General features: G+C 46.3%; 3 protein-coding genes, 1 long non-coding RNA gene and 1 pseudogene across 7 annotated transcripts; 3 read left to right on the top strand and 2 right to left on the bottom strand.

Moving 5' to 3' along the window:
- Positions 1-171,917: 171,917 nt before the first annotated feature.
- LOC144769362 (melatonin receptor type 1A-like) lies at positions 171,918-232,457 on the top strand. Its single transcript, XM_078653413.1, has 2 exons — positions 171,918-172,101; positions 231,691-232,457. Exons 1-2 carry the CDS (start codon positions 171,918-171,920, stop codon positions 232,455-232,457), a joined length of 951 nt encoding a protein of 316 aa, XP_078509539.1.
- A 95,668-nt stretch (positions 232,458-328,125) lies between these two features.
- Positions 328,126-797,775, bottom strand: LOC144769497 (proton-coupled amino acid transporter 1-like). Its single transcript, XM_078653627.1, has 11 exons — positions 797,665-797,775; positions 727,571-727,736; positions 644,088-644,178; positions 579,727-579,815; positions 541,750-541,845; positions 487,613-487,697; positions 483,328-483,546; positions 477,126-477,224; positions 462,870-463,036; positions 402,524-402,693; positions 328,126-329,276 (listed from the first exon to the last, which is right to left on the bottom strand). The coding sequence occupies exons 2-11, from the start codon at positions 727,729-727,731 to the stop codon at positions 328,996-328,998; spliced, it is 1,458 nt and encodes a 485-aa protein (XP_078509753.1). The 5' UTR covers positions 727,732-727,736; positions 797,665-797,775; the 3' UTR covers positions 328,126-328,995.
- LOC144769498 (uncharacterized) lies at positions 517,204-880,177 on the top strand. 4 transcript variants are annotated; one of them, XR_013598712.1, is made up of 8 exons: positions 517,204-517,299; positions 517,412-517,522; positions 517,628-517,723; positions 517,814-517,886; positions 517,974-518,051; positions 518,137-518,255; positions 522,224-522,318; positions 879,624-880,177. It is a non-coding gene; the product is annotated as an uncharacterized LOC144769498 (long non-coding RNA). The 4 variants fall into 4 exon arrangements; XR_013598711.1 differs by lacking the exon at positions 879,624-880,177 and having other exon boundaries at positions 522,224-523,068; XR_013598710.1 differs by lacking the exons at positions 522,224-522,318; positions 879,624-880,177 and adding an exon at positions 521,417-521,483.
- A 17,957-nt stretch (positions 880,178-898,134) lies between these two features.
- On the bottom strand, positions 898,135-967,052 carry GM2A (ganglioside GM2 activator). The gene is made up of 5 exons (XM_078653626.1): positions 966,487-967,052; positions 928,981-929,123; positions 925,090-925,242; positions 899,203-899,382; positions 898,135-899,021 (listed from the first exon to the last, which is right to left on the bottom strand). The coding sequence occupies exons 1-5, from the start codon at positions 966,968-966,970 to the stop codon at positions 898,848-898,850; spliced, it is 1,134 nt and encodes a 377-aa protein (XP_078509752.1). The 5' UTR covers positions 966,971-967,052; the 3' UTR covers positions 898,135-898,847.
- Positions 962,941-963,986, top strand: LOC144767252 (SLC35A4 upstream open reading frame protein pseudogene; annotated as a pseudogene).
- Positions 967,053-1,153,433: the final 186,381 nt, after the last annotated feature.

Here is a 1,153,433-nt window from a genome sequence, read left to right as displayed (position 1 = left end):
AACCTGCAAGAAACAGTTGGTTAGCACGTTTGACATATGAATGCCCCACTACCCAAATCACTACGGTCTTCTGTCTGTCCTCCTGGTTCCTCCATGCTGTAGTAGTGTTGCCTTGATGATCCATGGGTAGTTTCCGTCCTGCGTCACAGGCCCGTGAAACTATAAATAACCAGAAAAACAGCAGGTATTAGCAATACTCCACAAGCCGGCAGCTCTCACAACATGTGCAACCGCACGTAGCGTTTATAAGCGCTTGATGACCATCTCCCAATTCTTTGCACACTATTTGTGGTCAAACCCCTGGCTGTTGCTTCCGTGGCTGCCCCTATCCGGAAGGAGTGTGTCCCAAATTCCTTGTGGTTATAACCAGCTTTTGCCATGCTCATGGCTAGTACCCTCTGGAACTGAAATCTGGTAAGAGGAGTCCCGTCCCTATGCATTAGCAGTGACCCCACATGCTCCTGTGCCCGCTGTCTCATCAGTTCCTCCACATGTGTCACCGGGCAGCAGGGATTATTCCTTGCCCGATGTAACGCCAAACTTTGGCCCCTAGCGTCCTGATCAGTTTTAGATTTCCTGATGGTGATCCACATAGTGTCGCCCCTTATGCTGATATCCTGCAGCTGAAGGCCGCCTATCTTATCACCTTTGTTGGCCGCCACGAGTTCACCTACCCTGAATGCCCCATAGAAGGCTAAAGAGAAAGCAGCTTTAAATAGGCCCACCTCAGATGTAGAGCTACATGTATCCGGCAGCGCGAGGAGAACAGCTGATAGACGTTCAAAACCTATGGGTTTCCTAGTATCTATGGAGGGTGGCTGCATGCGCCGCCATCCTTTTAATGCCCTCTGGGCCTGGAAGCTGTGTGTAGGGTCCCTGCCCCCTCGTGCCCGTGCGAAAAAGGAGATAGCGGCCTTATGCCTGTTGGCTGTTGCCACCGTGCGCCCTTCCTTGTGTAGGCTGCCTAAGTACCCATTGAAACTAGCCTCCATAGTCCAACTACTCTCCCAGCCCTGTCCCAGAAAGTGACAGTAAGACCTGAACGCCCCTTCGTATGCCGTCCTGGTCTTGGGTGCTAGGCTGGCTGCCACGAGGTCATGTAGTTGGGGGCACCAATTTGCCAAAGAATCGCCGGGAATTGAGCTGGCGCTGTCTCTGCCTCCGGCAAGTGATCCCTGAACACCTGCATCTTAAAGCGAGAAAGGGCATCAGCTGCATTGTTTAACACCCCTGGGACATGTTTTGCTCTGAAGAGTACATTCCTTGTCATGCAACACAGCACAATCTCTTTGATCAAGCGTAAAATGAGTGGACACCTTGCAGCTTGTTGGTTGATGCATTCAACCACTGACATATTGTCTGACCAGAATATTACCGATCTGTTGGCCAGCTCCTCGGGCCAGACTTTCAGTGCCACCCAGATTGGGAAGAGCTCGAGGAAACCAATGTTCACAGTCAGCCCGCTCTCCTCCCACCAGGCGGGCCACTTCTGCGCCACCCATTTCTTGCCAAGGATGGCACCAAACCCAACACTGCCCGCCGCATCGGTCCATAAACCCATGTCCTCCGAAGACACCGTGGGTGCACCCCACAGCACTCTTCCATTGAAATCCGCCAGGAATGCCATCCATATCCGCATGTCCTGGCGCACCTCAGCAGACAGCCGTGTCCGGTGATGTTTTTCACGAAGACCCCTCATGGCCTGTGCAATTGAGCGTGAAAATGGGCGAGCCATAGGAATTACCCTCAACGCAAAATTCAACTGTCCCACTGTCTGCTGCAACAGCCCTAAATTCACTTTCTTTGCTTGTAAGCACAGTCCCAGAGTCTGTTTGAATTTTTGGATTTTTTCTGCTGGTAATCTAAAACAACCCTCAACAGAATCCAGTTCAATGCCTAAAAATTCCAGGCATGTCACTGGTCCAACTGTCTTCCCCTGTGCCAACGGGACCCCGAAAGAGCGCATGAGCACGCAAAATTCCTGCAATGCTGACGCACACTCCCGTGAACCCGCCGGGCCCAGAAAAAGAAAGTCATCCAGGTAGTGCATCACCCACTGGTGACCCGTATGTTGTCTTAATGCCCATTCCAAAAAGGAGCTAAACTGTTCAAAATAAGCACATGATATTGAGCAACCCATGGGCATACACTTATCCATGTAGTACTTCCCCTTAAAGGAGAAACCCAGCAGGTGCTGGTCCTCTGGGTGAACCGGGAGTAGTCTAAAGGCTGACTCAATGTCTGACTTAGCCATCAGTGTACCCGCGCCCAAACTCCTCAGCATGCCCGCAGCCTGATCAAAGGACGCATACCTCACAGAGCAAATTGTATCATCAATAGCATCATTCAATGATGTCCCCCTTGGTGCGGACAAGTTGTGGATGAGCCTAAATTCCCCTTGTTCTTTCTTAGGCACCACCCCCAGAGGAGAGCACACAAAATTCTGCGTGGGAATAACGTGAAATGGTCCCGCTACCCTCCCCAAACGCACTTCTTTAGCTATTTTTGTTGACACCACTGTTGGATTGGCAAGGACTGATAGCTGATTCTTACACTGTGGTCTCCCGACATACCCCCCAGCAGGAATTCGAAAACCATGTGTGAAACCCTCTTGCAATAATCTAGCCGATGTGTGATTCGGGTACCTGTTCAACCAGGGGATCAATGCTGACAAGTGAATGGGTGAATGTGCAATTAGAGGGTGGATCTTACTATTCAGGTTTCCTCCTACCCCTGTGTCCTGCACCACTATTTTTATTTCGGCATGTTGTTTCGGGGTGGGACGGGTGACCACATACGCTGCATGCGTGCCTGAACTTACAGGTACCTGGTGCCCTGTTGCATGTCCGCTTATTGAAATCCCAACATACCCCCTTAGCCCCTCCATTTGCTCTCTGCTTTTGGGCCGTCTCCCCTCCCGGCGCTGATCGAAAGGGCTGTTGAAACGGCTGCTGCTGTCTTGGGAAATAACCTCTACCCGCATTTGTGCTTGTGCTCGCCCCCTGACCCTTCTCGAATTGATTGTGCCATGAGATAGAATCCACCTTGTCCCATGATAAAGTTTTATCAAATTCTTTGGACTTTCTGAAAGCGACATCATATTCCTTCCATACATCCCCTGCATGATTCTCATGGAACATTGTTATCCTACTTTGATAGCAGTTCATGGCTGGCTGCATTCCCTTAAAACGTTCGCCCATTACTGCGCCGAACACTGCAAAAGCCCTCAGCCAGTTGATGAGGTTTTCTTCTACCCTAAACTTGTACAACTTCGCTCTCCATTCACTGGGCAACCACATTTCCTTCTGTGATTTTGCATATTCCCATTCCCTGTTATCTATCAGCAATGAAAACATGTTCACATACTTGTCAGCCCATATCATTTCCTTTACACTCTGTGACACATGCTGTGCTAAGCACTCACCCCTAGAGGGCAATGTTCCTTCGCCCAGCAAAGGAAGGGCAATCTCCTTACCATTCCCATTGTCGTTGGGTAAAGTTGCCTCCGCGGTCTTGGCACCGCCTCCATCATTCGCTGGACCTGTTTGGGGAGAAACCGGTGCAGGCGGCGTTGCTCCCCTACCACTAGCCAACAATATCTGAGTCACCAACGCTTGTTGCTCCGTTGTCAGGGCAGTATTGACCGGCAACGCACCCCCCCCTAACCAAGGGAGAATAGCCGCCACCTGAGCTGCTAGGTCTATTGGCACCGGCCCTGGCGGAGGAATGGGAGTAGGGCCCGCACCTAGGGGCACCGGAGCCTGTGGTGGCGCGACGGGTGGCACTGGTGCCGCCGCCGGTATTACTGGCCCATTTGGGACTGCCACTGGCAACTGGGGCACCGGGGCTGGAACGGGCACCGGGACCTGAGGTGGCGGGAGTGGGGCAGCAGGGGGTACCTGTGGTGGCAGAATTGGCGCAGCAGGAGGTAGAATGGGCGCAATACTCTGTGGCTGCCCCCCCACCCTCTTATTCCTTGCCCGCCTGGGTGGTGTCACAAAGACGGCCCTTGGTTTGGGCGGTACAATCGTTCGCTTGGGTCTTCCAGATGGACCGGCCTGGGCATCTACTTTGGCCCCCAGGTCCGCTAAAGCCTTACCCATTTTATCAACCTTCCCCAGTCTCTTATCCATCGCAGACATTCTGCGCATCATTTTTTGTAACATTACACCCACATTTGGATTAACCCGCCCCCTTCTTTGAGACATATTTATGAGCACACCGTGCTCCGTACCTGACCCAGTTGGTGGTGCACGACCTGCAATACCTGACCCGATCACAAGCGCCTGTGCTGATGTATGGCGACCCCAACCTAGTCTCGTATTCCTGCAAAACAAAAAGCGTTACCTTTCCAACTAGTGACCATGAACTAGAGAAACCTTGTACCGGGAGAATTATTAGCAAATTCCCCTCTGCTTACCCACCAATCTGAATAGACACACAAAATTCCTTAACTGGCAGTAATGCAAATTCCCTTGGTGCCCTAGAGGTCCTTCCCCTCCCAGTATAATTAACTGCTTAATCGGCAATACTTGAATTGCAAACACTTGCCAATACTATCAGCATATATAACGTATCAGAACCCCCTTCAGCACGATTAAGTTAATAGCGCACCCTGATATGTGCATCTAATGGTATGTGTTACAGTTTCAAACATATATTCGCAGGATTACACCAATATAACACACACTGTATCCCCCAAAATGAAAGCGCTATGAATCGTGCAGTAATCCTTGTTCAAAACATAAAATTCGAAATTTCACAACCCCTATAGCACAATAACTGACCCCCAAGTGCTCCCACAATCCCAACTAAGCGTTTTTCGTTCAATATCACAGTGGGAGACCACACATGCAAACACAGGCAAAGTTATGCGTATTATTGAAACAACTTGATTATTATTACAAACTGCAAACTGGCTCAGTGCTCAATTTCCATGTGAACCGCTTTTGTCCCCCATCCAGTTCCTGCCCTAGCTGTCCCTGCTTAGCTTTCCCTGTCCCAAGCGCCGGCTTGCACACCGCTGCAGCCTCACACCCGACTGGCCGCTCCTGAAATTCGTGATTTCGCTACCTATTACACAGTTCAAACTGGCTTAACTGACAGTAATGCAAAGCAGGATTACAACAATATACCTCGATGTAAGCTCTATGAGCTTATGCTTTTATCACGCACAATGATCAGCCTGCGCTCACCCCAATACCGTGATACCGGCTCTTGCTCACGTCCGCTAAGGCCCACGCCCCGCACAATACCTCGTTTCTCGTTGCGACCCTTTTCTCTGTGCCCGGTCGACCTGAAGTGACCTCGCTCTGCTCGTGTCCCGAATGCCGCTCCGAATCCCTCCGCTCGGCGGCGCGACTCAGGATCTCCTCGCACACCGCAGTCCTCGGTCGGTCGGGCTCCCAAGCTCACTGCCTCGAACGCGGCAAAACTCTTCCGGTCCAAACACTCTAGTGTTCCACTCCAACGCGTCGTCGCGGTTTCCTATCGCGAAGCACACCTGAAAAATAAAGTAGAAAATTAAACGGCCCCACGGTGGGGCGAAGAGCGAGCCTGGGGAGCGCGGGCACAAAGAGGCCGCTTCCCGCGCTCCCCAGGCTCTTAACCCCTTCGCCGCCGCGACCCCGCCCCCTCGCCCCGGAAGCACACCAGTACTTCCGGGGCGAGGGGGCGAGGAACGCGGCCCCGAAGGGGACGGGTTGTGGGAGGGGCCGGGCCCCGCCATGCTTGCGTGGGGGCCTATTGGCCCCCCCTTGTATTTCTCCCCCTGAAGTGAGATGTCAGCCCGGCCATCAGTAAGACAGGGAAAAGGCGCAAGAGACAGTCTGTGAAAAGTAGACACTTGGGAGAAGAAGGCAGGTGCCCAGAAACAGAACAGCAGAGAGAGAAAGAAAATGAGGCATCAAGGGTGGATGGCAACAAAAGCCGACTGACTGAAAAACACAGTACTTTACCTTAATACCGCAAGTAAAAGATCAAGTCCGGATGGGCGGTCCCAAAAGGAGACAGGGCGGTCACAAGGAGGGACTAAGAAGCCTCATTATCAATCGGAATCTAGCATTTACCATGGACGATGACACCAGACAATGAAAAATATGGGCGGGGCTTCCACGGCACTCCCACATCTGTCCCTACTACAATATGCCTCACAGAGCGAGCAGAGCATGCGCTGCAACACTAGGCTCGACCTAAAAAGGTATTATCAAAATGTGCTTCTTAAGTTACAACTGCTTTTGAAATACGACATTGTTTAGTAATGTTTTGAAAAGTCGGTGATTTTATTTACTTTAGCCCCGTCCTTGGGGACCCTGGCCCTCACTGACCCCACCCCCACTGTTGCGGCCCTCAGCCACAAACTACTCTGTAATGTTGGCCCCTGAGTGAAAGTTTGTGAGTACCCATGCTCCAAGCAATAGCCTGACAATATCCAAGTGTGCATGTCGGTTTGACCAGCTGTGGACGGCTGGCCAAACTGACATGCGCACTGTCAGTGCGGGCCCTGAGTCCATCACTGCTCCTGCTCCTGATGGCCCACCCTCAAGACTCTGCTGCAAAATAAAATGATAATAAAGCAGTTTTATAACAGCTTTATTATCATTTTATCTTACATACGTCTGCTGGTTTCAGCAGTGGGGCAACGCTCTTCCACCATAACGGAGCCACCCCAGCAGTTGAGCCAGTTACAAACGTCACTCTGTTAAAAAGGGGGTGATTTTGTAACCTTGATTCAGCTGAGGAGTTGTGCGGTTAACACTGACTAAATCACGGTTGTATTAGCCAAACAGGCTAAAGGGGATTACCAAGAGTTAGTTGTAGGCAACCTTTACCCCCATGCAGGGGCCTCCAAGCATCACACATGCATGCAATGAAGCTAAGGACGACTGCAGGAGATCTGCTGTGCCCATCCTTGTCATGTAAAACATGACAACAAGCCGGTCTGGGCAGAACCCAGCGCAGCCTTGATATACAGAAGCTCACAGCAAGGCCTTTACTTGGGAGAAAAGGCCAAGATGGAGGGCACATTTTCACCTTCTCTCCTAACTTAAGCCTGCTGGGAGCGACAGAGGGACAGGAGCCCTCTTTATTATCACCTACCTTATGACTGCCAGGGAACACTCTACTTTAGTTTCTTGGCTGTGGTTGATCAGATAGACTGCATTATTTTTACAAACTTCTCCATTTTGAGTGGAAAGGCTATTTAAATATGACATATCTTTTCAAGTTGTCTAAAAACAAAAGACATCATATAATACTGAGGGGGGGTGCTTTGAAATTTCTTCAATGGAGGCAACTATGGGCCTTATTATGGACCGCCCACACCCGCACCGCCAAACACAAGTAGGAACGGCCTGCCAGATCATAGGTTTTTTCCTCTCTGGTGGGTGGTTCCTTGGCTTTCCCATTGCGGTGCCTATGACATAGGCACCGCCATGGGAATGTCAAAGGCAGTACCTGTACCGCATGGACTGCTGCAGTCCATGCTGTGCAGGTAATGGTATGCATGCACACAGGGGGGGGCTTATGTTGGGGCCCCCATGTGTGCATCCACATGGCGTGAGGCACTAGGTGTTTCCTCACAGCCACACTTTTCATGTGAGGAAAGTCGTAATATGCATATTGCTGGCCTCAAGACCACCGCGCACCCGCCAGGGATCTCCAATCCCTGGTGGTTGCATTCGCCCCAGGGCGGCCGACCGCACTCATCCTAATGGGGTGGTCAGAAGACCGCCATCGCTTCGCCCCCACGTGTCTGGCGGTCTGTGGACTGCCAGACTCGTAATAAGCCCCTAAAACACATACTGGCAAAGTAAATCGTTCCTGCCTATGCAAGATCTATTGGCTTTGTCAATGTTTTTTTAACCATGCTGTGCAGCATGGAAGAAAGTGAAAGCAAAAATAGCACCATAACACGGTCTATGCTGGCTATGTCATCGTGCTTTTTTTTGTTTCTTTCAACTATGGTGCACAGTAGCTGCTGTACAACATGGCTAAAAATTCATTGACATGGTCAAATAGTAGAGCTATTTTTTCACTGCCATTGACTTTGTTTTAATCAGAACTGAACATGCAAGCCAAGCCTAATTGCTTTGCCAAATGATTTTTAGTTACTTCATCTATTGAGTAAGGAAGGGTCTTGTCCGCAGGGCTGGTCAAGTATAATCTACGTTGCAGGAACACATTCCTTCTAGCAAAGGCACAGCCATTGATCATAGATGTTACTGCATACTTCCAGTGGGGGAAGAGGGTAACTGCATTATCTGTATTATGAGGAACTGCGTAGGTTTTAACTACAGTGCAACTTTACCCCTAGAACATAGCAGAAAAGCTTGCACAGCTATATTCACCAGTCAGGCAGGCCATTCACAGCCAGTCGAGGGAGACCTGTCTCACTGATACAGGTATTTCGGGCCCCCTTTCTCTCCTTTTCGGCTTAGAGCTCAGCTAAGGAGCAATAGAGTTTGTACTGGGTGGTACCAAGAGCTCAGCTAAGGAGCAATAGAGTTTGTACTGGGTGGTACCAAGAAACCAAAACAGTTAGATCATTGTGATGAAAAAGGGTTCAGGCAGATCAGGTCATTATACCCCTTTTCTAGGTTTGCCCGGCGTTAGCCGCTTCTCACCCAACTCACGATTACCAAATAAAGAGGCAGGCGCTGGAGACTGGAAGGCAGGAAACAGGAGTTTATTTTCCGACGGAACAGAACACGTCAAATCAGACAACAGGGTATCTTCTCGAGGTGCTCTAACAAGTTTTTCTACGGCTCCGTCTTTTATACACAGGTTTATGATGTACAAACATTCCTTATTGTAATAAAGACGCTTTGAAGTACAAAAAGGCATGTTTGGAATCCCAGCTTCAGGCCTATTCCCATACCGGTCGCTCTGATGTTGTTTTCCCCTCCCAAATGTAACATGTGATTGTAATCTGCAGCCGGACGTCCCAACAGGACACGAGGGCAAGAGGGGGTGGTCAGATCTAAGGTTGGGCAGGCGATAAGATCACTATGCGGGGCCGGAGGGGGTACGTCCACGAGACCTAGTTTTATGATATGGGACTGGGTCGAGAGGCCAGGTGTAGCCGGGGGGGGGGGGGGTCATCAGAAGAGAGGAAGGGTGTTCCTGGGAGGAATGTAGGGGTGTCGGTCAGATCTAGGGGTGTGAAGGCCTTGATTAATCACCGCTCCTCTAATGTGAGGCGAGGTCCTACTGTAGGGAGCAATAAACTGCATCTGTTGGACTAGGTGATGGCCTGGGATCAGGCCGGGCAATCGGGCAGGGAGGAAGAGGTTACCAAAAGGGCCTGTTCTATGGGTAGGATGAAAGAGCGAGGGGGCAGGGGTTCAGCCCGGAGACAGGGTCGTGTTTAGTGGTGCGTTTATGGCCCGAACAGGAGAGACCGGGGGCTGTTGGGGCGCGGGGGGGATACTTGCGAGGCTGGGGGGAGAGAGAGAGGGAGAGAGAGAGAGAGAGATGCAGGCTATTGGTAGTGGGCAGAGAGGTCATGACACACAAAATGGCTACTATCTATGTTCGCGATGGGGCCTAAAAAGGGGACAAGATGGCGGGGCCACTGTGCCGTGACTTTCGCTTTACCTTCAACAGTGGCGAGGGTGAACACAAATGAACGCCGCTTATGTACATATACATTGTCATTTACCACAATTGCAGGTGTGCAAAATTCTCATGAGAAATGCATAAATGGCCTTCAGAAAAGATGCAAGAGATGTTAACTTGTGGATGCTGTGAAGAATTCTTATGAACTCTCGCTTAGAACAGACAAGCAAGGAAATGAGGCTAAACCATCAGCAGCAGCCCAGCGTGCACTACTATAGCTAACAAAGACAAGGATGATGGCATCTGCTATTACAGTGATGCTTAGGCAGAGTGATGACATTTCTCAGGGTCTATAAAAATCCCATTCCAATTCAAACTTTGATAATAAACCACATAGCATGAGCTATCTTTTGCAGACCTTGAGGGAGGGCAGAGGACTGCTACATCATTAAGCATGGAAACAGCTTGAGCAAATATGTGAATTTGGCAAGGGCTTTTGAAAAACATTAGGAAGACAGACGGTTTCCCAGCAGTCAAGCAGGAGGTGAACAGGAAAGACACAAAAAGCTAAATTGTACAAAAGTGTCAAACTCAATTTCATCGAATTAAACTATGACAGTGTATCTGCTGCATAAATGGTTGAAAGAAATGACCTAGTCGGTGGAACGTCCGGTGAAACCGTAGCCTAAATGTTGCTGCTGGGGTGGGTGGAAGATGCATTAGGCCACTGGCCTCTTACTCCCCAAGAGAGACATAGCAGCCCAGTATTGGAGGTCTGAGAGGCTGCCCCCTGTGACAGCCTGGTCTAACGGCATGGACTACTGTGCCAAGGCAGAAGAACTTTGACATGTGAAAATCTAATAATTGTCACTTTTTCTTTATATATGACTAATGTGGGAGTGAGATGGCCTTCGCCAATGACAATGTCTGTGAAAACTTTCTATGAAGTTAAACCAATAAAAAGAGTTGGGGAAAAAAAAAAAATTACCTAGGGCCTGATTTAGATCTCAGCGGACGGGTTACTCATCACAATGTTGACAGATATCCTGTCCACCGAAATATAAATCCCATAGGATACAATGAGATTTATATTTCGGTAGATGGTATATCCGTCACCGCTGTGACGGAGTAACCCACCCTCCGAGATCTAAATCAGGCCCTATGTCTTGCTAGAGAAGAAGGATCTTTTATGAGATCCAGATTTATCAATTATTTGAGTGCGCTCATGGTGAAACTAGGGCCTGATGTACTATTTACTGGTCACAAATTTTGACTATCAACAGTAAAGAATTTTTACAAACTGACCTATGTGCTAATATGTCGACTCATTAAATTCCTATTCAGAGTGGGCTGCAATCCGACCTACCTACTCATTGTTAATAAGATGGATTGCAAATTGCGACTCATACTGATCGATGGTCATCACAGACATGGTGTCCTGCAAGGGTCAGCAGACAACCATGTCTGTGGTCGTTTTTCAATAAAGTAAACTTTTCTTTATTAAATGCAGCCCATTTACTTTAAAGCCAACAGGGCTGCTTTTTAAAAACTTATATTTGTCCCTTACAAAAGTATTTTAACATCCACAAAGGAGAAGGGGCTCCAAATTGTCCCATTCCCTTTTGTAAATGGGTTACCACTCCACTCCAACGAATTTCGTTGCGTGCGCTGCAGCGCCAAAAGCGATGCAGCGCGCGCAACAAAAGTTGTTTTATTTATTTGTTAGTGTACTTACCCCTGTGCGGCCGTATTCCGCATTTTAATACCCCCCACCCTGCCCGTCCCCCACCAGCGCCCGGCAGCACTCCCACCACGGGCCACTACTGGCACTACACACATAAATAGTGCTGTGGATAATTTCATCCTAGAGAAAAATCAAACCAAACTCACCTATAAATTCCATAGCCAGATTGACAGCACCAATTGCCACCAAATGCTCATTTAGCAGCACCCAAAAATATACCACCAGCAAAAAAGACCCAGATCTACTGCCTCCTAAAAGGCCATGACATATCCAAAAGGGACATAAAAATACCCCTTAACCCCACTACCAAAAGAATATAAGCAGATATCAATGATGCCAATTAAAATACCACACGTGATGTCATATGTGAGGTCATAAGCAGTGCATGATAGAGGCACAATTTATAGTTAGCTCACTAAACAATAACTGGTAAATTTGAGTGACTTTTTGTTTTTTAAAACATTGCTTTTATCTCATTTGAACACCTAACTAAAGCATCACTTCAGCCTTTCTGTTTTTTGTTAACGTAAAGCAAGTGCTGATTACCATAAATAACTATAATGTGACTTTAACCTTTGTTTATTTCAGTAAAGTTCAGTTTTTTTTCATTATATTCATCCGACGCCCCCACTATGTATGCACCCTAACCAGCCGTGGTAGGCCAATCCCCCCTTATTGGAAACGGCCTTTGACCATTTGCAGATGGGGTGTTGGCTGCAGGGCCCGGTCTTTAGTCAAGCCCGGCACCCAACATCCCATGGATGCCCAATCACCCATGGGTTCCCAATCCTCCACAAGTGCCCAATCCGCATATTCTTATGTCTTTGTTTTTTTACATTTTTTCAGGGTACCACAGTGTTCTTGTGGTACCTGCTGCTCAAGCTTCCAACCCATGGTACCGCAATACTGTGCAGTCTTCCTCAGTGCTCCTATATTTAAAGATTGTAATAAGAGCCACAAGCAAGAATAGGCACTCCCCGCGAAAGATTTCATTTTCTAAAGGTAGATTGTACTTTGGTTGGATCTATATTTATGCCAGCACTACGAAAGTATAAAAACTGCACCACTTAGGCCAAAAGTATGTAATTCCTCTTGACTTTGAAGAGGCTTTGTACAAAGTCCCAGAGAGAATGTTTGCCCGGACAGGATCTTACTGGTAACTGTTTTCTTCTCCAAAGAGCTGCTTTAGATGCTAGAGATGGCCTGCAGTTCTGAACTATTTAGAAGAAGGTGGCGCTCTATTGACCAAGAAGAAAACCATCACCAGATCCAGTGGATTGAAGCCTTGCATGGAGGACGTAATGAGAGAGTGAGTTACCAAGAAGGCATGATATATTTTTAACTAAGATAACCATTGTTGGCAGAAGAGACCCGGCATGAACAGAATTCAAGGAGTTGCAGAGATGCTTTCTAGGACTACAAAATGTGTGGATTGGGCACCTTACCTCACTAAAGTGGTAAAATTAATGACCAAGGGGTATATTTTCTCATATTCAGCTGAAAAGGACAATTCGATCTTCCTGTTGATACCATTTATTTGGTGTGTGACCGCCTGACTTTGGCCGGCCATCCTAATTCTGCAACCTGTAGTCTTAATTGTTCCGGAGTGCCCGTTTAAAGTTACAGCTGTAAAAAAATAATACTAAATTAGACGATATGAAAAAGTAATCAATTATAGATGTGTGGCCTTGACCCCTAAAGGTGGGTAGTGGTTCTGTACCATTACCTACAATATCCATGACTTTACCTAGGTCGCACAAAGCCAGAAATAGTACCAGCTCTGATCCTCTAATATCTCATTTGTTCTGATTGTAAGTGTTAGTATTGGTGGTGGAATTGTTAAAAAAGATACAGGGGAGTGCTTGAAAATTTCAGCCTGGCATTAAGATCCCCACCTAGACAAAGCCTGCTATCTATCCACTGTCACCAGCAGAACTTTGTAAAGAAAATTGGAAATTTGATATTAGGTACATGAACAAAATCATTATTGTAAAAATTAATTAAATATATTGTTGGGCCCCTTTTATACCTCACTACCTGGAAATTGATATCAACAATCTCCAATGCCTTCACACAGCCTTCTGCTTTGATGTTCACCCAAATGGCCAACCCGCCTACTGCACAACCTGGTCTAGAAGGGGTTGCTAAGTTATTGTAACTTGCAAACCCGTCTACAAATATTTTGTGTATCGCCCAGGTCTCCTGGAACATTAAGATGTTAAACTGTCTAAAAAAGGAAAGCCAGTATGGAGACAACAATTTAGATTGCAACCCCACAAAGTTTCAGCTCAAAACTTTTAACGTGGAATCATCATGGCCCGATGTTATGCTCAAGCTTGGAGGGACTTATGAGGAGACTCTTTTACCACAGAACCGTTTGCTAATCTGGGCCTGTCTATAAATTCGGGCCCCAGTCAGTCTAGCCCATCAAGGCCTTCTAAGGTGGAAAAGCTATTCCCACATGCAAAGGTTGGTGAGTAGGATTGACTTCTTGGTACTACAGGCTTGTAGAAATAACCTAGGAGGGGGAACACATTTCAGAATTAAAACCACAGATAACCTCTTGCTGTTTTAGTACATTACGCATGGTCATTAGTCTGCAAAGATTAACAATAATGCAGTCTCCCTCAATATCTTTGTTTGATCGGCCTACCCACCCCACTTTCCATACTATAAAAATTTCAATACAACTTTAGGGACTAAAATGCTTGTGTTTGCTGAGCCAGTCAATACATTTTTCTGAAACTCCTCCCAGGTTTTGCTTTGGGAGTCCCTCAAATGAGGTACACCAGCTAAAACTAATACATAGGGGCAAGCTGTGGGAGGCAAGTCTAGTAAGTCTTCACTGGGCATATACCTTATAATGCCCCTTGGGCTATGTATACGTTTTTGATCAGGAAGAGTTTCTGATCATGCACCTGTGTTATTACTAGACAAAAATTCCCTCTTCGTACTGATTGGAACAGCAGTTGTTACACCATTCCCTTCAGTGGTTTGCTTTACAGACTGAACCAGTCTTTGTTGCTCCTGCTGAGCTGCACCAATTGTCTCACCACTTGAAACTGGAAGTAAAGCTGTGGCTTGAGATAGAAGCGCCACACTGGGGTTGCACGGGAGGGTCATGCCCAGTAGCCCCCCCCATTGATGACCATAGGCGGGGGTTGTGTATGAGCATTACCCAAACTTTTTCCAGACTATCCAGGCGCTCTAGCAACAGCCTAAGTTTTTCATCGAGAATATTACTAAATCTGGCTCAAAATGATTCAAGGAGAGAGGGGTCAGCGGATAACCATTCATGACCTGTCAGCCTAAGGGTTGACAAGGAGGCAATAATTGAGGTTATAACACATGATCCGGGTAAGCGAGGGGGTGATCCCGAAGGCGGGGGGTGGCGTAAAAGGGCCCGGTGGGGCGCAAACAAAAAGCAGCGAAGGTGAAAGGGAGACTTTGGTGAATATCAACAAGTCGATTAATTCTTCCGGTACTGGCATGAAGTGCCCCCCTGCTTTCCAATCAAAGGGGGGGGTCAAGGTGTTGCAGAAAAACCAACTGAGATCTGGAAGGTGACGGAGCCGGTATCTGACTGCACAGGAAGATTAACATACTGCCTAAGGAACAGGCAATTTTAAAAATCTAACCCTGCCACTAGTATAAAATCCCCCGCTCCTCCTCCTCCTCCCCGAAGCACTAAAAAAAAAACCAGGAAAGCCTGCAAGGTACAGACTAAGGGTGGGAAGACAATTAAAAAACCAGGGGGCTCCGCTGATTTACGAGAGGGATTGGACGTCTCTAACATTAAAGTAACCCCCTCACTAAGATCCTTCTTTAAGCTTCAAGAGCAGAAGCAGGAAAAAAAAAGGATTGTGAGCTAATCTTCACCCAACCGTCCTGTGGTTCTGATCTCAAAGTAGGAGCTCCCCCTAGCACCAATCACAGTTCCCCCTAAAACTTAGCTGGCTTGATGATGTCTACTCTACCCCTGCCCCTAACAGAAGACGAATCCCCAGAATCTCAAGGCCTTCTCACTACTCAAACTGAGGCTCAAACTGAGACCCCAAATTTAACCTCAGACCAATCTCAAAATCTGGCGAAATCCCCCACTGAAGCCCTTCTAGAGAGAATGATGGACGAAATGAGGTCCAGATTTGAAATCTCGGAGGGAAATCAAGGTAAGATCCAGGAAGCTTGTGATCTTTTAGACACGAAACTAAACGCTCTTGGTGACAGAGTCACGGCAGTGGAGGCTGAGGTAGTCTCAATAAGCAGGAGAGTGGAATCCAACCAAAAGGAAATAAGAAAGTTAAGAGAAGCAGATAAAAACTTTGCAGATAAGTTGGAGACGCTGGAAAATCATTCCAGACGCAATAACCTGAGAATTTTAAACGTTCCGGAAGGTAAAGAAGGTACGGACATTAAAAAGTATATTATCTCACTCCTAGAGGAGCATTTCCCATGGTGTAAGGATATAGGTCTAGAGGAGGATATACAGCGGGTTCACAGAGACCCCTTTGGCAAAAGTAAGGAAAGGAAGAACCCGAGAAAAATTCTGGTCAACTTTCGAACATATTCCATCAAAGAAAGACTACTAAGCGAAGCAATAAAAAGTGGCTCCAACAACAAAGATGATTGGTCCTTCAGGATCAGATCAGATATCTCCAAGGCTACCCAAGACAGGCAGTGGGAATTGGGGCAGCTGATGCCAGAGCTGAAAGCACTGGGCGCCTCAGTCCAGATGAAATTTCCGGCATCTCTACGGATAATGTGGAGAAACAAAATGCATAACATAAAAGACACCAAGGAAGCCGAAATATTCCTAGAACAACTACGCGACCAGATGAGGAATTAGATTGCGCCTTATGTTTTTTTTTCTCTTAATATGTTTTCAAGCACGGAGCTCAAAGAGGGCTTTTAGCAAGCCCAAGGAAGAAGAAAGGGAGGTTTCCCCAGGGGGGGGGGGACTCTTTTAATTTACCTCTTTTTTTTTTTTGTTATACACCACTGAATTAATGAAACAAAAAAAACAAAAACATTTGCACGGGATTCGGGAGCAAATTAGGGAAAAAAAAGAAAAAATGGTCCTCAGCTTTAAACAGAATGAACAGAAGGAGAACTCGGAGTGCCCCAAAAACAAAATAAAAAGAATCCGTCTTTATCAGAAGTTATTGATCTAAGTCTTAGTATTGAAAGATCAATAATTTCTACGAAAGCTATGACGATTGATTCTTCTGCTAAAGTAAATTTTGTTTCTGAGGAGATGACAGAAGAAGGTCTATATGCTATATCTGGTAAAGAAAATAAAGAGAAATGGCAAGGTAAACCGAATTTTAATCAAAACAAACAAAACTTTTGTTTTAGATGTGGTTCTAAATTCCATATTGGGAATTTCAAAGGATGTCCAGCTGTTAATAAACGCTGTGTTTTGTGCAAGAAAATGGGGCATTTCCAAAAAGTATGTAGGTTTCAAAAGAAACCTGTTAAAGTCAACTATGTGGACATGGAAGAGTGTTGTGAAAATTTGGACAACCTTATGTTAATGGTGGATGTTAATGAGAGTTCTGGTCTTATTAAGGGGCCTTTATGTGAAGCTTCAATTGATGACATTAATGTACAAATAATGGCGGATTCGGGATCTCCCATTACAATTCTCAGGGACACTACGTTTTATGACAAATGGGGGAGAGATATGAAATTAACACAAACTGATGTCAACCCGAAAGCTTTAGGAGAGAAAGAGATAGATATGTTGGGTTTTTTCTTGGGAAATGTACAAGTTCTTGGGAGATCTATTGCTACTAAAATTTATGTGGCAATAAAAGGCAAAGATATTGTGGGTTGGAAGGACCTAGCGAAGATGGGTTTGTATCTGGTCCTGGGTGATGAAAACCCTATCAAAGTGCGGGAGTATCCTATTTGTTTTGTGGAAGAAGCAAAAATTGACCGAGTGGATCTTTTGAATGAGTTCAAGAATGTTTTTAGCAATAAGATTAGTCTGCTGAAAGGGGCTGAACACGAAATTAGGTTAATTCCAGGGGCATCTCCAGTTTTTCACAAAGTACGCCCAGTTCCTTTGAGTGTCAGAGCTGAACTTAAGAAAATGCTGGAGGATTTATGCAAGGACAAAATTATTGAACCATCTGAATCCTCTCAATGGGTCGCCCCCATCGTCGTAGCCCGAAAAAAGAACAATGAGATCAGGTTATGTGCGGACCTCAGGGGTCTCAATAAAAATATTAAGATTGACTGTCACCCCCTTCCAAAGATCCAGGAACTGTTGGCGAATCTAGGCGGGGCCAAATGGTTTTCACTTTTGGATCTAAAATCCGCTTATCATCAGATCCCTTTGTCAAAGGATTCACAGGAACTGACTACCTTTGTTACCCCATTCGGCGCTTTTAAGTTTTTGAGGCTGCCGTTTGGGTTAGCATCGGCAGCTAGTGTTTTTCAAAGATTGATAGATTCCTTATTTAAGGATCTGGTGGGGGTTCAAGCGTATTTGGACGATATTTTGATTTTCGCAAAGACAATGGACGAACATAACATTTTATTGAGAAAAGTGTTGTCCATTCTTGGTGGTAGAGGGATGACTGTGAGAGAGGACAAGTGTAAATTTGGGGTGTCTGAGTTAGAATATTTGGGCCATATGATTTCTGAGTCCGGTATCAAACCAAAGTATTCTGTTGTCAGAGCTCTTATGGAAGCCAAACCTCCGGGGGATAAAGATTCTCTGCGTTCTTTTTTAGGACTGGCGGAATATTATGCCAGGTTTGTGGAAAATTATGCACAGGTGGTGGAACCCCTTCAACTGCTTCTTAAGAAAGGTCAGAAATTCATTTGGACTAAGGATTTGGATGAGTCTTTTGTTAGGGTCAAGGAGTTAATTGTTTCAGCGCGCTCACTTCATGCATTCAGGGATGATTCTCCTTGTGTTATCGCAGTGGACGCTAGCATGAAAGGCTTAGGTGCAGTGTTGAGTCAGCAAGTGGATGGAAATGAGCAAACTGTAGCTTTTGCTTCAAGGTCTTTGAAAGACTTTGAGAAACACTATAGCACAATTGAGAGAGAGGCGTTGGCCTGTGTGTGGGTGGCTCAGAAATTTAAGATGTACATCTGGGGTCGTAAATTTGTTATGTTATCGGATCATAAACCTCTTTCTTTTATTTTTAACATGGTGTCTGGCTCCAACAGTCTTTCTCCTAGGTTGACCAGGCTGGTTTCTAAACTTCAGGAGTTTAACTTTGAATTAAGACATATTGGCGGGGGAAAAAATTTCAGGGCTGATTGTTTATCCAGAATGTTAATGGATAAGGAGGATGACGATGATATAGTGGAAGAGGATGTGGAATGTGTGTCGGTGGTAGATGCTGTTGAGGAATGGAGTTCTGCCATTTCTGAAAACGACTGGAAGGAGGCTAGTTTGAAGGATGTCATTTTGTCTCAAGCGGTGGAGTTTTCTTCTAAGGTTTGGCCTGACGTGAGGAATTTGTCAGGGGACTTGAAGAATTTTGCTCAAGTGGCTGAGGAACTCTCAGTAAAAGATGGCGTTTTGTTGAGGGGTGACAAATTTGTTCCTCCCAGTGGCTTGAGAAATGTTATTGTTAAGCTGGCGCACAGTGGTCATTTGGGAGTGACGAAAACATGCATGAGAATTAAATCTCATTATTGGTGGTCGGGCAGTGATGCTCAAGTGAGAGCTTTAGTAGACAACTGTGAAGAATGCTTGTTGTCAGATAAGCAATGGAAGACTCATGATTCTCCATTACAACCTTCTCAATTTCCTGGGGTTGCTTGGGAGAAGGTAGGTCTGGATTTTTCGGGTCCGTACATTGTTCTTCCTGAGGGGAAAAGATATCTTATTTTAGCTATTGATTACTTTTCAAAGTGGATGTATTATAGATTTGTGGAGGTTCCGGATTCAGATAATACTATTTCTTTTTTGGAAAGGGTGTTTTTACTAGAAGGGGCACCTCAAGTGTTGGTAACGGATAACGGGACTCATTTCGTCTCAGACAAAATGTGCAGGTTTCTGTAGATTCATGATGTGAAACAACTTAAAGTGGCGTTTTATTCCCCTTCTTCCAATGGTTTGGTTGAACGTGGGAATAAAATTTTGAAGGAAGGTATTCAAACTGCATTGGCTTCTGGGGTGGATGTCTTAAAATTTTTAGAAAAGAAAATTTGGAACTATAATATTTCTCCTCATTCACCACTCAAGTGTCTCCCTTCGAATTGTTGAGGGGAAGAAAATTACATTCTCCTTTATTTCCTTCTTGGCTGGGTAGGATGGATTCGAAGCAATGTGCGTTGAATCAGAATGATCTTAATGCTACAGTTAAGCATAAACAGGCGGTGATGAAAGAGAATTTTGATAGAGTCAAAAATGTGAAGGATGTTCAAATGGCTGTAGGAGACTGGGTTATGATAAAAAAAAACCCTATAGGGTTGCAAAAGGGATTTCTGTGTTTTCAAGTCCCGTCCATGTTGTGAAAGTTAGCAAGAATGCTGTTTTCTTGGGTGACAAGGGCTGGTGGAATGTCAGACAATTGGCAAAATTGACTGGAGAACAAGCTGCTCTTATCTGTAAGAGGAAAAATTTGTCAACTCAGGAAGGGTGTGATTGGATGCATTGGTTAAAACCAAATATTAAATCGGATACTCATTCTCTCTCTTCTTCGGATGATTTCTCTCCTTCCTCTGGTGTTGCTGATATTTCTGCTGTCCCTTCTTGTAGTCGCAGTGGTCGTATCAGAAAACCTCCAGCAAGATATAATGAATTTATTTCTTATTAATTTTTGCTGTTTTCGTTTGTGTTTCTGTATAAGGGGGAAGGTGATGTAGTGTAATGTTCTTGAAAGTGTTAGCATCTCGTGCTAGGTTGGTATTGGTATCGCATGCGTTAGCGCATGCAGAGAATGTATTCATTTGTATTGGTATCGCATGCGTTAGCACATGCAAAGAATGTATTCATTTAAATCTATGGAGCCTTCAGTGGCTAGGGGTCCGTTGTGTATCTTTAGTTACTAGTCGGACTCCTGGCTGATGGGACGCTCCTCTTGTGATTGGAAAACCTTTGAAATAAACTTCTTTGAAGAATACCTGTTTCCTGGATTCAATAAGACAAACTGTCTTCTACACTCACATACTCCTGCCCCCTGCACTCTCTCAACTGCATTGTCTAATGATAAGAGGTGTAGTTTCCAAGCTCTATCCAGCTCACAGCTGTTGTCATGGAATGTGCATATCCATTCCAGCCCAGTGGTTCTTTGATTTTATTTTTGGGTTTTATTTCAAACATAAATTCTGTATAATTTAGAAAAAGACAGCCAGTATTTTCAAAAAGCATTTTAATAACTGTTGCAGTACACATATTTAGCCACTAGATGGTGATCCTGTATTCGAAATGGCAGCACATCTAATAGTTTAATCCTTCGGTTCTTAACCTTTTGTTTTCTGTTGACCCCACTGAATCAGTAGTGAAAGCCGGGGACTCCCGGCTTAATCAATTTCTTGATTTGAACCTCAAAACATTACGCAAACATATAAAACCAAATGCTCAAATATTGAAATATTTTGTGTAATTCAAAATGATCAAAGAAGTTTTCAAATGCTCATTGTTCGTTCCTTATTAACATATACTTTTAATTGTTTTTGTGTGGAGTTTAATATAGCGCGAACTAGATCCACAGGTATCAAAGCGCTTTACATGAGCACAAGTTACATTACAGACAGACACATTCATCTTGTTTTTGGCACGGGGAGATTATGTGATTTGGCAGAAATTAGAATCACAGAATGTTGAGCTTCCCAGCCAAGACTCGAGCCCGGTTCCCAGCTCCGAGGTGAACCGCCCTAGCCATAAGGCCACATTCCCTCCCCTAATTGATTTTAACATGATTGAATTGTATTTTAAAAGTCGCAAACTCCTTGAATACGCCTTACGAACAGAGGGGTCATAAAACCACATTTGAAGAACTACTGGTTTAGGTTTAATATATTAAGCATGCTGTTCCCAGGAATAATTTCTGCTCTGTGCTCAGAGAGTATTCTATATTGTAACATTTGTATAGCACTTATTTGCCCCTTGGTGATTGTAGTGTTGGGCCCTAGGCCCTTAATGTCGTGGCACTAGGCCCACATGCTTGCAGGTGTACCACACGAACACAGAAGTACGGTACTATATCTGGCACAGGGCATATGCGCTTGGCCCCTTTTATTCGCAGGGTCACCTGACTGATGACGCCTGTGATAGGTGGGTGTGAAGTGCAGTACATCACACTCTGCAACAATAGAACGTGTCCCGCAGTACACTACATTCCTCCCATACTTTAATGAAAAGAAACAAACACAAGTCCAACCTATGAGGAAAACAAATAAACAATATACAGCACCAATGAGTCTCTTCAGGCCATCTGCTGGGCAGGGCTGGAGCTCAGGACTGCCTAGTCAGGATGCTGTAGTCCACCTCGGCGATGTAGTTCAGACAGGCCTGGTCTCGCCGCGTTGGAGTCTATTTACAAAGTTCTGATACCGGTGCATCTGGAGCGGTGGTGGAGTCCACTTTGAGAATCCTGGAGGCGCTCAGGCTCTGGTGGACAGCCAACCTGCAAATCCGGGGGATGACCTTGGTGGATGATGGCCTTCCTTGGAGGCGATGACGCCTTCCAGTTCCCAGTAACCGAGCAGCTTCAGATTTGCCTCTTCTGCCTGGACTCCCCTCTCATCGGAGTTTCCTGGAGGGCCTTCCTGCCGGGCTGCCATAGGACCATGTGGATTATGCAAGCTTCGTGTAGGCCGCGAAAAGGCGTCACTGAGGAACTGCCAACAGGACCACAGCCAGGTCACTCATGTAGCCGCAGAGGGTGGTGTCTCAGTCTGGGTGTTCTCGCCATCAGGACTCGGGCTCTGTGCCTTCCTCCCATGGTCTTTGTGTGACCAGTCTTCATCTGTGACCTCCATGCTTCCTGGTGCCTGTCGTGGACCTGCTGCTGACCCATCTCTCCGATTCAGATTCCCCTCTCACAGGAACTCCATTGAGGCCCTTGCCCCTGGATTACCACGTGACTGCGTTGGCTGTGTGGGTCTTTAATAGGCCGCGCTGAGTGGTCGCTGCAGAACTCCCAACAGGGGCATGGCCAAGCCTCGTGTAACCCCAAGGGTGGATGGTCCAATGGTCGGGTATGCTCTTCTTCGGCAGAGTTCAGGTTTACTGGGGCACACAGAGGGTTCCTGGGTGGCAAGCTTCCCACAGCACCAGAAATGCCTTGTTGAACTTCGGCTGTTTCGAGTGGTTGGGTCCACTATGGCTGTACGATGCTCCTTTGATAATCTTAGGGGTGATGCACAGGGGTGATGAACATGATATTTTTTTCAGTTGGGCAAAAGGCAGTGATCCCTGGCTGGAGGTGATCTTGTGGAGTGAGGAGGATTGGAGGGACTAGAGAGAAGTGTGGCTCAATGGTTAGAGCGGCAGACCCTGATGCAGAGGTCTAGCCCGGGATCAGGGTTCAATTACCCGCCTCGGCGGGTCTTGGGCTCAAAATTCCATGGACCTGATAATTCTTGCCTCGGTGCCTATTCCAATCATGGAGTCCCACTCTGCAACTCTGGGCAATAGCTTGCTTAATCTCCACATCGGCCCCCACAACGCTAAGGATGCCTGGCCTCCACTTTGGGGGTGCCCAGGAGTGGACACCTCACAGGGAATGCCAGGATGGGTTCCACAGCGGTATTCGTACAACCGCCTTGAGACCCTTGCGGGTGAGTAGCGCGCTATACAAGTATCAATTTACATTTTTACATTTTACTTCTTGGCCACTCGTGGTAGTCATCAAGCAGGTGCACTTGCTAGGCGTGGTGCTATCGATGCCAAGCAGCCGGTGACAGGTGAGAGGACAGATAAACTGCGAAGCATGGGGCCTGGACGCAGATCAAAGCTGTCTCCAGTGACGTCTCTGCACCCCGGTGGCTGGCTTGTGCTGATGAACACCTTCTCCAGTGCTGGCATGAGTCCTCTGTCCTGTCGCTCTTCTCCTTTCCTTCTTGTGCACCTGTGGTGGTTGTTTGCCCTGTGGCCTTGTGCCACTGTCCTTTCTTCCTTCGCGGAGTGGCATCATGTCATGCTCTTCTCCTTCTTCTGACCAGTTTCCTCAAGTGGATGTGGCGTCCTGCCACCTGTCTCAGGTTTGCACCACATAAGACATCTTGCTGGTTGTGTCCAGTTCTTGGGATGATCTTTCCTTTGCTGCTGACCTGTTCCAGGTCTGTCCTGTTCATAGGATGTGCTTCTTCTCCTTGAGGACCTCTTGCAGGCCCCTTCCCCTCCTCAGGGGTGTTTGCGATGCTCTTCTGCTCTTCACTCGAGGGCGTTGTGATTGCGCCTTGAGGCTGCGCCGTCGTGGCGCTGGATCCTGCCTCCATTCAGGCATGCTTAGCAGGGTTGGTCACTTCCAGTGACGTGCTCCGTGCTTGCGGTACGAATGTGGCGTCTTGTTGCGGTGGCAGGTTGCCATGTGGGGTGTGCGCCTCTCCTCTTGCCTGTCTTCGGCCACTAGTGACTCCGTCTTGAGGCAGTGTGAGGGAGGACACTCTGCTGTCTTTGGCATTGCTTTTCTCTTTGGGGAGATCTCTGTCTCCTGGGCATTTGCCCATGCTGACAATCTTCTGGGTACATGCGTCGCGCACCTCGCGCTCTTTTACCTTCTTCAGGGTGCCTGCTTGCTGTGACGTCTGTTCACCACTGGGGCGTGTGTAGCAAAACTCTTGATTGCGGTGGCATCGGTCAGCCACTGGGAGTTGCACGCTCTGTGCCCGCCCCTTTTGTGCTTCAAGGGGGGGGGTTTGCTGACTTTGGTCACTTGACGCTTTTTACAGTGCTGGGGCAGCTTTGGGCTTCTTTGCACTCTCAGTTCTGTGGGCAGTACTGTTATTGGTACTGCGTTCTCTCTCTGTCTCTCTCTGCCCAGGTGCTGAGAGTTGGGGCAAAAACACATTCAAAGCAGTACTGCCTGTCCTTGTCACTCCAGTCTCTTTGCTTGGGGGGTTTGCAGTCTCTCCCTCTCGACCTGACAGGCAGTCCATGGGGTATGTGGCATTCTCTTGACCAGTCTGTTAATGGGATGTCTTGAGCAGTGCTCGGTGTCTTCCACTCTTTCCACTTCGTGTGGATGAGCTGCGCAGTGAGCAGTTCAGTGGGTGTGGGCCCCTGCTCTCCCCTTTTATATAACTGTCCCCTTCTGTGGTAAGGCTCCTGCAGAGGTTACCAGTTACAGGTTCTGTGCGGCTTCATGCACTTCCACTTTCTTGCTGCTCAGAAACGTTGGCATCTTATACGTGCTGGGGGCCTGCTCGAGTCATCTCCAGTTCTATTCCTAAGTTGGGTATCTTCTTCCTGAGGTGACTACAGGCAGCACCAAGCTATTTGCTCTCTGTCACATCCGGGCCCTTCAGGTGTGGGCATGCACTGCTGCTGCGGCTCTTTTTGTTTTCAGTTAGTTAGCCCGATTGGGGCCGCTTCCATACCGTGGCAGTCACTTAGCTGGGTGCAGTGAACAAGGGTGCAGCTAGGTGGCACTATGACCACATTTCTTCTCCAGCCGGCGCAGCCTCCCTTAATGTAGCTCTCGTCTCGATGCTGGCATGCGGCTTGCAGGTGGGACTCTGGCTGTGATTGCAGGTATGCCAGCGCCTGGGCGATTTCACTTTCATGAGCCTGTGACCCCCATTGCGGCCTCTTAGCACTGCAGGCTCATCGATGCGGTCTCTACTAACCACCACCAGGTGGTGCAGGCTTCAATGCGGGAGGCCGCAACAGCTTACATGATGCTGCGGGCCTCACGATGTACTGAAGAGTAGGGTGACCAACTGACATGGGTGCAAATTCAGGACGGTGAGTGTAAAAATTCAGGACAAAGGGTCAAAATTCAGGACAAAAATTCCGGACAAGAGGTCAAAATTCAGGACACAAGTTACGTTTTACAGACACATCAGAAGAGGTCGCGCAATAGTATAGAAGTAAGTAAATAGACAACCACTTAAGTACAAGTGAAAAGAAGTTTATATTAGGTTGAGATAATTGTGCACTTCATGGTTTTTCAGTATGCGCGCAGCTTTGAATACATGTGCACGTCTTTTTGCGTTAACAAAACCGCCCCCTCACCACCTTTTCAGCCTACCAGGGAAACACCCGATGCCCGGTCCGGACAGTCAGGCCTTGCTACCGCCCTCCAATGGTGACCCTCCTCTTCACATAGACCCTCTCTCATGTGTATTTAATTTATTTTATAGTGCTACTCATCCCAAGTAAGAAGGACAGGGTGTCGGAGTGAGTTACATCACACACATATTATATAGAGACAATGACTCATATAAATGTGAAAGTCAATCTATAGGAAATGTACTTAAGATGATGGGGGTTACAAAGTGTAATCATTCTTTCATCCATCATTCAGTCTTTCACCATTCACTCTGTCCTTCCATCTGGGTGCCCATCCATATCAATATTCAACCATTTGCAAACCTATCCATCATCTATCCTTCTATCCATCCATCATTCCACTCATCTATCCTTCCATCCACCCTTTCACTCATCCATCCCTCCATTCATCCTTTCACCTTATCCATCCATCCACTCATCCATCCACTCTTTCACTCATCCATCCAGCCATCTACCCTTTCAACCATCCAGCCATCCTTTCACTTACTCATTCATCCACCCAGTCACTCATCCTTCCACACATTCACCCTTTCACTCATTCATCTCTCAATTCATTCTTTCACCTTATCCATCCGTACACTCATACATCCACTCTTCCACTCATCCATCCATTCACTCATCCATCCAGCCATCTACCCTTTCACCCATCCAGCCATCCTTTCACTTACTCATTCATCCACCCAGTCACTCATCCATCCACCCATTCACCCTTTCAGTCATCCATCCTCCCTTTGTCTCTCCATCCCTCTTTCATTTAGCCATCCATCCTTCCTTCAGCATGGGGCCCTGAAAGATCACAGGCCTGGGGCATACTGCCTCCTCTGCCCTCCTATTGTGATGGCCCTTCACATTAGAACATGGAAAGGGCTTTAATCGTCCACAAGAGAGATCCCACACACAGCTTATCTTTCTTATCCATTGACAGGGAAACAGCTCTTCAGAAGCTTCCAACCCCCTACACCTATCCTTTGCTCCCCTATGGAAGGGGCTCCTGTGAGAGCCAGAGGCCTTTGCATACCCAGGTTCATCTGGGAAGGCACGAGTCAGGGAGTGTGGGGTTTAAAAGCCTGGAGGCTGTAAAGCAACCCCTCTCGGTCTACTCTTTTTGTCCCCCTCCCATGTCTGCACATAGTGACAATTATTCATACGCTAAACCCCTTAAGTTAAGGAATGTCAAAGGTGCAGTCAGAAAAGACTAAAATATTAAATATGACGGACAAACATATGCATCTTTGGTCAATTTAAAACTCCTGAAAAGGACTCTGAGGTGGGTTTCGGGCTGGACTGAAATGAAGAGTGGCTTACTGGTAGCCTTTCTGTTTTAGCTCTGGTTGGTCACATCATGGGGTCATTTGCTGGAAGGCTTGTCATCACGCTCGGTCACAGTTAGGTCTACCTGGGATCAGGCATCAGTATGACAATTCCCACACATGACCTTTATTAGTTGTACAAGGATGCTGCAAAGTAAAGAATGTGATCACACTGTATGTGACGTTACCCGTCGCTCTGAACCGTAGTGCAGTTGCCTCCGTGGGGACCACAGCTGCCAGGAAGGCCCATGCAAGTGCGACTCGGTTATCTTTTTTATTTCCAGCCAATAAAACACTCGATGCTGAGATTTTAATGCCCATATTTATAATTTGCTTTTGCCTAAAAGGCCAGAACTGGTTTAGTGTTTCGTACATGACATGGGACCTTTCGACAGCTTTGGCTGGGTCACGTCATAGGTTCTACTTTGTAAAAGCCATGCCCTCCGTACACTTTCACTTTGCAGCATACACTCACCACTGGCCTCAGAGCCCCACACTTTGCAACTCGGCGGTTCAAGAGCCACATTCCATAGCGCTGTCCCCCAACACACAGAGGCATGTCCCCCAGAGTCCTGTGCTGTCCTTGCCCTTTACACCCCAACGCTGTCATCCATATGCTTCAGATCAAGGCCCCTGGGAGCACTGTTCTTCAAGGCCATGGCCCTGCATGCCTGCTCTTCCCAGCAATGCCACTCGCAGGCCTATTGGTGTTAGTAATGTTCAGTCTCTCTTCTCCTCACACCACCCGCAGAGGACACATCCAAATACAGCACCAACAGCTAAAAAGCCAAGCCTTACCTGTCACTCACAATCAGAGGTGCAACAATAGCCACATTTCGGGGGATGGAGGGGTGGGCTATTACAAATTTCAGAGGCTTGGTGGGGGGCTAATTCTTACAGCAATAGGCAGGGAGTGTGGCGATGGAGGGGCGGAAAAAACAACAAAGCCTTGTTAACGCGTAATTGGTCTTTTAAATACCTGTGAAGTACTCGGGTGCGGCTATCTGTGTGCTCAGAGAAGTGCGAGGCGGCCTCATCAGAGCTGAGGGTTCTGGCAGGGGAACATTGATGTTCCCCAAGCCAATGCCCAAAATTACGGACAAAAGGCGTCCGTAAAAGGGATTCACACGGACAACGGACGTGAGGTCCAAATTACGGCCGGTCCGTGAAATTTACGGAGGTTGGTCACCCTACTGAAGAGGAGTGCAACTGGTCGCATGCAAAACTGGTGCAGCGATTCCCCCCTTCATACATTGAGGGTGGCAGGCAGGGCGGCGTGTGGGGCACGGTGCTCCTGTACTCTATGAGGTCACCAGCTGTGGAGAGTGAGCTGCAGCCGCTGTTCAGCCTCATGTTCTGCAGCTTGTTCTAGGCCGCAGCTTGACTTGTGGACAGGGGAGTAGGTGCAGGAGAGGTACGGCCTGTGTTTCTTTCTTTTTGGGCTGGCCTCCTTCCGATACACCTCGTGGTGCTCTTCCGGCCAGGTGGGCGGCAAGGCCCCTAGCTTCTTTGCCGTTCCCTTCCGGTTGACGGGGCACTCCCACCTCACGGCAGTTACTGCCTCATGATGCGTGCCTCAGAGGTGGGGTTGTCGGGCACTCACCGGCATCTCTGCCGGGTCTCCATTGCCTTGCCCGAGGTAGGAAGCGGGCTTCACTTTCCTGGGAGAGCGCTGCTCCTTTGCCCACCTCACTCCAGGACAGGCAGTGGCACGTTTGAGTATGTGATGGACACTTCCTCAGGCGGGGGTTGTGTGTTTGTGTCCTGCTGTACCTTGGTGGGCTGCAACGTGTTCGACCTCAGCATCCAGCATGGTGGTAGAGACTGTTCTCTTCTCCTGCTGGGCAACACTGGGTCAACCTGTTCTCTATTGTCGTGCTCACTGCATGTATGTACGCTGCAACGGAGATCTTATGCTCCCTCAAACACGGGGCTTCCTTCACAGGCAGCACGGCATGGGGTCAAAACCCCCTTGTCGCCAATGTACTGTCGTGGGCATTGCAGATGAACCACACGAACATAGTAGTACGGTACTATATCTGGCCCAAGGCAGGTGCGCCCGGCCCCTTTTATTTGCAGGGTCACCTGACTTGTGACGCCTGTGATGGGTGGTCAAGAAAGCAGCTAGTCTGTTTACTGTAATGTACCACCTCATCAAGTTGGTGGGGTGGCTGAGGCACAGATACCAGCGTACATGTTGGCCATGGACTGGTCCTGTCTTATGTAGGACCTGGTATAAATAAAACAGGGGCAGGGCTGCCCGTTAGTTACGAGTTAACCCTGAGAACAGCAACTGCTGTGGGGTGTATCCTTTATTCACAGGACCCCAAATATGTATCAGCACCCACTCTGCAATTGGTGCCAACTCTACAGTGCAGAAGGACATTGCTCGAAGTGCAAGGAACGAGAGGCGTGTGCTCATGCCACGTGTTAGCCCCACTATAGGTGCTCCATTCGGACTTGAAATTACCTTTATACGTGTCTTGTACATGATTGAATGGATGCAAAGGGCATTTACTTGTATTTAATTATGTGCTGCAATACTCACATCGAAGACATATTGCATAATACCTTCTCAGCAGTGGTGTAGCTAGACCTTTGGGCACCCGTGGCAGCCACTTCGTTTGCCGCCCGCAGCGGCCGAACTGAAGAGCGAGGGTGGGGGTTGCTGGCGATTGCCGCCCCCAAGACAGCAGGTAAGAGTGTCTGGAAAGTTTCAGCGCTCTGTCCATCATCAACTTGTGTTTGCTCTGTTTGCCCTAAGTTGGCATGGTAGGCCCAGACGTGGGTCCCTTGCTCACTTTGCCATTGGATTCAAGCTAGCCTGGCTGATGAGGGCTGTTACCCTGGTACCCGTTCCAAGATGCTTTTTTTCCTGTCCAGGAAAGACCTGCCTTGGCAGTTTGGGCTGGACTGTTCCCATGAGGAGCAGGGTCAAGACTGATTTGCATATAGCTAAGTCTGAATTAGGGTGGCGAAGTGAGCTAGAGGACGATGATGGATTCAGCCCAGATCTGTGACAGGGGGCAAGTGTCTGAACTGTTTTAGTGCTCCGTCCATCATCTCCTTGTGTTTGCTTTGTTCGTCCTAAGTTGGCAGGGTATGCCCAAATGTGGGTCCCTTGTTCACTTGCCACTGGATTCAAGCTAGCCTGGCTGATGAGGGGTGGTACCCCGAAACCGGTTCCATGATGTTTTTTTTCCGGTCCAGGTAAGATCTGGCATGGCAGTTTGGGCTGGACTGTTCCCATGAGGAATAGGGTCAAGACTGATTTGGATATGGCTAGGTGAGAAATGGGGTGGCGAAGTGAGCTAAAGAACGATGATGGACTCAATCCAGATCTGTGACTGGGGGTGAGGGTCTGAAAAGTTTCAACGCTTCATCTATCATCTCCTTGTGTTTGCTTTGCTCACCCTAAATTGGCAGGGTATGCCCAGACGTTGGTCCCTTCCTCACTTTGCCACTGGATTCAGGCAGTTCCTGTTGGACTGTTCCCATGGGGAACATGGTCAAGACTGATTTGCATATGGCTGGGTCTGAACTTGGGTTGGTGAAGTGAGCTAAAGAACGATGATGGATTCAACCCAGATCTGTGACTGGGGATGGGTGACTGAAGAGTTTCAGCGCTCTGTCCATCATTTCCTTGTTTGCTGTAATAATTCAAGCCTGAGAGCAGCAGCGATCTGTGTGTGAGGAAAATGGTCACCTCAAAATTTACACACTACAAAATTTACCTTAATCAGTCTCCCCACAATTTACTGGATCGGAGACACTGTTAATTTCCATTTTATGAAGCAATGCTCCCCTAAGGGAAGGCACCCCCCCCCCCACCCCCGAACATAAAAATCAGTAAAAATACAATGTATTCCTTAATTTGGGCCCACTCAATAACTGAGTTCTAGGTTAATGAAAAGTTAAGGGGTTTTATTAAAAATTCAAAAATAAGTGATAGAGAATCAATGCCATGAAGGCTGTCAAGTGTAGTTATACAGATTATATAAAATTCTGAAAATATTTCAAGTCCCGATGTGCAGAAAAATAAGAAAAACAGTGTGTGTGACAGGAATCTTGTGAAAAATATTTTACACAGAAATGTGGCCTAACTAAGGGGCTCATTAGGATGGCGGACGGAAACGGGTACCGTCCGCCATGCTCGTGGCAAAATCACTCCCGACCGCACCGCGGAGAATCCGCGGTTGCGATTATGATATTTAAGTCAAGAAACTCCGACCGCGGCAGACGGATCACATCAAACACCGTCCGCGGCAGACAGAACACATCAACCACCGTCCGCGGTGGACGGAACCAAAAGAACACCCACCGCCGCGGATGAACATGACCGGGGGAACAGGCCCAACCGCCGCTATACCTGCGGAGGGTCCGGCCGCGTGATTAGGATAACGCCGCCATTCCAACGTAACTCACCGCCGTCCTCCACCGCCGCGGAAACAATGCATCGCCAAACGGACCATGACTGTGGAAGGACCACACAAACACCATCCCTGCTGTCAAACCGATTACAAAATGGCAGACGGAAGTAAATAGAAAACATACTAAACAGAACACCCAACCACCCGAAACACCCACCCCCAGCAACTACACGCCCCAATGACACCCCCCCAAGGACCGAAAAATGCACCAAAATCACCACACCCACAGAACACCTGATTGCCAACAACCATTGGGACACCACCACCACACAGAGTATAAAAAGAATCCCTCCCACTACCACAGTCCTTTGCCTCACAGCATAGCTGCAAGCAAGAGCCGCAAAACCACGAACAGCAGACACACACAAACACATATACAACCTGCACACAAACACACACACCACACAAACCCACACAACACCATCCCTACACACCACACACCTGCACACCCCACCCCACCAGACACACACCTTGCACATTACACACCATGGCACCCAAGAAAAATCCCAAATTCACAGACAGTGAGTTGAAGGTCATGGTGGATGAAATCATCCGTGGCGAACCACATCTCTTCCGCAACCTAGTCCAGCAGACCACCTTGGCAACCAAACACCACATGTGGGACAGGATAGTGACCAGAGTGAATGCGTCAGGGACCGTGCCATGCACCAAACACGAGATCCAGAGGCGGTGGCACGACCTCAAGGCAAGGGTGAAAGGCATCAGGGCGAAGAACCACCTGCGGGCACACCACACTGGCGGCGGCACTCCCCCGGAGCCATACCATATGCAGAATGGGAGGAGAAGGTGCTGGGCATACTGCACCCTGAGAGCCTGGAAGGAATCGAGGAGGGACAAGAGGCTGGTAAGTACAAACCAATGACCACTATCACACTGACATGGTCTGCCATGCACAACTGCCAACACACATCTCCCTGGCCCCAATCCATGCATGTGGACCACACAGTCACCCAAATGTGAAGTCCTGGCCTCAAATGCACACACCATGACCAAACACAAATGTTGCCTCCTACCTTCCCAGCCTTGCATGTTGTCAAAGCAGCCAGCACTACAACTCTCAACAGGCCCCCATGTCCACAGGGAGGGTGGTGGTGGGTGGGGTGTGTGAGAGACCAGCACTACAACTCCCAACATGCCCCCATGTCAAAAGGGAGGGTGGTGGTAGGTGGGGGGTGTGTGCGAGAGGTGGGTGGGGTGTGTGAGAGAGGTGGGTGGGGTGTGTGAGAGACCAGCACTACAACTCCCAACAGGCCCCCATGTCCACAGGGAGGGTGGTGGTGGGTGGGGGTGTGAGAGAGGTGGGTGGGATGTGTGAGAGACCAGCTCTACAACTCCCTAACAGGCCCCATGTCAAAAGGGAGGGTGGTGGTGGGTGGGGGGGTGTGCGAGAGGTGTGTGGGGTGTGTGAGAGAGGTGTGTGGGGTGTGTGAGAGAGGTGTGTGGGGTGTGTGAGAGAGGTGGGTGGGGTGTGTGAGAGACCAGCACTAGAACTCCCAACAGGCCCCCATGTCCACAGGGAGGTTGGTGGTGGGTGGGGGGTGTGAGAGAGGTGGGTGGGGTGTGTGAGAGACCAGCATTACAACTCCCAACAGGCCCCCATGTCAAAAGGGAGGGTGGTGGTGGGTGGGGTGTGTGTGCGAGAGGTGTGTGGGGTGTGTGAGAGAGGTGTGTGGGGTGTGTGAGAGAGGTGTGTGGGGTGTGTGAGAGACCAGCACTACAACTCCCAACACGCCCCCATGTCCACAGGGAGGGTGGTGGTGGGTGGGGGGTGTGAGAGAGGTGGGTGGGGTGTGTGAGAGACCAGCACTACAACTCCCAGCAGGCCCCCATGTCCACAGGGAGGGTGGTGGTGGGTGCGGGGTGTGAGAGAGGTTATTGATTTGTAATGTTGGTACCAAAAACATGTCATGTCCACAGCATTGATCATGATAATCTTGTCCCTCAGGTGATCGCAACTTGACTGGCGAAAGCAGCAACCGCCAGCACCAGTCGCCCCCCTCACAGCATGGACTCTCTGGGGACGAGCCCATTGCCAGCTCAGGCGCAGAGGACGATGCGGGGCCAAGCAGACTACCAGGGCCATCCGGCTCCCAGGACATCACTGCCTCCACCACCTCGGCCCGTGTCACCACCCCAACACCTGCCATTGTGAGCTGTGCAGCACCACCACCACCACCTCCACCACCACCACCACCACCACTCCTGCCTGTGCCATCCTGCCTGACCCATCGGCCGATGATGGACCATCAACATCCCAGGCAAGCAGGGAGAGTGGACGTGAGAGGACACAGGTGAGGGCACAGCTCACAACCAGGAGTGCAGTTGTCCGGCAAGTGGGGAAGGACACCCACCCCATCCTGGTGCCGAAACCATGGAAGCCATCGCCAGAGTCAATGCCTCCTATGAGCAGTCGCAGGCACAGTCAGATCGGGCCCACCAAGACTCACAAGAGAGCAGTCAACTGTTGCGGTCAATTGATACCCGCATAGGCCAAATTGTGGACCTCATGGGCCAGCAAACTGCTCTGTGGAGGGACTGTCTATCTCGTGCCACATCACCACCCCCTCACCCAAGTGCCCAGCGGGTCCGCTCACCAACACCACCACCACCCACACCTGAGCCCACGGACAGGGAGGTGGCCCCTGACCAACCTGCTCCCACAGCTGTCTCCGCTCCGGCTCCAAGACGGAGGGGCCGTCCGAGGCTGGATCCAGGTGAGAGCAGTGGTGTTGGAGTGGTGTGGCTCACTGGTTAGAGGCGGCAGACCCGGAACCAGAGGTCGGCCCGGGACCAGGGTTCTATTCCCGACGCGGTAGGGTCTTGGGCCATGGTCAGAGTACTCGATAATTCTCGCCTCGGTGCCTACTCCAACCATGGGTCCCACTCAGCAACTCTAGGCAACAGCTTGCTTAATCTCTATTAACGGCCCCATCAGCACCGGGGATGCTTGTCTTCACCTTGGAGATGCCCAGAAGGGACCATCTCACAGGGAAAGCCAGGATGGGTTCCCCAGCGGTATACAGCGCTGGGACGCCCCTTTGCTGGGGCAGCTGTGCGCTTTACAAGTATACGACATTTAACATTTTAACATTTGCCCCATCTACCCGCTCTAATAGGGGGCGCCAATGACTTTACCCTTGTCTGAGCCTGCCATTCACCCTGCAAACTATCCTGTCCCACAATGCCAAGCATTGCCACACGTCTGTTGGACTAGCTGGACATCACACATTGTGGTGTCCCCACGGTGTTTCATCTGCCATGACCTTCAACTCTCACTCCCCCACCAACACTTCTTTGTAAATATGCACCAACATCAATCCTCAACCTGTAAATAAACATCACGTAAACACTCAATGATGTGTGGCCTCCATGTTTTAATCACATGATTGTCTTAGAATGTAACGTTACCAGGTGCAGGGATCAATGTTGTTGAGAATCATGCCTCTGTGGGAGTGACCTAGGGATAATGAGAGAACAACAAACACAGGTCAGGAAAGAGATGCACACCCATCACAACACACTGTACTGCAACATCCCACAAACCACACTCATCACCAATTAAGTGGATCACAGGACACACATCAGGGAGCATTGCATGTACACCATCTTCCACACACATTTGCAAACAGAACATACCATAACAGGCATCATAGACACACCACATCCACACTCCACCACCAAACATACATCACGCATTGTCTGGCTGCACAAGCGGTAGTTACTCACATTCATAGGAAATAGCGATCAATGAGCTGACGCCTATGGTCCACACCTTCTTCCTCACCACTATCCTCATCAGTCTACATGGGTGGGATGGGAGGCCGAGCAACCTGTTGGTCTTCAGGGTCCATGATCAGTTCAATGTTATTGCGCAAGGCCAGGTTGTGGAGCATGCAGCAGGCAATCACGATTTTGCATACTTTGCCTGGTGAGTATGGCAGGGCCCCTCCGGTTTTGTCAAGGCAGCGAAACCTAGACTTCAGCAGTCCAAAAGTACGTTCTATCACTCAACGTGTCCTCCCATGGGCATCATTATAACGCAATTCACCAGGGGTAGTAGGATTCCTGATGGGGTTCAGCAGCCACGGCCGGTTTGCGTACGCAGAGTCGCCTAGGTGGGGGGATGACAGACACAAATTTCATTACCTGGATTTGTGGGAACACCATGCCACACATACAACACAATTGTCCTCACAACACACTGACAACACAATTGTCCTTTCAGCACACTCACCTACAAGCCATGCACGTTCTGGACGCAGATTAGCCATCAGTTGGGGGACAATGCTGCTCCACATGATGTGGGAGTCATGGGCGGAACCAGAAAATCTGGCACACACATGCGAGATGATGTTGTCAGCCAGGCACACCACTTGCACGTTGATCGAATGGTAGTGCTTCCGATTCCTATATACAGCTTCACGTGCCTGGGGTGGTATGAGACCAATATGTGTTCCATCAATGGAACCCACTACGTGTGGTAACTGGGCCAGGGCATATAAGTCCCCTTTGACTGCTGCCAACTCTGCCGGACGTGGAAAATGGATGTAATCATCCTTGTAAAGCATCATGGCATTCAGAACATCCCGCAGTACCATGCTGAACATGGATTGTGACATCCCTCCGGCATGACCAACTGTGTACTGGAAAGTGCCAGTCGCAAAGAAATGAAGTCCCGCCATCACCTTTGCTGTGGGTGTGAAAGCTCCAGGATATGTCCTGCGTGGCTGCAGATGAGGTGACAATTGTGTGACAAGCTCCTGCAATCTCAGTCGGTCAAGCCGGTATTTGCGGATCACCTCCTCGTCAACCATGTCCTCCAGCACAGTGTATGGTCGATGCACATTTGGAGCCCTCCTGTGTGGGAGTAGATGGCAGCAGATGTCAAATGACCAACAACGCATAGCTGTGCAACACTATCACATCTTGACCAACACAATGCTAATAATACACGTTGCAGAAAGTGATATGTGTGACCGGACCATTATATAAGGCAATACAGCTGACTACACACACAATGTACAACCACAAAGAACATCCTGTGGGATAACATGTACAATGTAACGTGCACACATGTTCAAACATCTTGCAACAAAACATGACTGAGGGTCCATATGTGGACAAGCGTCCCCACAGACACACATGTACGTGCACACATAACATGAAATTGGAACACACCCTCCTTGTCTTCATGCACCCATGAACACACCTACAATGCCCCCTCAGCTGACATGCATGGGCACACAACAACAGACACGCATACACAGAATGCATGTACACACACATCATTGTTACTTGCACACACAAACCACACACTCACAACAGCTAATGAATGTGTGTACACACCCTTGCGGTACTGTGTAGATGTGTGGAAATGAAAACGTGTGTCACCAAGACGTCAACACGTCGCCATGCACATCTGACGCAACTTGGGCCCACATCACTGGCCTTTGTTAACCACTGGCAAGGTCAATAGTATGCGATACAAGGTCAATAGTATTGAGGAAAATGATATTTTGCCTGACCAAATATGTCCACTACATATACCCTATGTTACATGTCATGTGCATGTCACCCATGCATATTTCCCGTAGTGGCCTGAATCACTAGGCCTCTGCAAACATGTCCTGCAAGTCAAGTCATCAAGTCTCCCAAACGTTAAGCTAAAATGAAGGCCCATGTATTTGCATTTTGCATTGTGCTCTTTTAAATAAATATCGTACTGGTTGAGCCTGAAACCACTTTCTGAATTAATGTTTTCATGACTCTTGGCATACTGAGCTGCAGTCACGTCAGCAAGAAGTCTGCCAAGACAGTATTATGAATAACAGTTATCCGTCTGCTGTACAGAGTGGCATCCCTGCCCGGTGAGGAAAAGTAAACAGACCCGTCCGATAGCCATTCTGTCTTCATTTAAGTGAATTACAGTGCTTGCACCCATAGAAAGCTCATGCAATGAACGAATAAATATGCCCTCTCTGTCTTTTAGTGACGAACAACCTTTGCTTCAGATAATACATCCCCTGACTCTAGATATCAGTTGTACTAGATGTGCTGGTCGCCTTGACATAAGAGATCTCTCTGCTAGGTTGAAAGTCAGCCTCCTCCCAGTTACACGTCAATTGCACGTCATGCTCAAAGTTGCGCAATTAGGGCACAGTTCGAGCTGGTCATGCCAACTCCTCCTCTAAGTACCCACCCACCTATGACACCTACCTATCACACACCTATGACTCATCAAAGTACACACCCTCATGCACGCCCACATGCTCTTATCTCATTTTCTGTCTTGCGCCTGCTCCTATGTACAAGGAGTAAAAAGTATATAATATAATGTTTTGTTATTAAATGTTAGAAGACTCTTCCTGAACCTCAGAGGTGATGGAACATATTCTCCCTTTGACTCGAGTTATTGGAATAAAGCCCATTTTAACTCAGATACCACGGACTCTGCCTCTCACTTGATGCATGCTAATTGTTAATGACTAGAAATTATGCCAGGGTAATTTTTATTTACCACATAATTTGGCGCCCGAATAGGGACATATCCCTTTCCCCACTCGCCGGAGTTGTCGGTCTAGTCTTTGCCCCCTTCTACAGCCGTGACGGACTTCAAAGCGCACCAGCAGGACTTCCTGCCACTCCCTCAGGCCCACGAAGGAGGACGGACTGCGACCAGGCATCCATGTGAGGCGGTGAGAATCGCGGATCGTCTCAACCAGAGGCCCAGCCCGTGAGAGAGCAAGGTCCGAGGTCTCCAGAGGTCCACCTGTTCCAAGGCGCAAGCGTAGTCAAGTCAAGTTTCCGAGGCCTTCAAGTTTCAAGTTCTGCTTTCCCGGTGAGTACCACTATGGGAATTGTATCAAGTTTCAAGACGGGCTCATTTTAAATGAGAACGGTCAAGACGGGCCCACGGTAAAAGGTGGGAACGGTCAAGACAGGTCCACGGTTAAGTTAAACGTGGGCCCGGTAAAGACGTGTCTCATTTCTGAGACCGGTATGGTTGTACTGTATTTTCAGTGCACAAACTGTTTTTCAAGTACATGTTTAACTCTCTGTATCAGTTTAGGTTGTATCTGTATCTGTTTCAGTGTTTAAATTGTTTAGTGTGAATGGTTGTTGATTGTTTCAGTCTATTTTTTGTGTATTGTGTTTTCATTGTATTGATTTCAAACATGCCACTGTTTTCAAAGTTGCGTCAGATAGGGACCAGAAAAGGTATACTAGAATAGACAGTTAATATCCGGCCTAGAGACACACCGGGTCATGATATGTGTTAAAGAGTCAAGACCCTCTCAGAAAGACGCTATTGAGTTATGGCGCAAAGAGTGACACAGGAGATCAGAGAAAGAATTCAATAAAGTAGAGAGAAATAAAACAAGCAGAGAAAAAATAAAGCCAAAGAAAAAGAACTACGGGATAAGGGGGAACAGGTCAAGACAGAACAGACTGTTAGAGAAAGAAATTCCATCATTACTGGTATTTATCCCGTCCTGTCAGAAGAACTAGTTCAAGTGACCACCTCAGAAAGACCCAGTAGGTAGAGAACGCCACCACCTGTACCCGTTAGAGTATGTAGAATTAAAGCCGACAGCAACTGAAGCGTTCATTTCCTTGTATCTAGACAAGTCCCTTCTGGACTGCGCAAGTGCCTTGTGAGTAACTAGTTGGTTTATTTGTGAATTGCGCTTTGTGCTTAAGACTTGTGAATCGTTTGTTACATCCATGTGTGTAACACCTTGTGAATGGCTTGTAGTTGCTTGTGAATAGCGCCTTGTGCTTAAGACTTGTGAGTAGTTTGTTGAATTTTCTTAAGTATAGCTCCTTGTAAATATGCCTTGTGAATAGCGTGTCATTTTTGTGACTTGTTGAGTTTCTTGTAAATATGGCTTGTAAATAGCGCCATGTAGTTATGGCTTGTGCAGAGCATGTTATCATCAGGTCCCTAGCCGTTACGTTAGTCAGGAGAGAGCTGGATCTCTTTCAAGTGCTTAGAGAAAATGTTTTGAAGATGTGCGTATGTGTTATGTGATAACGTGGAGAGATGAGGTCATGACTTTCCCATGTACTGCAGTCATTGGGGAATGATTGTGCTTCAGCTGCCGAAGAGTTAATATCTTTTATTGAGAAGGCAGTATTTGTTTTAACAAGGTGTTGAGGAATTTTGGCGTTTTTTTTTGGGTGTTTGCGGGGGGGGCGTGTTTTTGAGCGGAAATTCGTACCCGTTCCAGTGGAGGGATTTGGTTGCTTTTTTGGTGAGGATTTAGGGAATAGCTTGGACTACTGTGATGCAAAATTTGAAAATGATCTGAGCTGTGGAAGTGGTGGAAAAAGCATGTTTTGTGTGGAGGTGCGATTTGCCATGTTATCCAATGGGCGTATTTCTGAAATGTGAGATAAGGGTTTGCACCAAGAAGAGTGCTTCAATGTTTTCACGGTTGGAAAGAAAATATGAAACAGACCCATTAGAGAATGTGCTTTAAATTAGTGTAATGCAACAGTGTTTTTTGTTTTAATAGGAATGTTTCTACAGAATATTTTTCCCAATGCAAGCTGCCCTTTAGCGTGTGACAGTTATCCCACTCACTTAGGAAAGTGGCTATTTGTGAAATTAATGAACGTGGCCCTTTTTGATAGCTACAATACACTACCATCTTAATGCATTGCTAAGAGTCCCCTACATTAGTTTAATTTGCATTCATTTAGTTTCAAGGCTCACCTATGTACTTTGACAGGCTGCTTCAATTGATATGTGCAGAGAACAGTCCCCACTAAAATTAGAAAAGATGGCCTTTTGAAAAAGTATGAATCTGGCCCTTTTAATAGGTAGAATAGAAAAGCTTACACACTTACTTATGAAAATATTGGTTATGCAATGCAGAAATTAAGGAGTTCGACATGTTATTTTAAAAAAAAAGTAAAATATGGTGTGTTTCCATGCCATGATTGTTTTGTTCTGTTTATTGTTTCCCTTGCAGCTAGTAGCAGTACAGAAGTATTTAAAATGCTAGCATGTCACTTAGTTACAGAAAAATATATGTCTTTATTAATTTACTTTTTAACACGTTTTAAAGTTTGCTTCAGTTAAAGTTAGAAAAGCTCTGGCCTGGGAAGAGATATGTTATGACGTACAAGGAATGTGTTTTTTAACCTTGAGACAGTCCGTCCGAGACCGAGATGGCCTGGCTCCCAGTAAATGTTTATGTAAAGGGAGGGCTACTCCCTCTTGGAGCGAGCAGTGCCTGTCTTGTTGGCCATCCTCCAATTCCTTTCCGCGGACGATTATTGGCTGTTCTCCAGCTAAGTCAGGCTTCCTTCGCGAACAGAATAAAATACTTGACGAGCCACGGAGACAATGTTTATGTAAAGGGGGGTCAAGTTGCTCCTCTGAAACGGTCAACATTGAGAGCTTCATTGACTTACAGATAAGTCACGCTTGCAAATGTATAGTTTAAAAAAGTGTAAACAGAATAATTGGCAAGAGTCTTGCTCTTGCAATGAGTTCAGCATCTGGCAGTCATTCAATTGTAGATCTCAGTGTAGCCCGGCTTGGAATTGATTCAAAACTCCGAGCGCGAACATAATTTTAGAGGGAGGGGCTGTTTCTCACAGAGGCTCTAGGCCTTCTGTCTATGACAAGAATACTTTGATTTTATTCAAATACATTTAGAGAACATATTGTAGGTAGTATGGTCATACTGTTCCCAAGATCTAGAGTAGGATTTTTTTTTTTTTTTGTAAACTGCAGAGCTTTTGAATTGAAAATTCATTTTACTTTATTTATTTATTTCTATGTCATTTATTTTTGCTAGATTGATGACAGTGAGCCCTAGCATTTACAGTCAGACACTAAAGGAACGTCTGGACAGTGTTTACATGCTTGCCAACACAGCACTGATACAGTACATTAAGACATTCTAATTACAGCAAGATCAGAACCAGACTGTGACATTGCATCTCTGACAGTCTTATACTTTCTGTGTAAAGCAAGTGGTGTACAACACTTGCTTTCCAAGGAGGGTACACCAGGTATACAGCTAACACGGTAGACAGCTAACACAAGAATCATACAGCTCATTACTAACCTTTCACAGCCCAGGACACAAAAGGAAGTACGTGCCTTTATTGGCCTCACTTCTTACTGTAGGCAATGGATTCCCCAGTATGCATATCTAGCAAACCACTCATACAGTTAACTACACAGAAGGCAGCCATTTTGACTGTTCTCCCTAGGACACAAGAACACACCTTGGCATTTGAGGAATTAAAAAAAGCATTATGTCAAGCGCCAGTTTTAAGCGACTCCATGTTACAGTAAACATTTTATTTTTACACTTGACTGTAGCAAGACTGACAGGACATGAACTGACATTATTTCAACCACACAGAGATCAGACGTTGTAACATTCTGAATCCTGCAACACTTTTGCCCTCGAGTACAGTAAATACACCACCACATGACTTTGTGGACGTTATGAATATAGTGACCAAAACAAGACCTGACAGATATTGTACTCCCAGACCCTGACCTGACGCTCTATGTAGATGGATCATGCATGAGAACAAGTACAGGAGACTTAGTAGCAGCGTATGCCGTGACCACAGAAGTCATAGAGACCCAGAAAATAGACACACTGTCTGCTCAAGCAGCAGAGCTCATTGCTCTGACACAAGCCTGCATAAGAGCTAAGCAAACATTTATACAGACTCACAATATGCCTTTGGCGTAGTCTTGACCTCCCATGGGACCAAGATTCAGCACAGCCAACTTATTCAGGCCCTGTTAGAGGCCATACATTTACCTACAGCCATTTCTATCCTGAAATATAAAGCTCATACCAAAGTTACAGACACGACAAGGACAGAGGTACCATTACTGATATAAAGTATGACAGTCAGGGATCCCACTCAAGATGTACTTGACATACAGACACATGCCACAACAGATGAGATAATGAATTGGACTGAACAAGGAGGGGTCCAGACTGACCAAGGTTGGATGACTAAGGGAAAAAGCACATGGTTTCTTTCCTATTCTATGATACAAATAATCATAAACACAACACATAGTCCCACACACTTAGGAGAGAAGGCAATGCTAGACAGCTTACAGAACATTTGGTTTAACAAGCAGCGAACATGTATGATCTATTGCCAGTTCAATCCAGGTAAAGGCATTCCGGTGGAACAAGCCGGATTTCATCCTCCTGACCACCCTTTTGAAGTTCTCCAGATGGATTATATCCAAATGGACAGATGTAGAGGTTTAACAAGTATGTCCTAGTAGTTGTGTGTGCACTGTCTAGATGGACAGAAGCATATCCAGTTCCAGATTATACTGCTGTTACAACAGCCAGACAATTAGTGCGCAGTACTTCCCCAGCTATGAATCACCTCATGTGATCTACCTCATGTGATCTATTCTGATAACAGTCAGCCATTCTCCTCTGAACTAATGGAACAAGTGTCCCTTCTGTTAGGTTATACATGGAAATTCCATTGTGTCAGACACCCAGAAGCCGCAGGCCTTGTAGAAAGGCAAAATCAGACAATTAAGACAAAAGTTGCTGAGATCTGTACAGAAAAAGGCGTGGATTGGATGGTGGCCTTGCCGGTTGCCCTCTTTTACATGCGTATGGTAGCTCATTCCAGAACAGGCCTATCTCCTTATGGAGTATATATGTGGGGTACGCCTATGCCAAAGAAAATAACTGATGTTGACAGTAACATGCTGACAGATTACCTGGCTTCCTTGATTTCTGCACTACTCTCTTTTCATTCACAGGTTGCTGCTGCCTTCCCTGACAACACCCAGGTCAAGGAACATGCCATAGCACCAGAGGATTCTATACTTGTGTCCGGATTTTTGATCGTTCAAGTCCCCTTGAGCCACGTTGGAAGACGCCGAAGTTGGTGGAAGGACGTAAAGGCCGAACTCACCTTCATCACTACAAAAGACACTTTGGAACTTTGGAACTTTGAATCTTTTAATACAGAACACTGACCTTTGCTAGACAATACCCCTCAGCAAGAGTATAGGTCTAGATTAAGAATTAGTAAGTCAGACGTAGTTTAATTGTTTAAGCCCACCCGGTGGTGAATCGGTTAGACTCGATTCTGACATGTATAAGATCACATATGAGAATAGCAAGAAGAGAGATAAGAAGGAAAAGTACTGCAAGGTATTACGCAGTAGATGTATAGTTACTTTGATCATCCTTTTTATTCTGTGCATTGTTATAATTGGTGTCAGTTTATTGCTACATGTTTTCTTTCCCATTTCCTCACATATACACTCTTCCAGTAACAGTACCATAGAGCATACATTTAGTGACCTGCCTCCCCATGAATTGTCATATCGACTTGCACTACGTAACAATACATTTATTCGAATGTTACACCATTCTCATCAGACCAGCAATGCAACTGACTGCTGGGTATGTGGCCAACTGCCTCCTTATCAAGAAACGAAGGGAGTCTTGCCCTTCTACCCTTTACCGTTCTCACACAATGGTTCGTGTGGAGTATGGTTTGCTCTAATGACATCAATAGATAGAAGGTACATAGCTTATCCAGGTGGCTGGATATATGGAAACCTGAATAAAGTAATGAATGAAGCATGCTTTCCAGACAAAGACGGATTCCCCCAAAGAAAGGGAACCGATTTAGAGAATGAAGAGTACGAACAGGGAAATGCATCTGTTAATTTAATAATGTTAAACGTTCAGCCCAAGCAAAACACAGGTCCACTGTTTATATCAGTCCTGCCAGCAAAAGGTGATTTATGTGTTAGTAAGAAAGGCTCAGTACATATGGGACACAGCAAGTGTAACACTGTAGTAGAGTTTGATGATAACGGACTATCTTCTTTCAAAACATCACGCCATACCTATTTCATTTGCGGTCAGACAGCCTATGTACATCTGCCCTTAGACTGGGGTGGGACTTGTTATATAGCATTCTTATTACCACCCGTTTTTCTAGCCCCATCAAATTATCATAGAGATCCACGACTAGAACATGTTAGACAAAAGAGAGAGACAGATTCTGCAGGTATCGATCAGACTGAAACAGCTTGGGAGCAATATACAGATTTCAACAGAGGATTCTTTTTCTTCATAGGTCCCGTCCAAAACAGTAAACTGATACGCAGGTTAACAAGGACTCTTGAAACAGTTGTAAATATAACTGCATCTGCCCTGGCGAACTTAACCCAGGAACAGTCTGCTATTAGACTTGTCGTTCTTCAAAACCGCCTCGTTCTAGACGTCATCTTGGCGGATAGGGGCGGAGCTTGTAGAGTCATCCGATCTAGTTGTTGCATTTTCATCCCAGATAATGCACCATCTGTGTACGAAGCAATAACAAGACTCCACAAAATTGCTAATGCTATACATCAAGATCCAGGCACATGGACTTGGTCCAGTTGGTTCTGGGGTGTAATATCTGCATGGGGATGGAAAGTTATGTCCTTCCTAGGAATGGCCCTACTTATGGTATTTGGTTGCTGTCTCTGTCTGCAGTGTGGTCCGGCGATTTGCGGGCTGTGTGCCACTGCCTGTATTCCCCATCCACGTAAACAAAGGATAAAAGATGAAGAAATGATGCTGTATGATCAACTATACGGTCTCATGAATATAGATGTATCCTGAAGGGTTATGTAGGTGACAAGGAGGGAATGAGGAAAATGATATTTTGCCTGACCAAATATGTCCACTACATATACCCTATGTTACATGTCATGTGCATGTCACCCATGCATATTTCCCGTAGTGGCCTGAATCACTAGGCCTCTGCAAACATGTCCTGCAAGTCAAGTCATCAAGTCTCCCAAACGTTAAGCTAAAATGAAGGCCCATGTATTTGCATTTTGCATTGTGCTCTTTTAAATAAATATTGTACTGGTTGAGCCTGAAACCACTTTCTGAATTAATGTTTTCATGACTCTTGGCATACTGAGCTGCAGTCACGTCAGCAAGAAGTCTGCCAAGACAGTATTATGAATAACAGTTATCCGTCTGCTGTACAGAGTGGCATCCCTGCCCGGTGAGGAAAAGTAAACAGACCCGTCCGATAGCCATTCTGTCTCCATTTAAGTGAATTACAGTGCTTGCACCCATAGAAAGCTCATGCAATGAACGAATAAATATGCCCTCTCTGTCTTTTAGTGACGAACAACCTTTGCTTCAGATAATACATCCCCTGACTCTAGATATCAGTTGTACTAGATGTGCTGGTCGCCTTGACATAAGAGATCTCTCTGCTAGGTTGAAAGTCAGCCTCCTCCCAGTTACACGTCAATTGCACGTCATGCTCAAAGTTGCGCAATTAGGGCACAGTTCGAGCTGGTCATGCCAACTCCTCCTCTAAGTACCCACCCACCTATGACACCTACCTATCACACACCTATGACTCATCAAAGTACACACCCTCATGCACGCCCACATGCTCTTATCTCATTTTCTGTCTTGCGCCTGCTCCTATGTACAAGGAGTAAAAAGTATATAATATAATGTTTTGTTATTAAATGTTAGAAGACTCTTCCTGAACATCAGAGGTGATGGAACATATTCTCCCTTTGACTCGAGTTATTGGAATAAAGCCCATTTTAACTCAGATACCACGGACTCTGCCTCTCACTTGATGCATGCTAATTGTTAATGACTAGAAATTATGCCAGGGTAATTTTTATTTACCACAGTATGAGCACACATGCAACAAATGGACATGAATGTCGCACGTGGACACAGTCCATAGACTTCACATCAACATTCTTCCAGCATTCCGGACATGTCCTGACACACACGTACAACTAAGAAGATTACATGTGTGCGGAGACATGCAGTGTGTGTACATACGCCATCTGGGGACGCCTTCCAACAACACAGAGGATGACCGTTTACACAGCAATTAAGCATGACATATACTGTATGGTCAAGGACCATCCCGGTTACACCCCGCAAAATGCATGTGTGCACTACCGCAACAGTGCATCATTTGAAAATATCTACTCACTGGCGCCGCTATGGAGGTGCACGCATTCTGCGGGGGCGGTGCAGGCCAACACATACATTTAATGATGCAATCTGAGATGGCAGTTGAGAAACCCCCTTACAGTGTTATTGCGGCACCCACCGCGAGTCCAGGCCGGTCACCCACCGTCAGTCCAGGCCGGTCACCCACCGCCAGGACTGGGCGGTCACCCACCACCAGTCCAGGCCGGTCACCCACCACCAGGACTGGGCGGTCACCCACCGCCAGGACTGGGCGGTCACCCACCGCCAGTCCAGGACGGTCAGCCACCGCCAGTCCAGGCTGGTCACCCACCTCCAGGACTGGGCGGCCAGCCACTGCCAGGACTCAGAGGTCACCCACCGCCAGGACTGGGCGGTCAGCCACTGCCAGGACTCAGCGGTCACCCACCGCCAGTCCAGGCCGGTCACCCACTGCCAGTCCAGGCTGGTCAGCCACCGCCAGGACTCGGCGGTCACCCCCTGCCAGGACTGGGCGGTCAGCCACCGCCAGGACTGGCGGTGGGTGACTGCCCAGTCCTGGCAGTGGCTGACTGGCCTGGACTGGTGGTGGGTGACCGCCCAGTCCTGGCGATGGGTGACCATTCAGTCCTGGCGGTGGGTGACCGGCCTGGACTGGTGGTGGGTGACCGGCCTGGACTCACGGTGGGTGCCGCAATAACACTGTAAGGGGGTTTCTCAACTGCCATCTCAGATTGCATCATCAAATGTATGTCTTGGCCTGCACCGCCCCCGCGGAATGCGTGCACCGCCATAGCGGCGCCAGTGAGTGATTATTTTCAAATGATGCACCGTCGCGATAGCGCGCACATGCGGTTGCCGGTGTGTGAACGTGACGGTCCGTGCACATGTAGCCAATAGGAACAGGTTACGCGTTGCGCGTAAGCGCATTCAAAAATTGCGGAAGACGTGCACCGCCACACCAGTGCGAGTCATTGGCTCTGTTTGAATGATGCATCCAGGGAAAACCAATTGCAGAAGACGTGTGCCACTGGTATGAGCTCAGGGCCCTATATATGTGTGAAGATTTTCTGCACACATTCACTGCTTCCAGCCACTGCTGCCTGCGACCGTCACCTCCACCTGCTGCTCCTGAGCTATCCAACAACTGCTGCCTGCGACCGTCACCTCCACCTGCTGCTCCTGAGCTATCCAACAACTGCTGCCTGCGACCGTCACCTCCACCTGCTGCTCCTGAGCTATCCAACAACTGCTGCTGTAGTGCCACAGTCCAGGACCTTGCCATGTCGAGAGTGCGAGAGATCCGGTCTCGTCCAGCGGAGCTGGATGTCCTTGTGGACGGTGTGCTCAGCCACTATGAACGGCTCTACGGTGCCCCCGGACAGGTGGTAAGTGAAGTGGGTAACATGTTGGTGGGCATGAGGTGGTCACTGACTCCTTGCTTCTGCAAGCTTGGCGGTGTGCTGTGGTACCTTCACATGTGTAGTACTGCGCATGGATGCATGAAGATACGTGTTTCTGCAATGTTTATGAATGTCAAACAGTCCTCTGACGTTCCCCTCTTGTCTCCCATTCTGGTAGGTGAAGCTGCACCTTCGCAAGGCCGTGTGGAGGACCATAGCACGTGATGTACGGGCAGTGGGGGTGTGCAATAGACGACACACACATTGCCACAAGCGTTGGGGCGACATATCCAGGCTCAGCAAGAATGTTGCAGAGATGACACTGGGGATCATTCCAAGAACAGTCTGCCTTGCCCGACGCACCATGACCCCTTTAATGCACCGCATAATTGCTGTGACGCATCCTGAGCTGTCCGCCCGGCTGAGAGGGGATCAACAGCAAACTAGCGGTAAGCAGACTGTATGTGTCTGTAACTTGTGAGTGCATGCATGTATTCGTGCTCAGACACAGTGTTGACATCCGTGGTGCGTATCTTTTGCATATATTGCATGTTGGTGGCATCAGCGGAGTGAGCGGTAGCACCCATGTCCGTCAGGTGGACATGCCAGTTGATTTGTATTTGAGGGTTCCTGGACATGCCGTTGAGGTCTGGTGTCCCATGGCATGACATTTCTGGTGGTCTGCATGCACTTGCCCTGTTTGTATGATGTACATGTTTTACAGACACCCACGGACCTATGATGTAAGGATGTGTGGTAGTGGTGGTTCGTGTACTGGATGGGTGTTACATGTCAATCGACTGTAAGGAACGGTGTGACTTCGTAACCTTCAGTACGTGAGTGTGGCACTTAGGTTCACATCTCTTCCCTCTCTCTTCCAGCTTTGGCCGAGGGCACTGACACACAGACAACGGAGATGAGTGGTGGCAATGCATCGGGATCCGAGATGACACACACGCAGACTGACACTGAAGAGGGCAGCCACGGAGAGGGGGACAGGACCGTCCCTGAGGACTCACATGTGGAGACACCATCGTCCTCATCCTCAGAAAGTGTTGGTGAGTCAGCACTGTTATCACAGACAGGGAGTGGGCAATCAACACCTTCAGTCGGGACACAGCACACAGGGCCCACACTGCCACCCACTGCAACATGTACTGCTCGTGCTCGCCAGAGGAGGGGGAGCAGAGTTGCCTTCGGTGCAGGCACCGCAGAGCCTGCCCCTGTGACACAAAGTGCACTTTGTGCTGAGGCAGTAGATCTGCTGCGACAGCTGTGTGTAGGGCAGACCAACATGATCAATGCATTCCAAGACCACGATAGGAAGTTGGGGCAGGTGGTGGCATTCATGGAGCGGATGCATGGCGATGTTGCTGGTCTCCACAGAACAGTTCAGTCATTGGCAAACACTGTGTCTTTAGCCATTGTACAGTCGCATAGACAGGGTGCTACTTCTGTACCACCATCCACACCACTTGATGTTTCAGGGGAGAGTGATTTATCAGACCATGCCTCTTATTCAGGTTATTTCACTAGGAGCAGCCACAGGCAGCAAGGCAGGGCACGGAGGGCACAGACACCATCCCCTAGGACTGGGATATCTTTCTCCGAAGACGACGTGAGCTACACTGGAGTTGACACACAGGATCATCAAGGGGTGTTGGGGGAAATGGCTTAACATGCTACACAGGCATCCCCCACAAAAGGATCTCCCAAGGCAAGGGCACCTCCCAAGAGCAGGGACACTCCCAAGGACAAGGACACTACAAAGGAAAGGGCAGCTCCCAAGAGCAGGGACACTCCCAAGGACAAGGACACTACTAGGGAAAGGGCAGCTCCCAAGAGCAGGGACACTCCCAAGGACAAGGACACTACTAAGGAAAGGGCAGCTCCCATGAGCAGGGACATTCCCAAGGACAAGGACACTACTAAGGAAAGGGCACCTCCCAAGAGCAGGGACACTCCCAAGGACAAGGACACTACAAAGGAAAGGGCAGCTCCCAAGAGCAGGGACACTCCCAAGGACAAGGACACTACAAAGGAAAGGGCAGCTCCCAAGAGCAGGGACACCCCCAAGGACAAGGACACTACAAAGGAAAGGGCAGCTCCCAAGAGCAGGGACACTCCCAAGGACAAGGACACTACAAAGGAAAGGGCAGCTCCCAAGAGCAAGGACACTCCAAGGACAAGGACACTACAAAGGAAAGGGCACCTCCCAGGAGCAGGGACACTCCCAAGGACAAGAACACTACAAAGGAAAGGGCAGCTCCCAAGAGCAGGGACACTCACAAGGGTAAGGTAGCTTCAAAGGAGAGGGACACTACAATGGACAAGTCTGCACCCAGCGACAGGGCACCGCCCAGGGATCAGAGACATTCCAGAGACAAAGGCACATCCCATGGCCAAGGTTTCTCCCATGGACACGAGCTTCATCAAGGACAGGCATATATCACCCCTGGCTGCACTGAGGCTGATGTTTAAGGAACGTACAACACATGTGTCAGCGGTGGAGTCCCCCATACCTCTACTCCCATCCACGCCCCGCAGAAGCAGAGGAAGGAGTACACTGTTGTTGCATCCCCCATTACACATGATGCAGTGGCAGAAGGCAGGCCCACAGCAAACGACAGGCAGGGTCCAGCACGTCCCCAGAGAGCAGACCAGCACAAGCACATGATCCACCTTTGATGTCTGATGATGCCACTCCACTTACCAGTCCAGTCATGTCCGGGGTGCCCCTACATTTCACAAAGAAACGGAGGCACATACCAGTGACACCTGGCCACCTCACTGTCGCTCCAGTACAGCTTTTCCCAGCTCCCAGGGCCACCCTGCCTCCTGGCCCATATAGCCCTGTGGCTCATCATTTCAGTGGTCCTAGTGGGTCAGCTGCAATTCACTCTCATGTGTCAGATAGTGGCACTGTGTCTGTTGTTCGCTGTCATGCATCATGTAGTAGCACTGTGTCAGTTGTGCCCTCTCCTGTTGCAGGTACTGGCACTGTGTGTGTCCGCCACTCTCATGTGTCAGATACAGGCATGGTATTTGTTGGTCAGTGTAGAGGGACATGTCCTGGCAGTGTGTCTGGGTCTATGGCTCATGTGCCAGTCAGTAGATCTGTGGCTGTGTCTCACACTCCTGTTTCTGGTGCTGGCGGTGTGTCTGGGTCTAGAGCTCATGTGTCAGTCACTGCAGCTGTGGCTGTGGCTCACACTCCTGTTGCTGGTGCTGGCAGTGTGTCTGGGTCTATGGCTCATGTGTCAGTCAGTAGATCGGTGGCTGTGTCTCACACTCCTGTTTCTGGTGCTGGCGGTGTGTCTGGGTCTATGGCTCATGTGTCAGTCACTACAGCTGTGGCTGTGTCTCAAACTCCTGTTGCTGGCAGTGTGTCTGGCTCAATGGCTCATGTGTCAGTCAGTAGATCGGTGGCTGTGTCTCACACTCCTGTTGCTGGTGCTGGCGGTGTGTCTGGGTCTATGGCTCATGTGTCAGTCAGTAGATCTGTGGCTGTGTCTCACACTCCAGTTTCTGGTGCTGGAAGTGTGTCCGAGGCGAGTAGTTCAAGCACTCCACCAGATTCTGTGGTGTGAGGTTTAGTTGCCATCACTCGCATGTCATTTTACTTTGTGTGTAGATTGACGAATGTAACCACCCTGACATTATTATTGTCCTTGTGACGGGTCGCTTGACACACGTACTTGGGTAGCCAGTGATGTACCTGCTCTGTTGGCCACAATGCCCTGTTGCTGTTCCGAAGCTGCATTCTGCCCTCTCACGTGCTGCCAATGATGTACCTGTTCTGTGCAATGGACTGTTGATGCACTTAGCCCCTCTCATGTGCTGCTTCAGATGTACCTGTTCTGTGCAATGGACTGTTGATGCACTTAGCCCCTCTCACGTGCTGCCAATAATGTACCTGTTCAGTGCAATGGACTGTTGATGCACTTTGCCCCTCTCACGTGCTGCCAATGATGTACCTGTTCAGTGCAATGGACTGTTGATGCACTTTGCCCCTCTCACGTGCTGCCAATGATGTAGCTGTTCTGTGCAATGGACTGTTGATGCACTTAGCCCCTCTCACGTGCTGCCAATAATGTACCTGTTCAGTGCAATGGACTGTTGATGCACTTTGCCCCTCTCACGTGCTGCCAATGATGTACCTGTTCAGTGCAATGGACTGTTGATGCACATTCCCCCTCTCATTTCCTGCCTCTGATGTACCTGCTCTGTTGGCCACAATGCCCTGTTGCTGTTCTGATACTGCATTATGCCCTCTCACGTGCTGCCATTGATGTACCTGCTCTGTTGTGAAGACTGCCCTGTTGCTGTTCTGATACTGCATTGTGCCCTCATGTTCTGCATCTGATGTACCTGCTCTGTTGTAAACACTGCCCTGTTTCTGTTTTGATACTGCATTGTGCCCTCATGTTCTGCATCTGATGTACCTGCTCTGTTGTAAACACTGCCCTGTTGCTGTTCTGATACTGCATTGTGCCCTCATGTTATGCCTTTGATGCACCTGCTCTGTTGTAAACACTGCCCTGTTGCTGTTCTGATACTGCATTGTGCCCTCATGTTCTGCATCTGAAGTACCTGCTCTGTTGTAAACACTGCCCTGTTGCTGTTCTGATACTGCATTGTGCCCTCATGTTCTGCCTCTGATGTACCTGCTCTGTCGTACCCAGTGCCCTGTCGCTGTTCTGATACTGCATTATGCCCTCATGTTCTGCCTCTGATGTACCTGCTCTGTCGTACCCAGTGCCCTGTTGCTGTTCTGATACTGCATTGTGCCCTCATGTTCTGCCTCTGATGTACCTGCTCTGTCGCACCCAGTGCCCTGTTGCTGTTGTGATACTGCATTGTGCCCTCATGTTCTGCCTCTGATGTACCTGCTCTGTTGCACCCAGTGCCCTGTTGCTGTTCTGATACTGCATTGTGCCCTCATGTTCTGCCTCTGATGTACCTGCTCTGTAGTGCCCATGCTCTTGGGTAGTGTACGATTATACTAATATTATGTTTAATAAAGCAAGTCAATCATGTGTCGTGGTTTGTCGTTGTCATTCATGGTTGTGTACTTGAATTGTTGATATATTGGTGCGATCGTAAAGGCAGTTTCACATACATGACACTCCCCCTCCCTACGTCACAGCCCTGGAAGGTATTCCCCTTCCGACGTCAATTGGTGTGTTGGCGTACCTGCGTCATAGTCGGTGATGGGCCCTGACTTGCTGGTGGTGGAGCACGAAGAGTATCGGAAATGCGTGTAGCGCTGGGTCCATGACGGCGATCTGCTTTTGGTGTGTATCTCCGCTGTTGTGAGTCCGCCGTGTTCAGGCAGGTTGTTTTTCCGCAGCGATTTTATGTGTGTTTTTCGCCATCGTGATTTGGAGGACGGTCGGAGACGTCATTCCGTACGGCAGTGTGTCTGGATTGGGTGCGTCCGCCGCGGGGTCGGGTGTACTTCCGCGGCGGTGCGTGCTCTTCCGCTGCGTACGGAAATTTGACAGTGTTTCTCATCCTAATATGGCGGACGGAGTGTCCGCGGCAGGCGGACAGAAAAAAGGCTTTTTCCGCCTACTCCAGGACGGCCGTCGTCCTTCCGTCCGCCATCCTAATCAACCCCTAAATGCGTTACAAAAAACACATCTACACATCATAGAAAACTTGCTTAGTAAAGAATTGTATTAAAGCAGTCTGTATATGTGAAATTGTGTGTGTAAATGCATAATGCACATTGTTAATGATGCACAAAAAATGTAAATTCGTAAACTGCTCATCTGTTCCACATGGTTGCCAAAGTTTAGTAGCGGCATCCTGAACATATTTGCAAATTTGCCTATCTGTGTTGATTTCATCAACAAAAATCATGTGAATAGAAAATCTGCTGATTTCTGGAGAATGCAGTAAATCGACTATTGCTAGGGTCATTGCCAGTGAGATTACATTCATTATGTTGTACTATGTGGAATCTCTGCTGTCAACAGTCCCACTCGTGGCGGCTTTACCGACTTGTCTATAAATTTACTTTAACGTAATTATCTACAATAGGCCTTAATTGCCTCATTCAGACCTGGGTGGAGAAATACATCCCTAACTAATCTCTAAATCCCTAATTTGACCCAGTGGAAACAATTGTTTTCCATCATAAATGCACACTTACACCACACATTTTTGCAAATAAATGTAAACTTATATTTATCATGAGTTAATCCATTGGAAATATGTGTGAATTCCAGCAGAGTCCCATTTTCTTTATGGGTGTTTACAAGAATTCCAATCGCCAACAATCTGACCCTCTTATAAAAAAACACTCAATTATCACATTCATTGATTATACAAAACAAGGTAGAGAGACTATAATCTTACGAATTCCCCAATGTTTTAAGTGGAAATTACATTAAATAAATGTCAATAATCCTAATTCTGTTCATTCTGATTATAAAATACACTTTTGTGGACCATAGGTGACACTTATGATGAGAAAATATTTGGTGAATCAAGTCCTTGGTCACAACATCTAGGGTTAAATCATGGTCGATTTGCTCTATGCACTGTTGACATTAAATTGCTCTTTGCAGGTACATTCTAACATTAGTTTTAATTTTCGATCTCAAAGATTCTCAGAACTACAAAAGGAATTTGTTATAGTTAAAATGCACTAAGAAGGAGACATATGACGTATGGGTCACGACCCACTACTATACTTGATTTAGGATCAGGCCTCTATAGGCTGATACATTTTGCTAAAACTAGCAGTATATTTATTAAGCGTGCCTTTCTCAGCACTGGTTTGTATTTTTTTTTTTACATACAAATGGTATTCAGTATTTCCAGTCTTTGTAGTATCATGTATTTTCCTTGATTATATTTCATCTGGAGTATACCCTCTATGTAATTATCAGAGACTGAACAGCGGCTGGGCGACTGCCTTTTTGCAACTACAAGTGGCGCCAAATGAAGATTGTATTTTCCTGTAAAAAATAAATAGGATAGGAGTTGCCATCGAGGTGCCGAAAGATAATTAGAAGAAGGAAAAGGACGCTTAATTCACTTTTTAAAGAACACTTTTCTCACTTTCTGAAAACGTAATAAATTTTGGTACATTTTACAAACCCCAAGTGCATCGACTTCCTTAAATATTTTTTTTAAACAGAAATGTTAGATAGATAGATAGATAGATAGATAGATAGATAGATAGATAGATAGATAGATAGATAGATAGATAGCGAATTCATTGTTCACATCCTAAGAAAAATCAAAACTAGTTCAAACAGCAGTATCTTGGATAATGACATCAGTTATTTCATCAATGGCAGCATTTGCGATGATGTCATTAGTGATGTCATCAGTGGTATCATTTAACATGTCCTGAGTGATGTACTATGTGAGGCATAAGCAGTGCATGATGGGACGCAAGTCTTGTTCGTTTATTGAACCCTAACTGAGGAATTTGCTTTTTAGGTTTTGTTTTGTAAAGAACTACATTTAAACATCAATTTCGTACGTTATTATAAGCAATGCAAAACATCACTACACTTTAACCTTCGATTTTCAATTCCTGCTTTTTTTTTATTATATGCCACATGAAGCTATTGTTTGGACCTTAACCTCTGTTCATGGCCAACTGTTACTGAGCGCAGACTTTGGCTGTGCACAGCAGGCACTGGTTGCAGGCCCCTACACAACCTGTTGTGGTCAGCTTACGCTTACAGCATATGGCCTTTAGCCATGTGAAGCAGGAGTTGACTGCAGAGAATTACCTATGGCAAGGCACTGTACCCTACATGCACTGGAGGTTATCCAGCCATACCCTGGTCCCAAACCATCGGCCACAGCCATCCCCCACGGCACATAGCTTCTGCTGGCCTCGTGCCCAAATTTCTACTTGTGGGCAAACCCATTTGCACACGGACTTGACCTCTGTATCAGCCTGGTGCCCCACTCCTACTATGCACAGCCTTTAGCGTACTTTGGCATTCAGGGGTGGGCTACTGGGACACCTTCCAGACAGGCAATTACTCCACCCCCATGGGTGTGTTGCGTACCCCTGCTATGAACAGTCCACAGCTGTCTAAAGCGGGCGGGACCGCATGGTCCTGCCTCTTGTCAGGCCACTCCACCAGCCCAGTGCAGGCATCCAAGGCCCACAGTGCACAGAGCTTGACCTCGACCTGCAAGGGTTGTCGGCAGGCCCTGTGGCATCCCACCACATGCTGTTTAGCCCTGATGCATAAGGCCTTTTGCCGTTTGCAAGGAGGTTACCCACAGGACCTATCCCACTGTCATGTGTGTCACCAAATGTGGTGCAAGCAGGGAACCACCTCTATGTAAACCCACATGACTACACCAAAGGGGTTGCCTGCAGCTAGGTTTCGCAGACAAACCACTGAATATAGCTAACTTTTTCTTGTGTTTGATTAGGTTCTTATGTGGAAACCATTCTAATTTTTTTCTTTAGTTAACTTTTTGGGGTAAAATCTTTTTCAAACTATTTTCTTCAATTTTTTTTTAGCTCTTGACCTTTTACAGGAGTTTACGTTTTGCTCATTTGCCCTTAATAAATGACCTTCTTGTATTGATTACAGTATGTTGAGAACATCTGCAGGCAGAAATTGTTTTCCTCTTTTGCTTGACGGAGGACTTCTAATTGCAGGGTTTCCTCTTCCTCTTACCTGTCCTCCAGTCACTGCCTCTGCATCTCTGCCCAGGACTTCTCATTCAGGTGCAAGGCCCTAATGCGCTTAATAATGCCACTGGTGCCTAAAAAGTACATCCCTGGGTGTCTGTGTTTAGCAGGACCTGGTCAAATAATGTATACATGATCTTTTGGTACATTCAATTTCTTCTACACCAGAGATTCTCGTTCAGAGTGTGGACGACAGGCGGCCCTTAATGTTGTTGCCACTTCCACAACATTGTCATCTGGCTGTCTTTGGGAAGAAGACTGCCCGTCACAGCTTCCTGCAGCTTCCTTGGTTTATCCAATCTGCTAGGGTGCCATAATGCTGACACTTCTTTCTGCAACTCTCTAGGAACAAATAGAAAATTATGTCCACCAAACAGTGGCTCCTTGTTTCTAGAAGCAGTAGACTCCTTTTTTTGTTGTTGTTGCTGTTTTCAGATTTGCAGATATCTGCAGCTTCAATAGAAACACTGCTACAGTGCCGTGGCTCTCTCGCGAGAGAGGGGTCGTTGATCCTACACTTTAGGCCTCACTTTCTAGACAGTGCATGCATTGTCTGTTTCGAAACATATGGTGGGCTTACTATTGCTTCCCTGCCCTTGTGCTTCTCTCCCACACTCTCAATGTTGCTTCTCCTCACCACCCTCCATGTTATGTCTCCCCAGTTGCACTTTTCTCTCTCACCCATTGCTTCTACTTTTCCCCCCATACTCCCACAAAATCAAAACGAGAGTCGCAGATCCCACATTTGAGGACTCGCCTACTAGACAGCTCATCTTCTGTCTGTTTTGAGACATACTGTGGGCTTACTATTGCTTCCTTGCCCATGTGCTTCTCTCCCACTCTCTGTATGTTGCTTCTCCTATTCGTGCCGACCATCCATGTTGCTTTCCCCCGGTGTGAGCTTTTCTCTCACCCGTTGCTTCTTCTCTTCACCCCATAATCCCCGGTTGCCTGCTCGCCTGTGTGCTTCTCCACCACCCACTCCACATTGATCCATCTGTTGTTTTCCTCCCCCCACCCATGCTCTCCATGTTGCTACCATTCATCTAAAGATTGCTTTCAATACTGAGCTTCCCTCACCCACTTAAAAAAAATATTTTGCTTATTTTGTCTTTTTAGGTTGAGCCTGGCCAGCACATGCGCATGCTGTATTCAGGAAGGGACTTGAAGCTCCGCCCATAGTTTTCATTGGCCTGTGTCATTGTCCACTGTAAACTGTGGCTGTTCATTGGTCAATAGGCATTGGTGCCACTGATCCAGCTGTTGGCTCTGTGGAAATTAATTGACCTATGGAGAAGCTCTGAGTCATCAGCTTTCTTGCCGTACATAGCTCTGCTGTTGTTTCAGCTATTTCTTAGGAACTGTAATAATTAGATATCTTTTTTTAAGTGTGCATCCTAGTGAATTTGCATGTCCATGGCCCTGAAATTGAATCTATGGACTCCCCCCACAAAAGTATGTGCTTTCTACTTTTGGCAGCATTTGATGCTTTCTCAGTTCCTTTACACCCCATGTGTGACAATCTGATCATCAAGATCTGTGAGGCCCTGTAAATCATGTACTGGATGAAGGGACAAAATGCTCCCTCTTTTATTTAGGGAGTTTTGACAGAGTTCCAATGCCTAGGTTCCAGTCTTTTTACTGATATACTGAAACCCATTCTTCTTTTAGTCACATGAAGGGTTGTTTTTATACACTGTATACAATGTGATAACATGACCCATAGTTAGCTCTGAATCAAAGAGACCAGAGAGCCATTGGCACATTTCCTCTGATGGGAACAGGGTCTGTGAAGTGGGATACCATTGCTAATGGCCAAGTTATCCTCGTTTGATGTGGCCTCCATGTCACATTCCCATCATTTGCAATCATTCCACCTCGTTTTCATATTGTACACCTTCAGGGAACAGGTGGACTAGGCATCCACCTTGATAGTGATGGAATGCCACATCCGGTGTTGCAATTTGCAGGTGTTCCTTGTCATATCATGGCAGTAGAGAATTGTCTATTCTTTGAACAGTTCCAACGCTGATAAGACAAGCTCCTGATCAGAGAGTTTGACCTTGTGTTGATTACTTGGAGATGAGGCTATCCTTGCTAGATGTGTAACTAAGCATACGATCAAATCACTGTCCAGGGGCATGGGCGCTGTGCATGGCACTGTAGTGTGTTGGCTGGAAGAGCATGTGCTGGAATTTCTCAAACACCCTCTTCTCTGGCTGTCTTGGTTTTGCTGCATCTAAACTTTAGATGTGCCCTGATCAGTTACGGCCGGCATGAGTCATGGGTGGGGGGCCAGCGGGGGGGTTGGTGGGGTGTTGGTGGGGTGGTCTCGCGCGGGGGGGTCATAATTTAAATAAATTCTCCATTCAGGTTGCACTGCGGCCTTCATGGAGAAGGGGAAAGTGCACATGACTGGTTTGGGAGGTCTTAGAGGGCCGACCAAACACTCATTGCGCACTCAGGAGTCGGCAAACCACTCCTGCCCTGCACCGTAAGCAGAGCAAAGCAGCCCCGCCACCAGCCCACAGGCAAAGGAAACATTTATTTTATGTACTTATTTAAAGGCTTATATAGCGCAGGACTCGACCCCCGGAGGGGTATCTCCGTGCTTGGTTCACCCTATGTGTTACGGATCGCGCTCTCCTGGGCATATTAAGAATCATGCTGTCTGAAACAAAAATGTCTTCAGAGCTTTCCTGAAGGCAAGATAGTTAGTATTTTGTCTCAGATTAAGAGGAAGTTTATTCCAGAGACTGGGACCCAAGAACGAGAGCGCTCGGCCTCTCAGTCTCGCCTTTCTGATTGGCAGAACCTGTAGCAGAGATTGATTACTGGAACGGAGGATATGTCCAGGTTTATAGGGGGTGAAGACTTCAGTCAGATACTGAGGGCCAGAGCCAAAAATGATTTTGTGAATGACACAGCAGATTTTAAACTTGACCCGTTGCTGGACGGGCAACCAATGAAGTTTTTCTAGGAGGGGGTGGGATGGAGTTCTAGATGGAGCATTAAGAACCAGCCTTGCCTCGGTGTTTTGAGCCACTTGTAGCCTGCTCAGCAGAGTATCATTAGCAGATAAAAGAAGACCGTTACAGTAATCCAAACGGCTAACTACAAGGGCTTGGACAAGGGTCTTTCTGAAGACATCTGGCAGAAAAGGGAACACGCGTCTCAGGAGTCCAATTACCCGAAAGCAGGACCCGGTAACCTGATTCACGTGTTCCTTAAGCGATAGTCCTTGGTCCAGCCTCACACCTAGATTTTTCACTGACTGTTTGGGACTGGGGACAGGCCCCAAATCCAGTGGCCACCAATCTGGTGACCACAGCAGAGGAGCTTCCCCAAATAGCATGACCTCGGTTTTCCCTACATTACATTGCAGGAAATTGGAGGCCATCCAGCAGGACACTGCTCTCATACCCTCAGCAAAAGAGTGTTTGATTGCAGGGGTGAGGGTCTGGAAGGGAAATAAAAGCTGAGTGTTGTCAGCATACGACACTGGAGTGAATTCATGCGCCCTCACAAGGTCAGCTAGGGGGGCCACATACACATTAAATAGTGTAGGGCTTAAACACAAGCGTTGTGGAACCCCCTTAGTGAGCTCCATAGATGTAGAACGAAAGGAGCCCAAGCTGACACTTTGTGAGCGGCCTGAGAGAAAGCTCTCTAGCCAAGACAGAGCCAGACCCCCAACTCCCACCTCCTGCAGACGACTGAGAAGTATATCATGCGATATCGTGTCGAAGGCTGCGGACAGATCCAACAGCACCAGAATCATTGAGCCCCCTTTATCCTGTGACATCCTGATGGTATCAGTCACGGAGAGGAGCGCTGATTCTGTGCAGTAGTTGGATCTGAATCCCAATTGGGCATGATCTAAACCTCCCGACGCCTCGATGAAATTCGACAAATGGGTATTCACATGCTTCTCAGTCATCTTGCTGAAATACGGCAGAAGGGAAATGGGGCGGAGGTTAGGCAAATCTGTCCATGGCAGAGCGGAGTTCTTACGAATAGGATTCACTAATGCTTTTTTCCATTCTTGTGGTACCCGTCCCTCCCCAAGAGAAAGGTTCATCAGCATCTGGATTGAAGGGCAGAGTAGGCTGCCTAAAGAGGCTGCCATTTTGGCAGGTAAAAGATCCAGAGGGGACCCTGTTTTAATTTGGCCCATCAATGAATAGATGTCACTCTGAGTAATGGCCGGAAATGCGGAAAAAGTGCCGGTAACATGTATGGGAGGGGAAGAAGAGGTGATGAGAGAACTACCCTTAAAATTAGTAGCCTTTATAATTTTATCGTAGAACAACTCTATTTTACTATTAAAAAAGAGGGAAATGTCGTCGCACAAGGATTGAGAAGAGTCATCAGGACTTTCACAGGCCGTGGGTTCAATAAAAGTCTGCAAGATCCGATACAGTGCCTTGGAAGAGTTGCCGGCTTCCGTTAACTGAAAGGTGAGATAGTTCTTCCTGGCTAGCCTAATATTTTTATGATATAAAGACAAGGCATTCGAGTAATTTTTCCTACTTTCCTCAGATTGTGTTTTCCTCCAGGTTTTTTCCAGTTTCCTGCAGCCCTGCTTCTCCAGTCTAAGTTGCTCAGTGTACCATGCCTCCTGACGAGATACGGGATGCTGTTTAGACAGTTTCAGGGGGGCTAATGAGTCAACCGCAGCTAAAAGAGCAGAATTGAACTTAGATAAGGCCGATTCCACATTATCAGATGCTAAGATAGAGGGTTCCACCAATACTTTCTGGAATTCGTCCAGTGTCCCTTTGTGCCACTGTCTGCGCCAAAATGAAGGGAGGGTAAGTTGTTTGTTAGGTTTATCCGAACCAAGAAGTAAAAATTCAATTAGACAGTGGTCTGACCAGTTTACTCTAGTCGAGGGTCGGCATAATACCTTAGAGCAGTTAGAAAAGACCATATCCAAAGTATGGCCTGCCACACGTGTGGGGCCGTTATTTTGCTTTGCAAGCCCTAGTATGGAAAGGTCTGAAAACAAAGATGAGGTCTCGGAATGATTAGGAAGATCGCCATGTATGTTAAAGTCCCCCAAAAGAAGGAAATCCTCTTTGGCTTTAAAATGAGGGGCCAGTAATTCAGTGAGGGAAAGAGTAAAATCGGCACTTGGCTCTGGCGGACAATAAACCAATGCCCCCTTCCAATGAGTTTTGGATGCAGAGCTGATCCTAAAGATCATAATTTCCATCACGGATCTGCTCCTTTGTTCCATTATTGAAACCTTCAGCCCTTCATTATAAACAATGGCAATGCCACCTCCAGTTTTTACTGGTCGGTCAAGTCTTAATATTCTGTATCCTGCAGGGAGGCCCTGAGTGATAGCAGGGACCGTATGCGGTTTTAGCCAAGTTTCAGTCAAAAAGCAAATATCGGGTTTAGTAGTGGAGATGAAGTCCCATAATTCAATATAATGTTTGGGTAGGGAACGAATGTTCAAAAGAAAGCTCTTCAGGCCGGTCAACGCCGGTAATTCCCCACTGTTACGCCCGATAGAGGTAGTAGTAAAAGATGCCTGAAATCGACAATTAATACACCCAAACGGGCCTTCCAGGCATGGCCAGGAGCCACGGGCACAGCCCACTAAAGGCGCTGGTCGTAGATCTACTAGAGCTTGGGCTGTATACCTCATATTGGGTTCCTCAGTAGGATCTGGGCCGACTTGAGCTGAGTCCATGGCCCCTGGCCCCGTCCGGTCACGGACGGGCGCAGATGGGCTGCTCTTTGGCTACTCTTCGGCGTGTCTTCGGCTCCCGTGCGAGCGACCGCTGCGCGCTCGAGGTCATACGAGGGCTAAATAGTCCTGGGAATGCTACCACTAGATCGCTAACCGCTCCAGTGATAGACCGGAAGTGCCTGGCTCTCCCTGACCCGCCCTCTGCGCAACGGTACTAGTTACCGCGTCGAACCGGGGCGGTCAGGAGTGGTGATCGAGCCCAGGCTTCCGAGAGTTACGGTGTAAGTGCCAAGCCCCCTTCACAATTTAGATAACAATTTAAATGGCACCGATAGCAGGCTAACACAAATTAAAAGTATTTCACTTTTCCAATCTTAAAATAAGCGAGTGTTTTTTTTTTTAAAATATCAGCATCAGCATGAAGCGCGATTCTTACACCTGGGCGAACAAGTGGGTCGGGGAAGACACTGCCACTGTCTTTCCTACCGCAGCTCGCCGACGGTCATACTCCGCTTAGATAGTCCTGGGAATGCTACCACTAGAGCGCTAACCGCTCCAGTGATAGACCGAAAGTGCCTGGCTCTCCCTGACCCGCCCTCCGCGCAACGGTACTAGTTACCGCGTCGGACCGGGGCGGGCAGGAGTGGTGATCGAGCCCAGGCTTCCGAGAGTTACGGTGTAAGTGCCAAGCCCCCTTCACAATTTAGATAACAATTTAAATGGCACAGATAGCGATAGCAGGCTAACACAAATTAAAAGTATTTCACTTTTCCAATCTTAAAATAAGCGAGTGTTTTTTTTAAAATATCAGCATCAGCATGAAGCGCGATTCTTACACCTGGGCGAACAAGCGGGTCGGGGAAGACACTGCCACTGTCTTTCCTACCGCAGCTCGCCGACGGTCATACTCCACCTAAATAGTCCTGGGAATGCTACCACTAGAGCGTTAACCGCTCCAATGATAGACCGGAAGTGCCTGGCTCTCCCTGACCCGCCCTCCGTGCAACGTTACTAGTTACCGCGTCGGACCGGGCAGGAGTGGTGATCGAGCCCAGGCTTCCGAGAGTTGCGGTGTAAGTGCCAAGCCCCCTTCACAATTTAGATAACAATTTAAATGGCACCGATAGACACCGATAGCGATAGCAGGCTATCACAAATTAAAAGTATTTCACTTTTCCAATCTTAAAATAAGCGAGTGGTTTTTTAAAAATATCAGCATCAGCATGAAGCGCGATTCTTACACCTGGGTGAAAAAGCGGGTCGGGGAAGACACTGCCACTGGTAATAACTAAAAGTGATTACCATTTTATGTTTTTACTTCTCGCACTGCGAGAAAGCAGTGGGGTGATGCTCCTCCACCATAGAGGAGGAGCCTCCACTGGCCCTGAGGTGTTCTTGTTGGTGTACCTGGCTTCTAGGAGCTTACCCAGTGCTTCTGCACACCATTTAACATCCTCAGAGTTGTAGAACACGAATCTATGGTGTTTACATATACACAGTAATTGCACATGTGCTAAACTCACGTTTGATGTACTCGTAATAGATACAATTACTTACCTTTATACCATATGGTTTAATTTAAAACAAACAAAAAATGCGCGAAGTTGTTTTTTCATAATCACATTTTGAATGCAGTTTTAGTATGTTGTACTGGTATTTTCTGATAGGTTTTCGTATGCTTTTATTGCAGAACCTGGCATGGACAGTACATAGTTTTCAATCAACAGAAAACACAATATTTCAAATTATATAAGTACAATCAAAAAGTATATTATCTTGTTTGCGGTCCAGTCGTGCCCGAGATCAAACACTCCCTCTATTAGTTGTCCAGTGACCCGGACTTCCTATTCGAGACCTCGTGGTTTATTAATCACCTTCCCTGTTGTGGAAAAGTAGTCCATTCCATATGACCACTCCTGCATCGTGGGAGGAGTTGGTTGTCTCTGAAGAAGTGAGAAAGATATCCGACAGGGCTCCATGCACCTCACACAAATACTGTGCTATGACAGGACACTCCCAGATTATGTGGAAAAAAGTAACCTTTTGTGCATTGAACCGCATACATCCCGGATTGCCAGCCCTGCCCATTTTCCAAAGCCCTTTGAAACTATAGCATATACTATATAAGTATTTAAGCGTAAACTAGAGGGGATAGCTAATACCCGGGCTGCCATTTTACCATGCTGCCATTCCTTTTCCGCCAACTAACCCACATCCTGCTCCCAGTTGGCTTATACACCCTGCAATGGGTCGGGTCTGTTTTAAAGCAGGGATCTATATAGTTTCAAAATCCTCTTTCTGCCAAGTGGTTCCATGGTTATTATGGCTACAAGCACATTTTATTCAAGTAAAGCCTACCAATCAAGTCCCAACAGGAAAAGAATAGCTTTACAATCTCGTGAGTACCCTAAACTCTATGCATATTCTTCTTGTTTAGCTCTTCAGAAAAATATTGTATCAGGTATTCCACAGAAATATGCAATTTACCATCAACGTGCAACTGATTTGCGATTGTGTCTTTTGCATCAAGATTAGTCACAAAGGGCCATATGTATGAAGCAAATATTTCCTCGCAAACGCTGCGAATCGCTAAAAATAGCGTTTGCGATAAAAAATTAGCAATTTCCTATCAAGCAAAGTCCAGAGCACACAAATAAGGGTAAGATATTGTGCAGGTTATCACATGTATTCAAACACAAAGGATAAGATCGTCACCAGATCATTTTCTCAAAGATTTTTATTTCTATTCACTGCTGGTGTTCCCGTCAGAAGGAGATCCACCAGAGAAAAGAGCCAACCGACACGTGTTTCGTCAACGGATTTTACCGTGACTCTTCAGAGCAAAATCCAGTGCTCTTCTAGAAATGATTAAAATGCTCTCCAGTTTTTGATAGATCCACATTTATCGTATAGGACCGAGAACCCACTCTTTCGAAAACGTGGAGCAGGAGAAAATGTATGAAAACAGCAAAAACATACATAGTGCTGTGGAGCTATATCCAGGTAAGATAAAACTAAAGTGGCAATCTGTATACTACTTATAAAGATTAAATTGGAAGATGGGGCCTCTCCCCACTCTTTCCTTCTCAGAGGTTGTGGTTTTCCTTTGACCAAGATGCACCAAAACTGAAACATTTCCAAACCTACATATCTCTCTCCTCCACATTACCGTAAATTGTTGAGCGCTAATAATTTCTGAACACTACAAAAACCTCTCGCTGAACTCAGCAATTTCCTATGTATGAAATCATAACCACATCGCAATTTAAGGAATCGCTAAAATAGCGATTCCTTAAATTGCGTGAGTCAGAATTCCGCGATTCCTTATTGTGTGAACATGCAGTTAGCGATGATCGCAAAATAAGAAATCGCTAATAAGGAATCGCAATGGAATGTATCAAAAAATTGCAAATTGCGAATTCACGATATTCGCAATTTTAGATATCGCAATTACCACCAAGTGGGGTCAGGTGGTAACCAGGTGCAAAGTATATAAGGAAGCCCACAATGCAACAGACTCTTTTCCACAATGTCTGGGCTTTACTTCATTGCGAGGAGGCGAAGACTGAGAGCTGCTGCGCAGAGGAGGAGACGCCAGGAGAGGATTTTCCGTGCGCGCACCACAATCTACCAGCGCACTGAGAAAGACATCTACACCCACTACAGACTGGAGGAAGACAGTATACTAGATTTAATTGAAGAACTCAGACCCTATCTTGAACACCCCACACGCAGGACACAAGCCATCCCCACTCACATCCAGGTCCTGTGTTCGCTACACCTGCTGGCCTCAGGTAGTTTTCAGGGGGTGATAGCCACAGCAGGAGGGGTGTCACAAAGTGCCCTGTCGCGCTTTTTCCATGCGTTCCTCGATGCCATGGCATAGAGGATGCAACACCACATTCACTTCCCCAGTACCCCACAGGAACTAGCCCAGACCAAGCAGGACGTTTACAATATTGCCCAATTCCCCCACGTCATAGGATGTATCGATGGGACACATGTCGCAATATCACCCCCCTCAAACAATGAGTACATATTCAGGAACCGGAAATGCTACCATTCACGTAACATACAGGTGGTGTGTGATGCTAAAAACATCATCACTGACATAGTAGCAAAGTATCCAGGCAGCACACATGACTCGTTCATTTTTCGTCACAGTGGGCTATACCGTAGACTGACAAGAGGTGAATTTGGCGAGGGATACTTACTAGGTAAATGCATTTAAACATAGGGCACATTTCTACTGACTCCCATGTGCACTTCAGTGACTAACCATTTACATTTCAAACCACAGGTGACAGTGCCTATGCAGTCCGGGACTTCATCATGACACCCTGCCTCAATCCTGCTACTGCTGGGGAGCGGCGATTCAATCGCGCACACATTTCCACAAGAGGACCATTGAACGGACTTTTGGCATACTGAAGAGCTGATTTCGATGCATCCATAAAAGCGGAGGAGCACTCCAATACAGCCCAGAAACATGTTGCAAAATAGTGGTAGCATGTGCCATGCTGCACAATATCGCCACCAGGAAAGGCACATCAGTGGAGTTGAGCGAATCTGAATCCTCTGACGTGGAGGGGCCTGGACCTGGAGGCATGGCAGCTGGTGTCGCTGGTGCTGCAGCTGGCCGCCAGAGGCGTGATGAGATCATGCGCAACAACTTCTAGGTTTGTAATAATGACACAATGACAACTCTATTGTGTGTAACTGTTTTAATGGCAGCAGTAACAAAGCCACATATCCTCCACTGCAACTACTCACAATCCTTATGACATGCACATGTTAAAGTCACAGTGCAACAAATAAACCGGTGTGAGTGAAAAGTCATTCTAATTGTGCGTAGCAGGCCTATTGCTCCTGCCACTACGGCGCCTCTCCATGACGGGTGGTGGGGTGCTGTTACTCCGCACTGATTGTGCGTCTTCCTCACTGGGAGTAAGGACTCCAGGGCCTGCAGTACGGAGGGCACGCAGCTCGTCCAGAGCAGATGTTGCCTGCACAACTGCAGTGGCGATATCCCGCATGCCATGTGAGAACTCATGCTGCATTAGGATGCTGCACCTGTTCTGGACGTTGATAGCAGAGGCCAATCTATTGATTGTCCGTGTATTACGGTCTATGCGCTCAAGCTCCCTGCGCCTTGCTGCACGTTCTGCTTGCAGCTCTCCACAAAGCGCTTGCATGGCACCCCTCACTTCTCCTTGTATGCCCCTGAGCCCTGCCTCACCTCTCGCTGTAACGCCTTTATGTTTTTTGCTTGCAGGCGCTGCACCTGGAGCATGTTCAATTCCAAGCCTGCAAACACTGATTCATCTGCCTGGTCCCCAAAGCTGCTGGCCGTGCGGTTTCTGCGCCTGTCTGTGCCCTGTAGACCTTGGCTGTTTTGAGGCCTGGACTCCTGCTGTGGCCGTGTGTCTTCGGACTGCAAATTGTTGTTGCTGTCCTCTGCCTCGTCCTCCATTAGTGGCAGTTGCCTAACTATGTGCCGCCTCTGTCTCTTTGGAGGATTGACAGGGCTATCCTCCCCATCTGATTCTGGCTCCTGCCCTGCGTCTCCAGTGTCTGGTTGTTCCCTCACTCTTCCACTGCCTGTTGGCTGTGTAGTTGCTGGTGCTGTGGACAGAACAGCACACATTTATGTATTTTACTCATTTGCAATGTGAAAATAAATTCTTTCACAGTTTGGGTTAACATTACTTTTTCTTTCCCCTTACTTGACCTGCACATGCCAAAATTGCCTAGCTTTGTTGTTTACACAACTTTGATTTACATGTGACTACATCTCCCATAATGCATTGCTGTTACTACCTTTGTACCCTCTAGATTGCTGCAGGGGATCTGGGGGGGTCTTCATACATATGGCCCAAAATGCCTGAAAGCGGGGCAATAACCTAACCATTCCAGCTAATAGATCGTGGAGCAAAATTGTGTGATAATGCTCCTGCCTCCAGTCAAGTGAATAAAAACAGACAGGCGTGTCTGGTCAGGAAATAGGCTTGGGCACCAAAATAAAAGTATGAATCAGTGAATGAATGAGGAGTTCTTCTATAGCACACGGCTACTCTAAAGACTGTCCCGGCTCTTTAGGCAGCTAGAGACGGAAAAGAAAAGGAGAAACGCAGCAGTCTTAGAATCACTAAGTGACCTCCATTAGCGAAACAGATAGCTAGACAAGTGGCCCACATTTCCGATAGAGCAGTTTTGAATTTGTAAGGGCACATTGTACAGGTGTTTTGCAATGTATGGGAGACTGCATGCATTTGTGCTTGCTACAGTTAATGTTTGTTGTAATGTCAGGGAAATCAACAATAAAAAAGTTCCACCAGACAATAAAACAGGCCCCAAACCTCTGAAACACCGTCCCACACACTATTAGACCAGCCCCTCGAGCAGTGACTCATTGCCCTATAGGACTGCACAACCCTAACTACAAGGCTTGTGCGGTCCATACAACTCATTTAACTTATTCAAATCAACAGACCTCAATGTGCACTGCACCTGTGTTATTACATGGCAGAAGTGAGCAGAATCCCATGATAGGTGTGGCATTAATTAGTAAACTTTGCAGCACAATTACAAATTTTGCGGCACAGAATTTCCTTTTGTGATGCGCCTTTATTTTATTCATGTTCCCTGCCATTGCAAACTTGCCTGTAGCAAAAACGACGTCTCAACAGGTAATATTTTGGAGAACGTTAATAAAACATGCACATTTAAGTTGCAAAAAGGAAGAACAAGGAGACTCAAAGGGTTTAACCTCATCAATGCGGCGCAAATGCTGCCGCAGTGCTGAATGTTCCGATCACGAGAGTGGTCATGACGGCTCCCGGACGTCATCAGCACACGCCCACCGTGACTCATGACGGCCGGGAGCCGTCATGAGCATGGGAGAGGTTAAGAGATGCAAGGAGCATGCTGTATTTAGTACAGGTATGAACAAGAGAACAATATCAGCACTATTTACAATCGATGTGAGCATAACCCAAAAAAAACTTGTGCACATAAGTGCTCATGAAACATGAAGTCGACGACACAAGTGACAAGTGACACAGCTAGGAACCACACAGGGCAGATAAGAATAACAATATATACTTTATGGTTCACAAGTGGTTTTTTACAGGCATTTATTTTAAAAGAATTGACAATTCTGTAAACCATATATTTGCTTTAAGAGTTGCACTGGAAGGTCAATGGCTTTTGACCTGTAGTGAGTTACGGTCATGTTCAGGACCATGTTTCTGTTTTTTCGAGCTGAACTTGATGTGGATTCAGGATATGAATCAATGAATCTCAGAGATGGGATAACAATGAGGGAGACCAAGGAGCTCCACCGGCAGGGGTGCAATGGAGAGCTAATCAGGGAGCTGGAGGGACGTCGAGTCCTGATTATTTTGAGCGGGTCCATCATTGTTTTGTAACACCGGTGTCGGGCGTGGGCATCGGGTGAGGGTGGATAAGGGGGCACAGACCTGGCATCGTGTGGAGGACATCCGAGGGCTTAAGGTAGGGTGAGCCCTGGGAAAGGATACTTATGGGCTAGAGGTCCTTCTGGATTCTCAGGAGGAGGTGAACCATCGTCAGCCTAAATACGAGATTGCAAACTTGCCAACATAAAAAAGGTGTCATTCCATCCTTATGGACTTTTACATAGGTTGGTGTAAACTAAAACAAGATTGATCTATCCCAAATCATTTTGAAAAGACCAGACAAACCTGCCTCAGTGCACGCCCACAGCAATGCACCACTGCTTCCCTCTCTCCTTCAAATACCTTAAAAGAAGCTAGCATCCTTCCCCCGCATCACCACAACAAAACATTCAAAGCATTGTGCATACCAGCGAAAGAGGGCATTACCAACTGTCCTGCCTTACCCTATTCCCTACAGAGCCCCATACTTGATTGCCCTGACGCATCTTACCCTAAGACTGTCCAATATCTTGTTGTACTCATTCCTGCCACCCCCACATTTCCAGTCACATAACTTGTTGCCCTGCCAATCCTATAGTGGCACAAAGTGCAGTGGTGCAAAGTAGTTGGCGTAGATGCAGTGCCGTAAGTTGCATTGGTTTTGAGTAATGTGGTGTAGAGTGCATTGATGTAGAGTAAAATGGTATAGAGTACAATGGCATAGCATAGATTGTAGTTGAGTAGAGTGGCATTGAGACAAGTGGCATAGAATGCAATGGCATAGAGTAGATTGCTTCAGATTATAGTGGGGGTAGCGCAGGGTGGAGTATAGGGGTACAGGGTAGAGCACAGTGGCATAGAATAGAGTGGTGTTGAGCACAGCATTGATTGACGTGGTGTACAGTAGAGTGGAGAAGAGTGCAGTGGCTTAGAGCGCAGTGGTGTAGAGTAGATTTTTTCAGAGTAGAGTGGAGTGGTGCATGGTAGAATGGAGTGGTGCAAGGTAGACTGGAGTGGTATAGGGTAGTGGTGTGGAGTGCACATTGGAGTAGAGTGCAATTTTGCAGAGTGGAGTGGTGTGGAGTAGTCCAGAGTGGAGTGGCCTAGACTGGAGTGGTTTAGGGTGCAGTGTCATAGAGTGCAGTAGTGAATCGTAGATTGGAGTGGTGCAGAGTGCAGTAGAGTGACATAAAGTGGTGCAGAGTAGAGTAAAGTAGCGCAAAGTAGAGTGTCATAGAGTAGAGGAGAGAGAGTTCAGTGGCAGAGAGTGCAGTGCTGCAGAGTAGAGTGTCAAAGAGTGCAGTGGTATAGAGTAGAGTGGTGTAGAGTGCATTGGTGTAGAGTGCAGTGGTGCAGAGTAAAGTGACAGAAGTGTAGAGTTGCGTCCAGTGCAGTATCATGAAGTTGATTATAGAGGCATACAGTGCAGTGGTGTAGAGTAGATTGGTATAAAATGAGGGCTTAGAGTGTATTGGTTTTAAGTAAAGTGATGAAGAGAGCATTAGTGTAGAGTGCAGTAGTATAAAGTGCAGCAGTATAAAATTGAGTGGCATAGCATGGAGTGGCATAGAGTGAACTGGTCAGAGTGGGATAGATTGGCTTGGACTGCAGTGGCATAGAGTAGATTGTTTCAGAGTAGAGGGAAGTGGTGTATAGTGCAGTGGTCTAGAGTAGAGTGTCATAGAGTGTAGTGGTGCAGAGTAGATTAGAGTGGCTTACAGTGGATTGGTGTAGAGTACAGTGGTACATATGCAGTGAATACCTTTGGGGCCTGTAAGATTGCCCAGCTGAGGAATTTTGTTAGACAGCATTGCGGCCTTGTTGCCCATGGCCTTATGATAGCAGGTGATTTTAATGTGCATCCGTGTGGGGATCCTGTGACAACTAGTTTGGGAGAAATTGGCTGTGCCAGGATGCGGGGACTGCACTTCGAGCACTAGGCCCAGGGCGATACACTTAATAATTTACTTGATGAATTTGATTTGATTTCCTCTATGTCTTTTGCCACTAATTCTAGCCCACAGCCTGTTCCATCATTTAAAGGACACAATGGCGGGTCTTTTATAGATCACGTTTTGATCTCGGCTAGCTTCCAAACTATCCTCTTGGGATTTACAATTTTTGAAAGTATTTTTAGTGAGCATAACCCCGTATGCGTACATTTGGGTGGTGGCCTGCTGGTAATGCAGGCCAAGACGGTAACACCTGGTGCACTGCGTCTCACGGATGGGAAACGTCGCCTTAAGTGGTCTCAGGTGAATCCGGATCTATTTTATGACAACGTACACAAACTATGTGCCCTAGAATTAACATCATGTGTGTCACCAGATTCCCTCCCCACGAATGTCCTTAAAGCTTTCGAGGGGATTGTTTCAAAGGTGGGGGCACTATTGACAGTCCCCATATCAAGCTCCTCTTTTAGGAATCCTAAATGGTTTGACCTAGCCTGCATTAAAGCAGCAAGAGAGTTAAAGGTAGCGCTGAAAGCCAGGCCAAGACATTACCTGCAGATCCGGCCCCTTCGACTTAATTATAAAAAGGCTTTAGCAAAACGCAAAGCTGAATTAAAGGATGCAACCTGGAGAGAGCTCCTAGACCCAAGTACATTAGGTAACAGCGCAAGATTCTGGGGACTAATTAACAAACCACTGTTTGAGAGGGAGGGTGTGGACGACATTGGCACCAACATTACTGAAGATGAATGGGTGTCACACTTCGGTTCCATATTCAAGAGCAGTATATCTCAGACCTCTCTCAAAGCGGGTGGACAAAACGAAACCCTGGTACCATTTACATTGAGTGAGGTAAAGAAAGGCATCTCAGGGCTGACTTGCAATAAGGCACCAGGCCCTGACGGTATGCCTCCGGACCTTTTTAAATCAAGCCCATTTCTTTGGGCCCCGGTCCTTACAGCCGTGCTTAATGCGGCGGCAGTATCTGGTTGCCCAGAGTCATGGGGCATCTCTACTATCGTCCCAGTATTCAAGAAGGGAGATCGCAATAGTACCACCTGTTATAGACCGATTTCCCTAATTGATTCAGTAGTTAAGGTTGTGGGTGGTGTAGTGGTGAACAGATTGACAGCCTGGTCAGACGGTAACAGGATTGTTTCTGATATCCAATATGGATTTCGCCCAGGGCATTCCACCATAGCACAATGCCTTAAACTGTACATGATCCTCGGGAAATACACCATTGCATGGCAGGGCACAATTTATATGGCGTTCATGGATCTTTCCTCCGCTTTTGACTGTGTCAACCGGGGGAAATTAAGGCAGACCATGAACGCCATGGGGGTGGAGGGGTGAGGGACCTGCACAGGGATACAAAAGCAAACATAAGATCTTCCCAGGTTCTCAGGGTCTCAAGGAACTTCAATGTTGAACGGGGAGTAAGGCAGGGATGCATTGCAGCCCCGTTTCTTTTTAATCTGTACATTAATGAATTGGATAAGACCTTGGTCGAAACTGGGGCCGATTTCCCCTATGTTGGGCGTAAGGGTTTGCCCGTCCTGCTCTATGCGGACGACGCGGTCCTCTTGGCGAGAACTGCAAGAGGACTCCAATTCTTACTAAATACTTTCCGCAGTTTTATGGCTGATCGCGATCTAGCCATAAACAACACTAAATCTTATATAATGCAGGTCGGGCATGCGCCCTAAGAGGCAGTACCCTTTCATGGTGAATGATGAAAAAGTGCCCATAGCGACAACCTTCTCCTACTTAGGCTTCCTTTTTGATGACCGTTTAAACTGGGGCGCCCTAGTTCAGAAAAAAAGAGGGGAAATTACCAGAGCGAATGCTGCTATATTCAACTTTGCAGCAAAAATGGCCAAGCACCCAGTTGCCGCAATGTTGAAGATATATCAGGCAAAAAGTATCACAATTGGCAGCTATGTAGCATCAAAAGGCATCCAGGTAGCAGAGCACAACTTTTTAAAACAGCTCCTGGGAGTACCGAAAGGAACCTCGAACTTAGTAGTACACCAAGAAACTGGGCTACCTTTTATTAGTGATATTTTAGCTATGCGTCCCCTGCTTTACTGGCTCAAGTGTTGGTTAAATAAAGACCAAGGGCCAGATGTAGGAGCCCTAATACCGGTCGGAAAGGGCGGATTTCGGCCGTTTCCGACCGGTATTAGGGTTTTCAGATGTAGGGGGCTTAAAATGACAGAATCTGTATATTTGCCGATTCGGTAAAATTACCGATTCGGTAAATTACCGAATCGGTAAATATACCGATTCTGTAATTACAAATGTAGGTGGCACACTTTACAGTGCCACAGGCCCTTAAGAGTCGGTATTTTACCACACAATCCTATTGTGTGGTAAAATACCGAATTCATGTGTGCATGCACATCTGTGCATGCACACCTGTGCAATGTGACACACAGACATGCCCTTAGGGCATGTATGTGTGCCACATGGCACACAAGCCTGTACTTGGGGTGCTAGAGGGTGTCAAAGTGACACCCCCTGTACCCTTGCAGGATTCGGTATTTACCGATTCTGTAAATACAGAATCGGTATTTCCCATTGATTCCTATGGGCTTCAAAGCAGCCCATAGGAATCAATGGGAAATACCGATTCTGTATTTACAGAATCGGTAAATACCGAATTTACAGAATCGGTAATTCAGATTTTAAAATTACCTACATCTGCCCCCTTCCCATTTACAGACTCTTAAATACAGAATCGGTAAAATTCGGTATTTAAGAGTCTGTAAATGGGAATTACCTACATCTAGCCCTTAGTTCTTAATCACCAGCTTTTACAAGAAGCCCTGTGCCTGGACTGTATGCTTAACATCCCATGGTTAAAATACTTAAAAGGCTGTTTCTTGGAGCTGGGGCGTTTAGACCTTTTTTTAAAACCTGATTCGATTACTGCGGCAGACGTGGACTTTGTAAAAAAAATGTTTATCCAACTCAAAAAATGTAATACAGATGGGGTAGATTTGGCTAAACCCAGCGTTCGCAATTCGTGATGCTTAAAACTACCCCATTATTGGAGGCATACCTTATGTGCCCCATGTCTGCCCATGAGTGGTTTTTATTAACCAGGTTCTGGATGGATTATTTCCATTTTATACTTGCCGTCCCGAAGGGCACCCATTGAGGCCAGGTGCTACCATGCTGTGGCTGCGATGGTACGTCTCCTCAGGATTTGGTGCACTTTATGTTTTTTTGTCGCCTCTATGATGCTCCCGGAGGTTCTTTTTAATGCCCCTTTTAAAAAAGCTGAACTTTACTCAGGTCCGACCAGCTCTTTGCTTCTTGCAAACGTTAAAACCAGAATGCACTTTATTTGTGACTGGGTATCTGAAATCAGCACTGAAGATCAGAAATCAAATGCAGAAACATTAGATCCCTAAACTGCACTTGTGATTTTACTAGTCTCCCCTCTAGAATGTATATGTACTTTACGGGTGATTGTTTTATCCTACACTTGTTTATTTTTTTTTATTGGAATGAATTTCTTACTCATTGTAATTGTGGATAAAGTATGTTTTTTGTATTTTATTTAAAAAAATGTTTTATCAAATTTCTAATGGATGTAATGTTGTTTTTATGGTTCTTCGATCTGAAAAAAACGAATAAAGTATTTTGAAAGAATGATTGAAGTGAAGCAGAGTAGAGTGGCATAGACATCAATAGTGAAGAGAGCAGTGTTGCAGAGTAAAGTGAGGTAGAGTGAAGTGGCATAGAGTGGAGTGGTGCAGGATAGAGTGTAGTGGCATAATCTTGGAGTGATGCAGAGCAGAGGGGTGTAGAGTACATTGGCATAGAGTAGAGAGGTGAAGAGGTGAAGAGGCGTGGAGTGTAGAGGCATAGAGTGAAGTAGAGTGGCGTAGAGTGCAGTGGCATAGGGTGCAGTGATGTAGAGTGCAGTCATGCAGAGTATAGTGTCATAGATTGCAGTGTTGTAGAGTGCAGGGTCTTAGATTGGCGCAGAGCAGAGTGGTGCAGAGAGCACTGATGTAGAGTACAGATCTGCAGAGTAGAATAGAGAGGCATAGAGTGCAGTGAAGTAAAGTGCAATTGTATAGAGTGACATAATGCAGAGGCAGATAGTAGAATATTGTATAGTGGCATAAAGTCCAGCAGTGCAAGGTATTTGGCATAGGTACAGTAGCATAGGGTGCAATGGTTTTGAGTAAAGTGGTGTAGAGGGAATTGGCATAGAATTCCAAGTTTTGGAGTAGAGTGGCATAGCATAGAGTGGCGCAGAGTGGTGCAGAGTACAGTGCAATAGAGTACAGTGGCATAGAGTAGATTGTTTCAGGGTAGACTGAAGTGGAGTGAAGTGGTGTAGGGTAAAGGGTAGTAGTGCAGGGCATAGTGCTGTGTCAGAGTAGTGGTGTAGAGTGCAGTGGTGTAGAGTAGAGTGGCAATGAGTTGAGTGGCACAGCATTGATTGCGGTGGCATAGAGTGGAGGGGTGCAGTGTGGAGAGTGGAGTGGTATCAAAAACAGTGGCATAGCGTAGATAGTTTTAGGGTAGACTGAAGTGGCATGGGCAGAGCATACTGGTGCATTGTATAGTGCAGTGGCATAGAGAAGTGGTGTAAAGTGCAGTGGTGTAGAGTAGAGTTGTCGAGTAGGGTGGCACAGCATTGATTGCAGTGGCGTAGAGTGGAGTGGTGCAGTATGGAGTAGAGTGGCGTAAAGTGCAGTGGCATAGTGTTCAGTGGCGTACAGAAGATTGTTTCAGAGTAGAGTGAAGTGGCGTAGAGTGGAGTGGTGCAGGGTACTGTTATATTACATGTAATTATTGGCATAGCGGATATCCATTAAAATATTCTGGCTGTGGCACAATAAAGATAACTATTAATATATGGGTAACTCCCAAGACAAATTTAGTACGGAAATGAGGTGAACTCTTATGCCTCACTACTTTAAAGATCAGCAGCCGCAACTGCTGAGGAGCAGCCCTTGTTTATGATTGTGGCCGGGAACTGCTGCAGTCAATTAATTGGCCAGAGGATGACATGAAGAACCCAAGTTTTATTAGTTAACACCTACAGTCTCCGGCATCATTGCTTTACAAGAATCACAATCATCATTGTATTAGACCTCCCAGAGATGGAGCTAATGGATTTACCACATTCGAGGGGCCTGAAAAGATGTTACAGCAGACTTGCAAAACCCTATAAACTGGGAGGTCTGATTTGTAGCGCGGCGCAGCCTTACGTATCTAGGCCCTGCGCAGCGCTGAAATGATTACAAACCACTCAGTATGTCACTCGTGGTGGGAAGACCCTGAGCGGTCTTCCAGTGTTTATTTATCTACTCGAGACAAGCACGCCCAGAGGAGCGCATGCAAGTGCAATAATGAATAGGAGAGCCTGGACGGCTCTCTACATCACTCCTTTTCTTTAGTACTTGTCCGTCATAGCCTGCATGCTCACGGGTACGTACACACAAAGTCCTTGAGCTTCTGCCTTGGCACAGGGTTTGTCCGGAGACCATAATTCTGGCTCCGGGAGTTGGAACTAGTCTTCGCTTGAGCCGGAACATTTGGGGGCATATTACTAACAATCTGTGATAATTATCGCAAACCGTGGGTAGCGCATTTTTTATTATCGCCGCATATTGCTGGATTTTCTTGCTGTGTTAGCAGCATATTATCAATGCGTTGCTCAGAGGCGATGTAAATTCTGGCGATAGTGGTGCAAACAAACAATAGCGTGCGAAATCCTGCGATAAACTTCCTGCGATAATAAAATGCTTGCTGATACGCCATTGTGAACTTAGCCTATCAATCCACCTCCCATTGAAGAGATGGTTAAGTCAACTTTTAATCAGGTGTTCATTTCCTGCGATAACCGCGATTAGTGGGACTTTTCTCATTGCTTCGCGGGTCCGGGCCGCGTTGATAATACAGTGAAGTTGTGTTTGCAATGTCTTTAATTAAGTTATTGTAAGGAACACCTACTTTGCATCTGATTAGCGATATTTATCGCAGGCATGGGATGCGTTACAAAACCGGCTGCTATCGCAGGATTACATGCGCTAGTGAGGCCTTGGTGATAGTGCGATTAAGAAATCGCTGCTTTACCACCGAAAAGTACAGCTAAAGTGGCAAAAAATCGCTTGATAATATGCCCCTTGGTGTCCTGGTTGGACCTCTCTGGGACAGGGGCAGTCACACGATCTCCTGCTTCCTGGGACTCGTCAAGCTCTTCAGGGTTGGTTGTTGATCCCTGAACTTTCTTGAAACAGGTGATGTTCTGGGTAACCACCGGATTGCCCCTTTGGGAGGAGATCATTGTTCCTTGAACGTGGACCACAGTCCACACTTCCGGTTCGTATGGCGTGCGGAACTTCCAGCTGGGATATCTGTCCGTGACCACTAAGCAATCTCCCACTTTCACCTGTGGTGCCCTGGCTCCTCTGGCTACACTAGCTTTTTGATTAGTCTCTGTCCTCCTGGCTTGTATGGCTGTGTCCTCCCTCTCCAGAGGCTTCCATGCTAGATCCGTCAGAATGCTGTCCCGCGGGGCCCTCTTGAAGAGCAGATGGGACGGTGCACAGCTGGTGGTGCTGTGAGGGGTCTGCCTGTAGGCATCCAAAAATTGGTTCAGCGCAGACTCATCATTTTTTTCCCTGATCAACGGCAATGCGCAGGGCCCGGTTGAGGGTCCGCATGAAGCGTTCTACCTCCCTGTTTGCCTGTCGCCACAGTGGGGTGATCCTCCGGTGCCGAATCGCCTTCTTCTCAAGGTACTCCTGGAATTCCCGGCCTTGAAAAGGGGGCCCGTTGTCAGACCGGATCTTGTCTGGTAGGCCCATGAGTGCAAAGATCTTGTCTAGGGTCCTTTTTACGTGCATGAACGCCGTCGATGCGACCACTTATACAATCGGGAATTTTGAAAAGGACACTACTAGCACCAGTGTGTTGCGGCCATCCAGGAAACTTCCAACATCTATGCTTATCTTGGACCAGGGTATCTCGCTCGGCTCTTCGGTGATGACTGGTGCAGGTGTGGGGTCACTGCCGGTGATAGTGCAGGCGTGGCACTGTCATATCTTGTCTTCCACCATTGTGTCCATTCCTGGAAACTACACCTTATTCCGCAAGCATGCTTTGGTTTTCACCAATCCCTGGTGCGCAACATGTGCTAACATTACTATCCATTCTTGCTGTGTTTTTGGGATGACAATGACGTGCCCTCTTAGCATGGCACCATGCTCTCCTTCACTCAGCTCACTGTGGATCCTCCAGAATTGCTGCCGGGCATGGCTGTCTTCATCAATAAGCGCTTGGGCACCATCCAGGAAGCGTGCCCGCCCATTGTTCAATAGGGCACTTTTGACACTTGCTAGTGTTTCATCGTTGGCCTTGCCAGCCCGATTTCCTCCAGTGTCATTGCTTTGGGGCACGCTTCATAGGTGACCATTTTGACGAAGGCTTCAGAGTATGCAACATCTGTGGGCGGGTATTGGGCGGCCGTTGTCTCTGGGTGTCTAGACAGAAAGCCCGCTGCATTGTATGCTCCTGGGCGGTATACGACCTGCAGCTGTACGGCCCACCTTTCGATCCTAGGGGCCACTAGTCTTGAAGGCCCCACAAACAGCGGAAGCAATAGCTTGTGGTCTGTTACCACGTGGAACTCTTGTCCGTAAAGGTACAGATCGAAATGCTGGCATGCCCACTTTATTGCGAGGGCTTCTTGTTCTATCTGGGCATACCTTGTTTCAGTGTCCAATAAGTCCCGACTGGGATAGGCAACCGGCAAACATGACTCCCTGTTGTGCTCCTGGAGGAGGACTGCTCCCAGGCCAACGGGGCGGGCATCCACGACCAGTTCTGTGCATCGCCCTGGATGGAAGTACGCCATTACTGTTTTGTCAATCACCACTGACTTGATGGTTTTGAATGCTGTGTTTGCCGCTGCGGTCCATTCCCAGAGTTGGTCACTACGAGTGAGGGCGCAAAGGGGTTCAGGCTGAGAGGCCAGATTCGGCATGAACCTGCCACAGTAGGTGACCATTCCAAGGAAGCTGTGGTCATCTGTGGGCATCTTCGGTGCGCTGGTAGCCCGGATGGCCATCGCTTTCTTGGGATCCACCCTCAACCCTTCGCGCGTAAAGATGTAACCGAAAAAGTCTATGGATTCCTGATATAAGGAACACTTTATTTGTGGAGGGTTAGGCACAGTCTTTCAGTCATTGAGGGTGGCTCAGACATGCAGAGTGTGGTGATCTTCCAGGATGTTCGAGAACACCAGGATGTTGTCACTTAGATTAGCCTTGTCCGCCCTGCAGGCCGGACAAGGCTTCTTTGATAGCATTTTGGAAAACTTCCGCCTCTGACGACACCCCAAAGCTCAGTCTCTTGTATCTCTGGAGGCCCAGTTGGGTAGAGAACGTGGTAATGTACCTACTCTCCGGCTCTAGTTCAAGCTGGTGGAATCCAGCGTTCAAGTCCAGTTTTGAAAACCACATGGCGCCATTTACGTCTGCCACTGTGTCATCCATGGTGGGTGTGAGATGACGCTCCTTCTTGACCGCTTGATTCAGAATTGAATGGTACTCATCGCTGTCTCAGGGCGGTTGGTCTGACCGTGGTGTCGATGTGGAGTTTGAACTGCTTCCCCCTCAGCTTCCCCAGACCCTTGAACAGCTTGGGGAACTCTTGCAGGATGGCCTCAGCGTGAGAGTCATGTATTTGATTGGCAAAAAAAACTAGGCCCAGGTCTTCTGCTGTGTGACAGCTGAGGAGGGTTCCCTTCTTCCCTTCCATGATGTGAAAACGGGTTGTCGTGATGTGTTTGTCACTCATGACCGTAGATTCAATTACCCCTCTGAGGGGGAGCAGATGAGTCCCTCCATATGAGTATATCCTGTTTTTGTGAGTGCGAGTGGGGGTCGTGGAGACAAACGCTCGTATTGATCTGAATCCATAACATTTACGGATGCCCCGTGTCGTTTAACACTTTGATAGTGGATCTCTCTACTTTGACAGAGCACATCGGCGGAGGCCGTATGTGCTTGTCCGATCGGCTGACGAAAGATATGACGAACAGGTCGTCGTCTTCTAGGGTGAAACTGCACCCCTGCTGCAGGCTGACCTCTTGAGCGTGAGGGTCACCAGGTGACAACTGTCGCAACAGTTGCGTCGCAACCCAAGGTCTAGCATAGGCTTGCCGAGATCTGCTGCTACCTCACACCTTGGCAAAGTAGTTGGGCTTTCCACATCGGGAGCAGGTCTTCCCCTTTGCTCCGCACACTCCTGTCGGTGGGTGTTCAATGCCACAGTTGCCTCACATTCCACTCTGTGGTGGCCATGGCGTGGGGTGAAAGGTATTCGGGCACTGCTGTATGGCATGGACCTGCTCTTCTTTGATAGGTGCGAACCAGGGCGCGTGAGATGCAGTGGCGCTTCTGTGTAATTTCTTCAGCCCGAGCATCTGAGAGCTCATGGGATCTGGCCAGGACAAGAATCTCGTCTAAGGATATTCCGGGTTGTTGGAATTTCAATTTCCGCAGTAGCACTGAGCGGCAACCTTGGATCACTTGAGCGCGTATCTCTTCTCTCTGATCGGTGTAGGCGCACGTGCTCTCCAGCCTATGCAGTCATGCGTAAAACATGTCCACTCATGTAGTGTCTAATTGCTTTGCCTGTCGTAGTTTGAATTGCTCAAAATCGAGGTTGAGCTGGGGGTCAAAATGCCTGCTGAGCTCTTCGACAGCTGCCTCGTAGTTGTCATCATCCCCAGTGTCCGGCAACGTTTCGAAAAGATCATAGATTTCCGTGCCACCATAGTATATGAGCATCAACCTTTTAACTGTCCCGTCTGTTTCCCTCATACCTTCCAAATAGTGGTTCAGGCATCCTATCCCCGCCTTCCAGCACGGTCCGCCGTGGCGGGGTCAGCAGTTTCGCTGAAGGGAGGTATGGGGAGACTGCAGCATGATTGTGCACCTGAGGTGGAGCATTGGCACCACTCCGTGGTTCACCCGCATCAGCCTGCGGGCCTGCTGCCCCTGCTGGGGGAGGCATGCTCATGGCTCCAGAGTGCGTCGGCACAGTTGTGATGTCTTTGCTGCACATGAACTAGGTAGGCAGGTCACACCTCCTGCCCTCTGGGCCTAGGGGTCCGACGTGGCCCAGTATGAGGTACACTCTTGGCAAGGCCTGGGGCGTCAGCTGTTGATTGAGCCCTTCTTTGGCATTATTTAGGTTCCCAGAGACTTGGTGTGGGGGGTGAGGCAGTTCAATTCCCCCTGAGGCTGTCCAGTTCTAGCCTCTAATTCTGGGGCCCAGTTGACACGTGGGTGGCAGGGCTGGCAGAGTCTTAGCGTCCCAATGGCCCCCTGGTGACTCACGCTGATATGCAGGCGAGCATCATGGCAGCAGATGACCGGCATCTTCAGCGTGTGGTTCCATGAATTCTGAACCCGTTTTATAAATGGCATGGTTTCGTTACAAATTTGATAATAGCAAACCGTAACTAGTGAGTTCGGCAAGTACGAGTGATCTTGTCACGCTAGACTTACAGATTCACTACGTTTGTGAAGATTTCGTTCTGAACCGTGGGTTCCATTTTATGCATGGCAGCCATTTCGTGGTTGCCCTCACATAGGCCGATGACTGTGGTTGAACTAGTCTTTTAAGGACATGTACACCTTAGCTCGAGTTCGTGCTGACTCCTGTTTGACCTGAGTGAACTGACCCTGTTGCCTGAAGCTGACCTTGTTAAACCAGTTCCTGCCCTTTAGCTGATCAAGATTAAGGATCAGAGCACAGGACATCGTAAAGTTTTACTGCACACAAATATGCCTTATCCTACTCTCACCTGTTTCTGCTCCTTTCTTTATGGTCTATTTATGATTGGGTTGTGGCCTTTTTTATTATGGGTTCGTTCGACCTGTCTAAAGAAGAATGTTGGGTTTGACCGATGATTGATCATGGACTGGGCAACTGAAAAGTGGGTTTTACTGTCATGCGATACCTCTGGTGTGAATACATGCGATTGGACAGTTTGTAAATGTTAGGTATTTGTCTGGAATGTGATTTTTGGCATAAAAAGGGATGACTTGCTTTGTAAAATTGAGCAGTCTCCTGAGAACTCATACCGTGATGATTTCTAGGACTTCTGTTACTGGCTGCAGCCAATAAATTTGATCTTTGACGCCACTCAGAAGTATCCCGTGTCTCTGTATTCTAAGACAGGTGAACGCGAAGACTTTGGGCGTGCCCCTGGCGCCGCTGGGTTCTAAAACCCGGTTCTTCAAGCGCGTTCCCCCGTGGCCTCAGGGAGCGTGTGTGCTCGTGCTGCAGAGTGCAGGAAGCGCACCCGGCATTGCAGCCAATGAGAGCGTGGTCCTGCAGCAGCCTTCTCTTCCGCACTGCCCTCTGCTCTCGAGCGGCGATGGCGGTAGCGGTGGCAGTTGCACACTCTCTCAGCAACAAGCGGGAGGTGCTGCAGGGGGGGGCAGCATTGGGGCGACAAAAAGCAGCCCCAGGGCATGAGCTGCGGCCTCGCGAGCGGGCACCACAGCCCCTCGGGTGACAGAGCGGCGTAGGAAGGAGCCGTCTGTGCTGCAGGTAAAGTGATCGATTCAGAAAAGGGGGTGGTGATGAACAGAGTGCCTGAATTAAGCAGACTACTCTTACCCAGTCCAAAGATCAGGGCTTGATCCATCACCGTTTTTTAGCTCACTGCACCATCCCAGCTCAGAACTTGGCTGTATGCAAATTAGTCTGTTCCTGTCCCAGTGCATGATGGGAACAGGGCAAACCAAACTACCAAGCCAATTCTTATACTGGGAAGGAAACAAGCTTCCGGGGACCGGTTTCTGCCATTTCAGGCGTCGTCGGCCCGGCTTGCTGGAATCCTGATGGTGCAATGAGCAAGGGACTCACATCTGAGTATACCCTTCCACGCTTATGGTGGACAAAATGATTCAGAAAAGGGGGTGGTGATGAACAGAGTGCCTGAATTAAGCAGACCACTCTTACCCAGTCCAAAGATCAGGGCTTGATCCATCACCGTTTTTTAGCTCACTGCACCATCCCAGCTCAGAACTTGGCTATATGCAAATTAGTCTGTTCCTGTCCCAGTGCATGATGGGAACAGGGCAAACCAAACTACCAAGCCAATTCTTATACTGGGAAGGAATCAAGCTTCCGGGGACCGGTTTCTGCCATTTCAGGCATCGTCGGCCCGGCTTGCTGGAATCCTGATGGTGCAATGAGCAAGGGACTCACATCTGGGTATACCCTTCCACGCTTATGGTGGACAAAATGATTCAGAAAAGGGGGTGGTGATGAACAGAGTGCCTGAATTAAGCAGACCACTCTTACCCAGTCCAAAGATCAGGGCTTGATCCATCACCGTTTTTTAGCTCACTGCACCATCCCAGCTCAGAACTTGGCTATATGCAAATTAGTCTGTTCCTGTCCCAGTGCATGATGGGAACAGGGCAAACCAAACTACCAAGCCAATTCTTATGTGGTAAATAAATAATACCCTATTTTTGAATGAATAAATGAATAACAGATAGCTCAATAAATAAGAGTCAAGATTCGAGGTAGTAGGAGTTTTGCAGGTTTAATACAGCAAATACAGGAATAGGATGGCAAGGCCCAGCAGCGCTGCTGGTGTCAGGATCGGGACAAAGGGAATAATTACTTTTTAATAACAGTGCATGAGCATATATACATAACGCAAACACATAGCATTACATTGCAATAGGCGTAGCAGTGGGTGGAGCAATAGGCGTGACGCGTAGCAGTCGCGAAAGATAAGGGTAAAAAGAGGTGTAACAGGGCGTATACATAGACATGTGATGCAAACGTAACAGAATATGTCATGAATGGGGCGGAAACCATGGAGGGGGCTACCTAAGGAGCCGGGACCTCTAACCTGATGGTGCGCGCAAACTAGCAATGACGTGTTACTAGGAGAAGCTGGGGGCTATGAACTCTGTGCTAGGAGCAGAGACTGAAGTCTGGAGAGTCAGGGCGACATGTACCTGAACAGTATCTAGTATCTGATGTTTAGAGAACATGTTGATATAAACTATAAGTCAGGAGGGGAAAGGCTAACTTGATTCTAAGACTGGACCATGCATTATTCTACATGTAGTGCGTGATGAAGAATATTGAATGACCATTAAATGCAGTATTTCTCTAACGTGGAGACGTGAAGGCTAGACAATGACGGAAACTATTGATGCGATTCAGTAGCTTTAGGAATGCAGAGAAGGAGGACTGAACTGATAACTGGAATCATAACATATTCTTGGCAGACTCAGAGGCAGAGCCAGGGTGAGCCGGGCACTGCGAGGCAGGAAGTAAGTGAAGGGTCGAGGATACAGGTGGGGGCTGTATCGCTCCTCAGCGAGGCTTCAGGAGACAGGAGCTGAATCTGGTGTCCAGGCCCTTTTGAGGCCTAGAAACGGGGACTTTTCAATAGAATAACGTGCACACTGAGAAACGTGGCAACGTAGCTTTACATAGGCCTGATATTCGTAGTTTTCACGAGAACTGGAAACTGGCATACTAGAGGTGGACACAACTGTAATTGCGTCATTAATCGAACATAGGGAATGCATATGCATATTTAATCATGCACACATAACATATGATGGATGACACGTAGGGACACAGAACATGGCAAAATTTACTTTTCCACATTCCCTCCTTGTCACTACGTTTCCATCAGGAAACATCAATATTCATGATACCATCTATCATTTCATACAGTATCATTTGCTCGTCTCGAATTATCCTGGAACGGGATTTAGAACGGGGCTTGGGACTAGGAATACAAGAGGTAGCACAAATGCCGCAAATCGCAGGGCCACATTGTATACAGAGGCAGCAGCTAAATATGATCGCTACTGCAATACCTAGAAAGGACAAGACTTTCCATCCCCAGGCAGAAATTATATTCCAGAACCAACCGGACCATGTCCAGGTGCCTGGATCTTGGTGTAACAGATGGGCAATTTTATGGAGTCTGGTTATAGCCGAATAAACAGACGGCGCGTTATTTGGAATGAAAATGCAGCAACTAGATCCGATGACTCTACAGGCCCCGCCCCTATCGGCCAGTATGACGTCAAGGACGAGACGATTCTGTAAAACGACAAATCTCATAGCAGATTGCTCTTCAGTTAAGTTACCTAGAGCAGAGGCAGTCTCATTTACTACAGCTTCGAGGGTTCTGGTTAACCTACGGATTAGCTTACTATTCTGGATAGGTCCTATAAAGAAAAAGAAACCTCTATTGAAATCTGTATACTGTTCTAGAGCAGTTTCAGTATAATCGACAATGGGGGACTCCCTTCTATGTCTAATGTGTACTAGATGTGTGTTTCTATGATAATCAGGTGGGGCTAGAAAAACTGGTGGCAGTAGGAAGGCAATGTAACAGGTTCCCTCCCAATCGAGGGGCAGACGAACATATGCAGTTTGACCACAAATAAAATAAGAATGACGTGAAGCTTTGAAAATAGATTTCCCACTGTCACTATACTTGACAATAGTAGTACAATCACTATGTCCTACATGTACGGAACCATTATTTCGGACACATAATTCGCCTTTAACTGGTAGTACTGAAATAGCGGGTAAGTCTGGAGTAGTATCAGACTGAACGTTCAGGACCATGAAATTCGAAGAATAGTTACCTAAATTATACACTTCATTTTCTAGATCTAACCCGGTTCTGTGGGGGAGACCTTGCTTGTCTGGGAAACATGTACTGTTAAGAAAAGACATATCTGTTGAGGATGACGTTAACGTGGACCATGCTCCACACGAACCATTATGTGAAAATGGATAAGGAAAAAGTGGCAGAACTCCCTTCGGTATCTGGAAAGGGGGGAGTCGACCACACACCCAACAATTAGTGGCATTGCTGGTCTGGTGTGAGTAATGTAACATGCGGATGAAAGAATTATTTTTCATAGCGAGGCGGTAAGAGAGTTCATGAGGAGGCAGATCACTAAACGTGTGCTCTACTGTAGCATTAGCAGACTTATTTACATGAAGAACTGGGAAATACAAGAAAAATGCATAACTGGTGCAGGAAATCATAATGCTGAGAAATAATATGAAACATAGAAAAACGATACATCGAATTGAGTTTTGACTAACTCTCTCACTATGGGGGTCTATTTTATACATGTCAGAAACAGTCTAACCGTTTCACCTAGGGGAGGACTTAGACAATCAAACTGGCTGACTTATTTTACTAGACCGGAGTTTCAACTTATACTCCTGTTGCGGAGTTTTCTCTAACAGGGGAGGGTTTGTAGCAATGTCTTTTGCGGGACAGTCCTTGAGAACAATATTTTGGCAATCCTTCAAATCCTGGGAAATGTTCTTTGAGACGGGTTTCAGTCCATAAAACTTTTTTATATGTGAAAGGTGCACCCAGCCTTTGCGACCCTCCAACTTCACGGCTGTACGGGTGGCGAGGAGGACCTGTCGGGGCTCCTTCCAGCGTGGCTCCAGCGGACTTGAGCGGTCAAAGTTGCGGACCAAGACCATGGATCCTGGAACGATTTCATGCGGTGCCACCTCGGTATTGTCTGGAAATGCGGCGGCAACCTGTGAACGACAAGAGTTGAGGGCAGACATCAAGGAAGCTAGATAATCTGTCAGCATATTACTTGAAACATCGGTAATACTTCGGGGTCTAGGAGTACCCCACATGTTAGGGGGGCGGCCGAAAACGACCTCATACGGGGACAGACCTGATCTGGAATGTGCGACCATGCGCATATAAAATAAAGCGACTGGCAGAGCTACTAGCCAGTCCACACCTTTCTCTTTACATACTTTGGCGATTCGGATTTTCAGAGTCTGGTTATGTCTCTCTACGAGACCGGCTGCTTCAGGATGGCGTACACAATGAAACTTCCACTGGTACCCCAACAAAAGGGAAACATGCTTCATTAACTCAGATGAGAATGGTTGGCCGTTGTCAGAATATACGACTCTAGGGAGTCCATAACGGGGGAAGAACTCCCGAACCAACTGCTTGGCAGTGGTCGCGGCTGTGTAATCTGGGACTGGATATGCTTCTGTCCACCTGGACAAAGCGCATACAACTACAAGGACATACTTGAAACCTCGACATCGCTCCATCTGAATATAATCCATCTGGAGGACTTCAAAAGGGTGGTCAGGGGGTTGGAATCCACCTTGTTCCACCGGGACACTTTTACCTGGATTAAACTGACAACATATCATACAGGTACGGACTTTCTGCTTGGCTGCAGCTCGTAAATGCTTGTTGAACCAGATGTTCTGGATACTGTCTAACATAGCTTTTTCTCCTAAATGTGCTGGACTATGTGCGGTATTAATAATGACTTGAACCATAGAGTCGGGGAGAAACCATGTGGCTCTACCCTTCGTTAACCATCCTTGATCTGTCTGGACCCCTCCTTGTTCGGACCATTTCTTGATTTCTTCGGGAGTAGCATGTAACTGTATGTCTATGACATCTTGTGTAGGGTCTTTAACTGTCATACATGTAATCGGATCTGGAGTGTGTGTCTGTGTCGGATTAACTGGAATGTCTGGAGTCTGTGCTGTAAGCTTGGCTGTGCGATCTGCTAAATCGTTACCTTGAGAAATAATGTCAGTAACTTTCGTATGTGCTTTGCACTTCATGATAGCGATAGATGTCGGTAAATGTATGGCATCTAACAGAGCTTGAATAAGGAGACCATGCTGAATCTTGGTTCCATGAGAAGTCATGAAACCTCTCTCCTGCCAGAGCACTCCGAAGTCGTGTACAACTCCAAATGCGTAGCGTGAATCTGTGTAAACATTAACTTTCAAGTTCTTGGCGTGTATGCAGGCTTGTGTCAGAGCAACTAGCTCTGCTGCTTGAGCGGACAGGGTGTCAATACGGTATGTTTCAATAACTTCAGTGTCAGTAGTCACTGCATACGCGGCGACTAGTTCTCCTGTACTTGTTCTCATACATGAACCATCCACATAAAGTGTCAGGTCGGGGTCTGGTAACGGAATATCTGTCAGATCTCGTCTTGGCTTTGTCGTAATGTTAACTACTTCCACGCAGTCATGTGTGGCAGAATTCGGAGTAACTGATGGTAACAGTGTAGCAGGGTTCAGGATGTTGCAGCGTCTGATTTCTATGTGTGGCTGGAACAGTGTCAATTCATAACCTGTTAAACGTGCAATTGTCAAGTGCTGAGTTTGTGTTCGGTTTAAAAGAACTTCCACGGAGTGTGGAACTTGTACTGTCAAGGAGTGTCCTAAGACTATGGAATCACTTTGTCTGATAGCTAGGGCTGTGGCTGCAACTGACTTGAGGCACGCAGGCAGAGCCTGGGCTACAGGATCTAATGTGCTCGAAAAATAAGCACAGGGCTTGTATTGTCCTGCTTGATCTTGTGTGAGAACAGATAATGCTGTACCTTCACGTTCAGTGACGAAAAGTGTAAAAGGCTTACTGTAGTTCGGTGTCGCTAGAACTGGAGCTTGACATAGGGCTTTCTTTAACTCATTGAAACTGAGTGTATGTTCAGATGTCCAAGGGAGGACAGTCGATACGGCTGCCTCCTGTGTCGTTAACTGTATCAGTGGCTTGGCTAGAAATGCATACTGAGGAATCCATTGTCTGCAGTAAGAAGTAAGGCCGATGAAAGCACGTACCTCCTTCTGGGTCTTGGGCTGAGGAAGACTCGCTATTAACTGGATACGGTCTGGTGTCAACTGCCTACCCCTCTTGGACAGTAAGTGTCCTAAGTAGACCACTTGCTGGACACAGAATTGAAGCTTAGAAGGGGACACCTTGTGCCCCATCTCGGCTAGGAAATACAAGACTGTAAGGGATGCTCGCTCGCAAGCACGTTCAGAACGGGCTGTGATCAGTAGATCATCGACATACTGGAGCAGGGCAGTGTCAGTTGGCATGTGAATGTTGTCTAGTTGTCTTTTAAGTGCTTGACTGTAAATGCTAGGGCTTTCTGTGAAACCTTGAGGAGCGCGTGTGAACATATAGCTCCTTCCATTTAAACAAAATCCGAAAAGGAACTGGCTGTCTGGATGAATAGGGACACTAAAAAACGCGTTCTTGAGGTCGATTACAGTAAAGAACGTGGCTTCGGAATCAATGGCTGTCAATAGGGAAGAGATATCTGGAACGACTGGGTACTGAGGAATAATACATTTATTAAGCTCTCGTAGGTCAATCACTAATCGATATACTGGGGGTGCATTTGGATCAGTACGTTTCATGACTGGAATGATCGGAGAATTGCATACATTGGAGTCAGTTTCTACAACCACTCCTTGAGCCATGAGCTCGTCAATAATTTTGGATAAGGCTGCTACAGCCTCAGGTGGCAATCTGTACTGTCTGATTCGTGGTAACACTACACCTGGCTTGAGAGTCACACGATAGGGTGTGATTTGCATATAACCAACATCAGTTGGACCTTGCGCCCATAGATGCTGCGGGACATTAAACAATCTGGGATCAAAATCTCGTAATACATAGTGACCCTTGAAGTCACGTAGGAACAGACGTATTCCCTCTGGGGAACAGCATATAACTGCACCTAACTCTTTCAGTGTTTTAATGCCTAATAGGTTTTCTGGACATGACTTAGTAAGTAACAGATCAGTAGTGCGGGACAATGGACCTACTTCTAGAGTAACTGGCTTTGATATTTCATTTACAATGGGTTTTCCTGAAAATCCAAGGGAAACATTTCTTGAGCCTGAGAGCGGAGCCCCTGGAACTTCGGCGTGACTAATTGTGGTCCTACTTGCCCCTGTATCAATCAAAAACTTTCTGTCTTTCCCTAATACTTGACTGTGAACATAGGGACCTTCTTGATCTACAGGTATCTCGATGAGAGGCAAGCCTACCTCCCTCTCTAGGCTGTTTCATGAATACTGCTGGTACTCTGGATACTCAGACTGTGCATACTGGTACATCTGCTGTGTAACGTGCTGTGTTGCAGCGATAGGCTGCGGTGCTGTAACTGTCTGTGGTGCATTCTGTGGCTGAGGAGTCTGTAAAACTTGTTCTTGTCTAGGCGGACGTGGTCTTTCTTTAGTCTTACCAGTAGCTATGTTGTGTTTCAGAACTGCACACTCGTTTATAAAATGACCTGGCTGTTTACAATAATTGCAGTTCCCTTTAACGGGAGCTGCAGGATGACTGGCTTGATTCGGACCCCTCTTCTGACTGTCTTGAGGAACAGATTGTGCAACTAGTACTTTCATTTTCGTGTCTTTCATACGTTTTCTCTCGTGTTCTTGTTCTTCCCTGATCCTATTCTGGTGGTATTGGAGCATCTGCAACATCTGGGACGGGGTATTAGCTTGCCAGGTACTTTCGACTTTCAAAACTCGATTTTTAATTTGTGGACTTGAATTCTCGACTAATTTAGTAACAAAAAGGTGAGGGTATGACTCACTACTTGTCTTGAGGCCACTGTTGATGCTAAAACATTTCTCAAATCTGGAATAAAAATCACTAATGTCTTCGTCTTGTTTCTGTTTACAGGCTGAGATTGCATCCCAGTCTTCTTTTCTAGTTGTCAATAATCTGGGTAAAACTTGTATTAATAATTCTGGTAATTCTTTACATTTCGCTCCAAGACCGGTACCTGGTACTCGTGCCTTGTCTTCAGCTTCTAGAACTGCCCAATCGATCTTTTTCTCTCCCACCTCCCATTCTTTTTCCTTGAGCTTTTCATACACCCCTGCGGGCAGCAGAACCTTTAACTTTTTAATTATATCTGGATACGTGTATTCTCCCATACGGAGCATGTCTTTTAATTCTCTATGGAACCCTGCTGGATCTTTATCATGACAGGGAATTAATTTCTTCATCTCTAGGAGTTCCATTTTTGTAATCGGAGTGTAAACAAACACTCGTTCTAGTTCGCCACCCGTTCCTCTAACTGGGTGGACTTCTCGTAACGGATTCTGTCTCTCTATGTAAAATGGTTTACTTTCTGGGGGTGAGACATGAACAAAATGCGGGTTCAGAAACGTTCTATATTTGTGACGCTGTTCTAGAATGACACTAATTAAGTCGGTACCTAAACCTTTCCATCTATACTGGAGTAGCTCGTTCAGGACATCATGTAACGGGCCTGGATCAGAGTGCTGACCCTCATATAATGTAATGAGGTGCTGAATCATATACATACCCACCAGTCGCTGCTCGGCTGGGGGCATTTTCAGAAACATTTGTGCCACTATTTCGTCTGGAAAAGTGGTAGAATCAGTAATCTATCGGACTGCTGATCGGGCTAGTTCTTGTTCATGCATGGTACTTAACTCACTGTAACCGATTCGTGATTTCAGAATGTGATCGGTAGCTTGAAACACTTGTTCTAGAGAACCTTGTTCTGGTGCTGGATGATGAAAAATAGACCTGTGTTCTAGGCGTAAATGGCGATCTGGAAATCTAGATTTTCCTACATACGCTATTCTGTCGGGATTCTCGTCGTCTAACTCTTCAGGATCAGAGTTACTTTCTTTCTCGCTTACTTGTGCTGCTTTACGCTGTTCGTGTAACTTTATTATTTCTTTACGGATTTTCTTGTACATACTCTCCATAGCACCGACGGTCTTGTGCTTACCCTCGGCTATATTATCACTCCACCTTGTCAGGGTTTTCATTTCAGCCGGATCTTTAGACGGGTAATCTTGTTCTCTTATTAGACAATTGATCAGAAACTTTAATATCATGAGCTGGGTCTCAGCTTTCCTTTGAGACATGGCCTCGCCAATGCTTTCTGGATCATCCCCTGTACGGATGAAACGATATATTCTGTCTAGATCTTCTTTCATATTCGGTAAGGTGACTAGATACTCGGTCACCTTTCTTACGCGGAATGAATATAGAACCATATTATCCTCGCCTGGGACTGGATCATAGCCGCATTCGGCAAGGGATTTTCTTATTTCTGCTACAGTCTGATGTCTGGGCGTACGCTGTGACGCTTGTATATGTAATTCGGCTGTCGTTAAACGCTTGTGTGGCGGCGGGGTTTGAGGAGTACCTCCCCCTGCAGCCCCTAAACTAGAGTCGTCTACTGAGGCTCTTCGTCCTGGCAGAGTGGGAAATGGAAATGCAGGCTGGACTTGTATGGCGGGCTGGACCGGGGGTACCGTAACAGGTACTCCGGTGTCTGGAGGAGCGGGAAGTGCCTGATTTACAGGGACTGGCGGAGCGCGAACAGGATTTGCATATTCTGGGACTGTGTCGTCCAAATAGGACGAAATAAAAATATCAGCTGCGGTCTGTTTGTGACGTAGCTTGGTCGGAACTAATGGTGGCGGGAAATTACTGGATGCCTCTGGGGTCGCTTTTGGCAAGCCCTCGGCAAGGAGAGGATACATACCCCTAATAAGGGCATGCCTCTGTCTGTCTGACTGTTCGGCTTTGACTTGTTCACCTATCTCGATTAGTTCTTTTTCTTGTGCTCGTTCTAAGGATTCTCTACTTAATTCTGACTTTCTGATTTCTTTTTCGGTTCTTTTATGAGCTTCTTTGCGCCATAACTCGATGGCATCTTTCTGTGACTGTCTGGCTTTCTTTTTCCATAATGCCTCTTCTACTCGCATGATGCACTCGGCATCCCATGTACCCGATACGGGCCATCTATACTTTTCTTCTAACTGTTTGGTATACTCTACCCATAAATCTAGATACAAAATGGCGCTTATGCCATGCTTCTGATACATAAAATGACCTGGACTGTCCCTAGGCGGAACTGGAACTGCTGCTTCCAGCAGACCCTTTCTAGTTTTTAACTGACGTAACTTAGAAAACAAGGGCATGACTGGACTGTAATCTAGACACAATACAATACACAATGAACACGATACTTATTCCCCATTCATACCACGACATTAAAATACATGAAGAATATTTAAAAATAACAGTTCGAACAGAATACTACCTGGAATACGGAACACAGAATACATGAATTTTCTCGAGAACAGAACTGACTGGAACAGAAACTAGGTGCACTGCTGAAACAGTACGAAACTTACCGGTCTCATAAAGAGACACGTCAGGACCCGCATCCACCGAAGTGGACACTTCGTTTGTGGGTCTGTGTACCACCAACCCACGGACCAGAGTCAATTAAATTGACCCTGTCTAGATACTACCCCAGTAACGGTACTCACCGGGCAGCAAGAACGGAAGGCCTCAGACTGGACGGGACTGCTTGGACGCCGGACGGACGAACTTCGGACTTCTGTTACAGGTGGGCCTCCGGATACCTCGGACCTTGGACTCTCGGCTTGGGCTCTGGTCGGGACTCGCCGCGTTCCTCCACCGTCTCGTCTGGATGCTGGACCGCCTCCTCCGTCTCCTCCGTGGGCCTGAGGGATACTTGAAGCAGAAATATCTGCCGGTGCGCAGAAGAGTTCCGTCACGACTGCAGAGGGTCAGGGGGTCGGCGTGGCTTCACCGACGCGTGGGGAAAGGGCATGTCCCTATTCGGGCGCCATTATGTGGTAAATAAATAAATAATACCCTATTTTTGAATGAATAAATGAATAACAGATAGCTCAATAAATAAGAGTCAAGATTCGAGGTAGTAGGAGTTTTGCAGGTTTAATACAGCAAATACAGGAATAGGATGGCAAGGCCCAGCAGCGCTGCTGGTGTCAGGATCGGGACAAAGGGAATAATTACTTTTTAATAACAGTGCATGAGCATATATACATAACGCAAACACATAGCATTACATTGCAATAGGCGTAGCAGTGGGTGGAGCAATAGGCGTGACGCGTAGCAGTCGCGAAAGATAAGGGTAAAAAGAGGTGTAACAGGGCGTATACATAGACATGTGATGCAAACGTAACAGAATATGTCATGAATGGGGCGGAAACCATGGAGGGGGCTACCTAAGGAGCCGGGACCTCTAACCTGATGGTGCGCGCAAACTAGCAATGACGTGTTACTAGGAGAAGCTGGGGGCTATGAACTCTGTGCTAGGAGCAGAGACTGAAGTCTGGAGAGTCAGGGCGACATGTACCTGAACAGTATCTAGTATCTGATGTTTAGAGAACATGTTGATATAAACTATAAGTCAGGAGGGGAAAGGCTAACTTGATTCTAAGACTGGACCATGCATTATTCTACATGTAGTGCGTGATGAAGAATATTGAATGACCATTAAATGCAGTATTTCTCTAACGTGGAGACGTGAAGGCTAGACAATGACGGAAACTATTGATGCGATTCAGTAGCTTTAGGAATGCAGAGAAGGAGGACTGAACTGATAACTGGAATCATAACATATTCTTGGCAGACTCAGAGGCAGAGCCAGGGTGAGCCGGGCACTGCGAGGCAGGAAGTAAGTGAAGGGTCGAGGATACAGGTGGGGGCTGTATCGCTCCTCAGCGAGGCTTCAGGAGACAGGAGCTGAATCTGGTGTCCAGGCCCTTTTGAGGCCTAGAAACGGGGACTTTTCAATAGAATAACGTGCACACTGAGAAACGTGGCAACGTAGCTTTACATAGGCCTGATATTCGTAGTTTTCACGAGAACTGGAAACTGGCATACTAGAGGTGGACACAACTGTAATTGCGTCATTAATCGAACATAGGGAATGCATATGCATATTTAATCATGCACACATAACATATGATGGATGACACGTAGGGACACAGAACATGGCAAAATTTACTTTTCCACACTTACACTGGGAAGGAAACAAGCTTCCGGGGACCGGTTTCTGCCATTTCAGGCGTCGTCGGCCCGGCTTGCTGGAATCCTGATGGTGCAATGAGCAAGGGACTCACATCTGAGTATACCCTTCCACGCTTATGGTGGACAAAATGATTCAGAAAAGGGGGTGGTGATGAACAGAGTGCCTGAATTAAGCAGACCACTCTTACCCAGTCCAAAGATCAGGGCTTGATCCATCACCGTTTTTTAGCTCACTGCACCATCCCAGCTCAGAACTTGGCTATATGCAAATTAGTCTGTTCCTGTCCCAGTGCATGATGGGAACAGGGCAAACCAAACTACCAAGCCAATTCTTATACTGGGAAGGAAACAAGCTTCCAGGGACCGGTTTCTGCCATTTCAGGCGTCGTCGGCCCGGCTTGCTGGAATCCTGATGGTGCAATGAGCAAGGGACTCACATCTGAGTATACCCTTCCACGCTTATGGTGGACAAAATGATTCAGAAAAGGGGGTGGTGATGAACAGAGTGCCTGAATTAAGCAGACCACTCTTACCCAGTCCAAAGATCAGGGCTTGATCCATCACCGTTTTTTAGCTCACTGCACCATCCCAGCTCAGAACTTGGCTATATGCAAATTAGTCTGTTCCTGTCCCAGTGCATGATGGGAACAGGGCAAACCAAACTACCAAGCCAATTCTTATACTGGGAAGGAAACAAGCTTCCGGGGACCGGTTTCTGCCATTTCAGGCGTCGTCGGCCCGGCTTGCTGGAATCCTGATGGTGCAATGAGCAAGGGACTCACATCTGAGTATACCCTTCCACGCTTATGGTGGACAAAATGATTCAGAAAAGGGGGTGGTGATGAACAGAGTGCCTGAATTAAGCAGACCACTCTTACCCAGTCCAAAGATCAGGGCTTGATCCATCACCGTTTTTTAGCTCACTGCACCATCCCAGCTCAGAACTTGGCTATATGCAAATTAGTCTGTTCCTGTCCCAGTGCATGATGGGAACAGGGCAAACCAAACTACCAAGCCAATTCTTATACTGGGAAGGAAACAAGCTTCCGGGGACCGGTTTCTGCCATTTCAGGCGTCGTCGGCCCGGCTTGCTGGAATCCTGATGGTGCAATGAGCAAGGGACTCACATCTGAGTATACCCTTCCACGCTTATGGTGGACAAAATGATTCAGAAAAGGGGGTGGTGATGAACAGAGTGCCTGAATTAAGCAGACCACTCTTACCCAGTCCAAAGATCAGGGCTTGATCCATCACCGTTTTTTAGCTCACTGCACCATCCCAGCTCAGAACTTGGCTATATGCAAATTAGTCTGTTCCTGTCCCAGTGCATGAAGGGAACAGGGCAAACCAAACTTCCAAGCCAATTCTTATACTGGGAAGGAAACAAGCTTCCGGGGACCGGTTTCTGCCATTTCAGGCGTCGTCGGCCCGGCTTGCTGGAATTCTGATGGTGCAATGAGCAAGGGACTCACATCTGAGTATACCCTTCCACGCTTATGGTGGACAAAATGATTCAGAAAAGGGGGTGGTGATGAACAGAGTGCCTGAATTAAGCAGACCACTCTTACCCAGTCCAAAGATCAGGGCTTGATCCATCACCGTTTTTTAGCTCACTGCACCATCCCAGCTCAGAACTTGGCTATATGCAAATTAGTCTGTTCCTGTCCCAGTGCATGATGGGAACAGGGCAAACCAAACTACCAAGCCAATTCTTATACTGGGAAGGAAACAAGCTTCCGGGGACCGGTTTCTGCCATTTCAGGCGTCGTCGGCCCGGCTTGCTGGAATCCTGATGGTGCAATGAGCAAGGGACTCACATCTGAGTATACCCTTCCACGCTTGTGGTGGACAAAATGATTCAGAAAAGGGGGTGGTGATGAACAGAGTGCCTGAATTAAGCAGACCACTCTTACCCAGTCCAAAGATCAGGGCTTGATCCATCACGTTTTTTAGCTCACTGCACCATCCCAGCTCAGAACTTGGCTATATGCAAATTAGTCTGTTCCTGTCCCAGTGCATGATGGGAACAGGGCAAACCAAACTACCAAGCCAATTCTTATACTGGGAAGGAAACAAGCTTCCGGGGACAGGTTTCTGCCATTTCAGGCGTCGTCGGCCCGGCTTGCTGGAATCCTGATGGTGCAATGAGCATAATTTGCATATAGCCAGGTTCTGAGCTGGGATGGGGCAGTGAGCTAAATAACGGTGATGGATCAAGCCCTGATCTTTGGACTGGGTAAGAGTGGTCTGCTTAATTCAGACACTCTGTTCATCACCACCCCCTTTTCTGAATCGTTTTTGGCCACTATAGGTGTGGCAGGGTATACTCAGACATGAGTCCCTTGCTCACTGCTCCATCAGGATTCAAGCAAGCCGGGCCGACGAGGCTGAAATTCCAAAAACCGGTCCCCGGTAGCTTGTCTCCTTTCTGGTGAAGAATTGGCTTGGTAGTTTGGTCTGCCCTGTTCCCATGATGCACTGGGCCAGGGACAGACTAATTTGCATATAGCCAGTTTCTGAGCTGGGATGGGGCAGTGAGCTAAATAACGGTGATGGATCAAGCCCTGATCTTTGGACTGGGTAAGAGTGGTCTGCTTAATTCAGACACTCTGTTCATCACCACCCCCTTTTCTGAATCGTTTTTGGCCACTATAGGTGTGGCAGGGTATACTCAGACATGAGTCCCTTGCTCACTGCTCCATCAGGATTCAAGCAAGCCGGGCCGACGAGGCTGAAATGCCAGAAACCGTTCCCCGGTAGCTTGTCTCCTTTCTGGTGAAGAATTGGCTTGGTAGTTTGGTCTGCCCTGTTCCCATGATGCACTGGGCCAGGGACAGACTAATTTGCATATAGCCAGGTTCTGAGCTGGGATGGGGCAGTGAGCTAAATAACGGTGATGGATCAAGCCCTGATCTTTGGACTGGGTAAGAGTGGTCTGCTTAATTCAGACACTCTGTTCATCACCACCCCCTTTTCTGAATCGTTTTTGGCCACTATAGGTGTGGCAGGGTATACTCAGACATGAGTCCCTTGCTCACTGCTCCATCAGGATTCAAGCAAGCCGGGCCGACGAGGCTGAAATGCCAGAAACCGGTCCCCGGTAGCTTGTCTCCTTTCTGGTGAAGAATTGGCTTGGTAGTTTGGTCTGCCCTGTTCCCATGATGCACTGGGCCAGGGACAGACTAATTTGCATATAGCCAGTTTCTGAGCTGGGATGGGGCAGTGAGCTAAATAACGGTGATGGATCAAGCCCTGATCTTTGGACTGGGTAAGAGTGGTCTGCTTAATTCAGACACTCTGTTCATCACCACCCCCTTTTCTGAATCGTTTTTGGCCACTATAGGTGTGGCAGGGTATACTCAGACATGAGTCCCTTGCTCACTGCTCCATCAGGATTCAAGCAAGCCGGGCCGACGAGGCTGAAATGCCAGAAACCGTTCCCCGGTAGCTTGTCTCCTTTCTGGTGAAGAATTGGCTTGGTAGTTTGGTCTGCCCTGTTCCCATGATGCACTGGGCCAGGGACAGACTAATTTGCATATAGCCAGGTTCTGAGCTGGGATGGGGCAGTGAGCTAAATAACGGTGATGGATCAAGCCCTGATCTTTGGACTGGGTAAGAGTGGTCTGCTTAATTCAGACACTCTGTTCATCACCACCCCCTTTTCTGAATCGTTTTTGGCCACTATAGGTGTGGCAGGGTATACTCAGACATGAGTCCCTTGCTCACTGCTCCATCAGGATTCAAGCAAGCCGGGCCGACGAGGCTGAAATGCCAGAAACCGGTCCCCGGTAGCTTGTCTCCTTTCTGGTGAAGAACTGGCTTGGTAGTTTGGTCTGCCCTGTTCCCATGATGCACTGGGCCAGGGACAGACTAATTTGCATATAGCCAGGTTCTGAGCTGGGATGGGGCAGTGAGCTAAATAACGGTGATGGATCAAGCCCTGATCTTTGGACTGGGTAAGAGTGGTCTGCTTAATTCAGACACCTTGTTCATCACCACCCCCTTTTCTGAATCGTTTTTGGCCACTATAGGTGTGGCAGGGTATACTCAGACATGAGTCCCTTGCTCACTGCTCCATCAGGATTCAAGCAAGCCGGGCCGACGAGGCTGAAATTCCAGAAACCGGTCCCCGGTAGCTTGTCTCCTTTCTGGTGAAGAATTGGCTTGGTAGTTTGGTCTGCCCTGTTCCCATGATGCACTGGGCCAGGGACAGACTAATTTGCATATAGCCAAGTTCTGAGCTGGGATGGGGCAGTGAGCTAAATAACGGTGATGGATCAAGCCCTGATCTTTGGACTGGGTAAGAGTGGTCTGCTTAATTCAGACACTCTGTTCATCACCACCCCCTTTTCTGAATCGTTTTTGGCCACTATAGGTGTGGCAGGGTATACTCAGACATGAGTCCCTTGCTCACTGCTCCATCAGGATTCAAGCAAGCCGGGCCGACGAGGCTGAAATGCCAGAAACCGTTCCCCGGTAGCTTGTCTCCTTTCTGGTGAAGAATTGGCTTGGTAGTTTGGTCTGCCCTGTTCCCATGATGCACTGGGCCAGGGACAGACTAATTTGCATATAGCCAGGTTCTGAGCTGGGATGGGGCAGTGAGCTAAATAACGGTGATGGATCAAGCCCTGATCTTTGGACTGGGTAAGAGTGGTCTGCTTAATTCAGACACTCTGTTCATCACCACCCCCTTTTCTGAATCGTTTTTGGCCACTATAGGTGTGGCAGGGTATACTCAGACATGAGTCCCTTGCTCACTGCTCCATCAGGATTCAAGCAAGCCGGGCCGACGAGGCTGAAATGCCAGAAACCGGTCCCCGGTAGCTTGTCTCCTTTCTGGTGAAGAATTGGCTTGGTAGTTTGGTCTGCCCTGTTCCCATGATGCACTGGGCCAGGGACAGACTAATTTGCATATAGCCAGGTTCTGAGCTGGGATGGGGCAGTGAGCTAAATAACGGTGATGGATCAAGCCCTGATCTTTGGACTGGGTAAGAGTGGTCTGCTTAATTCAGACACCTTGTTCATCACCACCCCCTTTTCTGAATCGGTTTTGGCCACTATAGGTGTGGCAGGGTATACTCAGACATGAGTCCCTTGCTCACTGCTCCATCAGGATTCAAGCAAGCCGGGCCGACGAGGCTGAAATGCCAGAAACCGGTCCCCGGTAGCTTGTCCCCTTTCTGGTGAAGAATTGGCTTGGTAGTTTGGTCTGCCCTGTTCCCATGATGCACAGGGCCAGGGACAGACTAATTTGCATATAGCCAGGTTCTGAGCTGGGATGGGGCAGTGAGCTAAATAACGGTGATGGATCAAGCCCTGATCTTTGGACTGGGTAAGAGTGGTCTGCTTAATTCAGACACTCTGTTCATCACCTCCCCCTTTTCTGAATCGTTTTTGGCCACTATAGGTGTGGCAGGGTATACTCAGACATGAGTCCCTTGCTCACTGCTCCATCAGGATTCAAGCAAGCCGGGCCGACGAGGCTGAAATGCCAGAAACCGGTCCCCGGTAGCTTGTCTCCTTTCTGGTGAAGAATTGGCTTGGTAGTTTGGTCTGCCCTGTTCCCATGATGCACTGGGCCAGGGACAGACTAATTTGCATATAGCCAGGTTCTGAGCTGGGATGGGGCAGTGAGCTAAATAACGGTGATGGATCAAGCCCTGATCTTTGGACTGGGTAAGAGTGGTCTGCTTAATTCAGACACTCTGTTCATCACCACCCCCTTTTCTGAATCGTTTTTGGCCACTATAGGTGTGGCAGGGTATACTCAGACATGAGTCCCTTGCTCACTGCTCCATCAGGATTCAAGCAAGCCGGGCCGACGAGGCTGAAATGCCAGAAACCGGTCCCCGGTAGCTTGTCTCCTTTCTGGTGAAGAATTGGCTTGGTAGTTTGGTCTGCCCTGTTCCCATGATGCACTGGGCCAGGGACAGACTAATTTGCATATAGCCAGGTTCTGAGTTGGGATGGGGCAGTGAGCTAAATAACGGTGATGGATCAAGCCCTGATCTTTGGACTGGGTAAGAGTGGTCTGCTTTATTCAGACACTCTGTTCATCACCACCCCCTTTTCTGAATCGTTTTTGGCCACTATAGGTGTGGCAGGGTATACTCAGACATGAGTTCCTTGCTCACTGCTCCATCAGGATTCAAGCAAGCCGGGCCGACGAGGCTGAAATGCCAGAAACCGGTCCCCGGTAGCTTGTCTCCTTTCTGGTGAAGAATTGGCTTGGTAGTTTGGTCTGCCCTGTTCCCATGATGCACTGGGCCAGGGACAGACTAATTTGCATATAGCCAAGTTCTGAGCTGGGATGGGGCAGTGAGCTAAATAACGGTGATGGATCAAGCCCTGATCTTTGGACTGGGTAAGAGTGGTCTGCTTAATTCAGACACTCTGTTCATCACCACCCCCTTTTCTGAATCGTTTTTGGCCACTATAGGTGTGGCAGGGTATACTCAGACATGAGTCCCTTGCTCACTGCTCCATCAGGATTCAAGCAAGCCGGGCCGACGAGGCTGAAATGCCAGAAACTGGTCCCCGGTAGCTTGTCTCCTTTCTGGTGAAGAATTGGCTTGGTAGTTTGGTCTGCCCTGTTCCCATGATACACTGGGCCAGGGACAGACTAATTTGCATATAGCCAGGTTCTGAGCTGGGATGGGGCAGTGAGCTAAATAACGGTGATGGATCAAGCCCTGATCTTTGGACTGGGTAAGAGTGGTCTGCTTAATTCAGACACTCTGTTCATCACCACCCCCTTTTCTGAATCGTTTTTGGCCACTATAGGTGTGGCAGGGTATACTCAGACATGAGTCCCTTGCTCACTGCTCCATCAGGATTCAAGCAAGCCGGGCCGACGAGGCTGAAATGCCAGAAACCGGTCCCCGGTAGCTTGTCTCCTTTCTGGTGAAGAATTGGCTTGGTAGTTTGGTCTGCCCTGTTCCCATGATGCACTGGGCCAGGGACAGACTAATTTGCATATAGCCAAGTTCTGAGCTGGGATGGGGCAGTGAGCTAAATAACGGTGATGGATCAAGCCCTGATCTTTGGACTGGGTAAGAGTGGTCTGCTTAATTCAGACACTCTGTTCATCACCACCCCCTTTTCTGAATCGTTTTTGGCCACTATAGGTGTGGCAGGGTATACTCAGACATGAGTCCCTTGCTCACTGCTCCATCAGGATTCAAGCAAGCCGGGCCGATGAGGCTGAAATGCCAGAAACCGGTCCCCGGTAGCTTGTCTCCTTTCTGGTGAAGAATTGGCTTGGTAGTTTGGTCTGCCCTGTTCCCATGATGCACTGGGCCAGGGACAGACTAATTTGCATATAGCCAGGTTCTGAGCTGGGATGGGGCAGTGAGCTAAATAACGGTGATGGATCAAGCCCTGATCTTTGGACTGGGTAAGAGTGGTCTGCTTAATTCAGACACTCTGTTCATCACCACCCCCTTTTCGGTAAAGTGATCGAGGCACCGGAGTTTGACTGGCCTCGTCGCCAATGTAGCGCGCCGCACCCTTACGTATCTAGGCCCTGCGCAGCGCTGAAATGATTACACATCACTCAGTATGTCGCTTGTGGCTGGAAGACCCCGAGCAGTCTTCAAGTGTTTATTTATGTCCTCGAGACGAGCCTGCACCGAGGAGGCCACGCAAGTGCAACAATGTATAGGAGAGCCCGTACGGCTCTCTACATCATTGAGTATCATCTGTACACACAGCTGGTTACTGACTGTTATGTTGTGTAATACACCTTTAACTGTGTTCATTCCACATTCCATAGAACATACTGTACATGGTTCTTGCATATGTGTTCTAATGTATTTCAGTTGATGGTGACGGGTTACCTGTCTGGCTGTGTACCTGCTCCTTTTTGGATTAAACATATTTGAACCCTTTCTTGGAGTGTTAACTTCAATTGAACAAGTGGCGACGATCAGGATATATATATTTTTTTTAAACTGGTTGTATGGATTTATGAGCAGAGACGACGTTTGGCAGTATTTTGACGGCGCATTGGGGACAACTAATATAGGACAAAGAGTTATCAAGGTGAGCGATTTAGTGCCGGGAGATTTTGTTGATTTTGGTCACTTGGCACTGAAACCGTATTGACTAATGCTGTAACGCTAGAGATTAAGAGCCCTCACCGTTGCCTTTTTTAAATCGGACGCTGGACTCGTGACGGTCATCAGCGCTGGTGCTCGAGACGCTCTCCTCGCTCGTAAGTCCTTCCCCGAAGGTTCCCCGCATCCCTGCCTACGTCAGACGTTCTACATGAACGTGGCGCGTCACGTGGCGCGCGGCAGCCATCTTGAATTTGGCAGGCCTACTCGAACTTCGTGAATCAACACGAAAGATTTTTTTGTACCGATTCTTACACTTACAGACCAGTTTGAAAAGCGGTTGAAGGTACTATTTATCAACTTATTGAATTATTATACTGGAACTTCTCTTTAACATTTATATTGGATTTTGGCACTTTTCTGGATTTCTGATGGTGAAGATTGGACAGTGTAAAAAGGACATCCTTATTTAATTGTGTGTTGTTTCACTCTACCAATACACTGAACAATTCCACCGCAAGCATCATTATTGGCAGCATTTTCTTTTACCTTTATTTCAACATGAGTCAACAAACCTTTTCTCTGAGTAACCCTCAAGATTTCTGGTCTAAGGGTTCTGAACCAGATTTGAAATGGTTGGAGTGGAAAGATTATTTTTTAAATTATATAGAAACTGTGGACTCTGATGGTAAAATGTCAGCCGAACAAAAGAAGCGTATTCTCTTACACTCTTTGGGTCCGCAAGGTCTTAAATGTTATAACCAGATGAACAAACCCATTGTTGGGGGTGGGGACAGTAATGTTTTCACTGTTGCTTTGTCTAATTTAGATGAGTATTTTTCCCCAAAGGTTTGTATCGGCATTACGCGATACAAATTCTTCCAAAGGAAGCAGTCTAAAAATGAATCTGTTGATGACTATGTTGGTGAATTTAAAAAAAATGGGGAATGATTGTGCTTTTGGGGGGTTACTGGAAGATTTGGTTCGTGATCAGGTTGTCATGCATGCTAATAATCCTGCCATTCAGGAACGTCTCTGGATGAATGGGGATGCTTGTTTAGATGACATCTTAGCTTTAGTTCGTAAAGCTGAAACTTCTAGCAGATGTGCAAGTGCTTTGAAATCAGACAATATTAACAAAGATGTTATAGCTAAAGTTAGTTCCAGTTTAAAAAAAACTGTAGTTTTAAACAAAAGAATGAACCATGGGCAAAGCCTAGAATAAGCGGTGAACCTCCAAAATGTTATAGGTGTGGGAGTTCTGAGCATTTGGCTTTTGCTAAGTCGTGTCCGGCAAAGAAGAGTAAATGTGGTGCTTGTGGGTTGTATGGTCATTACACCAAAGCATGTAGAAGGAGGACCAGGACAGTTAAATGTATTCAAGAGGACATTGTCTCTGACGACAACGGCTCTAGTGGGGATGATTAAGCCTCTGAGTGTGCAGTAGTCTTAAAGAAGAAACTTCTTCTCAACATTCAGGATGGATGTTTACTTGTTGACAATAAGCCTGAATGCTGGATGCACATAGGTGGTGTGCGTCTGAGGGTATATGCGGATTCTGGTTCGCCCTATACGATTGTCAATGAAGATGTTTGGCTTAACACTTTCGTTGACAGGGTCAGTCCAAAATGATCTCCTCCTGATATTGACCCGGAGGGTTATAATGGTGGGAAGGTTGATATTATTGGTTTTCGTTGGTTAAAATTTGAGTTTAAGAATCGCAAATCTTATGGCAAGTTGTATGTTTCTAAAAAAGGACCATCGGTATTGGGATGGAAAGATCAAGGGGAATTACATATAATTCTTGATCCCAATTCGGTGGAAAAGGTGTTGGTGATAGATGAAGGGACCAAGTCGGGAGAGGAACTCTTAAGGAAGTTCAATTCTGTATTTCAGAAGAAAATTGGCAAATTAAAGGATTTTGAGCATAGGATAATTTTAAAGGATATTGCGGTGCCAAAAATCCATAAGGTCAGAAGTGTGACAATTGCTTTAAGAAAGGACGTTGCGTCTGAGCTTGATAGATTGGTCTCCTCTGACATAATTGAGCCAATTGAGGCATCTGCCTGGGTTTCTCCCTTAGTCGTTGTGAAACGTGCAAACTGAAAATTGAGATTGTGTGTAGATTTACGCCATTTGAATGACAATATTGTGGTGGATCAATTCCCTCTGCCAAAAATAAATGAGATGTTAGCCTTACTTGATGGAGCTAAGTGGTTCACCACAATTAACCTTTCTGCCACATACCACCAGATTCCTTTGTTTAAAGACAGTAAGCAGTTTACTGCTTTTATACCTCCTCAAGGCTGTTTTCAATTTAAGAGAATGCCTTTCGGTCTGGCTTCGGCTGCGGCTGTTTTTCAGCGCTTAATGCACAGGTTGTTCTCCACTGTAAAAAACACCAAATTTTTCCAAGACGATATTCTCATTTTTGGGAAAGACAAGGCACAACATGATAATACTTTGGAAAAAGTGTTGGGTATACTAGATAAAAAAAGGTTTGACAGTAGAATATTCTAAGTGTACATTTGCCAGTGATCATGTTACTTATTTAGGTCATGTCATTGATTGTGATGGGATCAGACCTAAGCCCAACTTAATTGATGCAATTAAGTGCGCTCCTTCTCCCAAAGAGAAGGATGATGTTAGATCTTTCATTGGTCTAGCCGAATTTTGTTTTAAATATATTCCCAATTTTGCAACCAGAACGTACAATATTAGACAACTGTTGAAGAACAAAGCTAAGTTTGCTTGGTCTATGGAACGTGAACAAGATTTTGAGGACATAAAAAGCTGCATCACAAATATCGCCTCTTTAAAAAGTTTTAATCCAGAGGCGCAAACTATTATCACTACTGATGCCGGCATTAAAGGTTTAGGTTCGGTTTTATCTCAAATTGGCTTGAATGGCAAAGAACAAATTGTGGCATATGCTTCAAGGTCACTATCGCCCACTGAGGAAAAATATTCTACCATCGAAAAAGAAACTTTAGCATGTGTGTGGGCGGTAAATCATTTCAGAGCTTTTGTGTGGGGAACAAAATTTATTTTACGCTGTCATCACAAGCCATTACTCAGGGTTTTAACTACTGAAGGAACTATTAATACTGCCGCAAGAGTTGCCAGACTTGCTATCAAGTTGCAGGATTTCTGTTATAAAATGGAATATTTACCAGGGAAAGAGAATTGTATAGCTGATTTTCTGTCTAGAATGCCAAAACAGCTTGAAGAATTTGAAGATGAATTGTGGAACTCTTTTCATGTGGCTTATGTTCAGGATTTGGAAGGTGCAGGCATTTTGAAGGAGAAGTGGGATGATGAATATCTCAAAGATGATGAGTTAACTTTTGTGAAATTGCATCTAGCTGAGTCCTGGTCGAGGAAAGTGGATATTAAACATCCTTTAAAGTCTTTTTGGGAGGTCAGATTTGATTTAAGTGTTAGGGATGGTAATATCTGGTTTGGCAAAAGGCTCATACCTCCAAAAACTTTGCGTTTGTCCATCATGGCTTTATGCCATGAGGGACATTTTGGTATTGTCCGTTCTAAACGCACAGTTAAAACTTCATTTTGGTGGCCTGGAATGGATGTTGATATAGATAAATTTGTGAGGAATTGTAAATCGTGTCAAGCTGCTGATAAATCTTTGGTGTTGTGTAAGCCTTCTATGGGTACTATGGTTGGACCTAATTCACCGTGGGAGCACACAGCTATTGACATTATGGGTCCCATTGGAAATGACCAGAAGTACATTTTGGTGTTAATGGATTTGTTCTCAAGGTGGCCTTTTGTAAAAATTGTTAATAGAGCAGATACTGATACTCCAATCCAATCCAAAAATTCTTTATTTCGGCCATTTGAGACCATAAAAGATGCATAAAAAACTTAAAACGTTTTAAAACTAATCACATAAAATAAAAACATGACATAATACAGTTCATAGGTAGTTCATTTCCATGGAGAGAATATTGACTTGAGGAACGATTACATTAAAATTCATATCACTTTTCAGTCTTTTGGTATTGACATAATACATTTCATAGGTAGTTCATTTCCATGGAGAGAATATTGACTTGAGGAACGATTACATTACAATTCATATCACTTTTCAGTCTTTTGGTATTTTTCCCCTTATCTGCCACATGGCCATTATAAACTTAGCAACTGCAAAGACTATGTGGGGCAGGGTACTTGTCTTCAGTATTCTATATGAATGTAAATAGTTTCTTATGCCCAAGTTCCTACACAATGACACTGGCCAGTATTTCCTTGGTCTAGTGTAGGCCGGGCAAAAAAACAGAACGTGAATTTCTTCCTCATCATAGTTATTGCACCCAGGACAGATTTTATCATCCCCCATTGTCCATTTGCAGGTGAAGGTTTTCAAGGGCAGGGATACTGGTACTGTTTTACGATTTTTAGATAATTCTTTCACTTTGGAGGGCATTCCTTCCGTTTTATTAAGTGACAATGGCGTGCAGTTTATGTCAAGTAAGGCCAAAGAGTACTTTAATAGATTGGGTATCAGACATAAAACCACGGCTTTGTATAACCCAAAAAGCAATGGCATGGTTGAGCGCTTTAACCGGGTTATCAAAAACACCATCCAAATGTCTGGAAGTAACAAGGACTGGGAAACTCAAGTATTGAAAATGGTTTGGTCTTACAGAACTTCTATATGTGAAGCTACTGGTTATCCGCCTTTTGTTCTTATGCATGGTAGAAATCCACGAACAAAATTTACACCTGGATGGTTGTTCAAATCCAATGTGTTTAATTGGTCAGAAAATTTTGTTAAGGAAAAAAGTCAGGCTTCACATCTCAAGAGTAAAGTTTGGTATGATACCAAAAATAATGTGAAAGATGTTGATTTTGACATTGGACAGTGGGTAAGAGTTAGGAAACCTGGTAAATCTCCTAAGGAGGAAAGTCGTTTTTATGAACCTATGCAAGTTGTGGAAATTTTGAATAATTCTGTTTGCCTTACTGATGGACGTGTGTGGAATCTTAAAAGGATAGCTAAGTGTTCTCCTTCTCAAGTTTCTTTCATTAAATTTTCTGATTTGTTTGATTTGGAAGGTTTGTTGTGCTCAAACTCCTCGTTGTCATCTAATATTATTAACCAAGATGTAGTTTCTGATACCTCCAGTATTCCTGTTCCTAGTGTTTCAGGTTTGGTTAATAATGATGAGTTATCAAGTTTGGCGGGTCCTAGTCTTTTAAGTTCTGCCAGTCAAGATGTGTCGAATGTTTTAAGGAACTCTAGACGTGAAAAAGGCCTCCTCATTTCATTTTTTTTATTTTTTTTTATAAGGTTGGGGATGATCTTGGTTGTAAGTTATTTTGTTTTTTTTTTAATTCTGTTCTGAAGGGGATGTGTTATGTTGTGTAATACACCTTTAACTGTGTTCATTCCACATTCCTTAGAACATACTGTACAGGGTTCTTGCATATGTGTTCTAATGTATTTCAGTTGATGCTGACTGGTTACCTGTCTGGCTGTGTACCTGCTCATTTCTGGATTAAACATATTTGAACCCTTTCTTGGAGTGTTATCTTTAATTGAACACTGACCTACCTAAGAAACCCAAAAACTGCACAGGAGGTCATGCGCAATAAGGCACACATGTGGATGGATATTATGCGTTGGCTCATGTAGAGGGCATGCAGAACTTGGGTAGTCCTATAGCCGACTCAAAATACAAATAGGCAATAGTACTACGTTGTCTAAAACAAGGCCAGGACAGGAGTGCTGTGTGCCGAGGCCTAGAGGGCACGGATGAACACAACCATGCCATCACATTCCCTCTTTGTGATGGTATAGCCAAAGGGGTCGCTGAGGAAAGGGGCAGGCACTCCCGGAGAGTGTGGGCAGCAGGTCCCACCTTAGCAGCCAGCCCTGTCCTCTCTTCTTTCTCAGAGGACAGTGCTGGCCTCCACACCTGGAAACTGTGCGCTAGTGGCAGAGGACCCAGGCTGCGACTAGAGCCGGCATTGCAGTTATTACAAAAGGGGATGATGGATGGAGCGTTTGAACAAATCAAACACTCACCCCCAGTCAACTGATCTGGGTTTAATCCATCACCATTCTTTAGTTCACTCAGCCACCCCAGTTCAGACATGGCTATATGCAAATCAGTCTGACCCTGTGCCTCATGGGAACAGCCCAGCCCGAACTGCCAAGCCATGTCTTCCCTGGACCGGAAACAAGCATCCTGGGACCGGTTTCGGATTCATAATCCTCATCAGCCAGGCTATCTTGAATCCAGTGGCCAAGTGAACAAGGGACTCACGTCTGAGCATACCCTGCCACACTTAGGGCAAACAAAGCGATACATCACCACCCCCTTTTGTACCACTTTTGGCCGCCATAAGTGTGGCAGGGTATGCTCAGACGTGAGTCCCTTGCTCACTTTGCCACTGGATTCAAGCAAGCCGGGCTGAAGACGGCTGGAATGCCAGAAACCGGTCCTCGGAAGCTTGTTTCCGGTCCAGGGAAGGCATGTCTTGGCAGTTCGGGCTGGACTGTTCCCATGAGGCACAGGGTCAGACTGATTTGCATATAGCCATGTCTGAACTGGGGTGGCAGAGTGGGCTAAAGAACGTGATGGATCAAACCCAGATCTTTTGACTGGGTGTGAGTGTTTGATTGGTTCAGATGCTCCGTCAATCACCACCCCCTTTTGTACCACTTTTGGCCGCCATAAGTGTGGCAGGGTATGCTCAGACGTGAGTCCCTTGCTCACTTTGCCACTGGATTCAAGCAAGCCGGGCTGAAGACGACTGGAATGCCAGAAACCGGTCCTCGGAAGCTTGTTTCCGGTCCAGGGAAGGCATGTCTTGGCAGTTCGGGCTGGACTGTTCCCATGAGGCACAGGGTCAGACTGATTTGCATATAGCCATGTCTGAACTGGGGTGGCAGAGTGGGCTAAAGAACGGTGATGGATCAAACCCAGATCTTTTGACTGGGTGTGAGTGTTTGATTGGTTCAGATGCTCTGTCCATCACCACCCCCTTTTGTACCACTTTTGGCCGCCATAAGTGTGGCAGGGTATGCTCAGACGTGAGTCCCTTGCTCACTTTGCCACTGGATTCAAGCAAGCCGGCTGGAATGCCAGAAACCGGTCCTCTGAAGCTTGTTTCCGGTCCAGGGAAGGCATGTCTTGGCAGTTTGGGCTGGACTGTTCCCATGAGGCACAGGGTCAGACTGATTTGCATATAGCCATGTCTGAACTGGGGTGGCAGAGTGGGCTAAAGAACGGTGATGGATCAAACCCAGATCTTTTGACTGGGTGTGAGTGTTTGATTGGTTCAGATGCTCCGTCCATCACCACCCCCTTTTGTACCACTTTTGGCCGCCATAAGTGTGGCAGGGTATGCTCAGACGTGAGTCCCTTGCTCACTTTGCCACTGGATTCAAGCAAGCCGGGCTGAAGACGGCTGGAATGCCAGAAACGGTCCTCGGAAGCTTGTTTCCTGTCCAGGGAAGGCATGTCTTGGCAGTTTCGGCTGGACTGTTCCCATGAGGCACAGGGTCAGAATGATTTGCATATAGCCATGTCTGAACTGGGGTGGCAGAGTGGGCTAAAGAACAGTGATGGATCAAACCCAGATCTTTTGACTGGGTGTGAGTGTTTGATTGGTTCAGATGCTCCGTCCATCACCACCCCCTTTTGTACCACTTTTGGCCGCCATAAGTGTGGCAGGGTATGCTCAGACGTGAGTCCCTTGCTCACTTTGCCACTGGATTCAAGCAAGCCGGGCTGAAGACGGCTGGATTGCCAGAAACCGGTCCTCGGAAGCTTGTTTCCGGTCCAGGGAAGGCATGTCTTGGCAGTTCGGGCTGGACTGTTCCCAAGAGGCACAGGGTCAGACTGATTTGCATATAGCCATGTCTGAACTGGGGTGGCAGAGTGGGCTAAAGAACGGTGATGGATCAAACCCAGATCTTTTGACTGGGTGTGAGTGTTTGATTGGTTCAGATGCTCCGTCCATCACCACCCCCTGTTGTACCACGGCATTGCAGTTATTGGCGCTCACAGGCCCATCTGGGAGAACGGATGATCCAGTCTCTCTGAGACAATAGCAGGGCCTGGGGGGAGTGATTGATGGTTTCATTTGTGGCTCCATCTGCCTGTGTGTGCTGAGATGGGAGACAGACGGCCGCGTGTCGTGAGGTGCGTTGCTGGTTCCTCCTCCTCATTCATGCTAGTCCCGTCCTGTCGTTGTTCTCGCGGGATCTCGCATCCAGTTTTCCCTGCTCCTTCTTTCACCTGACCGCACCTTCTCATCTCCTACCACACCCCTTTCCCTGTTCATCTGCGTTTTTAACTGTAATTTTCCTTTTTCCTTTCTAACATTCCATTTTGACATTTCTATCACTACTTCATCCCTTTCTCCCATCTTGTGATTTTCGGCCACAGCTCTATAGCAAACTTGCAACTTCATTTTTGCTCCAGAAGTATGGCCATTTTATCATTCACAAAAGAAACACTGAATGGAAAATAGTTGACATTTTTTTAAACTAATGTTTCTCACTGTCCCTGGAGTGTTTTTTTTCCCGTCGCTCCTTAAGGTGTGCGCTCCTTCCCAGCCCGGAGAACTCCGGCTGGGTCCGGGTAATGTACACCAGGAAGCCCGTGATTCACGGGCTTGCCGTGATTGGTGCATTTCACCACAATGCACAGAGCCTTGGGTGAGGGCAAATCCGTGTCAGCGATTACTGGTGCGCCCACCACATTATTTAAACTTTAGGTAATGTATGCTCGGCTAGGCGCTTTTCATTTCCCTCTTTGACAGATAGTAGTGTGTTCATTTCGCTAATCTCTCCCGTTTCGGTTACATGTCTTATCTCCGTGATTGACGCTCTATACTCCTGTCTCAGCTCGGATCTGGTGGAGGCCCAGGGATGGGGCTGTGCTTTATCCGTGAATTATATTTCCAGAGCGCCTTACTAAGGCGTGATGCGGCTGCCCCTAGGGGCCATTACCCTCTGCCATTACTGCTTGCATATTACAGCTTTTATATGAAAACAAAGGATCTCACAAGTGTTTTGTTTGCATGTAAAAGCGGTAATGTCAGGTTGACAGCAGAAGCGGGCTCCTCTAACTGTTTTGCGCATGTATCAGGCGGGGGCTTTTACAGCCCAGCCTTACACACACACAAAACATATCTGACATGCTGCACTAGCGACACGCAGTACCCCATGTCAAATAATGGCTCTTCAGGGCTTGTCAACCACTCGCCCTCTTGCCCAATCAGAATATGGAATACAGTGGAGGCTGGTGCGCTATGGAAGAGGTGAGGCTCAACAGCATAATCCAGCACTCAGGCTTTGCCAAACTCCCGGGCAGACATTTACTTTACACATAAGCAGGCATTCATACACACACAATTCCAGGCATGCACACAAATACATACATACAGCCACATGCCATTCACAGCACAGAGACAAACACACAGACTTAAATTCAGAAATACTTACCTGAGGCAGGCCCACGATTTCCAACACTCATCTCTCTGCAGCAGCCAGGGGCAGACCCACGAGGTTCCACCCAATCAGAAGCTGGAATAGGGTTGAAGCTACCGAGGCAGAGTACTGGATCATGCTGTTAAGCCTCACCACTTCCATAACGCACCGGCCACCACTGTTCTCACGTCCCTTTGGCTCCAGCACCCTTCCGGCCGGCCGGCCTCTTCTGACATGTCCGTGATCAACCCACATGTGTCTTGGTCAGTGGTCGAAGTGGGGAAAAAAAAGTAGGGGAACTATGGGTGGAGAATCAGGGGGTGGGAATAACCAAAGATTGGATCAGTGGGCGGAGTCAGGGGTGTGGCTAGAAATAGTAAAACATACCACTTTTAGAACGTTTACCATTTCACTGACCAGTTACAGCCTATAACGTTATTTAATTCAAACAATGGATAAACATGTTTATTTGAGGTTTAATCCAGGAAAAAGCAAACACTCATAGGGAATACAGGTTTATGTAACGCATGTGAACTATAAGCAGGAACAACATGTTACCTTAATGCTTTTAATCTCATTGTTCAGAAATCCATGAGTATTTTTTTGTCTCAAACATTGAGGACATTAATACAGGGCTCCTCCTGTACACATGTGTTCAGCAGGGCTCAGAAGAGAAAGGGACTCTTCAGGAGAATCTACTCACGGAAACCCACAAAGGCTCCTTCATATTCATGTCAGCCAGCTAGCTGCTCAATCATAATATAGCAAAAAGAACAACTGGTGGACAGAATGCAGAACAATGTCATACATTCACCCCAGTACAGAGATCGGGGTTAAATCCATCATTCTTTTGCTCACTTTGCCATTCCAGTTTGGACCAAGCCATATGCAAATCAGTCTTGATCCTGCGCCCAATGGGAACAGTCCACCCCAAACTGCCAGGCCATATGTATTCAAGTGTCCTTTCATTCGGGAAGTGAACACAAAGCAATACCCACTGAACTATGCACATGAAATATTGCCCTTTGATATGCATGGTACACGTTCTTTCCAGCAGGCATATTACCCCTCTGTGCTACCTTAGGTGAGTAAAACAGCCACTGGACAAAACATGCTCCCATCTCTCTACAGCAGGTACATTGATCACCAAAGTTATCTTGGCATTTGTATTGTTGACCGAAACCTGCTGAATATGCAAAGAACTTTGCATTGTTTTTAAAACTCCTGCACTTGTAGAAAACTGCCCCCCCACACTAAACTGGATCCCTATCCTTCCAGTCGTCCTGGGAAACGCCTGATGCCTGGAACGGCCAGTCCGGCATAGTTACCTTTTTCAATGCAATACTACATATATGTATGCTTATTAGATAAAAGCGTCATGGATCACTGTGTTTCCAGTTTAGGGTGCACAGGTAGCCCGTTCAGTGTAGTCAGTTTGTTAAAATAAACTAGTTTGTGTGCCTGCCTGCACCACAGCATCCTCTACACAGAGGATTTTACACTCCTTGTTCTGGAATCCACTGCTAATCAAGGGCCGATATTGCATTGTCCACAATCTGCTCTGCTCTGTTGTGTCGCCAGTTAATTCACAGTTGTCTGATGGCCCCTTTCAGTGTTGATTTGCAGGCCCCTAGATAGAAGGGAATGGGGAGGGGGTCGTGGGCACTGCAGAATAGGGTGGCCAACTGTCATGGCTGCAAATTCAGGACGGTGAGTGTAAAAGTTCAGGCCCAGGGGTCAAAATTCCCAACGAAAATTCAGGACAGGAGGTCAACATTCAGGACAAAAATTCAGGGTAACAGGTATGCTTTGCAGACTAAGTATGGGCAAAATCGAATTCGCAATCCGCAAAATCCGCGAATTCGTGCAAATTTGCGGATTTTTGTTTTTTGCGTGTTCGCGGGTTTTTTTGCGCGTTCGCAGGGTTTTTTGCGTGTTCGTGGGGCTTTTTGCATGTTCGCGGGCCGCTTGCATGGCGAAGTTACCAATGCGGTCGTGTATGGGCACAGCACCCTCTGGTTCACCACTGCCACCCTCTGGTTCATCACTGCCACCCTCTGGTTCACCACTGCCACCCTCTGGTTCACCCCTGCCACCCTCTGGTTCACCATTGCCACCATCTGGTTCAGCACTGCCACCCTCTGGTTCAGCACTGCCACCCTCTGGTTCACCACTGCCACCCTCGGGTTCACGACTGCCACCCTCTGGTCCATCACAGCACCTCTGGTTCATCACAGCACCTCTGGTTAACCACTGTCACCCTCTGGTTCACCACTGCCGCCCTCTGGTTCCCCACTGCCGCCCTCTGGTTCACCACTGCCACCCTCTGGTTCACCACTGCCACCCTCTGGTTCGCCACTGCCACCCTCTGGTTCGCCACTGCCACCCTCTGGTTTGCCACTGCCACCCTCTGGTTCATCACAGCACCCTCTGGTTCACCCCTGCCACCCTCTGGTTCAGCACTGTCACCCTCTGGTTCACCACTGCCACCCTCTGGTTCACCACTGCCACCCTCTGGTTCACCACTGCCACCCTCTGGTTCATCACAGCACCTCTGGTTCACCACTGCCACCCTCTGGTTAACCACTGCCACCCTCTGGTTCAGCACTGCCACCCTTTGGTTCACCACTGCCACTCTCTGGTTCACCCATGCCACCCTCTGGTTCACCCATGCCACCCTCTGGTTCACCCATGCCACCCTCTGGTTCACCAATGCCACCCTCTGGTTCACCCCTGCCACCATCTGGTTCATCACTGCCACCCTCTGGTTCACCCCTGCCACCCTCTGGTTCACCCCTGCCACCCTCTGGTTCACCCCTGCCACCCTCTGGTTCAGCACTGTCACCCTCTGGTTCACCCCTGCCACCCTCTGGTTCATCACTGTCACCCTCTGGTTCATCACTGCCACCCTCTGGTTCACCACTGCCACCCTCTACCGAGACCTTTTGTGACGCAGCGGCAGCACAAAAGATCCGCCATGGTGCTGGGTATTAACAACGTGACGCATCTGAGAGATGCATCACGTTGTAAAGCCATGCCCCATCAGGAGGCGTTCCGGCGCAGGGGAGGGCGTTCCTGCGCAGGAAAGCCTCCTAAAAGTGGCTGAGTGAAATCTACAAGATTTCACTCAGTCACTTTTAGGCCAATGCTGCGTCAAAACCCTGCGCCTGCTTGAAGCAGGCGCAAGGCTTGATGCAGCATTGGGGAGATAGGGCCCCCCAGAGCATTGCTGGAGCTGCATCCCAAGCGCGACGCAGCTCCAGCAATGCGCTGCTTTTACGGCACAGATGCGTCACGCATCTGTGCCGTTTTTGCCACATGGTGCGCCGCATTGTAAATGCGGCGCACCATGGGTGGCGGAGCTGCGGCGCACAATAACTGGCGCATCCCTGGGAATGCGCCAGTTATTGTAAATCTGCCCCTATACATTTAGCCAACGAGGGAGCACTTACTGATTAGACAGTAGAAAGTACTCCAGTTGAGTAGAGGTATTGCACAAAAAGGTGGCATCTTCGTGGACAAACAAGCAGGGCGGGATTCATTCTGCCCCCTGTTAGACTCGTTTTTTGTGCCCTTCTCCCCTCTGTTAGACTCGTTTTTCCCTTGTTTTTCTGCCCTTCTGCCCTTAGACTCGTTTTTCCCTTGTTTTTCTGCCCTTCTGCCCCCTCTTAGACTCGTTTTTTGTGTCCTTGTGCCCTCTGTTAGACTCATTTTCCCCTATGTTTTCTGCCCTTCTGCCCTCTGTTAGACTCGTTTTTTGTGCCCTTCTGCCCTCTGTTATTCCCTTGTTTTTGTGCCCTTCTGCCCTCTGGTAGACTCGTTTTTTGTGCCCTTCTGCCCTCTTTTAGACTCGTTTTTGTGCCTTTCTGCCCCGTTAGACTCGTTTTTTTGTGCCCTTCTGCCCTCTGTTAGACTCATTTTTCCCTTGTTTTTCTGCCCTTCTGTCCTCTGTTAGACTGTTTTTTTGTGCCCTTCTGCCCTCTGTTAGACTCGTTTTTCCCTTGTTTTTGTGCCCTTCTGCCCTTAGTTAGACTGCTTTTTGTGCCTTTCTGCCCTCTGCATCACCACATCATCACTCAGCGCTACCCCGGCATCACCCAGCACCACCACATTATCACCCAGCACCACCACAGCACCACTCAGCACCACCACAGCATCACTCAGCGCCACCACAGCACCACTCAGCACCACCACAGCACCACTCAGCGCCACCACAGCACCACTCAGCGCTACCACAGCACCACTCAGCGCCACCACAGCATCACTCAGCGCCACCACAGCATCACTCAGCACCACCACAGCATCACTCAGCACCACCACAGCATCACGCAGCACCACCACAGCATCACTCAGCACCACCACAGCATCACTCAGGACCACCACAGCACCACTCAGCACCACCACAGCACCACTCAGCACCACCACAGCACCACTCAGCACCACCACAGTGCCACTCAGCACCACCACAGCACCACTCAGCACCACCACAGTGCCACTCAGCACCACCACAGCTTCACTCAGCGCCACCACAGCATTACTCAGTGCCACCACATTATCACTCAGCACCACCACAGTACCACTCAGCACCACCTCAGCATCACTCAGCACCACCACAGCATCACTCAGCACCACCATAGCACCAATCAGCACCACCACAGCACCAATCAGCACCACCACAGCACCACTCAGCACCACCACAGCATCACTCAGCACCACCACAGCATCACTCAGCACCACCACAGCACCACTCAGCACTGCCACAGCACCACTCAGCACCGCCACAACATCACTCAGCACCGCCACAGCATCACTCAGCACCGCCACAGCATCACTCAACACCGCCACAGCACCACTCAGCACCACCCCAGCAATACTCAGCACCATCCCAGTATCACTCAGAACCACCACAGCACCACTCAGCACCACCACAGCACCACTCAGCGCCACCCCAGCATCAATCGGCGCAACCATTCAACAATAACTGGTTCAAATATGTTCTCTCAATGTTTCAAACTTTATTACAAATGTCACAAAAAGATGTTAATATTTCACTTCTGTTCTTGGATTTTCGTCACAATAAAATACACTGAACATAATCTCCACAAAATTTATTTACAAAAGTTTAAGCTATTGCCATTATGAATTAAAATCACTTTTATTCAAGTATTAATTATTTAAAAAAATTAAAAGCCATTGCAAGTTGTAATATCAATACAGCTAAGTCACGTAAATACAAAACATGTTGCATTACAAATGCTATAGGTGTCAAATTTGCGAAAGTTATAACTATTGGCATTGTAAATGACAAAACTATTAATTTAGCTATTTTCAAAACCAACACATAAATAAAAAAAATGTCATTTACAAGACCAATAGCTCAAACTTTCCTAATGTGAGACCTATTGCATTGCAAATGCTTGTTTTTATATCTGTCAGTGCTTCCTGTGGAGGTTTAATTTTCGTGACAGGCGCCTCATTGCCTACTTGTAACTATTCTCTGACCCTGCTTCAAGGGTCAGAGCAGGGTCAGAGAATAGTTGTAAGTAGGCAACGAGGCGCCAGGAAGCACTTACAGGCTAACAGCAGCAGGTGCCCAAGTTGAAATTAATTTCTTTGTAACCCTTTTGTAAAAGGTTACGAAAAATTAGCTTCAACTTTTGCACCTGCTGCTGTAACCCTGTAAGTGCTTGGCTGAAAATTCGTCCCCGCTGATTCACGGATTTTACCGCGAAATCGCAGAAAATCCGCAAATTCTGCGAGCGGAACGAATTTTCAGCCCATGCTTATTGCAGACACATCAGTGGATATCATGCAATAGTGTATAAATAAATAGGCAAGGAACAGAAGTGCAAGTCACTTCTCCTGGCCCGGTCACCACTCCTGGTCGGTCACCCCTCCCGGCCGGTCACCCCTCCCAGCCGGTCACCCCTCCCGGCCGGTCACCACCCCTGCCCACTCGCCTCTCCTTTCCTGTTGCCGCTCCTGCCCCGTCACTGCTCCTGCCCCGTCACTGCTCCTGCCCCGTCACCGCTCCTGCCCAGTCACCGCTCCTGCCCCGTCACCGCTCCTGCCCCGTCACTGCTCCTGCCCAGTCACTGCTCCTGCCCAGTAACTGCTCCTGCCCAGTCACCTCTCCTTTCCCGTCACCGCTCCTGCCCAGTCAATGCTCCTGCCCAGTCATTGCTCCTGCCCAGTCACTGCTCCTGCCCCGTCATCTCTCCTTTCCCGTCACCGCTCCTGCCCCGTCACCGCTACTGCCCCGTCACCGCTCCTGCCCCGTCACCGCTCCTGCCCAGTCACTGCTCCTGCCCAGTCACTGCTCCTGCCCAGTCACTGCTCCTGCCCAGTCACTGCTCCTGCCCAGTCACTGCTCCTGCCCAGTCACTGCTCCTGCCCAGTCACAGATCCTGCCCAGTCACTTCTCCTGTCCATCACTTCTCCTGTCCATCACTTCTCCTGTCCCATCACTTCTCCTGTCCCATCACTTCTCCTGTCCCATCACTTCTCCTGTCCCATCACTTCTCCTGTCCCGTTCACTGCTACTATCCGTTCACTGCCCCTATCCGTTCAAGGCTCCTGCCCGGTTACCGCTCCTGCTCGTGCCTAATCACCGTTCCTGCCCCATCACTCCTCCTGCCCCGTCGCCGCTCCTGTCCCGTCGCTGCTCCTGCCCCGTCACCTCGCCTGTCCCGTCACCGCTCCTGCACCGTCACTGCTGCTGTCCCAGTCACCACTCCTGCCCTGTCACCTTTCCTGTCCCGTCACCACTCCTGCACAGTCACTGCTCCTGCCCAGTCACTGCCCCTGCCCCGTCACCCCTCCGGTCCCGCCACCGCTCCTGCCCCATCACTTCTCCTGTCCCATCACCTCTCCTGCCCCGTTCACTACTCCTGCCCCGTTCACTACTCCTGCCCCGTTCACTACTCCTGCCCCGTTCACTACTCCTGCCCCGTTCACTACTCCTGCCCCGTTCACTTCTCCTGCCCCGTTCACTGCTCCTGCCCCGTTCACTTCTCCTGCCCGGTTCACTTCTCCTGCCCCGTTCACTGCTCCAATCCGTTCACTGCCCCTATCCATTCACTGCTCCTGCCCGGTTACCGCTCTTGCTCATGCCTAATCACCGCTCCTGCCCCGTCACTCCTCCTGCCCCGTCACTGCTCCTGCCCCGTCACTGCTCCTGCCATGTTCACTGCCCCTGTCCCATCACTTCTTCTGTCCCGTTCACTTCTCCTGTCCCGTTCACTTCTCCTGTCCCGTTCACTTCTCCTGTCCCGTTCACTTCTCCTGTCCCGTTCACTTCTCCTGTCCCGTTCACTTCTTCTGTCCCGTTCACATCTCCTGTCCCGTTCACTTCTCCTGTCCCGTTCACTTCTCCTGTCCCGTTCACTTCTCCTGTCCCGTTCACTTCTCCTGTCCCGTTCACTTCTCCTCCATTACTCAGCGCCACCACATTATCACTCAGCACCACCACAGTACCACTCAGCAAAACCTCAGCATCACTCAGCACCACCACAGCATCACTCAGCACCACCATAGCACCAATCAGCACCACCACAGCACCAATCAGCACCACCACAGCACCACTCAGCACCACCACAGCATCACTCAGCACCACCACAGCATCACTCAGCACCACCACAGCACCACTCAGCACCGCCACAGCATCACTCAGCACCGCCACAGCATCACTCAGCACCGCCACAGCATCACTCAGCACCGCAACAGCATCACTCAGCACCGCCACAGCATCACTCAGCACCGCCACAGCACCACTCAGCACCACCCCAGCAATACTCAGCACCATCCCAGTATCACTCAGAACCACCACAGCACCACTCAGCATCACCACAGCACCACTCAGCACCACCACAGCACCACTCAGCGCCACCCCAGCATCAATCTGCGCAACCATTCAACAATAACTGGTTCAAATATGTTCTCTCAATGTTTCAAACTTTATTACAAATGTCACAAAAAGATGTTAATATTTCACTTCTGTTCTTGGATTTTCGTCACAATAAAATACACTGAACATAATCTTCACAAAATTTATTTACAAAAGTTTAAGCTATTGCCATTATGAATTAAAATCACTTTTATTCAAGTATTAATTATTTAAAAAAATTAAAAGCCATTGTAATTTGTAATATCAATACAGCTAAGTCACGTAAATACAAAACATGTTGCATTACAAATGCTATAGGTGTCAAATTTGCGAAAGTTATAACTATTGGCATTGTAAATGACAAAACTATTAATTTAGCTATTTTCAAAACCAACACATAAATAAAAAAAATGTCATTTACAAGACCAATAGCTCAAACTTTCCTAATGGGAGACCTATTGCATTGCAAATGCTTGTTTTTATATCTGTCAGTGCTTCCTGTTGAGGTTTAATTTTCGTGACAGGCGCCTCATTGCCTACTTGTAACTATTCTCTGACCCTGCTTCAAGGGTCAGAGCAGGGTCAGAGAATAGTTGTAAGTAGGCAACGAGGCGCCAGGAAGCACTTACAGGCTAACAGCAGCAGGTGCCCAAGTTGAAATTAATTTCTTTGTAACCCTTTTGTAAAAGGTTACGAAAAATTAGCTTCAACTTTTGCACCTGCTGCTGTAACCCTGTAAGTGCTTGGCTGAAAATTCGTCCCCGCTGATTCACGGATTTTACCGCGAAATCGCAGAAAATCCGCAAATTCCACGAGCGGAACGAATTTTCAGCCCATGCTTATTGCAGACACATCAGTGGATATCATGCAATAGTGTATACATAAATAGGCAAGGAACAGAAGTGCAAGTCACTTCTCCTGGCCCGGTCACCACTCCTGGTCGGTCACCCCTCCCGGCCGGTCACCCCTCCCGGCCGGTCACCACCCCTGCCCACTCACCTCTCCTTTCCTGTTGCCGCTCCTGCCCCGTCACTGCTCCTGCCCCGTCACTGCTCCTGCCCCGTCACCGCTCCTGCCCAGTCACCGCTCCTGCCCCGTCACCGCTCCTGCCCCGTCACTGCTCCTGCCCAGTCACTGCTCCTGCCCAGTCACTGCTCCTGCCCAGTCACCTCTCCTTTCCCGTCACCGCTCCTGCCCAGTCAATGCTCCTGCCCAGTCATTGTTCCTGCCCAGTCACTGCTCCTGCCCCGTCATCTCTCCTTTCCCGTCACCGCTCCTGCCCCGTCACCGCTCCTGGCCCGTCACCGCTCCTGCCCCGTCACCGCTCCTGCCCAGTCACTGCTCCTGCCCAGTCACTGCTCCTGCCCAGTCACTGCTCCTGCCCAGTCATTGCTCCTGCCCAGTCACTGCTTCTGCCCAGTCACTGCTCCTGCCCAGTCACAGATCCTGCCCAGCCACTTCTCCTGTCCATCACTTCTCCAGTCCATCACTTCTCCTGTCCCATCACTTCTCCTGTCCCATCACTTCTCCTGTCCCATCACTTCTCCTGTCCCATCACTTCTCCTGTCCCATCACTTCTCCTGTCCCGTTCACTGCTACTATCCGTTCACTGCCCCTATCCGTTCAAGGCTCGTGCCCGGTTACCGCTCCTGCTCGTGCCTAATAACCGTTCCTGCCCCATCACTCCTCCTGCCCCGTCGCCGCTCCTGTCCCGTCGCTGCTCCTGCCCCGTCACCTCTCCTGTCCCGTCACCGCTCCTGCACCGTCACTGCTGCTGTCCCAGTCACCACTCCTGCCCTGTCGCCTTTCCTGTCCCGTCACCACTCCTGCACAGTCACTGCTCCTGCCCAGTCACTGCCCCTGCCCCGTCACCCCTCCGGTCCCGCCACCGCTCCTGCCCCATCACTTCTCCTGTCCCATCACCTCTCCTGCCCCGTTCACTACTCCTGCCCCGTTCACTACTCCTGCCCCGTTCACTACTCCTGCCCCGTTCACTACTCTTGCCCCGTTCACTACTCCTGCCCCGTTCACTACTCCTGCCCCGTTCACTACTCCTGCCCCGTTCACTACTCCTGCCCCGTTCACTACTCCTGCCCCGTTCACTACTCCTGCCCCGTTCACTACTCCTGCCCCGTTCACTTCTCCTGCCCCGTTCACTGCTCCTGCCCCGTTCACTGCTCCTGCCCCGTCACTGCTCCTGCCCCGTCACTGCTCCTGCCATGTTCACTGCCCCTGTCCCATCACTTCTTCTGTCCGTTCACTTCTCCTGTCCCGTTCACTTCTCCTGTCCCGTTCACTTCTCCTGTCCCGTTCACTTCTCCTGTCCCGTTCACTTCTCCTGTCCCGTTCACATCTCCTGTCCCGTTCACTTCTCCTGTCCCGTTCACTTCTCCTGTCCCGTTCACTTCTCCTGTCCCGTTCACTTCTCCTGTCCCGTTCACTTCTCCTGCCCGGTTCACTTCTCCTGCCCCGTTCACTGCTCCAATCCGTTCACTGCCCCTATCCATTCACTGCTCCTGCCCGGTTACCGCTCTTGCTCATGCCTAATCACCGCTCCTGCCCCGTCACTCCTCCTGCCCCGTCACTGCTCCTGCCCCGTCACTGCTCCTGCCATGTTTACTGCCCCTGTCCCATCACTTCTTCTGTCCCGTTCACTTCTCCTGTCCCGTTCACTTCTCCTGTCCCGTTCACTTCTCCTGTCCCGTTCACTTCTCCTGTCCCGTTCACTTCTCCTGTCCCGTTCACTTCTCCTGCCCCGTTCACTGCTCCAATCCGTTCACTGCCCCTATCCATTCACTGCTCCTGCCCGGTTACCGCTCTTGCTCATGCCTAATCACCGCTCCTGCCCCGTCACTCCTCCTGCCCCGTCACTGCTCCTGCCCCGTCACTGCTCCTGCCCCGTCACTGCTCCTGCCATGTTCACTGCCCCTGTCCCATCACTTCTTCTGTCCGTTCACTTCTCCTGTCCCGTTCACTTCTCCTGTCCCGTTCACTTCTCCTGTCCCGTTCACTTCTCCTGTCCCGTTCACTTCTCCTGTCCCGTTCACATCTCCTGTCCCGTTCACTTCTCCTGTCCCGTTCACTTCTCCTGTCCCGTTCACTTCTCCTGTCCCGTTCACTTCTCCTGTCCCGTTCACTTCTCCTGCCCCGTTCACTTCTCCTGCCCCGTTCACTTCTCCTGCCCCGTTCACTTCTCCTGCCCCGTTCACTGCTCCTATCCGTTCACTGCCCCTATCCGTTCACTCCTCCTGCCCCATCGCCGCTCCTGTCCCGTCGCCGCTCCTGTCCCGTCACCGCTCCTGTCCCGTCACTGCTCCTGCCCCCTCACCTCTCCTGCCCCGTCACCTCTCCTGCCCCGTCACTTCTCCTATGCTGTCACTTCTCCTACGCTGTCACTTCTCCTGCCCTGTCACTTCTCCTGCCAGTGACTTTCTGCCCGGTCACCTCTCCTGCGTCACTTCTCCTGCCCAGTCACCTCTCTTGCCCCATCACCTCTCCTTTCCTGTCGCCTCTTCTGTCCCGTCACTGCTCCTGCCCTGTTCACTCTGTGTACAACATTGACAAATTACACAAGGGGGCAAATTCCCCACAGTACTCTGGTTGGGGAAAGCTCCTCTGAAATCACTAACTATGATCTCACTGGCACATGACATGCTAAAGACAGAGGGCGGGCGCATTGTCATTCGAAAAGGGATAATCAGCCTCAATCGGAATGACAATGGGCCTGCCCACAGCCTGTGCGAGCTCAGGGAGGGGCTGCTGCAGCCTCTGGAGTTCACCAAGTGTGAGCCGCCCCAGGAAGCTGAATGATAAAGTTATCGTTTTAAAGTAGAACTATTTTTGCCGTCCCGGGACGATTTTTTGAAAGAAAGAAGTAGGGGAATGGCCTGAAATAATTTTTAAAAGTAGGGGCATACCGTGCCCTTCTGATCCCGCCCACTTCTACCACTGGTCTTGGTTGAGAGCCGCGCTTCCCCCTTCTGCTTTGGGCTCTGAAGTTCGGACCTCCTACTCTACAGTGGAATGCACTACAAGGTGCTATATTTTTACAGCGCTATAACCCTAAGTGGTGGAGCAGCAAGAGCTTAGCGTTGACACCCTTAAGAGGAGTATTAGAAGAGGTCAGCAGGTCCAGCTCCAGGATCCTGGATCTAGGAGGGCCACAAAGACACATGGGGTTGTCTAGCTTCATCCCAGAGTCTTAGAGCTTCCTTTGGGCATGCTTAATGGCCTTGTAGTGGTACGAGTAGCATATTCTACCTATTGCCGGGATTATGCGTATTCGTTTTACTCTGTATTACTGGGGATTTGTACCTACATGCTTAATCTCACTTGCGTCCCACGTCAAATCAGGTTCTCCTATAGACTGCTGCCCTCCGCATGTCTTTAAAGAGATATTTACCTCCTTGCTCCAGTGTGTACTCCCTCTTTTAAATGAGTCACTATTACAAGGCACAGTCCGTAAGGCGTTCAAACATGCTACAGTAGTTCCTCTCTTAAAGAAGCCGGGGGCTGACCCCACCCTACCCGCGAACTATCGTCCCATTTCCCTCCTCCCCTTTTTCGCAAAAATCCTAGAGGCTCATATAGCCAGCAGCCTGTCTAATTTTATCGAAGACTCTGAGTATCTTGAGCCTAACCAAGCCGGTTTCCGCCCGGGTCACTCCACCGAGGCTGTTATCCTGGCGGTATTGGACACTCTCAGAGTCAATGCTGACAGGGGTGAACATCAAGCCTTGGTACTTCTGGATTTGTCGGCCGCGTTCGACACGGTCGACCACACCATCTTGTCTAACCGTGTCGAACAGGCCGGCCTGCGAGGCCCTGCATTGGAATGGATCAAATCCTTCCTAGCCGGCTGCACTCAGGCGGTCAGGCTAGGAAAGTTCTCTGCCCCCAATCTCCCTATTACCTGCGGGGTGCCGCAAGGCTCTTCGCTCTCCCCTGTGCTCTTCAACTTATATATAAAACCTTTGCTTCACTCACTAAAAAACAGAAATGTTACAGTATTTAATTATGCAGACGATCTTCAGATAATTTTTTCCCTCATCTCCCCCAGCGCTGTGAGTGACTTTCATACCACCATGCTCCACATCCAACGTTGGATGGATGTGAACCATCTGTAGCTCAACCCTGGAAAAACAGAGCTAGTCCTGCCTGGGAATAGCAGGAAGAGTTGGGGCCCGCAATTTTGGCCTTCTGAACTCAGTCCTCCTCCTGTCCCGTCCCACTCGGTGAAAAGTCTTGGCATTACCATCAACGCTGACCTTTCACTCAATGGACAGGTCGGCTCTGTGATCTCCTCCAGTGTTCACCAAATGCGAAAAATAAGGAAAATTGCTCATTTGCTAACTCATTCTGCCCTGATCCAGGTGGTGATTGCCCTTGTCCTCTCACGGCTTGATTTCTCCAACTCAATCTATCTCGGACTCCCTCTTGGCCTGCAAAAACGACTGCAGATGATCCAAAACCAGGCTGTTAGACTCATCTTTAAACAGCCTAGACGGTCTTCAGTTAGACCCTACCTGGCCCAACTTCATTGGCTGCCAATAGCTCACCGGATCTCTTTCAAGATAGGCTGTTTAGCTTTCAAAGCCTTCCATGGAAGGAGTCCCAGATTTATTGGTGGCATTCTTACCAAATACTCCCCCCGGCGCAGCTTGCGTTCAGCCCATCATCTTTTGTTTGACACCCCCCGTTCAGACTGAAACGACAGGGAGGGTGTAGCTTTTCCCGCCTTGCCCCAAGATTGTGGAACTCCCTTCCCCTAGCTTTGAGAAGCTGCAACAACCTCCTTAGCTTTAGAAGAGCTTTAAAAACTTTGCTATTTGAGCAGGCGTACGCCTAAGGGCCCGGTTCGCACTTGACTTCAGCTATCAGCGCCATGAAACCCTTGGGTGTACGCGCGCTTAACAAATTTCTATTAACAATAACAATAACAATCTCTTCTGTTGTGCTTCACCCTCCATTCGCTCTGCATCCCCCTGCTCTTCTGCCCACCTCAATCTCTGCTTCACCCTATTCTCTCTCCACCTAACCCTTCTCTCTATCCACCTCACCGTCCTCACTCTCTCTGCCTCACCGTCTACTCTCTCTGCCTCACCCTCTGCTCTCTCCACTACATCCTGCCCTCTCCCTTGTGTAGCTTTCTCCCTCTCTCTGTCCCACCTCAGCCTCTCTCATCTCACCTGCCTCTCTTTCTGCCTTCCTCTCATCTCTCTCTCAATCATCACCATCCTCTCACAGTGCACCCTCTCTCTCCCATCCTCACCATTCTGTCTTCACCTCACCTTTCCCTCTCAACATCACTCCTCTCTCTCTCACTGCATTTCTCTCCTCTCATTCTCTGCCTCGTCCTCCCTCTCTTTCTCACTATCTTCCATTTTTTGCCTCACACCTTTCATGCTATCTCTCCTACCTATCTCCCTCCACTCTCTCTGTTTCACCCTCTCCTCTCTCCACTAGACCCACGTCTCACTCCACCTCACCCATGACTCTCCACATCACACCCTTCTGTCAGCCTCACTTTCAATTCAATTGATCTTTATTTCGATACGAAGTATCATAAAAGTCACAATAACAAGACAGGTATTACATAAACATATTAAAAACATTTCATCGTGCAAATCATCAATAACCATAAATACGGACATTTAGTACATCTCGGGGGGGGAGAGATAGTCATGTTTTAAAACATACTTAAATAGTTAAAAAAGTTTTAAAAAGGCACTATAAAAACATTTCCTTAAAACACAGTCAATTATACCAATCTTTGCTGGATTTATAATTATTCAGAATTTTTCACCCGCTTTTTTCCTCAAGAAATATACTGCTAGCAGGAATCTACTAATACCAAATACTAAAACATGGCGCGTATCAGTTATTAAAATTCTTTCTGCTACTCTATACATTCGCACGCTAATGTTTTTACAGAGGGGTTTGATCCATTTATTCCTAGGAACCACATTAGCTGGACAAAAAAACAAAACATGAGTGATATCCTCCCTCAGTTCCTCACTACACATAGTACATTTGTCATCGCCATTTTTACTCCACCTTGCTAGACAGCTTTTCAACATCAGTATTCCATATCTGAATTTTAGATATAGTGTTTTAGCTAAGGGTGGGGTTACTTCCTTCAAAAAGGATTCAAAGTTTGGGTCTGCTTTGAACACAAGAAATTCTTTAGTTAGCGAACCATTTGATATGTCATTGGTTTTACGCTCATTCATGTATGCCCAAAAGGTAACTTTTAAAATCTTTTTCGATCAGGGAGTCAGTGCAGTAGGACTTTTCCAGAAGTGCGATAAACCAACCCTCTCTAACCATGCTCTAATGTGTTTAAACCATGTAATGCAGTTAGAAGCATCCATGTCTTTTATCTTCACTAAGGCTGCTCTATAGTGAAGGAGCTCTAGTGTGGTCCAAATCCTAACCCAAAACATTAAAGGCCTGAGTATTGCATAGTGATCTGTGCGCCTCATATTAAGATCAAGCATCAGCGGAATTGTAGGAGTGCACACAGGTTTTTTTAATAGAGCTCTATAAAATGTATTCTCTTTCACCTCAAATGCCTTTTTGCAGGTTGGGCCCCACAACTCTGCTCCATATAAGGCCGCCGCTTGTGCTTTGGCCCGGAACACCTCAAGTGCTGGTAGCACTGCTTTATTCTGGCTATCCCCATGCCTTTTTAATATTGGACGACTATTCTGTATTAGCAGCAGCTTGCTTTTTTCAATTTGCGATTTTCACTGCATTTTAGAGTCGAGTGAAACGCCCAGGTAACTCAAATTTTGTATGTATTCCAATTTTGGATTTTCTAAGACCAAGTTTCCCTTATAGGAACTATGACGATTTATTGCCATGTATTTTGTTTTGCTGGTGTTTATCTCTAGGCCTTTTTCACTACAGTATGAATGAAAAGTATTAAGCAAACATTGTAGGCCTTTGGCAGTTTGGGAAATTAAAATAGTATCATCCGCAAACAATAGGACCGAAACTACCTCACCCCCCAACTTTGGGGTGAATCATTTTTACACTTGCTTAAAAAGGTTGGGATGTCATTGACAAACAGGGAGAAAAGTGTTGGCGCCAGTACGCAACCTTGACGAACTCCCCTTTCTATAGGGATAGACCTAGTCAGTTCGCCTCCTGGACCCCACCTCACCTTGGCAAAATTATTATGATGTAATCTTTTTAACTGCTCAAGGATATTAGTTGGTAGTCCCTGTCAGTCAAGTGCCTTCCACAACAAGTGCCTGGGGATGAGATCAAAAGCGGCTCTTAAGTCAACAAATGCCACATATAAATGGCCCTTCCTTAGGTTGACATATTTCCAGCACATACAACAAAACCTAAATACTTGGTCTATAGTACTGATTTTAGTTCTAAATCCCGCTTGAAATTTAGTAAGTACATCTCCATCATCAATCCATACATTAATTCGATTTAAAAGGTGCCTAGCATACATTTTTTGTAATACATCTATTAAACTAATCGGGCCTATAGTTTGCGGGATCACTTCTATTGCCCTTTTTAAAAATACAAATAATTTCTGCCCCCCTCCACGTAACTGGTATATCCGCTCCAGCAGCTATGAAATTGCACAAGTAATTAAGATGCAGCCCCCAAATTTTTATATCGTGCTTGAACAAGTCTCCTGGAATAGAGTATAATCCTGGGGCTTTACCAGTTTTCACAGAGTTTATAGCAATGATTGTTTCCTGTAGGCTAAACTCTAAATTACACTCAGTCAGACTAGGCACTGTCCCCTACGACCTCAATCTCCGGGGCTGCATAGAGATTTGTAAAATGGTCTCTCCATGTCTTTTCTTCCAAATAAACTTCTCTAGAGCCTTTCTCTTTCCTATTTCTGTTAGCTACTATTTTCCAAAATGCAAAGGAGTCTTTGCTCTTTGGTGCAATCAACATGTCAGACCATATCGCTTTGTCCCAAGCCATTTTAGCATTTTCAAGTACTTTCTTATATCTTTGTCGTGCTTCCCTGACCTTAAGACTATTCTTATTTTTAATTGAATTTATTAATTCAGATTTAGCACTGTGGCATGCTTTGTCATACCAAGGTTTCCCCATAGTCTTTTGAATTCCTTTCGCTGTGTCTGCTTTAACTATCTTCGTTACCAAGGGGACTATCTCCCTAATGAATCCTTTATGTGATTCTAGGAATAAGCCCCCATCAATTACAGCTTCAGTATTTGTGTATGTAGAAAAGGTGTTAGCAAATGTTTTATAAATATTTGCCAGTTTTGTGCTATTGTCCAGTGTATATTCCCATTTAACTGCGCGACGATTATTGTCAGCGTTTGCTAAAGAAGGACAATTACTATCAGATACACTGGATATTATTTCACTTTTTAATACTAATTAAATCGGCAGATGATCGCTTTCTAATCTTATCTCCACCTTGGAGTCAATTGCATAGTGCCATAGGTCAAGGGATAGTGCTATATAGTCTATTTTACTGTAAGTATTGTTCCTGCAGAAGGTAGGAACCATTGGTGTGTCAGAAGGGAGACGACCATGGCATGATCTTAATCCTTGGGGCATCATCAAACTCATTATTTGAAGTGCTAATGATGTGCATGGGACCTGTTTTTTACTAAATAGTTGAGGGATCTCGTTTGCCAAATCTTCGTCCTCATGAATGGAATCTAGTCCCTTTATTGGCTCGTAATCACAATTGAAATCTCCTCCTATAATTATACCTGTGCCTGTTTGAATTCTACTTAAAACTAAGTCCAATTGGACAAATACAAGTGACTCCTTTGATGCCGAGCCTGGTCGGCTATAAACATTATATACATGCAGATCCCTGTTATCATTGGTCACTATTTTTATGCCAAGAATATCAGGGGAGTCCGTCTCTATCTGTTTTATACTTCCATTAATGGTGACTTTTGTCCAAATGACTAAGCCTCCAGACGGCCTACCTCTATTAGACGGGATAGCTGCATTGAAAAAACTTTTATAACCCGCTCAATGAACATTCTTGGTTGCCCAGGTTTCCTGCAATAAATATATATCAAACATTTCAGTATATTCATTCCCCCCCGGGTCTCTTGTGTTCTTCTTCAAACCGGCAATGTTCCATGAAATTATGTTTAAGTGTGTATTAACATGTAAATTAGCACATGTTAAAGTATTGTCACTTGGACTTAATACCATATCAATTGGGGACACTGCCACATCACCATTCTTGCTACCCCTTTCACTTCACATTCCAAATGCACATGTGATAGTATTAAGCCCTTCATCTGTTTTCCCATTCACCCTAGTGGGATTTTTCTGCGTAGTTGGTAAGTGTAGTCAATCCACTGCTTCCAGCTGGGATAACTCTTGGAACCTATTAGGAGTAACCACGGGGATTGTAGTATTATGTATTGTTGCCAAGATGTTGCGTTGAATTTTATAGAAGTAGCCTAATGGGAGTGCAAGGATGTTTGTGTAGCTTGTAGCATTTTCTTCGTGAGCTCTCAACAGGGATCGGACCAAATGTGGATTTCTGAAATTAACAACTATACAATCTCCCTGTGTGTCTTTTGTTGAGTTTCCCACCCACCCTACCCTTCGTGCCATTATGATTTCATTGGCTTTCCTCTTATTAAGATTTTTGTATTTGGATAGCCAATCCATAACTTTGTTATTTAAGTTAATCCAGGATTCCTTCTGTTCTCTTTTTAATACCGGAACCCCTACTAGCACTAAAACATATGGACATGAGGCAGGGGGGAGATCCAGAACATCCGTGTTAGGAACCAGATCTGTCCCTTTAGGACTATATTGTATGTCACTACGAGGGTTATGCTCGGTTCCCGTTATCGCATTGCCTATGGATGGAGATGTGAGGACCCTCTTGCTTGTCGAGGAAGGACCAGCTTTCTCCTTGTTATTTCTAGAGCAAGTTCTATCTGGACTCCTTCCTTCAACTTCTGCGCCATTACCCACTAATACTTCTACATCAGTGTGCTCCTTGGTCTTCTCTAGTAAGGTTTTTAATTCAGTTATCAAATCTACCCCTTCTGCAACTATTCCTTTTCCCTCACCTATACTCTTCCCTAGGTAAGAAACAGCGGCATTCAGTTGGGAAATCTCAATATTTAACTCCTGAAGTTTACTATCCATTGATTCACTTATTTGATTGTAAATGGAAGTTAGAGTTGTTTTAATAATGTCTGCCACCGTCTGCTCAAGACCATCTATTTTTCCTCTGTCCCTTACAGATTCATTGAAATCAATGCCTTCAGTTTGTGTCCCCATAGATCTACAGGTAAGGCCTATGATTTCTGCTTCCTTATCATTAGAATTACCCCCCCCCCGCCCCCTTTGGTACACGTTTTTCCCTTTCTCTGGTAGGTTTTCTTCTCCCTTGTTGGCTTGTCACATTTTCCCCCATTAAGTTGTACCATAGACCCGGGAATCTTTTGTGTCCGTAGTCTACTCGAGATTCCTGGGCTCTCCATAGGGTTTTCTACAACTGGGTGCATTGGGGAAGTGGGATGAGCTAATAAATCCATATCATTCACAATTTGCCTTACAGGGCCCACTTCCGGTAATAAATTTCCCAATTAGAGCTGGTCCCTATTTACCATGTACGTTGGAAGTTTAGAGGGGTCCAATGATAATCTTCTTTGCACGATTTCAATTTTGCTTGCCACAACGAGCTCTGCTCTAGTTATGAAATCGTCCAAAGTACCCGCTGTACCTGTTCTTTTACTCATAGTTAGCATAGACATGCCCAGACTATAACAATTACCTAAACAATAGTAATGTAATCCAATGTCAAGGACAGTGGCTGTGGATTCAATATCAGCGTAAGTTAAGGGATAAACACGGGGTGTGCCTCAGCACAATTTCCAAACAGTACCTTCTCTCAAATTGCCGCCAAGAGAGAGGGCCCGGCCCGACCTTCTCCGGCCTCTGACGGCCACAGACTTTGCCCGGGCTTAGCCTGCTGCACCTGCGCGCGTCCCGCGACGCGGGAACTCTGAGTTCTTTTTAAAGCGCCGCCTGGCGCGAAATCCTTGTGTGGGCGGGTCTGCCGCGGGGAGCACTGGGGGTTGTGGTCTCCCCCCTCAGCGGCCGTGCACAGGTGGCAGAGTGCACCGGCGGCGGGGGAGACCAGCAGGAGACTGCCGTGTAATTGTCCGCGTCCCTCGCGACTCTCCAACAGCCACAAGGGGAGCTTGGGGGGGCAGCCGACCGAAAGGAGGTGTCCCCCCCGGGCTGTTTGGGAGGGGCGCGTGGGGGGGAGCTGGGCGGGAACCTGCCAGTTGGGCTATTTTTGGGCTTCTTTTGGGCTCCCCTTATGCTACTAGGGGAGCCCAATTATATATAATTTCCTGGCGCCTCCTCCCGGCCACCATTTTAGGCTAGGTGACCTGGTGGCCGGGAGCTCAGTACTTAGTTTAAAAAAAAATTTTTTTGTTGGCAGGAGTAGGTTTCGTTTTGTGTAGGCATGGCAGGCGAAGACTATCGCGTGCTTGAGGCGATCCGCCTTTTAAGTGAAGCGGGACGCCTTGATTTGGTGATTGGTGATGCAGCTGGGCCGTCGCGTCCTCAGCGGCGGGCCTCAGCTGGTGTTGCTGCGGTGGTCGCGGCTTGTGTGTCGCCTAAAAGGTCGCGTCGCGAACCGGTAAGTGACAGGGGCCGCTCGCGCTCTCGGAGAGCGGCCCCTGGTTCTGTGATGTCAACGCACGCTGGTGCGGCTTTGGGGAACGTGGCGGAGGTGGGGGAGGGAGGGGCAGCGGCTGCCCTTATCCCCGTGGTGCCGCCGGTGCGTTCGTTTTCGGTTCCCGCTGAAAGGGGTAAGCGGACCGCTAAGCGAGGTGGCAGGAAGCGCTCTGCTTCTGCCTCCATTCTTGTTCGTGAAGAGCCGGCGGTTGGTGCGCCGACGGTTGACGCGCATGCGCATTTACTGTCTCAGCACGCGCGTGGGGATTTTGTGTTGCCGGTTCAAGGGCCGGTTAGGAACCTTGGTGTTCAGGCGGAGTTTGAGGCTCATGGGGCTTGTGAAATGGTGGAATTGTTGCCAAGGCGGGAGGGGACTGGGGGAGAACGGTGTTCTACGCCGGTTTCTGCCTCTAGGGCGCACTTGTTTTTGGAGCACGATGCTAATGTGAAGGTGCAGGCGGGCCAGATGTTTGCTGGGGGTGATTTTGTACCTGTGAGCCCCCTGTTATTTCCCCCCCGGCATCTACTCGTGGGGAGGTGATTTCTGTGCTGAGTGGCTCTGTGGGGGAAGGGGAGTGGGCGCAGGTTGGAGGAAGGGCAGGGGAGGGTTCTCAGGGCCTGGATGGTGTTCGTGATACGTTGAGTACTCCTTCTCATGTTTTGGGGTCTGGTACAGGGCTCTTTCAGCCTGTGGTTGGGGGTGGTGTTGTTTCCTCGGTGCAAGGGACTGGCAGTAAACAGGTGGGTGCTAGGTCTTGGGAAGGTCTGGATGTTTTTCCTTCTTGGTCGGAGGGGGTTCGTGCTGCGGGTGGTGTTACGCCTATCCAGGGGACTGACATGGTCAGTGGTTTTGGGGGCACTTTGAGATTTCCGGGTTTGCCTGTGGGGGGTAGACATTCTGGGAGAGTTGGAAAGTCTTTGTCTGATACTCAGCAGGAGGAGCGTGGTGGGCAGGTTTTAGGTCCCGCGTCTAGGATTATTCAAGTGGCCTTGGATTGGAGTAGTGGTGATGAGGTGGTGGAACAGTCTCCTCCTTGTCAGATTCGGTCTGTTCAGTCTAAGGGGTCTGCTTTTCGTCAGGCTGGTCAAACTCACTTTCAGGAGTCTAGGTTCTGTGTGGCTAAGGGTATTGATATGTTTGGTAGTTTTGGTGGTAAAGGTCCCGGCACATCAGTCCAGCCTTTTTCTTCACAGGTCACGGCGTGTCGGGGAGAGGCAGACTCGGTAGGGCGTAGTGCGACCCAGTGGCACCGAGGAGAAGGGAGGGTGGAGCCTGGCGCGGCATACCCCGTACCGGCGAGGGATCCCGTCGCGGTCAACGTAAGCAGGTCCGGCGCGACCTCATTGGCCCCAAAGTCCTTCACTCAGAATCTCGGCGCGGTCAGCAGCAGCGGGTCTGGCGCGACCTCGTTGGCCCCAACGTCGTTTCCTCAGGATTTCGGCGCGGTCAGCAGAAGCAGGACAGGCGCGTCCTCGCTGGCCCCAACTTCCTTTTCTCAATCTCGCGGCGGGGTCGGCAGAAGCAGGTCCGGCGCGTCCTCGCTGGCCCCAACGTCTTTATCTCATCATACCAGAGATTTGTCAGTGGATAAGTTGTACAAAGGTGGTCAACGTTTGGGGGAGTACAGACGGGTCCAGTCGGCTCCCCCGCCTCGTGTTTCGGTCAGGGCTGGTAAGGCCCACGTTGATTTTCAGAGTCTGTCAGTGGTGTTTGCCCCTCCTAGGTTGGAGGAATCATTAGTGCTGGATTATGATGATGACAGCCCTGAGGAGGGCGAGTTACGTGATGGGGGTTCCAGGGGGGGCATTTTCACGTTTCTGATAATGTTTTACAGGCACCAGTGGTGGTGCACCCGAATCCTGTGGTTCCAAGACCTGCTCGAGAGAGCGGCCCCTCAGCGAGGGTTCCTCGGACAGTCGTCGAGGTGGAGCATCTGGCATGGAGAGCGCGGCCGGCTCAAGTTCCTTTATTACAACCAGGTGAGAGTTCTGTACCTCGGGCCAAACCGACAATGGTGTCTGTGGGGACGGGTAGTGAAACCGTTGCTGTGGGTCCTGATGTTAAACTTCACAAGGGTCGTTATGTCCAAGACCAAGGGGTAGGTACGAGTGAAGGAGATTTGAGTTCAAAGGTGGATTCCGGCACTTGTACTGAGCCCACAGAGGTAGGTAAAGATCCCCCTCATAGCAAAGAGCTTAAGATAAAGAAATTACCTTACATGGGCGTTACGAAACCTTTGGGCGCTCATTTAATGTTAGCCACTAAAGAGAGAATTTGGAAGGGGGAGTATGTCGAACTTTTGAAACTTTTACACAGGGAAGTTCGCTCTAAAGAGGGGTCTAAGGAGGAAGAGTATGAGCTGGCCAAGCGCCCCAAGGTTCCTTTGACAATAGAAAATTGGACAGCCGCCTTTTTGATATATGCTAGTGTCTACTGCGAAAAATTTCCCGAGCGCTGCGTTGCCATCTTTAAGTATATGGATGTAATTAGAAAAGCGCAGATAACGGAGAGTGGTTTTGCTTGGGCGCAGTACGACGAAGAATTCCGAGCACGATTGGCTTGGGATCCTGAGGCTAAATGGGGGGAGTTGGACACAGACTTGTGGCAACACACTATGGGTGCATCGGCTGGTGGCAAAACGATTTTTACGGCTAGCGGTTTGCCGTTAATTTACCGGCCCTTTCAGGGGAAGCCCACCCGGGGAGGGGTGGGTACAGCCACGTCCACTCTACCTGCCACTGGGACCTGTTGGGAATTTAACAGAGGTTACTGCCCCAGAGAATATTGTAAATTCAGACATGAATGTTCTCAATGTGGGCGGAAACATGCTTTGTCCAGATGTTGGGGACTTCGGGTACCAGGGAGTCAGCAATGGTCGCAACAGCCTGCCAACGCCCCGGGTCCTGCACAACAGCCTCAGTCTCATAGGGGGGGAAAAAACACTCAAGGAGTTGGGCCCAAAGGCTCGTACTCCGGTTAAAGTTAGTCAGCTAGCAGTGGCTCTGAGAGGTTATGGGGATGCTGCTGCTTGTAAGTTGTTGTTGGAGGGTTTTCAAGAGGGTTTCCGGCTTGGCTATACGGGACCGCGGCTACGGCGGTGGTCCAAAAATCTATTGTCGGCCAATGAACATAAAGTTGTAGTGCAAGACAAATTGGATAAAGAAGTGCGAGAGGGGAGGATGGCAGGTCCTTTTGATGATTGGCCTTTGATGAATCTCATTGTTTCCCCCATTGGTGTAGTCCCAAAGAAAGAGGCTGGGCAATTTCGTTTAATTCAACACTTGTCATGGCCGGAGGGCTCTTCGGTTAATGACTTCATTGATGAAGAAGTTGCTTCAGTGTCGTATTCTTCAGTGGATGTGGCCATGGCCCTGGTCGTGATTGCCGGCCCTGATGCGGAAATGGCAAAATGCGATATTAAATCTGCATTTCGCTTGCTACCGGTACATCCCGAGGATTGGAACCTTTTGGGGATTCAGTTTCATGGGAAATGGTATGTTGATAAGGCTTTACAATGGGTTGTTCCATCTCCTGCGCACTGTTTGAGACTTTCAGCACTTTTCTCCAATGGTTTTTCACTGATTGTTCAGGACACCAGCTAGTAACACATTACTTGGACGATTTCTTTTTTGTGGGCGCTCCCAACTCCTCGGCATGTCAGAAGGCTTTGTGGACATTCCAGACCCTGATGGAATTTTTAGGTGTACCGTTGGCTCCGGAAAAGACAATGGGCCCTTGCGCGACCATGTCTTTTTTGGGTATTGAGATAGATTCTCATACTTTGGAAGCACGTTTACCTGTGGAAAAAAAGGCTAAAATGTTGGAGCTTGTACATTCCATGCTGATTAAGTCAAAAGTGACGGTCAAGGAAATTCAAGTGCTGTTAGGCCATCTGAATTTTGCTTGCAGAGTGGTTAGGGCAGGTAGGACTTTTTGCAGGCGTTTAGGTAGGGCTCTATCAGGTCACTATTTGCCTCACCATCATGTTCGCTTATCAGCAGGGGTTAAAGAAGATCTGCGGATGTGGGTAGCCTTCTTACATTCTTTCAATGGAATTCCTTTGTCCAGGGAGGAAGATTGGGTCTGGGAAGTCCAAATTTTTTCTGATGCTGCCGGCAGTGCTGGTTTTGGTCTTTACTGGCAGGGTAGATGGTGTGCAGAACAGTGGCCGGCTGCGTGGAAGGATGGTGGCAGGAGTATTGCCTTTTTGGAGCTGTTCCCGGTGGTGGTTGCCTTGACTTTGTGGGGTCATGAGTTTGCTCAAAAAAAGTCCTGTTTCGTATTGATAATAAGGCTGTGGTGGACATTATCAATAAACAGTCGGCCAGGGATGCACAAATTTTGAAGCTCTTGAGGGTTTTTGTGTTGGGGTGCCTGAAATATGACATCAGTTTTAAGGCCTTGCACATTCCTGGTGTGGACAATGACATTGCGGATGCTTTGTCTCGTTCACAGTGGGAGAGATTCCATGGGCTAGCCTCGGAGGCGGACAGGACGCCGACCCCCATGCCGGACCATCTGTGGACTGTAGGCGAGACAGGGTCTTACAGTTGGTGGTAGGTTCTTTGGCAGTTTCTACTAGGACGGCATATGAATTGGCCTGGAAAGAGTTTTTAGAATCTGGAGCTTCCTGGCGCGTACCTGGTTGGAGACGTTCTGAGGATGTGGTGCAGTTTATTCTTCAATTGATGGATAAAGGTTTGTCTCGTGTGACGATTTCAGGTAAATTAGCTGGTATTGCGTTCATGGGAAAATTGCTTTGGGGCTATCCTCCTTCTGCGGGGGAAGTTGGTAAACGTATGTTGGAAGGTTGTTCCAGGGAGCGGGGAAGGGAGCGGTTGGTTCGACAACCTTTGTCTTGGCAGACTTTGGCCCGAGTTTTGCAGGTTTTGCCCTCTGTTTGTTTGAATGAGCTTGAGGTTTGTCTTTTTTCAACCCTCATGGTGTGGATGTTTTTCGGCGCTTTTAGAGTCTCGGAATTGTTAGGTTCTAAAGTTACTGCTGGGGTGGGGTGGGGGGATGTTCAATTTTCCGAGGGAGGGTTGCACATTTGGTTGGCTCGTGCGAAGACTGATCAGAGAAGCACAGGGAAGGGTATTTGGCTAGAGGCATCTTCTCCTTCTGAGACGTGCCCTTTGAGGTGGGCTAGGAGTTGGAGGGCTTGTTCAGGGACGGTTGGGGATGCCCCTGTTTTTCAACATTTGGATGGTTCTAGGGTGACTGAATATCAACTGCGCATGGTTTTGCGGAAAGCCCTGCGTTTTCTTGGTTTAGATGAAAGTCATTATGGTACTCATTCCTTCCGCATTGGGGCGGCGACGGAAGCGCACAATAGGGGTTGGTCGCAACAGGATATTATGTCTTTAGGGCGATGGTCTTCCAACTGTTTCCAGCGCTATGTGCGGACTGATCGTAGTGCTGCGCCTGCGTCTACTAAGTTTCCTTAACGTCTGATGCTGCTTTTCTTTTTTCAGGTTTCGTGGCCGGCCCCCGTTCTTCTGTTATGACGATCTGGATTGTGGGGCATTCCTTCATAAGGCGTGCGGAAGCTCAAGCTCAGCAGAGTTATTTTGGTCTTACGCTTGGTTTCAATCATCGATTGTTTAATGCTGTTTGGAAAGGAAAGGGGGGTATGATTTGGAGGGAGCTTATTCCTGCTTTGAATTCATGGTTGGTAGGTGGTATTTGTCCGGATGTTTTGCTTATACACCTTGGTGAAAACGATCTCTGTGGGGTAAAAGGGGTGGTTCTTTTGCGAACTATGAAAAAGGATCTTTCCCTCATAAAGCAACAGTGGTCAGGCTGTCATGTTTTGTGGAGCGAATTGGTCCCCCGTAGATCTTGGAGGGGTGCGATTAAGCCTAGGGCAGTGGACAAGGCGCTGAGAAAATTAAATTTGGAGGTCTCCCGTTTTTGCAGAGATTTAGGTTTTGGGCGGGTGTCTCATAAAGACATTCGTTATGACACTTTGGAGTTTTTTCGCGGCGATGGAGTTCATCTGTCTCGACTGGGGATGGATTTGTATTTGTTAGAATTGAGAGAGGTACTTTCCAGGTGTTTGAAAATTCAGAACTTTATTGGTTGATGTTTAAGCGGTCATTAGTTGTGTTGTTTCTGGGGGGCAGAAAGAGAGGGGTGTAATTCTTCCCCCCCCCTCGTTTCTGGGTGGCGGAAATTGGGGGTTCTTTGCCAGCAGGGACATGAAGGTTGTTGGGTTCTGTTAAAATGGGGCTATGGCTGGAGAAGTTTAAAGAGATGTTTCGTGGGGTGGTTACACTGTTTTGGTTAACGTAAGTTGTTGGTGGACAATTTGGGAATGTGATGTTATGCTTTGGGTTGGGATAATGTAAATGATTACGCTGGTTTTATATTGTTGAAGTGTAATTATGTTGTGCAGGGTGGGGGCGGGGTTTGTGACGTATTAGGGGCGGGCCTGACGTTTGGGGTTTTAAGGTGATAGTTTAATTAGTGAGGTTTAGTTTTGTAAGGCGTTTGCCAAGGTTGTACTGTTGTGAATATGCACCTGTTTCAATAAAGCGGCCTTTTTCACACTCTCATCTTGGTTTGGTGTCTGCTCACCCCCCCCCACCCCTCCCTCCCAAGGGGGGCTTGGGGGGGGCAGCCGACCGAAGGGAGGTCCCCCCCGGGCTGTTTGGGAGGGGCGCGTAGGGGGGGAGCTGGGCGGGAACCTGCCAGTTGGGCTATTTTTGGGCTTCTTTTGGGCTCCCCTTATGCTACTAGGGGAGCCCAATTATATATAATTTCCTGGCGCCTCCTCCCGGCCACCATTTTAGGCTAGGTGACCTGGTGGCCGGGAGCTCAGTACTTAGTTAAAAAAAAAATCCCTCCCCTATAATATGGGATTCATGGTAATTTTACCCCCCCTTTTTTCCCCCTTTTTTGGGGTTTATAGTTTTAATTCTCGAATTAGATTTGGTCGTTTGTCGGAACAGGTGGATATGGGTTATATGTTGTACATCGTCGCTTGGAACAGGTGCCGTGCGGAAATTGGGGGTTCTTTGCCAGCAGGGACATGAAGGTTGTTGGGTTCTGGTAAAATGGGGCTATGGCTGGAGAAGTTTAAAGAGATGTTTCGTGGGGTGGTTACACTGTTTTGGTTAACGTAAGTTGTTGGTGGACAATTTGGGAATGTGATGTTATGCTTTGGGTTGGGATAATGTAAATGATTACGCTGGTTTTATATTGTTGAAGTGTAATTATGTTGTGCAGGGTGGGGGCGGGGTTTGTGACGTATTAGGGGCGGGCCTGACGTTTGGGGTTTTAAGGTGATAGTTTAATTAGTGAGGTTTAGTTTTGTAAGGCGTTTGCCAAGGTTGTACTGTTGTGAATATGCACCTGTTTCAATAAAGCGGCCTTTTTCACACTCTCATCTTGGTTTGGTGTCTGCTCACCCCCCCCACCCCTCCCTCCCAAAAGCGATGGTGAAAAATGCCGGTATTAGGGCTGACTCAGGTAGGCAAGACGAAGTCCGTTTAGAGAGATTTATTTTAAAAAAGAAGGAGCATTTTCACTTCTGAGGCATTATGGAGTAACGGTTTTGTGTATGTAATGGAACTGAGCTGCTGCCGTACAAGTGGTTTTTCTTGAGTGAACGCGTGGGAGAGGAAGAGGGAGAGTGAGTGAGTGAGTGTGTAAGTGTGTGTGTGTGTTTATACCTTCTACTCCTGTTCCCCTGTACCTGTTCTTCACTGGCAGCTCTCAACATTTTGAACAGCGACAAAGCTATAATGACCTGGGTCCATATGTATTTTAAAGAGATAGTAACTTTTTAAAGTTGTGGATACTGTCTACTTCTGTACATTTACTCCAAATAACAGTGATAACGATTGGACATGCAAACAAAGTTGGAAACCTGAGCAGACCCGATGAACAATCATATGTGGGCCTGTTTCTTCCTCTTCATACTTAATGAGTACAGCTTCAAAGAAGTGGCGGCTCTTCCATTATAGCGGAGGAGCGTCGACTCACTAAAATGTCCCCATAAATGAAAAATAAAATGATAATTAAGTTAATTTATTACTATTTAATTTTTAATCACCCCAATTTAAACTGAGTGTCATGACAGGGCGGGGCCTGCTGAGTGGTAGCAGGGAGAAGTGGTGGGCAGAGGGCTGCCTGTGAACTTTTTAAAGTGTGCATGTCTCTTTGACCGGCCATCTTGCGACGGCGAGCCAGACATGCGCACTTTAAACCTCTCTACCCAGTTGTCTTAAGACTGCTAGGTTGGGAGCAACAGCAGGCCTCCAGTGTCCTCGGAAACGCTGACAGAGGCCACTCCCTCACTCCCTCAAATCCTGGTGCTTATCTTATGCTGGATAACAGCATTAGAGAAAATATATGATTGGTTAATGGAGTTGGATGGGGCCCTGACATCACAGAGAAGAAGAGGACCAGAGCGGGGAGGATGGTTGCTGCACGTTAAGTAACTTTGTGTTTTATTTATTTATTTAATGTAATTCCCCCACCCACCCCCCTACTCACAGTAGTGGCAGTCACCACTGCTTCTAAGGTCGATGACGGGTCTTCTCATTTGGTGGTTAGTTTCTCAGGCAATATCTGGTTGTGAGTGGCTTGAGCAAAATGTATTTTAATGGTACCAAAGAGGAAATGTACAACTCATGTGAATACCTCAAAACTAAACTGTCTCTCCTAAATTGTGAATGGCATAGTCTTGCCCCTCTCCCATTCTCTACCTCTATCCCACTAGTATTTCCTTTCCCCATCACCTTTCATTTCTAGCAACTCATGTATTTCCAACAAAGAGAAATGAACATGCTACGTAGGGCCAGATGTAGGTAGGATTGATTTACCGATTCTTAATTACCGAATTTTACCGATTCGGTAATTAAGAATCGGTAAATCTGAGGGGTGGGTATGTAGGTATTCCAGATGTGCTGGAATACCGAATCGGAGAAATTCGGTATTTACCGATTCAGTAAATACCGATCGGTAATGCCCATTCATTCCTATGGACTTTGAAGCCCATAGGAATGAATGGGCATTACCGATTCGGTATTTACCGAATCGGTAAATACAGAATTTCACAAGGGTGCAGGGGGTGTCACTTTGACACCCTCTGGCCCCCCCAAAACAGGCTCGGGTGCCATGTGGCAGGCATACATGCCCCAAGGGCAGGTCTGCCTGTCATATGGCAGAGGTGTGCATGCACACATGTGCATGCACACCGGAATCGGTATTTTACCATCAAATTGGATTTGATGGTAAAATACCGATTTTGTAAGGCTTGTGGGACTCAGAAGAGTCCAACCTACATCTCAAATTTACCGAATCGGTAAAAATACCGATTCGGTATTTTACAGAATTGGTAAATTTACCGATCGGTAAATTTACCGATTCTGTAAAATTAAGGGCCCTACATACCATTTCTGAAATACAGGTCGGTAACGGCCAAAAATACCGATTTTCGGCCGTTACCGACCGACCTACATCTGGCCCCAAGTTCCTTAATTCTTTTGAGATGCCCCTCACACTGGGTGCGAAAAAACACCTTTAGGTTTTTCTAAAAATGCCCCTCACCCACCAACCTAGTGAGTGGCATATTTTATCACTGGGGTTCCTAGGTCAATCAATGAATGTCTGAAATGTTGTCCATACAGATACAGCCTATTCCTTACAAGAGAGCTATACATACCGCATCTACAGTTTTCTATTCCAGTTGCCTGCAAGACTATTTGAAATATACTAGGTTCCTGTCTAGCGCAGGAAGGACAATATTATGTCTGGGCCTAGACATTATGTTATGTTTTTGAGGGATTGCCAGGAGGAGAGGAGAGGATAGGATGGGTGGGTGTGTGTGTTTGTTTTGTGTGGGTATCCGATAAATTATAAACTATATAGAGTTGTTTCTTTTTTTGTATCTGGAGGAGTTCGAGTTGTATAGAATAGCTTTCCTGGCCTTTAAAGACATTATCGTGTCTATACGTTTGTGTTTAGCATGCACATTTGTACCAAAGCCTCAAGATAGTCTCTCGAACTCAGAAACTCTGTGGCAGGTCTCTGAATGGTTATGCACTGTGCTTAATTTGAGCCGGTGGTTTCCTGTGCTCAGTACCGGCACTTAATCATCAAAACCGGTGCTTGAGCACCAGTTAAGGACACTCATTTTTGGTAGGCACAGGGAGATTAAAAGATTCGCCAAGAATCACAGGATGTTGTTGACGCCGAGACTCGGACCTGGTTCCCCAGCTCCGAGGTTGGCAGCTCTGGCCACATCCTCTCCCCACTTGTAGGGTTTCGTGGCTTCTGTTTTAGGCGGCACTAAAAAGAGAAATGGACTGATAGAAGCTGCCTCCTGACAAGAGCCCCAGAACTTATTTTATTTTTGCAAGTTATCCACTGGTTATGCACTACAGATGGATTTTCTGAACTCTGAAAGACCTAATCAATTGGGATTCTACTGGTCTCTGACAGACTATTCCGAATCTGTAGTTATCTAGTTTGGTGCCTGTCAGACTACAAACTAGCAACTATGTGGTCATCTTTCAGTGTGTTATGAACACCATTGTATCTTTGCATTTCATTTCTGTTCTTAGAAAGACTACCTCATCCATGTGATTTTTCTCATCTATGATTGACTGTACAAGATCTAAAGGTTATTCTTCGGATATATGTGATGCCTCCACCTTTCTCAAACAGAAAGAGGCTAATACATCTCAATATACTAATTGTAAGTCTAAAAATGTTATTTATGCCATATGGTGCTCCTGTGGCACAAGTTACGTTGGTATGACTACTCAACAAATTAGCTGCAGGATTTTACATTATAAATAAATGGGCCACTCGGAATAACAAATCAAATGGCAAGTGATTGAGCAAGTCCGTAGGACTGAAAAAGTCACCAACAACTTTCAAACACCTCTCGGACTCTGAAGCTCTTAGAATGTTGATGGGTTGACCGGCTAAACTCTGCCAAAACGGGCCTGAACATAAATGAGGAGACTGTAAATCATTGTCCACTCTTTGAGAGCGTAGTTGGTATTGAGTTGCTTCATGCTCTGAATCGACTTATGTGACTATGCAACCTTCAATCATTTATAAGCCATGTACTTTCAAAAATGTGTTGTACAAATATATTTTTATAGAAAATGTGCTTATTGTATATAGATGTGTATTATTTGGCATTTTCTTTCTTCTTCTACTTCTCACCTTGAGTTAAGTCAGCTTCATTTTTCAGTTTCATACCTTGATCTGAATGGGCTCTCTTTGCTTTGGCCATATGCATTTCTGGTACTGGTTATATGATTTGTGATGTATTTGTCTATTTGTTGGGAAATTAGGTTGTGTCGAACTTGCTTTGTTTGTACTGTGGTACCTCGCATGGAAGCTCGTGTTTTTTCAGACGTTTCTCCATTGTGAGTATCTCTTTTTGGGTTTGTGCTAGTTTGGTTTGTTTAGTTTCCTTTGTAATTCAGCTCGCGACCTTGCTTGCTCCATTGGCATGTGTTATCCATGAGCGATATAAAAATAAATATTTATACGCATTTGGCACTCTGCCGTTTTGATTCCCTGCAAAAGAGTTGTGTTACTAAACCAGTGTCGACTCCAGGGCCGGACTGACTACTGGGTGTTTTGGAATGCTGCCGAGCTGGGGCTGATTTCACTGCGGTGGGGGCTGATTTAGTTGATGGAGACCTGCGTGTGCTTTGAAATAAACAAAGCAAAACGAATTTCGTTCAGCACACGCAGGTCCCTATCAACGAAATCAGCCCCCAGCTCAGCAGCATTCCAAAACGCCCGGTAGCCAGTTCGGCCCTGGTCGGCTCACAGAGGGAGTGCTGTGGGGAGGTGGGGTGGGGGTTTGGGCAGGGTGGGGGGTAGTGTAGTCAGACATACAATGGCAAGGAGAAAAGTAAGTAAATAAATAAATAAAACAATGTACCTTGCGCTCCCTGCATCGCAGAGTTGGCAAGCTGTAAAATAAGTAAATACATAAAACTATTTACCTTGCGTTCGCTGCATCGCCAACTTGGAGATGCAGCGAGTGCGAAGTAAATAGTTTCATTTATTTATTTACTTACTTTACTCCTTGTCGTTGTATGTCTGACTTCACTACCCCCAACCCTGCCCTTCCCCAGCCCCACCCCACTGCCCTGCAGCACTCCCTCTGCGAGCCGCCACTGTACTAAACCTTCTGTCCCCCTTTCTTTTCTTCGGTTTTTCGGGGACTGTTTCTCCTGCGAATAGAGACTCCTTGTAGTTCCCTGGTTGTAAGTTCACATGGGGTTGGACTGTGTGTTTCGTTACATTACGTTCTGTATCGTTCAAATGGCGCTCATTACAAATGGTCCCATTCTTGTTAGTTTTGGCTAAATAATAAGGTGGGACTTCAGGTCCCAGAATTCCAGGGTTTTACAGGAAGGGTCGGCTGGCTAGATAATTCACTATCACCACACACACCTTCCTTCATTTAAATGCCTTGACTCGGACTCCCTGCGGTGTTAGACGTCGATTTTAGCATTACGCAGCCACGGCCGGCAGTGGGAGGAAATGCAGGGCGGTGATGTGGGGAGGGGGAGGGACAGGGTGGGGGTAGTGATGTATGGATTACGGAGTTTTACAGGTAAATAAACATTTAAATAAATAAAACGAATTTCGTTGAGTACACTGCATCCCAAAATGCGATGCAGTGCTCGCAACGAAATTCGTTTTATTTATTTCAATGTTTACTTACCTGTAAAACTCCGTAATCCATACATTACTACCCCCCACCCTGCCCCTCCCCCTCCCCACGTCACCGCCCTGCATTTCCTCCCACTGCCGGCTGCGGCTGGCATTACTCATTTTTCTGCTGTGATTTTACGAGCGCAAGTAAGTTTTTGTTGCTGATTCCGCACTTCGTCCGCGTTTACCTTCCATAATTCTGAGCCTCCCTTAGACTTTGTGCTAATACCGTGTTTTGGTTTATAAATAGGAAACACAAGGGTTTTGTTCCCCCTGCCTGAAGGCTGCTCTCTTAATAATTGACAGAGTGCCTTTATCACATTCGCATTCTTGAACTCCTTATGACACCCTCGGTTGGTGGACCACTCCCTGAAGACTGTCTGGTCTTACGTAAGTCTCAATTATTTAAGTATACTTCGAGCGCTACTGTTGATCTTTAATTGAATTTAATGCCTCATCTTCATAATTGTTCGGTGACCTTATGCAAGGATTAATTCCCTCGTACATCTCTACGCTGCATGGCTTCATGATTTACCGGCCTTGGTTTACTGGACTTATTGCTTTTTTGTTCTAGTTCAGCGCTGTCTCGAATTAAGTATGTTTTTAGTATGTAATTTTCATTTTGAGAGGTTTGAGTGCACTCCAACTACACTTACTGCAATACATGTGCAACCATTTAGGTGTTTCTCTGTCAGTACTTAATTTGTAAAAATATAAGTGCCAGGGCCCTCATCAGGAGTCCACTGTCACTTGCACCACATATTTTCCCTGCCGGCACTGCTAATGACAGCACCAACACAACTACTAACCATCACACTCCTACAAGACTTATAATTCAGACTATTCCAGACCACCAAAGGTATAAAAATGGCTTGGGTGGCAGGATTTGTAATGTATTGTATTGTAATTGCCTTTGTATAGCACTTACTACCCCTAACGAGGCATCAAAGTGCATTTTCGGCGAATAGCACTCTACTCCGGAACCCATAAAGGATTAGTGGTGAATACCTATTGTGAAATATGAAAGTAATTTGAGTGGTGGATATGTTAGTCAGTTATTTGGATTCAGAAGGATAGAAGAGGGAAAAAAGTTAGAATTTATATAGCGGGTGCTACCCTTGATGGGGTATTAAAGTGTTTTTGGTGAGTGGCACACTACTTCGGAAACTATAAAGGATTAGTGGTGAATTAGTATAGTGAAAATATGAAAGTAATTTGAGTGGTGGATATGTTAGTCAGTTATTTGGCTTGAGAAAGATAGCGAAGGGTTAGACAAGGTAAAATGAGTTGCATTTATATATCACTTGCTACCCTGATGAGGTGTAGAGGTGCTTTTTTGGCTAGTAGCACACTACTACGGAACCCATAAATGATTAGTGGTGAATTAGTGTAGTGAAAAATGAAATTCAATTGAGTGTTGGGCATGTTAGTCAGTTATTTGGATTGAAAAGGATAGTGTAGGGATAGAAAGGAAGGATTTCGATTTTTTGTTTTGTTTTGGAGCTCATAGATGTAGGAGGAGGCTTGGGATGAGTAAAAGGGAGGTGAAGGGGGATGAGTAAAAGGGAGGTGGCGGGGAAAGAGTCAGAGGGAGTATTTAGAAAGACTTGTTTTGGGCGATCGGAATAGTAAAAAGAGGTATGAGATGATGCAAGGAGGGGTGGAGTAGGGAAGAGTCTCGAAAGGGTTATTTTGTGGAGCATAGTAGTGGTATGGGGTTTGGGATGAATGAGAGAGTAGAGGTAATGGATATATTGATAGAGGTATAGGGTGAGAAAGAGGCTAGTGCATTGGAAAGAGTAGTAGAAAGATGTTTGAGATGAGTCAGAGAGTTGAGCTAGAGGATATATTGAGCGGTATAGGGTGAAAAATAGGATAGTACATTGGATATACTGAATTAGAAAAAAAGTAATAATAAATAACTATATAGATCCACAAGCAATAAAGATATAGATCCATAAGTAAATGTATATTGAATTAATAAACAATAGTTGTCTATGCTCATCTCTAAATTGAACAAAAAGCACCACCATGTGGCAAACTGTTGCAAGTGCCTGTGCTGACAATTAAGTGCCGGTGTCCAGAACTGGAGACCACAGGCTCAAATGAAGCACTGGTCTCTGTTGGATTCATTTCTGTCCCACTCACTCTGTGATACCATTAAGAATTTTTTTGCAGGTCTCACTGGCTCCTAATTTCTTTAATTTGTATGATTGTATCTATGTTTCCCTGGAACCGTGGGCACCGGGTGAACTTTTCCCTACAGTTACATGTTTTGCTGTTTGGGACCACCTTGTGGTCTTCACTTTTCATCTGATTTGTGTTTTAATTTCCTTTCAGTAAGCCTACACATTTAGTGATGGTAATTTCTTCTTCTTGTTTCTTCGTCACTTGTCTTTTTCTTTCGTTTCACCAACATTAGTTTGTGTGTGATGCATTAAATATTATATATTTTAATAGTTTTGTTTATTTTTGGTCCTATTTCCCTTTGTCTTGCTTAGCTTATACATTGTTTTTATACCTCCTGTGTTTTTTTTCTCACATTGTCCGATGATGGTCCTGGTCAAGTTTATCTTTTCGCTGAAAAGTACACCTGTACTCATGTAATATAGACTGCAAAATGATTTTTTTTATTTTTGTATTCCATATCTGATTTATTGTCAGATTAATTGAATGACGTCCTTTTGTTGAACCAATGGCAGCCTATTGCACTTTATAGTCCATATCAGCATTATTTGTGTTGGTTTCAAAATTTTATTTTGATAAAAATTATTTTGTGACCAATTTTCAATTATTCACAGTATAACTCTTTTCAATAAATCTCTAATGGTCATTGGTATTGTTTAAGGGGATAATTGAGCATCTTAATTTTCCTATGTTGTGTGTATGTATTTATGGTGTTTTGAGTTACTCCTGTGTTAGGCTTACTTACCTTTTTAACCAATATGTGCACTCATTCATATATATAGCCTCATTTCCTCCTTGTTGCTGGAGGTTATTCCAAGAAAACCAGTCAGTCAGTCAAAAGTACTTTATTCGGTTTATGTTAAAACCATAAAAGCATACTAAACATTTTATATCAGAAAATTGTAAAACCATAAATTACATTAAAAGTATACAAAGATTTAAAAACATTCAATGCATATAATCAATTAATTTTGGGTTAATTACTTAAAATCCACGTTTCAAGATTGAGGCATCCATGCATTCAATTAATTCAGATTGGTACATTGGGACAGGTTATACATTGCTTGTTTTTTCTCTTTAATCTAACGGCCGCGGTAAGGAAACTGGCTACATTAAAAATTTCCCACACATTTGATAATAACTGCAGAAGAGCTGGCTTGACTTGCAAAAAGCCTTTGTTTACTAAGATTGGGAGGATAAAACGCTTCCGAACTTGAAGAAGGTGCTCACAGAAAAAAATAAAATGCGTTGTGTCCGGTACAGAGAAATCATCACATGAACATTCCCTCAGATCTTCCACCCTCTTCCAACCTGGAGATTCCGCAAGGAGGAAATGAAATTGATTCAACCTGAATCTAACCAGTAGGAATTGATGATTAGGGTTTGTGACGATGTTCAAGTATGGTTCAATTGTCAGTGTAGTCTTTCGCAGTTGGTGAGCTCTTACGGTCGGCTTTGCCAACTCCCTTTCTTCTCTAGCCATGGCAGCCATTAATAAATATGAATCCTTTACCCATTTAACGTCCCCCTTCAACAGCTTTTCAGGCGAGTTATATATCTCGGGTCGGCCCAATTTCACTGTCAGGTTATAAACATATCTGAGTCAGGGGATACGATTCCCATGATCAAGAGCTAAACAGTCTTTTAAAATTTCCTGATTCAGCTCTAGTTCCGGGTTCAACCAAGTCAAGATCCATTTTAAAAGAGGTGCAATGGCAATTAAATCCTCCACAAAAACAGCTCCACACTCCTGATGAACAATGTAACCAGCTGTAGATTGAGGGACAGATAAGATATTTCTAAAAAACTTATCTTCAACAACCTGGATTGCCTTCACATTCCTAGTTCCCCAAATGTCCGCACCGTACATTGCGAGGGAGACGCATTTCGCTCCGTATATTTTCAAAAGAGCTTGCATTGGTCTAGCCCCCAATTTGAGTGCAAAGCCCAAAACAGCTGAGGTTGATCTGGCCAGGACATTTCTTTTAGCTAGAATTTGTGGTGTCCATGAGCCTTGGTCGTCAAATATAATATCTAAATACGGGAAGGTGGAAACCTTGGACAACATATTCCCCTTGCAATGAAAGGTTTTGGCCCTTTTAGTTTTACAGCCAATTATCATTATGTGGGACTTGGAGAAATTGACACTAAGGTCTAAGTATTTCATGAAGGCTGCAAAAGAATTTAAAAGAAGTTGTAACCCCACCGCAGTTCGTGCTAAAAGGGCGGCATCATCCGCATAAAGGAGTGCTGGGATCAGGCGTTTCCCAACACGCAGAATATCTTTACACGCTTCGCATAAAACTGAGTCCAAATTATTAATATAAAGGGTAAAAAGTAAGGGGGCCAAGATGCACCCCTGCCTAAGACCATTGGCAATACGTATTCCTCCAGTACAATTGCCCATCTGGTCATATCTCATGGTGGCAGATAAATCCCTATGCAGGTCTGCAAGGAAATAAACAATATTTTTATCAACTCCTAATTTATGAAGCATAACCCATAATTTTGACCTGTTCAGTCGGTCAAAAGCCGAGGAAAGGTAAATGAATGCCAGAAAGAGTGCACCCTTCTTGGCAACTGTATACTTCCCAATCAGGAGGTGTAAATTGAGGCATTGATCTGTTGTGCCCCTACCTTTCCTAAATCCATATTGCAGATCTGAGAGGGTTTTCGTTTCCGCTAGCCATCCCGTGAGTTGACTAAGCACCACCCTTCCGAGCACCTTAACTGCGGAGTCAATGAGGGAGATCGGTCGATAACAACTGGGATCCCCTCTGTTTCCTTTTTTAAAAATAGGTACTATTACAGACTCAGACCACGTGTTAGGTAGACCCGATTGACAGGCCTTATTAAAAACATTATACAGTATTTTAGACCATGTCTTAACATCAGATTTAAAGAGATCGGCTGGCACGCCATCCGGTCCCGGGGCCTTATTACTCGTCATCTGATTTATGGCCACTGACACTTCTAACTCTGAAAAAGATAAGGTATACACCTCAATCTTGAAACCGGAATTGACACAAACATCTTCACCTTCATATACTAGTTTAAAATGATTATGCCAGGCCTGCTCCTGGATACCACAATCAAGCTGACTATTAAAGTAATCTTGAAAGAAGGGCTTATGAACCACTACCCAGAATTTGGCACTATTTTTGATGACATCAGTGGATAATAGCTCATTCCAAGCCTCATTTCTAATCTCCTTTTTTCGGTTTGTTGAGGCCAATTTGTAGATTTTCCTTAATGCTGCTATGGTGGACTTATCCGATGGATTTGATTTTAAAGCAGCCAACAGCTTCCGGTGGGATAATGAACAATTGTGCTCAAACCATCTCTCCCCTAATATATCCTGACCTTTACCCGGCCGTTTGAGATCCGAGGCGATCTGGGCACAAATTTTGGAATAAGCCACAAAAACATCCTCGTCCACAGCGCTTTTATTCATGCAAATAGACATCTCATGACCTGCCGTAACTAATAAATTAGCATAGAAATCCTGGGGTACCACCCAACACCATTTAATTCTATGCGCTTGGTCTGTGGGCTGTATATCTAATTTACCCACCACTCTATTCGTTTTTTCTAGTTTCTTAAAGTCATCCGACAAGGTCAGAGTGACAGGATTATGGTCACTAAACGTGAACAAGGTTACAGTGCAGCCACTGACCCTAGTGGTCAACGCTGCGCTGATAAAAATATAATCAATAGTTGACCCAATTCCCTTGCCCTTAAAGGTTGGAGCTGTTAAGCCCCCATCAGTTGACTTCAGATAAATCACACCATTTTCTGCCACCAATTCCTCCAGGTAGACTCCCTGTGATGAATGTTCAAAGTGGATATCTTCTTGGCCTACAGGGCATAAACTATCCCAGACATGACAGTTTTCAATACAGCAATGTACATTAAATCACCCAAGACAATAACCGAATAAGATTTGGTATTTTTCTCACTATATAATTTGAGAAAATATTGTAGACTGGCCAAATGTTCATTTATAAAAACTCTATCAAAAGAATTATAAAAATTTACAATGAGAAGAGTACGAGCATCAGTGCACACAATTTGTACTACCAAACAATAAGGTGAGCCTGTGTCCAATTTGTTGTGAGTGCCAGCAATTTTCAAGGAAATCAGGGTCAATAACCCACCCATCGCCCTCCCCATAGAGGGGACTGTTGCTGGTAACGATTAAGTTGTATAACCGTCCAGACAGAACAAGTTATTGGTATCCCAGGTTTCCTGTAACCCAATAATGTGGGACTCAGTTAGACAAGCCCTCCACCTAACGGATCACTGACATAATATCGACGACACAAATATCGAGATACACAAATATCGAGTCAAAAATATCGATTGACAAAATATCGACTCCCTATCTTCAAACAGGTAAGTACCAAAATATCGACTCCAAAATATCGACTTACAAAAATATAGACTGTCAAAATATCGATTTTTTAAAATGTCTTAAAAGTAAGTTAAAACTAATATAGTAATAAATATATTTAATATAAACTTAGAAATAATTATTAAAAAAATATAATTTTAATAAATAATTTATATAATTAAAAAAATTATATCACCAAAAATTACACACACACATATATATATATATATATATATATATATATATATATATATATATATATATATTTAAACATATTATTAAATAAACATATATAACATTTTAGAAAATGTTTAAAATTTATTGTTACAACTATAGTGAGTTCAACATTAGCAAAAGTGTTGGATAGCGTAGAGGTAAAATTTACTACTCCCACTCCAGTGGGTGCAACAGTAGGGAAAGCGCTGGATAGCGTAGAGGTTAAAATTACTATTCCCACTCCAGGGATGTATGACGTTACAACGCATACTTTTACAACGCCTACCATTACAACAAAACTTTTACAACGCAAAAACTTTTACAACGCATACATTTACAACGCAAGATTTTACAACGCATATACCTTTACAACGCATACCATTACAACATAAGTATTGGTAAGTATATAATAATTTTTTGAATATAAATTAATAAAAAATATTATAATATAATTTAATATAATTTAATTTTATTAAATAAATGTAATTTAAATGTAATTTTACCTTATTTTTACAAAGTACCCCTGTACCCCAAAAACCCAAAACTGACCCTGAACCCTAAAAATACCCCTTTACCCATAAACTGAAAACTGACCCTGAACCCTAAAAATACCCCTTTACCCGAAAACTGAAAACTGACCCTGAACCCTAAAAATACCCCTTTACCCAAAAACTGAAAACTGACCCTGAACCCTAAAAATACCCCTTTACCTACAAACTGAAAACTGACCCTGAACCCTAAAAATACCCCTTTACCCCAAAAACTGAAAACTGACCCTGAACCCTAAAAATACCCCTTTACCCAAAAACTGAAAACTGGCCCTGAACCCTAAAAATACCCCTTTACCTACAAACTGAAAACTGACCCTGAACCCTAAAAATACCCCTTTACCCCAAAAACTGAAAACTGACCCTGAACCCTAAAAATACCCCTTTACCCAAAAACTGAAAACTGACCCTGAACCCTAAAAATACCCCTTTACCTACAAACTGAAAACTGACCCTGAACCCTAAAAATACCCCTTTACCCCAAAAACTGAAAACTGACCCTGAACCCTAAAAATACCCCTTTACCCAAAAACTGAAAACTGACCCTGAACCCTAAAAATACCCCTTTACCCAAAAACTGAAAACTGACCCTGAACCCTAAAAATACCCCTTTACCCAAAAACTGAAAACTGACCCTGAACCCTAAAAATACCCCTTTACCTACAAACTGAAAACTAACCCTGAACCCTAAAAATACCCCTTTACCCCAAAAACTGAAAACTGACCCTGAACCCTAAAAATACCCCTTTACCCAAAAACTGAAAACTGACCCTGAACCCTAAAAATACCCCTTTACCCAAAAACTGACAACTGACCCTGAACCCTAAAATTAAAATATTTATCAATTAATCAATTATAATTAATTACCAATAATATTTTAATTAATTACCAATTAATAATTAATTAACAATTAATTTTTTAAAAATATCAATAAATAAATTAACATATTTAATTAATTATAATTAAATTACTTCCCACCCTATTCCCCTATAAACCCACAACCCGCTACAGAAAATAAATTACTAAAATTAAAATATTTATCAATTAATCAATTATAATTAATTACCAATTATATTTTAATTAATTACCAATTAATAATTAATTAACAATTAATTCTAAATTATTATCAATAAATAAATTAACATATTTAATTAATTATAATTAAATTACTTCCCACCCTATTCCCCTATAAACCCACAACCCGCTACAGAAAATAAATTACTAAAATTAAAATATTTATCAATTAATCAATTATAATTAATTACCAATTATATTTTAATTAATTACCAATTAATAATTAATTAACAATTAATTCTAAATATATATCAATAAATAAATTAACATATTTAATTAATTAGAATTAAATTACTTCCCACCCTATTCCCCTATAAACCCACAACCCGCTACAGACTTATATTACACAAAAAATAAAAATTATTATTAACTTACCTTAAATTCGATATTTTTGTTGTCTATATTATGTCTAGTCGATATTATGTCCATTCTATATTTTTGATTCGATATTATGTCCATTCTATTCGATATTAATTTTCTCTAGTCGATATTTTTGTTGTCTATATTATGTCTAGTCGATATTATGTCCATTCTATATTTTTTACTCGATATTCTGTCCAGTCGAAATAATTGACTCGATATTATGACTGTACACCCCACCTAACATCATCTGACTTATTCTTTAGCCCTGCAATGTTCCAGTAGAGTATCTTCGTGCCTGCGTGAGTTTTCCTAATAGGGGTACCTGACACTAGTGTTTCCTTGTTAGAGGCCGACCTACTATATATAATAGTCTTTGTTGGTACTGAGGGGCCCAGTCAATCTATATCCTCTAGACTTGTAAGTGTCTCACATCTATTATCGGTAGGTACAGTAAACTCATAGGTACCCTGGGTTTGTGTTCTGTCTGTTGGCTCAACCCTTCCTCTTACCGTTAGTGATGTGTTTCGGTAAAAGAACCCTAAGGGTAAAATACTACCAACACCACTTAGATTCCTAGTTCCAGCCCTCTCTAGGATCAATTTAGCAAATTGCGGGGATCTAAAATGTAATATCACACAGTCGCCTCTACTAGTTTTAACAGAATTCCCTATCCAGGCAATCCTGAGTGTCATTTTAAATTCTCTGAATAGACAACTGCCAAGCCCTGTTAAGTTATTCAGATGATGGAGGGCTTTATTCCTAAGGGAAGCCCAATGTTCCTCCACTCCAGGTTGCAGTGGGGGTACATTGGACAAAATGACAGTGTATGGAGTGGCCTCAGGAGGTAAATTAAACTAATTAACTCTATTTTGTCGATAGTGGGCTCCCTGGTCCACTCCTATATGTGATTCATCACTTAAATCAGGCCTTCGCCTCTCATGAGCTTGTGGGACACGCTTACTACCTCTCACTACTGAAGAAACTTGAATACCAGTGTTGCAGCCTATACCAGACACAACAGGCGGCTGATTTGGCGCGATAGCTAGTTCCCCAGTCCGACTAGTGGGCCCATTAAGCCCTCCACTAGATGGAATGAATTGAGGTGAAAGAAGCTGATTCTCTATTTTGCTCAGTCTGGAATCTATTTCTGAGAGTTTAGTAGAGATAGGTTTAAGCAGTAACATTAATTTTTCTTCAAATTTTGCTACTATTCGATCTTCCAGGTCGCATGGCACCTGCCTAAGATAAACCTGTGAGTTAGTGCTTATTGGGCTAGGTGTGCTTGGGGTAGCCACCTCTTGCACACAGCCTTTCCGTCCACGGGTACCTCTAGTTTTTGGCACCTTGCTGGCCTGATGTGAGGTAGCTGGAATGCCGCCTGCTTTCCTTTTTTTCGCTATAACAGTAACAGCATCCTCCCCTTTTTTTGCATGAACTAATCGTTGCCCGCGGGTTAAGACTTTGGAGGGAGAAGGATGAATAAGGGCGGAAGTCCCGACAACATAGGATGAGTCATCTAACGCTGCAGCCGGTATTACAATTGCCGGTTGCTGCTGTGTCTGAACCTCATGGACATCTAGTGTTTCTCTTGTTTCTGTTGTGTCTGGTATCAGCAAGGGGCCAATTAGGGGGGCTCCGGCAGAAGCACAGTTAAGGTCTAACGACAAAATCTCTTTTGGGTCAACTCTATTTCATGAATTAGTACTGATTCGGCCCTTATGAGGAAGGCATCAAGAGTGCCCACCACCCCTGATCCCCCTATTCCCTTTGAAAGACCCTTACTCATTGCTGACAATTATTCTGTTCACAGGGGTCAACAAAAAGTACAGTACTACTTAAAGTTCAAGTTCAAATACACTAACCCAGGTCCTTTGGAAACGCGATCATCTTGATGAAAAGGGGTGGCCCAACCCAGCCTCTTCCAGCCGCTGACGGGCGCGGTTATGAGTGTCTCAGTTGCCCTCCAGCAGCGTCACTTTCCCTGCGCCTCGCAGGGGCTTCTGGGGCTTGTGGTCTTCGCTGGCCCCACTACACGCTGCGCCGTTCCCCTCACGGCTTGTAATGGCGTCTCCAGGCTCCTGGCAGGATACAGAGGTGCAAGGTCCCCACAGTAGCAGGTATAGCAAGGATTGCGGCAAGAATTATGTCCAGTCTTTTGAATATATAATATAGACTATAGGGCTTTCCTGGCTCGCCAATATGCTGATGGGGACAAGTCAGGGCGTACCTTTGCGTTGTCACTGCAATCAGCAATCCCTGGAGTTCTTATAGGAGTGATCCCCAACCTTGCTGGTCATACTGCCAATTTCCACCAGAGAGAAATACCAGAACCTCAGAGACAGCTCTTGGGGAATAGAACTTACTCCAGCAGTGGCCATCAGCAGAGTCCAGGCCAGGTCCAGTTGCAACTGGTCAGGTGGGCACTTCAGGGAAAAGGTCTCTTGCAGCTTGTTGTGCACATATAGCCACACAGGAGGTTAGTTAACTGACCCTTGCAAACCACTTCTTTGTCCCGGATACATGTGGGGGAAGGTTCTGCTCTTCAGGTTTCTCCAAAGGCCTCAAGCAACAGGGGCAATCTTAATTTGTTCTTCCACAGGTTCAGAAAAGGTTCTGAGGTGGTGGTTGTGAGGTCTGTTTAATACCATTCACTAGCCAGTGGGTTGGGTGACTCCTGGGCACTCCCTAACCAACGGGGAAAAAGTTCACAGGGCAATCCTACCTACTTTTATAGCACATCTTGTTTTGCCTTACTGCAAAGTATCCCAGGTTGCACCATCCTAAGGGAAATCTAAGATGGCACAGGCCTTCTGCCCGTGTGTGCCAATCAGGGGTGTGTTTAGGGAAATGAGTAGTCCATTCCTCCTAAGCTACACAACTGGGTTCTGGGACAAGCTCCCCACACCATTAGACTGGTGCCGTACTGCCTACCTTGGGCCTGAAAACAAGAGCTGTCCCTTCCTCAGCTGTCCCCTGACACAAAACTATGAATGGACAGGTTCACCTTTGTCAACTTTCAAGTTAATGAAGATCATGGGACCTCCCAGGCTGCCCTTAATGAGCTGATATGTGTCAGACTCACAAAACCCAGTCCATTCTCTCATCAGATCTAAACCTTTGTCTCTGCTCTGGAAGCACGTTTTGACACCTTATTAATGCTAAGCACTGTCAGGGTAGCTACTTTCTGTCTAATCCCAATTATCCGACAGAAGCGTCAGGTAGGGAAAAGGTAACTTTCTAAAAGTGACTTTCCTAAGAATTTATTACAAATCTAACTTGACTGTAGAACTGGATTTTTAATAAATATGAAAAATATTTATTACATTATTTCTCTAGCTTGTCCCAAACCAAAGATAGCAGAATACATTTTTTATTTTGCTCTGCAGTTTTCCTCATAGAACAGCCAGAGGTTTCCGAAATGAAAATAGCGTTTAGGGTCTTGTCACTGAAGAGACATACCTACATTACATTTCTCTATGTCTGACTTTTAAATACTACGCTTCCTCCTTGTGGGATACAAGGCCTACTTAGGGGTGACTTTTTACGATTTAAAAGGGAGATTTCATTTTCCCTGTAAAGAGGTAGATCAACAGGCCGGAGAGCAGGTTTAAACTGCAGCAGTCTGGGTACATTGGTAGGCCTTAAACCATGTATCTCTTATCACATTAGTAGATGGACACAATATTTACTGCGGCACATGGGTGACATTTAATTTTCCATGTTGTTGGTGTAGTTTCTACCCCATATATGATGGCCTCCTAGGTGAGTTAAATATGCCAATCATGGATTGGCCAATTTCTACATGTTTTAGGGGTCAGAATAAATAAACAATGCAAAGTCTCAAATCCAGCAATAAAATAATCCCAAAAATTTGAAGGTAAATACACAAAAATGGGCATTTTCTCACAGTAACAACTTAGAACAAAACCTAGGTAACCCGGGTATTCAAGCCTTAAACATTTTGCTCCTGCACCCTTGCCGCTGATGCAGTGTACAAATCTATGGTGGAAGGTCCAGGGAGTGTTGCTGGTGGAAAGACCATAGCTTGGTCTACAGTCTCCAGAACCTTTTTTTCTGGTGCACACTCTATGCCAGGGAGGCCGAATCTGCTCCGGAAGCGAAAAAAAGGAGGTACCGGAGCTGGGTGTCACCACTACTGCAGCTGCCTCTGTGACACTGCTCTCGTTTGGGGGTGAGTGTTTGATTTGTTCAAGCGCTCCGTCCATCATCCCCTTTTGTGTCGCTTTGTTCGCCCTAAGTGTGGCAGGGTTTGCTCAGACGTGAGTCCCTTGTTCACTTGGCCACTGGATTCAAGATAGCCTGGCTGATGAGGATTATGAATCCGAAACCGGTCCCGGGATGCTTGTTTCCGGTCCAGGGAAGACATGGCTTGGCAGTTCGGGCTCGACTGTTCCCATGAGGCACAGGGTCAGACTGATTTGCATATAGCCATGTCTGAACTGGGGTGGCTGAGTGAACTAAAGAATGGTGATGGATTAAACCCAGATCAGTTGACTGGGGGTGAGTGTTTGATTTGTTCAAGCGCTCCGTCCATCATCCCCTTTTGTATCGCTTTGTTCGCCCTAAGTGTGGCAGGGTATGCTCAGACGTGAGTCCCTTGTTCACTTGGCCACTGGATTCAAGATAGCCTGGCTGATGAGGATTATGAATCCGAAACCGGTCCCAGGATGCTTGTTTCCGGTCCAGGGAAGACATGGCTTGGCAGTTCGGGCTGGACTGTTCCCATGAGGCACAGGGTCAGACTGATTTGCATATAGCCATGTCTGAACTGGGGTGGCTGAGTGAACTAAAGAATGGTGATGGATTTAACCCAGATCAGTTGACTGGGGGTGAGTGTTTGATTTGTTCAAGCGCTCAGTCCATCATCCCTTTTTGTATTGCACTGCTCTCGTTTGACCTTTTCTGGTCTCTCAAAGATTTACCAGAGCTCTATGTTTTTATCTTGGGATTTAAATGCTCCATTCGTTGGCCTCTGGTGTATGTCTTTACAACGCATGCCTTTACCATGCATGCGTTACAACGGAATTCTTTTTTCACGCATAACCTTTTCCACAAATATTCCTTTACCACGCATAGATTTACAACAATTTTTGTTGTAAATTTATGCACGGTAAGGGCATACTCTTGGGAAAGGTTACACCCCTCCCCAGTACCCTTACGTGTCCCGCAAGCCCCCAAACCTTCATCTAATTACCCCTGCCCTTAACCCTCAATCTTTTTTTTTTAATTAAAATTCCCCTTACCTCTTCACTTTGTCGTCTCTTCTCCTTCATCTTCCTTGATGACGTCCTACGTCGTAAAGAGGAAGCAGAAGTTTCTTTCTGTTTCCTCTCTAACGACACCGATTGCCTCCACTTAGCTTTGTCACTTCATTTTCGGTTTTTTGGGGGGAGAGACCCCCCAAACTCCCCTTTTTATTCTCACGTTTTTTTGGGGGGGGAGACCTCCCCCAAACCCCCCGTTTTTTTTTGCCTTTACCACACATGCCTTTACTACACATCTTGTAGTAAAGGCATGCGTGGTAAAGGCTTTCGTGGTAACCACGCATGCGTTCTAATGCATGTGTGGTATAGGCTTTCGTGGAAACGGCAGGGTTGTAGTAGCCGTTTCCCCTGGGCTAGTGCAACTTATGTTTACTTTCCTCTTCTGATATCTGTAGGACTGCACAGCACCTGGGTTTTGAAAGATACTTAAAGTACTTCAGCACAGTTATTTTTCCACCAGTCATGAACTGCCTTTATAAAGGGTGCCTTCAGGTCCCAGTAGGAGAAGGTGCATTTAATCGAATAAAATTCACTATTAGAAAGTTCAAATTGGATTTCTGCTGGGGAAAGGAGATTGCACCCCACACCTTCATCTGCCTAACAGGATGTGTAATGTGATCGAATCGCTGATAGATCAGTGCTTTAATCTCTCAGAAACTGTCATGGAAGCAGAACCTACATTTGGAAATGACTCTTGGTGGGGCGGGGACCGTGTTGCTGGGCAAGTTTCCTGTTTTATTGAGAAATGAAGTGCACACTGACAAAGTTGTCTGCGAGCCTTGATGATAAATCGGTGTCTGACACCTGCACACCTCAAGTTCGTTTCTACTCAGGAACTTACTAAACAGCCTAGCCCAGGCAATTGGGCAATCTAGTATGTTTTTTTTAAATTATTATTTATTTAGGACTTTTATGTAGCAATAAACGATTCGAAGGGCATCTCAGAGCGCAAAGAATATTACACTCTTTGCCGACAACTTGCCATGGTCGTTTTCGTGCCCAAGATAAACGCTGCTTTGATTGGATTACATGGCAAAGTTGCCAGCTGCAGAGAGATGGCTGTTCATAGTTAGACGAAGGCACAATTAAGATTACGACTGGGAATGACAACACGGCGGCCGTCGAGATAAAACAGAACATAAAACACCTGGGAATATTGATTACCTTAAAAACGGATGACGTGTCAAATGAAAAAGATCTAAAATGAGGGTCGGGCCAACTTCTAGATTTGATAGGGTATCTTTTGGGTATCGCTGCCGTATATGGCATAGTCGTGTGTAGAAAGTATAGGTGACTTGGCAGGTTTAAGTTCAGGGAGCATCTTGTTTTGCATCTTTTGTCTCCAAATAAATTGACTGAATCTAGGCTTCTTCTAATATCCGGCAAACTTTGAGAGGGTTCACTACTGAGCCAACCGGCTTCATAAAGTGCGGTGCGGATCCTTCTCTCCTTCGTCCTTCACAGCGGTGTATAAAGTGCTGTGTGTGTGTTTTTTTTCTTTTCCTCTGTAACAGTTCTTAATATAGCCGAGAGCTTATGTCCTCTATCTTATTGACCAATTTCTTCCGGGTTCCTTGCTGCAACCGGTCACTTGGCTCTGGCAAAGTACACTGCCCACCGTTCTGCTTCAAGTAACCACTAGAGGTGTTATCACTCCTCCAAGAAGGTGGGAGATTAGCCATCTGATTTACTCCCTGCTCCAAAATCTTAAAGTGGCTGTGAAACTGATTATCGGCCCTTACCCGTGAAACTGCTATACATTATCAGGATATTGCAAGTCATCGTGGAGTTCCTTAACCATATAGAGCAGTGGTTCCCAAACTTTTGACTCCTGAGGACCCCCATTGAGTCACCACTGGAAGCCGGGGACCCCCAAGCAATTTGTATGAGTTAAATTTTAAAAATTAAAACAGTAATTCGAAAAAAACACACATGTGCACACAAAACAAATGCTCAAAGTACTAAGGATTTTAGGGCCAGATGTACGACCATTTCAGCAAATTGCGAGTCACTAAATGAAATGCGTTTAACACTGTTTGGGATTCCCAATGGACCACTGCCTGCCCTTAAAAATAAATGTGCATGCATTTGCAAAGGGGAAGGGGTCTCCTACCCATTTGCAAACGCATTACTATCTACTTGAAGTAGGTGTTAATTGCGAGTGTTTTGCGACCGCAATTGCAGTCGCAAAACATTTGTACCTGGTTTTGGTACTTGCTATTTGGAAGGGAATGCCCCTTCAAAATAGCAGGTTGCAAAACCTTTTTAGTGAGTCGCAAAAAAATTGTGACTCCCGAAATAGGCTATGTACATGGCCCAATAGGTTTTTGCATGGGCAAACGGGTTCGAGAACCCGCTTGCGCACATAAACACGTGTTGTACATCTGGCCCTTAGTATTTTATATCGAAGGAATAGCCCCTCTGTCACATGTATTTCATTTGTTTTATAGTATTTCTCATACCATTGTAGGATGTCAGAGCACTTTACATCACACACATATAGAGACAATGAATCGTACATGTAAATCAGTGTATAGAAAATGTTACATAAGGTAAAGGGGATTACAAGGTGCAGAATTCACATGTCATTCCTACAGGTAAGTATATTTCAAGAGTGCTTGGTCTGGGAAAGCACAAACTCAGGATTCAGAACATAACACAGTGGCTAGCACTGACTTCAACATTAAAAATGTACTTCCACACAAATAAATCTTTTTAGCAGCATCAGCATAATGAATGACTGGGAAAAAACATAAGTTACTAACTGGTACCATGCAGTTTGCAAGCAGCTCTTTGATGACAGTTTATAGGTCCCTCTGCTAGATTACAATTGTCACTTATGAAGTGCACAGTAACAAAAGAATCTGTGACAAAAGCAGTAACCACGGACCTAGGCGCATAAAATACTGCTTTTTAAAATGCATGTTACACGTTCTTTGCAGTAGGCACATTAACCCTCTGTGCTACATTAGTTAAGTGAAAGGGGCAACTGAACAAAACTCTCCTCTCTCCCCAGCAGGTACATTAATCACTGGCATTATCTTGACACTTTTATTGTTGCTCGAAAGCTGCTAATTATACAAGAAACTTTGCTGTGCTTTTAAAACTGCTGCCTACAGACCCCCTGGGAATGTGTCACGGACCCCTGGTGGTCCGCGGACCCCAGTTTGGGAAACACTGATATAGAGGAACGAGGTGGAAGGCTGAGTTCCTTTATATGATTATGGAACTCCGAGGTTACTGGCAATGTCATCATCATGTATGACCAAGGTTACCTTATCCCATGTAAGACATGGTCATACCATCACTATTCCCACAAACCACTTAAAACTTTGCTGCATACTTTTTTTCCATTTGAAAGAGAGAACATGTTTGCAAACACTAAGAATAAAAATAGAACCTCTGGTGCAAAATTAAACCAGTCAGATATTTGTTCCAAAAAAGATATTTGAAACAGTACAATACAAGTCAGTTAAAAAAAAAAGAAACTACTGTAGCTCAGAATGTGTAGAAACACGCAGAAAGTTTCTAACTTTTCTATAATTTTCTAAGGCGTGCAAAAAAAGAAGAAACAAAGCAAAGCTTCTCTTTGTTGCTTTAAACAGCTCCTTCGATTATGCTCCGTGACCTGACTTCCCTTTCGCCTTGGCTGCTGGCTCTGGCAGCAGGCATTTGTGTCATCAGAACTCACCGGAAAACATCCATTACATCACAGTCATTACAACGACCTACCTTTACAACACAGCTGTTACAACGCAACTGCCTTTACATCGCATGCCATTACAATGCATGCCATTACAACGCATGTCACTACAACGCATTATAAGGTAGGTAATGGAGATGTGTTTAGTATTAGGGTGTGTATGGGTTTTGGAGTACATGGGAATAGTAATTTCTACCCCTACACTATCCAACACTTTCCCTACTGTTGCACTCACTGGAGTAGGAATAGTAATGTTTACCTCTACACTATCCAACACTTAGTAATTTTTACCCCTACACTATCCAACACTTACCCGACTGTTGCACTCACTGGAGTGGAAATAGTAATTGTTACCCCTACACTATCAAACACTTACCCAACTGTTGCCCTAAATGTTTTGTGCATTGTAATGGTATGCATTGTAATGGTATGCGTTGTAATGGAATGCATTGTAGTGGTAGTTTTAAAAAATGTGTTGTAGTGGCATGCATTGTAAAATCATGCAATGTAATAGTAGTTGCGATGTAAAGACTGTGTTGTAACGTCATATATTCTAACTCACCTGTAATTACTTATTATAGTCGAGTTCTGCCATCTTTTCTTTATAATAGACAACTCAGTGCGTCCCAAGTCGACGATTATAAAGAAATTAGACACAATGGCATTCATAAAGGGATTTCAGAATCCCATGTATTATATTTTTATATAAGGAGATGATGGACGGAGCACTGAAACTTTTCAGACACTCACTACCAGTCACAGATCTGGGTTGAATCCAGCATCATTCTTTAGCTCACTTCGCCACTTCAGTTCAGACTCAGCCATATGCAAGTCAGTCTTGATCCTGTGCTTCATGGGAACAGTCCAGCCCAAACTGCAAAGCCAGGTCTTTCCTGAACCGGAAACAAGCATCCTGGCACCGGTTTCTGTGTAACACACTTCATCAGCCAGGATAGCTTGAATCCAGTGCCAAAGTGAGCAAGGAACCCACGTCTGGGCAAACCCTGCCAACTTAGGGCGAACAAAGCAAACACAAGGAGATGATGGGCGGAGCGCGGAAACTTTTCAGACACTCACCCCCAGTCACAGATCTGGGTTGAATCCAGCATCATTCTTTAGCTCACTTCGCCACCTCAGTTCAGACCCAGCCCTATGCAAATCAGCCTTGACCCTGTACCTCATGGGAACAGTCCAGCCCGAAATGCCAGGTCAGGTCCTCCCTGGACTGGAAACAAACATCCTGGAACCGGTTTCCGGGTAACAATATTCCACATCTGCCTCCAACCAGGTCACATTTCTGGTTTACTCTCTCATTACCACTAAAGAACCTCCTGTCACCTTCAGATGTCCTAGATGGTCATCCCAACCACCCATCCCCCATCCCCATTCTCAAGATAATCATAGCGACCTGTACCTAGTAAGAAACAAACTCCACTCATTCTGTGGGTGCTCACTGTTCCATATGTATTCTCGTAACTTAAGCGTTATTTACAGACCACCAGTGGGGTATATCACCCTGCAGTGTTGCACAAAGGAGAGCCACATGTCTGCCTATCAAGCCCACTCTTCTTTTTCTGAGGGTACCAGAGGCCAAATAGATCACCCTTTGCTTAAACCCAATTGGTGCACTCATATTCTGGGGCATGTGTACCCTGTTTTGTCATACATTGTCATGTCTCAGCAATTCCACACATTGCAATGCCCTGGACTCTTGTAGATGTGGTGGAGGAGGTGTTTACAGAGGCTAAGATTGTGTGTAGGGACCCAGGACCCACCTCAAGTATGGGGCTCCATAATGCTACCCTTAATCGCCAGGGAACCATGAGCCATTGAGCACAGCGCTTACTAAGCAGAAACCATAGGCTCACTGATGCCTGGTCTAAATGAAACCAGTGGTCGCCGTGTTGGGGCTCCATAAAGTATGTATCTTTCATTCCAGATCTTTGACCCTAGGGGGTCTACTTGTATTTACAATGAACTACTGCTTTAGCCCCTGTGGGAGTTTTATTTTTTGCACCGGTTGTATGTGTGGTTAAGGTGGACAGCAGTCTAGATGTCTGAATGGGTGGGGAGAGGAACAGAAAGCATTGGGACAGGAAGCTCCGGACACAGGCAGGTAAGTGGGGCGGGCCGGGTTTTCGGGGGGGGGGGTGGTTTTTAGTGGTCGGGCAACTTTTAGGTCTCAGGGCAGGGGGGTTCTGTGTTGTTTTTTCAGAAGGAGGCCGGACTTTAGGGCTCAGGGCAGGGGGGGAAAGGGTCAGTAGTTTTTGGGGAGGGGGCGGTTTTAGGGTTCAGGATGGGAGTCTGGGGTCAGGGTAGTTTTTGGCAGGGTTTTAGGGCTCAGTGTGGGGGAAGGCATTGGGTAGTTTTAAGGGCAGGACATGGTTGGTTTAGGGCTCAGTTCGGTGGTGGAGGGTGAGGTAGGGGGGCATGTTTTTAGGGCTCCGGACAAGGGGGTCGGGTAGTTTTTATGGCAGGGACCGAGTGTTAGGGCTTAGGGTTACGGGTCAGGGTAGTTTTAAGTACTGGGACAGGGTAATTTACAGGGCTAGGGTATCTAGTGTTAGGGCGCAGGGTAGGTGGGCTGGAATATGCAATTTACCATGCATATCCCTTTAGCAATCATGCCTTTACAACGAAATTCGTTCTAAAGGCATGCGTGGTAAAGACGCAGTTGTAGTTCAGACCGCATTGTTGAGGCATGCGTGGTTGTATCATACAACCACCTCTTTGCATATGGTTAGGCCTAAGACCAGGCCCTGCACCAAATTCCATCTTGTCCGAATAAGGGGAGAGGAGTTGGCCTAACGGCTAGGGTATCCGACCTAGAATCTGGGGAACCGGGTTTGAGTCTCGGCAATGACGCTGAACATCCTGTGATTCTGGGCAAATCACTTAATCTCCCTGTGCCTAACAAAAATTAATGTGTCCTTATGTAATGCAACTGGTGCTATGTAAAGCGCTCTGATACCCAATTTGGGTCAAGTTCACGCTATACAAAACTCTTTAAAAAATTTCCTGTGCATAACGCCTCCTCATGCAGTGCCTGGGCAATAGCAGCCATGTGCCAGGCCCATCTCCCCAAAACCAGCTGTGTACAGTCTTTGGCTGGGAGCAGAAATATTTTCAGTAGATTCTGGCTCCTATCCACATTCCAACTATACCAACTGTTCAGAAGATTCTTAGTACTGGCCTGTTTTTTGGCAAAATCCTAACCACCCTGTGGTCAGGCCCCGCTTCTGCCTTCATCCTATAAACTCTAGCTGTGCACAATCTTCAGCCATGCACAACAGACCCCACCCCTAGTCTCAAAAACCAGCAGCACATGGACTTCGGCTGTGCACCCAGACCCTGCCAGCCTATACCAACAGAAACAAGTCTTTGGCTGGAAGCAGCAACCTCTCTGCACAAGGCGTGTCAAAATGCCAGTACCAGCCCCATTCCTACCACAAACAGCTGCACATAGCAGCCTTTAGGCACAAATATAATATTGTTTACTTCAGTATAGGTGTATTAAATATTGCTTTGTCATTAATTTAATAAATTAGGTTTTATATTAATATTAGATATTATTAATATATATTTTAATTTTTAGCCACTTTTTTTACATTTAATTATTATTGTATAATTTAGTAGTGGGTTGTTGGGTTTATGGGTGAATAGGATGGGAAGATATTAAATAATAATTTACTGTTTTTTAATTTAAACTTTTTGTTAATTACATATGTAATGTATGCATGTTAATTGATTAATTGTTGTTTTAAAATTTTTATAAACTTGAATCTCAAATGTGTTATGAATTTTGAAGAAAAGTAACTTTTAGAAAGTTACCTTTTACCTGCCTGAACCTCCAACAGGCTAATAATCATTAGCCTAACATTGTTTATGTTTATGGCTATTTCTTCACTTGTGACAATCATATGGAATAAAAGCTACTGATGGTCATGTGATGGACATTGCCCTGTGTCATGATCAAGGTGGATCCCAGAACACATCAACGTCTTGTGGTTCTACATAAATCTTTAAACAATCTCATTGGGAGTACATTCTTGAGTGATCAAACTGCCTAGTCCCCTGCAGTACTACTATGTTCCCCTGATTCCCCTACAGCCCCTGTGTATGCCCTCCTTCATCCCTCCCTGCCCGGCCACTGCATCGCCATTGTTTGGCCATTGCTCCAAGACCAGCCCTACCACATGTTCTCTGTCTCTGCTGCTTCCATTCTTTATGAGCTAGTCCCAGTACAGCCCCTATCTGCGTGCCCATCCCCCTACATCACCTAAATGCCACCTGACCCCCCTCCCTTGGTGTCTGTGTGCACGTTTACCCCACTTAAGCCTCTCTGTGGGCTGTCACCTGCCATGTAGTACAGTAGGGCTTCAGAGGCAAGGCAGATAGGCCTACGTGGTAAAGGGGATGTAGAGACAGACAGAGGAGCTGCAGAGAGTCAGGGAATAGAATAGAATAGAATAGAATAGAAAGAATTTTATATAGTGCATGGCTACCCGGGAGCATCCCAGCGCTTTAGTGGTCACTAGAGTTGGACAGGACTTCTACGGAAAGAGCCAGGTCTTTAGTTGTTTCCGGAAGGCTAAATGGTTGGACTCTCTACGCAGATGCAGTGGCAGGCCGTTCCACAGTTTTGAGGCATTAAATGAAAAACGCTGGCCGCCACTTCTGGCCTTCTTAATCCTCGGTACCACTGCTAGGTGCATCTCGTCTGAGTGAAGGCTTCTGTTGGCCTTGTAAGGACACATCATGGATTTGATAATAGGAGGTCAATTTCCTCCTAAGATAGAATGTAGGTGGGAGCACACACAGAGGCTGCAGGAGAGGGTGGGAGCACTAGAGGAGCTGCAAGAGAGACGCAGGCCACAAGATGCTACTGAGAGGGGCTGCACAGTGTGAAGTCACAAAGAAGGGATTCAGATGAAGCAGAGATGCACAGTGGGTCTGCAGGGGGCATAGGGGCACAGAAAAGGGCTGGACAGGCAGGGTGTGGGTGTAAACTGGGGCAGCAGAGTGGGCAGGGCAGATAGAGGGCACACGCCGACACAACCAACATAATACAACACACTCCCTTTTTAAGCGCACATAAGCAACATCCTACACCTGCACCATTATACCATCATACATTCACACAATGAACATCATATCATAAGCCAACACACCCACCACCATACAGCCACAGAACCAGTATCCTGCACCAAAAACATTGGTCTTTATACCCAACTCACATTAAAAACCATCTAATAACATTTCTTAAAAAACATACGTTGAAAGGAAGTTAAAGTTGAATACTGTCATACAAAAGAAAAAGTCACAAAATTAATGTGTTACGTTGCTCCCTTCAATTCTTGTCTCTTCCCCGCCATTGTAAGTCCAACTTAATTCTCGCCCTTAAACCCCCCAAGCAAATAGCGGCATATTTATGAGCTCCGTTGCATCACTCTTGCACCACGCAACGTAGTGCAAAAGCAACGCAACTCAGACATGAGATTTATGAACCCAAGCAAGGCCACCATGCATGGCCCTGAGTGACTTCATAAATCTCAAGTAAAACAAAGCAGGGCAAATTGCTGTGTTGCCTTACTTAGTGGTGGGGATGTGTTCCATGCAACTCCCATGGTTTTTGATGCATTCCCAGTATTACCAGAACTAGTAAACCTGTGAATGTGCCAAAAAATGCACCTTCCCAAGAGAGGTGTAACGAGGAGAAATATTTATATTATATCTTGCTACTTCTTCTTTCTACGAGTGCTGGATTCTGCAGCACATATAGATAGAGAAATGTGCCTCTCAGGATTGTTTTTTGCGCAGGAAGGTGCCCTTTCCCGCACAAAAACAATGCTGCATGCAACGTAGGCACCCTTGCACCATGGTGCAAGGGTGCCTGTGTTTGCACGAGGCAACCAAAAAGGCGCCTCGCAGAGGAAAAGGCAGGAATGCGCCATAGTTGTTTAAATACAGCACATTCCTGACCTTTCCCTGTCACGCAGTGCAGCAAGGTGGCTTGTTGCACCGTATAACAATTCTCATAAATATGTCCCACAGTCTTTACAACAGCACACACATTTTCAAACAAAAATTTGCTACAGAATGTAAATTATCATTCAATCGCTAAAGTCAAGTTCATACACCCACTGATATAGGCGCATTCACCCAGCTGCGGAATGAAACTTGAAGGGACCCCCTGCAAAGTGCATGCAGGGTGTCCCCCACACTCCGGATCCCTGGCTCTCTGGCCAGGGGTCTCGCAAGTGCCAGAGGGGGCCCCCGGAGCTCGGGGGCTTTGTTACGCCACTGCATTCACCCACCACCAAATACCCACACAGCCACCAACATGCACCCACAGAGGCACTCTCATTCACCAAAATACCTACCTTCATACATCAAAACACCCAGCATAGTGCACACTCAAGGCCACCATGAATACACACACACTCGCCACATTGACACAACACAATGACGATCATGCAACCACACTGCCACCATTTACCAGCGCTCTCCAGTGTCACTCTAAGTGCTTAGTCCGACCATCATGTACCCTTTTACACAGTGCTTTAAATGGATTTATAGAAGTGCAGGTACCCACTATTTAGAGTACCTGTTTCCTCCTGATAAGTGCCAATACTCTCCCATTAAATGTATTACAGGAATGCTGGGAAGTGCAGGTACTTTCGCTCTAAAATTAAAGAAGTGCAGGTACTCGGTGCTGGGGAGTACCTGTTCATTTAAAGCACTGCTTTTACATACTAGGGAACATAATCAATTAATCTCTAGAACACATCTTATTTCAAGCTCTCTCGATTAATAAGGAATGGGAGTTACTGTTAATCACTCAATTATTTAGAAAGTGCTGCTCTTCACCCCACCAACTTTGAGAGCAGATATGAACCTTTGAGTCAGTGCTTGAAATGGAAACATACGTCTGCAGCTGCTCTCTTTCCCAGAGTACCTGTTTGATACTGAGAGATAGAGGGGCATACCAATATTTCATTGTATCAAGTGCTGCTTTACTGCCAACCTAGTTACATGTGTAAAAAAAAACTGAAAAAAGAGTCAGGAATTACAGAAATACAAATAGTAGGCTAATGTCCTCTTTTCCCGTCCCTTCTTCTATACGTCAGACAAGCGGTACGCAGAGAGCTCTCATCTTTACATTTCCCTGGGCTTTCCTCATATCTCTGCCCAAATTCAATTAGCCTTGGTGATATCCGACTTGGAACGATGAAAGGCGGAGAGCTGGCCCCGCGGGAGCGCGGCCCCTCCCCCTCCCTGCTCACTAATCCTCATGCCCGCTGCTCTCGCAGGTACGGGCCTCCCCGGCAGGGGCTGCGCTGCTGATGCACAGGCAGGCAGCTGGGAAGGTGCGCGCGGACGGAAGCAGAGGCTGCGGAGGGATGCCAGGGAGAGGGGGTGCTGTTGCTCCGCTTGTCTCTGGCATCACCAGCTTTCAAGACAAGGAGCCCCTGGCCAGAGAGCCACATCATCCAGGCTGGCGCAACTGAATACAGGACCGAGAACAGCCTACACTGCAGGGATGTCAAGAAGAGAAGTTAATCATTACTGAATATTCTCTGTGGAACTGCGTTTCAGGAGACAGCTGGTCGAGTTTACTTTAGGTGATCATCGGCATCAGTTCGGAAACTGGCAGAAGATTTAAGTGGTTTGTCCAGGACCACAACACTCGCTCAGGTCGTAAGTTGGGATAGAAATCATCTGGCCTGGTTATACAGTCCGCAGCTCAACTAAAAGACCAGCTTCACTGTGTATTCTCAACTCCATCACATCCTTGCCTCAAGAGCCCTTCTCAGCGTTCCCACTAGGTCACTTCTGGGCGGAACCACAAGAACCCATCACAATCCACAGCTCATCAGCTAGGCCATGTCTCAGCTCGGGCACTAGACCGCCCCTCTTCACCCATCCTACCAGCTCTCCAGCTGTTTGGGTACCAGAGAAGATACAGGATGGCCATGTCTGAGGTGATATTTTTGGACTGCACTTGAGCTCAGGAAGGCCTGGATGCCTACTTCATGCCTTACAAGTCAACAGGACCAGTGACTGCCCTGCCTTGGACATTCTCAGCAACCACTGGTAATCTTGAATCTCTCACTGTGTCCCTAGCGCTTCCTTCTGCCACCTCTCTCTGCACGTAAATGACACCAGCATGGACAGGGGCTTTTCCAGCTGGGAGAATATCTCCGCTGGCCAGGAGGAAGACGATGACCACGACCCACCCTGGGTGGTTAGCACACTGGCTGCCGTCCTTATCATCACCATCGTGGTGGACATTTTGGGAAACCTGCTGGTCATTGTGTCCATCTTCAGGAACAAGAGACTGCGGAAAGCAGGTAATGGGTCCCAGAAAGGTCGAAAGAGAGAAACGAGAGAGAAAAAGGTGGGCAAGAGAAAGAGAATAAGTCAGGTGAGAGTGAAAGAGAGTGAATAGAGAAGAAATGTGAAAGGAACTGGAAAAGAGAGCAAAATAGTGAGAGGTGATGGAAAGAGAGAAGCTAACAGTATGGAATGTGAGAGAAAGACACGGGAAAAGAGTAAGAAAGACAAAAAAATGGCAGGAGGTGAGGGAAGAGTAAAAGAGAAAAAGAGGAGCTAAAAAGAGAGAAGAGAGGCCGGGAGAAAAAAAAGTGGAAAGAGGGATCCATAAGGAGAGAAAAATAGAACATGAAAAAAGGAAAGAGAAAAAGAGAGAGAGAAAGAGAATGGTGGTCAAGAGAGGGAGAGCAACTGGTGAGAAGGACAGAGCAAGAGAGAACGTAGAAGAGAATGTTATTGAGAGAAAAAGTGAAAGATATGAGGAAGTGAAAAAGGGAGAAGTGAGAGAAACAGGGACAAAAGTGAAAGAAAAAGAAAAGGAGGGTTGGGGAAAGGAAAGGCAAAAAGAACAGAAAGGATGTGGCCTAATGGCTAGGGCGGTCGACCTCGATCCTCGGTTAACAAGATTTGAGTCTCGGGGGGAGACTCTCAACATCCTGTGATTCTAGGCAAATCATTTAATCTCCCTGTGCTTAACAAAATGGATGTCAGTAATGCAACTGGTGCTCATAAAAAGTGCTCTGATACTTCCGGGCCAAGTTCGCGCTATATAAAGCATTAAAAAGAAAAAGAGGGAGACGACAAAAAGAAACGGTGAGAAATAGAATGAAAAATAATGTGGGAGTGAAAGGAAGAGGTGAAAAGGGAAAAAATCGACCGGAAAGAGGAAACCAGATAAGGTGTGTGGGCGAACACACATTAAATATATTTTCCACAAAATTCGGGGTTATGTGTGATTGCACCATTATTTTCACAGAATATAAGTTTGTGCGAACTTCAAACTTTACTAGTGCTTGATGTGTGTGTGTAAAAGGCTCACCATGGTGCCTAACCGGACCGGTACTAATTGAGTAAGTAACCATTAACTGAGCCAAGCAGACATCTTAAAAGGACCGCGGCGCCGAGATCCCACGTTCGCAGTCCACACAGACTCGTTGGAATGGGTGTGCGTGTGTGCGTGCTTGGATGCGTGTGAATGTGTGTTGGAGGTGCTCTGTCGGTATATAGTTTTCAGTGCCTAAAGCTAGACTTTTCAAACCACCCTGGGGTCGCGCTACCAAAGGAGGGAAAACTCTCTTTACCACCAACGTTCAAATGTCTCACCCGGTCAAGAAGGTGCCTCTGGGTGTTAGAGTGCGTTAATCTGAAATATCAACTGTTTCGGGCACACTGCATCAACCTGCAATATTCTGAAACCGTGCAGAGGAATACAGATACGAAAAGCAGGGATATTTGTAGAGGGGTGCAGCAGAACTGAAGTGACTGAGCAGCGGGGTTCAGTGTCCCAGAAATTATAATCTGCATTTTGGCGTTGAGAGGAAGTCTCCGGAGTAGTAGTCTGTCCCTACACATGGATGCGGGTTTTGTAAACGACTGTGCAGAGTTGATACCGCGCACCTAGCGTGGTATTACCCGTTTGTGCATTAATGCAGCCTCAATGCTACTGCTACACTAACATATATTGGTATAGTGTGAAGAGAGAGAGAGAGTCTAAAGAAGTATTTTACCTTTCAGATATTTCGGAGAAGTGTGTCTCAAGCAGCGCTGAATATCGTTGTAATGCCACTATATCTGGTGAATGCTGTATATGTGTGTATGGTCCGCATACGTATGAAGCAGTATTGAACATATGTGCCGCGCGGCGCGTTGTATCTGATGCAGTATTCTGCATAAATGCAGTGAGGGACATTGTATCTGAAGCTGCTTTATCAAAATATGTGCAGTTTGGGGCAGTGTGCCAAACAGAGAAGTGAATATCTAGACAGGGTCAGTATGTCTAAGTACACCTGTGCCGCGAGGAGGAAGTGAATCTGATGCAGTATTCTACATCCATGCAGGGTCGGAAGATCTGAAGCAATATTGTACATAAATGCCACGTGGGGCCGTTGTCTGTGCATGGTTGGTAGTCTGAAGCAATATTGTACATAAATGCCACGTGGGGCTGTGCATCCGATGCAGTATTCTACATCCATGCAGGGTCGGTGATCTGAAGCAGTATTCTACATAAATGCCACGTGGGGCTGTCCATCCGATGCAGTATTCTATATCCATGCAGGGTCGGTGATCTGAAGCAATATTCTACATAAATGCCACGTGGGGCTGTGCATCCGAGGCAGTATTCTATATCTATGCAGGGTCGGTGATCTGAAGCAATATTGTACATAAATGCCACGTGGGGCTGTGCATCCGATGCAGTATTCTATATCCATGCAGGGTCGGTGATCTGAAGCTATATTGTACATAAATGCCACGTGGAGCTGTGCATCCGATGCAGTATTCTATATCCGTGCAGGGTCGGTGATCTGAAGCAATATTGTACATAAATGCCACGTGGGGCTGTGCATCCGAGGCAGTATTCTATATCCATGCAGGGTCGGTGATCTGAAGCAATATTGTACATAAATGCCACGTGGGGTCGTGCACCGGATGCAGTATTCTATATCCATGCAGGGTCGGTGATCTGAAGCAATATTGTACATAAATGCCACGTGGGGCTGTGCATCCGATGCAGTATTCTATATCCATGCAGGGTCGGTGATCTGAAGCAATATTGTACATAAATGCCACGTGGAGCTGTGCATCCGAGGCAGTATTCTATATCTATGCAGGGTCGGTGATCTGAAGCAATATTGTACATAAATGCCACGTGGGGCTGTGCATCCGATGCAGTATTCTATATCCATGCAGGGTCGGTGATCTGAAGCAATATTGTACATAAATGCCACGTGGGGCTGTGCATCCGAGGCAGTATTCTATATCCATGCAGGGTTGGTGATCTGAAGCAATATTGTACATAAATGCCACGTGGGGCCGTCCACCTGATGCAGTATTCTATATCCATGCAGGGTCGGTGATCTGAAGCAATATTGTACATAAATGCCACGTGGGGCCGTCCACCTGATGCAGTATTCTATATCCATGCAGGGTCGGTGATCTGAAGCAATATTGTACATAAATGCCACGTGGGGCTGTGCATCCGATGCAGTATTCTATATCCATGCAGGGTCGGTGATCTGAAGCAATATTGTACATAAATGCCACGTGGGGCTGTGCATCCGATGCAGTATTCTATATCCATGCAGGGTCGGTGATCTGAAGCAATATTGTACATAAATGCCACGTGGGGCTGTGCATCCGATGCAGTATTCTATATCCATGCAGGGTGGGTAATCTGAAGCAATATTCTACATAAATGCCACGTGGGGCCGTTATCTGTGCAGGGTCGGTAGTCTGAAGCTATATTGTACATAAATGCCACGTGGAACTGTGCATCCGATGCAGTATTCTATATCCATGCAGGGTGGGTAATCTGAAGCAATATTCTACATAAATGCCACGTGGGGCCGTTATCTGTGCAGGGTCGGTAGTCTGAAGCTATATTGTACATAAATGCCACGTGGAACTGTGCATCCGATGCAGTATTCTATATCCATGCAGGGTGGGTAATCTGAAGCAATATTCTACATAAATGCCACGTGGGGCTGTGCATCCGATGCAGTATTCTATATCCATGCAGGGTGGGTAATCTGAAGCAATATTCTACATAAATGCCACGTGGGGCTGTGCATCCGATGCAGTATTCTATATCCATGCAGGGTGGGTAATCTGAAGCAATATTCTACATAAATGCCACGTGGGGCCGTTATCTGTGCAGGGTCGGTAGTCTGAAGCAATATTGTACATAAATGCCACGTGGAGCTGTGCATCCGATGCAGTATTCTACATCCATGCAGGGTCGGTAGATCTGAAGCAATATTGTACATAAATGCCACGTGGAGATGTGCATCCGATGCAGTATTCTATATCCATGCAGGGTTGTAATCTGAAGCAATATTGTACATAAATGCCACGTGGGGCCGTTATCTGTGTAGGGTCGGTAGTCTGAAGCTATATTGTACATAAATGCCACGTGGAGCTGTGCATCCGAGGCAGTATTCTATATCCATGCAGGGTTGTAATCTGAAGCAATATTGTACATAAATGCCACGTGGGGCCGTTATCTGTGCAGGGTCGGTAGTCTGAAGCAATATTGTACATAAATGCCACGTGGTGCTGTGCATCCGATGCAGTATTCTATATCCGTGCAGGGTCGATATATCTAAAGCAATATGGTACATAAATGCCACGTGGGGTCGTGCACCGGATGCAGTATTCTATATCCATGCAGGGTCGGTGATCTGAAGCAATATTGTACATAAATGCCACGTGGGGCTGTCCATCCGATGCAGTATTCTATATCTATGCAGGGTCGGTGATCTGAAGCAATATTGTACATAAATGCCACGTGGAGCTGTGCATCCGAGGCAGTATTCTATATCTATGCAGGGTCGGTGATCTGAAGCAATATTGTACATAAATGCCACGTGGGGCTGTGCATCCGATGCAGTATTCTATATCCATGCAGGGTCGATATATCTAAAGCAATATGGTACATAAATGCCACGTGGGGCTGTGCATCCGATGCAGTATTCTATATCCATGCAGGGTCGGTGATCTGAAGCAATATTGTACATAAATGCGACGTGGGGTGGTGCATCCGATGCAGTATTCTATATCCGTGCAGGGTCGATATATCTAAAGCAATATGGTACATAAATGCCACGTGGGGCTGTGCATCCGATGCAGTATTCTATATCCATGCAGGGTCGGTGATCTGAAGCAATATTGTACATAAATGCCACGTGGGGCTGTGCATCCGATGCAGTATTCTATATCCGTGCAGGGTCGATATATCTAAAGCAATATGGTACATAAATGCCACGTGGGGCAGTTTATCTGATGCAGTGCTGTACATAAGTGAAGCTAGAGCAGTTTCCTCGAAGCAACGCTGCACATATATGCCACATGGGTGACGTGTATCTGATGCAGTACTGTACATATGCACAGTGTCATTAGACCTAAAGCATTGCTGTACATATATTCCATGTGGGGCAGAGTATCTCATGAGGTATTTTACTTATGAGGCGTTTGGGGCAGTGTGCCCGAAGCAGTAGTCTATATACGTGCCACGTGGGAGAAGTGTATCTGATGCAGTATTCCATATAGCTGCAGGGGCATTATATCTGAAGCAGCACAGTGCACATGTGTCTTGTGGGGGCAGAGTTTCTCATGCAGCATCATATATATGGAATTTGGGGCAGTGTGCTCGAAGCAGTACTGTACATAGGTGCCATGTGGGAGACGTGCATTTGATGCAGTATTTAATATCAGTGCAGTGTGGTGAGTATATCCGGAACAGATTTGCACATATAAGTGTGGTGTAGTACTGAATAGTTTCAATAATCTGGAATGTTATTGTGTATCTGTATAGTGTGAGTATATCTGAAGCCGGGTTAGCCCGGATGAGAACAGATAACCATCAAATGTTGTGCCACGTTACGTATAGCTCATAGTACCAAAGCATTCTAAACCATCTGAGGTGGTGAGGATGGGGCTGCCTCCCCCCCCACCACCAAGGAACATTAGTCACTTTCATTTTTAAAGCCAAGTCAAGAACCGTCCGACAAGGGCTAATATAGAGAGCTGTAAATAATACATTCGGACTACAACATTTTGAGCAACATGCTATCTCCTAACCATTGATGCCCAAACCATTGACGCAGAATGTGTTTGCCCCACATGAAACACCTCCCTACACATACAAAGATTATATCAAATTCAAGAAAAAGCATAAATAATTGGCCCAACACGGCATGCCTGGCAGTAGATGCCAAAAAGGAGTTGGATAGTCATATCATGGCTCATACTCCTCTATGCCGCCCCACAGCGAGAGTGCAAACAGGACCGAATATATCAGACGCCTGCACTATATATATAGCCAAGGGGACAAGGCAGGGGTGCCCACTATCCCCTGTGCCATTTGCGTTAGCCACAGTGTCTTTTAGTGAGCAAAATGAGGCAGCTGGGCCCCGAGTGGAGAATATCTTTGCACGGCACAACACATGTCCTATCATCATTATAAACTGATGACATGCTGCAGGAAAGGACCTGACTCCAGTAGCCACACCCAGGAGGCAGGTTGGTATGTTGTCCCCCCTACAGATTAATTGTAGTAAATCATGTGTGCTTACTTTAAGAAATTCTCTTCTCCGCACTCTGTCTGTGGGGTGGGGGAACGTGTCTTACGATGGGATCCGGGTTTCTTTTGATACTTGTAAGTTGAAGGCAACATTGTTGTATACTGAATAAATGCAAAATCTTGGAAAATACCAATAAAGTTTGTTTAAAAAAAAATCTAAAGCAGTATTGTAAATATGTGTAACTAGAAGCAGTTTTTAATATCTTTGGAGTGGTGTTGTACCCAACAAAGTATGGTACAAATGTGCATGGGGGGGCATTCTTTACTACGCAGTCTTTTCCATGCATTCCTTTATCATGCATATGTCTCTCTCTATATCGAAAAATCAAAGGCTAAGGTAATGTTATAGTTAGGTGAAATGTTCAGTAATAAAAATGTTTCAAACTCTAAAACCCCAGAAATTCACCAGTTAAAGTTATTTTAAGTAACTATAACTCATGCCCTAAAGTAACTATTACTCGCGTCCCCGCCATGCACAGTTTTCTGGTCAATAATTTCATTGAAAATGTTGCAATGATGTTACAATGATGTCATAGAGGACGTTTGAGTGATGTGATATGTGCGGTAATTAGCAGTGCATGGCAAGGAAGTAAGTTATAGTTACTTTAGGGCACGAGTTATAGTTACTTAAGAACTATAACTGCGAAATTATGTGGTTTTTAGATTTTAAAATGCTGCGCAGTTACTAAACATTTTATTTAAATATAACGTTACTTAAACTTTGCCTTTTTTTATTCCCCTTCTTTCCCCCCAATCAGGGAATTTCTATGGTTTCTTTTTTAACATAAGGTAATATTTTACCATACATAAAGACAACCAGGGGGATTGACCACAGGGCCTAGCCGGTGGCCTGGCCCCAGCGTCTAACCCCTCCCAGTTGCCAGCCCCACACAGCGCACGGTCTTCGGCTGTGCACGACAGGAGGTTCGCTAACACCTACAGGCATTCAAACCTCCACCTTTTTCTAATGTTGCTGGGGGGCTGCAAATCTACCTGCAGCCCCTCCTCCCCCAACATTAACACATATTTTGGGTGATATCCCTGCTCCTTGTAGGGACATCACCAAAAACAAAATATATGTAAGTAGCCCTAGCCTTATTGGGCACTCCTAGAAGGAGGAGTGACTAATAAATGACCAGCTGTGGCCGCTCAGTTATGGCTCACTTTTGCCTATTTTTATTATTGTGATTATTTTTGGGGGGCGCGGGGCAGAGTCCCAGGGTGCATGGGGGCCTCGCCAACATTTTCTTTTTTTTATATCATTATAAAATGTTCCACTCACCCTTAGCATGCCACGACCAGTCCAGTTGTTACTTTTATTTTGAGTGAGGTGCCCCAGTGCCCACCCGGGGTATGCCACAACCGGTCCATTTACTATTTCCTTTAAGTGGGGTGCTTATATGGGGCACCCCACGGCTAGCCCTTCATTGGGAACTGCAGGGGGAGGCCCAGGGCCCCTGCAGCTCTACTGGTCCCCTGCTTGCATCTATAGTGGGTGCAGCAAGAGCCGGCATTGCTCCAATCCTGCGGGAGCAGATTTCTTTTGCTCTTCTGGGGTGGGAGCAACCAAAACAGGTCCCAGTCCAAGAGCTCAAGCAAGGAAACGAAAAGTTCTCCCACCAGGCGAGAGCAGCTTTGTGCATCCGCACAGTGGGAGAAATTTACAGGCAAGGAAATAGACAGTGTCCTGTGGGTTGGGGACCGCGGGACACGGTCACTGAGCCGGCCCATGGGATGGGTCTCCAGGGCCATAGTGTGGCTCAGGGATGTAATACTATGACTTCTTTATTTGAAAGACGGCCCGTGGGATGGGGGTCCCTTTGGCCTTATCTGGCTTGGGGGCATGTGGCCCCTCCCCTTCAATGAAATGTCGGTTGGGGATCCCAGGGACTCTTGGAGGCTTCGGGAGGGGGATCTCATGCCCCCTCCCCATTATGAAATTATCGTCCCCAGAATCTCATGGAGGCTTGTTAAGGGGGGCTGTCCGCCCCCTTCCTTTTAAAATACTGGCTCTGGAGGATGGGGTCCCCAGAGCCTTGTGGAGGCTTGGAGAGGGGGGCTGTGCACACCGTCCCCTAAAACATACACCATGCACCCCCACCCCTTGCCCTCCCAGTGTGGGCTAAATAGAAAAAAAATTATGACAGCCAATCGGATGTCAGGATGAGATCTGTCAGCTCTGTGGATCCTCCGGGGCGTGATATATACAATTTTTTTTAGCCTTAATTTCTCCAAAACTACTGAATGGATTTACTCCAAAACACTTTCTGGACTAAGATCTAGCTTTCTTCCACTTTACGGCATTTCACTCCACTCTCTCTTTTACATCTCTAACTTTTATCCATGCTGAACAGCAGCCACGCAAAGCAAATGGCTCTTGCATAAGCAAGACCTAGTGACCTTGCCAATGCTTTTTTATTTTTACCACGGATCCTCTGCAAATGCATTGTAAAATAAAAAAGAAATTTAAAAAAACATTCTTTTTTTGCCCCCCCAACCAGGCCGGGGGTGGAGCAGTGTATCACTACCCTGCCTCCTAATATCTTTTAAAACTTTTTTTAGGACAGGGAACTGAGTCCTCAGGTCCTAAAATTATTGCCACCATATCTTTGTTGATGTGGTGGCAGCCATTCAGATCATTTCTCAAGATCTGTTGGCTCTGCAGATCATCTGAAGTGTGAAATATCTATATATTTTTTTAGCTCTGATTTCTCAAAAACTACTGAATTAATTTACACCAAATCACAAAAAGCATGCTTTCTGGACCAATATCTCTAGCTTTCTACCTAACTTTGTGCAATTCTGTTCAGACGTTTGGGCTGTAGCTGTGTCTAATTTCCCTGTGGAAAAATGAATGGGGAGAATGGTTTTTGGGACCCCCCCTGCTTGCTGGATCACCCCAAAACTTTCCAGAAAGGACCTGAGGTGGGTGGGACCCTGTTTCCGAAAGTTTTGTGAAGGTTGCGGAGGATCTGTGATGAAAATAAAAAGCAAGCATTGGCAAAGCCAATATGTCTTGCTTATGCAAGAGCTATTTGCTTTGCGTGTCTGCTGTTCAGCATGGCTAAAAGTTAGTGGCATAAACGAGAGTGGCATGGAGTAGAGTGTTTTAAGCGGAGTAGAGTGGAGGGTTATGGATTGGTGCATAGAGTAGTGTAGAGTTGAATGGAGTGGTTGTACTGTTCTGGAGATGAGTGGAGGGAGTAGTGTCAGAGTGGAACTGCTCTCTATGCCACAGCACTCAACGCCAATTCACTCTACTCTGCACAAATCCACTTCATGCTAGTGCACTCTATGCCAATCTAATCTACTCTGCACCACTGCACTCAATGCCACTGCACTCAATGCCACTACACTCTACGCCACTACACTCTGCCCTGCACCACTGCACTCTACCGCACACCACTCTAAGCCACTTAATTCTACTCTGAAACCATCTACTCGGCACCACTCCACTCTGAACCATTCCATTGTACATCACTGCAATCTCTGCTGCACCACTCTACTCTCCGCTACTCAACTCTATACCACTCTACTCTATGCCACTGCACTTTACTCTAATCATTGCATCTACGCCACTGCTCTCCACACCAATGCACTCTACACCACACTCTTTAAAACCAATGCACTCTACGCCCATCTATTCTGCACCTCTGCACTCTGCCACTACTATCTACGCCCCTCTACTCAGTACCACTCTACAATACTACACTTTTTGACACTCTACACCACTGCACTCTATTCCACTCTGCATCATTGCACTCTACACCACTCCACTGCACTCAATGCCAATGTAGTCTAAGCCATTACACTCTATTCCACTCTACTCTGCGCCACTCTACCAGCCGCGGTCGGTAGTAGGAGTTTCTGCAGGGCGGTGACGTGGGGATGGGGAGGGGCAGGGTGGGGGGTAGTAATGTATGGATTACGGAGTTTAACAGGTAAGTAAACATATAAATAAATAAAACAAATTTCGTTGCGTGCACTGCATCACCAAATGCGATGCAGTGCGCGCAACAAAATTCGTTTTATGTATTTATATGTTTACTTACCTGTTAAACTCTGTAATCCATACATTACTACCCCCACCCTGCCCCTCCCCCTCCCCACATCACCGCCCTGCAGAAACTCCTACTACCTACCGTGGCTGCACTCTACACCTCTGCACCCTATGCCAATGCACTCTACACAACTGCATTCTGACACTCTACTCTGGATGACTACACTCTCCACCACTGAACTCTACCCCATTCTATTCTGCACCTCTGCACTCTGTCACTGCACTTTACTCTGCACCACTCATCTCTACCCCACTCTATTACACTCTATGCCAATACACTATGCCACTACAATCTACGCCACTCTACACCACTCTACTCTATGCCATAATACTCTACACCTCTGCCCTCTTTTCTGCACCACTCCACTCTACCCTGTACCACTCCACTCTACACCACTTCACTCTACTCTGAAACAATCTACTCTACGCCTCTCTACTCCACCCTGCGCCACTCCACTACGCTGCACTCTGCACCACTGCACTCTATGCTGTCGCACTCCACTCAATGGCACTGCACTATAGGCCAATGCTCTCTACACCACTTAACTCAAAACCAATGCACTTTATGCCACTGCACTCTACGCCAGTCTATACTGTACTTTACGCCACTTCACTCTCAGCCACTCTACAACACTCCACACGGATGCTCTACTCTGTTAAACTCTATGCCACCATGACACTCCACAACTTTCCACTTCACTCTGTGCCCCTCTACGACACTACCCCATTCTACGACGCACAACGCAAGTCCCTCTATGCCACTCCGTGCCACTTTACTTCATACTACACACTAGTCTACTCTACACTACTCCACTCCATGACAGTGTCTCTTCAATCTATTCCACTTCAGTCTACACTATTCCATCCCACTCCACAACAATTTACTCAGCTCTACACCACTCTACAACATCTTATACAACACCATCTGCTCCACTCTGCTCTACTCCATGACACTATGCCACGCCACAACACTCTACTACACTCCCTCCCACTATGAGTGGTACCAGTAGCATTACAAGTTGTACCACTATTTAGAAGAAATGGAACTATATAGTGGGCTTCAGTGCCTTGCAGGCCTTTTCTTTATACGGTCTGTTTTATTCATATATATGTGTCTAGCTTCTATGATTCCATACGTTTGATGCATCAGATATAGGCATTTCATCGAATGTTTTCTACTATAATTTCCTGTCAAAAATGATGTTCATGATCTTCCATTTGTCTTATGTATCAACTGTTTTCTTTCCCTTGCTTCAACTATTCTTGCTCATTTCCTTTTTCCAGATTTTCTGGTTTAGCTTTACATGCAGCCACAAAATACATTTGTGACACTGTTGCCCTGTAGCCAGTCAGATTCCCACATGAGGAAATTGCAGTTCACATCTATAACATTATCTTTCATTTCTGCTGACTTTTTCATTTGTTTTTATCTTTCTTTCATGGCTCTTTGACATTTGTCTTGCTTGCTCTATTGTTTTCATTCATCCTTGCTTCACATTAACTGCATTTGTATCTGCGCTCACTTCTGTTAGGTTGGTGTTACTCTGGTTGACAAATCATATGATTTGTCTACTATTTTCTTTTTCAGAATTCTGTGAAATTAGAGCCTTCAATTATTTGGTTTCTTATTGCTTTCTCCTAATTAAACTTTTCAAATTCGCAAAATTATCCAAGCTTCCTTTCTTGTGACAAAATCATCCATGGATTGTTCCTCACTATGACATCTCATATTAAAAGTATTCCTTTAAAAATCATGTTTCTCTGTGGGTTGAACCTTACATTGAGCTACTCTGAGTCCTTTATGAGTGTTTGTCTCTTTTTCAGAAAAGTACCCAATTAGGTCTTTCACTTCATCAACAACTACTAAATTGAGCAGCAAATCTCTTGCTTGTTCAACAGAGTGTTTTTGAAATGTGGAGTTAATTTTTATTTCATCATGTCAAATAGTATTGGTCTACAAAATATTGTATACTTCCCCTTCAGCTTCTGAATCAGGTCCATTTCTTATCTATTTACAGTTGTAGTTTCACTTCCTTGTGGCATTTGTCCACTTAATTGTGTCATTTGATTAAAAAAAAAATCCTTCTTATTTGTTAATTTATTTATTTTTTAATTCAAGTAATTTTCTTCTTTATTACTTTGCTCTGTTTAATTATGTGGGTTGTATTTAACTGCCTGATTTTACAATGAGTGCTGCCTGACTTTGAAATGGCCTTTCTCATGAGTCCCCAAGTTCAAACGCTTGCCCTTAATATGTCAGAAGCTTCCGTGTTCTTGCAATATCTCATGTCAACGGAGTAAATATTTTAAATAAGGAAAATTAGCACTTGCTTCCTTTCTTCAGCAATCCTTGACAACAGCACAGCCTGCCCTTGAATCCGTGACATGCAGGCTAGAAACCAACCTCTAGAGAAGGTGATCAACACATTGAGTTACTTTACTCACAGGTGGATTACTAGTTAGCAGAGTGAATATGATAAACCAAGTCAGTTTAAAACTGCAGGGTTGCCCCAAACCAAGAGCAAGTGAAATCACTGATATTTGTAATTACTTTTTGTATTCTTGTATCCTCTTTCTAAGATTACCAATTGAAACTCCTGAAAAATTCAAATAAAATACTATTATTAATAGTAATAGTTTTGTGTTAGTGTTATTATTTTTGTTATTGGTATTATTTTATTCCTATTCTTTTTATTACTCCAGCTATTTCACTGGACTGCAACTGTGGAAACAACACCCTGCCAAGGGCAAGATGTGCTCTATAAAAAATGCCCATAACATAAAATAGTACATTTTATTATGAATTAGCAATAATAATATTAACATATTCTGCTTGTTAAAGCAACCTTTAAACTTCTATTATTATAATTGTAAATAATGCCAGCCTTCTTACAGTTCTGATTATTTTATTGCTGTATTAAGAATATCAATACTACTATTAGCAGTGCTACTTCTAGTACTAATAATGCTTATTATTAGTAGCAGTAATAGTGTTTCTTATTATCCAACTTTAACATGCACCCATATATGTCCAGCAATATGTTCAGTAATGCGCCAAATAGATAGGCCACATATATGTATGCTGTCTATAGGTTTTTTTCAGATGTTGAATAGATGGCTATGTATTCAGGAAAGATGCTGAGTTCGCGTCAGCATTTCATTGACTTTTGTACCAGATACATGGGACCGTTTTGAAGACTGATATGCATATAGCAAAAGAGCCAACCCAAAGTACAAGTGCAGTTAAAAATGCTAGAATGTATTAGGATTTGATCTCAAACCAGCCACACCGCGCAGGCAGAACTCACCGGCCACCTGCACACAGTAGCTGGGTGTGGTATGCGCTGGGGAGCTCTCCCCAGAAAGTGTGGCCTGTTTATGATTGATTCTTGGATCATAGCTTCCCCAGTGCTTTTTGCCAGTAGAGGCGCTACAAAGCGTGGATGATGGTGCGGGGGGAAGGGGGGACGAGCAAATCGGGAGAATACACAAAATAAAATGAAACAGAAATACCTGGATGCCACCATGTGCTGCCGCCTCTGCTCCATCTCCTTCTGTGCCGCATCAGGAAGCTCAGAGCTCCCAGAATCCCCCTTCTAAAAATAACAGTTCCGTAAGCAGCGTTGAGATTGGTTTGAGCGCTGTGGATTAGCGCTCAGACACGGGCTAGGAGGCTTTGCATGTTCCTCACCAGGCTGTGTAATGCAGCCTGGTGGGGCAGATGCAAAATGCGCATGATGGTTTGACCGGCCCTCTTGGTCCGGCCAAACCGTCATGCCCACTTTAGAGTGTGCTTTACACTTCTCCCCATGCCCCCTGCATGTACTGGCCAGCCCGGCCCTTTCGCCCTGCCCCGAGCAGGAAGGAAAACGAAAACGATATCATTATAGTTATTATCACTTTAGTATTCCTTTTTACACTACTCACAGAGCAGTGGGGCGACGCTCTTCCGCCTTAGCGGAGGAGCCGGCGCTGCTTATTGCGCTGTAGTCTGTACCATTTCAGCCACATATTTTTATTGTTTTTAACTGCACTCTTAGTTTGTGGCTGACCACTTGTAGGAACATATGAACACCATTTTCTGTGTAGCGGAGGAGCCGAGATATGTGCCGTTTCAGTTTGCTGCCTGAATAAGAACATTGCTGGACATACAGTGTACATGCTGAAGCGTGGCCTTTCTTTTAGTATTAAAACAATATTTTATGCAAACTACTAAATATGTTTCTTGAAACAATGCACGCAAATATAAATGTTTCCATACATGTAGACTGCTAATGATTTGCTTCATTAAGAACTTCACAGGATAAGTTGACCTGTATCTCTGATTCACTCTTTATGTTGCATTGTGCGTGTACCCTGGCATCAAAGGGTCCTTTTGTAGCACCTCGTGTTTGGAGGAATGGAAGGATTTTAGCAGGCTGACTGACTGACTAGAGGTTGGCCCTGGCTGGGTGGCTCAGTGACTAGAAAATGTGCAGCATGAAACAGGCAGTGGTCAGCAGGTCACAAGTCTGAATTACAGCCAGGCTGACTCAGTCTTCCGCAAGTCGGTAAACAGAGTGGTAATAGTAACATTTGTGCATGACTGTGCTTGGAAACAGCAAACGTGAGGTACGCAGTGTATAAAGCAAGCTATGTTTATGAACAGCTAAGTCGACTTGGTGAGACATGTAAAGCTCAGAATTAAAAATCACTCTCGGGTTTCGACTTTCTGAGCGAGGACTTCCTGTGATCCTAGAGGAAGTGGAAGTTGGCATCCAATTGCAGTAGTACGCACACAACGTGCCACTCACCCCTTCCATAAGTTTATCCCTCCTCGCTATACTCAAGAAAGATTAGATTCACACGATGTTGTCCAAGGCATAGCCTTTTTTATGCACATCAAACAAGGTTATTCAAACCAAACCAAGACTAACAGAGAAGTATTCTTAAACTTGCATACGTGTTACAAAATCACTCATTCAGCGGCATCAACAGGTAAAAGGCAGTGAGGCAAATAGGCACGTCATTAAACTCGATCATGAACTTGACCTTAACCTTCTTGGCACATCTAACCCCCCTCTTGGGCCTCATCCGCTGCGCACATTGAAGCGCAACAGCCCTCTCCTGGTTCCCTCCATGACACCCATGCAGAACCATGCTGCACCCTTCAATGAGGCCTTGCCAGGAAGATGGTTCCACTACTTAAAATCGAGGGCACTGCATAACGCACCAGCCCACTGAGGTACCTGAACACAGGCAGTCTCCACAAGTTTCTAGTCAGTCCATTCGTCACGGGTTACGGCAGGAGAGTCCAGGACCTACAGCAGGTCAATCCACCCTTCCTGCCTGCCGGGTGTACACACAAATCCTACCCCCTCCTGGGGTCAGTCCAGTAGCCGAAATTCCATTTATGTGCATCCCCATTTATTGTTATCTGTCCGGGCCCGCCACAGGGTGAGAAGCTCACTGGCGCACTCGCCCTCCCTCACCCCTGCCGCTGACTGTGCTCCGTGATTGCCCCCAATATAGTCTGAATGAAAAGTTCCTGCCCCTTTACTGACAGATGCACACCCTCTTGATGAAATTGCTTGATGAAATAGCTCCCCTTTCTTTATTAGCTGGAGCAAATTGTGCCGAATTGGGTCTGTGGTGGATCCTACAAGATCTTTTGGGCCAAATGGTTCAGCTTTTTTACCAACTCATTTATGGCTCAATCAGGTGAGCCCCTGTACCAGATTGCCCACAGAATGACCTCCAACCACAGTATTGAAGTTGTAGGTCAGAACTTTCTTATCCTAGACATTGCTGCGAACAAGACTTCTCTCACTCCTGGCCTACCCAGCAGTATCATATCATTCCCTCCTACATGAATGACCACAATGACTGGCATGGGCACTTCATCTCTTTCCAATGCCTGACTGAGATGGCCAAAAAGTTCTTGCAATTTAAGCCCCCACATACCCACCCAGTGGTGTACAAACCCCATATCCCGCTGGGCCATCTCAAGACTGGAACCGTGGAATTGTGCTGCTCTGTGAATAAAGAAATGCCCACACCAACATATGTGCACTGGCCTGCGCTCATCAACTGTAAAAGAGAGAGAATTGCTGTTATAACCATAGCCAGCAGACCCTTCATCACCATTCCTCTATCTATGCTAGATGTGGATGCATGTACCACTCAAAACATGCTGAGCCCCATCGACTCACCCTTTTGATCACCTCTGCTGGCAGACCCACCCCTGCCACTGTGGTGGCAGCACCAATGCGAAAGGAATGGGAGCTAAACTGGATAGAGTCCTCACCCAGACGGGCCCCATAAGTGCCTACACACCCAGGTGAATTGATTTTGAGTCATTGGCATCCCATCCATGTGTACTAACAGCCTGGTTGAGCCTCCAACTGGTCGCCCTATCAGGAAGTCCCTTGCCAAAGCCACTAGACAATAAGAGGTGTCCGGGCCGCATGTAGTTTCACCCATGTGTCTTTCCCTAGCAGGTCTCGTTTTGACCACCTGATGATCAGGTGGAGAGCACCTACCTACAGGAGCATGCCTGCCACCTCTAACCCCCTGTCCTTTCTTTGAGGTAGCCACCAGTTCCGAAATGCAAAAGCTCCCAAAAAAAGCCAGTACGTTGGTGAGGCTGAATAGCTTTACTTCGTACTGGGACCTGCAAATCTGCTGAAAACCCCCCAATATTCTCTGTAACCTCTCCATGTTGATAGGTCACCTGTCATCTTCCACAAGGGGACCATGAGTTCCCATCCTCTCATGGCCTTCCACAACCTTAAGTCCTTGGTGGGATCCCTGACCCCCTTGAACTCTGCATAGAAGGCGATTGAGGACTCCTGCCTCCGCACTAGTGGCACTTCTTCTGTAGTAAACCTCTCTGCTTCACCATCCAACCTGAAGGATGAGTCATACACCCGCTAAGCCTTTTCATACATACGTTTTGTCTTGGGTGCCAAGGATACTGCGGTTCAGTCTGTGGCAATGGGGCACCAAGTCTCCGCTACCCCTCTGGGAACTCTGCCATCACTTTGTCCGCTTGTGGCCACCGCACCCTGATTTCTGCCAACTTAGACAGAGACAAAGTGCCAGCAACTGCATTATCGACCCCTAGTACATATTTGGGAGAAAAATGCATGTTATGCAAGCAACATAAGCAAATCAGAATCCTAAGCAACCGTAGCACCACGGACATCGCCCCAAACCCTATACTGCCCGCCACATCTGTGTTGTGGGATACCTCCTTGCTGGTAGCTTCCACAGTAGGGTTCCACTGAAATTATCTAAAACTTCCCTCCATGTCTCCAAATCCTCTCTGACCTCCACTGGCAATCTAGTGTGGTGGTGCTTTGCCTATAGTCCAGCCATTACCTGGGCGATGTTCTTTGAAAAGACCCTTACCATGGGTATCATCGTCAAAGTAAAGTTAGATTGCCCTACTAAAAAGTGCATCTGAGGCAATGTGACCTGCCTTAAACAGGTGCAGAGTCCTTAAATGCCATCACCTTCTCCTGAGGCAACCTATACTTCCCTGCTACAGAGTCTATCTCAATGCCCAGGAAAGACTAGCATGTTGTGGGGTCTTCAGTCTCGTCCTTGGCTAGGAGTATCCCAAAAGCCTGCGCCAGCTGCTGGAATCCCTGCAGGGCCCTCCCGCATGCCAGGTCACTTCGGGGACCCATGAGCAGAAAATAATACAAGTAATGCACAATATCCCCAGATGACACCAAGTCCCTCACCACCCACTCCAGGAATCTACTGAATGTCTCAAATACCGAGCACGCTACGGAGCATCCGATGGGCATACACAAGTTGAGACCACAGGCACTCAAAAGTGAAACCCAGTAAGTGAGTATCATCAAAATGCAAGGGCAGAAGGCCACCTCTATGTCTGATTTAGGCATCAGGCCAACCCGGCCAATGCTCTGCAGTTTTGCAATGGCCTCATCAAAGGTGGTATACCTTACTGTGCATGGCTTTTGGTCCAGCCCATCATTCACAGACGATCTCGACCGATAGGAGAGGTTGTGTATCAAGCAGAATTTGCTTGGATGTTTCTTTGGGACCAGACCCAGGGGTGAACAAACAAGGGACATGCATGGAGGAGAGCTGAATGGTCCTGTAACCCTCCCGGCATGCACCTCCTTCATAACCTTTTCCCGCACCACCTTATTGTGTTGCAGTACTGACAACTGGTTCTTGGGTGGATCTGAGGCAGTAAAGGCATGGGAAGGAATGCGGAACCCATCCCTGAACCCATTAGTTGGACTGTCGCCCTTTCGGGGTTGTTTGCTCTCTCTGCTTCCCATGTTTTAAGAAGCACTTCTCTGGGTGTCCTTGTATCCTGCAGAAGGAACAAATGTGCTTAAACCTACATGCTGCCCACTTGGCGCATTCCTTCTTATTGTACTGCCAGCAGAACAGTTTTTTGCACCCAGCATTTTTATCAAACCGAAAGGGCTGAACCAATTTCACAGATGTCGGCGACATATTGAACACTGCATGCCAAATATTGATCTCCCTCTGGTCCCACACTATCTCTGACCTAACAGCTTTCATCTGCCTAACTTTTGCAGTCAGGCTGACTCTTGGACCTCGGAGGTCGCCCAATGTATCAGGGACATGTAACCAAATAATGGTGGGGCTAATGCTGGGGATTTCTCAGTCAGAACTGCTGCATAGATGGAGAATCCTGTCACACAGTTCCTGAGGGACCACTCCACCCGCACCGTTTTTGTCTTCTACTTATTCTCCTTCCTTGATCTGGCCCTATTTGGGACCACCCCTGCATTGATTTAAGTCACAAATTCCCCTTTATTCATCTTTTCTCCTGTCTCGTTAGGTACGTGCCATGCAATTGCTGAAGGAGGAGACAGACCCAAAGAGGTGGACCCAAAGATTAAGGGGGTCACAGTGGGTGGAGACTGTACTGCACCTGCCCCCACGGTCAATAGCGTCACCTCCATCTTTGCCCAAACTTGCACTGCCACCCCCTTATATCCCTTTCGCATCAGCTGGTCCCGCTGATTGTGAGGAACACCCAGCTCCCAACTGCGGGTATGTCCCACCCTTTGGAGGCCACTGGTGCCCCCCCACCGCTGCTGGGGCCAGTGTGACCATGGTTCTCCCCACCGGCTGTGTCACTCCCAGCTCTATCCCTGCTTCTGGCGAACCCACACTTGCTGCCATCAGGGCAATCACCACTATACTCTGCCCCACCGTACCCACACTTGTGTTGAGTACCGGACCCCCAGTTGCCTGGTCTGAGCTGCGGGAGTCAGTATCTTGTGACGTTGACCACCACTGCTGATGCTGTTTCCGCTGAGGTTGTCCTGCTGCCCATCCCTATAGCGCATAAGGACCTTTCTCTGCCACTTATGTGTCAGTTCATCTAGCTGTTACTCTTGCTCTGGCCCACCTGCCAACTTCTGAAGCACTACATCCATGACGTGATGCTTTGCTGCTTTCCACTACTTGCTGAGGCCATGGAAATCATCCTGCATCACTGACTTCCTGGTGGCTGAGCATGTGCTCTTTGGCACCATACTGTCACTACCTACTTTTGACAATACCACGATATAGGTACACAGTCCTGCGGGTGCTAACTGAAACAGAGGAAAGCCACATGTTAACCACCAACAGCGGTGTATGTTTAAAATCAGTTTGGTTATGATTTTAAACCTTTTACTGGTATGCCCTTCTCTGTTGGAGATGAATACTGTACATAGATAGTGCGGTGTAAAATTATTATTTTGCACATGTGTTTTTGCAGCTGTGATGGCAACCATGCATAGGATGTTCTCTAAGTACTAATGTTGCCCATAGTAAAGTAAACCATGATAATACTTTTCTGTACTGAAGCGGAAGGATCTAGCTTGCACAACTTCTGCAAAATTGACTAAGATGGAAGAATTCCCCTGTTTGCCACCTTGAGAAAATAATCAAGCTTTAGACCTCCTCCCGACCAGATTTCTCATTGCGAGCGGTCGTGGCAAGTGGCGACCACTCATGTTGAGAATTTTGCCATTCGCATTGAGGGAGCTGCCGCTCGAGTAGAATGTAGACTCGAGCAGCACAATACAGTAGCATCCTCTGGCATGACACCAAGTGCTGTTTGTACTGATTTTAAAGTGCAGGTCAAATTCCTGGCACCAAAAATCAGTGTGAGCAGAGCGACTTAGCAGACTCTGCCACTGGCGGAACTCTGTGGAACACGGCGGTGTGTTTCTGGCACTTCGCAGGTTCCGCGGAGTGAAACTCTGTGAACTCTGCCCAGGCTTACCCAGCTCCACCTGGATGCCCAGCAGGTTGGGTTAAGTAAGAGTTGTGGCTTGTTATGCCTTTGTCCCACGAGGGCCCCCCTTCAAACGTACTTGAACATGCCCTAAAACGATGGAGATTAGTCAACTGCGTGGGCCACACGTACCTGCATAAAGGCCAGCGCACGACTGCGGCGCTGATGGTGGTGGGCTCTCGCTCTCTCTCCCTCCCATGTTATTGCTAGCATGCAGCTCCGCCTATGTGACGTGCACCGCGGTATTCCATGGTAAGCCTTTAACATATTGAGAAACAGAGTTATTTAAGGTATGGGATGCTGTGATGCCCTTTCCCCCACTGCTGGGCCCTTCGAGTCGCTCCCATGCTGCAGGGAGTGGGGCGCAAGGGCCACACGGCCCCATCCCCCTCAGGGCAGACTATTGACGAACTCCTAAAGGTATGGGATGGGAAGTGAGATCCTTTTTCACCCTAACGTCATCACTGGTGCCGTGATCAGGCATACTACCAGTGCTCTGGGACGCCCGGGGACTCCTCCCCGGGGCACTCTACCTTCTCCCCAACGTGCCCACGCTACTCACCCGTCCCCTGAGCAGCCAATGTGGCAGAGCACATCCACACAGAGAACTCCCCCAGTCATCTCACTTCGCAGAGCACACTACATGCAACAGACAGCCCAGGAGACTCACCAGCTCCCAAGCTTGCCTCACATCTTTTCACGCCCAAAATGCATGCAATGCCAGTTCCACATACTTGCGCTTCCTATGCCAGGCAGGGCTCTGGACCATGGAATGACTAAGGGCGCCCTACCCATAGGCACGGGGGGCACCTGTTCAAGAGTTGTATTCTTTGACGTCCAATGAGTTTGTGAGCCTTGAGCAAGTGAGAGTTGCCATGAGTTTCGAAATCACCAATTTCGTCCTAACTATCAAATATGGAAAGTGTATCTTCCATTATCTTGTGCTCTTCCTTTGGTGTCAGGACAGCTTAAAGCATGTAACTGTAATTGCCTTCATATACCACTTCATATCCAACAAGGTGCAGAAGTCCATTAGGAGATGGGTCCTAAATTACACTACAAGGGAATGCATGCTTGGAACAGGGTTGAATTGCGGAATGGCCTATGTGGTAAGCATTTTGGTTTTGTATGTAAGTGACTGGTAGTCTTATCCTGGGACACTCCTAGTCATTAATAGAAGGAGGAGGAGTGAAAGACAGTGCATGCACTTAACATTAATGTATTGCTGCGCTTGATTGAGCGGGCCCCTATTGAATCCTCCCACGACCGGCACAGGTGCAGCAGTCCATGCCACGCATTTAATACATGCAGTAAAGAGAGATGCCTTATGTAATCCCCAGGTATGACAGAAGAGCTTAATGTCAGCGTGAACCGCTTATCGCCATTGTGGATAAACCCACAGGTATGCAACAATAGAAGTACAGTTATAGGAAATTCTCCTTAGAAAATACCTGTTAGTGACAAAGGAAGTGTATTTGGTCATGGACATCCGGTATACATGTTCTATTTGGTCTACCTAGGAGTGCTACAGGAACAGCACATAGCATAGCCTATTTACAGGGAGCCTTGATATATGCTCTGTTGTGTCCATTCTTGAGTGACAGAGGTGCAGAGGCTAAATTCACTATATGGTTCACTCGGGATTGACAGACGAGCAGCCCACGTCTGTGCTGGAAACTTTCAGACATCTTATGCATCCAAGGAGTGTGTAGGGGATGTAACCTAGCAGCATACACCGTGGAGAAAGTAGTGAAGGCTCGATAGAGTTCACCGAAAAACATTACACACCAGTCTGCAGGCATTCACTGCTTACAGGCACCCGGGGTCTTCCAATAGCAATTGGATGCAGGCCGCACTAAAAACAGAGAATAGACAAAAAGATACAAAAGCCAAGGTGTGTCACAAACAGGGTCGGCTTATAACTGCCCGCCTTGTACAATACAACTCAACCCAGTGTCACAGGCGGCCAAGATCTAAGTATATAACTACATAAGCATCCATAAGGGATGAAGTTAATTCATACACATTGAGTTTGTGTCATGGCTGGCTGTGTCCGCAGGCACCATCTTTTAAATCAGGATCCTACCGTACCGATGTCCTGATGAAGACTCCACCTCTAAATCTATTGAGGGTACAAACGTCGGCATAATTTTTTTGTGGGCTATATAAATGATTACATAATTGACAAACATGAACTTCCAATGTAGTTGCTGTTTTAAAATATATTGTATAAACATCTGACTTTGTTCTTTATTTTTCCTTTATCGATGTGCACCTTTACACTTGTGTCATGAATCGCCAAGCACTGCACCTTCATATGGAGCACCTACTTGTTAGTTTTTATTATTGTTATTGAAAATACATTAACATCAGATGAAAGTTATATAAACATATTTAACTTGACAGACTTTTGATTTAGTCATCAATCTGTCAGTTTCTAACCACGCACATTATTGAGTGGTTCTAAATATCTGAGTCCGAGTGAACCAATCTCCTATTATATAACCATTATTCTCATGAATATCGGGTCGCCCCTTGTCTCAGTTATTTGCCATTTGCAATTTCAGGCATTAAAAGGTAATGAGTTTACTAGTTCTCAAACTAGTATTGGTAAGTGCACATGCTGGGTTTAGAACAAGGTTCCTTGGTTTCAAGGTCAGACACTTAGCAACTGCATCAAATCTTTCCCCAGGAACTTTAGGATCCTGTAAACAAACTACAAGATATGCTGTCGGCTTCCCTGAATTCCCTGCAGGTGTTACACAGAGGGTGCAACACAGCACAACACCAGGTATTCTGGCAGAGTGTCAACTCAAAAATATAATCTAACCTCAATTTTACGGTCAAAATATTTTGGCTTCAAAAACATTGTGAACCAAAATATTAAAGTTAAGTATATGGTTTTTAAACGGTTTTATTATTATGTCAGGTTTTAAAATATTGTTTGTTTTCATATTATGTTTCTTTATGGTGTTTTATAGCTTTGCAATATGTTTTTTCGTTAAATGTGCTATTGTAATCCTAACTTTTTAGTTAAGTTTATTAATGGTTTGGGTTGGTGGCGTTTTTATTTATATACTAACTAATGTTACATTATTAATAATATTATATAATTGTTTCCTATTGGCTAAAATGTTGAATACTTTTTTTACATTTTGCAATAATAATTTTGGATTGTTAGGTTTATTGGGGATTGGGAGGGTAGTTTATTTAAAAACGAAATACAGGGCCACAGGAATTATGTGGCAAGAGAGGGCAGAATCATGCGGGAGGAGAGGGCCAAATTATGCTGCAGGGTTGAGTAAAGTATGCATCAAAAAAGGTCAAATTGTGCTGATTAATGTGTCACATTTTGTGATTGTATTTATTCATTATTGTGTTATTTTTCATCTTGTTAATACTGTCTGGGCAATGATTGCACCTCATTAGTACCAGTTTAACACCGAAATATAGCAGTAAGCAACAGAAAGGTGACCAACCAACCTTTGCAATGGGCATTTCACTATAATGGCAACACAAGTTACTGCGTTTTATTAACTTTTGAACTGTTGGAGATAGAAATGTTTTTTGGGTTAAAATCTTCGGATTATGTGGCAGATGATGCATTATGTGGCAAAGGCTGCAAATATATAATTATGCAACAAAGACCTCTCGACGGTCAACATGTTTCTGCCCATTTATGGTCCCCAGAAGCGGTTCCGGGGCATTAGTCAGGACAAAGAGTAATAGTCACTCTGTGTGAAGTGTGATAAATAGAAAATATACTGTCCAACAATATGTCATCGCGGCCAGGTGAGCGAAGACCCATGTATGTTCAGGGTCCACCCTCTTTCTATGATAAGAAAAAGTGATGTCCACCCTCAAACCACTGGGTATGTCTTGCAGCACCCAACATCTTCATTAGTGCAGCTCTGATTCATTGAAGTGAACCACATCCTGGACATCTCTCAATCTGGCTTCCAAAGCAATCACAGCACCGAGACCGCACTACTCTCCTCCACCGACGACAGGTACACCCTCCTAGACTGGGCAAAATGGCAGCCCTGATCTCTCAGTTTACCTTTGATAGAGTCTCACACTGCACTCTAATCACGAGACTCCACGATGCTGGCATCCACGGCAAGGCCCTGGACTGGATCCACTCCTTCCTCTCCAACCAAACTCAACAAGTCAGATTAACTCTGTTCCGCCCCAAACCAACACAGATCAGCTGCAGAGTGCCCCAGGGCTCCTCACTGAGCCCCACACTCTTCAATGTCTACATGCCCTCCCTCACCACCATCGTGAGAAACCACTGACTTACTGTTGCCTCCCTTGCCGATTTCACCCAGCTGATCCTCTCCCTCACCAACGAAACCTCAGCTGCCAGAATCAACTTCCACAATAATTACAAAAAGGGGGTGGTGATGGACAGAGTATCTGAGTTAATCAGAACACTCCTACCCAGTCAACAGATCAGGGCTTGATCCATCACCGTTTTTTAGCTCACTGCACCATCCCAGTTCAGAACCTGGCTATATGCAAATTAGTCTGTCCCTGGCCCAGTGCATCATGGGAACAGGGCAGACCAAACTACCAAGCCAATTCTTCACTGGAAAGGAAACAAGCTTCCGGGGACCGGTTTCTGGCATTACAGCCGTCTTCGGCCCGGCTTGCTTGAATCCTGATGGTGCAATGAGCAAGGGACTCATGTCTGAGCATACCCTTCCACACTCATGGTGGCCAAAATAATTACAAAAAGGGGGTGGTGATGGACAGAGTATCTGAGTTAATCAGAACACTCCTACTCAGTCAACAGATCAGGGCTTGATCCATCACCGTTTTTTAGCTCACTGCACCATCCCAGTTCAGAACCTGGCTATATGCAAATTAGTCTGTCCCTGGCCCAGTGCATCATGGGAACAGGGCAGACCAAACTACCAAGCCAATTCTTCACTGGAAAGGAAACAAGCTTCCGGGGACCGGTTTCTGGCATTACAGCCGTCTTCGGCCCGGCTTGCTTGAATCCTGATGGTGCAATGAGCAAGGGACTCATGTCTGAGCATACCCTTCCACACTCATGGTGGCCAAAATAATTACAAAAAGGGGGTGGTGATGGACAGAGTATCTGAGTTAATCAGAACACTCCTACCCAGTCAACAGATCAGGGCTTGATCCATCACCGTTTTTTAGCTCACTGCACCATCCCAGTTCAGAACCTGGCTATATGCAAATTAGTCTGTCCCTGGCCCAGTGCATCATGGGAACAGGGCAGACCAAACTACCAAGCCAATTCTTCACTGGAAAGGAAACAAGCTTCCGGGGACCGGTTTCTGGCATTACAGCCGTCTTCGGCCCGGCTTGCTTGAATCCTGATGGTGCAATGAGCAAGGGACTCATGTCTGAGCATACCCTTCCACACTCATGGTGGCCAAAATAATTACAAAAAGGGGGTGGTGATGGACAGAGTATCTGAGTTAATCAGAACACTCCTACCCAGTCAACAGATCAGGGCTTGATCCATCACCGTTTTTTAGCTCACTGCACCATCCCAGTTCAGAACCTGGCTATATGCAAATTAGTCTGTCCCTGGCCCAGTGCATCATGGGAACAGGGCAGACCAAACTACCAAGCCAATTCTTCACTGGAAAGGAAACAAGCTTCCGGGGACCGGTTTCTGGCCGAAGACGGTCCCCGGAAGCTTGTTTCCTTCCCAGTGTAAGAATTGGCTTTTGTAGTCTGGTCTGCCATGTTCCCATGATGCACTGGGCCAGGGACAGACTAATTTGCATACAGCCAGGTTCTGAAACTGGGATGGTGCAATGAGCTAAAAAACGGTGTTGGATTCAGCCCTGATCTCTTGACTGGGTGAGAGTATTCTGCTTAATTCAGAGACTCTGTCCATCACCACCCCTTGTTGTAAATATTTTTGTCCACCCTAAGCGTGGAAGGGTATACTCAGATGTGAGTCCCTTGCTCATTGCACCATCAGGATTCAAGCAAGCCGGGCCGAAGACGGCTGAAATGCCAGAAACCGGTCCCCGGAAGCTTGTTTCCTTCCCAGTGTAAGAATTGGCTTTTGTAGTCTGGTCTGCCCTGTTCCCATGATGCACTGGGCCAGGGACAGACTAATTTGCATACACCCAGGTTCTGAAACTGGGATGGTGCAATGAGCTAAAAAACGGTGTTGGATTTAGCCCTGATCTCTTGACTGGGTGAGAGTATTCTGCTTAATTCAGAGACTCTGTCCATCACCACCCCTTGTTGTAAATATTTTTGTCCACCCTAAGCGTGGAAGGGTATACTCAGATGTGAGTCCCTTGCTCATTGCACCATCAGGATTCAAGCAAGCCGGGCCGAAGACGGCTGAAATGCCAGAAACCGGTCCCCGGAAGCTTGTTTCCTTCCCAGTGTAAGAATTGGCTTTTGTAGTCTGGTCTGCCCTGTTCCCATGATGCACTGGGCCAGGGACAGACTAATTTGCATACAGCCAGGTTCTGAAACTGGGATGGTGCAATGAGCTAAAAAACGGTGTTGGATTTAGCCCTGATCTCTTGACTGGGTGAGAGTATTCTGCTTAATTCAGAGACTCTGTCCATCACCACCCCTTGTTGTAAATATTTTTGTCCACCCTAAGCGTGGAAGGGTATACTCAGATGTGAGTCCCTTGCTCATTGCACCATCAGGATTCAAGCAAGCCGGGCCGAAGACGGCTGAAATGCCAGAAACCGGTCCCCGGAAGCTTGTTTCCTTCCCAGTGTAAGAATTGGCTTTTGTAGTCTGGTCTGCCCTGTTCCCATGATGCACTGGGCCAGGGACAGACTAATTTGCATACAGCCAGGTTCTGAAACTGGGATGGTGCAATGAGCTAAAAAACGGTGTTGGATTTAGCCCTGATCTCTTGACTGGGTGAGAGTATTCTGCTTAATTCAGAGACTCTGTCCATCACCACCCCTTGTTGTAAATATTTTTGTCCACCCTAAGCGTGGAAGGGTATACTCAGATGTGAGTCCCTTGCTCATTGCACCATCAGGATTCAAGCAAGCCGGGCCGAAGACGGCTGAAATGCCAGAAACCGGTCCCCGGAAGCTTGTTTCCTTCCCAGTGTAAGAATTGGCTTTTGTAGTCTGGTCTGCCCTGTTCCCATGATGCACTGGGCCAGGGACAGACTAATTTGCATACAGCCAGGTTCTGAAACTGGGATGGTGCAATGAGCTAAAAAACGGTGTTGGATTTAGCCCTGATCTCTTGACTGGGTGAGAGTATTCTGCTTAATTCAGAGACTCTGTCCATCACCACCCCTTGTTGTAAATATTTTTGTCCACCCTAAGCGTGGAAGGGTATACTCAGATGTGAGTCCCTTGCTCATTGCACCATCAGGATTCAAGCAAGCCGGGCCGAAGACGGCTGAAATGCCAGAAACCGGTCCCCGGAAGCTTGTTTCCTTCCCAGTGTAAGAATTGGCTTTTGTAGTCTGGTCTGCCCTGTTCCCATGATGCACTGGGCCAGGGACAGACTAATTTGCATACAGCCAGGTTCTGAAACTGGGATGGTGCAATGAGCTAAAAAACGGTGTTGGATTTAGCCCTGATCTCTTGACTGGGTGAGAGTATTCTGCTTAATTCAGAGACTCTGTCCATCACCACCCCTTGTTGTAAATATTTTTGTCCACCCTAAGCGTGGAAGGGTATACTCAGATGTGAGTCCCTTGCTCATTGCACCATCAGGATTCAAGCAAGCCGGGCCGAAGACGGCTGAAATGCCAGAAACCGGTCCCCGGAAGCTTGTTTCCTTCCCAGTGTAAGAATTGGCTTTTGTAGTCTGGTCTGCCCTGTTCCCATGATGCACTGGGTCAGGGACAGACTAATTTGCATACAGCCAGGTTCTGAAACTGGGATGGTGCAATGAGCTAAAAAACGGTGTTGGATTTAGCCCTGATCTCTTGACTGGGTGAGAGTATTCTGCTTAATTCAGAGACTCTGTCCATCACCACCCCTTGTTGTAAATAGAATCAACTTCCACAGCTGGATGAAGGCAGTTGCCTACTGGGTGAAGGACAGCTGCCTCAAACTCAACTCAGCAGGAAAGAAGTACTCATCCTGGGATCCATCCCCTCTGCCTGGGATGACTCCTGGTGGCCTGCAGCACTGGGAACCCACTCCACCCCCACAGAACACTCATGTAAACTCAGTATCATACTGAACTCCTCGCTCACAATGAACCGCCAGACCAACGCCGTATCCTCCTCATGCTTCCACACTCTATCCCTGCTTCTGAAAACCTTCTGATGTATCGGCACAGAAACAAGAAAGATGGTCACCCACGCACTCATCAGCAGCAGGCTCGACTACGGCAACACACTCTATGCCGGCATCACACAGAAACTCCTCAGGAAACTACAGAACATTCAAAACGCCACAGCAAGACTGGTCCTCAACATACACCGCAGAAGCCACATTACCAAACACCTTCGCAAACTGCACTGGCTCTCAGTCAACAAAAGAATCACCTTCAAGCTCCTCACTCATGCCTATAAAGCCCTCCAGGACATTGGACCAGCGTGCCAGAACCACCCCCTCACATTCCACGTGCCTGCCAGATACCTCTGCTCTGCCCAACTTGCCCTTGCCTCCATCCCTCGGATCCGCAAGACAAGAACCAGAGGAAGATCCTTACACTACCTCGCCACCAAGACCTGGAACACCCTACCCCTTCACCTCAGGCAATCCCTGTTGATGATCCAATTAAAAAAGGATGTCAAGACGTGGCTCTTCGACTGAACCCAGATGGAGCAGCAGTCCCCCCCACACTCCCCCTAGCGTCTTCAGACCCTCACAGGTGTGTAGCTGCACTGTACAAACCCATGATTGATTGATTGATTAGTATATAGGACACTACTTGGATGTATGAGATCAGCCTGTCCTGATTCACTGTATAATGGGGCGTACATGTTTGTGCTTTCAATGATGATTAGAGTTCAGTACGCTCCTGGTTGAGCCCATCCCATTAAGATCCCCACTGTGGATATAATTTAATTAGCACATTCACAGCTGTTAAACAGCAGGTGGATCCATTTGCATCTCAACAGTGGATTGGCTCCTAAAGTTCAGGGTTTCTCCCGTGCTGCACCTCTGCCCTCCCACCTCATCCCACCCAGCCATGGACACCCACTTCTGTTACAGCTCATACAAGGCTTAAGTTGTGAGAATTGACGTCCCTCGGTGCCAGCAGCAGTGCAGGAACCACGATTTTGAAAAAAAAAACGAATAATGCAGGACAGTTGCTCACTCTAGAGACACACTGTAGTTTGCGAGGCACTTAAAGGGGGGCATGTAGATTGCACCCACAAACTCTGAATATGCCACTAGGTGTTCTGTATATTCTGCCAAACTTGTTTTCTTTTTCTAATTGTAGTCAGAATTAACGCTTTGCTTTTTGTGTAAACGATATGAATATGGATGTAGAAAAGGAAATGTAGGGTGCACCACTTGGCAGGTTGTAGTATCAGAACTTAGGGATTCGGGTAGTAGAAGAGTATGCTAAGTTGTATGACGAATAAATTCAGTTAATAATTGAAATGCAGCAATGTAATCAAAGAAACGAAAATCTCAAAGCAATATAATGCAAATCGATAGCCCTTTCCCCTAGACTAGTGGGGGGTCAAGCAATAGGAGAGACTGAAACAATTGGGTGCAAAGTAATTGTCACTAAAATATGAGTCTCTCTGAGGCAGCATGAAAGAACTCCAAGGGGATCCAGTAAGTTGGACTCGTTGGTTTGCAAGTGGAATCTCATAGGTTGGAAAGAAAATTAGATGGAATGTTACTTGAAAAACGAAAACTTTAGAATGAGCATAAAAGGCTGTCTGCTGTAAGAGTGGTGGCCTCATTTGGAATGTGACTTGAATTGGTAAGAATAGACTACACTACTGAAAGCCACCATAGTAAGATGTTGTAAAGGGGAATTGTAGGTAACAGATTGTGTTGATTAGTACTGTGGTGTTTAGGTCTGTTGAGTAACACCAAAAACATTTCATTATACGGAAGCCAAAGCTGTTGCCTTTCTCAATGCATTGTACTTACAACTTTGTCTCTTAACTCTGGAAGGTAAACAAAGTGCTTGGGGGAAGCACTACTTACACAACACTATATTCTCCAGACAGAAAAGATGCAACTGCGGGCTCTCATTTGGCCCTCATTTAGAAAGTCTGACCGCAATTTTAAATTCTTACTCGTCAGGCTGTTACCCTGCAAAATATCTCGTGTGCCATTCAGACATCAAGAAGATTCACAGAATAAGTAATTGAAGCTGACAAATTCACCCTGACATGGAAACATACTAATTCACAATTGCTAATAACACATTCTTCTCTTAATGTGGACCCCGGTCATGTTGGATATCTTTAAAGTACTCTTAAAGTCAAGCCTGTAGGACCGTAATTGCTGCCAGGCCATACCAAAGGTGCACTGCACGCTAAAAAAAAAGGCAATAACAACAGCATGTTAACAAAAAGTCTGAGGTAAACACTGATCGGCAAAAACAGGAGTAAAGCTGGAAATTATTGTGGGTTGTAGTGTTTGCATTGGAGCAGTGTAATTTTAGCTCCTCCCTTATACAACACAACTAAACAATATATACGTGTTCCTAGCACCATATATTTTGTGTTCCACTGTTATTATTGTAAAGTAATGCGCTTGAATGTAAAACTGAAATACATGCATAGTAGAAACTAGAGATTCATGAACGTGCGCATATTAATGTTTAGCCTAATCATGAAGAAATTTAGTTTTTATACATCTTTACACTTATGTTTCCAGTTGCATTGCACACAAATGAAAAAGTGCATCACACGTGTAACCGTGATTTTAGTATTCATCTCATATTTATTTTGAAATAGTATGTGTACCTATACTCACATAAATGAAGTGCACTCTGAGACTTGTTTAACTTGACTGTAGAATGCCTGAACTTCGAACTGTATTGTTTTGCTTGCATTGCATGTTCTCTCCTCTGCAGGTGCAGTCCAAAGTCTTTGTTGGTTAGAGCAAGGAGTATCACGTATTGGAGATAAAGAGGCCTGAGAAGAAAATCTTGGCAGAAAGTATAGAGAAGCTAACGTTGTTAAGGAGCTGTTTATTCATTGTATATCTTCAACAATTGAGGAGCTCAAGGCTGTGTGAGAGCCTAGGGTTTGTGAGATGGGAGAAAACCAATGTTGCTAAAATAACAAAAGGTTCACCACCATTGGTCCCAAAAAAAAAAGGTGAGGTGACGATTAGATCATGAGCCTCTATCGGTACGCTTTAATTAATATACATGCAGTTAGACTGTAGGCCAGATCTTTTTGGACTTGGGTACAGGGTACAGACCACTCTGCTTGCCTCGCTGCCTGCGAGTATATTGCTCTATGCTAAACACTTGTCCCTTTTGAGTTTAAACTAGTTTTGAATTATTCATGTTTAGAGAGGAGGAATAGAGTTTCTCAGAGGAGCATCAAACTCTAATCTTTGGTACTTGGATTATTCTGACTGCCATTTTTTCATTGAAATTCTGATTTCAAGCCATAATCCATACTGATGCCTTAATATACTTCTTGTAATGCTTCCTGTGCATAATATTTCTCTGTTTTGTTTACTTGATGGTTTGATACTTCATGTTTAATAAATCACTTCAATTTTGATTAATTACTTTTGGTCCTTATTGTGTGATCAAATTGGTTACACTGTTATGATTGCGATTTGTTTAACGCTAACACCTTTCACCTCCCAGTGAACCACAAAGGTCTATTGATTTCAAATTGTAACCCCGACCAACGCGCCATCGCTATGGAAAGGCAGAAAATGAACGCCCGATCAAAGGGGTTAACGAATAGTGCGGGACTGGCGTAAAGGGTAATCTTACAGTGTAAGAAGGGCTGGTCTGGCAGGTCAGTGTATGGGACGATTATCTGGCTATTTTTGGGCCTGTTTTATTGTCTAGTGGGCAGTTTCCTAATGTTAAGTTCCTTGATATTACCACAAGGATAAGCAAAAATGCACGCAGTCTCTCATGCTTAGCAAGACACCTATACAGCATATCTTGACAAGTTCAAAATTGCCCTGATTTGCAAACAAGGGCCGCGTGTTTAGCTATCTGATTCACACATGGGGGGGGGGGCGCTTTTATTTCGGCACAAGGGTCTATTTTCTGTTCCAGTCAGACCATGGCGACAAAGAGATACAGACAGAGGGACATATTGAGGTTTCCAGCGGGCTGTTCCCGCCACACACCAAAACCTTGTCTGCCAGTGAAGCCCTCGGTGCGCGTGGAATTAACCACGGCTGACTTGGAACGGAGGAGCCGGGAGCGCGCCCACGCCACGCTCAACAAGATCCTTCAGGGCTGCAGGCGTTTAATAATGCAGCCGGTTTAATGCGCTTGCATGGCGCCTGCTTCCATATACCCCCCAGGAACTGCTCCCTCTTTCGAGGAACAGGGAGGCACTGGGTCTGCCAAAGCGCGCTGGGTGGCCCCTCCGAGGTTTCTGTGATGTTGGAGACACGCGCGGAGAGCTGGCGCGCGCATTTCAGGGGACAGCTCAAGGTCGCTGCTTCTGCAAAATGCATGAGATAAACTTGACAAAATCTTTCGGCTTTAACTTCACATGAAATAATGTATTTCAGTCGCAAATGGCTTTTTGTCAAGCAATGAAAACTTGTAAATGCTAATGCTTCTAGAAGTTTATTCTCCCTCATACAGAAATTTACATCCCCCTATCCAACAAGGCTTACCGTGAACCACACTCAGGGCCATATGTATCAAGCCTTTTGTGAGTCGCAAAGACCGAAATTCGCAGAATTTCGGCCTTTGCGAATCGCAAACGGCCTTTTTGCTTGTTTTGGGATGTATGAAACATTCCCAAAATAAGGAATTGCAAACTTGTGCGATTCCTTATTTTTCCATAGCATTTAGGGAATCGCAATTTTGCGATTCCTTAAATGCTATGTATGTAGCATTTTTGGCTTGCGAATTGTGGTTAAGAATTCGCAAATTACCACCAACTTGTTATGTTATGTTATGTTAGGGCTATTTGTATTGCGCACGGCTGCTCCAGCGAAGGAGCGTCCCGGCGCACCGACAAGGTGGCGAACACAACACAACAGAAAACAGAAAATATTATTTAAAAATGGGGGTATGGAATTTTAACATAACTCAGAGAACAGAAGGGTTTTAGCGGCCTTGCGGAAGGAAAGCAAGTCGCCAAGGGTCCGGAGTTTCAAGGGGAGAGCGTTCCAGAGCGCGGCTGCCCGCACCCTAAAAGAGCGACCCCCCGCCCGACTGAGTTTGAACCGAGGGGCTGCCGCTAGTTCTTGGTCCAACGAACGCAAAGTGCGGCCCGGGATGTAAGAGCACAAAAGTTGGCACAGTAAGGGAGGCGGTAGGCCCTTCAGAATCTTGAAAGATATGCACAGTACTTTAAAATGGATCCGCTGCCTAACGGGTAACCAATGCAAGGCTCGCAAGGTTGGACCGGCCGAGCAAAACCTAGGAAGACCTACGATTGCTCTGGCCGCTGCGTTCTGCACTCTTTGAAGTCGGGTTAGCTCGGCCTGGTTTAACCCTATGAAAAGGGAGCTGGCATAGTCCAGCCGAGCCAAAACCGTTGCTTGTACCACAAGTTGACGGGTTGCGGCATCAAAATATTTAAGGGCAGGTCGCAGATTGCGCAAGATGCCAAAGCAGCACGCCGCCGTCCTTTTAGTGTGACCAACAAAGTTGAGGGAAGGGTCCAGCCAGACACCAAGATTTTTGATCTCCGCAACCGGAGTGGGGGTGGGACCCAACTCAGGGGGCCACCAGGTATCTCCCCAAAGGTCCGTCCGCTTCCCAAAGACCATCACCTCCGTTTTTTTGGCGTTAAGTTGGAGACAGTTGGACGTCATCCAACCAGCCACCGCCCTAAGTCCTTCTCTGAATCTTGGGGCATCCACCCCAGAGTCCCCGCTGATCGTGACCGCTAGCTGGGTATCATCTGCGTATGACACCATGGTCATACCACAGAGCTTCACCACCTCAGCCAGCGGCCTCACGTAGATGTTAAACAACGTGGGACTCAGCGAGGAACCCTGCGGAACCCCAAGAGACAGAGGATGACATTTGGACTGATAGGGCGGGGACGCCACACAGAAGGAACGATCCCTGAGAAACGAACGAAACCACTGGTGTGCAGTGCCAGTCACCCCTATCTCCTCCAGCCGCTGCAGGAGAATTTCATGGGAGACCGTGTCAAAGGCGGCGCTTAGGTCTAACAAAACAAGCGCCGCCGTTTGACCTGCATCCAGAACTGCCCGCAGGTGCTCGACCATAAATAACAATGCTGTCTCCGTACTGTGGCCGGCCCGAAAACCATTCTGGGTGTCGTCCAGAATGTTGGCACGCGACAGATGATCAGTGAGGGCGGTGTTAACATGCACCTCCGCGAGTTTGGCTGGCCACGGGAGAAGCGAAATCGGGCGGTAGTTCTCCGATTTTAAGGGGTCGAGAGATGGTTTTTTCAAAATGGGCATAACTACCGCATGCTTCCATTTCAAAGGCACCTGGCCAGATGATAGCGACATGTTGATTAAGTCGCAGACCGGGCGAGCAAAAGTCTGGTCTCTGAACATTGGTGGCTTGAGCGGGTCAACCGGCGACCCAGACTTGACTCGAAGGGCCAATGCCGTGTAAGACTCCAAAGAGAGACAGGGGAGAGAATCTAGCACCACCTGATCCTGCTGGACTTGTAGTTGATGGTAACTTGCGAATTCTTCCGAAAATGCACAATTTGGCATTTTTAAAGGTGGCATGTGATGCACACACATGCCCAAGGGCATGTATGTGCGCCATATGCACACACATGTTCTTTTCAGGGGTGCAGCAGGGGTGTCTTTGAGACACCCCTGCACCCTTGCAATAATTCTCAAATTGCGATTAGCAAATTGCGAATTCGCAATTTGAGAATTATTTTGCATTCATTCCTATGGGCCTCCTGGCCCTTAGGAATGCATTGGAAAATATTCCTTAATTGCGAATTTGCAAAATGCGAATTCGCAAATAAGGAATATTAAGGAATCGCTAAAAAATAGCGATTTTTTTCATACATACCATTTTGCAATTCCTAAATAGCGATTCCTTAAAATTCGCTATTTAGGAAATGCAAAATAGTTTGTTGATACATATGGCCCTCAGCCTTTCTATTTGCAGAAGGCAATACCTATTTTCCATGTGAGGCTGCTGGTGCCCCTTGCCACCCCAGATAATCGTTGTAATCCCCGCCCTTTAGATGTGGTATCGGTCGAGAGATGCTAGGACTGGTACACGTTTTTGTGCAGCTCTGGCCAAACCTGTTATCACCGTCTAGCCTATCAGTATCACATGTTAAGCTGTGTGGCTACAAGAGATCTGTTAAATGTGTAGGTTAGCTATATTACAGGTCGTTAATGGGAAAGGCAAATGAGTTAGTTCCTGTCAAAGAGCATAGTCTTGGGTGTACTAAAGGACTTTTCTGTTTTTTGCTGATTTGGAAAATCATTTCTTCACCTCCCAGCATATGCGGATTGTTTTCTCGAGAGCGTTGTCAACCATGGTGCAATGTTGTGAGCCTAAAGGTACAGTAAGTTTTGAGTTGCCTTTATCTCGATGATTCTAAGATTTTTTTGGTATATAATCATGTTGTGCAGTTGGATGAGTTGTGGCATATCAGAATGGTGAGGGGTACATGTCGTTTGCCTACTCATTAGGTGGTTGTTTAGTATGTCTTGGATTGGGGGAGGTTTATGGCATCATATCGCGCAAATCCCAGGCTGGAAAGGAGCAGAAGAGCAAGGTGGGGGTAGACGGATGGATTTACGCCCTACATACAAATTGGAATGTGTTAAAACACGTCTATGAAGATATTCCTTTTATTTGTGATAGTAAGATCAGAAAAAGTCCTAATAATGTTAATATATTGGAAAAAAGAGTTATTCTCCTAAGCATTCACTGATTTTGTTATTTTTTTCTTCTAGTGTAACTCACTCCCATAGCTCTTGCAGTTCAAATACTGGAAGCAGGCTAGAACTCAGTCTTTAGCATTAAAGGTCTGATAAAGTACAGCAAGGCTGAACTTTAGTCCTTGAGCTAGTACTAGTAGCCTAATTTCACTATAATCAAAATAATCTAAACTCTTTCTGATTCTAGGCAATAACCCATTATCATTAAAACTGGGGACCTGGCATGTGATTCTCGACTCTCTCACTCAAAGAAAACCACTTAGAAAGCACAATATCATCTGACATTGGGTCCCCAGTGTCAGGATACAGAAGTCTAGTCAAGAATTTCTGGCCGCTGATTGATTGAAAATTCCAGGTCTTGACTGTATTGGTCTGCCAGAGGTGTCGGCGACTTCTTCTAGTAGCCACGTTGCTGCTCTTGCAAGTACATCTAAGTAGAAAAGTGCCCTCCAGAAGGAATCCCAACGGAGGAAAGAGCCATAGGGCAAAAAACCTCCAAAGTGGCAGTGAAATTCCTGAATGAGAATTCAAGGCTGGGATTTAGGATACATTGCACAGAAGAAAATACTTGAGTGACAGAAATGCAGGAATTTAGCAAAGACTGACCTAGCTATCAGTGGAAACAAACCAGGAGGGACAGTTGCAATGAACGTGAGTGTTAGTAGCTTAAAGCAATGACACTAGGAATGAACTTGACCTTCTTCCTTTTGTAGGCCTAAAAACTGGAAATCAATAGGAATACATCTTGGTTTGGGAAAGGAGCTTTGGGTGTCTACTTGGTGTCAGCCATTTTGGATTGGGCAAAAGATAAGCCCAGAGTGCCTCACAAGGGAACTCAGGGAAAAGGAAAGTTTGGGGAAATGGTGACGCCAATAGCATCTTTCATGAGCAGCCCCTCACAAACCGGCTGCACGGCAACACTGGTGGGTTGGCTGTCGTAAGGTAAGTGCGAGCGCGCCACGCATGACCTGCCGGTGTCTCTCTGTCTCTCTCGCTAGGCTTCTGCTGGTATCCTGCAACACGTCCTGCCCACTCAATAGGACTTTGGGCATCAGGGTTGGGCGAGGTATGAGTGGGGGAGCCTCACCCATACATGCAAGACAGTACATGAGAAGATCAGTCTTAAAGTAACATGAATACACAATACAAACTCCTTCAAACCACAGGTAAAAGAACTATTCTGGCCCATTGAGTCATTTGTAGGAGATAACAATTGAAACCAAGGATGCAAACTTTGACAGCAGAAGAGGCCACTATTATCATTAAAACTGATGGCCCAGACACAGGCAGCAGAGCATAACCCCATTGCCATTGACAGTGAGGGTGCTAGCTTTGACAGAAGTAGGGAGCCCTACTGTCATTAAAACGGAGTGCCCGAAAACGTAACGGAAGCTCACTTAACATAGGATGTGTTTTCGGAGCCAGTGGCGTATTTATAGTTGCCCTGAAGATATTTTTAAGGGGGCGGGATCTTCATTTTGTCACATTCCACAGCAAGATTAGTTTACAGGATTGAATATGTGCCACTAAGAAGCAGGACCAATGAAGTTAAATGTAATATGTCTAACTGCCATGAAACAGTTCTATCACCATAGTCTTGTACGGTCAATGAAAAACTCTCGCTGCAGAAGATGTTTCATATGGGCCCATTATAAGTCAAGGAGATGCCCTCACATCATAGGGAGTCAGAAGGTTTGCATTAGCCAAGTATCACAGCATGTATTTTTTTTTATAGCGCACACTGCATACAGCAGGGAGAATTGTCTTAAGGTGTCAGGTACAGGGAAAAAGTCCACTGAGAGGGATCAAACAATTTTATAAAGCAGAGAAGCTGTATTTTAAGCACAGCGGCAAGGTCAGAACTATCTAATGTAAAGGCTACATCTATTCCATTTAAATCCCTGTGAAATAACGCATGCCACCCACAGCCCTCAACTTTTAATGTGCCTACATCGCACCTTTAGAAAACCGCAGAATGACCAAGAAAAAAATGTGAATCTTCATTATTTGTATGAAGTACTTCAAGTAAGGAGATCTACCTGCTTACTAGGTCTTACCTTGCATTATTTCCTATTTTGTGGAACTGGACTGGCGGTATTTCTCAGCTCTAGGGAGTGTGGGCCTGCAAAACAGGCCATAACTACACATGCCTATTCCTATAGCCTGAGAACCATTTTTTCAATTTAATGGCGTATTTGATACTTCTATTAGTCAATATAGTGTTTATAAACTCCATAAGCCATTTTAACTGTAAATCCCCAAATGTGATTATGCAGCTAAAGCTCTAAACACTCACATCTGGAGCAAACTTATAGCATGAGCTAAGAAGCAGTCATGTAACACTGCAGGCCAGGCCTGAGGGCAGAAATGGAAACAACTGAATCTGTTCTGCAGTGGGAATGCTGACTTTAAAGCTAAAGAAATATGTTAGCTATAACTGTGCCTTGTAAAATTTGGGACAAGCTGCATAGGGATTAGAACTACGTTTAAGTTATGGCCCATCCTTAATTTAATAAACTCTAACAAACTGAGTTCTATGTTACAAGCTAGGCTATTGTCAGCTTGAATACTGTTAACCTTGTGCAGTGCTCACAAACATATTTCTCCTTCACTCAGGTTAGGTAAAAGCTGGAAAATACATTATGGAAGCATATCACTAATTGAAGTTAAAAATCATTGCTGAATATGGGTTTTAATTTTACATACTACAAGGGTGACTTAGATAAGTTTGTTATTATCTTTGTCATTTCAGAAATTAGCTTCTTCAAATCGGTTTTGATCTCTTTCCTGCCACTAAGACGCTATTGGTTAACAAATTAATAGATTTCTTTCACAACACTTCTCTTCCACTCCTGACAAAACGCTCTCCTGGACAAAAGCCTTCCCATCCTACGTTGGAGCTCCCTCTTGTTTGGCACCTATCTGTCGAAGGAAATTTGACTCTGACCAAAGTGCTGCCTAAACAAAGGTCTTCTTACCTGTCATTTCCCTACTGTTGTGACAGTTATTCATCAAGGGACCTGTCTGTCTCCTTATTCCACTGAAGGCCAGTGATCGTACTGATTAGACGGAGCCAGTCCCACCAAATGGGAAAAAACATATGTACTACAAAGGGGTTGGCTTTTGATTTGATCATGGAGATGCTGGAGGAGGTTGACTTTGGGAAGAGTTGGAAGCAGGAATGCCCAATACATAGAATTAGTTCAGTTTTTGAAAGTTATGTATTGAACTAATTGAAATCATTTACATTTTTTTAACAGAAGTTTAAATTTCAATATAATGTTCAAATCAAGGTTACTATTTTTCAAATAATAAAATATATTAATAGTTCAATATCTGTATAGTCACCACTGTATAGTTATAGTTAGGCCATAGTTTCATTGGAAAGGTGTTTTTTGATTTGCCAATACATTTGGTGTAGTTTGATGAATATCCAGGAACATTGCCTCAAAAACATCCACACACCTCCGCACTTTCCTGGAAAGTTTCTGGGTGATCTGCAGACCAGGGGCCAAGAAAACCGGGAGGTCCCAAAACACGCTTTCCCCATTCAAATTTCCATAGGAATTTTAAGAGGTAATGCAGAATTAATGGATGAACAGAATTGCACCAAAATTGGCAGAAAGCTAGTCCTTTCCTCAGAGTGTGCTTTTTGTGATTTGAATGTAAAGCTGCTCAGTTATTTTGTTAGAAATTAAGCTTCAAACTATAGTGGTATTTGAACGGTTGCTACTCCTAGGGTACCGCAAATAAAAAAAAATAGAGCAATCTGATAGGCCTGGAGTGCTTTTTTTCTCCCCAGTCACCTCAGTACTTGAAGGCTGGTACCGCTCACACAGTACTGAGCAATCTAATTAGCTGGCCTCAACATCAACTGAAATGTTGAATTCCCATTGTAGGGCTTGGGGCCTCGGTCCTCTTGTCCTGACTTTTGTTAGAAAATAAGGAAATAAGGAGGCAGGGTATGGGTACCATGACCCCTGACCCATTGGGGAGGTTTCCAGAGGGACACCCTTAGTGTCCTAGTGGGGTTTGGAGAGGCCCTCTTTTGGTGCCACAAGAATCTCACAGCATCCTGCATGGCCCATCCATATGGTCCCACAGGAGGACAAGCATTAAAAAGTGAACTTTGCACTGTTCCATTGTACCTCGGAGTGACACTTTTGCGACTGTAGTATGAAAACAATAAAAGAAAAATTGAGGTGGGTGTCCATGTGGATGTTGCGCAACAATTGAAGGTTGGCCAGCTGCATGGTTTTGGCCACCTTCAGAGGTTGGAGCGCAGAGCTGGGCTGCATGCAGTGAATGGGGAAAGGCTAGGCGCGACTGAGGGAACTGATGTAAAATTGAAATTGAATGCCACATGTGACACTGAAAACGTGGTGTACATCATTAAATGCCCGTGTGGGTTGCTATATACTGGCAAAACTACTCGCAAGTTGAAAGTTAGAGTTAATGAACATAAGAGCAACATAAGAACAGCTAATGTGAAGTCCAACCTGGCTCTACATTTCAAGGATTCCAGACACAACATCAGTCAGCTGCGGTTTGCTGCAGTAGAAGTGGTCAAAAAGCGAGACGACAGAGACAATAATAACTTTCTTTTGCAGCGTGAAAATCATTGGATTACATTTCTTCAGTCCATGAAACCATCCGGTCTCAATGATCGAATGGAATTTCAATGTTACTTGTAGAGTTGACCTATACTGTTTCTGCACATGTTTTGATGCTGGCCTTTATGCCCGAATATGATTGTGTATCGTCTGTACTGTTTTTCCTCCTTTTTAATTAATTTACATTATCATTAGTTATATGTGATGCTTCATTTGGCGCTGAATTGTATTGCAGTTTTTTTATAATTCATTCTGTGATATTGTCGTATATGTACATGTTATTCCTATGCCTACATTTGGGTTTCTGTTTCCACTTTAACATGGCCGCCACAACCGTAGTCCTCTTTCTATGCGCACTGTCTTCCTCTAACCTACTTCCGTATGCTTTGCACGCCGGGTTTACACTTGATGGCGAAGGGCGTATCGAGCAGGACACGCGATCTTGCTTCACCTTTTCTGTAAGTTTTTACCAGCCACGCTATGCGCTTTACGTTATTCACGGTGTTATACGGGCAGTTAAGGGTTTCTTGACTATTAGAATACGGAGATTAAGTGCACCTTCATATCCCTTGGTCTTCGCAACTTTCGGTTTGTCTTGGTTGGTCCACACCCTTATAGCAACGACAGGATGTTTGCTTTAGTTGTGACACACTTACGGTGATTTTTCGGGCAACACGTATTTCGGGTGCCTTAATATTTATGCACATGAGGTTCACATTTTGTTATTTTTCATTAGATATTTTTTTAGTTAAGGCAGCATATTCTTGTATATATTATTACTCGGTGGATCACACTCAGATCATATCATTACTGTTCTTTTAGGATTCCCCTGATGAAGGACCGGGTGTCCGAAATGCATTGGGAAGGGAAATGAAATCGTCATATACACAATGAACGTGGATTGTTATATGAAATGAACTTTATGATTAATGAAAAAATTCATGTGAATTAAACATGATGAAGAAGATGAACACAATTTTGGTTTAATTAATTTCTGGTGACTACAGAAGAACTTTCCAAAGAAACTCGTTTGTTTCATCTAGGTTGTGCTCGAAGAGTTGATACCTATCCTAGGTGTCACTAACCCATTAGTGATTTCTACACCTTCTTTGTCAGGGGGTGATATCTTTGAAGCACACCACAACTGGTTGACCTTATGCACAGAGAGGAGTGCGTGACCCACACCTCCGCGACTGAGGGTTGGTCACTAAGGGGGTGTTGGGTGCAAGGTTAGGCCGCAGGCCAGGCATTTTAATTAACCTTATGTTGCGCACGGTTGATGGCCTTGCACAATGCCTGGGGGAGGGGAGGCTAAGGGTAGATCCTGGATGCTGGCAAGGCCTGTGTCTAATCTGTCCTTGCACAGGGTCAAAAGCTATACCTTGTGATGGAGTTTTATAAATAAAAAAAACTGCTTAAGTGACATTATAGATGGGTAAGGCACTCAGATTTTAGCTTACACAAAAAAATACCTAGAAATTCACTAAAGAAAACAAAGGTTAAGGTAACATTTTAGTTAGGCCTTGTAATAGCACAAAACGATCATTTTAAAACAAAAACCAAATACTGAAATTCACCAGTTAAAGTTTCCTAAGTTAACTACAAAATGTGCCCCCGCCATGCACTGCTTATGACCTCACATATTCCATCGATCATCACGTTAAATGAAATTGATGACATCTCTGATGACATCTCAAATGACATCATTGATGAAATCACTGATAACTCAATAGTCATATACAGCATAGCATTACGGAGTGTACATGTGTGGGTCCATAGCATGGAATTGTGTACGCATGTTGACATTTATGTGGTGCATTATAGACAAATCACTAAAGTTTGGAGTGGAAGCATTACTTCCTACTAAACAAGATAAAAGCTGAGTGCACCTAATTTAGGTTACACTGGTATTTTAGGAAGTAGGTTAGTGCTTATAGTCAACTCATGGTCCAAACAATCTGTGGGACTGGCTAAACCATTCATTCATGATAGATTATCCACCTGTGGATATCTGGGCAAATACACATATTAAATAGTTGTAATACAGTGCTATAAACAAATTCTATGTAGTGAGGATGTTTATAAATTGTGTATATTTATTTCCGAAACTTCGTTTCCAATTTTGAGACATTGGAAATTGTTGAATAATGTAGAATGTAGGGGTATCCCACTTAGATGTGGTTGATCTTTCACTTGTATTGTGAGCACGGGTGTAAGATTGTATGCCAAATAGCCCATTTAAGGAACATATGTAGTGTATCTATAGTGTGTAGTCCATTGGGTCTGGACGAAAGGGCCTTCACAGTAGCAAATGCATATCTGTCGACCTCTTGACTTAATATTGCTTGTAATGTGAAGTATTAAGTACGTAATCCGAATAGGGTGAAAAGAAAATTGTCTACTACTGAAATGTGTCGAGTTACTGCAAAGGTTACAAACACTATATAGCAATGTCATAAAGATTGCATGATGTCATCAATGATGTCAATTAACAGGTTATGAGTAATGTAATATGTGTGGTCATAAGTAGTGCATTGTGGGGGTCAAGTTGTAGTCAGTTCAGTAAACTATAACCAATGAAATTCAGTGGTTGCGTTTTGTTTTAAAACAATAGCTTTTATATTATTACAAGGCCTAACTATAAATTACATTATAGTCTATAATGTAATTTTTGACCTTTGTTTTCTACAATAGAACTATATCTCTCTCTCTATATATACATATATGTATCTATATAAATCTATATATACGAATATATATATATATATATATATATATATATATATATATATATATATATATATATATATATATATATATATATATATATGTGTGTGTGTGTGTCTGGTGGTATAGTAAAATTTGAATTGGAGTCCTAAAAGCCTCACATTTTGTAGTATATATTCCCTATTTTACCTAAACTCCACCTGGTCCCTCCCACACTAACTACTAAGTAGTAATTTACAAGTGCTCAAGTTAAATCTCCACCTAGAAAAGATAGGAGCTGTGGAGTAGTCTGTCCCCCCTCTCCCTTCCTTACTTTTTTCCTTTCCCATTTTGTGGTAGATATTACCCATTTTACCACCATTCCTCCTGGTCCCACCTATATTTCCTACTAAATAGTAAATTTACATATATGGAGATCTCCCCATAGAAAAGATATGAGAGGTAGAGGTTCCACTCGCAGGCTTGCAAATTGCATTTTTGTAGTAAGTTCTTTTGTCGTACCACTTCAATTACTAAAAAAATCAGTTTTGAATCAGGCACAAACTCTCTTTCTAGTTGGTGAAAACTGGTGCAAACCGCATAACTCAAGCTTTGAATTTAAAGTATCGTCTTTATTTTCCCAATACTGTAATGTACCCAGTTCTCCAGTAAGGAACAGATCTAAATGACAGACACCAATTTTTTGTATGTGCAGTTATTGTTGATTTATTGCATTGTGATGAGCACAGTTATTGAGTTAAGTCAGTTTCTTCAGTTGTTTACTCATCAACATCCAGTATTTATGCCATTGAGCATTTGCCGGATTACTCTATTTATTCCTAATTTCATCAGGGAAATCCCTCCATTCCTGCTGCCGTCACATAGCTCCATCCCAGAAGAATGTTCCCAATTTTTATTTATCATTTTCTTCTGTTTCCATAGCCCAGTCTGTGCCACAGGAAAGAGGTTTTACCACTTTTCACATATGATATATTCACCAACTTTTTTGTTGTTTTTGACCCTCACTTCCTTTGTTGGCTCTTAATGTTAACTCATTTAGATTTTCAGCACCAGTGAGCACCACGTTTATTTCTCCACAGAAACCTCCCTCTTGACAGTCCTTAAACTGCTTTCTTTTGTCATCTACTTATACCGCTGCCAGGCTTTTTCCTGTACTGACTTGTTGAATTAGTGTCTCATTGGGCTTATCCATCAATGATTTAGACTAAGGGCCTAATTTAGATTTCAGCGGGTGAGTTACTCCATCATAAATGACAAATATACTGTCCTCTGAAATATAAAACACGTGGGATATTATGGGGTTTTTATTTCAGCGGATGTAATATCCATCACTGTTGTGACGGAGTAACCCGTCCATCGAAATCTAAATCCGGCCCGAAATAGCATACTCAAGTCAATTAGTCTGTATCTGAGGAAAACACTTGGCACCCCTATTCTATGTGCGAGCAACAGGGAATACAGTTTTTTTACACACATGCCTTGCTGGATGAACTGGGTTTCTTGGGAGTCATTGACCCTCAGAGTGCAGGCTGCAAAACATTGTGTATCTTTCGGACTCCTATCCTGCAGATAATGATGCACTTTCTGGATTTTACCTCCAGAACACACACTTGGAAAAGGCTTTATAGTTCCACCATGGCACTAAGAACTTCATCAATTTGCCAACTTAAGACAGAACGCCAACTGGACTGCAACCACCCAGAACCCACTAAGCAATATTTATGAACATGTGTTTCAGGTAATAATCAATCCTATAAAATATCATAGGGATAATTAGTGGGACACAGTCCCTTTTTCAGTATGGAATGGCACACTCAAGAACACTAGGGAACTCTGGATACATTTTAAAGATGTATTCTTTATAATAAAATCCATATCCTAGTACATGCAAAATCCATTATTATTATATGATGTATTACTATAAACTATAATCAATACAAACAATATAGCAGCAGTAACATTTACAGAAGTGTGAACAGCAAATAGTAATGTGACATTTTGGTAAAATCATAAAGCTTTCTTTTTGTTAATACTTATAATCCCACCCTCAGTTCTTAGAATTAAACAAAGGGGCATAATTCGAGTTTCAAACATCATTCACACCCGCATTCCTCGTATGAACAATGAAGCAGTGATCAGTAGAATTGCAGTGTCTGCTCTTCTCATCTACATTGGCAGACAGACTGAGACCACCAAGGGAATGTGTCTCCCGGTATCCTTCAGCAAAAGAAAGTGATACATTTCTGTACAGCCTCTTTACAGAGTCTCTGGTATGAAGATCCTCTTTATCTCTCATACCTTGTTCTTAGCTTTTATAACATGTCTAATTATTGTTGCACTTTTCAGTATAAACAATTAGCAGGAAAGACCGTTAACATGCTTTCACTTATTACACTGTACAGAACCATGCCTTTTGTTTAAAATAAACAAATAAGAAGAACAGTTATTAGCTTCTATGAAACTTTATTAATGATTTAAACAATCATAACAAGGGAGAATTCAATTCATACAAAATAACGTTAATATACTCAGGCAGACTTAATTATCATGTTACAATGAATGATTGCACGAATAAATGTGCATTGTATATTTAAACATTTATACCTAGACAACTAACATAACAAAATTCAAGAAGTGGGATACCAAATGTGGAAAAAACATAATATTTATAACAATATAATGCCCCAGTGAAAGCAAATGGCCTACAATGACATCTGAGAGACAAAACACAGTAAAGACCTGCATTCACAATCAAACAATAACATAGCTCACACAAGTAGGTCCAACACATGAAGAAAAGTAAGGATGGCCTTCCGTTCCACCCAGCAAAGTTCTGAATGGTGTATCATGAGTAGATTCTCTACTGTAGCTGGTTTGCTCTTTCAAAGTACTGTCATCCTTCCCTTTTCCAGTTAAATGCTCATTTCTAAGTATTCCAAGGTCACCACAGTCAATATGCTAGCAGTAGTGTGGATACTGAATGATTCCTGGCACTGAGTATCATCTCTGGGTTTACAGGCTAAGTCTTCATTGTAGGTCACAGTGGTAGTAGTACTCTTGCACAGCGCTCTTTCTAGTAAAAGAACACATTCATTCAGATTACTTTATAGATCTGCTTCTAGAGCTAAGCTACACCTGGGATCTTGCAGAACTTGGCGAAGTTTCAATGTGCTGGGACTTTGAGTGAATGAGAAAGAAAGACTTGCGGGAGCAGTGCTTTTAGGAATGTCTGAGTAGTATGCTAGAGAGGAAAGCTGAAGGGAGCTCCCAAGGAGTGGCAATGGGCTCAGAAACTTCACTTACATATCTTTATAAGTGGAGGGACCAGTACACTCCCACAGGAGCCTATCTCATCTTTCAAAGATGTTATCCTCTGGCATACTCCACTTTTAGAGGTAAAACCCACATGGGATCATGACACTAACTGGTGGAGCAAAATGCGCTCACTGTAACAGAAAGTGTGATTTTACCCCCCTTGGGAGATGGGTTATTTCATACAGACACAGTACTTCAGGAAATATCTACTAGGGCGAAACTACTGAATGTCTCCCAACATGGAGCCGCGCGCCAATCGGTAGCCGACTACCAAGTGGAACTGCAATAGATTTCTAGGGAAAAAGAAGATGTTGGCTACAGGAGATAGGTTTGATGAAGTCACAATACCTGGGCTACTCAAAAACTTAAACATTTGAAGTCAGCACTATCTTCACATTACGTTGAAGAACATCACAATGTTTCGCAAATCAAATACATCATCCTTGAAACTGTTCAAAAAATGGAGGGGATTGATAACAACAAACATCTCCTAAGAAGAGAGAACTTCTGGATTCAGAAATTGTCGACTCAAAAACCGATGGGTCTGAATGAAAGAATTGAACTGTCCTGTTACCTGTAAACATTTGCTCCATTGACTGTAACTTGTGACCACTGTGTTTGTTCATGATTAACATTGACACTTTTACTCCCCACCAGCACCCAACCCCTCAATTTTCATCCAGTTTTTTCACACAATCGACACTAGCCTCAGCGCTAGCAACAGACTCATTTTTATCCCATACTCCCACAGTTCGATCCTAGACCCGTGCATGCATATAACATTTTTTCTTTTAATAATGTTGTTCGTCTATATTCCATTCAGCCGTTATTCTCTAACATTGTATTAATTTGCACTCAGTCTGCATTACTGACTAGCCCGTCATCCATTCTTTTCTCACGATCTTTCCACATTCCACTCGATGACACGATAGACTCATATAGTCTTTTCACTATGTCAGACACGTGACGTGTCACATGATCGGCTAATTTCAAAATATCTAAACGCGGCCAGAACCCTCTGTGCCGGCGTTTCTGGAGACGAATAAACGGACCGTAATACTTCTCAACCTCATTTCAGGTTAGTCACCGACACACGATAGATTTAACTCCCGAGCGCTTCACCGAAGCACCTAATTATCATGCGCTGACCGCATCTTTATCGTTTCTTTACAGAATTGATCAACTTCCCCAGACAGGCATGTAAGTGACACGCCGCCCTTACATTCACATTTTGTTTACTCCAAACCGCTCCCACACGTGTAGGACCATGCCCACCATTATGTACCACCACTTAATCATGTTATTTTTATCCGTATGTGCACAGCACGAAATTGGGGTTAATACGATTATGTTTAGGAATACGTTTGTTTGTTTATTTTCACATATGTTGACATTGATAGTAGTTACATTAATAGCTATTCATATTGTTGTTTCACAGTGTCGATTCCCTGATGAAGGGCATGATGTTAATGCCCGAAATGCATTGGACACGTTTTAAAAGACATTGCCTGAAGTAAACATTGTCCACAATGATTTTGATGACATAAGAACTAATTTTGAAATACTGAAGTTAAAAACGCAATGAAACATAAAGACATTTAAAGAAAACTTATCGAGTGGAAGTCTTTTTATCACTAGAAAAGACAACAACATGTGTGCCTGCCAAGGGATGAAACTAGAGATCCTCTAGTTTCACTTCTTCAACGCATTTTGACGCCGTTGGGCACTCGACGTCACCTTGCGGAGCACCACAAAATTACCATAACATCATCTAAATAGGGTGATCATCTTTCAAATTGCTGTGCATCCATCCGATCCTATTTACATTATTTCATACAGACACAGTACTTCAGGAAATATCTACTAGGGCGAAACTACTGAATGTCTCCCAACATGGAGCCGCGCGCCAATCGGTAGCCGACTACCAAGTGGAACTGCAATAGATTTCTAGGGAAAAAGAAGATGTTGGCTACAGGAGATAGGTTTGATGAAGTCACAATACCTGGGCTACTCTACGGATTACTCAATAATGAAAAACAAGTTCATTCAGAGGAAAACCTGCTTTGAGAAAGGAGACAATTGTGATTGCAAGAAAATCGCAATAGGTCCGATTCCCAAAGCTACTTGCATTTGTATGTTTGACTAACAAATGCAAATAGCTTTTTTCACAACCAGAAAACTACATTTTGTAAGCACACCTCATCATGAGTAGTAAGCACCATATAAATGAAATTCCAAACGTTGCATCTGCAATTGTTCAATGATGTACTCAGACAAAGTTTATCTTCTAAGTAAATTTACTTCTAGAAATTGGGAGTGTGGTGAGAGTGTCTGTTGCAGTAACAACTAAAGTCTTAAACGTTTGAGACTATTTCCAAACTCCTCTCCGACCTCTTCCCATCCTAGAAAAAGTGGGTGATTTAGTACTGATAAAGAAGGAAGTAAATCCCTTTCTAGAGAGGGAAGAGAACACCCTCAACATTGGCTGAGTAAAAGTGAAGGGGTTCTGCACGCGAAAAATATTTCAGACCCATTTTAAAAGTATGAGATCAAGGGACACCATTAGAAGCATCAAAGTGGTATGTGTAAAAACCTAGGGAACTTTAGCAGATGAACGAACCCGAGGACACCATTGACAGCATAAATGAGCTTGATATTGTTTGTGCTACGGTCATAGCCTGAGGTATTGCACAAGAAGGTGCACTGCTAAAGTTGCCCGGAGATCGATATATATATATATGTATATATATATATATTTATGGCGGACTGGCTGGTCGAAAAATAAAGAATCTTTGATTGGCACTGATACCTGGGTCCACTTTTAGTCTTCTTGCTCATATATATATATATATATATATGAGAAAGCAGTCCTAGTCCCGTCCAATAATGGCGGAACCAAACAGGTCAAGACCTCAGAAGCCTCATGTCCAGCAAAATGAAATAGCCACAAAGAATGCCAGGAATCCAAGAATGGAAAGCAGGGAAGACGGTTTATTTGGATAAAGATGACGCGTCTCGCTCCACACGAGAGCTTGTTCACTCAAAAAAAAAAAAAAAAAAAAATTCTTTATATATATATATATATATATATATATATATATATAATCAGAGGTGCTGCTCAAGCATATCCTGCCCGCTCCAGAACGAAAGTTGCGTCATTGTGGGAGGACTCCTTGGGCCAAGTCCTATATATTAAATAAAGAATTATGACGCTTGTGGGATTATAAAAGTTTCTTTAATCCGCCGCCGCCAAACGCGTTTCGACTGCCACGCAGTCTTGCTCACTGGACAAAAGGAAAAAGCGCGCGGCCATTTTTAAATAACGAAACTGCACGTAATGAACTACATGTCAAATGACATGAAAGACAGACTCGTAGTTTTTGCACATAGTCACGCCAATACTTTGAAAATTACTCATTTCCCTGGCAAAACAACATGGCAATTATATTTGCAATAAATACATTTCAGTGGTTCTGGCAAAAAATCATTTAAACATTATTTGGCACTTTAGAGCATTCCGTAAATCACCTATGCTCAACTCCGCATTTCACAAAAATTTGTCAACAAACTTTATCGACAATGCTCGGATGCACAGTCCAAGAATAGTGCCCAAGTGGGCCCTTAAATATTATACTGATAAGCAATGGACTGCAAATAGAAAATAATCCATAGTCAAAATCAAGCTCAAGTGAGCTTACGCATCCTCCAACTAAGTCATCCTGCTCTGAACATGCCACAATCCATTAAATGCCAAAATCACTAAATCAATACATTTATTTTGCCAAAATTCATTTTCGAATATAGTTTCTATGGGAATATCATCAATGTCAATTCAGTGAATTTAGTGCATTGCATGTCTGTCCAAAACATCCTACTCGTGATTAATTAATACTCTTGCTACAGGCGGCTACCCATACATATTCACATGATTCATTTTTAAAGATGTGTGTGTAAATCTTCCTCAATATTGAGGCCCCTAGGCTGTTTTGAATCTAGCTTGATGATGTATCGAGACTCTAACCGTCTCAATTTTTTAAGGCGGTTACCGCCTCTCAAGCTCGCTGGAGTGGAGTCAATCACATAATATGTAAGACCATTAGTATCTCTATTATGTGCACTCTCGAAATGTCGCGCTACAGGGTAGGATCTGTCAGAGTTTTTGATGGCTCGCAAGTGTTGCAAAATGCGTTTATGTACTTCATTTATTGTGCTGCCTACGTATCGCAAGCCACAAGGGCATTGCAACACGTAGACAGCGTACTCTGTCTTGCATGTGTATTTGCCTTTAATTTTTTCCCATCCTGCTGGAAAGGCCCAGTTTGTACTTACTACAGTTTACACCATGCGTGCATGCCTTGCACTTTAGGCATTTTACAAATCCGTTTTTCTCTGTTAGCCAGTTTTTTTTCGGGCGTGGTTTTTTGAGTGTGTTGCTCACTAGGGAATCACTAAAAGATTTAGATTTCCTAAAAGTAATTTGCGGTCTCCTGTCGACCTCCTTCCCCAGAATGGGATCATTTTTGATAATATGCCAATGTTTGTTGAGTATTCTTCTCACCTCAACATGTTGTTTACAAAAGGTCGTTATGAACCTACACTGACTCTGTTTTTGTTGGGCGGTCTTCTGGTTTGAGAATAGGATATCCTCCCTTTTTTCTTTTGACGCTTTACAGATTCCCTGATCGATCCAATTCTCAGGGTACCCTCTTTCTTTAAATCTTCTTTTCAGCACCCCTAGTTCTTTTACTGTCTCTTCTGGGGTACTACAATTTCGCCTAACCCTTAGGCTCTCTCCATAGGGAATGCTACACTTCAAATTCAAGGGATGAAAGCTCTGCGCATGCAGCAATGTATTACCACTTGTGGGTTTTCTGTAGAGACTAGTTTGCAGCCTTCCATTTTCTACATAAACTTTGAGGTCAAGGAAGTTTACACTTTCACTGCTGATGGAACTAGTAAACGAGAGATTCAGATCATTAGATTGCAGGCTGTTGATAAATGCCTTGACTTCACATTCTGTACCTCTCCATACCAAAAATAGGTCGTCTATGAAATCACTCCAGTGAACTATATGTTCCTCCCACTCCTTTTGGTACTGCGTCCGGACAACCTGCTCCTCCCACCAGCCCATATGCAAATTAGCATAGCTGGGGGCGAAGCAGGTCCCCATAGCAGTACCACATACTTGGTGAAAAAGCTGCCCATAGAATAGAAAAAAATTACTTGTCAAACATTTTTCCACCATACGTAAAATCATTTGAGTATGTGACCACAGAGTGATAGATTTTGTACCCAAAAAGTGTTTTACTGCACGTAAGCCGTCAGAATGCCTTATACTGGTGTATAATGTGGCGACGTCTATTGTAACCAATAGATAGTCATCTTCCCAAGGTATATCGTAAATCCTCTTAAGGAAATCCCCGGTATCAAGTATGAATGATGAAGTGCCTTAGTGAGTGGATTGAGGAAAGAATCTACAAATTTTGAAGTGTTTTCCAGAGCACTGCCAATAGCAGATATTATTGGGCGGCCAGGGGGATCAGCAATGTCCTTATGCACCTTAGGTATTAGATAAAATACTGCTGTGGTAGGTTGATCAATTTTAAGAAACATGAATTCATCATGGTTTATCAACGATAGACATGTAGTTATCACGCGTACTATGCCTTGATAAAGATAACTGCATAGTACGTAATGCAGATAAAGGGGGCAATGTAGTTCTTTGGGACAGGGAGAAATACCTGTTAGAAGCATACAAACAATTGAATAACAAGAAATGCTATGTTAGAGTAGCGGAAAGCATGATGGTAAAAAGCAATGAACAATTTAACAATGAACTACAAAGTTGGTATGATTCATCGTTGATAAACCATGATGAATTCATGTTTCTTAAAATTGATCAACCTACCACAGCAGTATTTTATCTAATACCTAAGGTGCATAAGGACATTGCTGATCCCCCTGGCCGCCCAATAATATCTGCTATTGGTAGTGCTCTGGAAAACACTTCAAAATTTGTAGATTCTTTCCTCAATCCACTCACTAAGGCACTTCCATCATTCATACTTGATACCGGGGATTTCCTTAAGAGGATTTACGATATACCTTGGGAAGATGACTATCTATTGGTTACAATAGACGTCGCCACATTATACACCAGTATAAGGCATTCTGACGGCTTACGTGCAGTAAAACACTTTTTGGGTACAAAATCTATCACTCTGTGGTCACATACTCAAATGATTTTACATATGGTGGAAAAATGTTTGACAAGTAATTTTTTTCTATTCTATGGGCAGCTTTTTCACCAAGTATGTGGTACTGCTATGGGGACCTGCTTCGCCCCCAGCTATGCTAATTTGCATATGGGCTGGTGGGAGGAGCAGGTTGTCCGGACGCAGTACCAAAAGGAGTGGGAGGAACATATAGTTCACTGGAGTGATTTCATAGACGACCTATTTTTGGTATGGAGAGGTACAGAATGCGAAGTCAAGGAGGCATTTATCAACAGCCTGCAATCTAATGATCTGAATCTCTCGTTTACTAGTTCCATCAGCAGTGAAAGTGTAAATTTCCTTGACCTCAAAGTTTATGTAGAAAATGGAAGGCTGCAAACTAGTCTCTACAGAAAACCCACAAGTGGTAATACATTGCTGCATGCGCAGAGCTTTCATCCCTTGAATTTGAAGTGTAGCATTCCCTATGGAGAGAGCCTAAGGGTTAGGCGAAATTGTAGTACCCCAGAAGAGACAGTAAAAGAACTAGGGGTGCTGAAAAGAAGATTTAAAGAAAGAGGGTACCCTGAGAATTGGATCGATCAGGGAATCTGTAAAGCGTCAAAAGAAAAAAGGGAGGATATCCTATTCTCAAACCAGAAGACCGCCCAACAAAAACAGAGTCAGTGTAGGTTCATAACGACCTTTTGTAAACAACATGTTGAGGTGAGAAGAATACTCAACAAACATTGGCATATTATCAAAAATGATCCCGTTCTGGGGAAGGAGGTCGACAGGAGACCGCAAATTACTTTTAGGAAATCTAAATCTTTCAGAGATTCCCTAGTGAGCAACACACTCAAAAAACCACGCCCGAAAAAAAACTGGCTAACAGAGAAAAACGGATTTGTAAAATGCCTAAAGTGCAATGCATGCACGCATGGTGTAAACTGTAGTAAGTACAAACTGGGCCTTTCCAGCAGGATGGAAAAAATTAAAGGCAAATACACATGCAAGACAGAGTACGCTGTCTACGTGTTGCAATGCCCTTGTGGCTTGCGATACGTAGGCAGCACAACAAATAGAGTACATAAACGCATTTTGCAACACTTGCGAGCCATCAAAAACTCTGACAGATCCTACCCTGTAGCGCGACATTTCGAGAGTGCACATAATAGAGATACTAATGGTCTTACATATTATGTGATCGACTCCATTCCAGCGAGCTTGAGAGGCGGTAACCGCCTTAAAAAATTGAGACGGTTAGAGTCTCGATACATCATCAAGCTAGATTCAAAACAGCCTAGGGGCCTCAATATTGAGGAAGATTTACACACACATCTTTAAAAATGAATCATGTGAATATGTATGGGTAGCCGCCTGTAGTAAGAGTACTAATTAATCACGAGTAGGATGTTTTGGACAGACATGCAATGCACTAAAGTCACTGAATTGACATTGATGATATTCCCATAGAAACTATATTCGAAAATTAATTTTGGCAAAATAAATGTATTGATTTAGTGATTTTGGCATTTAATGGATTGTGGCATGTTCAGAGCAGGATGACTTAGTTGGAGGATGCGTAAGCTCACTTGAGCTTGATTTTGACTATGGATTATTTTCTATTTGCAGTCCATTGCTAATCAGTATAATATTTAAGGGCCCACTTGGGCAGTATTCTTGGACTGTGCATCCGAGCATTGTCGATAAAGTTTGTTGACAAATTTTAGTGAAATGCGGAGTTGAGCATAGGTGATTTACGGAATGCTCTAAAGTGCCAAATAATGTTTAAATGATTTTTTGCCAGAACCACTGAAATGTATTTATTGCAAATATAATTGCCATGTTGTTTTGCCAGGGAAATGAGTAATTTTCAATGTATTGGCGTGATTATGTGCAAAAACTACGAGTCTGTCTTTCATGTCATTTGACATGTAGTTCATTACGTGCAGTTTCGTTATTTAAAAATGGCCGCGCGCTTTTTCCTTTTGTCCAGTGAGCAAGACTGCGTGGCAGTCGAAACGAGTTTGGCGGCGGCGGATTAAAGAAACTTTTATAATCCCACAAGCGTCGTAATTCTTTATTTAATATATAGGACTTGGCCCAAGGAGTCCTCCCACAACGACGCAACTTTCGTTCTGGAGCGGGCAGGATATGCTTGAGCAGCACCTCTGAGATATATATATATATATATATATATATATACATTGTTGTACTTTAGCAACCATGCAGGACTGCTAATAAAGTAAGAGGCACACTCGGAGTCAGATTTTAAAGCTAAGATGCTTTAATCGGTGCTTTACAGTTTCCTCTCCCCTCCAATTCGACAGACGCGTTTCGCCTTCGCGGCTTTTTCAATGTCGAATAACCCATAGTGTTACAATGACTTTTAAACCCAACCTTCAATTCCATGCCATGGAAACAAATGACGGACATAATCTTGACCAACTATACATTCGTATGGTGGCGGCCATCTTATAGTGGGTGAAAAAGTGATTATTCAAACAATATATAAGTGCAAGTGTATAAACAATAATTATACAGTGTTAAATAAAGAGAGTCGATTTCCTCTCACTATATGTGTTCATAAAAACAGGACTCTTAATTATAGAGTTGCAAGTTGATTATTGACAATCTCCATGACCTGTATGGATTTTTCAAAGTCTCGGCAGTTGCCACAGATGATAAAGGCAAAAAGTTCAGAGATCAAAAGAACATTATAATCCCGTATCATCATGTATAGCCAGCTGCCGAGATAGCATAATTGAGCCCTGTATGGGCAAAAGGCTCCCAGCCTAAAACTTGTCCATATGTCCAGTTACAAATACATGCTTCAATAACAACAGATTATTAAATTGTTAAAAAGTTGACCCCTAGATAATGGGCCATTGGGAGGAATACGAAAGCAGGTATCAGTGTCAATTGTATAATGACCATATTTTCATGTATATCATTCTGACAGTAAGAACCTACATTTCTTAGTACACTTTATCGTGCTAGTTGGATACTTGTACAACACATTATTCAGATGAAAATACTCTAGTCTAGGTGTGCCCAAAGCTCTTCGTCATTATTGAGTCCCATCGGGCTCATGCTTTGGAGTTCTATAATATATCGGGACTCTTTGGCTCTGAGTTTTTTCAGTCTGTCTCCCCCTCTCTCATGTCTGTCTACCCCGTCGATGCAATAGAATTGTAATAGATCCCTATTACTTTGATGATATAACTCAAAATGTCTAGCGACGGGGTAGGTGGGGTCCTTATTAGAGATCGCCCGCATATGTTCCAGTATGCTTTTCTTTGTAGGATTTTTGGTGCTACCAATATATCTTTTGTTACAAGGGCAGACAAGACAGTAAACCGTATAATCGGAATTACAATTATAGAACTTATTAATTGTTCTCATAGGCCTGCTGTTTCCCGATCCACCCTCAAAACAAGTAACTTTCTTGCTGAATTTACAAGCCTTGCATTTCTTGCAAGGAAAAAAGCCATTTATGCCCAGTTTGTTTTTGGTGGCTGTTGGTTTAGTGAAATGACTATGTATAAGATGGTCGCCAATGGATAAACATCTTTTGTATGTGATTGCGGGACGTTCTGGGATATGCTTCTTCAAAACCGAATCAGTTTGAAGAATATGCCAATTCTTTTTGAAGATCTGAACAATTTGTGCGGATTTCTCATTGTATGTGGTAATCATACGTACAGTATTATCTTCAGGTTTGATTTTATTGTTACTTGCAGAAGATAATAAAGTTCTTCTATCAATTTGCTGTACTTTGAGTACCGCATTCTGCAGATGTCCCTTCTTGTAGCCCCTGTTCTTGAAACGTTGCAATGCCTGTTTTTTAGCATTATCATAACTCTTCTCCGTAGAACAATTGCGCTTAAGGCGCAAGAGCTCTCCATACGGGATGCTCTTGATAAGGCTAATCGGGTGGTGACTATCTGCATGTAATACTGCATTCCCTGCAGTGGGTTTTCTGAAAAGGCAAGTGGCTAGAACGTTATTTTCAATATAGACCTGGAGATCTAGATAATTGACTGTAGTATCGCTAATGTTCCCTGTGAACCTCAGATTGAATTCATTATTATTTAGAGTGGCAATGTACTCCTCAGCAGAGGACCGATCACCCCTCCAAATAATAAACAGGTCGTCAATATATCTTGTCCAAAGTACAATCTTGTCTAGCCAATGGTCGTTATCCTCTCCCCAGGCCACGTGCTTCTCCCACCAGCCAACGAAAAGGTTCGCATAGCTGGGGGCGAAGCACGTGCCCATCGCTGTACCCCGTTTTTGCAAGTACAGTTGTCCATCAAACACAAAAATGTTATTGTTTAAGCAATAAGATACCATCTGTAATAGCATGTCATTGTGTTGTGCAAATTTGGGATGTTTCTGACCCAAAAACCATCTGATCGCTTCCAGGCCATCAGAATGACAGATGCAGGTGTATAGACTTGTGATGTCTAGTGTTATCAGTAACAGATTTTCTTCCCAACAGATTCCTTCCACATGTTTCAAGAAATCCCGAGTGTCCTGTATATAGGATGTTAGGTTCTTGACAAAGGGAGATAGAAAAGAGTCCACAAATATTGCAGTGTTCTCTAGGAGACTGTTGTTAGGAGCAACTATAGGTCTTCCAGGTGGATTGCTATAGTGTTTGTGAATTTTGGGCAGGTGGTAGAATGTGGGCAGCGTCGGTTCTTCACAAAGCAGGAAGAGATACTCATCATGATTTAACATGCGCTCTGCTTTCCATTGTCCTAGTAGTTGATGATATTGTAGGATGCTTGCCCCATAAATGTTACGTTGGATTTTAGTGTAGCATTCAATGTCCTCCAATTGCCTCATAGCTTCTTTCTGATAATGTTCTTTACTGAAAATCACCATGTTGCCACCTTTATCTGAAGGTTTTATTTCTATGGTTTTATCATTTTTTAGGGTTTGCAGAGCTTCCCAATATTTTCTCGGGATGTTAAAGTTATCAATTCCTTTCCGGTTTTTGCTGGCCAGATTTTTCAAATCATTGATAACAGCTTCATTAAAGACATCAATTGCATCGAAAGGAGTCTGAGGGATCTTTCTAGATTTTCTTTTGAAGTTACTTCTGCCTCCCACTTGGGTTATTCCTGCTTGTTCTAGATATTCCTGGGTGTTTGGCGCCATCGATTCTCCGGCGCTCAAACTCTCTAATGCTTGTAAAGTGGACAATGCCCGGAAAGTATTAACCGTAGGTGAGGCTTCTTCTGTGTCTTCATCCAGAATAGGAAGAGATGTAGATAATGTGTCCTGGGGATTGATCAGAAAGATTTTTTGAAATTTTAGTTTTCTTATAAACTTGAATAGGTCGATAAAAAAAAAAAACATATATATATATATATATTTTCATAAATATATATATATATATTTTTTTTGACGAAGCTGCAAAGCGAAACGCGTCTGTCGGGGGTGAGGGCTTTGTAATAAAGAATTTTGAAATCGGATACCTGTGTGCTCACCATCTTTCAATCTAAACGGAGTTGAAGAGTGCTGGATTATATATATATATATATATGTATATATATATATATATACATACATACACATATATACAATAAAGTTTAATAGCATGGTGTTATCTTGTATTGGTATTTATCCCTTATGCTACTGAACATGTTCAGTACACAGTTATAAGTGTGGGTGTGTTATGCTGTGTTATCTATCCTGCAGTGTGTATCCTGCAGTGCCTTCTTACAAGTGTGGGTTTGCTATGCTATGTAATATATCATGCAGTGTGTATCCTGCAGTGCCTCCTATGCTGATAGTAATCAACTACATTGTATTAAATGAGCATAATGCAAAAAGCAAGTTTGGAGTCCTCAGACATCAAGAGCATGAGGATGGCTGATTGGAGGAAGAAACAATGGCACTCTTGTCCTCTTTATTATTCTCGTTTAGATAATGTGATTATCGGGTGGGGATAATGAGGGAGTACAGAACAATATTACGTTGTTCTTTTCATTGCATTGCCGATAAATGTTACCCTTACATTTTACACTTATATTGAATAGAAAGTGCTCTGTCATTCATGCTGTTCTTTGTTTTCCTTTCCTCCGCAGGTAATGCATTTGTGGTGAGCCTCGCCATTGCGGACCTTGTCGTCGCCTTCTACACCTATCCGCTGGTCTTGATTGCAATTTTCCACGATGGGTGGGTCATGGGCAACCTTCACTGCCAAATCAGTGGCTTCCTAATGGGGCTGAGTGTCATTAGCTCCATATTTAACATCACTGCGATTGCTGTCAACCGCTACTGCTACATCTGCCACAACCTGAAGTATGAAAAGGTCTTCACCAGTACAAACACCCTCTTCTACGTGGCACTGGTATGGGTGCTCACCTTCTTGGCTCTTGTGCCCAACTTTTTTGTGGATTCCCTGCAGTATGATCGCCGTGTGTACTCTTGTACTTTCGCCCAGTCAGCAAGCTCCCTTTACACCATTGCCGTGGTGGTGGTCCACTTCTTCCTTCCAATCTCCATTGTTTCCTATTGCTACCTCAGGATTTGGGTGCTGGTCATCAGAGTGCGACGGAGGGTCAAGCCTGATGCTCGTCTGAGGATCAAGCCTCACGACCTGCGGAATTTCCTGACTATGTTCGTAGTCTTTGTGCTCTTTGCAGTGTGTTGGGCACCACTGAACTTCATCGGGTTGTCAGTGGCAGTAGATCCAGCTCTTGGCACGTCTATCCCAGGGTGGCTCTTTACAGCCAGTTACTTCATGGCCTACTTCAACAGCTGCCTGAACGCTGTTATTTATGGCATGCTGAACCATAACTTCAGGAAAGAGTATAAGAGAATATTGATGGCATTCTTTCACTCTCGCTAAAGAGGAATAGAAGACGAAAAGCCACGGTGAGACCGTAAATGTTTCGATAAACGGAGACTGTGGGCTGTATCTTCCTGACTCTAATGTGAAGGACTCACTGCTGGAGGTCTAGGGGTTGGGCAGACTGAGAACACACGTCTAACAATGAGGCTTCATGTCATAGTGTAAATTAGGTGTAATAGCACTACCTAGTATATGAAACTCGCCTGTGCACTTCACCGCTAGTGAGATTCTGCCTAAGAAAGTAGCTCATTGTTTGTCACAATTATACAAATGAAGGAAATTGGATTTAACAGTGCCATGAAACTAGACAAAACCCCAGTCTGAAAGTAGATCTAAATTACAAGAGAGATCCATATGTTTAAACAAGCTAAAAAAAACTACTAAAATCTGCCCTAATCCCATGTTATTAAAAACAAAGAAAGCACACTATGTCTTTCGTCATTGTCAAATTATGTCACTATATTACTAAGCATCAAAGCAAGTTAAATCCCAAATGGTGAAATGAAAAAAAAAAATCTGAAGAATTCACAACAATGGCACAATGGTATAGAACCCCAAACAATCACAGACAATGATACCAAACCAGACGAAAGAAGATGAAGGCAGCCAAATCAAACAAAGCAATACAAGTGTCTAACACAATCTTTAGACAAAACCAGAGCACTAACAGACAGTTGAATGAAACAAAACTAGACACACAAATCAAAACATATCAACCTCAAACTAAGACACATTTAACCAAGCCAATATAGGCACTGAAAGCAATAGCAAATAAAGCGAGGCAGATCCTGATTGTTGCACTAAACAAACCCTGACCAACAGGAAACGAAAGCAGCAATTATGCCAATCCATGAAAATTAAAGGAAACGAATTGAGAATGATTTCAGAAAATGTCACCAAACAAAACTTGAAGAACTAGACATATTCAAATCAAATATATCCAGACTGAGGAATTTACCAGACTGATCTTCACACAGTTGCTAAAGCATAGGGTTAAGAAGCCTATGAACAAGAGACCATGTAACCTAGCTATACTGCTGAGTTCGCTCACTGAAAACATTTCACAACCACATCACATACGCTACAAGGAACTACTTGTCATTCAAACTAAGCAATCCATAAATTATGTATGCACTTGCGTTTATATTCTTAACAGTTCACACAATGTAAATAGAGTTTGGCAGACGGAAATTTACTCTGTCAGGAAAGTACTGCGTTGCCCTGAGAGAGTACCCACCGCCCAAATTATAAGATGTCCGCCGGCCCAGCGGACATCCTCGCTGTAAATGCTTTGAAAGTTTGACAGATGGCTCTGTCAACATTATGGAGCAGTACATCAACCTTTCAACGTTTATTTTCAAACAGAAAATAACAATGTTGGCTTTCCTTTTTGAAAATAATAAATAATGCAATGACACCCTCGAGATGGGAGACTTGTCCTATGGCATAAGAGTGATTTTGGAGTTCTAACTGTCCGTTACTGCCGGGTTTGAGGAAGCGGGACTTTACTTTGGAGGACGGGGTACTCCGATGCTGTTCAGATGGAGCCCCATCTCATCCAACATCTAAAGCAGAGCTTAGGACACAAAATCAAACCATTGATATCCATGCAGCGTTCCCACAAGCAGACACCATAGCTAGCACAGCCATCTTTGTACCAACCGAAAAGAAAGGCACTGTAGACAGCACAGTCGATTCCTTTAATTCACCAATGTACATGAAAGCGCTGTAAACTGCTCTATCACTCAGGTTGCTTTTATTTTGGTGGAATTCCACAGAGAGCAGAACTATTGCTTAAGATATGCAAGTGTATTAAGTACATATTCTATTATAGAGCTTGAACATATGTATCACTTAATAAAGGTACAATAGAAAAAGGGCTTTCCTGCCAGTAGCTAGAACCTAAGGTTTCATATCACAGATAATTACTTTGTTCTGTAGGTTTTAAATATTACAGGCCCAGGACTTAGCTGGGTATCTTTCAAACCAGCTAGACCTCACAGGTCAGCCCCCACACAGAAGGTTATCCTAAGGCTGCTTACATACTACGAACTTGGGCATTAGGCAGCAGGGTTGCCCTTGTTTTCTTGGGTTATAGCTTCTAAAGCTCATGCCATATATGTCCTGTAAATAGGATAGATTCTCAAACCCCAGACAGTAGGGTATCCTTCAAGGTACACGTCTCTCAAGGACAGGCAGGCTCCAGAGCACAGCTATCCCTCAGGTTTCATGGATTTTAAAAGTGCTGGCATTAGAGAGCAGATCTATCTCAGGTTGCACAAAACGTTCAGACTCGGACCTCACACACAATAGCTGTCCATCAGGTTACACAGATGTCACAGGCTGAAGATTTGACAGCAGTCATTCTTTTGGTAACACACGCCTTACAGACAAATACCCAACTTGGAAGAGCAAGGCATTCGATAATGTTCAACTGTTTAAATTGGATGGATTAAAGGGAAACCATCAAGACTAAGACCACAACAACAAGTCTGAATTCCTACTAAGTCATTATAACTGCATCCTTCTGGATAATGACACATGCAGAAAAAACTACCACAAGTGCCATACTGGATATATCCCTTTCCCAAGATCTGTTATGTTATGTGTATTTGTAAAGTGCACTATCACCTACGAGGGTATTCTTGCCCTGAACAGGAGTGTGTGCCTAGCTCTGCAATGGAAAGCTGGTTAATTAAAAAGCCATGCCTTTATCTTCATTCGAAAATCAAGAAGAGAGGATGAGGCTCTGATGCGGAGTGGGAGGTCCTTCCACGATTTTGGAGCGATTTCCGAGAATACCCATCCTAATGATCTGGTTCTGTGCAAATGGGAGTCCTGCAGAGAGGAGGTGTCTGGATGGTTGATGGAAGGAGATGCGACTGTTCAGGTAGATGGAGCCTGCATTGTGTAGTGCCTTTAATGTGTGTGTGAGGAGTCTGATTTTAGCATGTTTGTGTGTCAGGAGCAGGTGTTGAGGTGTGGTTGTGATGTGAATTCTGTGTGGGAGGTAAAGGATGAGCCTGGATGGCAAGTTCTGGAAGGTCTGTAGTCTTCTAGTGGGCTGTTTGGTTATCCTGGCATAGAGAGGGTTCCTATAGTCCATCTTGCTGGTGACTGGAGCTTGAGTGACAGCCTTTCTAGTGTTGCCTGAGAGCCATTTGAAGACTCCCCTCAGCATCTTCAGGGTGTGGAAGCAGGATGCAGTTACTGCACTGATTTGTGTTGTCATGTCGAGTTTAGTGTTGATGATTATTCTGAGATTCCTATAGTGGGTTCTGGGTGTAAGTGAGGGTCTGAGTTTGGCAGGCCACTAGTTGGAGTCCCAGGGTGAGGTCTTTTTGCCAAAAATCACTACTTCTCTCTTGAGGGAGTTGAGTTAGAGACAGTCAGCTTTCATTCAGTTACCGACTTTGGTCATGCAGCCAGTGAACTTGTTTCATATGTTGTGGGTCTTGTCCGAGAGGGATAATATGAGTTGCATGTATGGCGCGTGGAAGAGGATGCTGATGTTTTGTGTGTTGATGACATTGGGAAGAGGGTTTGTGAATGACGAGAGTGGGGTTGAGCTATGAACCTTAAGGCACTGCACAGATGGTTTTGCAGGCTTCCCAGGAGTAAGGTGCCAGTCTGACAGCTCTCGTCAGAAGACCTCTTCCACAAGATTTACTTTGTTTTCTTGCCAACAGATATTAATTCACACATCTCTACACTGTATTGTTTGTTGAAAATATTTCTTCAGTATTTCTATGCACTTTAATGTTTGTTCTGTGCCAATTCTACCCCTTTCTTTTTTGTGAGCTTCCGCTTTAATGGATGTAACCTCCGTCTGGCTTGGCTTCTCTATTTTACCATTTAGCCTCTTCTGCTGTGTCTCACCTCCATGGCAATAATTTATTTAAAAAAAGATGCGGACAGCAAAATGTCTCTGTTATTTTTCTGCAGAAATGTACCAGCCTAAGTGTAGGAGACTGCATGTGGTGCAGAGAAGTGGGCTGTGGGCACAGACTTGTTGCTCTGAGTTTGGGGCAGGGCTTGAAATTTGGATGGGTAGCGGGAAAAGTCAAAGCATTGCTGGGTGATGCACACACAGAGAAGCTGTGAGGGAGCACTCAGGGACTGACTGGGAGGGCATTTATTGGAAACAGTAGTGCGAGTGCGGTGCTATGTTGGGCATAAACAAGTGATCTTATTCCTGCGGACAATCCGTTTTTAGTGATATTTCATGATTATCTCCATCAATTTGTCTATAGTTGCCATTCTGAAGACCTCTTTTATAAGAGCCTCTTTTACAGAGTGATTCTATAAATATACTCCCCAGATGACTTTCATTAAAAACATATTTTAAATGCTTTTTCTGTGGCAGCACTTTGAAATCGCTACTCAAAGAACAATATGTATAGGAAAACATTTCAACGGTAACGCCCCCCCTGAAGACACCTTCCATAAGAACTAGCTTCAGAAAAGACTTCCCATGAGATCGCTTTGAAGAAAAAAAAACTTTTCATAAGAACCATCTTCTGAAAAACCCTTCCAAAAGAAGACTCTTCCATTGATCAGTTCTAAACAACACAGAAGACGACATGCAAAACCACCTCTTTATAAGATATATCCAGGAAGAATTGTCTCCTAACATTCCTTGCACAAATTTCCTCTCTCAGAGGCCCTTTCCGTAGGTAACCTCTTCAAAAGACCCACTTCGAGCGCAGCATCATAATAAGGGCCTCTTTACATCATTCCTCTTCAGAACATCCTGCTAGAAAACACTTCTGCAAATCCTTCCATTGAATCCAATTTCATTTGATTTGTTTACCTGAATACTTCTCTGCAAGGCCCTTACACGTGTCTTCTTCTTTTGGAAAGACTCAAAGGGGTTCTTAATGAATTCTCAGAACACACTGCCAAAATAGTTTCCTTCAATTCATAAGACCAATTATTCCTTCCATAAAAATCCCTCCAATACACCTCATGCCCAAGTGCCTTCAGCAGATGATACTTCCCACATGAACGCTCTTAAAAGATCCTATACCTAAAGCCCTTTTCAGAAGTACTCTTTCCGCAATTCCCAAGGGGCTTTTCACCTCAACCAGGGAGTTCCTCTGCTAAGGGAGAGGGTGTGGCTTAATGGCTAGGGCAGTAGACTTTGAAGCTGGGGAGCCAAGTTTGAGTATGGCTGGAGGCTCGAACATTCTGTGATTCTGGGCCAATGACTTAATCTCCCTGTACATAAAAATTAATGTGTCCATCTGTAATGCAACTGGTGCTCATGTAAAGTGCTCTGATACCCTCGGCTTAAGTTCGAGCTATATAAAAATGCAAAAAAAACCTCTTCCACAGAGGCAGAGAAATCTACCAAAGTAACTCACTTCAGATACCTACTGCTACACCTGCATTTTTCTGAAACCCCCCAACAAAAGATCTCTTTCTAGAAACCTATTAAACAAGAACCGCATACAGAATACCCCATTAACAAAACCCATCCTTAGCAGATCCACTGAACTAGAGCCCTTTTCTATTGGCTACATTCATTAAAGCTCCCTTCTATGAATGCAGTTTTCAGAAGTTCTCTCTCATAAGGAACATATGAAGATGAATATCTATCAAAGAATATACCTCTGTAGACTCCTTGATCAAGACCTTTCTGAAGACGACACAGCAACCCAACAGAAAAGATTGGTGGGTATCGTAATGAAGCAAAGTTAGACCCCAAAAGCAAGTCACAGAAACAGAGTCAAACTTTTGCCCACCAGTCTCTACAAGAAGAACATACTTAACAAATATGGCTGAAGAGACTAGCTGTGAGTAAAATTCTCATGCCCTGTAAAGAAGAGGCATTACATCCAATCGTTGGGCTGGCACTGGTTTCCAGGCTACCTTAGTTACTATGTAAAGGTAAAACAGTGTTTGTGATGAAATAGTTTCTATTTGGTGTTCTTGTAGCGTATTTTGTCAGAAGCTGCGGTTCATAAAATCTGAATTGTTAAAACATATTTCATGCATGGTACCCATGGATGATAAACACAGATTGCTCCTGCCAAGTCATAGCAAACAGCTATGTCCCAGGGGTGGGTACCCAGGGACATAGCAGGAGCAGGCCCTTGGGGGTGGTGGTTCCCAGGGCCAACTATGACTACAGGATGGGGGCCCACTCCAATCTTTACTTTATCCCCGGGGAGGTGGTGGTCCCGAGGGCCTGCAGCGGACCCCCTCCTATATATGCTTTGAGCCATGGGGAGGTGCCGGACCCTGGGGCTGTGGGAGGCCATGTAAGTCCCCATCATTTCTATGTTAATTGCCCCAGGGAGATGGCAGTCCCTGGTGTTATGCGGGGCAGTGTGGGCCCTCCTTCACGTCTGTAATTCATAGTCCTGGGGAGGTGGTGGTGCCTGGGTCTGTTAGGGGACTGTGTGCTCCCCATATTTCTGTAGTTCAATGCCCCAGGTAGGTGGTGGTCCACAGGGCTGCGGGAAGGTCATACAGGCTTCCCCCGGACTCATTTTAGAAATAATCCCAGGCATATGGTGGTAACCGGGGCTGCGGGGGGCAGGCAGGTCTCTCACATCATTTTGATATTGTTGTTTGTCCCGGGGAGGTGGCGGATCCAGGGCACGAGGGCGACGCGTGGGCAGCAACCACATAATTAAAATACACTACCCCCAGAATTTGGCCCACCCGGCGTCTTCTTATAAAAGACATGCGTCTTTTTTACTTTCTTTCAATTTTGGCGGTGGTCCACCCACAAATTTTGCGGCAAAATCAAATTTAAAAATGCTTTTAACTCCTGTGGGGTCCGTGCGGGACCACCCTACATATCTGGGGGGGGTGGGGGGGGGAGGGGAATTCCTACCCTGTCCCCTTTACTTTATTTTCTTACATTTTTGTGGGCCTCGGCTTCAAGCCAAGTCCCAAGACGGCTGCCAACAATCCTGGTTGAAGTGTTTGCAGACAATCAAATTTCAGCACAGGGACAGTGAATCCGCAAGTCCACTGCAATCATCTGTGTTCCTAGATATCTATTTTCTTTTAACTTAAATATCTTTAAATCTACTGAACGGATTTATACCAAATCACAACAGCATACTTTCTGGGCCAACGTCTACCTTTATGCCAAATTTGGTGTAATTCTGTTCAGTGGTTGGTGCTGTAGTCGTGTTCACAATCTCTATGGGAAAATGCATGGGGAAAACACGTTTTGGGATCCCCCCCTTTTTTCTCTGCCCTGCTTGACGGATCACCCTGAAACTTTCAACACAGCAACTGAGCCAAAAACAGAAAACTTTGGAAAATTTCAAGAAGATTTGTAAAGCAGTGCCAAAGTTATTGGCAAAACAAAAAACGCTTTTCCTATGGAAACATCGTCCTAACTATAACGACATATATATATATATATATATATATATATATATATTTATATAAATATGCAAAAAAAAAAGTAGAGAACTCTGGGTAGCTCTCAAGTTTAGATGGAAAACAGCTCCTGTATGGAGCACTCTCAACACCAGCGACACTCTAAATCTGCTCACCTCAAATGTCTGCTTTTCTATCAAAGTCTTTAAGCCTAGGAATAGCACAGTGCTATCCATGCCAAGATAGAAATGGACAATTTCTTTTGCCATTTCTACAGCAACGTTTTTAAGCATAGGACTAGCACATTGCTGTCCTTGCTGAGCTGTAAAATGACAAAAGCCATTTAGCACTCCAGGCACAATCTTACAGCTTTGAATTGGTAAAATACCAACCAAGCCAACCTGAAATGAATAAAAGCAACCCCTGACACGGTGTTTCGCTCTATTTAGAGCTCTTCGGAGAGGTATAACTTTGTCCACTCAAAGGGAGCACCCAGTATAAATAAAAATAATACCCTTTCAGGCATAGAGTGACAAATACATTATGCAAAAAAGATGTAGAGAACTCTGGGTAGTTCTCAAGTTTAGGTGGAAAGCAGCTCCTGTATGGAGCACTCTCAACACCAGCGACACTCTAGATCTGCTCACCTCAAATGTCTGCTTTTCTATCAAAGTCTTTAAGCGTAGGATTAGCACAGTGCTATCCACGCCGAGATAGAAATGGACAAAGTCTTTTGCCATTTCTACAGCAAGGTTTTTAAGCATAGGACTAGCACAATGCTGTCCTTGCGAGCTGTAAAATGACAAATGCCATTTATCACTCCAGGCACAATATTACAGCTTTGAATTGGTAAAATACCAACCAAGCCAACCTGAAATGAATAAAAGCAACCCCTGACACAGTGTTTCGCTCTATTTAGAGCTCTTCGGAGAGGTATAACTTTGTCCACTCAAAGGGAGCACCCAGTATAAATAAAAATAATACCCTTTCAGGCATAGAGTGACAAATACATTATGCAAAAAAGATGTAGAGAACTCTGGGTAGTTCTCAAGTTTAGGTGGAAAGCAGCTCCTGTATGGAGCACTCTCAACACCAGCGACACTCTAGATCTGCTCACCTCAAATGTCTGCTTTTCTATCAAAGTCTTTAAGCGTAGGATTAGCACAGTGCTATCCACGCCGAGATAGAAATGGACAAAGTCTTTTGCCATTTCTACAGCAAGGTTTTTAAGCATAGGACTAGCACAATGCTGTCCTTGCGAGCTGTAAAATGACAAATGCCATTTATCACTCCAGGCACAATATTACAGCTTTGAATTGGTAAAATACCAACCAAGCCAACCTGAAATGAATACAAGCAACCCCTGACACAGTGTTTTGCTGTAATTAGAGCTCTTCAGAGAGGTATAGCTTTGTCCAGACACAAGGGAGCACCGAGTATAAGTAAAAAAAATACCCTTTCAGGCATAGAGTGACGAATAAATTATGCAAAAAGAAGTAGAGAACTCTGGGTAGTTCTCAAGTTTAGGTGGAAAGCAGCTCCTGTATGGAGCATTCTCAACACCAGCGACACTCTAGATCTGCTCAAAATTAAAAACATGCATTTAAAAATTGCGGGATACGCTTAGGTACGCGTACCGCTTGGGAGAAAAAAAAACCTGGTCTGATTTTTTTTCTAATTAGCCCCCCGGGGGACCAAATCCCGGGGCTTTATAAAAAAAAGTGTGGGGGGCCCCAATCCCCCACACACTGCCCTGGGGACCGCCACCCCCGGGGCAAAGTAAGTATATTAGCGGGGGCACACGGCCCCCCTGCAGCCCCGGAGACCGCCACCCCCAGGGCTTGCATATGAATGATGGGGGGCCTCTAAGGCCCCCCGGGGCCCACCACCCCCCCGGGGCTTTATTATGGAGTATGTGGGGGGCTCACGGCCCCCCCCACAGCCCCAGGGACTGCCAACCCCCGGGGCTCTTATTTTTTATTTTTAAAAAAAAACCTGTGTGGGGGGGCTCAAGCCCCCCACACGCCCCGTGGACCGCCACCTCCCGGGGCACTAATATTTAAAATAGGGGGGGGGCTGTGACGGACCCCCCAGCCCCGGGCTGCGTTGCAGAGAGGTGTAAAAAGGGGCGTGGCCTCATTACACCTCTCTGCAATGCAGCCCCCTGGCGCATACTGGAGGTTCCTGGTGGGCTAGTTGCCCCCCAGGGACCCCCAGTATGGAAGGGGAATTAGTTCCCCCTCTGCAAACGCGCCAAGGGGCTGCGTTGCAGAGAGGTGTAAAAAGGGGCGTGGCCTCATTACACCTCTCTGCAACGCAGCCCCATGGCGCATACTGGAGGTTCCTGGTGGGATAGTTTGCCCCCAGGGACCTCCAGTATGCAAGGGGAATTAGTTCCCCCTCTGGAAACGCACCAGGGGGCCGCGTTGCAGAGAGGTGTAATGAGGCCACGCTCCTTTTTACACCTCTCTGCAACGCAGCCCCCTGGCGCATACTGGAGGTTCCTGGTGGGCTAGTTGGCCCCCAGTGACCCCCAGTATGCAAGGGGACTTAATCCCTCTACTTAGAACACGCTACGGGCGCGTTTGGACAGTGGTGAAGGTAGGGGGCAGGCTTGAGGTGATGTGAGTGCAAACATGCCCTGTGGCGCGTTTTAAGTTGGGGAATTAATTCCTCTTCAATCCAGAGGTCCCCTAGGGGGCAACTAGTCCAACAGGTATCTCCAGTAAGCGCCATGGAGCTGTGTTGCAGAGTGTTGTAAAAAGGGGGGAGTGCCCTCTGAACACCTCTCTGCAACACATCTCCCTGGCGCATACTGGAGGTACCTGGTTGGCTAGTTGGCTCACAGGGGACCTCAGGATTGAAGAGGAATTGATTCACCAACCTAAAATGCGCCACAGGGCGTGTTTGCACACATGTTACCTCAGGCCCCGCCCCCTTCCTTCACTATTGAGCAAAATATTCCTCTAAAATCAGCCGAACTACGAATTCCGATTTACTCACCTGTTTTTAGGAGAGACCTCAGTGCTGCATCTTTCAGCCCACTACTGATCCTGAAAAGTAATTCTAATCGTAGTTATAGTAACTTGAATTTCCTTCCATAGGCTAACATTGACTGGTTTCACTTGGAAATTCTTCTAAGTGTGGGGTTTTGGAACTTAAAAAAATTCCTCAAAAATCAGCCGAACTACGAATTCCGATTTACTCACCTGTTATCTGGAGAGACCTCAGTGTTGCATCTTTCAGCTCACTACTGTTCCTGAAAAGTAAATTTAACTGTACTTACCAGTACTTGAATTTCCTTCCATAGGATATCATTGCCAGCTATATAAAATATATATATAAATTAAAAAAATATATTACAATTTCAATATTTTTAAAAACATTTTTTTTCAATCTATATAAAAAATATGTAATGTAATTTAAAAAATAAAATATCTAAAAATAAATACTTTAAAACAATGTAGTAAATTAGTATAAAAAATATAACAATTAATACATTTAAAAATTATCGTTTACAAAACCTTTGAAATTCACTGAAAAAACCATAGGTTTCAACCACGTTATAGTTAGGAATTAGCATTTAAAAAACCTTAGAAATTCACTGAAAAAACCATAGGTTTCAGCCACGTTATAGTTAGAAATTAGCATTTAAAAAACCTTAGAAATTCACTGAAAAAACCATAGGTTTCAGCCACGTTATAGTTAGGAATTAGCATTTAAAAAACCTTAGAAATTCACTGAAAAAAGCATAGGTTTCACACGTTATAGTTAGCTGGACATTTCACTCATACAAAACCATTGAAATTCCCCTGTTATAGTTAGTTCAGCTAACTATAACTCACGCGCCCGCAATGCACTGCTGATGACGTCACATATTACATCACTCATGACATGGTCAGGGACATCACTGATGACATCACTGACGACATCATCCTTGTGACAGAGTGGCAGACCACCTCTCAGTGAAATATAACCTATGGACTGGCGTTCTTGATGACCTTGATGAATCATTCCACATTGCACTGCCCCAGGCCCCTGAACAGACACTGTTGGGACTCCCCCACACCAAATCCTTCCCTTTGCCCTCGCTAAGGGGCAGACAGATTGCGTTAGCATTACTCGCGGCGCGTCAGGTCCTTCCAGCACAATATGGCTCCTTGGCTGCACCTGATACGCGTGATTGGATCCGGAGATTTTGGCATCTTCTCGCAATGGAGCGCCTCTCACTTAGCATGGATGGGAAGGGAGCAGAATACGTGAAGCTATGGGGTCCATTTCTGCAGCTCCTCTCCAAGGAAATGAGGGATGTGACATGCCCAAAATACCTACAAATTCTGTAGCTTATTCCTCTGGAGCCAGTTGGGGCCACAAACGTAGTGTAAGCTACTCTGAGGGGTGGCCAACAGCTATGGGGTGGTAAGATAGGAATGTAGAGACTGATGCGGAGAGGGTGGGAGGGAGGATTTGGGGCGGGGGTGGAGGGGATGGGTGTTTGTCTGTTTTCTAGTTCTTTTCCTTTTATAAAAGTGGTATCATAGCAATCGTCTGCCATGGACGCTATGGACTGAAGCTTCTTTACACGGGGTCGCCCCCTGGGCTGTAGACCTGTACGCTTTGTACTGGCTATATCGATGTGCTCTGCCAGCCGGTGGAGGTAGGCAGTTGAGCTGTGTCTTTGATACCATACCACGTAATAAAAACGAATGATTCTAAAATGTATAGGAAGGCATGAGGCAGGTTAGCAAACTCTGTAAAGGTAGGGAATTTTTTTAATTGATTTATGTATTTTTAAAAAAGTTTATGGAGTACCTTAATACTTTCACGAAATATCTTGGAAGTACTGCAGTACATATTGAAAAAAATATATAAAATAATATAGGGTGGATCTTAAAAGAGCCTTTTTTTAACTAAACATTTGTATGGATTGATACATTTCCACCATCAGCTACATGATTGACCATTAGGAAACTACATAATCCCAACATATTGATTTTGAAAGTAGGATAATTATTGGCTGTGACAAAATGTCGGCTACTAATGTAGCACAATACTACTAAAAACCAAAATGAAGTAAGAAAATAAGATAGTCTGAACCAATGAAGTTTAAAAGCTATTACAAATACATGTCGCGCACACATTTCTGTGCATCTGACAGTGAAAATGAATTAAAAAGTAGATAAGGAATACAATTAAGAAGTAAAGTATTGTGTAATGGGTTAATAATTGAAGGTGGGCTATAAACATACTAAAATACTACTAGATAACGCTAACTTATCATAGACATTGTGCTGACTGTTGGAAAGGAAGAATGCTCGATTTCTTCTACAAACACAAAATTATACTACACCACCGCCAACTATTTTTCTACATAAAACTGGTACATTTCTTTATGGAATAATGTTACTAAAATATTACAGATGAATAAATTAGAAAAATCAACATTTCTACTAGGACGATAAATACTGTAACTATTACTTCTTTCCAGTGGCGGCTTGTGACATTTGAAAGTGGTAAGGCGTAACATTATTGTTAAAAGGTACTACGGCGAGCGAGCATAGCGAGTGAGTGGAAAAACCTACAGGAGGTTTGGCGGGGTTCCTCCCCCGAGAAATTGTTGGAAAAAGAGTGGACAAATGATATATTTTCAAGCAAACTTGTAGATGCAGGTAGGTTAATAAAGCAATACGATTGAATTATTTATCATTTAAGAAATTGCTGGGTGTTGGATTTTTTGGGGGAGGTTATTACACAGAGGACCACACAGAGATGTTGAGTGTGGCAAAAAAAAAGTATGGAAACAAACAGACAGCAAGATAGAGTGTGGAAGAGAAAGCTCACCTGTGCTAACTTTTACAGTGTCCACTGTTTCTGGCACCTCGCACTATCCACCAATGCCACCTTCACACTGCCTTGAAGGCCTGAGATGGTTGTCTAGGGTAGGCCTGTGGAGATGATCCAGTAATCCAGTCATGCCATGCCAATGGCTCCTGTGAACTGGTCTCCAGGATCACTCTGGAGAGGTGGGAGATTTGTGGGAGAGTGGAAGGTGACGGTGGGTTTGACAGCTGCATGAATGCGCAGCATAAACTGGAGTTCAGAGTTAAAGTGAATCCGCGTGTTCTTAGCTGTTCGGGCTGGTGCAGGGTCAGGGGTACCCAGACCTTGGGGCTACTGGAACAGCAGGGTGGAGGTTTGTCTTTTTTACGCAACACTCTGTGCTGCATTTCTGCTGGTTTTAAGCACTGCACAAAAGAGGCGCAGCTTCTCAGAAGGCTGAGAGGATGAATAGGGTTTCCCGGGATTCTCTCCTGTGGCCTGCAGATCATAGCAGATGTCAGCAGTGAGCGTGTAGCTCACAGAGCCGTCTCACCAGTATTAAGCGCCTCCGTTTGCCTGGCTCATTCCAAGACTAAAAGAGTTTGACTCAGCCCGGGCTCGGATCCCTTTCAAAGGTTACCCCTGGCGCTACAATATTCACTTCCCAGGCCTCCTGGGAACCTCTGCAGCAATTAAACACGGGAAGACGAGCGCTAATGCCAGCCCTGCCTGCGAGAGCCAGCACTGCTCAGCCCATTCTCACTCTAAACGCTACATTTCCCTGAATGTGCACAGAGTCTTGTTGTGAAGCAGACAGTGATCCGCTCGGCTCTGATCAGAGGTATCAATCCGTTTGCAGCGGCTGATAATGTATCTCTCAGATACAAAGTCAGGGTCCGAATCTCTCAAAGCCCCGTCAGTGCTTCAGGTGGACATGGAGGGGACTTCGGGGCGCTTCCACTCATGTGGTGTCTCTGGTGAGATAATTGGGGGAAACAGGTGGGGGCAGCTTATTAACTCGAGTGAGTGCAAACAGAGCGTGTGCAAATAAGGCAATATAACTGTCAGACCTGAAATCATGTTGTAACAACAACTCCAAGAGGAGAAGAAATAATTACTGATGCCGCGGCCGGCATGATCACAGGAGGTAGGGGAAGCGCGTGGGAGAAATAAAAAAATAAAAATAATAAATAAAACATTACCTACCTTACCTCTGGGTACCGCGCCGCCTCTGCTCCAGGCGTGTAATGGTGCAGCCGGGTCCCGCGTGTTCCTGCAGGAACAGGAAGCAGGCAGCCCAGCAGGCAGCCTCCCTCCCCTACCCTAAGCCAATCTCAACACTGCAATGGCAGGGTTGTGATTGGTGAGGCGCTACGGAGCACACTCCAGCCGGGCGCCTGTTGGGAGGCCATTTTCTCTATGTAGGCTGCATGCAGCCTAATTAGAGAAAAGGGGGGAGTGTGCATTACTGAGATGGTCGCCCCGGGGGCCAACCAAACAGTCAGTACCCACAACAGTGGGCAAGCCACTCCCCCCTGCCCTCGAGCAGGACCGCCCACCCACCCACCACCAACCAGGCACTCCAGGCACTTCTGCTTTCTCGCAGTGCGAGAAGCAGAAACATAAAATGGTAGTTTCACCATTTTATGTTTATGCTTCTCGCACTGCAAGAAAGCAGTGGGGCAATGCCCCCAGGCCCCTATGGAGGAGCCGCCACTGCTTCTTTATGTTTTTTCTAAGACAGAGTTGCCCACATTGAAAACAATGCCGAAAAACATTACCTGGAGATGCAAACATTGAAATTGTACAACAGAGAGAAGGAGACCAAAATAATTGAACAGAGAAACAGAGTATGCCTACCGAAAAACAATAGTACTAGTAAAAGTACAATCATTTCTTTAAATGTTTCTACGCACCTGAATCTTAGTAGTAAAATGGTTAATCTGAAGCAATTGATCAAGAGAATAACATTAATATTTAGCTACTCTAACAAAGAAAGTCCTGCCTATTAAAAAATATACACTTTTACATGAAGATACAAGATTAGGAATATAATTGCAAAGCATTATAAAACTTTGTGTCCTCAAAAATCTGTTTCCAACATTTCCTTTCATAAGGAAAGGCAGAGAACCTCATAGAGAGACAATATGTTCAACATAATGTTGAAAAAGCATTTCATGTGAAAGGAAAACTTTTCATTTTCACAATGAATGGCTTCAAAAGTCTTGACCATTTAATTTCAACCTATAAAATACATAAACTACGAAAGAAACAACTAACAAGACTAAACTTCTGTAACATTTTTCAGGTAGCTTCACGACCTATGTCAAGGTCTAAACAATATTTCATGAAGTGAGTAACCATTAACAGAATAATTGTGTGCTTTCAGTCACACATGAAGGAGGGTGTTATGAAGTATAACATGGAAAGTAGTAGGTAAAGAAAAATTAGTCAAAGAAAAAACAATATCTTACAAAGATTTAATCGGAAAAAACAGAAACTAGTCTAGGAATGGAATTGTTCTTCTATTTGTAATATCAGAGACACGTCCATTCAAAAGCTAAGGACATTTCCAATGACATTTAAAAGGTCATCACTAAGTGAAGAAATCACACTTCTCCAAAAACTTTGAGGTTGGTACATTTTGCACCATTATTAACCTCCAAAGACATATTTTTAGGTTGTTTGAGAAATCACATGTTTGACACCACATTCATTCATATAAAGATGCTTTCCACACATCATTCAACATTAAGAAAAAACGTGTGCAAATATTATACTTGGTGAAAAGACAGTCTTTGTAATTAGAAGTACTAAATTATGCTCTACTGCATTGTAATTCCGCACAAGTCAACAATTTTATAGACTATATCCAATCTAAATACTTTGAGGCACTCGCTGAGAACACTAATTGCCCTAAGTTACCTTTACCCAGAATTAATTTAAAAAATCTATTATTGGACTTAGCCAATTACCAAACGGATATACTAGATTTTCAAGAAACAATTTCTGAAATACCTAATCAGATTTGCATATGTTGTGTTATAAAAAGCAAGTAAAAAGAATTGATCTCCTTCAAAAAATACGAACATTCAAATATTTGCAGAAGAAAAACACAATCTCTGCAAATACTATCTAATCTGCAATTACTGCCTTCGAAAATGTCATGCCTTCATGTGCACTTCATAACAATATGGAAATATATCCAATCCCTTTATAACTACAGCGACTGAACTTATATAAAGAAATGTAATTCAAGCAGTGCATCCTTTTCAAATGTACCTAGAATGCAACGAAAATTTGGAAAACTTAAGCCAGATTAATAAATACGAGCACTGAAAGAAAACATTGTTTTTCTCCCATTAGTTTTCGACAAAAACATAACCACTCTTGGAATTGAATGCAAACTAGAGGAATATTTAGTGGGTTTAGTCAATGGAGTACATACAAAAGACAAAACAAATTGGTACGAATTAATTAGCTTAGAATTTTTTTTAGAAAGCACTACTTTGCTGTTAGAAAAACTTATATTATACAGATTTTGATGTTGCAATCTTCATCCCTACTACATACTTATCATTTGTGTAAGACATTGGGTTGTTGGTTGACTGGGATGTGAGCCCTGGTCAAGTAGCAACCATAAACCTTGTCAGAGTGATGCACAAGCCAACCCTAAATTAACGTGTGCTCAACCCTCTGGTAGCTTGGCACAGGGCAGTCAGGCTTAACTAGGAGGCAATGTGTAAAGTACTGATACAACACTTAAAGCAGCAGTGAAGTGAATAACAGCACAGAAAAAGCATTCCACGCCAAGTTAGAATAACAGTTATTTTTAATTAAAAAAAGACAGAAACAACAAATATCCAATCAGTAGAAAATGAAATATTCAATTTTAAAGTTGATTCCAGGGTTGCTGTTGAGGCTGCTGTCAACAAGAGATGCGTGGCCCTATGCCAAGGATGTGTCACGCAGAAGTGGTTTAAAAGGAGGTTGCGGGATGTGGCGGCAATATGGTTTTTTTTGCAATAAGTACAATCCATGCAGCAGCTGTGATGCATCGGTTCTGCTTGGGGTTGGGCAGCGCAGCAGAGGAGATGGGTTGGTTCCACTAGAGCCATGGAGGCCAGAAGAGCACATTAAGCCTACTTCTAAGGGGCCAGGACTGCGGTGACACTACTTGGCAAGTCATACTTACAAATGGCAGAGTCTAGGTGCAACAGCAAGGATGTTGGAAGGCTGTCCCTGAGGCATTAGACCAGAAAGCCCGCTGAATAGCCCTTGGAGTCACTCTGGAGTTCTGTGCTAGAGAGAAGACGGTCCAGTCCTTCTCACCCAGGCAAGAGGCAGGTCAGCTCAGCAGGGAAGCAGTCCTTCAGAGCAGCAGTCCAGTAGGGAGGTGATTGTTTCAGCAGCACAGCAGTCCTTCTTTGTGGAGGAGTATCTACAAGTCTAGAAGTGTACTGAAGAGTTAGTGTCCGAGGTCCGATATGTATACTCCGTTGTGCGACTGAAGTGGGCAGAAGCTTCTATAGGCATGCCTTCAGAGTGCACAAGTGCCCTGGGTTCCTGGCCCTGGTCCAGACTAACTCCAGGGGTATGCGCACCCCTTTTAATCCACAAACACAGACATTTTGAAAAAAGATATGTTGGACTTACACTACCCAAAGAGAAGAGCATTGTTAGAAACACTATCATTCTATGAAGTTGCTCAGTTCTACACTTATAGAAACAGTGTGACAGATCATATCAACATTGGCAAATTTTGAGTTGAAGGGACCAATGGTTGGTTAAAATGCCAAAGTAAACCTACTCTTATTAATAATAATAAATTAAGTTCTGACACATGAGAAAAAATATATATTTACAATTTAGACCTTCTTCAACCATCTAAACCATGCACAATGAAGACAAACGTATAGGTCCCTTTCAATGCTATGAAGTTGCATTTGATGTTTATAAAAATTTCATTACATTGCCTGTATTCAGACATACTTACAAATGTTCAAAAATAGTCAAAGGAGAGAACAATATTAATGCGGAAATTGTAAACAATAGTCTATCTAATAATGATTCTACTTCCAAGACACATGATTCAGTTGGACAACCAATTATTGATACTGAAGCTATGGTTGCCAAGGACGAGGTACACGTCAAAAAGGACGTACATAATTTTGATTACTTAGGGGCCCATTAGGATGGCGGGCGGATTGCCCCGCCAGGCTGGCGGTAGCCACCACCGGCCTGGTGGGGGAAATCCGCCCGCCATCCCCACAGAAATGACCCCCGCCACATTAGGATGGCTGGGGAGTCCGCGGCGGACGGAAAGACCGTCCGCCGCTTTTCCGCCCCGGTCGCCTTGCAGCCGGGGCGGAAAAGGTTTAATATGTGGCGGTGTCTATTGGACACCACCAGCCATATTATGATGGGCCAAAACAGATGCCTTTCAGTGGAGGCGATGCTGCCACGGAAAGTCATGCGGTCTTCACTTCGAGGCCCCCTGCGGGTCTCCGGAGTGAAGGAGAGGTGGGGGGTGCCCCTGGGGGGGTACCCCCCTGCATTTGCATTGCGTGGTGCCTGCCGCTTTGTTAATGCAAATGCATTTGTGCATTTTTAGCATTGTGGCTGGCGGTGCTGAGAGCACCGCCCGCCACAATGCAAAAAAATGCACTGTGGCGGACACATCCTAATACCCCCCCTGGGACCCCCGCCCTTATGGCGGGCGGTCCCAATCACCGATAGGATGGCAGGCGGACTAAGTCCGCCGTCATCCTAATAGGCCCCTTAGTATCTCAATTAAATAGTGAACACATACAAATTTACAAAAACATAAAAGAATCGGTAGATCATGGACTTCAACATGAAAATGGAATATGTCAATGTAGGACTTATGAACCTACTTTAGAATATGTGAGTGGACAGCTAGCAACAGGGAAAAGCTTTTTATTTAAAGTAATTACTGCTCATGTACATCAAGTTCTAGCTGTAATTTACCTTGTATAGTGACTGCTCCAACTGGCTTAACAGTACTCAATGTCAAAGGAATTACCTTACATAGTCTACTGTTACTGTCTTTGGAGCACGATAATAAACAAGAATACTTAAAATAAATACTGATGCATGGCAAGAACTTGGTAAAGTCCTTAAAAATGTAAAGTTTTGATTATACATGAAGTTAGTATGATTTCAAATTTAATGTTGGCGTTTGTCCATCTTTGTATGCAGAACATACGCACAATGTCTTATGCTGTGCTGTTTAGAGGCAAACTTGATTGTGTTTGGAGACTTATTACAACTAACACCTTTAAAAGGTCAATCGATTTTCAATAAACATTTGCAAACTAGGAATTGTTTGGGAAGTATAGCCAATGTGAACATTTGGCTGCATTTCGCATCTACAGAATTAATACAAAATACCAGGTAAGCTAACAATGAGGAAGATGCCAAGATATTTAAAGACATTTGCTTCGGCATTGTAACAAATGAAATAAAGATTATGTTAAAGAAACAACATACAAGAAAATTATTCCCTCACCTTTATTCACCTGCTGATGTTGTGCATTACCTGTGCTCCAAATCAAAACCTGTTGTTTGTTTAGTGCCAACTGTAGAAGAATGTGCACAATTAACTCGTTGGCTGCTTCCGCGATTGCGCGGCAGTGTGGCCGTTTTAAAAAAGGGTGGGGCCGCGTCGGCCATTGGCCGATAGCAGCACCAGCGAGGTAGCGCTGCCGTCGGCCAATGGCCGACGGCAGCATGGAAGGGGTTAAACTACAAAATGCAAAATCCATAAAAGGAAACAATGGAACATCTTCCTACTAAAGATAACGTGGAGAGTCATAGACTAAGCATACCTATAGGTTGAACCTTAGCTAATACATTTCAAAATATGTAAAAATCAGTTTCACGTACAGCAGGATTGTTAAAAGATTTATAGCTGGGTAACAATTCTGTGCTATTTCACATCAAACTTTACATGTAGTACAAGGACTAATAAATGGAGCCATGAGATTTGTTGTGGTTTTTGTTACGCTAAGAAACAAATCAAGACATTGAATTTGTTGTGGTCAGATTTGACCACATTAATCAGCAAAAACATATCTCCTGTGTGCAGGAAGATGCTTACTTCTAAAAGATGTATATATTCGCAGAGAACAGTTTCCTCTTCAGTTGGCTTATGCAGTAACAACCCACAAATCACAAGGACTAAGCTTAGATTGTGCACTCATTAACATTGGGTCAACAATATTCAAAAAGGGTATGGCAAACATAGCTCTTTCTCGAGTTAACAAATGTACAGGACTATATATTACCGATTTCGATGAGACAAGAATTAATGCAGACAGTAGCTGTCTAACAGAATATAATAATTTGCGAAACAGATTTGCTCATTATCTTGGCCAGTATCCCACTTTGTCAAAACCTAAAGTGTCTTTCAAAAAAAAAATTTAAACAAACTACAATGACAAAGAAGAATTGGAAGAACCTAAAAAAATCATACACACAGAAATGATAGGACATCAGTTTCAAAACCAGAATGGCATAAATAGCTACAGCAATGAAACTGTTAATCTTTTTTGCATACTATCTGTCAAAGAAATAATCCAGCATGTAGATCAACGCTTCTGCAAAACCTTGATATCTGTTAATGAACAGAGTTTGTCACAGAACCACGTATGCCACTCTACAAGTGCCATAAGAGATATGTTAGATATGTGTAGATGTGGGATTCAATTTTCTATTAACGAACAACATGGTGCTCAATTTCTTTTATAGCTGTTGTAGGAATATTATCTACATTAAAAGATTTGTATATCTACCAATACCTTATTGCAAATCAATCCCATTGAAGAATTTAATATATATCCAAAACTGTTCAATATAACTTATATCCCAACTGTAAATCAGAACTAGGGGTGGGATTTAAACTATGCACCGCATGTGGAGTTCGTGGAGTTTTGCTCAGAGTGCGTAGTTCAGCAAAATCTCCATCAACCGCCACGTGATGGAGATTTTCTCACGCGCGGCTCGTCAATGTTAAGTTGGAGAGCGAGAAAAAAAACAAGCGGCGACATTTCCCAATGCGGGTGGTTGCCGCAAGTCGCTACCACTCGCACTGAAAAATGTTGCTGCTTGCATTGCATAAGCTGCTGCTCGAGTAGAAAATCTACTTGAGAGGCAGAAAGAAGCAGTGGCCTCTGGTGCACTTCGTGGTGCTGTTTGCACTTTTACAGCGCTGGACAAGCTCTCTGTGCTAAAAATCAGTGCCAGCAGCAAGACGGACCAGAATTGAGCCGCTCACGGAACTCTGCAGAATCTAGATGAGTTTTTGGGTAACTCCGGAGACTAAAACTCCACAGTTTCCACCCATCCCTAATCAGAAACTTGTCCTGGCAGTTAATTTAGCACTGGTAACTGAATATGTAATTTTGGTGATTCCAAGATGTACTGTCAATGATAGAAAAATAAATACTTTCATTTCTAACTTTACTGCTTCGTAAATATTATTTCAGGACAAACTCATACTACTAATGCCATAATTTTCCATCATGGAGAGACTGCGCCTCAGAACACTATACAGTGTACTTAAAGAATAACATAAGTTGGACTGAACCTAATTAATTATACTAGTCTTACTTTTAAGTGCAGGCTTCCTAAAAATTTACAAGACAATTACTTTCTTATTTTACATCAAAATTCCAATTAATGATGTCTACGTTGTTATAACGCTAAAATGGTACTTATGAATTGTACCGTAATAATTTAGGAGAGGTGTCATGTGGCTTGGCATGCGTGATGACATTTGTAAATATCTGCTCCAAGTATTGCTGTCTTGTATGCTTTCACACACCTTGCTTTGCTTAGTGACATATATGAACAGTTGGACATGCACAACATCTATGAGCTGTTTCATGATGACTATTACCATATAATCATGTTGAACTGTGAATGTTTCAAATGATGACATAGTAGTGTAACAGACATAGTAGCTATGTCTGAAAACAAATCTAAAAACGGATGGATTGACTTTTTGCTACGTTTAGAACATAAAATCACATAGTAGTACTATATTATGAACTTAAAATGAATTATGAAGGGAAATAAGTGTATTACATGTTTATAAATAGGTTGCATGTAACAACTTTTGAATTAACTTGTTTCTCTCCAGGTGGCAAAGAAAATAATTTGCACATTATGGCAAACTTTCATTTTTTTCTCCCAGACACCTCTTCTTCCTCCATGATCAAGTTCTTCAGCCATTATAGTTCTACTAAACCTCAAAAGTAGCTTCTGAAAAGAAGAGTTTCCCTATCACAAAGAACACAACCTTCACCTTTGAAGATATCAATTCGAAATGGGAATAAGGGGTATAGACTTCCTGTTTACTACAATTGGCAGAGTAATAAGGCAACAAAATGTTGTTTTACAAAATATAAAATAATTCAGTAGTATCTAAATACTATTGCGGTACCTATATGGTTTACAAACAGAACCTAGAGTTTCAATGCTCACAGATATACCATTAAAAACATAATAGTCACCAAGTCATTGATCCATATTTTAAATAAAAAATAAATTATTGGTGTCAACTTCATTTTAAAATTTTATGGATGTAACACAACACTTTCCAGGAACCACAATTAAAAAGGAAAGCGATCATGCAAACAACATAAACGTTCATAATTAATTTTGAACAACCTCAAAAGTTTGGCGATATAAAAAAAGCAAACAGTAAAAATAATTAATAGCATAATAAACAACATTATATGATTATAAACAAATTTTATTTAAAAAAAATACAAATTCAATAAAAAACAAAGGCTGACAATTAGTTATAGTCAGTCAGTCAAGAAGCTTTTATTCGATATGCAAGATATCTTATAAGCGTACACAAAATACAGTAAATACAAAACTAGAAAAGACATTATTTTAAAAAACAGTATTTAAATGTACCTTAAAAAGGGATAAAAAGACATGTGATGTCAAGATAAATTAACTAAAAATGAATTAAACCACAATTGACAATCTCTTGCATCGGATCAGCCAAGACTGCTTTAAAAATTTGGCTACACCACAAACAAGGGGGGGGGAAGTGTCCGTCATTAGGATGCGCAGGGCTACTAGATAACTACTCGTGCCCATATTGCGACAAAGGGGTTTAAGCCAAAAACTCCTAGATTTAGCATAGTCGGGACACTCGAATAGGATATGCGTAATGGATTCTATCCTGGTGGGACAGCATGCACAAAAAGGAGCGTGTGAACACATGATTTCCACTTAGACACCAGTGCACCGACTGGGAGGGAGCCCACTCTAAATTTAAAATACAATGCTCGATCAAATGGAAGGGTAATAAGGTCCAGGTAGGGCTCGTAAACCACTGTATCCTTTACTGTTAAAAAGGCAACTGTGGATTTACAATGTCCAGAGTTTGTAACTAGCTGGTCCTTAACCCAATTCCAGTATAACCTTTTCAGGGCCTCTTTTGGTGGAGCCGATCTAGATAACCAACAATTCCCCAGTCCAAGTTCCTCCAAAAGTTTTTTGGTGTCTCTCAGCCACTTGATTTTTGCCCAGCCACCCAAGCTCATTATCTCAGCCAACCCTTCAGCATACGATTTTAACTCTTCGCCCCTCCAGATGCGTGCCCATAAGAGGAGTGGGCGAAGGCGGGCTTGGTCTTTTATGTTCTTACATCCTGTGTCCAGCAGCACAGGCACGGTTGGCGTACTTGGTGGGATGGCGATTAGGGATTTCAGGAGCTTACTCTCTGCTGATGCCAAGGAGTCCAGACAGCAATGACCCCACAGTTCGGCCCCATACAAAGCTGATGTTACTACCTTGGCCTTGTAGATGTCGATTACTGGGGCAAGCGACCTCCTTGGTGATGCCCGGAATTCCCTCAGGAGGGCACCTCCAGCTCTCTTATGGTTCAATACCATCTTAACAATGTGGGGCGTCCAATTCATGCTGTCCGTTATCCGAATTCCAAGATAGTCAAATTCGGATACTTTCTCCAAGGCAACAGAATTGAGAGTGGGGGGGCGGCCCAGTTTCCTTGGAGGATTTAGGACTAAAAACTTAGTTTTGTCCACGTTGATTACTAAGCCTTTTGCACCGCAAAAGTCCTGAAAACGAGTTAGCAATTTCTGCAGGCCTTGCGGAGTCTTTGATATCAGGAGCGTGTCATCCGCAAAGAGCAGGGTGGGGATCCTCACTCCTCCAAGACAGGGAGCGTCGGCTGGTTCTTGCTGGAGATATTCCACCACCCCATTCACATATAGTGAGAAAAGGGTGGGGGCCAAAACGCATCCCTGTCTCACACCCCTAGACACTGGGATTTTCTCTGTTAGCTCTCCATTACTTCCCCAGCGGACCTGAGCAAAGGTATGTGCATGAAGGCTTATGAGAAGGGACAGGATGTAGGGAGGCAATCCCAGCCCATGCAGCACCCTCCATAACTCCTCCCGGGGAACTAGGTCAAAGGCAGTCCTCAGGTCTATAAAGGCCAGGTATAGGCTGCCCTTGCCTAGCTCCACCACCTTCCACCCAAGGAGTGCCAACCTAAACGCCTGCTCAATCGTCCCCATTCCTGCCCGAAAGCCTGCCTGGAAGTCTGATAGTATTTTATTTTCCTCCACCCAATGGAGGATCCTCCCAAGTATGGCTTTTCCTGCTATCTTTTGGGTGGAGTCTATAAGGCTTATGGGGCGGTAGTTTCCCGGGATTTCTCTGCTTCCTTTTTTATAAATCGGGACCACCACCGCCCCCTTCCAGGAATCGGGCACTGGCCCTCCCATCATAATGTCATTGAGGAGTGCTGCAATGACCCTTCCCCATACCACTGGTTTTGCCCGCATAAGATCCCCCGGTAGACCATCTGGGCCTGCTGCCTTGAGGGGGGCTACCCACCCTATTACCTTTTCAATCTCTAAAGGTGTAAAGCGGTTATAGGAATGGGGTCCAGATACCACTGGGAAGGTCGCCCTATCACTTAGTTCTCCATCCGCCGGGAGATATAAAGCCCCAAAATGGTTTACCCAGCTTTGAGGGGGAATACTACAGGGTCTCATAGTTTCCTCGGGCCTGTTCCGGGAGCCTACAAGGTTCCAAAAGCCCCTTGAGTCTTTACTTTTGCTAGCAAGGAGTAGGTCCTCCCAAAATTTCTCTTCCCACTCCATCCTAGCACTTTTAAGGGACCTATTGTAAGCCTTCTTGCTTCCAGTATAGCACTCTGGGATTTATGTTTCACTGCCTCTACGAGCATTGTTTTATGTACCCTACATGTTTGCGTATACCAACCATTACCCTGCTTTCTTCCTCGTTTGTTTCCTAACTTGCAAGAGGGGATAGTAAACACATTGGTCAAAGCCTCTACTAAAGAGACAAAGACCCCACTGGCCATACCCACCCCTGTCGGGAGAGACCCCAGATTTGACTCAGCTTGATTTAAAAGGGTTAAGATTTCTCCAACTCTTTCCTCAGAGAGGACCAGTTTAGCCCATTTTAAACGCCTACCACAGAGAGAGACCACAGACTCGTCAGGGGGAGCTATTGCGAGATTAAGGGGACCCTTTTTAAGAGAGCACCACCACTGGACCCTGGTTAAGGAAAGTGGGTTGTGGTCACTATCAATCGATGGGACCACCACCATATCCCTCGCATGGCTCCAGAGACACACCTCCAGTAAGATATAGTCTATTCTGGAGGTGTGTCCTGGTCTATTATATGTATGTGCCCCCACCCTATCTGAAGTTGACATCCCATTCACTGCTCTTAGATTAGATTCAAGGGTCAGGGAGTATAGTTGTAGGGCCACTTCTGTCCATCTCTTGATGGGTGGAATCTCTAAAACTGGGATCCCTAGCCTAACATCCTCCTCGTCCTGGTCTAGGGCAACATCCGAGCCTAAGGGCTCGAACGTACAGTTCATGTCTCCCGCGACCAGGATACATGACTTGTGTGGGGTTATATTCAAAAGGGACTCCAGGAGAGATAATACAGAGGACTTCCTCCCGCCCTTGGTTCCTCTAGCGTACACATTGTAAACATTCAGTATAATTCGTCCCCTAGGGTCTCTTAGAATAATATTTTGGATGTCCGGGGAGCCTGTCGGTGGCTCCTCTATTCTGCAGTCTAGGGAAGCTGCTACCCATATGAGCAGGCCACCCGAAGGGCGTCCTCTCCCTGATTCAGATAGGGCAGGCACAGAGTGGGGAGAGAATCCCACCCTATGTACCGGCTCCAAACTCCAGGTCTCTTGAAAAATGCATAAGGAATGCTCATCCACCAAGGCATTCCAATCTGGAAGGGCCAACTTTCTTGCAATCCCTGCGATATTCCAGCTGAGAACCTTAACGACCTGGTCCGTCACAGTTGGTGCATCGCTGGTCGCAAGAGCACTACTGGGCAGGGACCTCACAGAAAGAACATGCAAATTACAATCAAGAGGAGTCGGCAGAAGGACTGCCGACCCACTGTCACTTACTAATGAGGGAGAAGCTGTTCGTGGTGGTGGCTCTACCCTAGGGCCTATTCTATTTACTGGTACCATATCTATATCTACAATTTCCTTCGTGTCGCCCTCCTGCAGTCAACAGCTTCCTGGGCCCTGCGGGTTCAACCCGTTAGCACCAGGTCCCCCAGCCCTCCGTGGGTCCAAATTTTGGCAAAAGCCAAGAGTCTTAGGACCCTCCCAAGGCGGCGTGGCAATTTGCCTGGGGTAGAAAAAAGTTAAATCCACTACTTTAACCCCTTGTGAATCCATGGTTTTTATAGGGCCGCAGATGGAGCTCACTACTCTGGGATCTTGGAAGTTTATTATTACACAGTCCCCCTCCTGTGTTTTTTTCCCTTGCCCTATCCACCCTACTCTGCGGACACTTAAGATAAGCCCATCCACACCAGTCGAAATAGGCTTGTTTAACTTTAGCCAGTGGATGCACTTATTTTTAAGTGACTGGTGGTTTTCCAGCTGTCCTTCCTTCAGTGGGGGAACATTTACCAGTACTGCAACAAAGGGTTGGCAGTCTGGTGGGAGGTTTATGGGGGGGATCTGCCGTTCTAATTTAGGACGGGCCACTTTGGTAACAGCTGGGGTTATAGTTAAAGGGGCAGTTTTGGAAACCATTCCTAACACTGATCCCTTGGTTTTATCTTGTTTGCCAAGTATTTGACTATCTTTAGGTTTACCTTTACTTGCCACGGGCTGGCTTTGTGGAGTTAGCTTAGATGTAGGTTTCGCGACCCCTGTGGACGTTGTCATTCCCTTAGGATAAGGCCCCGCTACAGGTGGGGTAAGAATTTTAGGGACTTTGGCTCGCACTCTGCTAGGTTCAGTCTTATTTGACCTGGTAGGGGAATTAGAGTCTACCTGTGGTGACGAAGAAGGTAGAAGAGCTACCTGGGGCGCACTCCCCTCTAGGCCAATATCCTGGCTATTACTCACTCTTTTTAGGTGTTTGAAGGTAGTTTTAAGTGAGTAAAAACCATCTAGGGTTGATTGCTCCAGTTTGTCTATTCTAGCCCCCAAGCCCTTAACCTGAGTCAGCAAGGGCATCAAGAGACTATTTACCCTCTCCAGAATGGAATCAATAGTCATGGGGATGATAACTGTGGGGGCTTTATCAATACTATTACTAGAGGGCGTGCAGTTATTTAAACCCATTTGTGAGGCTACAGCATCCCCATCCACCTCAGCCTTATCCTCTGGGACCAGCCCCATTGCATTATTCCCGCCCTGGCCAGAAGGCTTTTTTGTTTGTTTATAGAACGCGGCCTGTCTCACCTGCCTCTTCTTATTAGAATTGGCTGCCTTTTTACTTTTGTCCCTTTTCTTTTGCTTACTTGAATTATGCATTGATGGCGCCCCATCTAGATTTACTGTGGTAGGGACTGGCGGTAATGGTAATGGTGACTGAGTTGCACCATTATTTGGGGGCATAAGTGTTCCAGGTAAAGGTGGTGCAGTTGAGCCGTCCTCCCCCTCAGTGCCACTAGGAGGAAGCGTGGCCGAATGCTCCAACCTATCTATATTTTGCCCTAATTCGAGCAGCGAAGGGGGGTCAATAGGGCAATCCTGGACACCAACATGGGGGGCACATTGGTCTCGCTCACAAGCCGGTGTCAATGCCTGTGCTATGGCCCCCAAGGATGAGCGTCTGGAAGGAAGATAGACCTCGGAGAGACGGCGTTCGGAGATAGCAATTTCCTTGTCTATGACTGCCGCCACTCTAGTTATAAAACGGTCCATAGTTCCAATTACTGGGCTCCCACCGGCAGCTCCCCTTTCGCACTCACTCCTGAGTAGTTTTCCTGAGCGGGTTGACATGATGAGGGGCAGAAAACCCTAGTGAACCACACGGACCCACCTGAACTCGGGGTAGGGTGACAGAGATATGGCCCAGCCCTGCCTCCTCCTGCCCCGGACGGCCACAGACGGCCCGCCCTCTGCCCGGGCTCCGCCCGGCGCTGCCCGCGCGCGTCCCGCGACGCGGAGGGAGTGCCTGCACTTTGTAGCGCCTCCGGGCGCCAAGACAGCGGGAAACAGGAAGTGGACGCAAAGCCCGCTGGGAGCTGTAGTCTCCTGCCGCGTTGGTGGAGCGATGGCGGCGAGACCTACAGCGTTCCCCACCCAGGGACTGGAGCTGCGTGCTGGCTGCGAGATGCTGGCGAGATGGCAGGTAGGCTCGCTGCTGTGTTTGTTATAGATAGGAACACTTAATTTATTATTTCGAAACCAAACCAACTTCAACACAAACCTCAGAAATGAAAAAGTTATAGTTATAACTTTAAGTTATAATTTCTGCCCCGGCCAAAATTTTCTATAACGCGCGCGCCTTCATACAGAGTATTGTGAACTTGCTAGGCAGACTAAATGAACTATTAATTGCGCCTTCCCCGTGAACAGCTTAATTACACCTTTCCATATTACATCAATATTAGCATGTTTAATTGCAGCATATATAAGATAACTTATCCCATTTCAAATTACATCATTTATGAGAACACTGTTGATGTTAAGATTTGAGATACGGTTCATTCAGTCAGCCTAGCAAGTTTACAATAGTCTGTGCGAAGGTGAGCTAGTTATAGAAAGTTTGGCTGGGGCAGAAATGATAACCTAAAGTAGTTGAGGTTGGTATTGTAAAGAAATAATAAAGTGTTTCTAACTATAACTAATCTTCAACATTTGGTATTTTCAGTATGTATGTATGTATATATATATATATATATATTTATATATATCTATATATATATATATATATATATGTGGTAGATGTGAAATTAAGAACAGTAAATTCATGCCACACTCTGTGCACTTACCTTTTTGATATTTTGTCCCACGATAGTCTGATCACGTCTGATCACGATATTGTGATCCTTCATTATTTCGACAATCTATACCGGTAGCTTGCCTGTATTTGGTCGATCTACCAGAGACTTTCCCTGAGGCCCTGCTGGGGTGGGACTATGCTGCCTAGCACACCTTGTGGCAGAGGAGGGGTTGGCTGCTCAAGACGAGCTGAAAAGCGTCCGTTACTTCCTGCAGCGTGGGACGCCAATCTATACTGGTAGCTTGTCTGTATTTTCCCGCAATGCCAGAGACTTTCCATGAAGCTCTGCTGGGATGGACCTTCCTCCCCCAGCACACCTTGTGGCAGAGGAGGGGACGGCTACTAAAGACAAGCTAAGAAGCACCCATTACTTCCTGCGGTGTGGGACCAGTCAGGGAGCGAGCCTGGGGAATGACTAGGCCAAGACAGGCCTGTCTCAGCCCCCCATAGTCCGACAGAGACTGGGCTGGGCCTATTCTCTTGGCTCTTTGGTTTCGCGCCCTTCTGTGGCCTGGAAGAAACATCTGCCTGTCCTTTGCTCAGGTAGTGTGTGATTAAAATAGTTTCTCTTTGATTCTCCCTCTTTTTGAGGAACACCTGAAGCTTAAATGGGTAAGAGAAACCTTCCTCCTGGATCCTCTATCGGCCTCCAACCGCATTTGCATACTACAATTGACAATTTCTTGAAATGGGCGGTTAATCTTGTCTCTAATGAAATTAAATAGGCAGTGAGTTCACTCTCACTTAGGACTGAGGATCTCGAATTATAACTTGTGCCCGTTTTTAAAAAAAAATTTAAATGTATTTTACCGAGTTTTATATAGCGCGAACTTGACCCAAATCGGGTATCAGTGCACTTTACAGAGCACCAGTTGCATTACATGAGGACACATTCATTTTTGTTAGGCACGGGGAGATTAAGTGATTTGCCCAGAATCACAGGATATTCAGCGTCATTACAGAGACTCAAACTCAGTTCCCCAAATTCGAGGTTGACCGCCCTAGCCGTTAGGCCAACTCCTCTCCCCCATGGCAACTCGTTCTCTTTCCGCTTGTAGTGATGAGCTTCTACCTCTATGGACCTTTCAGTTACGTTGCTAGTATCATCTTTGATGGAAAGTGATAAAGATAAGGGCCCTGCCTGTGGTGGTTCAGTGGATGCGTCTAGGTAAATGCTGGAACTGTGATAAATGTTTGCTCCCCTGACACGGGGCCATCAGCAAAACGGAGGAAAAAAGCCCAAAATTATAGCTGTAAAAGTCTAATGTTAAATCGATGACATGAAGGTTGGATGATCTGGTGAACGTTTCTTCAGCGTTTAAGTGAATAGTTGGATGTGAAACTGTACCTGGTCTACAACCAGCTTGCTGCTATCGAAGCCAATGTAAGCAATCTAACTAAAAAAGGGGAGGTAGGCCTTGTTTGCCTCCAGAAGCCATAGATATTCCCAGCTGCTGGTATTAATGGTATTAATCTCCTGTCAAATCCTTGCAGCAGAAGCTGTGCAATGACTAGCTTGTAATGATAATATAAGAGGCTGAGGTGATGTTAACACTCAATCATTGGCTATAACACATTAACAGCCTAGAATTTGCCATCACAGAGGGATGGTCCTTGGGCCCCCTTGGTTTCTACTGCCAAGCAGGTTGAAAAGAAATGCAAATAACCTTCCCCCAGCCTTATTCCCTTATGTAATTGTGTTAACCAACATTCTCAGTGTGTTGGTCGACCTACCCGAATTAACAATGGCCCTTAAGAACAAAGTAATTTATTGTTTGAACAATAACATGAGCAGACAATGGGATTTCCATAATGAGATTCTATTTGTGCAACGGGTGGGGAGCATTGGACGTTTGGAGAAGCAATTTCTTGGAGACACAATATTCTTTAACGTCCACAACCCCCTAGAACTGGCATGGTTAAATCAAGCCTGATTAAGATTTTGCTATTGGGCTTTTTGTAATAGGAATTTGGCCCCAGTTACACCTAGGTATAGCGGGCCCAAGCCCCTATTTATTTGTCTAATAGGCCGCAATAGCACTTTCTTCCCTCCTTCAAAATAGATGTGTGGCCCTCGCAGACTTGGAAGATAATGCCTGACATCATGGTAGAGAGTGTTTGTGTTGCTGCTGTGGTTCCCGGGTATAACACTCATGTGATCCACAGCTCTTCTGGCATCGATCACTCTCCCATTGATAATAACTTCAGGTTCATTGTATGCAGTCCTTGATATAGAATCTCCTATGTTGACCTGCAAGGTATCAAAGGTGAAAGTATCTGGTGTCGTTACAAACGAGAGTAATCCTAACATTAATTTACTTAGCTGGAATATCACTGACTTGACCTCAAAAATTCAAATTGAGGGCAGGCAATCTTATCACAGATTATGATATTGTGCTTATGTAGGACACATGGGCTGTGAATGAGGTTGTTTTTGATGGGTTTATGTGGTTCAATTTCCCTGTTTTGTCTTTCCCTGTGGGTCCTGCTAATCTGGGACAGGCGAACTGGTTTACGGTTGATATTGGATGTAAAATCTTTCCCATTTTAACAGAAATGGGTGTGGTGCAGGCTTCTGACCTTCTTTGGGGAAGAAAATTCAAGATTTATATTGTGAATTTATATAGTAACGATTTTTCAACCAAGGACTGGGACTGTTTTCTCTTGATCATATCTCTAGCTAAGAAGGAGTCACAGGCTTGTAGACCATTTAATTATTTCCTTTTGGCTGGCGATTTTAATGCCAAGTTGGGCATTTTGCCTTCCTCATCATCATCAAGTTTTGAGTCTCTTATAGTGGAAGCAGATCTTGATGCTATGGATGTCCCAGGGCTCCATCTGTAATCATTTCTGGTGACCTTTGATCTAAGAAATGTGTTTTTCAACTCTACCACATCAGCAATACCTAGGACTGGGAGGGGAAAAGGGACCATGTTTGATTATGATTTTACCTCTCAGAGCCTGTGTCCATTAATTAGGAGAGGTGAGGGGCTTGTATTAGTGTATAGTGGTCATAACCCCCTAGTATTGCAGATAGCGGTCCCCTCGAAGCACCAGCACGTAAATGCAGAGTAGCTAGGTGTTAACCACCAAGAATGCCGGGTGCAGGTTGGTTTGGCACTATGCTGCCATCAAGTTAGTTATGAACCTGGTTGTCAACAGTAGCGTGGCTTTGGTGAATTCTTGCTCTTTGGATGCCCATGACATTGATGAGGTTCTTAGCTGTTTTGCTGAACTTCGTGTAAAAGGCATGCTGACTGGACCTGTGTGTAGGGCTTCCCCCATGATAAATTATGGTTCTAAAAGATTGCAGAGCAGCAAATGATAGCCTGTGTAGGGCCTTAAAGCAAATCCCTAGAAACCAGAGTAATTTTAGACAGTAGAAAGCTTTGGCACTGAGAAATCGCGGTTCGGGCAGTTTTATCCCCTGTGCGTCCCCCAAATAAAGTTACAGTTCACATTATCTCCGAGGCTTGGATAGAACATTTTCTACTCTTAATTCCTCCAATATTGTGATCCCAAAAGAGGGACAGAATGACTGCTCTTTATGCGAGTTGCGACAGTCTTTCTTTTAAGGAAGAAGTTATTAAAGCCATTCATGATAGTCCGTGCAAGAAGGCTCCGGGACCAGATGGGGTCCCTATGGATTTATGTAGAGAGGATCCTGGGTATTTGTCTCCTGTGCTCAATAGTGTTTTTAACTCAGTTGTCAGGTGGGGCCCCCGCCCTCTTAACACGTCAGTTGTTCTACCCATCTTTAAAAAGGGTAACACTGTCCGCCAGGTGTTACTGTTCCGTACCCCTGCTTAAATCTACGACCAAAATAATTGGCATATTTATATTGGAACAACTTCTCCCCTGTCTAAATGAGAGTAATATCCTCTCTCAGGTGCAATATAGTTTCAGGAAGGGCCTTGGGACAATCTATTAGTGTCTTAATTTACACCTTATTGTGACTAAATACAAATATGCAAAGAGCACTCCTATCCATCTTGCATTCATGGATTTATCGAGTGCTTTCAATTGTGTCAATAGGTCTACATTATGGGCAACCCTTGTGTCTATGGGCCTTGAGGTGGGTCTGGTTTCCTTCTTAAGACTCCTCCATCAGGATCTTTCCGCCTCGGTAAGATTTGAGAATGACGTCAATTGTACTCCCTCTTTTGAAGTTAATCATGGAGTACGCCAACGTTGTGTACTTGCCTTCATTCTTTTTTAACTTTATGTTAACGGCCTGGATAGGACACTGTTTGCCAGGGCAGATGTCCTGCGTGTTGTTAAAAAGGCTGTTCCCGTTTTATTATATGCTGACAACGCCGTGCTTCTCACCAGGACGGCTAATGGCCTAAAGTATTTGATTTCCAGTTCTATGGTGTTTATAATGGGGCTTGATTTGGAGACCAACATTTCAAAAACCTTTACAATAGTATGTGGCCCTAGAAACACTAAAACTCGTACTCTATGTAGAGAAGGGAGAAAACTGGACAGGGTGATCTTGTTTCTATATCTTGGACATGATTTTGATGATGCTTGTACCAAGTCTCCTTGCCGTAGAAGCAGATTGACCCGTTTTTCTTGTGCTGTTGTGACCACTTTTTCCCTTTTTGCCTGTATTGGTAGAAAACCTGTCAACCTGATTTTAGAAATATATGAAAGGAAATCCATCCCAAATGTGGCGTATTATTTGGGGTAGTAGAGATGTTGGGGCTATTCAAGCGGAAGAAAACAGATTTTGTCAAAGGCGGCTAGGCCCCCCCCCCTCGAATCCTCATTTTTTCTGCACCAAGAATTAGGCCTAGAATACATTCAAGATCTTGTTAATGTAGCCCCTTTGGTACTTTGATGCTCGATCTGGACGAGCAAGGAAGCAGAGCTCAATCTGGCTGTTATTAGAGATTGTCTCATGTAATAATGGGTTAAACATCCTGTGGTTAAAGTATATGAGACACGGCCTTGGGCTGTGCATAATTGTTGGAGAATCCTGATATAATTACAAAAGAAAACAGATATAATCTGGGTCCAGAGTAGCTTTTTTAAGCATAGGCAGGTCACCATGGAGGCTTCGGAGCTGGTGAACTCAGCTATGAGAGATCATTGTCTGATTCAAATGGCAGCTGTGATGGCTCCCTACCTACTTTTTGTACAGAATGTTTATGAACCTACCCTATTGACTTGATTTAGATTAGGAACAAACAATACGTTGATTGTTATGTTTTTCACTACAGCAATATTCACCTGCAGCTATATGAATTTGCCCATGTGACGAGCAATTGCACTTTGTTTTCTTGTGTACCTACTACCTTCCTTATACCAAGAAATTCCTGTTGCCTCTGTTGTGTAGGTATACATTTACTAAGTGTAAAGCTGATTTGCATTTTCTTCAGCAACTTAATGACTAGGACACTTGTCACTCTGCTGGTTGTTTCTGGAAAAGTAGCCTACGTCAGAGGACGACTGTTATTTTAACTAATGGTACATCATTTAAAATTGCACTTTATGCCCTGGCTTTTACAGTTCTTTATACAAACTGCTCAATGTAATATAGTATGTTTGTTTTACAGGTGAAATTTAAAAAAGATATTACATTGTGGTATGTTTTCTTTGACATGTTTTAAATATTGTGTATATTTATTTTCTTTTTTAACTAGGGTATCTTGTAATGTGTTTAGGTTTTATGATCTACTTTGGTATGATCGAATTAAGATTATTGAGTTGAGTTATTCTGCCTTCGATAGCGCCTAACACAATCGTACAGAACACAATTATGTTTCAAGGTGGAGTCTGATAGCATTTTGTAATACAAGTGGCAATCCACCAATATTTTGTTGGCAACAGATGTCTGCCCATTCTGTACTAATCCGTGTTGGAGAACTAATGTATGAAGTCAGTCTTTAGATATTGACTGCCCACCATATTTTCCACCTTAGATGATGTGAAGGAAAGAAAGCAGGTGTATGCACGCACTGAGCAAGGTAAAAACCTATCAATCCCTGGAGCATAGCAGATGCTTTATTCATTTGAGTTTACTTTGGTGTTCAATATCCCAGCCAAAGGAGAGTCAACCAACAGTGCCTTTATCACACTCCTTGTCGCTTTTCCAAGTTATTCTCTTCAGCAACAGGGTTTTAATAGTTTTACGTATTAAGTTGCAGCTGTGCCGGGACTCAAATACGAGAACATTGTGTGAGCCAAAGACAAATGTGAATGTATTCATTTTCACATGATTATAAGGAGCTGGCCAGTATTTATTCCCCAATGTCCTTCAAGAACTAAAGGCCACAGAAACCTCACAGAAAGAGTGATTTCTAAGCCTCTGCATAAAGAACATAAGACAAAGCCACCACATGCAGTAGAAATGTGCAACCTATGCTTGATCAGTTGTAAAATACAATCCAGTAACTAACAAGGTTGACGAAGGGTTTAATATTTGTTGATCACATCAGCAGCAGAATGTGGACTACCCACTGGCAAACGGATGCTCGGTGTTCTACATCTGTCCCCCACAGGAGTATGCACCTTTTCAGTGGAAAATGGGGGCACGTTTGTTGTTTCCAAGGTGTGTCCTGGCTGAGGAAGTGGACATCTGCAAACCATATCTCCTCATTCCATGTGTGACTACCAGAATTATAATTGTTGCAAATGTCCAAAATATTTGAACTGTCAGGAGCTGCAAAAAGGCATCCACTAGATCAAACGCCAGTTCCCCTCGTTATGGATAATTTCTGGAATAAAACATGGATCACCATAGTTTTTAGTGACTTGGAATAGTGAGTTGGAAATGGACATCATAATGTAGGTGCTACTGATGTGAATTGTTTGTAATAGGGTGCCAAACTCAACAAGAATAAAGGCTGTGTTGGCGGATTTCAACCTGCGACGAGTGGATCATACACAGCGTGTAACTTACACTCTTACATCACTGGCTTTATACATAGGCTCCTGTGCACCACTCTCCACACGTGTTGCTTTCCTTTCACTTGAGTAATTAAAGTAATCAGGATCACCCCGAGCTCCAAAAGATTTTTGGGCGATGTCTCTCTCTGACCACAGAGAACTCACAGACATATCTTCAGGATCAACCTCCAGTTCATGCACTTGGGATTGGCAATCTCGTGCACGACATTCTTGTCCTTTATAAAAATTACTTCTAAGATCCAGCACCGCATGGGCTGAATTATGTGTATAGCATTACTGATATAACAAGTCTTCATGTGATTTTGCATCAGCATTTGTCCTGTTCTGCGCTAAAATGACATTTGCACCAACTAAAAATGACAGCTTGCACTGCACAGTAAGTGCAAATGTCAGTGTAAAATCATTCCATAACTAGTGAAAAACTGCCCAGTCACGGGTGCAGTTCATGTGACCCCAACCCAGGTTTTAAAACACAATCTTGTTTACAAAAAGAAATAAGACAGCAGGCCAAGATTTTTTTAGTCAGCATATCCTCAAAAGCCACTGTGTAGATCACATCGTCAGGCGTACCCTGAGCACCATTAGGTCCATCTATCTTAAGAATGGCACACACCTGCAATCTTCATCAAAAGATGGCTCATATATTTTATGAATTGTATTCTCCATCTAAACAAAATAGCCTTCTCCAGCAGAATAAACATTCAACACTCTAGTGCATATCATTTTGTTGTGCAATGTCATTTGATTTTCTGAAATGTGGCAAAAATACCCACTATTTGTGAAGTAGAGTCAACACCATCGTCTAAGGTTTTGTTGAGTTGGTGTTATTTCGGCTCTCATTGCATAATCAATTTTGGCACCTGCTAATGGTAGCACCTTGGTAAACAAGCATTGGAAATGCAACCAGTCTCACATTTGTTTGAGTTGGAGCTATTGCCATTATAAATGGTAATGTATTATTCTTATGTGTTATGGAGTGTATGTATGTTGTGTGTAGTGGAACTACATGGGTTGGATTGGATTAGTTAGTTGTGGTATTGTGTGGTGTGTAATTGTGTGGAATGGATTTGTGTAGTGACATTATGTGGCATGGTGTGCTGTGGAAATATATGGTTAGCAATTATGTGGCATTCAGTTTAGTTGCATTATGTGGAGTGGGATTGTGAGTTGTGAAGTGGTAAGTAGTTCAGTTTAATTATGTGTTGTGCTGTTGAATTTTGCGGCACAATGTGGAATTGTGTGCTGTGGTTTGGGTGTTGTTGAGTTGTATTATGTGATTTGGTGTTCGATTAGGTGGTGTGGACTGGAAATGTGTGGAGCTGAATTGTGTGGCATGGAACTATGTGTATAGCTTTGCATTTCTGGTGATAGAAAAGAAAAAATAGGTAGGAGCTAAGCATCAGATCGGTGTGTTTAAAAAAAAAAGGAAAGAGTTGGAGCTATTGGCATTGTAAATGACTCTTACCTATGTGTTATGGATTGGAGTGGATGTATGTGGTGAGTACCAAGTATGTGGGTTGGATTGAACTTGTTAGTTGTGGTACATTGTGGTTATGGATTTGTGCAGTTGTATTATGTAGATATTAATTATGCGTTTTGGATTGTATTGGAATTATGTGGAGAAGGACTGTGTGTAAGTATGTGGAATGGTATTTTGTGTTGTGGACAGTTATGTAGTGGAGAAGACATTATGTACAATTAAAGGACTATTAAAAAAAAGAATTAACAAAAAAATGTCTTCTAGTTTTTTTGTCCTTGCAATGCTGTCAACCTCTTTCTGCCTGTTGTAATGCTGGTTTATTCTAGCTTTTTTGTTATCAATGAAGGGAAATAAACAATAGGAAGGTGGAGATTGAGAAATAGTACCTGAATTACAACACGAGCAGCGGACGGGTACTAGGAGAGAACCAACAGATGCCTGATTTTGAGGGCACACTGAGATGGTGCTAAGTAAAGTTGAAGTGGGGCTGATGTGGTGGTGTGCTGGTGCAGTTGTGATGCTCAGATAATGCTGAATGATACTCAGGTGGTGCTGAGTGATGCGGAGGTAGTGGTGTGGAGGTGATACTGAGTGTTACTGAGGGGGTGCTGAGTGATGTGGTGGTGGTGCTGAGTGATACTGTGGCACTGAGTTATGCTGAAGTGGTGGTGTTGCGCTGGTGTAAGGAGGTGCTGAGTTGGTGCTGTGTTGATGTGATGCTCTACTGATGCTGAGGTGGTGCTGTGTTGGTGGTGCACTAATGCGAAAATAGTGCTGATGTTTATGTTGTGCTGTGCTGGTGCTGAAGTGGTACTGCGCTGATGCTGAGTTGGTAGTGAACTGATGAGGAGGTGATGCTGAGGTGATAATGAGGTGGTGCTGAGTGATGCAGAGGTGCTGGTTCATGATAAGGTAGTGGTGCTGCACTGGTGTTCAGGTGGTGATGAGAGAGTTTGAGTTTGTGCTCTGCTGAGGTGATGCGCTGATGTTGAAGTGGTACGGTATTGGTTCTGAGACACTGCTGAGGTGGGGCTGCTTTGGTGCTGAGGTGGAATTGAGTCATGCTGAGGTGGTGCTGCACTGATGAGGAGGTAGTGCTGTGCTGATGCTGGGATGGGGCTGTGCTAATGCTGAGGTGGCGGTGTTCAGGTGGTGCTGTACTAATGCAAAGATGGTGAAGCGCTGGTGCTGCACTGATGCAGAGTTGGTGCTGCACTGGTGGTGGCTCACTGATGAGGAGGTGGTGCTGTGCTGAGTGATGCTGAGGTGGTGATGAGTGATGCTGTGGTGGTGCTGAGTGATGCGGAGGTGGTGGTGGTGCACTGGTTCTGAGGCGGTGCTGAGCTGGTGCTGCGTGATATTGAGTTGAGGTGGTGGTGCGCTGATGCTGCATTGGTGCTGAGTTGCTGCTGAGGTGGGCTGTGTTGGTGGTGAGATAGTGCTGTGCTAAAGCTAAGATAGTGCAGTGCTGATGTTAAGGTGGTGCTTCGCTGGTACTGTGCTGATGCTGAGTTGGTGCTGCACTGGTGGTGGTGCACTGATGAGGAATTTATGCGTTGCTGAAGCTGAGGTGGTGCAGAGGTGATGTAGAGGTAAGGCTGAGTGTTGCGGATTCCTTCGTCACCACTACCCTTTAACAGTGTTCCTTAAGGCTCCATAACCACTAACGTTCAGATGCATTTAATTAGTTATAAAGCGCCACTCATACCAGTGTAGTGTGTCAAAGCACTTTGCATCACACACAGATTACACAGAGGTAATCGATCATATGTGTATTAATTAGCGCAAAGGAAATGGTACATAAGACAGAGGACTTCAGGGTGTAGAAGTCACAAGTCATACATACTCGTAGGCGGCATTGCTAAAGAGTGCTCGGGCCCCAGAAGCACAAACTCAGTATTGAACACAGCACACCATAGTTGGGGGTTCTCTTAAATAAAAAGAACCAATTTCTACCCAGATGAACCCTTTTTGCAATGTTAATATCTGCTCTAATTTATACTTTGCAATGTATGCAGTTCTGCGATGACAGTTATAAATTTACTGTTCTAGGTTAGAATTTTAATTTATAAGCTGCAAGTAACAGAAAAGCAGTAACCAACTCACCTATTTACATTTTATGCATTTTGTGTTCTGCATGGTACACATTCTTTGCAGCCGCAATATTAACCCTCTGGTATCTTGCAATGAATCAAAACTCATACCACAAGACTACTCCATCTCTCCAATATTAATCACTGGAGTTATCTTTACATTTTTATTTTGTGGAATTGCTTGAGGCCTGGAATGTGTCAGCGAGTGCTTTCAAAAGCAAAATAAGCTCGGAAACACAGCCCCTTGGCTCTGAGTCAGTATCCAGTGGCCCTTGTGCCGGCCCTTCGTTCTTGTTCTGCATTTATTTAGTGTACCCTACATTCAAAAGCATTTTACAGGGAACATTCTTCCAGAAAGAAACATTTTGGCCTCAGCACTAAATCAAGAGCAGAGACTTCCAAGCCCTCAGCCAGCAGCCAAGCACAGGTCCTGGAGGGTAGGAAAGAACACAAGCAGCATGGATATTAAAGTATCATTTGAAGCTTTGATTTAATGAAACTGAAACAATGGCTGTTTTTAAGTAGTGGTTTAACTTTTTTACATGATTTAGAGCTGCAGTAGCTAGATGGCATGCTGTTGCAGTGCTTTAATGCCTGTTTCGAGAGGAAATTAAAGGAGCCAGAATTGCTTGCATTCCAAGCCAGCCTGGGAGCTGTCTTCAGGAAGAATACAAAATAATGCCAGCCACATGAAAGGTACTGAGAGGGTTAATGCATCAATAAAATGTAAGCAGCTATGCGTCTGAGCAGCCACAGTGTAACACGAGGTTGAAAACATAATAAAAGAATCTCCCCACAAGCAGATCAACAGAATAAAGCGTAATGATATTGTACTAAGTCCCTGCTCCTTGGAGGAAAAAGGAGGGACAAGCCACTAGTAAGCAAGGATTTTTAAAGGACATTGAAACAAACAAATGAGAAGCAAGGAATAGCATTTAGCCCACAGAGATATGTATACTAAAGTATACAAGAGGTTGGACGCTTACACTCTACCTAAAAATCCAGTGGGCATCGTTGCAAAATGGGCAGTAGCAATATTGTAGTCAAATAATGAAGATTACTGATGGTAATTGACTTCTGACATTACAGAATGAGTAAATGCCCCCCTATGGCCCTATTACAGTTGGTCCAGTGATTCCCCCCTCCAGATTTCCCAGGTGCAAAAACAAGAATCTCAAATTTACTGGCAGGAAAATGGCATGCGGATTGTGCTGCAAGCCCCGCCGAGGCCCTTCCCCTGGTTGAAACCCTCTTAGAGCATGGGAAAAAATTGAATAATCCCCACTTCCTGGCATCAACCTCCCCTGCCCTTGGCACCCTAATTAATTCCTCTTAGGCAGTATAGTGGCGGGAAGACCAGAAGAAATGCCAGATAAGTGATTCACTTTTTAATGATGAGCAGGAATAATTGGTCTAAGGTTAGAGTTTCTCTTGAAGAAGGAATAAGTCAGACTCCATCCCACTGGCTTTTCATGGTGTCAATTGGAATGAAAAAAGTTTAGATTGGGAAGAGAAATTAATGGGAATCAGAGTGGTATTAATTAGTCTTACCATGGTTTAGTGTCCTAGAAATTGACTTCTTCAATTTATTAAACTTCCCTAAAGTATGATCAAGTTTATTGTCAAACATTTTCTTCCTACACAGACCTTCTATAGCTCTGCAAACTAAACACCAAAAACACTCTTTCAGCACTACACATTGAGGGTCCAGCAGTCCAAACCTTCTCAGGGAGGTAGGATGGGGTAAAGAATCAGAGCCAATAGCTGCAAATAGCATGCAGTAATGATTACCCAATAAAGTGCAGATCGTTCAATCCACTGCTTATCTTTTATGAAAGAGAAGTACTTTTTTACACAAAAAACTAAATACCACTCAAAGTAATATGCCTCTGGGCACAGGGAACTAGAACAGGTTTTGCAGGAAAATAGCAAAACTGTATCAGGCTCAGTATAATCTCAAATGAGCAGGCTCTCTGTGAACAGCATTGGTCAGATTGTCAATAACTACACCTGTGACTGGCAACTCCACCGTAGCTTGTCCTAAAGCCAAAACAGTTCCAAAGCACGATAAGGACACATTTCAAGTGCAAGTGGTACACGACTGTAGTGGCAGTAATGTCCCCAGCGCAATACATCAGTTGGGATTATATGTGCGACAGCCCCATCTTCCTCTGATGTCATTCAGGAGTCCCATGTGGACTGCAACTAATCAGTGTGGGCGGCTGCAGGCTCTAGTGGGGAAACAGTCCCAAAGAAAAAGCTCTCCTCCCGAAGGAAGTGTCTGCCCTCTGGTGCTGGTGATCCCTCTGAGGTGGGAGCCGGTATGATTCCAGGCATCCTCCTCATACCGGATCCCAACTAGGAGGAATCACCTGCTGTTATGGTGCTTGGAATTACTTGCATCAAGCTTTAAATTCAATTTCCTGCTCAGAAGTACGCAATCCTCATATCGTCAACCGAGTTGATTGGATGTCACCGGCCTCGTGCACACCATATGATTTACCCTTGCTCCACAGCGATATTAAATTCCTGATACCGCTTTGTCTACTAGATTCAATCCTTCTATGACCATTTACAGGATTCGTACCGTCCCAACACCTCTGCATCAAGCATTTCAGATGCTTTGATTTCGGGCCAGCTGGTGTGGATGTGACAGGCCTTCAACCTTCTCCGGTTCTGCTGTCATTGACCAGCCGGGTCGTTCTATGATGAGCTCCTGTCTTACTGCCCAGGATTTAATCTATAACTATAGATTCAGAGCGCTCTTATTCCGTCCTGATGAATAACTCATACGAACAGAGGCAGGGCCAGCACTAGGAATGGGCAGTGTGGGCAGCTGCCCAGGGCCTCGCACTCAGCCCACCAGCATGGGGCCATGCACCGGTGGGGTGCCCTCTTGTTTCCCCGCTAATCCAACTGAAAGAAAGGTGTCTCCTTGCAATTAGGGTCCATGGGCCTCTCAGGGATGGTGTGGGGAGGCCCCAGGGGAGGGAGACACTTTCTCTTGTCCCAATTGCAAGGAGACCATTCAGAGACACTGTGGGACGCCCATTGTCCAGCATTTTAGCACCCCCCACAATTTTAACTTTAAGCCCACAAGCAAATCTTCCTTCAGCCTGACAGGAGCTGTAAAATAGGGGCTTGTAGGAGGCTGGGAGGAGCTGCCACCCAGGAGGAGTCTGCACAAAGCAGCTTCCTGAGCTGTGTCACTATGTAAATTAGAGGGACCCCGAACACGCCCTTTTGGCCCGGGGTACGGCAAATCCTAGAACCGGCCCTGAAGTGAGTTCAAAAAGCCCTCTACTACTAGACTTATATAGAAACCATTTATATTGTTATATTTATTTAAAACTGGAGTCATATGTCTTTTTAATAGTGATGCACTGCCTTTCTATTTCCTTTTCATCACGTCCCACAGCACCTCTCCTGCACTGATCAGCATGAGCACTTGTTCTGGGTTACTCTATTGAATACAAATTCGAAGAAACGTTGTGCAATAAATTGTTATTTATTATTGAAGCGCTTGTCCTTGATCCTGCCTTAAATATCAAAAATAATACTGCATATGCCAGGTGTGTTTCCCCGATGGTGAAACTATACAAATAATTTTTTTTCCTGTGAACCATTGTTTTAGTATGCATATCAAATGACCCCAGGTTCTCTAAAGTTATGGGGTTACCCTTGTTCTCCTATATCTATAAAACCATGGAGGGCACATTCCTGCCCTAACAATTTACATTAGGAGAAAGCCCAGAGAGCCATGTCCATGAATGACTCCTGATAGCGGAAGAGATTTTTACTGATGATGCTGCACAATCCACTCCACGGGTACTTTTAACTTATGTGCTTTGACAATCGCTACCTGTTTTAAGCCTCCACGTGGTAATCAGCTTATGATCAATTGCTTTGCCCAGCAGCATCCACAAGGGTACTGGTGAGTCTCCAGGTCACTTACAGCAGTCACTGACAGAGATGGTGTAGCTTGGAAGGCTTTTTTTCTCTCTGGGTGCTTGACTCTTCTACTTAATGATCCCAGATCAGTGGGCAGGGTTGGGAACACAGTTCACTTCTGGCATCGGCATTACCAAAGAGTCAGCTACACCATGGTTAGAAAGCTGAAGGTAGGTATCAGGCAACAACTGTGCTTTCAAAGTACCAGCCTTTGCTATGGCTGGTAGATAAGACTTGTCCCAAGCAGCTACAACAGGGTATTTTAAATCCTCTGCAAATGACAGAAAAGGGTACGCATTTTTTGGGTACTTCTAAATGATTTCAATCACAAAATTTGTAAAGCACCAAAAACCCACATTATTCACCGAGTCTCTACCAGATGTGGGGTTTCCTCGTACAAGTGTGAATTCAGAGATAGCCTGAAAGAAGATGCTATATGTGCCTCGCCCTCGGGTCCACCAGCCAGAAAGGTGTTCTGGGCGAGTTATCAAGTTCAGTCAGTAAGTACCGATCAAGCAGAGAGTGGATCGCATCAGCTGTAAAGGCGAGATTGTCAAAATAATCTTTGCCTCCACAAACAAAGTAAGAGTCTAAAGCTATGGTTGTGCGAATTAAGCAAATATCCAGATATCAGATGTATGTGGTTAAAGGCACACCTTTCTGGTGGGTGGAAGGAAGTCTGTTTGGTATCTCGTGTAAGTGAGTATATTATTGGACAGTTTGCCCTTCCACACAACACCAAAATTGGGCATCACTGGACCGACATAACATCCAATAACAAAGAAACTACAATTGCGAACGAACTACAATTGATAAAACAATGCATAGGCAGACACTTTAAGACTAAGCCAGTTATGGAATTAAAAACGATGCCTTAAGAACGAAACACAGATGCAACATTCCAAACCAATACAATGACCCTCTCCTCAGGCACAAACTGTGGCATTCACGCATGGCATACAATGCAACCTAACTGCATACTCCAGCTTCACAAGCCATCCCACACAATGATAGGTAATGATCACGGATATTTTAATTCAGCCTCCATATTGTTTCACACAAAAATGTTAGAAATAACCAACAAACAGGTCAACACTGAGAGACCATCAACCAAACGGGGTACCCATGTCACATTTCCTGCAAGACTTTGCAGTAACACAGGTACCACTGGTTCTATGGATCGCCACACAATATGTGCATGTCACACATTGCAAATAGCTGTTGACTATCATACTCACATCTGGACTGCAATGAGTAGCTCCTGCCTCCACCAACAATTCTTGACAAATACCAGGGGAAGATTAAATCAACATACCAATTCAGCCCACTAATTCCAGCAATGCCAACTCAAGTGCAGACCAGCACACAACTAGATGACCAGAACTCATCAGGCTGGAGTTGGCCTAGTCTCTAGTAAGGGAGGAGGACAACACATGTGAGTTCAATGCACATACCACTCATAGCCGGTAGTTACATAATGTTTTGATGAGATACAGGATGCCCTCATACAGCCACCTCAAGTAAGATTGTTGTGATACTTTACAAAATGAAACGCATATCATGATGTATGTCATAACACCACACTATTCCTGGAACATTGATAGTTTACAGTGTGCTAGTCACATGAGCACACACCTGCCACCACCCACAATCATTTTGTACTGGACAGCAACTTGCATTCTTCACAAAAGAAATATACAACATTGTTGAAATGGGCAACCAATCCCAAATGCATCAGTGGAAAGGAAGCACACTGGATATCCAAAGAATTTGTGCAGGCAGTGCTTTGACAGACAAAGCAGCAGGATGACATGAGAACTAAATATCACATATAGCATGATGATATGCTGCTAGTTATGCCGCATATAGAATAAATAAAAAAGAAAAGAGAGAGTTAGAGGTAGGGTCAAGGTTTATCCTCCAATTAATTCCGTAGCAAGACAAAAATCGAGTATTGCAAAGAAAACCTGCCCTTAGGGAATCCGATGGGCTACAACGAGATTCCGTTGAATCAATAGTCTAGAAAAAAAGACTTTTTTCTGGAGACCCCTCACCTACTAGGGTTGCCCCTAGGTGGCATGCTTCATCATTAGGGTTCCTTTCAATCCTCTACGGATTGAGGCGTGCTGCGACTTGCAAAAACGTAGGAGCACTTAGCTGTAGACTATGTGTGGTGCAGTGATGTGGAGTGGGTGGAAAAATATTTATAAAATACCTAACTAGTAGGTTACTATTTTATTCCCACCCCTAGTTGGTATGGTTAAAAATCAGGGGTTATTACTGAGAGAGAACACAACTATAATGAGTCTGGTTGTCTCAGTAATGTGTTTGTGTCAACATGTTTCGAGCTGTTCCCCTATTAGATCTTCAGAAGGTGCACACTTATTGGGCATGCACGGTATACATACGATACTTGTATTTTAGTCTGTATGGTTTTATGATTTTTTTTTTTGTAAAACCGTTTTTATTGCAGAACCAAGTCATACATCATACACTTATAAGCACCTTGCATTGCCAACACTAATACTTATTTCTTGTTTGAGTGATTCGTGTACATGGCCTATGAGCCCACAACCCGGAGGTCGGGCGGCGTCAGACGGTGACTCACCCCTCCCAGCAACTTCTGAGCGCCATTATTTCCCCGTGCAAGGATATCTGCAGTCTGCTTTTACGTTTCCCCCCCTCCCACCTCCCAACCCCTCCTCCCCCCCAACTTCCTAACTCCCTAACTCCCTCCCCCGCCCATCTCCCAGTGCCTCCACCTACGCCTGAGCTCGCTGTTAGTGCGTGTGTATGAGTGCTGTCAGGAGTGCTTTAAGATTCACAAAGAATGTGCACCTGGTGTGTTAGTGGGAGCTTCAATTCCTGAGTTGGGAAGTCCTTCCTCCTCCCGTAGCGTACTGTCTCGTAATGCTTGCACCAGCGCCTCCCACGCTGCTGTCGCTTCCAGTGCCCTATCGTCAGATTTGCGGTAAGCCAGTTGATACCTGAGCGTACTTTCGCTCTCCGCCCATTTGAGACACTCATTAAACCACCTCTCGTGCGTGGGGCCCTTTTTTAATTTCCAATTTCTAGTTATTTCCCTCTTGGCCAATATTAGTCCCAGATCTATAAACTTACTCGTGATCCTATTCTTGGGTGTGTGCGGAAACCAATGCAACACTCCTACAGCCTTATTATATTGTAGTTCCGTTACGCTGTTCAATGTCTCGCCAATCTCCTGCCAATAGTCCCGTAAGTGTGGGCAGTCCCATAGCATATGGCCCAGGTCCGCCTCCGCTGTGTTACATCTGGGACAAGCCGCATTCTCCACCCCAAAATACTTTCCGATTTTCCCTGGTGTGAGGTAGGCTCTATGGAGGATATAAAAATGTATCAGTTGGAAGCGTGCATTCCTCGTGCTCTTCCTTGCACGCCTCAGTATTTGCGCCCAAATTGTATCGGGGATCTCCATCTGGAGGTCTAATTCCCATTTGGCCTTCAGTGTTGTCAGAGGTTTTTGAGTTTCTCGCAGCATTCTAGAATAAAGGCACGTTACTGCTTTATAAGTACCAGCGGCCATCATGGTGTATTGGAAGGCCATGGAGGTGGCGGGCTCCAGCAGCCCTTCCCCCCAGTGTGCCTGCATGGCTCTGGTCACAGCAGTGTGCATCAGATAGTCCACTCTCGGGAGATCAAATCGATCTTGTAAGGTTTGGTATGGGAGTAACACCCCGTTTTCATACAGGTCTCCCAGCATTTGTAGCCCTGCATCTTCCCACCCCTGTAATCGCGACCAGTCGCCGCCATGAGGGAGTGCCGTCACCATTTCCAGCGGTATCTCGGGTGCATACATACGCCGCACTCCCGCTCTCCGTCGTGCTCGATTCCAACAAAGACTAAAGTCTGCTCCTCCAGGGATAGATCTCTGAGGGTGAGCCTATGCTGTAGAGTGATGTACGCTAGGACATGGCGGGGGACACCCCCGTCCCTCTCCTGATCCGGGCCTCAGTACACCCTCGCCACTTCCTGCGTGAAGACTTGTAATTGAGCCACTAGATAATAGAACTCAAAATCCAGTACCGCCATACCCCCCTCGTCCTTTGTTCGGACCAACGTATCTAACGCTATTCTACGTCTGCCCGTGCCCCACAGAAATTATATCAACAATGACCTCAGCTGTTGGAAGACAGAGCCGGGTATCCACACAGGCAGCGTACGGAAGTAGTAAAGGAGGCGCGGTAAAGCTATCATTTTCACTAATGAGATGCGGCCTGTTACCGAAAGCGGAAAGGTGGCCCAAAAGGACATGCTTCCCTTCAATGCTCGGATACAGCGGCCCACGTTACCCTCCAGCATATCAGCCGTCTTGTGATACACACGTACTCCCAAATATTTCAAGCAAGTAGGTTCCCAGTTGAGTAGCGGGCGAATGGCAGGTCGCGCCTCCCCCTGTCGCAGTGGGAATAAACAGGATTTAGACCAATTGACTTTTAAGCACGACAGCCTACCAAAGAGTTCGAGTAGTCTTTCTGCGCCCTCCAGCGCCTCGCTTGCATCCTCTAGAAATAATAAGAGGTCGTCTGCATACAGCGAGATAACCTGCGGGCTTCCCCTGTAGACTAGGCCCCTGTAATAACGTCCCGTCCGTGCTTCCGCCGCAAATGGCTCTACCGCTAAGGCAAACAACAGGGGGGATAGCGAGCATCCCTGCCTAGTGCCACGGCACACTTGGTACTGGTGCGATATGAGGGAGCCTATCCGCACTCGTGCCGTCGCTGATGCGTACAGCACTTTGGTCCATCCTATATAATTATCGCCAAGGCCAAAGCGCTTCATGACCCTGTATAGATATTCCCACTCCAAGCTATCAAACGCCTTCTCGATATCAATCGATAATACTAAGGGCATTCGCGCCTTCGGCATTGGGTCACCCATTAACCGTATCAGTCGGCGTACATTGATGGTAGTGTTTCACGTGGGAATGAAGCCGGATTGGTCACTATGGATCCGTCATGTGCTGCAACAGTCTAGTCGCCAGTATTGTGCTCAGGATTTTGTAGTCCGTTGTTAGCATGGACAACGGCCGATAAGATGCTGGTCTGCTGCTCTCCCTCCCCGGCTTCAGCAATGAGATCATCAAAGCTTCGCACATGGATTGAGGCAGTCTTTCTCTAGATTTAGCTTCGTTGTAAACCGCCTGGAGCCGCGGAGCAAGTTGCCACAAGTATCTACTGTAAAATTCTATGGGCAAGCCGTCCAAGCCTGGGGTTTTGTTTCGAGCCATCTGCTTCACCGCACTTCCTATCTCCCCCAGTGTGATATCCCTACCCAGGTCCTCCGACTGCTCTTGGGATAGGTGCAGCAATTGTAACCCCTCCAAGAAGGTGTCGATTTCACATTCTCGCCCTGCCAACTCGCTTTCGTACAGTGTTTCGTAATATGATCGGAAGCTGTCCAAGATGCCTGTTTGGGTGTTGCATATGTGGCCCCCTTCTCCCTCGATGGCCAAGATCGGGTGGCTGCGCCTAGTTGGGTTAGCCAACCATGCAAGCATCGTCCCTGCCTTGTCCCCTTCAGCGTGTGCCCTCGTCAGGTAGGTCTTGTGGTCAAAGCTCCGAAGCCACTCCATTTCAACCGCCACTGCTTCCTTGGCCTTACTGACAACCTCCTGTAGTTCAGGATGATTAGGTCGCGCCAACTCGGCTTTCCGCAATGCCCTCTCTGCCTTATCCAAGTCATCTAATAACGTCTTGCGGGCTCCTGCATATTTCCCGATACAGTGGCCTCTGATAACAACCTTGAAGGCATTCCACTCCATCGCTCTGGAAGCCGTGGTACCATTATTTTCCTCAAAATATTGCGTGATTCTCTCCCCTAGCGCCTCTCGAAACGGTGAGTCGTCTAGAGTGTCCGGTCGTAGTTGCCACGTCGGGACTCGTGAGGTCTCAGTCATCCAGTTTAGCGTCAATAGCAAGGGGTTATGATCGGACAGCGTGCGAGTTAAGTACTCAGCATTTGCCACAGCAGAGATCACGCGCGGGGAGCACAAAAAAAACGTCCAGGTGGACGTGGAGGTCATGCAGGCTAGAGTAATACAAGTAGTCTCTCATTGTTGGGTGTCGCGCTCTCCAAGCGTCCACCAACTCCCATCTCTCCTGCCATTCGAGCCTACGCTTCGCTAGTCGATGCACTGGTGAAGCCCCCAGCGGCGGGTGGCACCTGTCCAGAGCGGTGTCTACTACTGAGTTAAAGTCTCCTCCCATGACGACGGGGCCTGCCAAGTAGCTTGCCAGCGCGCCAGAAAGCTTTGTTAAGAAGGCCGATTGGTCAACATTGGGTGCATACACACTGCATAGCACTATATCCCGACCCCTAAGTTTCCCCTCTATGGCCACAAATCTACCCTCTGGGTCTATTACCTGTCTAACCACTTGGAAGGGAACCCCCGCCCGAATCCAGATCAGCGCTCCCCTTGCGAATGCAGAGTACGTGGTGTTGAACAGTTGCCCTCTCCACCTTCGCTGCAGCGCAATGCCCTCCTGTTTTGTCAGATGTGTTTCCTGTAATAGCGCAATCTGAACCCCTCTATGAACTAAATAAGCATGCACCTTGTGCCTCCTTGCCATAGTATGGAGTCCCCGCACGTTCCAGGTCACACATTTCATTGCTCCAGAATTAGCCATAGTCCCACACTAACCAGCATGAGACAGCGTAAGTCCGCATCCAGGCGTACGCAGTGGCACTCCCCCACCCCAAACCCAACCCCCAAACACTTGTCTCCTCCCCCCCATGTCCTTCGCCTCGAGCCTCCCCAACTACTCTCGGCATCCTCCCCCCAGAACAGGACCTGACTTCGAAAAAGTAGCTCCCATCCAAACTTTAACAATGATAAACTAATCCCCCGCTACCACCCACCTATTCCGCAGTCTTCACTACGGTGGCCTTATGGGCCAACAGGGCGCAACCTGAACCCGAGGGTGGTTACCACAGTCCCAACCCCCCCGCCCCGCAATTCCCCAGAGTCACTCACGAGTATCCCATCAGCTTTGTTGTATGCTGCAGCATCGGAAGCTTCCGGCTCCCCCAGGCGCCGCTCACAGTGAGCACTGTTCATCTCCTTCATTAGGCTTCAATAATTTCTTCCGATGTCTGCGGCGTTACCACTGGGCCCTTGGCGCCACCAAGTTCCGACAGATCCGTTTCCGATCCCGTAGGATGGTCCTCTGAGTCCGAGCCCCTGCGCGAGCGGGTGCTCCCCGTCCCCGACAGGTCCACCACCGCTTGCAGCGCTGCCCTCCTCTCCTCTTCCGTCTGCGATTCCGTTGGTTTCCTAGATCTCTGCCGATGCCTCTGAAGCCTATGCGATTTCCGCACCGGCTGCTGGCGTTTCTCCTCTTCAGCTCGAAATTTTGCTCCGTCCGTCCCGGCTTTGTAGGTGTCCCACCACACCCAGGCGTCCGCCGATGTCGGAAAAAAGAGCGTCTTGCCATCCACTACTACTCTAAGCTTGGCTGGGAAAAGGAGCGAGTATTTTATTCCCTCCGCTCGGAGTTCTCGCTTGAGCGATAGGAAAGAGGCTCGCAGTTTCTGGGTTTCAAATGTAAAATCAGGGAACAATGTTACGTTGCTATTATCCACTTGGAATGGGCCTACATCTCAGGCCCTTTGTAGCAGCCAGTCTCTGTCTTTATAGTGCAACAGTTTTACTACCACTGGACGGGGCGGCTGGCCCGGCCTAGGGGGCCTAGCTGGGACCCGGTGCGCTCGTTCCAAAGTGAAGAAAGGTGAAAGACCATCCGGCGCCACCTCCGTCCGCAACCAGTTGTCGAGGTATCCCACCATGTCCTCACCTTCTTTTTTCTCCGGCAGACCCACCAAGCGTATATTGTTGCGTCTGCTACGATTTTCAGCATCTTCCGCTCGTCGTTCCAGTGCCTGTATACGGTCGAGCGCATCCACCAATCGCCCTTCCATGGATTAATGCTCCGGTACCATCTCTTGCAGCGTATCCTCCGTGCTTTTGACCCTGTCTTTCAATTTGTCGTGGTCCGCTCGAAGAAGCCCCAGTCCTGACGCCACTTGGGCTATATCCTGCCGCAGAGCGTCTTTCGTGGCCGTTATGGCTTCTAGGATGCGATCTTGCAGCTGTTGTAAATCAGTAGGGCTTTGCGTTGTGCCATCCGGCACATCAGAACCGGCAGCTCCCTCCACTCTTCCCTTAGGTTTCCCCATCTTGCACTGTTTGCCAGCCAACAGCGACCTCCTCGCAGTTCCAGGGAGGGGTCTTCTTGCGCCCCTTCGAGCGCCGCCTCCGCAGCAGGTGCTCTCTCCAAGCCAACTGGTCCGCTCACCTGCGCTTTTAAGCCTTTGCAAGGTCCCTTCTGAAGATAATTCATGGGCGCCGGTCCGTGCCCGATGTCCCTCTGCTGCTCAGCACTCTGTCGCAATAGTTGCAGGGAACAGCTGTCAGTTCCGAGGGGTCACTCCCGGTTTAGGCGCACTCAGTTCGTCATTTCTGAGTTCATCCAGCCTCGGTGCGATTTTCCACCCTTCAGTCCTCCACCAGATAGGCCAGCCACCAAAGCCCAGAGGTTCCCTCAGTACTGCGTTCGCGCCTCTTCGCTCTTCCCGATGTGGAACGTGGTTTCAGGCCGCTACTGTGTCCCAGCTCGCGCCGCTGTTCAGTTCGTGGAATCCAGTGCCTCACAGGCCCCCCAGCACTATCGCAGCTTGGGTGCAGGGTTCGTCCACTGTGGGATTTCTTATCATAGCTCCAGAGCTCCCCTACCGACAGCGCTGGTCCCGGAGCTGCTCATTCAGGGTGGGTTCTCGCAAGGAGCACTCCTCTAGCCGTCCGCTCTTTAGTAGACAGAGGCGCTGCCACCCCTGCCGGCGGTCGAGTCCCAAATCCACCCTTATCTAGTCCACTTCCCGGGGTTCTGCACGTCCTCAGGCCGGTCAAAGCACACACCACCACTGCCCCGGGGGCACCGTTAGCCCCAGCGCTGCCTGGGCACTGTGCTCTCTCAACCCCGGCTCGCCAGCGGAAAGTGTTCCTCACCCACCTGTTGCCAGGCTCTTCTCGTCCGCCCGTGGTGCTGCCAGGCACACCCTGCTTCAGTTTTCGGCAGACGGCGCCCCGATTGGGCGCGTGTGCTGCCTTCCCCGCCAGCGGGCCCCCAGGCCGGGTTCTCATTGTTCACCGCTCACTAGGTTCTTTTGCCTCACCCAGGGTGCCGCGGTTCTCTCGGACGCCGACTCACGGGGCGGCCGCCATCTTGAGAGCCCCCGTGTTAGTGATGGTCGGCTATCGGCTGAATTTCCACCCGCCGGCAGGGGTCAACGTCCCAGTACCCGTCGGTGAGAGTAGTCAGCAGGCTCGGGCGGCTCCGCTGCCTTTCCGGTGCTGCCGAGGGGGCCTCTGCACGTCCTCGACCTCAGCTCCGAGCCCAGTCCGCCATTTTGGGCCAGCGCGCCTCGGCAAACTTTGATCCCATCAGTGAGGCTTTGAGCCTTCGGATCGGCGTTTTGCTCAGCCCCTGGGATCCCCCCGACCCTCCGACACTTCGTGCTATCCGGATACTTCCAAGCACGTCGGATTTCGTGGCTTTCTCAGGATGTCATAGGGGATCGGGCGCGGAGCTCCGGGCTCACGCTGCCATTCTCCTCGGCATCCAAGCCACGCCCCCCTGTATGGTTTTATGATAATGCAAACTCTTGCATCATGGTCAATGCCAGGGGTGGAGGCGCTTGTAGTCACACATTCGTCAAAGCTTCCTCCGGTCCAAATGATCTACTGCTCTCGCTGGCAACTGCACTGGGAAGTAAGTGCTCCTACATATTTCGCAAGTCGCAGCACGCCTCAATCCGTAGAGGATTGAAAGGAACCCCAATGATGAAGCATGCCACCTAGGGGCAACCCTGGTGGGTGAGAGGTCTCGAGAAAAAAAATATTTGTTCTCTTCACAATACTCTGTCTCACCACGCATATAGAATAGAGACAGGCTCTAAGGCACACTAGAATCCCTACAAAATATTATGGCATAATCATGCAGGCCCACTGTAAGTAGGTGCAGCGCAGGTCTTGTAAGCCCCTGACAAAACGTTTTCTGGATGATGCAAGCTTATAGCAGGAGGGAAATATTGTACCTATTGGCATGATGTTCCTCTACAAGCAGAAGATTCTGAACTGTATAGAACAGTTAAGTGCTTGTGCTCCTCCTTTCAACATGATGAAATTGGTATAAATCTGACTGACATTTCATTTGCCTCAAAAGTCCCTCGTATATGACAGCAGTGTGTACAGAGCCTAGTTAAATGCCACAAGTGGACTATCTTTTTTCTAGTTATTCTGGAAAAGTACCCTTCGAAAATTACCTTTGCACTTCCGGGAAAGTGAATCTGCAATTTGCTCTCTCTCTTCGGCCAGTCACTAACTAGCTTTTCAACAGGTGTGATTGAGATGAGAAATTGCACAGGATAGGGACAAATGGCCTTTGGTGTGGGGAGATGTTGTGCTCTTGACAGGGTGGACTGGAGGGCGGGTCCAAGGACCTGAATAACTTTTAAAGGGCCTACCCTGTCACAAGCAGATGTAGCAAACACACACGCCTGCACCCTTATTATGCGCAATCAATCAGAGCGGTCTTCATCACAGTGGGCCCCTTGTGGGCATTCAAGTTTTCGATTATGCTTGAGTGTCAAGACCTTCTTGACAGGTCTGCTGGGGTTTTTCATATGACATTTGGGTCACACTTCAAAGGAGAGAAATTGAATGCCAAAACAATATGTGTGCATCCCCTCTGGTTGCTGGCATCTCATCTTTAGTTTGGCAAAGGGATTCACCCAAACTGGGTAGGGTTAGCCCCAAGAACGTTTACCCCATTGGTTAGAGGTTCCCCAGGTGTCATTCCCACCCACTAGTTTGTGCCAGACATAAATGTGGCAGCTCCAGTCACCCACGTCAGTACACTCCTGGACCTGTGGAAGATTAGAACTGCTGCCTGAGACCTGACAAGAGTGCAGAACCTGCACTCCTTCTTGTACCCCGACAAATAAGTGGACTCCAAGGGTCCTAATACTGACCTCCTGTTAAAACTACAGGGATGCAATGAGCTACAAGACGCCTTTCCTGCAACTGCCCAGGCGACCAATGACAACCTGGATTGAGCATTTCTATGCGCCTCTACCTGCCATCCTAGTAGTCTCTACTTGCTTCCCCTGCAATCCCTGAGAATAGACTCCTGTGGCGGAAGCCGGGAGATTTAGCTGAGTTTTTTAAAATATTGAAATCTGTCACCACTGTTTTACTTGTGTCACGCTGCTCCCTGGGCACTTCCCCCCCTGCATACCTGCTGAAACATCCTCGCGCAGCTCTTGATCACGCTGCCGCGGGTGGGAAAAAGACATAGCCGCCATCAGCCTCGCTAATCAGGCCACGCCCCCTGCCGGGAGGCCACGCCCCCTTTTCTCTATGAAGGCGCACTGAATTGACGAGTGAGCTTTAGAGAATAGACTCCTGAGGCGGAAGCCGGGAGATTTAGCTGAGTTTTTTAAAATATTGAAATCTGTCACCACTGTTTTACTTGTGTCACGCTGCTCCCTGGGCACTTCCCCCCCTGCATAACTGCTGAAACATCCTCGCGCAGCTCTTGATCACGCTGCCGCGGGTGGGGAAAAGACATAGCCGCCATCAGCCTCGCTAACCAGGCCACGCCCCCTGCCGGGAGGCCACGCCCCCTTTTCTCTATAAAGGCGCACTGAATTGACGAGTGAGCTTTAGAGAATAGACTCCTGAGGCGGAAGCCGGGAGATTTAGCTGAGTTTTTTAAAATATTGAAATCGGTCACCACTGTTTTACTTGTGTCATGCTGCTCCCTGGGCACTTCCCCCCCCTGCATACCTGCTGAAACATCCTCGCGCAGCTCTTGATCACGCTGCCGCGGGTGGAAAAAAGACATAGCCGCCATCAACCTCGCTAACCAGGCCACGCCCCCTGCCGGGAGGCCACGCCCCCTTTTCTCTATAAAGGCGCACTGAATTGACGAGTGAGCTTTAGAGAATAGACTCCTGAGGCGGAAGCCGGGAGATTTAGCTGAGTTTTTAAAATATTGAAATCTGTCACCACTGTTTTACTTGTGTCACGCTGCTCCCTGGGCACTTCCCCCCCCTGCATACCTGCTGAAACATCCCCGCGCTGCTCTTGATCACGCTGCAGCGGGTGGGAAAAAGACATAGCCGCCATCAGCCTCGCTAACCAGGCCACGCCCCCTGCCACATTTGTAGAATGCGCAGCGGACGAGCGCAGCGGGCGCGCCCTCAGCGTGCCAAAGGTAAGCCCGTCTGCGCCCGTCCGCGCCAAGGTAGCGCCATGGGCCAGTTATGCTGCCTGCCCTGGCCCTTATCTTGATCGGCTTCCTGCTGGGGGTTCCTACTCCAGGGAGGCGCTCATCCGAATAGGCAAGCTCCATGCGGATAAAGGAACTCTCTCCCTGTCACTAACGTCGCTCCCACGAGCTGATTTTTTTGTGTGACGATCTTTTAAATTGTGGGCTTCTTAATGTTAGGTCCTTGCCTAAACATAGTGCGGAGATCCAACTCCTGATCGAGACTCACGAATTGGACATTCTTTTTATGACGGAAACTTGGACCCGTCCCGACTGTTTGGTTGACCCTGGATTTGCGTGTCGTCATGGGTTTAAATTCCTTCACACCCCTAGGCCCACTGGTAGAGGCGGGGGAGTGGGAGTTATTTTTAGAGCATCTTGTTGCATCAAGGCCCTTACTTTAGACCCTACTTTGGGCACTGAGCTGTTAGGACTATCAATACAGACCCACCCCGGGACTAATATCACTGTGATAGTATGCTATCGCCCGCCAGGGTCATTTAGCCTTCAGCAGCAACAAGCATTACTAACTACCCTAACTAATATCGCCTTCTCCCATCAGAAGCTTATTATCCTTGGTGATTTTAATCTCTGGCATAATGGGACCCTTTATTCGGGTCTCAAGAACCTAGTCCAAGCCTGTGATAGTTTTGGTCTTTCTCAACTTGTCACCAAAGCCACCCATCTTTTAGATTTGGTCTTCGCTACCCCCGACCTAGTGGCGATGGGGGAAACTTTACTTATGGACTGGACTGACCACTCACGCGTTAAAGTCTTTATTCACACAAGCAGCTGTCCTTATACAGCTCCTGTATTGTCCAGGGAAATTAAGTGCAGAGATTGGAGGGCCCTCATTCATTTGCACCTTACCGGTGAGGTGTTCCATTTGGAACAGCTCTTCAATGAGAAGGTGAACATAGATGAAAACTACACCTCTCTCTGCACCAGAATTACTACGGTCCTCGATAACCATGCCCCTTTAAAAACACACAGCTGTAAGGGCAAAGACTCTGCCCCCTGGTACAATGACGAATTAAAAAGTTTAAAACAGGGATGCAAACAGGCTGAGAGAAGGTGGAGACGCGATTATAATAACACCTCGAAAGAGCTCTGGAAAACTCGGCCTCGGCCACGATGGAAACGCTAATCGAGTTCCCTTCACTTACCTATGAGGCTTTCACTGAGTTAGCTAGAGGGATCGTTTCCGGCTCCCCTATGGATCCGGTGCCTCCCAAAATCTGGAAGGAATTTGAGGATGAACTATTCCCCTCTCTTCACCAAATCTGTAACCAATCCCAGGTGACTGGTACTGTCCCAGCTCATTGGAAACGGGTGTTAGTTTCTCCTCTGTTAAAGAAGCCCTCCTTAGACCCTTACTGCTCTAAGAACTATCGGCCCATCTCCCTGCTGCCTTTTCCCGCCAAGATAGTTGAGCGTTTGGTCAGTAACACTCTTTCCAACCATCTCGAACGCCATCTATTATTAGATGGGGACCAATTCGGCATTCGGCCTGCCCATGGGACCGAAACAGCCCTCATCACCGCTATGGACGAGCTTCAAAGGCGTGCAGACAGAAGACAGGCAGCGTTCCTGATCCTGCTCGATATGTCTGCCGCCTTTGACACGGTGAACCATCAGATCCTAATGCGGCGGTTGTGGGAGGCGGGAGTGAGAGACACCGCACTGCAATGGTTCCATTCATTTTTGCAGGATAGGCAGCAGGCAGTATCCATGCCACCTTTCCAGTCAGCCTTTTCCATAGTAACACATGGAGTCACTCAGGGCTCGGCTATCAGCCCAATTCTTTTTAATGTATACCTTAGACCTCTGATCTCTCTCATCAAAAGCTTCGGCATCAGGATTGTGAACTACGCCGACGACACGCAGATGATCCTCTCCCTGGAAGGCGAGGATTCAACTTCCTTGGAGGTTCTACACAACTGTCTGCGTGACACGTCTAGGTGGCTGAAGGATAACTCCCTTCAGTTCAACGCATGAAAGACTGAGGTGCTCTTCAGTGCAGGTACTAGGATTCCCCAACCATTTCCTACTAATTTTTGGCCCCCGGAAACTAGGACCACTGTACGTCTGGTGGAATCTGTTCGCAACCTTGGGGTCATGTTGGATCAGAGGCTTAGCATGGAGACGCATGTCCAAAAAACGTCTGCCTGTTGCTTTGGCATCCTTCGCTCCCTAAGGAAAGTCTTGCCCCTTTTACCTACCTATGCCCGCGCCCAAGTGGTCAGATGTACCATCCTTAGCAGGTTGGACTATTGTAATGCCCTCCTGCTCGGGTCCCCCGATTACCTGCTGGACAGGCTCCAGAGGGTCCAATCAGCTGCTGCCAAACTGGCTCTGGGACTGCCGAGAAGTTCTCATGGAGCATCCGCAATGGAAAACTGCACTGGCTTCCCATAAGACAGAGGATTCATTTTAAGGCCCTCTGTATAGTTTTTAGGGCTCTCCATGGAGCTGGCCCAGCTCCCCTGCAATCTAAATTTGCCTGGTATACTCCAACCAGACAGCTTCGATCCTCTGACGCTAAACTGGTAGTTGTCCCCAGATTCAGGAAGGTCAGAGCCGGTGGCAGATCCTTTGAAGTGACTGCCGCCAGACTTTGGAACACTCTCCCTATTGAGATTAGGCACATCAATGAACTCCTCCCGTTCAGAAGGAAGATAAAAACGTGGCTATTCCCTTGTTAGTCCGCTCTCATTCCTGTCTCCTTTGATCTCTCAGCGCCAGGATGCATGCAACGGTGACTTCAAAAAGCCGAAAAATAAATAAATAAATCCTGGAGGCTTTTGAAGCTTACTCCTGTGTGGAATTTGGACTTAAATGACTAAAATTAGAAGGAAATATCTTTCACCAGGATACACCTGATTAGTGTACCCGGCTGGTGCTGTCAGCATCAAATTGCACCTAGCTCCTGTTCTACCATGACCATTGACCTTTATTGCCACTTTGTGCTTCCTGACGCTATTTCTACTAAAACGTTGCACATTTTTTAATCTCCGGTTCCTCTTATTGTATTAAGTGTTGTTCTGTTTATTATATTTTACTCTATTGTTCTAATTAATTTTGAGATTTTTACTGTTTTGCATTTCAAATTTATCAGTATTGTAGTATTTTACATATTACCTCTATATTAACTCTCTCTGCTCTGTGCCACAGCTATCAGGGAGGAGAGCTCAGGCTTATTTAGTGAATGTAGTGGTTCACCCTGACAAGTATTTTGATTATTATTATATATATATATTTTTTTCAAAAACCTTTATTGAGGCAAATAAAGAATACACAGCTTCTCGCCTACAACCTGAAAGCTCAGGCCGGCAGCAACAACAATGTCAGTAATATAAATCACTTGCTGAAAAGGAACGTATATCTTACACGGCAAGCCGCCTACAACCCAACTGGGCCGGCCGCGATGTAGACTAATGAGAGCTGCGTAAGGATGCATTCTTTAATGACGAGGCAAGCTGCGTGTACCCAAACGGTGAATGCTTGAGGTTTCTTGATTTTTACCTCTATTTATGAGGCTCTTTCAAGAGCAATAGAGGGCACTAACCACCTATCCTTTACTAAAGCTGATATTATAAAAATTTTGGACAACATCCCTAAAGCTAGGGCACCAGGCATAGACTCCGTCCCAGCAGATCTTTTTATGCACGACAAGGACCTTTGGGCTTCCTAAATCTATTTGATAGCTAATGGCATTGCGATGGGCTCACCAATACCCGAGTCCTGGAAGGGAGCCGAGATTATTCCCATCTTTAAAAAGGGGGAGTGCACGGACCCCGGGAACTACAGGCCAATTAGCTTGATTGCCTGTATACAGAAGGTAGTGGCAAGGCTCTTACTGCAGCGTATACAGGGCTGGATAGAGGAAAAGGATATTCTGTCGCCCCTACAGGCAGGGTTTCGTAGTCATACCAGTACCATTGACCAAGTTTTTAGATTTGTTTTAATATATTGGCGAGAATGTTATTAGGGGGGGGTGGGGGCATGCTTTTTGCAGTCTTCGTTGATCTTAAATCAGCGTTCGACCTGGTGCCTCGCACAAAGTTGTGAGCAGCCCTACAAGAGCAGGGTATCCCACTTGATATTTTGTCACTCTTAATTAGGTCGCATAAAAACAATTATGCCCGGGTACGCTGGAATCAGCAGGGAAGCGTAACAGACAAATTCCCTATTGCTAGAGGGGTACGCCAAGGGTGTGTACTCGCCCCTACTCTCTTCTCATTATACATCAACAGGGTGATCGGCTACTTTGAGCGGCAACCAACTGATGCCCCTAAGTTGGATGGCAAGCCGATCCCCCTGTTGATGTTTGCTGACGATACGCTACTAATTTCGAGAACACAGCAGGGCCTTCAAAAGGCTGTTGGTGTCTTTGAGGTTTTTTGCAAGGATCATTGTCTTGTCATCAATACATCAAAGACAAAGTTCATGCTCCTACATAAAAATAAAATCGTCAGAGGGAAGATGGTTATGGATGGGGTCCAACTGGAGCAGACCCAAGTATTCAATTACCTGGGCATAACCCTATCATCCAAATTAGATTGGAAACAGCATACCAACCAGCTTCTCACAAAACATGCACAATTGACAGGAGCTCTCACAAAGGAATTTTACTTATCTCACACTAGGCCAATTACCCCGGTTCCAAAGATTTATGACGCCAAAGTAGGAGCATCAGTTCTATATGGGGCGGAACTGTGGGGATTTAGTAATCTGAAAAGACTGACGGGGGCGAAAAATAAATTTCTCCGTAACATCATAGGCCTACCGGTCTCCACTCCATTAATCCCTCTCCATTATGACCTAGGGTCTCATAGCCTCGAGGATATGGCCAGATATAGATCGGCTGCCTACTGGAGGAGATTATGGGTTACTCCAGAACTCTCCCAGTATGCACGGGCTTTCATCGAGGTAAGAGACCTTGATAAGGCCCATAAAATAGTATGGTTGAGGGAGGTCAAGGCTATGGGGTTATCTACTTTGTGGGATGACCCAGTAGGTAATCTCTTCCCACCAAGAAAAACTTTTCGAGACATGTACTGGAGTATGCTCGAGACAAAGAGATTTGGCCGCTGTACTGAACCATCTTTTACGGCAGATTTTCTAGAACTTAAGCATTCTCCGGCCTTTGAGGCATATTGGGATTGGATTACCATCCCAGGGGACAGGAGGAAATACCATCAGTTTAGGGTGGGGACATTACCCTTAAATGCTTTTACTGCCAAATGGCGAGGGGGTCAGGGATTGGCCTGTCCCTTTTGTCCTGATCAGCGGGAAGTTATTGGGCATTACCTCTTTGCCTGTCCTGAGTATAAGGTTCCTAGGAGATCCTGGCTAAAACCAATCTGTCTCCAGCTAGGTCTCAAAACGGGTAGTGAGGCAGTCAGGATTTTACGCTCTGACAATTCCCAAGCTGTAGTTATAGCCACAGCAAAATTTTTACACTGAATGTGGATAATTCGGGCCCGTAAAATGAGCCTACAATAATTTTGACTAAACAATATTTGAAATTGTAAAATGTACCTAGTGAATAACGTTCCTGGTGATGAATTCTTTTTATTCTGAAATTTTTATAATTATTGATGTCTTTTTTAATATAACTTATTTATTGATTGTAATGTATGGATTTTATGTTTGTTAGCTGGACAATAATAACTGTTATTGGAGAGATGAAGGGATGAATTGTGGATTTTACTAGCTATAAATGAGCTTTTTTTTCTCCTTTTTCTAAAATGTTAAATTCTTGAAAATGTAAATGTATTGTCTTTTATGATTGAAAAAAATCTAAATAAAGACTTTGAATTGTTGAATTGACTAAAATTAGAAGGAAATATCTTTCACCAGGATAAACCTGATTAGTGTACCCGGCTGGTGCTGTCAGCGTCAAATTGTACCTAGCTCATGTTCTACCATGACCATTGACCTTTATTGCCACTTTGTGCTTCCTGACGCTATTTCTACTAAAACGTTGCACATTTTTAAATCTCCGGTTCCTCTTATTGTATTAAGTGTTGTTCTGTTTATTATATCTTACTCTATTGCTCTAATTAATTTTGAGATTTTTACTGTTTGGCATTTCAAATGTATCAGTATTGTAGTATTTCACATATTACCTCTATATTAACTCTCTCTGCTCTGTGCCATAGCTATCAGGGAGAAGAGCTCAGGCTTATTTAGCGAATGTAGTGGTTCACCCTGACAAGTATTTTGATTATTATTATATATATATATATTTTTTTTTTCAAAAACCTTTATTTAGGCAAATAAAGAATACACAGCTTCTCGCCTACAACCTGAAAGCTCAGGCCGGCAGCAACAACAATGTCAGTAATATAAATCACTTGCTGAAAAGGAACGTATATCTAACACGGCAAGCCGCCTACAACCCAACTGGGCCGGCCGCGATGTAGACTAATGAGAGCTGCGTAAGGATGCATTCTTTAATGATGAGGAAAGCTGCGTGTACCCAAACGGTGAATGCTTGAGGTTTCTTGATTTTTACCTCTATTTACTTTCCAACTTAACCAACCTGTGAGATCAGTGCAAACTGTTCCCTCCCATTGTGTGCCCACCATATCTGGTATGTGGAGTGAAGGACCCTTCGGTGCATAGAGTCAGTATAGTGTCTGCGGTATTTTGAAGTCATCATAGTCAGAACCTACAATTCTCCGCACCTGATGTACTAATCTGAATAACATGGGGGGGGGGGCGAGATATAACTGATGATCAGGTAGTGAACTCGGCTAAATGTTGTCTATTATGACGTCATGCTAAGTGTATGTCTTTAGGGTAAGGGATCCGTAACTAGAAAACAAGGAGAGAGTCTAATCCGTCGTTGATACAACTAGTGTAGCTGGTGAATGATGCACATCACTGACTCCCCTAGTGCACAGTGGGTGATGGTAATGTACTATAGGAGCTCTGTTATGTCCTGCCATGTGTAACGTCTCATGTGATGGGCAAGGCACATGTAATGAGGTAGATCTGCCAGGTGGCATCCTTTAGGAAGTTAGTTCAGGATCCGGTACGACAGAAGCGTCGCCCTGTTGCGCGGCTTCGTTGTTTAACTCCTCAGCTTGAGTACTGGCTTGAATCCGGAGGAGGTACGCTGTGAGGGGACCCCATAGGTCTTTGGGCCGTGATTTATGCGGCAAAAGCTCAGCATAGTTATGCATTTGGTCTTGCCATGTGGTCATCGTCGTCAGCCAGGTCTTGAATTTGGGTGCTCGACCACGTCCCCACCGGCACGCCACGTGTCGTTTTGCCAGCAGGAGACCCAATGCGAAAAATTTCCGGTGAGCTTTCAGCGCAGGACATGCTTGTCCCAATAAAGCAATCCTCGGGCAGGGTGCTACGGTCGTCCCAATCATCTCCGACATGGCCTTGAACACCTCATCCCAGTAAGTCGCCACGGCACGGCATGACCAAGCGAGGTGTAGGAAGTCCGCACCTTCACTTCTGCAACGCAGACACCGGTCATCGTCCCGGAGGCGAAAGCGGTGCAGTTTGGCTGGGGTATAATAAAGTCGGTGTAGAAATTTATAATGAACCAATCTGAGACGTGCGTTACCCGTCACTGCAGCAGTATGCGCACAGCTCTCCTCCCATTGTTCGTCCGTCAGCGGGGTATCTAGATCACCGTCCCAATCTTGCCTCGCTCTATGAGAGGGGGGGGATGGGGTAGCTTGCGCATGTTTGTAAAGCATGGAGACAACATGTTTCGGGGTGGCTGATTGGAGAAGAACGTGAAGGGGCGCCACCGTATCAGGTTCGTCCGGGAAGTTGGGGGTGACCGCCTTGACATTCTGTCTTAGACGCGTGTACAGAAATGTATCCATAACTGAGGGGGCATCATCTCCAAAGAATTGTGCCGATGTGCGGAAGCAGCCCTGGAGATACAGGTCGCCCCATGTATGGAATGCAAGTTTCGTGAGCATTTTACGGCCAATTTCCTCGCGAGTTACACTGAGTCTTGGGTCGTGTGCAAGGGTCATGAGTGGCGAATAGAGGAACGGTGTCCCCATAGCCCCAGCTAAGCTCCTCCAGGCTAGTACAGTGCAGTCAACTGTAGTGGGATCACGGTCCGCTATCCGGGCTTCAGAATAGAGGTAGCCAGACGGTTGTTCTGGTCTCATATAACCATCCTCAACAGCTAAGTGTGCCATGAATGGAGGGGGATGAAGCCAGTATGCGACGAAGTGGCCCTGTGCACAGTCATAGTATTGCTGAAAATTGGGGACATCGAAACCATCTTGGTGATAGGGTAACATAAGTGTCCCCAAGCCAATCCTAGCCTGTTTACCACCCCAAATAAGTCGCGACATTTGGAAGTTAAGGGCCCGGAAAAAATGGGCGCCTGGGTTATACGAGATGTTAGTAAAAAGATACAGCAGCTTAGGGAGTACTACCATCTTAATCAGGGAGATGCGTCCCGCCATTGACAGTGGAAGATGAATCCACCTAGTAACGTTGTCCGTCAGCTTTTCTAGAACTGTACCGTAGTTGGCCCTGATGAGGGTCTCACTGTGTCTAGTCACCCTGATGCCCAGGTACTCGATCTCATCCGACTCCCAAATCAAGGGATAATCCAAAGGGAATTGTGTGGTTCTGTCAGTCAGTGGGAACAGGGCTGATTTCGACCAGTTTATTTGTATCCCCGCGATACCCCCAAATCTGGTGATCTCGCGCAAAAGTGGGTTCAGGTTCTCCTGGGGTTTGTGTACATATAGGGTCATGTCATCGGCGTATAAGGCAATAAGTAATTTCCTCTCTGGATATATGAGAGAGAGGTGATTGTGATGTTGACGTAGTTTGGCCGCTAATGGTTCGATAGCAATTGCGAATAAAACTGGGGATAACGGGCACCCCTGTCGTGTGCCCCTGTGAATCTCAAATGGGGCCGATCAAGAGCCGTTGAACACTACCGAGGCCTGGGGTCGGCGATACAATAATCGGATCCAGTCGAGGAAGCTAAACGGAAAGCCCATCCGTTCTAATAGCGCCAGAAGGTAGTCCCATTCTAGTGAATCAAATGCCTTCGTGGCATCGAGGAAAATGGCGGCCGCGTCACATGTAGGATTTATGTCTTGTATCACCGCCTGGAGTGTTCGCAGATTGTGGGAGGTCGCGCGGTTTGGGGAAAAAGCCAGCCTGGTCCGGCAGTACCAGTCGTTCCATCAGTAGGTTGAGGCGCGACGCAAGTACTTTCGCCAATATTTTAATGTCTGTGTTCAATAGAGACAGAAGTCTGTATGAATCGCAAAGCTCCGGTGGTTTGCCCGGTTTTAGCAGTGACGTTATAAGGGCTTTACGCATTGTAGTCGGCAGAATCCCCTCCTCTAGAGCTACATAATACACTTGTTGTAAAATCGGGGCCAGAACATGGATATAGGCCTTGTAAAAATCGATTGGCAGTCCATCCGAACCCGCCGATTTGCCCGATTTCATGGACATAATGGCATCTGTAATTTCCTCTAATTCGAGTCCGTGATTGAGGAATTTCTGTTGGGACGGGCCCAGCCATGCAAGCGCAGTGTCGTCTAAGTACGTATTTAAATTGATCGGGGTGGATCTCTGGGAGGTATAAAGCGTAGTGTAGTGGTCAGTAAGGACCCGGAGTTGTTCTGGGAGGCCCCTCTGGGGTACATTCTGTTCGCCTAGCAGGGTGGCGATATAGTTGCGATACCGAGGGGGGTTAACAGTAGACGCCAGCGCCCTGCCCGGCCTGTCACCCTCCCCATATCTACGTGCAGTGTGCGTTTTCCCCAGGAACCTACATTCTTTTTCTGACAGCTCTGCATATTCATTCAGTTTCTCCCGAAGTTGGGCTTTGATTTCGTGGCCGCGTGTGGTGTGGTCTATATCGCGCTCCAAGTGGCGCAGCTCTAATTCCAGCTTGTGCAGTTCATCCCACAGGGATCTGAGGACTCCTCCCCCCTTAGCTATGCACCACCCCCTCACCGTGACCTTAAAGGCCTCCCAAACTGTTGTGAGACTGGATACTGACGATATGTTACGCTTAAAAAAATCTGTTATGTCCTGTTCTAGTTCCACCCTAAAGGCCAAATCGGTAAGGTGTGCCGGGTTGAGACGCCAGCTTAAATAAGGGGAGACATCTAGACGGATGCGTAATGATAGGAGTACTGGTGAGTGATCAGAGAAGGTACGGGCTAGGTGCGAGGCTCTGACCAGCCAGGGAGCAAGACCCGCCGTTAAAAATACGTAGTCCAGCCGTGCCCAGGTAGAATGTATTGCAGAGAAGTGTGTGCCCTGTTTGAGCGAGGGGTGAGCGTGCCTCCAAGTGTCAAGCAGACGGTGCTCTTCCACAATGTCTAACAGGGTGTGCTGAGTGTGCGTATAGTGTGTCGCTTGTGGGTGAGATCTATCCATGCTTGGCTGAAGTGCGGTGTTAAAGTCATCTCCCAGAATGATATGAGCGATACCCAATGATTGGATTTTACCCCAGAGTGTAAGGAGTGCAGTCGGATCATCCGTGTTGGGTCCGTAGTAGCATGCAAAGAGGACTGTGTGTGAGTGAAGTCTGCCCCACACCATGCAATATCTGCCACTCACATCAGCTTCAGTCCCTGCAGGTATAAAATGCACCCCCCGTCTAACTAAAATAGTCACTCCCCTAGCGTAATTCGAATAGGATGAAAATACCCTACATGATGCCCAACGAGATGCGAACAAAGGGGAGTTGCCGGACATTAAATGCGTTTCTTGGAGCATGGCAATGGACACTCCCTGTCTGTCCAGGTATCCTAAAATCTGCCTTTTTTTCCTCGGGTTGTTAAGCCCCCGTACATTCCATGAGGTCAGTAGTAGTTGTTGGGCTGGTTGCGTGTCTGTTACGTCACCCATTCCAAAAGATACATAAATTTGAGACAAGTAAGCATGACATCAATGTTCACACAATAAACAACATCATCTGTGCACCCAGAGATCCCGTAGTCCTCACTGGCAATCCCGACCCACGTAAGTGCTATCATTGCTACAACCTTCACAGTAGTGAGTCGGGACAACCTCCCTCCCACACCGGCAACCCCAACCCGCCGGGCAAATAATACCCACCCAACCTCCCAGAACCAAAGGAAAACCAAACAACATGCTACATTCGCCCCTGCCCTATGGAGGGAGAGGTTGTAAAGGGGCTCGCCCGTTGGGGAACCGTATCTAGGGGTGCCCGACCTGCCCCCCGCCTCCTTACTTACACCCATAAGACACCAGGAAGCAACCCGGCCGTCCTTCATGGGAAGGAGGTGGGCAGCCGAGCACAAAATGTCACTTAGACCAGTGAATAGTAAGTCAAGAAAAGTACCTCACCAGAGACACAGTACCTCGTGACCGGCAGTGTTCAGGGATAAGGGTTATATGAACCAGACAATAACCACGTCTTTTTCAGTCCTGCTGTTCCAGCGGTGAGCGCGATCTGGAGCGGCGTTCATTCGTATCCCCCTCGGTCCGGTCTCTCTTATGTTCTTTGAGGAAGTCCTCCACTTGTTGTGGATTTGCGAAGATGTGATGTTTGCCCTGATAAGAGACCTTTAGTTTCGCAGGGTAGAGCATGGCGTAAGGGAGTTCCTGGGCTTGTAACTTCTTTTTGACCGACACAAATTTACGCCTTGCCTCTTGTACTGAAGGGGTAAAATCTGGGAAAAAGGATAATGTTGTGTTGCCGTAGCCCACCGTGCCAATCTCTCGCGCACGTCGTAGTACTGCATCGCGGTCTCTGTAGTTCAGAAAGCGTGCTATGATGGGTCTTGGTGTTGCCCCTGGAGGAGGGCGAGCGGCAAGAGACCTATGGGCTCTCTCAACGATGAGGTGTGGGGAGAAGGATTCTTTCCCAAACAGTTCGATCACCAGGTTCTCCACGAATAGCTCAATTTTCCCTGTGTTTGTAGATTCCGCCAGGCCTAAAATGCGGACGTTATTCCGTCGGGACCTAGCTTCCAAATCCTCATTTTTGTCTGCAATTATCTTGAGGAGCCTGTCCATTTGTGTAACTTGACGGTTGGTAGAGGTGGTCCCATCTTCCAGTTCGGAGATCCTGTCCTCAGTCTCCTTTATGCGGGTGTCGTGCTGATCCAGTTTCGCCACTACGCCATCCATGCGGGCGTTCATGGTGCCAATCTTGGAGTCGATTGTCAAGAGGCTTTGTTTCATGCCTAGAAGTATGGCCTTCCAGTCCTCCTCTGGGGGGGCCGAAGAGGTAGGGCTCCCCTCTGATCCCGGCATCGTTTTGGAAGTCTTTCTGGTCTCAAACGGGATTTTGGACTGTCTGGCGTCGCCCCGGCCCATGGCGCGTCTCGGCATCCCTGATGACGCGGTCGTAGGATCCGCCAGATCCGTGATAGTAGTACTCCGAGGGGGTCTGCAAGCCCGGCGAAGGGGAGGAGGTTGTGTGCAGTCCCCTCGGCGTCCCAAGTTTCAAGTAGTTAGTTGTTCGGGTCCCCTCAGTATAGTTTGGGACGCAAGAATGAATTATCGTGCCTCTGGGGTGGCTGAAACGCCGTTGGTGGATTCGCACAGTATGCCCGGGCTGGGGTGGGCCGACGTTCAGGGTACACGAGGGTAGTGGTACGGGGTCCGAGGGGACTCCAAACAGGTCCGTTGATGTGGATAGTGTACTGCAGACACTTTGTGGGTGAGAGGAGGCTGCTGTTGAAGGTGTCCTACCGCAGCGCTACAGGTATCCGCGGCAGCGTCAGAATTACAGGCTTAAGCCAGCGCTGGCGGTACAGGCAAAGGCAAACGGTGAGGTTTTCACAGCCCAATGGAAGAGACCGGGCAGGGAGGATGGGCCGTGCTGTGGGACCGTGGTGGTAAATCCGCGCCACACGCCGTCTCAGTCCTCGCGGGAGCAATGCAAAATCAGGCCGGCCTTACCCTAAGATGGCCGCCATAGTAGCGCAGAATATCCCCAGGGCGGCCTGTCACGGGGTAGGAGTCACAATGGGGGCACCGTCTCTGGCTGTGGGGATTTGAAAAGTGCAGGCAGCATGCGATGTGGACCAGCGCTGGCCAGAGAGGGTCAGCGCGGGCCCGTTGATGGACCTGGCGTTATGCCACGTGGTGAGCAGGGACGGCCATGCGACAGTGGCCCCGTGTCAATCACTCCGTGGGGCCTCAAAGGTGGCGTCGGTGTGGAGCCCTGGGGTAGCTGTGTATGCTGGGCAGCGCGGGCCAAAGCGGGAGCGGCGGCCTCAAGGGAGGGCCCAGCGGCGAGCCTGGGTCGATGTCCCCCAGCGAGCCTCGGTAGGAGAAGGCCGCGCAAAGGGGGGTGGGGGGCCGTCCGGGCCGAGGAAAAGTCAGTCGTTCGCACTGAGGTGGCCAAGGGCCTCTCACCTCTTCGCTAGGCTGCCTCGATAGGTCCCGCAGCCACAGGAGAACGTGATCGCCACAGCCGCAGGTGACGCGGGAGACCTCGCCCAGGCCTCAGATCCCCGGCCTCTCCCAGCAGGCTCCCCCGGCGGGGAGGCACCTCCGGACAGCGACGGGAGCCGTTCGTGGGAGACGGGGCAGATTACTCCGGCATCCGACGTGGCACTCGGAAGGTGCTGGTACCGATGTGTACCTCTCAGTGAGGCGGTTCAGGGCGTGCTATAAATGATGTGCCTATTCAGGTCAGGATGGCGTTGAAGGATGGATTGGAGCTCAGCCAGGCGAGAGCTTCACACAGGTGCAGCCATCTTGGTCCGGCGCCACCTAGCGCCCCTGATTATTATTATATTTTTATTTATTTACTCGATTTTAAACACGCTACACATGCAGATCAAGTAAATGCAAAAGTAACAAGAAATAAACAACAAACTGTGAGCCATCAGCTTAACACCCAGATATGCATTTTCTATCCAATGTAGAGAATGCGTACAAAATCAATGCATTTGACACAGTGTACAGGTTGAAGTGATACAAACGAGTTAACTGTAAATACAGTGCATAGTCCTCTGCTAAGGGTGTCAATAATCCAGTGGATGCGACAAGACGTATGTCTTTAGAGGTCCCCATATATCCTGGGAACTGGATGTTCACAGTAGTTCTTCTGCATAGAGTTCTAGCTGTGATTGCCAATAGACCATGTATCGAATCGTTTGTTTTGGTGGGTTTAATTCTGCTGCCCTAGTCCATGGCCACCTGTCTCTTTGCCAACAATAGGGCCACTGCTGCGTACTTCCTCAAAATAGGTGGTACATCTTCAACCAGTCCCAGCAAGCAAAGCACTGAGTCACATGGTATAGGTTTGGATATCTTTTCAGTGAACGTTTCAGTGGCGTAATCCAGTATTGACTCATACAAGTACAGGTCCTTGCCAAATTAACAAAATCAGCCCCCGCTCCCATACGTGGTACACTTATCGTCACACAGTCCGAATTTGTGTAACTTTGCAGGCGTGTAATATATCTGATAAAGACATTTGAAATGGATCATTCGTAAGTTACAATTAAAAGTGAGTCTATGTAATTGTGCAGAAGGTCCAATCTTCATCTCCAAAAAGGTTTGCCAAGACAGCATTCCAGCACTTCCTCGCCTGGTTAGTGGTCTGTGGCCTATCCCCTGTGCTGCAATATATAGGTTCATAAGGAAATGTCTACGCATTTCTGGGATGAGGAGGACTTACAAGGCTTTGAGCACTGGTGGCTCAACTAGAAATCTGGGCTAAAGCTCCTGTATTGCCGCCTGTAATATATGAATGCTGAGAGTGGAGATGACATTCTCATTTGTAAATGCTTCAAGCGTTATAATTGTAACCCCAGGATAAACCTCTCTTAGTTTCTGTAACCCAGCCTGTGCTAGTACTTTCAGAGCGGGATAATGTCTTAAGGGCATCGCCAGGGCCTACAATGGCAGTCCCCACACCTACCCGTTCAACTATCTCCACACTGATAGCATGGACTGTGAAGTGTTGATTTCTGTGTTCAATATATTCTCTCGTTTCTGTGATACGAGAGCAGACAGCAGAGAAGGATGAGCACCATCATGCTCCACCGCAAATGTAGTGTGTATTCATGTGCAGTGTGCCAATAACGTGCAATGTGGCTGCGCAGAGAGATAATCTAGATAGAGGTCGGTCGCGTTACAGCCACCTCTCCGACAATCCTCATCCTAGACAGCCTGCAGATGTGGCACCAGGAGTTCACTAAATTCTTTATAAAATTCATCGGTCAGCCCATCGAGGCCAGGGGCCTTACTATACGGGAGATTCCTAATGGCCTCTTTAAAGTCCTCTAATGTGATAAGCTGCATGAGGTACTTTCTCTGCCCAGATGACAGCCATGCCAGCGCCAGATCGCCAAGATTTTGGTTTATATCAGCCAGTGCAGCACTAGGTCTGGTATTGTACAAATCCACATAAAATGCCTTAAAGGCAGCTAAGATATTGGGCTTATCAAAATGTGCCTGCCCGTCATTCTAAACTATTTACAATATCTGCCCAGTGTCCAGCAGTACCCTAATCTTATGTGAGAGAATAAGTCTGGACCTCCCTCACCGTACGCGCATGCCACATGGTGTTTGGACATAAAATGTAACTCTTGTGCTGCTGAGTTGTGATATTCTGTCAAGCTCTCTTGTATTTCAGCCAGGGCAGCTGGGTTTGACTTGCTCTCAAAGTTGCATTCAAGCGCGTGTAGAGTGTGCTCTGTTTTATGTATAAGGGTACGTATCGCTCTTGGGACTCCTGCCTGAGTGGACATTACTTTTCGGGCTTCCCACAAAGAGCCTTTGCCCTCCACACTACTGACATTCTGGCCAAAGTATTCAACAATCGCTGTGCGGACCTCTTCCCTGAAGACAATGTCCAATGGGGCAGAAGCTCAATCCTCCACGTAAAGGGAAGCAGATTCATATTTTAAATAGCTAATTTTAGTTTCAGCGGTGCATGATCTGATATTGTTTTTGGTAGATGCACCACCTCCTCCACCCATGTACAGGCCTCCTTGGACACTAGCCAATAATCCAACCTGAACCAGGTACAATGGAGTGAGAACACAAATGTACCCTCCCGTTTATGCGTAACATGCGCCCACCATGCCATATTCCTCCATACCCTCGCAGATAACCTTTGCTGACTGTTTGCCGTGCCAGTCAGACACTGCTCCCCTATTCATGCCAGGGTCCAGGTATATATTAGGATCTCCACCCCTGATAATATTGCTGGTTATCAGGTCATGTAATTGCCTCCATACAGAGACATAAAACTCTGTCATCCACATTTGGCCCGTATGTAGTAAACAAGGTAAGCGAAGTGCCATAAGGTGCCCTGCACGACTGCCAACCTTCCCTGGACATCTTCCCTGAAATTTGTCACAAAGAGAATGCCTAGTTTGACTATTAACAACACAGGCACATATGAGGAATAATACAATGTCAGTCTATAAACAATCCATCGTGCACCCAGATTCTGATCAGTGAGCTGTGTCAAATGAGTCTCCTGTAGATGAGCAATTTATAAATCATGTCTGCCTTAAATATTGGAGAACTAAACGGGTCTTATGGGCATTGTTTAACCTCCTGACATTCCAGGTGAGCAAGTTTACTTTATCCCTTCGTCTAGTCAGCTGAGGTTTTAACTGCAAATGTCAAGGTTTGATGTCCACAGAGAACAGGTATAGCTATGGTGTCAACATTAGGTGGGTAATCTGTCATTGTTGAGGTTCAAACAAGCCCCCATAACTACCCCCCTCACACACTTCGGCATAGTAACTGTGCCAAAAACCCACCCATACAGAATAGTTAACATGAGGACAAACAGTTCAAAAATAAAGTAGTAGGTGATACAAGTCTACTCATCACAACCATTTGGGGTGTTCCCTCTGAGGAGTGGGGGGGGGGCACAAGGCACTCGTACCCTTGTGTGTAAGACAAAGGTGACCAAGCAGTAATGGTTGCTATCCATTGCACCCCGCGTCGACACAGGTGGGCCGTCTTCTGCATGTCATGGCATATACCTGTCGCTGCATTCTCATTTGTCCACCATGTGGCTCAGGTATCTAGAATACAGGAGACAAAAAGAAGAAACACAGAGTCCAGTCCTTGATTATGCAACCTCCTCTACCTCGGTGTCGTCCGTAGGATGGTCACGCTTCCTCCGTGAGATGGACTGTAGGAACATCTTGGCAGCCTTAGGTGTAGCAAATATTGTCTGTTTCCCTTTAGTCGATACGAAGGAGTGCAGGATAGAGCATAGTATACTTGATCTCAGCTTTCTGCTCTTGTTTTTTTAACAGCAGGAATTCCCTGTGGGTCGCCTGGACCGCCACTGTGAAGTCAGGATAAAATGTAATCTAATTCCCTGTGATAACTTATGTTAGTTTTTTCTCGCGCCAATTTTAACACTGTGTCTGTCTTGATAATACAACAATTTGGCAATATGGGACGAGGAGTCAAGCCAGAAGGTAGACGCACCATGAGCGAATGGTGGGCCTGCTCCACCACCAGTAGATGTGATAGGCTTTCAGCTCCAAAGATGGTGGTCAACAATGTCTCTACACAAGTATCCGTCATACCAGTATTGGTGGATTCTGGTACACCTGTTATCCGCAGATTACTGTGGCTTGATCACACTTTAAGGTTCTCAATTTAGACCTGTATGGCCGCCAGTATTTTTTCCATGTTGAGGCATTTTGACGGAGTTGCATTGACATTGTCTTCAGTCATTGATATTCTCTACTCTGCTGTCTTGATTCATGTGGTGTGCTTATCTAATTTGATAGCCATGGTATCCATATGGAGTTTCAGTGCATCTGGTTTTCCACCTAGTGATTGTAGACTCATCTATATCGACATTAGGGTAGCTCAGCCCTGCCAATACACTCTTAAACTGTTACACTCTTAAATGGTTTTATTTGGGAACATAAAAGTACACACAAAAGACAATCGACATTAAAAACATGACATATGACATTACCAGTCATAAGGTTAAGGTAAGGATTCGAGCACATTTGGGTGCTGTCGAGCAAAAAAGAAATTTGACAAGACTTCTAAACCATTTTAAAGTGAAAAATCACTCAAATGCAGACTTCAAAGTGGACAGCAATAGAACAAGTAACAAGACAAGAACAACGTTGGGATATTTCCCAAGAAGCAGATGAAAAGAGACTCAATGAAAACATTGATTTTAGTGTGCTTTGTGAAAAAGATAACTGAACCAGGACCCAGACTGTGTCTGTGTGTAATCTGGAGAGGAAACATTTGGTATAATATTGTACTGAGCACAACAATTTAGTCTCTGTAGACATGACCATAAAGCATTATTGCTGATGATATTAGCGAGGAAGAATCTTTGTAGACATTCCAGATATGTCTTCTTACTGAGTGTTCTCCTTTTTATATACTCTACTTCTCTGGTGAGTTCTCCTAGTCCTCGGCATATCCAAAGAGTAAGTGTGCCAGGTAGAGTTGTATGTACATGAGAACATCTTCTGAAAATGTCAGCATTTACATATTCTTTGATATGCAGTTTCCCTACTCTGCTTTGGTTGAGACTGCATCTTCTAAATGCAGGAAAGCCAAACATGCATGCCATTTAGCACCCTTATACCACCTCTAACCTAACCACGGGAACCCTGCTGGCTCTATTCAAATGCATCATTTAAAGTTTTTCCTCGTCCCTATATGAATCTTTCATAGGGTTTTGAATCACTGGGAGTTTGGGGGGGGGGGGGGCTGTGCGTTGTACAAATCAAGTGCAAACGGGTGCCTTATTCTCTTCCAACTGGCTTTTCTCCTTTGACAGAGAAGTCCTATTTGCGTTTCAACCCTCCAGCTCCTTCACTTTTATAATTTTATTTAATAATCCGGGGACTCAGAAGTTCCCCTTACCCTCCACGTTCCATTCACTCCAGTCCAGTCCTGTTCCTTTTTACTGTTCACTCTTCCCCTCAGTGTCTAAATAGCAGAACAAAGAATATGGCTTTGTTAACTTAAGTTGCATGGCGTAACCCTTGGAGTGAGCTGCTCAGAAGGTAGGAGAACATTGCAGACTAACTACCCAGAATTCCCTCAGGAAACAACTGTGATATCAAAGCAAACAAGTGTCCAAAGACTGCAAGTGTGGTAAGTGTGCACTGGCCCTTTTCTACCCATAAGCACAAGACAGCACAGATCTATCTAAAACTATCAACAGAATGGCACAGTTTGAATGGGATTCCACATTATATGCTTTATTGAAAAATCCACACTTGAGGTTGCAGTTGACCACTGTTCCTGGATTCACATTCCCATAACGCATTAATTCATCCAGCCTATGTATTTAATGAGGGTCCTGAGTCTAAGAGCACCCCCTGCCTAGTGAAAAATAAACATGACTGCAAAAGCCATTTCCAGGATATGACCCCTTTACAACTAGTAAACAGTGCCGTTGCCATAGCATTATAGCAGTTGTTGATCTTTTGTGTCTACCCTTCCAGTGACTGTACCAAGCACACTGGACCCCAGAGAACCCAAACCTCGAAGATATCTGGGATGACTAGCTTTGGAGTTGTTCTGGGAAACTACGTCACATAGGGTCAGATTCACTAAAGTGTGCCCTGCAGCCCTCAATGCTACTAGGGAACGAATGCAAGTGGTACATTTAGCACGTTTAACTCTCACATTGTTTAGGACACCTGTGCATCACTAACTAGCTGATAGTAAAAACGCTACAGTAAATTTAACAGAGAACACTCAGTTTCCTCCAGTTGTTAAGACTGGCCATGTACTAAAAATCTAGGAACTACTCTGTAAATGCTACAAAACGATTGGGGACTTTACTAGTCCCCCAGCCAGGGCTAAGGCAACCATTTTTTTGTATTTATCTTCACTTGAACTGTGCTGACCCACCTACATCTACTTTTTTTTAACCTATTTTTAGTAGTGATAGATGTGATTGGACAGAGGGTTTATTAAAAGACTTTCGAACTGATCACCACTTTCTAGTTTAAGGCTTAGTTGTGCAGCTTCACTACCCCGGAGAGTCAAGTGTCCAAAAGGAGAATCTAGGTTACCAAATCTGCATCCACCATTTGTGGTCAGTGGCCACTATTAGTAAACGACACTACCCACCCCTAATACTAACCTTTTTAACACAGTGTCCTTGGACCTCAAGAAAAGACCATTCATTGGGAATCAGACTACTGGGAAGAGTGCTGCTCAATTAAAATCCTGATTTCAAATGTCCAGAGAACACATTGGAAGTCCAAAAAAAGAGACACTCCAAATGCCATAAAATAAATCATTTCTTTATTTCCTTACCATATCACATCGCCGAGAAAGGACTACAACATTGCATTTAGAGAGACCAATTCCATTATAAAGAAGTAGCACAGCACAGTTGTAGAACCACTGCCTGTTCCATAAAATATAGCTGATGTAAACATATTCACAGACCACAGCAACACAAGGATGTAATCTATATACACATACCTAATATGCCATTAAAAGTGTGTGAAGCAGCCCTTTGGGGCATTTGCATTTCAGACAGTACACATAGACAGTGGGATGTTGTAAGGCATAGGGAGAGCTGTAAGAATATCCAAATGACTTACATAATGATATAAAAAATACTGGCTTGGAAGTTGACACAGCAAGGGATCATAATATAAATTGCCTGTATAGCTAAATCATAGATAAACAATCGTACAAAGAATGCATGTTTAAAGGAAGCAGCTCTCTCTCCTAGTTTCTACTGTGACATTGTACTGGTTTCTCTTTTACAAAGAGGAAAATACCTGGTCCGTATCATAATACACCATGTGCAAGAGCGTAAAGGTACGACAGAGAAAAGACTGCAGTAAGAGCAATATGAGCGAGGAGAATGAAGCCACCAACTTCCAAAGAATGAGAAAAAGTACAAGCACCCTGGCTGTTACTAATGTCATCATTCGTGACTAATCAGTGAACTACCATAAATAACATGATCAGTCCGCTGATACCCTCAACCTCTGCTATGGGAAAGACAGCAGGTAATCTGCATATTTGACTAAGAGGGGGTGACGAGAATTTGGAGCACAGGAGAACCCGCATTTAAGGATTGTGACGTAGTGTGCAGTCATCATGCCGCTCTAGGCAACATTGACTCACTCGAAATATTAATGCCCTGATCAATTTAATATAGCAAAACAGCTTACAGCTAGCCCTAAGAAAAGGGCTCCTGTTAAGGAGCCAAACATGTTGAGCCTGTCTTCAACCCAATTGCAACCTCAGCACAGAGATAGTGCCTGTGGCTTTAAGCCAGCATGAGAATTTTAGTTTAAAGGATATTGCACCATTAGCAATACGGCATACTTTTTTTAAAGAGCGTATTAGTTTTATTAGGTCAGCCAGTACATTAAAAACACTGTATTGATAACAAATTTTAAAAGTTTAGCCATCATCCCATACATGTTGTAAAAAGGCAGTAATTTCACTTAGGGGGACCATTGTGTGCGGAATATTACAGTAGGAAGAACAGCCCATTAATCCTTCTTTCACAGATAAGTGCCCCTCCCCCCATTGTTGCCCATGTAGCCTAACCCTCCGATTCCTGCCTGTGGTCTGCAGAACCCCTCTCGACCTCCACAAACCTTGTAAGGATCCCAAACCATGTTTGCAAATTCTTCTCTGCGTGGTTATTCCTCGTACACCGATGGAGCCACACCTCTTCGGCTACTGCCCTTTCCATAACATCTTTGATCCATCCCTGTTCCCTGGGCTCTAACAGGCTCATCCATGCGATGGCAACCCACTGTTTCGCTAGCAACAGGGTCAGTTGAATACATTTCCATTCAATTTTCCTGCACTTGCATTTCCTGATTGGCCAAAAGAGATGGGTGTCCGGGTCCAATTTCACTTCAATACCCTTAATACACTCTAATCGTTGGACTACTAACTCCCAATAAGTATGCACTGGGGGCAGTGCTATGCTAAGTGAAGGAAGTTTGCAGGTCTACGCCGACACTACCGGCTTCCATCAGTTTTGGTGGGGTATATTCTATGAAGGAATACTGGGGTAACATATGTGCAGTGTATATAATTAAAATGTACTTGTTTAAACCACGCATTGTTCACCTCCTGCTTAACGAGTGCACACATACCTATTCATTGTGCATATTCTAGTAGTGTACCCAGTTCTTCCCATGTCACCCTAGCCCAAAATATGGTCCTCGGCTTATCTGCAGTCATGGCTCTGTATAAGAGGGAAACTAAGTGTCTTCCTCTACCAAATTCTAGTAACGTCCTGAGCAGTTCAGAGGAAGGCGGGGCTTCGGGGTATGTGGGCCAGAAATCATGTGCTATGTAAACAATATGTAAAGTAAAAAAGTTTATAAAGTGCTCAAATGCCGTGGGGATCTTGACACAGGAGGGAGCAGAAGAGAAAACGTGGAGCCAGGAAGACAGATCATTACTGAGTGAGAGAGAGCCAAGTTTTCAGTTGGCCCGGGAATTTGGACCTTACTGGTTGTAATCTGATATCTGATGTAACTTGTAACGCAATGATCCTAAATGTAAAGCGCTCTGATACCCTCTTGGATCAAGTTCGCACTATATAAAACGTTATAAATAAATAAATATGGGGAGGCAGCTTGTTCCAGAGTTTGGGGGCTAGATAAGAAAGGCATCTACCTCCCCATTTAGCTTTCTTAATTTTAGGGACCAGTACAAGTGCCTGATTGGCTGATCTTCGTGAGCGTCTAGGGGTGTACCATTGGAATTATTTCTGGTATTCCGTTGGACTACCTCCATACAACGTTTTAAGGATCAGACACAGAGCTTTGAATTCAATGCGCTCTTTAACTGGAATCCAGTGAAGGTTCCTAATGGCCTCCAATATGCTACTGAATTTGGGAATTTTCAGTAACGGACGGGCTGCTGCATTCTGCAGAGATTGCAGTTTAGTTAACTGCCATTTATCAATCCCAAGGTAGAGGGCATCACAGTAATTAATCCGGTACAACACGAATGCTACCACAACGATTTTCCTCAATTCCATTGGAAGAAACTGTAGGGTCTTTCGTAGTATCTTTAATGTGAAGTAGCAGGTTGAAGTGACCTGATTAATCTGACCTGAGAAGCTTAGCTGAGAGTCACAAACTACGCCCAGGTTTTTAACATTCACCGCTGGTGTAGGACAGGCTCCTACTGTAGACGGCCACCACGCAGAGTTCCAAATAGTAAAGTAAAAGTAAAGTCCACATTTGTAAAGCGCACAATCACCCGTAAGGGTCTCTAGGCGCTGGGGGCCGTCGGGAAGATTAAGCGAGCTATTGCCCAGAGTCACATGGTGCTGGGCTAACCTGCCGCCGGAGCCGGGGATCGAACCGTGGTCCCCAGATTCCAGCGTCAGTCGCCCTGGCCGCGGCGCCACAATAGGAGAACCAGTACCAAACTCCATGACTTCAGTCTTCTGCGTGTTTAATTTAATGTAGTTGAGGTGCATCCCTTGTATGATGCGGTCAAGACAGCTATGAAATCTAGTCGACACCGCATCTTCCCTGGAAGCAATGGAAATTATAATTTATGTATCGTCAGCTTATAACATACGTGAGAAGCCGTGGTCATTAACTAGTTTGGTCAATGGAGTCATGTAAATATTGAATAGTGTGGGTGAAAGAGCCGAGCCCTGGGAGATTCCGCATGGGAGTTGAAAAGTGTTTGATTTTAGATTCTCCCAGCTGACCTCATGTTCTCTGCCTGACAGCAATGAGGTGAGGAGAGTTAGAACCGAATGATTAACCGTGTCGAACCCGGGTGATAGGTCAAGTAGGATGAGGACCACCCTACCATAACTGTCAATTTGCCACCGGATTTCCTCCGTGGCTATTACCAGTGCAGATTCAGTGGAATGATCTGAGCGGAAGCCATGTTGAGAGCTATCCAGCACATTATTGGAGTCAATGAAAAGATTCAGCTCGTGATTTATAGCTTTCTCCAACACCTTGGCTGCGAGCGGCAGGCAGAATATTGGCCGATAGCTTGTGACATTCGCTGGGTCCAAGGAGGATTTCTTTAAAATGGGTCTAACACACGCTTTTTTCCAAACGGATGGAAAGATCCAAACTTGATGCTAGTGTTTAGGATAGGGGTAAGTGGTGCGCTAATTAGTTTGGGGACCCCATGAATGATGTTTGGTGGGTATGGGTCCTCTGGCGAGCCCTAACTTGGTGGTAAGTATGAGATCAATCACACAGTCTGGTGTCAGTACCAAGAAGCTGGTCAGGAGATTGGGAGCTACTGAAACCTCCTCCGTATCCTGTAAAGTTGAGTTAAGGGGAACGTCGTCCAAACTTTCCAGTTCCCTGTGGATAGTTTGGGCTTTTGATTGAAAGAACAAGGCCATTTGATCACACAGATTCTGATCGGGGGAGAACCGATTTCCCTGTTGGAGCTTAGTTATCTCTGAGACTATCTTAAAAAGCTCCCTTGTTGAGTTCTTAGCCTCCTTTATCTTAATCGTATAGAATAACTGTTTGGCTCTAATAATAGCAGCTTTGTACTTATTTAGTGTCTTATTATAGTATTTTTTTGCCTCATGGCTGTAATTAACCCTCCACTCATGTTCACTGTGCCTACATTTGGCTTTTAATGTTTTAAGCTCTAAGGAGTACCAAGGCGCAGTGAGTTTATGCCTCTGTCGGGGAGCTGGTCTTAGAGGAGCCAGTTGATCTGTGGCAGATCTGACCCAATTACCAAATTTGATCACATCAGTGTTCGAGTTGGATGCGAGCATTGGTACATTTTTTGCCAGCAGGTTGTTACGGGTGCCGGTGAAGATATTTCGCCAGGATCGTGTGGGTAGGAGGGGTACACACTTTACTGGGGAATCAGAGTGCGCTCAGTAGGGAGATTAAATAATATTGCCCTATGGTCAGTCCAAGTAAGCGGCAATATACTATCAATCTCGATTGCGGTGTTATTGGTAAAGATACCGCTCAAAGTCGCTATCTGACAGCCCTGGGACAATTAACTTGGCTAACGGAGAATTTCCCTGAACACCACAACTTCACGGGTTGCCTTCACCAGAACTGCTCGTGACAGCGGGAGCCGGCGTGCTCCATTCCGGGTTTTGAATCGCCGTGCAGACTCTGAGGACTTTTCCACGGGAGCGGGACTGCGAGGCCCACAGGTGATTGCGCCAGGCCACCGCGCACACCTGCTGCCTCTTCCCGCCCACTCCTCCCTGAAGGCACTTAATTACGACTCGCGGCCCCCGCTTCGCAGGTGCCGCTCGAGGTCGCTTCCTGACAGCCCTGGGACAATTAACTTGGCTAACGGAGAATTTCCCTGAACACCACAACTTCACGGGTTGCCTTCACCAGAACTGCTCATGACAGCGGGAGCCGGCGTGCTCCATTCCGGGTTTTGAATCGCCGTGCAGACTCTGAGGACTTTTCCACGGGAGCAGGACTGCGAGGCCCACATGTGATTGCGCCAGGCCACCGCGCACACCTGCTGCCTCTTCCAGCCCACTCCTCCTTTTACTTAACCCTGCCCAATTGCGCGAACGCGGGACGCGCGCGGGCGAAGACCGGGCGAAGAGCGGGCCGTTTGAGGCCGTTCGAGTACGGTAGAGGACGGGCCGGGCCCCCCACCTCTGCTCGCCCCCACTGACACCCATTCTAAGGAACGACCCTCTGGTAAACTGTGATTTAGTGGAAATTACCTCATTTATATTGTGCGGGTACCACAGACTTATTACCATTCTATACTATCACTGTAGAAGTGTACTACAGCTAAAACAGGCATAAATAGTTGGTAACATGACTCTAAGATCTGGGAAAGATCGCACAGTCCAAATACAGACAACGAAGGGAGTTGTTTCGGGCCCATTGGACGCTTTTATCACCCGAGCACAGGGATATTGGAAAAAGAAATAGCGATGGTGGAAAAACGTCTCTCCCTTGACCTTGTTAGTGGTAAGCGCTCTTCGCTGGGCGGGATAGCAAAAATTACTAGTCCTGCCACTCATGCAGCATCAAATTGTGTATATTCTGTTACCACTGAGGCAATTGTTCACATAGATGGTGAAGGGGGGGGGGCCCTCAGTTCCCTTGGTTAATGTTGGTCAAACCTGGGACGATACTCAGTCAAGTAGCGGGGACCAAACTCAGAATAGTGGGGAAAACGACCTTAGTTTGGAAATTTCACACTCACCTACTAATGCTGCTTCTAATCTTATAGTAGAGGATGATCCTTTGGGATTAGGAACAACATCCCGAAAAAGAAAACAGGATTCGAGCCCTCAGGGGGGGGGGGGGGGAGAGATCACAAGATGCCCAAACTTAATGATCCACTTAGTAATGTTGCATCTGCTCTGGTGTGTCCGCCTGACTCACAAATATCTTCTGCTTTTCCCAGCGTGCTATGTCCTGCTTTATCTACCCTAGGGTCATCTAATCCCTGCCCTATGTGCCTCAATAGTGATGAAGTTTTACTTGTAAAAATGGAGGCTATGATCAAAACCCTCCTCCTCCCTGTTTTGGAGAGCACCAGGCTGATGACCTCTAAAATAGATGCTCTGGAGATACTAGCAAGCCCAAATTTGGGCTTGCTACAAAAATTAACTACTTCTAGTCCAGCGGGAGGGGTTCCAACACAGTCGGCATCTAAGATACAATCTCCAAACCATGCTTTTAGTAGCAAATCCACCAACCCTGTACTAATAGGGGCAGCCAATAAGAAACCGTTAGCGGGGGGGAGACCTAGAGATAACCTTAGCACGGTAGCAGAGGGCACTCTGTCACAGGTTCTTAAAAAGAAGGTCGCTGACATTCCCAATCTAGATAGGTCCCAAGCTGCTCGGTTTGCTAATACAGCAAAATCAAACGCTAGCACATGCCCACAGCCAACCCCTGGGCAAACAACTATCCACCGGAGCTCCAGAATCCCAATTGGGGGGAAACAAAATAGGTATACCAATCCCCGCGCTGATTTACCCTCGGAGGCAACCCAATATACCATAGTATTAACAGGTGTTGCCCCGTTAAAAGTAGGTACTAAGGAGTCATATGGGGATCTACGTAATAAGGTGATATTCTGGTTGAATAAAAACCGTCCCCTGCCACCATCATCTCCTACTGAAAATTTGTTCGTAAGGAGAGTTGATTGGGTGGGACATGGCTCCAAAGACTTGGAGGGTGATTGTATCTTAATATCGTTTAAGGATCCTTGGGTGGTGGACACTATTCGAAGGGAAGCTAGGTTTGCTAGGCAGGGGGATGTACAAACTCTGGGGCTAGCATATTTCTACCCCCAGAGACGGAGTAATTTCTCATTAGACCCCACTCACAGGAGACCCCCAGCTAGGAGGTACCCCATAGTAAGAACACCACACCCCCAGCAATATCCCCCACTTTGTAACCACTTTGGGCCCCTTTCCGATCTTGAGGCCATAGATTGACTCTCTATAGGGAATAGAAAAATTGAGTCTGCTGTGGACAGCGGGTATGTGGAAGCGAGGCCAGTTCGGGGGGCACCTCCCTTTACAAATAAAGTAGAGGCAATTAAGGGGGCATTAGCAACCGAGAAACACGCTGTAACAGCTGTTGATGTTCCAACAGCTGTTGATGTTCCAATAGTGGTTATGCGGGTGGGGGAAACCAGGGATAATGTTGACACCAACGAGAATAGGGTAAAAATAGGGTGTATATCACTGACCCCTGCTGTATCAGCATTAACGATCCCCCTAGCAGTTCCTTTATCAGAAACATTTAACATAGTGTCCTGGAATGTTGCAGGGGTCAGGGGACGTATGAATTCAGAAGATTGGTTGGAGTTTGTGGACGAATTTGATATCATACTGCTACAGGAAACTTGGGCACCTGATCCAATTCATAGGGTGGGTTTTGTAAATTTTTTCAAACCAGCTATCAGGGGTGGTAAAGGGCGAGCATCAGGGGGTTTGTTGATTTGGGTGAAGCAGTCATCAGGATATCACCCATCTGAGATACTTGTAGACAACCCGGACCTCCTAGTAATTAAACTGAGCAAAGATGGCCATCGGGACCTGATTGTTATTAATGTATACGCACGAGGTCTCCCCGGGGGTCGCTGCCCTGTTCTGGTGGATGTATTGGACCACTTTCTCGCAGGACTGGCCAGAGAAGACTTCATCCTCCTGGCAGGAGATTTAAACTGCATTTTTGAGCCGCTATATGTAGCCGGGGACAGCTGGGGCTCTGCAGAAGATGCAGTTTGGAATATTCCAGACTTGATGCTAAATAAAACTGTTAAAGCTACTGAGGCCGCGTTGAACTGGATGGCTTTGTGTCTTACCCGGGGGCTAAGGGCTATAAATGGTCGGTCAAGATCAGATTTGGGTGCCAACTACACCTTTGACAACGGACTAAGGAAAAGCCGGATTGATTATTTCTTGTTAAAGCTGGAACACTGGCCATTGCTGGTAGACATGGAAGTGGTAACTCGCCCAGAAAGTGACCATAACCCCCTGATACTTAAACTAAGGCTGCCGGGAATGAAGAGATTAAAGGAACCCGACACCTCCCGGACAGGGGACGTTATTCTGACCAATGATCGAAGGAGGTTAAAATGGTCCAGGCTAGCGGGGGACGAGACCCTACAGGAGAGTGTTGAGATTGTGGTCTCGAATATGACTAATGAAATAATGCTCGATGATTTGCAGGGGATGGCTCTGTAAATACTGTTATTGATTTTCATGAGTGTTGTTTTAATGAGCTTAAACTTCTTCTTTCTCTACCAGGTCAGAAGGGAACCACCAAACAAAATGCCCCCCGTCAGAAATGGTACAATAAAAAGTGCAGGGAGGCCCATAGACACCTTGTTAAAGCGGTTAAGTCCCGGAACATGTGTGCGGTTAAGGCAGCCAGGGTGCAATATAAGAAAGCTCAGTGGGAAGCCAAACGGGAGTGGGAGGATATGTACTGGTCCGATCTTTTGGACGCCTCCACTTCGAACAATCTGTCCAAGTTCTGGAATTTAGTGAAATGGGGCAAGGACTCTGACTCACGCATTCCCACAAACCATGTATCCCCTGAAGCTTGGGTGACCCATTATTCGGCCCAATTTAGTGCTGAAACCTCTGAAACACCCTTCAAATTGGACGAGGTACCTCTGTCATCTATTTCTGGGGAGAACCTCATTTTCTCGGAAACTGAGGCAGAGCTAGCACTTGGCTTGACCCAGCGGGGGAAAGCACCAGGGATGGACCTAATCCCTGCTGATCTGTTTAAAGCCAACCCCGCTCTATGGGTGCCCTACATAACAAAGATCGCAAATGCAATAGCTAAAGGGGCAAGAATCCCTAGGTCGTGGAAGGGTGCGGAGATACTCCCAATCCATAAAAAAAGGCGATAGGTCTAATCCGGGCAATTATCGCCCGATTAGCCTCATCGACTCCCTTCAAAAAATTATTGCACGCATGGTCCTGAGTAGAGTTCAAGGCTGGATCGAACTAGAGGACATCTTATCTCCCATGCAAGCGGGCTTCAGATCAGGTACGAGCACCATCGACCAGGTGTTCAGATTTTGTCTGATCTACTGGAAGGTGGTTCTGCTCGCCGGTGGTACCATCTTTGCCGCATTTATTGATCTGAAGTCCGCTTTCGATTTAGTGCCGAGGGATAAATTGTGGTGCGTCCTGAGGGACTTAGGCTTACCTAAGGAACTACTTGATCTGATAGTTAAAATGCATGAGGACAATTACGCAAGGGTGAGGTGGGGAGGCCATGGTCAAGTGACGAAATCTTTCCCCGTGACCCGTGGTGTCCGCCAGGGATGTGTCCTGGCCCCAACACTTTTCTTGCTATTCATTGATCAAGTGGTCAAATTCTTTGCAGACACTCCCACTGACGCCCCAATGCTGGCAGGAACAAGGTTTCCAATGCTTATCTTTGCCGACGACACCCTACTCCTCTCAAAAACACGCAGTGGTCTGCAGCGGGCACTGGACCGCTTCGAGGAGTTCTGTGCCATTAATGACCTTAAGGTTAATGTTGGTAAAACCAAGTTTATGGTTCTTAATAGGAGGCATTTTGTCCGGAGCTCCGTAAGTATGAGTGGAGTCAACTTGGAACAAGTTGAAACCATGACGTACTTGGGGGTTACCTTGGACCGTCGTTTGGGATGGAAAGATCAGGTTGGTGCCCAACAGCTTAAATTTGCTCGACTCACCGGCTGTCTTCTGAATGAGCAAAGGAGATCAATTACTAAACGGGTCACCCCAGCGTTAAAAATCTATGATACTAAGATCAACACCGCAATCCTATACGGTGCTGATCTCTGGGGATACATGGATCTCTCTAGTCTATTCAGAACCCAGTGCAAGTTCTTAAGGAGCTTGATTGGGCTACCCCAATCATCCCCTTCTATACCCCTATGCCTGGATCTGGGATGCAATCCAATCAACGAGATGGCAAGATTTAGATTGGTGGCCTTCTGGAGGCGTATATGGACATCCCCTGACCTTACCCTTTTTGCTAAGGAATTGGCTGAAGTAAGGTCAATTGGGGGATCTGGGAGAATCCCTTGGTTAAAAACTGTAAAAATCATTTTGGTTGAAATGGGACTGGAACATCTGTGGCTATCTCCAAGTACAAACGCTTTTCCCTCCAAACAGGAATTCAAGGGATTGTACTGGGCCTCGGTCCGTCAATTGCTAGTAACGGCCTCCAGCTCTGTTGGTCTTACGGGAAGGTTTCTGACCATTAAGTTGGATCCCTCCCGTGAGACCTATTGGGATATCATCACCAAACCGCTGGACAAGAAACTTTACCATCAGTTTCGGGTAGGAGCATTGCCATTGAATTCCTTCACAAAAAAATGGGTTAATGGAGTAACTGAATTTTGTAGTTGGTGTCCAAGTCACAAAGAAACTGAGGGTCATTTTTTGTTTGTCTGCCCGATCTACTCAGTGCCACGAACAAAATGGTTAAAACCCCTGTTTCAGCGCTTCCCTTTTAGAAGGTCCTCGGAGGCTATCTGGGTTCTAAAAACCAATACCTTAGAGGTGATTGTGGTGAGCATAGCCAAATTCCTAGGGTGGGCTTGGGCCATCAGGGCAAGAAGCAGACAAAACCTTCAATAGGGCTTCTTAATCTATTCATAAAGGCTTAATCATTCCTTTTTTAACTAAATTCAGGAAAAATGTATATAGTATGAGGAATGCTTTTGTATATTCTTGTTGTCTTTCCTTTAATTTTTAATATGCTATGGTCAGGTTTGTCTTTGTATTTTTGAATGTTTAATAACTTCATATGATAACGGTGCTGCTTTTTTAAAAATGTCATTATAATGAAATATGTTTTAAATGTTGTCTTTTATGATTTTGATATCGAAATAAAGACTTTAAAACCTGAAACCTGACCTGGTAAAGATACCATCCAGTGTGTGTAGTGCATTATGAGTGGGGCCCTGTACTATCTGAGATATACCATGGCTCTCTAAATTGTCCAAAAGTATGGCGGTCGCGGGATCACTGAGAAGCTCTACATGAAAGTTAAAATCGCCAAGAATTGTAAAAGAAGGGGTATCTATACAGGACTCCAGTAGGGAGAGTAAGCCCCGAATAAAAAGAGGCTTTGGACCTGGGGGTTTGTAAAGGAGCAGTCCTGGAAAGGAAGCCTTGTTATTGATTTTGATGGAAAACGTCAAGTCTTCAGCTCCAGGAAGGGGTACTTGTTCAAATGTACCCTTGTATTCAACTCTATGAAAGATAGCAATACCACCTCCCAATGTTCCCACTCTGGAAACCAAGGCGAGCGAAAAGCCAGGAGGCAAAGCTTCTGCCCAGTCAGGCTCAGATCTGCTTGCGTACAGTAGAAAACTACCCCTACCTACACCAAAGGTCTCCTGTGTTGCTTCCATTGAGATGAACGTGTAATTGGGGTAAAGGTCAAACCCCCATTACTCATCTGAGCACTATTTTCACTGCATACACCCATTAGGATGATCCATGTTTGATTGGCTATGGTACCGCGGGGTCATCCCTACCACCCCCGTGGAGCAATTGTGGCAACGTCTCCTCTTGTGAGTCATCCATGAGTAAATCCTTTTTCTAGTTTCCTCTATTAGACAACCAGTGTGCTGCATGTTGCAGCTGAGATGCTAGACAGTACATTTCCATACAGGGCAGTGCTGGCAAAATGGCGTACTTTAAGGGAAAATGGACCGAAGTAGAGACCAGCATCAACAAGCAACATTTGCACTCCAGATTCCCAAATTCCAATCAAGCACCACTTGGTTGATGTGTGTACAGAGCTTGTGCAAGGAGTTTTCCAAGGCTGGCATAATGTAATTTTGGTCAATGGCAATCTTGTCATCTTCTTACTTGCATGGGTCAGTGTCTCATGATTACAGCGATAACCCAATACGCCTACTCCTGGTGCTCCTTTACACTTCTTTTGCTTAAGAATCGACCCCAAAGACGCATATTGTATTACAGTCATAAAAAATACAATATAGCCTTTAAAAATGTAGTTGGGTTCCTTTGAAAAATATCTGGTGCAATGCTCCCAGGCTTGCAGTTCATAAGCTCCGGTATGCAGGTAATCACAGATCTGCAACATGGCTAACTACGACAGACACCTAGACAACCTGTTCCAATGTAACACGGCACTGCTGATGAAACACTGGTGGCCATTTTGGACATCCTTTCACAAAGATTACAAGACTGGCAGGTGAAAGTGATGCAAGGCCGCTTTTAATGAACACATTACCTTTGCTCCAAACAGACTGTCTTCCAAGCTCTCTGGTTTTGGTTAGAATGCCTGGTTGTGAGCTCAAAGCTTGGGATGGGTACACTGAGGACTCATTGCAGTAGATTACACAATGAGCTGGGGCAACCCAGACTGGTAGTAGTAGCTAATGGGTGTGATATGTTAACAGTGATGCTGGGGTGGTGCTTGATATCATGAAAAGTGGTTGTTTCCGTTTATCTTTTTTTTTTTTAAGTCGGGAGATATATAATTCTGGCATGAAACACGTTCTGGAGGGTGATGGCATTATATGGGCATAGACAACTTGAGGATATCGACACTCCTGAGGCGGAAGCCGGGAGAGACGCTCGTGATTTTTTAAAAAAAATTTTACTTTCTTATATTGTTTAACCTGCATGTTTGAAGCTTTCTGGGCACTTTCAATTTAAATTCCATCTGGCTAACCCCGCGCAGCGGATGTAAGCGCTGCAGCGGGTGGGGATTTTCAGTCATCGCCGCCATTACTCCACCAGCCCACAGGCCACGCCCACTGATGTGGGGCCACGCCCCTTTTTTTACCTACTTACGCCGCGCTGAGTACAAGCCCGTGCTTGAGAATATCGACACTCCTGAGGCGGAAGCCGGGAGAGACACTCGTGATTTTTAAAAAAACTGTTACTTTCTTATATTGTTTTTACCTGCATGTTTGAAGCTTTCTGGGCGCTTTCAATTTAAATTCCATCTGGCTAACCCTGCGCAGCAGATGTAAGCGCTGCCGCAGGTGGGGATTTTCAGTCATCGCCGCCATTACTCCACCAGCCCACAGGCCACGCCCACTGGCATGAGGCCACGCCCCTTTTTTACCTACTTAAGCCGCGCTGAGTACAAGCCCGTGCTTGAGGATATCAACACTCCTGAGGCGGAAGCCGGTAGAGACACTCGTGATTTTTAAAAAAACTGTTACTTTCTTATATTGTTTTTACCTGCATGTTTGAAGCTTTCTGGGCACTTTCAATTTTAATTCCATCTGGCTAACCCCGCGCAGCGGATGTAAGTGCTGCCGCGGGTGGGGATTTTCAGTCATCGCCGCCATTACTCCACCAGCCCACAGGCAACGCCCCTTTTTTACCTACTTCAGCCGTGCTGAGTACAAGCCCGTGCTTGAGGATATCGACACTCCTGAGGCGGAAGCCGGGAGAGACACTCGTGATTTTTAAAAAACTGTTACTTTCTTATATTGTTTTTACCTGCATGTTTGAAGCTTTCTGGACACTTTCAATTTAAATTCCATCTGGCTAACCCCGCGCAGCGGATGTAAGCGCTGCCGCGGGCGGGGATTTTCAGTCATCGCCGCCATTACTCCACCAGCCCACAGGCAATGCTCACTGACGTGAGGCCACGCCTATCTCCTCACCCTATTAAAAATGTGCATATCTCGGACGCGCAGCGGACGAGCGCAGCGGGCGCGCCTAGGGCAAGCCCGCCTGCGCCCGTCCGCGACCGGACGGGGCCAGGGGCACAGCACTATGCCCATTCTATTTCTTATCCCCCTGAAACACTGTGCGCATACCAAGGCCCTTGGGACCTCAACCAGGTAGCACTGGGTCATATCATTGACGCTGGGGTCCTAAGCTTTCATCCCCTCTCTCCAACTCCTCCCAATCGGCTGCCATTAGTTCGCCCTCCCACCTGCCCTCAAACTACTGACACATCAACCATCTCTGCCTTCTTATTAAACACTCAGTCGGCTGTAAAACACTTCCTCGACCTGTTTATCTTCCTGGACACTCAGAAACCCAACCTACTATTCCTCACGGAAACCTGGTTCTGCCAGGACTCCCTGCCCAACTTGCTTGCGGCCCTGCCCTTGTCCTATTATGCTCTTCGAGCAGACCGACCCCCAGGCAAAGCAGGGGGGGGTGGCTCTAATTATCCGCTCTGACTTACACTTTCAAGTATTACCCCACCCTCCAATCCCAGCAGTGGACTATCTAGTCCTACGCTCTAACTCTTTCCAGACACCCATTACGTGTGTTTTGATGTATCGCCCCCCTAAAAATATGCCACACTTTCTACCAGCTTTCCAGGATTTGCAAGCTACATTAGCTGTGAACAACTCGGCGGTCCTGGTACTTGGTGACTTCAATTTCTGGCCATCTGACCCAGCTGAAGACGCCCCCTCCAGAGATATTACGGAATCACTCCAGAGTTTGAACTTCATATCTCACATCCACACCCCTACCCATGTCCAGGGTCATACCTTGGACCAAGTCTGGTACCTCAATATCCGCCTCCTTGCTCCCACTGTGACCCCCTGTTTGTGGTCCGACCACCACTGCATCTCCTTTTCCCTGAATTTAAGTCTCCCCACAAAACCATCATTGCCCAAAAACACCTGGGCTCGCAACTGGGGCAAAGGTGACATCCAATCACTCTGCTCCTCTTTATTAACCACTTGTCCGGCCATAGAGGACCAAGCCACACTGTTTCAAGCTGAAACTCTAAACAAATGGCTGTCCGATGCCTGTGATCTAGTGGCCTCCCTGAGACGTATCAGGATTAGACCTGCTCATGACGTCAACAAATGGTTTAGTCCTGAGCTCAAGGAGAAAAAACTAGCTGTCCGCCATGCAGAACGCGCTTGGAGACGCACCTACTGCACCGCCTCTAAATCATCGTACTCCTCGATCCAGGCCGAGTACAAGAAAGCCATCCTAGAAGCAAAAACCTGCTATTTTTCAAATAAAATCCTCCGGGCAGAGAACCAACCAAGAGAAATCTTCGCCACAGTTTTTGAATTGGCCTCTTCGGATAGGACCACCTCCAAGCCAGTACCCTCCCAGTCCCTGTGTGAGTCGCTGAACAACTTTTTTATCAACAAAATTGCAGATATTAAGGCCAACATCCCCTCTCCCTCCCCAGTTTTCATAAACCCCGACTCGCCACCCAATACCTACCACCTTGATCAAATAGCCCCCCTGTCTAAAGAAACCTTTCTTTCCTTGCTCCCTTGCGTCAAGTCTGGTTCTCCTTCTGACATCTGCCCAGCCTACATCTTGCGGGACATTTTCCTAACCTGCCCTCTCCCTGCCCTTACCTTTCTCAACGAGACCCTTAAGTCAGGAACTGTCCCCCCTTGCCACAAATCTGACACCATCATCCCAATTCTAAAAAAAACGGGCGAAATTCCAACAGCGCTAGCAAATTATCGGCCCATCTCCCTTCTCCCCTACCTGGCCAAGGTCCTCGAACGCCACGTCACCAAAGTCCTCAGCTCTTTCATCGAGGGCAGCGGCTATCGCGCCCCTTGCCAAGCAGGGTTCCGCCCTCTCTATTCCACCGAAAAAGTGGTGGTCTCGGTTTTAGACACACTTAGAGAGGGGCTAGACGCTAACCTCCCACAGGCACTGGTTCTTCTTGACTGGTCGGCCGCCTTCGACACGGTGGACCACACCATCCTCCTTTCCCGTGTCGAGGCGGCTGGCATTGGAGGTTCAGCCCTGGCCTGGCTCAGCTAATTTCTGAGCGATCGCGCACAGGCTGTCCATCTGGCGAATTTTTCCTCCCAGGCCCGCAAAGTGCAATGTGGCGTCCCTCAGGGATCTTCTCTTTCCCCTCTTCTTTTTAATTTGTATATCTTCCCGCTCATTTCTCCCTTACAAAGGATGGAGGTCACGGTGTTTAATTACGCCGATGACCTCCAGCTTATCTTTAAACTCTCTAATTCTTCTGACTCTATTTATAATTTTCAGTCGGTGATGGTCTTTATCAGGGATTGGATGAGCTTTAACCACCTCAAGCTCAACCCTGATAAGACCGAACTTCTCCTCACTGGCGGCAAACTCAACCCTTGGTCTCCCATCTTTTGGCCCCCCTCTTTTGGTTCCCCCCTTCTCCTTCTTCCTCTGTTAAGACACTGGGAATCACCCTTAACCAACAACTCACCCTACACTCTCAGATCAGCACGGTGGTTTCCTCCTGTTTCTTTACTTTGCGCACTATCCGGAAGATCTCACGGTTCTTTTCCTTGTCTGCTCTTAAATTGATCCTGATGGCTATGGTCCTCTCCCGTTTAGATTCCGGGAATGTCCTGTACAATGGTGCTCCTGCGTACGCCATCCGACGGCTCCAACTGGTGCAAAACCAAGCTGCCCGCCTAGCCTATGGCTTACCCAAATCAAACCATACTACTCCCCTCCTAAGATCCCTCCACTGGCTCCCTATCAGACAAAGGGCCCTCTTCAAGATAGGATGCATTGCCTTCCAGGCTCTCGCAGGAACAGCCCCTGAGTTCATCAAGTCCAAAATCAAACCTTATATCCCCAGCAGACAACTGCGCTCTTCTTCTCTGTCCCTCTTGGTGGTACCCAGGTTCAAGAAGAGCAGAATGGGAGGTTCCAATTTCTCCGTCCTCGCTCCACAATTTTGGAACTCTCTTCCTCTCCATATGAGATCTGAAACCTCCTACCTGGAGTTCCGCAGCATCCTGAAAACCTTTCTTTTCTCACAGGCATTTTAAAATATAAACCATCTCCCCATCCAACTCAGGAACCGTCCTCCTCAATAGCGCCATGAAACCGCCGGGTGTACGAGCGCTCAATAAATACCTTTAAATTCAAATACAACTATTAAGGCTACTGAGAATACGATAACACAAAACATGCGTTTTAAAAACAAAATCGCTCTTCCTGGAGGGTACTCGTGGCGAATTGCCGCATATAAGTACTTCCTGATTGAATGGCATGATGTCAACATGAGAATATCATTTTCGCAGCTAAAACAGCATGCGTGGGGTAATACATGCCGCTATTGTATAAAGTCACGATGTGATGATGGACTCAATTGGAGGAACCACTAGACCTCACTAAAATAATAGATTATGATGACCATAACAAAAATTAAATGGATATTTTACTAAAAGAAACAGGCAAGTATATTCACTGCCCAAGCATGCACGCTAGTGCATGCATCACATATATAAAACAGCTTAATTAGCTAAGAAACTAGGGAGGGTAGTTTTATCACCCTGATAAAAGCCCCGGCCAGACCTGCTTAGGCCTTCAAAGTATGGCTGAAACATGTTGGATATTAAAGGGTCATAGGACCATTGTATCCTAATCACCCCTTGGTATTTTTATTTTTAATATCCCCTACCACTCTGCCAAAAAAGGCATACCTTGGAGCGATCAAGGGATTTTTAATCTATAGTTACGCCTAGTACTTTTCTTTTAAGATCTTCCTGACCTTTAGGAGTCGGGGCGAACAGATGAAGAAGCATGACACTACTAGAATGTGTGAGTGTTATTTAAAGAAAAGGAAGTCTTTCCTTTCCCGTACCTAGATACGCAGTGTTTAGTGAGGGCTAACACTCCCCAGCACACTACATCTGTGACTTTAGGTGGGATACTAGTGAGTTTTGTATACACAAAGACCTCCACACACAAATCCGAGACAGTGCAATTTTTGAGCTAGTTAATTTTCACAATGTTGATACAAACAATCAAAAAACAAAACGAAATCTGTAGGCTTTGGGATGAGTTTTCAGGTTTTTGGAGCTTCAGGTGTGGTTGAATTTGTAGGTAGTTTGAGTGGGAATAAATAGACAAAGTGTATTTGCCGGTCGCCAGAATCATGTTTGGCATGTTGCTAAACATCTATTGATCTTCACTGCATTTCCACATACATTCTCAGAGCAAAAGTTTTAATCATAGCATTCACTACGGTTCTAGGATAACATATAAACATAAATGTAAACAATTGCTGCAGCATATCCCGTGGGTCCGATAATGCATTGGGGCCAAACTGCAGACAAAGCTCTGTAAATACCCCCTCTAAAGAGGTGATGGCGGGTAAGAAGATGGGCCTTAGAATAGCCTCATTTCACAAATTGATTTCATGTAATTTTGGGAGATTGGGGCCAGCAGAGATTCAATGCTGCAATCAAGATTGCCGATTTGCTAAAATGTCAAGGTGAAATAATAAGGTAGACCCTTTGCCTGACCCTCAACCTCTAAAAACATCCAATTTTTTTTGCTGGGGCCTTTGAGGAAGGGCAAGGAGTGGATACTACAGAAAGTAAACAGGACTGCAACAGTCCTTTTTACACCTATTTCGATAACTGACTCCATAATCCTTAAAATTAGGGAAGCAAGAGCACTGCCAGTGGTAATAAAGAGAAAGGCTTGGATAGTAGTTTTTAACCCCCGGTGATAATTTTTTACCGGGCAGCAGGTGGGCACAGTCACCACAGAGACAGGGCAAAGAGTGGTTGACCACGCAGAGACATTGGCTAGTTGTAGCGCTCACCTCTGCTGCTCATTTAGCACCGCACACTGAATGGGCAAATTGAAATGCAAACTCTGCAGGAGATGCCAAAGTTGTAGGACATGCCACTTCTACAGTAAATGCCACTCACAGACATCTCTACAGGGCAAGACGCATCTTCAGCTCTATAAGACATAAAAGCCCTTTACGGAGTCGCGATGTATACACCATATCTGCTCTATCAAGTATGAAGGACCTATGGGACTTGCCAGCTGTCTATGAAATGATAATCCTATTGCACTTCGTAGCTTTATGTGGAAAAAAAGTGAATGAATACTTGCAAATGTCGACATCCTACCACTAAACCCCCAGACCCCTACACACACACACGGACGTTTGATACAGAAGCTCACACTGCCATAAAATCGAGGTTTTGGAATAGACATGACTTTGCTGATAGTTTTATAAACTAGACATAAATAAACTTGATTGAAGACAGTTCGCCAGTGTCCTCCAAACACACCGGAGGCTAAAAATGAGCTGGCTAACACAGTGAACATCACTGAGCAGCTGGTGGAATGATGATCGGGACATGGCGTACAAGTTTAAAAAATGACAGACAAAACTTGTTTTTTTTTCTAGCATAGCCGACACCAGGACAGACAATAGGAGCCCAGCCCCAAAAGGCGCTGAATCCACAAGCTCTGGGTTAGAATACCAGCTTGAGATCTAGCATGTGGAACAAATATTTGCTTCTTTGTTGTCATCAAAGGAATCGAGAATCTGTTGGTGGAGAAAAAGCCAGAGGCACCCCAGAAAACCAAAACATTGTAAACACTGTTGGCTGAAGCCACAGGGAATGGGGTGTGTGGAGAATAGAAGAACATGCCAATCCCCGAAGCCGCCAGAAGCCTTAGACACTACAGTGAAAGTGTCCCTTAATTATCTGGGGCACAATGGGTCCACTATCTCACTTAAGCTTCAGATGTTGAGGTCTATTTTAATTTATTTTTCATGGTTTTATGATTAGGCTCTAATTCTTGTGACAAAAAAAATCACGGGATCAGACAAAATTAAGTATCTCCACGAAAAATGCTGTCCCAAACCTATGCACAACTTTCATATAGTTGGTGCACCCCAGTGATGGCAACCCATTAATGGACTGGGTGGGCAGCCTAATAAGGATGGAGTTTTGAGGAGGATCCACTGTGAATATGACACTTAAAAACAAAGAGCCAAATATGTTGCCAGAAGGGTGGTACCGATAAGGGAGAATCCCCATGACAGATCTAGACCAGCCAGGTCTACACAGTGATCACTCCACCGCATAGGGATAGAAGCTGGTTGCATTGATGCTTGGCTGGGTGGCTGGCGTGGCAAGCTCCCACAGTGACACATAAGTACCCACCACAAAGCCCACACAGCCCACCACGCTTATGGTGATATCCTTGAACACAGTCCAGCGGCTCAAGCCATCCTCGTAGAAGGCCCAGATCTCCATGAGAGGTGGGAAGATGAGAGCCAGGGCACTGCTGCTGACAGAGCCCACCAGTGAAATCACAATGTCCAAGCGGGGGATGAGAATGGCCAGGACACCTAGGGAGAAAAAACATAGCCCATTAGCACCAACCAAAAATTAGTAGCCACTAGCACTGGCAGTACAATTGTACCCATTAGTACCATCTAAATATCATCATCTTTAGCACTGAAGTTAACTAGATTACTAACGACAACCTGCTACATACAGCCTCCAGTACTGCTTATGCTTCTGGAAGGCCAAAAGCACTTCTGACACATGGAGGATCACAACAACATCATGTATGGTCAGAAACATATGGTTACTAAACGTACTTCCAGAGTTAGAGCTAGGAGAAAATAAATTGTATATTTCCCAGTACACAAACGGAAAAATGGCACACTTTTTCTCAATTAAACATCCAGTGACTGAATGTGCAAAAGGAAAATGTTACTTACCCAGTAAGCATCTGTTCTTGGCATGTAGAGGTGTAGATTCACATGCTTTGCATTCTCCTACCATCCAGTGTTCAGTCCGGATGTTTGCAAGTTGTTTTTTTCAAAGAAGTCTTCCCAATCACGAGGTAAGGTGATTCCTCCTTTAGGTGATATTGCATATGGGCATAGAACCCATTGTTAGATTGTTTTCCCGCAGAGGGTGAGAATGGAGTTAGTAAATGTAGAATAAAGATGTCCATGCGCATGTATATGAGTAAGAAACTGCAACAGGTTCAGGTACCCGGGGAGGCGGGTGTGTGCATGTGAATCTACAGCTCTACATGCCAAGAAAAGATGCTTACTGGGTAAGTAACATTTTCCGTTCGAGGCATATGAGCTGTAGATCACATGCTTTGCATAGACTATATAATAACAGTATTCTCCCAAAGCGGTGGCTAACCTGAAGCTGTTTGAAAGAGTGTTGTAAGAACTGCCTGGCCTACATTAGCTTGTTGTCTTGCCTACAGATCTACACAATAGTGCTTGGTGAATGGGTGTGGTGTGGACCATGTGGCAGATTTACAGATGTCATCTATGGGGATATTTCCTAAGAAAGCCATAGTAGACCCTAGTTTGCGGGGTGGAATGCGCTCTAGGGGGTATTGGTAAAGTCCTTTTTGCTTTTACATAGTATGTTTGGATACATTTAACAATCCATAGAGTAATACTCAATTTAGAAATAGGATTGCTTTTGTGTGGTGGAGCAAAAGCCACAGAGTTCTTGAGTTTGACTAAATGGTTTTGTCCTCTCTATGGAATACAATAAGGCTTGTCTAACATCAAAAGTGTGTAGAGCCTGTTCTACCACTGAATCTGGTTGAGAAAAGAACACAGGCAACTCAACAGATTGATCGATGTGAAAGGCAGATATCACTTTGGGTAGGAACTTGGGGTTCGTGCGAAGAACCACTTTGTCTTTGTGGAGTTTGAAAAATGGTTCCTCTATGGTTAGTGCCTCAATCTCACTCACTCTCCTCAGTGATATAATAGCAATTAGGAAAGCAACTTTCAAAGTGAGAAATCGCAGTTCACATGTATGCAATGGCTCGAAGGGTGGACCCATTAGTCTGGTGAGGACAATGTTAAGGTTCCACACTGGAGCAGGTGGAAATCTTGGTCGAATAACTCTTTTGAGTCCTTCCATAAAAGCCTTGATAACAGATACTTTGAAAAGGGACAGATGTCTATTTCAAAGGTATGCAGCTACTGCAGCTAGATGTAAGCGTATGGTTGTGTAAGCCAATCCTAACTGCTGCAATTTTAGTAAGTAACAAATTATATTTTGAATGGAAGCATCTAACTGGTAGATATGGTTGTTATTACAATATATAACAAACTGCTTCCATTTAGCCGTGTAGCAAGCCCTTGTAGAAGGCTTTAGGGCCTCTTTAATAATGTTCATACAGTCTAGTGGAAGGTTCAGATAACCAAACACTATGATTTCAGATGCCATATCGCTAGGTTGAGTTCTTTGGGATCTGGATGTCTTATGTCTCCATGGCTTTGTGTGAGGAGACTGGGTGTGAGATGTATTTTTTGATGAGGAACTACTGAGACCTCCAATAGGATAGTGAACCAAGGTTGACGTGCCCATGTGGGAGCTACTAGGATCAGTGTGAGGAATGTTTGTCTGAGCATCCAAACCACTAGTGGAATGAGTAGGCGAGGTGGGAAAGCGTAAGCAAATATCTATGACCAGTTCATCCGTAATGCATTGCCTTTGGACAATAGGTGCGGATACCTGGAGGTGAAGTTTTGACATTTTGCATTTTGGTGTGTGGCGAACAGATCTATCTGTGGAAAACCCCACATTTGAAAGAATGGGAGGAGAATTTGAGGGTCAAGCTCCCACTCATGAATCTGTTGTCTCTGATGTAGGAGAGTGGGGTCTGCAATCCTATGGTCACCCCAGATTTTTGCTTTTTGCTTCACTGGTTTACGACTTTCCCTGGCTGTGGGCCTGCTAATCAGACCCACAGCCTAGCTGTTCTCTCTCTAAATTGACAACCATGTACTTTAGGTGCATTTACCAATTGGTACTGGGCCACCTTATCAGTCCCTGTACAGTATACCTTAGGTATCCAGGGCATAGGTGTACCCAGGGCCTACCAGGGGCTGAAGCATGTATTATGCCACCCCTGGATGGCCATCTACAACTGACACAACTGGCTGCACGACAGCTGGGGCAAGGTGGTGTAATCACCCTTTGCTGTAGATATAGTATACCTATATCTAACCCTAAAATGGACACATATCCTCCCATCAGTCACTCCTATGGCAGGCCTTAACAATCCTGAAGGCAGAGTGCTTGGAATTATGTGAGATGGTGCTCTGGCATGAGCTGAGCCCGTCTGCAGCTTGCGGAACCAAGTCCTAATAGCTGTTCCATGATAACGCTATACCATATACTCTTAAGTGCATTATCAACCTCGCGATTAAATGCCAACTCTGGTATAACATTATCAAAACATGTCGAGTAAGGTGTCATACGAATTAGAATACTACCCCCTAGCCAATTCTGGCGACGGGGGTAGCATTCCACCCTTCTAGAGGGGCACGACATGTATGTAACTGTAAACTCCGGTTAAAGTTAACTCGAGCCTTGGCATCACAAAATGGATGCTGCCACCACAGACACAAGTCTGACCTCCTGCTGCTGGGAGTCCTTCCAGCGAGGGCAGCTTGGACAAAGGGTTTCCTGCCTTGGGAGGTGCTAGCACCACCCCAGACAGGATTTTGTGTATTGAGGTAGGGAGGCCTGAAAGGAATGAGGCATGCCTGGGGCACGCAAGGTGCCCTGTGCATACACCGGTTCAAACCAGTTGCTGGGGCACTCCAGCCCCAGCTCTGGCAGGAAACCGGACAAAGGATAGGGGGTGTAACCACCCCCCTTCCTGGTCCCACCCAGGGGAGGGACCTAGTCAGTAGTGCAGCCCCCTTTAGCAGGAAAGGTAGGAGCTGGTCCCATTCCAAATTAGATTATCCTGAACCATTCTGCAAGAAGAAACTCTGGACTTCGACGTTCTGCTCCACAGAAGACTGCAAAATCTCCCTTGTGGGCAAGGAGTGTCCACCCTGCATCTGCAGGCACCATCAAGCATCCATCGGCTTCACTTTGTCTTCTTCCCTCGAAGATCCAGACTTCAGAGCCCGACGAGACGCGGATTCCCAGACCTCTCCGACCTCAACCTAAATCTGCAGCACAGCTGAGATCCGTGGGTGCGACGAGACACGTGGGACCGGCCATCTTGAACGAACCTGCACTTCGCTTCTAGCACGACTCCCGAGGTAAACTCGACCGAGTGCTTTGGGGACTGAGAAGCCCCAGCCCCGAGCAGCCCCTGCACCGAAGATCAGCCCTCCAGCATCCACGAGATCTGCGTGGGGCCCTTCTGCTTGTTTGCTGCTCGACGCGTTGTCTGGTCACTTGCCGGCTGGCTAGTGGCCTCCTAGACGACGAACCTTTGAATCTTTGCTGCTGGTCTGGTTGCTCCAGACTGGCCCTTGCTCCCTTCCAAAAGAGGGGCACCCCGGACTCCCCTAGTCCGCACCAGACGCTTTCTCCACTCACCGCGTGGGTTGCCTTTGCCAAGGCCTGTTGACGCCTCTTCCGGATCCAACACCGCCGACAGCGAGAGCCTGCGTGGGACATCTCGTGCCTCCATACTGGTCGTCGAAGACACCTCCTGGTTCACGTAGCTGCAGAGTCAAGCGTCCACTCTTCACCTGATCGCGACAACGACATCTGGTTCCTTCCTGGTTCCACTCCAGTCACTGGCTAGTGACTGTGAACATTGTCCCCTCTGCTTTCAGGTCTTCTTCTTCACCGATCCACCCTTGGATCACACCGGACATCTTCCTCCTGGTCGCCTGCAGCATCTTTTCTTACAGGCTCCATTGACTTCAACGCGAGAACCCGACACACTTTGGCACCAATGCACCCGCAGCCCGTGGGTGAGGTAACGAGAGCATTTCGGTGCTCAAGGGTAACTGTCCTAGTGTCCAGTTCCACAGTCGTTTTAGTCCTAACTAGTCAGGATTGTCCGTACTCACCTTTAACTTGAACTGTACTGTCCATAGACGTTGTTACGCATCTGCTGTGTGAGTTCACACTCTGCACACGCGACCCGTAGGCCTCCTATTACTTACCTAAGGTGAAGATAGCGTAGCCCTAGCGAACCTCCAGCCTCTGGACAGCTCCATTCTTTTTATCGACTCTCATATTCCACTTACTTAGTATATGGTTTGTCGTGCCTCTAAGGCACCATTTTAATTTTGTGCAACTTATCGTATTTTTCCTAAGAGAGTGTCATGTGCTTAGCCCTCTGACCTCATAAAGAGTTCAGAGGTGTTTGTTATTATTAAATATACTGTTTATTTTCATAACAACCTGTGTGGTGTCCTTTCATCTGGTATTCAAGGGGTTATATTGTGGTAAAACAGCTGGCTTCACATGCCAAAAGAGTTTAGCCTAAGACTGCTTTGTCCATGCTACCATTAGGATAGCTGGTCTATAAGGTTGACTTACAACCAATCACCATAAGGGTTGTTTGGACTGATACAAGGTGATCACTAGAACTAGTGAGCATCATATATCAGGCCAACTTCTCACATTGGTGGCAGCGGTGGAATTTGAGCTTGCTGTTGTTTTTACCACATATAATCTTGAAATATCATTTGAAAGATCACATAAGGTACTATAGGTACATATACCAAGCTTAGAAATACTCTGAGTTCTACTGAACCAGCTGTTGTAGTAGAAAGGGCCTAGCACACCCTGACTACAACTTTTAGCAAGGGATCAGTAGGAAAACCCATAGTGTAGGTAGGTGCATCACTTACACCTCACTAGAAAGCATGTCTACCCATGGAGAGACTTCAGAGACTCCCCTAGTGGTTAGTGACCCTTCACAGGTCCTTTCCAGATATGCAGCTCTCAGTTTTCAGGAGATGAGACAATTGTGTACCTCCAGGAAATTGAAACAGGGTTCTAACCCTACCACTCCTTTTCTGTTAGGTCTCTTAGAGACATATGATGCTAGAAAGGCTTCTAACACAGATGGGAGCATGCCAGCCTTAGAGGGTACTCGTGGTGATCCTGACCTCCCTGAAACAGAAGATGTAGAAGAGGAGGATGAGGAAACCTCTGGGGATGAGGCAGACAAAGGTTCTGTGGTAGTCAGCAGACTAACCAGGGCCAACTTAGACATGCATAGGGAAGGATCTGGGGGACCCCCAGTACTGACCCTGAGCAGGCCTAACTTTGGGGTTAGGAGAGATAGATCTCCTTCTAGGGACTCCAATAGATCTGTGCACTCTCATGCATCTGCTCAGAGGAGAATGACTTCCCCTCAGAGGAGAGAGCATGAAGCACAGATGACGGAAGCTAATCTGAGGATCCAAAGGGAAGAACTTGCCCTTGCCAAAGAGAAGCTTGCCTTTGCTAGAGAGCAACAGTTGAGTGGGTAGTCCCCACTGGTGGCAGCAATATCCCTAGGGATAGAGAAAGGGGTTTTGATACTAGAAACCTGAGTAAAATAGTGCCCTCCTATAAGACAGGAGATTATATCCACAAGTGGATAGCTGCTTTAGAGAGAGCCTGCAAAGTACAGCAGGTACCCCAGAGTCAGTGGGCAGCTATATTGTGGCTCTCATTTGAAGGTAAAGGTAGAGACAAGCTCCTCACTGTTAGAGATGAGGATGCTAATGATTACCAAGTCTTGAAAACTGCTCTGATTGATGGGTTTGGCTTAACCACTGAACAGTAGAGGGTAATGTTCAGAGACACCCAGAAAACTCAGGCTCAAGATTGGACTGACTTTGTTGATTGTGCCACTAAGGCTTTGGAAGGCTGGTTACTGGGAAGTAAAGTTACTGATTAAACAGGATTGTATAATCTAATTATGAGAGAGCAAATCTTAAATAATTGTCAGAACCAGTTGTTGCATCAGCACTTGATTGACTCAGATCTGACCTCTCCCCAAGAATTGGGAAAGAAGGCAGACAGATGGGTCAGGACAAGGGTCAAGCAGCAGAACCAGAACCAGGGTGGTGGCCAGAAGAAAGCAGACCAGAAGGGTAATGAGAATAAGCAAAATGACCAGAAGTCTTCAACAGGGCCCCAACAACCTAAGGAGGGTGGGTCCCAAAATTCCCAAAAGAAGAAGAATGATGGTCCTAAGAAACCATGGTGCCAAAACTGTAAAAGTAAAACTCACTGGTTTAGTGAGTGCACCAAGAAAGGCCAAACTCCTACCACTACTGTCCCTAAGACACCTGCACCCCCTAGTACAGTTAGTAGTGGTAGTGTACCTCCCAAGGCTATAGTTGGGTTAACCCTGGGAACTGAGGTGGGTTCTGACTTAGTCAGAATTCCTACTCAGGCAGTTTTTGTTTGTACTGGGAACATGGATATGGCCCCTACTGTAAGTCCTAGTACTCTGGGCAAATACAGACAAACGCCTTTAATAAATGGAAAGATGGCTCAGGCCTACAGGGACACATGTGCCAGTGTCACTATGGTGACACCAACATTTGTGGACCCTGACCAGATCATGCTAGGTTCAGATTACCTAGTGACCAATGCTTGCAATGTCACTACCAATCACAGTATGGCAGTTTTTAATTTCTCCTGGGGAGGGGTAACTGGCCTCAAAAGGATTGTAGTTAGTTCAGACCTCCCAGTAGATTGTTTTTTGGGCAATGATTTGGAATCCTCACTGTGGTCAGATGTGGAGTACAGGACTCATGTAGAAATGCTAGGTCTCTACTCACATGTCCTTGCTGTGACTAGGTCACAGGCCAAGAAATGCCCAGCTGAACAAGTGCTGGATCCTGGAAGAATGGACCAGACACTACCCAAGAGAAGGAATGGTAGGGTTAAGGCAGAGCCTTCCCCCCTGCCTCAGGTTGAGGATCAGCCCTCTCAGGAGGCTGACCCAGAGACCCCAGAAGGAACTGTCCTGGAAGAGCTTGAACCTGATCAGGTTGAGTTTCTTGGGACAGGGGGACCTTCCAGGGCAGACTTGAGGCAGGCCCAATTAGACTGTTCCTCTCTTGAACCCCTCAGACAGCAGGCTGCTGCTGAGGTTGCAGGGAATGCTACAGGTGCCTGTAAGGTATATTGGGAAGATGGACTCCTATACTCTGAGGCAAGAGACCCCAAGCCTGGTGCTACCAAGGGCTGGTCATTCCCTTGTCTCTTAGAGGTTTCCTTCTCACCTTAGCCCATGAGATTCCCCTTGCAGGTCACTTAGGCCAGAACAAGACTTGGGACAGGCTTGCCCCACACTTTCACTGGCCTCATATGTCTGAAGACATTAAAGAGTGTTGTCGCTCATGTGTCACCTGTCAAGCCAGTGGCAAATCAGGTGGCACAACAAAGGCCCCCCTTATACCACTACCTGTGGTGGGGGTGCCCTTTGAAAGAGTGGGGATTGACATTGCTGGACCAATGGACCCCTCAACAGCATCTGGGCACAGGTTTATACTGGTGGTAGTGGATCATGCCACCAGGTATCCCGAAGCTATTCCCCTTAGGACCACTACAGCTCCTGTTGTGGCCACGGCCCTGCTTGGAGTTTTCTCCAGAGTGGGGTTTCCTAAGGAGGTTGTCTCTGACAGAGGTGCAAACTTCATGTCAGGATACTTGACTGCAATGTGGAAGGAGTGTGGTGTGAACTACAAGTTCACCACACCCTATCACCCACAGTGCAATGGGATTGTTGAAAGATTCAACAAGACCCTCAAAGGGATGATAAAAGGGTTACCTAAAAAGCTTAGGCGAAGATGGGACATCCTTTTACCCTGCCTCCTGTTTGCTTACAGAGAGGTCCCACCGAAGGGGGTTGGCTACAGCCCTTTTGAGCTTCTGTTTGGGCATCCTGTAAGAGGACCCCTATGTCTGGTGAAGGAAGGATGGGAGTTACCTCTCAAAAAGCCTAAACTTGACATAGTGGACTATGTACTTGGTCTCCGCTCCAGGATGGCAGAGTACATGGAGAAGGCATCTAAAAACATTGAGGCCAGCCAAGAACTCCAAAAAGCTTGGCATGACCAAAAGGCTGTCCTAACTGTGTATCATGCAGGACAGAAGGTGTGGGTGTTGGAGCCAGTGGCCCCAGCAGCTCTCCAAGCAAATGGTCTGGACCCCATACCATCATTGAGCAAAAGGGAGAGGTCACCTACTTGGTGGACATGGGAACTCCCAGGAGCCCCCACAGGGTGCTTCATGTGAACAGGCTCAAAGCATTTGTCGACAGGGAGGACATGGGCTTGCTCATGGCCACAGATGAGGGGCAGGAGGAAGAGAGTGACCCTCTCCCAGACCTGCTCACTCAGAACCCTGATGATGGGTCAGTAGATGGTGTAGTCTTTTCTGACAGCCTCTCTGAGCATCAACAAGAGGATTGTAAACAGGTTCTTCAATCCTTCAGACAGATGTTTTCACTGACACCCAGTCAGACAAACTGGTGCACCCATGAGGTGGACACTGGTGACAGTCTGCCCGTCAAGAGTAAAATCTACAGGCAACCTGACCACGTCAGGGACTGCATTAAGAAAGAAGTTCAAAAGATGTTGGAGTTGGGAGTCATTGAACCCTCAGAGAGCCCTTGGGCTAGTCCTGTAGTTCTAGTGCCAAAACCTCACACCCAGGATGGTAAGAGAGAGATGAGGTTTTGTGTAGACTACAGGGGTCTCAATGCTGTCACTAAGACAGATGCCCACCCAATACCTAGGGCAGATGAACTGATGAACAAGTTGGCTTCTGCAACTTTCTTAAGTACATTTGATCTAACAGCTGGTTATTGGCAGATCAGGTTAGCTGAGGATGCCAAGGCCAAAACAGCATTTTCTACCCCAGGAGGTCATTACCAATTTGTGGTGATGCCCTTTGGTTTGAAAAATGCACCTGCCACTTTTCAAAGGTTGGTGAACCAAGTCCTCACTGGGTTGGATGACTTCTGTGCAGCATATCTAGATGATATTGCTGTCTTTAGCTCCACCTGGGAGGATCACCTGAGGTAAGTTTTGGAGGCCCTGCAAAAGGCAGGCCTCACTATCAAGGCTACTAAGTGCCAGATAGGGCAGAGTCAGGTTGTGTACCTGGGCCACCTTGTGGGTGGAGGCCAGGTTCAACCATTGGAGAGCAAGATACAGGCCATAAAGGACTGGGCTCCTCCAACCACCCAGACACAGGTCAGAGCTTTATTGGGCCTGTCTGGTTACTATAGGAAGTTTGTTAACAATTATGGGTCCATTGTGACACCACTTAATGACTTGACAAGCAAGAAAATGCCAAAGAAAGTTCAGTGGACAGTTAGCTGTCAAAAGGCATTTGATGACCTAAAGCAGGCCATGTGTACTGCACCTATTCTCAAGAGTCCTGACTACTCCAAAACCTTCATTGTCCAAACAGATGCATCTGAGTTGGGTGTGGGAGCTGTTCTATCTCAACTGACTATTGATGGTCATGACCAGCCCATTGCTTTTATAAGCAGAAGGCTGACCCCTAGAGAGAAACGTTGGTCAGCTATTGAGAGGGAGGCCTTTGATGTGGTTTGGGCCCTGAAGAAGTTGAGGCCATACTTGTTTGGAACTCACTTCAAGATTCAGACCGACCATAAGCCCCTCTTATGGCTAAATCAGATGAAGGGTGAAAACCCCAAACTTCTTAGGTGGTCCATTTCCCTACAGGGGATGGACTTTACAGTGGAGCACAGACAAGGGACTGACCATGGCAATGCAGATGGTCTCTCCAGGTATTTCCACTTAGAACAGGAAGACTCACCTGGTCAAGGTTAGTTTAATGTCCCTAAGTTTGGGGGGGGGGGTTATGTAGGAGAGTGGGGTCTGCAATCCTATGGTCACCCCAGATTTTTGCTTTTTGCTTCACTGGTTTACGACTTTCCCTGGCTGTGGGCCTGCTAATCAGACCCACAGCCTAGCTGTTCTCTCTCTAAATTGACATCCATGTACTTTAGGTGCATTTACCAATTGGTACTGGGCCACCTTATCAGTCCCTGTACAGTATACCTTAGGTATCCAGGGCATAGGTGTACCCAGGGCCTACTAGGGGCTGAAGCATGTATTATGCAACCCCTGGATGGCCATCTACAACTGACACAACTGGCTGCACGACAGCTGGGGCAAGGTGGTGTAATCACCCTTTGCTGTAGATATTGTATACCTATATCTAACCCTAAAATGGACACATATCCTCCTATCAGTCACTCCTATGGCAGGCCTTAACAATCCTGAAGGCAGAGTGCTTGGAATTATGTGAGATGGTGCTCTGGCATGAGCTGAGCCCGTCTGCAGCTTGCGGAACCAAGTCATAATAGCTGTTCCATGATAACGCTATACCATATACTCTTAAGTGCATTATGTACCTCGCAGTCATATGCTAACTCTGGTATAACATTATCAAAACATGTCGAGTAAGGTGTCATACGAATTGGAATACTACCCCCTCGCCAATTCTGGCGACGGGGGTAGCATTCCACCCTTCTAGAGGGGCACGACATGTATGTAACTGTAAACCTCGGTTAAAGTTAACTCGAGCCTTGGCATCACAAAATGGATGCTGCCACCACAGACACAAGTCTGACCTCCTGCTGCTGGGAGTCCTTCCAGCGAGGGCGGCTTGGACAAAGGGTTTCCTGCCTTGGGAGGTGCTAGCACCACCCCAGACAGGATTTTGTGTATTGAGGTAGGGAGGCCTGAAAGGAATGAGACATGCCTGGGGCACACAAGGTGCCCTGTGCATACACCGGTTCAAACCAGTTGCTGCGGCACTCCAGCCCCAGCTCTGGCGGGAAACCGGACAAAGGATAGGGGGTGAAACCACCACCCTTCCTGGTCCCACCCAGGGGAGGGACCTAGTCAGTAGTGCAGCCCCCTTTAGCAGGAAAGGTAGGAGCTGGTCCCATTCCAAATTAGATTATCCTGAACCATTCTGCAAGAAGAAACTCTGGACTTCGACGTTCTGCTCCACAGAAGACTGAAGAATCTCCCTTGTGGGCAAGGAGTGTCCACCCTGCATCTGCAGGCACCATCAAGCGCCCAGCGGCTTCACTTTGTCGTCTTCCCTCGAGGATCCAGATTTCAGAGCCCGACGAGACCCGGATTCCCAGACCTCTCCGACCTCAACCTACATCTGCAGCACAGCTGAGATCCGTGGGTGCGACGAGACACGTGGGACCGGCCATCTTGAACGAACCTGCACTTCGCTTCCAGCATGACTCCCGAGGTAAACTCGACCAAGTGCTTTCGGGACTGAGAAGCCCCAGCCCCGAGCAGCCCCTGCACCGAAGATCAGCCCTCCAGCATCCACGAGATCTGCGTGGGGCCCTTCTGCTTGTTTGCTGCTCGACGCGTTGTCTGGTCACTTGCCGGCTGGCTAGTGGCCTCCTAGACGACGAACCTTTGAATCTTTGCTGCTGGTCTGGTTGCTCCAGACTGGCCCTTGCTCCCTTCCAAAAGAGGGGCACCCCGGAATCTCCTAGTCCGCACCAGACGCTTTCTCCACTCACCGCGTGGGTTGCCTTTGCCAAGGCCTGTTGACGCCGATTCCAGATCCAACACCGCCGACAGCGAGAGCCTGCGTGGGACAGCTCGTGCCTCCATCCTGGTCGTCGAAGACACCTCCTGGTCCACGTGGCTGCAGAGTCAAGCGTCCACTCTTCACCTGATCGCGACGACGACATCTGGTTCCTTCCTGGTTCCACTCCAGTCACTGGCTAGTGACTGTGAACATTGTCCCCTCTGCTTTCAGGTCTTCTTCTTCACCGATCCACCCTTGGATCGCACCGGACATCTTCCTCCTGGTCGACTGCAGCATCTTTTCTTTCAGGCTCCATTGACTTCAACGCGAGAACCCGACACACTTTGGCACCCATGCACCCGCAGCCTGTGGGTGAGGTAACGAGAGCATTTCGGTGCTCAAGGGTAGTTTAACTGTCCTAGTGTCCAGTTCCACAGTCGTTTTAGTCCTAACTAGTCAGGATTGTCCGTACTCACCTTTAACTTGAACTGTACTGTCCATAGACGTTGTTACGCATCTCGCGTGTGAGTTCACACTCTGCACACGCGTCCCGTGGGCCTCCTATTACTTACCTAAGGTGAAGATAGCGTAGCCCTAGCGAACCTCCAGCCTCTGGACAGCTCCATTCTTTTTATCGACTCTCACATTCCACTTACTTAGTATATGGTTTGTCGTGCCTCTAAGGCGCCATTGTAATTTTGTGCAACTTATCGTATTTTTCCTAAGAGAGTGTCATGTGCTGAGCCCTCTGACCTCATAAAGAGTTCAGAGGTGTTTGTTATTAATAAATATACTGTTTATTTTCATAACAACCTGTGTGGTGTCCTTTCATCTGGTATTCAAGGGGTTATATTGTGGTAAAACAGCTGGCTTCACATGCCAAAAGAGTTTAGCCTAAGACTGCTTTGTCCATGCTACCATTAGGATAGCTGGTCTATAAGGTTGACTTACAACCAATCACCATAAGGGTTGTTTGGACTGATACAAGGTGATCACTAGAACTAGTGAGCATCATGTATCAGGCCAACTTCTCACATCTGACTGCTGAGAAGGTCTGCAATTTGATTGTTTACTCCTGGGAGGTGTTCTGCCAGGAGAGAAATATTGTGATGTGTGGCCCACCTCCAAATGGCATGCGCAAGGCGTGACAGCTGGCGAGAGTGTGCCTCCCCCTGTTTTTGTATGTAGTACACGGCTGTCACGGAGTAGGTGCGGACTAGGACAGCTTTGCCTGCAAGGTGAGTCTGGAAGGCTTTGAGCGCTAGAAATATTGCTAGCAGCTCTAGATGATTTATAAGAAGTTGCTTTTGACTCCACAAACCTTGAACTGTGTGAGTTTGGAGATGAGCACTCCAACCAGTGAGCGATGAGTCTGCTGTTAGCACTGTCTGTGGCACTGGGTCGATGAAGGGCCGCCCTTAGGATACGTTTTGTGGATTCCACCACTACAGAAAGCGATGAGTGCAGCCGTCTACCAACACTAGATCTAACAATTCACCCCGAGACTGATTCCACTGAGGTGCTAAGCATTCTTGAAAGGGATGCATTTGAAGTCTTGCATAGGGAACTATCATGATGCAAGACGCTATCATTCCCAGTAGCTGCATGAATACTTGAGCTGCTAGTGACTGGTCAGGCTGAAACTGTGAGATTAGAGCCTAAGTATTGCAGATTCTGGCAGCATTGGGACAGGCTAGAGCTTTTCGAGTATTGAGAGTGGCTCCCAAATATGTTTGTGTGTTGGAGGGTTTGAGATGGGACTTCAACACATTCACTTTGAACCCCAGACTGTGCAGTAATTGCAGTGTTATTTGAGTGTCCTGAAGACACTTTGGGTAAGACCTGGCTTTGATGAGGGAAGACAGGAATATGCGGTCTTCGCAGGTGAGCAGCGACTACTGCCAGGCATTTGGTGAATACTCTGGGAGTAGTGGTGACTCCGAATGGAAGCACTTTGAACTGGTAGTGGTGTCCCGCTACCACAAACCTAAGATATTTGCGATGAGCGGATGTACTGGAATATGGAAGTATGCAACCTTTAAGTCTAGAGTAGACATAAAAGCGCTTTGCTGTAGGAGTGGGAGAACTTGTTGAAGAGTGACCATATGAAAGTGATCTGAGTAAATATATTTATTTAGCTCTCTGAGGTCTAATATAGGCCTGAGAGAGCCGTCCTTTTTGGGTATGAGAAAGTATAGGGAGTACACAACCAATCCTCGATATAGTAATGGTACGGGCTCTATAGCTTCCTTTTGCGGAAGAGAGTGAACCTCCTGTGTGAGGAGGTGTAGATGCTCAGTTGACATTTTGTGTGAACGTGGAGGAATGTTTGGGGTATTGTTGGTAAGCTCCAGGCAATCACCAGATTGAGTAATTCCTAGGACCCATCTGTCTGAAGTTATTGTATGCCAGATGGGGAGGATTTGACAGGGACACCCCCGACAGGTGTGGAATGATCGGGGAAGGGGAGGCAAATCACTGTTTGTTGAGGGGGAGGTGTGGGGTGTGGAACCTTTACCTCTTCCCTTGCCATTGTCTCTAAATCAGTCTCAAAAGTAACCTCTTGAAGAGGATGACTGTTACCTTTATATGATGCAGAGATGTTGTTTGTAGATATGTTTTTAGAGACACCCCTGTAGAAGGAGCGATGAAAAGAACCCAGATTGGATGGGGACTCAGTCAGGGATGTGGAATTCCTATAGCCCTATGCCCAGGACATATTGTTTGGGGTCAAGGGCAACAAGTTTTTATGTGTATTTTGTCCTTGGGACAAGTATGCCAACCCCCTGCAGCACAAACCCTTTGGCTGCCAGTTTACAGTACCACGTTATGGATCAGAGAAGGGCAAAGTCTGCAGTTAAGGTAATATTTTTGACCACATGTTAATGCAGTTCAAACTTGTATTTATGGGTCATCAATTGAAATCCTTTATTATTAGGGTGAGCGCTCTAAGTAAATGTTGGAAGCTCTGACTGCACTACTTACATTGGATCCAGTATAAATGTGTACACGCGTTTTCAAAGTATAGCAATATGAGGCTATGTATAATGCTCCCAAAATGCTTTTTGATTTAATGCAAATATTTGCAGAAGCTTGACAGCGAGATTGATGATATTTTGATTTCAAAATGTTGATAAAAAAATGAAAGCAGGGAAAACATTTTGCTAAACTACTGTAAAATTGTAGGTGAAAATTTTTATGCAGCATCATTTATTAACATGTGTTGATGCATGCTAGTATTTTCCCCAAAAAAATTCAGAATGGGAAATCAGTGTAAACAGTTTCAATAAGATTATGGGAAACAAAAATAAACAAGCACTGTCAAAGCCAATAGTTCTGAAATTGGTGGTCAGCTTTTTAGTTTTGTCAATGTGTGACTTGTTTTAGCATGGTTTTTGTAAAACCTTATTGGTGTGGGAGCTGCCGGGCCCTCGCCATTATAACAAACATTGGCAAAAGCAAAAATTATTTTTGGTCTCAAAAAGCACACACTGCCACAGTAGTTACTGGCACTGAACAAAACTACTTTGTGTGCTGATATGCTCCTTGTGAAAGAGCAGAATGCGGTCACTCTCAGTGAAGCCAGCCGATACAGATAGAGACAGAATTTTAATAAACGCAAAAGGTAATAGTCCATGCCAGACGAAATTAGGGGCCTTTTTATCAAAGAAAGTTTCGTAAGTGCACCCATGGTATAAGTCCTTGCATTAAGTGCAGCTATACAGCTTTCGTGAATTCCCAAGAATTTACAGAAGTAGGACAAGAAATAGTACTCCTAGAAAATATTTGTGAACTTCATTTTAGCATGATCAAATATGCATGGGTAGATTTGCTCATGTGAAAATCTGAGTGTTTGCAAGTTCACTTTCCCTCCAACCACTTTTTTCCCAACTACGGAAGAAGGCTTATGTCTGCTGTTGTCAGGAATACATTTCCAACATTTCTTAGTATTGGAAAAGATTAGAAAAAAGTTGTTGAAAACCCTTAAAACATGCAAGTTAGTAAGTTTGCACAGACTCCAAAGGCATTCTAAGTTGAACTATTGCTTACCACTTCCTTCCTCCCCAGTATGTAGATCTGAAAAAATGTGGCAACATAAGGGGATTGCAAGTATTCAAACACTACTATGGTATGAGCCCTGGCATAATCTGAGGGGCTGTATCAGAGCTCTTCTAGAATGAGATTGCTGCCATAGTTTGTCGGTGCACTACATGGCACCAAAGGGATAAGTGGATTTTGTTACAGGACAAGTAGATTTATGAAGCAACCTGCCCCATGGACAAGTAGATATTTTATTAAATTCCACACCCCTGGGGACTGTAGGGATCCCATAGATTTTTCAACGTCTGTGTCCTTCATCTTCTCTAAGGAAATTTCTGCAACAGGACCAAGGAGATGCTCTTTATCAAAAGGTAAGATTAAGATTAAAACCTGCACTTTGGATTTAAACCCTGAAATTCTAAGCCAGGCGGGCCTTCTTAGCAATACACTGGTATTGATTGCACAAGCTGCAGTGTCAGCTGGATCTGAAGCACATCTAATAGATGTGTTTGAAATTAGCTTTCCTGCCTGAACTAGGTCGTGTGCTTTAGACTTATGTTCATCAGGTAGAAATTGGAGCAATTGTTCAAATTCGTCGTTGTGCGCTCTGTCCTATCTAGCTAAGAGAGCCAGGGTATTGGCAATACGACAGTGATTGGCTGCCTGTGCAGCTACTCTTTTTCCTGAGGCATCGGTTAGTTTAGATTCCTTGTCTGGAGGAGGGGCATCCCCCAAATGTTTGTGAGTTTGCCCGTTTATGGGCATTAGAAACAACTAAGGAATCTAATGCTAATTGGCCCTTGATGTAAGCTGGATCCGATGGTGCAGATTGATACTTTTTATCTACCCTTGGTGTAGGAATTTGTACACAAACCGGATCTTTAAAGATGTTTTAGCATACCCATAAGCATAGGCAGTGAGTGAGTTGATCTTTGGGAAGAGCATAGTGTCTCAAAGAGAAAATCCTCCTCAAGTGACTCTTAATCAAGCTGAACTCTATGAGTTCAGCTTCATAAAGGCCTGGGGTCCGGGTCTCAGGCCGCGGGGTGGGCAGGTCGCGAAAGCTGTTGGCCCCTCCCTGGTGCTCTGGGTGCTTGGTACGGCACGTTGGAGGTCCTACGGAGCGGTGCGGAGCTGGTGCTAGTGCTGCAGCCTTCGAACTCCAGTATCTGTGGCTTTATCCTCCCCCTTCGTCTTTGGGTCGACTAGTTGTTCGTTTTGTTTATCGGGCTACATCCTTAGTCCGTCTTCGGTTTCCACTCCGGCTTGGCCGCTGGTACCACTTCCGGCCCGGTCTAGCGGATTCTGCTTTCACTTTCGCTATCTCACGTGGATGTTCGTTGAAATTTTTCATCGTGCATTACGGGAAAAGGGGTTTTGTCTATAGGGTTTAAGCGTTCAATTCTACCCGCAGCATTCTACTTTGTTCCCATTGTCCTATTCAGCTGGTTTGTTTTTTGTTTACTTAGAGAAAATCTGATTGTGTCAATCAAAAACAGAATTCGGCATCTCATAGCTAGCAACACTTTCTAATTCACTGAGAAATTAGGTGCAGCAATGGTTTAGACCACAAATCAGAATGATGTGTGATTAATTGACCCATCGGTGGATATTGCTCCAAAGGTTACTACTGCTACCTTAAGGGCTGTTGAGAACATTGGCTGACCTGTTAAAAAAATGACAATTTCATTCCTCTTAGTCTGGGATTGTTCATTGGTCCCAAATAGTCACTAGTTTTCAGTTGATATATCTGGCAGCCCACAAACCGCCCCCCCTCCTCTGCACAATTACTATCTGATCCAGGACCTCTCTAATGTTGGAAGCAATTTTAACATTTTATAGGATTCACACCAAATCTTAAGCGAACTCCTAAAATGTATATGTAGTACCTTTTCAAGACTACTTGCATTCTTAATTGCCACCACTGAGAAACGTGTTTGCATACATAAATGTGACAGTAATATAATAACTTTTATCCTGTGGCAAAATTATTTTGTCCAGCGGAGAAACCCTTTCCTTATGCCTCCCTTAAGCACAGGACAAATCCATTAAGATTCCAAGTAAGAACTCTATCATGAATGAACTCAATTTGTGTTTTAGCCACTAGACTTAACAGCCTTCTCCAAGCTCTACTCACTTTTGGTCTACAGGGAAAAGACCACAGCCCAAAACTCAACTTGGTGGTTATCACACACAATACAGGATCACTTCCCGTATAGGACCAAAGATAACAGCCTTTTAACCACACACTCTACATGGCATAGTGCACTACCTGCACAAGCCGGCGCTTCTGCGCCCCGCATAGGGGTAGTAAGCACTATATAAAAATTAAAATGCAAGTTATTTATTTTGTTAATTTAATTTTCAGTATTTATAAAGCATCTGATTATCCAACTGTGTCATGGCACTAAGCAGAAGATACAATAAGCATAAACAACCATGTTTTCATGTGCATTCTAAAGAATATCAGATTGGTTTGCCTTCTAAAATAATATGGAACAAGGCTCTATTTAGTAGCTACTTGGTAAGCAAATGATCTACCCCCCTGACAAGCCCTCTTAAAAGTACTAATATTGAGAAGGCAAGTAGATAAAACACGGAATGTTCTAGCTCGAACATACCGGGTGAACAGCTTTTGAATGAACCCTGGATCTACATCACTGAGAGCCTTAAAACAAATACATGGTCTCTTGAAAAGAATGTGGTGCTCCATAAGCAGCCAGTTTAGAGAATGGAGGTGGCCAGAGACATGAGCAAGCCGTGGACGATGCATTAACAGACGTGCTGCACAACTCTGTACCAACTTGAAGGGGCACAATTTAATAAGCAGGGAGACCAAATTAGAGAGATTTGCATAGGCAAGTAGAGCGTCAACCAAGGCCTGAATAATGGGTTGATTCATGAATAAACAGCAGAACTTTACTTATAATCTTTAAACGCCGAAACCAAAAACTCGTAACTTTCTCCATTCTCAGGAGATGGTGATAACATGGTGCCTAGAGTAACTGCTAAGCTGCTAACTTTGTGAACAGGGGAAGGACACTGTCTTAGTTCACCAGGCCAACAGTTAGAGGAACACCAGGGTATTGGGCCACCTAAGTTCAGTACTTCAGTGTTGTCTGAATTCTGTTTCAGACACTTGGTGAGCATCCAGTCAGCAACAGTTGTAAGTCGGTTCAGAAAATTGACACGTGCAGAGTATCAACAGCGTAATGCATACATGCAGGGCAGTGGATGATCCTTGATCAGTTTTGTCGGTGTAGCCACATACAAAGGTTTGGGCTCAAAGAGTAACTCCTAGAACTCCATGTGATAATGCTTTAGTAGTGGATCTCAATAGAGGCTCAATTACAGGTTGATTTCTGCCAGATGAAAAGGAACACGACCAGGCATGGACAAGCCCTCGAACTCAAAATTCCACCAGCCTTTTCAACAGCAAGGGGTGGGAAACGGAATCAATGGTGGTGGAAAGGTCGAGCAGAATGAGAGCTGCACTCTACCTTAGTCCAAAATCCAGTACAATTCATTCTGAACTGTTACGAGCATGACTTTGGGTCTATGGTATGACCCAAAGCCTGCCTGAGAATTTATGAGAGCATGAGTGGCAATTAAAAAAATAGCTTCAACTTAACGATTTACTCCACAACTGTTGCACAGAATGGGGAAGGCACATAGGATGATAGGTTGTATGCACAAGAAGATCTGGTGAATAGTTTCAATTCTGAAGACAAGCATCCTGAGGATTCCGGACTTGAAAAATTAAACTGAGAGGGGCCTAGGTAAGGTGCTAATGTGTGGAAGTCGGCGGGCTTGCCTAAATTGCAAAGTGACAGTTTTAAATCCTGACTTGCATTTCCTTCTACCCTTCTAAGAGTAACCTTTACACCTTTACACCAGGGCTAATTGGCATAAAGTAATATCTCCTTACTGTGTGTCGGAAGCCCCAGACCACCACAGGAGTTCTAATCAGTAGGTGCTGCCCTTACTGCAGAGATGCTTAGAATCTGTGCATGCTTTGCCTTCCTAGATTCATCAAACAGTGAAGCTGGTGAAACAATGAACCTTGCATCCAGGGCTGCAATGGGAGTAGTTATGCTGAGCTTACAATTTTGAGGCACTTTACATAGCAAGGAACATTCTTAACTCCAGATGTCCTACCTCATACTCTACAAGGAGACTGTGAGATGAGCCATGACCGCATCACCCTGAGCTCTCTGTCTGATAAAGCAGCAACTGTCTGCTCAGCACCGCTGCCTCAGCCCAGAGCTCTCTGTCTGATGACAGAGGCGCTTTTCCAGACCCCTGTGATATTTTTGCCTTCAAGGGGGCAGTCACCTGTAATCAAGTAAATTCATTGACGCAGGCAAAGAGGTAGATCAGATTAAACTGGCTATGTGATTGGTGTTGAGGTGCTACATTTAAGAGGGAGGGGGGTACAGGCGGGTGTTCTTATCATCTTAAGTGGACGGAGAAGACACTTAAAATGTTGAGCCTTGGAGGTGGCCAGGAATAGGCATGCGATGACCTCAGCAATCTCACTAATTGGCAATTCAGCCAATTTTCGTCCATCTAAACTTTCACAATTGGATTTCAAGTTCTCGGCAAGGCTACAAATAGCATCAGGATATTTTAAGAAGGGGGGCAGTGGAGGTCGATGTGTGAGGTTAGACGCAATTCACAGATTAGATTAAATGAATCCTGGAAGGTCACTGAAGACATTACAGTACTCGAGACGATGTCTGTGTGTCATATTTGGTATTCGACGATACCTGCTTACTTCAGAGGAAGACTGCACAAGGCGTATCTGAACTTGGACGCACAACTACTGAAAAAGTGATGACATTTGCACAACAATTTGGTACAAATTGTATTTTGCTTTGAATGTACAGGAGGCAAACAATTAGAATATGGGAGATAAAGTGGGAGGAAAGGGAATGAAAACCATAAACCCAACCGATCCTCAATGTTATAAGTGTAACACTGGTTGAAATATGTTGTACCCTGAATATATCCATCCAAAAGACTCGGACGAGCTTCCAAACGATCCATACGTGGGATTTGATTACTGAAGTCAGCAGACAACTTACCCAAATGGCCTCCCCATAGACAAGACTGACGCAGGAGTATGATACGGTATTGCTGCAAGGTGGATTTCTTACTTGGACTGGAACCTGTGCCATAGAGGTTATGCACAGATTTCTGCACTAGTTGTGCTAGTTCAGTAATCTGCATCACCATGTTTGGAGCCTGTGAGCAAAACGTTACACAGACACATCTGCACTACATTCATTAACCCACTGAACTGTATGATACACTGATATCTCTAAAGTGGAAAGCAATTCAGAAATTCTGTTTTGAGTTTTCTGATGGGGATTAAAACTGTGATCTCTGGATACATTCAAATCTTCACAGTCGGAGTATTAGCCCACTGAACTTCTTCACAAGGATTGGGGCCAGTGACTTTCAAAATACAGATGTCACTTGGCAATATCAACGTTAATCCTCTGTGCAAGCTCATTCACATCTGAACCTATAACATCCGAAGACAGTTTGTTTTTCTGTTCTTTTATTATTCGTTCCCATTCTCTCTCATTCTTTGAACGGAGTCTCTCTTTCACCTGGTTTTAACTCCTTGTCATATTCTTTTCTACTTTTGTTCTTTTTCTTGTAGTCTCTTATTTTCTGTATTGTCCAGATTTGCCCGGATTGTTCTGCATCTTCTCTTTGCATTCTTAATCTCTGTTTTTAATTATGTTTTATTTATGTTGCCCCTTTCTATTCTTGTTTGACCCCCTTTTCTCACATAATTCTTCTCTATTCTCTTGTTCTTCGCTTCTCTGTCACCTGCTATAGTCGTACACTTTTATCCATTTTGCAGCCTTTAGTACAATTGTCCACTTCTTTACTCTTTCCCTTGTGTCCGTATCATGCACATGGAGGTTGGGTCACTAGCCTGGGTCCATAGTAGTGAATGAGAGACCCAGAGGAAGATGTCATTGGCAGGCCTGTTCATCGGCAGGGGGCGAGTTTTGGGGGTGGCAATTTTCACCCGCACTCTTAAACGGCAAAAGCAGGGACCGCCCGAGACGTGAAAGTGGCAAACAACGCCACTGTTCATCGGGCTTGCTGATCTGTTCGAGTGGTGCTCAGCTGTCTCTCCAGTGATCAGGGCTGGCTTTAGCCAGTGCTTTAAATGGAAAATTAAAAGTGCCGGTACTCACTAATTTAGGGTGACCAGACGTCTCAGATTTGCCGGGACAGTCACGGTTTTCTCGGGAAATGTCCCGGTGTCCGACACTTATTGCAAAAAGGTACAAATGTCCCGGTTTTGAGAGAGGGTCGGGTGAGCACGAACTTTTACACTTTGCTGTGAAGGCTCACCTTCACACCGGCCCTCTCAAGACACCAGGGACAGAGAACTGTTTGAAAGTTTCTCTTATTGGGCTGCCTGACTTTATTCAGGCAACACAGCAGGGTTTAATGAAGGGTGAATAAAGCACATCACCGGAGGCCAGATTCACAACGCTACCCTTGCAACACACCCCAGTTTGGCCGAGAAAGTCTTTCATTTTCATGCTACAGTAGAGTGTGTGCATGTACCTTTGTAGCATGAAAATTAAAGACTTGCTCGGCCATGCTGTGGTGTGTTCCATATGGCTAGTCTGAAAACAAACATATATAAATATATATATGGTGTAGGAAGGTGGATACCGGACTATGGTTACCCCAGATTTTTTTGCCTTGTGTTTAGCTGGTTTTCGACTTAGTTGGCCTGGGATCCTGCTAATCAGGGTCCCAGGCTATCTGCTCTCTCTTTAAAATGGAATCCATGTACCCTAGGTACATAACTAATTGGGATTGGATCACCTTATGAGCCCCTGTACAGTGTACTATAGGTACCCAGGGCATAGGTGCCTCCAAGGCCTACCAGGGGCTGCAGCATATCTTTTGCCACCCCTGGCTGGCCATCCAAACTGACACAACTGGCTGATCCCTCAGCTGGGGCAAGGTCGTGTAATCACCCCTTGCTTAGATATAGTATACCTATATCTAAACCTATATCTGGACACATATATACCTATAAGTCACTCCTATGGCAGGCCTTAACAATCCTGGAGGCAGAGTGATTGGTTTTATGTGAGATGGTGCTCTAGCATGAGCTGAGCCTGTCTGCAGCTTTCGGAACCATTTCCTTATAGCCGTTCCAGGGTATTGCCATACCATATACTCTTAAGTGCATTATAATCCTCGCGGTTATTGCTAACTTTGGTTTGGCTTTATCAAAACAGGTCGTGTAAGCTGTCATACACTTTGGAATACTACCCCCTCGCCAGTTCTGCCGACGGGGGTAGCATTCTACCCTTCTAGAGGGCTAAGACATGTGGGTAACAGTAAATGCGGTTAAAACTAACCAGAGCCTCAGCATCACAAAATGGATGCTGCTGCCACAGACACAAGTCTGGCCTCCTGCTGCTGACCGAAACTTGGCAGGGGAGGCTTGGACAAAAGGTTTCCTGTCACAGGGAGGTGTTACACCACCCCAGACAGGAGATAGTGGATTGGGGCAGGGAGGGCTGAATGAAACTAGACACTGCCTGGGGCACACAAGGTGTCCCATGCAAAATCCAGTCAAACCGGTTCTGGGGCACTCCAGCCCCAACTCTGGCGCGAAACTGGACAAAGGGAAATGGGTGAACCCACCCCCTTCCTGGGTCCCACCCAGAGGAGGGACCTAGCAGGATATCCAGCCCCTTGATTTGGAATAAAGGTAGGAGCTGTGCCCATTGAAGACAGATAATCCTGACTGAACCTTTGATACAGAACTCTGGACCCTTCGACATCCCACTCGACGTGGAAGACTGAAGAATCTCCCTTGTAGTCAAGGAGTGACCACCCTGTGCAAACAGGCACCATCCAGCGCCCAACGGTTTGCTTTGTTGCAGTTCCCGCCGGAACTCGAGCGACAGAGATCGACAAGACCCAGCTTCCCTGACTTCTAACAGCCCGATCCACAGTCCCAGCAAATCTGAGACCTGTGGAGGCGACGTGAAGCGTGGGGCCGGCCATCTTGAAAAGACTGCGAAGTGCTGACCGTGCAGCTCCCGAGGCACCCTCAAAGCTGTGCATTGGGGTTTGAGAAGCCCCAGCCCCGAGCAGCTCGTGCACCGAAGATCACCCCTCTACACTCACCGAGTGCTGCGTGGGGCCCTTTTGCATTTTCCAGCTCGACGCGTTGGTCCGGTCACTTGCCCGTTGGCTAGTGGCCCCAGTACCGACAAACCTTCGAATTTACACCGCTGGTCTGGTTGCTCCAGACTGGCCCTTGCTCCCCTGAAAAGGAGCCACAGCTCTGACCTTGCTGGTCCGAGTAAGAAGCGATCTTCAAATCCTGCGTGGGTTGCATTTGCCAAGGCCTGTTAACTCCATGTTATCGGTCAGGATGGGGTAAGACCAAAATCATCTTTGGTCAATACTATTGTTGATTCACCAGCCCCTACAAATATGGAGGAGGTTAAGTTATTTTTAGGGATGGCAGAATATTGCGCTAAATTCATATGGAATTTTGCAAGTAAGGTGTTCAATATTCGTGCCATGTTGAAAAAGAATACTACATTTAAATGTACTGGTGAATGTGAGGCAGAATTTAACAATGTGAAGAAGGATTTACAGAATGTGATGGCTCTAAATAGTTTTGATCCAAATTTAGACTGTATTGTAACTACAGATGCGTGTGACAAAGGATTAGGAGCAGTATTGTCACAGAAGGGTAATGATGGTCGGGTGAGGATAATTTTATTTGCTTCTAGGTCCTTATCACCAGCGGAAAGTAGATATCCCATAATCGAAAGAGAAGCCTTGGCCTGTTCTTGGGCTTTAGAGCATTTTTGTGTATTTGTATGGGGGAAGCCAGTTTTGATTTGCACAGATCATCAACCTGTAGTTAAAATCCTTACCACTGAGGGTAGTGTTACAGCTTCTGCTAGACTGACAAGAATTTCAATGCGATTGAAGGAGTTTGTTTATAGCTTGATGTACGTGCCAGGAAGAGAAAATGTTGTTGCAGATTATCTTTCCAGGATGCCTGTTCCTATGGAAGAATGCTCGGATGATCCTTGGGGTGAATTTAACATTGCTTTTGGGCATGATACTGGTGTACCAGCCATTGATAAAGATGAATGGATGAGGGAGCAAGATAAGGATACTGGATTGCAACAGGTTTTAGAGTGTTTATGTAAAGGTTGGCCTAAGAAGGAAAATGTTACCGACAGTTTGAGACCCTTCTGGGAAATAAGAACAGAACTGTCAATAGTTAAAGATCTTTTTGTGAGAGGTGACAGTTATTCCCCCGCAGGATTTGAGGAACAAGATTTTACTATTATGTCATGAAGGTCACTTCGGTATTGTGAGAACTAAAATCAGTGTTAAAAGTATATTTTGTTCGGCCGGGCATCGACAAAGCTGTAGAAAGATTTGTAAGAGAATGTGAATTTTGTTCTTCTGCAGACAAATCTTTAAAAACATTGAAGCCACCAATGAGTGAAGGCCTTATACCAAAGTTGCCATGGGAAACTATCGCGGTTGATATCTTTGGTCCTGTAGGTGAGTTTAAGGAATATGGGTTGGTTGCCATTGATTTATTTTCTAAGTGGCCAATTGTAAAAATTGTTAAAAGTGTTGACACTGACGTTGTTTTAAAATTTTTAGACAAAATGTTTGTTTTGGAAGGTTTGCCATCAAGCATCTTAAATGACAATGGGGTAAAGTTTACATCCCAAAAAGCTAAAGAATATTTTGACAAAGTTGGAATCAAGCATAAGACAACTGCTTTGTATAATCCCAGTGGAAACGGTACCGTTGAGCGCTTTAATCGTGTAATTAAGGGTGTTTTTCAAGCTGCTATGAACAAAAGACATGATTGGAAAATTTAGGTGCAAACAGCAGTTTGGGCTTACAGGATCACCACACATGATTCTACTGGATTGTCTCCTTTTGTTATCATGAGAGGTAGGAGACCAAGGTGGAAATTTTCTCCTGCTTGGCTTTGTGATGGCACAATACAACAATAGTCTGCTGAGGAAGTTAGGGATTAACTTATGATAAGAGTAAATCTTATTATGATAAAACACATGGCGTGAAGGAAGTTCAAATTAATATTGGTGATTATGTTCGTGTGAAAAGACCTGGTAAAGTTGCTAAAGGTGAGAATCAATTTGGTCCACCACAAGAAGTGGTGGAACTTTTGCGCAATGCTGTACGTTTGAATGATGGAAGAGTGTGGAATTTAAAGAGCGTTGCTCTGAGTTCAGGGAGGAATTCAAATGTTTTACTGGAAGGAGTGAAGTGTTCGAATGGTTTAAAGGACACTGAATGGATGGAAGATTTTCTTGAACCAGAAGTTATGCGCTCTACTGATCTTCCTGTTGTCAATTTTGGAAGGGAGGTGCTGGAGAGCACTTTGGAAAGAAGTGTTTCAGGGGGGAGGAATGATTCTATTGTTGAAGTGCTTCCTAAAACCAGAGATGTTGTAGATGGGGTATCATTTAGTAGGGGTGACACTGCTATTGAAGGGGCAACATCTGGAACCAGTGACACTCTTTTTGACTCCACTGATGCCACCAAGTCATCTGTGGTTACAGATGATTCCTCTGTTAGTGGTACTAGGAAAAGAGTACTTCCTGGATGGCTCAAGGAGTTTGTCATGTGGTTGTGAAGTAATTGATCATTGTTTGGGGGTATTATCTTTATTATTTATTTTCCTTCCTTGTTAAAAAAATGGGGGAATGTGTTATGTTTCTATTTTATGTATTATACCTTTAATTGTATTTTGCCTTGCTATTCTATGGGCAAGACATAGAATGCTTGTTGCATTCTCTGTGTTCGTTCTAGCCGGGAGTCAGTTGCTGCCTTGCTCCGCTGACCTAAGCTGTGCTCCCTGGCTCTCGCTTGTTCAGCCAATAAACTTCTTCTACAAACTCCTTCTTGCTGGACATTCTTCAACATAACAGGGATGACGGGCAAGATGTCACTGGCCATGTTCCACAGTGCCTGGATGTTTCGCCCAGAAGGAAAACTGCGTTTATGGATCTAAGTGCTAGACTGGTTGAAGAAAACATTATTTTTCAGACAGCATCCATTCTTTTCGTATCCCTTTATGGAGGGTTAGTTGAAAAGGAATTTTGATTAATCTTCCTTGATGAACTTTAAAGAATTATACTTTTCAAAGTCGGGTGCTCAGTGAGAAAGTTGGGACCACCAGGGGCCAGCCTATGCCACCTAACCACAGGTCGACTGAGTGGTAGGCATGAGCGTGTATTAGGCCAGACAGCTAGAAGGGTATCAGTAAGGGCTTTATTAAATGTCAATAGTAGCGAAGATGAAGATGGACCAGGCTGAAGAATCTCAGCAAATACATTTCCTCTTCCCCACAGTGGGAACAGCAGTTCAAGTGCCTACAGGGCCGGACTGGCCGTAGCGAGTACCAGGCGTTTTCCCGGTGGGCCGGAAGGATGGGGGCCAGTTTTGTTATTGGGGGCTGGTTTTGCAGCAGTGCTGCAATATCATCCCCCTGTAACAAAACCGGCAGCAGTGGTAAAGCAGAAGCAGTCTTGCTTCTCGCTAACGCACCCCCTCCCCCCATCTCCTACGGAACCAGGCGGGCAAAATAGCCTGGGCTGGTTTATGTCTCCAGTCCGGGACCGAGTGCCTAGATGTCCTCTGAACTACCACTGAAAACTAAGCACGTTCTTTCTTTGGTGGTGCAGATGTCGAGTCGAGCTCCATTTCAGGAGATGGGTCTAGCCCACTCGCATGTTTAAGTTTGCACACAATGAAACCTCCCCCCTTCCACAACATCACAAGTGTCTTGATAACTGTAGGGAGCTTCTTGTATCAGAACCATAAAATAGTGTGAATCCTCTCATAATGGTACTGGTGTTGGGGCACTGTAATTGAGCTGTATAGCCACTTGAGCTTTTGTAACCTTATAGTGCAACACATTCCTGGAATAGGACAATGTCGATTCATGGTAAGAGATCAAAGTCGGGTATTGATCATAGACAGGTGGAGTTGGTATTGGCACTGCACTGAAGGAACCGGTGTGTACGTAGCTGCAGGAGTAAAAGTCAGTGACAAAATTGGGCACATGCCTCAGCTCCATGAGGATAGTTGGTGTCGGGCAGACCTGCTGGCAGAAGTTAGACTAGAGGGCACTACAACTTAGTGTGGCTGAAAAGTGCATCAGAGGGAGCTGGAAGCGCATCAAAGATCGGCAGTATGGCCTTCTTACAGGCCTTTATCTGCTGGAGTGTGGTCAATAGCCTAGGAAATTCACGGTATGCCATGACCAACTGCAAGATCAGGTCGGATGCGGGGGACCATGCAGGGGTGCAACCAATATATTGAAACCTGTTGCATCATTTCACTAGTCTTCAAGGGGTGGGACCCTAACTCACTTGGCTTTCTTCCACTTATGTCTAGACTTTGACTTACCGGAAGACTTCTACGAGGAAGTGCACTTTTAGGCAGGAGTTGCCGCAAGACCAGAACTGTGACTGGGCATGCAACTTGAAGCGGGAGTAGAACATGTGCTCTGGCTATGACCGCATCTTGTGCTAGGCAGTGTAACATTTCACCTCCTTTTTCTGAATTGCCAATGCACCCGTCGCCCGTGGCCCGAGTGGATTGGACCAAAGGGAGACCGTAGCCCCTTTGGTGGTCCAACCTGACTGGTTTCCAAGTCAAACCTGAAGCCTCTATCCGACCGGACCGATCCCCATTGACAAAAGTGGGCACCCAACGCCATATCACACCCAGATGGCCTAGAGCCTCCCAAGTTGACCTCTTGGTGTGGCCTTGGACCTTGGACTCAACTTAACTCCAGGAGATTGGTCCCTTAAGTCACCCTGAAGTGCCTGAATGCAGAACATATTTTTACCCCATAGGATAAAATTGGGCACTCCATGATGAAAAGCACCTCTGCACATGCCGCCCCAGTGCCACCAAAGGTAACCTGTTGGTGCTGCCTTGGACCTTACCTTAAGGCCAGGAGATTGGTCCCGCAACTAGCTGTGAAGTCCCTGAATGCAGTGTATGTCTTTCTTCTAGAAGATAACATTACCGCTTCAGAAACTGGTGTGGACCTCCTTATTGATTCATGTCCATCATTTATTGACTATGTGTGTATTACAGATGTCTAATACTTTTCTCTGATAAGCCTACGGCTGCTCGACCACACTACCCCCTAGAAGAGCACCTTCGGATTGCTGGAGCAAATCCCTGTCCACTTATAAGGGAATACCTGGACTCATTGCACAGTATGCTTCTTTTTTAATACTGTATAAAGAGCCAGCTTCCTCCAGTGAGGGAATCTCCTGCAAAGTGATGCAATTGCTGACATGCTTACTGCCGAATGTGCAATCACTGCTCTTTGAATATGACAGTCGGTTTTCCCAGTACAAAAGTCAATATAGATCAAAATTCAAGCATCAATGCCTTATTACCTACTGGCGATAGCCAGTGGCGATAGCCAGTAGGTATATATAGTTAGGATTGTTTTCCATAGGGAAATTGCAACATTCTATTGGGAATAACTTTGGCGCCGGTTGAGGAATCTGCCTGAAATTTTCCTTTACTTTGCCTCGCTGCGCTCCGCTCCTTCCCTGAAAGTTTTGGGGGGATCCGTCAAGCGGGGGCCGAGATAAAAGGGGGTCCCAAAACGTGTTTTCCCCATGTTAATTTCCATAGGGCGGTTGGACTCACTTTTAGCCCGAACGGCTGAATGGATTTCCACCAAACTTGGCAAAATTGTAGGGACTGGCACCCCGATGTGCCTTTGCTATGTCTCAAGATATATGCTCCAGTGGTTTTTATGAAAATTAACTTTGAAAAATATATATTGGGCTACATTGGGCTATATATATGTTAGAGCCCAAATGTAGCCCAATGTAGCCCAAAGATGGCCACCAGAGACAAAAAAAACAAATGTAGCCCAAATATCAGCCAGATGTAGCCCAACTATAGCCCAATGACAGAATGTCCCAGAGTGTTCTAAAGAACAACTAGAGCGCTAACAGTCTTACTTATGACAAACGTATGGCACACCTGAAGTCATCTTGATTGGAATAAAGTGTTAACACTTAAAACATTTAATTTGCAAAGGAACAAAATGAGGGGTTTCATTTTGCCATAGAAATTTTATATATATATATTCACTGAAAAAACCATAGGTTACACACCAGTTATAGTTAGGAATTAGCATTTAAAAAACCTTTGAAATTCACTGAAAAAACCATAGGTTTCACACCAGTTATAGTTAGCTGGAAATTTTAATCGCATAAAACCATTGAAATTCCCACGTTATAGTTAGTTGGACTCACTATAACTTGCACGTCTGCAATGCACTGCTGATGACGTCACATATTACATCACTCATGACAGTGTTTTTTTTTTTAATTGATTGGTTAACTGGCTTATTAAGTGTATCTTAGTGAATACATATATTAGCGAGTAATGTTTAAATATATGCATGAGTGATGTAATATGTGACGTCATTAGCAGTGCATTGCAGACGTGCAAGTTATAGTGAGTCCAACTAACTATAACGTGGGAATTTCAATGGTTTTATGCGAGTAAAATTTCCAGCTAACTATAACTGGTGTGAAACCTATGGTTTTTTCAGTGAATAAGATATAACCTCCATTACCTTAGCTGACAGAAATGAATGGCCGAAGTGAGAAGTGAAATCTCCTGGTTCAGTCCAGGTAATATTTCATGCAATGTCAATTGTCCAAAGAATCAAAGGACCTTTTGTCCAAAGTTGATGGATTTGGTAATCATGGGCTCATTAAGACGAAAGACGTCCATTGACATCTAGATAAGAAGGAAATGCGACCCTTGCACAAATTATATTTCAAAAGACACTAGGCAAGCAGTAAAACTATAAGGTAACAGTTGTGCGGATGATCTTTTATTGCACCAATGACAAAAACCTTTTCATGTTAATGTACAAGTGTCGGCATGGAAGCAGCTCTGGATTTTGCGAGGTCAGTACTGCGCTCTGCTGGCATGTTGAGGGGTCAAAACTCCCTGTGCTCAGGGAAGAAGCAGTAAAATCAGCTAGCTAAAACTACAATGCAAAACTTAATGCTCTCTCATTGGTTTGTCGAGCTGAGGGAACTGCCAGCATGGTCAAGGGTATCAAGGATACCAGTGTTGGTGTGTGTACGAATACTGTCTTACCCAGGTAGAGGCAATGGGAATTACGGTTCATGATGCGGTCCTCATTTTGGTGTAAATTCATGACAATAGTTTTTGGCTCTGTTGAGTGAGTCCACTCAGTTGTTCAAGCTGCATGACAGGTGTTCCACCAACATGGAAACCCTGATTTGGACAGCCTACTACCAAAGCAGTTGTACTTATCATGATTTAATGGGGTATTTTGTGCCACCACCTTCCTGCCTTCAATTATTTTGGTACCTTGATGTCACATTATAGTTTTCACCCTCACCATTGCGCCTTATGGTAAGTGGTAGAAATAACTGTACCTTCAAAAGTAACTACGTTTAGGGATAAAGAGTTTCTGCAAAAGTGTCCTCATCTTCCATGAAAGTGTCATTGGTTGGGATACATTTAGACTGCAGGCACTTGAATAACAAGACACCAAAAAGATTCAGTGCTTCAAGCCGCCTGGCGCGGTGCTTCTTTTCAGTGTTGCAACATTGTTATCCCAGTTGACAGCCAGCTGCGTGCCAATATTTCCAATTGTACTGGCCCCTGGTGCTGTTGGCGGTGTGGAATCGGAGGTATGCAGAAGAACACTGATGACAGGATGGGTTTATATAATCTTACTGTACAAGGGATTCTCCTCAATACCAGAGTTGCTAATGGTTTTAGTTTACAATTCCCTTTTAGGGATGGGCTTTGGATAGAAGAGCACCCAACTTTGCCACTGGGAACAGGATTTGCTGCCGCTTCTCTGTGGGATATTTTTCTTGATTCAGTGACAGGTCTAAGATTCGGGGTAGAAGGAGGGTGGCTGCCATGGTATGCCTCACTTCTTTAATGAATATAACCTTCAGCATCAAGTCCCCCAGATATGTGGTGAGGAGGCACTTCTGCCTCTTGAAGCAAGTGCCTGTAGCACCAACATGGCAAAACCTCCAGGGCGCACTTCAGAACAACAGGAACTAGCTTGAAGTGCTGACCAGATGGGGAGAGGGCCAGGCTGTGCTACGGATGAAGGGACACATGAAAATATTCAACTTTCAGTTGCATGTTAATAAGATATTCTCCTTCCTGCAGCAGAGAAGTGATGCCTTAGAGGGTGATCCTAGGAAAAGACTGTTTCCTGACATACGTGCTAGGGTGTTTAAAGAGGATGAGTATTCATCCTCCAAATAAGTTTCTCCAATGAAAATATATTAAACAAATACCTTTACCCTTTTGGTTTTTAACACCTTTTCTACAGCCCATTTTAGGAGTGCGGTTAGTTTCTCCTATAGCACCTAATTCCTTGCTTTCTTGGTATGAGAGTCCTATGGTGTTTTCAAGAGCTGCAACATGTGCCCGCAGTGAAGAATGTCTGGTGCCCACCTGTCTGTGGTGGTTTTGTCAGCGCTTTGCTTCCGGGGTTATATTCTGCCACCCACCAGCAAGGAAACGATGGGTGCAGACTCAAGTGGTGAGGCAGGTTTTCTTGTTGGTTTCTTGGTGCCTGGACTCGGATGACCCTCTGGTTAATGTGGATTATTGCTTGGACTGTGCCATTTGCTCTGTTCTTAGTGACCCGTATCCCTGCTGACAGTCTGGCTGGCAGTGTGCGATAGTGAAAGGACAGATATTCTCCTCTGAAAGGTGGCTGAGGTCTGACCTAGGACCCATGTAAGGAATAAGGGAGTCGGTTTGCAGGAATCCTAGTAAACGCCGTCCTACTGAATGTGCAGTGTCTGTGTCTATCTTGGTAACACTTGTGGATTTCTGTACACGCTTATCAACAGTTTCCATCATAGGGCATATATAGAATCTTCTCCCCTTAAACTTCAGCTGGAAAGATTCGCTGCTGCAGAGCTAACCTTGCCTGTGGAGAACTGCTGCACCTACAACGCCTGTGATGGAAACCTCCATTGCTTTATCTGTACTCGAGGCCGATGCCAATTAGCCTTTTCTCAATGTAGTACTAGGCCCTGCCTACTTTTTCCAGGGTGTCAGATCTAAACATACTGCACATCCCGCAGTGGCAAGTCCCTATGGTGGATCAGAAAAATGCTTATTTGATGGTGGTGGTAGCCAATAGGCATACACTTTTCCCAAAGGGTTTGAAGTGGTCTAGATTCCTGAGAGGTGAGTCATACGGCAGCAGAGTTCCTCAGACAGCTTAGTACCGCGGTGGTTGCAAATCCAGTTTAGTTTTGATTACACTTTAAGGAATGCAAGAGCTCTAGAGCCTTGTACTTGTTCTCCAGCTTACGCAGAACTGCCAAGAGTGAGACAGCGCCTTAAACAGGAGCCGCCACTCTTCCTACAAATGCTCCAGGTCGGGGACTAAACTTACTGAACTTCTATGGTGTTCTTTAAACTCATATTAGAATCACTGTTGGCCCTTGAATTGCTTTGAAGACTTTTTAAAGTAAGGATTAAAACAGGCAATATCCCCTGGGAGAGAGTGTAATAGGGCTTCCCAAGGTTAAAGCAGTCACTTCACTCATCATGTGCTTCTTCCTCTGTGGGGCATCTTCAGCAATGGCTTCCGTCTCCTCTTCCTTTGAGATGCACTAAGCAGTAGTTCTTCTAGTCATGGTGAAATGGCAGGCATGACTGGAACCACTGGGCCGGGTGCATGAGGTCACAAGAAGGGAAGTGGAGTGAAGTTGTGCACAATTGGCTGCTGCTTAACATCCAGGCAATCAAAATAAATGTCACCCACCATCTGTAGGAGACATAGGAAAAACGGGCAGGGTCTGCATCATGAGTGGTTCTACGTGCTTTTAGAACAAAATGGAAGGGACTAGAGGCTTTTTTCCCACTGGGTAGTGGGGAGGTCCAACAATAGAGGTGCCTCAAGATAAGCAGTGTACAATTGGGGTTCTATGTTGTTCCTCTTAAGTGGAGTAGTTGTTGACGAGAAGTGTGATGGTGGGATCTCACTCTCCCTGTGCAGGGTAGGAGTGGGGATCCTTTTGTTGGATCATAATGCCCTCACACACCCTTTCAGGTGTCATGCTTCATCATCTGGGCTACTCCTCGTTTAGGCGGCGGTGCAATCCTCAACGGGCTCCCTAAAAAGGGGCTCTTTGTCGGAGATCTTCTATCCAACTGCCGTGTGATGAGTGCGGGTGTGTGGTCTAGGAAGTGTAGATGCTGAGTGGTGGTTAAAATAGGGCTGGGAGTACCTGAAATGGGCACATTTTATTCTGGTGGTCTCCTGTCCTAATTAAAAGAAGTGAAACAAGGCATAACCAAGAGCCTGTATGCGGGTCTGTGTGCTCTTGTTATTCAGTATTGGTCAACATGTTTCTCGCTATTGGTACTATTACCCTGCGATTCTTCAGGACCTATATAGTAAGCTATCTACAAAAACTGTGTGTGTCCTACCCTCGTCTTCCGGGCCCGGTGGACGAGGGTAGATCGAAGGACACCAGAATTCCACGACACGTGAGCAGAGCCACGTGACAGGTCCCACCGGGCACTGTTGAAGCCTGGGGACCACAGAGAGTGGGTAGATCCAGGCAGGTAGACGAAGACTCAGGGTAATATTACCATCCCTGTGACACAGTTTTCCTTTCTTTTCTTTTTCTTTGTTCACACACGGTTTTTGTAGATAGCTTACTATATAGGTCCTGAAGAATCGCAGGGTAATAGTACCAATAGCGAGAAACATGTTGACCAATACTGAATAACAAGAGCACACAGACCCGCATACAGGCTCTTGGTTATGCCTTGTTTCACTTCTTTTAGTTAGGACAGGAGACCACCAGAATAAAATTTGCCCATTTCAGGTACTCCCAGCCCTATTTTAACCACCACTCAGCATCTACACTTCCTAGACCACACACCCGCACTCATCACAAGGCAGTTGGATAGAAGATCTCCGACAAAGAGCCCCTTTTTAGGGAGCCCGTTGAGGATTGCACCGCCTCCCCAACGAGGAGCAGCCCAGATGATGAAGCATGACACCTGAAAGGGTGTGTGAGGGCATTATGATCCAACAAAAGGATCCCCACTACTACCCTGCACAGGGAGAGTGAGATCCCACCATCACACTTCTCGTCAACAACTACTCCACTTAAGAGGAACAACATAGAACCCCAATTGTACACTGGTTCTACGTGCTCACACCATGAAGCAAGCACAAGCAAAACTCCTCCTGAAGCTACTACGAAGTCAACACACATACTGCCTTGAATTTGGTTCAGACCACATGGATTTGATAATATTTATGTTGAATCACTATTGAATCAACAATAGTTGTGAAAGTAACTCACATGAGCCGGGAATTAATACAACTCTTCTGAATTTTGTAATACAGTAATGTACTATTTTCTTTTGGGAAATTGCCGAAATACTTATTCCACATCTGGAGAACACTTGTACGGAAATTATTAAGGTATTCAGACGTGACAAGAGCACTATGACATTTCAAACATGGGGCTGTATCAATGCATAATATGACAGGAGATTGTGGTAGGAAAAATAATCTATAATACATGAGAGAAGGATTTTTACACAGATGTTGGTTTGTGACATTAAATCAGCAAAACACAAAAACAAATTGATAGGTGGTATAATGTAGTCTGAAGGAAGACTTGCTTTCATTTTGGTTACAATGTGAGTCTGTCAGTAATGTTCCTCTCCAGTCTAACAAGATAGCTCATTAAAATGGCTTTAAAATATTTGCTTGTGTGGCAGGCACAGGTATTGAGAGGTAGGGTGTTTTAGTGATTGGGTCCAAGATTATCATGAAGAGATCAGAAACGCCTGCTTCTCAGCGTTTACATTTTTCTCTAGACGCAAAATGTACCATAAAATAAATTCATACCATGGGGTGTAAAAAAAAAAAGATCAGAACCTTGCTGTACCTTACTGCAGTCAGGCAATAAACTGCCTAACTAGAATGCTTTCTGTGAAGCTTTGCTGCGTTTCTACCAGTGCCCCAGCAACTAAAACAGCAAATGCCGCAAAAAGATACAATGACCAACTGTAAAGACGGGTCTCAGTCAGGGTTCCTTCTTCAAGTACTTTATTTGGCAACCCTGCTTAACGTAGCAGGAACGATCTCAACAAGTCTTCAGTCTCCCATCAACTGTCCCACCCTGGAACCCCACATACACGTTCTTATTCTAAGAACCTACCCACATTCCTAACAAGAATACTACAACACAACACATCTTCCCCCTTACAACAATAAATAATAAAAGGAAACTATATACAACAACAAAGAGAGAGAAAGAAAAAAAACAAATATTAAATTGATCAGATTAACATATAATCTTTAAGTCTGTGAGGAGTATGAACGACTCTTCCAAATCTTCCCAATCTCATTGTATCTGTACAAGTTTGTTCATCCAAGCCTTCCCCTTCTATGCGATTCTCTTCCTCAATTCTCTCTTCATCTTCCATTGTATCTTCCACTTCATCTTCCCACAAGCATTCCCCAAACATAGCTGCAGTTCCCCCAACATCCTCCTCCTCTGTTTTTTTAACATTTTTACATTTTGCAATTCGACTCATATGCCATACCCGACCATCGCTAAGTCTGGCCGAATTTTTCAGACACTCCATAACCTTACACGGTTTGGAAAAAACACTTTCTCCCTTTGCTACTCTACCCCATTCCTTGGTTTTTACCCAGTCACCTACTACAAGCTCTTCCACCCTTGTCACACTCCTTTTGTCAAAGTCCTTTTGGTACCCTTGTTGTGCTTTTATAATATTTCTCTTAACTCTTCCCGGTGACGTACTATCCATCCATCCTACGTCAACTCTCGTGAACGTTTTCCTAGCACTCATCATCACAAATGGACAAAACCTACCTACTCCATTCCAGCTCTGGACTGGAACAACAAAATCAAAGGCAAACAAATCCCAAACCATCTCAAAACATTTTTCAGGTGACACAGATGGTTTTAACTTTGTAGAACATTTATTTGAATCAGCACACTCCTTGCATTCCCTCACTACCTTTTCCAACTCAATGTCAACACCTGCCCACCAAAATGAACTTCTCACTCTCTTCTTTGTCCTAACAATTCCGAAATGTCCTTCATGACATAAACCTACTATTCTTCCCCTCAAAATTCTAGGTGATATGACTTTCCCTCCTCCGTAAACAAATCCTGATTCCACACTCAACTCACCTCTCCCTTTCCAAAAGCTCCTTCCTTCATCTGCATTAGTTTTCCCTTCACTCCAAACTTCAAAAACCTTCTCTTCTTTTTCCTCCATCAACCCATCTTTACCATAATGCAGAAGCCACTCAATTGACTTCTCGATCTCTTCCTCCTCCACAGCAATTAGAACACTATTCCACTCACTCCTAGGTACTTCTTTGATCGGTAAGGGCAATCTACTCAAACAGTCCGCAACTTCACTTCACACACCAGGAACACATTCAATCCCGTAATTGTAATCCTGTAATCTCTTAGAAGATCTTGCTGTTCTGAAATATTCCGTTTCCCACACACAACCAAGGGCCTCCTTTGCTGTTTCAGAATAAAGTTCTTCTGCTGGTGTCAAATTCCTTGATGCAAATACCAAAACTTCTTTTCCTCCACCATCATTTTGTGTTAAAACGGCATCCATCCATACCGATGTCTCAACCCTCTTAACCATTCCTGAAACCTCCAACCTTATTACTTCTTTTTCCAATGTATTCCTTACCGTAAACTGTTTGTTTCTTACTTTATAATTTACATGAACAGCATTCTCCTCTAACTTTATCTCATGTTTTAATTCCATAAGCACGCCAATTCTTCCTGCGAACACATCACTATACCTTCCTTTAATTCCTTCCGTTAAATCATCATCTTTAACTTCTTCCGCTAAATCATCATTCTCACCCAACACCATAACCTGCTCTTTTGCATTCGGATTAAGTACTATGTCCAAGCTTGCCTGATCTTTCCATCCTAAAACACTTGGTCCATTTTCCGCAACATACATTCTTCCCTCTGCCACCCTCCTTTTAAACACAAATGTCACATCTCTACACCCCACAATTGGAATGCTTTTCCCAGTGAATCCTCTCGGATTTATGTCACTTTCCATTAGATCAAAACCAATCTCCTTCACAAATTTTCTCTTCCACATATTCAGATTAACTATAGTATATGGCGATCCCGAATCTGCCACTAACACCACTATTACCCCCGCCACTTCAACTTCACATTGGGGTTTACTTCTTCCTTTACTTTTTACATCCAAAATAAAATCTCTTATCATAAAAACGTCATCGTCTTCATCTGTATCGTCTTCTTTAACTTGTTTCCTCAACCCATCTTCTCCCCTTGTCACATACTTTATCCTTGTAGTTTTATCTCTTCTATAACAAACTCTTGCGTAATGACCAACTAATCCACATACAGTACATTTTTGATCTCTTGCTTTATATGCTTGACTGTTCGCTAAATGTGTATAACTTCCACACCTAAAACATGCTAAATTGGTTGTGCCTTTTCTTCTATATTCATTTTTTGTCGCTTGAAAATATTTCTTCTCCGTCTTCTCTTCATCAAATTTATCTTTCTTTTCTTCACCAACGCTGCTTGCTCTTAAAGTTTTCCTCACAACACACACTTCTTCTTTATCTTTTCCATTCTCTTCTTCCAGGGCGCTTTTGCACACCTGACTGATACTTCAGCCTTTCTTACTACTGCTAGCACCTTATTCAGTGTTCCATCTCCCATGGTCCATAATCTTTCTTGCACCCTTTTATTGTTTGTGAGCATAATGACTTGATCTCTTATTAACTCTTCTTCTATCAGTCCAAATCTACATTTCTCTGCCATTCTTTTCAATACGCTCAAATAATCATCAATCTTCTCATCCTGTTCTTGCTTCCTCCTGAAAAACTTGTATTTGTCAATTGCTACACATACCGTTGGTGCATAATAACTCTCTAAGTCGTCCAATGCATTCTCATATACATCCGTTTCATCTACACTTCTTTCCTTCTTTTGCATCCGCACATATTGCCTTAATTCTTCTGGTCTTAAGGAATGCAGTAATATTCCTTTTTTTATTTCTGGTGTCATTTCCTCATTTTTTATGGTGAACATGTAATTTTTAAAGTATACTTTCCACTCTTGCCATCTTATTTTCGGTTCACCTGGCTCTGTTAAGAATGTTATTGGTGGTGTCAAAGTGAATGTTTGTGCTGCACACATTTTTTTCTTAATTTAAGATTCTTTACACTCTTAATAAGCTTCACTTCTTTTTTTTTTTTTTTATCTTGTTCTTCTTCCTGCTTCCTTTTATTATCTTTTCTTTTCACTTCAATTCTTTAAAATTTATTTTTTGCATTTAAGCTACTATTCTGCTCCCTACTATTCGTTTCCTTCTTAAAAGCGAATACGAGTTTCCCCAACTCGTCAAAATGGCCGCCGACGTGGTGACGTCACACGCTAGCCAATCAGCGTGTGTACTTCACTTCTTCTTCTTCACGCGTCACAATCGCTGTATCCCCTTGCTGCCATACGCAGTGTCAGAGTCGCACTTCCCGCGCCTCTCTTCATGCGTCACAATCAGCCAGACGCTGCTACTCTTGCTGCCGGGCACCGACGCACTTCTCAAAGCTTCATTCTCCGAACGCGCTCCTCAGCCGACATGCGCCTCTCACAGCTTCAATCGCCGCACGCGCTCCTCAGCTGACACGTGCTGTTTCAACGGTAATACGATACTTTCTTCTTCTTCCTTTTTTTTTATTTTAAAGTTATTAACTTCTCACTCCGTCATTCCGCTCACCTCAGTTTAAGTCAATTTCACCATCAATTCAAATTTTCCTCGTCCGTCTGTATCTTCCTGCCACTTCACTTTTTTTTTTTTTTTTTTTTTTTTAACTCAGTGGGTCCACGCAGAGTTGCCCAATCCTCGTCCACCAAAATTGTAAAGACGGGTCTCAGTCAGGGTTCCTTCTTCAAGTACTTTATTTGGCAACCCTGCTTAACGTAGCAGGAACGATCTCAACAAGTCCTCAGTCTCCCATCAACTGTCCCACCCTGGAACCCCACATACACGTTCTTATTCTAAAAACCTACCCACATTCCTAACAAGAATACTACAACACAACACCAACCAAAACTCCAAGACACTGGCAACTCTATAACAAAGCCGGAAATACCACTTTTTGCATCACAGTTCATATGATCTCTATTAGGATGTATCCTAGAAACACAGAATACACAAAGGAAGGCCTAGAAATGGCTCACAGTCCGATTATTCACGAAGTATTTTATTTTATTTGCAACAAAAAAAGTGCACGTGGACACATTCTCAAAATGTAATGATGACCCTGCGTGTTGTTTTGTACGTTTAAAAAACTTGGCAAAACCGCCAAAGACTAGCCAAATTCAGGGGATAATAAATATGAAGAGAGAGAAAGGGGGTGGGACTGTGAGAAATACAGGGAGATAAGAAAACAAGGTACAGTGGGTTAAGGGGGCGAACAGACCGTGCAGGTTGCACTGGGGAACGTTATTTCTTCTAATAAGATTTTGAGTATTGAATCTGCCGTTTGTGACCTTGCCTTGCAAAGCGCACATCAGTAATTTACTTCACAGATTGATAATGAAGCTCAGACGTGTCTATGTACCGGGATGCACCGTAGGGTACTGGAGGCGGCTGTGATTTTACATGGTACGACCTGACTAACTCCCAGGGAGGGAAGCGGGCCTTGAGCTGTCACAGACAAATCTCCGTGTAATCCTTTTCATGTTCAACATCGATTGCGTTTAATACATGCATGCCTCCGGCAGCGCGTGAACGCCTGCGTGACAACTCGTGGGAGTTTCAAAAGACTAGGCGGATGTGAGGTGCCCACGCCATGAGGGGGACTCACTGACGAGAAATCAGCCTCACTGACGCGGAGACGCCTCGGTAAAGGCAGCGTCACACGTCGGAGGACGTCCGCACGCGAGAAGGTTCAAGGCAGCCATGCCCGATGGAACACCGGCATGACAGACAGCACTGTCTCAGAGGAAGTCAAACTCTTTCTCAAAGCAGTGCTTAGTGGAAATGGAAAACATGTATACTGGGAGCCTTAAATAGAGAATGGAATGGGCACAATCAGGGCGGAGTGTCAGCCAGCCTATGGTCCTGCCAGGATGTATGCATTCTTTCTACAAACTGACAAGGAGAAATGTTAGAGTGAACCGGTTCTGGTTTACCTTACTGGTCATAGTCAGATTAAATTTTAAGATAGTTTAGGGTGTTACGCTGCCTCCCGTAGGGATCTGTGTGGGACACTTTATGGGTAAGAAAGTGCAGGTGGTTAATACACTTTCAGCAAAGACGTTTTTGAGGGTGCCTGGGTCTAATCAGCTTGACATGTTTTTGAATTATCATAAAATAGCTCAGTGTTAAACACTGGGTGTAACCTGCAGGTTTTAATGCTAATAAGATAGCCAGGTGGGCTTGTTTATTTGTTGCAGAGACTCATTAGTAAACTGCAGGTCTCAAGTTCCAAACCTGTCAAATACCTAGTTGTTTATATAGTCCCTGCAAACAACCTTATGCCGCTCCAAATATGTACATTTGAAAGCCTGCCGGTTTTAAACGCAGTCTATCGTCCTTTTAAAGTTGATACAATGGTTAAGAATGAGTTGAACTGTAATCAATACCCATAATTAGGTGGCAAGCATTTTTAATTTGTGACACCGATGCGGCCGCAGTGGGAGATGATCCTTGCTCCAGAGGACCCCCAGACCTCACTGGTGCCCGGGGCGACCACGGCGACCGGCACCCCGATCAGAAGGGCCTGTCCGAGCGGGCACAGACTATCTGGAGATGGTGCGGGACCAGTGCTGTAAATGGGCCGGTACTCACCAGTACTAATTTCTGCCTTTGAGTACCGGAACTTTTTGTTTCAAAGACAGTACCGGTACTCATGAGGCAGCAAGCCAACTCAGTGCAATTTGGCATGTAAAGAAAGGAGCGTGACACAGCTGAGGAATCGGTCCATTTTTGTGAAGCACTCATGATCGAGTGCTAATCTCCCTTTACAATCTGCTAATTGAGCAACGCCCATATGTATTCAATCAGAGCAGGCAGGGTGTTTGGGAGAGGCCCGAGTCACACTGATTATTGACACAGTGTCCACTCAGGCTCTGTGGAGACAAGTGCACTGTAGGTATGCGAGAAGGGCCTGCTAGCAGGCACATCTCATGACTTGGGGAAACCTAAGAGAATGCTTCCTGCTGGCATAGCAGAGCAAGGCAGCACTTGATTGGAGCCAGATGGAGGACAAAGGTGGTGATGATGATGATGATGCTGTAGCACAGCAGTGGGGGTGGGGGTCGGGGAATCAAGGTGTAGTAACGGGCACATTAGAATATACGATCCTAAAACACATGAACTAAATACCCTGCCTGCATGCACAAGTGTTTCTACGTCCCCGTGCATGTTCTTGTATGAGTGAGTGTTGTCTGCAGTGTGCATATCTGCAGACCAATTACACCTCAATCATATCAAATGTGTGCCTCTGGCACCGTCCCTTACACTAATTCACCTAAAAAGGATACACTGTTCCCCAGGGAGGAGGCGAATATGTAAACCAAGCACAAGGAAGAGAGAAAAGGGGGGGAAATCCCCCTTTCGGAACTAAAACCCTCACACACTCAGCAAGCTAGGTGTCATGCTTCATCATCTGGGTTTTGCTCCTTGTCAGACTGGCGCTGCAATGTCTGACAGGCACCCGTAAAGGGGCTCTTTACCGGAGATCTTTTGTTCCTGCCAGTTGGTGCATGTGGGTGTGAGGGCTCTAGTGGTGGTGTAGACGTCAGAGGTGTGTGCAGAGTAAAAGAGGTGAGGTAATCCACTGGGCTATTTTTAATAATGTGGTTATCTACCTCAGTAAAAACAGTGAGGTGAAGATACATACCTGGATCATTGCACCAGGTTGTAAGTTCTACCTAACGGTCAACATGTTTCATACTCTTATAGCAATTCGTCAGGACCAGGTGAATACTAATTAACAGTGCTACACGCTGTGGATGGGGACAATACTACCTTCCTCAGGATACTCAAGTGCAGGCCGATTGGTCCTGCTTCATCCTAATGGGACCTAGGTGGGGAGACAAACAAATATGGAAAATGCCCCAGTTAAAGTTAGGCTCAGTCAACTAGGTAGCTGGTGAATGGTTCAATATTCTATAGACATACTAATTATAGTAAGCACGAGTCTCACGAGAGAGAAGACTGTTGGAGCACATGATATTTCCTAATAGGGTGAGAATATTCTGCTGTCATGTTTATCTCTATTGCACAGACCGTCACCCTGTTTAAAGTTCAATTGTTCATGAGCCACCTTTTCGGCAACTTTGTGGAACACGATTGAGTTGACATACAGTAACCATAAGTTCGTTCCTTGTTGTACATAGTTCTGTATCACCTAGCTTCTGCTACGTGTTTTTAATAATTTTAATAGTTTTCAATCACATGCCCCTCCCATGCTTACTATAATTAGTATGTCTACAGAATATTGAACCATTCACCACCCTGCCTTTTATCTCTTCCTTGTGCTTGGTTCACATATTCGCCTCCTCCCTGGGGAACAGTGTATCCTTTTTTGGTGAATTAGTTCAAGGGCCTATACACTGGACCACGTTAAAAATAGCCCCCTTGGTTCCTCTCTTTGTCAAACCGTCCCTTACACTGCCCGTAGCCCTGCCCCCTAATCCACATCTCAGGTGAGTACCTGCACTTATTGTTTTCCATTTAAAGCACTGTGCGGGGAGCATGACTGGGGAACAGCCTGCGACTGATCAAGCACCGAGAGGCCCCCGGACACCACTGGTAACGAGGGGTTAAACATTGTGACAGCCCATTCGCATGTTTCTCCAACAAGAGGGGCCTTCCAAGGCGGGCAGGAACGATACAGAGGCAACGCAGGCCGTGTGACAGGGAAGCGGGCAGCGACTTGGACTTTTTGTTGCGGCAACAACCGCTCTCAACTGTTGCACCCCTCAGGTCAGCCCTGGTTTCGGTGGCCCTGTGGTGCGCTCCAGGGCCCATGGATTTTTACTCACCTGACTCGCTTGGGTGGGGGCCTGAGCTTTGGGGCTGCCCCACCCCCGCAACCACCCACTGGCTCATTGGGAAGATTGGAATTTGGCTCATGATGCAGTCTAAGACCGTACTGGCACGCTGGATGTGGACAACAACATGGACCTGGCCATCCTAGGTGATGTAGTCGCGGGCCATGTTTTCGTGGACATCTGGCATCTCTCTCAACCCACAGAATGGGAGTTTACTTTTCTTTCACAGGTGCACGCCACTCAGTCCCGCCTGGATTATTTCTTCATCTCCAAACTGGTCTTTCGCCCCTCCTTGGACCTTGGGCTATCCTCTCCAAGCCGCAAACTGTTGTCCCTCAACATCTCTTCTTACGTCTTCCCCTAGGGCAAATCTTAACTCGGAGAGCATTGTTCCTCCTTTCTGGAGGATAAGAAAGGACCTGGCACCTTTTTGCGCATCATGTGGGTGGCTGCAAAGGTGAACATTCAAGGTCAGCTAATGAGGGATGCTGCCCTCGTCAACAAACAGCGGACGGAGCATCAGAGGACTCTAGAGGATGACATTGCGCCCCTCACCCACCTTCATGCGGCGGACCCCTCGACTCTCATCTGGCTTGCTTGGAAAGGGGCTGTATGGACCTCAATTCTCTCGACACATCCAAGACTGAGTATGTGCTGCAGCTGATGAAGGGTCAACACTATGAACAGGGCAAAAAAGTGGGAGGCTACTGTATAGTTGAACCAACAGGAAGCGGCGTTGGCCATTCCAGCCATCAGGTCCGCGGATGGCACTATCTTTCGCCGGCCAGAGGACATTGTTAACAAGTTTGTGACCTCCGACCAGGCTCTGTACACTCTGGAGGTGGCAGTAGACCCTGCTCACCTTTTTTGATGGCATACACCTTCCCACCTCAACGACTCTGGCAGGGGCCTCTTTCAGGGAGAGATCACAAAGTCGGAGATAGCTCAAGCACTTTTGAAACTCCCCTAACAATAGGTGCTGGGAGAGGATTATTTCTCAGTGGAATTTAACAAATGGGCAGGGGAGGAGGAGGAGGTGGGATCCCTCTATGAGGCCTTCCGAGAGGCGGAATGCATGGGGTCCCTCGGTCCTATCTCCAATAAGGCTATGATTGTGGGCCTCCCAAAACCCAGGAAAGATCCCCTCCTTTGTGGCAATTGCTGGCCTATATTCCTGCTCAACGGGGACATTAAGATCCTTACCTAGGTCCTGGCAGCTCGTTTACATGCGGCGACCCCAACATTGGTCCACCACTCCCAGGTAGGTTTCGTCCCTCGGTGCATCGCGGAACCCTCTCGGCTCCCTGGTTCACGCGCTATGGTGTGGAAGCAGATTATTTAAAACCCACTGGTGCAGGGGTCACCCTTCGTCCACGGGTTCGTAACCCCTTCCAGGCTGATGTCGAGATCAGCTCGTCATGAGCGTAACCTGCCGTGCGCTGATGACGAGCTGAGCTCGTCATGTAACGCGGTAATTTTAAAATTGCCGCGTACAGCGGGAAGAGCCGCCGCCGCGATGCGGTTAACAAGTAAGGAGGAATCAACACTGGAGTGAAGTACAAACCAAGGGTCATTTATTAGCATTCATGAATGGGGGCTCATCCGACAAGCACCATAGAGATACTCTAGGAGGAAGCACACTGAACGATGGTTACATGGGTTTTTATAGCAAAAGATCACAAACAAGGGACGCCCAGAGGTAAATAGAGCTATGGGAATAACACACAAATGAGGTAAAGGTAAGAATCAACAACCTTGGTGTCTTGTGCAATTGTCACGTCCTAAGGCTGCACAACAAGATATGCTATCTGAGTAAACTTTGCTTGAGGCTTTACCATTGTCTAAAAAACCCAGAGCAGACGCCAGCTGTTCTTTTGCGCTGACTCTGCATGTATACACAGCTTACAATGCTCCTATCTAGATTCTTTTACTTACATTTATACAGATGCGGTGTCAAGGATAGAGCCGGGCTGGAAGTAGGGCAGGGGTGAAAATGGATGAGGCATAGCTTAATCAAAAACAAGAGAATCAGATTTTACATTTTAACAATGGTCCGCCAGAGACTTGCCAGAGGACGCCCTGGCTCTCTTCCTGGACGCAGAGAAGGCATTCAACAGGATAGAGTGGGGATACCTCTTTGCAACCCTCCAGAGGTTCGGCCTTGGTGAAGATTTTATGGCCAAGGTCGGGTGGGTCTATGACTAGCCTTCTGCCCAGGTCAATTGTGGGGGCTTCCTTTCTTACCCCTTACCAAATTTCTGGGGGACACAACTGCCTGCTGAATCCCCTCCTATTGCTTCTCGTCAAGCAGCTGTTGGCTGTCTCCCTCCAACAATTGCTATGGATAACTGGTACTCCCACCACCAAGAGGTCCTCAACGTTATACCTCTACGCGGTTGACATCCTGCTAACGCTGTCAAGGATAGAGCCGGGCTGGAAGTAGGGCAGGGGTGAAAAATGGATGAGGCATAGCTTAATCAAAAAACAAGAGAATCAGATTTTACATTTGAACAATGGTCTGCCAGAGGGTGCCCTGGCCCTCTTCCTGGACGCAGAGAAGGCATTCAGCAGGATAGAGTGGGGATACCTATTTGCTGCTCTGGATTACGATAAGTGGTCCCATCTCGGCCTCTTGTTAAGGGGCAGGATGCAGGCTGTCGGGATGATGACTTTGTCGAGGTTCACCTATATCCAGGACATGCTTTCTATGTTCGTACCTCCCTTGCTCTTAAGTATCGTGGACAGTGGCATCAGATTCTTCATATGGGGGTAGTCTTGGCCTTTGGTTGCTGGCAGCAGACTCCTCCCCTCAGTGGAGCATTATGCCTTCGCGCTGCACATGGCGCAGCTAGCCTACATACTTCCCAGACCCCTGATATGCCACTATGAGTCACAATCGAGCGCATTGGGGGCTCTACCTGCTCTATCGTTACTAACCCTCTGTACCTCAACTAAATAATCCAATGCTCTAGACGATAGCCAAATTGTGGTCGCCTTCCCACTGCCTCTACTCCGTGGTGCCCACTTGCACGACCACATGCCCTTACGGGGAGAATACTGGCCTGCATATTGAGGGTGCAGTGCTTATTTAGGGCGTGCAATGCGTATACACTCTCTTCATCACATACCCAATCAGGGCACCCTCAAGTCATTTGCAACACTCAGAGAGCATAATGGCCTTCTGCATAATCAGTCATGGGACTAACTCCAACTGCGCCATTGCCTTACCCACAGCTTGGGCGCAAGACTCTGGTACCTCCAGCCTTCCCCTGTAGTGTCCTACCTCAGGACTTAGGGCTGTTTCTGAAAGGTGATGTCCATCTTCTATCGCCTATAGTTGCGATACCTTTACTCCTTACCCCGCCAGAAAATCTTCACGTCAATTGGGAGCCCTCTTCTGCAAGTGGAGTAAGAGCTGGAGAAGTTAGACCACAGCGCTAGGGATGTGCAGTTGGAACTTTGTCTCTTTAAGTCTCTACACAATGGCATTGGATCCCGATGAAACTGCGAGCTGCTGGATTGCTGCCCCATTCTAACTGCTGGTGGTGTGTCTATGAATGATTCGATTTGGTCCACATCCTCTGCGACTGCCTCACTGTTCAGCCCTTTTGCAGGGTGGCCGTGTCCCATTAGGTGTGACTCTACTGGTCTCAGTGCCCCCAGCCCGGCTCCTGATCTTGCTCAATGACCTCGTGGATTCCTCTGCACGTCCTGGCACGAGGGCCAGCTGCTTCACACGGCACTTGCTATGGCAAACACCATGTAGTCCAGTACTGGTACTCCCCATCCCCTCCCACACGAGGAGTGGCTTTTAGCCATATAAAGGCATCCTTCTACAAACACAACATATATAACCAACAGGATCAAGCAGAGACCTTCCTTTTGGTTTGCGTGCCTTTTCTGCAGGACGGTAGACATTGAGTAGCCAGGTCCACCTGTTGGAGGCTTGATCCTTTCCCACCCCAGGGGCCACCGTGGTACCCCTGGAACTGCTTCGGCCCCCGCCGTCCGTCCCTTTCTCGTTGGTTCACTTGCCCCGCAAGAGCAGTCTTGGGATTGTGGGGGTTGCCCGTGAACTCTTCTCTGGCCATTTGCTCTCTCCCCCCTTTTTCATTCTTCTCTCATTTACCCTGGCCCTCCTGCCCCACTTTCTCCCTAGCCTTGCTCACCCCCCCACATACTTTTTCTTCACTTCTGTTGTCTCTGCTAGCTTCCCCCTCCCAGCGCCTCTACCCTGGTACCTCCTCCCCATCGCCCCAGCTCGCCTGTTCTTTGCTAATCCAGGCCAATGCGCCCCTACTCAACTTTACCCCTGTGCGTCCCTATAGTGCCCACTGGAGTTCTAGGTTTGTAGAAATTATAACAGCATTGTACCATACGTTGTAGCGTGGTAACTGTTAGGTTTTCCTTATGTGCAATATCCGACTAAAGAATTGTGAAACAAATAATAAGGTGTCGTGGGCTCAGTGCACTTGTAGGTCTCAGTGTCCCTGGAACTCATGGTAGCCAGATCCCTGACCTTTTACTATCCATGTGCCACCAGGGCAACTAGAATTATGAAATTCTGCGTCAGTTGTCACATAATTATGAATTTGCCGCATTTGGCACACAATCCATCATCATCTGCTACATTTATTGCAGATTTTAACAAACAAAATTTGTTTTTAACTCAAATGCATCAAAAGTTACCATAAATGCTTGGAATATGTTGCTGAGCACTGGAAGTCCGTTTGCAAAGTTTGTCGAGCCACCTCTCAAGTGCCTGTTTCTGTATTTGGGTGTTAAACGGATTCCAATCAGGGGAACTCTTTGACCGAATATGTGTAAAAATGACGACGTAATTAAAGTAACACCATCACAAAATGCGTTTCCATACGCCGCACAGAATGCATTTTCTTGACACAAAATGTACTTAACCCTACCACGTAATTCGGTCTTCTCTGCCGCATAATTCCGGTGGCTCAGCTGACATCCCCAGTCTACGCGGTCTAGTCAATGCATCTCAGTTTGCGCGCAGCAACAACTGCAGTGCTGAGAGCAGCGCTCGTTGAGAATGCCCCAGGGAGATGCTAACTCCCAAAGTTGCAGCTTCCTCCGTCGACCCGCACGTCAACAGCTTCGGATCCGCAACTCATTTTAGATGCAGGGCGACTCCTTGCTTCCCAGCTCACTTACTCTCCCACCTTGTTTTAGAGCCGCCTCCCTAATCCCCTTAATGCATGCCCGTTTATCGGAGGTTGCACGAGGGACTCCACGTCAGCGCGCCTCGGAGGGCCGAGAGGACGAGGATTGGTCAGATTTCACAGCACTTCAATCTGTGGCCAACGGTGAAGGCCAAGGAAGGTCGAAGCTGGACTACAATATGAAAAAAAAATTGGATACTTTTTTTTTTTTATTATAGGGCTTAATCCAGGGGGAGGAGGGTGGATTCAAAAGCCTGGGCGGACGTGAAACCTGTCTTCTGTTTAGATGCACGCGGGACAGTGGTTTGAATTTCAACGGCAAGGAATAAAGTAACTACCTTTATTGCTTCAGGCTACAACTACTGATCAAAGACCGCGTTTCTATATTAAAAAGCTTGAATAATCCCAGCAGCCGGAACTCCTTTAAAGAATCCAATTTCCTTTATTTATTTTTTGATCAGCTTGAAAACACTGAAACATTTCTTCAAACATTCTTTATTTAGCACGTTTCTAGATTACAAGACTTTTATTCAAAAACGTTTAATCTCGAATTTGCAAGCAGTGGTGAAAAACCAGACATAAAAAATACAGTGTTTGATGGGGTGAAAACAATAATACATCAAAAAAGTGATGAATGCGTTATGAATGCAGAGAAGGGTGATGGAACGCCACCGACATTCTCGGTAGTAATAACTGATATTATGCATCCAGAAGATGTGAACGTGAAAGCACTTAATTAGCATAGGCTTCTAAAACGTTTCCTGGTACCCTTTTACTGCTAGTGCTTACTGGTTGCCTGAATGAACTTCTCTAAAAATATGCTAATTTTCCTAAATATTTACTCAAAAACGATCAAAGGTTTGCAGATTGGTACAAAGTCCTGATTTTGCTATTGGATACAAACACAGAGAAACATGCAGAATTTTCCAGAACATCAGTCGCACTGTGCTGACACACACCTTATTATATTTGTGGATAAAGGAGTATCAATTATCCTGGCTGTAGACAAGAAAAACTAAAGCCTAGTGTGTTTCAAACAGGGTGGTGCATGTGTAAACTATTTGTTGGCTTTTAACTGGAGGACAACAAAAAAGGGGAGGCGCCTGGGCACCTAGCTTGCTACTTGCCAGTGGCCTCCAGTTCCTGCTTGTTCCACTCTGATCTAGTTGCCGCCTTTTGACCAAATGACACCTCTGCTGCCTGGGTATTTTCCTCTCACTGTTCTTCCCGCCAACAGAATACCTGCCCACACCAGGACCTACTAAATGCAGGCTGCAGTACAACCAGACAGTGGACGCCCACAGAAGATGCGCAGATGGCGCACTAAAGGCAGGCCAAAAAGAAGCCCCCATCTGCTTCTGGACCACACCCAGTGCCAGAAACCTGGTCCCATGACCATCCAAAGTAACATCACAACCACAGCCGCCAACGAACGCTGCCACTACTCCTCTGCGACACCGGCAAACACACTGCTGCTACGCATTCCTCAGCATCAAGGTAGGACGTTTCTCCAGCACCTATTGCAATTCCACTTGAGACACCTCAGATGCGGACACCACCATCTCCAAACAACCGACACACGCCGCCACCACCAACCTGCACCAACTGTCCGCCATGCTCCTCAATGTCCGATCCCTCTGGAAACACGCCACTGAAATCTGGGACCGCCTCAACAGCTACACATCAAAACCTTCTCTTCCTGTCTGAAACAGCTTAACCCAGCCTCCAGCCCAGACATCGCTACAGCCATCCCGCCCGCCCCAGGACCAAACTCACAAACCAGGAGGAGGACTCGCGATCATCTACGAAAACACGATTGACTGCACCACCTCCACCGACTCCGATACCAACCTCATGGAACACCTCCACTTCAAAATACGAAGACACTACACCACCCTTAACGGAACCCTCGCCTACCATTCCACAGGCCCCTGAGCAGAATTCTGCAACCACATTGCAGACTTCATCGCTTCCCTCGCCATCAGATCAACCAACCACATCCTTCTCGGGGACCTCAATTTCCTCCTGGAAGACACCACAGACCCTAACTCTAAGGCACTCCTCGACAGTCTAAGCAACCTCAGACTCACCCAGCTCATCCAAGTACCAACCCACACAGAAGGCCACACATTCAATCCTATTTTCTTCTCCAACAATAGGATCACCACCACCCACACTGTCCTGCTTACGTGGTCCAACCACTACATCATACATTTCAAGATAACTGCCCACCAAGGCACCCCATCCAAAAAAGCACCAATAAGGCACTGGGGCAAAATATCTTAAGAAACTGGATCAAGACACGGAGGAACACCTACCCAACCACATCGGGAACCTCAATGTCGAAACCAAGCTCTTCAGTAAATGGCTCCACGAAAGCGCCAACTGCACTGCTCCCACTAGAAACAAAACCTACAAAAACAACAAAGCTGGTACATGAACACTCTCATTGAATGCAAGAGCCAATGCAAACACCTTAAGAGAAAATGGAGACTCAACAAAAACACCACCGCAAGATCCACATACAAAGTCACCCTCAACCTCTACCACCAACTCAAGACACAAAGAACAAGCATTTACAATGCAACGGTTTCGCCTTTGGAAAAGTTTGAGCTATTGGCATTGTAAATGACAAAATTTGTATTTATGTGTTGGTTTTGAAAACAGATAAATAAATGGCATTGGCATTACATTGCCAATAGCTCTAACTTTTCCAAAGGCGAAACCGTTGCATTGTAAATGCTTGTTTATTATCAAATGTACCTGTGACACAATGTAATGTTTTTTAATATTTATTAGAAACTTGATATGGTGTAAAAAAAATAAATAAATAACTAAGCGGTACTTTGACCAGGCACTGTGTTTTTATCTGTACTATATATATATATTTTTTTAATAAAGAATGTGGTCGTGGTATTACAGTTGAGGTGTCTTCTCTTTTGAAGCGGAGTGATAAAATTAAAGTGTGGTGCGTATGGGTTAATGTGAACTGAATTTCCCTAAGGGATTGATACTTTTTTACCACTAGTAGTAGTGCCCTGGTCCCTTGGGTTTGTGGGGCCTCCTCTCTCTTTATTACAGATATTCTAAATTGGTGTCAAGTTTCTTCTTGAGTGTCTCATTTATTACCTCATTGAATACAACAAAAGCTTAACACTATCCTCAGATGAGCCTAAACTGCTCGTCCACACTACCACAAAAGAGCATCTAGGATTATTAATTTAAGACCTGTAAACCAATAAGGGTTCAACATAGTGTACCTCTTTCTGGTACACTACATAAAAAGCCATCTACACCTATACTGTGCAATAATGTGTCACAAATCACACTCAGATGTCATACCCAATATCTGGAGGCTAGAACCATAAATTACCCATCATTTGGAAGCACTGACAATTAATAGCTGTGGCTTGTGCAAAGGCTTTGAAGAAGCTTAACGAAAATTTTGTTGTTCTACCAACTTTTTATTGAGTTGTTTGTATCAAAACAAATTGCAATCAGCCCAACGCATTTCGTCCCTTAGGACTTCATCAGGGCTGAACAATGAAAAGAATCACTTATCAACACGTTTTGTACGGTGTTGTCCCATGCCAATGTCCTCCTAGAGTCAGATCAAGTATGTTGGGTGGTATAGTACCCCCAATGTGATCTTCTTCATCCTTGTCTAAGCCCCTAATCCACAGGCAATATGCCTGCTCAGAGGCTCAGAAGCATTGTCAAAGCCAACAGGCCTGGGCTGTGGCAGACAGTCTTTTGGCTTTGAGTTAGTGTTTTGGTTTGTCACTTTCTTTGTAAAACCCCAAAATTATATGCATTGTTGTAATAAAATCAAACCGTCTTTGTTAATGCCAGACCTAAAAAAGAGAAGAGCAAAGTCCAGAGAGAGGCTTGTTTGTTGTAGGTCTAGAGTTACCCATTAAAAGAAAATGCAATGCCATGCCTTAAAGCGGGCTGCATGCCAACCAGCATCAGCTCATCTAAACAGCATTCAAGTTCATACGCCTGATATTTCCAGGGAAAGGGTCGAAGGGAAACTTGCTGGGGCGGTTCACTCCAATATAGTGAATCTGTTATGGCAAATTCGTGTTCTAACAGCCCAGCTGTGGAACCACAACTGACAGACACCCTTGGACCCACAGGTGACCAAATTGTGTGATGCTAAGGCAGAGACACTAGAGCTCTTCCTGGCTGAAAGTCCGCATCCAAAGAAACCCAGGAGTGCTTAAAAACAGGTTAATCCCCAGTTTAAAGCGCTGTAAAACAATGCAAATATTTATTGGGTGTATTGTAGCGTTTGCTGAGTTGTACTCGTTTTAATGACTTTGGGGGGGATAACAGGCCGAGTTAGCAGGACAGCATTTAAGCATGTAGCGTGCAGGATGCAGCCATTTTGGCAGTAGATGTGTTAGACCAATGGGGCTATGTGGCCGGTTCTACAGATCGTCGCCTGCCCCCTAACAATTAACCACGTTTTTTTCGCTCATGAGAAAGCCTCTTTGTTGTAATGCCTTCTGAAATCTCTTTTTGTTAAGGTGCAATGTTAAAATGACATCACAAAGGACCATTCATCGTGCATTGCTTTTTGATTGAAAAAAACACAAATGTTCTTTCTGCTACAAAATGGCTTTTTCCCATAATTCATAAAATGGACTGCAACAAAGAAAATGGCTTCACGTGATCAGCGTGTGCTTGGCAGTGCCTCACAGCCAGCCAGGAGTGGGAGTTTAAGAAGTTACAATGTATGCTGGTCACAGCTTCACAACGGACAGAAACTTGGGATGAAAGATGGCTTTATTCTAATTACATGGATCTGCGACCCCGAACAGCAATTTGATTCTAGTGTGTGGGAACGGGGGTGGGGGGGGGGAGGGGGTAGTCCTCTCTCTATTGTAATATATAACAAAAACACCACTAAAATGAAACATGCAGGCACTTCGCGACAAGTTAATGCGTCATTCTGCGTGTCTCCCAGTGCATTGTCACTGCACAGGAAATGCATGTCTGTCAGAAAGAAACACATGATGCATCGTGTCAAGTTTTAAACATGGCATTTTTTAAGAGTTGCACATTTACAAATAAGACCGCATGCACGTGCAATTTAGCTCAAATGCAACTACTTATGGGACGATGACAGCATTTGAGGCTTTGTTGCATAGGTATATGCTATTGTTCACCAGGATATCAGATATAATTAAACCATTACTGCATTTTTACAGGTTTAGTGTGTAGGGGAGCAGTGGTCATCAGTGCAGCGGCACTGGAGCCCAGTGGTGAGAGGGGCCCACTGCACCATAACTGTGGATGTATTTTAGCACCAAACTGGTTAACGGGGGTGGTACCTTATTTGCATTAGAAACCATGACACCCTTCAACGTCACGCATTGTTTACAATTCGAACGTTTCTAATGAAAACATGTTTTATCTTTTGCTCCACCAAAGTAGCGCTTGGTCCAATGTCTAACTTTTAAAGCCGGGCCACCGCATGAAAGATCAGAGAAGAGGCCTCTGCGCGTAGGTTACTTAATAACGTTTTGTAGTATGTTAGTAGTATAAAATGTACTACAAAAGCAGTATATGACTATGCCCCAACATATTTTCTAATTTCAAGTCACAGCCAGAAGTGTCCACCCGTGGGTTTCAGGGCTCTCACGAGAGCTGCGACGAGTCCTGTTTTTCGGGGGCAGTCCCTGTTTTAAAAAAAAAATCAAAATGCCACCTCTATTTTGACGTCTTGTTCCGCGCAGATTAAGTCATTTCATATCTGGCAGGTCCAACGTTTTCAATATGCTTTTGGGCGCATTAAATATTGCCTCTGCTATGTGCGGCAAGAGGTAGCTGTGGGATGCATAGGTGGACAGCCTCCACCTGCTCATCGCACAAAGGCCTCAAACAACAGGTGGATTTTCAAAATGGCACCGAGCGTGAACCGCCAGAACCTCCTCTTTCACTTTAATAACTACAAAACGTGCTGTAGGAAAAAGTGGCTGCTGGCATGAGCTGCTGCAACTTTCTGTCCAGCTCTAAAAATACTTTTTGTTTGTAGAAAATAGTGGAAATATGACCCCCCCCCCCCCAAAAGATCATGGGTGTTATTATATCTTATCATGCCATCAAACACCCTGAAGCCATGTTTAAACTGTATAAATATAAAGTAACGTTGTGACGCTGTACCGTCAGTTAAACCCCCTGTGTTGTCCTTTGTGCACCAATCTAGCTTGCTTCACTCCGTTGCGCTTTAGGACTGCGCTGGCAACAGTGTGCCTACCGCTGGAATACTCAACCCCCCCACCCTTCTTTGTTTTACTTTTCCCCCTTCACATAGAAGACACAGTATTGACATAGGGATTAAAAAGTGCCTTAACTTGGTGGGGAAGTGACTATTTTAAAAGAGATCGTGACAGAAAGTAAGTTTTGTCTCTTCGTTTTTGGTGTAAAAGCCTATGGGACGATGTGTAAAAAAACACTCTCGTGTGTGGGATCCAGTCTGCTACTGTACTGAGTGAGCACGTGGCCTCAGCACAAAGGCAACAGCCGATCCCAGGGGGGCTGCTGCCAGCTGTGGAGAAAAGGGAGAATGCACAACTCGAAACATCACGAGAGCAAAACAAAGACAAAAAACAATCGCTACAATTAGAGAGGCGCGCAAAACAAGACAAAGGGGTTGAGTGCAGAAAAGCACTGTAGGAAATAAGATTAGAGAGAAAGACAGATGTTGTAATTAGTAAATATTGACCGCTGTGGAAAACTTTCAGTGATACAGGAGGCATACCAGCTTTTTTATGGGGACAGCTGTCGCACTGTGGGTGCAGAGACAGGTGTGGGCACGCACGCGTGAGGTGGCACAGAGACCACGAGGACCCGTGGGGCGCCAGGGCAGGGGTTACTCACACGTGTCCGCAGCGGGTCCTCACGGGGCGGCACAGCACCTCCAGGCACACGGAGCAATAGAGCCTATGGGACGATGTGTAAAAAAACACTTGTGTGTGGGATCCAGTCTGCTACTGTACTGAGTGAGCACGTGGCCTCAGCACAAAGGCAACAGCCGATCCCAGGGGGGCTGCTGCCAGCTGTGGAGAAAAGGGAGAATGCACAACTCGAAACATCACGAGAGCAAAACAAAGACAAAAAACAATCGCTACAATTAGAGAGGCGCGCAAAACAAGACAAAGGGGTTGAGTGCAGAAAAGCACTGTAGGAAATAAGATTAGAGAGAAAGACAGATGTTGTAATTAGTAAATATTGACCGCTGTGGAAAACTTTCAGTGATACAGGAGGCATACCAGCTTTTTTATGGGGACAGCTGTCGCACTGTGGGTGCAGAGACAGGTGTGGGCACGCACGCGTGAGGTGGCACAGAGACCACGAGGACCCGCGGGGCGCCAGGGCAGGGGTTACTCACACGTGTCCGCAGCGGGTCCTCACGGGGCGGCACAGCACCTCCAGGCACACGGATCAATAGAAGGCGGAGGGCTCGGGCTCCCCGGAGTCCCCCAGCGGCGGGTAGGAGAGGACCGGGGGCTCGGCCTCCTCCTTCCCCCGGGCCACGCTGCCGATCATTGAGCCCATCGCTCGGCCTCTGCCCTCCTTCCGGTGCTTGTGTCAGCAGAGAGGACGGTGGCCGCAGTGCCCGGGCCCCTCCTCGCCTCTCTCCCGCTCTGCTGGGACCGTCGCTGCTGAGGTGCCCCCCTCTCGGTTCGCTGGTGCCCCCGCTGCTGGTGGTCGGGCTCCTGCGCAACGAGAGCTATTGTTGTGAAACTGCAGCTGCTCGCTCGGCCGCCAGCTTTGTAAACACAAGCACGTGAAACCTGAACCCAGATGCCCGGCAGAGCCCAATGGGCCGGCCGGGGCCTCCCCCAGCCCCCCGCACAGACGCACTGCTGAAGCAGCAGGCCCACACCTGGGAGCCAGCCTGTCCTCAAGTAACTTCAGCTCTGCCGCGTCAGCTGGCACGCAAAGTGGCAGCGGCGGCCCTCGCGTCACAGCACATAAAAGATCATTTTCATTTTAAACTAATGAGTTTATCATTGGCAAAAAATCACACTTGCAAATTATATCCCCATGTTAAAAGTGTGCATATTTGTCTTAATTGCATGTAGGTTTTTACCCCTGCTTCATGCATTCAGTAACGCTCTCCCCCGGTAAGAGGCATCGAGACAGGTCACTAGTACGTCAAATAGGGACATGCATTTCCTAGATCGACAACCCCGCCCACGGCCATGTGCGCTCGAAAAACATGAAGCACGGGGGGGGCGGGAACGGACAGCGGTCTGGTCTCTGGGTCCGGTGTGGACGTCAGGAGGGAGCGCAGGCTACGGAGAGTACCAGGGGCGCCCAGGGGACAAAGAGCGGTGCGAGCCTCGCTGGAAACGCGGCTCGCACCGAGGCTGTGCTCACACGCTGCGGGACTCATGGGGGTGCCTGCAGCAGCCCGGGTTAGGAGAGCCAGTGTGAGGAGAGGGAGGCGGGGTGGAGGGAGCAGGGCAGGCCGAGCAACTCCATTGTCTGCCGTGAGCCGGGTGACTAATCTTCCGTCGTGGGACCCAAAAAAAATGGCGGCCAGCAACTCCTGAATTCTTCAGATTGGGGGCGTGTTTACAGGGGCGGGAACGGCGCACAGACAACAGGAGGGGGCGGGAAAGGGTGGCGGCCAGCAACTCCTGAATTCTTCAGATTGGGGGCGTGTTTACAGGGGCGGGAACGGCGCACAGACAACGGGAGGGGGCGGGAAAGGGTGGCGGCCAGCAACTCCTGAATTCTTCAGATTGGGGGCGTGTTTACAGGGGCGGGAACGGCGCACAGACAACGGGAGGGGGCGGGAAAGGGTAATCAAAAGGCAGAGCACTCACCTGGGAACGCCCAGGGAAAAAATCTCGGGAACGCCCCCGAATCTGGTCCGGCCTTGACGGACAGATCTCTGTTCCAATGGCTAGCCTCCATTTATGGAGCTAGCCAATGAGACAGGGGGGCGTATTCCAGAGTCCTTACTAAAATCAAGAGATTTCTCTGGAGGCGGAGCTAAGAGCTCCGCCCTCCAGCGAAACCTAAAAAGGCCCTAGATCTCAGACTCTAAGCCAGCTCTAACAACAGCAACAAACTCTCTATGATTGTCAAGGGGTTTTCCAATACCGCAGCTGCCAACATTATCAGATCTCAAGCACTCTGCAACAACTTCTCAAACTTCTTCTAACAGAAGACTGCCAAGATTTACAATGAAATCGTCCGACAGCATACCAATACGAACTGCCCCCAACCAGCCGGACACCTCCTTCATTGCCAAACAACAGCTAAGCAACTGAAAGCCCCTCTTGCACGAAGAAACCACTGCCCTGGTGAATACCATCCACTCAGGAGCCCCCTTACACCAATACTCCCACTTCATATACAACTTTGGGAGAACAATCAGCTCCCCCAAGCTCACTGTTATTAACATCTGCATAACCACAGCCACCTTACTATCTTGCTGGAAAAATGCAAAAGTCAACACCCTATTGAAGAAACCAACAGCAGACCCCAACACCCTCAGCAGCAGCAGACCCATCTTGCTCCTGCCTCAACAGCTAATTTAATTGAAAAAGTCATCAATACCCAACTTGCTGACCACCTAGAGCTCCATCAACTCCTAGACAGCTCTCAATCAGGCTTTCGCACCAACTAAAGCACAGAGACAGCCCTTACTGTGGCCACCGATTACATCAGAAGCATCTTGGACAGAGAAGAAATGGCCACACTCATCCTCCTCGACCTCTCCGCAGCTTTTTATATGGCCTCCTACAAGTCACTCATCAGAAAGCTTCAGCACTTTGGTATCTGCAGACTGGCCCTCAAGTGGATATCCTCCATCACAGACAGAACTCAATGAGTTAGACATCCCCCTACACCTCAGAACCCCAGAAACTCATCTGCGAAGTCCCTCAAGGATTATCGCTCAGCCCGACCCTTGTCAACCTCTACATGTACTCCATGTAGACATCATCAGAGCCCATGGCATAAATATAGTATCCTACGCTGATGACACTCAGCTCATCCGCTCCCTTACCAACTCAATCAGCATTGCCAAAGGTAACTTCGCCAACTGCATGAGAAACATCGCTGCTTCGATGAGAAATATCTGCTTCCAGCTCAACACAGAAAAAACCAAAGTCCTAATCTTCGGCAACAACCACTCCACCTGCGACGCTTCTTGGTGGCCCTTCAACCTTGGTCCCTCACTAACTACTGCAAACTATGCCAGGAACCTCTGGATCTTCTTGGTCACAAATCTCTCCTTGAGCAGACAGATCAAAGCCATCTCCTCATCATGCTTCTACATACTGTGTTTGAAAGATTTTCAAGTGCATCCCACTGAACACCAGACGAATGGTCACCCAGACTCTTATCACAAGTAGACTTGATTAGGGAAACATCGGAATCCCAGCTCAGGTCCTACACGGACTCCAAACCACCCAGAATGCTGCAGCCAGACCCATCCTAAACATCCCTTGAAATAACCACATCTCACCACACCTCAACAATCTCCAATGACTCCCAGTCCAGAAAAGATACAAGTTCAAGCTACTCACCCACTCCTACAAAGCTCTCCACAACACAGGTCCAAGCTTACCTCTACCACCACCTCAACGTCTACCAACCCACCAGACACCTTCGATTTGCGTCCCAGGCAGGAGCACACCTCCCTCACATCACGAAGACTGGAGTCAGATTACGTTCCTTCTCTTACCTTGCAGCCAGGACTGGAAGTTTCTCCAATGTGAGCGAGGTGAAAAGCTTATTGAGTGGCATTTGCATAGCACCTCAATGCCTCATTGTGCATCTGGGTGGTTAAGTGGCTACTCTATATGTTGGGCCTGGTATGTAGAGTGTCGTTTTATGCAGTGTCACGGGGGGAGGGGGGATGCTGGTATCCTGGGTGGGAGTAGAAGGGGGCCTATGTAGAAAGTGTTCAGGTGAAGTGCATGAGGTCTGTGTGTGGGGTATGGGGTTCTGCAATGCACTTCTAGCTGTGATTAACACAGAGTGGTAGTCACATTTGTGTACATTTGTCCTCTCTGGGCAGATGGGTAAGTAGCTATCATAATGTTCATATTTGGTAGGTAACAGGTGGATTTATCATCTAGGAATAGACCAGACGTCAGATGTTGAGGTTTAAAGGGGTTTTCTAATTGTTATGCGACGATCTAATATCCATATCTATGCTTCAAGTTTGGCGAGGAGTGTATGTTGGATAGGGTCGGGCATGGGAAATAGCATCTTACTGCCAGGAGACTGGAGCATAAATACATAATCTGTTTAGGAACAGCCAGATATTTAATGCCCTTCTGAGTTCTAGGTGATAAAAGATGTTGCTAATCGAGAAAGTTTCAGTTCTTGGTTGTCAGAGAATGAAATACAAGCAACATACATTTTTTGAAGAGAAGGATGGCATGGTGTCAGAAACCATTCAGAGGTTCCGAAGCCTCAATTGAGGTGACTGAGTTAATTTGCTCCTGATGTCCTGGGGCAGAGCTATTAGGACCATGAACACTGAAAACTAAGTATGCCCCTTAGTGCTTGACCCACATGGTATTGAGACGAGCAGTCTATGTATTAACCAGGGAGGTGGTGCGGGGTTATAGACCTCATAACTCAATGACTCACAAAACTGTAGCTAATAAATCAGTTGCCCAGCAAAAGCCTTGTTTTTATAAGAAAAGTACTTTTGTCTACACCCAACACAGTACTAAAGAAAAGTGGTCATGGCAATGCAGGAATATCTAAATCACTATGGTGAAATTAGACAGGCAACATATCACCGTGATGGAGCTCTTCATCTTGCAAAAATGGCTACACACAGAGTGACTGTCCTTACAGAACTCTGTTGAAGAACTGCGTCTTTCTCCAACATGGGGCGGGAGACACTAGTTCAATAGTAACACGCTTCAGTGTGAAGTCACTAGGGCCATGCTAAGCCATTTACCTCCTCTGGCTTCTGTGAGTGAGGTCCTTCTTCCAAGGCGTGCAACAGCAGTGATCCCTTCGTCCTGCCTGCCCCCTTCTCTGGCACGGTTTTCAGAGCTGTTGCAGTGTCTGGAGCAGCTGACAGGATTACCCAAAGTCTCCCACGCTAACGAGATGAGAGTCCACCCCAGCTGCTTTGTGGATTTGGGGCAACACCTTTACAGGTGGGTGGTATGCCTGGTCTCAACAAGAGAACAGGAACTACGAGTTGCCATTACAAGCAGTTTAGCGTGTTGCTACTCAGTGTGCTACATTCTCTAGTCTGAGGACTCCTACATGCTTCAGGAATGGCATTAATAAACATTGCTTGTCTGGCAGGCCACCACTAACCTCCATTTTGTACACAATACTTATAGAGGAAATACAAATTGGATTCCACTGTGCACACAGTCGTCCTTTAGACACACCTTTGGCTCTTCCTGCTTAGAACAAACTCATTGCCATACATGCATGCAGTATGAATATGTACTGAATGCAGAAAAGGATCTAGTTTCAAACGACTGACCAGACACTTTTCAAAGGTGAGGCCAGTAGGCCATTTGCAGACTATGCACAACAGTTACAAAGGATTATGCTGTCACTATATAGAAAAACGCTGCAACCCCAGTCTAGAGCACTCTGGTGAGCTGACAATAGTTGTGCTTAACTATGGGGGAGGGGGGCACACTGTGTGTGCAAGGTGCACCATTCTCTCGCACTGGACCAGCAAAATATCCCTAGCATTCAGAAAAATGTTAAGACGAACCTGCTCAATTTCCAGAGGAAGTTTCAGAGTATTTCTACTGTGATTCATTTGAGATTTGCCACAGGATTCTCTTCACTGCATTATTTAGTTTAGCAAAACTGACCTCATACACTTTAATGTTCATGTCCTGGAAATCTGTCATGCTGCAACTGCACCAGACATTTTGGAGCAAAATATCCAGGGTTTTGCACCCTCCATATGCCCCAAATGAATCCTAAAAGAAAGCTCAACACTGGGCAGGTACCAGCCCTCACTGGGCTAGGACACATTACCATCACTGATAAACCAGTGTACAAGCTTGACACTGAATGTGTTTTTGTAGGTCATCCAGTAAGCAGTCGTACACACTCAGCCACTCTAGACTAAGCAAGTGCAAGAGTACATCATCCCAGTGAGTGTTCACCCAAAGACTGATGTCTCTGTTCTCCTAAAAGCCCAAGCACCAAGGAACCTGTGTAAACACCCAGTTCTTCCTCAATCTAAGCAGGAACAAACTACATATTTAAATCTATTTTTAACTAAGTCTAAAGATTGACTACTTTTTGTGATGAAAATGTTTGGTATCAAGAGTTCATGTTTAAATTGCAGCTTTCGCTGAACAGCAGTTATTTCAAGGGCTCTCACAATTCAAAAGAGATACAAACATTTTAATATTGTTATGGTCTAGAGTTACAAAGTGTCACAGAGATAAATGAACAATGCATTTGTAATTTACAATACTGGAAGGAACCACCATCGCTGACTGGACTGTGGGTGAACTCAGATAGCACTAAACAAATGGGGTCAAGCAATACCCTGGATGAGTAGGAAGAGTTAGTTGTCCAAAACAGAATGAATAGATACGACAAATCTGCCTATGAAATAGAGGAAAAAAGTACCTCTACAATTAAACAAAAGCCCAGGACTTCATTACACAGGAAAACAAGCATTGGCGGCAACAACAGTCCTGGCTTTAATGTGCTAACAGATGTAAATACAGGCATGCACAAATACTGTTTGAATGTGTTATATTTACACATGCTGTTTAGCGCATTGAAGTCACTTCCATTGGATTTGACGAATCTGGGTAAAAAAGCAGAACAAAATATTGTTTTCTGTCCAAAATGCATGTAGTAATTAAAGAATTGGAGAGCACAAACAGTGGGCCAACTGAGTGTACTTTAGAGATTTAAAATAGTTCCTCATGCAATCCAATGGAAGTGGTTTCCTAGAGGGCAACATGATACACCAACCACTACTATGATGTGACAGGGAAATACAACTCTGGGTCAAGACAAACCCCATGATACATATATTGTAAGAAAATGGTAACAATAGGCAGTGCATATAGCGGGAAACATCGTGGTTAAGCCACGTCTAAAAATTCTAATTGGAGATGTAATAGCTAAATAAGCGGATTTTCACAACTTAACCGATGTTACCATACTGGATGGTATTCACTTCAAAGTGGAGAGCGATGTGTACCCAAGGACAACCTGAACTGATTCTGAATACAGTTAATCATTGAATGACAAGGCAAAATAATTTTATTCTGAAGAAGACCCTGTAGTAAACATGCCACAAAGGCGTAGACGTTCTTGATAAAAAAAACCTCAGAATATGTATAGTTTACCAATGTTTTTTTGTAGACCATACAGTAAAAAGTCTGACAGGAAGTCTTCCAAAAAAACAATACATTGTGTAACTGAAAACAAATGAATGTTAGCTTATTAATTACAGTGTCTTTCACCAAGGCATGAGTTTATTGGGTAGGCTGCAATTATAGAATTATAATCAGCCATGACCTAAAATTTTGATGTTTATATTTGTATATCATAAATACCACAATCTGTATATGGCATCCTAGGATTTTTTTTGATCAACATTATTTTGATTACAAAAAATGTAAAACAAAGTGAAATCATTTTTCACGTATAGTAATCTATTAAAGTGAGTATCAAAATGTGGTAAACCTATGGGGGTCTAAACACATTTGATAAAGGTAGAAGGTACCCACTAGATTAGCATTACGATTGTAGAACAACGGAACAAAGAAAATTAAAATGTATTAGGTTGGGAATTAGATCGTACATTGCAAGATAAATAAAAATGTACAGTTGTATACTTAAGTATTAGTTGTGTACTGCAACCCTAGAGCGTAAGGACAAACAATGTACAGGAAACTTACAACTACCGCACAAGTTAAAAAAAATAAGCACACATTTTATAGCAATAAGCATGCACAAATAATTGTGTCCATTTACAGCAGAGTGATCGAACAGCAGTCACAGTGAACTTGGCCTCTACATCACTACTCCAGTTCCCACTTTGTTCGTCTGCCAAGGATGACCGAAACAAAGTGTAACTCCTTGCAGTACCTGAGTGTTATGGCGATATCTCTTGCATTTTCTAAACCCGGACCATATTTCTGGCAAGAGCCAATTGATCCCAATCATATCTACTCTTCCCTTTCCGATACTTCACTGCCTTCAAAAATCGAAACACCTACTCAAACATACCACATTAAATTTAATCCACATTGCCACATGATAGCTACTCACAAATCACTCTATGCAATCTCTTTTCCATACTTATTCAGCCCACAAACATGTTGTATACATCTATGATCTTATCACTCGACAGCCTTCACATCCTCTTTCCAATAAACAATTCCTCAACACCCCCTCGCACCCCCCCCAGCACATTTTTCGATGAGCTCATACGTGGTACCAAAATATCCTCCACTATTGTTTCACTCAATCCCACTGAATGCTGAGCGATCATTCACAAATGCACCGTCCCTGCCACGCTTCTCTCCTTCCACACAATACACTTTTTTCTTAATTTCAAAAGTTTTTATTAGAGGTTTTAGTACAAAATAAGCGGTTGGCAAGCATACATGAGCAGAATACATCGTAAGCATTGCAATTGTATATTAATTACGGACGTCAAGTAAAAAGGCAGGTGAATATTTATCAGAGAGCTCAATAAGGCATAAATACCTACGTTGCTGAACCGTATAGTGGGAAAGTAAAAAGAGAATAGGAAGCAAATGGAAAAGTAAACAAAAGGTAGAGGAGAGTGGCCAAAGTCAACAGACGGGTGATGTAAAGGACCTGGCGAGTCTAAGTAGGATGAGTCAGCAAGACAGCACTAGAAGACATGGATATCTTGGTTGTGAATCAGTGTAAAGTGGTGTTGGTAATATTTGCGAAAAAGGCATACATAGTCATATCTCAGGGGGGTGTTGATCAGTTCAAGCTATCGATCTAGTCTGTTCCATAGAGCGTTATTAGTGAAATCCAGGGATACTAGGTAAACAGGATGGAGTGTGCACCCCTAATGTATCTCAGCCATTCCCACCATGTGTTATTGGAGGCATTCCCCAGTGATTTCCAAGAGGAAAGGAGAGTTTTATGAGCCAGGGTGAACATAAAATCGATTAGAAGTAAGTCATCCCGCTGTAATCCAGTAGTGAGCGAGGGACTAAAAACGCCACAGTTGGAAGACGAAAAGTTCCTAGGGAGACTAGTTTTAAAGATGTCATCTATGGTGTTGTGAACCTTCGTCCAGAAATTGTCTAGCAGGTGGCAGTCATACATTATGTGGCGAAGGTCTGCATTTTCTGAGTTACTACTCCAGCAGGTATGTTTGTCTATGAGCCCTAGAGTGGCCAAGTGGTACAAAGTCCAGAAGGTTCAGTGAAGAATATGTAGTTTCGACTGGGCAAGGTTTGGGATTATTTTCTCGGTGAATGGGGAAGCCCACAGTTTTGGCCAGTCAATATCCGACAGGTTAGGTAGTTTGTCTTGGGACCAGTCAGTGCACCACTTCTAGTAGAGCCACATAGCAAAGTAGTTAGTGGTCTGAGCTTGGCATATTTCTTAGATGTCGAGTGTCCGTTTCTCTTGAATAATGTTAGGAGAATTGGATGCACGGCATCTTTAAAAGGGAAGCATTTGTGTTTGGAGATGGCAACTTTGAGTTTAAGGAAGTTATAGAAGTAAGAGGGAGCAATGTATTATTTTATGTTTAATATCACAGAACGATAGAGGGTTTAGTCTAGAGCCAAGGTAACCCATCGTACAGATTCCTTTTAGCCTCCACGAACTTCCTATGAAGATACTGGGGTCACATTTAATATCCTTATAGAACCAGATAGAAGTTTCACAGCTGACAGTTGCAGATCGAGATATAGTAAGAAGTTTCTAGTGTGTTTCAAAATCATGTTGTCAAGAATGTTATGATCTTTGGAAATGGTTCGGAGAGACATCAGTGAGAAGTCTCTGCAAACAATTGTTTGAAGGAAAGCCAAGGAGGTCTGAAGCCAAGTGCCTTATCCAGCCATTTCGCACTTTGAGTGGCCATAAAAGCTAGTTGGTATTTTCCGAAGTCTGCAAGATTATCCCTGCCTATTTGTTTGGGTAAACAACGTTTTTTTTTACAGAGAAATTAGTTTTTTTTAGAGTTCCAAAAGTATTTGCTGATAATGCAGTCTATGTTGTCGCAAAATTCACCCAAGTAGGGGATGGGGGACATGCTTGTAAGTAGTTAACAATCAGAGTGATAACCATTTATATGGATTCAAGCTTACTCCGCCATATCAGGAATTTTGGTGACCAGCTTTCTAGGAATTGTTGTACCTTTTGAAGAACCAGGGACTCGTTATATTGTATAGATTTGGTGAGGTTATCACAGAATTTGAGGCCTACGTTTTTTTTAAAAGTGGGTTGCCACGCTATGCCACAGGAGCCTAGAACTCCTTTGGTGAAGGTATTGTTATGTGGACTGACCTCAGACTTATCCTTATTAAGGGTATATCCCGAGACCAAGGAGTATTCATCGATCTTGGCCGTAGTTTCAGGGATAGCAGTATCTGTGTGTTCTGTTATTATTAGGATGTCATCTGCGTAGACCGTAGTTTTGAAGGATGTGCCATTAATGTTTACCCCAACTAAGTTTTTATGATCATTGAACAAGAGCAAAAGTGGTTCAATGGCTAGTAGGAAATGAGGGGGGCACAGAGGACAAGCTTGTCTTGTGCCTTGTTTGAGTGGAAATGAGTCAGATAATACTCTATTTGACCCGATTTTAGCGCTGGCTTTGAGCATAGGGCCATTACCATCTTTATAAATGACTCGCATAAATTGAAGCAGGACATTGTGGCCTTCAAGAAGGCCCGTGCAACTTTAGCAAATGCTTTTGCAGAATCCAGTGCTATGGCTACTACTGGTGAGTTTTTGGTTTTAGCAATATGTAATGCATAGCTTAATATCATTGGAGAGCCTGCCTTTGAGGAAACTAGCTTCATACAGGCCAATCAGGAATGGTACCATAGTTTTGATTTGTTTAGCCAGAATTTTCACGTAAAGCTTGCAATCTAAATTAATGAGCGAAATTGGCCTGCAATTTTCAGGAAAGGTGTGATCCTTCCACTCGTATTTGAGGTATAATTGCTTCTGCAGTGGTCCACCCAATTTATCCGGTAGGCCTGGGTGGAGTTCTGTGCACTGTGCAGAGTTCTGCAAGAGTTTGGAGCGCGTTAGGTCGCGCTGTTTACACAGATTTTTAGTGCTGGGTGTATGAACCGAGCTGGAAAATCTGATCAAGTGGCACCATGTGCTGCACATGACTGTGCTGCTTTTTTCTGCGGCTCGAGTAGATTTTCTACTCGAGCTGCAGCTTCCTCAAGGTGAACTGATGATTTCTCAAAGTGAGCGGTTGACAACATCCGCGACTGCCCGGTTGGAGAAATCTCGCTGGGAGGGGGTTTAGCATTGGGCTTAATTGCTTGCGCTCAGCAACTTAACGTTGGCGAGAGCGAGGGTGGAAGAAACTTCGCTCTGGGAAGTTCTTCAGAACTCCGTGTGGTCCGCGGACTGCGGAAAACTATGCAAATGGACCGGAGTTTACCGCCCATGCCTAGTATCCAGTTACTGCATACTCATGAAAGAGGCCTAATAGAGGTAGTCGCAGCTCATCCATGAGCAATTTATAAAATTGAGCAGTAAGGCCATCTAGCTCGGGGCTTTCCCAACTTCAAGAGATTTGATAGCTGATTGCAGCTCCAAATCGACAATGGCCTGATTTAGTTTATTTTTCTTTAGATTTATATAGCACGAACTTGACCCAAATATATCAGAGCGCTTTGTGTTAGCCCTAGTTGCGTTACATATGGACACATTCATTTTGTTAGGCACAGGGAGACTGGCGTTTGGAATCTAGTTTAGGGAGATTGAGTTTGTCAAGGTATGTCAAGCTATACGAGGAATGAAAACAGATATATTCATTGTACAATGTTCAGTAGAAGTCTAGAAAGACATTGGATATTTTATAAGGATCTAAGCATAACTGTCCCTCCCTGTCTCGGATAGGGGTAATTTGTGAGCGGTTTTGTCTGCACTTTAAGCAGCGGGCTAGAACTTCACCAGCGGTGTTGCCAGCGCACAGGTTTGAGTTAAACTTTGTCACCCATTGACCAGCCCTGGTGCTCAAGGGTTTATTAAATTAATATTTTTTCTGGTTTAAGATGTACAACAGGAGGGTGCCCTTCTCGGAGTAATGTTTAACTTCTGTTTAATTCTGGTTTCCAATTTTTCCATCTAGGTGTCTGCAGATATGCGTTTTGTCTTGTAAGAGTTCAGGGTTGAGTCTCCAGGACTTATCAGTTGGGGTAGTTGCAGCCCAGTTTAGCGAAGTCAAAATGTCCGAGTGATCGGAGATCACTTGGGGTTCGAAGGACGAATCAGATATCACACAATACGTGTTTTTGAATGACTTTCAGCATACGTTATCATTTCACTCACATGATCTATTTTATGAAACCCAATAAGATCCACGTGACATGGTCTACTATTTTTCTCAGCAAAATCTTTGAATGGGTGCTATTGTTTTAACTGCAAGATCACAGAGACAACCACAACCCGCTTCACAACTGCAATCTGACTATTGATTCTCTGCTTTATTAATGAAGCCAATCAACTCATGGACAAAATACAAAGCTGATCCCATTCTCCTATACCTCTCAGGGACCTTTAAAACCACTGCCGATCAAGTGCTATTTTGTACCCTTACAACCACATGGCCACATCCAAGTAATGTGCTTACATGTTTCATCTCTTTCCTGACAGAAAGGCAACAATATTTTTAAAACAGGTTGTGCACATCGCCTTGATCACACCAGTCATGCGAGGGGTATTACAATGATTTTCATTTTGCATATGGAACCACTAGGTGCCTCCTCACAAAGGAAAACATTGCCCAAGATATGCAACTACATTAATGTCAGCCACCGACACTAAGCATTTCTACAACAGAGTCCGGACACTAGCCAACTCTGGATGACCGTGGCTACTTTAAATTGAAGCCCACCAAAACCTTTTTTTTCTCAACAATTCATTAACAGTTATGAAATACTCATAAGACTGCAGTATGTAGTTGCAATTGTCATTTTGCAAATAAAACCCAAAAGTCCATGATAAAGGTATAAAGAGTAAACTCGGAACCTGCAGAGGGCTGCATCCTTAATAGCACTTGGTACCAGATGTCAGTCCCAACTGAAGCTATTTCATCACACATTTATTCGGGGGGATGCTTCTACCCGATCCCACACTGTAAGATGAACCCCTTATACCATGAATCAAACTACTTGTCTGCAGACTCAAACATAATCATGGCTCCCCCTCACGCACAAATTAAACTGAAGTTTCTCTGCAAAATCTATAATGATTTATACCAGGAAACCTTGAGTACCTCACGAGGAAAAGGCAAAAGGGCCCATGCACACAGAGGAGTTTTTTTTTTCTTCACTATGGTGCATGTACGGTTGTGTGGTACCTGCATGTTCCTCTTCGAAATTAATAGCTATTTAACCAGTTTCCTATTCTGCCACTAGGTGGCATAACACCAACAAGTTGAGAAGGGGTTAGCACTAGAAGTGGGCAGAACTCGTGGAGTTTCACTCGGAATTATGTGTAGTTACTTAAAAACTCAGCAAGATTCCGTGCAATTATGCGAGTACCAAAATAGGGTACATCACGCTGCACGCGCTGATGTTTAGCACAGGAGCTTGTCCCGCATTGCACAATCAACGCGAACGACACCACGCAGCATACCAGCGGGCACTGTTTCTTTCTGCCGCTTGAGCAGATTTTCTATTTGAGCAGCAGCATTCTCAATGTGAGTAGTAGCGAACTGCCACGATGGCCCGCATTTAAAAATCTCGCAGGGAAGCGGTCTAGATTTCAATTTTCTTGCTTGCGCTCACCAACTTAAAATTGGAGAGCCGCGCACAAGAAAAAACTCCACCATGCAGCAGTTGGCAAAGTTTTTTCCAGCACTTCGTACATCGTACTTCTGGAACTCTGCCGGATAAGTGGAGTTTGCCGACCACCCCTAGTTAGCACGTACAAATGTGTGTTTAAAACAGCCTTCGATAAGAGCTTCCAACTCCTGTACTCTTATCTGAAGTGAAAAGAAGCATTAGGCAGGATATTTTCATATGCAGACCCTTCGTTTTTGTTGAAAAAGTTCACAAAAAGGTTTGCGATTCCTTGTGCGGGTCCCAGAAAGACTGGCTAGAAGAATCTACATTTTGCCTGGGTAATGCCAGGGCTAAAGGTATCAGACATGCCAAGGAACAAACTCAGGGCTGGACTTCAGAACCTATTTTTTTTTTAGATTACTTAAGGTCTACCCTTATGCTTAGTGCACAAAGAACAGGGTGTATTCCCAATGATTTGTCACTTGTGATTCTCTGAGGCAAAGACTGCAAAATATCTTCCTGGCAAAGAGGTTTGTTCGATCCATTATACACCTCTGTACAGTGAGGTAGTGTTGAGAAAGGTGGGGCAACTTACATGTTTAAAATCATGGTTTTTGGTGTGTCAAAACAAAACAATTAACAGCGGTCATTGGTACCCAATTTATTGCAACTCAGTTACTCATTCTTGGATGGATGAAAGGCTGACGGGCTTGGGGGGGGGGGGATTGAACGTGTGACTTACATGATCGAGTAGAGGGGTGCAATGTTGGGTGGAAGAAAATCAGGTAGATCTAAGGAATCCCAGTGGTGAAAAACTGATCACAGAGTCTAGGGTGTGTTAAACAGGAAGACACCAATGATGGTATTGTTTGTTTGGATCATCAGAGTGACAAAACGCCAGTCCTCATGGCTCAACTGAGCTTCTGATATACAAATATGGGGTGTGTTGAAAGTCTACAGGTTAGGACAAATCATGATGAAGGTCTGACGTATGGATCAGAAAACTCTTCAACATGTATTTTTAGACCTGGGTTTGACAGTGCAGCTGTCTAAACAGATTTATTGTTTCCGCTATACAATCAGTGAGCTTTGGGGTCACACCCCTTTCAACCATCAACATTTTGATCTCTTTCGGTGTTAAGACTTTGTCAATCACATTAACGCTCTGTCAACTGTATATTTCTTTTTCACCTAATGTTATTTGTTATTTGATTGCATCTTTCCACCCCAAAGAAATGCCTGTATTGCAATGCATGAGAGAATAATTTACATATCCCTCCCTCTGTCAGCACTGTAATGCTAGCATGAAGCTAGCATGTGCACGTATAAATACATGCAAGCAAGTTTGTCTACAGGATATAACACAATAAAGCCAGACCTAATGCTTGTTTCTGAGCAGGGGAAGAATCAGAAGCAAGGGAAAGGTGGGGGAGTGGGAGTGTAAGGGTGCTCTCCATTATCTGAACGAAGTTCAATGGTGTATGACATGCAGTCACAAGCAACCTAGTGTACAACATTAAACCCTATGATTGGCTGGTGGTTATAGTTTAAAGGTCAAGAAAAATATTTCAGAAGTCAAGAGTCACTCCTGCTTTAGGTGTGGCAATAAAGGACAGCATTGCCATAAACCAGTCTTGCTGGGTTGTGGGCATGATACCTATATCAGTGGGACCTGGCGGGCTACATGGGTCTAACTTTCCTGTTCAGTTGTTGAGAAGCCCAGGAGTAATGAGGGGTACACTCATAGGTGACGTGCCCTTCAAATGCATTTTCTTCCTCGTTTTTAAAACCACAAAACCACATTAAATCTGTACTCTGTTGAAGTCTCTGTGTCCAGTTGGTGTATATCTCTATATTAGATGGCAGCCTGCAATCTATGTATAAAAGTCGGTCTATAATTTCGTTGTAATCAACATCTTTATTTTTTGGAAGATTTAGGTAATTATAGTTAAGATATAATCTCTCTGCATGTTTCTGTACATTCTGAACGACAGCGTTTTAAGCACTCTGATGTATTAAACTGAGGCGAATATCTTTTTGCAACAAATATCTAACTGCTGTTTGGTGTTCAATTTTGCACTAGCTATTCTACTTTTATTCTTAATGTTTATAAACATCCTATCTCTTTCGTATGAAAAAACAACACACCAAGTATTTAAGTAGTTTGAGGGCAGGGTAATTGTGTGGCCATCTATTATAAGGAATAAAGTACCCCGCCATACATTATAAAGATAATGCAAGGCACCTTGGAGTTCCATGGCTATATAGATGAATGTGTTCTTTTTTAAGTGACCATATAGAAGAATGAGGCCAAAAGCCTCAACATGGTCATGGAACTCTGACATGCAATATGATTATAATGTATGGCAGGGGATACATTATGTTATTGGAACTACCTCTAACGCAGGCCATTCAAGATACACTACCTCTGAAATAACAGAAACCACAAAACACAAGATCAAAAGAGTTAATTGTAACAGCTAGCAAAATACAATTATATATTGCATCTTTCTCTAACTACCACTTCCTCCATCACTATTCATCACACGCCTCAAGAAAAGAATAGAGCACTTCTCTGGTCACTCCCGCATGACACAAAAACACTTCCCACACAAGATATCAAGAAACACAATACTGCCAACCACGGCCTGCCGATGGGGAAGAATGTTAACCAGCCAAAAATGCACATTAGTGCACTACAATGGGGTATGATGAGCCATGTAAATTCTACAATACAATGGTGGTGCATGGGATATGACAAAGGTTTTTGAGCAGTACGCAGCAGAGAGGAGGTAGCTGCCCTGTCAGTACAATGGATTCCCATTGAAGTACTCACATGTCACACATACGAGCAGTGCTCGTACGATGTAGTCAACTGCTTTTCTCCAGCGTTCTGATGCACATGTCACTGCCTGCGGGATGATGATTTCAGCTGCGACGTAAAATTGCAGCGCGTAGGTGATGAATATCCCAAAGGAGTAAAGGATCTTCACTGATTGGTAGAACCTGAGGAGAAAGAGGTGAAGTCATACAGAGAAAATAAAGAGCAACCTTAAGGGATAAGCAAAACCTCATACATTCAATAAACCTTAATCTGGCTTTGTTCAAAAAACAATATGATATGGAGGAGCGGAGATCGAAAATAATTACAATAAAGTACATTTAATTACTCCTATGCATAGGATCTTAATCCCATCAGATTCAATCGTATTTTTTAATAAATCACATTCAGAATTCATTTGTTGCAGTCCACTGTGAGGTAACCGTAATTCACAAGTGAGGTATTAGCTACACCTCAACGCAATCTTTTTTATGTGCAAATCAACAAAAATATATCACTTTAATATTCAATGGATTCCTCCTTTTCCAGTAGTCTACGCATTTTGACCCTTCTATTTGGGCCTCATCAGGACCGGGGTACGAGGAAGAACTTAGAAATGTCGTCTAGATGTCACAAATATTATGGTAACTGCCACTCCTGGCGCTAAAAAGCTTTGCCAAACTGGATTCTCGGTCCAGTCTCATTTCTGTCATAGTACAATAAGTATGGACAATACTCCAGCTTACTTTTTCATACTCCACGTCTAAGCGGAAAAATGTGTGCCAAACTATACTCCTATAGTATACGGCTCTCCACGTGTGTCAGGAGCCCTGCAACGCAGAGTCAACAGAGGTGAAGCTAATACCTCACTTGTGCATTAGGGTTACCTCACAGTGGATCGCAACATACTTTTATGAACGGACACAAAAATTTGGGGTCTAGGAAATTATTATTATTTTTTATTGTAATTTTGTGTTTATTATAAATGTTTGGTGTAAATATATTTTTGATGTCTATTTAATAGGGGAAAAAATCAAAAAGATCATTGGTCTCAAACAGATATGAAATAAGATATGGTTTTGACCTGGAATGAATTATGAATGTGATTTATTAATAAATACAATTGAATCCGATGGGATTAAGATCCTATGCACATGGGTAATTAAATGTACTCTATTGTAATTATTTTTTAGATTTGTTCCTCCATATCATATTGTTTTTTTAACATGTTTATAGCCCAGAAAGTGCAGGATGAATTGGGCAAACCCCTTATATAATCATGTGATGTAATAACACTTAATCTGGCTTTGTGGCACCTCAGGCAATTGAAGCACAAATACCAACACACAACTCTGCTGATGCATATCAATTCAGTCTTCCTGCGGCAACACTATAATGCTATTGTAGTACTCGATAACACTCTTGTGGTAAATAAATAATTAAATACCGGTACTATTTTTGATTATATTAACAATAACAGATAGCTCAATAAATAAGAGGCAGGATCCGATGTATCCGAGTTGAACAGGCTTTATTCAGGCAAAAGGGAAGGGACTGGATCGGGACAGCCTGAAATAAAACAGGAAGGAAGGCAGCTGCACCATTTCATTAACGGTGCAGTGTATATATAGTAAGACATTTCAATTACATTACATACAGTAGGCGTAACTTGTGACAAGCGTAAGATAAGAAGACATGGGCGTGAAAAGAAGGCGTGCACAGGGCGTGCACGTGGACATGTGATGAGAACGTCACAAAAGTGTCATAAATGGGCGGAAACATGGAGGGGGCTACCTGAGAGCAGCTGGGACCTTTAACCTAGTGGTGCGCGCAAACGGGCAATGACGTGTTACCGGGGAGAACTGGGGCTATGACTTCTGCACTAGAAGAGGAGACTAAAGTCTGCGGTGTCAGGACGACATGTACCTATAGCATATCTGGTATCTGGTGTTTGGAGTACATGTTGATAGAATCTAAAAGTTATCAGGGCAAAGGCTACTTGACACTAAGGCTGGTGCATGCATATATTCTACATGTATTGCGTGTGCGATGAATCTTCTATGAATATTAATACGGTAACTCTCTTGCATGGAGACAGAAAGACTAGACTATGGCTGAAACTGTTTATGCGGTTCAGTAGCTTAGGAATGTGAAGAAGGAAAGCTGGACTGATAACTAGAAGCATAACATACTCTTGGCAGACAGGCAGGCAGAGCCAGGCCGGGCACCGCGCTGCTTGGCAGGAAGTAAGTGAAGGGTCAGGGATGCAGGTGGGGGCTGCATCGCTCCTCGGAGTGGGTTCAGGAGACTGGAACTTGAATCTGGTGTCCGGGCCCCTTTTGAGGCCTAGAAACGGGGACAATTCGGTGAATTAACGTGCACAATGTAAAACGTGGCAACATCGGCCTAATACTCGTTGCTTTCACGAGAACTGGAAACTGGCATACTAGAGTTGGACACAACTGTAATTGTGTCTTTAATCGATCATAGGGGGATATATGCATATCGATCATGCACATATAACATAGGATGGGGAACACGTAGGCACATATAACAAGGCAAAATTCACTTTTCCACATTTCCTCCTTGTGCCCTACGTTTCCATCAGGAAACATCAATATTCATGATACCATCTATCTGTTCATATAGCATCATTTGCTCGTCTCGAATTGTCTTGGAACGGGACTTAGGACTAGGAATACAAGAGGTAGCACACAAGCCGCAAATCGCAGGGCCACATTGTAAACAGAGGCAGCAACTGAATATGATCATTACTGCTATACCTAGAAATGACAATACTTTCCATCCCCAGGCAGATATGATACTCCAGAGCCAACCGGACCATGTCCAGGTGCCTGGATTCTGGTGTAACTGATGGGCAATTTTATGAAGTCTGGTTATAGCTGAATAAACAGACGGCGCGTTATTAGGAATGAAAATGCAGCAACTAGATCCGATGACTCTACAAGCTCCTCCTCTATCGGCCAGTATGACGTCAAGGACGAGACGATTTTGGAGCACAACAAATCTCATAGCAGATTGTTCTTCAGTTAAGTTACCTAGAGCGGAAGTAGTCTCATTCACTACTGCTTCAAGGGTTCTGGTTAGCCTACGTATTAGCTTACTATTCTGGACAGGACCTATAAAGAAAAAGAAACCTTTATTGAAGTCTTGGTACTGTTCTAGGGCAGTTTCAGTTTGATCGACAATTGGGGACTCAGTCTCCCTTCTATGTCTAACGTGTACTAGATGTGTGTTTCTGTGATAATCAGACGGGGCTAGGAAAACTGGTGGCAGTAGGAAGGCAATATAACATGTTCCATCCCAATCGAGGGGCAGACGAACATATGCGGTCTGACCACAAACAAAATACGAATGACGTGAGGCTTTGAAAATAGATTTCCCACTGTCACTATACTCGACCATAGTAGTACAATCACTATGTCCTACATGTACGGAACCATTCTTTCTGACACATAATTCGCCTTTAACTGGTAGTACTGAAATAGCAGGCAAATCTGGAGTAGTCTCGGACTGAACATTCAAAACCATGAAATTCGAGGAATAATTACCTAGATCATATACTTCATTTTCTAGATCTAATCCTGTTCTATGGGAAAGTCCTTCCTTGTCTGGGAAACATGTTCGATTCAGAAGGGACATATCAGTTGAGGATGACGTTAACGTGGACCATGCTCCACACGAACCATTGTGTGAAAACGGATAGGGAAAGAGTGGCAGAACTCCCTTCGGTGTCTGGAAAGGGGGGAGTCGACCACACACCCAACAATTAGTGGCATTGCTGGTCTGGTGTGAATAGTGCAGCATTCGGATAAAAGTATTATTACGCATAGCAAGACGATAGGATAACTCGTGAGGAGGCAGGTCACTAAATGTGTGCTCTACTGTAGCATTAGAAAACATATGTACATGTGAAATAGGAAAACATAAATGTAAAGCATAACTTATGCATGTAACCATAAGACTCAGGAATAATAAAAAGAACAGAGTAATGATACATCTCTTAGAGTTTTGGCTAACTCTCTCACTGTGTGGGTCTATCTCATACATGTCAGGAACCTGTCTAACCGTTTCACCCGAGAGGGACTTAGACAATTAAACTGGCTGACTTACTAGACCTCAATTTGGATTTATACTCCTGCTGCGGAGTTTTCTCTAACAGGGGAAGTTTAGATTCAGTGTCTGGACAGTCCTTGAGAACGGGGCAGTCTTTGAGAAAAGTCTTTGATTTAAGTCCATGAAACTTCTTGACATGGCTGGAGTGTAGCCAGCCTTTTCGGTTTTCCACTTTCACTGCTGTCCGGGTGGTGAGAAGAACAAGGCGGGGCTCCTTCCAGCGGGGCTCCAGCGGACTTGAACGATCGAAATTGCGAACCAACACAAAATCCCCCGGAACGATTTCATGCGGTTTCACTTCGGTGTTGTCTGGAAAAGCAGCGGCAACCTGTGAACGACAAGATTGTAGTGCAGACATCAAGGAGGCAAGGTAATCTGTCAGCATATTACTGTCAACATCGGTAATTGTACGGGGTCTAGGTGTACCCCACATATTTGGGGGACGACCAAACACTATCTCATACGGAGATAGACCTGAACGGGAATGAGCAACCATTCTCATATAAAAAAGGGCGACTGGCAGTGCTACCATCCAATCTACGCCTTTCTCGGCACATACTTTTGCAATTCGGATTTTCAGGGTCTGGTTATGTCTCTCTACGAGACCGGCTGCTTCGGGATGTCGTACACAATGGAACTTCCACTGGTACCCTAACAGAAGGGATACTTGTTTCATGAGCTCGGATGAGAATGGCTGGCCGTTATCTGAATACACGACCCTAGGTAATCCATAGCGGGGAAAATACTCACGAACCAACTGCCTGGCAGTGGTCGCGGCTGTGTAATCTGGAACTGGATAGGCTTCTGTCCACCTGGACAAAGCGCATACAACTACGAGGACATACTTGAAACCTCGACATCGCTCCATCTGAATATAATCCATCTGGAGGACTTCAAAAGGGTGGTCAGGAGGATGGAATCCACCTTGTTCCACCGGGACACCTTTACCTGGGTTGAACTGACAACAGATCATGCAGGTACGTACTTTCTGCTTCGCTGCTGCTCGTAAATGCTTGTTGAACCAGAGGTTCTGGATGCTGTCTAACATGGCTTTTTCTCCTAAGTGTGCTGGACTATGTGCGGTGTTAATAATGACTTGAACCATAGAGTCGGGGAGAAACCATGTGGCTTTTCCCTTCGTCAACCATCCTTGATCTGTCTGGACCCCTCCTTGTTCAGACCATTTCTTTATTTCATCGGGAGTAGCATGTGACTGTATATCTATTACATCTTGTGTAGGGTCCTTAACTGTCATACAAGTAGTCTGATCTGGAATGTCTGTCTGTGTCGTGTTAACTGGAATGTCTGGAGTCTGAGCTGTGAGCTTGGCTGTTCGATCTGCTAGATCGTTACCCTGGGAAATGATGTCAGTGACTTTCGTATGTGCCTTGCACTTCATGACGGCGATAGCTGTCGGTAAATGTATTGCATCTAACAGAGCTTGAATGAGGGGGCCATGCTGAATCTTGGTTCCATGAGAAGTCATGAAACCTCTTTCTTGCCAGAGCACTCCAAAGTCGTGTACGACTCCGAATGCATAACGTGAATCTGTGTATATGTTAACTTTCAGGTTCTTGGCACGTATGCAGGCGTGGGTCAGAGCGACGAGCTCTGCTGCTTGAGCAGACAGGGTGTCTATACGATGTGTTTCTATAACTTCGGTTTCAGTAGTCACTGCATACGCGGCTACTAGTTCTCCTGTACTTGTTCTCATACATGAACCATCCACATAGAGTGTCAGGTCGGGATCAGGTAATGCAATGTCTGTCAAGTCTTGTCTTGGCTTTGTCATGATGTTAACAACTTCCACACAGTCATGTGTGGCAGGATTTGAAGTAACTGACGGTAACAGTGTAGCTGGATTTAAAATGTTGCAGCGTCTGATTTCTATGTGTGGCTGGAACAGTGTCAGTTCATAACCTGTTAAACGTGCAATTGTCAAGTGCTGAGTCTGTGTTCGGTTTAAAAGAACTTCCACGGAGTGTGGAACTTGTACTGTCAGGGAGTGTCCTAACACTATGGAATCACTCTGTCTGATAGCTAGTGCTGTGGCTGCAACTGACTTGAGGCACGCAGGCAGAGCCTGGGCCACCGGATCTAATGTGCTAGAAAAATAAGCACAGGGCTTGTATTGTCCTGCTTGATCTTGTGTGAGAACAGATAATGCAGTACCATCACGTTCAGTGACAAAAAGTGTGAAAGGCTTACTGTAGTTCGGTGTTGCTAGAACAGGTGTTTGGCATAAAGCTTTCTTTAACTCATTAAAAACATGTGTATGTTCCTGGGTCCAAGGGAGGACAGTCGATACGGCTGCCTCCTGTGTCGTTAACTGTATCAGTGGCTTGGCTAGAAATGCGTACTGGGGAATCCATTGTCTGCAGTAAGAAGTGAGGCCGATAAAAGCTCGTACCTCCTTCTGTGTCTTGGGCTGTGGAAGATGTGCTATTAACTGGATACGGTCAGGTGTCAACTGCCTACCCCTCTTGGACAGTAAGTGTCCTAAGTAGACCACTTGCTGGACACAGAATTGCAATTTTGAAGGGGACACCTTGTGCCCCATCTCGGCCAGAAAATACAGGACTGTAAGTGACGCACGCTCGCAGTCACGTTCAGAACGGGCTGTGATCAATAGATCATCGACATACTGGAGCAGGGCAGTGTCAGTTGGCATGTGAATATTGTCTAGTTGTCTTTTAAGTGCTTGACTGTAAATGCTAGGACTTTCTGTGAAACCTTGAGGTGCTCGTGTGAATTTATAGCTTCTTCCATTTAAACAGAATCCGAAAAGGAACTGGCTGTCTGGATGAATGGGGACACTAAAGAATGCGTTCTTGAGATCGATAACTGTAAAGAACGTAGCTTCAGAATCAATGGCTGTCAATAGGGAAGAAATATCTGGAACCACTGGGTACTGGGGTATGATACATTTATTAAGTTCTCGAAGGTCAATCACTAATCGATAAACTGGAGGTGCATTTGGATCAGTACGTTTCAGAATTGGAATGATAGGAGAATTACATACATTGGAGTCAGTTTCTACAACCACTCCTTGAACAATAAGCTCGTCAATAATTTTGGATAAGGCTGCTACAGCCTCAGGTGGCAATTTGTACTGTCTGATTCGTGGTAATACAACACCTTGCTTCAGAGTGACACGATGGGGTGTGATATGCATACAACCTACATCAGTTGGACCTTGCGCCCATAAATGCTGTGGTACATTCAATAATCTTGGATCAAAATCACGTAATACATAATGACCTTTAAAATCACGCAGAAACAAACGTACCCCCTCTGGGGAGCAGCATATGACTGCTCCTAATTCTTTCAGAGTTCTAATGCCTAACAGATTCTCTGGACAAGATTTCGTGAGTAACAAGTCTGTAGTTCGGGATAATGGACCAACTTCTAGAGTAACTGGTTTCGATATTTCATTAACAATAGGCTTTCCTGAAAATCCAAGGGAAACATTTCTAGAGCCTGAGAGCGGAGCCCCTGGAGCACCTGTGCGGTGTTAATAATGACTTGAACCATAGAGTCGGGGAGAAACCATGTGGCTTTTCCCTTCGTCAACCATCCTTGATCTGTCTGGACCCCTCCTTGTTCAGACCATTTCTTTATTTCATCGGGAGTAGCATGTGACTGTATATCTATTACATCTTGTGTAGGGTCCTTAACTGTCATACAAGTAGTCTGATCTGGAATGTCTGTCTGTGTCGTGTTAACTGGAATGTCTGGAGTCTGAGCTGTGAGCTTGGCTGTTCGATCTGCTAGATCGTTACCCTGGGAAATGATGTCAGTGACTTTCGTATGTGCCTTGCACTTCATGACGGCGATAGCTGTCGGTAAATGTATTGCATCTAACAGAGCTTGAATGAGGGGGCCATGCTGAATCTTGGTTCCATGAGAAGTCATGAAACCTCTTTCTTGCCAGAGCACTCCAAAGTCGTGTACGACTCCGAATGCATAACGTAAATCTGTGTATATGTTAACTTTCAGGTTCTTGGCACGTATGCAGGCGTGGGTCAGAGCGACGAGCTCTGCTGCTTGAGCAGACAGGGTGTCTATACGATGTGTTTCTATAACTTCGGTTTCAGTAGTCACTGCATACGCGGCTACTAGTTCTCCTGTACTTGTTCTCATACATGAACCATCCACATAGAGTGTCAGGTCGGGATCAGGTAATGCAATGTCTGTCAAGTCTTGTCTTGGCTTTGTCATGATGTTAACAACTTCCACACAGTCATGTGTGGCAGGATTTGAAGTAACTGACGGTAACAGTGTAGCTGGATTTAAAATGTTGCAGCGTCTGATTTCTATGTGTGGCTGGAACAGTGTCAGTTCATAACCTGTTAAACGTGCAATTGTCAAGTGCTGAGTCTGTGTTCGGTTTAAAAGAACTTCCACGGAGTGTGGAACTTGTACTGTCAGGGAGTGTCCTAACACTATGGAATCACTCTGTCTGATAGCTAGTGCTGTGGCTGCAACTGACTTGAGGCACGCAGGCAGAGCCTGGGCCACCGGATCTAATGTGCTAGAAAAATAAGCACAGGGCTTGTATTGTCCTGCTTGATCTTGTGTGAGAACAGATAATGCAGTACCATCACGTTCAGTGACAAAAAGTGTGAAAGGCTTACTGTAGTTCGGTGTTGCTAGAACAGGTGTTTGGCATGAAGGTTTCTTTAACTCATTAAAAACATGTGTATGTTCCTGGGTCCAAGGGAGGACAGTCGATACGGCTGCCTCCTGTGTCGTTAACTGTATCAGTGGCTTGGCTAGAAATGCGTACTGGGGAATCCATTGTCTGCAGTAAGAAGTGAGGCCGATAAAAGCTCGTACCTCCTTCTGTGTCTTGGGCTGTGGAAGATGTGCTATTAACTGGATACGGTCAGGTGTCAACTGCCTACCCCTCTTGGACAGTAAGTGTCCTAAGTAGACCACTTGCTGGACACAGAATTGCAATTTTGAAGGGGACACCTTGTGCCCCATCTCGGCCAGAAAATACAGGACTGTAAGTGACGCACGCTCGCAGTCACGTTCAGAACGGGCTGTGATCATTAGATCATCGACATACTGGAGCAGGGCAGTGTCAGTTGGCATGTGAATATTGTCTAGTTGTCTTTTAAGTGCTTGACTGTAAATGCTAGGACTTTCTGTGAAACCTTGAGGTGCTCGTGTGAATTTATAGCTTCTTCCATTTAAACAGAATCCGAAAAGGAACTGGCTGTCTGGATGAATGGGGACACTAAAGAATGCGTTCTTGAGATCGATAACTGTAAAGAACGTAGCTTCAGAATCAATGGCTGTCAATAGGGAAGAAATATCTGGAACCACTGGGTACTGGGGTATGATACATTTATTAAGTTCTCGAAGGTCAATCACTAATCGATAAACTGGAGGTGCATTTGGATCAGTACGTTTCAGAATCGGAATGATAGGAGAATTACATACATTGGAGTCAGTTTCTACAACCACTCCTTGAACAATAAGCTCGTCAATAATTTTGGATAAGGCTGCTACAGCCTCAGGTGGCAATTTGTACTGTCTGATTCGTGGTAATACAACACCTTGCTTCAGAGTGACACGATGGGGTGTGATATGCATACAACCTACATCAGTTGGACCTTGCGCCCATAAATGCTGTGGTACATTCAATAATCTTGGATCAAAATCACGTAATACATAATGACCTTTAAAATCACGCAGAAACAAACGTACCCCCTCTGGGGAGCAGCATATGACTGCTCCTAATTCTTTCAGAGTTCTAATGCCTAACAGATTCTCTGGACAAGATTTCGTGAGTAACAAGTCTGTAGTTCGGGATAATGGACCAACTTCTAGAGTAACTGATTTCGATATTTCATTAACAATAGGCTTTCCTGAAAATCCAAGGAAAACATTTCTAGAGCCTGAGAGCGGAGCCCCTGGAACCTCGTCATGACTGATGGTAGTCCTACTTGCCCCTGTATCAATCAGAAACTTTCTGTCTTTCCCTAATACTTGACTGTGTACATAGGGACCCTCTTGATCTACAGGAATCTCGATGAGAGGCAAGCCTACCTCCCTCTCTAGGCTGTTTCATGAATACGGCTGATAATCTGGATACTCTGACTGTGCGTACTGGTACATCTGCTGTGTAACGTGTTGTGTCGCAGCTATAGGCTGCGGTACTGTAACTGTCTGTTGTGCATTCTGTGGTGGCTGGGAAGTCTGTGAAACTTGTTCTTGTCTAGGCGGACGTGGTCTTTCTTTCGTTTTACCAGTAGCTATGTTGTGTTTCAGAACTGCACATTCGTTTATATAATGACCTGGCTGTTTACAGTAATTGCAGGTCCCTTTAACGGGAGCTGCCGGATGACTGGCTTGATTCGGACCCCTCTTCTGACTGTCTTGCGGAACAGACTGGGCAACTAATACTTTCATTTTCGTGTCTTTCATACGTCTCCTTTCGTATTCTTGCTCTTCCCTGATTATATTCTGGTGGTACTGTAGCATCTGGAGCATTTGTGACGGAGTATTAGCTTGCCAGGTACTTTCGACTTTCAGTACTCGATTTTTAACTTGTGGACTTGAATTCTCGACTAGTTTGGTAACAAAAAGATGGGGATACGATTCACTACTTGTTTTCAGACCACTATTAATAATGAAACATTTCTCAAATCTAGAATAAAAATCACTAGTATCTTCGTCTTGTTTCTGTTTACAGGCTGAGATGGCATCCCAATCTTCCTTTTTCGTGGCTAGTAATCTTGGCAAAACTTGTATTAACAATTCGGGCAAAGCTTTAGCTTTTTCCCCAAGACCGGTACCTGGTACTCGTGTATTATCTTCAGTTTCTAATGCTGTCCAATCTATCTTTTTCTCTCCCACCTCCCATTCTTTTTCTTTTAATTTTTCATATATGCCCGCAGGCAACAGGACCTTTAACATTTTAATGATATCAGGATACGTGTATTCTCCCATACGGAGCATATGGACACTCCCTTGCCTTCCGCGGGAGCCCTAGTTTGTAGCGCTCTGTTTTTAAAATCCTTTTTCCTTGTTTAATTTTTGTTGCCTTTTACCACAGTCCTACCTCTCTCAGCTTGCTCGCACTTTGCCTGCCTTGTCCTCTCCGCGCAGCCGAGGTGGTCGCTGCAGCGGGTCGAGGCTCTGCTCTTCGCCGTCCCGCCCACACAAGCCACGCCCACTTACAACTGGCCACGCCCCCTCCGGGCATAAAGTAGGAGCTGATTGCTAGCTCGTCCCTGGACACTCCCTTGCCTTCCGCGGGAGCCCTAGTTTGTAGCGCTCTGTTTTTAAAATCCTTTTTCCTTGTTTAATTTTTGTTGCCTTTTACCACAGTCCTACCTCTCTCAGCTTGCTCGCACTTTGCCTGCCTTGTCCTCTCCGCGCAGCCGAGGTGGTCGCTGCAGCGGGTCGAGGCTCTGCTCTTCGCCGTCTTCGGCGTCCCGCCCACACAAGCCACGCCCACTTACAACTGGCCACGCCCCCTCCGGGCATAAAGTAGGAGCTGATTGCTAGCTCGTCCCTGGACACTCCCTTGCCTTCCGCGGGAGCCCTAGTTTGTAGCGCTCTGTTTTTAAAATCCTTTTTCCTTGTTTAATTTTTGTTGCCTTTTACCACAGTCCTACCTCTCTCAGTTTGCTCGCACTTTGCCTGCCTTGTCCTCTCCGCGCAGCCGAGGTGGTCGCTGCAGCGGGTCGAGGCTCTGCTCTTCGCCGTCTTCGGCGTCCCGCCCACACAAGCCACGCCCACTTACAACTGGCCACGCCCCCTCCGGGCATAAAGTAGGAGCTGATTGCTAGCTCGTCCCTGGACACTCCCTTGCCTTCCGCGGGAGCCCTAGTTTGTAGCGCTCTGTTTTTAAAATCCTTTTTCCTTGTTTAATTTTTGTTGCCTTTTACCACAGTCCTACCTCTCTCAGCTTGCTCGCACTTTGCCTGCCTTGTCCTCTCCGCGCAGCCGAGGTGGTCGCTGCAGCGGGTCGAGGCTCTGCTCTTCGCCGTCTTCGGCGTCCCGCCCACACAAGCCACGCCCACTTACAACTGGCCACGCCCCCTCCGGGCATAAAGTAGGAGCTGATTGCTAGCTCGTCCCTGGACACTCCCTTGCCATCCGCGGGAGCCCTAGTTTGTAGCGCTCTGTTTTTAAAATCCTTTTTCCTTGTTTAATTTTTGTTGCCTTTTACCACAGTCCTACCTCTCTCAGCTTGCTCGCACTTTGCCTGCCTTGTCCTCTCCGCGCAGCCGAGGTGGTCGCTGCAGCGGGTCGAGGCTCTGCTCTTCGCCGTCTTCGGCGTCCCGCACACACAAGCCATGCCCACTTACAACTGGCCACGCCCCCTCCGGGCATAAAGTAGGAGCTGATTGCTAGCTCGTCCCTGGACACTCCCTTGCCTTCCGCGGGAGCCCTAGTTTGTAGCGCTCTGTTTTTAAAATCCTTTTTCCTTGTTTAATTTTTGTTGCCTTTTACCACAGTCCTACCTCTCTCAGCTTGCTCGCACTTTGCCTGCCTTGTCCTCTCCGCGCAGCCGAGGTGGTCGCTGCAGCGGGTCGAGGCTCTGCTCTTCGCCGTCTTCGGCGTCCCGCCCACACAAGCCACACCCACTTACAACTGGCCACGCCCTGATTGCCCCATAAAATCATGTGCGCTCCTCGTACGCGCAGCGGACGGGCGCAGCGGGCGCGCCGTTTGCGCGCCGAAGGCGCGCCTAAGGCAAGCCCGTCTGCGCCCGTCCGCGACGGGCCGGGACCAGGGGCCATAGACTCTGCCCTTCCACTGATGTACTCCTCTGCCCAACTGTTTTCTCTCTCTGCTTCTTCTCCTCTCTCCCCGTCCACAGTCGAACACCTATCCTCGCATGGTATCTATGTCCCCCCCCACACTGGTCCAGTTCCACTTACCCCCCTTTCCTCAACTCCTCCCACGCCTCCCCTCACCTGTGCTACCCCCGGTTTCCCTGCTGCCTCTGCTGTTCTTCTCAACACTTGCTCTGCCGTACAAAATCAAACTGCTCTTTTCAATCTTTTGGATACCGCCTCCCCGGATTTCCTTTTCCTCACTGAGACCTGGCTCTCTTCGGATTCCCTCCCTGACCTTCTGGCCATTCTCCCTGGCACCCACTACGCCCTCCGTGCTGACCGCCCCGATGGAAAAACTGGTGGTGGAGTGGCCATGATAGTCCGTCGTTCTTTACAATTTCAGCTCCTGTCACATTCTAGTATTTCTGGTGTTGATTTCCTGGTGGCCCGCTCGCTTAATCTCCTGGCTCCCCTCACGGTCATCCTTCTGTATCGCCCCCCTCAAAACATGCCATCATTTGTGTCCACCCTGCAGGATCTCCTGGCCACTCTGGCTGTAAATAACTCCTCGTTACTTCTGCTCGGGGATTTTAATTTTTGGCCAGGTGACCCGAGGGAGGATTCCTCCTCTAAAGACTTCTCTGCCACCCTCCGCTGTCTTAACTTTTTGCCTCACGTCTCGGCTCCCACCCACACCCATGGCCACACTTTGGACCAGATCTGGTCTTTACGTTGCAGTCTCTCGGTCAATTCGATCTCTCCTTGTGTCTGGTCAGACCATTTTCTGATCTCCTTTTCTATCCTCCTAGGTCACCCCGAGAAAGCCCCCCTGCCCAAAAACATCTGGGCCCGGAGTTGGAATAAGACTGATCTTAATGATCTTTCTTCCACTCTGTCCTTATCGGCTCCTACCCTGACGACCTCTCTGTGGAGAATCAGGCGGTTGCCATTAACACCTGGCTTTCCTCGGCTTGTGACCAGGCTGCTCCATTAAAAAAGATCAGATCAGCCCGCCCACACGACGCCCACAAGTGGTTTACCAACGACCTCAGATCCCTGAAATTAGAGCTCAGGCGCTCTGAGCGTCGCTGGCGCCGTAACTACTGCCCCACCCTCTGCCTCAATTACAAGGCTCTTTTAAACAACTATAAATTGGCCATTTTAGCGGCCAAATCCAAAGATTTTACGGAGCGCGTAGCCCTCTCGGCCAATAAATCTCGCGAGATTTTTTCTCTGGTGCGTAGTCTTGCCACCTCCGACCGTGCTAGCCTTTCCCCTGCTCCTTCTCAATCCTTCTGCCATTCTCTTAATGATTATTTCATCAACAAAATAATCACCATCAAGTCTAACATTCCGATCGTGCTCCAACCTAACTTGCCGGATCTTTCCTTCTCCTCTTCTTCTGTCCTGGATCATTTCAAGCCTATTTCACTTGAGCTTTTCCGCGACCTTCTTGTTAAGGTCAAGTCCGGCTCTCCGGCGGATTGTGCACCCGCTCGGATCCTTAGAACCCTATACACCAGCTGTCCTACCCCTCCTCTAACTCTTCTCAACTCTTGTTTAGCTCTGGGCTCTGTCCCCTCTTTCTTTAAAACTGCCATTGTGCTTCCCATCCTGAAGAAAGCTGGCCTGGACCCCTCCCTTCCATCTAATTTCAGGCCGATCTCCCTTCTTCCCTATCTTGGGAAGATCCTTGAGAGCTATGTCACATCCTGTCTCTCTAATTACATCGAGGAAAATAACATCTTGGCCTCTCACCAGGCCGGATTTCGACCTGGCCACTCTACTGAGAGTGTGGTCCTTGCGGTCCTGGATGAACTGAAAGGGAGGGCTGACAGTAATCTCCCCCAGGCCCTAGTCCTTTTGGATCTGTCCGCTGCGTTTGACACGGTTGACCATGCCATTCTTCTCGACCGTGTCAGCGCAGCGGGCATCCAGGGCATCGCCCTTTCCTGGATCGCGTCCTTTCTTCAGGGCAGATCACAGGCTGTTCACCTCTCTGATTTCTCTGCACCCCCCCTCCCGGTCACTTGTGGGGTACCCCAAGGTTCTTCTCTTTCCCCTCTTCTCTTCAATCTCTATATCCGCCCCCTTATTTCCTCTCTTCTTGAGCTGGGGGTCTCGGTGTATAACTACGCAGATGACCTCCAGCTCGTCTTTGACCTATCTTCTCCTACTCACTCTCTCCCCAAGCTCAGCTCTACTCTTGTCCTCATCTCCCAATGGATGAGCTTCAATCATTTGAAGCTCAATCCTGACAAGACAGAGCTTGTTCTCACTGGTGGTCCCTCTAACCCCTGGTCCTCTGTTCACTGGCCCCTTTCCTTTGGTCCTCCCCCCTCCCCAGTTTCTTCTGTCCGGACCTTGGGCATCAAGATCAGCAATGATCTTTCCATGCATGCGCACATCAGCTCCGTTGTCTCCTCCTGTTTTTTTTCCCTCCGCCTCATTCGAAAAATTTCCCGTTTTTTTTCTGTTGATGCCCTCAAAGCCATCATTTCTGCCCTCATTACATCCCGCCTGGATTATGGAAATGGCCTGTACGTAGGCATTCCGGCCTTCGAAACTCGCCGGCTCCAGGCCATCCAGAACCAGGCGGCCCGTCTTGTTTTTCGTCTCCCTAAGTTCTCCCACATCACTCCTGCCCTTAAATCCCTTCACTGGCTCCCCGTTCATTTCAGATCCCAATTTAAACTTGCCTGTTTGGCTTTTCGGGCTCATGCCCGCTCCGCTCCTTTTTTTATCAATTCTTTAATCTCTTCTCACGCCCCTTCCCGTTCTCTTCGTTCGTCTTCTCTCTCTCTTCTTCACGTTCCCCGCTTCCGCAAATCCCGCACCGGAGGTACCCGCTTCTCGGTGCGGGCTCCCCAGATCTGGAATACTCTCCCCCTCTCGATTCGCTCCATTCCTATCTTCTCACACTTTCGTAAAGCTCTCAAAACTTTCCTTTTTCTTCAGGCTTTCCCTGGCTAAATCCTCTGGACCCCTGGCAGATACGGTTGTGTTCCTCAGCGCCAGGAAGCCGCTTGGCCGCAGTGCGCTTTAGAAGTTTCTTTTTCATTTCATTTTCATTTCATTCCATTTCATTTCATGTCCTTTAATTCACGGTGGAACCCTGCTGGATCTTTATCGTGACAGGGAATTAACTTTTTCATTTCCAAGAGTTCTATTTTCGTGATAGGGGTGTAAACAAATACTCGTTCTAGACCACCACCTTCTACCTTAACTGGATGCACTTCCCGTAACGGGTTCTGTCTGTCTATGTAGAATGATTTTCTTTCTGGGGGTGAGATGTGAACGAAATGTGGATTCAGGAACGTTCGGTATTTGTGGCGCTGTTCTAGAATGACACTAATTAAATCGGTACCTAGACCTTTCCATCTGTATTGTAGTAACTCGTTTAATACATCATGTAGAGGACCTGGATCAGAATGTTGTTCCTCATACAGTGTAATGAGGTGCTGGATCATATACATACCCACCAGACGTTGCTCGGCTGGGGGCAGTTTCAGAAACGTTTGAGCCACTATTTCATCTGGAAACGTGGTAGAATCACTAGTCCATCGGACTGCTGATCGGGCTAGTTCTTGTTCATGCATTGTACTAAGCTCACTATACCCTATTCGTGATTTCAGAATGTGATCGGTAGCTTGGAATACTTGCTCAAGAGAACACTGTTCTGGTGCTGGAGGAGGAAAAGTTTTCTTGTAATCTAGGCGTGAATGTCGGTCGGAAAGTCTAGTTCTACCTACATACGCTATTCTGGAGGGATTCTCGTTGTCTACCTCTTCTGTAGAAGAGTCATATTCTTTCTCGGTTGCTCGTTTTTCTTCCTCCTTCTGGTGTATACGTATTATTTCCTTACGAATTTTCTTGTACATACTCTCTATACAACCTTGTGTCTTGTGTTTTCCATCGGCTATATTGTCACTCCACCTAGTCAGGACTTTCAGTTCTTCTTGATCTTTTTCTGGGTAATCTTGCTCTCTTATTAAACTATTAATCAGGAACTTTAAAATCATGAGCTGAGTCTCGACTTTTCTTTGAACCATGGCTTCGTGAATACTTCCTGGATTCTCTCCTGTACGGATAAAACGATATATTCTGTCTAGATGTTCTCCCATGTCGGGCAGGGTGACCAGATAGCTGGCAACTCGTCTTAAACGTAATGAATATATGACCATGTGATCTTCGCCTGGTACTGGATCATAACGACAGTCAGTAAGACCTCGCGTGATATCTACGTATGTAGACACTTTTGGCATACGCTGTAACGCTAGGTCATGTAGCGTCAGACGTCTTGGTTGAGGCGGAGTGCGAGGAGAACCTCCCCCCGCTGCTCCTAAACTAGAATCGTCGGTGAATACTGTACGGGCTGGTAGAGTGACTGGCATAACGGGTACATTTACTGTGGGCTGGCCCGGGGGTGCTGGAACATGAACTTGGCCCCCGGGAACAGTAGTTGGCGGGACAGGAACTACATTATTAACGGGAGCAGGCGGAACAGGATTTGCATAGGCTGGGACTGTGTCGTCCAAATAGGACGAAAGAAATATGTCAGCTGCGGTCGGTTTGTGACGTAGCTTAATCGGGACTAATGGCGGCGGAAAATTACAGGGTGCTTCCGGGGTTGCTTTTGGCAAGCCCTCGGCAAGAAGAGGATACATACCTTTAATAAGGGCATTTCTCTGTCTGTCTGACTGTTCTGCTCTAACTCGTTCACCTTCTTCGATTAATTCCCTTTCTTGGGCTTTCTCTGATGATTCCCTACTTAATTCTGTTCTTCTGAATTCTTTTTCGGTTCTTTTATGAGATTCCTTGCGCCATAACTCGATGGCATCTTTCTGGGACTGTCTGGCTTTCTTTTTCCATAATGCTTCTTCTACTCGCATGATGCACTCGGCATCCCATGTACCTGATACAGGCCATCTATATTTCTCTTATAGTTCCTTAGTATAGTCCGCCCATAAGTCTAGATATATTATGGCATCTAAGCCATGCTTGTGATACATAAAATGTCCTGGACTGTCCCTAGGAGGGACAGGAACTGCTTCTTCGAGTAACCCTTTTCTGGTCTTTAACTGACGTAATTTCGAGAACAGAGGCATTTCGGTAATACACTTGGAACACAATACACAATAATCACAGTAATGCAATGGCAAACAAAACACTCATACCACGACATAAAAATACATTGATAACAGTTCGAACAGAAATACTACCTGATACACTGAAAACAGAACACATGAATTTCTCGAGAACGAAACTTACTAGAATTACTGGATGCACTGCTAAAACAGTACAGAACATACCGGTCCCATAAAGAGACACGTCATACCGTACCCACCTAGGTGAATACTTCGGACTGGATCTGTGTACCCAAACCCAACGGACCAGGAACAAACTAATGATCCTGTCTAGATACTTCCCCCGCGACGGTACTCACCGGGAAGCAGAAACTGGAAGGCCTCGGACTGGACTGGACTGCTACGACGTCGGACTACGAACTTCGGAAACAGGTGGGCCTCCGGATACTTCGGACCTTGCTCTCTCGGCTTGGGCTCTGGTCGGGACGAACTGCATTCCACACCGCTTCGTCTGGATGTCGGACCGCAGTCTCCGTCTCCTCCGTGGGCCTGAGGGACCCTTGAAGCAGAAATATCTGCACGTGCACGGTATTGTTCCGTCACGGCTGCAGAGGGTCAGGGGGCCTGCGTAGCATCGCCAGCGCGTGAGGAAGGGGCTCGTCCCTATTCGGGCGCCATTATGTGGTAAATAAATAATTAAATACCGGTACTATTTTTGATTATATTAACAATAACAGATAGCTCAATAAATAAGAGGCAGGATCCGATGTATCCGAGTTGAACAGGCTTTATTCAGGCAAAAGGGAAGGGACTGGATCGGGACAGCCTGAAATAAAACAGGAAGGAAGGCAGCTGCACCATTTCATTAACGGTGCAGTGTATATATAGTAAGACATTTCAATTACATTACATACAGTAGGCGTAACTTGTGACAAGCGTAAGATAAGAAGACATGGGCGTGAAAAGAAGGCGTGCACAGGGCGTGCACGTGGACATGTGATGAGAACGTCACAAAAGTGTCATAAATGGGCGGAAACATGGAGGGGGCTACCTGAGAGCAGCTGGGACCTTTAACCTAGTGGTGCGCGCAAACGGGCAATGACGTGTTACCGGGGAGAACTGGGGCTATGACTTCTGCACTAGAAGAGGAGACTAAAGTCTGGGGTGTCAGGACGACATGTACCTATAGCATATCTGGTATCTGGTGTTTGGAGTACATGTTGATAGAATCTAAAAGTTATCAGGGCAAAGGCTACTTGACACTAAGGCTGGTGCATGCATATATTCTACATGTATTGCGTGTGCGATGAATCTTCTATGAATATTAATACGGTAACTCTCTTGCATGGAGACAGAAAGACTAGACTATGGCTGAAACTGTTTATGCGGTTCAGTAGCTTAGGAATGTGAAGAAGGAAAGCTGGACTGATAACTAGAAGCATAACATACTCTTGGCAGACAGGCAGGCAGAGCCAGGCCGGGCACCGCGCTGCTTGGCAGGAAGTAAGTGAAGGGTCAGGGATGCAGGTGGGGGCTGCATCGCTCCTCGGAGTGGGTTCAGGAGACTGGAACTTGAATCTGGTGTCCGGGCCCCTTTTGAGGCCTAGAAACGGGGACAATTTGGTGAATTAACGTGCACAATGTAAAACGTGGCAACATCGGCCTAATACTCGTTGCTTTCACGAGAACTGGAAACTGGCATACTAGAGTTGGACACAACTGTAATTGTGTCTTTAATCGATCATAGGGGGATATATGCATATCGATCATGCACATATAACATAGGATGGGGAACACGTAGGCACATATAACAAGGCAAAATTCACTTTTCCACAAGTCCACCAATGGTCTAGCTAGGGTGTTAAATGTCCTAACACAAGCAAGAACAATTGCCCAGCAACCCCTTGATCGATAGTAAAAACAGCTATATATTGGGTGCTGTGGTCATCCTGGCTCCTGTGCTGCCCATGAAGCCTACCTCAGTATTGGCCTGCGCCCACAGCTTATCCAGTACTAGACTCACACACAGATCAAAAGACCTACTCCTTGCAATTCCAGCATTTTGGCATGCCACATACATCTCTACTAAAGTTCCTGAACCCTGACCTGCATGTCAACATAGCATGTTACTTCACCACTGACCTAACTTGCAGCACCTCCACCTATTCTGGTCTGGACCCCACCCAGAGACCTGCAATTCCAGCATGTAGAAGCCCTTTGCTATTCAAGTTCTCAAACCCTCACACAGTTCTGTCATTGCTCCTTACTTCTGTCCTCCATCACTGCACGTTCTAACATTGTCTCTCTCTCTTTGACCCCCTCTTCCGTTCTCTACTCCCCTCCCCTGCGACCCGGTTGCCCCTTGACTCTTCATCTAGCTCCACCCATTACTCCCTCTCTCCGCCCCTGAACCCCCCTACACTCCAATAGGCTGCACCCTTGGGAGGCTCAGGTCGACCCTCTTCCCTCCCCCTCCCCTGTGCCCTCCTCTCCCCTTCTTACCCCTCACAGTATGCCCCCCCCTTCATCACTTCAGCTGGATCTCTAGCTAATCCGCTCCTCGGCCAATCTGCACCATCCAATCTCATCTCCTCCCCCCTATCCCTACCTGCCACCCCCCTTTTTAGTCCACCTCTCCTCCAACCTTCCCCCCTAGTTAAGTTTCCTTACGTCCCCCTTATTCCCTCCTCTTCTCCTCTTCTCTTCCCCCCTCCTCCCCTCGCTATGTACTCCGATTTCTCCACAAACCCATTGCATCTCTCCTTCCCCCAATACTGTGCTACTCCCTTTCCCCCCTTGGTAACCCTTTCCCTTTCACACCCTCTGGCCTAGCAGAACCACTTCCTTTCTTCAACTTCCCTATCTCCCATCCCCTCTCACTTCGCTAGATGCCCGTTCCCTCATAGCCCCCACACCTAGCATACAGGACCTCTCCAACCCCCTCCCCTCTCTTCCTCCCAAACCTCCTTCATTCCTATGTCTCCACACATTCCTCCCCTCTCCCTCCACCCCACCGCCTTGCTCCTCACCTACCTCCCCCTAATTATGTCCTTAATTCCTATCCTTCTTGCAACGCCAACAAAGACAACTCTCCTTTCACCTCTGATGCACCAACGCCCGCTCTCAACCTCCACCTATCCCCACCTCTGAACCCTAGACCCCAACTCCCCTCCCGTTCCCAGACTTCCCCCTGCCTTCCACCGCCAATTGCACCCCCTCCCGTTTCCCTCGAGCCACCCAACATGCCGTCCTCTGCCCTACTCTCTCTAGAAAATAAGCTAGGCTCTCTCATCACCTCCATCTCCCAACTTGAAGCTACCATTTCACTTTTAAGCTCCAAGATTTCCACTTTTCCATACACCTCAATTCCTTTGGAAAACACTCACCATCCCACAAGATGCACCTCGCCCCCACACCCCATAATAGCCAAGCATAACCTGGCGTCTGCAAACATCGCAAACTCACACAAGCCTTCGAACGCCACCCTTCTTCCACGTTCATTTCCAAGTAGCCCTACTATCTACACTAGTCCATCAATCTCCTCTGTCAGAACCACTCATCCACCTAAACCCGCCCGAGCACCCTCGTATAAGTACAACATCCCTATCACCCCTCATAGCCCAAGTGCCCTGTCACCAAAACAGTCTCGACAGAGCTGCGCTGTCTGCTCCACAACAGCAGATCTGCAATAAAACACAAACTTGAAATCTCCGACACATCATACTTCACAATATGACATGCTCTTCCTCACAGAGACCTGGTTCAATGATACCTCTCACTCTATGTTTGATCTCCTAGTACCCACAGGCTATTCTATATTTAGAAATGACAGAATTGACAAAGTTGGGGGAGGTGTTGCAGTCATCTTTAGAAACTCCCTTCAACTTAAGGCTTTTCCTAACAGCTCCTTCCGCACTTTTGAATGCCTATCCCTTGAACTTCAATTGCACCACCACTCACCCCTCAGATTCAATACCATTTACCGCCCACCTTGTAGCGGCCCCTCATTTATGGAGGAACTCACTGACTTCATTAGCGACCAATACTCGCAAAGTGACAATCAGATCTTCGTGGGTGACTTCAATCTCTATTGGGGCTCGTCTCAAGACTCCTATGGGAATTTGCTGGCCACCTTCCTCTCTGCAAACGATCTTATCCAACACTGCACAGAAACAACACACTCTAAGGGCTCAATCCTGGACCTTGTTATTTCAAAAACAGGCATGCTTACTATCGCTACCCCTATTCATGTAGACTGGTCTGGCCACCTCCTCATCCCATTCTCTCTTCACCTATCACACTCTATAACTCTCAGCCAACCTAAGAGGGCTACCTCCTGGTTCTGTGACACTAAAAATATTGACCTCGGAACCCTCTGTGAATCAGCTTTGCTATCACTTCCAAGGCTAGACCCAAACCTAGATGTTAACAAACTCACCTCCCAATTCCTCACAGTCCTTGCATTCTAAATCAATACCGTCACTCCTCTCCAAAGCAAAAAGAAAAGACCCACTCCCTCAGCACCTTGGTTCAACAAATCCCTCTATGAAGAAAAGAAGTACCTAAGATTCCTGGAGAAACAATGGAGAAAAGCGCCTTCCACCGATAATTTGGCCACGCTACGTTCAGCAAGATCCGAGTACCACAAGCACATCTTCCTTGGAAAAGCGACGCACTTCAGAACTCTCCTCGACTCAGCCAAAAATAGACCCAAAAAACTATTCGATCTCATCTTGAATCCAACCTGCTCTCCCCAATCTCCATGGAGGATTCTACCAAGAAATCAGCGGAATTCGCTATATTCTTTGATGAAAAAGTGAAATCACTTGTGGATCAGGTCTGTCATCCTACCCCTCCGGAGGAGTACAAATCCTTAGCCATTTGTCAGAACTTTGACCCCATCTCCAAAGATGCCCTCCTCAAATGCATCCTCGAAACAAAACTCTCCAACCATTCTCTTGACCCCATCCCTAGTGCCATTTCCATTGACTTCTATACCCATTCTCTGGACAACTTTGGTTAACCTCTCCCTCTGTCAAGGCTCCCTTCCTGTTTCCTTCAAAACTGGGCAGGTCACCCCTCTGCCTAGAAAACCCATTGCTGATGCGAACGACCTCAACAACTTCCGCCCATCACTAATCTACCTTTTCTTGTGAAAATCACAGAAAGATGTGTAGCGAAACAACTCTCTCGTCATAGATTTGATGGTAACAGTTATTATGAAGCGCACAGCATGTATAAGCCAGTAAATACAGTTGCAAGTCCAATTGGTGCTCAAAGCGGAGCGAGTAGGTTACCACTACTCAGTAATTGTCATAAATGACTAAACGTAAGCAAATATCCACCAAGCACTCGTTCTCAAATATAGTCTCTAGGATCTTGAAGTTCAAAATTCTTTTATTCCAAATAATTCTTCATCAGATTTCTTCATCCAATGTACGACAAATACCAGCCAACACGTGTTTCGTCTGATCAGTATATGATATACAGACTTCTTCAGGGCTGTAATTAATGCAGTAACCAAAAATTACAAAGATACTAAATACTGCACTCAGTATTTACAATACAAATCACTACAACATTCACCGAATCCGTGAGAGAGAAAACGTAAAACTAAGAAGTACCCGTCACCAAGAGTAAAGCTTGAAAACCCAAAGTGTATCTATCATACTCTAGTACCCAGGTATGAGTACGTTCACATAAAATCATATATATCAATCCCTTCAATGCCAGTTAGGACCCAGTCACCAACCACACCAGCAGGTTGGTCATCGTATTAATAATAATAGTAAGATCGCAGTAACTCACCATTAAACTTAATGGTAGTAGTTGTAATTCGTAATCCTTGTTGCAAAAAACAAATTCTTCAATCCAAACCAATCGTAATAATAGTCTGAAAACAAAACTAGTTTCTCTTAATATACGCTCTGTTCGTGTTATCACGCACATGTATCATAACTGAGGCTTAAATACATATCACTATCTTCATGTTCAATCGCTATATCCTCCAAATTGACTAGCATATAGCATACGTACTGGCTAGAGATATATATCATTCTCTCCCAAATTTCTCTGTACTTCAAAAATAGTACCGACTGAAATTATATATTAAGCATTTGCATTAGTCACCATTTAGTACCTTAATATGTAAGTTGAAACGCCTTCCAATAGTTATTTCGTCTCAGAATTATATAGTCAGCAAGGTCTGAATCCGACCCTCGTGAGTATTCCACACTGTCTCGCTGTCCACGTATCTGTAGACCGAGATCAATATATTATATATATTCATATACACTCTTGTTTCATTAGCGATATGTATGCTACGTTTTCCAAACTCCAAGTATCTGTATTATTATCAATAAACAGTCAGTACCTCAGTCTTAAAGCAGATTCTCTGTCCAATATGATTCAGTATACTCCGTTCCTAGTTAGCGGTGTGACATTCACTAAGTAATCCAAATGTCACAATCCTCGTCACAGTGAGCTGTAAACAAAAATTGTAGTACGTTAATACGTGTCCTTTTAGCAAGTAACTATCTTGCGCCCTACGTCCGTATTGTTTTTAGACTCACCACATATCAGCTCCACACTCCTCTATCGACGGTCGCGTTTGACTAGCGCGCCATCTTAGCGAGTGTGTAAATAGTTCTAATCCACAGGCGCCATCTTAGAGTGGTGTTTCTTTGACGCACGCTATCCCGGTCCATATCTATGATATACACACAATCTAACCACAATCAGTACTTAATTATTATTTCTAACAGAAACCGCCGCGCAATTAAAAGTAAGTCAACCTAAGACAAATGCGTTGTATACGCGTGCCCTCTTTGTATGGTGATCACGTACTACTTACGCAGGCGCCATCGCAGAGTAGTTGTTTACCAGTATGCCAACATAATACTAAAGAGTATTAGTAGCTCTAAAATTAGGTAGCTGCTAGTTCATTTTTTCAGTTATTCCCATAAACTCAAAGCTAATTATAAACCATTATTACAGCTGGACGTAGGGCGCAAGATAGTTACTTGCTAAAAGGACACGTATTAACGTACTACAATTTTTGTTTACAGCCCACTGTGACGAGGATTGTGACATTTGGATTACTTAGTGAATGTCACACCGCTAACTAGGAACGGAGTATACTGAATCATATTGGACAGAGAATCTGCTTTAAGACTGAGGTACTGACTGTTTATTGATAATAATACAGATACTTGGAGTTTGGAAAACGTAGCATACATATCGCTAATGAAACAAGAGTGTATATGAATATATATAATATATTGATCTCGGTCTACAGATACGTGGACAGCGAGACAGTGTGGAATACTCACGAGGGTCGGATTCAGACCTTGCTGACTATATAATTCTGAGACGAAATAACTATTGGAAGGCGTTTCAACTTACATATTAAGGTACTAAATGGTGACTAATGCAAATGCTTAATATATAATTTCAGTCGGTACTATTTTTGAAGTACAGAGAAATTTGGGAGAGAATGATATATATCTCTAGCCAGTACGTATGCTATATGCTAGTCAATTTGGAGGATATAGCGATTGAACATGAAGATAGTGATATGTATTTAAGCCTCAGTTATGATACATGTGCGTGATAACACGAACAGAGCGTATATTAAGAGAAATTAGTTTTGTTTTCAGACTATTATTACGATTGGTTTGGATTGAAGAATTTGTTTTTTGCAACAAGGATTACGAATTACAACTACTACCATTAAGTTTAATGGTGAGTTACTGCGATCTTACTATTATTATTAATACGATGACCAACCTGCTGGTGTGGTTGGTGACTGGGTCCTAACTGGCATTGAAGGGATTGATATATATGATTTTATGTGAACGTACTCATACCTGGGTACTAGAGTATGATAGATACACTTTGGGTTTTCAAGCTTTACTCTTGGTGACGGGTACTTCTTAGTTTTACGTTTTCTCTCTCACGGATTCGGTGAATGTTGTAGTGATTTGTATTGTAAATACTGAGTGCAGTATTTAGTATCTTTGTAATTTTTGGTTACTGCATTAATTACAGCCCTGAAGAAGTCTGTATATCATATACTGATCAGACGAAACACGTGTTGGCTGGTATTTGTCGTACATTGGATGAAGAAATCTGATGAAGAATTATTTGGAATAAAAGAATTTTGAACTTCAAGATCCTAGAGACTATATTTGAGAACGAGTGCTTGGTGGATATTTGCTTAAACTCTCTCGTCATATCAAGGACAATGATCTTCTTGACAATGTCCAGTCCGGCTTCATTCAAAACTGCAGCACTGAAACAGCACTGCTGCAAGTGATTGATGACGAGCTGTGGATACTCGATTCTGGGGAGTCTTGTTTTTGATATTTGATATTTATTAGTTTTTGTAAAGCGCGTCTATCGCTCCGGAAGGAGCATCTTGGCGCTGAGCAGACAGAAGAAGCCAACTGGGCGTGAAACAGGAATCAGATGGCTGCGAGGACCAGAGAGTCGGGCTGAGAGAATATCCATGTCTTCAGGAGTTTCCTGAAAAGGCTTTCTGAGGGGGCGTGCCTGAGGTAGAAGGGGAGATTATTCCATGCCTTTGCTCCCAGGAGGGAGAACGTTTTTCCACCCTTCGTTTTGAGCTTAAACCTGGGTATGGTGACCAGGTTGGCTCCTGATGACCTAAGGGAACGTAATGGAATATAGTGTGGGAAGCGCTTAATGAGATAGGAGGGGCCTGTGTTCTTGGTTGCTTTAAAAACAGTGACAAGAAGTTTAAAAAGGATTCTTTTAGGGAGGGGCAGCCAATGGAGAGTGTTAAGGGCTGCGGAGGCAGAGGACCTTCGAGGGAGTTTGAGGACGAGCCTAGCCGCTGCGTGCTGTACGCTCTGTAGCTTCTTAAGGGTAGACTTCTTTATGCCTGCCAGGAGACCGTTGCAATAGTCTAGCCTGGATAGAATCAGGGCAACGGCAACTGATTTCCTGGCAGAGATAGGGAGAAAGTCTAAGAATTTCTTTAGTTGTCTGATAAGGTTAAAACAGCATCCCGCCGTGATGCGCACATGATCGTCAAAACTGAGGGAAGAGTCGAATTGGACGCCCAGATTGCGGGCCGAGGAGACTGCACTGGGAGGAGCTTCCGAGTGTTGAGGCCACCAATCTTTTGGGGAAAAACGGGTGTCTTTGCCTAAGGGTATGATTTCGGTTTTGGCGCTATTGCACTTAAGATGGTTGTTGTTGAGCCAAGCAAAAACTTGGGAGAGGCAATTCTGGAATCTAAGAGCGGCATCAGGTGTTTTTTTATCCAAGGTGACGACGAGTTGTGTGTCGTCAGCATAAGATGTTACTAGGATGCCATGGGATTCAATCAGGGCAAGCAGTGGGGCCATGTAGATATTAAAAAAGAGGGGACTAAGGATGGACCCCTGGGGCACCCCTGATATAATGGTTCTTTCACCGGAGAGAAAGGGGCCAAGTGAGACGGTTTGGGACCTTTGGGAGAGGAATGACGTTATCCATTTTAGTGCAGTACCTGTCACACCGATCTCGCGCATTCTGTAAATGAGGATGTCATGGGAGATGGTATCAAACGCGGCGGTTAAGTCGAGCAGGATGAGTAGAGCGTGTTTCCCCTCATCCTGCAGAACTTGATGGTGTCGGATAGCTCGATCAAGGCAGTTTCCGTGGAGTGGCCGGGGCGGAAACCAGATTGTTGTGGGTGGAGGATGTGGTTATTTTTCACAAAGGCTTTTAACTCCTCTTGTACTATTTGCTCAGTGATTTTGCCTAGTACCGGGATTAGGGAGATTGGGCGCATGTTGGAAAGGTCTGTCGGGGATTTATTTTGTTTTTTCATTAGCGGCTTAACGATGGCCTTCTTCCATTCTGTGGGGACGGTGCCTGAGCTGAGGGATTGGTTAACAATGGAATTGATGAGAGGGTTGACGGCCTCGATGAAAAGGTGGAGGATAGCAGGGGGGCAGGAGTCCGTGGGGGCTCCTGATCGGCAAGACATAATGGCCTTCTGGGTTTGGAGCAAGGTCACTGTTGGAAAATTACCAAGCAGGGGCAAGTTGATGGTGGCAGCTTTCAGAGGGACGGAAGAGGGGGGAAAATCCTGACGAATGTTATTAATTTTCTCAACGAAGAAGTCGGCGATTTGGTCGCAAAGGGTTTGGGAAGGGGGGATTTCCACTGCTAGGGCCTTGGGATGGGTGAAGGACTTGACAATATTAAAAATCGTCTGTTGTTTCTGATTGGCTGATTCTATTGCCGCAGCAAAGAACACCTTTTTTGCATTTTTTATGTGAGACAGGTATTGTTTCCTCTGTTGGGTGTATCGGGTTCTGGAAGAAGGATCATAGGTTTTCCTCCACTCTCTTTCAAGAACCCTACACTTATGGTGACTCTCGGTAAGGGCCTGGGTATACCAGGGGGCATTGGGTTTTCTTTTGTGCAGAGTAGGTTTTAGGTGGGTTGATTTAGAATTGGCCAGAACAAGTTGATTGATCCAGATGTGAAAGTTTATGGAATCTTGTGATACATCTCCAACAGTAGTGGGCAGGGGGGTGGGGAGCTGAGGGTGGAGTTTAATAGAATCCGCTACTTTCTTCCAGTTGGTCGAGTAGGTTGGAGGGGTGTTCTTGGTACTCGGTTGTGATATGGGATTTACCTGGACTGAGAAGGGTATAAAGCAATGGTCAGTCCAAATTTGTGGGATAGGGGGGGACACAGCTAGAGTGATTGAATTGGAGCAAATGCCATCTAGTGTGTGGCCGGCCTGGTGTGTGGGGGGAATGACTAATTGAGAGAGACCAAAGATGTCAAGGGATTGTAGGAAAGTGAGAGTGTGGGGGTCTACGCGGGATTCCAAATGAAGATTGAAGTCACCGAGAAGGGTGAAGTTGGGATAGTGGGACAAAAGGGATCCAAGGGTTTCATCCAAGGAATCTAGGAAGGGCGTAGCGTTACCAGGGGGGCGATAGACGAGGCCTCCGGAAAAGGAAGTAGAAGGGTTAATGTGGATTACAAAACCTATGCTCTCACAGTCCTTGAGGGTGGCCAGGTCAAATGTGTGGCACCTCAAGGATTTTCTAATAATGATAGCTAACCCACCTCCCCTGCCAGCTGGTCTATCCCGTCTATGGATGGTAAAGTCAGGGGGAAGGGCAATTGCCAGATCTGGGTTAGATGAGTCATTGAGCCAGGATTCGGTGATAAACAGGGACTCGAGATCATGGAAAAGTACAAGGTCATGGATGTCTTGTGCGTGGCACGCTAAAGATCTTGCATTAATAAGTCCGAAGTGGAAGGTAGATGGTTTGTGCGAAATTGGGGGGGGTGGCCGTAGTAAATTGCCGGTGGGCGTCAGGGAGGACCATCTACATCGACGACACGAGAAAGGGCCCCAAAGATGGTAGATGGGAGAATAATCCTTACAACTATGGCTAGCCATTGGCTGTCGTATTGTAAGTAGATCGTTCGAGTTGTACCTGATTATAGGGTGGATTTGGGCAGTATGACCGGCTCTCGGCGCGGACTTGGCACGGACGGGCACAGACGGGCTTGGCTTAGGCGCGGCTTCGGCGCGCGTCCGGCGCCCCCGCTGCGCCAGCCCGCTGCGCCGTCTGGCTGCCGTGCACATTTTATAGAAGGTAGGAGGGTGGGAAGGACGGCCCGACGTGAGCGCTGTCCCCACCTGCCACACTCAAGATGGCGCCCACCGCCGCCGGGATTCGGCTGAGAAGCGGCTGGGCTGAACAAGAACAGTAAGGTGTGTAGAGGTGTCAGAGTACCTACATTTACAATTCCCCTTATTCTGATGTCCCCCACATGAAAAATAAGGCGGTTTTAAAAATCAATAAAAACGCTCCAGATCCACTTTTAAAATTACGCTATTCAAGTATCAGATTCTTAAAATTGCTCTGCAGCTCGCAGCCCCAGTTCCCCTCACCAGGGAGAGCTTCTGACGGCACCGCGCGTTGCGGAAGGGCTAGATTAAATACACAAAGAGGGCGGGAAGGACGGCCCGACGTGAGCGCTGTCCCCACCTGCCACACTCAAGATGGCGCCCACCGCCGCCGGGATTCGGCTGAGAAGCGGCTGGGCTGAACAAGAACAGTAAGGTGTGTAGAGGTGTCAGAGTACCTACATTTACAATTCCCCTTATTCTGATGTCCCCCACATGAAAAATAAGGCGGTTTTAAAAATCAATAAAAACGCTCCAGATCCACTTTTAAAATTACGCTATTCAAGTATCAGATTCTTAAAATTGCTCTGCAGCTCGCAGCCCCAGTTCCCCTCACCAGGGAGAGCTTCTGACCTTTCTGCAGCCTTTGGCACTGTCAATCACAACACTCTCCTTAACACTCTTCAACAGAGAATGGGCATGGAGGGCACTGTGCTTAAATGGTTTGCTTCCCTCCTCTCCGATAGATCACAGATGATCAAAATAGCGAATAGTCTTTCATCTCCTTGGCGGTAGATCAAGGTGTTCCCCAAGGTTCTATACTTGCACCCACATTGTTCAATCTCTATTTAGAACCACTGGGAAATCTCCTAAGTAAATCCGGGATCCACTACCATCTCTATGCGGATGACACTCAAATCTACCTCAAGGTTTCCTCCACTCACGATCTCTCCATCCTAAGCTCTACTCTCGACTCCATTCAAAACTGGATGTTTACTCATCAACTGATTCTGAATCCCTCTAAAACTGAATTCCTCCTCCTCTCCTCCTCACTTTCTCTTCCCCCGGTTCAATCATGGATGGATCAGATGAATCTACTTAACAATAAACCCATCATTGTCGACAGCGCAAAATCCCTTGGTGTCATACTTGACACAAAACTCAATCTACTCTCCCACATAAATTCCATTGCAAAGTCTGCTCGATACCAACTGCGCCTTCTTTGGGGGATTCGTCAATTCTTCCCGGAGCATGACCTTAAAACCCTGGTCCAATCACTGGTTCCCTCCAGACTGGACCACTGCAACTCTCTTCTTACTTACTGGCCTCCCCAAATCCTACCTGTCACCCCATTAAGTCTGTTCTCCATTCTGCAGCTCGTTTCATATATGGGGCTAAAAGAAGCGACCACATCACACCCATTTTATCCACCCTCTGTTGGCTTCCCATTGAAGCAAGAACTATCTACAAGACTGCCTGTATCACCCACAAAGCCATGCACTCCTCCTGTCCTCGCTACCTGGCGAATAAACAAACTCTCTGGAGGCTCTAGACCATCACGTAATGCGGAAAATCTATTGCTTGAACCTCCGCACTTTCAAGAAGGAAAGGTCGATGGCCCAATCCTTTTCAGCAAAGTGGTGAGAATCTGCAACTCACTTCCGCCTCAGCTCCAGACCACCACCTCTTCCCAGGCCTTCAAAACTGACCTCAAAGCTCTCCTCCTTCAAACACACTTCCAAATTTAATTCATGCACTCTCTATTATCTGAAGGAAGTCCTTCCATTATAGGAAACTCTGTTCTACATGACTATATAAGTGCCTTCCCAATGTGTTCTGGTGGTTTGAGAGTTTGCCATTTATTGCAGTATTATACTTCCACTTGTATTGTGTACTCCGTTGTAACATGCACATGTCACTTTCCCTCTTGTAATATATTGTTTGCTACCTCTTATACTTTGTTTGCTTTTGATACATGCACGATTGCCACCATTGCCTCATGTTACGTAATGTTTGTTCTTGTCTTTTGAGTATCTGCCATTTAGTGCAGTATTATATCTCTATTTGTACTTTGTACGCTTTTGTAACATACACACGTCACTTCTTTTCCTCTTATAACATATCGTTTGCTACCTCTTGCATTTTGTTTGCTCTTGATACATGCACAATTGTCACTATTGCCTTATGTAACGTAATGTTTGCTTTTGTAACATGCTGACTTGCAATTTTTCCTCATGTTTCACTATTGTTCCTATTGTGAAGCGCTCTGACACCTTCGGGTAAAGTCCACGCTACATAAAAACGAATAAAATAAATAAATAAATGTATACATTTGAACTACCCAAAACCGATGTCGGCCGTTCGATCAATCACAGCCATCCTCTCCGCCTTACTTTCAGAATTGATTATTCACATTGTGATTGTGCACACGGACACAGGAACTCTCTTGGCTGAGGCCCTCTCCCATCGCAGCAAATCCGAGCGATCGCTGAATGCCTGGAAACATCATCGCTACCTTAGACACAATAGCAGGTCCGTCTCTAGATGGGATTTATAGGGGGGCACAGAAGGGGCCACCGCTAAAACTGGCTGTGCCACCTACAACAGGCGTTCGTGAAGATGATGCTCATGTGTGATATATAGACACAGTATTTTAAACTTTAAAGCAGATTGCCAATTAAACAGTTCAATGGTCTGTAGAAGTGGCAATCACCCCTGTCCTCCTCTTCACACCACTCTCTTTTGCAGTGCCTTTGGTAGACATTTATCATCTTATTCTCCTCATATCTTTATGAAACACGCAACTGGCATTTTTCACACCTCATCTCTTTCCTCTTCAGCACCCTCTTTTCACTCTCTTCTTCACTTCACTAATCCCAACACAATGCACCCACTCACCTCTACAAACTGAATTTTCTATAACTTTCCCCCTGTCAATAGTTTGACAGTCCTGTGCCTCCTTCACACCTAACCATTGCTCTGTGCGCTCTACAAGGAGACCAAGTATTGCATGAGCACATATTCCAAACCCCTTTTTGACCCACTGCCAAGCAGTGTGAGAAATAAGCGCTGTGTTCGGCCTGAACTCCAAAGCTCCGATAACATATTAATGCATTTAAATCAAAATCTGTATTATTGATGGTGTGCTGAACAATTATTCCATACTTGAGTTCAAAAGTGTAGGCTGATTTGAAGCTAATGCTGTGGAAACAAATGTGCTATAACATGTTGAAGTGTGTTTTCCTGGTTTATGCAAACTAGGCCTCAGCGCCATCTTATTGAAAATGGATGTCACAGCATCATGTTTATTTTCTGTTTATAAATCTGATGCACATTGTGAAGCAAGATGTGGATTTTTTTGTATTTGTGAATGATGCCGTTCTCAAAGAAAGCCAGCTAAAGGGCATACTGCAAAACATTTTTCCATGGATCCACTACGTGCACGTGGTATTACATTAATTCAAAACAGTTCAATGCTGTTTATGTAACTAGTTTGTTCTGACTCCTCCGAATACCATTAGGTCAAAGGACCTGAATCAATATTCATGTAGTGGATTAGTGCTAAGGTGATAGGGTTATATGAAGTTTTAAAATGCTATAAGTTGTTTTGTTGAAAATGTAATTCTTACCACACCACGGTAAATTTGCAGTTCAATACTTCTGGAGAAAATGGCTAGATAAACCCTTGCATTTTGAGGATTATCCCTAGAGAGCAGGGGAGGGGAATTTGTATCGCCCGAAGCCCGGGACATGATGATTTCTGCTGCAGACAAGAAGTTGTAATCTGCACTTAGTCCTCCGGGCAAGCAGACTTTCTGCTAGGCCCTCCTGCAACTTATACAAGAGCACGAAGTCAGTTATTTCAAATTGCAAGCTAAAAACATCGCGAGTGCTCATTTTCATAGTTAAATACGGTAATCATAAGAAGCATGTTGAGAGCCATGAGCACTCTCCAGCTCACAGATGAGCGCAGAGAAAACAGATCCAATATATTTATTGGTTGCGGGCCCAGACACTAAGAACATACACGCTGTAACGATGCTCCCCAGAGAGTGAAACAAAGCCCAGTCGCACCCCACGGTGGTGAGATGTAAGTGGGAAGTATCATGTGTCTGGTCCCCGAGTGTTTGAAATTGCCTGGCACATCTAGGTGAACTCCTTGCTGTATGCCAACAGCAATGAAAATTGGAATTAAAACGAGGGCACAAGAGGCTCGTGATCACGCTGGCATACCAGTGAGCTAACAGTGAGCAGACTGCTCATCAATAAAGGCCTCACCGTGGCTGCCGACAGTTTTCTGGAGTGTCCCGATTTATTGATAAGTGGCTTAGTGAGGAAGGGCTTGTGAGGTAGATTATGAGGGAAGGCTGGCTCTCTGTCTGGGAACTGAAGCACAAGAAAGCATGCGTTTAGAGTGTGGTGAGCATGCAGAGCAGCAGGAGCTCTCGAAAGGAGCCACTTGCAGGGAGTGGAAACCCCAAGCAAGATGCAGCAAGTGGATGTCAAGTGCTGGTTCAGACGGGGAGGTCTGATTTGCTGTAGAGACCATCATGGTGTCAAAAAAAACCACATTCCTCACCCAGGAAAATGAGGGGAAGTCACTGAGTGGGAGTTGTTTTAAAATGTTTAAACGTACTTTAGTGCTTTGTCCCAAGCTGGGGTGTTGCAGCGCTGAAGGTAACACTGATTGTACTCTGGCTCCTTGAGGTGGGCGAGCCAGCAAACTAACAGAAGAGACAAGCATTGGCTCTAAGTTATACCACTACATTTAGAGGCATTTATTAAACGTGCACATTTTCAAACATGCACTGAGAAAAATTCCTGCCTCCACCCTGATGACAATGCTATTCTTAATTTAATGCAAGTCAGTTATCTTGTATACCCTACTTGTGGTCCAGATTGTTATTATACATCGAGCATCATCACAGGCTATTGAATCAAACACGAGAAGTTTTTGTACAGAGAAGGAGGCTTAAATAAAGGATTTGCCTAGGATCACACAATTTGGTCAAGCAGAGAAGCCGGGATTGATCCCAGGTTCCCAATTTCACACTGTACAATTCACCCACTAAATTGTTATTTCTTTCTTACATCAAAGGTTAATAATGCTTTGCCCTCAATTCTTGAAGGATGACATTTGAGCATCTCTGACGGGAACAATCTATACTTTATTTTTGGCTGTTTTACAAGTTGCAAACCTAGCCCAATGAAATAACACTGCTTCACACTAGACACAGAGATTTTCTGAGAATCACAGGCTGCTGAGCCAAAGCTCAATGTTAACCTGGTTCCACATGTTGTGTTGTCAGCAGTTGTAGCCAAAAGACCACATCAACAACTGTTAAAACTCTGCTTGTGTACACATGTGCCAAACAACACTCTCCATTACAAACCTCCCAACAAGAAGTACTCAAACCTCCACAGCCCTTCTAACTTTTCTTCTGCCGATTATGTAATTATATATGACAAAATATTTCTTGTTTACTTATTATAGTGTTCACTACTCCTTATTTTGCTTCAGGTCTTAATGCTCGAATACATTTGTATCGTATGATTTGATGATTAATCACATGTATGTAGATTGATACCTCTTTACTTCTCAATAAAGTTCTCTTTTGAAACTAAAAAAAAAACTGTTTGTGTAATGATAATTATAATTGTGTAAACCTGTTGTTCTGTTTATTTTCCACTTGCATTCAGTCCGCACCCAATCAACACTGTGGCTTCTTTACAATCTTATATGCCAGTGTGTGTTCTTCTTTGAGAGTGAGAAATAAATATTTTAGCTCACATTTTAAATGTTGTATCATCATGCCAGCAGTGCACAGAACACATTAATTAGCTGCTACATTTCCCTGCCTAGACCTGTGTAGATCTTTACAACACACCTACAGGGCTGGCGCAACTGTGGGGGCAGGTTGCATGGCCACTGGAGGACATGAAGCAAAGTGGGCTGGTTACTGTAAAGAGGCTGCTGACAGCCCTTCTATTAATAAGCACAAATACCACTGGGCAAAGAAAATTGGGCAGTCTGTGGTGAAAGAGTGGCAGGTAGGGGCGATGCAGCTGTTGACAAGCGCAGAGATGGGAATTTTGGAGTCGAGGTGAAAGGATACATGCAGCCTGAGGGGGAGTGGAGGAGGGGGCAATAAAACCTAATGTGAGAGGGGTGTGGAATAGGACAATCACAGAACCTGTGGTAAGACTGGACACTGGGAATGCAGCCAATGGAGGCAGAGGGGAGAAGAGGGTATGAAACCTGTAGTGAGAGAGGAGGGGACGTGTGTGTGTGTGTGTGTGTATGTCTGTATTTACTCCTCTTGATATAGGGTGGACCTATTTGTAAAGAAAGTGACATATGTTAACAAGAAATGTATTAAGCCTATGTTGAGAGGAAACAAGAAAGTAGACGGATCTTCTGAGTCAATGAAAGAGATATGGACTCATGAGTCAGGGAATAAAAGGTCTGTGGTTTATGCCTATGGCAAGAAAACAGCTTGGCTGATAAAATGCTGCTCTGCTCTAGGAGCATTTGGAAGGCTGATTACTAATGGAGGGCAGGAAGCCAAAAGGTTTACTTTGGGGGGCGTAATAATGCATCTATGCAAGCCCATCTAGCGGGTTTATATGGTAGGTGGGACAAGTTGATTTCTTCACAGGGCTATAAGATTACTGCGGAACTCAGTCCTTTGGAAAAGCTTTTTTTTCTTATTCCACAACCCTGAGAGAGACTTTTTCCTAAGCTACAAAGGTCGCTGTTCGATTTAGTACTGATTTTACTATACATCTGCAACTTGGTGTATTTCGGATTTTGCTTATTATTATGCTTTGTCCTATTACTGCGAGTCTTCATGGCAATGATTTTATGTATTTAAATGAGATCTGCTGTATCTGCATTTTACTGTTTCTCTATTGTAACTTTTTGAATTTAGTAAAACCTTCATGGCTTTTCTAAATTCTGCTCTAGATCTCACTTTTTGAGTCAATCGTTGCTAATGTGACTGTATTTTGAATTGCTGTTTTTGAACCATGTCTCTGAAACACATTGCCTCGTGATTAGAGTTTATAATTCCCGATTCACTGAACGCCTGGGCACACCATGAAGCTGGGTACAGCGTACCCACAACTTTTAATCATGGCTCACCCATAACCTGTACTCACACAGCTCTGTAGGAATGGCTCCTTTCACACATATGCACTATACACGAGTAATATTTTGTAGGAAAATCTCCATAAAAACAGCATCCTAAAAAAGCAAATACTCTTAGGGAAAGAAAGATTAACTAAAAAGTGAAATGTAAACAGTAATATCATTGCTGTTCTCAGGCGGCGGTGGGAGAACTGTCTTATTTTGCTGGCTGCGACTGTCATTGGTGGTGAGGCACAAGGGGGGAGGGGGGCAAGGATATGTACAGATGCGGCATTGGTCTCACCAGGCCCTCTTCCGCCAAGTGATGCCACTACACCAAAAGCAGGCTTGGCTCTGGACTGAGCCACCGAGCACCATCTTGGCATGGCTTTAACTTACCAATTTTCACATTTTGAGCCCTGGGTGATACATGAACACCACAATTCAATACTAGGCAGGGATAGGCCGGAGCACGTTAGGGAAAGGATTCACATTTCTATCGACTGAGGCAGCCGAAACTGATGAAAAATATGGAAATGGAAATATTATTTATTGATTCAACCGACCTTCAAGAACTTCACTGCAGGTGCTGCTTAATTAATCTCTGATGATCCTCTACAACACTGGGGTTGTATGATGTTAGGGGTGGGTTTTGATCAAAACTCTATAAAAGCACTGGGGAGAAGGAGTCGGCCGGCCAAAAATCAATCCCAACAAGTTATTCGTCCCACCGGTCTCTTCGTAATGCAAATGGAGCCATCTGTGAAAAGGTCATGGCTTTAATGCAGGAGCGGAGAGAGGTGCACGGGGCCTGGAGTACCACCTCTGCGTGCTGTGGGTTGATCAATCTAGGTTGCTGAGGGTTCTCTTTCATCAGTGGAGGAAGTACATGCATTCCTCAGGACAGTAATGAGTGTAAAGGTCGATGTTAGAGGCTGGGCAGCAGATACAAAATACAAATAAGCATTTATTACCAAGGCGATTACATTATTTTCCAGAGTAATATAAAGGGATTGTCTATTCTAGAGTGCTGAATGTATAGTACAGTCAAAGTTGGGCCTTTTAAAGAAAACCAGAAGTAGCGAACTCTAAAGTGTCCAAAGTTAAGCCTCCAAACAGAAAGGGGGGGGGGGTAAAGCTGAGCAGTATGGGCCCAAAAGAAACAAGACAACCAATGTTCTGTGTGCACTCAACGTTAAGTCGATGCCAAAATTTCAGCAAACAGCAAAGACTTTGGTACAAGCAGATGTCTGTGCACTGGGGCTCTCCGGGCGTATTCTTTGAAGAGGGAGGTGTGGAAGACCCCGGATGTTTTAGGCAAAACAATGGCTTCATTTTAGCTGTCTCCCACTTGCAATTGTTACTTTTTTCCCAAATCCCCCACTTTCCTGTTCTAAAATGTTAGCATGTATACAATAAAGGGACCCCAATCAGAAATTCAAATAATTCAGGTACTACTTTGTGCAGTGCAAGGACTTGTAGAGCATCTGGGCAAACAGTGGCCGCACTCTTCCCCCAAGGCAGAAACACAGGGTGGCAAGTCTGGGATGTGCTCCGCAGGTTGAACAGCCAGCGCTGGATGATAAGATCTCTCTAAAGGTGCATAAGATTGGGTGATCATGTCGGTCACGGGTGACACGCAGTGCTCACCTGCAACTGTCAGGAATCCCTGTCATTCTGCTAGGCCGCAGACGTGGCTTCTGTCTAAACAAGATTGCCAATTGTGATGCTGGAGTTCAGGGTTGCATACTGCAGTCACGTAGGCAGAGCAGACTTTTCAGACTCTGGCCAGAGATGTCCCAGTCTTGTTAATACTGGGATGGTTGTGAGCACTGTGAAGGACCACGACCTGGTCTACTACAGAATCCCAGTGCTTGTCTCTGGGTAAGTGTAAAGACTGGTTAAGGGGTTAATAGTTATAGGAATCTGGGCACTGTGAAGTGGCTTAGAAGTCCAATGCCAGAAAAGTACCTTTAAATTTAAAAAAAATCCTGGTCAGAAGCATTAAGTTACAAACCTTCACGGAAGAACTGAACAGAGCAACATGGTTAAAATCAAACACGTTTTTAGGTTTTGCCTGGCGAAAAGATGCGCTCTGCGCATCTTTTTCGCGCAGGCGAAAACCTGATGAGAACTGTAGTGGGGTTTGGGTCGGCCCTCGTCATTTATTGGCTGGCTCCATAAATGGAGCCTAGCCATTGGACGAGGGGCCTGTCCGTCAATGCCGGACCAGATTCGGGGGCGTTCTCGCGATTCTTTGGCTTTTGCCGACGTCACGTGACGTCAGCCGAAAGCCGGGAACGCCCCCGAATCTGGTCCGGCATTGAGCCGGCACCCGCCTTTCTGACCTTCTCAGTTTCTTCCCTCAGGCTCGGACGGGAATAATTATCCCTCCCCTCCACTCCTCTTCACACCCACTCACTCCCCTCCTCCGAATTCCCCTGCCGCCCCCTCCTCCACGCAGCCGATTCTACCCCTTCCCGCCCCCTCCCGCCCCTGCCGATTCTACCCCTTCCCGCCCCCTCCCGCCCCCTGCTTCCACCCTGTATGAAAACGTACTCCCTGGTGGGTGGCGCGGCTGGGGGTGGCTCTGTCGGGGGTGCCCGCCTTCCACTCCTCCTACGGCTCCTCCCCACTCCTTCCCCGCCCCCGGAGCCCGGACACAGACACAGCGCGGCGGCCGCACTCCACCCGGACCCGCCTCCGGCTCCGGCTCCGGCGATTTGTGAAAAGGAAGGCTACGGCAGTGGAAGGGAAAGATGGGCGTGCTTGCGTTCTGTGGGGCTGATATGCCTGTGTTTGAGGGGAGCTGATGATGGCACCCGGGGCGGGGCTCTGCTGGCACGTCATCTATCCGACAGAAGGGTATTTCTAATGGGGGTGGGATAGCGTGCACATTGTCGCGAGAGGCGGGGTGGATGGTGCCCGTTCCGGCAGTGAGATGAGGATGCGCGCAGTCTCGGGGGAGGAAGTGCTTGTAGGTGGGAGGGTAGCATGTGTACCCTGGCAGTGTGAGGGGATTAGAGCGCACCTCCTAGGAAGACCGAGGCGCTGGAAGGGGCGTGCGCACGTTGTGCAAGGTTATGTGCTGAGGAAGGTGAGATTCGGGCACAGATGTCTACGTAGTGTTGTCAGGTTCAGGGTATGGAGGGGTGGAGGTGCTGCATCGTGCAAGGTGAAGGCGCGGGAGGGGCAAGCTCGCAGGTGGATGGAAGTGGAGTATTGTGAGGGACAGGGTAGGCTGAGGGCACTGGTGTGCTTATGGCATGAAACATCGGACTTGTCTAGATCCCCAATTCGTTTGAGGTGGGGTCATGGAAGGGGGGGGGCAGTGCAGGTTATGGGCTCTGACATGCTCATGACATGCACATGACATGCTTATGATATGCTCATGATTTAGATCGTCGGGTGGAAATGACCTCATTGTGCAAGAGGGGGAGGTTGATCGTATTTACAAGGCAAGGAGGCGCCTGACGCTCAGAAAACACGTCACTCCCAAAGAATGGGTTGCGGGGCTCTCCCACACCCCCACTTTCCCTTTGTGGCCACTTAGCTCTCTCTGAAGCCCATCCTTGGCCTCACCTGCTAAGATCGCAAAGCTAAACGGCTTGGGGTATCTCTCCTTGTCTTGGGACAGTCGTTTCGGTCTTGGCGTGGCTCACAAAACCGGGGTATTTTCCCAGGTGCGAGTTAAAGCCCTCACGTGCAGCTTTGTTTTTTGTAGCTCTATGGAAAACGCTACACGTTACTATTCACAGTCTAAATCCTTTGGGCGTGGGAGGGTCAGAGCCTTCTTGACAATTTCGTAATGCATACATCAAATATCCAATTTCCAATGAACATCTATCTACACGTTGCCATGTCGCATCGTACACCGGTTCTTCTGGTCGGTAGACTTCACCCTCACAATAAGCGTAAAACTCCAGGCTGCTCATTAGGTTTTGCCTGGCTCTGTCGGGGGTGCCCGCCTTCCACTCCTCCTACGGCTCCTCCCCACTCCTTCCCCGCCCCCGGAGCCCGGACACAGACACAGCGCGGCGGCCGCACTCCACCCGGACCCGCCTCCGGCTCCGGCTCCGGCTCCTGGCCCCCTCACCCTACCGAAACGGATCCAGCAGGTTTCCGGGGCACAACACCCCCGTCCAGCAGGTAAGAACGGCACCCCGGGAGGGAGGCGGGGAAGCGGCAGAGTGGCCTACTCGAGGCCCCGGCTGCGGCCTGTTCCGGCCTTTGTGCCCCTCCAGCCGGGGCCTCAGTTGGGGACGGGGTGCAGCAGGCAGGGGGCTGAGGAGGGGCAGAGAGAGGGGAGGTGGAGGAAGGCCGCCGTTTGTATACGAAGTGAATGGAGGATGGGGAAATCAAACCGTGGGTACGATGAGGGGCTGTCAGGGAAAATCATAATGTTGGGCACACCCACTGGTATTATGTTTGTAAACAGAAATAAAAATCAAAAATACTTGAAAGTTGTGATCACCTATTAACGTAAAGCTCGACAACATTCTCGGGTGTAAAGCTGACGTAAATCACACTGACCCCGCTCTTCAGAAGTCGTGCAGCTTGAGAGATTTGCACAGCGCAGGGGTAAGAACTTGTAAATGCCAAACTTCAGCCTTTTCACTGTGGGGCCAAGTAGACACCCTTGCTCGGAAAAATCGGACTGAGATGCGCATAAGCGTCGCACAGCCCTTAACGGAGTGCGACTGATGACTTGACTGGCACACCGGGAGCTAGACATGACGGCACACGCGCTTGTCCCCTTCTCGGTAAGGACGGCGTGCTTTGGAAGCGCGGCCCGCGTCGATCACTTTACACACGCACAAAATGGGGCTTCAGGGGGTTCCCACCCAATGTCGCCCCCCTCGAGTGGATCAGCAGCGTGAAACCAACTGCTTGCTTAGCACTACAGCTTCAAAGTGAACATTTTCCTTTGATAGTTGGCGATGTTAAACATTTGCTCGGTGTCACGCTAGCAGATAAACACGTTTCATCTTTCAGCATCCATCCCGGTTATCACAAAGCTCAATTATTCGATTAACGTCAACACGTGAAGGCCGCGCTACACATGAAATATCGATATACTGGGTAGCAGAAGCGCTGCTTCTTGACTGCTGCACTTGAGGATCCAATGGCAAAGGAGATGTAACATGTTCGACTGACGTCAAAAGCCCTTACTAAATAGTCTGAAATACACACCATTTCTTTTTATTAATCACATATCCACTGGAATCAATTATAATAAGGTAGTGTAAGTCGTATGTATTGCACATAAGGCAATCATCATGAGCCCAGGCTCCTACAAGTAAAGCTCATATGTCTGTAGCAGGAGATCCCACAGTGATACAGACTGGTTTCACAATCACTAGGATCACATCAGAAAAAAAATATTTAGGTGGTATTTCTTTCTGTTAAAATTGCTGAACTCTGGGACGTGCTTTCTGCAAAAATCATTGAAACCCTGTAGTCTAGGGGGAGACCCCTACAGCTCTGCTGGGGCCTACCTGCTCTGCTGGCCGTGGGCTGCGTTGCCATCTTGCTCCTAGGCGGCCTTCTCAGACAAAGCGGGCACTGGCTATTTCCGACTGCCCTTCCTGGTGCCTGCTCTGCGCCTTGTTGCCTACCTACACAGTGGAGACTGTCCGGTCGCTGGATCCCTGGGAGCTGTGCTCAATGGCCCATGACCAGAAATGTACTGCCACTGGACTCTGGCCACGCAGAAAAGCCCCTCCCCACCATCCTTACTTGCCGCACCGCCTGGCCTTCTCCAGTCATTCCTGTGTGGGGGGGGGGGCTCGCAGTGTGCGGGGGGGGCTCGCAGTGTGCGGGGGGGGGGGCTCGCAGTGTGCGGGGGGGGGCTCGCAGTGTGCGGGGGGGGCTCGCAGTGTGCGGGGGGGCTCGCAGTGTGTGGGGGGGGCTCGCAGTGTGTGGGGGGGGCTCGCAGTGTGTCTGGGGGGGCTCGCAGTGTGTCTGGGGGGGCTCTGTGTGGCTGTGTGTGTGGGGGGCTCTGTGGGTGTGTGTGTGGAGGGCTCTGTGTGGGTGTTTGTGTGTGGCATTTGCGAGAGATTAAGCTATTGGCATTGTAAATGACAATGCCATTTATTTATGTTAAAAAAACAAATAAAAATAATGTCAAGAGCAATGCCAATAGCTCTAACTTTAACAAAGGCAAAACCATTGCATTGTAAATGCTTGTTTTACCTTTGGTAACACTTTGGTGCATAATCTATCTAATCGCTGATTCCTCGCCTTGTGATTCTACCCAAGTGCCAAAGTGGATCCACACAGTCTTGCAATAGCTCCTGCGCTGATAGGCGGCACCATCGACCTCCGTCCCGCCTCCAGACATGATGACTTAGAGCTGCATAAAGGCACCACTACTGCAAGCTGACGTCAGTATAGTCATTACACCATTCTGCACCTAAGAATCTGGAGGGTAGCTAACAGGATAGATTTTTGACAGGAAGGGTGTGAAAGGTAACTTGAACCCATATTCAATCCCAAAAGTCCACTCCATTTGAATTGCAGGTGGGTAGGTGGCAGCCGCAGTCCGTGCAGGTAACAGCGGTGGGGCGGTGTAAGAGAGGATTTTGCGGGACGATGCAAAGGGAAAATTAATTATTTATTTAATTTCCCCTGTGCATCGTCCCTCATAATCCCCCTCTTACCCGGCCCCACTGCTGTTACCTGCATGGACCGCGGCTGGTAGGTGGTGAGGAATCCGCAGTTAACAGAAAGAGTGTGACCAAAAGTAAATAACGGACTCATTTAATAGTAGGCTCGAACCACAGATTCTCACCTTGTGAATGAAAAGCACAACAATATCACTTCCAAGGATTTGGGTCCGGGGAGTGGAGTACATAAGGGAGTCTTGCAGGACCAGAAGGGTAAACCGACCTCCCCATGGACTGGAGAATTGATATAGCAGTACCAGAAAGGTATGAACAGATGCTCACGTTGGCTTGGGAGATGCCCCAAACTGGAGTGCCCGATGCAAAGGAGTTGTTGAGGCCTTTTCTTCTTGTGGAAAGAGCCCGAAGACCCCCAGGAGGATCTTTCTTGGCTAGTGTATAACTGTTTAATGAAGTGAACAATCCATAGGAACAAGGTCCTTTTTTAGATCAACTTTACTTTCTTTGCAGCAAGAAACCCAATGGGTGATCATTCACCTGGTGCTTCTTAGTCCTATTAATGTTGTATCGAAGGGTACACCCCGAAACCAATGAATCCAAACTGTGTAGCCTTATCAGAGCAACTATGATGCGTGGGCCTGTGTTACGCCCTTACGGTGAAGGGTGGGATGTAGTATCTCCCTTTCCACGTAAGTGTCAGCATGCGCCATATGCCCAATTACTGCAGGTACAGAGCAGGGTGGCAAGAACTCAGGCCTTTACCCGCATGAGCTCGAGGCTGCCCTATAGGGCGACAGAGACACAGTAACTACCCCCGGGCGTTCTAGGATTAATGGAAAATCATACTCATTTCAGGAGGGTGTGAACACTTAGCTCTTACTCGATGCTTTTGCACAGCATTAGTGGGTTTGTGTGCCTTGCTCTGCCCTGGAGTTACATGCCTTAAGGTAGCCCTGAAGACTGGCAACGAGGCTTAAATCCTGCCACAAAAAACGAGAGGGAAGGTACAGTGGCCGCAATATACCGACGGCGGGGCTGGGAAGGAGGAAAGAGGAGGCGGAAAGAGACAAGGCCATGGCCCCCGAGAGGCCCAGGTTTCAAGGGCAGAGGCCTTGTGGTACACTGCTGAGCAGCACACCGCCTCCCGGCTGTCCGCGGAGATGGGCATACGTGGGTGCCTTCGAGGAGGTAGGGCGGGAGAACAGAAGGGCCGCCGCGATGAAGTGCGCGCACTGCACGCAAGAGACGCCTCCATTCTTCTTTTTTCCCGCGCCATCGAACACTTTGAAGTTACAGAAATCAATTAAGTGCCAGCCATGCGCCAGCTCTGGAGGTGGGGAGGACTGGAGGGGGGGGGGGGTAGGGGGGAGAGAATCAATTACCAGATGGAGGCCAGGTGTGCTCCGACTGCTTCCAGTGATAATTACACGCCCACCGTTCAGACAAGGATGCGGTGCCGCGCTTCTTCTGCCTGAGAGAGCGACCCTCTCCCATCCAAGCGTTGGAGGCACGAAGCACATCACGGGGGCGGAGACATGTATATTGCACCGAGGGAATGGCGAAGGCTGGCCACAGAGGTAACACGATGAGGACCCGGAAATATATCAGCGCACAGGAGCGCACTTTACTGAGTCCCATCCCGATCAAGGCCAGGGTGGTGGGGAGTGAAGCCGGCCAAGACTCTCACCACGAACACACAAAAAAGAAAGAGTATGAACATTGCAGGCCTAGGCCTGCCATGTTTTTTAAAGGGTTAAGCAGACCACGCGCGGAATATCATTTAAAGGGGCATGGCATGAGGGCCATCATAATAACAAGCATTTGCAATGCAATAGGTCTCGCATTAGGAAAGTTTGAGCTAATGGTATTGTAAATGACACATTTTGTATTTATGGGTTGGTTTTGAAAATAGCTACATTAATAGCTTTGTCATTTACAATGCCAATAGTTTTCACTTTTGCAAATGTGACACCTATAGCATTTGTAATGCAATATGTCTTATATTTACGTGACTTAGATGTATTGATATTACAAATAACAATGGCTTTTATTTTTTTTTTAAATTAATACTTAAATAAAAGTTATTGTAATTTATAATGGCAATAGCTTAAACTTTTGTAAATAAGTTTTGTGAAGATTTTGTTCAGTGTATTTTATTGTGACGAAAATCCAAGAACAGAAGTGAAATATTAACGTCTTTTTGTGACATTTGTAATAAAGCTTGAAACATTGAGAGAACATATTTGAACCAGTTGTTGTTGAATGGTTGCACAGATTGATGCAGTGGTGGCGACAAGGGATGCTGTGGCGTTCAGTGATGCTGTGGTAGCGGATAGTGATGTTGTGGTGTCCCTGAGTGATGCTGTGGGGGTGCGGAGTGATGGTGTGGTTGTGCGATAGATAGACGGAGGGCGATAGATAGAGGGAGGGCGATAGATAGAGTGAGGGCGATAGATAGAGTGAGGGCGATAGATAGAGTGAGGGCGATAGATAGAGTGAGGGCGATAGATAGATAGAGGGCGATAGATAGATAGAGTGAGGGCGATAGATAGATAGATAGAGTGAGGGCGATAGATAGAGTGAGGGCGATAGATAGATAGAGTGAGGGCGATAGAGTGAGGGCAATAGATAGAGGGCGAAAGATAGATAGTGAGGGCGATAGATAGATAGTGAGGGCGATAGATAGTGAGGGCGATAGATAGATAGTGAGGGCGATAGATAGATAGTGAGGGCGATAGATGGATAGTGAGGGTGATAAATTGATAGAGGGAGGGCGATAAATTGATAGAGGGAGGGCGATAAATTGATAGAGGGAGGGCGATAAATTGATAGAGGGAGGGCGATAAATTGATAGAGGCAGGGCGATAAATTGATAGAGGGAGGGCGATAGATTGATAGAGTGAGGGCGATAGATTGATAGAGTGAGGGCGATAGATTGATAGAGTGAGGGCGATAGATTGATAGAGTGAGGGCGATAGATAGATAGATAGATAGGAGTGAGGGGTGTAGAGAGAGAGCGGGTAGAGAGAGAGGCGGGTAGAGAGAGAGAGAGGGGGGTAGGTTTTTAGGTCTCGCTTTATCTCAGCCAGACCTAAAAACCACTGTGGAGGAATCTGAGCGACTAAAGATAAGTCACGGAGAACTGTCCTAGCTCAAAGCAAGAACATGCACGCTGAGGCTCAACAAAAACCATCGTCCTGTGGAGACTACACAACTAACATGAGTCATCCGGTGATGGGAGGACGCAAGTCCCTGAATGATTTAAAAAGCGCAGACCAGCTGAGAAACAGAACAGTAAAATGGCGCATGAAGGCTTTTGTTAAGGTTAAAGCAGGAATGAGGGAATAAGTGTGGTTCGCTGGCATGTGGATGACCTCATATCAGAAAACTTACTGTGTTTGGCCACTGGGTGAGCTAGCCTTACTGATGCACGAAATGACATCCCGTGGGACTGTGTGGGTGCCAGCTTCGGTGCTCTCCCAGGCAGGCAGCACTGCCGCCAAGTTTTCAGTTTGCTGATGTGCGACACCTGCAGGTTTTTGCGTGCTTATGTGTGACATTTCTATGCATTACTTGTGACCCTTTGAGTGACACTCTTGCAGGCTGAACAAAGCACCGAAGTGAGAAAGTACCCTCTCTTTGTACCATAGCGGTCTAGAAATGGAATTACAACAAACAGAACATCCACGATATGTTAAGGCAACATTAATAACCCTTTACCCTGAGAGCCAGGTGGTCTTTGCTAACAAGTGACGACTAGCTTGGTGTTCCAGTTAGACAAGACACTGCCAGCCCACGACTTCTAAAACCCCCTCACACAGTGATACACACTGATGGAGACTGGCTTTGTGTTGTATGATGGAGAATTGTATAGTGATGTTCCCATTCTCAGAAAGAAGAAATATTGAGAAATGTTTCATTTATTTAAGTAGTTCTATATGGCGAACACTACCGGCTGCAAATAAATTAGAAATACCATTGCCGTCAAACGTCTTTTCTCGGCATAGCTGCTGCCTTTGAAGGACTGCGTGTGTTGACGTGGCACACCTCACATGCACTGCACGGAAGTGAAGCTCCAACACCGACGGCCTGGTAGGCTGTGCATCGCCATATGGGAGGGCTTGGTGGGCGCAGTGTGCGGAATAACTACAGACGGCCCCGTGGTGTGAGCTACTTTCAGCCAGAACTGGGTTTTAAGCAACCAGAATAGCAAACAGCCATTTTTGAGACTCAGAGGTTTACTTTTTAATGTAGCATAACGTGGTGATGGCACAAAAACACAGGCAAGCTGATGAGGTCACCCTTACAGTACAAGGTGAATCCCTATTTGAAGTAAAGGGCACACAGCCCGATTTTGAATATATTGGAATTGCTCCTCTGTCAGCAATCGTAATGCTTTGTGGACACATATATGTGGTAAATAAGGCAGACTGTACACAAGGGTCACTTGGGCTTATGATTTATTAAGCATAAGCGTAGAGAAAAACCCGACCAACAAGACCGGGATCAAACGGGCATCTAACCGCCGTTAGTCCGAACGCTCAACCCATGACACCACAAACAGGTCACGAGCTCAGCGCGAGACACAGGCTCAGATAGATAAGAGCACAATATAAATATAACATCTCTTTTCCTTTAACAACAAACGATGTGGATAATCATAAAATTAATCTAAACAAAAACAAAAGAATGTATACATACACCCCATAAAGGATGTTTAAAGGTCAACACTATGTTGAACAACACAGAGTATAAAGTTTCAAGGTTTCATAGTCTCAAGGTTTCATTGAACATTGTAACCCCACTCCTTTCCTTAAACAACAAAAATTTTAAACAAAATCTTTTAAATAAGCAGGTGAAACTCTTTTACGAAGCGGTCTGCATTCCTTTTCCCCAACAACTTTTTTAGTGCCTGATACAGGAATCGTTGGCTTGTCTTTCTTTTGGTAAAGTGCTACCCTGCGCAGATTCCAAGTTTGTCCATTCTGTAACCTTATATAGTTACCAACAACCGATTTCACTTGGTAGGGCCCTCGAAATTTGTTAAACATCCTCTGATTTCCGCCAGGTTTCACTTTAACCAAGTCACCTTCCGCTATGTTAGTAGAACTATTGTATTTACTTAACACATTGCGATCCACCCCCACCACTTCTCCGTGTAACCATGTGGAAATTAACTTTGTACCCGCTGACCTCCCTCTCATGAGTTCAAATGGTGTCTTAGACATATTGTTATGTATTGTTGTCCGATATGCCCACAGCATTTCTTTTATCTCTTTCTGTACTGAACGATTTGAGGCTAAAGCAAGTTGCATGGTACCCTTTACAAGCCTATTCACCCTCTCGCAAAGTCCGTTACCTTGTGGGTTGTAAAGTGAAGTACGTAAATGTTTTAAACCCAAAAATGTAAAATAATCTTCCATCACCCCAGAAGTAAGCTGTGTGCCATTGTCCGTTAGAATCATAGAAGGGATTCCTTCACGACTAATGATTTCATTAAGAACCTTAACGGTGGATTCTGCAGTGATGCTTTTCATGAAAGCGACCTCCACCCATCTAGAAACTGAATCCACTAACACCAAGGCAAATTTCTCAGTATCCATCAAGTCATGAAACGGACCTATGAAGTCGATGCAAATTTTCTGCCATACACCTTCCTCAGCTACAATTTGTCCCATAGAATTTTGACTTGTTCGAACTTGTAACCTCTTCTCAGATTCTTTACAAGGCTGACATTGCTCTACCCAAGTCTTAACCTGTGCATCTATTCCCGGCCACCAAAAGTTAGCTTTAATGCGTTTACCAGTGAGAGTTTGGCCCAAATGGCCCTCATGCGCTAACGCAATAATACGGGGTCTAAGAGATGTAGGTGGTATATACTTTTCACCCCTTACTAAAATAAACTCGCCCTGCAATGAAATCTCATCTTGTAATTGTACGTAAGGCCTAAGGCTAGGCGAGACAGTACTTTGTCTGGATACACCCTCCCTACACATTTTAATTAAACTTTCCATGATAAGATCTTTTTTCATTTCTTCAATCCACTCCTGCTTAGATATGGAGCTAGGTAAGTCACTCTCCAAGTCCTCTAAGTAAGCGACAACACTTTCAGTTACCATTTCCTTTGGCTCTACCTTTGTGTCTGGCAATCTTGATAAACAGTCTGCAACGTTATTACACCATCGTGGTAAATACTCCACGTTGCACGTGAACTCTTGCACACTAACTGCAAGTCTTGCTAACCTTCCTGAGCAATTTCTAATTCCTCCCGGAGCCAAAACCTTTAGTAATGGCTTGTGGTCAGTTCTCAGTGTAAATGAAATCCCCCACAAATACACCCTGCAATAGCGTGTTGCCCATGCAGCTGCTAATGCCTCTCGCTCTATGACCGAGTAGTTTCTCTCAGTATCGGTCAAAGAACGCGACGCAAACGCAACAGTGTTCTGCTTTCCTGAACCTTTTTGTGTTAGAACTGCCCCGATTCCAACAGAGCTTGCATCTACAGTGAGAATGGTGTGCAAAGACTGCATAAAACTAGAAAGTATATTTGCATCCAAAATATTCTGTTTGATTAACTTGAACGCATTCCTTTGTTCTGTCCCCCAAACAAAACCTTTCCCCTTTCTCAAGATGTTTCTCAAAGGTTCTACTTTCTCTGCGAAATTTTTCACACATTTTGCATAGTACTCCACCATACCCATAAATGATCTCAACTTTTCTTTGTCATCAGGTTCAGACACATTACATATTGCGCTAACCAGATCTTGTTTCGGTTGAATCCCACACCCAGATACATGGTATCCCAACTAATCTACTTCCTCAACAGTAAATACACATTTCTCTCTTCGCAATGTTAAACCAGCCCTTGAGAGAGTGGTTAAAACTTTATCCAAAATCATATTATGATCAGTTGAATTTAAACCATAAATTAAAATGTCGTCCTGGAAGAGGACAACCCGTTCAATGTTCTTGAGAACATCACTGATGATTCTCTGAAAAGCACTTGCTGCTGAACACAGTCCAAATGGAAGTCTCTTGAACTGATACGTTCCTTCCGGAGTGATGAATGATGTGTACTCCTTAGAATTTGGGTGAAGTTTAATCTGGTGATATGCACTTCGAAGGTCCAATTTAGAAAATACCTTCCCTCCACCCAAACTCAATACAATTTCATTTATATTGGGAAGTGGAAAACTATCCATTATCACTGCCTTATTCAAACTACGCATGTCCACACAGAAACGCAAAGACTTATCCGGTTTTTGAGTAATCACAACTGGACTCAACCATTGTGTGGCTTCTACAGGTTCAATTATGTTATCGTCTAATAACCGTTTAATAATCTTCCTCACCTCGTCTCTAGCAGATAAAGGTATCTTTCTCGCAGTATGCTTTACAGGTGCAACACATTTCTTAGTTTTTATGATATGTTGGTAACCAATGGCTTCTCCTAATTTCTCACTAAAAATATTCTCATGTTTTTTAAGAATACCTTCTAAATTCTCTTGGATGATATTGCATTCATTCTCACCATCTACACACATCACTGGTGGATCTGCCCTTGGATCCACCCTAATATTCAGTTCGTACTGGTGTAACCACCCCAGTATCGCAGGACCATGAGGAGATACATAAACCTTTCCCTGTGTAACCCTCCCTTTAAACTTAATACTAGCTTCAAAGAAACCAAGTACACTAATGCTCACCCCTTGATATCCTTTCAGTATAACATCAGATGTGACCAACTTAGTCTTTGTACATGAACACTCATATAATTTCTTGGGAATAATCGTATATAGCGATCCAGTATCCACCATAAGGCTCAGAATTTCCCCATTCACTTCAAAATCTGCCTTAGGCCGAGATAAGACAACTTCCTCTGTTATCTTTTGACTATCTGCGCACGTAATCATCATTACTTCCGCTTCATCATCCGTGGCCTCACATTCAACCACTGCAACCTTCTTAGATGTGTTAGTTCGACACATGCGTGCAAAATGCCCTTTCCTCCCGCACTTCAAACAATCTCTAGACAAGGCTGAACAATTCTTAGAGTCAGCTAGGAGAAAAGGACTACCACATCTGTTGCAAGAACGTGTATTTTGTCTAAACTTGTTTGTTACTCCAGTTTTATTATAAGATGCGGCAGCTTTCCCCCCTTTAATCACTTGTTTCCCTTGTATTAAACTAGTGCCTTCCAATGCATCACCTTGTAAAGTTGCAATTTCTTGACCATTTGCATGGCCATGTTGTATTCTTTTCAATTCTTTCATACACCTATCAGTTTCCTCTGCAACCTTAGCAATGGTGATAGCTTCTGTTAGAGTAGGGTTCTTAGCAGCCCATAACTTTTCTTGTGTCTTTTTGCTAAGACACTGCACAATCAATTGACCGCGAATCATTTCATCCTGTATGTTCCCAAACTGGCATTTCACTGAAAGTTCTCTTAACCTAGACACGAAGTCATCAATTGTTTCATTTTCTTTTTGGGGAGCAGTGTAAAATTTATGCCTGCACATAACCACATTTTCTTGCTTAGCAAACCTAGTATACAACTTAAACAACGCGTCTTTATATACATCATATATATCTAGTGGTGGATTTGGCAAATATTTAAAGATTCTCTGTCCCTCCTTTCCTAAAGCACCCAGTAACAAAGCCTTCTTTCTGACAGCAGAGAACTTTGTGCCTTCCAATGCTACAATATAGTTTTCAAACGCTTCACACCAATCATCCCATTCCATGGATGGTTCACCTGGGACACTCAGAAAAGGAACAGGAGCTTGTATTGTATTGTTTACATTCATTTTGGAACCTTGAATTTTTTTTATGATAACTGACCCCTTACAGTAACAAACTCTTTAAAAATATAAATATAGGCTAGCGACCGTTTTAGAATACAATATTCAAACTAGCTTATTTGTAGTCTTCCAAAAGTGAGTGTATCACTGCCATAGGTTTTGTAACACACTTCAGGATTACGCCAAATATTACAGTGTGTGTGTCACTGTACCATAACTGTGAGTGTGTGACACACTGCATACACGAAGTATTAAAGTGTGTGTGTCACTGTAGTCAATGCCCAATCCAAACGCTCTTGAAGACTTATATAATATCTTCTTTAAATAATGCCAGCAATTTTCATGCCTCGTTATGCCATTTAAAGCCTCATCACGCGTTTCTGTAATGGTGGGCCCGCTCACAGTACATTTCCCCTTTAACGATATTTCCCTTTTAATTTCCTCCGTTAGGGGTGCTGTTGTCCGCGTTGACGAGCCGAAGAGTAACAGTTAAGTCAAACTCCGTCACGCTGCGAGGACAGTCTCAAATCTCCCCGGTGAGTTTTCCCTTTTAAATCAGGACCATACCTCTCTGCAAGCCTTACTTCACTTGTAAAACGATCTCTTCTCATCGGATCGTAGGCTGCTTACGCTGTCATCGGGTTTTTCTCCGTGTTTTTTTTTTTGCGTTAACTGCTCCGGTTTCCGATGTGTCGCTCGTCTGTCTTCTCCAAACCGATGTCGCCATAAAATGTGGTAAATAAGGCAGACTGTACACAAGGGTCACTTGGGCTTATGATTTATTAAGCATAAGCGTAGAGAAAAACCCGACCAACAGGACCGGGATCAAACGGGCATCTGACCGCCGTTAGTCCGAACGCTCAACCCATGACACCACAAACAGGTTACGAGCTCAGCGCGAGACACAGGCTCAGATAGATAAGAGCACAATATAAATATAACAATATACTAACAGTTTCGTGGGCAGACTGTAATAGAACAGTAAATTATTGTGTTTTAAAACATCTAAAACATACAAATTTTAATGTAGTCATAGTTTGAGAACATTTTGCTTAAAGTAGTTTACTGCCACATTTAATCAATGCAGAGCGCTGACCGAGGGTGACTGGGGCGGGCGATCAGTAGTGCTGTGCTCACCGCAAGGAAGGCAGATTATTTAAGGACATACGACCCGGAAGTGGATCGCATGTTTCAGCAGTATCTTGTGCCTTCCTGGAGGGATGAAAGGGAGAGTGCCCTGGGGCAAGTAATAAACGACCGAGGGCTAATTAAACACACAAAGCTGACCCAGGGGTTGAGCAACAAAAGGAAGAGAGACTAAACTGCCCCTGAACAGCGGCTAACGAAAGAGTATGTATGAATATGTGACTCACAAGACCGTTTCGTGAACAATACTTTCATTCTGGTCTACTCTGGAGGAAAGCAGTGAGCCTCGAACCATCGACTTTCCTGCCAGTGGACGCCCTTCAGAACGGAGACACCTTGCGGCGTTAAAGCAGCTCAGCGAGTCAATGCGTAATGGTTGACTCCATGTCACGGAGATGGAAAGGGGCACGCAGTGACGCTGTCAGCCTTTATTAACGTCGTGCGGTGCATTAGTGTATGAAAGTTGAGAGAGAAAAACACCACAGTAAGCGAAACAGAAAGCGTGTTAGTTTTCAGACGAATACTTAATACCGAGTCGTCACAGTACTAATTGGGCCAGCCAACACTGGTTTAAAATCGTCTTTTTCTTTTACAAAGTAATGAGCAGACCTTGGTTTCTGCTTGTTGAACAACAGACACTGCGACAATAAGAACTGGCTGGGAACAAAGAATGCAGCAAAGTATCGGAGAGGTGCGCGAGTCTCTCAGTTGCCAAAAGACTGCTTAAACAAGCTCTCGGCATTGCGCGGAGGGGGGCGGGGGAGCGGCTTCCTTTGAAGTCTGATGGGGGGGGGGAGCGGCTTCCTTTGAAGTCTGATTCAGAGGCATGGTGTGGGATGTGGCTGGCAATGTGCACGTGCCCGGCTCACATGAACTGTATCGAATCCGCAGTTTGGGGAGACTTTTCGGAAGCCTTACTATAAATCTCGCCCACCATCCCTACGGGATGGCATAGGCTCGACCTAAAAAGGGTCGGAAAGTAGTCCCCACCCCTGGCCACTGCTTCGAAGACTCATCAAATGTCCTGAAAGCGAGAAGGTAACGTATCTGGCAAACAACAACATTCAGGCGTTTAAGGCAGTGGTGGGGAGCAAGGGTGTCTGCCAGTGGTCTCTGGGATGCCAAACAGCTGAGCCTGCTGGAAAGGCAGATGAAAGGTTTACTTCTAAAAGGACTCGGCGCTCGCGTCCAAAACTCAGTGGAGGCTAGCTGGGTTAGGAAAGTGAATGAATAAATGAAGGCATCACGTTCTTATAAACTGCAACATTCACCAGAAAACCAACATCTTGGTGCTAAAAGAGGAAAAAGATACAAAAAAATGAAAACAGAAATAAAACATCCCAAGTCTGGTGAAACTACTTGCAGATCGAACAAGCAAGGATTGGCAAAACCATAGGCCAGGTATTGGCTTTGTCAATGTTTTCTAGTCATGTTGAACAGCAACATGGCTGCTATTTGGTTGGAGTAGGGAGGCGTACAGGGCTTACAGCCCTTGGTGAAACTGTGTATGACAGAAAGGGACCAGGTGTGCAGTGTGCAAATATTGACCAGTTTAGAGGTAGAGGGTGGGATGGAGGGAGGGAGGGAAAGACACTGCACATAGGGGCCAGCACGACCAGGTGGGGAACATGGATGCACACAAAGGGACCTGTATAGGGAAAGGAAGAGGCACAAATTAATTATAGAGACTACCATGGGGTCTGGAGGAGGATGCTGTAGCCCCACATAGGCACAAATGTACCATTACCAGTGGGAGGATCTGACTGAACAAAGCCATCAGGGCTGGTGTGCATCTGTGTGCATACAGGAAAAATGAACCAGTACAATACTTTGGGTGGCACCCACTGCACAGCAGAGAAAGTAGGGTGACCGCCTCACTCCATGCAATCGCGGACAATGCTTCCAGCCCTGGATATTAAACCTACAAGTTAATCATATATGGTGTGCCAGTTTGATTAGTTCAATGGATAAAAACCAAGACTACAATGCCCAAAGTACAACAGGCTGTCACACAATAGGCCAGGACTAGAAACAGTACAGGATGAGTCAGGGATGGACTGGCCATTTATTCCATTGGGCGTTTCTTGGGTGGGCTGTAGCCACTACAGGCGTTTTTTGAAAGCTCGTGCCATAATTCCAGAAGCCATAGCGGGGCTTTGAGAGAGTGGGGGATGGAGAGTGGTGAACAGAAAGAGATCAGGCGAAGAGAAAGAGATGAGAGAAGGAATAGATAGACATAAATGGAAGGGACAGCACGCTAGAGAAAGGAGTGGGGCTGGTTTCACCATTTTTGAGAGTGCAGCTTTTGGTTCTCTAGGCCGGACCTAGGGTGAGGTGGAGACAGAGGAGAGGAACAAGCAGGGCTTTAGGTCGGCCGGGTCTCTACGGGTCTCAGTCCTGATATGAATTAAAAAGGGGCATTGAAACAGGTCCTTGGGGGCCGTATATACATGTACTTAATTAACTTTACCGTCAAAAACACTGCTCTATTCCTGAAAAATGAGTGTAATCATGTCAGCGATTTAGTTCATGTTTATATATAACACGTTTTACTTAATGTTACATTCCTTAAGAGTGCTTTCTATTTCAAGATTGTTGGGTTTTTGTATGTTTTGTAATGTAGCATATTACTCTTTTATAGTTCATACTTTGAACCACGTAGCCTCCAGGTATTTAAAATGAGCTACAACTGAGAGCTCTGGAGTTGAGGCTGAAGGCAGATGTGAGATTCTCTCATTGCACGTCAGAGGGTCAACACGCAACTATTCATAAACCGCCCCCCTGCCAAACTTGGGCAGAAGAGACCCGATCTATATCCCAGTCCCTTTGACTTTAGACCGCCAGAATCTCCTGGCGGAGGCCTTTCAGGCAAGTGAACTTGTGCCCAGAACTAATCCTGCTAAGGGAAAGTTTCACCGCTTCATAGGACACTGGCCCAAGCCACTCTGGGCGGGCGGATGCAGGACTTATGGCCCACCTGGCCGTATATACATGTACTTAATTAACTTTACCGTCAAAAACACTGCTCTATTTCTGAAAAATGAGTGTAATCATGTCAGCGATTTAGTTCATGTTTATATACAACACGTTTTACTTAATGTTACATTCCTTAAGAGTGCTTTCTATTTCAAGGATGTTGCGTTTTTGTATGTTTTGTAATGTAGCATATTACTCTTTTATAGTTCATACTTTGAACCACGTAGCCTCCGGGTATTTAAAATGAGCTACAACTGAGAGCTCTGGAGTTGAGGCTGAAGGCAGATGGTGTCAAAATATTAACACGGCGAAAGTGAAAGAAAATGCAGTGCTTGTAGGTGAGTGGGTATATTGCTTGTTTCGGGTGGTGAAGTGTAGGAGATGTGAGGAAGTACATTGGCACACTATTGGACTCAAGAATTTAGTTTACATGTTTAAGCCACGTGTTTAATCACATTAGACACGCCCCTTATAAACCACCCCTCCCACTTTCAAACCCTCAGTAAAAGCTGAAGGTACGGATCACCACAGGTAGAGCCACAGACTAAGTAAGGTAGAAATCTTGGGAAGAAGGAGGGGTTCACCTCTTATAAGGACTACTAGATGGGACAGCGGAACACAAGGCACTCAAGGACACAGCACTGGGGCGGGAAGAGGCACAAACTACACATAGGAATAGATCATGGATGGGAGCACCGCAGTGCACACTACACAGCACATACCAACAAGACTAGCAAGGGTAGATAAACACACGGCACATGCGGGCACACGGGGGGCAATGCTGGGGTGGGTTGGGGAAGATGCAAAGACTGAGCATAGGCAGCACTGCAAGCCTCGGGTCAGATACAGTGCCAGGATGGCTGAGAGACAAGTACTGCACTCATGGCGGAGCACATGAGCGCAGAGGCACACATGCCTCAGAGAGACCAGCAAAGAGACTAACACTCGGGGCACACTGCATTTCTCAGCAGCAGGTAGCAAGCAGAAAAGCACACACAGCAAGTCCTGGCAGTAGAGAAGTGTCCACTTCAAAGTAAGGGGAGGGTGAAGACGCAAGAGTTCGGGAAAGAACTTTCCTCCCAAAAAGTTGAAAAGAAAAACGCCTTGAAAATCTAACAGCAAAGAAATGCAAAATAATAAAATACACTATGTGTTGTAGGGGAAAGGTGTTTCCTTTGGTTTATAATGTTGATGAAAACTAAAGAATAATGGGAAATGTGGTTCTGCATTTTAACTTTTCGCCCTTCCACCTGTGGTGTCTGCAATCCCAGAAGAAGTCTCAAGGATGAAGACGGATCTCTGGAACACGAGCAGCAGTGTAGCGCCTCGCAGCTGCCTGCGTCTTCACTCTATTACAAATGTTAAACCACACAGACAAGGAACTGGATGTGTCTTGGACTCCTATTAAAGTCAATGGGTTAATCCTTTGTCCCTCGCACCGGACATGACGCAGCCCTGTCCTGCGCCCAGGAGGGGACTACGCGATAGTCCCTGCCCCTATGGGAAGACAGGAGGGGTGTGGGCTGCCCGATGGTACTACAGGGCCGCCCTCCTGAGTGGCCTCCTGCGGTGGCCTCGGGCAGCCGCATAGTACCATCATGGCGACACTCCCCACCCCCAAGCACCTAGCATGCATGCAAATAAATACACACGACACCAATTGTTATTGGGAAAAACTGCTGCAGGTTTATTACATACAACATTATGTAATATGGTGGGTTATCTTACGGGCGATCCAAAGGGCAGGCAGCCTCTCGCCACCTGCCCGCCTGATGAGCCAAGCAGCACTGGGGCGAACCCCATTTGTGCTGCCCCTTCTGGTGATCCTCCTCCCGGATCACGTGATACTTATTACTCACGCCCCTTTCAGGGCGGAGCGTAGCAAGGCAAGCCCCCGGTTGTTCAGGCCCACAACCGTCCAAAGGACAAACGGGGCGCCGGCACGGTTTCCAGAAACCTCTCATGAGGCTCCTGGGCTCTGGCACCCTTATGTGCCGTGCAGAGGTACTCTTCTGTACCCAATTGCTTCCAGATCGCCCTGTAACTCCGCCACAGCTCTGGTGGTGGCCACCATCGCTGACAGGGCCCCCCACCAAACAGCCCTTTCTCACCTGCAACTACTCATAAACCGCCCCCCTGCCAAACTTGGGCAGAAGAGACCCGATCTATATCCCAGTCCCTTTGACTTTAGACCGCCAGAATCTCCTGGCGGAGGCCTTTCAGGCAAGTGAACTTGTGCCCAGAACTAATCCTGCTAAGGGAAAGTTTCACCGCTTCATAGGACACTGCCCCATGCCACTCTGGGCGGGGCGGATGCAGGCATTATGGCCCACCTGGAACCAAGAATTTGCTGAGATCACCTAGCTACCGTACCACTAGCACCGTGTAGCCTGCACCGTGTAGCCATCTCCAAGGGACAGCAGCCCACTTGTTCGCTGACCGCTCCCCCACGCCTGCATACCTGGCTGATGAAGCGAGAAGGGTTATCCTTTTATCATTTGCACTGTCCTATTGCTCCCTAACTCCTGCCGCACCTGGGTGTCCATTCAAAAGTATGTGACGATGAGCAAGGGGGGGGAGAGGCCATTGTCCGGCATCCCCATGTCCTATGGGGATCGTCAGCTCAGCTCCATTTCTGGTATAAGCCCCTAGGCATACCGGCACACAGTGTGTCTGCATTATACAGCGCCCAGTGCCAGTCAGGTGGTGCCTACCATTCAGGAGTGACTAAGTCCTAATCTCCCCCGACCCGGGCATGTTCACAAAACGGGGTGCGGGGCCTTCACCTGCCCGCACTGGGCCTGACCGGGTTTTAATTCATGAAACTCATCTATTATGCTACAGGCAACCTTATAAAAGCATATGTGCAGTTGGCGAAGTTGGGCATAACAGGGCTCAATTTGCTATTTCCTGGAGTTATTCAGATAGGTAGGAATTCCTTTGACAATGTGATGTTATTATTCTGTCTTGTACACACACACTGAGCTGTTGAATATGGTGGCTGAAAAAGCATCCTCTGAAGGTGTATTTTGTTTCTGGTGTATTTCATAGGGAATCTTTCTAGTCACACCTATGGCTGCTGCCCAAAGTTTGAGGAAAACAAGTTGTTTTAACCAAGCTTAAACATTAAATAGTAGAACATGCATAAAACAATCCAGAAAGTATTTATACTTCAGCAGGGGCGTAGTGGGTCAATAAGAATGGGGGGGGGGGGGGTTTGAAAGCTTCAGATTTCTCATCAGTTAGGGGATATCTTGCAAAAATACATCATATGAGAAGAAGGACGTGAGGAGGGATTAGGAGGCAGTAGAAAGAGAGGAGGGTGGATTGTTAGAGAGACTACAAACACAACATTCTTTAAACTAATCAACATTTTAAAGCCTTCAAAACAGAGAAAATAAAGAGTGTGTGTGTGTTTTTTGTCAGTGTGAGCATGTAACATTCCCAGGGGAAATCCAACAGACACTTCATCATACCCGACGGAAAGCCCTTGTACCCAACTATTTACAACAGAATACTTTTTTAGGCGGGTGTAACTTCCCAAACACTCCCCACCCCCCTCGAAACTACGACCCTGAACTGAAGAACTATCATTCTCCTTTGCCTAGTTCCCCGTCATCACGGACACTATTACCAGTCCCTGGGTTTCATACGGCGACCTGGTGCATTCTGGAAGCTGTAGACTTAGTTTGTTTCCTTTTTGTAAGTTAAAAGCCCAGGACTAGAAACAGTGTTCGTGATAACCTGGGGTACGTGCTCACCCCATATCCTGTCATGGCCTGCATCAACTTTTCAACATTGTCTATTTAAATGTCTAAAATCCAAGGTCAGTTGCTTTGAAAATAGATATACATTGACATGTCCCACTGAGATAGTCTACTGGTATTACTGCGTCCTATTCAAACTGCTCTGCTACAGCAGCAGCACTCAGAGAGCAAAGTGACCCCTTTCTCCTGCATGCCCGGAAAGGGCTGCACTCACCAGCAATTGGGCAGGTTGAGGGTGATACTTGGCTGGATGATGTTTCCGAAGCGCAGGTACCCCAGGGTCCCAAGGCTGATGTACAGCACAGTGACGGTGCACATCCCTGCGTAGAGCACAGCAGGGAAGTGAAGCGGGGAGTGCATCTTGTTTTCCAGTGGGAGAACCTAAGAAGCAGGTAATGAGAGAAACAGATACAATGTGTGAGGCTCAAAAATCTGTATTTTGAGGTGTTATGTTAGAGAGCGGTTTCTTCAGTGCACATTGTTAGGAGAGGCCTCCACAATTTAGCAGCATTGACCGATAATGTGGCCTCCAGGGTGGGGGAATAGGCAATAAGTGCACTGGTTTATCGAGGCTCTGGGCTATTTTTTTTTTTTTAAGGATTATTTTCCATGAATATACTAAATGGAAAATGCATTTGCTCCTCTTGAATTCACAAGAACCGTAAATACATCAAACATTTTACTTGGCCAGCCCATATTAAAAACTTCTGGAAGTGATACAAATTAATTTCAAACCACTGGAGTCAGCACAGTCATGGGGTAAAGGCAAATGACAGGGTTAATTTTCAGGGAACATCAAACTCAGGTTTCTTGATTCAGGTATATTTAAAGAATCTAGATTGACAATTATAAACAAGGAATATGCTTATGCACTGCTGCCATAGGTACCAGATCTCAAAGGATCACCAGAAGTGAGAACTGTGGATTACAATGGTGCCCAGTTCCAAGCTCTTTGCCTGTTTTGTCTGCTAGACATGCATGACTGGTTGCGTCAGCTGGCAGAAACCAGAGTGGGTGGATGGCAATGAAGGTCATCTGCATCCCTGGGACTTGGGAAATCCCTGGGAAGGGCATCGCAGTGACTTTAGAGACACAAGTGGAATCTCAATGAAACCCTTTTGGGAATACACACAAGCAATATCAGCGAGGGATTCTTCTTTTATCGGGGAGGAGGCGGAGTCTGTACAGATTGGAAATCTAGGAGCGTTTGGAGCTACTGGGAAGTAATACTTCCAGGATGATGCTGGTAAACATGAAGGAATTAATAATTTCTTAAAACCACTATCAATTCTGTCTTCTTTCCAGTTCTGGGGGGACTTTGTGCTCATAAACCACAGCAGGTTGAGAGCACTGAGAACCATTAAAGATTAACAAAATGGTTTATGCAAATCTAGTTGCACGGTCCTTGTGGCTATAAAGATGTCCCCCATTCATTAATGCCATTATGCATTTTTGCAAACAATGAGGATTGGAAGAAGAGAAACCTGTAGAGAAAGAGGGAGCGATGACAACAAGCTGATCTGAACAACTTGGCTAACTACAGACTTGCCATCTACCTGTCCTGAATTGGCAAGATCTTGGAGAAATGTTTCAACATCCTATTGACGAATCAGGCAGAATTAACTTTTAGCCCTTTATTAATCTGGGCTCCTGCAAGGCGCAGAACAGAAACAAATATGCTAAAGATCCTATAGGAGATTCACCACATTCTCAATTAAGTCACGTCCTGCTTCCTCATTTTACTAGATCTTCCGGAAGCACTCGCCACTATCGGCCTTCACATACATTTACAAGTGCTGCAGTCTGACATCTCCACTGAAGGAGTTGTATTCAAGGGGTTTGAATCATTTAATGAAACATTATCAGATTGTAAGAATGAGAGTTTCTACCTCTAGTGCATCTCCTAATAATTGCAGTGTTCCTCAAGGGTAGGTAGGTCCCTGTACAGCTGCTGTTCAAACTCTACATGAATCCTTTCAGAGCCTAGACTGAAGAATCCGGAGAATCCATTCACCAGGACACTGATGACACTCACTTCTTATACTGATGACATTACTATTCTAAACAGAACTGCATATCCAACCTCCAAGACTGAATGTTTTCAAATCTCCTAACAATAAATCTGAAGAAAAGAGAATTCATTTTGACCAAACATTAGCACAACAACACAGCGTATGGTGACTGGTTGGATGATCTGCGGTCTGATGGTCTCTCGGCTATCTGGCAAATTAAGTCACGCCCTTAGGCCTATGTATCGAGTCTTATTTTTCTATAGTTTAGAACATTGAGCAAGTTTCTCCCAAAGTTAGTGTTACTGTTCATGCATTCAAAAAACGGAAGCATTTCCTCCAACCAAATGACTTCCTACACAACAAACCTTGGCCCACAAGAAGATTGACAATGCAATTGAATCCTGGCTGGACTTCCATCATTGCCAATAACTGCAATGAAAGCGATCATCTATTGTGCAGTTAGACTCATTTCTGGCACCAAAACCTAATTTCATGCACACTGTTCAGACCTTGGTCCTCTCAAAGGTTTACTATGCTAATCCTTGCTGTCTAGAATTCCCTTACCACCATTAATTGCAACGAAGGAGATTATCCATTGTGCTGCTTGACTCATATTCAGCACCCAAAAATATGACCCCTCGGAGGACAGGACAGTTTTGGCTGCCTAAAGAAGCCAAAAAGAAGTTTAAACTGGGCTGCATTACATACAGTGCCATCCATCTGCAGAAACCCATATACCTTTAGTCTGCCATCGCCTTCATAGGTATCAATAGGAATCTCTGGAGTGTGCAATTTCCAAGGAATACTTTTGTTCCACATTATATAACAGGTGCCATCTACTGGTCCCTAGGCATATGCACATGTATGTGTGTATGGGCGTGATCCTTGCATTTGAGAGCGGCAACTTGTTGTCATTGGTGTGGGAATAGTGAAATTAAACTGGCAAGATTTCTGTACCCTGTGACCAATACTGTGTTCCTAATATACTCCCAAAGATTTTCCTACCAAGGTCAGGCTTGGTTAGCTGCTGAAATGCCCCTAGAGTATTCATTTGGAGAATATTAGGCACACAACAGCTCTGAACAGTGAAAGACTGACCTGGCTGGAGACATAGCTATCCATTGCATAGCTTTTCAATCTCTTGTTTAGTGCAGGCAGCCTTGTTAACTATCTGCTGCCAGACAGAAGAGCAGCCTTTCATGTGCCACATACATGAGACTTGCCACTCAATTCTGGCAGATATCAGAATTATGTCTTGCTTAACTGACTGATTCTCTGCTAGGCAGTGAGCCAGCCTTCTCTTGCTTGTGTTACACTTCTGAGATACTCTGCACATCCCTGCTGGCAGCGGACTCATCTCTTCCTCACCACAGACAACCCACATCTAAACACTGCTGATTTGTCCTTGGTGCATAGCCATCGGTCTATCTACCTGGATGGATGTGTCTGGTATCCATTCATCCACACATCCATTCTGCCGCACGTCTTCCTTCCTACCCTGCCTCCCCAAAAATGAAGGTGGCAAGGAAAGGGGCGCCCCAGATATAGGCGGGGTCCATCAAAGGGCAGTGAGGGTTGGAAAAGGGGGCCATGTAAAAACAAAGCACCCAAAAATCGCTTTGGTGAACTCTAAATCCAGGCAGGATTCTCACATGCAAGAACACTGGGCTAGGATTTAGGAGACACATGAGCACAAGACCTGATAACAGAAACATGATAGGAACAGGAAAGAGGAGAAACCTATCCTTGTTAGAAGACAACAAACAATAGAGAAACCAGGGAAGTTTTGAGTCTATAAGAACCTAATTCAGGAACAATACTCTCCCACATCAAACAGAATCACCACAAATACTGCACTAAGAATATTGACATCCACTAGGGTCACTTAGAAGGGCAGAAGATCCACCATCTCCACGACTAGTCTGACATTGCTCACACAAGTTAGGTGGAGAGCCAACAATCTCTCCTCCTGTAAGAGGTTAACCACCCTGCACAACATACCTGTAGTGAAAACCCTTATGCTACAAACTACTTATGTGGCAAACGTTGTATGTCACCAACCCACCCTCCTCAAAAAGGAAACAAAATGACTTCTAGAACATTTCCTCAGTAAACCAGACAAGAAAGACATTATTTTCCTTGTTTTTTGTCCTACATTTAGGTTCTTGAATCATGTGTTTCAATGCCTATCCTATTGTGTGTTTACTTCGTTTCTCAGTTCTGAAGCTTGCTACATTGCTTTTTGAAACTAGAGGTTTTTTTCTTGGAGGGTTCACTGAAATCTTTTCTAGCTGGGATCTATTGCACGGTGTCCTGTCCGTCTCATTTTGGGAGGACACATCTGCCAAACCATAATTTCTACAGCACTCGAAGCAAGATCATGCAGTACCAGGTTTGTACAGTACAAAGTTAAAACCACTATTTATATAGAAACTAAATGAGCTAAATAGAGTAAAAATTATTGAGAGTAGATACATCACAGAATAGGGGTTACAACATGTCCTACAATACAAACAACAAGGCTTTCAAGTGAAATACAAGCACTGACAATGCCAATAGATCGGACTTTATAGAAATGTTGAGTGGTCATGTGAAGCAATACAAGTAAATAGTATGGGAATGGGTATGCATTTGTGTGGAAGCAAAGAACTGTAGCAAAATACTAGTGTAAGTAAAGAGGTCAGGTGAAGTTTGCATTATCAATCCAGACCGAAAAACCCATGGAGTTTAATAACTGCCCTCATCCCACCTGTACTGCTCCTAGAGAAAAACATACATTATCTAGTTATCGGAGATACTTTAATAGAATTGCAATGTTGTTGTGTGTGGCCTTGAAAGAACAGCCTCGAGCAACTAGATAACTAAACAAAATGATCACAGCTTTGTGCAGGGCAATATCTTTTTTTGGTGGAAGCACACAACTTTTGACCAATCAAAACATGTACTCCTGGCTCCCAACATGCGGGCAGATCCAAAGCCCTTTGTAACTCACATAATTGTCTGGAAAGTACTGCACTGTTAAGCTAGGCCATAACGAGCTTTTTGGCCCCAAAGACTTTCCATAGAGGGTCGACTGGCAGCAAATTCAAATATAAAAAATGTAAAAACATAAGCAATGCTGCCAATTTCCCTTGTGTTTGATATGCATATGGTGCTTCATCCTATGCGCCTTATATTGTTCAACAAATCAGGCAACATTTTATCATACACCTAAGGAATAAAGGCTGAGTTTGCTCTACCAGGAATCATACCCAATACACAAGTTTCAGTAGCAAGCACGTTACTCACGGAGATATAAAGCCAGCTTTTTAACTACCTTACAGAACCCTGCAGTATCGAGAGTTATTCTGGAAAAGAGGCTCGCATTGACAGCTGCAACTGAATGTGCATGCTGAAGGCTGCATTAGGTCTGAGGCGCACAACTGGAGGGCCCCTTCTGGAGGCAATGACCATCTTTCTCATTTGTAAGTCTTCAATTTTTAAAATCTCAGCAAATTCAGAAAGCCAGGGTGTAAGGCGTACATGCATATCCATCTACAATCAACGAAGAAAGACTTGTTTTCTGTAAACGTTGCTGCTAGGTCTAGCGATGTGTAACCAATAGACTGTAGATGGGGTGTCATATTAATGGCAAGTATCTTCTGGTGACTGCCTGCTTAGTGCCCATTCATGATAAACCTCTGAATTGTGAATTAAGTCATCCACAATACAGTTCATTTCCTTGGAGAATACCATTTAAATAATTTCCTCTGCATCACTCAGAAGTAAAAGGTCTGTGCTGTCAGGTAGACATGATCTGAGTTTGTGGTTTCCAGCAAGTTACTCCTTTGCGGTCTGATGATGTTCACATAGCAAATTGAAGACATCAAGACATTCACGAACCAATTCATGGCTGGACGCAATTCAACTGGGCGATGCTTAGTTCATTTGTTTTCGACGTTAGGTTGATAGCATCACTCAGCTACTAATGGTGTAACATTGGATTAATGCAGAGTACAGTATGAAGGTATTTTACATGACTTGCTACATCGATTTCAGGTCATATGAAATTCAGCAGAAAGAATGGTCACTAATGCCTTGAAACAGGTTCATCTGACTCCAGCACATTGCACAATCCCTAGGGTTAAGCTAAAAATAGAAAATGTTCCAACATATTCAACCTGACTAAACAAATTTGATTTATGGTAAACTTTCTAAATCTTAGACATACCTAAGCTTCATTGATCATACAGAGAGTTCACATTTCACAATAAATGTGCCCGGATCGCTCATAGGTTGAAGCAGATAATGGTTTGGTAGAAAGTCTTCCCCTGATTTGTCTGCATCACTCTCGTGAAAGCAGGGTAACTCCCAAAAAAGCAGCTGTCCAGTCCTCTAACTTTGCGGTGCCACTGAACCATTTAGAGGTGGGGAATAGCTGGATTTCTGCAAAAAGCGCTTTTACTGGCAGAAACCCTGGATTCAAAGCCTAAAACGCTACTGGGCCACTAAGTCACAAGCCAAACCCAGGCCCAACAACAGCCAGTGTGTATTCAGAGGTGTTATCTTTTTACCTTTCAGTACAGGTCACAACCCAGCTTTTTTTAAATTTCTCATTCAAATTACGAAGAATCCCTACAAAAATCCAATAGGTGCAAAAGAGAAACCAATATCTGCAAACTAGGAATTGTCCTCCACAATCCAGGTGTCACCATTGTTTAAAAAGTTATCATCCTTCACTCAAAAAGTAATCATAATCCAACCCGCATAATAATCCTCAAACTAGTTATCATCACTGACAAACAAGGGATGGGCATTAGAAAACTAGAAATGGGGGGCGTGGCCTGGAGCCGTCGATGGTGGACGTGTAGTTCTGTAGCTCCGTCCTAAGCCCTGAAAACTAGCTAATTATCCTGCACTACCCTGCCTGCAGCTCACCTGATCCCTGAACAGGTTGTCTCTGGGGGCGAGCGGCGTGAAGCGGTGTGGCATAGCCCCTCTCAGACCGCTCCTTCGGCGGGTACCGGCGACGGAGCCTGTTGCGGCCTGTGGGTCGGAGTGAAGCCCCGGCCTCAAGTGATTGGCCTAGCCGGCCTACCCCCTGCCTCCTTCGCGGTCCAATCGGGACCCGGGATTGGATTCCTCCTGTGTTACCGGCCGGGACTGCGGTGTGCGGTGTGGTGCCTTACCCTGTCTCGGGCCCCGCTACCCCCCGCTCGGTTGCTTCGCCACAGGCCGGCCGCCCTGCTGTGAGACCCTTCCGGACACGGGAACATTACCGGGCTGTCCCCCCCGCCCACCTGCGAAGCTAGCGAGACTCTGACGGTCCGCCGCGGGGACGGGAACTGAGGAGCGGGCGGCACTCACAATCCGCTGCCACCGCCGCGAGACCGACTTCGCCCTGCACAGGCTGCCAGCATTACACCGCGGATCGGCCCGACTCTGCTGATATCCGGGCGCCATCTTGTCATCACCCTGGGGCTTGGTCGAGACCCTTGAGACCTGGCACTCTCGCCTCGCCTGCCCCCGAGCCACCTGCCAGTGGCCCTGAACGCGCAGCACAGAGGGACATGCACTGACGACACGCGGACCTCAGGTACAGGGGTCCGAGGAGGGAAGGTGCGCCGAGCGCTTTGGCGCCTTCTCACAGCGCTACAGCCACAACCCTTGCCGCGCTCCAGACTGGTGCAACCAGCTCTGCAGTGACCTGGACTCCACCACCTTTCCCCCACCGCCGACTCTGCGGGCCTGGGGTCATACCTGACGGAGGAGACACCGGAGGCGCACCGACCCACCCTGCGTTGGTACTTCGCTTTGTTAGCCTGCACTGTAACTGCCAGCCCTGGGGACTTCGCTACTTCCGCCTCTACCTACCACGCGGTGGTCCTTCCATAACCACTGCCGGACAGTCGGAGGGTCTGCAGCGGACTGCTGCGCCCACTACAGCGTCACCCTGCTAACGAGATCCATGGGCAAACACAGGGACAAACCTCGGGCCCTGGGCGCTCGGACAGACGTGCAGTCCACGGGCTCTGACGACCCGCTGGCCTCCTCTAACATGGACATCATCCCGCCAATCGGTAAGGGGTCGCAGGACGCCAAGCTGGATCTGATCCTGAACGAAATACGCGCGACGCGAGAAGCGCTAGAATCACGCATGGACACCATGGCGACTGGATTGTCCCTACTGAAGGCTGACCATAGCAAGTTGGCGGATCGGGTGGCGGAGCACAAAATAGCGCTGGATGACCTAATCCCGCAGCAGACGGAACACTCCGCGAAATTGGAAAACGTGGAGAAGCAGCTGCAGCGACTATGGGATAGAGTGGACGATGCTGAAGGACGGGCCCGCCGCAACAACGTCCGCATCCTGGGCATTCCGGAAAGAAGCGAGGGGAGGGACCCCACGCGGTTTGTGGAGGATTGGCTACGGAAGCTGGTGGGCCAGAGAGACCTCACCGCCCTCTACAGTGTGGAACGGGCCCACAGGGTACCATCGAAGCCCCCGCAGCCAGGGGCACCTCCTCGCCCCCTGATCGCTCGTCTCCTCCACTTCAGAGACCGAGACACTGTCCTGCGAGCGGCAAGGGAGGAAGCACCAATACGCTTCGAGGATAAGAATGTGTCGGTCTACCCTGATTTCACTCCCACTGTGCAGCGGGCCAGGTCCAACTTCCTGGGGGTGAAACGCAATTTGCGGGACAGGAACGTGAAATATGCACTTTTGTTCCCTGCTCGGCTCAAAATCCTACATAACAACAGGTCCCATTTTTTCGACTCGCCTGAAGAGGCGGCGGAGTGGATGGAGGTCACTCTGACCCCGCCGGCGTCACAGGACCCATTCGCAGACCACCACAGTGACACCCACAGGCGCTCGCCGGACCGACGGAACAACACTCGCAGCCCCGGTCACCATTCCTCCCACGGAACATCGGCAGTAACGCATCCCCTTGGGCACCAGGCGGCTGGCCACTCGTCATCATCCCCGCAACAACGTCTAACTGAGGAGGCACTGGCCGCTCACGACGCGGGAGCACCCAGAGACAGACTCACCGACACCACCGACACCCGCACTGAGGTATCTGGTTCAGTTGACAGCTTGCAGCTCTTTCCGAAGATCACGGCACAGATGGCAGCGGAGTTCTGAGCCACGACACGATTGATCCTCACCGGGTGGTAACGTATAGCTACTCCCCTCCTTCTCATATGGTGGGTTGTATGTGTGGGGGCCCATAGTATTGTGGGCTATCCAACCCACGCAGTCCGTTCAGTGACGTTCGACGGAGGCCTACCACCCCCGGTATGCACACGAACTTGACTGACTTGTGCCCACGTTGGGCACCAAGGTTTGGCTCCTGGGTACGTTGGCTCAGGGACCCTTTTGTTCAGGGGTTACATGTTCGCGAGACACTCTCATTTTCTAGCACAACAAGACATGTGGGGTCACCCAGTTGTTTCACATTGCCGCACCGCACAGATGGTAATGGGACCTCTTAACAACTACCAATTGTGCACCTGGAACGTGCGTGGCATGGGGTCGGTGCACAAACGACACAGGATTCTTGCACAACTCAACCGCAGGGGGACACAGATTGCTTGCTTGCAAGAGACACATTTGAACGCTGCTGAAGCGGTGAAACTGCGCAAGAAATGGAGAGGGCAGCTCTTTTCTACCTCATACTCTGCATTTTCAAGGGGGGCGGCGATTTGGCTCCGTGGCTCTCTTCCCTTCCAGATGCTGGAGCAACGGATTGATCAGGAGGGTCGCTATGTGTTTGTACGGGGACTGTTGGATGGGGAGGCGGTTGTCATAGGATGTGTGTACTCACCTAACGCAAACCAGTCGGAATTTTTGTTAACTGTCAACGAGGTACTTGCAGGTTAGGCTGATCTTCGCTGGATCATCGGGGGCGATTTCAATGCTGTACTTGATGTTAGGCTAGATAGATCACACCCCCCCTTACAGGCTACCGAAAGCAGGAAACAGGCAGATGCGCTTGCGAGTTGGGCTGAGGGCTGGGATTTGGCAGATGTGTGGCGCAGCATACACCCACTGGATAGGGAATACACCTTTTTCTCCCCTCCCCACCAGCTTCACACCAGAATTGACCATGTTTTCTGCTCCCGTTCCCTTATGGCACTGATTGTCCAAACCCAACACATGGGGAAAACTCTATCGGACCACAACCCCGTGGAGATTACATGGCAGTGGGGTAGGAGGCTAGCTCCCATCCCGACTTGGCGACTGTCTCCTGATCTCCTCGAGGATTCGGTCTTCCGGTCCTCCCTGTCCGACACCATTGACACCTACTTCTCCACGAATACGAACACGGCCAGCTCCCGACAGATAGAATGGGACACTTTCAAAGTCTGTCTTAGAGGGGCTGCTATGACCACTAGGGTGGGGAGGAAACGGGAGGTGATCAGCCAACTGAAGGAGGTGGAGGGCTCACTCGCGTCCCTGGAGAACGAAGCAGCGGGCACCGGTGCTCCCTTTACACCACTGCAGGAGGCGCATATTAGGCACGCGGAGCTACTGGAAGACCTGCGGCTTATAGACTACAGGGAATACACGAATAGGCAACATACACAGGCAGACCGAGCCGGTCCCCTACTAGCCCGCATACTACGGGACTCCCCGATCAGCCACCCCGTTTTGAGGGTCCTGGACCAGTCTGGCCGCTCGGCTACCACTCAAATAGGGATTAATACGGCATTCAGGGATTATTACACCACACTGTACAGTCCCCCACAGCCCTTGTCGGAACCCGCGCTTGCGGCCTTCATGGAGGGTCTGGATCTCCCGCAACTTACTGCCAGCCAGAACAAAGACTTGAAGCGTACTATTTCAGTGGCGGAAATTAGACAGGAGATACGAACCCTTCCGAAGGGAAAGGCACCCGGCACGGATGGCCTACCGGCTGAGTTCTACGCGACATATATAGATGTCCTGGCCCCACGGTTACACACTGTTTATCTGGAGGCCCTCCGTACAACCTTTCTACCGCAATCATCCATGCAAGCACTGATCACGTCCCTCTTGAAACCGGCCAAAGATGGTCTGCAGATGACCGATTACAGACCCCTGTCCCTTCTCAATACTGATTCTAAAATATTGAGCAAGGTGCTGGCGTCGAGGCTCGTTCAGTATGTGCCACAACTGGTCCACCCGGATCAGTGTGGTTTTGTAATGGGCCGTAATACAGCCATGAACCTAAGGCGCTTAGCCCAGCTCATGCTCGGAGATAATGTGGACACGGGCTCCGAAGGCTGCATATCTCTGGACTTAAAACAAGCGTTTGATTCCTTGAGGTGGGACTATATGTTCGCCACCCTGTCAAACTTCAGGATACCGCCCGAATTTCTTGCTTGGGTCAGAGTACTGTATACCATCCCCACGGCCAGGGTGCGCACCTCCCATCAAATCTCAGGTCCCATTGCTATTGCAAGAGGCACCAGGCAGGGCTGCCCGCTCTCCCCTCTCCTCTTCGTCCTTGCCCTCGAACCATTGCTCTGTAGGCTTAGGTCGATGGCCCCCCACTATGGCATACAACGGCATGGTACGGATCACATTGTATCTGCGTATGCGGATGATATTATATTATATCTTCGAGACCTGAGGGGCGGCTTGAGTCCAGTTTCCCAGGTTTTTGAGGATTTCAGAGAGATCTCTGGCCTCACCATCAGTGAGTCTAAGTCCTATGGGTTCACCTTTGCAGCTGCAGACGGGTCGGCCCCCCTGCCTTTTGCCCCTCATACATTCCAGATGGCGGAAACCACCTTCCGATACCTTGGGATACAGATATACAGAAAGGCGGGCATGATGGTAGACGGCAACCTGGGGAGGGCCATTAGAACACTGAAATCCCAAATTCAGTTCTGGCTAACATTGCCGCTCTCAATACCCGGCAGGGTGGCAATATCCAAGATGGTGATGCTCCCCCGCCTCATCTACTACTTCACCAATCTACCATTCCTGATCCCAGCGATGACATTTAGGACCCTCGACTCCCTCCTCGCCGAACTTGTGTGGGGTCATGGCCGCAGGCGCATAAGTCTGGCCAAGTTACAGCTCCCCTCCGACTCCGGAGGCATGAGCGTACCGGACTTCAGAGCGTATAATTATGCGTGTCAGCTGCAGTGGCTAGCTTACTGGGTGGCGGGCCGTAATCTTCATGAGATTAATGTTTCAAAGGACGACCATGCTAAAGGGAGAGTGCACATCTTGCTCCTACCTGGCTCGGATCTACCTAGAAACGCCCCACCGCTTCTCAAGCTGGCGGTAACATACTGGCGGAAGGCATTAAAGTACACGTCCCCCGGGACGCCGTATGCCCCCACAGTCCCACTGCTGGGCATACCTCTAGGCTCGGGCACACTCACGGCGACCTTACTGGAGCCCTGGCATGACGCAGGTGCGACACACGTGGGTGACCTGTTTGCGGAGGGGCACCTGTTGTCTTTCGAGGACTTCAGAACCAGGCAGGGCATCCCTAGCGGCTCCTTTCTTCTGCACGCCGGACTCCGCCATTATGTCACACGGAAATGGTCGCCTGATGGGCGGGAGCCTGTTACGAACCCTCTCGTCGCAATGCTTCACCTCATGGGAACGGGGGGCCATCTGACCAGGTGGCTCACAGCTGGCATAAAAACAGGGAGGGCGCTTACACTGTCACCGCTGCGGGCGGCATGGGAAGAAGATGTTGGAAGGCCACTGAGGGACAAGGAGTGGGAGCGCATACTTCAGTTCCCCAAAAAAGTAGCTAGGAACCCCAAATACAAGTTCATCCAATTGATGTTGCTACATAGAGCCTACCTGACGCCGCACCGCATCCATATGATGTTCCCTGCGTCCAAGAGCAACTGCCCCCGATGTCATGCAGACGACGCATCACTGGTACATATGCTGTGGCAATGCCCTGAACTAGGGTATTTCTGGACCACTGTCCATGCCTCCATTGAGGAGGCGGGTGCTCTGTCCAGATCACCTACACTGGAACATACACTACTTGGGCTGGGGCCATCAACACGCACCAGAACCGTGGCGACGCGCTTCTCAGATCTGGCCTTGTTGCTGGCGAAGCGCGCCATCACGATTAGATGGAAATCGTCTAAACCACCAAACCCTGACCTATGGCGGGCAGAAGTAGTGCGCTGGGGGAAGCACTACAGAGAGAGGAACGCAGGGGCCTCCGGAAAAATCCGATCTTGCTGGATTGGTTTGCCATATTAGGGGCATTTGAGGCTGGCAATGACGAGGATGACGGAGATACCAGTGAATAGCCACTTGTGGTATCACTATGCCCTACTTTACTCTCCCATGCACTGACACTGCCTTCGGTGCACTGCGATGGGATACGGGGGACCCCGACCCATCGATCACGCTACCACACCCTACCTGTGTGTTCAACTTACAATATGTATTCATACGTTGAGAGTGACCCACTTACCGATATTTCAATTATGTGCCTATTGAGAGAGTGTCGGGTGGGATTTTCTAGGGGTGGAGGGTGGGATCGGATGTCAACGGGGTTTGTTATTTGTTACAAAATGAAAAATCGAACTCACTGTGGTTATATATATGCTCTGAGCAAATGCATGCATGTCTCACCGAGATTAACCCTGCACTCATATATATGGAAATGTATGCTTGTTACTGCTCTGCCACTATGCTAATAAACAGATTTAAAAAAAAAAAAATAGAAAACTAGAAATAACTGTACGGAAATTAAAAATGACCACACACTAACTGAAGAACATAATCCATAAAGCAGAAATCAGTGTCCCCAAACCAGGAATACATTTACTCATCTAGAACAAGAACCCACAAAACAAAGAATCACCATCAACAGGTATCTGCCAAAATTATCTAAAATCCCTATCCGCAAATCAGGTATCTTGATCTTAACCAAGAATCATCATTGAGAAACTGAAATTTGTCAGGTAAAACCAGAAATAAATAGCCATAAAAATGGAATCACCTACTTCAAATCTCACACATTTTACAATTCTCATACATCAGACTTTCTTATTTTGCAGGCAGGGTTCACTGTTCATAGATCCTGGTACAAATATTAACACACTCCACAATCAGCAGTGAGGAATCTGAAAAGAGCGAGATGACAAATCACAACCGCTTGGTCAGCCCATTCTCGGTGTGCAAGTGTAGATTAACAAGCGGATTCAAATGCAATCAGCAAATTGACTCCCGTGCTCATAGATTTGTGTCGCTGACATTCTCACAATATCATGCAAACCAAACATAGTAAAAATGCAGTTTACTAACAATTAATTTCATAGTCACAATAGGTTGGGGGGGAAAAACAATGTCATCAATTTAAAATGCGATTAGTGTGATTTAAGCTGTGGTGTAGATCAGATCTGGAAGACATCCTTGTGTAGTCAGAATCAGACTGTTTTTCCCAGGTCTACCTGAAAAAAATAAATTTACATTATGCAGATACCCATGCCATGCTTACCACGCCAATTCCCTCGAAAGCAAAGATGGCTGTGCCAAAAAATAGGGGGTAGGTCCTCCATCCTGAGACGTACGGCAGGTGGCTGACATCTGGAATATCCTGGGTGAAGACAGATTAGAGGGATTTGTAAAACAAGAAATGGGAAGTACCAAAAATGCAAACAGTCGATAGGAAAAGAGAAGCTTTTATAAAAACAAGCATTGAAAATGCAATAGGTCTCGCCTTTGATTAAGTTAAAGCCATTTGCTTTGCTAATGGTATTGTACAGCAAAGCAAATGGCTTTAACTTAATAAAAGGCGAGACCTATTGCATTTTCTATGCTTGTTTTTTCTTCCCTTAGGGACCCAGCGCACTCTAAACACTGAAGCAGAGGAGTTAGCTAGGCTCAGAGAGATGGCAGAGGACACTTCCCACTTGGCAAAGCAGTAGCGGTCATTAGTTAAGCAAGTGCAATGTCACCATGGCACACTTAGGGGCCGATTAGGATGGCGGACGGACTTGCGTCCGTCCGCCACCCCTGAGTAGGAGGGACCGTCCGCATGGGCAGCGGCGGTCCCTCCATGGCAATTAGGATGTGACCGCCAGGGTGGCGGTCACATCCTCTATTTTTAACATTGCGGCGGGTGCAGCTTCAAGCTGCACCCGCCGCAATGTTAAAAATACATGTGTTGCATTTACACGCACAAAGCGGCAGGCACCGCACGGTGCCTGCTGCTTTGTGTACGCAAATGCAGGGGGGTACCATAGGTACCCCCCATGTGCACCCCCCACCCCCCATTCACCCAGGGGGCCCGCAACGGGCCCCCAAAGTGAATGTCCGTATGCTTTTCCATGGCGGAAAAGCCGCCGTGGAAAAGCATATTTACACAAACATCATAATATGGCGGACGGTGTCTCATAGACACCGCCTGCCATGTTATAGCTTTTCCGCCGCGGTCGGAAGCCGACCGCGGCGGAAAAGCGGCGGACGGAATTCCAGACCCACCAGCCATCCTAATTTGGCGGTGGGTCTTCGGAGTCTCCGCCGCGGTTTTTCCGCATCCTCCAGGCCGGCGGACACTTCCGCCGGCCCGGAGGATGCGGAAAAACCGCCATCCTAATGAGCCCCATAATGTGGATTATGAGCGATAGAAAAAGTACCCCTGAAATGATCTCCTAAGCTCTACCCTTCCCACGCCCTATGTTCTTGCAATAAAGTTTGAGTGCAGGAGGCCCATCTTCAAAACATTTTGCTTAGGGGAGTTCTGAGCAAAAAAGTTTGAAGACATCTACTCTGGCTGCAAATCGAAACGAAGGAGTCTTGTGTTTGAGATGGATCGGCTCTGGTCGCGATCACGGGACTTCGGTGAAGAAGGAGGCGCTGGCATGACAAGATCAGAGCTCTAAACCTCAGCCCCCGCCACAGACCAAAAGTGAGCTCTACGCATGACGCACATCATTTACAAACTCCAGAATGACGTCTAAATGAAAACCTGAACATACGTTTAACATGTGTAAATAGATAGCTTTATTATTCCTTAGACAAAATGTTATTTCCTTGGTCGCACCGCAGGCAATGCAGTGTGGGAGGATAGAGGGGGTGGGAGGGGTGATGAGATGGGGCATCATAAGGTCATTGATTATTTCTCTCGGTCCATCAAACTATCTGAAGGATTTGTACTCATGATATGAAAAAAAGGGACTCAAGAAGGAACTACCACTAAACAGAACAAGGCCTGTAGGCTTCATTTTCCGCACTCTGCAGCCACTGGACTTGGCTTCTCTAGTCTATGTATTAAAACCAGGATCCATCATGAGGGTCTAGATGGAGGGGGCATAAGAACCCAGTATTTTTCAAGTTGTTCATTGCACTATATGACATCTGGGAATCAGCATGTAACCCTCGTTATAAGGGGTTGGTAAAACCACTGGGTCTTGTTTGTCCGGTGCAACAAAGGGAAGGATATGGAGAGAGGAATTTGTGGATGTGCATAAGATGCTGCATAGATAGAAGCGGCCTAAAGAGGGGTGAGTGTTAGCGAGACAACCTGGTGTCCTGGTACATATTGATGCTTGGACACCGGCTTATTTACTATATGCGAGTGTCTTTTGTTAGATGCATTCAGACAGAGCTACGGCTTTATTTAACTATAGGGTCTTGATTAGTGAAGACGCAGATGGCTGGGGCCGCCTGGTTGTGACACAGTGAAGAATTTCACACAAGGCTTAGTGGGTTCGGACAAATCATTGGTGAACTATTGTTACAATGGATGACCCCTACTAGGCTGATCCCTTTTGGTCCACCCCTTCCCGGTATGAGGAGGGGGGTGGTAAGGGGACATGGCAGGGAAGTCGATAAATGGTGGAGTCTTGCAAGGTGTGTTTGCTCCAAATTCCCCCTCCCCGGTATGCGTAGAGGGCGTGGTAAGGGGACAAGGCAGGAAGGTCGATAAAATGTGGAGTTTCACAAGGGGGGGTTTGTTCCAAGGCCATTCTGTTTCTCTCTCTTCTATGTTAGGAGGGTAGTAGGGAATTGGGGGTTCTTTCCACCTTTTTTTTACTTTTTCACTTTTTGCGGGGGGTAGAGCTAGGAAGGGTAATATGTAGATTATATTTTCTTCTCCAAAAACGTGACCTTGAATTGCCATATATGGATATGCCATCAAAAATAGGGGTGGGCACTGGGTGGGAAGCAAACTAGGTAAAATTTGTCAGATGTGTTGTCTGGATAAGAGAGAAGGCAGAAAGGCATTCATGGGGTGTTTGCTGGCCAAGTATATCTGAGCCTGTTAGTTTGGGAAGGGTAGTTTGGCGTGAGGCAAGTCAACCGGTGCAAGATGGTTGGGATGGGTAAATGTGTGAATGAAATGGGGATCTTGACCAGAAATGTTAACGGGCTTCATCCTTGGAAGAAGCAGGTGATCAGTAGATATCTGCAGGACAGCCACGCCCAGATTATAATTTTGCAAGAAACTCACCTAACCGCATCAGAGTGCAAGGCACTTTTTAGTGGTCAGGTGTGGGAGCACAAGGTCTTGAGCTCTGCTCAATCACTGGCTACTAAGGGAGTTTCAATTACCATTAGGGAACCTGACAGCTGCACTAGACCGTTTTCATCTAAAAGTAGAATTAAAACCTTGGAGCAACCACTTCCCACGAAACCCTCCATGGCTTACGAGAGCTCAGCCTGCTTCCTGGCCAACAGCTGGGTGCCTCTGCTGGTTTGTTCGATTACGCAGCAATAAACATGTATCTAAACCAGCAAAAGCTATTCCTTCTTAGCTGTAGGAGATACACACGTAACAAATGTTTGTTGTGAATAATGACAACTGGTGAAGTTTAAATTCTGAAAATATCAGAAAGGGAATTTAACGTCACTGAACCTGCAAAGTCTACTCTCGCTTGCACAGCTGTTGGCGAGAAAACAGGCTGTGCTCACGCAAACCACACTCTCAATTACACGGACTGCGCCTCTAGAGCAGGTTTCCCCCATTTTACACTCTTATAGCGCTTAGCAGATTCCTGGTTTCCGCGCCCTTATAGACCTTCCTCCACGTTTTACATCCCACTGAGAGCAGCAGTAGAGGGGTCGGCTTCTGGTGAGTGGGATCACCAGGTGCCTATTATTTATTCTAGTGCTGTTCTGCCCCTCTGTAGTTTTGTTGAAGCGCTACACAGCGAGGGACATCAGTGAATCCCCAGAGAGGAGCGGGTTGCCTCAGGGCAGAGGAGAGGATCCTGGAGAGCAGGGGCTCTGTCCTGGTGCCGCCTTCGAGGAAATCTGTACCCTGGGGCTTCCGGTTGTGTCGGTTTTGTTCCTCGGCACATCAGGGGGTACAGGGCCAGTGACAACCACGTGCTGCCAACTCCCACTGACAGGACCAGAGCGGAGGACTACAAGCGATACGCGCACCCGAACGCCACGCCTCCAGCCGTGTAAAGACGTTCCTGTCACCTACAACCAACTCTGGGTAGGGAGAGTGAGTGGAGACTACACAAGCACGTCTAGGCCTCGCCCGGGTAGGAAGCGACTGACAAATGGTGCAATAAAATGTTTACTTTGGATTGGTCATTCGTTGGAAGCAGTGGTCGAAGTGGGGAAGTCAAGTACAGCTGCAGAGCAGGGCTGAACATGAGCACCTGTGCACTCATGAATCCGAGCACGCACGGCCGGTTGGAGTGACCGCAGCAGCGTGGTGAATGCACTATTTAGAACAAGATGGCGTCGAACTGTCCACAGTCCGTACGGACAAGCGCATGCAGTCTGCTTTGGACAGACGGCGAGAGCAGCCATCTTTGACCATGCAGACGTAAGCCCACGGGGAGAATTGATTCTAAAAGGTCCTCTCCATGACGAAAGCAGCGCATGCGCTGCTTTCACCAGGCGAGACCTAAAAACAGAATATCTACTGTTGCCGAGTAGCGTTAGCCCACATCAAAGTGCAGTAAAGTTCAGTGACTGACAATTGTGTATTATATGGAAACAAACACAATTGTATTAACACTACCAATACTGCCTCCTAGAGAAAATAGTGTAGAAGACATGCAACATTACAGCTGGTAGGACACACATAATGTGTAGCCCCTTTTAAACTCTCTGCATCCCAGATACGGTTTAAAACCGGACTCACTGAACTCACTCAGTCTCGTTCTATGCTAAAAAAGTGGTGCCTCTTAAGCACCTCTTTCCAACAGTAACAGCCTACCAACCAGTATTACACAATAGGTATTTATTAAGCCGGTAGGTGTTTCTCTACAAGACTCTTTGAGATTCAAGGCATAAGACCTTTAAAAAGGATCCAGAATGTTTGGGCCTCCACTAAATGGTGACTACATTAAAATAACTTGTTTTATGCACGTTGAGATATAAACAGGATATGGTGTTAATAGGGAAACTTAACATGCTAATAATAAAGAATTATAGTCTCTTTCCATCTTCTTCAAAATATTTATACCTGTGAATGGATTTGTGTTCCCAGCTGGAGAAAAAAGTCTTATGGATATTAAAACTGTCTGGGAACAATTATCTTCTATTGAATGCCTGAATAAAGCAATGAATCGGTGCACAATGACTTGTTAACTATGGTGAAGCTTCAGGAGTAAAGCTGCTTTCTACATGCAGTATTCTTCATACATTCTATTGATACATTTGAGAAGAAAGCTTTTCCTGGTTATAAGTTTACATATCACACAGGAGATAGTTGCCGGTGTCTCAATTCCATAACAACTGGGAAAACTCTGGGTGAATAATAACATTAATTTCAGCCACCCTGTAATAGTAGCAGGGACTGCCTATCACTAGCCTTACCAAGAGGGTTTTTAACAGAATCGACTACTGGTTCAACTTTTAAAATAACTGCATGTAGTGCTGCTAAAAAGGGACAGCATTGTGTGGGTTTGTAAGCCTAGAAGCAGCGCAGCTATTTTTTTTCCTTGAAAACACACCAAATGAAGTCATGTGATAGCTCTGCGTTGTACTAATATGGAAAGGGAACAGCAATTGGGAATATTGTTCTATTTTGTTGTTTAAAACCAGCCAGCTTAAACATATCGTGACCAGTGACCTGCTTATTAACATTTAGCACCAGACATCAAAGACTGGATAGGGCATGTTGAACATTTGCTAATAAGATATTCAAATACCCAAATGTGCACCAACAGAAGTGTGTGACCGAGTGAGCTACTCTCAGACTGAACCTATACAGATGAGAAGAATGCAAACAAAGATCTATGAATACATAAGGCACACATTATGAGATGTGGGCTTAAGGCTAATCACTCTTCGCCCAAACAGAATAGTAAAGATGCACAGAGCCAGCCATCAAGTGTATGATTCAATGTGCAAGATGTGCTTTCTCAACATAACAGCCTCTTTACATCCTATTGTTGATCGAGTCTGGGCACTGCATCTTGGGTTAACCCATGTCCAGTGGGGACAAGTGGTACAATAAGGACAGTGGGATCTAAAGGATAGGTGCCTGTTCATACAGGAAGCTTCGTCAAATGTGAAGTCGTGGTCAAGTAGGAGGGAGGGCGCTTTATCCACTAAGGATAATAATGGAAGTGGGTTGTCGAAGGAGGTGTTCCGTTCTACATGGAGATCCAGTAGAGAGCTGCCAACTAGCATGATTTGGTTGGGTGTTCTTAATTATTGGTGAAGGCGCGGCCTATTAGGAAGGTTCCGTTTATTAGGGTGTGGTCTTGTTACAGTAGGGCTCTTACCCTGACGATGAACTGGTAGATAATCACAAGGCTGCCCAGCATGGCGATGTTCCCCACCATGGAGAGCATCGCTAGGTACTTGAGGTTCTTGATGAAGACCAGGAGGATGAGGAAGGGCAAGAAGGACAGCATGTAGAACCTTGAATCCATGGAGTATGTCAGCACCACAGTCTCATTCAAGTTGCAGTTATTGGTTGTGCCAGAGGAGGCTTCCACCACCTACACAAAAAGAAAACGAAGGTGAAAATCAACTGAGTAACTCCTCGGCTTGTCTCCCAGAAAAAATGCCCCAGCCCAGCCGGCTTTGAGCTCTATTCTTTTGATGCAAAAAGATACAGGGCTGATCATTTGTCTTTGAATTTATCTTTTGTGCAAGTATCCAAAAAGTAGTTGTCTTAAAATAAAACATCATAATTGCTATTACTTTGAGTCTCCAGCCAATTCCATAAATAATTTGGCATCTGTGCCCAATATAACAGAATATCAGTGGAATTAAAGACAGATCCCCCCTCGGGATGATTCGCTGCGCCTTACAAATGACCCAAAAAAATATATATATACATAGTAGTTGAAGGAACGTCAAATGGTGTTTGAAAACACAAACATAGTGACCCACGTGTCAGTGCTAACATGTTTGTTTTTCATTCGTGTAGAGAACATTATAAGAAATATTAAGAAAAATCCTAGCAGAGGATAAAAAGATGGACAGACTGTGCATAAGAGAGTAGCAGAGGATACAAAGATAGACCGACTGTGCAAAAGAGGGTAGCAGGGGATAGAAAGACCAACTGACTGCATTAGAGTAAAGCAGAGAGGGTAGGGAACAGGAAGGGTGCTAAGGCTATGGGACAGAAAGAGGGATAGTGAAATGGAAAGCTGTTTTGGCATAACAGATTGAATCACTGTTGTCAGTGATGACAAAAAACAACAAGCAAGCCAGTATTATCAGTACTTGTTAATTATCTGTTTTGAAACAAAGTTAAACAGACACAAATGGTGGGGTACACTCCATTTTGTGTCTAGCCTGTTGACACGATGTAACATGTGATAACTATTTCTGCTGCCTCTATTTTCTACTTGGATGCTGCAAAGTATTTCTTCTCCATCTTTTCGTAGAAGTATCTTTTCTTCGCGGTTAGCTTTAGAAAGCATGTTTCTCGAATTATTTTTGCATTTGGTTGATGCAAGAGAAGTTCACAGTTTCTCTTTCTCCAGTGGTGCAGATATTGTCCACTCCGGTGTTCATCCTCTGTTCATTACAATGTCTAGTGCTTGGGCACTCAACTTGTATGTTATAAGCACCTCTCTCTGTTGTGCATTGACAGAGGTGGGGCAAGCTGAGATGCTGTACCTCATCTACAGGGATCTGGAACAGTCCAGCGTGGTGTTCATCTCTAGCTGGTCTTTTCAGCAGCAGGTAATCCTTTACTATTTAAGTGTGTGTGCTACAGTGCTTATACTGGCGCGACATTTGTAAGATGTTTAACTTAGGGAGACGCAGCAAGTGCCAGACAGGACCTGACAAAGCAGAGGCAGATAAGTGAGCACACAGGAAGGCTGCATGAGAGCAGACAATAGGGATGAGAATCAAAGGACAAAGAAAAATCAGAGGCAAGGGAAGCAAGTGAGGACTCACTAATTAGGTATGTTATTGGGTTCAAATCTCATGACATCGAGAACAGTCTCATGCATTTGGATGAGAGTCTTGCGTGTTAGATCAAAGTCTCAGTAATCGAGTGTGTCTCACCCCTGCAATACAGTTTCCCTCGTTTATTTTTAATTATCACTTACTGTAGCAAAACCTCATTCCTTTGGTGTGAGTTCCAAACCTTGGTGAACAGTCTGGTATAATCATTCATGGCCCACAAGTCTCATGGATGGTGGGTCTAACAAATGCGGTGGAGTCTTACACATTAGTGAACAGTCTCAATCATTTGGTGTCAATCCGATGTCTTGGAGTGAGGTCATTCACTGGGTGGGAGTCTGGTTTTGGGGTCACATCCTCACTCCTGGCTCTTTACAATGATCCAGGGACTTTAAACATGTCCTATCAGAAACAATGGTCCAGCCCCCCCTCAAATCTCATGTATGACCTTGAGATCTTTTTGGCGGCCATGCTTTTGGCCCGTGTGGCCATGAGTTTACATTTGAAGAGAGAAGGAGACAAGAAATGTTATTGCCAGAGGCAGAATTTCGAAAAGACCTTTTCGCTTGAAGCCATCAATGTACAAAGGTGGGGTGTATCCTCAGAAACTGAGTGCAACTACACATACTATTAGTGCCTTGCGTTAATGATTGGAACTCCTAACTAGGGTGAAACAGAAGGGCTACAATCACAAGAGACAGAAAGGAAACTGAGTGGGCACAGAAGAAGTAAGAAAAAGATATTTAGGTAACAACAAAGATAATGAAAAGAGGCAGAGGAGAACACAGAATGGGGAGAATGTTGACAACGCAGTTGGGGAAAAGAGTAGAGCGTAGATTAAAAATAAGCTACAGGGCAATCATCATCAGGAAACTGCTTTTCGATGGAAGCAAAAATATGCAGTAAGACATCAGCCCAAATCCTAGAGGCTGAATGTCTAGTTTCCAGCCCAGGAAAGTATGTGTGTGTGTGTGTGAGAGTTGGGGGGGGGGGGAGGAGTGGTGGGTCAGGCTCTGCGACAGCCAAAATACACAAGTTAAGGTGATCACAAACGTTACAGAACAGTTAGCCCAGCACACTTTTAAAAGCCAAACAGTTATCAACTTTATAATACAAATATTGCACAAAGAATCGATGTTATGTTTTTCTTATTGTACTTCATCCTTTATTTATTTATTTTTTTTTTTAAACGTTGCAACCGCCAACGCATTTCGTCCACAAACGGACAACTTCAGGGCTCACAGCATGTTTTTATGATGCGCTTTCATATGACCGTATTTTTGACCAGTTAATCTGCAATAGATCTGTTATTTTTTCTTTTTTTTCTTTTTATATTTCTCTCTTCACGCCAAGTAATTTATAATGTTGAATTGTATAGCCAAAATAAAGTCACGATACGTTCTCTACACATAGATAGTGCGATGAAAAGGGCATCTCTATGTGTAGAGAACGTATCGCGACTTTATCTTGGCTACAAAATTAAACATTGTAAATTACTTGGCGTGAAGAGAGAAATATAAAATATAATAGTGTCATACCCTTTAGAAGTGCTAAATACTGTGCCCCTCTATGTCTAGCAGACACAGTATCAAAGCGGAAATCTCAAGAGGACACAGCCTCGTGACCCAAAGAAAACGTCTTGAAACAAAAACAACTTGTAAGCATCCAAGCCCAACACTAGATGGCACACTTATGCAAAGCATGTGTATCTACAGCACACATGCCTCAAACATATTCAATATTTCATGGCATACTTAATGCAATTTTGGAGACCTCTTCTAGAAATCTGTATTCAATTTTGGAGACTTATGTATAGTTTATGCTCAGTTCTACATGTGTCACCTGGAAAACTGTACTGTATTCCGGAGGGAGGGGGCAAGTGGAATATTGTATTCAGTTCTAGAGGGCTCCTCTGTAGAGGCTTCCTCCCGATTGTCTTGTTCAGTCCTGGAAGTCACATTTGGAGTGCTGTGTCAATTTTTATTTCTAGAGGTCTCATCTGATCTACTGCTACTACTTGTAAGACACAGAGCTTTATAATTGTGTACAGATCAGGAGGCCTCATCTGGAGAGTTGTATCTAGTTTTGGAGTCCTTATCTACAGTGATGTGAGCAATTAATGAGACCTCATCTTTAATGTTGTGTCCAGTTCTAGAGCAGTGAATCCTGTTCTGGTGGTTGGGACTGTTACAGATGGGCCAGTTCCAGAGGAGGACATGCTTAGAGTGCTCTGTTCACTTCTGACACCTTCACTGGGTGTAATATTTTGTGAATGAGACCAAGAGGGACCAGTTCCTCCAGAAGTGACTTTCAAAAACGTATGCGGGTTCGACCTGTCAATGTTTACTAAAGAAATAAATGTTACTGGGAACACAAAACAATTCGAGGCTGCACAAAGTGTCAAAATAGAGGCCATGGATGATGCTCAGGCAACAGTGAGATCGACAGTCACAGGAAACGATGTGCACACCACACCTTGCACTGGACTGAAACTCTTTTTAAGGAACAAAGAGGTCATTAGGATTTGGTGAAACTGGACTTGCATTTATTCTCTGAAACATAAACTGTGTTCTCCCCGGCTCATCCCACCCACCTTTGTTCCTGGATAACATGCAACACGTTCCATCCATCTCATCCTACCTGCTTTATGTTATCAGCCAGGAACACAAAGTACACACAGCAGAATCCCAGCTGGGTGAGGATCAGGAAAAATGAAACTGCACGTCTAGAACATAATGAGGAGAAAAGGAAAAGGTACTTACTAATAATTAAAGTTCTCCATTATAGTGACCGTCTTAAATTAATGAACACTAGAAAAATTCTACTTCTATGCCGGGTCATTAACATACTCAAGGTGAACGTGTTCCAACAGTATAGGAGAATAGTAAAACATTGCATAGTTATTTCAGTCACTTTTCAACAAAATCCTATTACATTCAAATTTAAAGTAAACGCTAAAGGAACTTTCAATGCAACAACCCGACTACAAATCCTTTTACGAAAATGAAAAAGTAGGACATGGAGTTCTGACTGCAGAAATCCTACTTCAACTAATTTAGAATATAGAGAAAGCAGGAAATAGTATTTTATGCACTACTAACACAGGATAATTTTACAAAGTCACTTAAGAGTTTCAAGGAGCTCCATTTTCCGAGAAGGTCAAACATGGTTGGTTTGGTTAGTTCATTTTGACAATGAGCTCAGAATAGGCATTTAAGTGACTAATTACAAGATATGCAACAGGTGAAGAATAAACCACGAGCAGAGAAGAAAGAGGATAACTGGAAACGATTTAATTGTAGTTCAGTGAAGTGTATTCTTCAAGGTATTTTTGCCTGGATTAAAGCAGGCACAGTGGAAGAATACAAAATGCCTGCTAAAATCCACGCAATAATACCTGGCAAACAGGAGAACGGATTACCATGTTGCAGCTCTGTTTTGCTGTAAATAGGGAAGACTTGTGTAAGATGAACCCCTTCATTTGCCCGTCAGCTGTGATGCATGAAACTGTCCATTCAGTTAGTGATGGTTTTCAAGGGACTAAACCAGTACAGATTCCCCCAAAGTTACTCCATAACATTTTTATTTCGGAAATGCCTTCAAGATAAACCTAACAGCTTGTTTAAGTAGTGAGAGCTCTTCTGGGTGGATAGGTACAGTAGCAAAAAAGGGTAAAAGAAATGTCTTATTCATGTAAATCTAAAATGACTTTCCAAAGGAAGAAAGTTTGGAATACGGTTCCAGATTTGAGTATCCATAAGACTTGAATCTCAGTCACACATTTTCATCAAGAAAACCCATTGAGTTGTGAAATGCTGAAAGTCAATCAAATGCACAGATTCAAATGAGAGGATAATTCATTTTGAAAGGACCGCAGCGAATTCCCCCCAAAAAACAGTCATCTCAAATCTTTATTTGGGTGAATCAACACCTTAACAATAACAATTCTTACAGTAGGATTAAATATACACTTTTTAAAAAGGTTAGATCCAGTCAATACACTAACACATTAATAAACACATCGTTTTTTTTATACTGTTAAAAATGTATTCAACACATGTACTTGTCTTTCCAATCATTTTGTGCTCATGAAATTCACTGCATGGGCTATGGTAAGTACTTCTAAACTTTTTAAGTTAGGACTTGGGGAGAATCTCCTTTCAGAGCAAAAAGTAGGATAGCTGCGCATAGAGATATTAAGTCAACTCTAAAGCAAGAAAATCAACTTGCATTCAGTGACTCCAGCATTACCTCCTGTTGCCCATGAATATTGACTTGTTTTTTTAGTTTTCCTAAGAGCAGATGATCTGCTTGGAGAGAAATTAAATACATATGCCATACTCTCAAATCAGTGTATTGCTAAACATAACATATACAATATTCAAACCAAATTCACATAATATCGATTCCTTGCTTGATTATTCATACTCCCTTTTGCATTGCAGACTATTTCAAAGCCTAAAACATATTTTTAAAAAGCCGCACCTATTCGCAAATTCATCCTTTACATCCCTACAGACAGCCATACCTGAGCAGGTGACGTACTGTTTGTTAAGCTAAACACAGTCTAAACACAAATGACTTTGGCTTTGTCCAACCAACATTTTTGCAAAATACTTACTTACACATTAAATAGCAGTTCTGTAGTTGCTACGGAGTGCTGTTCATATTATCAATAGACACCAATCATAAGGATTTCCCTTTCTACTTATTTTGATGGTCTTGCTGGCTTCCCCCCATACCAATATTATTTTTCATAGCAGCCAACTATATCTCCAAACTGTTTTCCCCTTCTGGCCAAACATATTTAAACTTTTCCAACTAATACAACAGTTTATCGTAGTTATATTCATTAGTATTTGATTGACTGGAATTATGTTTCTAAAGCTCTCAATGTGTGCTGGGAGCAAACAGATTCAATCTATAATAATAGTATTACGGCATAATACAGATTATTTATTTTTATTTATTTATTACATTTATATGGCGCAACAGCTACCCTGAGGGTTTCCCGGCGCCTTGGATCTGAGTTAGGCTTGATAAGATGGAAAGTTACAAATAGGAGTGTGGGCATTATTTTGAATTTGAGGGGCACCAACATTTAGTTTGATATGTCTTGGCTTTTCCAATGTTTGTAATTAAGCTAACAAGCAGAGGACTAGCACACACAACTGCTGAAACTCTCCATTTCCTTTTACACGCTTTGCAAAGTTCCCCATTGCCAATCTTGACTAAAACCTAAGTGTCAAAATGAGAACTGTATTGCTGTTAATAGTCCCTGAGCAATTAACATGGGCAAAGGCCTTCATATAGTTGAAGAAACTGATACACAACATCTGATCGTTTTGCATGCAGAAGCTCTCAAAGCTATAGTGTAGGAAGCTGGCTCTGTATGTGGTATACCACTACGTGGTTATACCATGCAGAGTCCAGAAATTCCCCCAAGAAGTGTATAGGGCTCAAGGCAAACCCAAAGTGCTCCATTTGTGGTAGTGTGGTCGAGCAGCCTTAGGCCTAACACAGAGTAGGGTAAGACCTTGGTTGTACACAAAAAGCCCAATAATTGACACACAAAACCACATTTTTAAAAACACGTTTTGCTTGAGATTTATTTTAAGACCTACATCTTCGCAAAAAGGTAAGTAAATTTTTAGACATAAATTCGTTTCTCTTTCAAGATGGTGGGGAGTAAAAGATATGCTTCACCTCGCCTCCTACACCTTCGGGGTGGTGCTGGAAGAGGTTGGCACACCTCCTATTCTTCCTAGCTTTTCCCGTCAGTTTTCTCACCCAAAGTGGGGATCTAGACCGAGGGCTGCCATCTGCTGCTAACAGTGGATGCTGGGGTCGCATTCCCTCTCGAGCACTGTGCCCATCCTGGGGGAGGAGGCGTGACACCTATGCCCAGGATGTGCTTTGCTTCTGGTCGCAAAGAGCGAGGGCTCTTGGTCCAGAAACATGTCTGGTGGTGGCAGGCTCCCTAAAGCCAGTCTGTGACCACACATGGGTCGGTAGGTTTTCAGGGGGCACCTTTGAGTTGCTCTCGGAGTACATGTTGCAATGAATTCCACGCTGGCATCAGTGTGGGTTTATTGAGAGAAGTAGTTTGGTACCAAATCCTCCTGTGTTCAGAGAAGCCATCATGGTGCTGTGGAACTTCAGTTGTCGAGTTTCCAGCCCATGTACTCTCTATGGCTTTCCCGGCCGGTACTTACAATATCTAAGAATAGACTTAAATATTGTAGGGGCATATCTGCTAATGCAGATATGCCCACACCAGTGACATAGTGCACCCTACCTTAGGGCTGTAATGCCTGTTAGAGGGTCGACTTACCTAACCTTAGGCAGTGCTAGTGGGCATGGCACACAAGCAGTGTGCCATGTTGACTGTTTTGGCTGCTGTGGCAGTCTGCAAGGCCAAGGTGAGGGTTTCCTATGGGACCCTCTTCAGTCACCAGGTACCATTTACTAGGGACTTACAGTGGGCCTGAAGGCCCAATTGTGTAACAGTTTTAGGGAGGAAGCACTGGCACAGGGGACCTGGTTGGCAGGGACCCTGTGCACTACAATCAAAACTACAAGTTCCAGGAAAAAAGTGGGGGACCAGCCATGTTAAAAAAGGCACTTTCTCACATATAGCCATATAGTAGATATATACTGCATACTCTCACAGCCCACCCTAAATCTAGCTTGTTCAATTTACTGTGTTTGGTTATCAACCTCCGCTTTGTGACACCACCCAGCAGGAGTTTACATAAATCTTCACCTCCATATCTTGTTGAACAATATTTACGTACTGCCTGGATCACTTATGTCACTCTTCTAATGCAAGGTGTGTAGTACAGAGGATCGGATATTCGACACAAATTCATTACAGCAATAAAAAGTGGGATGAGTTGTTCCACCTCATGCCAAATGACCTTGGGTCACATATTCAAATGTTCCAACTTGGGTCATATTTTCAATTCTATGTCAGGACCGGAGGCGAGGATTATGCTCAACATTCTTTATTATCCATACTCCAGCAGCTTCAACTTAATCACAAAAAACTTCAAATCCCATGATCCCCTCAGTTCAGGAGCCATCCATAGTCCACCAATCAGCAGTTCCTATGATCTACAAGGGCATGCTGCTGCCAACACCATTCCTCTTTCTTTTCCCGCTCTCCAGCAGAGATAAGTGCTATTATTAGAATTTGTGGTTATTTGCGCGTTTTCTGCCTGCGTGATCTCTAGTTGTTAAAGCGTATCTGTTTTGTTCACCGTATTGTCTGTTCGGGGCCGTGGGAGGTCTTCGCTCCACTCGCGGCCCCGCTTGAGGTGACGGCACTGTGCGCGTCTGAGGCGGCTAGGGGGTGCGCGCCTGTCTCGTTGGTTCATGTCGCACTTCTGAGGAGACAGAACCATCGAGACACGCATAGCGACCCTCACCGCCTTCGCGCCACCTCACAGCTACTGGAAGCCCTGACGCCTGCTATTGCAGGTCCGTACTGTGCCGGTCTCCCCTTACGCCCGCAGGCAGCGGGTCAGTACTGAACGCCGTAAGGTGATTTTTTCTCCCTTGTTTTGCAGTTCTGTGCTCGCGGCGGGGAGAGCTAAGTAGGGGCGGGCCCAGAGCTTACCGATACTCGTTTGAAATAGCAGGGTGAGTCGCCCCTTCAGGCCTATAGGCCCCAAAGCTAGCATACTTCGACGTGCCCAAAAGTTAGTGTCCTAGTCCACGCCAAAACCTTGTTCCCCAGAGAGTGTTCCATCACTAACGCTGAGGTTCCGTGATTTGCGAACCAGACTCCATTTTGTTTGCGTTGTTCGTGACGCCATTTTGTATTGCCCTCACGTAGGCCTATGGAGGTAACCGAACGAACAAAGTTGCATGGGCATCGTTGTTCATGTGCATATTAATTAGGCCTTTTCTGACTTGTGAGTGAACTGCAGGACGCTGACCCCGTCACCTGAAACTGACCCTTTGCGAAGCCAATTTCCCTGGCTGATCGTTGTCTGAGATTGCCAATCAATGTTCAGGAAATCGTTAACTTTTAGTTTGCTTGCACATATCTTATCCTATTCAGCATCTGAATTGGTTTCTTTCCTTATGTCTTTTCATTACATGGGTAGTGTTTTCAATTATCAATCAATCAATCAAGAAATTTGTATAGCGCGCTACTCACCCGGAGGGTCTCAAGGTGGCTTGTCAATCGTAGTTGGCGGGTGGGAGTGTAGAAGGTCAGGCGGTCGTTGAGGTACCTGGGGCCTAGGTTGTGGAGGGCTTTGTGTGTGTGGGTGAGGAGGCGGAAAGTGATTCTTTTGCTGACGGGGAGCCAGTGCAGGTCTTTCAGGTGTCCGGAGATGTGGCTGTGGCGTGGGATGTCCAGGAGGAGTCGTGCGGAGGCGTTCTGGATGCGTTGGAGTCTTTTCTGCAGTTTGGCTGTGGTTCCGGTGTAGAGGGTGTTTCCGTAATCTAGTCGGCTGGTGACAAGTGCCTGGGTGACCGTCTTCCTGGTTTCGGTGGGGATCCATCGGAAGATCTTTCGGAGCATGCGTAGGATGTTGAAGCATGAAGCCGAGACAGCGTTGACTTGTCTGGTCATTGACAGGGAGGAGTCCAGGATGAAGCCCAGGTTGTGTGCGTGATCCGTTGGTTTGGGTGCGCTGCCGGGGGCCACCAGGAGTCGTCCCAGTCCGACGGTGATGGTCCAAGGATGAGGACTTCCGTCTTGTCTGAGTTCAGTTTCAAGCGGCTGTTCTTCATCCATTCGGCTACCTCTTTCATCCCTTCGTGTAGGTTGGATATGGCGGTGGCGGGGTCATTAGAGTGGATCAGCTGGGTGTCGTCGGCGTAGGAGATGATGTTGAGGCTGTGTTGGCGTGCGATGGCTGCGAGGGGGCTCATGTACACGTTGAAGAGGGTGGGGCTGAGTGATGATCCTTGTGGCACGCCGCAGATGACTTCGGAGGCCTCGGATCTGAACGGGGGGAGGCGGACTCTCTGGGTTCTTCCGGCGAGGAACGAGATGATCCACTCCAGGGCCTTCCCTTGGATTCCAACGTTGCTGAGGCGTTGTACTAGGGTGCGGTGGCAAACCGTATCGAACGATGCGGAGAGGTCCAGGAGGATGAGGGCCACTGTTTCCCCGTTGTCGAGCAGGGATCGGATGTCGTCAGTGGCTGCGATGAGGGCGGTCTCGGTGCTGTGATTGGCTCGGAAGCCGGACTGTGAGTGGTCGAGGGATCAGTTCGTCTCGAGGAAGGCGGCCTGCTGTCTGTTGACGGTCTTCTCGATGACTTTGGCAGGAAACGGGAGGAGCGAGATGGGGCGGTAGTTCTTGAGGTCGGTGGGGTCTGCCGATGGTTTTTTCAGGAGGGCGCTGAGTTCGGCGTGCTTCCAGCTCTCCGGGAAGGTGGCGGTGTTGAAGGAGCAGTTGATGATGTCCCGGATTTGGGGTGCGATGACGGAGTCGGCCTTGTTGAAGACGTGGTGAGGGCATGGGTCGGTTGGTGAGCCGGAGTGGATGGTGTTCATCGTCCGGATGGTGTCTTCTGTGTTGACTGGGGTCCAGTCGCGGAGGGTGGTGGTGGGGGGTGTCGGTTCTGTGGTTGGGTGCGTGGACTGTTCGCCGAAGCTGTTGTGTATGTCTGCGATCTTGCTGTGGAAGAACGTGGCGAGTGAGTCGCAGAGGTCCTGTGAGGGAGTGATGTCGTTGTTACCAGCGCTGGGGTTGGAGAGCTCTTTGACGATGCTGAAGAGCTCCTTGCTGTTGTGTGCGTTGTTGTCTAATCTTTCCTTGAATGCTGTCTTCTTGGTGGTGTGGATCAGCTGTTGGTGTTTGCGGGTGGCTTGCTTGAGGGCGGTCATGTTGTATGTGGTCGGGTTCTTTCGCCAGGCTTTCTCGAGGGTGCGGCAGTTCTTCTTGGAGTTCTTGAGGTTGCTGTTGAACCACGGGGCTTTCTTGCTTCCGGGCCTGTTGGGATGGGTTTTCAGGGGTGCGAGGTTGTCGGCGCAGTTGGTGATCCACTGTGCCAGGTTGTGGGCTGCTTGGTTGGGGTCCGTTGATCTGGCGGGAGGGTTCTGGTTCAGTGATGCGGTGAGCTGGTCGGTCATGATCTTGTTCCAGTTCCTGCGGGGAACTTGTTGCGGGAGGTGGTGGGTTGTGGTCTTTCTGAAGCTGAAGTGGACGCAGCTGTGGTCTGTCCAGTGGAGTCCAGTGGAGTGGCTGAAGGAGATGTACTTGCTGGAGGAGAAGATTGGGTCAAGCGTGTGTCCAGCGTAGTGGGTGGGGGTGTTCACCAGTTGCTTGAGTCCGAGGTTAGCGAGGTTGTCCAGGAGGGTGGTGGTGGTGTTGTCGTTGTTGTTCTCCAGGTGGAAGTTGAGATCTCCTAGGAGGATGTAGTCGGCGGAGGGAAGGGCGTGTGGGCTGATGAAGTCTGCGATGTCTTCACTGAATTGAGTGCGGGATCCTGGGGGTCTGTAGATGAGGGTGCCTCTGAGTGTGGTCTTGGGGTCGGTGTGAATCTGGAAGTGAAGATGTTCGGCGGTTGTGAGGGTGTCGTCGGAGTTGGTCGTGATGCGGATGGTGTTCTTGTGGACGATGGCGATGCCTCCTCCTGTACGGTTGGTGCGGTCCCTCCTGGTGATCTTGTATCCGTCCGGGATGGCGATGTCGGGCGCTGAGGAGGAGTTCATCCAGGTTTCCGCGAGGAAGGCAACGTCTGGGGATGTGGTGTCGAGCAGGTTCCATAGTTTCACGTCGTGTCTGTGGATGGAGCGGGTGTTGAGCAGGATGCACTTCAGGTGGTTGCTGTTGGTGTTGGTGTTTGGCTTGGTGGGTGCGGGTGGGTTGCAGGTCCTGATGCAGGCGAACTTGCAGGATTGGCAGGTGAAGGGTCCGTGGGTGCGTCCTGGGATGGCTCGGTGGCAGTCGGGAGGCGTCCGGTGTTGAGTGCGCTGAGGGTGGCGGCGTCGTACGTCCGGCGGGTGGGATGGCATCCGCGGGGGCCATGGGGTCTGGTGCTGGGCGCGGTGCTGGGCGCGGTCCAGGCGCGGACGGGTGCAGACGGGCTTGCCTTTGGCGCACGCGCGGACTCTGCCATAAATGGAGAGTGGGGGGCCGGAGCGAGGGAGGAGCAGCTGGGAGGCGGGAGCGGGGTGGCGAGTGGGGAGGGGAACGGTGATGCTGGAGGGAACGGGGGTGGGGCCGCGGGGGAGCAGCGGCAGGGAGCGGGGTGGTTTCAGCAGCAGAAACGGCGGTGGGGTCGCAGAACGAACAGGGGCACAACGAAGGGAACGATAACAGAGCACAGGGGCACAGGCGTACACAGTTCACGATGGAGAAGAGAAGACGATTACAGGCACAATGCAGGGGGCAGAAACAAACTTGAGCAGGGGTACAAAAGAAGACGATTACAGGCACAATGCAGGGGGCAAAGCAAACTTGAGCAGGGGTACAACAGTTAACGGACTAAAATACAATAACAGGCACAATTCAGGGGGCAGGATACAAACTTGGCAGCGGTGGCGGTAGGCAGAAACCGGGCACACTCGGGGTGGGCCACGCGGCGGGAGGAGCGACCGGCTCTGACCAGGTCAGGTCGGGTCACAGCTCCCCGCCTCGCGGGCCTTACCTTTTGTGTTCAGTGGGAGGGAGGAGCAGTTGGGAGGCGGGAGCGGGGTGGCGAGTGGGGAGGGGAACGGTGATGCTGGAGGGAACGGGGGTGGGGCCGCGGGGGAGCAGCGGCAGGGAGCGGGGTGGGTTCAGCAGCAGAAACGGCGGTGGGGTCGCAGAACGAACAGGGGCACGACGAAGGGAACGATAACAGAGCACAGGGGTACACAGTTCACAATGGAGAAGAGAAGACGATTACAGGCACAATGCAGGGGGCAGAAACAAACTTGAGCAGGGGTACAAAAGAAGACGATTACAGGCACAATGCAGGGGGCAAAGCAAACTTGAGCAGGGGTACAACAGTTAACGGACTAAAATACAATAACAGGCACAATTCAGGGGGCAGGATACCAACTTGGCAGCGGCAGCGGTGGCGGTAGGCAGCAACCGGGCACACTCGGGGTGGGCCACACGGCGGGAGGAGCGACCGGCTCTGACCAGGTCAGGTCGGGTCATAGCTCCCCGCCTCGCGGGCCTTACCTTTTATGTTCAGTGGGAGGGAGGAGCAGTTGGGAGGCGGGAGCGGGGTGGCGAGTGGGGAGGGGAACGGTGATGCTGGGGGGAACGGTGATGCTGGAGGGAACGGGGGTGGGGCCGCGGGGGAGCAGCGGCAGGGAGCGGGGTGGGTTCAGCAGCAGAAACGGCGGTGGGGTCGCAGAACGAACAGGGGCACGACGAAGGGAACGATAACAGAGCACAGGGGCACAGGGGTACACAGTTCACGATGGAGAAGAGAAGACGATTACAGGCACAATGCAGGGGGCAGAAACAAACTTGAGCAGGGGTACAAAAGAAGACGATTACAGGCACAATGCAGGGGGCAAAGCAAACTTGAGCAGGGGTACAACAGTTAACGGACTAAAATACAATAACAGGCACAATTCAGGGGGCAGGATACCAACTTGGTGGCGGCAGGCGGAAACCGGGCACACTCGGGGTGGGCCACGCGGCGGGAGGAGTGACCGGCTTTGACCAGGTCAGGTCGGGTCAATTATGGGTTTGTCCGACTTGTAGAAATTGAATTTGGGACATTCCTAATAATTAACTTGTGGGTTGGTACAATGTAAAGTGAGCTTTTTATGATGTAATAATATGTGGGAAAATGTATTTCATTCGTCAGTATTTGTCGCAGTGGGTGTGCATTTGTAATAAGCAAAAGAAGGATAAAAGGTGATGTCTTGCTCTACGAAAATTGAGCAGTTTCCTGAGTTGTACACAGTGTTGTATTGCTGGGATCACTGTTACTAGCTGCAGCTAATAAATTTGATCTCTGATGCCGCCTAGAAGTATTCCGTGTCTCTGTATTCCAAGACAGGTGAACTCGAAGACTTCGGGTGTGTCCCTGGCACCGCTGGGTTCTAAGAAAACCCGGTTTTTCAAAGCGTAGAGCGTTTTTTGTTTCCAGTTTTCCTGTGCATATATTACCTCAACAATGAGCGTCATGGAGGAGTACACTGAAGAGAAATCCATTCAGGTACTACCCCTAGATTACAAATTCTGCAATGCTGTGGATGCCTCCATCCACTAGGCAGTCTCAGATGCCATGGGACCTTTTGAACGCCGCATAATGCAATTTGCCTACGCATGTCAAGATCAGTGCCCACAAAAGCGCAAAAGCACGTCAGGCATGGACCTTGGTGCGTTTGAGCGTCTTAAAGGGAAAAAGCTACTTACCAGTATGCATCTGTTATTGGCATGTAGACCTGCAGATTCACACACTATGCATAGATCGCTATCTGGTGTTGGGCCCGGATGTTTGCAGTTTGTTATTGTCTTGTAAAAAGTCTTTGGAAGTCACAAGATAGGTGACTCCTCCTTTGGACAATAGAGTGCATGGGCATCGACTCCATCTTCAGACTGTTTTTTCGCCAAGAAGGGAAATAATGGAGTCTTGTGGGAATAGAAAGAGATGTCCATGTATGTTGTATCCAATTAAGATAATACTGGGACAGATAAAGGTAGCCAGGGAGGTGGGTGGGCGTGTGTGAATCTGCATCTCTACATGCCAAGAACAGATGCATACTGGTAAGTAGCACTGTCGGTCCGAGGTTTATGAGCTGCAGATCACACACTATGCATAGATTGCATAGCAGTACTGTCCCTTTACCGGCGACCCCAGTATTTGTTGTAGTAGTTTGAAATAGTGTATTGAATACAGCCTGGCCCACACTAGCTTGTTGTTTTGCTTGCACATCTACACAATAGTGTTTTGTGAATGTGTGCGGTGTAGACCATGTAGCTGCTTTGTAGATATCATCTAAGGGGATGTTTCCTAAAAAAGTAATAAAAGCCCCTATTTTGCGAGTGGAATGAGTTTTAGGGGGAATATAAAGTGTACATTTTGCTTTGTGATAGCAAATTTGTATATATTTGACAATCCACCTTGCAATTCCAGACTTTGATATGGGATTGCCTTTATGTGGTGGTGAGAAGGAAACAAAAAGTTGCTTTGTTTTGCAAAAATGTTTTGTTCTATCAATAGTAGTAGAGAAGTGCTCTTTTTACGTCTAGTGTATGAAGAGCTCTTTCTGCAACTGTTTGTGGTTGCGAGAAGAATACTGGCAACTCTACATACTGGTTGAGATGGAAGGGAGTAGTAACTTTTGGAAGGACTTTGGGATTTGTTCTGACAACCACTTTGTTATGATGAAGTTGTAAAAATGGTTCTAGAATAGTTAGTGCTTGTAGCTCACAGACTCTCCTGAGAGATGTGATAGCGACAAGGAAAGTGACTTTCCATGTAAGAAGTTGTAGCTCACATTTATGCAGAGGTTCAAATGGAGGACCCATTAACCTAGTGAGAACGATGTTTAGATTTCACACTGGAGAGTGTGGTACTCTGGGAGGAATTATTCTTTTGAGGCCTTCCAAAAATGCTTTAATGGCAGGTACCCTGAATAATGATAGATGTTGTCTATTTTGTTGATAGGCTGCTATGGCAGCGAGATGTAATCTGATTGATATGTATGCTAGATTTCATCTTTGAAGATGTAGTAGGTAACATATGATGTGTTGAATAGACGCATCTAGAGGATTGATTGTGTTATTGGTACAGTATAGTACAATTTTTTTCCACTTGACTGCATAGCAGGCTCTAGTGGTGGGACGCCTAGCTTCTTTGATGACATTCATACAATCGGGTGGAAGATTGAGGTAACCAAATTCTAGGACTTCAGGAGCCAGATGTCTAGGTTCTGGGTGTCTGATCTTTCCGTGGTTCTGTGTTAACAGTTGTGGGGAGAGATGTCGTTTTTGGTGTGGGACTACTGATAGTTCCAGCAAGGTTGTGTACCAGGGTTGTCTGGCCCATGTTGGAGCAACTAGGATCAGTGTTAGTGACTGTTGTTGCAGCTTGCGTACCACTAGTGGAATGAGTGGGAGAGGCAGAAAAGCGTAGACAAAGCTGCCTGACCAATTCATCCATATCGCATTGCCTTTAGACAACAGGTGTGGATATCGGGCAACAAAGCTTGGGCATTTTGTGTTTAAATGTGTGGCGAAGAGATCTATCTCTGGATGTCCCCACATTTGGAAAAATTGTTGGAGGACTTATGGATGAAGTTCCCACTCGTGAATTTGTTGTGTCTGACCACTTAACAGATCTGCTATCTGATTCTGTATTCCTGGAAGATGCTGGGCTAAAAGGAATATGTTTTGAGGAACTGCCCATCTCCATATGCTCTGTGCTCGTTGAGAGAGCTGCAGAGAGTGCGTCCCCCTTGTTTTTGTAGATAACACATTGCGGTTATATTGTCCATCCAGGACTAAAACAGCTTTGTTTGATACGTGTTTCTGGAATGCTTTTAATGCCAGAAATATTGCTAGTAGCTCCAAACGATTGATGTGGAGTAGCTTTTACTGTGGTGTCCACCTGCTCTATATGATGTGATGTAGTAGATGAGCTCCCCAGCCGGTGAGCGATGCGTCTGCTGTTAACACGATTTGTGGAACCGGCTCTAGGAATGGTCGCCCTTTGGAAAGGTTTTTAGTGTTCCACCAATGCTGAAAGCAATGTGTGCGGCCATCCACCAACACCATATCTGTTAACTGATCTTGAGCTTGGTTCCACTGAAGTGCTAAGCATTTCTGTAAGGGGCGCATCTGGAGTCTTGTGTGAGGTACTATGAATATGCAAGAGGCCATCATACCTATTAGTTGCATAAACACTCGAGCTTGCAGCGAGTGTTGCGGTTGGGATTTTGTTATAAGGGCCTCCATATTTGCTATCCTTGCTGGATTGGGATATGCAAGGCCTTTTGAGGTGTCTATTGTGGCACCTAGATATTGTTGGATGCGGCATGGTTGGAGGTGAGACTTTGGGAGATTTATTGTAAATCCCAAGTTGTGAAGTAGATGAGTTGTAGTGTGTGTGTGATTTACACACTGGGTATGTGACTTGGCTTTTATCAGCCAGTCGTCCAAGTGTGGGAAGACGTGCATTTGTTGTCTTCTAAAGTTGGCTGCTACTACTGCTAAACATTTTGTGAATACTCTGGGTGCTGTGGTAACTCCGAATGGGAAAACCTTGTATTGATAATGCTGACCATCCACTACAAACCGAACTTATTTCCTGTGAGCAGGGTGAATGGGAATGTGGAAGTAGGTGTCCTTGAGATCTAAAGTGGCAAGGAAATCGCCTTGTTTGAGTAGGGGTAGGACCTGTTGAAGAGCCACCATGTGAAAATGGTCTGATTGTATGTATAGGTTTAATGGTCTGAGGTCTAAGATGGGTCCCAGTGTTCCATCCTTCTTTGGGATCAGAAGATACAGGGAGTAAACTCCTGTGTTTTGATGGTGAAGGGGAACTGATTCTATTGCATGTTTGTGCAGTAGGGAAAGCACCTCTTGTTTTGGAAGCATTAAATGTTCTGTTGTCATTGGACGCTGTTTAGGTGGTAAGTTGGACGGACGGGGGACAGCGTCCAGTCATAAACTTAAAAGAGTTCAATCAATGGCTGATTTATCGACATTTAAAATGGAGGGCATACACATGCTCCGAGAACTCCTTCAGCCAGATGATTGGAGGGTCAGATTGAACTTAAAAGTTGCATACTTGGGGAGGAGGAGCCTAACCCGCAACCATGATGGCCGCCTGAACCCTCGGCTCCGCCGACCCTTTCGCGTTCCTCCCGTGTTGCTACCAATCCTGCACGCTATCCTGCTTCTGCACCGACTTTTCGGATCCGGGAGGTGACCCTGATTTCAACGCTGTGCTTCCCGGTGTGTTCTCAGCGGGGGAAGCGATACGGCGCCCTTACCTCCTCCTTTGCGTTTCATGGTGGCGACCGGGTCACTCTTCCTCGGGGACGGTCGACCCTGATACAACGCCAGCGGCCATTGTGGCTGGAGCGGAGCCGAACGGTGGATCGTAGCTGCTACACTGTACTGTCCGCTGCACTTATCCTGCTTGCTCCGCAGCGCTCCATGCTCCGAGATTCAGACGGCCGTGAGTGCTACAAAGTATCCTCTCCCACGGCTTGTAGGAGATCTTCCCAGCTTTCTTGCTGCCCAGTGCTGTGGTGGGTGCCATTTTGTATCGGCCTCTTGGCACTTGCAAGTGACGGCCCCGGGCTGCTCCCGAGTATACGAGCGTGCCCCGTTTCTCCGCGGGACTCGTGTGGGTGTTGGTATGGAACCTGCTGCCCCTGTGCCCCCGGCCCGGCTCTACTGTGCGGAGTGGCCACGAGAGGCTCGGCTGTCCGCAGGGGAAGTCGGCAGCCGGTCTCGAGGTTGCCTCCATGTCTGTGTGCCTGGCGTGCAGGGAGCTGCCGCACCCCCTTTTCCTGGTGAACCGCTGCGGACTGGCGACGTTCTAGGGGCGCTGGGCGAATTGTGTGCTGTCCTATGTGTCAATGCCCATAAACTGGGGGACCGATTGGACGCCCTTTTGTCCGCTATGCCCTCTACTGGCCATGTTTGCTGTCGGGTGCGGGACACTGCGCCACACCCTATGATTATATGCCGTGAGTTGCCCACCCAGATGTCCACGGAGGCATTGATGGTACAAGAGCCTGACTTAGCCGCGGAATTGCCTGTTGTGGCTGGGGCGAGCCCTGAGGTTCGTGGACTTCTGCGCTGGCTAGGGAATCGTCTCTGGACATCCTGTTCTGCGGCTCCTTTGTGGTCTGTTCGCATGACTCATTATCTTCTCCTGGGACTGCCAATACTGCGTTGTCCGGCCTCTCTCGGAGGATTGTTGCGCTGTGTTTTTTCCTTCTGTGTTAACGTGACACACTTGCTTTTGAGTTGTGCAGACTTTGGTGGACAGTCTCTTACTCTGTTGTACTCCTCCCGTCCGCTCGCTCTGTTCATGATGGCCATTATCCAGCTGGACCTTGTCGACACATCGGACCGTAAGGGGCAGGGTTGATGAAGTTTTCTCCTTTTGCTTGCTCACGCTTGTATTGTGGGGACTGTACTGTACACACGGGGTAGTTACACATTGCTTTTAATGTCGGGTTGGGGGTCCGGGGATGGCGGCCATGATTACACAAGTTGTTTATTCTGAGTATATTCGTTTGGCCCTCCTCTGGTTCGATATGCTTCCTTCTTTTTTTCTTCTCGCTTTACTGTCTCTTCTATATTTCGGGTAATCTTTTTGGGGCGACAGACACACTGTTAGGGGGGGGGTAGGCCATAGCCTCTGCATGTGTGTAGGGTGGGGGGTGGGGGGGGGCTTTCTTTTGTCCGTTTTTGTTTCTATGGGCCTTCTTTCTTTTAGCGTTCTTTCTTTTCTTTTTTGCTTTTTCTGGGTCAGTGGGCTCGGTTGGGATTAGGTGGGTAGCGCTTGGCGTGCTATGTATTTTGTGCCGGTTTATCCTTTTGTTCTGTTCTTATGCCGCCATTTTGATTATTTCTCATTGCTTGCTCGCACTTCTTTTGAGGTACGTTGCCCGCTCCTGTCGTTGGTGGCTTATATGTACTCTGATCCTTCCTGTTTCGTATGCTTTCCTATAATTTACTTATGAAAACCTTTAAAAATGAACCTTGCTTTCTCCTGTTTTCTCGGTAGTATTTGCATATCCGGTGTAATCTAGATTGATTGTTCTTCTGTACTCCGTGCTACTGAGTTGCGATATCTTGCTATAATGCTCGTAAATGTGTCTCGGCCGGCCAGGTGGTTGTAGGCCCGTATTTGTTTCTTGATACTGTGTAATAAAGGTTTTTTAAAAAAAAGTTGCATACTTAGTGGTCTCAATCTTTCCACTGCATCGCCGTTTCCTACAGTTTCTGTTAAGAGACCTGGTGTTCGAGTTCGCCTCACTCCCCTTTGGGATGTCCTTGGCGCCCTGGTGTTTCACCAAAGTCCTCAAGCCGGTGGTGAAAACGGTACGAGCAAAAGGCTTTCGTCTCATCATTTATCTGTACGGCATTCTCCTGTTGGATCAATGTCCCCAGCGCCTCTCCCATCAATTGCAGGTGACAGTAGATCTTCTCCAGAGTCCAGGTTTCATAATCAATTCCAAGAAATCTGTACTAACGCCCTCCAAACAGATGACCTTTCTAGGTTTCGTAATGGATTCTGTGTCCTGCACTTTGAGTATTCCTGCTCGGAAAATGACAAAGATCCGCAGGGAGTTGAGACGGGTCTTAGCTCGTTCCTCAACCTCATTGTGAAAGATTGCACGACTGGTGGGCCTCCTGGCCTCCTCGATTCAGGTGATTTTTCTGGGACCGCTCCATTGCAGAGCATTATAACACCTAAAAGCCTCTCACCTTCGCAGGGGTCTACAGTACTCCAATCAGGTTCCCCTGACGGAGGAATTTCGCACAGAAATGAGATGGTGGCTGGACCTTATGGATGCCTGGAACAGCAGAGCCATCTTCGGTTGCGAACCGGACTTGGCAATAGAGTCTGACGCCAAGTCATGCTGGGGTGCCCAGTGCGGGTACTCCTTTACCGGAGGAAAGTGGTCCACCGACAAGAGTCAACTCCACATCAACTGCCTAGAGCTAATGGCGGGGTCCTTCGCGATCCAATGTTGGACAAAAGAGAAGGCGTCTTGCACTATGCTCCTACAGATTGACAATGTTTTGGCGGTCAAATACATCAACCATCTCGGACGGTCGAAGTCAAAGGCCTTGGCAGACCTGGCCAAAGACTTCTGGACATTCAGTGTATCCCACAACATCTCAGTAGCAGCAGAATATCTTCTGTAAGCCTCCAAAGTAATAGCAGATTGGTGCTCCAGGAGTTGGGAGGACATGAGCCTTTGGCAACTATATCTGCCGCTGTTCCAGAAGCACCACAACAAGTAGGGTCTGTTCTTGGTGGACCAGTTTCCGTCCAGACTGGATCACCAACTTCCGCTGTTTTTCAGTTGGAAGCCGGACCCTCTGGCAGCGGCAACAGACGCTTTCCTCCAGGACTGGTCAAAGGAGAGGGGGTATGCTTTTCCCCAGTTCACCATGATCCTGAGGCTCAAGACGCAAGACTGCAGACAACGGGCGAGGGTTGTCTTGATCACCCCGTATTGGAGGTCTCAAGTGTGGTTTCCAGTTCTACTGGAAATGTCTTGGGATTCTCCAATCCTTCTACCCAGAGATCCTTTTCTCCTGAGAAATCCTCAGGGTGGTCCAAACCCTCTAATCCAACAAGGACGGATGCTCTTAGTGGCTCGGCGGATTTCGGGACTCACTGGTGAATCTCAGGCCTATCGGCGGACGCTCAAACACTACAGGGAGCCGCTTGGGCCGATAGCACCAACAAGCGCTATAAGTCAGTGTTGTAATCTACCAGCTTGTGCTGTGGAATGAGAATGATATGACCTCATGCTTTGTCTTGAGGCTTTCTTTTCATGGGTGATTTGCTGAAGAGACCGGTCGGTGGTTACTAGAATAAAGCACTTACTGAAGGCTTCATGTTTCCGGGATCCTAATACTGGCGACGAGGATGGGATGCAATTTACCTCTCAAGAGGTGCATGCCCAAGGATCTCGGAATTATTCATCAGAAGACTGCCTTATATGCACCACAGGCCAATGGTCTTACAGAAAGGATGAATAGGATGGTTAAGAGTTGCGCTCAAAGAGCATTAGATTCCAGGTTGCCTTTCAACGGTGTGTTAAGAGAAACCTGGAGGGCACATCGTACTGTTCCCAATGCCATTTCGCAAAAATCCCCTTTTGAAGCTTTGAGAGGTAGGATTGCCAGCTCTAAGTTCAACCCTGTTTGGCTCCCTGATTGTAAGAGGGAGGGTATGTCCTATGAGCTGAGAAGGACAAGACTTTCTGAATATCAACAAAAGTACAAGTTAAGGTATGACAATAAAATGTCAGTCAGGAGAAATAAATGGAACCTAGGAGATCGTGTTCTTGTGAAAAAAGCAAAACATGGTTACAAAGGTTCGTCTAATTTTCTAGGCCCTTTTACCATCATTGCTATTAGGAAATAATGTTGTGACTGTGAACAATGGCTGTACTTGGAGCATGTCCACACTTGTTAAATATATTGAGAGATCTCCTGGTACAATTGTTGCCGAACCTTCTTGTGGCTTTGTTTCCCTGGAAGAAAGCACTGTTGGTAACTCTTACAGGAATAATAAGTTGCCTGCAAAATGTAATGACTATGTTCTTTATTAACACACTATTTTGCAAGTGCTAGATGTTGCTTGTGGGAATTTAATGACTATGGGCCATATGTAGGTATCCCATTTGCGATCGCAAATGCTAAAATTTGCAGAATTTCAGCATTTGCGATCGCAATTAGGGCAGTGTGCTATGTAGCACACAAAATCCCACATGCAAAATAAGGAATCGCAACATTTGCGATTCCTTATTTTGCAATTGCATTTAAGGAATTGCAAATTGCGATTCCTTAAATGCAATGTAGGAAGCACCCAAGTTGTGCGAACTGTGGCTTAAGGAATCGCAAAATACCACCAACTTCAGGTTGGTGGTAAATTGCGATTTCTTTGAAAAATGCACTTTTGGCATTTTTCAAAGTGCCATGTGGGTCGCATACATGCCCTTAGGGCATGTATGTGGGCCACATGTGCACACATGTTAATTTCAGGGGTACAATAGGGTGTCCTATTGACACCCTTGCAACCCTGAAATTGCATTCGCAATTTGCGATTCTCTAATTGAGAATCGCAAATTGAGAATGTCTTCCAATTCATTCCTATGGGCCTTCTAGCCCACAGGAATGAATGAGAAGGTATTCCTTTTTTGCAAATCTCTATTTGCGATTCGCAAATAAGGAATAATTGGGATTCTGAAAAAAATGTGCTAATTCTACCTACATTTCGTTTTGCGATTCTCTAATTGAGATTCCCAAAAAATCGCAATTTGAGAATCACAAAACAAAAATTACCTACATATGCCCCATGTTCCTTATTTGGACACTAATTTTGTTTGTTATTCTTATTTTTACCTTGTTGACATATGTGTGTAATGTACTTATTTTTGTTTCAGTTTTTGATTTTTTGTTTTGGTAAAGAGGATGTGTTGTAATCTACCAGCTCGAGCTGTGGAATGAGAATGATATGACCTCACGGTTTGTCTTGAGGCATTATTTTCATGGGCGAGTTGCTGAAGAGACCGGTCGGTGGTTACTAGACTAAAGCATTTACTGAAGGCTTCATGTTTCCTGTATCTTAATAGTCCGCATGGGCCAGATGGGTTGGTTGGTGCCTTCGGAACAACCAGGATCCCATAGGGGTGCGAAGTGGTAGCCATTATGAATTTCTTGGCCTCCCTGGCATCGCAAGGACTAGCATATCGGAAGATCAACTCCTACAGATCGGCAATCTCTGCCAGACATCTCCCGGTCTCGGGAGCCCCCTTTGGGGAACACCCTCTGGTTTGCAAATTATTGGGGGGGGGACCAGTCTTTCACTTCCCCCGGAACCTCTGTACTCTTCGCTATAGGATGTTAATATAGTGTTACTTCTTTTCCAGTCTTGGCAACCCAATAGGTATCTATCGCGCAAGGAGCTTACGGCCAAGCTGACTGCTTTTATGCTTGATATCGTGCAGTCGAGTGTCCGATGTCGGGCACTGGACATCACCGGTAGAGTTTTTACCCCCGAAGGGGTCACTTTTCACATTACGCGCAGGACAAAATCGGACTCGAGACTGGTATCCTACCCAGCGTTCAATAAATACCCGAAGCTGTGTGTAGTTCAATGTCTTAAAGAATACGAAGGCATGAGGAAAGAGACTCGCCCTCCGGGGGAGAGTCAATTATTGATTTCCTTACGGAAGCCTTTCAAAGCAGTTTCGCCACTAACCATAGACCGTTGGATTAGATGGGTGATGCAAGAAGCGGGGATAAACACCTCGCAATTTGGCGAACAATTAGTGAGAGGTGCTATGGCTTCTAAAGCTTTTTCACTCGGCGCCAGACTAGAAGACATCCTAAACGCCACAGACTGGTCTTCGGACTCTATGTTTAAAAGATTCTACTTTAAACCAGTCGTGAATATGGCGTCACTGGTGGTTGACAAGCTTTGAACGAGCATAATGCTCGCCTCTGGTCCGGACATAGAATGAAACATTTCCTAGTTACCATGACGAAAAGTTTCAATTCTATTAAGGAGGTCAGGATTATTCCCACCCGAGGCTTCATGAGACCTAGTCCCTCCCGAGTTTATAAGGAGACAAGAAATTAGTCAGGGCTCTTTTTCTTCTTCAACGTAAGGTATACGTATGTATCTTTGAGAAGGTTTACTGCCGGGGGACATGGCCCCATTTGTTCCTCAGTGCTTTGTCTAATTGCTGTGATAGCTGGTGCTTGATGTGACCGCTGGTTGGCACGCAGTTGTGGAGAATTGATTCATTTATTTACATTTCATTTCTCCTAGGCTCCGACGGTTCCAAGAAGGAGTAACAGGCCTCACTGTCCAGGATCGCAGTCAAGAAAGAGGAATGGTGTTGGCAGCATCACACCCTTGTAGACCATAGGACCTGCTGATTGGTGGACTACAGATGACCCCTGAACTGAGGGGATCATGGGATTTGAAGTTTTTTGTGATTAAGTTGAAGCTGCTGGAGTATGGATAATAAAGAAAGTTGAGCATAATCCTCAATAGAATTGAAACTTTCCGTCATGGTTACTAGGAAATTTGTGATTATCCATTAGATGACCAAATGGGCATGCACTTCAGGTGCTCCATTTATCATCACTTATAGTCCACCATTGTACACTTCCACTTTTAAAGAGTTAAAGAGAGACCACTGACCGTTTCAGGTTGAGATATGGTGTTGATTAAGTACTACGTTGACACAGTATTCATATTTGTCCAATGGGGATATCCACCAAGAAAATGTATATGCCAAAATGTTGTCAGATCTTTTTCTTTAAGTAGATCATTCTCTTCAAACCAGTAGTGAATCCCCAAGTCAAACTGGTGTCACATGTGCGCTGGCATGATTCGAGAAACTCCTCATGGTGTGAGACAGCACAAAGCACACAGTGTTGCATATCTGTAGGATATTGACGGGGTGTAGGATATAGACAAATCCAGCTGCAAGGGGAATGACCTTCCAAACAGTCAGGGCAAAACACCTATTAATGCATTTGCATGATGACCAGTGGGAGGTTACAAGGACAGAGGACAGCAAACAACTTTACCACACACTATTAGACTCTTTATACGATCTTATAAAGATGGAGTTGAAGTGCTTGTGGGGCAGTTGGATCCATTACCCATATACCATGGTGATGCTCCAAAATTCAGAATTATGGGGGATGAGTGCAGACAGAGTTTAACGTGAATACGGGTTTGATGCTCAAGCGATGACCTGAGGTAATTTCATCAGGCCAGCCATGTGAACACTTTTACACACTCAACAGGATAAGTAAAGCAGCCTTACATCTGCTGTTCACAGTGAAGCAGATACTCTTGCAAAACTGTTGTACAGGGTTGGTACCAAATGGGGACCTGTTACTATAAATGGTTTGATAGATAATTGGAAACAGCGGCATGGAGTAATTGACAACTTACCACAGACTGCAAATAGTTACACTTTGCGCTCTGAATAGTCTAGATGCAGTCGTGAGAATATAGTAGGCAACTGTACACATAGGATCTTATGCCACTCCCAATGAAAGAAAGAGGAATGAAAGGGGAGTATATTTTGGACTTCATGTCTCTGGATGAGATAGCAGGAAGAAGGGTGAGGAACTTCCGGGCGGGGAAGGGGCTTGAGGGACGATTTTGCATTGCTTCATAATGATGAGGATATTGGAAAATACCAATAAAAATCACTCAAACAAATTTTGTGATCCCTCCTCATATACTACAGAGGCGCCTCTACAGATTTACTTCTCTGGGGATAGTTCAATCAGTGAGACAGAAGCACCACAAATCTCATCTGAAGAAGGGGAAACTGGGGGAAAATGATCAAATTCGGAGTTAGACTTTCATTTACCACGGTTGGTGAAAATGCAACAGAATGAACTTTCTATTCCTCAGATATCTAATTTCTATAATTGGAGACTGTCAGAAGTACCCTCGCCCGCTGCTCTTAAACCAATACTGTTACTTGGTTTTCCTATCAGGAGCCAGCAGTGGTGGGCATGAGCCAGTACCAATAAAGGCCATTTTGATAAAAGCCATTTCGCTTTATCAAAGGGTTCTTGGGAACTAATATCAAAATGCTTCCCAGTGCTTGAGGGAGATTTTCATTAGATGACAAAATCTTTGCATTCTACTGAGTATCTTTATTACTCACCACTTCTCATTCTTTATTAGTCTTTACTGTCATTGACCTGCTTGCGTTTTACCACCCTCTATGCAATGAGAGCTAAGCAGTATCAACTACTCCTCCCTCCTTTCAATGCTTCATCATCAACACGCCACACTCCTTTAGTACAGAGTCGAATCTATCAGGTTAGAGTCAGGGAAGGCAGCCAAAGGTATGAGGTGGGAGATGAATATGCCATTGGGCTGAGCAAGCAGTTAATGACAAATTAACTATCTTTGTTTTGTGCTGCTTGGACTTTAAAAAGACCTGCAGAATAAGTTGCATTCATAGCAAAATAAAAAGAAAATAGCCTGAGTAATCTACCAAATGGGCATCATTGCCTGGAACTCAGCTCTGGAAACATGCATATGAAGACTCCATATTTAGCATTTCCTTTTGTTAGGAGTATGTCCAGTTGTGTGACTTTCTAAAGAACTCTGTGGAATTGGGTTGTTCAGATCCTGTTGGAGCTCTTTTGTTACATGTCTGCTTAGTTTACCAGCTTTTGTGTGTTGCTGACTCGGAACACGCTAGTCTTGCACCAAATATCACAAACAAATCATCGGTATCACTGACCTTTACAAGAAGTCTAGATTCCGCACCTCCCTGCTTTTTCAGATAGCACAACTCTGTGGTGTCGCCCGCTTGGTCCCAGATGGACTTCAAAGTGAATGATGGGAGAAGTGATGTGAGCGACAGATGGATATTGATCAGTTTTAGCATAGCTGCGTGGTAGGATGGTGCTTTGGCAACAATTTCCTGTAAGGTGTTAGGTCACCATCATGAGCATTACATTTTAGCCTGGACAGCAAGAATCATTTCCTGAAGTATACTCCCTTCATTATGTTATTCCTGCAATGCCACTGCAGGAGTGTGTAGAGAACTAACAAAGTGTCAGCCTTTGGGGAGAGGGGGGGCGTGGCCAACATGGCCGCCGGCTAACAGTGTAACTAAGGAGCTCTGCCAGGTCGTGTCACCTATTCAGCAGACCATCTACCTCCATATGCCACCTCCCTAGACTTCAGTGACATCACCTCACACACACTTGCATCACTGTGGCAATAATATTTCACAATCCATCCAACGACCAAGCATATTATAACATTACCTACCCAACAATGGTTTTACCTTCCGAATTCAAGAACATCAACTTTCATCACGCTCTCAACAATGGTACACACCTATTGACTTTTAAGAGCATCCCCTTCCAGTGGGATAGCATAGACCGCCCAGCATTAGTTCACCAACAGGATCAAACTTCTACCACACCTATTCGACAATAGCTCAATTTTTAACAGCATTTATCCAGGTTTGACCTTAATGTAGCCCACTAATAATAAAATAATGCAGGTGATTTCCCTGCAAACCTTGATAGGATGAACAAACCAATTGTCAGGCAAAAAAACAGAAGTGTTGTCACAAGTGGGCAAAAGAAAGTTCTTTTGATAGCACTGCAAAAAAAAAAAATTCTTCCAACGACATTTGCATGCCCCATTGTTGCTGGCAAAAATAACTCTGACGGCATGTGGGCTCACCAGCTCAGGCTATGGTATGTGCAATCCAGATTGGCTTAATTCCCTCATGGGCACTAAGCAGCTGTCCACAGTGCGTGTCACCCCAGAAAGTCCCATAGACGGACTGCTCGTTGATCAACCAGCAAGCCCCCAGACCATGATTCCCATCCTACAGAGGAGCCTTGGCAGCCAACATCTGTAAAACGCTATCCAGCAATGCTGGTTGTGAGTGGCCATTTGTTACTGCGTGGAGCCATTAACGATGGTTGATATGGAGGAACGCTACATCTATTACTGTGTGTATCATGAATTCTCTACTTTGTGAAGCCATTAATACGCTTTACTGTGCGAGATATAGTGAGCTGTACTGCTTTTGAGTGAGTGGGGCTAATCATACTTGCTACTGTATAGAGTCATTAATACTAGTTTCTTAGTGCGACCATTAAAGTGGGTCATTGGCTGGGGCCGTTTACTGTGTGTGGCCATTAAAACTGTTTACTGGGCATATGCATTAGAGCTTGACTTTGAATGAGGCCCCTAATGCTAGCTTCTATTGGGGCCACCCGTGGATATTTACATTCTATTGTCGTTTAGGACCACTGATGCACAAACTCTCCGCGACCACTGATGCATGATATTTCCTAACCCATTGATGCATGTCGCTATTAGGGAATAATGACACAATAATTTCAGCGCCCCCTAATAGCGGCAATGCTCTGTGCTCATGAACACAAGCCATTTCACAATGTCTTCTCATCTTCGAGAAAGCCTCACACACTTTGAAAGTGAGGCTCTGGTGCACTTGTAAATGTTTATTTTGAACGGAACTGAGGTATAAGTTTCACAGTTTATCAGATCACAGTTTAAAATGATTATTGAATTGCATAGTATTAAAAAAAATCTACATTTTGCCTCTAGGCATGCTTGTTTTCTCTGTAGAGGTGATTTTAGAAATGAACCGATTTGTAACTTAAATGTACTTCGGTATATCACATACATCGGGAGGTATTCCAGGGTTTACAACAAAATCCATATTTGAACATTTTTACAAATATCAAACATGACCCCAAAATGGAGATCAGATTAAAAAAAGCGATATGGGAGAGTAGAGTCATTTGATACAATGTATTACATTATTGCTCCCCAATTTGAACCGCTCGTAGGCGCCAGGCTAGTGACACGCCGAGGTGGCTTAAGATACCTAGAGGTTGGGCAAACTCCATAGCTACTGGTTAGAGTCCTCTCAGGACAAGTGTTTCTTGTACAACACACACAATAAACCGAATCACCACCACAAGCTTTCATGAAGTGAGGGTCTGGACTGCCTTCTGAGCCAGGTAATACTATAAGGACCCTGGCCCAGTATTCGCTTCTCGCACTGCTCGCGTCTAATCTTTTTACACTGCTCTCTAGGGAATGCCCCTTACAATATCACAAGTCCCAGCTCCTGCTCACTAGTGAAAGATGTTGCACTCCTCAGCAGCGCACTATGCTGCCCACCGATGCCCTCACTACTCACAAGTGTCAGCTGCTCCCACTGTCCATCAGGGCCAGCTGCTCAGACTGCCCTGCTGATGAGACGGATTACCAATGGAATGCCTGGTGAATCCATCACAGATCTGGAGAGACTGCAGAAACAAGAGCAGAATTCATGAGAAGCGTCACTGTGATGGCGACAGTGCGAAAAACAGACAGAATGGGAGAGGACATACCTGCAGGTAACAGAGCAATTGGTGGGAAGGTGAACTCGTGCAACGCTACTTAATAAGTATATATGATGTATATAGTCCAAACCTTTGTTTGGAGCAACAGCGCACAATGCACCAAAGGTGAAGCACTTCAAAGTTGTGTGCAGGAGGTGGGGTGTCACCTACATGCATCACACATTTGCTGCGCTGCCCAGTGAAGTGACGCTGATTTACAACCTTGGCACCGGGAGATGAAGTTCTTCTGACAGACTGAAGCATCAAGATTAAAGCGCAGGACTCCAAACCGCACGGTCAGCAGCTGAACCACCAGACCAGCTCTCCTCCACGTCCACACCTCACATGGACTGCAATATAGACAGGTCACTAGGCAGCGGAGGGACGTCACAGGCGCCCGGCAATCGGGATCTGCTGTGATTGACACCACACTTTGCAAATCTGGATTTCCGTCTGGCTCTGAGGAGGAAGAAGGACAGAGTGAAGCCCCTGCCAGAGCCAGAGCCTCCTTATCCCACAGCCATTGGAGAGGTCAACACTTGTGCTAAATCCTGTGCAGGGAGGGTCTGCTCCGCTCTCAGGTCCTATGCCGGTCAATGGTTTGCAGATGAACACATTCATTGACGTCAGTCTCAAGTGCTGGAATGGCTTACACGCCTTGGACAAACCAGGAGCACATGCAAAGGACCAAGACAAGAGGTCTGGCGCTTTAATAGTGCATACTTGCAGAAACACACAACACTTAGACACACATTAACATAGATCACACATACATGCAGATATATACACAGAACAGCAAAACTACAGACATCTATATGTAAGCAAAACATCAAATACTGGTAACTTTGTGCACAGTGACAAGGCACCTAGGCAAACAGACAACCTAAGTTAAAGACATTTATTCATAAAGCTGATCAGACTTGCAAATACCGATTGCAGTGTCACCCATATACACATTCAGTTATAATGACAGGCTCCACATAAGCAGACAAACAGACAGGCAAAGGGGACGGATGGACAGACAGTAGACAAATAGAGGAAGACATGCTTTATATCTGCTTACTATGTGCCCACTCGGTGGAGGAAATCAAGTTCAGGGGAAGAACAAGTGGGGTGTCAATGCTCGTTTATATGCACACTCGCTTTGGTAAAATCACTTCTATTGGGTAATGGAAAACTCGAGTCTCGCAATCCATCCGATCCATGCCCACTTTGTAACGCTCATCTGTAGGTTACAGGACGCTGTTTTCTACTCGTCTATTCCTTTATTAACCTCTTTAGTCTAATCCTACGAATGTAGCACTGCAGTCCCTCGCTTTCAACTCTTTAGTACAGCCATCCATCAGTCTGCCATAGTCTAACATGAACGGTCGAACACTTTCTCTAAATCTGGATTCGCTTTTCAGAACCATCATATGATCAGGTGAACCAAACAAAGGCTACAACTGCCAGAATGCTTTGAATTGTTGAATGAAGAAACAGGCCATAAAGTATGATAGAAAGTACCCCCAGAGCAAACTGTACTGCAGTCGTGAAACCGTCAAATCACCCAGTTTGAGTTTCTTTATAAAACATACAATTCGTGCTCCTGATGTTGACAATTTCAAATAACTCAAGTTTTTCAGCTTACCAAGGAACTAAATAAGTTTTGCATTTTTCAATATAGTTTACAAAAAAAAACGGCATCACATGTACGGTCTTGAATTATTTTACTGTGCTGGACTTTTCCATATTTTCATGAGTCCGGACATAATCTCGTGTTTACATCTTCGTTGCCAACAAATCGATCAATGTAGTAAACTTTTGTATTCGGACAGATGAGGGCAATATAATACACCGAGGCATTTTGAAATTGATATATTTAAGCCCCAAGCAGTTTGCAGCGGTTCCCTGCAGACAAAGTGGTATTAGTACACACAGAACTTGATGTCAACCTCTTGTCACTACCACGAATGAAAACAGCAGACGCCATTTTACTAGTACAGTGTAATAGAAACAGCACTCCTGAAGTATAGCCATGTCAATTGTCTAGCTAAGTAGCTAAAGAAGCAGCTGTGGCACGTCCATGTGTGGCACCCATGTCTTTTTCTAAAGTCTTGGGATGAAAGCATGCTGAAAGCAAATTTCATTAAAAGGGGTGAAGAGAATTGAGGCCTAAGGCCACACTCCCTTCTTCTTTATCACACTCCTGACGCAGGTTCTTGCTTTCTCACTTTGTGACGGGTTTCCATCGGCTTCTCTTCCTCCACCCTTCTCCAATGTCTGTTTTCCTTCTTGTGCTTGCAAGAAATGTCAGATGAGAAAATAGAAGTTCCGGTCCCCAAAAGTGATAGGCGGTGGCCCTCACCGGCTCAAATTAAGCACTGGATCTAGTGCGGTTCAACAGCAGGTATGAGGCTGATATATAGTCGTAGACCAGGACGGGAGTGTGGAGGGGACACTGTGAACAATGGCTGACAAACCAAGTCACTTTGGCCTTTGCATAACAAGATTCCTTACAACATCCAGAAAGCTTAAAGTATGAGTAGCACCAATGCAAGCTAGCTGCCCCAACACAGAAAACATGTAAATCATGGGCACCCGAGGGCGTAACCCAAGCGATGCAGCGCACAGGGGATAAGAGGGGGTGAGGGAGCAAGCCTTCAGGTCCATCCACCCCTTCAAAGGGGTCCCATTCAGACCAAGGTCAATGAATGTGAGCTATGGGAGACTCGGGCCCCTCTTGATATTCTGCGTGGGGCACCCAGTCGTAGTATAAACTAGGGGCGGGTAAAAATGTGTTGAAATGCAAATCGAGCGAAACTAGCATTTTTTGTTAAGAGGACCATTGCACAAAGAGATACAATAAGAAAATCTGATATACAGGCAAATCAGAAAAAACAGGTGCATTTCTTGTTCAAACACAGATGACTACATGCATGAATGCTGCATACTCTTCCCTGTACCTTAAATCACGGCCCAGAAAGGTCTGGGCTTCCCTGAAGGATTCTGATTTAGTAGTGTACAAAACAGGGATGGAAGTATTGCTTGCATTAATCTAAATCACTGGTAACTACTCGGGCCACATCCCAGTCCACTCTTAGTTTGCCAATCATGCCACTTCACTTTAGACCAATCCGTATGCAAATCAGTCTTGACCCTGCTCCAATGGCAACAGACCAGCAGGAAATACCTGGCTAGATACTCCCTAAACCGGAAAACAAGCAACCCAGGACCAGTTTCACTCTTATTAGCCGGCTACACCTTCGTTCTAGTGGCACAGTGTGTACACAGATCACGTCAGGACAGGCCAGGCCAGGTCTTCTTTGAACCAGAACACAAGCAATGCAGGACTGGTTTCGCTCTTATTAGAGCTTGGTTCTGGTGGCACAGTGTGCCCCAGACCAATGTCTATAGACAGTTCAAAAAAATATTTTTTTCGAAAGGACTAATGCATTTTGCATTTACCAAGTACCCACAGCACATATTCTGTCACTGTTTTAGTTATGCAGTTCAGCGGAAGCATTTTCCGTTCCAGATCATAATTTCGTTTGAGTAATTGGTTTTCAGACTCTAGCATTTGCTGGAGTCTGTTTTCTAATTTTTGAACCTTCGACGAGCAGTAGCGTCATCGATTTTCATCACGGGTTTAGGTTAAGTGAACGGACCGCTTCCGCAGTCCGTCGTTCGTTTCCGCATCGTTTACATGGAGGAACACCAGGAGAACGCTGCTTGACAAAGAGCCCCGAATGGTGACAGAGTTTAGGATCGTCTATAGCAGGTACGGAGGCTTGACATCATTGAATAATATGTGCGTCGTTAGCAGAAATTTCTTATAACCGCGGTTTTTGACACCTTGTCATACAGATATATTTGTCGTCCATTTACTTTAGCATTGAGACCGCCCGGCTAACCAAACGTTCACTAGGGAAAACCCGGAAGGACGGAGTCCCACAACAAAGCCTTAACCGGCGTAGAAGGCTGTGAGCAGCGCCTGTTATCAGGTATTTAGACAACACACAAATGGAATATAGTCACGCTTTATTTTTGTGGCATTTAGAAGAGAAACTTTGCATTCACTTCATGAAAGCTTTTGGTTCTTTACATAGGTCCGACCGATAATGCAATGACAATATTATTTGAATACGTTTGATTCTAGCGCTAAGAGCGATCTTTTCATCACAAGGGTTCTCACCGTCGACGAGGTATCAACCTTCATTTCGATAATTGCGACTTTACTATTATTATTGACACGTAGGCAACCGATGTTGAGTAAAATTGTTTGTGTTCCGCAGTAACGCAGATCATTCTGGTTCATTGGAGCAACGCGAGTCAAAGCAGCAGCACAACTTCGACAGCTGCCTAAAGGTATTTGCGACTTAGATACACTAAGCATCTCAAAGTGAAACGCAGATTAGCATCCAACTTACCGTCATTTTCTTGTTGTTTACACAGTTCAAAACAAGAATATCGTCATAAGCCCAAAGCTTTGTCTCCTCAAGTTACAAGGGTGAACCACCCTCAATTCTAAAGGTAAAACACCACCAATTCTTTTCAGTAGGGCCAGCAGTATTTACAAACCCAGTCTTGGTTTCACATTTATGTGTTTACTTTACAGTGACCACTTCAAGCTTAGAGACAAAGTATTCCACATTCTCCAGTGTTTTTTCATGCAAGTTGTCAACGAGTTTTTCGTTCAAAACCTCCCAAAGCATCAGTGATTCGTCAACCAACATGGTGAGCTTGAGTTTTATAGTGGGTTACCACACTCATAAGTAATCAGCAATCACGCCAATGGCGTTTTGTTAGCATCTATTTTTTACTTGCATTGTTAATTACATAGGACCATAAGCATCCCAGAATAATCTAGTTCATTGACATTAGCATGAACCATAGGACTTAGACACATTGAGGGTCAATCAGTATATGACTGCACAGATTCATCCAGAAAATTGAAGTACATTGAATATATTTAGGTACATGGTTGTATAATTATGGTCAGGATTGTACAGTGAATTTTTTTGTGATAACATTATTTCAGAGTTTTTGATTATGAAATGATTCATAGAAAGTTGAGAGACTACAAATGGAGTATTCAACCCAAGTATTGTCACGTGTGCCAATAGCCTGAAGCTAAACACAGTTGTTTAATTATTTTACAGTGCCCCTGATGAAGGGATTTGCATCCCGAAATGCATTGGGACAGGAAAATTTTCTTTTTTAAACAATGAATGTCAGATATTACAATTCAACCTATTGAGTTAATCAAAAAATGTGGAAGCAACAAAGATTGCATTTGCAACAACAAAGAAAAAAGATGATTACCATATTGTCTGAGAAAAAATCTCATCAATAAAATTGTTGAACATTATAAAAGCATACGTATCTTAATTTTGAAAAGAATGGGCAGATGGATTTCTGCTATTAGTAGTGCGGAAAGGGTCTATTGACGTCTGTCATTAGTTTACTTTCATTTACTTACTGTGGAGACTGGCCGCTCCTCCCCCTCCAGCACACCTTGAATAAACCAACTATAATTATTACAAAAGTGTAAAACAGAGCGAAAAGGAGTGCACCTCACATCCCCAATTTACCAGACCAATGTCTAGGCATAACTGTCCACTTAGGGGCAAGGGCAATGGGTCTTGCTCTGGGACCTACTGGCTTTGGCAATGCTATGCAGCATATTGCGGAAGGAAAAATGCTAGCATAGGTCACATTTTTTTTACATGAAAACGATGATGTGATGACACAACCACTACCGGTGGTCGCATCATTGCATGACGTGCACACACATACATCACAACACATCCTCCCACCAGATAAATGACACTGGTACCAGTTTTTAGGTTTTGACCTGGCGAGGGGCAAAGCCCCTCCCAGATCGAAAACTATTGTCTACAGTAGGGATGTTCGGACCGCCTCTGTTTCCAATTGGCTAGCTCCATAAATGGAGACTAGCCATTGGGAGACAGAGGCTGTCAATCGCGCTCTCTCTTGAAAACGCGATTCGGGGGCGTTTCTGGTGCTTTTTTTAAGCCCCGCCCCTTTGTCCCGGGCCGCGCTGCGATTGGCTGCCGGCCCGGGACACCCCCGTGACGTCATTCCCGGGCCGCGCTGTGATTGGCTGCCGGCCGGGACACCCCCGTGACGTCAGCCAATCACAGCGCGGCCCGGGACCTGACTTGTTAGGTTTTGCCTCGGCAATGCGTACGAAGTACGCATGCGCCAGCAAAATCTAATGTTTTCCTCTGTGGAGGGGGGTTGTTTTTGTGTCATTTCATGCCGACCACGAGCCCAGGTGAGTGCTTGTCTTACTTAGCTAGTGCAGTCATGGCTAAAAACGAGCTGGTGCAGAAAGCCAAACTGGCAGAACAGGCCGAGAGATACGATGACATGGCACAGAACATGAAGAAGGTAACGGAGGAATTTACATCCCGCTCCCGCACGTTTTCGCTCTTCATGTATTTTTTCTGTCTGCTTTTGTTTACATCCCGCTCCCGCCCCCCCCCCTCCACCGCCAACGGAGGAAGCCTTCCCGACCCCCCTCCCGCTGTCCCCCCCCCATCGCCAACGGAGGAAGCCTTGCCCCCCCCCCCCGCTCGGTAGTTATGCGCTTGTTCACTAGTAGATGCTTCTTACACTGTCCGCTGGTGCCACTTAAAGCACTGATCACTGGTACATGCTTCTAGTGCTTAATTTGAGCCTGTGTGGGCACCAACAATTAATTCTCCTCATTAGACTTTTTCCGAGAGCAAGAGAAGGAAACGAACACAAAACAGAAAGACGGGGGAAGAGAAAGACGGAAACCCCGCCATAAACGGAGAAAGCAGGAACCTGTAAAACTGAGATAAGGGGGCAGGGAGTAACTGGCAGCGAATTAAAGAGGGCAGCGGTGGATTTAAGGCTCCGCACCCTTGGTATTCGACAGGCTGACATTTTATAGCGCCAAACACAGGTGTCTGAGCAGCGCTTTAGTCCCCAGCACTTGTTATTTCACAAACGAAGCGCTGCGGGCTTCTCCCTCTGCCCTCAGCGGCTCTCCTTCCTCAGAGTGCCTCTGCCTGCCAGCCCCACTCTTTCCACACTGCCCGCCAGTGCCAGCTTCTCCCTGACGGTGCCACATCAAACCGCCAACTGTACCCAGCAAACTCCTCAGGCTGGTTGTGGAAGCGGAGAATAAGCTTCGGGACAATCCAGGGTCTTCTCTGCTCGGACTAAACACACCCCGCTGCTGGACGCTGTGTCCCTTCTTCTCCTCTCCTCTCGCTTCCTCTCACCCTCCCCCCTCCTTTCGCCCTCTTCTCTTTTCCTCTCCTTCCCTCTTCCTCTCCTACCCTCCTCCTTTTGCCCTCTCCTCCCCTCCTCCTTTCACCCTCCTCCTTTCGCCCTCTTTCCCTCTTCCTTTCGTCCTCATTTTCCCTCTTCCTTTTGCCCTCTCCTCCTCCTTTCGTCCCTCCCCGCCACTCTTCCTTTCGCCCTCTTCCCCTCCTCCTTTCACCCTCTTTCTTGCGCCCTCTCCTCCCCTCCTTTTGCCCACTTTCCCTCCTCCTTTTGCCCGCTCCTTCTCTCTTCCTTTGGCCCTCTCCTCCTTTCGTCCCTCCCCTCTTCCTTTCGTCCTCTCCTCCCCTCTTCCTTTCGTCCCACCTTCCTTCTTCCTTTCACCCTCTCTTCCACTCCTCCTTTCACCCTCTCTTCCCCTCCTCCTTTCACCCTCTCCTCCTTCTCCTTTCACCCTCTCCTCCTCCTTTCGTCCCTCCTTCCCTTGCTCTCCTCCAGCTGCATTTCGCTCCTGTTCATCCCATGACCTGCTCTCGTTTCCCAAATTTCTATTTTTATGCTCTGACATGCGTGCTTTTATGGTTTTCCTTTAAGTGTTGACCGTTTTTATTACCCAGACTTTAAAGGCTTTTGGATCTCCGTCTGCAAGGCCTGCGGCGAGCGCATCGCACGAGGGGACACCCTGCCGGCGCTTTACTGCTTTCCGTGTACAGTGTACACACGGGGGCCTCACCCGCCCCCCCTTCGCCTCCAATACAACCAATCTGCTACCCGCTTCTAAGCAGAAGCAGGCTAGAGGCATGTGTCAGACCCTAGGTACTGGAAAGGCACTTCGTAAATTCAAATCCTAGCTGCCCTCTGACGTAAGCCCTTGGACGGGTCATTTCTACATCTGGATTTTGGCAGCTCAGATGTCAAACAGGCCTGCACCTATCCTTCTGCTTTCCCTCTTCCTTTCGTCCTCATTTTCCCTCTTCCTTTTGCCCTCTCCTCCTCCTTTTGTCCCTCCCCGCCCCTCTTCCTTTCGCCCTCTTCCCCTCCTCCTTTCACCCTCTTTCTTGCGCCCTCTCCTCCCCTCCTTTCGCCCACTTTCCCTCCTCCTTTTGCCCGCTCCTTCTCTCTTCCTTTAGCCCTCTCCTCCTTTCGTCCCTCCCCTCTTCCTTTCGTCCCACCTTCCTTCTTCCTTTCACCCTCTATTCCACTCCTCCTTTCACCCTCTCTTCCCCTCCTCCTTTCACCCTCTCCTCCTTCTCCTTTCACCCTCTCCTCCTCCTTTCGTCCCTCCTTCCCTTGCTCTCCTCCAGCTGCATTTCGCTCCTGTTCATCCCATGACCTGCTCTCGTTTCCCAAATTTCTATTTTTATGCTCTGACATGCGTGCTTTTATGGTTTTCCTTTAAGTGTTGACCTTTTTTTATTACCCAGACTTTAAAGGCTTTTGGATCTCCGTCTGCAAGGCCTGCGGCGAGCGCATCGCACGAGGGGACACCCTGCCTGGCAGTCGCTGACTAATACAAACTGTATGTGTGAGTAATTATGGTCCTCGTACATTAAGGAAAGACAAGTTCGGTATGTTAAAATAAATGGTTTACAGTGTGCAAAAAAGTATGGATTCCTTCAGAAAAAGTGACAGGAATAACTAACATACGAATCGAGTTACACTCATTTCCCTAAAATGTATCCATCTGAAAGTACCATGCCTCCATAGACGACTTTAGGTCACCCTATATGGAAATCTGTATGTCTGAGAGTGAATATGTGACTGTGTGTGAGGGACAGGTGTCTAATGAATGGACGTGTGACCATGTGTGTGTGATTGATAGTTTAATGACAGGTGGGCATGAGATTGCTGGTGTTTGCTGTATGTGTATGTGTGAGAGTTAACATGCAGCAATGTGTGTGTATGGTTGCATGTGCGACGAATGGGTGTGTAGCTTCATGTGTGTGTTTGACAGTGTTGCCACGAGTCAACGTGATGTTAATTGTGTGACATTTGCAGTTTCTGTTGCCTGCTGTTGGTGGACCTGAGTAGCGCTTGGAGATTAGAACTTGCCCTTGATCTATGTCTTATTTATACCATCTACTTGCAGAATAATAGATCCACTTCCTTGTCTCCATCAGGAGAATTTATTCAAAATCAATAAGAGAAAATAAATGTATATTTTAAATGTAAAACTCAAGTAAGTAAGCTTCATTCATCAAGGGCAAAGGCGTACTGCAGTCCTGACATCCCACTCCGGCTATCAGCCTCTTCACAAATCCTCTTCCTGTCTTTCTTGTTAGATCCCTCTTTCTGACACTCACTCCTTTGCACTTTTCCCTGCACCCTCTCGTCTGTTTATCTTCCATCACTTTTCCTATTAATCCTTTGCAACACTCCCTCTGTTCTTTATATCACTATTACATCTATTTCTTGTCTCTAATTTCCTCAAACTCATTATCTTTTGCTACTCCTAAATGTATGCTCCCCAGCACACTACCCCTTTCTTTCGCCCTCTCTCTTTCATCTATTTCTAAAGTCACATTTATATCACTTTGTCCTATTTACTGTTTTTCATATCCCCATATCCCTTTTTTCTATATTAACCTTTCCACAAGCTTTCTATTTCTACTGCTCACTTTTACTTGCAATAGAGAAATATTACTGAACTAAATATGTATATTCTGTTAATATCTCATATCAGCATGAAGGAGGGGTTAGAGAGCCTGACAGCATTTTCATTTAATGGTTTATGAGTTTACATCATCGTCTACGTAGCCTTTCAGGAGCTAATATTCACATCTATAACAATCATCTGGATTTTTTGCGCCTTAGAAGGAATCCGCAGCATCTCTGTCACACAGCTCATTTAAGAGTATAGGGTCTGGACCAGCCTTATGTCCTCAAGCAGTTTCCCATTTTCTGTTCTCTGTGCCTCACCCAAAAGCGTTTATCTACTTGGAAGGTGGTCTGGTTGATCAGTGTTGCCAGACCAGTTGTTCATTTGCAGGCAGGTCCTTGATTTCCAAAGAAAGTCGAGTATGCTTCATAAGGCTTGAGGAAATATCTCTGGCTAGCTGACAGTTTTATGTATACAATATATTATTGGTCAGATGCCAGTATATTTGCTCCAAATTTCTCCAGACCCTTCTTGCATCGCTCTTTTTTCTACTTTGTAAAAGAAAGCATGGATAATAAATTCACTTTTTTTTTAAAAATGAAAGGAAAAAAACAAGCGGTGTCTTTGGACAAGACTCGGTGCGGTGCTTAATCTCTGTTTACCACTTTTTCTGTCTGCTTTCTCTCCATGGTGACCACTTTTTAGAGTATTAGTGCTGTAGTTGTTATCTCTTTCAACAAGAACAACTATTTTCCGAGTCGCTCCTGGGAAGAGTCCAGTTAATATTGCAGGCCTTTAGTCCTGAGGGGTCCATATTTCCCGGGGTAGTCTTCTATCACAGCTTGGCCTCACTACGCTGGCTGATGTGCTTGGAACGTTGATATCGCATTTGCGAGAGATTAAGCTATTGCCATTGTAAATGACAATGCCATTTATTTATCTGTTTTCAAAACCAACACATAAATAAAAAGTTTGTCATTCACAATGCCAATAGCTCAAACTTTTCCAAGGGCGAAACCGTTGCATTGTAAATGCTTGTTTAAAATTGTATTTACTAATACAAAATGGTGACTGCCACTCTATATCAGTAAATAAGAAAATGAAGAATTTTGGGAGTAAAACGGCAAAAGAAACAAGCATTTACAATGCAACGGTTTCGCCTTTGGAAATGTTAAAGCTATATGCAATGTAAATGACAATGCCATTTATTTATCTGTTTTCAAAACCAACACATAAATACAAATGTTGTCCTTTACAATGCCAATAACTCAAACTTTTCCAAAGGCGAAACCGTTGCATTGTGTGACCTGCAAGAACAAGAGTATGCTGTTAGTATACACCAGCAGCTAGATATGGTCAGCTCCAAAGAAGTATGAGAGTTGGAAGTCGCTGCAATCAAACATCACTACGTTCAGAGCCGGCCATATAACATCGCACACCGTCTGTCTGAGCTGGCATTATATAAATGGGGCTGGGGTACAGGGAAATAATTTCATCCAAGAAAACCATTTCTTCCCAGCTTGCATGTTTTATTGCCAATGTGTTTGTATCCAAACAGCATGTAAAATGCATCTATTCAGACACGTATAAGATTGTGAATGTTGGCCATCCCTCACTCTTAAAACACAAAAATCTATTACATTTAAAATACGATGTATTCATTGCCAGTGAAAAGTGGGTTTTAAACATGCAAACCAACGTTAACTTGCTGATAGATTTAAAATGTTTACTCTTCAAATGCTGTGAGCTAATTAATCGTCTAAATGTATAAGAGATATGTGCCTGTAATTTTAGCATCTAAATGCTCTTCCTCATTTATTTCTATGACTGTTTATTATAGTTGTGGTTTCATGTAGTGCTTCTTTAGAGTACTGATAAAAACCTAACATGATTGCAGTTCCCATATACCATGCCAGATATGTCTTATGTATGCTTGGCATCAGTGTGGAGTTGGCATTATAAATCATGTGGCTAATACGGTGGCCACAAAGTATTTCGTTGTTAAGAGCTATGCATCCTGCAAGTACCTTGCAAAATATAATTTTACTAAAGCCCCTAGTTAAGAGTATAATGTATATGTTAAGTAAATTACTTGATCATTTGCTTGTGTTTGAAGTGCGTGCATGAGTGTATGTGCTCCTGCTAATCCGGATAAGGTAGGCATATGCTTTCAGCAACAAAAACTCTAGGCCATGTCCTACCTACATTTGTAGAGGGGCTATGATCACATTTGGACGTACTGCCACAACATCCGTGCTTATGTTTAAATATACTTCTCAAACGGTGTACTGCTCCACATTTGTATGGCTGTACTTGTTTTCTCCTGAATAAGATGATCTTTAAGTAGTAACTTCAAATTAAACTTATTGCACCTGAAGCAACAATTACAGTGGACAGCATGAGCCAACAAAAACCAAACCACACTATGCAGTAGTATAATGTAACTGCACTGAGACATACTAACCTGAACTGCACTATGAGGCTGCCATAGCTGTACTGCACTATTATGCTTCGTTATCTGAACCGTGTATAGTATAAACTGTGCTGCCCTGTGACCTGCACTGCACTACAACAAAGCATCATCTTCACGAAGTACTCAAATATTAAACACTAGACTGCACTGTGACACCAACCAACCTAAACTGGACTATAACAAAGCATAATCTAAGCTGGGTCCTGAAATAGCATAAACTGGACTGCTCTAAAACACAAGAATACAATATGAAGAACTCCAAAAATAAATGAGAGAACTGTGCCGCCGCTATCCACGTGTGAATAACACAACAAAAGCATTCACCAGCTATAAATATGGGGTCGTTGGAGCCCCCCTCTGGGGCTCGACGTCCTGAAAAATGGCCCCTCTGAGCCTCAACAGGCTCTCTTCAGCGTTGGGGCGACCCACTGCCATCCGGGGCCGCCCTGACTCTCCATTTACTTCACCAAATGCCCCCCAGAGCCTCTCAGGGCTCTAAATACAAAAAAATGGGGCGGGGAGCCTCTCCGGGCTCTGTGCACGTTGGGGCGACCCACTGCCAACCGGGGCCGCCCTTGAAGCCCTCGTGGCTTCACATACCCAAGGAACGCGAGCTCGCGCTACTGCGGGGGAGGGGCGGACACCGGCAATGTGTCCCGGCGCCCCTCCCTTTCGTCGGCTCACTCACCGGCCGGCGGCTCTCTCTTCACTCGGGGCTCTCCCTCCAGTCGGGGAGCCTCGGGGGGGGGGGCAGGCACCGGCAATGTGCTTCGCGCCCCCTCCGCTCGCTTCTGAAGGCCGCTCCTCTCGCTGCAGGGCTCCCTCCGCTCACGGGGGCCCTGCAGTCCAGCTGCCATCACTCTTCCTCCTCTTCTCCCCGGACCCGGCGGTGATTACCCGGCACTTCGGAGATTCCCTCGGCGAGGACGGGGTCGAACGGCTGACTCGGCTTCCGGATCCTCGCTGGCGCGGCTCCACTGCTGCGGCCCAATCCGGTCGCGGCTCCTGCGTCGAGCCTCCATACACGCCCAGCTTCTGCGGGCAAGGCATCGAATCAGAGCGCGGCTCTCGGGACAGGCCTACTGCAAACGGCCAATCAGAGCGCGCCTCCTGTCAACAGAGGACCAATCAGGTCGCGGCCCCTTCGTTTCTCTCGCTTCAGCTTCTGATCACTTTCAGGCCCCCGGGCCGCAGCGGTGAGAACACGGGGCAATGCCGGGTGGGCACCGGCTCTTCAGTTAGTTAACAATCGAGGTGGCCACTCGATCGGGCCATAACAGGACAGCGAGGAGGGGGGACGGCGGGAGGAGGGACACAAGGCAGGACAGCAGCAGAGGGGGCGGGAATGGACAGCGCATCTGAAATCACTTTCAGTGAAAGGGGAGGGAACGGAAAAAACGTAACTCCGCCCAGGGAAAAAATCTCGGGAACGCCCCCGAATCTGGTCCGGCCTTGACGGACAGATCCGGCACTCAATGGCTAGCCTCCATTTATGGAGCTAGCCAATGAGAGCCGGGGGACGTTCCCGAACTCCTTATAGTCAACAAAGGATTTCACCTGCGCTGAAAACCTGCGCAGAGCGCAGCTTTTCCTGCGCTGAAAACCTGCGCAGAGCGCAGCTTTTCGGCAGGCGAAACCCAAAAAGACCATGATGAGGCAAAGGAGGAGGAGATGGGGGATAAAGTGGCAGACAGGAGGGAGGGGAAAGGCAGCACATGAAGGAGAAAGTAAGATTTATAGTGTGGGGAAAACACACAATGGAGTGAGGAACAAGGAGTGGGGGTGAGGTTAGAAACTCACAGAAGTGCATAAGCAAGTCAGAGCTTACTTCTTTTAAGAGATTCTTGCGGACTCATGCCTCCCGGTTTGGCTAACCAAGAAGGCCACTGCCTTTGCCGATATGAATATGGAGCGGAGTTCTTAGATGGTGCCTGCTCTGAAACTGTAGTGTGAAGAGCTCTGTTTTTTTTGTCCTGGTTTAACATGGTGGAAAGTGGTGGCAGGGATTATGATGCCCCTGAGATACCTCTCATGCCCAATCTGAAGGTACCGTAGGACTTGTCCCTGCAGGTTAGAGAGACCATGACAGCAGAGCATCTTGGAGACTATCTTGAAGAGGCTTGTAGATGTGCTGGTGCAGGGTCCATGACAATCCGAACTGCGGCAGGGCCCCAGATCCTTGTCAAGTATTCAATAGTCCTCTCCTATTTCCCCTTCCCAACCATTATCTCTTGATAGAACCCCACCCAGTAAAAAGACAACACCGGGAACGTTTTACACTGAACTGCAAGCACAAGAGGGAAGATGACCTCATGTCAGCAGAGGGAATGGACTTTACAGAGTTAAGAGTTTGACTGGAGAAGTCGCTGGATTGATGGAATCTCTCTATTTGAACCAGGAGAAAGTGGTTCATCAAAGGGTCGCTAGCCCACATCACATGCTGAAAAGCCAACGGATGATGAGCCAGTGTTTGACCCAATTTAGTAGATGTAGACTTAGTCTTTAGAGTCAGTCTTGATGCAAAGGTGGCATATTAAATTTAAAAATAACCGAGGAAGGTTGTGGGTGGAGGGAGGTGGAGGGAGGTGGAGAGGTGCAAAGCCAGCTACCAGAACAATGCTTCAGATCCACAGTTAAAGGCAATATAGCTTGGACACCGAAGATATACCTGAAGTAACCATGTTTGGAGCTAAATATACTAAGGCTCCGTAGAATGGCATGCCTAGGTCCTGGAGGCCTGCCAGGATAAACTCGTAAGCATGAGGAGGTATTGGGCTAGAATTTTGTAGCCGGAAGAAGAGACGAAGACCTCAGATCCTGGCCGGACGTAAACTGCGCACAAAGTGCTTTACCGATAACAGCAACAGCATTCATCACTTCTATGTGGATGTATCACACAGTGACATCCTAAGAGGAATGTAAATGGTGCAAAACTCTTCATATTTGAAACGGGTGCTGGTTCCATTACGTTGTTCAGTTGACAAGCATGCTGGTGGCGAACAGCTCTTTTTGGGAAGTCATCCAGTGAAATAATACTTCCTCTAATTCGTCTGTGTTCAGTTTAGATTAGATCAATCAAAGCGACTCAGATAATCTGTCTGAAAACTGTCCCCCAGAGAGAAACACTTTAGTACATTGCCCAAAACTAGATGTCCAGTGCCACCTTCCACGTGCATCATGAACTCCAATATCTAGGATGCAGCATGGCAGTGCACAACCGTCCATGAAACCTACAGGAGAACGCCTCAGTATTCGCCCATATGCTCATTACATTAAAAATGACGTTCAAATGTATATACACATAGATTTTACTGCATATGTTTGTATGAGAAAAGGTTGTACAAAAAGACAACTCTATTTCTGCTATTATGCTAACATGATAGGACAGGTACAGTGTAAGATGCTAAACAAAAAGGTATGGAGAAAAAAGTTTAAAATTGTGTCGACTCCTTCTCCAGCCATCTAGGTCTGAACGGGTTTCCACTTAGCAGGTTTTAAAACTTGAAACTATGGTCCTGAACGAAGATCCAGGAACAACCACTGAGGCACCCAAACAGGGCCCAACATATGTCCCCAACACTTATTCCATTACTCTCGGAGAGCCACTGCAGCGGGTCTTACCAAGAACACGCAAGACGCAAACAGGCTCACATGCCTTGGAAAGGTCACTTCTGGAAGCCTTGAACCTTGCTAAAAATTCTGGAGGCCTTGCTGTATGGTATGCGCGGTCACGTTGGGGAAGGTCCAAGACCGCCTTTATAAACTGGGACCTATGCAAGAGGAGGATTGAAGACCTGAGGAAATTAGTGTGCATCAAATAGATGTTCAGGAAGGAAGCACAATTCCCCTCACCTTTCCCTCATGCCAGCCATGTCCCAGCCAATCAGCGGGAAAACAAACAGATGAGAAAGAAGGAGACAGTAAAGAGGAGAGTATCTGTGCGCTCGTAGGACAGCCCGCGGTGTCTCATCCAGGGATTTCACACTATTTTGAAATTCTTAGGGCAGCCCTGTGCTTCCCCATGGATAATTTTGTGATCAATAGCTGCAGATATGGAATATTTTTGCTAAATTCACAAATGTTCTCCAGCTGTGTTTAAATAAAACATCCTACTTACTGAATGGAATATGTAGTTGCGATTGCAGTCGTTTACCAGTTTATTCCACAATGCACTACCCTCACTGACAGGTGCCATCTGACATTATTACAGCTGCTTAACATAAAGCTTGCTTTATCTTCTTGCTATGAATCTCCTTTGTAGATAGGAACCACCCCGCAGAATCTCAATGTGCAGATTGCGACACATGGGCGAAAGCAAGACACCATCGGACTGGAAACAAAGAAGTATAAGAAAAGGAAAGACAAAGCAGCAGGCTTTTTCTGTCTTTGTACTGGGGATCTCGGACAACATCCCTGCATCCATCAGGACTGCCCCAACGCGGCTCCAGTTTAGGAAAGGGGGAAGACATATCTCTTTAAAGAACAATGCAGTAATCATGCACTTTTGCGCCCAGAACCCAGCTGCCTCTCCTATCACTCGTTGACTATATCCTTGCCTTTGACCCTGTACATCACTCCACTGCATTTGGCGAGGTGTGTACTACACAAATACATACTCCGATACATACAGATATAGCAGTGCAGGAATTTTACATGTAGATTTAGTATAAACCGTGGCTGTGCATAAGAAGAAGAATACAGTCAGATGACCGTTTCTGTTTTCAGTGACATTTTGTACACCCAACAGTACTGGATAAAGGAACGATGCTACTGTGCAGTACTATAAATGGTATGGGTTTTGAAATGGAGTTAGGATATCTGGTAATCCACTGCATGAAGGTGTTACAGACGTAACTGACGGCAGAGTTAAAGTGCTCGATTGTTAACAAACAAGAACAGCCACAAATTATTTTCTTGGATTTCATTTATCTTCACTATTAAATTTTAAGCCAATTATTTGTGAAACACATTGATAAAGATCGCACTCCACTTGTTCATTTGCTCAAAATCTAGTCCTTGATAGGGAGATTTCACTTTAAAACCACGCCATAGGAAATTTTCTAAAAAGTCGTTGTTACCAGACTATTCCCACTGACATCTGGGATTATGTCATAATCTGAAGCAGATTAACCTTTGAATGGGCAATTTAGGGACCTTTGTCCCACACTCACAACTGGAGGGAAAAAGCTGGAGAGCATTTCATTGTGATAAACCAATGGCACGGCCCCACATACGCTAGAAAATGTCCTTCAGGGGCGGCATCTAGAAAGTGGAAATGTAACTTTTGTTTAATCAGGAGACGCAGTTGAGATGGTAAAATATAAACCCACTACCGAGAAAATGGACAAGGACAAGAAGTGGACTGGAAAAATGGAAGAGAAACCTAACGAGATTAATAGAGTACCAAAGCGAGCGAATATCTTGAACGAAGCCAACGTTGAGGCAGAGGACAGAAGCTGGAGTGATCTAGGTGTGGCTCTAAAGAAGATGATAACGTATGAAATACAAAAAATAAATGCATGGCTTTAACTGTGCTACCCCTGCTGCACCTCGGTATAGACCCTGATAAATAATGCATTTGTCACACTCACTATTACAACTCTCGAAAAGTTTAATGATTTACCTCCAGGCAGTTAAGATAAGAGAAGTTTATTTTAATGACCGGACAGACATTAAATTTTAGAGTCAAGGTTGTGTCAAGGAGTGCCGATTTACTAAAAATATATTTTCAGCGAAAAGTTAAAGTATGCAACACATGCGGACAGGAGAATCAATGGAGGTGCTCGGCAGACGGACACCAGCCAGACCTGATAGTAAAAGAAACAATGTGCAGGCACAGGAAGACTGGAAAATCGTGCCACTGCCACACAGATCCCCGAGTGCACCACTCACACACCTATAAAGGTTGAGCATTTGAAGGAACCTTTTGTACAAAGTGTATGTCATTGCTGTAGGTGGCTGGATTGGGGATGCAAATGATCCGGACAGTAGGGGAGATGTGGCCACCACTATGGAGACTATTAAGTGCAATCCTTGGTGCTGACTCGCGGAGCTGTAATCCATGTAAACTGTTCATTAGTAGCTTTACACGCACAGCTCTGGAGATTCAGGATTAATCCACCGACTGCTAGGTCCTAGGATTTTCTGGATTAAAATGCACAAAAAACAATGTCTGATATTACCACCCTTAGATAACAGCAGCTTTTGATTAAATGATGTTCAGGGGCAAATACTTTCCTATAAGGCGGCCAAATGAATTCATTGAAGGAGCACTGAAGTCTAGGAATTTCTCCTAGCAGTTCAGTTAGGGAAGGCATGAATTGGGACTCCAAATGGCAGAGAGCTGGGTGGCGTCACAGGGCCCAACAGGAATAGGAATGAATGTATGCGAAGGGGGTAATTTAAGGGCCCAACAGCATATTGTTTGCCTTTGTTTAGGACTGGTGTGACAAGTAGTAAATGTAATGTGTTAAAGGTACCTCTCCGTATTGCCAAAACTAACATGAAAGAAAAGTGCAAAAACACTACTCATAGTAGGACTTAGTTCACACAATTGAACTCATTCAGCACCAAAAAGAGCTTAACAGGCGAGCACTGATCAAACTGCACTCAAGAAAAGGCACTTTGTGACCCCTTGGTGGTGTCTGATAAGAGAATCGCCCGACCTTCCTCCGCGTTAAGAAGGCTTGGCATTGATGGAGTGGTTTCAATGCCTCGCGCCAGGCCTCCAGGACTCTGCACCACGAGTGAATATCAAGGACTCAAAGAGGTCTCAGGAACAAGACAGAGCTGCCAAGAGCCAACCTCACACGACCCCCAGCTGCCCTCCAGCTGGTTTGCGAGGGATAATCCGGGCCTTCTCCCTTTATCAAACACATGACCTGTTGAGGCTGTTTTAGAGACGAGACTATTAGACTTTGGCATAGAGTTTTGCTGGAGTCTGTTTTCTTTGATGTGCGCATGTCCTTGGGTGAGGCAGGAGACAGTCAGACATTGGCCAAGCAGACTGCGGAACGGCAGCCTGCCCCAGAGGTTTGCAGTGACGTAACATAAAATGATGCCATTCCCCGCACAACGAGGGACCCCTGAGCAGGCGCACAACGCCCATTGGACTCAAAGGGCCTCAGCTCAGCCCCCCCCCCCCAAACCCGGCGTGTGTGGCAGCCCGGGATGAGACAGCTTCCCGGGCACACACACAGCCACACCGGAGCACTTCACAGGTCTTTAAAATCCATTTGCATATTAATGAGGCCTTGCTGTTGTTTCACCCCTTCTTAGAGCCCCTGCAGCTCCACTCTGACTATTGCTTAAAGAGTCAGCCCCACCCCGAAATGTTTTTTTACCCCACCCCCCCCAATGTGGCTCTAGTTGCGCCTCTAGCCCCCTGAGTATCCCACATTTCACAAATAGGCATTAACCTTGGTCTCAATGGGGGACCCTGAAGTGGGGGGCACAGGGGCTGCTTAGGCTTGTGTTACGACCGTGGCGGTTTGACCTCTTCCCTCGTCAGAACCACCTTTGCACACTAACCCAAGAGGCGCAGCAGGGAAACAAACATCAGCGACAACTTGCGAGTCTCCAGGTAAAATAACTCCCCTCCCCCATCCAACGCACCGAAGAGTAAAACCTGGAAGCAAAGACCGTCCAGGCCTAAAGGACATCACAACAAGCAGTCAAGGCATCACCGCCCAACACGCAGCACAGCGGCACGAGCTTAAAAGCCTTCACTGAGCCAATGGTTCAGAAGTAATACCCAGTGACTGACTATGCTCGGGTTTTACAGAGCTGCTTCCCCATCGTGCTTCAAAGGAGAAAAACAAACCACTTAAAACACGCCACTATGACTCAACTCTGCCACCATGTGATGAACTATTAGACTACAGAAAGTAAGATGAAGAGACATTGTGTAGGTTTCAATTATTCATCTTGTGCAACCAAGTCCATAACGGAAAAGAAGTACGTGTGAATCCCAGGTAACAAGCGTGCTCCATAAACACAGTGTTCGGTGTTTAATTTGTTTACTTCCTTCTGCCGTGTTCTCGGTTGCTACCGAAAGGGAACACGTAGCGCGTTACAACGCACGCGCACTAAACGAATAAAGGCACTTTTACCTCAAAGTGGCTTCGTGCACCGTCTGAGACGACAAATGCGCGTGCTAACCTGCATACCTGAAGACAATGCTACCAGAGATAGCACCTGCTGAGTCAGAAGCAGGGCAAAAGTCGTGGGGTACATGCGGGTGGACGGCGTCCACACACTATTTTCACAGGTTGAACGCCGCCCACCATGCCAAGAAGCTGGGCCCTGCGGAATTATAATGTGCCGAGTTCGTCCTGGTGTCATTTTCAAACACCGGGACACATTCAGCAGCGCCTGCACGCTGTCTGCTTTCGATCCGTAACAACGTGCTGGAGGAGACAGGGCTTTCTTTTTTAGACTCCTGTTGTGCCCATAACAATGGCCTAATTTGAGGGGTCATCAGGCCTCCTTTTGTTCGAGTCTCTGGGCTGGAAGCAGTCTGGAGCCTCACATCTGATGCAAATGAGGTTGAGTGGAAACAAAGGCTCACAGCTTGTTAGCACTTTACACACACTTTAAAGAAGCAGTGTGATGTCATGCGCCGTGGTGTCACCCTTAGTGATGTCACTTGCATACTACCTAACTAGGTTAGTCACCCCACTTCCTTTTTTTTAGGACTTGTGCCCTGGTCAGCAGTAAAATGTTCCTTCCAAGTATGGCAGAAACCGATGCACAGGCTATGTATGCACAACTAGCCTACAACTAGCCTACCCTATACAGTCAACCCTTCCTGCGTAAACGTCAGAAATTCATGCTGGCATACACAAAGTAAAAGGGCAAAGAGGTAGGAGAAGCGAAGGTTCAAGTGAGCAGCGATGACCACGCCCTTCCTCAACAAGAATATTACCAAGTTGTCTGCAGAGATGTTTTTTTCTGTGAATAACCAAAATATTTATTCAGTACTGGGGCACAAATGACTAAATCCATTAAGTGAGATATAATCTCATGAAGTAACTCTTAAATGAGCCTTTCAGACAAACAACTAGTCTAAAATGAACTTTGTTGGGGATTGTGCGAGAAGCAGGACTGGGAAAAGGGACCCACTTTTCCCTCTAAACTGGACGGCACGTTTGAGAGTATGGACCTAGTGGTTTTCTTATGCACAGTGAGGGAACATTGGTGAGGCAGTAAGCTGTGATTTCTCTAGTTCTAGACAGGACCACAGGAATTTTGCAGCAGGAGAAGACCAAATAATGCGTCAGAGGTGACTAAATTACGCGGCAGGAAAAAAGAAATTATGTGGTGTAATAAGGCACATTCTGCAATAGTATTTCATTATTTTGATATATTTACCTTAACACCATCTGGGCAAAGGTTTCACCTCATTAGTGCCAGTGTAACACCCAAATACAACAATAAGTAACAGGAAGTGGACAAGGCTGCCTTTGCAAAGGGCCTTCCACTGCAGGAACACTTGTCGCCGCAATTTAGTAATTTTTGATCTGTTTAAGCTAGAAACATTCTTTTTTGTTGAAATCTGCAGATTATGCCGCGGATTATGTGACAAATGTGGCACATCAATAATTATGCAGAAAACACAGCAGCCTCAGAATCGCGTAGTTACAGTGTCCCTGGGTATAGCATACAACAATAGTAACATGGAATCACACCTTTGTACAGGAGTAATACATGTGTGAAAGTATGTTTATTTGCAGACCTGCTACAAATAACACCCCTGAGGTTTATGGTCAAGTCAAACTTCACGTAGAAATGCATTCATTTTTGTGAGCCCTTTGCCCAGGACACGCATGTAGTGACTTGCAGCCAGTGGTCCCAATTCTCCAGGCAAAGCTGCACAGGTTAAATATACAGGTAATTACACCTATGCCAAAGGTCTGTAGTCACAAAAATACCGGGAAATATAATCCTCTCTAGGAAGAGATCCACCGCCCCTGATTTAGAACACTCTGGCCAGTGAAGAACTGTGGTCAGAGTGTTACACACCAGCAGAATATGTCTAGACAGCAACACAAAGGATTTTGAGAAATTTACACTGAACTCAAAATCAAAGATGGTCCCCAAGTTTAGGGCTAAATCTGACATAAGCAGCTGGAAATATTTGCACGAGGCATTTTACTAGGCACGGGTAACGATTCACATGCGGGCAGGGTGCTACCAGAGAAATTTGTTAGGTAAAGATCTCCAGGGCTGCACTTGTAGCGATCACCCCAGTGCTTAGCTTGTAAACTAAGAAGTGCCAGGCCCAAATGTTTGCTCAGAAGCTGCCGCCCGCTCTGCAGAAGGCTAATGTGCCGGAAACCAAAGCTGAGGAGTCTCGAGTTCCCATCATGCATCTTTAACCCATTGACAGACACTGAACGCCCTTCTATACACCCAGTGTCGTCCCTGCTTACTCCCTTTGTCACTGTTTTCCATCTTTCTCTTCCTCCTCTTTCCCTCTTTGTGTGTTTTTCGCTCTTTCGTTCTGGGTCCAAATGTGACTGGGAAAAAGTAAGTGCTAGTGCCAAAAAGAAATGCTGATGGACCGCACCTGCAACCACCGGCTTAAATTAAGCACTACATCACCCCACCTCTAAAGCCAAGTTATTTACTGTAATCTTGGCAGGCAAGCAACAGAAAACATGTATTCTATAGATCAACAGATCATAACAAATCATGCTAAACAACTGCCCGAGTACAACTGCCTGAGAACATCATCCATTGAGAGATCAAACATATTCTCTTCATCAAACAGCAAGGGGACGACCTTATCCAAGTCCATAAGCCACAATTGCCGCTTCCTTTAAAGTGCAGTGAATGCACATCGGCTGCATTTGTTCACTTAATTCTGAGGCCGAGTGTAAACTGTTCCGCCTGGACATGTTTGGAGAACAGAAATGAAAAGTAGTCACATTTGTACCAAAGTTTGCCAAGATAACACCAGTATTAGAGTGACTGCCAGGCGTGCAGATGTTACTTTGATAGTGCGAGATATTTGGCTTCCTGTCCTTGTGGATGAATTAAATGTCTGCCTTCAGAGAGGCCTCCAACACTACTACAGACCGAGCCTGGTGGGTCCCAGTGACAATCACCAGAGTACTGGACATTAATGGTGTGTTGCTTACAGGCTTGGAAACAGCAGCCTCTTGGAATGGTTTCACCCAAAGGTTTTTTTCCCCCAGCTTGAGGGTTATCAGTTCCAAAGCAAGAGAAGGCTATTGAGGGGGAGCCGATGGCCTGCAAAGCTTAAGCACTCTCACCCACAGATGGAAGAGTCCCCGTCTTATTGGTCAGCACGTAAAGCATCTACATTATGAAGGGATAGTAACTCTGGTGGAAACTCACCTGCATCATCGATTATGTAAATGAAACACACCATTTACTCTAATAATTTAAGGAAAAGCACAGTAATAAATATGGAACGCCTATGTTTTCTGAATGGGTTATAACTGAATGATCATATATAGTTTTTCAGTATCTAGAGTTTATTTCAGGATTTTCACATTTCACTCTTACAGAATGAGAGGACAAATTAGGTTGATGAGTTCTGATAAAAACAAAAATAAATCCGAGATATAATGAGCACAACACCCTGCAAATAAGTTTAATAAGAAACTGATTTTGCTACATGAAAATAAAAATAAAAACTATCTTACGCTGAAACAGGTGACCAGATGTACAAAGAGACACCCAAAACACATGGCTGGACATGCAGCACCTCACACAATAAATACAGTAAATACCATAAACTCAAAGGAAGAGGTAAAATGCACACCATATGTAGTCTTGTTGTATGCTTATGTTGAATCAGTAGATATACTTTACATAGCTAATTTTTTTACTTTTTAGCATGAATTGTGTTGCTGCTTTTTTTTTCACCTGCAAAGGCCTATTGTGCGAGGACATCCTGAGACATTTAGTGTCTGAGATCATAAGGTATTTTTAACAGTAAAAACTAAGGGCCCCAGTAGGATGGCGGGTGGATCGCCCCCGCCGGGCTAGCAGTTGTCACCGCGGCCCGGTAGGGGGCGATACGCCCGCCATCCATGCAGAAATGACCGCCCGCCATATTACAATGGCTGGGGGGGTCCGCGGCGGTGCCTGCCATGTTGTGCATGTGCACAACATGGCTTCCTGGCATTGTGGCGGGCGGTGCGGAGTGCACCGCCCGCCACAATGTTAGGAATGCAGGATGTGCCCGCCACTGTGGCGGGCGCATCCTAATGGCCCCCACGGGACGCCCGCCCTTATGGCGGGCGGTCCCTTTTTAATGTGCCCCATAGAGTCTCACATTCCAAGCCTATGGCATAATTAAGGATGGCCAGAGGGAAGGCTCCATGCCAAATCGGGAGAATGCAAGCCAATGGGACCACAGAAGGCAGTCAGGGGTAGGCCATGCATGTGGAACTGATCGACGAGCAATTAGACGGTGCACCAAAGGGTAGACATGAAAGGCTGTTGGACCAAGAGTGAGACTAGGCTGTAAACTGTGAAATGCAGAGGCCTGAGTCAGTGAGACTATGCTTACAGGAGGGAGGATAACCACGAGTAATACAGCCCGAAAGGCTTCTCACATCGCACAGGCGCTGTAAAATTCTCATGGCTGAGAAGCTGTTGGCAGCAAGGTGTCCGTTAAGGAAATCTATATAACCCACAGACTACATTATCAGAGAAACGCCTAGACAAGCCTTGAGCATAAGAGCAAACAGCAAAGATGGGAGCCTTTCAAATGCTTCAATAAATGGAAAGTGCAAGAAACAGACAGTAGTTACAACATAAAGTATGAACAGGATTCAAATATAGGTTCCCTGCAATTGATCAGTTCTCTCTGAATAAAGAGGCAGGATCAAGAATTCCAGGGAATATAATTGGCGGTTAGAAACCACTGAAAACAGATCTGAGATGCAGGTAATTGCACCAAGTGAGACAAGGGCACTACAAACAATTCTTAGCACCTCTAGCTCAACTGCCACGTAAAGCAACACACAACATATACATTCCTGACAATAATTACTTTTGGCTCAGCCCACACAAAAAGAATACTATATTACAAAGTAATAGCATTGTATAGAGCATAGTACCCCTGAAATCGAAAAGCGGAATATTTAATGCTGCACATGAACCAGAAAAGCCCAGACTCGATAACAAGAAGTGTTCCTGACAAGACAGGTATGCAAAAAGGCAGCTAGCAAAACTCTGACACAGCGGCTGCGTACAATATTTCCAGAAACTGTCTTGGGTAGAAAATGAAAATGCAGCCCGATGCATCTTTTAGTCCCCCGCTCCTCCTCTCTGGTCTCCAGTGCCCTCTGACCCTTTTAGAGTTAGTCGGGCACGGCGGGAAGCGAGGCGGAAGCACTACATGGCCTCGCTACAGTGCGTCGCTGCTCTTCCCGCCACCAGAGGGGCATGGGCGCGCGGGAAGTGGATGCTCCTCCCAGCCCATGTCTGATGAGTGTGAGAGCGGCAGCCGCGTCCCCTGCGTCATCTTTTATTAAAGGAGCCCAGGTTCATGAGCTGATTGATTCCCCGGCCTACCGTCCCACTGCACACGAGGAAAAGCCGGCCAAGGAGGAGGCCGAGCACTGATGGCGGACGAGTGGAAAAGCAACATCGACCTCAGGCAACCAGACCACAGGAGATGAAAAACAGACACATGCTCCTTGGACAGAAACATACACAAGGCATGTTAAATAATACCACAGAGCCACATTAAAAGCAAAGTTAAAGCAGTAGGGAGATCAAACTGTCAAAGCAATAAATGCACCAAAACACCCATTCCAAACAGCAAACCAAAGGTCCAACACAGAATATGCAACAAAGGTTAAAAGCCTCCTCACAGTAACTGCAATCAAATTCCAAATCTGCTTTCTGGTCCATATCAAATGTGCCCCAACAGAGGCGGAACTTCCTAGAGATGGATATCCACATCTCCTCATCCATGCATTAATTCATTCTGTCTGCCTCTGCTTCAGAAGTTCTCCACATATGCCAGCTTCATGTGGTAAAAGCTGGTCCTGTTAGAAGCTCGGTTTGAGACAATCTACCTAGAGGACTAGGCCGGAATCTGAAGCCCTACATGGATACCAGCACTGTATGTGAAATCTGCTGCTAATATTGACGCTGCGTGGAACGATACATTACACTCAGTAACCATTGGGAAGAGCTGGATACATAGAGACAGTCCATTAAAAACATCCAGGGCTCATAGGAAACAATTAGCATTTTATAGAAGCAAGGAAGTGGGTAAATGGAGTGAGTTGTTTATGGCACTTGATGGTGGCTGTGTAAATTAACATGTTTATGTAGAATGTGCAGGAGAAAGGCTCTATCCTGTGAATAAATAAATGTGTGCAGCATGTTAATGAACGTTGTCATGGAGAGGCTACTTCTATTAGACAACCCCTGTGCGGCAAAGAGAATGTATGAACCCAAATGATTCATTAAAAATGCATCTGCTCTCAGCCTTGTCAACACATGTAGTACTCAAAAAGCACACAGAAATACTTACTGTGCAAAACATGTACCCCTGGCACTGTGTAAAACATCTGCCCCTGGCACTGTGTAAAACATCTGCCCCTGGCACCGGCTATGTGCTAGAAGCTCTTTGTGGGAAGATCTACCACCGCTACTAGCCCTATGCGGATGGTGCACCATCAATGCTATATCTGCATGAGATGGAATACTCCTGGCACCATATTACATTGGAATAGATAAGCCAGTCATCAGCTCGGTATGAGGAAGGTTAGCACGTGCCACCTGCATGGGTAGAACCCCGCCCACAGCAATGGTGAGCTCTAGAATGGACAGCAGCGCTCTGGACATTGCCATCGCCCGAGATCCAGAATTGCCCATTTTTGGTCTAGTGTACCACACCCACCGCCTGAAACAATCTCTGAATGCGAAGAGATACCCAATGTAATGGCCGTTTATTAATAGATCTACTCAATACTCGGCCTTCATGGGACGATCTTACCCTTATTTTCATGTAGACAAATATAACCCAAGTCCTCGATCTCTATGGAGGTTCGCCCCTAGCAGCAACTCTTTGTTGATCTAAATGTGGTGTTCAACCCATCTTTAAGGATTTAACCGAAACACACTGATATTTAGGATAAAGGAGAGGTACAGTATAGCACATGATTTAAGGATGGAGCAAAAGACACACAGATGATGAACGGAATGTGGAACAAATCAAACATTCACCCCCAGTCAAGAGATCTGGGTTAAATCTATCGTTCGTTTGCTTACCATGCCACCCCAAAGGAATGGATTTAACCCAGATCTCTTGACTGTGGTGAGTGCCCGATTTATTCTGCATTCCGTCCATCATCTGTGTGTCTTCTGCTTTCTCGTCCTAAGTTAGCCGGGTATGCCTAGACGTGGGTCCTGTGCTCTCCATGCCAATGGAGTCAAGCTAGCCTGGCTGATGAGGGGTGATACCCCGTAACTGGTCCCAGGAAGCTTGTTTCCAGTCCAGGGAAGTCCTGACTTGACAGTTCGGGCTGGACTGTTACCATGAGGAGCAGGGTCAAGACAGATTTACATATGGCTGGGTTTAAACTGGAGGGGGAGGAAAAAAGTGATGGATTTAGACATCTATGTATAGGGGTGAATGTTTGATATTGTTCAGAATTCTGTCCATCAATGATTCCATGTGCTTAAGGATGGAACACTCAGTCAACCCTTGGACTTCTAACTCCAACTATGATGCACGTTGGGGACTGTTGAGAACTGCTGTGTAACAGTTCGAATCACATGTACTCTCTGAAGAATCGCCACCCAGAGGAAGTGGTGCACATGTGCACTTCCCAACCCTCCACCCACACCACAACAAAGGAGCAATAGCAGAACCGTACCTCCCCCAAATTGAGTGTGTACGTAGCCACGTACTAGGACTCGACTCCAAGCTGTACATCATTGTATCCCCATAGTCGACGAATGGTCGCTGGTCCCTGCAAAGAGAAACAGCACAAAGCTTGTTGAATTATACATAAAACAAAGGGGCTAATCAATCATTTAAAGCAGCCATTGTGTCTCAAAGCAGAGCATTTTACAGAGTGGTTTATTCATGTCTAACATTCCATGGATTTAAACAGTCCACGGATTCACAACAAATAGGACTATAAAATACTCTTTGTAACATTTTAGCCGTTTTGCAGAATGCTCACAGGCCACCTCAGAGCTACTTAAGATCATGTTGGAAAAAACTTAAGTATACAAAAAGATCCTGAAGGTAAATAGTAGGAGCAGGGTGTCCTTTGTGTGGTTAGGCAGGAGGAAGAGGAAGGTGTGCATCACTGTGCAATCAGATGCACTTTGTTTATATTTCGTCATAAAAGGTGGAGCCGAAAAAAAGAGGATACAACCCATTTAATCTGCTTCTTTCCTTGCGTAACCCTAGACTATTATGTGGGTCTGCAACTGCACCCTCTAGTAAGGAAGTGAAAAACTGCAGCATAAAAGTATAATTTACTGGTCTTCGCATAGCAGGTCATTTGCAGCATACAGTCATTTAAAGCACTGGAACTAAAGTTGCTCTATCTATCGTGTGACATTTCTCCCAGATTTGTAGAACTATTTAAACAATGACATTCTCATGCTTGTAAAGGGGATTCTTTCAGTTTGAAGCAGAGTGGTTGCAAGTTGCACACATTTGACTCAGTAGCGGTTTCCACACACTTCCATGTACTGTCATGTGTTGGACGATGGGTAGGGCTGCATTATTCATTAAGCAAAATAAGCACATGTTTAGGGCATCAAGAGGAGGGGGGCGCCACAGAAATTTTCCATTGCCGGATTTGCCATGGACCATATGGTGTAAAATTGAATGGTGCAGCCAAACCTACAAAAAAAAGTGGAAGTGTACAAAAAGTTTTATTTTACGGTTTCTTAGTGTTTATATTTTGAATTAAATATATATTGGGGGACCAAACTCTTTTCAGTGCTTAGGGCCTATAATGTTCTTAATCCGGCTCTGAAGATGAGTTAGCTGGAACACAGAGATTAAGTGCCTTGGCTAAATCACACACTATCATTCGCTTGGGGAAGCAGTCATTATAATCTGCTGCTCCGATTCCACATATGAAGATGTTGTTAAAATACGCAGCCTTAGACTGCGAGTCAGTACAAGAGGTTAACATCAGGTGTGAGGATGTAGAACGTAGAAGCTGATGGAGGGCACATCTGCAGCCTTAGTCCAAGGATTGTAAAATGCTCTAAAAATTATTCTGAAGGCCTATAATAACATTATTCAAAGAGCAAGGAATCAGGTAAACATTTTAATCTATTGCAGGCATTTTTAAGGGTATTCTGCTAAAATCTTGTTTCAAAAATATTGTGAGACACAAATATTTCAAAAATATTTGTGGGACAAAAGATAGAAAATAAAAATGTCGTTTTTTTAAGACTTGCAAATATATATTTTTTAAATATACTTGTACAGAATATTTTGAATTATTCAGTTGAATTGAGTTTTATTAGTTTTTGTGTTATGGTATTATTTTGAGTTAAGTATGTTTAGTAATCTGTAGAGTGTTTGTTTGGGATTTCATTGTATATGTTTAGTTTTATTTTATCAAAAAAAAAAACAAAAAAAAAAAGCAAAAACGACAATTATATCTAGGGGTCAAGAAAAGAACAAAATAAACTCACTGTGATAACAAGACTTCTGCATGGAAAGACAACAAGTGTGTAAATGTGTAAATTCGAGGTGGAGACCCAAGTCAGCTCCCAAGTGTGACACCAATAAGTGAGCTAAAGCTCGAGGGCATGGGTACATTTTTCCCATCAGTAGCCACTCTGTACCGCCCTTGTTGACATCATTTGGGTTCTCCTTGCCCTAGTACTGATGTCAGTACTAAGTATTGTTATTCTAAATAACAATACTTAGTACTGACATCATATCACACCAAAGGTTTTTGGAACAGCCTAAAACAACACCAATAGGTTGTTTTCCTTTTTCCCTTTCCTCCTGGGCAAGGAGAACCCAAATGATGTCAACAAGGGCGGTACAGAGTGGCTACTGATGGGAAAAATGTACCCATGCCCTCGAGCTTTAGCTCACTTATTGGTGTCACACTTGGGAGCTGACTTGGGTCTCCACCTCTAATTTACACATTTACACACTTGTTGTCTTTCCATGGAGAAGTCTTGTTATCACAGTGAGTTTATTTTGTTGTTTTCTTGACCCCTAGATATAATTGTCGTTTTTGCTGTTATAGTTGGGGCACATATCTAGATTAGGTCGTTAAATTTGCCCTTGGACCCTCTTTCTTAAGGAGTTGGTTGATACATACAGTGCAGCTGAGGCTGCGGGTCCTTTGAGCTCATAGACAATCATATTAGGATTAGTCTTTTCTTCCGCTCTCAATCTCTAATAGAATTTATTTCGAGAACACTTTCTCAATGATACGGAGACATTCCTAAGCGCTCTGGTAGGGCTTTATTTATCTAGATATATCAGCTCTGCTCAGACATTCTAATTCAATTATGGCAACAAACTGGGGTTTGGCATTTGAAGACGCAGAGGTACAGAGTATACTAGATGAGAACTCTAGTATACTAGACTGTATTCCTGTGGCAGTTAGTAGTAACGAGGAAGGGTGGGCTAAGGTTCTCATACTGAAGAAATCACACTCTAGAACTATAGTCCACGGCATCACTATGGCAGAGTATCTGTGTGGAAACTGTGCACCTTCAGGCCTTATAGTTAATAAGGCTCCTAGACTATTCTTGGGCGACAAGGAGTTCATTAAAGATTGGTCCATGATAGTCTGGAGGTGCACACGGGACTGGTTAGTCCTTATAATAAAAACAGCAAAAAGAGTAGCAGACAAAATACTTGTAGAAATACAAATATTAGAAGGACAAATCAAAACCACAGTGAAGAGTACTCTATTCAAAAACAGACAGGAAGAAAGTAACAAAAACAATAAGGATTTCAAAGAAACGATACTGTTTGCTAAATTAGAGAAATTTAAAAAAGATCTGGCCAAATTCTCAACAGAGAGAATTTACCCCTATACGAGTGAATCCTATGTAGCGCCAGCCTTCAACCAAAGTGGGCGCAAAGGCGGCTCCACTTATGGGACCTCCAGCTCGGAGGATGCCTCAAGTGACTCTGATAACTCTCAGAATAGTAACACAACTAAAATATACAGAGGGCGAGGCAATCGAAGAAACTGGAGAGGGAATCCTCAAAACCAAAATCAAAATCAATTCCAACCCTGGTGGCAGCCAAATCCATGGATGTATGGCCCCACTTTTCCACCAAAAATGGGTCCTTTCTGTCCCCCGCAAATGCAACAAGGCCCGGGGATGCCACCTTTTTTAGGGTTTGGCCCGAGACGATCGAGAGGAAGGACGAGACAAGGACCCACACACCAGGTACACTGGGGGCCTGTACAACAACCACCACCCACATGGATCTGAGGAATGGGAAACAGATACCCAAGGAACAAGCAGGACCGAGCAACACGATAGTCTTGTGATCAATTTAAGCTCCCATCTACTAACTGAGAATGAAGAGAGCCTGCTGAATAAAGGTCTGGGTTTCGTAGCCACTCAAACAGGGGACCCTTTTGTAGCACAGACCGAATTAGCGAAATTCTTCAGAAAAATAAGACTTCACTACTTTTTCGCCAAACAAAATGTTGGCGACAGGGACATTGATAAAAACACTGGCCTCAGAAAACCATCAACATTCAAACCACCGGTTGTTGGTCTGCCTGCAAAGGTGTCAACATTTGAAGAGGCGGTCGAAAATGATGTCAAAAACCTTTTCCTGACTAAAGACAAACCTTTTATCAATATGTCTAGAAAGGATCAAGCCCTACTGTTGTAAATAAAACAGCGGTATTATTAAGCATTAGCTGAAGCCATAATGCATCAGTCCAAATATCTAGTATAGGGATTTCATTTTGTATTTCGAGTCCACCATTTTCATGCCCTACATTGCCATGTGCTCAATGTTCTGATTGTCCTACCTCTCTGCCAGTTACACTGTGGATTCTACCTAGTAACAGTTATTATTAGTCCTTCTTGAGAGTGTAGCGCATGCTCAGCAGAAGTAACAGTTGTTCCTTATTAGCATAGCCCTCCCATGTTCTAGAAATACTGTTAGTTGAATCTTGCCCCTTGCCTGCTTTTCCCCTTACGTATTTGTGCTTATTGTTTTATCTCGACCTTACAAGTAACTATGTTGCCATGTTCTAATAACTTTGTAACCTTTTAACGATGTAACCTGTAACTATGATTGTATACTCATGTAAAGCGCTCTGATACCTCCAGGTCTAGCCAGCGCTATATAAAACCTTTAAAATAAATAAAATAAATAAATAAATTTGGAAATGTCCTTACGTGGTTGTAACCTCTGTCTAAGCTGTAAGCTGAACCCCTTCCACTGTGTATAAAAGGGGCCATGTGCTTGTATTCAGTGTGCTACTCTGTACAATACTGTAGAAGTGTTGTGGAGGTTGTATCCCCACCTTTAAAGGTTTATTAAACGATGTTTTTGGATTTCCAGTTTCCTTGCCAACTTCATTTGTAAGTCTAAGGACTTTGTACACAGAAGGGCGAACCCTTTCGGTACCTTTGGGCCTTGCTGAGGCCTGAACTCATCAATTGGCGCCCGTCACGTGGGGCTCATCGGCGACTCGGAGGCTCGAAGGACTGGTCGTGACGAAGGAATGGAACTCTGCCGGGGAAGTGATCACTGCCAGCGGCGTCTTTAGTCCTGGCATCCTGAGGTATTTATTCCTTCCTTCCGATCTGACCATCTGGGTGGCGCCGGTCTTCGACTGAGACCTCTTCTGTCGGTTTGCTGTGGATAAGCTGTTTGAGCAAATTGTGGAACTTGGCAAGTGGAATCTGGACGCTCGTGCTTGGTAAGGACCAATGTATGGTAATTACTGTGAGTGTTTATGGTAGCCAGTGATTAGCAAGGCAGTTTTAGGATACGCTTGCTGTGGCTTATGGATATGGATATGAATATGGAGATGTTTGGATGATCGATCATATTATGATTATGAATATGGGTATATATGCGTTGCAACACATATAGGTAGGCAATGTGGAGATTTTTCTCCAACATATGGTTGTGAGCGGCGCAACGATTAAGTGCCATTTTTCTGTATAATATTGCGTATTTCGCACTATTTCTAGCATGCCTGCTTTTAGCGCACTACGTAAGTGGTGCTGCTGTGGAAACCGGTTAAGTCTTGAAGAATCGCAGCCGGCTCCCCCAGAAGGGACGCCGAATAGGGACATGTATATTAAGTTTGGTCTTTCCCCTATAATGTACAGCACATTGTGGAGGAAGTATACCAAGAAGGATCCTGAGTTGAGATGGCCTTTGTATGGTTCGTTTGATGTGCGCAAAATTGAGTATGTGGAACAGTGCCTGTGTAAGCGCCGAGCGAGACAAGATATGTTTGAGAGTGTGCGAATGTGGGTGAAAGAAGTACGTGAGCGTGAGAAACGTGAACATGCGCTGATTGAGAAAGAGCAGAGGAAGAATGTGCGTGAGAAGGCGCAAGAAATGAGACAACGTGAACAAAAAGATGCGGAAGAAAAACGGGAAAAGGAACGTAGATTGCAGATATCTGGCCAATATCCCATTCGTCGGCCTCTTTATCCTGTCCTTAATAATGCTGATGATGATTTTTCATTACTAGATCGTTCTCCGCCTCCGTATGCTGGCCCGTCTGCTCCGAAAGGGGAAGATGAGGATTCTGGATCATTTAAAGATAAGGTAGACACGCGGTCCAAGCTAACATCTGATCGTATGGCGGAGCTCCGACAAATTTCTTATCGTATTCTTAAGGGTACAATTCCTCTTGCTGAAATATTGTTGTCTCTTGAAAAATGGCCGGACAGGGAAAAAATTTATTTTCTTGAAACCTTTTCTGATGAAGTAGTCGGGGCTTTTCGAAAATATTCTCCTGTTCTTGAACCTGATGACATAATACAAGATAATAAAGAATTGCGTAAAGGTCTCTTTTCTCCTTCCCAGGCAGCTGATGCAGTTCGACGGTTATTCGTATTGCGGGATGAGGCGTCTCGGTTACGAGAAGAAAAGCGACAAAAGACGGTGGACGACAAAGAGACGGGTTTGAGTGGCGACGGGAAACAATCACCTATCTTTTCTTCAGATAAGGTCGATATTGTGCATGTTAAACCTATGCGAGAGGCAGCGCCTTTGTATGTTCCTCCTAAAGGAGCGGGTACTAGTTCAGATAAAGATTCAGCTGATGCCCGAGGGTATTTTATCTATAATTGGGTATATACTCCTTGGAATAGAGCGGATGTTATGGCCTTAAAGAAAGCGTTACCTGACCCACGGAAAAATCCTGCTGCCTTTTATGAGGAAGTTGAGGGGGCTTTGAATTCTTGTACTATGACATTAGCTGACATTGATTTATTCTTTGGTCTTATATTACCCCCTGACATGTGGAGATCAGTACGGAAAATTGATGATTTAGTGACGTTTAAAGCTAAATGGGAAGACATTGAGGAGGAGGACAGAGCTAGGAAACCTGCGCAGAAACCACCCCAGCTCATTCTAGACCTCCCTGCTGCTATTTTGATTAAATTAAAGACGATTATTCCCCCTAAAAAGATTGACTGGACTATGTTAGCATCTTGCAAGCAAAAGACAGATGAATCAGTTTCTGACTTCTTTACGCGATTTGAAGAAACTTTTCACGATTTCAGTGGTCAGTCTCTGACGGATGACACGGGTCGACATCTGTTTGTAGACAAATATGTTTCGAATTTATTACCGGGAGTAGCAGCTCGGTTGAAAGCGAGTGAAAGCTCCTGGACGACTTCGACTCCGGCATCCCTCCTGACAATGGCTCAGTATTACGAGCGTCAGGAATTAGAAGCAAAAAGTAATGAAGATAAGAAATCTAAGGATTTGAAAACAAAAGTTATGTTAGCACAAGTGTATGGACCACCCCAGAGAGGAAATAATAGAGGTGGTCGGGGTTTTTATGATTCTACATATAACCGCACAGACTTGGCTAAAGATCAATGTGCATATTGTAAGCAACGAGGCCACTGGGCCAATGAGTGTCCTTTAGCGCGAGAACACAGGGCTATGGGACGGGGTAGAGGTTTTGGGAGAAATCGTGGGGGTTTTTCTGGACCACGAGGTAACCTAAATGACAGGGCTAGATTCGAATTTAGGGAGCAACAACAAGGAGGGTCTAATACCTTTGATAGACGAAATCAGTATCAGATGTCTGACTATGTGCACCCCGAAAGTCATGATTCCCAATATGCATAGGATTGCATAGGATGGGGGGAGGAATCAGTTGAAGTACCAGTAGATCAGAGGGGTCCTTATGTTACAGCACATGTTTTGGGTTCTACTGATCAGTTTTTGGTTGATACAGGGGCTACTCGTAGCGCTTTGTCTAAACAATTGGTTCCGAGGGCTCCCCTGTCTGGCTTAACGATCACATCTGTAGGGTTCGATGGAACACCTTCTCTTAGCCCATTATCTCAACCCCTTGCATTTCATGTCGACAAATTTACAGCACCATGTCCATTCTTGCTTTCCTCAAACACGCCTGACAACATTGTGGGTCTAGACATGCTGAAACATTTTAGAGCCACAATCCGCTGCTCCCCTGAAGGAGTACGCGTGATTTTAAATGACAATTACCCTGCAAAAGAGAGAGTGTGTATGGTCGCTGAAAGTGCTGCATTAGCCTCTTTACCTCACACGTTGTGGGCTACTTCAGACACTGATGTGGGACAGATGGTCATTCCCCCGGTTCGCATTAGTGTAAAGGAGGGAGCTGTGTTGCCACGCCTGCCTCAATATAGGATTTCACAGGAGGGTGAGGAGGCGCTCATACAGATTGTGCAGGATCTCATTCGAGTGGGGGGGGTGGAAGAAGTCCCATACAATGTTTGTAACAGTCCTATTTTACCAATCTTGAAGAAAGACACTGATACTAGGGTATATCGATTTATTATTGATTTGAGGGAGGTGAACAAGATAGTGGTGCCCCAATACCCTGTTGTTTCTGACATCACGACACTCCTTACCTTGGTCCCACCAACAGCGACAACATTCTCGGTTGTCGACCTGAAGAACGCCTTCTTTTCGATCCCCATTCACCCTGATAGCCGTTACCTTTTCGGCTTCACTTTGAATAATCGATCGTATAGATTTTGTAGAATTCCACAGGGCTATACTGAGAGCCCTAGTATCTACAGTCAGGCATTGAATAGACAGTTGGATTCCTTTGTCTTGCTTGAGGGGGTAGTGCTTATTCAATATGTCGATGACATTTTGTTGGCTGCTGACACCCCTGAGCAATGTGAGACTTGTACATTGTCCTTGCTTTCCTTTTTGGCTTCTCACAATCATAAGGTATCTAAGAAGAAATTGCAATTCTGTAGACCTAAGGTGACCTACCTAGGCCACCTTTTGTCTAAGGAGGGGCGTGCACTTACATCAGATCGTATCCAAGCCATCCTGGACACACCAACACCTTCTACACAGAAAGATGTTCGAGCATTTTTGGGTCTTACGTCCTTTTGTAGGCAGTGGATACTGGGGTTTTCACATATAGTCAAACCACTGTTAGCGCTATTGACAAAAGACACTCCAATTCCCCTTCCTTGGACAGATGAATGTGAAAACGCTTTCCAACAGTTACGTCAGGCCCTTTGTTCAGCACCAGTGTTAGGCACTCCTGATTACACGAAACTTTTCACATTATATGTACATGAGAGAGATGGATGTGCGTCATCTGTGTTAGTACAGATGCACGGGGACAGGCAGCGTCCGTGTGCATATTTCTTGGCATTGCTCGATCCTGTCGCTCGGGCATTGCCGGGGTGTTTTCGTTCGGTCGCAGCGACAGCTGTGTCAATACGTCAGAGTGAGGGAATAGTGTTATCTCACAAGCTGTTAGTGTTGGTTCCCCATGCTGTTGACGCCCTTTTGAATCAAACAAAGACGCAGCATTTAACAAGTGCCCGTCTGACCGGATATGAACTAACGTTGCTGGCTCCCCATATCACATTGAGGAGATGTGCTACGTTAAATCCAGCAACATTGTTACCATTCCTGACGACTCAGCCTGAGGCACAAGAAGCACATGATTGTATTTTTGTGACTGAGGAACAGACAAAGGGTCGTATCGATCTCCAGGATACGCCTTTCTCAGATGTAGATGGAGAATTATGGGTGGATGGCTCCTGCCTGAAGCTACCGGATGGTACGACTTCGGCAGCATATGCCATCACTACTTTGTATACTATCGTGGAAACAGCACGCATACCACAGAAATCAGCCCAGGCAGCGGAGCTGATAGCATTGACACGAGCATGTGAGCTTAGTGCAGAGTTGTGTGTGAATATTTATACAGATAGCCGCTATGCTTTCGGAGTAGCGCACGACTTTGGCCTGCTCTGGAAGGAAAGAGGTTTTCTGACATCACACGGAACACAAATTATGTATGGAGAACTGGTGCACAATCTTTTGACTGCCCTGACATTTCCTAAGAAGATAGCTATAGTGAAATGCAGTGCACATAAGAAAGTTATTGACAAAGTAGGGCAAGGAAATGCTTTCGCTGACCAAGTAGCACGAGAAACTGCAATGAGACCTGACTCCACTTCAATGTATGTTGTGAAGTCACAAGCAGAACGATGGCATGATGCTAGGAAAGAAGTGAGGGAAATACAGAGAGTTGCTTCTGATAAAGAACGAGAGCAATGGTCTGAAAATGGAGAACTGGATGATGAAGGTTGTTGGCGCAACAAACAAATGGATAGGTGGAAGTTGCCCACAGCTTTTGTCCAACCTATGGTTCAAATGGCACATGGGCTAGCACATGTTGGAGCTTCAGCGATTGTGAAATTGCTTGCGCAAGTTTGGGAGCATCCAGAGATTGCTAGCACGGCCAAGAGAGTGGTACAGACCTGTATGATCTGTCTTAAATACAACCCAGGGAAAGGAACACGGACTCCAGCAGGAGGATTTGAAATACCTACTGCACCTTTTGAAGTCCTGCAAATGGACTATATCCAACTTGAACGCTGTAATAATCTAAAGTACGTCTTGGTGGTGGTGTGTGCTTTCAGTAAATGGATTGAAGCCTACCCTACTAAGGACAATACTGCAATGACTACAGCAAAGGTGCTACTGAAGGAGTTCTTCCCTAGGTATGGTGTTTGTAGACTATTATGGAGTGATAACGGGCCTCATTTTATAGCAGACGTTATCAAGTACGTTCTGAGAGGTCTGGGGATAAAACAGAAGTTTCATGCAGTGTTCCATCCACAGTCGGCTGGCTTGGTGGAACGCTACAATGGAACACTGAAGCTTAAACTAGCAAAGATCCAGGCTTCCACTTCTCTGACTTGGCCCGATGCTTTGCCTTTGGCATTGTTGTCAATAAGATCAGTACCACACTCCCGAACCGGCCTTACACCGTATGAAGTGGTGTTTGGTCGTCCCATGAATATTTGGGGAGTGCCCAAACCAAGTTCCGTATATGATGTACCTTGTGTATTGATGAATGACTATCTGGCACAATTAACTGATAACTTGGTTTCTATTCATCAACAGGTTCGAGAAGCACTCCCTGACCGGTCCACAGGTGAGGGTCATAGTCTCCGACCCGGTGACTTCGTCCTCATCAAGGCGTTCGAGAGGACGAGTGGCCTGGAGCCCCGATGGTGCGGTCCCGAGCAGGTTCTGCTCGCAACAAGAACGGCCGTCCGAGTGACCAACCGGAAGAATTGGATTCATTCCCTTCATTGTCGCAGAGTGCAACCCGGATTGGTGGAGCCTGCCGTGTTGATTGACCATCGAGAAATCCTGACTACAGAGAAAGGCCCTGCTGTGGTACCTGATGAGCAAGAGGAGTTCTTCCCGGACCCGACGACTTCTGGAGTAAGAAAATACAACCTTCGACCCAGGAAGAAGTTTGCTGCTGTTTAGACTGCTGTCAGAACGGCCTCTTGGTTGGTGCAACGGAGAGCCGATGAGGCAAGGGGGGGGGGATCAGCCTTGCATTAGAGTAGTGACACCTGTCTTGGCCCGTTGGTGAAGAAAACAACAGCCGCCTTGGGGGAAGAGTTCTAACAGCCTTTTTTTTAGTTTCAGGAAGATTTGCGAGACATTTGTTCAACATGGAGAGAAAGAAAGTGATCTGCGCCTTTGGATTTATTGCTAGTGTGGCAGTTGTTGCCATTATCACGTGGTTTGTTGAGGATGTAATTCCTGCCCGTGATCTATATGTGGTTTCTACACCGGTGCCAGAGGAGCATTTCTTTTATACGCTCCCCTATCAGGAATCAAAACACCGCTTGTCCTTTGTAAATAACACCTTCATTCAGATGCTACATCATACCCACACTGCTACAAATGAAACAAATTGCTGGATATGTGGTATGATGCCAGCGCACCAGAAGAAGGGGGGGAACACCGTTTATACCTCTCCCTTTCTCTCATAATGGTTCTTGTCGTGCCTGGTATACTCTTCTATTTGCCACAAGAAAGCCTGCTGTTGGAAGATTACTTTTTAGACTAAACAAAGAATGTCACCAGAATAAAGAAGGCTATCCACAAGCCAATGGAACTATATGGGAGTGGGAAGAATATCGACTGGACAATGAGTCTACTCCCTACATTTTTACGAACACTAGAGACACTGTCGAAAGTGAAAAATTTGTGATCTCAGTTGCACAAGCACAAGCGGACTTATGCGTACAAAGTGTTGGGTACATCCCTGTAGGTGTTAGTGATTGTATTAAAGTCTTAAATATAGATGGTCTGAATAATAGCACATTTTTTGCATCCCATAATACATATTTTGTATGCGGTAATAGAGGATATTATCGATTACCAGCTGGCTGGTCAGGAGTATGCTATGTATCGTTTTTATTACCACCAGTGTTTTTAGCACCTGCCACTTATCATAAAAACTTGAAATTGTTGAATAATGCCACTGTGAATAGATACAAACGTACTTTATCTATCGATGATGTGGACCAGACCGACACTAGTTTGCAGCAATATGTAGATTTTAACCTAGGTTTATTCTTCTTTGTTGGAGCTGCCCTAAACAGTAAAAAGATAAGAAGATTAACTAGAGTTGTAGAGGCAGTGACCAACCAAACTGCTGCAGCACTAGGAAACGTAACTGAAGAGTTGCAAATTACTAGAATTGTTGCCCTGCAAAACAGAATGGTGTTAGATGTCATATTAGCAGAAAAAGGAGGAGCTTGTAGACTTATTGGAAGTAGCTGTTGTGTCTTCATCCCAGACAACTCGCCTTCTGTTTATAATGCCATAAATAAACTGCATAAAATAGCTGCTGACATACATGTAGATAATGGCACATGGACCTTCTCTAGTTGGTTTTGGACCTTATTTACTACTTGGGGTTGGAAGATCCTCACTGGCCTTTGTATAATAGTAGTAATTCTTTTTACTTGCTGTATGTGTATTCAATGTGGTCCTATGATATGTTCTCTTTGCATTACTTCTTGTATACCCAATAAGAAAGCTGTTTCCGAAGCTGCTTATCAAAAGAGTCTAACTAAAGAGATTTCTAACATTATGAGCATTGACATTCAAGATGAGTTTGATGACTACCCTATGAAATGGAATGGCTTCAGCTAACGCTGAAAGGGTCGTCTGTTGTAAATAAAACAGCGGTATTATTAAGCATTAGCTGAAGCCATAATGCATCAGTCCAAATATCTAGTATAGGGATTTCATTTTGTATTTCGAGTCCACCATTTTCATGCCCTACATTGCCATGTGCTCAATGTTCTGATTGTCCTACCTCTCTGCCAGTTACACTGTGGATTCTACCTAGTAACAGTTATTATTAGTCCTTCTTGAGAGTGTAGCGCATGCTCAGCAGAAGTAACAGTTGTTCCTTATTAGCATAGCCCTCCCATGTTCTAGAAATACTGTTAGCTCCACCCACTGATATATTTGGAAATGTCCTTACGTGGTTGTAACCTCTGTCTAAGCTGTAAGCTGAACCCCTTCCACTGTGTATAAAAGGGGCCATGTGCTTGTATTCAGTGTGCTACTCTGTACAATACTGTAGAAGTGTTGTGGAGGGTGTATCACCACCTTTAAAGGTTTATTAAACTATGTTTTTGTATTTCCAGTTTCCTTGCCAACTTCATTTGTAAGTCTAAGGACTTTGTACACAGAAGGGCGAACCCTTTCGGTACCTTTGGGCCTTGCTGAGGCCTGAACTCATCACTACGAACATTAACATCTAACACTAGCATAACGATCAAGCCAGCCGACAAAGGCGGTGCGATTGTTATACTTGATACTGATGCGTACAGGAAAGAATGTTTGCGACAGTTGGAAGATCGCAAAGCATATTGCCCTCTATTGGAAGACCCGACAGAACGATTACAAGTAACGATCGGACACCTGGTGGAGGAGGCAATATCCGAAGGGTGGATTACATCGGAAGAGGGTCAATACCTCCGAACTACTCACCCTGTAGTTCCTTATTTTTATTGCCTCCCAAAAGTCCACAAACCCCAGAGACCTCCTTTGGGACGGCCAATCATTTCTGGAATAGACTCGATCCTCGAGCCTCTTTCCACTTTTGTGGACCACTTCCTAAACCCGATGGTGAGTGAAATGCCTACTTTCCTCAAGGACACTAAGGATGTCCTGAGGTTGCTCCCTAACATACAGTTTGATTGTACCACAGACATCTTGGTCTCATTTGACGTCGAGTCATTATATACCTCAATACCCCAAACAGAAACACTCGATGTAGTTGGTCATCTATTAGAACAACGAGATTTTCAATCCATCACACCGGTGTCGTTCATTATGGGGCTAGCAGAAATAGCGATGAAAGACAACTATTTTAGATACGAGGACACTACCTACCTACAAACATCTGGGACGAGCATGGGTAGTGTCTTCACACCTAGTCTCGCTAATCTGTATGTACATAACTTCGAAGAAACCGAAGTTTTGACAGCCACCAATCCTTATCTATTGTCGCTTCAACTTTAGAAGCGATATATAGATGATATATTGGTCATATGGCGTGGGAGTGAGGAAGACTTGCTAGCTTTTCATAAATGGCTGAACACTCGCAATGCATTTCTGAAATTTACTGTAGAATATAGTAAAACTCATCTAGCCTTCCTGGCCCATCAGAACTCTACAGAAAGCCTATGGCAAAGAACGCTTTATTGAACTACAACAGTTGCCAGCCCAGGGCCTTGAGGAACAATCTGCCTTTTGGTCAGTTCCTCAGGGTCCAGAGGAATTGCTCCAATAAAGAGGCTTTTATTGTGCATTCAAAAAGACTAGAGGAGCACCTCCAAGAAAAGAACTACCCACGGAAAATAATCCGACAGTCAAAAAAGCGAGCATCAAATAATAATCGAGAAGCTCTTCTCGAAGTGACTCTACCCAAAGAGAAGACAAACAGAATCACATTTGTCAATACTTTTAACACAAGGACAAACCAGGTCCAAAAGATTATCAGGAAACATTGGTCCATTTTGAACACAGGTGGAGATAATATCCCCTCGCCCCTGTTTGCTTTCAAAAGAGGACAGAATCTGAAGGACCAATTGGTCCACACCAGACCGAAAACGAAGGAACCCAGACAAGTTGGCACGCTATGGGATCTGCCACCTGTGCAAGGACACCACCCGTGTGGTACTTGTTCGGTATGCCCACAAACTCGCAAATCGACGACTGTTGATATAGGTACCAACAGACCCTGGCAACAGCAGCGATTTACGAATTGCAACAGCGATAATCTTATTTATATGATTACGTGCCCCTGCAACAAACGGTACATTGGCATGACAACTAGGAAAATAAGAACAAGAATCTTGGAGCATAACAGTACGGTGCGATGCCGCAAACAAGCGACCCGTTTGACATTGCATTTTCTTGAAGTCGGCCATAGTCCTAATGATTTTATCTGGACCGTATTGGAACAGCCCCTGGTACCCGAACACTGCCCTGACGTTAGCAGATTTCTATTCAAGAAAGAACAGAAATGGGTATACAAGCTTAACAGTGACAAGGAGGGACTCAATGAACCAATACCCTGGATGTCGCTTTAATCTTACATTAGTTGAGCTGTTTTCTTTTTACTCCAGAACAGGGTCAATACGTGTTTCCTGTCCTATAGCACTATAACAACTGTTTTGCTAATATAGGTTAGGAACACGAAATGGAGTGGACCAACAATGGCAACCTACCCGGTCACTGCGACCTGTCTTGGGTTTATACGAACGATCTGTGATCTATAAGTCCTTTGAAAACATTCTATAACTAGTTCACTGACTACCAACATGTAATTCACACAGCATGACTATTTACACAGTTCTATTTGATAGATTTATTCTACTCTATGCAAATTGCACTAAGACCTCACATTATAAGCTTTTTAAAAAAAAGTTTTAAAAAGTTTTTTGTCTGGGGAAACGCTGTGATAATTAGTATACACCCAATCCTATCATGGATAAATAAAAATGAGACTTCTATAACACTGTTTACATTACAAGCTAGCATAAACGGTCTTTTCCTCGACAATGCTGGCCATACGAACTACACTGCCCAGAATGCGGAGGATCACGTGAGCACAATCACGCGCATAGACACATTGAGAGTACTAATGGTGGCGTCGCGTCCGTTCGGTGCCTCCCCAGACAGCACAGAAGCAAGTCTGGAGACACCGACGAACAGGTAAGTGACACCCGCAGTTATTTACTCTCAAGGGGTTCTAATGCCGTTGAATACAATCTCCGGAAGCGTCCCTGCGTTTTAAGCTTTGCCATAGCCATCTGCGCAATAGCCACGCCGGTATCCTTAAGTTCGTTGAAACTGCATTACTGGCCACACGTCAGTTAGCCTTTCGTAAGCAATAACTAGGTCACAATAGTAGTTTTGAAAGTGTTAGATAGTGACCAAAACACTTATCTTTCACTAAATCTGCCGTTCACAGAGGCTGTTATTAATGGATTGTGTTAACACATATTTTGCCTGCTACTTCATCTTCAAAGCTGGAAGAAGTCAGGGCACACTGACGGCTAAAACTTCATCATTTTCGCTATCGGCTGAACTGGACTGTTTTCACCAGTGGATGAATGCCCTCTGATTCCATTTGTGAAATAGTACATACGTGCTGATTATGTACTAAGCAGTATAAATATCTATGGTCTCAAAAAACTGACAACACTGATTTTATGTTAATTTTAAACAGAATGTTGAATTATAGCCCTATCCATCGTTCTCTCGATGTCTCCTTATTCAATTTTAGAGCGGTGCTCCTCTATACCTGAGCTGCAGCCAGGTGGGGTGAGGTGCCATCACCACAGTTAACGGGTGAGTGGCCATGATTGTGTCTACCTGCTGGTACTAATGATATACTGACATATGATGTCTTACGTTTGATTACGTCACGGTTTATTAGCTCACAAATATGCTAATATGTTTTGTGTTTTTAGGTTTTATGTTTGCTCCTGTGTGTCTATCCCTTCTACATGATGTGACAACAGTCTGTGGTGGATTTACTCTGACCTGGATTTTGCAGGTGACATTTTAATTTCACTTTAAATAAGCAGTAGTTAACATCGGGTCCTGAAGAAAGCATTGGTACTATACCATTATAATGCTGAAACATGTCGACCATCATTGCTCACAGATATTTTGTTAAATCTGGTTTTGCACTTCGTCTTTTAGATTTGGAAAACTGAGAAGTAAAATAAAGTTTCACACTTACTCAGCAATATCCAATTTTAATTGTTTTTTCACTTTTCTGTTTTCACACTGCTTTTTTTAGTCGCCACTTATATTCTAAATAACAATACTTAGTACTGGCATCATATCACACCAAAGGTTTTTGGAACAGCCTAAAACAACACCAATAGGTTGTTTTCCTTTTTCCCTTTCCTCCTGGGCAAGGAGAACCCAAATGATGTCAACAAGGGCGGTACAGAGTGGCTACTGATGGGAAAAATGTACCCATGCCCTCGAGCGTTTGGTCACTTATTGGTGTCACACTTGGGAGCTGACTTGGGTCTCCATCTCTAATTTACACATTTACACACTTGTTGTCTTTCCATGCAGAAGTCTTGTTATCACAGTGAGTTTATATTGTTGTTTTCTTGACCCCTAGATATAATTGTCGTTTTTGCTGTTATAGTTGGGGCACATATCTAGCTTGGGTCGTTAAATTTGCCCTTGGACCCTCTTTCTTAAGGAGTTGGTTGATACATAGTTTTTTTTTATGTCAATTTGTTCTTGATGGGTTAAGTTTCTAGCTATGTCGGAAAGGTTCGTTTTAAAAATCTTTATTTATTAATTAACTATAATTTTTGTACCAAGAGTTTCAACTTCCAAATTTGATAAACAATACTGAAATGTTGTTAGTTATTTAATAGCTAATTTTACTCATTTTGATATTAATTATATTATGTTAAGTTTTTTTGTATAATACTTAAGTGTACAGTGGTGTTATTTTTTTAAATAATGAGTTATATCAATTTCTTTCTGTTAATAATTTATCTCATTTTTGTGGTTGTTGGAATTGTAGGGCAATAGTGTTAGAAGGGCTTTACATCTATTTTTTTTTAAAAAAGTTAATTGATCTAGTTTTTTAATTTGATATGTATAATTTTTATATGATAATTTCACATTTTTAGTTTTAATAATTTTCATAAGATACATGATGCAGTTTGAATATATGTTTATGGAAATATATTTTATGCTTCGTTATTTTATATTTACATGCAGTTTATTTTGTATTTATTTGAAATAGGAAAAATGACATCTGTGTTATATTTCACATTTCTCCTACTGTTCTTTACACAGGAGTTGTAATAGTAAATCTAATAAAATCTAACCACTGAAAAGTCCAATACGTTCTCCATTGTTGCTAAGGTTGGGGAGGGCGTAAAATACCATCAACAGGACCCCGTACTCGGAGGACCTATTAGGAGCACCAGATTGGATGGATACGTGTTAACGACTTTAGGACTGACTGTCCTTCACCCGGGATAATTGCCTTGTGCTAGACGCTTCCCATTTGGAGACTTAATAATTTTCTGCCTGAACAATACGCCCACGCTTACCCATTGGAAGCTTGCAATTGATACATTTTGCCCTGACGAAGTCTAGTGGTCTTAACGACCTAGACGAAACACGTGTTGGCGGTGGTTGTTTTTTTCTTGTTAATATATGAAGATTGGACTCTATCAATTGAATGAAAGAAAAACCTTTTCATGAAGAATAAAATGAAGAGCACCTAAAATATTGGGACTTGATATCTCGAACTCATTTGAACTTTTTGCAGCTCAGGATCTTGTGCATGTTTGTATAAAATACCATCCAAGCCAACCTGAAAAGATAATAAGGGGTTGCTTTTATACATTCCACTTTGGTGTGGATGGTATATTACCAATTCAAAGCTGTAATACGGTGTCTGGAGTGGTAAAAGGCTTTTGTCATTTTACAGCTTGTCATGAATGACACTGGGCTAATCCTATGCTTCAGGACTTTGCTGTAGGAATGGCAAAAGACTTTGTCCCTTTCTAGCTCCGCGTGGATAGCACTGTGCTAATCCTGTGCCTAAAGACTTGGCTAAAGAAATGGCAAAAGACTTGGGCCAAATGTACAAAGCTTTTTGGATGTCACTAACGGGCGATTTGCAGAACCGGCCATTAGCGGCCGCACAAGAGCATTTTTTAATGTAGAAATGCCCAATTTGCGATTCAGTAACCTATTATGGAATCGGAAATTGGGTCTGTGAATCAGTATTAGAAAGAAGCATGTTTAGGGCATACCTTCCTAGTAGCAACACGCAGTTGTATGTGTGAATGTTTTGCGACCAAAATGCGGTCACGAACATTCACATTTTACCACCAACTCTGAGTTGGTAACCCATTCGCAAATGGGAAGGGGTCCTAAAGGGACCCCATTCCCCTTTGTGAATGTTGGTAAAAACATTTTTTAACAGCAGGCAGTGTTCCCAGGGACCACTGTTTACTCTTAAAAAATGAAAAGAAAATTTTACATTTTTCATTTTGAAAAGCATGCCATTTTCCTTTAAGGAAAATGGGCTGCATTAAAAAAACATCCCTCTGATTTTGCGATTCCTAACGGGTCGCAATCTAAAACCTACCTCATAAATATTAATGAGTTAGGTCTATTTGCGACCCATTGGACATCGCTAAATGTGTTAACCCCTTCGGTGCTCATGACGGAACGGTTCCGTCATGAGCGCGGGTTGGCCTGTGCTCATGACGGAACCGTTCCGTCATGAGTCCATGGGTTCTTTAGAACCTTCAGCACCGCAGCGGAATTCGCGCAGCACTGAAGGGGTTAAACACACATTTCTACATTGCTGTTTGCCAAATAGCGAATGGCAAAAATGCGCTATTAGGTAATCGCAAACCCAAAATTATGTGCATCTGGCCCAGAGTCTCTTTCTAGCTCAGCGTGAATAGCATTGTGCTAGTCCTATACTGTAAAACTTTGCTAGAAAAACAGACATTCAAGGTGCCCAGATTCAGAGTGTCGTTAGTGTTGTAGAGTGCTCAATACAGGAGCTCCTCTCCAACTAAACGTGGGAACTACCCAGAATTCTCTGCATCTTTTATATATATTTGTGTAACTATTTTTTATTATTTAATTCTGTTTTTCTTAATTTTTATTTTTAAGTGATTGTATATTTTTTAATTGTTTTACAATGTAGTGTTTGTAATTATAATTACTTTTTTGTACATGTGCAATTATTTTAAAATATATATTTTCAGGATATATTTTTTAAGATAATTTTATATTATAAGAATTTTTTTTAAATGTACTATTTCTAAAGTTGATATATGTTTCAAAATACATAAAGGGCCCTTTTACAAGGTTGGTCGCACTTGCCTCCGAGGTTGCAAACTCCTATTTCTCTATGGGAGTTTGTGTAAATTCCTGCACCGTGTAGCAGGCACCTCCTGGTGCCTGTCACATGGTGCAAGGATTTTCTGGGGGCATCCATAGGACGCGGAGGGATGGGGGCCCCCAAAGTTGCTTTCAGACAGCCTTTCTATGTTGTAAAGCCCAACATGAAAGGGCTGTTGGAAACAGACATCATAATCCCGAAGGCGAAAAAGACGTCTGTAAGGGATTATGAAAGGTATCCAACTCCTCGATGGGCTCCTTGAGCCCGTTGGAACACAGTCGGATTGACCGGCCAGTTTACACTCCGATTGCAGACACTGAAGTTTGGCGGTCAGACAGTAAACCTACAGTGTCGGTCGGTAAGCCTCTGACGAGCGGTCGGAGGCTTACCAACAGACATTGTAATGAGGCCCTAAGTAAAAAATAACTAAGATGCAAAACTCTAACCTATTTTTTGACAATATTGTGCTTTTCTATAATTTTGTTTTAGATATTTTTAATTTTTCGTACAAAGTCAGATATTTATTTATTTCCAATATTTCGTCCTACAACCATTTTGACCATGTGTGGTTGAGTTCAACATGTGAAACTAGTCTTTTCAGCAGTTCGTAATAGTAAATCCAGTCCTTTTAAATCAGTTTTATCGTTTCTGCACTATTTACATTTTTGCTCGTTTTTAGCAGGTTTGGCACAGTTCTTGGACGTGCAGAAATCAATGAGCACATACATACCTTGTGCTTCTTGCAAATCATAAAACTTATTTTATTGAATTCAAGGTAGTTGCGATCCCGGTCACTGCGGGCAGTCAAGCACTGTACATACCAAGAGAATATGTAACCCACATGTGAACATGCAACGATACGGGCCTTTGAAATGAGTACTGTGGAACTGAACAGGATAAATGCAGATAAAAGCAGAAGAGATCGAAACAATTGCACAACAGTAGGGTGAATCGATGAAGGGCTGCACTCACGGAGTGGATGTCTGCTAATTGCCTCCAGCTTAACACCAGCAAATCTGAAGTTTTGCTGGCAGGGAAAGACCCTGAGCTGTGGAGCGAGCGTTGGTGGCAGGCATCCCTGGAATGTGTGCCCGCCCCCAAACAGGTGGTTAAAAACCTGGGCGTATTTAAAAGAAAAAAAAGAAATGCATGTATGGGTAGATTTGGCCTTCAGTTTCCAGTACCAAATCAAAAGAGTTGCGGACACATGCTTTGGTCTCCTGCTTGGGTTAAACCATTGCTAGGTTTCTTTGATTCATCCACTCGTCAGGTCATCGTCCAGGCTACCATCATGTCTAGGTTAGACTATGCCAGCTCTCATATCTGGGGGTCAACAAGGCTGAAACGCTATGTTTGCAGAGGGTCCAAAACGCGGCTGCTAGAACTCTCTTAGGCCTTCCTAGAACTTGCCCCACGACCAACGCCATCCGCAGACTCCATTGGCTGCCAGGAGCTAGGCGTGTCGAGTTTAAGTCCCAATGCATTGCCTTTAAAATCATGAAGCTCTCTTCACCTAGCATTCTGGCAAACTTGCTCTCACCCTATACTCCTACTCGCCACCTCTGATCTATGGGCCAGCATCTGGCGGTTGTCCCTCAGATGAGGATGGTGCATATAGGAGGACGGTCTTTCTGCATTCTGGTGGCTAAACTTTGGAACTCTCTCCCAGTGCATATCCGTAGTATGGACAACTTCTTAGCTTTTCGTAAGGCCATTAAAACTCACCTTTTCCCTCCAACTTAATATCTGCCCTCTTTCTGCAGCCTCCCTCCACTTCTGCAGGTCAGCGCTGAGACGCCCCATCCTGGGGCAGCTATGCGCTATATAAAACCTCATAACATAATATAACTCTGGGTGTAAGAAATGTTGTGAAGATGAGGCCTTAGAAACCTTTCAGGAATTGCACAACAAGCAGGAGCTGCCCTGATACGCAAAGGGAAGTTATTCGACAGTATTGGTAACATTGCAGATTACAACATTATCTAAAAGTGGGGGTGTTTAACATGGGCTCCATAACCGGATGCAGTCTAAAACATTCCTGTGTACACCACTGGCTCTCTGCTCAGGGACATCTTCGGGGACAGAAGTTGCCATTTATATTTTTGTATTCTGTAGACCAAGCTACGCTGCAGGACCGGGCACTTAAAGTACGGATTCACAAATAAATGTAATGGTGCTTCTTGCGTCTTAGGGAAAAAAGCCATAGAACCTATTTCACAGTAAGTAATGCCAGTAAACTTTGAATGACTGGATTTTACTGAGTGAAAGCTGTAAAAAGTGTTTTTTGGGGGATTGCTATGTTTTAAATTTCTACATTTTTCTTGCCTTGACGTGAGATAATGCAGAGCTATTCTGAAGTAATATATAATCAAACAGCGCCACCTTCTGGAGTTTTGTATATGATGTTGGTTGTATTAGAATATACATAATTAAATTAATGCATGTTTGACATCAGCTCTCCAGGAAACTATTACGTGAGGTAAAGTTGAGTATTTACATTGCATTGGCATGCAAAGTTGGGTAAACACAAGCATAATTTGTCCAGAATTTTTTTTTTCTTAAGAGTTCGGACGTGCTTCAGTTGTTCATTGCATTTCAGCTCTTTCTGCCCCTCTATTTGCATATTTCACTAGCCTCCACTGCAAACTATGCCTAGACTCGATTAGAGACCCTTACAAACACCGAGCGTAAGAAACCAATGGATTCTTACAAATAATATTAAAATGTGTAAGAGTACAATAAAGGCAGTATGAGCACGGATATACAGGATAATCCCAAATTCCGCGACCAAAATGTAGGAATCTGTCTTGTGCAGCCCACTGCTCTGAAGAACGGGTCAGGAAGGAGAGAGGGGTCGCCCGTCCGGCTCTCAGAGTCTTCCACAGGAATGTAAGGTTTGAGAGGATTTTTTTTTCTCTAAAACAATACTTCAACCCAGGAAGGTATACCCATGAATATCCACTACTTCAGGAGGGGAGGACACATGGCGTCCATCAGCCTATTTTGGCCATGGAAGACGACAATCATGTGCACCAGGAGGAACACCCTCCTGGGCGATTGTGCGCTCTACAAATCTGCATAACCTAACACAGGGAGCTGCACTATGGAAGCTTCTGCCAGTAGTTCTCACATGACATTCATTTGGTTACGGTCTGATGTCCTGTAGATGGTGGTGAGATTCTCTGTATTAGTGTGTATTGGTACACATTGTAGACGTGGAGATATTTGTGGGACTGTTGGCATTAACGTATCTGTGCACCGAAGGACTGAGTTCTACTTAAAAGATTCGAAGTTAAAATGACTAAAGCTTATGCAGTCTTCCTCACAAATGTTGGCTGAGCGAGCAGAGAACCCTTGTGAAAATAAGCTGTGGAAGCAGGATTAAGGAACTGGTTTGAAACTAACCAATAATCATAAGCAACCACGAGTAAGCCTGACTGGAAATGAGTCACAAGTAGCACAAGTGTTGCACAATGGTATGCACCACAGGTCTTGTGAAAGGCAATCTGCCTTTCACAAAGCAAGAGTTAACGACTGTGTTTTCGTTAAGGTAGGATGCGGCTCCCCATGCCCAGATACGTCCTCTGTGTAGGTCCGAGCAGTGGGGTCCTCTAGGTGTGGCGCGGTCTAGGGCACTGTAAATGTCATGCAAGATGGCAGCAGGAGAAACAGAGGTGGATGACTCCACGGAGAGGCATCAAGTTTGCAAAGAAGACAACTGGGAAGTGGAGCCTTCATTCAGGGCAGGCCCCTTATGAATACAGAGCTTACCTCTGCAGAGGCCTATGTAACAAACAGAGCAAAACAAGTAATGGCAAAGCCAAATGATCTGCCGTTTGCCACCAGCTTTTTTGCTTCGTCAATGCTTTTGTCATTTTTTTTTACAAAAGTTTATTAAATAAAAAAAAATTGGCTAAAAGTGAAAATACGTTTTTGCTGGAAAAAAAATAGCATTGCCATAGTAGTCACTACTTTGTCAGTGGAAGTGCTGCTTGTGAAAGGGTAAAATAGCACCACTCAAGGTGAAGTTATTGAGTGGCTGAAGTGGGCGGACCCCTTACCCCATGCTATCTGTTCTAGTGGGTGGGAGAAAAATGTGAATGACTAAAAAACGAAACTATGGACGAAGAGGACTGGATGAAAACCCCACTAAATATATACTTTATATATATATATATATATATTTTTAGTAAAAACAAATGATGGATGTACGACCTACAACTGAACGGGGCAACAAACAAGGCTTCTTGTTGGAGCTGGTATCAAATTGAGGCCCTGGCTGGGTTGACTTCATCGGTCAAGCAGAGTCTCCATAGCGCCTATGCAGAAAGCAACGGTGATTTGATGGCAACTGGCCTCCTCTATAAAAACAGTAATGGTCAGTAAATCCCGAAACAGCAAGAGCACAATAAACAGGCATCTACCGCAGGGAAGAAAGAGCATCCTGACCTTGAAAGCAAGAAGAACCCTCCCTAGGAGTTGGGAGAGAGATGCCCTTATTTTTGTTGCGGCTCCCACTCCAGGTGTTGCTGCCGCAGTCATCAGGCCGCCTTTTAACCTCCAGGTTCATGCTGCAAAGACGATGGATAAAACTGCAACAGTGCACAATGACCGACACTAAAGGAGATGTTAGATCTCCAAGAGCTGGAGGTCTGGGTGTAGACGAGGCGCTTAGGTGGGGTTGAGGAGCTGCCAGGGTTTTCTAATCATATAGGGCGAGTCTGGAGAACCAAAGACTACATGTAGCACAGCCAGTTGGCTAAAAAAGCCTTTCAAAGTTTTTAACAAGAACGTTTTACTATTTAAAAAGAAAATGAACAATTCGTCAATTGTATTCAAGACTTTGTTGTTTATGAATGAACAAAAAATAAAACACTAATTCAAATAAACAGTTGGTATACAACTTGAAACAGCTTTACACAAAAATCAAAGTAAATGCATCCTTATGATATATATGCTTAACAAAAGAGTATTATGGAATGGTGACAAATTCTTCTCTGTTTTCAGTCCAGATCCCTATTCAAAGTTTGGGATGATTCATAGTACACAATCCCACCGCACAAAATGTGAACAGGGCGTGTTGCGCATGTCGCACTCGGTCTGTGTAAAGCTCTGTGAAAAACTCGGTTCTGGAGACTCTGAGAGTTTTTGGATTCCGTCTTCGGTAGCGTGGCCAGCGTAATGAGTACAGCAGAGGACACAGTGGTAGGCGCAGAAAAAGACCAAATGTATTCATTTTGAGTAGTATTCGAAACTTTTTATTGTTGTTTCCCTGGATTACACGCCAAGACATATATTCAATTGTTTTTTATTCACTCAATGGAAATCAGGGATGGATTAATTCAGAATCTGAAGATTGAGTTGAAAGAATACAATTTATTTATTTTAGAAGTTTTATATAGCGCTGGCTGGACCCAGAGGTATCAGAGCGCTTTACATCGGTAAGAAGGAGGTCACAGTATAGATCAATCAATCAACTGCATGTAAAACCAACATGTTAAAAGACTAAAAAACAGCGTAAGTTACGATACATCACAAAACACATATAGAAAGAGCGGGGGCAATATAGATCAGTAAAACAAGGAAGTAGGAGATCAGATTTCATCTGGTGGTATGAGAAGGGAATGGCATGTGGGCAGAAGGGGGGAAGAAGGTTAGACGAGCAGCAGGGAGGAGGGAGGCAATGGGGGAAACTTTGGTAGGAAGGGAAGGTAGTGTAAAAGTACTATGAGAGTTAGAGGAAGAGAGAAGTGGGTAAGAGGGAAATCAGCAGCAGTAGAATGTGGTGGCGGGGGGAGAGGAGAGAGAACGGTAGAAATGAAGGGGGGTGGCAGAAAGACTGGAAGGGGAAAAGGGAGAGTTTAAGGCGCTGGATCAGGGCGCTGGTTAGACACCCCAAAATTTATAGTGGAGGTGCATTTTGAGTACTTTTTTTAAGCTGAAGTAGGGGGGGGTTAAATCGTAAGTCTTTTGGGAGGGCATTCCAGATGATTGGGACATTGGCTGAAAAGGAGCGGGACTGAGTGGATTTCTTTTGTTGTAGGGTTGGGACTCGGAGGAATGCGTTGGTGCTTCTTAAGGGTCGTGTGCTGCCCGCTTTGCAGATTATGTTGGCGAGGTATGTCGGAGTATTTTGGTGGAGGACTTTGTGTGTAATGCAAGCGGTTTTGTAGGCAGACCTGCCTTCGATGGGGAGCCATTTAAAGGTTTTGAGGGCAGGGGAGATGTGGTCGAAGCGTTTGCAGACAGTGATGAGCCTTGCTGCAAGGTTGAGCACAGATTTGAGTGGAGCAAGGAAGATCTTGGGGATTCCGTTGCCATCATTAATACGCAACAGGACAAGAGATTGGACAACTAGTTTAAAGTCTTCAGTTGGGATAAAGGGCTTAATTTTCTTTAGATGACAGAGAGTGAAGAGGGCTCCTTTAGCCGAGTTTTTGTTGTGCACATTGAGGGTTAGGATATTATCGAGGGAGATACCCAGGGTTTTTACTGAGTTGGACAAGGATAGGGAGCAATTGAGGGCATTGAGGTCAGAGATCCAGGTTTGAATGGGGAGGTGGTTGTTTTTAGGGGAGAAGATAATGATTTCAGTTTTTTTGGGGTTAAGTTTGAGATGATTTCATTGGAACCAGGATTGAATCTTGGCCAGGGTGTTGTTGAGGTGTAAGATGTCAGCGTGGGTTTCGATCTGATGGTAGAGTTGGGTATCATGGGCATAGAGGTGGTAGTTGATCCTAGCTTGTTTAATAATGAGGGTGAGGAGTTCCATGAAAATGTTAAAGAGAGGGAGAGAGAATAGATCCTTGGGGAACTCCAAGGGAGACCGGAGTGGGGTTTGATAAGCAGTTGTGAATTTTAATTTGCTGTGATTGGTGTTGGAGCTAGGAGACGAACCATATATGTGTTGTGCCATTGAGGCTGAAACGATCTCTGAGAGCAAAGCAGAGCCGCGTGGTTGACAGTATCGAACGCAGCGGAGAGATCAAGGAGGATCAGTAGGCAGGTCTTACCATTGTCGAGGAAGTGGTGTATGTCGTCAACAATGTTAAGCATGGCAGTTTCGGTGCTGCAGCCTTGCCTAAAGCCGGATTGTAGGGGGTCTAGTAAGTCGACATTTTCAAAGTTTTCATCTAATTGGAGTAGGACACATTTTTCAAGGGCTTTAGAAAGAAGGGGGGAGGTTCGAGATGGAGCGGAGATTGGTAAGGTCATTGGGGGTCGGCCATAGGGTTTTTAAGAATGGCGGTGATTTGCCCAAGTTTAAGGGAGGGGACACAACCCGAGGTAAGGGAGATATTGATGATAGAGGTCCAAGATGAGGTAATGATATGTTTTAGGACTTGGACAAGGTTAGAGGGGAGGGGGTCTTTAGTGTGGGAGGACGGTTTTAGTTTAGTAATGATGTTAAAAACATCACGTTCAGTTACAGGGTGGAAATTATGCCAGGAGGCATTGTTTTTTAGTTGTGAGTTCGGGTGATTGGTTTCAAGAGGTGTGGTTATGGCTAAGTGTGGGGAGTGATTATGGGGGTATTGTAGAGGGTGAGTGCAAGGAAAGGTGAGGGTGGGAAAAAGAAGTATGCTGGTTAGAAGTGTGATCAGGGGGTGTGGAGAATGCGGAGAGAGTTATAGAGGGGATGTCAGGAGTGTTTTGGGGAGTGGTAAGGATCAGAGCTGAGAGATAGGATTGCTCTATCTTCGCAATTTTATCAGAGAAGAAGTGAGCAATTTCTTCACATCTGGATGTCGAAGCCAATGGTATTGAAGGTGCGGAGGAAGTTTGGTTATGAACAATGTTGAACAATTCTCTGGTACTGTTTTTGGCCCGATCGAGTTGAGTTCGGAAGGATGCCTTTTCGTTAAAAATGTGTTTCTTGTAGGATGACCTAGCTAGTCTGAGGAGAGCCAGATATGAGGGAGAGGGATGCTGTCTCCAAGTTCTTTCTGTCAGTCTAAGTGTACATCTTCCTTTGTTAAGCTCTGAGTAAACCATGATTTCGAAGGGATATTTCTTAGATTTTTTAATTTCAGCGGGCCAATTGGTCACGGGTATCTGTGACTGCTTTATTAAAGTGGTCAATAAGCTCATTTGCGTTTTGTGAGGGAGGGATAAGGAGAAGTTGAGCATGGAGTTTGGACTCTAGTACTGTAGGGGGGATAAGATTTAGATTTCAGGTCAATTTCATAGGTTTCATGATTTTTGGGGGGGTGCAGTGGCAGCTTTGGTGAACAGTAAGAGATGATGGTCAGACCCGTCGATGGGGACAATATTGGACAAGAAAGCCAGGTCCTTATTGCTAATGATAGCGTCTGGGATGGCTCCTTTGGTGGGTTGGGGACTGACATAGTTGTTTAAGGTCACTGATCTCGAGAAGATTTGTGAGGAGGGTGATTGTGGGGTCGTTGGTATCGTTACAATGGAGGTTAATATCTCCAAGGAAGAGATTTTTGAGTTAGATATTGAGGATTGTGTCAAAAGGTTAGATAACTCATCAACGAAGGGAAGAGGATCTCCAGGAGGGTGGTAGATATTATGTAGGCTAATTGGGTGGAAACCTTGTACTTTATGTTCAGCTTCGTGGTGTTCGAAGGTGGAGTGTTCAGAATTGTTAACAAGTGAGATCTGAATTTTGCCTTTGAAAATGATGGCTAAACCACCACCTATTCTGTCATGTCTGTCTTTTCTAAGGCTAGAATATCCTGGAGGGGAGAGTAGGTTAAGAAAGCTCGTAAATGGTTGTTACGCCAGGTTTCCATTAGGAAAGCAATGTCAATGGCTTCACCAAGGATAGTTTCAGAAATTTCAGTGGCATGTCGGACAGCGGAACGACAATTCACAAGCATGCAGGCGATAGGTTTGGGATTACATTTGGGGGAAGGGCAAGAGTGGATGATGGTAAATTGAGGAGGGGGACTGGGTGAGGCAGGAGAGAGGGGAATTCTGTTTGTCTCCAATATAACGGGAATGTTGGAGTAGGGGGGTGGAGGATTATTGATTGGTGAACTGGAGCGGTAGGAGTTGCATAGGTCAGTAATGTCAGCCAGGGAGAGTTGGCAGGAGGTGCGGAGAGGTCTATGCATACGGCAGTGGAGAGGAGTCGTTCTCCAAGGTTTGTAGTTGGTGGTGTTTTTTTGGCCAGTTCAAGGGGAGTTAACCCGATAAGGGAGAGTTCTGGTTCTATGGGCACTGAAATCTATTCTTAGACGAGTGGGATCTCTAGACAATGTGGAGAGGTCGCGTTCTATGTTGTGTAGAAATAGGATTATAAGAGTGAGAAGGGACATTATAGGAGGGGGAGGGGGTGTTCTGTATTGGCTGTGGAAGGGTGTTAACTGGAGGGAGTGACGTCTGTGGGGGGGTAAGAGGAGAGCTACGGTTGAAGGGCGTGAGAGGATATGTGAAATGTGACAGAAGATATGAGACCTTAGGGGACGAGGGAAGCGATGTTAGAAGGGCGTGACTGTTAAGGAGAGGGACGGCCTCAGGGTTAAGGGGCAATATGTATTTCTGTGGGTGAGAAAATGTTGTCGGAGAGGGAGATGATGGGGCCGGAGATGGCATGGAAGGGCATTCCGAGTGAAGAGGATGGGATTCATGTTGGGGGGAAAGGAAAAAAGGCAAGGGGTATGGAATAGGAGTGTTGGGGAGGGAGGAGATGGGACATTAGAGTGTGTGTGGGAGTGGGGATGTGTAGTGGGGATATCAGGAAGAGGAAAGGTCGGTAGGGGGAGTGGATACAATTACAATACAGAGGGCACCACAGGGTGAATAACATCTTGATGCTGGTAAGGCAGTCCTATATAAAGACCAGCATATGCTCATCCTTTCAACATAGTATGACTGTACAGCAAATACCTTTCTTTAATGCCTGGCTCTTAAACAGACCTGCATTACCACCAAAAGAAATACTTCAGCATTTGAAAAGCTGGTGAAAAATTGGCGAGTCTTTAAGGACTGTATGGCTTAGTGATGAAAGAAAACGTACGCAGGTGTCGCAAGGGCTAACACGATGTATGATAAAAGGTCTCACTGTGCATTAGGCGAGGCTCCTGTAAAATCTGAATTGGGAGTAATAATATTAATAATCTTTATTCGGCATTAATCACAGCCATGAAATAAGCAACATTAAAAGAGAATAAAAAGTCAACAACAGGTTCATTTGCAGCAGCATAACACCAAATGTGCAAATTCGCAAGTTAACATTATAAACATTAGTCACGTCCCTCCATGAAGTGAGAGTACAGACACAGTAAAGAAACACAAACCTATCATGAACGTTGACACAAAAGGGCCCAAGATTAAAATAAAAAAAAGATTAATTTGAGTCAGCTTATCAAATAAAGTGTGCAAAATCGCCAATCGCCATAGATTTGTATTCACCCCTGGAATGTCTAGGCTTTAGTGCGGCTCTTACAAAATTTACAACACAAAAAAGCGTACAGGCATTAGGCAGAAGCTGTAGATACAGTAAAGCTACACGGCCATGCCCAAGTCTCATTTCTGTTAAAAGCAATTTACGAAACAGTCGCCTGGGATGCGTAAAATATTTACACAGAAAAACAAAATGCAGAGTATCTTGTAGAGACCTATTGTCGCAGCCACATGGACCTCTGTCTTCTACATGCACGACAAACCCGGGAGGTGATGCCAGTAAAGTTCAATCTATAAACGGGTTATTAAAAATCAATCATGAGCATTTGTAAAAATCAATAAATAGGACTCCATGCCCAACACTGATTTCACTACCCTCTTACCATAGGTTTTCTAAGCTCCTTTTCCTCCATGGAGGCCATGGCATGCTTAAAAAATAATTATTTCACTATATGCTTGTCCTGTAATTTCACTGTATCATATTGCATGAAGAAACCTGCTCTGCCTAGAGCCGTAAGAATATCCTTGACTTATTTTAGCCATGGGATTTTTAATCCAGGACACAGTGAAAGAAAGTCCTCAATCACTAATCGATTAAAACCCTCCTACTGGCTAGTTCAGATCTTCACCCAACATAACGGCTGGACCGCCACCAAATCCAATATATACTTCATTCCTAGTTCTTCGTGTACCCTGGGGCACTTTCAAAAATCTTCGAAGATATTTATTTTCTGTGGTTTGAAGTTTTTTGGCCACTGACTAACCCCATACCTCACTTCCATATAGCGCCTTAGAAATGCAGAATGAATTGTACAAATTTAAAATTACCCCCTAGTCAGTGTGCATAATTTGCGACTGCTCCCATTGATTTTCTCATATCAAGTGTCTTCCCATCCAGCAGATGTTTAAAATTGAGTTTTTCATCAAATAAAATACCTAGATAGGAAAAGGCTGGAACCTTCCCCAAACTATGGGTACCTACTTTATAGGTATTGATTCTAATGGCCTGCTTACCGAATTCCATAATATACGATTTGGACAAATTTGGTGACAGGTCCATCCCACACATAAAGGGCACAAAACCATCCAATACACCTGCAAGCCTTTAGGGGTTTATGCTAGCAATACCACATCATCTGCGTCCAACAGGACTGGGACCGGACTCCTGCCTAATCTGGGGGTATCAGCCGGTAAAGTGATCAAGGATGCTTCCAATCCATTGATATATAACGTAAATAAAAATGGGTCCAATATCCATCCCTGCTTCACCCCTCTAGAACATTTAAAATGGTCAGTGACATTCCCATCGTGGTTGCAGCAATAGTATTAAAATGTAAGGTCATCATAACATTTGTGATCGCTGGCTCAACCCGAGGTCACTAAGCAGGGACCAAAGTTTGCAGCGGTTCACCCAATCAAATGCTGCAGTGAGGTCCATAAAACCCCAAAGAAGAGCTCCAGGCTTAGCTATCGTATATTTTTATAATAAAAGATAGAGGTTTAGGCATTGGTCTGGGGTTGACCTACCTATATGGAACGCGTATTGCCCCTCTGAGATCATTTGATTGGTGTCCGCCCAGTGCGAGAGCCTATTTAATAGTACTTGGCCAAGGACTTTAACTGTGGCATCAATGAGAGATATAGAGCGGTAACAGTGAGGGTTATCCCTGTCCCCTTTCTTGAAAATTGGGACTATGGTGGCCTTAGACCACGAGGGGGCATTATTGTCCTCACCGCAGTGTTTAGAACCCTAGTTAAGACTGTGGCCCACAAATCTACGATACAGGTTGCGCTTACCTTTCCCGCACCGTTGAGTCCTCAGCCAGCCCACCCAGCATGGCCAGACACTCACTAACCCCCCTTAGGTCTCCCATCACTGACCACCCGATCCACTCCAGCACGTCTCCCGGCCTCGCCAACAGAATCACCCCTAGACCTTTGGTCCCCTCTCTACCAGCTCCCCAAGTAGACTATGTCACCCTTACGCCCCCAATGACTTACAATACAAGTCCAGCTTACCCTTCCAGCCCTCAATCCAACTCGCAAAGGGGCTCCAACATAGATCCTATGGCTTACAACACAGGTCATACTAGTCCTTCCCCCCATCACCTAATCACGCTGTCAAAACGGGTCCTGAACCACCGCCCCCCCTGCCCTCTAGCACCTCCTTCTTATAGGGACATCGATTCTCTGCACGCCAGAGCTGCCAAACTCACCCAGAGCTTTCATATTTCCATCCAGGAGCTAATGAACCTCCTTCACTTCGCTGAACTCTCCCTTAACAACCTAATGCCCCTGCCAAACGCCACCCCCACATTTGACAGAGCTCACTAAACAACCTCTTCCGCTATCCTTGAGAAACCTTTGCCCTACAACCACCCATGCCCCTCTCAGAGGAAGAAACCTGTGCTCTTGCCCTATCCTAAAACTCCACCTTTGCCACTACAAGTCCACTAGATCTCACTGAAATGGAAATCCTTGCCACCCTCCGAGACTACAACTCTACCCCAGCTATCCCTCATCCTTTAGATGCAAAGGCCGAACATGCAATCTGCACAGTCACTATCAACCCCAACAGACCAGCTACCCTCCGCAACAGAATTGTGGTCAAGAGTAATCTAGCGGCTGTTCACCTGTCATCCCAGACTCCCAAATCTCCCTCCAAATCTTCTCTACGTGGTCTTTTAATTAATTGCCGGTCGGCAGCTAAGCACGCAGCGGATATTGCTGATCTCATCCTCTTCAAAAATCTCGACTTAGCCATCCTTACCGAATCATGGCTCAACGAATCCTCATCTCCATACCTGGACCTCCTAGTCTCTCCTAACTACAACATCGCAAGGCTTGACAGACAATCTGACAAGAAAGGAGGAGGCATTGCCTGCATCTACCGCTCTAACCTTCTGGTCCTGGAACTTCTGGCAGACACCACTGAATCCTGCGAATATCTCGCCCTCACTACTCACGGGAACTCCACCCTACTGTGCAACCTGCACATCTTTTACCACCCTCCAGGCATGAACGACTCCTTCACCGACCACCTCATGGAAATCATCACAGCTAAGAGTCCCAATAATACCAATGATATATTCCTTGGTGGCTTTAACTTGCACCGGAATGATTCAAAGGATTCATATGTCAACGTCATCAAGGACCTCCTGGACGATCAAGCCCTGACCCAAGCCTGCTCACTACCAACTCACTCAAAAGGGGCCACCCTTGACTGGATTATCTCCAAAGAATCAACAGTCAAGCTCATCTCTACAGACCCATGCGACTGGTCTGACCACCACGCCATCACCTTTCTCCTACCTGGCACCCACAAGACAAGGGCACGGCAACTGGTGAATGAATGCCCTCGGGAAGGGGCAACCCGATCAGAGGAGAAAATGCCCATGGCCAGAAGTTATGGGTATCAAACTCTCCCTACACAGTCAGGGGCCGCTATGATGACTCGGGCCCAGTCTTTCTTGATCTTTTTTCATACTTGGGGCAAGAGAGGTAGGGGCAGAAAAGCATTCAGGAGTCCGGAGCCCCAGTTGAGATAAAAGGCATCACTGATGGGTACCTGCCTTGGAAACTCCAACGTGCAGAAGTTTGGTGGCTGCGTATTCTCTGCAGTCATAAATACATCGAGCCAGGGTTCTCTCCATTGATGGAAAAGACCTTTTGCCATCTCCAAATGCAATTGCGATTTGTGATCGGATAGGCAACAGTAGGTGAGTTGGCCTGTCCTGGAACTTAAGGATTCGGTCAGCCACTTCCAGAGACACAGAGCATCCAGGCACAGGAATCACAAACCACTCAGCCCTGGTTTTGTAAATCCATATGGCTGTTGTGTTGTCCGTGAGAACCTGTACCCGTTCCCTCTTGACGGTCGGGAGGAACACCTTCAGTGCCAAGCGAATCACTCGCAACTCCAGCACGTTAATGTGGAGGCAAGCTTCTGCGAGAGACAAGAGTCCTCTGATCTCCACCTCTCTCAGGTGGCCTCCCCAACCCAGCAACAATGCATCTGTCTCAGTCATCAGACCTGGGTGGGTACGAAGAAACGTCTGCACTGGGCCAATTGCGCTTGAGCAACTACTACTGCAGGTCTTTCACAGTCTCCTCCAACATCTGGATGCACTCCGATAGATTCCATCACTGCTGAGCCCACTGAGACTCCAGATTGAACTGCAGAGCCCGCCTGTGCCACCTGGTGTGGCCCACAAGTTGGATGCAGGAGCCCAAGTGGCCAAGACGCCTCAGAGCTACTCTCACTGAGACCCAAGTCAAGGGTTGAAACATCAAAATCATAGCTCAAATGCCCAATGAGGAAGAGGGAAGGCTTGGAAAAGCACAGTGTCCAGGATGCCTCTAATGAAAGAGAGCCTTTGTGAAGAAATTAGGTGTGACTTCAGCACTTTGATGGAAAAGCCCGACGATGTCAACAGTTTGACCATTTTCTGGAGGTGTCTTATGACTGCTAAAAGCAAACTCGCCTTCAGTGCCAGTCATCAAGGTAGGGTAAAGATTGGTATTCCCAACCTCTGCAAGTGGGCTGCGACCACCACATCACCTTTGTGAACCCCTGAGGTGCACTGGCAAGGCAAAAGGGGAGCAGACTGAACTAAAACTGCTCTTGGTCTACCTGAAACCACAGGTAGTGTTTGTGGGACTACAGGACGGGGACGCGGAAATAGGAGTCAAGCAAATCCAATGCTACCATCCAGTCTCCTGGGTACAGGGCAGACGGAACTTGGGCCATGTGAGCATTTTGTTCTACTGGGAAAAATGTCCAATGGGCACAGATTGATTCTGTCCTTTTCAGAACCAGAATGTAATAGGACTAACAGTTAGTCCCAATCTCTGATGCTGGCCCCTTTTCTAGGGCTCCCTTGGCCAAGAGAGCTAGAACTTCTACTAGGAGTATGGACAGGTAGTCCCCTGGGAGATGTTGTGGTAAGGGTAGCATATCTAAAGGAAGTGTAGGGTATAACATGTTCCACTATCTGGACCACCTATTAGCCAGATATAATGCTCCTCTAACCTGTGAGGTAAAAGGTGATGCGACCTCCCACCAGGCAATTGGCCTAAGGCAAATTAAAGAAGTTTTGTAGCCTCTGAAGAAAGAGTTGCTGGGGTTCAGATAGAATATTGCTCCTGGGAGCTGGGTGCTATTGGCTCTATCCCTGGCCTCTACCTAGAAAGGACTGGGAGGCCTGTCACTGCTAAGGTACATACTGACGTTGTCCAAACAGCCTAGATCTGTCAAAGAGCATGTCCATTAGAGATTGTTGGACATCAGAAGAGATGAAGGTAGAACGCATCCATGCTTGGCACCAAAGCACTGTGCTCGTTCTAACTGCTCTACCTAGTCAGTCGGGTTGTATCCATGCTTGATTGGATAGAGTATTTCGCTGTATCCTGGCAATCCAAAATAAGGCATTGGAGATCTAGCCACATTTCATTCGGGACAGCTGGTAAGATATCCGACACCCTCTCCCACAGCTCATGCACAAACCTGCCCAGGAGGCAGACCCGAGGACAACAAGGCTGGTGGAAGAAAACACACACTTGGTGAATGTACTCAAGCGTTTTGATTCTCTATCAGGTGGGGTTATGGAGAAATATTAGGCTTAAGGCAACTAGTAAATGCATGCACCACTAAGCTAAAATCTGGATCCCCAGGAGTGGGTCTATATCATCTTGCCACTTTTTTTATTTACCACACAACAAGATTCAGACTTTGCTCAGATGGCCACAAGCACATTGGTAAGAGCCTCATTAAATGGAAGCAGAGGTTCATGGCTTGTGTGGCCAGGGTTGAGCACCTCCATCAGAACTGTTGTTGTTTTTGCCCCTGGAACTAAGGCGCCAGAGACCTATCTTGTAGCTGTGTTTAACAGACATTTGTCATTTGCAGTCTTTGCAGGGTTTAAGTCCTGCCCTTTTTGGAGGGGACATGTCCATTGCACACTGAAAAACATTTTGAGAGAAAAGAAAATTGACAATCTGACAGGATTCGATGGAGCTCCGGGTTTGCATTTGAGGGTGTGAGAAGAAAGGAATGGATGTCAGTATGCTGTAATGGTGCAGGTGCACGGGCCCCTACTTCACTCTCGGGGAAGGGCAGATGCGACAAAGAGTTGCAAGACGCCACCTTTCAACGCACAAGGGAATTTATAAAAAAATCTCTGGATCCAATCTGGCACCAGAGGAAATTTACAATGTAGGGAATCTGTGGTTAGAAGTCTATCCGAATTTCGGGAACTGAGCAGGTCATGGGCAACTTCTGAGACATGAAGGAGCCAAGGTGAACAAACTGGTGTCCAAGAGATTGGAGATGCTGGAGAGGATGTTGCTAGTGAATCGTATTTGAGACTTTAGGATGTGGATTCTGGTGGGATGGTCAAGGATGTCAAAGAAGGCAGAGATGTTCAGCAGTATAAGGAGCCAGTGATTATCTTTATTCGATGTCAGAAGGGTGTCTGGAATTATGAGTGATGAGCGTGACCTCTAGACAAATCAAAGACCATACAGGAGATGTTTGCCACTGTTGCAATCAGAGTTGTGCGTGGACTGCTTTTTTTGGTCTAGCCAATGAAGACTAGGTGAGTGATGGGAGATAGGAGGATGGTTTATTAATATGGCAGTAGTTTTCATCGTACCTACCTCAACTCTAACCACCTAGCCTTTTTTTAAATAAAGTACAAAATCACTGCATTTAAGTCCAAGAAAGGCTTTTTAAATAATAGCTTACGGAGTCTAGCTAAAGGAGTATAAATCATCTACCACAAATACTGCTAACATGCTTATTCAAGAATACAATTGCTTTGTGCAGGGCAAAAGTAAAAAAGAAATGGTAGGTCCCCATGTAAAAATGCTTCTTTACAACAGCATACAGAAGTATTTTCCCACCCACTGTGTTTGTTTTAGCATAGCTAGAAGTGTATTACATTTCTCTTACAGTAGCATCATTTTATCTGAGTTTGAACTGAGACCTTTGAGATTTGCAGGCAGGTAATAGAAGAGATAACCGGCAATAAACGTCAGGTATACACAGTAAATAAAGGCTCAGACTAACAGGAACACCATCCCTTGTGTCACAGGACGTTTACAACTGCAGGTTTTACACAGCAGAGCAGCGAGCCACTAAAATATAAGTTGCACGTCTTGGACTGGACATGTATCCTTGGGATGGACAGAAGAGCAAGGAAGCCAATTGAGGTATCCAGTTGACATCTTAAGCTGCAGATGTACAAATGTTTTGAGAGATCTATTCACAGTCTTTACACAGCAAAGCTGTCTCTTGGATAATACAGATCCCACAGGAAATGCTTCATGTTAGAAAAATACTACAAGGTCAGGCCTCTGATAGTAGTGCAATAAAGAAATCCTTTGGGCTTTGCACTCAGACAAAAGAGTTTGTACTCACCTTACATCAATTTTAATGGTTCAGTTTTCAGACAACTGTTAAATTCTTAAAGCAATGAATTATAAACACATACAGGAGGTTTTAGGGTAACTTACCTCAAACAAATATGGTGGGCACATTTGACCAGGAGATGCATGCAATGCACAGCAATGATGCCCATGACCAGAAGGCTGATGGGGCCCAGCTATAGAGAGAAGAGATGGACATATTTAGTGTAGGTTTACAAATTCTTTCTAAAGGTAGTGCATATTAGCAGCAAGAAAGTCCCGGACTTGGAGCAGGAAATCCAAGATTGAACCTTCAGAAATGAGAAAACAATCTTATCATAAGTGGAGAAATATAAAGAGGGGAGAGGAAATCGAGGGGGGTGTCAGTAGAAAAGACCAACACAGAGAGATGGAGAAGGAGTAATGAAGAGACGTAGACATAAATTGAGTCAGAGAAAGCATTGTAAAGTAACACATTAAGGAGACAGAGCTGTGGAACGATAAAAAGGAAAATTAGGGGCACCCAAAAAAGAGTGGCAGCAGAGAAACAGAAAGTTGGCTAAAGTAAAAGAACCATAGGTCCTCATTAAGAGTGGCCCAGAAAAAAAATGGCCAGGGTTGTTTCCACCTCGGAGGTACCGATACTAAAGGACTGAGCGTTATCAGTAATTCAGAGGGTGCAAAAATTAAGAATATTAAAAATTGGACCCTCAGGGTCCCTTAGAATTGAGGAATTACTGGGGGAAATCAGAAATTATGGGTCTGATTCCCCTGGTGATTTCTAATTTCCTCTAGATTTTTTCACATTGATTTAGGCTGATTTCATAATGGGGGCCAGGAGGAAGAGACAGACATTTCTAAGAAAAATGCAGCAATTCTTGTCCAGCAGTTATGCTGGACAATGATAGAAGTATACATTTTAAATTCAATATTTGTAAACGTTTTCCCCGTAGCAAGTTTCCATTATATTTTTATAATGCTGTACATTATCCAGCCTTCAGATGTGATTTAGTGTCTATTTAGACCGCTGAAAGTTCTTTAATTAGACATACAGACACGCAGCACCCAGGGAAGGTCGAGGGGCATTACTGCAGCAAATGCCTTTCTTCTCACTGACAGAAAATCTAGCCAGCATGTAGTCAGCTTGACTACTAAAGGAACAAGCATTCGCATAGTCAATAGGTCTTGCCTTTGGGACAAGTAGGGAAAAGCTAATCGTTTGGTACAACTAGAGGGAGGAAGGGGAAAGGATGATGGAAATATGGAGTTCAAAAATATTGGTTTGTGGGGCGATATGAACGATGTGATAGCAGGGGACATTGACAGGTCACCGGGCCCATCCCCCAGAGGGAGGGTGAGCCACCTTCGGGATTTTGCACAGGCACTGGGCTTGGTTGACCTCTGGAGGGCCCATAACCCCCACACCCGACAATACACACATATATCCGCTGCACAAGGGTCGGGGTCCAGACTGGATTACCTATTCACACAAACGGGTAGCATGAACTCCTTCCATAGTGGGTGTCATAAGGCAAGGGGTATCTCGGACCATTCACCAGTGGAGGTACAGCTGCGGGGCCCTGGGAGGGACTGGAGTGCACCCCCTAGGCTGGACACTTTCCTGTTTAAAGATCAGGAGTTTCAGACACAGTTTAGGGAGCGCGTAGACCAATATTTTACGGACAACGTCGCCTCAGTTCGATCGCGCAGCATAGTGTGGGAGACATACAAGACTGTAGTCAGGGGATTTGTGCAAGCAGAGGTGGGTAAACGGAGGAAGGAGAAAAGTGCCCAAATAGATAGACTTGAATTGGAGTTTCAGGAATTAGAGAAAGAAAGAGAGGAAACGCAAGAGCAACAGCAGGATAGGGGACACAAACTTCGCCTCGTGGAGAAAGAAATGAGTGATGTGCTTTGTGAACAGGCGAGGTTACAAGCACTAGCTACCCAGAGGCGTGTGTACGATCTGGGTGACAAGGCCAACAAGATGATAGCCTGGCTGGAGAGGAGGTATAGGGATCGTAATTGGGTGCCTGGGATTCGAACACAGACGGGGACGATGCGTACCACGAGTGTGGACATAGCGGAAGAGTTCGCCTGTTATTACGAATCGGTCTATCGGTTCCAAACTTAGCGGAGTGCAAGAGAGTGCGAGGATTTCTTGACCCCCCTACGTCTGCCCACGTTGGAGTCAGCAGATGGGGACATTCTAGACTCCGACATCACAGTGTCGGAGATAGAACATGCCATGGGTGACTTACAGGCGGGAAAAGCGCCGGGACCCAATGGCTTTCCGGCGGAGGCGTTTAGGTGTGTCTCTAGTAGAATTGCACCCCATATGCTGGAAATGTATCAGGGGGCTCTACAGGTAGGGCCGTTGGCGAAAGATCTTCGATCAGCCAAGATTGTGGTGATTAATAAATCCGGTAAGCTGCAGGATAGGTGCAGTTCTTACAGGTCAATATCATTCTTACACTATCAGCGGCTCAAACAGGCCATTCATGAACATTTGCCGGCCAGGGAACAATTCCCGGAATATGCCCCACTGGAGGATGGACTGTTAATGGACCCAATGGTAGACAAGGCAATCTCCCTGACGTACAAAAAACTTATCAACAACCTGACTGATCCTCTGGGTCCCCTTAGGGAGAAATGGGAATCGGACGTAGGTTATTGGATGAGGACGACTGGAGGGAGGCACTCCAAGGCCCGCGCAAGGTAGCAATTCGAGCTAGGTTCCGACTGATCCAGCTCCGTATTCTACATCGCTCATACACCACCACGCAGTATAGAATAGGCTACGTAGACTCGAAGTTCTGCCTGAGGGGCTGTCGGGAGGAGGGCACATTTTTCCATACATTATGAGACTGCACCAAGATCAGGGCCTACTGGTCCAGATTATCTGATATGATGGCGGAGGGAGTAGGGTCGGAGGTCCCCCTGGAAACTCGATGGCACATCTTGGGAGTTACGAGCGATATCACATGGTCGAAAGGAGACAAGATCTGGTTGGCATTAGCTAGCATGGTTGCAAAACGCCACATAGCGAGACTATGGGGGAGTGAGGTGGTGCCAACAGTGGAAGACTGGGGGAGGGACCTGGATTAGTGCCAGAGGGCCGAAAGAGTCATTTATAAAAGTAGAGGATGCCCTAAAAAGTGGGAGAAGGTGTGGGCGGCGTGGAGGCAATATAGAGGAGAGTTGGTGGATACCCAGGACATGTCTGAGTCTGATTAGTTGCGAGAAAATGTTTGCTTGATGCTCCACTCTCTGAGACGGAAGGAAGGTGGGTGGGCGGGGTAGAGGGGGCAGGGCGGAAGTGGTTGTAGTGCCGTAACAGTGTCAGCCGAAATGTCCGCCGATGGTAGTTCCACAGTGATGGTGGTCAGCAGGTTCACTGCAAGTGCGGGGGAGGGGGTGGAATGGGGGTTTGATCTACCAATGCAAGCTGAATTGTTGATGTGTAACACTATGGAGCATTGTCCTATCTGTATCACTATCCTACTGCTGCTGACTACTGTGCGAATGTATGGAGCCTGTTTATACAATAAAAATATATTTTTTTAAATATATTGGTTTGTTTAGATAACGGAGGGCAATTAGCTGCATTGCTTGAGATGCTGTTTTGAGGAGACATTAGAGTAAAGATTTCATATTAACTGTCATTGCAATAAATTGTATATTCATTTGTGTTGATTAACAGAGCAAAATGCAATATTATGGCACAATGGAAATTCATTCATGTTTTATTGTTCTTTATAGTGACCCCCGAAGAAGGGCGCTTGCAGCCCGAAATGCATTGTTTTTTTTAGAATAAACGCTGCCTTTTGACGAACCTTGCTTCAGTCGTATTTATGTAGAGAGGTCCGGATGGACACATCATGAATATTAGAAACTTGGATAATGGCATATAATTCCACGTGTGGATGATTATATAAATAAATGTTGAAAGAGGAGGAAAAGAAAAAAGCATGTAAGGAGTACATTGATGAGAACACAGAAAGGATGAAGGCCAAAATGGCACACCTGAGCTGTGCGAGTGGTTGGGGGTGCATCTACGCCCCCACAAATATGTTTTGTTCTTGAGATGGCTATTAAGTGCCAAGCGAGTGCAACTCCAATTTGTGCCACATGCAACCTACGGTGACTGCTTGCAAGAAGCACTGAATCTCCTTGTTGAAGGTGAACGGGCAACAGGGCAGTGATGCTCGTTTCTGGATCTCAGGGGACTTGAGGCACTCTGCTGTCTTGAGCCTCAACTCTATCCTGGAAAGCAGAAGAAACTTAGGCTGAGGTCGAGGGCTGAATACTCTCCTCTGCTTCAGACATCCAATGCCTCAAACACGAGTTGTACATCGTCAAGATCTGAATATCCAGCGGCTTCCTGCAGTTTAACTCAAACAAGACGAAATTCACATTATTTGCCATTAATTACCTACGAGATACCGCACAAACCTGGCGCACTGACAAAGTTTGGCGGCTTTGAATCCCAACTTTAACCAAATGCCAGGTCATTTGGATTCATCTTCAACACCAACCTCATCCTTAAGAAGCACAGTGCCAAACAAAGACAGCCAGGTGCCAGCTCATTCCTCTAGTGAGAGTCATGGTTTCTTACAGAAAGTTAATTCTTCAAGCCCTCATACTTTCACATCTAGATGGTAGTAACGCCGTCTCTGTAGCCTTCCATACTCCACAATGGTGCCTTTCAGGGGCATCCTCATGCCACTGCACAACTCGTCTAAGGCCTGAAGAAATAGGATCACATCACCCTATCCTGATGATGCTAGCCATCACCATCTTCAAAAACAGCGGGACGTCACAACCAGCATCCCCCGCTTAGCTTGCATTACAAGCTCACCCTTTCTAGTGACTACCAGCACAGCCGCAGCCAGGACACTATCAGACTGCTGAATAAAAGATGTAAGAAACAAACCAAGGGTACAATGGCTGCTGGCTACAGTAACAAAGCATTTCCATTTTCTTTTCACAACATTTTCACAGTTTTTAGTGATAAAAGCCCTAGATTTTTTGAGCCTGGGTTGGATGATTTCACAAATGGCAGCTTGTGTACCTTGCTCCAGTTCGGAATGTTATGGAGGCACCGAACCCACCAACCCCCAAAAGATATTAAAGAAACGTGAAAAAAATACTCTTACACGTGAACAGGCTCTGATTGGCAAGGTGGCAAATCGGACCTGGGCCGTTGGGCCGGTTACTGAGACTGGTTGCTGGCCAGTATTGTTTGGTGGACAAAGCAGACCAATTAGCCAGGGCCCTCCCTGTCTCTACGTTAAGGCACAAAGCAAAAGGCTGTTATTAAAGCCTTTGCATACATATAGGGAGCCAAACCCACCTCAGGGTTGCTAATTGTCAGAGGAAGAATGACAATGGGCCGCTCCTTCTGTCACAGCATGAGATGTTCCCGACGCTTGGTTCCCTCCAGGTGCGACAAAGACCTCAAAGTGCTGCTGATGGGAAGCCATTAGCACTCACTTTGCAGTGCTCTAGGGTAGGGAGGAGGACTGGAAAGTTAGGGTGGTGGGGCTGGTTAGGGCCAGCGAGGGAGCTCCTTGGATTAAAGGGTCCCTCTTCCCTCATGGATTGGGGGGGGGTGAGAGCATAAATTAGACTCTGTTCTTCTCCTTTTCCTGCCAGAGGTAGAATTCACACTATACAAGACCACAAAAATGAACAATTCTGGAATGTGGGCCCCTTTTATGGGGAGTGCCAGGTCTAATTGTGATCCCAATCGGAGACTGGATGTTGTGAGGCAGTGACCGAGGCAGACAACAGGGACGTAGCAGTAGCAAGGCGGCGAAGTAGGTGACCTCGGCGACCCTGCATTCATAGGTCACATGTTTTCCCATGCTGAGTGACAGCAGGCTCCGTTCTAGCAAGCACAAAGCAAGGGATTTCACTGAGACCACCAGTTTGCAGTTGTGTGGGAATAATTGCACTGTGGTGAGAGATCACGGCCTTTAGAAAGAACGGAGTTCAAGGCCACAATTCAGAGACTTGCCTGACAAACAAGTTACTTACCTTCAGTCACTCCTTATCTGGTAGAGATAATCTAGCTGTAGATTCCTTACCTTAAAATTATACCCAGGCGTCGGACTGGATCAGGAATTTTTTTGTGAGCATTATCCCTGTGTGCTCAGACTTTCGGCTCTGCATGGTGTTGTCCATGCCGGAAGTGACGTGCACAGTGCCTATATAGGCACCACCCCAGAGTGCTGGCGTGAGTTACTTTTCACGACTTTTCACGCCAGAAGCGCAGAACCACGAAGCACACTATCCATTTCCCCGATCCCTAGAAATCCATTCACAGAGTGGGGAGGATGGGTGATCTGTAAGAAATCTGCAGCTAGATAGAGTCTCTACCACATAAGGCGTTAAAGAAGGTATGTAACTTGTTCATCTGATAGAGATTTCTAGCCACAGATTCCTTACCTTAGAATAGCTACCCAAGCAAAAACCTCCCCAGAGGTGGGTCTGCGGACCAGGTGCACACAAGGAAGTCCAGCGGACCAAACAGGTAAAACACCCATCACTAAGGGCCAAACTGTCCAGGCAGTAGTGCTGGTAAACATGTGCAAGGAAGTCCACCTTGATGCCTAGCAGATGTCCATAAGCGAACTGCCCGAGCTAACGCAGTGATGGCAGTTTTAGCTCTGGTGGAATGTGCACACAAACATTCAGAGGATTACTTTTTAGCCAATGCGTAGCAGATTTTTATACAGAGTACCATCTATCGGGAGATGGTCCTCTTCTGCACGGCCCATATATTCTTCACTCCAACATCCCGCACCCGGGAACTCTTGTGTGCAGTCAAGGTATAACAACATTTTTTTGGGTCCAGACGGTGAAGTTGCTCCTCTTCCTTGGAGGGATAAGGCAGAGCGTAAAAAGTAGCTATAATGATGGTTTGGCCTACATGAAACGTAGAAAGAAGAAAAGAAACTCTCATACGAAGCACCAGGAACTGGCTAGATGTTCAGGTAAGAAGGCTTGGATGAAAAACTTGAAGCTCACTGACCCACTGGGCAGATGTTATTACCATCAGGAAGTCAATATAGGCACCAAAACTGTCACTTCAGGCACAGACGCTGATGCCACATGGAGGCGAACAACGCAACTCAGGGATCCAGTCTGATGCCTGCGGATAATTCTATGGTAAGGAATCTGTGGCTAGATGTTTCTATCAGATATGGCCAGCACTGGTTCTGAAGTATCTCTGGGGATTGATGGGGAAACGGAACACTATGAATCCTGGTGAGTTTTGGTTATACAGAGGGGTCAGAAAAGAGGATGTTTGGATCCGAACCCCATGGAGGATATTTAAATTTCCTTGCCTCTTTTTTTCCTTTTTTATATACATGTCCCGGGCCTGAACTGTGTTGGTTAGAGAAGCAACAAATGCCGAGCCAGCCATCTAGCAGGTATAGAACTGCTGTGTGCCACTACACTGAATGTCGAGGAGGGGATTTGTGATACAGGTGGCTAGGCTCAGCCCCAAACTTAACTCGACTGGTCCTCCGACCAGTCAAGGCACTTTTGTACCGATCTCACCACCTCTGCTGCTAATTCTGATCTCTCTCCTCTGTTCTCTGTTCTCTTTTTTCACTAGGAGTCTGCTCTCTCAATCTCTCCCTCTGAGCCTTATCTCCTACTTAGGCATCCTCTTCGTGCCACTAATACTGCTCTATTCTGCTTTTTCCCTTTTCTTTCCCTATTTGTAGCCTCTCTGGGCCTCATTTTACCCCTTTGTCACCATTATTTGTGCCTTTTTATCCCCCATTCATAGCCTCCTAATGTATACCTCGTTTTACTCCTCTGTCTCACTTTTCTGTACCTCTGTTCCTTTTTCCAGCCTCTCGTGTGCCTCTTTTTTACTCCTCTGTCACACTTTTAGGGGAATTTTTGTTCCACACTTTTAGCCTCCTTTTGCAGCTCTTTTCCTGCTTTTCTGCCACTCCCACCATTGTTTCTGATTCACACCCTTCTCCCTATGTGCCCACCTGCACTCCCTAACCCCACTACACCTATTTTAGTCTCCCTTTCTCCTTACTTGTTCTCCTAAATGTAGCCTTCCCAACTAATTCTACTGCACCTGCTAGCCCTGCCCACCGCCCCATGCTCCTCCCCTCTGAGGACCTACTTAATGGAAGCACAACTGTACCGTTGGCACGTCAATAGTATGCCCGTCTACGCCCATCTATGCCTGCTCCACACCCAGTGACACGAACCCTGGTCTGATTGGCTTCCACCAATACACTCCAGCATTCCTTCTTTCCCTCAGCCCAGGCCGCCAACTCACACACTGCTTCCACTACGCACTTATCACCACGGTAGGACCCTTCACATGCACCGACTGCAGACTCACCTGCAGCAGCACACCTGCACACGCCCCCCCCCGCCCGCCATGTTCCAACAACACTTCTAACCACCCAAGCAAATGCCACAACACACCAAAGCAGCACCACAACGGCCATTCACATGCTGGCTTCTCAACACCGGCTCTCTCAGAAAACATACCACCGATACTTGGGACCTTAGCAACAACTCGGTGGAACTCCTCTTCCTCACGGAATCTTGGTCAAACCTACTTCGGCACCCAACACGGCTGAGTCAACTCCTAAGGGCTACATGACTGCATGACAGGCTTGTCTTCACAAGGCAGGAGGAGATCTCCCAATCATTTATAAGGACAGCATCAAATGCACCTCATCCATGGACAGCAACACCCCGTTCATGGAACACATGAACATCAGACTACAAACAGATAAGAGCTTCACCCGCAAAGGCACCCTTGCATACCAACCACCAGGACCATAAACAAACTTCAGCAACCTCATCACAAATTTCATTGTTCCCCTCAACATCAACTCCAAAAACGTTGTACTTCTGGGCAACCTCAACTTGCACTCAGAGTATGCAATGGACCTCTGCTCAACATCCCTCTTAAAAAGCCTGGACAACATCAGACTCATCCAGCTTGTCACTAAACAAAATCACATTGCAGGACACACCGAGGACCCAATCTTAGCCAGCAGCGACAGGATCACATACAACCCCGCCTCATTGCTAACATGGATGTACCACTCAATCATACATCAGCATCAACCAACCCAGCCAGAACTGAAGTAAAGTAACAAAGGAAGACTGGCTTGACGTGCTCAAAACTGATCTACCCAACACCACCAACGACCTCATCAAGGATATCGCCAACTTGAACGAATGGATCAAGAACTGTGCAGACTTCCTCAGGCCCATCTAAAACAACAGACATAAAGAAACCAATAAACAAGACAGGTGGTATACAGGCAACCTCAAGGAATCCAAACGCTACTGCAAACATCTGGAAACAAAATAGAGTACCAGCCACAATGCAGACACCAGACCCACCTACAAGGCTGCACTCAGATACTACCACCAAGTTCTGGGACACACCAAATGCAGAAGAAGAAAGCTCCTACAGCTACAAGGCGATCTTCTCAATAGGCAAAGAATTTACCACTGTGATGCCACAGCCAACACCCTCACCCCATCACAGGAACTCTGCAGCAACGTATCTAACTCTTTTACAGCACAAAAGAAAAGATCTACAGCAACTACGATCAAAATCAGACCCCAAAGATCTTATCACCAACCACACCACAAATGACTGTGGGAAACACTCACCAAAGAACACACGGCAGCGATCATGAAACCAATACACTCTGTGCCCCAATGAACACATGTCCCCACCCTATCTTCAACATGGGAGGAAAACTAATCAGCAACACCCTCAATCAGAGCAACACCTCCATCAAACCCAGCACCTTTAGAGAAGCCTGGAAATATGGCACAGCCAACGCCCTCCTCAAAAACCATCGGCTGACCCCAGCGAGCTGAGCAACTTCCAACCCATCTCTCTGCTTTGATATCTTGCCAAAGTGATGGAAAAAGCCATCAACAAACAAATCACCTGACAACTAGAACTCCATGGCCTACTTGACCACACCCAATCAGGAGTTTGGAGACACCATAGCACAGAAACAGTACTCATCATGGCCACAGACAACATTCACACAATACAAGACTGCGGAGAAATTGCAGCCCTCATCCTTCTCGACCTCTCCATAGCCTTATATGTAGTCTCCCACCATACCCTCCTTAGAAGACAGCACGACATAGGCACCCAAGGCCTTCCTTACATGAAGAAAATTGCAAGTCAGCCTACCACCCTACACATCTGAATCTGATCGGCTGAGTACCTCAGGGTTCATTGCTCAGTCCAACCATATTGAAGATCTACAGGACACAGCTCACCAACAAAAGCTGATCTAAAGGAACTACCATCATATCCTACACCGAGGACACCAGACTCATCCTTTCACTGACCATCAAGTCCACTACCGCCAGAACCAGCTTCTCCAACTGCATGATCATTGTACCACACTGGATGGGATCTAACTGCCTGAAAATCAGCTCTGACGAGATGGAAGCGCTAAACTTTGGGAGTAAGAACTCTCCATGGGACTCCACCTGGTGGCAAGCAGTGCTTGGAGACACACACACACAAAATCACACCTACCGACCACGCCAGAAACCTGGGAATCATCCCGGGCGATAACCTTGATATGACAGCAAAAGTCAATGTGCTCAGCTTCTCCTGCTTCTACTTTCTCTGCATGCTCTGCAATATTTTCAAATGGCTCCCCCCGCGCACCAGAGGCATCATCAAACAAGCCCTCATCACAAACAGATTAGATTATGGCAACACACTCTAAAATAGGATGTCCAACCATCTCCTGCAACGACTCCGAACAATCCAGATAGCCAAAGCGGGACTTCTCAACATCTTATGATGCACCCACTTCTCACCACAACTCAGGGAGTACTATTGGATCCTCATCCACCAGCACAGCCAATTCAAACTCCTCATGACTGCATACAAGGCACTGCACAACATCAGACCAGCATACCTGAAAAACTGCCTTCACTTTCACCAACCCACCTGTGCTCAGCCATACTCTCACTCACACCCCTACACATCTACAAAAGCAGAGCGGGAGGTACAACACCCCTAAGACCTCGAATGACCTACTTCAAGACATCAGAGCCTCCTCTTCACTTCTTGAATTCCACAAGAAGCTGAAGACTTGGCCACAACCCGACGACTACAGACAGTGCAAAATGCCGCCGCAAGATTACTGTGGAAAATTCCCATCTCCACACCTACCACCAAGTACATCCGCGAATTGCACTGGCTGAAAATCGAAAATCGGGTGAAATTCAAATCTTTATGTATTATGCACAGGATCTCCACCAACAAGGCACCCAAGTACTTACAAAATCTAATACATCCCTACCGCCCAGCCCGAACTCTTCGTTCAGCCACAGCCAATCACTTTGTGATTCCTAAAATCAGACTGCGAGAATGGGTGGCAAATCCTTTTCATATCTCGGACCTTCACTTTGGAATACTCTTCCGGTGACACTTAGGCAGGAAATCAACCATATGAAATTCAGGAAGGCCTTAAAAACCTGGCTGTTTAACATCTAGAGCCTGAACCACTCAATGCACTGGATCATCAGCGCCGGGAAACCCTTTGTTGGGTAGCTGTAGCGCTATACAAATGAAATAAATAAATAAATAAATAAATAAATAGGATAGAACTATGGGGAAAGTGACCCCTCTTCGCACTAGGCCTAACACTAGACAGAAACCCCCTATTCAAACCCTCATTACCCAGCCCACTGCAATTGAAAGAATGCTGCAACAGGTTACTAGTGAAATAGAACGTACAGAGAGAGGTCTCTCATTAACACCAAGTAAGACCAGCATCTCACAACTCAGACTGATACTCCGGTTACGTCTAATTCACCACTTCTCTCCACTTCTTCAGAACTACCTCCTGCCCAAGCTAACATAACCCCTACGAGAACTGGTAGGTTGGGTGCAGGTGGGAAGGTGAAAAGTAAAGGGACCCAGCGGAAAATGAATACCCTTAAGGGCGCAAAGCATGTAGAGCACCACTTGGGGATAGCACCAAACAATACTTCAGGGGGGTGGAAATTTGAATGATGGCGCCAATAAAATCCCGAGCCCCCGGGTTGGGTACCGCCATTGATATTGGAGCTTAAATCACATCTGGAACAGCTCATTAAATCTGAAATTAAAGATGCAATGAAAAGTATTGCTAAATTAAAGACTACTATGCCAAGCGCGACCATCGAGGAGCGCGCACTTAGGACCTGGCCCCCCGGACCCAACCCTACCTCGTTTAGGCTATTGAGGTTCTGTGAATTCTGAACCCGTGGGTTCCATTTTGTGTATGGCAGCCATTTTGCGGTTGCCCTCACATAGGCCATGATTGTGGCTGAAACCAGTCTTTTAAGGACATGTAGACCTTAGCTCGAGTTCATGCTGACTCCTGTTTGACCTGAGTGAACTGACCCTGTAACCTGAAGCTGACCTTGTTAAACCAGTTCCTGCCCTTTAGCTGATCAAGATTGAGGACCAAAGCACAGGACATTGTAGAGTTTGGTATGCACACACACCCCTTATCTGTTTTCTGTTCCTTCTTTTATGGTCTGTTTATGATATGGGTTGTGGTCCTTTTATTATGGGTTTGTCCGGCTTGTGTAAGAAGGAATGTTAGGCATTTTGCATGCTTGCAAAAGCAAGGACTGCCCCTTACTTTTATGCTGAGTTTTGTAACCCTGAGCATATATATAAGGCCTCTTTCTCTGTATTCCTCGGACTGCCTCATTCAGTTGCTACGGCTTCTGTGTGACGTGGCCTCACTTATTAAATTTAATAAAGATGTCTTTTCATATTTTCAGCTTCTGTGCCAAGTTCTTTTTATTAGTAAGTATTCCCTTAGAATGAAGATTATAGTTCTACACTATTGGGGGCCGGTCAGCCCCAATGGGCGACCGGCCACTTATTACTTCCAGGGCAAGAGGACGCACTTCCGGTGGGGCAGAGGGCGGAGCCTGGGGTCCTATTTAGGTTCCTGGGGCAGGGACCCCAGTCTCTCCTTCCTCTGCGGCACCGGACCGGTTTGCGGGCTCCCAGAAGCGTCCCCTTCTTACCTCCCCCTGTTTAGTTTTAACTTATCCCTCGGTGGAATTGGAGGTCAGCGGTCTGTCGCCTTCGGGAGCCAGACCTCGTGGGAGTAGGCGACGTCTAGCGCGGCAAGACTATGCGTCGTCGGTGTGGGGAGGCGTCCATGTCGACAGGTGAGGTGGGGGGTGTGCCTGGGGGACATGTGGGCAGCCGGAGATAGCGAAAGGAGGGGAATTGTTGGTAATAGCCTGTCCTGAGCTGGGGGTTGGCGGCTGCTGACAGGGCCTCTTGGGCGTGCTGCTCACCTCCCTATCGGCGTGGGCCGGGTGCAGCTAGGGATCATCGCAGGGGATACAGGATAGGGGCATTATCCAGCTGAACTCCTGTTTGGCGCCGGCCCAGGGCCTCGCATAGACTTCCGTAGGCTACCCTATAGTTGCAGAGTCTCTCCCAAGTCAGATCCTGTCTAACATGCGACTACCTCTTCCGGTTTACTGGCCATAGAGGCAGTATAGCGGTGACTTGTTTTCTGTCATGGAGGTGAGAAGGATTATGGGGGCGGTCGGATGGCCCGGGCAACAGGATACGCTAGGAGATTAAATTCTTCCAGTGTTTAGCCGTTGGTACGTGAAGTTCTTTTGGATTGTGAGCTGCCCCGGTGCCTGCCAGTGAGCCCTGAAAACTAAGAAAGATGCCGCAAAGCCGGGGCGGCAGGGTCGTGCTGTACTTCTGAGATGCATGGTGGAAGCCACTCCTCTGGGGGGATATGCTGTTTAATGGCGGGAGGGCGCCATGCTGTCTCTGGCTCCTAACAAGCATGGTGATAATAGGCGCCTAATGCGACAAACCGTATATGCAACTCTTATAGAAGGTTCCCAAACTTGCGTTTTTAAGTACTGCTTGCCTGTGGATTTAAATGTGTATTTGTTAGATTCCGGAAGTTTACGGAGTCAGGCGCTTCTCGGCGATAATCTGCAGATCCCCCGCTTCGTTTTTGAGCCTTTATGAGGCAGATGTATCTTTATTTGTTCTATAAGGTACAGTCTGAGGGCGCACTACTTCTGTGACGGAAGTCATGAGCTTGTAGAGTCTGTCAACAAGATAGCATGTCTTTCATGCTACAAGGATATGCAAGATAGCTGCATTCAGTGTTGATCCCCAGATCGCCCTGAAAAGCCATTCATTATGTCTGCGGCTAATCTGAATCTCTGTGGCCCGAGATCACTTCCAGCCGCTCCATTTCGTGTAAACGAGCTTGTTAGTCAGATCCTGGCATGAGTTTAGGGCACCCTCTATGAAGTAATCGAAGCAGGCCCGGGAAACGGAGCAACCGGGCACCAGGACAAGAACTCAGGAAAGGAACAAATTTCGCGCTTCGAACTTCTGCAGGTTCTAGGCTCTGTGTTACATACTTGACTATCACCTCCCTTCGAATCTGGCGTGTTTGTGTTTGGGGGACGTGCATTTATAACAGAACTAGCAAGTGTTATTTATTTGTTTTGGATATGCAAGATAGCTGCATTCACTGTAGGACTGCTCAAATGACACAGCTGTTCGTGGCGGATAGTTCGAGAAGGGCATCCAATTAAAATCAACATTTGGTGGAGAGAGGAATTCCTCAGATGTCAGTCAAGTCAGAGTGGATGCCCCAGAGGGGGGATCTGAATCGAGTTAGTGGGATAAATTCAGATTCAGAAATTGTTGAGTAATCTTACTTTTGATGATGTTCGGGACAATGTTTTAGATGTCAGGCAGGCAGAGTTTTAAGTAATACAGCTCTTGCCAATTCAGTCGACAGTAATTAACAAGCATTTACAATGCAATAGATCTCGCTGCATTAAAGTTTGAGTTATTGGCATTGTGTATGACAATGCGTTGCATACATTTTTTAGCAAACTTTGAATTGGTGAGCAGTGGCAGTGTGTGCAAGAGTATGCTGTTCTTGAAAGCAGTGTGGTAGAGAGTGCAGGAATTTGGGTGACATGAGATGCTGCAACTTTCATAAGTTCAAGGGCCGTTCTGTAGTTGACCCCAGATGAATGCTGTTGTCGAAGACTGGTTCTGCTATGGAGTCTGCCACCAAAGCCACTCCGGTGAAGATTGCCTTGCTTGCGACAGCCACTGCAGTTATCTACAGGGGAGGAGTCCACCCCATGAAGGCAGGAACGCCACTGATACCCACCACATAGCCCTGACAGCCACTGATCGCCAATAGGTAACTGCAGGGCTGAGCTCCACCTGGGGATGAGAAGGATTGAGAAATGGGGACACACCTAATGCCTCTGTTTTTGAGCAAAGGTCACTGAAGATATTGAACTGAATGCACACTTAATCTTAGAGAACTTTTGAATGTACTGTACTTGGCTCCCTGGTATAGTGGGTACGGTAATAGCAGGATAGAGGATGGTTGCTGGGGAACGAAAGGGAAAAATGTAGCACCTCATGGTTAAAGGACAGCATATGACAACCTGGCATAACCTATTAATTGCATTGGACAGTCCCACACTCCTTCCCTGAGAAGTCTGCGCCTGCTTGCCCTCGCTTTCATAAGAGTGGAAAGGGTTGCACTTGACCCAGTTTGCAGAGCCACGATAATACCTCATCCTATACAGTGGGACATAATAAAAAGGTTGTGAGAAAGGAGTAAGTTAGTGAGAGAGGTAGGATAGAGGGAACAGACAGAGAGCGAAGAGGTGGGGAGATGAGGTAGTAGGTGAATAATAAAATAAACTGATACAGTATGTAAAGAGAGAGAGATGTGATGGAAAAAGATGGAGTACTGAGAGATGAGAAGTAGAAATAAGGAAGGAAGATGAAGTAGAGAGTGACAATGTAGAGAGAGGTACAGAGAGATGGAAAGATTTGGAGAGGAGAGGTAATGAGAGAGGTGAGGTTGGAAGAGATGAAGCAGACAGAAGAGAGACGAAGTAAGGTGAAATAGAAGAGGGCAGTGAGGTGGTGAGAGAGCAGGGACTTATAGAGGGAACTGAAGGAGTTAGGCGGTAGAAAGAGAGGGGAGCTGGAGCTCGACAGAGGAATCAGGTGCACAGAGATGCTGACATCGGTAGAAAGCACGTCCTCGCTAAATTATCCATTATACTCTGGTAATTTACACCAATTCATGTTATTAAAAATGCCGCAGATTGTGCCAGCATTAAATATCATACTATTTTGTTGCAGTGGTCTGGTTTAAGCAGACAATGTCTCGAGGGGGACAGTTTCAAGTAGAAAATGATACAAGACACATTTTCTCGACAAACCAATCTCTTCACTTGTGTCTACAATTAATTTTGAACAAGAGGTATGCGCTTGCTTCCAATTTACACACATCGTAGCAAAAAGTGCAATTTGGAACATGTATGGATACTATCATGCAATTTCCCAAACATTCATCATAATTTGGGCGAAAAAAAATGGTACAGGTTTACACACTTTTAACTTAGTTGAGAAAGAGTTGCGTTGACGGAGAAGAGGTGAGGTGAAGTGAGGACATAGACGTGAAACAAAAGTTGTTCCTACTACCGGAGAGGAGTTAGGCAGGTTGGCACGCAGACTTCTGTGAAGTGGCCTGCCCAGCATACAAATTACAGTATAAGCGATATTTTATGGCAGTTTTATGGCCGGACTTCGAGCTCTGCCAATCACTTTACTGTGGAGTTTCTTAGAGGGTGGGAGCCTGTGGGCTCTAGTGGGTGCTCTAATCCACGGTACTACCCGATCAGCGCCTGACTGGGGTTGCAGGGTACCTTGAATATGATCCACTGGGCTGTGTCCACATCAAGGTCAGGCGGAAGGGTCGTTGATGGGCATGGACAGACACGTGTTTGTCATTAAGGAATAGATCCATGTCGGATTTTCAAGATTACCACCACTGAATATGTAAACGCCAAAACAGTTCCTACTTAGACTCATTGTACATTATTCAACTGGTGAGTCCATTCTGAAAATCCCAACCCGACTCCGCCTTCCCTCGTGGGTGTATAATGTGCAGCTCTGAATAGTCACAGACACGTTTACCACTGTACTATTTTCTAGTTGGGGTTGAGCTGCTCTAAACCTGCCGCTTTGGGTCCCTGCCGGTTTGTTTGAGAGGTAGATGGCGGCGGTACTAGAGTGAGACACTCGCAGCACGTGCATTAACCCCCTGCGCTATGTGTCCGGCTGGCGTCAGGCGCTGCTGGATACAGGCTCCGGTGGGTTTACTGCAAGGGCTGTTCGTGTCTCCGAGGTAGGAGGGGTCGAAGGAGCATAAGAAAGTGAAACAAGGCACAATCACGAAGATGTCTGCTGCAGCTACTCGACCCCGCCGATCTATCCCATCACTGCTTCCGGGATGGGGCTGCTGGTGAAGGATCCGCACTGGGCTCCAGTCGCCGAGTGAGCTCAAGGGGAGGGGCCGAGGGAGGGACCGGAGACACACAGACAGCCACATTCACACACTGGGAGCAGGAGCCCGGCTGTCCAGCTGCGGACCCGCGGACGACGCCCCCCAGGGACCGGACCAGGAGCCGTGAACATGGAGGCGTCCGACCGGTTCCCCCTCCTCACCCAGATGGACAAGTACAAAGGTAGGAGACGGCCTGAGCTGAGCCTGCAGCAGCCTGGCAGTGGGGAGAGTGGGCACCGTGCAGTGCTTCAGCACTTTTCAATCGATTTGTACTTTTAACATTGTGCGTGCATGATGCTTTCGCGCCTCGTTCAAAACAAACATAAATCATATATTTGCGTTGTAACACAATTGCAAAAAGCGTTAGTCTGAAGTTATCAATGAGACGTAAAACACAAGCTTCTCTGGGAAAAGTCAGCTGCTCGTTGTGAGAGGGCGGGGGCTGCCCGCGCATGCGCGCTCCGAGCCCCGGCGCCAAAGCGGAATGCGGCATCTGAAGTCCCGGGTGGGGGCCCGGGTGAAGACCAGCGCTGCGGAGGAGACACGGAACTGGGGCCCGGGTGAAGACCAGCGCTGTGGAGGAGACACGGAACTGGGGCCCGGGTGAAGACCAGCGCTGCGGAGGAGACACGGAACACGCCGAAAGAGCCCGGTGAGTGGGAGGAGGGGGGTGTACGCGCGTGTGTCTGTTCGAATGTGTCTGTCTGTGTGCGCGTGTGTCTGCGTGTGTGTATGCAGTGTGTGTGTGCCTGTGTATGCGTGTGGCTGTGTATGTGCGCATGCGTGAGTGTGGCTGTGTGAGTGTGTTTGCGCATGGGAATGAGGCACGAGAGGGGCACGGCGCCGTGCGCGCCCACGAGGTGAAATCTGCGCTTTGCGCTCGTGCCCCTCTCGAGTCTACATTCCCAAATACGGCTGACAATAGGTCTTTCGCTGACGCTCGACCTAAAAACGGCCCTACCTGGCCCTGTATTCGTATCCTTTACAGGAAATACACTTATTTGATTTCTCAACGATTAAGCTACGCTATGTCCTAGATGCAGTACCTGATTGCATTTTACTTCAGATTGCTTTCTTTAAGAGTGTTTGCTTTTCCACATCTGTTCCTGTAGTTTTTTCATGGAACATAGAACTCTTTGTCGTGTATAATTTGAACTGAGTAACCATTAGGTGTTTGTGAGTTCGGGTTGTGGGTGAGTGTTCATGACGGTGCAACTCTGGAGTTGAGGCTTAGGGTAGTGATTAAAGTGCCTGTCAATGGGGAATACAGGCGCTCAGACTACGTTCATGCAATCATTGGCCTCTTTGCAGGGGGCACATAGCAAATGTCGCTTGTTCCGAAGGTAATTGCCATTTTATGTGAAAGTGTGTGAAGGAGATGTACACGACTGCTAAAACAGATAGGTATACGAGCAGGATGGGTGGCATCGCTGCAAAGGGACAAGAGGGTGTGATTCGCCTGTTAGATGCCGGCCCACCCCGGAAGGGGGGGGGCCCACAGGATAGGAGGAACGTACTAGTGTTGTAAAGGAATCTAAGACCCTAGTGTAGTCTTCCCGATTCACCCCCTTATATGGGCATCTTAACCTTATATAGACACAGGAAACATTACCTTATTCGGACTGAACCTGTGCAGACCAAATACGGCAGGGCTACTTCCGCTAAGTTCCTAGAATCAATGACGGATTCTTAGAGAAACCTGCCTTCAGCAGCTCGGAACTTCCCCTTGCCTGTATAATAATTTATCTAGGAATCAAGGTTTTTGCTGGGGATTGAGTGCTCATACGATGTTAGTGAGTCTAATCACACGTCAGACTCAGACCCTCATAGATTAAATATGTTCAGATTTATACTGACAAGCAGATCAACTTACTACTTGCCCGACGCCTCGCAGTTGCAAGTGCCGAAGGAAGCCGACCCTCCAGCTGACGCACTGAGAGAGGCTGTTTTCTCTCCGGGCGAGAAATACAGCTCCAGTGTTTCCTGTCACCCTTGCGGGTGGCTGGGAAATCAAGTTCCATAAGGGAGATACGAGACATCTTTCATTGTTAAAACAAAGGGACGGAGCGGAGTAAATCCGTAGATAATTTTGGATAGTCTTGTGGCCGAGAATGACTAAAACTTAAGCTACTCCTTACTTACTCATTCCCTCGTACTGTGCTTAGGTTAGGTATTCCAGGGTAGGCTTATTGTAGTAGCACTAGTTGGGTACTGGTTGCCATCCTTTAGCATGGTATGTGTTTTATATGTTTTAGACAGCTTATGGCATGGAAACCATAAAATGTTTTTGCAGAACTACTTTATAGTACTGTTCGTATATACATTGTACTTTATAACCAGTATTACGATTGTAGCAGTGCATTTCTTACGCTTGAGTTTCGCAAGCTAGTCCCGGCCGTCGGAGGGACCTGATTGCCCTACGGGTATAACTGTGCGGCAGGTGGTGCTCCATCTGTTGGTGCCAAAACATTTTGCACTAATGAACGGACGGCCTCAGTTGATTCCTGTAGAATAGGGTCGGCAGCCTTGGCAACTAGGACAGGCTCGTCATCTGACACTGCAGGGAAAATGGGATACTGGCGATCGACTGGTTTCATCTTCATATCAAGCCTGGGTGGCTGTTAAATGATGCTTGCAATTTAGTCATGACTGTGCCTGACTTTTCCATTTCTCTCCTGTTCATTAGGGTGCCCTGCCAAGGTGGTAGGGGTACCGGGGCACTTTTCCCTGGCGGTCAAAGAGGCGCCCCTAACCGCGTTTGCCTGGCTGGGAAGTGTAATTCCCTGGACAGAAATTGCATGGTCAGGTATGATACCACGCAGGGCGGAGGGCCCCGGAGCGCCGGGTTGTGCTCAGCGAAGGGCCGCCCGCGTCGCATCCCACACCAAATGGTTTCCAGAGAGGTGATGTATCACGAGGATGGACCCAGAGCGTGACCAAGAGAGTGGAATATCACGGTGAGGCGGCTCAAGGGGGAATGGGCCGGGTTGTGCTCAGTGAAGGGCCACTCGCGTCGCATTCCACACCGAATGGTTTCCGGTGAGGTGAGGTATCTCAAGGATTATATAAACAAGCGCTATATAAACCCACAATTAAATTAAATTAAATTATCTCAAGGATTGAGTGCAGTTATCAAACATTGGTACGGATACCTGGAGTGTAGAATTGTGGTCGGTCATTCAGTGCGCAGGTGGGGAAGGTGACGGACCTGTGGGCCCGGGTCACCTTTGTGGCGGTAGAAAGACCTTGGAACAGTAAAATTGACCGAAGGAATGGACGGGAGTCCGCCTTGCGTACTCCCTAGGCCAGCACTGAGGGGGGAGACGGTAAGCTCTCCGCTGTAAAATATGGCCCCGGCTGGGGAGGCTAGGGCGACAGGTTACGAGCCTCCTGGGTCCCTGGTCAGCCTGGTGGTCGGAAGGTGGGCCCCTGGAGAGGGCGGACAAGGATCAGAGGTTTGGGGCCCACTCCTCATGGGCGTTGGTCGGTTGCACCTTGCGTGGATGCTCGGCATGAAAGATGTGAGATGGAAGGCCCCTTAGTGCTGGAGGATTAGAATCTTAATCTTGCTGAAGAAGATCTGGAAAGTCAATAATAAAATTGTGTTGATAACTGTAAATAATGTATTTGAAATGCCTCGTCATGTTTATGAAATGTCAAATATTAAACATGGCCGTTTAACACCCACACAATCTCTGTCGATGATTCCAATGTGGGTTCTCAGGTTATCAGGAGGGAGCGGGGAGCATGCTGGGGGATCCGGGTCCTATAGACGCTTGGGGAATTAAAATTGACGATGCTCTGAACACCATTGACACTACTAAACACACAAAATCACCGGCTACTTTGCCTCCTTGTTTAAAGTATCCCCCTCCAGAAGGACTTAAGAATGCTTTACAAGCAAATCCTCCCACCACGACTAGCTGTCCTTCCCATTCGAGTCAGCCATTAAATAGCTCTCACTAGAAGGTGCCCCATTTTTATTCTCCTGCTAAAGCACAAAAAGCTAGGTCTGCGGTGTCTATCACAGTTATACCAGATGACCAGCAGACACAAGTAATAGAGTTAAATAACAATAGGAAACAAATTCCCTTGAAAACAAGATCGACAACACCTACTTCTCCCTGTATTGATTTGCCTCCTGCCTCAACACCTTATGTGGTAATTCTAGCCGCAGTTCCACCATTGGAAGCTGGCCGTGAGGAAACATATCCTGAGCTAAAATACAAAATCATTCACTGGCTGAGTAAAAACAGACCACTTCCCCATTCAGTATACACAGAAATCCTATTTACCCGGAGTGTTAGTTGGCTCGGGCAGAGACAAAAAGATATCCCAGGGGATTGGGTCCTGATCAACTTCAGAGATAGAAGGGTGGTAGAACACATTCTCAATTGGGGACCATCAATATCGTCCGGCGGCACCCAGACAGTTCCCTTGAGTTATTTCTATCCCCGAGCCCCCTTCTTGATAGAGTGGGTAGTGTCTATAAAAAATGGGAACTGCATGCACAGAGTAGGGTTTTGTCACACATAGGCCAGGACTGGGGCAATAGAGTACAATTTAATATCCCAGTAAGTAATCGATTCAGTCCTTTGGATTTGGTTGATTGACTAGCACCTAAGAATAAAAATCCGAATTCGGTACACAATCCATTCAAAAATTCCTATATTTTAGAAGGATCTAAAATTAGAGACCAATCCCTTGAAAATTTCTCCGAGATTACTTCTCCGGGAGTTGCCTCTGGAGCATCTGCTATTCTTCCAGGTCATTTAGATTGTACTATACAGGATGAGGTAGGCTGATATGAGCAAATGTCCTACCAGGCAGTGCATCAAGGCGGGCTTCCTGCACAGAACACTAAGATTCTATCCTGAAACATATCAGGGCTTAATTCAAAAATGGATCTCCCAGACTGAGGAGAATATATAGATACCCATGAGTTATGCCTCTTCCAGGAAACCTGGTCCAGGGAGGTCTTATATAGAGTGGGGTATGTTGCATATTTTATTCCAGCTGTTCAGGGGCCCAGGGGGAGACCCTCTGGTTGCCTCTGTATCTGAGTTGATATACATCTAGGTTGTAAAATTAAAGTTGTAGATACATCTTACCCAGGTATTTTGTGCATCCTTCTCACCTTTTTTAATGATTTGAAAACTGCTATCATTAATGTATACTCACGTCCAGTGAAACAGGGACAGACATCGCAGGTTTTAGACCGGCTCGCAACATTTTTACATACACTGCCTGAGTCCTCGCATATAATCATTGGGGGTGATTTTAATTGCCACTAAGAACCGTTAAACGGTCTGAGTGACACTATTACCAGCGACGAGGACTCGGCCTGGTCAATTCCCGAATGTAATTTTTATCAGGTAAGAAGTTGGACCCCCTTAGTCCTGCAGATGAATTCACTTACTCTTATTAATCTGCTAAGGGCATGTAATGGTCGGTCCCCCTCCGACAGTCCGGGCAGCTCCACCTATAATAAGCCGGGCCAAACATCTATTATTGATTATATACTGGTAGATGTGGAATTATGGAACAGAACTGTAGATTTCGCAGTTAATCCCTGCTGTGAAAGTGACCATAACCCATTGGTGTTAGAAATAACCTTGCCAACATTTGAGCAACACCAGAATCTACCAGTACAATCTGTCCCAGACTTGGTAGTAATTGATGGAGGTTGAAGAGTTTGGTGGGGATCATTTGCACAGTCACCTGAAAAAGTGGCTACTTTATATGAACAAATTATTCCCCATTTGGAATTTGCTTTTAAAATGCCAGCAAATGACCAAGCCCGAGATTTTCTACAGGAGCTAAGTAAGAACCATCAGGTGATGCTCTCTAAACTTGTCATGTTTTTTTACAATGTAGAGACCAAAAAATCGGCCAAACTCCAAAAATAGGCATTCCTGGTATAATAAAGCATGTAAGGATGCCAAGTGTGCATTGGTGGCAGCGGTTAAAGATAAGGACTTTCAACGGATTAAAGAAACCAGGGCTGCATATAAAAAAACATAGGTGGTGAAAAGTTATTATGGGAGTCAGATAAATTGGAAGCAATTAAATTAGCTCTAGATAACAGAGACATGAGAGGCTTTTGGAATCTAGTGAGAACTGGGTTGTCCGAAAGCAACTCGGCAATCGAACCGAACCTGGGGGAGGAAGTCTGGAGATCGCACTTCCAAACTTTATACTCCAGACCAAAGGATGACGTTTTACTAGTTAAGGATTCTATATTTAATAATACTCCCCTAGATATTAGAGCTCCTCCTTGTGCTATGAAGGAGGTTACTGCAGCATTGGGTAAAATGCTCCCAGCAAAAGCGCCAGGGCTGGATAAAATCCCTAGTGATTTGTTTAAAAATGAAGAATCTGTGTGGGCACTCTATCTCTGGGTGCTATTCAACGCCATCCTTCAAGGCATGGTCTTACCTTTGACCTGGGCAGGCGCAGAAATTATTCTGATTTACAAGAAGGGCTCCCCGCTAAACCCGGCAACTTATCGCCCAATAAGCTTAATCGATGTGACCCAAAAGTTATTTGCTAATGTTCTCCTGGGTCGCTTGCAGTCATGGATTGATGAAAATAACATCTTAAAACCTTTACAAGCTGGTTTTAGAAGTCAAATTTCAACTATTGACCATATTTTCAGACTGCAACTGATCAATTGGAAAACAGTGTTCTTGGAGGATGGCAGTTTATACCTAACCTTTGTGGATCTTAAATCCACGTTCAATATGGTTCGGCGTAATCAGCTGTGGGGCATTCTCCAGGATATGGGAGTACCACTGTATGTATGCCACATGCTGAAGCGTTTGCACCAGGATACGTATGCGAGAATTAGCTATGGAAAGAAAGGGGAACTGACAGCCCCCTTTCCAGTAGAGAAAGGGGTGAGACAGGGCTGTGTCCTCACGCCGACCCTGTTCTCACTTTTGTAAAATGGTTTAATTGAGACTCTGCTGGCGATTAAAGACATAAACTCCCCAAGGTTAGCGAATCAAAAAATCCCTGCGTTAATGTTCGCAGATGATACGCTGTTACTTTCCAAGACTCCAATGGGTATGCAGCGGGTATTAGAGAAGTTCAGTACATTTTGTAAGAAGAGGGATTTGGAGATAAACCTCCAAAAAACGAAATATATGGTATTCTATGCAAATACCAGCAACTGCCCACAGCCAAAAATGGAAGGCAAGCCCCTAGAAAGGGTATATACTTTTGATTACCTGGGTCTTACCCTTAATGACAAGATGGATTGGAGGACCCAAGTTAATAAAGCAAATTTAAAACTCACACAATCCATTGGGGGCATTTTAAAAGTTTATAAAAATTCTACCCAAAAAGTGGTGGGTCCACCTGCAGAAATTTATAAAAATTCAGGCCAGGGGTGCTTCACTCTATGGAGCTGAGCTTTGGGGTTTCTCCCCTCTAACGCTCCATCCATAACAGAGAAAACCTTTCTACGACAACTCTTGCATTTACCCAAAAGCACTCCCTTAACACCACTGAGGATGGATATGGGGATCTGCCCGATCAGTGATATAATTGCGTCCCGTCCGCTCCTATTCTGGCGCCGCCTATGGAGTACGCCCGAGTTATTACATTACAGGGAGGAACTGAAGGATGTAATGTTTATTTTGGGAGCATGGAATATCCCATGGCTATCCTACATCCGTAATACATGTTACACAATGGGGAGGGCAAACATGTGGCTACTCCCCGAAGAGACTTGCTCCTCGATCTCTAAAAAAAAAAACCTTCAGTTTGCCTTTAAAGAACATAAATTAGCATTGCTTTTGCAGAGTACTAACTCTTGCACTTTGACCTCCAGGTTTCTGGATGTCAAACTACAATACAAGCTTGAACCAGTACTCAACATGATTCAACCACTTTTAGCTAAGAAATTGTTCTTGCAATTTAGACATGGGGTGCTTCCTCTTAGAGTCTTTACAAACAAATGGAAGGGTAGCCTCGAATTGGACTGTCCAGGGTAGGGTGTATGTTGACTGAAGAGTCCGAACTTCATGTTCTTCTCTCCTGCCCTGCTTACAGAAGGCCAAGGTCTAAATGGGTGCTTCAGTTGTTCAGAAATATGGGAATAAGAGACCACACTGAGGCCTACAGGCTACTAAAATATGAATTACACCCATTATTTGTCTTTGCAATTTCCAGGTACTTGCTTGCAATGTGGCAGATGCGTAGAGCTATTATAGAGAATCAAAGCTCGGGATTAAAATCTGGGTATGTGGTTCGACACCGGCCTGTCCTTCGATAGACAAACGAAAGTCGTCGCTGGGACTTGCTTTGGGGTATTGCATGGTCTAAGACCATTGCTCTGCTTTTTTCCTCCTAGAGTGCGCCAGACCACTGTCCAGGCATCTATCCTGTCCAGACTGGACTACGGCAACTCGCTTTATTTGGGCGCAAATAAGGCGAGCATTAAGCGTCTGCAGAGGGTCCAGAACGCGGCAGCTCGGCTCTTGGTTGCACTTGCCCAGATCTTGCTCGGTGGCGCATGTGCTCCTCAAGCTCCATTGGCTGACGGTCAACAGGCGCATTGAGTTTACTCGCATAAGATCTTGACACATCAGGCCCCAGCAGGGGTACTCCACCTACTGGAGTCCTACGTGCCTGGACGTGTGCTGCGATCTGCTTGCGCTGCTTCGTGTCCCTCGCATCTGGAGAGCGAGGGCCGGAGGTCGTTCCTTCGGTTAGCTGGCGGCAAAACTTTGGAATTCGCTTCCTGCCTCCATGAGAGTTATGCCAAACATTCTGGCCTTTCGAAATGCCTTAAAGACCTGGCTCTTTCCCTCGCCAGGCGTTTAATCTCTATGCTGCTTTTCCTGTCGGCCCTGGCTTTTTTGGGTTTCTGGTTACCATAGGACGCCTCGTTGCTGAGGCAGCTACGCGCATTATAAATCCGTAATAAATAAATAAAATAAATAAACCAGGTGTGCCCATCTAATGAGTTTGCTGCTACTTTAAATTTGCACAATTCCTCATGAAAAAACCTGAATGGAAAATTGTCTCCTATTTTAGCTTTTTAACGTGTTTTTTACTGCTTTCACATTATTTATTTCTTATGGCTTTTAATAATTTTAAATATGCGCATATTAGCCCTGTTTGACACTTAATGTCATTAAATCATTGTCATACATATGCTTCTTGGGTTCGAACGTATAGTAACTTTGTTCTTCTTTGTCTTATATCCTCCTTAAACATACTTGTACTGGTTTTAACATGTGCAAACCAATCTGCAACAGTAATTTGGTGCCCTATGTATGTTTTTTTTATTTTATTTGTGCTTTTATGGCATTTTGCCGAAATAAAGATTTTTTTACTTTGACTTTCCTTCACATTTTTTTTGATTGCCAGACATGCTAGTTTCTTATTTGTATTAAACTCACCACGTTCAGGCCACTATGTTAGGAACATTCTAGAGTCAACAGTTAAACATGGTCTAGAGCCAAGCACCTTCAAGAATGAGAATGCCTGGGCCACAAATTAAAGTGAGGCATAATGAAAGTTTTAAATAGACAAAGCCTGATGTTGCAACAGAAGTATAGCCTATTGGCATGCACACTCCAGGTTCACACCTGGTTCTCAAAATGCAGTGATTCTCATTAAGATGAACACTGTCATTTGACTTGGACGCCTAGACTGACACAATCGGATGTTAGACAGTGACAGCAGACGAATGTGCGGGTGAGAAAACAGTACTGCTTCCTACATTCTTGCTATAATCACATATGCTGGATAGGGTAGGGATGGTGTTCTAAGGCTATGTTGCTACTTTGAGAGATTTTCATTTGGTGGTGCTGGACATGATGTAGAAGTCAGTCCACTCTGGGAACAGAGGAAGAGGATCCAAGAATATTTTACCAGGGACCCACTTTTAAGAGACATATGGTGGGACATCATCTTAACAAAATCCAATGTTTCATTGGTTTAACTCCTCACAAATGGCCTCGTGCTGGAGTACCAGCAGCACCTGTTCAAGGCAGGGATCATCATAGTGCTTTTAATGGCGCTCCACCTAAATCCCACCAACCTCTATCCCAAGGGTGGACTTTGGAAAAGTGGTACGACCATATTGGTTTCCCTTTCTCAGAACACCTACAGACATGTTCATCAGCTGCTTCTGCTCACATTGTTCTTTAGAAAATATATATATTTTAGGCACCTGTTTGTGTTTCCAAGGAGTGTTAATGTTAGCCTATTAGCAGTGAGATGCGCCCATTTTCCTTTAACAGGCTATTTCTGCCCTCTCACAGCAGGGTGTGGGAGTGTTTAACCCTTGGTGGTCTAGAAGATAAAAAGGCAGAAGGTCTGGTGCTACATTTTATTTAGCATTTTACCAAAGTGCCCAGTGTCTCTGTGACAAATACCATCAGCCATTCCTATCCATTCAGCTAAAAGCATGTTGCATTGTGGAGCTTCTAACATTATGGGCTAAAAATTCAAGTATGCAAAGTGCTGTAGGCTAAAGTGCCAGAATTGCCCTAAGGTGTTCTATTCCACACGGAGCCATTTGCTACTTTTTTTTATATCACAAAGTCGATTAGTCCATTTAAAAAACTGTTTGTTTCACATAGAACACCAAAAGTAAGCTCTTCACACACATTTTGTCATGGTTTACTCTTTTATTCCAACATCCATTAAAACAAGCATTGGCAAAGCGAATTGTTTTGTGTAGTTCAAAGTTTTGTATCTAACTTCACAAAAAAAGCTACAACATGGGCAGCAGCAGCACACGATTCCCTAATATAAATAATAGGTAAAGATCAGGACAAAGGAGAAGGAAGAACATCACATGGTTCTCTAACACATACAGAACAGGTACAATAAGGTAGCTGGCACACTAAAGAGGCAGCGAGAGGCGTTAGAGGACTATTGAACGCTCTCCATAAACACACATTTAACATACAAGAAGTACAAGAATTCTGGAAGAAGCAGCCAGATCTGTTATGGAATTACCATACACTCACGTAATAACAAGGTATGATGAACCCTCATCATGATATGCACAATCAATAGGCTCCACGTGTAGCACTGAGAAGCGTCCGAAAGTAGCACTGTCAACTGGTTGTACAGTATCCTAATTATAGGGTACATAGATTAGTTGACGTTATGTTCCTTATGTCAACTTTTATGGCATTCTAAACTGTCAGACCTACTTTAAAATTGTGTGTGGTTGATCTAAACAGGTTCAAAACAAGACTAGCAACAGACCCTGCTTTTCTTTCCCATCGATTTGTTTCAGCTTTAAATATTGCCTCTTCCAGGTCTGGCACCTTCTTTAGGTCTCAGTCCCTCACATCAAATATTGTATTTACTTAGAATGCTATGCAAACGCATTAGATACGCGCATTGTTTATTCATAAGATGGGTGTAAAAGCAGTGGAAAGACATTCATTATAGGACAGGTAGATCTTCAGGTAGATCTTAGGCAGAAGCTGCATTAGCTTCCCTCCCTAGGACAGATACAGATTCAGCCAGGACAGCAGCTTTCCCCATCACAAGACACATAAGTATCGGGCCACTATTAACTAATGGGGTAACCCAAAAAGGCCACAGGACCTGGGAAGCATATAGTACAAATAACAGTGTCGTCCTAAAGGCAATTGCAATACTCACTTTGCAATACAGGCGAGTAGGGAAAACAATTTTGCACAGATCACACTTAATGCGGTTTCAAATAATTTAAACTGAATTTTATATTTCAAGGTCATGTATATCATATACATTGTTTTAACATCTAAGTTGCTCCGAAATAGGTGGAAAAAGAGGTATTTATGAAGAGGGGCTCATGTGCGTGGTGATTAGAGAAAAGAAAAAAACTGTCAAAATAGTCTGAATAATTCCATGGCTATGAGAGAGACATTAACAACAAACAGCCTGTCTGAGACTTTCTTAACAAACTGTAATCTTGTGTGTTTGGAGGGGTGATGACGGAATCAAAGCCCACCACTCGTAGGAAAAAAACATACTCAATTCAGGCTTTTATTGCGGTCGACGTTACGACCAGACTGTTGCTTGAGGTAGGTTAAGCCCCTGCATGCAGGTCTTCATCAGGACGGTGATGGGGGGTGATGTGTATAGGGCAACCTAAAACGGTGCTGCTGCGCCGTGGGGGGAGGGGGGCGTGTTTAATCCTGATACACCCTTCTCTCTCTTGGAAGTGCGTCCACAATTCTCACTAATAGAATCTCCTCACGGTATGCTGATCTCAAGGATTCAGCTAGACAATGTTCCTTTTAAATAGCCATCAAAGTCAAGGATGCGATGAGCATGGCTTTGTATTATTCATCCACATGTGACAAGGGGATATAAATTCCAGATCGTCCATGCGTGAGTGTTCGGAGTAACTCTCCTGGATCTCTGGACCAAGTGATTCAATGGATTTCAACATTGTGAGTAATACAAAGGAATGCTCAAGTTGCAAAAGCCAGGGTCGATAATTAGGCAGTTCTCCTGTGACAGCCCGAGTGGCAGCCCGATTGGACAGAAGATACTCAAGCCCAGGAGTTCTGGATAACATACTATCCAAACCCATCACGAAGCCACTAGAATTACTTGACCCCCGTCTGTCCTCCTCTTCAGCAGGACAGAAGTGGTATCGGCCGGAAGGCATATAGGAGTCCCAGGGTCCAAGTGTGAGACTGCTTAAAAACTCCAGCATGCAGAAGTGCTGACATTGCGCATTCCTGGCAGTGGGGAAAAGATCGAGCCACGGTTCTTTCCCATTCACAAAAGAGACACTGCGCCACCTCTGTGTGTAGCTGCCACTCGTGATCAGCTAGGCACCAACAACTGAAATTATACGACCTGGCATTCAAAAATCCTGCCAGGTGGGTCACCACTAGGAACATTCTTTGGTGGTCCAGCCATTTCTAGAGGCACAAGGCCACCTAGCATGGAGTCCGTGACCCCCAAAGCCCTTGTTTGTTGCAGTACAATATGGCGGTCATGTAGTCCGTGAGCACCTGTAAGAGCCGCCACTTTATAGATGGTAGGAAGGCTTTCAGCACTAAGTAGATGGCCCTCAGGTCCAGAAGGTTGATATGGAGCCCGGACTCCACCTGAAACCAGAGGCTTCTGATCTCAATTTTTCCCAGATGGCCACACCAACTCAGAAGTGATGCATCGGTCACCACCTTCAGATCTGGGTGAGGAAGAAGCAGGTGTCTGTAGCTAACCCAATTACGGTCTAGTAGCCACCAAAGCAGATCTTTTGCATACTCCTCCGAAATCTGGACGTGGTCAGAGAGATCCCACTAAGACAGAGCCTACATAATCCACCTGGTGCGCTCAGCTAGCACGATACAGGAGGTCACGAATGCCAGAAGCCTCAGAGTCGACCTTACTGAAATACAGGCCTGAGGAATAAATATTAGGATGATAGCCTGAATGTACTGTACTCTCTTTCCCAGGGTAAAGCCATGAAACTGAACCATGCCCAGAATGGCTCAAATGAAAGGTCAGGTCTGGGAAGGAGTCAGGTGTAACTTCGGCACATTGATAGTGAACCCCACAGAAGACAGGAGGGTCGCAGTAGCCTGGAGGTGGTTGACAACTGCCTGGGCGAGCCAGTCTTCAACAGTGAGTATTCACGGTAGGGGGAGACTGGCACCCCTGACCTCCCAAAGTGTGCTATCAACGCCATCACTTTCAAGAACTTCTGAGAGGTGCTGGTGAGACCAAAGAGGAGCACAGCAAACTGAAAATGCTCCTCTCCCACCATGAACCACAGGTAGCACTGATGGTTCAGCAGGATAGGAATATGTAAATAGGCGTCCTGCAGGTCCAATCCAGAATCTAGTTTCCAGGGTCGAAGGCAGACAAGACCTGGGCTACGGTAAGCCTTTTGAATTCCTCCTTTCAAAGCAGAGGGAATAACAACCATGTCCTACTTCTGGCGCAGACACCTTCTCAATAGCCCCTTTGGCCTAAAGAATTTGCCCTGTCTACCACAAAAATAGAGCGATGATGCTCTGTCAGTAATTGGGTGGACGGTGGAAGGTGCGGCGGGGATGAAAGGAAGGGTATGGCATAGCCTTTGCAGATGATCTGAAGGACCCCCTGACCAGCGTAATTGCTTGCCAACCCAGAAAGAGCCGGTAGATCCTGCATCACATCAGGCGGCTGCAATCCTGAGGCTTGACAGGTAGAGGTACAAGGGGTGGTAGACAGAGCGACATCCTGACCTTGGCCATGGTGACACAAAGGTCTTTCCTGCAAAACTGTTAGACTCCCTGTTGGGGTGGAGTAGGCTCCCTGTTGGGGTGGAGTAGGCTGAGGTAGGGAATGCCTCTGCCGAAACTATAAGAGGAACATTGAAAGTATTTCTGGGAGGAAGGTCCTAAAGAATTAGCATTAGTCCTACTCTATTTAAATGGTTCAAGGGCCAGGTCAGTCTTGTCCCCTAACAAGTGAGTCCATTCGAATGGCAAGTCCATTAGGGAGGACTTGGCATAACCTGAGAACGCAATGGATTGTAGTAATGCATGGCCGTGAATGGTGACACTAGTGCCTATGTCTCGCCAAATGGAGTTATGAACTTTGCCACATCACCATCCTAGATGGCCTGTGAGAGAACAGGGTGAAAGCCTTCTGGAACACAGGGCAGGATTTGTGCCACTGAGTGCCAAACGATGCAAGTATAACAGGCCAGCAAGTAGGAGGCACTGATTTATGGCAGAGCCAAACTGGTGAAGGAGTACAAGTGTTTTCCAAAAGTCTTCACTCTGTTAGATTCCCTGTCAATATAGATAGGAAAATTATCAGACTTGGTCCAGCTAGTCAAAGCTTGCAACACATGACTCTCTGGAGAGGGGTGCTGAGATAGAAAGATCGGGTAAACTGGGGCAGGGCGATGACACCTGGCTATTTGGCGGTTAACTGGAGAGTCTGTACAGGGTTTAGCCCATGCCCCTAGAAGGGTATCTGTCAAGGCCTCATTGAAGGTGAGGAGAGGCTCAGAAGCAGTCTGGCCAGGCTGCAGCACTTTGTTCTGCACGTTTGTTTTGATATACATAGTGGGGAGATTAAGATCAAGGACTTTGGTCACCCTAAGCAGGACGCAGGAGGCAGAACCTTTAGTGGCTGGGTGAGAAGGGAAAAAGAAGGCAGAGAGATATTGATCCCACTAGCCTCTTGTAAGTCGTTATACCAATTATTATTGGAATAGGGCTGAGCAAACTCATCACCCTGGTCATAGTCATTATAAAAGTCAGAACCAAAGAGGGAATGCAAGGAATTTTGTCTGTCTTTAGGTAAGGTGAGTTTACAAAACTTGGTTGGATTCGGTTGCTACATCATTCAAAGTTGGACTGGGTCGAGTCAGCCTCAGACAGGACAACAGGGGCAATCGGTTCAGTCAGCGAAGTTGGCATCTTCATCGATGTAGCAAGGTCTGCTGTGGATGTCGGCACTGAGGGCAGCGCCAGTACTGGAGCCAAGTGAAGAAGTGGCTCAGAGAGTCCGGCTTTTGATGGGGATGTACCAACCTGAGGTAACCCAGGTGATGACCTTATGGCTCTGTGGGGCCAAAAGGAGCACCAGAGGAGGTCAGTAAGGTTCCGAAGAGCTGGAACATAGCTGCATGGAACTCTTCCATATGGAACGGTTTGGCTAAAAGACCTTGAAACTTGGGTTGTGGAGGAAACCACGTGAGGAATCAGCTCCGAGGTCAACCGACTGCAGAAGCGGAACCATGTCTGTTGGCGCATACCCCAAGCCTCATCAGGTGAGAGGGAATGGCGAGAAGGAGCGGAACTCCGCTTCAACTTCTTATATTTTTAGTGCTTACCTGAGGATTGGGAGCACGAAGAAGATCAGCCTTAAAGGGACGCTAGAGGGCGACAAGCAAGATGGCCGCACTTGCGTAAGGCTCTTGCAGTTCGGGGACATATCCGACATTTATCCTGGTCATCCAGAATCTACGAGCGGCTAAAAGCGAAAATCTGAGCAGAAGAACAACACTGCAGTTTATGATGTCGAGAACATTAGCTTTACCTGGACGCGGAACGTAGAAGATCACGTTTGGCCTGCAGCGTTGGATAGGGGCAACATGGCGATGATGAGGGATTGACCGGCAGAGCAGGAAGCGCTGCGACGATCGCGGTCAGTGGCCCGCCTGTAGCTGGGAGGACTGCGAGACCTCGCCGATCGGAGAGCCCGCTGCTGACTGCGGAGAGGGGGAGAGAAGCTCCTGCCTGGCGTTTAGGCTCCGACTCTGCGGGGAGAGGAGCCGCAACACTACTGTTTGCCTGGCAGGTAGGCGGCTGCTGCTGGGCTGAGGGAGAGACCTAGATCCGTGGCGGAAGTGCTGTGAGGTGCCCTTTTGACACCCCGTGAGACCAGCTGCATTCTACACGAAGGGGGGGGGGGCCGTGTGAGGCTGCTGGTGCCGCTCTGTCTGTGCGGAGAAGGAAGGGCCTCTGACTGGTGGCCTCTGGACCTTCCGGGACCCAGCCGTGCGCTACAACCCTGCAGGCCCGACTGGGAATACCCCCACCACCCCCCACCCTGAGAGGAGACGGTGCACAACCATTGCGGGATGCGGCAAGGCTACAGAGTGCCGTGGGAAGCTGTGCTGGCCCCACCCATGGAGGAGGCAGAGTATCCTTAAAGCAGACGTGAGGCGCGACGGTCCTCCTCTTTCCCTGAAAGGCCTGCTTTCGCGCCTGGGGGCCTGGACTGACCTGCTGGGCCTCCGGGCGATGTTTCCCTCACAGGAACTACAGTGGGGCTGGAGTTCCGGGTGTTGTAGTGGGAGCGACGGGCTGGCATACCTGCGGCCTGCGCTCCTGGCCTCCTCACGGGAAATGGAACGCGTCTGAATAGCAGCCCTGTGGACACAAGAGATTGCCCCTCCAGTGGAGGGAGGCCTCTGACATTCCAGGGAGCGCGAGACAACTGCTGGAATGCCCGATAGCTGCTGAGCCTGGGAGTCCCGCGTGGCGCCCAGGAAGAAGCAACAAGGATCCCATCCTAGATTGCTGAAGGTGCACTGAGGACGCAATACGGACCTCCCTCGCACCCCTGAGAACACTGTGTGAAGGGGTCTAGGCTTCCCCCCCGACTGCATACTGAGGTGGTCCCACTGCTGGAGACGTGCTGAAATCCTGAGACGCGAGGCGCGGAGCGGCGGTATTCCTCATCTATACCAGGCCCCGAAGTTGCGTGGTGGCTTAAACGACTGCTCCTGTGGGCCTTTCTGTGCTGCCAGACGACATGGGGAAGCCAGACGGATGTCAACCAAAGCTCAACTTTGAGGCGAGGAAAGGAACACGCTCACACACGGACCCTGAGGAAGAACAGGTGGAGACTCAGGCGCCCTCGACTGCTGATCTGAAGGACCTACTATTGGCTATGCAATCTAGCCTGACCTCCATAAAATCCATGATGTACTCCATGTCTGCACAATTAGATGGAGTATCGCATAAAGTAGTCAAACACGAGCAGCGACTGGCGGAGACGGAACGGCGGATATCGGACCTGGAAGACACCTCTACCACAACAAGTCCCGCACAATGGAAATGGAGAGGGTCGTGCGAGTGATAGCGGCCAAGAACGAGGACCTAGAATCCTGCTATCGGAGAAACAACCTCTGCATTTTGGCAGTGTCGGAATCAACCGCCACTGGGAAGATGGAGGAGTATGTGGAACACCTCCTCATTGAGCTCTTTGGAAGGGAGGCCTTCTCACCGGTATTGGTGGTAGAAAGGGCTCATCTCTCGTTGGTAGCCCGCCCGGTACCTGGCGCAACACCTCGCCCAATAATCGCCAGTTTTCTTAATTACTGGGACCGGGATGCGGCCCTTCGCCTGTCCAGGGAGCAAGGACAACTCCGCCAAGAGAGAATGGACATTTCGATATATCCTGACTTCACCATGGCTGTCCAGGAGCTGAGACGGAAATTTCTTCCGGTGAAGAAGAAATTACTGCAGCTTAATTTTCCATATGTGATGCTCAACATTTCTTCACCACTCCGTAGCTTGCACAAGACTTCCTGAAAACCTTGCCGAGGCCGGCGGTGAGACGGGCCTCGGGTCCCCATCGCCCTGACGCTGGTGACGGCTCTTCGGATGTAGAATGATTTCAGACCCCTGACTTCCGCTCGCTGATTAGAAAACAAGCCATATGATACGAGCCACAAGTTATAGTAGAGAGGGGCAACTGGACGTGGCGGAGGGGGGACTGGAGAGGGCGCTGACAGTCTCCCCTTAGGTGGAGATGATGCCGATCTGCGAAGCAGGAGAAACTGGCCGCTGCCACAGAGGTAGTGGATGCAATGAACGCTTTGAGAATGACTTGGTCGTCTCCCTGCCCATCTGCAATACTCTGGACAGCTGTAATCTGTCCCCGTTGAGTGGGAGGACTCATATTTCATTCTAGATACCATGCAATTCGGACTCAAGATGACCATCTATACGATCACCCAAGCACCCTCGCTCTGGAGAGGAAGACCCCTAGACGCCCTCTGGACTCCACTTCACAGGTGACCCCTTACTGCTATGGTTGTTAGTTTATTACTGCTAGTTGTGGTACAGACTAAGTTGTTCTCCCCTGTTGGGAATAATGTCTTGAGGGAAGGGGGGAGGGTGGGAGGGAAGTGGGCCATGGCAGGTTTGGGCTGCTGATGTGGGAGGGGGTGGGAAGGGTCGTGTGTGAATGCAAGTAGTGAGAGACCCCATGACGAGTCACAGGCCATTGATTTTATTACCATTATTATGCCTAGATGTCCCTACCAAGTTGTCTCATCCCACTTAATGAGAATGCTTAACCCCAGTTTTTGCCATAGATGAACGCTTGGGACCCCCTACATACCGCTTCCTCACTTGGAATGTGCGAGGTCCGTAAATGCAGGCACATACTATCCTATCTAGATAGGCACGACATACACTGCGCTATGCTGCAAGAGACACTTTGATCCCACTGTCCCCTCCACATTTGCTCGATGGGCCAGTCACACAAGTTGCTCTTCCTATTCATCGTATGCTCGCAGCACTTGCATCCTAGTGAGGAAGTCCCTCCCATCCACCCCGCTGGGAACTGTCAGGGATAAGCAGGGCCGGTACTCTATTCTCTGGGGCAGGATAGCCAATCAGTCCTTCACACTTGTTTCGTGTTATGGGCCAAACATGGATGATCCAGAGTTTTTCCGGGTGCTCTGGGGAAAGATACTGGAGATTGGTTCTATGTATCTCCTATGGGGAGGGGATATTAATGTGACAGCCAATCCTACACTGGACCGCTCACACCCGCAACCACACCACTACTCTCACTCACAAGCCACTCTCAAAGAACTACTTGAGGACCATGAACTGGTTGATGCATGGCCACCCATGTATCCGACAAGGCGGGAAGGCACCTGTTACACCACGGCCCAGGCCTCTTGGTCGAGAAAAGATGCATGGCTCATTACTACGGGCCTTGCCTCTTCGGTGACACTCCTCCCACCTCCTTCGGACTTACTCGGACCATTCCCAGGTGTTGGTAGCTGTGACCCTCCCACAGACTGACTCTCTTTTTCAGTTTTGGCGCTTCAATCCACTATCCCTACTAGACCCAGTATTCAAGCAGGAACTTGAGCACGAGATCACTGATTTCTTCCCTAGGAACAAGGGTTCAGTGGAGCACTACTCCACGATGTGGGATGCTTTTAAAGTTACTGTATGGGGCGTATGCATCGCAAAGAGTGTCGGGATCTTGAGGGATATCCAGTCCACCTTGCGTCGTCTTGAGACGGAACTCAAACATGTTGAAGCGGACCTGCAGCATAATCCCACTCCTGAGCTGCAGGCTAAGCTATGCAGTGTCCTTAGTGAATACCAAGAGACAGGAGAAACAGAATGTAAATACAGAGGGAAAAATCACAGGACACGCCAGTACGGGGAAGGGGATAGACCCGGGAAGATGCTCACGGCCTTGGTCAGGCCTCCACGGTTCTCGAATACTGTGCTCGAGATTGAGGGGGAGGATGGACAAATGCATAGCGGCACGATTGAGATTGTGGAGACCTTTCGGGAGTTCTACAGAGGGCTGTACAAAATTCAGAGCTCAGCCAGTGGATTTCACCCCCTTTTTTGGGGATACGGCAGGGAGATGGGCAGAGGGAATTTCTTTTGCGACATCATGCGGATGACTAAATCATAACGGCCATAATGCAATTGCAGTTGGGGAAGGCCCCAGGCCCGGATGGCCTCCCGGCTGAATTTTATAAACCCTTTCATCATTTACTCATCCCAATACTGAGGCATGTATTTGAGGAGGCTCGGGAGACTGGTATACTCCCCTCCCCCCCCCTCTATGCGGGAGGCACACATTATATCCATACCCAAACCTGGTAAATCACCTACCTAATGCGACTCGTATAGGCCTCTCTCTTTAATAAACATCTACGCCAAAATCCTACCCAAACTAATTGCTAATCGAGTTAGTGCCCTTATGACAGTGCTGGTGCTTACGGATTAGTCCGGTTTTGTGCCTACTCAAAGCACATCTCACAACTTGCGGACGCTTTTTGCACTTTTACATGACAGACCTGGACGCCAACGCTGCAGCGATATTATTCGATGCCACTAAGGCATTCGAATCCCTGGAATGGGACTATCTCGCCTTTGTCCTTCAACGCATGGGGTTTCCAACCCCCTTTCTGGAGTAGATCAACTTGCTCTACTCGGGGTGCGAGCCAGAGTAATGGTCAAAGGAATTCAATCGGCGCCCTTCTCGATCACACGGGGCACCACTACTCTTTGCTATAGCCATTGAGCCACTAGCAGCAAAGGTTAGACAACACTTTCCAGACTATGCATCAGGGCTGGGCTGGCTGTTGCGGGCACCAGGCAATCCCCCATTGCGCGCAAGGGTGGGGGCGGTTTTGGGCCCCTGGGGGCCGTTTTTGTTACAGGGCCATTTTTGCAGTATAGCTGCAATATTGGCCCTGTAACAAAATCGGCAGAAAACCAGCTCCGGCAAAGAGCTCGGTCGCACCCCCAACCTCCACCCTGGGGGCCGGCCGAGCACTTTGCCAGGGCCGGTTTTGGTTCCCAGTCCAGCCTTGCTATGCATTGATATACCCAGAAGCCCACATTTTAATCTCCCTATATGCAGATAATCTAACACTATACCTACGGGACCCTGCGGTTAGCCTCAACCCCATTATCCGGCTGCTCATCCTGTTTGGCCAAATATCCGGAATAAATGTGAACTGGGGGAAATCCCAAATATTCTCCCTCACAGACGTCACAGTGGAGTTCATGCCTGACTTTCCGCTGAAATGGTGCGGAACACCATCACTTATCTGGGTATTCAGATTTCTCAATGTCGGTAGGAGCTGATGTACTCCAATTATAGCCGTACACTTGATCATATCACAGACAGGATAACCAAGTGGATCGCAATGCCTCTCTCCATGGCGGCCAGAGTGTCATTGATTAAGATGATAATCTTGCCCAAACTCCTCTACCTTTTTACCAACATTCCCTATGATACTAGTCGGTATTTTTTAAAATGCATCAAAACCCAACTGATTAGATAGGCATGGGGGAAAGCAGCCCAGATTAGCGTGGGAGGTTCTGACTCGGCCCTTTGAGGATGGGGGATTTGAAGTCCCTGATATAGACTTACACTTTGTCTGCGCTCAGGCACAATATGCGGCCTACTGGATACACCCTCCCCCATATATGCCTCACCTGGCCTTGGAGGATGGATATATGGCACCCACACCATGCACAGCATATCTTAGCACAGCTGCGGTGCCTAGACATTTAGCAGCCACAACTGTCCAATGCATGACTAGTGCCTGGCGCGTACACTCAAATGCCACTTCTCTACTCGCCGCTGGTGCCCCTGCAGGGGAGACAGGATATACCAGTCACGGCGGAGGGGGGATGCTGCCGCATGCTGCGCAAATTATCCTGCCTTACTTGGGGCCAATTATACAGAACGGGAAGTTTAGAACTAGTGAGGAATGTTTTGGTACCACTACCCTAACTCCCCTTGAACCTTTTTATTATGTGAGGCTTAGGCAAGACATGCGCTCTATGTCTCAGTGCTTCCCATCAGAACCCCCCATTACGGTTCCCCTACACACTCTCCTGCAACAAACTCCCCCCTGAGCATGTAGTGTCGCGATTATATCGCTCAACTGAGGGGGAATGGGAAATGGGCCTAGCTCCAGCTAAGGGGAAATGGGAGGCAGAATTGGGTACTCCCATCACGGCTAAACAATGGGCCTATTGCTGCCGCCAAACAGGTGACATTTCTGCCAATAGCAGATTACGCCTGATACATTATAAATATATACACCGATTATATTACACGCCTGCCCGGCTACACTTGCGGGACACTGACTGCTTTGATAGATCCAGGGCACGGGACGCAGACTTTGGACACTTGGCCTGGGACTGCCCGCTTGTCCGGGACTACTGGAAGTGCTGCAAGCGCTTGAAGACATGACTGAAGTACACGTGCCTGATGATCCCCTTACTGTTCTTTTAGGCTACACTGAACAAATCTCTGCCAGGGTAAGGAGATTCGCCTCCCTGGTCATCTTATTGGCGAAGCGGCACATACCCTGTCGATGGGGGCGCGGCCAAGCCCCCAAATTTAAGGACTAGCTTAACGACCTCATACATTGCCAGAAACACCTGCACACTTATGCCACCCTCCTCACGCACTAAGGATATCTGGGCCCCTCTTCAGGCATATCTCTTGGCACATACCGACACTGGGGAGGCAGAACCGGGTCCGGAGCAGGTGGAGGTCGAGGGACGGGACGGGGAGGGCCCTGCAGAGACTGAGCACTCCCCGGATGTGGGATCACATGAACGCTTCGTGGAGTAGTGGGGAGTGGAGCAAAACACGAGGGGTAGTGACCTTCGGATGTGTATGATTGTGTGGGACCTGAATGGACACTGGAATGAGATACTAGCAACAGATGTGGGTTTCTACTGTGACTTATATAGATCTTGCTGTTTTTTGTTTTTGTTTTCGGGGAACTTGTTTTGGAGTCCTGAGTTGACAATTGCCCGTTATGATTGCCTACCTGACGTGGGCGGCCCAATGGGGTTGTAGGAGGCTTGCTGTGTTCGCATCCCAATTGCCCTTTGCATTGGCTGTCGAGTACTGCTGGGCCGGCCTGGGATATAGGCACCCGACGGTGTTACATTTAACAATGTCAATAAAGGTCTGTTTAAAAAAAAAAAGAAATAAGATGATCAGCCTTAAAAACATCCACCTGTGCACTGCGGGAAGTGAGGAAGCTTAATGACTTGACTGGTTCTCAGGTTGAGAAGAGCGGTTGTGATGGGCCACACTAAACATCGATTGAATGTCATCTACATACAGTAGCATTTAGAGATTAAATAGCAGTGCTGATAGAATGGCACCTCTCAGGACACCTGTTTCATTTGTGTAGTGCAGAACCAAACACTGTAAGGGCAAGCATTGTCTACCTATAAAAAACGAGTTAAGTCTATTCAAGGCCTTTCCTTGGCACCCAATGCTGAACAATGTTTGGGTGATAGTCAATACTGTTAAAGGTAGCAGGCAGATATAACAAAATCAGTGCTCCTACACCAGGTTTTAAACTTCCAATTTTAGATCATTTGTAGTCAATGGTATTGCAACTCTGTGCTGCTACTTGGGCATAAACCTGCTTGAGCTGGTTCCTTAATACTATGGGAGTTCTCCAAAAGTGGGATAAATGAAATGGGTTTAAAGTTCATCATCACGGTTTGAATATAAAATTTCTAGGTTTTGACAGGGGGCATCAAAGTAACCCTGAATACACTAAGGGTTGGCTTTTCACCCAATGTTTCCTATCTGAAAGATGACTTGGTAAAACCTCAAAGTAGCAGACAAAGTTGCTGAGCCACATATCAGAGATTCCCATTTTTTAAACCAATATTTATTCGACGGATGTCACTAAAGATTGGTAAAATAACAGTACGGGGGGAGGGGGAGGGCTTGCCTGAATTTTAAACCGATGAATAATTATATATTCTGCCTTATAAACTGGCAGACATAGGGTTCAAAATAAAAGTATTACAAATGTAAGCTTGAGTTGCAGCGGAAAACCTTTTTCTTTACTTCGGCAACTGCACTGGTACCATCAGACTATCCTTTTTGTGAATTTCCACTTAACACAGATTTATAATATACCCACGGAGGCACTGGTCCTCTGAATAATCTTTTTCGTTCATAGTGAGGGGTGAGACTTCAGGATGTTCAAAACACAGTTAACCACCCGATGAGGACCATTAATTAGTGGCCAACTCAAAATAAAAGCAACAGGACATGATGTTTTGAAAACAATCTATGGCTATCTCTAATACGCATTTAGATTCAAACTAATAGCACCATTCAAAGAAAGAACATCAGAACACAATAATGGGCTCAGGAAATTTAGAAAATTGAGTTACTCTTTTAGTGATTCAAAATCAATGCATACAAGCAACAGTTTAGGTAACTCAGTTAGAATACTAATAGCGTGTAGTATTAAACTACACATTAATCAAAGGTTTTCAAAGAAGATAGCTCGAGCATTTCAGATTCTCACAACCAATGAAGGCAGGAGGGTGCTTTAAAAGGAGGCAAAACCTAATTCAGGAAAGGGTCAAAGTGTCAAGTTAAAGTCCTCTAGGAAAATGTTCATGAACATGTGGAAAGAACAAAATTAGGAAAGATCAGATTTGTTATCTCACCAAATCAATCCAAAAGAGTTCAATAACCAAGTCCATTGGAAAAGAAACACATCTAAGCATTGAGTTCAGGTTGTTGGCAAGGAAAGTATTCCAAATCGGCAAGTAGGCAATTACAACAGCAGCAGCAGAAGCATCCCAAGTCGTTGAACAAAAAGCGCCAAAAAGTAAGAAAGCTCTTCCATCTACCTCTCTCGCCTACTTTGGAGAGTTTATCTTTATAGTATAGATAATGCAGTTGTGACATCAGCCATAGAACCACACTAGTCTATCCATTTTTTAGTCATTTCCCATTTGCCAGGTATAATTTGCTACTTCATCACAGATACGGTCCAAGGGTGGGTTCCCACCAAATTTACATTCACAACGAATAAGGCTTCATTCATTGTCAAATTGTTACATTAAGCAGGAACAGTTAAAGCAACATTTGCAAGAGATATTTCAAAGTTTATTTCACTAGGCCATGAAATAATGGAGCCAAAGAAAGTATTTCAATGCATTGAAATCATCATTTTTTAGTTTAATCAGCTGATTATTAACTATTCAAAACAAAGCAAATTAAACGTTTCATATTAAGAAATAATAATAGTTTGGCAGTAATTATTATATAAGAATGAACAATCCTAAATATGGCCCACTCATATGATTTTCAAAAAGTAGCAATATATAAACGAATTCCTCAAAATCATTACAAAAAAAATGTCATTAATATATATGTTCTTTATGATGTTGAGTACTTATACTGAAAGTTTCAAGCATGCAACCCTTATCAACATTAATTTGCACCAATGTCAAGTTTGTGAAAAGAACTCTGCAACGGAAATCAAAAGAATTGCTAAACTTCTCATTAGCCTTCATAATATCTTATTATTTGATTAATCCTAACTTAGCTAGCTAATCAAGCACACTTTTTAGGTGCTGATAATTCAACGTTTCTCAGTTTCTGTGATGTTTTTCATCAACGTGTGTAAAGTACATGTTAGGAATCCAGTGTCAAATCTAGTGTGTATGTTGTGTAAAGAATAAACAACATCTATGCTGTTACACTTGTAAACAAATACTCACATGTGTAGGGTTGCACATACACAAAATCATTATTGTTCAAATTCACGCACCATTATCTAATATAGTCCCAGTATGCGGATGGTGACAATCACAATTGCTGGTACTCTCGTCTGCCCTATCACTGTTACCATATTCTCAACAACAAAGGGCAGCAGCAGAAATGTTTGTTCTTGTTTAGCTTTAGCAATAAATTGCCAATTTTAATTATCACTTAACACTAATTGTTAACATGTTTCTAAAAGCTCTCAAGTTTCGCAAGAGAAAGTGAAAGAAAATGCATTGAGGATTACACAAGTCAGTCAAGTGAAGAAGCCAAATTTAGCATGCTGGTTCCACAGCAGACAATGCTAGTTTTTACCTTTTTGAGTATCGTATATCTGAATCACCAATAACTGTGTTTGCGATGTCTATTCTTGTCTCCTACTTCTGACTTGTATGTGCTCTGATACCCGCAAGGGTCTTGTGCGCTCTATATAAAACCTTCAAAATAAATAAATAAATAAATGTAGCCACTACACTTTAGCTGAGGAGCTGAAGTCATTCCATACGAACAAGCATTTTTCATAGTTACACCAGAAATATAAAAAAAATTGTGGGTAATAATATGCAAGAACACCTAGAATTCTAGATGAGTAATGTGCATGTTTTTACCAAGGGGTTCGGAGTGACAACAAAGAGAACAACGCTCAAGTTGTCCATGATATCACTCCAAACCGCAGCAAAAAACATCCCTATAATTCACTTCTGACCCATCTATAATTGTATGTTATACATGGCCCCCAAAATCATCTGCCCATGCTTTCAAATGCTATGCAGTGGCATAGGAGTAATGGGGGAGCCGTACACAAAAAGGCCTCTCGTCCCTGACCCGAATGTGGAAAAAATACCAACCAGCCTCCCTTAACCAACCCCCACCACCTTCCCTACTTCCCTTACCCTTCAGCTGTACTTTCGGCTTTCAGACAAAGCAGACATGCAGCGCTGCCCTGACAGGCTCTCAGCCTGGGCTGGAAGGCCTTTGTGACAACACGCATGTTTTTCACGGAGGGGTCCGGAGCGACACGAAATAGATGGGAAAAGCGAAGCTCAAGTTGTCTGTGAAGTCACTGAGAATCCAGAGTGTGAGTATGCTGCCGCTGGTGATACACAAAAACAATTCCGCTGACAACATTGAATTCCCCCCCCCCCCCCGGCGCCCGGTGCCCTCATTCATAATAAAAGTGCACAATCCAAGTCTAATGACTAATCTAAATACCCTAAGCAAACTCTCCAACATCAAAGTTCAGCGGTTCTAATCGGCTACTCAAGGGGTCTGGGACTGGAAAAAAATATTCAATAATATTAGCAGATTAATAAAGTATATTTACATAAAGCAAAATTTTACATTTTAAAATGATCTGTAGAAGTGTAGGAATTTGAAATTGGAGGCTAAAAATTAAGTTGGTGTCACTAGATTCATTCAATAGAGCAATGCAGATGAAATTTTGTGTGGTTGATTAGCAGACTCAACTGAAGCACTGGTATGTGCCAACAACAAGAGAGCATGTACTACAAACAAAACAACTGAGTGATATTCTAGAGTTTAGCATATTGCTTCGCCTTCTAGAAACAAAACTACTTTTTGAAAAGTTCAAACCTTCCTGTGAAAATATTTTTCGGGTATATTTTCACTTTGTGCATTAAATAAAATAGTTATTTTTTTATATTTGCTTGATGTATTCTTGTTTCTGTATTTCTATGTATTATTTTGAGGTTCGAACTGTAGAAATGGATTAGGCCTGGAACCTAAGCAGCCAGTGGTGACTCATTGGGGGTCAGCAGACAGCAGATGTTTAAGAACCGCTGGGGAAGGAGGTGGGCTAACGGCTAGGGTGGTCGACCTAGAATCTGGGTTTGAGTCTCGGCAATGGCGCTGAACATTCTGTGATTCTGGGCAAAATCACTTAATCTCCCCGTGCCTAACAAAAAATGAACGTGTCCTAATGTAATGCAACTGGTGCTATGTAAAGCTCTCCGATACCGGATTCGGGTCAAGTTCGACCTATATAAAACTCTGTAAATTTTTTTTTAAAATATAGCATACTCAGTGGTGGCCAAAAATATTTTACACGCTGCTGGTAAGTCAATGGCAAAAGAGACGTATAGAGGAGACATGCTAGTGACATATCAAAAATAGTGCATTTAAATGTGTGTATTCACACATGTGGCTCACTCAATCCTACTGCAGATGCATCAAGTGGTTGAACTATCTTATTCAGCCATAAAGAGAACAGTTACTTCATCTCTGAAAAAAGAAGCAAACCGTGGGATACAGCTGTAAAACAAGGAGAGAAGCTTGAATTGAGAGACCCTCCATGACAGGTGCACACAATCTCCCTTCAAGGTTTGTTTTTCCTTTCATCACGGATGCATTTGATTAGTTCACACAGTAAGTAGGCCGGTGGATGTGTTCCAGTCCTTTCTATCTCTACCTCGTTGCCCAGCAACATCTTGTGCGCGGACATGCTGGAGACCGCGTAAAGCAAGAGTTGCAAGCAAGCACTGGGAGCACTTGGGTCGCTATAAGAAGCTGATCAACTGGCCACTCATCCGTGCGGGCAAAGGCAGATTTCGGCCGAGTTTGACAGACATATCGAAATGAACACATGTAAGGCATTGGGCTGGATGTAGAAAAGAAGAACTCCTCCATGAGTGCTGCATTGCCAGCAGAGTATTTTTTTTAACTGATGACGAATACTATGGTAAAACTGGTACTGAAGCGCTACCATTGAAAATCAAACATGGTCTGGGCTCATAACTGAAGGTGCCTCTCCAGTCATTGATCAGTTAGGGCATACAATACGCCAAGATATAAGCACTCAGTAACTCCTCCTAGCTTTCAAACATCCATCAGACCTCCCACTGACTCATTCTTGCCTTCATCCACAAACCCATCCCCAATAAAACAGACACACAATCTCAACAAGTGTATGGAAGATAAAAGGAAAAAGGCAGTAAAAAGCAAACAAGCCTCCACCTAAACCTGTAAGGTAAATGCTAGCAATACAAAAAATACAATTAAACATGACAGCAGTTGGCTGCCTTGCCACAGTATTGCACATAATGTATTGTTTCAAAGTTCTAACACAGTTGCCACAAAAGCAACACATTAGCCTAGCCATCTTGGAGGGAAAAAAAAGGATCTATGCAGAATAAATTCCAAGATTACCAACCGCTCAGTAAACATTGCACTGGACGGCCATGTTCAAATGCTAAAATGTATAATGCATCACTGTTGTACCGATCCAAGGTGTCCAACAAATGCTTCACAAAACTGTAGCTATCCTAATACTGTAAAACATTGATGCACTATGGACAATACAAATTCAAGATGGCCACCCAGTTTACAAATAGTGGCCAAACCGCGTACATGCCAACTTACAAATACATTTCAGTGTGAGGAGGGGGCAGCCTTTGGAATGTGCAGGGCTTGTGCAGAAAGCTACCTAAGAGGCACTCTGCCCCTCACCATGCCCCACACCCCCTCCCAAAAAACAAAAAAAACAAAAAACACAAAAAACCTAAAGGCTTGTAGGGGCCGTTGCCAACGTCTTAGGATGTGTTCACACCTCCTAATGGATATCAGCTGATTACAGCCACCAAAGACAGTCTGGAAAGGCACTCTGAGCAGTGGTTTTCAGCTTCTCTTTCCTGCCACTGTGTGATTTTGGGTCCAGCTCGGATGACCGTGTGAAGGGAGCCGAGATTGTGTGTCACACAGTGGCATCATGCGAGTTCGCAGGTCTGACACAGGATGTAGCACACTTACAAATGCCTGCTGACCTATGTACACATTTTAGGAAAGTGTATTCACGATCCACCCTGAAAGGCCTACTGGCGGTAACATATTCTTTTCACAATAAACAAGTCAGGACTACTACCTTTGTCATAACTTTTCATAACTGTTAACCTCCAAGTGTGGATTCCGGAGTAGCGTGCTACTCGCCGAAAAGCGCTTCAGCATTTCATCACGAGTAGTTAAGTGCTAACAATCACAATAAAAAACAAGCATTGGCATTGCCAATAGGTCTCGCTTGTGGGACCTTATAAGTATTTAGTTTTGCAGCACAATATGATGAGTGGCGTTGCGTGTGTGAGTGGCGTTGCGTGTGTGAGTGGCGTTGCGTGGGCGAGTGGCGTTGCGTGGGCGAGTGGGGTTGCGTGGGCGAGTGGGGTTGCGTGGGCGAGTGGCGTTGCGTGGGCGAGTGGCGTTGCGTGGGCGAGTGGCGTTGCGTGGGTGAGTGGCGTTGCGTGGGTGAGTGGCGTTGCGTGGGTGAGTGGGGTTGCGTGGGTGAGTGGCGTTGCGTGGGTGAGTGGCGTTGCGTGGGTGAGTGGCGTTGCGTGGGTGAGTGGCGTTGCGTGTTTGAGTGGCGTTGCGTGTGTGAGTGGCGTGGCGTTGCGTGTGAGTGGCGTTGCGTGTGAGTGGCGTGGCGTGTGAGTGGCGTGGCGTTGCGTGGGTGAGTGGCGTTGCGTGGGTGAGTGGCGTTGCGTGGGTGAGTGGCGTTGCGTGGGTGAGTGGCGTTGCGTGGGTGAGTGGCATTGCGTGGGTGAGTGGCATTGCGCGTGTGAGTGGCGTTGCGTGTTTGAGTGGCGTTGCGTGTGTGAGTGGTGTGGCGTTGCGTGGGTGAGTGGTGTGGCGTTGCGTGGGTGAGTGGCGTTGCGTGGGCGAGTGGCGTTTTGAAAATGCAAAATTGTTGTTTATTTATTTTTGTTTGTGAAATAAAGTTAAATAAAAACAATTGTGCATTTTCAAAACACAAGCTAACAAAAATGTCACTGCTAATAAATGTATCTGTTTATATTTGCATTAAGGGTGCAGTACTTCACAACTCTACAGGGACACCTAGTAACAGCCTGTGGTACTGCACCCTTTCCTTGAGACCTAACATGGAAATAGAATTACGCAGTGTCGTAAAAAGCAAAACAAAAAAACATTAGCATTGGCAATGGCAATAGCTCAAAGTTACACTAATGCAAGACCAATTGCATTACAAATACTTGTTACATTTTGGTTACCGATCCGTGTCGGATCAGTGACTAAAAATAGAAGAAAACATATGAAAGTGGTTTTATTTCATTTTTAAAGTGGATGGGTGATTCTGAGGGCGAACGTGATGGGGGTGGGGGGGGCGAGAGAACGAAGCAACAAAGGGGGGAGGTGGAGAGTATGTGGAAGCAACAAGGTGATAAGTTGCACAAAGGGCGCCGGTGGTGGAAGCCGTGGATAGAGCACATGGACAAGCGCAAGAGAGAGGAATCAGGGTGAAGCCGGTGGGTGACAGAACAACAGAGAGTGCAGGAGGAAAGACTTACACAAGAACAAGCGTTTTTTGAGTGGTTTTGTAGCCTTTGCGGTGTGCCGCGTTTTAACTTTATATGCTTAAAGCTAAAGCGCGGGGTGCCGTCAATGCTATACAAATTAAAAAATAGAAAGTGAAGGCAGGCGCCCGCCATGTTGAAATTTCACTAATGCAGACCTATTTCATTGCAAATACTTGTTTAATTTTGGTTACCGATCTGTGTTGGATCAGTCACTACAAATACAAGCATAGGTGTCGCATTTGTGAAAGTTAAAGCTCTTGGTTTTGAAAATGCTGAAAAGCCGAAGAGGTATATGCTGTGGGTGGTCTCTGCAGCAGGACGTAAGTCAGAATTTAAAAGCCCAGGCAGTGGCCAATTGGAGGAGCAGGCCTTGAGGACAGCATGCATCGTAAAGGGCCGGTGAGCTGCTGACAATAGACGCATGGGTACGATAGTTAAAGTGTACCATAGTTAAAGTTAAAGCAAGGCAAGGTGCGCTGTTGAAAAGAATTACGAATATTTTAAAAGTGGATTTAGGTGAGCCGCGCAGCACAAAAGTAAGGTGCGCAGCTGAAATGTTAAATCTAAAGCATGTTGTGTCGCATTGAAAATAAAAACAAAATAGTTAAAGTTATAGTGCGACGTCCAGGCAAGTGCTTTTTGGTAAATATAAAGCGGCCACACAAGAGTTGCGGCCACCATATTTTAAGTTAGAGCGAGATGTCGCAGCATGCCCTTTTTGTAAATATAAAAAGCGATTAATAATGTGCAATATCCAAAGCAGCTGTAGCCAAGGATGGGGAGCGGGCGTGTACAGTGAGAGCTTTTTGTAAATATGAAGCGGCCAATAAAGCGCGACGTCCAAGCAGCTGTACCCAAAGAAGAGGAGAAAGCTTAAAACGAAACAAGGAAAGCCGTAGGGGGGGGAGGGGGGAGAGGGGGGGGTCGGGAATGCGAACGAGGGGAGAAGTGTGGCAGGCAGATGGCTGCGCGGAGGGAAGCCGGATGGGGGAGGGAGAGCCTGGTGGGGGGGGGGCGCAAAGAGGAGAAAAGAAATGCGACACGGCGGGCAGGGGAGGGGGCGGAGCGGGTAAAAAAAAAAAAAAGACGGAGGGAAAGGCAGATAAGGGGAGGGCATTGCTGTGGGGAGGGGGTGTAGGAGAAATGCACACGGCGGGCAGGGGAGGGGGCGGAGCGGGGAGAGCGGCATGTGGGTGTGAAGAAGCCGGGGCCTTTGAAGTGAAGCTAAGCTTCACTTCAAAAGGTGTCGGAGGAATGCGGCTGAGGGAACAGACGGCGATTGCGGCTGAGGGAACTGATGTGCACGCGCTTTTAAGCTCAATGCACATGCGCATTGAGCTTAAAAGTCACGGGCACTGCAAGGAATCGCCACGATTCCTTGCTTGTTAGTTAAAGAGTGGTTAAGCCGCAATAGGCTCGCAAGCTCGATGCGCATCGACAGGCGAGACCTAAACAGAGACCAGGCCTAGTGGCTAAAACAAACACTTGTCGCCATAACTGACTCACACCTGTTGTGTAGAGCATACTGTTTCCGACAAAGCAAATACAAGTGCAAGAAAGAAACTCTTCAGCAGAAGCAAACAACTTTTCCCCAATCAAAACAGGAGCAAATTAAGCCCTTAAAAATTGACATTAAGTTTTTGCCAATTCTATTCGGCCCCCAAAAAAAGGGGTCAGTAGTTGCTTCATGGCCCCAAATTAGTTGCATGTTACCGTGAGCCCCTAGGAAACACGTGCTTGGGACTGCATACATGTGTGATGGAAAGCCCAGAAAACAGTGATGGTTAGCTGTGCAAGGCACGGGCGCAGGCGGCAGGAGAATACTTCCGGCCTGGGCTGAGCCCAACTGGTATACATAGAGGGTTAACAAGTGCATTTTCCTGCGTTGTTGTCCCTGCGCCTCCGGTGCCCACGTCAATGGGTGACTGTTCCTGTACTGGGCTAATGTACTACAACTGCAGAAAATGGCAAACGCAAGCCTTCTAAGAATAGGCTGCGCGCAGCGAAACTGCAGCCAACAGCACGATTTCCTCTCTCTGCGGTTTAGTGACTGACCACAGGACAGAGCAGCGTCGAGCAGCACTGAATCAGCAAGTGCGACAGGAGTTCCTCTTTACCAAACATCTAACAGGGACTAAGATCTGTAACCGGTCCCTTGCAGGGCTGCTGGAACGCCGAGTTTGCTCTTACGGGCATGGAGTATAATAAATCAACATGAATCAAACCTGCCTACTCGCTCGTGCGCAAACCATCAAATACACAGCCCTTTGGCTTTGTGGGCGAGGGCGGAGTCAAGGGTGGCGCCGAGGGGCAGGTGTCCAGGCACACTGCGCCAGTCCAGTTTCCTGAAGGGAGGCCCTGATCACCGGGGAGCGGGTCCTCTGATAATCGTCCATACTGTAAGGATGGGCTTGTACATATGAGGCAGACACCTTGTAAATAAGATGCAGGTTATTTATTTATATTTTATCAGCTAACACACAGAGCGCCGAGCGTGTTCCTTCACACAGCTCCGGCACCCGAATGATCGCGCTCGGAATACGCGATCCAAAATGGCCGCCGTTCACGCTACGCTGTGACGTAGCGTGAACCAATAGAGCGGCGACTCTACACATCTCCCCCTGTCCAAACAAGTAATACAGTCTATGGGGGTATTTTAGTCCTTCACCCATTTCATAGTCTCGGAATCTGGCGGGTCTCACTACTCTGCGCCCGCCTCTGGCGCACCTTACCGGAGTGGATGTAGCTTCCTTCTCACCCTGAATCATCGACTCCGTCTCCTTATCCTTGTGGTCCAACACTCTCCCTTTGACGTCTGGTTCTTCCTGTCTTTGTCTGGCAATGTTCGTATGTGGGGTACTTTCACTTTCTGCTCCCCATCCCATTTCTGTGCTGTCTTCTTCTCCTTCCTGTTTGTCGGAATCATGTCCCAATGTGCCTCGGTCCAACACTTCGGGCTCCCGTGCCTCCGGGGCCCATTGCACTACTTTATTACATCAAGCCATGCGATCCTGGGACCACACGTTCCCGTCACTCAGCCTGGCCGCTCGGCCCAACACTTCTCTAACTTGGAGCGGCTTGCTATATTTGCTGTCCCCTTTCCGTTGAAGTGTGGCCAACTTGACTCTCACCCATTCACCTTCTTCCAACTGTGTGTCCTTTACATTTCTCCTCTTGTTGTAGTGTTCCGAATATATTCTCTGGGCCTTTTCAAGGTTTGCTTGTACCACCGCCGGGGACCACTTACTGGTCACCGTCTTGTCCTTCCACGCCCTGTTGTCCTTTGTGAACGGATCTCTTCCTCTAAGAATCTGAAAGGGACTGTACCCCGTTCCTGTGGGGGTGATGTGATACGCCCATATCATATGTGACACTTCCTTCTCCCAGTCCTTCCCCATCATGATGGCTGCTTGGATGGAGCCCATCAGGACTCTGTTGAACCGTTCCACTTGCCTATTCCCTGCCGGGTGGTATATGGACGTGTGTTTGGAGCAGACCCAATTTCTTTCAATACATTTTAACCACTTGTCAGAGGTGAATTGTGGTCCGTTGTCGCTTAATACACTTTTGGGGATGCCTTCCCTGAGGAAGATGGTGGTGAGAAACTTCAATATGGTATCCGTACCCATCTCCTCCTTAACATGCACTTCTGGCCACTTCGAGTATCTGTCTACTAGGACACATATGTATTTCGGGGTACTTTGATCATCCAGGATGGGTCCCAAAATGTCAATGGAGAGTTCTTCCCATGGATTTCTCGGTGTGTCGAATTTTCCAATGGACGGCCTCAATGGTGTCATGGTCTTATCGTCTTGTTGGCATTGGCTACACTCCCTCACATGGCGTTCCGTTTGCGTGTCCACTCCTGGCCACCAGTAGCCTTGTTTGGTCCTCAATTTCATCTTTCCTATCCCTAGGTGGCCTTCGTGTAGTATGGCCAGCAGTCTGGTGATGAGTCCTTCTGGGGGTACCACTTTATCCCCCCGGTACATAAAGATTCCCTTGTCACCAAGTGAGAGCTCTTCTCTCACCTCAAAGTACTTTCTCATCTCTCCGCTCAAATGTTTCTTCTCCGGCCATCCTCCCGTGATGTACTCCTTCACCTGTTGAAGGTTCTTATCCGCCAGGTATGCTTCTTTCCATTCTTGGCGGCTGATTACTTTCTCTGGGTCCTCCATCAGTGCCACCATTTCGTCCTCTTCTACCTTGTCTCCTTCCTCCTCTTCCATAGCTGATGCCCTGCTCAAATAGTAAGCAACTTTATTCCTGCTACCTGGGATGTACTCAACATCATATCGATATTCTAGCAGTTTCAGAGTCATTTTCGCTATTCTCGGGGTAGTACTGGCATGCCCACTGGACGTGAGGACTCTTACCAAAGGCTTATGGTCTGTTCTCAGTCGAAATCTTGTGCCCCATAAGAACTGGCGAAATCTTCCCAAAGCCCAGACCGCCGCCAGCATCTCCTTCTCAATGACACTGAACTTCTTTTCCGTGTCCGTTAGAGCCCTGGATGCAAAACTGAGGGTTTCCGTTGCTCCTCCTTCTCTGTCTTGCATAAGGACTGCGCCGAGTCCTTTGAATTTGAATTCAAAAGAATTTATAAAGCGCACGTATACCATGCGGTTTCTTGGCGCTGGAGGATGCTAACACAAAGGGCAGGAAGGCGGGTGCCTAGGACAAAAAGGCTTGCCGGAAAAGGAAAGTTTTAAGGGCTCTACGAAACTCCATGTAGGAGGTAGCCGATCTCATGGCGAGCGTGAGTGTGTTCCAGAATGATGGGGCCAGGACGGAAAATTTCAAGCCTCCCATTCTGCGTTTCTTAAAGCGAGGAACTGAGAGAAGGCATTTGGAAGAAGAGCGCAGCTCTCTAGTAGGGTGATAGGCCTGGATTGCAGAGGAGATGAAGGCGGGGGCCGTCCCTGCACTGGCTTGAAAAGTCATACAGCCCATCTTAAAGAGAGCCCGCTCTTTAATAGGCAGCCAGTGTAGTGCTTTAAGTAAAGGGGTGGCATGATGGAATTTAGGTAAGCCATGGATCAGGCGGGCCGCCTGATTCTGCACTAACTGAAGGCGTTGAAGGGCATAAGCGGGAACACCGTTATACACGATGTTCCCGTAGTCCAGCCGCGATAGAACCATCGCCATAAGGATCAGCTTAAGGGCCGGGAGAGAAAAAAACCTGGAGATCTTTCGGATAGTGCGAAGAATGAAGAAACAAGAGGAAACAACAGAACTGATCTGGGAGTGAAGTGTGAGATGTTGGTTTAATGTAATACCTAGTGTTTTGACTGAGACTGAGGGAGAAGGAGGGGAACCGAGAGAGGAGGGCCAAAAAGTGGGGGACCAGGGGCTGCCGCTGCCACCGGTCAAGACTAACTTAATCTTATCCGGGTTGAGTTTGAGTTGGTTACAATTCATCCAATCCCGGATAAACAGCATGACCGATTAGAAACTGTGGATATCGGCTGATGAGGAGGAAAGATTAAAAATGAGCTGGAGGTCATTGGCGTAGTTATACACTGTGACCTCCATCTGTTGTAATGCAAAAACACGAGGAAAGATATACAAATTAAACAATAAAGGGGAAAGGGAGGACCCTTGGGGGACACCGCACTGCACTTTGCAAGGAAGAGCAGAAAAGTCAGCCAGATGGACGGCCTGGGTCCGGTCGCTCAGGAAGGAGCTAAGCCAGGCCAGTATCGAGCCCCCCAAGCCCGCCGCCTTGACACGGGACAAAATAATTGAATGGTCACCCGTGTCAAAGGCGGCGGACAGATCTAGAAGGACGAGAGCCTGAGGGGTGTTTGTATCCAATCCCTCCCTGAGCTGGTCCAGAACAGAGATGACGACCTTCTCGGTCGAATGTCGAGGGCGAACGCCGGACTGGCAAGAGGCAAGATACCCACTGTCTTCCACAAAGGAGCTAAGTACCTGGGTGACGTAGGACTCAAGGACCTTGGCCAGAAAAGGGAGGAGGGAAATTGGCCGATAATTTGCGGGGACGGAGGGTTTGACCCCAGGCTTCTTTAAGATGGGGATGATGGTGGCCGCTTTATGAGGGGTAGGGACTATACCTTGTCTAAGAGAATCATTCATAAAGGTGAGGGGGGCAAAAACGAATCAGAGAAAATTTTAATCAGGACGTGAGCTGGGCAAATATCAGCAGGGGATCCTGACTTAACACGAGCCAGGAGAGGAAGAAGGGTTTCTTTGGCTGTACATGGGTAAGGGTAGACCTATTGGGGGGAGGCTGGGGATCACAGAAGGAAGGGGACGGAGGGGGTATATTGGCCTTGATCAATGAGACTTTCTCAACGAAAAATTCGTTGAGGGAGTCGCACAGAAACTGAGAGGGGGGGGTTTTAGGGATATCCTATCAGAGGAGGCCAGCTCCCGTACAGTGGCAAAGATTACTCTTGGCTGGTTCTCTGCGGCAAGGATCCTCCCCGAGAAGTATTCGGTCTTGGCGTGGAGGATGTCCCTTTTATATTCGTTAAGGACTACTGTGTAACGTGCTTTAAGAATGGGACAATATGCACGCCTCCAAGCACGCTCTGCTTGGCGCACCTCCAATTTTTTTGCTTTAAGGCCATGGGAGAACCACTTATTGGCATCATGGGTGCGTCTAACCGTGACGCGCTTCATGGGGGCCACTTGGTCGCAAGCCATCGAAAGCCAACTGTTGAGCGTGGCTACTTGAGGCAGAGGGGCAAGGCCAGTTAGATCCGGGCACGAGGTTGACAAAGAGGCACAGAGGGAAGGGATATCCACTCTACTCCAATTCCTAGCCCAGGTATTTCTGGGGAAGGAAGGTTTTTTTGCTAGGCTGAGGTCTAAGAAAAAAGAAATCAGAAAATGGTCAGACCATGCACACGGAGTAACGGAGGGGGCGGTGATCGGGACATTAATAGTCCAGATTTGGTCCAGAGTGTGGCCATGAGAATGGGTAGGGGTATGGACCTGTGAGACAAAATTAAGGCTAAGTAAAAGGTGAGAGAAGTCTCTAGACAAGGTGTCCTCCGCCGGGTCGTTGGGCCAAAAATTAAAATCCCCTAAAACTAGGACCGATGCATTGTTAACTACCAATGTGGCCAGTAAGTCCTGAAAGGCGGAAATAAAACCGGGGTAGGCTGGGGTGGGCGATAGACCAACACACACGTGATAGGAACCTGAAAGGAAGCGGAGCGCACTACTAAGCAGTTGACTGCTAATATGGGAGGGGAGGGGAGAACCTGAAAATGAAGTCCAGCTCGAGCAATCAAGGCCACCCCCCTCCCATCTTCCGATCCGGCTGATCGGCACGGAGGACAAAGTAGGGGGGGGAGCTGCCAGCACGTTCGGTAAGGAGTCTGACCGAAACCAGGTTTCTGTTAAAAACAGAAGATCCGGCTTGTAGGAGTCCAGGAGGTTATATAACTCCAATTGATGTTTTACCGCTGGCATCTGTTGTGACTATTGTCCGTCCTTGTGGGTCATACCCTCTGAGGGGTATAGCTTGAGTCACATCCTTCTTGACACCTTCGAACTCTCTCTGAGTCTCTTCTGACCATGCAAATGCCGTCTTTTCTCTCGTCAGCATCCGCATGTGGTGGGTTTTTGATGCAAAATGCTGTATGAACTTGCTATAGTACTCGCCCATGCCTAGGAAAGACCTGACTTCCTCTTTGCTGGTTGGTGGCGGAGCATCACAAATTGCCTTGACGTTCTCCTTCTTCGGAGTGACCCTTCGTTCTCCAATTTCATGCTCTAGGTAGGTGACGGATGGCATGCTTAGGTGGCATTTCTCCCATTCTGCTGTCAGCCCCTTTTCTTCCAGCACTCTCAGTACCTTGGTCAATTTGGTATCATGGTCCCTTTGATCGCTTCCCATGACCAAGATGTCGTCTTGGAAGTATTGGACCCCTTCCACATCTTTGAAGAGGCGGTGCATCAGCTTTTGGAAGACCGCCGCTGCCGATACCAACCCAAATGGCATTCTGCAGAATTGGTAACATCCGAGCGGGGTGATGAACGATGTCAACCTCCTGCTCTCCGGGTGTAATGTAGGGGTGGGCGGGCAGCTACGCTCCTTCGACGGAGCATGCGTAGTGCCGTCTGCTACGCATTTTGCGGTGCGGGCGTAGTAGCCGGCACTACGCATGCTCCGTGGACGAGCGTAGCTGGCCCGCCACCCGCCTCCCTCCCGCCCTCAGTAAATACCCCCTTCAATGTTTAAATAAGTTTAAAACCACTTACCTGGTCCGCGCGCGTCCCGGGGCTCCCTCGTCTTTTTCAGTGCGCGTCTTGAACCCTAATGCGCATGCGTGGCCGCCCGCGCATGCGCATTTCTCGCTAGAAATGCGCATGCGCGGGCGGCCACGCATGCGCATTAGGGTTCAAGACGCGGGCACTGAAAGAGACGAGGGAGCCCCGGGACGCGCGCGGACCAGGTAAGTGGTTTTAAACTTATTTAAACATTGAAGGGGGTATTTACTGAGGGCGGGAGGGAGGCGGGTGGTGCGTAGTGGGGCTACGCGAAGTGCGCAGGTGGGCGTAGTTTCTCGCCCACTTTGCGTAGCTTCGCGAAGCCCCACTACGCTCACTACGCCCAGGGTTAGTGTAATGATATCTGGTGGTATGCTGACGTCAAGTCGATGGTGGAGTACCATTTCTTTCCCTCCGTCTTCGCCAGCATTTCCTCGATGCGGGGCAATGGAAACTTCTCTACTACGATGCTTTTGTTTAGCTCGCGGAGGTCCACACACAGTCAGACCTTGCCGCTTGGTTTCATCACCACCACCAGGGGGGCCAGCCACTCTGCGCATGTGATGGGTTCAATGATGCCGTTTCCTTCCAAATCGCGCAGTTCCTGTTGCACCGCCTCCCTCACGGCTATTGGTACATTCCGCACTTTATGCGACATTGGTGTGGCATCTGTCTTGAGGATGATTTGGTGTGCAAACTTCTCCAGTTTCCCCACTTTACCACTGAACACTTTGGGAAAGTCTCTTTTCCACTTCTCCAGGTCTGGCCACTGTTCTGGTTCCATCAACAGTACCTGCACTGCTCCTCCAGGGTCCAGTTTGATGCCTAACTCTCCCTGGTCCATCCAGCCCAATACCGATGCACCTTTCTCCGTCACGTACAGTTTGCAGTCGGCGCTGCGTCCCCTGAATTCGAATGTCAAAGGCCGGTAGCCTGCTATGGGGATGCGGTTACCTAGGTACGTGACCGGTCTGATGTCCGGTGGTTCAAGATGTGGGCCTAGGCGGGGCAGGAATTTCTCTGTCCATACTGCCCGTTGTACCAACGTATATGGTGAGCCTGAGTCCGCTACAATGATTATTGTTACGCCACCAATCGTCATGTCCAGCACCGTTTTGTTCGATCTTCTACCGCTCACACTCAAAACTTGGTCCTCGATGCATAGTATCTCGTCTTCCTCCTCTTGGTCTCTTCCTTCCCCGACTTCCTGGTCCCCATCAACAAATTTCACCGTGTTGCGGGCCATTTTTTTCCGACAAACTTTCTCATAATGTCCCATAACTCTGCAGAACATACACTTAGCCCGGAAGGCCGGGCATCGTCTGTCATTCGCCTCGTGGTTCCAGCTGCCACATCGGTAGCATGATGTCTTGCTCCCCTTTGACTGCCTTCCTGGCGGACCTGGTTTCCCTTGCCACCTATTGAGTCCTTTGTAGTTGGAGCTTGTGTTCCTGTTCCCTCCTTTCGGTTCTTCATCCTCTATTCTGTTGACCATAGGCCTTGCCGCCGTTTCCCTTTTTGCCGCCTCGGCACACCTGCGTGCCAATTCTGCCTTCTTCACCATTGCCATCGCCTCTTTCAACGTGGTGTCACCGCACGACCATAGTTTGTCCTGCACCGACTTCATTGTGGTGTGCATCACTATTTGGTCCCTGATGAAGTCGTCATGGAGTCCTCCGAATTGACATGTGGATGCCAACTTCTTCAACGCTGCTACATAATCGTCGATAGACTCACCCGGTTCTTGCTTCCGCTGTTAGAAGTTGTACCGGTCTATGGATACGCAGACCGCTGGCCGGTAATGTTCGTCGAGTTCTTCTAGGGCGTGTGCGTACACGTCATCGTCACTCGATTGCCGCTGCCTGGGTACTAAATTCTTGAACACTCTGATCCCCTCCGGGCCCAAGTTATGTAGCAAAATTCTCCTTTTTCTGACGCTTGTGAACGGTTCTTCATTCTCATCCTCCAGGACCTCAATGTAGCTAGTAATGTATTCTTTCCAATCCTCCCACTTCATCAGGGGTTCACCTGGCTTCAGTAGGAATAGAACTGGCGCCGTCGCTGAGGTGGATTGGGCGCACATGGTTTCCCGCCCTTTCGGCGCAACGTTCTGAGCTTTGGGGCTGCCCGGCGCGCCGTTCTCTTCGTCTTCACCCGGTCGGGACTGGGTCCCGTCCTCCACACCTGTCTCAGTGGTCCCTGGATCCGGCAGCGCTACTGGCCGGCCTGTGGTCTGGCAGGGTGAGACGCCTGGGACACCTCGCTGTATGTGGGTACGTGGTGCGCCGCAGTGGTGCCCCTTTTAGCCCCTTTTGGGCGTCCAGTGCATGGGCTCACCTGTTGAACTGCTTCTGCCACGCTCTGTGTGCTCCTTATGTGTTCCTGCTGTAGCTCTGCCTGTTCCCCGGTCTTCTGGCTCGTGGGTGTATGGTGGGGATATTTCCCAGGGCCAGCGTGCCTCTGCAGTGGGTCCTCTTCGTTTTTGTTTTTTTCCGAATCACCTCGTCGCCATTGTAAAGATGGGCTTGTACATATGAGGCAGACACCTTGTAAATAGGATGCAGGTTATTTATTTATATTTTCTCAGCTAACTCACAGAGCGCCGAGCGTGTTCCTTCACACAGCTCCGGCACCCGAATGATCGCGCTCGGAATACCGATCCAAAATGGCCGCCGTTCACGCTACGCCGTGACGTAGTGTGAACCAATAGAGCGGCGACTCTACACATACCCAAGGAACAGGCATGTAATCCCGAACCTTTACACCATTCTCGGAGCAAGGGCTCTTCTCCTGCACTAGGCCCAGGCCGACAAACACAAACACAAACAAAATCAATCGTGTCCAACTATATATAGTGAAGGGGTTTTATCGGGATTCAGCATCACACGAAACAAGTACCCCATGGGCACCAGCAGTGTAATGTTCCCTAATACACCTAACGGGTAACACAAAATAGAATAGTGCAGAAACGCAGAGAAGGTACATGTCCAGCAGCAACGCAAGCCGCCCTCAGACGTACAGAATAACAACTGAAGCTGCAGTAATGCTGGTTCTATTATGCAAACACATAATAGGTGCAGCAGCAGTTGAAGTTTACTTCACATACACAAAGTGGGCCCAGGGGGGTGGAGCCAACCGGCAGCAACCGGCTCAAATTAAGTACTGGCTTCAGGCAAGGAGGGGAGCGGTGGTGTAAGGCAGCAGCAATAGAGGACCGAGTGCAGCCGCCGCAGGGGACAGTAAGCTGATCTGTTAGGTGCACAAGGACAGCATATACAGGCAGATGGAGTAGGGGGTTGAGTCACAGTTCCTATGTCTTGGGAGGCAGGGTCGAGCCACCATCACGGATTCCATTCACCCATTCACATAGTCAATTTGACTCGGGCAAGTGCGTGCTTGTGTGTTTTTTTTTTTACATTGCTGCATTTATTTAACATTATCTATGGCAGGACCTCCACCCGAGACCGCCCCTCCTCCCCACCCTGTCTCCCTCTGCTAGGAGTACCAGCCGACCTCCTCCTATACTGCCTGACAGAAACACATCAATTACTTTCATTTTTCAGTCTTCAGAGGCGCCTGTGAAAGGAGGGAATACCTTTCAGTTGTGCTTTCCAGAATAACCTGACATTTTCCCCCCAAACCGAGGCACGCATTTTAAATTAAGAATAGTGTTGGGACACCGGGAGAGCCCAGTGAAAATCGGACCTATCTGTGGAAATCTGGCACGTCTGGTCACCCTATATGGATGACTTTCAGTCATGCCTGGTGGGCAGTGGGTTGGGACGTGCTGCAAATGCTGTCCAGAGGATGTGGCTTCTGGCCATGCCCTGCATCCACTTCTCCATAACTTAGTGCACTGACTGCAGGGTGTGCCAGGTGGAAGCGCCGCATGCCAATTACCCAGCGCCCGTGCCACCCAAGCCACCTGTACAAAATCAGTGGATACAGAGCCTGGTCTTAGGCTCTGCTTTGTCCCCACTCCCCATGATCCCAAGCCCCAGGGCTTTAAATGGGATGAAAAAACTGGGAGGTCTCTCAACGGGGCGTGGAAAATGTAATTAAGGGTGTGGTTTAAAAACATGTAAGCTAAAAATCTGTGCTTAGCATAGTGTGCTGCCCGAGTTGTATTTTGCTGTTTCTGTCATTGTATCCAGATATATAATACAAGAATCATTGTATCTACAGCATGCCAGGACTATTGGCTTTGTGAATGGTTGTTAGTTGCATACGATAAATAAGTAGCAACTATGGCTTGTAAATAATATTGAAAAAGCTTCCACTTTCAGCCCTGGTGACACCACGACAATGTTGCTGCTCCTGAGTTTCAAAAAGAGAAGGGAAATCCAAAGAGAATATGACTCTCTTTAAAGGACTTCCCTTCTCCTACAACGCTCACCTGGCATGACGTCATGCCTTAACTTCTCCACTAGTGAGATGTGAGTAGTGTGAGCACATGCACATCGATGTGCCTGCTGTCACTGCAGTCCGGAAAAAAACGGACTGCCTTTGCCAGGGCACAAAACAGAGCCCGATAGAGATCTGTTTCGAGGCCCCCTTTAAAAAACTGCAGATGCTCAGACCCGGTGAGACCCGGCCCACTTAAAGCCCTGCCAAGGCCTTTCCACACATCAACGCTGGCATAAGGTACAGTGAATGACCTTCCTTCATCCCCCGAAACGAATGTCCCTCACCCTCTAGACTTGGTCATAGGGTGCATCTGTCAGCCACAACCTGTACTCTAGTGCATCACCTTCACTGGGTGAAGTGTGTCCTCAGACGACACATGGTCATGCCTTGCGGCCAGTCCTTATTCCATGAAACCACTGTGCACAGCCTCTAAATTGTACGGTGCACACTGGGTGCATACGCTGCACACAGACCCCATTCCCAGAAACCCCCTGATATAAGGCCACCTCTGAAAATGGCAAAAAACAAGCTCCGGATTGTCGGCCGCCCAAGCCCAGTGACGGGTCCGCATACCTCAAAAGCCAGTGTGGGCAGCTTCCTGATACCCGAGTATTGAATTTGGCAAACATGCTCTGCGCCCAATTTGGTGTGTCCGAACCTACTACACACAACGTCTGGCAGTGAGCTGTGGGATCTAGCCACAGGACTGACCTTGGGCCATACTCTGCCCAAAGCTCGTACCCCTAACCTCTGCGAATGGTCTTTGGATTTGTAGAGGATGCACAAAATCATATCTCGACAGCCCTATATTGAAAACTGTCAGGGCTGGTACTTCAGCATCCCAATAAAGGTTTTTCACTCAAACTTCCCTCCCAAACGCCACTAGGACAATCAGAGGGTTTGCAAACGGCTGCTACAACCTGGTCTTCCTTCCAACCCTCTCTCCACTCTGACCCTCGATGATAAATGTGTCCTAGTGAGCAGGAAGAGGAAGAGCCAGACTATTGCAGCTTTATAGGCAGAATTTGGGATCACATCAACACTGGGACAGGGATTAGATTGATACCAGGACACTGGACACGTGTTGAAAACAAAGAAACTCCAATGTAGACAATGGTGTAGGCCAGTGGTTCCCAAACTTTTTCAACCCACGGCTCAATTGACCCATTGCCTGTGGCTCCCCACTGATACTTTTTTGGGAGGGATGTAAGCCTGGCCTTGGGAGTACTTGCATATTTCTCCCTGAAAATAATTGGGATGAAGCTGATGAAAGTATTATAATCATACACGCAGGATGTTTCGTATTACTAAGGCGGCGCCTCTAATAAAATAATCCTAGTTATACTTTTTGCCCATGCCTTTTTTTAGCGTACCCTCTCAAACCTTTTAGTCCCACTTACCGTGCTAGGTAGCACCCCTATGCATGTAGGCCCTATTGCCAAAGTGTTTCTGCGCTTGAAGAATATTTGCATGCACTTCTATTTCTACCCAGGTCATACATGCCAACACACCAATCTCAGCAGGGTGACTAATGATTTTTTAAACCACATACAGCTTTATTTTTGCTGTCTCCTCCCTATAATTGCCTCCAAATCAATGCAAGTCAAAATCATTTCACTGATTTTTCTTTTTTTTTTAAACGTCCCTCTTTCTTGCTTCCAAATGTTGGCATTATGCCATACATGGTGTTTTACTTCTCTGTGCTCAAGGAGAGAGTAGGTATGTTTGGAAACGTGTCTGTACTGAATGAAATGTGTACTGGTAGTACCTATGGTTCAAGTACAAGTGTCACTACTTAATAATACTTCATGTGTTTAATAGACAGACAATTGTACTTTCTTGATAATTGGATTGGTGTAAAATGCATTTGGAATAAACAAAACTATTAACAAGTCCAACAAAATAAATCAGGCATCTACTGCGTACTTTGGGAATGTTGGAACGTGGGGATCCAGTGAAATATCGAGGTTCTCTCCCTCGAGATGCCATTATTAGGCACTACGTTTACAGCTTTAGGCATGTCACTTAAAAATCATCATTATTTACAACAAGGGGTGGTGATGGACAGAGTCTCTGAATTAAGCAGAGTACTCTCACCCAGTCAAGAGATCAGGGCTAGATCCAACACCGTTTTTTAGCTCATTGCACCATCCCAGTTTCAGAACCTGGCTGTATGCAAATTAGTCTGTCCCTGGCCCAGTGCATCATGGGAACAGGGCAGACCAGACTACAATCGACATCATGCGTTTAAGTCAAATTAGTTCAACTGAAGCAAACAGACCCTTCAACATTAAATGCATTAAAAGTGCTTGATGCACGGCTCCCCTGGCGAGGTTTGAAGGCTCCCCAGGGAGCTACAGTACACAGTTTGGGTAGCACTGGTGTAGGCTCATTGCCATAGGATAGAGGGACCTAAATACCAAGGCGACACTGACATAACATCACATTACAACTAAGGGTGGGTCACATTTCTGATTATTTGCTTTTGTGTAATTTCAGATAAACTGAGAGAATTTACGCAAAATCCAAATCCATTATTTTGTGCTATAGTTTAGGATGAAATGCATCCTCACTTTTTTGACACAAGGAGGCATTTTGCAATTAAATAAATAGTGTAAAAAAAGGATGCACTGGGAACAACAAACACTCAAATTCTATTGTTCCTGTGAGTTTGAGGTAAATTGTGTCTGCAAATGGCGAATTCAAGGTACATTTATACCCCCAATGGCACATAATTTCGCAAAGTGGCATAATTTTGAGATATTTGCAGAACAAACGTGACGTGAAATTCCCTAAATTACAGAAATTACACCGACATAATATACAATTGAGGCAGGTCTAATTATCACAGTAAATGTACAAGCAGAGTGCATGCTCTTTATCTCTACATACTGAAACACGCTGATGGCAAGTCACACAACTAGACACCAGCACATAAAGAATTCCTTCCACCACAGCCAGCAGTTAAAGGGTAAGGGAGGACACAGAAGCACTACACAACTTTCAACAACAGGAGCAAGTCATATACTAAACACACTGGGATACGTGCTTTCTGGATCAGAGAGCACATAAAAAACTAAAGGTACACATAAAAAACTAAAGGTACAATCACAACTGCAATGGTTGAGCCAGAGGAATACAACATAATCCACCATGATGTGTTATCTATGGTCCATGAGCCATATTTTGGTGCCATTCAGGCCTTTAAAAGAAGAGGACTTACCACAATGCCAGCATTCTTCACCGCGAGAGGCAGGCCCAGCATCCCGGTGCCGATGTTCCCTTTCAGTAAGTTTATCAAGGTTTGAAACCATCTGGAAAGAGGAAAACATATGTGTGAAAGGAGGAGTCAATTCTTTTTGAGTTAACAAAGTTCATATCTAGAACCAAGCCAAGGGGAATCGAGGCATTGTGTATCCGTACAATACCCCTGAAAGGCTGGTAGGACTTTAGAAAAACCAATCTAAGTACAAGCCAAGCATTATCCCATAATAAGAGACACCATGACATACGCATAACTGCAGCGATATCACTGATCATGAAAAACTCTCTTACAACACAACAAAACAGTCTGAGAGAAAGCACCCATAATACAGTCGCTTTAAGTGTAGCTGAACAATAAGACTCCTTATAGTCCCCAACAGTAGAAGTTCAATGAAAGTAAAAATGCCACTTTATACTGGCATTTAAAAGAACTTTCCATACCCCTTGCAAGTTTTAGACTGCTTTCTGGGTGGTTCAACGTCATTTTTATTCAGCACTTAATGTCCCTGCTAGATAGGGAAAATGTTCTCATCTGTATCAGCTTCCTGGGTGCCCTTGGTGGTGCAAGGTTAAAAGGTGCTGTTTATATAGTTTTGCCTATATCAGATACAATGGGTGAGGTTTAAAATGACATGGCGGGGCAGGGCATGCCTATTTTCACTACATATAAGCGTGACAAGTTGTCAGACATATTATGCACACTCACCCTCGGCCAGAGCAGCATTAAAAGCCACTACCATGTGTCGTGTACCGAGTGACAGCTCTCATTCAGGCAGTCTGATTTAATTCTTTGACTGCAGTTAGCTCTACCTTTATTTCTATCAGAAAGTGTGAAGTTCCTTGAGCACACACAAAAAATATTAGCTGATAAACCATGTAGGCTGATTTTTTTTGTCTAAATTATTGTGTGCAGCCATAACCACATGGCCCCTGATGCAGCTCTACTCCGGAAATATTTTCTAAAACCATATCACCTTTCCCTGAAATATCAAATTATACATCTACTCATCAGTGAGGCCCATAACACTGCGAGTTACTCACAAAACACTTCCATCTATTTCATGGATCGGTGAAATTCAAAGGAGAGCTGCTGTATCATAGCAGAGTGTCTAAATTAAAACTAAATATTTACACTATTTACACCTGCAGTTTTAATGAGTTTTACCATGGTTTTTATTAACAAGACATTTTATTCAGACACACCACCATTATGGCCAATGGATCTGCTAGAAAAAATTTGGCGTAGGAAAATACAAGACCAGCTTAATTCTCCATTTATCTAATTTTTATTACAAGCAAAGATTAGCATGTCTAACAGTTTATTCGCTTTACTTATTTCTTTATTCAAAAATAACTTTAAAGGAGTAAAGTTTTATTTCAAACAGTCATATTCATTTATTTCAGAGATTCAGAAAGAGACATTATCACTTAGATTTCAGAACGCAAATATTAGCAAAAGACAGATAGTTCCGAAAATTCATTTTTCTCCTAACTTCCCTAACTAATAACCTCATCTAAAGCTCAGTTCTCACACAAAGAAATAAAACTTTTATTCAAGAATTCTTATATCTCAGGAAAATCAGCATACCGACAGCATCTCAGGAGGAAATCGGAAGAGATTATTTTCTTAAGGAAAATCAAGACTTTTTATACCTTTTTCACTAACTATATCTATCTACAAAAGTAACTGTAAGCACAAACTCAAGTTCTGATTGGACAATTTGAGGATGGATGAGCATCACCTCATCATTCTAATATTGAATTTTCGTAGCATCAGCTGAATTTTAAAGAGTCCTTTGTTTGAGAAAGTCTTTGGCCTAGTCACATCCTCAACTAGCTACTATAGGTTCCTTTCCCACGATCAGTAACTCAAATGTTCATTCTGTTGGCAGTCATCAGAACTTCCAGGGTAAGCCGTCCTTGAGTCGCTCTCGCTCAGGCAGCTCACATTCAATCTCCGCTTTGGGCTTCCCATGCTCAGTTTATCTTCCATTCACAGTTAATAAAGCAGCCATCTTTTTACTAGGCCTCACGGGCCAGAATGGGAACTATCATAGAAACAAACACAAATAAACGTTAATTATCGAAATATAGCCCTTCTGTTTACCTCCCTCCACGCTAAGGGTTTCCCTATTAGTTGTTACCTAGCAAAATGAGCAACACGTATGCATGATATACTAACCTAACTCCATATTATTGCCACACAATACATAAAAAGAAAGCACATTCATGCCACTTTTGATTACATTAAAGCTTTGCATTAATAAACAACATGACGACATTACTATATTAGTTAGTTATAGTATCTATGAAAGCAGATTAGTATTCCCACGTGTATTTGTGTGTGCATTCTATACTACGCTAATTAATTTTTCCAAATCACACAATTAATAAAGGTTACAGTTATGAGGAAATTACTTCATGAGGGGGTGTACAAGATTTTGTTTCTCCACCTCGCTCCATCAACTCCCTCCTTTGGTGATTTTATCACCAAATATCTCCCAAAATTATGAACATTTTTATCCAAACATGTTTCAGGTTCTTCAGATTAGTATAATTTATACTCTAATATCTTCCTCTCTGGTTTCTCTAAAGACCTTTTCTCGAAATTCTTTCATTTCTATATCGTAGTTTTCCCTTTCACGTTTTTCTTGAATTGCCTTCTTTATTGACTTTCTAGTTTTCCTTCTTTTTCTATATATGCAACATAATCTTAACATCAAAAACATTAATACTATTATTGTTACTGGAATTAGTATCTTACCTATTATTGAACTACCTATTCTTGAAACCAATGTTTAACTGCTGAAAGACTTTTACTAAGTCGTTCAAGAACACCATCAACCTCCAGTGGTTCAATTTCCTTATGCAACTCTGTAATATTTGTAATGTACTTTTCAATATTTTGACTTTTGTCTGGAATGTAGGTACAACAGTGCTGCACCTTCAAAATTCCACAAACTCCTCCTTCTTTTGCCAATATTATATCAAGCAACAAGGGGCTTGTTTCCTTCCCAGTGTAAGAATTGGCTTTTGTAGTCTGGTCTGCCCTGTTCCCATGATGCACTGGGCCAGGGACAGACTAATTTGCATACAGCCAGGTTCTGAAACTGGGATGGTGCAATGAGCTAAAAAACGGTGTTGGATCTAGCCCTGATCTCTTGACTGGGTGAGAGTATTCTGCTTAATTCAGAGACTCTGTCCATCACCACCCCTTGTTGTAAATATTTTTGTCCACCCTAAGTGTGGAAGGGTATACTCAGATGTGAGTCCCTTGCTCATTGCACCATCAGGATTCATCAAGCCGGGCCGAAGACGGCTGAAATGCCAGAAACCGGTCCCCGGAAGCTTGTTTCCTTCCCTGTGTAAGAATTGGCTTTTGTAGTCTGGTCTGCCCTGTTCCCATGATGCACTGGGCCAGGGACAGACTAATTTGCATACAGCCAGGTTCTGAAACTGGGATGGTGCAATGAGCTAAAAAACGGTGTTGGATCTAGCCCTGATCTCTTGACTGGGTGAGAGTATTCTGCTTAATTCAGAGACTCTGTCCATCACCACCCCTTGTTGTAAATATTTTTGTCCACCCTAAGCGTGGAAGGGTATACTCAGATGTGAGTCCCTTGCTCATTGCACCATCAAGATTCAAGCAAGCCGGGCCGAAGACGGCTGAAATGCCAGAAACCGGTCCCCGGAAGCTTGTTTCCTTCCCAGTGTAAGAATTGGCTTTTGTAGTCTGGTCTGCCCTGTTCCCATGATGCACTGGGCCAGGGACAGACTAATTTGCATTACGGCCAGGTTCTGAAACTGGGATGGTGCAATGAGCTAAAAAACGGTGTTGGATCTAGCCCTGATCTCTTGTCTGGGTGAGAGTATTCTGCTTAATTCAGAGACTCTGTCCATCACCACCCCTTGTTGTAAATATTTTTGTCCACCCTAAGCGTGGAAGGGTATACTCAGATGTGAGTCCCTTGCTCATTGCACCATCAGGATTCAAGCAAGCCGGGCCGAAGACGGCTGAAATGCCAGAAACCGGTCCCCGGAAGCTTGTTTCCTTCCCAGTGTAAGAATTGGCTTTTGTAGTCTGGTCTGCCCTGTTCCCATGATGCACTGGGCCAGGGACAGACTAATTTGCATACAGCCAGGTTCTGAAACTGGGATGGTGCAATGAGCTAAAAAACGGTGTTGGATCTAGCCCTGATCTCTTGACTGGGTGAGAGTATTCTGCTTAATTCAGAGAGTCTGTCCATCACCACCCCTTGTTGTAAATATTTTTGTCCACCCTAAGCGTGGAAGGGTATACTCAGATGTGAGTCCCTTGCTCATTGCACCATCAGGATTCAAGCAAGCCGGGCCGAAGACGGCTGAAATGCCAGAAACCGGTCCCCGGAAGCTTGTTTCCTTCCCAGTGTAAGAATTGGCTTTTGTAGTCTGGTCTGCCCTGTTCCCATGATGCACTGGGCCAGGGACAGACTAATTTGCATTCAGCCAGGTTCTGAAACTGGGATGGTGCAATGAGCTAAAAAACGGTGTTGGATCTAGCCCTGATCTCTTGACTGGGTGAGAGTATTCTGCTTAATTCAGAGACTCTGTCCATCACCACCCCTTGTTGTAAATATTTTTGTCCACCCTAAGCGTGGAAGGGTATACTCAGATGTGAGTCCCTTGCTCATTGCACCATCAGGATTCAAGCAAGCCGGGCCGAAGATGGCTGAAATGCCAGAAACCGGTCCCCGGAAGCTTGTTTCCTTCCCAGTGTAAGAATTGGCTTTTGTAGTCTGGTCTGCCCTGTTCCCATGATGCACTGGGCCAGGGACAGACTAATTTGCATACAGCCAGGTTCTGAAACTGGGATGGTGCAATGAGCTAAAAAACGGTGTTGGATCTAGCCCTGATCTCTTGACTGGGTGAGAGTATTCTGCTTAATTCAGAGACTCTGTCCATCACCACCCCTTGTTGTAAATATTTTTGTCCACCCTAAGCGTGGAAGGGTATACTCAGATGTGAGTCCCTTGCTCATTGCACCATCAGGATTCAAGCAAGCCGGGCCGAAGACGGCTGAAATGCCAGAAACCGGTCCCCGGAAGCTTGTTTCCTTCCCAGTGTAAGAATTGGCTTTTGTAGTCTGGTCTGCCCTGTTCCCATGATGCACTGGGCCAGGGACAGACTAATTTGCATACAGCCAGGTTCTGAAACTGGGATGGTGCAATGAGCTAAAAAACGGTGTTGGATCTAGCCCTGATCTCTTGACTGGGTGAGAGTATTCTGCTTAATTCAGAGAGACTGTCCATCACCACCCCTTGTTGTAAATATTTTTGTCCACCCTAAGTGTGGAAGGGTATACTCAGATGTGAGTCCCTTGCTCATTGCACCATCAGGATTAAAGCAAGCCGGGCCGAAGACGGCTGAAATGCCAGAAACCGGTCCCCGGAAGCTTGTTTCCTTCCCAGTGTAAGAATTGGCTTTTGTAGTCTGGTCTGCCCTGTTCCCATGATGCACTGGGCCAGGGACAGACTAATTTGCATACAGCCAGGTTCTGAAACTGGGATGGTGCAATGAGCTAAAAAACGGTGTTGGATCTAGCCCTGATCTCTTGACTGGGTGAGATTATTCTGCTTAATTCAGAGACTCTGTCCATCACCACCCCTTGTTGTAAATATTTTTGTCCACCCTAAGCGTGGAAGGGTATACTCAGATGTGAGTCCCTTGCTCATTGCACCATCAGGATTCAAGCAAGCCGGGCCGAAGACGGCTGAAATGCCAGAAACCGGTCCCCGGAAGCTTGTTTCCTTCCCAGTGTAAGAATTGGCTTTTGTAGTCTGGTCTGCCCTGTTCCCATGATGCACTGGGCCAGGGACAGACTAATTTGCATACAGCCAGGTTCTGAAACTGGGATGGTGCAATGAGCTAAAAAACGGTGTTGGATCTAGCCCTGATCTCTTGACTGGGTGAGAGTATTCTGCTTAATTCAGAGACTCTGTCCATCACCACCCCTTGTTGTAAATATTTTTGTCCACCCTAAGCGTGGAAGGGTATACTCAGATGTGAGTCCCTTGCTCATTGCACCATCAGGATTCAAGCAAGCCGGGCCGAAGACGGCTGAAATGCCAGAAACCGGTCCCCGGAAGCTTGTTTCCTTCCCAGTGTAAGAATTGGCTTTTGTAGTCTGGTCTGCCCTGTTCCCATGATGCACTGGGCCAGGGACAGACTAATTTGCATACAGCCAGGTTCTGAAATTGGGATGGTGCAATGAGCTAAAAAACGGTGTTGGATCTAGCCCTGATCTCTTGACTGGGTGAGAGTATTCTGCTTAATTCAGAGACTCTGTCCATCACCACCCCTTGTTGTAAATATTTTTGTCCACCCTAAGCGTGGAAGGGTATACTCAGATGTGAGTCCCTTGCTCATTGCACCATCAGGATTCAAGCAAGCTGGGCCGAAGACGGCTGAAATGCCAGAAACCGGTCCCCGGAAGCTTGTTTCCTTCCCAGTGTAAGAATTGGCTTTTGTAGTCTGGTCTGCCCTGTTCCCATGATGCACTGGGCCAGGGACAGACTAATTTGCATACAGCCAGGTTCTGAAATTGGGATGGTGCAATGAGCTAAAAAACGGTGTTGGATCTAGCCCTGATCTCTTGACTGGGTGAGAGTATTCTGCTTAATTCAGAGACTCTGTCCATCACCACCCCTTGTTGTAAATAATATTATATCAAGAGCAAGACGATTTTGCATCACCATAGCTCTCATAGCAACCATTTCAGTATTTACCATTAAGAATCCACCTGCTGTGTCTGTTGACAAATGATCCACTATCATTGATAATCTTCGATTCGGTATGCATTAAAAGATATTCCCACTGCTGGTATCAGTGCTCCAAAAATATCACCTATTATTTCAATTACACTATCTCTTTTTCTACGACTTAAAGTTTTACCTATCTCATGTATTCCATTAGTACCTCTATCTACATGAAAGATTTTAGGAAAGACTAGACTCACGTAACATGTCCCATACCAGTGGTCCGGTAATCTATAATAAGCTTTGTTCCCACTTATAAAGTATATACCAAGGGAAACTGGATCATTTCCACCTTTAAATCCCCAACCCCCCATGATTCTATACGTATCTTTACATTGACTCGCTCCCACAAAATGATTGTCATACACAGTGTTGTCTCTTCTAAAACAGACTTTCCCTAACAATGGAGTGTCTATATTTATGGCCACGTTCACATTTCTATCATCAAGGTTTTCATCTTCAAATGTCCAATATTTGGATTTCTCATGGTTTACTTTTTCACTAAGTTCATAAGCAATTCTTCTCTCTTCAACCATATCTAAAAATGCTTTCTCCTCAACTCTCATTTTACATGTCAAATTATTTTTGAAGGCATATTCGTGGCTCAATTCATTCATTTCTAAAACGAATTCTCCCATTACCTTAGCAGGCTTTACTTTGTTCACTGCATTAATAACTTTCAACTTCGCAAATACATCATCTGAATTCGAATAATAGTACTCTAGTTTTCCTGTTTGATAAACCAGACTTGCAATCACACTACACGTAACACCATATGTAAGTGGAAGATGGTGGTACGTCACCCCTTCTGAAACAGATGCAGGTAATTTCACACATACATAACAGTCACTAGCATCCAATGTCCTAACATATTCAGACAACAATCTTGAAAATGTATTTTTGGTGTAGTCACTAATTGACCTATCTTGATGCATTTCTGGTCTATATACAGGCTGTTTGTTAGACTTTGATCAACATTTTGTTCATTTGAACTCACATTATGTTTTAACTTCACTAAGTTATCCTGGAAAGGAATAACAATAGCTAAAATTATCCATATAAATATTAATAGTCCTGTACATATTAAACACATTCTACACATTTTCTAAAGATAGAACATTTCGTTTTATGGTCATTGTTAGTCATTTCTTTTATATATATATATATATTTTTAACAACAATTTGCTTTTACAATTCTCTTACACCTTTGCCATTCATAGGCTTTCACCTTTCACTTACAATGTTCTCCTCATATCAGGATTCCAAGGTTTGTCTTTTACCTTATACCTTTAATCAATTATCACTTTTCTCTGTGATTCAGTTCTTTACTCACTTTTCTCAATTGACTTTGGGCAGTATAGGTTCTCTTGGCTACTGTTTACTTCTTCAATAGGAGGTAAAACAATGTATGACCATTCAGGTGATTTGTATTTTTGATTTGGTCTTCTCACTTTTTTGGCCGTTGAACAACTTCTATTCTCTTTCCCAACAACTCATTTTGACTGGTTATTTCATTTACTTGATCTTCTGGCTTTCTTGCTTTGTTAACCAGTTTAAATCTCAGTCCATCATTCTCTTTAGGCCAATTATCTCCTTTACAAACTCTTTTTATCTTACGTTCCGTGGTGTTATGTTCCACTCTCCAAACCCTTTTTCTTGAACTCTTTCTCAATGGAGTTTTATCTGCACTGTCGTCAGTTTCACTTTCAGTCTCTTCGACAGTTTCATTTATGACAAACTTTTTGATGTCTTTTTCCTTTTCAAAGTCAGTTTTCTCTTTTGACACTTCTTTCACTCTGTTAGGAACATCTCCATAGCTGGTACTTGGAATATCATCCTTATCGTGAGTTATTTCCTCGTTTCAAGTGTCAGGATTTTGGTTCCTGTTTTCAGAGCTTCCAGACTGTTCTTCAGTATTTTCTTGATCACCAGTCTTGTTTCCACATTGCTCAGTGTCCTCACTGGTGTCAGTCTCCACCAAATCTCGATTTACAGGTGGATCTTCAGAATTTGGTATTTCGACAATTTCTCCTTCCCTTCAGACGCAGAGCTAGCATCTGATACTTTCAGATGTCGACGTTCTTCTCAAGCTTCAGTATCTGGATTTCTCTCTGGTTCACCTTCAGAATCAGAATCAGTCGTGCTTTCACCTTCCTCGTTTGGATTCTCAGGTTCAGGCACACGAATGGTGTGGCTTGCATATACCCATCTTTTTACTCCGGCACATTTAACTGCAGTGGTGCTGACCAGTATAACTTGTCTTGGTCTCTGCCAGTGAGGCACCAAACAGTTTCTTCTGCGATGTACCTTTATCCAAACCCAATCTCGAGGAACTAGATCATGAGCTGGATTTTCTCTTTCGTGTTTCATTCAGTTCCCACCTGATGTAACACAGAAGTCACCACGTCAGACAGGTTTTTGCAGTAATCCAGTATGATGTCATCATTAATAGTTAACACTTTATCAACTGGCACAAATGCTTGTCTCATCACTCTGCCCATTAAAATCTCATGTGGACTCAATCCAGTCTTTTTGTCAGGGATACTTCTTAATGTCATCAAAACAAGTGGTAAGGCATCTGGCCACTTCAGTCCTGTTGCCAAAGACATTTTTGCAATCCTGTTTTTTTATTGTTCCATTCACTTGTTCAACTATCCCTGAAGCCTCAGGTCTGTAAGCACAATGCAATTTCTGACAAATGTCCAGGGCTTCACAGATCATTTGCATAAGTTCATTTTGGAAGTGCGTTCCACGATCAGTATCGATCGTTACTGGAAATCCAAATCTTGGGATTATTTCACGTAAAAGTAACTTTGCAACAGTTAGTCCATCGTTTCTCCTCGTGGGGAAAGCCTCCTCCCATCGAGAGAACAAACAAATGATCACTAAAACATATATGAGTCTATTACAAGGTGGAAGTTCTATGAAATCCAACTGCATTCTTGTAAATGGACCTTCCTCCCGTCCTATGGTACCCAGACTCACAATTGTTTTTCTGTTTGGATTAAACTGCTGACACACCAAACATCTCTGGCACAAGCTTTCAGCAATCACCCCAAACTTGGGATTGTACCACGTCTGACTAAATAGACGAAGCATGGCATCTCTTCCAATATGAGCTTGACCATGATACATTCTGGCCTTTTTTGAGATCATGCTATCAGGCATTACTGGTCTTTCATCTTTGTAAACCCAAATGTAATCTTCTTCTCTTTATCTACATCCTGCTTTTAACCAAACATTTTTCTCTTCTTCATCAGCTTCTTCCTGCATTTGCCTCACTTCCTGCCAAGTCTCAACTACTGTGGTTAGCATTAAAGGACTTGAAACATGTTCTTTGCTCCTGTCCCGATTTATGGATGCAAGATTTCTGGCACAATATTTTGCAATGGAATCTACATACCTGTTACCTCGAGTTATGTAGTCATCTCCCTTTTTTTGAGCTGCGCATTTCACTACTGCAATCTTATCAGGCAATTGAATCGCGTCAATCAACATTCTCACGAATTCGGCATTACTTATGGGGGATCCTGCAGAAGTTAAATAACCGCTTTGGAACTGCAGTTGTCCGTAGTCATGGACAACCCCAGATCCATACTGACTATCAGTCACTATGGTAACCCCGATTTCCTTTCTCAATTCACATGCTCGAATTAGAGCAATCAATTCTGCTATTTGAGCAGAACAAATTCCTTTCAGACAAGATGCTTACAATACATCTGCTACTGTGCAAACTGCATATGCTGCACTCAAAACACCTTCATTTGTTCTCAGACACGAACCATCAACAAACATTACATAATCGGATTCTGGCAATGGCTCATCTCTGATGTCTGGTCTTGGTTTGGTACAGTATTCAAGAACATCTAGGTAATAGCGTAGAAGAATTGATATTTACACATCTAGAGATTGTCACATTTTCTGCTCCCAGAATTACTTTCTCGTATTTCGTCATCCTATTGTTGGTGAGAGACTGTGTTTTTGTCCTAGTGAGTAGAATCTCCACAGAATGAGGTACATACACCCTTACAGGAAATCCCATCACTATTCCTTCACTTTGTTCTAGACTTACGCTTGTAGCTGCTACTGCTTTCAGACAACCTGGCAATGCCTTTGCAACTGAGTCTAAAACAGCTGAGAAATATGCAATTGGCTTTCTCAGTTTTCCATGTCTTTGAATTAGCACTGACAATGCACATCCTTCTCGTTCACTGCAATACAGTTCAAACTCTTTTTCATAGTCAGGCATCCCTAGAGCTGGTGATTCACATAAGCTCGTTTTTAGCTGTTCAAATGCTTCCATCTCAGTTTTGGTCAATACTATAGGGTCTCTGATATCTGCTCTGGTTAATCACTGTAATGGTTTTGCTATCAATGAAAATCCACTAATCCATTGTCTACAGTAACCTACCATTCCAAGGAACATTCTTACTTGTCTTTGAGTCTTTGGTGGCTGCATTCCTTGTATCATTTTGATTCTTTCTGCAGTGACTCGTCTAATTCCTTTGGCAATCTTATGACCTAAGTATTGCACTTCTTTCTGACAAAATTGTAATTTTGAGGGAGACACTTTATGTCCCTCCTCTGCCAAATGATTCAACAATGCAACGGTATCTGTTACACATGCATCTTTTGTCTTCGATGCTACTAGGAGATCGTCAATGTACTGAACCAATACAGACCCTCCAGGCATGCTCAAATTTTCTAATGATTTCTTTAACAACTGATTAAAGATAGATAAACTCTCAGTATACCCTTGAGGTATTCGGCACCATGCCAAAATACGGTCTCCAAACTGGAACCTAAATATTGTCTGGCTTTCTGGGTGCAATGGAACAGTAAAGAACACATTACACAGATCAATCACAGTGTACCATTCTGCAACATGGGGAATTTGATATAAAATCACTGCTGGATTTGGTACTATTGGACAACACGGGACAACTATTTTATTAACCTTTCTAAGGTCCTGTACAATCCTAAATGTTCCGTTTGGGTTTTTCAATCCCATTATCGGTGAATTACAAGGACTACTTTCTATCTCTCTCAAAATGCATTGATCAATCAATTTGTTTATTACTGGAGTTATTCCTTCAATTATTTCCGCTGTCTTTTTATAATGAGGAACGTTCGGGTAACTTACACCTTCCTTTATAGAGACTTTTACAGGATCTACATCTTTCATTAATCCAATATCTTCTCCTGTGAAATCCCACACCTTCTCTTTCACGACCTTTTTTAATTCATCAGGTATCTTTTCTAGATCAAACATAGGAAACAACATATTTTTCTCTGCCTCAATCATGAGCATGGTCATTTTATACAAGCTATCTTCATCTGGGGTTTGCAGTTCTATGCCATCTGGTGAACAGTATATGGCACAGTTCATTTTACACAGAATGTCTCGTCCTAACAGTTGTACGGGGCTACTATCACACACCACAAATCAATGCATGTCTTTGAAATTTCCAATTTCAACTTCAACTCATTGTGTTAAGGAGGTGTTAATCTGTCTATTGGCTACACCTACAACTTGGATGCTTTCTCCTGAGAGAGGAAGATTTTGGACTTACACTGATCTAACAAGTAGAACGGGTAGCACCAGTGTCCACTAGGAAAGTTATTTCTACATCATTCATCTTTCCATTCACAAATGGACCAGACTGATCTACCTCAAGAGTGGGTCCAAGCACACATTCTTCTCCCTCTCTCAGGCACCGTCAGAAACTTTCATCAGACTCACTCCCACCTTCCTCTTGTAACCAATACTGGGAACTCACATTCACTCTGGGCGATCGGTTTACCTGCTCGCCTCCGCTGAATCCTGTCTCTGCACTGTATCTCTGTAGATTTACACTGTGTGGAAGTGGCGGTTGTGGCACCTGACTTTGCTGAGTAACTATCTGCTGCTGTTGCAGTTGCTGTTGAATTACCTCATGCTGCACCTGTGGATTCAATGATGTATTTTCGGGATTAACTCTTGGTGGATACTTACACTCTTTTCTCCAATGCCCTATTCTGCCGCAATTATGACAAGGGAACTTTTTCTTAAGTTTTTCTATATTTCTTACTAATTTTGTTTTGTTGAAATTTCCTTTTAATTTTCCTTGACTTGCATCAGTATTTTTATTCTCCAATTGTGCTAGTTGGTTTTCTGCTACTTTCACTTGTGCCCACATAGCTTTTTTCTTTAGTTTCTTTTGTTTAGCTTAAATTTCATCACTACAGTATTTAGCCTGTCTCAACACTTAATATACTGTACTCAATTGCCATCCTATTAAACTCTGCCTAATCATATCTCCAATTTCTGGTCTTAAACCATATACAAATCGATATACAAAATGACTCATGTCTTTTTCGCTCAGTTCTTCATATCCACTGTATTGTTTAAACACCAACAACAGTCTTTCATAAAATGCATGTACAGATTCCTTTGATTCCTGTATAGTTCTGTCTATTTTAACCCAATCTGTTTCTTTTGGTGGAATTTTATTCTTCAAAAACACTATTACTTGTTCGTTCTTTCGCATTACTTCAGGTGACGGAGCACCTGTTATTTTGTCTCGAGGATATTCCTCCTTTGGCCAATTTACAGTTATCTTGCACTTAGTCTACAAATCTGCTGGTACAACTATGTCAAATAATCCATCCAGATCAACCCATAGTACTTTTGAAACTTTCACAAATCGATTTACCTGTCGATACCATTCTACTGGTTTTTCTCTCAATCTGGGGAAATCATTTGTAAAAGATAATATATCCTGTCTACTCCAAGGAACATGTACATAACCTCCTCCAGGTATTTCCCTCATAGGGAACTCATTTGCTACCGTCTTTTTCTCTCACAGGGAACGATAATGTAGATTTATCACTGGCCTCTTCTTTCATCATTGCCCATTTTATTCTCCACTTATTCACATCTCCCCATCTCCTTAGTAGTACAATCAATTATTTGATCTGGGTTAACCTTCCTGCAGTATTCAGATTTTCAATATCTTTTTCTGAAAACTCTACTCTTTAGGATTTCTGCAATGTTTTATTCTTTGCGAATTCTACTTCAAATTAATTCGCTAATCCTTCTAATTGATCATGTACAGACTTCGCTTTCCATGTTATACTCTTACACATGAACATAAGTTCATCATCTTGGTACGTTTTTAATCTGTCTGTTCCAATTGTTCCAATAATTAATTCTTCCATATCAATTTTTAATCTTGCCACATCTAATACTTTAGGTTCATATTCTTTTAATTTCAAAGTTTTAGGCCAATCACTTAATTCTTGTTCCGATGGTCCTACAGGAGTCTGTGTTAAATCTATTTTCTCTATGCTCTTCTCAGGTGTAGCAGAGTCAGATTATGCTCCAGTTGCATGCTTATAGGATAAACTCTGATTAAAAGTTAAGTCAGGTGGATTTATGTTACTTGCTCTCTTAATTTCTGACAAATTTGGAGAAATATTTTCTTTTACCTTTTGCAAACTTTGCTGTGAAGGGACTGTCAAACTTGGCTCTTTTATTCTTTGGTTTTCAAACACCGGGATTACAGGTCCTATCGTTACTGGGACTGTTACTGCTTCTATGCTTTTTGTAAGCTCTTGTATCTTTTCTGTCAATTCATTTGTAGATCGTATATATTCAGCAGTACTTGTTTGTTCTTCAACTCGTTTTTTTACTCTATTTACACTTCCTCTTTCTTTATTTTGCTTGGGAGTACCGGTAAGTCTTGTTTCTGTTATTGAGGCATTTGGATTATATCTCATTTCTACTCTTTCTGGTATATCTCTAGAATTTGAAAATTGCCTTGGGGTTTCATTAATTCTATCTTCTACTGGTGGAGCATTAGGTGTGGTCCATAAAGAACCTGGTTGATATGGTGGTCTTCTATTTAATATTTCTTCCAGTACAGCATCCTCTGATTCACCATCACCATAACTTTCTTTCCCTGTTTCCACATTTTTTCTTTTCTCTGTACATTTCCGCCCCTTCGTATTCATCCACTAATCTAACTGGATACATTCCATCACACATGTCAGCATTTCTCCATCTGCGCATTCTACTCTCATGTGTCTCTCCCCATAATCCACGCAATCTACTTTTTGGTCTGAGATGTCTTTCCGACCTCTCTGTCTCCATTTCGTGCATCTCATCCTCCCATACAAGTAGGGCTTCAAATTGAGTCGGTCTAGGTCTTGGCTCAAGCTTCATCATCCTCTCTTTCAAGTTTCGCAAAACTGCCAAATTAAAAGATCCTACTTCTGGGAAAGCTAACGCACCATCATTCCTGGTATACCTTGCCCAATTCTCTAGACAAACACATGTATGGTAACCATATTTTGACAACATATAGGAAGCAGGCGTTTTCGGCAGAGGAAGTAATTTTCCCTCTCTTGTTACTATCGCCTTATCCTTTACAAACAGATTTTTCAATTTCCTAAACCATGCAAGTTTCTTCTTTTCTTCTTCGTAATAGTAATCCATTTTTCTGTAAATTCCCTGTCTTTCAAAAGATCGCGTATTTCTCTGTTGCTGTTCCGTAACAGCAACCTATCAAAGCGCGGTTTACACTAGCGTACCAATTAGAACAAGATACGTCTCCTTAGTGATTAACCAATAGTTTTGCTGCTTTTCGTGATGCACTAATCTGCCCTTACTCTGTCGTGTAGTGTATATAAAGGGGGTAGCCCATATATACTACCTGACCTGGGTCAATCAGTACAGTATAAAAAAGCGTTTGGTCACGGTGGCAATCAAAGTTCATAAAATCTTATTATGGTAGCAAAAACACAACAAAGAAACAGGGTGGCTGTTAAGTCCACTATTGTATTTATATATTCATACAATCTGTCTTATGCAATTATTTTCACAGCATTGACAACAGAGCCACAAACTTGCTCGTTGTAATAAATATGCAATATTGTACAGTGCTCAAAGAGTGAAAAGTGAAGGAATTGGGATGGAGTGATCAAGTGCGGGTGGGGGACAAGGAAAGATGACAGTGACATATATACATCAACATTGTTTGTTGTATACGTTTCCGTGATTTATCACAATGTTCCCAATATCATACATAACTAAATGGCGCCCATAGACAATTCTTATGGTGTCGCAGGAGTTTGTATAGTGGTGTATGTCAACGTTTCTGTAGGAGTGTAGATCTGCTTTCCTATGGTCACCCCACTTTTTGCTTTTGCTTTACTGGTTTTCGACTTTAATGTGGCTGTGGGCCAGCTAATCAGACCCACAGCCCAGCTGTTCTCTCTCTAAATTCATACCATGTACTTTAGGTACATAACCAATTGGGAATTGGGTCACCTTTGTGAGCCCCTGTATAGTGTAAAAAATGAGAATGCAGTGTCGAGCCAAACGGCACTGTGCCCTTGGTGGCACTCCTGTGGAGACGTGGTCCCTCCTTATTGTTCAAATGACCGAATTCAGAAAACTGCTGTCAATTGTAATTCATCAAATCATTTATTCGGTAGGTTCAATCCAGATTCAATTCATCGGGATATAATTCAAAACATCATATTATTTGTTCTTCCGATTGGCAAAACTTGTCCCAATGCATTTCGGAACATAGGTCCTTCATCAGGGGACTGGTACACAATCTGTGGGTCATCAAATACATTCTAAATCAGGAAATGAAACTAGCACAACGTAATAATAACAGGTAAATCAAAATTAAAATGGAACGCCAGGACCCATAGGATACCAGTGTGCAAGGCTCTTAACTTGAACATGCGTGACAGTGTGCACGATAAGTTACTGTGAACACGTTTGGGTCACCCTATGGGTCCTGGCTTTCATTTTGATTTACCTGTTAATATTAATATTATATATATGGCAGGCCTTAACAATCCTGAAGGCAGAGTGCTTGGTTTTATGTGAGATGAGGCTCTAGCATGAGCTGAGCCTGTCTGCAGCTTTCGGAACCATGTCCTTATAGCTGTTCTAGGATATAGCCATACCATATACTCTTAAGTGTATTATAATCCTCGCGGTTAAATGCTAACTTTGGTTTGGCTTTATCAAAACATGTCGTGTAAGGTGTCATACGCTTTGGAAAACTACCCCCTCGCCAGTTCTGGCGACGGGGGTAGCATTCCACCCTTCTAGAGGGAGAAGACATGTTGTTCCTGTTAATCCCGGTTAAAGTTAACCAGAGCCTCAGCATCACAAAATGGATGTTGCTGCCACAGACACAAGTCTGACCTCCTGCTGCTGGGAGTCCTTCCAGCGAGGGAAGCTTGGACAATAGATTTCCTGCCTTGGGAGGTGCTAGCACCACTCCAGACAGGCCTTAGTGTTTTGGGGCAGGGAGGGCTGAATGAAATGAGACACTGCCTGGGGAATATAAGTTGCTCCATGCATAGCCCGGTTCAAACCAATTGCTGGGGCACTCCAGCCCCAGCTCTGGTGTGAAACTGGACAAAGGGAAAGGGGTGTAATCACCCCCTTCCCTGGTCCCACTCATAGGAGGGATCTAGCAGGTAATCCAGCCCCTTTGATTAGTATAAAGGTAGGAGCTGAGTCTAGAGACTTTAGATGTATCCTGAACTGAAACTTGAAACGAAACTCTGAACCTTCGACATTCTACTGCAACTAGAAGACTGAAGAATCTCCCTTGTGGTCAAGGAGTGACCACCATGTGGAAACAGGCACCATCAAGTGATCCGCGGTTTGCTTTGTCGACGCTCCCGCCGGAGCCCGAGCACAGAGCCCGACAAGAACTGGACTTCCAGACTTCTTTGACCCCGATCCACAGCCACAGCGAAGCTGAGACCCGTGGAGGCGACGAGAGACGTGGGACCGGACATCTTGAAAAACCTGCTCATTGACTCTTGTGCAGCTTCTGAGGCACCCTCGAAGTTGTGCATTGGGGATTGAGTAGCCCCAGCCCCGAGCATCTTTTGCACCGACGCACAGCCCTCCACACTCACCGAGTGGCGCGTGGGGCCTGCTGGTACTTTTGTGCTCGACGCGTCTGTCCGGTCACTTGCTCGTTGGCTAGTGGCCTCTGTGACGACGAACCTTTGAATTTGCATCGCTTGCCTGGTTGCTCCAGGCTTGCTCCTGCTTCCCTGAAAAGGAGAAGCCCCCCAGACCTTGCAGGTCTGAACAGAAGCCCATCTTCGATTCCTGCGTGGGTTGCATTTGCCAAGGCCTGTTGACTCCGATCCGGAAGCCAACACCGCCGACAGCGAGAGCCTTCGTGGGACAGTCCGTATCCAGCTCCTGGTCGTCGCCGACGCCTCCTGGTCCACGTGGCTGCAGAGACAAGCTTCACGACATCACCTGATTGCTTCGCGACATCGTCTGGTTCTTTCCTGGTTCCTTCCTGGTCACTGGCTAGTGACCCAGACTCTGTCCCCTCTGTTTTCAGGTACTCTTCATCCTCGATCCGCCCTTGGATCCAACCGGACACTTCTCTCCTGGTCTCCTGCAGCATCTTTTTACAGGTCTTCATAGGATTCAGCGACGAAACCCGACACAACTTGACACCTATGCACCCGGCTCCTGTGGGTGAGGTAACGAGAGTACTCCGGTGCTCCTGTGGGTATTGACTATCCTAGTGTCCTAGTTTTCAGTAGCTCCCTCCTAGTCCATCCGGAAGTGTCCTAAATCAACTAGTTTCTAATCTTTACGTTCCCATTGTATCCCTATGGTAACTCGCGTGGGTGTATAGACAATGCACACGCATCCCGTGAGCCTCCTGCTTCCTAACCTTTGGTAGTACAGCGTAGCCCCAGCGATTCCCTAGGCCTACTCCCTGTACGTGACGTGGTACTTCTACCACTATTTTAGTATATGGTTTGCAATGCCCCTAGGGCTCGACTGTATTTTGTGCAACTTATTGTATGATAATTAAGTATCTTGTTATGTGCTTTGGCCTCTGACCTCATAAAGAGTTCAGAGGGGTTGTGTTAGTAATAAATACATATATATTTTATATATAACCTGTGTTGTGTCCTTTCATTTGGTATTCAAGGGGTTACATATGGTAAAACAGCTGGCTTCACATGCTCTCAGAAGTTTTAGCCTAAGACTGCTTTATCAATGCTACCACTAGGATAGCTGGTCTATAAGGTTGACTTTACAACCATCACCATAAGGGTTGTTTGGACTGGTGCAAGGTGCTCACTAGAATAGTGAACATCATATACCAGGCCAACTTCTCACAGTTTCGACCCCTCTTAGTCAGGATAGATAGTGGTCCTTGGGGTGGGGTCTTCTTCAGGACAAAGGGAGCACTGGTAAAGCGGACGGGGATTACTCTCCGCCGCGCTTGGATTGATAGTAGGACTTGGAGGAGCTCTTCAGTAGTGTAGCAGTTCTGAATAACTGGTACATGAACAATGAATGAGCAGTTCGGTTCGAATTAGTAGTGAAACTGCAACCAGGTACCGCTTGCAGTTCGTGGGGAGCAAATCCCTCGTGCCTCATCAGACGGCCTCCGCTCGCGAATGAAGAAGCGGATCGGTCCGGTGGGCTCAGTCTATTAAGCCCGAGGACGCTGCAATGCGCTGCGAACAGGAGATAAAATCAGAGATCAAATAGTATTAAACCTCAGGATTTGATAATTGATTCAGAGAGGTCTTAACATCCGAATTATCCCGAGAGGTTTAGACTTTAGAGGCTCTTTTTTTTGTAAACATATTTTATTAGTTGCTTATGAACAAAATACAAGGCATAATAATAGTCATTGATGTAAAACTTCAAATCAATGCTTAGCACTTTATGCTATAATACTTGAACTGTGATCAGCTGTAACATCAGGTCTCCAATTCAATAGCAGCAGGGCAAATTACTCATGGCCCCATCCTACTTCGCATGGAGAGCCAGCCAACTACCCCAACTGCCTCTAACCTCGTCCCGTTCCCACCCCCCTCCCCCGCCACTGGTGTGTAACACATGAAATATCATAGAGAAATCACATCACTAGTATCGGCCGCAATATAAGCATCCCCACCTTTGCAATGTTCAGGGTCCCCCCCACAAACCATGCTCCTCAGTTAGTCCTCCTCTGTTTGTTGGTCATTCAACGACTGCACCAGCATCTCCCAGGCCGTCGCCGCTTCGAAGACTTTTTCATTATGCAAGCATCGTGCCTGTTGGAATCTAAAGGCACTCTCACTGCTGGACCATTTACTGAACTCTGCCTTCCATCTCCTACTATTGGGACCCTCCTTCGATTTCCAGTGCATTGTTATTTCCCTTTTTGCTAGTAGCAATCCCATATCAACAAATTTACTGGTCACCTTCGTTTTGGACGTGTGGGGAAACCAATGCAAAAAGCATGTAGCTATATCATAATTCAGCCGTCGCTCAGGGATTGCATTCAATAGGTCTCCCACTTCCTCCCAATAACCCCCTAACTTCGGGCATTCCCATAGCATGTGCTCCAGTTCCACCCCTTCTCTTGCACATCTAGGACAAGCAGCGTCCTCTACCTGGAAGTATTTCCTGATCTTACCCGGCGTTAAGTATGCCCTGTGCAGTATGAAGAAGTGCACTAGTTGGAACCGTGCATTTCTAGTTCCCTTCCAGGCCCAACGAAGAACCTGTCCCCAGATGGTTTCAGGTATGGACTTCCCAAAGCCCATCTCCCATTTTTGTCGTAACCTGTCCAGTGGTTTTAGTCCTTCATTTAACATTCTGGAATAAAGGCAAGTAACTGCTTTGACAGTCCCCGCCGCCATCACCACATACTGGCATGCCATCATTGTTTTGGGCTCCACTGATCCCTCTCTCCAGTGCTTCCTAATCGCAGCATGTAGTAAAAATCCACCTCCGGGGAGGTCGTACCTTTCCTGCAACATCTGGTAGGGCAATAATTCCCCTTCTTCGTACAAGTCACCCAGCATTTGTATCCCTGCCGGTTCCCATGGTGTCCAATCCACACCATGGGGCAACGCTGTGACCATCCCCAACGGGATTTCAGGAGCATACGGGTGCAGTACCTCTGACTTATGTTGGCTGCGATTTCAACACAGTCTCAACCTTTTCTCTTCCAGCGAGAGATCTCTAAGGTTAAGCCTCTGCTGCAGGACTATAAATGACAATATGTGTCTCTGAATTCCCCTGCCTCTCAAGTGTTCCGGGCCTCTAAACTACATCACAATCACCTTCGTTAAGACCTGGAGTTGTGCTGCTAAATAATAGAGCTCAAAGTCCCGAACCGCAAGCCCCCCCTCTGCTTTCGGTCTCATTAGTGTCGCTTGTGCCACCCTCCTTCTCCCAGTGCCCCAAAGGAACCCCACCACCATGGACCTCAGTAGTTTGAAAACTGAGGCCGGAACCCATATGGGCAATGTCCTAAAGAAATACAACAACCGAGGTAGAGCCACCATCTTCAATAATGCTATCCGTCCCATCACCGATAATGGAAGTATTGACCAAAATGCAATGCTACCCTTCAAGGCTCTCACACATCTCCCTATATTCCCTTCCAAAATATCCACCGCTTCATGATAAATACGGACCCCTAGGTAGGTCACACATGCCGGCTCCCAGCGCACATCCCAGGAGAGCACAGGAAGTAGTCCGCCAGGTCTCGCCGGGAACAAGCACGTCTTGTTCTAATTCACTCTCAGCCCCGAAATGTCGCAAAACTCTGATAGTTAATCCGCAGGTCCCCACAGCGCTCCCTTCTTGTCCGCCAAAAACAGCAGTAGGTCGTCCACATAGAGTGATATGTACTGCGACTCCCCTCTAAGTCTTCACCCCTCAAAACATTGCCCCAATCTAGCTCTAGCCACCAAGGGCTCTATCGCTAGTGCAAATAAAAGTGGAGATAGCGAGCACCCCTGCCTCGTTCCCCATGCTACCTGGTATTGAGGCAAAATTAGTGCCCCCACTCGCACTCTTGCCACTGCGGAAGTGTATAACACCCTAGTCCATCCTACAAACGCCTCCCCCAGTCCTAACTGTCCCAAGGTTTTGTATAAGTATGGCCATTCCAAGCTATCAAAGGCTTTTTCTATGTCCACTGACAATATCGCGGGCGTACACGAGCTCCGTTGATCATCCCCCATAATCCTCAGCAATCGTCGTATGTTTGTGGCTGTGTTCCTAGTTGGAATGAACCCAGCTTGGTCCCCATGTATCAGTGTTGTCATATGCTGCAGGAGACGGGTCGCCAAGAACCGATCTAGGATTTTATAATCCGTGGTCAGCATTGATAGTGGCCTGTAAGCCGTCACATCTGTACCCTCCCGCCCTTGTTTCAATAACGGGATAATAAGCGCCTCCCTTATGGTCATAGGAAGGTGACCCAGTTCTCGCGCTTCGTTGTAAACCTATAACAACCGCGGGGCTAGCATATCCACATATCGTGAATAGAATTCTATGGCCAGACCGTCTACCCCTGGAGTCTTATTCCTAGCCATATGTTTAATTGCGCGCCTGATCTCCTTCAGAGTAATGTCTCGGCCTAATGCATCCGCCTGTTCCTCTTCCAACTGTGGAAGTTGAACGCCCTCCAGGTAGGCATTGAGTTCTGTCTCTCCTGCCACCAGAGCACTTTTATACAATATCACATAGTAATCAATGAAGCGAGCTAGGATCTCACGCTGGGTATATATGACGCTACCATCTTGTGCCGCCAATGCTATAATTGGGGTGCCCCTCAAATCAGGAGTGGCCAACCAAGCCAACAATGTTCCCGCCTTATCCCCTTCAGCATGCACCTTCATACATCTTATATATCCTACGATCAAAGCAACGTAACCTCTCTATTTCCTTTGCGACTGCCTCCTTCGCCTGCACCACCTCCGCCTGCACTTCCGGGCGCTCTGGTCTTGCCTGTTCCGCTGCTCTCAGCTTACGCTCTCTGCCATTTCCGCATCGCTTAGCAACACCTTCCGCACCCCCACATGCTTACTATTACAGAGTCCCCTTATCACGACCTTAAAGGCGTCCCATTCTACTGCTCTAGTATTGGCCGTTCCTTCATTCTCAATGAAGTAATGCTCTATGCCCTCTCCTATTTCTCTCTGAAAAATCGGATCTTCTAACGCTTCCGGCCGCAGTCGCCAAGTGGGAATGGCAGATATCACTGTCATCCAGTTCATGGTGAGTAGCAGCGGATTGTGGTCAGACAGTGTCCTAGCTAAATATTCCGAATGTATGACGTTGGGCGCTATTGCTGTTGAGCACAAGACTGCATCTAACCGAACATGAAGTTCATGCATCGTTGAGAAGTAGGAGTAGTCCCGATCTTGTGGGTGGTGATTGCGCCATACATCTACCAGGCGCCACCTATTTTGCCAATCCAGCCTACCTTTGGCCAACCGACGGACAGGGGAATACGCCAATGGTGGGTGCGATCTGTCCAGTGCTATATCTACAATGGAGTTTAAGTCTCCTCCCAGCACCACTGGGCCCGTCAAATAGTGTGCTAGTGTGCCCGATAACCATTCCAGGAAGCTGACTTGATCTATGCTTGGTGCGTATATACTGCACAGCGCTATGTCCCTGCCGTGTAACCGCCCCTCTACTGCCACATACCTACCCTCCAGGTCTATTGTCTGCTGCGTGACCTGAAACGGTACTCCCACTCTCACCCAGACTAATGCCCCCCCGCACAAATGCCGAGTATGATGTACTGAAAACCTGTCCCCTCCACCTGCGCTGCAGTACCTGCCCCTCTGTTTTTGTAAGATGAGTTTCCTGTAGCAGCGCTATATGCACGCTCCTCCTGACCAAATATGCATGTACCTTATGGCGCCTCGTCATATTGTGTGCAGACCCCTCACATTCCAAGTAATGCAACGTAATTCAGGTAATGTCCCCATTGCAGCCGATCAAAGTCCACCAATCGTTCCGCCCATGCCCACCCAACCCAGTGGCCCCTATATCCCAACCAAAACCCCAACGTCCCCTTCACCCCCACCCTCCCAAGAACAAGACCTAAGGCAAAACTGCCAGCCCCCATCCAAACCATATCAACAATTAACACACCTCTAAGCCCAACAGTAGTCACTGCGGGCGCGCCTTATGGGCAATTGGGGGTGCTCCGTTCCAACAGGCGACCGCGCAAACTCCCGAACCCAACCCGCTTAGATCCCCTATGAAATCACATATCCCTCTCCCCTCCCGTTTACTTTTCTGTAACTCGTGGGGCTCCCATCTTGTGCAGTTCAACCTCCCAGTGCTATCTTCAAAAGCCCATCTCCCTCAGGTTACCCAACTTCCCACATCCCGCCGCTACAGCAGTCTACTCCAGTTCGCCCAGGATCTCCGGCTCTCCAGCAGTTCCCCCCCAGTGTACTTGGCACTACTCATCCAGCAGTCCATCCGCTGTCGCTGGCGTGACCTTAGGCCCCTGTAAGCTGTCAGTGTCCGATACCTCTGTTTCAGAGTGTGCCCTGTCCTTTTCTGAGTCCGTGCCCTCCTGTGAATTGTTCAGTTGGTCTCCCGACAGGGCCGTTACTGCGTCCAGCACTCCGCGTCGCACCACTTCGTTCTGAGATGTCGATGGTTTCTGCAGCCCTCGCCGTCTGCGGCGTAGATGCTGCGATTTGCAGAGCTGAAGGTCCCTTGGCGGCTCAGAGACCCGAAGTCCCATCCGATCTGTCCCGGCCCTGTAAGTTTCCAGCCACGCCCATGCTTCATCCGGAGAATCATAGAACTGTGTTTTGCCATCCAAAATTATTCTCAGCTTTGCGGGGAACAACAGGGAGTACCAGATTCCTTCCGTTCGTAGCTCCTTCTTAACCGACAGGAAGGACGCGCGGCGGCGCTGTATTTCCAATGTATAATCCGGGAATAGCGTCACCTTGCTGTTTCCGGCTTGATACGGACCCTCCGTACGTGCCTTCTGGAGCAAGAGGTCTCTGTCTTTGTAATGGAGCAGTCGGGCTACCACCGGTCGGGGCGGCTGACCCGGGATAGGTGGTTTCGCAGGTACCCTGTGCGCACGCTCCAATGTGTAGAAGGAGGATAGTCCCTCAGGAGCCACCGTTGTCTTCAACCAGTTCTCTAGATATCGCACCATATCCGTCCCTTCTTTTTCCGGCAATCCCACCACGCGGATGTTATCACGTCGATTCCTGCTTTCCGCATCCTCAGCCCTCCTTTCCAGTGCCAGGATACGGTCTAGCGCCTCCCTCACTCTGCTCTCCAATGCGGTCTGGGCCGGCGCCACTTCTTGAAGCACTCCCTCTACCCGCTTCACTCTGTCCACTAGCTTCGAATGGTCCGCCCGTAATAGACCCAATCCAGTCGCAACCTGCGCAATATCCTTCTGCAGGGCGGTGCGGGAGTCAGCTATGGCCGCTAATATACGGTCAAACTGTTGCTGCATCCCCGGGTCCTGAGGTGTTTCTTGAGCTCCCTGCTCTGGCTGGGTGGAGGTCTCCGTGTCTGACAACGGATGAGCCCCATCTTTCTTTCCTTTGGGTTTCACCATGACGCCGCCCTCCAGTCCGTTTCCGGTGCACTCAGGGTCCCCACCTCATCGCTAGCACCTCCAACTGACCTAAGCGAAATACAACCAGGGCCAACTGACCCAAGCGAAATGCAACCAGGTCCACCGTACTCCTCGCTCGCTATTTCAGTTCGTAGAAATGGACGTTCACTATCCGCCATACGCCATCAGTAGGCATACATCACAGCCATGAGCTCGGTCCCAACCACTCCCAGCCATTGACAAACCCCGAGGCTCCCAAACACCCCCGCATCCGCTGGGTGGGGCAGCTCAACTCCTGTCTTCCTTCCCCAAGTAAGCCTCAGCACAGAATGCACTTCACCGCTATTTCTGCTTGGAGTGCATGTCTCTTCTCGGGCCCACTCCGGTATCCAGTGCGCAGTACGCCACCAGTAGGTGCCGGTCAGGACCACTGCCCCCTTCCTCACTGCTACAGTCCGCTCGGGGGCTTCAGGCCCCTACTACCACCTCGCGCCCCTGCCCTCCGGCGCCACTCCCCCTTCTGTTGGTCCCTCCGACCTTCAGTCACACTCTCCCCTTCCACCGAATGAGGACCGGATTGCTCCCAGGTCAATCACCCCAGGTCTTGATGCTCTGCAGGCCCCGGGCTCCATGACACCAGTGTTTATATCAGTTGAGCTCCCTCAGCCTGGTGTGCCTTTCCTCACGTCGGCAGATCGCCTGCCCCCAGTGAGCTCCGTTGCCACTGCTCTGCCTGCAGGCTCCAGTGCCTGTGTCCCAGTCCTCACTCTGGCCGGGCAGGCTATGCCGCTCGCTCCTCACGGTGACCGCTCCTCCAGCACGGCTGCAGGGCGTCTCGGCGCCTTCCGCGATCTCGGCGGACCCGATCCTCCGGTCCCGGGCCTCTAGCCCCTACAGCCCTCCGCTGCGGGCTCACCTCAGCCCAGGTCGTCCCTCCTCAGAGCGGTACAGATTGCGGTCTCCGTTGCTCCGATCTCCAGCGCCTACTCGCAGCGGCTCCCCTTTTCCGATCTTGCCAGCCACCACCGACTCCAGCGCCCGGAGTTAGATTATCGGGCTCGGTGCCATCTTGTGTTTTCCAACGACCTGCCTCCCTGTTCCATCGGGCGGTCGCAGCTCCTGTTCAGTGCTCGGCCACAAGCAGTTTACGCTCTCGTTCGGCTCCAGGTCGCCCCCAGCACACTCAGTGTCGCCAGGGGGTCGGATAAACACCGTAGGCAGGATCAATGCGGGGATCGGGCGCGGAGCTCAGAGCTCACGCAGCCTGTCCCATCGGCTCCCCAGACTTTAGAGGCTCTTACTCTCAGCTGGATAGACAGTTGAACCCAGAATGCTTCTTTGGCAGCGCTCTGATAAGAAATAGGTGAAGCCAACTATTCAAATGTATGCTGGGCAATTCATTCTAAGAAACTCCAAACTACAAAATCCAAAAGGCAGGGTTGCTAGCTAATGCTCTAGCTAAGGTTTAGCCTAGGCTTAGAAATAGCTTTAGGATGTCAGAAACGTGCTAACAATGTAAGAAACAACAGACTTGTTTTTTTCTGACAGTAACATGCTTAACTGCTTTCTGTGTAGTTACAATAAATCTCTTATACTCCAGATTGAGAATTTTAAAATAAAGACAATGCTAAATGCACGGATTTCTTAGTGCTATCTTGGAGTGATTCATTCATAAACAAAAGATGTTTGGATTGACAATGTGTCCCTGAACTCATCGAGAGGGACTGATAGCAACTGGAAAACACAGCCTGTGCAGGATTGTACAAAGGGCTTGTGTTAGAATGCCAGTTGGACCGCAGCCCTTATTCAGTGTTTGTGCATTGAACCTAGTGCTTATATCAGAGGGTTAGAAATCTGACCCCTGAGGCTTTGGGGACTCCCTCGGATTTTGTATCACATTTAGAAAGGTGCAGAAACTGAATGCAGGTAACTGGATCGCTTACCCCCACCCTCTGATGCTCCAACCCATGGCCCTCCCGAGTGGGAGCCTCTCCTGCCATTTCACACATCCTGTTAAGCGCTAGATGCCACCCTTTGTCCTGACCCCAATCATTCTTTCATGGTTCAGAAGTCGATACCTACGCCCATTAAATTGGGCTATAGTAATACCGGTTAGCCGGAGCATTCACATATGGAAAAACAATAGTTTGGGCGCTAGAAAAGAGGATATTACTATGCTTTGCTAAACACCCTTGGAAGAGAAAGTGCCCTTTTGACTGAAACAAAACATATATCATGCTGAGGTCAGCCCATTCAATTGTTGAGTAAGTGGACACTTCTCTCCCAACGCATTGTGATGCTTTATTTTGGAAAACAAAACTGTTATTTGCAACCAATAATATCTCCAAACACACAGCAATCAAATGCTGACGCACAATAAGAAATATGAATGTTTAAGGCCCTCCATTACTATAGCCTTATAGCCCGCCGCAGAGGTCTATACCGGCTATTAAAGGCCCTCTCCAGCGTTGAAGGCCCCGAGCCGAAGGCGAGGGCCTTTAACAAGGGAGAGGGACTTTAATAGCGGTTTAGCCCATCTACGAAGGGCTATAAGGCTATTAGAACATTCTGTCACTAGAGGACAGAATGTTCTAACAAAAAAAACAAAGCCTTTTCGAAGCGTGAGGGGATTGGAATCCCCTCAGGTTCCCTGAAGCCTTTGTCCACAGCCAGAGCTGTGAACAAAGAAACATTGGAATGTTGGTGCTCCAGGCTTATACCAGCCATTATAAGCCCAGAGCACTCCATTGTTTTCAATGGAGCTGCCAACATTCCAATGTTCTAATCTAGGTTAAAGCTTCTATCTCCGGTGAGTATCACAGCCAGACTTAAAATGAAACCTGAGCACTACTCCTCTATTAGAAGTCCTCCAGTAGGGGTCACATTTCCATGACGATGTGCGTTGGTGACAGCTCGCCACTCAGCTTCCTAAAATTGTCTACCATTAGACTCAAAAATGCAGATGAAGGCACATATTCTAGAGGGCGATCCCATTAAAGTGAATGGAAAAGTAACACTTTTTTGGAGGGTGATATGTTATGTTATGTTATGTTAACAAGAATTTGTTAAGCGCCCTGCCACCGATTGGTTTCCTGGCGCTGTTAAAGACAGAGGACGAATCAGAGTTTGGAGACAGAACATTAGTAGTATGCTTGTTGGTAAAGCCAGGTCTTTAAGGATTTCCTAAATAACAAAAGGTCTGGACATAGCCGAATCTCAATAGGGAAGGCATTCCACAGGCGGGGGCCAAGGTACCGAATCTGCAGCCGCCCAAGCGTGTGCGTTTGAAGGGTGGTATCTGTAGGAGACATTGGTGTGCCGAGCGTAGATTTAGGGACGGGGCATGCTTCATGATGAGTTTTGTAATAAATTTAGGGCTTTTGCAATGAAGCGCTTTAAAAATCATGCAGCCGACTTTGGAGATGCAACGCTGGGCCACAGGGAGCCAGTGAAGTGCCTTCAAAAGGGGGGTAAAAATGTGCACTAGTGACAGTCGTCATTAGACCCTTTCCGCACTACCTTTGGCAGAAATCCATCTGCCTTTGTAATCTCAATTTAGAAACGTTTGCTTGGATTTTCCCAAAAAAAAGGTTTATTAATGTGGATGCTTTTAATATTTTCCAAAATAAATGTTTATGCTTATATCAAGAACATTCTTTGTTGCTGCTTTTTTGCTCAAGTATACAATTCATTGATTTGATTAACTGAACACCATTATACAGTTGAAAGAAAAAGTATCCTGTCCCAATGCATTTCGGGATGCTATCCCTTCGTCAGGGGCACTGAAAAACATAATATAATCATCATATTTAGCCTATGACCCAAAGCACACTGAGTAATTCATTAATTACTATGCTGACTAGAATAGTTAATTCACAGTCTTCATCTAATGTTTTCATTTACGACACCAAAACTAGAAAATAACTTAGCTTGACATACTAATGTGTCCACATGAAACATTCCTGTACATACAAATACCAACATTGCCCGTTTGCCCACTTGTAATGGATGTGACTAAATAATAAAGTTAGAAATGAAAAACCTGTTGATTCCTATGGGTAAAAGATGCGGGGTTAATTAACCTGAATGGGAAGACAGTATTCGCATAATTGTCTTAGGAAAGTGACATGAAAGAAAACCGAAAAACTCACCATTGATGCTCACTGTTTATATGGTGTGTAATGAATGTTCAAGCCTGGAGTTTTGGCCACTGTTCCACTTCGAACCTTAGAATGTGAATATGATAAAGTAGTTTATTGAGGCTGTCCTAATGATCGATTAGAGCAAAGTAAGCTAAATTTACTTGTTTTCATACCGTGTGTTGGAGATCCAATATAAACAAGATGTATGTGATAAAGAAAGGGTCGAGAACGGTCTTCGTGGATAAGATAACTGTGGAAATAAAAGAACAATGTGTACAGAGATAGCTTGAGACTACGTGTGAATTTCACTGGTGGATGAGGTGTTAGATTACCTATTTAGTAGCAGGCGTTTAGAACATGGATATCTGAGGCGATCCCTCTTGACTTATGGTCTTTCTCTGTGTGCCGGCGCAACTCGTGCTGAAAAATACACGTGGACATGTAAATGTACCGCTCTTCCTGGGTACATTAAACAAGAAAAAAAAAAAAACATCTAAACGTGCGTTTACCTATATTTAAAATGTATATAGCGAGCCCATAAACTTTTCTCGAGTAGAAACGTTCGATTATATGGTGGTAATATGCTGAAAACCAATAAGGACATGATGAACTCAATAGTCTCCAAGATTACGCTGAATAGACTGTGAGAGAAAATTGACGATTACCTATAGTGCATAGGTAGAAACTTGATGGAACCAGAGCGTAGCGAACGTGGGAGGCGTCTGCAGGGAATCCGATAGTTGTCAGGGTCTAAAGTAAAGTACAAAAATACAGAGGTATTTCGTGAGTAATAATCACGGGGAGTCACGAACAATGTGTCTCCGTTACGTAACATCAATACCTTAACAGTGAAGGTTCGCGCTTCTCGCTGAGCGTCCGAGAACGGAAGTTGCGAAGAATTACTACCGGGATCTCGCCTGAATATGCCAGATGGAAGATAAACGACGGACTGCGGAAGTGTCCGGTTTATTTGATTGATGAACAGCGAAAAATTTGGCTAAGAAGACGTGTGTTCTACACTAATACAAATGAGTGAATCAGAAAATTGCCTATATTTCTGTAGATGGATCCAATGGATACTGAAAACACACGAGTGTCGAAATAAACTTTGTGCATGAACGCAAACTAGTAATGAACATAGAAGAAATCCTAGGTAGAATATTCATGAGCTGTAATGACTCACAGAAATATATATAAAAAAATGAACGGGGATAAAAAATAAATGTAAGAATAAGAATGAAAATACAGATAAGAATAAGACCAAGAACTACAGATTATAATCAGAGATTGATGAGAATGGGAAAGTGGGAAAGAGGGATAAAAATGGATGTGTGTTAATTATTATGCAAGTGGGTTACTAAAATGCAATGTATGCTGCTTAGTGCTTTCAAGTGAACTCCTATGATTCGGTGCTCCATTCCTATTTATAAAATAACACAGTGTTATTTCTATGATGTATCAACCATTTACCTAACGTCAATACAATACAGTTCCGAATAATGTTTATATTCATTGGTCTCTAGGAAAAAGACTATATTGGAAAAAGATATTTCTAGATCATACTTTTACAAAAAACATGACATGTCCATTTTATCATTGAGCCCTTTCGGACTTTGGGTTTGCAAGAAATCAATCCACCAGATTTCTCTTCGTGATAACAGGATTTCATTGTTTCGATCAGGTTTCTGTTGAATCTGTTCCAAAACTTGAAATCTAAGTTGGGGAATTGTGTGTTTCATTTCTGTCCAATGAGACACTAAACTTGAGGTTAGGGTCTTGTTACGTATTCGACTCTTATGTTCTGTGATTCTCACTTTTATCTTCCGCTCCGTTTTGCCTATATACAGTTTTCCACACGGACATTTGATACTGTAAATCACATGTGATGAATTGCAATTTGTTTGTTGTCTTAATTTTACTCTTTTGCCAGTTTGGGGATGCTGTTTGTATTGTCCCTCCGTTACATTGTTACAATGAGTGCAATTGTAACATTTTTGCATCCCTTTGGAGGTGCTTGTGAGTTCTGTCTCCTTCTTTGTGCGTGTCACTATTTCATGAAGGTTGAAATGTCTAGTATGTGCAAACACTGGTTTATTGGCAAAAATGCCATGGAAGTCTTCCTCCTTTTGTAACAATTCCCATCTTAGGTTGATGATCTTTTTAATTGAATTAGCTTGAGTCGAATATTTAGTTACAAACACCTGACGGTCCATGCTTGGTTTGATTTTGGTTTGTAACAATTGTTCTCTTGAGATTTCTGTTATTTTTTCTTCTGCTGTTTGTATTACATCATTAGGATATCCTTTGGCTTCAAATCTTTGTCTTTGGCTGGTGATTTCTGTTTCTAAAGCTTGTGGAGTTGATGCTATTCTTTTGCAACGTATGAGTTGCGAGTATGGTAAATTTCGCAGGAGATTCCTAGGATGAAAACTGTTGTATGCCAAGGTGTTGTTTCTGTCTGTTGGTTTATGATAAACCGAAGTTTCTATTTTGTTGTTTTGTATTTGTACAAGTACATCTAAGTACGGTATTTCTTTTCTGCTGATTGTGGAGGTGAATTGGATTCTTGAGTTTCTTTGATTGAGTTCTTGAATTTTTTCAACCAGTAGAGTTTCAGGACCTTTCCATAGTAAAAACATATCGTCTATGAACCGTTTATAAAAAACAGTATGCCTTTTCCAAATGTCGTCTGTTAAGATGAAGTCATTCTCAAACTTGGCCATGAATGTATTAGCAAAGGAGGGAGCTCCTGAAAAACCCATTGAGGTTCCACTGATCTGTAAATAGTACTCATTTTTCCACTTGAAGTATGAGTGTTGTAAACAAAATTGAAGTAATTCAAGAATAAACACTTTGTTTGCTTTCAAATTAGGTAATTGTAACAATGCCCATTCGCATGCATCCATGCCCTCTGCTAAAGGAATAGAAGTATACAGAGATGTTACATCTATTGTACATAACATGGTATCATTGTCTTCCAATGTGATTTCATTGAGGGATTGGAGGAAATGGCCTGTGTCCTTTATATACGTTTTCCATCCTTGCACGAATTTCTGAAGAAATTCATCAATGTATACTCCCAACGGTTCAAACAATGACCCGCAACCGCTGACTATGGGTCTCATTGGTGGATCTGTGGCATTTTTGTGGATTTTCGGGAGCATATAAAGTTCAGGACAGCGAGGGTATTTCACTGTCAGATACTTTTTTGTGTTGTCGTTGATCCATTCCATTTCCAGGGCTCGGTTTAGAATTCCTTCCAGTGTTTTGGTGATTTCTTGGATAGGGTTATGTGATAGTTTCAAATACGTGGTTTCATCTTGAATGTGAACTTCAACTTTAGCATTGTAGAAAGAAGTGTCACATGGCACCGATCTCACACAAAGTTCTGGATATCTTCGAGATCTTAGTTAAACAGGATTTTCAACAAATTAACTGGCACCATCATCAGAGAACTAATTTAAACAAACATGAAATGGACACTCTCAAGAAATTGGCTGAAGACCAATCTATCACATTGAAAAGAGCAGACAAAGGAGGAGCCTTAATTATCATGGACACTTCTTTCTACAATGCTAAAGTTGAAGTTCACATTCAAGATGAAACCACGTATTTGAAACTATCACAGGTTGCGGGTCATTGTTTGACCCGTTTTTGTTTTTTGTTTGGGAATTTTGTTTACAACACTCATACTTCAAGTGGAAAAATGAGTACTATTTACAGATCAGTGGAACCTCAATGGGTTTTTCAGGAGCTCCCTCCTTTGCTAATACATTCATGGCCAAGTTTGAGAATGACTTCATCTTAACAGACGACATTTGGAAAAGGCATACTGTTTTTTATAAACGGTTCATAGACGATATGTTTTTACTATGGAAAGGTCCTGAAACTCTACTGGTTGAAAAAATTCAAGAACTCAATCAAAGAAACTCAAGAATCCAATTCACCTCCACAATCAGCAGAAAAGAAATACCGTACTTAGATGTACTTGTACAAATACAAACCAACAAAATAGAAACTTCGGTTTATCATAAACCAACAGACAGAAACAACACCTTGGCATACAACAGTTTTCATCCTAGGAATCTCCTGCGAAATTTACCATACTCGCAACTCATACGTTGCAAAAGAATAGCATCAACTCCACAAGCTTTAGAAACAGAAATCACCAGCCAAAGACAAAGATTTGAAGCCAAAGGATATCCTAATGATGTAATACAAACAGCAGAAGAAAAAATAACAGAAATCTCAAGAGAACAATTGTTACAAACCAAAATCAAACCAAGCATGGACCGTCAGGTGTTTGTAACTAAATATTCGACTCAAGCTAATTCAATTAAAAAGATCATCAACCTAAGATGGGAATTGTTACAAAAGGAGGAAGACTTCCATGGCATTTTTGCCAATAAACCAGTGTTTGCACATACTAGACATTTCAACCTTCATGAAATAGTGACACGCACAAAGGAGACAGAACTCACAAGCACCTCCAAAGGGATGCAAAAATGTTACAATTGCACTCATTGTAACAATGTAACGGAGGGACAATACATACAGCATCCCCAAACTGGCAAAAGAGTAAAATTAAGACAACAAACAAATTGCAATTTGTTGGAAGGGGCGATCTCAGAGGGCCAGGTTATGCTCACCCAGTCACCCCAAGACCCACCTCTCCCACAGAACTTGCCGAGTCTTGATTGTGAGGTCCCCACCGGGGAGGACTTCGAGTCTAGGATCGTACACACTGAGCTCACACCACACTACGGACAGACACCACACCGTTGGGTTGAAGTAACAAGTTCTTTTATATAAGAAAGGAACGAAGGAAACACTCTTATGTACACAGTGGTCGAGGGACCACAAAGTCGTTGAGGAATCGGGAAAGGGGGAAGCGGGACAGTCTTTTAGTCTCTGGGTCAGTACGAGGCGTACCCTACGCACAGCTCTCAATCCTCGAGCCGGGGGGTACGGGATGATGGTCGTACGGGCTGCCTCACCTCCGTCGAGTCGGCTCGGTCGGGATGGTGGTCTCGATGGTCCAGCCGGACCAGAGCACTCCCCGAGCCGCGACGAGGTCAGCAGGGCTCGATCTGGAGAAGTTCGTGAGGAGCCGCGACAGCGTCGGCAGGGCTCCGATGGTTCAGTTCAGCTTAAGCCGCGACAGTGTCAGCAGGGCTCCGATGGTGATAGTTCAGCTTGAGCCGCGACAGTGTCAGCAGGGCTCCGATGGTGATAGTTCAGCTTGAGCCGCGACAGCGTCAGCAGGGCTCCGATGGTTCAGTTCAGCTTGAGCCGCGACAGCGTCAGCAGGGCTCCGATGGTGATAGTTCAGCTTGAGCCGCGACAGCGTCAGCAGGGCTCGGATGGTTCAGTTCAGCTTGAGCCGCGACAGCGTCAGCAGGGCTCCGAGGTTCCAGATGAGTTCTTCTTAGGGTCAGCCGCGATCAGCTCAGCAGGGCTTCAGGTCCAAGATACAACTGCCCGCTAGTTGTCGGGCGGGCCCAGTTATAGTTCTTCTGCTCTTTGATCTCCGGACCCTCGCAGGCGGAGGTCTCAGGCCCTGGGGGCTGGTCATTGGCGAGGTCCGGCGGTTGGTTCTTTGATCCCTTTGCAAGAGGGGTCCGGGAATTCCCAGATGCCCAGCGGGTCTGGAGCCAGCCCTCGGGGAGGCCAGAAGGGTGATCGAAACGGGCCCACAGGGGAGGGCCAAAGGTGTGATGGATACCAGGTTCTCAGGGGAGGCCGGAGGTGCTATCGAAACTCCCCGGCTTATCTCACTTGGGGAGCCCTTTACCCCCTGGCGGGGGACTGGCGCGCCTTTGGAGTCTGGGTTTCGCTGGGGCCGGGGTCACGCTAGGCCCAGGGAGACAGGGGTGTCGGGAAGGGAAGATGGCATCCGGGCCTTGTGGGGCATGCCAGGTTAGGCGCTCGGAGCCGGGCGAGGAGCGGGAAAGGCAGGCCTGGTCGGGGTTTTCGGGGGATCTAGGCGTACAGGGAGTATGACGACCAGGCTCGGGGTTCAGGCTACACTCACGGGGATGCTGCGCAGAGGTCTCGGGGTGCAGGCCTACGCTCGCAGGGTGTGGAGGGACAGAGGTGCACCACGCCACGAGGCCGGGCCCAACACAATTCATCACATGTGATTTACAGTATCAAATGTCCGTGTGGAAAACTGTATATAGGCAAAACGGAGCGGAAGATAAAAGTGAGAATCACATAACATAAGAGTCAAGTTTAGTGTCTCATTGGACAGAAACGAAACACACAATTCCCCAACTTAGATTTCAAGTTTTGAAACAGATTCAACAGAAACCTGATCGAAACAATGAAATCCTGTTATCACGAAGAGAAATCTGGTGGATTGATTTCTTGCAAACCCAAAGTCCGAAAGGGCTCAATGATAAAATGGACATGTCATGTTTTTTGTTAAAGTATGATCTAGAAATATCTTTTTCCAATATAGTCTTTTTCCTAGAGACCAATGAATATAAACATTATTCGGAACTGTATTGTATTGACGTTAGGTAAATGGTTGATACATCATAGAAATAACACTGTGTTATTTTATAAATAGGAATGGAGCACCGAATCATAGGAGTTCACTTGAAAGCACTAAGCAGCATACATTGCATTTTAGTAACCCACTTGCATAATAATTAACACACATCCATTTTTATCCCTCTTTCCCACTTTCCCATTCTCATCAATCTCCGATTATAATCTGTAGTTCTTGGTCTTATTCTTATCCGTATTTTCGTTCTTATTCTTACATTTATTTTTTTATCCCCGTTCATTTTTTTATATATATTTCTGTGAGTCATTACAGCTCATGAATATTCTACCTAGGATTTCTTCTATGTTCATTACTAGTTTGCGTTCATGCACAAAGTTTATTTCGACACTCGTGTGTTTTCAGTATCTATTGGCTCCATCTACAGAAATATAGGCAATTTTCCGATTCACTCATTTGTATTAGTGTAGAACACACGTCTTCTTAGCCAAATTTTTCGCTGTTCATCAATCAAATAAACCGGACACTTCCGCAGTCCGTCGTTTATCTTCCATCTGGCATATTCAGGCGAGATCCCGGTAGTAATTCTTCGCAACTTCCGTTCTCGGACGCTCAGCGAGAAGCGCGAACCTTCACTGTTAAGGTATTGATGTTACGTAACGGAGACACATTGTTTGTGACTCCCCGTGATTATTACTCACGAAATACCTCTGTATTTTTGTACTTTACTTTAGACCCTGACAACTATCGGATTCCCTGCAGACGCCTCCCACGTTCGCTACGCTCTGGTTCCATCAAGTTTCTACCTATGCACTATAGGTAATCGTCGATTTTCTCTCACAGTCTATTCAGCGTAATCTTGGAGACTATTGAGTTCATCATGTCCTTATTGTTTTTCAGCATATTACCACCATAGCATCGAACGTTTCTACTCGAGAAAAATGTATGGGCTCGCTATATACATTTTAAATATAGGTAAACGCGCGTTTAGATGTTTTTTTTTTTTTTCTTGTTTAATGTACCCAGGAAGAGCGGTACATTTACATGTCCACGTGTATTTTTCAGCACGAGTTGCGCCGGCACACAGAGAAAGACCATAAGTCAAGAGGGATCGCCTCAGATATCCATGTTCTAAACGCCTGCTACTAAATAGGTAATCTAACACCTCATCCACCAGTGAAATTCACACGTAGTCTCAAGCTATCTCTGTACACATTGTTCTTTTATTTCCACAGTTATCTTATCCACGAAGACCGTTCTCGACCCTTTCTTTATCACATACATCTTGTTTATATTGGATCTCCAACACACGGTATGAAAACAAGTAAATTTAGCTTACTTTGCTCTAATCGATCATTAGGACAGCCTCAATAAACTACTTTATCATATTCACATTCTAAGGTTCGAAGTGGAACAGTGGCCAAAACTCCAGGCTTGAACATTCATTACACACCATATAAACAGTGAGCATCAATGGTGAGTTTTTCGGTTTTTAGGGCTCGGCTGAACGCGCAGAAGCGCGTCTCCGCCGAGAACTTATTGTGGCCGTGTCTCCTTTCCAGGAGACATTCCTGGCCGCGCGCATCGCCTTGTCTTTCATGTCACTTTCCTAAGACAATTATGCGAATACTGTCTTCCCATTCAGGTTAATTAACCCCGCATCTTTTACCCATAGGAATCAACAGGTTTTTCATTTCTAACTTTATTATTTAGTCACATCCATTACAAGTGGGCAAACGGGCAATGTTGGTATTTGTATGTACAGGAATGTTTCATGTGGACACATTAGTATGTCAAGCTAAGTTATTTTCTAGTTTTGGTGTCGTAAATGAAAACATTAGATGAAGACTGTGAATTAACTATTCTAGTCAGCATAGTAATTAATGAATTACTCAGTGTGCTTTGGGTCATAGGCTAAATATGATCATTATATTATGTTTTTCAGTGCCCCTGACGAAGGGATAGCATCCCGAAATGCATTGGGACAGGATACTTTTTCTTTCAACTGTATAATGGTGTTCAGTTAATCAAATCAATGAATTGTATACTTGAGCAAAAAAGCAGCAACAAAGAATGTTCTTGATATAAGCATAAACATTTATTTTGGAAAATATTAAAAGCATCCACATTAATAAACCTTTTTTTGGGGAAAATCCAAGCAAACATTTCTAAATTGAGATTACAAAGGCAGATGGATTTCTGCCAAAGGTAGTGCGGAAAGGGTCTAATAACGACTGTCACTAGTGCACATTTTATCCCTTAGCTGTGGAGATTGGCCGCTCCTTCCCTTCCAGCACACCCTCGTACAAACAACAAAAGGAAAACAGTTCAAGACTACAAATTTCAGTACAAAAGGTGTGCACTTCACAACCCCACATTCACATTCAAAAGGGGGGTGGCAGATTGCCATCTGGGCTGGTTCAAAATCAGTCTGGCTGCCTGATTTTGCACCATCTGAAGACGTTTGAGAAGGAACTGAGGGAGGCCTAAATAGATCGAATTTGCGTAATCAAGGTGGGAGATTACAGTAGCAATCACCACCTGTGTTAAGGCTTCTAGGGTCAGGAAACAACGACCTTCCGAATTTTCCTGAGTTGGAAAAGGCACTTGGAGACCACCTGGCCCACTTGTGTTTTAAGAGAGAGATCGCTATTCAATGTGACACCAAGCGTCTTTGCAGAGACGGAAGAGATAGGTGCCTGACCCATGTCTGTAGGCCAGTAATGTGAGCCCCAGTATTTAACACTGTCCCCTGTCAGAACCAGCTCGGTTATTCCTGGGTTCAGTTTCAAATGATTTTGGTCCATCCATACTAGGATGAACCTCATTGTGGACTGAAAGATGGAAATGGACGTTGCCGAGTTATCAATTGTAAAAAGTAGTTGCAGGTCGTCCGCATAGGGGAGCACCGTAGCCTGTTTATCTCTGAGGGCCAGGATTAAGGGGAAGATGTAAAGGTTAAACAAGTGGGGTGACAGGGACAAGCCCTGAGGTAAACCGCACGTGATGACCTGCTTGGTGCCAACAAAGTCACCCAGATGAACTGCCTGGGAGCGGTCTTCTAGAAAGGACTTCAGCCAGCAGGCAGCCGTACCCCTGATGCTCGCCTGGGTGACACGGTCGATCAAGATGTTATGATCGACCGTGTCAAATGCGGCCGACAAATCCAGAAGCACCAAGGCCTGCGGAAGACGTTTGTCGGCACAATCCCAAAGAGTATTAATTACTGAGACAACCACCGCCTCCGTTGAGTGGGCAGGACGGAAACCTGCCTGATGTGGTTCGAGGCAGTTAGAAGCCTCCATAAAGTTGGACAAACAATTAGCAACATGGGCCTCCAACACCTTTGCTAAAAAGGTAAATTTGAAAAGTGAGAGCTCTTATTCATGTCTTTGGAAGCATTTTGTTTGTCAGTCACATGAATAGGAGTGAAAAGAGGGTCACTCCCATTAAATGGGTGTGAGTTGACAGGTATGCCCGGCCCCTTAAATTAAGTAGTGTGTGAATCCATGCCTAACTGCAGCTCAAGAGGAACCCCAGATTTTGAGGAGAAGTTACAGTAACCAGAGAGTGGACATTGAGAAGGCACCCGGGAGATGTGAATGATAGGATGGGAAAAATAGGGTGACTAAGGAGGACAGTTGTGAGGGGTATACCGAAGAAACCATGGAGGGACTCTAGGCCGCTGCCTATGAGGGGCAATAGTGAGGAAACATTGGGCCTTTAAGAAGAAGAAAAATGATGAATAAATGCGTTATCACCTTTCTAAGCTGGTGCACACCTCTCAAACCATGTGCATATGTACATTGCAGGGGCTGGAATGTGGGGAAGCAAATTCACTGTTCACATCTCATCAAATGTATACAACACAGTACCCACTGGCCCCAGTCCAACGAGACCTGCGATAATTCAGAACAGCAGCCCATGACACCAACACATGTAACAAGAGTTGTCAGTACCCAACATGTTTCTCCAAACTCCTCCCAGTTTAACTTCCTCCAGGATCCAACTTTTTATGTCCAGCCTGGGCAGAGCATGCGCTGCGAGGCGAGGTATGGACTTGAAACCCCGCCCACTCTCCGCCCATATTGGTCATTGGCTTGTGTCATTAGCCTTTGTAAATGCTGGCTTCTGATTTGTTAATAGGCTTGTTAGTCCCTCCTTAGTACCGCCATGTCTTCATTTGTAACCTCCCAATAACGGGGCGATGGCTACTTGCAACCCAGGCCCCAGTGCCACTGCATCAGCTGCACTAATGACCCACTTAGAAAAAAAGCCGTAACAACTCCCCACCTTCCTCAGGCCATCTCTCTGAAGTTGTTGTCTCTGTCATTCATGAAGTAAAAAAATACCCACCATTTAGCACCCCTTCCTCTCGGCCATCTCTGTGGGGCTATCCAAGGATCTCTCTATCTTCCTCTTTTTCTTGAGCCATTACTTTAAGATCCAAGGTATCCGGATGATCAGGGTTCTTCATCTGAACTTGGCACTGCTGGCCTTTTCCAGGTCATTATCGACTCACCTTAAAGGACATCTGCATGTAAACAGAGGTCGAAATGGAGGGTTCTACCAGGACAGACATACCCATGCTTTTTTAATTTTGACAAAAGCAGGTCCTATACTTTGTTAAAAACTCAAGCATCCTTGTACAGTTCATGCGGCCCAAGAGGTGCCTCTGTATGAAAGTGAAGGGAGGGTGACGTTGGGGTGGGGAGGGGTTTATCTGTGCTGGGAAGCTTAGGGGTGGACAGAGATCTCAGGGCGAAACATACCTTCTCATCACGGTGCCTGCTACCTAAAAGAGATATAAATATGTGCAATTGGTGAATCTATATACAAAAAGGGGAAAAAGAGCGCATAAAGATCCAGCATATGTGCGCCAAATAGTAACTAAGTAACGAAGATGGGTATTCAGTTCCTAAACCGCTACTATATACATATGGTTGGTGAAACTCCTTGGATCCAATTTGATTGTAAACGGTGAAAAGTGCATTTATAATGGTTGCCTCATCACAAATCTCAGGTACATTCAATGGGCAAAATTCATTGGTATGTGGAAATGAACAAGTTACTTACCTTCGGTAAAGATATATCTGTAAGAGACAGATACTAGTTATAGATTCCTTACCTTACCTTAGAATGATCCCCAGGCGTCATCTGGATCTGAAGACATTTTTTCGTAGCAGTACCTCTGTGTGTCGATAGGTGGCTTCAGTCGTCTACACGCTCGTGGCTGGCGTCGTCATCGCTGGGATGACGTCGCGGTATCTACTTAGACGCCAACCTCAAGCGCTGAAGTCAGTACTTTACATGACATGCCACGCAAGAAGGGCAGAACCATGCAAGGCAGTGACCACTGGTGCACAAAAGCAGGGCCCTGAAAGGCAGTCCTGAACCCTAGAGGTCAGTTCGCAGAATGGGGAGGATGATTGGGGCGGTAAGGAATCTATAACTAATATAGGTCTCTTACAGCTATATCGTTACCGAAGGTAAGTAACTTGTTCACGTGAAAGAGTCTGTTAGTTATAGATTCCTTACCTTAGAATAGATATCCCAGCAATACCAACCCCAGAGGTTTTTCTTCCGTGGGTTTTCTTCGTCAACTCCACGCTGCTCATCTAGAGCTTATTACACCACCATTCTGCCATCTGGCGGTTCAATTCCATTTGCCCATTGTGATGTTCCTTCTTCTGTTACCGGCCTCGTAAGAAACCCTTGGTCCTGTTTCGGTCCCTCGCTGTATCAATCAGTAGGAACCCGGTTATTCTACCCCTTGCATCATCGTTCCTCAGCTTGTGGGCCTCACTCGGACCATTCTCCTTTGCTTTAGAACAACCAATCACGGGTCCACCTATTTTGATCCTTGGCCCTAATAGTCTTTTGTGGATGCAATTTCCATCGACCATTCCAGGCGCCTCCTTGCTTGTTTTTCTTTGAAATTGCCCCCTGGGGTCACACACTGAAACGCACATTGGCGCTGGAGTTCTTGTGTTCTTCTGCCTCCCTCCAAGATTGTTTATACTTAACATCCAACCTCTGTGTTAACTTATGATATAAAAATGTTATGAGTCACTGATGAAAAGGATTGATGTTGATGCCACTACCTAGAGGAAATTGTGGCTGTTTCTACCAATCTTGTTGTAGAGTGGCTTAGTGTATACCAGACATAATTATTTCATTTTGTGTGTGGTGATTTGTGTGCATTTTAGGATATGAGGGAATGAATGAGTATGTGCTGGTGTGTATGATTGGAATGTGTCTTAACTGGTGGCGCCTGGTTGATTTTTCAATTGTCATTCTTCGTTATTATCATGTATCATGTGATCTATTATAAACAAACTTGATGTAAATGATTTTTGATACAGTTGTTGACTCTGCCTCACTATGTAAATGTATGTTCTGTATTTGTTTGTCTTGTCTTGTGGGGGGGACAGGTTTTCCAAAATGTTTGTTAATATTTATCAGTGACCATTAACACTACTTAAATAAGCTGTTGGGCAGTGGGGATTTTTTTTTGTGAGTTTTTCAACCCCGGAGGTGGGTCTGTGAACTAAGTTCACACTAGGAAGTCCTGGAGAACAGAACGGCCAAAGAAGCCGTCTCTGGACTTTGAGTCCAGGCAGTAGTGTTTGGTGAACGTGTGCCGAGATGCCCACGTAGCTGCCTGGCAGATATCATGAAGGGGAACTCCACGTCCCAAAGCAGTACTGGCTGCCGTCGCCCTGGTGGAATGGGCGCGCAATCCTACTGGAGGCTCGTTCTTTGCCAAAGAGTAACACATTTTAATGCAAAGAACGACATACCGAGAGATGGTCTGTTTTTGCACGGCCCAACCTTTTTGGCACCCACATAGCCAACAAAGAGTTGGTCACCCACCAGGAATTGTCTTGTGCGATCCAGATCAAAATATAGCGCTCGTCTTGGATCCAGACAGTGGAGCCTCTCTTCCGCTCTTAATTTTTTATTGAAATGTTTAAGATATATGAAAAAACATGAGTTCATAAGAATATCATAGAATAACGTGCGATAACATGAATTACTAATTCCTAAATGGATAAATATAAATTATATATATATATTACCTACTGGCGCTAGCCAGTAGGTATATATAGTTAGGATTGTTTTCCATTGGAAATCCGCAACATTCTATTGGGAATAACTTTGGCGCCGGTTGAGGAATTTGTGTGTAATTTTCCAAAACTTTGGCCAGCTCCGCTGCGCTCCTTCCCTGAAAATTTTGGGGGGATTCGTGAAGTGGGGGCCGAGAAAAAAGGGGGGTCTCAAAACGTGTTTTCCCCATGTTCATTTCCATAGGACGGTCTGACAAGTCTACAGCCCGAACCGCTGAATAAAATTACGCCAAACTTGGCAAAATTGTAGGGACTGGTACGCAGATGTGCCTTTGCTATGTTTTGTAAAAATTGCTCCAGTGGTTTTTATGAAAATGAACTTCAAAAACACATATATATCTATAGCAGCTCACCCTAAGCTTACCCCTAAGCTTACCGGTACGCGTACATACGCGTACGTGCGCGTACCCCTACGTGCACGAGCTGCATGCTGATTGGCTGCCACTGTCTGTCAACACTCTAAAACAGAAATTGTGGGCAGCCATCTTGTGCCTCGGTAGAGTGAGGTACAGGAAAGCAGAAAAACAAATGTGTAGAAGTCGCGGGGTACGCGTACCGTACGTACGCGTACCCCGCGACTTTTAAAAAAAAAACATTTATTTATTTTTTGCCTTGAGGGTCCCCGTGGGTCAGGGTGCTTCTACTCTGGCCCCTTTGCGAGTTTCACACCTTTGTTTCACTGCTTTCTTGTGCCTTGGTTCTAACAAGGCACAAGATGGCTGCCAACACTTCCTGGTTTTGAGTGTTGACAGACAATGGCAGCCAATCAGCATGCCTTCCCGAGAAAGTTGCATGGTCATTGGCTGTCAACACTTCTAGGAGGTGTTGGCATCCATCTTGTGCTAGTGTTGGCAGACAGTGACAGCCAATCAGCATGCCTTCCTGAGAAAGCTGCATGCTCATTGGCTGTCAACACTTCTAACCAGGAAGTGTTGGCATCCATCTTGGGTCTTAGTAGACTGAGGCACAAGAAAGCAGAAAAACAAATGTGTAGAACACAAAAAGGGGGCAGGGTAGAAACACCCTGACCCCCTAGGGCTGCTAAGGTGGTCCCACTAGGATATTAATATATTTAAACATTATCCGCTAATAGAATTAGCATTTAAAAAACCTTTGAAATGCACTGAAAAAACCATAGGTTTCAGGCCTTATATAGTTAGGAATTAGCATTTAAAAAACCTTTGAAATTCACTGAAAAAACCATAGGTTTCAGGCCTTATATAGTTAGGAATTAGCATTTAAAAAACCTTGCGAATTCACTGAAAAAACCAAGGTTTCAGGCCTTATATAGTTAGGAATTAGCATTTAAAAAAACCTTTGGAATTCACTGAAAAAATCATAGGTTTCAGGCCTTATATAGTTAGGAATTAGCATTTAAAAAACCTTGCAAATTCACTGAAAAAACCAGAGGTTTCAGGCCTTATATAGTTAGGAATTAGCATTTAAAAAACCTTTGAAATTCACTGAAAAAACCATAGGTTTCAGGAGTTATATAGTTAGAAATTAGCTTTTAAAAAACCTTTGAAATTCACTCAAAAAACTATAAGTTTTAGGGGTGTTATAGTTAGCTGGACATTTCACTCATACAAAATTATTGAAATTGCTCCTATATAGTTAGTTGTACTAACTATATTTCGCGCACCCGCAATCCGCTGCTGATGATGTCACATATTAGATCATTCATGACATGGTCAGTGATGTCATTTGAGATGTCATCAGTGATGTCACTGACCATGTCATGAATGATCTAATATGTGACATCATCAGCAGTGGATTGCGGGTGCGCGAAATATAGTTAGTACAACTAACTATATAGGAGCAATTTCAATGGCTTTGTACGAGTGAAATGTCCAGCTAACTATAACACCCCTAAAACTTATAGTTTTTTGAGTGAATTTCAAAAGTTTTTTAAAAGCTAATTCCTAACTATATAACTCCTGAAACGTATGGTTTTTTCAGTGAATATATATATATATATATATATATATATATATATATATATATATATATATATATATACACACACACATATACACAGACAAAAGGAAGATAAAATTAAGAGGTTAGAAAAAAGTAGACTCCTTACCCAGAAAAAGTAAGAATATAAGAAAGAAAAGAGAGAAAAGAGAAAAGCAAAGAGATAAGGTTAAAGAAGTATGGAAAGAGTGGGAAGGAGTACTGGGGTCACAGATAAAAGGAGCCCACACTTGTTGGAAAATTTCCTCTTGATCCTGTAATCTGTATATAATACGTTCATGAGAAGCTGTTTGAATCACTGCTACCATTCTTTCTTCCTGCGAAGGGGGGCTAGAGGATTTACAATGCCTTCGAAGGCAGATTTTAGCTGTGGAAAGTGCGGTGTGTAAAAGATGACATTGCGGACGTGTAATGGAGGGGAGATTTCTAAAATCATGTAATAAAATGATGGAAGGGATAAGAGGAATACTAAGGGAGGAGACTAAACCTTATAGAGTTTTCCCTACGTATGTCCAAAACTCTTGCATGGAGGGGCATTCACAGAGTATATGAGGAAGGTCACAATTGATTCCAGAACATCTCCACCATTTAGAGTGTGGGAGTAGTCCTGCTCTTTGCAGCTTTAGAGGTGTCCAGTGCCAATCATGCAAAGTTTTGAAAAGGCAAAACTTCAAATGAGCCTCTCGGGTACCTTTGTCAAGGACTTCTAACATATCCTACCAGTCCTCTTCTTCAATAGTAATATGTAGACATTCTTCTCTTGGAGATTTGTAAGAAGTGGTTGGGAGTATAGGCGATGAATTAAAAGACCATATAGACCTGACAACACCCCTTTATGTCAACCCCAAGTAAGAAGATAATCTACAATTGGTGAAGAATTCAGAGTCCAGGGAGAAGAACCAAGACATCTTTTAAGACAGTACTGCAACTGAGAGTGGCGCATTGTCTGATGTGGTGGGAAATCAAACATCTTCTCTAAGTAAATTAAAGGATTTTAGTTCTCCATTTAGAATAACTTGATCAATTGTTTGGATACCTCTTGATTTCCAACTAGACCATTGGAGCACTGGAGAAGACGATGTGCTCTCTGCCAAGTTGCTTGCATCACTGGATGCGTGGGAGAGAGAGAGGGGGGGGGGGGGAGAGGAGAACGTGGATTTTCAGGATCCATAAAGAAAATCAAGGCTGTTGCTTCGGTTAAGTAGGGAATGTTCCGTTGTGACCCACTTTGTAGGGAGGATCAGTCATACCCGGAAGTAAATAAACGACTTGTGAGAGGTGTAAGGCTAAAGAATAATGTTCTAACGATGGTAATCCCAGACCACCACAAGAGCGCGAGCAAATAATTTGGAAGCAGCTCGACAGAGGTGGGTAGAACCCCAAACAAAAGATTGAATTCAAGTGTCTATTCTACGAAGTGTAGATAACGGAACAAGATTTGGGAGCATACCAAGTATATAAATAAAACGAAGTAAAGTAACCATCCTAACGGCTTGTACCCTTCCCCACATGGAAAAACCCAAAAGAGACCATTTTGCAAAATAAATTTCCATTTGTGTTATAAGGGGTGAGATGATGTCTGAAATCATATCTGATAGACGTCTATTGACCAGGACTCTTAAATATTTTAATTGGGATGATTTCCAACGAAAGGGATACCCATCAATTGACGCTTTGGTGAAACCAGGAGAAATCAGAAGAGCCTTACTTTTATCCCAGTTCACTTTGTAACCAGAGTGGTTCGCAAAATCATCAATGATCGTAAGTAAAGCTGGTAAAGAGGGAGAGAGATCTTTTAACGTGAGGAGAATATCATCAGCATACAAGTACAGTTCAGAATTACCAGCTGCTATAGGAATGCCTTGAATGCCTTGAACATGTGGCGAATGTCGTATAAGTTAGGCAAGAGGCTCTATCTCTAGTAAAAATAAAAGGGGTGAAAGAGGACAACCTTGTCGGGTACCCCGATGAATGAAAAAACGATCTGAAAGAAATCCGCTGAAGTTGACTTGGGCTGTCGGAGTATCATATAATAACTTAGAAATAAATTGGTCACCTAGGTGAAAACGTATCATAACTGCAAAAAGGTAGTTCCAGTTAATATGATCAAATGCTTTTTCTGCATCCAGTGAGAGGGCCACTGCATCTTCCGTCATCTTATTTGCAGACCATAAAGTGTGAGCTAGAGTTCGGAGGCGATTCCTGGAGAAGCGACCTGGGACAAAACCAACCTGTGAGTGATATATGAGAGAAGGAATGGCTTTACGTAGACGTGCCGTTAAAATACTTGCTAACATTTTGACATCACTATTTATAAGTGAGATGGGCTGGTAACAACTGCAAGCAAGTGGGTCTTTACCAGGTTTGGAGATAAACGTGATTAATGCTTTATTAGAAAAAGGGCCAAGTGAATTCATTTAAACCGCCTCATTAAAGGCAGAGGATAAAGTATCCATTGTTTCTGCCCCGGTCCCTTTGTAAAATTCCGCAGGGAAGCCGTCTTCACCTGGAGATTTGTGATAAGGCAGTTTAATGATGGCTGCATCAATTTCTTCTTTGCTAATATCACCACTAAGCAGCGCTCTACCTTCATCCATAAGGCAAGGAAGGTTGATAAGCCAGATATGAAACAATTTGATCCTCAGTTACTGTTGTTTCAGGGGTATAGCGTTTTTTATAAAAGGTCTACAATAGCCTTTGGTCTCGTAAGAATCTCACCTCTTTCTGAAAGAACTGCAGGAATGGCCATGACATTGTTTCAGTTGTGCTGCTAGTATGCAACCTGCTTTTTCTCCATGCTCAAAATGTCTATGCTTTAGATGCTTTAGAGCGTACTCCGCATTGGAGGTATATATATTATTAAGTGCCAATTTAGCAAGTTCAAGTTGTCGATGGTTGGGTATTGTGGGGTGAGCTGTATACAAATGTGTGAGGGAAGTAACTTGAGTCTCTAACTCTATACAACGCAAAGATACAGTCTTATTGGCCTCAGCAGCATCTTTCATCAAGTGGCCGCAATAGTAGCTTTGGCTGCTGCCCAAACAATTCTACAAGAAGTAACAGATGACTTATTGACAGTTAAATAATCAGAAATATGTGAAGGGAGTAGAATTTTGCCTTTGGGACGACAGTACAGTTGGATATTCATACCCCTTGATTTACGGCCTGGGGAGGTTAAACCCAATTCTAGATTAATACGGATTGGGGCATGGTCTGATATTGAGGCCTCTAAAATAAGTGATTCAGTAGTAATTGCAACCACTGGATGCGAAATAAGAAAACAGTTTATCCTATATTGTGTACCGTGGGCAGAGGAGAGAAAGGTATACTCCTGCTCGGAAGGATGACAAAGACGCCAATGGTCCACTAGTCCATGGTCTGATGTTGTGTCTCTCAACAAGACTCGGTCTCCCTCATTATACCTATCCAGGGGACCCGTTCTATCAGTTATAGTATCCCGGGCAAGGTTCCAATCACCACCAATAATATATCTGGACGTTCCAATTTCTACCAGTAAGCGATTCAGACTGAGAAAGAAAGTATGTTTGGCTCCTGTTGGAGCATAGACTGAGCCCACACAGAGAATCCTATCTCCTATTTTCAGTTTTGTAAACATATATCTACCATCTGGGTCAGTCCAGTTCTTGATGAAGGTAACCGGTAAAGAGTTGTGGATTAAAATAGCTACACCATACTCCTGTGGATGATTCTCATTAGGAGGAAGTTGACACTGCACAGGGAAGAAGTGTTGTATAGGGAGAATAGAAATGTTCTCTGCGGATCTTGGCTTTCGGGCTAAGCGCGCCGGGGGAGCCCCCCCTACAGCGAGAAGTGTGGGTAGATTGCAAAGTATGACAGATTATAAACAGTATTAGATGAATTTGAGAGTTATGGATATGAGTAAATAATCAGATAGTATAGTATGAGATATTGTGTAAGAATGGAATAGACAGGAGGGATAGTAGAGGTAATAAATATTAAATACAAACGTTGTCATACTTAATGACAATTAAATAGTATAATAATTCAATAATTAAATATTAACACAGTTATATCCTATCGGAATTAATTAATCAATCTAAGGATAGTGTGCTAAAATAAGCTATTAGGCAAACAGTTTTAAGTAATTTTACTTAAATAGAAGTAGAAAAAAGAAAACGGGAGGATGGAAAGAATATAAGAAATAGTGAAAGAAAAGAAAGACCCCGCTTATCAACTTCGAAGCATTATGCTCTAGAGGGATTTGAAAAAGTAAAGAAGGAGATCTGAAGATCTGGATTATTTTAAATATAACCTATATAAAAGACAGTTAAACAATACCTAGATAAAATTAACAGTAATATAAACATCAGTCTAATTAAATAGCAGAATATCTAAATAATAAAATAAAAGAAGTAAATATTAAAATAAAGAAATAATATAAGAAATACTTATTATGAAGAGGGAGAAGAAAGAAAATATAAGAGGAAGGTACAAGGAAATAGTATGAAGAATACCATGCATAACCTTAAGACAGTAATTCATATGTACATTTCGGTTCTTGCTTAATTGCACTTCAAAGGATTGTAGTAAAATTAATAGTGCAATCATATAAAAAAAGATTTCATAGCACTAGGAGAATGCAAAACAAATAAACTAATATATGAAAATACTAAAAGGGAAACGATAAAGAAAGGTCAAGAATAAATTAAAATATATTAAAGAGTATAGTACAAGCATTATATAGCAAGTAATGTACGATTGAGTAAATAAATATGTAGATACTCATCAGGTCATGACTTCAATAAGCAGTATGATATAACTCTCCTATCTGTTCTTCAAAATTTAAATTGTAAAGTAGTGAATCAAGTGCAAGGAACATTGTCGTCAATTGATGATGGAGGCTTAAGTGGACAGCGTGGTTTGTCTTGGTCTCTTTCCTGCGTTTGAGCAGCTAGTGCCTGAGGAACTTGGGCTCAATCACCAAGCGAGCGTATATGTCTGTCTGGATCTCTTCCCCTATTTTGGGAATTACCTGGGTTACACTGGATGTCAGGGGTCTTTTTGGAGTTTGGTGAAGAAAATGAAGATTGGGTCTCCGGTAGGGATTCAGTTTACTCCATATTTTGAAGAGAGATGTTGTCCAGGAAGTATCAAAGGTCATCTGCATTAAAAAATCCTTTGGATATGCCATCCTTAGTGATTTGTAGCCGTGCTGGTGCAAAAAGCCCATATTTGATGCCTAATTGAAGGAAGCAAGGTCAAAAAGAGAGAAAAGCTTTACAACGGTTATTTGTTTCTCATGAAAAGTCTGCAGACATTTGAATTTCATGACTCTCAAATATATATGGACCATGTGCACGTGCCGCTGTGATTAACTGTCGAGGTTGTTCTTGTCGTAGAAAACAAACAATGAGTGTACATGGCTGTACCTTTCTTTCCTCCTTTAGGAGGACCGGTACGGTGTGCTCTCTGCATTTCTAATGGTGGATCAAAAATGAGACCTGTAATCTTCGGGAGAGCTGCTTTAAGAAAGGATTTGGCATCTGATCCTTCTATGCCTTCCGAGAATCCAAAGAAGCGCACATTGTCCCGACGATTTCTATCTTTCAAATCTGAGAAGTTCTTGGTCTCGGCCTGGTATATTATGAAGACAATTTTCAACTTTAGTTACACGTTCAAGGAGACCATCAAGACTATTCTGGAATCCCGCAATATCAGCACGTATGGATTTAGTCTCTATCGCAAGAGCAGAGATAGACGCGTCCATTCCTTTCAAAAGTTGACCAACAGCAGTAATCTCTTAGAGTATTCATTCCATAGTAGAGTCTGGTGCAGACACCATTATAGGATTAGTGACTTTTGAGCTGTGGAAGTAGTTTTGCAGGTTTCTGAATTAGAGCAATATTGGCTTAGTATTTGAGAATAGGTGTTTTTTTTAAAAGATTTACTAGCTGCTTTTTCCAGAAGTCCTTCCAGATCGTCGTCGTGCAAAAGTCTTTGACAAGTAAGTAGATACTTTACAGCTTTATAAATTTCTTTGGTAGAGCTTTTTGTACTAGAGTTAAGGTGTCACAGCTGTATTAGTTATTATATACGGACGCATATAAATCACCTCAGAGCTGCATCAGAAGTAAACAAACATCGGTACATATAATTAAATTCTAGAAGCACTGCTCAGTTTAGTGTAAGAAATAGCAGGCCTGTAATCTTACAGACAAATGGTGAAAGCGCAGACTGTTATATTTCCCTCAATAGTATTTATTATAGTGGTTTGTTACCTCCTCAAATTGGTATCAGGCAGTGATTATAAGTTCAGGCTCATAAAGCTCCACGTAGTATGCTGTAAATTAGTAAATCAGCGCACTCTTGTTACTGGACATAAAGGAAGAGCGCCCAAAAATGAGGAGCGTTATTAAGCATCAATGCTGCTATAAATTACCTGTTATTATTCCACCAAACAAGCAGGGTAAAGAAAACTTACAACTGTGAAAATGTGTCAGGTGTGTTTCCTAAGAGGCAGCAGTAGTGCACCCAGAACAAAAGCACTATAGTTCCACTCAGTTCTGCCTTAACAATGTATCAGAAATTTACTTCAGAAAAGAGGCATTATAAAGTAATAAGGTTGCCACTGACTATCCGTTGTGCTAATTGGCAACTGTCAATTATAGTTAAATTGCGTCACAGTTTCAGGTAGTTTCACTTCAGCAGCACAGCAGATATTGAAGGAGGCTCAGGAACTTGACAGAAGCTTAAAAAATAAACACAATAGAATTGTCCAGACAAGCCCTTGTACTCCACCGTCTCTCACATTTTTCCTCATCTATTCCGTGTGTTTTCTGCTGTCAGAGAGCCGCTCACCACGCTGAAGGAATAACAAGCCCAGACCGCTGCCCCACAAAGCAATAATGTTGCCACCAATTACCCAGTGAGTCAGCTGGCAATAGGTAACCGTGGCTTAAATACTTCACATTCCCAGGCAGCTTCATATAGTAGACATTCAGGGAGACTTCAAAGTTAGAGAGAAAATTACCCAGGAGAGACGCAACAGAAAGCAAAAATGTACTGTTCACTCTCACTGGGAGGAAACAAACCGACAAGCAGAAAGAAGAAGTATCTCCTCAGTTACATCAGGTGTCAGACAGAAGTCTGACAAAAACACGTCAGAAAAGACCAGGCAGTCATTGTAATTCAGAATTCCACCACTGCGCAATTCTCTATTCACTTGTCAGGCACTTTCAGCCATTCAGGAGCAGCTCATCACGCCGAAGGAAGAGCGAGCCTGGACCTCCGTCACAACTCAGCGTTGGAGTGTTGCGGCCATTGCCAGACACTTCTCTGTTTCTCAGGAGAAAAGCATACTGCAGTTTTGCCGAACATTGCACTGAACCCCACAGCATGGAGCTCCATAAATAGGTAGCCATCTTGCATCGTGGCCAGACCACGCCCCCCTCTCTTCCTCTTTTGAAGGATGCAGAGGCAGAAAGAAGGTAGGCAAAGTGATGGTTTGATCAATGTGGAAAGAAGAAAGGAAGGTTTGGTTCTCAAGACAACCTTGTCCGGATAAACAGCAAGAAAAGGAGGCTTAGAGGACAGAGCCTGAAGCTCGAGCAGAAGTGATGGCCACTAGGAAAGCAGTCTTTAAAGTTAAAAGTCTGAGAGGACAGTTATGTAGTGGCTCGAACAGAGAACACATAAGGAATGTCAGAACCAATTTTAAGTCCCACTGAGGCATTACAAAAGGAATAGGAGGAAAGAGATGAGTAATGCCCTTAAGGAATCTATTTACAATGGGGGACTTGAAAAGAAAAGACTGATCAGGCAGCCGAAGAAAGGCTGAGATGGCTGGAAGATGTCCCTTAAGTGTGCCCAGAGCAGAGCCCTGCTGGGCCAGAGAAAGGAGGAACAAAAGAACTTCAGAAAGAGGGGCAGAGAGGGGTTCCACAGCCTTTGCTGTGCACCATGCCACAAATTTGTTTCATCTACAGGTCTATACCGTCTTAGTGGAGGGACGCCTGGCTGCCAAGATAACAAAACAGACTTTGGAAGGAAGGTCAAAAGCTGTCAGCTGTTGCTGCACAATCTCCACGCAAGGAGGTGGAGGCTGGACAGGTTTGGGTGGAGGACCGTCCCCTCCTGCTGCGATAGAAGATCCTCCCGAAGAGGCAGTAGGATCAGAGGATCGATGGCCAGATGTAATGGTTCAGGATACCAGACTCTTCGTGCCCAATCCGGAGCAACAAGAATGACTTTGGCCCGGTCGTGCATGATCTTCAGCACTCTGGGCAGAAGTGGTATAGGCGTATAGAAGACAGCAACTCAACTCGCGATGAAAAGCGTAGCCGAGCGTGTGCGCCTTGGAAATTGCAATGCACAGAACTGCTGACAATGAGCATTCTCTTCGATGGCAAATAGATCTAACCAAGGCTCTCCCCACTGCTGAAAGAGACCTTGCAACCCCACTGCTGAAAGAGACCTTGCACCACTCCGAGTGAAGATGCCATTCGTGATCCATTATGCACCTTTGGCGGAGTTCATCCGCCCTGGCATTCAGTGAACCTGCCAGGTGGTGAACCACCAGAGATATGCCCTGGTGTTCCAGCCATGTTCAGAGGCGAAGGGCCTCTTGACATAGGGTCCACGACCCCACCCGCCCTGTTTGCTGCAGTACCACATGGCGGTGGTGTTGTCTGTGAACACTTGCACTACTCTTCCCCGGACAGAGGGAAAGAATGCCTTCAGTGCAAGACGAATCACCCGGAGCTCCAGAAGGTTGACGTGGAGCCCGGACTGCGCCGGACACCAGAGGCCTTTGATCTCTGCCTCTCTTGTGTGGCCGCCCCATCCCAGAAGTGATGAATCTGTCACCACTGTGAACTCTGGTTGGGGAAGGGAGAGGGATTTGCCGGTAACCCAATCCTGGTACGTTAGCCACCACTGCCGTTGTTGTGCAGTGCCCTCTGAGATCTGGATGCAATCGGAAAGATTCCCCTGATGCTGTGCCCACTGGAACTTCAGGTCCCACTGCAGAGATCGCACATGCCACCTGGCATCATTCACCAGCAGGATGCAGGAGGCCATGACCCCCAGCAGTCTCGGGTTATTCTGACAGAAACCCGGGATAGAGGCTGAAAGATTCGAATCATAGCCCGAATATCCCAGGCTCGTTGCTCGTGAGGATAGGCCCGAGACTGCGCCGTGTCCAGAACTGCTCCGATGTAGAGGAGCTTTTGAGAGGGACTCCGGTGTGACTTTGGCACGTTATAAAGAACCTCAGCTAATGCAGAAGGTCTGCAGTAGTCTGAAGGTGGGAGACGAAAGCCTGGGGCGAGCCTGCCTTCAACAGCCAGTCGTCAAAATAGGGGGAAGACTGAAACCCCTGATCTGCGCAGACGAGCTGTGACCTCCGCCATCACTTTCGTGAACACCCAAGGGGCGTTGTAAGGCCAAAGGGGAGCACAGTGAACTGAAAATGCCCATGGCCAACCGTAAACCGTAGGTAACGCCTGTGGGCTGGCAGGATGGGGATGTGGAAATATGCATCCTGCAAGTCCAACGCTACCATCCAGTCTCCAGGGTCGAGGGCAAATAGAACCGGAGTCACACATCTTGAACTTCTCCTTCTGGAGGAAGCGGTTAACGTCCCTGAGGTCCAAGATAGGACGCAGGCCCTAGTCCTTATTGGGTACCAGAAAGTAGTGAGAATAGCAACCACGACCTACTTCTGGCACAGGGACGTCCTCAATGGCTCCCTTGGCCAAGAGAGAGATGCAACCTCCTGGCGGGTAAGGGCCAAGTGATCCTTCGACATGCGATGGAATTGAGGTGAAATCATTGTGTTTATTATTAAGGGATACAGAAATCATTGCGTTTAAGATAAAGGGATCCTCAAAGAACGTCTGGAAAGGAGCTCTAGTATATCGACCTCCTGGCGCCAAAGGAGATTTTGCAAACAAGCTGGTTGAGATCATTGCACCATATGTCCTAGCCTCTGACAAATTCCTCCCGATAGGTGATTTTAATTATCATGCAGAAATACAATCTAACTTGGATACTGAAAAGTTAATTTCCAACATGAACACTCTTGGTCTCGTCCAGAAGGTTATAGGCCCCACTCATCGGGCTGGTCACACGTTGGACCGCCTTTTTTCAAATTCCCTTGATATTAAGGTAGACCCTCCCATCTCATTACTCTGGACAGACCATTACCTACTGAAATTTACCATACCCTTCGCCATAACCAAAGTGGCCCTGGAAAGCGAATTTACATTACGCAGGCAATTGAAAAAAATCACATTGCGCCCGTTTCCAAAACACTTCCACCCTGATTTGGTAACTTCTACCATGAGCGCAAGTACAGCAGCACGACATCTTGACAATGCCATAGAGACAGCACTGGACAAAATAGCCCCCCTAAGCAAAGTCAAGTGTAAGATTAGAACTGCCCCTTGGTTAACAGGGCAACTAAAAAACACCAAATCTCTATGTAGAATTGCTGAGAAAAAATGGCGGAAAAGCAAAGATCAGGCAGATCGCAAAGCATACAAAATATTGCACTCAGGCTATATGAGTGACAAAAAGGCGACAAAAAGAGCATTCCTTACGGAGCAAATAAACAAAGCTGAAAATTCCTCTAAAGAACTTTACCAAATTTTAAAAGAATTTACCACCTCCAGTAACCCATCAAGGATACAGAATTCCCAAGAGTGGACCGATGCTCTTTCGAAATTCTTTGAGGAAAAAACAACTGCTATCCACCTCTCCTTTCCTCCTCATCAAAACACACCACAGCTTGAAGCTCTGGCAAACTTGTCATCTGACCCGCCACATATTTTGAATGAATTTGCAAAATGTGATGCGACCATGTCATTCGGGCGGAAAATAAAGTCCGGGTCTCCCGCTGATCAGATCTCCCCAAACTCTTTTCTATACTTTGCCCGGCACTGGTGGAACGTTTGACCAGCCTTTTCAACAAGTCACTCTCGGAGGCAGATTTCCCTACAACATGGAAAGCAGCAAGAGTTAGACCAATCTTAAAGAAACCCACGGCCGACAATAACATCCTTTTAAACTACCAGCTCATCTCATTACTCCCATATTTCGGGAAAATGCTTGAATCCTTTGTCAATAAACAGCCTGTGAGCCACCTTGAAAACCAAGGACTTTTTGACCATTCACAATCTGGTTTTAGGGCATCACACAGCATGGAGACAGCATTGGTCGAGGTTGCTGACAATATCAGATTGGCCTTAGATAAACACCAATCAACCATCCTCGTCCTGCTCGACCTGTCTGCGGCCTTTGACACCATCTCCCATCGCATTTTAATTCAACGGCTTTGGGAGATTGGTGCCAGATGAATCGCCCTAAAATGGCTCACTAGTTACCTATCCGATCATGTAACAGCTGTCCAGATTGACAAAAACATAGCAGGTGGAAGACCTGTTAAGATGGGTGTTCCGCAAGGCTCTAGCCTGAGCCCAACGCTATATTGACAAAAACATAGCAGGTGAAAGACCTGTTAAGATGGGTGTTCTGCAAGGCTCTATCCTGAGCCCAACGCTTTTCAATGTTTATATGACACCATTGGTCAGAGTGATCAGAGCCTACAGCTTTGATGTTCTGTCCTATGCCAACGATACCCAGATTCTAATCACATTGGGCCCAGATTCACATGCAACCAAACAGCGTTTCAAAAATTGCCTGACCCATGTTGAGAAATGGATGAACACTAACCACCTTCAGCTAAATGGCAGCAAATCAGAAATTATCGTTTTTGGCAAAGCTGCAGAACACTGGACACATGATTGGAGGCCAACCAATCTGGGCAACTGTCCAATGCCTAAGGAATCAGTCCGGAACTTGGGTTTTTACATGGATAACAAAACTATCCATGAAAAACCAAATCAATCATATCGTCGGCACTTGCTCCAGACTAATGCGCAGCTTGAGTAAGGTCTTTAAGTGGATTCCCGTTGAGGCCCGGAAACCCCTAGTTCAGGGTCTAATCATAAATAGAATGGATTACGGGAATGCACTTTTACTCTCCATAAATGAACACCACCTGAACAGGCTCCAGGTTCTTCAGAACACTGCAGCTCGGCTGGTTCTCAATCTTCCGCAAAGATCCTCATCGGCCCCCTGTTTAAAAAGCCTCCACGGGCTTCCGGTGAAAAAACGAATCCTTTTTAAAACTCTATGCTTGGTTCATAAACACATGTATGTTAACAGTCCAAAATACTGGTCTCAAAAGCTAAGATGGTACAAGCCTCGAAGAGAACTCAGATCTAGTAATGAGTCTCTGCTGACGCCCCTCAGAATACAAACCTCCAGAAATGGCGGTCGCGCTTTTTCTTTTCTCGCCCGCCTCATGGAATAAAATGCCTCTTAATCTTCGCATCATCCCTGAACACAGCCGCTTTTGCAAGAAGCTGAAGACCTAGCTTTTTGTAAATTAAACCATCCTAATTCGCTTGTCAGAGCCGTCGGCAAGTGCCATGAGACTCCTCGGATGCGATTTGTGCGCGATACAAATGTACTTGACTTGAGGTGGCATGGATGGAGGGATAGTCTTGAAAGGGAGGGAGTAGCCCCTTCCGACAATCTGCAAAACCCACCTGTCCTACGTGATATTTCGCCAGTGGGGGAGGTGATGGTGAATCCTGCCGCCCTTGATGGGACTGAAAGGCCGTACTTGGAAGATTTGGAGCCTGCTGCAGAGGGGGCGCTGGTGGACTGGCCCACCCGCTGGCCCTCTAACCCACGGCGGCGGGATCCACATCCCCCCCACGCAAAGAGGCTGGCCAGCTAGCACTTTGGGTGAAACGTGGCTGACACCCCTTGCTTAGCCACGAAAGGGGTGAAAAGCAGACTGCACTGGGCGGGACGTGGAAGCCAGGCCTAAGGATCTGGCCGTAGCCCTAGCATCCTTAAAGCGCTCGAGCTTGAAAAGAAAAGACTGATCAGGCAGCCGAAGAAAGGCTGAGATGGCTGGAAGATGTCCCTTAAGTGTGCCCAGAGCAGAGCCCTGCTGGGCCAGAGAAAGGAGGAACAAAAGAACTTCAGAAAGAGGGGCAGAGAGGGGTTCCACAGCCTTTGCTGTGCACCATGCCACAAATTTGTTTCATCTACAGGTCTATACCGTCTTAGTGGAGGGACGCCTGGCTGCCAAGATAACAAAACAGACTTTGGAAGGAAGGTCAAAAGCTGTCAGCTGTTGCTGCACAATCTCCACGCAAGGAGGTGGAGGCTGGACAGGTTTGGGTGGAGGACCGTCCCCTCCTGCTGCGATAGAAGATCCTCCCGAAGAGGCAGTAGGATCAGAGGATCGATGGCCAGATGTAATGGTTCAGGATACCAGACTCTTCGTGCCCAATCCGGAGCAACAAGAATGACTTTGGCCCGGTCGTGCATGATCTTCAGCACTCTGGGCAGAAGTGGTATAGGCGTATAGAAGACAGCAACTCAACTCGCGATGAAAAGCGTAGCCGAGCGTGTGCGCCTTGGAAATTGCAATGCACAGAACTGCTGACAATGAGCATTCTCTTCGATGGCAAATAGATCTAACCAAGGCTCTCCCCACTGCTGAAAGAGACCTTGCAACCCCACTGCTGAAAGAGACCTTGCACCACTCCGAGTGAAGATGCCATTCGTGATCCATTATGCACCTTTGGCGGAGTTCATCCGCCCTGGCATTCAGTGAACCTGCCAGGTGGTGAACCACCAGAGATATGCCCTGGTGTTCCAGCCATGTTCAGAGGCGAAGGGCCTCTTGACATAGGGTCCACGACCCCACCCGCCCTGTTTGCTGCAGTACCACATGGCGGTGGTGTTGTCTGTGAACACTTGCACTACTCTTCCCCGGACAGAGGGAAAGAATGCCTTCAGTGCAAGACGAATCACCCGGAGCTCCAGAAGGTTGACGTGGAGCCCGGACTGCGCCGGACACCAGAGGCCTTTGATCTCTGCCTCTCTTGTGTGGCCGCCCCATCCCAGAAGTGATGAATCTGTCACCACTGTGAACTCTGGTTGGGGAAGGGAGAGGGATTTGCCGGTAACCCAATCCTGGTACGTTAGCCACCACTGCCGTTGTTGTGCAGTGCCCTCTGAGATCTGGATGCAATCGGAAAGATTCCCCTGATGCTGTGCCCACTGGAACTTCAGGTCCCACTGCAGAGATCGCACATGCCACCTGGCATCATTCACCAGCAGGATGCAGGAGGCCATGACCCCCAGCAGTCTCGGGTTATTCTGACAGAAACCCGGGATAGAGGCTGAAAGATTCGAATCATAGCCCGAATATCCCAGGCTCGTTGCTCTTGAGGATAGGCCCGAGACTGCGCCGTGTCCAGAACTGCTCCGATGTAGAGGAGCTTTTGAGAGGGACTCCGGTGTGACTTTGGCACGTTATAAAGAACCTCAGCTAATGCAGAAGGTCTGCAGTAGTCTGAAGGTGGGAGACGAAAGCCTGGGGCGAGCCTGCCTTCAACAGCCAGTCGTCAAAATAGGGGGAAGACTGAAACCCCTGATCTGCGCAGACGAGCTGTGACCTCCGCCATCACTTTCGTGAACACCCAAGGGGCGTTGTAAGGCCAAAGGGGAGCACAGTGAACTGAAAATGCCCATGGCCAACCGTAAACCGTAGGTAACGCCTGTGGGCTGGCAGGATGGGGATGTGGAAATATGCATCCTGCAAGTCCAACGCTACCATCCAGTCTCCAGGGTCGAGGGCAAATAGAACCGGAGTCACACATCTTGAACTTCTCCTTCTGGAGGAAGCGGTTAACGTCCCTGAGGTCCAGGATAGGACGCAGGCCCTAGTCCTTATTGGGTACCAGAAAGTAGTGAGAATAGCAACCACGACCTACTTCTGGCACAGGGACGTCCTCAATGGCTCCCTTGGCCAAGAGAGAGATGCAACCTCCTGGCGGGTAAGGGCCAAGTGATCCTTCGACATGCGATGGAATTGAGGTGAAATCATTGTGTTTATTATTAAGGGATACAGAAATCATTGCGTTTAAGATAAAGGGATCCTCAAAGAACGTCTGGAAAGGAGCTCTAGTATATCGACCTCCTGGCGCCAAAGGAGATTTTGCAAACAAGCTGGTTGAGATCATTGCACCATATGTCCTAGCCTCTGACAAATTCCTCCCGATAGGTGATTTTAATTATCATGCAGAAATACAATCTAACTTGGATACTGAAAAGTTAATTTCCAACATGAACACTCTTGGTCTCGTCCAGAAGGTTATAGGCCCCACTCATCGGGCTGGTCACACGTTGGACCTCCTTTTTTCAAATTCCCTTGATATTAAGGTAGACCCTCCCATCTCATTACTCTGGACAGACCATTACCTACTGAAATTTACCATACCCTTCGCCATAACCAAAGTGGCCCTGGAAAGCGAATTTACATTACGCAGGCAATTGAAAAAATCACATTGCGCCCGTTTCCAAAACACTTCCACCCTGATTTGGTAACTTCTACCATGAGTGCAAGTACAGCAGCACGACATCTTGACAATGCCATAGAGACAGCACTGGACAAAATAGCCCCCCTAAGCAAAGTCAAGTGTAAGATTAGAACTGCCCCTTGGTTAACAGGGCAACTAAAAAACACCAAATCTCTATGTAGAATTGCTGAGAAAAAATGGCGGAAAAGCAAAGATCAGGCAGATCGCAAAGCATACAAAATATTGCACTCAGGCTATATGAGTGACAAAAAGGCGACAAAAAGAGCATTCCTTACGGAGCAAATAAACAAAGCTGAAAATTCCTCTAAAGAACTTTACCAAATTTTAAAAGAATTTACCACCTCCAGTAACCCATCAAGGATACAGAATTCCCAAGAGTGGACCGATGCTCTTTCGAAATTCTTTGAGGAAAAAACAACTGCTATCCACCTCTCCTTTCCTCCTCATCAAAACACACCACAGCTTGAAGCTCTGGCAAACTTGTCATCTGACCCGCCACATATTTTGAATGAATTTGCAAAATGTGATGCGACCATGTCATTCGGGCGGAAAATAAAGTCCGGGTCTCCCGCTGATCAGATCTCCCCAAACTCTTTTCTATACTTTGCCCGGCACTGGTGGAACGTTTGACCAGCCTTTTCAACAAGTCACTCTCGGAGGCAGATTTCCCTACAACATGGAAAGCAGCAAGAGTTAGACCAATCTTAAAGAAACCCACGGCCGACAATAACATCCTTTTAAACTACCAGCTCATCTCATTACTCCCATATTTCGGGAAAATGCTTGAATCCTTTGTCAATAAACAGCCTGTGAGCCACCTTGAAAACCAAGGACTTTTTGACCATTCACAATCTGGTTTTAGGGCATCACACAGCATGGAGACAGCATTGGTCGAGGTTGCTGACAATATCAGATTGGCCTTAGATAAACACCAATCAACCATCCTCGTCCTGCTCGACCTGTCTGCGGCCTTTGACACCATCTCCCATCGCATTTTAATTCAACGGCTTTGGGAGATTGGTGCCAGATGAATCGCCCTAAAATGGCTCACTAGTTACCTATCCGATCATGTAACAGCTGTCCAGATTGACAAAAACATAGCAGGTGGAAGACCTGTTAAGATGGGTGTTCCGCAAGGCTCTAGCCTGAGCCCAACGCTATATTGACAAAAACATAGCAGGTGAAAGACCTGTTAAGATGGGTGTTCTGCAAGGCTCTATCCTGAGCCCAACGCTTTTCAATGTTTATATGACACCATTGGTCAGAGTGATCAGAGCCTACAGCTTTGATGTTCTGTCCTATGCCAACGATACCCAGATTCTAATCACATTGGGCCCAGATTCACATGCAACCAAACAGCGTTTCAAAAATTGCCTGACCCATGTTGAGAAATGGATGAACACTAACCACCTTCAGCTAAATGGCAGCAAATCAGAAATTATCGTTTTTGGCAAAGCTGCAGAACACTGGACACATGATTGGAGGCCAACCAATCTGGGCAACTGTCCAATGCCTAAGGAATCAGTCCGGAACTTGGGTTTTTACATGGATAACAAAACTATCCATGAAAAACCAAATCAATCATATCGTCGGCACTTGCTCCAGACTAATGCGCAGCTTGAGTAAGGTCTTTAAGTGGATTCCCGTTGAGGCCCGGAAACCCCTAGTTCAGGGTCTAATCATAAATAGAATGGATTACGGGAATGCACTTTTACTCTCCATAAATGAACACCACCTGAACAGGCTCCAGGTTCTTCAGAACACTGCAGCTCGGCTGGTTCTCAATCTTCCGCAAAGATCCTCATCGGCCCCCTGTTTAAAAAGCCTCCACGGGCTTCCGGTGAAAAAACGAATCCTTTTTAAAACTCTATGCTTGGTTCATAAACACATGTATGTTAACAGTCCAAAATACTGGTCTCAAAAGCTAAGATGGTACAAGCCTCGAAGAGAACTCAGATCTAGTAATGAGTCTCTGCTGACGCCCCTCAGAATACAAACCTCCAGAAATGGCGGTCGCGCTTTTTCTTTTCTCGCCCGCCTCATGGAATAAAATGCCTCTTAATCTTCGCATCATCCCTGAACACAGCCGCTTTTGCAAGAAGCTGAAGACCTAGCTTTTTGTAAATTAAACCATCCTAATTCGCTTGTCAGAGCCGTCGGCAAGTGCCATGAGACTCCTCGGATGCGATTTGTGCGCGATACAAATGTACTTGACTTGAGGTGGCATGGATGGAGGGATAGTCTTGAAAGGGAGGGAGTAGCCCCTTCCGACAATCTGCAAAACCCACCTGTCCTACGTGATATTTCGCCAGTGGGGGAGGTGATGGTGAATCCTGCCGCCCTTGATGGGACTGAAAGGCCGTACTTGAAAGATTTGGAGCCTGCTGCAGAGGGGGCGCTGGTGGACTGGCCCACCCGCTGGCCCTCTAACCCACGGCGGCGGGATCCACATCCCCCCCACGCAAAGAGGCTGGCCAGCTAGCACTTTGGGTGAAACGTGGCTGACACCCCTTGCTTAGCCACGAAAGGGGTGAAAAGCAGACTGCACTGGGCGGGACGTGGAAGCCAGGCCTAAGGATCTGGCCGTAGCCCTAGCATCCTTAAAGCGCTCGAGCGTGTTGTCAGATGCTCCGTCCATCACCACCCCCTTTTGTACCGCTTTGTTCACCATAAGTTGGCAGGGTATGCTCAGACGTGAGTCCCTTGCACACTTTGCCACTGGATTCAAGCAAGCCTGGCTGAAGACGGCTGAAATGCCAGAAACCGGTCCTAGGAAGCTTATTTACGGTCCAGGGAAGGCATGGCTTGGCAGTTCGGGCTGGACTGTTCCCATGAGACACAGGGTCAGACTGATTTGCATATGGCCATGTCTGAACTGGGGTGGCAGAGTGGGCTAAAGAACGGTGATGGATTAAACCCAGATCTGTTGACTGGGTGCAAGTGTCTGATTGTTTCAGATGCTCCGTCCATCACAACCCCCTTTTGGCCCTCTGACCCATGGCGGCGGGATCCACATCACCCCACGCAAAGAGGCTGGCCAACTAGCACCTTGGGTGGAACGTGGCGGACACCCCTTGCTTAGCCACGAAAGGGGTGAAAAGCAGACTGCACTGGGCTGGACGTGGAAGCCAGTCCTAAGGATCTGGCCGTAGCCCTAGATTCCTTAAAGCGCTCGAGCGTGTTGTCTGCCTTGTCGCCAAACAGGCGTCGTCCATCAAAGGGCATTGTCCAAAAGCGTTGCCTGGACATCACCCGAGAAGCCAGTGGACCTCAACCAGGCATAGCGTCTCAGTGTTACCGACGTGGAAATCGTCCTGCCCAGTGAGTTGGCTGTGTCCAGCCCACACCGGATGACGAACTACGCTGCTTCCCTCCGTTCTACAACGGCATGGGAGAGCACGGCCCGGGCCTCCTCCGGGCACCGTGGCAGCACCTGCACAAACGTGTCCCACACCGAGTGGGAGTAACAGCCCAATAGACACAGTGTTCACCGACCACAGTCCCAAGCTGAAGGAAGAAAATATCTTCTCAAGGTGGTCCAGATTCTTGGATTCCCTATCAGGTGGTGCGTTAGGGAATGCGCCTTTGGACGTGGAGGCTTGGACTACCAAGCTCTCTGGGGTAGGATGGGAAGAGAGGAAAATAGGGTCACCCGAATCCGGGCCATGGCGTCGGGCAATCATCCTATCCACAGGAGCCCATGTGTTGGGCCTGGACCATGTGCCCAAAAGGATGTCCGTAAGGGCCTCATTGAACGGCAGCAGGGGCTCCGAAGAGGCCGCTGTCGGCTGAAGCACCTCAGTCAGGAGGTTAGTCCTGATCACCACCGTAGGAAGCTGGAGGTTTAGGGTCTCGACTGCCCTATGCAATACCACTGCGTAAGACCCACCCTCCTCCGTAGCGACGGTAGGGGGAGAAAGTATGCCAAGATGTGGGGAGGTATGCAGACCACTGGTGTCACCCAACTCCTCTCTCTAGTCTGGTTCCTCTAACTGGTATGCAAGAGGGTCCACAGACCCCTCCCAATCCACCTCACCCTCTCATGGTAGCCACTCAGGGTGGTAGGACATATCAGGGGAGAACAGGGGCACAAAAGTACCGGTCGGCGCCGGTCCAGACGTCGGATGACGTTGGTCCGGCTCCCTGTCCTCAATGAGGGGGAGGCCGGGTCAGACGCCGGCTGGGGACACAATCGGCGTCAGAGGTGACGGAGGTGTTGTCACTGTATTCGGCACCGTAGGAGGTGTCATAAGGTCATACGGTCGACCAGCGCCGATCCAGAGCCAAGCCTGGATCCTTGGAGGCCCTGCGGCGCCAGAGCCGAAGCCGCCGGCATCAAAGTCCTAGAGCCCCCAGCCAAGTCCGCGAGGCCAAGGGGCGCACAGGCGGAGTCGGGCAGCCCGCAGATGGAGTGCAAGTCTTCGTAAAAGCTTCGAAGCTGGGAAGGGGTGCTGCGGCTCCAGGAAAGGGAGGGAAGGCCAGAGTCGACCCAAAAGGCACCACTGGCGGAGCTGGATGACTTCCTTCCGCTTCCCGCGTCGGCCGACAGATGGGGAGAACAAAGACTCCAGGTTCATGAAACGGCAGTCAGAGCACAACTTCGGGTCGTGGTCGGGCTCCAGGCACCAAAGGCACACGAGGCGCGGGTCCGTAACCGACATCAATTTGTGACAGGAGTCACAAGCCTTGAAGCCGGTCTAACGTGACATCCCTCCATGCACCAGGAGTCGATCGACTCAAAAAAGGTATTGACAAAAGTCGCAAAAACTGAGTCAAAAAGTGACTCAAGGTACCACTCTCTCAGGATCTGCGCTGTCCTGGTGCAGAAAAAGAAAGAACTGACGTCAGCGTGCGAGGGCGGCATCTCAGTAGATACCTCAAAGTAATCCCAGCGATCATGAGGACGAACGAGGAGTCGACCGACGCCATCTGTCGACGTGCAGGGGTACTGCTTCGAAAAAATGCCGCTTGATCCGGTCTGATGCCTGGGGGTAATTTTAAGGTAAGGAATCTATAACTAATAGTCTCTTATATGCATCTTTACATCAAGGGTGGTCACAAAGTCTAGGTCTTGGAACAGAGGAATGATTTCCAATTATGTCACAATTCTGAAACGCTGAGTGTGAACATATTAATTCAGTGGCTGGAGATTAAAGATAGGAAATAATGTGGCACTGCTCTCTGTAATGCGTAAGTATACATAATATCCCCCACCCCACTCCATCTTTGTGGGTTGTGCCTCTTCTATGGCACCTCTGGCAAATAAGTATGTAACTTACTCGAGCAAATATGGCGAATGATCTTTTTTTATTTTGTCATCTCTTAGTCAGTTGTGGCATGATAATAGTTTAAATTCTATGCAATATTTGTTAGTGACTGTGCCAAATACCTACAATTTGAGGTAGTGTTGTTATTTTAAAGAATCAAAAATAAGAGAGTAGTGAGGCACACTAGTTGAATCAAGAGTAAATTAAGTTCTAATGAAATTTAGACTTCTTGGGTGCACACAAGGTATACCCCTCTGGCCTAAGGGAGTATATGTACACAAAGAATGAAGCACTAAGTTAGAGTACTTAGTGTCCCTCTGTTGCACTCCGTTTAGGTTGAAGTAACCTTTTCTGAATTCAAGTAAGTTCCACAATCACTTCATAATATTTCAATTCTGAAGAATATTGTGTTTATTATCTTTTATTTGTCAGCATAATGATACTTCTCATATATGACTGTACATCATTTCAACGTTTTCTTTAGTATCTCAACACTTTATATGAACCATCCCAATGCATTTCGGGTCGGAGACCCTTCATCAGGGGACTGAGTGTCCTGGATGGAACCAAGCAGATAAGCCGTACGATATTTCAGAGTCTGTTTAATCACGGTGCAACGCTTGAGATTTCGGAAATTCACAATCCGATTAGAGACGGAAAAAGTGTGTAACTTACTCTAGCAATATGGTGAATGATCTTTGTTTATTTTGTCATCTCTTAGTGGGTTGTGGCATGATAATAGTTTAAATTCTATGCAATATTTGTTATTGACTGTGCCAAATACCCACAATGTGAGGTAGTATTGTTCTTTTTAAGTAGAAATGGATTAGTCTCCCTGTAATCAGTGTTGTAACAACAGGGGAATGGTTCTCTTAATTGAGATCTTGTATTGCCATATAAATGTCCTGCTCTATTCTGTTGTGGTTACTTGCTCTGCTGTGGCATCTCTTGCTAGAAAATATGGTGTCTTTGATATGGTGGGTGCTGGCCAGAGGCCATTCACCTTCTTTGTGTAAAAGTAACGGTGCTGCTGATGTAAAGCTCCTAAAAGACCTTTATTTGTCACTGTCCTTGTACGTTTTTGGACAAAGAAAAGCTCCTCATCAAATGAAAAATGTAACCGGTTCTTCTGGATCTTCTTCTAAAACCCGACAAGTAAAGCTATGTAAGCGGACGCACGAAGAGGCTCATAATGATTTGCCTACAGGCAGCATCTTCTGCATCTAAAGCTCAACAAAAACTAGCATTTGAGTGGCTTTCTTCTCATTATCTATCTACTGAACACTTTTTCTGTTACGTTCTTCCATCTCAACCCATTGAAGCTGTTCATATCTGCTAAAAGAGGCCTTAATATTATCAATTCTCCAACTCATAGATGCTTCTGTGATGATTGAGTCCTTCGGCTTCAATGTACTTGGTCTACTCACTTGTAAGTTGACCTTCTGTAGTACAGAATTAAACGAACTCTTGCTTCCCATGTGAACACTTGTGGAGTCTCGTTCAAGGTGGCCTTACAAGTGTATGTGTCATGTATTAAAGCTTTATATTCAATTCCATGTGTGGTGTAATGGAACAGCCCTCTGAAGGAGAAGCAAAGAGGTCTTTTGAAAACTTTGGCATAGGCAAGTACAAACTGGTTTTCAATTAACCTGTTAGCGTTTCTATGTGACCAAATTCTACCTCCTCCACTTGCATCCACACACCATGTTGGCTTGCTACACTCAGTTTCCCTGTTCCATTCAGAAGAAAGAGCCTTCTCCAATGTCAGTTTTTTTTTTTTTTTGGGCTGGTTCGGTCGGAAGGCATCAAAATAGTTTTAATGAGTGGCAGAATGTCAGGTTCTAGCTTATGGTCATAAAGTGTAATCTGTTTTCTCCATGTTTAAATGCATGCAGCCATTGGGAACATCATAAGGAAGCAGAAACTGATTGGGGTCTGGCGTGCTGATCAGATGGTACCATTTCCTTCAATTTAGCATTTATTGGACTCCGGTAGGAAGATAATGACTTTGTGAGACAGGCACTGTAAGTCATGCTATTCCTGGGGGAAGCCGGAGAGGGCCTTCTAATTAATGGCTCCGTTGACATTTGAATGGACCTAATTCAGGAGGCAGACTGCCCCTAATTTTGCTGAAATCACCAGATTTCTCTGAGAGCTTTACACCAGAGGTGGTGTAAGAGCACGTTGTGCCCACCCATCCCCCTTTATTAGTTTCTACTCCATTGTGAGTTATTCATGAGCCCCAGGGAAGAAGTATTTTCTACCAGTGGAATTCCCAGAGGGACCCTAAAGGTTATACACAGGTTATATTTGATGTTTTTCACCCTTCACAAACAGAAGGGTTGAAATGTCAACGCTCATTTAAGAGGCGTTAGTTCATCTTGCCTCTACAGTTAAAAAGTAATACAACTTTAGGTCATTCTGAGATATTAGGGTGTCATGCTCTGTCTGTTATGTAACTGTTTGTTATGTAAATAATTCATGTATGTATTGTAATATGTTGCGATAGATGTACAATTCACGTCTTTTTTCTGTTTAATTTACTTAGTGTATAAGTCCTGTTTTTTTTTATTTACACATGTTTATTTATTTTATTTAGGGGGTTTTGTAGAGCGCTTGGTGACGCACAGCGGCGTGTCCCCGCGCTAATGAGCTAATGTCTACCAGACTGATAAATGCAGAAAATTACTGTGAAAATAGAGCAGTCTTCAGCTTGGCTCTGAAGAGTGTTTCTGAGGGTTCTAGTCGCAGTGCCATTGGTAGCTTGTTCCATCTGGATGCTGCAAGGAGCCTAAAAGATCTTCCACCCATCCGGGCTCTGGACACCTTGGGAATTGACAGGAGTCCTGAACCGGAAGATCTCAGAGAGCGAGATGGCTCATAGGGTGTCAGCAATCCTTTCAAAGGGAGCGGAGCTCTCCCGTTGATGATCCGGTGGCACGTGCACAGGGCTTTGAATTCCACCCTGCTGCGAATCGGGAGCCAGTGCAGAGACCGGAGGGCTGCTGCGGAGCCCGCTCTTCTAGGTAGTCTAAGCACTAGTCTAGCAGCGGCATTCTGGAGAACCTGGAGACGGCTCAGGTTCTTTTCCAAGGTTCCCAAGTAGAGAAGATTGCCGTAATCCATCTTTGACGTGACTAGTGCATGCACCAGAGTTTGGCGGGCTCTGATAGGTAAGAATTTTAATACCTTCCTGAGACTTTTAAGGGTCCCAAAACATGATCCAACCACCTGATTGATCTGAGGACCGAAGGCAAGGTCAGAATCAAACCAAATGCCCAGGTTCTTTGCTTTCTGGCAAGGGGCAGGTAGTGGGCCCAAGCACGGTGGCCACCACGCCGACGTCCACGCTGATTGGCCTCCCCCCACTACCAGTACCTCGGTCTTGCCTCCGTTGAGTTTGAGGCAATTGGCGGACATCCAGGCCGCGAGATCTTGCATGCAAGCTCTGAAGATGTCCGCCGAGGGACCGGGGGTACGTGATAGGGAGATGACCAACTGCGTGTCGTCGGCATATGATACCATTTGGAGGCCGTAGCTCTCTACCAAGGTAGCAATCGGGGCGACATAAAGATTAAAAAGAGTAGGGCTCAGGGACGAGCCCTGCGGCACCCCCTGATCCAGAGAGATGCGCTCAGAGTAATGGTCACCCTGCCTCACTTGGAAACCCCGGCCTGTAAGAAATGAATAAATCCACTTCAATGCTGCCCCTCTCACCCCGCCTTTGCTCAGACACTGTAGCAAGATGGAATGTGCTACAGTGTCGAACGTGGCGCTGAGGTCCAGGAGGATTAAGGCCATGGTTTGTCCCTCATCAGCACCTTGCCTGAGGGTTTCGGTAGCCCTAAGAAGGGCAGACTCCGTAGAGTGACGCGGCCGAAACCCGAATTGCGTAGGGTGAAGGAGGTTACTTTCTTCCACAAATTTCATTAGCTGTTTATTTGCCATTTTCTCCGCGATCTTAGAAAAATAAGGCAGCAAGGAGATGGGACGAAGATTCTCTAGCTTCTCAGCGCTAATGTTGGGCTTCTTACGTAAGGGGAGCACCACAGCCTGTTTCCAGTCCTCTGGTATGGAACTGGATGAAAAGGAGATGTCTAGCAGATGTCTGATATAGGGTTCTAATGTTTCCAGACTGTCTCCCAGCCTCTTTGGAGAGGCGGGATCCCGAGGAGAGCCAGATTTAACAGATCTGCAAATCCCCACTAAATCCACCGGTGGAGGGGTGGTAAAATTAAGTAGTAGATTGTGATCGGCTTCATCACTCAATAAGTCTGCTGACATTTCTGCTGCAGAAGGTATAAGGGGAAAAGCGGAGTAAATCTTGGAGACTTTATCTCCGAAGTAGTTCGCAATGCGATTACATGCTGCTACTGAGTGGTCATCCTCTAAGGTAGAGGTTTTAGGGGTAGCCAGGGTTTTATATATGCTGAACAGTTCCCTGGACGAGTTCTCTGCCTCGTGGATTCTGTCAGCATAGTATGTGGCCTTCTCTATCCGTATCTTGTTGTGATAGGCACGTCTCTTAACGAGATAGGCCTCTTTCATCCGGTCGTCGTATGCCACTCTCCACTGCCTTTCTGCACGTTTACAGTCCCTTTTGGCACAGCGCAGCACCTCGCCAAACCAGGGGGCCGTAATGTCCTGTTTCGGAGAAATATATGATCCTTTAACATATAAAGTTTAAAGTTGATTCCAATATTACGATTAGTTCGTACTTCTTTTTGTTAAACATGTGTTTAAGCAGATTCTTTTGCAAACATTCAATGGAATCCCACAGTTTATGGGGATAGAAAAGTCAATTGTGTAAAGCGTGTTGTGGCAGAACCACTGTTCGTTTAATGTAATAAAAACAGAGGCAGATACTGGATGAAAAAAAAATCCCAGAACCCTCCCTGCCCTTAATTCAGTTCTAAACACTCAAGTGGCCTGAAGTATAATAGAATTGGAAAAGTATGTTAAACAGAACAATAACTGTAGAAATAATGCATTACTTGGTGGCAAAGGCCTTTACAGCAATGGGATTGTAGATTTTACTTTTCTTCATCAGATTGTGGACACAATGAGGCCTATTAACCACTGCATTTTGCAGTGCATTGGTAGTACTGCATAGTACTAAAGACGAACTACAATATGCTATTCACATACATATGTATGGCGGTTCTACCTAAACCTCTCCTATCTTTTTCTGTTCAGATATCTCTGCCTTGACTATGGAGTAATGAAGTTACTCATAAGTGAGAAAGATAACTTACAGGTGTAAGTTACTCACAAGTGTAAGTTACCTTTGTGAATAGCCCTGAATGTCTACGCCATGTGTGTATGTAAATGATTCCAAAGTGAATTGCAGCCTCAAACTTCTGGGTTGTACATTGCACCCTAGTCAATCCCTGACCCCAGTATTAGGCACATACTTATTTTTCCCATAGACGTAATATCTAATTTAGTGGGCTATAAGTCTGTGCACTAAAGAAAGAGGAATTAAAATAATGAATTCTAGATGGAACGAGGTGCTGTAATCCCCAAGAACAGATAATGAAACGTAAGATCTTCCCCTTAAACAATCCCTGACACCCAACACTATTGTTTTTGGTTTTAATTGGGGCTACTGAAGAAGTGGTACCTATTTTGAATATGGAAGGACACAGTACTGCTTATGTTGCATCATTATAAAGCGAATACCAAAGGCTAGATGCGAGTGGGGAATAGTTGACTGGAGCTGTCATGTTAGAGCACAACTTTGCTAAATGTAACATAACACTGAGACGTAGTGTCGTATGCCAACCAAATAGATAGGAGGAGTGTGGAATTCCATTTTTTTTTACTTGTTACACATTATTTTACTATGCAAGAAAACAAGGTTTGGGGGCGTAGCCAGCCAACATGGCCACGTGGAAGTAATCCACGACGGCTCGGCCGCTGTAGTCTTGGTAAGATGGGATAAGGCCAGCATTGCACACCGAAAATGAGAAAATAAGAGGAAGCTACTTAAGCCTGCAAGTTCGGGGAGAGGGGAACAGTGTAGGACTGATTGTGTCGGGGCAGGCCCGGCCTGGCTGCGGCCCATGAGGAAGGCTGCGATCGCAGAGGCCGAGCCTAAGAAGACATTGACGGGGTGCCCTGCCCCGTGAGAGATAACGGAGCTACTGAGTGAGCCTTCACCATCGAATCTGAGTGTGGCCCCCCCCGGGTAGAAGGTGAGTGCGAGCCATGAGTGACGCACAAGAGACAATTAATGCGGCACCCACCCAGAAGGCATTAAAAATGAAGCTGAGGCGTGTATGAGAGGGCCAAACTGAAACGACCAACACTCAACCGATTAGAGCGAAAAAAAGCCTTCGAGGGGCCCTCAACGCAGAGGTCCAACACGGAGGAGCCATTTGCCTGACTGCCGGTTGGGACAATCCTCTGCATGTTAAGCACCAGGCTCCATTTTGAGTGAGGAGGGGAAGGAAGAATAAAGCCACAAATACGAACTATTCCCCCACAAGATCGTCAGCGATACTTGGTAGAGTCAAGAGGCATGCCAGCCCAAAGCTGGGAAGAATGCAGAAACGTGAGAAAAAATAGAAAATAAAAAATAAATGGAAAATGATATAGCAAAGGCAGAATCCAGCCCTTGAAGTGATTAACCCCAGGATACTCAACAAGAACACAGGAGAGATGCCCCACAAGGGCCACTCAGCCTTAGGACCAGAGTAAATGAGGAGCGCTCCCCCATCGACTCAACCCAGGTCCCCTTAACCATGCCACACAAAGGGGAGAATCACGAAGGGGTGTATGAGACCATAAAAAGCGAAGGGTGGGGTTGTTTAAGAGGAGACAAGCATAGCAGGGGTGCGACCCCCAGTTGAGCATCGGGGACACCGAGAGGCTACTTTGCCAGTCATCCCTAGATGGAAAACATTTCTAAGCACAGAGAGACGAGAACAGAAGGGAGGGGGGGGATCATAAATCACAAGTCTGATTAGGACAATAATGTTTGCGAAACCAGCCCAAAGGAAATTGAGGGGTCACCTATGCCTCCCAAAAAACAACACAACAATAGTCTCCTCATACTTTAACGCCTCATCCTCCAAAGAAACTTCGGCACCCGCAGGAGGGGGGGGGCCACCATGGCAATATCTAAAGAGTACTTGCTTGCCACCCTGAAAGAGTTTAAACAAGAATTACGAGAGGAACTAAAGGCCAACATGACTCAGTCACTAGACTCATTAAAATCTGATCTCAGTAGCAGACTGTATACACTGCAGCAATATGCAGACTCAGTGGACACCAGGGTGATAGACCTAGAAACCGAAACAAAAACGTTGGAACAACGGATGGGAAACCTGGCACAGACCACAAAGGAACTTCAAGCTCAATTAAAAGCAATGCTAATGAAAAACGAAGATCTAGAAAATAGGTCACGACGTGAGAACATCCGCATTCGCAACGTAGAGGAAGGGGCGGAGGGACTAGACATGGAAGCCTTTGTGAGAGGCCTCTTCATGGAAATCCTGGGCAGTGCAGCGCCTAAATTCAAAATAGAACGTGTGCACAGAGTAGGAAGACAATCTCAAGGAGAGAAGCGCCGACCTCGCGACATCCTTCCAAAGATGCACTCCTTCAAGAACAAAGAGGCCATCCTGCAACCGGCCAGGAAGATGGACTTAGTGCGGGATTCTCATGTGATCTCTATCAAGATGTAGTTGCTGCCACACTAGCACACCGACAACTTCCCAGGCCTGTCACAGAGAGGCTCAGAAAAGACAATATCAGATATCGGTTGACCTACTCCTTTGGCCTAGGGGTTGAATATCATAAAAAGGCGCACCATATCACAGAGGTCAAAGGAGCCTTTTCTATTCTGGGCCTTCCAATGCCAGAGAACAATCAAGAAGAGAATAACAGTGATTTTCATGAAGGCTATTCATTTGGAACAATAACAGGAAAACAGTGACAAAGTCATCGCCCACCGTGAGGACAGAAGAAATAGGGAACCCCGGATGCACCATAAGTGACGTGAGACCCTTCACAATTGTTGGACCCGGCCTCATGGCGTGGTCCTACCCCTCCCGCATGGCGGGCCCAGGACGATATCCGCCCTCCACCAGACCTCGGGCGGCCCCTTCGGCCCGATCCTGCACGCCCCAACCCCACAGGGCCGGCTACCATCCCGGTCCACCCGCGCAGGCCTGACCCCAGCGTAGGCCCATCACGACCTCAGCACGAGGCCGTGCCCGACTCCATCTTGGACCCGCCACGTCACAACCACGTGGCCTCGGCCCCAGCCCAGGCCCCAGCGAAGCCCCGACATCGAGGCACCAAGATCCACCCAGGTGGTCGAGTAGCCACTCGACAGATCCCGGGGGAAGGGGAGTTTCGATGGGCCTCCAGCCGTCCCCGGACGCCTGGTATCGATCGCCCTCCGGCCTCCCTGGGCGCTGGCTCCACCCCCCTGCTGGGTGTCTGGACACCATCATCCCGGCCCCTCTGGCCCCCAGGCGCGAGGGTCCAGACTTCAAAGACCTCCAGACCTATATCTGGGGCAACCCTGGATTAAGACTTCAGTTGTATCCTGGACTGGAAGCCCTGCTGACGCTGTCACGGCCGACACCAGACGAACTCGTCCGTAACCCGACGACCTTCTGAGAGCCTGCTGGCGCTGCCGCGGCCTCCCTTGCTGAACCATCTGAGAGCCTGCTGGCGCTGCCACGGCCTACCTTGCTGAACCTTCCGAGAGCCTGCTGGCGCTGCCGCAGCCTACCTTGCTGAAACCATCTGAGAGCCTGCTGGCGCTGCCGCGGCCTACCTTGCTGAACCTTCCGAGAGCCTGCTGGCGCTGCCGCGGCCTATCTTGCTGAACCCTCTGAGAGCCTGCTGGCGCTGCCGCGGCCTATCTTGCTGAACCATCTGAGAGCCTGCTGGCGCTGCCGCGGCCTATCCTGTCGAACCATCTGAGAGCCTGCTGGACGCCTTTCTAACAACAATTTAAAAAATACAAATTTGCTGGTCTCGCCAGAAAATTCCAAGAGATGCGAGTGCCACCACAACTCGTCGTCTCCACCGAAGATTAAAAAGCAAAGTTGTAGGTCAAAGGCAGCCCTTTGACGATACCACGAAAACCAGTGCCACCAATCGCAACCACGAAGAAACTATCTCAGATCACTAAACTAATACATAAGATAGACTACAGTAGCGGACAATGGTCCGATTCGCCTCAAATGCTTGATATAAGCCACGATAGTGGTCAAGTTCAGGGGACAGTTGTCCCAAAGTTATTGGAGCCAAAATATGTATTCTATCCTCTGCTGTTATTTTCTCTCTTTTATACTTTACTAGCGGGGACCTGGGTGACCAGGGTAATAGGTGTATTACACAGAGGGGCTATGCACACCAGAGGAGTGGGTTTGAACAAAAGGAAAGACACAGCCACAAGCGGGGAGGGGGAAAGAGGGGGGTGAGAGACGGGAGGCGGGGGGAATCCAGAGAAAAAGTACAAGTTTACACTGACAAATGGTAATCAGAACACTATCCTGGAATGTTAAAGGGATGAATGCCCCAGCCAAAAGCCAGAAGATTTGGAAATATCTCACAGACCATCACTATGATATTGTAGGGCTGAGGAAACTCATCTCAAGAGATCAGAGGATCACAGAATAAAACATAAGATATACCCACTGATATATAAATCATCCGCCACTTCAAAACGTAACGTAGTCTCCCTTCTTTTCCACGCTTCCCTTAAATTCCAACAGGAGGACTTTAGGACAGACAGGCAGGGGAGGACAGTATTAGTGAAAGACAGGATTCAAGGGAGACTGTGCACAATTGCTGCAATATACGCATCCAAGAACAACCAAGCAGGATTTCTACACAATACCTTATCTGGGGGTTTCGCAGAGGGGAATATAATCCTGATGGGGGATTTTAATCTGACCTGGAATTCCGAGGTAGATAGCACACACCCACACAGAGCCCATACAGGCAGTTTTCTTAAGAACCTGGAACACACCATTCACGATTTGGAGCTCAGAGACACCTGGAGGGAGGCACATCCGGAAGAGTGGGATTATACATTTGTTTCACATTCTCACAGCACCGATTCGAGACTTGATTACATCTTCATGGGTCACACATTAAACAGGCAAGTACAAGAAGCCAGAATACATCCCATCATAATCTCGGATCACGCCCCAATACAGGTCTCCCTGAACTGGACTGGCCCGAACCAAAATTTAAGAGATGTTTTATTCCCAATGCCCTAACTAGGGACACTACAATGCGAGATGCCCTGCATACTGCAATTAGGGATTTATTCCACATAAACAACCCCCAAGACACGACACCAGCAAATAACTGGGACGTGTTTAAAGCTGTGATAAGAGGCCAATGCGTAAACCTCATGGCAGCCCTAAATGAGGACTGCGGAAAGAATAAAACTGGAGGGGGAACTTAAAGCACTAGAACAAACACACAAGACTAATCCCTCACTCATGCTACAAATACAAGTCACAGCTTTGAAGGGGAAACTGCATGGGATATGCTCTAATAGGATGGAATTTAACTTGTTACGACTCAAACAGATTTCATATGCACAGGGCAATAAAGTGGTGGCCCATCTAGCGCAACAACTCCGGGTGAAAAGAGAAACGAAGTATATGGGGAACATAAAAGACGCTAGAGAGGTACCGACACAAGAATCTTCAGAGACTTCTATAAGTCTCTATACACAGCTGATCCATTCAGTCCGCAAGCACAATCAGAATATCTTAACACATTAGATCTCCCACAAATAACAACCACCCAGAACGAATGCTTAAAGGAACCCATAACAGAGGAGGAAGTATGACAGGCACTCGGGGGTCTGAAACTACATAAGTTGCCTGGACCTGATGGGCTAATTGCTCAATTCTACAAAACTTTTAGTGCAGAATGAATCCCTCGGTTGACTTCTCTTTTTAACCACATAGCGACCACTACACAGACAAAGCAGTGCAAGAGTGAGGACCTTATTACAGTGATTCACAAAGCAGGGAAAGATCTACAACACTGCGGTTCCTACCGCCCCATAGCATTGCTTAACTTCAACACCAAACTACATTCTAAGATAGTGGTCACTAGGCTAGAAAACATGATGCCGGATCTTATTAATCCGGACCAATCAGGATTTATTAAAAATAGGCAAACACACGAAAATGTGCATAGAGTGACCCATCTTATAGATAAAGCCTCCAAAATACAAATCCCTGTAGTGCTAGTAGGCTTAGAAACCAAGAAGGCGTTTAGATCGAGTAGATGGTTTCTCTTTTGGACGCTTCAACAATTTGGATTTTGTGACACTTTCATAAATATGATTGCAGCCAACTTTGCAGCCCTGTAGACCAGCGTTCTGGTCAAAGTATCAGCATCAAAAAGCTTTTAATCTGGGTAGGGGAACACAGCAGGGTTGCCCCTTATCCCTGCTTTTTTTTGCCACAACACTTAGAGAAAATCAAGAGATTAAGGGAGTAAAATTTGGCAAAGACGAACATAAAACTTAATTGTTTGCAAATATATTTATGACATTATCAGAGCCGAAACATTCCCTGATAGCACTGCTAAGGGAGTTGGAATGTTTTGAAGGAGTAGTGGGCCTACGTATTAATTTTTAAAAATCCTGCCTGCTCAAATTGACACTCGCAGAGGAGGTAATGGAGGGTTTGCTGGCGTCCACACCCTTCCGATGGGCCAAGAAGTGCTAACATATCTAGGGATAAGACTGACCCCCAAAATCTCAGGTCTATTTGCTGCTAACTATCCTCCCCTCCTGCGACAGCTTCGAGCCGACCATAAGAGATGGGCGTCCCTGTATTTCTTCTGGATACGCAGAATCCATGCCATCAAGATGGTGGCCCTCCCACAATTCCTACACTTATTTCACAGCCTACCTATTGAGCTCGAGAGACAGACTACTTACAAGAAGCTCACTCAATGGTAAAAAAATTCAGATGGCAAAATAAAAGGCCAAGGCTACATTTACTCTCCTTAGAAAGCCTAAGGACGAGGGAGTATTGGCTCTCCCACATTTAACCTTATATTTTAAAGCGGCGCAACTCTGTGTCATAGTGGAATGGTCCCAGCGCGAATCGGACAAACACTGGTTACATATGCACCGTGCAATCGTGGGTAGGGTGATATGGGACCTATTATGGAAACCAAAGGCGGACCGTCCGGCTAATGCCTACTTAAGCACCCCCACAAAAACGACTCTTAAAACGTGGGATAATGTTCTCAAGCATACCGAGTGGACTACGTTTCCCTCGCCGTTCATCCCCATTCACTATAATCCTGCCTTGACGCCTGCGTTGGAATCGGGCCCAATCAACGCATGGAGGGTGGAGGAGGCTGAATTTCCGTGGTCCTGATGAGAACCGGAGAAAGGGTCTGGTTCGAAACGCGTCAACCCTGTTTTGTCTTTCCCTGTCAAAAAGAATTTGTGGCTATTGATTAATTTATTATTGAAACATTTATGATGCTGTTATAGGAAAATTAGCCAAGCAAAAAAATCTTTTTCCTTACAGCTTGTCTTTAGTCATTTGGAGTCATTGTTTGACGTGGGATTTATGGTTTATGTTGACTAGTGGTAGTGACACTGGTCTGTTGTATGAATGAGGTATGAGTATGTAAAAGTGTGGTAATGTCTGGGTAAATGAATGATTATACTGATTGGGGGTGGCATAGAGAAATTGAGTGCGGTTTGCGCAAGCAGTGTTTACTTTTAGTCTTGTGTGATTTTAGTCGTTTGTACACACATATATAAATGTTTTGTTTATAAGTATGGTTTAAATGAACTTGAAAACAAAAAAATAAATATCTATGGATTAATTTCATTATGCATTTATATGTTTCATTCATATAGGTTTGGCAAGTACCTCTTTTTGGTAATTAGTTCTCAGTACTGGCAATTGTTTTGTTGTGAAGATATAAGGACTCAGCCTTACTGAGTTGAGTCAAGGCGCTGTGGCGTTTGTTACATATTGAGCAGAGTGAGGCAGGCAAACACACACCAACTAGGACGGGTCAAACCTCAGAACACAGAGCATTCACTAAGTCCATATAACAGAAACAGGTGAGTTTCTCTGCCCAATGCTCCACAACCTTTCGGTTGCAGCCACGGGTGGAGCTTAATTTTCAAGCCAGCACATTCCTCGCCCTTCTGTGTGACTCGGGTATCTGGTGTGCTGGGGTCATAAGACTGAGTTTCACCTTTGTGTAGCAGGTTATGTATCTTATAGAAGTTCCTCTGCTGGAGAAAAAGAAATCCATTCTCTTACACCCCAAGTAATTTTAACAGTGTACCTGCCACATTTCTGCCTAAAAAACAAAATTTCTCCCGACCTTGATAAGGCTAAACGTTAGATCATATACATGGTGAGGATGCGCCTTGCAAAGTTTGTAATTTCCACAAATTCACTCGCTTGTTGATGCTCACCAGCCGTACAAGGTATGCAGTGCCTGGAAAGGCCACTCCAAGTTCTGGGAATGGATTTCCTGACATGTGATATTGCACTATTGAACACTGATAGACACTATGTGGGATGAGCACTAGTTGGCAGCTTAAGAGTAATAGACCTTAGTGACTTTTGTTTGCAGTTTATACAGCGTAAACTTGGCCCAAAAACATCAGAGCCCTTTATAGGGAGGCAGCTTGCTTTCAAATTGACACATGGACTGGACATGAACATATATATACATGCATTAACTCAATTCAGTACAGATTGCATCAGAATGCCAATCTACATAACAGTTTACACAGATCAACCCGTGCAAGAATCAGCAAGATGTGCATTAACTGTTTGGAACAAAACCACATTTGTTGCATCAATCCATCAGTTCATACGTTAGGGCAAAATTGTGTTTGTCCCTGTTTGTTCAAAGTGCCCACCGGAGTTGAAGAGCCCGGAGTTACTCTCAGTGCAAGCAGCGCCATAAAATCAGAACAAAAAAAAATTGGCTGTGCTGCCTTTGTTCTGATTACTTTGATAAATGTCCTTCCCGAAGGAGATTTCCGCCACTGCAGCTGAATAATTACCAATGATTTGCAATCTTATGATTGCGATGCTCCTGATGCAATAAAAATCTTCCCTTTGAAGAACACCGCTGCTCCATCAAGCTAAATCGACACTAAATCAAGTGCCTTGAATTAAAAAAAGCACCTGCGGCTGCTAAAACAAGCAAGGACGGGGAAGGGTTTATAACCAAGCCATGACAGGGTAGACGGCGGGGCAAAGAATACCAAATAAATGAACTTATTCCCAGGACGTCAAAATGCCTTGGATCGCACCCTCTCAGCAAAAAAAAAAAAGCAAGAACAGAAATAAGAAACGAGTCCTGTGAAGGAGACCGCAAAATGAAAACCCAGGAGGGGTAGTGATTCAGAGTGCCCTACGAGGAAATCCGTAGAAAATCTGTGCGAGAAAATCCAATTATAACAGACTTGTACAGTCATACATGTAAATTTCTCGCTGTCCTTGTTAGGTCGAGCATGCGCTGCTCTAGGAGATGACCTTTAGAAATTGGTCTTGCTCTTTTCCACACCCTTGTGCATGTGGCGGCATCCACCTTGCGGGAGCGAGCAGCGGCGCGCAAGGGACATCTGTTTGTAATTAGCGTGGCTGTGCACGCTTTACTTTTGCTTTACTCTTGCTCCCCTGGTTCTGCCTGTGCTAACATTATAGTTTTCCAATGCAGAGAAATTTCCTAGGCAGTATTTAGGATTCAATTAACATGCTGACTGGTCAAACATCAATTGGTGGGGGATAACCCAGGCTCAGTGCAACCCACGACACAAAGTTAAAACATAGATATTTCTTTTATTCTGTTTGTTTTTTAAAAAAAGGATTGAACACAATACATACATGATACATGTATCTGATTATAAAAAAGTATGCATAATACATTTGATACAATGTATTCACCCTAAGTCACGATGGGTGAGTGCTATTTCATAAAACAAAACAATACATTACTAACACACTTTTGACATTTGTACAATACACCATTTAAACAAACAACTAATGTAATGTGGTTGGAAGCTGCAAGTTCTCTCAACGCGCGTTTCGGCACAGCAGTGCCTTCATCAGGAGTGCCACAAGGGAAGAGGGGGTTTCCTATTAAAAAGAATATATATATATATATATATATATATGTGACCATTAGTTTAATACATCCTATACCGATCAAAAAAACCTTTTTAACATATAACATTGCATGGAGCCAACATATATAAATAAATGACCAGTAATTTATTCCAAATGGCAGAATATTCTGATTGAGTACAGAGAAACGTTAAAAAACCAAAGCAGCAGCCATGGGTGGCAGGTGGAAGTTTGAAGGGGCGGCACAGGGAGATTAAGTGAACTTACACTAAAGACACTAGCAGAAGGGAGCAACAACGGCACTGAAGCTGAATAAATGCCAGCACATAAGGGAGGTGCGCGGTGTAGTCGTAAAGCACGAAATAACTTCAATCCCAAAACACGAGCCAATGCAATCCAAAGAAATAAAAAATTGTGCTCACAGGGAAAAATAAATAACAAAAAGAGTAAGAACACATGAGACAGGGGCAGTCCTCATGGGAGGTTCCAAAAGACCAAAAGGGAGGACTACTAAGCATATTCACCAAACAAATCTAGGCATTTACGAAGGACACAAGGAGATGATGGACGGAGCGCTGAAACTTTTCAGACACTCACCCCCAGTCACAGATCTTGGTTGAATTCGTCATTGTTCTTTCGCTTACTTCGACACCGCAGTTCAGACACAGCTATATGCAAATCAGTCTTGACCCTGTGCCTCATACGAACAGTCCATCCCTAACTGCCAAGCCATGTGTTCCCTGTACCGGAAACAAGCATCCTGGGTCCGGTTTCAGGCTAACAGCCCTCATCAGCCAGGCTAATTTGAATCCAGTGGCAAAGTGAGCCAGGGACCCACGTCTGAGCATACCCTGCCAACTTAGGGCGAACAAAGCAAACACAAGGAGATGATGGACGGAGCGCTGAAACTTTTCAGACACTCACCCCCAGACACAGATCTAGATTGAATTCATTATCGTTGGCAGTTCGGGCTGGACTGTTCCCATGAGGCACAGGGTCAAGACTGATTTGCATATGACCAGGTCTAAACTGGGGTGGCATGGTGAGCCTAAGAATGATGGCTTTAACCCAGATCTCTTGATTGGGGGTGAATGTTTTGATTTGTTCTGCATTCCGTCCATCAATGGTTTCTCTTTTGCTTTCTCGCCCTAAGTGTGCCGGGAATGCCCAGATGTGGGTCCCGGGCTCACTGTGCCACTGGAATCAAACTAGTCAGGCTGATGAGGGGTGAAACCCCAAAACCGGTCCTAGGATGCTTGTATCTGGTCCAGGGAAGACTTGGCTTGGCAGTTCGGGCTGGACTTTTCCCATGAGGCACAGGGTCAAGACTGATTTCTATATGGGACATCATTACCGAAACAGGCAGAGACGAGACCACGCAGGAGCGTGCACCAATTGAAACCCTAATTATAAAAGGGAATATTGGCACGCTTTACATTTGTTCAAGGAGACCGTTATTACAGCTATATATTTATAAGAAGGCTGGAGTGGATATTTGTTATCGCAGTTACTCACAATAAGAATTTTTATTTTCAACTGGGCTAAAGTGTTGCATGCCCTCGAGCCAGCTACCCAGTGCAAGCTTAACTGTTTGGCTAAATTTTGGTGATTTGAAGATACATTCAAGAATAGCCTGTATATAATATAGGAGGATATTACCCCCTACAGCAGTGATTGACCTGTCCAGCACACCTGGAATGGCTTTTCTCGCCAAGAGAAATGTTTTCAACTGTTCGAGTCAAAACGATTTTTACGTCTTACTTTTTACTTTTTACTTCTTTGTTTTGAGAAAGATGGTAATATAAGACATCCATCGAAACGAGTCGACGATTTGATAACAACACAATCCGTGAAAGGGATGCAGCCAACGAGTACCGAACAAATTCAACAGTACCAGGCTCCATGCCCATGAATCTGGTTGATCATGGATGTGTATATTGCTAATGACATAGTGTGTGTGTCTAGGTTATGGACTCTCTTTTTTGTAATTGAAATGTAAACAAATCCGATTCTTTTATATTTAATGTAATTTATAACAGTATGTGTATGGATTATGTCAATAGTTTTTTCAATACTTTGTTTTTAATGAAATATTTTTATTAATAAATTGATTTAGATCTTTCTAGTACCATGGCTGTTGAGATTATCTATGGGTAATATATGGCCAAAACTTCTTGTGCATGTGCCATGTGGAATGATATGAGAAGATTACGGGTTGAATGAGAGAGTACTAGAATAAGAATAGTATATATGATATAATACTGCCCAAAGGATACTTTTTTTACTACAGATTTGTATATGGCCAGTTCTAAACTGGGGTGGCATGGTGAGCAGAAGAATGATGGATTTAACACAGATCTCTTTACTGGGGGTGAATGTTTTGATTTATTCTTCATTCCGTCCATCAATTGTGTGTCTTTTGCATATTCTAGATACAGCATGTCTCAAAGAGCATGCAGGCATTGTCTAGCCGAGACCTAAAAATTGCATTATTATTTATAGCGCCTGATCGACTTAAACTGCATTATGATTCGTATAAATGTTACTATCCTGAAAGGTGTCTGAAAAATGCTGTAACATATCTATATTCTGGTATTAAAACTGTATTAAAGAAAAAAAACAGAATGAATTACTCACGTTGTCCCCGTCCTCTCTCCCAACCTTTCATAACTTCCAGTTGTAGACACAAAGTTTCGCAGAGAGTCATTCCTCAGTGCTTCAGGTGGACTGTCGGTAGGACTTGTCTCTGTTGAACTGTAGTCACTGAAGTCCTCATTCCTCAACCTTGTGGTGGACATCCTTGCTGCAGAGACAAAGACACGAGATTGGCACTGGGACTTTATGCTTGCAGTGATCTCAGAAGGTCCCACATTAAGCAATTGCCCGGGCCACGCATTAAAACAACTGAATCATATAGTATGTCTTAAAAGAGCAACAGCAAATTATATATGGGACTCCGTACATTTGCTCAAATCCTTTCCACTGTTCTTAGCAATGTTTTGTGATACAAACAGAAGACCGCGCCTACTTGTATGGAGATCTAGAATGTCGGAACACTAGGCACCTTCCCTTCAACATTGTGCTTTTTCCTTTGTTTGTAAAAGGTGTGTGAGCAGGTGCTTTCTTTATGTGAACTTCCTCATCTAACTATGAGATCAGTTAAACCTCTGTAGTGCAGCTGCTCTGAAACGCCATTGCGTGTACTATGTGTGCAACAGGACTGCCACATCTGAGATGCGAGGTGTGCGAGATCTCTGTGGTCAGAGAGATAACTCTTCAAAGCCTTGAACTTTTAAGATCCATTTAAGTGATTGTGAAAGATTGGCACGCTGTCCTTTGCAGATGAACAGTCCAATGGAATTCCAAAGAAAAATTATTGTCCTACATGGATGACTAGAGATTGAACCACTTCCCTAGGATTAAGCCCTTTTATCATTTACTCACCCTAGCCCCCACAGGTAATCCATAAAGTAATTGAGCACTAAAAGCAGAGTTGTCCAGCGACTTGGGAACTTCCACTGAAAAGCAGGTATGATGTCCGTCCCACTGGGATTTACTCATTTACGGTTCTTAGACATAAAGGACCAAAACGCTTTGGTACAACATTTTGCAAATAAACTGATAGACATCCAGAAAAAGTTTCAGAGTGAGCTTGATATGGGACTCTAATTATTGGTGGGTCTACAATTGTATTTGTTCTCAGGGCCATTTTCTCTGGAAGTGCCCGGTTCGGCAGCCTTTTGGCAGAGCGTGGTGGGGATATCATAAACGATCTTACCAAGCCAGTTTTTTTTGTTGCTACTATTATGATGATTGGGGGTGGCAAACCAACTCCCCCACCCCGCCCCCCCAAACCCCCCATCACTGCAAGGACACTACTAGTAATGTTGGGGGAAAAACGGAGTCACCAATATATTGCTTTGAGAAATAATATTTGCACGAACATGTTGGTCTCATAGTACAGTGTTTTGCAAGTGATGCTAGTCACAGCTAGCAGTACTCTTCCTTAATTGTATCAAATCTATTTACATGTTGTTGCATATTGAACCTCATATGCAACACTTGAAACCATCATGTTCCTAGGCATAGTGGAATTATAACGTTCCTAGTCACATTTCTAGTTATATTTGGAGTGGACCCTCCTAGCACTTCCAGAGATTTGTTGATGTTACTGTGCGTCACGCTGGCCAGTGGCATGGTCTATTAAGCATGATGCTTATTATCACCCTCAAAGTGTTACATCGTGCAGATCCTCTCTTTTTCTCTCTCGTAGCCATTACACAAATCCACTCACCCACTCTCAATGTCGAGTGAGATTTCAAGATCGAGCTATTTTTAGCATTCACTTGACCTTGCTGGCAAGTCATTTAAACTGGAAGGAACAGGTGTTCTGTTCATTCAGAAACTGAATGAGCAATAAAGAGGCCTTTAAATCTGGTTTTTGCCTGGACACATTGGCTTCCTGTTTGAGGACAGAGGTCAAATGTCAGTTTGTCTTTTTACTATATGTTTATCTGTTCCTGGAAAATGCTTTTCACTTTTCTTTCTCCTATTTTGTGCTTTTTGTCAAGTGAATTATCTGTCAATAATTGTCAAACAAAAGGCTGTAAAATGTCAGGATTTTTTTCCTAACACAATATTTAAATAGCTTGTAAATTAACAGTAGTTATTTCAAAATATGTTGGGAAGTATGAAAGTACTTTTTTTGTAATTCAGAGGTGTGATGCACACAAAGATTTATATAGGAACAAAACAAATCACAATACTTAGTGACGTGCAAATGACAAATATTTGCAGAAACTTGATTGCCAGACATTGTACCCTATAGTTTTAAAACCACGTCAGTGGGAAATTCTTTGGGATTTCTATGCAAAATCTGCTGATTGCAAAGGAGTGTGCTGCTACTTTATGCTTTAGTTATGTATTTATTAAAAGTGACAGTTTTAAACACGAGTTCAGAAACATTCCTGCCCCTGCACTGATGGTAATGCAGTTATTGAACTGAGGCAAGTCAGCGGTCATGTGTATCTTGTATGTGGCTAGATTTGTATTACATATGCTAAAATGTAATCTATTAAACCAAACAAGAGTTGTCTGTACAGCAGACATGCTGAACTCATGTATTTAAAGGTGCTATTGTGCTCTCAAATGTGATGAAGAAAATGGCGCCTCAGTGAATTAGAATACTAGCCCAGGATCGCATAATTTGAAAACAGTTTCTGGGTCAAGAGCATAATAATTGGTTCGAGTAGATTATTTAAGTCAATCGACCTGCAGGTCTAGTAATATTTTTATGATTTGTTGAGGCCTGAGTTTACTATTTATTCATACTTTTCATGTAGTATGAAGGAGGAGGTGATGATGGTGGGTGATTTGATTTTAAGGTTGGGCTGGAGGCTTGTGATTATTTCTGGGTTAGAGAGCAAGTCCTGCAAGGTAAACAAATTTTTTTCAGATTCGGGGGCGCTAGAGGGCGCACACACGGAATGGCTGCCTGACGGCGAAGCTCCCGAGCCCTGGAGAACTAATCCTTAATTTATCCTACCTTCCTGGAGAGTGAGAGTTCCCAAGTACCGCTATTTGGGGGCAGCATACGTTCATCTGCACCCGGTTCAAATCCTGGACATCTCGGAGAAACAGGGGCCGAGAAATCGAACTTGCTGGCATTCCCCGAAGGCGACGCTGGAGCCGGAGAGACGAGAGGATCGGGCAGAGGTCACTACGTGAGGCCGGTGACTGCCACGAGTCGGGAGGCCCCCGCTCATAGGCCTCGGTCGCGGAGCCTGTGGTAGCCGTGGCTGTCGGTGGTGCGACCCGCCATCTCGACTGCCCAGTGGAGGACCCCCCCCCGGAGTCCCGACACCTGCAAGTGTGTATACGCAGCCCTGGCATAGTGGTCTCTCCTCTGTGTGCGGAGGCGGGAATGTCGCGGAGGAGCGGGCGCTGGATGAAAGGAGCGCTGTGAGGCCTCGTATCCGTGACTGAGGCTGCCGTCGGATTACTTCCCTGTCTCGGTCCCGATGCTGACAATAAGGTACTGTGCGCTGCCGTGAGACGAGGGCCTGCAGGTGTGGGGGTCTGTGGTATGCCTGCCGGTACTGATCCGTGCTGGAGGCAGTGAAGGTCGGCCGGACCTGGCGTTACTTCCCCCGCCCTGTTGATCCTGGCCTTGGGTGCCATCTGGGCTTACTAAAGCCGGCGGAATTGTCATACCCCTGCACCCACGGAGGCCTTTATGATACCGCCCTGAGCAACGTTGGTAGGAGTGCACAGTGGGCTGCAGCGAAGATTGCGACTCACCGCGGGGCTGTGCTGCGGCCTGTTCCCTTCCCCCGATACAGCGTGGCAGTGCAGAGCTGCGGGAGAGATGAAACTGGCTGGATATCACTGTCTGCACGGCGCCTGCTGCTGATACCTCACACACGTGTGCAGGCCCAAAAGGTATACAGTACACACTTATATCCCCCTCTGCATACATCACTAAGGAACGTTTTGGCAGGATAACCTGGCGCTCACTAGCTATTGGTGGTGGCCGGTGAGATATCCCTGGTCTATATGCTCCTCATAGTGCTGGCACCTAGATTGGATTACGCATTGGGCGGCCACTGCATTGCTGGTAGTTCACGACCGAGTGAAGTCGCAGTATACTGATCTGGTGTGAAACCCTGCGCATCGTCGCGCTAACGGGGGCCGCAATCCCACTCTAGGTCGTAAGAGGGGTGTGGCGACACCATTGGGCTCCACGGTGGCGGGCAGCGAGAAACGCAAAAGCACGATGGTGCGTCCGGATAATCGCCAACCGAAACTACATTTTGACAACGCGAAGAAAGGGTCGAAGACGGTGCAGGAGGAATCAAGACTAACTGTGGCAGATCGTACTGACACAGGCTCGCCCTCGAAAGATTTAGACATGCACCGGCTCCTGCAGGAGATGAGACAGGGTTTTGCCACGGTGGTGGAGAAAGTGGACAGCATGTCCTCTAGACTGGATGCCCTGGTGCATAAAGTGGACAAACATGAGGAAAGAATTGTGGCGGCGGAACAACGTATCTCAGATAATGACGACAACACTGCCTCACATTCGACCCAACTGGCCCGCATGGACATGCTGCGGGTTATAGCGGCAAAGAACGAGGATTTGGAAGCCCGCAGCAGGCGCACTAACATTCGCGTCACGGGTATTCCAGAGTCCACAGATACGGGCAGGATGGAGTTGTATGTGGAGAAACTCCGAAGGGCGTCGGTGGGTGAAGATGCCTTCTCTCCGCAATTCATAGTCGAAAGGGCGCATAGATCACTGGCCCCTGTGCCTAAGCCCGGAACGCCTCCAAGACCTATAATTGCTCGCTTATTGAACTACCGCGATCGCGATGCCGCATTGAGAGCTGCCCGCACCAAACAAACCCTGAACTATAATGGCATCACCTTTTCCATCTATCCTGATTACACTCCTATAGTACAGGAAGAGAGAAGGAAATTCCTTAACGTCAAAAAGAAATTGCGAGACGCCCAGATAGACTATGCATTGCTATACCCTGCAAAGCTAAGAGTGACTCACCAAGGCAAGCAACGCTTTTTCACGAACCCGCAGAAAGTTGAAGATTTCTTGAAGGCACAGAAAGAGGGTCGACGTCGAGATGATGACCGTGAGAAGACTCACCGGCAGCGGATGAAGCAGATTGATGTAGAGTGCTTCCCATTGCACAGACGACTGGGATCATATCTTGGCTGGTTGAGACTGGAGAAAATGGTGACCGGACACTAAGACACCGTACTGAAGTTGGGGACTCTTGAATTCTTCCGGTGGTAAAGTATTCCAGGGACCACTATCTCGCCTAAGCCTCCACCAAGGGTGGTACAGATCAGGAGGCTAACGGAGAGGGAAGTGGCTGTGCGCTCTCGATGTTGTTTCCCCTACGGGTGTACCCCAAACAGGGGAACCAGTTATGGAAGTTGAGGGGGGCGGGGGGGAGGGGAAGGGCGGGAATGGGTGGCTGCTGGCATGATTGGGATGCAGTAGTGGGTGGGGGGAAGAGTATTGAAGGGGGGGAGTTTTTGCCTTACAAGGCAAGACAGTGGTTGTTGGGAATTGATGGTACGGTACATCGCCTGGGAAGAGATGGCTTTGTAGACTCTGCTATGGCATGCTGCAATAATATGATGTTTTTCAACTTATGGCGGGGACAGGGCCTGATACGAGACTGAATTGTATGACATGGAATGTACGGGGTCTAAATAATGCCAAGAAATGTCGAAATGTGATTGCGTACTTGGATCGCCACCAAATTCAGATTGCTATGTTACAAGAAACACACATCTCACCACAGGCACGCACCACCTTCGCTGGCAAATGGGCGGCCGCCCGAGTATTTTCGTCTTGCTCCACTTATGCAAGAGGGGTGGCTATCCTGATTAGGCGCACGGTGCCATTTTATGTGTGTGGTGAACTGACAGATGTGGAGGGCCGCTTTGCTCTGATGTGGGGGCGCCTGGGCCGTGACACCGTTATATTAGTGAACTGTTACGCACCCAATGTAGATATGCCGAATTTTTTTAATACACTATGGGGACACATTCTGGATGTGGGGTCCCGTCATTTTATCTGGGGGGGCGACTTTAATTTAGCGCTTGCTCCCCAACTGGATAGAGCGGACGGAGTGACACATTACAAGCCTAGGTCCAGGGAGGCCTGTTGGGTGTGATCTCAGAGGGTAACTTGGTGGATAGCTGGCGCTACTTGCATCCTTCCTGTAAAGAGGGCACACACTTTACATCACTGACTGGCACATGGGCGAGACTGGACTACTTCTTTCTGTCTAGAGAACTTAGTGTGGGGGTGACTAGGGTGGCGCACCTTCCGAGAACACACTCCGACCATAGTCCTGTCCAGATACACCTACAGGTGCCTGGATGGGACAATCCCCGTCCACACTGGAGGCTACGGCCAGCGGCCCTATTAGACACAGTGTTTCGTACAGAACTTGGCGAGGAAATTCCTGCTTTCTTCCCCCGAAATAAGGGCTCTGTAGACTCGATTGAACACATTTGGGAGGCCTTCAAGGTCACGATCAGGGGACATTGCATATCGAAAAGTTTTGGCGTGTTACGTGACATACAACGCACAATCCACACACTTGATAGAGAACTGAAGGTCTTGGAAGCGCGGATGGTAGCAGGAGACAATGTGGATACGCATGGGAGTTTAGGGACAAGCTGACGAAATATGAGGAGTAGGCGGCCAGGGAAGTGAAGTTTAAAGGGAAATATTGGCAGGTGAGAAAATACTGCGAAGGGGACAGACCTGGCAAAGCCCTGGCGGTGTTAACACGTACCCCGCACACTCCAAATACTTGTGGTTGACCAGGGACGGACGATCAGAGATGCAGACGGTATATTAAATGCGTTCCTGTCACACTATCATATGTTGTATACCACAGCCACAACCACTGAGGTGTCGTATAATGACTTTCTTGGAGACGTGGCGCTATGTTGGCTCAGTGATGGTGATAGAGCCTTCCTGGCTGCTCCGTTCGAATTGGACGAAATCAGAGATGCTATTATGTCGCTTAAAAATGGAAAGGCACCCGGCCTTGATGGGCTCCCAGCCGAGTTCTATAAAACATATATAGACATTATGGCCCCTGTCCTTCGAGAGGTCTTCGAAGAATCGTTAGCTGACGGAGTCCTTCCCTGCTCAATGCGTGAGGTCGTTATTACCGCACTACTGAAACCTGGCAAGAGCCCCTCCGCCTGTGATTCCTATCGGCCACTATCGCTCTTGAATTGTGATGTTAAGATACTGGCGAAAGTGCTAGCCACCAGGCTGTCCCTTCTTATGACCCGGATTGTACTACCTGATCAGTCTGGGGTTGTCCCGGGTCGTTCCACCTCCCATAACCTGCGCACATTGTTCTCCTTACTCCACACGGTGCACCCTGATACTCCTGTTGCGGCGGTTTTCTTGGATGCCACTAAGGCATTCGACTCTGTTGACTGGCCGTACTTATTCACCGTCCTACAGCGTATGGGATTCCCTAACTTATTTATCTCCTGGGTCCAACTGCTTTGTACGAAACCAACAGCGAAAGTCTTGATCAACGGACGTCTGTCACCCTCCATTGAGATAACAAGGGGCACCAGGCAGGGATGCCCACTATCCCCCCTTCTTTTTGCAATAGCCATTGAACCTCTAGCTTGCAGGCTCCGTCAGTTACACCGCGAGAGTGCAGTTCACTGTCTCCAGCGCCAGATCGATGTGTCGTTATATGCAGACGACATGACGCTATTTGTCAAAGATCCGGTACAATATTTGAACTCACTGCTTCGGGAATTTGTGGTATTCGGCAGGCTATCCGGAGTGCCCATCAATTGGGCTAAGTCGCAATTTTTCCCTCTCACAGATGCGGTCCCTGATTTCCCACTCGACTTCCCTTTAGAATGGTGTCGTTCGGACCTGCGATATCTTGGGGTCCAAATATCTCGTGACAAAGACGAGACGTTGCGATTGAACTATGGTGTGGCGGTCATGAAACTTACCGCGTCGGTCGATCGCTGGTTATCCCCCCCACTTTCCATGGCGGGAAGAGCGTCGCTGATCAAAATGGTGGTACTGCCTCGATTCCTATATTTTTTTCTCACTATCCCTTACTACCCGGGTGCGTTTTTCTTCAAAACACTAAAGACGGAACTCTGTCGCTTATTCTGGGGGGGTAAACAACCGCGGCTACGATGGGTGATGCTGACACAACCATATGATAGGGAAGGCTTCGATGTGCCTGATTTCGAGGCATATTATTTATGTGCTCAAGCACATCAGGCATATCATTGGATGGTTCCCACTCCATATATGCCGCAACTTGCGGTCGAGGATTGGATTGCGAACCCTCTCCCTCTCAATGGGCTACTATATTGGCTAGTGTCGTCCATTGAAACCCCGGTCACCTCTGTCACCTGCACCATAGATGCCTGGAATCGCATAACTAAAAGGCTGGAATGCGCCTTTCCGTATTCTCCTCGGCTATCACTGGCATATCACCCAAAGCTTGCACTTCTATGGGAACGCGGCTTCCAGCTACTCTGTCAGCGACTACAGATTACCTGTTGGGGCAACCTTTTCTCCAATGGCCAGTTCAACTCTGCAGTCCAGTTCTTTGCAGCTTACAACCCCACTCCTTTAGACACGTTTTATTACATGCGGTTGCACCAGGGGATGAGGGAGATTCTCCCTGACTTTCCCGCTGAACCCGAGATCCTACCTCCGTTACACTTCATGTTGAGCTCACAACATGGCACGCATCTGGTTTCGGGCATGTACCGCCACATGCGGTCGGCCGGCCCGGGACCGGAGAACAGGGCACGCCTGCATTGGACAGCTGATCTGGCGGTGGAGGTCACGGATGAACAGTGGCTGTAATGTTGTGCCCTCACTGCCCGGATATCGGCCAGCAGCAGGCTCAAGATGATACATTACAAGTTCCTGCAGCGATTGTACTATACGCCGGTCAAAAAATACAAGTTTCGCTTATCTAGCACCGACAGATGCGACCGCTGCCGTGCAGAACACGCTGGTTTTCTACACCTAGCCTGGGAGTGCCCTTGTATACGTCTACTGGCAGCAAGTTCACTGTGCCCTCGAAATTATGACTGAAGTAACTATAAATCTTGATCCTTTATTAATGCTCCTAGGGTACACACCACATATCCCCAAGACTTGTAGGAAATTCTTAGATGTCGCTCTGCTTCTTGCAAAGAGACGCGTTGCGTGTAGATGGGGTCGTGGCAGGACCCCCAAGTTCAAAGACTGGCTCGCAGACATGACTCGCTGTCAAGAACAATTTGCAATTTTTGCTGAAACACTCCCGATTCTCAGTAGGCCTAAAGACATCTGGGGTCCCCTGGTCAAGTATATGCTAACACAGGGGGATGGGATTGATGATTTGGATGGGGACCAGACTAGGACCAATGGTGTTGATACTGTGTGATGTGATGGACATACCGTGTGACATTACCTATAGGAGGCTTATAGTTCTGAATACCCGCTGCAAAAGCGACTGCATGCACATACGTCTAACAATAGTAACCACTGTTTAGTATAACTATACATGCAAGTCTGGAAGAAGCCTTCTAGGTATCTTCACAATATGTTTGATGCTTGGTGACCCCATACTATACTGTGCTTAAGAGATTCTATCCTCGATTGACATACACTGTTTGCGGCCTGTTACCCTCATCCCCAATATGGGATACCATCCAATTTGCCATGCACTGTTTCTGTTGTACAACCAGGTGAAACCACTTAATGCCACAATGCCAACCTTTGTAATGTTTCATACTGAAAATCCAATAAATAAAGTTTTTTAAAAAACCAAACATTTTTTTCAGATTCAGCATGGAATCTGTGCTGTGTGCAATTTAATGAGGTTTATGTTCTGGGATATTGGGATTTGTCAGTCATCCTGTTACATGCCTTAAATCAAGTTGACTATTTGATGTTAATGAAGAGTCTTCAACTCCTTCAAAAAAACTGACACATCTAAACCCATCCTGTCGATTACTTCAATGTTCTTTCTGTCATGTGGCATGTCCTATGTTGTATGTATAAAACTAATAAACAATTTAACACAAAATAGCAAAAAACATTCTGGTTAAAAAAGACAGTTCAAACATTTGCAGAACCATGGCAGGGGTAAATAGGAGAGGCATTATGTCTGCTGGGGCAGGAGGAGGATGAATTCAGAAATGGGTGAGGTTGGAATGGTGCAGGCTCACCATAGACGTCAGCAGGGAAGCGTCTATGCAGATGCATGACTCATCGCACCTGGGAAGCTGGATTAATCGAGGTGATATCCAATCAAATGTTCATTAAGATGGACCATGATAATGTTTTGCATGCAGTCTGTCAGCAAATTAGTTGTTCACCCAGTTGGGCAGTTCCCCCTCTCTTTCTCTTGGTGAGTCACAGCAGAATGCAATTCTTGTGCTCAAAAGCTTATTAAAAGCCTCAAAATAAGACAGTTGCTGGGGGACGTGTCTCGGCCGAGAAAGATGGCAGTCACACTTTAGGTGCCCTCCAGACCGTCTAGACTATCCTCTACAATCCAGACTGCTGTGCGCTGCTATATTGCTGAGGATCCCTGCAGGGGGGTGGCGGAGGGGAGCTCGGACACCGAAAGCTGGCTGCTTAGCATTCCCACCTCTAGCCCCCTGTTGTATCACTCACATTATAGGAGAAAGAAACACAGTTATACAGTTGCATTATGAACAAAACACACCAACAACTTAGTCTTGTGGGAAAACTGTCGCAAGTTTATTTGCATTTTTCCTTTATGAATGTGTATATAAACACAGGTAGGGTTATCTTACGGGTGATCATCAGAGTGCAGCGCTGTTAAGGACTAACTGCTGGCATCCCTCCTGAAAACAGTATACAGCCACTGGGCATTGCGTTGCCATCTTATTCTTTAACCGGCGCTGTATCTTAAGTATTGGGGCTGCGGCCCAATACTTTTAAAAATATTTGCTGCACCCGTGACACCACGGAGTGAGGTAAGGCCAGCCCCCAGCTGTCAGGATACCAACTGTACCTTACAAGATGAAGGGGGTCGCCATCGCTTCTTTTAATGGCCCCCTGTGGCCTGAGGATCGCCTTTTATAATGGCGGCTGGAAAAAAGAGGGCTTGCCCAGGTGAGTGCCCCCCTAAATACCCTCCGTGCTCCAGGAAGTACGTCGTTCCTGTGGGGAGGCAAGATCTGCTCATGATTGCCCCCTTTCGGCCAGGTAGGCATGGAAGAAATACTAGCCCCTTCCTGGCAGTGGAGGAATGCTAAGGGGCTGTCCCCTCTAGTGTCCCACTGCGGGGGACGTGGCCATCTGTCGACCGCGGCTGACCTGCTTTTGCTTGCCCTGTGTCCATGGTTGGATTCCTGGTGCCCCACCTTGGGGCCCTGTGGCGACCAGGTGGCTGTTTGTCTCAAAGCCCTTTAGGGAGCGGCGCAGAGGCCCGGGGGAGACAGCGGCTGTACTATTCCTCCCCTCTGTCTCAGCTGGACTGGGGTTTGGGAGAACCGGTTGCTGCTGGAGTGGACACTGTGCCCGGCAGCCATGTGCTCCGGGGATGCCTGCCCCGCGCCCGGCATAAAAGCGACAGAAGGAGTGCGGACGGGGGCCCAGAGAGCCACGCATCACCGACTTCGCTGCGCCATGTGATCGGCCAGCTACCACCCTGATCTCTGGTTACCGCTCCCAGGAAGGGGCCCTGGTCCTGCTGTGGCTGGAGCCAAGGCAGTGGAGGGTGGTGGATGGGAGAGCTGGGGGTCTCTTCCCTAGACATAGCTGGAGTTGACTAGCTAAGCAGCCAGGTGGAGGGTGGCCCTTAAAGCTAGAGCCTGCAGCGTTGCCACCATCCTTACATCCTCTACTGCTTTGGCTCGGACACTGTTCCTGAGAGACACGGTCGTCAGGCCTTTCTTGGAGGGGGCCCATCTATCACTGGGGCCACCCCACATGGATTTGTCAATTTGGCAAGGAGCCGTGCCTACTAGCAACACTGCCTCACCCACCTGTTGCCCTGCCTTGAGACCTGGGGCAGAGAGCCAGGGGGTGTGGGGTGCGTGTCTTTGCTGGCAACCTGATCACTACCCTTGCCTAGATACAAGGCCCCATGCCACCAGTGGACCTGAAGCTTCTGTCCCCCACCGCCATGCCGCAGCTTCACTAGAACTCCTTGGCTACTCGTGTTTCCCCTGTACTCAGCTTGCAAGCACACTGAGTGGAGACTGCTGGACCCGATTTCCCAGACTTCGACCTCTAGCGCTCATCCCGGGCACCCCTTGCTCGACCACATGAGGGAAGGGCAAAGGGGCAACAACACATGCACAGACTAAGATGGACAGGTTTACCACTGTTACAGAAATGAGTGCTGAGTGGCAGGGTGTTACAGAAATGAGTGCTGAGTGGCAGGGGGCTTCCGGCTCAGACAGGCAAACGGATAAGGGAGATTAAAGTGAACATCTCACTCATTTGGCAATACCTCCAGAACACATGGCCCACAGAATGACTGCATCAGAGAAGAGGATCTCCAAGCTGGAAGACTAAGTCAAAACCCTCAAGGCCAACATGGCAAAACTACTATTCCTCACTGTTACTCTGGGAAAGCGCGCGGATGATGTGGAAAACAGATCGTGGTGCAGCAATCTACAGTTAGTGGGCTTTCTGGAGGGGTCAGAATCCTGGCAGAATGGCAGCAATCCTGGTTGCTCAAAGTCTGTTTCACAGTTGTTTGTGAGTGAAAGGCCATTGGCCCTAGCCCCCCACCAGGAGTGCTACAATGCCCATTGATGGTTGGGATGCTTTATTACTGGGACAGAGGCTCCATCCTTCATGAGGTCCACAAAATTGGGACACTGACATTTCAGGAATCACGGATCATGATATTCCTAGACTGCACCCTTTAGACGCAGGGCAACGTAGATCTTTTGATGAGGTGAAACAAAAGAAAAGAGCCCTCAACCTTGAATATGTGCTCATCTTTCCAGCAAAACTCTAAGTCTTGCACAAGGGCTGCTCTCACTTCTTTGACACCCCAGAGGTCGCGTGGGAGTGGGCTGCTGAGCAAGTGCCCCTGCACTGCCCAGGAGTGGACTCTGGTGCCTCCACAAAAACGAGATCATCCATGTGCTTGCAACCTATGAGATCTAGGCAATGTTAGTGCACTGGGTCTCACAGAACACACAGTCGCTCTGCAGACTCCCCAGACTCATCAGGCACAGAGATCCGGGAGCACTCTGAAACAGCCATCCTGCACCTGCCACAGGGAGAATCACCTGAGCAGGAAGGACACGGAGAGAGGAGCGACGTCCCTGATCACATAATGGGTGGGCAAGCAGGCGATCCCAAATCATCACCTCTGGACATATGTCGACGAGCAGCGCCTGAGAGGCGTTTGAGAATCGTCAAACACAGTGAAGCCACCACTAACAACAACCCAAGGACCAACCACTTTATATTCTGAAGTTGGTTTTTATTTTCCTTTCGGTGTTTTTAGGGTGACAGATGCTTTGGGGGAGGAAGTAAGGGATGAGGGGTAGTTGGAGGGATAGAGAATTGGTTTGTTTGTGTTTTGTTTTGACTGCCTAGCCGAACTACTGCCCACTACACATTTGCTACCTACACAACAATGACCTGTGGCTGCTCTAAGTGGAGCTCCTCTATTCCCTTCCCGTGTTCTCACTGGCTGCCCCATTCAAGAAGAACACAGAGTACAACCACTAGGATATACACATGGAGGCCTACATGACCCTCACTTGGAATGTTAACGGGCTACTCGACCGTATTAAAAGGACAGCAGTCCTTCGCTACGCTAAGCACATTTGATCCTCCGTCCGACTGCTACAGGAAATACCCATTCTGAGCTCGAACTGCCCTTTTCTAAAACTATTTGGTTATATTAGGGTCTTTCAAACAGGCTTCACCAGGGCCTACAGGGGAGTTGCAATACTCCTACATAGATCCTTCCCTATCTTGGTCACCCGCAAGATCGCTAACCCCCCGAGCAGATAAGTGGGAGTGGAATGCTTGCTTCAAGGGTGTCCATGCAACATCCTCAACATCTACATCCCACCACACTTACCCACCCAAACATAAAAGGCTCTCACGGCCGTACAATCGACCCTTCCCATAGGTATAACTATTAGAGGGAGTGACGTCAACTCTACCCCAAACCCGGATATGGATACCAGTGGAACTCATATGCTTCACCACTTCGCACAAGTGCAACAACTTCGGGGGTGGCTAGAGTCTTTTGGATTATGTAACATATGGAGTATTTGGCACCCTCGAGACGGCGCGTACACCCACACATCTCACAAGACACTCTTACGTATAGTCCTTTTTAGGTCTCGCTGAGCCATCGCATGAGCTGCAAGAAATTTAGTGAGTGGCTTTTGAATGTGCTATCAGATGCTTTTGTTGGCCTCAAGCTTGCGTTCACGCGGGCAGCCGCCATGTGGGTTTCTGTCAAGGCTCATTAAGCCTTGCGTGCCTCTCTCCGCCTTGCTTGAGCTTCAGTTCCCTCTCCCACCACAGATTGCGTCACTCTGCTGCCCTCCATCCCCCCCCTCCTCTCTATACTTCCGCAGGTTGTAGCATGATTTTTAAAATAAATTAATTTTAGCGCGCACACAGAAATCCCGGGCTTGTTTATTCCGGGAGCCCTGTCCGGCTTGGCCTCCCAGGTTCCAGCAATCTTTCACTGTCAGAGCTTTGTTTTTGTTATTCACAAGCTGGCCCACTGTCATTGAACGAGGAGTGCCTTGTGCGCAGAGCAGTTTGTGATTTCCACTTCCTGCTTTATTTTCCAACACTGGCCCATGCGAGTAGATATTTCAGCATTTCCATCCCCTTTCTCCTGCTGCTACGGGTGCCTCTTTAATTGCTGTTGTTTCTTTCTCACATAATTAGTACCACCTATTGTGACATTGCGCAGGAGCAGCTGAGTTTCACCCGTTCTTAACTCGGCTTCTAGAAATCTTTTCGTTCAGTTGCTGTTGTCCCTCTACGTCACCCCTACCCTCCCTCCCCAAGTTAATATTTCTTTCAGCCTCTTGTTATTTTGCACGAGGTGCGAGTTCTGGTGACTTATTTGAACGTCTCCAAAATGTATCTGGCAATAGCGCTTCATACTGAGATTTCAATTCAAATATAAAATAATAAATAATAACGTAATTGTCCATTTTAATGACCTTTCCAACCATTCCAACAAACTGCAGTTATAAACAGAGCTGGGTTTAGTCTTTATTTCACTTTATCAGTGGAGTCCTTTCATCTAAGTCAAATAGCATTTAAAAGTAATGCCATGCCAATGACGTCACAGAAAGTGACATCACATAACCATTTTTAAAGAATCAACTGCTAAATATTTTGGGTTGCAGTATGTTAATTTTAATTTGATAACTGGTACAACCACTAATTTTTCAAAAGTAGGAACATCTTAATTAGCATTTAAAATAATCATTTGTCAGACCCAACAAATTGCAGAGCTTATAAAGCAGCTTCAGGCTTTGCCAACCCCTGGGCCATATACCTTCACAGGCTTTCAAATAATCTGTGAGCACATACTCTTAAACACGAGCTCAGGCATGCATACATACACACACACACAGGCGCAGGCACGTACACAAAGACAGTCATACAGACATACTCATGCACTCCCCCGCACACAGATAAACACAGGCAGGCTGCTAAACACAACAAGCATTGGCATAGCCAAAAGGTCTCGCCTTCGGGACCTTATAAGTGTTCAGTTATCCAGCACAATATCCTTGGTGCAACAACATCAAGTGTTATGTTATGTTAAAGTTTTTTATACCGCGCTCGGTCACCAAACGGTTTCATGGCGCTCATAACAAATACGGCGGGCAGGAACGGGTATTACTCGAAGGCTGACTGGAAGAGATACGTTTTCAGCATCCTACGTAGGAAGGGCAATGTCGGAAAGCAAACGGGAGGGAGTTCCAGGTCTTAGGGGCCAAAAAAGAAAAGCAAGAACTGCCGTGTTTTTTGCGCTTGATTTTAGGGATGACTAACAGGTTGTGAGAGGAGGAACGGAGATCTCTGGAGGGTACATATCGCTTCAGACTCAAAGAAGTGAAAACAGGGGCCAGATCAGACCGAGCTTTAAATACAGTGCAGCCCAGTTTGAAGATGCAACGCTTAGCCACCGGGAGCCAATGCAGGCTCCGCAGTAGCGGCGAAACATGCTGGTGCTTAGGTTGATGGGAAACCAGGCGTGCTGCCTGCTTTTGCACCAGCTGCAACCTGTGGAGAAGGAATGCCGGAATTCCTGCATACAAAGTGTTGGCGTAGTCGATTCTCGACGTGACGAGGGCCATGATGACAAGGATAAGTGCATCTCTGGTGAGAAATCTGCAGATTTTACGTATCCTGCGCGGGTGGAAGAAGCAGCATTACGTAACTGCACTGATCTGGGGCCTCATAGATAGGTCGCTGGAGATGACTACGCCAAGGCTCTTCACAGAGTTGACGGGGCAAGGGGGGGGCCCTAGTGAGGGAGGCCAAAAGCTGTCGTTCCATGGGTTGGCTGCTCCACCCACCAGCACAAGCTCGGTCTTGGTGGGGTTTAATTTGAGTTGGCTATGGTACATCCATTCCGATATCTCAAGCATGGTGAATTGGAAACTGGTACGGGAGGAAAGGGAGGTGTCAATGGGGAAAATTAACTGCAAATCATCCGCGTAGTTGAAGATGGTGGCTGCGGATTTGCGAAGGGAAACAATCAAGGGCTGTATGTACAAATTAAATAACAAAGGGGATAAAGCGGAGCCCTGTGGGACTCCACAGGATAGGGAGGAATAAGAGGCAGAGAAAGTAGACAGGTGCACTGCCTGAGAACGCCTGTCCAGAAATGATCTAACCCATTCAAGAGCTGTGCCCTGAATGCCGGCATTTTTGACACGGTCGATCAATATTGCATGATCGACCGTGTCAAAGGCCGCCGATAAGTCCAACAAGACAAGTGCTTGGGAGATGTTATTATCGGCGCCCTTTCTTAGGGTATCTATAACAGCCACGATGACTGCCTCGGTGGAGTGGAGAGGGTGGAAACCGGCTTGCTGGGCCTCCAAAAAGGACGAGCTCTCAATAAAAGCGCTCAGGCTGCGAGTGACATATGTCTCCAAAATTTTCCCCAAATAGGGGAGAAGGGAGATGGGCCTCTAATTACTCAAGACCGTAGGGTCGACATTGGTCTTTTTTAGGATCGGTATCACAACTGCCCGTTTAAAGGAGTCCGGGACCACCCCCGTCGCCAGCGAGTTATTAAGTAATGCCAGGGGAGGGTCGGGGCAGGCCAAGAAGATTTTCCTAAGAACATGGGGAGGGCAGCAATCATTGGGGGAGCCAGAGCTCACTTTATGCAGTAGTGAATAGAACTCCGAAAGGGAGATCGGGGGAAAAGCATCCAGGCAGCAAGGATTTCTGGGAGGTAGAGAAGGAGGAAGAGGGGATGAGGGCGGGGGAATATTGTTCTTGATGGTCGTGATTTTATCAATGAAAAAAGCATTAAGTGAATCGCACAAAGACTGTGAAGGTTGGGGTTGAGGGGTGACACGGTCTGGCAGAGAGCTCATTCACAATGGAAAAAATGTCCTTTGCCTTGGAAGCAGACTCCGTGATTTTTGGGGAAAAATAAGTTGTTTTAGCCAATAGGATGGATTTTTTATAGGCTTTCAGAAGGTCCACAAACTCGGCTTTTAGTTGATGGTCATAGTTACGCCTCCAACGGTGCTCAGCCTGGCGTAGGGCCAATTTTTCCAGCTTCAGTTGGTCCGTAAACCACCGCTGGGCGTCATGGGGGCGCCTAGTTTTTATAGTTTTCAAAGGGGCAACAGTATTACAGGCAGACAGCAGCCATTGTTCTAAAAGGGAGGCCTGGTGAGTCACCAGGGCGGAGGTCGGAGGGGCTGTAGAGGCCAATATAGAATGGAATTCCACCAGATTGGCTCTCTTCCAGTTTCGAGCAGTGAAATTGGTTACAGGGAGAGGGCGACTGGGGGTAGTCAGAATAAGGGAAAAAGAAATAAAGCAATGATCTGACCAAGAGCAAGGGGTCACTATAGGGGACGAAATTTCAAGATTGGCCGTCCACACTTGATCTAAAATGTGGCCTTTGCAGTGAGTGGGTATTGTGATGTGTTGGTGACAGTTCAGGCCTAGTAAAAGGTCAGAAAATTCCTCTGAGAGGTGACTTTCCCGGGGATCAGAGGGCCAGTAATTGAAGTCTCCAATAATCATAACCTTGGCATGGTTAATGATAAGTTGAGAGATAAAGTCACCAAACTGTTGAGGGAAGGGGGTCTGTACACAAGGACAACAGTGAAAGAGGACCTGGGAGAAGTGAATTTGATAGTGAGACTTTCCGTTCAGGGGATCGTCGCACAGGCTAAAGTAGTAAAAATTTGCTGGGGGCGGATGATGGCTGCCACCCCCCCCACCGGCTTGCCCCGCTGGTCGATTAGATTGCAGGATATAATAGCCGGCGGGGATGGCGGCAAGAATGTCAGGGACAGAGTCCTCAGTCAGCCAAGTCTCTGATAAGAGGAGGACATCCACAGCTCTATCGTCTAATAGCTGGAAAATTTCAACCTGGTGCTTCACCATCGACCGTGTATTAAGGTATATCACGGTCAATGGAGTGGCCCCAAGCGATGACGAATTGAGGCAAGAGGGTATCGGCTGAGGACAGGGGATAAGAATCTCTGAGCTAACGGTGACCGAATAAACAAAAATGCCACAATCCAGAGCAGTCTTTACTGCGTGGGCATGTAAGGGAACTGTGCGGCAGAGCATTAAAAGGTCAGCGGAAGAATAGGTAATGAGTTGGGCATTATGACTGGCCCCGGTCGGCCGCAGACGGGCGCAGACGGGCTTAACTTAGGCGCAACTTTGGCGCGAAGTCGGCGCTCCCGCTGCGATAGTCCGCTGCGCTTCCGCCAGGCTGCCATTATATACAGCCCAGGGAGTGAGCCACTAGACCGCTAACCTGCAAGGTGGAGAGGCAGGGCGGAAGTGGTGCCAGGAACAGGAAGTGGCGCTTGGCTACACGACCCTCCGCACAAACGGCACAAAGCCGGGGCGGAACGGGGTCAAGAGCGATGGACAAACAGGTAAGAAAGTTTTTGCCCAGATCAGGTTCCCACAAAAGCAGTACACAGTACACAGTGCGAGTGTTGAATGGCTAAACACTTATAAGGTACCAAAGGCGAGACCTATTGGCTATGCCAATGCTTGTTCTGCTCCCTGCTTAGTAAGTTATTTATGTGGACATCCCGCCTAGAGGTATCGCTGTTCACATCTCACCACAGAACTTCACCTTGGTGGTTACTTACCCAGAGAACGCCCTGTGTGGGCCCTCACCGCATGTTTCTTGCAGGATGATAGCTGTGCGGACTTCCTTGCCACTAAAGTGCAAGCGTATTTTGTGGCTACCGTGGGCTCCGTGGATTCAACGAGAATGCTCATTTATACCGGGAAGGCCATAATGTGTGGAATTGCTAAGGGCCATGTGAGATGGGCAAAAAAAGCCAAATGACAGATAATGACAAACCTGGAGACCCAAGCCACTGCCCTGAAACGGCAGTACATCGAAAACCCTTCCAAAATAGTGTGCTGTCAGATGGAGCTAGTCAGGTCCACCCTTAGGCGGACTTGAAGAGGCCAGACAGTGATGGAGGGCCTCTACCTAACAGGTATAGGACAAGTCCGGCAAACTTCTCTACCGGCTAGTCACCAAAATGCACAGCTAAAAGAATATTTACCTGAAATGCTGGGCTCAGCTGGTGTCATTCATGTCAACTCCATTGCAATAACGACGACATTCGCTGAATACTATCGGGAGCTGAACATGCATCTTCCTCCCTACCCAAAAAAAACCCTCTCCGGACTGACGTACCAGTTCTGCAGCTATCCCCACGGGAACAGGCAGCCCAGTATAATGATGGCCTACTGTTTCTACTTTGGAAGCTCCTGGTATGTTCCTGTGCACAAGATGGAGCTGAGGTTGCTTTCCCAGACAGTAGATGTGTACTGCCCACATCCCTGAAGTAGGAGGAAGGAGATCGAATCGTTGATCGATGGAAGAAAATGCTTCTAGGAGCTGCTGATTAGTCTTTCATTTGGTAGATGATGGGCGTTAAGAGTGGGACTGCAGTTACGGTTGTTAAGGGGGAGAAGGGTCATTTAGGTGAGGACAACTTATAGTTTCATTCCTAATGACTGTCAGTGTGGGTATTTATGGGCTAGGTGCAGAAAGCTCACACCTTTTGTGCCTCTGTTGTGGGTACTCCGGGATGGAGATTACCCTGCTGTGAAGGTCAGCACAATGCAGAAAAGCTGTATCAGGAGAACAGCCTGGGACGTCAGATGAAAGAAAAAGCACCCCAACATGGTTCTGAAAGAAATGTACACCCTTTGCCTGCTAAAGACTATATAAAAAGAGGAGCCACCACCACCACCACCACCACCACCTCCTCCTCCTCCTCCTCCTCCTCCTCCTCCTCCTTCTCCTCCTCCTCCTCCTCCTCAGTCAGGGGGTATATCTTTTTCATAGTAGCATATTGCTATGTGCTTCACACTCTGCTAGGTACCCTTCGAACTGAGATTTAAAGGAAGATACCTCCCAGCAGTTCCACTTTTCTTGACTCATTTTGTTCCTCGTGGCTATCCCTAGACACCAGGAGCATTTTCTACAGACCTCCTGGTCTCTACAGGTGTTTTGTGGGGGAGAATGGTTTTTCTGGGGTTCCTGCACTACACTGGTCCTCTGCTTGGCTTCTGGTGGTCTTCTCCTGCCAGTGAGGGCACATTCCACATCCCATCTGCAACTAGCCGGCAAAATGCTCTCTTTATCTGACTCCAAAGAACCTCCTGGCTTTGTGAATGGCACCTGTGTGCCAGCAGGCCACAGAAGGTCCAGGGGAACCATCCAGGGACCCCCAGCAGGTCCATCCCCCAACTGCTTCTCAGAGGGAATGGGGGGGGGTCAGAGTCACTGGCCCTAGAGAGACCCATCTTATTCCTGGGCGTCAGCTGGAGTCTTAGCCCCAAAGTCCATCTGTGCAGGGCATCAGGTGCCTTCTTTTTCCAGCTGGGCATTATTTTGCCATTCTCGATCCCAGGTCCAGAGTTGTCTTCTGTTTCTCCCTTGAAGAGGGGCTTTTAAGTGGGAATGGAAAGTCCTAGAAGCTAGGTAACCCTTACCAATCCTAAGACGCCACATCATCACTCCACCCACTGTCTTAACCGTCCTTCACAGCAATCTGGGATAAAATCTAAAACAGCGACTTCAAGCTACTCTGTGGAAAGTGCTTCCCTGAGAGTCTCAGCTTTGCCCCTTCATCACACAGCTGCCTGATCCCTTGCCACCAAAACTTCAAAAGGTGAGCCCCTCCTGTGTTGGCTTCAGAGGTCTGGCCTTCCTCCTTTGTCCCAGTGGGCCTGAGCTGACACAGCCCAGGTGCAGTGGGACAAGCTAATCAACAGAAGCAGATGTCCTCCACATCCCTTCTTTTCCCAGGAACAGGGTCAAGAACTGTTAATTGTCCTACTGAATGGGGAGGTATTTGATCCCTCTGCTGGGTAACAGAGTAATTGACTTCGCCCAGTAGTGGGGACAAAGGACTCAAATCGCAATCTATCCTCAGCCAGGGAAATAGGGCAAATCTTAGAGTGCCTTGTAGAGTGTAGTTCGAAAGTTCAGATTTACTCAGGTGAGTAAATCTATACTCCGGTGCATTTATAACCCCATATTGGTATGTCACCAGGTCCGACAGGCCTAAGTGGAGTGAAATTATTCTTTAGGGTAGATTTCACTTATTATGTGTAGCTCAGTGAAAACACCCCAGAGCTTCAGTATGTGCTACAGACTTGCGCTATGAATGCCACTCAAATTATAAGCCTATCCCAGGTAGCTACCAATTGCTGAAGGTTTTCACTAGCCGTTACCACTCTCAGTCCAATTACCATGAATTTACCATGAGACACATTCAGGTACTGAGACCCAGTCACAGTATAAGTAAAAAAACGGGTAGTGAAATGCAAAACATCTTGAAGGACTAAATGAGCAAAAACCAATTTGCTGCAAGCGTATGGAAGTGAAGCTGCTGCTGAAGAAAGGAAAGGAGCATGCCAACCCTGGAATGGTGCGACTTACCTTAAGCACCCATGAGAGGGTGAGGTGAGTCAGAATAACAGCCACAGTAGCCCAAGAGCCAGTATGAGAAATGTGCCTGTTTTATGTGCTGTTAAGGATTTCATTTTAGGTTTGTATATTACAGTACTTTTCTTTTTCCAAAGCAAAGCACTGGGTTGGCTTTTCAGTTATTGCGATGCTGGGTGATTGATGAGCGCGGAGGTTGTGCACCCCCATTCTACCCCCAGAGAAGCTTTGACTGCTGCCATCGCGTCCATTGATAGTCAAATGCTGAAGGGGTTTACTTGGCCCAGTTTGCAGAGTCACAGTAGGACAGGCCCCAGTACATCAAAGACAAACGACTCCAGCCCCCGCAGCGGAGTCCCAGGAACAACAGCATGCCTTGTGACTGCCCAAACAGGGTTTGATACTTCACAAAGGCAGTAAAGAACTGGCTTTTCCTAAAATCATGATTCAACAGCCCTGCAGCCCATGAATCACGCTGCCTTGTTTACGCCACTAGCAAATGGAGCACATCTCGTGGCTTCATGCACGTCATCAGAACATGTCACTCCTGTCAACATCTCAACCAACAACCTTCTACCTACAATGCACAACAAACAGTGTAACTACTTACTGAACCATCCGGCAAGTGCTTTGGATCTTTGTCAAGGGGCAGTAAACTGCTATAATAAAATCAGACACAAAAACCTGATCAGTCGCCCATACATGCACCAACACCCATACACTACTCAAACTCCCAACGCATATACACGGGCACACCATTAGAAAAATCCGTACAGCATCACATACACAAGCAAGCAAATAGAGACCCGCACGCGCCATCAAACACCATTGCACACCATCAGGTATGTTATCACATTTCATCACAATGATGTAGCGTACAAATTATATTTTTGTGAACGTGTATTTTATCTGTGATATGGGTGAAAATTAAATATAGGTTATGTCAGTGAGAATGTAACTTAGCTTTTGTATTTCCTGTCATTTTAGGTTCAGGTTTCAGGTGCACAAGTAAGTCCCTGTACCCCCTTTAATGTTATAAGAAATTTATTTATGTGTAGTTTTGCAATAGTTTAAACCAGGCAGAGGCGGCGTCCGACCACATTACATAAATCATTAGTAATGGGGGATTATACATAATTTCTCATATTAAATAGTCGCCTTTAAACATAAAAAAGAGAGCCTACATATATCAAGAAGCATTTGCAATAGGTCTTGCATTAATTAAGTGTGAGCTATTGGCATTGCTAAATATAGCAACACCAATTACAACAAAAGTCTATAAATTGTAGGTCAAAAAAATTTGGATTTATTTTTGTAGCAATGGTGGCATGCTGTGCTTTAGATGAATATGTTTAAAAGTAAAGTATGCCATACTGCGATTGCTACAATAGTTATTAGTGGATGCGTTAACAATTGATGTGTGCACTGATGGCTGGTGGTGTGTGTGCCTGGTGGTAGTTTGCACTGACAGCTGGTGGTGTGTGTGTGTGCCTGGTGAAAGCGTGCACTGATGGCTGGTGGTGTGTGTGTGCCTTGTGAAAGCATGCACTGACGGCTGGTGGTGTGTGTGTGTGCCTGGTGAAAGCCTGCACGGACGGCTGGTGGTGTGTGCCTGGTGAAAGCTTGCACTGACGGCTGGTGGGGTTTGTGTCCGGTGAAAGCGTGCACTGACGACTGATGGTGTCTGTGCCTGGTGAAAGTGTGCACTGATGGTGTGGTTGTGTGTGTGTGGTTGTGTGTGTGGCTTGTGTGTGTGGCTTGTGTGTGTGGCTTGTGTGTGTGGCTTGTGTGTGTGGCTTGTGTGTGTGGCTTGTGTGTGTGGCTTGTGTGTGTGGTTGCGTGTGTGGTTGCGTGTGTGGTTGCGTGTGTGGTTGCGTGTTTGTGTATGTGGTTGTGTGTTTGTGTATGTGGTTGTGTGTTTGTGTATGTGGTTGTGTGTTTGTGTATGTGGTTGTGTGTTTGTGTATGTGGTTGTGTGTTTGTGTATGTGGTTGTGTGTTTGTGTATGTGGTTGTGGTTGTGTGTTTGTGTGTGGTTGTGTGTGTGGTTGTGTGTGTGGTTGTGTGTGTGGTTGTATGTGTGGTTGTGTGTGTGTGTGTGTGTGTGTGTGTGTGTGTGTGTGTGTGTGTGTGTGGTTGTGTGTGGTTGTGTGTGGTTGTGTGGCTGTGTGTGTGGTTGTGTGTGTGGTTGTGTGTGTGGTTGTGTGTGTGTGTGTGTGGTTGTGTGTGTGGTTGTGTGTGTGTGTGTGTGGTTGTGTGTGTGTGTGGTTGTGTGTGTGTGGTTGTGTGTGTGCGTGGTTGTGTGTGTGTGGTTGTGTGTGTGTGGTTGTGTGTGTGTGTGGTTGTGGGTGTGTGGGTGTGTGGGTGTGTGTGTGTGTGGTTGTGTGTGTGTGGTTGTGTGTGTGTGGTTGTGTGTGTGTGGTTGTGTGTGTGTGGTTGTGTGTGGTTGTGTATGTGGTTGTGTGTGTGGTCATGTGTGTGCTTGTGGTTGTGTAGGAGAGACCTAAAAATGAACCACAAGCGCTCAGCACAGCAACAGGCAGCCGTGCAGGACAAACCGGGGTTTCAGCTCTCCACATCGACCCCCACAAACAAATGCCAAAAGTGGCTACAGCAGAGCCCAACAGGCACCCGCCAGACAGGCGAGGAAAAGCAAGAAGCACAAGCCATGGCGACCCCGCCAGCAACCTCTGGTAAGGCAGTCTGGGCAAAGCGGACCACCGAAAAAGCAAAGTATACACCGGCCGGAGAAAAAGAAGCACAGACCTCTGACCAGATAATCCTGAGAACCATATAATGATATCAAACAATGCTGTAGGAGTTCATTTAAATGCATATACGTTCAAGGCAAGGCCAACTGTACACCCTCAGGCCTTTCTAATCTGGATGGTTCAATTGGCCTAGCTTAGCCTACCTCCTCTCAAGGCATTGTGGAAGGTGCAGTGCTGCCCTTCTGTGCTGGAAACATGCCTACACCCACAGAATACCCAGCAAAATTCGGAATTTACAAGCTACACTAATGTGCACATTTGTTTTAATGTAGCCTGCTTATTTAGGGACACAATTGTGAGCAGTACTTCTAAAAAGGGACACGATTGTGAGCAGTACTTCTTCTAAAAGCTTCATCGATGAGGCAACTGGGCCAAACAGGTGCACTGGTGACTTTTGTGTCGAATCTGCCACGAGTGCAGCGAACAGAGACGACAAGTGCGATATTAGGCACTAGACACTGGTGTAAGAGGACACAATATAAGTTTGGAACGAGAGACCGGAGTAAGACGACACAATAAGTTTGAATGGAGTGGCACAGCAGTAAGCGGACACTGTTTAGAGGACACAACAAGTTTGAATGGAGAGGCACAGAATTAAGAGGACACAGTTAAGAGGCCCAAACTTGTAATACTGCAAGAGGAGTAAGATGGCGGACTGAAGCCGCCACGGGAGAGTAGCAGCAGAGGACCTTCTCCTCTGATGCCCGCCTGATAAGTGATGCATGTCTGACACATCAGAAAAATAAATTTGAATCTTACCAGTGCTCCCCCATATTTCACTTTGGGGGTCCGAGGTCTGCTGGTAGCCGAGCCCCTTTGCAGGTGCGGGGGCTGGAGCCAGAGCCGAGGTAGCAACGCGGCGCAGAGACACAGGGGCCGAGAGACAGGAGCCGAGGCGGTTCCAGGAGCCGGAACTGGAGAAGGCGTCGGCCTCCAGGCCTCAGCAGCAGTGCGGGAGGAGAGAGTAAGGCTGAGCGAGGCATCGCAGGGCTGCACACGGGTGTCTGCCTGAGCGAGCGAGTGAGACTGACCCTGCTACCACGCTCGCCTATTACAACGTCTTCGTGTCTTAGCGGGTGCTGATGGCGGATGTTGCGCCCACGGCATAGGGTGAGTTTCTTGATCGGCAGACAGCCGCAGAACACTTCTCCGCTCTCTGTTGCTTGTGGCTGCTTGCTGGGGGCGGCCTGGAGGCAGAGCAGAGAGTTGAGAGCGGAATTAGCACTCAGTGCGTGATAAAACGATTGCCGGGGATAGATTGATTTAAACTTTAAATACTTTCAAAAAGACTTGAAAAACACTAAGCAGCGGATGCTGCGATTAAGTGAGACTCTAGTTTGGTTGGTAATACATGTGAAATACCCGCCTACGACAGACCAATTGGAGCCCTATACTTGGACTTCTATTACCACTAACCCAGCCCGGATTTGGACTTTTGTGGAGAGTAACACACAGATAAAGAGACAATACTCTCAGGGCTGGGAGATGGCACCTAAAAACCCGGCGAGAGCTACACGAGCTGGAAAGGCGCCAGTAATACCACGAATGAAGCTGCTGCCGCCGCTGTACCTGCTGTTCTGATCTCGTATTCTGCTTTTAAAACTATTTGTTAACAGGCTGCTTTGCGAATTTTGCACATAACAGATCGGAGGATAACAGCGAGTTAGGCTGCTCCTCATTTCCTTCACCCCCCAGCTTTTGTTTGTGTTTTTATAGTAACGTCACCCGATTTTAACAGCTGTTCAGCGCTCTTGCACATTGCACTTTACCCCGAGGACAACAGCTAGTAAGGCTGCTCCTCTTATCCCCAGCTCTTCAGTCGCCGAATCCCGGGCTCCGGTCCACCACGGCTGTGTGCCGATTGTGTGGAGAGCCATTGGGAGGCAGGCGGACCAACCAGTGTGATCCCTGTAAGCCGGAGGGCGGAGCCAGGAGCCCGCGCTTCCTGCTACCCCTCCACTTTAAACAATGTGTTGGCCGAGGCGCAGCAGACGGGCGCAGCGGGCGACCCATTGGCGTGCCGAAGGTGCGCCTAAGGTAAGCCCGTCTGCGCCCGTCCGCGACCGGCCGGGACCAGGGGCCATACCCCTGCTGGTGTCATTCAAAACCTGCCCACCCATATTCGTTTATCCCGCAGTGAACTCCTATCCTTTGCTGATAAAGGGGGTTATAACGAGGGGCCCTGCATTCAGATCGGCCCTGGCATGGCTCATGGACCCATTTCATGCCGCTCTTGTAAATGGTCTAGTATGGGGCAACTCCAACTCGGTCATCAGTCCATGTATAACGTCACCAATCTCCTTTGCCTATATCTCAACGCAAGATCCCTACCCAGGCATTCTCTGGATATTTGGGACCTACTTAATTCGAAAAATCCTGACCTGGTCTTTATTACCGAGACCTGGCTATCTGACAACAATGCTCCAGACATAGCAAATGCGGTCCCCATGAATTATAAAATCATTAGACAGGACAGATCTGGAAGTCGGGGGGGGGGGTCGCTGTTGTTTTCAGAGATCACCTGACCTGCCTTTCGGAGCCGGTAACAGTTTATGACGAACATCAAACCCTATCTTTTCAAGTACTCCTCGAAGGCCATACCATCCTAGCCGGAGCGGTAATTTATAACCCTCCAGGACAACAAGTTAATATAGGTGCTAAACTGTTTACTCAACTTCTACCTCACTGTCTAAAACACAAAAATTATTTAATAGTTGGAGACTTCAACATTCATTATGAGGAAAAGGAGACCCCAGTGGTGACCCAATTGGAGTACGACATGGAGATTCTTAATCTCAAACAAAGGGTAACAGGCCCTACTCATATAGCGGGCCACACATTAGACCTACTGTTTACCAACATTGATACCACTACTGTTCTGGAGATCTTGCCATTACTTTGGTCAGATCACTTTCTCATAACTTTTATGTTAAGTCTACCAACCAAATCACCAAAATCCAGGGTAGCTCACTTGATCTCAAAGCGAGCTTGGAGATTAATTACTGAGGCTAGCTTTGATATGCACTTCCAAGAGGTTAATATCGAGCTCCATGATGACTCATCTGTATGCTCAGACGCAGTATCACTAGATTCTGGAATACTCCAAACATTAAACAAATTAGCCCCCATGAGGAAATCCAGGACACGACTACACTTGGAAAAATGGTACACCCTCCTATTAAAAAATCTTAAAAGAGAATGCCAAAAACTTGAACATTTATGGAGACAGTCCAAGGATAGTGCAGCTAAGCTAAGTTACATGCTCAAGCGGAAACTCTACAACCTTACTGTAAAAAATGTGAAAAGGAACCACTTTTCACAACGCATTTATGATAACTGTAACTCTGCTAAGGAGCTTTTTAAAATAGTGAAGGAGCTTAGCAAACCCGCCAGCACCTCCCAAACACTTGTCCCCTCGGTAGAGGCGTGCAAACAAATAAATACCTTCTTCACCGAAAAATTAGGGAACATTTACTCGACCTTCACCCCCCAACACCCCCAAAGTAACATTGGAAAGCTCCCTGATACAGTGACCATATCTAAAATTGCACCAGACCATTGCACCAGACCCCCTAGACTCAGAACCTACACCAACCTTAGACAGTTTTGAGTCATTTACAACGGACGAGGTCCTAAAAACTATGTGCCCAGTTAAATCCGGCTCTCCACTGGATCCATGCCCCCATTTTGTGTTCTCAAAAATTGCCCCTACACTTTGTCCCCTGATTACACAACTATTTAATAAATCCCTAAAAGCTGCAACCTTTCCGGACATTTGGAAACACGCGTCAGTGGTACCCCTCCTAAAGAAGGCTGGATCGGACATCTCAAACCCCGAAAACTACCGACCCATCTCCCAGCTCCCCTACCTTTCTAAAGTTCTAGAGAAGCTGGTCAATGTACAACTAACCAGATACCTAGAAACACACCTTCTCCTAGACCCTTCACAGACAGGTTTCAGGGCCAATAATAGTACGGAGGCAACGCTGCTGGCAGTGTCAGACAGTATCAGATCTTCCACCGACCAAGGTGGGGCGGTGGCACTGATACTGCTTGACCGGTCAGCGGCGTTTGACACGGTCTCCCATACCTGCCTGCTGAACATTCTTCGCAGCAAGGGAGTCAAATTCATTGCATTAAACTGGCTACATTCTTTTCTGAGTAACCATACCCAGGCAGTACACATGGGACAATTCCACTCCAAATCGAGCCCCATCAGTTGCGGAGTCCCCCAAGGCGCCTCATTAAGCCCCATTCTCTTCAATGTTTATATGTAATCTCTTGCCGACATTGGGAGGAAGTGGGGCCTTGGCATCTGCTCTTACGCAGACGACACGCAACTGATGGTGGCTCTGGATGAAAAACCGGACACTATTAAATCTAAATTGCACAACTGTCTCTCAGAAATGGCCCAGTGGATGCATTCACACTGCCTAAAACTGAATGCCGGGAAATCCGAGATTCTACGGTTCGGCGGCGCCAAACGTTTGTGGGATACCATGTGGTGGCCGCCCTCATTAGGAAGGGCTCCCACCCCGAAACAACACGCCAGGAACTTAGGAGTCATTATGGATGACGCCCTATCCATGAAAGAGCATGTGCGAGTTCTCTGCGGGGAAAGGTTTTGCAATCTTGAAACTTCTAGCCAGACTGTTTCCTTGGTTCCCCCTGGACTGCAGGCATGCTGTCACACAGGCTTTGCTGGTCAGTCGTCTGGACTATGGTAATGCGCTCTTCGTGGGGATGAATGAGCACCTGTTCACACGTATGCAAGTACTGCAAAACTCTGCAGCTAAACTCATATGCAATAAAGGCAAGCTCGATTCCGCCTCGGACTGCCTGAGAAAACTTTACTGGTTACCTATGCGCCAAAGGTCGGTTGTTAAGTTGCTCTGCCATGCCCACAGGGCCCTCCATAAAATCGGCCCCATTATCCTCCAGGGAAAGATTGAATTCTACGTCCCCACTAGGAACCTACGCTCTCTCCAGGCCGCCCCAGCAAGAACTAAGCGCATATATAAAGCCAGGACTGGTGGACGCTCATTCTCCCATCTGGCTGCAAAGAAATGGAATGAGCTCCCCCTTGACTTAAGGCTTACCACTAACTATCTCCTGTTCGAAAGAAATTAAAGACCCACCTCTTCCCCAAACTCTAATGTTCACCTTAGTACAGCTTGCAGTAGTCTCAGTACTGGTATAAGCTCTATAAATACCAAAAATAAAAAAAACAGTGAGTTAGAATGGAGGGGCACAGGAGTACAAGGATGCAATATGAGGTTGACTGAAGCAGCACAGAAGTAAGAGGACTTGCAATAGGTTTGAATAGATGGGAGTATTAAAGACACAATATGAGGTTAGCTGGATAGGCACAGGAATAAGTGGGCACAATGGATTTGAATGAAGGGGGAACAGGAGTAAGAGAGCACGAGTTTGAATTGAGAGGTGGCAGAATTAAAAGACTTACTAGGAATTTGGATGGTGGCACGCAGGAGTAGGATGGTGCATTATAAGGCTGAATGGAGGGGATGAGGAGTAAAAAGACAAAGGTGACTGGATACAGAGGCTCCTGCGTTTCTGCTTCTCAAAATTAGTTAGATGTTTACCATGATGAAGGGAGTTAAGTGGGTCACCACCTAGGACCCAGCATTGGCATACCATTCGATTACATTGCATCCTGATACTAAACGCCTTACTACATTTATCACTCCTTGTGGTTGCTTTCAGTTTACTTGCATGCCCTTTGGCATGGCGTCTGCTGGCACTATTTTCAGCATTTGATGTATCAATTGTTCAAGAGCCTAGAGAGCATCCAGACTAAAGAACGTCCTAAACATATTCAGTGCTAAAGGCCTCACTGTAAAATTTAAGAAATGTAAATTTGCTATGAATTCAGTAACTTATCTGGGACATGAGATCAGAGAGAGGAGCATTTTTCCAAAGAAGGAACTAGTGGAAGCCAACAGTGATGTTCCTTCTCCTTGCTTTTTAAACAGTTTTTATTAACTAATAACAATAAACTGAAACTGAACTCTCCTTGCTTGAAGGAGGATGGTAGATAGTTTTTAGGAATGCTTAATTTAAATCAATAGTTTAAGGATTTTGCAACCAAAACATTTTAAATTAGACAGTTATTGAACAAATGTAAGAAACATTTGTTTGGGATGATATTTATAAACATTGTTTTGACAGTATAAAAAACTTTTTGCAGTACCATCCCCCTACAACGGTTTGACCCTCAGAATGTTCTTATTACCAATACTGTTGACTGAGGGAGGGGTCTTGGAGCTGTGCTGTCTCAGAGGAACAGTGATAATGTTGAACACATAAGCACTGCTGCAATACATTTAATGGAAGATTACCAGCCCTTCTCAGGAGCGAACAGGTACTCTAAATATTGAGTACCTGCACTTCTATATTTCCATTTAAAGCACTGTCCATACGTGACACATATTGGTGATGTCTGCGCATATGTGAGACACCTTCCTGTTACACAACAATAGATACATTAGTATCTATGGGCCATATGTATGAACACATTTTCCCATATAGACACAGAATGGGTAAAACCCTTTAATACATTTGGCCCTAAGTAACTACCTTTGTTAATTTATCAAACTTTGTAAAATGTGTCCTTTTTTCACTGCTCACTGTTTACTAACAACGTTTATGCTTTTAGGTTGTAGGCACTACACTAACAACATGTATGCCTCTAAACCACAAAAACAAATCCGAGGGTTCTGCATCAACATCAAATTCTTTATGAATAATTTCTTACCCTAATTGGGCAAGGCACACCTGCTCGAGGACATTGTTCTTACTTCCATTGGACTATCATTTGTTATGGTTCTTTATTTGTGCAACTGTCCCTGAATATGCGATCATTCCGTTTTTCTACTCCTACTTGATGTTGATTTTGCATCTATGTCCTTCCTCCCATCCTATTGTAAAGCGCTCTGATATCCCTCGGGTTCTTGTTCGCGATATATAAAACTTTATAAATAAATATATTAAAAAAACATGGTCAGTGGTGTAGACATTGTGTTCTGCGACCTACTGCAAGGAAGAGAATGCTGCTTGAATTATAAAATACAACAATATTCAGGGTTCAGTGGGGCCCTGGTGCCACTGCACCTGCTGCACTCACTGAAGCTACGCTCCTGGCGAAGACACACTTGTTGACAAGCGCAGCGCTCTGTAAACAGCATAAATAGATCAGATAAATGATAAACTTTGACACAGCTGCTTACACTACCTGTAGGAAGGAGTAAGACCGCTCTTTGTCACACCCTTAGTGTGAAATGTTTTCAGATTGCATTATCCCCCCTCAACCCCGTGGGCCACCCTCCAGTCTTACAAACTTGTATAAAGGAGAGTTTTGGTACTATACACGCCATGATGAAAACGTTGAACTTGCAACACTTAACTGATTAAATTAAGGGAGGCCACACTTACTTCACTCACTAAACGAACACGTTGACCCCTCCCCGGCCCTCAACAAATATACAAGATGGTGCCCATTGATGCCATGCACCACACCCTCGCATGACCTTTGAACCGACAGCAGTGCGCTAAGTGCAGCATATTACAAGGTGAAGTACAAGTCCCAGAATGCAGCGCGCTCGTGGCAGCCAGGCACACCAGCTGTTGAGTGATGCACAAGGCAGGTGTGTGAGCCTCGCCAGGACTGGCTGTGACCTGATGGGTGAGAGGGGGTCTCCTTTTAACATGACCCCCCCTCAGGCCTGCCCAGGACACTTGGCACGGGGGCAGGTGCAAGACATGGGAGCCCCACCGTAGGCCAAGGTGAAAACACAATTAACAACATCCCCAGAAATGTTAATCCGCGCAGGCGGCGGGGGTGGGGAGGGGGGGTAAAGTGCATTAGCATTGAATGCCCTCGAGTCGGTGCTATGTGAGGCTGGGACAGAGTCGGCTGTGGCAGAGCCAGTGCTCATGTGAGGCTGGGGCAGAGCCAGTAGGCACGCACGGCCGGTAGGGGTGAACGCGCAAGGTGGGGGGGGTCGGGAGGGGTGGGGGGGGCGGGAGTGAGCGTGGCGGCATGGTGAACTCGCTATCTAACCTAACAAGCGGCACAGAAAAAAAAAACAAGGCAAAGGGTACCCTGATGTAGATTCCGATACAAAAGCTGCACAAATGTAGACTCTGAAATAAAGCAAAGGCGGCACTGACGGGTTCTAAAAGAAAGCAGAGGTTGCACTGACACAGGCTCTCAAACAAAGGAAAGGCTACACAGATGCAGACTCTGAAGCAAGGCATGGGCTGCACTGCTGCAGGTTTTGAAACAAAGCAAAGGCGACACTGCTGCAAGCTCTGAAAAGAAGCAAAGCCGAGACTGATGCAGGCTCTGAAACAAAGCAAAGTCCACAGTGATTCAGGCTCTGATTACAAGACATGGGTTGTAGACCTAGGCTCTCTGATAAGCTACAAGCAGCTGCATCGGGTTCTAAAACAAGGCACAATATCAAAGCCATGCCTTGACAGAAGGTGCCCATTTTGGAGCCAGAGCCAGAGGCAAGGGACAGAATGCACAAAATGAAGCATGACGGGCAGAGCCAGAGTCCAGAGCAGAACACAGACTCTAGAGGCAGGATCTGAACAAGGCACATGCTGGACAAGAACACACTTTGAAACAACGCAGACTGATAGAGTGGGTCTGAAACTACGCATAGACGTCGGAGCCCTGTTCTGAAACAAGCACAGATAGTAAAGCTGGGCTCTGAAACAAGGCACTGATTGCAAAGTCAGGCTTTGAAACAACATACAGACTGATAAAGTGGGTTCTAATACTGCACAAGCTGATCAGTGAGGCACTGAGACGAGGCACGGATTGTAGAGTTGCTGAGTCAGCATTTGAAACGACTCACAAACTAAAAAGGTGGACTCCAGCACTTGTGTTTAAACCGACGAGAGTGGCAGTGAAAATTGGATGAGTGAGGCGGGCTATTGTGGAGAGAGAGGCTGTGAAATCAAACACATTGCGGTGGTTTATGCAGTGAGAGTCAAACGCGTTAAGGAAATGTCCTCACCGGAGCGCAGCCCGTCTGTCGGTCCAGGAGGCAGAATGCATAGATAGGGGCTGCAGCGGGGGAGAGAGGCGGAGGGAGTTGTGTGCGATCGCGCGGCACGCAAAAGCAGTTAATGAGCCATGACGGCTCGTAAATAAGATAAGAAAGGCAGGGGGGCAGAGAGGCATATGGCTGCTTTGCGCGCGTGCACACCTCCTGCACGGTAGCTCTATGCCTTGTGCACTGTAGCTCTATGCCAGCAGTAGCACTCTGAAAACTCCCTTACTAAATGTTTCGCTAGCAGCGCCTGCGCACTGGCTCAGCGAGACCTAAAAAGTGAAAGCCTACACTCACATGTGACAAACAGGTGAATAGCTGCAATGGAAGCCCAGCCAGGACATGGACATCCCAATGTCATAAGGTTGCACGGCAAGGCTTAACAAGGGTACAAACGAGGGGTTATCTAGCCAACAAAGTTGTTCACTTTTTTTAATACGGCAAATTGGAAATGTATATGTGGAATATTGGGGTAAGGGGGTTCCAGAATGCTGTTGCATAGGCTCAGGATGATTGTGCAGAGGTGAAGAGCTCGAGTGTCTGCAGAAGGTGCACAGCACTGTACAACCAACAAATGAACACCTCCTGTAATGTTCATTTATTGCACCAGAAAGTGGCCAAAGCCTGTGTGTGATATTTTATAATCAACACTAGCAAATTGCAATTGCATCAGACATGTCAGGTAGCCAAGGTGTGGCCAGGAGAACAGGACGGATGTTATTAAAACAGCAGCTGACTGACTGAGGCATGGTTGACAGCAGCGCGAAACACAGATTTGAGGGCGCAGGTTGTAGTTTGGGAATCACGTCATAGTTGCTATAATCAATCCTCGACAACGTCTAAACCTATACCATGGTCTTTAAGTCCTACTCCGTGTTGAAGTCTTTGATGCCTCCTAAAGTCAGAGACAGAAATGAGAATCTTTTGTAAAAGTGAATGCATATGCACGTGGAGCTCAAGGGCCTCTTTTAGGGTTTGGTGCAACCCCACTGAAAATCTGCAGAGTTCATACCCCGCCAAATATGTGGTTCGACCTCGCTCAATTTAGAGGTGGGAGAAGGTTCGATTATCCGTAGCTCTGCAGATGCACAATTATTTGCCCAGCCTGTCCTTCACAAGGTGAGAATCTTTACTCCATTAGGAGCCCATTCGTACCCAGGAAGATCAGCGCAGTTTTGATTTCCCCTGCCAGGGTCTGCCATGCCAGCAGGGAAAATAAACAATAACCCCAAAACGGAGGAAGAAAGCTGCCAGTGTTGGGACTCTTTGGAAAAACCAAAGGATGGAGGTAGAAGGTCGAACAATTATAGTGGGCGGCTCTCTGCAGGATGCCCACCATTTGGGCCTGCAGTGGAAGTGTTCCAGGTATGAGGGGAGCAGGCTTAGACTGCTGCGGTCCAAGGAATGGCTGCATTGTGCGGAAGGAAGTGTGTACTTCTCTTGGCTGTACTGTAATGGCGGGGAATCTTGCACTAATAATAACTGGACTTCATCAAGAGTTGGGTGATGGCGAGCCTCCATGTCTTTCAATGCTGCTCCAGTGCTTTATCTTAGCCTTGTCAAAGACTTTGGTATTGGTCACAGATGACATTTTCCAAGTGGAAAAATGTTTAGGGGAAAGAACCTTTTTAGATGTAAAAATCACAGTTAGATGCACAGAGACAGCTAGGTTCAAAATAACACTTCTTACAAAGGAGGCAGGAATTTAGTATCACATTTGTGTGTAAAGTCACTCTTGACAAAGAAAATGTGGTAGTAAGATGTAAAATGTGAGCATGAGAAAGGCATCACGTTATGCTGACAACACATTGAGGAATAAAACTACCCTTGGTTTAAAATAAGCATTACTGTGAAAATGTTCCAGGGTATAAATCACATTTCGGTCTCACGTTTAGGTGTCAAATAAGCAGGATACTTTGTATTGCATGGGGGGGGAGATACCATTTAGGAGCAAAATCAACCTTGGTGTAATATCAATTATGTAGCACACATCAGACCTAAGTGTAACATTTAGGTTTACAGTAGCATTTAGGTGCAAAATCGCAGTGAGATGCAAAATCACTGCTGGTGCACCTTAAAAATGTGCGTGGAAACCCTTTCAGCAGCACAACCATGGATCCTTCGCAGTACTCAGACACATTGCTTCACAACTCCTGCGCTGCAATGGAAGCACTCTTTGGGTAGGCAGACAAACATTTAACAGGCCAAGTTCACAGTGAGACTTAAATAGTCCTCGAGCCGGACCCAACATTTCAACCACATTATCCTTAAGAAATTGCTAAAGGAGGTGGTCCAAACCAACCAATGGAGAAGGGGCTGAGGCAAAGCACTGTGTATGCAACTTAAAAACGAGAAAAGCGTTTCACTACACGAAAGCCAAAGCCAATATTTGCTTTCTTTATTCAGAGCCAATGCAAGGCTCACATAGACTAAACACACTGAAATGTCAAAACTAGTCCCGAGGCTGACAACGAGAAAACATTTCTCTTCATTTCATGTGCAAAACTCGCCTTCTCCTCAGTTGCTCACTTGATGCTAGTGAACAAAACGCACTTGTCTGCGGTCACCCCTCACTTCTCAAGGTCAGGAAAGGCCCTCTATCGAAGCTCACCTTGAGTGCAGCCGCTCACCTTGAGTGCAGTGAAGATCAAAGTATGTGCGCTCTCGGCCATTCCAGTGCTGTAAGGGGGCAGCTACTCCCAGAACATCTGGGAGAGGAGTTGGCCTAACGGCTAGGGCGCTCGACCTCGGATCTGGGTTCGAGTCACGGTAACGACGCCAAAACCTCCTGTGATTCTGGGCAAATCACTTAATCTCCCCGTGCCTAAAATGAAAGTGTGTCCTCATGTAACGTAACTGGAAAAAATATGTAAAGGACTCTGCTACCCTTTGCAGTGTAACCAGCTCACAAATACCAACTGTCCTTTTCAAATACAGGACCCCCCCATATGGCTACTCCCTCCCGCTCACCCCAAATGCAGCAAAACTTCCATTGTAAGTGTAGTCGAGAACCTGATCCATCTAGTCTCAGCCTCCACCTCACGTGCAGGAACGGGTTCCATCTCCAAGGTCTCAGACTCTCACATCAAGGGTGGTAAGAAATCCTGGCCCATAACAGTTCACCTCACTTGCGAAAAGGATACACGCCTGCCGGCCTACTTTTATCCTCATACCTCAAGAGAAAGCTAGAACTGTCGTCTTACTACTCGCTTCATAAGCGCAAAGACTCTAGCTCTCACACACCCACCGGCTCTTACAGACACACTTCAAGTGAAGCAAGGGCTGACTTGTGCCTGCTCAAAGCAGCTCCCCTCAAATAGAAGCATAGGTGCTGGAAGTTGGGGGGCTGGAGGTGCTGCAGCACCCTCAGAAATAATCATGCTGGAGTTCAGAAGGTGAATGAGCAATAAAGATGCTTTAAATGCCGTTTACACCCTGCCACATTTGCTGCCCGTTCAAATACGAAGGTCAAATCTCAGGTCAGAGCTTCTTACAAATTGCTGCTTATTTGGAGACTGGAGTGTACTTTTATTTCTCTGACTGCAAAGTAAGAGGATTTTGTAAAAGTCTAGGTGATAATCCTACTGGTGTAAACAAAACCAAAGGAACAATTGGACTATCTTAGGTTTTTTTCAGACACAAAATACTTAAATAATTGGGAAATTAACTATACACATATTTCAATCAATTTCAGCAATTAAGACAGCACAAATAAAGCACTTTTGTTCTAATTTTGATGTGTGAGGGAAACAAAGATTTTATTAGGTTTAAAACAAATTAAGATACTTTCCTTGGTGATGCGCAAATGATAAATATTCATGGAAACCCACTTTCCACACATTATCGTTTTAGCACGATATATAGACCAGTAAAACTGCATGTCAATGCAAATTTAGTGGCCATTTCAACAAAAAATGTGTTGTTGGTAAATGTCAGTGCACTACTACACTAGTGCTCCAAAATGCACCACCAGCTCCATACCACACCCTTACCGCTCTCCTGTTGAATGGGCGTGGCACACTTGCTACACTGTTTATTTGATGTGTGATGCTTGGACTTTTCACAATCTCTCCAACTTCAGTAATATAACATTAATGGCAGCACCCCTACTCTAAAAATTGTTCCAGCCCGACTGCATCTCCATACTTTCACCCCCTCACCTCAAGTGCAGCAAAGAGTTGACAGGAACAGAAGGGCCAGGACTGGAGGAGCCGCCTACAGGAATCCGTGCACTGAAGAGGTTCAGTCTAAAAGGTGCAAAAGATCCTGTTCCCATACCTGTAGGATCTGGCAGTGAGGCTAAGATCAACAATGACACCACATTGGTAGTGTGGAACGCCTGCCCCTTTTGAGAAAAGGTGGGCTGTGTTCCAAGGCAGTTGGTAAATCAAGCCAGACAGCTTGCAAATTACAAGACGATCTCTCCTGCACTCAAGCGCCTGGCGGCAGAGTGCAACCCGGGAGCAGAAAGTTTGCCAAGGTACGAGCCACAGATCTCCACAAGCAGTCCTCACTATCGAGTCCACACATACAGTACATCTCTCACATTAAGATTTTAGGTTATTTGCATAGCAACAATACATTCCTTTTGTCTGCGCTTTAGCTCATTCTAAAAAACCAAAGTGTTAATTACTTTTGTATAATTCTAAAAGGCCAAACCCCAAAAGCAAACAGTGAGAATTTTACAACAAACGCATAAAAAGCGATAGTAGGGCGCGCATCCCAAGAAGCCAGCCCAAATCATCTCTTAATTTTAGAAACATTCCGCCAGACCCGCCTAGCCTCTGCAACCCATCACTACTCCTGTACGTACCACAGACTGGGAGTCTGCCTACTTTTGACAACACTCTATGGTTTGGCTTACCTGCTTCTACAGCCACAGCACCCTCCTGGACTGCAACCGTCTGCCAAAGTCAAGCACACAAGTCAATACCAACAACAACACAAGGACTGCAGTGGCTGGAAGCACCCAACATGGCGCGGCCCAGAGTCTACCGGTTTATAATACAAACCACTTCTATATACGCCTTGATGGAGGCTTTCAACCAGTCATCTCCCAAATGACAGCAGCTCGAGGGAACATCAGAGAGACTCGAGGACATAAAAGAACACGGTAATAGCAGGGCGTGAGTCACATGAGAGCGCTGATGAAAAGGCCTGCGAGAAAGAAATATGGCCTCTGTCACCAGGTGAGAGGAGACTGCAAACAACAAATGCAAGCAGATGACGGTGATTACTGCTTTATTACAGGCAATTTGTGGATCAGCTGATATGCAAATTCAACAGAACTGACTGAATTCTGTGTAAAGCCGGATGGAGAGAAAAGGAGAGGAAAATAAATATGCAACAAAGGCAACGCCACGAAAACTGGGCCAGTGTAATGAGAAAAGGGGCTAGAGAAACCAAAGAAAAGAAAGGGACTGGAGTGACGTGGTCCTGGAACAGTACAGGTTGCAAGAAAGGGTGCAAAGAGCATGAGACACAATGAGGAAAGTAGGGTTCATTGGATCTTCACAAAGCACAGAGACTTAAGTAACTTTCTTTTCCGTCGGAAGCCAAGATACCGCAGAAATGTAGTCACAAAAGGGGCTTTAAGACTCCTATGATATGGTGCAGAGAACTACAGTTAATCCTAAATGTTCAAGAACTGCCCCTGTGTTTAAGCAACAATCTCCCACCAATGCCCAACTTCTCGGTCAAAAGAAAATGGTTATTCCTACGGAAATATCAGAGATCTATGAAATAAGATCTATGAAATGGTGTACAGACGGGAATGTCTGATGACTGAATGTTTCTCAGTTAAATCTTTGACCTTTCGGCAGCGGTCAGCAGTGGATTATTTCAATAAGAAATCTTCTTTAACTCCTACTACCCATGAGGTAGTGGTACACCTTTCGTAAAAGAAGCCTCAGTAACTTAGCACATAAGGAGAGCATGCAAAGGGAATATGCATTTCTATTGGACCCTTATTGTTTTCAATCTTGACATATTTCCAAAACACTTATTCCATATTTCATCAACGGGGGTATCAATTTGTGGATTTAGAATCGAAATTCGAGGAATAAACAAAAAAAAAATGTATTAACAAGGATACTGAAATATTAAGTACTAATCATTAATCAAAATGGACAAACTCCAAACTGGACACGAATGCTTGATTTACAATGCAACTTAGGAGGAAGACTGTGGAATACTTTAAAAGATATTAGCTTCAAAAATATGCTGCCAATTTAATATTTGTACATTAAATATAAACACATGCATCATACGCACACATTAAAACCCATGTAATTTAATTAAAAATGAGGAACAGAAATAACAATTTTATTTGGTTGGTGGTTAAGGTTACACTGTGCCTGGTTAAATGATATGGATACTTGGGGGTGGTTTTCGTTGAGATGATGTGTTGGGGGGAAGGGGGGAGTATTATGCAAAACATTTCCAAAGCACCTTATCTGTTGCAGGACTTAGAAATAGAGGGATTGCATCCATTGTGGACACGTGTCTGAAAGATATGTTCAAAGGGAAAAGGAATGGGCCAATATAAGAAAGAGATAAGAATGGAGAGCATGAAGATGGCCGCATAGACGCTTAGCTCCGCCGCTTGCCCTCATCTCCCAAACATCCTGCCTGTTATCCTGCCTGCTATCCTGCGCCCCAGCCGCGGCCCCGTGCAGAGGAACAGCGGGGGAGCCCAACCGTCTGACTCCGGTCCACGCGCCGCCCGGGATGGCCGAGAACCGTCATCTTGAAGTCTCCGGCCTCCATCCCGTTTGAGCCGGGACTTCGGGTTGCGTCGCAGCCGCCTCACAAGCGATAAACAACGGCCACGGTCGGCCATGATGGTCCGGTCCCCCGAGTGTGGAACTGAAACCACTTCTTTCGCAGACATCGATTGCGTTGTGGCGCCGGACCTCTCAGCTGCTCCTTACAGACTTTTGGCTGATATCCTGCTACTTTTGGAAGGTATCGCTGTGAGGCAGGATTGATTGCCAGGACCAGATTTCGGCTGAAATGCGGTGAGAGGTGTGTGACGCTGTAACTAAGTGAGGGCTAAAGTGTGACTCTCCGCGCTTCCTCTGCGAACAGTGCGTTAATTGTTGGAGCCGACCTGCTGCTTTGTTCATTGAGACCCGAGGTCCCGATACACTGACTACGGGAGATATGGCGCTTACGGTGAGAGAGGTTTGGCTGGCCATCGTTGACATGCGCACCGCCCTGGAAGGTGTGTGGACGGATGTGCATCCCATGCAGCTGGTACCTTCTCCTTCTATGGCGCATTTGGGCGCTGATGCACGCAACAAGGAGTGTATGCCTGATTTGTCCCTAGCTGTTGCAACAGTGGACTCCCAGGAGGGTGTTACCCTGGATGATGAGACTGGGAGTCACAATATCCGAGACAGTGCTCCAGTTACCCTCTTTGCTTTCCTATCGGCTCCTTTGATTACCAACTATGGACGCCCTGCACTACCGTGGCTGTACCCTGCAGATTACCGGTGGGGTGGTCAGCTGCTGACGAGTGAAGATGGCGACCGGATTCCGGAGCTGGTACACGACCGTGAGCCCTGGATACAGAGAACTGCTGCGTCCTCACTTCCTGGGGAACCCCTGGGGCTCTGCGATATCCTGAGTGCTCTAGAAACTGTACGTGCTGCCTTGCAGGCCCTCCCCGGGATCTCGAGAGTCGGCTTGCTGCCATTACTCCAGTTGGCCGTGGTTGTCCTGCGGTGCTGGGCACTTCGCCACACCCTGCGCCGGACTGTGATGATTTGCTTACCCAGGTGCCTGCCGAAGCGGTGGAGGATCATGGTTCAGGGGCGGCCGATGTTCTGACCGCGATGGCCCGGAGGGGGGCTGGTGTTCGTGGTTTCGTGCTATGGTTGGGAGGTCGTCCCCGGGCGCCATGTTTGCCAACTCCTTCGTGTTCTGATGGTGTGGCTCTTTCTTCCTCTTTGGAGCTGGTGCTATCGCTCGGGACTGCTGCTTCCGGAGGTCTTCTTCACTACCTTGACCCTGTTTGCTTTGTTATCGGACGTGCGGAGGTGGTCTGGGCGGACTCTGGTGGACGTCTTCCCAATTTGTATTGTCCATACCGGGCGCCTCTGCCGTCCCTGATAGCGGCTGGACTGCCGGATTCTGTCGACCATCTTGATCGCAGGGGGCAAGGTTGAGGATGCTTTCTGTATTGCTACAGCTCACAGTGCTGGGACTGGGGGGACTAGCGAGACATTGTTTGGAGTCGGATGTTGGTATCTTCTCATCTTTAATCGATCGTGTGGGGCAGGACCGAGGACTCTTTGGGGGGGGGGGGGGGGTTGGTGTTGGTCTGACTGGTGACAAGGGGGGACACGTTTATAATGGTATCACGGCTCGCGTCCTGTGGCATTACATGCCTTGCATTACTATATATTAATTGTTTCTTATTCCCGAGCTTGATCCGTGTGGAAAATCGCGACAACTCATCCATGCTTGCAGGTGTCTTTCAGATGTAACGTGATGCTTTGAGCTGAACTCGATTGGACATTGATGCAATGTCTCCTTTGTCTTTGTTGGGTAATATCTGTGGGAGGGAGAGTTACTGTATGCGGGATGGGTTCGACGCTTCTGGGGTGTTGGGAATCGGGCGGGGTGTTCCTTTTCCTGTTTGCTATTCCCCTACGAAATGTATCTTGCTTCGTTATCACTTGCTTAACGTTTCGCCATGGGGTGTTTGCTCTTGCCGGGGGGCAGGGAATCGGGGAGCTGGTATTGATTTGTTGCATTCTCCTCCTCCATCTTTTTCCCTTCCTTGGGGTGTAGTTTAGGGGGCGACAGACACGCTGCTAGTGGGGTTAGGTCGTAGCCATCGGCAGGGGTGTAGGGTGGGGGGGGGTTATTTTTCTTTGTTATTTTCTATGACCATTCTATTTCCCCTTTCCTTTCTTCTTGTGGCGTATTCTCCTGATTCTTATCCATAGCGTATTCGGGTGCCCATGTTTGCTCCATGTATCCTGTTCTTCTGGTGGGCGGGTGTCGGTGGGAGTGGATTGCTGTCCTCACTATTTAATTGCTTGCTTTTGATTCACGCTGTATTTGAATCTTGGTGGCTTATGTTGTGCATTGTTCCGTCACTTATTTTGCCCGTCCGCGGCTCTATTTTAGTTCGTCTATTGCCACCCGATATGTCTATGTATATTTCTCTTCTTGTGTTATAATAATAAAGAGTTTCAAAAAAAAAAAAAAAAAAAAAAAAAAGAATGGAGAGCATTATTTGCAAAGTACAACATAAAAATCTGTGAGGAGGTTGTCTACGAGATAGCTGTCATGTCCCAAACGATGTCTACAGCAGAATTCATATGACTAAACTTTTTATCAAGGTCAAGCATCCCTCTCAACACAGAGACTGGTTAAACACTAGGTTAATATAAACTGAGCTACAGGATTGATGAATATCTTAAAAGCATCCAACTTTTCTCATATTTGTTTTGGTCTCCCGTTGCCTTCTATTTGGTAATTTCGATACCTGTTCTGTTAGGCAGGTGGTAGGTGTTCCATTTATTTGCCCCCCCCCCCTACAGCTTCTGGCATCCGCATTTCTGGATTTCACCCGGTAGTAAGGAAGATCTCCTGGTCTTCCGCAATCATCACTACATCAGGACTAGTGGAAGTCGTGGTATTACGGATGTCAACTGTGAATTGCTGTACATTATGCAGGAACTCTTTTAATAAGCTATTCCTCTGGATTTAAGAGTGAGCTGTGCTAAGGGAGAGATCTCTGTACATTATCCTCAGAACAGACATCAATGCCACTCTCTCTCGCTCTCCCCTCCCAGTTTTCCTCCAAATTGTCCATGGTGTTTGGCTGTTTATTGGTGACATTTACAACGGTCAGGCTCACGTTGAAATCAGACTCACATAGACCTTAATAATTTGATTGGCCCAAAACAATGATTCTGGATGGGAACCAGTTATAGGCTATTGCACAAGTCAGTAAAGGAAAAATTAGGAACAGCTTTTCAGGAGAGAGCCTTCCTGTTATACAAAAAGAATCAGTTAGGAGTGCCACCTCCTTCTGTCTCGACTAATACTTCTGAAAGTAATTCAAACTTGATCTCTCACCTGATGGGAATAATACCACTTTTACCAGTGGTAGAGTGGGGTTTCCTACTCCCAATTAGTTCAGTGGTGATCCTAAATAGGGGTTGACAGAACTCACGGGATTGGACTGTGGGATTCCGTGGAGTTACATAAAAATTCAGTAAGATCCCGCTGAGTTTCACCAACATGCAGAAATAGGCACTTTGTGATGCTCTTGCAGTGGTTTAGCGCAGGGAGATCATTCCACGGTGAAATATTAGCGTGAATGGCACCACACAGCATGCGAGAGGGTGCAGCTACTCGAGTTGATTTTGCGGTCACTCAAGTACATTTTCTACTCAAGCAGCAGCCTTATGACCGCAAAAAGTGCGACAGTCCATGTTAAATAAATCTTGCAAGGTATCCTCCTAGCGACTGGAAATTGGCTTAGGGGATACCCAATCTTGCGCGCACATGGCAACTTACCACTCTGGAGCCGTGAACGAAGAAAACATTCTACCACGTGGCGATTGGCGGAATTTGGTCGTAACTCCACATTAGAAGAGAAATGCAGAGCCACTAAAATTCCACCAGAGGAACTGAATATTTCACCCACCCAGTAAACCCAACACCTATCCGGCATTTCTGGCGTAATGTAACCACCATTTTCTGACATTTATGCAATGTTTTTAGACAGATAACACGAAAGTGGCATCTGTTTTATCATATCTAAATAAAAATGAAATGATATGGGCTACACCATTAGGCATGAACAAGAGTCATGATTGTGGAATTATACTTCGTGCATTCAACAGATTAAAGCTATCTTCAGAAAACAACAGACAACCCAGTCTGCTCACACAGGTCTAATTACCTGGAGACAAAGTTCCAAGGAGCTTTGACCTAAATCGCTCACTTTCAACAGCTTACCACAGAAGCAGGCTGAATGGATGAGGCAGCCACAGTTGCCTTTAATCACAGCCTACTCAAATATTTAAAAGATGCGTTATCTTTGGTCGCTAATCATCCCACAACTTCCACGGCATTCATCGATCCCCCTTTACACATTGATCCTCAGCAATAAAGTTGACAAGAAGAAACGTGTGGTGTGGGATATACACTACAATACTTTTTCAGATAGAAAAGGTGCCTACCAAGAAAAATAAAGAGGAACCCATTCAAGTCTGCAAAACATGAAAGTCATTATCTAAAGCAGATGAAAGAAGATGTCGAGAGGGTGCATGTCTATACTGTGGGCATCAAGAACATTCAGTTCGAAATTGTTATACATTAGAGGGAATGAGGTTGCTCAATCCTTAACGACAGACCAGAACTGAGTATATCTACCTTAAGACAGGTCTGTCTCAGAGAGGGCTCAGTTCTTCTTGCCAGTCAACCTTCCAGAAAAACCTTCCAGAAAAGTGTGTCCTTTACCTTTACTATCCTTGCTCGATTATAGGGATTCAGTCAATGTTATAGTGTGAAATTCTACTGCCCATAAATAAAACAATTCCTGCAGTTCCCTCACCTCCTTTAGCAATAATGTATGTTTGCCCTACTGTAAAATTATCCAGAAGCCTTTGTTTCAAGATGCGGGACCCAACTGCCACCAGGAAGACCGGTCTTTATCTTTTTGGCCACTCCGCTACCTGACAAGGTCAAATAAAGACTGGTTTTCCCTCCTACTGTGGATCGGAAGGGAAGCAGCCTAGCTGTCTTGCAGTGTCCTGGGGATGAATAGAAGAAGCACTCATTGGCATATCCAGGTCAAAAGAGGTAGTGCTAAAGGTGACCTTTGTTCTGCTATCTATCAGTGTCCACTCCCTGATAGCTAATCCCTTTTAAGTGGTCAGCAGTATTAGCCTTTCCTGGACCCAGAGGAAAGAATTTGTCCTATGAGCCAAACTTGTTTACTCTCCCAGCCAAAATGTGTATTCTAGCTCTGAAAGTGTGACAGGTAGCAGAACTGTTTTCCATTCTACTTCTACTGGGCACAGGCTATTTAGGAGGATTCAGGGAATGAACAGGAGCGCAGACTGCAATACTGGGCTAAGTTAAACAACTCCTGTGTAGACACCAGCGATTTGCAGCAATGGCACTGTTGCAAGCAAAAGGAATACTCACAATACACTGGTGCAGCTACTACACCCACAAGAGAGGACTGGCTCAAGTACACGATCACGTGCAATGAAAAAAGGAGACATATGTGTCACTACAGCTGCACACATCTAAATACAAAGATATATGGGGTCCATTAAGGGGGTACCTTGCAACAGACAGTGCTAAGGAGCCACCAAACCATGCTGAAAGCTTCGCAGGAATGGTAGACACTCACACATGCCAAGATTGAATTGGCAGTATATTGGGTGTGAAATGTTGATGTATAGACTGCAATTACTGAGTGCAACTGGTGAGGGCTGGGGACACAATATGTGGGAAAGTACATCTTGATACTGAACAAATCCTAATGATTGAATTTCCATATGCATCTTACAGCTTTCTCCCTTATTATCTCCTTCTCAACATATTATGTAACTGGCAAACATGTTGTACAGTTGTACAAAATTTTATAAAATGAAAATAAATAACTTTCAGGGCACAGTAACCCCAGTATACAGTGGCCCGAATTTATATACATTAGTACCCTGCCCTGCGGCTTACAAAGGCACAATTTTAGGGCTTCTTAAAAATATAGAATGATAGGGTTTTCTTACATAGCAAAGGCACTTTTCCCTGCCAGGAGTCACTGCAGTGCATTTAAACTGCAGCCCAGCCACAGCTCAGCTGTACCCCTGGAAGACAGTGTCCTATATGTATGTGGTGTAAACATCCACTGCAGCCAACATATGATCTTTAACCCTCCATGCCATAGATGCACTTAAGGCACTATTTACAACAGCCTGATAGGAAAGTGAAATAGGCCAACAATGGAGTTCCAATGTATAGCAGATTTTAGTGGGGAAAAAGAAGCCTTGAACTGCTGTTTAGCAGTGGTAAAGTGCACAGAGTTCGAAAACCAGGAAATACAGGATCCAGAAAAAGGCAAAATATGAGGTGACCATGCAGAAAAGGTAAATTTGCTACATTTAGCAAACTGGAACGCAGGGATGCTTACAGTCTCGTCCGCATCGAAGACTGAGATGAATAAAACACTGAGTTTAACACTGGTTACAGGTATTTTCAATACTTTGTGATGCTGTTTGGCTTATGTCATGCCATGGCAGCTTTCCATAACTTCCTCAATGATCTCTTTAGGGACATCCTGGACACTTATGCCATCATTTACTCGGACGATATTTTGGTTTTCTCAGACACACAAGAACAACACTATGTCCATGCTCAGGAAGTCATTCAACGCGTCAGGCAAAACTGTCTATATGCTCAACTAGAAAAGTGTGTCTATGAGGCGTCAAAAGTAACCTTTGTAGAATGTAAAATCTCATTTAAGTGGTATTCATATCGACTGCCAGTTTATTCCAAACTTTTTTTTTGAGGTTAAGAAACCTATTATCACACTCCCCAGAAAGGGATTCCATTCATGAGGGGTCCAGCGCAAGAGCCAGCCTTTCAGGAACTTAAGACTGCATTCACTTCAGCTCCTGTCTTGAGACATCTGGTTACTAAACTACCATTCATGGCAGATACTAGTACATCAGCAGTAGCTATCGGGGCTATACTGTTGCAAAGAAATCCTGTAACTGAGGCTCTATATCCACTCTTTTTATTCAAGAACACTTAATCATGCAGAAGTAAATGACATCATTCATAATAGGCAACTATTGGCCATTAAGGACGTTTCTGCACAACACTACTTAGAAGAAGCATTGAGTCCTGTTTTGGTTTGTACAGATCACAAAAGAGTGAAGGTCCTGTAGTCTATAAGGTGAGCTAATACTTGACCCGCCAAATGGTCGCGGTTCTTCTCCTTGCTTCAATAGATAATCTTATAGAACAGGAAAAAAACATGAGAAAGCGTATGCCCTCTCAAGATATGCTAAACAGTAAGCTCTCCCCCATTTTGGCAGTTAGTCCTTCCTCTCTTCCAGGAGGCCAACTATTATTTGAATAAGTCATTCTATTGACCCACAACAGTGGATTTTAAGTAGATATAAGTTCAGAAGAATAAGCAATGGACTGTGGCTTCATAAGAATAACCTATTTACCTACAGAAAATCTGCATATGCAAAGCATCTATTGGTGTCACAATTCCCCTCTAACAGGTCAACCATGGAAAAAGAAAACTTAATTACTTACCAACATTTCTGATGAGACTCCATGGTTTTACAGTAGTGAAGAAGAACACTGCAAAAAGGCAGCAAGTCTGTCACAAGCAAAGCCCAGTCCTTGATCTCTACGGTCCGTTGTTTCTATGGATTTTAATGTGGAACTGTCTGACTACAGAGGGTTTAATACCACATTAGTGTTCATTGTTTATCTGACTAAAGTGAGACATTTTACTCCCATAAAACAACTGCCCTCAGCTCTAGTACTGGCCTAGGCTTTCATAGAGGAAATCTTCAGGCTCCAGGGTTTGCCTGATGGCACTGTGACGCACTGAAGGTCTCAGTTTGTTTTCAAATTGTGGAGTGAACTTCTGAAGAGATTAGGTTTTCCCATTAGTCCACAAGTTACTATCCGCAAACAGATAGGCAGAGACTAAACTGTTAATCAGTCCCTTGATCAGTATTTAATACGTTTCCGTATGTCCCCACAACAAGATTAGGTGTAGTGATTATATTTGATTAGAACAATTATTTATAAATCACATTTGGGCTACTCACCCATTTCAGCTCCCTCAGTGGCTGACATATTATCCATGTGCAATGTTAGATATTACACGGTCACAAATTTACAACAGGCAAAGGGGGATTCCAACAGAAATGCAGACAAACATAGGTCTCCCGCACCACTACATCATGTAGGTGATGAGGTCTGGCTTTCATTAAAACCACTGGCCAATCCTGCATCCCTCCCGAAGATTTCACCCAGACACTTCAGGCCTTTTGGGATTACACATTTAACAGCTCCCTCAGCAGTTGGATTTCAACTACCCTCACATTGGCGCATTCATCCGGTGGTATACATTTCTAGAGTAAAGCCTTTCAATTCACAAGCACCAATATCACCTCCTCCTATTGTTGTAGAAGGGACACCGGTGCTTGAGGTTAAAGCCATTCTTGATTCCAGAAACACCTCAGGTCACAGCAGTATTTGGATGATTAGAAATGGTATGATGCATCTGACGGATCTTAGGAACTGTCAGGATTAAGAAGGGGCAAGCTCTAGAGGCAGAAAAACCTGGAAGTTGTGGAAATCAGGAAAATTGTGCCTTAGACGTAGAATGGCAGCCAGACCTAGCCTGGCATGTGTGCCCTTCGCTAAGTTCTATTCAATATCGTCCAGTTCACCACATGGCCTTCTCTTCCTTGACCTTTGTTTTGTTCTCCTTCTGTACAGTTGAAAACTAATCTGTAAGCAGATTGTTGCTGCTTCATTTGCTTACTTCCTCGCTATACAGCTACTGGCATTTGCATTTTGGGCTTTCACCTGTTTATTGGGACTATCCCCTGGCAACAATCACCACAACACCATTTGCTGAAGTTGAGATAAGAAGAACACCAACTGTAAATTGTTAAGAATCTTGTTATTGTGGGGATACTCTATTAATGTGGTATTCCTCCGGATTTACGGTGTGGTAGTACCAGCATATAATGTTAGCTCCAATACCATTCTGTACAAGAGGGGCCACTGACTATTTGAACGAATACTTAGCTAATGAACGAACTGTCCTGAGTGAGGGATGGCTCTGTATATCATCATCAGAGGAGGAGACGTTATTGCAGTGGTGTTTCTCTTTCCCTCTTCCCCCATTCTCCTTGTAAGTGTCCACAGTTTTTAGTAATTCATCGGAGACATTTCAAGGGCAAAGGGGAGGGTTGGGTTCACATCAGATGGTCACTCTCTTGGACCTTAACAGAAGCACTCTGTTCCCTGCTCACCTGAAACTTAAGTGCTAACTAGTGCAAAGGGTGCTGACTCGCGTTATTGCAGAAGTACAGTTGCTGGTTAACTCCCAGAAAACACAGAGACACAGGCAAGGTGGTAATGCAGAAGTACAGTGGTTTGTCTGCTGCCAGAAAAGATGGTAGGCAGTTGCTTGGCTAGTGAAGTCTATCCGATGTTTGCATCCTTCGCAGGCAGCTGTGCTCTAGTGCATTCCTCAACAATGCTTATTGCACATGCAAAAATGAAACAGTGCCTTGGGCTCATGAGCACTGCTCATGCTCCCAAACATGCATACCTTTTGCCTGCAAGCTTGTATAATTGGATCCATTCCATTTTTTGCAAATATCCAAAATTCAAAACTGGGCTGGCACCCAGTTTTTGACCTGGAGTTTGTTTAGATTTGAGCTCTCAATTGTCTTATTTTTACAGCGTTATTTGTTCAAGCTGAAGCACTGGGAACTAGCAGTAAAACATTAGTTTATCGATCTGAGGCTCTATGATCCCTGCCTCATAATCTAAACTGCCAAACTTTACAACTGCCATGGAGTGGCGGGAGAGAGGCGGGTACTGCAGCTGAGGACACAAATGTTAATTGCATCACGCATATACCACAGCCAGCAGTTGGGCCAAAAGTACCTCATGGGATCTTGAAATGCGCCAACATGCCTCTCTTCTGAGCAATCTATCTAATGTAGTATCATTCCAAACTGGTGGTCTTAGCCCTCAAGCATACCAAGAGGAGCTCTGCAGTTTTTGTGCGATATATCCTGTCTGTAGAGTTCAAGGCACTGTTAGACACCTAAAGTAATCTAACAAGTAATCTAAATAGCCAGTAGAAAATGGAGGGCAAGTCATATAAAGATCTGAACAGGCATAAAAAATGATTCATTCCCTATACAAAACACAAGAGGCAGTCTGCAAAGGGTTAGAATGCTTGCCTGTACACTGAGGAGCACCAGAAACAGAGCTAGTAGTGTCAGTCTCTAGCAATATATCCATCCAAATAAGTATGCAAGTTTCCCTTATGTACTGGCAGTAATCGCATGTTCACGCAAATGCCCTCTCAGCAAGTTCAGGTCCTGAAGAAGAACACACGATTCATTTTTTTAAAAAGGGTTTTAAATGCGTTAACAAGTTAGCCAAAAGGATTGGAAAGAAGGCAGTTGGATTATTTACAGTGTCTGGAGAGGGGATAAGAAGAATTGTGCCCCGTTACTAATCTCTTCCCCCACAGCATTAGCAACCTCCTTCTTTGATACAGTGTAGGAACAACAGAAGCAGAATCAAACTAACTCCATTACTGCGCTCCCCTGCTTTGTTTAAGAAATATGGTAATGGTGTATAAGATGAATTATTACCTTTCTGTCAATGAGACTGATTAAATGTATATACGGAATGTGATACGAATGTTTGTTTTTATACTTTTATGCACACAAAGCTTTCTTTTTTTACACTTTCTAAAGTCATGGTCACAAAATCTGGATTGATTATGAATAAATTATATATGCATTTTTGTAAGGTCTATTTGATGATCTCCTGAAAAAAAAAGATACATAGATAAAGAGTGAGTGCATGTACCTGCGTGTTTTTGGTGCAGTATGCAGTAAAGGTATCGATTGTCTCCAACCGGAAAGACACATTAATCCAATATAGGGAAACTACTGACTGAAGGTTATCTGGACTTCCCTCCTCCAAAAATGCTTCTATCTTGACTTTGTTTTGTCCAGTGTCCTCCGAGATCGATTATTATTATTGAAGCTTATAAAGCGCACGGCTACCTCCAATGGAAGTGTCCTGGCGCTAGCAGTGCATCCAACCAGTAGGGGGGGAACAAGACTAGGCCATGAGCTCTAGGGGAGGCCAAAAAGCCAAGTTTTTAACCCCTTCAGCGCGGGTGACAAAGCCAGCTCGTCATGGGCGTTACCTGCGCTGCGCGCATGACGAGCTGGCTTTGTCACAATCAAGCCATTTTTCAAATTTCAGCGCACGGCGGGAATTCGCGGTAGCGCGGAAGCGGTTAAAGCTTTCTTAAACAAAGATTCCGACCTGGTCTTCCTCAGATGCTCAGGCATAGAGTTCCATAATGTGGTGGTTTTCACCGAAAAGGCACGGCCACCTATCCTGGCCTTTGCAAAACGGGGGATCACCATTAGCTCCTGGTCATTCGATCTGACTACTCTGTTCTGGCTGCATTTCTGAAGTCTCTGCTTCAAATATTGAGGACCAGTGTCTCTAGTTGCTCTATGCGCCAGGGTCAGTGCCTTATACTCTATCCTTCTTTTTACCGGCAACCAGTGTAGACAACGCAAATGGGGGGGTAATGTGATGTTTCAATTGCACGTTCCTAATGAGCCTGGCTGCCGCGTTTTTAATAATCTGTAACCCCTGAGAAAGTACTCAGGGAGACCAAGGTAAAGGCTATTAGCATAGTCAAGCTGCGAAGTGACTAATGCATGAACGACAGTCTTCCTACAAACCATAGGCAGGAAGTGAAGGAATCTCCGCAGAGCCTTCAACTTCCAGAAACACATTGAGACATGAGAAATTTGCGCTTTACCAGTAAGTTGTGAATCGGACTTCAACCCTAGATTCCTGGCAGAAGCAACTGGAAGGGGAGGTGGATTTAGCTCAGACAGCCACCAGAGTACCGACCGAGGGAGAGTGGATTGATTAAAAAACAGGACCTCCGTTTTGTTGGTATTTAGTTTTAAGCAACTATCCGTCATCCACAACGAGATATTAATAAGGCGCTGCTTAAAATTGGCGAAAGCCGTCTCGTGTTCCCTGAAAGAGAACACCAGTTGCGTTTCGTCGGCAATACGAGACAACTTTTACCCCCATTGCTCAACAATTGCCGCGAGGGAAGTAAGATGAACATTAAAAAGGGTTGGGCTCAGAGCTGAGCCCTGAGGGACTCCACACATGAGGGGGCTGGAAGCGGAGACAAGAGGGTGAAGAATCACTTACTGTGGACGACACTCGAGAAATGAGCGGAACCAGGCCAGGACAGTTTCCATCACTCCTAGATGTTCAAGTCTATTAAGGAGAGTCCTGTGTGACACCGTATCAAAAGCTGCAGACAAGTCCAGCAGCACCAGCTTTGCGCAGCGGCCCTAATTTAAAGTTTCACGGATAGTCTCAACGACGTCAAGCAGAGCTGTCTCCATGCTATAGCCAAATCTAAATCCTGACTGAGTCGTTCAGATGGTTATTCGACTCCAGGAAATTCGATAGTTGTCTCGGAACTTCCGTTTCAAGTATTTTGGCCGGCACTAGAAGAGAGAAATTGGCCTAACATTTTTGAGCTCTGCTAGATCAACGTCCTCTTTCTTGAGAATTGGCTGGACATATGCTTTTTTCCAACTGGTTGGATAGACCCCAGTATCTAACGAAAAATTTCAGATAGAGTTCAAAATAGGATTGAACCAGGGGGCTAATAGGTTGAAGAATCTAGCAGGGCAGGGGTCAGACGGAGAGCCCGATTTTATTTTATTCAATTCCACCAGAGAGACGCATCCGGGCAGAAAGGGCAAAAAAAAGACCACATGCCCGAGTGATGCGGGGTATGAGGTAGCAGATCTGGTGGTCCTGAAAAGAGAAAGGAGGAATAGATAGCTTGAGTTTTGTTCTGAAAAAAGTGGCTAAATCTTCACAGAGAGCCACTGAGGGGGGAATAGTACTCTTCAGGGCTTGTGGTTTAATAAAACCCTGGTTACTTCTTTCACAGAGTTGTCAGAGGAATTAATCTGATTGGCAACGTAGTCCCTGATGATCTTCTATGAAAGCAACATTAGTAAACTTTCATTATTTGGGATGCCAGTCCTTGCACCAACAAATATCAAGCTAGCTAATGTTTGGCTTTCTTCATACTCTAAGGGTATAAATACAGGCAAGTTCCCATATGGCAAAGTGTTGTGAATTTAGTCTTAAGCTTTGCATATAAAACCACGGTCTGCTGCATGTGTAAATTCTGCAATCCTTGTTCACACAATTGTTGTTAACAGTAACTATTTAAAATACTGCTTTGATGCTATATTTACCACAAACAACTCATGATTTTTTTTTTACTTTTCTCTCCAAACCCGATAGTGATTAGCGCCTAGCAAATGCCTTTCATGTTCAATTGTTTATTTGTCTGAGGTACCAGGAGACTGCACTAATAAGCAGAATGCAAATCAAACTGCCGCACAATAGACATATTTATGGTAATTCTAATACAGCATAAATAATAGCAACGCAGGATACTACACTGTTGTATCAGTGGAACCCTGCCTGAGTGATGCAAGATGGAATGTTGGGAGTGGGATCTCACAGTTGGAGAAGGGCTAAGCGCCTAGCTGGGTGCTCCTGGTGGGGCTAATATCTACTGTACTACTATGCTGTAACCAACATTAATAAATCCTCCTGAAATACTACTTCCAGCGTGGACTTGGTTACTACATTCGGCCTCAAATAGTAAAGCATTTGTGAGGCCCAAAATGGGTATCCTATACAAGTTTATAATAAATCAAACCACAAAAAAAGCACAAGAAACAAGACAGCCGCCCCATGCATACGTATGGATTTTACTTAGCACTGTAGGACTTCCTTAAGGTTGCAGTTCTTTAATGAAGGTAAATAAATTAGGCTATAGGGGGTAGACCAGGTGACAGTGCTGAAGGATAAAAGTGCATTACCAGTCAAAGGAAGCCAAGCTTCAATCAATAGCGGAAGGAAATAATATGAAAGAGCTGGCAGAGGGAGAGAAAGTGGAGCAAATCAGGTTGCACCACTACAAGAAGATCTTCAGTAACTCTTTTTCGTAAAGTAATTATTAAAGCCAAAAAAGGAAAATTCTGACCCTAGTGACAAAGCAGAAAATTATGCACCTGCACTTTATATGCCATTTACTAAACTCATAAAAGCACAATGGGTGCAGTCAGAAGCTCGACACCTTCCTTAAAGGGAGAGGTGTGGCGCCGCGGCCAGGGCGACTGACGCTGGAATCTGAGGATCAGGGTTCGATCCCCGGCTCCGGCGGCAGGTTAGCCCAGCACCATGTGACTCTGGGCAATAGCTCGCTTACTCTTCCCGACGGCCCCCAGCGCCTAGAGACCCTTACGGGTGATTGTGCGCTTTACAAATGTGGATTATTATTATTATTATTAAAGTTAGAATCAAAATGATTTTAATTTTACAAATTAAGCAGTAATACATCAAATATTCAACTGTTCAGCCCTGGGTCAAATGGTCCTGATCCCAATAGCAAAGCTGCATCGCTTCTATTTCCAGCGATTCATGAAAAGTGCAGTGGAGAAGAGGCTAACTAAAGACAAATCACACTCATCCCTTAAACACAAGTCCACTTTGGAGATAGAAGAAACCTGCTTGTGCCATCACCCTAAAACCTTGAATGTTGACAGATACCCATTGTAGCAAAAACGATAGAAGATACAATCATGAACAGCTTCAGAAATATCTAATAGATGGAAGCCTGCTAGACCTTAAACAGTGAAGCTTCCAAGTAAACAATGGAATAGAGTCTGCTTAAGAAAGACAACTGTGGCCAGCGAACGGGGCATTTGGAACATGGGATCATACTAATAAGATTTTATAGAGCATTTGCATGGTCAATATTTGTTGTAGTCTTTTTTGGGAAAGAGAAACTTGGGGGGGATAATAGGGCGTGGCCAAGCAAGATGGCCAACCGGCAGGTCTACAGAGGAGCTCCCGGCCCTAGCCTAAAATCCTTCAATATCCTGCTGTCTTACATGAAATTTTCTACTCTGTGACTGCTCTTGCCTGATGCTGCAGAAAACGGGCCGCCCCTGCCCCCGTCCGATTTGGGGCCCCACAACTTTGCTGAAGCCCTGCATGGCTGCGGGTGCCCTGGCCAATGATGTGCAGGGCACGGCCGCTGAGACTTGCTGTGGGCCACTGCTGCTGCCTGTGGACCTCCCGGGAGTTTGCAGGGTAAGGCGCCGCTCCTCGCAGTTCCAGAGACAGCAATCCTGCTTTGCATCCTGACCGCAGAGCTATGTTTTCCCGGCACCCTCCTTCTCACACCCAGCCAAAGATGGCACTACACAAAGGGCCGCAGAGGCCATACATGAGATGGTCGGGAGATGGCCCTGGAGACAGGCGCATTTCTCAGTCTACACTCTCATTTCTGCCCCGCCCCCTTTATCCTGGACATTGTGCTGCCAGACCTTGCCTGTAGACAGGGGGCCTATTGGGGGTAGAGCCTGCAACTGACTCGGCCACGTGGGGACCAGTTGATTGTGCAGCGGCTACCCGGTGGCGAGCGGAGAAGGCCTGGTGCTGCGCTTTGGCCTTAAGGCCACAAGAGACCTTTCTTCCTTCCATCCCTGAGATGTTTCTGGCCCTTTAGGCAGAGTGTGGACGGTGGCAGCCACCGCGGTGTGCCAAGGCTGGGCAGGAGGTTGCCCGCCTCGCACCCGCCACTCCCCCTCCTATTCTTGGTCCTTGGACATCATTCTAACTTCCATTGCCTGGGAACCCAACTCTTGGAGCCAATCCTCCAAATTGTGGGGGGGATTTCAACGACGTCATGGCCTCTGTGGTGGACCGCTTAGGTGTGCATGTGGACGCCTGAGCTTCCTTTGGTAACTCTGATCTGTGGCAACAGCCACATCTGACCGCCAGGGACGACTCCGGGAGACATATGGTCTTTTCCAGGACAGACCACATGTTTGGCCCAGCAGGCGAGGTGGCCGAGGTAGAGAAGGTGGACTATATGGCACGTGGCCACTCTGACCAATCCCCTCTCTTGGTAACGGTGAATGGGAGGAGCTCTCGTGGCTGAGGGATTGGAAACTTAACATATGGAAATTGAGAGACCCGATGGTTGCTGGGGAGATACAGATCAACTCGTAACTCTACTTTAGAAAAAAGGGTGAGTGGACCCAGTGGTGGTACTCTGGGAAGTCTATAAGACTGTCTTGCGTAACAGAGCGCAAAATAAAATGGGGCGAAAAAACGCAGGGGAAAAGAACCTTGAGCGTTGGTTCAAAGTCCTTGAGGGGACTTCCGGGGCCCAAACGGATCTGCATATCCTCCGTGAACTGGAGGTGCTGCGTAGGGAATACAGTGACTTGGAGCAAGGGGAGGTAAAGACACAATTGCTAGCTACACAACAACAGTTGTACTAAGCGGGGGAGAAAGCGGCTAAGCTGATTGCCTGTCTAAGTCGCAGTGGTTAAATGCATAATCGACGAAGATGGAGTCTACCACTTGTTAGATATTGACATAAAGGAGATCTATGTGAGGTTCTACGCCTTTTATAGTGCCAGACCACTGAGAGATACAGCTTCTATGGCATCCTACTTGGACACGGTTGTGAGAGGTGGGTTGGTATATGCTGTCCACTAATTAAAGTGGGCACCTTGTACCAGTCAACACGACCCTTATGATATACGAGGTCAAAGATAACCTTTATTGAAAGCTATCCTAGTGGTATCTATGGAGAGCAGCCTTCATCTTGAAGGAATGTAAAGCAGCTTGTTTTACCAGAGTATCACCTCCTAAATGACTAAATGAAAGGAGAACCACAGTGTGTATATAAAAATATGTATTCATTAATATAACACTATCTAGTAGTCTCTAAGTGAGACTAGGGCATAAATCACACAATACTGAATCAATAGAACATTTGTAAAAAGCACAATACACAGCAGGCTCCAGAGGGAGACCGAACCATAAACTAAATAAATGGTATAACAACAATGACTTGTCTAGACCCAGTGCCTGGAGCACGTAGAATCACTGGGACCCCAAGGAACCAGTAGTTATCAAGAAGGGGAGAGGGTGATCAATAGATCCGCAGGGCACTCGTTACCACTCAAACAAGTGGAAGGTCCAATATCAGCCTGTGCCCCCACCAAGTCAATGTAAACAAAAAGGGTAGCTGAACCGTTCCTGGTAGAGAAGAAGCTGTGTATTAGGCGTGACCATGGGTGTGTATGTGGCACCCTTGGGCATCCATTTTGTTGGAAATATTTGCCTCACACACCCGGATGGGTGTCATGCTTCATCATCGGCGTTGCTCTTCGTCGGGGAGGCGGTGCAATCCCCGACGGGCTCACCTCAAAGAGGGGCTCTTTGACGGAGATCTTTTCTTCCAACAGCCTTATGGTGAAGTGCGGGTATGTGGGCAATGGAGTAAGAGAACTAGAAGGTGATTAAAATGTGGTAGGGGGTACCAAAAAGTACTACTTTATTCTGGGGGGTCTCCCTCTACGGTTAAAAACGTGAAAACAACTTCCTAAGCACCACTAAGTTAAGTGTGGTGGGACTCGGTGAAGTTGGATATTGACATGGTCAACATGTTTCTCGCACAAGGAATTTTCCGCGATTCTTCAGGACCTATAAAATATGTACTATGCAGTCATTCAACAACATGCAGGTGTCATGTGTGTAAATGCAAGCACTGTCGGTTTATTTTACCTCTGTAGTAATATCCTCTGCCTAATAGTCGGGGGTTAATTACCACATGAGTCTTCGGCGGTAATAGAACATCAGGGGAGAGCCATAAGGTGTAGCTCCATCAGCCCGTGTTCCTGCTCCTTGACCTACCCGTGACCGCCGGACTCGAATAGGTCACGCCTAATACACAGCTTCTTCTCTACCAGGAACGGTTCAGCTACCCTTTTTGTTTACACCCCAAGGAACCACCCAGAGGAGTGACACAGGGAACCCACGGAGGACGGGTGGAGTTAGGAAACACAGATGGGTGCTCCGTACAACTCTATGGGAAAGTCGCGGTTGGAAAATTACAAGTTAAGGACACCTCAGATAGGACTTCAAGTAAACCCTTGGGAACATAGGAGTCGGAAACCTGTGTTGTTTTCAATGGAGAGCTGCAAAGAAGTACTGCTGCCAGGAAGGTGAAGAGTGTCCGGTGGAATCCAAACCTGGATTCAAGGTGAGAGGAACCTAAAAGCAGAGGGGACAGTCTGGCTCACTTCTAGTGACCAGGGGCCCGGTACTCGAATGCCCACCGATGTTGGGTGCTTGAGGTGCAAAGAAGGGTTGTTTGACTCTGCAGCCACGGGGACCAGGAGACGTCTAGGATGACTAGAATCTAGAGGTGAGCTGTCCCACGAAGGATGTCGGGAGCTGAGGGGGTCCATGTCCGGCTGGAGCACCAACAAGCCTTGGCAACCAACTGCAACTCACGCTGTCAGAGGAAACAGATTATGGTGTGGGCCAGCAAGGTCCAGGGGACTCCCCAAGCAATGGAGAGTCAGGGTACGTCTGGAGCAACCAAGTAAGCCCAAGAATTCACAAGGTGACCCTCGATAGGACCCACAAGCCAATGGACCAGGGATCGCCAGGAGACCTCAAACAAGTAAGCAAAGGACCAGCACACAGGACACTTGTGGAGTAGAGGCTGGAAATCTTCAGTGCAAATACTGCTTGGGGTCAGGACTACACGAAGTCCAATGCACAGGCTCAGGAATCGTCACTAAGCATATGCAACTGCAAAAGTACACAGTGCACAGGGGTGCGGGCTGCATGGTCCCCACGAGGGATACTGGTCTCAGAATTGCTAAGAGGGAAGATCGACCTTAGGGACCTTCGGGAATCCACCTCCTGTGTTGCTGAAACCTTCGGAGTACTCAGGAGCTCGAGAGAAGCAAACTGGGTATATGTGTTTTGGTGCCTGCTTTTGCAGGGGAGTAACTCCTTTACTCAAAGGGAGATTCTTCAGTTGTGCAACGTCGTGCAGGCAGTCGAAGTACTTGGTTTCTGCTTAGAAGAATCTTGTCCAGGTAAAATCTAAAGTCCTGTAGCCAGGTAACCCACTTTATACTCATGGGACGGAGTTGGAAAGATTCTGTGGCCCCTCCTAGGGGAGGGGCAGGACAGAGGGGTGGCTACACCCATTTCCTTTGTCCAGCTTCGCACCAGAGCAGGAGCCAACGGCTCCCAGAACTGATTTGAGCTGGACTATGCACAGGGACACCAAATGTGCCCCCAGTGCAGACTTTCTGGCAACCACCCGGCCCCAATAACTAAATCCTGTCTGGGAGGGGGTTACACCTCCCTGTGACGGGATGCCCATTATTATTCCTTCCTCTGCGCAAGCTTGGCTCAGCAGCAGGAGGGCAGACCAGTGTCTGTGGCTGGCAGCATCCATTTTGTGCTGCCCAAGTCGAGAAAGCTGGTACCGGGTATACCGGTGACCCACATATGTCCCTCTAGAAGGGTGGAATCATACCTCCGACACCAGTTACTGGTGTGGAGGTATGATCCCAAGGTGTTCGACACCAAACACGACATGTTTCTAAGCAGCTTTTTAAAGTTAGCATTTACCGTGAGGTTATAATGCACTTAAACATATATGTCTGGCTGCATCACAGACAACCCCGGAGAATGGTCTCCAAAGGCTGCAGAGGGCATCTGCTCATGCAGGGGCACCCTCTCACATAAAACCCAGCACCCTGCCTTTAGGATTCAGGAGATATAGTGAACCCATATCTAAGTAAGTGGTGCAAGCACCATCTTACCCAGTCGGCAGTAGCAGACCTGTCATGTCAATTTGGATGACCTCTCAGGGGTGGCATAATACGTACTGCAGCCCATGGGAGGCCTCTGGGTTACGTATGCCCTAGGTACATGGTGTACCATATACTAGGGACTGATAAGGGTACCCCAGAATCCAATCTGGAGTGTACCTAAAGTACATGCATTACAATTTAAGGGAGAATGCAGATAGACTGGGGTCCTGGATAGCAGGATCCAGTCAGACTAAGCCAAAAACAGTGTGAAAAAAGCAAAAAGTGGGGGTAACCATAAGATGCAGATACTACTTTCCTACAACGGTGACACTGCCAACAGTCCCTGCAGACAACAGACCATACTTTGAGGATGTCATCGTGCTTGAGATGATCTTAGGCAGCCATTGGGAAACTGGAAATCAGGAAGACTCTGGGGCCCAATCGCCTTCCAGCCGAATTCTTCAAGTGTTACTTTGAGCTGTTGAGTCAGTATCTGTTGGTCCTCTTCAGAGAGGCCCAAGACAGAGACGAACTCCAACCGGACCTACGGTGCACCACTATAACAGTCATACACAAGAAGGTCAAACCAGAGATGAACTGTGCCTCCTAACGACCCATCTTCCTATTAAATGTTGAAATGAAGTTTTTGGTCACAATCTGATTGATCAAAACCAGTTTGGGTTCATGCTGGGCAGACCCACCAAACTCAATCTTTACCCCCTCCACAACTGGCTGTCAATGGTGAGCCATGGGCAGAAAACCACGTCTTCCTAGCATTGGATGCAGAAAAAGCGTTTGACGCGATTCATTGGCCATATTTTCACCACACCTTGTGAACTTTTGGCTTCAGCCCCAAGTACCGGCGATGGATTGAAGTGCTCCACCGGACCAACCTGCAGCAGTGCGGGTGAACAGGGTGCGTTCCTCAATCTCCTGGATAGGGAGCAACCCTGCCGGGAGCCCCTCCCTATCTCCACTGCTTTTCATCCTTCCCATTGAGCTACTGGCTGCCGTGATCCGTTCCCATTGAAATCAAATGATGATGATTGCCCTGTCTCACTGAGACAGTCAACACAATTCCGATTATCCTACATGTTTTCGAGGTGTGTGGTACATATTTGGGTACAATATCAACTGGAGTAAATCTGTGCTTTTTCACCTCTTTGCCTCCCTGGATCCGGACATTCTTTCCCAGATGCTCCAGGTGGAGACAGCTGATTTTCAATATCTGGATATGTTTGTGATACCCCCTCTCCTCCCCACCCCCACCCCCACAGGGAGACTTCTTTGGCTAGGAACTTGGGCCGGCTGGTGGCTGACTTTCAAGAAGAGGCAGTGAGATGGCATACACTGCCCCTCACTCTGTTGGGATTGGCATCTGTCTTTAAAATGATAACGCTTTCTAAATTGCTCTATGCCCTGCAAAATACGAATTATCCAGTTTCCAAGACAATGTTGGCCAGGATAGAGGGGGCATGCAGGCTCTGCTGTGGGATGGCGGTCTTCCTCGGATAGAGCTCAAAAGCATTCAGCGCAACCCATACAATGGCGAGAACACTGCACGCATCTCATTTGGTGTTTATAAATGACTGGTCATTTGCGCCACAAGACCGCTCTTCTTATTGGCTGGAGCGAACAGAGTGTACCACTCGATCCTACTTCCATTATATATACGACGGGAAGGTTGTTCATCAACTGCTACCTGTGACAAGGGATGTGATAGAGGGCTGGAGGAAGGTCACTAAATGAATAAGTTGGATTGGGAAGGTGACTGGTAGGGGGCATGGATGTGCAAAATTAGGAAACTTATGGGGTTTGGGACCTGGGACCTACTGGGTATCTCCCAGGTGAGGAACCTCCTGGAGGACAGCGGTCTTATGCCCTTCTACTCTCTTCAAAGAGAATATGGTATGAGTGCCAACCAATACCTAAAATACACCCAGTTGCGTCATGCCTGCCAGGCAGAGGGCATGGGAGAGCTGGACCTGCCCGAGTCGCCCCTCTTGAGGACAAGTTGCTCCTTGAGGAGCTCTCATCAAAGGCTAGCTCCTATATTTGTAAAAGCCTTAATAACAACATGCCATATACACTAGTTAAACTGAAGGCCAGATTTGGGGAGGGGCGGAACTTGAAGACTTGGACTGGGAGGCTGCCATGATGTACCCACTGGAGGGCGCCATAAGTTCCAGTTTACGATTGATCCAACTCAAGCTACTGCCCTGGGTCTACTATGATAGAGACCATCTGCATCGCATGCGGAGGGCTACGTCCCAGGATTATTTGTGCCGTGGGGTGACTAGGTACGTTCATGTATGCGCTATAGGGCTGCATGGCCATTCAAGAGTACTGGTCGCAGGTAGTGTGGGAGCTTGGTAGCGTGACGGAGGAGTGCATCCCTTTGGAACCCAAATATGTTCTACTGGGAGTTCCGGGAGATGTGGATGTCCCTAGGGCGAAAATGTGACGTATCTCGTCATGGTGCAGCCCTCCCCTCCCCCCCCCCGCCGAGGTCCAGACCATGGGAGAATAGAGGTTGAGAATGGACCTCTACATGGCAGCAGAGAGAGTCAAATATAGAAGTAGAGGTTAACTACAAAAGGTTTTTAAGATCTGGGAGAGCTGTTTGAAACATTATGACAAACAGTCTCGCTACCTGAAAAAATCTACAAGTGGTATTATCTATTATCCTACTGTTCTCAGTTACTCTGGCCATGTACCAGTCCTGTGAGAAGGGCACCCTATATATACCAGACTTCTCCCCTGCTGTTTGGCGAGCATTTGCTCCCTTCTTGATGTTTGTTTTCTGTACAGTAAAAATAAGAAATAAAGAAATTTTAAAAAGTGAAAATTTGATTCTTTGCAAGTCCGTGTTAAACAAGAGGTATGAAGCACCCAAGTTAGAGAAATCACAAAGTAGAGTTTCAATTATGAACACTGGTTAGGATCATGCCAACAGAAAATGTTATTTAAAAGAACCGAGAACTTCACCCACTGAGTGGGATGCTTAATAACTGGGTCTGCTCTTCGCCCCAGCTTAAGGTTTCTTGCTTCTTGTGCTTCTGTGGGAAAATAGCAATTTCCTAGAGCTCTTGTTCCCAAGGTTCAGAGTAGAGAGGTTCTCTCCATTACAACTTTCATTGTTTGAATAGAGAGGCGGGACCCTTCATGCAACTAAACTTGCCTAGTGGTAAACTCAATGTTATTATTGTGCTCTATGCCAAGTTTAAAAAACGTGTGTAGTTATTTTCCCCTTTATCCAATTGGATATGTTTCAGTAAATGTTCAAATCCCCAGAAGGAGTCTCTGGCTTTCTTCAGGACAGGGGGTCCCCGGAATCTACTCACTAATACATTATATCTACGACAGGTGGAATGTGTGTGCATCAAGCATGCAAAGTGGAACAACCTCCAGAGAAAACATATATATTAAAGTTCCTACACCAGTGTTGATGTAAGAGATATGGCACAATGCCTTAATAGGAACCGAAATATTAAAACAAAACATAGTGCCCTTTCATCTCATAGTTGAAGGATTACAAACTAAAAGCAGTTTATGAGACTAGACAAAACCAGCACTGCTACGGTCTTGGCTACAATCCCAAACAATGACTAAAATCAATAACTCAACCTTTGTGAAAAATGCTGCAAACAATGCAGGGTGATACACGCAATGAAACCCATATGTAAAACCTTAACCTTGCTCCTTTCGTGTCCAAACAATGGGGAAGAGCCACAAAGAAGGGGGTGACAGGCAGATCAGATCTGGGACTTTCAATCTCTAGAAAAATTATCAGTGACAAAGTTACAAAAAAAAAGGTATATGCTCCTAAATATAATTTAAAAAATAGGAGTCGACGTGGCATTTTCTAGCCTTACCTTTTGTCAGATAGAACAGGATCGGTTTACCTATTTGCAGTCATCCACTCACTTCCAAATCAGTAGGATCTGCTGAGAATAGCAGAATTTTAAAGGATTTTTTAACTTGAATGTTCGCAGTTTGTGAGTATTGTGGAGACCTGACGCATCGAACTATGTACACGAGTGATGCCATTCCAATTAACACCTAGACAGTGCCATACCAATGCCCTTCTTAGTGTGTATACAGTATTTACTCCAATCTCAAATCATTCTTGATTACGCATATTAAGGACAGCATAGTCCTATTTGGGGACTAAAGAACAATAGCCTTGTGTATTATTATGGAAGCTTGAGAGGGAAAATGGTGTGTGTATGCTAAATGTCTTATGTTATATTGTTCGGTTGCTGTGCAGAACATTTTATGGACTGTGTTGGATCACAAAAGTTAGGGGTACTGGATTAATCAGCTTAAGAATACATTTCCACTATTTTTCTCCCATTGTTGCTGTTATAAATAAAACAGAAACAAAGTGTATGTCAAGAGGTTAGAGATTAATTTAATGGCAAACACTGTGAATACTTCACGGTTTGGAAAATTAAAATAGCGGATGGTTGTCACTAGAGCTTGAAGAGCAGACGGGCGTCAAAGACGGTCATCGTTGTAGCGCAAAGAGCCAGTTGAACATCGCGAATGGGCGTTGTTGTAGATTTGCCTTGGCGGCCATAGCGGGCGGTTTGCTGTATCACAAAGTGCAGGTCTTGCAAAGCTGGATGCTGCAGACAGTCGTCCGCATGAAGAGCAGGTTTTACCACAGCTTCGCACTGGTGGTCATCATGGATGGTAAAGTCTTAGCACAGACAGGCCCATTCGTGGTAACGAGGAGCCCACACTTCAGGATGTTCATCTTCTCTTGTAGAAGGAGCTTCCCGAATGCCAGCTATGGGTCCAGGACCTGGAAGGCACCTCTTGAGGATCAGGATTCACACTAGGAGCAGCCAGCAACAGGGCTGCTGTAGGTCTAGGTGCAGGGGGTCAGGGAGGCCTCTGAAGCTTGTTGTGTAGCTGTAGCTAACACAGGAGGTCAGCCAACTGACCCTTGAAGTACTAAAAGGGTCCATAAGAGTTCTGATGAGTGGCCCAGGAGGTCCCATATTTATAACTGGTGACAGCGTTTGTGTGGGTGTACTTTTTGGCCTAACCCCACATCCGGTCCTTGTTTTTTGCTCTCCTGTCAAGGCTCCAAACCATCTGGGGTGACAAAAGGCAGGGCAGGCCTGGTGTCAAGTCCCTTTGTGTGAGCACAGGTACAAGCTGTTTGAAGTGTAAGTGGGGCTGTTTAGAGCCCCTCCCCAATCATTCTGTCAGGATGGCCTACCCTGTCCACACCTAAGCGCTCTTTGTGTTACTGTCTGGAAGCAATACATAAACCCCAACATCAGAGACATTTACAGTCATGAGAACCAGGATGCCAGCAGAAGGCACAAAATGGTTAGGACAAGAAAAAAGGCCAAATTTCTATAAGTGGAATTTTCATAATGAATTGTGATTTTAAATAAGGCTTTATCATTAAAGAGGATTTTAAATTAAAAGTCATTTGAGTATAAACATCTTAATGCTACCTGCTCCCGAACTAAAGTTAGTACTTATTAAATGCAACAAGGTAAACAGTGTTAGTCAATGGGAGAGATAGGCCTTAAAACTGTGAAAAACGACTATAGTATATTTTCACTGACAGGATATGTAAAACGTAAAACACACATGTCCTACTTTTTATATACAGTGCATCCTGCCATATGAGCCTTTGGATCCTACTTTAGGGGTGACTTTTAAATATTAAAAAGTAAGATTTAAACCGGCAAAATTTCTCTTTTGCTTGGTAGAAATGTCAGTTTGGAAGAACACTTCAGGCTGCAGTGGCAGTTCAGAGAGACGTTTTAAAAGGCTAATTTAGTGAGTGGCACAATGAGTGTATCTGCCCACTAGTAGCATTTAAGTTACAAACACAGGGTACATGTAGTACCTATGTTATTGATTTACAAGTAAATTATATGAATCAACCAGTGATATGTCACTTTTTCCATGTTTTAGGGAGAGGGGACGAGTCCTTTACCAGTGGTTAGCAAGGGAAAAGTGCAGAGTCACCTAATGGCAAAATAAGCTGGTTTGGAAACAGAAGGCAAAAAGCTGGGAGTGACCCAGCAAAAAGAGACCAGGTCCAAAGCAGTGACATATGCCGATTCCACACAGATCTCTGGAGTATGTTCTTAATCTTGTGGATGAGTGAATGATTATGCAAAGACTGCCAACACCCAACACCTTCAAATCAGGTGTAATCCCTGTCAAAATACTTGATGGCACCCACTTTCACTCATGCTACTGTGAGGGGCATTTTGGCATACCCTGAAATTCCTGATAAGTTCACTCTATGGCCGGCTGTCACTACTGTAACTGCTTCTGTTGTCATATCATGCAGTCCTGTACAGCCCATTGCTGCCATTCTCTACCAGGAGGTGGCGCAGTGCATGTTGCCGCGGAATTTACATGTGCATTATAGATCTGTGAATCTCTTAGCTCATGGTGGAAGTGAAAATTGAGGTTTATCATGAGAGCCCTGTGAATGCCTCACTGCAGGTTTACTAATGCATGATGATATGTCCCTGGTCGGGGATACCAAAACTGAGTTTCCCAGACAGGTATGTCATCTTACCTCATCCCTGACCTGTGACGACACCATCGGTTACAGGACTGAGACGGAAATTGAACCCTCCCAAGTCAAATGTGATATGCAGAAGCCACTCTTTTTATAATACTTTGATTCATGCACTTACCCATTTGTCAACAAACTCTGTGGCGTGAAACAAACATGAGACAGAGGCTAGCACCCAGCATGGTCATTTAAAGGCAAAATGATTCACATGGCAAAAATGAATTACATCGAAGTGCTGTCCTACTGTTTTCCCCCTCCATTGCCACTTCTGGACACCATTTGTTCTCTCCATACAAGTATCATCTCCCTCTCTTTCCATTCTTCATCTTATCGCTCCTGCCTTTTTTCTCTTCCAGTCTCTCTCTGGCTCTTGACTCCTGTATTCACCTCCTCAACTTTCATTTCTCGCTCTTTGCAGCTTTCCCTTGTTGCGCCATTTCTCTTTTCACTCGCTTCTCTTACCTTTCCCTCTGTCAAGCTCTTCGATCACACCTTCTCTATCGCCTGCTAATCTCCCACCTTACTCTTCTACACCTACTCTGTCACATTCTGCTAATTTTCCTCACTCTTATCCCCTGTATTTGATTGCTCTGGTCACCTCTACCTCTCTCATACCTCCTCACTTACCTCTTACTATCTCCCATTTCTAGCACCATCTAGGATTAATTCAAGAATTTGTGAAATAGTAGGTGAAGGCACATTTTACTATACCACCTCCTCGAATAATGGTACCATGTTTGCTATTTGTCCTGGCAATAAGGCACCCCCAGCATAGTAGCATAGGCATCCACAAAGTATTCCATTTATCAAACTGCCTGTGACTACTTTCTTGTCGCCTTCGCTTCTCCTCCTCCTCCTCCTCTCGTTAAATCTTTTAAATAATGAATCCATTTCCTCAACATAACCTTCTCTTCAAACCTTCCCCTTCCTCTCCCTCCTTTAATTAGCAGCCTTCTGCAAAATGCAAGATAAACGCTCAAGCAAGAAGGTAAGGTCGGTCTCAGATCCTTTATTCAGCACCTCAGCCACCTGGACTCCCTCACGGCCAGGTCCCAAACACACTTAGTTTTTCACACTCTTACTTGTTCAGACACACACCGGGGATGGCTATGTTTCTTGCTCTATCACTGAGAGAGCCATTATGCAGAAATGTGATTAAGGTGTCTCAGGGTGATTGGTCTACCAACAGATGGGTAGTAAGCAGGGCCTCAAAGCCTCAGGGTGAACAGAACCCACTGGTTCCTGAAGGTGAACAGAAGCCTCTAAAACTGATGCGAGTTTGATCCTTTGGGGACATGTTGGTCAATGAAGTGAGCTTCTTCGGAATGTGCACGGCCTTCGCAGCCTCATGGAGAACAGGGAATTCAGTGATCTGAGTGTGAGAAGGAGACTTATGAAACTGAAAATAAGCCTGAATGTCCCCCGGGCATTTGTTACACAGTCAATCAGTCAATTTACTTTATTCAATATTTATAATATAAGATCATACAAGTACAGATGAATATAATTTAAGACATCAATCAATGCATTAGCTACTTTTGTTGCCCCTAACTTTTCTAGGCTTGATATTAGTGTTGACTAATATTTTTTGGGCCTGTCCAGTATTTTCATGCTAGACCAGAGTATCATTAATTTCTGATTTTTTTCCAGATAGATTTGAAATATATAACTGAACAACAAAAGCAAGATAAAATCAAGGCAAAACGTGTTTTACTGCTCTCTAGAGAAAAGGTTCTTAACCTTGGTATTTCTGTGGACCACAATGAATCCCAACTGGAAGCCACGAACACCCTAGCCAATTCTACGATTTGAACCTCAACAGTAATACACAAAAACACACAAACAAGTACAAAGTATATGAACGCAGTACGCCTACTTTTCTCTACAACTGCATGTTTAAATATGAGCATGACTATACGCCGGTGTAAGACCCAAATTGTATTTAGAAAAAATAAATAAATCAATAGACAACCATTTGAAATCAGAGGAGTTTGCAGCAGAAATGATGGAACATAATTAATAACTGGATTGGCATACGGCCTAGGACAGACATGACAGCAATCGAGAATGGTATGGACAATACTGGACACCATGCAGGTTCTGACAGGGTTCCAAAGACAACATTGAACAAAAGCTTGAAGACTAGGTGCTCACTGTGCCAAAGAACATTGCTGCCTACTAAAAAGTGTGCTCTGCCTGTGGGATTATAACAGCTGTGCAAGAAATGTGTTTGAGTCTGTAAATGCCTACACAGGTGAGGCGGTGGATGGGAGAATGTGCAGCCGAGAAGGGCCAGTTGTGCAGTCTAAATCTGTGTACATGCATAGATCACAGAGAGGAATAAACAGTGGCTCTCTACGTGAGCAGGTGCATATGAGATAATAATATGAAAATAGTTTAATCCATTAACAATAATGCTTATTTGAAGACTATTGCATTACCTCCCCACTGTATTTGATATACGCATTAACACTGTCAGTAGAGATAGGTTTTCAAAAACAATAATCACAAGCAATTCATATGTGGGTTTTTTTTTTGTAAGAAACTGCTAGTTCAGCCTGGAGCATCGCCGTGTCTGAACGCCAACAGTGACTGCTCGCACTTACACGCCTCCGTTCACCGGTCCCAGGTTAAGACCCACCACGGTCTAGCCTACCCCGAACACACCTAATTATTTCAGGGCAAACGAAGGCAGCATTAACTAACATATCACAAATGAGACAAGATTTTACACAAACTGCTATTGAAGTACCAACTCTAGACCCTCCCGGAATCCTAAAACACATAAAAATGGCTGTTATTTGTTTTTCCTAGAAGGATGGCAATCCTACTGAGATGTTCGTGAGATTTATCAACACCCGGGGATAGTGCTGCCCCCACTTTGCGATAACTGGTGTCCCCTAAACCATCAGGATTTAGGCTGCTGCCCTATATGAATGTCTAGCGCTGCCTGAGTTCTGAACACCCCTCGTTGCTGGATTAGTTTGCCGCCCTGCAGTGCCTCCCTTGCCCCCGTACCTCTTCTTCCTGACTCTCACCGGCCGGCTCTGCTCATCTTGGGAGATGTCAGGCGCTCTTCAAAAGTCACGTGATGTTTTGGTCATGTGATGCTATCACCTGACAGTTTCCGGACTAGCATGTTTCTTAGTGAGCAGCCCTCTTCCTGATCGTGTGCCGTTCCTTCGATCACGTGAGCTCGGCGGTGCAAAGAGGCGCCCGTCTTAGAGCAGAGACAACGAAGGCACATTTTCACGACAGCTCACGATAATGCATAATTAATTGTTAAATTTGAACTCTCGCTTTTTGAAAAAATGGGAGGTGACTTTAAATGTAGTCTTTTTTCTTTGTTTTAATCTTAAATGAATAAAAAAAATAAAACGTATGATGTTCAGCCCCAATCATCAGGAGATGGTCGCTTTGTTTAAATTCTCGCTTTAGATAGCTAGCTCAATAGCTTTAGTTCCAGCCCCAGGCTGATGACGCACAGCATTGTAGAGAATTCACAGTTTCAACACAGTGTTACACTGCCGACTAGTGGTTAACAAGAATAACACGATTTCTTTCCACAGGTTGATCGGTAGTGTGCATCAAACTGGAGAACAGCTGATTCTGGAACACGTGTTACATTATGAAGACTGCATTTTTTTTTGCAGACGCATACACCTAGGGTGTCTCTTTTAGTCATGCTATTTAAATATTTGTTTTGTGTGAATTAAGAAATGCTATCGCCTTATTCCTAGTCGTGCTTGGGCACTTCGAGCGTTTGACACATCCCTCTGTCAAATCCTCACTTAAATTTCGAGTTATATCCGCGAGTAGCACTTGCGGTCCTGAAGACTGTGCTGCACTTCAACACGGAAGGCACCAACTTCTAGGCACAGGATGTTCTAGAAGAAGGTCGTTTTCCTTTCACTGTGCCTCGGGGCACGTTTAACTGCCACTGCTCCCATTGTTTTTTGGGGTTAATAAAAATGAATGTCTTTTGCCTGTTTGCGCAAGGAATGCTAATTGTAACCAAATAGCCGTGAGATGCTCAGAGTAGCATCTGAAAGACTTTCTCTGCCCTCTCATGCACTGTGATGTTTTATCCCTGTGTGCTCACAAGAAAAAATGCAGAAAGCCAGTAGCTATTGTTATTTTGTTCACAATTCTGCTATGGTATTATGACATAGGACACCATCTACTATTTTTTTGGTTGGCTTTTTTTTAGCCTACAGTGCGTTGCACAATGAAGCTTGTAGTTTTGCTTTAAGCAATGTAACTATGGGCTCAAATCCCCAACATGCAAAAATAGCATAACTGGCTCGAGATATTTCACAAGGCAGAGATGCACTTACAGCTTGTTTCATGCCTAAAATCAGAAGTAAACTTGTCTTACATATATTTTGTTCACTCTTTCACACTTGCACATCATGCATTAAAAGAAGCATTGGCAATGTGGGTAGAATTTTCTTATCTGCATTGGAAAGGTTTATATCAAGCTTCACAACACAATAAAGTTACAACATAGACGGCAACGCAGCCTTGTTTAACACAAACAATAAGTAAAGGACAGGTAACAGTTGCAGAAGGAACATTACACAATTGTCTCGCACATGCAGGACAAACACAACTGAGTGGCCTTTATTTCAATTAGAGAACCACACCCTTCTGCTGTTACAATTATATTACTGACTCAAGTCACTTGTCTTTTTCTCCTATTATCAGCCTTTATTTTTTATAGCTGGACCACAACCAATTAATCAGCATTTGTATAGTGCAGCACTGTGACCCCCTAGGGGTACCTGGGTGCTGTGGAAGTGACGTCTCTGTCGAAGAGACAGGTCAGAAACAAGGAAAAATAAAGGTCGGAAAAAAACGGAAAGAGGAAAAATAACAGTCAAAAATGAGTAGAAAGAGGAAAAATAAAGGTCAAAAATGAGCTAAGAGAGAAAAATAATGGTCAGAAATGAGCAGAAAGAGGGGAAAATGGTCAGTAAATAAGCAGAAAGAGGCAAAATAAAGGTCAGAAACAAGCAGAAAGAGGCAAAATAAAGGTCAGCAACAAGCTGAAAGAGGCAAAATAAGTGGCAGAATGAGCAAAGAGAGGCAAAATAGAAGGCAGAAGTGAACAGAAAAAGGCAGAAAACTGAGCAGCAAACGAGCGGAAAAGAAAGCAGAAACCAGCAGAGGAGGCACAAACATAATGCAGCAGAGGGTAGCGGACTGGAGGCAAGCTGGACAGCAGAACTGTCACAAGGAGTGCTGGCACGAGGACCACATACAAAAGAGATTTTTGTAGAGTGTGCATCCTGAACTGAATAATTTCAAGGTGCTCGGAAATATGATGAGCATAGAAAAGGAGACAGAGGAAAGAAAAGTAACTGTCCAGGGGCACACAGTTTGTTCAAGCTGGGAAGCTGTGACTGAAACCAGAGTTTCTGGGTCAGGGCCTTGCAACTAGTTTTTTACCCTGGGCCCTACTAATGCTCTTGGCTGGGCTAAGCATGTTATGCAAGTATATTCAAAATTTACTTTTTTATAAGCCAGGACAACTGCAGTGGGAACCCCCCTCTTTAAAGAATAGCACTATAACTTGTGTAGAAACAGTTTAAGTATCCCTTCTTCATGGGAAAGGTGTAGCTAGAATACAATCCGCACAAGTTTATCCCATTCCAGAACAGGGTATAAATTGGGTGGAAACAGTGCAAGCTACCCTCCTTCAGAGGACAGATATAGCACAGGCATCATCAGCTCAAGCTTTCCTCATCACAGGACAGGTACAAATTGAGCAGAAGTAGTGCAAGCTTTACTTGTTCAAAGAACAGGGACGGCACGGCAGGAGGAGAGCAAGATCCCCTCGCTAATAGAAGGCAACAAGTGCAATGTTCAATTTCTCAAAGAAGAAATCCAACAGGACACACTAGTAAGAGCATTTGTCACTCACAGAACATGCACAGTTAAGGCCTGGGTGACATGTAGGTTACAGACAGATCTGAGGAGGCAGTGCTTCATTCAAAGAGAGGAAGGTATTAGTGGATGAAAGAGCGAATATGAGAGTTCTGACACCATTCTCTCTTAAGTGATTTTCCAACGTTAGCCTCCTGAAATTCCTGCCATTGTTGCTTGGAGACCTGCTGTTAGACTTGCTTCTTTGGTGTTCTGTAGTGTAGTTCCTATATTCCCAATAGGCTCTGCGCATTGGAATAATATATTCAGCAGTGTAGACGTAGGACTGAGGTTATCTAGGTCTCTACTGACTATATTAGACTTAAGGTTTGCCGGCTAGCTAAGAGGTCACTAGAAACTTTCTCGAATAAACGAGGAGGAGTTTAACCTCCCTGGATAGACAAGAAGGGATTAGCTTCTGACAACCGTACAACATGACAACTTTGTTCTCCCTGAATAAGAGTATATCTCTAGAGTCGTGTGAAAACAAAAGACAGCTATTTCACTCAGCCAAATGTGCGTACTTAGTTTCACCAGAATGCAGAGAAAAGAGAGACGGGCGTTTTCAATAAAAGGTGTTATTTATTGAGCAGTCTTCTTCCTCATACAAGAGAAATGAATTGCCACGATTGTAATGCTCATGGTAAAGTAAAGTGCGTACAGTAAAAGGAGGATTATAAAATAATACTGTAAAAGCATTGATATGGTTTCTTAGCCATATGTTACTTTAAAATAGATAAAATATATACATACATATATACATTGACTAATCATACTCAACTGGTGCTTCTAAATACGCCTACCCCGGTGTACCTGACCTAAGCCTAATTCGTGGGAGGGAGTATGTAAGTAGCAGTTTAAGTTAAGTTTGTTTTGCCAAGAATCTGACTCAAGAATTCTCTGTAAGGGTTTAGTCAGTTCCGTACCTGGGTAATAGAAAGCAGGAGGTCTGGTATCTCTCTCTCAGGACTCGATATCCCAGCAACCCGCAAAGGTAGGCTGGAAACGCCAGAGCTAGATTTCTCGGCAGGAGAAAAGACAGCGTCTTTCTCAGCGCGTCAAGGAGGAGGGGCAGCGTCCGTGGGCTCTCGCATCAGCTGGGCTCCTGGGCAAGTAGATTGCTTCTCTGCTCCAGAATCACCACCGTGTGTTTGCTTAAGGCAACGTTGGTATATTTATACCTGAAAGGTGCCTGGGTTTGACGTAAGGTTGGACATAAGACGTCAATAAAGATGTCACTAAGAACTGGCCGTTTTTACAGTGCTTTACAGGAGTTCTAGGTCAAAATCAAAACAATAGCAAGGGGGATTTCCCAGGTTGCTGGAGGCTTGGTTTTGTTTAGAGAACTCGGTGTGCTTTACTAGGGGGCCGGAGAAGTAGCCTTGCTTAATGTGACAGCATGTAGTACGACTGAATTATGGATATGATTATTATGCCGTTGTATGGATATTATTGATTATAGCCGGACAAGGGCATAAAATAGGAATATCGATTCAGGTTTCCTAGATAAAACACTACACCCACTCCACGAATTAATGTCCATCATTACTAAAAACTAAGCAATAGTAAACATAAAAGGTGCATGTGTATACCAACCCACCCCAAAATACATTTTTGCATTTGAAATGGTGTATGCGAAATACATGAAAATGGTTATAGGTACTGTACGTTTTTCAAGCAGTATAATCATTCATTAAAAAGAATGCATATATATATTGGCATGAATGATTTGCGAAATTTACACATGAAATGGCTCTTAATACAGAAAAAAAGTCGAGACCATTCCATCACATATAAATACAGTTGCTGTAAATGTGCTAGAGGCTGAGGTAATATATTGTCTCTAGAGTCCCAAAAAATAGAAGCTCTGTTCTCTAAGAATAGTTCTACTTCAAGCAGAGTACATGTGCCCAAAAAGAAAGGTTAATATTTTGGAATCAGGAAAAAATAATTTCGCTTTCGGGGGAGAGAGAAAAAATATTGTTCCAAATATGTTCAGTAGCTTTTGTTTATCAAAGCCGAAGGCAGAATTCAGAGTTCAGGGAATGCTGTGTACTAGTTTGCTTAAAAGTTATTCTTTTTGATCGGGGAAAACATCATTTCAGACAGACTTGCAAAAAAGTTGTCTACGGCTTCAGGTGAAAGTTCCACCAAGTTGGAAAATGCCGCAACTGTGCAGTCGTGAGCATGATTGCTATCATCGATGATAGGATCAGCAGTGCTCACAGAAGGTCGTACCTGGGTGATGTTGCTCTCATCTTGTACTTCACTACCCTTTAATCGCAGTGGTGAAGTCTCAACGAATGCCGTCATCAGGATGGGTAACCGCTGGGGACAACACGATGCATGAGCCGTTACAGGACTTAGCAAAGTATCTGTATCCAATGGTACTGCTGATTGTAGTGTAAGACAGACGTCCAACACGCATTCTTCTCCGCATAGCATACATCGAAGCACAGGTAAGATACAATTCTGCCAGATGGGTCTGAATGAAAGAAACCAGGTCATATTCAGATCTCTTAGCCGGGCTAATCCAAGGACTTTAGTTATGCGGTCCCGATAGCGTATAGCTAGGATCGTTTCTTCCATTGTTGCTGGAGTCTTGTCTGCGTTTTGGCTTGCCATAACGAAGCAGGAGAATCAAAAATAAAATGCCTGCTACGAGTCCCAACAGGAGTGGTAGGCCACCAAAGACAGAATAGACAAAATTAGGAAAAATGCCCAAAACTTTTGTGAAGGGTGTTAACAGTCCCGAAAAAATTGTCTTAAATACATGTGGGATACCTTCAGTATCGGACATATTTAGGATGTGGCTTAACATTTCCGCGAAATGTAGGGGGCAATTTGCTGATAAAAGGCTATGTATCTCTGCCGTTGTCCTTGCGACTTGCAGATCATACGTTTCTTTTGATGACGTCAAGGGCACAGTTGTCTGCAAAAGGACAGACTTTATTCTGCTTAAAGTATCAATTCGAATAGAAGAGATATTCAAAAATGGCCAAATGTTTGCCTCCCTGTCTGGAGTGCTGTTTGGAAACAATACTTGCAAACAGCAAGTGACCATGGAACTAACGCTAACTAGATAAGCTTTTCCGAAGGCGCTAGGGGGCGCACAGCGGGATGGCTGCCTGAATGTGCAGCTCCGCCGGGCGGATCGAAATCACGCCAAACAACAGCGTTTAAACGGACCGCATCGGAGATTCGTGCACACCAACCTGCACGGGAAATGAGGGCCGACTAGTGAATGTGGTCGGATGTGGGTTAACGCGGCCATACCTTTTGGGAAGCCAACAACCACCAGCGGACCTGCAGGCGAGCGGTAAAATGGCGGCTGGTGACCGGGCAGAGCCGGCGTCGCAGTAACGGCTCAACGCGACCTGCGGACCTCGAGCGATCCCAAGAGCTGCTCCCGCGGACGGGTCCGTGACGCACAGGCAAGTGACCGTCCCGCTCAGGGTAATCCTGAAATGCTTATCGGTGATGTGCTAATGCGGGGGAAGGCGGGAGACAACGGACAATATGGCGGCACCAGGATCCAGCTACTAATGTAAATGTAAACTGCAGCGTCGCACCAGGGCTAAACTGACCATATTCTAGCGGACTTAACCCCCTCATATCGGTACCGCATGCAGTGGGAGGGGAGCAGCCACTCAGCGGACGCAAGCAGTCACACTCGGCGGCTCCGTGCAATAACCAGTCACCACAGACAAAATGGCGACGCCTCACATATATTGAATTGCATGAATTGGCGGGCAGGGTGGCCAGTTGATACGGCGGAGTGCAAAGATTACCAATACCGCTACCGCTATCAGGACCCAGACACAAGACTATCCACAACGTATTGAGAACACTGGCGCGTGCAGGATACACAGCCACTGCTGACGCAATTTTAAGAACTGTGACTGGCGGCGCACTAACGCTACACCGTGACATGAACTATTCAGATCCACATAAGGCGGTCATATACGTGGTGCTCCCCTAGGTCATTACCGCTACCCCCGACTGCGATGAGGTGGGGACCGCGGACCTATGGACTGCAGTGCTGAGCGATGGTAGGCTGTAAATCTGCAGACTGTAAACGCTGGGCAGAAGACGTGCGAGGATAGACCTAACGTATGATTTACATGCAAAGGCGCGCAACATTTAACGGAATGGGGCCGAGCTGACCACAAGTGAGAGCACTGGAAGCCTGATCGAGCAGTGTGTGCTGCGTACTTTGAACGTAACGGTGGAAAGAACAGCGGGCCACAGTTGAGCAGGATACCCCGCTTGACAGACAAGAGGCTCCACGGCACAGGAACGCAGACGGCATAAAGGTGTACACCCATCTGACAGTGCGAACCACTCAGAGCACTGGCCGATCGAGACCGGGGGCAAGGTTCACTAGAGACTCTCCGGATGGCCCGACATTCTGGCTCTGGCACCTGCTAATAAATGCACTAACCACACATCGTTGCAGAAGATTCAGGCACGCACAACGTCGATATCAGCCACAACGCTACGGGGTGGTTCAAGATGGGGAAACCAGATAAACAACAACCCACCCTCTCCTTCGAGACCCGTAAAACGACGAAGACCCAGTCCAAAAACGCGGAGGGCGACCAAGGCGCTGAAGCCCCAGAGGAAAATGTTATGGAGAGTATTCTCAAGGCCATTCAGGCGTCCCGGCAAGAAATAAATGAGAAATTGGACCTGCTAACTGGCAGAGTAGACAACCTAGCAACGAAACTAGACAAACAGGGAGAAAGGCTGGACACGGCTGAAAATAGACTTTCCTCGGTCGAAGATGAAGCGCATACAACAACGGCTAAATGCAAGGGCATGGAGAAAGTACTGGAAGTGATCAAGGCCAAGTCGGAGGAGTTGGAAGCGAGATCGAGAAGGAACAACATTCGAATAGCAGGCCTGCCGGAATCTACAAACACGGGGCGTATGGAGCCTTATGTTGAACAACTATGTAAAGACATCTTTGGCGCCGAAAGTCTGTCGTCCATATTTATAGTGGAGCGTGCACACAGATCCCTGGCCCCGACTCCAAAACCAGGCGCCACGCCTCGACCAATAATAGCGAGAGTCCTGAACTACCGTGACAGGGATACCATACTACGGCTGGCTCGAGAGAAAGGTGAGATCCAACATCAAGGCAACAAACTAGAATTCTACCCGGACTTCACGGTGAATGTGCAACAGGCACGGAAGGAATTCGGCGAGGTCAAGACCAAATTACGTGAGTTGCAGATTCCATACGCCATGCTATATCCAGCACGCTTAAAAATTACCTGGGACGACAAACCTGTTTTTCTGGCAACGCCCAAAGTAGCGATGGAATTCATAAAAACTACTATTATGAAAGGTAGAAAAGGAAATCGCAGAGATAGACATGCAGAATCGGACTGAAGGTAAGACACTGCATTACCAGTTATTGTTCGGGGTGAAGGTGCTCTCAGTACGGGAGGTCTCGACCAAGAAAGTACGTAACTAAGAATGTGCACCACATGTGACTTTTAATAGACACACACTTTGTTGCCTGCAGGTGCAATGTTCAGAGACTTAAGGACAAGTACTTATATCGAAACCCCGTATTGTGCAAGTATGAAGGTTTTGTATTGATATAGCAGCACGCCACACGTAAAAGGTGAATACGGGCAAGGCACACGAGATATGCATTGTACGAAACATATCAAATACATGATTAAAGCTCATAGGATGTCATACAAAGCCCCGACTGGGCTCCTCATCCATTTAGCCAATACTGGTTGATGCTGGATTCGGTTCGAGTGAAGACACTGACACGTTTTGAAGATGTAATCTGTTTATGGTTTAATGATCCGCCCCCATCCCCCTATAGGGATGGAGGGATGCGCTCCCGGCGGACCTCTACTAGGGTGGTCCCCACACAGTTTGGATGATTAGAGAAGTTATGGGGGGAACATGGCTTCGGCAAAATTGGGATGCTGGAGTGGGTGGGAAGGGGTACAGTTGGGGTTTGTTGTTATTTCAAGTGCTACAGGGACAATTGCGTTACACTGCCGACTGTCATGTTGTGATATATGATAATCGTGATGACTTTCTCACGTTAAAATGCTATGTGAATGTGCGCTATCCAAAGAGACACCTGTTCATTGTGGGACATGCAGCTCTGGACCTCGACTCACTCAGTGCTATCTCTTTGGGTGCTGGGGATGACCTGTCTGGGGGTGACAAAGGAGGGAGTTGGCTGGAAAACCCGGTTGTAGTACAAACTGAAAGAAACGTGATACCATGGTGAATGCTCATGATTTGAAACTAATAACGTGGAATGTGAGGGGATTTACGAACCCTAAGAAAATTAGACAGATCTTCGCTGCTCTTGATAGACACCATGCAGACATTGCACTGATCCAAGAAACGCATATTGACCCTAAGGTGCGCAGAGCTATTGGCACGCGATGGGCGGAATCCACATATGCAGCACATTACTCGTCTTACTCTAGGGGGGTCATGATTCTGGTGAAAAAGGGGACCAATTACAAAATTAATCGTACTATTGTCGACACTAAGGGACGATACTTAATAGTCTCTGGAACCTTACGAGGTCAATATGTAACGCTTGTAAACATTTATGGCCCGAATGTGGATGCGCCGGAGTTTTTTCAGGAGGTATGGGATCAAGTGCTGGAATTTAGTGACACCACAATGATATGGGGAGGTGATTTTAATATAGGGTTGTGTAACGACCTAGATAGGTCCTCGTCTTCCATAGAACCTCACAGGAAAGCCAGGGAAAAGCTGAAGGATGTGATGGGGGAAATGGCACTGACCGACATCTGGAGGGCTCGTCATCCAACTGCACCTGGCGCAACGCACGTCAATGTAGCACATGGGAGCTGGTCGAGAATAGATTACTGGCTAGGGACCGACAACGCTGTAAGATGGACAGCAGAAATTGCGCCATTACCGCGCACATTGTCCGACCACAATCCAGTGGCGCTTACACTGCGCATGCCCCAGTACACCCCACCGCCATTTAGCTGGCGTTTCAATGCACAAGCACTGTTAGACCCAATATACCTTAAGACCATTACAACAGCCATTCAGGATTACTTCCATTCAAACAAGGAGTCAGTAGATGATCCCTGTATTGTGTGGGAAGCGTTTAAAGCCACACTCCGAGGGGTATGCATCAGCACGACAGCAGGGATACTCAAAGACATCAGGGCACAGATCACTAGAATGGAACAAGATATGGCATCCCTAGAACAGGAATATGCCCGCACTGGGAATGGGGAACTACTGGGTGAACTGAAACTAAAGATCATAGAACATCAAAACTACGCAGAAGATGAATTGAAATACATTACCAAACGACCACTGGCCAGACAATTTGGTGAAGGGGGCAGGCCGGGGAGGGTATTGGCGAGGAAAATATGCACGGGGAAAGGCCCACAGACCATAACTCAAATCAGGGACAAAGATGGGGTTCTGCACACACACCACGAAGAGATACTCCGAGGGTTCGTTGATAGCTATACTGACCTGTATACTTCACAACAACCTGCGACACCGCAGGAAACGTTTACATACTTACGAGATATAGCAATAGCGTGGCTGTCGGATAGTCAACGAGAGTATCTGGCACAACCTATCACGGTCGAAGAAGTTACCGCGATAATACACACCCTCCCCAACGGCAAAGCTCCGGGGCCCGATGGATTCACTTGCGAATTCTACAAAAAATTTGCTGACGTGCTTGCCCCCCATCTGGTCGAAATGTACGGCACGGCGTTTGACCAGACGCTACTACCCCCGACACTGAGGGAAGCGGTGATTATCACCCTCTTAAAACCAGGAAAGAACCCAGAACTATGTGACTCGTACAGGCCCCTGTCACTCCTGAATGTAGATTCCAAAATCTTAGCTAAACTCTTGGCGGAACGATTGCAGCCCTTGATGACAAACCTGATACTGCCTGACCAGGCGGGGTTCATCCCCACGAGAGCTACATCACACAACACACGTACCCTGTTCGCGCTCTCCCACTATCTCACACCACAAACCAAAGCGGTAGCAGTCATGTTAGATGCCGCGAAGGCTTTCGATTCTATTGAATGGCCTTACATTAGTACGATACTGCAGAGAATGGGCTTTCCACCGCTATTCATGACTTGGATTACGCTACTCTACACGAAACCAGTAGCGAGAGTACGAGTTAATGGGTACATATCCGAGCCTTTTGCCATAACGAGGGGAACGAGACAGGGATGCCCCCTGTCACCCCTGATTTTCGCATTGGCCTTGGAGCCGTTGGCATGTATAATTAGACAGACCCATAAACACTCTGCCCTGCAATTCCCAGAGAGACCGCTACATATCTCGTTATACGCAGACGACATGCTGCTATATATACGAGATCCGGAACAGAACCTCAGCCCGGTACTCCGTGAATATGTCAGGTTTGGGCGTCACTCCGGGTTACAAATTAACTGGGAGAAATCGCTACTCATTCCGCTCACCGACTCGACGGAGCAGTTTGTCCCGGACTTCCCACTAGACTGGCAGACTGAGCCTACCCGCTATCTAGGAGTCTGGTACAGTCGAGATCCGGAGGAGGTTATTAGGACAAATTATGGCAGAGTTTTTGCAGAACTGGAGGGGCATGTGGCCCGATGGATACAAATGCCCTTGTCCTTGGCCGATCGTATTGCGATCGTTAAAATGAATGTTCTGCCCAAATTCTTATACCTGTTCAACAATATACCAATTACACCTCCTAAAATCGTCTTTACTAACATAAACACCTTAATCCTGAAACTAATATGGGCGGGTAAACAGGCCCGCATTGACCTACGTACCCTCACATTACCTTACGAGAAAGGGGGATTTTGTGTGCCTGATTTCAAACTCTACTATCTATGTGCACAGGCACAATATGCATCACATTGGTACCACCCCACACCATACCTAACGCATACTGCAGTTGAGGAAGGGGATGCAATGCCGATCCCATTGAATGCCATTGTGACACACAAGAGGCCTCCACTACACTCTAGGGATATTAACACGATTGATACAACAGCACATGCGTGGCGGATGCTAGGAAGAATGGCTCATAAGTTACCGCTCTATGCGCCAGCACTCCCGCTCCATTTCCACCAGGAGGTGTCGGTAACAAATGAAAAGGTAGGCATGGACCTCCTGAGAAATGCTGGAATAGAAAAATTTGGGGATCTATATAATGAGGGAACCTTCAGCACAGCAGACAACTTGACATATATCAGCAATCCTACACCACTATTCCGATTCACACACTATCGACTGCAGAGAGCCATACAGGATCTATATCCAGACTACCCGCAGGAACCATCGACCCTACACGCGTTACAATTTATAATAACATCGTCCAACACGTCGCATCTAGTGTCACGGTTGTACAGGATAGCTCAAAGTGAAATACCTTTTACATCCGAGAAAGCGATGAATAGATGGAATGACGCCCTACCAGAACCCTTACAAGAGAATGACTGGCTGGGTGCCTGCTCCTTGCTTAAGTTACTCACTCCGAATGGGAATTTGCGCATCACACATCTGAAATATTTACATCAAACATATCACACACCAAAAAGATTGTTTAAGTATGGACTGCGTGACGATGCTCGATGTAAAAGATGCGGAAATGATATGGCTGATTTTGTGCACCTTGCCTGGCATTGCCAGAAAATTCAGGAGTATTGGCAGGAGGTGACACTTCTGTTGGGCAAAATGATAGACACAGAGGTGGATTGTACAATAAGGGTATGTTTACTGGGTCTGCTATCAAATGTCAGGGCGGGAAAGAGGAAATTCTGCGCGGTGGCTTTGTTGAACGCCAAGAGACAGGTATCAAAATGCTGGGAAGGGAGGAGAGTGCCGACTATTAAGTCATGGCTAGCAGACATGACGTACTGCAGGGACAATTTAGCCACTTATGAAGAGGAACTGCCAACTAGATCACGCCCGAAAGACTTTTGGTGTTACTTGTCTGATTACCTACTAACGAAAGAAGGGGATGATGAGACGGTGTGAGAGCTAAGGTTAGACTACATTGGCACGTGCTGTATAATGTGATAGGGGGATATGCAGCACATTAGATAACAGTTGCTATTAGTCTAATATATAAATCAGGGACAACACACACAGGGTGGCGGTGGAGTGGGGAATTGCCCAAAGCACTTTAGGTTAACTGGTTATGTTTGTTCTGTTTTGGCCCTATGGACTCGGGGCACATTTAAAAAACACAGTTCATGTGACAACAAGATGAAGGGGAGACTAGCTGGTAAGAACTATATTCAAGTACTATTCACTATGACGCCGCTGGACCCCCGGGTTAACAGCTAAATGGCTGTGTGTTACGAAATGTTGTAGTACTGCTACAGGCGGCCGGCCCCCGGGTTGTTGGCCACTAGCAGTTTAACATTGTATGGAACTCTATGCCAATAAAGATTTTGTTGAACTTTAAAAAAAAAAAAAAAAAAAAAAACTAGATAAGCTTTTCCTGGCACCATGCTACAACATCTGTGGTCCACTATTAGAATATAGCTCCCGTTAGAAAGCCGTCTAAAGAATGGCTCTATTCGAGTTGCAGGTGTGCCATGCTGGTGACATGAAAGGTTATTTGAAGTCCCCTCACAGGCCCCATGCAGGTCAATACCTTGACACAGAAGTAAACCACTTAGTGACCGTTTACAATCATTACCACTAAGAAATACATTCTGTTCCTTTTCACTATAACACGTGTGTGTGTAAGGTAATTTCCATGATGACTTAATGTACCCTTTACCCAACCTTTCATACTGGCCTGCTGGTATATATTCTTTTTTTTTTTTTTTTTTTTGTGGAAAACCTTTATTTGACATTTCAACCAAGTACAAACACGGGCCTACAACCCCCAGGGCCGGCCGCTAAGCAGTTGCAACAGAATAAAACAATCAAAACCCAGACTCAGCATCCCGGGGAGCAGATTCGCCACGTCCAATATACGTACTGGTTGTAAACATATCAAGTTGGTAACAGGATAAAAAGGTTCCAGTTTATGATAGAAGGATCAGGTGCCATACAATATCTCAAGTTGCGAAAAAATGGGGGGGGGGGGTGAAATAGCATATGTCCACAGTTAAATCATCTTCGCGTAAGTCAGCGGCGTTAAAACATATTATTAATGGTAAGCGAGCGTACAAATACAGTTCACGCCAGCTGAATGCCCGCCCAGTAGCACTGAAACATCGCGAGAATTGAGGCACATATGAAACAGCAGAGATGGCCATAAAATTGAACCCATTACACTGACCTGGAAAGGAAGAAAAGAAAAGGGCAAAGAAAAATAAGAAGAAAAAAGGCCATAGAAATAAAACGAAAACAAAACACCCATCCCCCAACCCCCCACCCTGCACCCCTGCAGATGACTACGGCCTACCCCCCAGCAGCGTGCCTGTCGCCCAAGAACTGAGACCCGAAATATAGAAAGACGCAGAGAAAGACAGAAAGAAATTAAACCCCACCCAAAGAGGGGAAATGGAGGAGGGCTATCTTCTACGTGCTACCGGTCTCTCCCCCCCGCCCTAACAAAGAGGTCCCCCCGAAACTGTCACATCTGAATAGTCCAAACTGAGAAAACATCCCGGGGGGAACCACCAGCCCTGCCCCGGACTCCGTTAAGCTAATGAAGCAGTCCCGTTACCGATAAGACTACAATGAACAACCCAAACAACAGTCTCAGCCCTGGCCCCGTCGATCGAATTCGCCGAGTCCCTCAGACGAATAAAGCCCCATCATCAAAATGTCAAAAGATACATAGAAGTGGTCGGAACATAGTTCAGTAGATGGAAGAAGAACAGTAGATCCCAAAGTAAGCAGCTGGTACTGACGATGTCCCTCCCCGTCTCCGAAGCCAGGCCTTATCACATCCGCCATCTTGATATACTGACTGGGGAGGGGGTTCGACACAATCCAAAACAGTGCACAGTACCAATTAAAAGGTTCCAGGATAGGGACAGCAGTTGAATGTTCCGACAGCTGCAAAACCGGGGATTCCAAAAAATTAGTTAAGTCACCGATCACAGCCCATTCAAGGAGATCCACTTCTGTAGGGGCAGGCACAGCTTCCAGCACTTGGTCTAATTGCGCCACTGGGGCATCGATCAAGAGGCAAGCTGGCTGCCGGGTCTCGGGCATCGAGTCAGGATCCGGTCTCAGTCCTGTAAGTCCATCTGCCGCCGACAACAGGCCGCAGGTCTGAGCTGCCACAGTCGCCTGAAGTGCCTCTAGGGCCGCCAGCACCTCCCGCAATGACGGGCCCCTTTGGGCCTGCTCCGCCTGGTTCCATATTTCCTCAGGCATAATTGTCCCCACGGAGAGGCGCCTTCTCCGGGGTGAGATCAGCAGGAGCAGGACTGTGCGGTGAGGGACCAACCATCAGTATGCATTAGTACGCGACGAGACTCCAACCCAAGGTGCGCCGGCGATGCAAGTGCCGGGCCCCCTGGTCAGTGACCCCCGCGACACCGCACCGTGCGTCACTCGTCTCCTCACCTCCAACACAACACCAGGCTGCAGATGATAGCAAAGCAATCCAAAAATTTCCGAAAGTTCCAGAGACCGGACCCTGCCGCCCTCAACAGTCCGCTGTTGTTCAACTCAGACCCGGCTAAGCCAGCACTCGAGACCCAGGCTTCCAGACTGGGTTAGGCCACAAATCGGTCCTCGACGTTACTCAGCTCCACAATGTCAGAAAAACCCCGGGATCACACCATCGGAGTGCGGATTAGTTCACACACACAGATCCGGGGCAGGAAATCAGGATAAGTGACAGGATCTTGGAGCGCAAGACGGAGGTCAGCGGAGCCGGGAGACTATGCGGCCATCTTGCTTGCTGTCGTAGCTCCTCCGCTGGTATATATTCTTGACAGAATTTAAATTTGAAAGTTGTTATCGGAATAGTTATTATTCCGTGTATTATCCATTCAATGACAGGTCGTTCTGACATTGTCAATGGTAATCTCTCAAGTTTTTCAATGCTCAGAATTGTATATTCTGCTCCTTTTTGTGCCAAGCTGATTTGTGTATCAGTAAGGTTAAAGATAGAGAATAATGACGTTGTGTTGATTAAACGCCAAGGCACGTAGCCTGAACGTAGATTTTGTAACGTCCAGCCAAGCTGTACAATAGAACGTAATTGGGACTGACCGTGTTGTAACATTAGCAAGTCTTGTTCTATTATATCTATAGCAGATGATACAATACTGTCCAGTGAACATATTCTGGAAGACAGAGTCATTAACCCATTGTCCACAACAGAAAGAGATTTTTCCAAATTAATACGGTCAATTTCCCGTATTTTTTCTGCTGTTTCAATTTGCGTTTCTTTCAAAGCTTCGTTGTAAACTGCATATATACCGGCTGCTATGAAACTTTTTTGACGCTGTTTGTGTGGTCCCATTATGAAATCACGCAAGTCAGCACCGTCTTTAAGTAAAGTCAAGTGTTGCTTAATTTCTGCCAGTGTGGATTTCTGTAGCCATTCGAGGCAGAGTTTTCCTACACTGTATGTTGTAACTATCCCTGGATGTTGTCTCTGGGAGTATCTAGGGTCTGGCCTGGTCAATTTGAACCCCTGTATTTTGTTCAGGAATCTATCTTGACAGTTATTTGTGTCTGCGGGCCAGATCAACCATTTCTTCCAATCAGGATGTGTTCTATTTTGGTGAAAAATATGGGATACGTCTATCTCAACGTCTGTAGTGCTATTACTGTCAGGTGTTGGCTTTGGAATAGACGGTTTGTTTAAGTCTTTAATTTTGGCTAGGCCAAGACAGGTTGTCTGTTGAATGGTATCATTCAAGAATATAATTTGTTCTGGGATCATGCAGGCTCTAAATAATGATTCTATACCTTGGACCTGCCAATCTTTGGTACCCCAGATTGTTTTTGTTTCAATATTGTTTTTCCAAAAATCAAAACCAAATGTAATCATTTTTTCATAAAATGCTTCTGAATAGATTACTTTAGTGTTTGTCAGCATTGTTTTCATTCCTGTCTTATTTAACATTTTGAAATAAAAGGCTACTGCTTTACTTGTGTTAAAACCTGAGAAGTATGGGAATTTTTCATAAAATGTTTTTGAACTACCTTTTGGTGGAGTTGCACAATGTTCCCATTGATTATAGTTTAAAACATTTCTAGGTTGAGCAGATTGATGCAAATAGTGATGTGCAAAGTGGTTGTAGCAGTACATTTGTTCATAATTAGATGAACCCTGCAAGTAATCATGTTCTGTAAATTTTGCTGACATTACTAAATCTGACATCATATCATTAATACTTTCAAAGTCCCAATCATCAGAGAATGTGCTCGGTTTTACAAAGTCGCTTAATGAAATCTTGAACTGGTGTGGATACTTCAAGAGCTCGACCGGGCCATAATTATCGTAATCTGTTTTGTCCCAAGCTACCCCACCGGGTATTGGATTGGCTGTGACATTCACGGATGATAGTTTGCTTTTCTCGATGTGAGATGACTTGTGTGGCTTTAGGACCAAGTTGATGTTCTGACTTGCTGTGTCCATTGTACTATATTTTCCCTCAATGAATTTTCCCAAACAAAGGACCATGATCAGCCAAAGCAGGAGGAAAAGTACACCTAACACAATCCAAAATTCAATCCATGGAGAAATCAGATAGGTTTCTTTGAGTTGATGAAAGAGTTCTTTTGTTTTGTCTTTAAAAGATTTTGTTGTTGGCTGTTCATCAGGCTCTCTTGGATCCTCAGAAAAGTCATCGAAATTGATGAAGTAGCCAGATGCAGTTCTATCAATTGTTGGAATCGCTTCCGGATTTTTATTTGCTTTTGGAATTTTCTTTGTTTCATTAGCATAGTCTGTGGCTACATCGTTGTAGACAGGTGTTTCATGATGAACTGTTTCAGAGGGGGAGAGGGGTTGGCCTAACGGCTAAGGCGCTCGACCTCGGACCTGGGGATCTGGGTTCGAGTCTCGGTAACGACGCCAAAAATCCCCTGTGATTCTGGGCAAATGACTTAATCTCCCCGTGCCTAAAATCAAAGTGTGTCCTCATGTAACGTAACTGGTGCTATGTAAAGCGCTCTGATAACTGATTCGGTTCGGCTCTAGTTCGCGCTATATAAAACTCTGCAAAAAAAAAAAAAAACAATTTGGGCTTCAAGAGGCACAAGTTCCATGGCATTATTGCATAGTCCTTTTTTAATCACTGCAGGTTTATCAAATGGGATTAGTCTCTCAGTTTGAACCTCTTGGATTGTAGCAAGGTTTGGTCTTCTGCTACATCTTGGGAGTCCACTGGGCCTACTACTTATTATTGGCCACATGATTGTGGTTTTACCAGGTCGATGGATACAACTCGGTTCTCCTTTTTACCAGCAAGGGGCGGTAGTACTACTGATCTTGTTCCGTTGACAGCTAAGACAGGTACTGATTTTCTGTAAGAAGGCCCAAATTCCTTCTTCACCGCGATCTTCTCTCTGACCAGATCCCCAATCTTTGGAATCCAGACAGGCCTTGCTGGGACAGGTGGTTTCTCTTCAGTGGCTTTTGGCTGTTGTTTTAGCTTTACGTTGCTCATGTCTTTTCTTGTTTCATTTAAGTCCTGTAAAATAGCCAAACGATCTTTGATATCAAAGCATTTTTCTTCTACCACTGAAGTCTGACTATCGAGGTCCTGAATATGCATTCCAGTTCCGAACAATAGTTCATACGGACTGAAACCTTTTAGAGAATTTCTTGGGAGATTGTTAAGACTACGTTGGACACTTGTTAAATGTTGGACCCACCCAGTACCCGTACCTAATACCCTCGCCGTTATAGATTGCTTTATGTCTCTTTTTTTTCTTTCCACAATCCCGTTTCCCTCAGGATGGAATGGGACAAGAGTACCGCAATGCAATGCCCATGCTGGTCATGGCCTCCTTATAAGCTTGAGAGCTAAAAAGCATGACCCTGGTCAGAATGTAGCATGCCAATTGCGTATGTGCCGATATAGACTCGCAAATCTTTCATAACAGTTCTGGCGTAAGCCGAGCGCTGGGGTCTACATTTTAAGTGAATCTAGTCTTAAATAATATACATTGGGACGCATGTTTCCTGTTTAATCATGCGTATAGATCGCCTTATGCTTTCTATTAGGTGTTCTGGCACTACTTCGGCCGGTTCGCCACTGCGATCTCTGTTGCAGTTTTCACAATTTTTTGCAAATTTGTGATTATCCAAGCTCATTACCGGCCACCAGTATTCCGATTGTAATTTTGTCAGAGATTCCTTGATCCTTCGGTGCCCTAGACCTTCACACATGTGTGCGTCTGCTGTTAGCAAGACTCTCCTGTTCGTGTTTGGAATCACTCTATCCCCCACTCCAGGGATTCGAGCAAAAGGAACGGAGTTTGCATCGATTATGTATGTATAATTGAGTGGATAGTTCACGGGTAATGCTGCACAGTCGCTTTTTGAAGACGTTTTTACCGCCAGCACGGTTTCCCCGTCTATGTATTTTTCTGAACGCTTTTTTGTGGCTACGGAAGCCGGATTAGTTGCTTCCGCTGTGGCTGTCTCAGCCAATGAATTCCCTGCAGCGTGAACGCCATCACGCGGATCACGTGAGTCTTTTCTAGTTCTTTCTTTACAAGAACTACTTGTTCCCAAAGCGATTTTTGCTTAATTGTGGCACCTGTGTCATCTTTGTAACCGTTTTCAACCCATTTCTGCAAGTCTTCGTTATATGATTTGACGCAGGAATGCGAATCGCACACTATTAGTGTCGGGAATTCGCGATCGGCACTGTCGAGCACCATATTTAAAGCTATTAATTCAGTTTGTTGACCTGAATTGTTTTTTACAGATTGTGACATTGTGACCAGTGGCATCAATTTTCCTCCGCGCCACCGGCATTTGACAACCCTGCACGTAGCGTTATAGGCTTGTTTTCCCCAAACTTAGGGTTCTGCATAGCTGTTTGTGTATATTACGCAGGCGTAAAGTTGTATGGGCAGAATGTCGTTAGGCAGAGGATATTCTTTTTCATATGTTAGATATTTCATTTTTTTCATTTCCGGGTCAAAATAGTATTTCACTTTTTCTGTAGCAAGAGAATTTTCCCATTGTATCCATTTTGGATCTAATGCCACAGTAGTTAAATTACATGGGCTTGCTAATGCCTCGAAGGCTGATTCTGCTGTTAAAACAGTAATCCGTCTGCCTTGGGCCTGGGCTCTTTCTTTTGCTACAGCTGTTTGAACCGCATTTACAACATTTTTCGCAAGACTGAATGTTTTTTCAGCTTGTGAGTACAAGTGTGATTTGTATGCTATTGGTACCTTTTCTCCCTCATTAGATGTCAGGTACGTGAATCCGCATCTTCCTGGGATGACTCGGATTACAAGGTTGCGTGTATTATCGCGAGTTTGCAATTTTGTTTTTGCTAACATGTCTGTTTGTAATGATCTCAAAATTTCTGTGTGTTTTTGAGTCCAATTGATTGGTTTAAAATCAGGTTTCATTAATTGATAGAGAGGTTTAACCCTCTCTGCATAATTTAGAATGTAAGTTCTTCCGAAGTTCAGGAAACCTAGTAATGATTGTAAGTTCCTCAGTGTTTTTGGTGCTTGGAGTACAGCACACTTCTCTAAGAAATGGTCTGCTAGGCTTTTGCCTTCACTTGATAATTCATATCCTAAAAACAGGACAGTTAGATGGGCAATTCGTGGCTTTTTAAAGTTGAATTTGTAACCCTCTGCTGCGAACCCAAGTATTATGGTGTTCACTCTTTTCAAGTGAGTATCCAAGTCATCATCTGTTAGATAGATGTCATCGACATAAGATAATGCCTCATCATCATACATTTGTAGTAACTCAGTTACTCTTGCTGAGAATAATCCTGGGCTGTTCTTGAACCCCTGTGGGAGCCGACAGAAATTTTTCTGCGAGCCCATTATTGAGAAAGCGGTCAAATACCTGCTTTCAGGTGCAATGTTTTGACAAAAGAATCCATTAGAGATGTCTAATGTTGTTTTGTATTTTTTGCGCACAATGTTATTCATTAGTGCTGCACCGTGTGAGTTTTGTACTGCAAATGTTTTGCAGCATGAGTTAAGGTGTCTGTAGTCCAAAACTAGACGATATGAATCATCTGGCTTGGAGACAGGAAACAAAGGATTGTTCATTTGTGAGGTGCATGTTTCAATCACCCCCTGGTATTCAAGTTGATCTAAGATCTCCCTGACCTGTTTTTTAGCTTCTTGCTTAATTGGGTACTGCCTTTGTGCAGTTGGTTGACACTTTAATTGGATTTTGTGAGGAGGAGAGTCCTCATCCCATCCTACATGATTTTTATATAATGCAGGAGCTTGGGCTACTGCCCACTTTCTTGCAAGTGTATATTTTTTATGCATTGGAATGTGATTTGAGAAGGCAGGCATAATCATTTCTTTGCCATGAGGGCACTCCCTGACAAACTTTGGTGGCCAGTCCTTTTCAGCTAAAAGGATGTCATAGCCTTTGGAAAGGTTATCCCAAAATAGACGCCTTACTTTCCTAGTCTTATCTCCCTCTATACGTAATGTTATCTCGTATATTTTATGAGGTTTTGCTAACTCTGCTGTCTGCAGTTTCTACTTGAATGTATTCATTCGTGTCCACTGTCTCCAGATGATTCATCAGGATCTTGCGAGCTATGGTCACTTCTGCTGCGCTGTCTAGCACTGTCTGGGCCCACTCTCCGTTTTTCAGCTGTGTCCTCAGTATCCTCGGCATGTTTGACTATTTTAATGCTGGCTACCTTCTTCTTTGGAAATTGTAATTTTTTACTTTGATGAGCAGGTTCTTTGTCTTTGGACTTGACGTGCTCTTCCCTTTGTTCTGACCGTCCTCTTCTTTCCGATTTCTGCGAGGAAGTCTGAAAAGATCGAGAGGGACGTGTATCAATATCTTGATATCTATCAGGTTTCTTTAAATTATCCCTATTTCTAAGGTTGTATCTTTTCTCAGAGGGCTCCCTCTGGGGAGACTTGTGTCCTTGGTCCGGAGATCTTTCTCTCCGCCAAGGAGACCTTCCTCTGGGCTGGAATCTTTTTTCTTTGGGAGTGGATTGTTTATTTCCATCCCAGCTCTTTTTTGGAGTGTTTAGATTATTTTTCATAAATATTTTTTCAGGATTTTCAGTTAGTTGGGGTTTTACTGGTTTCCCACCCATACTATCTCTTCCTAGTTCTTCATAGGATTTTTCTATGATTCTTGCAAGTTCAAATGGTTGTTCTGCTTTATCTGTTTCTTTCAATTTCTGGTGGATCGCCACAGATGCTGCTTCCCCTTTTATGTTGGCTAATAATATAGCCGAGACCTGCTTGAAGTCTTTTAGTAATTTCATACCCAGAGTTAAAGCAGGTTCTGGACCGTATTCATTTTGAATCTGTCTTAGTACATCGGGTATTACCGCCATGGACGGAACACCATGTGTTTTTGTGTAAATGGAAGCAAAGACTGTGCCCCAAGTGTCACAGTCCTCCACATGTGGTGCGATCCTCATTGGAAGGCAGATAGTCAGAATTCTGTGTTTCTCAGTAGGGGTAGTATCCGGAAATACTGCCTCTATTTGAGTGATTTTTTGTGCTAACCAGAATGGAATTTGCTCCCGTTTTGCGGGTGTTTTACCAAGACATGATTGTATGTTCTGTGGTGTAATTTTGTTTGTGTTCCCCTGATGAGGGGTCAGCTGTGGAATGTTAATAGCTGGTTGGACTGTTGTAGTCCGCATTACATATTGGACTAATTGTCTATGAATTTTAATCAGTTGTTTTAGCTGTGCTAAAAGTTCTGGTATTGACATTTTTTCAATGTCTGGATGTGGTGGTAGCTGGCTAGAACCGGCCACGTTGCTCCTGGTCTACCTAGTGGACCGAGCCTGGTGATGTGATTATTATGTTTTAGGGCGCCATTAAACCAGAGCAGGTGCTCTTGGTAATTTAGTGAGATTTCCACCTCCTCGAAAGGGGTGTATTCATCCGGTGGTTCCTCTATTTTGTAATAGTGGAATTCGTGTGTGACAGCGTTTGCTGCTCGAAAGTTTATCCATGAATAGAACACCTCTGTCTGCCGATATTCATGTGCCTCAATTACGAATACGACTATACCACCTCTCGATGTTAGTCCATTGTCTATAAGTTTAAGAGTTATAGTTTTTCTTATGTTGACCGGAATGAGTATAGCATTCGGGTCAGTTTGCAGGAGACTATTGTCATCCTCTAGGAGTCGAGCTACTATTCTAGCTGTCTCCCTTTCGTCTTCACTTTCTGTCATTTTTACTAACAGAAACGTTTTTTTATTGCAGATCAAGTTTCAAGGAAACAAAAGATTAGGTGCACAATATTTTTGGAACACTGTATCCTTCAACGTTGAATAAACCAAAAACTATACATAGGATTCTCATCCTACTAAGTTCCTGCGGATTTTTAACCTTTTACCAACTCCAGACGTCTTTTGGAGTATTTACGGGAAAAAGGGTCTGTGTGAAAAAGCACGACTGAGTTACTCTAACGTCTTGCGTTAGATTTATCGCCTTACCAAACGTTGGGCGCCATGTAGTGTAGTTCCTATATTCCCAATAGGCTCTGCGCATTGGAATAATATATTCAGCAGTGTAGACGTAGGACTGAGGTTATCTAGGTCTCTACTGACTATATTAGACTTAAGGTTTGCCAGCTAGCTCAGAGGTCACTAGAAACGTTCTCGAATAAACAAGGAGGAGTTTAACCTCCCTGGATAGACAAGAAGGGATTAGCTTCTGACAACCGTACAACATGACAACTTTGCTCTCCCTGAATAAGAGTATATCTCTAGAGTCGTGTGAAAACAAAAGACAGCTATTTCACTCAGCCAAATGTGCGTACTTAGTTTCACCAGAATGCAGAGAAAAGAGAGACGGGCGTTTTCAATAAAAGGTGTTATTTATTGAGCAGTCTTCTTCCTCATACAAAAGAAATTAATTGCCACGATTGTAATGCTCATGGTAAAGTAAAGTGCGTACAGTAAAAGGAGGATTATAAAATAATACTGTAAAAGCATTGATATGGTTTCTTAGCCATATGTTACTTTAAAATAGATAAAATATATACATACATATATACATTGACTAATCGTACTCAACTGGTGCTTCTTAATACGCCTACCCCGGTGTACCTGACCTAAGCCTAATACGTGGGAGGGAGTAAGTAAGTAGCAGTTTAAGTTAAGTTTGTTTTGCCAAGAATCTGACTCAAGAATTCTCTGTAAGGGTTTAGTCAGTTCCGTACCTGGGTAATAGAAAGCAGGAGGTCTGGTATCTCTCTCTCAGGACTCGATATCCCAGCAACCCACAAAGGTAGGCTGGAAACGCCAGAGCTGGATTTCTCGGCAGGAGAAAAGACAGCGTCTTTCTCAGCGCGTCAAGGAGGAGGGGCAGCGTCCATGGGCTCTCGCATCAGCTGGGCTCCCGGGCAAGTAGATTGCTGCTCTGCTCCAGAATCACCACCGTGTGTTTGTTTAAGGCAACGTAGGTATATTTATACCTGAAAGGTGCCTGGGTCTGACGTAAGGTTGGACATAAGACGTCAATAAAGATGTCACTAAGAACTGGCCGTTCTTACAGTGCTTTACAGGAGTTCTAGGACGAAATCAAAACAATAGCAAGGGGGATTTCCCAGGTTGCTGGAGGCTTGGTTTTGTTTAGAGAACTCGGTGTGCTTTACTAGGGGGCCGGAGAAGTAGCCTTGCTTAATGTGACAGCATGTGCTACGACTGAATTATGGATATGATTATTATGCCGTTGTATGGATATTATTGATTATAGCCGGACAAGGGCATAAAATAGGAATATCGATTCAGGTTTCCTAGATAAAACACTACAGTTCCATGTATTGAGAATTAGCAGTCACCTACTAGGTCATTGTTATTAGAGCAGCCTAGCCACATCCTCAGTAACTATGCTCTAGACAAGCACACTGTTGCCACCCTATTTGAACAGGTTTGCAATATGAACTAACTAGATGCTGTGGAATCCCAGCTTCAGTGCTGTACCCATTCAAAATATTGATGACCGCTATTGGTGCGCCAAGGTTCTCTAAATTTGTATGCCTAGATTTGTGGACCCGTTTAACCAGCCTGTTAGTATGTCACAAATACAATGTGGACTTTCTTATTTATTCATATTATTTATTCGATCAACAACTCTGTCTGTAATAACTTTGTTAAGGTGCCACTCGGGCCGGGGCTTCAATCAAGCCGAACCAGCCTCCCATTTTGTACCACCTGGTCTGTTAGTGCATGCTGAGGGATAATACGGAGCAGCCAGCAGTGCCCTCACCTAGAGTATATCAGTAAAACGAGTAATAGGCAAAACATGTGTTTTGTATTTTTATTATGGTTTCATAATCTATTTGGGCCATTTTTGCTCTAGTACAAAAATGTGTGTCACAATGAATAACCACTCCCTGTTATACAAGCAACAAAGTGTTGCAAAACGATTTTACGACTTCTTTTCAGTAGTACAAAGTTAGTGAAATTTAGTTTATGGGGTCTGATCCCGTGTTCCCAAATTGTTTGAATTATGCAATCCTGGGCATATCAGTTTATTCCCCAGGGTCTCCTTACTATTTTCACTCAAACTTGTGAGGATCTCGAAACAAGCTTTCCTCTGGCATTATGAATGATACTAAAAAGGGTGAAATTTGTATTGGTAGTAACAAATATAAAATGTTAGAAAATAGGAACAAAAGGGAAGCAGGGATTTAAAGAAAATAAAAGTGGGGACCGAAAAGGGAAGAATGTGTCATTAAGACAGCTCAGTAGGTTGACAGGAATGCTATATGAATGTATGTGCAAACTGTAGGGAGAGGATTGAATCCTGGTGCTGCTGCTGTCTCAGCCTTGCACTTTTCTGAGCTCAGTGAAATTAATGAGTTTGTTACACTCTTGGCTAATAGTGACACCTTGATGCATACTGTGCAGTGGAAGGTTTTTTTAAGTTCAAGAATTTAAGTGAAGCTGCACGATTCTGAGTTTTACCACTTCCCATTGTGTAAAGAAGTGGTCCTGTGTCTTAAGTTGTTGTTATAAATCTATAGGATGTTAGGCATGTCAATCACAACTATCCTACTTGATCAGCCCATGTAATCCTGGACATTAGCGTCTGCTCTCACTGATCCTGTGGGCAGTGCCTGTTGATTTACAGCAAGGCGCGACCCCACGGTGACCACACAGTGACCACACAGTGTGTATGACTGGCCAACTGAGGCATTTGAGGCGGCGGGCGGCAGCTTTCTTTTTCCTTTCCGTGCTCACCGCCACTGCAGTCTCTGAGGAGGTGCCACAGGTCAGTGTGTTGGCTGATTTTTGTGTGTGTGTCTGTGGGCCTGATGAGATTGTTGGGTTTGGTGCGATGGGGTTTACTGTACTGATATTACCACAAACCTTGCCTGAACCAGGCTTAAATGCACGCAGTCTTCACTACCTTGCAAAACACCTATACAGCATATGAGGCAGCAGGCGACAGCTTTCTTTTTTGTTTACATTCCTGCCAGCAGTGCAGCAGTCTCTGAAAGGCAGATGTGGCACTGCAGATCAGTTATGTAGGCTGATGTTTTTGGCTGCCTGTTGTCCTGTTGGATCACAAACCTAATCAGCAGCATGTATAAATGCACGCAGTCTCCCATACCTTGTAAAACACCATCACAAAGTACAAGTTCAAAACTTCCCGATTTGCAAACGTGGGCCACTTTTCCAACTGTTTGATTTGCTATGCGGGCCCACTTTTATTTTGGGCCCAGGCTTATAGTCTGTGCTAGTGCACCCCTGGGGAGGGAAGGGGTGGAGTTTCCTCTCCTGTCTGGCTGACAAAAGTGAGTCCCCCTGCTCATCTTAGTCGAAGAACTTGGAAGACACTTAAAGCAAGCGTTCATCCTGGCAGACACTCCCTCACTCGTTACTGCAGTTTGTGCATTAACTTACCAGACCACTCTTCCAATTTTACTTGTATTGTACTGACGATCAGAGGCATGTTTTTCTCAATTTCCTTATATTTTCAGTCGCACTGATTTCTGAAATTTACTTAACGCCTATTCCATTTTGTTGGTACACAACTGATGTCTTGTCAGGGTAAGCATTTGGCTGTATAGGCCCCATGCAAACTTTCTCATGGTGTGTCTTAATTTACATGAATGATGGTGCTGCAATTATTTTGCAGTAAGATCATTTTAGGAACAGACTGTAAGATAGTAATATTCGACTTATGGGGGTTTGCATTAGTTTCAAGATATTTTAGAGGTTCTCATTGCTCAAAAGGTTGCAATTTCAGATATTTAGCTCTTTCAATGCACTTCATTTCTTGGTTTTACTTGCGAGAAAGTGTGACTCTGAGTGCTACACATTTGGAAGTGGAATGTCACTCAAGCTTGACTGCTATGTATAACCGATTATAAAACCAGGACTACATGACCCAGAATTCAAAGAAAATACCAGGAATGGATGAGCTAATCACACATGGAAGTGGGAAACATGAAGAGTGCTCAGTGTTCATGGTGCAAACAAGCACTGCCAAAGCCAATCAGTGTCACCTTTGGGACCCATGGGCTTTGCCATTACTATTTGGAGCCGCTGTACAGCATCAGCGAAAAGCATTTTATGGCAATGCTGTACAGAATGGCAAAAAGAAATAATAAATGTAAAAAGGCATGATGATGCGGCTGCTACTGGTAGCAGATTCATTCTGTAGGTGTAGGCATGCGTGATGATGTATGCACACGCGTCCTTCATCATGCAAGCCGTTTTTTTAACCTATCTGAGATGGAAAAAAATGTAAATGAAGTATACCTAATGCCCTTTTTCAAAGTGAACGGGCCAGAAGCAATTTGCTGCCTCGTCCTCCCAATACATCAAATCTTAACAGCTATGATCTTAAGGGACAGACAATCACCACAACTTAAGCTACTGCAACCAGGGATCAAGATATGCTGGTCTACTAGCTGGGTAGGGCACCAAGAACACTTGCCCTGAGCATGGACCACCAGCCTGCATGCCTCATAATACCAGTGTGCCCTGTGAGAGAAGGAGAGCCTGGATGGAGCAAGACCCAGTGGAGATCCACAGACAAGGATCCTAGTGAGTAAAATATGGGGCTGAAGGCCCATTGGGACCGACTTTACTGTGTAACCACCACAGTGCACCAAGGGTCATTTGCCTGTGTGATGTGGACCATCTACCATGGACATTGTAGGGGCCGTTAACGGTCAGCACCTTTTAGGACCCGCCATCAATGAATGAAAGGATCGCCGCCCAAGTGCTTCTTTGTGGCCATCGCCCAAAGAACCAAGTGAACTCACAGGGCCCTCCCCATCCACCAGGGCACGAGCCTGCTCCACCTCGGGCAGTGGTCCATGATCCCAAGTGTGCACCATCAAACCCAAGAAGCTTGGGAGCTGCTTACCTGCTGTCGACTGCCAGACCTGCCCACCAAGGCGGATTCTGCAAGATCAGGAGTCTCCTGCTGGACCACTGACTCCTGCTGAAGGAGTCCTCCACCACCTGAGACGGTTCAAGCATCACTGAAGGTACTCACCCTGATGCCAGACCGCAGCACTTCCATCTCTGTTGTAAATCACCGCAACACTTGCCAGAGCGTAGAAGTGGTCTGTTTCATTGTTACTACCACCAGGGCAAGACGCATCGAGCAGGGGCTCATTAAGACTTGTGGATTAAGGCACAATGCACCACAAGTGAGAAGTGTAAGAGGCTTTCAGGCACTTGCTGCAAACTTTGCAAGCTAAAGCCTAGTACAGAGTTGGTTGCACCTACAGGAGCGTTACCTCCCATATGACCTAAACTCTTCAGAAGAGGGGAGTGGACGTAAACAGGAAAGACTTGGGTGAATTAGCCCAAAACGCTAACAGTCACTCTGCAAGGGATTATGTTGATTATTTCACTGTGATAGATTTGAACTGTTGTGTGCAATAAATAGTAGTTTTCCATAAAACTCAGTCTTGGGCTGAATCAGGGCCAGCTCTAGGGCAGTGCGAATAGTGCCACTGCACCAGGTGCTGTGTTTACAAGAATACTATGGTTCTAAAATCACCTACTGCCCCGGTCTGGGCCTCCAGCAATTTTCATACAACAATAAAAATATCACGATAACTCTGGTGATAATGTTCCTCCTAGAGTGAGATCGGAGTTTTGTCTAGTGGAAGTTTGGCTCATCGTAAGGTAGCGCAGAGGGTTAATATGCCTGATGCAAAGGACATCTACTGTGCAGACCACAAAGTGCATATAATGTAAATAGGTCAGTGATTTTGTCAGAGAGATACTTTTGTTACTTGTAGTGCATAGGTTAATATCCTATTATAGAACAGTGAGCTAATAACGGTCATCAAAGAGATGCATGCAAACTGCAAGATATAAATTAGAGCAATATGCTTTTCCCCCCAGTCTTTCATTATTCTAATGTTGCAAAAAGGGTTCATTTCGGGGGGAAAAAATCTTATTATTAAATATAATCCCCAACTATGGTATAATGTTTTATATTCTGACTTTTTGCTTCTCCAGACCAAGAACTCTTATTCTATTCTGTCTACCAGTATGGATGACATGTGCCTCCTTGACCTTGTAGTCCTCTGTCTTAAGTAACATTCTTATACACTGATTTACACACATATGATTGATTGTCTCTGTGGAATGTGTGTGTGATGTAAAGTGCTCTGACACCCTGCTCTGGTATGTGTGGCGCTATAAAACTAATTAAATGTATCTGTGTGAGAGAGTGATTATGGAGATGTGAGGGACACTGGTAAAGGGTGGCAGTGAGTTAATCCATGGTGAAGGTGGTCATTGGAGGGGCACCAACAAACATTGTCGCACAGGGCACTACCAGCACTAAAGTCGGACCTTGGCTGAATCAGATTTATTGGGGTTGCTGGAGGACACGTTGAGTTGTGTTTAATCCTACACTACACTTCACATCCCCCTCAAAAACCTTGGACTGTGCAACTCACGTACCACTGAGAGTTTAGTGCTTACGTGGTAGTACTTGGCCAAGTTACTCAGAGCTCATTGTAGGCTGGGCCCCAGGACAGCAGGAGTAAAAAGCCATAATGAGCACCATGGGACCCAGTAACCCCTGCCTGCCCTGTGGCCCTCTAAAACCAAGAAATGAAGTGCATTGAAAGAGCTAAATATCTGAAATTGCAACCTTTTGAGCAATGAAAACCTCTAAAATGACCACTTCTTAGTCCTTTTTCTTTGGTACCCCCCGAAATGGTCCCCCCTTCCTTACACCGTCAATGCTCACTAAAATCCGCCCTGGCCGAAACTCTCCGTGGAAGACTGGACCCTCGCTTTAGAGAACACGAGACCCACCCTTAATGACAATCCAACCACCTCCTACAGGGACTTCGCCACATGGATTGAAAGTTCCCTAAACACGGTGCTTCCCAAAAAACCCATCCGGGAGAAAACCGGACCCAATAAACACGCATGGTTTACTCCCAAGGTCCGCCTTTTGAAACAGCACGCAAAAAAGCTAGAACGACTATGGAGGAAAGAGCCCCCAAGAAAAAAGCAGACTATAGGTCAGCTATAGCAACCTAAAAGGCCGAAATAAAAACTGCCCAGGCCACTTACTATGAACAAAACTATCTCGATCAGCCGACCCCTCCAGAGACTCGTTCCGCATCATCAAATAGTTACTCAAACTCCCAGACCCCCAGGCAGCGCCTTGACCTTTCGGGACAGCATTGCAATGAACTAGCAGATTTTTTCCAGTCCAAAATTTAATACATCCCGAAGCACATCCCTTCCCCAGAAACCCTACCTCCACTTCAACCTAGAGACTCAGTACATAATAAGAACAACCCCCCCTAGACATGTTCACCCCTCTCACCCAGGAATCCCTTCTTCCTATCCTGTCCACTGTTAAAAGCGGGTCACCTCTTGGCCCCGCGCCACTCAATATTCTCGAGAGTACTTCTGACTATCATCTCCTCCATCACTCACTTAATTAATGCATCCTTAGCAGTCGAACTAGGCCCCTTAGAATGGAAAAACGCTATGGTCAAAGCACTTCTATCAGTAAACTGGCGGATAACATGTCAACAATTCTCTGATGGCTTTTCTTGAATCCCATAGCCATCTTCATCCCTCCCAAACTGGCTTCCAGCCCCACCAAAGCACCGAAACAGCTCTACTCTTGGTGGCGGAGACCTCAAGAAAGATCCTCAAACAGGGAGGGTCCTCCGCTGTAATACTCCTCGACCTCAGCGCGGCCTTCAACACGATGAACCACCATATACTGGTCCACCGCCTCAAGAAGGTGGACCTCAAGAAGGTGGGAGTGTCAGGAACAGCCTTGGCATGGCTCCAGTCTTTCCTGGAAAACAGACACTTTCATGTATTCAAAGGAGACACCCTATCCAAATCCCTCCCTCTGCAGTGCGGAGTTCCTCAGGGCTCCTCCCTGAGTCCCACTCTCTTTAATGTGTATATGGCCCCATTGGTGGATATTGTATCTCCCTGCGGTGTCCATATAATCACATACGCGGATGACACCCAGCTGGTCGTCAAACTAAATCAGGCCAAGCAGTCAACCATTGATCTCCACTCCTGCCTCAAGGAAGTCACCAACTGGATGTGTCTATCCATCTAAAGCTCAATGGTGACAAAACTGAACTGATAGTGCTAGGAAACCAGCTGAGCACCATGTGGCCAGCCTGCATGAGTCCTGCCCCCATTCCCAAAACCGAAGTAAAGAGCCTGGAAATTTGGCTAGACCAAGAACTCACATTTAAGACCCAAGCACGAAAGACCGCCGCGGCGTGTTATGGCATTCTTAGAACGACTCGAAAAATCCTCTCCCTGCTCCCTAGTCAAGCCAAAAAACTCCTGATTCAGGCCCTGATCCTATCCAGGTTAGACTTTGGCAACTCCCTCTATCTGGGTGCTCCCATCTCAGTTAGCGCCAAGCTACAGGTTGTGCAGAACTCGGCGGTGCGATTACTTACTGGAACAAGAAGCTGCTGCTCAGCTAAACCTGCTCTCCGATCCCTCCACTCTCTTCTGGTACAGGAGAGAATCCACTTCAAGGCTTTGTGTATTGCCCATAAATCCTTAAAGGGAAATGGTCCACCCCTTATCAAGGCCCTAGTCAGACCCTACATGCCCTTGAAAAGACTTCGCTCCGACAAACTTCATCTGGCAGCGATCCCTAGAATCAGAAGGCCCAGATCGAGGGGCCGCCTCTTCTCATGATATAACTCAGCCAAACTCTAGAATTCCCTTCCCCTTGCTCTTAAGAAAGAACCTAACCACCTGGCTTTCCAGAAACAGTTGAAGACCTGGCTTTTCCCCTGAGCACCCTCCCCGTCCCTCCTGCAGTCCTGCTACAGCGCTGGGATGCCCCCGGGTAGCCATGCGCTATACAAAAGCATATTCCATTCCATGCTTGACCATTATTCTCTTCCTGATTTCCACTTTTCTGACATGTTTGGCACAGCAAATGCGCAACAATGCCCTAATACAGGGAAATTCATATACCGGTATCCCAGGCAGATCCAGGTGTTAATGATAGCTAGCTTGAAAACTAAAATTAACAAATTGAAAGTGCTCGATCTGACAATTGCCATCCAAATAGATAAAGAACTGGAACAGAGCTTGCCTTTCAGATACAGTTCCAGGGAATTCTTATTCTGTCTAAAGTGGATAGAAATGTATATGGACCTCATGCGAGCTCAGATGTGCGTCTGCAGGTATTTCAAGGCTAGAGTACATAGCCTCCAATGAAAGGACATTCACCCTAGGTATTTCATGTGTGTTTCAGGAACTGTTGATCTCCATCATCAAGGAATAGTTTAGAAGACCACAGGGAGATTCTAAAAGATTTGTCTGGAATAGGGAGAAGGCTACGGTCCATGTTCAAGCAGGCCTGTCTCATTCACAGGGAGACTGGATGGGTGTCCCTAGTTTCAAGTGGTAGTAAAAGGTAGCCCAACTGAGATGCATGGTAGAGTGGGTGTGCATTGAGTCGAAAAGGGTTTTTCCTTTACTGACCACACACGAAATGTCAGGGAGACCCTTATGGAAGGTGTTGCGGCTACCTAAGATACACATATCTGACAAATGATGTACCCCTCATATAACACAGGCACTCCTACTGGTTTGGGATAGTAAAACTGGATTTAACGTGCCTCCCGTCATCTTTTACCTGCTTGTGCAGAGGACAAAGGACCAATAGAAGTTTAAAGATGAAAGGATTTTTGAGTATGTTTATATTAGTTGGGGCTGCAGTAAAAGGGAATGTTATTGACAGCGGAATTAATATTTTAATTTTTCAGGACCTAGATTAAGAGCAATGCAATTAGCAGTGAAATAAACAGTACCTGTTCTAGTACATAGACAGCTTTGTATCTTCTTTCTTTGGCCTCTGGTGGTGGCCCTCCAGTCCAGACCAGCGCACTCCCCAGCAGCTCCGCTTGCAGCACCACTTTGCCCAGTTGCAGAGCCCTCTCTCTTCTGAGTTTGTGCTGGCAGCCCGCTGCAGACGCACAGGCGACCCAGGTTCCAGCTCCGCCTGGTGTCCCCCTCGCCCCCTGCTCACTGGTTTCCAGGTTTTTACTGTCCTGTTTGGGGTATTTTAATGTTATTCCTGCTCGCTATTAATTCTGCTTGTTCTTTCTGCCTTTCCCACCACTGCTGCCCCTGCGGCCCCTCCTCCAACTTAGCCCACGCTCCCGCCTCCCTACCTCCAGTCCCACCCCCCCTCCCCTTCTTAATGGCGGCCGCTGCGGGGAAGCGTGTGTGAAACCTAGACCTTCCGTCCAGGCCAGCACACTCCCCAGCAGCTCCGCTTGCAGCACCACTTTGCCCAGTTGCAGAGCCCTCCCGCTTCTAGGTTTGTGCCGGCAGCACGCCGCAGACTCACAGGCGACCTAGGTTCCTGCTCCGCCTGGTGTCTTCCTCGCCCCTGCTCACTGGTTTCTGGGTTTTTACTATCCTGTTCTGGGTATTTTAAGTTTATTCCTTCTAGCTTTTAATTCTGCTTGTTCTTTTCGCCTTTCCCGCCGCTGCTGCCACTGCGGCTCCTCGCCCCGACACAGCCCAAGCTCCCACCTCCCTACCTCCAATCCCACCCCTCTCCCCTACTTAATGGCGGCCGCTGCGTGGTCGCGCAGTGGACGCACTCAGCAGGCACCTCTGAGGCAAGCCCCTCTGTGCTCGTCCGCGACCCGACCGCAGCCAGGGCCAGGAATCCTGGATCTCCGGAACCCCGACGATACCTCTTTGCTGCCCTCTGCTCACTCAACCCTGGAAGACTCAACGGCTGCCAAAGAGCCACACCAAACACCACCCAAGGACAGTTCTCCTGCAGACACTGGCGACGATCCTTCACCATCGACTGCGCCCCAAGACTGCAGAAAACTCGCTGGACGCCCGCACCACCGGAGCCCTGACACGCATTCTTCCTCAATGTACACTCCCTACACAGGCACACCACAGAGGTCTGGGACCTGCTCGACACCCTCTCGCCCGACGTTGTCTTCCTCACTGAAACCTGAACAAACGCCACCTCCGGCCTACCATCGCCCCCACCATCCCCGACGGATACAAGATTCAGAGAAGGGACCGCCCCCACCGCCCAGGAGGAGGACTCGCCATCGCTCACAAGACCTCCCTTTGACTCTCCAACTCCAACACAAGAGACCCCCACTCCAGCACAGAACACCTCCATTTTCAGATCCAGACCAACCCCAGGACCACGCTACGGGACACCCTCCCCTACGGACCCCCTGGGCCACGCCCCCAGTCTGCAAACACCATCGCTGACCTTTTCACCCCCGCACGCCATCGCTTCCATGGACTACATTCTACTCGGAGACCTCAATTTCTACCTCGACAACCGCGGTGACCCCGACTCCATCACCCTCCTCTCCAACCTCTCCAACCTCGGACTGAAGCGGCTCGACCCCACCCCCACACACAGAGCTGGACACACCCTCGACCCCATCTTCACAGGAGGGACAAACATCCATTTCAGCCATACCATGTAGCTCTCCTGGATGGACCACCACTGCATACATTTCACCTTCAGCACATCCACCGGACCCAAAACCCACCCCCCATGCCCGCCTCAAAGGAACTGGAGCAAGATCACAGAAGAGCACCTCAACACCACCCTCCTCCTAGACCCATCGTGCACCACGACCGACGCCAACTCCGCAGCCCAAGAACTTCACAGCTGAATCTCCAACTACGCCGAAAAGCTCGCACCCCTCCGCCACCTCGGCAAACAATGCCCCCTGAAAGCAGCCTAGTTCACCACCGATCTCCAAGCAGCCAGGCCCTCTTGCAGACGCCTCGAGAAAACCTGGCAGAACTGGAAAACCACGCAGACCTAAACAGCTGTAGGAATACCACCAGCGTTTAAGAGACACCAAGCGGACTTTCATTAGGAACAAAATCCACACCAACTCAACCAACGCCAAATAACTCTTCAACATCATACAGCAATTCACCAAACCCCCAGCAAAGCCACAGACATCACACCATCCCAGGAACTCTGCAACAAGCGAACAGACACCAGACACCACCCCACGCTCCATCACCACCGACAAAGAGTCAATCCTCACCACCTGGAATCCTTCCACTGTCGAACACACCACCGTGACCATGAAGAACACCCACTCGGGAGCCCCCATGGACCCCTGCCCACAGCACATCTACCACAGGGCCGACGCCGCCATTGCACCAGAACTAGGACAAACCATCAACGCCTCTTTCAAATCCGGCATCTTACCCGATGATTGGAATAGGGCGGAGGTCAAACCTCTCCTTAAGAAGCCCACGGCTGACCCGACAGTCCTAAGAAACTACCGACCCATCTCTCTACTCCCCTTCACTGCCAAAGTCACAGAGAGACTCGTAAACACCCAGCTGACCGCCTCCATTGAAGAGAACTCCATCCTAGACACCTCCCAGTCCAGATTCCGCAGCAACTACAGTACAGAGATGGTCCTCCTCGCTGCCACCAATGACATCCGCATGCTACTAGACCAGGAGCACACCACAGCCCTCATCCTACTAGACCTCTCCACAGCTTTCGACACCATCTCACATCGTACACTTAGAGCCACACTCCACGACGTAGGGAAACGAGGAACCGCCCTCTCCTGGATCCGATCCTTTCCTTCTTGCAGAACCCAGAGGATCAGACTCCCTCCTTTCCTCTCCGAACCCCCACAGATCGATTGCGGAGTTCCCCAAGGACCATCACTCAGACCCATGCTCTTCAACATCTACATGGACCCCCTCGCCGCCATCGTCATACAACACGGGCTCAGCATAGTATCTTATGCCGACGACACCCAGCTCATCTTCTCCCTCACGAAGAACCCCGAAGACACCAGACTTTGTTTCCAGGAAGGAATGAGAGACGTAGCCACCTGTATGAAAAGCAGCTGCCTGAAGCTCAACTCGGAGAAGACCGAGGACCTCATCCTCTGACCCTCCACCTCTGCCTGGGACAACACCTGATGGCCCTCCGCCCTCGGGAGTTCACCCACTCCGACAGACCACGCATGGAACCTCAGCATCATCCTAGACTCCTCTCTCACCATGACCCGCCAGATCAACTCCATAGCCTCCACCAGCTTCAAATGCCTTCGGATCCTCCGGAAGACCTTAAAATGGATACCCCCAGAATGCAGAAAAACCGTCACCCACGCACTCAATACCAGCAGAATGGACTATGGCAACGCCCTCTATGCCGGAATCAACAGAACTCTCCTACACAGGCTACAGACCATCCAGAACGCCGCTGCCAGATTCGTCCTCGGAACCCCACGGGACGAACATATGACCCAACACCTATATAACCTCCACTGGCTCCCCGTTGAGAGGTTACCTTCAAACTGCTCACCCATGCCTACAAATACCTCCACAACATCGGACCCAAATACCTCAATGAGAGAGTCTCCATCCACGTACCCAAGAGGAACCTTCGCTCCGCAGACCTCGCTCTCGCAGAGACCCCCCGCATCCGTAGAACCAGAGCAGGGGAAAGAGCTTTCTCCTACGTCACAGCCAAAGCCTGGAATGAGGACCCAGTGAACATCAGATGCTCCTCCACACCTTCAGGAAGAACCTCAAGACCTGGCTCTTCGACTGACCCGGAGCTGCACCCTGAACCGGAGCTGCACCCCCCCCAACCCCCCCACCCCAGCACATTGAGACTCTCATGAGTGTGTAGCGTGCATTATAAATCTCTTGACTGACTGACTGACTGACTGGCTGACTGGCTGCGAGTTAACTCTCATTTTCGGTCGAGCTCATTTAGTTGCACTTGTGCATTGTAGATAATTGTTTAGCCATTGCAATGTAGCAATGGCTTAAACATAGAGGAGATGTAAGGTGTGTTTAGCAGAAGCGACTTTGTGAAGAGGAAGGCCATTTGGAGAAGGATTGCGGAAAGAAAAGTGATCAGCTTGTACTCCACCAAAACGACACACTGAGTTCCAGCCCTAAAGAAGTGCCCTGCTCATGTGTACATGTGACATTCAGTGGCAACAAACATAGTTTTTTTTTTTTTTTTTTAAATCTTTATTAAGAAAGTGGCACAACATGTTATAATATATGCAGGCGGAAGGGACGCAATCAATAAAGAAGACCGCATCTGGTACAAACATTGTAGAGACAACCATGCATAAGCAGCCCAGTACATTACATGGAGACAAGCTGCGTAGAACGAGGGAGGAGGGACAGGGGAACACCTGGAAGAGACCAAGTACTGATGAAAATGTTAGCAAGGAAATGGTAGGGCGTGTGCACTGAGGGGCCACACACCATGAGTCATCCTCAGCAGCGGCCGCCAGCGGATGCTAGCGGGGGTACGGGAGAGGCCACAGAGGGCGGGCGTCTGGCCCTGGAGGTAAAAATGAGGGGACCCCAAATGTCAATCAGACGACTAGTTGCCGGCACCAGGTCCCAGATTTCAGTCAAAAGGGTCTGACAATGAGCAGCATCTTCGAGCCAAGCGCTAACCTTGGGTGCAGACCGCCGACCCCAGTGCTTTGAGACCCAACACCGTGCGAGAACAAGCGGCATGGCGGTCAGCTTGCGGGAGACATCGGGGCAGTACTTCACATAGCCTAAGAGGCAGAGCAGTGGATCTGGCGTGACAGGCGTGGAGGTGATCTCAGTGATGGCGGCGCACACATCGCGCCAGTAGACAGAGACCTTTGGGCAAAGCCAGACTAGGTGGGAAAAGTCGGCCACGAGAGTGGAGCATCTTAGACATCTGTCACTGGGAATGAGGCCCATTTTGTGCAGCATGACAGGGGAGCAGTATTATCTATGCAGGTATTTAAAATGTATGAGGCGCAGGGGGAAGTTGGGGGATAGGCGTTTAGTCTGATTACAACAGTACAGCCAGACCGCTTGAGAGAGATCGGTGCACAAGTCCTCACTCCTGACGGTGCGGGCGCGATCAGCAGTAGTCGGGGATGCCGCCAGCGTAAGGGCGTTAATACTGGTGACCAGCTTTCGGGGGGAGCTGGATGTGTAAGCGAAGTCGAGGACAGGCATCGATGGGGGGGGGGGGGCTGAGGAAACGTGGGATGAATCTCCCTGCAGGACACTCTGAGCTGGTAACACAGCAACTTATCCATGGGGCCGGACTCGTCCGCAAGGGTGAAGAAGGTGTTGTCAGGATAGAGGTCCGACACTATGGCTAGCCCAAGGTGAGTTGTGCGCTTAACCATTACGGCAGTCTGCAGAGGGGGGAATCGCAGGTAATATGCGATGGGCATGGCATTAGCGGAGAGCATACTAGAGCCAGAGTATCGCTGGCGTCTGTCCCAGGCCCAGCGCAAGGTTTCCACCGTGTCTATTTTGCAGCACGGGGGTTTGCAGGGGCAAAGAGAGCAGTCAGGAGAGGCCAGGAGGCAGCGAGGTCAGCCTTCACTGCCACACGAGGTTGAAAAGGTGTTGGGTGCAACCAGAAGTGGAGGAATCTGGCTAGGGTGTATAATTTGAAGTCTGGGGATCCCAGTCCACCTCATGATAAGGGCAACGTGAGAATAATGTATGCGATTCTGGGCTGATGCCCTCACCCCAGACAAGGGTGACTATAAGTGAGCGGAGTCTGTGAAAAAAGTGAGCTGTGAGGGGGATGGGGATATTCAAGAATAAATACAGAAACTTTGGGAGCACTAACATCTTGGCGATGGTGATGCGCCCCGCCAAGGAAAGGAGCAATCGCTGCCAAAGGTGAATCTTGGTCTCCAGCCAGTCCACTGACCGGCCGAAGTTCACCTTCCAAAGTTCATCCACATCCCTGCTGAGCCAAATGCCCAGATATCTAGTTGTTCCTGACGCCCAAACAAACGGGTAGTCCTGAGTGAAGGGGACAGTGGCGTCAGTGAGGGGAAAAAGAACGGACTTACCCCAGTTGACCTGGATCCCGGAAAGACCCCCAAAGCGCACCACCTCATGGACCAAGGGGCTAAGATTCTCCTGAGGATGGTGGACATAGAGTGTGACGTCGTCCGCATACATAGAGATGACCAAGGCATGAGCCGGGAAGCTGAGACCCCTCTGGGTGTGGTGTTGCCGGAGCCTGGCAGCAAGGGGCTCCATAGCAATAGCGAATAGCACGGGTGAAAGTGGGCACCCTTGCCTTGTGCCCCTTGCGACGGGGATGGCCTCTGTGATTTGACCATTGATCTGAAAGCGTGCAGTGGTAGCGTGTAAAGAAGCTGGACTTTGCGTAGAAAGACCGGGCTAAAGCCTAAGCGAGGGAGAAGGTAAAAGAGGAATGGCCAATCTGGAGTTTCAAAAGCTTTGAGGGCATCCAAAAGGGCAGCCACTGCCGGGAGAGCGAGATTAATTTGATGAAGGATGGCGAATATAGTCTGGAGATTGTGCAAGGTGGCGCCGCCGGGGGTGTAGCCGGACTGGTCTGGCGCGCTATCAGGGGCATGAGAGGGAGTAGGCAGGAGGCTAGCAATTTGGCAAAGATTTTGTTATATGTGTTGATGAGGGACAGAGGGCGATAGGAGTCACGGAGCTCGGGGGGCTTGTCCGGCTTCAGGAGGAGTGTAAGTAGGGCCTTGCAGGGCAAAGGAGGAAAATGGCAGCACTCAAAAGATTTGTTGTACATAGCAGCAAGGTGCGGAGCTTAGAGGGGCACAAAAGTCTTGTAGAAGGCAGTCTGTCGGAGCCGGGAGCTTTATCGCATGATAGGCCATTGATAGCCGCCAAAATCTCCTCCTTGGAGAAGGGCTCGTCCAGGAATTCCCGGTGGCTGTTACCCAGCCAGAGAAGCTGAAGAGTGTCGAAGTGTTGATCTAGGATGTCGCGCGGAGGCTCAACTCCGGCAGTGTGGAGTTGAGATATTAGAAGGCGGTGAATCTGGCCACCACCTCCTTGAGAGAGGTTGTTCTCTCCGGGCCTCCATCCTGGAGTGTGGTGATATAGGAGGCTGCGTGAAGCTGCCGCAGGAGATTGGCAAGAGTCCTGCCTGGACGATCCCCCTCACTGAAGCAACGCACCCTTGCCTCCCCATCCAAAAATGAGAGCTCTCTGTTGGCCTCGCCATTAAAATCAGTGAGTTTACCCCTAAGCTGAGCCAGGGTGTCGGGGCTAGGGTCCAGAGACTGCAAGGAGTCCAGACCCTTGATCTCCCCCTCCAATCGTGCAAGAGCACCACGGATAGAGCGCAGTACGCCATATTGCTTAGAGATGCATTTGCCCTGGATCATTGCCTTAAAGCCCTCCCAGAACGTAGAGGGAGGGTCGACCGAGCCAAGGTTAAGTTCAAAATAATTAGTGATTGCCGTTTGGATCTCGTTGCAAAATACCGAATCCCGGGACACATTGGGTGGTAACCGCCAGGCAAACAAGCGCCGTGGGAAAAGCATGAGTTGCATACCGAGGTGCACAGGAGCGTGGTCAGAGAGGGTGCACGGCATATGTTCCACGGAGGTGACCCATGAAAAGACGTCCTGCGTGGTGATCCAGAGATCCGGACGGGACCAGCAGCCCCGTAAGGCCGTCACGCACGTGCCCTTGCGAGCCCCCGGGCGAGTGTACCACCACACATCGAGCAGAGAATTGTTGGTTATTATGGAGTGCAGGAGAGGGCTGCGCGTGGGTGCTGAGCATGGGGCCCGGAGCGATCAAGGGCGGCAGAAGGTGCAATATTAAAGTCGCCACCCCAAAGCAGAGCAGCAGGGCCCAGAGAGGAGATGTGTTGCCACACCTGCGTAAGGAACTCAGGGTCATCGGAGTTGGGACCATATATCGCAACAAGGATTAGATGTTGGGACATTAGAATGCCATGCAGTACAACAAAGCGCGCCCCCGCATCCGCAATAACCTGAGAAATGTGCCAGGGAAGCCATCTGTGCATTAAGATGGATACCCCACAAGAGTAGCTGGAGTAAAAGGAGGAGAGAGTTTCGCCCCAGTATTTAGAGAAAAGTCTGGAAGATGTGGCGAGCCGCAGATGGGTTTCCTGAAGAAACAGATTTTTACCTCATGCTGGAAGAGGTGTGCGTGTACTAGGCGGGCTTTACGATGGTCGTTAAGACCCCTGACGTTCCAAGTCCAGAGTGTGGTGTCCGTCATGTCGCAGCACCAGAGAAGTGAGTGCCGGATGGGGACAGATGTGCAATGGAAACCATGAGCAATTGAGAATGGATATGCAGTGCAGAATCTAACATAGCAGAAGACATATTGCAAAAACATCACGAAACAATACAAACAACCAGCCTCGGTAGAGAGGCAATAAACCCAATAAACGCTTCCCCCCACCACCCACTCCGACCCCCCAATTAGGTTGAGAAGCCAACACCAACCGCCCAACTGGGAAGGGGAAGAGCAGAGAAAAGATAGGGAATCGTTCAGTGGAGGCGTGGTGCAGCCCAGCGTAAACCCCTGCCACAAGGACAGGGTGTCCAAGTCACAGAAGATCGCAGACAGTGATACTAAACAAAGGAGGGCGGCAAAGCACCCAAGCACCAGGCACATGAGGTATAGGGAAGCCAAGATTGAGAGCCAGTGAGTGCAGTGCGAAGGGAGAGGTAAAGGCAGGGCTGTTACGTTAGGAACAGTAGGTTACCACTCATCAAGAGAGACCCCTGGACCCAGTGACCAGCAAGCGTGATGATAGAAAAGGAAAGTGGGAACAAGTGCAGCTACAGGAGTAGGTGACAATCTTGGCAAGGAGGTTAACATCGGGTCAGTGAACATGAATAACGAGCCCAGTAGAGGGGGCAAGAATCAGTCATTGTCACTTAGATTGCCATCGGCAGCCGGCTGGGAACAGGATGGTGAAGATCGGTGCGGCTTGTCTAGTTTTTTCGCGTAGGCCAGCATCGCCTTCGGCTCCGTGAAGACATGCACTTGGGAGCCTGGTTTGACTCGCAGCTTGGCCGGGTAAGCCAAGGAATGGGAGACGTCATGCTTCTGAAGCAGTCGCTTAGCCAGGAAGAACTCGCGGCGGGCCGCCTACACCGCCATCGTGTAATCAGGGTAAAAGGCTAGGGAGTTCCCCTGATGGAAAATGTCACCCTTTTCCCTGGCTGCGGAATGACCAGCATCACGGTCTCTGAAATTGAGTAATTTGGTGATAATTGGATGAGCAGGCAGACCAGGAGCGGCCCAAGGACCCAGATAGCAGTGGGCATGCTCAACGATGAAGACAGGGGAAAGAACATCACCAAACAAGTCCCGAATTAGTTGCTCAACAAAGTCTTCCATTTTGGAGATGGTGGAGGATTCAGGCACGCCCATAATACAGAGGTTGCTCCTATGGGAATGCGCCTCCAAATCCTCGTTCTTGTTCTTTATCAGTTCTAGAACTTTGTTCATTTGAAGTAGTTTATGGTGATCACGAGTGCAGCGTCCTCGACATCGGAAACTCTCGCCTCCACATGAGTCAGCTGTGCGTCATGCGAGTCCACCCGGGCTTTACTGTATCTAGACGAGTGGACAGTTGGTCGAACTGGGTGGCGATGCCAGTTACGGTAGCTTTCACGTCTAGCATGATGGCTTTTAGGTCAACCTCTTGGGGCAGGCCACCTTCAGTCTGGGCAACGGACTCGCCTGTGTCCAAGGCCGCCCCATCTTGTCGCGTTTGCCAGCTTGGGTTGCTTGGGGTCAGCCTTCCCCATAGCTGGGCCACAGTCCCAACACAGGTGTACCAACGGAGCCGCCGAGGATCTGGAGGTGGAGAAGCTGCGTAGGGTGAGGCAGGGGCCAGCAAGAAGGATTTTGGCAGTGGGCGGTGTGGTGGACAGTGCAGCAGGCACAGATCCAGAGCGAGAGGCTGAAGCAGGAAGAGCGACGACCAGGAGACACAGGCCTGCAAGGTTGGGGCCAGTACCGGAAGGCAGCGTCTGACCAGATCCCAATGCAGTTGTGCAGATCCGGTGGGAGGCGATGAGGTGCCGGACCACACAGGTGGGGTTGAAGATCGAGAGGGGGGCATGCGCCGGCAGCAGGCCGGGCAGAGGAGCCAAGGTGGGCCGGAGGCAGGAAGTTGAGACGAAAGAGAGGCTGGTCGAGACGCAGGTCGACAAGGAAAGGGCCCCCTCATAGGCCAAAACCGCTCCGGGCACCAGTACCCCAGATGCGACCTCCGGTGATGGAAAAGCACTAAAGAGCTGGTGGGCACTGCCATACTCAGCGGCTGGCGAAGTAGGGCCGCAGACCAGGTCAGCAAACCTCAAAGGCACTTGGGCGCAGGTGTAATGAGCCCAGTGTGCAGGGCGGTAGGCAGGCAGTAATATAAATACATCATATAAAAAAGCATATCATAAAACAGTTAAAAATAAAACAAATCATAAAACTAAAAGGGGGTACAACAAAGGCAATGAGGTTTAGCAGCCTACATTATAACAACATAGTACCTCGCGCTTACGGCATATCTTAAAAAGGAACATACATATGAGCTAACTTCTTCATCTGATAGTTACAGAGCAAATGTGAAAGCAGCGCTAGGCCACCTGATGTTATGACATTTCTTTTTAAACAGTGGGATTAAAAACAGCCTCGTGAACATTTCATAAAATGTATTATAAAAACATAAAGTGAATCATCGTTTGGCCTGTTTTCCCATCACATGGGCATGGAATAGCAACTAGGTTTGGCTGAAATCCAAGGGGAGAGCACAACAAATATTTCACAGATTCGTAGATTAAATGGAATAATAATTAGCGTTCCCACCACCCCTGAGGCTGCAAAAAGTAATTAGAGAGGCAACTAAGAGCTGTCAGCGACAGGTAAGCCATGATCTGCATCCTCCTCACAGTCATAAAAAGCTTCTGCAACTTCTTTTTTGTTAAGGTTAGTGCATAGATCTGGCTCAGCAAAAACCCTCTGCATACCAATTGTACCCAATTTGGTTTTAACATATACCAACCACAGGATTTGGAGACCATGATCACAAGAGAGTAAGTCAAGCATGATATCTCTAGTTAGAATCGCCTTCTCATTCTTCTCATGTGCAATCCCAGGGGTCCACACCCCTGAAGCAGCAAAAGTACTCCCAAATATGGAAAACTATCTCCACTAGTCAGCCAGTTGACACCCACCATCTGGTCACGAGTGGCCATAAACTCAACAAAAGCAAGCACTAATAAGCACAGTGCTTTTGGAGTGCGGACTGAAAGCACAGAATTATCCCCATATAAAAGTGTTGGCAAAAGACCATCCTTGATTTTAGGAACATCACTATTAATACCTGTTAAAAACGGGTGCAGATCATTAATGTCTAAAATAAGAAGGGCCAAAACACACCCTTCTCTCACACCCCTACGCAGCTCCTTATCCTTAGTCACTTCTCCTTTGTCTCTAATTCTAACCCTATCTCTCATGTCAATGTGGAAATATGCAAGAAAGTGCACAAGTGCTGCATCCAGTCCTTGTGATAACAACGTTTGCCATAGTTTTGGATGACTAATACAATCAAAAGCACCAGATAAGTCCATAAAAGTCAGATAAAGAAGTGTTCGTTTGCAACAGTGTATTTGCCTAGCACCAAATTCAAATTCACACATTGCTGAATTCCCAATCTTGTTTCTAACTCTTTATTGTTATTGGTGCAATATGGACTTCACTTAGACCTTCTCTTGAATTCTATTATAGATAACATGACCTAAAATTTTAGTGAGATGGGCCTATAGCAGTTTGGGTCATCCCTATTACCCTTCTTAAATATATGGACAATAATTGATGTGCACCAGGAGGTAGGCAGATCCGAATGTGCAAGATTATTGAACACATTGGTCAAGAGGGGGGCTCTAAAATCAGTGTTTTGTTTTAATACGTCAATTGGGATACAGTTTGGCCTTAGGTCTTTTACCCCCTGATTGATAGCCTTTTCCACCTTGACCAGCGTTAACTTAACGTCTATCAACCTTCTACTGTTAATTTCAAAATCCTCCTCAGAGGGAGGAGCGGCATAAACTTTTCTAAAGTGAGCTTCCCATGCATCACTAGTAATGTGACAGGAAGTTGAGAACACTGGTTTTTACGTCTTATATCCGAAACCGTTGTTCAAAAATTCCCACTATCTTTCAGGTGGGCTGCCTGAACTAATAAGTCCCACTTTCAGATATCAAAGCCTGTCACCTCTTAGAGGTGATAACCTTATATTGTTTCATCAGGGTGGCAACTAATACTTGGTCTGTGGGTGTCTTCTCGAGGGCTGTTCTCAGATCCCGATTAGCCACAGTGGAGTCATGGTGAAACTAACGTTGCACATTATTAGTGGCCGCACAGGTTTAGGGAGAGCTCTTTTAATGCTTAAAAGTAAGCCATTAAATACAGCAGGAACTGTTGCTCAGGGTCCTCCTCAGCCAGACACACCTCCACTGTCCCCATAATTCCCTTAATTATTAGTTCGAATATTCGGGTGGGTCATGCATTCTCCGTATCGACCTGAGGTTGTCTGTAGTAGGCTTGAGATCACCGGCCGTGATCTCTATATTATGATTTTTCTTAGGAACCATTAGAAGAACAACCTCAAGGGGATTGTGATCACTATAAGTAGACAGGACAACTGTTCTGTGTAGGAGTACCTCCTCCAAGCTCTATGTTACAAATATGTGGTCTATCCTTGAGGATGCCCTCTACCTCTGTATGAGGGTGGAACAATAGTGTCCCTGCCTGCTATCTCAATTGTGTCTACTAAGTCAAGTGGAGCTAGTAGGGATACCAAAGCCTGACTTCTGGGGTCTGCTACAGAGCATGTTGGAGTATTGCGGCAAGAGGGGAGACGAGCAATAAAATCACCTGTTAAACAAAAGTACAATACGTGACCCTTAGTGGCAACTTTATCAGACAACTCAGTAAGATAACTAGATAACTCTACAAACATGGGACTCGGTTTATTGAGAAAATCAAAGAATTTGAAAACTATGATAGAAATTGACCAGATAGAGACTAAAATGATTCCTCTATAAAACGTCTTCAAAATCTCAACATGACCACCTTTGACTTTGTTCAGCCACACTTCTACCCTGCCCTATGCTCGACCACTACAGGACTTAGTTGCCGGGGTACTATAACATTGACACCCATCAATTATGGTGGGGGCAACATTCCAAGTCTCCTGAAGCATAACAGTGTCATAACTTTTAATAAATGACAACCAGTCAGGCAACCAATGCTCAGAACGGAGTCCAGCCACGTTCCAACTCACAATTCTTAATGGGGTACTCAAAGTAGGTGAAGGGGGGCTGCCTAGGGGGATTGACATATTTAGCGGAGACTGATTGGAGGGCACAGCCTCTTGTAGTCATTCAACATCTTCTAGGCTATTTAGTACTTCAAACCTATTTTCACAAATAGGTGGAGGTGCCTGCCAAAGGGGAGTAACTGTGGGGCGTGAAGGTACTACTGGCCCATGAAAAATATCCCAGAGTGAGTGCCACAATTTGAGACTTGATATTGTATGGCAGTTCTTTCACTCTCAGAATGTTACGTACATTTGATGGGTTCTGAAAATGTACCACTATACAGTACCCTGGAATGTCCTTAAGACCCTGACCCAACCAGCCCACATTCCGTACCATGATGATTTCTTCCATATTGTTAACATCAAAGTACATGTGCCTAATCAGCCAGTGAACAGTTTCACTCTTTAGTTAGGCCCAGGATTCGGCTAGGCCTAGCCTTAATGGGGGAACACCAGCTAATATCAGTACAAATGGACATGCTGCAGGCAGTAAGTTCAAAAGGTCTTTGAAGGGTATGTGGTTAAGCTCCTGTGCTCCTTTGAGAGGTACATTATGGCTTTTCCTCTGGGTACCTGTGTTCATTGCTGGGTTGGTAGCATCCAATGCAGTATTTCTACAGATGACCTCCGTGGCATCAGCCTTACTAGATGAAATACTATTGGCTCTGGCAGAAATTCCTTGTGATTTATTCGTAGCAACTGGGACAATGTCCCTCCTTATTTGAAGGTAGATGGGTTGGGCCTGCAAAGTGAGACAGGAAATATTCCCATTATTGTTAGCTTTACATTGATCAGAAAGTCCAGTTTTAGGTCCCTCTTTATGATCCAAATGTGCTTTTAGAGGGCTCAATTTCTCATCCAAAATTGCATTAATTTGAGCACTCAAATCGGCCATGTTTACCATATCCTGGACTTGGACCACTTTAATAGGGTGTGTTTGCATTGCTTGGGTCACGGATTGTGGCTTGACCCAAGGCAGTATCAATAACACAAGGGGGAGAGAGAGAAATGAATGGATTCGTTCTCCCTATGCCAATGTAAATAAACAAACAGAATCCACTCGTCTTAGGTGTATCCTCACGGTTTGGGGAACACCTTCAATGTTTTTTAGGTCCCCTCACACACCAACAGGCCCCTTGGTGTCATGCTTCATCATCGCGGTCATCGTACCCCTCTACGGAGTACGGCGTGCTGCGACCTACGGATACGCGGGAGCACGATTTCAGTAAGGAAATTCCTCCCGATCGACCCCTCCGTGGCTCCGGTGATTATGCTGGCATAATCACCGGAGCCACGGAGGGGTCGATCGGGAGGAATTTCCTTACTGAAATCGTGCTAAATAGCACACCAGACCTCGACGTTTTGGCTCATGAGGCACTGCCATCAATTTCAAAACAGTTGACCAAAAAAACTACATTTTGTTAGGTACATTGTTTTACCTGCACTGTAATTCTCACTTTTTATTGGAATAACCTGATACAAGTTAGAGAAACGTGAGTAAGGTGGGGATTTGTGTCACCCCGTCCTGAAGAAGGTGTTTTTACACCGAAACATGTCGACGCACACAGAGAGGAGGTAATGCACATTATCTGCACCACAACCTCTCACACTTTAATTTTAATAGCACCAGCCCGGGGGCTTATTAAATATTTTTGGTTACCCCACGAGCCAGGTCTTTTTAAGCTTCAGTAACCCCTAAACCTCACCGTACACTCACATAGAATCATCCCCTCACCCGCACCACACACAGTCCACCTAGTGCTCCCGCGTATCCGTAGGTCGCAGCACGCCGTACTCCGTAGAGGGGTACGATGACCCCAATGATGAAGCATGACACCAAGGGGCCTGTTGGTGTGTGAGGGGACCTGAAAAACATTGAAGGTGTTCCCCAAACCGTGAGGATACACCTAAGACGAGTGGATTCTGTTTAACCCAAGGCAGTACCTGGGTCTGGTGGGAATATTGTATGGACAGGTGTTTAGAAGCAGTTGCTGTGCAAAGTACCCAATTCATCCCTCTTGGTTTCCTTCTTTTGGATGCAGGCAGGCTTTTACAAGGGCTTTTATGTAAGGCTTGGTTGAGTCGAATCAATGTCTGGCACATCAACAGTAGCCCCAGTATTATCCGGCTAAGCATTTAAGTGGGTGGGGCCAGAAACAAGAGCTGAACAACCAGTAGCATCATTGGTAAAGGGAGAGTGGTCGGCCTCATGCTGCCATAAAGGGAGGCCACGATCTAAGGACAGTCTATGGACAGTCTATGCTCAGCCAGTATGATTTCATTAGAAATTACCCCAACTGCTCTTGCCAGCATACTATCAATAGTTAGGGTTGAATGTGTGGCCACAGTTGCCCCGGCAATTTTACGCTTACCCATTGTCACAAGTCTTTAGCTCACCTGCATAATGTCCCAAGACAAGGACAGATTGCTACTGGGCCTCAAAAACGGTGGGCTCAGCCTCTTCTGGCTGCGGACCGGCACACACCCAGGCTCATCCCATGCGCGTCCCTCGCTGCAGGACAAGAAATCGCTTTTCAGCGTGTCATCTCCAACCTTGCCCTGCCGTGCAGAAGAGATGTTTGGTGAACGTAGTTCCAACCCAGACCGATGCGGGCACAGTAACTGGCGGACAAGGAACTGCTGCAAAACACTCGCTATGGGAAAGGAGAGCACTTTTGAGCGTGTTGCCTCCGCCCTTGCTCCGTCTTGATGGAGCGAGGTCTGCGGGACGTAGTCCCAGAGGCGCAACTAGAATCAAATTTCGGGGGGGGAGGGCTAAGAAAAAAATTCGGGGGAGGCTGATTCTTTAGGCACAAGGCAGAGTAGAGCTACAGGGGCATCAAAGCCTCATTAACAAGCAAAAGGTCTTTAAAAGACCTGTGAAGTCCTCATGTGGAGCTGTCTCATCCCGGGCTGCCACACTCGACGGGGTAGAGGGAGGGGGGGCTGAAGCCCTTTGAGTCCAATGGGCGTTGCGTGCCTGCGTAGTCCCACCCCAGACCGATGCTGGCACGGTCACTGGCGGGCCGGGAGCTGCGTGCAGAAACATAGGTGCTACTTCCTACGGTTGGTTGTGGAAAGAAGTTGTTTGGAAGCACACTAGGATTTATTTCTGTAGCATGAGCTAGGCATTCAGAAGGATTGATTCTGAAAGAAGAGACGTGCTCAGATCTCTGCCACTTGAGGTCAACCCAATGAGCTATCCTATCGAGCTCGAGCTCCACGGTGGTGGCGAGCCTCAATGCCGTAAATTGTACTATGGGTTTCAGATAACAGAACTTTAACCCTGTGAGTTATCTTGCAGTAGACTTTGCTAGGTGAGCAGGTGCCAGTTAACCCTAGTCACAGGACCGGCGCTAGGCATGCGCAGTGTGGGCAGATGCCCATGGCCTCCCACTCAGCCTACCAGCTTGAGGCCCCGCACAATTACAACATATCACCAGTCGACATGTACCCAAGCCGATCCAATTGAAAGAAAAGTGTCTCTTTGCAATTGGTCTAATTGGAGGAGGCCCCCCTCCCTGGGCCTCTCAGGGATGGTATGGGTAGGCCTAGGGGAGGGGGACACTTCCTCTTGTCACACTTGCAAGGAGACATCTTTTGCAGGTTCGCCCTGCAATTAGGCCTTCTGCCCAGCTGCCCATTCAGAGACACTGCGGGACACTCATTGTCCAGCACTTTCACGCCCCCACAGGATTAACTCTCAGCCCCCAAGCAATTCTACCACCTTCAGCCTGATATGGGCTCTAAAAGATGTGCTTGTAGGTGGCTGAGACGAGGAGCTGTGGCCCAGGAGACGTTTCTACAAAGCGGCTTCCAGAGCCCTGAAGGTGTCACTTAGAAAATTAGAATGGCCTCCCAGATTCCCCTTTGCCCCGGGCCCCAAAAATCCTAGAACCGGCCCGCCTAATCGAGTCTCTCATTGCCTTAAAAGGGGGCCCTTTCTGATGTTGTCTCTACATGGACTTCTTTTCTTATTTTTTACTTGCATGAAAATGTCACTTGAAGTGTCACGTTTGGCGGTCGAATGCACACTGCGACTATAAAGGGTATGGGGTAAAAGATGACTGCAACTATCCCCTAATCAGGTTACAGTTAGGAGTTTGGGTGCCAAGGATCAGAGATGCAATACCCTTACATCCCCTATGGAAAATTCCATAAAACACAATTAGGTACACAAAATAATCCAGCACTCCAACAAGTGGTATCAATTCTTATAACAAATGAATGTTCAAAAAAGAAATCAGCAGGTGACCATGTAACTTCTTTATTCGGTATTCTTTTCTTTAAAATGTATGACATGGAGTAGCCAACGCGTTTCGTCCTTACGGACTTTTTCAGGGCGGGATCATTCTTGTAATATCCTTTTTAGCGGTTCTACTTCTAATTTTTCTTTTTAATATGTAGGAAAAGAACAAGATTTCAAAAGAGATTCCATATATCACCTTAGTATAAATAGTAAGGCAAATTTATTCCAATCTGCTCCTGTAAAAGCCTTCAAAACAAAGTGTTCACTTGTCTATGATCATCCGAATTTGTAAAAAAACGCCTTTTAGGCAAGGATTGTCTCCGCCGGATTCCGCGTGTGGCTTTTAACTACATCCTTTTAATTACATCCTTTGAAAAGATATGTCCCAGATACTCCATGGAACCTACTCCAAACACACATTTTTGTTTGTTTCTTACAATGCCCATCTCCTGTAATCTGCTCAACACAAGCTTAAAATATTTGTCATGCTCATTTCTAGTTTTGAGAGATACGAAAATGTCATCTTGAAAGACTGCCATGCTTTCCACCCCTTCCAAACCATTTTCCATGATACGCTGAAACACAGCAGCCGCTGAGGCCAATACAAATGGCATTTTCTTAAATTGGAAAGTGTCTATAGAAGATATGAAAGCAGGCAGATGTCTTGAACTAGTATCTAACTCCCCTTGGTGGTATGCGGAGGCTAGATCGAATGAAACTACCCAATCTCACAATCCATTAAAGTATCACTAATAGTACAGAAAGTCAGATTTATATCTACATTTGGTTGTTCAGAATGCTATGCCTGGACTGAAGGCTAGGATTATGCATGTCTTCACTTTAATAAAGACATCACCATTACCAAGGTTCCTCAATAAACAAACAAGCTACATTCACAGTAACATCAGGGAACAAATAAACACAAAGTAGCAACAGACCACTAATCCATGCCCATTAGTTATTATAATATCCTATGTAGACCCCTGCTCCTCTTTCATCATTACTTCAGATAAGTATCAGGTGCATTAAAAAACACAAATTCTCAGTGACCTAGTTGTTGGCTTGCTTAATTACATGAGTTTGTGGTGCAGGATCCCAAGCGTTCAGTTGGCTTCTGTGCGGAGGCTAGGACAGGGAGCACTGCAATGCCTTTAGATTTAGTGGTCCCACGTAGTGAGTGTCAGTGCATAAAGGGGTGCTCCATAAGATGTGAAAAATCGAACAGGACCAGGGACATCTTAAGGAATTTGGGGGCCCTTGGCCAAACTTAATTTGGGGTCCATGTTTAGAACAGCTTTGAATTTGTGATCTAATTTCAGTTCTTTTATGCCTTCTTTGGACAGGTCACTGACAGTGCACAGGCAAACTCGTCCAAATTCTAAATGTGTTTACATCTAATATTCAGGGATAGTATGGTGTGTTTTCAATATTGTAACAAGCAGCAGCTTACTAATAATACTGAAAATAAACTTTGTACCAACCTCCTCTTTCTCATATGTGAGGTCCTGTTTTGATCTAAAAGACCTTTTATTATGGATGTTGCATGAAACATAAACCCAGCATTTCTCTACAAAATGTCTGTAATATGTAGTAGACTCTTACACATCACCCACAATAAAAATAATTTAAAGGAAAATGTAATTTAAAACAATCTGTTTCAGAATTATTTCAGGTCATCGGGCAAGACTCTCTGCAAAACAGAGCTGGCTCTATCAGGGGGCCCCCTGAAAGGCTGGGGCCCTGGGCCTGAGGCCACTTTGTCCATGTTGGTAAGTGGATTACAGGTAGGAGTAAGTATGCACCTACCACTAGTAATAAGCCACTGACACGGTGTCGGGTCCAGTAAAGGTCTCAGTAATTTAGACTCTTGCTCAACCCTTGGGAGCTGACAACGAACAGTCAGGCCTAAAATAGGAGACATGAGTGTAAAGCATTTTAAAACAAGTAAGACACAAAGCACAATAAAAGTCCCACACCAATTTATAAAAATAGGATATATTTTTATCAAACAAATAAATACCAAAACGACAAAGATCCAATGTAGGGAACGTGAGATATATTTTTTTTTAAAGATTAACCACTTTATAGTTTTAAAAACCTATAGAGCCACTTTGCAACATCTGGCTGCCCTTGACCTGGACAAAGTCAAAGTTTGAGGCTGACTGTGATGGAGCCCTGGTCGGATATACTAAGTGGGAGGCCTCGATTAAAATTTTACCTTCGCACTGAGAAACTTTTCTGGAGGATTTGCTTCCGACATCGATCAACCCTCCACCCTTCTGAGTGGGTTCACCGGCTTGACTTATTGCAGGGCCGTGGTCCAATCCTGCCTGTCTTGCGCCCCGGAGTGTTCAGCGAGACAAACCTGAAATCCTTGCCGGGTTGCGGTTGAAGGTAGTCTGCTTGACCCTCGACGTTGAGTCGCTCACCTCATGAAGCCCATGGTTTATTACCCCTCCCCTGCCTGGCCTGGTCTTTACAGCTGCAGGACTCCCACTGTCAGATAACCTCTGCCCTGGCCAGTCCACTTATCACTTAATCAAAGCAGGCTGGCTAAGCCTGTTGGAGCTGAGCAATCAGGGGAGGCTGCTAGAGGCCGGATTTTGGTTCACAAAGAAGAAAGTCTTATAACTTCTTTTCTGTGATAATTATGATAAATTCAATAGTGGCAAGTTGTTGAATTTATGAATACCAATCTTTTAAGTCTTTGAATGACATTTCACACCTTTTCTGGCAATAGTTACACCCAAATAAAATATTGCACTGTTGGCTTATGGAGCTAAGTATCTACAATGGGGAAAAATGAAATAGGCAGTTTTTCCCTCCCCAGGGTATGTAAAACATCTTTTATAAGGTCCCTGCTTATAGTTACATGCCCCCACCTCTGGGATACCCAGGGGAGACCTTAGGGGTGTCTGTTTTGTAAACATAAGGTTGATTATCACTTTTGAAGTGTCCATACCACCAAAGTCGAATTTGCATGCAATTTACTTTTAAAGACAGTCTGGAATGCAAGACTGCCTTATCTAAAATGGGCTTGAAGGGACTATGAGAGAATCCCGAGCTAGCCCAGTTCCCCTCTAAAGAAGATCTAAAAAAAGCAATCAGTTCGGCTCTCTACGGTGCCGAAATATGGGGCTATGACAACTTAGGGTCACTTACACTTGTTGAAAATAAATTCTTGCGTAATCTTATTGGCGTCCCTAAGAGCACTCCAACGACACCACTGTGCTATGAACTGGGCAGGAAAGCAGTTTCGGACATGGCCAGATTGAGACCAATATTATACTGGCGTCGCATCTGGGCCACGCCGGAGCTAGCGCAATACGCCCAGGGTTTTTTAGACGTAATTAAAACAGATACATTTCGTAAGATAAACTGGCTAAAAGAACTGTCTAAAGTTTTATCTAAAATGGGCTTGAAGGGACTATGGGAGAATCCCGAGCTAGCCAAGTTCCCCTCTAAAGAAGATCTAAAAGCTAGGTACTGGGAAATGGTTGCTTACCAGAAATGGAACGACGCCGCCCCTTCATCTATGGAGGGTAGATATCTGGAAGTGAAAGCCCTTCCCAGTTGGAGCCCTATTGGGACGAGATCACAAAGCCTGGGGACCGGAAACTCTATTTCCAGCTTAGAGTAGGGTCACTCCCAGTAAGATCATTATCGGGCAGATGGGCTGAAGCCAATTCTTGTGTTTGCCCGGCCTGTAAAAATGGTGTAGAAACCATTGCTCACCTTCTCTTTATCTGTAGGGCTTATTCAACCCCCCGTCGTGTTTGGCTAAAAGCAATGTGCAAAAGGCTAGGCACAAGAGATAACAAGGTTGCACTAAGATTAATTTGCACTAGCACCTTGCCGGTCATTTCAGTTGCGGCTGCAAAATTTCTTGGGTGGGCTTGGGCGATTAGAAGGAAATGTTTACTATGAATTGTGAATTTAATGATATGTGATTTTACAGATTATTTTGATGGTTTTAATTCGTTTGTCAAAATGCTTTGAATATGGAATTTTACTGGAGTTTGTAAACCTGTTTTAGTATGAAACCAAAATGTTTTAAAACGTTTTAAAAGGTTTTATTGTGCTTTTATGAGTTTTACCTCAATAAAGCAAATTTGACTTTGACTTTGCAAGACTGCCTTTAGAATGCCAGCAGGCACTCGGCAGTGCACACATGCAAGTGCAAGAAATCTGATGGGCCTCTAAACTTCATTGCCCTATTATAAACTAGGGACTATTAAGTATTTTCAACCCCCTCGCCCTATTATTTGCTAGGGACTTATAGGGACTGTCAGTGCCAATTGTGAGAATGTACTTTTAAAGACAAGCTGAAAGCGGGCACATAGCAGCACACACATGCAAGTGCTGGAAATCTGCTGGCCAGCTAAACCCCCATGCCCTATTATATACTAGGGACTTATAGGTAGATTGAATCCCTTGGCCCCATCATCTACAAGGGACTTATAGGGTCTGTCATTTTCAATTGTAAGTGTACCCAATTACATGTACCCATTTAATAAGAACACTGGACGTGGGCCTGGTTAGCAGAACCCAAGGCATAGCCAGAGTCAGTTACCATTAGTTACAGTCGCCAAAAATAGGGGTGATCAAGGCAAAAGGATGACTTTCTAACAGTCCATGCTTTAAAACATCTCTGAATAGGACATGCCCATGTGTGCACACTTGTGATCTCTCTTTTCATTACACAGCATGGGAGAAGTTGTTTGTTTCTCTAGCCCATTCTACCTGCACTGTGGACACCGCGCAAGGTGATTGATATCACTTGGGGCACACGTGTGTCGGCGCCTCTCAATAATAGCGTGCCAGCTACATTTATTCCACAACCTAAGGTATCGTTCAGTATGAGCTTAGCCAGAGACAATCTTATAGATAAGACAGGAGTATAACCCAATCACTTTCCCGATACCAAGACAGACGCGCTGATTTGTTCAGCGCCCATCAAACATGGCATACTGACGTGGCCGCCCAGGACGCTGAGTTCCTCAGCATAAACACACCGAGTACGGCTGATTCTCACGCACGTTCCTCGCGCTGAAATCTACAGCGAGCCTCTTCCAGCCTCTTCCAGCAACCCGATCTTTCGGTGATCTTCCGGTCTTTTTAAGTCATCCCTCCCTGTTGGTTACAAGGACTCCAATCTTTAAGGATCCTTCAAGCACTTTCTAATTCAGACAACCAGTCCTGATGATGATCCGAAATGCTCCGGATCGAAACGCCGTCGACCCAACAGCCTGAATAATAGGCGTACTTCTCCTTAGTGGCTCCAGATTCATTAAATCAATTGTGCCCATTGTGATACCACTATGTCACACGCGCCGCTTTAGCCACTCACTGTATATAATTTGCACTTTAAACACAGTGCGCCGTCTACGCTGTTCTCTGTTCTCTTTTCACTTGCGTCGCCACCTGCACTATTTATTCACGGTTGTTGCACCAAGTTCCATTTGGTTGTCATTACATTCTATGCAGTGCTGTTCTTAACTGTGTACACCCAACCATCAATCAATCAATCAATCATGCCATTTGTATAGCGCACTACTCACCCGGGAGGGTCTCAAGGCGCTTGGGGGGAGGGGTATGCTACTGCTCGAACAGCCAGGTCTTGAGTTGTTTCCTGAAGGCGAGATGGTCCTGGGTCAGCCGAAGGTGGATGGGGAGGGAGTTCCAAGTCTTGGCAGCCAGGAAGAGAAGGATCTTCCTCTGGCGGTGGCTCTTCGGATGCGTGGTACGGCTGCGAGGGCGAGGCTGGTGGACCGTAGCTGGCGGGTGGGCGTGTAGAAGGTCAGGCGGTCGTTGAGGTACTTGGGGCCCAGGTCATGGAGAGACTTGTGTGCGTGGGTGAGGAGCCGGAACGTGATCCTCTTGTCGACGGGGAGCCAGTGCAGGTTCCTCAGGTGGCTGGAGATGTGGCTGCGTCGGGGGACATCCAGGATGAGTCGGGCGGAGGCGTTCTGAATGCGCTGGAGTGAAATGAAAACCATGAAATGAATGTTACCACATAAAGATGAATAATAATCTTTTGTTTCAAAAAAATGAGTAATCTCCTTCTTGTCCACCCAAGCAATGCTATGTGCATGCTATTTATAACTGTCTACTGACTTTTACCTTTCAGGACACTGTGTTATAATTGTATCTAGCCAGAGACAAGGCATATTCCTTTTGACAGAAGGCTGGGAAAGAAGAATTTCCTCCAGAAGTTCCAGCAGCTCCATTTGAAGGCAGTTAACGATGCATTGAAACCCATTAGCGACCAGTTGGTAAAACCAGTGTCTAGGCTCGCTGGGCCTGCAGAGTCGGAAGAAGTTGACACGGGCAGCTGGAGAGTAGAGAAAAAGAACATCAAGGACAATCTAAGTCTCCTAAGGTGTCAAAAATGCATGAGGCAGGGCACCTGGAGGAGTTTGACAGATAGAGAAAATTCGGTAAGGAAAGAGTGCACCTCCTGAATGATGTATACCCCTCCTGGGACACTGATGAATCTATGGAAAAAGAGTACTTGGTTGTCTTGGAACCTGACCTGATCCAGACTCCTCCCGTAGGAGGGGATGAGGGGAGGGCAGATCAGATTACAAGGTGCTATCAAGGGAAGAACCGGGGTGCAGCAGACCCTGGCACCCTGGACCTCTTTCATCTGGAGAGGCTGAGGAACATCAAACTCAGTTGGGGATGTTGGAGCCAGACCTGTTGCACTACCCAAGGGCATTTGAGTGGGTCCCTGTCCTTGAAGTGGTAGAGTATATGACTAGAAAAGAGAACACAATCCCGCAAGAAGAAAGTGAGAGGTAGGATGAGGGTGGGGTGGTCTTGTCAGTCTTTAGATGGTAAGGTAAGAGCTACCCCTGATATAGATGCAAAAAGTAGCTTTTTTTAGCTACATAAATGAAATATCCCTAAAAAGGGATACGCCACTTATGGAAGACCTGTCAGGTGAAGCTTCTGAATGTTATTGGACCGATTATCAAGATCCTGGATTCGTTGGAAGAATCGAAGTCCTCATAGGTTCAGATGTCAGCAGACACTTTTTCAAGTTGGGTTCAGAGAGCTGCCTGCATGATTAGGAATGCCAATAGTGCCCTATCAAACAAATGCAGATTTTCACTCCTATTAAAGGTGGACCCGAAAGTAGATTTGGCTACTTCTATTTTGGGGTCTATTGTGTAGGTTACCTGTTAGGCAATACTTTTATTAAGGATTTGAGGAAGTTTGTGACTATTTCTTCAGACTTGGAAAAGAGGCAAACATCCATGGAAAAGATGTTTGGAGTAAAAGTTGTTCCCCGGGCCAGATGTGCCTGGGGACGCTCCTCTGGCGGTCCTTACCTACAAGGTCCCCAGAGAGGATGAGGTAGAAGGAATAAAGGTTGGCAAGGCACAAGTCAAAGTGGAACATTCTTTCAGTCAAGAGCTGGAGCCACTGGCAGAGGAGGCTAAGGTTTCAAATGAGAAGCTAATACTCCAGGTGAATACTCGAAAGCATTATCCTTTCTGTTCATCTAAGATTGGGGGCAGATTAAGACTGTTTGTGGGACAGTGGGCAAAGATTATGGGGACAAAAGGGTCCTAGGAAAGTGAAAGGCCTTCATATAGAATTCATCCAGTGCAGATGATGAGACCCCAGCTGTGGAAATTACAGATCATGACTCTTTGGAGTTTCTCCTGATAGCTTTGGAAGTGGCTGAGATGGAAAAGGAAGGCACCATTTACAGGTTGATACTGAACCACAGAGGGCTTTTGAGCAATACCGTTTTGGTGGAGGAAAAAGGACAAGGGTGCTTTAGACCAGTTAAAAATGTGTAAATCCAAATAGCGGATGGTCTACTATCACTTCAGGGTGGAGGGTATCTGATTTCTGATGGACGTTTATTTCCAGACGGTTTGGATAGTGCAATTGGGCCTAAATAGTGCTTATCTGATGGCACCTTCTTAAACAATTATAATAATAATTACTATTTGTAAAGCGTAAACATATCATCCACTTAAGGGGTTCAAGGTGCAGGGGGCCTTCAAGAAGATTAAGTGCGCTATTGTGTCACATGATGCTGAGCTGCTGCCAGGGGTGGGGATCTAACCATGAGACCTATGCTCCAGAGTCAGCCGCCCTCGCTGCTGCGCCACACCTCACCTTTGCTCCTCAAGGGAGGATTCTATAATTCAGTTAAAGAGAGCAAATTTGTGAGTTTGTGGCACTTCGCTGCGGTCTATTCTCTGACCCGTGGTGTTTTGCCAATCTACTACGAACGGTGGTGAAACACTTTTGAATACAGGATATAAGATTAACTGTGTATCTGAATAATAGTCTACTGATAGACCAATGACGTCAGAGACTGAAGTGCAATATGAACAACACTATTACTTTACTTCAGTTCTTGGGGCTTGTTATCAATCAGGAGAAGTTGGAACTGGTCCCGAAGCAGTCCCAAGTTTTTCTAGGCTTTGTGTTTGATTCTTTGGTAACGGATTTGAGCCTCACTGCTACGAAGGGTCAAGAAGGAATGGAGGAAAGATAACCCTATGTCAGTCAGCCAGAATAGTGGGATTGCTGTTGGCGTCCATCTGGGCTATCTTACCGGCCCCCTTTACTACAGGCCCAGCAGAGTTTTAAGGCCTCTCAGTAAAGAAAAGGAATGAAGTATTTAGAGCTGGTTCTTTCATAAGAGGCCAGGTTGAAGGTTCAGTGGTGGCTGGATCACATAGAAGCCTGGAACAGAAGGACAATTTTTGTTTCAGCTCTAGATCTGGCAATATAATTAGATGTCAGCTGCTGAGATTGAGAGGCTAGATGTGTACATAATTCTATGGGAGGATGTTGGTCAGAAGTAGAGCTTCATCTTTATATCAACTATCTGGAAACCCTGGCAAAATCTTTCAGAATCCGAGCTTTGTCAAAAGACACAGTGTCCTCTTGTGTCTTTCTGAAGATGGACAACATGCCAGTGGTCAAGTACACAGACCACCTAGTAGGAACCAGATGCAGGAACCTGGTAGAGATGGCTAAGGATTTTTGGAACATCTGCCTAAGGAAATAGATTTCAGTATCTTCTATACCATCAGGATGTGACAGTGGACTGGAATTCCATGTCTGTATGTGTCATGAGCGATTGGATGCTGAATCGCAGAGTGTTTCTGGCACTCATAAAGTTTTGAAGCTCTTCTAAGACAGATCTCCTTGCATCTATAATATTTAAGCTGGAGGCCGGAACTGCATGCAAGTGCAGTGGATGGATATCTGCAGGAATGGGTTGATATGCATTGTCTTATTTTACAATATTAGCCAGAGTCACTGCTAAAATGAAACTTTAGACAGTAAGTCTAATTCTGGTGACTCCAATACCAATTTGGTTCATGACAATGCTGGAACTGTTATGAGTTTCCCGGTGACCCTACGTTTATTTCCAGAACTCTGACATATTGTAAATTAGTTCTTCTTCTTCTGGTGCAGGAAGGTTATCTGAATCTTAAGCCATGAAAGATCATAGGAAAGATTATAGGAGATGCTGGAAACCCTATTCAAAGATGGCTACATCAGAGTTACGTTCATTCACAGCAGCCATCAAACATACAAAAGCACTGGCAAAACCAAGGGGTTTCACTGCCATGACCTATATGGGCTTTGTCAGTGCTTGCTTTTCTCAGCCTTCTATTTCTTAGAAATAGGATAATGTTGCAGCTCCTCCAAATGTATCTCCTCAAAGATGAATGTCTTTTCTTCTGTGGCTAATCATGCAAAGCTGGAGTTTGCGATGGTGGCTACTGTGCTATAAATAGCCTGCATTACATTGCGATTGCATATTCTTCGTCTCTGTAGCGCCCGGGTAATTTCTAGCCCTTTTCGTGCTCAATACGACTATAATATACAACCATTTCAGTCCTAATAACCTTTTCATTCACTAATAGGGCTTAACTATGTGCTTTGACAGGGTTTAGTGCCTTTTTACCGTTAGTTAGGCCTGTAGGCCCAAAAGCCAGAGAGCAGCCATTTTGGATGGCTGTCTCATCCATTTTAGATAGTTGCCTCTGCTCTCTGAGGTGCTTGCAGAGCAGAGGTGATATTTACTGTAGAGCTGTTGTTCGCTAGTTAGAAACCGGCCGAGACCGGCCCTTATCGAAGGAATGTATTTTGTTCACTGGTGGTAGACGCAATACGCAGGTGGCCACTGCTGACGGCGTGGGACGCCAGGGGCTGGTACAGGAATTTGGTGGGAGTCGGCCTATGGCTGGAAATTTCCACAGAGGAAGGGAGAGATATATTATCAAAGAGCAAGTAGCAGGCGGTGAGAGAGTTACGTGTGGAGCAGACAGATGAAGTCGTCCTGAGAGCTGGTGATTAATTACTAGCTTGTAACGAAGAGGAGGAGGAGATCAGGAATCCTGTGAGGCCAACATGCAGGAGTGGTAGAAACCGAGACGAAGTCCAGACGAGGGTTCGAGTCCAGAACCAAAGCAGCGTAGACGAGGTGTAGCGGTGCAGACGTGTACCCGTGAGCCATAGTGGGAGAGCAAAGTCCCGAGCGAGTGCAGATCCAGGATACAGAAAGGGATTAGCTCCACTGCTGAGATGGAAAGACACACGTATAAGGTGAGGCGTTCTGAGTTAGTATAGAATAAATATAGATCTAATAATCTACATTTCCTCCCTTTTTAGGTTGTAATGAATAACTGTTTGTAACTGTGATTAACTGACAATGTTTTAACCGTAATGAGAATAAAAGATATAAGGTTCCCCATATATATATATTTGAGTGTTGTTTCCGTGACAGGACTAACCTTTTTCTTCAACCAGATACTGGCAGGTTAGCAGGTGATTGGACCCTTCTAGCAGGTAGCTGAGAAATGGGGAATGGTGTAGCCCATTGCTGGAAGGAGCTCCCAAATGTTCTAATCTAATAACTCTTCTAAATTGTGAGTAGTAAATATCGTTGGCGCATTCTAAGTGTGTGCCACCGACCCTTATAGAACCCCTGCCGGGAGACACAAGGTATCACGTCAGGAAGCATAGATAAACATAATGGTCCCGAGAGTTAGGTAAACAGTCTGGCGACTTTAAATCAGGTAAGTACCTTAAATCAGGTGAGTAAACAGTCTGGCGACTATAAATCAGGTAAGTACACCGTCTGGCGACGTTAAATCAGGTAAATAAACAGTCTGGCGACTATAAATCAGGTAAATAAGAATAAGATAAGGGATCCCCTAGATGTTAGTTATTCCTACTTGTACAGGCTTGTAAATAGCTACTAATCGCCTTCTCAGGTGAGTTCTCTAAACATCTTGTAAATAGTCTCCTGAGAAGAGTATAATTACGTGACGGCTGAGGCAGCCATTATCGATAGGCCACCTACTCCAAAAACCCAGTCGTTACATTTGGCGTCACAAACCGTTTTCGATCTATAGGTGCGGGAATGCCTTAGTGATTTCATGAGAGGATCTGTGGGTTCTCGCCGTGTTTGATTTTGTATATATTTGATTTTGTGTAAAAAAAAATATATATATTTTTGATCGATTTTGATTTCTGTTGTACATAACAATGTTTTCGAAAAAAGTGAAACCGACTTTTCAATTGCCTGTGGATATTCCTGGTTGGGAGGCTACTGCTTATGAAGCGCTTGCGCGTGAATGGGCTAATTCCACGGGTCTGAGTGAGAACTGGACTTCGTGCTTAGGGCGTGCCGAGCCAGCTCAGGTGGTTGCGTGCTTGCAAAAAGTCCCGATTTTGAAAGATTCTGTGCTTCCTCTCGTAGGTCGGAGAGGTTGGATTTTGTTGCATGCGTATACAATTTTGCATGAGAACAATACTAAATTACAAACTGAGTTTAAGACCTTGGAAGAACAATTTGTTCAAGTTCAAAATGATTTTACTTTGTTGCAATGTCAAAATAAATTGCTTGCTGACAAGTTGACACTTATCAGGCTGTAGCTGAAAGGGCTGCTGTCCGCATTGCGAAGTACAAATACAGACACCGACGTGGAAGGGTTAACTCCAGAAAAGTGCGCATGGTTGTTGCGAAGGCAGGACTTGATTGGAATCCCGATGAGTGGGATGGTGATATTTGGAATTCATCTGATTCTTTGAATTCTAATGATGACACTGCTGTGCTTGCGCGTTCTAGTGATACGTGTCGCGACCCTTCTAAGGGTCCTACCGATGTGTCTGCTCATCCGATTCATCGACGTAAGTTACAGGGCAATCCTCAGAATCCCAATGGTATTCCGCTTGACAGCTTGGAAGATTACACACAACAAGAATTAAATGACATTTTAGATCGCTTCCGACAAAAGCCTGGTGAATCTTTATTGACTTGGATGGTCCGTCTTTTTGACACAGGTGCTTCAGGTATCTCTTTAGATCACGGTGATGCGATGAAGTTTTGTACGTTGAGTGTTGATTCTACTATTCAAGAGTCTTTTCGACATTATAATAACAATAATCAGACTAATCTTTTGCAGTTGGCTGTTGACGGCTGTAATCGTAAATACCCTACCGAATCTGATTGGCCTCTGAATGACAAGCCATGGTTTACTTTGAGAGATGCTTCTCAGCGCTTGAAAGAGGAGTGTATGAAAACTGCTATCTTTTTAGGGACGGCTCATCGCTTGATGGATGGCATCCTTAATTCTTCTGTGAGGAACCGAATAATTCGTACGTCTCCTCCTGCTTACAAACAAGTTATGATGACTTTGTTAATTAATCAGACTGGTAACCGTTTGGCTGAAGTGATTGAGGCTGTGCGTGAACTTGGCGAGTTGGGTGAATGGTTTAAACCTGGACGACAATCCCAACCGGAAAGCCGCACTAATGATTTTAAATTCACTAGACGTGATATGTACACAGCTCTGCTAAAGGATGGTGTCCGTGAGAAGGACATTCAGAGTCAACCTAATAATGTTCTTTGGGCCATGTTTCGTGAGCGCGGCTTGGATAGAAAGGAAGGTGCTCGGAGAGTTCATAAACAGGACCTGGCCCATGACCATTCTGATGACAGAGGCCTTGATTCTCGATCTCATCGTGGGAAAGAGACGGAGAGTGAGAGAGAGAGGGGAGAGAGAAAGAGAGTGGGATAGAACACAAGATGAATCGTCTCACCCCAGGAAAGAAAGAGAACAGTCTGTACGAGAGAGAGAGAGAGAGATCTCCAGAGGTGCGGATGAGAGATAAACAATCACGATCCCCTGAGAGAGGTTCACAATATTTAATGAATGACAAAAATCCTTTTTATGAGGATAACAGATATGAACGAGCTGCGACACTACCCAAACGATATGAGAGTCTTTACCCTGATTTGTCTTGGGCGCGAAAACACAGTAAACGAGAATAGGAAGTAGGTCAAGCTCCAGTGCGAAATTGGTCTCGTAAAGACCATAGCCTTATGTAGATATTGAGATATATTGGAGACATCGAAACATACAGAGGGCCGAGCATTGGTGGATACTGGAGCGGAGGCCACTCTAATTTCTGGAAATCCTAAAAAGTTTAAAGGACAGGGTTACACGATTACTGGACTAGGTGGTAAGGAGACCCCTGCAGTACAAACTAAACTTGAATTAAAAATTGGAAGAAATCCCCGAAAAGAGTACCATGTATTAGTGGTACCTCTTGATGAATATATAATTGGCATTGATATTTTAAAAGGTATGACATTGCACTTGGATGATGGATGTTATAAATTTGGTCATTGTTACTACATATCGACAAAAAGTGTGAGAGTTGGGCGTCTAGTGATGCCTCCGATTAAAGATCCTCAAGCCACGAAAGTGGTTTCAATGAAACAGTACCGCATTCCCGGTGGGCATGATGAGATCAGTGCTACCATTCAAGATTTAATGGACGCAGGAGTAATAATTCCTGTTACTTCGGCTTGGAACAATCCTGTTTGGCCGGTCCGCAAAAGTGATAATTCTTGGCGCATGACAGTTGATTACCGAGAGTTAAATAAACATACACCTCCTTTGACTGTTGCAGTCCCTGATGTTATCACTTTGATTGAGAGAATTCAGAAACATCCAGGGACATGGTATGCAACCATTGATATTACTAATGCTTTCTTTTCCATCCCAATTGCACCCGAATGTCAGGAACAATTCAGTTTTACATGGAGTGGACGTCAAATTACGTTCAGAAGCCTTCCCCAGGGCTACTTGCATAGTCCGACAATCTGTCATCGAATAGTGGCAGAGCATTTGGATGAGGTGACTGTTGATTCCAAAATTCAGGTGTGTCATTACATCGATGACATACTGATTCAAGGTGAGACTCAAGATCAGGTGCGAACACAATTTGAGCAAATCGTTGCACATTTACAAAGCAAAGGCTGGGAGATTAATCCTGATAAATTGCAGGGTCCAGCGCAACATGTGAAATTTTTAGGAATTCACTGGCATGAGGGAAATAGAGAAGTAATTCCTCAAGTGAAGCAGAAAATTGCAGAATTCGCTGTCCCTAAAAATAGAAAAGAAGTCCAAAAATTCATCGGTTTATTTGGCTTTTGGCGCCAACATATTCCGCATTTGAGTCAGATTTTGGCCCCTTTGTACAAAGTTACTCGTAAAAAGAATGTGTTTGAATGGAGTAAAGCACAGCAAGATGCATTTGATTTGGCGAAAGAAGCGATTCAGCATGCTTTGGATTTGTGGCCAGTGCGCGATGGTGATGTGGATTTGAATGTATCTGTACAAGATATGTATGCAAATTGGAGCTTATGGCAGAAGCAAGGCAATACTAAAGTACCTTTAGGCTTCTGGACTAAAAAATTACCAGACGCTGGTGGGCGTTATACACCTTTTGAGAAACAGTTGCTTGCATGTTACTGGGCGTTGGTAGACACTGAACAATTGACACTGGGACATGACGTGATTTTGAGACCAGAGATTCCTATTATGCAATGGGTTCTAAGTTCCCCAAAAACCCATAGAATTGGACATGCTCAGGAAATGAGTATCGTTAAATGGAAGTGGTACATACAAGATCGGGCTCGTGTGGGTCCAAAAGGAGTGGCGATGTTGCATGAAAAAGTGGCGCAGGCGCCACTGGCAGAGAGAGAGAGAATGAGTGCTCCGTACCTGTAGTACAGGAATCGCCTGTTAAATGGGGTAAGCCGTTCGATGATTTGTCCGTGGAGGACAGAAAACACGTTTGGTTTACGGATGGTTCAGCCAGGTACATAGGAGAGAAGAGACACTGGAAGGCGGTATCATATAATCCCACTACCCAAAAATTACTGAGTACGACTGGTGCAGGGCAAAGTAGCCAGTTTGCAGAGCTATATGCTGTATATCAAGTGATAAAACAAGAATTGCCTGGAAAATGCCATATTTTTACTGATTCATGGTCCACTGCGAATGGACTAGTAATGTGGTTGCCCACGTGGAAATTCCATAACTGGAAGATCCACGGCAAAGAAATCTGGGGCAAAGAGCTATGGAGGGAGATTTGGGAGTTCCTTCCTCAAAGCGATGTGACAGTTTTTCATGTTGATGCTCATACACCCATTGACTCTTTAGATAAATTATTTAATAATATTGCAGACGAACACTCTAAGATCCATGAGGCAGTGGTGGACCAACAAAACTCTGATTTGGCAGGCTTGGCGAAGTGGGCTCACCAAAAAGCAGGACATTATGGCGAGAAAATTACTAGCAGGTGGGCTGCTGAGAGAGGCATTTATATTCCCTTTGATTTGATTAAAACAGCTATACTCCATTGTCCAATATGTCAGCATTCCCAACACAGAGAGGTGCCTCGAATAGTTAAAGGACGCTTACATCGAGGGAAATCCCCTGCCCAAGTGTGGCAAATCGATTATATCGGTCCCTTACCCATGAGTAGAAATTGCCAATATGTTTGTTCTGTAGTTGATACCTTTAGCGGTATGTTAATTGCCTTTCCATGTAAAAATGCCACCCAGATCAATACCATGAAAACATTAGATTTGATTACATTGTACTATGGTACTCCACTTCAGGTGCAATCTGACAACGCATCGCATTTCAAAGGGAGATTAGTGCAAAATTACTGTGCAGAAAATAATATTGAGTGGGTGTTTCATATACCCTATTACCCACAAGCATCCGGCCTGATTGAGCGGATGAACGGATTACTGAAAGGTCAATTACGTAAATTGTCAGATGGTACCTTAAAGAATTGGAGAGACCATTTATCTGATGCATTGCTGATTTTGAATAACCAACCGTATTTGTATGATAATTCTCCTTTAATGCGTTTATTCCCTCCAGCAGTTGAGGTTAAACCTAATACGATTAAAAGTACAGTTTCCTATTGGGAAATCACCCCCGGAGCCTTAGCTCCATGTCGAGCTACCCCTGGATCTGCAGGCTTAGACCTGCATTCTTTAATAGGAACCCTTTTACAGATTAACGTAGTCACTATGATTGAAACAGGAATAGGTGTCCAAATACCTTCAGAACATTTTGGCTTGATTGCCCCGAGATCTGGTTTAGCTTTAAAAGGTATCCAGGTGCTTGGCGGTGTAATTGACAGTGACTACCAAGGAGAAATTAAAGTTATCCTGTTGAATAATGGCGATTCTGAAGTTACAATTAACGAAAATGATAGAATTGCCCAATTGGTCATTATGCCTTTATTCAGTGGCGTGATTCAGAAAGGTGCAGCTCCAACTCTGTTAACAATGCGTGGTACCGGTGGCTTTGGTTCTACTGACAATCCCGGAGCTAGAGTATGGGTGCAATCACCAAATAATCCCCCTGAACAGGCTGAAATTATTGCAACAGGATCGGATAATACCATACTAGTGATGAGGCCAGGGCAAGAAGGCTGGGATGTAGTCCCGGCTGACAAATGTCATTTACGAGAATAAATGATACGTGTTTCTTGAATTGCAGATCATTGCCTGGATTGCTGCTGCCGGATGTGTCGTCGTTGGACTCCCGTGGGTCTACTGCAATGAGAGTCAAGACGTCATCCGGGACCGGACTAACAATATGGACAGAGAACGTCGACTTGAAGCGGCGTGGGACGTGAAAACGAACTTTTGGGTCAGCCTGGCCCAATCTATTACTAATTCTTCCCATTTTTGTCTGACTGCAATGAAGTCTGTTAACGACATCCTTGCCACTTGTCTTGTGACCGTCCCTATTTCTACAACCTCCCTTTTACATTTTTTCAATGTTACTGAAACTCATCCAGACTTCATCTATCCAGATTTCACCCCATATACTTACTGTGCCTCGTGTACGGTCCTAACCGACCCTGAGCCCCCGCGTACTTTTCAAATCTTAACATTTAACATTACTGAGGGGGATACTTGCTACAATATGACATGTGATCCTAGATTTATTGGCAAATGTGCCCAATTAAGACTGGAACATTCTACATCATATTCGACTCATGAAATGATTTTGTGTCAAACTAGAACGGCACAATCATGTGCTTCCTTTAATAATAAGATGAGATGCAAACGCATCATAGTAACTGCAAGTCATTATCTCCATGTATCATTACCAACTGGATGGCTCTTTTCCTGCGGAAATAGGTCTTGGTCTTATATCCCAGCAAACATCTCTGGTGGCCCCTGTGCCCTAACAAGACTGAGTCTTTTGCTATTCTCCCCTGATGGAACAATTTCGTCCCGTGTGACACGAGATGTCATGCTGTCCACTGACTGTGATTCCTCAATTCACCTTTATTCTAAATCTGAATACCTTAGTTTAGCGATTTCTATTATAGGTGTTCCTTCTTTATCTGTGCATAATGCTAAAACTATTAATAAGATCGCTTGTTGGATGGTAAAATCTATCAATAGTACTTCTACAATTTTAACTGACCTGTTACTAGACAATCAGGGAGAACGCCGTGCCATCTTACAGAACAGGGCCGCTATTGATTACTTATTATTGAAACATGGTCATGGCTGCTCCGATTTTGAGGGCATGTGTTGTATTAATTTATCAGACCATTCTCAATCTATTAGATCTCATCTTAACAAGTTACATAAACTGACCGAAGAAATTAAGAAAAATACAAATGAAGGGTGGTTTGATTGGCTGTTTAGCTGGTTACCAGATTTCCATTTCTTACGACAAATTTTAGGTGGCATCGTTTTGGTAATTTGCATTCTAATTGCCATCTGTTGCTGTATCCAATGTATACCATCGTTTTTCCAGATGTTCCGCCCAAAAATTATGAACAGATCATTTAGCATAGTATCCTATTATTCTTCCAGTGACTTCCCCATAGTGTGAGATTATTCCCATAAGATTAGTTGTTTTTCTACTCCTTCAATGCTAGTATATATAGTCGGGAGTGGAATGTAGCGCCCGGGTAATTTCTAGCCCTTTTCGTGCTCAATACGACTATAATATACAACCATTTCAGTCCTAATAACCTTTTCATTCACTAATAGGGCTTAACTATGCGCTTTGACAGGGTTTAGTGCCTTTTTACCGTTAGTTAGGCCTGTAGGCCCAAAAGCCAGAGAGCAGCCATTTTGGATGGCTGTCTCATCCATTTTAGATAGTTGCCTCTGCTCTCTGAGGTGCTTGCAGAGCAGAGGTGATATTTACTGTAGAGCTGTTGTTCGCTAGTTAGAAACCGGCCGAGACCGGCCCTTATCGAAGGAATGTATTTTGTTCACTGGTGGTAGACGCAATACGCAGGTGGCCACTGCTGACGGCGTGGGACGCCAGGGGCTGGTACAGGAATTCGGTGGGAGTCGGCCTATGGCTGGAAATTTCCACAGAGGAAGGGAGAGATATATTATCAAAGAGCAAGTAGCAGGCGGTGAGAGAGTTACGTGTGGAGCAGACAGATGAAGTCGTCCTGAGAGCTGGTGATTAATTACTAGCTTGTAACGAAGAGGAGGAGGAGATCAGGAATCCTGTGAGGCCAACATGCAGGAGTGGTAGAAACCGAGACGAAGTCCAGACGAGGGTTCGAGTCCAGAACCAAAGCAGCGTAGACGAGGTGTAGCGGTGCAGACGTGTACCCGTGAGCCATAGTGGGAGAGCAAAGTCCCGAGCGAGTGCAGATCCAGGATACAGAAAGGGATTAGCTCCACTGCTGAGATGGAAAGACACACGTATAAGGTGAGGCGTTCTGAGTTAGTATAGAATAAATATAGATCTAATAATCTACATTTCCTCCCTTTTTAGGTTGTAATGAATAACTGTTTGTAACTGTGATTAACTGACAATGTTTTAACCGTAATGAGAATAAAAGATATAAGGTTCCCCATATATATATATTTGAGTGTTGTTTCCGTGACAGGACTAACCTTTTTCTTCAACCAGATACTGGCAGGTTAGCAGGTGATTGGACCCTTCTAGCAGGTAGCTGAGAAATGGGGAATGGTGTAGCCCATTGCTGGAAGGAGCTCCCAAATGTTCTAATCTAATAACTCTTCTAAATTGTGAGTAGTAAATATCGTTGGCGCATTCTAAGTGTGTGCCACCGACCCTTATAGAACCCCTGCCGGGAGACACAAGGTATCACGTCAGGAAGCATAGATAAACATAATGGTCCCGAGAGTTAGGTAAACAGTCTGGCGACTTTAAATCAGGTAAGTACCTTAAATCAGGTGAGTAAACAGTCTGGCGACTATAAATCAGGTAAGTACAGGTAAGTACACCGTCTGGCGACGTTAAATCAGGTAAATAAACAGTCTGGCGACTATAAATCAGGTAAATAAGAATAAGATAAGGGATCCCCTAGATGTTAGTTATTCCTACTTGTACAGGCTTGTAAATAGCTACTAATCGCCTTCTCAGGTGAGTTCTCTAAACATCTTGTAAATAGTCTCCTGAGAAGAGTATAATTACGTGACGGCTGAGGCAGCCATTATCGATAGGCCACCTACTCCAAAAACCCAGTCGTTACAGTCTCGTATCCGGACTCATTGAATCCTGCAGGTTACCGGAGTCATGAGCCTCAAAAACAAAACTTCTGATTTTGGAGATCAAACTCCTCCAGACACAGATGACAGCCATCTTGCCATCTTCTCTGCTTTTGAAGTTGAAATTGTTGTTTGGAGCAATCCTCTTTCGGTGGCCAATCTTTATATAGAAGTTTACCTTCCCCTTAAGTCATTCTACATCACAGATGTGATCCTCCTTTCAAGATCGATCTTTGTCTTGAACTTAGTCCTCTTTAGAGATAAGTCTGTTTCATAGATTTGATCCTCCTTTAGAGACTGGTCCATTTCCTGGACCAAATACTTTTTGAGTGTGATCTGTTTTTCAGGTTTCTCTCTCAGACGTTACAGAGCTATGAAGCAGTGCAAACATTATATCACGGGCCCGCTGTGTGTGTGTGTCTGTAGGGGTCCCCAGAATTTCCCCTTTCTAAAGAGCCCTCTAAAGCAGAGGTCTTCAAACTTTTGTAGGTTGAGCCCCCCCAGCTGAATTTTTGTAGATGTTGGGCCCCCCCACCACCCAACAGAAATTTCTGGAATTGACCGCCACATGCATATCACGGCCATATCCGGCATATAATGTTCAACACTATAACAGTGTTTAGTAAACTGCAGGTTTGTGAGTGGGTGTGGTGAAATGACAGAGGCTTATTACACAGCTCAAATCACAATTTTCCAAGATAAAATGTGTGCAAATTGTTTTTACTAGGATGTTTTGTTTTACACATGACCTAGATTAATAATAATACCACCAACATAAATGTGACGAGCATGCCAGCTTTTAGCCACATAGTCTGTCAATCTGTGGATGGATTTTTGCTACTGCCATCCTCAGGTTGTGCTCCAGATCCAGTCTTGAACGGTACTTAGTCTTTAATACCACGAGTGATGAGAACCCAATCTCACTGTGGAAGGGGGGCGCCCCTCACCTCGACAGGGCGGCGCCCGAGCAGGGATTACATGAACGCTAACCCTCCTGCGTCCATGACGACCAGGACACCTCCTTTGTTTTTCTCCCTGCAGGATACGGATCGATCAGCGGGATCGCGCACTGACCCGGAAGCGGTTTCCTGCGACCCCGGAAGTTCCGACCCGGAAGCGGCCTCCGGCGACCCCGGAAGTCCCGCCCCCAACAGCAGCCCGAGAGACAGAAAAGCCGGCGACGAAGAGAGGAGAACGTTCCAGGTAGCGGACTCGTGGCAGGAGACAGCACGTATTGGACCAGAGGAGGAGAGCGTAAGGAGTGTGAGGAGCGACAACGAGGAAGTGGAGGACGTCTGGACCGAGGAGTGGTGGAGTCCTCAGGAGGTGGCTGGAGAGCGGCCGCGACTCGCTGGAGAGTTGCGGCGGGGCACGTGAGTACTCTGTTACATTTTCTCCGTGCCCCTCTGTAGATATATGTAAATACCTGTATAGACTTAATTTGCACTAATAGATCACCCAAGCACTGTGTAAATACTTAGTAGCGTCACTACACCTATCTCTTGTATCATAGTACCTATTCCCCCTCACTCACCTTGACACGCTCTCCCCATTCCCCTCTCCTCCCCCTTCCCTCTGAGCCCTCCTTTTCCGTCCCCGTCCTCACGTTCATCTTTGTCCCCTCACACCCCGGGTGTTGGCGATAGTACTCCGACGGTCAGAGTCAAAAAGGACTAAACCGCCCTGTCTCTCTGTTCCCTCCGAGGTTACACCGGATCCCCCTGATGATCAGAAGACGCCCTGAAGACCCCACTGTCCAGTGGACGCACGCGAAATTCTCTACGGCTTCCGGACTCCTACCCTCTTCACTATCCTGAGAACTAACATTCAATAAAACAGCTACCATAGCACAATATATACGGCCTCCACGCCTGTTATTCCGGTCCGCACCAACCCCCAGTGCACACTCACACAATAGGACGAACTAAAAGGCAAGAGAGTTTTGAGAGCAGTTTCTCTCAAAGCTGAATATTCTGCAGAGATTTTCAGCCATAACAGTGACTGTAAGGGAGACAGTGTTATCAGATTTTTCGAGCACTCCCTACCTCAGAGTTGGTACACGAGAAACAATTCTTCTCTAGAAACCATTAACAAACGTTTTAGGCAGCATTATAATGGGATAATTTCCCACCAACCAGTTATGGATCCGAAGACAAAAGTGAAAGTCTACAGAGAGGGCGCTGAACGAAAACCTAATTGAGAATTCCTTAGTGGGTCAATAAGTTACTTGCCTGAAGCTGTGGGGGTTTAGGACACGTCAGGCTTATGTTTAAAAAAAATAGAACTGATGATCAATTAATGATGTTGCCTATTTTACTTCAGAGCAATGTTGTCTAACAGACTTTGTGGTGGCAGGGACATGTTAAGGATTTTGGGTGCCCTGGGACAATACTATTTTGGAGGCCCCTGTTCAGAACAGCTTTGAGATTAAATGATTCACTTTCAGCTCTGCCATACCCTCTTTAGCCAGGCTACTAACGGTGCACAGGCGATATGGTAAAAATTCCAAAAGTGTTTACATCTAATATTCAGAGATAGTGATGTGTGTTTTCACTGTTGTAACAAAGCAGCAGCCACAAATTTTACAGCGAATAATATCTGTGATATCCACCAATTTCTCACATGTGAGGACTCGTTTTTATCTAAAATAAACTTTTTTATGGTTGTTGCATCAAACTACAACATTTCTCTGCAAATAGTAATAGCTGCCTCTATCAAGTACCCCCTGAAAGGCTGGATTGCAGTACATGTAAATGTGTCCTTTTGTAATTTAGGAAGAAAACCTTGATGGGGCACGCATAGCTGCCAAGGTTTCAGATTGCTATGTGTGACATTTTCATAATTTCAGTGTAATTATGAGTGACATTTCAACAACTATGAGTGACACTTTCTCTCGAGCAAAAATCAAGCAATAAAGATAAGGGAAACGTATAAATATCAGAAATTACACTCATTAGAGCAACGAGAAACTCTAAAAAGATCTTAAACCTGCTGCAAAGCATTAGAAATGGAATGACAGTAACCGGAGACTCAGAGTGACACTTTTTCATGAGTGGAGCAAAGCAGTCATGTCCATGTAACTAGTTCAATTCACAAATGACTTTTTGTTTGCACTGTTGTGGTCTGTGAGCAGTCTTAAAACAGCTGCAACACACCCAAAGTGTTTATCATACTGAACATTTTTGTTTGAATGACCTCATAAACAGTGAAAAGTATTTACTTTATGATGGAATCATTGAGGTGTGAGGTGACATTTTGAGAAGAAATATGCAGTGCTTACAAATGGAAGGTGAGCGTTACAAATCACTCTATAAAAAATAAGTTCTAAAGAGTGGGTTATTTTCCACATTGCAGAGTACGTCAGTTTAAGGCAATGAGATAAAATACACAGCCTGATGCGCCCATCAATTGAAAGTTTACATGACACAGCCAACTGTGACACACCTATTTGCCACAGCTAGAGCTATGGAAGAGGGACAGACTTTTACAATATTCTTCTCCGACACTATGTTTACACGACTGTGACTAAAGTTCCAAGCCTAAATTGTATGTATTTAAATCTCAGCCAATAGAGTCATATTAATTAAAGCCTAATCAGCGTGATTGAAAAAATAAGTGTATAATGTATAGTGAACATTTTATGTCGCGGCAATATATGAATTGTTAGACAAATCTTGGATTTTGAAAGGAGTTAATAACAGGAAATGCAAGTTCGGGTCACCCGCTGCTTAACAGGTCACAGGCTTTGGCAGCAGCATGGAAAACAAGTTAATTACTGTTCCAAGGCAACCTGTCTTTAATTATTTGGTGTGTTTTACCTTTTTCATGGTAGTGTAGTCTGAGTTCAGCCAAGGGGGATTGTCCCATGTGGTCTGTGCGCTGCTCTTCACTCCGACACTGTGAAGCCCGGGGAGGACTCGGCAGCATGCGCTGCACGTGTGAGTATAACAGTGCAGTGACTGTGGCACTGGCAGGCACTACTGTAGTGTCTCTCTGAGCACCGGGGCCGCTGCGGTGGATCCAGTCGCACGTGGTCGTCGGTGGCCACAGTAGCAGCACGCTACGGGAAACTCATTAAAGTAAGTGAACGTTCTGATTATTATTATTGCGGCTGGACAGCTATTTGATACATATTTTTATTTTATCTTGGGTCGTTTCATATAGACTTAATATTTCGGGTCCTCGCGGGTTACACGTTTTTAATTCTGTTCTTTTCTCTTCTCTGATTTACTGCGATTAATTGTATTGATTTTAATTGAGACAATACATTAGTCATTCACAAATTATTCTTTCAGGGCCCCGTTTCTGCTGTATGACATATAAATCAGGAATATGAGTATTAAAGAGGACTCCGCTCGCGCACACATTAATTCCTCTGTCTTGCAGCTTACCACAGGCCGCACAGCACTACATGCAGCAGTCTCCTCGCAGCGCCCGATGGATGCCTCTGCCGCGCGACCATGATGATGATGAGACAGACAGTCAGTGCTGCAGGTCGATGCTGCAGTGCCCAGTCACTGTGGTGGTCCGTTAACGCCGGCCCGGTAATACTGCGCAGTCTTCCAAGTTAACTCCAGTCCGTGCGGAGTCTCCGGTTGCCACTTCTGACAGACCTTACTTCCGAATCCTTCCTGCAAAGGACGTGAGGTCATTGATTCCCCCACACGGCGCTGGCGCCACAACTAACGGAACTGAGAGGGCAGGCCCCGCTCGAGAATTTTGTGTCAATTATCTGCAGGCGGTCTTGCAGATAGAGTGTAACATTGTAGCACTTCCAGAGCGCGATTGGATCTGCGGGGAGCTGAGCTGCAGGCACAGAGGTGTCAGAGGCGCCAGTGCGCCCACTGGCACCCTGGCGTTACGTTGCCAGTTTCAGCTGGCACTATCAGCAGAGTGCAGTCAGTGGAAATGCGTGACAATGCATTTCAGTGCGGTGATGCGGAACACCGCACTGAAATGCGTGATACTTGACAGAACTGGGCACGACATGCCCATACTTGTGTACAGGGGAGCAACTAGACCCGAACTTCAGGTGGGGGCGAACACTCCCAGCCAGGGCTGTCCCTAGCGCTTGGTCGCACACAGTGGAACGGTCTGTTTTGGCGCCCCTTCCCCATTTGCTCCTCCTCCACCAATTTCCTCACTATCACTCACCAACAATGCACCTCATCTCTCTATAGCACCTTTCTGGCAAACATTTCATTTTTTATAGCACTACTCATTGTTTACTCACACTCAGTTCTTTGATCTGCATGGACACATTCTTTGTAGCAGGCGCATTAACCCTCTGTGCTGTGTGGGTGGCAGGAGTACCCATGTGAGTGCAGGGTGAGCCATGCAACAGTGTGAGAGTAGGGTAAGAGGCGTGACTGCAGGGTGAGTGAGGTGACCATATGAATTTGGGTGCGGATGTAAGTGTTAATGTTAATGTTAATGTTATGGTGATTTGTATAGCGCACGGCTGCCCCAGCAAAGGGGCGTCCCGGCGCTGCGGACAGACAGTTTACAGTGAGGTGGAGGCGCAAAAGAAACTATTGTTGAAAGAGGTGAGTTTTGACAGCCTTTCTGAAGGCTAGGAGATCCTGTATCCCGCGGATAGCTTCAGGTAGACTATTCCATAACTTGGCCGCCAGGAAGCTAAAGGAGCGGCCGCCCACTCTGGCCAGTCTGGTGCGGGGGATGATCGCAAGATGCTGCCCCTCTGACCGGAGCGATCTCCTAGGGATGTACTCTGACAGAAGCAGGCGAAGCATTGGGGGGGAAGAGGTTTTGAGAATTTTGAAAGCGAAGCACAATGCTTTGAACTGGATCCTTTTGCCCACCGGGAGCCAATGCAGTTTCTTCAAGGTTCGGGCAACCGAGGAATGGCGCGGGAGACCCACCAGAGCCCTGGCTGCCGCATTCTGAACTCTCTGCAGTCTAGTGATTTCAGCTAGATTAGCCCCCAATAGGAGGGAGCTGGCATAGTCCAGTCTGGAAAGGATGGTCGCCTGGACGATAACTTGGCGAGTGCGGCAGTCGAAGAACTTCAGGATGGGCCTGATGTTACGCAGGACGCCAAAGCATGTGGCGGCAACTTTTTTTGTGTGGTGCGTGAACTTTAGGGCAGAGTCCACCCAAACTCCCAGGTTTTTGACACATTCCTTAGGCATAGGGGGTGAGCCTAGGGCATCCGGCCACCAGTTGTCACCCCAGGCCGAAGTGTTTTTGCCCAAGAGGAGTACCTCCGTTTTCCCGGCGTTTAATTGAAGGAAATTTGTCGTCATCCAGTTGGTGATGTCAGTGAGTGTCTGTTTAAAGTGATGTGCCTCCAGACCACTGTTGTCATTAAATGCCACCACCAACTGGGTATCATCTGCATAGGATACCAGTGCAAGTCCATTTCTTCTAGCCACCTCCGCCAGGGGGCGGACATATACATTGAACAGGGTAGGGCTCAGGGAAGAGCCTTGCGGCACTCCCTGTCCAATGTTATGTTCCTCAGAGATGTAAGGGGGGGTAGAGACTCTAAAAGACCTGTTAGAAAAGAAGTCTCTGAACCAGCCCAGCGCTGACCCTGTGATTCCAATTTCCTCCAGTCTCGTCAAGAGGACCTCGTGTGACACCGTATCGAAGGCAGCACTAAGGTCCAACAGGACCAGTGCTGCCGTGCCGCCAGTGTCAAGGATGGTACGGAGGTCCTCTGAAACACTGAGCAAGGCGGTCTCGGTGCTATGACCAGCTCTAAACCCGTGCTGAGAGTCATCCAAGATGTTATTGGTGAGGAGGAAGTCTGACAGAATGTTGTTGACGTGTGCCTCGATGATTTTGGCAGGCCAGGGGAGCAGGGAGATGGGTCTGAAGTTCTCAGGAAGCGAGGGGTCTAGAGTGGGTTGTTTTAGAATGGGGGAAACCCAGGCCTGCTTCCACTTAGAGGGAACTTTGGCGGTCAAAAGGGACCGGTTGATGATTTCTCGGATGTGCTCAGTGATAGTTTCGTGGGCTTCGCAGAAGGTATCCGGTTTAAGGGGATCTGCCGGGGAGCCTGATTTAATCTTTTTGCAGATTTTTTGGAAACTCTCTCGCTCAAGCGTAGATAAAGAGGAGAGAGAGGGCCTAGTAGGGTCAAAAATGGCCGATGGCTGCGGGCCTTTAGGAAAGGTGTCATAAATTTTCTTAATCTTATTAGTGAAGAAGTTGGCCATATTATTACAGAGGTCAGGGGAGGAGGTAGTGGTATTGACGGTTTTTTTTGCGGTAAGATCTTTCAAAATTTTAAATACAGCTTTCGAGGTGTTAGAGCTGTTATTAATTTCATTGGCATAATATGCCGCCCTTGTTTTGCAAATCTTACGATGATAGGTTTTTTGAAGCATGACATAGTCCAATTTGAGATTAGCATCGTAGTTTTTCCTCCAACCCCTCTCTGCCTTTTTGCATTCCTTTTTCAGGATTGCTAATTCGGAATTATACCACGGACTAGTAGTGTGGATGCGAGTCTTGGAGTATCTGGCCGGGATCAGAGTATCAAGTGCCTGAGTGATCCAAAGGCAGAACTGGTCATAGCTAACATCTAAATCTTCAGTAAAGGGTGGTGGATTTAATACCAGGAGATTATGTAGGTCTTCAAGATGAAGTTTTCTCCATGGCCGTTTCTGGACTAGAGGAGTAGGTGCCGCTGCAGGTCTCAAATTGCACGAGATAGACAGAGTAACTAAATGATGATCGGTCCAGGTCATAGGGATTGGCGTGTCTGCGGAGCAGCTAGTGATGTTGGAGAAAATGGGGTCCAAAAGATGACCCGCTCTGTGAGTAGAGCCCATCACAAGTTGAGTAAGTTGGAACGCCGCAAGATCTGCGAGAAAGGAGGCAATTTTGGGTTCGGAGTCCTTGTCAAGATGAAGATTCAGATCACCTATGATCGTAAAGTTAGCTGATTTGAGAATATTGGTGTCCAAAAACTGTAAGAGTGAGCAAATGAAAGGGGTGTCTGCACCAGGGGGTCTATAAATTAAGAGCCCCGTCGCGCAGAACTGAGAGTTGATTTTGATCGAGAAAACGCGCGCTTTCACAGCCCTTAATATCTGTTTTGCTGAATTGACAGTGAAGGTGGGATTTGATTATTAAAGCCAAGCCCCCCCCTCTCGTGCTCCTATTCACAGTGTGAATGGTATAACCTATGGGGGTCGCCAAGTTGCAGACCGAGTCCATTTCATCAAGAAGCCACGTTTCAGTCATGAACAGGGCATCAAGAGAGTGGTCAGTTAGGAGGTCGAAAATGTCAGAGTGGTGTTTATGCATAGATCTCACATTAAGATGACCTATCCTGAGAGTGTGGGTCTTGGGGGGTTTGAGTGTAGGTTTTATAGTAGAGCAAAGTTGAGAGGGATGAAGTAAGGGATGACGTATGTGGGCCGGATTGCGTCTAGCACAGGTGCAGGTGGAGTGCTGAAGACCAAGCAGTTCAGCTTTGGAGTAGCACATCTTACCGTGTAACAATAGAATGAAACTACCAGAGAGACTGGCGCCTGGCGCTGTCTAAGCGCGGACGGGCGCAGACGGGCAGCTCTTTGGCGGGGCTGCGCGCGGACGCTGCGCGCCCGAGGGACTGCGAAGGCTAAGTAGCCAGCAGGAAATAGAACACTAGAGCGCTAACCGCTCTTCCAGCAGGGCGACCGGAAGTGCCCCTTCGAAGAGATGCAGGGAGGCGGCTCCAACAACAATCAGTAAGGCGTGTGGTGCAGGGGGAAGGTGAATTTTACAAAAGACACAGTTCTTGCAAGGCGCTAATCAGAATACACAATTTATATTTTAAAAGCACAAAGTTTTAAAACAGACGAGCGCTGTCTCAATCTTACTGCCAAGGTCCGAACGCAGAACGGGTTGGAGACACTGCCACTGTCTCCTTCCCGCAGCGCGCTGCGGCCCCTGCTCTGCCTAAGTAGCCAGCAGGAAATAGAACACTAGAGCGCTAACCGCTCTTCCAGCAGGGCGACCGGAAGTGCCCCTTCGAAGAGATGCAGGGAGGCGGCTCCAACAACAATCAGTAAGTGCAGAGTGGGACGAATGAATGTATGGTTAGTGATGGTCTTATTTGAGTGAGATCGCAGATTGAGCAGTAAGGGGAACAGGTGAGTGAAGTGTCACATGAGTGCAGGGTGAGTAGTGTGCTTGTGTGTCTGTAGGGTGAGGTACAGGGTGAACAGCGCAAGTGCTTTCTGAGAGCAGAGTGATCACTGTGAGTACAGGGTAAGCAGGTGAATGGTGTGAGTGCATCGGGATCAGAGTGAGGGCATTGCAATCGATGTGAGTGCAGGGTGAGCGTGAAAGTGAAGGACGAGAATGAGACGAGAATGAGGAGCAAGTTGTCTGAATGCAGGGTGCATTCCCAGACACTTGCAGTAACTCAGCATGCTATTGACAGCAGCATAGGGTTTCAGATATGTTAAACTATTGCCCGTGCCTAAAAAAAAAAAAAGAAAGTGTGTCCTGATGTAACGTAACTGGTGCTATGTAAAGCGCTCTGATAACTGATTCGGTTCGGTTCTAGTTCGCGCTATATAAAACTCTGCAAAAAAAAAAAAACTATTGATATTATGGCATTAACCAGGGATCAGGGTGGAGGAAATGAATGTGCTGATCTTACAACAAACTTCCAGTTTTATGATCAGGGTTGCCAGCTAATTATTTTGATGTCCCAGGCAGTACAAAAATAAAAAATAAACAGTCACCTAAAGCTGTATTGTCAGCACTTGTGTGTGCATACCTTCAACAGCTAATACAAATAGAAGCACTGTTAGTTGTCTTCTAGTGCTGCCTGAATGATCCATGACTGATAATAAAATGGAACAAAGACAGAAAATTCACATTACAAATGTATACATACTTCTTTATAAGCATGTTTAGTGTCAAGACAATCAATTTGCAGGCTGGTTAAACAACACATGGCTGGCTGGCATTTTATTTTTGGCAACTTGAAGCCCTGTGGGCATTGCACACCTGCCTGTGTAAATTTAAAAGAAACTTCATCTCCTTTTGCTAAGAGCTAACCCTCCCAAGACGGGGTTAAACTTGTAGAGTTGAAATGCTTCAGCTGCAGTGGGAGGCAGGATGTCTCCTCTGCTAAAACTGAAAGCAAGGAACAGACTGTCATTTCAGCTGCAGTGGGAGGCAAGGAGTCTCCTCTCTATGAAATAGAACAGGAAGGAACAGGACTGTATGTTTGTTTGCTTTTGTTTTTAGCCGGAGACCCCCTGTCTCCCACTGCAGCTGAAGCATTTCAGCTCTAAGAATTAACCCCCTCCTGGGACAGTTAACTCAGCTCTGTACATAACAAAAGCACGTGCCTTATCTATTTCCCCTCCCTTCCCCCTCCAACCCTCTGTTACCGAGCTCTACAATAAAAAAAATCCCATTTGAAATGGGTGAAGACTTGCTGTGCGGGACAATAAAACACCAGCAAAGGGAAGATCTTAGTGTGGAGTGCGCGCCCCCCTTGAGATGGTGTCGTGCCCCACAGATCGAAGAATTCTGCTCTAAAGTAATCTACAGTTTCAAAATAATTTCGATGCTGAAAGGAGCCATTGCAAAACTCAGGGCCTCATTTATGAAAAGTGTTGCATAGCTGCAATAAAACAGTGATGTGAAAGTTTTCACTGCACCCTGCTTGCGACACCATGGATAAGCCGTATTTACTGTACGACGCTCCATGTCACAAGGAGTGACAGATGGGTCAGGAATCCTGATGCATCTGTTGGCGCAAAACTCATGCATTGCTGGAGTTTGAGTCTTAAGCATGATGCAACTCAGCAATGCCTGAGGGAGGCCTATACACACTGTACTGTGTCACCTTTACACCTGCTATGAGGCAGGCATAAGGTTTTGACACAGTAGCATCCTAGAAGTGACGCAATGAAATCTGATAGATTTCACTGCTCCACTTCTGTGAGGCTTTCTTGCGGGGAACACCCACCCTGGATACATTATACCTGGCACAAGGGTTCACAAGATGAGACATCTACCTAGATGCGCCCCTTTGTAAATATGGCACAACATGGCACATTGTTTACGCTGCGTCATGAAAAGTGATGCAATGGCACCGCAAAAGTGTCTCAAGGGGCTCATGAATAAGCCCCTCAATATCTATTTCTTTCACTTTCAGTGTGCACGACGGTGCCGGGACGAATGCAGCAGAGGGAAAATGGAGACACAGAGACAGGAGACTGGCAAGATTGTAAGTGGGAAAAAAGAAAAGACTCCAGAGACGGAATTGTAGATTAAAGAAAGACTTGGCAGTAAAAGGGCAAATGACAAAAGGAGACAAGTGTGAAGGAGGCACCAGACTAGAGAGAGCAAGGGAGTGAGATAAACAGCAAGGACGAGAGAGACCATAAAGACACAGATTACACCAAATTTGGAGAAAAACAGAATGGCCATTCACCAAATCAAGAAAGAGACATGGAAGATGAAAGACGTCAGGTAAGGAGACAGAAAGACAAGAGATAAAAGAGAAAATGAGATGAGAAACAGGGTGAAAGAACAACACTGTACAAGGACTTTGAGAGAGACCGACCAGACGTCTGACACACAAAATGCAAAACCTTTGCACATGTATGATAGCTACAAACATAAATGGTAAATTTATAAACCAAAATTCGTTTTTCTTGTGCTTTTCAAGGTTCTTTATTCAAGTTTCTTCTGTAAGTGAAGTCCAATCTGCACTTCACTTAGCTGATTCTTATCCAACACATATTTCGACACTGTTACATGGGATTTCCCCACGACTTCTTCAGGGCTATGAGTTGTATCACGAGGTTTCTTAAGTTCGTGGATAATTCCAACCCAAAAAGGTTTCAGTTAGTAGTTATGTTTTTCAATCGTTGCTAGAGTTGTCATTCTACATTAAGATTCCCTCCTATTTCCTGCGAGTATGGTAGCGGTCTCATTCTGCGCACACGCAAAACAAGTGGAGAATACACAAATCTCAAGCATGCCGGATTGGGCAGCTGGCTGGAACACTCACAACTATACTCCCACTGCTCTAAGGCCTAAAACCAAACCCACCCCACCCTAAAAACTACTACCCCAACTACCCATGTCCCTTCCACTCCCCTAAGGCCTACAATCCTGCCCCCTAACTTACACTATTCTGACCACCCAGCTCCCCAGCGCTGCCCCTTAAACTACCCCAGCCCCTTCCACTGCCCTAAAACCTACTCCGACCACCAACACTAAAAACCACCCCAACTACCCATTCCCCTCCCACTGCTCTAAGGACTAAAACCCTACACTACCACGGCCTCCTGCCCCCACACTGTCCCTTAAAGTACCCAAACTCCTTCCACCCTCCTAAAACCTATGCCGACCCCTGCCCAAAAAATGACACCAACTACCAATTCCCCTCCCACTGCCCTAAAGCCTAAAACACTGCACCCTAACTTATTCTACCTGACCCCTCAGCACTGTCCCTTAAACCACCCCAACTGCCTCCACTGCCCTAAAAACAACCCTCACTACCCATACCCCTCTTACTGCTCCAAGGCCTAAAACCCTACACTACCCTGCCCCGCCCCAGCGCTGTCCCTTAAACTGCCACAACCCCTTCTACTGCCCTACAACCTACCCTACCCCCCCTAAAAACGACCCCAACTACCCACTGCCCTAAGGCCTAAAACCCTACGCTATCCCTTAAACTACCCCACAGCCTTCCACTGCCCTAAAACCTACCTCAACACCCTCCCAGCCCTAAAAAAAACCCAGCTCCACTTACTTCACCATGGAGTCTTCCTGCTTCCGTCCTTCAGCAGCTATACAGCGGACTGCCTTAACCACGCATATGCATGGTTACGGCATATGATGGGTTAAGGCAAGCGTGGTAGATTGCGTAGTCGGAACACGGGTGGTTCAGACCGCAGTATTAGGTCCGTCATCCCCTTTGGTTTTGCTTTGTTCGCTCTAAGTTGCCAGGGTATGCCCAGACGTGGGTCACTTACTCACTTTGCCACTGGATTCAAGCTAGTCTGGCTGATGACAGCTGATTAGCCAGAAACCGGTCCCAGGATGCTTGTTTCCGGTCCAGGGAAGACATGGCTTGGCAGTTCGGGCTGGACTGTTCCCATGAGGCACAGGGTCAGACTGACTTGCATATGGCCATGTCTGAACTGGGGTGGCGGAGTGAGCTAAAGAATGATGATGGATTAAACCCAGATTAGTTGACTGGGGGTGAGTGCTTGCAATGTTCAACACTCCATCCATCATCCCCTATGGTTTTCACTTTCTATGATGAACACTTTTCTTGAAACTGAAACGCTTGACATCCAGCCCATAAAATGACCCATTGTCAAACAGAGGTTACACACCTTATAGAGGTGTGTCCTAAAGAAACAGGTGTTACATGATGGACCGAATAAAAAAAAAGCTTGTCTCTTAGTCACTGTGATATGGCTTGATCCGGTCAGGTGAAAAGTTGAAGTTTGGCATCAAAACTCTTTAATAACTCTGGTGCTTTCTATCTTCTTTTGGCAATTTTTTCAATCTGTGCTTTGGTGTTGTCACTGCCATCAGTATCCAGAGCCGACACATGGCTCCCAACCAGATGGCAGAAAAGGTGATGTATGTGTCCCTGTGTTTTTAGGTCGGGCCTGGGCAGTACATGCACTGCTGCGAGGCATGCCATAGTGAAGTATGGCTTTGAAGCCCTGCCCATATTTTTAATTGGCTGGGGTCATTGTCCTTCATAAACCCTTGGTACCACCTTGTCTGCATTTGTAACCTCCCATGGCGACTGGCCCTTTTACTCCTGTTGCGACACAGTATGTCTTACTTAGTCTATAAGCACTGTTTTCTTTAATGAGTTTCTCCTCCTGCAGGCAGTACGTGCTTTCCTTGCCATGCACGCTTTTACATCCAAGCAGCCCTGGACAATGGCGGTCGCTTCTTTGAAGTGAAAAAGGTCTTGCATTTACAAGAGTTTGAGCTATTGCCATTCTCCTAGATGCGAGACCTATTGCATTGCAAATGAGTGCGATTGAATATGGTCAATAGTCGCATTCAGAACACCTGAAATCGAAACATGGCTCTGAAGAAAAACAAGTATTAATATTCCGCACCCAACGGTAGATGGCAGCATGTGATCCACAAGAAGACCTCAGTATCCCAGTCAGACTTCTTAATATATTGCTTAAAAGGCAAGAAGGTATCACCATGCCTACAAGGACTTCTTGCCTTTTCACATCAGTGGACCAAGGCATGTTCGAAGTGGACACACGTTATTTAAATATGTTGTTACCCTAGTAAAGGATATATGTCTACGTGGTAAAGACACTCCATAGATTTTACAGTGATATTTGGTGGTCTAAATAACTTTAATAGTATGTGATGATGGTCCTCTGCATTAGTGTGCTTGAGGGTGAAAGGTTGACATACTGATTGTTATTGAGTTTTGAAAAACGAAGGTGTTGAGAACTGAGCTGTCACTATCAAGATTTGTCAACCAGTTTATACCTCCTGATGACGTCCTCTTTTTTTCTAAATGGATACACAATCGTGTTTTGCATCCCTTTTTATTGAACTGATGCACTGTGCTATCTTGGTGTATTTTTGTTTAATATTCACTTCAAAGCGAAACACTGACTGAATAGCTTTCGAAGAACGAAATAAAATTGTATTACATCACTGTTGAATTTGAAGTCTAGGATTTGAGGGACTTTTCTTGGGATTTATTTATAGTATTTATTTTAATTTTTCAAATAAGAAATAGAAACTGGACTTGCAAATTGCGTCCAGAAAGTAAAAAAAAACTAGCAGGAGGATGCCTGCAGAGTGGTTGCACGTCTGCTCATGACTAATGTACATAAAGCCGGGCCACATCTTAGTGGCAGCAACTCATTATATTAATGTCTTTGCACTAGGAGTCTTGGTTCATATAGTTTTGACATTTACCACCATTGCTCCTCTACCACATGATAGCTCGAATATGTCCTCCTTCCCAATTCAGGATCTTCTGTTACTTTTGACATTTTAGTTATTCCTGTCCCTTCAGCCTACCTGTTTACTCTGGGACTCTCTGTGGAAGATTCTATTGCCATGAGTTTTATCGACTCCTGTAGCATATCCACCCATAAGATTCAATCATCATTTGTCCTTTCGGACGTCCTTACACATTGCATGTGCCTCTCCTCTGCTAATACCCCTTCTGACTGTCCTTAATTACTGCCCGTACAATTGGCCCACTACTGGACAGCCACTGTGGATCCATTCTTCTCTTTGGCAGCTGTAACCGCGGTGCTGCGTATCGATGAAGCATCCTCTTAGTTTTGGGAGTGGGAATGACACCCGGAGACAGTGCTTAATTGACACTTCCATTCTGATGCCCGATACCTCCTCCAATCGTTGAACTATTTCCCTCCAGTAGGACTCAACCCTGATTCAGCTGCTGGTCATTTGTACAACTCAGGCACTGCTCATCCCACATCTAGAACACGCCAGACTCGGTTGGATTGATCTGGTGCAGGCTTGTGGGTGAGAGATGAGTGCGGTGCAGTACTTAGAAGTATGCAAGCTTAACCTGGGAGTTGCCAGCTATCTCGCATAACTCTGCACTTGCTCCACCACATTCTCCCTCTGTCAGAGATACCTGCAAGTTGTCTATCTTATGCTTGAGTTTTGCTGTCAATATTACAATTGCCCTGTCCTTCTTCAGAGCTTCGTAAAGGCAGGAGAGCAAACATCAAGGCAATCCCATATCTGTCATGACCTTCAAAGTATGTGTCTTCCCAGGGGTTGTTGGTAAACAAGTCCATAGGTCTTTAGCTATCCTGGTCAGCTTGATAAATGTTTGGAATTGGCCTGAGCCCACAGCAAACATATCCTGTGCTTCTGCAAATGTAGTCTCCTGGATACAGGGTGTCGCATCCTCCCTCCTTTCACCTTGTCCTGCACATGTTTTTGTCAATGATCAAAAAAAGTTGCAAACACCAAATCAACAGCTTTTTAGAACAAGCATTTGCAATGCAATGGGTCTCGCATTTACGCCAGTTTAAGCTATTGGCATTGTAAATGACAATGCCTTTTATTTCTGTTTTAAAAACTAAAACAAAAATAAAAGGCTTTGTTATTTGCAATGTCAATAGCTCAAACTCGCGTAAATGTGAGACCTATTGCATTGCTAATGCTTGTTGTTTTGAGAATCTGGTCACCCTATGTATTATATATCTGGATGCAATGACAGAAGCAGCAGATTACCAGTCGGCAGCACACTATGCTAAGCACAGATTTGTAGCTAACTATTTACGGCATGCCCAAATGCCGTGCCCCTTTGAGAGACCCCCACGTTTTTTTCATTCCACTTAAAGCCCTGTCTAGAGACCTTACTTAGCTAATAGTTGCGCTTGGCTCCCCACCCACGGTTCTCTTGCATTATTACGAAGAAAATGCGCCTGTATGTGAACACAACAGCAATGGCTCCAGTTCTAACAATAAATGCACACTCTGTGTACAGAGGAAAAGGGGGGGTTGGTTACACCTGCCAATAAACTGTGAGGTTGAAGGCAAATGATCGCAAATTTAAACCGGAGACAAGCACTAAAACAGCAAAGACAAAACGCCAGTGTCTGCAGTCAGGGCACAAGTCCTCATAAAAGAAGTAGGGGGACGCTGTCACCAGAAGTGACGTCACGACAGGTGGCTTGCACCATCGGGCTCATTGGCTCCCGTTACCCACACGTCAGCGTCAAACATGTCTTTTATTTACTGAACATGGAATATGCTTGTTGTATTCCCTCTACATCGAAAAAGCCTTGCGCACTTCCTGCGCATATGTTTCTAGGCAATTACCTGGATTCTGAGGTCTCGGAGGATCCTTTTTGCCACCTCGACGTAATTACATGCTCGCTGCGGTCTTGGGCACACCCTTGTCTGGTGTTTCAGGCATGTACCAGGTGCCTCTCAATACGGGATTTATGTCAGCTCCAATCTCGCCCCAGAGAGGCCAAACAGTGAAGTCCAGCTGTTTGGCAGAGGGGGGGGCGGCATCCACCCGGTAAAATAAGTGGGGGGACGCCGTCCACCCGCGTGGTACCCCGACTCGAGCCCTGTCTGCAGTGTGCATCTACCTCCGTCAGGCTTGGCTGGAGATAAGGAGCGACCCTCTCTGACATCACTCGTCGCATTCTGCATTCCCATCCTCACGCCGGCTTTTTGTAACTTTCTCTGCTTGAATTCGCATCACTCCCTCCCTGGGCGAGAGTACAGTCTGCACCTGTGGGGAGATAAAGGGACTTTCAGCAGGAAAAGCTGTGCAGCCTGTCAGGCACACCTCCTTAGCCTCCTCCAGAGTAGTACGGTAGTACGGGAAGGGGGTGTCTTCCCTTGCAGCTGCCTCCAGCTATCTTCCAGCCAGCTGATTCTGGCAGTGCAGCTGGATGTCCCCTTGGCATGAGAAAGGGAGGCACCCCCGGGCAGTCTGGGCATGCAGTGCCCTGGGAGTGAGAAAGGGATGCGGACTGCTGCGGTTGCCTGTGCCGGGGCGTGCTTATGGGACGGAAGGTGCTGAATGCGGTAGCCCCATGTGTGTAGCTTTTGGGAAATGAGGGAGGTGACTGATGTTGGAATTATGTGGAGCGGGTGCTGCGAGGAAGAGGCGCTGATTGCGCCAGTCACCGTGGTGCTGGGGGATTGCTTGTTGTAGAAATAGCCCCGTGTTGAGGTGCACTTCTGAGGGAATGAGGGAGGCCAGTATTCTGTGGAGCTGCATTCACATGGGGTGAGAAATTGGCACAGATTTGGGCAGTAACCAGTGTGGGGACTGTTGCATGTGGGAAATTGGTGCTGATTGTGGAAGTTCATTGCACCCTCTATTGCGTAGGTGAGGGGCTGCTGATTGTGGTAGTCACCTGTGAGAGTGAGACAAGCTGACTGAGTCAACCCCCTAGGGAGGGCGGGGATGAGTGTGCGAGGGAGCTGAATGTTCTAGCCTCCTGGAGGAGGGGGCGGCTGGTGGTAGTCACTTGTGGAGTGAGGCAGGCTGAACGTAGCAGCCTTTGGGAGAGGTGCAGTTGTAAGCGGCACTCCGCCTCGCACCGCGCTGCCTTCACTGCCCCCACACATTATGTGCATGCGAGTAGCTCTAGAAGACCACGCAGGAAATGGCATGGCTGCCGAGAGTCCAGATAAAAATAGCGAGGACAGAGGGACTTGAGATAAACGGATTGGTTAGCAGAACTAAGCGGGTCTGAGGAAGCTTTTAAATCAATAAGTCAGACAGCAGCATCGGCTGGTATGGCCCCCGGATATTGTTTGGCACTCATGTTATTCAGCACCCGGGTAAGCGCCCTTGTGAAAGCAGAGCGCACAACAGAGGACTCCTCTGCAAGGCGTTGCCATTGTTGTACGACAAGAAATAGGTGCTTGGCGGCTAATTAAGAGACGTTACGCCACAAGCAAACGATCCAGTCTGGGTGGGCGAGCCGAAAAGGAGACAGGGAGGGAACAAACAAGCCTCACTTCAAATAGAAAGCGAGCGTTTACCATTAAGTGTGATGCGAGCCAATAAAAAGCATGGGTGGAGCTTCCACTCCACTTCCGAAATCTTCTCGATCACAAGAGGTCTCGCAGAGCGAGCAGCGCATGTGCTGCAACGCTAGGTGAGACCTAAAAAGGGTGTTTGTGCATAATTACCCTAACCACCCCTGGGCTACCTGCCATACTATAAGGGGACACTGTTTATCGTGTCGGACGCCTGCAGTTAGGCATGCAAATAGGCTCGCCATCCCAGGAACCCCCCTATAGGAGTCTTTTTTTCCAATTGTTGTCCTCCATGAACCACCTTGCGACATGTTGGGATTCTGCTGCCATATAATGCAGTTTCAAATCAGAAAGCCCACGACCCCCCTCTGCTGTTATAAACTTCAAAAACTCCAAACCTACTCTGCTTCTCTTCCCACCAATTTTAGGGAAACCAAGAGGCTGTCAATCTCTCTGAAGGTGGCTCTTCGTATCTTGAACGTAGAATTATACAAGACATATAAACATTGAAGAAGGAGAACTGAGGAAAAGGTGCTCTTTGAGATTATCACAAATTTTTGAAGGTGCACCGCTAAGCAAATCAAAAGATAGCAATTCTGTATGCGGTTTACACATTACAATTAAAAACTCTGATTATATTGTTAATTCAGAGTTGTTCAAAGTACAGTTATGTGTCAACCCAACACAATGGAAATGTCGACATTTCGACCCCCCAGAAATCATTTGTATACAGGGTCTTCAACAGGACAATAAAATGGTTGCATTCTGCAGTGTAACAATATGGTAAAGTCAATCATTAATAACCCATAGCTGTGTGGTGTACAACACATATTATTATTACGTATCAATTAGAATATCAGGGTAAGCCCTTACTTCTTAGTCCACAACTAATGCCCAAATCAATCCATACTTGTCTGCACACAAAAAAGGTCAAAGGATATCATAACTATCAAGGTGTACAATGAATAATCCACACAACTACATGAATTGCTCATGGGTAGATCAAAAACAAGCCCTAAATATACGAAAAGGACTCAGAGTTTCCCTATGAATGCTGTCATGGATAAGCGTACTACGGCTCTGACAAGAACTCCAACTAATAAAAGATCAGCAAAAAAGCTCCTGACTGTCCCCAGATAAAAAAAAAGCCAACTGGGGTGGTCGGAGTTTCATCCTGGGCGCTGCTGAAACCTTGAATTATTTACCACTTTCCATTCATTTCTCCTCAACCTCCTGGCTTTTAGGAAGGCCTTGAAGACTGGCTTTTCTCCCATTAGTTTGTCCAGGTTTGGTACTAGGAGCTAGTGCCGGGATGCCTTCGGGTAGCTGCGCGCTTTATAAAAACCAAATAACATTAACGTTAAAGTGGAAGATGTGGAGGAATAGACCTGCCCTCTCTATTTACTCCCTCAGCTTATCCCTCTTTACATCAATTACATGTGTCTCTTGTAGGAACACCAACCCCACTTTACAGAGCCAGAGGTAGGTGTGTACTCTGTGTTGCTTAGATAATCATGCAGGCCTCGGACATTCCAAGAGATTGCCTTTAAGTTTCCCACTTTGACTTGCTCAATATGTTTGAAGAGTTGTTCATGAGGAATGCATTGTAAACACTCACCTGAACATTTCTCTGAATATTCTGCCCTGGCCGATCGTATTACGTTTGATTTCATAGCATCATGTAAGTCACCACTGAGTAGACGTTTAGCCGTCTCAGTTTAGGCAAGGAAAAAATATCACCCCCTCCTCGCCGAGTATACACCCCTAATATCAGCGTGCTTTCATGCTTCCCTATGTAAATCGTAGCTGAAATGTCGGTCTCCCTCCCCCTCAACATGTCATAACACTAACCCTGAATCTATGTGACTACTTAACTCAATGCATAAAACTACACATGCAAGGGATGACTGGGAGGTCTTGCAACTTCTATGTCCTGTGTGCCTCGTATGGTTCAGGTACAGTTGTGAAGGGCTATCCTCCATGGCCTCCCTATTTAATTACTTCTCCTTAACCACTCTCTATAAAAAATGGGTGCTTACACCAATATCGGTCAGATCCAAACAGCGATCTGATAAATTTAAGCGTTCACTTTGACTTCCCTGTACAACGTGTACCAATGTCGTCAGTATTCCCCCTGGTCTGTTCTGAAATGCACCTATGCCAAGTTTACTCTATAATTTACTCATGGCTTATGGCCTTGGATCCCCACTCCCACAATCTCATATTGATATAAAACACCGCATTTAGCCCTGGGTGCCAGACAAATGGCCTTCACTCTGCTAATTTATTCTTATCTGTGTCCATTCGGCTGTTTCTCCTTCTGGTCCCATATGTTCTTCACATGTACATGTTCTGCAATGTCCAGTCTGGGGTGGGCCCCCAGATGGCATTTGGCGAAGTTGATTCCCGACTTCTTGTCATACCCAGGATACCATCTTGCTGCACCTCGATTCAGGGTTCTTCCAATCTACTGTCATGCCACAATCTCCTCCTGTCTGCCGATCCACTCTGTCTGCCCCGAACCCTGCTCCCTTGTCCTCGACTCTGGGGAATCACTAGCCCTTTTCCCACTTTCCAGCCAGGCAAAAACGTTCTCAGGTCGTATGAAAAAATTGATCCGTTCCCAACCCCGCACCAATCTCAACTTTGCAGGAAGCAATAGCATGTAACTGATATTCATCTCTCTTAATTTCTCCTTGAGTGCTAGAGGGGAGTTTCTCTGAGCCTAGACTTTGCGTGCATAGTTCCGAAGGTTCTGAAGACATACCTTTTAAATCTGGGATCTCTTTGTCTCCGAAACCACTGGAGAATACCATCTCTAGCCCTGTGGGCTCTTTCTATAATGCGGACAGTTGGGCCCATTACATCTTAGAGCCAATTTTTAAGGAACAATTGTGGACATCTCACTCGGATTGCTTTGGGAACCCCCACAAAGTGAAGATCACACCTCCAAGACTTGTCCTACGTTTCTTCAAGTCCTTCATCTAAATAGTTTGACAGGTACACAAGTGTGCGGACATGACACGGTGTCCCTCACCTCCTTAGGCACGTTTTTTACATTCTTCTCTGTCTCCATGGGTTGTCGGTTAACTTAGCAATGGTTAGCTTCCAAGAGGATTATCTCTATGAAAAAGAGTTTTTGATGGCCACCAGGATTAGCATGCCAGACGTCAATGGTGCATTTGACAGGAGTTGGTCTTCTCCACTGTTCATAAGTCGTTTAGTTCTTTGTGTAGCTCTCGTATATTGGTTCATCTTGATTTGCTGAGAGGCTTTAGATTTGTCACACACCATGTTGCCAGCAGCCTCACTACTATGAGCAGCCAGCATATAACTATCAAGACTAGGATCCTTGTACACTGCCACTGAGCCCGTTGCTATTATCTGTGGGTACGTCTTTTCCTAGTAAATACTGTGGAGTGATCGACCACCAATCTATTGTTCAGGTTTTCCCACACCTCATTTACAGATGGGAGGAATATTTTTAATAATATGTCCAGAAGCCCATGTGAGCCAGAGTCCCCTCAGAATCTCCGAACCATCGTAGGCCTGTATAATCGCAGGGGTTTTCAAAGTCCCCATTGCCCAAAGGTCCTGGGATGGAGTTATCCAGGAGGTAGCCATGAGTCTCATCCAGGGGGGCTGATTGTGCTCTTTTGGCTCTAGCCACTTTCCCCTGCTTAATTCCCATTAGGGGTTGAAGTAGACAACACTGACCCTCTCAGGTCAGATTGTTGAATTAGCTATGAAAGAGGGGGGGTTTAAGAGGCCAGATCGGGTTCAGCATCCCCACTCTCCACCAGCCACCATCGTTTGGAATAATCCAGAAGTTTTTAGTAGCACCTAGGTAGAATATGCCTAAACCCCCCTTTGATTCGGTATACCCGTGGCCATCAGTATCCTTGGTCTGGGATAGGCAGGCAATCATGTTACAATGTCCTTGTATGGGCTGGAGTCAACTGAAACCCAGCCACACCTCACAAGGTATCGCAAATTATAAAAGGGGTTCGCTGTATATCATGAGTGCAGAAGGGAGAGCAAACCTCTGCCTGTTACACCTGCCAGTCCCACCCTCACCTTCCCACCTGTGTTGGTGAAAGGTGCAGCCTCAGCAGTACTAAACTCCTGGGTACCTGTCTTACAGTCTTGCCTTCTCACAATCTGAAGGCAAGGCTCTCAGGGGCGACAGTGTACTCTAGGCTTATTTAGAAGCCCTGGTCCATCAAATACTGGTGAAGTTCCTCGGAGCAGTCTTTCTGGCACGATGCCTCTGGCGAACTCCAACCAGGGCATCTTTATTTGGGGGGTTTGGGGAAGGCAACGCAGAGGAGTGTTGCCCAGACCACCTGGTGACCTCACCTCCTCTTAACTTCAACGGAACCCTCCCCCTCATCCGCTCTCAGCCGTGGGCTGACTGCCACCCGGTCAAAGTCTTTAAAGGAAGCCTGCGACTAGACCATGTCACCTAACAGCTTCTCTGTAATATCGATTCAGTCGTTCATAACTCACAATTTTTCATTAAGTGTTCTTCTGCAGATTTGGCCACTTTGTGAATGTTGCAGCACATAGTGGGAACACAGGATGCTTCAGGATATCCCAGGAGCTCAGCAAGCCTATGTTCATGACATACTATCGACCAACTTGCTTGGCCAGGTGCCCAACTTTTCTGGGGATCTTAAATTCGTTTATTTTCATTAACATTACTTTCACTGTCACTCCAACATAAAATGGTAAATGGACAGTACATTTGATTAATAGGGGGAAATGTTTTCAGAAAACAAAGCACAAAATGTGCTTCATAAGAATTGCTCTGCTATGTGGTAGGTCGTTCCAAACTTTGGGAGTGATGTAGGACAAGGCCCGACCTCCGAACCTGGTTCTATGAGTGGAACGTGTGCAAGTAGGAGTCCGGCTGGGCGGAAGTGTCTGGATGATTTGTGAGATGAGATGAGAATATTGAGGTAGGCAGGGCCAGTGTTGTGTAGTCCTTTGAATGTGAAAAGAATCTGAACTGTGCGCAAGTGTATCATGGAGTCAGTGGAGCTCCTTGAGGTGCGGCCTGATCTGTATGCTGCATGGGAAGTAGAGATTTATTCTGCCTACCAATTTCTGAATTGTTTACAAGTGTCTGGTGAGTTGATTGCTTATCCTGGCATAAAAGGAATTTCTATAGTCCAGCTTGCTAGTGACAAGGGTGTGTTGTGATGGTTTCGCGGGTGAGGCTCAAGAGCTATTTAAAGATTTTCCTCAACATCTTCAGGGTGTGGAAGGAGGAGACTATGATGGTGTTTACTTGGGCGGTCATTTCAAGTTTGCAGTTGAGGACTATCCCGAAGTTCTTGGCGTGGGTGCTGTGTCAGTGTGCTAGTTCGGCTGGCCACAGGCAGAGTTCCACAGTGAGGTGTTCTTTGCGAAGATCATGACTTCCGTTTTGTCTGTAGTGAGTTTGTGACAGTTGGTTTTCATCCTATTGATGACTTTGGTCATGCAGGCGGTGTACTTGTTCCAGGTGTTGGGTGTCTTGTCTGAGAGGGAGAGAATGCGTTTGGTGTCCTCTGTGTGGGAGAGGATGTCGATGCCATAGGAGCGAATAACCCTGGCCAGAGGGATCAAGTTTGCGTGGAAGAGGGTCAGGCTGAGTGACAATCCTTGCGGTACTCCACAGATGAGGTTGCGAGCATCTGATGAGTAGGGGGCCATGGTGAATTCTTGTGCCCTGTCAGTCAGGAAGGATTAAATCTATTGCACAGCAGATCCTTGGATTTCCATCTCATAAAGGAGTTGGATTAGGATCAAGTGGGAGACCATGTTGAATCATGAAGAGAGGTCAAAGAGGATGAGCGCCACTGTGTCTCCTCTGTCCAGGATCACACGAATGTCTGTGGCGGTGGTGAGGGCTATTTCAGTGCTGTAGTTGAGTCTGAAGCCAGACTGTGTGATGTCAAGAAGTTGGTGGTTGTTGAGATGGTTAGAGAGGCATCTGTTGATGCATTTCTCTAGGAATCAGGCTGGGCATGGCAACAGGGAGATCTGTTTGTATTTGGCAAGTGATGGGTCCGCAGAGGATTTCTTGAGTAGTGGAAGGATTGTGGTGTGTTTCGAAGTGACCAGGAAAGTAGCAGATGAGTTGAGGGTGTTCAGGATAGGTGTTATTGCTTTTGCTGATGGGTTGAAGGCCTCTGGTGAAGGCGTTTGTAGATGCAGGGGTACAATGGTACACCAGGGTGGATGGACTTCATAGTAATGTCATTCTAGCTCAGGGTGATTTTGGGCCTTGGGGTCAAGGCTGTTTCCCTGGTTGAGACAGGGAGATATTACGAGGTCTCCAGGGTCTGCCTGAGGTTTAAAGTTGCTGAGGTTGAAGGTTATTTTGCTGCAGAAGAATTCAGGGTGTTTTTGAAGAAGTCCTGTGATAGAGTGATACTGCTGGAGGAGGTTGGTGGTGGGGTGACATTTTTCACAATTGCAAGGATCTCTTTACTGCTGCTGACGGTGGTTTTGATGTGGGCTACAAGTGCTGTGCGCTTGGTGTTCCTGATCTGTTGGTAGTAGCATCTCAGGTGTGTTTGAAGGTATTCTTGTATGCGATTTCCTCGCTCAATCTTCATCTGTGCTCCAGTTGTTTGAATGTTGCCTTGTCATCCTGAGTTCCTCCAAGTACCAGTTGGCTTGAGGTCTTGTGGCTTTGCTCTACTTGAAAAGAGCCAGGGTGTCGGCACAGCTGGTGATCCAGTTGTAGAAGTTATGGATGGATTCAGGCAATTTATTAGTGTGTTCGGGCCACTGTGATAAGAGAGTGATAGTCCAGTCATCCTCTGGGATGTTATAGCAGATTCAGTGGGTGGGTCTGGCGGTGGTTGGTCTGAGATGGTGCGGGATCGAAATGCTAAATCGGACGAGATCATTGCCACTCCAAGTGATTGGTATGGCCTTGTGAACTGAGATGTTGTTGCAGGAGATGAAAATCGGGTCCAGAAAGTGTCAGGTGGAGTGTGGGCATACAGTTATGCATTTGATGAGGCTGAGGTCTTCTAGTAGAGCTGTTGAGTTTGGATCAGCACCATATTCCAGGTGGAAGTTCAGGTGTCCGATGAGAATGAAGTCACATGAGAAGAGAATGATGGGAGCAACCAAGTCTGTGATGATGCTGGCAAAGTTGAGCTTGGTTCTGGGGTCTACAGACCAGGGGTACGCTCACGGTGAAGTTGGCTGTGATGTGAAGTTTGAACATAAGGTGTTCCATGTTGCTGGTGGATGTGTCTGTGTAGGCGGAGCAAGTGATGGCAACCTTGAAAATTATGGGGACTCTATCTCCTGGCTTGTGCTGATGGTCCTGCCTAGCAATCTTGTAGCCAGGAGGGATGGCTGTGGCGATGTTGGGGGATGATGCAGGGTTCAGTCATTTTCTGTAAGGAAAAGCAGGTCCAGGGAGTGGTTGTGCAGCAGGTCTCAGATCTTTGTGGCTTGTTTTGGGCGTGAGCAGGTGTTCAAGGAGCAAGTATGATAGCGCTGAGCGCTGTGCAGAGTGTTATGTCAATGGTGGCTGGTTCGTGTAAGTGTGGGGTGTTGGGTGCTGTCAGTGCAGAAGTGGTGAGGGTTGATTGTAGGAGAATGCAAGAAAACAGAAAGTGCAGGAGAATATTCCCTTAGTGTTGTGCAGCAGCAGCGTGGTGAGTAAGCTGGGGCTGAGAGGGTGGCGATGCAGGTCAGGTGTAGATGGATTTGTCTTTGGCAGCAAGGAGAGGTGGATGGGGCTGGGAGAGGGTGCTGGAAGCATGACAGATGGGAAAGGTAAGGAGCACATGGGAGGATAACAGCGGCTAGAAAGCAACATAGGTGAGTGAAAATGGCAAAAGAACAGCAGAGATGACAAGAATCGGAAGCAGGCAAGGCAAAAAACACTGGCTAGGCAGAAACACACTTGAAGGAGAGAAACCGCATGGTGACAGAAAGAACACGAGAAACTGCAAGGCGATGGAAATAAAGCGAGAGCACAAGATAGTGACAAAGCAGAAGGAGCCTCTGGCACTGCCAGATGGCGTTCCATGCACAGGTAAGTTCAAGGAGGTCGAGGTAGGTACTTGCTAAATAAATAACCTTTTGAACATCCTATTTGTCCTACCTCTAAGAGTTTCAAAATCAATCCACAATTGCCTGAAGCAAGGAACAGCGACGGGGGTACATGCATTCAGAACTATTGAACTGCAGGTGTAAGCTATGTGGATAGGTCAATCTACCCCATCTGCACCCTCCTTTACCAGTGTTTGCATACATTATCAAATGCAGTGTGAATGTATGAATGACAAGCCTTAGGTACCAGCAGCTCCAAAAGCACACACCCAATTAACTAAATTACCCCCAGGGTCACCCCTACAGCAATACCATTGCTTGTTGGTTGGCACGAGGTGGTGCACAGTCACCCCTATGCCATTCACCAGTGGAATTGGACAATTAGCCAGAGTTTCCCAGCAGTTCATTCATTGAGCCTTGATGAAACTAATGTTATGACTTTGTTGCTAACAATAATTTTGTGAGTATAGACTCCAAACACCTCAGTAGTGACACTGTCTACATGTGTACCCACAGCTGAACATTTTCTTTATGTTGCTGGGCAATGCTGGGCACACTTACCCTTATCTAGCATGTCACACTATACACACATGGAACCTAACGGGATGTCTTGAACCATGCACTGCCTACATTGCTGGAATGCAATCTGGTTTCCAATATCCCTAGGATGTCCCTTGGGTGCAAAGGATCCGACGCACTTAGGCGCCCATTTATTCAAGATGCATACAATTGCCACACATCTACGTCTGTCGTTACCTTCTGAACCTATACAAAAAATACAAACAAGACATCACAGCAAGAAACAGATTGTGGGGCCTGTGAGGTTAACTACGATGTGCGTACAAAGTTTTATTAAATGATTAAAACTTATTTCGAATTTTGTTCCCAGGGACTGGATTATTCAATCTCACACCAGAGAGTAACTAAAAGAAGTTTCTTAATATTTTCTGAACATAATATTTACACCAGAAGTTGTAACATTTTTAGAAATACAAGGTCTGTGGTCATGGATGTCCTACACACACATCCAACATAGAGAAAGTTTGTAAGCACTCACTAAGTAACGTTTATCCTGAGAAGACTTAGAAAAGGAACAGTTATGCTTGCAAACTGTGTACAGTACTGTTGCTCATCAAGTGAGATGAAGCTGCAACGTTATGCCAGCCTTCCTCACAGGAATTATTGTATTCAATACAGACTGGCTGCAATTGAAGGCTGTGCTATCCAGCATGGTCAAACCGAGCTAAGGCACTTCCGGCTTCAATACCTGTTAACCTTGTCTTCCAGCACACTTTCTGTTATAGTAAAGGGGCACAATTACAACTATGCAGTGCATCTTTGACTTGGCCATCTATTGCAGTTCCACTTCTAGACCTAGGGCACACTGCTGGCGCCATTGAGGCTTAGTCCTGACCTGATCCTGATATTCCACATTCAAGGAAGTTGGAAGTCCTTGTGTTTGCAGCAGACTTCACTGTTGGCACGTAGTAATGGACTGGGTGTGGATGGCTCTTGTTCTCTTTGCCTATGGTGGTGGTGCAAAGGCTGTAATTGTTCTTCTATCAAGACATCATAGCTCTATTGCTGGGGACATTAATAGGAGACTATTAATCTTCCTTTAGCCCTGCTTGGTGCGCTCATAACATACTGTCTGAGTTTAGACGGTAATGGCCTCATGGCAGGTATTGGCTACTCTGCTGCTATTGCATCATAAGGCCACATGTTCGAGTTTGTGGCTCATCTAGGAGATTTGAATGTTATATCTAAAGGATGAAGTCAGAATTGATTGTGGTCCTCAAAAGAGCAAATCAAGGAAAGAACAAAATCATTACAAAGGACTCTACAATATCCATCTTACCGCAGTGAATGGGGGAGTGAAGTACTTACTTAATTACGTATATGCCTATTATCCCTCCTGGGGTATAAGCCATCAAATAGGACTCCCCAGCCATCTTAATCCTGGGCTTTTCATTCAATCTGACTCCAGGTGTAACTAATCTCCTTGCAGCCAGCCTCGAGGCCTCAGCACAGGTGCTTCTTGGCCTTCCTCTTTTCCTGTTCTTTTGAAGGATCTAGGTCATGGTGTGCCTAGTGGTGTTTGATGCTGGCTTGCAGAGGGTGTGGCCTATCCAGCCCCAGCATGATTTCTTAATGAGCAGGTCGATGTTGTAGATGGTGTTTGGCCAGTCGATTTGGAGGATTTGCCTCAGACAGATGTTGATTACAGTCTGGACTTTGATGGTTTTGGTCACTGTTAACCTCCAAGTTTCTGCTCTATACAGAAGGACCGGTTTGAAATTGGGAGTGAAGTGCAGCTGCATTAACAGGTGAGAGGAAAAGTAATAAACATGGGTAAAGGTACATTTATTGTAGTTTTGTTTAGGATGAGATTTAGAAATTGTTTTCTATGGTACCATTAGCGTCAGTGTGATTTTTGATGGCTTCATAGACTGGTGTCTAAAGTAGATCCATGAAAGCCCAATCCTACCATATTCTCAAGATAAGCTCTGAGTACGCAAGTAATTCCATTTATATTAATTACTATTGATATTATTATATGAGATATGCAAGGACCTATAACAGACCCTGCCCTAATCAGTAAATCTTGGACATCATGGGTTAAATAGTCAGAGTTATATTCCATGCCAATTAAGTGAAAATGACAAGGGAACATTGAACCCTGGTAATATTTAGAATTTGATATTCAACTGATTTTTTTAAGGGGGCCGAAATGGAATTTAAAAGGAAAGTTTGAAGGTCAGGGACACAGGAGGCTTGGGCAGGCAAATAGTAGCCTGAATAAGTTGCCATATTCGTGTTAGTGGAAACTGATTAACTGCACGTAGCTCAACAAAAGATCCACAAGCAGATATGACACTCTACTCACAGGTTAATAAAATGTTGGCATGGGCCATCTTGAGAATACAAATTCACTGAATAAATACACAAGTCATCCCCAATTATATAGTCTTTTTTTTAAAAAAAAGTTCAATAGGGTGGAGGTTCTATAATGCAAATTTCTAGCCCTTACCATCTTTAAAACTTCTCCATTTTAGGAATTCATTTTCTTTAGCCATGCATATAATCAACATCTTTATTTGTAACGTTTCTATTTTATTTTCACATATGTATATTTTTTATCTCCTTTAAAAGGCACGTGAGTCACTGTTTTTTAATGGAAAAGACAGATTCGCTGGTGTCAAAGCTCAGTAAGCAACATGCTCACTTCTCAGATTCAAATTCTGCCAGGATGGCCTTTTTTTGCATTATCTATCTGAGATCAATAAAATGGGTTAATTGATTCAGGTAATAGTAAAATCTATCGTTAGAAAATATAAAATGGTTCAATTGATTAATTTAATTGTAGAATCAGTTTTTAGGAAATATAAAATGGGTACCATTGATTTGAGTAACAGTACCTCTTCTTAGAATGCAACAAAAAGCCCAAACCACAACAACAATAGATTAAAAAATATAATTTTTAACTATATGTCCTTCTGTACCCTTCAGGCGCTGATTGCCTGTTCTGTGTAACACAAATGTTACAGTGTGAAATCTGTTTGCTTTAACTTTAAAACTAATGCAGAACATTAAATGATAGGCAGTAGAGGGAACATGATTCTAAAATCTTGTAGAGACGCATATTTGTAGATTTCTGGGTGCAAACACAGCTTTATGTTCACAGAGTGATCTTGGAGGCAGAAAGGAAGGATGGTGGAGAAAAAAGCACCAACCGAGATTGTTGGGGCATTGCTACCTGAAGACCACCTCCTTGCCACATTCAGGTGCATTTCTATTTCCACCAGGATGTAGACTTTGACTTCAGGGACAATTCAATATTAGCGCATCCAACTTCGCCATCTGCATTGCTCAAGACACCCTTCACACGGTAGTCTCCTTCTTCTAGCCATGATGGAAGGGGCACATCGGGAATGCTGAATGTGGAACTGGGTAGAGAATATGTGCCCTGCATGAAGAGAAGCAAGAAAATCCAGACGTCAGTCCTAGAGTAGCTACATAACCTACTGAGTCATGGCAACCCCCACTTTCGCTAACCCCAGTACAAGCCTGTGATTATTGGGCTTTTTCCTCATAACACTTTTGCCACCAGCCGATTTGTCCCCGCAGCTACTTCCCCGTTATCTCACCGCTTTGAAGGGGCAATGGCATGGGATGCCATAGGTGTGCAATGGCTCTGGACAGGTCTGTCCTACGGGAAAAATCTGTTCAAGAGTTTCACAGGCATCGTAGGTGCAGCTGCCAAGTTTGTTTAGACAAGGAATCTTCACCCAAATGTCCAGGATGTTCTTCTCAATGGTGAGGGCGAGCTGCAACATAAAAATAGTATTATAGTTTTTTTTTAAAAAGCCAAAAAGAACCAGTCACAAACTCAAATGTCTCTTTAGGTTAGAAATTAAGTGTTATAGTAAGATTTTATTGAACAGAAGAATGCAAGGCGGATTTCAACCTGTCAGGATTTAAAACGGAATGCCACAGTTTGCAAACACATCCCTAAAGCGGGTGCTCACTGCACTACATGCTCACATCAGGGGGTACAGTGATATGTCGCACAAAGAACCCATGATGTCATGAGAGCAAAGGTGGTTGACTATGTTGACATCAGCTCAGATCGACACAATGGACTTGAAACATTCAAGCGCCAGGTAACCATCTCCTCAGAATCTCTAGATTATCTGTTTTTGGAGTTGACACTAAATACTGTGATTTTCAAATACCCTGCAAAACTTCAGAAATGATTGTTGAAGAACACACATTTCAGGTTCTAACCTTCTGGCCATTGTTTAGGTAATGTGAAGAACACATTAATTGCCATTGTTCATATGTCGAACACAGTATCCGTGTAGCCGCAGCGTAATAATTACTACTTGGATAGAAGGAGTAGTTTCCTAAAGAATTTATTGTTATTCTTAAGAGCTCGATAGGAACATCAGCACTACAATTTTGTACGTTTATTAATGTTACAGGTGAGAGCAATCAGTAGTTGCAAAACGTATGCGTGTAGATGTAGAGTGTTCTCCTCGTTATGCTCAATCCATATTAATAAAATCATAGCCCACTGACACTACTTCATGAATTCAGGGTTTCTCTTAGTTGGGACAGGAACCATGTTTTTCCTTTAATGGGTTTTATTGTCGTCTTCTATAGGTGTCTCCTAATTCACCTGTGTTTCATCAGTCCCTCAATTATGTGAGGGAATGAACGGCCCCCGCCCTATACTGGAATAAAAGTAATCAAGACCCAGGGACTGAATATCACCAGCTCTACCGAACCTTGGTTCTCTACAGATAAAATCCACCACCCAGGGATCTCTAAAATTCACAATGACACAGTCACCCTCCAGATCCTTAGGGCTGTGTCCCACCCAGCTCACTCTTCTAACGCTTAAGATCTCGGTGTTACTTGAGGGAGGGAGGTGCCAGTTCTTGTTAAGCCAGTAAACAACTTTATTTTTCAACTCCCTGTGAGATTCTAATTTCTCCACCCCAATTCCTGGGACTCCAACTAGAATCGTCGTGTAATGTGCGGACTCGGGGGGGGAGATTTACACAGGGGAGCCGTTGTTTGCTAGCCTCCTTCCATGAGAGTGAACGCTCGTTTGGCTTGATACCAGGCGTTGGTGTACATGAAGCAGGCTGTGATCCGGGCACCCTGCCTGCCTCCAAGCCCCCACCCCTGGAAACACTTGGGGGGTTTCTACCTATAGGGCGCTTATCCACACATGATCTATCCGGCTGAATAATACGCTTATCATTAGGGGCCGTTTTGTCCACCCCTGTACCACTACCAGTCCCCGAAGCTTGAGGGACTGTTACTGGGCCATTTGGATTCTCCATACCTTTAACTATTGTGACCAGGGTACTAGAGTTTGCTACAACTAGCTGCTCCAACTGGTCTAATTTAGAATTAATCATTCTAGTTCTCTCCAATAAGGGTAACATCAGTGATTTAACTAAAATCTCTATTTTTCCCAAGAACTCCTCATTTGCCCTACAATTTGGAGATAGTTCAATGGGGACTGGGATAGCGTCGGGCGTACTGGGAGAATGAGCTGAACTATGTGGTGTCGGGATCTGACTATTTTTCTTGTGGAGTTTAGCGGAGCCGCCCTTCTGAGCCCCCCCCCCCTCTTTTCCTTTTATTAGATTTTTTTATTAGATATGTGGTTTTTACCTTCTAGATGTCCCTGATTTTGTACTGTTGGGACTGACTGGACCGAGTGGTGGGCTGGATATATGAACTCTACAAACTAAGTCACCAGAGTCCGTACTACTTATAGTAGAGTTTAAGGTTGGGCAGGCCACTACATTGTCTGGGTCGACCAGCTCATTGCTGGGACTAGAGCTTTGAGTGGCCAAAGGATCTAGTATTCTTGGAATACCTGGAGAAGCTTCCAACCCAATAGGACCTAGAGACGAGCGCTTCCCCGTCACTAGGTCGAGGGACAATCTTTTCTCTGTAAGAGCTATTTCTTTTTCTAATATAACAGTAGCTCTTTTGAGAAATTGGTCCATAGTGCCAGTGACCGCCCCGCCCGTGGTTGTAAGGGTGACATTTCTACCCTTCCTAGATCTCAGTGACATAATGGCAAGGTCTAAAAACGTTAACACAAGATCGAAATACCACAATACAAGTTATATTAGAGTCAACACAAACCAATATTTGGGGGCGGGGGGGGGCGTCAGGCGTCCTCGGACGGCCTCAGACGGTCCCGCCCTTGTCCAGGGCTTCGCCCGGGCTCATCCCGCGATGCGCGGTAGTAGCCTGGTTAAATAAAGGCCGGTAGGCGGGCTGATTAGGGGAAGAGGCACCAGCTGGCAGCAGCAGGGAATACTGGTCCTCGCAGTCCCCTACAGCCGCATCTGTCCGGTAGTAGCGTGGGTCAGTCACAAGTATCACCCCAACATCAGGGGCCACAGGAGTAAGGCAGCAAGGTTCTTTATTCTCCCCAAACCTCCAGGAAAACGCGATGAAAGGCACAAGCAGCGTAGCGGCACCGGAGGAGCGGGGGCCGCGAGGTATTAAATAGGCTGCGAGCAGCAGGCAGGCTGATTAGGGGAAGAGGCACCAGCTGGCAGCAACAGGGAATGCTGGTCCTCGCAGTGCTCTACAGCCGCGTCTGTCCGGTAGTACCGTGGGTCAGTCACAAGTATCACCCCAACATCAGGGGCCACAGGAGTAAGGCAGCAAGGTTCTTTATTCTCCCCAAACCTCCGGGGAAACGCGATGAAAGGCACAAGCAGCGTTCATCATTCCTCAGGTTCTTGTCTATGAACCATGTTTCTCTGTGGCCAATAAACTAGCGGGTGTTATGCAGTTCCAATTAGAAGGACAGAATGACAGTACCTAGAAGGACCAAGTCGTCTGCATACAAAAGGATTGAAATCTTACACACCTACAGCCTTGAGACATTCTCTGTCAGAACATAGTCATACATGTAATTAGTATACAAGCTGACTGGTTGAGGGCCATGAAGCATCCATGTGTCATACCCCTTTTGCAAGTGATCTTCTCGAATCTCAGTCCTGCCATGTTGTTGCTTTTCAATGTAAACGAACGGTGGTCGACAGCAGATGTTTCTTCAATTTAGCCATGAGGTTTCCATATCCTCTGTACCAAAGGCCTTCTCATGTTCCAGAAAGAGCTCAAAGCAAGTTATTTTGTAGTCTATCACTCCCACACTTTCTGATTTGGAATCCTCCCTTCGAGTCACCTTCTAGTGTCCCCACCTACTTACCCACTTGTACCTCAGTGGGCCAAGCCAGCACCCTTCGTATCCCCTACCATGTATAACATGAAACCTTTTATGTACATCATATTGTTATTTTGTAGATAGGGTTGCACTCTGTAAATCAATACATGCGTATTATATACATTACATAGACCAAGATTACAAGGTAGAGAGTCTCTCTTATTCAAACTGACATGGTGATTACTGGTTAGGGGGTTATTGAGAGTTTGATGGTTGCCGGACATCTGCAAAAAATACACAGGTGCCTCAACCGCCCGATTTAGAGTGTACAATTGTGTATACATTCTAAATAGGCTCAACAAAACTCTAAATAACTAATTTAGCATCTTGATTCATAGATATAATCACCCGCTCCCAACAATGTTCCATTCTCCTCTGTCAGTGATTGTGTTATTGTTCTACGGAAGAGCTTGAAGTCGAGGTCTGGCATCAAGTGAAGATATGATTCCTTTCTTGTAAGTAGGCATAGCTATGCTAGTTTAGCCACAATACTGAGTAGGATTGGGTATGAACGAAAGGATCGAAAGCTTGGGATAAAAGAAGAACCTGACATGCTTTAAGGGAAATGAAATACACGGGTATCAGGTTTGGAACTATGGAGGTGATCTATTTTCTGCTGCTGAATTAATGGGCACTTCCGCAGCTTAGTTTGATCACAGTAAAATCTATGAGAATTGTTGCACGTAACAGATTTCGGTAATGGTTACATCAGTATTTCCATGGAACTTAAATGTTACTTTTGTTAGCCATACAAGAAATTGTGTGAAGCATTTTCCAGAATTCAAACCAGTTAAAATCCTAATTTGTACCACCTTGTTCTTCAATTTAACCACTCTTTTGCACTGGAATCTGGCTAATCTGGGTTTATCACACTATACAGCCTCCTTTAGCCTCCATTTAAGCTTGTATTTTGTCTCCTTGTCGTCAAGGTCTAACCACACTCTTCTTTATTTGCTGATGTATCAGGCTATATTCCTTACCTAATTTGGGCCCTTTGGTAATCTAGGGACTAAGCGAGATCTTAAAACAAAATGATCAACTGAGAATCATTTTGTTAAGTTATTAGTCTTTGAGTTACCTGACTTACTTAATCATCTAGGTCAATCCAATCCTTTCTATCAGCAATTAGCCCCGCATTCTATCTGATTTTCTAGCAAGGTATGGAGACGATATTACCACTATAATCTTTTGTTGCTCTATACAGCACAATAAAAATAACACCATTCCAAAATTAAAGAAATACTATTCTATCCAAGTATAAAACATCAGAAATTGCAGCTATATTTTTGCTTTCATTTACTGCTCCTTATACTTAGATAAGTACCCTGTGTGCGGCTGTGTGACTGGGCAGCTGATTAGTTATTATTAGTCCGCAAACCAAAAACCCAAAAGGGGTGACACCGGACCATCCTTTGAGGACGGAAGAGAGAGTTCTTGTTGCAGGGAAGGCTATACAGTCTCCTTAAGTATATACCATGACACTACAAAGCATTCCACACCGGTAATCTTATGCAGGAAATCGGATATATCCTCAGGATAACACCATGCTTTAAAGAAAACAAGTTGTTTTCTTTGTTAGACCCTCACAAAGTCTATTAGTGGCATGCTTCATCATCGGGTCTCCTCCTGGTCCCTAAAAACCAGGATGGTGTCACAACACTTTGAATATCACTTCAGCCGGGGTTTCTGGTTATACCAAAAATACCTTGAACCACCAAGTTATCCCTTTACTAGTGGCTGTTCAGGTATGGCTAAAACATATGCAGGGCTAAGGTTAGGAACGAATGGTCCTATTACCATCTTAATAGGTTGACATGCTTCACCCCTCAAATTAATGGCCTTTTGGGTTCAGGGCAGTCTGAACACGTAGAAAGCCAGAGGATTGTGTTTAAGTAAGTTCTATTAATGAGAAAAGACCAACAGCATGCAACACTTCAATGCATGCATGAAAAAGGGCTACCCACCCACTTTGATGGAAAACATGTTGATATTTTTAAGACTAACAGCCATCTTAATAATTGAAAAAGACACACAGATGATGGGCGAAATGCAGATCAAATCAAACTTCCACCCCCAGTCAAGAGATCTAGGTTAAATCCATTGTTCTTTTGCTCACCATGCCACCCTAGTTTGGACCCAGCCATATGCGAATAAGTCTGTTCCTCATGGGAACAGTCCAGCCTGAACTGCCAAGCCAGGTCCTGCCTGGACCAGAAACAAATATCCTGGGACCATTTTAGGTGGGGAAAAAAAGACCACACCACAGAATGAGGATGTGGGAGGATAATGTGTGGAAACTACTTACTGCAGATTCCTAAACCTTGCCAACCTTGGCCCTGGTGGAATGAGCCCTCAACCCTTTCAAATGCTTGTTCTTGGCCATTGCATAGCAGATATTGATGCAGAGGAATATCCACTTTCCCAAATTCCTTTTCTGCACTGCCTTACCTTTCTTTGTCCCAGAGAACCCCACAAAAAGCTTATCATCTATTCAATGGCGTTTGGTATGATTGATTTAAAAGCTTAACGTTCTTTTAATGTCTAGCCAATGGATCCTCTCTTATTTGTCTTTCAAGGGGTGTGGTGGAGCAAAGAAGGTTGGGAGGATGATGGATTGCCCAATGTGAAAAGGAATCACGATGTTTAAGAAAAAAGGCTTCCCTTGTTCTCATCACCAGTCTGTCTAGGGAAAAAGGAGATGTAGTGGGTCTGCACTGAGGAAGAATGGAGCTCACTCGTGCAAATATCTGAAGTCTTTGCAATAAGAAATATGGTTTTCAGAAGGCAAAGAACCAAATTAGAACAAAGGCATCCGTCCTATTCCAGCATTAGTAAATAGCCAGAGTAACAACCCGTCCCAACTTCGAAGGTCAAAACCTGTGTGCAAGAGCAAGGCTTCAGCCAGGTAGCCATAAGGGCAATCAGGGCTTTATTAAATGGAAGCTAAGGCTCAGATGAGGTTCAGCTGTACATCCAATCCAGGGGTCTCCAACCAGTAGCTCATGAGCTACTGTAGCTCTCTAGCTACCTGTGAGCAGCTCACCTTTCTGCAGCCCATCTTATTAAATTAGAAATATTTTGCTTGGTTGAATTAATATACATATAACAAAATCGAGATTATACAACACTAATAATATTAGTAGCTCTCAATGCGTTTCTTTAAACATAAGTAGTTCTCAGTACAGAAAAGGTTGGAGACCCACAATGGCAAATGATGCACTCTCCCACTTTGGGGGTCTGAGGAGCCAAACCAACCAGGTCTCAGGGGATGCATCCAGTCCAATAGCCTCTTGCAAGTGCACAGTTATCATCTGTGTGCAGGTAAATCATCCTCATCATTAACATTGTCATTATCAGGTTCATCATAATCAGAGTCAAAAAGTTGATGAACTCTCTGAGGAAGGACTTGTGAAAGAGTAAGTGTTTTATCGGAACCAAAGTTGATGGATGCCAGGTGTGCTAGTGTGGAGTCAATGCGCGACCTTGCCCATGGTTGTGATAGATTCAGCTCGATTTTGGACACCTGAGTCGTGGGAAAGGAAATGGTGCAAATCTTTGAACCTGAATTTAAGTTGGCTCCGGAGTTGGTGAAGAATCCAAGGCAAGTTCAAGGGCCAGAGAAGGAGCAGAAGATTGATCGGCAGGTGGTAACAAAACTGGAGACCTTTGTGTATCCTTTGGGCCCAAAGGCATCCCAGAGGGAGAAGTAGGCGTGTTTAAATACGTAGTATGGCAAAACAAACAAGATGATGGACGGAATGTTGCACAATGGCGAAACATTCACCCCCAGTCACAGATCTGGGTTTAATCCATCGTTATTTTGCTCACAAAGCCACCCCAGTGCAGACATGGCCATATGCAAATCAGTCTTGACCCTGTGCCTCATGGGAACAGTCCAGCCCGAACTGCCAAGCCATGTCTTCCCTGGACAGGAATCAAGCATCCTAGGACCGGCTTCTGGCTATCAGCCGTCTTCAGCCAGGATAGCTTGACTCCAGTGGCGCAGTGAGCATGGGACCCACGTCTGGGCATACCCTTCCCACATAGGGTGAATAACAAAACAAACAAGATGATGGATGGAATGTTGCACAATGGCAAAACATTCACCCCCAGTCACAGATCTGGGTTTAATCCATCGTTATTTTGCTCACCAAGCCACCCCAGTTCAGACATGGCCATATGCAAATCAGTCTTCACCCTGTGCCTCATGGGAACAGTCCAGCCCGAACTGCCAAGCCATGTCTTCCCTGGACCGGAATCAAACATCCTAGGACCGTTTTTTGGCTATCAGCCGTCTTCAGCCAGGATAGCTTGACTCCAGTGGCGCAGTGAGCACGGGACCCACGTCTGGGCATACCCTTCCCACATAAGGTGAATAGCAAAATAAACAAGATGATGGACGAAATGTTGCACAATGGCAAAACATTCACCCCCAGTCACAGATCTGGGTTTAATCCATCGTTATTTTGCTCACCAAGCCACCCCAGGTCAGACATGGCCATATGCAAATCAGTCTTGACCCTGTGCCTCATGGGAACAGTAGGATGGCCTCCTTAAAGGCCGTCAGCTGCTGTGGTATTGCTGATGGCCCTGGAAATTTAGACCACCATGGTACTAAGTGACGAATCTGCACTGCATTACGGTGCAGGATCGATTGACACCGTCTTATGCTACTTCTTAGATTTATAGTTGGACTTACCATGTGACATCAACCACAAAGAGGGCCTGTTACTGGATGGCCTCAGGAGCAGGAATGAGTCTTTGCCCACAATTTGGAGTGGAAATAGAACTTATGCGAGACCAGCGAGTCTTTTCGGTGTTTGGCAGCATACAGCTTTAGTGCATGATCCTGGTTCACCATCTGGTGCATCAGGGCACATTCTTCACAGAGCTTTGAATTGTTCCTTCCGCACAAACATCTGAGGCACACCTTGTACGGTTCTGTCATTGACATCTATTTCCGGTAGTTATGATATGGTTGGAACCCTATAGTCTTTGGAGGGGACATTATTCCCTAGCACATTGGAAAATATTTTGGAAGAAAATTATCACTCAACGAAAAGGGAGCGGAGCTCCGGATATGTATTTCAAGGCGCATAAAGAAAGGAACCGACATTGGCACACAGGTGTGGCACCTATATGGGACTGTGCTTCATTACTTCCAGTGTGGATTAAAGACAATGCAGAGCCTCACAACACCACCTAGTGGCATGTGGGAGCACTTTAGTCGAAACCTCTTGATCCAGTCTGGGGAATATTCTATGGGTGACGAATCTGCTGTTAAAAGTATCCATCAGAAAGTACAATATAAAACATAAAATACTTTAGATTAACTTAAAAAAGTTAAGTAATGAAAAGGAGGCAAAGTAAATAATTATAAGAGTAATATATAATAAATAAAATATTCAATAATACAATGATCTACTTATAAGGAATATGACATGCAACAAACAAATAAAGGAAAATTGGTTCCGTTTATTATCACAGGAATATCTTGTATACTGCTTTTACTGGCAGCACTTTATAGGCGACTCATCATTAATTGTATGTATTGAGATGTTAGCTGATGGGTAATAATACATGAAATAAATTATGGATTTAATTTAGATGGTGGGCAATACAGTACGTTATGAGTTGGATTAACACGGGGTTGTGCTTGTATGATCAATAAGCCTCATGTTTAAGAGTGCATTAAAAAAATATAAACTACGTGTAGTGAGTGGCTGACATAACCAGTAAATAACTTCAAACTTGCATACTTGTAGACACTACAAAAATGTTGGTTGTGCTGAAAATGGACAACTGTGATTGGAGAGAACATTCAAGCTGTCTTTATTCCTCTGTAAGATATCCAGTTTCTTCCAAAGTGGACAGCTTTTGTTATTCAGGGTAGACTGCAGAAAAGCTAGATTTTCAGAACTGCATAGGAATCAAATCCATGGCCACCAGTTGTGGATCTTCTTCACAGATTGCCATACCGAGAGATTGGTCAAGGTCAAATACAGCTTTATTCGATTGTCAAAAGCAATCATAAAAGCATACATGTTTAAAAAATTAACATTTCAATACATTTTACATGTCTTACACAACAATTCATTGGTAACAAAATTCCAATAAAAACATCCTTCCTATAATTAAAAATACGTTACATAATCAATGTTTTCCTAACATATATCACTTGTTTCAAAAACGCTGTGATTGTTACTACACAAAGCTCGTTGTCCAGATATTGTATGCTTAACAAGGCCAGACGACATTGGCACAAGCCCAATCGTATCAGTAGAGGCAGTAAAATCCTACGCCTAGGGAAATCATAAAATTTACAAAACAAAAGGACATGAATAGTACTTTGGGGTGACACGTCATCACAGGGACAAGGCTGTAAATCATGCGACCAGTCATTTATAGTTGGAAAACTAACCAGTCTATGGAGAATTCCAAATCTAAAACGTGTTAATAAAAATGTATCATAATTGCCAGGAACATAAACCAAATAGGGTTGAATTTTAAAAGAAATTAATAACAGTTGATGTTGTAGGACAGTTGGTTTTAAAACCTCGGCTGTTATCCTTAAGGTATCCAGAAAAGACAAACCATCCTTCCTCAAATCTTTTCTTTAGATGGCTGAGATAGTAAGTGGATTTAGAAAGTATTCCGGCTTTCCAATGTCAGTGAAAAACTTGAACACATAACTCAGCCAGGGTTTCCTCATTGCTCCATCCAATTTTAAAATATCTGACACAATATCCCTGTTCAGCTTGGCTTCTTCTTTGATCCACAATCTGTGCCATAGAAGCACAGGCTCAAGCTTGATCAAGTCAGATATAAATGGGAGTCCTAATTCTGCGTGGCAGTTATAATTAGGAGTGCTCTTAGGAACTGCGAGGATATGTTTCAGGAAAGAGTTTTCCGCTATCTGGATGGGGTTAGGGTCAGCAAAACCCCATATCCCACTCCCATAGGTAGCACCAGATACACATTTGGCTTTATATATTTTAATCAGCTCGACAGGCGGTCTCCTACCTAGTTTATTAGCAAACGTCTTCAGGGCAGCAGTAGAACGGAGCATCGCAAGTTTTTTGGCTGCTACTGCCTGAACCCAAGACTCATTCTGAGTGAATAGTATACCTAGGTAAGAGAATTGTTTAGTCGACTCAAGCTTCTGTCCTGCAATAAAGATCGCCCTTTTGGTCTTACAATCCTTACTACATCGCATGATGAATGTTTTTGACGTGTTTACCCTTAACCCCAGATCTTTTATAAAAAGGGTAAACCTATCCACCACGCGTTGAAGTCCCACTTGAGTACATATGGGGAATCTAAACTGTCACTGCACAGGGCTCCCTCCAGACCGTTTATGTACAAGTTAAAAAAGGAACGGAGCCAGGACACATCCCTGCCTGACTCCACTCCTAATTGGGATTTTGTCCGTGCGTTCCCCCTTCAGACCGTAACGAACACGAGCTGACGCATTACTATAAAAACGTTTAAGAAAATAAATAATATTTTCATCAACCCCTAGTTGTCCTAGCAAAGCCCACAATTTGGAATGTACCACACAATCAAAAGCGGCCGAGAGGTCAACGAAGGCCAAGAACAAACTCCCTTTCTTGGCCCTCGTGTACTTCCCCACCAGCATTAAAAGGTTTAAGCCTTGCTCCACTGTACCTAGGCCGGCACGAAAACCATATTGCAGGTCCGATAGAATGGAGTTGTCATTAGCCCAGTCTAAAAGATGGTCCAGAATTATCCTCCCAAGTATTTTCGTAAAGGAGTTCAACAGGGAGATAGGTCTATAACACCCCGGATCGTGTCTGTCCACCTTTTTAAAGATGGGCACGATTATGGACTCCACCCAGGTGGGCAAAAATCCTGCAAGACAACTAGCGTTAAGCACCTGGACCAGAAGGGGACACCACAGCGGAATAATAACTTTAAAAATATCTATGGGGACACCGTCCGGGCCAGGCGCCTTACCGCCCTGACTAACATGAAGTGCTTTTTCAACCTCCTCCAAAGTAAACATCAGATTCCTTGATGCAGGATAAAAAGTAGGAGAGCAAGGAGGAGTTATAGGTAACTCTCCCTCGTATACCTTAGCAAAATGAACAATCCAATCCGCCTCTGCGATTGCAATTCCTATTTTATATATATCATTATTTACAGACGCTGAGTGCAATGCTTCCCATGCTTCTGCTTTTAACGTATTCTTCCTATCTTAAACAGCAAGTTTATATTCTTTCCTAAGTCTCCTGACCTCCGAGACACTTCTGGGTTTGTTATGCAGTTCTTTCTTTAGAAGTGCATAATCTCGAGTACAGTTAGAACTAAACCATCCTCCCTTCTTTCTATTATTTTTACACTGTCTCGTAAGAGAGGACCTAATCTCATTAGAGATGGTCAAGAAGGAAGCAAGGAGAATTTCAGGGGTAGAATCTTCCCCCAAACAAATTGCTAGCTCAGACGTGCATTTGCTGATTACTGTATTAAGTATTTTTGTTTGATCGACCAAGGCCCATCGTAGCGAGTAGCCGTTCATACTACCAATAGACACATTTTCGCCCCCCCCCATCTTTTTCAAGGTTACTTCTTGGGAGGGTCTTCTTTGGCATCAAAATGGTCATACAAAGCGGAAAATGGTCACTTAATGCAACATCTGAGACCTTAAAAGAATAGATTGTCAGCATGATTATTAGTTAGAAGGGCATAGTCAATAGTGGAGGAACAGCCCCTCCCGCTAAATGTTGAGGGTAAAAGGGAAGGTAACACACAAACTTCATTCACAAATGCCAGGTCAAACTTACTAAGTACTTCGTTTAGCTGTTTACCCAGAGAAGTGTGGGTAAAATGTGATTGAGGCAGGCCCTCTTCCCATACTACTCCACATCTATTATCTTCTGCCACACTACATAAAATACAATTAAAATCTCCAACTAAAAGAGTCATCATACCTTGCCTAGCACTTTTTAGCCTGTATAGATAGTGCTTTGGACAATTTGTTAAGGACATTTGATACTTCATCCGAAGAAATGTTATTATATAGATTAACCAGGACAATTGAAATATCAGGGTCCAATACCAATATCAAAAACTGAAAATAAATATCTTTGATGGGCTCAATGACCCTTGTTATTTTCAGTTTGTTTGACAAATAAACACTCAATCCCCCTTAGCTCTCCCATGCTTAACTTCAACAGCTGAAGTATGAAAAGTCTTGTATCCATTAAGGTGAACCGGTTCCTTGCTTTAGGTTTCATGGAGACAGATCAGATCTTGTGACTGAATAAAGTCCTGCCAGAGTGGGTTAACAAATTTAGACTTAATTCCAGCAACATTCCAAGAGGTAATATTTCATAAAGGGGCTACAAGGGGGGGTGGCACATAAAGAGGGGGCCTAACACCTACTGTTAATGGTCCGGTCCCATTTAGGAGTACTGACCTCACCACCAGATTCCAAAGCCTCCAGCCCCTCGTTAATATCCTTGATACCCGGGCTACTAATATTTTCCACCCACTCAATCCCAATATACTCGTGATTCGAGACAGGCATAGAGAAAGGTACTCCACCAGAAATGTTGACAAGGTTATCTGGTTGCAGTCAATCATTGTTCTCTAAACCACTCAAGATCTCAAAGGGATTTGAAGTCGGGATACAATATCTTCCTTGGTTGGGACCCATATAATTTGTTGTCTGGCAATGGGATCCTGGAAACCTGCCAGGCTGCGTGGGGCAGTAAAAGAAACCGAGGGGAAGAATGTTAATGCCCCCAGTATTAACTGCCCCAGTAGAGCCCCTCTCAATTATGTTTCGTACCAGTAGCGGTGACCGGAATGTTAAAATTATACAGTCGCCGCTCAGAAATTTACCAGATGTGCCTATCCATCTAACCCTTCTGACCATCTTAAATTCAGAAAACAATAATGGGTTATCAAAACCACGACTCATAGATAGAAAATGAAGGGATTTATTCCTCAATGTCGACCAATGTTCAAAAGCATTGGAGAGATTGATTTTGACTATTGTTAACAGGAGTGGATCTAATAATTCATGGCTGAGGCTAGGCAAATTCAGATTACCTACAGCACCGAAGTGTTCAGTGTACTGTTAATGGCTTATCTCTTTGATGTATTTATTTATTTCAAGCCAAACTGAATTGGCACATGAAGAAATTCTCGGGACGTGGAGGCTTTAAACATCTTTGCCGGTGTCAGGTAAGTCCTACAAATCATGAACAAAGTGTGTGTTGTGTTAAAGATGGTATTATTTTATATTTAAACATATACTGCCAGGTAAGCTGGGGTTCAGTTAGAGAAGAGTTTACTTGAGAAGACCTTTCCCAGTTTAACATGCTTATTGCATTTAGTTTGCAATCTGGGAGAGAGGAAGGTTTATAAATATTTGAGTCGATATGGCCCTTGCTGGCTAGCTTACCTGTAAGAGCGTGGAGGGCTGGAAGTTATAAAGGTCCAATTCTAAGGACAGCACCTTTGAGTTAAAGAAATTTGGAAATTACAACATATTCTGGATTGTATTTTGCTTGTATAGCGGAGAAAGAGATAGGGTCTTCACATGACCCTATATTTCGTATTAAGGAAGTTATTCCTATATCGGTTCAGCATGGGCAGGAATTTGATTAGTGTACTATTTTGAGATGTTTGTTTTCCAAAATAGACTTAGGCTCAGAGTTTTACGTTTTTTGTCAAGCTTGTCATAAAGTTTTATTAGTGCAACAGCAGTGTCTGCTATGATATGCTTTGAATGGGGGAGTGGTGAGAGAGGGTAAAATACCATGTGAAGAGAGCAGGTCTTATAAAATTTGAAGATGATTAAATGGTCTCAAATAGAAACGAATGGGCTCGGTGATCGCAAAAAAAATGCTGTTTGGTAGTCCTAAAAATCAGCAAAAATCTAACTGGTTTTTAAGCTGGAGTTTTTTTCTTTAAAATGTTTCTCTTTTAGGTTTTGGAGGCTTGTTTGCCTATGTTTCTGAAGAACTCATTGGATAGTCTAATAGGTAACATGCTAATTAAATAGTTTGCATTGGTCGTGGCCATCATCTTGACTGTCTTCAATTCATCCTGAGTTTCAAAGACCATTCTTCCAGTAAGTCAGATATTTTACTTAGGTATCGTTTTCCTTGTACTTAATTGATACCACAGTCTTAACATTGAAGAAAAAGTCCTGTGTATTACAGGAAATCAGGCTCACAGGCCAGGCTAGTATTACTCAGAATGGACAGAGTGCAATGGATATTCAAGGACAGATTTATTTTTTGTCTTTGCTCATGGTGTTCCCAGAGTCTGGTGCATAGTTTCCAGTAGTATCAAGAATTGCATGCAGGGGAGTATCCATTTTATTTGTAAAATGAAATAGACACTCGTTGCAGCTTTATATGATGTCTCACCAGTGAGTTCACAGGGAATTCAGATGCCAGATGAGTAAAAAGCAGAGGCTTGACAGTTAACAAGAACAGTAGCGGGGACAAAGAACAGCCCTGGCAAGTGCCCTGACCTAAGTTAAAGGCTTGAGATGAGGTACCATTTAGATTTTTGCTGAGGTGTATTGCGGAGAGCCATTAACTTACGGATAAACTGGTCAACAGAGCCAAATCTGTGAAGTGTAGACACAGAAAAGCTCAGGAAACATTGTCAAAAGCCTTGCAAGTTCAGCTTTTTCAATTACATCAGTAAAAAGGCCGTTGCCGTTACTCAAGAGGCCCCCTTTCATAAAGCCAGTCAAGAATGTTGTATTAGACCTTGAAGTCATTTCTATGCAAAGATTTTCGCATACATTTTATCGCCTTTGCTCTCCATGAGAAGGATATCCATTCCATCTTTTGGAATTACAACCATAGTTGCTAACATTGAAGTACCCTGGACTTTACCAGGTACTGAGAAGTGTGTGAAATGGTCCCTGAGACAATCCAGAAGTACTTCTGAACATTATTTTTAGAAAGAAGCTGGTAAGCCTTTGGGACTTTACCAGTCTTCATTAAGTAGAAGGCTTTTTAAATGTCAGTCCTTATTATTTTATTCAAGTTCATTATCTTCAGTACTAGAAAATAATGGAATAGTAGTATCAAGGAGGTCTCTACAGGCCAGTGTATTAACCAGTGTTGGTGGCATACAAGTCTTATAATATTTTCTTAAGATGTCTACAATATCTTTGGCCAATGTGAGAGTTTAACATTGGGGTCTAAGATAGCTGTTATCCCAAGCTTTTACTTAATTTTGGTAGTTAGCAAGGACTTTACCCGCCTTGTTTCGAAGGCACAGTCATTTGGCTTTCTGAGAATTGAACCATAAGCCTTCTCTGTGGCTTAGAGCTTTGTTACATCCATAGTTGTGGGATGTTAATTTATTTAATATTGCCACATCTCCACTTAACTTGTGTTGTTCCAATGTTTCAGTATTGTTTTTTATCTGGGCTACAGTTAGGTTACAGTTTTGTATTGCATGTTGACTTAAAAAAAAACAACACATAAAATAAAAATACATCCTTGTATCCACCATAAATTTTCCATTATGACTGCCCCTTAGGCGTAATTGATATTTATTGGACCTGATAAATACCATTACCACCGGGACTGGACTTTATTGGGGCAATAGATATCACCTCCTAGTTAAGCCCTTTGAAATGAGACATATCATTCAAATGTGGGCTCTATTTGCACCAAAGTCTGCTGGTTCCACTATTTACTGGATCGTTTCCAACATTAAAACTCGACAGGCCTGACATTGTTAGCAAGAACACCCAAATAGATATGAAATGATCTGAATAAATTATACATGAAACATTGAAGAGGCCAGATGTGATTAATTTACTGCAAGAGTGCACTTCACTGTAATCTGAAGCATCTGAAGATGCAACAGGTAGTGGAAAGAGATGAACAATGAGCTCCGATGCAGACCTGCAACTAAACTAGGAGAGTCACACTAGCTGAATCCTACACAATGAAGAAAGGGCCATAGTCCACATACACAACAGTATGACAGAGAGGTCAGACTGATAGTCTTGTATGAAAATAAAAGTGCAACTAATAGGTGATTAGAGAAAATATCCCTCTAATTGAAAGCAGACATTATAGCAAAATGAGCTACATGTTAGCAGCAAATGCAAGTATTTGAGGTACAAATTTAAATCCTGACAAGACTGACTCAGCCAATGATTTTCTTGAAGTCTGTAAACTGAGTAAAACTGAGTGGAATGATGGTAGTGCCTGTTGATTGCAGCACGTAAGGACCTCAAGGCATTGTAAAGTTCTATATGTACATAAAGTGAAGCATTCAAACACGAAAGTAAGACTCTGCAGAACTGATAGTCAGAACAATGTTCAGCAACAAAGATTCACAAAAAAGCACAAATAATTAAGAGAAAGTACAATAGTATTTCTTTGCCATTACTGGTGGCAAACAACATTGCCACCACAAGTGGGATTTGTCAAACACTGAAGCAATCTCAAATGAAAGATATTGGCCAGAACCAAATATGTATTACGTGTGATGAAATTGGAAGAAGGTAACTAGCAAGATTTGCGAGAAGCAGTAAAGAAGAATGACAGTTGGTCTTTTTGGCATACAGTTGCCCATGTAGCTTGCATGAAAAAAGTTGTGTTAAGTTTTTTATCCACCTCAAATCTGGTGATGAGATGATATTCTGTGGGGCCTTTACTGATCAAAGCTCCTGCTTTTGGTCCCACATGTTATTGTATTGTCGAATGTCATTGTGGCTGGTGCTGTAATTCTGGAGTCTCGGACGGGAGCCGAAATTATCCCAATATACAAAAATGGAAGGGACAACCCGTGAAATTATAGACCCACTAGTCTGAGTAATGACCTTCAAAAAGTCTTCTACAGAAAACTTTTAGATACATTACAAGAATGGATGCTGGAAAATTAAATTTTGTCTAACTTGGAAGCTGGGTTCAGACTTAAGTTCATATCACTGACCAGGTCTTTCAATATATATTAATATTCAGGAAATTTGTGGCCATTAAAAGAAAAATTCAGTATCTGGCCATTGTAGACCGGAGAGCAGAGATTTATCCGTTTCCCAAATCTGCACTGTGGAAAGTTCTAAAACATATAGGCGTTCCGGATAATTTGTTGACTATAGTAATACATCTACACACTGACAACTAGGCCTAAGTCATGTGGGGAAGGACGTGTAAACTCATCATCATAATCTTTATTTCGATACAACAGTATCATAAAAGATACATTAAAATACACACAAAAAATGTATCACAATATTACAACTACCATACGTAGGTATAATTCAATAATTAAGAAGAAATGGATTGGGGCATCAATCATTATGCTAAAAACCATATAAATAGTTTAAAAAAGGCATAAAAAAAATAAGATCATTCTAATTTACAAGCATGATTTCTGGTGAGCTAATATATAATTGGTTCCACAACGCGTGTGTCATTTTACTATACAAACATTTGTCCTTTGTATTTCAATTTTTTACATTAGCTCCCGATAATTCATGCATTTTGGTAACAGTTCTATAAAAATTCCTAGAGCTTCTCACCAGCCTTTATTCTCAGGAAATTTACAGCCAGCAGAAACCTACTAATACCAAAGACGATGACCTGGCCAGTGTCAGTTTTTAGAATCCTTTCTGCTACTCTATACGATCTCACACCCATATTTGTGCAAAGAGGTTTAATCCATCTTTTCCTTGGGATCGAATAGGCCGGACAAAAAATAGAACATGTGTGATATCTTCCTTAACATTTCCTGAGCACTGGATACATGTTTCATTACTGTGAATTGTCCACCTTGCTGTGCTTGATTTCATAAGTACTCCATATCTATACTTCAAGTATAGCGTTTTAGCCAGCGGTGGATTAACTTCAGCCAAAAAGGATTCGAAGCAAGCACTATCTTTAAGCATAAGAAACTCACTAGTCAAGGATCTATTTGCTCTATCATTTAATCTAATATGGTCCATGAAGGCCCACAAGGATGCTTTTAGTATCTTTCTTGAGTTTGAGGTCAATGTTAATGGACTACTCCAAAAGTGTGCCAAGCCAATCTTCTTAAACCAAGTGCTAACGTGTTTGAACCATGTCATACAATTATTTTCATCCAGATCCTTAATCTCTGTTAGAGCTGCCCTATAATACAGTAGCTCAGGTGTTGTCCAAAGCCTGCCCCAAAACATCAGGGGTCTAATGATTACATAGTGATCCGTACGCTTCATATTAAGATCAAGTATTAATTGTGTTAACAGGGTTTGTACTGGTATTTTTAGCAAGGCTCTAAAAAATGTATTCTCATTAACCTCAAACACCTTTTTACATGAGGGGCCCCACAGTTCAGCACCGTATAGTGCTGCAGATTGAGCTTTAGACCGGAATACCTCAAGTGCTGGAAATACCACTTTATTGAGGCTATTTCCGTGTCTTTTCATAATCAGTAGTGTGTTTTGGGTTAATAACAGCTTGCTCTTTTCAATTTGGGTTTTCCATGTTGCTTTAGAATCCAGTGAAACTCCCAAGTAACTAAAGTTTTGAACATATTCCAGTTTTTGTCCGTTTAAACCAAATTTTCTCTAAAAGACTTATGAGGATTCATTGCCATATACTTTGTCTTATTAGCATTTATTTCTAAGCCTTTTTTGCTGCAGTAGGTTTGGAAAGTAGTAAGTAGAGATTATAGGCCCATAGGTGTTTGCGATATAAGAATGGTATCATCCGCAAATAGTAGGGCTGGTATTGGCTCACCTCCCAGCTTCGGTGCATCATTATTGCAACCTTGTAAAAAACAAGGAATGTCGTTAACAAATAAAGAAAACAAGGTTGGTGCCAGGACACATCCTTGACGAACCGCCCTTTCTATGGGGATTGAGCTAGTTAGTTCGCCACCAGTGCCCCACCTTACCTTTGCATAGTTATTTTGATGCAATCTAATAATTTGTTCCAAGAGGTTGGCCGGGAGTGCTTGCCTATTTAGTGTTTTCCATAACAAGTGCCTACGGATGAGGTCAAACGCGGCCCTAAAATCAACTAACGCCACATATAAATGGCCTTTCCTCAGATTTACATACTTCCAACACATACAGCAGAATCTAAAAACCTGATCTACGGTACTTATTTTTGTTCTAATCCCGCCTGGAATTTTGAGAGAATTGCCCTTTCATCAATCCAAGAATTAATGCGATTTAAAATATGCCTTGCATAGATTTTTTGTAAAACATCAATTAAACTAATCAGGCGATAGTTTGAGGGATCACTCCTATCGCCCTTTTTAAAAATGCAAATAATTTCTGCCCCCCTCTATGTCTCTGGTATATCAGCTCCCACGGCTATAAAATTACACAGGTAATTAATGTAAGGACCCCAGACAACAATATCATGTGTATATAGGTCTCCAGGGATCTTGTCTAGTCCTGGGGCTTTGCTAGTTTTAACTGCGTTAATGGCCAAATTCGTTTCTTGTAGGTTAAATTCTAGAGTTCCTTCGCTCGAGCTTAACGAAAGTCCGTCATTTGTGGAACTTCCAATCTCAGGGGCAGCATACAATTTTGCAAAGTGGTCTATCCAAGTAGTTTCATTGAGATAGACATCTCTAGAGCCCTTTTCACTTCTGTTCCCATTTGCAATGATTTTCCAAAATGCCATTTGATCCCTGCTTTTTGCTGCTAACAGCAGATCAAGCCAAATTTTGTCGTCCCAGAGTGTTTAGGCGTTCTCTAAGACTCTCTTATATTTTGATCTGGCTCCCTTAACTATCGAGCTATTATTGCTTTTAATGGCTAGTACTAACTCAGCTTTGGCACTACGGCAATCTTTATTATACCAAGGTTTCCTCATCGGCTTTTGTTTTCCATTTTTCACATTTGGTTTAACTTTTTTTGTTACCAATGGGAATAATGCCTTAAAGAGTCCCTCATGTAAATCTAAAAATGTGTTCTTATCCATTTTCATAGTAGTATAATTAAAAAAAGTATTTGCAAAAGTGTTATAGGTACTTGCTAACTTCTCGCCGTGCTCCAGCATGTGTGCCCATTTAACGGAGCGGCGGTTATTACTAACTATGATATTATCCATACAATTACATGGGTTACTTCTACTCTCTGCTAAGCTAGTCAATATACTACTTTTTAGGACGAGTTCGAGCGGACGATGATCGCTCTCCACTCTTGGTATAATTTTCAGATCTACAGCATAGTGCCAAATATCAAATGATAAAATAATGTAATCTATTTTACTTTCAGTAGTACTTCTCCAGAAGGTTGGTGCCTTTAGTAAATCTGATGGAAGGCGACCAGTACATGCCCTCAAGCTATGTGTCACTGTCAGTCTCATTATTTGGAGTGTTAAGGTAGTACACGAGACCGGTTTACAGTTAGATAAAACAGGGATCTTGTTCGCCAGATCTTCATCTTCTAAAATCATTCTGAGCCCCGTAATGGGTTCATAGTTGCAATTAAGGTCTCCACCAATTACTATACTTGCACTAGTGTCCACTAGAGTTAAAATAGAATCCATTCGGTCAATTATTGTTGACTCCTTTGATGCCAAACCTGGTCTGTTATAAATATTATATATATGCAGCACCCTTTTATCCTTTGTCACTATTTTGATTCCTAATATATCTAAGGAATCTGTCACTAATTGTGTTACACTAATATCGAGGGTCACCTTGACCCAGATAACTAGACCGCCAAAGGCTTTTCCTCTTATGGACGGAACAGCTGCTATGTAGAAACTTTTGTATCCCACCCTGTGTATGTTCTTAGTTGACCATGTCTCCTGTAGCAAACAAATGTCGCTGGTTTCAATAAACTCATTCCACTCAGGATCCCTGGTGTTCTTTTTAAGACCCACGATGTTCCATGAAATAATTTTTAAGTCGGGACCAGCTATATAGTTTGCATCAAGTATAGGTTATTCACTAGTTATTGTATCAATGCCGTTTAAGAGCAATAACTCATCCTTACTCATACAGCATTTCTCTTAATCCCTAATCTTCTCATACAGGTTCCCAATGGGTACTATACTTGTCCCTTCTATTTCCCTATCTAATGCAGTAAATACATTTGCAATAGATTTTGGCTGATGCAGTCAATCTACTGCTTCCAACAGAGAGAACTCTTGAAATCTATTAGGGTTGTCTGGAAATAGTAAATTTACTTGTTTTTTATTTGCTCCAGTTTCCGATGGTTTATAAAAATATCCCAGTGGTAATGTGTGGATATTCGTTTTCCAAGTTAGAGTTTCCTCATGTGCTTTCAGTAGGGTGCGGGCTGTATGGGGGTGTTTAAAATTTACAACAATGCAGTCTCCCTGTTTGTCTTTAGGGGAACCTCCCACCCATCCTACCCTACGCACCATCAGAATTTCACTTATTTTGTTTATATTAAACCTTTTATATTTAGATAACCAATCTACGGCTTTGTTCCTCAAGTTATGCCAGGATTCACTCTGATTCCTTTTCAGTGCAGGGACGCCTGCTAGAACTAAAACATAGGGACACGTGGCAGGTGGTAAATTCAAATTATCTAGATTAGGAATCAAGTCTGTCCCCTTGGGGCTATACATTGTTGCCCTAAAACTAGCACGCTCTGAGCCAGATAGGATGTTATGTGGACTGACGGTGGCCTTCCTCCTTTGCTCATGTGCCCCTAAAACCTCTGCACCATTTCTTAACTGGACACTACTTGAGGATCCTGTGCATGATTGGTTTAAGATTTTCAATGTTCTATCCACATCATCACAGACTCTCTTATCCCCTGTGAGCAGTTTTAAATCAGCTATTAGGGTTGCCCCTTCAGTGGTTATACCGTTTCCTTCTCCACTGCTCTTACTTAGAAGGTGAGCTACATCATTTAACTGGGCAATTTTATCGTCTATGGCCCTTAACTTACCATCCATACATTCATTTATTTTTACCTAGATGGAGTCTAGGGCAGTTTTAAAAATATCCGCCACAGTTTGTTCTAGAGCTTCTATTATCTCATTTTCCCTGGCTAATCCAAGGTGATCGTTGGCATCAGTTTGCATCCCAATCGTTCTAAACCTATTGCCTTTACTTTCGATCGCAGTTAGATCCCCATTACCCAAATTCCCTCTCACTCCTACTTTCCCTTTTTTTGGCCAGATTTTTTCCCCTTCTGGGATTTTTCACTTTTCTCCTCATTGGATATTACCAATGTCCCCACTGTTTTTTGTGCCCGTAGTCTGCTTGAAATCCCCAGGCTTGCCTGCGCATTCATATCAAGCAATTCCATTGAGTCTATTATTGGATTATTCAAGACCGGTTGGATGTTAACACCATCATGTTGGTTGTCTATGCCTGAATTTGAAAGCAAAGTATTTATTGGAGACTGTGCTGTAGTCACTGTATATGTAGGAAGTTTGGAAGGGTCTAGCGAAAGTCTTCTTTGTGCCAGTTCGATTTCGTGGCATAATACAGATTCAGCACGTGTTATAAAATCATCCAATGTCCCTGCTGTTCCCTTCCTTTTGCTCATTGTTGAATTAGACATTATCAAGGAGCAAAATGCTAACCAATAAGAGTGGCCACCAAAGTTCAAAACAATGATTTAATATAATTCAATTAGGGACATGTGTACTCTAACACACTGAGATGTAAACCGGCCAAACTAAAGTGTGGCGTACAGTGAGGAAAGAAAGAAAAACACAAGAAGGACCATTTGCAGTTGCACCTTAGAGTCAGTCTTAAGTGGCGCGAAATGCCTTTTGTTTGCCACAAAATGTCCAACGAGGGTCTACGACAGAAGTCAATAAATGGGAGGGCTCAAGAGCAGTCACTAGTACTGAGCAGGGAAGTTAATTAGTCAAGCAAGAACAAAGTAGGCAAGGATTAATTCAGGGTATATCAGGGTATACTCTGTCAAAAACAGTACCCTCATTAAAACAGGAACCAAGAGGGAGGGCCCGGCCCGACCTCCTACGGCCTCCTCCGGCCACAGACGGCCCGCCCTTTGCGCGGGCTTCGCCCGCGCATCCCGCGGGACGAGGATCCAAGGAGCCCTTTAAGCGCCTCCTGGCGCGTTGTTGCCGCGGCAGCGGTGTGCTTGCCGCGAGCGGAATGCTGGGGGTGGTGGTCCGGCTGTAAGTGGAGCACCGGTCCAGGTCCCCGGTAAGGGTCAAGCAGCGTCTCGATGGGGGGCGCGTAGTGCCTAGATACTGCCCAGGTCCAGAAAGAAAAAACCACAGGAACACAAGGAACTCAGTCCCCAGGAGCCCTTTAAGCGCCTCCTGGCGCGTCGTTGCCGCATCAGCGGCGTGCTTGCCGCGAGCGGAATGCTGGGGGTGGTGGTCCGGCTGTAAGTGGAGCACCGGTCCCGGTCCCCGGTAAGGGTCAAGCAGCGTCTCGATGCAAGGCGCGTAGCGCCTAGATACTGCCCAGGTCCAGAAAGAAAAAAACAACAACTGACAAACTGCATTAGCACACACAGACGTGTTCAAATTGCTGCATGTAAAGGACCCACATTGTTCTCCGTCTATAGTAACGATGACAAGTTGGCTAATATAATTTCTTGTACACTACAAAATTTGAAAACCCAACTAACTCTGCAGTATCGAGCAACTGCAATCTTAGAAATGTTTCAGCCTACCACGTCCAGGTCTGTGTCCCCAGCCCTACAAGTCTAACGAGCAAAGGGCCTAAGAGCATCGCTTTAATGCACAGAGAACTGGGGAAACGGTAGTCTTGTCAGTTATTCCAGGTTAGAGAACACATTTATAAGGTTTATAAATAGTTTCTGTTGTAAATGACTTTTAAAATTCTGTCGGTTATATTTCCAGTTCGTAAGACCATGAAAAATTCAGGGTCTTACTTGGTATTTTATTGCACTGCTTGTTGGTATCACAGAAGAAAACTTGATAATCAGGCAAAACACTCTACTGCACTAAGGAACCTTGAGTCGGAGATCCAAATGGAATTAGTGGGAATACATATGGAATCTAGCACAGGGTATACAAAGCCAGTTTTACGAGGCCTGTGTGAAACAAGGACAGGTGACAATTTTGTTTTTATAGTCTTCGGACTGTCTACATTTTTGCACTTTGCCTGGTGTTAGGCCTGAAGAGTGATTTACTAAACAGCAAGACTGTACTGAACTGTCGTATATTCATACTTCTGTGTAAATTTATAGAAGTGTATTTTTGATATTTGTGTATGTTACTGTACTGTACGTTTTATAAGGGATCCCCTGAAATAAATATTAATTAATGAAAAATGTAACAACATTCCCTTGGATCAACCAAATCACGAGTCACACCACCATCAAGAAAACCTTCACATAGGAAAGCACCTGAAGCCACTTTTGCATATAGTCAAGACGACGTTCTTATCGATAACAACCTAAAAGTACACGAAAGTCCAGAAAGTCTGGAGCTGGATCCAGAAAAGAAGCTGAGCTTCACACCATCTTCAGTAACTGGAACAGCAAGTCTGACTCAATGAACTCTGTGATCAGAAAACAGTTTTAAGGAACGCGACTAAAGGGATGTCTGAGTTGGGAGAGAAATGTTGAGTCATCTTTAAAGGGAGAGGCCATTCTCTAAGAAGCTGGAGCAAGGAATTCTTCCAGGCCCTCAGGCAGGGTACAGGAACCCCCATCCTGCCCCAGGAACTCAACATAAGTGCGTGGAGGAGCAAAGCATTTGAATGGAGTCAGCCCAAAGACTGCATGGGTGGAGCAAGCTCCCTCAGAACTATAGAGATGAAGTAGAAAAGAGAGAATAAGGCATAGTTCAGTGACGCACCAGTGTCTGTCTGTTCTCTTCACCCAGCACTCGGGTCACTACAGTAAGGAAGTACAATTTCAATTTGCTAGTACCAACTTTGATAGATTATCTTGATTTTGGTTCTAAACTTTGAAAAGTTTGGGGTAATTATTGGCTCATTTTAGCTGTGAGATACATTTTACTGTGCTTCCTTATAGCTTTCAAATCCTAGGTAAGAATGTGGACAGTTACAAGAACATTTTCCCATAACAATTATACAGTTTATGTACACCTTGCAGTAGCATGTGAGATCAGCACCTACAAATCAATAACATAAAAATATATTTTTGCATTTCCCAAATCCTTTGCAATTGTACAGATTCGTACAAACAGATATTGATTGGTTCAATTACAAAAAACACATTGCTGTGGCTGTGATGCATCCCACGATTATGTTTTCATGACTGTGTTGTCTGACATATGTAATGTCAGCTTTAATGACAATTATCAATTGGGCTGCTCAGTGTTCACAAAAAACGTCTATTCATTACCGTCAGCGGAGAATCAAGGGGGATAGAGGTGGAGCATACAACAGCCACAGTCACATCACCAGTAATGGAAATGGGATCTGGGCTGATGGACAGGCTTTCAATCTTCCCTGGATGTGGGAGGTCATCACACTGGGACCAGGAGAATCCTTGAACCTGCCAGGAGAGGAAGAAGAAGATGGTAAGGACCACAGGCTTGCACAGGTTAGTATAAAGCATTGCGGGACAGAAGGTAAGGGATGCTTGGGGAAAATGCTGGTGTGGCACTCATCTGTATGATTGGAAGGAACAAGACCAGTGGTTAATTTGAGCCAGTGTTTTAGTAGGTGGGGCCCACTAGCACTCATTTTTAGGAACTGGAACTTATTTTTCCTCATAAGATTTTGACCCAGAGTATCAGAAAGAAAAAAACAAAAGAGGGACAAAAGGAGGAGGAGAAAGGTGGAAAGAATGTGACAAAGGAGGAAAACATGGATTAAAATCAACCAGAAATAGCTAAATAAATGTGCAAGGAGCGCCTGGTGTGGAGGAAAGAGGCATGAGATGGTATCACAAACAGGCAGCCTCGGTATTCGGCGCCCTGGACATTTAACAGCATCGGCCACAGCATTCGGAGAAAAACTCTGGGCCCATCCACTTATTCAACGAGTAATTTGAACAATAGAAGGGCCCCTGATGGACTGCAAGACAGCTTACCCCCCCTTCACTCAACCAAGCCATAACAGAACAAGCATTGGAAATGCAATAGGTCTCGCACTTACTTAAGTTAGAGCTATTGGCGTTGTAAATGACAATGCATTTTATCCATGTGTTATGCAGTGTATGTGGTGTGTAATGAAGTTCCCGGTTTTAGATTTGCTTGTAGAGCTGTGCAGTGTTTGAAATAATAGTTCTTTTTGCATAGTTCCTTATTAGTTTTTGCAACAAAAGTGGGTTACTATAGCAGAGAGATCTAAGCAGTGCTATAAAGGAGAGCACAACGACCATGTCAGCGGCATGCAGGAGTAGAAAATCCGACTGTGGCTGTGGTGTTAAGTGAGTGGCTATGGCTGTGTTGTACTGCTGGGGGAATAGTTTGATTAGTGTGAGTGGTGGTGGCGCTAATGGTGAAAACAGTTGAAGAAAGAATCCCGGTGTAGTCGAGGGCAGCTTATGAACATAACCTGGTTAGCCTTTAATGGATTCCACTTTATTGCCCACCTGTCTAAAGCTCTTATACCTTCTGTAAGGTCCAAATTGCTTCAGCTTGATATTGGCTTAGTAGCAGCACGAGTACCTCCTGTGCTTACACGTTAAAGGTGGCCCTGGTATTCTTTTTGTACCAGGGGGTCACTTTCATGATCAGGCATCACAGAAGTTAGCTGCTGTAGCATCTCTGTCCACAGCTCCCTTCTTTTCTCCAGCACCTCTCTCCACAGCTCCCCTCTCCTCTCCAGCACCTCTCTCCATAGCTCCCCTCTCCTCTCCAGCACCTATCTCCACAGCTCCCCTCTCCTCTCCTCTCCAGCACCTCTCTTCACAGCTCCACTCTCCTCTCCAGTATCTCTCTTCACTGCTCTCCGTCACCTCTCTCCAGAGCTCACATCCCCTTTCCAGCATCTCCCTCCACAGCTCCCCTCTCTCCAGCATCTCTTCACTGCTCTCTGTCATCTCTCTCCACAACTCCCGTCCCCTCCCCAGCACCTCTCTCCTTAGCTCCTCTCTCATCTTTAGCAAGTATATCCAGAGCTCCTCTCTCCTCTCCAGACCCCCTCTCCAGCACCTCTATCCACAGCACCCCTCCCTTCAGCCCCTCTTCTAAGCATGGAGCACCTCTCTTCATTCTGAGCCGGCTCTCTATCAGAAGTTTCCCTCTTTCCTCTAAACCATTAACCCCCCTCCCGCGCGCCCTCTCCCCCTGTCTCTCAGTCTCGCTATTATTTTTCAGGTGTGCTGGTCCTGAGTGCTCTTTTTGCCTGTGGACAGGAGATGTGGTAAAAGCTGCATCTCTGGCGAGGGGGAGGGGCTAGCTACCCCCGCCATGGAAGAAGCTTGCTGCCTCTTGTGGTGGACAGATGGAGCCCCCTCCTCACCCAGTACACACAATCAGGTGCCTTTCCACACTTGTGAGGGGTGTGGAGGGACAGAGGCAGCCCGCCATTGTCAGAGACATACAGACAGAAGGACAAGCAATAGAGACAGGGTGGCGGATAAGGCGAGAGAGGGAACGGCATGCGAGGCAGAGGAGAGAATGTAGAGCCAACAGAAACATGGAGAACACACATTGTGAGGACACAGGAAGAAGCAACAGAGAAGACAGCGAGAACGACTAAGATTAGAAAACAAGTTGTTAACGTGAAGATATGTGTTAGAACATAATGCATGGCAGAGGGACAGGCACTGGGAGGCAAGCGTGCGCTGGGAGCGCGCGGGAAAGCTAAATCAAGCGCGCGGTGGGAGCAGAGAGGAGACCCCATGCTCGTGCACATCGCCTCTCCGTGCGCGCATATGGTTTGTCTCCCTTCGCGCACCAAACCGACAACAATAGGCTCGCCAAGGCGAAGCACCGCATGCGCTGCGTTCGCTAGGCAAGACCTGCAAAGTAGGGTGGCAGAATACACAACAGTGTGCCCTCTGCTTCTAGTCGTGCCACCTTACAAATATGCTCACATCAGTGGTACTATCAGTGAAGAGCACTATTATTATACCACACGTCTTCACAGGTGTGCATTATAAGTTACAAATAAATACTGATTAGAACACAAATGCAGATTTTTTAAAGTTAAAATATTGTTCTGTTCACCTGACAATACTTCTCTCCCCTTGAATAAGAATAACACGTTTTATTAACCAACAAACTATTTCACTATCACTGCAGAATTGTATCTTGTGCTGGTAGCGCCTTTAATCCTGCTAAATGTTCTGGCAGTGCTGCTGATGGCAGGCTCATGTTCTGCTTATTTCTCATCTCTTGTTATCTCCTTTTGAGGTGGACTCTTTTCCCAGAGGAAAGCTGTGATCCTCAATCAATCTTGGTCCCCCGGGGGTCAACAATGAAATTAGTAATGCAGCAGGAAATGCACTCTGGGTGCAATGATGGGATACATGTAGCCAGAGGGTAGCATGAGAAAATGGTGATGGCAGTAAGTGTGCTATCTTCTTGTTGGCCTTCAACTGGATCAAGCTGGATACACAAAGGGTGGCTTCAGATTTTTCTTACGGGGAACGTCCGATCCACCCTCTACTGAATACTGTCCATTCCTCTGTTAGGAGCTTTCTGTTAGCTAAATACCAGAGGTAGGATCACTCCCTGGGCGTGGGGCAGGAATCACAGGATTTAAGGGGATGGGATTCAGAAACAGACAACGAGCGGAACAAGTGGTGATCTGGTAGCCCCACGGATAAGAAAGCGATGTAGATGAGCTATATTAAGTGCCATTCGAATTATGCGACAGACGAACAAATTATGTAGCATGGCTGACTAAATTATGCAGCAAGACAAGGCAAATTATGAGGCATAATTATGCAGCACATTTTGTGATCGTATAACTTCATTATTTTGCTATTTTTACACATTTTAATGCTGACTAAAGGATTCACTTATTAGTACTAGTTTAATGCCCAAATACAGCAATAAGCAACTGAAAGGAGCCAAGGATTCAGCCTTAGTGACGGATCTTCCACTGCATGGCAACAAATGAAGCTGAGGTTCTAGTAACGCCTGATCCCTTTTAGCTCGAATCTATTTATTTTTGTTAAAATCGCCAATTTATGGAGCACATGATGGATTATGTGGCCTAATTCCAGTGGTCCTGGCTATAATTCATGACAATTGTCATGGCAAATGGAGGGGGCAGTTTGAGAGCTTGGCTTACCCTCACTCCTTACCCCAAGCACAGCACATAATTCGCTCACCTGACTGAGCCTCATGGGACGATCAAATCTTGCATTCACCACCACTGCGCTTTGCAGCGCTGGGAGGCCCAGCACCAGCATACAGAGCGCTACGAGGGAGTTCGGGACACGGGACATCCTGTATGTAGTAGAGGTAACAGCTTCTGTGAAGGAAAGAAAGAAAGAATAATTTTGTCATACCGCAGATACAAAAATATACTACACAACAGCCAAATTGGAATACCCAGAGAAAATGCCACTAGATAAGTAGTATCAACACATTAATGTATATTTTTGTACGGCGGGCTCAAAGGAAGAAGGAACCTCGACATGCAGCAGTGACTCACCGAGGGCATATGAGAGGTGCAGTGAAGATTTGTGATTGGAAGAATGGAATGGAATAAAGCAAAGGAATGGAATAAAGGACTTTACAGAAGGAAAATAAACCTGAGGCTGGATTTTTTCAAATAACTGCATTGAGGGATGTTGGGGAGCCGCTTCATTTCAATTATATTCAATATGTGAAATGACCTGACATTCACTGGAGAGGTTAAAGCTGAAAGAAATTGTTATTATGTCCCCAGCAAAGCAATGCATGCAGCCTTTCAACATATCAGAAAACTACTGTAAAATATGGTGCCCAAAGACCAAGGTTTTGGATTTCCCCCCCCAAAAAAAATACTAATATAATTTTCACATGAATGAGGAGATTACTGAACCCACAACCAAAGACAAGTATGTTGAAACAATAGACAATGCTTCAGAAAAATGACCTATGCTATGAAGTCTTTCCAAGATAGGGCCATGCAAGGCATGAACTCCCCTCGCGGAACCTTGCCGACATATCAAAATTATTGTTAAACCAAAACCCCTCTAGGAACACCGATTGGAGCCATTGTCATTACTGAAGGTCCTGAGACATGTCACAGACATGCCTGTGGCAATTCACAATGGCTGAGCTCGGTAAGGACATTGAAGGATTCTGGATAGTGTAAAAGCTTCAAGAAGTCCTTCCACTTCAAAGCACTGCCAGCACAGCAAATCAAGACAGCAAATCATGTGGTAGTGAAAGAAGACCTCGAGTTCAAACAGGCGCCGGCGCATGCTCGCAAGAAAATAGTAGAGACTTTGGTACATCCTACCTTAATTTCCAACTGAGAGAATTAAAGGAAAGGTGCACAACCCACTTGAAACCCCAAGGATGGAGTTACACACAATAATCCTGAAACACCGGTGTCCAGAGTTGTCCTGTAACTTTGCCTTTACACTTCAGACTCTACGAAAAGCGCATCCGCTTAAAAAGAACTGCATTTACCATGATGCTCATGGGGTATACCCGCTGGTGGGTGGAGCAGAGTGCGACCTACGGACTTTTCACTTAAAATGGCTCCCTTGAGCTCAGGTCACGCACCTACGCGCCTTGAGAGGCACCAGACCCGTTAATATTTGGCAGCCTGCACAGCAAACCCCGAAGAATTGCCTATACTCTGCTGATGAAGGACAATAATCCTGAAACACTGGTGTCCAGAGTTGGCCTGCAACTTAGCCTTTACACTTCAGACTCTACGAAAAGCGCATCCGCTTAAAAAGAACTGCATTTACCATGATGCTCATGGGGTATACCCGCTGGTGGGTGGAGCAGAGTGCGACCTACGGACTTTTCACTTAAAATGGCTCCCTTGAGCCACATGAGCTGAGGAGCTCAGGTCACGCACCTACGCGCCTTGAGAGGTACCAGACCTGTTAATATTTGGCAGCCTGCACAGCAAACCCCGAAGAATTGCCTATACTCTGCTGATGAAGGACAATAATCCTGAAACACCGGTGTCCAGAGTTGGCCTGCAACTTTGCCTTTACACTTCAGACTCTACGAAAAGCGCATCCGCCTAAAAAGAACTGCATTTACCATGATGCTCATGGGGTATACCCGCTGGTGGGTGGAGCAGAGTGCGACCTACGGACTTTTCAGCATTTCATGGCCATCCCAGAAATAATCTGTACTGGATCCAGTCCTTATTTCAGGATGGATTTCAAAATGTTAAACTAGTTGAATTTCTTAAAACTGGCCTGACGTTAGGGGTTCCTTAGGTGTTTGCTTGCTCTGCCCTACCATTTAATATTTATGTATACCCACTGGTCCAGCCAGCTTTGTCTCCCCTATTACTTAAATGTACATTTTCTTGATGACTTACAGATTCTTCCTGACCAGCATGCAGCTTTGGTGGATAGCAACATGTCTGACAAATATCTGGCGAGCCGTCAGCAATGGATGAAGAAGAGCTGGCATCAATGCACTCAGCACTCATTTCTGTCTACTGGTTCAGTCAGCACATACAGTCTTTTCTTTTAAGTAGGGGATCCAGTGGTGATCCAAGAATCCACAGTTACGATGAGGAACCTGGGTGAAACTTTTCAGAGTATCCTGACTTCCCAACCACCAGTTAGCCTTGTGTGGAAGTGTGCCTAACCCCATCTGAACACTCCTGTGAGGGTTGCACCATTACTTTCTTGTTTGCAAAGAACAAAGCTTTTAATAGGCCACTGTAATCTAAGGGGTGCAGTGCTGCATTCTGTTTTAGCTAGAATCTAGAACAGTGGCAGCTTCCACTGTGTGTGCAGGTATTGGGAGGCGCCGACAGGTGTCCAACAAACCCATGATTGTTCCCCCCAATTTCCCCATCATAGTGTGTCACTTTATGTGTAATTGTGACCCGTGAGCTTTAAGAAAGAAGTATTAGGAAAGTCGGCACATTGGGAATGTGAATGTGAGTCTTTGCAGTCTCATTACTGCTGATCGTATTAACGCACAACCTGTCCCAGTAATATTAGTGAGGTGGGTGGTAGCACGCCAGTTCTAGAGAACTGGGCTTCTTTTATCCATGTGTAGACTCATGCATAACTACACTCTAGTGAACAAAGGGCAGGGGAACTCTTTCTTTCAAAACCATTACATGATTTAAAAAAAAGCAGAAACGGCACTGCTGCAACATCCTGCGATTATGGGCAAGTCACTTATCTCTCCGTGCCTAAAAAAACAACAAGCATTTGCAATGCATCACTGAAAGTTTGACCTATTGGTGTTGCAAATAATATTGCTACGCCAATAGCTCAAATTGTCAGTAATGCGAGAGCTATAGCATTGCAAATGCTTGTTCGTACTTTCTTTTACAGGCACCCAATGATTATCTATCAAAGCAACGATGTCTATCCAGCTATCATTAAAAAAAAAAAAACAATTCCAAATGGTTTAGCCAACGATTAAAGGGACAAAAATGATTATGAATGTATTCAGTGTGAAAAAGTAAACACACAGTACAGGTGAACAAATTAAAAGTCCGAATATGTGATCAATGTAAAACGGTGACAAACTACATCGTAATTTTAATTGCATTTATATAGCGCTTACTACCCCATATGAGGCGTCAAAGCACTTTTCAGGCAAGTAGCACGCTACACTGGAACCTAAGGAGGATTTGTGGTGAATTAGAATAGGGAAATATGAAATTAATTTGAGCCGTGGACAAGTTAGTCTGTTTTTTGGATTGAAAAGGATAGGTGGAGGGAGAGAAGAGGGAAGGGTTTGCATTTATATAGCACTGGCTACCCCTGATGACGTGTTGAAGCGCTTTTTTGGCAGGTAGCATGCTACTCCGGAACCCAACCAGGATTAGTGGGGAAATTAGTATAGGGGACTATGAAATTAATTTGAGCAGTGGACATGCGAGTTTGTTATTTGTATTGGAAAATGATAGTGGAGGGATAGAAGAGAGAAGGGTTTGAATTTACATAGCGCTTGCTACCCTGGTTTAGATGTTGGACCTCTTTTTGGCGAGTTGCATTCTACTCTGGAACCCTAAAAGGATTAGTGGTGAATTAGTATAGGGATATATTACATTAATTTGAGCGGTGGACATGTTAGTCTGTTATTTGGATTGAAAAAGGATAGTGGAGGGATAGAAGAGAGAAGGGTTTGAATTTACGTAACGCTTGCTATCCCTGATGAGGAGTTGAAGCACTTTTCGACGGGTAGCATGCTACTCCAGAACCCAAACAGGATTACTGGGGCTTTAGTACATAAATTCAAAGAGCCAGATAGCTAAACAGATATCTCTACAGATAAAAAGAAAATTATGCAGTGGCTGGAATTTCCTATAGCAGCTGGCACACCTGCCAAACAGGCTATCTTATTTTCTTGAACAATAGGGTGCCTAAAAGGATCCTTGGGTCTCCACCATCTAATGCGATACAAGATGCCACTTTGTCTTGCTTTCACCCAGTGAACCTGCTGAATTTTGGATTCTTTGGACTGAAAATGTTCATCAGAACGGCACCAGATATTTCTGTTATTAATATAAAGCATTAAAACTCTAGGTGAGTAAACGAAAGAGCATCAATATTGTGTTTTGGACCTAGTGAGTTGAGTATCACTAGTGAAAGAGATTCCGTTGAGAGCCATGAAAGTGAAGTCTACCTGGAACTCATGTATAGAAGATTGCAGAAGTGCACAATATCCTATACGAACATTCGAAGCACTTGATCTTGTCTGTAAGAGTGCATCTCTATGCTAACTCACTCTTTGCCCTCTCTTCTGAGATGGTCAATAGCACTTGAAACTCATGCGCACTCCGATGATGAACTGCCAATGAAACAAGCTTCAGCCCACCAGGAAGTGGTCTACCAGTAGCAACCGGTTAGACAGAGACCAGAACTTAAAGGGTCAAGAAAGAAAGGACTCTACTCAAATAACCAAGAGGAAAAACACTTTGCAGACCTGGGCAACAGTAGCAGGAGACAGTAAATGGAGCTCAGACACAAAGCTGAAGAACGAATGGCAGCAGGAAACACTAGAAAATACCCTAAGCCCAGAGAGAAAGCTGAAAAACATTCAGAATCAGGTGACATTACAATGCAAACAAGGCTAAGCCATATAACTCCAAAATTCATGGGCACGTGAGAGTAAAAGGCACTGGAGGCAAAGCGATAGGCTGTAAAATACATGGCAGGAAGAGAACGTGTAAAGCACCCAGGGACCTGGGCCTTTCAAGGCAGCATTGAAAAACCTACACCTCTGCAAACCCATAGATACAGCTGCAGGATTCTGGGTAGCTTCAGGAAGTACTTATCGCCTCAGATGGAGCTGCAAATGACATTGCAGCACGTGACGAAGCGAGACGCCATAACACCGCAGTGGACTCTGCACGTGCACTTGTTTTCAGAAAAGTAACCACAACGGCCACCAGAGCCTAGGGATGAGGTCAGTAGCGGATCCTGGAGGGAGTGCTGCGGGGGAGGGGCAGGGTGGGGGGTAGTAAACTTCGGCATACGGCCGATAGGAGATAGGTAAAGAAAGAAATAAAACAAATTACATTTCGCGCTGCAACACATTTGGCGTTGCAGTGCTGCGCAATTTAATTTGTATTATTTCTTCAACTCCGAATGGCAGTATGCCGGACTTTACTACCCCACACCCTGTCCCTCCTGCACCCCGCCCCACCGCACTCCCTCTAGGATCCGCTACTGGATGAGGTGAAGAACACCAGGCAGCATAAATTATAAAGCAGTGAAAGAAGAGTTTAATCTGTAGAATATTCAGCAGATGGTGACCACATAAAACCCAAAAGCACACAAGTGTCAATGAGACGGACCATGCTTTAAGGTCTTAGTGCATTGCACCTGCCTGGTACAAGAGCGCCAGTTACACCCACTCCCTGGACATAAGGTGGGGGTGTGTGGAGGGAGCCAGGGGGAGAATAAGATAGGAATTGAACAAGAGAAACAGAAGACCAATATACAAAGGAATACAATGATGGATGGAGAAAGGGGGTACAAAAGAGCAATGTGAGTCATTAAAGACATGAAAAACATAGCTATAATGAGACGGATCTGATATGAGCTAAAGAGGAACTTACCTCGTGTTCTCGTCCGTGGCTCTTCTGCAGTAGAAAACACTCTCTTTCATACTGTTGTAAAGTGTTGAGTCGTACCTCCGTCATGGGTTCCGCCGGGATCCCATGATGTTCTTCAACAGCAGACCTAAATGTTCCCCCTCCAAATAACGACACGTATGTACACTGTATTTGTGCTCGGAGGATGAGGGGGAAGAACTCACGAGTCAAGAGATGACCAAAACTGACCAACCAAAGAATCAATTGGTGATGTCCGCTGGAGTGAACCAAGCACCGAAAGGCAAGACAGATGCACAATATTAACCAACCATAGAAAAGGAATTTTACAAAACAGGCCGACTAACCAACCAAAAGCGGTAGCCGTGTCCAAAGTGCCCGATAGCCCGCGTGTCGAATGCAGCATACATCGCAGAGCAGCGCATGCACTTCCCAGGCTCGACCTAAAACTCTGTTATCCGCAAGTTACATCAAGTGTAAGGACTATGTTACAGCCTCATAAATGGAGTATTAGAGGGGCACCAGTGGGCTCCCTGCAGGGACTAAACTACATTCCTCTTTCCTATAAACGTTCTCACTTTGAAGTCAGCGGAAAGCACAAGTTCGCTGGAAGACACAGCTTGACATTTGACCTCGGTCTTTGAACGCTCAGCAAATGTGACGAGATAAGAACAAGATTTACAGGCCTGGTTACAGAAAGGGAGATCTTGGAAGAATATTGGTAAATAGGGTTTTAGCATGGGAAGGAGGAAGTGAAACTTCAGAGCATAAGCCGGCAAATGAGAAGAAAGCCGGCAAATGAGAATAAAGAAAACGTGAGTTACAAACCACAGAGCCAATGACAAGTACCGGGCAAAAAGGACCCTTACCTTTATTAGATAGTATGAGAGAATGGCCAGCATGAAGGTGGTGTCAAATGGGGCATCAGAGGCTGTTCTAGCTCACACCTTTTACACTTTCTGGAGGGAAAAATGGGGACAGAAATAATGTCCATGGAAACGGGGGAAGACGCAAAGACATCTCCGATTGGTACTTTCATTCTCTTAACGAGGGACCTGTATAACTGAGAGGGTCAGTTAGGCCTGCTGGACTACAGCCGTTGTGAGGGGAAAGGACGTCCTGGAGGAAATAACTGAGGGACCTGGAAGCTAGGGGTAGACAGAAAGGGCCACAGGCCTCATATTCCTCTGTAGGGGTGAGAAAGGTGTATGAGATCGCAAAGGCTCTCCCACCTCATAATGCATCTATCAAGATATAGTGGGGGGGAGGGGGGCATAGGGATCGCTCATTAGGAAAGGAACTGAAGGGTGCAAACACCAGGCTACTGCTACAAAGGCCATTAATGTGGCAGGTAGCAACATGATCTAGTGAAGTAGGAGAAAGTAAGGCTAGCATGCCAACCATCAGGTGTTTGCAAAAATGCAGGTGATTGGCAATGTCCAGATAAAGCAATAAAGATAAGACAGATGAGGCTGGAGCGTAACTCTCCCATGAATGAAGGGATTCAGATCATGAAGGAGAGTCAAGCTGTCAACTGTCAGGGACACAGATAAGAACTAAGCAGGGAAGGCTTATGTGATGCAAAATGATGTAAATTCAGGAATTGTATTGAGTGGCTCACTTATAGGAGAATGAGCGGTTACAGCAAGTGAAACCAAACAGGCTGGGGAATAAGGTACAATACAAATGGCCTACAAGGAGACAATCAGGACATAGGAGAAGTGAGAAATTTCAATTCTGAGGTGAAACAGGTTGGAAGAAGGGAGATCATATTTTGAATTAACCTTGATGAAGAGACACCCTAATCTATTCAGGAGTGTATGATAAACATATATATACACGTGCAGGGCAGAACATGGTTAGTGAGTGTGCACCTTTGAGATACCAACAGAGCAGGATGAAGTCAGTGTGCCTTGTTAAGGTACCCTAGGAAGGCAGGTGAAAAATGATGGACTCTGAGCCAGTTATTGATCTATGAAAAAAGAGGATGTTGAAAGTGATTCAGTACATTGTGGGTAGGTCAGGAAGGCAAGGGATGCTGATGACAGAGGGCACCGAAGTGCACAGGGAAGAGAAGACATGGCAGGAAGCATGTGCCGGGACTCCGGGATTTGGAGATAAAGGTGAATATGTGAAGGTGTGCTGTGAGGGTGGGATGAGGGCAAGGACAAAGTGCAATAGCAAAAAGTGTAGTTTTGACACATTGGACAACAACAGAATTAGAATAAAGGAAAGGAAGACAAGGATATGAAATGGATGTATGAATTCAATGATGGCTGAATGTACAGCAGGAACAATAGACATAGCAGGCACGAGGTGGAGCCAGCACAAAAATCAGACATCATTTTGACCGGTGTGAAAAGAAAAAAAAAAAGAGCTCCTCTGGGACACAAACTGAGAAGTGGAAAGGGGAAGAACGTGCGAGCACATGCTAGCCAGTGATGCATCAGACACAAACAAGGGAAAAGGAAAACACATAGTGCCCTGAGATGAGATTTCCACTGGTCATGAAATAATATGGCCAGGGGACTTTATGGACATTCTCACCCTACAGCAGAGGTGATCCGTTGATGAGGGGGTGGAGGCAGGAAGAGAGTGAAGTGGGCGTTGGTATTAGAATACCAGTTAAAATTGAGAGCTGGATATCTGCATCATATTACGCAGTAGTGTACATTGTAAGAGATTTTCAAAAGGAAGACGGTGCACTTTGAATATTTAGATGTGATCAAGAAATGCAATGCTAAATTTTTTTTTGGGGGGGGGGTTCTGATTCCTCATGAAAGAAGAGCCTTTGATAGACAAGGGAATGCAATATGAACTTAGGGCTCGAGAGAGTTGAACCAATAATGCTGGTGTTAGAGAGAGCCTACCTAGACTATTGCCAGGGTATCATACATGATTTAACAGGGATCTGACTGAAACAAGGTAATATTTTCTGTCCGAAGGCACACTCAGGTTGAATATGGTCCACCTCTTCTCATCAATGTTCAAAAATAAGCCCCATTTAAACTCAACAAAACACCATCACATTGGTGAGCCCAGCCTCAGAGAAAAAATATGTACTCCAAGGCATAGTTGTACACATGTAGGTTCACCCCTCTCAACTGGAAGGCACACCAGATTGTAATACAATGGATATAAACACCACAAGTGACTTGGGAGCTTATTGTGCAACACTTGCTTGTACTCCTCTTTCGACGTGGTCATTAATTAATGACACCTTATGGTGTTGTAGAAGTGTGTCCAGCAAATCTGAACATCTCCATGGCAACCCTTCAATCTATAACACTGGTTGTTTGCAAGACACTCCGATACCGAACTGCATCTGAGCAAATGTTGTTGTTTCCAATGAGTCTCACCAAACCCGCAACTGAAGTATTCCTTGTAATCTGCTATTACGCATGTCTCGAAGAAGTATAAATCAGCAGAGTATAAATGTCTTTCTTATGAGTGGATGCACACCTGACTCGGTCATAGGTAACACTGTGAGGAAGAAGCTCTTAAGTACTCAATTCTTAGTTCCTCCTGCTTTTGACACATGGAAGAGTAGGGGCTCTTCTGCCACTGAAGCATGCAACTGCATTGGCATTCCTGGGCCGTTCCGTGCGAGAGTCTATGCAGAAATATGTGGCAAACTTCCCTAGTGATAACACAAATAATTTTCAAGAAGAACTGAAAGAATGTCCTTTAGATTCCAGGCAAATAATTAGTGTGGCAGTTGAAAGCTCCAACCAGGTTGTGAATTGCCATTCTCCGCGCTTTGCTTTAAAGAGCTTTACATGGGATGTTTCGAGAGCTGGCTCTTTAGCAAATCTATCAGCAATTCCTCCAAGGATATTGACTATGATGTATGTCACCCATCTCCAAGATGTATATTTTTGCAATCCAGTGACACAGAAAAAACAGATTTTTATACAATTTGCTCTAGGAAAAAGATCAATTCTGGAAGAAAGCTCTGCCTTTTGGCCTGGAATCTGCCCATGAGCCTTCTCCAAATGAAGCCCATCTAAGGAATAAAAATATTTTCAACTAACCATAATTAGATATTTAGCTATTAAAGGATGCTCCTTACCACAAAGCAGTGCTAGACATAAGAAACAGCTTTTCTTCTGCAACAGCTGTGTTTGCACAACAACGTTTCAACACTGACACACCTCTGTTAACGATCATGCATTTCCTTAGAGCAACCTCGAATATTCGAAAGGAAAAGTTCTTCAGAAGACACAGTTACTAAGCAGCTTAAATGGAGTTTTTTTCCACCCGGTACTACTGCTACAGACTATTGTGAAGGAAACTTCCCTAATGGAATGAGGAGCCCACATGGATCTCTCTAAGATTAAATGCACCTGGTCCTGGAAGGTATTTTCATGCACAGCAACTTGCTGGAACTCGGAGATGAGTATCTAGCACCTAAATCTTTGCTTCCATTAATCAAAATTAACTGCCTTTATTCAGGCAGACAAAACAACTACCATGTACAAGCTTAATAAGCAATGAGGAACAAAGTGAAGAGCTCTGGGCCTAATATATATATTGATGGAGTAGAGATACACCGTTATAACAGTGAGAAGGTCCCTCCCTGTCAATATAGTGGTCTGTCCACCAAGTTAAATTGCGGGCAACATTAAGTTTGACCACGGCGGAGAATATGCTGTCTCTGCCGTGGCCAAACTTCTCCGACGGAACTCGGGAGCAAGGGTTGTAGGAGCAATGGCTACATGTGCACCCACCCAATATAATTGGGTGGACATGTAGTCATTTTTAGGGCTCGGGTCTAGCGTACACTCTGCGCATGCAGTGTCACTCAGCGAGAGTCCTTTTCTCGGGGTTTAGAAAATGGACCTGGAAATTTCACGCAGCTCGTGCGTGTTATTTCCTAGGTCCATTTTCATTGGCCTTTACGTGCGTGTGTTTTTAAAACAGAACATGCATTAGGCCATATGCGGTCGCGTAGCTCCGCCCATGGCCTATTGGTGTCTGTTACGCGCACCAAAAGGCCATATATCTTCAATTATCGCGGCCGCGATAATTGAAGACATATGCTGGAAGTGGCGCGCGCGCACCACTCGCCGTTTACTTTTTTTTTTTACAAAAGGGATCGCGAAAGCGATAGTTTTCAGTGATGCTTGCTTGTTTGTCTGGTCAGGTCTCTGTGGCTGGTAGAACGGACTGCAGAGGTTGTTTTATTGGCATGCGTTATATAGAATACCCACTCGCTGCCTTTAGAATTACGCTCACTTCTAAAAATTAACTTAACCCACTTTTCAAAGTAACAATGCATATTATAAGCAGCCTTACAGAGTTATATAAATCACCTTTTTAAAAAAGTTTTTTAAAATGTACATTCATTCAAAAAACATTTCTCGATCAGTCTAGTTCCAGAATGCACAGACCAACCCCCCCCTCTGGCCGTGATGAGTTAGTCACGCGGGGATTTTGGGAAATAGTAATTGTGACTTCACTCCAGAGGCGAGCAGGGAGGAAGCGGTACGGGGGTGTATAACTGAAGGAAGCCCCGGGTGCAGCCATGCTGAGCGAGCCGGGGTAACGATGGGGGCACTGCGGGCGCTGTCAGGGCCTCCAGGGTTCAAGCAGGGTTTGCGAACAGTCCCCCATTAGCAGCGGTGCGGGCCAAAAACATTTACTTTGCGGCTGGCGAAACTCCCAAGCGCCTCCTTATCTATCATGGATAAGAGGCTTGCCCAGTGCCTATCTAATGTTAGTCGAAGAGGGGTCAGGCTCTCATGACGTCAGAGCATGGTCTGAAATGTGCCCATGGATGTCAGGGACTGGATTGGCTACTATACAATGACGTCAAACAATGGCCTATGCCTGTGGCTGATGATGTCACATTGCAGTCTGATGTCAGAGGATATGCTGGTCACTGTTTATGATGTAAAACACATGGCCTGCTTGGTGTCAGGAGCTGCTCTGATTCTGGCATCAGAAGATAACATCGCACCCTACCAATGACGTCAAATGATGTACTCGTCACTGAGGTACGGTGTAATAGCAGGATACTGGAGCACTCTTATACCAGAGAACTGTCTGGTCATTGGCTGGTGGGATCAGAGGATGACTCGTTGTTCTCTGATGATGTCATAGGCTGCCCTTGATTGTCATGAGCTCAGAAGATGACCTGTTTGTTGAAAGTGGCGTAAAGTAAGAGGTTGATGTCAGAAGATGCCCTGGTCACACTACTACGGTGCCAGGAGATGATCTGGTCAGGAACTCCAGGCGTCGAGTCTCCGCTCAACCCCATTGCTGTGTGTGATCTTGATTAAGCCACTTTATCTATTCCACCTCCGGTATGTCTCAGTTCAGCTAAAAAGAAGCACAGCGCGCGCTCGGGTCTCAGGCCTGGATTAGAGAGAGGTTTTCCAAATACGCCAATTACTTCTGAAGAGCAGAAGTGACGGCGCTTTCTGTCGCAGCAGCACTCCTCCCGGAGAAAACTTCATACATTGTTAACACGAGAGACGTGCAGCGCTCCGACGTGAAACCCTCCCGCAGCTGCGAGGCGCTACACACGGTGCACGGAATACAGGCAGGCACTTTAAATGCATGCTCCCTTCAACCAGAGGACCCCGGGGGATCGGGGGGGGGGCGCCCTCGCTCCGTTCAAGAGTTCCATGCTGGCTTTTTAGGTTTTGCCTCGCCAAAAAGATGCGCTCTGCGCATCTTTTTCGCGCAGGCGAAAACCTGATGAGAATTGTAGTGTGCTTTGGGTCGGCCCTCCTCATTCATTGGCTGGCTCCGTAAATGGAGCCTTGCCATTGGACGAGGGGCCTGTCCGTCAATGCCGGACCAGACACGGGGGCGTTCCCGACATTCTTTGGCTTTTGCCGACGTCACGCGACGCCGGAAACGCCCCCGATTCTGTTCCGGCATTGCCGGCACCTCCCTTGCTCCCCCTCCCTAATTCTGTGGCGGAGATTGCCAGAGTACCGTGCACGTATAGGCAGTCCGTGACGGAGATCGCCAGAGCCCCATGTACTACTAGACACACCAGCTCTAATGCACAGTGGCATAGATCGCCGGAGCACCGTGTACTCCTGGGAACTCTGTGGCGGAGATTGCCAGAGCCCCGTACACTCCTAGGCAGTCCTAGGCAGTCTGTGACGGAGATTGCCAGAGCCCCGTGTACTGAGTGGGCCGCGGCTGACGGAGAGCGCAGAGCGCTCAGGCCCCCACCCCTCCCGTCCCCAGCCCCCCATCCTGAGCTCTAGAGACGGGTCCCCGGCCGCCCAAGAGCCACCGGTGACAGGTCTGAATGTTCTCTTGTCCGGCCCAGGATTGCATGAGCGGACGAGAGAAACAAACCACGTCCAAGGTCACCGTCAGACTAGAACAGCCACCGCGAGACGATTGTCATGAACCAACTCTGTCACGACACGATCGACACCTTTCTGTTACATACACATGTATGCACGCACACATGCACCCCCACGTGTGTATCACGGATCCCTGCGTTTCTTGGTCACACACTGACACCGAAGGGTAGTGGTGCGTCATGGTGTCCCAGAACTGTCCTTTCAGGAGCACAGTGCAGAGTGGAGCTTCAGAGTGCAGAGTGGAGCTTCAGAGTGCAGAGTGGAGCTTCAGAGTGCAGAGTGGAGCTTCAGAGTGCAGAGTGGAGCTTCAGAGTGCAGAGTGGAGCTTCAGAGTGGAGCTTCAGAGTGCAGAGTGGAGCTTCAGAGTGCAGAGTGGAGCTGCAGATTCAGAGTGGAGCTGCAGATTCAGAGTGGAGCTGCAGATTCAGAGTGGAGCTGCAGAGTGGAGCTGCAGAGTGGAGCTTAGAGTGGAGCTTCAAAGTGGAGCTTCAGAGTGGAGCTTCAGAGTGGAGCTTCAGAGTGCAGCTTCAGAGTGCAGAGTGGAGCTTCAGAGTGCAGCTTCAGAGTGCAGAGTGGAGCTTCAGAGTGCAGCTTCAGAGTGCAGAGTGGAGCTTCAGAGTGCAGCTTCAGAGTGCAGAGTGGAGCTTCAGAGTGGAGCTTCAGAGTGCAGAGTGGAGCTTCAGAGTGGAGCTTCAGAGTGCAGAGTGGAGCTTCAGAGTGCAGAGTGGAGCTTCAGAGTGCAGAGTGGAGCTTCAGAGTGGAGCTTCAGAGTGGAGCTTCAGAGTGGAGCTTCAGAGTGGAGCTTCAGAGTGGAGCTTCAGAGTGGAGCTTCAGAGTGCAGAGTGGAGCTTCAGAGTGGAGCTTCAGAGTGGAGAGTGGAGCTTCAGAGTGGAGCTTCAGAGTGCAGAGTGGAGCTTCAGAGTGCAGAGTGGAGCTTCAGAGTGCAGAGTGGAGCTTCAGAGTGCAGAGTGGAGCTTCAGAGTGGAGCTTCAGAGTGGAGCTTCAGAGTGGAGCTTCAGAGTGGAGAGTGGAGCTTCAGAGTGGAGAGTGGAGCTTCAGAGTGGAGCTTCAGAGTGCAGAGTGGAGCTTCAGAGTGGAGCTTCAGAGTGCAGAGTGGAGCTTCAGAGTGCAGAGTGGAGCTGCAGATTCAGAGTGGAGCTGCAGATTCAGAGTGGAGCTGCAGATTCAGAGTGGAGCTGCAGATTCAGAGTGGAGCTGCAGATTCAGAGTGGAGCTGCAGAGTGGAGCTGCAGAGTGGAGCTTCAGAGTGGAGCTTCAGAGTGGAGCTTCAGAGTGGAGCTTCAGAGTGCAGAGTGGAGCTTCAGAGTGGAGCTTCAGAGTGCAGAGTGGAGCTTCAGAGTGGAGCTTCAGATTGCAAAGTGGAGCTTCAGAGTGGAGCTTCAGAGTGCAGAGTGGAGCTTCAGAGTGGAGCTTCAGAGTGCAGAGTGGAGCTTCAGAGTGGAGCTTCAGAGTGCAGAGTGGAGCTTCAGAGTGCAGCTTCAGAGTGCAGAGTGGAGCTTCAGAGTGCAGAGTGGAGCTTCAGAGTGCAGAGTGGAGCTTCAGAGTGCAGCGTGGAGCTTCAGAGTGCAGCTTCAGAGTGCAGAGTGGAGCTTCAGAGTGGAGCTTCAGAGTGGAGCTTCAGAGTGCAGAGTGGAGCTTCAGAGTGCAGAGTGGAGCTTCAGAGTGCAGAGTGGAGCTTCAGAGTGCAGAGTGGAGCTTCAGAGTGGAGCTTCAGAGTGGAGCTTCAGAGTGGAGCTTCAGAGTGGAGCTTCAGAGTGGAGCTTCAGAGTGCAGAGTGGAGCTTCAGAGTGCAGAGTGGAGCTTCAGAGTGCAGAGTGGAGCTTCAGAGTGGAGCTTCAGAGTGGAGCTTCAGAGTGGAGCTTCAGAGTGGAGCTGCAGATTCAGAGTGGAGCTGCAGATTCAGAGTGGAGCTGCAGAGTGGAGCTGCAGAGTGGAGCTGCAGAGTGGAGCTTCAGAGTGGCGCTTCAGAGTGGCGCTTCAGAGTGGAGCTTCAGAGTGGCGCTTCAGAGTGGAGAGTGGAGCTTCAGAGTGGAGCTTCAGAGTGCAGAGTGGAGCTTCAGAGTGGAGCTTCAGAGTGCAGAGTGGAGCTTCAGAGTGGAGCTTCAGAGTGCAGAGTGGAGCTTCAGAGTGCAGAGTGGAGCTTCAGAGTGCAGAGTGGAGCTTCAGAGTGCAGAGTGGAGCTTCAGAGTGCAGAGTGGAGCTTCAGAGTGCAGAGTGGAGCTTCAGAGTGCAGCGTGGAGCTTCAGAGTGCAGCTTCAGAGTGCAGAGTGGAGCTTCAGAGTGCAGCTTCAGAGTGCAGAGTGGAGCTTCAGAGTGGAGCTTCAGAGTGCAGAGTGGAGCTTCAGAGTGGAGCTTCAGATTGCAGAGTGGAGCTTCAGAGTGGAGCTTCAGAGTGGAGCTTCAGAGTGGAGCTTCAGAGTGGAGCTTCAGAGTGGAGCTTCAGAGTGGAGAGTGGAGCTTCAGAGTGGAGCTTCAGAGTGGAGAGTGGAGCTTCAGAGTGGAGCTTCAGAGTGCAGAGTGGAGCTTCAGAGTGGAGCTTCAGAGTGCAGAGTGGAGCTTCAGAGTGCAGAGTGGAGCTTCAGAGTGGAGCTTCAGAGTGGAGCTTCAGAGTGCAGAGTGGAGCTTCAGAGTGGAGCTTCAGAGTGCAGAGTGGAGCTTCAGAGTGCAGAGTGGAGCTTCAGAGTGCAGAGTGGAGCTTCAGAGTGCAGAGTGGAGCTTCAGAGTGGAGCTTCAGAGTGGAGCTTCAGAGTGGAGCTTCAGAGTGGAGCTGCAGAGTGGAGCTGCAGATTCAGAGTGGAGCTGCAGATTCAGAGTGGAGCTGCAGATTCAGAGTGGAGCTGCAGATTCAGAGTGGAGCTGCAGATTCAGAGTGGAGCTGCAGAGTGGAGCTGCAGAGTGGAGCTTCAGAGTGGAGCTTCAGAGTGGCGCTTCAGAGTGGAGCTTCAGAGTGGAGCTTCAGAGTGGAGCTTCAGAGTGGAGCTTCAGAGTGGAGCTTCAGAGTGGAGAGTGGAGCTTCAGAGTGGAGCTTCAGAGTGCAGAGTGGAGCTTCAGAGTGGAGCTTCAGAGTGCAGAGTGGAGCTTCAGAGTGGAGCTTCAGAGTGCAGAGTGGAGCTTCAGAGTGGAGCTTCAGAGTGCAGAGTGGAGCTTCAGAGTGGAGCTTCAGAGTGCAGAGTGGAGCTTCAGAGTGCAGAGTGGAGCTTCAGAGTGCAGAGTGGAGCTTCAGAGTGCAGAGTGGAGCTTCAGAGTGCAGAGTGGAGCTTCAGAGTGGAGCTTCAGAGTGGAGCTTCAGAGTGCAGAGTGGAGCTTCAGAGTGGAGCTTCAGAGTGCAGAGTGGAGCTTCAGAGTGGAGCTTCAGAGTGGAGCTTCAGAGTGCAGAGTGGAGCTTCAGAGTGCAGAGTGGAGCTTCAGAGTGCAGAGTGGAGCTTCAGAGTGCAGAGTGGAGCTTCAGAGTGGAGCTTCAGAGTGGAGCTTCAGAGTGGAGCTTCAGAGTGGAGCTTCAGAGTGCAGAGTGGAGCTGCAGATTCAGAGTGGAGCTGCAGATTCAGAGTGGAGCTGCAGATTCAGAGTGGAGCTGCAGATTCAGAGTGGAGCTTTAGGTTTTGCCTCGCCAAAAAGATGCGCTCTGCGCATCTTTTTCGCGCAGGCGAAAACCTGATGAGAATTGTAGTGTGCTTTGGGTCGGCCCTCCTCATTCATTGGCTGGCTCCGTAAATGGAGCCTTGCCATTGGACGAGGGGCCTGTCCGTCAATGCCGGACCAGACACGGGGGCGTTCCCGACATTCTTTGGCTTTTGCCGACGTCACGCGACGCCGGGAACGCCCCCGATTCTGTTCCGGCATTGCCGGCACCTCCCTTGCTCCCCCTCCCTAATTCTGTGGCGGAAATTGCCAGAGTACAGTGCACGTATAGGCAGTCCGTGACGGAGATCGCCAGAGCCCCATGTACTACTAGACACACCAGCTCTAATGCACAGTGGCATAGATCGCCGGAGCACCGTGTACTCCTGGGAACTCTGTGGCGGAGATTGCCAGAGCCCCGTACACTCCTAGGCAGTCCTAGGCAGTCTGTGACGGAGATTGCCAGAGCCCCGTGTACTGAGTGGGCCGCGGCTGACGGAGAGCGCAGAGCGCTCAGGCCCCCACCCCTCCCGTCCCCAGCCCCCCATCCTGAGCTCTAGAGACGGGTCCCCGGCCGCCCAAGAGCCACCGGTGACAGGTCTGAATGTTCTCTTGTCCGGCCCAGGATTGCATGAGCGGACGAGAGAAACAAACCACGTCCAAGGTCACCGTCAGACTAGAACAGCCACCGCGAGACGATTGTCATGAACCAACTCTGTCACGACACGATCGACACCGCTTTCTGTTACATACACATGTATGCACGCACACATGCACCCCCACGTGTGTATCACGGATCCCTGCGTTTCTTGGTCACACACTGACACCGAAGGGTAGTGGTGCGTCATGGTGTCCCAGAACTGTCCTTTCAGGAGCACAGTGCAGAGTGGAGCTTCAGAGTGCAGAGTGGAGCTTCAGAGTGCAGAGTGGAGCTTCAGAGTGCAGAGTGGAGCTTCAGAGTGCAGAGTGGAGCTTCAGAGTGCAGAGTGGAGCTTCAGAGTGCAGAGTGGAGCTTCAGAGTGCAGAGTGGAGCTTCAGAGTGGAGCTTCAGAGTGCAGAGTGGAGCTTCAGAGTGCAGAGTGGAGCTGCAGATTCAGAGTGGAGCTGCAGATTCAGAGTGGAGCTGCAGAGTGGAGCTTCAGAGTGGAGCTTCAGAGTGGAGCTTCAGAGTGCAGCTTCAGAGTGCAGAGTGGAGCTTCAGAGTGCAGCTTCAGAGTGCAGAGTGGAGCTTCAGAGTGCAGCTTCAGAGTGCAGAGTGGAGCTTCAGAGTGCAGAGTGGAGCTTCAGAGTGGAGCTTCAGAGTGCAGAGTGGAGCTTCAGAGTGGAGCTTCAGAGTGCAGAGTGGAGCTTCAGAGTGCAGAGTGGAGCTTCAGAGTGCAGAGTGGAGCTTCAGAGTGGAGCTTCAGAGTGGAGCTTCAGAGTGGAGCTTCAGAGTGGAGCTTCAGAGTGGAGCTTCAGAGTGCAGAGTGGAGCTTCAGAGTGGAGCTTCAGAGTGCAGAGTGGAGCTTCAGAGTGGAGCTTCAGAGTGCAGAGTGGAGCTTCAGAGTGCAGAGTGGAGCTTCAGAGTGCAGAGTGGAGCTTCAGAGTGCAGAGTGGAGCTTCAGAGTGCAGAGTGGAGCTTCAGAGTGGAGCTTCAGAGTGGAGCTTCAGAGTGGAGCTTCAGAGTGGAGCTTCAGAGTGGAGAGTGGAGCTTCAGAGTGGAGCTTCAGAGTGCAGAGTGGAGCTTCAGAGTGCAGAGTGGAGCTGCAGATTCAGAGTGGAGCTGCAGATTCAGAGTGGAGCTGCAGATTCAGAGTGGAGCTGCAGATTCAGAGTGGAGCTGCAGAGTGGAGCTGCAGAGTGGAGCTTCAGAGTGGAGCTTCAGAGTGGAGCTTCAGAGTGGAGCTTCAGAGTGCAGAGTGGAGCTTCAGAGTGCAGAGTGGAGCTTCAGAGTGGAGCTTCAGAGTGCAGAGTGGAGCTTCAGAGTGGAGCTTCAGAGTGCAGAGTGGAGCTTCAGAGTGGAGCTTCAGAGTGCAGAGTGGAGCTTCAGAGTGCAGCTTCAGAGTGCAGAGTGGAGCTTCAGAGTGCAGCTTCAGAGTGCAGAGTGGAGCTTCAGAGTGCAGCTTCAGAGTGCAGAGTGGAGCTTCAGAGTGCAGCTTCAGAGTGCAGAGTGGAGCTTCAGAGTGGAGCTTCAGAGTGCAGAGTGGAGCTTCAGAGTGCAGAGTGGAGCTTCAGAGTGCAGAGTGGAGCTTCAGAGTGGAGCTTCAGAGTGGAGCTTCAGAGTGGAGCTTCAGAGTGGAGCTTCAGAGTGCAGAGTGGAGCTTCAGAGTGCAGAGTGGAGCTTCAGAGTGCAGAGTGGAGCTTCAGAGTGCAGAGTGGAGCTTCAGAGTGGAGCTTCAGAGTGGAGCTTCAGAGTGGAGCTTCAGAGTGGAGCTGCAGAGTGGAGCTGCAGATTCAGAGTGGAGCTGCAGATTCAGAGTGGAGCTGCAGAGTGGAGCTGCAGAGTGGAGCTGCAGAGTGGAGCTGCAGAGTGGAGCTTCAGAGTGGCGCTTCAGAGTGGAGCTTCAGAGTGGAGCTTCAGAGTGGAGAGTGGAGCTTCAGAGTGGAGCTTCAGAGTGCAGAGTGGAGCTTCAGAGTGGAGCTTCAGAGTGCAGAGTGGAGCTTCAGAGTGCAGAGTGGAGCTTCAGAGTGCAGAGTGGAGCTTCAGAGTGCAGAGTGGAGCTTCAGAGTGCAGCTTCAGAGTGCAGAGTGGAGCTTCAGAGTGCAGCTTCAGAGTGCAGAGTGGAGCTTCAGAGTGGAGCTTCAGAGTGCAGAGTGGAGCTTCAGAGTGGAGCTTCAGAGTGCAGAGTGGAGCTTCAGAGTGGAGCTTCAGAGTGGAGCTTCAGAGTGGAGCTTCAGAGTGGAGCTTCAGAGTGGAGAGTGGAGCTTCAGAGTGGAGCTTCAGAGTGGAGCTTCAGAGTGGAGCTGCAGAGTGGAGCTTCAGAGTGGAGCTTCAGAGTGGCGCTTCAGAGTGGAGCTTCAGAGTGGAGCTTCAGAGTGGAGCTTCAGAGTGCAGAGTGGAGCTTCAGAGTGGAGCTTCAGAGTGGAGCTTCAGAGTGGAGCTTCAGAGTGCAGAGTGGAGCTTCAGAGTGGAGCTTCAGAGTGCAGAGTGGAGCTTCAGAGTGCAGAGTGGAGCTTCAGAGTGGAGCTTCAGAGTGGAGCTTCAGAGTGGAGCTTCAGAGTGCAGAGTGGAGCTTCAGAGTGGAGCTTCAGAGTGCAGAGTGGAGCTTCAGAGTGCAGAGTGGAGCTTCAGAGTGCAGAGTGGAGCTTCAGAGTGCAGAGTGGAGCTTCAGAGTGGAGCTTCAGAGTGGAGCTTCAGAGTGGAGCTGCAGATTCAGAGTGGAGCTGCAGATTCAGAGTGGAGCTGCAGATTCAGAGTGGAGCTGCAGATTCAGAGTGGAGCTGCAGATTCAGAGTGGAGCTGCAGAGTGGAGCTGCAGAGTGGAGCTTCAGAGTGGAGCTTCAGAGTGGCGCTTCAGAGTGGAGCTTCAGAGTGGAGCTTCAGAGTGGAGCTTCAGAGTGGAGCTTCAGAGTGGAGCTTCAGAGTGGAGCTTCAGAGTGGAGCTTCAGAGTGGAGAGTGGAGCTTCAGAGTGGAGCTTCAGAGTGCAGAGTGGAGCTTCAGAGTGCAGAGTGGAGCTTCAGAGTGGAGCTTCAGAGTGGAGCTTCAGAGTGCAGAGTGGAGCTTCAGAGTGGAGCTTCAGAGTGGAGCTTCAGAGTGGAGCTTCAGAGTGCAGAGTGGAGCTTCAGAGTGGAGCTTCAGAGTGCAGAGTGGAGCTTCAGAGTGGAGCTTCAGAGTGCAGAGTGGAGCTTCAGAGTGGAGCTTCAGAGTGCAGAGTGGAGCTTCAGAGTGCAGAGTGGAGCTTCAGAGTGCAGAGTGGAGCTTCAGAGTGCAGAGTGGAGCTTCAGAGTGGAGCTTCAGAGTGGAGCTTCAGAGTGGAGCTTCAGAGTGCAGAGTGGAGCTTCAGAGTGGAGCTTCAGAGTGCAGAGTGGAGCTTCAGAGTGCAGAGTGGAGCTTCAGAGTGCAGAGTGGAGCTTCAGAGTGCAGAGTGGAGCTTCAGAGTGCAGAGTGGAGCTTCAGAGTGGAGCTTCAGAGTGGAGCTTCAGAGTGGAGCTTCAGAGTGGAGCTTCAGAGTGGAGCTTCAGAGTGCAGAGTGGAGCTGCAGATTCAGAGTGGAGCTGCAGATTCAGAGTGGAGCTGCAGATTCAGAGTGGAGCTGCAGATTCAGAGTGGAGCTTTAGGTTTTGCCTCGCCAAAAAGATGCGCTCTGCGCATCTTTTTCGCGCAGGCGAAAACCTGATGAGAATTGTAGTGTGCTTTGGGTCGGCCCTCCTCATTCATTGGCTGGCTCCGTAAATGGAGCCTTGCCATTGGACGAGGGGCCTGTCCGTCAATGCCGGACCAGACACGGGGGCGTTCCCGACATTCTTTGGCTTTTGCCGACGTCACGCGACGCCGGGAACGCCCCCGATTCTGTTCCGGCATTGCCGGCACCTCCCTTGCTCCCCCTCCCTAATTCTGTGGCGGAGATTGCCAGAGTACCGTGCACGTATAGGCAGTCCGTGACGGAGATCGCCAGAGCCCCATGTACTACTAGACACACCAGCTCTAATGCACAGTGGCATAGATCGCCGGAGCACCGTGTACTCCTGGGAACTCTGTGGCGGAGATTGCCAGAGCCCCGTACACTCCTAGGCAGTCCTAGGCAGTCTGTGACGGAGATTGCCAGAGCCCCGTGTACTGAGTGGGCCGCGGCTGACGGAGAGCGCAGAGCGCTCAGGCCCCCACCCCTCCCGTCCCCAGCCCCCCATCCTGAGCTCTAGAGACGGGTCCCCGGCCGCCCAAGAGCCACCGGTGACAGGTCTGAATGTTCTCTTGTCCGGCCCAGGATTGCATGAGCGGACGAGAGAAACAAACCACGTCCAAGGTCACCGTCAGACTAGAACAGCCACCGCGAGACGATTGTCATGAACCAACTCTGTCACGACACGATCGACACCGCTTTCTGTTACATACACATGTATGCACGCACACATGCACCCCCACGTGTGTATCACGGATCCCTGCGTTTCTTGGTCACACACTGACACCGAAGGGTAGTGGTGCGTCATGGTGTCCCAGAACTGTCCTTTCAGGAGCACAGTGCAGAGTGGAGCTTCAGAGTGCAGAGTGGAGCTTCAGAGTGCAGAGTGGAGCTTCAGAGTGCAGAGTGGAGCTTCAGAGTGCAGAGTGGAGCTTCAGAGTGCAGAGTGGAGCTTCAGAGTGCAGAGTGGAGCTTCAGAGTGCAGAGTGGAGCTTCAGAGTGGAGCTTCAGAGTGGAGCTTCAGAGTGCAGAGTGGAGCTGCAGATTCAGAGTGGAGCTGCAGATTCAGAGTGGAGCTGCAGATTCAGAGTGGAGCTGCAGAGTGGAGCTTCAGAGTGGAGCTTCAGAGTGGAGCTTCAGAGTGGAGCTTCAGAGTGGAGCTTCAGAGTGGAGCTTCAGAGTGGAGCTTCAGAGTGGAGCTTCAGAGTGCAGCTTCAGAGTGCAGCTTCAGAGTGCAGCTTCAGAGTGCAGCTTCAGAGTGCAGAGTGGAGCTTCAGAGTGCAGCTTCAGAGTGCAGAGTGGAGCTTCAGAGTGCAGCTTCAGAGTGCAGAGTGGAGCTTCAGAGTGCAGCTTCAGAGTGCAGAGTGGAGCTTCAGAGTGGAGCTTCAGAGTGCAGAGTGGAGCTTCAGAGTGGAGCTTCAGAGTGCAGAGTGGAGCTTCAGAGTGCAGAGTGGAGCTTCAGAGTGCAGAGTGGAGCTTCAGAGTGGAGCTTCAGAGTGGAGCTTCAGAGTGGAGCTTCAGAGTGGAGCTTCAGAGTGGAGCTTCAGAGTGCAGAGTGGAGCTTCAGAGTGGAGCTTCAGAGTGCAGAGTGGAGCTTCAGAGTGGAGCTTCAGAGTGCAGAGTGGAGCTTCAGAGTGCAGAGTGGAGCTTCAGAGTGCAGAGTGGAGCTTCAGAGTGCAGAGTGGAGCTTCAGAGTGCAGAGTGGAGCTTCAGAGTGGAGCTTCAGAGTGGAGCTTCAGAGTGGAGCTTCAGAGTGGAGCTTCAGAGTGGAGAGTGGAGCTTCAGAGTGGAGCTTCAGAGTGCAGAGTGGAGCTTCAGAGTGGAGCTTCAGAGTGCAGAGTGGAGCTTCAGAGTGCAGAGTGGAGCTGCAGATTCAGAGTGGAGCTGCAGATTCAGAGTGGAGCTGCAGATTCAGAGTGGAGCTGCAGATTCAGAGTGGAGCTGCAGAGTGGAGCTGCAGAGTGGAGCTTCAGAGTGGAGCTTCAGAGTGGAGCTTCAGAGTGGAGCTTCAGAGTGCAGAGTGGAGCTTCAGAGTGGAGCTTCAGAGTGCAGAGTGGAGCTTCAGAGTGGAGCTTCAGAGTGCAGAGTGGAGCTTCAGAGTGGAGCTTCAGAGTGCAGAGTGGAGCTTCAGAGTGGAGCTTCAGAGTGCAGAGTGGAGCTTCAGAGTGCAGCTTCAGAGTGCAGAGTGGAGCTTCAGAGTGCAGCTTCAGAGTGCAGAGTGGAGCTTCAGAGTGCAGCTTCAGAGTGCAGAGTGGAGCTTCAGAGTGGAGCTTCAGAGTGCAGAGTGGAGCTTCAGAGTGGAGCTTCAGAGTGCAGAGTGGAGCTTCAGAGTGCAGAGTGGAGCTTCAGAGTGCAGAGTGGAGCTTCAGAGTGGAGCTTCAGAGTGGAGCTTCAGAGTGGAGCTTCAGAGTGGAGCTTCAGAGTGCAGAGTGGAGCTTCAGAGTGCAGAGTGGAGCTTCAGAGTGCAGAGTGGAGCTTCAGAGTGCAGAGTGGAGCTTCAGAGTGCAGAGTGGAGCTTCAGAGTGCAGAGTGGAGCTTCAGAGTGGAGCTTCAGAGTGGAGCTTCAGAGTGGAGCTTCAGAGTGGAGCTTCAGAGTGGAGCTTCAGAGTGGAGCTTCAGAGTGGAGCTGCAGATTCAGAGTGGAGCTGCAGAGTGGAGCTTCAGAGTGGCGCTTCAGAGTGGAGCTTCAGAGTGGAGCTTCAGAGTGGAGCTTCAGAGTGGAGCTTCAGAGTGGAGCTTCAGAGTGGAGCTTCAGAGTGGAGCTTCAGAGTGGAGCTTCAGAGTGGAGCTTCAGAGTGCAGAGTGGAGCTTCAGAGTGCAGAGTGGAGCTTCAGAGTGCAGAGTGGAGCTTCAGAGTGCAGAGTGGAGCTTCAGAGTGCAGCTTCAGAGTGCAGAGTGGAGCTTCAGAGTGCAGCTTCAGAGTGCAGAGTGGAGCTTCAGAGTGCAGCTTCAGAGTGCAGAGTGGAGCTTCAGAGTGGAGCTTCAGAGTGCAGAGTGGAGCTTCAGAGTGGAGCTTCAGAGTGCAGAGTGGAGCTTCAGAGTGGAGCTTCAGAGTGGAGCTTCAGAGTGGAGCTTCAGAGTGGAGCTTCAGAGTGGAGAGTGGAGCTTCAGAGTGGAGCTTCAGAGTGCAGAGTGGAGCTTCAGAGTGGAGCTTCAGAGTGCAGAGTGGAGCTTCAGAGTGGAGCTTCAGAGTGCAGAGTGGAGCTTCAGAGTGCAGAGTGGAGCTTCAGAGTGGAGCTTCAGAGTGGAGCTTCAGAGTGCAGAGTGGAGCTTCAGAGTGCAGAGTGGAGCTTCAGAGTGCAGAGTGGAGCTTCAGAGTGCAGAGTGGAGCTTCAGAGTGGAGCTTCAGAGTGGAGCTTCAGAGTGGAGCTTCAGAGTGGAGCTTCAGAGTGGAGCTTCAGAGTGGAGCTTCAGAGTGGAGCTGCAGAGTGGAGCTGCAGATTCAGAGTGGAGCTGCAGATTCAGAGTGGAGCTGCAGATTCAGAGTGGAGCTGCAGATTCAGAGTGGAGCTGCAGATTCAGAGTGGAGCTGCAGATTCAGAGTGGAGCTGCAGATTCAGAGTGGAGCTGCAGATTCAGAGTGGAGCTGCAGAGTGGAGCTGCAGAGTGGAGCTTCAGAGTGGAGCTTCAGAGTGGAGCTTCAGAGTGGAGCTTCAGAGTGGCGCTTCAGAGTGGCGCTTCAGAGTGGAGCTTCAGAGTGGAGCTTCAGAGTGGAGCTTCAGAGTGGAGAGTGGAGCTTCAGAGTGGAGCTTCAGAGTGCAGAGTGGAGCTTCAGAGTGGAGCTTCAGAGTGCAGAGTGGAGCTTCAGAGTGGAGCTTCAGAGTGCAGAGTGGAGCTTCAGAGTGGAGCTTCAGAGTGCAGAGTGGAGCTTCAGAGTGGAGCTTCAGAGTGCAGAGTGGAGCTTCAGAGTGGAGCTTCAGAGTGCAGAGTGGAGCTTCAGAGTGCAGAGTGGAGCTTCAGAGTGCAGAGTGGAGCTTCAGAGTGCAGAGTGGAGCTTCAGAGTGGAGCTTCAGAGTGCAGAGTGGAGCTTCAGAGTGGAGCTTCAGAGTGGAGCTTCAGAGTGGAGCTTCAGAGTGCAGAGTGGAGCTTCAGAGTGCAGAGTGGAGCTTCAGAGTGCAGAGTGGAGCTTCAGAGTGCAGAGTGGAGCTTCAGAGTGGAGCTTCAGAGTGGAGCTTCAGAGTGGAGCTTCAGAGTGCAGAGTGGAGCTGCAGATTCAGAGTGGAGCTGCAGATTCAGAGTGGAGCTGCAGATTCAGAGTGGAGCTGCAGATTCAGAGTGGAGCTGCAGATTCAGAGTGGAGCTGCAGAGTGGAGCTGCAGAGTGGCGCTTCAGAGTGGCGCTTCAGAGTGGCGCTTCAGAGTGGAGCTTCAGAGTGGAGCTTCAGAGTGGAGCTTCAGAGTGGAGCTTCAGAGTGGAGCTTCAGAGTGGAGCTTCAGAGTGGAGCTTCAGAGTGGAGCTTCAGAGTGGAGCTTCAGAGTGCAGAGTGGAGCTTCAGAGTGGAGCTTCAGAGTGCAGAGTGGAGCTTCAGAGTGGAGCTTCAGAGTGCAGAGTGGAGCTTCAGAGTGGAGCTTCAGAGTGCAGAGTGGAGCTTCAGAGTGGAGCTTCAGAGTGCAGAGTGGAGCTTCAGAGTGGAGCTTCAGAGTGCAGAGTGGAGCTTCAGAGTGCAGAGTGGAGCTTCAGAGTGCAGAGTGGAGCTTCAGAGTGCAGAGTGGAGCTTCAGAGTGCAGAGTGGAGCTTCAGAGTGCAGAGTGGAGCTTCAGAGTGCAGAGTGGAGCTTCAGAGTGCAGATTCAGAGTGCAGAGTGGAGCTTCAGAGTGCAGAGTGGAGCTTCAGAGTGGAGCTTCAGAGTGCAGAGTGGAGCTTCAGAGTGGAGCTTCAGAGTGGAGCTTCAGAGTGCAGAGTGGAGCTTCAGAGTGGAGCTTCAGAGTGCAGAGTGGAGCTTCAGAGTGGAGCTTCAGAGTGGAGCTTCAGAGTGCAGAGTGGAGCTTCAGAGTGCAGAGTGGAGCTTCAGAGTGGAGCTTCAGAGTGGAGCTTCAGAGTGCAGAGTGGAGCTTCAGAGTGCAGAGTGGAGCTTCAGAGTGCAGAGTGGAGCTTCAGAGTGCAGAGTGGAGCTTCAGAGTGCAGAGTGGAGCTTCAGAGTGGAGCTTCAGAGTGGAGCTTCAGAGTGGAGCTTCAGAGTGGAGCTTCAGAGTGGAGCTTCAGAGTGGAGCTTCAGAGTGGAGCTGCAGATTCAGAGTGGAGCTGCAGAGTGGAGCTTCAGAGTGGCGCTTCAGAGTGGAGCTTCAGAGTGGAGCTTCAGAGTGGAGCTTCAGAGTGGAGCTTCAGAGTGGAGCTTCAGAGTGGAGCTTCAGAGTGGAGCTTCAGAGTGCAGAGTGGAGCTTCAGAGTGCAGAGTGGAGCTTCAGAGTGCAGAGTGGAGCTTCAGAGTGCAGAGTGGAGCTTCAGAGTGCAGAGTGGAGCTTCAGAGTGCAGAGTGGAGCTTCAGAGTGCAGCTTCAGAGTGCAGAGTGGAGCTTCAGAGTGCAGCTTCAGAGTGCAGAGTGGAGCTTCAGAGTGCAGCTTCAGAGTGCAGAGTGGAGCTTCAGAGTGGAGCTTCAGAGTGCAGAGTGGAGCTTCAGAGTGGAGCTTCAGAGTGGAGCTTCAGAGTGGAGCTTCAGAGTGGAGAGTGGAGCTTCAGAGTGGAGCTTCAGAGTGGAGAGTGGAGCTTCAGAGTGGAGCTTCAGAGTGCAGAGTGGAGCTTCAGAGTGGAGCTTCAGAGTGCAGAGTGGAGCTTCAGAGTGCAGAGTGGAGCTTCAGAGTGGAGCTTCAGAGTGGAGCTTCAGAGTGGAGCTTCAGAGTGGAGCTTCAGAGTGGAGCTTCAGAGTGCAGAGTGGAGCTTCAGAGTGCAGAGTGGAGCTTCAGAGTGCAGAGTGGAGCTTCAGAGTGCAGAGTGGAGCTTCAGAGTGGAGCTTCAGAGTGGAGCTTCAGAGTGGAGCTTCAGAGTGGAGCTGCAGATTCAGAGTGGAGCTGCAGATTCAGAGTGGAGCTGCAGATTCAGAGTGGAGCTGCAGATTCAGAGTGGAGCTGCAGAGTGGAGCTGCAGAGTGGAGCTTCAGAGTGGAGCTTCAGAGTGGAGCTTCAGAGTGGAGCTTCAGAGTGGAGCTTCAGAGTGCAGAGTGGAGCTGCAGATTCAGAGTGGAGCTGCAGATTCAGAGTGGAGCTGCAGATTCAGAGTGGAGCTGCAGATTCAGAGTGGAGCTGCAGAGTGGAGCTGCAGAGTGGCGCTTCAGAGTGGCGCTTCAGAGTGGCGCTTCAGAGTGGAGCTTCAGAGTGGAGCTTCAGAGTGGAGCTTCAGAGTGGAGCTTCAGAGTGGAGCTTCAGAGTGGAGCTTCAGAGTGGAGCTTCAGAGTGGAGCTTCAGAGTGCAGAGTGGAGCTTCTGAGTGGAGCTTCAGAGTGCAGAGTGGAGCTTCAGAGTGGAGCTTCAGAGTGCAGAGTGGAGCTTCAGAGTGGAGCTTCAGAGTGCAGAGTGGAGCTTCAGAGTGGAGCTTCAGAGTGCAGAGTGGAGCTTCAGAGTGGAGCTTCAGAGTGCAGAGTGGAGCTTCAGAGTGGAGCTTCAGAGTGCAGAGTGGAGCTTCAGAGTGCAGAGTGGAGCTTCAGAGTGCAGAGTGGAGCTTCAGAGTGCAGAGTGGAGCTTCAGAGTGCAGAGTGGAGCTTCAGAGTGCAGAGTGGAGCTTCAGAGTGCAGAGTGGAGCTTCAGAGTGCAGATTCAGAGTGCAGAGTGGAGCTTCAGAGTGCAGAGTGGAGCTTCAGAGTGGAGCTTCAGAGTGGAGCTTCAGAGTGGAGCTTCAGAGTGGAGCTTCAGAGTGCAGAGTGGAGCTTCAGAGTGCAGCTTCAGAGTGCAGAGTGGAGCTTCAGAGTGGAGCTTCAGAGTGGAGCTTCAGAGTGGAGCTTCAGAGTGTCAAGAGCAATGCCAATAGCTCTAACTTTAACAAAGGCAAAACCATTGCATTGTAAATGCTTGTTGTTAAAATATGCCTGTCGAATTTCAAGTCAGGTACGATTAAACACAAATGAATCATGCAGTTGCCAGTATAAACGCAAGATCATTTTATAGTAAGCTATAAAAATAATTCTACACGGTTATGAATATAATTCAGCCCACATGTACAGAATGTTGCTCCGTGTTTCACCTAATGCTACCGATCTATTTAAAGAATTCTGTACTTTTTAAATACTAATGCAATCAAAAAATACGAAGACATTCAAATACCTGCGCGTTTCTAAAATCATTTTGCAGTTTTAAAGACTTGCGCATTTCTAAAAATAATACCGCGTCATTTGTTAAAACGATTCTTTTATTTGCAGACCTTCTATAAAATTCTTCCCGTTTCTTCTATAATTATGCTTAACGAGAATCAATTTCTGAAAGAAATATTGGGTGGTAAGAAATGTGATGCACGGTGAGCAGTGTTTGAGTATGCAGGGTAATCAGTATGTGAGTATGCAGGGTGATCAGTGTATGGGTGTCCAGGGCCAGCAGTGTGTGATTGTGCAGGGTGAGCAGAGTGTGAGTATGCAGGGTGAGCAGAGTGTGAGTATGCAGGGTGTTCAATATGTGAGTATGCAGGGTGATCAGTATGTGGGTGTCCAGGGCCAGCAGTGTGTGAGTGTGCAGGGCCAGCAGAGTGTGAGTATGCAGGGTGAGCAGTGTGCGAGTATGCAGGGTGAGCAGTGTGTGACTATGCAGGGTGAGCAGTGTTTGAGTATCCAGGGTGAGCAGTGTTTGAGTATGCAGGGTGATCAGTATGTGAGTATGCAGGGTGATCAGTATGTGAGTATGCAGGGTGATCAGTATGTGAGTATGCAGGGTGGTCAGTATGTGAGTATGCAGGGTGATCAGTATGTGGGTGTCCAGGGCCAGCAGTGTGTGAATGTGCAGGGCGAGCAGAGTGTGAGTATGCAGGGTGAGCAGTGTGCGAGTATGCAGGGTGAGCAGTGTGTGACTATGCAGGGTGAGCAGTGTTTGAGTATCCAGGGTGAGCAGTGTTTGAGTATGCAGGGTGATCAGTATGTGAGTATGCAGGGTGATCAGTATGTGAGTATGCAGGGTGATCAGTATGTGAGTATGCAGGGTGGTCAGTATGTGAGTATGCAGGGTGATCAGTATGTGGGTGTCCAGGGCCAGCAGTGTGTGAATGTGCAGGGCGAGCAGAGTGTGAGTATGCAGGGTGAGCAGAGTGTGAGTCTGCAGGGTGAGCAGTGTTTGAGTATCCAGGGTGGTCAGTATGTGAGTATGCAGGGTGATCAGTATGTGGGTGTCCAGGGCCAGCAGTGTGTGAATGTGCAGGGTGAGCAGAGTGTGAGTATGCAGGGTGAACAGAGCGTGAGTATGCAGGGTGAGCAGTATGTGGGTGTCCAGTGCCAGCAGTGTGTGAGTGTGCAGGGCCAGCAGAGTGTGAGTATGCAGGGTGGTCAGTATGTGAGTATGCAGGGTGATCAGTATGTGGGTGTCCAGGGCCAGCAGTGTGTGAGTGTGCAGGGCCAGCAGAGTGTGAGTATGCAGGGTGAGCAGAGTGTGAGTATGCAGGATGAGCAGTGTTTGAGTATGCAGGGTGATCAGTATGTGAGTATGCAGGGTGATCAGTATGTGGGTGTCCAGGGCCAGCAGTGTGTGAGTGTGCAGGGCCATCAGAGTGTGAGTGTGCAGGGCGAGCAGAGTGAGAGTGTGCAGGGTGAGCAGAGTGTGAGTATGCAGGGTGACCAGAGTGTGAGTATGCAGGGTGAGCAGTATGTGGGTGTCCAGTGTCAGCAGTGTGTGAGTGTGCGGGGCCAGCAGAGTGTGAGTATGCAGGGTGAGCAGAGTGTGAGTATGCAGGATGAGCAGTGTTTGAGTATGCAGGGTGATCAGTATGTGAGTATGCAGGGTGATCAGTATGTGGGTGTCCAGGGCCAGCAGTGTGTGAGTGTGCGGGGCCAGCAGAGTGTGAGTATGCAGGGTGAGCAGAGTGTGAGTATGCAGGATGAGCAGTGTTTGAGTATGCAGGGTGATCAGTATGTGAGTATGCAGGGTGATCAGTATGTGGGTGTCCAGGGCCAGCAGTGTGTGAGTGTGCAGGGCCAGCAGAGTGTGAGTATGCAGGGTGAGCAGAGTGTGAGTATGCAGGATGAGCAGTGTTTGAGTATGCAGGGTGATCAGTATGTGAGTATGCAGGGTGATCAGTATGTGGGTGTCCAGGGCCAGCAGTGTGTGAGTGTGCAGGGCCAGCAGAGTGTGAGTATGCAGGGTGACCCGTGTTTGAGTATGCAGGGTGATCAGTATGTGAGTATGCAGGGTGATCAGTATGTGGGTGTCCAGGGCCAGCAGAGTGTGAGTATGCAGGGTGAGCAGTGTGTGAGTATGCAGGGTGAGCAGAGTGTGAGTATGCAGGGTGAGCAGAGTGTGAGTATGCAGGGTGAGCAGAGTGTGAGTATGCAGGGTGATCAGTATGTGAGTATGCAGGGTGATCAGTATGTGGGTGTCCAGGGCCAGCAGTGTGTGAATGTGCAGGGCGAGCAGAGTGTGAGTGTGCAGGGTGAGCAGAGTGTGAGTATGCAGGGTGAGCAGAGTGTGAGTATGCAGGGTGAGCAGAGTGTGAGTATGCAGGGTGATCAGTATGTGAGTATGCAGGGTGATCAGTATGTGAGTATGCAGGGCCAGCAGTGTGTGAATGTGCAGGGCGAGAAGAGTGCGAGTGTGCAGGGTGAGCAGAGTGTGAGTATGCAGGGTGAACAGAGCGTGAGTATGCAGGGTGAGCAGTATGTGGGTGTCCAGTGCCAGCAGTGTGTGAGTGTGCAGGGCCAGCAGAGTGTGAGTATGCAGGGTGAGCAGAGTGTGAGTATGCAGGATGAGCAGTGTTTGAGTATGCAGGGTGATCAGTATGCGAGTATGCAGGGTGATCAGTATGTGGGTGTCCAGGGCCAGCAGTGTGTGAGTGTGCAGGGCCATCAGAGTGTGAGTGTGCAGGGCGAGCAGAGTGTGAGTGTGCAGGGCGAGCATAGTGAGAGTGTGCAGGGCGAGAAGAGTGTGAGTGTGCAGGGCGAGAAGAGTGTGAGTGTGCAGGGTGAGCAGAGTGTGAGTATGCAGGGTGAGCAGAGTGTGAGTATGCAGGGTGAGCAGTATGTGGGTGTCCAGTGCCAGCAGTGTGTGAGTGTGCAGGGCCAGCAGAGTGTGAGTATGCAGGGTGAGCAGAGTGTGAGTATGCAGGATGAGCAGTGTTTGAGTATGCAGGGTGATCAGTATGCGAGTATGCAGGGTGATCAGTATGTGGGTGTCCAGGGCCAGCAGTGTGTGAGTGTGCAGGGCCAGCAGAGTGTGAGTATGCAGGGCGAGCAGAGTGTGAGTATGCAGGGTGACCCGTGTTTGAGTATGCAGGGTGATCAGTATGTGAGTATGCAGGGTGATCAGCATGTGGGTGTCCAGGGCCAACAGTGTGTGAGTGTGCAGGGCCAGCAGAGTGTGAGTATGCAGGGCCAGCAGAGTGTGAGTATGCAGGGCCAGCAGAGTGTGAGTATGCAGGGTGACCCGTGTTTGAGTATGCAGGGTGATCAGTATGTGAGTATGCAGGGTGATCAGAATGTGGGTGTCCAGGGCCAGCAGTGTGTGAGTGTGCAGGGCCAGCAGAGTGTGAGTATGCAGGGCCAGCAGAGTGTGAGTATGCAGGGCGAGCAGAGTGTGAGTATGCAGGGTGACCCGTGTTTGAGTATGCAGGGTGATCAGTATGTGAGTATGCAGGGTGATCAGAATGTGGGTGTCCAGGGCCAGCAGTGTGTGAGTGTGCAGGGCCAGCAGAGTGTGAGTATGCAGGGTGACCAGTGTTTGAGTATGCAGGGTGATCCACACCACATGCATACTCTCCATAGCACATGGCAAAAAGACATTGCCATTTACAATGCCATTTGCTCTAACTCATAAATCCGAGACCTATTGCATTTCCAATGCTTGTTTACTGTTCCTTACAGCCAGGTAAAACTGGCGGTAAGGAACACTAAAAACATTCTAATGCTTCCCCCATCATTGGAGAAGCCTCCCATAGCGAGGGGAGCATCACTTAGTTTCAGGATTTTATTTTTGATATGAAAAAAAGATTGTTTGTTGCATTGGTGCATCCTTCTGATGAAGCCCTGCAGCAAACAATAAAATGCATTGAGGGGAATCGCCGTGATGGCGGTTCCAGCCAATCCCTTTATAAATGACCGCCAGCTAGACAGTCATTTAGAAATCAGGCTGGCCGTCCTTCCACCAGGGGAAACGAACATTTTGAATCAGGCCCTCTGTCCCTGCAGGCATAGAGCATGAGAAATGACTGATAGTCAAGAACCTGCAAATCACTGCAGTTCAAATTCTACATGAGGACAAAGTGGGAGTGGATGTTCTCAGCAGTTCAAAATTCAAAAATACCAGAAGAGATTTCTGAATAGCAAAGTGCACCGCAATGTCTTTTCTGACTGGGGAGTTCGTCAAATAGATATCTTCATCAGGAAACACTAATATCTCCACTCCAGATTTAACAACCAGATTCGTTTGATGACCTGGTCAGGGTACTTTTTCTGTGTTTTTCCTCCACTTCCACTGATCTCAACACTTCTGATTAAGTAAGTGAAAGTAAAATGTATTCTTTTAGCATTGGAATGCTGTCAGGTGTGTTTTCCAGACTTTATTGTCACCTTCTATACCCCAGCCAACCATCAATCTCTCTTCTTGCTCAAAGCGGTTTCAGACTTCAACATTAATCGAACTTTATTGCTGGGCACAGTTTCCTAAGACATTCCTCTCAAGGAAGAAATGTCCGCACAAGCTAGATTTAGGCGAGCCTTCAGTTTCTAGCTGGACAGGAGCTATTTAGAATGACTAAACAGCTCTTTGACATTTTTGGGCCCATTTGCACAGTTCGAATGGTTTCATCCATTACCCTATGTTTAAGAAAGGTAATGAGCATCAGCCTATAAACCAAATTTCATTCTGTGATATCTCACCTTAATATAACATGAACAAAAAAATCTATATTGTGCCACCAGAATATTCTGGCGAAGTTATCGATGGCCGAAATATGGAGATGGGAAGTTTTTACTTTACTTAACTCCACTTAAAAACAGGTACTTTGGCATTATATATCTACAAGGTATGTAGCTGTGGAGTTAAGAATAGTAAATCTATACTTACATATGTGCACTTAGCTGCTCCATATTGTTCTCCGGAGTATTTTAGCCACGATATTCCGTTACCGCAATATTTTTGCTGTCGATATTTTAACACACCTCCCATTCTATGCGGTGAAAAGCTGCCACTGTACACATACTAAGAGATGCTCTAATCTCAGACAGTCTCCGGCCAGAGACTTGGAGATCCATTCATACGTTCACCAAGTATTACTCTGTGCATTTAGACTCCAGAGCAGGCCGCCTTGTGGTTAGAACTGTTTTTGTGCAGCCTGTTCTGTCAAATGATCCTTCTGTCGTCATTTTTAGCATCCTGATGTGCAGCATTTGCTCAGAGAGATGGACTTATGCTGTATTTAATATTATTAGTTATGATTGAAGATACCATGAAGGGCAGTAAAATTACTTACTTGTAGTCCTAAACAATCTTCAGTGAGGTATTAAACATTGCACACTCCTCCCCAGTGTCAGAATCAGTGTGATCACATATAGGGTGACCAACCGTCCGTAAATTTCATGGACCGGCCGTTATTTTAGTATGATGTCACAAGGCGTCCGTAATTTGAGGTCCCCAAATTACGGATGCCTTACAGACATCATACTAAAATCGACATGGGAAATTTCAGTAAGGTATGCTGTTTCCCTATGAGAGGCCCCGAGTGAAAAGTTTTCACTCGGGCCTCTCTCCTATCTTTCAAACTGTAGAGGCTGCCTGCAGCGGCCCCTCCTGGACCTCGCCAGACTGTGGAGAGGCCCATTGACATTCTGAGAGTGCAGCTGATTAGCACTTATAGAATGACAATTGGCCCAATTGTAATGATAGCATGCGCCTAACAATTTACTGGTGAAGATAGCGGACAACAAGGGTTCTACAGCAAAGCTGAAAGATTTGGCTTTTCTGAAAGATAAGTTGGAAGGATTGCAGCGTCGGGTGGAAGAGGAGGTGCAAGCTGGTGTGACCCTGGAAGGCTCGTTGCTAAGTTCTCCATTTCTGAAGGGCTTCCTTGCGGGCTATGTGGTGACCTAGCTCCGAGCCTCAGCTGTCCCAGGTTTTGCTATTAATGCCTGCACCGGGATCTATGCAGCTCAGAACTATGCTGTTCCGAACATCGAGCAAACTACTATCTGTGATTACCTTAGCTCTTTTAAGAAAGGGCGTCCAGACGAGCAAAGCACCCCAGATATTGCAGCTCTCATGCTGCTAACCTTAACCCGTTGGCTGCGCCACCCTTTTTGCGGAAGTGGAGCCGCGTCGGCCATTGGCCGACGGCAGCACCAGCGAGGTAGTGCTGCTGTCGGCCAATGGCCGACTGCAGCATGGATAGGGTTAAAGAACCTGCACAATGAAATATGTGCACACATTCTTAATGAGAGAATTGTATGCTGTTTTATTGTTGACTCAGAAAGGTGTTTGACAACTCAGCCTATCTGATCACACACTACGAATTAGACTTAGTTTGGGTGTCTATACTGGAACTAAGGAGCATTTTCATTTCCTTTTCTGACCTGAAGACTCTTAAGATATAGTTGTACTATTTTAATAGTTGATGTATAAAGAAAAAGTTTTCTTTATTTCAGCAGAAATCTCTCATAATGGAAAGCGTGCATTACTTCAACTGGTTTCCAAAGGTCAAGTTGTTGATGATGCTTTTTCTTAAATTCTAAAGTATCTCTGAATTGCAAAGCAGATGAACGTGGGTCTGCTTCAGCCAGGTTTGTACTCTGATTCTCAATGCTACGAGGTCTCTGCTGCACTGTTTTCGTTTGGGAACATAACTTCTGTCACCTATTTTCTTGAGAATATGGTTCTGTAAGAGGCTGCAAATAAGAAACCCTCCTGCTCTATACTCAGCAAGTGATTTGGTGCCTTTACTTTAGTGAAGCATTGAAGTTTTGGGTCGAATTTCAAGGTCTGCAGTTTGAAGTCTTTAAGGATTTAGGAAGGACTGTATTAAGTTTGGCCCAGAATTATCACAACTATCTGCATGCTTACCAAACAAAGTGTATTGTTCCACAGGTCTGAATTTGCTATAAAATGTGCTGTTCCTTTCTTGCTCTGCTTAACAAATTATGTAGAGAAGTTGCTAGTGACAGCATGTGGTGTGCCTTTTCCTGCATCGGACTAAGGCAAGGCATTCCGCTTTTGTCTTGGTACCATGGTGGAGAAAATAAAATAACTAACAGCGTTTTCACTGTACAGTTAAAAGTCAGATTTCAAAATAGAAATAAAACAATACTATTTCATGTTTATTGTTACATTAGCACAAATCTTGATTGCAGAAAGGGCCTAATGTCGCTTTGCAAAGCTTCGCACATACTGAAAAATTGTGGAGTCCACGATTGTCTCAACCTTATATAAACTTATTTTGACTTGGATCTATTTTGGGTGTCTATTTACTTACTTAAATATTATTGTGCCACCTCCTCTGATATGTCTGTAAAACGTATGTTTTGTCCCAAATTTTTGTCTGCAATTGTGACCTTCTGTCCTGAATTTTTGTCCTGAATGTTGACCCTTTGTCCTGAATTTTTACACTGACCTTCCTAAATTTGCACCCATTCCAGTTGGTCACCCTAATCACATATGATGTCAGGATCCTGAGGGTCCACCAAAACAAACTGAAGTAACACCAGAGTAGTGCATGATGGGATACTCCCTTAAAGGAGCATCCGCACATTATTGTAGAAAGTTATCTTGATGGATTACATTTACAAGTGAGTATTCAACCCTTAACATTTTACACATGTATATTAGTTTGCAAAGATATGGGAGCTGACAATTTAAATGTAAGAGCCTAGCCTTGCCCCATCATTATAGCGTACTTTTTAAAGGTGTGTCTGTGTGTTCTTTCCCACAGCCCCGAGGAGACATAATAACCAAAGCAAACAGGGCTCGGCTTAATTGCTAAAGTACACCGCATTAGCATGTTACTGAAAGGCACATGGGAGGGAGCAAGAAGGAAAGGATAGAGGGCTATAATTGTAAAGTCCCTCAATGGAAGGCCTTGAGTGGATGCAGAGGGATACACTGAAACATCCAATAGGTGAGAAATAAATGATCCACTGGGCTAGAACAAAGCATGACTGACAAAGTCTCAAGGCAACTATGTAAAAGAGACGGTCGAAGAAATCCGATGCTGAAAGGGAGGGAAGGAAAGCCCACTAAGCATGTTATTACAAATAGTTATCTTTGACAGCAGCACTTTAAAAAACAACCGAGACCTAAAAAGGGTAATTGGATAAAGTGAGAAAAGAGACGAGCAGGGGCCCCAATGCGAGGGAGCCATGAAGGCACAGGGATACCAAGGGCAGCCCAGTGGCAAGAGGTGCTCCTGTGACTGCAAAGGGGCAAAGTGGCAGTTGGGGTTGGTAAGAGTTAGAAAGATAACTAGTGGTTCTAGTCACTCAGATGGCCGCTCCGTGACCAGGGCCGGCTTTTGGGCTGGTGCGACAATCTTTTTGCTCCCCACCTTCACGAATTTCCTTACCACACCCTCTCAACAGTGCCCTTCCCAAACATAGATGTTATGTTTTTATAGCGCTACTCATAGTCCATTCACACTCAGTTCCGTGATCTGCAGGATACACGTTCTATGTAGCAAGCACAGGAACTCTCTGGGCTACTTTAGGATGAGTCAAAACTGCCACTAGACAAACCTTTGATCTCTATCCAGCAGGAACATTAATCACCAATTATCTTGACATTTTTTTGGCGCCTGAAAACTACAGGACGCACAAGGAATTCTGCAACACGTGCTTTTAAACCCATAAGTTAATTCTAAACACGGAGCTTGCCCCTCACCCAACGTGACAGCGCGAGTTGGGCTACACCAGTCGCACCTCCCTAAAGCCGGGCCTGTCCGTTACAGGCAGAGGGGTCCATCTAACAGGAGAGATTCTGAAGATTCTACGACGTCGAAGTGACCGTGGAGTTCGATCACTGCAGTCAGGTCCAGTAAGAGCATGCAGTAAGGGGGCAGGCGAGGATCTGAAGGGTGGGAAGGGGGTACGGTCACTGCGGGTGGTCTCAGCAGCAGCTTTGGGTCAGTGACCGAAGAGTGTCTCATGACTAACCAAAGGGAACTAACTGATGCTGACAGCGGGGCCTCCCCGTGGCAGCAGAGGGACCCGGCTCGGCGCTCCAGTGGCAGCACTTACCTGCAGCGGATGGGAAGGCACCGGGTGCTGGGCTCTGATTTCTGTCCCTTATATACCGCACCTCCGTCCCTTGGATCCCTGCCGGGCCCGGGTGTCCCAGGCTCAGACGCTGATAACAAGCTGGCCCGGTATCCGGAAAAGGGAGCACAAAAGCCCTGTGTCCGTGCTCTGCCGGGGTCACTTGATAAGAGATCACGTGTGTCCCACCCCTTGTGTGGCCCGTGGCACTTCCCCCATTCCGCTGGATGGAGTAACTCCCGCCGCCTTCAAAGGCACCGCCCTGCTCCTGCGGCACGGTGCCCCGTGCTCTAGGGACGGAGAGGCTGTCAGCGGTGCACGGCCCCGTGCACTCCCAGTGCCAGAGCTGAGCTTTAACTTCCGTCCTCACGGAACGCTTCCTAGACGGCAACAACACGAAAGCAGCACCTAACTGGTTACAGCTCGTCTCAGTGGAAGGGAGCCCTCTGCTGGACGCTGGGAGCATCTTGAATGCTCTGTTCCATGCATATTCTTCATGTATGTCTTTAGTTTTCTTCAATCGTTATTACACCGTAGGCGTGAACGTGATACATCTGAGGTCACGGGCAGAAACAGGCTAGTGCCAACAGAGCACCGTGTACATCTCCTACTTAACCTATAACCTATATCTCTCTCCACTATCCCCCGGGGCGGTGCGGGGAGCAAGATGCTTGGTCACAACGCCAAGGAACACCAATGGACGCAATATGACTATGAGACTATGAGACTTTGGACTATGAGACTACGAATGGGCGAATGATCTCAAGAGTACGGAATGCCACCCCCCCCCCTTTTTTTTCCTTTTCTCTTTTCTCTCTTTTTTCTCTCTTTTCTTCTTTCCACTCTTGTATAAGCCTCTTCCCTGTATGTAAAATTATATTTTTATATATACAATAAAGAATTTCGGAAATAAAAAAAAAAGATTTATTATCAGATGTCCCCGTTTCTCACAGCATGGTTGGCTGTTTTGTACTTGCTTTCACGTATATACCTTTCCTAGGCCTTGACATGTGCGTGCAAGCTTGAAGTTCAGCTTCCTGTGCGGATCCAGTGCAGTCTCTGTGGGAAGCAGAACTTCCCCACAAAAAAGCATTGGCAAAGCTAATAGGTCTCACCTACACAAGAGCTATTGGCTTTGGCAATGCGTTTTTGCCACGTTGTACACCTGTGTGGCTGCTGTTCAGCATGGCTAAAAGTTAGTGGCATGGAGTGTCCTAGAGTGGAGTGGGGGGAGTAGAGTGTCGTAGACTGGAATTGTTGACGTAGAGTGTTGACTCAGTTACTTACCGGTAATGTTCATTACTCCGAGTCATTGTCTTCCTCGTCACAGTCACAAAGGAGCACCTGTGTCGTCCTGTGCAGGCCTCTGTTCCCGTTGGGTTTGGTCCGCTTCTCTTTCCGGCTGGCTCAGTCAGTTGTGCATGTGGCTCTTTCTCTCAGGGTCGGCTTGAGCCTATTATTCTCAGGGTCGTGGGTTTGTGCCACTTTTTGGTTGGTATTGGCCTTCCTGCTTCCGGGGGTCTCTCTTCCCCCGGTCATTCGGGGTCATTCCACTCAGTGTGTGTCTTCCTCCTGGGCTTCTCTCTAGGGGCCTCCTTATTGGTACTTTGTACTTCGGCGTCTTGGGCCTCCCAACGTGTCTTCTTCTCCAGTTTCTTTGCGGTTGGGTGTGGGTCTTCTGGGGGATTTGGCTCTGCCATCCTTGCGGCTGTTCACTAGTTTTTCCTTGGCATCCTGGATGTCTGTTTCTTTGTTCGTCCGGCGCTTGGATATACGCTCATTTGTGACTGTGATGAAGAAGACGGACGAGGATGGTAATGACTCGGTTACTTACCGGTAATGTTCATTACTCCGAGTCATAGTCTTCCTCGTCAGAGTCATATTCCCTCCCGCCCGCCCTTGGTGGTGAGGGGGGACAAACTAATTTCTTGTCTTTTCTTTTGTTCCCGCTTTTGTATTTCAGGATGTTTCCTGTGTTGGTCCCACCCTTATAGGCCAGGTGACAGGTACTTCCTGTCAGTCGGCCATATTGGGTGCGGACCGTTTTAATTTATGGGTAAATGCTGGGTCTGGAACATGGGGTGCTTCTTTGTGACTGTGACGAGGAAGACGGACGAGGATGGTAATGTTGAGTGTAGGTCAAGGAATAAAGTGTTGTAGAGTTGAGTAGAGGGAAGTAGAGTTCAGTGGTTCAGTGGCAGAGAGTGTAATAACGTGCAGTGTCATAGAGTGCAGTGTCATAGATGGCGTAGAGTGGAGTGGGGTGGAATAGAGTGGAGTGGATTGAGATAGTGGGGTGGATTGGATTGTAGCAGATTGGGATTGACGTGGATTGGGGTTTAGTGGGTTGGATTGAGTAGAGTGGGGTGGATTGGAGTGGATGGTCTGGATGGGATGGATTGGGCTGGATTGAGGTCGATTGAAATGGGATGAGGTGGATTAGATTGGTTTAGGGCCGGAGGGACTGGAATGGGGTGGTTTGAATTATATGTCACCCTAAGTGGGAAGGGGATTCCCAGACGTGGGTGCCATGCTCACTACACCACTGGATTCAAGCTAGCCTGGCTGATGAAGGGTGATGCCCTGAAACCGGTCCCAGGATGCTTGTTTCCAGATTAGGGAGGACCTGGCTTGGCAGTTCGGGCTGGACTGTTCCCACAAGGGACAGGGTCAAGACTGATTTGCATATGGCAGGGTCCAAACTGGGGTAGTGTGGTGAGCAAAAGAAGATGGATTTAACCCAGATCCTTGTGACTGGGGGTGAATGTTTGCATTGTCCAGCATTCCGTCCATCAGTTGTTTCTTTTGCATATGTCACCCTAAGTGGGGAGGGTATGACAGACATGGGTACCGTGCCCACTACACCACCGGATTCAAGCTCGCCTGGCTTATGCCCTGAAACCGGTCCCAGGATGCTTGTTTCCGGTCCAGGGAGGACCTGGCTTGGCAGTTTGGGCTGAACTGTTCCCCCAAGGAACAGGGTGAAGACTGATTTGCATATGGCTGGCTCCAAACTGTGGTGAGGTGGTGAGCAAAAGAATGATGAATTTAAATCCATTGTTAACGTCATTGTGACTGGGGTTTTATGTTTGCATTGTTCAGCATTCCGTCCATCAATTATTTCTTTTGAATTAGAGTAGGGCAGTGCTTAATATGAAAAATATGAAGTCCAGGTATGTAGGTGGCTGGCTTAGTATATGGTGCTCACTTCTGTAAGTGTAGCACCTTGCACTAATCCAGACAACCCTTATGGTCATTTTAGTGGTCTTAGAGAACCTTAGAAAGCTCTCTAAGTGGTAGCTGTGGAGAGCAACCTTCAGGCTTAGTCCAGAAGGAGTGTAAAGAAGCTTGTTTTACCAGTACTTAATCTTATGGTATAGAGTAAGTGAAAAAGAGACACACAGTATAGTTAGAAAATATGTATTCATTATAAACACTCACTAACACATTGCAATAACTCCTACCCGGAGATATAACCACAATATACACAATACTTTGGCAATAGAACACGTAAGTAGCACAAATAAACAGTGGTCTCCAGGGGGAGACCAAACAAAATAGTAGAATGCGAACCATGCCCTATGTCGAGAATGGAACCAGAAGACGTGGAAGAGTCCGGGACCCAAGGAACCACCCAAGGTGAGTATCTAGGAACCCCACTGAGGTCGTGTGCAGAGTGGGAACACGATTGCGTGCTCAATGCAAGTCATTGGGTAAGTCGCAGTTGCAGTTTTAAAGAAAAAGGACCCTTCCCAACAGACCCTGATGACACCCTGTGGAAGATGGAAGGTTGGAGAGTAACCCAACCCGTGGATACCTCAGGAGCCAGGATACCTACACTAGGGAAGCCGGATGCATAGGTACGAAGTGACTTCAGAAACAGCCGTAGATCACAATGGAGGACTTCAGCAAAGATGCCGCTGGCGATGAAGGTGGGAGAGTCAGTTGGAAGCCAAAGGTGGAGTCAAGTTGAGAGATACCTGCAAGCAAAGTGGACAGAGTCCTAGTCACTCAGGAGTGACTAGGAGGCATGGAAGACGAATGCCCACAGATGTCGGGGATGCAGGAGTGTTGACGGTTCCCTTGATGTTGCAGCTATACGGACCAGGCGATGCTGTAGAAGACCAGAAGCTGTTAACGAGTTGTCCCACGTTGGATGTCAATAGCCAGGGGGGTTAGTGTCTAGCAGGGGCATCAACAAGCCTTGGCAACGGCAACCAACGTAGTAATTGAAAAAGGTGCAGTGTCGGGACCAGCGAGGTCTAAGTGACTCACCACGAATGGGTAAGTCAGAGCAGTCCCAAGCAAGCAGGGGAGCACACTGGAGCCAAAGAAGCCCCTCCAAAGGACCCATGGGCCAAAGGCACAGGAGTCACAAGATGACCTTGAGCAGCTCACCATAACATGATGGCCCAAGGTGCAAAGGATGCGATGCAGGCGTAGATCTTGGCTACAGGATATGCTTGAGGCTGGAGCTTCTTGGAGCCTGAAGATCTCTGGAGGAGAGAGTCAATAAGCCTTGGCAACAGCAAGCCGATGCGGTGCACAGGGGTACAGCTCCAGCGGTTCTGATGAGGGATAATGGCTTAAAACTTGCTTTGAGACGGTGCAGGCCTTAAGGGAGTTGCACAACTACTACCTGTGTTACTAAACCTTTCAGAGTCCGTAGGAGCTCAGGAACAGCAGACAGGTCATCTTTGATGTGGTGCCTGCAGATGCAGGGGAATGACTCCTTTACTCGTAGGGAGATTCGTTTGGGTGTCTTGGATGTCCACAGATCTTGCGATGAACCTGAATAGAGCACAGGCATAGACATTGCAGAAGATTGGCAGGACGACAAGACCAGCAGCAGCAGGAGTCTTCCCAGGTGCAGTCTCAGTTCCCAAAGCGAAGTCTAGCGAAGTCCAAAGTGCCCGGACTGTTGAAGTTGAAGTGGTTTCAGATCTGAATCTTGTCCCACCACGAATCTAGGGACCCACCCACAGGTAAGAACCTAAGTACTGTAAGGAAAGGGATGGGACGATTGAGGGGTCCCTCCCAGACGAGGGCTGGACAGTGGGGAGGGTACTCCCATGTCCTTTGTCCAGTTTAATGCCAGAGTGGGAGCCAACTGGTCCATGAACTTGTTTCAAGGAGTATGCAAGAAGGGCACCAAGTGAGCCCTTCAAAGCAGTCTAGTGGCGCTGGCAAGCACCCCCACCCTGTCCCAATACACTAATTCCTGTCTGGGAGATGGTCACACCTCCCTGTGACAGGAATCCTATTGTCCTGCCTTCCCCAGCTGCTGAGCTTGGTTCAGCAGCAGGAGAGCAGAATCGTGTCTGTGGTCAGCAGCAGCCATAGTTTGCTGTCCGGGTCTAGAAGACTGGTACCCTGAGCACTGAGGGCCTCCCAAAGGAGCTTTACAGTGCATGGAATCATACCTCTAACACTATTTACGGTGTTAGGATATGATTCCAACATGTTTGATACCAAACACAACAGGGTTCGTTACAGCTAGTTTAGAGATGGCCATTGCTTAATGACTTATGGCCATTCTATATATTGTAATGGCTGTTGCACTTACAATATAGGAGAATGGACTCTGAAGGTTGTAGGGTGTGTCCTGCTCATGCAGGGGCACCCTCCCACTTATAAAAGAGCACCTGTTGTCAGGATTGAAAGGCCTGTTTTAAGGGTGACATAGGTTTTAAGTGTTTTGACCTCAGATAGAAGGAAACTTATAACTGTCATAAGTGGTGCTAGAACCAGCTCACGCAGACAGCAATAGTAGGCCTGTAGTCGCAATTTGAATGGTCCCTCATGTGTGGCATTATAAATGCTTCAGCAGATGGGGTACCCGTGCTCTGGGTACCTTCATCTACTAGGGACTTACAAGGGTACACCAGTAGCCAATATGGGGGGTACCTAAGTACTCACCATGTCCAATTTAGGGAAGACATTTCGAAAAATGGGATTACCCGAATGTGGTCCGAGACCTGAGCGTAATGTGATACAAAAAACAGTGGTCGCGGACCTGATTTTTAGTAAGATATCAATCAATTCACCTTTGAGGCATATGCTTTTCGTAATTAAACACGAGCTCTGTGAATGAAAGTTATTTCTTGAGCTCGCCAATCTTAGTCCATTATTCAAACATCAATAAATACAATAAACCATAAATCTCATTCACCAAGCATTTTATTAGTCATTTTTTGTACTGAAGAAAAACAGCAGTAATCTTGCTTATAGGATATTCACGAGAGAGGTTGCTCCAGGGGGGAACGTGCATAGAAAATGTGGTGCTCAGGTGTAAGGTTGTGCGAAGAAGAGCTAGTTGGTGACATAGAAGGAATAATGCTATTTTGTATATTTTATACAGGGGGACTGGTTGTTAATCACTGTCCTTATTGGACCTAGCCACATTTAGAGTACACAAGCTTAATTCATAATATTTACAAAAGTTACAAAAATGAATTCCCATGTGGCACGATAAAGGTACATGTGTCGTCAAGGCCTATCCAGGGGAGTTGACGTTTCAACTCGACTTAGGGCTCAAGGGTGGGTTAAGCCTCAGCCGTGCGGGTCTTCTACAGGACAAGGGCAAGGGGTGGAGGGCAATCATAGAGACGGGAGGCTTAGTCACTGTCGTGTGCGTCTTGGTGAAGCCTCGGGCGGGCGTTACTGGGCTCTCTACCAAGGGTATAAACATCAGGGCAATTCCGGCCAGTAATTGCACCTAGACACTGAGTGTAGCTACATCACTGTGTAGAGAGGCTAAACAAGGTAGTGCCGTCGGGTGAAAACTTGAATGAATCAAGGATTGAGATCGGCAACTGAATGTGCAGTAGACACTGCGTCTGGGTCACGCTTCTCCGAACACCCTTGGTGGAGACCCCAGTAACGACCGCCCGAGGCCTCACCAAGACGCACATGACGGTGACTAAGCCTCCCATCTCTACTGTTGGCCTTCCACCCATTGCCCTTGTCCTGAAGAAGACCCGCACGGGGTCCTGATTAGCAGGATCCCAGTCAGACTATTCAGTAAAACATAGCAAAACCAGGTTAAAAGTGGGGGTAACCATGCAGAAGGATCCTACCTTCCTGCAAGGTGCTAAAATGTTTGTCGGAGGCCACAACCCACTTTCCCCGGTTCCACCAACTTCTTCCACTGGTTCCACCCACTTAATCTTTTGGCTCAGCCCACATCCTCAACTGGCACTGCTGAAAGTCAGATGTCATACCCATTATGAATTTCAACAAGGGAGCCTTCCTGCAAGTAAAGTCTTGATAGGAGGCCCCCCTGCGAAAATGTTGAAAAAGATTAAATCAAAAGTGCAGTTAAAGCACAATTTTGAAATAAATTAGCTAAAATTACTAACGCATTGTAAAGGGACACATGAAATATTCCAGTGCTCTATGTGTTGATTTTTAGGAAAGAACAATACTGGGGTATGTGCAAAGGTGCTTTGTGTTGCCATTTTTAGTTGAGTCTAATTGTGTGTCATGAGTTCAAAGATACAATATTTACAAATCTTATGTGACAAAATAAGCCAAAATGTTCTGAAAACACTCTAAACAGATAAATGCAATAACATCATGTAATACACTTCCAGTGGCCAAAGGGGTTTGGTTCATAAATAGTTGAGTATTCTTTTAAAGCGATTCATTTTAGAGAAACAATAAAAAAAAAGATGATTACCAATTACTCTTGTTGTTACTCTTACTTACTTCCTTGGAGCAATATATGTGCACTTGTTAGAAATTCAGATTAGTAAAACATGGAACTGTAGTTCTGGATCACATGGACAGCAGATATTACAAAAGAGGCATATGTACAAAATATTACTTTTTAATTAAAGATTTGTATCTTACCATAAAGCACAGAATAATGTCATCTCCCCAAAAAAGTCCTAGAAGAACTTAGGCCAAAAGAAGAGGTAGTGGTTGGGCAGTTCAAATTTGACCATGTCTCAAGTCATACATTTTTTGTTACAGCATTACCACAGTGCCATACAAATTATAAATATAGATAAATACAAATAAATACATGTTCTAAAAAAAGAAGCAAATTAAGTGTTATAAATACAAAATAAATAAAATGTATAAAATAGAACAATAAATATAACAGCTAAACAAGGAAGACACATACATATAACAAAATATTAAATAAATTGACACTGTCAATAATGTGTTATAAATACAAAAAAATACATAAAGAAACTAGAACAACAATTAAATATCCAAATATGCTAAAGCCTAATGTTTCAACTTATTCAAAACATTGCATGGCATGTGTTTCGTCAGTTGGACTGGGCTGGCATCTATTTATCAAGAAAAGCCCCCCAACTGTCTAAATAGTTTGTGCAATCCAAGACTTCCTCTTTCCTTGCTTTACTCCTAGTGTCATCAGCCGCTCTCCATCCTTTTGCAATCCACGACTGAGCATACTGGATGGGGTGGAATCTCCTAAACGGTGGGCCAACAAGATTTAAAAACATGAAAGAAGATGTTTAAGTCAGCAATGATGCTCTTGTAGATGTGCATATAAGATTAATTTGAGAAAAGTCCCCTCACATTCTACAGTACTGATAGCAATAGTGTGTAAGGCTATCAAAAGCTCCTACAACTGCCTTTTAATTTCTTTCCCTCCAAATTCCTTATACTCTCTGTAAGCACGTATGGTTTCTCGACTGGCAATGTTGAATCTTTTTCACAGAGACTCAATATCACTTTCACCATAAAGAGCAGGTAATTCATCAGGTCAGTACTGTTTGTATAAAACGTTCACTACACTAATCAGTATATCATACTCAGCCTTTTTGATCAGTAGAATTAGTACCTCCTGTACTGTAGACAACAAATGATGTCTTACATTTTCTGCAAGGCTGTGAAAAAATTTTCCCTGTTCACTTATTTTGTCAGTGTCTTTTCCTTGTGCAGCATCACACCTTGAAATACATTTTCTTCTATGGTCTTTATATACTGTGAGAAATGGTTCCCATGCCCGTCTATCATGGCCTCAAACACTGCTATTTGCTGACAAATAGCTAAATAAGCATCAATGATTGTAGAGTCACGTTTCTGAAACTCAAGTGGTAGCTCTGATAACTCCTGAAGAGCATCATATATACGGCCAAGATTAGCAACAAACTGGATAGATGATAATCGCCTTCCTAGGCCTGTGTACATATTTCTTGTTGAACTGTCACGGGAACCATCATCAGCTGCACTAGTAAAGTGCTTGTAGAGAGCAGGATAAGCATTCCAAATAGCCTCCATTGCTCTGAAGCTTGATGCAACCCAGTGAGTATCTAACATTCTACCTATTCTGCAAAGGTGAATGTAAAGAGCTTCTGCACATTCTTGAGCTCCAAACTGTTTTTAACAGATGTGGCAAATAGAGAATACATACCACATAAAGAATAACTGTGGGTCTACAGTAGATCTATGTGTGTCAAAGATGACTTGATGTGTACTCTAAGTGTGTTAGTAGAGCACACAACAGGATATCGCACTGTGTGGGAAGATATCCATCAGTTACTCTTCCTTTGCCACCCTTTCATCATTTGAACCACTTCCCAAAGTGGAGAATCTTTGTTATTGCCACCTCACTTGGTGTAAATGGGAATGGCTAGTTCTGTAGGGTAAGGGGCATAAAGGACTGATATTAGTAACTGAAAGCAGTGCATAAAAAGATGTGAAAAAAGAAGAAAAGTGCTCTATTAAAATTTGGAGAGTGAACACAAAAATACTTTATTCTGGTGCCGTCCACTTCCAATGTTAAAAACAATTCAGTGCAAAAAGGTCAGTAGGTTCAGCAAATAGCTTCTGACCAGATGTATTGGTCGACATGTTTCTGCGGTTATTTCAAGATCCACAAGGTATCTACCGCTTCATCAGGACCTATGTATTTTGCTACTGCTTTAGAAAAGAAATACAAATAAATTGATACAGAAATCTTGGTAGTCCTCCTATGTATGCAGGAGATGTCCCAGTACGCAAGTCATCAAGACACAAACAACATAGATAAAAAGACACATACAAAAAACAGAATAACAGTACTACAGTTAGTATAAGTCATCTATCAACACGAGCTTCATGCAAAATATTAGCTCGTAGTGTGGGTTCTCTTCACTCTACATACTCGTCTCTTTATCATAGAGCGGTGCACTATCTTCCTGAGCTGTTGCCAGGTGAGGAGAAGCACGTTCCTCTCGATTCTAAGGTGAGCTAGAGGATATGTGTATAATAGGGTGAAGAGAACCCACACTACGAGCTAATATTTTGCATGAAGCTCGTGTTGATAGTCAACCTGTTTGCTAGTGCTTGGTGTTTCCTCTATCTCTGTATCAATCTCCACAGTATGATGCTGTTCATTTCCAAGAGGAGTATCTTGTTTCTTTCCTTCTATGGGGGTGATAATGCTGCTGCTAGTAGTGGTGGCACTCTCATTTAGTGCCTTATCTCGTACTTCATCATCTTCCTTGTTCCCTCTGTCCATTGTAAGCATGTGGTCTTTTCTAGCAAGTTTGCTAGCAGGCCCCTCGTCATCTTTGGGTATAAATTTTTTGAAGGAGCTTGAAATCGTCTTCTGCCCAATGTGTGACATTCTAGGGAAGCAAAGTGAAAGACAATAAGCTAGTTCTGAACAAGGATAATATTTATTTGTACCAAAGACATTTCTGCTTCCTTATATCTATTAGCATGACTGATTACAAGTACAACCCAAATAGATCCTACTTTGCTTACCCTAATTCAGGCATTTTCCAATTCATACCCCTTCCCTGCAGCACTTACTTGAAAGACACACACAGTCTTTAATGTTTGGCTCTCTTTTAAAATTTGGTTTCCAGTATTACTACAAAAGCAAAGTGAGGTGGCAGTGTGCAGAGTTAGTTACACACTGCGATTCACAACAATTATGAATGAATCGACATTCAGGCTGAACTGGGAACCCAAAACAGTCCCGGCAAGTTTTGTTAGACCAGCCCCCATACAGTGCGTAGCAAGTGAGTGCAGCAAGCCCAACGACTGATAGAGGGATTTGGGGGCATTGTCAATCCAAGAAAATGTGTTAAAAGAAATACCAAAAGCGAGCACAACACACTTTTCATGTCATGTTTAACTGTATTAACTTTCAAATCATACATGATGACCTGACATAAGCCCTCATGCCAGAAAGCATGGAAATGTCATACATAAGCACCCAGGCCATAAATCGTGGAGCTGTCACACATAAGCACCCAGGCCATAAATCATGAAAAGCACCCAGGCCATAAACTGTGAAAATGTCACACACGAGCACCCAGGCCATAAACCGTGGAAATGTCACACATAAGCCTCCAGGCTTGTAAACATGGAAATGTCACACATAAGCACTCAGGCCAGAAAGCATGGAAATGTCACGTATAAGCACCCATGCCATAAACCGTGGAAATGTCACACTTACCAGGCCTTAAACTGTGGAAATGTCACACATAGGCACCCAGGTCATAAACTGTGGAAATCAGACATAAGCCCTCAGACCAGAAAGCAAGGAAATATCATGCATTAGCACCCATGCCATAAATCATGGAAATGTCACACATGAGCACCTAGGCCATAAACCATTGAAATGTCACACATAAGAACCCAGGCCATAAACCGTGGAAATGTCACACATAAGCCAGCAGGCCAGACAGCATGGACATGTCACACATAAGCACCCAGGCCAGAAGGCATCGAAATGTCACACCGAAGCACCCATACCATTAATTGTCGAAAATGTCACACATAAACACCCAGGCCATAAACTGTGGACATGTCACACTTAACAGGCCATAAACTGTGGAAATGTCACACATAAGCGCGCAGGTCATAAACTGTGGAAATGTCACACATAAGCCCTTAGACCAGAAAGCAAGGAAATGTCATGCATAAGCACCCATGCCTTAAACCGTGGAAATGTTACACATGAGCACCCGGGCCATAAACCATGGAAATGTCACACATATGTCCCAGGCCATAAACCTTGGAAATGTCACACATCAGCCAGCAGGCAATAAACCACGGAAATGTCACAAATAAGCACCCAGGCCAGAAAGCATGGAAATGTCACACTGAAGCACCCATACCATTAATTGTGGAAATGTCACACATAAGCACCAAGGCAATAAACCGTGGAAATGTCACACATAAGCACCTAGGCCAAAAAGCATGGTCATGTTACATAAAATTACCTAGACCAGGAAGCACGGAAATGTCACACAAAGGCACCCAGTCCAGAAAGCATGAAAATAGCAAACAAAGGCACTCAGGGCATTAGCACTGGAGCAATTTTCAGTGTGTTGGTGCTGCCCTCAATGCAGGACAAACATAACAAATGAACCTTGCTCATCCCGGGGGAAGTGGTGATGCTTTGGACATTTGAGTAACTACCAGACATCGCTAGTTGTTAACAGGAGCGGCTGGTGCAGGTAAGCATGGTGGGGCAGGGGGACGGGCTGGGGGGAGTCGACAGATGAAGATGAGGGAAAATAAAATAAAAAAAAGAAAACCACTTACATTGTGCTCACCACATCGCCGAGTCGGCGATGCCGCAAGCGTAAGTGTTTTGTTTTTTATGTTTTATTTTCCCTCTTCGTCATCTGTCAACTACCCCTACAATGCCCCCCCCCCCACAATGCCTGCACCGGCCGCTCCTGGTTGTTAATGGTATGAAAGAATAGCGCTATGTAAGACTCTGAAGCGAATAAGTGAGTAACATCTGCACCTAGACAATTCACTTCATGTAGTGTTATATGACTGGTTTAAATATTAGAGCCACAAAACATGATACCTTGTTTTTATAGTGCTTGCTAACTGGGGGGGTTGTCACTCTGAAGCACGGTAAATACTAGGTGTTACTATTCAGTGGATCCACTTCAGAAGGATGAATGACTAAGTGTGAAGCTTGCATATTACACCCCCCACATCCCCCCCCCACACACACACACACATTCAAACACACACACACATTCTATGCAGGGGATGGAGAGGTTTTGTTTAGTCATGAGAGTTATGCTGAATAGTTAAAAAAAGGAGAAGCGCTTCTTGTTTCTAAATATTCGTTTTGGCCTTAGTCACAGTGAGTAAATTGTGGAGCTTGAATGAGGAATTAGGTGTTCAACTCATAATACCACCTGTTATGTCAAAGGGGCACTTTCTACAAATGTGTTTCGTAAAGCTACAGAAATCATCATGATCACTGTTGTTGCTCGTTATGAATGTTTCAACAGTTTCTATACAGTTCATAAAAAGAAATTACAATCCAGAAATTAATAATTTGATACATAGACTTACATTCTTAATGGAGAACCCTAGTAAGTAAGTATTGATCTGGAGTTGCTCACATCACTGAACTTCAGGGACCCACTTTTTCAATAGTTTGGATATACTTGAAATGTGATCCATGACTACATTCTCAAGCCAGTAATTGGAGGTCAAAGAAACTCAAGCGAAAGTAGGTTTACTTGTAATAATCATTGCAACCATCCCTGGAACTACGAAAATACCCAAGATCTCTTTTTTAGGCTTTAGGCTTTCACTCTCAGGGTTAGTAAGGCTGAACAGTCAAGGCTTACTCTTGCACATTATTTGTAGAGGTGAAAACTCATACTTTAGCCACCTAAATAGTACACAACAAAAGTGGTTGTCTAGTCATTGTTCTTATAATAAAGGATACAGCTTTTATACATTTAAGGTCAACAAATGAGCGAGTCAGTGATGGTTAGCTGTTGAAATCACATTGGCACCCTTTGCGAGTTACTGATTTGCGCTAATGTGTATCAAGCATGGAGGAAGTGGCATGGGACAATTGTGGGCAAATATAGGGGAGAGGATGTAGCCTTACGGCTAGAGCGGTCGACCTCAAAGCTGGAGAACTGGGTTTGAGTCTCGGCAACAACGCTCAACATCCTGTGATTCTGGGCAAATCACTTAAGCTTGTTATATAGCTCCTATATATCCTTATATCGTGTTAAGTTAGCATAGGTACATTTGAGATTTAAACGCCATTTTTCCTTTCTTGCAACTTCTGCACACGACCCTTAATTGTTGACTTAGCTTTCAACCTAGTTGTTTGCCGTGGTGTATGTGAGAATAATATGTTATTGCTCTGATATCAGTTTTGTTTAATAAACCATGTCTGCACGGTGAGTGCTGAAGTTTCAGGAGCAACACGATATGGAATTGTTATGAGGTCTGATCTCCACGCCTTCATAGTCATAACACAAGTGCAGCCTTTGCCAACTTGGGCTTGAGGCGGGATTGATATTGCTTTGCACGAGAATTGTTAACACACTTGATGCGGTGCACATGCAGAGAGAGCTGGTGTATGCTGATGTGATTCCTTCATGCTAGGACACTAAGGTATGGGCCCGCCCTAAAACAACCCAAAGAGACCTTCTTAGCTAATAATATAATATATGTGTTAGGGAGGGTGAGATATAAGTGTTGTTAACTCTTATTCATTACAGCATGTTAACATGCTGTCACCATTCGCTTTTTATGTCTTAGTAACTATGCTGATAATTTTGCTACTGATAATAAGTATACTTGTATTATCTAAGATACTGCGCCTGAGAAGACGGCATTAGTAAATAAACATTTCAAATGCACATGTGTCCTCTTTACTCCATGTTCTGGTTTGTAATGATAATATAACGAAAGAGTGTTCATGAGTCCCACGTACCCTGAGGTACTGTAAGTTCATGTTCTGGTTTGTCTAAACATTGGAAGTTTGATATGTCCAATGAGACACTGTAGCTAGCTCGGTAAGGGGTGAGTTGGTTGCTAAGGTAAGTTTTGGGACACCCTAATTTGCCGAGGTTCCACTCCTCTGTGCACAGTTCTGTGTGAGTACAGAAACCCTGCAACATGGCGCCCAACGTTTTCGGTGGTCTTATTTCATGACACTCGAGTAGTTTATCGTTCATGCCTTAACTACTTCACATCCGTTTCCGGAAAACGGGGTGTCGGTGAAACCTACCTATTTTTTGAAATAGGTCTTTATTCAAGCTTGATTCATTCTTAAACGGTTTCTTTGAATTACTACCCAGTTGTGCTACAAAGTATTCTTTGTGTTTTCTTGTTTCCAGTACTGTCATGGCGGCGGTGGCTATTGCGCAACATAGTCGCGTAGCGGTACGCAACCATCTTCAGACGTACCAGGTCCCAGTAGATGGGATGGCTGTGATTTTCGTGGTATGTGCAGATCCGGCGTTTCCTTACGAGTTGTTTTACTCTTGGGTTACGTTTCCGGCTGTGGACGCTAATTCTGGTTTGTTCCACTCCTACACCGCCTCGGATGTCCCGGCTGAGTATACGCCGTACAGGGCATTGGAAATACCTATTGATCATTGGCAGCATCGAGTTTGGTTTGATGGCGCCCTCCCCCACTCTTTGTCCGCAGCGAGGTTAGGTCCACTCTCAATTCCAGGTACAAATTGGCCTGCGTTGGGTGGCTTTACCCCGCACCCGAATAATGGGGCTTGTACCCTTGCAGAAATTCGCAGGCTACATGTTGTTTCCATTTCCGTGATTCGTGCTTTAGTGCAATACATCGGTCGCCACCTGCCTGGTGGTCCCCAGGGGGGTGCGGCCGTTCCCTTGGATCGAGGCGGAATGCGTCTCAATCCAGTGATGGTTAATTCGGTTTTTGGTGCGCGTCCTGTTGACAACGATGACTTCCCATTCTGGCTAGCAGAGAAGTTTGATCAACTGGAGGCGGTTTTTCCGAATTCTACTCCTGCTGATAAACATAGAATGTTAACGATTACTCTACCGAAGGATATCACTCCTGAACTTGTTGACTGTGAAAGCTGGGGAAAAACATTTGCGGCAGTTTATACGAGGTGCTTCGGCACCCCGTCTATGACTGCCCTGCCTGAAATCATTAGACGTGTTCAGAATGATCACGGTCCAGAGGCAGCAGTTGAATTGGGTATGCGCCTGTGTGGTTCTTTTGAGATTGTAAGTGATCTCATTCTCTCCAATGTTAAAGGAGATGCAGTTAACTTTCAGGTGTCGAATGCTTTGGCTGCTCTGCCCGATGCCGACAAACCCCGCCAGTTAGCGAAGATTGTGGTGGCCGCTTATAAGACAATTGGCCGCACAAGTAGGGGTCTAAAATATTTTCCTGTAAAGGAGAAAAAACAACCTCAGGGACAATCTGCAGTGACAGATGTCCAGCCCAAGTCCAAGAAACAAAATTGGCCTAAGAAACAAACACAGGGGAAGAAGAATACACAGACTCAGGATTCTTTTCCTGCAGTACAAGCTCCTGCGCCGACAGACACAGTTTATGATTTGCGCGATCGCGCGATGATTAAATCACCTGATCGATTTTAGGGTTCTGATCAACGCTCTCCTCGTTCCTTTCAGGAGACATCGGCCCCGAAGACCGGTGGAGGAGGAGGGGGTGGACGTGGACGTGGTGGCCAACAAGGACGTGGTCAGTCCCGCCAGACGGACGGCGCAGTGAAGCAGGAGGATTCTACGCCTAAGCGTCCGCAGTTTGCGAAGAAGAAAGTCGCAGCCTTAACAGCGCATAGATATGCCACAGATAGTGAGAACGCGGCTTCGGAATCTGACGTGGGCTCTGACCTTGCTGGACAGCGCGGCGGAGATTACCATAGTCAGAGAGGCGCTCCGTCCACTACTGAGGGTGACAGCGACTGATGTGTTCGTTGTGATAGAAACAGCGGATACGAGATTAGCTCCCCCTGAAAGACTTTTTGAAATTGTCCTGTTAATTGAAGGTGACATACAACGTACTGTCAGAGGGGTATTTTGGGAGAACTTTCGTCTACATATGATATTTTGCTTTCGGAGGCTGACTGGCCCCCGCCTTTTGTGCTCGCAGCGCCGCGAGGGGAGGAGGTAATCCTGCCCAGTTTCGCGCACACAGTCTCGACTGAGCATGCGCAGCATTTTGCAGAAGAGTGGGCTCGGGCTCTTGCGCCGGCTCTGTACCGCAACCAATGTGGATGGGATAAATTGTCACCATGCCACGAAATTCCTTTGCGGTCGGAGCCACAGCCGCAGCCTCAATATCCCATACGGCGTGAAGCTAAAGCAGCCGTCGCAGAAATCCTTGAACAATTGGAATATCAGGGAGTTATTGAAACGTGTGTGTCACCGATGAATAATCCCCTTTTTACTGTGACCAAACCTGACGGATCATATCGTTTGGTATTGGATTACCGGCATTTGAACTCGCATTGCCGTAACTGTGCAGTACAGAATACTCACGGCTCTGCCCTAGTGGATAGTCTAGTGCGTAAGCGTTTCAAGACAACGCTTGACATTTCCAATGGTTTTTATGCCCACAGACTGGATGACTTTAGCTCCCAGTGGACAAGTTTTACGTCCGCTGGGGTGCAAAAACGTTTCCGGCGACTCCCAATGGGCTACAAAAATAGTCCTGGAGTCTTCACCTCCAGAATAGTCACTCTGTTGGAGGGAATCGATCCAGATGCATGTTCTTATGTGGATGATATTTATCTCACAGACGACGAGATTTGGATGCATCTGTGTCGAGTGAATTCCATAATTTGTACCTTTGCTGATATGGGTTACAAATTTAATTTTGCAAAATCGCACATTGCAGAACACACGGTGTTGTTCCTCGGCTATGAGCTGAACAATGAAGGTAGAGGTTTGGCTCCTCACTTCTTGGAGAAATGCGCACAATTGCGCGCTCCTACAACACTGAAAAAATTACAGTCTTTGCTGGGTTTTTTGAATTTCGGCAGAACTTACATTCCGGAATATGCCCAGCGTATCAAGCCTTTGTATGCTTTGATACAACTAACTTTCTCAAAATAATGCTGGCTGCCTGAGCATTCAGCCATTTTGCAATCCTTGCAGGCTGATCTGCTCGCTTCTAAATATTTACTGACTCGTGATAACCACACCAACCTGGTAATAAGAATAATTCCTGGGACGGTGGGTTTCACATACCTCACTTTTAATGAAGGTGACACAGTACCTATTGCTTACAAGTCACACTTGTACACTTCGGCTGAGTTGCGGTTTCCCACAGTGGAAAAGGTTTTAACTGCTGTACAGATGGCAATTCTTAAGGAACGAGCACTGTCTCAGGGGAAACGCATGCTAGTGGTAACACCCTGTCCTCACTTGGAGGCAGTCACGAAAGCCAGTGTACCAAATTCAAAAGCTTTGCACCCTCGGTGGATTCAGTGGGCTGCGTCATTGTCATCCACGGATGTCATGTTTATTTTTGACGCCTCCTTACGGTCGCAAGAGTACTTGCAGTATGAATTCGTTCATCCTGCTCCTCTGGCTATGCGACCTTTGGAGGACTTCCATTGCATCATTTACACTGATGGGTCGGCGCAGGTTGCGCATGGCTCTAAACATGCCTACGTTTCCGCATGCGCCATTGTGGTCGGTGCTATGTTGAATGATGAGTTCATTTCCAGGGAAGTGCACACGATGCCCCTGGGCGATTGCACCGCACAATTGGCAGAGCTTCGTGCTCTATTACTAGCGTTAGAGTACGCAGATCCAAGTGTTACTACTCTAATTGTAAGTGATTCTTACTACTGTGTCCAGTCTTACAATGAAAACTTGTTCTTTTGGATTCAAAATGATTTTCATGATTCCAAGGGTAGCACAATAAAACATAAAATGATCTGGGTTCGAGTGGCAGAGCTTAAGGCTATGTTGCCACTCGTTTATGTGATTCATACTCTCGGTCATCAGCGCGTAGGAGTTCACGCTGTTGGCAACTCGCTTGCTGATGAAGCAGCGAAATAAGCAGTATCTACATACTTAGTTGCAGCAGTTACTAGGTCTAAAACCAAGATTGATAGCGACATCTTGGCAGCGATTGCTGCCTCTGAGAAGGGAAGTAAACATCCTGCGGGATTCCCTTCGAAGTATAAATACCACTTAAGTCCCGAAAAGGTTCCTTTTGTGACAATTCCTGATGTTGGGGAACGGCTGATTCCCAACTCGGATCGCAGAGCAGACTTGATTACAGCGGCTCATGAAGGTGTGGCGTCTGCGCATGCGGGCGTCTCGGCCACTGTAACTCAATTACAACTACGTTTCTGGTGGCGGGGACTGTACAAACAGACGCGTGATTATGTCCTTCTTTGTGACATATGCCAGCAGATTAAACGTTCAACTGCTACGCGTCCGCCACAGACTCAGTTGTACATTTCTAATAAACAGCTAGGTTGTGTTTATTTAGATCACTGCGGTCCTTTTTCATCTGATACTGCATATAAGTACATCTTAGTAGCAGTTGACTCATGCACACGCTTTGTGTGGGTATGGCCACATCGCAGCGCTGATTCACGGACTGTCATTAGAGATTTGCGTATCTTTATAGGGATTTTTGCCTGTGGTACCTTCCATTCGGATCAGGGTCCGGCTTTCGCCTCTAAGGCGTATAAGGATGCCATGACTTCGATGGGGGTCCAAGTCAAGTTTTCGTCACCCTACAGACCTGAGGGTAATAGTGTAGTTGAACGAATGAACGGTGATTTAAACCAATCTTTGACAGCCCGAGTTATAGGCACTGGCAGAAACTGGCTGGCTCACCTCTATGGCGTGCAGCGTGCTCTTAATAATCTCCCTAGAAGGTCTCTGGGTGGGCGGACCCCATACGAAATGCTCTTTGGCATCAAGATGTACGTCCCTGACCTTGACGGTCTAGACTCTGTGGTTCGCGCCACTTCCTTTGACGCAGATGAACATTGCAATGTTTTACAGAATCTACAAAAGACCAGAGACAGACTTGCAAAGGAACATTTGCCCTCCACATCGGATGATGCGTTGCAGATCCCGGTAGTTGGCTGGCTACCCCAAGTTGGAGAACTGGTTCGAGAGAAGATCGACAACAAGAAAGAGTTTGGTCCCTCCTATCGAGCTCCAGTCCCAGTGCTTGGAGTGAAGGGCACAAGAACAGTCATTTTACCACCACTTCCAGGTCGTAAAGAAAACAGGTTTATTTCTATTGACAATGTCAAGATACACAGAGTGGCCGATTCTTCTTAGCATGACACCAGCTGTTTCCTGTCCTTCCATTGTGAGAAATTCAATTATGCCCACTGCTTCTAATATTGAACATGAAGTGGCCATCGAATTACCTGCTGTTTCCAGTCCATTATTAAATAATTTACCCGGAACTAACATTGATGAGACAGACTATACATACCCCACTGATTTGTCCATGCCTGACCTGCAAGCTCGTTTAGCCACGGAATCCAGATTTTCATTTGACTCTGCTTCCCTTGCCTCGAAAAAACACTCTCAAATTGCGGTATATGCTAGCATGTTTAAAAAACATTTTTTGATACCTCCGTGGATATACATTTGGCTGGTCCTTTTTTCGGTTTACCTTTTTATGTCAATTGGTTTTGTGTTTTATTTTTTTCGAATTATGAATGGACACTATGTCGAGGAGAGAACTTGCATTACTCATTTAAATGGAACTTTGGCCCCACTTTCCTCTTCACATTCTACACACAGATTAAAAAGAGACTTGACTTTGGTTAACATCACAGCATGGCCTGTTCTGGATGGAATAGCGTGGGATGCAGTTCGTTTTCAGATTCATGGCTCAACGGAAGTCGTTAATGTTCCTAATGTACTAAGAGTTAATATGGGGGATGTGGTGAAACAAAACATTCGTTCTGATGATTGGGATGTTAATGCTGTGGAAAGTTTGTTTTCTGATTTAAAGTACTATGCTGCTTTTGATGCTGAGGATTTATATTTGGAATTTGCTAATTATGGTGAATTGTTCTGTTACCAACATTATGGCAATCACTTCTTACACAAGACATCTTCCCGAAGGGATGCTGTTAATTTTACTCAGTGGGAACATTGCCCGGCACCTACACAAGGGAGTTCGGAAACGTTTCTTAAAAAGTATACTTATTTCACTGACTTTAACCAGACTAATTCCGAGTCCTTTTATTTTAAATTTCACAAACAGCCACTGTCCAAGGTTAGACTTACCGATACAAAATTGTTGTATTCGAAGGCCTTCCTAGATCAATTAGTTACTGGGGGCTATGAGTTATGGAAGGAAAGAATAGACGTTAAATGGGTTTGGGGTTCAAGGGCCTGGCAGGTACGAGGCACTGAGGCTTTGCACCGTGCATGTCTCATCCCGAATCATATGTTGTTTTTAAATGAAATTATTTCCCAGACCACATGCTTTGGATTGGCTACATCTAAAAGGTTAAACACCCCGTCTTTCCCGGAGTTGGAGGAATATGAGAATTGGAGTAATTTTACTCAATTGTCCATTGAAGATATACAGGCTCTGCTTCTTAATTCCTCCTTTAACATTTCCAGTATGAATCCCAAGGGTTGGCTGCTTTGGCACCGTAGTGCTGATTCTTGCCAAAAAAGATTTTTAAATATAACTGACGGTTTTAAGACTGTTAGATCTGATCCCCGGTTTGATTTGAGTCATACTGTCACCTCTTACTCTGTGGGCAAGTTGTGTCAAGCTTGGCTGAAACATTCAACTTTACCTGCGGTTAAGTATCACCTTTCCAAACAGAATGCAGACGTGGATTTGAATGATTTCATTAAAGGCCCAGCTAGTGGCAGGTCGAAAAGGTGGTTATATGGGGTTTACAATGAAATTTGGAAACTCTCACAGATTGAGGCTGCTTCACGCCTTAGGGCTATTGATCAGGCGAATCTTGAGAAAGTGCTTGCAGTGGTTGACAATAGCATTAATGTGCTTTCCTCTAGAATTTACACATTAGATAATATTGTGTCGTCTGTTGTTGATATTGTGCATGATGAAGTGTCAGTATTATACCATGGTCAAAATAAATTACGGTCAATCATGCAGTTTGCATGGACACTTCAGACTCTGAAAATGGGTAAAGTTCCCTGGGGATACATGAACGTTTCCTCTTTATTTGCACCGTTTAATTTGACAGACAAACAACGCTTGCTTTCAATGCGTGATGCTTCCTTTTCTATGCTACATATTGAAAGGTTGGAATCTTTACCTTTTTCTGTGGCAGAAGCCACTGCTGCTACGTGGCTTATCCACGGTTTAATAACACTGCCTTTTGATTTATATAAGTTTTCAAATTGTATGAAATATGTGCCAATAGGTCATTTTGAACCCTTAGGTAGCGGTTTTCTTCATGAGGTCTGGTCACTCCCATACACATACAGATGTTTCAAGGATGAACAGGAGGTTTATCTGACAGGGGATGAGTGTACTGAGACTCCAGATCATTCTTTAATGTGCAGACACATACAGTTACACGGTTCATGTAACAAGGACCGACCGAATATGGCTTGCGTTTTACAGGGCACGCCAGTTCCTGCTATCATCCCCACGTTTAAATTGTTAGAGAATGGTAGTTATTTAATGCTCAATAATGAGAACTGTTGTGGGTTAATTAAAGGTATAGCTTTCATAGTAACAGTAAGTGAGCGAGTTATTTGCTGCAGAAATGTTCTTTATCCTCCCACACGGGAACATAGGGAGTCTTCCATTTGGCCACAGATACCGACCTTGGGAGCAGAATTCAGCGGCATGGCTAGAATAAGAGCTCTATTGTCCCAGAAAGAGGTGGCCTTGAGCTCGGCCCGTGAAACTTTCGTGCTTCACATTGCTAACACCCGTACGGAGGTTCAGGCTCTTTTAAATACTGATTTGCCTTTGCATTTCGGAGCCATGGTTCGTTCTATCTTTAACGCATCCTCCACAACGGGCCTAGCACATTTTTTTAAAGTTGTTAGCGGTGGTCTCGTGACTTCCTTTGAGAAGATTTTTGGAGTCATCCCTGCCTTCTTCCATTCTATTTTTTCATCCTTATTTGGAGGGTTCCCGTTTTTACTTGCATTAGCGGCTGGCGCTTTGGTGGTTTTCTGCCTTTTTAAATATGGATGCCCTTCCTGTGCAAGACCACGCTCAACTGCTACTGACGCGGTTTCGCAACCGCATGCTTGATTATTATGGCACACTGCCGTTGGCGACTCTAAGCACGGCGTTTGGATTATCTTTTCGGTTCTCCTATTTCACCTGTGTCCAGCCTGTATTTCGCTGCCTGACCTGTGATTTCCTTTGGGCCATTGATTTGTGTCTCTGCGGACCGATATCTTCTGACGTCGATTTTGATCAACTGATGAGTCCTATCATTGCTCACGAGTTGGTTTGTTCTGACGAAAGGATTATGGCCTTGGCGGTGGCACATGGACTAATGGGTCCCTGGGATGTGTTGTCGGCAGCGCAAAATTTCTTGGAACGAAGTTTTCTTGAAAACCCACCGAGCTGTCCTCTGATGGTTATAGAGGATCCGGTGCTGGGAGATCACGTATGTTCCTTTCATCTTTTAAATTGGATGGCTGAACTGTTTTCGGATGAGGACAGTGACTTCCTCCTGGAGGCTGTTGCAGCTTACTTTTCATATACAGTCTTATCATAAACACTGCCTCGAATTGACATGCTGATTAATAGCATTTCCTTGCTTTTATTGACTTTTGGTCAAGACATTTTATTTTTTGCTTGCCTATTGGCTTGAGCCACATTATACTTGTGGGCTATTTTTTAACATTAGTTTTTATAATTGAATTTTTATTCATGCTCGTTTATTGTTGGATTCTGCTCTCATGTGATGGCACTTCTGTTATCTTATTTAGTCCGTTCTCGGATCATGGGGGGGTGTTATATAGCTCCTATATATCCTTATATCGTGTTAAGTTAGCATAGGTACATTTGAGATTTAAACGCCATTTTTCCTTTCTTGCAACTTCTGCACACGACCCTTAATTGTTGACTTAGCTTTCAACCTAGTTGTTTGCCGTGGTGTATGTGAGAATAATATGTTATTGCTCTGATATCAGTTTTGTTTAATAAACCATGTCTGCACGGTGAGTGCTGAAGTTTCAGGAGCAACACGATATGGAATTGTTATGAGGTCTGATCTCCACGCCTTCATAGTCATAACACAAGTGCAGCCTTTGCCAACTTGGGCTTGAGGCGGGATTGATATTGCTTTGCACGAGAATTGTTAACACACTTGATGCGGTGCACATGCAGAGAGAGCTGGTGTATGCTGATGTGATTCCTTCATGCTAGGACACTAAGGTATGGGCCCGCCCTAAAACAACCCAAAGAGACCTTCTTAGCTAATAATATAATATATGTGTTAGGGAGGGTGAGATATAAGTGTTGTTAACTCTTATTCATTACAGCATGTTAACATGCTGTCACCATTCGCTTTTTATGTCTTAGTAACTATGCTGATAATTTTGCTACTGATAATAAGTATACTTGTATTATCTAAGATACTGCGCCTGAGAAGACGGCATTAGTAAATAAACATTTCAAATGCACATGTGTCCTCTTTACTCCATGTTCTGGTTTGTAATGATAATATAACGAAAGAGTGTTCATGAGTCCCACGTACCCTGAGGTACTGTAAGTTCATGTTCTGGTTTGTCTAAACATTGGAAGTTTGATATGTCCAATGAGACACTGTAGCTAGCTCGGTAAGGGGTGAGTTGGTTGCTAAGGTAAGTTTTGGGACACCCTAATTTGCCGAGGTTCCACTCCTCTGTGCACAGTTCTGTGTGAGTACAGAAACCCTGCAACAAGCTCCCCGTGCCTACAAAAATGAATGTGTCCATCTGTAACACAACTGGAGCTTATGTAAAGCCCTTTGATTTCCCGAAGTCTCGGGTCTAGTTCGCGCTATATAAAACTCTAAAAAAACAAACAAAAAAAAAAATATATATATAGAAAAGAAACTTCAACAAATGCCACCCTTCATGCGGAAAGCTTCCACCAACCATCAGTAAAAAATAACATACCATACGGAGAATTCCTGAGGCTACGTCGCATATGCTCACAAGAAAAGGAATGGACAACGAGTAGTTGCGAGATGGCCAAAAGATTCGCTCGACGGGGGTACAAAAAACAAACTATCATCAAAGGCTGGACAAGAGCGAATGAGACAAAAAGAGAGGACATATTACAAACGAAACCTAAAAAAAAGGACATGTTGTCCTCAGAAAATCAGAAAGTAAGACTAATCATGAACCACTCAAGAGAATCGAAACAAATTGTTAACATCATAAGGAAAAATTGGAAAATTCTGCATCTAGATGAAACTGTGGGGAAAATCATGGGCAAACATCCGGAGGTGACATTTAGAAGAGCTACGAGTCTGAGGGACAAACTAGTGCACAGTCACCATCAAAACCCAGAAATAAAGAAAAAAGGCATCCAATGGCTGAAAACCAAAGGGTTTAAAAAATGTCAACAATGCAAAGCATGTCAGATTGCGGTGAACAAAAAAGAAGTAACATTGCCCAATAAAAAAACTTGGGTCATCAAACAACTGATTAACTGTAAAACGGAATACGTTGTTTATGTGATTGAGTGCCCATGTGCATTAAAATATATTGGCAGTACAAAGAAGGAATTGAAGCTAAGAATTCTGGAGCACATAAGAGCAACGGCGAATAAAGACAGGGGCAACGCCGTGGCCAAACACATGGAGGTATCACATAACGGGGACTGGAAACTTCTAAAATTCTATGCACTGGAAACCATTGTTCCACATGAAAGAGGGGGGGACAGAGAGCGTAAATTGAGATGCAGGGAATCCCGGCAAATATTGAATTTCAGAACTTTACATCCGGAAGGTCTGAACCAGAGCGAAGAACTTTATGTCCATCTGTAAATATAATGGTCTTTGTAAATAAGTAAGAAACTGAACTGCAGTAGTATCAAATTGGGACTATGAAACTTTATATATGTAAATAATCTTCTTTTCTTCCGTAAATGTCAATTGAACGAAGCAACAGCATATGGGCAATAGAGGAATACGCTGGAAATGGTGGTTATCAACTCCACGTTGTTATTGAATACAATTGAAGGGGGTATATTGTATATAAATGCCTCAGGCCCACTGGAGGGCGGGAAATTATTGAAAATGTTAAGCTAACGCCCACTAGAGGGCGAGATGGATCAATCTTGGTCTGTTTTACTGATACAGATAAGATAATGTGCAAAACATCGAGGTGCATACAATTAATATTGATCTTAGCTACCCCGGCGGTATGTGTAATCTATGATACTACATCACCAACAATCCTTTAGTTTTGACAGGAAGTTTTGAAAATCATGTGACTTTGCACAACCACGCCTTATAGGTAGTTGGAAGTGAGTGATTATTGACCGTGATCAAGCCGTCTGTAGGCGGTGAAACGCGTTGGTAACTGACTGCAAGAACTATGGTGCAATAAAGAATTGGAAAAGCAAAGATCCTCTCGAGTGCGTGCTCATTGCCTGCAAGGGTATTTTTGGAAATTGAATTCGGCGGGGCTCTGCCGAGGAAGACGCACCGGTAACAGAGCGCCAGGGGTCAACCAAACTGAGCCAAGTTGTGGAAAATATATATATATATATATATATATATTTTGTTTTTTATATATATATTTATTTTTTATATATATATATGCTGCAGGTTCTCAAGGTGCCTCAAGCAATGCATGCCTGCTTTAGGGTTTCGAATATTCAGCAATTCTATAGTAGTAGATTCCCTTTAAGGGTCTAATCAGGAGCATCACACACCACAGCATGTCAGGCATACTTTGCTGTCACAAATAAGTCTTGTTTTTTCTGACCTCTTTGTTGAGTGCTCAGTTGAGTCTAATGTTACAGTGAAAGTTGTGAAGGGTAAATAAGGCACATGGCCCTGATTAGTAGAGGGAAACACCATTCTTATAATTTGGAAGTGCAGGAGACCATAGCAGGCTTGGTACTCTGCAATAGTCTGTCTGTCACTGCTTGTCAATGAGAATCATTGCTCATAGAAAAGAAGCGGATGTATGACGTTACAACGCATGCTTTTACCACGCATGCTGTTACAACGCAAGTATTACAACGCAAACCTTTACAACGCATAGCGCTTTGGGGTGCTGGATAGTGAATAGTTTAATTTACTATTCCAACTCCAGTCCCCGTGGACACTAGGGAAGGTGTTGGATAGTAAATTAAATCTATTCCCTATCCTAGAGCGCCCCCCAGCGCAATGCGTTGTAATGGTTTTCGTTGTAAAACCTGCGTTGTAAAAGCACTGCGTTGTAGAAGTTTCGTTGTAAAGAATGTTTCCCAAAAGAAGCAAAACCCAGACTACCAAATATTCCATGGCTCGATATTGCCAACATATATAATAGTACTGTTTAAAGTTGTTTGTCATACGGTGTGATCACTATAAGAAAAGAAGGTCTTCGCACATCCGGGAGCTGAATGTGACCCCAGGAAGTGCTTGAACTACTGGTTTCTTTCGGACTCACTACTGACATCTTTAGCAGTCTGTTGAGAAAGATTTTGTCATGAATATTTCAAAACGAAGTATGAAAAAGTATAAATAGAGGGATTTGGATCATATCTCTTCAACCACTGGATTTAATGTTTGTTATGATTTGCCATTGATTTTACGGGCTGTTCATCAAGGTTATGGCATTTTTTGAGGATAGTCCTGCTTGAGATGCATTACATTTTGGTAAAGGGATTAAGTGGTCCTTTTATTAAGCTGCTGAGGCAACATTGCGTGAAGCTTTAACCAGTCAGTGTTCTTTAATGGATTTACTTTCCTTAGGCAATGGCATTTTAATTGTTAATTTATGGCTGTACTACTTGCTGTATGGATATCAATCTATGCCTGTCATAAAATAAAATCCCGCTCCCTGTCACTAAACACCTAAGGACGTTCATTTGCTTTAGTTTACTGTCACCATATTATTTACTATTATAATTCAGATAAAAAGGGTATGTATACCCTACAATACCAATTCCACTGTACCTAGCTACCTTTACTACCTATGTAACTACCTTCCTTGCCTAACCTACCAAGCCTACCATACTAAACTGTCATACATACTCAGCATAGGTGATAAACTACCATACCTACCTACCATACCCAACCTAGCATCATACCGACCATACCCAAGCTAGCATAACTAACCTAACGTATCTATTACACCTTCAAATCGTACCATACCTAACATACTCAACCTAACTACCTACCATACCAAACATGCACACATCTCTGCAAGGAGTAAAGCTTACACCTGCCCCGGGCGGCGGATTTGTGATAAAGGAACGCTTTAGGGCTATGGGAGCTCTAGAAAGAGCGTAAGATACTGCAGTCTGCAGGGCAGAAGTACCAAGCTCAGCTTTTGAAGGGCATGAAATGTGAAGGACATTCCTTCTTTAAAAATAAGGAAGCCTGATGGTTTAGTCAATGCTTGTTTTGTTTAAGCTTGCTTCCTTTTCTTCAAACATGAAGCCATGAGTTCAGTGTGGCTGAAAGACTTGGAAGAGTTCTTTAAAAACCAAACCATATACAATGCTCCCACATTGTCTCCTGCATGCGCATTCCTGTTATGTACATGTATTTGCGTCGTATAGCGTAGGACTGAGAGCCAGATGCAATGGATACTACTGGAACGATATCTCACAAGTGTAAACAGCCAAAAGCTGTCCCTACACCTCTAAGAGTACTGATGCTTCGAGAGGGAGAAGTCTGAGAAGCAGCAATGCCAGGGGAAAATGCAATCCCATGACAAAACACTGCCCCAAGGTTTGCCCGCGGTGGCGGCTGGCACGTGAGCAGGGGGCTGAAACCATCGACATTCACACAAACTCACTCCACAGACTAATCTGGCTGTTGGCACAACAGGTCTTTCGACTCGCATGCATGACAACAAATTAAATACCTGAGTGAGTAGGGTATAAGATTGAAATGGAGTGTGCGACCGCACAAATACAACTAGAAGGGGTCTGTGCATTTGGTCGTGCTCTCACTGCAGAGGTGGCCAGGGGCTGACTAGAATGTGTAGCATCGCATCGCATGTGGAGAAGTGTGGCTCAGGGGTTAGAGGCAGCAGACCCGGAAGCTGAGATCGGTCCTAGACCAGGGTTCAATTCCCCACCTCGACGGGGTCTTGGGCTAAAAATTCCACGGACTCGATAATTCTCGCCCCGGTGCCTCCTCGACTCATGGGTTCACACTCTGCGACTCTGGGCAATAGCTTGCTTAATCTCCACAACGGCCCCTCGCGGCGGGATGCCTGACTTTCACCTTGTGGATACCCTGCTATCTCACATGGGAATACCAGGAAGGGTTCCCTAAGCAAGCGCTGGGAAACCCACTGCGGGTAGCTGTGCGCTATATAAGCTCAACTACATTTACATTTACATTTACATCGGTCCACTACCGGGAGGTGTCACAATGGCAAAGTGTGCACCGTACCCCACAACAGGAAGCACAGAACAAATAACATGTGCCACTTGGTGTAGGAAATAAACGTACATTTCATCACTCACCATCTGAATACACAGCCGCCACACCCTGCCATGTTGCACAACGGAGAGAACAGGTATTATAATACTGAAATATATCCAAAAGAGATGAAACTGGGCACAGAAAAACAGCATTTCAGATGTGAGTCAAGACAATGAATAGACAGATAGGTGTTAAGGGCAAGGCCCTGCTCTTCCAGCTTCCTGCACACTGTGCCCAGTGCCGGTGGCGTGATTGCTCGGGCTCGTTTGTACCAAGTCTGTTTACCAAACACGTGACCACGTTCAAGAAAAAACCGGGTTGGAATGGTTACTTACTGGGTTACTGGCACTGCCTTATTATGTAGAGGCCTGCTGCTTCCCACTGCAGCACGATACGCTGGCTGCTTCAAATAAGAGTGCCCTTGAAGTCGTGCTGAACTGCCAGAGAGTCGTGCTGTGCCTGTGTGCCAGGACGTGGAATTTTGAAAAGGGTTACGCTACGCTGCCTCACTGCCGCAGCCTCTTCCCCATAGAGCCACATTTAGCCCAATCATGAGCACGCCCACCAGAGACACTGATTGAAGGCACATTGGCATGGATTTATTATCAGCTCAGCAGCACTCTTTACAGGGGCATCGGGAGACAAAATGTGAACAGCACCAGTGGCATAGGGAAATTTGAGGGGGCCACCCTGCAAACTACATGGAGGGCCCCCCTCCATTCTCCGTGCCAGTCTAGAGCTCTCATGCCAGCGACCGGCCATACTGCAGGGGATGTGGGGCGATTGTTACGCCACTGTCACCAATCCTGACGTTATAAGTAACACTGGATGGTGGAGTCAAAGGTTGGGCTTAGTCTGCCCGCAGGCTATCATAGGTGGGGGTCCATTCATTACAGGGTCCCTGTCATCGGTAGACCGAGGAAGTTTGCCCAATTTTAGGTGGGTTTCCTGATGCAGACTCCTGTCATGATATACAACATCGGGCCCACTCCTCGTTCAGTTTTGACAAAAGTGCATCCACTGCTCCTTCTCGTTTCCGTTTTAAAACATTAGACAATGCTTCAATGCAGTATTTCATAGCAATCTTAAGAGGCATTGCATAGCTTCATGCACACTTTGACCCCAATTCCATCACAGTCTCTCTATCTCTCTCTCTCTCTCTCTCTCTCTCTCACTCTCTCTCTCAGTCAGTCAGTCTCTCTCTCTTAGTCAGTCAGTCTCTCTCTCTGTCATTCAGCCTCTCTGTCAGTCAGTCTGTCTCAGTCTATCAGTCAGTCTGTCAGTCAGTCTCTCTCTCTCTGTCACTGTCAGTCAGTCGGTCTCTCTCTCTCTCTGTCAGTCTCTCTATCTCTCTCTCTCTGTCAATCAGTCTCTCTCTCTCTCTCTGTCAGTTTCTCAGCCAGTCAGATTCTCTGTCAGTCAGTATTCAGTCTCTGAGTCAGTCAGTCTCTACTCTCTCTCCACTCTATATCTCTCTCTCCATTCTCTCTCCCAACTCTGTCTCCACTGTCTCTCCCTCCACTGACTCTCTCTCCACTGTCTCTCTCTCCACTGTCTCTCCACTCTCTCCCTCTCTCCACTCTCTCTCCACACTCTCTCCCCTCTCTCCCTCCACTCTCTCCACTCTCTCTCCCCCTCTCTCTCTCTCTCTCTCCACTCTCTCTCTTTCCACTCTCTCTCTCTCCACTCTTTCCACTCTCTCTCCAGTCTCCCCACTCTCTCCACTCTCGCTCCACTCTCTCTACTCTCTCTCTCTCCACTCTCTCTCTCTCTCCACTCTCTCTCCCTCTCTCCACTCTCTCTCTTTCCACTCTCTCTCTCTCGACTCTCTCTCCACTGTCTCTCTCTCTACTGTCTCTCCACTGTCTCCCTCCACTCTATCCCCACTCTCTCTCTCCCTTCTCTCTCTCTACTCTCCCTTCTCTCTCTCTACTATCTCTTCTCTCTCTCCACTCTCTCTCTCTCCACTCTCTCTCTCCTCTCTCCTCTCTCTCCACTCTCTCTCTCCTCTCTCCTCTCTCTCCACTCTCTCTCTCTCCACTCTCTCTCCACTCTCTCTCTCTCCTCTCTCTCTCCTCTCTCTCCACTCTCTCCACTCTCTCTCTCTCCTCTCTCTCTCCTCTCTCTCCACTCTCTCCACTCTCTCTCTCTCTCCTCTCTCTCCACTCTCTCTCTCTCCTCTCTCTCTCCTCTCTCTCTCCTCTCTCTCCACTCTCTCCACTCTCTCTCTCTCCACTCTTTCTCTCTCTCCTCTCTCTCCACTCTCTCTCTCTCCTCTCTCTCTCCTCTCTCTCCACTCTCTCCACTCTCTCTCTCTCTCTCCACTCTCTCTCTCTCCCCTCTCTCTCCACTCTCTCTCTCCACTCTCTCTCTCCACTCTCTCTCTCCACTCTCTCCACTCTCTCTCTCTCCACTCTCTCTCTCTCTCTCTACTCTCTCTCAACTCTCTCTCCACTCTCTCTCTTTCTCTCTCTCTCTCTCCACTGCCTCTCTCCTCTCTCTCTCTCCACTCTTTCTCCACTCTCTCTCTCTACTCTCTCTCTCTACTGTCTCTCTCCACTCTCTCTCCACTCTCTCTCCACTCTCTCTCTCCACTCTCTCTCTCCGCTCTCTCTCTCCACTCTCTCTCTCCACTCTCTCTCTCCACTCTCTCTCTCTCCACAGTCTTTCTCCACAGTCTCTCTCTACTCTCTCTCTACTATCTCTCTACTCTCTCTCCACTCTCTCTCCACTCTCCCTCCACTCTATCTCTACTCTCTCTCCACTCTCCACTCTCTCTCACTCCACTCTCTCTCACTCCACTCTCTCTCACTTCACTCTCTCTCTCACTCCACTCTCTCTCTCACTCCACTCTCTCTCTCACTCCACTCTCTCTCTCTCTCCACTCTCTCTCTCTCCTCTCTCTCTCCTCTCTCTCCACTCTCTCCACTCTCTCTCTCTCCACTCTCTCTCTCTCTCCTCTCTCTCCACTCTCTCTCTCCTCTCTCTCTCCTCTCTCTCCACTCTCTCCACTCTCTCTCTCTCCACTCTCTCTCTCTCTCTCTCTCCTCTCTCTCCACTCTCTCTCTCTCCTCTCTCTCTCCTCTCTCTCCACTCTCTCCACTCTCTCTCTCTCCACTCTCTCTCTCCCCTCTCTCTCCACTCTCTCTCTCTCCACTCTCTCTCTCCACTGTCTCTCTCTCTACTGTCTCTCCACTGTCTCCCTCCACTCTATCCCCACTCTCTCTCTCCCTTCTCTCTCTCTCTCTACTCTCCCTTCTCTCTCTCTACTATCTCTTCTCTCTCTCCACTCTCTCTCTCTCCACTCTCCCTCTCCTCTCTCCTCTCTCTCCACTCTCTCTCTCCTCTCTCCTCTCTCTCCACTCTCTCTCTCTCTCCACTCTCTCTCCACTCTCTCTCTCTCCTATCTCTCTCCTCTCTCTCCACTCTCTCCACTCTCTCTCTCTCCTCTCTCTCTCCTCTCTCTCCACTCTCTCCACTCTCTCTCTCTCTCCTCTCTCTCCACTCTCTCTCTCTCCCCTCTCTCTCCTCTCTCTCCTCTCTCTCCACTCTCTCCACTCTCTCTCTCTCCACTCTTTCTCTCTCTCCTCTCTCTCCACTCTCTCTCTCTCCTCTCTCTCTCCTCTCTCTCCACTCTCTCCACTCTCTCTCTCTCCACTCTCTCTCTCTCCCCTCTCTCTCCCCTCTCTCTCTCCACTCTCTCTCTCCACTCTCTCTCTCCACTCTCTCTCCACTCTCTCCACTCTCTCTCTCTCCACTCTCCCTCTCTCTCTCTACTCTCTCTCAACTCTCTCTCCACTCTCTCTCTTTCTCTCTCTCTCTCTCTCCACTGCCTCTCTCCTCTCTCTCTCTCCACTCTTTCTCCACTCTCTCTCTCTACTCTCTCTCTCTACTGTCTCTCTCCACTCTCTCTCCACTCTCTCTCCACTCTCTCTCTCCACTCTCTCTCTCCGCTCTCTCTCTCCACTCTCTCTCTCCACTCTCTCTCTCCACTCTCTCTCTCTCCACAGTCTTTCTCCACAGTCTCTCTCTACTCTCTCTCTACTATCTCTCTACTCTCTCTCCACTCTCTCTCCACTCTCCCTCCACTCTATCTCTACTCTCTCTCCACTCTCCACTCTCTCTCACTCCACTCTCTCTCACTTCACTCTCTCTCTCACTCCACTCTCTCTCTCACTCCACTCTCTCTCTCACTCCACTCTCTCTCTCTCTCCACTCTCTCTCTCTCCTCTCTCTCTCCTCTCTCTCTCCTCTCTCTCCACTCTCTCCACTCTCTCTCTCTCCACTCTCTCTCTCTCTCCTCTCTCTCCACTCTCTCTCTCTCCTCTCTCTCTCCTCTCTCTCTCCTCTCTCTCCACTCTCTCCACTCTCTCTCTCTCCACTCTCTCTCTCTCTCTCCTCTCTCTCCACTCTCTCTCTCTCCTCTCTCTCTCCTCTCTCTCCACTCTCTCCACTCTCTCTCTCTCCACTCTCTCTCTCTCCCCTCTCTCTCCACTCTCTCTCTCTCCACTCTCTCTCTCCACTCTCTCTCTCCACTCTCTCTCTCCACTCTCTCCACTCTCTCTCTCTCCACTCTCTCTCTCTCTCTACTCTCTCTCAACTCTCTCTCCACTCTCTCTCTTTCTCTCTCTCTCTCTCTCTCTCTCCACTGCCTCTCTCCTCTCTCTATCTCCACTCTTTCTCCACTCTCTCTCTCTACTCTCTCTCTCCACTGTCTCTCTCCACTCTCTCTCCACTCTCTCTCTCCGCTCTCTCTCTCTGCTCTCTCTCTCCGCTCTCTCTCTCCACTCTCTCTCTCCACTCTCTCTCTCTCCACAGTCTTTCTCCACAGTCTCTCTCTACTCTCTCTCTACTATCTCTCTACTCTCTCTCCACTCTCTCTCCACTCTCCCTCCACACTATCTCTACTCTCTCTCCACTCTCCACTCTCCACTCTCTCTCACTCCACTCTCTCTCACTCCACTCTCTCTCACTTCACTCTCTCTCTCACTCCACTCTCTCTCTCTCACTCCACTCTCTCTCTCACTCCACTCTCTCTCTCACTCCACTCTCTCTCTTTCTCTCCACTCTCTCTCACAAAGTAGTGTGCGTTGCCATGGGCGTCCGCTGAAGTGTTTCCAGGGGGGTGCACATTTTTTACTTCATCACCCTCCCCCTTGCACTCTTCTCACCCTCCCCCTGGCACCCTTCTCCCCTCCACCTTGCACCCTTCTCCCCTCTGCCTTGCACACTTCTCCCCTCTGCCTCGCACCCTTCTCCCCTCTGCCTCGCACCCTTCTCCCCTCTGCCTTGCACCCTTCTCCCCTCTGCCTTGAACCCTTCTCCTCTCTACCTTGCACCCATCTCCTCTCTGCCTTGCACCCTTCTCCCTTCCACCTTGCACCCTTCTCTACCATGCACCCATCTCCTCTCTGCCTTGAACCCTACTCCTCTCTACCTTGCACCCTTCTCCCCTCTGCCTTGCACCCTTCTCCCTTCCCCTTTGCACCCTTCTTCCCTCTGCCTTGAACCCTTCTCCTCTCTAACTTGCACCCATCTCCTCTCTGCCTTGCACCCTTCTCCCTTTCACCTTGCACCCTTCTGTACCTTGCACCCATCTCCCCTCTGCCTTGCACTCTTCTCCTCTCTACCTTAAACCCTTCTCCCCTCTGCCTTGCACCCTTCTCCTCTCTGCCTTGCGCCCTTCTCTATCTTGCACCGTTCTCCACTCTGCCTTGCACCCTTCTCGGCACCGCTTGCCCCCCCCCCCCTGCGGATGCCCACATGGAGCCTTCTAACAAGAGTGGTTACCTGAGGGCACCATTTTGCTGCCTCATCCCTTCTCATATAAGCTTTGCCCTGGAGAATGCTCTCTCTGGGGGCCCCCACTCCCACCCTTGTCAGGGTCCTGAGCAGTGCTCTGTGGTGCCTCCTGCTGTCTCTGGGCCCCCACCCCTACCCTTGTCAGGGTCCCAGCAGTGCTCTGTGCTGCCTCCTGCTCTATGGGGCCCCCACCCCCACACTTGTCAGGGTCCCAGCAGTGCTCTATGCTGCCTCCTGCGGTCTCTGGGCCCACACCCCACCCTTGTCAGGGTCCTGAGCAGTGCTCTGTGCTGCCTCCAGCTCTCTGGGGCCCCCACCCCACCCTTGTCAGGGAACCAGCAGTGCTCTATGCTGCCTCCTGCTCTCTGGGGCCCACAACCCACCCTTGTCAGAGTCCCAGCAGTGCCCTATGCTGCCTCCTGCTGTCTCTGGGCCCACACCCCACCCTTGTCAGGGTCCCAGCAGTGCTCTGTGCTGCCTCCTGCTCTCTGGGGCCCCCACCCCACCCTTGTCAGGGTCCTGAGCAGTGCTCTGTGCTGCCTCCAGCTCTCTGGGGCCCACCCCACCCTGGTCAGGGTCCCAGCAGTGCTCTGTGCTGCTTCCTGCTGTATGTGGGGCCCCGCCCCCACCCTTGTCAGGGTCCCAGCAGTGCTCTGTGCTGCCTACTGCTCTCTGGGGCCCCCACCCCACCCTTGTCAGGGAACCAGCAGTGCTCTATGCTGCCTCCTGCTCTCTGGGGCCCCCACCCTTGTCAGGGTCCTGAGCAATGCTCTGTGCTGCCTCCTGCCCTCTCTCTGGGGCCCCCAGCCCCCTCCTTGTCAGGGTCCTGAGCGATGCTCTGTGCTGCCTCCTGCTGTCTCTGGGCCCCCACCCCCACCCTTGTCAGGGTCCCAGCAGTGCTCTGTGCTGCCACTTGCTCTCTGGGGCCCCACCCCACCCTTGTCAGGGTCCCAGCAGCAGTGCTCTGTGCTGCCTCCTGCTTTCTCTGGGCCCCCACCCCACCCTTGTCAGGGTCTCAGCAGTACTCTGTGCTGCCTCCTGCTCTCTGGGCCCCCACCCTACCCATGACAGGGTCCCAGCAGTGATCCGTGCTGCCTCCTGCTGTCTGGGGCCCCACCCCACCCTTGTCAGGGTCTCAGCAGTGCTCTGTGCTGCCTCCTTCTCTCTGCCCCCCCATCCTTGTCAGGGTCCCAGCAGTGCTCTGTGCTGCTTCCTGCTGTCTCTGGGCCCCCACCCCACCGTTGTCAGGGTCCTGAGCAGTGCTCTGTGCTGCCTCCAGCTCTCTGGGGCCCCACCCCACCCTTGTCAGGGTCTCAGCAGTGCTCTGTGCTGCCCCCTGCTCTCTGGGGCCCCCGTCCTACCCTTGTCAGGGTCCCAGCAGTGCTCTGTGCTGACTCCTGCTCTCTGGGGCCACCACCCCACCCTTGTCAGGGTCCCAGCAGTGATCTGTGCTGCCTCCTGCTGTCTCTGGGCCCCCACCCCCACCATTGTCAGGGTCCCAGCAGTGGTCTGTGCTGCCGCCTGCTCTGTGGGGCCCCACCCCACCCTTGTCAGGGTCCCAGCAGTGCTCTGTGCTGCCTCCTGCTCAATGGGGCCCCACCCCTCCCTTGTCAGGGTCCTCTGCAGTGCTCTGTGCTGCCTCCTGCTCGCTGGGCCCCACCCCACCCTTGTCAGGGTCCCAGCAGTTCTCTATGCTGCCTCCTGCTCTCTGGGGCCCCCACCACACCCTTGTCAGGGTCCCAGCAGTGATCTGTGCTGCCTCCTGCTGTCTCTGGGCCCCCACCCCCACCATTGTCAGGGTCCCAGCAGTGATCTGTGCTGCTGCCTGCTCTGTGGGGCCGAACCCCACCCTTGTCAGGGTCCTCAGCAGTGCTCTGTGCTGCCTCCTGCTCTATGGGGCCCCCACCCCACCCTTGACAGGGGCCTCAGCATTGCTCTGTGCTGCCTCCCGCTCTCTGGGGCCCCCATCCCACCCTTGTCAGGGTCCCGGCAGTGATCTGTGCTGCCTCCTGCTGTCTCTGGGCCCCCATCCCCACCCTTGTCAGGGTCCCGGCAGTGATCTGTGCTGCCTCCTGCTGTCTCTGGGCCCCCACCCCCACCATTGTCAGGGTCCCAGCAGTGATCTGTGCTGCCTCCTGCTGTCTCTGGGCCCCCATCCCCACCCTTGTCAGGGTCCCGGCAGTGATCTGTGCTGCCTCCTGCTGTCTCTGGGCCCCCACCCCCACCATTGTCAGGGTCCCGGCAGTGATCTGTGCTGCCTCCTGCTGTCTCTGGGCCCCCACCCCCACCATTGTCAGGGTCCCAGCAGTGCTCTGTGCTGCCTCCTGCTCAATGGTGCCCCTACCCCTCCCTTTTCAGGGTCCTCAGCATTGCTCTGTGCTGCCTCCTGCTCCTCTCTGGGGCCCCCACCCTACCCTTGTCAGGGTCCCAGCAGTGATCTGTGCTGCCCCCTGCTGTCTCTGGGCCCCCACCCTTGTCAGGGTCCCGTCAGTGCTCTGTGCTGCCTCCTGCTCTCTCTGGGGCCCCACCCCACCCATGACAGGGTCCCAGCAGTGCTCTGTGCTGCCTCCTGCTCTCTGAGGCCCCCACCCCACCCTTGTCAGGGTCCCAGCAGTGCTCTGTGCTGCCTCCTGCTCTCTGGAGCCCCACCCCCACCCTTGTCAGGGTCCCAGCAGTGCTCTGTGCCGCCTCCTGCTCTCTGGGCCCCCCACCCCACCCTTGTCAGGGTCCCAGCAGTGCTCTGTGCCGCCTCCTGCTCTCTGGGCCCCCCACCCCACCCTTGTCAGGGTCCCAGCAGTGCTCTGTGCTGCTTCCTGCTGTATGTGGGGCCCCGCCCCCACCCTTGTCAGGGTCCCAGCAGTGCTCTGTGCTGCCTACTGCTCTCTGGGGCCCCCACCCCACCCTTGTCAGGGTCCCAGCAGTGCTCTATGCTGCCTCCTGCTCTCTGGGGCACCCACCCCACCCTTGTCAGGGTCCCAGCAGTGCTCTGTGCTGCCTCCTGCTCTCTCTGGGGCCCCACCCCGCCCATGTCAGGGTCTCAGCAGTGCTCTGTGCTGCCTCCTGCTCTCTGGGGCACCCACCCTTGTCAGGGTCCCAGCAGTGCTCTGTGCTGCCTCCTGCTCTCTCTGGGGCCCCACCCCACCCTTGTTAGGGTCCCAGCAGTGCTCTGTGCTGCCTCCTGCTCTCTGGGGCCCCCACCCCCTGTCCTTGCCAGGGTCCCAGCAGTGCTCTGTGCTGCCTCCTGATCTCTGGGGCCCCCAGCCCCCGTCCTTGTCAGGATCCCAGCAGTGCTCTGTGGTGCTTCCTGCTGTATGTGGGGCCCCACCCCCACCCTTGTCAGGGTCCCAGCAGTGCTCTGTGCTGCCTCCTGCTCTCTGGGCCCCCCACCCCACCCTTGTCAGGGTCCCAGCAGTGCTCTATGCTGCCTCCTGCTCTCTGGGGCCCCCACTCCACCCTTGTCAGGGTCCCAGCAGTGCTCTGTGCTGCCTCCTGCTCTATGGGACCTCCACCCCACCCTTGTCAGGGTCCTGAGCAGTGCTCTGTGCTGCCTCCTGCTGCCTCTGGGCCCCCACCCCACCCTTGTCAGGGTCCCAGCAGTGTTTTATGCTGCCTCCTGCTCTCTGGGCCCCCCACCCCACCCTTGTCAGGGTCCCAGCAGTGCTCTGTGCTGCCTCCTGCTCCATGGGGCCCCCACCCCCTGTCCTTGCCAGGGTCCCAGCAGTGCTCTGTGCTGCCTCCTGATCTCTGGGGCCCCCACCACACGCTTGTCAGGGTCCCAGCATTGCTCTATGCTGCCTCCTGCTCTCTGGGGCACCCACCCCACCCTTGTCAGGGTCCCTGTTAGAAGGGGCGATCTCAGAGGGCCAGGTTGTACTCACCCAACCCCCCCAGGACCCACCTCTCCCACAGATCTTGCCGAATCTTATCGTGAGGTCCTCACCGGGGAGGACTTCGAGTCTAGGATCGTACACACTGAGCTCACACCACACTTACGAACAGACACCACAACGTTGAATTTCAATGACAAGTTCTTTATAAGCAGTAAAAAGAAGGAAGCACTCTTATATACAGAATGATCGAGGGATCACAGAGTCTCTGAGGATTCGGGAAGAGGGAAGCGGGACAGTCTTTTAGCCTTTGGGCCAGTACGAGGCGTACCCTACGCACAGCTCTCAATCCTCGAGCTGGGGGATACGGGATGATGGTTGTACTGGCTGCTTCACTCACGTCGAGTCGGCTCGGGTCGTGATGGTGGTCTCGATGGTCCAGCCGGACCAGAGTCCTCCTCGAGCCGCGACGAGGTCAGCAGGGCTCGATCCGGAGAAAGTCTTGAGGAGCCGCGACAGCGTCAGCAGAGCTCAGGTGGTTACTAGTTCAGCTCGAGCCGCGACAGCGTCAGCAGGGCTCCGAGGTCTGAGAGAGGACGAGCCGCGACAGCGTCAGCAGGGCTCCGATGGTTCCGAGTTCAGCTCGAGCCACGACAGCGTCAGCAGGGCTCCGAGGTCTTAGAGAGGACGAGCCGCGACAGCGTCAGCAGGGCTCTGATGGTTGCAAGTTCAGCTCGAGCCGCGACAGCGTCAGCAGGGCTCAGGTCCAAGATACAACTGCCCGCTAGTTGTCGGGCGGGCCCTGATATAGTCCATTGGCCCTTTGATGTCCGGACCCTCGCAGGCGGAGGTCTCCTGCCCTGGGGGCTGGTCGTTGGCGAGGCCCGGCGGTTGGCTCTTTGATTCTTTGACGATGGGTCCCAGACGCCAGCGGGTCTGGAGCCAGCACTGGGGGAGGCCAGAGGTGTGAACGAAACTGGCCCACAAGGGAAGGCAGAGGTGTGACAGATACCGGTCTCTCAGGGGAGGCCGGAGGTGCCATCGAAACTCCCTGGCTTATCTCACTCGGGGAGCCCTTTACCCCCCAGCCGGGACTGGCGCGCCTTTGGAGTCTGGGCTTCGCTGGGGCCGGGGTCACGCTAGGCCCAGGGAGACAGGGATCTCGGGAAGGGAAAATGGTTGCCGGGCCTTGTGGGGCATGCAATGGTTAGGCGCTCGGAGCCGGGAGTGGGACGGGATAGTCAGGTCTGGTCGTGGGTTACGAGGGTCGGGGCTTATCGGGAGTAGGACGACCAGGCTCGGGGTGCAGGTTACGCTAACGGGGAGGCTGCGCAGGGGACTCAGGGTGCAGGCCTGCGCTCGCAGGGTGTGGAGGGACAGAAGCGGACCGCGCCACGAGGCCGGGTCCAACAGTCCCAGCAGTGCTCTGTGCTGCCTCCTGCTCTCTGGGGCCCCCACCCCACCCTTGTCAGGGTCCCGGCACTGATCTGTGCTGCCTCCTGCTGTCTCTGGGCCGCCATCCCCACCCTTGTCAGGGTCCCAGCAGTGCTCTGTGCTGCCTCCCGCTCAATGGGGCCCTGCCCCTCCCTTGTCAGGGTCCTCTGCAGTGCTCTGTGCTGCCTCCTGCTCTCTGGGCCCCCACCCCACCCCTCCTGCTGTCTGGGCCCCCACCCCACCCTTGTCAGGGTCCCAGCAGTGATCTGTGTTGACTCCTGCTGTCTCTGGGCCCCCACCCCACCCTTGGCAGGGTCCCAGCAGTGCTCTGTGCTGCCTCCTGCTCTCTGGGGCCCTCACCCCACCCTTGTCAGGGTCCCAGCAGTGCTCTGTGCCACCTACTGCTCTCCGGGCCCCCCACCCCACCCTTGTTAGGGTCCCAGCAGTGCTCTGTGCTGCCTCCCGCTCTCTGGGGCCCCCACCCCTATCCTTGTCAGGGTCCCAGCAGTGATCCGTGCTGCCTCTTGCTGTCTGGAGCCCCACCCCCACCCTTGTCAGGGTCCCAGCAGTGCTCTATGCTGCCCCCTGCTGTCTCTGGGCCCCCACCCTTGTCAGGGTCCTGGCAGTGCTCTGTGCTGCCTCCTGCTCTCTCTGGGGCCCCCACCCCACCCTTGTCAGGATCCCAGCAGTGCTCTGCGCCGCCTCCTGCTCTCTGGGGCCCCCACCCCACCCTTGTCAGGGTCCCAGCAGTGCTCTGTGCTGCCTCCTGCTGCCTCTGGGCCCCCACCCGACCCTTGTCAGGGTCCCAGCAGTGCTCTGTGCTGCCTCCTGCTCTCTGGGCCCCCCACCCCACCCTTGTCAGGGTCCCAGCAGTGCTCTGTGCTGCCTCCTGCTCTATGGGACCTCCACCCCACCCTTATCAGGGTCCCAGCAGTGCTCTGTGCTGCCTCCTGCTCTCTGGGGCCCCCACCCCTGTCCTTGCCAGGGTCCCAGCAGTGCTCTGTGCTGCCTCCTGCTCTCTGGGGCCCCCACCCCCTGTCCTTGCCAGGGTCCCAGCAGTGCTCTGTGCTGCCTCCTGCTCTCTCTGGGGCCCCACCTCACCCTTGTCAGAGTCCCAGCAGTGCTCTGTGCTGCCTCCTGCTCTCTGGGGCCCCCACCACACCCTTGTCAGGGTCCCAGCAGTGATCTGTGCTGCCTCCTGCTGTCTCTGGGCCCCCACCCCCACCATTGTCAGGGTCCCAGCAGTGCTCTGTGCTGCCTCCTGCTCTATGGGGCCACCACCCCACCCATGTCAGGGTCTCAGCAGTGCTCTGTGCTGCCACCTGCTCTCTGGGGCCCCCGCCCCACCCTTGTCAGGGTCCCAGCAGTGCTCTGTAGTGCCACCTGCTCTCTGGGGCCCCCGCCCTACCCTTTTCAGGGTCCCAGCAGTGCTCTGTGCTGCCTCCTGCTCTCTGGGGCCCCCACCCCACCCTTGTCAGGGTCCCAGCAGTAATCTGTGCTGGCTTCTGCTGTCTGGGGCCCCCACCCCACCCTTGTCAGGGTCCCAGCAGTGCTCTGTGCTGCCTCCTGCTCTCTGGGGCCCCCACCCCCGTCCTTTTCAGGGTCCCAGCATTGCTCTGTGCTGCCTCCTGCTTTCTGGGGCCCCACCCCACCCTTGTCAGGGTCCCAGCAGTGCTCTGTGCTGCCACCTGCTCTCTGGGGCCCCCGCCCTACCCTTGTCAGGGTCCCAGCAGTGCTCTGTACTGCCTCCTGCTCTCTGGGGCCCCCACCCCACCCTTGTCAGGGTCCCAGCAGTGCTCTGTGCTGCCTCCTGCTCTCTGCCCCCCCTGTCCTTGCCAGGGTCCCAGCATTGCTCTGTGCTGCCTCCTGCTGTCTGGGGCCCCACCCCACCTTTGTCAGGGTCCCTGCAGTGCTCTGTGCTGCCTCCTGCTCTCTCTGGGGCCCCCACCCCACCCTTGTCAGGGTCCCTGCAGTGCTCTGTGCCACCTCCTGCTCTCTGGGGCCCCCACCCCAATCCTTGCCAGGGTCCCAGCAGTGCTCTGTGCTGCTTCCTGCTGTATGTGGGGCCCCACCTCACCCTTGTCAGGGTCCCAGCAGTGCTCTGTGCTGCCTCCTGCTCTCTGGGGCCCCACCCCACCCTTGTCAGGGTCCCAGCAGTGCTCTGTGCTGCCTCCTGCTGCCTCTGGGCCCCCACCCGACCCTTTTCAGGGTCCCAGCAGTGCTCTATGCTGCCTCCTGCTCTCTGGGGACCCCACTCCACCCTTGTCAGGGTCCCAGCAGTGCTCTGTGCTGCCTCCTGCTCTATAGGACCTCCACCCCACCCTTGTCAGGGTCCTGAGCAGTGCTCTGTGCTGCCTCCTGCTGCCTCGGGCCCCCACTCGACCCTTGTCAGGGTCCCAGCAGTGCTCTATGCTGCCTCCTGCTCTCTGGGCCCCCCACCCCCTGTCCTTGCCAGGGTCCCAGCAGTGCTCTGTGCTGCCTCTTGCTCTCTGGGCCCCCACCCCCTGTCCTTGCCAGGGTCCCAGCAGTGCTCTGTGCTGCCTCCTGATCTCTGGGGCCCCACCCCCACCCTTGTCAGGGTCCCAGCAGTGCTCTGTGCTGCCTCCTGCTCTCTGGGCCCCCACCCCACCCTTGTCAGGGTCCCAGCAGTGCTCTGTGCTGCCTCCTGCTCTCTGGGCCCCCCGCCCTACCCTTGACAGGGCCCTGAGCCGTGCTCTGTGCTGCCTCCTGCTCTCTGGGGCCCCCATCCTTGTCAGGGTCCCAGCAGTGCTCTGTGCTGCTTCCTGCTGTCTCTGGGCCCCCACCCCACCCTTGTCAGGGTCCCAGCAGTACTCTGTGCTGCCTCCTGCTCTCTGGGCCCCCACCCTACCCTTGACAGGGTCCCAGCAGTGATCCGTGCTGCCTCCTGCTGTCTGGGGCCCCACCCCATCGTTATCAAGGTCCCAGCAGTGCTCTGTGCTGCCTCCTTCTCTCTGCCCCCCCCCATCCTTGTCAGGGTCCCAGCAGTGCTCTGTGCTGCTTCCTGCTGTCTCTGGGCCCCCACCCCACCGTTGTCAAGGTCCCAGCAGTGCTCTGTACTGCCTCCTGCTCTCTGGGGCCCCCACCCCCTCCCTTGTCAGGGTCCCAGCAGTGCTCTGTACTGCCTCCTGCTCTCTGGGGCCCCCACCCCACCCTTGTCAGGGTCCCAGCAGTGCTCTGTGCTGCCTCCTGCTGCCTCGGGCCCCCACCCGACCCTTGTCAGGGTCCCAGCAGTGCTCTGTGCTGCCTCTTGCTCTCTGGGCCCCCACCCCCTGTCCTTGCCAGGGTCCCAGCAGTGCTCTGTGCTGCCTCCTGATCTCTGGGGCCCCACCCCCACCCTTGTCAGGGTCCCAGCAGTGCTCTGTGCTGCCTCCTGCTCTCTGGAGCACCCACCCCACCCTTGTCAGGGTCCCAGCAGTGCTCTGTGCTGCCTCCTGCTCTCTGGGCCCCCCGCCCTACCCTTGACAGGGCCCTGAGCCGTGCTCTGTGCTGCCTCCTGCTCTCTGGGGCCCCCATCCTTGTCAGGGTCCCAGCAGTGCTCTGTGCTGCTTCCTGCTGTCTCTGGGCCCCCACCCCACCCTTGTCAGGGTCCCAGCAGTACTCTGTGCTGCCTCCTGCTCTCTGGGCCCCCACCCTACCCTTGACAGGGTCCCAGCAGTGATCCGTGCTGCCTCCTGCTGTCTGGGGCCCCACCCCACCGTTATCAGGGTCCCAGCAGTGCTCTGTGCTGCCTCCTTCTCTCTGCCCCCCCATCCTTGTCAGGGTCCCAGCAGTGCTCTGTACTGCCTCCTGCTCTCTGGGGCCCCCACCCCCTCCCTTGTCAGGGTCCCAGCAGTGCTCTGTACTGCCTCCTGCTCTCTGGGGCCCCCACCCCACCCTTGTCAGGGTCCCAGCAGTGCTCTGTGCTGCCTCCTGCTCTCTGGGCCCCCACCCTACCCTTGACAGGGTCCCAGCAGTGATCCGTGCTGCCTCCTGCTGTCTGGGGCCCCCACCCCACCCTTGTCAGGGTCCCAGCAGTGCTCTGTGCTGCCTCCTTCTCTCTGCCCCCCCATATTTGTCAGGGTCCCAGCAGTGCTCTGTGCTGCTTCCTGCTGTCTCTGGGCCCCCACCCCACCCTTGTCAGGGTCCTGAGCAGTGCTCTGTGCTGCCTCCTCCAGCTCTCTGGGGCCCCCACCCCACCCTTGTCAGGGTCCCTGCAGTGCTCTGTGCTGCCTCCTGCTGTCTGGGGCCCCACCCCACCTTTATCAGGGTCCCAGCAGTGCTCTGTACTGCCTCCTGCTCTCTGGGGGCCCACCCCCTGTCCTTGCCAGGGTCCCAGCAGTGCTCTGTGCTGCCTCCTGCTCTCTGGGGGCCCACCCCACCCTTGTCAGAGTCCCAGCAGTGCTCTGTGCTGCCTCCTGCTCTCTGGGGCCCCCACCCCCACCCTTGTCAGGGTCCCAGCAGTGATCTGTACTGGCTTCTGCTGTCTGGGGCCCCCACTCCCATCCTTTTCAGGGTCCCAGCATTTCTCTGTGCTGCCTCCTGCTCTCTGGGGCCCCCTCCCCACCCTTGTCAGGGTCCCAGCAGTGCTCTGTGCTGCCTCCTGCTCTCTGGGGCCCCCACCCCCGTCCTTGTCAGGGTCCCAACAGTGCTCTGTGCTGCCTCCTGCTCTCTGGGGCCCCCACTCCCGTCCTTTTCAGGGTCCCAGCATTTCTCTGTGCTGCCTCCTGCTCTCTGGGGCCCCCTCCCCACCCTTGTCAGGGTCCCAGCAGTGCTCTGTGCCGCCTCCTGCTCTCTGGGGCCCCCACCCCCGTCCTTGTCAAGGTCCCAACAGTGCTCTGTGCTGCCTCCTGCTCTCTGGGGCCCCCACCCCTGTCCATGTCAGGGTCCCAACAGTGCTCTGTGCTGCCTCCTGCTCTCTGGGGCCCCCACCCCCATCCTCTTTCCTTACTCTGACTGAAGAGAAACAATGTCAGTTGATACTTTGTTTCTCTTCAGCCAGAGGGAGGGGGTGAGGGGCTCAGAGCTGCAGGCAGCCTGCACCTGCTTCAGAGGGAGAGAGGCTTGCTTCAGCGCAAAGCAAGCCTCTCTCACAGCTCTCACCAAAGAGCTGATGGGGGGCCGGGCCTCCTTCATTTACTGAAGAGAGTCCCCCCCCCCCCACCTCCCCCCCACCGAAGAGGCTCAGGGGGCGTTTGGTATGCCCCTGAACAGCACTACAGTCAATTATATTTGTGTGACCCACGTGCAGTCGAGTCTTTGATGTGAGTTACCAGTGGCACTCAGGTGTAGACCCAGTCCTGATAAGTGCCAGTGCTAAGCACCAGAAACCACCAGCACAAATTAGGCACTGGGGTGGGGTGGTTTGGAGTGGGGTGAATTAGAGTGGAGTGAAGGTGGGGTGGATTGGACTAGACTGGAATGGGGTGGATTGGATTGGAGGAGGGTAGTTTGGACTGGAATGGATTGGGATGGGGCGATTGGACTGGAGTGAGGTGGATTGGTTTGGAGTGGATTGGGTTGGAATGTGGTGGGCTGTATGGGTTGTATTGAGTGGGGTGGCCTGAACTGGGGTGTGGTGGATTGGATTGGGGTAGAGTGGGCTGGATTAGAGTAGAATGGGGTGGTTTGGATTGCAGTGGAGATTGGAGTGGAGTGGAGTGGATTGAAATGGAGTTGGGTTGGGGCGGATTGGAGTGGGGTACAATAGGGTGGATTGGATTGGAGTGAGGCGGAGTGGGGTGGGCTGGATTGGAGTGGGGTACATCAGACTGGAGTGGGGTGGACTGGAGTGGGGTGGATTGGTTTAGGGTGGGATGGATTGGAGTGGAATAGAGTGGATTGCAGTGGGGTGGATTGGATTGGATTGAGGGGGATTGGATTGAGGTGGGATGAATTGGAGTGGGGAAGAATGGGTTAGTCTGGATTGGGGTGGATTGAATTGTTGTGGGATGGATTGGATTGGAGTGGGGTGGGTTGGATTGGAATTGGATTGAGGTGAAGTGGACTGGATTGGGGTGAGGTAGATTGGATGGGAGTGGGGTGGATAGGATTGGAGTGGGGTGGATTGGAATGGGGCAGATTGTTTTGGATTGGAGTGGGGCAGATTGTCTTGTATTGGAGTGTGGCAGAATGTTTGGGTTGGAGTGGGGCTGATTGGAGCGGGGTATAATGTTTTGGATTTGAGTGGGCACTTTGTTTTAGATTGGCGCAGTGCAGATTGGAGTGCAGCAGATTTTTTGGATTGGAGTGGGGCAGATTGTTTTGGATTGGAGTGGGGCAGATTGTTTTGGACTGGATTGGGACAGATTGGATTGTAATTGGGTAGATTGGAGTGGGGCAGATGCTTTTGGATTTAGTGGAGCAGATTGTTTTGGATTAGAGTGGAACACATTGACGTGGGGCAGGTTGATTTGAATTGGAGTGGGGCAGACTATTTTAGTTTAGAGTGTGACAGATTGTTTTAGAATAGAGGGGGCAGATTGGAGTGGGACAAATTGGAGTGTGGCAGATTGTTTTGGAGCGGGCAGATTGTTTTGGATTGGGACAGATTTGTTCGGATTGGGGCAGATTGGCGTGCAGAAGATTGGAGTGAGGCAGATTGTTTTACATTGGGGTGGGGTAGATTGTTTTGGATTGAAGTGGGAGTGTGGCAGATTGGAGTGGGGTGGGTTTGGAGGATTAGAGTGTGATGGATTGTAGTAGTTTGAATTGGGGTGAGTGGTTTGAAGTGGAATGGGGTGGATTGGATTGGTCTAGGGTGGATTGGATTGAGTGCAGAAAATTGGTGTGGGGTGAGGTGAGGTGGATTGACATGGATTGGAGTGTGTCGGATTGGAATGGGATGTATTTGGGTGTACTGCACGATTATGTGTTGAAGCATAATTTCTGAAATTGTACATAAGTAAGAAATAATGTCCCTTTGCAATAACTTAATCCTCATCTTTTGAGAACAGCACACACGAGCAAAATAAACAATAAACATGAGTCCAAAGTGAGAAAAGAAGACTTGGGAAAATAAAAAAAGACAACTATAGAGAATAAATCTGTGAGATTTTGTGTTTCCTGCTCGGCACATTTTTTGCGAGTTAAACGCCTTGTGTTTGCAGGGCACTAAAAGTTAAAAAGAACAAAACAGTACTGCAATGAAGTCAGGAGCAGTGAACGGGGAATTATTATGTTGAAACAATCAGTGCTTAGTCCCTGCTCCACAGAGAGGAATGCAAATTATGTTATGACTGCCTTGACGAATTACTAAACTTTGAATAAGAGTGCCAATCAATCCAAAAAATGGTAAGCAATGGAGTGGGGGGGGGGGGCTTTTGGGGCCTCCAAGTCCATTTTGTTACAACGGTGTTTCGCAAGTGAGCTGCATGTGCTAGCGCATGTTAGCTCTGGCTCGACCCTAAAAATGCCACAAAGTTTTATGGGGCCTGGGTGAAAAACTACTCACGAGATGCCTCCATTCTTGGTTTCTGCCTAGCAGCATTGTGGAGGATCCCTATTAAATGTTCTAATTACCTTATTAAATGGTCCAATGAGATGTTGTCATTGGTTAAAGCCTGGTAATATTTAAATATCTATTTATAGTGGGTTAGGAGTACTTATTAGGGGACTTTGGGGACGTCACTGTCAAACAGTACTTTAAATAACTGTGTACAAGTTATAGTTATCAAAAGATCACATGAATTACAGTTATTGACAGGACGGAGAGGGTTTCAGCCAAGACGTTTTCAGGGAAAAATCGTAATAGGTGCATCCTAAAGCACAGTGGATCAGCAACATTGCTACCGCATAGGATGTAAATACAATTTTATATGGGAGTTTATGGTTAATTCTCAGGAATTACTTGAAAAAAATACATTTTCAATGGTAATTTTGAGAGCACTTTATTAGCATAGATCAGCACCTGGAGGGGTTTAAAGGAAAAAAACACAAAAAAGAATTATTCTAAAATACACTTTGTAGAATTACGTATCCCACAAGTTCAGTCTCTATGAAAATTTGGGAGGACTGGGACGGATCCAATCCCATAGAGGGTAGCAATGCCATTGAGGTATATAGCCGCCATGTGGTTAACTCTGACAAAGATATTCAGAGGCACCACTTATAAAGAAACCTTTCCATTAACCTGTAGGCAGATTGTCCCTGGAACAGCAAACAAGTATAATCAAGCAAATACTGCTTAGTCCATTTAGTGTGCGAGAAGCCAACTCTTGGGTAAACATGGTGGCATGAATTAAACAAAGCATTTTAGCTTTTTCTTTGACCATTATTCAAAAACCAAGGTAAACATCAGATACCAGTCTGTTGAAGTCAGTGCCACATTTTTTTTAACTCAAAAAGAAGACACCGTTCCTGGAGGTGAATGACCAACAGTTCAGAGTGTATGTCTTATAGAAGATCATTAAGCAGTATACAGCAGAAGCACTGGTCATAGAAAGCTCCTCGTGTTTCATCCTCGAATAGAATGAAAGGAAACACTGTCCTCCCTAGGGGCCCCCACCTGTTGCCCATATTAAAGACAGGGTGCATCATATTGGTTTTAGGATCTTTACTGAAGTCACATAAAACACTCCTCGTGAAGGAGGGTGCCAGTACGGTGGGTTGCTTTTCTCAGTGACACACCTAGCCGCTGCTGCTCATATTGGTCCGGTAAATAACTTAGGCGCATATTATCAAGGGCCTTAATTCATGTGTTAGCGACCTTTTCCGGTTGCTAACGCATGAATTAATTATCGACCTATTATCAATGCGTCGCTAACTCCAGTTAGTGACTCATTTCATGCATTATTCATCGCCCCCACGCTGGGGGCGATGAATAACGCTAATGAGATGCAGGGTGGGCATTCTCACGTCCAGCCACATGTAAAATGTGGTTTGAGGTGGGATTGCCTTATTCACAAGGCAGGCCTTGGGAGAAGGAGACCTGCGATAAACGCGTCTATCGCAGTTCTCCCAACGTCTGCTTTTAGTACGTGTAAGGCAGTGCTAACATGAGGGGGTGGATCATAAAGCTGAATCCACCCCCCCATATTATCAAGGCACACATTAGCGCGTGAAAACAGCGCTTGTTTTCACGCGCTAATGCGACCGATCGACGATTTCACAGCGCCTGTTGGCTTTAGCATTGAGAATACGCTGCTAACAGGCGATGTGAAATCGGCGATAGATTTTTCCACGTTATCAACGCTGTGCGATATTTTTTGCACAGCATTGATAATATGCCCCTTATTTTTTTAGCCTGCCTCTTTTCCAGAAAGTGTTATTGCTGGCCCATTAGCAGCAATATGCTCCTATTTGTTTTTGAAAAATCAACGCCCTACTAGGTAACGACTGGTTCTCAATATGTGGATAACCAAAGAATGAACACACACTACAGGTCTCCGAGTGACAGTAGCATGAGTTTCAGGATGCTGATGTGGAATATAACCTAAGTGAGAATGGTGTCAAAACTCACATATTCAGTCACTCATCCACCTGTACCCTCTTCTCAATGAAGTAATCAGATGCTCCAGAGATCTGCCTGTAACACGCATGCCGCTCGTGCCTTACCAGTATGTATTCTATGGGTAATGAAAGCTTGTATAGACTGTCCTGCTGAATTTGTTCTGCAGGGAATGGAAGACCGCACTTGCTTCCTTCTGCGAGTGAGGGGAGATGGTTTTCTCATTGGTGAGAAAACAAAGATTGCACTGCTGCTGTCTGATTATACCTATCCTGTGATAGGGAGAGCTTGCCCTGCTTCTGCCCTAACTATACCGGCTCTTTGAAGAAGGGAAACGAGCACAGTTTCTGCCCAAAGTGTACATTTTCAATGGAGAAGGGTGTTGCCACTGCTGTTGCCACAGCTTATAAAACAAGCATTTGCAATGCAATAAGTCTCGCACTAGGAAAGTTTGAGCTATTGGTCTTGTAAATGACAAATTTTTTATTCAAGTGTTGGTTTTGAAAATAGCGAAATTAATAGCTTTGTCATTTACAATGCCAATACTTTTATCTTTTGCAAATGTGACACCTATAGCATTTGTAATGCAACATGTTTTGTATTTACGTGACTTAGATGTATGGATATTACAAATAACAATGGCTTTTAATTTTTTTAATAATTAATACTTAAATAAAAGTTATTGTAATTTATAATGGCAATAGCTTAAACTTTTGTAAATAACTTTTGTGAAGATTATGTTCAGTGTATTTTATTGTGACGAAAATCCAAGAACAGAAATGAAATATTAACATCTTTTTGTGACATTTGTAATAAAGCTTGAAACATTGAGAGAAAATATTTGAACCAGTTGTTGTTGAATGGTTGCACAGATTGATACTGTGGCGGCGCTGAGTGATGCTGTGGCGTTCAGTGATGCTGTGGTAGCGCATAGTGATGCTGTGGTGCCCCTGAGTGATGCTGTGGTGGTGCGATAGATAGATAGAGGGAGGACGATAGATAGATAGATAGCGTGAGGGCGATAGATAGATAGATAGCGTGAGGGCGATAGATAGATAGCGTGAGGGCGATAGCTAGATAGCGTGAGGGCGATAGCTAGATAGCGTGAGGGTGATAGCTAGATAGCGTGAGGGCGATAGCTAGATAGCGTGAGGGCGATAGAAAGATAGATAACGTGAGGGCGATAGATAGATAGCGTGTGGGCGATAGATAGATAGCGTGAGGGCAATAGATAGCTTGAGGGTGATAGCTAGATAGCGTGAGGGCGATAGCTAGATAGCGTGAGGGCGATAGAAAGATAGATAGCGTGAGGGCGATAGATAGCGTGAGGGCGATAGCTAGATAGCGTGAGGGCAATAGATAGCTTGAGGGCGATAGATAGATAGCGTGAGGGCGATAGATAGATAGCGTGAGGACGATAGATAGATAGCGTGAGGACGATAGATAGATAGCGTGAGGACGATAGATAGCGTGAGGGCGATAGATAGATAGCGTGAGGGCGATAGATAGATAGCTTGAGGGCGATAGAGAGATAGCGTGAGGACGATAGATAGATAGCGTAAGGGCGATAGATAGATAGCGTGAGGGCGATAGATAGATAGCGTGAGGGCGGGTGATAGAGTGAGGGCGATAAGATAGCGTGAGGGCGATAGATAGCTAGCGTGAGGGCGATAGATAGATAGCGTGAGGGCGATAGATAGATAGCATGAGGGCGATAGATAGCATGAGGGCGGGCGATAGATAGATAGCGTGAGGGCGATAGATAGATAGCGTGAGGGCGATATATAGATAGCGTGAGGGCGATAGATAGATAGCGTGAGGGCGGGCGATAGATAGATAGATAGAGTGAGGGCGATAGATAGATAGCGTGAGGGCGGGCGATAGAGTGAGGGCGATAGATAGAGTGAGGGAGATATATAGATAGCGTGAGGGAGATAGATAGATAGCGTGAGGGCGATAGATAGAAGCGTGAGGGCGGGCGATAGATAGATAGATAGATAGATAGAGTGAGGTGATAGATAGATAGCGTGAGGGCGATAGATAGAGAGCGTGAGGGCTATAGATAGATAGCGTGAGGGCGATAGATAGATAGCGTGAGGGCGATAGATAGATAGCGTGAGGGCGATAGATAGATAGCGTGAGGGCGATAGATGGAGTGAGGGCGATAGAGTGAGGGCGATAGATAGAGTGAGGGCAATAGATAGAGTGAGGGCAATAGATAGAGTGAGGGTGATAGATAGAGTGAGGGCGATAGATAGAGTGCATGAGGGCGATAGAGTGCATGAGGGCGATAGAGTGCATGAGGGCGATAGAGTGCATGCGGGTGATAGAGTGCGTGAGGGCGATAGATAGAGTGCGTGAGGGCGATAGATAGAGTGCGTGAGGGCGATAGATAGAGTGCGTGAGGGCGATAGATAGAGTGCGTTAGGGCGATAGAGAGATAGCGTGAGGGCGATAGAGAGATAGCGTGAGGGCGATAGAGAGCTAGCGTGAGGGCGATAGATAGATAGCATGAGGGCGATAGATAGCGTGAGGGCGATAGATAGATGGCGTGAGGGCAATAGATAGATAGCGTGAGGGCGATAGATAGATAGCGTGAGGGCGATAGATAGAGTGAGGGCGATAGATAGAGTGAGGGCAATAGATAGAGTTAGGGCGATAGTTAGAGTGAGGGTGATAGATAGAGTGAGGGCGATAGATAGAGTGAGGGCGATAGATAGAGTGAGGGCGATAGATAGATAGATAGCGTGAGGGCGATAGATAGATAGCGTGACGGCGATAGCTAGATAGCGTGAGGGCGATAGATAGATAGAGTGAGGGCGACAGATAGATGTGTGTGGTTGTGTGTGTGGTAGTGTGTGTGTGTGGTTGTGTGTGTGGTTGTGTGTGTGGTTGGGTGTGGTTGTGCGTGTGGTTGTGTGTGGTTGTGTGTGTGGCTGTGGGTGTGGTTGTGTGTGTGTATGTGTGATTCTGTGTGGTTGTGTGTGTGTGGTTTTGTGTGTGGTTGTGTGTGTGTGTGGTTGGGTGTGGTTGTGTGTGGTTGTGTGTGTGGTTGGGTGTATGTGTGGCTGTGTGTGTGGTTGTGTGTGGTTGTGTGTTGTGAGTGTGGGGTGATGTGTGGGGTGATGTGTGGGGTGATGTGTGGGGTGATGTGTGGGGTGATGTGTGTTTGTGTGTGGGGTGATGTTTGTGTGGGGTGATGTTTGTGTGTGGGGTTGTGTGTGGTTGTGTGTGTGTGGTTGTGTGTGTGTGGTTGTGTGTGGTTGTGTGGTTGTGTCTGTGTGGTTGTATGTGTGTCTGTGCGTGTTGTATGTATGTGTGTGTGCGGTTACAGAAGGATGTATGTGGAAGAGAGCAGCAGATCAGCACAGCAGAAGAGAACAGGGAGTTAGAGAAGGAGGCGGGTGGAAGAGAGCAGCAGATAAGCACAGGAGAAGAGAACAGGAAGTTAGAGAAGGAGGCGGTGGAAGGGAACAGCAGATGAGCACGGGAGAAGTGAACAGGGAGTTGGAGAAAGGGCGGGGTGGAAGAGAGAAGCAGATCAGCACAGGAGAAGAGAACAGGGAGTTAGAGAAGGAGGCGGTGGAAGGGAACAGCAGATCAGCAAGGGAGAAGAGAACAGGGAGTTGGAGAAAGGGATGGGTGAAATAGAGCAGCAGATCAGCACAGGAGAAGAGAACAGGGAGTTAGAGAAGGAGGTGGTGGAAGGGAACAGCAGATCAGCACGGGAGAAGAGAACAGGGAGTTGGAGAAAGGGCGGGGTGGAAGAGAGCAGCAGATCAGCATGGGAGAACAGAACAAGGAGTTAAAGAAGGAGGCGGTGGAAGAGAGCAGCAGATCAGCACAGGAGAAGAGAAGAGAAAAGGGAGTTAAAGAAGGTGGTGGGATGGAAGAGAGCAGCAGATCAGAACGTGAGAAAGAACATGGAGTTAAAAAAGGAGGCGGGTGGAAGAGAGCAGCAGATCAGCACGGGAGAAAAGAACATGGAGTTAAAGAAGGAGGCGGGGTGGAAGAGAGCAGCAGATCAACACAGGAGAAGAGAACAGGGAGTTAGAGAAAGAGGCGGGTGGAAGAGAACAGCAGATTAGGACAGGAGAAGAGAACAGGGAGTTAAAGAAGGAGGTGGGGTGGAAGAGAGCAGCAGATCAGCACAGGAGAAGAGAATAGGGAGTTAAAGAAGGAAGTGGGGTGGAAGAGAAAAGCAGATCAGCACAGGAGAAGAGAACAGGGAGTTAAAGAAGGAGGCGGGTGGAAGAGAACAGCAGATCAGCACAGGAGAAGAGAAGAGAACAGGGAGCTAGAGAGGGAGGCGGTGGAAGAGAGCAGCAGATCAGTACGGGAGAATAGAAGAGAACAGGGAATTCGAGAAGGAGATAGATGGAAGAGAGAAGCAGATCAGCACAGCAAAAGAGAACAGGGAGTTAAAGAAGGAGGTGGGTGGAAGAGAGCAGCAGATCAGCCCAGGAGAAGAGAACAGGGAGTTTAAGAAGGAGGTGGGGTGGAAGAGAGCAGCAGATCAGCACAGGAGAAGAGAACAGGGAGTTAAAGAAGGAGGTGGGATGGAAGAGAGCAGCAGATCAGCACAGTAAAAGAGAACAGGTAGTTAAAGAAGAAGGTGGAGTGGACGAGAGCAGCAGATCAGTACAGGAAAAGAGAAGAGAACAGGGAGTTAGAGAAGGAGGCACGGTGGAAGAGAGCAGCAGATCAGCACGAGACAAGAGAAGAGAACAGGGAGTTAGAGAAGGAGGTGGGTGGAAGAGAGGAACAGATCAGCACAGCAGAAGAGAACTGGGAGTTAAAGAAGGAGGTGGGGTGGAAGAGAGCAGCAGATCAGCACATGAGAAGAGAATAGAACCGGGAGTTAGATAAGCAGGTGAGGTGGAAGAGAGCAGCAGATCTGCAGAAGTTAACAGGGAGTTAAAGATGGCAGTGGGGTTGAAGAGAGCAGCAGAACAGCACAGGAGAAGAGAAAAGGGAGGTAGAGAAGGAGGCGGGTTGAAGAGAGCAGTAGATCAGCTGTGGAGAAGAGAAGTGAACAGGGAGTTAGAGAAGGAGGTGGGTGGAAGAGAGCAGCATAACAGCACAGCAGAAGAGAACATGGAGTTAAAGAAAGAGGCGGGTGGAAGAGAGCAGCAGATCAGCACACGAGAAGAGAATAGGTAGTTAGAGAAAGAGGCGAGTGGAAGATAACAGCAGATTAGCGCAGGAGAAGAAAACAGGAAGTTAAAGAAGGAGGCTGGTTGTAAGAGAGCAGCAGATCAGCACAGGGGAATAGAACAGGGAGTTAGAGAAGGAGGCAGGGTGGAAGAGAGCAGCAGATCAGCACAGGTGAAGAGAACATGGATATAAAGAAGGAGGTGGGGTGGAAGAGAGCAGCAGTTCAGCACAGGAGAAGATAACAGGGAGTTAAAGAAGGAGGCGGGTGGAAGAGAACAGCAGTTCAGCACAGGAGAAGAGAAGAGACAGGGAGTTAAAGAAGGAGGTGGGGTGGATGAGAGCAGCAGATCAGCACAGGATAAGAGACCAGGGAGTTAAAGGAGGTGGCGTGGAAGAGAGCAGCAGATCAGCACAGCAAAAGAGAACAGGGAGTTAGAGAAGGAGGTGGGTGGAAGAGAGGGAGGGCGATAGATAGAGGGAGGGAGGGCGAAAGATAGAGGGAGGGAGGGGGATAGCTAGATAGGAGGGCTATCGATATAGAGGGAGGGCGATAGATAGATAGAATGAGGGGGATAGAGTGAGTGAGGGTGGTAGAGTGAGTGAGGGTGGTAGAGTGAGTGAGGGCGGTAGAGTGAGTAAGGGCGGTAGAGTGAGTAAGGGCGGTAGAGTGAGTGAGGGCAGTAGAGTGGTAGAGTGAGGGCAGTAGGGTGAGGGTGGTAGAGTGGTAGAGTGAGGGCGGTAGAGTGAGGGCAGTAGAGTGGTAGAGTGGTGAGGGTGTGTGAGAGGGTGAGGGTGTGTGAGGGTGGGTGAGGGTGTGTGTGAGAGTGAGGGTGTGTGTGAGAGTGAGGGTGTGTGGGGGTGCGGGTGTGTGAGTGAGAGTGTTTAAGGGTGAGGGGGTGTGAGTGGGTGAGGGTGAGGGGGTGTGAGTGGGTGAGAGTGAGGGGGTGTGAGGGGGTGTGAGGGAGGGAGAGGGTGGGTGAGAGGGTGGGATGGTGTGTGAGGGTGAGAGGGTGTGTGAGGGTGAGAGGGTGTGTGAGGGTGAGTGAGAGGGTGGGTGATGGGTGTGAGGGTGAGGGGGTGTGAGGGTGAGAGTGTGGGTGAGGGTGGATGAGAGGGTGTGTGAGGGTGAGAGGGTGTGTGAGGGTGAGTGAGAGGGTGTGTGAGGGTGTGTGAGGGTGAGGGTGTGTGAGAGGGTGAGGGTGTGTGAGAGGGTGAGTGTGTGTGAGGGTGAGGGTGTGTGAGGTATACACCCGTTACAACGGATCTTTCACTCCGCACTACCATTACAACGCGACTTTTACTCCGCATACCATTACAACGCATTGCGCTGGGGGGCGCTCTAGGATAGGGAATAAGTATAATTTACTATCCAACACCTTCCCTAGGGTCCACGGGGACTGGAGTTAGAATAGTAAATTATACTTACCACTATCCAGCGCCCCAAAGCGCTATGCGTTGTAATGGTATGCGTTGTAATGGTCGCGTTGTAATGGTAGGTAGTTGTAACGGTATGCGGAGTAACGTCATACATCCGTGTGTGAGGGTGATGGTGTGTGAGAGTGAAGGTGTGTGAGGGTGGGTGAGAGGGTGGGGGAGGGTGTGTGTGAGGGTGAGGGGGTGTGAGGGTGAGGGGGTGTGAGGGAGGGTGAGGGGATGTGAGGGTGAGGGGGTGTGACGGTGAGGGTGAGGGGGTGTGAGGGTGAGGGGGTGTGAGGGTGAGAGGGTGTGTGAGGGTGAGGATGAGGGGGTGTGAGGGTGAGGGGTTGAGGGGGTATGAGGGTGAGGGGGTGTGAGGGTGAGGATGAGGGTGTGTGAGGGTGAAGGGGTGTGAGAGTGGGGTTGTGTGAGGGTGAGAGGGGTGAGAGGGTGTGTGAGGGTGAGAGGGTGTGTGAGTGTGAGTGAGGGTGAGTGAGAGGGTGAGTGAGGGTGAGGGTGTGTGAGGGTGAGGATGAGGGGGGTGAGGGAGGGTGAGGGGATGTGAGGGTGAGGGGGGTGAGGGGGTGTGAGGGTGAGGGTGTGTGAGGGGGAGGGGGTGAGAGGGTGTGTGAGGGTGAGGATGAGGGGGTGTGAGGGTGAGGATGAGGGGGTGTGAGGGTGAAAGGGTGTGAGAGAGGGGGTGTGAGGAAGAAGAGGTGTCTGAGGGTGAGGGGGTGAGGGGGTGTGAGGGTGAGGGGACATGAGGGTGTGTGGGGTGTGAGTGAGGGTGAGAGGGTTGTGAGGGGGTGAGTGAGGGTGACTGAGGGTGTGAGGGTGAGAGGGTGTGAGGGTGTGTGAGGGTGAGGGTGTGTGGGGCTGTGAGGGGGTGTGGGGGTGGGAGGGTGAGAGGGTTGTGAGGGTGAGAGGGTGTGTGAGGGTGAGGGGTGTGTGATGGTGAGAGGGTGTGTGAGGTTTAGAGGGTGGGTAAGGTTGAGAGGGTGAGTGAGGGAGTGTGAGGGGGATGGGAAGGGGAGGGGATGGGAGGGTGAGGGTGTGTGAGGGTGAGATGGTGTGTGAGGGTGAGATGGTGTGTGAGGGTGAAAGGGTGAAAGGGTGTGTGAGGCTGAGGGGTGTGAGGGTGAGCGGATGTGAGGGGGTGAGAGCGTGTGTGAGGGTGAAGGCAGCTCTGGCATTGGAAAGAAAAATCCCTCCACAGAGCACTTGGCATCATATGAACTCTCTTTTTCTTTCCAGCCCTTGTCCCTTTGATAGACAGCGACTGCAATAAAAAAACAAAATTAAAAAAGCACAATTTTGTGAATATGAATTGAGGGACTTAAGTCTGCTGCCCTATCTTTGCATTCACAGGCATTCGGCAGGATTCGCAAAGCACACTTCTGCCTCTTTAATATGAATATTGAATCCTACTGAATGCCATTTTGTGCTGTGAGCATTTTCTACATGTACCTCTGCACACAAATAATTTGCAGATGCTGCACAAAAATTGCACCTGTAGCGCGACCTGAGATTTGAACATGAGGCCATGAATGAAGGCCACTGAACAGAGAGTGTAAGGAGGGAGAGTCACTGAGTGTGAAATACAAGGATAACAAGACCGAAGAAGGCAAGAGAGACTAGGATTGTGATACGTTATGAGAGCAAGGGTGAGAGAGAGAAAGAAACTAGTGAGATTGCAGGACGAGAGGAACGTTCAGAATGTGAGATGCATGAAGAGAGAGAGACAGAGACATGGAGAGGAAGGCTGTGGAGAAACTCAATGCGAGATACAATGAATGAGAGACTGTTAAAGTTAGTGCAAGAGACAGTGAATGTGAGATACATGACGAGAGAGTTAGAGGAGGAAGATGAGAGATACATGGCACGCGAGGAAGCCTTGCCACCAATTAGCCTGCGGCTCAGATCACAGTAGACCACGTAACCTGGCTGCCACGATGAAGCCAATCACAGCCAAGGAAAAATCAGTCCAACTTACTCACCAATTCAATCTGGGTGACTCGTCTAGATGCCTGAGACAAGTGGGTGGGTGTAGAGAAGGGCATCACCTGCCTGCGCCGATTGGGGCCTGGTAACTTTCTAACGAGATATGGGCTAGAACCACCATGTCTCACACCACAAAACCCACAGCATTACAGCTCCTCTTGTTATCACATCTATGCATACTTTCCATGTACCCATGCACCATTTCGAACATATCAACAAACAAAGGTTGCAAGCCTGCATGACAACCAAGTATGCATAATGCACATAATTGTACGAGCATCCCATTCCTCACCTCGTAAAGCAAAAGAATTTAAAAGTGCTTTTTGTTGATTCATGGTCATGCGAAAGCAATGTATGCAATGGAGGTAAGTGCTTGCATCAAGAGAAATAGTTTTGATGCCATAGTGCTTGAAAAACCCCGTCCGGGAGACCGCATTAAGCACACCGACTTTCTGAAACAAGCCCTCGGCATTGCTGTGGCGTGGGAGGGAGGGGGCGGGGGAGCGTTAGCCTTTGAAGTCGGAAGCGTCCAAAACAGCGCTATAGGGGGGGACAGATTGCAGTAAGCACGAAGAGACGAGGAGCAAATAAGAGCGATTGGCTGGCGATTGTGTTGGTTTTATTTAGTGCTTTATACTGCACTCTGCTGTTGTGTGTTAGCCTGGGCTAAACATTGTTGGTTTCTGGTTTTTCTAGGGCCTCGCCAGTGCTAGGTCACCTAGAAATATTTCAGATAGCAAGTTGACTTTTTTCTATGTGTTCTTGAGAAATGACAACGTACTACATGTTTTGATGACAGATGAAGGGAGGCCATTATATTTATACCCTTAATGCCACAAGCTAATAAAATCTTCCTGAGTTCTCTTAGAAAGGATAAGTCTCCTGTTAATACCTATGGCTGCAGCAAAGATCGAGACTGCTTGTCAATCCCCAAGAGTGCACATTACCCTGGGAGCAAGAGACCAAATGATGGGAGCAACCGACCAAATGATGCTAGCAAGCACGCTCAATGAACAGACAAGTTAGCAAACATCCAAATGCGGGAATTTACCGACAAAAACACAATTGTGCATCCACAAGCTCGTTTTTAACAGATTTGTAGCCTAGACTCTATGAACTAAGAACAAAGGCTAATGCAATTAGCACGGAGAGACGGGGAGCAAATGGGAGCGAGGCATTGCGCAGAGGGGGGTGGGGGAGAGCATTCCTATGAAGTGTGAAGCTCTCGGCATTGCTGTGGCGGGTCCGATGCGATGATGCAGGCGGCTCGGGGAGCAAATGGCAGCAAGCTCGTGCACGGGCGCACATGCACTTGGCTTAATCCGCCTGGTTTAGCTTTCGAGTTTCACCTCTATATGTCTCGACATCTGCAATGCCAGAGGCCTTGGCAGAGGTCGAGACCTAAAAAGGCAGCAAACGAGAAAAAAATAGGAAGCACTGAATATAAACCGAGTCGGAGTGGTGCGCAAATGTCAATTTTAAGTACTTCACATAGCGTTTACTAATAGTTTTTGGTATGTTTCTCGGCACACGGGAATTGAAGGTCAGTGAGATTTTAGTACTTTTCCAGGATCACACAATGATGCTGGACCTAGTACACCAGGTCTTTGGAATCCTGAACCAGGAGTTCGAACACATAAGCGTGTCTCGCAGTACTATAGCGGCCACTATGCAACCCACCTGGGAAAGACACCCCAACAATCAAAGCTAAACTTTGTTATGAGGATAACATATGTAAACTGTGCGATTTCAGAAGAAAATGTTCTATAAAGATATAAACGTGCATTTTCCGAATATCAGAAAATCTAACTCTGTGCAGGTTTTGGAACAATTAGGTTGTCAAACACAAAGTCGTGGGGGAGGGAGGATATTTGAAGGAGCGCAGCGTTGCATACATCAAACACTCTGAACCCTTCCAAAGCATGAGGAATTCATTAGAAAGGGTTTGCCCTATTCAAGTAAAATAATCCATGCGTACACTTCTAAGTCTTTGTGACGCACACTTTGGAATACTTGATGTGATTACTGTCAGTGTGGAACCAAACGCAGAACCAGACAGTAAACTTACAGTAGTTACCTTCATCTAAGACGTTACACCAACGTGCCCGAACCGACTCCACCCTGCTCCTGGCCGAAGAGAGTAGAGACTGTAGGTCAGGGAGCGCGTGCGGCGGGCGTGCTGCGTCACTGCTGAGTGGGGGCTGGCCTAAATGATGTCCAGGTCCGTCATTGGTAGCACTACCAGATTGACGGCCCTGGGATCCACATAATTAAACGCCTGCCGCCTGCGCACGGCACCACCACTAAGTTAGGCGTGTGCACTGTTACGGTGCACTAGTTCCACTAGTCCCACTAACTTGCAGCGCTTTCCGGATTTCATGTCGGGCCGGGCCCACTGATCTGCGGTCTACTCTGCGGGGCCTGCGGCGGGGCCCCTGAGCAGCTGCCCATACCGAGGACCGGCCCTGGGACTGCCGCCGTCGAAGAAGGTAGAGCAAGATATCGAGGCAGGAGAGAAAGACGTGGGTCATTCCATGCACAGACGGCGGCGGGTAAGGGGGGGGGGCGGTGTGTGTATGTGTGTCTGCGTGTGTGCGTGGGGGGGGCGACGTGTGTGTATATGTGTGTGTGTTTGTGTGTGTGTATGTGTGTGCGCCTCTTTGCGCGTCTGTCTTTGTGTGTGTGTGTGTGCCTTCGGCCGGCCTGCGTAGGCGCGTGCACAGAGCCTGAGCGGCTCGTGCACCGGCCTGTCTCCCTTGAGATGCATTTCGGTGACAATAGGTCTCGAGAGCAAGACCTAATAAAGGGCCGCTGCGTGATGACGTATTTGACGAAATGCGTACACATACGAACACGTAGCTCAGAACACACCAATCAATAGATCTTGGTTACCGTAACCATGGAGAAGTCTCGAGAGTGGCAGTTAGATGCTCGAGCAGAAGAAGGAGCGCGATGCAAAGAAGGTAAAGTGCAACTCCTTTTAAAAAAAATAAAAATAAGGCATCAAAGTCACTGATAAAGCATCTTAGTCTCTCGTAAGGTACTAGAAAGGCACTTACAGTTGGATTTATTAACAGAGCGTCGATTCGCAGTCTAACTTATTAACAGCAACGCCAATTTTTGGAATCGCCGAGCGTAACCTCGGTACTCCCCAAAAATATAGACAAATTCACCATTTACTCACTAAGCATTCGTGATATTAATTACTCACAGCAACGTCAATTTCGGAATCGTCGAGTGGATCCTTGGTACTTCCGACAATAATTAGACGTATGCACTGTAATCCAGAATTCACAAGAGTATTTCTTCTGAATGAGGCAGCTTACGTAGGTTTCTCTTCTCTCCGAATCCGTCGCCAGTGTAATAAAGGATTCTTGAACAATAAGATTAACTTTCCTTTATTTTAATCGGAGAGCATGCATCCGGCTTCCAGCATAAGTTGTAACTGTCTACATACAAAAGAATATGTTCTTTTCGTGACCTAATTAACATTCTAGCAATTACATACATAAACTCCACTAATACCTCACGAAGAATATCACAGACTAGAAACTCGAAGAATGTAAACACAACACAGAGGTATAAACCAGAGAGCAAATATATTACAGAGTGGCCTCCTTGTAACAACCATAGGGTTTATAAATACGTGAAATATATGTACAACAACCTGTATAAGGACATTTGTTGATGTAATTCCCTCTTCTATTCAAAGAAGCTGTCTGTATTTATTTATTTCTACTCCATAAAAAAAATGAAAGTGGGAAAAATACCTACTGTAGGTGATTTTCCAAATTTTTATGCCGGTTGGTGCATTACATAACACTTAACCCGGAAAAAACAGACAGGTGACAATGCCAGGTGACACCCCTACCTACACCTACCTACAGAAGATTGTAATAGATAGGCATTCACGTGTATATTTTTGTGAATATGCCCTACATACTATCGTATGCATAGTTATCTCATATAAATCTTGAGTGACTGACTCCTCCATGCTCCTACAGATTCCTCGTCACTCCTTTCAAGTGTTTGCCGCTGAGGCTCAGACAGAGGTTCCCTGCGAGGACACCTGTGGAAGATTCTCAAGTTCCGTTCCCATGCAGAACGACTATCTGTATTCCGTGGTCTAGGCGGTTATTTTCTTTGATACGTTTCTAAGGTGACTCCGCTCCTATGGGAAAGAGCGGCGGTAAAATCACGACAAGCACGTTATTTTTAGTGACAGTACGACTCTGGCTGGCCCAGCTCCAGAATAACGGTTTTGCTAGGCTGGGGAAGGCGGGGTTGGGCAGCACCTGGCAACAGCCAGCAGCATCCGCTGCCTGCGCGCCCGCGCGCCCGCTTGCGCCTGCGCAGTGTGACTCGCCACTGAAGCGCTGGCGGCTGCAGAGGCGGGTGAACGCCTGGCCCAGGCTGACAGAAGATGGCGGACACGAGCACAATCCTGAAGGGGCTGCGGGAGCAGATGGGTAAGAGAGCCTTGTTGAGTGCGCACAGTCCCGCTGAAACGGGTGCTTGTACGTGGCTAGCCGGGCGAGGTTTTGCAGACTTTCACAGTAGCCCATCTGACCGATCGCGGGGCTGGGATCTGGGTTCTCGTCATGCTAGCTCATGGCTCGGGGTTTCCGCTCTTATTTAGGTCATGCGGCGACAGTCTGCCTATTAATCCCTGAATAGCAGAAGACCTCTACGACCATCCCTCGGCCCTCCTTAAAATCACGCCGGTGCTGGGCGGAGAGAGGCTGACAGTGGGAAGTTGCAGCGTGACTGAGCTCGTAGCCCTCCCCGCCGGAGCTGCTCGGCTCCAACTGTTGCGTCCTACCAGAACTGCCTGTCCCCTTATATCCCTGGTTTGGACTGCAGGATACAGTGGAAGGACGACAAGAAGGGACACTTAAAAGCTACACTGCTGTCTGTGTGTGTGCGTGGGGGGTGGCGACGTGTGTGCGTCTGTTTGCGCGTCTTTCTCTGTGTGTGTGTGCGTGCCTTCGGCCGGCCTGCATAGGCGCGTGCACAGACCCTGAGCAGCTCGTGCACAGACCCTGAGCGGCTCGTGCACCAATCTGTCTCCCTTGACAGGCATCTTGGTGACAATAGGTCGAGAGAGCTCGACCTAAAAAGGATATGGTAAACACTCTTACATAATATGCCCAAACAAGTCAGAAACTTTTGTGGGAATTAAGTCAAAAACTAGTGGTGGGGCTCTGATGCAGGGACCATGGTTTCAATCCCTGCTTTCCAGCTTGACCAAACCATTTGACCCTGGGCAAATACTTTCGTTCACTGTGTCTTGATTTGATTTAAAAATTGCATGAATACCCAACGTGCATCTTGGCACTAGTTGAATGCCGAGGCCTTCAACCTTGAACCAGCCTAATTAGCCACTGGGGTGCTGAAAACAGCCAGGTTTTCAATAACTTTTGAAAGAAAATACAATTATCTTGACTTTTCAGAGAAAAGGGTGGATCATTCCACAACTTACATGAGTGTACAAAACTACAACCACCCATTGTCATCTTCGTTATCCTTGAGACAATCACATATCTGGCAGTGGTAGGTCTTTTGGGAGAGTACCACTGAAATGTACTTTCAAAATATTATGGCCCCACTCCATGTAGCGCTTTCAGAGCTAGACATAATGCTTTAAAAACAATCCTTTTTCAGACTGGGAGCAATGAAGCTCCACCAAAGCAGCAGATACAGGCTTGAATTTCTGGATTTTCTTTATCAAATGACAAGATGTATTTTGTGGCATCTGAAGCTTGTTTAAAAGTCTCTGGCTAAATATAGGACAGTGCAGTAATCAAGTCCAAACAAAACTAGGGAAATGACAACTGACCTGCAACTCCGGTGGAATAAAGGCTAACACCATCTTTATTTTTTTATAATAAAGAAGGTGGAGAATATGTATTTATTGACCTGCTCCACAAATGCCAACTCCTAATTAAATGTGGTTCCCAGATTTCTTTCTTTTGGAACTGTCGAAGGAACACAGCCAAGAGATTGAGGCCACCAGGAGCTATTCCAGAAAGTGACATCTTTTCCAAAAAGGAGAACCTCAGTTTTCTGGGTAGCTAATTTTAAACAGTTGCTACTCATCCAGTCTACGATGGCCGGCATACATTTGTTAAACCTATCTGCCACTTCTTCAACATTACTAGGGATTGTAACCACAATCTGGGAGTCTTCCACATACGCAATAGTGGCAAAGTCAAAAGAAAGGATACGTTTTGGAAGAGGAGCCACATAGATATTAAAAGCTTAGGACTAAGACGACCCTTGGGGAACCCCACAAAACAGAGTAAAAGGTCTTGAATTAAATATACTACGAGACACCTTTTAGTCCTGATCTGCTAAAACTGAGGAAAGAAGATCGAAAATGGATCCTGAGATCCCAATTTTGCCAACCTCTCCAAGAGAACTGTATAGCTCATTGTGTCAAAGGCTTCGGATAGGTCCAAAAGGACCACTACAGCCCTTCCACCATTGTCCATGGTGAGTCTAATTTCTTCTGAGACTAAAAGCAGTCTCAGTACTGAGGTTGGATAGAAAACCGAATTGTGCATCATTCAAGATATTGTTACTCCGCAAATAATTTGATAAAACACCATTAAGATACTTCTCGATAACCTCAGCAGAAAACAATAGTAGAGAAATTGGTCGATAGTTACATACTATCATTGGATCAAGAGTAGGTTTTTTCAGAAGTGGTAAATCAAAGCTTTTTCCACTCCCTAGGAAAGCAACCTCCCCGTATCATATTGTGGATTAATTATGTAAGTGTTAGCGCTATTTTAAGCGCCAATCCATACATTAGCTTAGGTGGAACAGGATCTGAGAGGGCCCATAAATTAGTGTGTGAGATACGATCAATCACTTGATTGTGTGAAAGCAAAGGAAAGTCTGAAAGCTTAGAATTCTTTAGGGGTAGAGGGAAAGTTTCACCCCCGGATCGTGCGAAGGTCTAGGAGTGTCAAAGTCATGGTAAACTATTCCATTTGAACTTTAAAATGTGAGACCAGATTATTGCAAAACAGCTGTCTCATGGAAGGGCCGACCGAAGGTCTGGAGCCCACTAGCATATATGAACAGTATTAAAACATTCTCCTGAAGAATTAATGGCATTATACATTTTTTCTATATAATAACTCTTTGTTTTCAATGATACGTTTCTTATTCTCCCGAATAGTGCTTCTCTACTTGATTTTATCATCAGCCCTATTTCTAGATCTCCCTATTATTTCTGGTCTAATGCATTTATCTTTCATTTGTTACAGGTTGTAGGAGAACCAAGGTGCAGATGGACTATTTCTAAATATTCTCAGGTTTTTTTCTGGGACAAAGCTAACAAACATTTGCAATGCAACATGTCTCGCATTTGCTAGATTTAAGCTATTGGCATTCTTAATGACAATACCGTTTATTTATTTGTTTTACAAACCAACACATAAATGTGAGAAGTTGGCCTGGTATATGATGACCACCTTGTACCAGTGCAAACAACCCTTATGGTGATGGTTGTAAAGTCAACCTTATAGACCAGCTATCCTAGGGGTAGCATGGACAAAAGCAGTCTAAACTCAAGAGGGCATGTGAAGCTAGCTGTTTTACCATATGCAAACCTTTTAATACCAAATGAAAGGACACCACACAGGTTATATATTCAAAATATATATGTATTTATTTCTAAATAGATCCCCTTAACTCTTTATGAGCACAGGAGCACAAGCGTATAACAAGTAACTTATTATAACATACAAAAGTTGCACAAATATGGATAGGCCCTGGTGGCCCGTAAAACCATATACTAAAATAGTGGTATAAGAACCACGTCATCGTGGAGTTCTATGGAGCCTTGGAGAAAAGATGCTGCAGGCGACCAGGAGAGAAGAGTCCGGTTGGATCCAAGGGTGGATCGAAGATGTAGAGTACCTGAAAGCAGAGGGGACAGAGTCTGGGTCACTAGCCAGTGACCAGGAAGGAACCAGGAAGGAACCAGGCGATGTCAGGTTGCGATCAGGTGATGTCATGAAGCTTGTCTCCGCTGCCACCTAGACCAGGAGGAGTCGATGATGACCAGGCACTGGCCACAGACTATCCTACAAAGGCTCTCACTTTCGGCAGTGTCGGATCTCGATTTTGAGTCAACAGGCATTGGCAAATGCAACCCACGCAGGAATCAAAGATGGCTTCTGGATCAGACCAGCAAGGTCTGATGAGCTACTCCTTTTCAGGGGAGCAAGGACCAGTCTGGAGCAACCAGACCAGCATTGAAAATTTGAAGGTTTGTCGTCACAGAGGCCACTAGCCAACAGGCAAGTGACCGGACAGACGCATCAAGCAGGAAAATGCAAAAGGGCCCCACGCAGCACTCGGTGAGTGTGGAGAGGTGCTCTTCAGTGCAAAGAATGCTCGGGGCTGAGGCTTCTCAATCCACAATGCACAGCTTCAAGGGTGCCTTAGGAGCTGCACAGAAAGCAGTTTCCTGGCTTTCCAAGATGGCCGGTCCCACGTCTCTCGTCGCCTCCATGGGTCTCAGCTTTGCTGTGTCTGTGGATCGGGCTGTTGTATGTCTGAAAGTCTGGTTCTTGTTGGTCTCTGTTGTTCGAGCTCCGGCAGGAGCAACATCAAAGCAAACCTTTGAGTGCTTGATGGTGCCTGCTTGCACAGGGTGGTCACTCCTTGACCACAAGGGAGATTCTTCAGTCTTCTACGTCAAGTAGGATGTCGAAGGGTCCAGAGTTTTGTATCAGAGTTTCAGTCAGGATTATCTAAAGTCTAAGGACACAACTCCTACCTTTATTCCAAATCAAGGGGCTAGATTACCTGCTAGGTCCCTCCTATGGGTGGGACCCAGGAAGGGGGTGGTTACACCCATTTCCCTTTGTCCAGTTTCATGCCCGAGCTGGGGCTGGAGTGCCCCAGCACCGGTTTGAACTGGACTATGCATGGGACACCTTGTGTGCCCCAGGCAGTGTCTCGTTTCATTCAGCCCTCCCTGCCCCAATCCACTTTCTCCTGTCTGGGGTGGTGCTAGCACCTCCCTGTGACAGGAAACCTATTGTCCAAGCCTCCCTCGCTGGAAGGGCTCCCAGCAGCAGGAGGTCAGTCTTGTGTCTGTGTCAGCAGCACCCATTTTGTGATGTTGAGGCTCTGGTTAACTTTAACCGGGATTAATGGAAGTAACATGTCTTCTCCCTCTAGAAGGGTGGAATGATACCCCCGTCGCCAGAATTGGCGAGGGGGTAGTATTCCAAAGTGTATGACACCTTACACGACATGTTTTGATAAAGGCAAACCAAAGATAACATTTAACCGCAAGGTTCATAATGCACTTAAGAGTATATGGTATGACAATATCCTAGAACAGCTATAAGGACATGGTTCCGAAAGCTGCAGACAGGCTCAGCTCATGCTAGAGCACCATCTCACATAAAACCAAGCCCTCTGCCTCCAGGATTGTTAAGGCCTGCCATAGGAGTGACTTATAGGTGCATATGTGTCTAGATTATAAGGTTAGATATAGGAATACTATACCTAAGCAAGGGGTGATTACACGACCTTGCCCCAGCTGAGTGATCAGCCAGTTGTGTCAGTTTGGATGGCAAGCCAGGGTTGGCAAAATATTTGCTGCAGCCCCTGGTAGGCCTTGGGTGCACCTATGCCCTGGGTACCTATAGTACACTATACAGGGGCTGATAAGGTGACTCAATATCCAATTAGTTATGTACCTAGGGTACATGGAGTCCATTTTACAGAGAGAGCAGATAGCCTGGGGCCCTGATTAGCAGGATCCCAGTCCAACTAAGTCGAAAACCAGCTAAACACAAGGCAAACCACCTTCCTACAATAAATAAAAGGCATTATCATTTACAATGCCAATAGCTCAAAGTCTCGCCAATGCGAGACCTATTGCATTGCAAATGCTTGTTTGGCAAATGTCAGGGGACTAAAGACTGATCTTTCTGGGTTTCTCTGGACATCACTAGAAGCTCCATTTTCATTGACCTCATGGATCCGTTTTGGATCATCTCCCTATAAAGGACATTCTGCATCAGGCCTCACTGATTTGTAAATTGCCAAGAGATTCTTCTATATCTGAGGCTTCATTTTATTTGCTGAGATAGAACATTTCTTGCAGAGCTCTTGTGTTTCCATACTACATGGATTCTCCTATGAAGTAGGAGTATTAATGGTGATCAAGAGGTTAGGAGGGGTGAGCATTTTTTTTTTGTGTTTATCTTATAAGCTTGTTAAGTGTTGAACACATAAGAGTTTAATGTCATGACACAGGTAGCACCAAAGACTGAAATTGTCACCACTCCAAATGTGTCTGGACTTCTAGAACAGCCCTGCATTAGCAAGAAGATCTATTTAGAAGTTTTCTATAGCGCTAACAAGACCCGAAGGTAGCAGAGCGCTTTACAGTAAAAGGCGTGACAGGGTGAACAAAAAGACATGTAACAAGTAGAGGCAGCCCTCGAAAGACAATATTGGGGGAGGGAAAGTTCGTAACAGTGGGACTTATGGTATAAGGATACATAGATAACACATAGTTCAGTGGGAGACCCTAGTTATCTGGGACCTAGGGAGCGGATGAGGAACAAGGATTTGAGTTGCTTCTTGAATTCCGCATAGGACGGTAGAGTTCTGATATGCGGAGGGATAGAGTTCCATATTTTGGGGGCATTTCCAGTGAAGGAGCAGTCCGCAGTTTTCTTCTTTCTGGTTTTTGGAAGGATGAGCAGCAGGGAGTTGGAGCTTCTCAAATATCTGCTTTGGCCTGCTTTTTTGAGCTTGGTTGCCAGGTATTCTGGTTTACCGGCGTGGAGGGCCTTGTGGGTTAGGCAGGCCGTTCTGAAGGTGCTACGCATTTCCACCGGAAGCCATTCAAGTTCTTTAAGTGCTGGGGAAATGTGGTCGAATTCTTTGCATCCTGTGATCATTCTTGCTGCCGCATGTAGTGTTGTTTTTAGTGGAGCCAAGTGTGATTTGGGGATACCTGTAAGGATTGAATTCCCATAGTCCAGTCTAGATAGAACTAGAGATTGTGTGGCTAGTTTAAGATCCTTGTTTGGAATGAAAGGTTTGATTTTGTTCAGCAGTCTGAGGTTGAAGAAAGCACTTTTTGCCGAGTTCTTAATGTGGTTTGTCAAGATCTACAAGGGTTCACATGATTATGATCTACAAGGTCTACAAGGGTTCACATGATTATGGTAGAGATTAATTAGCACCTACTCCGAATTTGCACTTTGCTATTAGATAGTGGAAGCTGCTGCGATTAACATGCTAAAAGTGGTCTGTACCATTAGCGGTTAACTACACAGCCTAACGATGGGGCACTCCAGAAGCTGAATTGTGCATAACATTGGAATAAAACTGTTTCAGAAGAATGCTACCAGGTTGGGCTTCATTCCGCTTCTCCAGTATTTTCAGTGGTAAATCAGCACTTACTGATAATGCAGGGTGAGCAAATACATAAGTTGATCTGTAATTGTTTGAAGAGTAGAGGATGTGGAGTAATCGCCAGAGCTGCCGACTTTGGCCGTAGGGAACAGGGTTCGAGTCTGGGCTTCAACTCAACATCCTGTGATTCTGGACAAACAACTTAATTTCCCCGAGCTGAAAAAAGAAAAAAATGAAGGCGTCCTTGTGTAACGATACTACGTTATATAAAACTGCAAAAAGGAATAAAAACTAGTACTATATTGTAACAATGTCTCTTGAAGATTCTTATCACAAATATCAATGCATGCCTAGGTAATTAACATATAAACGTTCTAATGGTGATCTATAAAACACTGGAATGTCAAAACTTAACACCAAAAGTTAACTCAGGCTTATCCTCTGTAATAACCACATTTAATTGGAGGGCATCACTTCTGATCAATAATTACCTGATCCTATGAACACCAGAAGGTAAACATCATCACAGTGGAGCATTCTCTTCTGGGATTCTGATGAAGTTGTTATTACATTGGATACTTGACGAGTATTGCTAAAAATTGAGCCTAGAAAATAAAGCACACAGTGATCTAGAAAAAAAGGACTCTGAACAGTCAGGAAAGTATAGGTTGTCAACAATTCCTCAGTCTTCTGCATGAAGTGACATGACACCTAGAAATTCAAGGGAGTGCACAATATTAAAAGAACCAAAGTAGCACCGCTTATAATAGGAGGACCAGTACACATATTTTTCAAAGTGCTATTTGATATTTTTAAAAGTGATGGCAACCAAATTGAAAAAGAAGGATTTTTAGGCACAGTGACTAGCATGAAGAGCATTTCAATTACAGTGAAACTAGAAGTAAACAAGTGGGAGGGGGGAATGCACGCGCGCACGCGCGCGGTAAGCAGCAGGTGTTTGCTCTTTTTCAAAGCACACACTCGTGCTTGTGGCGCACCGCTGCGCACTCCCGCAAGCTCTATGCCCCCACAAGCACGAGTATTAGCTTGGAAAAAAAGCTCCACGACGTCCAACGATCTCCTAAGCAGCGCATGCGCGCTGTATAGGCGAGACCTAAAAACGACACCTAGCAACCACTTATTATACACTCCTACTGCATAATTTGAATTTAATGGAAGCAAAAGTCTTAAACCATTCAATTGTTCCTCCATGCCATCAAAATTCAATTTGTACCAGGCACAATATTTTTTTGTCATCCTGGCTGAGTTGACTTTAGGCTTTGCACTATTAAATCTAATTTAAAAAAAACTGCATTATGATCAGACCAAGTTAACGGAAGTAATGCTGCCACCTTCAGTGCAGGATAGTTTGAAAAAATGCCTACATGTCAAAAGTATGACATGCAATGCGTGTAGCCGAGGCCACCAACTGCTTCATGTTAAAACAACTAAAAGTTTCTGATAAACATAACAATTATTTCTTCTCAGCACCTTCTAAATGATAAATAAAGTCACCCAAGATGGGGGCGCTAGGTGGCGCACGGGCGGACTGGCTGCCACAGTGTGAGGCTCCCGCAGTCCGGTGCCGAAATCCGACATTGATCCTGTCTCCACCGATGCCAATTAGCTAATAAGACCGGGGGTGAGAAACCTTTGTATGCGGGGAACAAGCGGCGGGTGCTTCTAACCCACCCGGGCGCATGCAGAGCGGAACACAACGACCGGATGAGGTGACCGGTACACGCTGTGGTAACCACAAGGGACGGTGAGCAGCGCCGCTATTTACACGAGGATGGGGCTTTCACGTGGCACCAAGGCCTGAGGGAGAAAATGGCGGAGGCGGCTGAGAAGTGACTCCTGCCTGAGCGGCGCTCAGCGGCAGTTGAGGCTGCATAACACCATACCGCACCATCAGTAAGCGGGACAATCTAAGCAATAAGAGCAGTGCGAGCAAAGTGCGCTATCATATACTTTGATGGGCGGGAAGGTGACGTGGCCCATATCAATAGCGGCCATAACGGAGGCAGCCCACTGTGTGAGAGCTCAGCGGGCGTGAAGCTGCAACGTCGAGCGGAGCCCTGTATGTCTAATCGCCCAGGCTTGGGGAAGGAAGGCTACATCACAGCCACAAAACTTCATAGTGTTATAGAGACATTGCGACATTGGGCTTTTAGTAAACAGATTGCGGTCTGCCCTGGCACAACTCCACACCCGATTGCACACAGTGAAGCGCTTTGGTCTACATCAGGAGGTGACAGAGATACCCGAACTGGAAAGTGTCTGCTAGCCAGGAGATTCTGGCATTACGCAGCGGCGACACTGAGCTGTGATAACTGTTCACTAATCAACTAATGTAAGGCCTCATACTTACGGATTGGGCCACGTGGGCGGCAGCCCGTGGATGCAGGGGGGCCCTGTTGCGGCACGCGGCCCACTGGCCTGATCGACTCGTGAGAAGCGGGATATAAAAATACATTACAGGTTCTGGGGAGATGTTGCGCTCACTGGTGACCACTCATATAACGTGGAAGAAAAGGAAGCTGTGATCAGAAGTGCGACACCGCGGATGACAGAGACTTGGCAAAATGGGGAAATTAGACGCACGCCAACCGCGACTAACATTCGAAACAAAAAAATCCACACAACAGCAGGAAGCTGAGGCAGGTAACGAGGAGGATGCCACACAACAAAATCACCAGTTGACGTCAGGAGATGACATGAAATCACTGATATCAGAAATGCATCAAGGGTTTGCGACGATTGCGGACAAAATGGACACAATGGCAACAAGAATGGATGCAATTGCCCGCAAAATAGAAGGCCACGAGATGCGTATTAAAGAAGCGGAACAACGTATTTCTGACGTTGAAGATACCACGGCCCAGGTCCACAAGGCTACGGCGCAATTGGATAAGCTGCTCCAGATCATAGCAGCGAAGAACAAAGACATGGAAGCGAGAAGTCGCAGAAACAATATACGCGGTCTGGGGATACCGGAAAGTACAAACACGGGCAAAATGGAGGAGTACATTGAAAGACTACTGATCACAGTGGTAGGTTTGGAACTGCTGTCTCCCCATTTCATCATCGAGAGAGCTCATCAATCCTTGGGACCCCGACCGCCTCCTGGGAGCACTCCCCACCCTATAATTGCCCATCTCTTAAACTACAGGGATAGAGATGTAGCTTTACGTGTGTCCAGGGAGAAAAAACAACTGCATTATGATGGGATACCCTTCACCATGTACCCTGACTTTACGATGCTCGTTCAGGAGGAAAGACACAAATTCCTTGCGGTCAAGCAGAAACTGCGGCAGGCCCAGATCGACTACACCTTGCTCTATCCTGCTAGGCTTCGCGTCACACATCAAGGAACCCAAAAGTTCTTTACAAAACCTCAACAGGTGGAAGATTTTCTGAAGTAGCTCAAAAAACAGAGGAAGGAGACGACCACGCTGGAAGCCTCACTGAGGACAGGGACACCAGAAATCGAATGACAATTCATTCATTCATAAAATCTTTATTTCAGCAATTTGCCATAAAAGAGTGCACACATGGCTGCCAGAAACTGAGAGACAGCAAATACAATGTGCCTGGTCGTATCGGTTTTTAAAACTCTAAAAGCATGCGTACACTGTACAAAACCCAGATTCTTACATAGAGGTACGAGCCAGTACTTCCTGGACTTGCTGTAAGCTGGACAAAAGAAGAGAACGTGAAGTTCATTTTCTGTGTCACAGCTACACCCAGGACAGTTCTTTTCTGCAGAAACAGACCATTTACTAGTAAGGGCTTTCAAGGGTAGAGTACCGTATCTCCATTGTAGATAACGTTTCCTGGCTACAATAGGATAGATATCATCCATGAAAACCTCGAAAAGATAAGAAACTTTATTTGTTAAAAAAAATTAGTTAAGGTGCCGGCATGAGGATCAGACAGAGCAGCAGTAGGTTTGTTGTCCACGAAAATCCTAGTGAGGGACTTGCGCGAGACCTCTTTGCAACTCCTCCCTGGATCATACCATAAGGCAGACAATCCCAACCTTACAAGTTCATTCTTTATGAACATGAGCCAGGGGATTTTAGCTGCGCTATAGTGAGTTAATATTTCCTTGAGTTCTAGCCTATAGTTAAGCCGCTCTGGCGTTATCAGAGCCTACGCCAGAACCTAAGGGGTTTGAGCGCTAGTTCATCTTCAATAGGTCTCAACCCCAGGTCAAGCCTTAGAGGGAGTAGCGGGGTACTTTGTGGAAGTGCCAACAACTGTCTAATAAATTTGTTTTCCTGCTTTGGCAATTTCAAGTCTACAGGAATATCCCCACAACTCCCTACCATACAGAATTGCACCCCTCGCCTGAGTTTTATAAATCTCCAGAGGGGGACTAACGGGTTTGAATGTAGATGAGTTGGAAAGCTTGAGTATTCCCCCCACAAGCTGGGCCAGTTTAATTTGTGACTTTATTTGCTGGGGGCCCCATAACAGATATTCATTAATGGTTACCCCCTGGTATTCAAAGGTCGACACCCTTTCTAATCTAACTGGGCCTAAACTAGGATTCGGGTGGGTAGTTGCAGCTGGGTTGAAGATCATGAATTTTGTTTTACCAGCATTTATCTCCAGACCACGACCTCTGCAAAAGTCCTCAAAGCCATCCAGTATGCGCTGTATCCCCATGGGAGACTTAGAAAGTAGTAGGGTGTCGTCTGCGAACATGATCGCCGGCACCCTGCTACCTGCCAACCGTGGCACATCATTGTGGAGAACACCATCTAGATGGGCGATTACCCCGTTGACATAGAGGCAAAACAGGGTGGGTGCCAACACGCAACCCTGCCTTACCCCCCTGCCAACGGGGAACCTGGATGACAGCGCCCCATTCTTCCCACATCTGACCTGCGCAAAATTCTCCTCATGTAGCCTCATCAGAATGGTTAGTAGTTGGGGCGGAATACCCAATTCTTGGAGCACAGTCCACAATTTCCCCCAGGGCACTAAGTCAAAAGCAGAGCGGAGGTCCACGAACACCATATAGAGGCTGTCACCCTCTATCTTCACCGTTTTCCAGAATAGTAATATTAGGCGAAAGATTTGATCCATGGTGGAGGTGTTCCTCCTAAACCCGCTTGAAACGGGCCGAGGATTGCGTGCTCCTCGATCCAGTCCTGAAGACGGTCTAAGATGTGCCGCGCACATTTTTTTTGTGGAACATCAATGAGGCTGATAGGCCTGCAGTTGGCTGGGAGCAGAGGAGAGCCCTTCTTGAATATTGGGACAATTTCTGCTCCCAGTCAAGTACAGGGAACCACCATGCCCCTCAGGACTGCATTGAAAAGTATTTGAAGGTATGGGCCCCAGATCTTTGGTTCATGTCTAAAAAGATCTCCCGGAAGTTTATCAAGGCCCGGGGCTTTTCCCGGAGCAAGTTTGCCTATTGCATTACATACTTCCTCTGTAGTAAACTCTAGCTCATCATACTGGGAGGTGGGGGTACCGAAATACTTTCCGTACCTTGTTCTACCGAGTACAAGGCCTGAAAGTGGTCTTGCCAGACTTTGGCATCTAGATTTGGTTCGATAGCCGATTTCGGTTCTCCACAACCTGTATTGACTATTGACCAAAATCTCCGTGCATCCCTTGAATTAAGGGCGACGGTTAGGCTAGTCCACTTTTCTTGATCCCACTCTTGCTTTGCGTATTTCATTACTTCTTTATACGGTTGTCTCATAGCTCGAATTTGGGGTTTATTATTACCGAGCTTTAGAGCCTGAACTAGCTCGGACTTGGCCTTTCTGCATGCAGCATTATACCATGAGGATGCAGGAGCCCTTTTTGTCATTTTAGCCACCTGGGGATTAAAGGCCTCAGCTAGATTGGATACTAGATCCATATGAAAAGCCTGCATTTTATCATTAAAATCGGAAGGCGGAGGTTGAGTGTTTAAGACATCAACCTCCACAAACAAGGGAACAATTTGATTATATATGTTATAGAGTACTTTTGGGTTTGCCACTATTTTTCCCACGTAACCCTACGTCTATCATTTGATAATATGGTCCTGTCTCCTGGGTCCTCCAGATTTGCCGTGCCATTCTCTCCAAGACCGGGAAAAACCATCTCCAGACTTAGAACGTTGTGATCGCTCTCGGCTCTAGTGTTTACCTTAAAGTCGACGACCTTGGACCATAGCCGTGTCTCAACCATAATTTAGTCGAGGCGTGACTCCTGTCTCATTTTATTAAAGGTACATCTAGCTGGCATGTCCGAAGGCGTACGACCATTACAGACCCTGATAGAGTGATTTAAAGTTAGGGCCGTGATCTGAATTGCTAGAGGGGACCATGTCTTTGGCGATGGAGACAGGCTCGGAGGTATAGCCCAGTGATCATCCTCCGTCATAAGGGCGGCTTCATTCATCCCAGATAGGGGCTCAAAATGACAATTTAAGTCACCCCCAACCAGGAGATGGATGTCACTAGTAAGAGTGTGCAAGAAATGCAACAGCTCATCAATGGTACTTGACTCACTGGCGATCTTTACAGGCCATGAATAAACATTAACAATAGCAAGTTTAAAAGCATTTGGCCACTTCAGAACTACATACTGGACATCGTCTGAGTGAGTGGTCAAAGTCTCAGCGGTACAGCCCAGATGCGAACCGACCCAGGTGGTGAGGCCAGCTGACGGTCGCCCCTTCCCCCCACAACGTGCGGGTACATGGAATGCGGCATAGCCTACACGGAATTGTTCTTCACGGGCCCAGGTCTCTTGGAAGAGACAAATGTCGTTCTTGTCCACAAAGGATCCCCACTCTGAGCAGGCCATTTTATTGGGTAAGCCTGCAACATTCCAGGATAATATTGTCACAGAGCTAGATTTAATACCATTGGCGCTAATGTCGCCACTCCCCATTGGGCCACCTTCAATCGGACTTGACAGGGAGGGATCCAATATGCGACCTGTCACAGTTCTCCCAGGTGGGTGATCGCTATTGCCTATAATAGTGCCTGGATTGGACAAAAGAGGGTCTGGGGAGTCACGGGTTAGCTGGCTACTAGCTAGCTCCGTAGCTCCCTCATGATGTGCATTACTCATACTTTGAGAGATCCCCTTTGTACCCACCCCGGTATGCTGCAGTCAGTCTACCATTTCCAAGCAACTGTATCTATTTTGTGTATGTATATGGCTGGATACGTGTTGTTGCACAAACCGCCACCTGTCAGCCCTACCCACTCCTCGGTGCTCTACTAGGGTCCAATCATGTTCCGTGTTTGGTGTGTGGGGCGGAGGGTAGAAGTATGGCAATGGGAGGGGTTGGATGATTGACCCATGATTATGGCACATCCATTGACATATATGCGCCACAGTCCGTGGGTCCCTGAAATTTACCAGCACACAATCGCCCTTGATGATTTTTGGCCTAAGCTCCACCCAAGACAACCTGTGCACCATCAAAATTTCACTAGTAATGTAGCCGGGGAGCGGTCTATTTTTGTTGAGCCAATCAGAAACTTTGTTTTTTAGAGACATAAAGGATTCCCTACTAGCATCACTAAGTTCGGGGACCCCTGTTAAAACTACCAGATACGGACTCGATTTTGGGGGCAAATCAATTCTAATTTCCTTAGAAGAGCCCCCATCGAGTAAGTCCTGACAGTCCTCCTTTGGCTTTACAACATTGGCCCCTGTAGGTATATTGACAAGTGAGGCCACTGGTGCAGCTAGCTTTGTGATACCTACATTAAGAGGAGATGCTAATGATGGTACAGAATTTTGTAGTGCAGTCCCCCCCTGTCCAGTATTTAGTTGAACATTACCCACAGACGCCTCTTTAGACTTTAAACAGTCCGCAGTCTCCAGTGTTACTTTTTCAATCTTGGAAAGCCGTTGCTCAATCTGCGCGAGTCTGTCTTCAAATGGTTGGAACGAAGACCTTAAAAATGCGCCCAATTTTGCAAGGAATGGGTCCTCTGTTGCAACTATTGCGCCGGTGGGATTAGCCACTCCTTGAGTGTTTGCAGTCAGCGGTGGTGAACCATTTTTATCCATAGGTTTCGGAACGTCTGGGCCCTGGCGCTTGGGAGTTGTATCACTATTGCACCGTCGGCAGAAGCAACCCCTCGCTTCCTCCTCGGTATCACCCCCTCGCGTCTCCCCTGCAACTGCCTGGTGTTTGGTCTTTCAGGGGAACTGTCCATTATTGACACTGCGGTAGTCTGTTACTGCTGATTGTTGGAACTCATCAGCTAGAGAAGTATGACCCTGGTCCTGAGAAATGACTGGACTGTGTGGAATCACAGGAACTTCAATAATATTTGGTCGCAGTGTGGGCTCTGGTGTACGAGCATTTGCGAAATTACCCAAAGAGGATCTTTTCGCTAGGGCAAGATCTTGAGAGAGGCGGCGCTCCATTAGGATTATCTTATGATCCATGACTGAGTTAGCTCTGATGATAAAATTATCCAGCGTCCCTGTTACATATCCATTCGAGATCGCTGCCTTGCTCCTACTTTCGCATGCTGACATTTTACTAGCAAAGTTCATAGTTCAAAGAGATACTTACAGTGGGTCAAGATGATAACAAAATGGGACAAGCCGGATGAAATAGGGGTGACCCGGTCTGGTCTCCCCCGGGCTGTAACGGGCTTGAACGGGCCCGCCCTTGGCCCGGGCTTCGCCCGACGCGCGCCCGCGCGCATCCCGCGAGGCGGGAGATCGGCGTAATATAAATACGTTGAGCAGGATGAGGGCGGGAAGAGGACCCAGCTGTGGCTGGTTTTAGGGCTGCTGGTCCTCGCAGTACCGGTAGGCAATCCTCTATGTGCAGGCTAAAAGCGGCAAAGTCCACACTGCTGCGAGCGGCTCCCGCGAAGCGGGGGCCGCGAGCAGGCTTCAGGAGGCAGGAGGAGGGCGGGAAGAGGACTCAGCTGTGGCTGATTTTAGGGCTGCTGGTCCTCGCAGTCCCGGGAGTCAATCCTCTATGTGCAGGCTAAAAGCGGCAAAGTCCACACTGCTGCGAGCGAATGACAATTAATATAGTGTCACACAGCGCATCAGAGCACTTCACTTCACGTACAATCAGCACAACTGTGCCTGGAACACTTTACATTGGTTTGGGATAAGACAATCTGCACGCAGGTGAGACGGCTGCAGAGAGGATGCATGTGGCATAGGGGAGGTCGATACATTCTGCAGCCGGACACCCTCGACATCAGTTCAGGGTCTAGGATCATGCCGCAATACACTTGGATTGGAGAGAGGTATTCGTGGGCCACCCAGATGTATTACCCCAACTGGGAGTACCCCTCAATTTTTTTCCAATTATTTGTAATTACCAAAGCTCTCCTGCCGGGTTTATATTGGGAGAGAATAGACGTACATGTTATGTTGGTCAAGGGTATGGCTGTTGGGAGGGAGGGAGGGATGTTAATAACTGGCATGATTGTGATGCTTCAGTGGGTGGGTAGGGTGGGGGTTGGGGAGTTCAGAACCGCAGCGGACAAGATATATGGCACATTTTTGGAAGACATGCTTACTGTTATATGTACACGTTGAAGTACACTCTCTTACTATTAAGTAGTCAAAGGAAGATAGGATGGTATGGCGACCCAGGGGGATAGCACCAGGCTTAACATACTGTCCTGGAATGTCGGAGGCCTCGGGACCCGAGGAAAAGGAGGCAAGTCCGGGCCTATCTAGATAGGCAGCAGATACATGTGGCTTTACTACAGGAAACCCACCTGAACCCTAGGGCCCCGAACACATTTTCTACCAAATGGGCGAGTTGTAGACTCTTCTCATCCTACTCCTCATATGCACGAGGGACGGCCATACTTTTTAAAAAACAGACTAGCTTCGAATTGGCAGGAACATTAGATGACCCGTGCGGCAGATATGTTATAGCATGGGGACGGCTGGGCAGAGACTCGGTCACGATTGCCAATTGCTACGGCCCAACACAGATAGCCCTGAATTCTTTACTGATCTATTGGGTAAAATAATATCGATAGGGTTCACTCACATAATTGGGGGGGGGGGGGGGGATTTCAATGTTGCCCTTCACCCGGATCTAGACAGGTCTGACACATCTGCACATCATTATACCAAATCTCAGGAGGCGATGCAGGGCATAGTTGAGGAAGGCAGACTAATTGATAGCCGGCGCTACATACACCCACAGGCTCAGGAGGGAATGCATTTCACATCTCATAAAGGGACATGGGCACGTCTTGACTATTGCCTTATCTCTAGGGGATTGGGGACGGCCATAGGCAATATGATTCATTTGGCTAGAACTTTGTCTGATCACTGCCCAGTCAAATTATCGCTCCCACAGCCGGGGTACGATAAACCCAGACCAACCTGGAGACTGCAACCCACAGCTCTGCTAGATTTAGTCTTTCAAGCTGAATTAGAAGAGGAAATCAAGGATTTATTTAGCAGGAATGACACAGTTGAGATGATATGGGAGGCATTTAAAGTAACGATACGAAGATTTTGTATCTCTAAGAGCTTTGGAGTACTTAGAGATATACGTAGGACATTACAGCGGTTAGAGCAGGAACTACGGGGGATGGAGAGGCGGATGGGGCAGGGGTAGACGGGGCAAGTGCAGAAAGATTTTTGTGACAAACTATCTGACTATGAGGAAACTGCGATGAGAGAGGCGACATTTAAGGGAAAATACTGGGTAGCTCGCAAATATGGGGAGGGTGAAAGACCGGGTAGGGCACTGGTGGAGGTGACTAGACATCCAAGATTTACTACCCAAGTGTTGGAGATACAGGGACCAGGGGCATCAATGCACCGAGACACTCTCACCATACTGGACACGTTTACTGAACATTAAACAGCATTATATACTTCCCAAAGGCAAACCCCTATTGATCCACATAGTTTTCTGGGAAAAGTGGTGCTAGGGTGGCTTAGTGATGTGCAGAGGAAATTCCTGAGACTGCCCTTTGAGATTGATGAAATTAGGGAAGCCATAATGCAGCTGAAGAAGGGAAAGGCACCGTGGTCTGATGGCCTATCGGCTGAATTTTATATTTATTTATTTAATGACATTTCTAAAGCGCAATCAATGGCCCAAGGGCGTCTCGGCGCTGAGGGTATCTGCAGTATTTTACCCGAGAGGAAAAACTGGATTTAATGATTAAAAAGCCAGGTCTTCAGTTGTTTACGAAATGACAGAAGAGAGGAACTTGTTTTTATGTAGAGCGGCAGTTTGTTCCAAAGTTTGGGGGCTGACGCCAAGAATCTTCTGTCGCCCCAGGTAACCGATCTGGTGCGAGGGATTACAAGGTCATTTGAGGAGGATGAACGCAGTGTTCTGTGGGGACTATAAGGAGTCAGGTTTTGGGTGAGGAAGGTAGGTCCGGAGTTGTGCAGCGCCTTATACACAATGCAGAGAGTTTTAAACTCTATCCTGCTTCTGATGGGAAGCCAGTGTAGATTTCTAATAGTTTCCGCGGCAGATTGATGTTTAGGAATCTTGCCAAGGAGCCTGGCAGCAGAATTCTGAATAACCTGAAGTTTGTTTAAAACTCTACTCTGTGCATTTGCAAACAAGGCGTTGCAGTAGTCCAATGTGGACAATACCAGGGAGGTCACCAAGGTTTTGCCGGCTGTATCCGGAAGGAAAGGGAGAATTTTTTTAATGAGTTTTAATTTATGAAAGGCAGAGGAGGCAATTTGATTGATGTGAGGGACAAAGTTTAATCGATCATCGAAGATAACACCAAGGTTCCTCACCTTGCTGACCGGCACTGGTGGAGGTCCCAGGGATGATGGCCACCAGGAAGCGGACCATTCTGGTGTTAGTTGTCCGAAAATAACCACTTCGGTCTTGTCCGAATTAAGCTTTAGGCAATTGGTGGCCATCCAATTCCCTATTGCCAGCATGCCTGATTTAAAAACCTCGACCATCTTGTGGCCGTCATTCTTGATGGCAAGGACCAACTGCGTGTCATCTGCATATGAGGTGAGGCTCATCCCATAAGCTCGGATGACATTAGCTAGGTCCGACACGTAGATATTAAAAAGTGTCGGACTAAGGGATGAGCCTTGAGGTACCCCACATGGCAGCGACAAGGTGGCGGACTGAAAGGGTCCCAGAGTGACCACCTGGGTCCTGTCAGCTAATGTTTTTTGGCCAGGTGTTGAACCCCCATTTTTTCGACACGGTCGATCAGAATAGCGTGATCGACCGTGTCGAAAGCAGCCGATAAATCGAGCAGTATTAGTACTGCTGTGCCCCCGGCATCACGGATGGATCTTATGTCCTCCGTTGCTTTGATCAGGGCTGTCTCCATCCCATGAGATCGATGGAAACCGAACTGAGATTCGTCCAGCAAATGGTGTTTCTCTAAAAATGCAGAGAGTTGTAAATTCAAAGCCTTTTTGGCTATTTGAGCCAGATCCGGAAGGTTAGCAATTGGGCGGTAACTTTTGGGTTCGTCCATGTTGAGATTAGGTTTTTTTAATAACGGTTTAAGAAGTGTTTTTCTTTAACATGGCTGGATAAATTCCAGTCCTAAACATGGAGTTGCATATGGAAGTGATGGCTGGGAGAAGTACTTCAATAACCGGTAAAAATACTTTGAATGGACAGGGATCAAGTGCAGACCCTGACCTAATAGTAGATATGATGTCCGAAATCTGGGAGCTAGATATATCGGCAAACTGGGGAAGAGTGGGACCAGTGCATATGCCAGTTGGGATAATATTGGGGGCAGGGATATTTTTAGTAAAGGCAGCATAGATGTCATTAACCTTATGAAAGAAAAAATTGGCCAGGGCATCACAGAGAAGTTGGGAGGGAGGTGGTGTCCGATTAGTGGAGTAGCCGGCTAGTTGTTTGGTAGTTTCATAGAGAGCTTTGTTTGAGTTTTTAGCTAGCTCAATTCTATGACTGAAAAACGTTTTCTTGGCCTCACTGATCATGGATTTATATTTAGCCACTGCTTCTTTGTACAGTGTCTTAACTTCCTCTGAATAATCTTTCCGCCAAAGCCTCTCTTTGTGTCTACACTGTTGTTTCTGTGACCTAAGTGCCTCTGTATACCAGGGGGCCGACGGAGCCTGTCTATTTCGGGACCGCTATTTGACCGGAGCCAGTGAGGTTTCGGCTGCACCCAACCAATCGTGAAATTGTATGGTGGCGGTATCTGGGTCCGCCGCTAAGGATGGTTTTGACTTAGCCAGCATACTTTCCAAGTGGGAGCTGTTAATGTCGTTCCAAGCTAGAAATGGTTGGCGGGGGGTTGAGGATATTTTGGGGACAACGGCGTCGTGAATAGTCAGCGTGGCCAGAATTGCATGATGATCGGACCAGGTGAGGGGAAGGATTTGAGAGATCTGCAAATTATCCACATTGGAAAAAATGCCATCCAAAATAGGGCCCTTTTCGTGAGTGGGTGATTTAACCATTAGTGGGAGTCCGAAGGTGTTCATATCCTCTATAAAAGATGCAGTGTCTCTATCCTCCACTTTATCGAAGTGGAAGTTAAAATCACCCATGACTGTTAGAGAGCTCTGGAGGGCAAACGATTCAAGAGTGGACCTAAAGTCGGCAATGAAATCTCCCCTGGTTCCTGGTGGTCGGTACAAAAGAATACCGTTAAAAGTATAAGATGGAGCCAACTTAATAGAGAAGTGTAAAGCCTCACAGGGAAGAAATGAGATATTGGTGGTTCTAACAGTGAGAGCATCCCGGGCAATGATGGCAATGCCACCACCTCTCTTGCGTTGTCTGTCCACTCTATAAATGGAATAGCCATTGGGAACAGCAATGACCACATCTGGGTCAGAGGATTCATCCATCCATGTTTCGGTCATGAATAGAATGTCTATATTATTGTCCTCAATAAAATCGGATATTTCCTGTCGATGTTTTGCTAAAGAGCGGACATTAGTGAGAGCGATATTATAGTACTTATGCGAATTATTAGTAGCTTTAGTAGATGGGGCAAAATGCCTAAGTATATGGTTTTTACAACCTGGACAAGAGAGTGCAGAGTTTACTGTAAGTAGCGGTGGGTCAAGCATAGTACAATCCCGAGAGTATTGAGAACGCAGACTTAACAACTCAGCACTGGGATATATAAATCGTGAAGCAGGGGGAATAGGACCAGGGGGAGTGGCCCTGGGCCCGGTCCAGGCGCGGACGGGCGCAGACGGGCTCGCCTTTGGCGCGCCTTTGGCGCGCCGCCGGCGCGCCGGCTGCGCGGACGGGAAGGTCTGCTGTTTATATCCATGTCCGGATGGGTGGGAAGAGGGTGGGAGGCACGATCAGCTAAAGCGCCCGCCTTCCCCTGCCCAAGATGGCGTCTAAAGTGGGTGATATTTGTTTCCAGCGCCAGGCACGGCGGCGCTATAGCAGGGCGGTGAAAAATCTACCTTGGGCGACGCAAGTCTCGCTGCAAGGTGGGATTTAGCTTTATTTAAAAAGATTATTAAAATATATAAAAAAAATTAAATCGTTGTTCTTAATCAACAGCGACTAGCACTACAATACAATGATTGAAATGAAAGGCACAAGGGAGCGCTAAAGGACCCCCGGCTTCCGCCTCAGGGGTGAAAATATGCAGAACCCACGAGAGCCTAGGTAGACGCCCTTAAGTAACCTGGGAGGGCGGGAGGCACGATCAGCTAAAGCGCCCGCCTTCCCCTGCCCAAGATGGCGTCTAAAATGGGTGATATTTGTTTCCAGCGCCAGGCACGGCGGCGCTATAGCAGGGCGGTGAAAAATCTACCTTGGGCGACGCAAGTCTCGCTGCAAGGTGGGATTTAGCTTTATATTGACATCATGGCACCGGTTCTAAAAGAAGTTTATGAGGAATCTCTGGAGGTGGAAATAGTCCCATCCTCGATGCAAGAGGCAGTGGTTACATCCCTACTGAAACCCAGGAAACCCCCTGAGTCCTGTGACTCCTATCGTCCACTATCACTAATAAATTGCGATACAAAAATCCTAGGTAAAGTTTTAGCCAACCGCCTTACTCTCTTAATAGATAAACTTGTACTTCCAGATCAATCGGGATTTGTCCCAGGTAGGGCCACTTCCCATAATCTTCGTACCCTATTCTCCCTAATCCAGAATGTGGCACCAGACTTCCCACTCGCCACGGTGTTCTTAGATGCCACCAAGGCGTTTGACTCTGTAGAGTGGGGCTATTTATTTGGGGTGCTACACCGTATGGGTTTCCCACCCCTCTTCATATCTTGGATACAACTGCTATATTGCCGGCCCACACCTAAAATTTTTGATAAATAGCCACCTTTCCCGCCCAATCACAATAACGAGGGGTACGTGGCAGGGATGCCCATTATCCCCACTATTATTTGCCATTGAAATTGAGCCATTGGCCTCTAGACTTCGGCAATACCATCAGGACAAAGCATTTCGCAGCTGTCTACGCCAAATATTAATATCTATGTACGCTGATGATGTAACGTTTTATAATAGAGACCCTCAACACAACATAAACCCTATACTCCGGGAATTTATAGTGTTCGGTGGGTTATCTGGTGTTAACATCAACTGGGGAAAATCACAAGTTTTCCCTCTCACGGGGGCAGTGACCCCATTTCCACTCGACTTCCCACTGGAATGGTGCGACACGGACCTCCGATATCTTGGCATACGGATAACTAGGGATACAGAAGACACGATCAGATTGAACTACGGCACGGCTATAACGCAGCTCAGTGCTAATATAACCCACTGGATTTCACTACCTCTGTTGTTGGCAGGACTGGCGTCCCTTATTAAAATGGTCATACTCCCGCAATTCCTATGTCTTTTCCTAAATATACCGTACCACCCTGGGACCTATTGTCGCTACACTCCAAACTCATCCAATTGCTGTGGGGAGGGAAACAGGCAAGACTCAAATGGTCCATTTTAACGAGGCCGTATCATCAAGGCGGTTTTGATGTTCCAGATTTTTAAATATATTTTCTCTGTGTGCAGGTACATTATGCCTATTATTGGATATATCCTCCCCGCTACATGCCGCAAGTGGCCACAGAGGACTGGCTTGCAGACCCGGTACCGCTGAGCGGCATGATACATGGCCCTACACGTACCCGTGCGACACCACGCACTACTGTTACGGGCACAGTTGATGCATGGAACTGCATGATCACGATATTGGACTCACCCTTCCTCTATTCCACTTGACTACCGCTGTCCTACCATCCTGGTCTTTCACTGTTACAGGAAAAGGGGTTCCAAGATCTATGCAAACGTGCTTACGTTGCCACATGGGGAGACCTTTTTCATGGTGGATCGTTTCGGTTGATAGACCACTTGTTTCAGGGCATTCAAGGTACTCCCCTGGACGTGTTTTTATATGTGAGACTGCGGCAAGGGATGCGGACAATCATCCCTGACTTTCCACAAGAACCACATAACTTTGTCCCATTACACCGAATGCTGGGTTCCGCAGATGGCAAACATCCAGTGTCGGGCTTATACAGCTCTATACGCATGACCCGAGAAGAAATCACAAGCCCGGCTCGAACACATTGGGGGGGAGTACTTAGGATAGGAAGTAACTGAGGACCAATGGCATTATTGCTGCCTCCTATCGGCACAGATCTCTGCTAGCTGCAGGCTAAGGGTGATACATTATAGATATCTACAGCGCCTGTATTACACGCCAGTGAAGAAACATAGGTTTAATCTTACGGACAACGATAGGTGTGAACATTGTAGACAGCCGGGAGCTGGTTTCTTTCACTTAGCCTGGCAACGTCCGGTGGTGTGAGAGTTCTGGGAATTGGTATTCACAGCGCTTGAAAAAATGACGGACAGCACCCTAGAAAGGGACCCCCTAGTGGCGCTGCTGGGATACACATCACAAATACCCACGACACATAGGAAGTTCCTTGCTCTATCCCTATAACTAGCTAAACGAAAAGTAGGTTGTAGACGGGGCAGAGGTCGAGCTCCGAAATTCAAGGAGTGGTTAGCAGATCTAATGTATTGTCAGGATTAGACAAATATCTAAGTTGAGCTATTGCCCAGATCCTTTAGACCTAAATACATATGGGGACCTCTTCAAGGTTACTTGCTCACACAAAACGCAGATATGGCGCCTCCTATGTCATCCGGAAATGCATGTTTGTCATAAGAAGCTGATTCGTTGACCTCATAGATATGTCGCTGTATATACAATGTATTATCCTTTTCATAGAGATACACACAGTTAAAGGATCTGGTCTGAACGGGAGGGCTGGGTAAATTGTTCATACTTATTTACAGATAGAAACCTCGAATGTACATTCCTGACATTACTGTGTTACCTGTGTCACTTTATATCTGACTGTATGGGCACGTCGCTTATGTTCAGAACACGCCCTATATTGAGAGAGACTGTCAATGCTATGATATGATTCCCTGCATATTGGTCTGAACTGTATTGTTTTGACATATGATAAAACTTTAAATAAAAGTTAAAAAAATAAATTAAAAAAGTCACCCAAGATTGTAAAATTTGAATAGTGAATACTGGACTCTAATAAGGAATTCAAAAGATTAAGAAACTGTGCCTTCGGCCACGGGGGCCTATAAATGAACACTCCATGAAATGTCTCAAGGGCATTTATTTTACATTTAAATTGATCCAGCGCTCTGTTTGAAAAACTGTCTCAAAAACGTTACCTATCACCTCAATACTCACCATTAATCATGAAACACATATAAAGGCCCATAACACCAATGAGACAATTTTTGAGCAACTGAATCAGGTGGTGTGATTAACCAAAACTACTCACATATTATTTACAAAATTATATACAACTGCAGTTTATCTATTATCACCATGGTTTTAAACATTTATTATTTATTAATCAGACCACCAAGGCGATTGGATCATCTGATGGAAACTAGACCATGAATAAACAAGACCAGCTTGTCTTTTCAAACCTAATTTTATTAACTTTATTTTTCATAAGGAAAATGGCATTTACGTATTTAGAATCTTTATTTTATAAGCAATTAAGAAAGCAGCATTTTAATAAGGAAATGATTTAATAAACTGACATTTTCAAAGCAAGCTCAGAAACATGAAATATTAGCAGAATAACAGTTTCCATTCCCTAAATCTATTTCCCTGTTTATTTCTCACTTCACCTAGAAAGGAAAAATCATTTAAAGTCTGCTGTCCTTACATGCGCCAAATGTCCAACAGCATGTAACGTCAATCAGGAATCGGAAAGGAAGAGAAGCAGCGAGCCTTTTTCCTGCTCATGGTGTCAGGTTTTATACCTTTCTTTCTAGCTAAACTTTCTACATTTTACATTCTTTAAAGCAAATCCGAGCTTTTCATTGGCTGTCCTGTGTCAGTCCATGATAAAATACATTAGGTCATCTCCGATTCTTGACCAAATCCAGGCTTCACATAAGCCCTATTGTCTTTCATTTCCACATCTTTCAACTTCCTCAAGAAAGTTACTTTTCCTCGAGTTTCGAACATTTACTTCCTAGCCTTGGCAGGCACTTTAAGTTTCTGTCCTTGAGCCTTTTCTTCATGAGCACGTTCAACTCAACCAAAGAACTGCTTTTTCAATTAACGATGACCAGGGCCGGACTGGCTACCGGGCAGTTGTGTGTGCTGCCGAGCAGGGGGATGCTTTCGTTGATGGGGACCTGTGTGTGCAAAACGAAATTTGTTTTGCTTTTTTTTTTCAAAGCGCACGCAGGTCCCCATCAACGAAATACGCCCATACCACAGAGAAATCATCCCCCTGCTCGGCAGCACACACAGCTGCCCAGTAGCCAGTCCGGCCCTGACGATGACAGTGCAGTAAAAATCTTCACTGCTACGCATGTGCAAAGACTTCACTCTGGACCAGCTTTTGCGTCTGCAGCTCTGTCAGCCATGTTTTCTGAACCACCTTTAGGCCTCACTTTGGAAACTATTATTAAACAAACACAAGACATCAATTAATTAAATAATTGAGACCCATTCTGTCACCCACCCCCTTTACTAATTAATCCTGTTAATTATGTTACCTAGCAAAAGCACAATCAGGCAGCATTATATTTACTTCTCCTTTAGGAGCTGCACAAACTCCTTGAGCTTTCGTCACAGAAAAGACATAACATAAGCACACAAAATAAGCACATGCCATTAGTTAAACAGCCGCATTTAATACTGACAAAGACAATAGACAAGGCTAGTTTATTATTTTTTCTTTGCGTTTGCAACATAAAGCACATTAGTTTATCCCGCGTGTATTGATGAATGTATTCTTAAACTAAGTTGATTAGTAATTTTCACCACAAGCTTATTAATTTTCTTACTGTTATAAGAGATTAACTTCACAATATCTTGTTCTTCACCTTGCTTCATCAAAATCATCATCATCGCTGTTATCCAGGGCAGGTTCGCAGGTGACTTCAAAAGAGTTGAGATAAATAACAGCTATACCACCTCTCCTTTTAGCAGTTCGATCGACCCTATAGACTTCTTATCTGACTGGGAGTGCAGCAGCAAAATCTGGAGCAGCAGTTTCATCGGCCCAAGTTTCAGCTAAACATACCATTTGAGACGTGTGTCTCTAAAAACAAAAAAAAAAAAACATATTTATGGTTTATTAAGGACCGAAAGTTTATTTTAAAAAACTCTAAAAAAAGGCTTGTGGAATCCTTAGTGCAATGCCGTATGTTATTGACAGGTGGCAGATTCCTCACCATGCAAGAAGAATTGCAATTATTGCAGCATAAACACTAAGCATCATTCTTCCTTCTGTGATCATCACATTTGAGAGCTTCATGAAATAATTCAGTGTAAAGATGTTCACTGTGCAGAAATCTCTCTTGTATAGGATTTACAAGTCCATAAAGTTGCTCCATTTCTAGAAATATATACTTTCATACATTAGAAACAAGACAGTTGACTAGTCACTTGAGTCATTCATAAAACTGGCAGGATAGAAAGTGAATAGTTCACTAATTCAAATGAAAGCCGCTTAGTACATTGATATAATACAATGCGGTAAAATGAAATAATTCAAAATGCACTTTCGTTTGTACATCAATTATAAACTACCAGTCAGCGACACTTGCAGCAGAGCAGGAAGTAGAGGGTGAGCTAAGAACTGTTCACCAGAGCCTCTGTTAGGCTGTTTTTCCAAACAGGATGAATACAGGACAGGCTATGGTGAATTATGAGACCCATTCTTCAGCGCCTCACTATCACTGCATTTTTGGCCCTTGAGTATTAAGTGTGTAGCTCATGGCCTAGGCCCACATCCAGCCAGTTGTGAGTGTGGATTAGTAGCAGGGGCATGGCCTGTTTTATATGGCAGGCTGATGAACGAAGCAGATTTTCCCCAGATATCCTCAAGCACTGCTTGGCGTTAGTCGCCTCTAGTTCAATCGTAGTTATCAAATAAAGAGGCGGGCGCTGGCAATTGGAAAGCAGGAAACTGATTTATTCTTCGAAGGAAAACACGTCGGGACTGACTAACAGGGCGTCGTTTCGAGGTGCTCTAACTGCATCTCTGTGGCCTGGCCTTTTATACATAGTTTTATTTCTTTATTACAGTGTAACACATTCCTGACATTTCTTTGATGCATTATAGACCATCTTCAGAATCCCCTCTTCAGGCCCGTTCCCACACATATCAACAGTACTGTACCCCACCCCCGGTCACAGTAGGTGATTGCTATCGCGCAGCTGGGTATTCCGGCAGGAGCTAAAATACGCGCAATCGGTCGGATCTCATGGGGTTGTGGCATTGATTAATTCCGGCTCCTTTGAAGAGAGGCGGAATCCTACTTTATGGGGCAATAAACTGTATCCACAGGGGTTCGTTATGGCCTGGGATCGGATCGAACAGCCAGGTGCAGGGGAGGAGATTATCGAAGGGCCTGTTCGTGCGCAAGGGATGAAAGGGTATGTGGGCTCGGCACGGGAAGTGGCTCCGGGGCTGGGTCGCGCTGAGGATGCTTTGTGATTTTAGCATGTGCGTTTGGGGGCTGCCAGCGGGTGGAGGATGATTGCGAGGTCGGGGAGACGTGCAGGCGATCGACAATGTTACGAACTGGCCATAGTGTCTAAAATGGCTGCCACTTACGCGCTCGCAAAGGCCTAAGCGGGACAAGATGGCGCCGGTAATGTTCACATCGTAATCTAATATTTAACAGTCCTTCCTTTGAACATTCCACGGCATCTTGTCAATCTATGTCAATGTTCATGATACTGTGTATTTCTTTGTCGTACAATGCTTTCATATTTTCAAATTTAGTGTCCAAAGTCCTAGTGCATATCAAATTCATTAAAAGAGAGCACAAGGGCGGAATGCACTGTATCCCTAGGCTAGTGCGTTTCCCTGTCCTATAATGTCCGTTACTTTCTTATGTGCTTGGCATTTGATTACTGCTAGCTGTTTGGGGAGGAGGACTGCTTCGGTCAGGGCGGAGACTAGATCTCCATGTAAGATCGGTGTGCCGTGTGAAGGAGGCCATGGGTTCCGAGGCCCTGGCACTACCTTCAGTTAAGTTCTGGGGTTCTAGGTGCTGTACTAAGGGGTGGGCAGGGGCATAAGGAGGAGGCATGTAGATGATTGGGGGACCTAGGAGTAAATCGTCGTCCGTCCTTTGCTTTGATGGTAGTTCAGGGTAAAGCGTTGAGGGTGTTACGAACTTGCCATAGTGTCTAAAATGGCTGCCGCTTACGCGCTCGCAAAGGCCTAAGCGGGACAAGATGGCGCCGGTAATGTTCACATCTTAATCTAATATTTAACAAGGCTATGATTACATTGACTAGCCTTTGAAACATGCAGCACACGCTGTCACAATATCACTGGTGGGACCTGGGAAAATTTGCCACATCTTCCTCCTATTTTCTGATGCTGGTGAGCATACCATATACACCGCATCATTTGATGTGAGATACCTGTAATCCTAAGGAAGACCTCTGACCCCATAGGGCAATTATTTGAGCATCAAAACATATTGATGTAAAAGGGAAGCAGGGCCCGTAGCTCGACCCTCTTGCTTTAATCTTGTGGTAGGGAGACTCCAGTAGACAATATGTTTAGCTTACCCGCATACAATTTTAATTAAAGGTCTGACAGTTTAACAAAGGAAGAATATAAATGTTGGCTTTAGGGGAATTGCTTCACCCAAACTAGGGATCCCATAACTAGGAAATTGTACAATTAGTGAAGGACAGTGCTCTGAGATGCTTCCCACTGCTAGGCGTGGAAACCACTGATGAAACCTATCACACTTGTTAGGTAAGGGACTTCCTATATGATGACATGGTTGTATGGTAAATCTATAAGAGGTTTGGCTGTTTCTACCAGGAACTGTTTACTTCTTGTGAGTTTATGTCTGTTTATGGAAATCGCACAACAGTCCTTTAATGCTTCTCACTCTGTCTTTAGTGCATTAGCTACCTAGGTTATACCTGTCCTTGTAATGTAAGATAATCATGTGATGTTTATTCTGCTAATCAGTCACGGCTGGCATGACATGCGGATGGGAGTGTGAGGGATCATGCGGGGACGGGGGTTAATTGAATAATTTTTTTTTGTTTAAAAACGTACCTTCACATCAAGTCTAGCGTCTCCTCTCTCTGCTCACAGGAAGCAGAAGCAGGCAGCCTCCCTCTCCTCCCCTAAGCCAATCACAACACTGCAATGTCAGCGTTGTGATTGGCTGGGATGCTGACCACACAGGTGTCTATGGGGAGGCCGTATTCTCCATGCAGGCTGCACCCGCTCATCCGCCCGCCCGCAACCAACCAAACCCTTCTTCTGCTTTCTCGCAGTGCGAGAAGCAGAAACATAAAATGGTATTTATACCATTTTATGTTTCTGCTCCTCCCACTGCGAGAAAGCAGTGGTACGACACTCCTCCTCCCATGTGGAGGAGCAGACCCTGCTGCTAATGTCTATTATCATTTGCTTATCCTTTGTGTAAGGGAAGGTTGTGCTGCTGTTATCCATGTTGTTTCTTACTGTGTTGTGTAGCTCGGTCTAGAACTTTCTACTACACAAAATCATTTGGATTGCCAACGCTTTAATGCATGATGTAACTGAAAGATTGATATTTGTCAGAACAATATGTGCAGCAACTAAGCATATTATAAGAGACACTGACAATAGAACAATTATTTGGTGCATTTAGGTGAAGGCCCTGTATACCAAAGTGATGTACCCCTGCCTTGAACTGCTGCAGCACATGCTCCAAGGGCCCCCCCCCCAGCCCCCACATGGACCACTAGTGCAGTCAACACTTTAAAACACAAAGTAGGCTGCTCTTTAACAAGCAAAAGAAAGAGTGGAAAAAACAAGCATTGGCAAAGTCAATAGGTCTCGCATATGTGAGGACTATTGACTTAGTCAATGCCAATGTCTTTTAGACATGTTTTGTAGCAGCACAGCTTCTGTTCAGCATGGCCTGGTTATAGCTTTTTAAATGTCTGACCGGAGGGGTGCGACAGGAAACTCAACACAGGAGGGTTTGGAAGGGATGGGGTTAGTACCACAATGCAGGAGGGGTTTGGGAGAGCAGGGTAAAGCAATGTCAACTGAGCATCAGCAACAACATGGGGCAACAACATGGGGCTGAGTGGCCCATCCAAGTCATGAGGCATCTTGGGGGCACTACACTTACCTGGTGTTGGCATCTGGTGATCCCCTTTCCTTGGGGGCCATATTGTTGCTCTCCTCTACTCAGTCTTGCTACTAAAAGGCAGTGGGGGAGGGTTACCTTCCTTCCTAACATGGCAATCTTCCTGTACTGCACCTCACTCCTATCCCTATCCAAGATGGCGACATGTCTCCTTCCTGTTTTGTCACTTCCTGTTCCTGTATGTCACTTCCTGTTCCTATATGTCACTTCCTGTTTTTTTCTGTTTATAAGGGATCAGAACCTTTCCTTCCTTGCATTGTTCCTGCGGGTGTGTCCTCGCTCCTGTTGGTTCCTTGACTCTTATATTGGTGAACCCTTCCTTCCGTTGGCGCTCCTGGTTACCTTGCGACTTCTGCTTCAGCTTGACTTCCAGTGTTATCCTGGTTCCTTCTGGGCTCCTGGTCTTTCAGTGTTTTCTGGCTCCTTGTCTTCTCCTTCATTCTTGGAGTGTCATCAGCATCGGAGGTTACAAAGACTTACAATAACCGAAGCGGGGAACCGTCCCAACGCCTCAAGACTTGTAAGAAAGACCCTAAACCCGACAATTGATTGGTGCCAGATTGGGTCCGAGTGGGGTAGATTGATGTTGAGTAGATTGGAGTGGAGTGGAGTATATCGGGGTAGATTGGAGTGGGGTATATTGGAGAGGCATAGATTTGATAATGGTAGAATGGAGTTGGTTGGCTTAGAGTAGAGTGGGCTAGATTGGTGTGAAGTGAAGTAGATATAAGTGGAGTAGGGTAGATTAAATTTAAGTGGAGTGAGGCAGATTTGTGTAATGTAGAGTGTATTGTGGTAGATTATAGTGGGGTAGAATGAAGTGGGGTAGGGTAGATTGGATCGTAGGGGAGTGGATCAGGGTAGATTGGAGTGCAGTGGGGCAGATAGGTTTCAAGTGGGGTAGACTGAAGTCGGGTAGACTGGATAGGGTAAATTGGGGTGGGGTGGATTGGGGAGTAATTTGGGGTGGAGTACATTAGAGTGGGGTAGATTGGAGTGGGGGTGGATTGGGATGAGAACATTAGGGTGGGTTAGATTGGAGTGGGGTGGGTAGATTGGTGTGGAGTGGGTAGATTGGAGGGGAGTGGAGTAGAATTAGTGGATTGGGGTAGATTTAAGTGCAGTAGATTGGGTAGATTAGGGTAAATTGGAGTGGAGTAAGAAAGATTAGAGTGGAGTGGTGTATATTGGAGTGGGGAAGAGCGGAGTTGGGCAACTGGTGTGGAGGTGCGTAGAGTGTAGTGGTGTGTTGTCGAGTGAGTGGTGTAGATTGGAGTGGTGTGGAGTTGAGTAAGGTGTCATAGAGTGTCTTAAAGTGAAGGGGTGTGGAGTGGCGTGGCATGTCATAGAGAAGCGCAGAGTGTCATAGAATGGAGTGGTGTGGCATAGAGTGGAAGAGCATAGAGTGGAGGGGTGCAGTGTTTGGAGTGTGCATGGTGTGGTAGCGCATTGCCAGTACAGACAATATATTTTATATTTTAAATTGAATTGACCATTACATTGGCACCGAAATACAGTTTTACTGCACACAAAAGATAATGTGTGCAAATGTCATCACCTAGTGTATTGATGTGTTTTGATTGAATTAAAATATTTGTTTCATTCACACTTCAAAATTACAAATAAGATGTGCTTCATTTGTACTCATTCTGAAATATTCTTAAACATCGGCACAGTTTTTTCTGTTCTAGAAAAAATCATTCTACACCCTCTCATCTTAGAAGGATACTCGGCAGGATTTACACATAAATTCTCTCCCTTTGACGGCAGAGAAAGAAAAATAAACACCAAGCTCCCTCGGAAGAGAGAGCTTGACAATTGACCTTTGCATTTAAATGCCCAGCAAATGTCATAAGATAAGAACAAGATTTAAAGGCTTGTTTACAGAAAGTGAGTTTGCGGAAAAATACAGTAAACAAGATTTGGACAACAAGAGGCACACACTCAAGCTCGACAGCCCAAAGCAAATAAAGCCAGAAATTGTGAGTTAGAAACCACAAAGCCAATGGTAACTAGCTGGCGAAATGCATTCCTAGGTCAGCTTTCTGAATGTCACCAAGATGTCTTTAGCAAACTGTCTGGAAGACTTCGACCTAAAAAAAGTAGCTCTTGAAGCACAAGCAGTGAAAGAATACTTGGCAAGGACAAGGTAAATACCACTATACTGGGATCTATAAATGATACACCCAAATGGTAAGCAGCTAAGGTTTTATGTCAAGTCTGTTCTGAAACATTGCAAACACAGGTGGTTTGTCACACCAAAGACATAAACAGATAACCCAGTCATAGGGACTGTCCTTCTTACCATGTGAACAACACATTTAAAGGTTATGATGGAGCAAGTCAAAATTATTTGAAAAGAGCAAGTTTTTTTGCTATCACGAAAACAACCAATTACATAAAATGTATGCAAAGCCAGCTTTAAGGTAAACAAAAAAACAGCTGAGTAAAAAAGTTGAGGTGCTGAATTGTAAGATTTATTTTAACAATAAAAAGTAGCAAATTATATTTTAAATAACTGTGTTTACATTAAAGAGTCCTTTCTAAAAATGCAATTTGAATGAAGACGGTGGTAAGTGAAATATCATCTATTCCAGAATATGTGTTAAGCCCTTGAAGCTTTGACTAGGGTGATGAATTTTAAAATTGCAAAAGCTGTTATTTTCACTGCTAGGAAGTAAATGCGCAATTCTGTCTAATTTTATTGTAATTGTATTTTTATAGCGCTTACTACCCCTGACGAGACATTGAAGCGATGTACGCTGGGTATCACGCTTCTCCCAGAACCCAATGTTAGTAGATAGTCAGTTTTTATTGGTTATAATTGGTTATTTGAACTATTCCTGTGCTCCCAGGGAAATCATTTCATGCATTTACATAAGTTTCTTTTTGTTGGAAGATGGCACGAATAGAACTTATAAGTTCTATTCGTGCCATCTTCCAAAAAAAAGAAAATTATTATTTTGTAAAGCACTTGGTTACACCAAGCCGGTGTGTTCTATGTCCCCGTTCTGGACCATAGATCGGACTGGAAAAGAGAACAAATTACAAAAGTCTGGGACACCGAAGCAGAGGATCTGGTTCAGAGGATCTAATTAGAATTGAAAATGATTGCTATTGTCTTTAGGGAGCTGAAGCATTTTCTTGCCTTGTTTCTGATTTGTTCTTCAAAATGTAATTTTGAGTCAAAGATTACTCCCAGGTTATTTTTTTTTAATTAATTTTTATTTTTCAACTGATCAATTAGCACAATACAGTTATTGCATAGTTCATCTACAATGATCGATCGCCTATAGTAAGAAACAATCTCTTTGTTAACATAGCCACTTCCCCTCCCCCCTCTGATTCATATAAAATTATAAGCACCACCTGTATCCCCATCTGTCCGCCATGTGGGCGCAGTTGAGATCTGAAAGCAATATCACACAGCCACCCATTATATCGCCTATGTCGGTCCTCATCTTGACCCCACTATGGGAGTTCCCTGTGTTGTGTGCATTACGGACTGTTGTGTATCGTCCAACCTGAAGTATCTTCTTCATGGGTCCCAGATCCTATGAAATGTTTTGGGGCACCCCCTACTGCGATACGTGGCTCATTCGGCTGCCATATATAAGTCCATTCCCCTTGTCCATTCCTGTATGGTGGGTCTATCCGCCACCCGCCATCTCCGTGCTATATTTCTTTTAGCAACTACCGACCCCAGGGAGGGGAAAATTAACTGTCCTCTCGTGACATCTACGTCGCTTGGTATCACAAAATGTGGCTCTACGGGTAATGTCACCCCCAGGACCTCTCCCAGTAACTTAAGTACCTGTGTCCAATATATTTGCAGCTCGGGGGGTTCCGATACTGATTCTTGATACCTCCCCACCAGTTCATTCAGGTCAATTGCCACAGGCAGAGTTCCATCTGCGGGCCTCTCAGTCTCTCCGCTCTGTTCAAGGGCCTGTATTGCTTCCACCAGTGCATATTGTGCTTCTGATCTGGAAGAACCATCATTTTCCTCTAAGTCTTTCTGAGGATTGTAGGAGTCGGCTCTCTGTGCCGTTTCGGGTTCGGATTGGGAGCATGTGTCTTTCTGCTGTTCTTGACGTCTCTGGTCTTGTGCATGTTTTCTGAGAGCATATGGGGTTCCTGGACCCAGTCTGCATGACCTTTTCATAGTTGTGCGAAACCTTTGCCAGGTAGACCCCTCTCACCCAGGTCTGTTCCGGGTCGCGTGGGCATCGGTCTGTGGTCCCCTCCGGGGGTTGAAGTACTGGTCTCTCCTCCACCCATGCCCAGGCCTCCTCCAGGGTCTGGAAGAAGAAGGCCTTTCCCTGAAAGATGACCTTCAATTTTGCCGGGAACAGGAGCATGTATTGAAGTTGGAGGACCGACAACTTGACCTTGACCGAGTTGAATGTTCCACGTTGTTTTTGAGCTTCTCGGCTGTAGTCTGGGAGCGTCATTATCTTCAAGTTCTCAATACAGACTTCTTCCTTGCGGCGCATTTCATAGAGTATCATGTCCCTGTCCATAAAGTTCAGTATTTTGGCAATGATGGGCCTGGGAGGGGCCCGAGGGGAGGCCTGGCACTCAGCATGCAGTGTGCGCGTTCTATGATGAAGCATTGGGAGAACTGTGCCGCTGGCATGAGATCTGTCAACCAGGTTGTCAGGAACGTCGCTGCGTTGGTGCCCTCCGCTCCTTCGGGAAACCCCACGAAGCGGAGGTTATTCCTTCGGGCTCGGTTTTCCACGTCATCAATTCTCCACAACATGTCTCCAGGGGCACTATGCATGTCTCTCATCCCTTTTTGAAGTCTTGGATGGCATCCTCCACTTCCAATACTCGGGTCTCAGCCTCCGATACTCTTTCCCACACCTTACGTAGGTCTTGACAGAGCTGCGATACCTTCAAGCCGGATACCCCTATCTTATCTTCCAGGGCTTCTCTATAATTCTGTATGGCTTGTAGGAGCAGCGCTGTGTCTGTTGGCGCTGGTGTCACCTCTGGCGCCACGGCCTGCGGCGGGAGCCCTTTAGTATATTTATCCATTTTCCCCTGCTTCTGGAGTTTCTGTTCTTTATCTTTGGTCATGGCGCTACCTTCTGCCCGTCTTGGCTGGACATCCTCTTGGTCAGTCGACGTAGCTTCCCAAGGTAAGACCTGGGGGGTACGCTCTCTATCCATCCTTCAAGAATGCTGCAACATATTAAGGTGGTGGGGCCACCAGCCCTTTCTCAATCCGGGCCCATGGGTAAATTACCCTGTCAGGTATACTCTCTAGTGTCGCCCAGGGATGTTTTGGGGTCTTACTGCAGCTTTCACTCACTCCTTCACAATCTGCGCATCCCCAGCTCTGGGCCTCCCACCATTCCCAGTGCCATGCTGGCCGCCTGTTGCTTCTAGACCTCCAGGGAGGTCTAGAAGCGCCTTGCCTACTCCTTACCTGGGTCTCTTCTAGCCGAGGGGGTTCCTCGGCTCCTCTCCCACTCGGATATTGGTTCCAGCAAGACCGTGTGCATCTGGTCATGCGCGGCCATATCACTCTGCCAACAGCAATGCAGAGCCGTATTTTAGGTGAGAACCACCTGCTGCCTCCCATTCATGCTGGTAACTATCTCTGCGGGCAACCCACCAGCTAGGAGTCCCGTGGCGTCAAATGTCTCCGGTGCACACAGCGCACCTGCCTTCTCTTTCAGGGTGCGGGAGTAGAGGGCCCCTCTACCCCTCCCCCATGTCTCCATGGAGTGGGCCGCAGCCTTCAAACACAGCTCCTTCTACTGGGGCGCTAAGGTCTGCCAGGGAGGGGGCGGTCGCTTTGTTTTTAGTCCAACGGTGCCCACTTCTGGGGCCAAACACAAGCTGACAGGCACCAGGATCCTCTCCACTCCCCTTGGTGCAGCAGCAGTGGGGGCTCTGCACGGCTGGCAGCAGGGAACTCACGGGGGTTCCTCCGGCATGCACGATCCACACAGTGTGCCACCGCAATAAAGTCATGTTTAAAGTGGGCAGGTGGGCACACTTCCCGGGGGGGAGGGTCCCTCTCCTTCCACCACTCCCAATATCCTCGGTGCTCGCAGGATTTTACCATTGCCACCAGGGAGGCCGCACCGATCGCAGGGTACGGCCGAACAACGCAAGCCACGTCACCTGAGTGATCTCCGCTGTTTTGTCAGGGGGTGTGTGGGGGGGGGGGCACCTCATCATCTCATCTTCATGCCCCGCATGGTCGGGTCTCCACAAATCGCCCTCAGTCCCTCTTCAAATGCTTCAGAGAGGGTTCAATGCTCACTTGCTGCGGCGGGCTGCCATCTTGACTCCACCATCCGTGATCAGCCACAGGGTCAAGATCATCTCCCCTCAGCGCTCTGGGCACTTTCCAGGCTTCCGCTACACAGCGTGAGACCAGCTCCCCAGAGGGGCCGTTTGAAGCTGTTTTTCTGCAAAGGATGTTGCAGGATTTAGCTCGGATTCATGGCTCCGGCGGGAGCTCTTCCTCAGCACGTTTTAGTCGGCCATGAGCTAGGCCACGCCTTTGCCCAGGTTCTTTTTTTTTATAATCAATTTTTATTGAAATTTCTGGTTTTCCCAGGTTCTCAACACTTTGTTTAGGGGATGGGGGTCCCCTAGAGACACTGGCCACAAAGCTGATGTCCATATTGAGGGAGTTTTTCCTACCGCAACTGGCCACAAAGCTGATGTCCATATTGAGGGAGTTTTTCCTACCAACAGAATCTCTGTTTTGTTGGCGTTTAATTTTAAGCAGTTGTTAGTCATCCAAGAGGAAATGTCAGATAGACATGCCAAAATCGTTCAGCCGTAATAGAAGTAGAATCAGACAGATTTACTACTAGTTGGTTGTCGTCGGTATACAACACTTGCACGTTGTAACTTTTAATGACATCTGCCAGGGGCTTCATATACACATTAAACATGGTAGGGCTCAGGATGGAGCCCTGCGGAACCCTCTTAGTGGAGTGAAAGGAAGCCTGAACTGCGCATGGTAGATTGGTCATATGGAAAACTCAGGGCAATCGTACATGCGCAGCTTACTTAACAGCCTTCCATTCAACCGTGACTGGAAAGAGGGAGCTCCTCAGCCTCTCCCCCACCCTAAAGGAAAGAACAAATGGGTGTAAGGAGTTTCTTTGGGGTGTAGTGGCTCACAGTAGGGGGTCAACGCCCCCACGCTCTAATGGATGAGCCGCCCCTAAGGGCTGATACTTGTTTCACTCTAATTGCTTGTCAGGAAGGTTGGGGTGAAGAGATTCACACATCCTTGTGCCTCTGTTGTGGATGCTCCTGCTTGGATCCAGCCCCATCACTTCATTCTGTGAGAAGCATGCTTTACTCAAAGACTGTTAGAAAGGGGGTGCACATACGAATGACTATTGTTCTATACAGTACTGTATGCAGGATTAAACAAGCACACAAAATTGACAGTACTCAGAGGATGATGATCCAGCAAACTGCACACTACAACTGGCTAGCAGACTGTATTTCAAATATTAAAACACAAAAGTAACGTTGGCAGGCCCACGTGCATGCCACTCCAACAAAGCCTTACGTCTATTATTCAGCGAGAGCAGCAGATACACTAATGGCCCCTGCTTTGCAATGTGCAGTAGCAGTGATTCACCCACAGTGGATGCTCAATTCAATGGTTTAACAGTTTGTCCCCACAGCCCCTGCGGTGTGCGGGACCTGAGCCCCAGAGGCCTTCTCAGCACAGTACCCTGACTTTGTCTGGCGATGGGCCCAGTTAGTTTTATACGCTGTTGCTCGCACACACTGACAGCCCGGCACAGTGCGCATCACGTCATTCATATAACACGTGCCGCTGCATGGTCTAGGGTGGAGCAATGCAGGCGTGACTGTGTTGTATGGTGTGGTCATGCACAATGTAAACTGCGCATGTGGTCATGGTGGGATCATAATTTTTACAGCACCAGTTGTCTGCGCCTGCCACCGAAGCTGCAAGGTGTGAGTACAGTACTACTAGTTGCAAGGCCGGTCCTAGGATTTTCGGGGCCCTGGGCAAAAGGGAATGTGCGAGGCCCCTGAAATTTACATAAGTGACCCCTTCTGATCTCGGGGAAGCTGCTTTATGCAGACTCCAACTGGGTTGCAGCTCCTCCTCTCAGCCACCCAAGCACCTCTTGTATAGCCCATTTTGGGCTGAAGGTGTGAGAATTGCTTGGGGGCTGAGTTAAACCTGTGTGGGCTAAAGTGCTGACAATGGGTGCCCTGCGGAGTCTCTGAATGGGCAGCCCGAGAGGTGTCCCCCTCCCCTAGCTTCCCACACCTTAGAGGGGGCCCCCTCCCATGAGCCCAATTGTAAAGAGACGCATTTCCTTCACTTTGATCGGCAGGGGTACACAAGAACTGGTGGGGTTTTGCCATTGTGCAGGGCCCAATCCTAGTAGGCAGAGTGCGAGGCCCTGGGCAGCTGCCCACACTGCCCGATATTGCAGCACTGCTGCAAAACTGCCACCCAGTAACAAAACCATCTCCCAACGCTGCAAAGCTGGGCCCCAACCTTCCAGCCTCCCGGGGAAATGCTGGATGCCCGGTAGGGCCAGTCCGGCCCTGTGTGCATGAGGAGTCCTAAGGCACAACGACAGTTCATGGTGTGCAGGAGACTGGCCTGAGACAACTACAAAGAGATCTCAAAAGGAAACATGAGACAGACAGGTGGAGAGTGCACAGTGTGCAAGAGTAAGCTAGAGCTTGGCCTGTGGTGAGCATCTCACGGTGTGCTCACTACCACTTCCCTGTCTCTTAGCTCTTACAGCTATTCACAGCCTCTGTGTCTGTGGAACACTCTGGTGAGGACAGGGATGGCGGGGCAAGCATGGCCAGGATTGGGGGGGGCAGTTGAGAGACGATATGAAACTTATTAGTACACACAGCTTTGACGTGTGGCTCTGGGTTGCTTTGATCTGGAAAACCATAGCTCCAGTGAACAGCACACAGTTCAATATGGTAATAAATGCACAGCTCCAGGTTTATGCCGCTATATCGGAGGAGCCTCTCTAGACCCCGTCGATCTCTCAGGGACAGCCTTACCTTTGTCGGAGCCGGCGGTTGTTGTATGATCATGCCACAATAATTAGAACATTACAAAAATACAAGGCCAAAATATGTTTCTTTACAGCACTTTGCTGAAAACGGTTACACAGCATATATCTAAATATATACATATATGTAAATAATAATATATATTTTTAATTTCAACGCTCAATGGAAAAAATGAGTTCACAACATTTAATCTGTCCAGCATGTGATTTGAATTAATGCCTAATTTGGGAGCCGGGACAGTTACTGTAAAAACAAGTTCTTTGATGAGTGTACGTAAGCCCCAAGTGTGGGTTACCTTACATTTAAATCTTCACATTATATACTAGTCTATAGTAGAGACTAAATTATGATCAAATTCATAATTCTTTTTCAACCTATTTATTATTCACGTGGGAGGTCATTTCCGTCACAATACCCTGTATGAACTTGGGCACTCCTGCTGGGGGTAACATATTGTAAACAGTGTTAGCCCAGCATAGTCTCCTTGAATCCTGAGGTCAAGCGGGTGGTAATGATGGAACACAACACCGCCTGGCCTCCTTACATTTGAAATACACTCCAGGCATTTTTATCAACAGCTGACATTAATGATGATGACAATCAGTTCTGTGCAGCTGCTGGGAGCTGCCAGTAATTTGGGGGTTTCAGAGCTTCCTCTGTCATGGTACCCTCAAGATAGCTAACACTTCTCGTGATTGAGAGGGCCAGCATGAATCACACTGTCTGCTTCTGTCCTTCACTCGCCAGTAAGTAAACTTTTATTGGGACGTTAGGGATAGATTATTTTCTGTTAGAAAGCTCCAGACGTCTTCATTTGTTTTCTTCAGTTTGTAATCAGGACATTTCGTTTCCGAATTTGAAAGGGAGAGACCCTGCACTTCTCAGCACTGGTGCAATACTTTTAATGGGAGAGTACCAGCACTTCGCAGTTGCAAACAGGTACTCTAGATCATAGAGTACTTCCACTTTTATATTTCCATCTTTATATGTTGAGTGTTTTTCACTTTCTTATAAGAAATTTGAGCAGACAATATAAAGACATTTCATTAAATGTTTGAGGTTTCAGTAATTTTGGGCGGTGGGCAAAGTGGTAGGTGATGGGCTGGGGGCTCCCACTCCATTTGCTAAGCAGAGGGACCGCCTCAAGTTTCATTACACCACTGGCTTAATTTAGATGGCACTCTCACCCCAAAAGTCCTTCTCCTTCTCTTCCCAGGTCCCCAAAGAGCAGCAGAACAGGCAACTCTGGAGTTAGCCTAAAAAGACGCATCTCCCTATAGTCACCAAGAACTAAATTTAGAATAGAGTAAGTGCTGACGATCACATGTTGTCGCTCTCTTCCAGAAGTTTCTGAAATGTATATACAACACATCACATGTACAGTAGGAGACCACTTTTGCACCATTCTGTTGCCATATACAGCCACGCACGCTGTATAGTAGAGCACTGCTTGCCACAAAAATATAAAAACACAAGCATTGGCATAGCCAGTATGTCTCGCCTTTGGGACCCTATACGTTTTTAGCCACGCAACACTTGATGTTATTGCACCAAGGATATTGTGCTGCATAAATACTTATAAGGTCCCAAAAGCGAGACCTATTGGCTAGGCCACTGCTGGTTATGTAACTTAAGAGCTGTTGATGGCTGTAGAACTTATGTACTTGTACAGTGGTTGCTATTTCTTCAAAAAAAACTAAAACGTGATGTATACACTTTAGATACATTAATTTAAACATGCATTTGGAATAGTTCCTTTCATTAAAAGTCCAAATCAAATCACATGGTGGGATCAGATGCTCAGCAGATTACATACAATGATGTAAGACTATGTGCAAAACTATAATGGTGATCTTGCATTTCCATTTTAATCGAACTTTTGGAAAAGCCAAGAGGTCCAACATTGGTTTCGTTACTGTTTTGTGCAAAACTTTGCTGGGGAAGCTATTGGGTCCTCAATCTGAAAAACATTGGCTAAAAGCAAATAAAAATGTTTGGCCAAAAGGCATGCATGACAAAAGCAGTCACTGGGACAGAGGGAAGTTATCTAAGGCCTGTCCCAGCCTCCTTGATTTAGTAGGTGAAAGAAAAACGTGGATAATAACAGAGCAATGAATGATGTGAATTTGATGGAAACCCTTTTAAGTGCATATTTTTAGTAAAGGTACTAGTTAACATCTGCCCTAAAAGTGTATACAATAATTCAGTATACGTTTGAGATGTAAAATAGCTTTTCCCACACTGCAATGAAATTGGGTGGCAAAATGATGCACCAAGGAACCAATGACATGAGGTGAGAAATACTCTAGGTGGAGTCGAAGTTTGCTCTACATACATTTTTGAAGAATTTATAACAGATTTTTGGAACTGCTGCACTGTCAAGCCATACATAAAAATGATGCAGGAGAAAACACTTCCGTTTGCCTAGCATTCCATAAAATATACATCAATGTAAATCCAGAAGAGATTCATGCTGAAAAAAACAAATATATTCACTTACTTCCAATACACACCATCAGGGTCATTTGTTTCAAAGACTGGTTCGCACTATTAATGCAACTATTGGTAAGTACAATGCAGAAGTGTGGCTCAGGGGTTAGAGGCGGCAGACCTGGAAGCTGAGATCGGTCCTGGACCAGGGTTCAATTCCCCGCCTCGGCGGGTCTTGGGCTAAAAAAATTCCACGGACTCGATAATTCTCGCTTCGGTGCCTACTTGACTCACGGGTTCACACTCTGCGACTCTGGGCAATAGCTTGCTTAATCTCCACTACGGCCCCTCGCGGCGGGATGCCTGGCTTTCACCTTGTGGATACCCTGCCGGGGTTATCTCACAGGGGAATACCAGGACGGGTTCCCTAAGCAAGCGCCGTGAGACCCCTTTGCGGGGGTGATACGTGCGCTATATAAGTAACCACGTTTACGTTTTACGTTTTATAAAGAAACAGAATAGGACTTATTACAGTCCTTTAATATGCACGATTTGTAGGAAAGCATGATTTTGGGTAGACAAGTAGAGAATTCATGACGGAGTCTGTACTCATATTTTGTGGTTAAACAGTGGGACACACCATCATACACATTAAACTGAAAGGAACAGAATTCACGAACACCAATGTATAAATATTATCTCACATGCAGATACAATGAACACATGACCACTGTAAACTGTGTCCCAGTGTGTACAGCACTGTGCCAATCAGCACTATATACCCTTATGCATAGTCAAAGTCTACAAAAATAAGCAGGTGTGTGTATGCTGTACCACCAAGCATCGCGGGACCGGCGCTTTACTTTTAACATTAAAAGTAAAGCGCGGGTGCTGCGATTATAGTAAAAGTAAAGAAATAGATGTTTTTTCTATTTCTTTACTCTTGCTATAATCACGGCACCTGCGCATCCCTTTTAACGTTAAAAGTAAAGTGCGGGTGCCGCGTTTATAGCAAAAGTAAAGAAATAGAAAAAACATCTATTTCTTTACTTTTGCTATAATCGCGGCACCAGCGCTTCACCTTTAATGTTAAAAGAAAAGCGCGGGTGCCGCAATTATAGCAAAAGTAAAGAAATAGAAAAAACATCTATTTTTTAACTTTTGCAATAATCGCGGCACCCGCGCTTTACTTTTAATCTTAAAAGTAAAACACGGGTGCCACGATTATAGCAAAAGTAAAGAAATAGATGTTTTTTTTATTTCTTTACTTTTGCGAAAGTGAAAGTGATCTGTCAAAAGCAGACAGGAGCAACAAGACGTGCGGCCGAGTGGTGCAAATGACCCGTGAAAGACAGATGGCGGCTGCGCGCGTGCACGCTCACGTGAAAACAAGCACTAGGCCAGCCAGTAGCACTTTGAAAACTCACCTACTAAATGTCTCGCATGCAGCGCATGCGCTGACTCAGCGAGACCTAAAAAAACACAGTTACTTCAACCGCTTTCATTTCACACTCAAAACGGCGAAACAGCATTTACGCTTTCTTTATGATGGAAGAAAGATCCTTGGCTCTGAAATATTGTAAATATATGCTTTAACAAGAGGCCCATAGGAAACTAGTGCAGGTATTTTTAAGCAGTTTAAGTGATGTTATTGAATTATGAAAAAAATGTGATTTCCAAACCACTGACTGCACATCTCCACAGACCGAATCAGTCTGTGGTCTGTTTTGGAAATACCAAGGGGCAGATTTACAAGAGCCTTGCGTCACTTTTGCACCGCTGTTGCGTCACAGCGGCGGTGTCATAGTTGCGGCCCATTTACAACGTGAGGCATCTAGGGAGATGCGTCACGTTGAAAAGCCCTGCATTACATTATACCTGCGCCAGGTATAATGTATGCAGGGTGGGCGGTCCCATGCAAAAAGCCATGTAGAACTGACGCAGTGAAATTTAAACATTTCACTGCGTCACTCTACGCCTTCGATGCGTCAAAATCCCTGTGCCTGCTCATACCTGGCGTAAGGAATGACACAAAACTTTTTAAATGGGACTCACCTCTCTGTTGTGACGCGTTGCTGGAGTTGCGTCAGTTTCATGAGCAACTCCAGCGATGCGTCTCTTTTGGGTCAAACAATGTGTCAGAATTTCTGAAGCATCTTTCAATCCTTCCGCCATAGCGCATCCATGGTGAGGCAAAGCTTTTGCATGGTGGTGCAGGAAAAAGTGATGCATCTCTACAGATCCGTCACTTTCTTGTAAATCCGCCGCCAAATGCGCTGTGGCTCATTACTACAGTCTGATTGTGTGCCACACAAATCCCAATCAAGGAAGCATACATGTCTGAGGGGCTATTTGCACAAGATGATCCAAAATCACAATTTGGTAAGGTTTGCACAGTTCGGGGCCTAGGCGCCTCTTATAGGACTTTAGTCCTAACAAGAAGTTTTCTGTTCAAATGCATATGTTCACTATTAGGTGCCCACCTTCAATTGTATAACACCCCACAGAGGAAAGAAACGGTTTATGGTTTCACTAAAAAGTGCGCTTCATACTTATTCTGAAAAGAGACACCTGCAATTTTATATGGAGGACGGTAAAGGTTAATATGTATTACTTTGCTTCTAGGCAATATCTGAATTGAAACTGTGTTTGAACTGCTATAAAAATGTTGATCAATCTTACGTCACGAGAAAAGCCCTTCCAGGCACATGTGATCGACCAAGTGTGGTAGGAGGGGAACAACCTTTACAACGCAACTTTTACAACGCACTACCATTACAACGAAACTTTTACAACGCAACATCCATTACAACGCATGTTTTTACAACGCAACCATTACAACGCATGACACTACAACGCACACCTCTACAACGCATGTCATTACAACGCAGTCATTACAACGCATACCATTACAACGCATAGCATAACAACACATAGTACCCCTACACTATCCAACACTTACCCTACTGTTGCACCCCCTGGAGTTAGAATAGTAATTTTTACCCCTACACAATCCAACACTTACCCTACTGTTGCACCCCCTGGAGTTAGAATAGTAATTTTTACCCCTACACTATCCAACACTTACCCTACTGTTGCACCCCCTGGAGTTAGAATAGTAATTTTTACCCCTACACTATCCAACACTTACCCTACTGTTGCACCCCCCCGGAGTTAGAATAGTAATTATTACCCCTACACTATCCAATATTTACCTTACATGCAAAGTAATGTTATGCGTTGTAATGGTATGCGTTGTAAAGGTAGTATGCGATGTAATGGAATGCGTTGTAAAGGTAGTTTTTAAAAATTCGTTGTAAATGCATGCGTTGTAATGGAATGCGTTGTAATGGATGTTGCGTTGTAAAAAATGCATTGTAAAGGTAGGCGTTGTAAAAGTATGCGTTGTAACGTCATACATCCGTGGTAGGAGTATGGGCACTGATTAAAACAGTGACAATTGGCATATTCATTAAAAAACAAAAGATACTTGTAAAGTTCACCTGGTTCCACCATTATTGAATCAACAAAGAACCTCTAGGCACTAATTTGGGCTAGAACATGTCATAAAACGTGAATTATGGGCTCTGACTGTTACACCTTTAAAAGCTGTGGTGCTCCAGACCCTTGTGATACTGGTAAAATTGACACGAACAGTTTCCCATACAAAAATTAAAAGATGAGGTCATGCTGCTTTTAAGTAGTACTTTTGGATGATTCCAACGATGTTTGCAAAATAGTGTATGAGGGGCCCTAACAAATAAAAAAATAAAATAACTGACACAAACTCGTTCGTACTCGTTAACCCTGATTCTTTGCCCCTATAAGGTGCAAAGCTACCCTGATACAAATGTTATTTACCCCCCCCAATGGCCATTGGACTCCGTAATATAATGACAGTCTGTGTCCAATTCTGGGATTCTGTCTGGCAATTCAGTGCATTCTGGGAGCTGTAGTGTTGGTTTGCTTCCATTGCTCTGCTTAGACAGTAACACCCCGAATAGTAATGATTTGTAACTTAGTGTTAAAGCCAAAACTGTAAACACAGAATGACATAGCCATCCTACATGTACCAAGTTATTTTTCAACCCATTAATGCAGGGTCTTCCAATGTAGGTCCAGCGGGCCCGGATCCATACAAGATTTTCAGGATACCCACTGCCTACGTTGTTGCATTTAATGTACACTTATTGTATGTGCAGTTTTTAACATGGCTTTCCTGTAAGTTGCAATAGTTCCTGAGTGTAAATGCTCACGTTGGCTTCTTCAATGAATAAAAGTTGTGCACCTTTTATCCCTCAAAACATAAACAGTCGGATGTGAAAAATAAGCCATAAATAAATAAATAGGGGACAGGCTCATGGGGATGAAATTGGCCTAGAAAAGAACTTTGACGTCCATCAGTACAAGCTGTAAATAGTTCCAGACATTCCTGCTGATTTGAGGAGTGTGATGGGCGCTGGACTGGCACACGCAAGTCTTGTGTTGGTGCTGGCCCTGCTGCTGCTCCAATGAGGCGCAGAGTCTTCTGACAGAACGTGTTTTAAATACAGGTGGCTCAGACAGGATAATTAAAAAACACAGGCATTAGAAGAAGAGAGTCAGAACAAGGTGTGACCGGCCGAAACAAGTTCAGATTGAATCATGTATGCATTCAAATTCCGCAAATTTGCCATGGCATACCCGTCCGAGGTGGGGAGAGGGAGTAGTTTGCATGCAGGCTTCTTGTGTGTAGTCTTGCACGCCTGTGATCACACCGTAATGACACTGCTCATGCGGGGAAGTATTAGTGGGGGAGCTAACAGGATGGTTGTAGGGAGCACATTTTATCCATAGAGACCATGGCAGCACTCCTTCTAAACTTTCACTGTTGTCTCCTTTACATTAAACATAACTCTCCACAGAGCATGTTGAAATGTCTCATCATCACAAAAACACAGAGACCATGCGCCATAATTAACATGCAACAGGGTGCATGTGCGACACAACTACTTAATGTGATTTATCAAGCCATGTAAGGCCCTTTGCCTGGCCTGGAGTGGCTCGATAAATCTGGAGTAACAGAATTAGAGAAAGTCACCTCGTTGTTTTACTCTGCCCCAGGGAGGCATTCCATGGGTGGTGCATGGCTGTTTCCAGACAACACCCATGGATTTCTGTGCATTTCCAGATTTGCCATAAATGATAGACCTAGAATGCATCAAAACTGCTACGCATCCCCAGGGGAGGCACAATGAGGAGAAATACCTATATTTCTCCTCGTTGTTTTCCTCTTTCTATGTGTGCTGCATTCTGCACCATGCATAGAAAGAGGAAAATGCCTCAGGGAATAGTTTATGTGCAGAAAGCTGACCCTTCCTGCACGAACACAATACTTGTTATAATGTGGGCACCCTTGCACCATAGAGCAAGAGTGCCTGCGTTGGCATTAGGCAGCACATTGTGCACCAGCGCTGGGAAAAGACAGGAATGTGCCATATTGTTATTTACTGTGCATTCCCGTCCTTTCCCTGTCTAGCAGCACAGCAAGGTGGCTTGCTGAGCTTCGATGTGTCACATATTGATAATTATGCCCCTTTTTCTCTGAGCCCATGTGCGAAAACACTATTACAGAGCCGCCGGTACTGGAAAAGTGCTTGGAGCAAGATTGCAAGAGTTAGGCGTTAATAAGGCATATGCAGTGCTGGGGCAGTTTCTCCTTTTGAAAAAAGAAGAGGATGATCTCTTTAAGGACAGCCTGAAGGATTCACTTGGAGCAAGTGCAAGGTAAGCAGTCTTATGCTTTTCTTGTTTGAAAGAATGTTGTGAGCCATTCCTGTAAAGAAGTCATCAGTTTGTTTTTCTATTTCGTCAAGCACTTGGTAAGTGTTGCACCACCCTTACAGAAAGAATTTGATCTGTACATGAATTAAGCCCGTTCATAAACAAGAAAGTACATGTAGGCTTTGAAGCCTGAGTAAACGAGTCGTGAAACAAAGACATGAATCCTGCAACTGCTGACTCTGGGCAATCTATGGCCGCAGATGACCATTATTCGCTTTATCACTGTGAACTATGAGTGTCTGTAATAAATCACACAGCCAAACTGCAGAGTTTCACTCCAGAATCCAACAGCTTTCCTTCTAAGCGGAATAAAGTGAAAGCTTACTATCAAACTTGACTAAGGGAAAGTTGAAAGGAGAAGACAGACAGGGAAGAAATTCAGAACAGAGCCAGCTGCAAAAGATGCACTCTGTGTTAAGTGCCTCAACATAAAAAAAATTAGCTCTCAAAATCACAAGCAGTGGAAGGACACAAGTACTTGGGCCAGCTCTGGGGGAGGGCCACACACAAGAAGAGGAAGTCATGACAGCAGTACAGACACTGGTACCAAAAGGGCATTGGTGAATGTCCCACAATAAAATGTCCTTGAACTACTCTGTTTCCAGCCAGTACAGAACCAGGGCTACCTTGACTCTCCTTCGCTGAACGCCTTTATGGTTAGTTGCCTTGTTGCTGCACCCTTTTGGCTGTTTGACTTTTCCTTGCTGGCACCACTTTGTAAAATAACAAGCAGCAAGTGGTCCAGGTAGGAAACATTTTTAACAACCATTTGCAATGCAATAGGTCTCGCATTTATGCGAGTTTGAGCTAATGGCATTGTAAATTACAATGTCTATTAATCATGTTTTGTTTTTCAAAACATAAATAAAAGGCATTGTCATTTACAAAGCCAATAACTTAAACTTGCATAAATGTGAGACCTATTGCATTGCAAATGCTTGTTTCAAATACATGCACTGCAGCATAGGCTGTTGTGCAACATGACTTAAAAAACGCGCTATGACAAGGTCAACAATGGCCGCGTCATCACTTTTTTCTTGACATTAAGTCATGTTACACAGCAGCTGTGCAACATGCCTTAGAAAACATTGACAAAGCTAATAGATCTCACATAGGTAAGACCAATTGGCATTGTTATTGCTTGTTTTATTTATCCACATCGTTCAGGTGTGGTACGTACAGTTTTTAGACTGCTCCTAGCATCAGAGCCCAGACAAAGTATAATTTTTGGACCGTACCGGCGGTAAAATGGCACTCACTCATAGACACACCATGACATTTCACATATAATCAAACTTAAGTCTCGGCAACTATGGAAATCCAGAAAACCATAGATACCGTCAAGCCACACCCAACTACCTAGTCTGCAGGTATGCATAGCTCCGCTTAAGTGTTAACACACAGCAGCAAACTTGAGTGGAAGAGCAAGAGCGATTATACGTGGACTCTGGGACTTCTTGGGTGGCGGCCATCTTGCAGTGCAAACGGCTGAACGAAATTGTCGCTAAATCACATAATACTGTCAACAATTCCTTCTAACGTTTTAGAATCATAATAAAAATTACATCAGTAGACGAATTTTCGGAGAGAAAAATTGTTCCGTTTTTGATTATATGTCGCTGCTACATTGAAAAATCGTCAATTCGACCAGAGAACAATCATGTTCATTATAGGCTTGGATGTTTTGCTGTACTGTTTCAATCTAGTAAAGGGCAGGCTAGAATATGCTACTGCCCAAAGATGGCGGCAGAACCATCAGAAATAGACGACAGACTGTGGCAGACGTGTCCGTCTTTTACTTCTATCGCCGCCTTCTCCCCTCTCCGTTCTCGCGCGTGATCGGTGAGCCGGTTCACAGAGGCCTCCGTTTCCTCTTCCGAGACCCAGGCAGCGCTGAGACCAGCGCTCCTCGCGGGGTGAGTGGGCCAGCTTTCTTTGTAGGGTGCGGGAGGGAGCGAGGTGGCTGTTGTATTGTCAATGGGACTGTCTGCTTTGAGGCCCTTACTTACCTGAATGCAAGAGCCGGTTCTATATCTGTCCGTGTAGACCACCCACTAGGTGTCGCGAAGACACCTCGGTCCACCAAAGACACGGCACCATGCAGTCTCCAAGCATTTGTATCAGGGAAAGACCCTTCACCTGACCCGGTAGTGTTAGTTAGGGTGGGGAAGTGGGGGACCTTGGAAGGCATGACCTGGATCTTTCCACGGCTCATTTTATATGTATATTTTCACTGTTTGGAAGACAGTGAGACGTTGGATTTAAGCAGTGCCTTAAAAGGCGAACTCTTACTCTGTTGCTTTTGGTTTTACAACTGTCTAATTCTTAGGCCTTAACATAGCACTTTGTGCAGCAGCCAACTATAAGACCTATGGAAATGTTGAAACGGATGTATGACGTTACAACGCATACTTTTACAACGACTACCATTACAACGAATTTTTTACAACGCAAATTTTTTTACAACGCATACCATTACAACGCAAGATTTTACAACGCAAGTACCTTTACAACGCATACCATTACAACGTAAATATTGGTAAGTATATAATATTTTTTTAATATAAATTATTTTAAATTATTAAAATATAATTAAATGTTATTTAATTAGATTTAATTAATTTAATTTAAATATAATTTTATTTTATTTTTACAAATTAACCCTGTACCCCAAAAACCCAAAACTGTCCCTGAACCCTAAAAATACCCCTTTACCCAAAAACCCAAAACTGACCCTGAACCCTAAAAATACCCCTTTACCAAAAAACTGAAAACTGACCCTGAACCCTAAAAATACCCCTTTACCCAAAAACTGAAAACTGACCCTGAACCCTAAAAATACCCCTTTACCCAAAAACTGAAAACTGACCCTGAACCCTAAAAATACCCCTTTACCCAAAAACTGAAAACTGACCCTAAACCCTAAAAATACCCCTTTACCCAAAAACTGAAAACTGACCCTGAACCCTAAAAATACCCCTTTACCCAAAAACCCAAAACTGACCCTGAACCCTAAAAATACCCCTTTACCCAAAAACCCAAACATATAATATTTTAAAAATAATTATATACTTACCAATACTTACGTTGTAATGGTATGCGTTGTAAAGGTACTTGCGTTGTAAAATCCTGCGTTGTAATGGTATGCGTTGTAAAAGTTTTTGCGTTGTAAAAGTTTCGTTGTAATGGTAGTTCGTTGTAAAAGTTGCGTAAAGGTTGTTTCCCGTTGAAACCGATAAGAAAGAAGCCTATTTATTCTCATTTTGAGGTGTTGGAGTTATATCTGGGTCCTGCTCATTCTGTTTTTAAAGGGACTTGGTTAAGGCACCACACCTGCACAAGAAAACCGAAGTATGTAGAAAGTGTTGCACGTCATTGTCCTGTGTAAATAGTGGCAGGCCGTGGTATAGCCTACTTTAAGACTCTGGCGTTGTAGGGGGGCAGCGGGGGGGGGGCTCGGTGCACTCGTGTGTGTGTGTGGGCGCGCGTGTATGTGTGCGGCGGCAGGGGGGTGTCTCTGTATGTGTGCATGCGTGTATGTGCGCTTGTGTGTGTGTCTCTGTGTGTGCGCATGCGTGCAGGGGGAGGTGTGGCTGTGTGTGGAGCTTCCCAGGAGACAGGAGATGGCCACAGCGTGCGTGTTCTCGCGCGCGCGGCCCGCTCCGATCGCATTTTGGAAGATGCGCGTGGCCAGCTCTTGTCTCCTGGAAAGCTGAGTCGCTCACTATAGGTCTCTGGCGAGACCGCGCTTTCGCGCGGTTAACGCCACAAGACCTAAAAAGGGAGGGAAGAAGGGAAATAATCAGGTTTGAGGTGGCATCTTGTATAAGCTGGGCCATATGAGAGCATCCCTTTTAAAGAAAAAAATAATACAGCACCCCCTACAAAAAACAAGAAAAAAAAGGCACAGGAGGAGGGATGCGGAACCCGGATACAGATTTTTTCCAGTCTGCCTTATCAAAAGATAGATAATATTACTCTTCCAAAGCACAGAAATTTGAAAATGTACACAGGGGATAGGGACAAGCAGCCACCAAAGATACTTGCCCAAAACGTAACTGTGGTACAGGCACCCAAGCTCCGGCACCATGAGTGAGCGGGTATCTGTCCTGCATAAAATGAACTAGAAAACGATTTATGTCAGAATATTGTATGCCGAAATATTATCTGCCATAAATACTGTGTCCTAAATACTGTTTACAACATTGTTCTTGGATCCATAACCTTATAATTCAGAGTCCAAGCAGCAGGTATGCTTAGAGAGATGAGGTACAGTTGTACTCTGTCCCACATCACACACTGGACCAGGAGCTTTGACCTACTGTGTTACAGATTAGTGACAAACCTAAGGCATGCTATGTCAAGGGCTCGCAATGGCGCGAGAAAACTCCTCAGTATCAGAGCGACAAACAATATGGTCCAACTCTTGATATCTCCAATTCTGAATACCAAGAAAAGCACAGAGTTTGAGAGTGATCAAGTGAGGGAAAGTGTATGAGGAAGGGAGCAGCAGGGAACAGGAAAAACAACCTGAAAAAGAAATGAAACAAGATTAGCAAATGAAAGAACACCTACTCTCATAAATTCTCACTAAAGTGTATCAGATTTACCTGAGACTTAATAGCGGAATCACCTTTGCCACCTCTGCGTAATCTACACTCTTGTGATTACCAAGCTTAGATTCCCTGTCTGAACCTGTGGATACAAATAATAAATAAGCCGGCAAGCCCATACTACATAGACCACAACAACTCATCAAGATAATCACCAATGTTCCTCATACATACTCAAACAAGAAAAGAAAGAAAAAGTTTATGTAAATCTTTTGGAAGAGTTCCTCATAAGATTGTAAAGAAAAGTATTTCACGACCAATGCTGCCACCATTGATATAATATTCATTGGTTCATCATCACCACTAGTTCAGTCTTTTTCATGATTTTGTTGAGCAATTCTCATTGCATTTGTTTCAGAAGCAAAATTAAAAAGGACAGAAAAATAAAGACAGCCCATTTGCTTTACTTCAAGCAATGAATATAAGAGTCTGTAGATAACCAAAGTCTTTTTTCACCTTAACAGCTTTGCCTTTTTTATTTTGTTCATGTTCCCCTGAAGGAGTGAATTGAGAGAGCCCGCGGCTCTTTCTCCATGAGACTTACGCGATCCGTTTCCGAGGGGAGCGGAGTGATGTTTTGTGACTGCAACCCGAGCACGCTGACTCAATAGAGACCCCCCAGACAGCACTAGCGAGAAGCTGGCGTTCAGGCGATGCTCCCAGTGAGGAGAGGGGTAAAGAGGCGACAAGTGCAGGGCCTGGCATGCTACGTTTTGAGGCGTGGACACTCGCTGACAGAGAAGCCTGGGGCTGGCAAGATTACCTGTAAGACACCCATTGAGACGCCGCAGCGAGCATCGGCACCTGGGGCATAGGGGACAACAGGAACAGGGGCTCCCCAGCAGCACCTGAACAGGTAAGAAAGCCCCCAAGCTGCCTGCCTGACGTCAAAAAGACGGCCGCTGGGACAAATACAGGCATCAATACCTCCGCGAGTGCCTAGAAGGCGTGCAAGGTAAATAATGTGCAGGAGGGAAGGAGCAACAAAAAGACTGGGGCCCAGAAGGGACAATAAGGGCAGATCAAAGCTCTTCCAAGGGGTGAACTGACAAAAGCTACATATCAATGAACTGTCCTCCTTTAGACTCTTAGGTTAATGGAAATCAATACTCCCCGTGAGCCTTTTTTGTGAAATGCGCCTGACCGCAAAATGGCGCCTGCAGAAGATCGTTGCCAGGGGACAAAAACAATCACCCTAAGGGAGGACCCTGACAGTGGAGACCTAGCTTTTTGGCCAATGCCCGGTGGAGCTACTAGATAGCTAAAGAGGAGATGGCCTGTGGGCATACCTCACTTCGTCACTCCATTGTATTCTCCCTCCTACCCCTTTACTCCTCCCACTGTCTCCTTTATGATCCATTTATCCTTCCTCCTTGCTCTTTAGTTGTTTTTCCGTTGAGACCTAGCTGTTTGGCAGATGCCTGGTGGAGCTAGCTGATAGGTATAGAGGAAATGGGCTTTGGGCTTCCCCCTCAGCTGTCACCTACCGAGCAGGACTTTGGGCAGACTCTCCTTCGTCTCTCCATCCTATCTCCCTCCTACTGCTTTTACCCCACCGCCTTACCCTTCTAAGCTCCATTTATTTCGTCTTCTACACTCTTGAAATATTTTTCTAGTAACTGATGTAACCGGTAACTGATGTAATTTTGTAATTCTGTGGAACCTTATGTAAAGCAATCTGATACCTCCGGATCTAGCCAGCGCTATATAAAACTCAAATAAAGAATAATAAGTAAGCACCAACATAAAGGAATAATTTATGTATTTTTTTAACTCATGTGACCTTTTAGTTTAACTCCACAGCTCCAAAGAATACAACTAACAGAAAGGAAGGATTTATGTCTTTTTTTAAATTAATTTTTAACTCAGATGACCTTTGGTTCAATTCTGTAGCTCCAAAGAATACAGCTTTTTCCAGTGAGCTGATAATGAATAAGTTTAATTTGATGAAATTGAAGAAACGTAGACAATCATGAACACAGCTGCTGACTTCATTTATAAACTCAGGTTCACTTTGATCTGGGCAGGGCCGGACTGGGAACAAAAACTGGCCCTGGCAAAGTTCTCGGCCAGCCGCCCGGGGGTTGGGGGTGCGGGCGAGCTGGTTGCCAGGGCTGGTTTAGGACGATTTTGTTACAGAGGCCGATATTGCAGCTATGCTTCAAAAACGGCCCTGGATCTGTGAGGGCAGCAGGCTTCTTTCACATGCTACAAATACCGTCTTCATCTTTATCTTTCCAAAAGACAGCTTTTCCAAATAGCTGCGATATCCAAATGAGAGACAAACAGTCTCTCCCAAAGTACCAGCTTCTGCAACCACATCACGAATGAATTACAGACACTGAACGGTGTACAGACTCCTCCTATAAACTCCCCATGATCATTCAGATCTCCTCAAGTCCTCCCTAGGCATCATGGAACGTGTAGTCCCTGCAAACTTAGTTTGTACAGGCAAGAACACACAGTTACCGCCATGTTAAACTTCACATGAAAGTAGTTTATATTGGTAACGTTTGAAGACGCTAAGATGTTTGAATCCTGACATCCTGCCCCAATGAGGTTAGTATTGGAAATATTTCAAAAACAACACAAGAGCTGTCTGCAGCACACGACTAAACATGTAACTAAAACAGTATATCCCTCAGACTAACTTCAGAGAAGGAATGCCGGCTCTAGTCCTCTCTCACCTTGACAGAGGCAGTGCTTCACACTCAGGTCTCCCACAACCCACCCTGGCACACCTCAATGTGGGTGCTCGCCTTGCCAAAGAGGCTAAAATATCACATTTTATCTATAATGCATACTACGCTGCACACTCAGGAAGTGAGAATAACACTAGAGGCAACTCAGGCCTCCAACTGGAGACCCCAAAACCAAAACAGACAAAGACAAAGAAACAGGTATTCTTATGTGAAGCTCCAGGAATTTGGAATCAGCTCCTACAGAAGCTAGGACTGATGCACAGTTTGCTTCAATCTCGTAAAACCCCAAAAGCCCCCTTTTTCAAATGCCACCTAGCTATCTATACACCATATTCATAACTATTATTACTGTTCCTGATTATTATCAAGAACTGAGGTTACTGTTCTTTGTAATATGATATTTGAAAAGCTCGGTGGTGGCTTTGCAGGTAGGTCCCACTAAAGATATATCTCCAATAAATAAAAAATAGAATTAATTATAAAGTCCAGCTACTTAAATGGCAACGTGTTTGCCCAATTAGCCAATGCACATTATGCAACACATCAGATACCTGAGTCCATACAAGACGGTCATTCTACATGCCATTAGGTTTCCTTTAGAGCACCTTGAAAGTATTTGACAACCTATCTCAATAACAAAATGCCTGATTACATTGACAAAAACCTGCTAATTGCACCATTTTGAACTCAGCTTGCACCCATGAGCATTGCAGGCCAAATACGAACTTATTCACAGGACTTTTAAATTCCCTGATGCTGAGAAGTATTTATTCGACCATTGACCGCAAACCATTTCATTACATTTTACTCTACAGTATCCCTGAAGTGAACTTTGGTGACATTGACTGGATTGTATCCTAGTAAAATAAACCATGTGCTTCCCACACAATCTTACTGATAATGACTTGTTTTAAATATACCACTTAATTCAATTCTTCTGCCATTTTAAGTGCTTTAAATAACAGATGTTACTATCAAAACTCAGGAGGATGGATTGCTGAGATTACAATTCCTAGATTTCAACTTGTGCTATTTAGGCCACTTAGAAAAGTTGCGGCGAGCTTGATACATCTTTGAGCTATGTTGCCACCAGATCATAGTAATTATGTGTTGAGCAATCTACAGTCACCAACAGGCTGCACAGTGTAATTCACATAGTCCCTACGAATCCAAAGGAGAATTATTTGACCGTACCTATGTGACAACCTAGACTCACTCTGCGTACTTCCTCAACCAGGACTTTGCTCTGTTTAGTCTCTAAGCCCTCAGGCTGATGCCAAGCGGAATTCACTCTGCAAGCCCTTAACTTATTCATTTCAATAGCCTGCAGCTAGGACCAATGTCCGTGTGCATGGCAAGTGGATTAATGTGCAAACCATATTTCTATTTTGTGGATCCAAATCAAATCGTCATTATCAAATTATTTTAACTGCATGGTGAGTTAATTACGCACTGGAAGAGAAAATCTGAATTTTAGCCAGCAAAATGTATGTCGCCATACAATTCAGTCGGCACTCAATGGCTGCGGTTCTCCAGTCATATGGTCTGTACAGATGTTTGAGGTTGCAGAAACCCAACTGTCTTCGTCCCCGCCACCATGTTTTTTTTCTGTTTTTGCAGTATATCCAGGGTTGTCTTGCGTTAATTTAAGACTGCATTAGTCGTGCAATATTTTTCTGATAAATTTACAATGACGATTCTCCAATTATCATGCTGAGAGAATCTTGATTTCATTAAAGACAACGGAGGCTGACATTATGCACTAACTTTTATTGCTCCCAGGACATGCAGCCCTTTAAAGTGCAAAAAACACAATTGATGGACAGAATGTAGAACAATGTCATACATTCACCCTAGTACAAGGATCTGGGCCTAAATCCATCGTTTTTTTGCACTCCACATCACCCTGGGTTAGACACTGGCTATATGCAAATCAGCTCTGACCCTGTGCCTCATGGGAACAGTCCAGTCCGAACTACCAAACCATGTCTTTCCCAGACCGGAATCAAGCATCCAAGGACCGGTTTCTGGCTATCAGCCTTCATCAGCCTGGATAGCTTGACTCCAGTGGTATGGAGAGCCGGGGACTCACGTCTGAGCATACCCAGCCCACTCGGGGTGAACATTGCAAAAAACACAGTTGATGGACAGAATGTAGAACAATGTCATACATTCACCCCAGTACAAGGATCTGGGCCTAAATCCATCGTTTTTTGCACTCCACACCACCCTGGGTTAGACACTGGCTATATGCAAAACAGCTCTGACCCTGTGTCTCATGGGAACAGTCCAGTCCGAACTACCAAGCCATGTCTTTCCCAGACCGGAATCAAGCATCCAAGGACCGGTTTCTGGCTATCAGCCTTCATCAGCCTGGATAGCTTGACTCCAGTGGTGTGGAGAGCCTGGGACTCACGTCTGAGCATACCCAGCCCACTCGGGGTGAAAATTGCAAAAAACACAGTTGATGGACAGAATGTAGAACAATGTCATACATTCACCCCAGTACAAGGATCTGGGCATAAATCCATCGTTTTTTTGCACTCCACACCACCCTGGGTTAGACACCGGCTATATGCAAATCAGCTCTGACCCTGTGCCTCATGGGAACAGTCCAGTCCGAACTACCAAGCCATGTCTTTCCCAGACCGGAATCAAGGATCCAAGGACCGGTTTCTGGCTATCAGCCTTCATCAGCCTGGATAGCTTGACTCCAGTGGTGTGGAGAGCCTGGGACTCACGTCTGAGCATACCCAGCCCACTCGGGGTGAAAATTGCAAAAAACACAGTTGATGGACAGAATGTAGAACAATGTCATACATTCACCCCAGTACAAGGATCTGGGCCTAAATCCATTCTTTTTTTGCACTCCACACCACCCTGGGTTAGACACTGGCTATATGCAAATCAGCTCTGACCCTGTGCCTCATGGGAACAGTCCAGTCCGAACTACCAAGCCATGTCTTTCCCAGACCGGAATCAAGCATCCAAGGACCAGCCTTCATCAGCCTGGATAGCTTGACTCCAGTGGTGTGGAGAGCCTGGGACTCACGTCTGAGCATACCCAGCCCACTCGGGGTGAAAATTGCAAAAAACACAGTTGATGGACAGAATGTAGAACGATGTCATACATTCACCCCAGTACAAGAATCTGGGCCTAAATCCATCGTTTTTTTGCACTCCACACCACCCTGGGTTAGACACTGGCTATATGCAAATCAGCTCTGACCCTGTGCCTCATGGGAACAGTCCAGTCCGAACTACCAAGCCATGTCTTTCCCAGACCGGAATCAAGCATCCAAGGACCGGTTTCTGGCTATCAGCCTTCATCAGCCTGGATAGCTTGACTCCAGTGGTGGGGAGAGCCTGGGACTCACGTCTGAGCATACACAGCCCACTCGGGGTGAAAATTGCAAAAAACACAGTTGATGGACAGAATGTAGAACAATGTCATACATTCACCCCAGTACAAGGATCTGGGCCTAAATCCATAGTTTTTTTGCACTCCACACCACCCTGGGTTAGACACTGGATATATTCAAATCAGCTCTGACCCTGTGCCTCATGGGAACAGTCCAGTCCGAACTACCAAGCCATGTCTTTCCCAGACCGGAATCAAGCATCCAAGGACCGGTTTCTGGCTATCAGCCTTCATCAGCCTGGATAGCTTGACTCCAGTGGTGTGGAGAGCCTGGGACTCACGTCTGAGCATACCCAGCCCACTCGGGTGAAAATTGCAAAAAACACAGTTGATGGACAGAATGTAGAACAGTGTCATACATTCACCCCAGTACAAGGATCTGGGCTTAAATCCATCGTTTTTTTGCACTCCACACCACCCTGGGTTAGACACTGGCTATATGCAAATCAGCTCTGACCCTGTGCCTCATGGGAACAGTCCAGTCCGAACAACAAAGCCATGTCTTTCCCAGACCGGAATCAAGCATCCAAGGACCGGTTTCTGGCTATCAGCCTTCATCAGCCTGGATAGCTTGACTCCAGTGGTGTGGAGAGCCTGGGACTCACGTCTGAGCATACCCACCCCACTCGGGGTGAAAATTGCAAAAAACACAGTTGATGGACAGAATGTAGAACAATGTCATACATTCACCCCAGTACAAGGATCTGGGCCTAAATCCATTGTTTTTTTGCACTCCACACCACCCTGGGTAAGACACTGGCTATATGCAAATCAGCTCTGACCCTGTGCCTCATGGGAACAGTCCAGTCCGAACTACCAAGCCATGTCTTTCCCAGACCGGAATCAAGCATCCAAAGACCGGTTTCTGGCTATCAGCCTTCATCAGCCTGGATAGCTTGACTCCAGTGGTGTGGAGAGCCTCGGACTCACGTCTGAGCATACCAAGCCCACTCGGGGTGAAAATTGCAAAAAACACAGTTGATGGACAGAATGTAGAACAATGTCATACATTCACCCCAGTACAAGGATCTGGGCCTAAATCCATCGTTTTTTTGCACTCCACACCACCCTGGGTTAGACACTGGCTATATGCAAATCAGCTCTGACCCTGTGCCTCATGGGAACAGTCCAGTCCGAACTAACAAGCCATGTCTTTCCCAGACCGGAATCAAGCATCCAATGACCGGTTTCTGGCTATCAGCCTTCATCAGCCTGGATAGCTTGACTCCAGTGGTGTGGAGAGCCTGGGACTCACGTCTGAGCATACCCAGCCCACTCGGGGTGAAAATTGCAAAAAATACAGTTGATGGACAGAATGTAGAACAATGTCATACATTCACCCCAGTACAAGGATCTGGGCCTAAATCCATCGTTTTTTTGCACTCCACACCACCCTGGGTTAGACACTGGCTATATGCAAATCAGCTCTGACCCTGTGCCTCATGGGAACAGTCCAGTCCGAACTACCAAGCCATGTCTTTCCCAGACCGGAATCAAGCATCCAAGGACCGGTTTCTGGCTATCAGCCTTCATCAGCCTGGATAGCTTGACTCCAGTGGTGTGGAGAGCCTGGGACTCACGGCTGAGCATACCCAGCCCACTCGGGGTGAAAATTGCAAAAAACACAGTTGATGGACAGAATGTAGAACAATGTCATACATTCACCCCAGTACAAGGATCTGGGCCTCAATCCATCGTTTTTTTGCACTCCACACCACCCTGGGTTAGACACTGGCTATATGCAAATCAGCTCTGACCCTGTGCCTCATGGGAACAGTCCAGTCCGAACTACCAAGCCATGTCTTTCCCAGACCGGAATCAAGCATCCAAGGACCGGTTTCTGGCTATCAGCCTTCATCTGCCTGGATAGCTTGACTCCAGTGGTGTGGAGAGCCTGGGACTCACGGCTGAGCATACCCAGCCCACTCGGGGTGAAAATTGCAAAAAACACAGTTGATGGACAGAATGTAGAACAATGTCATACATTCACTCCAGTACAAGGATCTGGGCCTAAATCCATCGTTTTTTTGCACTCCACACCACCCTGGGTTAGACACTGGCTATATGCAAATCAGCTCTGACCCTGTGCCTCACGGGAACAGTCCAGTCCGAACTACCAAGCCATGTCTTTCCCAGACCGGAATCAAGCATCCAAGGACCGGTTTCTGGCTATCAGCCTTCATCAGCCTGGATAGCTTGACTCCAGTGGTGTGGAGAGCCTGGGACTCACGTCTGAGCATACCCAGCCCACTCGGGGTGAAAATTGCAAAAAACACAGTTGATGGACAGAATGTAGAACAATGTCATACATTCACCCCAGTACAAGGATCTGGGCCTAAATCCATCGTTTTTTTGCACTCCACACCACCCTGGGTTAGACACTGGCTATATGCAAATCAGCTCTGACCCTGTGCCTCATGGGAACAGTCCAGTCCGAACTACCAAGCCATGTCTTTCCCAGACCGGAATCAAGCATCCAAGGACTGGTTTCTGGCTATCAGCCTTCATCAGCCTGGATAGCTTGATTCCAGTGGTGTGGAGAGCCTGGGACTCACGTCTGAGCATACCCAGCCCACTCGGGGTGAAAATTGCAAAAAACACAGTTGATGGACAGAATGTAGAACAGTGTCATACATTCACCCCAGTACAAGGATCTGGGCCTAAATCCATCGTTTTTTTGCACTCCACACCACCCTGGGTTAGACACTGGCTATATGCAAATCAGCTCTGACCCTGTGCCTCATGGGAACAGTCCAGTCCGAACTACCAAGCCATGTCTTTCCCAGACCGGAATCAAGCATCCAAGGACCGGTTTCTGGCTATCAGCCTTCATCAGCCTGGATAGCTTGACTCCAGTGGTGTGGAGAGCCTGGGACTCACGTCTGAGCATACCCAGCCCACTCGGGGTGAAAATTGCAAAAAACACAGTTGATGGACAGAATGTAGAACAATGTCATACATTCACCCCAGTACAAGGATCTGGGCCTAAATCCATAGTTTTTTTGCACTCCACACCACCCTGGGTTAGACACTGGCTATATGCAAATCAGCTCTGACCCTGTGCCTCATGGGAACAGTCCAGTCCGAACTACCAAGCCATGTCTTTCCCAGACCGGAATCAAGCATCCAATGACCGGTTTCTGGCTATCAGCCTTCATCAGCCTGGATAGCTTGACTCCAGTGGTGTGGAGAGCCTGGGACTCACGTCTGAGCATACCCAGCCCACTCGGGGTGAAAATTGCAAAAAACACAGTTGATGGACAGAATGTAGAACAATGTCATACATTCACCCCAGTACAAGGATCTGGGCCTAAATCCATCGTTTTTTTGCACTCCACACCACCCTGGGTTAGACACTGGCTATATGCAAATCAGCTCTGACCCTGTGCCTCATGGGAACAGTCCAGTCCGAACTACCAAGCCATGTCTTTCCCAGACCGGAATCAAGCATCCAAGGACCGGTTTCTGGCTATCAGCCTTCATCAGCCTGGATAGCTTGACTCCAGTGGTGTGGAGAGCCTGGGACTCACGTCTGAGCATACCCAGCCCACTCGGGGTGAAAATTGCAAAAAACACAGTTGATGGACAGAATGTAGAACAATGTCATACATTCACCCCAGTACAAGGATCTGGGCCTAAATCCATCGTTTTTGTTGCACTCCACACCACCCTGGGTTAGACACTGGCTATATGCAAATCAGCTCTGACCCTGTGCCTCATGGGAACAGTCCAGTCCGAACTACCAAGCCATGTCTTTCCCAGACCGGAATCAAGCATCCAAGGACCGGTTTCTGGCTATCAGCCTTCATCAGCCTGGATAGCTTGACTCCAGTGGTGTGGAGAGCCTGGGACTCACGTCTGAGCATACCCAGCCCACTCGGGGTGAAAATTGCAAAAAACACAGTTGATGGACAGAATGTAGAACAATGTCATACATTCACCCCAGTACAAGGATCTGGGCATAAATCAATCGTTTTTTTGCACTCCACACCACCCTGGGTTAGACACTGGCTATATGCAAATCAGCTCTGACCCTGTGTCTCATGGGAACAGTCCAGTCCGAACTACCAAGCCATGTCTTTCCCAGACCGGAATCAAGCATCCAAGGACCGGTTTCTGGCTATCAGCCTTCATCAGCCTGGATAGCTTGACTCCAGTGGTGTGGAGAGCCTGGGACTCACGTCTGAGCATACCCAGCCCACTCGGGGTGAAAATTGCAAAAAACACAGTTGATGGACAGAATGTAGAACAATGTCATACATTCACCCCAGTACAAGGATCTGGGCATAAATCCATCGTTTTTTTGCACTCCACACCACCCTGGGTTAGACACCGGCTATATGCAAATCAGCTCTGACCCTGTGCCTCATGGGAACAGTCCAGTCCGAACTACCAAGCCATGTCTTTCCCAGACCGGAATCAAGGATCCAAGGACCGGTTTCTGGCTATCAGCCTTCATCAGCCTGGATAGCTTGACTCCAGTGGTGTGGAGAGCCTGGGACTCACGTCTGAGCATACCCAGCCCACTCGGGGTGAAAATTGCAAAAAACACAGTTGATGGACAGAATGTAGAACAATGTCATACATTCACCCCAGTACAAGGATCTGGGCCTAAATCCATTCTTTTTTTGCACTCCACACCACCCTGGGTTAGACACTGGCTATATGCAAATCAGCTCTGACCCTGTGCCTCATGGGAACAGTCCAGTCCGAACTACCAAGCCATGTCTTTCCCAGACCGGAATCAAGCATCCAAGGACCAGCCTTCATCAGCCTGGATAGCTTGACTCCAGTGGTGTGGAGAGCCTGGGACTCACGTCTGAGCATACCCAGCCCACTCGGGGTGAAAATTGCAAAAAACACAGTTGATGGACAGAATGTAGAACGATGTCATACATTCACCCCAGTACAAGAATCTGGGCCTAAATCCATCGTTTTTTTGCACTCCACACCACCCTGGGTTAGACACTGGCTATATGCAAATCAGCTCTGACCCTGTGCCTCATGGGAACAGTCCAGTCCGAACTACCAAGCCATGTCTTTCCCAGACCGGAATCAAGCATCCAAGGACCGGTTTCTGGCTATCAGCCTTCATCAGCCTGGATAGCTTGACTCCAGTGGTGGGGAGAGCCTGGGACTCACGTCTGAGCATACACAGCCCACTCGGGGTGAAAATTGCAAAAAACACAGTTGATGGACAGAATGTAGAACAATGTCATACATTCACCCCAGTACAAGGATCTGGGCCTAAATCCATAGTTTTTTTGCACTCCACACCACCCTGGGTTAGACACTGGATATATTCAAATCAGCTCTGACCCTGTGCCTCATGGGAACAGTCCAGTCCGAACTACCAAGCCATGTCTTTCCCAGACCGGAATCAAGCATCCAAGGACCGGTTTCTGGCTATCAGCCTTCATCAGCCTGGATAGCTTGACTCCAGTGGTGTGGAGAGCCTGGGACTCACGTCTGAGCATACCCAGCCCACTCGGGTGAAAATTGCAAAAAACACAGTTGATGGACAGAATGTAGAACAGTGTCATACATTCACCCCAGTACAAGGATCTGGGCTTAAATCCATCGTTTTTTTGCACTCCACACCACCCTGGGTTAGACACTGGCTATATGCAAATCAGCTCTGACCCTGTGCCTCATGGGAACAGTCCAGTCCGAACAACAAAGCCATGTCTTTCCCAGACCGGAATCAAGCATCCAAGGACCGGTTTCTGGCTATCAGCCTTCATCAGCCTGGATAGCTTGACTCCAGTGGTGTGGAGAGCCTGGGACTCACGTCTGAGCATACCCACCCCACTCGGGGTGAAAATTGCAAAAAACACAGTTGATGGACAGAATGTAGAACAATGTCATACATTCACCCCAGTACAAGGATCTGGGCCTAAATCCATTGTTTTTTTGCACTCCACACCACCCTGGGTAAGACACTGGCTATATGCAAATCAGCTCTGACCCTGTGCCTCATGGGAACAGTCCAGTCCGAACTACCAAGCCATGTCTTTCCCAGACCGGAATCAAGCATCCAAAGACCGGTTTCTGGCTATCAGCCTTCATCAGCCTGGATAGCTTGACTCCAGTGGTGTGGAGAGCCTCGGACTCACGTCTGAGCATACCAAGCCCACTCGGGGTGAAAATTGCAAAAAACACAGTTGATGGACAGAATGTAGAACAATGTCATACATTCACCCCAGTACAAGGATCTGGGCCTAAATCCATCGTTTTTTTGCACTCCACACCACCCTGGGTTAGACACTGGCTATATGCAAATCAGCTCTGACCCTGTGCCTCATGGGAACAGTCCAGTCCGAACTAACAAGCCATGTCTTTCCCAGACCGGAATCAAGCATCCAATGACCGGTTTCTGGCTATCAGCCTTCATCAGCCTGGATAGCTTGACTCCAGTGGTGTGGAGAGCCTGGGACTCACGTCTGAGCATACCCAGCCCACTCGGGGTGAAAATTGCAAAAAATACAGTTGATGGACAGAATGTAGAACAATGTCATACATTCACCCCAGTACAAGGATCTGGGCCTAAATCCATCGTTTTTTTGCACTCCACACCACCCTGGGTTAGACACTGGCTATATGCAAATCAGCTCTGACCCTGTGCCTCATGGGAACAGTCCAGTCCGAACTACCAAGCCATGTCTTTCCCAGACCGGAATCAAGCATCCAAGGACCGGTTTCTGGCTATCAGCCTTCATCAGCCTGGATAGCTTGACTCCAGTGGTGTGGAGAGCCTGGGACTCACGGCTGAGCATACCCAGCCCACTCGGGGTGAAAATTGCAAAAAACACAGTTGATGGACAGAATGTAGAACAATGTCATACATTCACCCCAGTACAAGGATCTGGGCCTAAATCCATCGTTTTTTTGCACTCCACACCACCCTGGGTTAGACACTGGCTATATGCAAATCAGCTCTGACCCTGTGCCTCATGGGAACAGTCCAGTCCGAACTACCAAGCCATGTCTTTCCCAGACCGGAATCAAGCATCCAAGGACCGGTTTCTGGCTATCAGCCTTCATCTGCCTGGATAGCTTGACTCCAGTGGTGTGGAGAGCCTGGGACTCACGGCTGAGCATACCCAGCCCACTCGGGGTGAAAATTGCAAAAAACACAGTTGATGGACAGAATGTAGAACAATGTCATACATTCACTCCAGTACAAGGATCTGGGCCTAAATCCATCGTTTTTTTGCACTCCACACCACCCTGGGTTAGACACTGGCTATATGCAAATCAGCTCTGACCCTGTGCCTCACGGGAACAGTCCAGTCCGAACTACCAAGCCATGTCTTTCCCAGACCGGAATCAAGCATCCAAGGACCGGTTTCTGGCTATCAGCCTTCATCAGCCTGGATAGCTTGACTCCAGTGGTGTGGAGAGCCTGGGACTCACGTCTGAGCATACCCAGCCCACTCGGGGTGAAAATTGCAAAAAACACAGTTGATGGACAGAATGTAGAACAATGTCATACATTCACCCCAGTACAAGGATCTGGGCCTAAATCCATCGTTTTTTTGCACTCCACACCACCCTGGGTTAGACACTGGCTATATGCAAATCAGCTCTGACCCTGTGCCTCATGGGAACAGTCCAGTCCGAACTACCAAGCCATGTCTTTCCCAGACCGGAATCAAGCATCCAAGGACTGGTTTCTGGCTATCAGCCTTCATCAGCCTGGATAGCTTGATTCCAGTGGTGTGGAGAGCCTGGGACTCACGTCTGAGCATACCCAGCCCACTCGGGGTGAAAATTGCAAAAAACACAGTTGATGGACAGAATGTAGAACAGTGTCATACATTCACCCCAGTACAAGGATCTGGGCCTAAATCCATCGTTTTTTTGCACTCCACACCACCCTGGGTTAGACACTGGCTATATGCAAATCAGCTCTGACCCTGTGCCTCATGGGAACAGTCCAGTCCGAACTACCAAGCCATGTCTTTCCCAGACCGGAATCAAGCATCCAAGGACCGGTTTCTGGCTATCAGCCTTCATCAGCCTGGATAGCTTGACTCCAGTGGTGTGGAGAGCCTGGGACTCACGTCTGAGCATACCCAGCCCACTCGGGGTGAAAATTGCAAAAAACACAGTTGATGGACAGAATGTAGAACAATGTCATACATTCACCCCAGTACAAGGATCTGGGCCTAAATCCATAGTTTTTTTGCACTCCACACCACCCTGGGTTAGACACTGGCTATATGCAAATCAGCTCTGACCCTGTGCCTCATGGGAACAGTCCAGTCCGAACTACCAAGCCATGTCTTTCCCAGACCGGAATCAAGCATCCAATGACCGGTTTCTGGCTATCAGCCTTCATCAGCCTGGATAGCTTGACTCCAGTGGTGTGGAGAGCCTGGGACTCACGTCTGAGCATACCCAGCCCACTCGGGGTGAAAATTGCAAAAAACACAGTTGATGGACAGAATGTAGAACAATGTCATACATTCACCCCAGTACAAGGATCTGGGCCTAAATCCATCGTTTTTTTGCACTCCACACCACCCTGGGTTAGACACTGGCTATATGCAAATCAGCTCTGACCCTGTGCCTCATGGGAACAGTCCAGTCCGAACTACCAAGCCATGTCTTTCCCAGACCGGAATCAAGCATCCAAGGACCGGTTTCTGGCTATCAGCCTTCATCAGCCTGGATAGCTTGACTCCAGTGGTGTGGAGAGCCTGGGACTCACGTCTGAGCATACCCAGCCCACTCGGGGTGAAAATTGCAAAAAACACAGTTGATGGACAGAATGTAGAACAATGTCATACATTCACCCCAGTACAAGGATCTGGGCCTAAATCCATCGTTTTTGTTGCACTCCACACCACCCTGGGTTAGACACTGGCTATATGCAAATCAGCTCTGACCCTGTGCCTCATGGGAACAGTCCAGTCCGAACTACCAAGCCATGTCTTTCCCAGACCGGAATCAAGCATCCAAGGACCGGTTTCTGGCTATCAGCCTTCATCAGCCTGGATAGCTTGACTCCAGTGGTGTGGAGAGCCTGGGACTCACGTCTGAGCATACCCAGCCCACTCGGGGTGAAAATTGCAAAAAACACAGTTGATGGACAGAATGTAGAACAATGTCATACATTCACCCCAGTACAAGGATCTGGGCATAAATCAATCGTTTTTTTGCACTCCACACCACCCTGGGTTAGACACTGGCTATATGCAAATCAGCTCTGACCCTGTGCCTCATGGGAACAGTCCAGTCCGAACTACCAAGCCATGTCTTTCCCAGACCGGAATCAAGCATCCAAGGACCGGTTTCTGGCTATCAGCCTTCATCAGCCTGGATAGCTTGACTCCAGTGGTGTGGAGAGCCTGGGACTCACGTCTGAGCATACCCAGCCCACTCGGGGTGAAAATTGCAAAAAACACAGTTGATGGACAGAATGTAGAACAGTGTCATACATTCACCCCAGTACAAGGATCTGGGCCTAAATCCATCGTTTTTTTGCACTCCACACCACCCTGGGTTAGACACTGGCTATATGCAAATCAGCTCTGACCCTGTGCCTCATGGGAACAGTCCAGTCCGAACTACCAAGCCAGGTCTCTCCCAGACCGGAATCAAGCATCCAAGGACCGGTTTCTGGCTATCAGCCTTCATCAGCCTGGATAGCTTGACTCCAGTGGTGTGGAGAGCCTGGGACTCACGTCTGAGCATACCCAGCCCACTCGGGGTGAAAATTGCAAAAAACACAGTTGATGGACAGAATGTAGAACAATGTCATACATTCACCCCAGTACAAGGATCTGGGCCTAAATCCATCGTTTTTTTGCACTCCACACCACCCTGGGTTAGACACTGGCTATATGCAAATCAGCTCTGACCCTGTGCCTCATGGGAACAGTCCAGTCCGAACTACCAAGCCATGTCTTTCCCAGACCGGAATCAAGCATCCAAGGACCGGTTTCTGGCTATCAGCCTTCATCAGCCTGGATAGCTTGACTCCAGTGGTGTGGAGAGCCTGGGACTCACGGCTGAGCATACCCAGCCCACTCGGGGTGAAAATTGCAAAAAACACAGTTGATGGACAGAATGTAGAACAATGTCATACATTCACCCCAGTACAAGGATCTGGGCCTAAATCCATCGTTTTTTTGCACTCCACACCACCCTGGGTTAGACACTGGCTATATGCAAATCAGCTCTGACCCTGTGCCTCATGGGAACAGTCCAGTCCGAACTACCAAGCCATGTCTTTCCCAGACCGGAATCAAGCATCCAAGGACTGGTTTCTGGCTATCAGCCTTCATCAGCCTGGATAGCTTGATTCCAGTGGTGTGGAGAGCCTGGGACTCACGTCTGAGCATACCCAGCCCACTCGGGGTGAAAATTGCAAAAAACACAGTTGATGGACAGAATGTAGAACAGTGTCATACATTCACCCCAGTACAAGGATCTGGGCCTAAATCCATCGTTTTTTTGCACTCCACACCATTCTGGGTTAGACACTGGCTATATGCAAATCAGCTCTGACCCTGTGCCTCATGGGAACAGTCCAGTCCGAACTACCAAGCCATGTCTTTCCCAGACCGGAATCAAGCATCCAAGGACCGGTTTCTGGCTATCAGCCTTCATCAGCCTGGATAGCTTGACTCCAGTGGTGTGGAGAGCCTGGGACTCACGTCTGAGCATACCCAGCCCACTCGGGGTGAAAATTGCAAAAAACACAGTTGATGGACAGAATGTAGAACAATGTCATACATTCACCCCAGTACAAGGATCTGGGCCTAAATCCATAGTTTTTTTGCACTCCACACCACCCTGGGTTAGACACTGGCTATATGCAAATCAGCTCTGACCCTGTGCCTCATGGGAACAGTCCAGTCCGAACTACCAAGCCATGTCTTTCCCAGACCGGAATCAAGCATCCAATGACCGGTTTCTGGCTATCAGCCTTCATCAGCCTGGATAGCTTGACTCCAGTGGTGTGGAGAGCCTGGGACTCACGGCTGAGCATACCCAGCCCACTCGGGGTGAAAATTGCAAAAAACACAGTTGATGGACAGAATGTAGAACAATGTCATACATTCACTCCAGTACAAGGATCTGGGCCTAAATCCATCGTTTTTTTGCACTCCACACCACCCTGGGTTAGGCACTGGCTATATGCAAATCAGCTCTGACCCTGTGCCTCATGGGAACAGTCCAGTCCGAACTAACAAGCCATGTCTTTCCCAGACCGGAATCAAGCATCCAAGGACCGGTTTCTGGCTATCAGCCTTCATCAGCCTGGATAGCTTGACTCCAGTGGTGTGGAGAGCCTGGGACTCACGTCTGAGCATACCCAGCCCACTCGGGGTGAAAATTGCAAAAAACACAGTTGATGGACAGAATGTAGAACAATGTCATACATTCACCCCAGTACAAGGATCTGGGCCTAAATCCATCGTTTTTGTTGCACTCCACACCACCCTGGGTTAGACACTGGCTATATGCAAATCAGCTCTGACCCTGTGCCTCATGGGAACAGTCCAGTCCGAACTACCAAGCCATGTCTTTCCCAGACCGGAATCAAGCATCCAAGGACCGGTTTCTGGCTATCAGCCTTCATCAGCCTGGATAGCTTGACTCCAGTGGTGTGGAGAGCCTGGGACTCACGTCTGAGCATACCCAGCCCACTCGGGGTGAAAATTGCAAAAAACACAGTTGATGGACAGAATGTAGAACAATGTCATACATTCACCCCAGTACAAGGATCTGGGCATAAATCAATCGTTTTTTTGCACTCCACACCACCCTGGGTTAGACACTGGCTATATGCAAATCAGCTCTGACCCTGTGCCTCATGGGAACAGTCCAGTCCGAACTACCAAGCCATGTCTTTCCCAGACCGGAATCAAGCATCCAAGGACCGGTTTCTGGCTATCAGCCTTCATCAGCCTGGATAGCTTGACTCCAGTGGTGTGGAGAGCCTGGGACTCACGTCTGAGCATACCCAGCCCACTCGGGGTGAAAATTGCAAAAAACACAGTTGATGGACAGAATGTAGAACAATGTCATACATTCACCCCAGTACAAGGATCTGGGCATAAATCAATCGTTTTTTTGCACTCCACACCACCCTGGGTTAGACACTGGCTATATGCAAATCAGCTCTGACCCTGTGCCTCATGGGAACAGTCCAGTCCGAACTACCAAGCCATGTCTTTCCCAGACCGGAATCAAGCATCCAAGGACCGGTTTCTGGCTATCAGCCTTCATCAGCCTGGATAGCTTGACTCCAGTGGTGTGGAGAGCCTGGGACTCACGTCTGAGCATACCCAGCCCACTCGGGGTGAAAATTGCAAAAAACACAGTTGATGGACAGAATGTAGAACAGTGTCATACATTCACCCCAGTACAAGGATCTGGGCCTAAATCCATCGTTTTTTTGCACTCCACACCACCCTGGGTTAGACACTGGCTATATGCAAATCAGCTCTGACCCTGTGCCTCATGGGAACAGTCCAGTCCGAACTACCAAGCCAGGTCTCTCCCAGACCGGAATCAAGCATCCAAGGACCGGTTTCTGGCTATCAGCCTTCATCAGCCTGGATAGCTTGACTCCAGTGGTGTGGAGAGCCTGGGACTCACGTCTGAGCATACCCAGCCCACTCGGGGTGAAAATTGCAAAAAACACAGTTGATGGACAGAATGTAGAACAATGTCATACATTCACTCCAGTACAAGGATCTGGGCCTAAATCCATCGTTTTTTTGCACTCCACACCACCCTGGGTTAGGCACTGGCTATATGCAAATCAGCTCTGACCCTGTGCCTCATGGGAACAGTCCAGTCCGAACTAACAAGCCATGTCTTTCCCAGACCGGAATCAAGCATCCAAGGACCGGTTTCTGGCTATCAGCCTTCATCAGCCTGGATAGCTTGACTCCAGTGGTGTGGAGAGCCTGGGACTCACGTCTGAGCATACCCAGCCCACTCGGGGTGAAAATTGCAAAAAACACAGTTGATGGACAGAATGTAGAACAATGTCATACATTCACCCCAGTACAAGGATCTGGGCCTAAATCCATCGTTTTTGTTGCACTCCACACCACCCTGGGTTAGACACTGGCTATATGCAAATCAGCTCTGACCCTGTGCCTCATGGGAACAGTCCAGTCCGAACTACCAAGCCATGTCTTTCCCAGACCGGAATCAAGCATCCAAGGACCGGTTTCTGGCTATCAGCCTTCATCAGCCTGGATAGCTTGACTCCAGTGGTGTGGAGAGCCTGGGACTCACGTCTGAGCATACCCAGCCCACTCGGGGTGAAAATTGCAAAAAACACAGTTGATGGACAGAATGTAGAACAATGTCATACATTCACCCCAGTACAAGGATCTGGGCATAAATCAATAGTTTTTTTGCACTCCACACCACCCTGGGTTAGACACTGGCTATATGCAAATCAGCTCTGACCCTGTGCCTCATGGGAACAGTCCAGTCCGAACTACCAAGCCATGTCTTTCCCAGACCGGAATCAAGCATCCAAGGACCGGTTTCTGGCTATCAGCCTTCAACAGCCTGGATAGCTTGACTCCAGTGGTGTGGAGAGCCTGGGACTCACGTCTGAGCATACCCAGCCCACTCGGGGTGAAAATTGCAAAAAACACAGTTGATGGACAGAATGTAGAACAATGTCATACATTCACCCCAGTACAAGGATCTGGGCATAAATCAATCGTTTTTTTGCACTCCACACCACCCTGGGTTAGACACTGGCTATATGCAAATCAGCTCTGACCCTGTGCCTCATGGGAACAGTCCAGTCCGAACTACCAAGCCATGTCTTTCCCAGACCGGAATCAAGCATCCAAGGACCGGTTTCTGGCTATCAGCCTTCATCAGCCTGGATAGCTTGACTCCAGTGGTGTGGAGAGCCTGGGACTCACGTCTGAGCATACCCAGCCCACTCGGGGTGAAAATTGCAAAAAACACAGTTGATGGACAGAATGTAGAACAGTGTCATACATTCACCCCAGTACAAGGATCTGGGCCTAAATCCATCGTTTTTTTGCACTCCACACCACCCTGGGTTAGACACTGGCTATATGCAAATCAGCTCTGACCCTGTGCCTCATGGGAACAGTCCAGTCCGAACTACCAAGCCAGGTCTCTCCCAGACCGGAATCAAGCATCCAAGGACCGGTTTCTGGCTATCAGCCTTCATCAGCCTGGATAGCTTGACTCCAGTGGTGTGGAGAGCCTGGGACTCACGTCTGAGCATACCCAGCCCACTCGGGGTGAAAATTGCAAAAAACACAGTTGATGGACAGAATGTAGAACAATGTCATACATTCACCCCAGTACAAGGATCTGGGCCTAAATCCATCGTTTTTTTGCACTCCACACCACCCTGGGTTAGACACTGGCTATATGCAAATCAGCTCTGACCCTGTGCCTCATGGGAACAGTCCAGTCCGAACTACCAAGCCATGTCTTTCCCAGACCGGAATCAAGCATCCAAGGACCGGTTTCTGGCTATCAGCCTTCATCAGCCTGGATAGCTTGACTCCAGTGGTGTGGAGAGCCTGGGACTCACGGCTGAGCATACCCAGCCCACTCGGGGTGAAAATTGCAAAAAACACAGTTGATGGACAGAATGTAGAACAATGTCATACATTCACTCCAGTACAAGGATCTGGGCCTAAATCCATCGTTTTTTTGCACTCCACACCACCCTGGGTTAGACACTGGCTATATGCAAATCAGCTCTGACCCTGTGCCTCATGGGAACAGTCCAGTCCGAACTAACAAGCCATGTCTTTCCCAGACCGGAATCAAGCATCCAAGGACCGGTTTCTGGCTATCAGCCTTCATCAGCCTGGATAGCTTGACTCCAGTGGTTTGGAGAGCCTGGGACTCACGTCTGAGCATACCCAGCCCACTCGGGGTGAAAATTGCAAAAAACACAGTTGATGGACAGAATGTAGAACAATGTCATACATTCACCCCAGTACAAGGATCTGGGCATAAATCAATCGTTTTTTTGCACTCCACACCACCCTGGGTTAGACACTGGCTATATGCAAATCAGCTCTGACCCTGTGCCTCATGGGAACAGTCCAGTCCGAACTACCAGGCCATGTCTTTCCCAGACCGGAATCAAGCATCCAAGGACCGGTTTCTGGCTATCAGCCTTCATCAGCCTGGATAGCTTGACTCCAGTGGTGTGGAGAGCCTGGGACTCACGTCTGAGCATACCCAGCCCACTCGGGGTGAAAATTGCAAAAAACACAGTTGATGGACAGAATGTAGAACAATGTCATACATTCACCCCAGTACAAGGATCTGGGCATAAATCAATCGTTTTTTTGCACTCCACACCACCCTGGGTTAGACACTGGCTATATGCAAATCAGCTCTGACCCTGTGCCTCATGGGAACAGTCCAGTCCGAACTACCAAGCCATGTCTTTCCCAGACCGGAATCAAGCATCCAAGGACCGGTTTCTGGCTATCAGCCTTCATCAGCCTGGATAGCTTGACTCCAGTGGTGTGGAGAGCCTGGGACTCACGTCTGAGCATACCCAGCCCACTCGGGGTGAAAATTGCAAAAAACACAGTTGATGGACAGAATGTAGAACAGTGTCATACATTAACCCCAGTACAGGGATCTGGGCCTAAATCCATCGTTTTTTTGCACTCCACACCACCCTGGGTTAGACACTGGCTATATGCAAATCAGCTCTGACCCTGTGCCTCATGGGAACAGTCCAGTCCGAACTACCAAGCCATGTCTCTCCCAGACTGGAATCAAGCATCCAAGGACCGGTTTCTGGCTATCAGCCTTCATCAGCCTGGATAGCTTGACTCCAGTGGTGTGGAGAGCCTGGGACTCACGTCTGAGCATACCCAGCCCACTCGGGGTGAAAATTGCAAAAAACACAGTTGATGGACAGAATGTAGAACAATGTCATACATTCACCCCAGTACAAGGATCTGGGCCTAAATCCATCGTTTTTGTGCACTCCACACCACCCTGGGTTAGACACTGGCTATATGCAAATCAGCTCTGACCCTGTGCCTCATGGGAACAGTCCAGTCCGAACTACCAAGCCATGTCTTTCCCAGACCGGAATCAAGCATCCAAGGACCGGTTTCTGGCCATCAGCCTTCATCAGCCTGGATAGCTTGACTCCAGTGGTGTGGAGAGCCTGGGACTCACGTCTGAGCATACCCAGCCCACTCGGGGTGAAAATTGCAAAAAACACAGTTGATGGACAGAATGTAGAACAATGTCATACATTCACCCCAGTACATGGATCTGGGCCTAAATCCATCGTTTTTTTGCACTCCACACCACCCTGGGTTAGACACTGGCTATATGCAAATCAGCTCTGACCCTGTGCCTCATGGGAACAGTCCAGTCCGAACTACCAAGCCATGTCTTTCCCAGACCGGAATCAAGCATCCAAGGACCGGTTTCTGGCTATCAGCCTTCATCAGCCTGGATAGCTTGACTCCAGTGGTGTGGAGAGCCTGGGACTCACGTCTGAGCATACCCAGCCCACTCGGGGTGAAAATTGCAAAAAACACAGTTGATGGACAGAATGTAGAACAATGTCATACATTCACCCCAGTACAAGGATCTGGGCCTAAATCCATCGTTTTTTTGCACTCCACACCACTCTGGGTTAGACACTGGCTATATGCAAATCAGCTCTGACCCTGTGCCTCATGGGAACAGTCCAGTCCGAACTACCAAGCCATGTCTTTCCCAGACCGGAATCAAGCATCCAAGGACCGGTTTCTGGCTATCAGCCTTCATCAGCCTGGATAGCTTGACTCCAGTGGTGTGGAGAGCCTGGGACTCACGTCTGAGCATACCCAGCCCACTCGGGGTGAAAATTGCAAAAAACACAGTTGATGGACAGAATGTAGAACAATGTCATACATTCACCCCAGTACAAGGATCTGGGCCTAAATCCATCGTTTTTTTGCACTCCACACCACCCTGGGTTAGACACTGGCTATATGCAAATCAGCTCTGACCCTGTGCCTCATGGGAACAGTCCAGTCCGAACTACCAAGCCATGTCTTTCCCAGACCGGAATCAAGCATCCAAGGACCGGTTTCTGGCTATCAGCCTTCATCAGCCTGGATAGCTTGACTCCAGTGGTGTGGAGAGCCTGGGACTCACGTCTGAGCATACCCACCCCACTCGGGGTGAAAATTGCAAAAAACACAGTTGATGGACAGAATGTAGAACAATGTCATACATTCACCCCAGTACAAGGATCTGGGCCTAAATCCATCGTTTTTTTGCACTCCACACCACCCTGGGTAAGACACTGGCTATATGCAAATCAGCTCTGACCCTGTGCCTCATGGGAACAGTCCAGTCCGAACTACCAAGCCATGTCTTTCCCAGACCGGAATCAAGCATCCAAAGACCGGTTTCTGGCTATCAGCCTTCATCAGCCTGGATAGCTTGACTCCAGTGGTGTGGAGAGCCTCGGACTCACGTCTGAGCATACCAAGCCCACTCGGGGTGAAAATTGCAAAAAACACAGTTGATGGACAGAATGTAGAACAATGTCATACATTCACCCCAGTACAAGGATCTGGGCCTAAATCCATCGTTTTTTTGCACTCCACACCACCCTGGGTTAGACACTGGCTATATGCAAATCAGCTCTGACCCTGTGCCTCATGGGAACAGTCCAGTCCGAACTAACAAGCCATGTCTTTCCCAGACCGGAATCAAGCATCCAAGGACCGGTTTCTGGCTATCAGCCTTCATCAGCCTGGATAGCTTGACTCCAGTGGTGTGGAGAGCCTGGGACTCACGTCTGAGCATACCCAGCCCACTCGGGGTGAAAATTGCAAAAAACACAGTTGATGGACAGAATGTAGAACAATGTCATACATTCACCCCAGTACAAGGATCTGGGCCTAAATCCATCGTTTTTTTGCACTCCACACCACCCTGGGTTAGACACTGGCTATATGCAAATCAGCTCTGACCCTGTGCCTCATGGGAACAGTCCAGTCCGAACTACCAAGCCATGTCTTTCCCAGACCGGAATCAAGCATCCAAGGACCGGTTTCTGGCTATCAGCCTTCATCAGCCTGGATAGCTTGACTCCAGTGGTGTGGAGAGCCTGGGACTCAAGGCTGAGCATACCCAGCCCACTCGGGGTGAAAATTGCAAAAAACACAGTTGATGGACAGAATGTAGAACAATGTCATACATTCACTCCAGTACAAGGATCTGGGCCTAAATCCATCGTTTTTTTGCACTCCACACCACCCTGGGTTAGACACTGGCTATATGCAAATCAGCTCTGACCCTGTGCCTCATGGGAACAGTCCAGTCCGAACTACCAAGCCATGTCTTTCCCAGACCGGAATCAAGCATCCAAGGACCGGTTTCTGGCTATCAGCCTTCATCAGCCTGGATAGCTTGACTCCAGTGGTGTGGAGAGCCTGGGACTCACGTCTGAGCATACCCAGCCCACTCGGGGTGAAAATTGCAAAAAACACAGTTGATGGACAGAATGTAGAACAATGTCATACATTCACCCCAGTACAAGGATCTGGGCCTAAATCCATCGTTTTTTTGCACTCCACACCACCCTGGGTTAGACACTGGCTATATGCAAATCAGCTCTGACCCTGTGCCTCATGGGAACAGTCCAGTCCGAACTACCAAGCCATGTCTTTCCCAGACCGGAATCAAGCATCCAAGGACTGGTTTCTGGCTATCAGCCTTCATCAGCCTGGATAGCTTGATTCCAGTGGTGTGGAGAGCCTGGGACTCACGTCTGAGCATACCCAGCCCACTCGGGGTGAAAATTGCAAAAAACACAGTTGATGGACAGAATGTAGAACAATGTCATACATTCACCCCAGTACAAGGATCTGGGCCTAAATCCATCGTTTTTTTGCACTCCACACCACCCTGGGTTAGACACTGGCTATATGCAAATCAGCTCTGACCCTGTGCCTCATGGGAACAGTCCAGTCCGAACTACCAAGCCATGTCTTTCCCAGACCGGAATCAAGCATCCAAGGACCGGTTTCTGGCTATCAGCCTTCATCAGCCTGGATAGCTTGACTCCAGTGGTGTGGAGAGCCTGGGACTCACGTCTGAGCATACCCAGCCCACTCGGGGTGAAAATTGCAAAAAACACAGTTGATGGACAGAATGTAGAACAATGTCATACATTCACCCCAGTACAAGGATCTGGGCCTAAATCCATCGTTTTTTTGCACTCCACACCACCCTGGGTTAGACACTGGCTATATGCAAATCAGCTCTGACCCTGTGCCTCATGGGAACAGTCCAGTCCGAACTACCAAGCCATGTCTTTCCCAGACCGGAATCAAGCATCCAAGGACCGGTTTCTGGCTATCAGCCTTCATCAGCCTGGATAGCTTGACTCCAGTGGTGTGGAGAGCCTGGGACTCACGTCTGAGCATACCCAGCCCACTCGGGGTGAAAATTGCAAAAAACACAGTTGATGGACAGAATGTAGAACAATGTCATACATTCACCCCAGTACAAGGATCTGGGCCTAAATCCATCTTTTTTTTGCACTCCACACCACCCTGGGTTAGACACTGGCTATATGCAAATCAGCTCTGACCCTGTGCCTCATGGGAACAGTCCAGTCCGAACTACCAAGCCATGTCTTTCCCAGACCGGAATCAAGCATCCAAGGACCGGTTTCTGGCTATCAGCCTTCATCAGCCTGGATAGCTTGACTCCAGTGGTGTGGAGAGCCTGGGACTCACGTCTGAGCATACCCACCCCACTCGGGGTGAAAATTGCAAAAAACACAGTTGATGGACAGAATGTAGAACAATGTCATACATTCACCCCAGTACAAGGATCTGGGCCTAAATCCATCGTTTTTTTGCACTCCACACCACCCTGGGTAAGACACTGGCTATATGCAAATCAGCTCTGACCCTGTGCCTCATGGGAACAGTCCAGTCCGAACTAACAAGCCATGTCTTTCCCAGACCGGAATCAAGCATCCAAAGACCGGTTTCTGGCTATCAGCCTTCATCAGCCTGGATAGCTTGACTCCAGTGGTGTGGAGAGCCTCGGACTCACGTCTGAGCATACCAAGCCCACTCGGGGTGAAAATTGCAAAAAACACAGTTGATGGACAGAATGTAGAACAATGTCATACATTCACCCCAGTACAAGGATCTGGGCCTAAATCCATCGTTTTTTTGCACTCCACACCACCCTGGGTTAGACACTGGCTATATGCAAATCAGCTCTGACCCTGTGCCTCATGGGAACAGTCCAGTCCGAACTAACAAGCCATGTCTTTCCCAGACCGGAATCAAGCATCCAATGACCGGTTTCTGGCTATCAGCCTTCATCAGCCTGGATAGCTTGACTCCAGTGGTGTGGAGAGCCTGGGACTCACGTCTGAGCATACCCAGCCCACTCGGGGTGAAAATTGCAAAAAACACAGTTGATGGACAGAATGTAGAACAATGTCATACATTCACCCCAGTACAAGGATCTGGGCCTAAATCCATCGTTTTTTTGCACTCCACACCACCCTGGGTTAGACACTGGCTATATGCAAATCAGCTCTGACCCTGTGCCTCATGGGAACAGTCCAGTCCGAACTACCAAGCCATGTCTTTCCCAGACCGGAATCAAGCATCCAAGGACCGGTTTCTGGCTATCAGCCTTCATCAGCCTGGATAGCTTGACTCCAGTGGTGTGGAGAGCCTGGGACTCAAGGCTGAGCATACCCAGCCCACTCGGGGTGAAAATTGCAAAAAACACAGTTGATGGACAGAATGTAGAACAATGTCATACATTCACTCCAGTACAAGGATCTGGGCCTAAATCCATCGTTTTTTTGCACTCCACACCACCCTGGGTTAGACACTGGCTATATGCAAATCAGCTCTGACCCTGTGCCTCATGGGAACAGTCCAGTCCGAACTACCAAGCCATGTCTTTCCCAGACCGGAATCAAGCATCCAAGGACCGGTTTCTGGCTATCAGCCTTCATCAGCCTGGATAGCTTGACTCCAGTGGTGTGGAGAGCCTGGGACTCACGTCTGAGCATACCCAGCCCACTCGGGGTGAAAATTGCAAAAAACACAGTTGATGGACAGAATGTAGAACAATGTCATACATTCACCCCAGTACAAGGATCTGGGCCTAAATCCATCGTTTTTTTGCACTCCACACCACCCTGGGTTAGACACTGGCTATATGCAAATCAGCTCTGACCCTGTGCCTCATGGGAACAGTCCAGTCCGAACTACCAAGCCATGTCTTTCCCAGACCGGAATCAAGCATCCAAGGACTGGTTTCTGGCTATCAGCCTTCATCAGCCTGGATAGCTTGATTCCAGTGGTGTGGAGAGCCTGGGACTCACGTCTGAGCATACCCAGCCCACTCGGGGTGAAAATTGCAAAAAACACAGTTGATGGACAGAATGTAGAACAGTGTCATACATTCACCCCAGTACAAGGATCTGGGCCTAAATCCATCGTTTTTTTGCACTCCACACCACCCTGGGTTAGACACTGGCTATATGCAAATCAGCTCTGACCCTGTGCCTCATGGGAACAGTTCAGTCCGAACTACCAAGCCATGTCTTTCCCAGACCGGAATCAAGCATCCAAGGACCGGTTTCTGGCTATCAGCCTTCATCAGCCTGGATAGCTTGACTCCAGTGGTGTGGAGAGCCTGGGACTCACGTCTGAGCATACCCAGCCCACTCGGGGTGAAAATTGCAAAAAACACAGTTGATGGACAGAATGTAGAACAATGTCATACATTCACCCCAGTACAAGGATCTGGGCCTAAATCCATCGTTTTTTTGCACTCCACACCACCCTGGGTTAGACACTGGCTATATGCAAATCAGCTCTGACCCTGTGCCTCATGGGAACAGTCCAGTCCGAACTACCAAGCCATGTCTTTCCCAGACCGGAATCAAGCATCCAATGACCGGTTTCTGGCTATCAGCCTTCATCAGCCTGGATAGCTTGACTCCAGTGGTGTGGAGAGCCTGGGACTCACGGCTGAGCATACCCAGCCCACTCGGGGTGAAAATTGCAAAAAACACAGTTGATGGACAGAATGTAGAACAATGTCATACATTCACCCCAGTACAAGGATCTGGGCCTAAATCCATCGTTTTTTTGCACTCCACACCACCCTGGGTTAGACACTGGCTATATGCAAATCAGCTCTGACCCTGTGCCTCATGGGAACAGTCCAGTCCGAACTACCAAGCCATGTCTTTCCCAGACCGGAATCAAGCATTCAAGGACCGGTTTCTGGCTATCAGCCTTCATCAGCCTGGATAGCTTGACTCCAGTGGTGTGGAGAGCCTGGGACTCACGGCTGAGCATACCCAGCCCACTCGGGGTGAAAATTGCAAAAAACACAGTTGATGGACAGAATGTAGAACAATGTCATACATTCACTCCAGTACAAGGATCTGGGCCTAAATCCATTGTTTTTTTGCACTCCACACCACCCTGGGTTAGGCACTGGCTATATGCAAATCAGCTCTGACCCTGTGCCTCATGGGAACAGTCCAGTCCGAACTAACAAGCCATGTCTTTCCCAGACCGGAATCAAGCATCCAAGGACCGGTTTCTGGCTATCAGCCTTCATCAGCCTGGATAGCTTGACTCCAGTGGTGTGGAGAGCCTGGGACTCACGTCTGAGCATACCCAGCCCACTCGGGGTGAAAATTGCAAAAAACACAGTTGATGGACAGAATGTAGAACAATGTCATACATTCACCCCAGTACAAGGATCTGGGCCTAAATCCATCGTTTTTGTTGCACTCCACACCACCCTGGGTTAGACACTGGCTATATGCAAATCAGCTCTGACCCTGTGCCTCATGGGAACAGTCCAGTCCGAACTACCAAGCCATGTCTTTCCCAGACCGGAATCAAGCATCCAAGGACCGGTTTCTGGCTATCAGCCTTCATCAGCCTGGATAGCTTGACTCCAGTGGTGTGGAGAGCCTGGGACTCACGTCTGAGCATACCCAGCCCACTCGGGGTCAAAATTGCAAAAAACACAGTTGATGGACAGAATGTAGAACAATGTCATACATTCACCCCAGTACAAGGATCTGGGCATAAATCAATCGTTTTTTTGCACTCCACACCACCCTGGGCTAGACACTGGCTATATGCAAATCAGCTCTGACCCTGTGCCTCATGGGAACAGTCCAGTCCGAACTACCAAGCCATGTCTTTCCCAGACCGGAATCAAGCATCCAAGGACCGGTTTCTGGCTATCAGCCTTCATCAGCCTGGATAGCTTGACTCCAGTGGTGTGGAGAGCCTGGGACTCACGTCTGAGCATACCCAGCCCACTCGGGGTGAAAATTGCAAAAAACACAGTTTTATTTTTATTTTATTTATTTATTTTATTTTTTTGTAGAGCGCGTAGTCACCCGGAGGTATCCCAGCGCTAAAAAATCTTATCTCCTGAGTACAGTGGACCAAGGGAGGGGGAGAGGGAAGGAGGGACAAGGAAGAGGACGGGGAGGGCGGAACAAGGAACAAGATAAGGGCCAGGAGTGATTCACTGTGGGAAGAGGTGGGTTTTGAGCTGTTTCCTAAACCGGAGGTATTGAGGTTCGAGACGCAGGGCTCGGGGGAGAGCGTTCCAAAGTCGTGCAGTCTGGACTGAGAAACGCCTTCCTCCCGATCGAGCTCTCTTGAATTTGGGGGCAACAATGAGGTTTTCGGTGTCAGAACGGAGAGGTCTTGAGGATTTGTAAGGGGCGATGAATTTCTTGAGAGCAGGGGGGCCTTGATTTCGTCGTAGTTTGTGGGCCAGACACAGGGCCTTGAATTTGACCCGCTCTCTTATGGGGAGCCAGTGGAGGAGTTTTAAGGCCGGTTTGGCCGACGCTCTGGCAGGGGTATTCGTGAGGATACGGGCCGCGGTATTCTGAATTCTTTGAAGTTTATTCAGGGTCATCTCTGGGGCGCCCAGGTATATCACGTTGCTATAGTCAAGCCTCGAGATTATTAGGCCTTGAATAAGCAACTTTTGGGAGTTGGGGGGCAGGATGGGCAGGACTTTCCTCAATGACTTCAAAAGACCAAAGCAGGTCCCGGCCACTTTCTTTGCCTGCACGTTGAACGAGAGGTCGGTGTCAAGCCACACTCCCAGGCTCTTTACTTCCTCTCTGGGTTCTGGAGGAGGGCCCAGACAGGCTGGCCAGATGTTTGGGGACAGTGTGAGTCCTTTTGGGCCCAGGAGCAGAACCTCCGTTTTTGACCCATTTAATTTTAGGGCAGAGGTGTTCATCCAGTGATGGACCTCCACAAGGCAATTAAATAGATCTGCTGGTTGTTGTTTGGGGTGGGATAGTGACACAACCAGTTGTGTGTCGTCAGCATAACTGACGACACTCACTCCGAATGGAATGATGACCTCCTCCAATGTGGACATATAGATATTAAATAAAGTGGGGCTCAGGGAGGAGCCCTGAGGCACGCCACATTGGAGGGGAATTTCGGAGGAGCGGGCGTTGTTCTCCCAGATTTGGTAGGTCCTTTGAGCCAGGAAAGATGTAAGCCAGGCTAAGGCGGAGCCCTCTACACCGGCTCCCTTGAGTCTTTTGATAAGGAGTCGGTGGTCGACGGTGTCGAAGGCCGCGCTTAGGTCGAGGAGGATCACTGCCACTGATCCTCCTCCGTCCAATAGCGTTCTGGCCTCTTCAACCGCTGCTAGGAGGGCGATGTCTGTGCCCTGCCCTGGGCGAAAGCCCGTCTGGGAGCTTTTTAGTATGTTATTGCCCTCCAGGAACTGGGAAAGTTTTCTATTCACCAGTTTTTCAGCAATCTTGCTGATTCCTGGGAGTAGGGAGATGGGCCTATAGTTTGCCAGGTTTTCGGGGTCGAGGGAGGGTTTTTTTAACAAAGCTTTCACGACCGCCGCCTTCCAGCTTGGGGGTACGACTCCCTTTTGGAGTGAGGTGTTAATCAGGTGAGTCACGGGGGGGATGATCGTGGAGGCTACCTTTTTGAGAATTCGGAGTGGGGCGGGATCCTTAGGAGAGCCGCTTTTTATGGATGTTAACGTGTCTTCTACTTCTTCAGTCGTGACTTGGCCCCATGAAGAAAGACGGCAGGGTGTTGACGGTTGCGGGAGATCGTGTTCCTCACCCAGAATTGCGGAGGGAATAGCCTCGAGGATTTTTAGGATTTTCCCGTGAAAGAAATCCGCCAATTGTTGGCATTTGGTCTGGTCAGTTGTAGGGTCAGTGGGATGTTTAGGTCCGGGTGCTGGGGTTTTCAGAAGGTCTTTTAGGATAGCATAGGATTCCTTGCTGGAGCATACTGCTTTCTCTATTCGCTCCTGAAAAAACACGATTTTGGTTTTACGGATGGTGGTTTTGTAATTAAGGAGAGAAGCAGAATAGATCTCTTTATTTGTTTCTGATTTGACTTTCCTCCAGGATCGTTCCGTTCTCTTACACTCTTGACGCAGGGCTTTAAGCTCTGGTGTGTACCATGGAGCCGAGGCTACTCTTTTGGGGTGTTTGAGAGAGGAGGTTTTAGGGATGAGTGCATCAAGAGAGGAGGTGATCCATTCAGTGACCTGCTCGTCAGCCATAGCTGGATCGCTGGAGAGCTCGGGAGTGGACTCTGCTAGAACGGCGGCCCATTCCTCAGGTGCAAGTTTGTGCCACCGTCTGTCAGTGGTCTGAATTTTAGGGGTTTGAGGGTTGGTGAGGGGTGTTTCCCAAGAGATTGGGACAAGAAAGTGGTCTGTCCAAGGGAGGATCAGGGGAGGCTTAGTAGTGATGGCTGTGGCATTGGTGAGGACGGGATCCAATAAGTGTCCCTTCTCATGGGTGGGTTCATTGTTTACCAGTCGGATATTGAGTGACGACAGGTCTTGGAGAAGGTCAACGGCTATCCGATCTGTAGGGTCTTTCAAATGTAAGTTAAGATCGCCTAAAATGAGAACATTGCTGACAGAGGATGCTAGTTGTGCGACTGATTCAATAAGGGCGTTAAGGAATTTTCCCGGGGGGCCCGGGGGGCGGAAGATCAGTAAGCCCGACAGGGAGTGGGCTGGGGAGAATTGAATGGAGAATTGGCAGCTTTCGCAGTCCTCGATTTGAGCATCAGTGGTTCTACAGGTGAGATGATCCTTAAAAATTATGGCTACCCCCCCTCCCCTCCCTTTGGGTCTATGAAGTGCTTGACAGAAGTACCCTGGAGGCAGGGCCACGACGATGTCCGAGTCGGTGCTGTCTGATAGCCACGTTTCCGTAAGAAAGAGCAAATCAAAGTCATGGTCTAGAATTAGCAAGTTTGTTTCAATTGCATGTTTGGGGAGGGAACGGCAGTTAAGAAGGCCAATCTTAAGTCCGGGTTTTGTAGATGCGGTAGGGGGTGGAGCGCAGCGCATACAGTAGTAGAAAGGTTTACCTTCGGTATGCGTATGGTGACAGGCCAAGATTGTTCTCGGTTGAAGTGCGCGGAGCATGTCTCCAGTGTATACCATGCGCGCGAGTGGGGTTTCCGGCAGCATTTCTGGGCCTGGGTCCGTCTGGGCCCAGACGGGCCCAGACGGGCTTGCCTTTGGCGCGCCTTCGGCGCGCTGACGGCGCGCCCGCTGCGCCCGTCCGCTGCGCGTACGGGTGTTGCACATATTTAAGCACAGATTGGGTGTGGCCTCAAGAAGTGGGCGTGGCCTGATTGCAGGCTCGCTCGCTGCTGTCGGGAATGGCGTTTTTCTATCCCGTGGCGGTGTTGAAATCGACTGCCTGGGAGTCAAGAGGTAAGAGTAAGTGCCCAAACTGCTATGCAGGTGAGGGGAAGTGCGCAGTTTTAAAATCACACACAATTTTTAAGAAAATACAGTAAAACCTCCCGGCTGAGCCTCAGGAGTACAGATGTGAGGAATTAAGGTTGTTATGGTGATCTGCAAATAAGGTTTCTGGGTGTAGACAGATCATTTTATGTTTGAAATTCTTCTTACCATGTTTGGAGAGATGGGGCGGGGGGTAGATGATGGACCAAGAGTTTGGGCCGAGTTTAGAGATGGGAGGGGTTGAAATTGAGGGTGGAAGAGAGAGTGGAGGCACTGTTTGGAGAAGAGGGGGAGAAAGGGGATGGATAGCAGATTGGATCGTACTGGTCAAAGAAGCGCAGACGGGAGGTGGAAATAAATCATAGAGATTAATTCAAACGAGAACTTGAAGCAGAATACAGTGATATGACATGAGGGTGAGTTAAACGGAGGAGCTTCAAAATAAACAATGTAACAAAATGTAAAAGGAACATCAAATATACACTAAAGCAGAATATATAACAACAGATTATACATAAGGATAAAGTGCAAAGTGAAGGATGGCACAATGACATAGGCAGTCTAAACTAGAAGAATTAAAATTAAAGTTGAAATGTATGACAAATAGATAACAACTATATGAAGAAGATAAAATGCCATGAGGAAGAGGGACATAACTTAATACACAATCAGTAGATAAAGAAATTACAAATGGAAAGTATACAAAGCCAGTTGGAATGTACAGTAAAGAAATCACAAATCAGAATAAATAAAATTAGATTAAAAAAAAAAAAAAAAAAAAAAAAAAAAAAAAAAAAAAAAAAAAAAAAAAATGTATATTATTAGAAAGTTATAAAGTGCAGGCATAAAGGAGGTAGAGAAGAAGTAAGCTAAGTGAGAATAAAATAGTATGAAATAGCATATAGTGAGGATAACTGGTTTAAGGGGGGTATAGTGAGGTTAAAGAAAAGAAAAGAAAATGGGGTGAAAAGGAGGAAAATGACAGGAGGAGATATAAGGGAGCTGGTTGTGAGATGACAGTAAATGGGATAAAGAGCAGAGATAGTGGGCATAGGCTTATAATTGTGATTAAAGATCAGGGCAGTCTTCAAAGATGGTCGCCAGGTTTGTAGAGGAGAAAGCAGTCCTTTTTTAGTGTCAATGTTACAAATAAGAGAAAGCAGTCCTTTCTTAGTGTCTATGTCATCAATAGGGAGGAGGAGTATATTATTGAGTGGGTAGAGATCGTCAAAATGGAGGACAGATTAGCTAGTTAATGACTGAGGAAAACAAAATGAACCAGGGCAATGAGTGATTTTGCCCGTATGGGAGTGATGAGGGCTGCATCCTTACAGCTCACGATTTGCATGTGTCCTGCGTGGGTTGGCGTTGAACATCAGTGCCCCCACTGTTCAAATCGGCAGCAATGTGGTTGCCCAGGGCATCAGCCCAAAGCCATGATCTGTTCCCTGTAGGGACCGTTTGCAGGAAAATACACTGGAGTAGCCGAGCCCCACTGATCCTACCTGTATCAATGAGGTAGTCCAGAATGTAGAACAGTGTCATACATTCACCCCAGTACAAGGATCTGGGCCTAAATCCATCGTTTTTTTGCACTCCACACCACCCTGGGTTAGACACTGGCTATATGCAAATCAGCTCTGAACCTGTGCCTCATGGGAACAGTCCAGTCCGAACTACCAAGCCAGGTCTCTCCCAGACCGGAATCAAGCATCCGAGGACCGGTTTCTGGCTATCAGCCTTCATCAGCCTGGATAGCTTGACTCCAGTGGTGTGGAGAGCCTGGGACTCACGTCTGAGCATACCCAGCCCACTCGGGGTGAAAATTGCAAAAAACACAGTTGATGGACAGAATGTAGAACAATGTCATACATTCACCCCAGTACAAGGATCTGGGCCTAAATCCATCGTTTTTTTGCACTCCACACCACCCTGGGTTAGACACTGGCTATATGCAAATCAGCTCTGACCCTGTGCCTCATGGGAACAGTCCAGTCCGAACTACCAAGCCATGTCTTTCCCAGACCGGAATCAAGCATCCAAGGACCGGTTTCTGGCTATCAGCCTTCATCAGCCTGGATAGCTTGACTCCAGTGGTGTGGAGAGCCTGGGACTCACGTCTGAGCATACCCAGCCCACTCGGGGTGAAAATTGCAAAAAACACAGTTGATGGACAGAATGTAGAACAATGTCATACATTCACCCCAGTAAAAGGATCTGGGCATAAATCAATCGTTTTTTTGCACTCCACACCACCCTGGGTTAGACACTGGCTATATGCAAATCAGCTCTGACCCTGTGCATCATGGGAACAGTCCAGTCCGAACTACCAAGCCATGTCTTTCCCAGACCGGAATCAAGCATCCAAGGACCGGTTTCTGGCTATCAGCCTTCATCAGCCTGGATAGCTTGACTCCAGTGGTGTGGAGAGCCTGGGACTCACGTCTGAGCATACCCAGCCCACTCGGGGTGAAAATTGCAAAAAACACAGTTGATGGACAGAATGTAGAACAGTGTCATACATTCACCCCAGTACAAGGATCTGGGCCTAAATCCATTGTTTTTTTGCACTCCACACCACCCTGGGTTAGACACTGGCTATATGCAAATCAGCTCTGACCCTGTGCCTCATGGGAACAGTCCAGTCCGAACTACCAAGCCATGTCTCTCCAGACTGGAATCAAGCATCCAAGGACCGGTTTCTGGCTATCAGCCTTCATCAGCCTGGATAGCTTGACTCCAGTGGTGTGGAGAGCCTGGGACTCACGTCTGAGCATACCCAGCCCACTCGGGGTGAAAATTGCAAAAAACACAGTTGATGGACAGAATGTAGAACAATGTCATACATTCACCCCAGTACAAGGATCTGGGCCTAAATCCATCGTTTTTGTGCACTCCACACCACCCTGGGTTAGACACTGGCTATATGCAAATCAGCTCTGACCCTGTGCCTCATGGGAACAGTCCAGTCCGAACTACCAAGCCATGTCTTTCCCAGACCGGAATCAAGCATCCAAGGACCGGTTTCTGGCCATCAGCCTTCATCAGCCTGGATAGCTTGACTCCAGTGGTGTGGAGAGCCTGGGACTCACGTCTGAGCATACCCAGCCCACTCGGGGTGAAAATTGCAAAAAACACAGTTGATGGACAGAATGTAGAACAATGTCATACATTCACCCCAGTACATGGATCTGGGCCTAAATCCATCGTTTTTTTGCACTCCACACCACCCTGGGTTAGACACTGGCTATATGCAAATCAGCTCTGACCCTGTGCCTCATGGGAACAGTCCAGTCCAAACTACCAAGCCATGTCTTTCCCAGACCGGAATCAAGCATCCAAGGACCGGTTTCTGGCTATCAGCCTTCATCAGCCTGGATAGCTTGACTCCAGTGGTGTGGAGAGCCTGGGACTCACGTCTGAGCATACCCAGCCCACTCGGGGTGAAAATTGCAAAAAACACAGTTGATGGACAGAATGTAGAACAATGTCATACATTCACCCCAGTACAAGGATCTGGGCCTAAATCCATCGTTTTTTTGCACTCCACACCACCCTGGGTTAGACACTGGCTATATGCAAATCAGCTCTGACCCTGTGCCTCATGGGAACAGTCCAGTCCGAACTACCAAGCCATGTCTTTCCCAGACCGGAATCAAGCATCCAAGGACCGGTTTCTGGCTATCAGCCTTCATCAGCCTGGATAGCTTGACTCCAGTGGTGTGGAGAGCCTGGGACTCACGTCTGAGCATACCCAGCCCACTCGGGGTGAAAATTGCAAAAAACACAGTTGATGGACAGAATGTAGAACAATGTCATACATTCACCCCAGTACAAGGATCTGGGCCTAAATCCATCGTTTTTTTGCACTCCACACCACCCTGGGTTAGACACTGGCTATATGCAAATCAGCTCTGACCCTGTGCCTCATGGGAACAGTCCAGTCCGAACTACCAAGCCATGTCTTTCCCAGACCGGAATCAAGCATCCAAGGACCGGTTTCTGGCTATCAGCCTTCATCAGCCTGGATAGCTTGACTCCAGTGGTGTGGAGAGCCTGGGACTCACGGCTGAGCATACCCAGCCCACTCGGGGTGAAAATTGCAAAAAACACAGTTGATGGACAGAATGTAGAACAATGTCATACATTCACTCCAGTACAAGGATCTGGGCCTAAATCCATCGTTTTTTTGCACTCCACACCACCCTGGGTTAGACACTGGCTATATGCAAATCAGCTCTGACCCTGTGCCTCATGGGAACAGTCCAGTCCGAACTAACAAGCCATGTCTTTCCCAGACCGGAATCAAGCATCCAAGGACCGGTTTCTGGCTATCAGCCTTCATCAGCCTGGATAGCTTGACTCCAGTGGTGTGGAGAGCCTGGGACTCACGTCTGAGCATACCCAGCCCACTCGGGGTGAAAATTGCAAAAAACACAGTTGATGGACAGAATGTAGAACAATGTCATACATTCACCCCAGTACAAGGATCTGGGCCTAAATCCATCGTTTTTTTTGCACTCCACACCACCCTGGGTTAGACACTGGCTATATGCAAATCAGCTCTGACCCTGTGCCTCATGGGAACAGTCCAGTCCGAACTACCAAGCCATGTCTTTCCCAGACCGGAATCAAGCATCCAATGACCGGTTTCTGGCTATCAGCCTTCATCAGCCTGGATAGCTTGACTCCAGTGGTGTGGAGAGCCTGGGACTCACGTCTGAGCATACCCAGCCCACTCGGGGTGAAAATTGCAAAAAACACAGTTGATGGACAGAATGTAGAACAATGTCATACATTCACCCCAGTACAAGGATCTGGGCCTAAATCAATCGTTTTTTTGCACTTCACACCACCCTGGGTTAGACACTGGCTATATGCAAATCAGCTCTGACCCTGTGCCTCATGGGAACAGTCCAGTCCGAACTACCAAGCCATGTCTTTCCCAGACCGGAATCAAGCATCCAAGGACCGGTTTCTGGCTATCAGCCTTCATCAGCCTGGATAGCTTGACTCCAGTGGTGTGGAGAGCCTGGGACTCACGTCTGAGCATACCCAGCCCACTCGGGGTGAAAATTGCAAAAAACACAGTTGATGGACAGAATGTAGAACAATGTCATACATTCACCCCAGTACAAGGATCTGGGCCTAAATCCATCGTTTTTTTGCACTCCACACCACCCTGGGTTAGACACTGGCTATATGCAAATCAGCTCTGACCCTGTGCCTCATGGGAACAGTCCAGTCCGAACTACCAAGCCATGTCTTTCCCAGACCGGAATCAAGCATCCAAGGACCGGTTTCTGGCTATCAGCCTTCATCAGCCTGGATAGCTTGACTCCAGTGGTGTGGAGAGCCTGGGACTCACGTCTGAGCATACCCAGCCCACTCGGGGTGAAAATTGCAAAAAACACAGTTGATGGACAGAATGTAGAACAATGTCATACATTCACCCCAGTACAAGGATCTGGGCCTAAATCCATCGTTTTTTTTCACTCCACACCACCCTGGGTTAGACACTGGCTATATGCAAATCAGCTCTGACCCTGTGCCTCATGGGAACAGTCCAGTCCGAACTACCAAGCCATGTCTTTCCCAGACCGGAATCAAGCATCCAAGGACCGGTTTCTGGCCATCAGCCTTCATCAGCCTGGATAGCTTGACTCCAGTGGTGTGGAGAGCCTGGGACTCACGTCTGAGCATACCCAGCCCACTCGGGGTGAAAATTGCAAAAAACACAGTTGATGGACAGAATGTAGAACAATGTCATACATTCACCCCAGTACATGGATCTGGGCCTAAATCCATCGTTTTTTTGCACTCCACACCACCCTGGGTTAGACACTGGCTATATGCAAATCAGCTCTGACCCTGTGCCTCATGGGAACAGTCCAGTCCGAACTACCAAGCCATGTCTTTCCCAGACCGGAATCAAGCATCCAAGGACCGGTTTCTGGCTATCAGCCTTCATCAGCCTGGATAGCTTGACTCCAGTGGTGTGGAGAGCCTGGGACTCACGTCTGAGCATACCCAGCCCACTCGGGGTGAAAATTGCAAAAAACACAGTTGATGGACAGAATGTAGAACAATGTCATACATTCACCCCAGTACAAGGATCCGGGCCTAAATCCATCGTTTTTGTTGCACTCCACACCACCCTGGGTTAGACACTGGCTATATGCAAATCAGCTCTGACCCTGTGCCTCATGGGAACAGTCCAGTCCGAACTACCAAGCCATGTCTTTCCCAGACCGGAATCAAGCATCCAAGGACCGGTTTCTGGCTATCAGCCTTCATCAGCCTGGATAGCTTGACTCCAGTGGTGTGGAGAGCCTGGGACTCACGGCTGAGCATACCCAGCCCACTCGGGGTGAAAATTGCAAAAAACACAGTTGATGGACAGAATGTAGAACAATGTCATACATTCACTCCAGTACAAGGATCTGGGCCTAAATCCATCGTTTTTTTGCACTCCACACCACCCTGGGTTAGACACTGGCTATATGCAAATCAGCTCTGACCCTGTGCCTCATGGGAACAGTCCAGTCCGAACTAACAAGCCATGTCTTTCCCAGACCGGAATCAAGCATCCAAGGACCGGTTTCTGGCTATTAGCCTTCATCAGCCTGGATAGCTTGACTCCAGTGGTGTGGAGAGCCTGGGACTCACGTCTGAGCATACCCAGCCCACTCGGGGTGAAAATTGCAAAAAACACAGTTGATGGACAGAATGTAGAACAATGTCATACATTCACCCCAGTACAAGGATCTGGGCATAAATCAATCGTTTTTTTGCACTCCACACCACCCTGGGTTAGACACTGGCTATATGCAAATCAGCTCTGACCCTGTGCCTCATGGGAACAGTCCAGTCCGAACTACCAAGCCATGTCTTTCCCAGAACGGAATCAAGCATCCAAGGACCGGTTTCTGGCTATCAGCCTTCATCAGCCTGGATAGCTTGACTCCAGTGGTGTGGAGAGCCTGGGACTCACGTCTGAGCATACCCAGCCCACTCGGGGTGAAAATTGCAAAAAACACAGTTGATGGACAGAATGTAGAACAATGACATACATTCACCCCAGTACAAGGATCTGGGCCTAAATCCATCGTTTTTGTTGCACTCCACTCCACCCTGGGTTAGACACTGGCTATATGCAAATCAGCTCTGACCCTGTGCCTCATGGGAACAGTCCAGTCCGAACTACCAAGCCATGTCTTTCCCAGACCGGAATCAAGCATCCAAGGACCGGTTTCTGGCTATCAGCCTTCATCAGCCTGGATAGCTTGACTCCAGTGGTGTGGAGAGCCTGGGACTCACGTCTGAGCATACCCAGCCCACTCGGGGTGAAAATTGCAAAAAACACAGTTGATGGACAGAATGTAGAACAATGTCATACATTCACCCCAGTACAAGGATCTGGGCATAAATCAATCGTTTTTTTGCACTCCACACCACCCTGGGTTAGACACTGGCTATATGCAAATCAGCTCTGACCCTGTGCCTCATGGGAACAGTCCAGTCCGAACTACCAAGCCATGTCTTTCCCAGACCGGAATCAAGCATCCAAGGACCGGTTTCTGGCTATCAGCCTTCATCAGCCTGGATAGCTTGACTCCAGTGGTGTGGAGAGCCTGGGACTCACGTCTGAGCATACCCAGCCCACTCGGGGTGAAAATTGCAAAAAACACAGTTGATGGACATAATGTAGAACAGTGTCATACATTCACCCCAGTACAAGGATCTGGGCCTAAATCCATCGTTTTTTTGCACTCCACACCACCCTGGGTTAGACACTGGCTATATGCAAATCAGCTCTGACCCTGTGCCTCATGGGAACAGTCCAGTCCGAACTACCAAGCCATGTCTCTCCCAGACTGGAATCAAGCATCCAAGGACCGGTTTCTGGCTATCAGCCTTCATCAGCCTGGATAGCTTGACTCCAGTGGTGTGGAGAGCCTGGGACTCACGTCTGAGCATACCCAGCCCACTCGGGGTGAAAATTGCAAAAAACACAGTTGATGGACAGAATGTAGAACAATGTCATACATTCACCCCAGTACAAGGATCCGGGCCTAAATCCATCGTTTTTGTTGCACTCCACACCACCCTGGGTTAGACACTGGCTATATGCAAATCAGCTCTGACCCTGTGCCTCATGGGAACAGTCCAGTCCGAACTACCAAGCCATGTCTTTCCCAGACCGGAATCAAGCATCCAAGGACCGGTTTCTGGCTATCAGCCTTCATCAGCCTGGATAGCTTGACTTCAGTGGTGTGGAGAGCCTGGGACTCACGTCTGAGCATACCCAGCCCACTCGGGGTGAAAATTGCAAAAAACACAGTTGATGGACAGAATGTAGAACAATGTCATACATTCACCCCAGTACAAGGATCTGGGCATAAATCAATCGTTTTTTTGCACTCCACACCACCCTGGGTTAGACACTGGCTATATGCAAATCAGCTCTGACCCTGTGCCTCATGGGAACAGTCCAGTCCGAACTACCAAGCCATGTCTTTCCCAGACCGGAATCAAGCATCCAAGGACCGGTTTCTGGCTATCAGCCTTCATCAGCCTGGATAGCTTGACTCCAGTGGTGTGGAGAGCCTGGGACTCACGTCTGAGCATACCCAGCCCACTCGGGGTGAAAATTGCAAAAAACACAGTTGATGGACAGAATGTAGAACAGTGTCATACATTCACCCCAGTACAAGGATCTGGGCCTAAATCCATCGTTTTTTTGCACTCCACACCACCCTGGGTTAGACACTGGCTATATGCAAATCAGCTCTGACCCTGTGCCTCATGGGAACAGTCCAGTCCGAACTACCAAGCCAGGTCTCTCCCAGACCGGAATCAAGCATCCAAGGACCGGTTTCTGGCTATCAGCCTTCATCAGCCTGGATAGCTTGACTCCAGTGGTGTGGAGAGCCTGGGACTCACGTCTGAGCATACCCAGCCCACTCGGGGTGAAAATTGCAAAAAACACAGTTGATGGACAGAATGTAGAACAATGTCATACATTCACCCCAGTACAAGGATCTGGGCCTAAATCCATCGTTTTTTTGCACTCCACACCACCCTGGGTTAGACACTGGCTATATGCAAATCAGCTCTGACCCTGTGCCTCATGGGAACAGTCCAGTCCGAACTACCAAGCCATGTCTTTCCCAGACCGGAATCAAGCATCCAAGGACCGGTTTCTGGCTATCAGCCTTCATCAGCCTGGATAGCTTGACTCCAGTGGTGTGGAGAGCCTGGGACTCACGGCTGAGCATACCCAGCCCACTCGGGGTGAAAATTGCAAAAAACACAGTTGATGGACAGAATGTAGAACAATGTCATACATTCACTCCAGTACAAGGATCTGGGCCTAAATCCATCGTTTTTTTGCACTCCACACCACCCTGGGTTAGACACTGGCTATATGCAAATCAGCTCTGACCCTGTGCCTCATGGGAACAGTCCAGTCCGAACTAACAAGCCATGTCTTTCCCAGACCGGAATCAAGCATCCAAGGACCGGTTTCTGGCTATCAGCCTTCATCAGCCTGGATAGCTTGACTCCAGTGGTGTGGAGAGCCTGGGACTCACGTCTGAGCATACCCAGCCCACTCGGGGTGAAAATTGCAAAAAACACAGTTGATGGACAGAATGTAGAACAATGTCATACATTCACCCCAGTACAAGGATCTGGGCATAAATCAATCGTTTTTTTGCACTCCACACCACCCTGGGTTAGACACTGGCTATATGCAAATCAGCTCTGACCCTGTGCCTCATGGGAACAGTCCAGTCCGAACTACCAAGCCATGTCTTTCCCAGACCGGAATCAAGCATCCAAGGACCGGTTTCTGGCTATCAGCCTTCATCAGCCTGGATAGCTTGACTCCAGTGGTGTGGAGAGCCTGGGACTCACGTCTGAGCATACCCAGCCCACTCGGGGTGAAAATTGCAAAAAACACAGTTGATGGACAGAATGTAGAACAATGACATACATTAACCCCAGTACAAGGATCTGGGCCTAAATCCATCGTTTTTGTTGCACTCCACACCACCCTGGGTTAGACACTGGCTATATGCAAATCAGCTCTGACCCTGTGCCTCATGGGAACAGTCCAGTCCGAACTACCAAGCCATGTCTTTCCCAGACCGGAATCAAGCATCCAAGGACCGGTTTCTGGCTATCAGCCTTCATCAGCCTGGATAGCTTGACTCCAGTGGTGTGGAGAGCCTGGGACTCACGTCTGAGCATACCCAGCCCACTCGGGGTGAAAATTGCAAAAAACACAGTTGATGGACAGAATGTAGAACAATGTCATACATTCACCCCAGTACAAGGATCTGGGCCTAAATCCATCGTTTTTGTGCACTCCACACCACCCTGGGTTAGACACTGGCTATATGCAAATCAGCTCTGACCCTGTGCCTCATGGGAACAGTCCAGTCCGAACTACCAAGCCATGTCTTTCCCAGACCGGAATCAAGCATCCAAGGACCGGTTTCTGGCCATCAGCCTTCATCAGCCTGGATAGCTTGACTCCAGTGGTGTGGAGAGCCTGGGACTCACGTCTGAGCATACCCAGCCCACTCGGGTGAAAATTGCAAAAAACACAGTTGATGGACAGAATGTAGAACAATGTCATACATTCACCCCAGTACATGGATCTGGGCCTAAATCCATCGTTTTTTTGCACTCCACACCACCCTGGGTTAGACACTGGCTATATGCAAATCAGCTCTGACCCTGTGCCTCATGGGAACAGTCCAGTCCGAACTACCAAGCCATGTCTTTCCCAGACCGGAATCAAGCATCCAAGGACCGGTTTCTGGCTATCAGCCTTCATCAGCCTGGATAGCTTGACTCCAGTGGTGTGGAGAGCCTGGGACTCACGTCTGAGCATACCCAGCCCACTCGGGGTGAAAATTGCAAAAAACACAGTTGATGGACAGAATGTAGAACAATGTCATACATTCACCCCAGTACAAGGATCTGGGCCTAAATCCATCGTTTTTTTGCACTCCACACCACCCTGGGTTAGACACTGGCTATATGCAAATCAGCTCTGACCCTGTGCCTCATGGGAACAGTCCAGTCCGAACTACCAAGCCATGTCTTTCCCAGACCGGAATCAAGCATCCAAGGACCGGTTTCTGGCTATCAGCCTTCATCAGCCTGGATAGCTTGACTCCAGTGGTGTGGAGAGCCTGGGACTCACGTCTGAGCATACCCAGCCCACTCGGGGTGAAAATTGCAAAAAACACAGTTGATGGACAGAATGTAGAACAATGTCATACATTCACCCCAGTACAAGGATCTGGGCCTAAATCCATCGTTTTTTTGCACTCCACACCACCCTGGGTTAGACACTGGCTATATGCAAATCAGCTCTGACCCTGTGCCTCATGGGAACAGTCCAGTCCGAACTACCAAGCCATGTCTTTCCCAGACCGGAATCAAGCATCCAAGGACCGGTTTCTGGCTATCAGCCTTCATCAGCCTGGATAGCTTGACTCCAGTGGTGTGGAGAGCCTGGGACTCACGGCTGAGCATACCCAGCCCACTCGGGGTGAAAATTGCAAAAAACACAGTTGATGGACAGAATGTAGAACAATGTCATACATTCACTCCAGTACAAGGATCTGGGCCTAAATCCATCGGTTTTTTGCACTCCACACCACCCTGGGTTAGACACTGGCTATATGCAAATCAGCTCTGACCCTGTGCCTCATGGGAACAGTCCAGTCCGAACTAACAAGCCATGTCTTTCCCAGACCGGAATCAAGCATCCAAGGACCGGTTTCTGGCTATCAGCCTTCATCAGCCTGGATAGCTTGACTCCAGTGGTGTGGAGAGCCTGGGACTCACGTCTGAGCATACCCAGCCCACTCGGGGTGAAAATTGCAAAAAACACAGTTGATGGACAGAATGTAGAACAATGTCATACATTCACCCCAGTACAAGGATCTGGGCCTAAATCCATCGTTTTTTTGCACTCCACACCACCCTGGGTTAGACACTGGCTATATGCAAATCAGCTCTGACCCTGTGCCTCATGGGAACAGTCCAGTCCGAACTACCAAGCCATGTCTTTCCCAGACCGGAATCAGGCATCCAAGGACCGGTTTCTGGCTATCAGCCTTCATCAGCCTGGATAGCTTGACTCCAGTGGTGTGGAGAGCCTGGGACTCACGTCTGAGCATACCCAGCCCACTCGGGGTGAAAATTGCAAAAAACACAGTTGATGGACAGAATGTAGAACAATGTCATACATTCACCCCAGTACAAGGATCTGGGCCTAAATCAATCGTTTTTTTGCACTTCACACCACCCTGGGTTAGACACTGGCTATATGCAAATCAGCTCTGACCCTGTGCCTCATGGGAACAGTCCAGTCCAAACTACCAAGCCATGTCTTTCCCAGACCGGAATCAAGCATCCAAGGACCGGTTTCTGGCTATCAGCCTTCATCAGCCTGGATAGCTTGACTCCAGTGGTGTGGAGAGCCTGGGACTCACGTCTGAGCATACCCAGCCCACTCGGGGTGAAAATTGCAAAAAACACAGTTGATGGACAGAATGTAGAACAGTGTCATACATTCACCCCAGTACAAGGATCTGGGCCTAAATCCATAGTTTTTTTGCACTCCACACCACCCTGGGTTAGACACTGGCTATATGCAAATCAGCTCTGACCCTGTGCCTCATGGGAACAGTCCAGTCCGAACTACCAAGCCATGTCTTTCCCAGACCGGAATCAAGCATCCAAGGACCGGTTTCTGGCTATCAGCCTTCATCAGCCTGGATAGCTTGACTCCAGTGGTGTGGAGAGCCTGGGACTCACGTCTGAGCATACCCAGCCCACTCGGGGTGAAAATTGCAAAAAACACAGTTGATGGACAGAATGTAGAACAATGTCATACATTCACCCCAGTACAAGGATCTGGGCCTAAATCCATCGTTTTTTTGCACTCCACACCACCCTGGGTTAGACACTGGCTATATGCAAATCAGCTCTGACCCTGTGCCTCATGGGAACAGTCCAGTCCGAACTACCAAGCCATGTCTTTCCCAGACCGGAATCAAGCATCCAAGGACCGGTTTCTGGCTATCAGCCTTCATCAGCCTGGATAGCTTGACTCCAGTGGTGTGGAGAGCCTGGGACTCACGGCTGAGCATACCCAGCCCACTCGGGGTGAAAATTGCAAAAAACACAGTTGATGGACAGAATGTAGAACAATGTCATACATTCACTCCAGTACAAGGATCTGGGCCTAAATCCATCGGTTTTTTGCACTCCACACCACCCTGGGTTAGACACTGGCTATATGCAAATCAGCTCTGACCCTGTGCCTCATGGGAACAGTCCAGTCCGAACTAACAAGCCATGTCTTTCCCAGACCGGAATCAAGCATCCAAGGACCGGTTACTGGCTATCAGCCTTCATCAGCCTGGATAGCTTGACTCCAGTGGTGTGGAGAGCCTGGGACTCACTTCTGAGCATACCCAGCCCACTCGGGGTGAAAATTGCAAAAAACACAGTTGATGGACAGAATGTAGAACAATGTCATACATTCACCCCAGTACAAGGATCTGGGCCTAAATCCATTGTTTTTTTGCACTCCACACCACCCTGGGTTAGACACTGGCTATATGCAAATCAGCTCTGACCCTGTGCCTCATGGGAACAGTCCAGTCCGAACTACCAAGCCATGTCTTTCCCAGACAGGAATCAAGCATCCAAGGACCGGTTTCTGGCTATCAGCCTTCATCAGCCTGGATAGCTTGACTCCAGTGGTGTGGAGAGCCTGGGACTCACGTCTGAGCATACCCAGCCCACTCGGGGTGAAAATTGCAAAAAACACAGTTGATGGACAGAATGTAGAACAATGTCATACATTCACCCCAGTACAAGGATCTGGGCCTAAATCAATCGTTTTTTTGCACTTCACACCACCCTGGGTTAGACACTGGCTATATGCAAATCAGCTCTGACCCTGTGCCTCATGGGAACAGTCCAGTCCAAACTACCAAGCCATGTCTTTCCCAGACCGGAATCAAGCATCCAAGGACCGGTTTCTGGCTATCAGCCTTCATCAGCCTGGATAGCTTGACTCCAGTGGTGTGGAGAGCCTGGGACTCACGTCTGAGCATACCCAGCCCACTCGGGGTGAAAATTGCAAAAAACACAGTTGATGGACAGAATGTAGAACAGTGTCATACATTCACCCCAGTACAAGGATCTGGGCCTAAATCCATCGTTTTTTTGCACTCCACACCACCCTGGGTTAGACACTGGCTATATGCAAATCAGCTCTGACCCTGTGCCTCATGGGAACAGTCCAGTCCGAACTACCAAGCCATGTCTTTCCCAGACCGGAATCAAGCATCCAAGGACCGGTTTCTGGCTATCAGCCTTCATCAGCCTGGATAGCTTGACTCCAGTGGTGTGGAGAGCCTGGGACTCACGTCTGAGCATACCCAGCCCACTCGGGGTGAAAATTGCAAAAAACACAGTTGATGGACAGAATGTAGAACAATGTCATACATTCACCCCAGTACAAGGATCTGGGCCTAAATCCATCGTTTTTTTGCACTCCACACCACCCTGGGTTAGACACTGGCTATATGCAAATCAGCTCTGACCCTGTGCCTCATGGGAACAGTCCAGTCCGAACTACCAAGCCATGTCTTTCCCAGACCGAAATCAAGCATCCAAGGACCGGTTTCTGGCTATCAGCCTTCATCAGCCTGGATAGCTTGACTCCAGTGGTGTGGAGAGCCTGGGACTCACGTCTGAGCATACCCAGCCCACTCGGGGTGAAAATTGCAAAAAACACAGTTGATGGACAGAATGTAGAACAATGTCATACATTCACCCCAGTACAAGGATCTGGGCCTAAATCCATCGTTTTTTTGCACTCCACACCACCCTGGGTTAGACACTGGCTATATGCAAATCAGCTCTGACCCTGTGCCTCATGGGAACAGTCCAGTCCGAACTACCAAGCCATGTCTTTCCCAGACCGGAATCAAGCATCCAAGGACCGGTTTCTGGCCATCAGCCTTCATCAGCCTGGATAGCTTGACTCCAGTGATGTGGAGAGCCTGGGACTCACGTCTGAGCATACCCAGCCCACTCGGGGTGAAAATTGCAAAAAACACAGTTGATGGACAGAATGTAGAACAATGTCATACATTCACCCCAGTACATGGATCTGGGCCTAAATCCATCGTTTTTTTGCACTCCACACCACCCTGGGTTAGACACTGGCTATATGCAAATCAGCTCTGACCCTGTGCCTCATGGGAACAGTCCAGTCTGAACTACCAAGCCATGTCTTTCCCAGACCGGAATCAAGCATCCAAGGACCGGTTTCTGGCTATCAGCCTTCATCAGCCTGGATAGCTTGACTCCAGTGGTGTGGAGAGCCTGGGACTCACGTCTGAGCATACCCAGCCCACTCGGGGTGAAAATTGCAAAAAACACAGTTGATGGACAGAATGTAGAACAATGTCATACATTCACCCCAGTACAAGGATCTGGGCCTAAATCCATCGTTTTTTTGCACTCCACACCACCCTGGGTTAGACACTGGCTATATGCAAATCAGCTCTGACCCTGTGCCTCATGGGAACAGTCTAGTCCGAACTACCAAGCCATGTCTTTCCCAGACCGGAATCAAGCATCCAATGACTGGTTTCTGGCTATCAGCCTTCATCAGCCTGGATAGCTTGACTCCAGTGGTGTGGAGAGCCTGGGACTCACGTCTGAGCATACCCAGCCCACTCGGGGTGAAAATTGCAAAAAACACAGTTGATGGACAGAATGTAGAACAATGTCATACATTCACCCCAGTACAAGGATCTGGGCCTAAATCCATCGTTTTTTTGCACTCCACACCACCCTGGGTTAGACACTGGCTATATGCACATCAGCTCTGACCCTGTGCCTCATGGGAACAGTCCAGTCCGAACTACCAAGCCATGTCTTTCCCAGACCGGAATCAAGCATCCAAGGACCGGTTTCTGGCTATCAGCCTTCATCAGCCTGGATAGCTTGACTCCAGTGGTGTGGAGAGCCTGGGACTCACGGCTGAGCATACCTAGCCCACTCGGGGTGAAAATTGCAAAAAACACAGTTGGTGGACAGAATGTAGAACAATGTCATACATTCACCCCAGTACAAGGATCTGGGCCTAAATCCATCGTTTTTTTGCACTCCACACCACCCTGGGTTAGACACTGGCTATATGCAAATCAGCTCTGACCCTGTGCCTCATGGGAACAGTCCAGTCCGAACTACCAAGCCATGTCTTTCCCAGACCGGAATCAAGCATCCAAGGACCGGTTTCTGGCTATCAGCCTTCATCAGCCTGGATAGCTTGACTCCAGTGGTGTGGAGAGCCTGGGACTTACGTCTGAGCATACCCAGCCCACTCGGGGTGAAAATTGCAAAAAACACAGTTGATGGACAGAATGTAGAACAATGTCATACATTCACCCCAGTACAAGGATCTGGGCCTAAATCCATCGTTTTTTTGCACTCCACACCACCCTGGGTTAGACACTGGGTATATGCAAATCAGCTCTGACCCTGTGCCTCATGGGAACAGTCCAGTCCGAACTACCAAGCCATGTCTTTCCCAGACCGGAATCAAGCATCCAAGGACCGGTTTCTGGCTATCAGCCTTCATCAGCCTGGATAGCTTGACTCCAGTGGTGTGGAGAGCCTGGGACTCACGTCTGAGCATACCCAGCCCACTCGGGGTGAAAATTGCAAAAAACACAGTTGATGGACAGAATGTAGAACAATGTCATACATTCACCCCAGTACAAGGATCTGGGCCTAAATCCATCGTTTTTTTGCACTTCACACCACCCTGGGTTAGACACTGGCTATATGCAAATCAGCTCTGACCCTGTGTCTCATGGGAACAGTCCAGTCCGAACTACCAAGCCATGTCTTTCCCAGACCGGAATCAAGCATCCAATGACCGGTTTCTGGCTATCAGCCTTCATCAGCCTGGATAGCTTGACTCCAGTGGTGTGGAGAGCCTGGGACTCACGTCTGAGCATACCCAGCCCACTCGGGGTGAAAATTGCAAAAAACACAGTTGATGGACAGAATGTAGAACAATGTCATACATTCACCCCAGTACAAGGATCTGGGCCTAAATCCATCGTTTTTTTGCACTCCACACCACCCTGGGTTAGACACTGGCTATATGCAAATCAGCTCTGACCCTGTGCCTCATGGGAACAGTCCAGTCCGAACTACCAAGCCATGTCTTTCCCAGACCGGAATCAAGCATCCAAGGACCGGTATCTGGCTATCAGCCTTCATCAGCCTGGGTAGCTTGACTCCAGTGGTGTGGAGAGCCTGGGACTCACGTCTGAGCATACCCAGCCCACTCGGGGTGAAAATTGCAAAAAACACAGTTGATGGACAGAATGTAGAACAATGTCATACATTCACCCCAGTACAAGGATCTGGGCCTAAATCCATCGTTTTTTTGCACTCCACACCACCCTGGGTTAGACACTGGCTATATGCAAATCAGCTCTGACCCTGTGCCTCATGGGAACAGTCCAGTCCGAACTACCAAGCCATGTCTTTCCCAGACCGGAATCAAGCATCCAAGGACCGGTTTCTGGCCATCAGCCTTCATCAGCCTGGATAGCTTGACTCCAGTGGTGTGGAGAGCCTGGGACTCACGTCTGAGCATACCCAGCCCACTCGGGGTGAAAATTGCAAAAAACACAGTTGATGGACAGAATGTAGAACAATGTCATACATTCACCCCAGTACATGGATCTGGGCCTAAATCCATCGTTTTTTGCACTCCACACCACCCTGGGTTAGACACTGGCTATATGCAAATCAGCTCTGACCCTGTGCCTCATGGGAACAGTCCAGTCCGAACTACCAAGCCATGTCTTTCCCAGACCGGAATCAAGCATCCAAGGACCGGTTTCTGGCTATCAGCCTTCATCAGCCTGGATAGCTTGACTCCAGTGGTGTGGAGAGCCTGGGACTCACGTCTGAGCATACCCAGCCCACTCGGGGTGAAAATTGCAAAAAACACAGTTGATGGACAGAATGTAGAACAATGTCATACATTCACCCCAGTACAAGGATCTGGGCCTAAATCCATCGTTTTTTTTGCACTCCACACCACCCTGGGTTAGACACTGGCTATATGCAAATCAGCTCTGACCCTGTGCCTCATGGGAACAGTCCAGTCCGAACTACCAAGCCATGTCTTTCCCAGACCGGAATCAAGCATCCAATGACAGGTTTCTGGCTATCAGCCTTCATCAGCCTGGATAGCTTGACTCCAGTGGTGTGGAGAGCCTGGGACTCACTTCTGAGCATACCCAGCCCACTCGGGGTGAAAATTGCAAAAAACACAGTTGATGGACAGAATGTAGAACAATGTCATACATTCACCCCAGTACAAGGATCTGGGCCTAAATCCATCGTTTTTTTGCACTCCACACCACCCTGGGTTAGACACTGGCTATATGCACATCAGCTCTGACCCTGTGCCTCATGGGAACAGTCCAGTCCGAACTACCAAGCCATGTCTTTCCCAGACCGGAATCAAGCATCCAAGGACCGGTTTCTGGCTATCAGCCTTCATCAGCCTGGATAGCTTGACTCCAGTGGTGTGGAGAGCCTGGGACTCACGGCTGAGCATACCTAGCCCACTCGGGGTGAAAATTGCAAAAAACACAGTTGGTGGACAGAATGTAGAACAATGTCATACATTCACCCCAGTACAAGGATCTGGGCCTAAATCCATCGTTTTTTTGCACTCCACACCACCCTGGGTTAGACACTGGCTATATGCAAATCAGCTCTGACCCTGTGCCTCATGGGAACAGTCCAGTGCGAACTACCAAGCCATGTCTCTCCCAGACCGGAATCAAGCATCCAAGGACCGGTTTCTGGCTATCAGCCTTCATCAGCCTGGATAGCTTGACTCCAGTGGTGTGGAGAGCCTGGGACTCACGTCTGAGCATACCCAGCCCACTCGGGGTGAAAATTGCAAAAAACACAGTTGATGGACAGAATGTAGAACAATGTCATACATTCACCCCAGTACAAGGATCTGGGCCTAAATCCATCGTTTTTTTTGCACTCCACACCACCCTGGGTTAGACACTGGCTATATGCAAATCAGCTCTGACCCTGTGCCTCATGGGAACAGTCCAGTCCGAACTACCAAGCCATGTCTTTCCCAGACCGGAATCAAGCATCCAATGACAGGTTTCTGGCTATCAGCCTTCATCAGCCTGGATAGCTTGACTCCAGTGGTGTGGAGAGCCTGGGACTCACTTCTGAGCATACCCAGCCCACTCGGGGTGAAAATTGCAAAAAACACAGTTGATGGACAGAATGTAGAACAATGTCATACATTCACCCCAGTACAAGGATCTGGGCCTAAATCCATCTTTTTTTGCACTCCACACCACCCTGGGTTAGACACTGGCTATATGCACATCAGCTCTGACCCTGTGCCTCATGGGAACAGTCCAGTCCGAACTACCAAGCCATGTCTTTCCCAGACCGGAATCAAGCATCCAAGGACCGGTTTCTGGCTATCAGCCTTCATCAGCCTGGATAGCTTGACTCCAGTGGTGTGGAGAGCCTGGGACTCACGGCTGAGCATACCTAGCCCACTCGGGGTGAAAATTGCAAAAAACACAGTTGGTGGACAGAATGTAGAACAATGTCATACATTCACCCCAGTACAAGGATCTGGGCCTAAATCCATCGTTTTTTTGCACTCCACACCACCCTGGGTTAGACACTGGCTATATGCAAATCAGCTCTGACCCTGTGCCTCATGGGAACAGTCCAGTCCGAACTACCAAGCCATGTCTCTCCCAGACCGGAATCAAGCATCCAAGGACCGGTTTCTGGCTATCAGCCTTCATCAGCCTGGATAGCTTGACTCCAGTGGTGTGGAGAGCCTGGGACTCACGTCTGAGCATACCCAGCCCACTCGGGGTGAAAATTGCAAAAAACACAGTTGATGGACAGAATGTAGAACAATGTCATACATTCACCCTAGTACAAGGATCTGGGCCTAAATCCATCGTTTTTTTGCACTCCACACCACCCTGGGTTAGACACTGGCTATATGCAAATCAGCTCTGACCCTGTGCCTCATGGGAACAGTCCAGTCCGAACTACCAAGCCATGTCTTTCCCAGACCGGAATCAAGCATCCAAGGACCGGTTTCTGGCTATCAGCCTTCATCAGCCTGGATAGCTTGACTCCAGTGGTGTGGAGAGCCTGGGACTCACGTCTGAGCATACCCAGCCCACTCGGGGTGAAAATTGCAAAAAACACAGTTGATGGACAGAATGTAGAACAATGTCATACATTCACCCCAGTACAAGGATCTGGGCATAAATCAATCGTTTTTTTGCACTCCACACCACCCTGGGTTAGACACTGGCTATATGCAAATCAGCTCTGACCCTGTGCCTCATGGGAACAGTCCAGTCCGAACTACCAAGCCATGTCTTTCCCAGACCGGAATCAAGCATCCAAGGACCGGTTTCTGGCTATCAGCCTTCATCAGCCTGGATAGCTTGACTCCAGTGGTGTGGAGAGCCTGGGACTCACGTCTGAGCATACCCAGCCCACTCGGGGTGAAAATTTCAAAAAACACAGTTGATGGACAGAATGTAGAACAGTGTCATACATTCACCCCAGTACAAGGATCTGGGCCTAAATCCATCGTTTTTTTGCACTCCACACCACCCTGGGTTAGACACTGGTTATATGCAAATCAGCTCTGACCCTGTGCCTCATGGGAACAGTCCAGTCCGAACTACCAAGCCATGTCTCTCCCAGACCGGAATCAAGCATCCAAGGACCGGTTTCTGGCTATCAGCCTTCATCAGCCTGGATAGCTTGACTCCAGTGGTGTGGAGAGCCTGGGACTCACGTCTGAGCATACCCAGCCCACTCGGGGTGAAAATTGCAAAAAACACAGTTGATGGACAGAATGTAGAACAATGTCATACATTCACCCCAATACAAGGATCTGGGCCTAAATCCATCGTTTTTGTGCACTCCACACCACCCTGGGTTAGACACTGGCTATATGCAAATCAGCTCTGACCCTGTGCCTCATGGGAACAGTCCAGTCCGAACTACCAAGCCATGTCTTTCCCAGACCGGAATCAAGCATCCAAGGACCGGTTTCTGGCTATCAGCCTTCATCAGCCTGGATAGCTTGACTCCAGTGGTGTGGAGAGCCTGGGACTCACGTCTGAGCATACCCAGCCCACTCGGGGTGAAAATTGCAAAAAACACAGTTGATGGACAGAATGTAGAACAATGTCATACATTCACCCCAGTACAAGGATCTGGGCCTAAATCCATCGTTTTTTTGCACTCCACACCACCCTGGGTTAGACACTGGCTATATGCAAATCAGCTATGACCCTGTGCCTCATGGGAACAGTCCAGTCCGAACTACCAAGCCATGTCTTTCCCAGACCGGAATCAAGCATCCAAGGACCGGTTTCTGGCTATCAGCCTTCATCAGCCTGGATAGCTTGACTCCAGTGGTGTGGAGAGCCTGGGACTCACGTCTGAGCATACCCAGCCCACTCGGGGTGAAAATTGCAAAAAACACAGTTGATGGACAGAATGTAGAACAATGTCATACATTCACCCCAGTACAAGGATCTGGGCCAAAATCCATCGTTTTTTTGCACTCCACACCACCCTGGGTTAGACACTGGCTATATGCAAATCAGCTCTGACCCTGTGCCTCATGGGAACAGTCCAGTCCGAACTACCAAGCCATGTCTTTCCCAGACCGGAATCAAGCATCCAAGGACCGGTTTCTGGCTATCAGCCTTCATCAGCCTGGATAGCTTGACTCCAGTGGTGTGGAGAGCCTGGGACTCACGTCTGAGCATACCCAGCCCACTCGGGGTGAAAATTGCAAAAAACACAGTTGATGGACAGAATGTAGAACAATGTCATACATTCACTCCAGTACAAGGATCTGGGCCTAAATCCATCGTTTTTTTGCACTCCACACCACCCTGGGTTAGACACTGGCTATATGCAAATCAGCTCTGACCCTGTGCCTCATGGGAACAGTCCAGTCCGAACTAACAAGCCATGTCTTTCCCAGACCGGAATCAAGCATCCAAGGACCGGTTTCTGGCTATCAGCCTTCATCAGCCTGGATAGCTTGACTCCAGTGGTGTGGAGAGCCTGGGACTCACGTCTGAGCATACCCAGCCCACTCGGGGTGAAAATTGCAAAAAACACAGTTGATGGACAGAATGTAGAACAATGTCATACATTCACCCCAGTACAAGGATCTGGGCCTAAATCCATCGTTTTTTTGCACTCCACACCACCCTGGGTTAGACACTGGCTATATGCAAATCAGCTCTGACCCTGTGCCTCATGTGAACAGTCCAGTCCGAACTACCAAGCCATGTCTTTCCCAGACCGGAATCAAGCATCCAAGGACCGGTTTCTGGCTATCAGCCTTCATCAGCCTGGATAGCTTGACTCCAGTGGTGTGGAGAGCCTGGGACTCACGTCTGAGCATACCCAGCCCACTCGGGGTGAAAATTGCAAAAAACACAGTTGATGGACAGAATGTAGAACAATGTCATACATTCACCCCAGTACAAGGATCTGGGCCTAAATCCATCGTTTTTTTGCACTCCACACCACCCTGGGTTAGACACTGGCTATATGCAAATCAGCTCTGACCCTGTGCCTCATGGGAACAGTCCAGTCCGAACTACCAAGCCATGTCTTTCCCAGACCGGAATCAAGCATCCAATGACCGGTTTCTGGCTATCAGCCTTCATCAGCCTGGATAGCTTGACTCCAGTGGTGTGGAGAGCCTGGGACTCACGTCTGAGCATACCCAGCCCACTCGGGGTGAAAATTGCAAAAAAACACAGTTGATGGACAGAATGTAGAACAATGTCATACATTCACCCCAGTACAAGGATCTGGGCCTAAATCCATCGTTTTTTTGCACTCCACATCACCCTGGGTTAGACACTGGCTATATGCACATCAGCTCTGACCCTGTGCCTCATGGGAACAGTCCAGTCCGAACTACCAAGCCATGTCTTTCCCAGACCGGAATCAAGCATCCAAGGACCGGTTTCTGGCTATCAGCCTTCATCAGCCTGGATAGCTTGACTCCAGTGGTGTGGAGAGCCTGGGACTCACGGCTGAGCATACCTAGCCCACTCGGGGTGAAAATTGCAAAAAACACAGTTGGTGGACAGAATGTAGAACAATGTCATACATTCACCCCAGTACAAGGATCTGGGCCTAAATCCATCGTTTTTTTGCACTCCACACCACCCTGGGTTAGACACTGGCTATATGCAAATCAGCTCTGACCCTGTGCCTCATGGGAACAGTCCAGTCCGAACTACCAAGCCATGTCTTTCCCAGACCGGAATCAAGCATCCAAGGACCGGTTTCTGGCTATCAGCCTTCATCAGCCTGGATAGCTTGACTCCAGTGGTGTGGAGAGCCTGGGACTTACGTCTGAGCATACCCAGCCCACTCGGGGTGAAAATTGCAAAAAACACAGTTGATGGACAGAATGTAGAACAATGTCATACATTCACCCCAGTACAAGGATCTGGGCCTAAATCCATCGTTTTTTTGCACTCCACACCACCCTGGGTTAGACACTGGCTATATGCAAATCAGCTCTGACCCTGTGCCTCATGGGAACCGTCCAGTCCGAACTACCAAGCCATGTCTTTCCCAGACCGGAATCAAGCATCCAAGGACCGGTTTCTGGCTATCAGCCTTCATCAGCCTGGATAGCTTGACTCCAGTGGTGTGGAGAGCCTGGGACTCACGTCTGAGCATACCCAGCCCACTCGGGGTGAAAATTGCAAAAAACACAGTTGATGGACAGAATGTAGAACAATGTCATACATTCACCCCAGTACAAGGATCTGGGCCTAAATCCATCGTTTTTTTGCACTTCACACCACCCTGGGTTAGACACTGGCTATATGCAAATCAGCTCTGACCCTGTGCCTCATGGGAACCGTCCAGTCCGAACTACCAAGCCATGTCTTTCCCAGACCGGAATCAAGCATCCAAGGACCGGTTTCTGGCTATCAGCCTTCATCAGCCTGGATAGCTTGACTCCAGTGGTGTGGAGAGCCTGGGACTCACGTCTGAGCATACCCAGCCCACCCGGGGTGAAAATTGCAAAAAACACAGTTGATGGACAGAATGTAGAACAATGTCATACATTCACCCCAGTACAAGGACCTGGGCCTAAATCCATAGTTTTTTTGCACTCCACACCACCCTGGGTTAGACACTGGCTATATGCAAATCAGCTCTGACCCTGTGTCTCATGGGAACAGTCCAGTCCGAACTACCAAGCCATGTCTTTCCCAGACCGGAATCAAGCATCCAATGACCGGTTTCTGGCTATCAGCCTTCATCAGCCTGGATAGCTTGACTCCAGTGGTGTGGAGAGCCTGGGACTCACGTCTGAGCATACCCAGCCCACTCGGGGTGAAAATTGCATATAACACAGTTGATGGACAGAATGTAGAACAATGTCATACATTCACCCCAGTACAAGGATCTGGGCCTAAATCCATCGTTTTTTTGCACTCCACACCACCCTGGGTTAGACACTGGCTATATGCAAATCAGCTCTGACCCTGTGCCTCATGGGAACAGTCCAGTCCGAACTACCAAGCCATGTCTTTCCCAGACCGGAATCAAGCATCCAAGGACCGGTATCTGGCTATCAGCCTTCATCAGCCTGGGTAGCTTGACTCCAGTGGTGTGGAGAGCCTGGGACTCACGTCTGAGCATACCCAGCCCACTCGGGGTGAAAATTGCAAAAAACACAGTTGATGGACAGAATGTAGAACAATGTCATACATTCACCCCAGTACAAGGATCTGGGCCTAAATCCATCGTTTTTTGCACTCCACACCACCCTGGGTTAGACACTGGCTATATGCAAATCAGCTCTGACCCTGTGCCTCATGGGAACAGTCCAGTCCGAACTACCAAGCCATGTCTTTCCCAGACCGGAATCAAGCATCCAAGGACCGGTTTCTGGCCATCAGCCTTCATCAGCCTGGATAGCTTGACTCCAGTGGTGTGGAGAGCCTGGGACTCACGTCTGAGCATACCCAGCCCACTCGGGGTGAAAATTGCAAAAAACACAGTTGATGGACAGAATGTAGAACAATGTCATACATTCACCCCAGTACATGGATCTGGGCCTAAATCCATCGTTTTTTTGCACTCCACACCACCCTGGGTTAGACACTGGCTATATGCAAATCAGCTCTGACTCTGTGCCTCATGGGAACAGTCCAGTCCGAACTACCAAGCCATGTCTTTCCCAGACCGGAATCAAGCATCCAAGGACCGGTTTCTGGCTATCAGCCTTCATCAGCCTGGATAGCTTGACTCCAGTGGTGTGGAGAGCCTGGGACTCACGTCTGAGCATACCCAGCCCACTCGGGGTGAAAATTGCAAAAAACACAGTTGATGGACAGAATGTAGAACAATGTCATACATTCACCCCAGTACAAGGATCTGGGCCTAAATCCATCATTTTTTTGCACTTCACACCACCCTGGGTTAGACACTGGCTATATGCAAATCAGCTCTGACCCTGTGCCTCATGGGAACCGTCCAGTCCGAACTACCAAGCCATGTCTTTCCCAGACCGGAATCAAGCATCCAAGGACCGGTTTCTGGCTATCAGCCTTCATCAGCCTGGATAGCTTGACTCCAGTGGTGTGGAGAGCCTGGGACTCACGTCTGAGCATACCCAGCCCACCCGGGGTGAAAATTGCAAAAAACACAGTTGATGGACAGAATGTAGAACAATGTCATACATTCACCCCAGTACAAGGACCTGGGCCTAAATCCATAGTTTTTTTGCACTCCACACCACCCTGGGTTAGACACTGGCTATATGCAAATCAGCTCTGACCCTGTGTCTCATGGGAACAGTCCAGTCCGAACTACCAAGCCATGTCTTTCCCAGACCGGAATCAAGCATCCAATGACCGGTTTCTGGCTATCAGCCTTCATCAGCCTGGATAGCTTGACTCCAGTGGTGTGGAGAGCCTGGGACTCACGTCTGAGCATACCCAGCCCACTCGGGGTGAAAATTGCAAAAAACACAGTTGATGGATAGAATGTAGAACAATGTCATACATTCACCCCAGTACAAGGATCTGGGCCTAAATCCATCGTTTTTTTGCACTCCACACCACCCTGGGTTAGACACTGGCTATATGCAAATCAGCTCTGACCCTGTGCCTCATGGGAACAGTCCAGTCCGAACTAGCAAGCCATGTCTTTCCCAGACCGGAATCAAGCATCCAAGGACCGGTATCTGGCTATCAGCCTTCATCAGCCTGGGTAGCTTGACTCCAGTGGTGTGGAGAGCCTGGGACTCACGTCTGAGCATACCCAGCCCACTCGGGGTGAAAATTGCAAAAAACACAGTTGATGGACAGAATGTAGAACAATGTCATACATTCACCCCAGTACAAGAATCTGGGCCTAAATCCATCGTTTTTTTGCACTCCACACCACCCTGGGTTAGACACTGGCTATATGCAAATCAGCTCTGACCCTGTGCCTCATGGGAACAGTCCAGTCCGAACTACCAAGCCATGTCTTTCCCAGACCGGAATCAAGCATCCAAGGACCGGTTTCTGGCCATCAGCCTTCATCAGCCTGGATAGCTTGACTCCAGTGGTGTGGAGAGCCTGGGACTCACGTCTGAGCATACCCAGCCCACTCGGGGTGAAAATTGCAAAAAACACAGTTGATGGACAGAATGTAGAACAATGTCATACATTCACCCCAGTACATGGATCTGGGCCTAAATCCATCGTTTTTTTGCACTCCACACCACCCTGGGTTGGACACTGGCTATATGCAAATCAGCTCTGACCCTGTGCCTCATGGGAACAGTCCAGTCTGAACTACCAAGCCATGTCTTTCCCAGACCGGAATCAAGCATCCAAGGACCGGTTTCTGGCTATCAGCCTTCATCAGCCTGGATAGCTTGACTCCAGTGGTGTGGAGAGCCTGGGACTCACGTCTGAGCATACCCAGCCCACTCGGGGTGAAAATTGCAAAAAACACAGTTGATGGACAGAATGTAGAACAATGTCATACATTCACCCCAGTACAAGGATCTGGGCCTAAATCCATCGTGTTTTTTGCACTCCACACCACCCTGGGTTAGACACTGGCTATATGCAAATCAGCTCTGACCCTGTGCCTCATGGGACCAGTCCAGTCCGAACTACCAAGCCATGTCTTTCCCAGACCGGAATCAAGCATCCAATGACAGGTTTCTGGCTATCAGCCTTCATCAGCCTTGATAGCTTGAGTCCAGTGGTGTGGAGAGCCTGGGACTCACGTCTGAGCATACCCAGCCCACTCGGGGTGAAAATTGCAAAAAACACAGTTGATGGACAGAATGTAGAACAATGTCATACATTCACCCCAGTACAAGGATCTGGGCCTAAATCCATCGTTTTTTTGCACTCCACACCACCCTGGGTTAGACACTGGCTATATGCACATCAGCTCTGACCCTGTGCCTCATGGGAACAGTCCAGTCCGAACTACCAAGCCATGTCTTTCCCAGACCGGAATCAAGCATCCAAGGACCGGTTTCTGGCTATCAGCCTTCATCAGCCTGGATAGCTTGACTCCAGTGGTGTGGAGAGCCTGGGACTCACGGCTGAGCATACCTAGCCCACTCGGGGTGAAAATTGCAAAAAACACAGTTGGTGGACAGAATGTAGAACAATGTCATACATTCACCCCAGTACAAGGATCTGGGCCTAAATCCATCGTTTTTTTGCACTCCACACCACCCTGGGTTAGACACTGGCTATATGCAAATCAGCTCTGACCCTGTGCCTCATGGGAACAGTCCAGTCCGAACTACCAAGCCATGTCTTTCCCAGACCGGAATCAAGCATCCAAGGACCGGTTTCTGGCTATCAGCCTTCATCAGCCTGGATAGCTTGACTCCAGTGGTGTGGAGAGCCTGGGACTCACGTCTGAGCATACCCAGCCCACTCGGGGTGAAAATTGCAAAAAACACAGTTGATGGACAGAATGTAGAACAATGTCATACATTCACCCCAGTACACGGATCTGGGCCTAAATCCATCGTTTTTTTGCACTCCACACCACCCTGGGTTAGACACTGGCTATATGCAAATCAGCTCTGACCCTGTGCCTCATGGGAACAGTCCAGTCCGAACTACCAAGCCATGTCTTTCCCAGACCGGAATCAAGCATCCAAGGACCGGTTTCTGGCTATCAGCCTTCATCAGCCTGGATAGCTTGACTCCAGTGGTGTGGAGAGCCTGGGACTCACGTCTGAGCATACCCAGCCCACTCGGGGTGAAAATTGCAAAAAACACAGTTGATGGACAGAATGTAGAACAATGTCATACATTCACCCCAGTACAAGGATCTGGGCCTAAATCCATCGTTTTTTTGCACTCCACACCACCCTGGGTTAGACACTGGCTATATGCAAATCAGCTCTGACCCTGTGCCTCATGGGAACAGTCCAGTCCGAACTACCAAGCCATGTCTTTCCCAGACCGGAATCAAGCATCCAAGGACCGGTTTCTGGCTATCAGCCTTCATCAGCCTGGATAGCTTGACTCCAGTGGTGTGGAGAGCCTGGGACTCACGTCTGAGCATACCCAGCCCACTCGGGGTGAAAATTGCAAAAAACACAGTTGATGGACAGAATGTAGAACAATGTCATACATTCACCCCAGTACAAGGATCTGGGCCTAAATCCATCGTTTTTTTGCACTCCACACCACCCTGGGTTAGACACTGGCTATATGCAAATCAGCTCTGACCCTGTGCCTCATGGGAACAGTCCAGTCCGAACTAACAAGCCATGTCTTTCCCAGACCGGAATCAATAATCCAAGGACCGGTTTCTGGCTATCAGCCTTCATCAGCCTGGATAGCTTGACCCCAGTGGTGTGGAGAGCCTGGGACTCACGTCTGAGCATACCCAGCCCACTCGGGGTGAAAATTGCAAAAAACACAGTTGATGGACAGAATGTAGAACAATGTCATACATTCACCCCAGTACAAGGATCTGGGCATAAATCAATCGTTTTTTTGCACTCCACACCACCCTGGGTTAGACACTGGCTATATGCAAATCAGCTCTGACCCTGTGCCTCATGGGAACAGTCCAGTCCGAACTACCAAGCCATGTCTTTCCCAGACCGGAATCAAGCATCCAAGGACCGGTTTCTGGCTATCAGCCTTCATCAGCCTGGATAGCTTGACTCCAGTGGTGTGGAGAGCCTGGGACTCACGTCTGAGCATACCCAGCCCACTCGGGGTGAAAATTGCAAAAAACACAGTTGATGGACAGAATGTAGAACAATGTCATACATTCACCCCAGTACAAGGATCTGGGCCTAAATCCATCGTTTTTTTGCACTCCACACCACCCTGGGTTAGACACTGGCTATATGCAAATCAGCTCTGACCCTGTGCCTCATGGGAACAGTCCAGTCCAAACTACCAAGCCATGTCTTTCCCAGACCGGAATCAAGCATCCAAGGACCGGTTTCTGGCCATCAGCCTTCATCAGCCTGGATAGCTTGACTCCAGTGGTGTGGAGAGCCTGGGACTCACGTCTGAGCATACCCAGCCCACTCGGGGTGAAAATTGCAAAAAACACAGTTGATGGACAGAATGTAGAACAATGTCATACATTCACCCCAGTACATGGATCTGGGCCTAAATCCATCGTTTTTTTGCACTCCACACCACCCTGGGTTAGACACTGGCTATATGCAAATCAGCTCTGACCCTGTGCCTCATGGGAACAGTCCAGTCCGAACTACCAAGCCATGTCTTTCCCAGACCGGAATCAAGCATCCAAGGACCGGTTTCTGGCTATCAGCCTTCATCAGCCTGGATAGCTTGACTCCAGTGGTGTGGAGAGCCTGGGACTCACGTCTGAGCATACCCAGCCCACTCGGGGTGAAAATTGCAAAAAACACAGTTGATGGACAGAATGTAGAACAATGTCATACATTCACCCCAGTACAAGGATCTGGGCCTAAATCCATCGTTTTTTTGCACTCCACACCACCCTGGGTTAGACACTGGCTATATGCAAATCAGCTCTGACCCTGTGCCTCATGGGAACAGTCCAGTCCGAACTACCAAGCCATGTCTTTCCCAGACCAGAATCAAGCATCCAAGGACCGGTTTCTGGCTATCAGCCTTCATCAGCCTGGATAGCTTGACTCCAGTGGTGTGGAGAGCCTGGGACTCACGTCTGAGCATACCCAGCCCACTCGGGGTGAAAATTGCAAAAAACACAGTTGATGGACAGAATGTAGAACAATGTCATACATTCACCCCAGTACAAGGATCTGGGCCAAAATCCATCGTTTTTTTGCACTCCACACCACCCTGGGTTAGACACTGGCTATATGCAAATCAGCTCTGACCCTGTGCCTCATGGGAACAGTCCAGTCCGAACTACCAAGCCATGTCTTTCCCAGACCGGAATCAAGCATCCAAGGACCGGTTTCTGGCTATCAGCCTTCATCAGCCTGGATAGCTTGACTCCAGTGGTGTGGAGAGCCTGGGACTCACGGCTGAGCATACCCAGCCCACTCGGGGTGAAAATTGCAAAAAACACAGTTGATGGACAGAATGTAGAACAATGTCATACATTCACTCCAGTACAAGGATCTGGGCCTAAATCCATCGTTTTTTTGCACTCCACACCACCCTGGGTTAGACACTGGCTATATGCAAATCAGCTCTGACCCTGTGCCTCATGGGAACAGTCCAGTCCGAACTAACAAGCCATGTCTTTCCCAGACCGGAATCAAGCATCCAAGGACCGGTTTCTGGCTATCAGCCTTCATCAGCCTGGATAGCTTGACTCCAGTGGTGTGGAGAGCCTGGGACTCACGTCTGAGCATACCCAGCCCACTCGGGGTGAAAATTGCAAAAAACACAGTTGATGGACAGAATGTAGAACAATGTCATACATTCACCCCAGTACAAGGATCTGGGCCTAAATCCATCGTTTTTTTGCACTCCACACCACCCTGGGTTAGACACTGGCTATATGCAAATCAGCTCTGACCCTGTGCCTCATGGGAACAGTCCAGTCCGAACTACCAAGCCATGTCTTTCCCAGACCGGAATCAAGCATCCAAGGACCGGTTTCTGGCTATCAGCCTTCATCAGCCTGGATAGCTTGACTCCAGTGGTGTGGAGAGCCTGGGACTCACGTCTGAGCATACCCAGCCCACTCGGGGTGAAAATTGCAAAAAACACAGTTGATGGACAGAATGTAGAACAATGTCATACATTCACCCCAGTACAAGGATCTGGGCCTAAATCCATCGTTTTTTTGCACTCCACACCACCCTGGGTTAGACACTGGCTATATGCAAATCAGCTCTGACCCAGTGCCTCATGGGAACAGTCTAGTCCGAACTAACAAGCCATGTCTTTCCCAGACCGGAATCAAGCATCCAATGACTGGTTTCTGGCTATCAGCCTTCATCAGCCTGGATAGCTTGACTCCAGTGGTGTGGAGAGCCTGGGACTCACGTCTGAGCATACCCAGCCCACTCGGGGTGAAAATTGCAAAAAACACAGTTGATGGACAGAATGTAGAACAATGTCATACATTCACCCCAGTACAAGGATCTGGGCCTAAATCCATCGTTTTTTTGCACTCCACACCACCCTGGGTTAGACACTGGCTATATGCACATCAGCTCTGACCCTGTGCCTCATGGGAACAGTCCAGTCCGAACTACCAAGCCATGTCTTTCCCAGACCGGAATCAAGCATCCAAGGACCGGTTTCTGGCTATCAGCCTTCATCAGCCTGGATAGCTTGACTCCAGTGGTGTGGAGAGCCTTGGACTCACGGCTGAGCATACCTAGCCCACTCGGGGTGAAAATTGCAAAAAACACAGTTGGTGGACAGAATGTAGAACAATGTCATACATTCACCCCAGTACAAGGATCTGGGCCTAAATCCATCGTTTTTTTGCACTCCACACCACCCTGGGTTAGACACTGGCTATATGCAAATCAGCTCTGACCCTGTGCCTCATGGGAACAGTCCAGTCCGAACTACCAAGCCATGTCTTTCCCAGACCGGAATCAAGCATCCAAGGACCGGTTTCTGGCTATCAGCCTTCATCAGCCTGGATAGCTTGACTCCAGTGGTGTGGAGAGCCTGGGACTTACGTCTGAGCATACCCAGCCCACTCGGGGTGAAATTTGCAAAAAACACAGTTGATGGACAGAATGTAGAACAATGTCATACATTCACCCCAGTACAAGGATCTGGGCCTAAATCCATCGTTTTTTTGCACTCCACACCACCCTGGGTTAGACACTGGCTATATGCAAATCAGCTCTGACCCTGTGCCTCATGGGAACAGTCCAGTCCGAACTACCAAGCCATGTCTTTCCCAGACCGGAATCAAGCATCCAAGGACCGGTTTCTGGCTATCCGCCTTCATCAGCCTGGATAGCTTGACTCCAGTGGTGTGGAGAGCCTGGGACTCACGTCTGAGCATACCCAGCCCACTCGGGGTGAAAATTGCAAAAAACACAGTTGATGGACAGAATGTAGAACAATGTCATACATTCACCCCAGTACAAGGATCTGGGCCTAAATCCATAGTTTTTTTGCACTTCACACCACCCTGGGTTAGACACTGGCTATATGCAAATCAGCTCTGACCCTGTGCCTCATGGGAACCGTCCAGTCCGAACTACCAAGCCATGTCTTTCCCAGACCGGAATCAAGCATCCAAGGACCGGTTTCTGGCTATCAGCCTTCATCAGCCTGGATAGCTTGACTCCAGTGGTGTGGAGAGCCTGGGACTCACGTCTGAGCATACCCAGCCCACTCGGGGTGAAAATTGCAAAAAACACAGTTGATGGACAGAATGTAGAACAATGTCATACATTCACCCCAGTACAAGGACCTGGGCCTAAATCCATAGTTTTTTTGCACTCCACACCACCCTGGGTTAGACACTGGCTATATGCAAATCAGCTCTGACCCTGTGTCTCATGGGAACAGTCCAGTCCGAACTACCAAGCCATGTCTTTCCCAGACCGGAATCAAGCATCCAATGACCGGTTTCTGGCTATCAGCCTTCATCAGCCTGGATAGCTTGACTCCAGTGGTGTGGAGAGCCTGGGACTCACGTCTGAGCATACCCAGCCCACTCGGGGTGAAAATTGCAAAAAACACAGTTGATGGACAGAATGTAGAACAATGTCATACATTCACCCCAGTACAAGGATCTGGGCCTAAATCCATCGTTTTTTTGCACTCCACACCACCCTGGGTTAGACACTGGCTATATGCAAATCAGCTCTGACCCTGTGCCTCATGGGAACAGTCCAGTCCGAACTACCAAGCCATGTCTTTCCCAGACCGGAATCAAGCATCCAAGGACCGGTATCTGGCTATCAGCCTTCATCAGCCTGGGTAGCTTGACTCCAGTGGTGTGGAGAGCCTGGGACTCACGTCTGAGCATACCCAGCCCACTCGGGGTGAAAATTGCAAAAAACACAGTTGATGGACAGAATGTAGAACAATGTCATACATTCACCCCAGTACAAGGATCTGGGCCTAAATCCATCGTTTTTTTGCACTCCACACCACCCTGGGTTAGACACTGGCTATATGCAAATCAGCTCTGACCCTGTGCCTCATGAGAACAGTCCAGTCTGAACTACCAAGCCATGTCTTTCCCAGACCGGAATCAAGCATCCAAGGACCGGTTTCTGGCCATCAGCCTTCATCAGCCTGGATAGCTTGACTCCAGTGGTGTGGAGAGCCTGGGACTCACGTCTGAGCATACCCAGCCCACTCGGGGTGAAAATTGCAAAAAACACAGTTGATGGACAGAATGTAGAACAATGTCATACATTCACCCCAGTACAAGGATCTGGGCCTAAATCCATCGTTTTTTTTGCACTCCACACCACCCTGGGTTAGACACTGGCTATATGCAAATCAGCTCTGACCCTGTGCCTCATGGGAACAGTCCAGTCCGAACTACCAAGCCATGTCTTTCCCAGACCGGAATCAAGCATCCAATGACTGGTTTCTGGCTATCAGCCTTCATCAGCCTGGATAGCTTGACTCCAGTGGTGTGGAGAGCCTGGGACTCACGTCTGAGCATACCCAGCCCACTCGGGGTGAAAATTGCAAAAAACACAGTTGATGGACAGAATGTAGAACAATGTCATACATTCACCCCAGTACAAGGATCTGGGCCTAAATCCATCGTTTATTTGCACTCCACACCACCCTGGGTTAGACACTGGCTATATGCACATCAGCTCTGACCCTGTGCCTCATGGGAACAGTCCAGTCCGAACTACCAAGCCATGTCTTTCCCAGACCGGAATCAAGCATCCAAGGACCGGTTTCTGGCTATCAGCCTTCATCAGCCTGGATAGCTTGACTCCAGTGGTGTGGAGAGCCTGGGACTCACGGCTGAGCATACCTAGCCCACTCGGGGTGAAAATTGCAAAAAACACAGTTGGTGGACAGAATGTAGAACAATGTCATACATTCACCCCAGTACAAGGATCTGGGCCTAAATCCATCGTTTTTTTGCACTCCACACCACCCTGGGTTAGACACTGGCTATATGCAAATCAGCTCTGACCCTGTGCCTCATGGGAACAGTCCAGTCCGAACTACCAAGCCATGTCTTTCCCAGACCGGAATCAAGCATCCAAGGACCGGTTTCTGGCTATCAGCCTTCATCAGCCTGGATAGCTTGACTCCAGTGGTGTGGAGAGCCTGGGACTCACGTCTGAGCATACCCAGCCCACTCGGGGTGAAAATTGCAAAAAACACAGTTGATGGACAGAATGTAGAACAATGTCATACATTCACCCCAGTACAAGGATCTGGGCCTAAATCCATCGTTTTTTTGCACTCCACACCACCCTGGGTTAGACACTGGCTATATGCAAATCAGCTCTGACCCTGTGCCTCATGGGAACAGTCCAGTCCGAACTACCAAGCCATGTCTTTCCCAGACCGGAATCAAGCATCCAAGGACCGGTTTCTGGCTATCAGCCTTCATCAGCCTGGATAGCTTGACTCCAGTGGTGTGGAGAGCCTGGGACTCACGTCTGAGCATACCCAGCCCACTCGGGGTGAAAATTGCAAAAAACACAGTTGATGGACAGAATGTAGAACAATGTCATACATTCACCCCAGTACAAGGATCTGGGCCTAAATCCATCGTTTTTTTGCACTCCACACCACCCTGGGTTAGACACTGGCTATATGCAAATCAGCTCTGACCCTGTGCCTCATGGGAACAGTCCAGTCCGAACTACCAAGCCATGTCTTTCCCAGACCGGAATCAAGCATCCAAGGACCGGTTTCTGGCTATCAGCCTTCATCAGCCTAGATAGCTTAACTCCAGTGGTGTGGAGAGCCTGGGACTCACGGCTGAGCATACCCAGCCCACTCGGGGTGAAAATTGCAAAAAACACAGTTGATGGACAGAATGTAGAACAATGTCATACATTCACTCCAGTACAAGGATCTGGGCCTAAATCCATCGTTTTTTTGCACTCCACACCACCCTGGGTTAGACACTGGCTATATGCAAATCAGCTCTGACCCTGTGCCTCATGGGAACAGTCCAGTCCGAACTAACAAGCCATGTCTTTCCCAGACCGGAATCAATAATCCAAGGACCGGTTTCTGGCTATCAGCCTTCATCAGCCTGGATAGCTTGACTCCAGTGGTGTGGAGAGCCTGGGACTCACGTCTGAGCATACCCAGCCCACTCGGGGTGAAAATTGCAAAAAACACAGTTGATGGACAGAATGTAGAACAATGTCATACATTCACCCCAGTACAAGGATCTGGGCCTAAATCCATCGTTTTTTTGCACTCCACACCACCCTGGGTTAGACACTGGCTATATGCAAATCAGCTCTGACCCTGTGCCTCATGGGAACAGTCCAGTCCGAACTACCAAGCCATGTCTTTCCCAGACCGGAATCAAGCATCCAAGGACCGGTTTCTGGCTATCAGTCTTCATCAGCCTGGATAGCTTGACTCCAGTGGTGTGGAGAGCCTGGGACTCACGTCTGAGCATACCCAGCCCACTCGGGGTGAAAATTGCAAAAAACACAGTTGATGGACAGAATGTAGAACAATGTCATACATTCACCCCAGTACAAGGATCTGGGCATAAATCAATCGTTTTTTTGCACTCCAAACCACCCTGGGTTAGACACTGGCTATATGCAAATCAGCTCTGACCCTGTGCCTCATGGGAACAGTCCAGTCCGAACTACCAAGCCATGTCTTTCCCAGACCGGAATCAAGCATCCAAGGACCGGTTTCTGGCTATCAGCCTTCATCAGCCTGGATAGCTTGACTCCAGTGGTGTGGAGAGCCTGGGACTCACGTCTGAGCATACCCAGCCCACTCGGGGTGAAAATTGCAAAAAACACAGTTGATGGAAAGAATGTAGAACAGTGTCATACATTCACCCCAGTACAAGGATCTGGGCCTAAATCCATCGTTTTTTTGCACTCCACACCACCCTGGGTTAGACACTGGCTATATGCAAATCAGCTCTGACCCTGTGCCTCATGGGAACAGTCCAGTCCGAACTACCAAGCCATGTCTCTCCCAGACCGGAATCAAGCATCCAAGGACCGGTTTCTGGCTATCAGCCTTCATCAGCCTGGATAGCTTGACTCCAGTGGTGTGGAGAGCCTGGGACTCACGTCTGAGCATACCCAGCCCACTCGGGGTGAAAATTGCAAAAAACACAGTTGATGGACAGAATGTAGAACAATGTCATACATTCACCCCAGTACAAGGATCTGGGCCTAAATCCATCGTTTTTGTGCACTCCACACCACCCTGGGTTAGACACTGGCTATATGCAAATCAGCTCTGACCCTGTGCCTCATGGGAACAGTCCAGTCCGAACTACCAAGCCATGTCTTTCCCAGACCGGAATCAAGCATCCAAGGACCGGTTTCTGGCTATCAGCCTTCATCAGCCTGGATAGCTTGACTCCAGTGGTGTGGAGAGCCTGGGACTCACGTCTGAGCATACCCAGCCCACTCGGGGTGAAAATTGCAAAAAACACAGTTGATGGACAGAATGTAGAACAATGTCATACATTCACCCCAGTACAAGGATCTGGGCCTAAATCCATCGTTTTTTTGCACTCCACACCACCCTGGGTTAGACACTGGCTATATGCAAATCAGCTCTGACCCTGTGCCTCATGGGAACAGTCCAGTCCAAACTACCAAGCCATGTCTTTCCCAGACCGGAATCAAGCATCCAAGGACCGGTTTCTGGCCATCAGCCTTCATCAGCCTGGATAGCTTGACTCCAGTGGTGTGGAGAGCCTGGGACTCACGTCTGAGCATACCCAGCCCACTCGGGGTGAAAATTGCAAAAAACACAGTTGATGGACAGAATGTAGAACAATGTCATACATTCACCCCAGTACATGGATCTGGGCCTAAATCCATCGTTTTTTTGCACTCCACACCACCCTGGGTTAGACACTGGCTATATGCAAATCAGCTCTGACCCTGTGCCTCATGGGAACAGTCCAGTCCGAACTACCAAGCCATGTCTTTCCCAGACCGGAATCAAGCATCCAAGGACCGGTTTCTGGCTATCAGCCTTCATCAGCCTGGATAGCTTGACTCCAGTGGTGTGGAGAGCCTGGGACTCACGTCTGAGCATACCCAGCCCACTCGGGGTGAAAATTGCAAAAAACACAGTTGATGGACAGAATGTAGAACAATGTCATACATTCACCCCAGTACAAGGATCTGGGCCTAAATCCATCGTTTTTTTGCAATCCACACCACCCTGGGTTAGACACTGGCTATATGCAAATCAGCTCTGACCCTGTGCCTCATGGGAACAGTCCAGTCCGAACTACCAAGCCATGTCTTTCCCAGACCGGAATCAAGTATCCAAGGACCGGTTTCTGGCTATCAGCCTTCATCAGCCTGGATAGCTTGACTCCAGTGGTGTGGAGAGCCTGGGACTCACGTCTGAGCATACCCAGCCCACTCGGGGTGAAAATTGCAAAAAACACAGTTGATGGACAGAATGTAGAACAATGTCATACATTCACCCCAGTACAAGGATCTGGGCCAAAATCCATCGTTTTTTTGCACTCCACACCACCCTGGGTTAGACACTGGCTATATGCAAATCAGCTCTGACCCTGTGCCTCATGGGAACAGTCCAGTCCGAACTACCAAGCCATGTCTTTCCCAGACCGGAATCAAGCATCCAAGGACCGGTTTCTGGCTATCAGCCTTCATCAGCCTGGATAGCTTGACTCCAGTGGTGTGGAGAGCCTGGGACTCACGGCTAAGCATACCCAGCCCACTCGGGGTGAAAATTGCAAAAAACACAGTTG

This window comes from Lissotriton helveticus, chromosome 7 (genome assembly GCF_964261635.1).
Source record: "Lissotriton helveticus chromosome 7, aLisHel1.1, whole genome shotgun sequence".
Taxonomy (NCBI): Eukaryota; Metazoa; Chordata; class Amphibia; order Caudata; family Salamandridae; genus Lissotriton; species Lissotriton helveticus.
The sequence above is the reverse complement of the archived record's forward strand: the minus strand, read 5'-3'. Positions and strand labels throughout refer to the sequence as shown.

Bases quoted from the DNA above. Each gene is read 5' to 3' on its own strand.
- LOC144769497 (XM_078653627.1), bottom strand. From the start codon at position 727,731: ATGTCCACCACAAGGTTGAGGAATGAGGACTTCAGTGACTACAGTTCA. The intron at 579,816-644,087 runs GTAAGTCCTCTT...TTCTCTCTATAG, and splicing joins TGAAGAATGCTGGCATTGTG to CTGGGCCCCATCAGCCTTCT. The intron at 483,547-487,612 runs GTAGGATGAGAT...CTTTTTGTGTAG, and splicing joins TGGCTGATAACATAAAGCAG to GTGGTGGAAGCCTCCTCTGG.
- LOC144769362 (XM_078653413.1), top strand. From the start codon at position 171,918: ATGGACAGGGGCTTTTCCAGCTGGGAGAATATCTCCGCTGGCCAGGAG. The intron at 172,102-231,690 runs GTAATGGGTCCC...TTTCCTCCGCAG, and splicing joins CAAGAGACTGCGGAAAGCAG to GTAATGCATTTGTGGTGAGC.
- GM2A (XM_078653626.1), bottom strand. From the start codon at position 966,970: ATGCTCCCAGCGTCCAGCAGAGGGCTCCCTTCCACTGAGACGAGCTGT. The intron at 925,243-928,980 runs GTGAGCGAATTA...CTCTCCTGGCAG, and splicing joins GTCCCATGAGGCTCAGTCAG to GTTCAAGGATTCTCCTGGTC. The intron at 899,383-925,089 runs GTAATGAATAGA...TTTATGTTGCAG, and splicing joins CCCTTGATTCTCCGCTGACG to CTCGCCCTCACCATTGAGAA.